At 51.1% G+C, this 1,126,650-nt stretch overlaps 7 protein-coding genes, 19 long non-coding RNA genes and 3 other non-coding genes across 54 annotated transcripts; 12 read left to right on the top strand and 17 right to left on the bottom strand.

The window, feature by feature from the left end:
- Nucleotides 1-38,335: 38,335 nt before the first annotated feature.
- Nucleotides 38,336-42,131, bottom strand: LOC132246522 (uncharacterized). The gene is made up of 3 exons (XR_009457854.1): nt 41,995-42,131; nt 40,036-41,405; nt 38,336-39,575 (listed from the first exon to the last, which is right to left on the bottom strand). It is a non-coding gene; the product is annotated as an uncharacterized LOC132246522 (long non-coding RNA).
- A 63,326-nt stretch (nt 42,132-105,457) lies between these two features.
- LOC132246462 (uncharacterized) lies at nt 105,458-114,070 on the bottom strand. Its single transcript, XR_009457757.1, has 2 exons — nt 113,637-114,070; nt 105,458-107,557 (listed from the first exon to the last, which is right to left on the bottom strand). It is a non-coding gene; the product is annotated as an uncharacterized LOC132246462 (long non-coding RNA).
- Nucleotides 114,071-126,871: 12,801 nt separating this feature from the next.
- On the top strand, nt 126,872-131,791 carry LOC132246478 (uncharacterized). The gene is made up of 3 exons (XR_009457802.1): nt 126,872-127,155; nt 130,898-131,142; nt 131,222-131,791. It is a non-coding gene; the product is annotated as an uncharacterized LOC132246478 (long non-coding RNA).
- TRNAT-UGU (transfer RNA threonine (anticodon UGU)) lies at nt 129,160-129,231 on the bottom strand. The gene has a single exon. It is a non-coding gene; the product is annotated as a tRNA-Thr (tRNA).
- LOC132246479 (uncharacterized) lies at nt 131,055-134,572 on the bottom strand. The gene is made up of 2 exons (XR_009457803.1): nt 133,735-134,572; nt 131,055-131,642 (listed from the first exon to the last, which is right to left on the bottom strand). It is a non-coding gene; the product is annotated as an uncharacterized LOC132246479 (long non-coding RNA).
- Nucleotides 134,573-134,771: 199 nt separating this feature from the next.
- On the top strand, nt 134,772-163,474 carry LOC132246418 (uncharacterized). Its single transcript, XR_009457659.1, has 8 exons — nt 134,772-134,856; nt 137,224-137,332; nt 145,948-146,025; nt 147,178-147,255; nt 153,461-153,586; nt 154,178-155,540; nt 156,000-160,418; nt 160,506-163,474. It is a non-coding gene; the product is annotated as an uncharacterized LOC132246418 (long non-coding RNA).
- A 52,610-nt stretch (nt 163,475-216,084) lies between these two features.
- On the top strand, nt 216,085-242,614 carry LOC132246628 (uncharacterized). Of its 7 annotated transcripts, none has more exons than XR_009457996.1 (5): nt 216,085-216,135; nt 218,330-218,496; nt 222,685-222,766; nt 234,797-234,921; nt 240,962-242,614. It is a non-coding gene; the product is annotated as an uncharacterized LOC132246628 (long non-coding RNA). The 7 variants fall into 7 exon arrangements; XR_009457998.1 differs by having other exon boundaries at nt 216,101-216,142; XR_009457999.1 differs by lacking the exon at nt 216,085-216,135 and adding an exon at nt 216,157-216,181.
- Nucleotides 242,615-248,318: 5,704 nt separating this feature from the next.
- On the bottom strand, nt 248,319-826,533 carry LOC132246613 (short transient receptor potential channel 2-like). The gene is made up of 13 exons (XM_059719943.1): nt 826,428-826,533; nt 823,650-824,359; nt 822,334-822,537; nt 821,715-821,879; nt 820,444-820,618; nt 255,039-255,239; nt 253,562-253,724; nt 252,939-253,031; nt 251,997-252,198; nt 251,140-251,267; nt 249,489-249,558; nt 249,193-249,325; nt 248,319-248,665 (listed from the first exon to the last, which is right to left on the bottom strand). Exons 1-13 carry the CDS (start codon nt 826,531-826,533, stop codon nt 248,319-248,321), a joined length of 2,697 nt encoding a protein of 898 aa, XP_059575926.1.
- LOC132246630 (uncharacterized) lies at nt 336,136-357,886 on the bottom strand. 7 transcript variants are annotated; one of them, XR_009458008.1, is made up of 5 exons: nt 357,793-357,886; nt 355,323-355,431; nt 345,426-345,503; nt 339,091-339,216; nt 336,136-338,496 (listed from the first exon to the last, which is right to left on the bottom strand). It is a non-coding gene; the product is annotated as an uncharacterized LOC132246630 (long non-coding RNA). The 7 variants fall into 7 exon arrangements; XR_009458010.1 differs by lacking the exon at nt 355,323-355,431; XR_009458012.1 differs by lacking the exons at nt 355,323-355,431; nt 357,793-357,886 and having other exon boundaries at nt 336,136-336,349; nt 336,559-338,496; nt 345,426-347,165.
- On the top strand, nt 358,041-361,593 carry LOC132246639 (uncharacterized). Its single transcript, XR_009458025.1, has 2 exons — nt 358,041-358,914; nt 361,006-361,593. It is a non-coding gene; the product is annotated as an uncharacterized LOC132246639 (long non-coding RNA).
- On the bottom strand, nt 360,857-365,695 carry LOC132246632 (uncharacterized). The gene is made up of 3 exons (XR_009458017.1): nt 365,487-365,695; nt 361,506-361,750; nt 360,857-361,426 (listed from the first exon to the last, which is right to left on the bottom strand). It is a non-coding gene; the product is annotated as an uncharacterized LOC132246632 (long non-coding RNA).
- Nucleotides 363,403-363,474, top strand: TRNAT-UGU (transfer RNA threonine (anticodon UGU)). The gene has a single exon. It is a non-coding gene; the product is annotated as a tRNA-Thr (tRNA).
- Nucleotides 422,756-437,963, top strand: LOC132246629 (uncharacterized). 3 transcript variants are annotated; one of them, XR_009458006.1, is made up of 5 exons: nt 422,756-422,830; nt 423,854-424,004; nt 425,478-425,644; nt 428,757-428,838; nt 437,681-437,963. It is a non-coding gene; the product is annotated as an uncharacterized LOC132246629 (long non-coding RNA). The 3 variants fall into 3 exon arrangements; XR_009458004.1 differs by lacking the exon at nt 437,681-437,963 and adding an exon at nt 432,698-432,984; XR_009458005.1 differs by lacking the exons at nt 422,756-422,830; nt 437,681-437,963 and adding exons at nt 423,027-423,228; nt 432,698-432,984.
- On the top strand, nt 461,899-464,495 carry LOC132246635 (uncharacterized). Its single transcript, XR_009458021.1, has 4 exons — nt 461,899-462,113; nt 462,602-462,642; nt 463,694-463,752; nt 464,394-464,495. It is a non-coding gene; the product is annotated as an uncharacterized LOC132246635 (long non-coding RNA).
- On the top strand, nt 467,004-468,126 carry LOC132246634 (uncharacterized). The gene is made up of 3 exons (XR_009458020.1): nt 467,004-467,120; nt 467,533-467,612; nt 467,998-468,126. It is a non-coding gene; the product is annotated as an uncharacterized LOC132246634 (long non-coding RNA).
- Nucleotides 473,383-478,597, top strand: LOC132246627 (protein maestro-like). 2 transcript variants are annotated; one of them, XM_059719966.1, is made up of 9 exons: nt 473,383-473,518; nt 473,720-473,831; nt 474,379-474,525; nt 474,844-475,023; nt 475,604-475,756; nt 476,210-476,344; nt 476,582-476,684; nt 477,497-477,562; nt 478,387-478,597. In XM_059719966.1, exons 3-9 carry the CDS (start codon nt 474,382-474,384, stop codon nt 478,566-478,568), a joined length of 963 nt encoding a protein of 320 aa, XP_059575949.1. In that variant the 5' UTR covers nt 473,383-473,518; nt 473,720-473,831; nt 474,379-474,381; the 3' UTR covers nt 478,569-478,597. The 2 variants fall into 2 exon arrangements, with proteins under 2 accessions (XP_059575949.1, XP_059575950.1); XM_059719967.1 differs by lacking the exon at nt 476,210-476,344.
- On the bottom strand, nt 536,287-537,073 carry LOC132246636 (uncharacterized). The gene is made up of 3 exons (XR_009458022.1): nt 536,981-537,073; nt 536,510-536,614; nt 536,287-536,322 (listed from the first exon to the last, which is right to left on the bottom strand). It is a non-coding gene; the product is annotated as an uncharacterized LOC132246636 (long non-coding RNA).
- On the bottom strand, nt 540,461-541,881 carry LOC132246638 (uncharacterized). Its single transcript, XR_009458024.1, has 3 exons — nt 541,761-541,881; nt 541,128-541,186; nt 540,461-540,486 (listed from the first exon to the last, which is right to left on the bottom strand). It is a non-coding gene; the product is annotated as an uncharacterized LOC132246638 (long non-coding RNA).
- On the top strand, nt 583,294-592,066 carry LOC132246631 (uncharacterized). 3 transcript variants are annotated; one of them, XR_009458015.1, is made up of 4 exons: nt 583,294-583,494; nt 589,720-591,050; nt 591,514-591,643; nt 591,852-592,066. It is a non-coding gene; the product is annotated as an uncharacterized LOC132246631 (long non-coding RNA). The 3 variants fall into 3 exon arrangements; XR_009458014.1 differs by having other exon boundaries at nt 591,514-592,066; XR_009458016.1 differs by lacking the exon at nt 583,294-583,494 and adding an exon at nt 589,060-589,127 and having other exon boundaries at nt 591,514-592,066.
- TRNAA-UGC (transfer RNA alanine (anticodon UGC)) lies at nt 585,497-585,568 on the bottom strand. Its single transcript has one exon. It is a non-coding gene; the product is annotated as a tRNA-Ala (tRNA).
- On the top strand, nt 730,482-736,880 carry LOC132246626 (maestro heat-like repeat family member 5). The gene is made up of 12 exons (XM_059719965.1): nt 730,482-730,739; nt 731,276-731,775; nt 732,175-732,284; nt 732,626-732,748; nt 733,126-733,208; nt 733,585-733,690; nt 733,792-733,887; nt 734,404-734,511; nt 734,948-735,083; nt 735,422-735,522; nt 736,256-736,408; nt 736,642-736,880. The coding sequence occupies exons 2-12, from the start codon at nt 731,277-731,279 to the stop codon at nt 736,783-736,785; spliced, it is 1,659 nt and encodes a 552-aa protein (XP_059575948.1). The 5' UTR covers nt 730,482-730,739; nt 731,276; the 3' UTR covers nt 736,786-736,880.
- Nucleotides 780,511-782,838, bottom strand: LOC132246633 (uncharacterized). 2 transcript variants are annotated; one of them, XR_009458019.1, is made up of 3 exons: nt 782,389-782,838; nt 781,621-781,810; nt 780,511-780,793 (listed from the first exon to the last, which is right to left on the bottom strand). It is a non-coding gene; the product is annotated as an uncharacterized LOC132246633 (long non-coding RNA). The 2 variants fall into 2 exon arrangements; XR_009458018.1 differs by having other exon boundaries at nt 781,621-781,797; nt 782,389-782,835.
- On the bottom strand, nt 786,474-787,276 carry LOC132246637 (uncharacterized). The gene is made up of 2 exons (XR_009458023.1): nt 786,894-787,276; nt 786,474-786,684 (listed from the first exon to the last, which is right to left on the bottom strand). It is a non-coding gene; the product is annotated as an uncharacterized LOC132246637 (long non-coding RNA).
- A 34,731-nt stretch (nt 826,534-861,264) lies between the features above and the next one.
- LOC132246537 (uncharacterized) lies at nt 861,265-864,384 on the bottom strand. The gene is made up of 2 exons (XR_009457874.1): nt 863,320-864,384; nt 861,265-861,416 (listed from the first exon to the last, which is right to left on the bottom strand). It is a non-coding gene; the product is annotated as an uncharacterized LOC132246537 (long non-coding RNA).
- A 4,489-nt stretch (nt 864,385-868,873) lies between these two features.
- On the top strand, nt 868,874-876,513 carry LOC132246612 (short transient receptor potential channel 2 homolog). The gene is made up of 9 exons (XM_059719942.1): nt 868,874-868,952; nt 869,581-869,781; nt 871,095-871,257; nt 871,788-871,880; nt 872,634-872,835; nt 873,565-873,692; nt 875,274-875,343; nt 875,507-875,639; nt 876,167-876,513. Exons 1-9 carry the CDS (start codon nt 868,874-868,876, stop codon nt 876,511-876,513), a joined length of 1,416 nt encoding a protein of 471 aa, XP_059575925.1.
- Nucleotides 876,514-881,779: 5,266 nt separating this feature from the next.
- LOC132246429 (uncharacterized) lies at nt 881,780-906,415 on the bottom strand. 8 transcript variants are annotated; one of them, XR_009457710.1, is made up of 5 exons: nt 906,368-906,415; nt 905,080-905,230; nt 903,446-903,612; nt 898,847-898,928; nt 881,780-883,874 (listed from the first exon to the last, which is right to left on the bottom strand). It is a non-coding gene; the product is annotated as an uncharacterized LOC132246429 (long non-coding RNA). The 8 variants fall into 8 exon arrangements; XR_009457711.1 differs by lacking the exon at nt 905,080-905,230 and having other exon boundaries at nt 906,368-906,411; XR_009457713.1 differs by lacking the exon at nt 905,080-905,230 and having other exon boundaries at nt 906,361-906,395.
- A 36,437-nt stretch (nt 906,416-942,852) lies between these two features.
- Nucleotides 942,853-943,966, bottom strand: LOC132246552 (KRAB domain-containing protein 5-like). The gene is made up of 2 exons (XM_059719733.1): nt 943,912-943,966; nt 942,853-943,484 (listed from the first exon to the last, which is right to left on the bottom strand). The coding sequence occupies exons 1-2, from the start codon at nt 943,915-943,917 to the stop codon at nt 943,266-943,268; spliced, it is 225 nt and encodes a 74-aa protein (XP_059575716.1). The 5' UTR covers nt 943,918-943,966; the 3' UTR covers nt 942,853-943,265.
- A 61,731-nt stretch (nt 943,967-1,005,697) lies between these two features.
- LOC132246573 (ral guanine nucleotide dissociation stimulator-like 1) lies at nt 1,005,698-1,010,664 on the bottom strand. Its single transcript, XM_059719835.1, has 3 exons — nt 1,010,580-1,010,664; nt 1,008,907-1,009,021; nt 1,005,698-1,005,923 (listed from the first exon to the last, which is right to left on the bottom strand). The coding sequence occupies exons 2-3, from the start codon at nt 1,008,977-1,008,979 to the stop codon at nt 1,005,748-1,005,750; spliced, it is 249 nt and encodes an 82-aa protein (XP_059575818.1). The 5' UTR covers nt 1,008,980-1,009,021; nt 1,010,580-1,010,664; the 3' UTR covers nt 1,005,698-1,005,747.
- Nucleotides 1,010,665-1,014,715: 4,051 nt separating this feature from the next.
- On the bottom strand, nt 1,014,716-1,024,593 carry LOC132246611 (ral guanine nucleotide dissociation stimulator-like 1). Its single transcript, XM_059719941.1, has 5 exons — nt 1,023,275-1,024,593; nt 1,021,590-1,021,705; nt 1,019,522-1,019,599; nt 1,015,269-1,015,450; nt 1,014,716-1,014,729 (listed from the first exon to the last, which is right to left on the bottom strand). The coding sequence occupies exons 1-5, from the start codon at nt 1,023,314-1,023,316 to the stop codon at nt 1,014,716-1,014,718; spliced, it is 432 nt and encodes a 143-aa protein (XP_059575924.1). The 5' UTR covers nt 1,023,317-1,024,593.
- Nucleotides 1,024,594-1,126,650: the final 102,057 nt, after the last annotated feature.

Here is a 1,126,650-nt window from a genome sequence, read left to right as displayed (position 1 = left end):
GCGCTGGCCCCACCGGCTCCCCTCCCCTCCCCTCCCCTCCCCCCCTGGCCACAGCCGCCGCCGCCCGCGACCACGAGCACGTCCCCCGGGCCGGCCTGGGAGGTGTCTCGGCCCCAGCAGCACGGCAGCAGGCTTGCCTGCACCCCTGAACGTGGGGCCCATTGCCCTTCCCCACTGGGAAACATGCCCTTCCCACAGCCAGCACCGGCCCCGGGGACCCTGCAGCCATGTGGGCGCTTTGCACAGGCAAAGGGGAGGGGTGCCAGGGGAAAAGGGTGCTCAGGACACCAGGGACCTGTGGCGCGTGCAGCACGGGGGATCCGCGCGGCAGCACAGCAAGCAAGGGTCCCAGCTGTGCTCACGCGTCCTGACCCCTCAGTGCCCGTCTCCCTGCAATACACCCCTGGCCACAAACCTCCCCCAGGTCCCTCCTGCCCTGCCAAGAGCTCTCTTCCCCTGACCTGCTTTCCTGCCCCTCCATCTCCTGCCCCTGATGCCCTTCCACAGGGGTGGGGCACTTCACACCCCGAGCTGCACCAGAGCTGCGCACCCTCCTCCTGGCTCGACCTCTGGGCAGGACACCACAGGGCACTGCCACCTCCTAGCGTCATCGGTTGTCAGGGGCTGGAAGGGACCTGGCAAGGTCTTCGGGTCCAGCCCCTGCACTGGGCTCAGGGGGGCCCGGCCAGGTGACCGCCCAGTCTCCGATTGAGATTCCCAGGGGAGGCGACTGCGCCAGCTCTGCAGGGAGTTTGTCAGTTGTTGCCTCTCAGGATCAGGCTGGAGAGACTGGAGACAGAGGGTTTGTGAGGCACGTGCCCCACAGGTGCTTGGGCACGCTCGTCTGCTAGACCCGGGTGAGCAGGGTGGGGGCACTGGCCAGTGGTGGCAGGTTTTGTGTTTGGAGCTGTAGGAAGTCGGCTTCAGTTGTGGTGAGGAGACTCGTGCACTCATCGTGGACAGTGCAACTGTGACACGCCACAACCTGCCAACGTCCGACCCCCCGGGGACCTCTGCACGTTTACCTGCGCTGCTACATCCCCCTTCCCCGCCTCGAGACGGCGTCTAGCGCGGACCATGGGCCTGCGAAGCAGCAAGTGGGCGAGCCAGAAAAGTCCTCGCATTGGGGGGTGTTTTCATAACAGCACGAAGGGTGATAGGATGAGTCTAAAATGTTAATGCCATGCATATACATCGACACCGATCAGTCACCACAACCACTCCTACAACCGGTTTTAAACTAGCACCTATTACAAAACAAAGCCCCAAATAAGCACCCTCCAAATCAAACAAACCCGAAAAACCGCAACACACGACTCTCAAAAATGTCAAGTGACTTCTAAAAAAAACAAGCACAATTTTCTGCTTATTAGAAGAGGACGTGGCAACCTTGGTAGAAACCTTGAGCTGTTCGTGCATGCCGTACCTGGTGTGACATCACCCAAGCCTCGTCCAATGAGGAGTGCTGCAGTCCAGCCTCTCGCTCACTCATCTGCCAATGAGGCCAGAGGGTTTTACATATTTTCCCAGATGCAGGGCCCGGGCTGCCGTGTGCTGAGCACGTGGCCAGAACAACCGGGCGGTCTTGCCCACACACACACACAATGCACAACACAACAGTTAAAATGATTACTTGACACAAGCAAAGGCCTAGCTATCATTCTGCCTTGTGGTCAGCTGCATTGCTAGGCCACAGGTCATGCCTTGTATTCAGCTGTAAAGCTAATACTTCTTAATAATCCAAATTATTGTTAACCTAACAGTATGCTGTCAGAAAACTATTCTATTTCAGGGTAATAACAAACATGCTCACCTCAGGGGCACGGGCAAGGCTCTAAAAGAATAAAATAAAGTACAAATAAAAAGGCAAGCTCCAGGCGGCCAAGAAAGTAACTGCATTTCTTAGCTCTGCATGCGCCTGTGCCAAAGAAAACTCATCTCAGTGGTACTAGTCAGTCCTGCTCCTCCCAGCAGCTTCCAAGAACCCCCCAAAATGCCCTGAGATTTAAACCTGAGCTGCTTCTAACCACCCCCCCCCCACCAAAAAAACCCACCGCGGGGCAGAACGGATCGTGCCCATGGACAGGACCTGACCTGCTATTTCAGTTGACACCAGCACAGTAAAATAAGGCAGAAAGAAAAGCAAAGCCCTGAATGCACCAGACCAGAGAGAGAAGCCAAGCACGTCTCGGTGGGATGCCACAGCCCGAGGCTGCAGCAGGACCAGAGGTGCTGCCCGCACTGACCCCGGCCCAACCCCGCGGATGCGCAGGACACGCGGGGACCTGCCTGGTGCGGGCAACGCAGCTCCGCCACAGCCGCCTGCCCGCGCCCACCTCGTCCGGCCCGGCCCGGCCCGGCCCAGCCCGGGGGCACTCGGACTGTGACCCGGGCGGGACATGGGTGGAGGGGGAGAGATATAGATACATGTGTCTGCCTGCATGCAGGAGTGCGTGCGTGTGTCTCCATTCATGTGCACGTGCATGTCTGCATGCATGCATATGTCTGTGTGCATGTTTGTGTACATGCAAAACTTCGTGCACTTATGAATGTGTGCTTGCACGTGTCTGCATGCATGCATGTGTGTGCATGCATGTATCAGCACGCATGTCTGTGCGTCCATGATGTCTCTAGTGGGTTAGGGAATAGAGAAAATCCCACACAATTTACTGATTCGTTTTGATGCACTGGCTGGGGGAGTAGTTAACTGATTGCACGATTTCACAATGGTTACACACTTAATTTATACAACACAATTTTATTTTAAAACTCTTTGCTACGTATGTAACACTGCTTAGCTTTAAGAAACACCACAAACATTAAAAACACAATAATTACATATATCAGAAACAATGCTCCGAATGCACTTCCTTCCCAAACAATACTATAAGAATTAGTGTTACAAAAACAACTACAATTACAACTAAAAGTTAAATTTGAATCAATACTATTATTTTTCATATTATACTTACAATCCTAGAATTCCAAGAAGCCAAATACCAAAATATGGTTTCATTCCTCAGTAGTACGATTTAATGGGTTGGCCTCAGTAGTACGGTTCAATGAAATGGGCTCAGCAATACAATTCAATAGGCTGGCTTCAGCAGTGATAGGACTAAGTCCCCTTCCTTCATTCCCTTTCAGGTGCTCTGCGGCTTCAGCGTGAACTAAGAGATTCATGTTCGCGGAGAGGGTAGTTCAGGTGATCAGTCTGACCCGGGCTATACTTGCGATTTTTCCTTCGTTGTTCTACAAGTATAGTCACCTCCAAATTGGGACAGTAAGTTACCGTTTTTATTGAGCGAGCTGCCGTCAGTGGGCTCCTCCTACTCAATATATCACTGCTCCCAAATTTGGGCTCGGATCTTACTCAACAGATACTTTTGCCTTTGTTGAGCATTTTAAATTACCTTTGGGAAACTTCCATATCACTGCAAATGCCCTTTTCTTACCAACCTGGTCAAAACGCCTCAGGGTTTGATCTCTTGGAATTCAGGATATTTGCTCTCTTTGTAAAAGACTTCTAAAAGATGAAATTTAAATTAAGACTTTAAGCAAAGTCAGGACCTTTTGCACAGAGTCCCCAAAACAAAGAACTAGATAAGGAGATAAATCTTATCTTCTTCCTGAAACTGGCTAATGGGCAACCTTTACAAACATTCAAACTATTTCATTCAATATGACACATGAGTGCGTGTACGGGTGCGTGTATGTGTCCGCCTGCACATGTGCATGTCTGCATGCATGTGTGCGTGTCTTTGTGTGCATGCACATGTCTGTGTGCATGCTTGAGTGTGCATGTGTCTGTGCATGTATGTGCATGCATGCATGTATCTACATGTGTGCGTGCACATGCATGAATATGTTTATGTGGGCATGCATGAGTCTGGGCTTGCATGTGCCTGCATCCATGTGTGTGCACGTGCATGTATCCGCATGTGTGCATGTATGTGCATGCATGTGTCTGTGTGTGTGTGTCAGTGTATGTGTTTGTGCATGCACATGTGTGTTTTCATGTATCTGCATACATGCATGTGTGTGTGTCTGCGTGGATGAGTGTGCATGTCTGTGTATGTGCATGTGTGTTTGTGTGTGTGCGTGCATGCACATGTGTGCGTGCATGTGTGTGCATGCCTGTGTGCGTTCATACATGCATGTGCACTAACTTGAAATATCCTTCTTTAGAAGATGCTGACATGAATCCTGTGGTATTAGTACCGTTGGACTAATTCTCGGTGTCCGTCTTTCTACTGCCTGCTGGAGCGCGGTGATGTCCAGGCTCTGGCAGACTCAGTTCATATAGTTTGCTCCAACGTGCTGCATTTCCAGCGTGTCAGAGCAGGCTCCCTGCACAAGTATAGGAGCTCGTAGTGACTCACTGAAATAATAGAAATGTTTTGGCATTTTGCTTTTAGGAATGCATGCTTTCGTCAGTATTGTGCTCACCTTCTGTATGCATTTCTTCAGCTTTCATTTTAAGGGATTTTCTCTTAAGAATGATACATTTCATCTATCAGTTATCAAAATTAGACTATATGCCCTTAAGAGGAAAACAGTATTCATTCATGAGATGCTGCAGGAGATTTTCAATCAAAGACAGAAAAATACTGTGTCCTAGGCAGGCATTTCTAATTCGTCATCCTCTCAGTGTTGCCTAGGTGCAAAGCTCTGCTTTATATTTCCTGGGGCAATCTCACATCTTCCAGCAGTTTGGATGAGAGGTTTTTTCATGGACTCCTCCACTCCAGGTTGCTGTGGCACAGGCTGCTTCCCTCCCATCCACGTTACACCGTTCTGGTAATGCAGACCATTGCTCGCATGAGAAAACATGACCAGGACAGCGGTTACTAGAACTTCATTTCCCTGCAGTGCAAGAAGTGTTTTCTCCTGCCTACAATGTAAAAGCAAAACACAGAAATCTTCACCACTGTTTAGTCTTCCTGAAACTTAGGTCAACATATCTCAGCTCAGAGGACACAGAATAAAGTAGATGAAATGAAGTTAAGTTAATAATTCTCTCTTTTTTTTTTAACTTCTCGCTCTGCCATTGACATGGATCTTCTGCCACCCTGGCTGCAACGCTTGTGGTTCCCCTGTCACTTGTTGTGCACATAATTCAGCACCAGTCCTTCACTCCTAGAGAGACTATCCAGTCATTTCAGACCTGTCCCCTGGATAAGGTCTTTCCATCGTTCCCCCTCATTCTTCTCCCCCAAGCCCTGGTTCTCCGGTATGCTACGTGTCTGTGTATCTGCTGGGGGTGGCCGAAGGTCAGTGGTATGTCCAGTCTGTATTTTGGGAAGCACTTTGCAATCTTTCAGAATGAATGAGGATGCATGGATATAAAAGCAATGCACAATCATTAGGAGTGTGTCTCCACATGCAGGGGCATGCAGTTGCCACAGCAAAAATAGAGGTGACACAAATTTCCTTTATGCTGCGGTGCAAGCCCTTGCACATGGGGTTGGTGCAGGGCAAGTTGTCTGGGGTGGGGGTGGGAGGCTGGGGCCAGCAAAGGTGCTGGCCCCAGCAACTTGACTTGGGACCTGCCAGGGCAGCAGTGGCAGCAATCCCGTGGCTCGGAGCCTGCCCGGCAGCCAGAGCATAGCTCTGCCCAGCCAGGCTCTGTTTCTGGCAGCACACGTAGGTGCCATGTGCACTGTGCCACCTTTTTTTTCTTTTGTTTTTTGACACCAGGAGCTCCCACTTTCAAATTTGGGCACCACACTATAAACCTGCAGCATGGCAAGTGAGTGCACGTGTGCGACGTGTGGTCTATGGGGCCTGAAATGGGTTTGACATACCACAAACTGCATGTGCACGCTCATTGGGACACGCTTGATGTGCACAAAGAAATGGCACAATGCATGTTGATTTATTTTTTTCTTTTTGTCTCTCTGATTTATTTTTGTTTTCTTTTGAAAGGTCTAGATGTGCTTAGCACCCAGAGAGTGGTGGTAGCCGCATTGTTTTTGGGCTGGATGGAGGTGGGCAGTGGGGTCCCATGGGGTTTGGTCCTTGGACAGGTGTCATTTAATATCTTCATCAGCGATTTGGACGAGGGTGTGGAGAGCAAATGATACCAAGTTATGGGAAAAAGTTAATACACTGGAGGGCAGGGAGCAGATACAGGCTGACCTGGACAGGTTGGATCAATGGGTGGAACAAAATAGGATCCAGTTCAACAAAGATAAATGCAAGGTCTGCACCGAGGAAGGAGGAACCCCCAGCACACCGACAGGTTGGGGGATGACCTCCTCAGTAGCTCGGAGGCTGAGAGGGATCTTGGAGTCCCAGTTGACTCCAAGATGAACGTGAGCCAGCAGTGTACCAAGGCCATCAACAAAGCCAATCGCACCTTGTTGTGTATTAGCAGATGCATGACCAACAGATCGAGGGAGGTGATGCTCCCCCTCTATGCAGCACCGGTCAGGCTGCAGCTGGAGTACCGTGTCCAGTTCTGGGTGCCGCACTTCAGGAGGGCCACGGAGAATCTGGAGAGGGTCCAGAGGAGGGCCACTCCCATAATTAGTGGTCTCTGTGAAAGACCCTATGAGGGGATGTTGAGAGATCTGGATTTCTTCGGTCGTTATAAGAGACGGCTGAGGGGCGACCTTGTAGCCACCTATAACTTTATCGGGGAGGATAGCAGGGAATTGATGATGCGCTGTTTACCAGAGCACCCCACGGAGTAACTCAGAAAAATGGGTGCAAACTAGTGGACAGTAGATTCACGTTAGACATTAGGAAGAATTTTTTTCCAGTAAGGGTGGCCAGAATCTGGAACAGGCTGCCAAGAGAGGTGGTGCTATCACCTAACGTGGAGGTCTTCAAGAGAAGGCTAGACAGGCACCTGCTGGGGTCGTCTGACCTCGGCCCTCTTTCCTGCCGGGGGCAGGGGGTCGGACACGATGATCCTTCGTGGCCCCTTCCGACTCTACAGTGTATGAACCTATGACTCTTAGCACCTAGCCATCTTGGCTCCTTACGCCACTGGAAGTAATAATTTCCAATTAACCAGGTTTTGACCTCCTTAACAGGGCAGATCAAGAGAAGGGACACGGGCGCAGATGCATCCCTCTGCCTTCTTTCCTCCAGCGCCGCCGCACCCGAGAGCTGATGCCCCAAGCAGGCATCCAGGACGGGCAGGAGCAGCTATTTGAGAGCGCAGACTGGAGGACCTTGCAGGCTCAATGGAGGCAGCAGCTGCAGCTGCAGGTAAGTCTGTGGAGGAAGGGGACAGGGCCGTGGGTGGGGGGCAGATGGAGGCCCCAGCAGGGCTCTGGGGATGGGGGGCAGCAGCCACCCCAAAATTCACCATAGCCCCCCAACCCCCCATCCAGCAGCACTGCCACCCTCCCCGAGCACAGCGCGACTCAACGCCCCGCCAGGAGGAGCCCGGCATGGCCCCCGGCCGCAGCCCGTAGCAGCAGGAGCGGCACCCCCCGACTTGCACCCCCAGCTGTGCAGCGCCTAGAGTCCTATTTGAAATCTCTGAATGTATCTTGTGAATCACGTACAGACGTTGCACACATGACAGTGCTAATCACACCTTTACATGCATGCGTCGAGGGGGCCCAAGATACACACGTACCGGGAATGGTGGATGTCCAGACGTTATAAACCAGGAGGCCTGTTGGGGACTGTGAGCAGGCATTATCCGGAGGGCTATAGATTTGCATTGACTTGTGTGAACTATCTACATATCTCCAGGGAAACAAGTGTTTTTGTTCATAAAAGTCTGTTAGCGCTGGTGGGAGGTCACTGGGATGACAACGCTTGGAGAAAGGGACTGAGGTAAGCTCTTACCTCGGTCCTGGGTAAGCTTTTCGAGATAACTCTCCTGGCGCACATCCGCGAGGGGCCAGCAGGGAAGATTATGCTTGGGGGCAACCAGCACAGGTTCATGAGAGGCAGGTCCTGTCAGACCAACCTGGTGGCCTTCTGTGACCAGGTCACAAAATCATTAGACACAAGTGTAGCAGTGAACGTAGTCTTTCTGGCCTTCAGGAAGGCCTACCCTAGCTCCTACCCTGGCTCCTACCCTGGGGTCTTTAAGAGGAGGCTGGATGAACACCTTGCCGGGGTTGTTTGACCCCAGTAGTCATGGCAGGGGGTCGGACTGGATGATCTGCACAGGTCCATTCACCCGATCAACTATGAAACTATGAATATTCCTGGTTATAACTGGACTATTTAAAAACACAAAATGGGAAACATCCAGTTGTCCTTGTCAATATACCTATTTGCATCTTTTATCTGTCCAGAACTTTCCATCCCCGCTGTCTTTCCACACAAGTACCTGAATCACTCCCAGGGACCATTTCCCACTACTAACATAATAATATGCCTCTCAAATAACAATGATGTCTTGTTGCCTGGGCTTGGATCAGGCTCCAGCCAGTGCAAGGGCAAGTCTAAAAGTGACAAGAAATATTGCATCCAGATGTAAAACTTGAAGAGGGACAAAGGGAGACCAAATACATTGCTACCTCTGGGATATGCCTGGACTCGTGGGATTAACACTCTTCCTTCACAAAACGTGTCTGATTCCCCATGGTTTCAAGACTTGGTTTCTATCTCCTCTACCGACATGTACTTCTGATAAGAGAGCTCCCCGCTCCAGCACTGGGTGGACGTGGGGTTTGGCACTGGTTCAGAGGAGGGGCAGTGCGGACTCGTGCTGTTTCCTCTGTCCCAGACATGTTTCTCCCTGCTCGCGCGTCCCAGCGCTGGTCTGGTTGGGAGACGAAAGATCTACTTGTCTCTGGGCTGCAGTTAGCTACTGACACGGTGGGGGGAGGATGTCAAGGTAATACTGTGTAGAAGGATCACCAGTTCTAACGAGTTCATCATTGGAGCCATCTTTAGACCGGCAATCAAATAATGACATTTCAGTAATTTGTGCTATACGATCATCTGTGTTCGCAAAAGGCAAAATTGAACTGGCGATTCAGAGTGGGGAGACTGCTTGTTTCATGACTGATGTCAAGATTTTCACCGTTTTTTCACAGGCCATGCAGAAAAATGTAGACACTCTTCTGGAGGATTTCGAGAACATCCATGCATTTTTCTCGACATACAGGACCTTTGCCTCTCCTGGTGAGGTCCTAGAAATGCTCCTCAGCAGGTAAGAGCCAAGAGCTGTGGAGGAAGCTGTGATGGTGTTTAGAGGTGGGACGTTGCAAGAGATGAATAGTTTTGAAGATGGCATACTTAAGAAGTTAATGCTATGCATATATTTCTAACGAGCTTGAAAAAGTCAGTGTTTCAGTTGAAACAGGGTTGAAAATGCCTCCTCAGAGCTGAGTACTTTCTCAAACAAGGAGACCAATAAGTAAGTTGGACTGCTTGGTTCCTTAGTGGAAAGAGAGGACAGCTGGAGGCAAGCAGTCCTGCAAACAGCTGAACACACTGCTGGGGAAAGCCCGAGTTAACAAATCCAGGCTGTCGCTGTCCCTCTGCATAACTCTTTGCTGCATGAATCGGCCTGTGCTGGATCAGGACCTTTCTATCTCGTCCCCCTGCTCTCTGCAAGTCTGTTCGTAGTGCCTGAGGAAGGCCGACAAAAGTCTGTAGCTCTCTGAACAAGTTATTCTCCCAGTGCCGCCCTGCCCTGCCTTGTGCCTGCCCCTAGCAGTGGTCTCCAGAACTGGTATAAAGCATACCATTAGCCACCCGGTCTCAGCATTAAATTCTCCCACAAGCATATTTCAGTGGAAAATGTGGTCAGCCTTTAATATGCATAGATTTGCAATGGCCACGTTTTTCCCTACAACAGTTGGTAAAAAAGACTTCTATTTTTAGTAGCAGCAAATAATTAACATCTTTATGTTGCAACTAATTCTTCTAATGTAATGTAACAGGAAGGGGTGGGCCATATTGTACTATTTAGTTGCTGGCAATGCCCTGGTGTAGAAGGAAGCAGAAGAGGGAGGGGGACAGGGCTAAGACTTGACCTCCTTCTTGTCCTCTTGGTGGTGATATGCCATTGAATGGTGATATCCATCTGAGAGTGAACAGTGAGAGCAGTGTCAGTACTCTCACGACTTCAGAAAATGTGACAGCCCCTCTCCACGTATGGAGAGCATGAGGGGCGGAGGGGAAATCTTATCTCAGCAGCCCTTCCCCAAAAGGCAGTCTCAATCTGGTCCTCAGCATGATGAGGGTGGGCTGGCAGCCGGAGAAGAAGTCATGTTAAACCAAAGTCCTGTAGAAGGAGACTCTGTGGGGTACAAGGGTGCTAAATACAGGGGCTGCCTGCCTCCTCGCTCCACACTGTAGCACCTTCGTGCCCGGGCAGTCCCTCCACCGCCCAGTGCTGCCCCCTGAGCTGGGACTGATGCTCCCTTTCAGCCCGGGACTCTTCTGCTCTGGCACAAAGTGCTGTGGTCCTGGGTGCACGTGCAGATGCTGTGCCTGGCAGCAGTTGACTCTGGCGCCAAGTGCACCAGAGTTTATGGCTCACCTTAATGTCACGTGTAGATGCACCCGATGTGCAACACCCTCTCTTTGGCGCTGGACTAAGCCAGCAGCCCTGGGGTGGGAGCAGGTCTAGTTATCACCGATCTATATGCAGTCTTCTCCTTTCTTCCAAGCCCTCCCACCTTTCCAACGATGAGTTCTGCTAATCTAGATCTTCCATTTAACCAGATCCCCGCTTTGCTGTCCAGCCTCACTATCGGAAAAACCCATTTTATTTGATTCTCAGTGAAAGCGTGATGTAGCCATGACAGTCCAGGAATTATGGGAAAGGCAGGGATTTCTGAAGAAAACTCTCACATCTTTTACTCTGCTCAGTGTCACAATGTGGTCCTTCTCCCCCTAAACTGATCAGGCTTGGTTTCCTCTCTGACTTGGGGAGTGGTTTTCCTGCTGCTCTTTTGTGCTTTTGCAGACTAATCAGAATAGTGATAGGAACGTAAATGAATACGACAAGGACATTTTACTAAGTCGTAGTTACGTTCTTGTGTGTCGTGATCTCTGATCACACCTGCTGGTCCTGTTACCCTGATGGGCTGTGCAGTCTAGTGGTGCTGAAGAGTCTAGTGGTGCTGCCCTTCCAGGTATGTTGAGCTTGTTTTTTAAATAACTCTCTAAAATATCCATTTTGACGTTTAGGCATGGAAAGCTGGAGACCTCGAGCTGCAGAGGAGATGAAAATCCAGCTTTCTCAGCAGACTCCAGGGCAGTCCTCAGGAAGTAAGTGTGCTGTACAGCAAAACCTTAGTCAGGATTCAGAGGATGTGGTAAACCTGATCACCTTTAATATATATGTATATATTTACACACACACACACACATACAGCCATCCTTATTGGTATCAGCAAAGAATTCACTGTATCATGAGTACATTAATCGACAGAGACTGGGATGCTGCCCCAAAACTGAACAGAAACTGTCTTTTATTTTGGGGTCAGTAATTTCTGGGGGACAAAGAAAGCATGCTTGTTGCCCTTGCTTCTTTTCACCACATGTTATGCAAATATGCATGTTATTGTCTGTTATGGATTTCATTTTCTATTCTGGAAATGCCGACATACTCTAGGGGGTGTAGCCCTGATTGTGCTTGCATGTGATGCATGTGTGTATGTCTGTGTGCATGTGTTTGTTCATGCATGTGTGTGCTTGCATGTGCCTGTTTGCACATGTGCACGTGTACCTGCATGTGCGTGTTTGTGTGCGTGCATGTCTTTGGCCTGCACGAGTGTGTGCTTGCATGTGTCTGTGCATGCACGAGTGTGCATGTGTCTGCATGCATGTGTCTGCATGAATGTATCTATGTGCTTGCATGTGATGCATGCATGCGTGTATGTCTGCGTGCATGTGTTTGTGTGAATGAAGGTGCCTGTCCCCAAAATCCCACGTTAGAATTTTTTAAACATCGTTTAATTGGTCATTTGATTAATCATTCCTCCTTGTGGATTTTTACATTGTGTTTACATTTGGATGCTCAAAATGGTGAAACTAACCTTTCTGAAATGAAAAAAGAAGTTGTCTTCTTCTGCCTCTAGTTCCATACGGACCATTACTTTGTTTTTAAGAGGCAGGAGTCTAATGAACCATCCCTCAGCATATCTATACATTGACATCTGCATGCTCTGAGGTTTAGTATGCATTGGCAGTATAAAGGACTTGAAGGATTATATTTGACCCCCACTTGTTGATCCCGCTGACTCCCTTTAGCTCTCGGCAGTGAGTGTATGGCTGTGAGTTTCTCTATAAGAGAGGTAGCACAGCTTCCGGCAAGTAAATTAGCACAGCTTCCTGCATTTTTGCCTGTAAGGGCCAAAAGGGGAGCACATAAAATGTGGAAACAGGGTGAGATCACCAAAGATGAATATACCTCCTCTGCTCGTGCTTGTAGGGAGGCAGTTAGGTGAGCCAAAGCTACCATGGAGCTGAGGATGGCAACCCAAGTAAAAGACAACAAGAAATTGTTTTTTAGATATATTGGGAGTAAAAAGAAGGCCCAGGGAGGAATAGGACCACTGCTAAATGGGCAGAAACATTTGGTGACCGACATGGGAGACAAGGCTGAACTCCTCAACGAGCTCTTTGCCTCAGTGTTCCTAAGGGAGGGGCACGACAAGTCTCTCCCTGGGGTTGTAGAGAGGCAGCAGCAAGGCGCCAGACTTCCATACGTAGATCCTGAGGTGGTGCAGAGTCACTTGGAAGAACTGGATGCCTTTAAATCGGCAGGCCTGGATGGGCTCCATCTGAGGGTGCTGAAGGCACTGGCCGACATCATTGCAGAGCCACTGGCGGGAATATTTGAACGCTCGTGACGCATGGGCCAAGTCCCAGAGGACTGGAAAAGGGCTAACGTGGTCCCCATTTTCAAAAAGGGGAGGAAGGAGGACCCGGGCAACTATAGGCCGGTCAGTCTCACCTCCATCCTTGGTAAAGTCTTTGAAAAAATTATCAAGGCTCACATTTGTGAGAGCCTGGCAGGGCAAATTATGCTGAGGGGAAACCAGCACGGGTTTGTGGCGGGCAGATCGTGCCTGACCAACCTAGTCTCTTTCTATGACCAGGTTACGAAACGCCTGGACACAGGAGGAGGGGTGGATGTCGTATACTTAGACTTCAGGAAGGCCTTCGATACGGTATCCCACCCCATACTGGTGAACAAGTTAAGAGGCTGTGATGTGGATGACTGCACAGTCCGGTGGGTGGTGAATTGGCTAGAGGGTCGCACCCAAAGAGTCGTGGTAGATGGGTCGGTCTCGACCTGGAAGGGTGTGGGCAGTGGGGTCCCGCAGAGCTCGGTCCTGGGACCGATACTCTTTAATGTCTTCATCAGCGACTTGGACGAGGGAGTCAAATGTACTCTGTCCAAGTTTGCAGATGACACAAAGCTATGGGGAGAAGTGGACACACCGGAGGGCAGGGAACAGCTGCAGGCAGACCTAGATAGGTTGGACAAGTGGGCAGAAAACAACAGGATGCAGTTCAACAAGGAGAAATGCAAAGTGCTGCACCTAGGGAGGAAAAATGTCCAGCACACCTACAGCCTAGGGAATGACCTGCTGGGTGGCACAGAGGTGGAAAGGGATCTTGGAGTCCTAGTGGACTCCAAGATGAACATGAGCCGGCAGTGTGACGAAGCCATCAGAAAAGCCAATGGCACTTTATCGTGCATCAGCAGATGCATGACGAACAGATCCAAGGAATGATACTTCCCCTCTATCGGGCGCTGGTCAGACCGCAGTTGGAGTACTGCGTGCTATTCTGGGTGCCACAATTCAAGAGGGATGCGGATAACCTGGAGAGAGTCAAGAGAAGAGCCACTCGTATGGTTAAGGGCTTGCAGACCAAGCCCTATGAGGAGAGACTAGAGAAACTGGACCTTTTCAGCCTCCGCAAGAGAAGGTTGAGAGGCGACCTTGTGGCTGCCTATAAGTTCATCACGGGGGCACAGAAGGGAATTGGTGAGGTTTTATGCACCAAGGCACCTCCAGGGGTTACAAGAACTAATGGCCACAAGCTAGCAGAGAGCAGATTGAAACTGGACATTAGGAAGAACTTCTTCACAGTTCGAGTGGCCAGGGTCTGAAACGGGCTCTCAAGGGAGGTGGTGCTCTCCCCTACCCTGGGGGTCTTCAAGAGGAAGTTAGATGAGCATCTAGCTGGGGTCATCTAGACCCAGCACTCTTTCCTGCCTATGCAGGGGGTCGGACTTGATGATCTATTGAGGTCCCTTCCGACCCTAACATCTATGAATCTAGGAATCTAGGAATTAGATGGTGTTATTTTACATGACTGGCCCTGGGATGCTCAAGTAGGCATCAGGTTTTTAGGCATTCCACAGGAAAGTGAGAAGAATTGCTATGAAAGCAGATAGTTAGCTCTTGAATGACTCCAGCGACAGGACCCTAACCCGCTGCTCAGAAAACTGCAGTAGGAAATGAAGAAAATAGAGAACCTTTTTTACAATGTGTTCCTATTCAGATTTTTCAGAGATAACACTTGGTATTTGGGAAACAAGTCCAGCAGAAAGCGGGCATGGAGAACGAGCAGCCTACCTATGAGACTTCAGAGAAACGAATACCCAATGATTTCCAATTCGTTTGAGTTTTCTCCATAATTCTTTGGGAAATTATGGAGGATATAGATACAGCTACGGATACAGATACATATATAGATATACTCAAGGTTGAGTAGGGTAGGGACTCCCAGCAGAAATACAGCTTTACAAAGTAAGACCTAGTTTTGGAATGAGTAAAATCGTCACCTTCCCTTTCTTCTGTCCCCACCACCCCGTGGCCCTTTCTCATCTATGAAGTGTCTGGAGTGGACATGTTGAACTCTTAAGTCATCTCAAAGTTCAGCTGACCTCTAAAGTGTGGCCTGGTTGCTGCACTCACCCACAATTTCCAAATCCATGTACTCTTACCTGCAAAAAGGCTCATCCTTGATGAACTTTGGTGCTTACATGAAGGTCTCTAATGACCAGAACCACAGGTCCAGGCCCAAAAGACTTGCTTATACCAGATATTACAGGGTGTTATCTTCTATTAGACCAAGTAAATAGTTGTAAAAAAAACTTCTTTATTTGTAAGCTACTGGGCTCCCTCACCCTTCCTCAGGCAAAGGAGAAGGCACAGATTGTCCCACTTCTCCCAGGTAGAAATGTCCCTGTCCTGCATCCTGGCACTTCATCATCTCTGGAGATGTCCTTGTTCCCACTCAGCTAGTAGATGAACTAGGGAGAAGTATGGGAAGAATCGGTGCCGTTCTGCAGGGAGAGGTGGAGACGCACTGCAGGATTTCCCTAATCAAATTTCCACAGAGTAAGTGCTTTTCTGTGTTAAATTATACAAGGTTAGATCTTTCATTTCCTGGCATTAAACAGTCCCATGTCCTTCCCATCCTTGTAATGGGAATAGAGAACAGACGTTTCTCAGGGATCATTAAAAGTTCTGTTTTTAGGAAGGCACGACTGCTGCAAGAGCTGAAACACGACTAACAGCTATAATTTTATGCTTACTAAGACTCCTCCTCACCCTTCTAACAGCTTGGTCTTCATCTATCACACGTTATCCCACCTCGGTCCCCTTCTCCACATGAAGTGTTTTACATGCAAAGGTGGGTGCACCGCGTAGCCTGAGTTTTAAAATGTGACTTGCCAAACCAGAGGCCTCCCATTGTCCAGCACGTTGAGCAGACCATGGTGGGAAACTTCTGCCTTGACACAGAGCAGGGAGCTCAGTCGTGCTCCAGAGGTTATTGTGTGTGCTGTGTGTGTGAGTGTGTAAGGCAGACACTTACATCACGGCCAAGAAATGATCAGGCAGTTTTCTCTGGTCACTCAAGTGTATTTAGCACAGCCCACACAGCGATCTTCCTGTCTCACTGAGAGCCTCGTCTTGCCGGCCTGACTCAGGCCAATTCCCACTGCGGGTGAGCTCTGGCATCAAGCCTTTAAAGGGGCACGAATCACTGTCCTACATCCACGCACAACAGCAGACATCCTTGCGGAGCTCGTCTCCTGCTGTGCAGGGCCTGGGGGACCGACTACGTGTGCATCGTGAAACCTGCCCCTGGGGTCTTGGTGTTCAGGACAGGGGTTGGCAGCCTCCAGCCTGCTCCGCGCTGGGATCCAGCCTGCAGGACCGGGGGGCATTGGCAGCACATGGCAGCAGGGGCTGCTGAGGTGGCACCCCGGGGTCCGTCTCCTGCTGGGTGCCATTCATTGCAGTACATGCCTGTGCCATGCTTCATCTCTTGCCTGCGCAGCCCCAGCCCTGCCTGCCTGTCTCTCAAGCCCACCAGAGAGTGGATCAAACCGCGGGAAGCTCTGCCAGACCAAATGCAGAATGAGAAAAGGGAAAGGTGAACTGAAAATACTGAAGGTTGACAGTGGTCGTTGCAAAACATTGGGAAATAAGTGCACATAGCTTAGTGTCCACTGGTTGCAAAGCAGTATCCGTATGTGCACTGTACTAAGGCATATAATTTGTTAAAGCCTTCATCATAAACCATTCAACCTGGGGCTGAAGAGCAGCTGCTGAGACCAGGTAAGTATGAGACGTAGCTCACAGCCGTGGCAGTGACTCGCCGTGCCCGTCAGCCATACATTCCCATCTTGACAGCAACATTTCATTCTCCAGTGGTTAAGATGTGTCACTAAACAGACACGTGCTCCTTTCATGTTAGAGTCCATTGAAGGAGTGGTGCTCTGGAGATACTAGGGGAGCGTTTCTGGGGAGATTCACTGAAGCTGGGGCCTAGAAATATACTGTGAGTAGACCTTCCTGCAGCAGTCTGTCCTAAAGATGATTGGAAGGAAGAGGCAGTCGTTGAGCTGTTGCTACAGCTGCCACCATACTTGCCCACAGAGTAAAGGGAATATTGCGGGACATTAAAAGAGATTCAGGCACTGAAAGTATATATTAAGCCCATTAGAATATATTTTATTCAGGCACTGAAAGTATATAGTAAGCCCAAACATTACAACACTTACTTCTGTACCCCTGGAACTTGCTCTACTACCTGTTAGTGCAGCATCTCCTGATGCAGCACACACCCACATACACAATGCCCTGAATTAGGCTGTACTGGCTAAATACAGAAGTGATCTGTCATGGCCTCGTAAGTGGAGCTCATCCCTCAGCCTGGTCTTCAGGCTGTACACCTGCATACCTTTCTTACAGTGGTGCTGTGAGGGTCAACTAGTAAAATGGTTGTGCAGTACATTTTAACAAGCGGGGCTATTTCATTGTGTGTCAACATATTGCACATAAATATTATTTATTTATTAGGTGCATGTGTGTCTAATCTTACTTACACACCCACACGCACCCTATTACCCTGTGTGGGAACTCTGGGGAGGGCAGGCCCATTGTTGGGAGAGGGATTACACATTCACTGTGGCTGGGTTTAAAATAGAAATCCAGGTGCAAGCAGTTCTGGGAAACAGTGCTCTGTGTGGGGAGCCATAACGAGTCAGCCGGGACTTGTGCCAGGCCCAGGGCTGGCTTTTGCCACACGGCCCAGATACACAAGGGACATTCAGGATGCCCAAGTCCTCAAATCATATCAGGCCACTCATCTGGTGATTTCAGTGGGGTTCAAGGCCCGCTACCAGTCCAGGCTGTCAGAGTTGAACGGGGAGTTGACAACTGCCCTGAAAAGGCCGGCTCTGGAGATCCAGCGTCTCTTCCCTCTTCTCCACACTAGGACAGCCCGTGTCTTCAGGGGCCTTCTCAGTAGGGGTGTGCAAAACAGGCCCTACATGATTCGGATTTGGATTTGGCCCAAGCTGGGGACAGGGATTTGATTAATTGATTCAGATCACTGTCCCTGATTTGGTTTGGGCGAATCCGAATCTGAAGATTCAATGCTGATTCAGGGAATCGGTGATTCGACCATAGACACAGCTTTCAATATTTCATACATACCTCGAGGTACCAGCACAGCTCGTGATCGCTGTGATGGAGCGTCCCACAGGAGTGCGCCCCCCCACCCCCCACATGCTCGGTGGTGAACCCGGAAGCGGACCAGAAGTACTTTCAGTCTATTTCTGGGTCAGCCGGGGAGCGGATCAGGGCCCCCCATCCCCCTGGCTCTGCAATCAGCCTCAGGGGGGACCCTGCATGTCCCCCCAGACCCAGGAGGCACCAGTCACCAAGCTGGGGGGATGCAGGAGGGCCCCGGTGCACTACCCAGCCGACTCAGAAGTGGACCGGAAGTGCTTCTGGTCCACTTCTGGGTCTGCTGCCGAGTGTGCTGGGGGGCGCCCCCATGCTCCTGTGGGACGCTCCATGCGTCCCAGCATCGCAGTGTTCACGAGCCATCTGCTACCTAGACTTATGTAGCAAAAACACTTAAACCTGTGTCTGTGTCTGAATCGCACACTCTTTCCGAATCTCTCCGAATCAATTCAGAGGTTCTGATTCGATTTGGAGAGATTAAAAGGTCCTCTGATTCAGTTCATATTCAGAGATCCAGCCACCAAATTGAACTGAATCTCTGCCAAATCGAAGCTTCGCACAGTCCCACTTCTCAGCCTTGCAGACGGGCGACGGTTACATCTCCTCCCCCGGTGCAGTGGGGAGTGTGGAGGTCTCTGTCCATCCCATGAATAATATTGGCATCCCCTCCACCCCAATGATCCCTCTCCACCTTCTGACGCTGCCTCAGTTTCCATGTCCAGCCACTGGGGGAACTTAAACGAAAAAAGGTTGAAAACCCCTGGAGGAGTAGGTTGGAGTACCAGGAAAGCATGAGCAGATCCTCCTGCCTTGACATCTGCCCAGGCCCCTCATAGGTGGAACAAGCACTGGACCTGACTGCTTACAGACTCCTTCTCCTGGTCCATGCACACAGTGATGTGCAAAGCTTCAGGACACAACAAGGGCAGTATTTTATATTCCCTCTCAGCTGTCGCTGTGAAGAGCAACAGCATCACCTTGCCTGTTAGCTGAGAACCAGAAAGTTTCCTTTCTGCACTCAATTGCCTCTCAGACTCATCTGCTAGGATGAGATCAGCCCAGGCAGGCGAGTCAGAAAGCCTGGGCTTAGACGTTGCACCAGCTAACTCCAGGGGCTGCACCAGAAACCTCGCAGACAGCAGTGTCATCACATCTGCAGCACAAGGGAGAAGAGCTTGGGTGTGATCATGGCAAAGCTCTGTCCCCGTGGGGTTGTTACAGCACACTAAAGCTTCCTAACAAGCAACCTCACACAGCACTGTGAGGGCAGCAGCTTCTTGGACCTTAGCCTCACAATGCCTGCAATCCTTTAATCCAATGGGCAATAGGATAATTTCTACTGAAGGATCCGGCTCTGGCCCTGGAATAAGAGAATTAGGGATCTTCTAGGGAAACAGGGCCTGAGCCAAGCATGTGGGTCCTAAAGGGGACTGATGTGCCTCACTCCTTTTTATGGACAGAGAATACTGTACCCCATCAGGTCCAAACTCAAAGTGCCGGGGAAGCGTGAAATCACAGCATGTCCAAGCACCACCCATGAGCCCAAGTGGAGACCAACACAACGAGTCAAAGACACACCTGGATATGCACTTAAATAAATATTTATTATTTATTAATTAAACTAAATTATCTTAATTACAGAACTATAGCATTATGGAGGATGGCCCAGGGCATGGAGGCGGAGGGCCAACCCGCAGCAGCAGGAGAAGTCAATGCACTGGCCAACAAAGTGGCTACATGAGCTATTCCTGGAGGACGAGCAGGAGACAGCGAATGTCCTGGTGTCTCACCACAAACACAGGATCGCCTCATTTCAGAGAAAGCCGCAGCAGTGCTGGAGACACACTGGATCCCCCTGTTTCAGGGAAGGAGCAGCAGCGCTGTGCAGACACTGGATCTCCCTGTTCCTGAGGACAAGCAGAGGTGCTGTGGAGTCACTGATCTCCTGGACGAGGAAGAGGAGGAGACGACACGGGATCCCCGGAGTTGTCCTCCTCCCCTGTGCTGCCAACACCTCTGTTCGGTTGCTGCAGACTCAAGATGGAAGAAGCCTTCTGGGACAGCCGCAGTGATGGCCTCGCACGATGCATTCTGCCTGCCACCATTTGCAACAGCTTCCACTTCTGTTTTGTCTCAAACAGCCTCTTGCCATGAGCGGACAAGCTCCTGACGGCCACCAAGCCCCAGCAGTGGGAGCACCCCATGTCTGGGAGCCGCTTCGCACTCGGGTCACTAGCCAGAGCTTCAGCTGGGCCTATTTATAGAGCAGCTGCTGACTGCAGCCGACCAATCACATAGGCTCTATCCATATATGGCCATCAAACTGTCCTATAGCCATCCAAACGTCCATATATGGCCATCAGGTATGGTGACCATTGATTGTTCATATTTGGACAACTCCTCCCCAATTAATGCAGGTGAGAAAATGGGGAATGCCCAGGTGCATCCCACACCCGTCTTTCACCCCCATTCCTCCTTGGCAGCACGGTTCTGCCACAATCACAGGCCTCCAGGAGCTGGGGCTTGAAAGGAAACACCCACTCCCAGGGGAGTCACGCTAAAATCCCACTTGGCCGTATTCATTTCATCCTCCCCCTCAGCTTGTGGGGACATCCCTTCCCTCCGGGATCGTGCCTGGGCCCACGAGCTCTTCTTTCCCTAAACCCCCTCCTCTCTGGGCACAAACCGACTTGGGACTGAGCACGAAGCTCCAACTCTTTGGTCTCTCTCAAGTCAAGAGGAGAGCTGGCATTGAGCCATCACTGCCTCCCTCCTCTTCCTGCCCCTATATGTCAGTGGTATGTGAGCTGTTTTACTGAGATTTATACTTGAATGTAGTTACGAGAGTCCTGAGGAAATCAGTCCGTCCGTCAGTCTTTAGTGAGACACCTCACAAGTTTGTCTATTATGAGATCACCCTGGCGGTTTCCTCACAAAGGCCTCGGCTAGGCTCTGACATCAGACCCCTAAGTCAAGACACAGGGCCAGTGACTTCATAGACACTTGGGTCTTTGGCCCAGCTGAGTACAACAGAGGAGCTCACTTATGTACATCACAAAGCATCCCAGCTCAGTAACGCAACCTCACACAGCCCTCTGCAGTGACCTCCCTCGAGGGTTTTCCCTCACAACCCCTTTCAGCATTTGTTCTTCCAAGAGACACTTGGCCAAATTCTCAAGTCAGATTTGGGGATCAGCCTGAGCCCTGGGAAGAGCACAACATGGCATGTCTAGAGAGACAGGGACAAGCAGAGGGTAACAGGGTGGATTTGGTAAGGTGGGGTTGGCAGCTGCCTCGCTGTGGGAGGGGGACGTCCTGTGCTTCCGGTAAGGACAGACCTCGGCGTGAGATAGGGGTAAAGGGAGAGCTCAGATGTAAGCAAGAGATGAGCGCGTAGGTGAACCACACTTGGTGACAACAGGGAACGTCATTTCGGTCCTTTTGTGACGGGGATCATTCAAGTGGCAGCAGGCTTCTTGCCCGTGAGAAGTCAGCACTGACCATGGCCACAGAAAGCGTGTGGATTTGCTGAAATCAGAACGGAGAGGAGTGATGACTGAACAGAAGAGGACATCTCAGGGGATCCACTGACTCCCCCACTTCTCCGACTCAGGAGGCTGAATGCAGTGCTCCTCCAGTGAAAGGAGGGGATCTGATATTTCTCCAGAGCACCAGACCACTGTCTCCACTGCTCCCATGTCCTAGTCCCAGGCATCCACACTGCTTTTGGCCATCTTTGGCCGTATAAGAAAACACACATATACGACCAAACATGGCCATAAAAACCACTCAGGAGTCCCATGCCCATGTAAGGGCAATGCCCACAGTCATAATAGCCGTGTGTTTCCCTATATGGGCGCTTGGACTGGATGGGGACCCATCTGATGCCATATATGGACAAGCCAAGTCTGGTTGGCCCCCGGTGAGTGATGACGTGGGACCAGGCTGGCCAGCAGCTCCCTTATAAAAGGGCCCAAGGGCTGAGCCCCTCTCTGAAGCCAAGCACTTCCCATCAAAGTGAGAAGCTCCTCGACAGTAGTGTTGTCACGAGAGAAACCACATGCGAATGGCTTGGGGGAAGCGAGGCAGAAGGACTGGTGCAGAGAGGGGCCGCCACAGGCTGCGGAGGGCAGAGGATAGGCTTGGAGAGAAGAAATGGTGAAGAAGGATCTGGCTGGAGAAGAGGACAAGGCAGGCACTCCTAAAGGAGGAGGTGGTGGAAGAGAGGCCGGACCACCATGTTTGGGACATAGATGAGGGGGCCTGTGGAGACAACGAAGCTCCTGCTTGGACAGAAGCTGAATATCCTAACGAGGCACACCCCCGAATAATGACCTGGAGGTTACTGCAGCTATGAGAGTCTATCAGATGGACTGTGTGTGCTGGGGGAGGAGAAGGGGAGGAGACATTGCCTTTACACTCAGGGTCTGTGTGAAATAGGAAAATGCTAGAAAGAAAGAAGCCTCTGCATGCTCAGGGCAGGGAGCCAAACGGCAACACATCCTGCTGAGACAGGGCAATCAGGAACGGACCCAAGAGCTTGGAAAAGTCACTGGCACTAAATCTAACAGCAGAAACCCTCTTCCTGCTACCACGCAGCCAGAAGGAGAATGGCCCAAGACCAAGGCAGCACACCCAGGCTGCGTTTCCCGAGGCAAAGTGGTCTTTGGTGGAAACTCAAGAGTCTCCTAGACCTCCAAAGAGAAGATCAGATCCTTCTTGCAAATGTGTTCCCTGTCTGATCCTGCCAGCAGCTCCTGGTCCTTTCTGACCGATATCCCCAGAGCCTTTTCGTTTCATTAAATAAAGAGCATTTTCTCAGGATTGTGATCTTCTCCTTATTTTGCGTGATCAGTCCTTGTTTTAATAAGAGAAATACAAATCAATTGATGAACTGTTCAGTTCCACTGTTTGGAGCAAGTCTTGATAAGAGAGTGTCCTCCCGTGTGTCAGGCACAATTCGTGACATGGGTGCTTGTGCAATCGTGTCTGTCTTGTGGCACGGGGTGGGGGGACTACTGCAGTCCTGGCTGCTAAGCTACTGCCTTACCAGTTACCAATCAATCATGATTCACTCAGGGACCAGCTCAATACACAGGACCTGGCTACTAGTAGCTACTAGATAATTAGTCAGTTAGCAACCATTAACACCTACAAAACCACAGACTAAGGAGAGGGAATAATCAATACAATCAACTGCCCCTAGACTGAGACAGTCAGTCCCACAAGCACCCACGGCATGAGTTTTGCCTGTCCGCAGCTGGGGGTGCAGGGCCCCAGAAGCCCCTGCCCCTACCTCCTCCACAGCTGGCAGACGTTGTGGCCGCAGCAGGGGCTCGCAGGCCTGCAGCTATCGCCCTGCTGCGCCTTCACTCACACACTGTCACCACGGCATGAGTTTGGCTTGTCTGCAGCTCGAGGTGCAGTTCCCCCAAACCCCCACACCGATCTTCCTGAAACTTGGCAGGCTTTGTGGCCTCCCCAGGGGCCACCACCCCTGCACTTTTCACTGCCCTGTGGTGCAATACATACACATGACAGGAGTTTGCTTTCATGAATTTGGGGTGCAGTTCCCCCCAAACCCCTGCACCTACCTCCTTGAAACGTAGCAGGCTTTATGGTCCTAGCAGAGGCTACCATCCCTGCACATTACATCCAAATCAGACAAAAAACAACAGCGTTACAGATATTTCATTGATTCCCCATGATACCTTATGGCCAGATCTCCAAAGCTTTTCCGAAGCGCTTTGGAAAACCTAACGAACCCAGCGCTTTGATCCGGACATGCTGCTTTGGATGCCGAAGCGTCCAAAGCTTCTCCAGATCTGAAGCATGGTCCGAAGCCTTGCACAGCCCTAAGCCAACCTGTAATACAAGTGTCCCACTTGGAGGCAAGACCCTATGAGCACAGCAGGAGAGACTGAATCTCGTCAGCCGGCACCAGAGCAGGCTGAGAGGTGATCCTGTGGCTGCCTATCATTTCATCAGGGAAGCACAGCAGGGACTAGGAGATGCTCTATTCACTAGGGCACCCCCTCCAGTAACTAGGAACAACGGCCACAAATCGATGGAGAGCAGGTTTAGGTTGGACATTAGAAAGAGCTTCTTCATGGTAAGGGTTGCCAGAATCTGGAAAGGGCTCCCAAGGGAGGTGATGCTCTCCCCTACCCTGGGGGGCTTCAAGAGGAGACGGGACCAGACTGGATATGTGCAGTGAAATCCTCTGCAAGGCCCTGGCGATCCCTCCACTCCTGTGACATGATTTCGTCTGCTCCAGTGTATTCCAGGCTCAGCCCATACCTGAAAGGTCTTCCCTTGGCAATAAAATCCTCAGTAAGGGCCTGGGGGTGGTTTTTAGAAGCCATTTACCATGTTGCACATAAGAGAGGATGTTCCCGGCAGGATCCCAGGTACCATCCCTGTCCCACATGACGTGATGTCCAGGAATCAGAGGGATCTTCAGGCCCCAAGGCTGCAGCAAGAATGGTTATAACAAACCTGGCGGCTGCCCTGTCCGCATCACAAAGAGGACTTCCAGCCCCAGCCCCTTTCCCTCAGGGCACCTGGAAAGAGCTCCACATTTAAGGCCTGTGCAGGGGCATGTTTAACTCCATGGCTGTCTCTGGAGCAGCCAGCAGGGCCCTTTCTCACCATAAGAGTCACTTTACTGCCTCCTGAAATCTTCTTGTGGCAGATCGAGTGACTTCAGCCACAATCCTGGAACAGGCACCCCCAAAATAGACCGAGTAGCATCCTCCCTTCTCTGTGCTCTCCCCCCGTGATGACCACCCAGCTGAGCAGCGCAGCACCCCCATGCCTACAGCAATGCCCAGGGGGTTTTATTTAACAGACAGCAGCTGCACTCTGGGCAGAGAAGAAATCTGTATGACGCCAATGATATCTACTGGCCTCGGTTGGGTGTAAATGGTGTGTTGACCCTGTGGCCTTCTCAGACCATGGACTGGGGAGGACAAGGAAACATGGGACTGGAAGGGACCTCTTTGTTCTTGGCCATATCCTTGCCAGTGCAGGCAATCCCAGTATATGATCCCAGGCTCAAATCCGTCAATCTGTATTTTAAAACTACTTGTTCCCTCCCACCGGGAACCTGCTCCAGAGCCTCCTGCTCTGATGGTTACAATCCTTCTGAGCTTCAGCCTATTTGTATGTGTGACCCCTATTTCCCCACTTCTCCTGGGGCTGGCATTGTCTTGTCTCTTGTGTGGCTCTTCTCCCTCTCAGCAGTATTTCCAGAGAGCGGTCAGCTCCCTTCTCAGCCTGCCTCTCACTAGGATGAACAAGCCGCTTCATCCCAGAGAGTCTCTGCTGCTCTTGTTCCACTTCTGGCACGTGGGGGCTCCAATTGCACACGGCCGACTTCCTTCCACAAACAGATGTCTCACATCTGCCTGCACTGCTGCCTCTGCTTTTGTGCGCATGCTTTTCAGCTGTACATTCCCAATGCTGGGGACTCAGGCCTATGCTGTGTGTGAAGGGGAGCTATCACATCACTTGCATGTATATATAGCCTGTACACATGGCAGGTATATCTAGCTAGCACATCACTTGCACGTATATCTAGCATGTACACATGGCAGGTACATCTAGCTAGCACATCACTTGCACGTATATATAGCATGTACATACAGCAGGTACATCGAGCTAGCACATCACTTTCAGGCACATACAGCAATACCTCTTCTCCCCTGGTTCCAGGGTGTCCTGGATCTGGCAATGGGGGTTTTCCAAGAGACTGGAGGCAAATCGGATAGGAGACCTCTCACAGACACCAGCTCTGATCTCTCCCTCAGCTACTGAGGAGGTTGCATGGAGCCACAGCCCCCAGAAGACCAGGGTGGCAGAGCCACGCTGACAGCCTGCTCTGCCTCTCCCCCCAGTCCCTGCATCGGGCACAGCTGGAGGTGGCTGCATCCCACAATTGCATCCTGGTCCAGAGAGCAAGTCACTGCAGGGAGACCGAGTGACTTCAAACTCTCCAGCTGGGAGGCACAACAGGGCTCATACCTCTGTTCACTTCAGAAACACCCTGGTTTTGAAGGCCTTCAGTGTACACATGTACGGGGAAATGCTTCAAATGCCACATCTGCCTGCACCCACACCGTGATGGCTGGAGAGCAGTGTCTATAAGACAAAGCCAGGACAGCAAGAAACTCTTCATGAACAACAGCCAGCATTGACTTGGGCAGCACAGGACATCTCTGTCCTGTGAGCACCATAGATAAAAGCCAGTGCCAGGCCTGCAGGTAAGTCTTCATTAGTGACAGTCAGCATTGACTTCAGCAGCATGGGACATCTCTGCCCAAACCACCAGTCCCTTCAGCGGTACCTCACCTAGTGTGGAAGCAAGATGGATGAGCAATGACCTTCTTTATGCCCAGTAGTCTCGTGCTGGGATTTTTTTGTGCTCACAGATGGGTCCCTGAGTTCCAGCTCTTGGCACACAAGCAGATCTTAACTTTTGCATCAAGGGAACTCATGTCTCAGGGAAGAAGAGTGGAGAAGGTTTTGGCAAGGTTTGGTCCAAGCAGAGATGACTCTTGAATCTGAGCTGTGTCTCTCTGTAACACAAACCCATCTGTGGCTTGTTGATACAAGTATTCCTAAGCCTCCAGATTTCTGCAGGCAAGTTGGCAGAAGACACCTCTCCGTAAGGCCCTGACAGACATCTTGGGAGACACAAAACTAATAAGCAGCTCTGCCCACATGTAGGGAGTATAACAGCAGACGAGGACATGATGGGCCCTGGGAGGGGTGAGAAGCTGCATGCCAGGATCCAGATACAGCTCCTTTGTGGACACTCGAAGCTCTGCCTGGAGCCCAGCTCTGATGTGAGCACAGCCGCAGGGAGGGCAGGGGAGGTTTTTGTCACAGTGGCACTGTGAAACCCGAAATTGCCACTAATGCTATCATCTACACCACACCAGTAAGTGGCCTCATCGTCTGCTTGGGCGTTGGTGCTGGTTAGATAGCGAATAGCACCGGAGCTGGAGCCAGTGAATCGAAGTGAGGCTCCATCCCCTTTGCTGTCTGAACCGTAGCATAGAAATCGTGGGGCCTGGTCAGGTCTCTGTTGGTACAACCAACACTGTAACTCCTGTACTGACTGCTCAGCGTGCAGGGGAGTTTAAAGGTGTTTCCCAGGGACACAGACTCTGAGGGCGCCTGTGTCAGGGTGGGCTGCGAGAAGGAACCTGGAAGGATGATAGCCATTTATCTATTATCATAATTACACCTCTATTATGCAGCACATTACAAGAGAATAAAGGCATGAAACAATGAAAATTAATTAAGCAAAGCAATGCAGACATGTGCAGAAGTGTTTTATGGATTACCCAAGCAGTACATGAGCAGCACGAGGAGGAGCGGGGCCCAGGCCATGGCAGGAATCCAGACTAGCTCGGCTTCCCCAGCCAAGAGGGTTTGTGACTGGGACCCTCTTCTCATCTGTCCAATCCCCACCGCTGAGATCAGCCCCTTCGTGCAAATCTGCCCCCAGCCACTGGCTGCTGCTGCCAGTCCTTCCCCCCTCTTACTCCTAAAACTACCACCAATGCCTCCATGTTACTGTGAAAATAGGAAAAAACTCTGGTATTATGACAGTGTAGGACACAGAATGCAAGAGCTGGTTAGAGGCTATCCTCTCCCCAGAGGCTATCCTCTCCCCAAAGACCACCCATAGAGTAAGATCTACCTGCTTCTTTCCTGCACCTGTGCACTGAATTCAAGCACAGGCTCCCAAAACCTTGGCCAACCACAGCCCAGTCTCCATCAGGACAAGCTCTCACAGAGGTGTGCTGCACAGGTGTACAGCTCAGGCACCACTGCGTGTTTTAACTGGTTTTTTCTTGGCTTAGAAACAATTTGCCATTCCAGTGCCATGCAGCACCCCATGCCCACCCATTTTACCTCTCTTTAAACCAACTGTGAGCAGAGCATTGGTTCAGAGAGTGAGTCAGAACAGAAGCATGTCCGACCTGATACAAAACTTCATGCCTCCCCGCGGATCTGTTGCTCTGATGTTACGTCCTCATTAATGGGCTCCAGGGATTTGCTTATAGAAAGCTCTCCCACTCTGCAGAGAAGGGTACATGCATCTGTGGGGATCTGAATGGAGGCAAGATCCCAGCCCTGCACCGTCCTGTGGAGCACGGGAGGATTTTTCCTCTTTATGTAAGTTGCCTGAAGTCTTTTTTGAGAGAGGCGCCATTTACATCCAATAAATTAATAAATACAACATATTAAACAAGTGGCCAAACTCACACCTATTCCTGGTAGGAAAAAATCCCAGAGGCAAAGCTCCAGCATGGACCCCACCATGATCCCAGAAAGGGGATGTGCCCCAGCCCTTCGCAGTGGTGAGAGCAAGGGAGACATGCTGGTGCAAGAAGGAATTTAGGAAATGCCATCTTTGAAGGAAGAGGACTTGAGACGGCTCATCCAAATTGGGCCAACAGGGGTGTTATTTGCTCTGATCTTTGGGATGAACTGGCTTTGGTTTTCTATTTCAGACTTCATGGCCCTGGAGTCTACCAATTCTCTCAGACCTGAGTGCATATGTGAAGACACCTGGGCATCTTTATATGTGCCCTGGGATAATGGAGTGGTGGGGGAGGAAGGATTTGAATTAGAGCGGCTCTCAAGAGCCACCCTAAATAAAACACCAGCAATGTCTCATGTATTCAGCATCCTGGGCTTTGAAATGGCAACAGGGGCTCTTTAAGTAAACCTTGTTGAAGGAGTTTTAGTGAAAGGGCTCCCACAACCATTTTGAAATGTGGGGACACTACATACATGCGATGCCAAGGCTGCTGGGCTGCTCTCATTCGAACACGGCAGCAGGCTCCATTTCAGAAGCCATCGATCCCCTTGCACATAGAGAGAGGTGCCCTGTGGGATCCCAGGCACCATACGTGTCCCAGATGGCTTGATCTCTGGGAACCAGATGGGTACCTGCGCACCACGGGTACAGAGAGAATTACTACTGTTGCATTTAGAAAGTAGGTTTTTAGACCTAGTGCCCCAAGAATTGACACAACACCCAGTTGTTCAATAGCAGAAAGGCTTCAATAACAACACCACAAGCAAACTTATCAAACCAAATGACAGAAAAAGACTCTTTCCAAAAATAAAATGAGCTACTGCACAAAGTCCTAGTACATATTTAGCAGCAATAGTGTTCTCTCACCAATGCCGGCGAAGGAAGCTGGTCCAGTTTTGCAGCTTTCCCCATGCAGGATCCGTTGCTGGTTAAGCTGGTTGCAATGTAGCAGTGATCTCTCTCTGCTTCTCCTGCAGCGCACACTTTGATGGCAAATTCTGTTAGTTCTTATATTGTTTCATTCTATAACTTCAAAGCATTTTTTCTTGATAGTTGGCCACTTAGAGTCCAGACAAACAGGAAAAAAAGGGTGTTGATCATCATATCACAACTAGTAAGTGCCTGGCTCCTGTTCTTGCATTGTCTAGGGGTAAAACTTGTGCATCTCTGCAGACCCTATTATTGTAGGTCTGAGCAGTTGGATGGGCCTGAGCAGTTGGACAGGATACTTAGAGGTGTCACCAAACCTGTCTTGGGGTATCTGTATATCAGCTGGGCACATTTGCAGTAGCGTGTACAGGCGATGGCTTGTTTTTCAAACTCCAGACCTGCACTGAATGGTTCAGACATTTTGAACACCTTACCCCTTAGGACGTTTGTTGGGAGAAGTGTTTGTCACATACAGGACATGTTTTCTGTATATTTTACAAGTTTCTGTTGAGATGCATATTTAGCCTTTTGTTCCCTGTAGCTGCTATGTCAATTGAAATGTGTATGTAGCTTTCTTTTTGGGGTTTTAAACTTCATTGCAGAATAAGAAGGAAGTTTTTGTTACTTCCCCGCTTGCCATCTGACACCTCCAGGGAAGGAGTCCTACCTGATCAACACAGCAAAGAACTACTCGGCACAGCTCACAAAGACACTCTCACGGACCCAGAGGAACAGTCTTCCATCTCCAGCTCCCTCCGTGCAAAAATGAAGTTGATTTCCTACCTATAGGGACTCCTTACCATCTTGTACCACCTATACTTTTCCCAGAGCTTGACAAAGGGACTTTGATCCCGAAAGCTTGCAGAAAAGGACAATTTTTCTTGTGATTCTCCAGTTGGTGTAACGAAAGGTATCATTTTGGAAGGAAGAGCTCTAGTTTTTTGTCTGTCTATGTAGCTTTCTTGCCTTTACTGGCTTCTGAGACACGCGTACATGTGATGAGCGTGGCAGTTCTCTGTTGACCATTTCCTTGATTTGACATAATCTAGCACAGAGAATAAGACCAATTGGGGATGCTCAATTTGGCATGGTCCCAGCTGCCACTTGCATTTTTGTGCAAGATGCACTGTTTTTTTAATTTGATCACAAAGTTTTTATGTGTAGGCCTTGCTGTATTCCCATCAACAGTACAACAACCCTGGTGGGCGCCCTATAAGGAGCTCCACATTCAAGACACATGGAGAGGGAGCTATAAGTCTATTGCTGTCTTTGGGGGAGCCAGCAAGACCCTTTCCCATCAAAATACTCATGCTCCTGCCTCCAGAAATCTTTTTGGAAGAGATTGAATGGCCTCAGCCAAAACGCTGGAGCAGCCCCCCAGAACAGACCTGGCAGCATCTTGCCTTCTCTGTGCTCCCTGCGATGCCCACCCCCGTCTCCCCGCCCCTTCCCGGCTGAACAGCACATTGCCCGCACCCTAGCGCCTACAGCACTGCCCCCCGGACCAGTTTCCTCCTGTGTAACACGCAGGCACAGAGCAGGCAGCCACACTCCGGGCAGGGAAGGGATTTGTGTGACACCAATGACCTCTCGTGGCCTTTTCCGTGTGCAACGGGTGGGTCATCTTTCTCTGAAGATGGACTGGAGCAGACAGGGCAACACGGGCCTGGACAGGACCTCCTGGCTCATGCCCACACCCTTGCCAGCACAGGCAATCCCACATATCAGCCCATGCTGAAATCTGTCAATCTGCTTCTTAAAATGAGTTGTTCCCTCCCACGGGGAACCTGCTCCAGAGCCTCCTGCTCCGATGGTTACAACCCTTCTTCTCAGCTTCAGCCTGTTTCTATGTGGGACTCCTATTTACTCACTTTTTCTGGAGCTGGCACTCTCCTTTTCTTTTGCATGGCTCTTGGCTCTCTCGGATGTAATCGCAGAGAGCAGTCATCTCCGCTCTCGGTCTGCTTCTCACAAGGTAGGACAAGGCAGTTCCTTTACTCTCCTCTCGTACAGTGGGCTCCCCATTTCTCTGTTCATCCCAGGAAGGTCTGCAAAAGTAATCTGCAGCACACGGCCTTTGATGAGTTACCCGAGCAGCACGTGAGCAGCACAAGGAGGAGAGGGGTTATGGTGGGAATCCAGACTAGGTCAGCTTCCTGAGCCAAGGAAGTTTCTCGCTGGGACCCTCCCAGTCTCTCTCTGACTCCCGGACCAAGATCTGTTCCTTCATGCAAATCTGCTCCCTGCTCCCTGGCTGCTGCTGCCTCGACCTCCCCCACTTACTAGAAACATCACAAAATGAGCCCATGTAGTTGTGAATGTAGCACGGTGATGTAGGTTATGTGAAACACCAGCTAGTCAGGTGGAATCACATTTACTCACAGTGTGTGTCTGCTTCTGCTATCTGCCTCTCTCGTGCCTTTGTAGAGACCCCCAAACAAGTCCCCAGATTTGGCCAAAGCCCACTGTCCCCCATGACAAACATCTCACAAAGGTGTATTTCCCAGGGCACCGGGGGGTATTTCAACTTTTGTTTAGTTTAGAAACGATCTGAAAGTCCAGCACCCTGCAGTGCCATCATCCACTGATTTTCCTTCCCTCCGACTGAACCTGGAAGACAGAATTTGCTCGCCGAGTGTCAGGATGGAAGCACACGTGACCCGAGATGACGCTCCACATCGCTATGTAGTCATTGCTCTGATTTCCCATCCTCATCAGGACGTCCATGGGGTCCAATGCTTTGTCTACAGAAAGCTCTCACCCTGCAAAGAAGGGCACATGCACCCAAGAGGTCTCAAGAGAAATCAGTTTTGAGTTGAAATGACACCTGATGGAGATTGGTCCTTTACCCGAGATGCCACCCTGAGCTTCTGAACGCTGGGTGAGCAGAGGGGCTCCCAAGCATACAGACCTCGGCAGGCAACAGAGGAGGGGATGAATGAGTCTCCACCACGTACAGCAGAGAACTGCTAAGGGGAAGCACTGACAAGTTGTTTTGCCCCTGGGCAAAGGATGCGATGACAGAGCAGGACAAGATGGGACCCAGCAGGCAGCACGAGGAGGACAGTAAAAGAGGAGAGGTCACTCGTTTCTTCCCAAATGAGAATTCCTTTCCCTTTTATGAACCTCTGAGCAGGGATGTGGGACGAAGGCTGGATACAAATGGGATTATGTGTGATTCGGGATGACACTGTATAGTCCTTAATCCGAAGCTGGGATTCCCCTCACTCATCAATGGGTGTGTGGGTTTAGCTCTTTGCTTAAAGAAAGGGATTCCCTCTGAAGGGGCACCACACATCTGTCAAGGAATCAGAGGGGAGAAGGCTGCAACCACACATTTTTCCTGAATCTGTGCTGGGTTTGTGTATCACGCATTCCCATCCTTCGTTTGCTAATAGTGGGTGTGGAAAGGTGTCTCTGAACCTTTAGTCCTTTCTACACAAAGAGAAGAGGAGGAATATATGTTGACAGTCAAGGGCAGAGAGCTGCTAGGCGGGGAAACAGTGAAAAGCTGCTGTGCCTGTCCAAGAGTACGAGGACAGAGCAGGACAAGGAAGGGCCTGTTAGACTGCGAGTAGCTACTCGAGGGGCTAACAGAGCTTGCTGACATGGAAACTCTTCATGGAGCACAGATCCAACCAGACAGAGCCCCGTTGAGCCCAAGGGAGGTTTTTGTCTCAGGTCCTCATCTGACTGTGTCCCGCTGACATACCCATAACTACCTCCAATCCTGTAACCTGCACCACACCTGGAAATGGCCTCATCTTCCCCAGGGACATTGGTGGTGGTTAAACAGCGTATGGCGCTGGAGTTGGAAACGATGAATCGGTCTGGGACTCCATTCCCTTCGATCCCCTCGCTGTGCCAGAGAAATTGTGGGGCCTGGCCCTGGTTTTGTGGGTCCCAGTGGACACAGTAGTGCCTGTGCTCACCGCTCAGTGTCCCAGAGAGACTGGCAGTGCTGCCCAGAGCCACGGACTTTGTGGGCGCTCGAGTCAGTGGGGGCTGCGAGAGGGAACCTGGAAGAATGACAGGAATTAATCCCTTATCCGCACTGAGCCTCTGGTTTTGTGGCAGACAGGGCAGGACCAAAGGGCAAGAAACTGCAAAAAACACCTGTGGGAAGAGAACCTGGGATTCATAAAGCCCAGGACGTGGCTGACCCTCCCCTTCGGGGTACCCGAGCAGCGTGTGAGCAGCACGAGGAGGAGCGGTGCCCAGGCCATGGTGGGAATCCAGACCAGCGCGCCTTCCCCAGGCAAACAGGTCTCTGGCTCGGACCCGCGGAGTCTCTCTGAACCCCCCAGAGCTGAGATCAGCCCCTTCACGCAAATCTGCCCCTGCTCCCTGCCCACAGGTGCCAGCGGCTCCCCGCTGAGCTTGGCAGGAGGAGCGAGAGTATTCAAGGGGTCAGAAAGTGCAAGCACAGAGGAATTCAGATGTAACCAGGACAAGGGCTGCTTGGGGACCTGCCGGGGGAAGTCAGAGACCATCAGCCCCCTGCCGTGACAGCTCTAATGAATACGTGTGTGCCAGGCCCAGCCTGGACCAGAAATGCCTTCCCTCTGCAGGGGTGTGCTCTGCAGGGCCCGGGGGATGCTAATCCCTCCCTGGCCATTAGACGCCATTTATCACCTTGCACCTGTGGATCCCAGGCACCATCCATGTCTCAGATGGCTCAACTGCAAGGGCCCAGATGGATCTCCTGGGCATAGGGGTACAGAGAGAGCTACTACAACAGCACGGGTGCTTGGCCTGTTCTCAGCTCAAGGGGGTCTTCCCGGCCCGTACTCGTCCCTTAATACTGATACTTCCCCTCTATCGGGCACTGGTCAGACTGCAGTTGGAGTACTGCGTGCAATTCTGGGCGCCGCAATTCAAGAGGGATGTGGATAACCTGGAGAGAGTCCAGAGAAGGGCCACTCGTATGGTTAAGGGCTTGCAGAGCGAGCCCTACGAGGAGAGACTAGAGAAACTGGATCTTTTCAGCCTCCGCAAGAGAAGGTTGAGAGGCGACCTTGTGGCTGCCTATAAGTTCATCACGGGGGCACAGAAGGGAATTGGTGAGTATTTATTCACCAAGGCGCCCCCGGGGGTTACAAGAAATAATGGCCACAAGCTAGCAGAGAGCAGATTTAGATTGGACATTAGGAAGAACTTCTTCACAGTTCGAGTGACCAGGGTTTGGAACGGGCTCCCAAGGGAGGTGGTGCTCTCCCCTACCCTGGGGGTCTTCAAGAGGAGGTTAGATGAGCATCTAGCTGGGGTCATCTAAACCCAGCACTCTTTCCTGCTTATGCAGGGGGTCAGACTCGATGATCTATTGAGGTCCCTTCCGACCCTAACATCTATGAATCTATGAATCTTAAAGGACCTGGGAGGAGATGCACATTTAAGGCATATTGGGTTGGGGGAGCTTTAACTCTATTGCTGTCTCTGGGGCAGCCAGCATGGCCCTTTCCCCTCATAATATTACCTCTCCAGAAATCATCTCGGAGCAAATCAAGTGGCCTTAGTGAAAACCCTGGAACAGACACCCCTAAAACAGACCTAGCAGCATCCTGCCTTCCCCATGCTCTCTCCTCCGTTTTATGACCACCCAGCCGAGCAGTAGGGCTCTGCGAAGCTTTGCGTGGTGAATCGATTCAGAGGAGATTTGGCCCAATTCGATGGCCAAATCTCCTAATCCAAATCAAATCAGGGGACCGATTGAAAGGCCAAAATCAATCCAAAGCTCTCCAAATGGAGAGCTTTGGATTTCTTGGAGAAACTGGCCAATTGTTGCCTTGGGTCCTCCACGATCCACTGGCTGGAAAATTGGCTCCGGGGTCGGACCCAGAGGGTAGTAATTGATGGAAGTCACTCATCGTGGTGTCCTGTGACCAGTGGGGTCCCCCAGGGCTCTGTCCTTGGACCCATACTGTTCAACATCTTCATTAATGATGTGGACACTGGAGTCAGAAGCGGACTGGCCAAGTTCGCAGATGACACCGAACTTTGGGGCAAAGCATCCACACCAGAAGACAGGCGGATGATCCAAGCTGACCTGGACAGGCTCAGCAAGTGGGCGGACGAGAATCTGATGGTGTTCAACGCCAATAAATGCAAGGTTCTCCACCTTGGGAAAAAAAACCTGCAGCATCCTTATAGGCCCGGCAGTGCTATGTTGGCTAGCACTATGGAAGAAAGAGACTTGGGGGTCATCATTGACCACAAGATGAACATGAGCCTGCAATGCGATGCTGCGGCTAGTAAAGCGACCAAAACGCTGGCTTGCATCCATAGATGCTTCTCAAGCAAATCCCGGGACGTCATTCTCCCCCTGTACTCGGCCTTAGTGAGGCCACAGCTGGAGTACTGCGTCCAGTTTTGGGCTCCACAATTCAAAAAAGATGTGGAGAAGCTTGAGAGAGTCCAGAGAAGAGCCACGCGCATGATCAGAGGTCAGGGAAGCAGACCCTACGATGACAGGCTGAGAGCCCTGGGGCTCTATAGCCTGGAAAAGCGCAGGCTCAGGGGTGATCTGGTGGCCACCTACAAGTTTATCAGGGGTGACCACCAGTATCTGGGGGAACGTTTGTTCACCAGAGCGCCCCAAGGGATGACGAGGTCGAATGGTCACAAACTACTACAAGATCGTTTCAGGCTGGACATAAGGAAGAATTTCTTTACTGTCCGAGCCCCCAGGGTCTGGAACAGCCTGCCACCGGAGGTGGTTCAAGCGCCTTCATTGAACACCTTCAAGATGAAACTGGATGCTTATCTTGCTGGGATCCTATGACCCCAGCTGACTTCCTGCCCTTTGGGCGGGGGGCTGGACTCGATGATCTTCCAAGGTCCCTTCCAGCCCTAATGTCTGTGAAATCTATGAAATCTTCAGAAAAGATTCAGAGAGCTTTAATGATTCGGGCAGTCCCGGGTGGCTGCAGCAGGGAGCTGCAGCTGACTCCAAACTGGTAAGTACTAGGGGCGGGGGCTGGGGGGGGCTGGGGGAGGGGACCATGGAGGGACATATGGCCCCATACCGGTGGGATGAAATGCAGCAGCTGTCAAACAGAAAAAAGCCCAGGCTTATGGCTGTAGCCTGGACATGTATCTCAGCTATACCACCCGACAAGCCCCAACACAATGACTGCCAGGACCCTGTCTCCTGGTCAGTCTCCATTAGGGAATGATACTCTCATGGCATCGTCCCACTCAAGGCCTGCATGGCCAAAACAGCCAGCTAGACACACAGCTGGGCTTCAGTGACATAGCAATGCTGAACACAAAAGAAGTTGCAACAGCAACTAAAACCTGCCAGGCTCTCAGCCCGGCCCGGAGCACACCAGCAAAACTGCCAGGCTCCAACCCTGGGCAGTCTGGTGCAGGGATTGATGCCCCCTGGCAGGGCAACCCAGGATTTGGCCAGAGTCACTCAACTGGGTTTACAGGATCTATTGAGGAATCTTAAGGTAATGGCCTGAGGGGGAAGGGGAGATGGAGTCCTAGAGGAGGCACAATATACCATCATCACGCAGAAAATATGATCATGCTTTACAGCTGGAGGGCATCGCACAGGGCCTGGCTGTTCCCAGCGGGGTCCAGCCTGTGTGTGCGAGAGATGGAACACAGATGTGTGCACATGTTTGGGAGGAGGCACAGTGGTGCATGTGTGTGTGTGTGTGTGAGAGGAGGCACAGGGGTGTGTGCGTGCATGTGTGTGCAAGCAGGCACAGTGGGTATCTGTGCAAGTGCATGTGCGGAGCACAGGGGTGTGTGTATGTGTAAGTACATGTCATAGGAGGCGCAGGGGTGCATGTGTGCATGCATGTGAGAGTAGGCATGAGTGTGTGTATGTGTGTGTCTGCATGTGAGGAGGCACAGGTGCGTGTATGTATGTATATGCGTGAGAGGCACAGGTATGCATACGTGCATGTGTGCATGTGTGTCTGAGGAGGCAAAGGGGTATGTGTGTGCTTGTGTGAGGAGGCACAGGGCTGTACGCACGTGTGCATGAGGAGGAAAAGCTGTGTGTGCATGCGTGAGGAGGCATGGCGGAGGGCAGCAAGGCGGGGAGTCAGCTCCAGCCTGCATCCACACCCACCCTATGCACAAATCTGGAAGGCACGTGCCTCCCACGTCCTCCCCAGGAGTGCATTCAGCAGCAGGGAACCAGTCCCCCTGCAGCCCCCCTGGCCCTGGGCTCCATCCTGCTCCGACTGGGGCCACACACAGCCCTGGCTGGGCAGCAGCCCCAGCCCTGCCCAGCTCCCTCCCTCTGTCACTATGGGGGCCTCAATTTCTGCCCTGGTGCAAGGCTTAGCGGGGAGCTGCAGGAGGTGCTCTCCAGGCTGCCTGGCTGCCACATGCACATGTGTGCACGCATGTGGCCTCCCCTGCCTGATCGCCCTCCTCCTGCTCCCTCTAGCCCCTTGCATGCTGGAACTGTGCCAGCCTGCACAGGGAAACCTGCCATTTCCAGGTGTTTTCTTCTTAAAGAGGCAATCTGGGTTTTTCGCCGTAAAATGAGAAAAATATGGGTTTCACCACATTTGTCCATGGTGAACAGAAAACCTGGATCTGTGCTTACGAGGAGAGAGGCTGAGGGAGCTGGGCTTATTTAGTCTGCAGAAGAGAAGTCTGAGGGGGGATTTAATAGCAGCCTTCAACTCCCTGCGGGGTGGTGCAAAGAGCACGGAGCTGCACTGTTCTCAGTGGTGGTTGATGGCCGAACAAGGAGCAATTGGCTAAAGTTGCAGGAAGGGAAATTTAGCTTAGATATTAGGAAAAACACTCACATGGAGAGTAGTAAAACACTAGAGTAGGTTAACCAGAGAGGCTGTGGGATCTACATCCTTGGAGGTTAAGGCCTCGGTAGAGAAAGCTTTGGCTGGGGTGATATAGTTGTGGGTGGGCCTGTTCTAAGCAGGGGGTTGGACTAGCCCAGGTGACCTCTTGAGGTCCCTTTCAGCCATCATTGTCTATGATGGGACAAGCAAGTGTGCGGGCTGGGAGCAATCCGGGCCCTTTTTCGCGCCGCGCGGGCTGTGGCCAGCATCCCGGGCACGCTGGCTCGGAGAAAGCAGGCAACACGCTAGAATTAGACACGGACGCTTAGTGGTTGATTCAAGATTGTTTACTTACAACGAAGATGGTCACGGTGTAGGCTGGACAGTTTCCCAGGCAAAGCTCTGCTTAAATCCCCAGTTTGAGGACTCAGACAGTACTCGGATCACTCCCACGGAGTTGTCGAGGCTCCGTGGATCCTTTTCTGCATGCAGGGAAGAGGGATACGTCGAGGATTGCGCTCAGCGACGGGGAGAGGCTAGAGGCTGATCAGACGCCTGTTGCCTTCTTGAAATACGCTGGTTCCAATAGGCTCCGCAGCGCTTAGAGATCTTCACAAGACATGAAGTCTCCTCCTCCTGATGTTCGTGGAGTCCTCCAACTTGGGTGGAAACCACTCAAGCCTCTTATACGGCTAGCAAGCCAATTGCTAGCCGCCACGTAGAAATCATTTAACACAAGCCAATAATGGGGCTCGAATTTAAATACAAATGGCGGGAACTCCTTGCAACGTGCATTTCTATGCTGCAAAGAAGAAATGCACCCTGCAAAGAAAGCTCCAAAACGGCGGGAAAATAATTCAGTGGCGCCAAAGCACACACAAAAACAAAAATCACACCCTTGGGTTGTGACAGGAACCTCTTTCCATCCCCATGCCTCAGCCCAGTCTGTCTGTCCACTGCAATCTCAGGGGTGTCTCTCCTGCCAGTACTGTGAAGCCCCACTCCTACCCCTTCAGAATAAAACCCACCACGAGCCACTTTTCCTTTATTATATTTTAATATAATCTTCTTGGGTGGATGCAAAACAAGGCTCAAGCCATTCTCCAGACTGGGGGGCAGGGAACCCAGCAACGGGACAAGGACAGCCCTCACTCCTGCCTAAAATAGACCATTCCAGTACAACCCCCTCCCTCCCATTCATATAAATTAAGTCTCTCTCTCCTGGGAAAGCAGCAGGAGTAGAAGAAGAGCTCTAAAAATAAACATGTCTTGCATTAGGCCCCCACCCCACATCTTCAAAGTTCAACCCACAACCATGCCTGTGACCCTGCCCCCTCTACAGAGGCCTTTGGGTGTGGGTGCACGTGAAGCTGTGCAGGCAGGTCTCTGAGAGGGGATGGGCAGGTCCTCGAGGAGCCTCCCCAAAGCAAGGTCACTCCCGGGGCCAGTTAATGCTGACCTGGGCCAAGGCCTCCAGCACCTCCCGTTTGCAGTCGAAGTCACCGTTGATGTTGCTGATGGACTGCTCCTCCACCACCCAGAGCTGGCAGCTGGTCTGCGTGATCAGTCGCGCATCATGGCTCACGTTGATCACCGCTGTGAAGAGACAGGAGGCAAAGCATGAGGGGGGGTGGGAGGCAAAGCAGAGGCCATTTCCATACTGAAGGAGAATGGAAAGACCCCACGTTTTCCCCATCAGCCACTGCCAGGACAGGGCTGGGCAGGGAAGGGCACGACTGGGACCCAACGGGGACCCTGGCAGGAGGGCCCTGCTTGTAGTATACAAACCCTCCCGTGGGACCCACAGACCCACCCCCAGCCAAGTAACCCTTCTGCTTCCCTGCAGCCCCAGACAGGAACCCCATCCATGCCAGCCTGGATCTGACCCATGCACCTATTACTACCTTCCTCTGCCTGACAGATGGGACCCATGAGGCCACCCCAACCCAGTATCTCCATCCACCCTTCAATCCGAGCCATGGGCCCAGTATTCCCCCAACCCCGGCCTCCTCTGATCAGGGCAGTGGACACCTCCCACCGCGCTGCTTCCACTCACCTCCATGTACGTGCTGACAGCATCACCCAAGGGATCAATTGACTCAATGCACAGATGATTTGTGGGTTCATTCTGGGGAAGTGACAGATCCCAAAAAGAAGCCAGGAGTCCTGAGCCACAAAACCTTCCTCCCAGCCACTTCCACCCACCTCCTTTCCTCAGCTAGAAACAGGACCCAGGAGTCCTCCCAAACCATGCCCCTCACTATGGCATGCTGGACAGCACTCCTTTCGAAGAGCCAGAGCAGGGCACAACCTGCAAGTCCTGGTCCTCACGCCTGCTCTGCTCTAACTCGCTTCCTTCCCAGAGCAGCGAACCCGACACAGCCCCGTTCCCATCCCCTGTGTCCGTCAGGCTCCCTGCAGGTCAGCTCAGCAAACATCACACGGGCTTTCTGCCCCCCTGGCTAGGAAAGAAAAGGGCTCTGAGATAAGTGGGGTGAAAGGAGCGTCCAATCCCTTCTCCTTCCCCAAAATGCCAGGATCCAACTTCCCACCCACCTCCCTCCACTAACAGCAGCTCAAGGTCCTGTGCTCCCACCCAGGGCAAGGGCAATGCGCTCCCACCCAGGGCAAGTCTCCGCTCCCCACCCCAGCTCTCCCCTGCATGGCCAGACCCACAGCGCTCCCAGGGCCACAGCTCCAGCCTCTCCCTGACTTCTTCCTCAGTGGTCAGCCCTCACTCCTGGATTCCCAGCCTGTCTCCCCTTTGCCTCAGCCCTCACGTCCTGATCAGCCCCCTGCACCCTCAGGCCCTAGCTCCTCCATACTCACCCTCTCCCCCCTGCCTGGAAGCCCCAGACCCACACCTGACAACCTGAAGGTCTGCATGGTGAGGGCATGGCTCTCAAGGCTGAAGCGCCCCAGGCACTTGTGAGCATCCTGGTAGGGCAGGTGGACTTTTTCAGCCACGTTCTCTTCCAAATCTGACGTGGTGATCTGGTGCAGAATGACACTAATTCTACAAGGCCGGGAAGTAATGAATCTTGAAGCATTTCATTTTGAGCAAGATAACGGAGAATACCAAAGAGCGGCGGTTCCCCTACTGTAACGCACTTCTTTGATAGTAAAAGGTCTCTTTCTAAAGTACTCTATTGCTCATATATGATAGTGGATTTACATGATTCTGCTTATACACGTTTAAATTATTACACGTTTATAGCTAGACAGTATCAAGAAAATCCTGAGCCTTATAGTAGAATAAGGTAAGTCCTACCTGGATCTTGTCCATCATCAGGTATGAAAGGCCAGCTTCTTCCTCCTCTTCACTCTCCCCCAAATCTGAACCTCCATCATTTTCATCTTCGTCTTTTTTGTACTCTCCTGGTGGACCAGCTTCGTCTTCATCTGCTTCATCCTCCTCATCCCCTTCTGAAAGGCAGGTAAATGAATTCCTTACAGCTTTGCTTAAACCTCAGAGGCTTGTTTGTAAATTCATCTTAAATGAGCTTCTGAAATCTGACTCAATTCAGCTACAAAACCTCCTCCAGAAATCTTTAAAAAAAGACAGGACTAGAAGTAACATCCCTCTTTTTCCTCTTTCTATAGGAAGAGAAAACACAGAACTGAATGTGCCACAGCGTCCAATATGACATGATGGGTACGAAAAAAGAAAAGCTTTTGGTACCAGCAATAAAATAACTGCTTTTATATAGTTATATCTCAGTGTAAAGATGTGTACTCATGTTTTCCTAAGTGCAGCTCTCCTTTAACTGTGCACAGCATCCATGACTACTTTCTTTGCAAGTGCATTGCCCGCCCCCCCCGCACTACCTAATAGGAGCAGTATGTGATACTGCCCTTCACCTGACACATGTAGCTGATTTGTGCTACTGCAGTTCCACAGTCACTTTAGCCTCAATTTGATATTTAGATACTGACTGAATGGCATAACCAATGACTGCATGTTTAGAGACGTCACCCTCATCATCTTCATCTTCTGAGTTGGGGGCCTCATTACCTTCCTGATCAAATCAATCCAGGTAGGTGATCTCCTGAAGCAGCTCAAAAATCCTTTCCCTGTAATCCTTCAGGTTTGTGATGTCACAGCTGAAGAAGTCCAGGTCTTCAAGTTTTTAAGATTTTGCTAAAAATGAATTAAAATTGCTCACCGAGATGAAATAACTACTTGGTACCTCCAAGTACTACGCTGCTGCCTCCTAAATGTCACTGATATTGCTGGCTACCTCCCACCACCTCTTCTCCGTTGTTGTTTCCCATCGTACAGAGCTCATGTAAGAAGTCTTTGTGCTGCCAGTCAACATCCCTTCCCCATAAGATCAGACACTCTCTCTACACTTCCTTTGAAACAGGTTTGACCCTCTTTCCATCCCATTAAAATGTGTGTCTTTGTTTCCGGATGCCCCAAAAGTACATGTGTCCTCAGAAATTTGACCCTATAATCACCCAGGGAGATGCAAAGCTTTCCCATTCTGAGGTCGGCACAGCCAACTGTCCCAGCGCCGATCCTACCGGTGCCTGGTGCACAGACAGCTTTCCATGGCCTGAATGGGGCAGCTGTGGATGTGACGATAGAGGTAATCCTGCTTAGACTAGATCTGGGTTCTGCAGTCCATTGTAGTCACGAGTCGGCCTGTGTGAGTACGAAGCTTTGGAGCCACCTCGGAGATCCGGCCATAGGGTATAATGGGGAATCAATGAAATATCGACAGCTTTGTTGTTTTTTGTCTGATTTGGGTGAAGCTCGCAGGGGTGGTAGCCCCTGTTGAGAGCATGAAGTCTGCCGAGTTTCAAGAAGATCGGTGCAGGGGCTCGGGGGAACTGCACCCCACATTCTTGAAAGCAAAACTCATGTCACGTGTATGTGTTACGCCACAGCAGGGTGAAAACTGCAGGGCTGGTAGCCTTGCCGAGGCCATGAAACCTGCCACATTTCAAGACGATTGGTGCAGGGTTTTGGGGGGAACTGCACCTCGAGCTGCTGACAGGCAAAACTCGTGCCATGGGTGACAGTGTGTGTGTTAAGGTGCAGCAGGCTGAAAACTGCAGCGATGGTGGCCCCTGCTGCGGCCACGAGGCCTGCCAGCTGTCGAGGGGATCGATGCAGGGCTTCTGGGCTCGGAGGCCTGCACCTCTGGCTGCTGACAGGCAAAACTTGTGACATGGGTGCTTGTGCAACTGTGTCTGTTTTGAGGCATGGGACCTGGGATCACCGCAGGCCTGGCTGCTACCAGTTACCGATTAATCATGATTCCCTCAGGGACCGGCTCAATACACAGCACCAAGAACAATCCACTGCCCCAAGACAGACGCCGTCAGTGCACTTAACAAAAGATGAAGCCTCTTCAGACAATCTACAGGAAAACCTGTCTCAGTTCTGCGCATCTCCATTTGATTTTGTAAGTATGAGTGCCTTGAGGCTGGCCACAACCAAAATGGCTCAGGATTAAAAAGTTAAGAGAAAATGTCAAGATGTCGTTTCACAGACACCTTGTTGTAAAAGGAGGAGGATTGGAAAAAAGAAAATAAAACCCCATAAAGGTTCGCCATCACTGGCTTCCATGGGACTTTTGGTTTCAAGTCATGCTACAAAGGCAGGGGATGGCATTTTCTGCACCACTGGAGTACCACTCCCAGCACCCAGTTCACAGAGGGAAAGAGCTACCTGGCTGTAGCTGCATGGAGGGCAGGGAGAAGAGCCCTCCTCTGCTCTCGGGCGGCAGGAGGTACAGGGGACAGACAGACAGACCAGCCACAAGCCGATCTTGTCTCTGATGACCGAGCAGGACCCAACAGCAATCCCCTTCTTGCCTCTAGCCATTAGGAAGGCCGGTTATGTGCTTGCAAGGGAAGGAGGGGAGGGGGCCATTGCCCCATCATGTGCTCTCTGGGCAGAGCTGAAATAACTCTGGGCTGGTGGGGAGGAGAAAGAAAAGGATAATACTAATAATACCACTAATCATCAGAATAATAATCATAATAATAAAAGATCAAATCCAGAATAAACAGCCCCAAACTCCAGCTAATAAAGAGGCAAATTTTGACAAATGAGGGTTTTTATTCTTTCTGACCACCGGCTGGAGGAAATCAAAGTCAGCTACCCAGATTATGCTTTTTTTAAAATTTAAAGATGGATTTGGTGCCACTATGACTTGTTTACAACCAAAGTTAAAAATAAATGAAGACCCATCATGCCAGCCATGCCAACACGGGAGTGAGGCTGAAGTTGGCTGCTTATTCCCAGTTCCTTATTCCTTAGTCTCGGTTCCCTTTTCAAAGCTAATCTAGACCCAATAAAAGCTTCTTATGAATGAATTACACATCCTGAAGTAAGTTTGTTCATGCCAGGCATCCATCTGACAGCCCCCCAGGCACTGTACTAAGTATCTGGGCTTGAATAGGGAATTGGCTTTGGGGCTGTGTTACCTGCCAGCTCTGTGGTCCTGAGGGAGCCCTGGCACCCAGCTTGCTGGATTTACAAAGGACTTTTTCTATTTCCACCCCCTCCACTCACACACACACCTCATCAAAGTGACAGGCAAATCTGGTAACAGCTGGGATTATGGCTGGAAATCCATTTTGGGCCACCCCACACCATCAGGGCCAGGCAAGACCCTGGTCATCAATTCAGTCTGTAATCTCAGCCCAAATGCCGGGTCCTTAGTCAAGAGTGTATACTTAGTACCATGGGAATGGGGGGCTCTTAGTTGGCAGCCTGGCATGAAGAAACCACGCTCTGGTCCGGGCCAGACTGGTAGGTGGTGTCCGGGAGAGTCCCCCGGTGCCATAGAGGCATGGTGTGGGGTGGCCCAAGAAGGATTTCCATCTCTAATCCCAGCCCACAAGGAATTCCTTCCTTGAGCCTGTCTACTTGGTACAGTGGGGATGGGGGAACTGGCCCAAACAGTATTTGCAGCCGTAACCCCAGTCCAAAACCAGGTCCTTATTTGGGTCCATGTACTGAGTACAGTGGGCATGGGGGGCTGTCAGTTGGCAGCTTGGCACGCAAAAACTGCACTTTGGGCCAGGCAAGACTCCGGTTTGGGGGTGTGGGATAGTATCCAGTGCCAGAGGCATGGTGCGGGGTGGCCCAAAGAGGATTTCCTGTCATCAACCCAGCCCAAAACCCAGTTCCTTATTCAAGCCCATATACTTAGGACAGTATTTGTGGGGGCTGCCAGTTCAGGGCCTGGCACAGCCAACCCATGTCTTCAGAGTGGCAGGAAAGCAAGGGGATGTAGCTCAGTGGTAGAGTGCATGCTTTGCATGTATGAGCTTTGGGCTTCTCCCTGATGAGCACCCCTGAACCTCCACTATGCATCCCCAGCCCCCAAAAAAACAGCCTGAGATTTATTTATTTTTAAAAGGATTTTTACCTCCCCAAAATCTCACCCCCAACACAAGCAAGAAATGCACGGAGGGCAAATTGCAGCGGGTGACCCAGACTCAGAGTTAACTGAAGAAAAGGGGAGGGGAAAAGAAAAGAAGTTGTTCACCTCCATTGAGTGCAGAAAACACACCAGCTTTCAGAAACAGGAATGCTACATAGCCAGTCACAGTAATTACAATACTATATAAAGAATAATTATGATATAGCAGTACCGCAATAATAGCAATTAGCTGATGCCCAGCCCAGGGTTTCTAGCGCCCACGCAACTGTTTTAGAAGCTGGATGTGCAGAGCGCATTTTGCACGCCCAACGGATTTTAAAAATCATTTAATTAATGTCATGATAATAAATTTAAAAATCATCTTATTAACGTCATGATAATCATGCACCGCTAGAATGAGAAATAACTAGAACAGCAAGCAACATGAACGTTAAGTAGCAGTATGTAAACGTACGATAATTAGTGAATAGCCACGTGTAAAAGGTAACACTAAGCACCCGGAGGCGCAGAGGAGCGGGGTCCCCGGCTGTCTTGGTGCTGGGGTCGGGAGGGAAGGAGAAGGCGGCCCCGGGGCTCCGCGCTGCCTCCCCGGGCGTATCTTGAGCTCCTGCCCGAGCCCGGAGCTGCGCTGCGCCTCCCCCCGCCGCTGCCCCCGGGCCGCAGCGCCGCGCTCCTCCGCGCCCGCACAGCGGGTCCCGCGCGCCCTCGCCTAGGCCACGCCCCTTGGGATGGAGCTCCACGCTGCTCCGCAGCTGCTCCTGCACTGCGTGTCCCGAGCACGGCGCAGGCGCGCCTTCGCCCAGGCCACGCCCCCCGGACCGGCAGGGCGGGGGCGGGGCCAGGGAGGGGGCGGGCGCTTAATCTTTCCATGCCGGCGCTCATTGGCTGGGAGGCGCTGCGCGGGCCGGCAGCCGAGTGGGTGCGGTGGACGCCCGTCTGGGCTGAGAGCTTTTAAATACGACTGTAGCCGCCATAACGCCCCACGCGGTCGGGGAAGCTGATTGAGGGAGGTCGTTTGGGCTGCGCCCCGCGGCTCCGGGGCACTGGGCTCCAGGAGCAGTGACCGAGTGACTCGAGCGTCCCCACCCCCAGCCCTGCTGCGGCGGCGCGGCTGTGCGGAGGGCGCTTTCCTTAGTCACCGCTGCAGTTAATTCGTGGATTAAACTCTTTACTCCCGTTAGATGCTGCGGCCCGGGGGGGGGGCAGACGACAGTCACGGTGTCAGCGCTGCACCTGCGATTTGTGAGCTGGGCTGTCGTGTAGGAGCTCAGAGAGTTCAAATCAGTCTGAGCTGTCGGGGCTTTCTTAGCCGCAGTAAAAGCAATCTTTTCCTAGTCAAAAGCTCAAGTGAAACCAGTGTTTTCTGAGGGGGGCTTCCCTTGAGCCCCAAAGAGGGGTTGCCCTTGAGCTATGGTGTACCCCCGTACAGGGACTGTTTTGCTTGTGCGTCGCTCAGGGGAAAGCTGTTTTTAAGGGAAGGAGCCATGGCTTCAGCGTAGGACCTTTAACACAAGCATTGCTATTAATGAGGACCTTGAAGCCATGCTACTAGGCAAATCACAGATAGTACCTTACGCTCTGAGAGGGTTGATTTTTATTTACTTATTTACTATTTTTAAGCATTTCTTTTCAAAACGTGGATTGGAAGTTTTATCTAAACCAGACAGGGGCCAGAACGTCCTGTTTTCCCCACGCCGAGCTGTAGAGGAACAAAGAGCAGCCAGGAGAAAAATGATTCTGTGGGGGGGATGGGCAAAGGAGAGTGGCGTTCTCGGTAGTGCCAGGGACTAGTACGATCAGAGAACCTAGACTATAAATGCCTTTGAGGTAATGACTGCAAGCTTGTATCAGGTGTAATGGTGAAGCAGTGCGAAGCCTCTAGGGAGAGAGAATATGGTCAGAGTTACCCAAGCAACAAAGCTTTAATGCCAGAAATTAGGAGGCTGCAGTACGTATTGGGCCATGAAGACCTAGACAGCAGTCAATAATGTGGGTATCAAAGTAAAAAAAAAAGGTTTTAGTGATTACTCGAGAGAAGGCAGCAGGGTTTGCCATGATCTGATACAAGGGTCTAGAAAGGCGGTTCTGAACCTTTTTCAGTTGACGTACCCCTTGGTCTCCGAGTGAGACTTCACGTACCCCCTTTCTATGGGAAATTAATTTTTATGTCAAACTACATGTACTCGTGTATTATAAAAACAGCAAGATACTCATACAAAGACTTCTTCATTTTAAACAAGGTTCATTTATTCAATGCACATAAAAAGTTGTGCAAAAAAACACCACTTGGTGTCAAATGCCAAAACGTGCCCAAACCAATTAGTGCAAACAGTGCTGCTGCTTACTATCAACCAACATTTTAATTCTAGGTGACACTTTCGAGACAGCCACATGCACGTCATGTTCAGCTTTCAGTTTGTTCCTCGCTTTGGTTTTTGCAAAAAGCACTGAAAATCCCGACTCGCACGGATGCGTTCTGACAAACGGAGCTAGAACTTGGTAAGCTCGCTTGGTCCGAGTGGGATATGCCTCCCCAAGTCTGCACCAGAATGGATCCAATTTCGTTGATTCAAAATCGACACAAAGTTTCTGATTATTGCGCAAATCAAGTAGCTCATCTTTTGCCAGGTCGACATCACTGATTTGTTCAAGAGAAGCGGCAAAGAGGCTCCTTACCCAAATGTCAGCTACCGGAATAATTGTGATAATGCCTTCTGTGATGACTTTCAGATTTTCAAGATGCATAACAATACTCTCGGGGTGTAGGTTGTATTCGTGTTGGTCTTCCTTCATTCCATCCAGGAAGAGCACACACCAATTGCTGAAACGTCCTCAAACTGACAAATGGTTTTTCAACCCAAAAGCTGACTTAAAATTTTTTTTCCATCTATTTAACTTGGTCTAACAAAAGATCAGATTCACCCAAAGAACCTTGTCTGCCTAATAATACTCTCACAAACTGTTGGTTCCCCTGGATGCACTGGATCTGAAGTGATTTAATTGAAGAGGAAAATTGGCCAAGTTACTGGAATTCCCTCTTCTTCCCCAGAGAGCCAACTTCTCTTGAAAGCATTTAACTTTTTTGTCCTCCAAGATAGTCACTTCTCCACCTTGGACTGAAATGTTCAACGAGTTTGGACTGAAATGTTCAATGAGTTTAGAATTGTGAACACATCTGCGAGGTATGCCAAACAACCCACAAAGTTCGGACCTATGAAACACTGAAGCAGAATTGATCCATTTTCATGCAGAAACATTTCAATTAAATCTCAAAGTTCAAAAGCTCTTGTCAGAATGTTTTGTGTGGATAACCAGTGTACTTCTGTGTGAAGCAGAAGTACGGTATGTTCAGACCCAATCTCTTCCTTCGCACAGCGCTTTGAACATGCAGTGTTTCAATGCCCTTGCTCTGATCAAGTTGACGGCCTGGATGACAACATCCAACACGACTTTCAAGTAAGAGGGAGGAGAATGCAATGACTAGAGATCACATTTGGATTCACCTTTTTGACGAGAGCGGTGAACTCTGAATATTTCCCCAACATAGCAGGAGCACCATCAGTACAAATAGCTCCTACAAGGTCCTAGGGAAGGCTGGAAAAAAGGAAAAAAATTCATTCATCGTAGCCATAATGTCTGCTGCCTTGGTTGTTTCTTTCAGCAGTTCACAAAAGAGGAATTCTTCTTTGACATGATTCTCACGCGCATATCGAGCAAAAATGAGAAGTTGTGTGCAATTTGAGACAGTTGATTCATCCAACTGCAAGCCAGTTTTACCAGACTTTTCTTGACTTGCTCCACTACTTGTTTGTGTATGTCTTCTGACATGTCCTTGATTCGGTCGTGAATGGTGTTGTATGGGGGATCTGTGCTATTTTTAGATGTGCATCTTTACCAGACATCAGCGTGGCCATTTCCATGGCACGGTTTCACCAGGGTCTCTGCGATGGTATACAGCTTTTTTTTCTGTGGCCATCCTTAATGCCATGCGATAACTTGCCTCCAGTGCTGGCTTCTGAGGAGTAAATCCATGATCGGAGAGTGTGCTTGTTTCAAGTTGTGATCGCTTGATTTTTAATAAAGCTTCTGGGTCTTTAGTATTTTCGGAGTGAACAGTCTGAAGGTGCTCTTTAAGTTTAGATGGCTTCATATATCCATTGCAAAGTACCTTTTGAGCGAAGGAAGCATTGTGGCTTCTGTAAATCATCTGTATCAAACATAAACGTAAAGCCAAACTGCACATGCAGATCCTAGTAATAACACTTCTTTGACATGATAAAGTGATGGACGAAGCAAGAATTCAGTCCTTGAAAAATAGTGCAAAGTAAAACCCTTAAAATATACATCACAGGTTGGTAACAATTTAAAATTGAACAAAGGTACTTACCAAAATGAAAGGAAAAAGCAGATGCATACTGTTACTTGTGTGGAACTGCCACGTGCATAAAAAAAAATGACGTAAAAAACTCAAATGCGAACACAACAACTTCAAATGCACAACTATGTTCAAAGACTTAACTGTACACGACTGAGTGATGGGTGTTTGGAGCAACGTTTCTGGTGCAAGGTTGAGGCATGGAGCAGGAATAGGATATCTGGTTTCCATGCACATGTGCATTTTAACGACACTAAAGCCCCAAGCAATTTCAAATTGTCAGGACATTTTTTAGGTCCTTCGACCTGTGTTAGACGGTGTATGAAATATATCTCACGTACCCCCGCTGAGGCTTCATGTACCCCTCGGGGGTACATGTAACCTGGTTCAGAACCGCTGGTCTAGAACTTGATTCTCAGTCGGGGGCCGCAGCAAACCCAATTCACAAGAAAAAACTAGAGGTTTCAAATGGGGACCTGTAGTATTAAAAACAGCTCTGCCCTGTCTGTGGCAATTGATCTTTCTGAGCTCTTCGCAACAGAAAAATTATTCTTCCTTACGTCAAAAAATGAGTGAAAATTAATCGCTGGCATCCTCCATGGGAGGCCTTGAGTCTAATGGCCAGTACTTGGGCTTGTGGTGTGTGAGGCACTTCAAATTGAGACAGGAGATGGGGAGTTTACAGATCTTCCAAGCAAACTTTTTAGACATTCCTGCAAGCTAGCTTGTGGTATCATACCCCGTGATGGCATGAAAACCCAGCAGTCCGTCCCCACACACAACAAACTGGGATCCTGCACTGAACAGTAGGGTTTTTTTACATTTTATACACCTTGGTTCATGCCTGTTAACATTTACTCCACCTTGGTTCCTCCTTTGTTCCACCCATATCTCCTCCTTTCTCAAGCTCCGCCTCTGTTTACTTCATTAGCATGCAATTACCTATGCATTTCATGTATTTACATTCTTGAGAAAAGCTGCTCACAGCAATACGTGTTGCCAAACAGTGCAGTGAACCGAAGTGCATGATTCAAGAGATTTGGGAAAGAGTGCCATGGAACATATTGAGCAGAAAATGTCACTAGGTCACATTCTGCAAAAGCTCTCTTCAAGGCACCGTTATTTGGGATGTCAATTAGTGCCATTTGGAACATGTCAGGAGCATCGGTGGCATCTGCTCCAAATGGATCTGCAAACAGCTTCAGCTCATCGCTGTGTTCCCTGAAACCCACACATCTTTGTTTGAATTCATCCAGCAGACGGCAAAATCTTGCACAGCCCCACTAACTAAATAGATAGCCTGCATTAACTCAGATGCGTGATCAAAGGCTACCATGCCACCATTTGCTCTAAGAGATTTCTCTGATATTGCTCTATCCTGTGCCATATTCCAGACCTACTCCTTGTAACCAATACATTTCTCCTGTGTACCTAGCATGGGAGACTCGTTGGGGGAGGGTGTAGTTTATGCCTTGGGATCCCCTTGGTTTGGCTGAGTAAGGGGGACCACTCTTTCTGCTTCAGACAGGGAAGCACCCCAAGTTCTTGCAGTGGATCAAATACCCTCAAAGATTACTAGGCCTTTGTTTCCCATGGGACATAGGGCCAAGATCAGTCCAGATCGAGAATGGTGGCTTCATTTCCCCGAGCCTTGCAGGCATGGTCCAGGAGTGGGGGTGCCTGGACGTGAGGTGCCTCCAGGAGGGCACTTAGAGCCTGGAAGGTGGACAGGCTCAGTGAGGTGGGTGGCTCAATGCAGGAGCACTAGCTACTGGCCCACCACGTGTAATGGTAGCTGTGGGATCCGACAACCTGTGTCTTGAAGGCATCATTTGGGGAAGGGAACAGAGTCGCTGGAAACCCTTGAGTAAACAGTCTCTCATTTGGCATCGGGTCAAGTGGTCAGTGTAGATAGCTGGGGTGACTGAGTATGACCACATGACTGTGGTCAACTTGAAAAAGGTGATGAAAGAGAGAGGAAGGAGCAGAAGAGAGAAGACCTGATTCAGATCCTGTGTGATGATGACCAGGCTGCAAGATTACCTCCACACGTGCATGCAGAACCCGAGGGGCCGTCCTCTGAGTGGGACTTGTGCAACTACCAGCTGCAGCTGGAAGCTGAGGAGTGCAAGCTCAAGCATGAGCTAGAGCTGAAGCGAATGGAGATGGTGGAGAAGGAGGCCCAGCGCCAGCACAAAGAGGTCCAGCGTCAGCATTAGCATGGTGCCCAAGAGGCCAGGTTCAAGTGCAAACACCATCTCGCAGTACTCAGGATGCAGTCAAACCCTAGAGTTGCAGGCACATAGCGAGCCCCAGCTGCTCTCCTCAGGCTGAACACCCCAACCTCACAACAAACAAGGAAATGATCCAGAAGCTTTCCTAAAAAAGTTTGAAAACCATGCATGCCAATGAAAGCTGGGAAAGGTCTTGAGTATATAACTAACCTCGTCTCCCAAGAATGTTTGTTCATCACAAACTGTTGGGGACCAGGCTGTGACCAGGCAGCCAGCGAACAGGGACTGCCAACAGGGGAGCAGTGAGGCCTCCACCCAGACAGGCCCCTGGGATGGGTTGGCAGTGCCCTGAGCCCTGTCTGTGGGGGTTGCCTGGCAGGACCTCTGAGGCCTGGGGGGGTAGCGTGGGGGCCGAGAGTTTCTTGCCTGTCCCACCTGTGCCTGGATTGAGGCCCTGGAGGGGCAGGAGAGGGGGCTCCAGGCAGAGGTGAGCAGGCTGAGGGGGATCAGGGCAATTGAAGAAGGGATTGATGGCTTCTTTCATTCTCCGCAGGACAAGGGAGGAGCACCAGGAGGTATGGGGGTGGGTGGGAAAGGGGCTGTGGGTTGGGAGTGAGGGGCACCGGCAGGGCTGGGGGGGCAGGTGGAAGGGTATATACCCCTTCTCCTACCCAGCTGTCTCCTTTTTTGCAATTGCAAGCCCTACCCCTGTCCCCCTCTTGAAACAAACCTCCCTCCCATTTCCCATCCCTCCCATGCCTGCACCCCAACCCCCCGCAGGGTCCCAGTGTCCCCCAGCCTGACAGTCTGATTTATGCCAGTTCTTGGTCAGATTCTGACTCTTGTGAATCATCTATGTAGATGCTGCCTCTTTGTGTGTTCAGCAGGCCATGGTTCAAATTGAAATGTGGCTTTTTTCTGAGTAAGAGGGCTGCATGGCATTTGCTGCTCATACCATAAAAGATATTTGCTCTCTCCGGGAAGACTAGCTCTGCAGAAAGAGAAACGCAAAGAAGTGTCGAGTGATTTACTCTGGATAGTAGCACTACAAGCAAAATTGGGGAGCATTCAGAGGTGCGTTGTGGCTGGGCACGTGCCACTTGGAAGTCTAAATGAGGTTCTTTAGTTGGGTTTTTACTAGTTATAACACCTCCTTTCCCACCAGCAGCAAAAGTATGAGAAGATGTTGGACCATCCAAAGTCATGCTTCTGGAAGTCTGAGAACACCAAACTTACCTGTGCACTAAATGAAACAGTTTTCTGGATCGGAGATCACTGACTACAGACAGTAGCACGATGTACACACACAGGGCTGTACATTTAGGTTGAAAGGCAACCATTTGATTTGCTTCCTTAATGCATCATTTCCATGTGTGGTTGTCTACAGCTTGCATGTGTTGGGTTCTTTATTCAACAACTAGGGCAAGACAAATTCTTTTCCATTCAGCTGAGACAACCCCTTTACCTCCTCATGCACCAAGAGCAGAGGTTGTACTGTGCCTTTTGGCAGCAGAGGAGATTGCTGCTCCCTGAGCTCACAGGTACCTGTCTGCTAGCAATGGGAGACAGCTGTTTTCCAGGGAGGTGCTTGTTTGGGGTGGGGGGACACTGGGGCATTGGGTTGCTGGGTGCCAGAGGTGAGCAGAAAGAAGCCTGCTCAGCCTGCCTTTCTCCCCTCCCTTTGCATCTTCCCTCTCATCACTGGCTCTGAAAGAGGGCGGGTAAACCCAGGGCAGGGCCTGATACTGCTGCTGATTTGATGGTGATGGTAGTTTGACCTTGCAATGGTCAGGGATTGATGGTCGACTCTCCTTCTGCCACTGAAGATACCCAGCAGGCTTAGGGCTTGCCAAACACTTCAAGTGCAATGCCTACAATCCAGTAGCTCTCTGTGAAGGTGAAGCTGTTCAGTGGGTAATGCTCTGGATTTATACAGTGCTTTCCCTAGTAGGGTCTTTGACCATAAGTACGGCTTTTGGCATGACAAGAGTACAAATACATAGTAAAGATTAGCATGGACATGGCAAAACCTCAAACTACTGGTGGCCAGGATCCCATGGAAAATAAGTGTAAAGGAAAAAGGCATTGGGGAAATTGGTTGTACCTTCGAGGGAATATTAAGGGCACTGGGATATGCCATCCCTGTGTAAGGAAGATTAAGAATCACATCAACGGGCTGGCTTGGCTAAACCGCAAATGCTTTTGTGACTTGAAACTTAAAAATGAATCTCTCAAAATGTAGGAACGTAGCTACAATACTACAGATGGCAATAAAGGAAAAATCCAGGCAGGCCAAGCCACTGCAATACAGCTAGTACGAGACGCCCAAGCATCCTGTGCCGTTAGATGTCAAGGACCAAAGGAAGTGTAGGTCCATTACTGATTGGGGAAAGGGAATTAAAATTGTTCAATACGGAAAAGGTCATGTGTTTAATGACTTCTTATCTCAGTCTGCATAAAATGTGTCCTAGAGGTCTCAAGGAATTGAGCATACACTTAGGAAATCTGCAGATGATGCCAAGCGAGGTAGGACAGCAGATGATCTGGAAGATAGGTTGAGGATTCTCAATGACCTTGACCCATTGTTAAATGGTCTTAAATTAATGAAAGAATAATATAGTAGTTACAGGAGTAGAGCACAAGCTAAATCTGAAGTCATCCCTGTAATATTGTTACAAAAACCGAAAAAGAACAAAAGCATGTAGGGCTGTATTAATACGCATGTTGTATACAAAGTAAGGGAACCATTTTTCAATGATATTCAGCATTGCGGAGGCCTTAGCTGGAGAACTGTGGCCAATTCGAGGCATCATGCTCCATGACAAACAGATACATTGGAAAGAGTCCAGAGAAGAGCAACAACGAGGAAAGGTCTAATATTTTCCTAGACAGGAAAAGTTGGAAGACCTGGATTATGTAATCCTGAGAAAATGGAGGCGGTGCTACAAATCTTCAAAAAGGGTTGCTACTTGTAAAGAGAATCTCTAGTTGTCTGTGATTATAGCAGATATAGTAACGGGCTTACATTGCAACAGGGGGCATTTAAGCTGGAAATGAGGAAATACTTCCCAACTCTCAGGTGGTGAAGTCATGAAACAGATTGCTGAGAGAGATTGTCAGGAAGATGGGGCTAGGCACTGGGTGTCCTGCTCCCTGCATGAGTAGCCTTCCCGTTATCTTCAACTATACATTATGGGAGGGCCCTCATTCTCCTCCCACCTCTCCAATGAGTTTTTGCCCAGCCAACATGTCATGACTTATAGAACGTCCTAATGGGCGTACCTGACCTGTTCATGGCTCCAAACATGCCAAGCTGGAGCACAACCCCACCCAAAACTGCAGCTCTGTGGCTGTGGCCATGCTGTTCAGGCACACAACGTGAAGAGGGCTATAGCCCTGTGACTCAGTTCACCTGCATGGGCAAGAAAGGAGCTGTGCCCATTTCAAACATCTAGTAAACTTCAGTTTTCTCCAGGAATTTGTTGAAGGCAAGGATGTAAGAACTCACTAGGGGACTGGACATATCAGGACAAAAAATGGCTTTCAGCCAATCCTGGAGGAGAGGGAGGCTGTACTGTGCTGCACCAGAATTAATACTGTGATGCAGAGTTTACACAAGTCATCACAAATTCCTTGCGCAGAGGTCGTAGATTTTTTCAAGCAGGATGGATTTCAGGGAGTGGTTCTGGACTGTGTCATCCCTGTGGCTTTCTGGGCACCAGTCAGTGTGCAAGTGATGCTCCCAGTTCGTTCTTCTGTTTCATTTGGCCCTGACTTCAGACAGCTGGACACATGTCAGCACTGGATCTCTAATTGTCAGTCTTCCCCAACTGCACCCATGCCATCCCAAAGGGGAGTTCAGGTAATCCAGAGGGAGGCTTTGAGATGAAACAATGCACTATTTCTAAAATGGATTCATAGGCATGTTCTTCTGCAAACATGAGGAGGATATTTGAACCGGCAAAAAGTTTTGCTCTCTTACCTTTGTGCTCTGAAGTGATCTGCACAAGCTGGTAGTTTTCTACTTCATCCACGTCCAGTTGGTACTTTCTCATGATTTTTGAGATGACATCTGTAGTTGTGTCTTGGCCGGTTCATTGCAAAATGCTTTTTCCAGTTAATGATTTTAATTCCTTGTTTCTTGACATTTGTTTTCAATGCATCTATCTGGCATGTTGGTTTGGTGTCTCATGGGTGAGGTGCAGACAGTGCACGAATAGAAATTACAGAGATGGAAATAGCCTTGTGCACAGCACATCCTAGCAAAGGGTGACGGTTTCTGTGTGTATTTTACTCTACCAAGCTGCGTCTCTAGATTTGGTTTGTCCCTGGTGTAAAAAAGACCACTATGAATGTCCTTTTATTTTGCCTCTCTCTCAGAAATCTTTCATTCCCGTGTGATCACCCACATGTCGCAGGTGTCCCAGAAGCCACTGGGGTGGTCCTATGCCATCAAGGCTTTTTTCGCCTAAATCTACCTTGTGCCAGTGAAATGGCACAAGCAGCAGCTGCATCACTATGCATCTGGCCCAGGGTTTCCCTCTAAACCGTTTCCCTTTCACTGCAAAGTCCCAGGGTTTATCTCTTAACGGTTTCCCACACAACCGTCTCACAAACAACTGGGAGAAACATGGGGAAAAGAGAATGACTCCAAAGCAGATAGACAACTGGCTCAACAGCCACAAGCAAAGGTCTTCCTGAGCAAAGCTGCAGACAACACAGGACAGGGAAGGACAGCAAACGCACTGGGAGCACTGTCTGTTGGCTGCAGGTAGAGCTGGGGATTTGGACTCGGGTGTGCTGATGTTCTTGCTAGAATGAAAAAAACCTACAAGTTCCTGGGTTTTGCTTCTATGCTCGGGGTCCTACCAAGCACCACATTTCGGATGGGGCCTTTGCCTCCTTGCTTTAACTGTAGCGGGTTACGGGTATCCTTGGTGTTTGGGGCATTGAGAATAGTAGTTGTGTGGGAGGTTGGTTCGTGCAGGATTAAGAATAGGTCAGACATAACTTGAATGGAAAGGTTTAGTCAGGAATCATCCTGCCGTCAGCAGGGGGTTAGATTAGATGGCCTCCTGAGGTCCCTTCAGGCTCTACTTTTCTATGAGAGAAAATGAAGGATAATACACCATGATATTCAGAAGTGTATGCCCTTTGGGATCTTTGTATAACTACGTACTATCTATTGCTATACAGCATCTTTCGGTGACTTGCCTCCAAGCTGTTGTTCAGTGTATCTGTCTGCCTACCTATGCACACACGCCCATTTGTACAGGTGGAGTGCACGTTTTCTTGGTACCTTAGTCAATGATTGAGGGCAAGTGGTGGATATTATCCAGCCGAAAACCCAGGGAAGAGGTTGGGAGGTGGAATGTACTTTGACTACTACTATGCCAATGTCGATTCACCTAAGAATCAAGGGCATGATGTGGCCTCTAATATTTAAAAGCTTTGTCTTGGTTGTGTATCGGAGCAGCGGAGAATTTACATTGAAATTGTCATCCAGAGTGAAAACGCATCCAGTAATAAATCTACACAGCTCTTCCACATCACTTAGCAGGATACTTTTGTACACGGCGCCTTTGTTGTTGTTCACTCTGCTCCGGATGATACGGGCGTCTCCGTTCTTCTGGGAGTAACGTGCAGATCCAGCGTGTGTCATGGTGCACTTATCAATCTTGGGATCAGAGGTGGAGGAAGGAGGAGGCGATGGTGTGTCCGTGGAAGGTACAGATGAACAAGACTAGTGAATGAATACTGAACTGTTTCCTCAAGATGTAAAATATAGGACACTTATAACTATTTTTAGCTATATCAGCATCCTCCAATTTGATCCAGCATTATGGCAAACAAACTAGAGGAGACTCAGGCAAAACACGAACATCCTGCCCCAAACACCACCTTTACACAGCACACAAATCGCCTGGCTTTTCTCGCTTTCTACTTTTCTTGCTTTTTTCTTGCTTCATTTGGGCCACATTTTGCAGTATTTCTCTCCTAGTGTCACACACACAAGAAATGCCTGTTTGAGCGGGTAAACTTCAGCTAAGCTGTTGCAACACATTTGAGGTCTGCCAGTCTCTCCCCTTGCTCTCCCACAGACAGGCAGGTATAATTCCCATTCTTCTGTACAGACATGGTACATAGGAGTGTAAGAATTACAATCTGGGTCAGAGCAGAGGCCCGGCTGTCCCACAATACTGTCTCCATGAGTGGTAAGGAGCAGTTGTTTTGGAGGACGAGTAGAAGAAAGAGAATAAAGAGATGCATCCTCCGTCACGATGCTTGCTAAGTCACTACGCATGTGGACATCCCTAAACCCTATGACTGACAGCCCCAGATTGACACCGTTAGAAAAGGTAGTTGCAATCTTTCACTGAACCTGGTTATAGTACTGGCCTCCACAACATCCAGGGGTGATGTGTTTCACAAATTAGTGAGGTGTGAAAAAGTGCTTCCTTTTGGTTGTTTCAAACCTGCTGCCTCATTTAATGAGGTGGCCCTAAATTCTTGTATCAGGAGACCGTAAATACAGGTTTCCTTCGATTTCTCCTGTACGCGCATTCCTGGAGCACAGCACATAAATCGAATTCACATAAAGCAATCCCACTTTACAATTCATAGATTCATACATGTAGGGTGGGAAGGGACCTTGTAGATCTGCTAGTCTGACCTCCTGCCCTGGGCAGGAGAGAAAACTGGGCTCAAATGACCCCAGCCAGGTAAACGTCGAGCCTCCTCTTAAAGACCCCCAGGGTAGGAGCCAGCACCACTGCCCTTGCAAGTTGGTTCCAGATCCTAGCCGCCCTGACAGTAAAGTGGTGCCTTCGGATGTCCAGCCTGAACCTACTCTCTAGCAACTTATGGCCATTATTCCTTGTTACTCTGGGAGGTGCTCGGGGGAGCAAGGTCTCTCCCAAACACCGCTGGTCCCCCGTAGTAAGTTTATAGATGGCCACCAGCTCCCCCCTCAGCCTTCTCTTGCAAAGGCTGAACAGGTTCAGGTCCCCTAGCCTCTCCTCATAGGGTCTGCCCTGCTGTCCCCAGACCATGTGGGTGGCCCTCCTCTGGACCCTCTCCATGCTCTCCACATCCTTCCTGAAGTGTGGCACCCAGAACTGGACACAGTACTCCAACTGCAGCCTGACCAGTGTCGCATAGGAGGGGGAGGATCACCTCCTCGGCCCTGCTTGTGATGCATCTGTGGATGCACGACAAGGTACGATTTGCCGTACTGATCGTGTTCTCACATTGTCAGTCCATGTTCACCTTGGGGTCAGTAATGACTCCAACATCTCTTTCTGCCACCGTGCTATCAAGAAGGGAGTTCCCTGGCCTATAGGTATGCTGCTGGTTCCTACTGCCCCAGTGCAGCACCCTGCACTTGTCAGTATTGAATCCCATCCTAGTTTAATTTGCCCACCCCTGTAAACTGTCCAGGTCCCACTGTAATCTGTCCTTCCCTTCTAGCGTGCCCACCTCACCCCAATCTTGGTGTCGTCTGTGAATTTAAACAGGCTGCTCTTCACCCCGTTGTCCAAGTCTCTAATGAAATTGAACAGTGCGGGCCTGAGGACCGAGCCCTGCGGGACCCCACTGCCTACTTCCCTCCTGGTCAAATATGACCCATCCACCACCACTCTCAGGGTACGACCCCTCAGCCAATTTGCAATCCGTCTGACTGTGTAGGCATCAATGCCACAGTCTCCTAGCTTTTTAATGAGAATGGGGTGGGAGACAGTGTCAAAGGCCTTCCTGAAGTCCCGAAAGATGACATCCACCTGCGTCCAGTGATTTTGTGACTTGATTGTAGAAGGCTGTCAGGTTGGTCTGACAGGACCTGCCCCTAATGAACCCATGCTGGTTGCCCTTGAGCATCATCGCCGCTGCTGGCCCAGCACAGATGTGCTCCTGGATAATCTTCTCATAGAGCTTCCCCAGGACTGAAGTAAGACTAGCGGGCCTATAGTTGTCCGGGTCCTCCCTCTTCCCTTTTTTAAAGATGGGGACCACATTGGCCCTCTTCCAGTCGTCCGGCACCTGGCCAGAGCACCACAAGTGCTGGTAAAGCCATGCCAGGGGCCCCGCAATAAAACCTACCAATGATTAAAGTAGCTGCTAATTGCGGGTCTAGCAGTCCTTGGGTATTAAACCTTAGAAGCCCAGGGCCTGCGAATTTGGAGGCCTGAGTGCTCATAGTTTCATAGTTTCATAGTAGCTAGGGTCAGGAGGGACCTGAACAGATCATCTCGCCTGATCCTCTGCCACAGGCAGGAATGGATGCTGGGTTCACAAGACCCCAGAAGAGGTGATCGTCCAACCACCTCTTGAATTTGCCCAAGGTAGGGGCGAGGACCACTTCCCTGGGAAGTTGGTTGCAGATTTTGGCCACCTTAGCTGTAAAACATTGCCTTCTGATCTCCAACCTAAACCTGTTCTCCATCAGCTTCTTATCATTGTTCCTCATCACCCCAGGTGGTGCTGGGGAGAAAAGAGCTCTACCTATTTGCTGTCGATCCCCCCTGATGAGCTTGTAGGCAGCCACCAGGCCCCCCTCAGCCTCCTCTTGCTGAGGCTGAACAGGCTCAGGTCCCTCAATCTCTCCTCGTAGGGCCTGTCCTGCTGCCCTCTCACCAAGCGGGTGGCGCTCCTCTGAACCCTCTCCAGGCTGGCCACATCCCTCTTGAAGTGCGGCGCCCAGTACTGGGTGCAGTACTACGACTGCGGGCTGACCAAAGTTGCATAGCGGGGGAGGATCGCCTCTCTGGACTGGCTTGAGATGCACCTTTGGATGCATGACAAGGTATGGCTGGCCTTGCTGGCTGCGGTCTGGCATTGGCGGCTCATGTTCATCTTGGACGCAATAATGACTCCAAGATCCCTTTCTCCCTCTGTGCTTTCAAGAAGGGAACTCCCTGGCCTGTATGTGTGCTGTGGATGCCTTCTCCCAAGGTGCAGCACCCTGCATTTGTCTATGTTGAACCCCATCCTATTCTCAGCTGCCCACTTTTGTAGTCTGTCTAAATCTAGTTGCAGCCTCTCTCTCCCTTCATGTGTATCCACCTCGCCCCACATCTTAGTGTCATCAGCAAACTTGGGCAGCGTGCTTTCCACCCCTCATCCAAGTCGCTGATGAAAATGTTAAACAGTGCAGACCTGAGGACCGAGCCCTGGGGTACCCCACTGCTCTCATATCTCCAGGTTGAGTTCAACCCGTCCACCATTACTCTCTGGGTGCGCCCCATCAGCCAATTTTTTTACCCATCCAACTGTGTAGGCATCAATGCCGTAGTCACTTAATTTATTGACGAGGATGGGGTGAGAGGCAGTGTCAAAGGCCTTCTGAAGTCTAGAAAGACTACGTCCACAGCAACACCATCATCCAAGGATTTAGTGACTTGATCAGAAAAGACAATCAGGTTGGTCTGGCAGGACCTGCCTCTGCTGAACCCATGCTGATTGCCCCTGAGCATGATCTCCCCTGCAGCCCCCCACAGATGTGCTCCTTGATGATCCTCTCCAAGATCTTCCCAAGCGCCGAGGTGAGGCTTACAGGCTTATAGTTACTTGGGTCCTCCTTCCTCCCCTTCTTGAAAATAGGGACTACATGAGCCAGTTTCCAATCCCCCGGCACCTGGCCAGATGACCACGAATGCTCATACAGTTGGGCCAAGGGCTCCGCGATGATCCCTGCCAGCTCCCTCAACACCCTTGGGTGGAGAGCATCTGGACCTGCAGATTTAAAAATGTCTAGCCCTTCCAGAAGATCCCTAACTACATCTGCGCTGACTGAAGGCCTGATAGAGGTATCCCCAAGATTGTCCCTACCTCTGGTAGGTGGGATGTCCCGGTCCCTGTTCAGGAAAACAGAGGCAAAGAAACTGTTAAAAATATCAGCTTTCTTGTCTGGCGTGGCCACAAGATTACCATTTGCGTCTTGCAGGGGCCCTACATTGCCTAGTGCCCTCTTCTTGCTCCCAACGTACTTGAAAAAGGACTTTTTGTTGTTCTTTATCCTGGATGCTAGCCTGAGCGCCATCTCTGCCTTGGCCTTCCTAGTAGCCCTCCTGCACTCCCGGGCTGCAGAGGAGTATTCCTCCTTGGTGACAGCTCCTCCCTTGCACTGGTTGTGCGCCCCCCTTTTAGTCCTCAGGCATTGCTGAATGCCCTTGCTGAGCCAAGGGGGTTTCTGAGCGCTCTTACCCCCTTGCTTCTCTCAGGGACTGTTACCCTTTAGGCCTGGAGGATCGCCCCCTTAAGGTACGACCATCCCTCGTGGACTTCCATCTCCTCCACCTTCTGGGCCCTCAGTGCCTCCCCCACTAGTCTCCGAAGCTCATTGAAGTTCGTCCTTCTGAAGTCAAGGGCTTTAGCCTTGGTGTGAGCCCTAGACGCCCTGTGTTGGATAATGAAATCCAGGAGGTGATGATCACTATTGTCCAGGTGGTCAAGTACCTGCAGTCTCCTCACCAGGTCATCCCCCGTGGCCAGGACCAGGTCCAGCAAGACGTTTCCCCTAGTGGGGCTGTGCACCTCCTGGATAAGGGGAAGGTCCTGTAATACAGCCAGGGACCTACGCGAGCGGTCAGACCTGTCTGTCTGCTTCTCCCAGCAAATGTCCGGGTAGTTTAGGTCACCCATGACAATAACATCCCTTGACCTAACCGCCTCCATAAGCTGACTGGAGAAGTCCTGGTCCAGCTCGTCCCCCTGGTTGGGTGGTCTGTAGTAGACACCCACCATAAGGTCCCTTTCACCTCACCCACCTTGAGTTTGACCCATAGTGTCTCTGCCCGACCCTCCTCTAACCCGAAGCTAATCCTTGATGATGTGAGGTGCTCTTTGACATAGAGCGCAACCCCCCACCTTTCCTCTCTGTCCTGTCCTATACAGGGTGTACCCCTGAATGCCCGCCGCCCAGTCGCGGGTAGGGTCCCACCAGGTTTCTGTGAGCCCTACTACGACTGGGTTCTTACTTGCAATCGGGAGGCTCAGTTCCTCCTGCTTACACCCCATACTACGAGCATTAGTGCAGAGAGCATTTGGCTGGCCCGCTGGACACAGACATAGCATTGTCAACAGGACATCCCGGCGCTCAAAACCTGGTAAACGCCCTGTCAGTAGTTCATAAATGAACAGAGGAAGCAGAAACTGGAACACAAACATGGAAGCCCTTTCCCCTCTCCACTCATGGAAGAGGAGCCTGTAATGCAGATATATAGGATGCTGAGCCCACGGTTCAGTCCCACGATGCTGTATTAATATCAGCAGCTTAACTCAATTAAGAACTCTGAACTTTTGGAAGAAATACAGATCTTCTAGGCCTACCAGGCACCTTAACAAGTTCATTTTAGAAGCCTCTCCTTGTCCAAGAAACCCATCTTGTTTGAAAATGATTAAATAACATCTATGTTCTCCCCCAGACACACAGCCTAGGAAATGTACTGAAAATCAGTAACCTCATGTTTCCCTATATGTAAAACAAGACCGTTTTAAGAATTAAAGACACATAAGCAGGCAGTGAGACTTCCTTGAACTTTCCTTTTCTGAGATAAATAAAACACGCTGGCTTAGAAACCTCTCCATCCACAGCACTGCCACAAACAACGAGGCTGCGTCCGGATGAGAGCAGACACTTGGATCCCAGGGGACAAGTAGCAGCGGTGCATCTAGTATGGCAGCTACTTGTCCCTGGGGAAGGCCTGTGCCACGCGCGCTTGGCGTGCGACAAGTGACCTGGGTTGGGTAGGGGAGACTGTGGCCTTATCTGGGGTCCTGGATCTCTGCTTCTCAGCAGCGCGTGCTGCCTACGTGTGTGCTGCTGTACATTTTTTTTCCACATTTTTTTTTGACTCCTGGTTATGCAGGGGTGAAAAGCGCAGAGCAGCTCACGCACGGGCAGTGCGCCCTTGCAGCAAGGACACCTGAGTGTGCAGCGTGTGGTGCTGCAGATGTGTTTGCAGCGCCACAGACCGCACAGCCGCGCTTCTCGGGATGTGCCCTGAGAGGCCGTTACTAGACTGCTTTTCAGTTTTAGGAATATATTCAATCACTATTTGTGGTCTTGCTCGTTCTTTGAAGAAATAAGAGGAAAATGGATTTCTCCATTAGTGGAAAATACGAAACTACTGCAGAGAACATTATTTGCCTTTGCTCTAAGACCTAGAGCCTGTCCTATGCCCTCTGGGTTACTTGCCCAAAGGCTAAGGGCCACAATCAAATGGCATTGCCATGTTGTAAGTCATTGTCCAGTGCTTCATTTTATCTCTGTTTTGTCAGGATACGCTACGTTCTGTTTTAATTTTGTGCAACCTGGTAGAATAGATAGTCTCATCATATAGTTTTAGCAAAAATTATAATTATATCAATTATATAAAATAGTATTATTCAGTTGATGATATTTTAATGAAGGCTACATGTAAACCGAAACAGAGAAACATTTCTGTAAGGTGAGCTCTTAGGAAAGGAAGGAAACTAACCTCCCTGATTTCTTAAATGAATGACTGAGGAGGATAATTTCCATTTTAATCTATAACGGATTTCAATGTTCAGTTGACTTGTACAAATGTATAAAATTGAGCGTCACTAAAATATGTTAAATATATCATAATACAGCCAGAACAAAAGTACTGTAACTAAAATGTGGTGAGACTTACCACCTGCCTGTCTGAAGGAAGGAAGAACTCTAAGTATCTGGTGTGTCCATACAAGGGGTGGTAACGAGGATCATACTGGAAATTAAGGAGTATACAGCATCATGTACAGCCAGTCCAGGGAATGACCTGTCATGCAAGAAGAACAGCACCATAGTACAGTCCGGTGCTGCCATCCTATGTGTTCCTGTGCGTCCAGTCCTATGTCTGCCATGGGTACCAGTCTGGAGAGTCATGTAACGTGAAAGGAGAGAATCAGCTGTTCATTTTAACATAGACGACACCATGGGTGACTGAAAGAGCGTTATTTACACCCAGAGCTCTCCTTTACACGACTCTAGCACATTTCCCATCAAACGACTTGTTTTAGTGCCTTTACACAGAAGAGGGCAATTGTGACTGTGATTGTGCAGAGCACGAATAGCAGAGAGCTGAAAAGTCATCATCGTCCTTTCAGGGAATGCGTCCCTCCAGTGCTCCTCAAGAGCTCCCTCGGCATCACGCTCCCATCCCACATTATTTCAAAGCCCCTGCCTCAGTCCCCCCGCCACGCTCTCGCCAGCCCCGCCCCGGCCCTGCCTCAGTTTCCCACCAGCCTCCAGCCAGGCTGCGGTTTCCCTCGTGCCTGGAGACCCCCCGCAACCCCTGCCCACCCCCGGGCCACGACCCCGTGCCCCGACCTGGTGCGGAGGGCAGTGCCGCCCACCCACGACCCCGCCTGGCTCCCTCCGCCGGCCACTGCCTGAGACTGTGGGCTTATTAGTAATGAAAGGTGGAGCAGAGCAGCTGCCCCCAGGGAAAGGCCGAAGGACCCTGAAGAGGGGGAGGCAATGGACAAGAGTTATGGGGGAAGTGAAGAGCCTGTGGCTTGGGCCCGACCCATAATAGCTGCACGCCTGCGTGTGTGCATCTGTGTGTCATGCGTGTGTCTGGGTTTATGGCCAATTGAGTGTATTTGTCTTTGTCCACGTGCAGAGAATGAATAGAGTGCACGACCATCTGCCTGTGTGTCTTCACGTGTGTGCATGCACGCATCTGTGTTCATGGCATGAACGATGTGTGCCCCATGTGGCTGCTGGGCATGGCGGTAGCAGGAGAGGCAGGAGTGCAGTGGCTGTCAGTGGTGGGAAGGGGTGGAGGGGTGGCAAGCGCCAACCAAGGATCGGTGACCACCCGCAGCCGCTGCCGGCAGTGTCGGCAGTGCCTTTTTGTAGGGGTGCACCAGCACACTTAAGGGGTGCATGTGCACCCGTGTGAATCCTCTACGCGTCGCCCCTGGTTCATGGCAGGGAAAGTGTGTTTGTGTGTCCATGTGCAGAACGCCCGTCGGGTCCTAGGGATCTGATGGTTGTCAACACGAGTCTGCCACCTCCGGACAAATGGTCTGGTAGAGAGGTTACATGGGACACTGAAAGGGATGCTCCATAAGCGCACTCAGAAGGAGCCATGAAAGCAGGACTTGTTGATCACCCAGTTCTTGTTTGCCGGAGGGCCAGCCCATGGGCACCCATGATGTGGTCTCCGTCTAAGCTGGTTTATGGCCGCAGGCTCAGGGGCTATGAGCAGTTCTTAAGGAGGGGTGGGAACAACCCCCGTCGCGCCCAACAGGAGCTGAGGCTCACTGTGAAGCTCTGAGGGCCTGTTTGCTGCCCACGAGGCAGGTGGCCCTGGAAAATTTGAGGGAGATCCAACAGAAACCAAAGAGCCCTCGTGACGGAGCGGCTGAGGAGACAACTCCAGGTCGAGCACAGGATATCAGTCCCATTCCCCAGCGTGGGCGGTAATCTGCTGACGAAGTGGCAGGCCCCTTAGAGATAGGAAGGCGCACCGAGCTGGTGGGTCACGAGCTCTTCCCACCGGGCATCAACGGGAGCGGCAGATTTTCCATGCAAACTTGTTCAAGCCGGAAGGAGGCGGAGGGGTGGTTGGCTGAGGCTGAACTAGAAAGTGCAGAACTTGGCCCTGAAATAAGCAGGGGCGTTAGGGAAACCCCCAGGCAGGAAGGAGTACAAATTGAAGAGCACCTGGCAGCTGCTCAGAGAGGAGAGAGACTTGGTTCGGGCTATTTGCGCCTTCCGCGATGTCTTTTGAGAGGAACGTGGGTGGGTGGCGGGGTGAAGCACCGGCTCCACGCCCTGCCTAGAAGAGTGGTGCGAGAGCGTGGCGCCCTGTCCCCGACCATTTATACGCCCCATGCAGCAGGAGCTCCGAAAGATGCTTGCACGAGGGGTAACAGTCCTGTCCTGGGCTCTGTGGCAAAGCCTGGCGGGCCCTTACGTCTCGGTGTAGGTTTCAGAGGGGTAAATGCTGGAGCCACTTTCGATGCCTTCCCCACGTCCCAGCTTTTAGAAAGGACAGGACAGGCCCACTACGTAACGACGCTTGACCTGTCCCAAGAGTACTGGCCATGACCCACGGCCACAAAAGAGCACGCCAAAACTGCTTTTGGGACTTCATGGGGCCGATATGAATTTCGCAGAATGCCCTTCAGGCTGCACGGGGCGGCCGCCCCTTCCAAAGACCGATGAACAGAGCTTTGGTCTTACGTGTAAGGTACGCGTCGGCATACATAGACGATGTTGTCAGATGCACCAGAACTTGGGATCAGCATCTGAGAGCGTTGACGGCTGGACTTCAACAACTGAGGGAGCTTGGGCTGGCGGCCAAGCCAAGAAAAGGTGCAGGAGGAAGACGGGAATCCAAGTACCTGGGAGTCCTAGGAGGGCATGGGACCACCAAGCCTTTGGCAGACAAAATCCAGGCTATGCGAGATTTTGCACCACCCAAAACCAAAGAGCAGATGAGATCCTTCCTGCACCCGGCTCATTATTCTCAAGGGTTCATTCCTCGCTGGACACAATGGTTGAGTGCAAGCAGGGGTGCGTGAGAGGCTGTGACATGGGTCCTGTGAGGAGCGACGGCTTTGTGAACATCAAGAAGGCCTCGTATCATCATGATGTCTTGGTGCAGGGAGCAGTGACCCATGCCACGCCACGGCAGGACCAGCCTCTGGAGCAGACGGATGCACACCCGCCACAAGCAGCCGTGCCCCGTGGCCGGCACCAGCTCCCCAGAGCCCGGCCGGCTGCAGGGTCCCGGCGGGAGGCGCCGCCGGCAGGAGCGGGCAGGCTCAAGGCCCTGTCATGGGAGGATCGCAGCAGCACTGTGCGGCGGGCAGGTGGGAGCCATCGTGGGGACAGGCCTCTGGCGGAGGCAGGAGAGAGAGATACCCCAGGGCCCGAGGACGAGCTGCCTCGTGTCGCCAAAGAGAAGCCCCCGCCCAGCCCGGAGCCAGGTCCTTACCAGCGTTGTTGATGTATATGGTTAACATGGACTCGACACCCAAAGAGCATCTGTAACCCCCAGCCCCGTCTTATTACTGTTGGCTACTGGGTATAGGTCAGGTCCCCAAAGAAAGATGCTTTATGGCTGTTGGGTCTTGTCATGCTGCCACGGTAACAATCAGTGATCTAATTGCTGCTCTAACGATCAGTGTTTTAATAATAATATCAATCAATAAGCGGCTGGTGCAGGCCTGCTTGTCGCGGGTCAGCTGAGGCTGGTGCAGGTGATGGGGAAGTGAGATCCCTCAGTGAGTTGCAGCGGTAGGTCTCCCCTTTCCAGAGGCCCCCTCCCTCAGTGGACAAATCCCTGTGAGAACAGGTCAATGGGTCCGTGCGCCAACGGGTCGGTGGTTTATTGTTCTCCCGGTGCCCCTGGAAGCATTTCACATGACCGTACTGTGCATTTCCCCTCTTTGCCCCTGAAAATGTGGATGATGCACAGCACCAGCATCGCTCCACCTTCTTTCCCAGGAGCGATGTCCCTGCCGGCTCTGACACGGTGCTGTGATCACCACCAGCGCTGCGACGGGTCTTGGGGTCATCTCCAGCCTGGTGCCTGTGGCAGTCTGTTAGCAAGAGCTGTGGGATGATGAGTTTCCCTTCTCGCCCCTCTTCCACACACTGGAGCCTCCAGCTGCCTTCATCCCAGGCCAGTCCAGGAGACTAGCAGGGCTTTCCCCGTGCCACCGCCCCAGGGCTAACCTGTGCACTCTCTTCCCACCCGCAGGTGCCGGGACCCTGAGCAGAGCAGATTGGCAGCCTCCCGAGGAAGGGCCTGTAAGTCTGGAGCTGCAGAGACGCTCCAGATGGAGACGGGAACAGAGCAGCTCCCTGACACCAGGGCCGGGCCAGCTGCAGAAGGGGCAGGGCAGGCCTGCAAAGCAGGGGGAGAGCATGGAGGTGAGCAGGGGGTGGGAGTGCAGCTGGGGCAGAGCCCCAGAGGAGCCAGGGGTGCTGTCAAGAGTTTGGGGAGCGGAGAGACCTGAAGAGTGAGCAGCCTGTGGTGACAGAGTTGCAGACGCCCCCAGTTGCATTAGCAGGAGCGTGCTCCGGGGTGCAGAGAGCCAGGGGTGCTGGCACGGGAAGGCCTGGTCAGAGTCCCTGGAGCTGGTTCCCTGCCTCTAACTGTGCTGCTTGGGCTGTCTCCAAGGGCCGAGGAAATGAAGCATGTTGAGCTGGGCTGAGGCTGACACACGAGCTCCTATGTCCACATCTGCATCCATGGCTAAGCTGCAAATACTTGTAGTGGAGCGAGTGCAGACAGGGCCGTGGGGGCTGGGGGCATCTGGGGCAGGAGACACTGATGCTGTAACGCTTGTGCCTGCAGCTCCGGGAGGTGTTTGAGGACGTGGCAGTGTATTTCGCACGGGAGGAGTGGGAGCTGCTGGAAGAGGAAGACGAGGGGCTTTACTGGGACCAGGTGCTGAGGAACTACCAAGCCCTCATTTCCCTGGGTAAAGCTCTGGCTCTTGCCTCTCCCCGCAGCCAGGTGAGCTCTGAATTGCTGTCGTCTTCTCCCTGGTTTTCAACAGTCTTGTACTCATGAGCTTTTGGCAGGTGGTTTGAATCCTCTTCCCCGCCCCGCACTGCTCTGTCAGTGAGCGGACCTCTCTGGCATTTCGTGCTGAAATCTCCTCCTTCCCCGATCCAGCCGCCTTCCCTGGAGTCTTCGCCGTTCCTGGAGCTCCTGGTGTCACAGTCAGCACTTTCTTGGCCAAGGATCTCCTTTTGACTTCTCAGCCTGTTCGTAGCATCTCCGATTCACTGTGCCTACAAATTCACTAACAGCTGTTCAAGCCCACTCTCCCATTCTCACAAGTCGTCTTGTCCTCCTCCTATATTGCACCTGCGTGTCACACACCCATCGCTATTATAGAAAGACTTGGGCTTGGTGCAGGGCGTAGTGAAAACCAGGTTTCATTTCCAGAATATCTGTAATAGAGGGGCTTGTTGTGTCTCGTGTGCAGGGTTGAGGAACCGACCTTCTCCTGGCTCAGTTTGCTTTCCTGGGGCTTTCTTTTCCCTCCGTGTCCTCCAGAGATTTCCTTAGGGAAGTGTGCAAGTGCTTTTTCTAGCTAAGCACAGACCAAAGAGGTCTTTGGTTTCTTCCTGCAATTATCTTGAAAATGTTAGAGGATTTTTGCCCCCTTCTCCAAACCTGCTGGTTATCACTCATATTGGTGGTCCTCTTGATTCTGGCTGCACTAACGTTTTCCTTACCTCTTCCAAGGAGTGGCTATGACTGACTCGCTCTTCTCCAGTCGTGGAAACATTGGCATTTACTACCCCGTCTCTGTCTCTCAACAAGAGATGTGATATTCTACTAGTCACCTTTCAGCCCCAGTCTCTTTGTCCTGTTCATTTTCTCGATGAAATAAAGTAATTCCCATCCTGTTAGCCTCCTAATGTTTCAGGATCTTCCACAGGCTAGGTATACTGATTTGATTGTTTTGTTCTTTCCAGTTAATTACTGCTCCCCTAATTCACTCTGCACTGTCCTGTGGAAATCCACCTTGACTTTACAGTGTCAATGGATGCAAATACTCTTTGGGTCATTCTCCTTTCAGTCACTTCTCAAAATACGCCTTTCCGGCACGAGAGACCTGTTGCAGACCATGCGTTAATCCTCTTCTCTAGTACTAACAGCAGTGACTTAAGCATCGGAGTCATATGTCTACACATGGTAAATGTTTGCCAGATTAGCAATTCTTTGCTCATTCACAATACGATTCAGTTCGTCATGCGAGTAAGGCAGTGCTGCTTCTCTGACTGCTCCCCTTTGTACAGCTCTTGTCTTTTCTGCATAAAATATGGTTCAAATCCAGCTCTGTCACTTCTTGAGGACTTCTTTTCCCTTCAATACCTCATGAAACCTAGCTATTTCTCCATAAGGTTGGCCACCTGGATTTCCGGATGTGACTGGGTTTCACCTAGTAGTACATAAGCAGCTGAAAGTGCAAACTCCTTCCCTGCGCCCCTAAGTGTCTCTGCATCAAGCTCTTCATTATTACAAGATGACCGTTGGCTGCCTTTGCTACAACAGTTCAGGGATTCTCTTGCAAGCTACTTTTTACCATTAATGTCTCCCCCAGATCTCTCTCTCCCTCAAATCTTTGAGTAGCCCAAAGTCCACAAGCAGGATGCTGTTTTGGACCACGAGGCTCTCACAAGACATGACACTGTCAGTGGGGCTATCTCTCTCTTTCCAGTCCCTGCAGTTTATTGGTTTTGAATGCAGTACCTGCCAACCTGTGCACTCATCTCTGCCCTGGGATCATCCTCCCACTGGATGGGACGGTTGCTTAAGTTGCAATGAGAGTTACTATCAAAGCATCCTTTCCCAGGGCATGATGGGATTTGTAGCCCCGCATGGAAATCCGCATGGTGTGCTGAAGAAGCTCTGTGTAGCCGTGGCTCTTGGATGAGAGGCTGGGGTTGTCCCTGATGTCTCCTGGTCGGGTTGAGCTGGAGCCCAGGACATGTCTACTCCTGGTGTCAGGCTGCATGAAGTGACTCCATGGAGTTAGTGGGATTCAGAAGTGTTTGTGTTGTGCCGAGAAGGGGATACCCCATCATTTGCACCAGAATTGAGCAGTACACCCCTACCCAGCCTAATCTCCCCCTGGACTCACTAGTGTGGTGGGAAAGAAAAGCCGTTCAAAAGCATCATTTGTCCTTTTAGCAGATCATTCTGGTCTCAACTTCAGTCTATTACAACGTGAAGCCATTCAGACACTGTCCAAGCATACATGGCCCACCTGTTTCTGCCAGCAGGGTGTTAGGTGATAGGGCTGAGAGCTGGGCCAGAAACCTTGAGAGTCTGGCTCAGAACTGCCCCGAGTAGGAAAGATTAGGCTGGCACAGGGACCTGGCACTGCCTCACCCCCAGCACTTGGGATCATGGTAGGAAGAACTTGTTCAGGTGAGGATAGGCAAGTGCCAAGTGCAGTCCTCCTCATAGGCCCATCCCAGCAAAAGGAATAGCCGAGTTTGTCTCTTGGCAGCCGGGTGGGGCCTGATCTGGATTTTCTCTTCCCCATGTAGGAGGCACCTGGCTGCTGAGCAGAGCTGAGGAGCTGACAACAGTGTATGTTGTGTATGTAAAGCAAACTCTTAGCAAATTAGCCGCCTATCCTGTGGCTTTATGTGCCTTGTCCTACCAGTGCCCTTGTAATCCTCAGTCATTGTCTTTCATGGCACAGTATTATGCATCTGCTACTAGCATGTGGCTGAATGAGGAAGTCATTTTGATCCCTCTATTTATATTTATGGTAGGATTAAATAAGGACAATTAGAAGAGCACATCTGGAATGGAGTGGAGGGAGTTCTAAACCCTGAGGTCTGTTGTACTTGATTATCTCACTCGATCCCTTTTCTGTTCAACTAGATGTTTTCCTCTTTGACTGGCTATTTAGCTGAGGGGCAAGAAGCCAAACTCTAATTTTTGTTTCAAATGTTGCTGTATATGACAAGTACTTCAGTCAGTAGCCTTGTCTTCAAGGTTGTAGTTTCATTTCCAGTAAAACAGAACAAGGTTACTGGAAGAAGAAGAATGTGACTGCAGCAAATAAGCCTGCTTCAAATCCCTGGATGAGACTCTGTTTTCTTTTAGGATTCAGACAACCCAGACCTGCGAGATCGTGGTTATATCTATTGGCGCCTTCTCTCCACGGATCCTGTGACTGCCAAAGAAGTGGTTTTATCAGAAAAGCCACTGATTTCTGAGGAGACTGACCTGATTGAGCCAACACTGCTGGATGAGCTCATCTGCCACATTGGGTCATTGGCTTCTGTGTACCACAAACCACCCAATGCCACGGGATCCACCGCAAGCACTTGCCAATTCACCATGACAGGTAAGCAAGGAATAGCTAGCTACGTTATTGGCCTTCCCTGCTCTGAGAATGTGAATTAGGGAAGAAATAGTAAAAAAATTCCCCCAGCTTTGTTTTGAAAAGTTTGTTAACTTTTCAAAAACAGAACGGGTAGAAAAAGTGCTAGGTCAGGTCGTTGAAGTTTGGCCTGGAGTAAAACTAAGATAAGTTAAAGCTTAAATAATGCTGTGAAAATAGAAAGGTTTTGGTTTGTTCTGTATATGTTACAAATTTTCTCTAAAGACAAAAAATACAAACCGAAGAGCAGACTGGGAAATAAGCTTGTGATCTGAAATCAAATAGTAAGTGCACAGTGTACTGGAATCCTTGTTTGATAGCGGTTCTGTTCAACTGGCAGCCCACAGGCTGTGTGCAGCCTGTGAGGGGTTAAATTGCAGTCTTCAGGCTCAAACCAGGCAGCTGCTCCTAGCAGCCAAAGTCTCTGGGCTCTCCCTCCTCCTGCTCTTGCTTCAGAAGGCAGTGCAGTGCAGCACTGCATGGGGAGCTGATAGTCAGGCCTGGCTGTGCAAGGGGAGAGGGGAATGGGAGGTCGAGGGGGGAAGCATTGTATTCCCTGTGGTATGTGAGGTGGCTTTTGGTGCAGTGATGCTGGGGAAGTGCCCATGAGTGCATGTGTTGCAGCAATATATAAAGGAATTGTGCCTCTACGGTGTAGCAGCTTGGGGGAGGGATGCACAGAGCAGTTGGGGGCCTCGTGGTGCATGCCTGTGCAGCCCAGTTGTCCATCCGTGGCTTGCCTGCTGCTGTAGCCCGCACAGTGTGCAGCCCCCATTGGTGTGGCTTTCAGTGGCTTAGAAGTTGGACAGCCCCATGTTACAGTATTTCATTCCGTTCCCTGGTTCCTTCTTCAGGTGAGTTATACTACTTGCTAAGCGCATCAGTTACAGTTGCAGCTCTCTTTCCAGTTGAAGGTATAGTGTCAATGTAATGTGTACCAGAAACCCTGGGAAGTCGTTCTTGAACCACTGTTGGTTTATTGTTTGTTTGATTGTTTTGCTATCCTCTTGCAAATCGGTATAGACAGTTGTGCCTTTGCTGTGTCCTCATATCTCTCTTCCATAGATACAAATACTCCTGATGGCTAAAACACTTTCCATGGCTTTGGAGCATTATGAAGTTTAGTAGCTTTTCCTCTGTCTGAAACTTAGTCTGGCTGCATTGACCAAAGGCCTGCAACCTCAAGTTACGCTCAGGACTTCTGGGGCTTCTGCAGTGTAGTGCAATGGAAACAGAAGAACTGTGTCCTGCTCAGGGGCCAATAGCAGAATGGGCTAGCTCAGGCCAAAGGTGAGACCAAATCTCCATCTCAGGCTTGGCCAACTAGCTCTCCGGTTCATTGTTATTTCAGGTCAAAGCTGGTATCTCAGGTTTTTACTAGCTCAGATGAGTTCTTCACCACTTCTAGAGCACAGAGCTTAGGGATTCAACACTGGCAGATGCTGTCCAGATAGCCAACGGACTCCCTTTGATTTTCCAAGTACCGTATAGCTATTGCTTATATCACTGCACTGCTCTAATATCACATGTTACTTAATCATCTGTTAGCTGGGCCAATATCCTCTATACCTCAATCCGCAACAATAGGAAGAAGCAACCAGGGGAACAGCAAACAGTACTTTGGAGAGAGTATTAACTTTCAGTGCTGTGCTCCTGTGCTCGTTGTAAATTAAAGGCAAATGGTGCTATTCATTGGCAAATTAGATGTCTTCTACATGAGCTCAGCTTATAGATTCAAAGATTCATAGATGTTAGGTTCAGAAGGGACCTCAATAAATCATTGAGTCCGACCCCCTGCATAAGCAAGAAAGAGTGCTGGGTCTAGATGACCCCAGCTAGATACTCATCTAACCTCCTCTTGAAGACCCCCAGGGTAGGGGAGAGCACCACCTCCCTTGGGAGCCCGTTCCAGACCCTGGCCACTCGAACTGTGAAGAAGTTCTTCCTAATGTCCAATCTAAATCTGCTCTCTGCTAGCTTGTGGCCATTATTTCTTGTAACCCCTGGGGGCGCCTTGGTGAATAAATACTCACCAATTCCCTTCTGTGCCCCCATGATGAACTTGTAGGCAGCCACAAGGTCGCCTGTCAACCTCCTCTTGCGGAGGCTGAAAAGATCCAGTTTCTCTAGTCTCTCCTCGTAGGGCTTGGTCTGCAGGCCCTTAACCATACGAGTGGCCCTTCTCTGGACCCTCTCCAGGTTATCCGCATCCCTCTTGAATTGCGGTGCCCAGAATTGCACGCAGTACTCCAACTGCGATCTGACCAGCGCCCGATAGAGGGGAAGTATCACCTCCTTGGACCTATTCGTCATGCATCTGCTGATGCACGATAAAGTGCCATTGGCTTTTTTGATGGCTTCGTCACACTGCCGACTCATGTTCATCTTGGAGTCCACTAAGACTCCAAGATCCCTTTCCACTTCCGTGCCACCCAGCAGGTCATTCCCTAGGCTATAGGTGTGCTGGACATTTTTCCTCCCTAGGTGCAGCACTTTGCATTTCTCCTTGTTGAATTGCATTCTGTTGTTTTCTGCCCACTTGTCCAACCTGTCCAGGTCTGCTTGCAGCTGTTCCCTGCCCTCCGGCGTGTCCACTTCTCCCCATAGCTTTGTGTCATCTGCAAACTTGGACAGAGTACATGTCACTCCCTCGTCCAAGTCGCTGATGAAGACATTAAAGAGTATCGGTCCAAGGACCGAGCCCTGCGGGACCCCACTGCCCACACCCTTCCAGGTCGAAGCCGACCCATCTACCACTACTCTCTGGGTGCGACCCTCTAGCCAATTCGCCACCCACCGGACCGTGTAGTCATCCAAGTCACAGCCTCTTAACTTGTTCACCAGTATGGGGTGGGATACCGTATCGAAGGCCTTCCTGAAGTCTAAGTGTACGACATCCACCCCTCCTCCTGTGTCCAGGCATTTCGTAACCTCGTCATAAAAAGAGACTAGATTGGTTAGGCACAATCTGCCTTCCATGAACCCGTGCTGGTTTCCCCTCAGCATAATTTGTCCTGCTGGGCTCTCAGAAATGTGAGCCTTGATAATTTTTTCAAAGACTTTGCCAAGGATGGAGGTGAGACTGACTGGCCTATAGTTGCCCGGGTCCTCCTTCCTCCCCTTTTTGAAAATGGGGACCATGTTGGCCCTTTTCCAGTGCTCCGGGACTTGGCCTGCGCGCCACGAGCGTTCGAATATTCCCGCCAGTGGCTCTGCAATGATGTCGGCCAGTGCCTTCAGCACCCTGGGATGGAGCTCATCCGGGCCTGCCGACTTAAAGGCATCCAGTTCTTCCAAGTGACTCTGCACCATTTCAGGGTCTACGCATGGCAGTCTGGCGCCTTGCTGCTGCCTCTCTACAACCCCAGTGAGAGACTTGTCGTGCCCCTCACTTAGGAACACTGAGGCAAAGAACTCATTGAGGACCATTGGCACCAATTGTTTCTGCCCGTTTAGCAGTGGTCCTATTCCTCCCTGGGCCTTCCTTTTACTCCCTATATATCTAAAAAACAATTTCTTATTGTCTTTTACTTGGGTTGCCATCCTCAGCTCCATGGTAGCTTTGGCCCGTCTTACTGCCTCCCTACAAGCACGAGCAGTGGAGGTATACTCCTCTTTGGTGATCTCTCCCTGTTTCCACTTTTTATGTGCTCCCCTTTTGTCCCTTAGGCTGCCCTGGATTTCTGTGGTCAGCCAGGGAAGCCTCCTGGCCCCTTTCCCTCTTTTGCCTCACTCGGGGATCGTCTTGCTTTGTGCCTGAAGGATTGTTTCCTTAAGGCACAGCCGCCCTTCTTGGGCTTCCATCTCTTCAAAACTCCTACTTTGCAGTGCATCCTTGACTAATCGCCTGAGTTCATTGAGATCAGCTTTCCTAAAGTCTAGCACTTTCACCCTACTAGTTACCTTACCCACTTGACGTCTTATGGTGAATTCTGTTATTAGGTGATCACTGTCCCCCAGATGGCTACCGATCTGGAGGTCCCCTACCATCTCTTAATAAAGAGATGTCCTTATTGTGGTTATCAGCCTTACTGCCTGATATAAAGATATGCTGATCAGGCTTCAGGGGAGGGCCTTCTTTGCAGCAGTATTGCAGTAAGCCCAATTATGGCTTTCAATTTCATATTCACAATACTACTCCTCAGGGGCAGTGTTGCGGGGAGACTGAAATCACTCATTGCGTGTCCTCTTGCTCTGCGCAAGGAAATTGACTTGCATCTTCCGGATGCCAGCAATACTTGCACGTCTGTTCACTTGGATCAAGCTAAAACTGCCAGTGGAAGACAGTGATTTAAAAAAAAAACTTGGGTGGGATCTTAATTTCTTTTGTTCTGAGGAGATGAAATTTTTCGGGGGCAGATTCTTGGGATAAGTGCTTGCTTAACTTATTGATTCCACCCCTTCCCCCCCTCCCCCCCACCATACGAATGGTATAATTAAAATGGAAGGGTTAAGTGTTCAACTTGTGGGCATAATCCTGCAAGAAATTACTCATAGTTGTGTTGGCAGTGTGAACTTTCTCCTATGCATTGTCCTCTAAAGGTAATATATTGGCCTTTAACTGTTCCAGTTCTCAGCTGATAAGCAGTTCTCAGCCACATGGGCTGCTCAGCCACATGAGCTGCTTCCAGGTGCTCTGCTCTTTCCATTCAGGCACACCAGTTGTCATGAATTAGTGGTACCTTTTTGGGGTTCTGTGATGAAATCCCAAGAGTCAGGGGAGTAGGTTGAAAACCAGCATTTTGCCTATCAGCAGTGGAAGGTCAGACCCTTTTTTTGCTTGTGGGGATTTTTCTTTAGAGTGATATTATCTTTAAATACCATGCTTGCTCTTCTCTTAGGATTTTTATATCTCAGTCCTTGGTTTGCAGCCACCAGCAGCTACTTGTCTTCCAACAAGTTTTTGCTGCTGGTGTTCTGGGAGCAGCCAAAGCTGGGGAATTTAGAGAGGCGACCGATTTAACTTTGGCTAAAGGATTCTGGGAGCTGTGCTGATGTTCTGGGAAAGCCCAAATATATTAATTCAAGAGAAGATCTGCTGGTGAACAGGGATTGAAACATTCTCCCTTTCGTTGTTCTCCCAGGGCAATAAAAGAAGGGAAACATGATAGCATGTCTGTATTCTTAATATATGGCCATTCACGATTCTTTTTATTCTTTTGAAAGCTGTCATGCAGATTTCTCATTGGCCTTGTGGGCCGCTACAGTTTAAAAACAAAAACAAAAAACGAAAAACACACACACAGTCTTTGAAGAAAAGTGATTGTGCATCTCCATTAGAGAAGAGAAAGGGCGTATAAGTAAAGGAGAGGTGGAACATTAAAGTGTCATCGTATGCAGGAGGAAGGAGACTGAAGGAAGGGGTTTGACCCTTTGGCACTGCTGTAATACAATTTTACTCATGTCCATTGTTCATAAAAATCATCCAGGTCACACGTTTTGCTCTTAATGGGGATTGAGCTGGATCAGGGAAATTGCTTCCAAGTGAGCACTTCAGCATATTCAGTATGTAAAAGCCCTGCTACTAAAGGTGGAAGCATGAAAAAAAGTCAGCATTAACACTATTAAGGGACTAAATTTCATTCCGTTAATCTTTTTCTTATATCCTTTTCTTCATTCACCAAAGTGACCAACAGCACGTATGCAGTTTCCAAAGGTATCTTCAGACAAATCGTGGCAGTATCAGGAAGGAGGATCAAGGCTACTCACAAATTAGTAAGGTGGGATCCCTACAGGAATGTTCCCATTTTAAAACACCTTATCAGAATATTAATTCCAGGAGAACTTCCTTACAAACCCCTGATGCATGTGCAGTAATACTGCGTGAAAATAACTTGCTCCCTTACTGCAGACAGTTGGTAGTGTGGGGGTAGGAGAAGCATAAAGTGAATCTAAAATTGTATAGCTTCTCTGAATATAAAAATATTGTAATGATGCACAGGAATTTGAGTGGCCACTATGGCATTTGCAGTCCACCCGTCGTGCGTGTGTGCATCTTGTGTGTGTGTGTGTCCTACTACCTTACATTGAAATAATGCTAGCTGGGTTTAAAAAAAGGTCTAGAATACTTCACAACAAGTGAAAGTTAGATGCTGGCATAGGGCAAGTTATATTTCATGCTTTAGCAAGAAAGCTAATTTCTAGAGAAAGAAATTTGTCCTTTTCCCATTTGTGCCTTGTGTCTGAAGCTTCAGACTGTTGCGATTGCTAGAAGGAAGAAAAGACAGTTGAATAACTTGGTATGTCCCATGTGTGTTGGCTAAGGAGATAATTCGGCTAACCCAGGGACACCTTAAGCAATAAACACTAACCACCAATTCCCATTACTTGTTGCCTCCAACTGGTGATCATAAATCATGTGTTTTGGTCAGTCGCCAAAAAAACAAAACACCATTGCTTGGAGCTGTACCACGTCGCTGTTTGTGGGTCATTTGTATTTTTGGCTGTCATTCATGGGTCTTTGTTCTGCAGTTTCTCTTCTCTGGAGCTCCAAAGGCTGCAACAAAAGTGAGTAAATATTCTCCCTTATTTATTTTTCTGTCTGCCCACAGCACTGACGCAGGAGACAGCCCTGTGGGAACCACTGGCACTACCAACTTGGAGCAGCCTCAGGTTATCCCATCTCAAGGTGACCTTGTGGGTGATCTTCTGAACCTTGACCTGGGCCCCCCAGTGAATGTACCCCAAGTGTCCTCCAGGCAGATGGGTACTGTGGACCTCCTTGGCAGAGGGTCAGACAGTTTGGTAAGGAATGTACTCTTTCTTCCATTTCAAATGCTGTACAGTAACTAAAAACATTTGTGGTCTCAGCAGTTGGCAAGACCTTGGGTATTCATTCCCTTTGTGCTGAGTGCCCGCTACTGGGACCTGAAGAGATTCATAGATTACTGGGACCCTCAGCAGCCACTGTTACTTCTGTGCCAGTTCACAGCCAGGTTCTTCCTTTAGTAAAGAATGCTACCACACAACTTAGATTCCCATTGTAGATCGATAGGACTATTTCCTGCTTTCTCTCACTGGGAAGCAGGGGAGGAGGATTGAAGAGCCCTGTCAGTTCCTTAGGTGTCCGAGAGCATTATAAAATACACCAGTTCCTCTTCTAAAGGGCTTTCATGCTGCCCTCTTGTTCCCAACTCAATTGAATTTCATTACAAGCTCCGTCTTTATAGCCTGCGCCATCCTATTTGTGTATTCTCCAGAGCATGTCTTGCTTTAAGTATCAGTGACATCTTAATTGCAGTTAGGCCAAGAGGAAGCACTCTGCTACTCCGCATAGTCCTGCCCTTCACCACAGGCACTCACAAGGTAGTATTCTAATATTAAAAGGGTCAGGCACCAGAGAATGAATAAATTCATTCTGCCTCTTGCCTGGGTACGGCAAGCTGGGCATAAGCTGTCATGACCGAGTCAGAAGGGGGAAAATGTATTATGCAACTGAATAATGGGTGCAGTGGGTCTTAAATCTGTGGCTGCCATTCAGTAAGAGAACAGATCACTGAATACAGTAGCACATTTAGCCTTCAGCACTGTGAGTCAGGCCTCTACCATCAGGCAGCAGCTTTGGAGGAGTGGGAGGCTGTTCGTACAGCTGGACGAGCCCCGATGCTTCTCCGTTCATTGTAGCAGTCTTGCTAAAACAGACATTAAATACAGAGCCCAACTACTGGTGTTTCACAAGCTGATGAAGTAAACACAAATCTAACCCTCCCTAGCATTGCTATTCACAGAGATCAGATGTGCTCAACTTATTTGATCTCTGTGCTGTTTGAGCAGCAGATCATGCACCTGAAGTTCACATCAGTGGAACAGGCATGCTAGTCCTTGGCTGCAGTTCTCAGCAGCATGTACTGTATAAGCCCAGCAGCGGGAGCTCAGTTCAGTGATCTCTGATGAAGAGAGAGACAGCCACTGCTGTGCACTGTAACTAATTTTATTTCTTTAATTACATTCATACAATTCAGAAAACAATGTCATGTGACAGCTTGAAAGAGGCATTTGAGCCATAAATCCCTGTAGAGACACCTTCATCTCTGGTTGCAGAGACAAACCTTCTGTATTGAATGTCGAGGCACTTGGTTGTTGGCCAGAGACCTTGTGGATGAGAGTAACTTAAGGACAAAAATGGGTTAGATAAGTCATGACCAACCTTTTAGCCCCATGTGGTTGGACAGTTGGGGTAGGATCAGTGTACAGGGTGGATCCAGTTTGTGTCCCCAAGCTGCAGCAGTCACTTGGCCCCCCACAACCCTCATACTTGGTTCCAAGACAAGGGGCTTTTTTTCATGCTAAATGGAGAATAAAAACTCAGAATTGAGGAGATAAAGTATCTAAAGAAGTTTGGAGGGACATCTGTAATGCTTATATCACCAATTCTCTCAGGGGCTGATTCTCACAAATGTAGAGAATTTCCTCCATTTCTCACAGAAACACATTCCTTAACTTCTCAATGATCTTCAGGGTCACAGTTGTTTTCCCTTTTCCTGGCAGGTGATACATAAACAGCTTCCTGGTTTTGCAGGGGCCCATGGTCACTAACTCATATTGTTTAAGAGTCAGAAGGTTGAAAAACTCACAGGAAAGGTGGTCACTTAACAAGGGCCTAAAACTCAGCAAGACAATCACAAGTGCATCCAGTAATTTTTTGATGACTTTGTGGGATATGATATAACTATTGCGATACATTATTTGCAACATATTTGCAACATAAACATCCACTATCACTAGTGTCAAGCGCATCAGGGCAATGAGGGTAGTGTCCTACAGGTGTGGCTTTATTATAAGCTGCCGTGTTGTTGGATCTGTAACAGAAAGGTGCCTCTACTCTTGGGGAGATTATCCAGTTAGCAGGGGCGGCCCTCCTTTCCTTAGGAGCGGACCGATGGGCAGCTAATGAGTAGTGTCTAACGAAGCTGCTGTTTATTTTTCCCCATTGCTGGAGGGATATGGGTACTCCGATCACTGGGATTCCTTGGTGTAGGTGCGCTGGGCTGTGAGAGCATATCCAGCAGTCACTTTTATTTCCAGCTTGAGCCACTGTAAGGGAGATCTGCAAGTACAAATTTTTCTCCCACCCCACTTGGGTGATACTAAGATACCCAAGTGTGATGTATAAGGATATCAGCGCCATTTTTAGAGACAGGAGGGACAAAGAATTTCAACAACAAACATAACCAGCACCAGTAAGAAAAAGAACACTACCAGCCAAACCCAGGATGGCAGCCAAAGTCTTTCTTCGTCCTCTGGGCTCAGGTTACCTAAAGGACTGAGAACGTCGGCTCTTGGTCTTGATCAAGGTGGTGATCTTCTGAGTGGGAGCATTTACTTTCTTCAAGGCCGGAGATGATATCTTTGTTCTTCAACTGATGAATCCAGCTGGGCTGAGGTGTTGGGTTCAGGGGAGAGGTTACTAGCACTTGCACCCTGATGCTCCTCACTTGCCTGAATGAGGTCCTGAGGGTCTTTGTCCTTGGCCTCAGGGACACGTCCCAACCTGGGTTGCAATTCAGCTGCTTCGGGGTCCAATGAAGGTGATACCTTCTTGCAGTGCGAGGCGTGAGTCCACGTTTGGTGACCTTGGCAACGAACAGCAGAATTAGTGGTCAGAAGTACCTGGAAAGGTCCCTTCCATCTGGGTTGAAGTGCGTTTTTCCGTTGATAGACCTTTACGTAGACCCACTCTCCAAGTTTGAGGTTGTAACAGGGAACATCTGGTGCTTGAGGTAAGGCTTCTTGGACCTGGGCTGCAGCCTGATGTTGAACCAGTTGTTGCTGATGTGGGATTCCCAGGAGAGCAGGGTTCGAACAAAGCTCGAGGATATCCTCTGCTGGCTCCGGGGGTGGGGGCGCCCTGGGCAATGCTGGATACATCCGAGCGGTGGCCGGCGTGTAATTTGGGGGAGCAGCCAGTTTCTCCCGAACAGCTTTTAACTGCTGTTTTAATTTTTCTTGAGAGTCTTTTAGACTTCTAGTTTGAGATTCTGTCCGCCTTTTGGACATTTCATCATACCAATAGAAGTACATGTCCCAGTGGTTTTGTGGTGTTTTGGATCCACGGGACTCTAAAGCCCCTCTTAAGTGCACTATTTTATGGTGATCAAATGTTCCTTCCTGTGGAAAATGCTTCATGGGATCATCCCTAGTATCCCAGTTCCACTTATCCAGGTACTTGCAAGCCTCGGGAGAATAGTGTGTGTACATGAAGTACGCCGGAGTCCCCTTAGGGGGGACGGGAACTTGTTTAGACTGCCTTGTTCCCATTTTCAGTCACACAGGGAGACATAGGATAGGCTTATTTAGGATGTCCGGGGCACTCAGTGCCTTGCCCTGCAGTTTTTCACCACCCAGACAAAAGGCTTCTGACCCGACACCGGCTCATAAAATGGAAATGGGGAGGGAAACACAAGAGGAATACTTTCACTCCTGCTCTCGGCAGAAGCTACTGGGACAAGGGGTTTGGAAAAGACAGAATCACTCAGACGCCCTGTCCACTGGGTCACGAGGTTCCAGCTGGGCCCTTGCTTTCGATGCTACCTTGTTAGGCAGAATCAGGGCGGCTAGACCCAGCTGTAGTCCCAGACCTGGTCAGTGGCTCATTTTTCTAAATACACACACACACATTCATTCAATAGCCAGATAGAAAAAGACCAAATCACTGGGAAGCCCTGTCCACTGGGTCACGAGGTTCCAGTTGGGCCGCCTTGCTTTCAAAACTGCCCTGTCAGGCAGAATTGGGGCGGCTGAACCCAACCGTAGTCTCAGACCTGGTCAGTGGCTCATATTTCTAAATACATACACGTGCGCATTCATTCAGTCAGCCAGACCTCCTCCCCCACACCGCCTTAGCTAATTAACTACAAGCCCGATGTGCTGTTGGATGAAGGTGCTTCAAACAGTTTCTCCCTGAATAAAACGTACGTTACCAGACACAAAATTGGATCCTTTACCAGACAGAAAAGTTTAGCCGGCAGTAAGGTTCAGACTGACCTGGGTCTTGTCATTATCCCTGGTGACACATCGGCATGACGATCTTGTCTTTTCTTCTCTCTTAGGTGTCTGGTGAGACTTGAGACCCAAAGCATTGTGCTTCTGCCTTTTATGTTCAACTTCACAGCTCAACAGGTAATGGAAGTTAAATGGCTCATACTGGCCAGCCAAGTAAGGCAACGATGCTGCAGAAGCCAGATGGGTGTGAACTGCTTCCCTGCGCATGCTGGCCTTGGGGAAAACCACCAGATCCCTTCTGGCTGGGAGGAGAGCATCTAAGAAGTTGGCAGTGTCCCAGTAGAAGCTCCCGGGGGTGCCTCCTTCTGCAAGCCCACTTTTCACCTGTTGCAGCCAAGCCCTTAGCCAGTGGGCGAGGCTCCACTGTTCGCCGTGACACTGGATGCTTGAATGTCGCCGGGCCACCTGAGTGGCAGTGCCGAGGTGAGTCGGGCAGGGGCCTGTGACAAGGTTACATGAGAGTGAGGGGGCAATCTCAACATACGGACTGCCAAGCCCGTCTGTTGGAGTGCGCAGGCCCAAGGCAAGGACACAAGAGAAGAGGCTGCAGAAAACTACAATTAGTGAGAAGCCACTTATATGCTCAGACAGGCAGAGGCACCAACGCTGTCATCCCGTGGACCTATCCCGGCAGATCGGGAAGGGGAGGACGAAGAGAGGGGACGACGGGGGTGGATGGAGAGGGGAGGAGTGCAAGGATCCACCTCGTCAGGGTGAAGCAGCACGGGAGCAGCCAGGCGAGCTGGAACCTGCAGGAGAAGGGCAATGTCAGGGCACGCTCAGTGTGGGGTCCTTCCGCTCACCCCCGGGAACAACCACGGGGTAAAGGAGCGTCTTCCCAGCAGGGAGCAGAACGTAGTTCTCACATGGCTCAGTGGGGCTTTCTGTCCCAGCAGGCCTGGCCTGGGCCAGAAGCTCTGATTCCTGGGATGAACACCTGGCAACAGGGTCCTCAGGCTCAGAGGTGGGCAATGAGGGGCCAACCCAGGAGATAGCTGGTCCATGCAGGGCACTAGGGCCCTGGCAGAGGTGTGGCAGGGGTCATCCTGAGTGGCCTGGAGACGGGGGGCACCCGATCATCATGTGGGCTGGTGGAGGGGCAGCCCCTCAGGCCTGGGTCTGGGTGGGGTGCAGGGGGGAAACTCACCTCATTGCTGCCCCCAACCTTCTCCTCCTCCCCTCTGCCACAGTGTCAGCCCTGCAAATGGGAGGCAGAGATACTGGTCACCTCCCATTCACCCCAAGCCCCAGGCTCCAGCCACTGCCACCACCCCATGCCCAGGCCTCCCCCCAGGAGCTGCTCTTCCTTTGCTGAGCACTGTGGGGACAAAGCACATTTGTGGGCTCAGGGAGACTGATGGCGCCATCCCACAAAACAGCCCTTCCCCAAAGAGAGACTTGCGCAGAAGCAGGGACAGGCCCTGGGCTTCAGCCCCGAGCCGTGCGCCGCACCGCAGGAACAGCCCGGTGACCCCCAGCCCCACACCTACCGGGACAGGAGGACTGCTGCTTCCTGCTCGTGTTGAGCCAGGCGGGCCCTGAGTGCCTTCAGCTCCAGCTGCAGGAAACGGGACCGTGTGGGTTAGAGAGGTCTCACACCACTGCCTGTCTGTCTGTGAACGGAGCCACCTCTTGCCCCATCTGTCCCTCTGGCCCTGCCTTTGCCCTCCATCCCGCAGCCCAGCCCCAGGCTTGTCCCTCTGGTCCATACCTCGGTACAGCCATCAGCCAGCGCACTTGGTCTCCTCACAGCCCCCAGCCCCGCTGGGACCAGTTCACCTGCTGCTGGCAGTACCCGCCGCGGGGTTTGCCCTCCTGGAGAAAGAAAGAGCGTCTGGGGCGATGGGCTCCCTTGGGCAGCAAGGTCCCATCTCCCCGTGATGCAGGGTTGGCGGCCCCCCGGGGCTGGGCAGGGCTCCTAGAGCTGGGCCCGGGGATCCCAGGGGTTGGTTGTTATCCCCTGTCCCAGGTGAGTCCCCACCTCCCAGCCCCAGGTACCCCCAGACATTTGGATTCGGGAAGGACTGTCCCTGCGATCGGGGGATGAGCCCACGACCCTCCCTTAGTCTTGGAGGGCCCCTGGAGTTGGTGGGAGACAGAGACTGTCCCCCAGGGTCCCATGTGCTGCATGGGGCTGGGAGGGGCACGGGGCACCTGGGGAGAGACCCCCACCCTCAGAGCTGCTGGTCCCACTCCCTGGGAAGGGGAAAGACTCACGGCAGCGGGGGGGTGCGGCCACGTCTGGCCCCTCACCTCGTTTGCCACCCGCACGGCTCCCGGCCCTGTGAGGAGACAAGGGGCCGCCCGTCAGCTGGGCCCACGCAGCTGCAGCGCGCAGGGCAACCAGCCCCTCTGGGCCACAACACGGGGCACCTGCCAGGAGTCCTGCGTGCCACATGGGCAGGGCCTTCCTCCATGGGTGTCAGGTGGGAGTCCATCTGGGGAGCAGGACCTTGTCCCCTCTCCATGCAACCATGCAACTCCCTCCACTGCTCACACCAGTCCCAAACTCACCGGGTGCAGGGTCCCTCCCCTCCTGCACTTGTCCAACAGAGGGGACAAATGGAGACCCCTTAATGGGGGGCAGTTTTCTTTTGGCCCACCTGTCTGCGCCCAGGCTGGTATCTGGTGCTGAGAGGACATAAGGCCTGAGCGTCAGGCTGGGTGGCACTGAGCACCACTTTTAGGATGGGGATCCCAGAGCTCGTATGAGCGCCACCTTGCAAGGGAGCAGAGGGCAGCAGGGCCATTGCCAGGAGGAAGGCTCCCAGGGCTGGGGCATGGGCAGGGGCTGCAGGGCCAGGACCTGGCCCCGCGTGAGGAGCCCATGGGGGCCAGTCCCATTCCCCTTCCCTAGGGAACTTGCTGGTGAAGAGCAGGGGGTGACAGCTGCGGGGGAGGGGGTGGCACAGGGCGGGGGCTGTCCAGATTGCACCATGGACAGCGTGGGCTTAGCCTGCTAGCCAAACCCTGCTGGGAGGGGAAGCCACACAGCCCTGTGGACTCTCGTGCTGCCCAGCCCTTCTTGCTCCCATGGCGGGGCACGTGCCCAGGTCTCACCCAGGTTGCTGGACCGCAGGAGCACGGGGGGCAGCTTCTCCCGCCGGAGCACCTGCAAAGAAACACAGCCCTGAGCTGAAGGAGGGAAAGAGAAGCCGGACTGCCGAGAGCAGGGATGAGGCACGGGGCCGAGTGCTGGGCCCTTGCCCAACCTCATCCCCTGCTCACAGCTTGTCACATCTCCCAAAAGTCCCCGGGACGGACCCGTGCCGTGTCCCCAGGGCCGCCCCCATGGCTGAGTGAGAAAGGGCACTCGTGTCTGCAAGTGGTGCTCGCCTCCGACGCCTGGACAGGAGGATGGACTAAACCTAACTACCTAACTAATGCCTAAGAACTACTAATCTAACTAAGAAACAAACAAACAACTAACGAACTAATGAAATAACTATTGAACTATCTAAGGAACTAACAACCTATCAACTAACAAACTACCTATCTAATGAACTAAGAAACTACCTAGCTAACAGACTAACAATCTACTGGCTAACGAACTGAGAAACTACCTAAAGAACTAACAAACTACCCAACAAACTGCTAAAGTAAGGAACTAACTAATCAACAGAGATGAGGCACGAGGACGCAGAAGGGCAAGTGCTGCAGGCGAAGCGCGGGAGAGCAGTGGGCAAGCCGGTACCTGAGAGTGAGGCTGGGCATTGTGATGTCACTGGGCACAACTGCTCTTTTGCCATGGCAACCAGGGGTCTCCCTCCCACCCGGGCAAGGTGGTGAGTGCGGGGGCTGTGGGCGCCTTTGGCCTGGCCTGGCCTGGCCTGGCCTGGCCTGGGGGTGCTCCCGCCCAGATGACCTGAGCCCCTGAACTCTTTGGGTGCATTGTCTGTCCTTGTCCGTGTGGCCCAAGCAGTGACCGCCCTGGCTGGAGGGTCACAGCAGTGAGCGCCCTGGTGCAGGGGGTCCCGGTTAAACAGTAGCCCCCTCTGATCACTGCCCGGTGGGGTGGGGCTGGGAACCGAATCGCTAACAGGACACATGGCTCCTCACATGAGCCCAAGTGCCAGGGATGGGCCCAAGGATAGTGCTTGCTCTATGGCATGGGTCCCAGGGATGAGGCACTCACTCAGACCCCCATGCCTTTGGGGTCTGTCCACGAGTCACCATTCGGCTGAGACCGGGGGGCGCAAACAGCTTGATCTTTATTAGGAACAGGATTCAGCAACTCACAAGCTCACAGCTTGCAGGGAGAACTACAACTACCCACCAGCACAAACCGCACCTGCAGGGCATCACGGGGAGAGACTGGGTCATCCCACTGCTGGCCCCTTCAAGGGACCTCTCATATACCACATCCCTGTCCTTTACTCAGGCAGCTCCCTCTTAGCTACTTGGATGTTCATCAGGTGCTACTTCAACTGGTGTGGAAGAAGTCAAACTTCGCGTTGTGGTTGTATTAGAATTGGCAGAGCCATCTAGGTTTATTTAAAACTATACAAGTGATCACAGGGAGAGTTCTCAAAGGAACTCTGACCTCTACAAATTTACAAGCGTATTTATACTTTAGACAGCGAGAAAAGACGCAGGGTTCAGGCAAAGCAACCTGGGGAGAAACAGAAAGATGTTGATCATTTGTTTGTCACACGTAAGCAGTTTACTTATTTAGAAAAAGACACTATGTTTTGGGAACAGTTCTCAGCTTCTGGTTCGGCGGAAAGGAGGAGGTTAACATCTGCACACAGACAAAACAAGGCATGAAGGTTTCTCCTTATCTTAGAACATGTTAAAACACATAGCATCTGCATCAGCAACTTTTTTCTTCTCTTTCTCTCTCCTCTTAATCAAGCAAGAGGCCTGGTTAAACTTATTTCCACTTTCCCCCTTTTGGGCCTTTTTGGCCCAACATATTAGATATTTATAGCCATGAGCCTTTTAACTTCTAATTTTTCTTTCTTTTAACCTTTTCACTATTTTAACATACATATCACAAACGTCGTCCAATTAAGGGAGAAAGCGATCATGGGCACCCCTGTCATTGTACTAGGAGGCAAGTGGGGACATACCCAACGTTTAGAAACATTTAAATCCTTTGCATATTGATAAGACAGTTGAAGAAAAGCAGAGAAGTAGGTCCAATATTAATAGTCTTAGATGGGGAACTATTCAGGTTAGATTGCCTATGCATTTTTCTTTTTCTTTCTTTTCTTTTTTTTTTTTTTTTTTGGATCACTTACTGAAATCTAAGTCTTCTGGGTTGAAATTACCCAGGCTTCATTTCTACCTAAGCCTGTATATTATACGCATGTACACTATCATTTAATTCTGGACTGACTTGGGAGGGAATTCCATGCACAACTGGATCAATTTTATAGAGTCCCAGTATAAACTTTTGCAATGCAACTTTATGTATTAATAAATAAACTGTTACATCTGCCTGATCATCTGCACAAATACACCAGAACCACTACAGCGTTAACCCTGCATTATTCAGTATCAGTCAGGGCAGTTCAGCCAGTGTGCACCACTGCAGGCTGTGCCCACTCCTGAACAGCGGCTGCCTTTGTTCTTTTCAAAACAGCTAAGAAGTACCTTTGTGCCTACCCATAATCTCAGTCTTTTTTGTAACCCCCTTCCCCCACCCCCATGAAAACAAACAGCTTCAATGGCTGGCTAGGACATGGGGGTGGGGGTTTGGAGTGGGGGCATAAGGGAAAGGTGGTTTGTCCTACACCCTATACGACTTGCGGCTGAGCATTTTCCCCCTGGGATCTAGGCAGCACTGTTCTGAGACATCCAGCTCTCCCCACGTACTGCTTATGGAGACTAGGGACCCAGGTCTCCTTCCACCTGCTGGGCACTGCCATGGATTAGGCCACCTAGCATCCACCTAGTCCATGCTGCAGAAAGCCCAGGAAAAAACACTAAAGTAAGAGGTAAGTGAACACTCTTTCTGTTTTTCCTGATTAGCCTTAAGGCAAAGACAACCGTGTGTTACATACGTAGATACCTAGCAGGGGAAAGAAAAATCTGGCCCTAGGTGCCTAGATCGCTGTTCTGGATTCCACTCCATGGGCCGGGCGCCCGCAGGGAGGCACTCTGCAACTCAACAGAGCAGCATCTAAGGACTACTTCTGAAAAAGGATTAAATGTTTTTGCCAATATAATGGGGGAAACCTGTGGTGGAAATGAAACACGAACCACAGTCTCTCAACCCCCTGGTTAGCACCCTTAAAACTGGGCCACCTTTGTTCTTCCTCCATTCATAATCTGACTAGTCCTTTCATTAAGATTCAGTATTTTACACCTCAGGGTTGCTGTCCCCGGGATTACTTACCACACCTAGGGCTAGACTGTGCAGCCTTCAGCCCAGGACTTGGTTTGCTCAAAACTGTACCACAAAAAATACAAAAATTTGCAACAAAAATCCAACATTTTTACATTGCCTTTTTGAAAACTGATGGCTTAATTCAATTCAGTATCGTGCCCTACAAGGTACGCATCCAAAAACTTACTTAAATATATGGATTATCAGTTATCAGGTCTCCCTTCTCATCATAAGTAAAAAGTGGTAAGTCCTTGGCTATGAACTCTCTAAAAACAAAGATAAGCATTTGATGGATTAGAAATGCAAATGCACATTATTAAAGACAGGACACTTACTCTAATTCTCCATACGTGTACAGGAGGGAAAACAGAAAGGAAAATTAAGCAAACTGGCAGCATCCATGATGAAACAGTGGCATTTCCTGACCAAGACTGGAGAACCCGCTGCACTCTGGAAACAAGGTGCAGCTCACCAGGATGGCTGTGGGGATTATCACCAGATGCTTGTGCCAGGAAGGAAGGCTCTGGGGAGGGAGGGCAAGGGGCCCAGGAGGCAGAATGGCAGAGATTTCCAGCAGGCCCACCGCTTTCACAACACCGTCTCATCTGCAAAAGGAGAATGCAGTTGCTGCTGGCCCTGCGACTGGCACTGTCCCTCATGAGCCCCCACTGAGTCTCCCAGCAACCCTCAGCCCTGAGGACCCTCACCATCACCGCCTCAGCATCCATGGCTGCAGGACAGGTCTCCTCAGGTCCATTTGGACAGGGGTGCACTCTGTACTATTCCTGCAGAAAACTTACATGACCCCACAACTGAAGCCAGGTGGCAGCTGGAGTTGGGGGACAGGGTCTACTTCAGCCACCCCACAGAGACAGGATGGGGCAACCCTGTTCTCCCCAGGGCTGCAGATGGAAATCCTGCAAATGGCTGAGGCGGTGCTGGCTGCCTGGCCCATCTCTGGGCCCAAACGCAGGGGCTATCTTGAACCTGGCTAAGGTTGGCACCCCCACTCACAGCGCTGATCAGCAAGAACCCACTACCTCAGCACCCTGAGTCCTCACAAGTGCCTGGTCCTCAGCGCGCATGTTTATATGTCCATGTGCACAACTTAGATACTGTGCATTTATTGTAGTACTTGCTTAATAAAGTACTGACTAAATGCTCAGTACCTGGAGTTACTGTGCAGTAGTGCCAGCGCACGGTTATTTAGTGATGCTTACTGCGCATTAGCCTCATAGCACAGTAGGTGCAGTAGGTGATTAGCACGGTTTGTGCTGTGATGCGCTACTGCGCAGTGTTATTAGGCTAATGTGCAGTAAGCGTCTTGGGTAGATGCGCCCCATGAGGACTTCAACGTGAGCCTTGGGGCACAGGACTGGACCAGCAAGAACTTGAGCATAGACACCACAGACATCAGCTCGCCATCTGCTTGGGAACTGATTACCCAGAATAATTTTGTACCATATGCAAACTTTCATATTTCACTGCCCACTCCAGTCTCAATTTTTTTGTTTCACTGAGATTCAAAAACTAGACTGAAAATGTTCTTTTCTATGGTCTGGGAAAGCGTCAAAAGTAGCAGTGGCAAGGGGGTAGCTGGAAGTTGCCTGGCCCCAGTGCAGGCACAGGCTTGGCACAAACAAAGCCCTGGGATTCTGTGGGCCAGATCCAGATCCAGTTGCTGCACAGGCCAGATCCAGCCTACTGACCCCTGGTAGGATCCTATTACAAGAATACTGTGTTCTTGTTAAATGAGCACAGCATGCTCAGTGGAAATGTATAATCACTTGTTGCCAGTCTGGGCCATTTTCAAGAGGCCTGTACCAAGCTACAGAACTGAAGCTTAAGCAGGAGTGAACTTTTGCAGACATGACAACTAGCCTGGTCAATGAAAGAAAGCAATTAATACGTCCAGAGAAAACTAGAGCAAAGAGTCACAAAGATGACATAATAGTAAGGAAGGCTTACAACAGATCATTGAAAAGCGATATATCACACCTTTAGTTTGATTATGTTAGTAAGAATGACTGTTAGAACCAAGAGCACTCAATATACCAGTGGCTTTGCTATAATAGAGGCATTTATTTTAAATGTCTTAGATAAACTTTAGAAACAAAGCAGCCTGGTCAGTGAAGCCCATGAACAAAGGCAAAAAGAAAACAGGGGGTTTGCAAACAGTGATAGCAAAGGAGGAGATAAGAAATCCTCTGCTGCGGAGTTGTAACTTCACAAGGACATCAATCCCAGCTAACTGACATCTTCTCCATCCACCAGAAGACTGGTGTCATTCCAGGTGCTAAAGTTTCAGTGAAACAAAGAAATCTGAATGAATGTTTTAATGTTTATTAAAACATTAAAATAAGCTCCCTGTAAATATAGGATGTGAGCTGGAAGGAAAATTGGAGAATTCCACAAATGAAGATGACACGCTGCACATCGGCAAGCTGCTACCCCACTTCCGCTCCCCAAATATCCCCAGCTGATAAAGGTGAGAATCTATATTGCACTATTTTACATAGCTAGATAGGCACTGAAAAAAGTGTATATTCTTTGAATTTTGGGGTGTGAACAATAAAAGGGCAGGCTGTAGATCTGTCTTTCGCCTCTTTTCTGACCTGAGCGGCGACCACTGAGGGAACTGAAGCTGTACCTTAATTCTGTTAGATTGCAGAAAAGGTCTTGGTCACAGACAGGCTGAAGTCTGTGTCTTTCTAAACACTGAATGGTCACCACTCTGGGGTAACAAACTGTAAGTCACTTGGGACAGATTTCTTGTTTTCGTTTCTCTAACTTGCCATGCGCACTTATGCTTTCTACAAAAAGAAAGGAAAGGTTGAAAGAAAGCACTTGCATGTTTTGTTATAGATGAACAATACGATGACTTCCTGCTATTTTGATTACATAGGACTCCTCCGCCTGTAGCAGACAAGACAGAAAAACATACAATTTAATATTTTTTTAAAACTTTTGGGCAAAGCAATTCCTACCTTTCATCAAACAAAAATAAAATTGGCAATATTCAATCAGTCTGTGCTCAGAGCATATCTTTCTTCTCTTATCTGGAACCCTGGCTACAAAAGACACCACAGTTGACAAGGAGCCCCAAAACAGACAAATCTAGAAGCTTGATTAAGAATGTGTTAACATTAAAATTTTACAGTGCTGCGATTCGAGTTATAAAAGAAACAGGACCCCACACATGGTAACCACATAGGTATAAAGTTGTGGGATGTTAAAGTGATTGTTCAGTTAATCATGAAGCCTATGGGCTTTGTCATACGCTATACTTGGGGCATGTTAACTGCACTTTAAACACTAGTGTCTGAGATGTCAAGCAGTAAAACACGTGCTAAGGGCCATCACAGAATAACGAAGGAGGTTCTCCAGATGGTGCAATCTAACATGCGTTGAGCTAATGTCTGACTGCCCCGGGGATAATACAGTCAGGAGACTCTGATGTGGTGAGGAGGCCAGCACCAACAACTAGCTGTTTGTGCTGCAGGGCCTGGGACTGACAACACTACAGCGTACAGCAGTCTTCAAAGGCTCCGGCGCTTAGGACATGTTTCATTTAGATCGTAGCAAGCATTACTGCCTGACTGCTCAGAAAACTTTCTACCTCATTTTATATTGATCGTAATAAGCAAAACTATGAGTTACAAAGTTTTCTGAGCAGTCACAAGGAAAATACTTACTATGCACTACATCAAACGTGTCCCAAGTATAAGCATGGAACGATACTCATCCAGAATAGAAATGTGCTTGGAAGGGATATGACCCCACATAACCATCTTACTCCATAGTTGTAGGATTGTAAGGCAATCTTAGGCACTGACTTCAGCATCGAAAATGAGGTCAGTTCTCCTTAAGTACAGCTATGCATCCCACAGAAGTTTTGTTTTATGAAAGATTTAAAGAACTCAAAATTTGGCTTTTTTCAGAATCAAAATAAAAACCACAGATTTTGATTTTCTTGCAGAGGGAAAGTTGAAAACTAAAGATGCATCTTTTTTAATGCTTAAAATAATTAGTTTTAACCTTGAAATTCTACGTAGCAGGAATATAAAACAAGCTTTAAGACAGTCTGAACATACAAGGATCTGGCCTTTGTAGTAGCGGGGAAATGCCCTTCCAGATTATACAGATCTAAAAATGATTTGTGCAGAAGTCACCGTCCTGATCAAGAGCCGTTGGACTTCACTACAGAGCAGAATCACTGTTTGCTCAAGATTGGGACGAATCCTCCCCGTCCAGCAATCCCACGCACCCGAGACAAGGTTTATACACCGCTGGTCTCTCAGGTCAAATCGGCTCCGAATCCTGTCGAGGGAGCAGGACTCGACCGTACAAGTCTGTGCGGCGCGACCGCCTGCAAGTACTCTCCTGCCCAGACTCCTCAGCCCGGGCCTGCAGACACTCCCAAATCCATGGCAGGCATCCTACGTGCGTGCCCCAAGCCCGGACCCCTGGGCTACCTCAGGGCGACAACGTGCATTTTCTTGGCGAGCGGTAGTGCATGAGTGCCTGGCCACCCCTTGCTTCTACCGTCCCTGCACCGTCGCCTCGGGAAGAGAGACCCGAAGTCTCAGAAACCGTGAGAGTCACAAGCTGGGAAAGCAGAATATTTTAACAGTGGACACTGACTGGGCAGTGTCCTTCCCTCTTGTGCAGTCACTCTGCAGTTTGCTGCAGACGACTAATCCAGGAGGTACAAGAGGCCTGATATCCGGATCTCAATTCAGTAGTCTTTGTAAGCTGATTTCCCTGCCTGGCTCCTCCCTTCATTTTCATTCGCTGTCCCGTCCCCAAAATTATTCCCCAGTTCTTGTCCCGCCCCAGCAACAGCAGCAGCAGCAGCGCGCGCAGCGGCCCTCTGCCTCCAGCCCCGCCCCCGCCCAACGGTCAACGGTCAATGCCCCGCGCCCAACGGTCACCAAGCCCCGCCCCCACCCAATCCCTATGGCCCAGCAACCCCGCCCCTTCCCCCTGCCCATGCTCCAGGCCCCGCCCCCTCATGGAGCAGACGGGCCCATTTCACAGCAGGAAGATCGAGGCGGGGGAGCACAACATTAGCAGGCGGGCAGCGGGCGGGAAGCACTGACCTGGGGTACCTGCTGCAGCTGCCCCGGCTGCCCACCGGGCAGGAGCGCCAGCAGCGCAGGCAGGGGAGAGAGGGACGGGCTCGTGCTGCCTGGTCCTGGCTCCTTGGGTGCATGGGGTCGGCGCTGCTCCTTCCAGTGCATGGGGTGGGCACGGCTGCTTAGTGTGCATGGGGTTGGCACCACTCCTTGGGGTGCATGGGGTGGGCGTGCTGCTTACGGTGCATGGGGTCAGTGCTGCTCTTTAGGGAGCATGGGGTCAGCATGCCTCCTTAGGGCACATGGCGTCGGTGTGCCTCCTTAGGGTGCATGGGGCCAGTGCCCCTCTTTAGGGCGCGTGGGGTCAGCGCTGCTGCTTAGCAGGCCACGCACAAGTCTGCCGGGCGGTTGTGTGTCTTGGAGCCCAACGCAGCCAGGCCCCACGGGTGTCAGGAGCTGGATTGGGGCGTGGTTGGCTCTGCAGTGGTGCTGAGAGGTGCTGAGGGCTGCAGGGCTCTGCCCACCCTTGGCTGTCAGTGGGAGCCATCCGGCTGTCAGCTGTGCAACGATGTGATAGACCAGCAGTAAATTATACCGGTATAAGATGCACCGATATAACTGTTCCATCTGTCCATTCCCATATTGGTCTAACAGTTCCAGTACCTTCACCCACTTAAACTGGGGTAGGAGTGGACAAACATTACAGTTAAATCACAGCAGTGCAAGCCCTCGCCTCCCCTTTTTCACATGGTTTTGATGACCTGCCTTTCCTCAGCCTTGGGTGGCTGACGTCCCTTTTTAAGCAGGGAGCCAGTAATTAATTATCTCCGAGGGGAGCTGCTCACTCCTCTAGAGTCCGGTGAGATGAGTTAATAGGGTCGGAGACCTCCAGTGAGGACCAGCACTGGACCTGGTGGATGCTCCCTGCCCGGGTGGCAATGATTTTGTTTCTGAGCCTGCTGGAAAGGGCGTTGTTGTGGCCATAGGGAGGCCTCCATGGTAGATCATGGGCTGGGGTCTCTGCCCCAGCAGGGGCTAGGCTCGCTCACACAGCTGGTCCCTGCCAGTCCTGTGCCTCTACGTATCCCCCAGGCCCCCACTGGATGCTATACAAGCCCCTAGTCAGAAGCAGTCTCTGTCCCAAGGAGTTTCCAGCCCAGGCAGACTCCCACCAGAGGAAGGCTGGATCATGGCCCCCATGTTATAGGTGGGGGACCTGAGCCCAGCCCTAGCCAGAGCCTGAATTCCCTCCCTGGAGAGATGCCAGAAACAAGAGACCCCTTGCTCCTGCCCATCCCCTCACCCCGCCAGGCTTCTTCTGGTACGAGTGCAAGGAGGTGTGGATCGAAGGGCTGCGCAGCTACCTGCTCGACTGGTGGAACTTCCTGGACATCGTCACGCTCAGCATGTACCTGGCCTCCTTCGTGCTGCGGGTGCTGGTCTCCGTGACGGGCCGGTACCACTGCTGGGACGCCCCCTCCTCGCCCGAGTGCTACTACTTCACCAAAGCCGGTGAGCTCCCATACTGCTGCTGCTGGGGCTCCAGCCTCTCCCCCTGGGGCACATGCCACCCCCCGCCCTGTCCAGCAGGCCCCCTGGTCTGGAACGGCAGCTGCCTCCAGTCACTTCACTCTTGCCAATGCACACCGCTGGCCCAGGAGCACACGGGCACAACCCAGTCACGGATCAGTTTAGATAGGAAATGAGAGGATGTATGGCTAAACTCCAGAGCGCCAGGGCTTTCCCCCAGCAGGGTGTCCTTCCAGTAGAGAGGGGGGGATCCTCTCAGAGTCAGGTGGGAGGGTTGGGGTTGGAAGGGTCTTCCCAGTAGACTAGGTGTGCGGGTGTGGGCAAGGCTCTGCAGGGCCCCAGACTCGCGGTGGTCGATGGTCCTGTGCCTACTGTAGCTCCGAGCCGGATCAGGCCGCTCTGAGTTCACATCCAACTGGTAACCCACTACCCGCTCTGCGGCAGCTTCAACGAGACGTTCCCATTCCTGTTCTGGACCATGTTCGGCATGGAAGAACACCGTGTGGTGGACATGCCCTGGTTCCTCGTGGCCCAGTTTGTGGGCCGGGCGCTTTACGGCATCTTCACCATCGTTGTGGTCATTGTCCTCCTCAACATGCTCATCGCTATGATCACCAACTCCTTCCAGAAGATCGAGCTCAGCCCTGTTGGGAGCCCGGCCCATGCTGGGGGAGGGGACCAGCTGGGAGTGAGCCCCCCTGAGTGGATGGGGCAAAGCTGGTAGAAGCCCCAGCCTAGTCCTTTGACAAGGAAGCTGTTTCACCCCACTCACCCCTCCAAACAGAATCCATGCTGTGCATAGTACAGACAACCAGTATATGCCACCCCAGAGCCAGCTGCATTTCTCTGTCACAGGGGCACTTGGGATCAGTCAGGGTGAAACCCAGGGGGCCCAGATACCACACCTCTGTCCGGGGCAGACCCCCGTCCTTTGGCCCTGCTGGTCCTATCTCTAAGTTAAACCCCTCCGGCACGGTGGGGAACAGTCACTGGCTCCCCTCAGACAAGGATCCCTTGGAGGTTTATGCCAGGTGGGCACCTGGCAGACCTAGCCTTGCCAATCCAGTATTTGCACTGAAGAGAAATCAGCACCCTGCGAATGGGGTCAGGACCCCTGTGTCTGCCTCCTCCTTTTCCAGGGTGGATTCCCCCTGCCCCGCTCATGTCCCAGTGCCCACCACCTGCCACCACGCCCCATGCTACTCTCCTCATATACTACCAGCATGCAAGGCAGAACAGGCTGCCCAATGCCAGGGCCATGCTCAGTGACCCAGGGAAGGGGTGAGCGTAGGCCAGCTGGTGAACTCCTGCACGTGCCCTGCAAGGCTTGCATGACCCCACGGCTCTGCGCTGCTCCCCCCGGCTTGTGTTGCAGGACGATGCCGACGTGGAGTGGAAGTTTGCCCGCTCCAAGCTCTACCTGTCCTACTTCCGGGAGGGACTGACACTGCCTGTGCCCTTCAATGTCATTCCAACCCCCAAGTCCCTCTTCTACATGGTCAGGTAATGCCAGGGTCCTCACCTGTCTCAGGGCATGAGGCACCTCTATCAGCTCACCCACCCCCTGGGAGACAGAGACCAGCAAGGCCCCGTTTTGCAGACAGGAGCTGAGATGCACAAGGAGGGAAGGACTTGCCCAAGGTCCACACAGCCATCACTGACAACTGAACCCAGAGCTACTGGCTCTTCATCCCATGGCTGAATCACCAGACTGTCTATCCACCAGCCTTTTTTCTCTGTGCTGCAGGGAGAGAGGCTTTGCAAGGAGAGCCCTCAGGGGCTTTCCAAAGAAAAAATGCCATGTTTATTCGCATACCACACACCCTCCCAAAAAAGTTATGCACCTTGTTCTGGGAAGGCAGAAGGAAGAGCAAAAAACCATTGGCTTTTATCCAAACTATTCAGAAACAGTTTGTTTTTTTTATTTAAAACACCCCCCAATTTCCAGTGGGTAATTTTTCAGCAAAAAGGTGAGTGTGAGATGTGAATAATATGGCACTAATCTGTTTTCTTCCAAATGACGGGAAAGGTTTGGGAGGGAAGGGTTAGAAGTTTTCAGATTTTGGTTCAACAAATGAAAGCCAGAAAACAAAACAAAAATCAGTTTGAAAATACTGAATTTTCCCTTTTTCTCCCCCCACCTGCACCCCATTTGGGGACAAAAGGAAAAATAAGCAGAAAACTTCAATGGAAATTTTAAAAGACCCCACCCTGAAGATAATTAGCATTTCTGTCTTTCTCTTTAGTTTGACAGTCTGAACATCTCTACTAATCTTTGCCACGACTTGCAAGAAAAGAGACTTTCTGAAACTAGTAAACACGAGTTGTTCAGACAGAAATTTGCTTGATGAGGTCTCTGGAGCAGAGAGAGGTTCTGGAGAAAGGGAAGGGGAAGCAGTGTGTTCCCACCGGCCAGGCCTTCACGGGGAGCCAGCTCACAGACTTCAAGGCCCAGAGGGCTCATTAGATCACCAGGCCTGACGTTCTCCACCACGCCAGCCATTGCATTTCGCAAGAGTCCCTCAATACTGAGCCTGGTATCTTGTGTCTGGCTAAAGCCAGACTGCCAGACAGGAGAGAGGCAGCCAGCATGGACCGGGGGATGTGAAGGGATGCCCTGGGGCTTGGTTCCTTACAAATGGGCGCCTTTATTTCTAATTTGAATTTGCCCGGTTTGACATCCAGCCACTGGCTCTCTTTCTGCCTGTTTCTTAGTGGATTAAAGAATTTCCTGGCCTCTGGCATTTTTTTCTGTCCCTGGAGACACCTCTCCATTGCACTCAAATCACTCCTTGCTCTTTGCCTTGATAAGGTAATATATTGAGTGAATTCAGGGATAAAGCCACTGGTGCACTGCAGAGAGCTGGCATACAACATGGGAGACAATCCCCCTGAATTCTGGAGCTGTTTGGCTCCCAGTGCCATGAAATGGGCTCATCTTTCCAGTGGGCCAATACCAGGAAGCAGGCCCAGATGTTGGAAGGGCTTGGACCTGGCTGTGGGCTCCAGCATGGATTTTGCAGGGCTAGCTCTGCTTCCGCCTGGCCCCTTGTAACCCACGTTCTCCTGTCTTCCCTAGGGGCATCTTCCAGTTCATTTGCTGCTGCAAAGCCAAGAAGCAGCAGGACTGTCCCTCGATCCCCACCATTGTAAGTGTCCCGCACAACACAGCGGCTGGTAGAAGCTGCATTGGCCGTGTGGCCGTTGGTAGAAGCCACGTTGGCTGCGAGGCTGTTCTGCGAGGCTGGATGAATGGTAAGCAGCACCGTTCCCTGGTACCTGTGTAATTCCTCTTCCCCTTCCTCACCCCAGGCTACCTCAGATGCGGGAGCGGCGAGAGATGCGCGGGTGAAAGCTCGCTGCGCCCCCGCTCCCCCGAAGCCCCCCAGAAACCCTCCAGCAGCCGCGGAGCCCCCCGCTGACCCCCAGCGCAGCCGGGGTAAGCGGGGCCCGTGGAGAGAAGGGGCTAACCCCCTTAGTGTGTGTGTGGGAGGCGGCAGCTGAGTGGAGCCGGGCTGGGTCAAGCCCCGCCCAGGTCCCTACTTCGCCCAGCCCCCAGGGAGCCACGCGACCGGAGCCGCGCGAACAGGCTGCACAAACAGGCGCGCTTCTCTGCTGGCGCGTGAGTTAGCGCGGAGTTCGCACGGGAGGGCGTGCGGGAGGGCGCCAGACCCTGCCTGCGCACCCCCCAGGGTAGACAGTCCCAGCCGTAGCCAGCCTACCAGAGGCATGACACGGATGGGCTCGCGCCGCACCCCGAGGGTCCCCTCGGGCTCCGCGGCCCCACCCCCCCCGGCACCTCAGAGACGGCCACCCAGACGGAGCCCCTGGTTCCGGGCTCCACGCAGACGGAGCCCCTGGCTCTCGGCTGTGGGGGCTGCCTGTCCCTTTTTCAGGCTTTGGGGCCTAGGAGCATGGTGACCTCCCTTTGCGGGGTCTGCTCCCTTCTGGGGTCTCTGGCGCGCCAGCTGGAGGAGCTCCAGGCCACAGTCCACAGACTGCGTGCCATCAGGGACTGCGAGCAGGAGATAGACTCCTACTGCCAGGCCCTTCTCCCCTGGGAGGCAGAGGGTAGACCACAGTCTCCCTCCAGGCCAGAGGAGGACTCTGGGACCTCCTGCTGTGTCCAGCCAGGGGCATGGATCAAGGTGGTCAAGGCCCTAAGGCCCGCCGCACCAAGGGCCCTCCCCCACCAGAGCTGAGCAACAGGGACGCACCTCTTGCTGCCCCAGCAGAGCCTGCTGAGTTGCCGGCCCCCACGGGCAACATGGGCCCAACTGCAGCTCCCGCCCCTGCTCTCCCCAAGACAAAACGTATGGTGTTTGTTGTGGGAAACTCCCTCCTGAGGGGGACGGAGGGGCCAATCTGCCACCCCGACCCCTTAGCCCGGCAAGTCTGCTGCTTCCCAGGGACCCGCATCCGGGACATTGCGGAGAGGATCCCCAAGCTCCTCAAACCCACAGACCACTATCCCATGCTCCTTATTCATGTGGGCACCAATGACACTGCTCGGAGCGCTCCCAGCCAGGTCATGAGGCGCTACAGGGATTTGGGAGCGGGGCTTAAGGGTCTGGGGGCACAGGTGGTGTTCTCGTCGATCCTCCCAGTCTCAGGCTATGGGCTGAGAAGGGACAGGAGGATCTATGTGGTCAACCAAAGACTGTGGCGCTGGTGTCGTCAGGAAGGCTTTGGCTTTCATGACCACAGCCCGCTCTTTGGCGAGAGAGGCAGCGAGCTGCTGGGAAGAGATGGTCTCCACCTCTCTCCCCTAGGGAGGAGGCTCTTCTCAGCCATACTGGCTGACATGCTTCACCGGGCTTTAAACTAAGCCCGCTGGGGGACGGGGGGACGACCGCCACTGCTGGCCCGCTGAGCAATCCTTGCAAAGCCAGCGGATCACGACACTCAAGGGAGCTCACCCCTGCCCCAGCCCTGGTAAAATCTGTGGGCAAGGAAGGAGCCCCCCAGGGGGCACTTGCCTGCCTGTACACAAATGCCAGGAGCTTGGGGAATAAGCAGGAGGAGCTCATCCTCCTGCTCAGTGCAAACAATTACAATGTCATAGGGATCACGGAGACCTGGTGGGACTCCACCCATGACTGGACCATGGGGATAGATGGCTATACCCTGTACAGGAGGGATCGTGTAGAGAAAAGGGGCGGGGGTGTAGCTCTCTATGTTAAGGAAAGCTACGCGTCCCTGCAAGACGATATTGGCGACCAGGGTGGACGGCTGGAGACCCTCTGGGTTAAAATCCGTGGGGAACATGGCACAGGGGACACAATGGTGGGAGTCTATTACAGACCTCCCACCCAAAGTCCTGAGCTAGACGAGGAGTTTGCCCAGGAACTGGCTGAGGCAGCTTGCTCCAGGACCATGGTTGTCATGGGTGACTTCAATTACCCAGACATCTCGTGGGAGGATCGCTCAGCAAAATCTGAGCGGTCGCAGAGCTTCCTCTCGTGCGTGGATGACCTCTACCTGACTCAAGAAGTCTATGGGCCAACGAGAGGCAAAGCGCTGCTCGACCTGGTGCTGGCTACTGAGGAGGACCTAGTCGGCAACCTAGTGATCGATGGGAAGCTGGGTGACAGCGACCACGAGCTGATCACCTTCACCATCCGCCGAAAAGCTGGCAAGTCAGTCAGCAACACGCAAGTCCTTGACTTCAGGAAAGCCGACTTTGACAAGCTCAGGAGGCTTGTCAGTGAGGCCCTAAGGGACTGTGACCGCAGGGAGAGGGGAGTTCAAGAAGAGTGGTTGCTCCTCAAGGGAGCGATCCTCAATGCACAAACTAAGTCTATTCCATCTCGGACGAAAGGCAGCAAGAGGGCACAGCAGCCCCCCTGGCTCTCCAGGGACCTAGCAGACCTCCTGAGGCTAAAAAGAAAGGCCTACAAAGGATGGAGGATGGGAATCACCTCCAAGGAGGATTATTCTGCACTGGTCCGGTCCTGTAGGGAGCAGACCAGGAAAGCCAAGGCTGCAACTGAACTCCAGCTAGCTTTGAGCATCAAGGACAATAAAAAGTCCTTTTTCAGATATGTGGGGAGCCGGAGGAAAAGCAGGGGCAACGTTGGACCCCTGCTGAACCAGATGGGGCAACTGACAACTGACACCCAGGAAAAAAACAACCTATTAAATAGGTACTTTGCGTCGGTCTTTCATCAGCCCCGTGGGACGCCCATGCCCGCTACAGGGCCGGGAAGTCCGGGTGAGGGTGATCCCCTGCCCTCCATTGATGCTGACTTTGTGAAGGAACATCTTGAGAAGCTGGATACCTTCAAGTCAGCCGGCCCTGACAATCTTCACCCCAGGGTACTCAAGGAGCTGGTGAGCATCATAGCCCAGCCTCTAGCGCGGATCTTTGAAAACTCTTGGCGCTCTGGTGTAGTGCCCAAAGACTGGAAGAAGGCCAACGTGGTGCCTATCTTCAAGAAAGGGGGGAAAGTGGATCCGGCTAACTATAGGCCCATCAGCCTGACTTCTATCCCGGGGAAGATCTTAGAAAAGTTTATTAAGGAGGCCATCCTTAATGGACTGGCCGACGCCAACATCTTAAGGGATAGCAAGCATGGGTTTGTTGCGGGTAGGTCTTGCTTGACCAATCTCATTTCCTTCTACGACCAGGTGACCTATCACCTGGACAAGGGAGATGAGATTGATGTCATATATCTTGACTTCAAAAAAGTCTTCGATCTGGTGTCCCATGATCGTCTCTTGGAGAAACTGGCCAATTGTCACCTTGGGTCCCCCACGATCCACTGGCTGGAAAATTGGCTCCGGGGTCGGACCCAGAGGGTAGTAATTGATGGAAGTCACTCATCGTGGTGTCCTGTGACCAGTGGGGTCCCCCAGGGCTCTGTCCTTGGACCCATACTGTTCAACATCTTCATTAATGATGTGGACACTGGAGTCAGAAGCGGACTGGCCAAGTTCGCCGATGACACCAAACTTTGGGGCAAAGCATCCACACCAGAAGACAGGCGGGTGATCCAGGCTGACCTGGACAGGCTCAGCAAGTGGGCGGATGAGAATCTGATGGTGTTCAACGCCGATAAATGCAAGGTTCTCCACCTTGGGAAAAAAAACCCACAGCATCCTTATAGGCTCGGCAGTGCTATGTTGGTTAGCACTATGGAAGAAAGAGACTTGGGGGTCATCATTGACCACAAGATGAACATGAGCCTGCAATGCGATGCTGCGGCTAGTAAAGCGACCAAAACGCTGGCTTGCATCCATAGATGCTTCTCAAGCAAATCCCGGGACGTCATTCTCCCCCTGTACTCGGCCTTAGTGAGGCCGCAGCTGGAGTACTGCGTCCAGTTTTGGGCTCCACAATTCAAAAAGGATGTGGAGAAGCTTGAGAGAGTCCAGAGAAGAGCCACGCACATGATCAGAGGTCAGGGAAGCAGACCCTACGATGACAGGCTGAGAGCCCTGGGGCTCTATAGCCTGGAAAAGCGCAGGCTCAGGGGTGATCTGATGGCCACCTACAAGTTTATCAGGGGTGACCACCAGTATCTAGGGGAACGTTTGTTCACCAGAGCGCCCCAAGGGATGACGAGGACGAATGGTCACAAACTACTACAAGATCGTTTCAGGCTGGACATAAGGAAGAATTTCTTTACTATCCGAGCCCCCAAGGTCTGGAACAGCCTGCCACCGGAGGTTGTTCAAGCGCCTTCATTGAACACCTTCAAGATGAAACTGGATGCTTATCTTGCTGGGATCCTATGACCCCAGCTGACGTCCTGCCCTTTGGGCGCGGGGCTGGACTCGATGATCTTCCGAGGTCCCTTCCAGCCCTAATGTCTATGAAATATATGAAACCTCAGCCCTGGACGACACTATCCTGCAGGGAGAGAGCCGTGGCTCCTACAGGCTGCAGGTGCTCAAGGCCTTGGTGCAGCGCTACATCGACACGGCCAGGCGGGAGTTTGAAGAGAGCAGGAGGAAAGGTAACCCATCCCCTGCCGCCATCTGCCCCACAGGGCAGGGAGTGCCTGGTTGGGACTTCCCAATACAGGTCTCAAGGCAGGGAGCACGTACTAGGTCCTCTTGTAGCATTCACCTTGCCCCAGGGGTGCCGGAGTAGGTTGGATCCAGTTTGGAGACACGTTATCTGCCCTGTTGGGCTGCTCGCAGGGCCAGAAGTGTGGTGGTGGGTCAAGCAGCATTAATTGCTGTGGTTCCTGGAGCCACGTTGGCCGCTGCTTGTCCTGAAGTCACATTGTTGGCCCACAAGCAGCCCTGCAGGCCAGGCGACACAGTGCTGTGCTCTGGATCCGTCCCAGTGGGATGAGCGGCAGCAGCGTGAATTGCCACAACTCCCAAAGCTGTGGATATTAATGCTGTCACTGCTCACCCCACCACCCAGGACCTAGACCCACAGGCCAGACGACATGGCTCCGCAGGCTGGACCCATGCTGCTGTATTTTTGACATGCTGGATTAGAGAGACTACTTGTATAGTGTGGTGGGGCAGTTCTTATATTCCTTCAAAGAAACAAAGCCAGCTCTGCAGGCACAGAAAGTCTGAACTCTCCTCGTTTCAGATGCAAAAACCCCACAACATCCCAATATTGGAAATAGCAAGTTTGGTTACATAAATGAAAATGCGTGCTAAAACTTTCATAAAAGCTGAGGAATGTGCATTTAATACTGATGCTAATACACATCAGAAACACTATCTACATAGTCTTACGAAAATGAAAGACTATCTTACAGGAGTAATTGTGCACGGTCAAAGTGTACACGGGATTTAAGGAACCGTCTAGCCCATGGAGTAAAAACAGTGAAAAGCATGGTCCAGTCAATGAGTAACTGTTATGTGGTCCACTTCTGTCCGTGTCTCAGTTCCAGTCAGAGCAATACAAAGATTAAGTGTCTTGTACGTCTGCAAATAGAACAAGCATTAAAAACAAGGTGCCATCTACTTGTGGGGTTTTATAGTAAATGATTGCCATATACTCGTGTTGATGATGTTTCAGAGGCCTTCTGCTTGACCCAAGATCTTTCTGCAGTTTGTTCATGTATATTATTAGTTAGAAGAACAATATGGACTACAGAATATGTATTTTAATTTGTTCACTTTATTTGTTATACCATTTCTCTTCACATAAGATCTTCCTCTGCCCTGGTAGTTCATGATTACATTCCCTCATGCATTAACACATTGACATCACATGCATGCAGTACTCGGGAGGGGAGGAAGTTTGGGGGGGCAAGAGTAGGGAGCTGAGGTGTGCATACAAAATGGGGAAGGGGCTTGCCATTAGCAACCAAAAAATAAACATACTGGAAGTAATTAAGTAGCTCCCAAATCAGGCACTTGAGAGGGGCATAAGAACAAAAGATGTGCCGTACTGGGTCAGACCAATGGTCCATCTAGCCCAGACCCTGCTCCAGCAGTGGTAGAAATGTTCACTATAGAGGTAACGAATTGAACTGGATATAGCTAGTGGAGTGGTTCTCAACCTGGATCGATTGGAGGAACCCCTAAGAAAACATCAGCTCTTCATTTTTACTCTTTTTTAACTACTGAAAAACAACACAGCAGTTTTCTGTTGCAAAGAACTCAAAAAGACCACAACTCTGGATTTCTGTTGGAAATCTCTGGGTGCATCTTGCGAATCAGATTTGCCCACCTAACGGTGCTGATAGGTGTGGTACCCCCGGCTCCCTCGAAAGGATCTAGCATCCTGGTGGGGGAGATTTTGAGGGGCTCAATGTGAGTACCCTTTGCTATAGATAGGTTCATAAGTGGGATACCTAGGAGAGCAGGGTGAGTTGATATTACAGTCTTTTAACAGTTTTGTGGCCGACGTGGCACACTGCACCTGAAGGTCACTGAAGAGGCATGGAGGGAGCAGGAGGAGGAAAGCAAGAGTCCCAGGGAGAACAAGGGAATGGCAACGACACAAGAAAAACTGAAGGGAAGCAGTCTGCTGTGCTGGCTGGGACATGGCACTCCTCCCTCTCCCCTGTTGGCTTAGAAAATGGCATTTAAAGGTTTGCTTTTTGGGAATTGGCTTATAGGTATCTGTGTATGCATGAGAACGGTTCAGAAAGGGCAGCAGGGGTTACCTGGTCTCTAGGAGTGTGGGTCACACAGTCACAGCCGTGGGAGCAGACAGGCTGTCTAACGCACAAAGGCCAACAAGGAGGCAGGGTCTCAACACCGCTTGGAAACCCATGCCAGGGTTGGCTGTAGGGGTCCATCAGGTTAGAGACCAAACAAAACTTTCTGGGGAGTGCCAAGGAAGAGCTTTCCTTGGAAGAGGCTGATTCCTTACATAAGCTCATAAGTAGTAACTTCAAGTCGGGATGGGATCCTGAAGTTTGCTTGCAGGTCTCAAGTAATGAGACAATGGAGTCAGACAACCATCTGCCCCAACCTACTGTAGCAGTTGAAATTCAAGCCGTTGGGAAAAGGTTAAACAACTGAGAGTGGTTAGGCTGTAGAAAAGGAGATGCAGGGGAGGTATTATTGAAATTTATGGGACGAGTCATTGGACTAAACTTTTAAAATGACCAGTTGGTTGAAGCACAAAGTGGGTACCAGAGCAGAAGGGAGGCACTGAGAGCAGTGCCTCGGTTTACAAGAAGTGGTGGCTCCCAACAGCAGGACCTCGAACGTGTGTCACACAGGACAGGACACTGGCAGGAACCTGTTACGATCCCCCAGATCAAAGGAGAGAACAGAACGAGTTGTTCCTGAAGTGCCGATCTGCAAAGTGAAGAAAGGGAATAAATATGCATTACCCACAGGATATACAGAGACAAGTAGGAAAACTAGTTCTGAAAATTTGAGATCATTTTCTAAAACAAAAAGATATCTCATCCATTACAGAGTAACATGGTTTTAGACCACATTGTGATGATGGCTGGAAAGAGGTTGTTGGAAACATGCTGGCTACACACCATGACCTCACTACCATGATTTTGGAAGAATGGAAAACGTGTCCAAACAACTCCCAATGCTAAAAAAAGTAAATTTATGTTTGGAAAATGTGGGAAAATGTTGGGAGTTTTTCAAAAAGGGTTACTATAAAGTCTTGAAATCTCATTTCTTCATTACTTTCCTTAAAAGTCCAGCTTGGTTAAGAGGAGAAATGGATAATACCGGTGGCAGGGCAAAGGAACAATAAGGAGATTTTAATGCTCAAAGAAAAAGGAAAGAGAGGAATGATAACGTCCCATTATATAACTGCTAACAATCATGCAGGGAGCCGGAGGCAGAAGAAGCCCTTGGGCTTTAAAACTGTATTGACTTGCCGCAGCTCCTGTCCATGCTGACAGGAGTCAGGGGCAGTAGGACAAGGACGAGCCTCAGCTGGACTAAGTAGCGCAGCCCGTCCCACCCCCAGCAATTGCGCTCCCTGCCTGCAGCACCCCCCTGCTAGGGGGTGTGTGTGTCTGGTGTGGGCGTGTCATGGGGGTGTGTGTGGGGTGTGTAGCCAGGGGCAGAATGGGTGGATGGGTGTGGCTGTGAAGCCAGGAGCACAGTGTGTGGGTGGGTGGGGGTGTGCAGCCCAGGGCACAGTGGGTGGGCGTGCGTGTGTGTGTGTGTGTGTGCAGCCACAAGCAGAGTGGGAGGGTGGGTGTGCAGCTAGGGACATAGTGGGTAAGTGGGTGTGGGTTTGCAACCAAAGGAAGGGTGGGTGGGTGTGGTTGTGGAGCCATGGGCAGAGTGTGTGGGTTGGTTGTGGGTGTGCAACCAGGGAAGGGTGCGTGGGCGGATGTGGGTGTGCAGCCAGGGGCAGAGTGGGTAGGTATCATAGTATCATAGTAGCTAGGGTCAGGAGGGACCTGAACAGATCATCTCGCCTGACCCCCTGCCACAGGCAGGAATGAATGCTGGGTTCACAAGGCCCCAGACAGGTGATCGTCCAACCTCCTCTTGAATTTGCCCAAGGTAGGGGCGAGGACCACTTCCCTGGGAAGCTGGTTCCAGATTTTGGCCACCCTAACTGTAAAATATTGCCTTCTGATCTCCAACCTAAACCTATTCTCCATCAGCTTCTTATCATTGTTCCTCGTCACCCCAGGTGGTGCTGGGGAGAAAAGGGCTCTACCTGTTTGCTGTTGATTCCCCTTGATGAGCTTGTAGGCAGTCACCAGGTCCCCCCTCAGCCTCCTCTTGCTGAGGCTGAACAGGTTCAGGTCCCTCAATCTCTCCTTGTAGGGCCTGTCCTGCTGCCCTCTCACCAGGCAGGTGGCCTCCTCTGAACCCTCTCCAGGCTGGCCACATCCCTTTTGAAGTGCGGCGCCCAGTACTGGATGCAGTACTCCAACTGCGGCCTGACCACAGTCACATAGAGGGGGAGGATCACCTCTCCGGACCAGCTTGAGATGCACCTTTGGATGCATGACAAGGTCTGGCTGGCCTTGCTGGCTGTGGTCTGGCATTGGCAGCTCATGTTCATCTTGGAGTCAATAATGACTCCAAGATCCCTTTCCACCTCTGTGCTTTCAAGAGGGGAACTCCCCGGCCTGTATGTGTGCTGTGGATGCCTTCTCCCAAGGTGCAGCACCCTGCATTTGTCTACGTTGAACCCCATCCTATTCTCATCTGCCCACTTTTGTAGTCTGTCTAAATCTAGTTGCAGCCTCTCTCTCCCTTCAAGTGTGTCCACCTTGCCCCACATCTTAGTGTTATCAGGTAGGTATGGATGTGCAGCCAGGGGCAGCATGCATGGGTGTGGGTGTGCAGGCAGGGGCAGAGTTGGTGAGTGAGTCTGGTTGTGGACCCAGGGGTAGAGTGCGTGGTTGGGTGTGCGTGTGCACCCAGGGGCTGAGTGGGTGGGTGTGGGTATGCAGCCGGGGGCTGTGGGTGTGCAGCCAGGGGCAGAGTGGGTGGGTGGGTGTGTGCGCGCGCATCCAGGGGCGGAGTGTGTGTGTGTGTGTGCGTAGCTGGGGCAGAGCGGGTGGGTGTGAGTGTGAGTGTGCACCCAGGGGCAGACTGGGTGGGTGGGTGTGGGTGTGCAGCTGGGGGCAGAGTGGGTGGGTGTGGGAGTGCAGAGAGGGGCAGAGTGGGTGGGTGAGTGTGTGCGCTCATAGGAGGAGTCCCACACACACTCCCCACCATACACAAGCACCCACACTCCCCTCATACTGCCACACATGCTGATCCCCACATCCACACCCCCTCACACAGCCCCCCACAGACCACATACCCACCCAGACCCCACATATCCACACACATACACCCACGTGCTCCCTCACCCCACATGCCCACACACCCACAGCCCCCCACAAACCTATACGCACCCCCCAATATACAAAACTAAAACTGTATTTCAAGCCATTGTGCAATCCCCTCTGTGTGCACGACACAAACACGTGTAAACCAGGACAAAAACAGTTGGAAATCGAATTCATGAATGCTGTAGAGGTTTCCTTTTTCGAATGGAATTTGGTATTTTGCTGGCTCCAAGATGGCACAACCCCTTGCTGGAAGGGTACTTCCGGGGGCAAGGGGACTGACATCTCGTAACAAAGGTCAGGGGTTCAGGGGCGGGACTTCCGGTCACAAGACAGTGACCAGGGGGTGGGGCACCTGCCAGGGGGTGGAGCTACCCATGCAGCTTTCAACAGCTTGCCAAAACTTGATAAGTCATCCTCCGCCCAAAATAATTACCCCTGGTTTACATGACCGGCCCCAAAGAGTGTGGGCTGGGGGCATGTCAGCTCCCCCTGAAATGCTCTATCATTCACGACGGGAGATTGGCTAGTAAAGCATAAAACAGCTCTTACTGGAGAAAACCCTTTTGAAATGAGTAGGGCTGGATACCCTGAACCCTGTGATATTAGAGCTGACTACAAAGATCTGCATCCTGTTGCTGCTGTTAATGGGGAATATTTTAAATGCGACTAAAATAAGATGGAAAGAAAGCTTGTATTAGTCCATTTTTTAAGAAGGGCAATCAGAACAAGGAGGAAAATTATAGGTCTTTTAATATACCAGCAATCTCAGCCAAAATAATGGAAAAAGGGGACTAAAGGATTTTTAGTTTTTGCTTGGTTTTTTGTTTTTTAATTATAGGGGAGACTGGTAAAAGAAGAATTAAGGTTTTGCAGGTTAAAACTGGGCTTTAAAACAACCCCCAAAACCAAGGTGGATTAACCAGTAAACCAAAGAGAAGTGGTAGGGTCTCTATCCCTTTCTCTTTTCATATCTAGACTGGGTGCCCGTCTCAACGTTACCCTTCAGTCAATTATTCCCCAATAACTGTGACCAGTCGTAGACAGCATACCAGATTAGACAGACCACTGGATTAGCACAGAACGGCAACTCTTCTGGTGTTAATATTTCTCAAACTAGTAGTTCAGTTGAAAAGAACAGAAGAACAGTTTTTCACTTACAACATATATTTAGGAATTAACTTAGTGTTCAGTATGCTGGTCAAAAGGAGCACTGAGTTTAGCACCTTGGTTTCATTTTCCTCAAGCCTTTTGTACTGCAAGAAGGAGAAGAAACCCACAAAACACCTCTGGAAACACAGCACTGACCAAAGATCCAATTTTCTTTTTAGTACTTCTTCTTGTAATAGTGTGATTATGCATCTATTCTGTATCTCTATTATGCAGGAAAACTCTTCAGAACCTGCCTCTCTGGTTTCCCACTCAAAATCCAGTTTTTCACATCACAAAACATGTGCAGAGCCCAGGCCCATGCTGGGCCTTATCTGGATACACGGGTCACAGCCACATAGGGAAGGAGGACTTGTGTCTATGTAATGGCTCCTAGGGGACACCACGCCTGTCCAGGGAGAGAAAACATACACTACACTTCCAGAAATACTGAAAAAAGATGTGCTTAAAAGGAGACGGCAATTACTTTTCTTCCAAAGATATCACCTGCCTTCCCCTGCCTGCTACTCAAAAAACCTAATGCCCGCAACTCTCCCTGGTTGATCTGGGCATGCAGAGACTATGCTGACCGATTGAGTGCCCCTGCCTTCATGCTCTCATAGGCTGTCTGCATTTGGAGGTGACGTCTGCACAGTTATGCTGAGAAATGGCAGAAGGGGGAGCGTCATCTGCTACTTCCTCCTCTAACACACCTCTATTCAGGGGCCATTAGTCAGCCCCACGTGGCGCCTTATGGTTGGTGAGGGGCGCCTTATGGGTTGGTGTGGCTTCCTTGCTCCTGCCTTGGCCAGTGCGAGCAGTGTCTAGTTGTGGACAATTCATTGCAGTCTCAGTCACAAGCTCAAACGTGTCTGTGCTCAGAGGGCAATCCCAGCATGTCTCAGCCCTGGAGCTCAGGGGACAGGACTCCTTAGGACTGGGAACAGCGGAGGGTGTGTGACCACTGAGCAGCCCTGCCCGAGACTTCAGATCGCTTATGGGCAGGAAATGCCAATGCCCCGTATCCAGCGTGCAGCATTTTGCAAATGCCTTTTACGTTTGCAACTTTCCTCTAAATATCTTCTGATTGAAATGTGAAAAGGGAAAACTCCTGGTAGTAAAAACGATTTCAAATAAAAAAAACCCCTAAAACAAAGGAATTTTTGTTTTAAAACCAAACATTCCAACGTGAGCAACACACAATTTTTCAGTGAAGAGTTAAACTTCAAAAAACATACCGCCCAAGTGAATATACTAGACTAGATCTTTTACTTTGGTTCAACATGAAAATATTTACTTGGAAATATCACAGCTTTAGTATTTAAACACAAAGCACTTTTTTTTTTTTTTTTAAATGACACCGCCTTTCCCAGGACAGAAGGGGCAGCTAAGAGCTATAAATATTAAGTGTTTAGGGACGCTTGTACATGTGACACAGTTTAATCCTCATGAAATTAGACCGGTTTATTAAATTTAAAATGACTTGTTTTAAATCAATGCATCAGCGTTTACAGGTGATAGCCTTTCAATTGAACTAAGCTCAGTGTACTATTCACATTAAATTACAGCAGAGGGAAGCACATAACTATGCACCCTGCTGATGTTTTTGGTACTCCATTAGAGCCGGGGGCACCGTCGAACCAGCAATCCCTGAGCCAGCGGGGGCAAGCACTGTCCGCCTGCTGCAAGGGACCCTCCAGCCATGCTCTACGCCCACCCATGCCTGCAGCCCTTGCCCCAGCTCTAGCCCCAGTTTCTCCTCACACCCCTACTGCACCCTCAGCCCATGCAGCCCCCCTCCATCCCACCACGTGCCTTGCCCTGTGCCTGCACCGCACAGCTTCCCCCACCCACCTGTATAGGTGCCCTGCACCTTGCAACCCCCCAGCCCCACCCAGCCTGTCTGCATGTGTGCATGCATGTGCCTGTGTGCATGCGTGTCTGTTCATGAAGGGAGGGAGAGTGTTTGTGTCCATGTGCATGTGTGTGTCTGTGTTTATGGCAGGTGGGAGAGTGTGTTTGTGTCTGTGACCATGTGCAGAGTGACACAGACCCACACACACACACACACACAGACCCAGACCCACATAGCCAGACCCACACACACACAGACCCACACTTGCCCCTCACAGGACCTTCCCCCTCCCCCACTCTTGATCACACGGAGGCAGCCCCCCGCCCTCCCTCCCCCTGCGCCCCCATCCCTTGCTGCGAGCTGCCCGAAGCTCAGTCTCGCTCCCCGCCTGGCCCGTTACACTGACCTGCAGGGAGCTGCAGCCCGGCTGTCCTGTGCAGCCAGGCAGATGTGCCGTGTCTCTGCGGGCGGGCGGCAGCACCGGGACGGGGGGCTAGAATGAACTTTTTAGGGCTACAGCTCTCAAGGCCCTCCTAGTACCACTGCCCACAAAGGTGGGGGTACAGGTGTCCATACAGGCGAAGAAAGATTGATTCACGTTGGGCTGGGTGGACCGCATCATCTGGTGTGCAACGCAACGCATCCGCAGAAACACATTACACCCAGTTAATGAAAAAGTGCAGGTATCCTCTTCCCCATCAACCTCCAATTTTGGAGAGACATCTGGGGGACAAAGGGGTGAATGACACAAAAGTTGCAGCACCGTCTGGGGGACAAAGGGGCTCATTACAAGTCTTTGAGTGCATTTCTGTTTTCACGTGATGAATCCATGGACGCATCGGTTTCATTCCTGGAGATCCAAACTAAAATACATCGGAATGCATTTTGCTTTAAATCGCCAAAAAGACTTTTAAATCGCCAGAAAAATCCACACGTGCAAACTGTAATACCATTAAATTGGCAAAAAAAAGGCAAATTTCATCATGGGAACGAGCATCCTAGGAAAGAGAGCTAGGCTGGGGTGTTCTTCAAGGAGGAGGGTCTGTTTTTATGCTGGTTCTCAACTTCCTTTTTGACCTTGTTTTGCTCTCCTGGTCTCTTTTCTACATTATTTTATTACCTGATGATTAGCTGCTCTGAGCCTTTGTAGGAAAAGTGGCCTCGTTAATGCCAAGTGGCCGGGGCGCCCTACTGTGTAGAGCCCAGTGCCAGAATGGCGCGGGTACAAGGGCCGAAGGGCCCAGTGCCAGAGGGGCACAACAGAGAGGGACGTGAAAGGGACCCAGCTTCGGGCTTGGAAAGGGCTCAGTGAGTCAACTGTTCGTATTATATCTGTGAAGCATGGGGCATGGTAAAGGGGAGGATTTGGAGCCACGCAATTATCCCATAAGGCTTGAGGAACCGTTTGGGAGCGGGGCCCAGTGAGCCAGTATGGTCTAGCAGGGTTTAGTGGGACGGGGAACTGCAAAGTCTTGTGGGCATCCTCCCTATTTATCACTTTACCAACAAGGCGTGGCGGGAAAAATAAGGCACCCTTGGGTTGGAGCTGGCCCTGTCATAGGAATGTCATGGCCAACCCTAGGACCCCCACTTGCCAAACTGGTCTGAAATTTTCCTTCAAAAACTTCTTTAATCCCAGCTGCTTCTGTGCTGTGGCCCTCACGGGCTTGGGGCTTGCATGTGGGATGCCTGCCATGGATTTGGGAGTATCTGAGGCCCCAGGCTGAAGAGTCTGGGAGGGAGGAGACTTGGCAGGGCAGGGGTAGCAGCATGCACACTTGAATGACTGAGCTGTGCTCTGCTGATAGAATTTGGAAATGGTTTGGCTGATTTGGCCTGAGACAAGAACATTTAAAAAATAAATTAATAATAATAAAAATGCCCCCACCTCAGCTAAGCTTTGGGTCAGGATCAGTGTTGCTGAGTTTTTTTCCCCCTGCCCAAGGGGAACCTTTCCCTCCCCCATAAGCATGCAGAGCTGCTGGTGAGATCAGCTAACATCAGTGTGGGTGTGTCTACATGTGCAATTAATGTGCACAAAAAAATCCAGGGCTTATTGATCCAGCATGTTTTTGCTCCTGGCCATGCTGTGTAAAATGTGCACCCTGGAGCAATAAACTCCAGGGGATGTTGTCCCAGGGCTTATTCCTGCACAGCACATTGAGCCCGGTCACAACAGCCCTGGCTGGCAGCAGCCCACGGCTGCTCCCACCCTGTTGCAACGCGCTGCAGAAGGGCTGGGCCGGGCATGAGCGTGCTTCATTGCAGGGCTAGCTGGAAGCCAGCCGCAGCACCGAGGCACCTTCATGCCCAGCCTACCGGGCAGCATCTGCATGCGTGTTTCTGCACACAAAAGATGTCTGCTTCCTGCCTGGCCCGTTATACAGACCTGCAGGGAGCTGCAGCCCGGCTGCAGTATTTGTATTTACAAGTACTTGCCTGCTCCAGAGTTTATTCATTTCAGGCACCCTAGGAGTGGCACCTGTGTAGACACAGACACATTTACTGCAGAGCCACGTAGACAGCTCTGCAGTAAACGTCTTGTGTAGATGCACCCTGTGGGGGGCAAAACTGGGCCTTTTATGGCCTCATCCCAGCGGGGCAGAGGGCTGTGGCTGCCTGGGGGCTGTAGTGGGCTCTGAGGGCAGGTCTCTGGTGCCCAAGGGGCAGGAGGCTTTTCCCTCTCACTCCCACCTCCACCTGGGCCCCTGGAGTCTGCCCCAACGGTGACAGAACAGACAGATCTACCAAACCTAAAAGGGGAGCAAGGCTAAAAGGGGAGCATATAAAAAGTGGAAACAGGGAGAGATCACCAAAGAGGAGTATACCCCCTCTGCTTGCGCTTGTAGGAAGGCAGTTAGATGGGCCAAAGCTACCATGGAGCTGAGGATGGCATGCAAAGTGAAGGATAACAAAAAAAATGTTTTTTTACATATATAGGGAGTAAAAGGAAGGCCCAGGGAGGAATAGGACCCCTACTCAATGGGCAGAAGCAACTGGTGACAGACAAGGGGGACAAGGCTGAACTCCGCAACGAGTTCTTTGCCTCAGTGTTCCTAAGCGAGGGGCACAACAAGCCTCTCACTGGGGTTGTAGAGAGGCAGCAGCAAGGCGCCAGACTGCCATGCGTAGACCCTGAGATGGTGCAGAGTCACTTGGAGGAACTGGATGCCTTTAAGTCGGCAGGCCCGGATGATCTCCATCCGAGGGTGCTGAAGGCACTGGCCGACATCATTGCAGAGCCACTGGCGGGAATATTTGAGCACTCGTGGTGCACAGGCCAAGTCCCGGAGGACTGGAAAAGGGCCAATGTGGTCCCCATTTTCAAGAAGGGGAGGAAGGAGGACCCAGGCAACTATAAGCCAGTCAGTCTCACCTCCATCCTTGGCAAAGTCTTTGAAAAAATTATCAAGGCCCACATTTGTGAGAGCCCAGCAGGACAAATTATGCTGAGGGGAAACCAGCACGGGTTCGTAGCAGGCAGATCATGCCTGAATAATTTAGTCTCTTTTTATGACCAGGTTACAAAATGCCTGGACGCAGGAGGAGGGGTGGATGTCGTATACTTAGACTTCAGGAAGGCCTTCGATACAGTATCCCACCCCATACTGGTGAACAAGTTAAGAGGCTGTGACTTGGATGACTACACGGTCCGGTGGGTGGTGAATTGGCTAGAGGGTTGCACCAAGACAGTCGTGGTGGATGGGTCGGTTTTGACCTGAAAGGGTGTGGGCAGTGGGGTCCCGCAGGGCTCGGTCCTTGGACCGATACTCCTTAATGTCTTCATAAGCGACTTGGACGAGGGAGTGAAGTGTACTCTGTCCAAGTTTGTGGATGACGCAAAACTGTGGGGAGAAGTGGACACGCCGGAGGGCAGGGAACAACTACAAGCAGATCTGGACAGGTTGGACATATGGGCAGAAAACAACAGAATGCAATTCAACAAGGAGAAATGCAAAGTGCTGCACCTAGGGAAGAAAAATGTCCAGCACACCTATAGCCTAGGGAATGACCTGCTGGGTGGCACAGAGGTGGAAAGGGATCTTGGAGTGCTAGTGGACTCCAAGATGAACATGAGTCGGCAGTGTGACGAAGCCATCAGAAAAGCTAATGGCACTTTATAATGCATCAGCAGATGCATGACGAACAGATCCAAGGAGGTGATACTTCCCCTCTATCAGGCGCTGGTCAGACCACAGTTGGAGTACTGCGTGCAATTCTGGGCACCGCACTTCAAGAGGGATGTGAATAACCTGGAGAGGGTCCAGAGAAGGGCCACTCGTATGGTTAAGGGTTTGCAGGCCAAGCCCTATGAGTAGAGACTGGGGCACCTGGACCTCTTCAGCCTCCGCAAGAGAAGGTTGAGAGGCGACCTTGTGGCTGCCTATAAGTTCATCACGGGGGCACAGAAGGGAATTGGTGATGTTTTATTTACCAAGGCGCCCCCGGGGGTTACAAGAACTAATGGCCACAAGCTAGCAGAGAGCAGATTTAGATTGGACATTAGGAATACTTCTTCACGGTGAGAGTCACCAAGGTCTGCAACGGGCTCCCAAGGGAGGTGGTGCTCTCCCCTACCCTGGGGGTCTTCAAAAGGAGGTCATCTAAACCCAGCACTCTTTCCTGCCTGTGCAGGGGTTCGGACTCAATGATCTATTGACGTCCCTTCCGACCCTAGCATCTGTGAATCTAGGAATCTATGATGCAAGCAATAGGAGGGGCTAATATTGCCACTTATGGACAAATACAGAACAACACGGAAGGGATTATTGGTGACTACATCGATATAAAACTGAACCTCATTAGGAAGGGGAGAACACAGATAGTCATTTCCAAACAAGCTGTCTCTTCCCTTTTCTGACCTGTGAGCAGAACTGTGGGACAGAGGCACAGCCCAAACGGACTGGAAGCTGATTAGGGATGACTCTTTGATAGCTGTTAATCTAAAGCTGGGATTTCCCTTCATCACTAATGGGCCTGTGGACTCAGCTCCTGGTCTACAGAAAGGGATTCCTTTTGCACAGCGGAGCACATGTCACCAGGAATCAGAGCGGAGAAGATTTTGTCAACTCCATGGCTCAAACGACACTATTTGCAGACACTTCTACCCGAGCTAAATTTTATGCAGCCTAGGGCTATTCCAGCTGGGGAAATATATTTCTGACCTTTTAGGCTTTGGCAAAGGAAGACAGAAGGTGATGAACAGGGATCCACAACTCAGTTCAAGGAGCTTCCAAGAAGGAGCGCTCTAAAGCTGCTTCGCCCTTTGCCAAAGGATCTGGTGGCAGAGCAGGGCAAGAATCTCCATCCTTGGAGGTTTTGAAGACCTGGGTAGACAAAGCCTTGGCTGGGATGATGTCGCTGGAGATAGTCCTGCTTGGAGCAGGGGGCTGGGACTCGGTGACTTTCAGATAGAGAGAAATTGATCTGAAATGAATGACTTACAGAGAATCAATAGCAGCCCCCTGCTCCTTGCAGCCGCTGCACCCCCACCTGCCACCACCCCCCACCGCTGCTTTGCAGCTCCAGGTCTGGTCTGGCCCCGGGGGAAGGAGCACGCTGGCACTTCAGCCCCAGCCCAGCCATCCAGCAGTGGTAGCTCTGGCCCTGGCCCTGGCCCTGGCCCCAGAGCGGCCGCTGAGGAGCTGGGCCGAAGCGATGATGTGCCCTGAAGCTGGAGCCTCAGATGCTGTCGGGGAGGGAGCAAAGACGATGTGGGAGGCAGCCAGCCTGGGGAGCAGGCATGCGGGGAGCAAGTGCTAAGGGAAATGGGCACTGAAGGGGGCAGGGGCAGGGTATGCAGGCACTGGGGGAGGGGAGAGCAGGTGGCAAGTGGGGGCAAGCTGGGGGGAACAAGTAGCAGGGGGCAAGGGTCAAGTCACTTGTCTCTCCTGCTGCCTGCCCCACTTCCCCCGCATGTCTGACTTTCCTCACATCAGGAATGGGGTGGGGGAGAAGAAATTTAAGATAAACCTCCAGTAGTCAGGTGCCATACATGGAAAATTATAACCAATTTATAAATTTCCCATGTCTAGAATCGAACTGGGGCTTGTCTTAAATTCAAATGCGTCTTGAACTCGGGTAAATATGGTAACTACTTGGATGGATGGAGGGGATGTAGTGGATAGTGTGAATCTGGACTTCGGCAAGGCTTTTGACCATTCCCGCATGACCTTCTAACAAACAAACTGGAGAACCGCAGGCTGGACAGGACTGCTAGACAACTGGCTCAACAGCCACAACCAACGGGTAATCATCAACAGATCCATGTCAGAGTGGCAGACGGTTTTGAGTGAAGTCCCACTGGCATCTGTCCTGGCTCTGGTGCTGTCCAGTGTGTTCAGTGATCATGTGAATACTGGCAAAGACAGCTTTTTGAGCAAATCTGCAGACAACACAACACTGGGAAGGACTATGAAGTATTGGAGGAGGGGAGCCCAATTCAGAAGGATCTCACCAGATTGGAAAGCGGAGCTGGAACGGGCAGGATGAAGTTCAGTGCAGACAAATGCAAGGTGCTGCACCTCGGGGAGAAGAATCCAAAATACCAATTCAGAATTTGACACCTAGCTGGATGGCAGCACTCAGGAGAAGGACTGGGGAGTCCTGGTAGATCAAAGACTCAATACGAGTCTGCAGTGGGATGCAGCTGCACAGAAGACCAATGTATTTTTTCGACGCATCGACGGAAGCAGTAGGTGCAAGTCACGGGGACTGATAGTGATAGTTAGGCTTCTCTACTCGGCACTGGTTAGGCCTTACTTGGAATACCACGTGCTGTTCTGGGCTCCGCATGTTTAAAAGGATGTGGAGAAGTTAGAGAGGGCCCACAGGCGGGCGACAAAGAAGATCAAAGGGCTTGGAAAGCAAATCATACGAGAAGAGGATGAAGGAGCTAAGCATATTCATCTTGCCGAAAAGGCACTTAAAGACGGGGCGTGATAGGATGTGGACCAGTGGCCTGAATTGGTGCAAAGTGTGCAGGCCAGGAGCGGTCCGAGGCGTTCGGGGGCGCGCGGCACGCGGGGCTCTGGCCAGCAGCCCCGGCGCATGGGCCGGGGAGAGGCAGCACGACAGACTAGAATTAGGCACGGACTCGTAGCGGTTGATTAAAGATTATTTTACTTACACCGTAGATGGTCGCGGTGCAGGCAGGAGAAAACTTCGCTTAAGTTACAGTTACAAACACGAACAATCTGGATTAGAGCTCTGGATACACAATGGGAGTCCGAAAGGTGACTCCTGACGAGTGCGCAAGGAAGGGTACGTCGAGGGATCGTATGGCGACGGAGAGAGGCTAGAGGTTGATCAGGCCCCGGTATCCTCCTCTAAGCACACGCTGGGTTTGATCAACTCCGCAGCGCGCTTAGTGTTCTTCACAAGATGGATGTGAAGTCCTGCTTCTCCTCCTCAGAGTTCTCCCTTGCGGGGTTCTCCTCAGAGTTCTCCAACTTGGGTGGAAACCACTCAAGCCTCTCATACGGCTAGCAGGCCAATCGCTAGCCGCCATGTGGGAATAATTTAGAACTAGCCAATAGCGGGGAACAAATTTACATATGAGTGGCGGGAACTCCTTTTCACCGTGCATTTCTCTTGCACACATGAAGTTTAGGGATTCATCAATACAAGCATTAGGTGCAAGACCCTGGAGGAGATGGTGCCTCTCTCCTCAGTGCTGGTCAGGCCTCGTCTAGAGCACCGTGTGCAGTTTTAGGCTCCACGTTGTGACAAGGATGAAGTTGGAGAGGGCCCAGGGGTGGGCGACAAAGATGGTAAGCAAGTCATGGGAGGAGAGATGGCCTGACACAGCAGAAAAGTAAGGTTAGCTTGGATAGCAGGAAAATCTTCTTCACTCTCAGAGCAGTGAGACAGTGGCACGGACACCTGGAGGAGCTGTGGATCCTGTCACTGGAGATGTTCGAGAAGAAGCTGGACACCACGGCTCAGGAATGATCTAGGTGCAGGGATGCCTCGTTCTATTATGGATATTTCCCCGGCTTCTGGGCTTTCCTGGTTGCCACATGGGACTGGGAGGGAATCCCTCCACCACCCCACTACCCCCTCACCCACCCTTTCTGCTATGTGCGTCAGGCTTTGTTTGATTTTTGGAAGCCTTCCTCAGAGGCATTGAGTGTTGGCTACAGTCAAGGCTGGGGGTTTTGGCTGGGGCGTGCCAGTGCTCCTGCTGGAGCTTAAAGCTGGTGGGTTCTGCCTAGAGGGTCTTGTCCCTCCGCTCACGGTCACACCGACTCCTATTTGGGCTTAGGAAGGAATTTGATTCCATGGTCAGATTGGTATGTGGGGGGCGATGGGGGCGCGAGAGGGTTGCCTTCCTCTGTATTAGGGGGCATGGGAGATCTCTCGAGTGCATATTAACATTTTGCAGAAGCAGGACATTGGCCGCCACGTCCCCCATGGCAGGTTAGGGCCTTATGGCTTGTGTGGTGTCAGGGTTGGGGGTAGTTTTACTGAGAGGTTGCATTATGGATCTGCATAGGGGGGCTCAGATAAGGACGATTCGCCTCAGGCAGGGGGTTGGACTAGGTCACCTAAGGAGATCCCTCCTAGCCCGAGTTCTGTTCTGCGAAATCCAGGCAGGGTCGCTACGCGTTCAGCCAGACTGGGCCAAACTGGACAGGTTTAAAATGCGACCTGAGGAAGGGCACTTGGGCAAGAAAAGACTGTTCAAAACTGCAAGGCTGAATCGATTCAACCTTGCAGATTAGACTGAACCAATAAGCAAGTGAACAGGTGTTCATTTTGATTCTGGAAATGCAGCCGTATGTCTGCAGTGCTCAGGCCAGAAACCGGGGGAAGCTACGGCATGTTTCCCTGCCTGGCTGGAGCAGACAGCCTGCACAAGGCTAGCCCTCTCACCCTGGGGGGTAGCGGGGTGCAGGGGGGGTTGAGTTAACTTGAATTGGGAGGGGAACTGGGAGAGAAGTTCAGTAAACCAATTTCACCTAAATAAATTCAGGCTGATATTACATTCATCCAGGTTCATCTTAAACCAGTTTTGGCCATTTTGAAAGCAGTTTATGTGCACTGAACTTCTGTCGTGTTACAGATTTGAACTGGTTTCCAATCACTTATAACTTCTGTCCCTAGCCTCCATGACCAAAGGCTTGTCCAACAGGTCTGCCAACTATGCACTGGCCCAACAAAAGATATCACAGAAATCCTTGACTTTTTAAAATGAAACGTTGGGCTTAATGAACAACCATGTTTAAGGAAACTCTTGGCTCAGAAAATTTCCAATTGTCTGTATTGAAAAACTGCAGAACTTGGTATACAACCTATTTTGCGTCATGATGTTACTGCCAGACATCTGGAATGGAGAATACCAGTACACGGTAGGAAAATTTGGGAGGAGGTGTATGTGTCAGGTAGACTCTCTAGCATGAGAACTGCATGGCGTGGACGCGAAACAATAGCCTTACAAATGCCAGCTGTGGACACACAAAGCATACAATCTGGGATAGGTTTTTACCCCTGTAACAGAACGGGCCTTCAAATCTAGAGAGACAAGGTTCTTTGGATAGATGTGATATCTTAAGCTATCAATTTAGTTGGTCTAATAAAAGATATGCCGCCTTCCACCCAAACAACCTTGTCTGCCTGTGGCCTTAGATCAGCATGGTTACAGTCAACAACCCTTCAAATCTAGTCTCCCAACTTGGGCCAACTTATTATAAGTTTGACTGCTTTATTTACCCAGTAACGAGGCCAAAACTGAACTTTTTTTCTTTCCTCAGTCTCTCCCCACCTATTTTGTCAGAGCCAACAACACCATCGTCTTCCTCACAACCGGGCCAGGAATCGGAGGCATCATCCACCATTCATTTCCCTGTTCCACACGGCCAAGACGTACTCCCATATTACTACTTCCTCTACAATACCTCCAAAACCGGAACCGGAGTTTTCCCTGCACAACTAAGTCTGTTATGAAGACACTCAACACTGGGAGCTGTAGTGCTTTCTACCAGCACATCTCACTTGAGTCAGCCACACTTCTTTCTAACTTGCAAACCAGGTCCTTGATTTGAAGGCTTCTCAGCAAAGGAATTCAAACAGAAAAACTTCCCTCTTCCCTCTCCAGGCTAATAAACAGTACTCAGCCTTTCTCCCTCCAGGCTGTAACACAAACAGTGCCTTCCTCCAGGCTACCAAGGCTCTCCAGCCTCATCAAGTTCCTTCTGCCTCCCTCATCTCGTTCAGCTAGCCCTTTTCAATGTTTCCAGCTGGGCATCTGACCCGTGGCCTGATCCCCTCCAGCGCCACTTCATCAGCAATACTATTAACAAGATGTGCTGAGACTGTGACCCATGACAAGTATTCTGCACTGATCGGCCGTCTGCTGGATGAATTCAAACAAAGATTTGTGGATTTCAGGGAACACAGCGATGAGTTGAAGCTGTTTGCAAATCCATTTGGAGCGGATGCCACCGATGCTCCTGACACGTTCCACATGGCACTAATTGACATCCCAAATAACGGTGCCTTGAAGAGAGCTTTTGCAGAACGTGACCTACTGCCGTGTTCTAGTGAATACGTTACATGGCACTCTTTCCCAAATCTCTTGAATCATGCACTTTGGTTCACTGCACTGTTTGGCAGCACGTATTGCTGTGAGCAGCTTTTCTCAAGAATGTAAATACATGAAATGCATAGGTCATTGCATGCTAATGAAGTAAACAGAGGCGGAGCTTGAGATAGGAGGAGATATGGGTGGAACAAAGGAGGAACCAAGGTGGAGGAAATGTTAATGGGCATGAACCAAGGTGTGTAAAATGTAAAAAACCCCTGCTGTTCAGTGCAAGATCCCAGTTGGTTGTGTTTTTTGGGACCTGGCCTGAAGCTGGCTCCATGTTGAATAAAGCTGTTGTGAGCAATGTGTGCTGGTGTTTGCTCCCTGCTTGCTCTGGCTAGTGACAAACAGGATCCACGCACAACTGGATTGTCGTCTCCCCAGTTGTTGGGCTCTGCATGGAGTCAGGGATCTAACAGCCATCTGATGCAAAATGTCTGGATAGTCAGCCACATGTGTGTGGCTATGCACCCAGAGCCAGAGTGCCTCTGGATGTGCAAATACTAAAAATACACTGTAGGTGTCCAAAAAGGCCACTTAGGCGAGCAGGAAAAAAGAATATGTCAAGGCCTAGGACTAAGCAGGCCAGCTATTGCAACGCTTACGCAATGCTCTTTGCAGCACAAGCAGTTATAGCATGGACAGGCAAAAGCACAGACAAGGGATGAGGAAGATGTTAAAAAGCTGTCTACTAAGTTCCAGTTATTCCAAGTGTTCAACAGGTAATCCCCAGAGCTGGTGTGCCTCGCTACTGGTGACATTCCCCAAGAACCAATTATACAAGGCGTGCTAAATGCACAGCAGTTAGGACAAAACATCTTAGAGACATTTGTTGCTGATCAACTTGTGCATAAAGCTGTCACCATACATGCACCAATCTCGAAGTTAAAAACTCTTGCTTCCAGTACAGTTAGCAACAGAAAAACACAAAACAACAGACCTCAGTCATCAGAGCTGATCGTGAACTTTTCAGACGCCTACTTGTATCTATGGATGTTGATAACCTCCTGAGGCAAGAACTCTCTACTGTACTGCTATCACTGGCTACAACAAATGGAAACTTGAGACCAGCAAACAAAGCTTAACTACTCTCCATTTTGGAAGAGAATATTTCGTAGCCAAGTTTGAAAGAAGCCCTGACTCCAAAATGTGTAGTGATTGATGGTGTGGCTGTGGTTCAGGCCATGGGAAAACCCAAGGATGCAGTGACTTTTGGAGACCACGTGGATGCTTTTGCGGTGAATATCGTGTCCAAGTTCAAGGAACCTTGCAGCAGGGTAGATGTTGTGTTCGACTGTTACAAAGACCCATTGATCAAGGATGTTACTAGAAAGTGTCGAGTTGGAAAGGAAGAAAATAAGAATTGGAAATAGCAGCAAGGACGTCATGTTGCCTGTGCAATGGAGAACAGTGATTGAATCCAAGGAAAACAAGGCATGCAAACACTTGTTAGGTTCCTCAAAAGGGAACGCTTACAGCAAACATTATGTGGTGACACAGAACTAACAGTCAGTTTTGGTAATGATGGTTATGCTGCCTCCTCAACTGCAAGAAACACGGCCCACCTCCACTCCACACAAGAGGTGGCAGGCATCCGCGTGATCTTGCTTCTTTCTGAAGCAAAGTCAGAAGGATATAACACAGTCATTGTCACAATGTGGTAGCTCTATCCAAGTAAAGCTTCTGCTGACCTGACCCAAAAGTTTGCTGCGTGTTTTCCACAACAACAAGCAGTGACACCGATGTCCTATTGCTAGTGATTGCATTCTGGCCTCGTCTCAGCAGTGAGCTGTGGATGAGAGCAAGCCCATCAAGAACTAACAATACATTGCTGTGCACAAGGTGGAGTGCTGTGATGAACTAAGGGACGGACTGCTGGGTTTTCATGCCATCGCGGGGTATGATATCACAAGCTAGCTTACAAGAAATTTCTAAAAAGTTTACTTGGAAGATCTGTGAAACTCATCTCAATCTGAAGTACCTCACACACTAGATGCCCAAGTACTGGCCATCAGACTCAAGGCCCCCCATGGAGGATGCCAGCGATTAACTTTCGCTCATTTTTTGACATAAGTAAGAATAATTTTTGATTGAAAGATCAATCGCCACAGGCAGGGCAGAGCTGTTTTTAATACTACAGATTCCCATTTGAAATGTCTAGTTTTCTCTTGTGAATTGGGTTTGCTGCGGCCCCCGATTGAGAATCAAGTTCTAGACCAGTGGTTCTGAACCAGGTTACACGTACCACCGAGGGGGTACATGAAGCCTCATCGGGGTACGTGAGATAGATTTCATACACCGTCTAACACAGGTCGAAGAGCCTAAAAAATGTCTTGACAATTTGAAATTGCTGGGGCCTTAGTGTCGTTAAAATGCACATGCACATGGAAACCAGATATCGTATTCCTGCTCCATGCCTCAACCTTGCACCAGAAACATTGCTCCAAACACCCATCACTCAGTCGTGTACAGTTAAGTCTTTGAACGTGGTTGTGCGTTCGAAGTTGTCGTGTTTGCATTTGAGTTTTTTACGTCATTTTTTTTATGCACGTGGCGGTTCCACACAAGTAACAATATACATCTGCTTTTTCCTTTTATTTTGGTAAGTACTTATGTTCAGTTTTACATTGTTACCAACCTATGATGTATATTTTAAGGGTTTTACTTTGCACTATTTTTCAGGGACTGAATTCTTGCTTCGTCCATCGATTTATCATGTCCAAGAAGTGTTATTACTAGGATCTGAATGTGCAGTTTGGCTTTACGTTTATGCTTGATACAGATGATTTACAGAAGCCACAATGCTTCCTTCACTCAAAAGGTACTTTGCAATGGATATATGAAGGAAAGCACCCTCCGCAAAGCCGCGCTGCTGCAGCAGGGCTGGGGGACGACGCTCAAGCGCTGGGGACACACTTGGTCACTCTGCTCCTGGAGGCCTGAGCCCATCTGGAACCGACTGCCCCGGAGCCGCCGGGGCGCGGCACTAACATCCGCCCGTGACCAACTTCCCCGACCGCGTGGCGCGTTAAGGCGGCTACAGTCGTATTTAAAAGCTCTCAGCCCAGACGGGCGTCCACCGCACCCAATCGACTGCCGGCCCGCGCAGCGCCTCCCAGCCAATGAACGCCGGCATGGAAAGATTAAGCGCCCGCCCCTTCCCTGGCCCCGCCCCCTACCTGCCGACCCGCGGGGCGTGGCTTGGCCAAAGGGCGCCTGCGCCGTGTGTGGGACCCGCTGTGCGGGCGCGGAGGAGCGCTGCGCTCCGGCCCGGGGGCAGCGGCGGCGGGAGGCGCAGCGCAGCTCCGGGCTCGGGCAGGGGCTCAAGATACGGCCGGGGAGGCAGCGCGGAGCCGTCCACCCGCCCGCCCACGCGGCGCTGCACGTGCCCCGAGCCGGCATGCGGGAGCCCCGGGGCCGCCTGCTCCTTCCCTCCCGACCCCAGCCCCAGAACAGCCGCGGACCCCCCTTCTCAGCGCCTCCTGGATGCTTAGTGTTACCTTTTACACGTGGCTATTCACTAATTACCGTACGTTTACATATTACTAATTAACGTTCATGTTGCTTACTATTCTAATTATTTCTCATTCTAGCGGTGCATGATCATCGTTACATTAATAAGATGATTTTTAACATTATTGGGCGTGAAAAACGTGCTCTGTATATCCAGCTTCCAAAACAGTTGCGTGGGCGCTAGAAACCCTGGGCTGGGCATCACTATTATTGCGGTACTACTCTATCATAATTATTCTTTATATAGTATTGTCATTATCGTGACTGGCTATATAGCATTCCTGTTTTTGAAAGCCGGTGTGTTTTCTGCGCTGGATGGAGGTGAACGACTTTTCTTTTCCCCTCCCCTTTTCTTCAGTTAACTCTGAGTCTGGGTCACCCGCTGCAATTCGCCCTCCGTGCATTTCTTGGTTGTGTCGGGGGTGAGTTTCTGGGGAGGTAAAAATCCTTTTAAAAATAAATACATAAATCTCTGGCTGCTTTTTTGGGGGCTGGGGAGAAGCCCAAAGCTGCCTGCGGGGCCCCGGCTCCTCCAACCCGCCTGCCAGGCTGAAGGTGGTTGCTTATTCCCAGTTCCCTTTTCAAAGCTAATCTAGACCCAATCAAAGCTTGTTACAAATGAATTACACATTTTGAATAGAGAGAATTTCATTGCATATTTGCTAATTAATATGCAAAATAATATTCTTCATCAAGTCCAGAGCCCTAAATAAAGGTCAGATTACGATGGGATTATGGGGCAAAATACTTCTTGGGCCACCCCAAACAGCCTGTTGGTGCCACAGGGGACTTTCCCGAAGCACCTTGACCGCAGTCTTGCCCGACCCAAAGTGCGGTTTGGCCGTGCTGGCTGCCAGCTGACACCCCCCGCCCCTGTACTAAATATATGGGCATGAGTTAGGAACTAGTTTTGGGGTTGGGATTATAGCCAGAAATCCTTCTTGGGCCACCCCATGACAGACCTGTGTGCCATCGGGGACTCTGCTGGACGTCTCTCACCAGTCTTGCCCGACCCAAAACGCGGCTTGCCCGTGATAGACTGCAAACCGACAGCGTGCCAGCTTCTGTGCTGAGTATATGGACCCAAATAAGGACCTGGATTTAGGGCTGGGATCACAGCTAGAAATCCTTCTTGGGCCAGCCCACGCCATGCCTCTGTGGCACATGGGACTCTCCTGGTTACCTCTGCAGAGTCCTGCCCGTCCCAGGAAACGGTTTGGCTGTGCCAGGCTGCCAGCTGATAGTCCGCCCAGATGCCACTAACTTCAGGGGCCTGAATAAAGAACTGGGATTTGGGCTGGGATCAGAGATGAAAATCCTTGTTGGGCCACCCCACGCTATCACTCTGTGGTACCAGTGGACTCCCCTGGACATCTCTGACCACAGCTTGCCCTGGTTTGGCCCTGCCAGGATGCCAACGGACAGCTCCCCCCAGCCACGGTACTAAATATGTGGGTTTGAGTAAGTAAGTGGATCTTGGGCTGGGATTATGGTTGGAAATCTGTTTTGGGCCACCTCACAGCATGTCCCTGTTGCACCAGGGGACTCTCCTGGTCATCTCTGACCAGAGTCATAGTATCATAGTACTTGGGGGTGGAAGGGACCTAAGCAGCTCATCAGGTCCGACTCCCTCCCTCAGGCAGGAATGGGTGCCAGGATCATATCACCCCAGCCAAATATCTGCCCAGCCTCCTCTTGAAGACGCCCAAGGTAGGAGAGCACCACCTCCCTTGGGAGCCCATTCCAGAGCCTGGCAGCCCTAAGTGTAAAGTAATGTTTCCTGATGTCCAGCCTGAGCATTTTCTCTAACAATTTGAGGGTGTTATTCCTAGTAACCCTGGGTGGTGCCTGGGGGGAACAGAGCTTCCCCCAGTTCTCTCTGGTCCCCCCTGGGGTGTTTGTAAATGGCCATCAGATCCCCCCTTGGCTCTCTCCCCTCAGCCTTCTCTTGTGGAGGCTGAATAGGTTCAGGCCATCTAGCCTGTCTTTGTAGGGCCTGCCCTGCTTCCCCATGAAAAGGTGGAAATGTTGGGGATTGAACCCAGGACCTCATACATACAAAGTACACACTCTACCACTGAGCTACATCCCCTTTCTCTCTTGCCTGCCTGAAGACATGGTTTGGCTGTGCCAGGCCATGAACTGGCAGCCCCCACAAATACTGTCCTAAGTATATGGGCTTGAATAAGGAACTGGGTTTTGGGCTGGGTTGACAACAGGAAATCCCCTTTGGACCACCCCTCACCATGCCTCTGTGGCACTGGATACTATCCCACACCCCCCAACCGGAGTCTTGCCTGGCCCAAAGTGCAGTTTTTGCGTGCCAAGCTGCCAACTGACAGCCCCCCCATGCCCACTGTACTCAGTACATGGACCCAAATAAGGACCTGGTTTTGGACTGGGGTTACGGCTGCAAATACTGTTTGGGCCAGTTCCCCCATCCCCACTGTACCAAGTAGACAGGCTCAAGGAAGGAATTCCTTGTGGGCTGGGATTAGAGATGGAAATCCTTCTTGGGCCACCCCACACCATGCCTCTATGGCACCGGGGGACTCTCCCAGACACCACCTACCAGTCTGGCCCGGACCAGAGCGTGGTTTCTTCATACCAGGCTGCCAACTAACAGCCCCCCATTCCCATGGTACTAAGTATACACGCTTGACTAAGGACCGGGCATTTGGGCTGAGATTACAGACTGAATTGATGACCAGTGTCTTGCCTGGCCCAGATGGTGTGGGGTGGCCCAAAATGGATTTCCAGCCATGATCCCAGCTGTTACCAGATTTGCCTGTCACTTTGGGGTGTGCTCATTTATTAGGGGTACATTTCTAGGGTCTCTGCAATTCTATCAATGTGCTGCTTGTGTTACCTGTGTTTCTGTACGGAGCTGTATCTCTGCCTTCTGCAAGTCCTCACCCACAATGGAGCTATCTTGCAGAACTCCGTTTCAGTGGGGCTGGGTTCCTCCAGCCACTAAATCAGTCAAATGTGCGCGCGCGCGCGCACACACACACACACACACACGCCACTAAATCAGTCAAATGCACACACACACACTAACATGACATGCCTGACCCAGCCGGGTTGATCAGCATGTACAGGCTGACACCTTCATATGCCAGGAATCAGTTCATTAAGGTAACACTACACTGCAGTCAGACACCAGCACACAGTGAACAGAATCCCTCTGAATCCGGCTGGGTGTCCAGCTGACACCCTCACGGGCCAGCTTTCAGTTCATTAGCACCTGAAAGGGACTGAAGGAAGGGGACTTAGTCCTATCACTGCTGAGGCCAGCCTATTGAATTGTATTGCTGAGGTGAGCCCATTGAACCGTACTACTGAGGCCAACCCATTAAATTGTACTACTGAGGAATGAAACCATATTTAGGTGTTTGCCTTCTCAGAATTCTAGGATTGTAAGTATAATATGAAAAATAATAGTATTGATTCAAATTCAACTTTTAGTTGTAATTGTAGTTTTTGTAATACTAATTCTTATAGCATTGTTTGGGAAGGAAGTGCATTTGGAGCATTGTTTCTGATATATGTAATTATTGTGTTTTTAATGTTTGTGGTGTTTCTTAAAGCTAAGCAGTGTTATATGCGTAGCAAAGAGTTTTAAAATAAAATTGTGTTGTATGAATTAAGTGTGTAATCCTTGTGAAATCGTGCAATCAGCTAACTACTCCCTCAGCCAGTGCATCGAAATGAATCAGTAAATTGTGTGGGATTTTCTCTATTCCATAACCCACTAGAGACACGCTGCGTCAGCCTCCAGGTGTGAGACAGGGCTGGGCTTGCACACGACCTGATGGTGCTCACAAAGAGGGACTCCAACCAGGACTGGACCCTGCCAGGGTTTCCCTCCAGGGCACTGTGACAGCGGCTGAGGAAAGGGACTCCAACAACAGCTCCTAACAAACACCATTTATTGTCTGTGCACCAGAGCTGCGGCTGAAGAGGATCTTTCATGGATATCACATGCTTACTGCGCCTTGAGGTAGTGCTCCTCTGCCATCCTCATTTTACCTTTCCTGCCTGGTTCCTTAACCATAACGGCACTATCTCTTTCGTTTTAGATGAACGGACTGGAAGACGGACGGATCTTGGTTGAGCGACTGTGTGCTGAGATTAGTCCTCGAGAGCTCGATGTCTTCAAATCCCTGAGCGGTGGCCATGGAGAGGACAGAGACGTGTCCTGTTTTCTTCAGCCACAGAAACAGACTCAGAGGAAATCAAGAATTGCAGCAGGGGACATTTAGGTTCGATAGAAGACCTTTCGCACTATATGAGGGTGATTTTTTTAGGTTTTTGTGAGCATGGAAACGGGCTACCCAGAGAGTTGTGCAATCTCCATGCTTGCCAAGGCGTGAGAGCAGGGTCGATGCTTGGCTGGCCGGGTTTGTAGGGGTGATCCTGCCTCGAGCAGGGGGTGACTGGACGGCCCCGACGTCTCTTCCAGTCCCGGGTTTGATGATTCGGTGCCCTCTCGGTGTCCTACTAAAGGGACAGGAGCAGCGGCATAAGAAGATCAGATCAAACCCGTTTTGTCACAGAAGAGTGAAAGACATGCTCCATTTGTTAGAGAGGCTCCATGGCCTCGTTTGGAAAAGGGGGGTGAAGTAGCAGAATAAAAAGTCATTTGGGGAGCTTGAGGTGACCAGTTCATACAGACATTTAAAAAAGTAACTATAAAGCAGTGCCCACGCGCTAAACACCTTGGAGATTGGCAGTGTGCTCTCCTGACACAATGTGAAGTTTCATGGGTCTGAAGGCTGATAAAATGGTACACTTGAAGCACTAATTCAGATTCATAGATGCTAGGGTGGGAAGGGACCTCAACGGATCACCGAGTCCGACCCCCTGCCTGGGCAGCAAAGAGCGCTGGGCCAGACGCCCCCAGCCAGGTGCCGATCCAGCCCTCTGATCACTGCTGGCCACCACCACTGCTGCCAACCACCGGGCAGTGTTCGCCACCCCCACCTCCACTGCCGCCACCCCGCTTGCTGCCGCCACTCCAGGGGATGACAAGGTCCAGCAGTCACAAACTCCTGCAAGATTGCTTTAGGGTGGCATAAGGAAAAACTTCTTCACTATCCGAGCCCCCAAGGCCTGGAATAGGCTCCCCCAGACGTGGTGCAATCACCTACTCCGGACACTTTCACAAAACACTTATCCTGCTGGGATCCTTTGACCCTGGCTGACTTCCTACCCCGGGGCAGGGGGCTGGACCCGGTGATCTTACCAGGTCCCCCCAGCCCTAATGTCCGTGCAATTGCATCTATGAAAGGATCTGCTTTCGGTCTGCGGTTTGCCAGCCCGCAGTCTAAAAAGGTTGGGAGCCGCGGCTCTAGGGGACGTTCGCATCATGGAAATCCTAGAAGAGAGGGGCTGAGGGGGCCTGCAGAGGTCACCTCCAGTCCAGCCGCCGCCTGAGTCAGCATCAGCCCTGTCCAAACCAGCCCAGACAAACCCAGCATCCAACTTCTTAGCCAAACTGCACAAGCCTGACACCGCAGCAGACATCGCACCTGATCCTGCCCCAGGAAAAGCAGGGGGCCACGGTGCTCGTCCGCTGGATGCTGCGACAGGTTGTTAATCTACACCCCAGGGATCCCAGGCAGAGGCCAGGATCACAGTACGAAGGCAGGCAAAGCTCCCCAGTCTGTCCTGGTCTGACCAGGGGGTCAGACCCATCCTGGTGCTCAGGAGGAATCCCTGGGACGGAGTCGAGCCCCCTGGAGATGCCCCGGGGCTGCAGGGAGGGGGGTCACCGGTGGGGCTTGGGCTTTTTTGGGCACAGGGCTGGGGAGTGCAAGTAGGAGAGAGAGGAAGAGATGGGGGTCCACCCATCCCCCTACCCCATGACAGCCTGCCCCAGGTGAGCAGAGGCACCCCACAGCACCCCCTGCTGGACAATGATGGTATAGCACCCTCTGCCCCATTACAGCCCCATCACACCTGCCCCACGTAAGTGTGGACCCCCCAGTCTCCCCTATAGGTGTGCCTCATACGTACCCCAAGTGGAGCTGTGCCCCCCAGTGATGATGCCCCTGCAGGGCAATGAGGTATCACCCCTCCCTACCCTGGCTCCCTTCACATCTGCCCCAGGTGAACACAGATCCCACCCTCCCAGCACCCACTGCAGAAGCATGCAGGCATAACACTCCCCTGCCCCTACATGGCATGAGCAATATAACCTCCCCGACCGGGCTCTGGATGTGCACTCACCTCTGCAGTGCTCCCTGCAGTGGGTGTGAGGGTGTAACACCCCCTGCCAGCTACCACAGCCCCTGGGTCTGGGACAGACACCAGCATCTGCACAAGGTCAAGGTGGTGCAACCCATCAACCCTCAGAGGGGACAAACAGCCTGATTCCCCCATGCTTGGCTGGACAGATGGTGCCCAATGCCCCACCCCAGGCCCAGCACACACCACCTGTCCTGACCCTAATACCTGCCCCAGCACCGCATGTTGCAGGGATGCTGGCAGGGGTGCTGTCACTGGTGTGGAGAACCTGCTCTCCCAAGGGTGGGGAGACACCCCCCTGGAGCTGGCACCATGCACAGGCTGCCCCCCACTCCCCCCTCACCTCCATGGTGCCGATGGGTGGCTGTGGTGGGTGAGGGCAGGAACAGGCCAGACGGTGCTGGCTTGGGGCACCTGTTGAGCCACTTGCCACTTGCTCGCCCAGACTTGCTCACGCTGTGGTGCTGGCTCACCCAGCTCCGTGTCCTGCTGTGGGAAGAGGGCACAAGGGGTGGGAGCAGCCAGTCAGGCAGCAGCAGGGTGGGTGGATCAGACCCCGTCCTGCTCCCAGGGTTAGCAACAACCTCTGGATTGTGGTGGAGCATTTAGAAAGGGAAGGGGCTGGGAAGTCACAGAGAGATCTGCCCTGGAAAGGTTGTGGGCCCAGGTCTGTTCCCACTGCACAGCTCGGGAGAGGACACAGAGATCAACCGCAGGGGGGGCACGTCCAGTTCTGGGCTTTAGTAGCAGGGAACGCATGAGAGAGAATCCAGCGAAGGGGAGGAGGGCAGGGGAGCAGCACGCACCCCGCGGGGCACAGCTCTGCACAGGCTGAAAAGCAAAACAGGCCAAAAAGGCTCCGGGGGTGGCAGAAGCAGGTCCTTGCAGACCCCACTGGGCAGGGCAGGTCTGGGAGAGGGGTGATGTGGTGGTGAGGAAAGGCGAGGTCAGGGAGGAGGGTAGGGAATGCTTCCCCAGCCATAAATGCACTCCTCCTCCCTGCAACTCAGGGCTCATACACCAGAACCCCTGGACCAGGAGGAAGGAGAAAGCTGGGAGGCAGCGAAGAAAAGTGCCCGGGTGTCACTTGAAGTCCGCTGTGTGGGGGAGGGCACCCTAGCGTGAACGCACTTCTTCACAGGCTGCAGGAGTGGGTGAAGCTCTTCCCACGCACAGATGGAGCGACACCCCTCTCGCAACCCTGACCGACCGCTACCCCTGATCCCGCCCCCCGCGCGTCCATCGCCCACAGGACACGAGGGGGGTTCAACAGCCTCTCCGCCCCGCCCACCTGCGCCGCGGCCAATGGGGACCTTGCGCATCACAACAGCGGGAGGGGGGCGGGGGGAGGAGTAAGGGGGTTCGCGCGTGCGCAGCGCAGCACTAGCTGGGCGACGGGAACGGGCCAGAGCGGCTGGAAGCGGGAGTCACGTGCCCGCGCCCAGGCCCCGCCCCCCCGCTGCCGGTAGGGCCGGGACTGCGTCCGTCGCCCCGGAAACGCGGGGGGGAGGGTGTGTCACGGGCAGCAGTGGCGGAGGAGAAGGAGGCGGAGGAAGCTTCGACACCCCGATGGAGGCCGGGTCTCTGCACAGCCACAGGAGGCGGGGGGGGGGAACAGGAGCAACCCGGTGTGTCTGGTCAGCACTCCAGAGCCGCCCCCGCCCCCCCCGCCGCGCAGACACTTGGCCCGGCTGCGCTGGAGTCCGGGACCGGGACTGGCCTTGTGAGAGAGGGTCGTCCTCGGCTGCAAGGGGTTGCCCACGGGTGTTTGTAGGGGGGGCGGGGGTGTAGATATCCACATATATACTTGTACACGTATACACATACGTGTGCATGTCGGTATACATACGTGGAAAGAGTGCGTGTGGAGTGCACATACACTTCTGCCTGTTTGCGCACACCTGCATGCACACACACGCAGTATGCACGTGCACGCACGCTGTACCCTATATGCTACAGGTGCACTGCGTGTATACACCTACACATGCAGATGCGTGTGCATGCATATACGTACACACACACGTACATGCATGTACGTGGCTGCACGGGCTCACACACCGAGTGAGTGAGTAGGGGCGGGAGTCAGTCTACTATTTTTCATAATGAAAAAATGACTGAAATTAGTTTTGAAAAGCAGGTGCCACAAAACTCAGGCAAGTTGCAGAAGGGCGCCTGGAGCCGAAAGAGGCTGAGAAACCCTTGTACTAGGTACAGGAAGCCACGATGATCGCTTTCTCTACAGCATCTTCAATAGCAACTGGATATCTTTTTCATGCCTGTTAATGGGGACTGATTTCAGACATGCTCCAGTGAAGACATTAAGTAGGACTGAAATTGTCTCCTTGTTTTATTCACCGTAGGCCTAAAGGCCTCAAGTTGCAGTTAGTTCGTTACTGAACAAACTGCCAGTTTTCAGGGAGTCTCCAGCACTCGACGCTCCTCACCTCCCTCTCCAGCGCTCGGTGCTGTCTTCCCCGGGCACTGACGCTCCTGGTTATGCCTCTGGCTTTGCTTACACAAAAAGTTGAACCAGTTTAACTCTGGTTTACTCAATCTGGTCAATTTAAGCTAGTGCACACCAATTCACAGGTGGTTTTCTCGGTGTAGCTTGTGTTGATAACTTTTTAAAACCAATTTTAATTAAATAGGCACAATATCTGGCTAGGTGAGGGTTGAAACATCATTTCCCACACCCTTTGCATGGTCACGCATGCACATAGGAAGAGAAAGGAGAAAGTGCTTGATGAAGTTATGGAACCACTTTGATTCCAGTTAATTTACTACATATCTGCTCCCTGACATAGGAAGTTGCTTGGCTTACCTTTCTAATAGGATCTATTCATTTAGCAATAGCAGTTGTAATTATGCTTTAAAAATACTGACAGTAAAATCTGATTTCACGTGCTCCTGCATTTCGGGGGAGGGGAAAAATCTTGACTAGAAACTCTCACTTCTTGAATGAAACTTTCCATGCTTCAAAGCTCTCAAAGCTAAACAGAATTATTGAAAATTAGGGTTGGAAGTCTGTGTGTGCATAGTTTTCGACAAATGAGCTGTTAAACTCAGTAAGACTATTAGCGCATGAGGCTAAATGTTTGCATAATCATTTGCAGAAGTGTGGTGTGAAACTAGTTTTACAAATACACAGCAAAGCTAAGGCACGTCTTACCTTTAAAGCAGCTAATCAGTCTAGTATTATGACTTCGTTTGCTTAGCTAGAGTAAACGAAACAAAGGAAATGAGACTTAATAGATACAGCATGGGATATTGGAGTTTTTACAGGTTAGTTTTATTCTGGTACTGTTTGTAGGCCACATTAGCCCACTGATTGCACTGGTTGTTGTGCAAACACACGTGAGCTTCATGCTGATGAATTACAATTTTAAGCCTTGGGACCATTCTCTTTCTCTCTTGGTTGGAGGATTTGGACCAAAAAGGAAAAACACATGGAGGGGGGACTTTGGGGAAGTGATTGAACAGAACAAAATCTGAAAAACGATTCTGTGAGAATATCTTCTTTTACCACCTGTCATGATGTAGAAATAGGCAAGAGGTCAGTTTGGCTTTTAAATTCAGGAGCAGTGTGTAGGTCTGGGATGAAAAAAACCACCCCATTTCTTCCACCTGTTCCCTTATATACTAAGCAAATTTGATTTAGAGAAAGAAGGGTTTTCTTTTTACTAAAACTGCACTTAACCTTGACCTGGCAATCGCATAGCATCATAGCTCTTAACTTATTTGAAACTTTGATTACTGTAACTTAAAAAAAAATTAAACATCTAGGAATTAAGAACTGTAAAGTAATAGGTAGTGTGTTATTTTATCATCTCAGGTTCAAGCAGGACAGTTTCAGGAATGTATGACTTGAGAGACGCAGCCAGACAGACCATCCAAATGCTTCAGTTGGCAGGATGAAGTGATATGCTAATGTAAGAGAAAAGGTGGGTGTACAATGGCAAGGAAATAAATACCCGTTAAAGAGATGGGAGGTCTAGGACAGTGGTTCTCAACTTTTTTTGTACCAGGACCTATTTATGAAGATCAGTGGCCAGTCCCGACCTGCCTTCCCCCAGCCCTGCTAAAGGAAGCCCCCAGCTGCCCCTGTGCCATTCGGGCCGAAGTCCCGCAGTTCATGCGGATTTCAGCGGAGAGAGTCCAGCCCCAGCACAGGCTGGAGGGAGGAGGGGAGGCCTGTGGTGGCCCCCCCTGCCCTGGTCTGGGGCTGCCGTCCCTCCAGCCCGTCCCTCAGCAGCGTCTCCCAGTTGCTCTGCCCATACAAGTATGAGCACCAGCTCAGTGCCACCAGCCCAGCTATGCAGCTCCCCCCGATGCCTCCTTCTCTTGCTGAAGGGGCAGGCGCCTACCCCTCCCATTCCCCCTGCCCTGATGAAGCCTTGGCGCCCGGCTATCTTCCCCCATATCTGGCAGGTACCCATCCCCCCTGCCCACACACACACACAGTCCCCAAGTCCCGGACCTCCAACCCCCACTGATCATACACTTACCTGCATCTAGCCATTGGTGCTACTCCCAGGACCCTGCCTGGGTGCATGCAGGCCATGGGGATGTGTGTGCAGAGACACGTGTGCCTGCTGCCTCCAGTCACCCAAGCGGTAACTTGCAGGCAGGCTGGAATGAAGGTTATGTGTCTGGGGAATGACAAGCTAGATGTGTGTGGAATTAAGGGCTAGCTCGGAAGAAGATGACAGTGGGAGAGATTGGGGGTGGAGGGGAAGAGGTGGGAGAGGTGGATTCTTTGCTAGTGAGCTTCCCTGGGAGTCAGGCAGCGTGGGATAGCTAGAATCTTCCTGCGAGCCCAGCTGTAAGTGTTCGGATTCAAGGCTTGCAAGCATAATAAATATTGTTATAGCTTTTTGATGATAGTGTTAGAGCACGGGTGCTCAACCTGTGGTCCTTGGGCCAGTTGCAGCCTGTGGAGCTATGATATCTGCCCCATTGGGCTCCCCACAGTTGGGAAATTTGGCGGTTTCTCACCTGTCTAAACTCTTTCCTTTGGTGAGGCACCCCCCTCCCCGCCCATTGCTGATGGATTGGGTTCTTATGCCCCTACCTTTCCTCCCTCCATGGGCTTCGATTGTGTACTGCTTGCATATGGATTGGGCACTGCCCATCCGTCTCACCGGACAAAAAGGTTGAGCACTCTTTGTTTAGAGTAGTGTTCTAACTGAGACAATCCAGGAAGTATGCAAAAGGAAAGGATTTTTTGGGTGTGGTGACTTTTATTGGACCAACTGCGTGGTTGGAATTAAGTTAGATAAGCTTTCAAATGCAAGATTCATAAATTAATAGATTCATAGATGCTAGGGTTGGAAAGGACCTCAACAGATCATTGAGTCCGACCCCCTGCCTAGGCAGGAAAGAGCACTGGGGTCAGATGACCCCAACCAGATGCCTATCCAGCCTTCTCTTAAAAACTCCCAAGGTAGAGGAGAGCACCACCTCCCCTGGAAGCCCATTCCAAATTTTGGCCACCCTTACCGTGAAGAAATTTTTCCTGATATCTAGCCTAAATCTGCTCTTTGTCAGTTTGTGACCGTTGTTCCTTGTTACCCCAAGAGGCGTCCTGGTGAACAGAGCATCTCCGGTTCCTTGCTGCGCCCCCCCTAATGAATTTGTAGTTGGCTACAAGATCACCTCTCAGCCTTCTCTTGTGGAGGCTGAAGAGGTCCAGGTCCCTTAGTCTCTCCTCATAGGGCTTATGCTGTAAACCGTTAACCATATAAGTGGCTCTCCTCTGGACCCTCTTGAAGCTGTCCACATCCTTCTTAAAGTATGGTGCCCAAAACTGGACGCAGTACTCCATCTGGAGTCTGACCGGTGCTGCATAGAGGGGAAGTGTCACTTCCTTGGTTCTAGTTGTCATGCATCTGCTGATGCACGATAAAGTGCAGTTAGCTTTGCTGATGTTTTTGTCACACTGACGATTCATGCTCATCTTGGAGTCCACTAGGACTCCGAGATCCCTTTCCACTTCTGTGCTGCTGAGAGGGTCATTTCCTAGCCAATAGGTGTGCTGGATATTTTTACGTCCTAGGTGCAGTACTCTTCATTTGTCCTTGTACTGCGTCCTGTTGTGTTCAGCCTGCTTTTCCAACTTGTCCAGGTCTGCCTGCAGTCATTCCCTACCCTCCAGAGTGCTTACTTCACCCACAATTTAGTATCATCTGCAGACTTGGACAGAGGACACTTCACGCCCACATCCAAGTCACTGATGGAGACACTAAAGAGTACAGGTCTGAGGACTGAGCTCGGTGGGACCCCACTACCCAGATCCTCCCAGGTCAATACTGACCCGTCTACTACCACTCTCTGGTGTGACCCGCAAGCCAATTTGCCACCCACCAGACTGTGTAAACTTCTAAGTCACAGCCTCTTAATTTATTTACGAGAATGGGATGAGATACGGTATCGGAGGTCTTTCTAAAATCCCAAAAAACAACATTCACCTCTACTTCTGCATCAGCATTTTGTGACCTGGTTATAAAATGAAACCAGATTAGTCAGGCATGATCTACCTGCTACAGATCAATGCTGGTTGCCCTGCTTTATCAACGATTTGGATGACGGGGCGAAAAGCAATCTGTTCAAATTTGCTGATGATACTAAAATATGGGGAGAGGTGGGTACGTTAGCAGGGAGGGAGAGACTGCAGAAAGACCTGGATAGGTTGCAGGGGTGGGCTAACAAAAACAGGATGCGTTTCAATACTGACAAGTGCAGGGTGCTGCACTTGGGCAGTAGTAACCAGCAGCACACTTATAAGATGGGAAACTCCCTTCTTGAGAGCACGGAGGCAGAAAGGGATCTTGTAGTCATTATTGACTCCAAGATGAACATGGGTTGACAGTGCGAGGTACGGTCGGCGGGGCTAACCAGACTTTATCATGCAACCACAGGTGCATCTCAGGTAGGTCCAAGGAGGTGATCCTCCCCCTCTACGCAACGCTGGTCAGGCCGCAGCTGGAGTACTGTGTCCAGTTCTGGGCACCCCACTTCAAGAGGGATGTGGACAACATGGAGAGGGTCCAGAGGAGGGCCACCCGCATGATCCGGGGACAGCAGGGCAGAGCCTACAACGATAGGTTACGGGACCTGAACCTCTTCAGCCTTCACAAGAGAAGGCTGAGGGGGGACCTGGTGACTGTCTATAAACTCACTTGGGGGGACCAGAAGGGTTTGGGGGAGACCTTGTTTCCCCTAGCGCCCCCTGGGATAACAAGGAATAACGGTCACAAGTTGTTGGAGAGTAGGTTTAGATTAGACACCCATAGGAACTACTTCACGGTCAGGGCGGCTAGGATCTGGAACCGACTTCCAAGGGAAGTGGTGCTGGCTCCTACCCTGGGGGTCTTTAAGAAGCGGCTTGATGCCTACCTGGCTGGGGTCATTTGAGCCCAGTTTTCTTCCTGCCCAAGAAGGGGGTCGGACTTGAAGATCTCCAAGGTCCCTTCTGACCCAACTTCTAGGATTCTACGATTATTTTTCCCGCTGGACCCTCACAAATATGATCCTTAATATTTTCAAAGACTTCCAAGGATGGAGGTGAGGCTGACTGGCCTATAATGACTTGTATCCTCTTTCCTCCCCTTCTTGAAAATGGGGACCACATTGGCCCTTTTCCAGTCCTCTGGGACCTGACCCGAGTGCCACGAGTGCTCAAACAGCCGTGCCAGTGGTTCTGCTATGACACCGGCAAATGCCTTTAGTACTCGCGGATGCAGCGCATCTGGGCCTGCTAACTTAAACACATCCATTCCATCCAGGTGACTCTGCACCACGTCAGCGTTGACAGTTGGTAGGCTGGTATCCCTCTGATCCCATCTAAGAACCTGTTAGGAGACTGATCTTGACCCTTGTTCAAGGACACTGAGGCAAAAAACTCATTGAATAGCTCAGCTTTGTCCCCCCTGTCTGTCACTAATTGCTCCTGTTTCTTCAGTAGGGGTCCTGTGCTGCCCTGCGCCTTCCTTTTGCTCCCTACATACCTGACAATAGACTTCTTATTGTCTTTAATTTGTGTTGCCAGCCTCAGCTCTGTAGTTGCTTTGGCCTTTCTAACTGCCACCCTGCAAGTGCGGGCCAAGTAAATACACTCCTCCTTGGTAGCTTCCTCCTGCTTTCACCACCTATATGCCTTCTTTTTTTTTTTTTGCCCTTAGGCTCTTCTGGATGTCTGTGTTTAGCCAAGGAAGTTTTTTGGCCCCTTTCTCCCCTTTCCCTCGCACTGGGATCATCTCCCTCTGTGCCTGAAGGATCACTTCCTTTAGGAACGACCACCCTTCCTGGACTCCCATCTCGCCAATACTCCTCTCCTGCAGTGCATCGCTGGTTAAACTGAGCACACTGAAGTTAGCCTTCCTAAAGTCAAGCACCTCCACCCTATTATTATCTTACCCACTCTACGCCGTATGATTAATTTGATTGAGTGGTGGTCACTGTCCCCAAGGTGACCACGAATCTGTAGTTCCCCTACCAGGTCATCCCCCATAGCCAACACCAAGTCCAGTGGGACCATATACTTCCTGTGTTAGGTGAACGGTTGGATTTGGCTGACTGCTCTTCTCAGCAGATGTCAGGGTAGTTTAGGTCCCCCATGACAACCATGTCCCTAAACTGTACGGCCTCTGAGAGCTGCCGCAAGCATTCCCAGTCTAGCTCTGCTCCTTGATGTGGTGGTCTGTAGCAGACCCCCCTCACCAGGTCCCTTTCCTTTTGACCTCCAGGTGTCCTAACCCACAATGCTTTAACTTTCTCTTAAGACTCCCTTCTGTGCACTCAACTAAACACTGTCTGAAGCCAATGACGCTGATGCGCAGTTCAGACTCCTCCTGCTCTCCCCTCAACTAAATAGGGATGGGAGAAAACCCCTTCCCACTTCCCTACAGCTGGCCCAGGTCACCTTATTGCTGCTGCTGGTTCCTTACCACCACACAGGAGCCAAGGGCACACACATGCTTGCTTCAGCATCCCAACTAAAAGTCAAATGTTCTCAGTGAGGCTTGAACTCACAACCTTGGCATCACTTCCCCAGGGCTGTTTTATAAGTATCACATGCTAACCCACCACACCACCAGAGCTGAGCTGAAAGGCTCTTTGTCACTATTTTAGAGCATTTGTTTAAAGTAATTGTATCTCTGCTATTGGCTTTTGGATTTAATAAAGACATTTGAACTGAATTACTGACACGCTCAATCAAATTCTAACACAACATACAGGGCGCATCCACATGTGTCACTATGGCAACTTTACTGTGCTGTATGTGTGGCACATGATTATTTTTAGCCACTACTTCACCGTAGTGGCACGCTATACAAGGGGAGCGTGTTGCAATGGGGACGTAGCTGCTGTTTGCTTGTAGATGCCCATGGATGCTACATCGCCAATTTTGTTTCTTATACTGCTGTTTTTCCAAATGTTTCTAATCATAGAAAACTAGGGTTCAAAGGGGTTCCAGTAACTCATCTAGTCCAACCCCTTGCTAAAAGCAGGACCATCCTTAATTTGATCATGCCAGAGACTTGTCGAGCCGGGCCTTAAAATCCTCCAAGAGTCCACCACCCTCTAGATAAGCCGTCCCAGCACTTCACCAGTCTCTTAGTCAGAAAGTTTTTCCTAATGTCCAGCTTGTTCACATCTCTTCTGTAGTAGGGGACACAAAACTGAACACAGTACTCCACATGTAAGCTCACCAGTGCAGAATAGTGGGGAATAATGACTTCCCTCAGTGCTGACAACACTCCTACTAATGCAGCCCAGTATGCGGTTAGCCTTCTTGGCAACAAGCACACACTGTTGGCACCTATTCAGCTTATTGTCCACCGTAACCCCCAGGTCCTTTTCTGTGGAGCTGCTGCTTAGCCAGTTGGTCCCACGCCTGTAGCGGTGCATGAGACTGTTCTGTCTTAAGTTCAGGACTTTGCACTTCTTCTGGAGCTTTGCCTTCTTCCCCTGCATGGCTGGTTTGGCGCCTGGCCATTCTTCCTTCCGTGGGACTGCCGTGGGGACAGGCACGCCCCCAACCTGCTGCTGTAGTGGGGCCTTGTCAAGCCCCTTGGGCTCAGGTTGAGGCTGACAAAGCCCCCTTTCTGCGCTGTCTTGGGGCTGGCGTGCCCCCTGCCTCCCTCTGCACAGATGGATGGGGCCCTGGCATGGCTTTGTTTAGAGCGATGTTTGAGCACCCCGTGGTTTGAGCACCAGTTTGTTTAGAGTTATGTGCTACCTGTGATGATCCAGGAAGTATGCAAGAGTCAAGGATTTTTTGGGTGTGATCACTTTTATTGGACCAACTGAATGGTTGGAATTAAGTTAGACAATCTTTCAAACGCAAAACGTTCTTTGTCAGTGTTTTAGAGCAGTTGCTTAAAGCAGGTGTTGTCAACCTAGGGTATGCCTACCCCTGGAGGTAATTTGAAAGGTCCCAGGGAATATACAGGGGCGGGCGCAGATGTAGCACACCTGCTGCCTCACAGGAGCAGGGCCAGGGCGGAGGGAGAGCAGGGCCCACAGAAGCTGCACTGCCGCTGCTCTGCCACTCACCGTGCCCCTGCTCTGTGTCTGGCCCTTGCCACCCCCCGCCATGTCTGACCGCTCGCCACCCCCACCTGCTCCGCATCCGGCTGCTCCCACCCCCCTGGGGGTACACTTTTTAAAAAGGGGGCTGCCGGGGGTACACTTACTAAAAGAAAGGTTGAAAACTACTGGCTTAAAGTCACTATACATCTGCTATTGGCTTTTGGATTTAATAAAGACATTTTAGCTGAGTTACTGACACACCCAATCAAACTCTAACACAACATGCAGTGTTGTTCTGGCTTTTGAAGACTTTGCCCAGAAACCTGTGCTTTTTTATTAATTGCTGATCATTTTACAGCTTTTAGAGAAAAAGGAAATTAGTTAAGCTCTTTCTGAGTAGTAAGATACTCTTATGTTTATTAAAAGCTTAATGAAATTTGGGACAATAACGAAATAATACCTTTAAAATATGTTTTTAAAGTTATGATTTTATATTAGGGGCACACCAATAGAGATTTTTGGGGCCGATATCGATAGCTGATATTTAAGGAGGCATATTGGCTGATACCTATCTGGTTTCCGATACAGCTACCTCCAGCTGGTTAAGTCCGGTCTGGTGGAAGGGGAAGGGGAAGGAGAAGGGGAAGGGGCGTGGCAGGGGTGCACATCAACGCCGCCTGTGGTGAGGGAGGAGGCAGAGGGAGGTGCTGCCCAGGCGGGGTGGAGGGGACGGAGCCACAGCTCGTGATGGGGGGCCGGCTGTCACCGCTGCTTGCAACCCGGGAAGGCACCGGGGAGGTTATACTACAGTCAAAACTGCAGTTGAAAGGGATTTCTTCTTTCCTTTTATTTTTGTTAACTTACGGAGGAGGAAATAATTTCAGTTCGCTTTAGGAATCGGTCTTTCCTTTGCACCTGTTTTTCCTAAGTTAGTCCTTGGAACAATACCGGCTCAATTATAGTGAAGTAATATCATGCATTTTGAGCTTGCGGAATCCACAGACTGTGTAATTCTCTGGATTTCCTCCCCCTTCCTTGCATCCCACTTTTTGACAGTGTCTTTCTGCTGGAGCTATGCTGGAAAACCTTGCAAGCTTGCGTGTGCGTGTGTGTGCGCATGTATGTGTGTGTCCACACATGCTGCATGGAAAATCCTACACTTTGTTTAGTCTGCAGAACCTCTTCTGTTAGCTAATGCTCCAGGCTCCGCAAAGGTGCAGTGAGAGAGGAGCACTAGTAAGTACCTAAGGCAGAAAGCAAACAAGGGCTTTATCACTGGTCTTTAACTCCTATCAAAAGGGGAGTGAGGGAGAAGTCATTTAAACATGAGGCTTGAATGAAAATTAGCATGGATTAGTCACAGTTGTCCCAGGAGTCCTGTTATCTCAGGTCACAGGTACTTATGGTAGGGAGTGGGGTACTTTACCTCTAGGATCCCCAAATGAAAGACTCTTGAGGGAGCCAAGAGGGGGAGGAAGAGTCCTGGGTCTGTTTTTAGCCAAAGGGAATTACCCTTGAGGCATGGCAGGAGCAGTGTGTGTCTCCCTGTCTTTTCCCAGTGGATGAGCTCCTGGGCAGTTCATGCATGGAGGAAGGATGACTCTCTAGCCTGTTCCCCACAGGTAAACTGCAACAAATTGAACTGATTTGGAGAAACAAGTGGGTTATGTCTGAGCAGCTTCCTTGTTTGGTAGTCAGTTGGCTGAAGAGTGGTTGATGCTGATGTTACTTAATACTAAATTTACCCTTCTGTGGCCCCTGGCAGAGAGATCGGGGCATTCATCCTCCACTTTGCACAGACTGGAGGGAACAACCTGGCTCCCATCTTAGTTTTGAAGAACTTCATTGCTGAAAAATCAAATGTGCACATGTTCCCTAAGGAACGTATCCATTCAAAGGCATGAAATATAAACGTATATTGTTACGTGCAAATGCTTTGCACAAGTACATTTGCTGGATGCTTTTGGTATGTTCTTCAAGCAAGTAGTGTCGTTAACTGTTAAATTCTTGACTCCTCTGTTAGGCTTGGGACAGAAATTACACACAAGCTGGTCTAAGAGATTGGAAACAGGATCTGGAACACAACAGAAGGATGGTGCACGTAAGCCACTTTCAAGATTGCCGAAACGGGTTTAAGATAAGCCTGGATGGATGTAGTATTAGATTTTAACTGATTTAGATTAAATTGGTTTATTGTACTTCTGACCCAGACCCTCTCCAGATTCATATTAACACATAGTCCCCCAGCATCCCTGGACCTCTGCCAGCCTGCAAGGGAAAAACCACCTTTGCCCACGTTTTCCTCCATTAAAAGACAATCCACTCTTAAAGTTTGTTGATCCAGTTTTAAAGTTTGTTCGTGACCCTTTCATAGGCACTTGTGACCCCCTTTTGGGACACAACCCGCAAACTGAGAACCGCTGCGGTAGAGCAGCAGGGTCGGTCGCGGAGCGCGCTGCTGCGGAGCGGAGGGGCAGTGCCGCTCAACCCTTTGAGACGGATCCCACGTACCAGATCAGACCTCTTTGTGGGCCAGATGAAGCCTGTGGGCTGTAGATTGCCACCCCTCTTATAGCTCCTTTTCAGCTGGGGCTTTGTAGATGCTTCTGTTACGTTGTTTCTACATCGAAAGACTCATGCTACACGGCAGGGTAGGCTTTCACCTCGTAGACTAAGTCAATCAGAGGTGCGTAAGCTTTTGTAAGCTAGCTCGCTTCTTACCCCTTTCTTTTTCCTCCCTTCCCTACCCTTTGTTTTCCAGTAACTGCTCTCTGTTTAGAACCGCTGCTTCCTGAAACGTCTTGTTTGACAACAGAGCCGTCCAATTTCTGAGTGGCTGGGGCTGCAGCCCCCCTATCCGCATGCTGTAGGGGCTGCATGCCCACCAGAGCCGCATCCTGCACAAGCTGAAAGGGGTCTGCAGGACCTCCCCAGCCACAGACTCCCTTGCACCAGGACTGTGCCGCCCTGCCTTGGCCCTAGTGCAGAAGGGGTGGCGGGGGGAAGTGGGCACGCAGGAAGCAGATGCTGGGCTAGGGAAGGGGATTTTGGTGGCAGCAGCAGCAGCGAAGCGATGGGGCAAGCAGATTTGGGACTGGGAGTGTGGGAGCTGCACGCAGCCCACGGGCCGCCAGTTGGATGGCCGTAACTGTTTGGCTTTCTGTGGTTTACTCTCCTTATGTGCTGTCCCTATATTCATTTGAGTTCTCGTTGAGTTTTCCTTTTCTTACTCCTTTTTTGAAACATCTCCTAGGTTGATCCTGATGGTAAAACAAGCGTACCCGTTAAGATGACTGCGGGGAAAGTATCCTGTTTTCATCTACGCGGCCTGGTGAGTTCCACGGTTTACATTTGAAAAGTACCTCTTACAGCACATGTCCTTAGAGCTGATTTTTTCTATTATATGATAAGCTTCTCATGGCTTTTCCCTCCCCCGATACGTGTGAAGTGGGTCTAGAGTTTTGGGGAGATCACATGTTTTTCTGTTGGCAAACCACAGGGCGGGTCAGCACTGCTATTTAGGACACCGTAACGTGCGACTTCTCAGAGCGTGTGACAAAGTGTTCCCGTTGACATTACACGGTATTTAGTATTCCCAGCCCCACAACCATCGCTAGTTGTGCCATTGCATTGCTGCTGCGGCTGTTGCATTTGTTAGCAGCAGCCCCTGAACTGACAAGCTCCACACGTCTTCAAGGCTCCCAGGAGGCAGTTTCCGGACTGGCATTATCACCGACCGACCACGCTGGGCATGGCTTACGGCGCTAGCAGTGCCGCGGTGCTTGCAGCGGGCATGCTGACAGCCTCTTATCCCACGGAGGGCTCCTGACGGTCGGTCCGTTCCCGCTGGGGATTTAACGAGCCCTTTGTTGGCAGCGCCTTCCAAGACGGGCAGTTTTCCTGTGCGGGGGCAGCCTCCCGCATCCGTCCCGCGTCTCCCTGGACAGAGCAGGGCCGGGCAGAAGCCACGCGCTGCGGTCCTGAGGAGAGCAGTGCCGGGGCAGGGTTCCAGTCAGGATGTTGTCATCACGCTGGGGCGTTTCTCCGCCTTCCTGCCGAGAGCGTCTCGTCTCCGCTTCCTGTGCTCCAACAGCCAGCGCGGAGGCGAGAGAGGCAGGGAGGCGGTGAGGGGACGGGAACATGAGCAAGGCAGATGCCAGTGCTGTGGGCCCCACGGGGTGGGGTGGGCGGCGTTGCCGCAGGGATTTTTCCCTGGGGCCGGAGGCTGCTTGTGACAGCGGAGGGAGCGGGGCTCTCATCTGACGGTCGGGTGCGAGCACGCTGGAACGATTCAAACGAGGCAAAGCACAGGCTCTGCGCCCCAAACTGGAAAGGTGTCGCTGCATTCGAGTTGTTCTCGGTTCGTTCCTGCGCAGCGTTGAACCGTGTTCACGCTCGGTGACAAAGCTCGTTCACCCTGCGTGATGAAGTACGTTTACACACAACAGCGAAGCACGTGGACACACAACGAGTGTGTGCACACAAACAGCGAAGCCTGTTCACGCGCAGCAGCGAGCGGTCTAACTGTTGTTATGCGTGAGCTCGCTGAGAGCAACCGAGATGAAGCAGAGGAGAGGCCCCACACGCCAAACTGGAAAGGTTTTGCTCTGGTTCAATCCTCAGCTCGTTCACAGGCAGCAGTTAAAGTGTGTTCACGCTCAATGATGAGGCGTGTTCAAATGCAATTAGGTGCGTTCACACTCAGCGATTTAAGAGCGTTGAAACGCGTTTACACGCAGCGTTTAAGCACATTCGCATAGACGAGTGACGCGCCTTCCCTTCCTCCTCAGGGATTAGAGCTTACTAGCAGCTGCCCCTTTGAACCCTGCCCCTGTGGAAGGACTCCCAGCGTGCCTGTGTGCCGCTAAGAGAGCTGTTGCTGGGAGCAGGGCCCCGCTGGACTGGAGAGGGTTGATGTGAGACGCTGCCATCGTGGGGCTGAGGCTTCCTTGCAAATCTGGCGCCTCTGTCTCCGGTTGGCAGCCAGCGAGAGACGGGGGCAATGAATCTGGGCATGCCTCTGGACTGCCTGGGTGGGCAGGGGCACCGCGGTGCCTTGCACTCGCTGGGCAGGAGACGTTGCGGGAGGGGTGTCGTGCAGGCTCACGGGGCCAGAGGATGCTGGGGATGGCTGCGGTACATGGCGTGCACCTGGAAGGGGCCTGCAGTGGCATGCTCCAGTCCTTCCCCCGATGCCCGGTGGGTGCGGTGTGCGGGTGGTGGTGGTTGTTGTTCTCCCACCCGCAAGCTGTGAGCGTGTGTTGCTGAATCCTGTTGCTAATAAAGATGAAGCTGTTTGCTGTCCCACCAGTCACTCTGCTGAACGCTGACTGGAGGACAGAAGCCCAGGGGCGTGGAGGTCTGAGTGAGTACCCCGTCCCAGGGACCCCGAGGCCAAGGCCAACACTGTATGGTGTCAGAAGTGACCTGTCGGAGCAGGCAGACCAAAGGCTCTCTGCAGAAGCAAGCTTGCATACAGTTGAGCAGAAGGAAAGCTGCCATAGCACTTTGCAAAAGCAAAGCAAACCACCGGTGCAGTTTGCTCCACAGGAGGGCCATCAAGCTGCAAAAGGGCAAAGTTTGCAAACGATACAGAAGCACACGCAAGCCTAGATCCTGCCCAGCTTTTGGAGAAACCTGTTACAAATGCTCTGGAGCGAACCGCTTTGCAGAAATGTGCAAATCAAAGGGAGAGGCTCCAAAATCTGCAAAAGGAGTCAGTACCCTCTATATGGGCGCAGTGTCTGCCAAGCAGCACTCACCGACCGTTGATAAGCAGAGTGCCTAGTACAGCGCAGGTATAGCACAGGAGTTTTGATACGTTACAGTCTGCCTGGCCACTGACTCCCCAGCCCAGCCCAGCCCAGCCCAGCCCCTGGCTTCTTGACTTTTCATCCCATCCAGAAAGAGCACACACCAAGTGCTGAAACCTCCCTAGCCTGACGAAGGGTTTTTGAACCCTAAAGCTTGCTTAATAACTATTCTCCAACTATTTGGGTTGGTCTAATACAAGATATCAAATTCACCCAAGGAACCTTGTCTGCCTATGTCCTTAGACAACACGGCTACAACCTACACCCCTGGTATAGCACAGTGATGACCGCTGGCTTGCCAGCTTATTTGAAGTTAGATACTGGAGGGGAGGCAAACGCTATTCCGGTAGCTGTAGCAAAGGCTTTGCAGGGAAAACTACAAGGCTCAAACTCATGTTACATTAGTCACATTTGGCGGTGCACCCATGAAACCAAAAGGTGCAGGCATTGCAGGCTGCAAATCTGGTGCTAATGAATCTGATGTACCTTTCTACCTAACCGACGATAGCGACCCATCAGTACCTGGTAGGGTGGCATGCACCACGTGAGACCTCATCAGACGAGTCCACGGAATGGCCCCGGCAATACCCGCAACCAAGGCGGACCTTCTCAAACTATGTCCGGACGTTTTAAAAGGGGTGGGCCAATTTCCCGGTACCTACCACATCTGTGTCGACCCGGCAGTACCACCAGCGGTGCACGGGTGTAGAAAAATTCCCTGTGCAACCCTAGGCACGTAGAAGACTGCCCTCGAAATGCTGGAAGCTATGAGAGTCCTTATGAAGGTGACTAAGCCCACACACCCTGGGTCAATAGCCTCGTGATCGCACAAAAGAAGGATGGCTCGCTACCGCTTGGTTTATACCCGCGAGACCTCAACGAGGCAGTGTCAAGGCAGCCCGTCAGTTTCCTGGGCGGACTATCAGCTGGCAGCCCGTCCCAGGAAACGGTTTGGCTGTGCCAGGCTGCCAGCTGATAGTCCGCCCAGATGCCACTAACTACAGGGGTCTGAATAAAGAACTGGGATTTGGGCTGGGATTAGAGATGACACGGTTTGGCTGTGCCAGGCCCTGAACTGGCAGCTCCCGCAAATACTGTCCTAAGTATATGGGCTTGAATAAGGAACTGGATTTTGGGCTGGGTTGACGACAGGAAATCCTCTTTGGGCCACCCCACACCTCTGTGGCACTGGGTACTATCCCATACCCCCCAACCAGAGTCTTGCCTGGCCCAAAGTGCAGTTTTTGCATGCCAAGCTGCCAACTGACAGCCCCCCATGCCCACTGTACTCAGTACATGGACCCAAATAAGGACCTGGTTTTGGACTGGGGTTATGGCTGGAAATACTGTTTGGGCCAGTTCCCCCATCCCCACTGTACTAAGAAGACAGGCTCAAGGAAGGAATTTCTCATGGGCTGGGATTAGAGATGGAAATCCTTCTTGGGCCACCCCACACCATGCCTCTATGGCACCGGGGGACTCTCCCTGACACCACTGACCAGTCTGGCCCGGACCAGAGCGTGGTTTCTTCCTGCCAGGCTGCCAACTAACAGCCCCCCATTCCCATGGTACTAAGTATACACGTTTGACTAAGGACCGGGCATTTAGGCTGAGATTACAGATTGAATTGATGACCAGTGTCTTGCCTCGCCCAGATGGTGTGAGGTGGCCCAAAATGGATTTCCAGCCATGATCCCAGCTGTTACCAGATTTGCCTGTCACTTTGGGGTGTGCTCATTTATTAGGGGTACATTTCTAGGGTCTCTGCAATTCTATCAATGTGCTGCTTGTGTTACCTGTGTTTCTGTACGGAGCTGTATCTCTCTTCTGCAAGCGCTCACCCCCGATGGAGCTATCTTGTAGGACTCCGTTTCAGTGGGGCCGGGTTCCTCCAGCCACTAAATCAGTCAAATGCACGCACACGCGCGCACGCACACACACACACACACTCACTCACTCACTCACTCACTCTCTCTAACACGACACGCGTGACCCGGCCGGGTTTGTCAGCATGTACAGGCTGATACCTTCATGTGCCAGGAATCAGTTCATTAAGGTAACACTACACTGCAGTCAGACACCAGCACACAGTGAACAGAATCCCTCTGAATCCGGCTGGGTGTCCAGCTGACACCCTCACGGGCCAGCTTTCAGTTCATTAGGGCACGCCTGAGCCAAACTGGGTCCATCAGCTTGTACAAGCTGATCCTCTTATATGTCTCAAACTCAGCACGTCCCAATCTTTTGCCCTAACTGTCCTAGTAGTGCTAGCCTCTTGATGAGCGGACCCTGCAGTATTTCTGGGCTTCACAGGGATCTTTGGCTTAGGTAAAAGAAGCGTTGCTGCAGAGCAAGTGGGGAAGGGAAGTAGAGAAGGAAAAATACACCTGGTTACCACCAGTTTGACTATAAAAGTTATTTATTGTGAAGCATATGAAATTTATAATGGTACTAGTAGTAAGAGGCATGCAAGGGAGAACAAACAAAACAATTACAATATTATCCTGGCTTAATTGAGTATTTGGGGAAACTTAGCTGAAGCTTGTGCGGGCCGGGAGCAGTCCGAGGCCCTCGGGGGCGCGCAGCGGGCTGTGGCCAGCAGCCCGGACACGCCGGGTCGGGGAATGCAGGCGGTGCGCTAGAATTAGGCACGGAAGCTTAGTGGTTGATTAAGATTATTTTACTTACACCGAAGATGGTCGCGGTGCAGGCAGGAAAACTTGCTTGAGTTGCAGTTACAGACAGAAAAGAAGAGAGGCGGACTAGAGTTCCTTCCACGCGAACCTTCTAGCCCAATCCGGTTGAAGGCTCTAAACCCGCGAGCCCGTCGTGTAGACTGTCTGAAGAGGCTTCATCTTTTGTTAAGTGCACTGAACGCGTCTGTCTTGGGGCAGTGGATTGTTCTTGGTGCTGTGTATTGAGCTGGTCCCTGAGGGAATCATGATTAATTGGTAACTGGTAGCAGCCAGGCCTGCGGTGATCCCAGGTCCTGTGCCTCAAAACAGACGCAGTTGCACGAGCACCCATGTCACAAGTTTTGCCTGTCAGCAGCCAGAGGTGCAGGCCCTCGAGCCCAGAAGCCCTGCACCAATCTCCTTGACAGCTGGCAGGCCTCGTGGCCGCAGCAGGGGCCACCATCGCTGCAGTTTTCAGCCCGCTGCACCTTAACACACACGGTCATCTATGTCACGAGTTTTGCCTGTCAGCAGCTCGAGGTGCAGTTCCCCCCAAAACCCTGCACCGATCGTCTTGAAGCTTGGCAGGCTTCATGGCCTCAGCAAAGCTACCGCCCCTGCAGTTTTCACCCCATGGAAAGCTGTCTGTGCACCAGGCGTGGTAGGATTGGCGCTGGGACAGTTGGCTGTGCTGGCCTCAGAGAATGGGAGAGCTTTGCATCTCCCTGGGTGATTATAGGATCATATTTCTGAAGACACATGTACTTTTGGGGCATCCAGAAGCAAAGACACACATTTTAATGGGATGGAAGGTGGGTCAAACCTGTTTCAAAGGGAGTGTAGAGAGAATGTCTGATCTTATGGGGAAGGGATGTTGACTGTCAGCACGAAGACTTCTTACATGAGCTCTGTACAATGGGAAACAGCAAGGGAGAAGAGGTGGTGGGAGGTAGCCAGCAAAGTCAGTGACATTTAGGAGGCAGCAGTGCAGTATTGGACGTACCAAGTAGTTATTTCATCTCAGTGAGCAATTTTAATTCATTTTCAGCAAAATCTTAAAATCTTGAAGACCTGGACTTCTTCAGCTGTGACATCACAAACCTGAAGGATTACAGGGAAAGGATTTTTGAGCTGCTTCAGGAGATCACCTACCTGGATTGATTTGATCAGGAAGGTAATGAGGCCCCCAACTCAGAAGATGAAGATGATGAGGGTGACTTCTCTAAACATGCAGTCATTAGTTATGCCATTCAGTCAGTATCTAAATATAAAATTCAGACTAAAGTGACTGTGGAACTGCCGGACCACAAATCAGCTACATGTGTCAGGTGAAGGCCAGTATCACATACTGTTCCTATTGGGTAATGCAGGGGGGGTGGGCAATGCACTAGCAAAGAGAGTAGTCATGGATGCTGTGCACAGTTAAAGGAGAGCTGCACTTAGGAAAACGTGAGTACACATCTTTACACTGAGATATAACTATATAAAAGCAGTTATTTTATTGCTGGTAGCAAAAGCTGCTTTTTTTTTTTGTACCCATCAACGCATATTTGATGCTGTGGCACATTCAGTTCTGTGTTTTCTCTTCCTATAGAAAGAGGAAAAAGTGGGATGTTACTTCTAGTCCTGTCTTTTTTTAAAGATTTCTGGAGAAGGTTTTGTAGCTGAATTGAGTCAGATTTCAGAAGCTCATTTAAGATGAGTTTACAAACAAGCCTTTGAGGTTTAAGCAAAGCTGTAAGGAATTAATTTACCTGCCTTTCAGAAGGGGATGAGGAAGATGAAGCAGATGAAGATGAAGCTGGTCCACCAGGAGAGTACAAAGAAGATGAAGATGGTGGAGGTTCAGATTTGGGGGAGGGGGAAAAGGAGGAAGAAGCTGGCCTTTCATACCTGATGATGGACAAGATCCAGGTAGGACTTACCCTATTCTACTGTAAGGCTCAGGATTTTCTTGATACTATCTAGCTATAAACGTGTAATATTTTAAACGTGTATAAGCATAATCATGTAAATCCACTATCATATGTGAGCGATAGAGTACTTTAGAGAGAGACCTTTTACTATCAAAGAAGTGCGTTACAGTAGGGGAACCACCGCTCTTTGGTATTCTCCGTTACCTTGCTCAACATGAAATGCTGCAAGATTCATTACTTCACGGCCTTGTAGAATTAGTGTCATTCTGCACCAGATCACCAAGTCCAATTTGGAGGAGAACGTGGCCGAAACAAATCCACCTGCCCTACCAGGATGCTCACAAGTGCCTGGGTCACTTGAGCCTTGAGAGCCATGCCCTCACCATGCAGATCTGCAGGTTGTCAGGTGTGGGGCTGGGGCTTCCAGGCAGGGGGGAGAGGGTGAGTATGGAGGAGCTAGGGCCTGAGGGTGCAGGGGGCTGATCAGGACATGAGGGCTGAGGCAAAGGGGAGACAGGCTGGGAATCCAGGAGTGAGGGCTGGCCACAGGAAGAAGTCAGGGAGAGGCTGGAGCTGTGGCCCTGGGAGTGCCGTGGGTCTGGCTGTGCAGGGGAGAGCTGGGGTGGGGAGCGGAGACTTGCCCTGGGTGGGAGCGCATTGCCCTTGCCCTGGGTAGGAGCACAGGACCTTGAGCTCCTCTTAGTGGAGGGAGGTGGGTGGGGAGTTGGATCCTGGCATTTTGGGGAAGGAGAAGGGATTGGACGCTCCTTTCACCTCACTTATCTCAGAGCCCTTTTCTTTCCTAGCCAGGGGGGCAGAAAACCCATGTGATGTTTGCTGAGCTGACCTGCAGGGAGCCTGATGGACCCAGGGGATGGGAACGGGGCTGTGTTGGGTTTGCTGGTCTGGGAAGGAAGCGAGTTAGAGCAGAGAAGGCGTGAGGACCAGGACTTGCAGGTTGTGCCCTGCTCTGGCTCTTCGAAAGGAGTGCTGTCCAGCATGCCATAGTGAGGGGCATGGTTTGGGAGGACTCCTGGGTCCTGTTTCTAGCTGAGGAAAGGAGGTGGGTGGAAGTGGCTGGGAGGAAGGTTTTGTGGCTCAGGACTCCTGGCTTCTTTTGGGGATCTGTCACTTCCCCAGAATGAACCCACAAATCATCTGTGCATTGAGTCAATTGATACCTTGGGTGATGCAGTCAGCACGTACATGGAGGTGAGTGGAAGCAACGCGGTGGGAGGTGTCCACTGCCCTGATCAGAGGAGGACGGGGTTCGGGGAATACTGGGCCCATGGATCGGATTCAAGGGTGGATGGCGATACTGGGCTGGGGTGTCCTCATGGGTCCCATCTGTCAGGCAGAGGAAGGTAGTAATAGGTGCATGGGTCAGATCCCGGCTGGCATGGATGAGGTTCCTGTCTGGGGCTGCAGGGAAGCGGAAGGGTTGCTTGGCTGGGGGTGGGCCCGTGGGTCCCACGGGAGGGTTTGTATACTACAAGCAGGGCCCTCCTGCCAGGGTCTCCGTTGGGTCCCAGTCGTGCCCTTCACTGCCCAGCCCTGTCCTGGCAGTGGCTGATGGGGAAAACGTGGGGCCTTTCAATTCTCCTTCAGTATGGAAATGGCCTCTGCTTTGCCTCCCACCCCGCTCATGCTTTGCCTCCTGTCTCTTCACAGCGGTGATCAATGTGAGCCATGATGCACAACTGATCACGCAGACCAGCTGCCAGCTCTGGGTGGTGGAGGAGCAGTCCACCAGCAACATCAACGGCGACTTCGACTGCAAGTGGGAGGTGCTGGAGGCCTCGGGCCAGGTCAGTATTAACTGGCCCCGGGAGTGACCTTGCTCTGGGGAGGCTCCTTGAGGACCTGCCCATCCCCTCTCAGAGACCTGCCTGCACAGCTTCACGTGCACCCACACCCAAAGGCCTCCGTGTAGAGGGGGCAGGGCCGCAGGCATGGTTGTGGGTTGAACTTTGACGATGTGTTTTGGGGGCCTAATACAAGACATGTTATATTTTTAGAGCTGTTCTTCTACACCTGCTGCTTTCCCTGGAGAGAGAGACTTAATTTATATGAATGGGAGGAGGGTTGTACTGGAATGGCCTATTTTAGGCAGGAGTGAGGGCTGTCCTTGTCCCATTGCTGGGTTCCCTGCCCCCCAGCAGTCTGGAGAATGGCTTGAGCCTTGTTTTGCTTCCACCCAAGAGGATTATATTAAAATATAATAAAGGAAAAGTGGCTCGTGATGGGTTTTATTCTGAAGGGGTAGGAGTGGGGCTTCACAGTGCTGGCAGGAGGGACACCCCTGAGATTGCAGTGGACAGACAGACTGGGCTGAGGCATGGGGATGGAAAGAGCTTCCCTGTAAGACACATGGCTTGTCCCATCACAGACAATGATGGCTGAAAGGGACCTCAAGAGGTCACCTGGTCTAGTCCAACCCCCTGCTTAGAACAGGTCCACCCACAGCTATATCACCCCAGCCAAAGCTTTCTCTACCGAGGCCTTAACCTCCAAGGATGTAGATCCCACAGCCTCTCTGGTTAACCTATTCTAGTGTTTTACTACTCTCCATGTGAGGAGGCAAGGCCCTACCGGGGCTTGCCTGATCCCCAAATCTGATCTGAGAAGTTGGCCAAGTGTCTCTTGGAAGAACAAATGCTAAAAAGGATTGTGAGGGAGAAGCCTCGAGTGTCAAACACAAGACTGGAGAGCACCTCCTGCAGCTCCCCGCTAAGCCTTGCACTGGGGCAGAAATTGAGGCCCCCATAGTGACAGAGGGAGGGAGCTGGGCAGGGCTGGGGCTGCTGCCCAGCCAGGGCTGTGTGTGGCCCCAGTCGGAGCAGGATGGAGCCCGGGGCCAGGGGGGTGTAGGGGGACTGGTTCCCTGCTGCTGAATGCACTCCTGGGGAGGACGTGGGGGGCATGTGCCTTCCAGATTTGTGCGTAGGGTGGGTGTGGATGCAGGCTGGAGCTGACTCCCCGCCTTGCTGCCCTCTCCCATGCCTCCTCACGCATGCACACACACCTTTTCCTCCTCATGCACATGTGCGTACAGCCCTGTGCCTCCCCACACAAGCACACACATACCCCTTTGCCTCCTCAGGCACACACGCACGTGCACACATGCACGTACGCATACCTGTGCCTCTCACGCATACACATAAATACGTGCACCTGTGCCTCCTCACATGTAGACACACATGCTCACACCCATGCCTATTCTCACGTGTGCACACTTGCACCCCTGTGCCTTCTGTGGTATGCACTTACACATACACACACCCCTGTGCTTCCACACATGCACTCGCACAGATACTGCCTGTGCCAGCTTGCACACACATGCACACACACACACGCATCACTGTGCCTCCTCCCACATGTGTAGGAGCAGCAGCATGGGGCAGTGGGGGGCAGCGGGGATCGCCCCTGCCCAGCAGCACCCAGTCAGCACTGAGGCTTTTCTTTAAAGTACTGAGCTGGTGGGGGAGGTGGGGTGTGTGTGTGGAGGAGGCAGCCATGTGGGGGGCAGCCATGGTGGGGCTGGGGGAGCGGGGCGGGGTGGTACTGGGAAATTGGAAGGTTGTGGGGGTTGGCAGGGGTCCCCCCATGGTCCCGTCCCCCAGCCCGCCCCCCCCGCCCCGCCCCGTCCCCCGTCCCCCGTCCCTAGTACTTACCAGTTCGGAGTCAGCTGCAGCTCCCTGCTGCAGCCACCGGGGACTGCCCGAATCATCAAAGCTCTCCAAATCTTTTCTGAAGATTCAGAGAGCTTTGTATTGATTCGGACCTTTCAATTGGTCCCCTGATTTGATTTGGATTTGGAGATTTGGCCATCGAATTGGGCCAAATCTCTGAATCGAATCACCACCCGAAGCTTTGCGTAGCCCTATTGCTCAGCTGGGTGGTCATAACACAGAGGAGAGAGCATGGGGAAGGCAGGATGCTGCTAGGTCTGTTTTAGGGGTGTCTATTCCAGCGTTTTCACTAAGGCCACTTGATTTGCCCCGAGATGATTTCTGGAGAGGTAATATCATGAGGGGAAAGGGCCATGCTGGCTGCCCCAGAGACAGCAATAGAGTTAAAGCTCTCCCAACCCAATATGCCTTAAACGTGAATCTCCTCCCAGGTCCTTTAAGGGACGAGTACTGGCCAGGAAGACCCCCTTGGGCCGAGGACAAGCCAAGCACCCGTGCTGTTGTAGTAGCTCTCTCTGTACCCCTATGCCCAGGAGATCCATCTGGGCCCTTGCAGCTGAGCCATCTGGGACAAGGATGGTGCCTGGGATCCACAGGTGCAAGGTGATAAATGGCGTCTAATGGCCAGGGACGGATTAGCATCTCCCGGGCCCTGCAGAGCACACCCCTGCAGGGGGAAAGCATTTCCGATACAGGCTGGGCCTGGCGCACACGTATTCATTAGAGCTGTCACGGCAGGGGGCCGATGGTCTCTGACTTCCCCCGGCAGGTCCCCAGGCAGCCCTTGTCCTGGTAACATCTGAATTCCTCTGTGCTTGCACTTCCTGACCTCTTGAATACTCTCACTCCTCCTGCCAAGCTCAGCTGGGAGCCGCTGGCCCCTGTGGGCAGGGAGCAGGGGCAGAGTTGTGTGAAGGGGCTGATCTCGGCTCTGGGGGGTTCAGAGAGACTCCGTGGGTCCGAGCCAGAGACCTGTTTGCCTGGGGAAGGCGTGCTGGTCTGTATTCCCACCGTGGCCTGGGCGCCGCTCCTCCTCGTGCTGCTCACACGCTGCTTGGGTACCCCGAAGGGGAGGGTCAGCCACATCCTGGGCTTTATGAATCCCTGGTTCTCTTCCCACAGGTGTTTTTTCCAGTTTCTTGCCTTTTGGTCCTGCCCTGTCTGCCACAAAACCAGAGGCTCAGTGCGGATAAGGGATTAATTCCTGTCCTCCCAGGTTCCCTCTCACATCCGCACTGACTCAAGCGCCCGCAAAGTCCGTGGCTCTGGGCAGCACTGCCAGTCTCTCTGGGACACTGAGCGGTGAGCACAGGCACTGCTGTGTCCACTGGGACCCACAAAACCAGGGCCAGGCCCCACAATTTCTCTGGCACAGCGAGGGGATCGAAGGGAATGGAGTCCCAGACCGATTCACCGTTTCCAACTCCAGCGCCATACGCTGTTTAACCACCACCTATGTCCCTGGGGAAGATGAGGCCATTTCCCGGTGTGGTGCAGGTTACAAGATTGGAGGTAGTTATGGGTATGTCAGCGTGACACAATCAGATGAGGAACTGAGACAAAAACCTCCCTTGGGCTCAACGGGGCTCTTTGTGGCTTGGATCTGTGCTCCATGATGAGTTTGCATGTCAGCAAACTCTGCTAGCTCCTCGAGTAGCTACTCGCAGTCTAACAGGCCCTTCCTTGTCCTGCTCTGTCCTCGTACTCTTGGACAGGCACAGCAGCTTTTCACTGTTTCCCCACCTAGCAGCTCTCTGCCCTTGACTGTCAACATATATTCCTCCTCTTCTCTTTTTGTAGAAAGGACTAAAGGTTCAGAGACACCTTTCCACACCCACTATTAGCAAACGAAGGATGGGAATGCATGATACACAAACCCAGCACAGATTCAGGAAACATCTCCAAAATGTGTGGTTGCAGCCTTCTCCCCTCTGATTCCTTGACAGATGTGTGGTGCCCCCTTCAGAGGGAATCCCTTTCTTTAAGCAAAGAGCTAAACCCACACACCCATTGAGGAGAAAGGGCAATCCCAGCTCCGGATTAAGGACTATGCAGAGTGTCATCCCTAATCACACATAATCCCATTTGTATCCAGCCTTCGTCCCACATCCTTGCTCAGAGGTTCATAAAAGGGAAAGGAATTCTCATTTGGGAAGAAACGAGTGACCTCTCCTCTTTTACTGTCCTCCTCGTGCTGCCTGCTGGGTCCCATCTTGTCCTGCTCTGTCATTGCATCCTTTGCCAACGGGCAAAACAACTTGTCAGTGCTTCCCCTTAGCAGTTCTCTGCTGTACGTGGTGGAGACTCATTCATCCCCTCCTCTGTTGCTTGCCGAGGTCTGTATGCTTGGGAGCCCCTCTGCTCACCCAGCGTTCAGAAGCTCAGGGTGGCATCTCGGGTAAAGGACCAATCTCCATCAGGTGTCATTTCAACTCAAAACTGATTTCTCTTGAGACCCCTTGGGTGCATGTGCCCTTCTTTGCAGGGTGAGAGTTTTCTGTAGACAAAGCATTGGACCCCATGGACGTCCTGATGAGGATGGGAAATCAGAGCAATGACTACATAGCGATGTGGAGCGTCATCTCGGGTCACGTGTGCTTCCATCCTGACACTCGGCGAGCAAATTCTGTCTTCCAGGTTCAGTCGGAGGGAAGGAAAATCAGTGGATGATGGCACTGCAGGGTGCTGGACTCTCAGATAGTTTCTAAACTAAACAAAAGTTGAAGTACCCCCCCGGTGCTCATAAGGGAAATACACCTTTGTGAGATGTTTGTCATGGGGGACAGTGGGCTTTGGCCAAATCTGGGGACTTGTTTGGGGGGTCTCTACAAAGGCACGAGAGAGAGGCAGATAGCAGAGGCAGACACACACTGTGGGTAAATGTGATCCCACCTGACTAGCTGGTGTTTCACATAACCTACATCACTGTGCTACATTCACAACTACGTGGGCTCATTTTGTGATGTTTCTAGTAAGTGGGGGAGGTCGAGGCAGCAGCAGCCAGGGAGCAGGGAGCAGATTTGCATGAAGGAACAGATCTTGGTCCGGGAGTCAGAGAGAGACTGGGAGGGTCCCAGCGAGAAACTTCCTTGGCTCAGGAAGCTGTCCTAGTCTGGATTCCCACCATAACCCCTCTCCTCCTTGTGCTGCTCACGTGCTGCTCGGGTAACTCATCAAAGGCCGCGTGCTGCAGATTACTTTTGCAGACTTTCCTGAGATGAACAGAGAAATGGGGAGCCCGCTGTACGAGAGGAGAGTAAAGGAACTGCCTTGTCCTACCTTGTGAGAAGCAGACCGAGAGCGGAGATGACTGCTGTCTGCGATTACATCCGAGAGAGCCAAGAGCCATGCAGAAGAAAAGGAGAGTGCCAGCTCCAGAAAAAGTGAGTAAATAGGAGTCCCACATAGAAACAGGCTGAAGCTGAGAAGAAGGGTTGTAACCATCAGAGCAGGAGGCTCTGGAGCAGGTTCCCCGTGGGAGGGAACAACTCATTTTAAGAAGCAGATTGACAGATTTGAGCATGGGCTGATATGTGGGATTGCCTGTGCTGGGAAGGGTGTGGGCACGAGCCAGGAGGTCCCGTCCAGGCCCGTGTTACCCTGTCTGCTCCAGTCCATCTTCAGAGAAAGATGACCCACCCGTTGCACACGGAAGAGGCCACAAGAGGTCATTGGAGTCACACAAATCCCTTCCCTGCCCGGAGTGCGGCTGCCTGCTCTGTGCCTGCTTGTCACACAGGAGGAAACTGGTCCGGGGGGCAGTGCTGTAGGCGCTAGGGTGCGGGCGATGTGCTGTTCAGCCGGGAGGGGGCGCGGGAGACGGGGGTGGGCATCGCAGGGAGCGCAGAGAAGGCAGGACGCTGCCAGGTCTGTTCTGGGGGGCTGCTCCAGCGTTTTGGCTGAGGCCATTCAATCTCTTCCAAAAAGATTTCTGGAGGCAGGAGCATGAGTATTTTGATGGGAAAGGGTCCTGCTGGCTGCCCCAAAGACAGCAATAGACTTATAGCTCCCTCTCCATGTGTCTTGAATGTGGAGCTCCTTATAGGGCACCCACCAGGGTTGTTGTAGTGTTGATGGGAATACAGCAAGGCCTACACATAAAACCTTTGTGATCAAATTAAAAAAACAGTGCATCTTGCACAAAAATGCAAGTGGCAGCTGGGACCATGCCAAATAGAGCACCCCCAATTGGTCTTATTCTCTGTGCTAGATTATGTCAAATCAAGGAAATGGTCAACAGAGAACTGCCACGCTCATCACATGTACGCGTGTCTCAGAAGCCAGTAAAGGCAAGAAAGCTACATAGACGGACAAAAAACTAGAGCTCTTCCTTCCAAAATGATATCTTTCATTACACCAACTGGAGAATCACAAGAAAATTGTCCTTTTCTGCAAGCTTTCGGGATCAAAGTCCCTTTGTCAAGCTCTGGGAAAAGTATAGGTGGTACAAGATGGTAAGGAGTCCCTATAGGTAGGAAATCAACTTCATTTTTGCACGGAGGGAGCTGGAGATGGAAGACTGTTCCTCTGGGTCCGTGAGAGTGTCTTTGTGAGCTGTGCCAAGTAGCTCTTTGCTGTGTTGGTCAGGTAGGACTCCTTCCCTGGAGGTGTCAGATGGCAAGCGGGGAAGTAACAAAAACTTCCTTCTGGTTCTGCAATGAAGTTTAAAACCCCAAAAAGAAAGCTACATACACATTTCAATTGACATAGCAGCTACAGGGAACAAAAGGCTAAATATGCATCTCAGCAGAAACTTGTAAAAGATACAGAAAACATGTCCTGTATGTGACAAACACTTCTCCCAACAAACATCCTAAGGGGTAAGGCGTTCAAAATGTCTGAACCATTCAGTGCAGGTCTGGAGTTTGAAAAACAAACCATCGCCTGTACACGCTACTGCAAATGTGCCCAGCTGATATACAGATACCCCAAGACAGGTTTGGTGACACCTCTAAGTATCCTGTCCAACTGCTCAGGCCCATCCAAACGCTCAGACCTACAATTATAGGGTCTGCAGAGATGCACAAGTTTTACCCCTAGACAATGCAAGAATAGGAGCCAGGCAATTACTAGTTGTGATATGATGATCAACACCCTTTTCTCCCTGTTTGTCTGGACTCTAAGTGGCCAACTATCAAGAAAAAATGCTTTGAAGTTATACAATGAAACAATATAAGAACTAACAGAATTTGCCATCAAAGTGTGCGCTGCAGGAGAAGCAGAGAGAGATCACTGCTACATCGCAACCAGCTTAACCAGCAACGGATCCTGCATGGGAAAAGCTGCAAAACTGGACCAACTTCCTTCGCCAGCATTTGTGAGAGAACACTATTGCTGCTAAATATGTACTAGGACTTTGTGCAGTAGCTCCTTTTATTTTGAGAAGGAGTCTTTTCCTGTCATTTGGTTTGATAAGTTTGCTTGTGGTATTGTTATTAAAGCCTTTCTGCTATTGAACAACCGGGTGTTGTGTCAATTCTTGGGGCACTAGGTCTAAAAACCTGCTTTCTAAATGCAACAGTAGTAATTCTCTCTGTACCCATGGTGCGCAGGTACCCATCTGGTTCCCAGAGATCAAGCCATCTGGGACACGTATGGTGCCTGGGATCCCACAGGGCGCCTCTCTCTATGTGCAAGGGGATCGATGGCTTCTGAAATGGAGCCTGCTGCCGCGTTCGAATGAGAGCAGCCCAGCAGCCTTGGCATCGCATGTATGTAGTGTCCTCACATTTCAAAATGGTTGTGGGAGCCCTTTCACTAAAACTCCTTCAACAAGGTTTACTTAAAGAGCCCCTGTTACCATTTCAAAGGCCAGGATGCTGAATACATGAGACATTGCTGGTGTTTTATTTAGGGTGGCTCTTGAGAGCCGCTCTAATTCAAATCCTTCCTCCCCCACCACTCCATCATCCCAGGGCACATATAAAGATGCCCAGGTGTCATCACATATGCACTCAGGTCTGAGAGAATTGGTAGACTCCAGGGCCGTGAAGTCTGAAATGGAAAACCAAAGCCAGTTCATCCCAAAGATCAGAGCAAATAACACCCCTGTTGGCCCAATTTGAATGAGCCGTCTCAAGTCCTCTTCCTTCAAAGATGGCATCTCCTAAATTCCTTCTTGCACCAGCATGTCTCCCTTGCTCTCACCACTGCGAAAGGCTGGGGCACATCCCCTTTCTGGAATCATGGTGGGGTCCATGCTGGAGCTTTGTCTCTGGGATTTTTTCCTACCAGGAATAGGTGTGAGTTTGGCCAGTTGTTTAATATGTTGTATTTATTAATTTATTAGATGTAAATGGCGCCTCTCTCAAAAAAGACTTCAGGCAACTTACATAAAGAGGAAAAATCCTCCCGTGCTCCACAGGACGGTGCAGGGCTGGGATCTTGCCTCCATTCAGATCCCCACAGATGCATGTACCCTTCTCTGCAGAGTGAGAGCTTTCTATAAGCAAATCCCTGGAGCTCATTAATGAGGACATAACATCAGAGCAACAGATCTGTGGGGAGGCATGAAGTTTCATGTCAGATCGGACATGCTTCTGTTCTGACTCCCTCTCTGAACCACTTCTCTGCCCACAGTTGGTTTAAAGGGAGGTAAAATGGGTGGGCGTGGGGTGCTGCATGGCACTGGAATGGCAAATTGTTTCTAAGCCAAGAAAAAACCAGTTAAAACACGCAGTGGTGCCCTGAGTTGTACACCTGTGCACATCAGCTTGTCCTGATGGAGAATGGGCTTTGGTTGGCCAAGGTTTTGGGAGCCTGGGCTTGAATTCAGTGCAAAGGTGCAGGAAAGAAGCAGGTAGATCTTACTCTATGGGTAGTCTTTGGGGAGAGGATAGCCTCTGGATAATGCATGCATCTGGCTAACCAGCTCTTGCACTCTGTGTCCTACACTGTCATAATACCAGAGTTTTTTCCTATTTTCACAGTAACATGGAGGTATTGGTGGTAGTTTTAGGAGTAAGAGGGAGGAAGGACTGGCAGCAGCAGCCAGTGAGCAGGGGCAGATTTGCACAAAGGGGCTCATCTCAGCGGTGGGGATTTAACAGATGAGAAGAGGGTCCCAGCCACAAACCCGCTTGGCTGGGGAAGCCGAGCTAGTCTGGATTCCTGCCATGGCCTGGGCCCCGCTCCTCCTCGTGCTGCTCATGTACTGCTTGGGTAACCCATAAAACACTTCTGCACATGTCTGCATTGCTTTGCTTAATTATTTTTCATTGTTTCATGCCTTTATCCTATTGTAATGTGCTGCATAATAGAGGTGTAATTATGATAATAGATTAATGGCTGTCGTCCTTCCAGGTTCCTTCTCGCAGCCCACCCTGACACAGGCGCCCTCAGAGTCTGTGTCCCTGGGAAACACCATTAAACTCCCCTGCACGCTGAGCAGTCAGTACAGGAGTTACAGTGTTGGTTGTACCAACAGAGACCTGACCAGGCCCCACGATTTCTATGCTACGGTTCAGACAGCAAAGGGGATGGAGCCTCAGATCGATTCACTGTCTCCAGCTCCGGTGCCATTCGCTATCTAACCATCACTGACGCCCAAGCAGCTGATGAGGCCACTTACTGGTGTGGTGTAGATGATAGCATTAGTGGCAATTTTGGGTTTCACAGTGCCACTGTGAGAAACCCCTCCCCTGCCCTCCCTGCGGCTGTGCTCACATCAGAGCTGGGCTCCAGGCAGAGCTTTGAGTGTCCACAAAGGAGCTGTATCTGGATCCTGGCATGCAGCTTCTCACCCCTCCCAGGGCCCATCATGTCCTCGTCTGCTGTTACACTCCCTACGTGCGGGCAGAGCTGCTTATTATTTTTGTGTCTCCCAAGATGTCAGGGCCTTACGGAGACGTGTCCTCTGCCAACTTGCCTGCAGAAATCTGGAGGCTCCGAAATACTTGTATCAACAAGCCATAGATGGGTTTGTGTTACAGAGAGACACAGCTCAGATTCAAGAGTAATCTCCGCTTGGACCAAACATTGCCAAAACCATCTCCACTCTTCTTCCCTGAGACATGAGTTCCCTTGATGCAAAAGTTAAGATCTGCTTGTGTGCCAAGAGCTGGAACTCAGGGACCCATCTGTGAGCACAAAAAAATCCCAGCACGAGACTACTGGGCATAAAGAAGGTCATTGCTCTTCCATCATGCTTCCACACTAGGTGAGGTACCGCTGAAGGGACTGGTGGTTTGGGCAGAGATGTCCCGTGCTGCTGAAGTCAATGCTGACTGTCACTAAAGAAGACTTACCTGCAGGCCTGGCACTGGCTTTTATGTATGGTGCTCTCTATCCATCACATAGGGGTGAAGGTAGATGTAATATTTGAAGCATTTCACTGTGTAGCTGCACTCTAAAATTCTCTAAAAAAAGGGGTGTTTCTGCTGGGAACAGAGGTAGAAGCCCTGCTGTGCTTTAAAATGTCTCAGGTGCCCTGCAGTGGCTTGCTGTCTGCACTGGGATGCAGCCGTGGGATGGAGCGACCTCTGGCTCTCCAATGCAGGGAATGGGGGAGAAGCAGAGTGGCCTGTCATTGTGGCTCTGCCACCGCTGGTGTCCTGGGGACAGTGGCTCTGTGCGGCCTCCTCAGTGGCTGAGGGGGATCATAGAGCTGATGTCTGTGAGCAGACTCCTATCCGCTTTGCCTCCACTGTCTTGGGAAACCCCCATTGCCAGGTCTAGGAGACCATGGGACCAGGGGACAGGAGGCATCACTTCTGGAAGGATGGCAGCCGTGTGCGACTGGAGCCCCCCGTGTGCCAGAAGTGGAACGAGTCCAGACAAGACTTCCTGGGCTGATCAGGGAAATGCGGAGCTTGCTGAACGGAAGAGAGTGAAGGTACTGGCTTGTTCATCCTAGTGAGAGGCAGGCTGAGAAGGGAGCTGACTGCTCTCTGTAAAGCCATCTGAGAGGGAGGCGAGCCATGCAAGTGAAAGGCCAATGCCACTGGGCTCAGTGCTGTGGTGGTGGGACGTGGCGGTGGCACAGCTGGAGCCACATTTGTGAGAGCTAAGCTATGTTAGCCCCAGCCTTCCACCACCTATGACGATGGGAAAGGGTCCTGCTGGTTGCCTCACTGACACCAATAGAGTTAAACCTCCCTCTCCATAGCCATTAAATATGCAGCTCTTTCCAGGTGCCCTGAGGGCACGCTTCAGAGCCTGTCTGTGCACCTGGTTGCGAATCACCACCTTCCACAGAAGATGTACTACAGATCTAGTATGTCTCTAGCTACCTGGCTGGTGTTTGCATGGCCTGTGTCACTGATACATGAGCTTCTCCTGCTTTTACAGACTTCTTGAATTGTTTGTGCATATTTAGGAGTCAGAGTGGGAGGGACTGGCTGCAGCAGCCAGTGAGCAGGATCAGGAATACTTGTATCAACAAGCCACAGATGGGTTTGTGATACAGAGAGACACAGCTCAGATTCAAGAGTCATCTCTGCGTGGACCAAACCTTGCCAAAACCTTCTTTGCTCTTATTCCTTGAGACATGTGTTCCCTTGATGCAAAATTTAAGATCTGCTTGCGTGCCAAGAGCTGGAACTCAGGGACCCATCAGTGAGCACAAAAAGATCCCAGCATGAGACTACTGGGTATAAGGAGGATCATTGCTCATCCGTCATGCTTCCACCCCAGGTGATGTAAAATGGAAGGGACTGGTAGTTCAGACAGAGATGTCCTGTGCTGCCAAAGTCAATGCTGGCTGTCGTTCATGAAGAGTTTCTTGCTGTCCTGGCTTTGTCTTATAGACAGTGCTCTCTAGCCATCACGTTGTGGGTGCAGGCAGATGTAACATTTGAAGCATTTCCCCGTACATGTGTACAGTGAAGGCCTTCAAAACCAGGGTGTTTCTGAAGTGAACAGAGGTATGAGCCCTGTTGTGCCTCCCAGCTGGAGAGTTTGAAGTCACTCGTTCTCCCTGCAGTGACTTGCTCTCTGGACCAGGATGCAATTGTGGGATGCAGCGACCTCCAGCTCTGCCCGATGCAGGGAGTGGGGGGAGAGGCAGAGCGGGCTGTCAGCGTGGCTCTGCCACCCTGGTCTTCTGGGGGCTGTAGCTCGACGCAACCTCCTCAGTAGCTGAGGGAGAGATCAGAGCTGGTGTCTGTGAGCGGTCTCCTATCCAATTTGCCTCCAGTCTCTTGGAAAACCCCCATTGCCAGATCCAGGACACCCTGGGACCAGGGGAGAAGAGGTATTGCTATATGTGCCTGCAAGTGATGTGCTAGCTCGATGTACCTGCTGTATGTACATGCTACATATACATGCAAGTGATGTGATAGCTCCCCTTCACACACAGCATAGGCCTGAGTCCCCAGCATTGGGAATGTACAGCTGAAAAGCATGCGCACAAAAGCAGAGGCAGCAGTGCAGGCAGATGTGAGACATCTGTTTGTGGAAGGAAGTCGGCCGTGTGTGATTGGAGCCCCCACGTGCCAGAAGTGGAACAAGAGCAGCAGAGACTTCCTGGGATGAAGCGGCTTGTGCATCCTAGTGAGAGGCAGGCTGAGAAGGGAGCTGACCGCTCTCTGGAAATACTGCTGAGAGGGAGAAGAGCCACACAAGAGGAAAGACAACGCCAGCCCCAGGAGAAGTGGGGAAATAGGGGTCACACATACAAATAGGCTGAAGCTCAGAAGGATTGTAACCATCAGAGCAGGAGGCTCTGGAGCAGGTTCCCCGTGGGAGGGAAAAGTAGTTTTAAAATACAGATTGACGGATTTGAGCACGGGATCATATAGTGGGATTGCCTGCACTGGCAAGGATATGGCCAAGAACGAAGAGGTCCCTTCCAGTCCCATGTTTCCTTGTCCTCCCCAGTCCATGGTCTGAGAGCCATGGGGTCAACACACCATTTACACCCAACCGAGGCCAGTAGATATCATTGGCGTCAGACAGATTTCTTCTCTGCCCAGAGTGCAGCTGCTGTCTGTTAAATAAACCCCCCTGGGCATTGCTGCAGGCATGGGGGTGCTGCGCTGCTCAGCTGGGTGGTCCTCACGGGGGGAGAGCACAGAGAAGGGAGGATGCTACTCAGTCTATTTTGGGGGTGCCTGTTCCAGGATTGTGGCTGAAGTCACTCGATCTGCCACAAGAAGATTTCTGGAGGTGGTAAAGTGACTCTTATGATGAGCAAGGGCCCTGCTGGCTGCTCCAGAGACAGCCATGGAGTTAAACCTGCCCCTGCACAGGCCTTAAATGTGGAGCTCTTTCCAGGTGCCCTGAGGGAAAGGGGCTGGGGCTGGAAGTCCTCTTTGTGCTGAGGACAGGGCAGCCGCCAGGTTTGTTATAATCATTCTTGCTGCAGCCTTGGGGCCTGAAGATCCCTCTGATTCCTGGACATCACGTCATCTGGGACAGGGATGGTACCTGGGATCCTGCAGGGACCATCCTCTCTTATGTGCAACATGGTAAATGGCTTCTAAAAACCACCGCCAGGCCCTTACTGAGGATTTTATTGCCAAGGGAAGACCTTTCAGGTATGGGCTGAGCCTGGAATACATTGAAGCAGACGAAATCGTGTCACAGGAGTGGAGGGATCGCCAGGGCCTTGCAGAGGATTTCACTGCACATATAAAGTCTGGTCCCGTCTCCGCTTGAAGACCCCCAGGGTAGGGGAGAGCATCACCTCCCTTGGGAGCCCTTTCCAGATTCTGGCAACCCTCACCATGAAAAAGCTCTTTCTAATGTCCAACCTAAACCTGCTCTCCATCGATTTGTGGCCGTTGTTCCTAGTTACTGGAGGGGGTGCCCTCGTGAATAGAGCATCTCCTAGTCCCTGCTGTGCTTCCCTGATGAAATGATAGGCGGCCACAAGATCACCTCTCAGCCTGCTCTGGAGCCGGCCGACGAGATTCAGTCTCTCCGGCTCTCCTCGTAGGGCCTTGCCTCCAAGTGGGACACTTGTGTTACAGGTTGGCTTAGGGCTGTGCGAGGCTTCGGACCGTGCTTCAGATCTGGAGAAGCTTTGGCTGCTTCGGCATCCGAAGCAGCATGTCCGGATCGAAGCGCTGGCTTCGTTAGGCTTTCCAAAGCACTTCGGAAAAGCTTTGGAGATCCGGCCATAGGGTATCATGGGGAATCAATGAAATATCTATAACGCTGTTGTTTTTTGTCTGATTTGGATGTAATGTGCAGGGACAGTAGCCTCTGCTAGGACCATAAAGCCTGCTATGTTTCAAGGAGGTAGGTGCAGGGGTTTGAGGGGAACTGCACCCCAAATTCATGAAAGCAAACTCCTGTCATGTGCACGTGTTGCACCACAGGGCAGTGAAAAGTGCAGGGGTGGTGGCCCCTGGGGAGGCCACAAAGCCTGCCAAGTTTCAAGAAGATCGGTGCAGGGGTTTGGGGGAACTGCACCTCGAGCTGCAGACAAGCCAAACTCATGCCGTGGTGACACTGTGTGTGTGAAGGCGCAGCAGGGCGATAGCTGCAGGCCTGCGAGCCCCTGCTGCGGCCACAACGTCTGCCAGCTGTGGAGGAGGTAGGGGCAGGGGCTTCTGGGGCCCTGCACCCCCAGCTGCGGACAGGCAAAACTCATGCCGTGGGTGCTTGTGGGACTGACTGTCTCAGTCTAGGGGCAGTTGATTGTATTGATTATTCCCTCTCCTTAGTCTGTGGTTTTGTAGGTGTTAATGGTTGCTAACTGACTAATTATCTAGTAGCTACTAGTAGCCAGGTCCTGTGTATTGAGCTGGTCCCTGAGTGAATCATGATTGATTGGTAACTGGTAAGGCAGTAGCTTAGCAGCCAGGACTGCAGTAGTCCCCCCGCCCCGTGCCACAAGACAGACACGATTGCACAAGCACCCATGTCACGAGTTGTGCCTGACACACGGGAGGACACTCTCTTATCAAGACTTGCTCCAAACAGTGGAACTGAACAGTTCATCTATTGATTTGTATTTCTCTTATTAAAACAAGGAATGATCACACAAGATAAGGAGAAGATCACAATCCTGAGAAAATGCTCTTTATTTAATGAAACGAAAAGGCTCTGGGGACGTCGGTCAGAAAGGACCAGGAGCTGCTGGCAGGATCAGACAGGGAACACATTTGCAAGAAGGATCTGATCTTCTCTTTGGAGGTCCAGGAGACTCTGAGTTTCCACCAAAGACCACTTTGTCTCGGGAAACGCAGCCTGGGTGTGCTGCCTTGGTCTTGGGCCATTCTTCTTGTGGCTGCGTGGTAGCAGGAAGAGGGTTTCTGCTGTTAGATTTAGTGCCAGGGACTTTTCCAAGCTCTTGGGTCCGTTCCTGATTGCCCTGTCTCAGCAGGATGTGTCACCGTTTGGCTCCCTGCCCTGAGCATGCAGAGGCTTCTTTCTTTCTAGCGTTTTCCTATTTTCCACGGCCCCTGAGTGTAAAGGCAATGTCTCCTCCCCTTCTCCTCCCGCAGCACACACAGTCCATCTAATAGACTCTCATAGCTGCAGTATCCTCCAGGTCATTATTCGGGGGTGTGCCTCGTTAGGATATTCAGCTTCTGCCCAAGCAGGAGCTTCGTTGTCTCCACAGGCCCCCTCATCTATGTCCCAAACACAGTGGTCTGGCCTCTCTTCCACCACCTCCTCCTTTAGGAGTGCCTGCCTTGTCCTCTTCTCCAGCCAGATCCTTCTTCGCCATTTCTTCTCTCCAAGCCTATCCTCTGCCCTCCGCAGCTGTGGCGGCCCCTCTCTGCACCGGTCCTTCTGCCTCATTTCCCCCGAGCCATTCGCATGTGGTTTCTCTTGTGACAACACTACTGTCGAGGAGCTTCTCGCTTCAGAGAGGGGCTCAGCGCTTGGGCCCTTTTATAAGGGAGCTGCTGGCCAGCCCAGTCCCATGTCATCACTCACTGGGGGCCAACCAGACTTGGCTTGTCCATATATGGCCATCAGATGGGTCCCCATCCAGTCCAAGCGCCCATATAGGGAACACACAGCTATTATGACTGTAGGCATTGCCCTTACATGGGCATGGGACTCCTGAGTGGTTTTTATGGCCATGTTTGGCCATGTATGTGTGTTTTCTTATATGGCCAAAGATGGCCAAAAGCCGTGTGGATGCTTGGGACTAGGACATGGGAGCAGTGGAGACAGTGGTCTGGTGCTCTGGAGAAATATCAGATCCCCTCCTTTCACTGGAGGAGTCCTGCATTCAGCCTCCTGAATCGGAGAAGTGGGGGAGTCAGTGAATCCCCTGAGATGTCCTCTTCTGTTCAGTCATCACTCCTCTCCGTTCTGATCTCAGCAAATCCAGACGCTTTCTGTGGCCATGGTCAGTGCTGACTTCTCATGTGCAAGAAGCCTGCTGCCACTTGAATGACGCACGTCACAAAAGAACCGAAATGACGTTCCCTGTTGTCACCAAGTGTGGTTCACCTACGCGCTCATCTCTTGCTTGCATCTGAGCTCTCCCTTTACCCCTATCTCACGCCAAGGTCTGTCCTTACCGGAAGCACAGGACGTCCCCCTCCCACAACATGGCAGCCGCCAACCCCACCTTAGCAAATCCACACTACTACCCTCTGCTTGTCCCTGTCTCCCTAGACATGCCATGTTGTGCTCTTCTCAGGCTCAGCCTGATCCCCAAATCTGACTTGAGAAGTTGGCCAAGTGTCTCTTGGAAGAACAAATGCTAAGAGGGGTTGTGAGGGAAAAGCCTTGAGGGAGGTCACTGCAGAGAGCTGCGTGAGGTTGCTTTACTGAGCTGGGATGCTTTGTGATGTACATAAGTGAGCTCCTCTGTTGTACTCAGCTGGCCCGAAGACCCAAGTGTCTATGAAGTCACTGGCCCTGTGTCTTGACTTAGGGGTCTGATGTCAGAGTAGGCTTTGTGAGGAAACCGCCAGGGTGATCTCATAAGAGACAAACTTGTGAGGTGTCTCACTAAGGACTGACGGACGGACTGATTTCCTCAGGACTCTCGTAACTACATTCAAGTATAAGTCTCAGTAAAACAGCTCACATGTCACTGACATATAGGGGCAGGAAGAGGAGGGAGGCAGTGACGGCTCAATGCCAGCTCTCCCCTTGACTTGAGAGAGACCAAAGAGTTGGAGCTTCGTGCTCAGTCCCAAGTCGGTTTGTGCCCAGAGAGGAGGGGGTTTAGGGAAAGAAGAGCTCGTGGGCCCAGGCACGATCCCGGAGGGAAGGGATGTCCCCACAAGCTGAGGGGGACGATGAAATGAATACGGCCAAGTGGGATTTTAGCGTGACTCTCCTGGGAGTGGGTGTTTCCTTTCAAGCCCCAGCTCCTGGAGGCCTGTGATTGTGGCAGAACCGCGCTGCCAATGAGGAGTGGGGGCTGTGCCCCACGTGTCTGGAGCACAGCAGGAAACCCCAAAGAGGAGAAAGCCAAAGACAAGGACATTTATGATTACAAGTGTTGGTTGCAGCCAGAGTCCTGATTTTGCAAGGGTGAAAGACGGGTGTGGGATGCACCTGGGCTTTCCCCATTTTCTCACCTGTATTATTTGGGGAGGAGTTGTCCAAATATGAACAATCCATGGTCACCATACCTGATGGCCATATATGGACGTTTGGATGGCTATAGGACAGTTTGATGGCCATATATGGATAGAGCCTATGTGATTGGTCGGCTGCAGTCAGCAGCTCCTCTATAAATAGGGCCAGCTGAAGCTCCATCTAGTGACCCGAGTGGGAAGCTGCTCCCAGACATGGGGTGCTCCCACTGCTGGGGCGTGGTGGCCGTCAGGAGCTTGTCCGCTCATGGCAAGAGGCTGTTGGAGGCAAAACAGAAGTGGAAGCTGTTGCAAATGGTGGCAGGCAGAATGCATCGTGGGAGGCCATCACTGCGGCTGTCCCAGAAGGCTTCTTCCATCTTGACTACAGCAACCGAACAGAGGTGTTGGCAGCATAGGGGAGGAGGACAAGTCTGGGGATCCCATGTTGTCTCCTCCTCTTCCTCCTCCAGGAGATCAGTGACTCCACAGCACCGCTGCTTGTCCTCAGGAGCAGGGAGATCCAGTGTCTGCACAGCGCTGCTGCTCCTTCCCTGAAACGGGGATCCAGTGTGTCTCCAGCACTGCTGCGGCTTTCTCTGAAATGAGGCGATCCTGTGTTTGTGGTGAGACACTGGGACATTCGCTGCCTCTGCCGCGTCTCTGAAATGGGGCAATGCAGTATTCCCACAGCACCGCTGCTTGTGGCAAGAAACCAGGACATTCGCTGTCTTGTGCTCGTCCTCCAGGAATGGCCCATGTAGCCACTTGAACTTCTCCTGCTGTGGCGGGTCTGCCCTCCGCCTCCATGCCCTGGGCCATCCTCCATAATGCTGTAGTTCTGTAATTAAGAGAATTAAGTTTAATTAATAAATAATAAATATTTATTTAAGTGCATATCCAGGTGTGTCTTTTGACTCGTTGTGTTGGTCTCCACTTGGGCTCATGGGTGGTGCTTGGACGTGCTGTGATTTCACGCTTCCCCGTCACTTTGAGTTTGGAGCTGATGGAGAACAGTATTCTCTGTCCGTAAAAAGGAGTGAGGCACATCAGTCCCCTTTAGGACCCACATGCTTGGCTCAGGCCCTGTTTCCCTAGAAGATCCCTAATTCTCTTATTCCAGGGCCAGAGCCGGATCCTTCAGCAGAAATTATCCCATTGCCCATTGGATTAAAGGATTGCAGGCATTGTGAGGCTAAGGTCCAAGAAGCTGCTGCCTGCAGAGTGCTGTGTGAGGTTGCTTGTTAGGAAGCTTTAGTGTGCTGTAACAACCCCACGGGGACAGAGCTTTGCCATGATCACACCCAAGCTCTTCTCCCTTGTGCTGCAGATGTGATGACACTGCTGTCTGTGAGGTTTCTGGTGCAGCCCCTGGAGTTAGCTGGTGCAACGTCCAAGTCCAGGCTTTGTGACCCGCCTGCCTGGGCTGATCTCATCCTAGCAGATGAGTCTGAGAGGCAATTGAGTGCAGAAAGGAAACTTTCTGGTTCTCAGCTAACAGGCAAGGTGATGCTGTTGCTCTTCACAGTGACAGCTGAGAGGGAACATAAAATACTGCCCTTGTTGTGTCCTGAAGCTTTGCGCATCACTGTGTGCATGGACCAGGAAAAGGAGTCTGTAAGCAGTCAGGTCCAGCACTTGCTCCACCTATGAGGGGCCTAGGCGGATATCAAGGCAGGAGGATCTGCTCATGCTTTCCTGGTACTCCAACCTACTCCTCCAGGGGTTTTCAACCTTTTTTCGTTTAAGTTCCCCCAGTGGCTGGACATGGAAACTGAGGCAGCGTCAGAAGGTGGAGAGGGATCAGTGGGGTGGAGGGCATGCCAATATTATTTGTGGGATGGACAGAGACCTCCACACTCCCCACTGCACCGGGGGAAGAGATGTAACCGTCGCCCGTCTGCAAGGCTGAGAAGTAGGACTGTGCGAAGCTTCAGTCCTTGATTTGATTTGGTGGAGATCCAGACTGCTGCAGGAAGGTCTATTCACAGTATATTTCTAGGCCCCAGCTTTAGTGCATGTCCCCAGAAACGCTCCCCTAGTATCTCCCGAGCACCGCTCCTTCAAAGGACTCTAACCTGAAAGGAGCACATGTCTGTCTAGTGACACAGCTTAACCACTGGAGAGTGAAATGATGTTGTCAAGATGGGAATTTATGGCCAGTCTCCTGACATTTGGTGTTCCCTTTCAAGCCCCTGCCCTGGCATTTTGGGATGTGGCATGAGATGTGCTGAAGCGAGTGGGAGGGAGGGATGTGTTTGAGGGTGCAGACACAGTGCAGGGGCAAGGCAGGGATGCCCCAGATCAATCTGTTTTAGCTGAACCAGTACAACTGGATATGTAGACAACCCTTGCTTACAGAGAACACATTCGCTTTGAGATTTCCTGAGGCCCGTTCTTCAGACTGCTCATAACCTTCAGGAAAGGGATGCTGAGCCCAATTCTTATCTCACTAAGGGCTGGATTAAAAGCCCAGTGCAGTCAAGGGAGACCTTTAAATCAGATCCGTGCTCGGGTGCACATTAAGAGGGCTAGCATGCAGTGGAGCATGCATGTGCAAGTGCTGGCCAGCTCCACAGCTGCAATGGAGAATGAAAACCTGAACTGTTCTAGGCTCAGCCTAGTCCTTTTCCTTTGTCACCTTTTTTGTCCTTTGATAAACTGAGTCTTTTGTCCATTGATAGACTGATTGTAATGATATCTATCCAGACTGAATATTTCTCGATCTCATTTCAGTCAGCACAACAGGGCCCTGCTCTCAGATGGGTCTCCAGGTTTTTAAACCAACCTTTAAGTGTAATGTTAAACATTTTAAACACGAGAGGCAGCCACTCCCTGTGCTGTTCAACGTGCATTCTTTAAGGTACATAATTCCTGATTGACACAAGGCCTGTGCGAAGCTGCTAGTGTTCGCTTCGGATTCAGACTGGGCCAATTCGGGGGGCGGTGATTCGATAGAGTGATTCGAATCACCGTCCCGAATCGATTCGGCTGCTGCCAAAAGAGCCAAATGTCCAAGTCGCATAGGCCCCATCCCCCACCTGCTCTCCCAGCCCTGGCAATAGATGCTCACCCGCCCCAGCTCCCAGCTCTTTGAAAAAAAAGCCTGTACTCAGTGGGTGCTGCCCAGTGCGGGGTGGGGGGTCGATCCGCGCTGCCCCCAACTGCCCCCGACTCGGGCAAGGAGCTAAGTACCTGCAGATGGAAGCTCAACTCCTTTCACAGCCTCAGTTGTCCTTCCCACCCCTGGGGAAGCAGCGGTGAACAGGCTGCGCGGACCTTACTCTGGTTACTTAACCATCACCAATGTCCAGGTGGAGGATGAGGCTGATTGGTACTGTGCTGCCCAAGGCAGTGATGTACAGCAGCACAGCGCGAACCTGAGATGCAGGACTTGACCAAAAACTTGCTCTGCCCTTCCTCCGCCTGTGCTCTGCTTGAGTTCAGTCTGTGCCCGTGCCCCGTGCCCACCAGGGTGATGTCTTGTGTAGCGCCTTTCCCCAGTGTTGTCACCATGCTGCTGCGAAGCACTGACTCTTGTAGGTTGGGGGGTTTGTGCCCCTATCCCTGAAAGAAGCTGCAGCTGTCGTGTGTGCGCGCATGCAAGGGAGTGGGGGTCCTTTCTTTTTCCCTTTGAAAGGATCAGAGTCCAGATGAACGTGTCTTTCCCAAGTGGCCACCTCTGTGTCAACACCAGCACTTCTCAGCCTTGTCTGTGATGTGCCCTGCCCGAGTTCAGGTTTTCTTTCCTGTCAAAGTAGACATTGCTGAATCCCACGGGCCCAGGGGAGGAGGAGGGTGCTTGAAAACCCTGAAACACGTGTACGGGCTCTGGAGCCAAGGCCTTAGCTTGAGAGCCGACGCCTTGGCTTACTAGCACTGAAAGCTAGTTCAAGATCCAGTGTGCTTGTCGCCTCTTATGGCATTTGCTTGTTGAAGAGTGAAGCAAAATCAATCCGATTTACTTCTTGTTTCTTGCAGTTCCTTCCCAATTAGTACATTTACCTAACAAACAGACAAAACAAAACCAAAAACCAAAAAAAGAGAAAAAGAAAAAAAAAGCTTTCACTCACATATATAAATCATAAAAAAATATTTCTATGCATTTGGAGCTTAACCAACTTGACAGTGTTCATTGAAAGGGAAAAAAGATGCAAATGTGACGTGTCAGCTCTGCAGGGCGTTGTTTGAGCCTCATGAGAAGTGTGTCACACCGGACAACAAGGCAACTGGGCGGTGGTGTATTTTTACGTCTGAGGAGCAAGCTTATACGTTTTGGGATGAGTTCTTCTATGCTCAGTATTGGCTAACATGTCAGCATGGTAAATCTTCTAGTTTATAAAGTGATCCCATAATTCAGATGATTATAGGCTATATAACTTTGCTTTAGCTGATGATAGATTAGGTCTTTTTCTGTGCAACATGAAGAGCTGAGGGAAAAAACCTCCTGGTTTTAAATGACTTTAGACCGTGTCAGCTGCAGGGTGATGGGTACATTTGAGTGTGTGGTGACTTTTTATTTTGTGGGGCTTTTTAATAATCGCTGATAATGTTGTGCTCCTTCCTAAAGAAGACATATTTCCTCCTCTCAGCAGGTCTGATAATACCTAGATCTCAGATGCAAGGTGTTTGGCTGTGTGTCGTCTGCGTTTGCGTGGCACGGGCTCGGATACTTGAACGCCGGCGTGGTTTCCTCTGACTGAGTGGGGACCGACCAAGGATTGAATTCCCCACGCTGGTCTGGGCCCAACCCCCGGGCAGCATTTAACTACGGCATCTCTCAACAAAAGGAGCTCTCACAAATGGCAGGGAAGCATTTTGGAGCATGTGCGAGCTCTCGCTGCAGGGAAGGGAAACTTTCACTGGACTTTCCAGGGAAGCCAGTCCCAGAATGGGGTTGATTTTGTCTGCATCCAGGTCACACACCGTGCCCAGTCCCTATGCTGCGGACTTCCACATCTGCCACTGTCTTATGCAGTCTAATCCACCTTTTCAGACTCAAGTCACCCCTTGGAAAATGTCAGCTTATGTTTTGACTATGGAAAAATTGAGCAAATCTCTTGTAAAGACCTCAGGCAGACGACAGCAGGCCAGAATGCTTTTGTCACCGTTATTTCCTATATGAAATTTGGGTTTCTCCTGTGCGGGTGTGTACACAACTAAGAGTGGGAATAGTGAGTCACCCTCCAGACCCCTCCCAGGATCTCCTGGCACCTTGGCTGAGAATTGCTGGCATGGGGCAGAAGGGGCGGGGGTCTTCCCCGGGCCGTAGTCCATGATTTTGGAGAGGCAGGGGGTTCCCCCTGGGAAAAACTCCAGCGCCACAATCAGGGCTCGGTTTTCCAGCCAGCTGTGCTTGCATCGACTGCATCTCCAGCTGGGGCAGGGAGCGGGTGTCAGCGTTCAATAGTAAACTGCTTGCCTTGTAGCGTGTTAGAGAGCCCAAAAAGCATGAAAATGTATTCAAAAACTTAAATTGAAGTGAGTAGTCTTGCTAATCATGAGAAAGGGCCTGCATGAGATCAGGAGGAATTTTAATGTGGTCTCCAGGACGAGACGATGGAGGCATGTTTGTGCCAGCCACTCTTTAGCAGCATTGAACCAGAATGTCAGGTGGGGGCCTGAACGGGAGCTGAAACTAGGGGGAGGGATCATAGCCGCAAAAACGGGGGAAAGCAATGCAGAACTCAGCTTTTTTGCATAGAGTTGTAGGTATGAACATGGCATGACAAATATTTCACTTAATTTCAGTTTTCCCTCAGAAATGGGATGCCCTTTCAATGCAGGTGGCTTTGCACAGGACAAGTATGGAAATCTTGAGATCAGCACCTTTTCCATTGGGAACATCTCCGTTCCCTTTGGTTGCAGAGGTCAAGCTGCCCTTGGTGGGAACAAAGGCTAGGACACACTGTAGGTTCAACACATCGCCCCTGTACATGGTCAGGGCTGGCACGTCCCCTTCTTGAGGACAGTCAAGAAAACAGAGACCTAGTGCTCTCCCCACCGCTCTCTAGGACACTTATTTCCAACTTCTTTGCCACGACCACTGTCAACCTTCAGTAGTTTTCAGTTCACCTTTCCCTTTCATCATGAAACTTTTAATTGCAGGGAAGGATGTCTTTTGCATTTGTGGATCATGTCTGGGGAACCATTGCTCTAAGATAAGCTGCACTTCCTCTGAATATAGCAGTTGCTGTTGTGAGTACGTATGAGTCCAACGTTAACTCTTATTCCTTCCCTAGCCACTTACCTTCTCTCATTGTGTTTGATGATAGCTCAGGCCTGAAGTGCCATGCAGCCATAGCCCCAGGTTGAATGGTTTATGATGAAGGCTTGAACAAATCGTATGCCGTGGTACAGTGCACATAGAGATACTGCTTTGCAACCAGTGGACACTAAGCTATGTGCACTTATTTCCCAATGTTTGGAACGACCACTGTCAACCTTCAGTATTTTTCAGTTCACCTTTCCCTTTTCTCATTCTGCATTGGGGCTGGCAGAGCTTCCCGCGGTTTGATCCACTCTCTGGTGGGCTTGAGAGACAGGCAGGCAGGACTGGGGCATCCGCAGGGGCTGCGCAGGCAAGAGATGAAGCATGGCACAGGCATGTACTGCAATGAATGGCACCCAGCAGGAGACGGACCCCGGGGTGCCACCTCAGCAGCCCCTGCTGCCATGTGCTGCAATGCCCCCCGGTCCTGGAGGCTGGATCCCAGCGCGGAGCGGGCTGGAGGCTGCCAGCCCCTGTCCTGAACACCAAGACCCCAGCGGCAGGTTTCACGATGCACACGTAGTCGGTCCCCCAGGCCCTGCACAGCAGGAGACGAGCTCAGCAAGGATGTCTGCTGTTGTGCGTGGATGTAGGACAGTGATTCGTGCCCCTTTGAAGCCTTGATGCCAGAGCTCACCCGCAGTGGGAATTGGCCTGAGTCAGGCCGGCAAGACGAGGCTCTCAGTGAGACAGGAAAATCGCTGTGTGGGCTGTGCTAAATACACTTGAGTGACCAGAGAAAACTGCCTGATCATTTCTTGGCCATGATGTAAGTGCCTGCCTTACACACTCACACACACAGCACACGCAATAACCTCTGGAGCACGACTGAGCTCCCTGCTCTCTGTCAAGGCAGAGGTTTCCCACCATGGTCTGCTCAATGTGCTGGACAATGGGAGGCCTCTGGTTTGGCAAGTCACATTTTAAAACTTAGGTTACGCGGTGCACCCATCTTTGCATGTAAAACACTTCATGTTGAGAAGGGGACCGAGGTGGGATAACATGAGATAGATGAAGACCAAGCTGTTAGATGGGTGAGGAGGAGTCTTAGTAAGCATAAAATTATAGCTGTTAGTCGTGTTTCAGCTCTTGCAGCAGTCGTGCCTTCCTAAAAACAGAACTTTTAATGATCCCTGACAAACGTCTGTTCTCTATTCCCATTACAAGGATGGGAAGGACATGGCACTGTTTAATGCCAGGAAATGAAAGATCTAACCTTGTATAATTTAACACAGAAAAGCACTTACTCTGTGGAAATTTGATTAGGGAAATCCTGCAGTGCGTCTCCACCTCTCCCTGCAGAACGGCACCGATTCTTCCCATACTTCTCCCTAGTTCATCTACTAGCTGAGTGGGAACAAGGACATCTCCAGAGATGATGAAGTGCCAGGATGCAGGACAGGGACATTTCTACCTGGGAGAAGTGGGACAATCTGTGCCTTCTCCTTTGCCTGAGGAAGGGTGAGGGAGCCCAGTAGCTTACAAATAAAGAAGTTTTTTTTTACAACTATTTACTTGGTCTAATAGAAGATACCACCCTGTAATATCTGGTATAAGCAAGTCTTTTGGGTCTGGACCTGTGGTTCTGGTCATTAGAGACCTTCATGTAAGCACCAAAGTTCATCAAGGATGAGCCTTTTTGCAGGTAAGAGTACATGGATTTGGAAATTGTGGGTGGGTGCAGCAACCAGGCCACACTTTAGAGGTCAGCTGAACTTTGAGATGACTTAAGAGTTCAACATGTCCACTCCAGACACTTCATAGATGAGAAAGGGCCACGGGGTGGTGGGGACAGAAGAAAGGGAAGGTGACGATTTTACTCATTCCAAAACTAGGTCTTACTTTGTAAAGCTGTATTTCTGCTAGGAGTCCCTACCCTACTCAACCTTGAGTATATCTATATCTGTATCTGTAGCTATATCTATATCCTCCATAATGGCCCAAAGAATTGTGGAGAAAACGCAAACGAATTGGAAATCGTTGGGTATTCGTTTCTCTGAAGTCTCATAAGTAGGCTGCTCGTTCTCCATGCCCGCTTTCTGCTGGACTTGTTTCCCAAATACCAAGTGTTATCTCTGAAAAATCTGAATAGGAACACATTGTAAAAAAGGTTCTCTATTTTCTTCATTTCCTACTGCAGTTTTCTGAGCAGCGGGTTGGGGTCCTGTCGCTGGAGTCATTCAAGAGCTAACTGTCTGCTTTCATAGCAATTCTTTTCATAGCAATTCTTTTCACTTTCCTGTGGGATGCCTAAAAACCTGATGGCTACTTGAGCATCCCAGGGCCAGTCATGTAAAAAAACACCATCTAATTCCTAATTCATAGATTCATAGATGTTAGGGTCGGAAGGGACCTCAATAGATCATCAAGTCTGACCCCCTGCATAGGCAGGAAAGAGTGCTGGGTCTAGATGACCCCAGCTAGATGCCTATCCAACCTCCTCTTGAAGACCCCCAGGGTAGGGGAGAGCACCACCTCCCTTGGGAGCCCATTCCAGACCTTGGCCACTCGAACTGTAAAGAAGTTCTTCCTAATGTACAGTCTAAATCTGCTCTCTGCTAGCTTGTGGCCACTATTTCTTGTAACCCCCGGGGGCGCTTTGGTGAATAAAACCTCACCAATTCCCTTCTGTGCCCCCGTGATGAACTTATAGGCAGCCACAAGGTCGCCTCTCAACCTTCTCTTGCGGAGGCTGATAAGGTCTAGGTTCTCTAGTCTCTCCTCGTAGGGCTTGGCCTGCAAGCCCTTAACCATACGAGTGGCCCTTCTCTGGACCCTCTCCAGGTTATCCGCATCCCTCTTGAAGTGCAGCGCCCAGAATAGCACGCAGTACTCCAACTGCGGTCTGACCAGTGCCTGATAGAGGGGAAGTATCACCTCCTTGGATCTGTTCGTCATGCATCTGCTGATGCATGATAAAGTGCCATTGGCTTTTCTCATGGCTTCGTCACACTGCCAGCTCATGTTCATCTTGGAGTCCACTAGGACTCCAAGATCCCTCTCCACTTCCGTGCCACCCAGCAGGTCATTCCCTAGGCTGTAGGTGTGCCGGACATTTTTCCTCCCTAGGTGCAGCACTTTGCATTTCTCCTTGTTGAATTGCATTCTGTTGTTTTCTGCCCACTTGTCCAACCTACCCAGGTCTGCTTGCAGCTGTTCCCTGCCCTCCGGCGTGTCCACTTCTCCCCATAGCTTTGTGTCATCTCCAAACTTGGACAGAGTACATTTGACTCCCTCGTCCAAGTCACTGATGAAGACATTAAAGAGTATCGGTCCAAGGACCGAGCCCTGCGGGACCCCACTGCCCACACCCTTCCAGGTCGAGCCTGACCCATCCACCACGACTCTCTGGGTGCGACCCTCTAGCCAATTCGCCACCCACCGGACTGTGTAGTCATCCAAGTCACAGCCTCTTAACTTGTTCACCAGTATGGGGTGGGATACTGTATCAAAGGCCTTCCTTAAGTCTAAGTATACGACATCCACCCCTCCTCCTGCGTCCAGGTGTTTTGTAACCTGGTCATAAAAAGAGACTAGATTAGTCAGGCACGATCTGCCTGCCACGAACCCGTGCTGGTTTCCCCTCAGCATAATTTGTCCTGCCGGGCTCTCGCAAATGTGAGCCTTGATAATTTTTTCAAAGATTTTGCCTCTGATGGAGGTGAGACTGACTGGCCTATAGTTGCCCGGGTCCTCCTTCTTCCCCTTCTTGAAAATGGGGATCACATTGGCCCTTTTCCAGTCCTCCGGGACTTGTCCTGTGCTCCACGAGCGCTCAAATATTCCCGCCAGTGGCTCTGCAATGATGTCGGCCAGTGCCTTCAGCACCCTCGGATGGAGCTCACCCGGGCCTGCCGACTTAAAGGCATCCAGTTCCTCCAAGTGACTCTGCACCATCTCAGGGTCTATGCATGGCAGTCTGGTGCCTTGCTGCTGCCTCTCTACAACCCCAGTGAGAGACTTGTCGTGCCCCTCGCTTAGGAACACTGAGGCAAAGAACTCATTGAGGAGTTCAGCCTTGTCCCCCTTGTCTGTCACCAGTTGCTTCTGCCCATTTAGTAGGGGTCCTATTCCTCCCTGGGCGTTCCTTTTACTCCCTATATATCTAAAAAACAATTTCTTGTTGTCTTTTAATGTTATCATAATTTCAGTAAAATATTAATAAATGTTGAATCGAAGAAGCATTCTGCCTTTTGAAAAGACATCTTGTTCAGGAGAGTACAACTGTTTAAAAAGATGACCTTTAACAGGACTTTTTAACTAATAAATATTTAATTGTCTTAAATAATAGGATCATAAACGTTTTAACTATATACAATTTGTCATCTCAGGAATGGAGGTTGTACAGCCATTCTGCAGACACTGTCCGGGTGCACGTCCGTGCTTTTGCCACGTTTAGATGAAAACTGGAACTGACCCAGGCTGGGGGCTAAAAACCTGATCCTGCCAAACCTTCCCGGACCCCAGAAATCCCCTGCAGATCCTGCATCCCCATAATCCCTCCCATGGATCGTGCTTGCCCCCCATCTTTCCACAAATTGTGCCAACCCATTCCCCACCCAACCCCCCATGGACTGCACCTGCCCCCCCACCGCCACCCCCCTGCAGACACCCCCTGCCCCTCTGCCGATGCCCCCCTATCTAGGGTTACCAGGGGGAGCAGGGAGCTGTGGGTTGGGAATGAGGAGCACCAGCAGCGCTGGGGGGTGGGGAAGGGGCCACGTTAGTCGAAATTGTTCTTGGGAATGCTCCCCGGGGGAGACACGTGGGTTCATGCCCATTGTGTTCCTGGGAGCCAAAGACCTGGACCCCCCAGTGAAGAGCCAGGAGGTAGGAGCTGGGCTGAGAGAGAGGGCGAGTGAGCACAGGGGCGCTTGTAGGGGGCTGAGGAAGTGTGAGCGTGTGTGCATGTGTGTGCATGTGTGCGTGTGGGGCCGTGCTGGGCAGGATATGTCAGCTGAGTGGAGCCCGGGAGGGAAACCCCCCTGACCAGGTCCCTACTTAGTTGAGCCCCCCGGGACCCCTGCGAACAGAGAGCACAAGCAGGTGCAGCCCAACTAGGGAGCAGCGGTTTGCACGGGAGTTCGTGCAGAGGGGCGTGCAGAAGGTGCCCAGAGGGCTGGGCCGAGCAAGCGGCCTGAGCCCAGAGGCCTGAAGAGCAGCTGATGGCTGATCTACGCACAGAGCTTTAACCTGACTTTGCAGGGGACGGGGAAAGGTCAAGTGGAGCGTGCCCGGGGACTTGAGCACAGGAAAGCTCCCTTGTGCAGGACACAAACACAACTGTTTTTCAAAAACTAATGCAGCGGTTCTCCCACAGCATCTCAGGACATCAAGGGGGTCAGCTGGGACCTCAGCTGCCTGTACAGCAATGCCAGGAGCATGGGGAACAAGCAAGACGAGCTAGCCTGCCGGCTCTCTAGTGGGCAATATGACCTGGTAGGGATCACAGAGGGGAGGCTGCAGGTTCTGCCCGGGACAGACGGCAGCAGCAATTATCTCTGGTGCAGGGCGCACCCCGTGCCCAGTGCTGGTCCCAGGCGACAGGGCAGCCTCCTCTCATCCAGGGCACAGATCCAGGGGCTCGAACTACCGGGAGGGCAACTGGGCTGTGCTGGACTCCTAAGAGATCATGTTCGCACTTGAGCCCGACCTCTTGAGCTTCATGCTCGCGCTGGTGCTGGACCTCCTTGTGCTGGTGCTGGGCCTCCTTCTCCATAATCTGCATCTGAATCAGCTCCAGGTCATGCTTGAGGTTGTGCTCCTCAGCTTCCAGCTGCAGCTGGGATTTGCACAAGTCCCACTCAGAGGACGGCCCCTCGGGTTCTGCATGGACACACGGAGGTGATCTTGCAGCCTGGTCATCATCACACAGGATCTTAATCAGGTCTTCTCTCTTCTGCTCCCTCCTCTCTCTTTCATCACCTCTTTCAAGTTGACCACAGTCATGTGGTCATACTCGTCAGCCACCCCAGCTATCTACACTGACCACTTGACCTGATGCCAAATTAGAGATTGTTTGCTCAAGGGTTTCCAATGACTCTGCTTCCTTCCCCAAATGATGCCTTCAAGACACAGGTTGTCGGATCCCACAGCTACCAACACACGTGGTGGGCCAGTAGGGGGTGCTCCTGCATTGAGCCATGTGTCTCACTGCACCCAACCACCTTCCAGGCTCCAAGTGCCTCCGTGGGGGCACCACACGTCCAGCCGCCCCCACTCCTGGAGCACACCTGCAAGCCTGGGGTAATGAAGCCACCATCCACAATCTGGTCTGATCTTGGTCCTGTGCCCCATGGGAAAGACAGGCCTAGTAGTCCTTGATGGTATTTAATCCACTGCACAAACTTGGGGTGCTTCCCTGTCTGAAGCAGATATAGTGGTTTCCCTTACTCAGCCGAACCAAGGGGATCCCAAGGCATCATCTACACCCTTTCCCAATGAGTCTCCCATGCTAGGTACACAGGAGAAACATATTGGTTACAAGAAGTAGGTTTGGAATATGGCACAGGATAGAGCAATATCAGAGAAATCCCTTAGTGCAAACGGTGGCATGATAGCCTTTGATCACGCGTCTGAGTTCATGCAGGCTATCTATTTAGTTAGTGAGGCTGTGCAAAATTTTGCCGGGTGTTTCATTTCAAAGCTGTTTCAAAGTGTTTCAGGCTCAAAACAGTGAAACTGAAACACAACAAAAGGAGTCAAAATGAAAGAAGGGCACTTGTAACATTTCAAAAGCTTGAAACCATTTTGAATTTTGAAACAGGGCTTACTTGTTGTCCCCGACAGCAGCGGCAGCCTTGTCATATCCGGCTCACAGATCTGGGGGCTTGCATACCTGGGAGGAGTCTGGCACAGCGCAGCAGCCCTGCCAGGGGTGTGAGCCCCCAGATCAGTGTATCAGATGAGGGGAGGCTGCAGCTGCTGCCTGGAACAGGAGGCAGCAGCAATTCTCTCCGGTGCCGGGTGCACTCCATGCCCAGCAGAGATCCAGGGGCTTGCACCCCGGCAGGACTGCTGGGCTGTGCCACACTACTCGTGGGGGACCAAGCTCCCGTATCAGTGCCGGATGAGGGGAGGCTGCAGCTGCTGCCTGGGACAGGCAGCACCAGCATTTATCTCCAATGCTGGGTGCAGCCCGTACCCCCGGGAAGGCTGCCAGGCTGTGCTGGACTCCTTCCAGAAATGCGAGCCCCAGACCTGTGAGCTGGATGAAAAGAGGCTGCCCTGTCACCTGTGACTGGTGCTGAACCCGAATAAGCCCAGCTTCGAAATGCAAAATAGTTTGAAACTTTCAAAATGTTCTGAGTGCCCTCGTTTCATTTCCAAGCTGTATCAAATCCTTTTGTTCTGTTTCAATGTCACTGTTTTGAGCCTGAAACACTTTGAAACAGCTTTGAAATGAAACACCCGGCAAAATTTTGCACAGCCTCACTAACTAAATAGATAGCCTGCATGAACTCAGATGCGTGATCAAAGGCTATCATGCCACCGTTTGCACTAAGGGATTTCTCTGATATTGCTCTATCCTGTGCCATATTCCAAACCTACTTCTTGTAACAAATACGTTTCTCCTGTGTACGTAGCATGGGAGACTCATTGGGAGAGGGTGTAGATGGTGCCTTGGGATCCCCTTGGTTTGGCTTAGTAAGGGGGACCACTATTTCTGCTTCAGACAGGGAGGCACCCCAAGTTGTAGCAGTGGATCAAATACCCTCAAAGACTACTAGGCCTTTGTTTCCCATGGGGCATAGGGCCAAGATCAGTCCAGATCGAGAATGGTGGCTTCATTTTCCCCAGCCTTGCAGGCATGGTCCAGGAGTGGGGGTGCCTGGTCGTGAGGTGCCCCCAGGGGGGCACTTAGAGCTTGGAAGGTGGTCAGGCTCAGTGAGGTGGTTGGCTCAACACAGGAGCACTAGCTACTGGCCCACCACGTGTCATGGTAGCTGTGGAATCCGACAACCTGTGTCTTGAAGGCATCATTTGGGGAAGGAAACAGAGTCACTGGAAACCCTTGAGAAAAACAATCTCTAATTTGGCATCGGGTCAAGTGGTCAGTGTAGATAGCTGGGGTGGCTGACGAGTATGACCACATGACTGTGGTCAACTTGAAAGAGGTGATGAAAGAGAGAGGAAGGAGTAGAAGAGAGAAGACCTGATTAAGATCCTGTGTGATTATGACCAGGCTGCAAGATCATCTCCACACGTGCATGCAGAACCCGAGGGGCCGTCCTCTGAGTGGGACTTGTGCAAATCCCAGCTGCAGCTGGAAGCTGAGGAGTGCAAGCTCAAGCATGAGCTAGAGCTGAAGTGAATGGAGATGGTGGAGGAGGAGGCCCAGTGCCAGCACAAGGAGGGCCAGTGCCAGCACGAAGAGGTCCAGCGCCATCATGAGCATGGTGCCCAAGAGGCCAGGTTCAAGTGCAAACACCACCGTGCAGTACTCAGGATGCAGTCAAACCCTGGAGTTGCAGGTGCATAGCGAGCCCCAGCTGCTCCCCTCAGGCTGAACACCCCAATCTTCCCTCACAACAAACATGGAGGTGATCTAGAAGCCTTCCTAAAAAAAGTTTGAAAACTATGCATGCCACTGCAAGCTGGGAAAGGTCTTGAGCATATAACTAACCTCGTCTCCCAAGAGTGCATCACAAACTGCTGGGGATCAGGCTGGGACCAGGCAGCCAGTGAACAGGGACTGCCAACAGCGGAGTAGTTTGCGGCAGTTCACAGGCCAGTCGTGGGCAGGAGCATGTGGGGGCTTATGCCAGAGATTCAGGGAAGTGAAGGAGGAGGGGTGCTACTATGGGGTGACACGGAGCGCAGCCAAGGCCCCTGCCCTGCTGCTGTCTCCCACCCGCAGCTCCTGTGAGGCCTCCACCAAGACAGGCCCCTTGGGTGGGTCGGCAGTGCCCTGAGCCCTGTCTGCGGGGGTTGCTGGGCGGGACCTCTGAGGCCTGGGGGTAGCGTCGGGGCTGGGAGTCTCTTGCCTGTGCCACCTGTGCCCGGATTGAGGCTCTGGAGGGGCAGGAGAGGGGACTCCAGGCAGAGGTGAGCAGGCTGAGGGGGATCAGGGCAATTGAAGAAGGGATTGATGGTTACTTTCATTCTCCTGGATAAGGGAGGAGCACCAGGAGGTATGTGGGGGTGGGAGGGAAAGGGGCTGTGGGATGGGAGTGAGGGGCACCGGCAGTGCTGGGGGGCAGAGGGAAGGGTATACACCCCTTCCCCCACCCGGGTGTCTGCTTCTTTGCAATTGCAAAACCCTACCCCCATCCCTGCCTTGAAACAAACCTCCCTCCCATTTTCCCCCTATCCCTCCCACTCCTTGTGCCTAACATCCCTCCTGAACATAGATTATATTTCCTTCTGCTCCCCATTCCCACCTGACCCCATCCCTCCCATGCCTGCACCCCAACCCCCCACAGGTTCCCAGTGTCCCCCAGCCTGACGGTGTTATTTATGTCAGCTCCCTTTTAAAAAGCTTTCATTCAGGTCTGAGCCTGCTGCCTCTAAAGAGGTGAGGTAGGCGCCTCCTCTTTTTCTTGATTTCGGCAGGCCCTGGGGTGACAACAAAAGCTGGTTTTCTTCTTATACTGAAGTCTGCATTGCCCTGGCTGTTCATTTCAGAGAACACGTTTGCTCCCTGTGGGAAGACTAGCTCTGCAGAAAGAGAAAAGCAAAGAAGCGTCGAGTGATTTACTCTGGATAGTAGCACTGCAAGCAAGCGTAGAAAACTGGTGAGCATTCAGAGGTGCATGCTGGCTGGACACGTACCACTTTGAAGTCTAAATAAGGTTCTTTCATTTGGTTTTTACTAGTTATAACACCTCCTTTCCCACCAACAGCAAAAGTATGAGAAGATGTTGGACCATCCAAAGTCATGCTTCTGGAAGTCTGAGAACACCAAACTTACCTGTGCACTAAATGAAACAGTTTTCTGGCTGGTCATTGACTACAGACAGTAGCACGATGTATACACATAGGGCTGTACATTTAGGTTGAAAGGCAACCATTTGATTTGCTTCCTTAATGCATCATTTCCATGTGTGGTTGTCTACAGCTTGCATGTGTTGGGTTCTTTATTCAACAAAAAGGTCAACCAAATTCCTTTCCATTCAGCTGAGACAACCCCTTTACCTCCTCATGCACCAAGAGCAGGGGTTGAACTTTGCCTTTTGGCAGCAGAGGAGATTGCTGCTCCCTGAGCTCACAGATACCTGTCTGCTAGCAATGGGAGACAGCTGTTTTCCAAAGAGGTGCGTGTGTGGGGAGGGGGGACACTGGGATGTTGGGTTGCTGGGTGCCAGAGGTGAGCAGAAAGAAGCCTGCTCAGCCTGGCTTTCTCCCCTCCCTTTGCATCTTCCCTCTCTTCACTGGCTCTGAAAGAGGGCCGGTAAACCCAGGGCAGGGCCTGATACTGCTGCTGATTTGATGGTGATGATAGTTTGACCTTGCAATGGTCAGGGATTGATGGTAGACTCAAGATACCCAGCAGGCTTAGGGCTTGCCAAACACTGCAAGTGCAATGCCTACAATCCAGTAGCCCTCTGTGAATGTGAAGCTGTTCTGTGGGGAATGCTCTGGATTTATACAGTGCTTTCCCCAGTAGGGTCTTTGACCATAAGTATGGCTTTAGGCATGACAAGAGTACAAATAAATAGTAAAGGTTAGCACGGGCATGCAGAACCTCAAACAACTGGTGGCCAGGATCCCAGGGACAGTACATTTAAAAAAAAAGGAATCGGGGAATTTGGTTGTACCTTTGAGGGAATATTAAGGGCACGAGGATATGTCATCCCTGTGTGAGGAAGGTTAAGAATCACGTCAACGGACTGGCTTGGCTAAACAGCAAATGCTTTTGTGACTTGAAACTTAACAAGGAATCTCTCAAAATGTAGAAGCGTAGCTACAATACTACAGATGGCAATAAAGTAAAACCCGGGCAGACCAAGGCACTGCAATACAGCTACTACGAGACACACAAGCACCCTTTGAAGTTAGATGTCAAGGACCAAAGGAAGTGTAGGTCCATTACTGATTGGGGAAAGGGAATTAAAATTGCTCAATGCGGAAAAGGCAACGTGTTTAATGACTTCTTATCTCAGTCCGCATAAAATGTGTCCTAGAGGTCTCAAGGAACTGAGCATATGCTTAGGAAATCTGCAGATGATGCCAAGCAAGGTAGGACAGCAGAAGATCTGGAAGATAGGTTGAGGATACTCAATGACCTTGACCAAATGGAAAAAATGGTCTTAAATTAATGAAAGAATAGTATAATAGTTACAGGAGTAGAGCAGAAGCTAAACATGAGTCATCCCTGCAATATTGTTACAAAAACTGAAACAGAACAAGAGCATGTGGGGCTGTGTTAACATGCATGTTGTATGCAAAGTAGGGGAAACCATTTTTCAATGATATTCAGCATTGGGGAGGCCTTAGCTGGAAAACTGTGGTCAGTTCAAGGCATCATGCTTTATAAGAAACAGAGAAACTGGAAAGAATCCAGAGAAGAGCAACAACAATGAGGAAAGGTCTAATATTGTCCTAGACAGGAAAAGTTGGGAGACCTGGATTATGTAATCCTGAGAAAATGGAGGGGGTGTTAGAAATCTTCAAAAAGGTTGTTACTTGTAAAGAGGATCTCTAGTTGTCTGTGATTACAGCGGGTATACTAACGGGCTTATATTCCAACGGGGGCATTTAAATTGGAAATGAGGAAATACTTCCTAACTCTCAGGTGGGGAAGTCATGAAACAGATTACTGAGAGAGATTGTCAGGAAGGTGGGGCTGGGCACTGGGTCTCCCGCTCCCTCGATGAGTAGCCTTCCCACCTCTCCAATGAGCTTTTGCCCAGCCAAAGTGTCATGAATGATAGTACGGCCTAATGGGCGTACCTGACCTGTTCATGGCTTCACACATGCTGAGCTGGAGCACAACCCCACCCAAAACTGCAACTCTGTGGCTGTGGCCATGCTGTTTAGGCACACAAGGTGAAGTGGGATATAGCCCTGTGACTCAGTTTACATGCACGGGCAAGAAAGGAGCTGTGCCCATTTCAAACATCTAGTAAACTTCAGTCTTCTCCAGGAAGTTATTGAAGGCAAGGATGTAAGAACTCACAAGTGGATTGGACATATCAGGACAAAAAACGGATTCAGCCAATACTTAACTAACTGGAGGAGAGGGAGGCTGTACTGTGCTGCACCAGAATTAATACTGTGATGCTGAGTTTACACAAGTCATCACAAATTCCTGGTGCAGAGATCATAGATTTTCAAGCAGGATGGATTTCAGGGAGTGGATCTGGACTGTGTTGTCCCTGTGGCTTTCTGGGCACCAGTCAGTGTGCAGGTGATGCTCCCAGTTCGTTCTTCTGTTTCACTTGGCCCTGACTTCAGACAGCTGGACACATGTCAGCGGTGGATCTCTAATTGTCAGTCTTCCCCAACTGCACCCATGCCATCCCAAAGGGGAGTAGAGGTGTGCTGACTCCTACCAGGGAACCAAGAGGGAGGTCTACTCCACCTGGCTATGAGATGAAACAAAGCACTATTTCTAAAATGGATTCATAGGCATGTTCTTCTGCAAATATGAGGAGGATATCTGAACCTGCAAAAAGTTTTGCTCTCTTACCTTTGTGCTCTGAAATGACCTGCACAAGCTGATACTTTTCTGCTTCCTCCACGTCTAGATGGTACTTTGTCATGATTTTTGAAATGACGTCCACAGTCCTGTCTTGGCTGGTTAACTGGAAAAAGCATTTTGCAATGAATGATTTTGCTTCTTTGTTTCTTGACATTTGTTTTCAGTTTATCTATCTGGCATGTTGGTTTGGTGTCTCATGGGTGAGGTACAGACAGTGCACGAATGGAAATTACAGAGCGATGGAAATAGTGTCGTGCACGGCACATCCTAGCAAAGGGTGACGGTTTCTGTGTGTATTTTACTCTACAAAGCTGCGTCTCTAGATTTGGTTTGTCCCTGGTGTAAAAAAGACCACTATGAAAGTTCTTTTATTTTGCCTCTGTCTCGCTGAAATCTTTCATTGCAGCACGATCACCCACATGTAGCAGAGTCCCAGAAGCCACTAGGCTGGTCCTATGCCATCAAGGCTTTTCTTGCCTAAATCTACCTTGTGCCAGTGAGATGGCACAAGCAGCAGCTGCATCACCGTGCATCTGGCCCAGGGTTTCCCTCTAAACCGTTCCCCTTTCACTGCAAAGTGCCAGGGTTTATCTCTTAATGGTTTCCCACACAACCTTCTCACAAACAACTGGGAGAAACATGGGGAAAAGCAAATGACTCCAAAGCAGATAGACAACTGGCTCAACAGCCACAAGCAAAAGTCATTCTGCATGGATCCAGGTGGGAACGGCAGGAGGCTTTGAGTGGACTCCTACAGGGATCTGTCTTGGCTCCGCTGCTGTTCAGAGGATTTGGATGCAGGAATAAAGAGCTTCCTGAGCAAAGCTGCAGACAACACAGGACAGGGAAGGACAGCAAACGCACTGGGAGCACTGTCTGTTGGCTGCAGCTAGGGCTGGGGATTTGGAGTCGGGTGTGCTGATTGCTCTTGTGAGAACTAAAAAAACTGACAAGTTCCTGGATTTTGCTTCTGTGCTCGGGGTCCTACCAAGCACCACATTTCGGATTGGGCCTCCATCTCCTTGCTTTAACTGTCGTGGCTTATGGTTATTCTTGGTGTTTTGGGCATTGAGAATAGTAGTTGTGCGGGAGGTTGGTTTCTGCAGTATTAAGAATAGGTCAGACATAACTTGAGTGGAAAGGTTTAGTCAGGAATCATCCTGCCGTCAGCAGGGGGTTAGATTAGATGGCCTCCTGAGGTCTTCCAGCTCTACTTTTCTATAAGAGAAAATGAGGGATAATACACTATGATATTTAGAAGTGTATGCCCTTTGGGCTCCTAATTGTCTATTGCTATACAGCATCTTTCCGTGACTTGCCTCCAGGCTGTTCTTCAGTGTATCTGTCTGCCTACCTGTGCACACACGCCCATTCATACAAGTGGCGTGCATGGTTTCTTGTTACCTTAGTCAATGATTGAGGACAAGTGGTGGATATTATCCAGCTGAAAGCCCAGAGAAAAGTTTGGGAGGTAGAATGTACTTTGACTACTAAAATGCCAATGTCAATTCTCCTAAGAATCAAGGGCATGAGGTGGCCCCTAATATTTCAAAGCTTTGTCTTGGTGTGAAACAGAGCAGCAGAGAATTTACATATAACTTGTCATCCAGAGTGAAAACACATCCAGTAATAAAGCTACACAGCTCTTCCACATCACTTACCAGAATACCTTTGTATGCAGCACCTTTGCCGCTCTGCAATGTGCAGCGAACGATACGGGCTTCTCCGTTCTTCTGGGAGTAAGGTGCAGACCGAGTGGATCAGAGGTGGAGGAAGGAGGAGGTGATGAAGGTGTGGCCGTGGAATGTACGCATGAATGAGATGATGAGCATTCAGAGACGTACATAATGAAAAATAAAAGAAGGGAAAAAGTCACAAACATGGTGGAAGCAGTAGGGATGAAAGAGCAGAACCAGAAGCAGGTATTTTGGGTCTATGCCTGGTTCTTGAATGTTGTTAGTGGTGGTGTCCTACCTACAGGAGTAACTTGGTATTTGCAATGAAGTATTCATATTTAGTATTCCATCTACAATTAACACCCCTGAAACACGGAAGACATCGATTTTGGCCGTTTGAAATGGGTATTTAGTTGGTCTAATAAAAGACAGCACTTTTCCCTAAAGAACCTTGTCTGCTGAAAGAAATGGTGGCATTCCCGACTACACAAGGTGCTTTGCTCAGGAAGGAGCTCCTGCAGGGCAGATGCGCCTACTGACCTTTCTCTGCCATTACCTATTGGGCAAGGTTGTGATATGGAAAGTAAACTAATATTCCAAAACCCTGGAAACTTTGCTTCCATCTCCTGCACTCCTTTGTGTTTACAGACTCCTCTGACTTCTGCCCAGCTGGGGAGGGGGGCAGGGGGGCCCTGGATGTGGGCACAATAGTGCTGGGAGTGGGGGATATGCCCCGCCGCCTCTTGCCCAGCCAGGACGGGCGGTGGGCAGGGGCACGATGCAAATGCAGCTTGTTCCGGGCGGAAGGGGGCAAGCAGTAGCAGGGCATAGACCCCACTCCCAGCACTGCCGTGCCCACATCCCGTGCCTCCCTGCCCCGGCTGGGTAAGTGGAAGCAGGGCATCACCCGCCGGTTGCCCAGCCGGGCTGAGGGGGCACAGGATGCAGGTGTGGCAGTGCCGGGAGTGGGAGCTATGCCCTGCTGCTGCTTGCCCCCTTCCACCCAGAGCAAGCTGCGCCACCCCCGCCCCCTCCCCAAGTCCCACATCCCCCTGCCCCGGCTGCGCAGCTTGTCCCAGCCCCAGCCCCAGCCCCAATCCCTCCTTCACTGCGGGGCAATGCAACTCAGCCTCGGCTGCCCGCCACCTGGCACTGCCTCTAGCCCATCGCATGGGCCTGGCCTGGTTTAGTGCGGCACTGTGTGCTTTCGAGTAGCTCTGGGCCGCTCATGCTGTCACTTGGGGCCCCATGTCCCTCATGGGGACTGTGTGTTGAGGAGGGTGGGTCCTGCGTGAATGAAACAGGCCCTGCCCGATGGCACGTGGTGCCCATGCACACAGGACCTGGGCCAGCATGACAGGTGGTCTCCGGGAGTGGGCCCAGGTGATGTGGCAGAGGAGCGGTCGGTGCCGAGCCGCACTGCTCCGTGCCGCATGTGGGGATGTCCCAGGAGACCCCAAGTGCCGCAGTGCTCACTGCTGCTCCCAGTGAGCTGTGGGCTGTGCACGGGGGCTGAGGTATTGTGGGGGGTGGGCCACGTGGGGGAGCTGTGGGCCCTGCAAGGGGCATGTGGGCCTGGCAGGGGGGAATGCTGTGGTCCTGGGGGCGGCAGTCCATGTGCTGTGTGGGGGAGCTATGCCTTGTTGCGGGGCAGAGGACCCACCCTACCTGAGCACCCACCTCCCACAGTCCCCACTCACCCACAGTCCCCCCACAATCCCCCCAAACCTATCCCCACCCCCTGTCCTACCGCCCTCCTGCAAGCAGCTGCTGGCCCCAGGCTCTAGCTCCCCCTGGCTGCAGATTTGAGAGGAGCTGGGTGGGGTTATTTTGCCCCAAGTGGCACAACTTACCCCACACCATAGGGTGTGGCCAGGCTTTTGGCTGAGGCAGAAATCCCCTGGTCAAATACGTGCTGCTCCTAGCTGAACTGGTGCAAGCACACATGCCTGCTTGTGTGGCCGTGCCCTAAGGGTGCAGAGAGAAGTGGAGCTCCCAGCTGTAAGTCAGAATGATTTTTGCAATGCATTCTGAGTTGCTACATTGCCCGAGACCAAACAGAAGTTCAGTGTTGGTCCTGGGGGGTGGGGATCTAGCTGCCTGCTGGGAGCCTGCAAGCAGGTTCCCACAACAAGGGCCAAGCTCTGTGCAGTGTTGGCTGTTTCAGCATGGCAGGGGGGAAAGGCAGTGGAGGGAGCTCGTTCTTGGGGCTCTGCAGCTGGTGCTGAGGGGTGGAGTGGGGGAGTTGGAGCCACCCCACTTTGGGGGGCCTGTAATACACCGGGACCACCCTGTAGAGGGGGGCTAAAAAACCCTAAGACTCAGCTCCTTCTGCTCCCTTGCCCCCCTCCCATTCTGACAACACCGACAGGCTGGGAGCCCCAGCAGACACACGTTACACAAGACACTACGTTTTGAAACATCTTTAGCTGATACTACATGCAATGAGGAGCCAGATTTTCACCCAGTGGGCCATTTAAGCTGTTTGCAGCCGTGCACTTGTGTTTGGTCACAGCTATGAACAGCTTTCTGGGGGACAGGACTAAACAATGCACATGGAAATTCAATTTTCACTTAGAATACAAATATCGGCAATTCCTCATACCCTTTTCCTATTGAAGACTTTGAACAAAAGGTTCTAGACCCTACCTTTTCCTGAGGCAGGTTCCTGGGCTGGTCCCTGGGCAGGTCCCTGGGCTGGACCTTGGGCTGGATTCCGGGCAGGTCCCCAGGTCGGTGCCCCAGATGGTCCTTGGGCTGGTCCCTGGGCTGGCCCTCGGGCTGGTCCCCACGTTGGTCCTCCAGCTGCTCCCTGGGCTGGCCCTTGGGCTGCTTCCCAGGCTGGACCTCAGGCAGGTTCCCAGCCTGGCCCTCGGGCTGGTCCCTGGGCTGGCCCTTGGGTTGAACTCCAGGCAGGTCCCCAGGCTGGCCCTCAGGCAGGTCCCCAGGTCGGTCCCCCAGATGGCCCTCAGGCTGCTCCCCGGGCTGGACCTCAGGCAGGTCCCTGGGCTGGACCTCAGGCAGGTCCCCTGGCTGGCCCTTGGGCTGGTCCCTGGGCTGGTCCCCCGGCTGGTTGTCAGGATGGTCCCCAGGTTGGTCCTCCGGCTGCTCCCCAGGCTGGCCTTTGGGCTGCTCCCCGGGTTGGACCTCAGGCAGGTCCCCGGGCTGGCCCTTGGGCTGGTCCCCGGGCTGGTCTCCCAGCTGCTCCTGTGGCTGGTCCTCGGGATGGTCCTCAGGATGGTCCTCGGGCTGGCCTAGATACACCAGTTTATTTTGAGCTAAATGAGGTGAGTGAAAATGGCTGGACCAGCCTTAGTTATGTGTGGATAGTTGATGAAAAGAAGCCACAGAAATAGAACTTTATAACAATTGTTTACAAAAATCAGCTCTCTGTCCTCCATTTCTGATCCCTTCCCTCCCCAACTGGCATCTCTCCTCTCTCTCTCTTTATCTTAACTCAGTAAAATCAACTCCAGATCTTGTTCTACAAGATGTTAACCTCTTAATTTCCGCTGGCATTTCCCCTATAGTCTAACTCATTGACACCTCTCAGTCAAGTGAGGTGGCTGTCACTCAAAGTTTAAGAACCTTTTTCAAATATGACTACAAGAAATAAATGCAAGAACAAAACCCCTAGAAACTTCTGCTCACTTGGAACAAGTGTTGGATCGAAACATAGACCTGAACATTTTCTTGGCCCACTGGAACCAAATCCAGGATACAATCTCATTAGACACCTTTTAGCCACCTTGGAGATATGAAAGTTTTTGGGGCTGAAGAAAAAGTTGGCCGGGGAACTCCCTTCTCCAGGGATGCAATGCATCTTTTATCCACATTTAAATGCCTGATTTTATCTGGCGGTGTACCCATTTCTAAAATAACACCTTCTTCCTGGAACATCCACCCGGTCAAGTTTATGGGTTGAAAAACTGCTTTGCTTTTGTATCCTCTATTTCATATATCATTTCCTTTCACTTCTGTGCCAAAGCTAGACGTTAGCACATTGCACCAGGTCCCAGAAGCATACCCAGCAAGTGATTTGCCACAGGAAAGTTTCTAACTGGGTTAAGGACCATGTGTCAATTTGATACGGGTAATATTTACCCCCGCAAATGCAATTCTTTAGTGCAGTTTTGGAGATGATGCAGTGATAGCTTGAAAAAATATATAACTTACTCTCATTTTCTCCTACGCTTTTAAACTGGTGGAGGAGATGTTTTGCCTCCATTTCAATTTCAGAGCCAGGGACCTCTTTCTGAAGGTGGGCTATCACCTTCTCCAGTGTGAGGTGCTTTGGCGGCTCCCTGAAATCTTCAGCGCTGAAGTGCAGCCAGATTTTCAGAAAGAAGATGACTGGACTGAAAAGAAATACGTTGACAAAATCCGGTCATAATCAGTCTTTGTAACAGTGATATCTGTCATTCAAACCTGTATAAAAAGATGAATCTATTCCTTCTGCTATGAGCGAGCAAGGAGTTCTGATCTGGGCACCTTTCTCCATAATCATGGTCTAATCTCACTGACACACATTTTACCACTCTTAATTACTGATCAAAGCTAGTGAATGAACACTGAGTTGTATCCTCAAGATGCAAAATATAGGACAGTTATAACTATTTTTAGCCATATCATCATCCTCCAATTTGATCCAGTATTACAGCAAACCAAGTAGAAGAGACACAGGCAAAACACGAACATCCTGCCCTAAACACCACCTTTACACAACACACAAATCGCCTGGCTTTTATCGCTTTCTACTTTTCTTGCTTGCTTTTTTTCTTGCTACATTTGGGCCACATTTTGCAGTGTTTCTCTCCTAGTGTCACACACACAAGAAATGCCAACTTGAGTGGGTGAACTTCAGCTAAGCCATTGCGACAGCTTTTCAGGTCTGCCAGTCTCTCCCCTTGTCTCCCACAGACAGGCAGGAATAATTCCCATTCTCCTGTACAGACATGAGACATAGGACCGTAAGAATCACAATCTGGGTCAGAGCAGAGGCCCAGCTGTCCCACAACACTGTCTCCACAAGTGGTAAGGAGCAGATGTTTTGGAGGACAAGTAGAAGAAAGAGAACAGAGAGATGCATCCTCCGTCACGATGCTTGCTAAGTCACCACACATGTGGACATCCCTAAGCCCTACGACTGACAGCCCCAGATTGACACCTTTCGAAAGGGCAGTTGCAATCTTTCACTGAACCTGGTTATAGTACTGGCCTCCACAACATCCGGGGGTGATGTGTATCACAAATTAGTGAGGTGTGAAAAAGTACTTCCTTTTGGTTGTTTCAAACCTGCTGCCTCATCATTTAATGAAGTGGCCCTAAATTCTTGTATCAGGAGACCGTAAATACAGGTTTCCTTCGATTTCTGCTGTACACGCATTCCTGGAGCACGGCACATCAGTCAAATTTGCATAATGCAAACCTGCTTTACAATTCATAGATTCATAGATGTAGGGTGGGAAGGGACCTTGTAGATCTGCTAGTCCGACCCCCTGCCCTGGGCAGGAGAGAAAACTGGGCTCAAATGACCGCAGCCAGGTAAACGTCGAGCCTCCTCTTAAAGACCCCCAGGGTAGGAGCCAGCACCACTGCCCTTGGGAGCTGGTTCCAGATTCTAGCCGCTCTGACTGTGAAGTGGTGCCTTTGGATGTCTAGTCTAAACCTACTCTCTAGCAACTTATGGCCGTTATTCCTTGTTACTCAGGGAGACCCTCAGGGGAACAAGGTCTCTCCCAAACCCCGCTGGTCCCCCGTAGTAAGTTTACAGATGGCCACCAGGTCCCCCCTCAGCCTTCTCTTGCAAAGGCTGAACAGGTTCAGGTCCCCTAGCCTCTCCTCATACGGTCTGCCCTGCTGTCCCTGGATAATGCGGGTGGCCCTCCTCTGGACCCTCTCCATGCTGTCCACATCCCTCCGCTTGTCCGCACTCGCCCCAGCCCGTGCTGGAGCGGCCCCGGGAGCAGCCGACACCAGGTGCCTGCACCACGGCACTAAACCTTACAATCCCAGGGCCTGAGAATTTGGAGGCCTGAGTGCTTCGTTGAACTGAAATGAGAAGCACCTCAAGCTGGGGTCACACGACTAGAGGCTTTTTTGAAAAAGTAGTCTGCTTTCTCCCCAGGTCATCTATAAATAGAAGAATGGTACTTGAATGTTTCTCAAGGCCTTTGAAGTCTAACATGTGATATCTTCTTGTAGTAGGAGTAGTCAGAACAGGCCGTCGTTCAGGTTTTCCTGGCTCGTTAGAACTTGGTCCACAACAATGGCATTCAACCTCCAGCCCACGGGCTGAATCTGGCCCCCAGAGCCCTAACATCCAGCCCGCAGGGCTCCCCCACGGCTCGTACATTTGGCAGCTGGGAGCAGTGCAAGCTCCACATGGCTGGAAGCAGCCTCACTTGGGCCACTGCCTGTGCCATGGGATATGGGCTAGGCTGTCCCCTGTGAGTCCAGATTGGGCCAGGCTTTTCCCTCCCCCCATGCCCCGCATGTCTGCATCAGGATCCAGCTGTTCCCCCACCCCCACATCCGGGCCACTCTTCCCTTCCCCTCCCCTCCCCCACACATCTGGATTGGGCTTGCCCTGGCCCAAACTGCCCCTCCCCATGCATCCAGATCAGGACTGGGACCAAGACTGGCTGCGGTTCCCCTCTGCAGTTTCCAGAGGCTCTGCTAAAGCCTTAAGCAAAGTATATAGGGGATTAAAACACATCCCGTCCAGAGTGGGCAGCAGACTCAGGAAGTCCTGGTTTCCAAGGCCTGTACTTTAGCCACTAATATATATTTCTTCCCAAGTAAACCCAAAGAGAAGCAGGTTACTCAGCACTTTATTAACAGCCGACTTAGAGATCAGGTCGAGCTTGGACCATCTCAGGTCCAGACTCAACAGCTGCTGCTTCCCAGAACATGCCATACTCGCACTTCACAACCGCACAGCCACCCAGTTAAGAGGATTTCCCGGTGGTGGGACTGGTAGGTCAGCTATTTTATAATGTGTAATGGTAAGTATTAATAATCATTTTGTAGTGTGGTTTGAAAACCTGGGGCTTTCTCTGTAACACCCCCCTGCCAGACTGTCTTAGGAATGAGCAATGCTAAACTTAGGAAAACTAAAAACCCTATTCATGAAACTGTGTAGAAAGGTTGTTTCTGGGAGGGAAAATGCTGTGTAAGGGCTTGGAAGTTAGACTCTCGTCTTGGATTTCCTAGCTCTGGGGTACTGACTGGAGATGGCTCATGACAGAAAAGGATGTGGATCTTGTTTTTCCCCAAAACAAATGAAAGAATTGAAGCTACTTGAACCCTTGCTTAAATCCAGTCATTGACAAGCAAGATCATGGCAGTTAAGACAATTTACTTAATTCATAGATTCATAGATTCATAGATGTTAGGGTCGGAAGGGACCTCAATAGATCATCGAGTCCGACCCCCTGCATAAGCAGGAAAGAGTGCTGGGTCTAGATGACCCCAGCTAGATACTCGTCTAACCTCCTCTTGAAGACCCCCAGGGTAGGGGAGAGCACCACCTCCCTTGGGAGCCCATTCCAGACCTTGGCCACTCGAACTGTGAAGAAGTTCTTCCTAATGTCCAGTCTAAATCTGCTCTCTGCTAGCTTGTGGCCATTGTTTCTTGTAACCCCCGGGGGCGCCTTGGTGAATAAATCCTCACCAATTCCCTTCTGTGCCCCCGTGATGAACTTATAGGCAGCCACAAGGTCGCCTCTCAACCTTCTCTTGCGGAGGCTGAAAAGGTCCAGTTTCTCTAGTCTCTCCTCGTAGGGCTTGCTCTGCAGGCCCTTGACCATACGAGTTGCCCTTCTCTGGACCCTCTCCAGGTTATCCGCATCCTTTTTGAAGTGTGGCGCCCAGAATTGCACGCAGTACTCCAACTGCGGTCTGACCAGCGCCCTATAGAGGGGAAGTATCACCTCCCTGGACCTATTTGTCATGCATCTGCTGATGCACGATAAAGTGCCATTGGCTTTTTGGATGGCTTCGTCACACTGCCGGCTCATGTTCATCTTGGAGTCCACTAAGACTCCAAGATCCCTTTCCACCTCTGTGCCACCCAGCAGGTCATTCCCTAGGCTGTAGGTGTGCTGGACATTTTTCCTCCCTAGGTGCAGCACTTTGCATTTCTCCTTGTTGAACTGCATCCTGTTGTTTTCTGCCCACTTGTCCAACCTATCCAGGTCTGCCTGCAGCTGTTCCCTGCCCTCCGGCATGTCCACTTCTCCCCATAGCTTTGTGTCATCTGCAAACTTGGACAGAGTACATTTGACTCCCTCGTCCAAGTCGCTGATGAAGACATTAAAGAGTATCGGTCCCAGGACCGAGCCCTGCGGGACCCCACTGCCCACACCCTTCCAGGTTGAGACCGACCCATCTACCACGACTCTTTGGGTGCGACCCTCTAGCCAATTCGCCACCCACCGGACTGTGCAGTCATCCACGTCACAGCCTCTTAACTTGTTCACCAGTATGGGGTGGGATACCGTATTGAAGGCCTTCCTGAAGTCTAAGTATACGACATCCACCCCTCCTCCTGTGTCCAGGCGTTTCGTAACCTGGTCATAGAAAGAGACTAGGTTGGTCAGGCACGATCTGCCCGCCACAAACCCGTGCTGGTTTCCCCTCAGCATAATTTGCCCTGCCGGGCTCTCACAAATGTGAGCCTTGATAATTTTTTCAAAGACTTTACCAAGGATGGAGGTGAGACTGACCGGCCTATAGTTGCCCGGGTCCTCCTTCCTCCCCTTTTTGAAAATGGGGACCACGTTAGCCCTTTTCCAGTCCTCTGGGACTTGGCCCGTGCGTCACGAGCGTTCAAATACTCCTGCCAGTGGCTCTGCAATGATGTCGGCCAGTGCCTTCAGCACCCTCGGATGGAGCCCATCCAGGCCTGCCGATTTAAAGGCATCCAGTTCTTCCAAGTGACTCTGCACCACCTCAGGATCTACGCATGGCAGTCTGGCGCCTTGCTGCTGCCTCTCTACAACCCCAGTGAGAGACTTGTCGTGTCCCTCACTTAGGAACACTGAGGCAAAGAGCTCGTTGAGGAGTTCAGCCTTGTCTCCCATGTCGGTCACCAAATGTTTCGGCCCATTTAGCAGTGGTCCTATTCCTCCCTGGGCCTTCTTTTTACTCCCAATATATCTAAAAAAACAATTTCTTGTTGTCTTTTACTTGGGTTGCCATCCTCAGCTCCATGGTAGCTTTGGCTCGCCTAACTGCCTCCCTACAAGCACGAGCAGAGGAGGTATATTCATCTTTGGTGATCTCACCCTGTTTCCACTTTTTATGTGCTCCCCTTTTGGCCCTTAGGGGCAAAAATGCAGGAAGCTGTGCTAATTTACTTGCCGGAAGCTGTGCTACCTCTCTTATAGAGAAACTCACAGCCATACACTCACTGCCGAGAGCTAAAGGGAGTCAGTGGGATCAACAAGCGGGGGTCAAATATAATCCTTCAAGTCCTTTATACTGCCAATGCATACTAAACCTCAGAGCATGCAGATGTCAATGTATAGATGTGCTGAGGGAAGGTTCATTAGACTCCTGCCTCTTAAAAACAAAGTAATGGTCCGTATGGAACTAGAGGCAGAAGAAGACAACTTCTTTTTTCATTTCAGAAAGGTTAGTTTCACCATTTTGAGCATCCAAATGTAAACACAATGTAAAAATCCACAAGGAGGAATGATTAATCAAATGACCAATTAAACGATGTTTAAAAAATTCTAACGTGGGATTTTGGGGACAGGCACCTTCATGCACACAAACACATGCACGCAGACATACACGCATGCATGCATCACATGCAAGCACACAGATACATTCATGCAGACACATGCATGCAGACACATGCACACTCGTGCATGCACAGCCACATGCAAGCACACACTCGTGCATGCCAAAGACATGCACGCACACAAACACACACATGCAGGTACACGTGCACATGTGCAAACAGGCACATGCAAGCACACACATGCATGAACAAACACATGCACACAGACATACACACTTGCATCACATGCAAGCACAATCAGGGCTACACCCCCCTAGAGTATGTCGGCATTTCCAGAATAGAAAATGAAATCCATAACAGACAATAACATGCATATTTGCATAACATGTGGTGAAAAGAAGCAAGGGCAACAAGCATGCTTTCTTTGTCCCCCAGAAATTACTGACCCCAAAGTAAAAGACAGTTTCTGTTCAGTTTTGGGGCAGCATCCCAGTCTCTGTCGATTAATGTACGCATGATACAGTGAATTCTTTGCTGATACCAATAAGGATGGCTGTATGTGTGTGTGTGTGTGTAAATATATACATATATATTAAAGGTGATCAGGTTTACCACATCCTCTGAATCCTGACTAAGGTTTTGCTGTACAGCACACTTACTTCCTGAGGACTGCCCTGGAGTCTGCTGAGAAAGCTGGATTTTCATCTCCTCTGCAGCTCGAGGTCTCCAGCTTTCCATGCCTAAACGTCAAAATGGATATTTTAGAGAGTTATTTAAAAAACAAGCTCAACATACCTGGAAGGGCAGCACCACTAGACTCTTCAGCACCACTAGACTGCACAGCCCATCAGGGTAACAGGACTAGCAGGTGTGATCAGAGATCACGACACACAAGAACGTAACTACGACTTAGTAAAATGTCCTTGTCATATTCATTTACGTTCCTATCACTATTCTGATTAGTCTGCAAAAGCACAAAAGAGCAGCAGGAAAACCACTCCCCAAGTCAGAGAGGAAACCAAGCCTGATCAGTTTAGGGGGATAAGGACCACATTGCGACACTGAGCAGAGTAAAAGATGTGAGAGTTTTCTTCAGAAATCCCTGCCTTTCCCATAATTCCTGGACTGTCATGGCTACATCCCGCTTTCACTGAGAATCAAATAAAATGGGTTTTTCCGATAGTGAGGCTGGACAGCAAAGCGGGGATCTGGTTAAATGGAAGAGCTAGATTAGCAGAACTCATAGTTGGAAAGGTGGGAGGGCTTGGAAGAAAGGAGAAGACTGCATATAGATCGGTGATAACTAGACCTGCTCCCACCCCAGGGCTGCTGGCTTAGTCCAGCGCCAAAGAGAGGGTGTTGCACATCGGGTGCATCTACACGTGACATTAAGGCGAGCCATAAACTCTGGTGCACTTGGCGCCAGAGTCAACTGCTGCCAGGCACAGCATCTGCACGTGCACCCAGGACCACAGCACTTTGTGCCAGAGCAGAAGAGTCCCGGGCTGAAAGGGAGCATCAGTCCCAGCTCAGGGGGCAGCACTGGGCGGTGGAGGGACTGCCCAGGCATGAAGGTGCTACAGTGTGGGGTGAGGAGGCAGGCAGCCCCTGTATTTAGCACCCTTGTACCCCACAGAGTCTCCTTCTACAGGACTTTGGTTTAACATGACTTCTTCTCCGGCTGCCAGCCCACCCTCATCATGCTGAGGACCAGATTGAGACTGCCTTTTGGGGAAGGGCTGCTGTGATAAGATTTCCCCTCTGCCCCTCATGTTCTCCATACGTGGAGAGGGGCTGTCGCATTTTCTGAAGTCGTGAGAGTACTGAGACTGCTCTCACTGTTCACTCTCAGATGGATATCACCGTTCAATGGCATATCACCACCAAGAGGACAGGAAGGAGGTCAAGTCTTAGCCCTGTCCCCCTCCCTCTTCTGCTTCCTTCTACACCAGGGCATTGCCAGCAACTAAATAGTACAATTTGGCCCACCCCTTCCTGTTACATTACATTAGAAGAATTAGTTGCAACATAAAGATGTTAATTATTTGCTGCTACTAAAAATAGAAGTCTTTTTTACCAACTGTTGTAGGGAAAAACGTGGCCATTGCAAATCTATGCATATTAAAGGCTGACCACATTTTCCACTGAAATATGCTTGTGGGAGAATTTAATGCTGGGACCTGGTGCCTAATGGTATGCTTTATACCAGTTCTGGAGACCACTGCTAGGGGCAGGCACAAGGCAGGGCAGGGCGGCACTGGGAGAATAACTTGTTCAGAGAGCTACAGACTTTTGTCTGCCTTCCTCAGACACTACAAACAGACTTGCAGAGAGCAGGGGGACGAGATAGAAAGGTCCTGATCCAGCACAGGTTGATTCATGCAGCAAAGAGTTACACAGAGGGACAGCAACAGCCTGGATTTGTTAACTCGGGCTTTCCCCAGCAGTGTGTTCAGCTGTTTGCAGGACGGCTTGCCTCCAGCTGTCCTCTCTTTCCACTAAGGAACCAAGCAGTCCAACTTACTTATTGGTCTCCTTGTTTGAGAAAGTACTCAGCTCGGAGGAGGCATTTTCAACCCTGTTTCAACTGAAACATTGACTTTTTCAAGCTCGTTAGAAATATATGCATAGCATTAACTTCTTAAGTATGCCATCTTCAAAACTATTCATCTCTTGCAACGTCCCACCTCTAAACATCATCACAGCTTCCTCCACAGCTCTTGGCTCTTACCTGCTGAGGAGCATTTCTAGGACCTCGCCAGGAGAGGCAAAGGTCCTGTATGTCGAGAAAAATGCATGGATGTTCTCGAAATCCTCCAGAAGAGTGTCTACATTTTTCTGCATGGCCTGTGAAAAAACGGTGAAAATCTTGACATCAGACATGAAACAAGCAGTCTCCCCACTCTGAATCGCCAGTTCAATTTTGCCTTTTGCGAACACAGATGATCGTATAGCACAAATTACTGAAATGTCATTATTTGATTGCCGGTCTAAAGATGGCTCCAATGATGAACTCGTTAGAACCGGTGATCCTTCTACACAGTATCACCTTGACATCCTCCCCCCACCGTGTCAGTAGCTAACTGCAGCCCAGAGACAAGTAGATCTTTCCTCTCCCAACCAGACCAGCGCTGGGACGCGCGAGCAGGGAGAAACATGTCCGGGACAGAGGAAACAGCACGAGTCCGCAGTGCCCCTCCTCTGAACCAGTGCCAAACCCCACGTCCACCCAGTGCTGGAGCGGGGAGCTCTCTTATCAGAAGTACATGTCGGTAGAGGAGATAGAAACCAAGTCTTGAAACCATGGGGAATCAGACACGTTTTGTGAAGGAAGAGTGTTAATCCCACGAGTCCAGGCATATCCCAGAGGTAGCAATGTATTTGGTCTCCCTTTGTCCCTCTTCAAGTTTTACATCTGGATGCAATATTTCTTGTCACTTTTAGACTTGCCCTTGCACTGGCTGGAGCCTGATCCAAGCCCAGGCAACAAGACATCATTGTTATTTGAGAGGCATATTATTATGTTAGTAGTGGGAAATGGTCCCTGGGAGTGATTCAGGTACTTGTGTGGAAAGACAGCGGGGATGGAAAGTTCTGGACAGATAAAAGATGCCAATAGGTATATTGACAAGGACAACTGGATGTTTCCCATTTTGTGTTTTTAAATAGTCCAGTTATAACCAGGAATATTCATAGTTTCATAGTTGATCGGGTGAATGGACCTGTGCAGATCATCCAGTCCGACTCCCTGCCATGACTACTGGGGTCAAACGACCCTGGCAAGGTGTTCATCCAGCCTCCTCTTAAAGATGCCAGGTAGGAGCCAGGGTAGGAGCTAGGGTAGGCCTTCCTGAAGGCCAGAAAGACTACGTCCACTGCTACACTTGTGTCTAATGATTTTGTGACCTGGTCACAGAAGGCCACCAGGTTGGTCTGACAGGACCTGCCTCTCATGAACCTGTGCTGGTTGCCCCCAAGCATAATCTTCCCTGCTGGCCCCTCGCGGACGTGCGCCAGGAGAGTTATCTCGAAAAGCTTACCCAGGACCAAGGTAAGAGCTTACCTCAGTCCCTTTCTCCAAGCGTTGTCATCCCAGTGACCTCCCACCAGCGCTAACAGACTTTTATGAACAAAAACACTTGTTTCCCTGGAGATACGTAGATAGTTCACACGAGTCAATGCAAATCTATAGCCCTCCGGATAATGCCTGCTCACAGTCCCCAACAGGCCTCCTGGTTTGTAACGTCTGGACATCCACCATTCCTGGTACGTGTGTATCTCGGGCCCCCTCGACGCATGCATGTAAAGGTGTGATTAGCACTGTCATGTGTGCAACGTCTGTACGTGATTCACAAGATACATTCAGAGATTTCAAATAGGACTCTAGGCGCTGCACAGCTGGGGGTGCAAGTCGGGGGGTGCCGCTCCTGCTGCTACGGGCTGCGGCCGGGGGCCATGCCGGGCTCCTCCTGGCGGGGCGTTGAGTCGCGCTGTGCTCGGGGAGGGTGGCAGTGGTGCTGGAGTGGGTGTCGGGGGGCTATGGTGAATTTTGGGGTGCTGCCCCCCATCCCCAGAGCCCTGCTGGGGCCTCCATCTGCCCCCCACCCACGGCCCTGTCCCCTTCCTCCACAGACTTACCTGCAGCTGCAGCTGCTGCCTCCATTGAGCCTGCAAGGTCCTCCAGTCTGCGCTCTCAAATAGCTGCTCCTGCCCGTCCTGGATGCCTGCTTGGGGCATCAGCTCTCGGGTGCGGCGGCGCTGGAGGAAAGAAGGCAGAGGGATGCATCTGCGCCCGTGTCCCTTCTCCTGATCTGCCCTGTTGAGGAGGTCAAAACCTGGTTAATTGGAAATTATTACTTCCAGTGGAGTAAGGAGCCAAGATGGCTAGGTGCTAAGAGTCATAGGTTCATACACTGTAGAGTCGGAAGGGGCCACGAAGGATCATCGTGTCCGACCCCCTGCCCCCGGCAGGAAAGAGGGCCGAGGTCAGACGACCCCAGCAGGTGCCTGTCTAGCCTTCTCTTGAAGACCTCCACGTTAGGTGATAGCACCACCTCTCTTGGCAGCCTGTTCCAGATTCTGGCCACCCTTACTGGAAAAAAATTCTTCCTAATGTCTAACGTGAATCTACTGTCCACTAGTTTGCACCCATTTTTCTGAGTTACTCCGTGGGGTGCTCTGGTAAACAGCGCATCATCAATTCCCTGCTATCCTCCCCGATAAAGTTATAGGTGGCTACAAGGTCGCCCCTCAGCCGTCTCTTATAACGACCGAAGAAATCCAGATCTCTCAACATCCCCTCATAGGGTCTTTCACAGAGACCACTAATTATGGGAGTGGCCCTCCTCTGGACCCTCTCCAGATTCTCCGTGGCCCTCCTGAAGTGCGGCACCCAGAACTGGACACGGTACTCCAGCTGCAGCCTGACCGGTGCTGCATAGAGGGGGAGCATCACCTCCCTCGATCTGTTGGTCATGCATCTGCTAATACACAACAAGGTGCGATTGGCTTTGTTGATGGCCTCGGTACACTGCCGGCTCACGTTCATCTTGGAGTCAACTGGGACTCCAAGATCCCTCTCAGCCTCCGAGCTACTGAGGAGGTCATCCCCCAACCTGTCGGTGTGCTGGGGGTTCCTCCTCCCTCGGTGCAGACCTTGCATTTATCTTTGTTGAACTGAATCCTATTTTGTTCCACCCATTGATCCAACCTGTCCAGGTCAGCCTGTATCTGCTCCCTGCCCTCCAGTGTATTAACTTTTTCCCATAACTTGGTATCATTTGCTCTCCACACCCTCGTCCAAATCGCTGATGAAGATATTAAATGACACCTGTCCAAGGACCAAACCCCATGGGACCCCACTGTCCACCTCCATCCAGCCCAAAAACAATGCAGCTACCACCACTCTCTGGGTGCTAAGCACATCTAGACCTTTCAAAAGAAAACAAAAATAAATCAGAGAGACAAAAAGAAAAAAATAAATCAACATGCATTGTGCCATTTCTTTGTACACATCAAGCGTGTCCCAATGAGTGTGCACATGCAGTTTGTGGTATGTCAAACCCATTTCAGGCCCCATAGACCACACGTGGCACACGTGCACTCACTTGCCATGCTGCAGGTTTATAGTGTGGTGCCCAAATTTGAAAGTGGGAGCTCCTGGTGTCAAAAAACAAAAGAAAAAAAAGGTGGCACAGTGCACATGGCACCTACGTGTGCTGCCAGAAACAGAGCCTGGCTGGGCAGAGCTATGCTCTGGCTGCCGGGCAGGCTCCGAGCCGCGGGATTGCTGCCACTGCTGCTCTGGCAGGTCCCAAGTCAAGTTGCTGGGGCCAGCAAAGGTGCTGGCCCCAGCCTCCCACCCCCACCCCAGACAGCTTGCCCTGCACCAACCCCATGTGCAAGGGCTTGCACTGCAGCATAAAGGAAATTTGTGTCACCTCTATTTTTGCTGTGGCAACTGCATGCCCCTGCATGTGGAGACACACTCCTAATGATTGTGCATTGCTTTTATATCCATGCATCCTCATTCATTCTGAAAGATTGCAAAGTGCTTCCCAAAATACAGACTGGACATACCACTGACCTTCGGCCACCCCCAGCAGATACACAGACACGTAGCACACCGGAGAACCAGGGCTTGGGGGAGAAGAATGAGGGGGAACGATGGAAAGACCTTATCCAGGGGACAGGTCTGAAATGACTGGATAGTCTCTCTAGGAGTGAAGGACTGGTGCTGAATTATGTGCACAACAAGTGACAGGGGAACCACAAGCGTTGCAGCCAGGGTGGCAGAAGATCCATGTTAATGGCAGAGCGAGAAGTTAAAAAAAAAAAGAGAGAATTATTAACTTAACTTCATTTCATCTACTTTATTCTGTGTCCTCTGAGCTGAGATATGTTGACCTAAGTTTCAGGAAGACTAAACAGTGGTGAAGATTTCTGTGTTTTGCTTTTACATTGTAGGCAGGAGAAAACACTTCTTGCACTGCAGGGAAATGAAGTTCTAGTAACCGCTGTCCTGGTCATGTTTTCTCATGCGAGCAATGGTCTGCATTACCAGAACGGTGTAACGTGGATGGGAGGGAAGCAGCCTGTGCCACAGCAACCTGGAGTGGAGGAGTCCATGAAAAAACCTCTCATCCAAACTGCTGGAAGATGTGAGATTGCCCCAGGAAATATAAAGCAGAGCTTTGCACCTAGGCAACATTGAGAGGATGACGAAATAGAAATGCCTGCCTAGGACACAGTATTTTTCTGTCTTTGATTGAAAATCTCCTGCAGCATCTCATGAATGAATACTGTTTTCCTCTTAAGGGCATAAAGTCTAATTTTGATAACTGATAGATGAAATGTATCATTCTTAAGAGAAAATCCCTTAAAATGAAAGCTGAAGAAATGCATACAGAAGGTGAGCACAATACTGACGAAAGCATGCATTACTAAAAGCAAAATGCCAAAACATTTCTATTCTTTCAGTGAGTCACTACGAGCTCCTATACTTGTGCAGGGAGCCTGCTCTGACACGCTGGAAATGCAGCACGTTGGAGCAAACTATATGAACTGAGTCTGCCAGAGCCTGGACATCACCGCGCACCAGCAGGCAGTAGAAAGACGGACACCGAGAATTAGTCCAACGGTACTAATACCACAGGATTCATGTCAGCATCTTCTAAAGAAGGATATTTCAAGTTAGTGCACATGCATGTATGAACGCACACAGGCATGCACACACATGCACGCACACGTGCATGCACGCACACACACAAACACACATGCACATACACAGACATGCACACTCATCCACGCAGACACACACACATGCATGTATGCAGATACATGAAAACACACATGTGCATGCACAAACACATACACTGACACACACACAGACACATGCATGCACATACATGCACACATGCGGATACATGCACGTGCACACACATGGATGCAGGCACATGCAAGCCCAGACTCATGCATGCCCACATAAACATATTCATGCATGTGCACGCACACATGTAGATACATGCATGCACGCACATACATGAACAGACACATGCACACTCAAGCATGCACACAGACATGTGCATGCACACAAAGACACGCACACATGCATGCAGACATGCACATGTGCAGGCAGACACATACACGCACCCGTACACGCACTCATGTGTCATATTGAATGAAATAGTTTGAATGTTTGTAAAGGTTGCCCATTAGCCAGTTTCAGGAAGAAGATAAGATTTATCTCCTTATCTAGTTCTTTGTTTTGGGGACTACGTGCAAAAGGTCCTGACTTTGCTTAAAGTCTTAATTTAAATTTCATCTTTTAGAAGTTTTTTACAAAGAGAGGAAATATCCTGAGTTCCAAGAGATCAAACCCTGAGGCCTTTTGACCAGGTTGGTAAGAAAAGGGCATTTGCAGTGATATGGAAGTTTCCCAAAGGTAATTTAAAATGCTCAACAAAGGTAAAAGAATCTGTTGAGTAAGATCCGAGACCAAATTTGGGAGCAGTGATATATTGAGTAGGAGGAGCCCACTGACGGCAGCTCGCTCAATAAAAACGGTAACTTACTGTCCCAATTTGGAGGTGACTATACTTGTAGAACAACGAAGGAAAAATCGCAAGTATAGCCCGGGTCAGACTGATCACCTGAACTACCCTCTCCGTGAACATGAATCTCTTAGTTCACGCTGAAGCCGCGGAGCACCTGAAAGGGACTGAAGGAAGGGGACTTAGTCCTATCACTGCTGAAGCCAGCCTATTGAATTGTATTGCTGAGCCCATTTCATTGAACCGTACTACTGAGGCCAACCCATTAAATCGTACTACTGAGGAATGAAACCATATTTTGGTATTTGGCTTCTTGGAATTCTAGGATTGTAAGTATAATATGAAAAATAATAGTATTGATTCAAATTTAACTTTTAGTTGTAATTGTAGTTGTTTTTGTAACACTAATTCTTATAGTATTGTTTGGGAAGGAAGTGCATTCGGAGCATTGTTTCTGATATATGTAATTATTGTGTTTTTAATGTTTGTGGTGTTTCTTAAAGCTAAGCAGTGTTATATACGTAGCAAAGAGTTTTAAAATAAAATTGTGTTGTATAAATTAAGTGTGTAACCATTGTGAAATCGTGCAATCAGTTAACTACTCCCCCAGCCAGTGCATCAAAACGAATCAGTAAATTGTGTGGGATTTTCTCTATTCCATAACCCACTAGAGACATCATGGACGCACAGACATGCGTGCTGATACATGCATGCACACACATGCATGCATGCAGACACATGCAAGCACACATTCATAAGTGCACGAAGTTTTGCATGTACACAAACATGCACACAGACACATGCATGCATGCAGACATGCACGTGCACATGAATGGAGACACATGCACGCACTCCTGCATGCAGGCAGACACATGTATCTATATCTCTCCCCCTCCACCCATGTCCCGCCCGGGTCACAGTCCGAGTGCCCCCGGGATGGGCCGGGCCGGGCCGGACGAGGTGGGCGCGGGCAGGCGGCTGTGGCGGAGCTGCGTTGCCCGCACCAGGCAGGTCCCCGTGTGTCCTGCGCATCCGCGGGGCTGGGCCGGGGTCAGTGCGGGCAGCACCTCTGGTCCTGCTGCAGCCTCGGGCTGTGGCATCCCACCGAGACGTGCTTGGCTTCTCTCTCTGGTCTGGTGCATTCAGGGCTTTGCTTTTCTTTCTGCCTTATTTTACTGTGCTGGTGTCAACTGAAATAGGTCAGGTCCTGTCCATGGGCACGATCCATTCTGCCCCGCGGTGGGTTTTTTTGGTGGGGGGGGGGGGTGGTTAGAAGCAGCTCAGGTTTAAATCTCAGGGCATTTTGGGGGGTTCTTGGAAGCTGCTGGGAGGAGCAGGACTGACTAGTACCACTGAGATGAGTTTTCTTTGGCACAGGCGCATGCAGAGCTAAGAAATGCAGTTACTTTCTTGGCCGCCTGGAGCTTGCCTTTTTATTTGTACTTTATTTTATTCTTTTAGAGCCTTGCCCGTGCCCCTGTGGTGAGCATGTTTGTTATTACCCTGAAATAGAATAGTTTTCTGATAGCATACTGTTAGGTTAACAATAATTTGGATTATTAAGAAGTATTAGCTTTACAGCTGAATACAAGGCATGACCTGTGGCCTAGCAATGCAGCTGACCACAAGGCAGAATGATAGCTAGGCCTTTGCTTGTGTCAAGTAATCATTTTAACTGTTGTGTTGTGCATTGTGCGTGTGTGTGGGCAAGACGGCCCGGTTGTTCTGGCCACGTGCTCAGCACACGGCAGCCCGGGCCCTGCATCTGGGAAAATATGTAAAACCCTCTGGCCTCATTGGCAGATGAGTGAGCGAGAGGCTGGACTGCGGCACTCCTCATTGGACGAGGCTTGGGTGATGTCACACCAGGTACGGCATGCACGAACAGCTCAAGGTTTCTACCAAGGTTGCCACGTCCTCTTCTAATAAGCAGAAAATTGGGCTTGTTTTTTTTAGAAGTCACTTGACATTTTTGAGAGTCGTGTGTTGCGGTTTTTCTGGTTTGTTTGATTTGGAGGGTGCTTATTTGGGGCTTTGTTTTGTAATAGGTGCTAGTTTAAAACCGGTTGTAGGAGTGGTTGTGGTGACTGATCGGTGTCGATGTATATGCATGGCATTAACATTTTAGACTCATCCTATCACCCTTCGTGCTGTTATGAAAACACCCCCCAATGCGAGGACTTTTCTGGCTCGCCCACTTGCCGCTTCGCAGGCCCATGGTCCGTGCTAGACGCCGTCTCGAGGCCGGGAAGGGGGATGTAGCAGCGCAGGTAAACGTGCAGAGGTCCCCGGGGGGTCGGACGTCGGCAGGTTGTGGCGTGTCACAGTTGCACCGTCCATGATGAGTGCACGAGTCTCCTCACCACAACTGAAGCCGACTTCCTACAGCTCCAAACACAAAACCTGCCACCACTGGCCAGTGCCCCCACCCTGCTCACCCGGGTCTAGCAGACGAGCGTGCCCAAGCACCTGTGGGGCACGTGCCTCACAAAACCTCTGTCTCCAGTCTCTCCAGCCTGATCCTGAGAGGGAACAACTGACAAACTCCCTGCAGAGCTGGTGCAGTCGCCTCCCCTGGGAATCTCAGTCGGAGACTGGGCGGTCACCTGGCCGGGCCCCCCTGAGCCCAGTGCAGGGGCTGGACCCGAAGACCTTGCCAGGTCCCTTCCGGCCCCTGACAACCGATGACGCTAGGAGGTGGCAGTGCCCTGTGGTGTCCTGCCCAGAGGTCGAGCCAGGAGGAGGGTGCACAGCTCTGGTGCAGCACGGGGTGTGAAGTGCCCCACCCCTGTGGAGGGGCATCAGGGGCAGGAGATGGAGGGGCAGGAAAGCAGGGCAGGGGAAGAGAGCTCTTGGCAGGGCAGGAGGGACCTGGGGGAGGTTTGTGGCCAGGGGTGTATTGCAGGGAGACGGGCACTGAGGGGTCAGGACGCGTGAGCACAGCTGGGACCCTTGCTTGCTGTGCTGCCGCGCGGATCCCCCGTGCTGCACGCGCCACAGGTCCCTGGTGTCCTGAGCACCCTTTTCCCCTGGCACCCCTCCCCTTTGCCTGTGCAAAGCGCCCACATGGCTGCAGGTCCCCGGGGCCGGTGCTGGCTGTGGGAAGGGCATGTTTCCCAGTGGGGAAGGGCAATGGGCCCCACGTTCAGGGGTGCAGGCAAGCCTGCTGCCGTGCTGCTGGGGCCGAGACACCTCCCAGGCCGGCCCGGGGGACGTGCTCGTGGTCGCGGGCGGCGGCGGCTGTGGCCAGGGGGGGAGGGGAGGGGAGGGGAGGGGAGCCGGTGGGGCCAGCGCTCCCTGCGGCAGTGCCGGGCGGGCGGGCGGGCGGGGCGCGGTGTCGGCACTGCTGTGGATCAAAGCAGCTTTTGCCCCTGGCCCCGCACGCCCTGCCCCTCCTCCTGGAGCCCCGAGGAGCGAGGCCGGGCGGGGGTGGCCGGGGGGAAACTGAGGCAGGGTCCGGCAGGACGGGAGCCGTGTGTGGGGCGGGGGCGGAGTAAACGGAGGCAGGGGAGGCCGAGCAGGACGCTGCAGGGTCCGGGGCAGCCGGGGCCCTGCCTCAGTTTCCCCGCGGAACAGCCCCGCCCCCCGGGTCCTGCGGCAGCTGCTGCCACCAAAGGGTTAACGCGGGGCGGGGCGGCAGCAGGAGTGACTATGAGTGCCGTCCGATGACGTCACGTGTGTGACGCCATGGGCGGAGGCGGGGCTCCGGGTGTGGCGGGGCAGTGCACGGCTCAGGGGCTGCGGGGCAAGAGCTGGGGGTTGCGGTGCAGCAGCTTTGGGTGCAGAGTGAGGCGCATCGGCCTGCCTGGGCGGGCAGGGGCTGCGGTGAAGGGGCGGGGCTGCGAGTGAAGGGGCGGGGCTCCGGCATGGGCGGGGCTGCGGGTCGGGAGCGCGGGGCACCGCGGAGCTGTGCGGGACGGGGCCTGCAGGCCCGGGGTTGGTTGGGGAAACTGAGGCTGGAGCTGGGGCGGGAGCACTGCTGGGAGCTGTGGGGGGTCTCCCCGGGAGCGGGTGCAGGGCTGAGGGGTTCAGGGGAAACTGAGGCAGGGGCTGGAGCGGATTGGCAGAAGTGGAGGCGTGGGGGGTGGGGGGTAAGTTGAGGCAGGAGCCAGGGGTGGACGGGGTGTCGCCTGCCCTTGGAGCAGCCCCGCCCCCTCTGTGGGTCCTGCAGTGGTTACTGCCACCAAAGGGTTAACACGGGGCGGGGCGGCAGCAGGAGTGACTCCCACCTGAGGGTCTCTGATGTCACCTGGTGAAAGGAGCCAGGGCACCTGTGGGTGGGCAGTGCGGGGCACCAGCAGGGCTGGGGGGGCAGGGGCTGCGGATGGGGCATGCGGGGCAGCGCGTGGCCTGGCGGGACATGGACTGCGGGTGGGGAGTGAGGCGCTCGGGGTGGGGGGGCTGTGGCAGGGCTGGGGGGAGCAGGGGCTCCTGATGGAGACGGGCAGGGGCACAGCTGGGGGAGCAGGGGTCGAGGGTGAGGGGCAGCGGCAAGGTTTGGTGCGGCAGGGGCTGCAGGCAGGAGTGGAGAGGTGCCGGGCGGGAGGCCCCACTGGTGTCTGGAGCTGTTGGGCCACGCTGCACAGGCCAGCCCTGCCTGGCCGTGGGTGGGGGCTGTGGGGCGCGGGGCCCAGAGCAGGGCACTGTGGGGGGCAGCGGGGGGGCTGTCCCCTGTGGGTGCCGTGGGGGAGGGGAGTGGGGGCAGTGGAGGCACCTAAGGACAGGGCCCTGGGCTGCGCTGGGTGCAGGCGGGGGCTGCAGGGCCTGGCAGAGGCCAGGCAGGAGCGAGGAGGGGGGCTGTGGTTGGGTGTTTCTGGCCTGTGCAGCCTGTGCGGGGCAGGAGGGGAGTGAGGACAACCCCAAGGCTGCTGTGCGTGGGGACAGTTGGGAGGGGAGGAGTGCCATGTCCCAGCCAGCACAGCAGACTGCTTCCCTTCAGTTTTTCTTGTGCCGTTGCCATTCCCTTGTTCTCCCTGGGACTCTTGCTTTCCTCCTCCAGCTCCCTCCATGCGTCTTCAGTGACCTTCAGGTGCAGTGTGCCACATCGGCCACAAAACTGAAAAGCCTGTAATATCAACCCTGGGGACTCACCCTGCTTTCCTAAGTGAAAAGGTCACATAGGTTTCCCACTTCTGAGCCTCTCTGTAGCAAAGGGTGCTCACACTGAGCCCCTCAAAATCTCTCCCTCAGGACGCTAGATCCTTTCGAGGGAGCCGGGGGTACCACACCTATCAGCACCGTTAGGTGGGCAAATCTGATTCGCAAGATGCACCCAGAGATTTCAAACAGAAATCCGGAGTTGTGGTCTTTGAGTTCTTTGCAACAGAAAACTGCTCGGTTTTTTTTTCAGTAGTTAAAAAAGAGTGAAAATGAAGAGCTGATGTTTTCTGAGGGGTTCCTCTGATTGATCCAGGTTGAGAACCACTGCATTAGCTACATCCAGTTCAATTCGCTACCTCTGTAGTGACCATTTCTGCCAGTGCTGGAGCAGGGTCTGGGCTAGATGGACTGTGGGTCTTTTCTTCTTATGCCCCTTTCAGATCCCTGATTTTGGAGCTTCTTAATTGCTTCCATCATGTTTATTTTTTGGTTGCTGATGGCAAGCCCCTTCCCCATTTTATATGCACACCTCAGCTCCCTACTCTTGCCCTGCAAACTTCCTCCCCTCCCAAGTACTGCATGCATGTGATGTCAATGTGTTAATGCATGGGGAATGTAATCATGAACTACCAGGGCAGAGGAAGATCTTAGGTGAACAGAAATGGTATAACAAATAAAGTGAACGAATGAAAATACATACTCTGCAGTCCATATTCTTCTTGTAACTAATAATATACATGAACAAACTGCAGAAAGATCTTGGGCCAAGCAGAAGGTCTCTGAAACATCATCAGCATGAGTATATGGCAATCATTTACTGTAAAACCCCACAAGTAGATGGCACCTTGTTTTTAATGCTTGTTCTATTTGCAGATGTACAAGACACTTAATCTTCGTATTGTTCTGCTTGGAACTGAGACGTGGACAGAAATGGACATTTACTCATTGGCTGGACCATGCTTTTCACTTTTTTACTCCATGGACTAGATAGTTCCTTAAACCCTGCATACACTTTGACCGTGCACAATTACTCCTGTAAGGTACTCTTTCATTTTCATATGACTGTAGATCAGGCTTGTCCAACACGCGGCCTGCCAAGCCATTTTATCTGGCCCGTGGCGGCAGCACTGCTGCCGCAGAGCACAGCCGCAATGGCAGCGCACATTCCTCCACTTTTATGAAAGCTTAAAAAGGCATTTTCATTTATGTAACCAAACTTGCTATTTCCAATATTGGGATGTTATGGTTTTGCATCTGAAACGAGGAGAGTTCAGACTTTCTGTGCCTGCAGAGCTGGCTTTGTCCCTTTGAAGGAATATAAGAAGTGCCCCAGCACACTATACAAGTCGTCTCTCTAATCCAGGGGTGTCAAAAATACAGCAGCATGGGTCCAGCCTTTGGGGCCATGTCGTCTGGCCTGTGGGTCTGGGTCCTGGGTGGTGGGGTGAGCAGTGGCAGCATTAATATCCACAGCTTCAGGAGTTGTGGCCATTCACACTGCTGCCGCTCGTCCCACTGCCAGATTCCCAGCCTCGTGGGCTGGATCCAGAGCGCAGCGCTGTGTCGCCTGGCCTGCAGGGCTGCTTGTCGACCAAACGTGACTTCAGGACAAGCAGTGGCCAACGTGGCTCTAGGACCCACAGCAATTAGTGCTGCTTGATCCACCACCACACTTCTGCCCTGCGAGCAGCCCTACAGGCCAGATGACGCGTCTCCACACTGGATCCAACCTACTCCGGCACCCCTGGGGCAAGGTGAATGCGATACCCCTGCTTTAATCCAACACTGAAGATCACTGGACGTTTCAGAGGAAAGGGCAGGACCTGTGCAGTTATGAGTGGCTTCTTCCTAAGGAAATGGTTACTTTTTAATCCCCTTAGATAACCTTGGGTTATACCCTAAAGCAGGCTTGTACAACATATGGCCCGAAGGGGGCCGCTTCCCGTTTGCTGCTGGGGACGAGAGGAGCCCGGCTGGGTCTGCACCGGCCAGCAGAAGCGGCGGTGGAGCCGTTTGCCGCTCGGGACGGGACGAGCCTGCACCGGTCAGTCCCGAGCAGCACGCGGCTCTGCCGTCGCTTCTGCTGGCCGGTGCAGACCTGGCCGGCCTCCTCCCATCCCCAGCAGAACATGGGACGCCGGCTTCTGCTGCATGCTGCTTTTCCTGGCCGGTGCCGACCCGGTTCTGCCCAGGCAGGTCCTGCAGCACCATGTCAACCCAGGCATGCATGTCTGTCAACCAGCACCATGTCACCCCCTGCAACTTCGTTGGTGTCAAAGGCCAGGTGACATCACTTCCTGATATGATACCACTTCCTGTGACGTCTTTGAATACGGCTCGCCGGCCCCCTGGGTGATAAAACGTTTGTGATCCGGCCCCACATTCAAAAAGGTTGGACACCCCTGCCCTAAAGTTTGATGGTTTAAGAGACTTTCCAAGTTTTTTTTTAAATGTTTTTGTTGGCACCCGGGATATTCTGAATAGCTGTATCTTGTACACAATTCCCATAGTTTAATGATGCAGGGTGTGTCTCCATGTTCATTAATGCACCCTAATTACTGCGCATTTAGTTCAGTCTGTGTTCAATGAAGTACTAACTAACTGCGCAGTCACTGCAGTTACTGTGCAGTAGTGCTGGCACACGGTTATTTTTCAATATTTACTGCACATTAGCCTAATAACACCGCACAGCAGGCTGATAGCATGGTTTTGAACAGCCGCGCTACTGCACAGTGTTTTTAGGCTAATGCGCAGTAAGCAACTTACGTAGACGTGCCCGCATTGTGCTAAAGTAGTACTTACAATTGATACCAGAACATATATTGTCTTTCCATTCTGAGTATCCTCTTATTCTTTCTGTCCACACACTGTTAAAAGCACATTCGTGTTCAGGAGATAAATGTTAAAGCAATTCAGAAACGGAAGAATTACCAATGCGGCTGCAAACGTGATTTGGTAGCCTTGTGCGCTGTATTTACAGATTCATTTCAATGGCTACTTGAACCTGCTTGCAGCTGCAGCCTGAACTAGACCTGCAGTTTAATGGCAGAAGGGATATGGCTTATGAAAAGGAAAGGCAGGCTGCATCGCCTTCTCTGCTGAAGAGCTTTGCTTGAGGACATTGCCAAGCCACTTTTTTTCAAATAAGAAATTTAGAATAACATTTTGGAAGTTGGAGCCCCTACCATATCCTAGGGCTGTGTTTAGCTTTTAAATGAGACTGTCCTTTGCCTTTGCATCCCATGCAGGCTCAGGGCTAGTGCCAGGCCAAGAAATTTCTGAGACAAAATGTCTCCTGCTTAACGTCCTTGTTTCACGGGCGTTGGAATATAGAGCCTCTCTTTGGGTAGCATGCAGTTCCCCCATCACATCCAGTTTGCATGTGGTTTTTCCTTTCCTTCCCCCACACTTCCAGTGTAGGCAAGGAGGAAGGCAAGTGTTGTAGAAGTTGGCTGCAAGACCCGGCGACTCCCCCAGCTCTGCTCCTGACTGCACACGTTCTGCTTCCTGTGGGAGTGCAGATAGAGGAAACTAAATTATATAGATACTGCTTATCCCAGATTGTGAGAAGAGGCTTCCTGGCGGTCCTTACAGCCACGGAAAGCTTTGCAGGTTAACACTTGGGGATCTCGGTCTCAGTCTCGCCAGTGTGCAATTATCATACCTTAAAGTTTCAGCCCTTCTAAGTATGCCACAGGCTACCTCAAACTCTCAGTCCTCCTATTTGCCCTTTATGACTTCTTCCGTGCCATCGGTCAGGATGTCCTCTGAGACTTCCTCTCAGTTCCCTAAAACCAACTGCAGTCTCCCATACCAAGGACTCTGCACGTGTTTCATGAGCAAGCCATATCCCCAGTGCTCAGAGCCTGGGGAAGGTTTGCTTCCTCAACTCTGTGCAAGCTCTGGGAGGTAAAACATTTCAGATATGTCACTAAACATTTCAGATTTTCTTAGGTCTTCCCTTTTAGTTATAACTGATTACTAGATAAAACCTAGAGATTTGAATACATTTCTTGAACATTGACACACTTTTTTTTACCTATGAATCTGTATTTTGTGACTTGAGCCACTCGTGTAGCAAGCATTAAAAGGCATAGCCTTGCTTGTGCATGGACTCTCATTGCCTGTGTTCATCAGGCTGAATTTCATTCCAGTGAATGTCAATGTTGCATCTTGATACATAGACTCATGAATTTTTCTACGCTATCATTTTTAATTAATATGGCTTCCTCCATTATTTGTACAGCTATAAGCCAGTTCTCCTTAATGGTGGGCAGCTTGCATGAGAAAATGGAACAGTTTCACTCTGGCCTGCACAGCTTACCTTTACATATTGTAAATGCCTAATCTGAAGAACTCCTCATTTTTAAAATGGTTTCAAGTCATTTTAAAATACGATGACCAGTCAGAAAGTAATGTCTCCTATTTTTCTTTTTCAGCAAATATTTTTGAAAAATAAACTTGCATGGTACCGCTAAACATGCAGTCGTTTTCCAACGTAGTCTCTCCTTCTCCATCGGTGGCTTTTTCCAGTGGTGAACAAGGGTTTGTATCCTGACCTTGCAAAAGTCCTTGTCCTTGTTGTACAGTTGCTGTTGCACAGCTTCCATCATTTTGCCATCACCCCGAAAATGTCCCCCTCATAATTCGTTCTTCAAGGCAATAAAAAGATGGCAATCAAGGGTACCAAGTCTGGGCTGGACTGAGGATGGGGCAGCGCAGTCCATTCAAATGATGCCGTTGTCTCTGAGGTGCGCAAACTGCTGTGTGGGTGAGCACTGCCACGCATGTCTCCCTTGGGACACATTAAAACAGGCTCGCATGCAGTTTTCAGCTTGAAGTGCAGGCTCCTGTTCTTGGACAGAATTTTTCTGCACTGGCTGCTACTGGTTTGCTTTGAAGGGAAAGATTAGGAAGCAGTACTTTCTGACTGAACCTCATTTGTACCATTTAAAACATCCTTTGTTGACTCCTGCGGCCTTTCACCTTTCAATACTGTTACTGCACCCCTGAAAAAGTATAATTGCTCCTGAGGGGGGAATTGTAATCAATAGTGACTCTAGGTTTGAAGACCTTGGGTATAAGAGGACAAATTTTCAGGGAAGAACAAGAAAAAGTTCTTTCTGGAGGTAAAACAACTATTTTTCTTTACTGATTGATGCTGTGAAATCTATGGCAACTGCAGATTGTAGTAGCATTCAATATTTTGTAATGCATTTTCTCGACAGAGGCAGACACTATCGAGGCACACTAGGACTGGTGACACAAGGAACTGTATGCAACACAGACGCCTCACCATGTATTATTAGGGTAAGTAAAGAGTATCTTGCAACATGTCGTGTGATACCAGATTGTTTCAAATCTTTTCTGCAGTCAGGCTGAACTGGCATTTCCGTGTGGTGTGGCACTTGGGTTTTCCTGATTTTTGAGTTCTATCAAATGCATGGCCAGTTGAGATGCTTTCACATTATTCCTGTTCTTGGGAACTTACAGTTTTGGTTCTTCAACTTTTTATTTAACCCACTGTGACAAACTGTAGGAGGAAAGGAAGGAAAATGGCAAGGATGCTCTCTGGTTAAGTGGGTTAGGTGTTGTGCAGTTTAATCATTTCATTTTTAATACAAAGAGAGAGAGCAGTTGGTCCAGTCAGAGCACTCAGGGGATAGCTCAGCCAGATCGTGGTAGTAGCTGTGCTTCAAACACCTGGATAGGTATCATTGACACTTTGAAAAAGGCTAGGGAGAAGATTTTTGCAGTGATGGAGATGGGTGAAGCCATGACACAGCAGAAACCCTTGAAGTACCTGGATGTTGCAGCGAGCCCAGCTTGCTGATGAAGTGGCGCTGGAGGGGATCAGGCCATGGGTCAGATGCCCAGCTGGAAACATTGACAAGGGCTAGCTGAACGAGATGAAGGAGGCAGAAGGAACTTGATGAGGCTGGAGAGCCTTGGTAGCCTTGAGGAAGGCACTGTCTGTGTTACAGCCTGGAGGGAGAAAGGCTGAGTACTGTTTATTAGCCTGGAGGGGGAAGAGGGAAGTTTTTCTGTTTGACTTCCTTTGCTGAGAAGCCTTCAAGTAAAGGACCTGGTTTGCAAGTTAGAAAGAAGTGTGGCTGACTCAAGTGAGATGTGCTGGTAGAAAGCACTACAGCTCCCAGTGTTCAGTGTCTTCATAACAGACTTAGTTGTGCAGGGAAAACTCTGGTTCCGCTTTTGGAGGTATTGTAGAGGAAGTAGTAATATGGGAGTATGTCTTGGCCGTGTGGAACAGGGAAATGAACGGTGGATGATGCCTCCGGTTCCTGGCCTGGTTGTGAGGAAGATGATGGTGTTGTTGGCTCTGACAAAATAGGTGGGGAGAGACTGAGGAAAGAAAAAAAGTTCAGTTTTGGCCTTGTTACCGGGTAAATAAAGCAGTCAAACTTATAATAAGTTGGCCCAAGTTGGGAGACTAGATTTGAAGTGTTGTTGACTGTAACCATGCTGATCTAAGGCCACAGGCAGACAAGGTTGTTTGGGTGGAAGGCGTCATATCTTTTATTAGACCAACTAAATTGATAGCTTAAGATTTCACATCTATCCAAAGAACCTTGTCTCTCTAGATTTGAAGGCCCGTTCTGTTACAGGTAAAAACCTATCCCAGATTATATGCTTTGTGTGTCCACAGCTGGCATTTGTAAGGCTATTGTTTCGCGTCCACGCCATGCAGTTCTCATGCTAGAGAGTCTACCTGACACATACACCCCCTCCCAAATTTTCCTGCCGTATACTGGTATTCTCCATTCCAGATGTCTGGCAGTAGCATCATGAAGCAAAATAGGTTGTATACCAAGTTCTGCAGTTTTTCAATACAGACAATTGGAAATTTTCTGAGCCAAGAGTTTCCTTAAACATGGTTGTTCATTAAACCCAACGTTTCATTTTAAAAAGTCAAGGATTTCTGTGATATCTTTTGTTGGGCCAGTGCATAGTTGGCAGACCTGTTGGACAAGCCTTTGGTCATGGAGGCTAGGGACAGAAGTTATAAGTGATTGGAAACCAGTTCAAATCTGTAACACGACAGAAGTTCAGTGCACGTAAACTGCTTTCAAAATGGCCAAATCCGGTTTAAGATGAACCTGGATGAATGTAATATCAGCCTGAATTTATTTAGGTGAAATTGGTTTACTGAACTTCTCTCCCAGTTCCCCTCCCAATTCAAGTTAACTCAACCCCCCCTGCACCCCGCTACCCCCCAGGGTGAGAGGGCTAGCCTTGTGCAGGCTGTCTGCTCCAGCCAGGCAGGGAAACATGCCGTAGCTTCCCCCGGTTTCTGGCCTGAGCACTGCAGACATATGGCTGCATTTCCAGAATCAAAATGAACATCTGTTCACTTGCTTATTGGTTCAGTCTAATCTGCAAGGTTGAATCGATTCAGCCTTGCGGTTTTGAACAGTCTTTTCTTGCCCAAGTGCCCTTCCTCAGGTCGCATTTTAAACCTGTCCAGTTTGGCCCAGTCTGGCTGAACGCGTAGCGACCCTGCCTGGATTTCGCAGAACAGAACTCGGGCTAGGAGGGATCTCCATAGGTGACCTAGTCCAACCCCCTGCCTGAGGCGAATTGTCCTTATCTGAGCCCCCCTATGCAGATCCATAATGCAACCTCTCAGTAAAACTACCCCCAACCCTAACACCACACAAGACATAAGGCCCTAACTTGCCACAGGTAACACATGGGGGACGTGGCGGCCAACGTCCTGCTTCTGCAAAATGTTAATATTCACTTGAGAGATCTCCCATGCCCCCTACTACAGAGGAAGGCAACCGTCTCGCGCCCCCACCGCCCCCCACATACCAGTCTGACCATGGGATCAAATTCCTTCCTAAGCCCAAATAGGAGTCGGTGTGACCGTGAGCGGAGGGACAAGACCCTCTAGGCAGAACCCACCAGCTTTAAGCTCCAGCAGGAGCACTGGCACGCCCCAGCCAAAACCCCCAGCCTTGACTGTAGCCAACACTCAATGCCTCTGAGGAAGGCTTCCAAAAATCAAACAAAGCCTGACGCACATAGCAGAAAGGGTGGGTGAGGGGGTAGTGGGGTGGTGGAGGGATTCCCTCCCAGTCCCATGTGGCAACCAGGAAAGCCCAGAAGCCGGGGAAATATCCATAATAGAACGAGGCATCCCTGCACCTAGATCATTCCCGAGCCGTGGTGTCCAGCTTCTTCTCGAACATCTCCAGTGACAGGATCCACAGCTCCTCCAGGTGTCCCTGCCACTGTCTCACTGCTCTGAGAGTGAAGAAGATTTTCCTGCTATCCAAGCTAATCTTACTTTCCTGCTGCGTCAGGCCATCTCTCCTCCCATGACTTGCTTACCATCTTTGTCGCCCACCCCTGGGCCCTCTCTAACTTCATCTTTGTCACAACGTGGAGCCTAAAACTGCACACGGTGCTCTAGACGAGGCCTGACCAGTACTGAGGAGAGAGGCACCATCTCCTCCAGGGTCTTGCACCTAATGCTTGTATTGATGAATCCCTAAACTACATGTGCCCTAAAATGCATGTGCCTTTTGTGCAGCTACATCACGCTGCAGACTCATTTGAGTGTGGGATCTACCAAGCCTCCCAGATCCTTCTCTGTAGTGCTGGCATCCAGCCAGGTGTCACCCATTTTGCATTTGTGCTTTTGATTCTTGTTCCCAAGTTGCAGTATCTTGCATTTGTCTGCCCTGAATTTCATTCAGTTAGCTCCAGCACAGATTTCCAATCTTTCAAGATCCTTCTGAATTGCACTCCCTCACATCCTCCAACGTGTCCACAATCCTTCCCAGTTTTGTGTTGTCTGCAAACGTGCTCAGGAAGCTTCCTGTGCCAGCGTCCCAACCATTAGCAAATGTGTTGAACAGCACCGGGCCCAGGACAGACCCCTGTTGGACTCCCCATGAACCCTCCTGCCATTCTGACGGGGATCCATTGATAATTTCCCTTTGCTTTGGCTGCTGAGCTAGCTGTCTATTCACTTCCTAGTAGCTCTGTCCACACCACGTTTCTCCAGTTTGTTTATGGTCCTGCAGGACCTTGTCGAAAGCCTTGTTGAAGTCCAGGTGCACTATATCCACAGCATTTTCTTCGTCTACCTAAGGAGTTATCCGTCGGAGAAAGAGTTCAAGTTTGTTTGCCTTGACACTAGGGCCCTGAATAGGCGTGAAGTTCCCAACCCTGGAAAGATGCACTTGATGGCTTTTGCCTGGAAATGCAAGCCCTGGATACTGCCTGGTCCCAGGTCGAGAAGCAGATGCATTTGTTGGGTGTTCCTGAAAACCAAGCGCTCTGAGCCCTCCGTGCAGGGGCTGCCCATAGTAGTGAAGCTCACAGAGTGCTCAGTATTACTGAGTGTCTGCTGCATGCAGGGAGTGTGTGTGGCGTATATGGAGGTGATGGCATGATGGCTCAAATGAAGTCTTACTCTTGTATATTGTGGGGGTGTAGAGGGGCATGGGGTCTGGGGTTTGTGAGGGACCTGTGTGTGTGGATGTGGGTGGGTGGGTATGGTGGTTTAGTGGGGAGGGTGTGTTGCTGCTGAGCCTGGGCAGAGCGTGTCGGGACTGTGCAGTGCTGGTCCCCGCTGGCACCACGGGGCTGAGGGCAGTGGCAGTGACAGCCGGAAGGAGCTGCCGCTGCAAGCTGGGCTGCCTAGAAAGGCAGTGGAGCTGTGGAGCTGCCCCAGCCACGCTGCATGCCCGGGGGTGGCAGGACGCGTCAGAACTGGACTGTGCCTGAGCCAGGCAGGATGGAGGGACCCGCCACAGGCCAGACAAAGACCTGCTGTGGGTCCCAGCAGGCCGTATTTCACCCACCCCTGGTCTAATGTCTCTCCTGACTGTACAGTTGGTCCAATAAAAGAGATCACCAGAAAAAGGCCCTTACTTTTCACCAACGACAGATACAGGACTGTGGAAAGAGGAGGTCTGCAAACTTGCTCAGGAGGCTTCCTGTGCCAAGAGACGTCCTAGGACACCACTAAAGAATTAATCTTTCTCTGTGCGAGTTCTCCCGTGGGATTCTGTAATTACTCAAACTGGCCACTTGCTCATGCAGCCGTCATGTTTGCTGTGGAAATCATACTTACATATTTTTAGAGCTGAGCTCTCCCCGAGACTTTCCGAGTCAATATGCAATTATTTCCAAGTGCTTTTCATCTTTGTGTTGTGTCTGACTGTGTACAGTTCAGCCATAACGAGAATGTATATAATGCAGCTGGTTCGGCTCATGAGCTTGGCCACGCTCTCATTTTTGGACATGATGATGAAGCCGGCAATGTAGCCAGATTCTGTCGATGCCCTGGCTGCAAAGAAAGATGCATTATGAGATCAAAACTCTCGTGAGTAAAGCTAAGTTTGAATGTAACCCTTTTTTTCATTATCTCTTGATACAACAATGCTGGAGAATCGTGGTGAAAGGATAGCAGAGTTGGCATTAATACAAATATTAATCAAGACCAGTTCCTCAACTGATGTTTGGGGAACTCTGCTAGTAATCTGCTTCCAGCCTGACATTTCTCCTTTCAATGCTGCACCTTAACATTGCCTCTTTTTCTGTGCCCTGCTCCTGCCAAGGTTGTTCAGATATGTTACAGAGATCCCAGGCAGCGGGCCCCAGTCCCTGCTACAAAAGGAGGCAAAACCCTGCAGTCCATACCAACCTGACAATGGGGGAAATTCCTGACCCCAAATGTGGCAATGGGTCTGATCCTGGAAGGATGGGCAAGAGCCTGTAATCAGAAACCTCCAGGTTTAAGACCCAGTCAAAATCCCCAGCTTGGGCGGCAGCCGACAGCCAGTGCTTCGGAGGAAGCTGAAGAAAATCCTCGTGACACATGTAGCAGCAGGAGGGGGGAAAACTTCCTTCCTGGCCCTATGTGGCAAGCAGGAAAGCCCGGCAGCTTGGGAAATACCCAGAGCAGAACATGGGAATAGCTATGCTTAGATCCTCCCTGACCAATACTTACCTGGCCTCCCCTTGAACACCTCCAGGGATGGAGAGTCCCGAACTTGTCTCGGGGTCTGTTCCACTGCCTCATTGGAAAGAAGCTTTTCCTGAGATTCAGTCTAAACCTTTGCACCAATTCAGGCCACTGGTCCACATCCTATCACGCCCCCTCTTCAAGTGCCTTTTCGGCAAGATGAATATGCTTAGCTCGTTCATCCTCTTTTCATATGATTTGCTTTCCAAGCCCTTTGATCTTCTTTGTCGCCCGCCTGTGGGCCCTCTCTAACTTCTCCACATCCTTTTAAACATGCGAAGCCCAGAACAGCACGTGGTATTCCAAGTAAGGCCTAACCAGTGCCGAGTAGAGAAGCCTAACTATTGCTATTAGTCCCCGTGACTTGCACCTACTGCTTCCGTCGATGCGTCGAAAAAATACATTGGTCTTCTGTGCAGCTGCATCCCACTGCAGACTCGTATTGAGTCTTTGATCTACCAGGACTCCCCAGTCCTTCTCCTGAGTGCTGCCATCCAGCTAGGTGTCAAATTCTGAATTGGTATTTTGGATTCTTCTCCCCGAGGTGCAGCACCTTGCATTTGTCTGCACTGAACTTCATCCTGCCCGTTCCAGCTCCGCTTTCCAATCTGGTGAGATCCTTCGGAATTGGGCTCCCCTCCTCCAATACTTCATAGTCCTTCCCAGTGTTGTGTTGTCTGCAGATTTGCTCAAGAAGCTGTCTATGCCAGTATTCACATGATCACTGAACACACTGGACAGCACCAGAGCCAGGACAGATGCCAGTGGGACTTCACTCAAAACCGTCTGCCACTCTGACATGGATCTGTTGATGATTACCCGTTGGTTGTGGCTGTTGAGCCAGTTGTCTAGCAGTCCTGTCCAGCCTGCGGTTCTCCAGTTTGTTTGTGAGAAGGTCATGCGGGAATGGTCAAAAGCCTTGCCGAAGTCCAGATTCACACTATCCACTACATCCCCTCCATCCATCCAAGTAGTTACCATATTTACCCGAGTTCAAGACGCATTTGAATTTAAGACAAGCCCCAGTTTGATTCTAGACATGGGAAATTTATAAATTGGTTATAATTTTCCATGTATGGCACCTGACTACTGGAGGTTTATCTTAAATTTCTTCTCCCCCTCCCCCTTGCTGATGTGAGGAAAGTCAGGCATGCGGGGGGAGTGGGGCAGGCAGCAGGAGAGTCAAGTGACTTGACCCTGGCCCCCTGCTACTTGTTCCCCCCAGCTTGCCCCCACTTGCCACCTGCTCTCCCCTCCCCCAGTGCCTGCATACCCTGCCCCTGCCCCCTTCAGTGCCCATTTCCCTTAGCACTTGCTCCCTGCATGCCTGCTCCCCAGGCTGGCTGCCTCCCACGTCGTCTTTGCTCCCTCCCCGACAGCATCTGAGGCTCCAGCTTCAGGGCACATCATCGCTTCGGCCCAGCTCCTCAGCGGCCGCTCTAGGGCCAGGGCCAGGGCCAGAGCTACCACTGCTGGATGGCTGGGCTGGGGCTGAAGTGCCACCGTGCTCCTTCCCCTGCGGCCAGACCAGACCTGGAGCTGCAAAGCAGTGGTGGGGGGTGGTGGCAGGTGGGGGTGCAGCGGCTGCAAGGAGCAGGGGGCTGCTGTTGATTCTCTGTAAGTCATTCATTTGAGATCAATTTCTCTTTTTCTGAAAGTCACCGAGTCCCAGCCCCCTGCTCCAAGCAGGACTATCTCCAACTACATCATCCCAGCCAAGGCTTTGTCTACCCAGGTCTTCAAAACCTCCAAGGATGGAGATTCTTGCCCTGCTCTGCCACCAGATCCTTTGGCAAAGGGCGAAGCAGCTTTAGAGCGCTCCTTCTTGGAAGCTCCTTGAACTGAGTTGTGGATCCCTGTTCATCACCTTCTGTCTTCCTTTGCCAAAGCCTAAAAGGTCAGAAATATATTTCCCCAGCTGGAATAGCCTTAGGCTGCATAAAATTTAGCTTGGGTAGAAGTGTCTGCAAATAGTGTCGTTCGAGCCATGGAGTTGACAAAATTTTCTCCGCTCTGATTCCTGGTGACGTGTGCTTCGCTGTGCAAAAGGAATCCCTTTCTGTAGACCAGGAGCTGAGTCCACAGGCCCATTAGTGATGAAGGGAAATCCCAGCTTTAGATTAACAGCTATCAGAGAGTCATCCCTAATCAGCTTCCAGTCCATTTGGGCCCTGCCTCTGTCCCACAGTTCTGCTCACAGGTCAGAAAAGGGAAGAGACAGCTTGTTTCAAAATGACTATCTGTATTCTCCCCTTCCTAATGAGGTTCAGTTTTATATCGATGTAGTCACCAATAATCTCTTCCCTGTTGTTCTGTATTTGTCCATAAGTGGCAATATTAGCCTCTCCTATTGCTTGCATCATAGATTCCTAGATTCACAGATGCTAGGGTCGGAAGGGACGTCAATAGATCATTGAGTCCGAACCCCTGCACAGGCAGGAAAGAGTGCTGGGTTTAGATGACCTCCTTTTGAAGACCCCCAGGGTAGGGGAGAGCACCACCTCCCTTGGGAGCCCGTTCCAGACCTTGGTGACTCTAACCGTGAAGAAGTATTCCTAATGTCCAATCTAAATCTGCTCTCTGCTAGCTTGTGGCCATTAGTTCTTGTAACCCCCAGGGGTGCCTTGGTGAATAAAACATCACCAATTCCCTTCTGTGCCCCCGTGATGAACTTATAGGCAGCCACAAGGTCGCCTCTCAACTTTCTCTTGCGGAGGCTGAAGAGGTCCAGGTGCCCCAGTCTCTTCTCATAGGGCTTGGCCTGCAAACCCTTAACCATACGAGTGGCCCTTCTCTGGACCCTCTCCAGGTTATTCACATCCCTCTTGAAGTGCGGTGCCCAGAATTGCATGCAGTACTCCAACTGCGGTCTGACCAGCGCCCGATAGAGGGGAAGTATCACCTCCTTGGATCTGTTCGTCATGCATCTGCTGATGCATGATAAAGTGCCATTGGCTTTTCTGATGGCTTCGTCACACTGCCGACTCGTGTTCCTCTTGGAGTCCACTAGGACTCCAAGATCCCTTTCCACTTCCTTTCCACCAAGCAGGTCATTCCCTAGGCAGTAGGTGTGCTGGACATTTTTCTTCCCTAGGTGCAGCACTTTGCATTTCTCCTTGTTGAATTGCATTCTGTTGTTTTCTGCCCATATGTCCAACCTGTCCAGATGTGCTTATAGTTGTTCCCTGCCCTCCGCGGTGTCCACTTCTCCCCACAGTTTTGTGTCATCCACAAACTTGGACAGAGTACACTTCACTCCCTCGTCCAAGTCGCTGATGAAGACATTGAAGAGTATCGGTCCAAGGACCGAGCCCTGCGGGACTCCACTGCCCACACCCTTCCAGGTCAAAACCGACCCATCCACCACGACTCTCTTGGTGCAACCCTCTAACCAATTCACCACCCACCGGACCGTGTAGTCATCCAAGTCACAGCCTCTTAACTTGTTCACCAGTATGGGGTGGGATACTGTATCGAAGGCCTTCCTGAAGTCTAAGTATACGACATCCACCCCTCCTCCTGTGTCCAGGTGTTTCGTAACCTGGTCATAAAAAGAGACTAGATTAGTCAGGCATGATCTGCCTGCTACGAACCCATGCTGGTTTCCCCTCAGCATAATTTGTCCTGCCGGGCTCTCACAAATGTGGGCCTTGATAATTTTTTCAAAGACTTTGCCAAGGATGGAGGTGAGACTGACTGGCTTATAGTTGCCTGGGTCCTCCTTCCTCCCCTTCTTGAAAATGGGGACCACATTGGCCCTTTTCCAGTCCTCCGGGACTTGGCCTGTGCGCCACGAGTGCTCAAATATTCCCGCCAGTGGCTCTGCAATGATGTCGGCCAGTGCCTTCAGCACCCTCAGATGGAGCTCATCCGGGCCTGCCGACTTAAAGGCATCCAGTTCTTCCAAGTGACTCTGCACCGTCTCAGGGTCTACGCATGGCAGTCTGGCGCCTTGCTGCTGCCTCTCTACAACCCCAGTGAGAGACTTGTCGTGCTGCTCGCTTAGGAACACTGAGGCAAAGAGCTCGTTGAGTTCAGCCTTGTCCCCCTTGTCTGTCACCAGTTGCTTCTGCCTATTGAGTAGGGGTCCTATTCCTCCCTGGGTCTTCCTTTTACTCCCTATATATGTAAAAAAACAATTTTTTTGTTATCCTTCACTTGGGATGCCATTCTCAGCTCCATGGTAGCTTTGGCCCATCTAACTGCCTTCCTACAAGCGCGAGCAGAGGAGGTATACTCCTCTTTGGTGATCTCTCCCTGTTTCCACTTTTTATATGCTCCCCTTTTAGCCTTGCTCCCCTTTTAGGTTTGGTAGATCTGTCTGTTCTGTCACCCTTGGGGCAGACCCCAGGGGCCCAGGTGGAGGTGGGAGTGAGGGGGAAAAGCCTCCTGCCCCTTGAGCACCAGAGACCTGCCCTCAGAGCCCACTACAGCCCCCAGGCAGCCACAGCCCTCTGCCCTGCTGGGATGAGGCCATAAAAGGCCCAGTTTTGCCCCCCACAGGGCGCATCTACACAAGACGTTTACTGCAGAGCTGTCTACGTGGCTCTGCAGTAAATGTGTCTGTGTCTACACAGGTGCCACTCCTAGGGTGCCTGAAATGAATAAACTCTGGAGCAGGCAAGTACTTGTAAATACAAATACTGCAACCGGGCTGCAGCTCCCTGCAGGTCTGTATAACGGGCCAGGCGGGGAGCAGACATCTTTTGTGTGCAGAAACACACGTGCGGATGCTGCCCGGTTGGCTGGGCATGAAGGTGCCTCGGTGCTGCGGCTGGCTGCCAGCTAGCCCTGCAATGAAGCACGCTCATGCCCGGCCCAGCCCTTCTGCAGCGCGTTGCAACAGGGTGGGAGCAGCCATGGGCTGCTGCCAGCCAGGGCTGTTGTGACCGGGCTCAATGTGCTGTGCAGGAATAAGCCCTGGGACAACATCCCCTGGAGTTTATTGCTCCAGGGTGGACATTTTACACAGCATGCCCAGGAGCAAAAACACGCTGGAGCAATAAGCCCTGGATTTTTTTGTGCACATTAATTGCACATGTAGACACACCCACACTGATGTTAGCTGATCTCACCAGCAGCTCTGCATGCTTATGGGGGAGGGAAAGGCTCCCCTTGGGCAGGGGGGAAAAAACTCAGCAACACTGATCCTGACCCAAAGCTTAGCTGAGGTGGGGGCATTTTTATTATTATTAATTTATTTTTTAAACGTTCTTGTCTCAGGCCAAATCAGCCAGACCATTTCCAAATTCTATCAGCAGAGCACAGCTCAGTCATTCAAGTGTGCGTGCTGCTACCCCTGCCCTGCCAAATCTCCTCCCTCCCAGACTCTTCAGCCTGGGGCCTCAGATACTCCCAAATCCATGGCAGGCATCCCACATGCAAGCCCCAAGCCCGTGAGGGCCACAGCACAGAAACAGCTGGGATTAAAGAAGTTTTAGAAGGAAAATTTCAGACCAGTTTGGCAAGTGGGCGTCCTAGGGTTGGCCATGACATTCCCATGACAGGGCCAGCTCCAACCCAAGGGTGCCTTATTTTTCCCCCCATGCCTTGTTGGTAAAGTGATAAATAGGGAGGATGCCCACAAGACTTTGCATAGTTCCCCATCCCACTAAACCCTGCTAGACCATACTGGCTCACTGGACCCCGCTCCCAGACGGTTCCTCAAGCCTTATGGGATAATTGCGTGGCTCCAAATCCTCCCCTTTACCATGCCCCATGCTTCACAGATATAATACGAACGGTTGACTCACTGAGCCCTTTCCAAGCCTGAAGCTGGGTCCCTTTCACGTCCCTCTCTGTTGTGCCCCTCTGGCACTGGGCCCTCCGGCCCTTGTACCTGCGCCATTCTGGCACTGGGCTCTACACAGTAGGGCGCCCCGGCCACTTGGCATTAACGAGGCCACTTTTCCTACAAAGGCTCAGAGCAGCTAATCATCAGGTAATAAAATAATGTAGAAAAGAGACCAGGAGAGCAAAACAAGGTCAAAAAGGAAGTTGAGAACCAGCATAAAAACAGACCCTCCTCCTTGAAGAACGCCCCAGCCTAGCTCTCTTTCCTAGGATGCTCATTCCCATGATGAAATTTGCCTTTTTTTTGCCAATTTAATGGCATTACAGTTTGCACGTGTGGATTTTTCTGGCGATTTAAAAGTCTTTTTGGCGATTTAAAGTAAAACACATTCCGATGTATTTTAGTTTGGATCTCCAGGAATTAAACCGATGCGTCCATGGATTCATCGCGTGAAAACAGAAATGCACTCAAAGACTTGTAATGAGCCCCTTTGTCCCCCAGACGGTGTTGCAACTTTTGTGTCATTCACCCCTTTGTCCCCCAGATGTCTCTCCAAAATTGGAGGTTGATGGGGAAGAGGATACCTGCACTTTTTCAGTAACTGGGTGTAATGTGTTTCTGCGGATGCGTTGCGTTGCACACCAGATGATGCGGTCCACCCAGCCCAACGTGAATCAATCGTTGTTCGCTTGTATGGACACCTGTACCCCCACCTTTGTGGGCAGTGGTACTAGGAGGGCCTTGAGAGCTGTAGCCCTAAAAAGTTCATCCTAGCCCCCTGTCCCGGTGCTGCCACCTGCCCGCAGAGACACGGCACATCTGCCTGGCTGCACGGGACAGCCGGGCTGCAGCTCCCTGCAGGTCAGTGTAATGGGCCAGGCGGGGAGCGAGACTGAGCTTTGGGCAGCTCGCAGCAAGGGATGGGGGCGCAGGGGGAGGGAGGGCGGGGGGCTGCCTCCGTGTGATCAAGAGTGGGGGAGGGGGAAGGTCCTGTGAGGGGCAAGTGTGTGTCTGTGCGTGTGTGGGTCTGTCTATGTGGGTCTGGGTCTGTGTGTGTGTGTGGGTCTGTGTCACTCTGCACATGGTCACAGACACAAACACACTCTCCCACCTGCCATAAACACAGACACACACATGCACATGGACACAAACACTCTCCCTCCCTTCATGAACAGACACGCATGCACACAGGCACATGCATGCACACATGCAGACAGGCTGGGTGGGGCTGGGGGTTGCAAGGTGCAGGGCACCTATACAGGCGGGTGGGGGAAGCTGTGGTGCAGGCACAGGGCAAGGCACGTGGTGGGATGGAGGGGGGCTGCATGGGCTGAGGGTGCAGTAGGGGTGTGAGGAGAAACTGGGGCTAGAGTTGGGGCAAGGGCTGCCAGCATGGGTGGGCGTAGAGCATGGCTGGAGGGTCCCTTGCAGCAGGCGGACAGTGCTTGCCCTTGTTGGCTCAGGGATTGCTGGTTCAACGGTGCCCCCGGCTCTAATCGAGTACCAAAAACATCAGCAGGGTGCATAGTTATGTGCTTCCCTCTGCTGTAATTTAATGTGAATAGTACACTGAGCTTAGTTCAATTGAAAGGCTGTAAACGCTGACGCATTGATTTAAAACAAGTCATTTTAAATTTCATAAACCGGTCTAAGTTCATGAGGATTAAACTGTCACATGTACAAGCACCCCTAAACACTTAATATTTATAGCTCTTAGCTGCCCCTTCTGTCCTGGGAAAGGCGGTGTCATTTAAAAAAAAAAAAAAAAGTGCTTTGTGTTTAAATACTAAAGCTGTGATATTTCCAAGTAAATATTTTCACGTTGAACCAAAGTAAAAGATCTAGTCTAGTATACTCACTTGGGCGGTATGTTTTTTGAAGTTTAACTCTTCACTGAAAAATTGTGTGTTGCTCACGTTGGAATCTTTGGTTTTAAAACAAAAACTCATTTGTTTTAGGGGTTTTTTTATTTGAAATCATTTTTACTACCAGGAGTTTTCCCTTTTCACATTTCAATCAGAAGATATTTAGAGGAAAGTTGCAAACGTAAAAGGCATTTGCAAAATGCTGCACGCTGGATACGGGGCATTGGCATTTCCTGCCCATAAGCAATCTGAAGTCTCGGGCAGGGCGGCTCAGTGGTCACACACCCTCCACTGTTCCCAGTCCTAAGGAGTCCTGTCCCCTGAGCTCCAGGGCTGAGACATGCTGGGATTGCCCTCTGAGCAGAGACACGTTTGAGCTTGTGACTGAGACTGCAATGAATTGTCCACAACTAGACACTGCTCGCACTGGCCAAGGCAGGAGCAAGGAAGCCACACCAACCCATAAGGCGCCCCTCACCAACCATAAGGCGCCACGTGGGGCTGACTAACGGCCCCTGAAAAGAGGTGTGTTAGAGGAGGAAGTAGCAGATGATGCTCCCCCTTCTGCCATTTCTCAGCATAACTGTGCAGACGTCACCTCCAAATGCAGACAGCCTATGAGAGCATGAAGGCAGGGGCACTCAATCGGTCAGCATAGTCTCTGCGTGCCCAGATCAACCAGGGAGAGTTGCGGGCATTAGCCTTTTTGAGTAGCAGGTAGGAGAACGCAGGTGATATCTTTGGAAGAAAAGTAATTGCCATCTCCTTTTAAGCACATCTTTTTTCAGTATTTCTGGAAGTGTAGTGTATGTTTTCTCTCCCAGGACAGGCGTGGTGTCCCCTAGGAGCCACTACATAGACACAAGTCCTCCTTCCCTATGTGGCTGTGACCCGTGTATCCAGATAAGGCCCAGCATGGGCCTGGGCTCTGCACATGTTTTGTGATGTGAAAAACTGGATTTTGAGTGGGAAACCAGAGAGGCAGGTTCTGAAGAGTTTTCCTGCATAATAGAGATAAAGAATAGATGCATAATCACACTATTACAAGAAGAAGTACTAAGAAGAAAAGTGCTGCTTTGGTCAGTGCTGTGTTTCCAGAGGTGTTTTGTGGGTTTCTTCTCCTTCTTGCAGTACAAAAGGCTTGAGGAAAATGAAACCAAGGTGCTAAACTCAGTGCTCCTTTTGTCCAGCATACTGAACACTAAGTTAATTCCTAAATATATGTTGTAAGTGAAAAACTGTTCTTCTGTTCTTTTCAACTGAACTACTAGTTTGAGAAATATTAACACCAGAAGAGTTGCCGTTCTGTGCTAATCCAGTGGTCTGTCTAATCTGGTATGCTGTCTACGACTGGTCACAGTTATTGGGGAATAATTGACTGAAGGGTAACATTGAGACGAGCATCCAGTCTAGATATGAAAAGAGAAAGGGATAGAGACCCTACCACTTCTCTTTGGTTTACTGGTTAATCCACCTTGGTTTTGGGGGTTGTTTTAAAGCCCAGTTTTAACCTGCAAAACCTTAATTCTTGTTTTACCTGTCTCCCCTATAATTAAAAAACAAAAAACCAAGCAAAAACTACAAATCCTTTAGTCCCCTTTTTCCATTATTTTGGCTGAGATTGCTGGTATATTAAATGACCTATAATTTTCCTCCTTGTTCTGATTGCCCTTCTTAAAAACTGGACTAATACAAGCTTTCTTTCCATCTTATTTTAGTCGCATTTAAAATATTACCCATTAACAGCAGCAACAGGATGCAGATCTTTGTAGTCAGCTCTAATACCACAGGGTTCAGGGTATCCAGCCCTACTCATTTCAAAAGGGTTTTCTCCAGTAAGAGCTGTTTTATGCTTTACTAGCCAATCTCCCGTCGTGAATGACAGAGCATTTCAGGGGGAGCTGACATGCCCCCACCCCACACTCTTTGGGGCCGGTCATGTAAACCAGGGGTAATTATTTTGGGCGGAGGATGATTTATCAAGTTTTGGCAAGCTGTTGAAAGCTGCATGGGTAGCTCCACCCCCTGGCAGGTGCCCCACCCCCTGGTCACTGTCTTGTGACCGGAAGTCCCACCCCCGTACCCCTGACCTTTGTTACCAGATGTCAGTCCCCTTGCCCCCGGAAGTACCCTTCCAGCAAGGGGTTGCGCCGTTTTGGAGCCAGCAAAATACCAAATTCCATTCGAAAAAGGAAACCTCTACAGCATTCATGAATTCGATTTCCAACTGTTTTTGTCCTGGTTTATACGTGTTTGTGTCGTGCACACAGAGGGGATTGCACAATGGCTTGAAATGCAGTTTTAGTTTTGTATATTGGGGGGTGCGTATAGGTTTGTGGGGGGCTGTGGGTGTGTGGGCATGTGGGGCGAGGGAGCACGTGGGTGTATGTGTGTGGATATGTGGGGTCTGGGTAGGTATGTGGTCTGTGGGGGGCTGTGTGAGGGGGTGTGGATGTGGGGATCAGCATGTGTGGCAGTATGAGGGGAGTGTGGGTGCTTGTGTATGGTGGGGAGTGTGTGTGGGACTCCTCCTATGAGCACACACACTCACCCACCCACTCTGCCCCCAGCTGCACACCCACACCCACCCACCCAGTCTGCCCCTGGGTGCACACTCACACCCACACCCACCCACTCTGCCCCGGCTACACGCTCGCGCACACACACACACACACACACACACACACTCTGCCCCTGGATGCGCGCACACACACCCACCCACTCTGCCCCTGGCTGGACTCCCACAGCCCCCGGCTTCATACCCACACCCACCCACTCAGCCCCTGGCTGCACACGCACACCCACCCACGCACTCTACCCCTGGGTCCACAACCAAACCCACTCACCAACTCTGCCCCTGCCTGCACACCCACACCCATGCATGCTGCCCCTGGCTGCACAGCCATACCTACCTGATAACACTAAGATGTGGGGCGAGGTGGACACACTTGAAGGGAGAGAGAGGCTGCAACTAGATTTAGACAGACTACAAAAGTGGGCAGATGAGAATAGGATGGGGTTCAACGTAGACAAATGCAGGGTGCTGCACCTTGGGAGAAGGCATCCACAGCACACATACAGGCTGGGGAGTTCCCCTCTTGAAAGCACAGAGGCAGAAAGGGATCTTGGAGTCATTATGGACTCCAAGATGAACATGAGCCGCCAATGCCAGACCGCAGCCAGCAAGGCCAGCCAGCCCTTGTCATGCATCCAAAGGTGCATCTCAAGCAGGTCCGGAGAGGTGATCCTCCCCCTCTATGTGACTGTGGTCAGGCCGCAGTTGGAGTACTGTGTCCAGTACTGGGCGCCGCACTTCAAAAGGGATGTGGCAAACCTGGAGAGGGTTCAGAGGAGGCCACCCGCTTGGTGAGAAGACCCCAGGACAGGCCCTACGAGGAGAGATTGAGGGACCTGAACCTGTTCAGCCTCAGCAAGAGGAGGCTGAGGGGGGACCTGGTGACTGCCTACAAGCTCATCAAGGGGAATCAACAGCAAACAGGTAGAGCCCTTTTCTCCCCAGCACCACCTGGGGTGACGAGGAACAATGATAAGAAGCTGATGGAGAATAGGTTTAGGTTGGAGATCAGAAGGCAATGTTTTACAGTTAGGGTGGCCAAAATCTGGAACCAGCTTCCCAGGGAAGTGGTCCTCGCCCCTACCTTGGGCAAATTCAAGAGGAGGTTGGACGATCACCTGTCTGGGGCCTTGTGAACCCAGCATTCATTCCTGCCTGTGGCAGGGGGTCAGGCGAGATGGTCTGTTCAGGTCCCTCCTGACCCTAGCTACTATGATACTATGATACCTACCCACTCTGCCCCTGGCTGCACACCCACATCCACCCACCCACCCTTCCCTGGTTGCACACCCACAACCAACCCACACACTCTGCCCATGGCTCCACAACCACACCCACCCATGCTTCCTTTGGTTGCAAACCCACACCCACTTACCCACTATGTCCCTAGCTGCACACCCACCCTCCCACTCTGCTCCTGGCTGCACACACACACACACACACACGCCCACCCACTGTGCCCTGGGCTGCACACCCCCACCCACCCACACACTGTGCTCCTGGCTCCACAGCCAAACCCATCCACCCATTCTGCCCCTGGCTACACACCCCACACACACCCCCATGACACGCCCAGACCAGACACACACACCCCCTAGCAGGGGGGTGCTGCAGGCAGGGAGTGCAATTGCTGGGGGTGGGACGGGCTGCGCTACTTAGTCCAGCTGAGGCTCCTCCTGGTCCTACTGCCCCTGACTCCTGTCAGCATGGACAGCAGCTGCGGCAAGTCAATACAGTTTTAAAGCCCAAGGGCTTCCTCTGCTTCCGGCTCCCTGCATGATTGTTAACAGTCATATAACGGGACGTCCTCATTCCTCTCTTTCCTTTTCCTTTGAGCATTAAAATCTCCCTATTGTTCCTTTGCCCTGCCACCTGTATTATCCATTTCCCCTCTTAACCAAGCTGGACTTTTAAGGAAAGTAATGAGGAAATGAGATTTCAAGACTTTATAGTAACCCTTTTTGAAAAACTCCCAACATTTTCCCACATTTTCCAAACATAAATTTACTTTTTTTAGCATTGGGAGTTGTTTGGACACGTTTTCCATTCTTCCAAAATCATGATAGTGAGGTCATGGTGTGTAGCCAGCATGTTTCCAACAACCTCTTTCCAGCCATCATCTCAATGTGGTCTAAAACCATGTTACTCTGTAATGGATGAGATGTCTTTTGTTTTAGAAAATGATCTCAAATTTTCAGAACTAGTTTTCCTACTTGTCTCTGTATATCCTGTGGGTAATGCATATTTATTCCCTTTCTTCACTTTGCAGATCGGCACTTCAGGAACAACTCATTCTGTTCTCTCCTTTGATCTGGGGGATCGTAACAGGTTCCTGCCAGTGTCCCGTCCTGTGTGACACACGTTCGAGGTCCTGCTGTTGGGAGCCACCACTTCTTGTAAACCGAGGCACTGCTCTCAGTGCCTCCCTTCTGCTCTGGTACCCACTTTGTGCTTCAACCAACTGGTCATTTTAAAAGTTTAGTCCAATGACTCGTCCCATAAATTTCAATCATACCTCCCCTGCATCTCCTTTTCTACAGCCTAACCACTCTCAGTTGTTTAACCTTTTCCCAACGGCTTGAATTTCAACTGCTACAGTAGGTTGGGGCAGATGGTTGTCTGACTCCATTGTCTCATTACTTGAGACCTGCAAGCAAACCAGGATCCCATCCCAACTTGAAGTTACTACTTATGAGCTTATGTAAGGAATCAGCCTCTTCCAAGGAAAGCTCTTCCTTGGCACTCCCCAGAAAGTTTTGTTTGGTCTCTAACCTGATGGACCCCTACAGCCAACCCTGGCATGGGTTTCCAAGCGGTGTTGAGACCCTGCCTCCTTGTTGGCCTTCGTGCATTGGACAACCTGTCTGCTCCCGCAGCTGTGACTGTGTGACCCACACTCCTAGAGACCAGGTAACCCCTGCTGCCCTTTCTGAACCGTTCCCATGCATACACAGATACCTATAAGCCAATTCCCAAAAAGCAAATCTTTAAATGCCATTTTATAAACCAACAGGGGAGAGGGAGGAGTGCCATGTCCCAGCCAGCACAGCAGACGCTTCCCTTCAGTTTTTCTTGTGCCGTTGCCATTCCCTTGTTCTCCCTGGGACTCTTGCTTTCCTCCTCCAGCTCCCTCCATGCCTCTTCAGTGACCTTCAGGTGCAGTGTGCCACATCGGCAACAAAACTGTTAAAAGACTGTAATATCAACTCACCCTGCTCTCCTAGGTATCCCACTTATGAACCTATCTATAGCAAAGGGTACTCACATTGAGCCCCTCAAAATCTCCCCCACCAGGACGCTAGATCCTTTCGAGGGAGCCGGGGGTACCACACCTATCAGCACCGTTAGGTGGGCAAATCTGATTCACAAGATGCACCCAGAGATTTCCAACAGAAATCCAGAGTTGTGGTCTTTTTGAGTTCTTTGCAACAGAAAACTGCTGTGTTGTTTTTCAGTAGTTAAAAAAGAGTGAAAATGAAGAGCTGATGTTTTCTGAGGGGTTCCTCCAATCGATCCAGGTTGAGAACCACTGCACTAGCTATATCCAGTTCAATTCGTTACCTCTATAGTGAACATTTCTACCACTGCTGGAGCAGGGTCTGGGCTAGATGGACCATTGGTCTGACCCAGTACGGCACATCTTTTGTTCTTATGCCCCTTTCAAGTGCCTGATTTGGGAGCTACTTAATTACTTCCAGTATGTTTATTTTTTGGTTGCTAATGGCAAGCCCCTTCCCCATTTTGTATGCACACCTCAGCTCCCTACTCTTGCCCCCCAAACTTCCTCCCCTCCCAAGTACTGCATGCATGTGATGTCAATGTGCTAATGCATTAGGGAATGTAATCATGAACTACCAGGGCAGAGGAAGATCTTATGTGAAGAGAAATGGTATAACAAATAAAGTGAACAAATGAAAATACATATTCTGTAGTCCATATTGTTCTTCTAACTAATAATATACATGAACAAACTGCAGAAAGATCTTGGGTCAAGCAGAAGGTCTCTGAAACATCATCAACACGAGTATATGGCAATCATTTACTATAAAACCCCACAAGTAGATGGCACCTTGTTTTTAATGCTTGTTCTATTTGCAGATGTACAAGACACTTAATCTTTGTATTGCTCTGACTGGAACTGAGACATGGACAGAAGTGGACCACATAACAGTTACTCATTGACTGGACCATGCTTTTCACTGTTTTTACTCCATGGGCTAGACGGTTCCTTAAATCCCGCGTACACTTTGACTGTGCACAATTACTCCTGTAAGATAGTCATACATTTTCGTAAGACTATGTAGATAGTGTTTCTGATGTGTATTAGCATCAGTATTAAATGCACATTCCTCAGCTTTTATGAAAGTTTTAGCACGCATTTTCATTTATGTAACCAAACTTGCTATTTCCAATATTGGGATGTTGTGGGGTTTTTGCATCTAAAACGAGGAGAGTTCAGACTTTCTGTGCCTGCAGAGCTGGCTTTGTTTCTTTGAAGGAATATAAGAACTGCCCCACCACACTATACAAGTCGTCTCTCTAATCCAGCATGTCAAAAATACAGCAGCATGGGTCCAGCCTGCGGAGCCATGTCATCTGGCCTGTGGGTCTAGGTCCTGGGTGGTGGGGTGAGCAGTGACAGCATTAATATCCACAGCTTTGGGAATTGTGACAATTCACGCTGCTGCCACTTGTCCCACTGCCAGATTTCCAGCCTCATGGGCTGGATCCAGAGCACAGCGCTGTGTCGTCTGGCCTGCAGGGCTGCTCGTGGGCCAACAATGTGACTTCAGGACAAGCAGCGGCCAACGTGGCTCCAGGAACCACAGCAATTAATGCTGCTTGACCCACCACCACACTTGTGGCCCTGCAAGCAGCCCCACAGGGCAGGTAACGTGTCTCCACACTGGATCCAACCTACTCCGGCACCCCTGGGGCAAGGTGAATGCGATACCACTGCTCTAATCCAACAGTGACGATCACTAGAGGTTTCAGAGGAAAGGGCAGGACCTGTGCAGTTATGAGTGGCTTCTTCCTAAGGAAATGGTTACTCTTTAGTCCCCACTTAGATGAGCTTGGGTTATACCCTAAAGTTTGATGGTCTTAAGAGCCTTTCCAGGTTTTTTAAAAACGTTTCTATTGGTACTTGTGATATTCTGAATAGCTATATCTCGTACACAATTTCCATAGTTTAATGATTCAGGGTGTGTCACCTTGTTCATTTATGTGCCCGAATTACTGTGCATTTACTTCAGTATGTGTTCAATGAAGTAAAACTAACTGCACAGGAACTACAGAAAGGATGTGGACAATTTGGAGAGAGTCCAGCAGAGGACAATGAAAATGGTTGTGGGGACATGACTGGTGAGGAGAGGTTGAGAGAAACGGGCTGATTGAGTCTGCAGAAGAGAAGACTGAGGGGATTTAATAGCAGCCTTCGAGTCCCTGCAGGGGGGTTGCAAAGAGGATGGAGCTGCACTGTTCTCAGTGGGGAAAGGTGACAGGATAGGGAGCATTGGGCTCAACCTGCAGCAAGGGAAGTTGAGGTTGGGTATTAGGAAAAACTTTCTCACGAGGCGGGTGGTGAAGCACTGGAACGAGTTACCCAGAGAGATGGTGGAGTCTCCATCCTTGGAGGTTTTGAAGACCTGACTAGACAAAGCCCTGGGTGGGATGATGTAGTTGGGGCTGGTCCTGCTTTGAACAGGGGGTTGGACTAGATGTAATCCCGAGGTCCCATCCAACCCTCGTTTTCTATGATTCTGTGACTCTATTACCTCTGTGGAGCTGTCAGACGTCTGTTCAACATGCGTTAGGTAATACCATCCGCTGACACCCCTTGCCGGAAAAGTCCATAGCACATTTTACTGCTTGAATACTTGGAAGCTTGCCTTGTATGTGCAGTTAACATGCTCTAAGTGTAACGTATACCAAGACACTTACACAGCTAAGGGGGGAAACATGATCAGCTATGCAGACTGCAGGGGGAGGCGGCTTGAAGGCTGCCAGCTGGGCACCGTGGCTGAACCTATCCTGGGCACCTCAGCTCACTGGCTGGGGTTAGTGTTTCCACCATGAAAGACTGCCTGAGTTTCCAGATGGATATTGTCCCCAGGCAGCCCGAGGCTTTCCTTGGCTGTGGAAACCCCTTCCCCATTCACAGCCAAGCTCTTCTCTGCCAGCTCCTTGCTCTGCTTGAAACCCTGATCTCCAACTCCTGCAGCCAGCACTTCTTCTGCTGCACACCTCCTGCTCATATTCATGTAGCCACATCTCCTTAAGGCCTCCACCCAGTCCCCCTGCTTCCCCTGGGTCCCCAAGTTTGGGGGGTGCTGGGCCCTTGCCAGGACCAGCCTGCTGGAGGGACTGGCAGCTGCAGGCACCAACCTTAGAGGGCAGGAAAAGCGATGAGCATTTATTGTTTGGCTCCTGTGGTACCAAAGACACAACTCCTTCCTCCCCTTCCCAGGCTGCTGTCTCCAAAAGCTCTCCCCTGTCTTGGGAGGCCCCAGGGATCCTCAGTATGGTCCCATCTCGCCTCTCAGCTGCTGGCCTTCACCCTTGCAGACATTCAAGCACTGTGACCTGGTGGCTGGCATGGGGGGGGAGAGCCTGACCTGCCAGGGATACAGCAGCCCGTCCATCTACGCCAGCTCCATGCTGCTCTAGAGGCTGCTAGGAAGCACGCCCTGGCCCTCTGCTCCCACTCCATGCTTCCTGGAGCCCTGACCCAGGGGCAGGCCAGGCAGGAGAGCTCCCCCAGGCTGCGGACCTGGGGCAGCTGTCCCTGTAGCCATAGCCTTGGCACCTCCTTGCTCCTCACAAGACTCCTGCTCCGTGCTCCCAAGCTCAAACCTGAGGGGTGAGGAGCCCCAGCTCAGGACAACACAGAGCTCCGCCCAGCTCTGCTGTATTTATTGAAGTGATCCCATTCTGGCAATACAGCATAGGGGCCTGCTCAACACCCTTCTCGCTAAACCATGGTGTGAGGATGGGCATCCATCCTCCCCCCATGGTGTCTCCAACACCCAGGTGAAGCCTAGAGGCCACCGAGTGTGCAAGCAGCAACATAGTGCCTCTCTACTCAGCACCGGTCAGGCTGCATCTCGAGTACTGCGTGCAGTTCTGGGCTCCACGCTTTGAAAAGGACATGGAGAAGTCAGACAAGGTCCAGAGGTGGGCAACAAGGATGATAAAGGGATCAGAAAGCAAGACATACAAGGAGAGTTAACATGCTCTAAGTGAAGGGCCTATTCAGTTTGTAGAAAAAGCACTTAAGTGGGGACATGACATCAGTCTTCAATTTTTTTAATATATTTCATGTTCCAGGTCAAACCAGCCAAATCAGTTCCAAAGCATATCGACTGAGCAGGCAGAAGGGCGCTACAACTGGCAGGCATCCTCCGTCCCAGGCTCTCACCCTGGGACTTCAGATACTCCCAAATCCATTGGCAGGCATGTTACATGTAGGCCCAAGCCCAGAGGTCTTGGGATTTGGATGCCCCCACTTGATCTTATCCCACAAGAGCCCAAGACACTTGATCTGAGCCAGAAGCCCGAGAAGCACTCTTCAAATACTTGAAGGGCTGCCATGAAGAAGAGAGAAATCACCTTTTCTCTTTTGCTGCAAAGTGGATGTGGAACCAATGGCTTGCAGTTGCAGGAAAGCAGGTTTAGTTTGGATCTTAGGAAAAACTTCTTCACCGTTAGAGCAGGGAGGCAGTGAAATAGGCACTTAGGGAAGGGTGGACTCTCCATCATGGGAAGGGTTCAAGGAGAGGCTGGACAGCCACTGGTCAGGGATGATCTAGGTGTAGCGACGCCTGTGTTATCTTATGAGGATTTCCCAGGTTTCTGGGCCTTGCTGGTGGCCCCTGGCCCCACTTTCTGCTACAGGGGTTTCCCTCAGAGAGACTGGTTGTTGGCTGCAGCCAAGGGCTGGACTTGTGCCTGGCTGGGCCAGTGCTCCTGCTGGGGCTCAAATGCCGAGGTTCCTGGCGAGAGGGTCTTGCCCTTCTGCTCAGGAGGAGCAAGACCCTCTAGCTAGGGAGCAAGAAGTTTTGGGGCAGGAATGTTCTGCCGCATTGGGGGCAAGAAGGAATTCCCCGGTCAGTCTGGTTTGGACTGGCGGGGTTCTTGCCTTCCTCTGTAGCAGGGGCACGGCCTCTGCCTGGCATCTCTCCAGTGTATATTAACAACCTTTGCAGCAGCAGGATGTCGGCTGCTGCGGTTCCCCTGCTTGCTCTGGCAGGTTCAGGTGCGATGTCTGGTGCTGTGTTGGGGGTGACTGTGTGGTTTTGCTAAGAGGTTGGACAATTGGTTTGTCTGGGTTGGTGTGGGTAGGCCTGATCCTGCCTCCATCAGAGGGTTGGACTAGATGACCTCAAAAGGTCCCTTCCAGCCCCACTTCTTTATGACTCCTATGATTGCTCTATGAAACTGGAGGCTGGCAACCAGGGCGGGACCCGGCTGCATATTCAACCCCAGCTGTGCTCCCAGTCCCTCCACAGCCCCACACTGCAGGGGCCTGGTTGGATGCAGGTGGGTGTTAAATGGGAGCAAGAAGCTCACTCCGGGTTCTGATCCAAACCCACACGGTCAAGAAAGGCCCCAAGCTGGACTTCTGCTCCAGGGGGAATTTTTGGAGCAATCAGAGGGGAAGCAAAGGAAACAGTCCCACTGGGACTGGGGTAGGTGGGCCTGAGACCCAAGAAACATGGGGCTGCGTCCTGGCAGCAGGAGTTGCTCAGAGCAGGATGGCATGTTGGGGGCAGGTGGCAGCAAGAGCAATCACAACCTGCTCAGAGATATGCCCAGGGTTGGGGGCAGCGGGGCAGTAGGTGTATGCCTGGAGGGCTCTAGGGCTCCTTTCTGTCCCACTCCCAGGGGAAACAGGCGGTAGAGGCTGCACACCTCTCACCGGGGAGCCTGTCTGCCTCCAACCTGTGTCAGAGGAGAGGAAAACTCCAGGTTTTCAGGGGAATGCCCCCTCCCACCCTCCTCCTGGGGCAGACAGGTCTGGCCTGACCCAGAGGCAGGACCCCCAGTCCAGCAGCTATCTGGGCATCCTGGTAAGACATATTTACATTCGATCTACTGGGCCTCAGTCTCTGCCCACTGCCAGCCAAACTACACAGGCCCATGCCGTTGCAAACCCTTGCCATCAATTAAATCACTGGCCTCATTCCACCGAGGTGGCCGCTCTTCTCTAAGGGGTTGGAGGAATGATGTGCTGGGGGAGTGGGTCAGACACTGCAGGCTGTCTCCAAGGGAGGTATTTGCTCAAGGGTTTATTGGTGAGTCTCAGGGGCACTGTTCAGAACCTGCCAGGTCTTGGCACAGACATGGGAACAGGCAAAGCAGCCACGCTGGGTAACCCGTCCCTGGCTGCTACTTCTATTGGGAACAGCCCCGGGCCATCAGCCCTGTCCCTACCCCTAGCTGCCCATGAGGAAGTGGCTACTAGCCTCTAGCTTGCTGGTCCTTATGCCTGACCCAGGGGAAGGTGCCTCTAGTCCCCCTGGCTGCACCAGGGGTGGGGATGCTGCTGTCATCACTTTGCTCTATGCTACTACAAAAGCTTGGAGGGACCCACTGACAGCTACTGGGTATGGCTGGGAGCGGAGTCAGCTTCCCCCATCCTCCTGCTGGAAGGGAGCCGGAAACGCTGGCTCTGCTGCTTGTCTGTCCTCCCCAGGCAGTGTTGTGTCCTCGGGGCAGGTGCCCCCGGTGCTGGGAGCCCCGTCCTGGTGCACCATCACCTTGACAGGCGAGGCCTCCCCAGAGCCAGGCGCATCCTGGTTGAGCTTGTGGAGGGTGTCACGGACTCTGCGGATGTAGCCGTGCAGCATGCTGGCCGCGGCTGGGGAGCTGGCGGGGGTGCGGCTGGCAGCCAGCCCATTCTTCAGGTGCTCCACCTCTGTATGCAGGTGTAGCACGGACTTGTTCAGCTCCGTGATGCGGTTCCCCAGGTCTGTCAGTAAGGGACAGGTGCGGGGACCCTGGTTACCCACAGCTTCATCTCAGTGCATGGGCCAAGTGCAGCCTGGGGCATCTCCCCCGCCATCACACCCAGGGCAGGTCTGGCATCAGCTCTAGCCACATCAGCCTGGAGTTACCCTGTTGGCTCCAACAGCATGGCTCTTGCTTTGCCCAGCTGCAGCTGGCAGCTGTGAGAGAGGAGCACACTGGGCCCACCTTCCCATGCCATCGACCCCAGGGCAACACGAGCCTGGATGAGAAGCAGGGAGCTCCATCTCTGCCATATCACACCCCTCTGCTATCCCTGAACTGAGTTATCAACACACAGCCTAGTGCAGCCTCTGCCACCTGAGCTAAAGGAGCAATTCCAAGTAGCAGCAGTAGAAGGTTGTTACCCTCTGGTGAACCAGTTGCTACAAGAGGACCTAGTACATGCTCCCTGCCTTGAGACCTGTATTGGGAGGTCCCAACCAGGCACTCCCTGCTCTGTGGGGCAGATGGCGGCAGGGGATGGGTTACCTTTCCTCCTGCTCTCTTCAAACTCCCGCCTGGCTGTGTCGATGTAGCGCTGCACCAAGGCCTTGAGCACCTGCAGCCTGTAGGAGCCACGGCTCTCTCCCTGCAGGATGGTGTCGTCCAGGGCTGAGGTAGCCTGGGGTGAGGAAGGGGAAGAGGAATTACACAGGTACCAGGGAATGGTGCTGCTTACCATTCATCCAGCCTCGCAGAACAGCCTCGCAGCCAACGTGGCTTCTACCAACGGCCACACAGCCAATGCAGCTTCTACCAGCCGCTGTGTTGTGCGGGACACTTACAATGGTGGGGATCGAGGGACAGTCCTGCTGCTTCTTGGCTTTGCAGCAGCAAATGAACTGGAAGATGCCCCTAGGGAAGACAGGAGAACGTGGGTTACAAGGGGCCAGGCGGAAGCAGAGCTAGCCCTGCAAAATCCACGCTGGAGCCCACAGCCAGGTCCAAACCCTTCCAACATCTGGGCCTGCTTCCTGGTATTGGCCCACTGGAAAGATGAGCCCATTTCATGGCACTGGGAGCCAAACAGCTCCAGAATTCAGGGGGATTGTCTCCCATGTTGTATGCCAGCTCTCTGCAGTGCACCAGTGGCTTTATCCCTGAATTCACTCAATATATTACCTTATCAAGGCAAAGAGCAAGGAGTGATTTGAGTGCAATGGAGAGGTGTCTCCAGGGACAGAAAAAGATGCCAGAGGCCAGGAAATTCTTTAATCCACTAAGAAACAGGCAGAAAGAGAGCCAGTGGCTGGATGTCAAACCGGGCAAATTCAAATGAGAAATAAAGGCGCCCATTTGTAAGGAACCAAGCCCCAGGGCATCCCTTCACATCCCCCGGTCCATGCTGGCTGCCTCTCTCCTGTCTGGCAGTCTTGCTTTAGCCAGACACAAGATACCAGGCTCAGTATGGAGGGACTCTTGCGAAATGCAATGGCTGGCGTGGTGGAGAACGTCAGGCCTGGTGATCTAATGAGCCCTCTGGGCCTTGAAGTCTGTGAGCTGGCTCCCCGTGAAGGCCTGACCAGTGGGAACACACTGCTTCCCCTTCCCTCTCTCCAGAACCTCTCTCTGCTCCAGAGACCTCATCAAGCAATGGAAATTTCTGTCTGAACAACTCGTGTTTACTAGTTTCAGAAAGTCTCTTTTCTTGCAAGTCGTGGCAAAGATTTGTAGAGATGTTCAGACTGTCAAACTAAAGAGAAAGACAGAAATGCTAATTATCTTCAGGGTGGGGTCTTTTAAAATTTCCATTGACGTTTTCTGCTTATTTTTCCTTTTGTCCCCAAATGGGGTGCAGGTGGGGGGAGAAAAAGGGAAAATTCAGTATTTTCAAACTGATTTTTGTTTTGTTTTCTGGCTTTCATTTGTTGAACCAAAATCTGAAAACTTCTAACCCTTCCCTCCCAAACCTTTCCTGTCATTTGGAAGAAAACAGATTAGTGCCATATTATTCACATCTCACACTGACCTTTTTGCTGAAAAATTACCCACTGAAAATTGGGGGGTGTTTTAAATAAAAAAAACAAACTGTTTCTGAATAGTTTGGATAAAAGCCAATGGTTTTTTGCTCTTCCTTCTGCCTTCCCAGAACAAGGTGCATAACTTTTTTGGGAGGGTGTGTGGTATGCGAATAAACATGGCATTTTTTCTTTGGAAAGCCCCTGAGGGCTCTCTTTGCAAAGCCGCTCTCCCTGCAGCACAGAGAAAAAAGGCTGGTGGATAGACAGTGTGGTGATTCAGCCATGGGATGAAGAGCCAGTAGCTCTGGGTTCAGTTGTCAGTGATGGCTGTGTGGACCTTGGGCAAGTCCTTCCCTCCTTGTGCATCTCAGCTCCTGTCTGCAAAACGGGGCCTTGCTGGTCTCTGTCTCCCAGGGGGTGGGTGAGCTGATAGAGGTGCCTCATGCCCTGAGACAGGTGAGGACCCTGGCATTACCTGACCATGTAGAAGAGGGACTTGGGGGTTGGAATGACGTTGAAGGGCACAGGCAGTGTCAGGCCCTCCCGGAAGTAGGACAGGTAGAGCTTGGAGCGGGCAAACTTCCACTCCACGTCGGCATCGTCCTGCAACACAAGCCGGGGGGAGCAGCTCAGAGCTGTGGGGTCATGCAAGCCTTACAGGGCACGTGCAGGAGTTCACCAGCTGGCCTACGCTCACCCCTTCCCTGGGTCACTGAGCATGGCCCTGGCATTGGGCAGCCTGTCCTGCCTTGCATGCTGGTAGTATATGAGGAGTGTAGCATGGGGCGTGGTGGCAGGTGGCGGGCACTGGGACATAAGCGGGGCAGGGGGAATCCACCCTGGAAAAGGAGGAGGCAGACACAGGGGTCCTGACCCCATTCGCAGGGTGCTGATTTCTCTTCAGTGCAAATACTGGATTGGCAAGGCTAGGTCTGCCAGGTGCCCACCTGGCATAAACCTCCAAGGGATCCTTGTCTGAGGGGAGCCAGTGACTGTTCCCCACCGTGCCGGAGGGGTTTAACTTAGAGATAGGACCCGCAGGGCCAAAGGACGGGGGTCTGCCCCGGGCAGAGGTGTGGTATCTGGGCCCCCTGGGTTTCACCCTGACTGATCCCAAGTGCCCCTGTGACAGAGAAATGCAGCTGGCTCTGGGGTGGCATATACTGGTTGTCTGTACTATGCACAGCATGGATTCTGTTTGGAGGGGTGAGTGGGGTGAAACAGCTTCCTTGTCAAAGGACTAGGCTGGGGCTTCTACCAGCTTTGCCCCATCCAATCAGGGGGGCTCGCTCCTGGCTGGTCCCCTCCCCCAGCATGGGCCGGGCTCCCAACAGGGCTGAGCTCGATCTTCTGGAAGGAGTTGGTGATCATAGCGATGAGCATGTTGAGGAGGACAATGACCACAACGATGGTGAAGATGCCGTAAAGTGCCCAGCCCACAAACTGGGCCACAAGGAACCGGGGCATGTCCACCACACGGTGTTCTCCCATGCCGAACATGGTCCAGAACAGGAACGGGAACGTCTCATTGAAGCTGCCGCAGAGCGGGTAGTGGGTTACCAGTGGGATGTGAACAGGCCTGATCCAGCTACAGTAGGCACAGGACCATCGACCACCGCGAGTCTGGGGCCCCGCAGAGCCCTGCCCACACCCGCACACCTAGTCTACTGGGAAGACCCTTCCAACCCCAACCCTCCCACCTGACTCTGAGAGGATCCCCCCCTCTCTACTGGAAGGACACCCTGCTGGGGGAAAGCCCTGGCGCTCTGGAGTTTAGCCATACATCCTCTCATTTCCTATCTAAACTGATCCGTGACCGGGTTGTGCCCGTGTGCTCCTGGGCCAGCGGTGTGCATTGCCTTGGAGAGCTCTCCTCCCTTCCCTGGTGCTTGCTCCCAGGAAGATTTATAGGCAGGAGTCCTCTCCCCACCCAGCCACCAAGGAAACCGAGCCCAGCTCTCACGACAGGCTCTCCCTCCCTCTCACCACCCAGCAGCACCTCCCTGCCCCTGCTGTGGTCCGACTCCAGCTTCCTTAACCACGGGTGACTAGCTCCATACACGTTACACCAGCCGTGGCCACAGAAGGACCTGGTGCAACGGCACTAACGCTGCCCTCTCTCTGCTGGACATGCCTGCGACTGTGCTGGCCTTTCCCTTTCCTTTCTGCATTTCCCAGGCCCTGTGCCCTGCCCTGTGGCTCCAATCAGTGGAGAACTGTCCGCCCCTCCCCACCAGACCCTGGGTGCAGAGGCAGGGCTGGGGGTGGTCGTACTTGCCCAGCCGCTCGGACTCCTGGTAGTGCACGTAGATGTTGTTGAGCCCACACAGGAAAGCAGTGAGGATGATCATCAGGATGAACATGAACCTGCAAGGGGAAGCCAGGGAAAGGCGTCAGAGGGCAGGGAGCCCTGGGCTGGGCAGGCTGCAATGCAAAGGGCATTCATTTCTCGGTCCCCCAGTGGGAATCCAGCTGAGACTGAGCACTGGAGGCTGCATTGCTTCCCTGTGCAGGGGGCCATGCCACTGGGCAGTCAGGCTCCAGCTGGACAATGCTGCCTGCAGGCAGGGAGCAGCCTGTACCATGTGTTTGTCTAGCATCTAGCACCAGGAGGGTGCCCTCTCCAGGCCCTCTGTGACTTTATTCAGGCCTGCATCCCATGCCCATCCCTGCAGTCTGAGCACACATGTTCAGGGGCTGAAGCACCCGTGGCGGGGGTGAGGGGGCTGGCTCACTGACTTCAACAAAAATTGGGGGTGCTGGACACCTGACTGGCTCGGGCCCTGATCAGCTGTGCCCCAGCACCTCCATGCCTGCCAACTCCTGCCAACTCAGGCTAGCCAGGATAGTGAGGGGCCTCAGACCCTGGGCCTCAGGGCAGGGCGGTCAGTCCCTACCAGATCATGTCATCGATCATCTTCCCAATGCAGATCTGCAGGGTCCCCAGTGACTCCTGGGCTGGCAGGATATAAGCCAGACGGGTGAAGCTCAGCATGCTGGTCACTGCAAAAAGCACCTCTGCAACAAACTGGGGGTCCTCGGCATGCCACTCATGGTGCCCTGGGCACAGTGGGGGCAGGTGAGAGGGGTCAGCAGACTGCCTGTCCCACGCTGAGCAGAGAAGCCCTCACAGGGGGCTTTGACAGGGGTAGCAATGCAGCAGCGTAGCCAGAGCCACGGCCTGGGTCTTGTCCCCAACTCCCTGGCCTGTCCCTTCCCCTCCTTGTGCCCTGGGTCTATAACCTTTGACCTTTATAAGGGTCTTTCGCAAGGTGGGGGGTTGCCTTTGTTGGTAGTTGGGACAGGATCTGACCCTGTGGCTGCAACACCAGAGCACTGGCCATCCCAATGCTCAGCTCTGGGCTGTTACAGGTGCTCTGGGTTTCATGCCCTGTTATTTGGGAGAGGGTGTGGGGGGAACTCGTGGGGCAGCACGCAGGGGCTGGGCTCGCTGGCCGAGGGGGCTGCTCCTGCATTCCCGTCTTGCACTTTTCCCGCAGAGCTAAGAGCTTTTATCACGACTGCTGTTACTGCAGCGCCGCAGCTGCCCTCTGCTTAGCGCTGAAGTAGCTGCTCTCTCAGGCTCATCCCCAGGATGAGGATTGCTGAGATTTGTCTTAACACTCTGCCAGCATCCTCTCCTGCTCCTGGGCATTCCTGGGGAGATTCACGGCTGGATATACGGGCTTGCCCTGATGCCTCGTGGCAGGCAGGGGCAATGCTTTGGCTCAGTAGGATACGCAAGCTCTCAGCATTTTGCTATAGTAGGATCATCGCACATCACTGAAAAATGTCCCTGCAATCGCATCACCAGCCTACACAACCTGGCAATGGGGGCTCAGGGCAGGGAACAGACTGAGCCCGGGATATCTTGGCTCCCATCTTCCCATATAACCTGCAGGAAGGGATGGTCGGGAGTGTTTTGGGGGGACCATGAAGCCCACTGGGGCATGAGAGGGGAGGGAGGGAGATGAGAGGTCATCTGTGCTAGAAAATCTCTCTGAACACGGGTTGTAGGAATGTGGGACAGATGGGGACTTTGGGGTCCTTCGGTCTCCCCAAAAGAGGCAGAAGTACCGAGGGAACAGGGTGCCCCATGGGGCTGGGTAATGAGAGAGTCTGTAGATGTGAGCCCAGGCCTGGCTGGGAGTCATCAGAGTCACTGCCCCTGGGAATGAGTTTGCTGGGTCTCAGCCCCGTTCTTGCACAGGAAGCACTGTCCTGGCTTGTACTCGCTGGCCTCTGTGTTGGCAAGAGTGAAGTGACTGGAGGCAGCTGCCGTCCCAGACCAGGGGGCCTGCTGGACAGGGTGGGGGTGGCATGTCCCCCAGGGGGAGAGGCTGGAACCCCAGCAGCAGCAGTATGGGAGCTCACCAGCTTTGGTGAAGTAGTAGCACTCGGGCGAGGAGGGGGCGTCCCAGCAGTGGTACTGGCCCGTCACGGAGACCAGCACCCGCAGCACGAAGGAGGCCAGGTACATGCTGAGCGTGACGATGTCCAGGAAGTTCCACCAGTCGAGCAGGTAGCTGCGCAGCCCTTCGATCCACACCTCCTTGCACTCGTACCAGAAGAAGCCTGGCGGGGTGAGGGGATGGGCAGGAGCAAGGGGTCTCTTGTTTCTGGCATCTCTCCAGGGAGGGAATTCAGGCTCTGGCTAGGGCTGGGCTCAGGTCCCCCACCTATAACATGGGGGCCATGATCCAGCCTTCCTCTGGTGGGAGTCTGCCTGGGCTGGAAACTCCTTGGGACAGAGACTGCTTCTGACTAGGGGCTTGTATAGCATCCAGTGGGGGCCTGGGGGATACGTAGAGGCACAGGACTGGCAGGGACCAGCTGTGTGAGCGAGCCTAGCCCCTGCTGGGGCAGAGACCCCAGCCCATGATCTACCATGGAGGCCTCCCTATGGCCACAACAACGCCCTTTCCAGCAGGCTCAGAAACAAAATCATTGCCACCCGGGCAGGGAGCATCCACCAGGTCCAGTGCTGGTCCTCACTGGAGGTCTCCGACCCTATTAACTCATCTCACCGGACTCTAGAGGAGTGAGCAGCTCCCCTCGGAGATAATTAATTACTGGCTCCCTGCTTAAAAAGGGACGTCAGCCACCCAAGGCTGAGGAAAGGCAGGTCGTCAAAACCATATGAAAAAGGGGAGGCGAGGGCTTGCACTGCTGTGATTTACTGTAATGTTTGTCCACTCCTACCCCAGTTTAAGTGGGTGAAGGTACTGGAACTGTTAGACCAATATGGGAATGGACAGATGGAACAGTTATATCGGTGCATCTTATACCGGTATAATTTACTGCTGGTCTATCACATCGTTGCACAGCTGACAGCCGGATGGCTCCCACTGACAGCCAAGGATGGGCAGAGCCCTGCAGCCCTCAGCACCTCTCAGCACCACTGCAGAGCCAACCACGCCCCAATCCAGGTCCTGACACCCGTGGGGCCTGGCTGCGTTGGGCTCCAAGACACACAACCGCCCGGCAGACTTGTGCGTGGCCTGCTAAGCAGCAGCGCTGACCCCACGCGCCCTAAAGAGGGGCACTGGCCCCATGCACCCTAAGGAGGCATGCCGACGCCATGTGCCCTAAGGAGGCATGCTGACCCCATGCACCCTAAAGAGCAGCACTGACCCCATGCACCCTAATCAGCACGCCCACCCCATGCACCCCAAGGAGTGGTGCCAACCCCATGCACACTAAGCAACCGTGCCCACCCCATGCACTGGAAGGAGCAGCGCTGAGCCCATGCACCCAAGGAGCCAGGACCAGGCAGCACGAGCCCGTCCCTCTCTCCCCTGCCTGTGCTGCTGGCGCTCCTGCCCGGTGGGCAGCCGGGGCAGCTGCAGCAGGTACCCCAGGTCAGTGCTTCCCGCCCGCTGCCCGCCTGCTAATGTTGTGCTCCCCCGCCTCGATCCTCCTGCTGTGAAATGGGCCCGTCTGCTCCGTGAGGGGGCGGGGCCTGGAGCATGGGCAGGGGGAAGGGGCGGGGTTGCTGGGCCATGGGGATTGGGTGGGGGTGGGGCTTGGTGACCGTTGGGCGCCGGGTGTTGACCATTGGGTGGGGCGGGGGCGGGGCTTGGCGACTGTTGGGCACGGGGCGTTGACCGTTGACCGTTGGGCGCGGGGCGTTGACCGTTGACCGTTGGGCAGGGGCGTTGACCGTTGGGCGGGGGCGGGGCTGGAGGCAGAGGGCCGCTGCGCGCGCTGCTGCTGCTGCTGCTGTTGCTGGGGTGGGGCGAGAACTGGGGAATAATTTTGGGGACGGGACAGCGAATGAAAACGAAGGGAGGAGCCAGGCATGGAAATCGGCTTACAAAGACTACTGAATTGAGATCCGGATATCAGGCCTCTTGTACCTCCTGGATTAGTCGTCTGCAGCAAACTGCAGAGTGACTGCACAAGAGGGAAGGACACTGCCCAGTCAGTGTCCACTGTTAAAATATTCTGCTTTCCCAGCTTATGCCTCTCACGGTTTCTGAGACTTCGGGTCTCTCTTCCCGAGGCGACGGTGCAGGGACGGTAGAAGCAAGGGGTGGCCAGGCACTCATGCGCTACCGCTCGCCAAGAAAATGCACGTTGTCGCCCTGAGGTAGCCCAGGGGTCCGGGCTTGGGGCACGCACGTAGGATGCCTGCCATGGATTTGGGAGTGTCTGCAGGCCCGGGCTGAGGAGTCTGGGCAGGAGAGTACTTGCAGGCGGTCGCGCCGCACAGACTTGTACGGTCGAGTCCTGCTCCCTCGACAGGATTCGGAGCCGATTTGACCTGAGAGACCAGCGGTGTATAAAACTTGTCTCGGGTGCCTGGGATTGCTGGACGGGGAGGATTCGTCCCAATCTTGAGCAAACAGTGATTCAGGTCTGTAGTGAAGTCCAAGGGCTCTTGATCAGGACGGTGACTTCTGCACAAATCATTTTTAGATCTGTATAATCTGGAAGGGCATTTCCCCGCTACAACAAAGGCCAGATCCTTTTATGTTCAGACTTTCTTAAAGCTTGTTTTATATTCCTGCTACGTAGAATTTCAAGGTTAAAACTAATTATTTTAAGCATTAAAAAAGACGCATCTTTAGTTTTCAACTTTCCCTCTGCCAGAAAATCAAAATCTGTGGTTTTTATTTTGATTCTGAAAAAAAGCCAAATTTTGAGTTCTTTAAATCTTTCATAAAACGAAACTTCTGTGGGATGCATAGCTGTACTTAAGGAGAACTGACCTCATTTTCGATGCTGAAGTCAGTGCCTAAGATTGCCTTACAATCCTACAACTATGGAGTAAGATGGTTATGTGGGGTCATATCCCTTCCAAGCACATTTCTATTCTGGATGAGTATCGTTCCATGCTTATACTTGGGACACGTTTGATGTAGCACGTAGTAAGTATTTTCCTTGTGACTGCTCAGAAAACTTTGTAACTCATAGTTTTGCTTATTACGATCAAAATAAAATGAGGTAGAAAGTTTTCTGAGCAGTCAGGCAGTAATGCTTGCTACGATCTAAATGAAACATGTCCTAAGTGCCGGAGCCATTGAAGACTGCTGTACGCTGTAGTGTTGTCAGTCCCAGGCCCTGCAGCACAAACAGCTAGTTGTTGGTGCTGGCCTCCTCACCACATCAGAGTCTCCTGACTGTATTATCCCCGGGGCAGTCAGACATTAGCTCAACGCATGTTAGATTGCACCATCTGGAGAACCTCCTTCGTTATTCTGTGATGGCCCTTAGCACGTGTTTTACTGCTTGACATCTCAGACACTAGTGTTTAAAGTGCAGTTAACATGCCCCAAGTATAGTGTATGACAAAGCCCATAGGCTTCATGATTAACTGAACAATAAAAATCACTTTAACATCCCACAACTTTATACCTATGTGGTTACCATGTGTGGGGTCCTGTTTCTTTTATAACTCGAATCGCAGCACTGTAAAATTTTAATGTTAACACATTCTTAATCAAGCTTCTAGATTTGTCTGTTTTGGGGCTCCTTGTCAACTGTGGTGTCTTTTGTAGCCAGGGTTCCAGATAAGAGAAGAAAGATATGCTCTGAACACAGACTGATTGAATATTGCCAATTTTATTTTTGTTTGATGAAAGGTAGGAATTGCTTTGCCCAAAAGTTTTAAAAAAATATTAAATTGTATGTTTTTCTGTCTTGTCTGCTACAGGCGGAGGAGTCCTATTTAATCAAAATAGCAGGAAGTCATCATATAGTTCATCTACAACAAAAAATGCAAGTGCTTTCTTTGAACCTTTCCTTTCTTTTTGTAGAAAGCATAAGTGCGCATGGCAAGTTAGAGAAACGAAAACAAGAAATCTGTCCCAAGTGACTTACAGTTTGTTACCCCAAAGTGGTGACCATTCAGTGTTTAGAAAGACACAGACTTCAGCCTGTCTGTGACCAAGACCTTTTCTGCAATCTAACAGAATTAAGGTACAGCTTCAGTTCCCTCAGTGGTCGCTGCTCAGGTCAGAAAAGAGGCGAAAGACAGATCTACAGCCTGCCCTTTTATTGTTCACACCCCAAAGTTCAAAGAATATACACTTTTTTCAGTGCCTATCTAGCTATGTAAAATAGTGCAATATAGATTCTCACCTTTATCAGCTGGGGATATTTGGGGAGCGGAAGTGGGGTAGCAGCTTGCCGATTTGCAGCGTGTCATCTTCATTTGTGGAATTCTCCAATTTTCCTTCCAGCTCACATCCTATATTTACAGGGAGCTTATTTTAATGTTTTAATAAACATTAAAACATTCATTCAGATTTCTTTGTTTCACTGAAACTTTAGCACCTGGAATGACACCAGTCCTCTGGTGGATGGAGAAGATGTCAGTTAGCTGGGATTGATGTCCTTGTGAAGTTACAACTCCGCAGCAGAGGATTTCTTATCTCCTCCTTTGCTATCACTGTTTGCAACCCCCCTGTTTTCTTTTTGCCTTTGTTCATGGGCTTCACTGACCAGGCTGCTTTGTTTCTAAAGTTTATCTAAGACATTTAAAATAAATGCCTCTATTATAGCAAAGCCACTGGTATATTGAGTGCTCTTGGTTCTAACAGTCATTCCTACTAACATTATCAAACTAAAGGTGTGATATATCGCTTTTCAATGATCTGTTGTAAGCCTTCCTTACTATTATGTCATCTTTGTGACTCTTTGCTCTAGTTTTCTCTGGACGTATTAATTGCTTTCTTTCATTGACCAGGCTAGTTGTCATGTCTGCAAAAGTTCACTCCTGCTTAAGCTTCAGTTCTGTAGCTTGGTACAGGCCTCTTGAAAATGGCCCAGACTGGCAACAAGTGATTATACATTTCCACTGAGCATGCTGTGCTCATTTAACAAGAACACAGTATTCTTGTAATAGGATCCTACCAGGGGTCAGTAGGCTGGATCTGGCCTGTGGAGCAACTGGATCTGGATCTGGCCCACAGAATCCCAGGGCTTTGTTTGTGCCGAGCCTGTGCCTGCACTGGGGCCGGGCAACTTCCAGCTACCCCCTTGCCACTGCTACTTTTGACGCTTTCCCAGACCATAGAAAAGAACATTTTCAGTCTAGTTTTTGAATCTCAGTGAAACAAAAAAATTGAGACTGGAGTGTGCAGTGAAATATGAAAGTTTGCATATGGTACAAAATTATTCTGGGTAATCAGTTCCCAAGCAGATGGCGAGCTGATGTCTGTGGTGTCTATGCTCAAGTTCTTGCTGGTCCAGTCCTGTGCCCCAAGGCTCACGTTGAAGTCCTCATGGGGCGCATCTACCCAAGACGCTTATTGCACATTAGCCTAATAACACTGCGCAGTAGCGCATCACAGCACAAACCGTGCTAATCACCTACTGCACCTACTGTGCTATGAGGCTAATGCGCAGTAAGCATCACTAAATAACCGTGCGCTGGCACTACTGCACAGTAACTCCAGGTACTGAGCATTTAGTCAGTACTTTATTAAGCAAGTACTACAATAAATGCACAGTATCTAAGATGTGCACATGGACATATAAACATGCGCGCTGAGGACCAGGCACTCGTGAGGACTCAGGGTGCTGAGGTAGTGGGTTCTTGCTGATCAGCGCTGTGAGTGGGGGTGCCGACCTTAGCCAGGTTCAAGATAGCCCCTGCGTTTGGGCCCAGAGATGGGCCAGGCAGCCAGCACCGCCTCAGCCATTTGCAGGATTTCCATCTGCAGCCCTGGGGAGAACAGGGTTGCCCCATCCTGTCTCTGTGGGGTGGCTGAAGTAGACCCTGTCCCCCAACTCCAGCTGCCACCTGGCTTCAGTTGTGGGGTCATGTAAGTTTTCTGCAGGAATAGTACAGAGTGCACCCCTGTCCAAATGGACCTGAGGAGACCTGTCCTGCAGCCATGGATGCTGAGGCGGTGATGGTGAGGGTCCTCAGGGCTGAGGGTTGCTGGGAGACTCAGTGGGGGCTCATGAGGGACAGTGCCAGTCGCAGGGCCAGCAGCAACTGCATTCTCCTTCTGCAGATGAGACGGTGTTGTGAAAGCGGTGGGCCTGCTGGAAATCTCTGCCATTCTGCCTCCTGGGCCCCTTGCCCTCCCTCCACAGAGCCTTCCTTCCTGGCACAAGGATCTGGTGATAATCCCCACAGCCATCCTGGTGAGCTGCACCTTGTTTCCAGAGTGCAGCGGGTTCTCCAGACTTGGTCAGGAAATGCCACTGTTTCATCATGGATGCTGCCAGTTTGCTTAATTTTCCTTTCTGTTTTCCCTTCTGTACACGTATGGAGAATTAGAGTAAGTGTCCTGTCTTTAATAATGTGCATTTGCATTTCTAATCCATCAAATGCTTATCTTTGTTTTTAGAGAGTTCATAGCCAAGGACTTACCAGTTTTTACTTATGATGAGAAGGGAGACCTGATAACTGATAATCCATATATTCAAGTAAGTTTTTGGATGCGTACCTTGTAGGGCATGATACTGAATTGAATTAAGCCATCAGTTTTCAAAAAGGCAATGTAAAAATGTTGGATTTTTGTTGCAAATGTTTGTATTTTTTGTGGTACAGTTTTGAGCAAACCAAGTCCTGGGCTGAAGGCTGCACAGTCTAGCCCTAGGTGTGGTAAGTAATCCCGGGGACAGCAACCCTGAGGTGTAAAATACTGAATCTTAATGAAAGGACTAGTCAGATTATGAATGGAGGAAGAACAAAGGTGGCCCAGTTTTAAGGGTGCTAACCAGGGGGTTGAGAGACTGTGGTTCATGTTTCATTTCCACCACAGGTTTCCCCCATTATATTGGCAAAAACATTTAATCCTTTTTCAGAAGTAGTCCTTAGATGCTGCTCTGTTGAGTTGCAGAGTGCCTCCCTGCGGGCGCCCGGCCCATGGAGTGGAATCCAGAACAGCGATCTAGGCACCTAGGGCCAGATTTTTCTTTCCCCTGCTAGGTATCTACGTATGTAACACACGGTTGTCTTTGCCTTAAGGCTAATCAGGAAAAACAGAAAGAGTGTTCACTTACCTCTTACTTTAGTGTTTTTTCCTGGGCTTTCTGCAGCATGGACTAGGTGGATGCTAGGTGGCCTAATCCATGGCAGTGCCCAGCAGGTGGAAGGAGACCTGGGTCCCTAGTCTCCATAAGCAGTACGTGGGGAGACCTGGATGTCTCAGAACGGTGCTGCCTAGATCCCAGAGGGAAAATGCTCAGCCGCAAGTCGTATAGGGTGTAGGACAAACCACCTTTCCCTTATGCCCCCACTCCAAACCCCCACCCCCATGTCCTAGCCAGCCATTGAAGCTGTTTGTTTTCATGGGGGTGGGGGAAGGGGGTTACAAAAAAGACTGAGATTATGGGTAGGCACAAAGGTACTTCTTAGCTGTTTTGAAAAGGACAAAGGCAGCAGCTGTTCAGGAGTGGGCACAGCCTGCAGTGGTGCACACTGGCTGAACTGCCCTGACTGACACTGAATAATGCAGGGTTAACGCTGTAGTGGTTCTGGTGTATTTGTGCAGATGATCAGGCAAATGTAACAATGGTATGTCCCCACTTGCCTCCTAGTACAATGACAGGGGTGCCCATGATCGCTTTCTCCCTTAATTGGACGACGTTTGTGATATGTATGTTAAAATAGTTAAAAGAAAGAAAAATTAGAAGTTAAAAGGCTCATGGCTATAAATATCTAATATGTTGGGCCAAAAAGGCCCAAAAGAGGGGAAAGTGGAAATAAGTTTAACCAGGCCTCTTCCTTGACTAAGAGGAGAGAGAAAGAGAAGAAAAAAGGTGCTGATGCTGATGCTCTGTGTTTTAACATGTTCTAAGATAAGGAGAAACCTTCATGCCTTGTTTTGTCTGTGTGCAGATGTTAACCTCCTCCTTTCCGCTGAACCAGAAGCTGAGAACTGTTCCCAAAACATAGTGTTTTTTTCTAAATAAGTAAACTGCTTACGTGTGACAAACGAATGATCAACATCTTTCTGTTTCTCCCCAGGTTGCTTTGCCTGAACCCTGCATCTTTTCTCGCTGTCTAAAGTATAAATACGCTTGCAAATTTGTAGAGGTCAGAGTTCCTTTGAGAACTCTCCCTGTGATCACTTGTATAGTTTTAAATAAACCTAGATGGCTCTGCCAATTCTAATACAACCACAACGCGAAGTTTGATTTCTTCCACACCAGTTGAAGTAGCGCCTGATGAACATCCAAGTCGCTAAGAGGGAGCTGCCCGAGTAAAGGACGGGGATGTGGTACATGGGAGGTCCCTTGAAGGGGCCAGCAGTGGGATGACCCAGTCTCTCCCCGTGATGCCCTGCAGGTGCGGTTTGTGCTGGTGGGTAGTTGTAGTTCTCCCTGCAAGCTGTGAGCTTGTGAGTTGCTGAATCCTGTTCCTAATAAAGATCAAGCTGTTTGCCCACCCCAGTCTCAGCCGAATGGTGACTTGTGGAGAGACCCCAAACGCATGGGGGTCTGAGTGAGTGCCTCATCCCTGGGACCCATGCCATAGAGCAAGCACTATCCTTGGGCCCATCCCTGGCACTTGGGCTCATGTGAGGAGCCCACAAGTGTCCTGTTGGCGATTCGGTTGTGCCACAACTATGAGCATGCCCGTCCCTGCTCCCCCTTCCCCACGTGGAGTAACAGAGCCCAGGGAGTGGCCCCCTGAGCTGCACGAGTTCGCCCCGTCCCCTTGCTGGTGGCGGGGGTGAGTGTGGGGCAAGAGGACCATCAGGAAAGTCCACTCCTAGTGACCGCACCATGCTGGGGAGCTGAGCTGTATCTGAGCAGGGGCAAGAGGAATGGGAGCTATTTCTCTCCAACAGAAGCAGGGCTGGAGGGTTCGGAGGCCATTGTCACTCTGGATTTGCAGATGGGGCTGAGGCCGAGCTGGGCTCTGTGTTCCCAGCCCCACCCCACCGGGCAGTGATCAGAGGGGGCTACTGTTTAACCGGGACCCCCTGCACCAGGGCGCTCACTGCTGTGACCCTCCAGCCAGGGCGGTCACTGCTTGGGCCACACGGACAAGGACAGACAATGCGCCCAAAGAGTTCAGGGGCTCAGGTCATCTGGGGCGGGAGCACCCCCAGGCCAGGCCAGGCCAAAGGAGCCCACAGCCCCCGCACTCAGCACCTTGCCCGGGTGGGAGGGAGACCCCTGGTTGCCATGGAAAAAGACCTGTTGTGCCCAGTGACATCACAATGCCCAGCCTCACTCTCAGGTACTGGCTCCTCCCACTGCTCTCCCGCCCTTCACCCGCGCCACTTGCCCTTCTGCGTCCTTGTGCCTCATCTCTGTTGGTTAGTTAGTTCCTTACTTTAGCAGTTTGTTGGGTAGTTTGTCAGTTCTTTAGGTAGTTTCTCAGTTCGTTAACCAGTTAGATTGTTAGTTTGTTAGCTAGGTAGTTTCTTAGTTCGTTAGGTAGGTAGTTTGTTAGTTGATAGGTTGTTTGTTAGTTCGTTAGATAGTTCAATAGTTAGATAGTTATTTCATTAGTTCGTTAGTTAGTTGTTTGTTTGTTTCTGAGTTAGATTAGTAGTTCCTTAGGCATTAGTTAGGTAATTAGGTTTAGTCCATCCTCCTATCCGGGCGTCGGAGGCGAGCACCACTTGCAGACATGAGTGCCCTTTCTCACTCAGCCGTGGGGGCGGCCCTGGGGACACGGCACGGGTCCGTCCCAGGGACTTTTGGGAGATGTGACAAGCTGTGAGCAGGGGATGAGGTTGGGCAAGGGCCCAGCACTCGGCCCCGTGCCTCGTCCCTGCTCTCGGCAGTCCGGCTCCTCTTTCCCTCCTTCAGCTCAGGGCCGTGTTTCTTTGCAGATGCTGCAGCGGGAGAAGCTGCCCGCCTTGCGCCTGCACTCCAGCAACCTGGGTGAGACCTGGGCACGTGCCCCGCCATGGGAGCAAGAAGGGCTGGGCATCACAAGAGTCCACAGGGCTGTGTGGCTTCCCCTCCCGGCAGGGTTTGGCTGGCAGGCTAAGCCCACGCTGTCCATGGTGCAATCTGGACAGCCCCCGCCCGGTGCCACCCCCACCAAACTGTCACCCCCTGCTCTTCACCAGCAAGTTCCCTGGGGAAGGGGAACGGGACTGGCCCCCATGGGCTCCTCACGCTGGGCCAGGTCCTGGCCCTGCAGCCCCTGCCCATGCCCCAGCCCTGGGAGCCTTCCTCCTGGCAATGGCCCTGCTGCCCTCTGCTCCCTTGCAAGGTGGTGCTCATACGGGCTCTGGGATCCCCATCCTAAAAGTGGTGCTCTGTGCCACCCAGCCTGACGCTCAGCCCTCATGTCCTCTCAGCACCAGATGCCAGCCTGGGCACAGACGGATGGGCCAAAAGTAAACTGCCCCCCATTAAAGAGTCCCCATCTGTCCCCTCCGTTGGACAAGTGCAGGAGAGGAGGGACCGTGCACCCGGTGAGTTTGGGACTGGCATGAGCGGTGGAGGGACTCACGTGGTTGCATGGGGAGGGGACAAGGTCCTGCTCCCCGGACGGACTCCCACCCGACCCCCGTGGAGGAAGGCCCTGCCCATGTGGCACGCAGGACTCCTGGCAGGTGAGGGGCCAGATGTGGCTGCAGCCTGCCGCTGCCGGGAGTCTTTCCCCTGCCCAGGGAGTGGGACAGGCAGCTGTGAGGGTGGGGGTCTCTCCCCAGGTGCCCCGTGCCCCTCCCAGCCCCATGCAGCACATGGGACTCTGGGGGAAAGTCTCTGTTTCCCACCAACTCCAGGGGCCCTCCAAGACTAAGGTAGGGTCGTGGACTCATCCCCCAATCGCAGGGACAGTCCTTCCTGAATACAAGTGTCTGGGGGTACCTGGGGCTGGGAGGTGGGGACTCACCTGGGACAGGGGGTAACAACCAACCCCTGGGATCCCCGGGCCCAGCTCTAGGAGCTCTGCCCGGCCTTGGGGGGCCACCAACCCTGCATCACGGGGAGATGGGCCCTTGCTGCCCAAGGGAGCCCATCGCCCCAGACGCTCTTTCTTTCTCCAGGAGGACAAACCCTGCGGCGAGTACCACCAGCAGCAGGTGAACGGGTCCAAGCAGGGCTGGGGGCTGTGAGGAGACCAAGTGCGCTGATGGATGCACGGAGGTGTGGACCAGAGGGACAAGCCTGTGGCTGGGCTGTGGGATGGAGGGTGAAGGCAGGGCCAGAGGGACAGATGGGGCAAGAGGTGGCTCCGTGCGCAGACAGACGGGCAGTGGCGTGAGGCCTCTCTAACCCACACGGTCCCGTTTCCTGCAGCTGGAGCTGAAGGCACTCAGGGCCCGCCTGGCTCAACAGGAGCAGGACGCAGCAGTCTTCCTGTCCCAGTAGGTGTGGGGCTGGGGGGCACCGGGCTGTTCCTGGGGTGCGGCGCAGGGCTTGGGGCTGAAGCCAAGGGACCATCCCTGCTTCTGTGCGAGTCTTTCCTTTGGGAAGGGCTGTTTTGTGGGATGGCACCATCAGTCTCCCTGAGCCCACAAATGTGCTTGTCCCCACAGTGCTCGGCAAAGGGAAGAGCAGCTCCTGGTGACTTGGGGGGGCGGGGGCAAGGCCAGCAGTGGTATGGGGCAGGGGAGGGAGCAGGCTGAGGCCGAGCTTGGCTGGTTGGGTATATCCCAGAGGACATGAAAGCGGGAAACAGAGTCCTGGCACCTTGCGTGTGGGGACAGGTGGGGCTGACGGGTGCCTTGGGAGGTGCCGCTGTTGGGTGCCCGATATGCTCGGTGCAGCCGTGGGCATGGTCTGATGGGCTGGGGTGATTGTGGTGCAGACTCAAGTGGAGGAGCTGCAACAGGAGAATCGCGCCCTGGTGCTGGCCCTCCAGGCACACAGGGAGCAGGGCCAGGCTCTGGAGGACAGCCCCACAGAGGTGAGTTGCTCTGCATGCCCCTGCCCAGGGAGAGGGGGAATGTGTGTGGCCCTGTGTGTGCCCAGGGCAAGGCTGTGTTCTGCTGTGCCAGGCCCTGCACTCGAGGGGCTGGGTGCTGCCCTGGCTCTATTGGTGGAGGGCATGTGTGTGCGGTGCTGGGCACTACGTGAGCCTTGTGGGTGTCACACTGTGGGACCGGTGGGGTGGCAGGTCTGGGTCTGTGCTGCGAGGACCTCCCCTGCTTCGTGGCTGGCTGTCCTCTCCCCCATACTCTGCCAGGTTGCCAGCACTGTACCAGGGGCTTGCATTTTCTCCTCACTGCCACTGTTTTTTCATTTGCAACAGCCTCCTGTGGAGGGGGTCGTGGAGGAGTGCCCGCCCGTTACCATGCGGGCCAGCACTCAGGCAGAGGGCCCCTGCCAGGAGCACGCTGGTACCCAGACCAGGGCCCTCTGCCTGGCTGATGCGGGCTGCCAGGGGGAACCCCTGGCAAGGACAGCAGCGAGCGCACAAACAGAGGCTCGCCGCTGTCCTAAAGGACTGGGGCACAGGGAGAGGTTTGATACTTTTTATACTGCTAGTGTGTGGGGGTGCTGGGGGTGTCACGTGCAGCATTCCCGCTGCAGGGCAGGCTGGCGGGCTGGGAGCAGGGGTGTTTGCAGGTCAGGGAGTTCTTCGTCAAAGGACCTGTTGGGTTTGAATTCAGTCCATGATCCATCTCTGACCAGTTGCTTCTTGTGCAATCAGGCGGAAACGCCCCTCCCAGGGGGTTGAGGCCGGGACGCAGACAAGTGCTCCCCCCACTGTGGAAGCCAGCACCCAGGCAGAGGGTCCCCAAAATCAGGACGCCTCCACACAGACAAGGACCGTCTGCCTGGTAGACGTGGGCTGTGACCCCCTGCCCCTGTGGACCAAAGCCTTGCAGGGTCCAAAGACGACAAGACAGGGGGAAAGGTATGATGATGTTCCCAGTTTTTTGGGGGGTTTTCTAAAGAAATGTTTCATGCTCCAAACCAAATCAGCCAGCTCCGTGAGTCAGTCCAGAGCCATGAGTGGCGCTACAGCCGGCAAACATGATGCTTTCGCTAGCGTTAGGTTGTGAGCGTGGGATCAGTGAGGGGAGCTGAAGGAGGGCTGGAGCCAAGAGCCCGTTCCTGGTCCTGGGAAGGGTCTCGCAGGTTGGGAGAAGGATGGGGTGGGGGCCAGGAGCCCAGGAAGGGAAGAGGTGAGTGAAGGGGTATGACTAGTGTGTCTTCAGTAAGTGCCTTGCCCGCAAGTCCCTCCTAGCGCCCTGAGTGTCTAGGTGGGGCAGGGCTGGGACAGGGGCGCTGCAGGCCTGGGCTCTGTGTGCTGGGAGCCGTCCCTGTTGTATATGTCCAGACGGCAGCCAGGAACCAGACCTAGGCGCAGGCAGCACAGCGGGAGGAAGGGAGGTGGATCTGGCAGGACACCCAGGGCCGATCCCTGGTACAAAGGCAGTGATGGAGAGAGGGGAGGCCTGGGCATGGAGTGGTGGCAGTGGCCGGAGCCTGGGGGCTTGGGGTGAATGGGAGGTGACCAGTGTCTCTGCCTCCCACCTGCAGGACTGACACTGTGGCAGAGGGGAGGAGGAGAAGGTCGGGGGCAGCAAGGAGGTGAGTTTCCCCCCTGCACCCCACCCAGACCCAGGCCTGAGGGGCTGCCCCTCCACCAGCCCACATGATGATTGGGGGGCCCCCGCCTCCAGGCCGCTCAGGATGACCCATGCCACCTCTCTGCCAGGGCCCTAGTGCCCTGCATGGACCAGCTATCTCCTGGGTTGGCCCCTCATTGCCCACCTCTGGGCCTCAGGACCCTGTTGCCAGGGGTTCATCCCGGGAATCAGAGCTTCTGGCCCAGGCCAGGCCTGCTGGGACAGAAAGCCCCACTGAGCCATGTGTGAGAGCCACGTCCTGCTCCCTGCTGGGGAGACGCTCCTTTACCCCGTGGTTGTTCCCGGGGGCGAGCAGAAGGACCCCACACTGAGCGTCCCCTGACTCTGCCCTTCTCCTGCAGGTTCCAGCTCGCCTGGCTGCTCCTGTGCTGCTTCACCCTGAGGAGGTGAAGCCCTGCACTCCTCCCCTCCCCTTCCACCCCCGTCATCCCCTCCCTTCCTCCTCCCCTACCCAAACTGCAAGGATGGGTCCACGGGATGAACAGTGGAGCCTCACCCATTGGCTAAGGGCTTGGCTGCAACGGGTGAAAAGTGGGCTTGCAGATGGAGGCACCCCCGCGAGCTTCTACTGGGACACTGTCAACTTCTTAGATGCTCTCCTCCCAGCCAGGAGGGATCTGGTGGTTTTCCCCAAGGCCAGCATGCCCAGGGAAGCAGTTCACTCCCATCTTGCTTCTGCAGCATCGTTGCCTTACTTGGCTGGCCAGTATGAGCCATTTAACTTCCATTACCTGTTGAGCTGTGAAGTTGAACATGAAAGGCAGAAGCAGAATGCTTGGGGTCTCAAGTCTCACCAGACACCTAAGAGAGAAGAAAAGACAAGATCGTCATGCCGACGTGTCACCAGGGGTAATGACAAGACCCAGGTCAGTCTGAACCTTACTGCCGGCTAAACTTTTCTGTCTGGTAAAGGATCCAATTTTGTGTCTGGTAACGTACGTTTTATTCAGGGAGAAACTGTTTGAAGCATCTTCATCCAACAGCACATCGGGCTTGTAGTTAATTAGCTAAGGCGGTGTGGGGGAGGAGGTCTGGCTGACTGAATGAATGCGCGTGTGTGTGTGTATTTAGAAAGATGAGCCACTGACCAGGTCTGAGACTACGGTTGGGTTCAGCCGCTCCAATTCTGCCTGACAGGGCAGTTTTGAAAGCAAGGCGGCCCAACTGGAACCTCGTGACCCAGTGGACAGGGCTTCCCAGTGATTTGGTCTTTTTCTATCTGGCTATTGAATGAATGTGCGTGTGTGTGTATTTAGAAAAATGAGCCACTGACCAGGTCTGGGACTAAGGCTGGGTCTAGCCGCCCCGATTCTGCCTACAAAGGTAGCATCGAAAGCAAGGGGCCCAGCTGGAACCTCGTGACCCAGTGGACAGGCCGTCTGAGTGATTCTGTCTTTTCCAAACCCCTTGTCCCAGTAGCTTCTGCCGAGAGCAGGAGTGAAAAGATCCCTCTTGTGTTTCCCTCCCCATTTCCATTTTATGAGCCGGTGTCGGGTCAGAAGCCTTTTGTCTGGGCAGTGAAAAACTGCGGGGCAAGGCACTGAGCGACCCGGACATCCTAAATAAGCCTCTCCTACGTCTCCCTGTGTGACTGAAAATGGGAACAAGTCAGTCTAAACAAGTTCCCGTACCCCCTAAGGGGACTCTGGCGTACTTCATGTACACACACTATTCTCCCGAGGCTTGCAAGTACCTGGATAAGTGGAACTGGTATACTAGGGATGATCCCGTGAAGCATTTTCCACAGGAAGGAACATGTGATCAGGATAAAATAGTGCACTTAAGAGAGGCTTTAGAGTCCCGTGGATCCAAAACACCACAAAACCAGTGGGACACGTACTTCTATTGGTATGATGAAATGTCCAAAAGGCAGACAGAATCTCAAACTAGAAGTCTAAAAGACTCTCAAGAAAAATTAAAACAGCAGTTAAAAGCTGTTTGGGAGAAATTGGCTGCTCCCCCAAATTACATGCCGGCCACCGCTCCAATGTATCCAGCACTGCCCGGGGCGCCCCCATCGCGGGAGCCAGCAGAGGATATCCTTGAGCTTTGTTTGAACCCTGCTGTCCTGGGACTCCCACATCAGCAACAACTGGTTCAACATCAGGCTGCAGCCCAGGTCCAAGAAGCCTTACCTCAACCACCGGATGTTCCCTGTCACAACCTCAAAGCAGGAGATTGGGTCTACGTAAAGGTCTATCAACGGAAAAACGCACTTCAACCCAGGTGGAAGGGACCTTTCCAGGTACTTCTGACCACTAATTTTGCTGTTCGTTGCCAAGGTCACCAAACATGGACTCACGCCTCGCACTGCAAGAAGCTATCACCTCCATTGGACCCCGAAGCAGCTGAATTCCAACCCAGGTTGGGACCTTTCCCTGAGGTCAAGGACAAAGACCCTCAGGACCTCACTCAGGCAAGTGAGGAGCATCAGGGTGCAAGTGCTAGTATCCTCTCCCCTGAACCCAGCACCTCAGCCCAGCCGGATTCATCAGTTGAAGAACAAAGATATCATCTCCGGCCTCGAAGAAAGTAAATGCTCCCACTCGGAAGATCACCACCTCGATCAAGACCAAGAGCCGACGTTCTCAGTCCTTTAGGTAACCTGAGCCCAGAGGATGAAGAAAGACTTTGGCTGCCATCCTGGGTTTGGCTGGTAATCTTCTTTTTCTTACTGGTGCTGGTTATGTTTGTTGTTGAAATTCTTTGTCCCTCCTGTCTCTAAAAATGGCACTGATATCCTGATACATCACACCTGGGTATCTTAGTATCACCCAAGGGGGGTGGGAGAAAAATTTGTACTTGCAGATCTCCCTTACGGTGGCTCAAGCTGGAAATAAAAGTGACTGCTGGATATGCTCTCGCAGCCCAGCGCACCTACACTAAGGAATCCCAATGATCGGAGTGCCAATATCCCTCCAGCAATGGGGAAAAATTAACGGCGGCTTCCTTAGACACTACTCGTTAGCTGCCCATCAATCCACTCCTAAGGAAAGGAGGGCTGTCCCTGCTAACTGGATAATCTCCCCAAGAGTAGAGGCGCCTTTCTGTTACAGATCCAACAACACCGGAGCTTATAATAAAGCCACACCTGTAGGACACTACCCTCATTGCCTAACTACTCTAGATTATAGCCCTAATAGCACCAGTGGAATCCTGTTGGGTAACGTACCCTCTCTCAATTGTACAGGATTCATGGTCTACAACTTTTCTAAGGAACCTCATGTTGCTCTCATTGCAAACAGATCAGAATTTGACATTCACTCCAATTTTACTTCTTGTAATATATCTCGGTCCAGCAGGATAGCAGCCGAACGTGGTCCATCCTATACGATGCATATCAATCGAAAGTGCTGTATATGGCACAACACCTGTCCAGATTTGAGTACCCTTTCTGCCCCAGACCTTTACTGGCTCTGCGGAAACAGGGCTCATAAAATCTTGCCCTGGAATTGGGTGGGGGCATGCACTCTTTGATGTGTTATCCGTGGTTTTAAAATGCATAGTGCAATATATCTGGAACAAGTAAAAAATTTCACCCATCACATGAAAAGGGCGGTTAACCCCTTAGCTACCAGAAACACAGGGTTCCATCAATTTGTGAGAGCCTTCATACCGTGGCTTGAAATGAGAGAATTGGAATTAGCCATAATTAACATTTCAGCCACAATAGAAGCTTTAGCAAAGCAAGAAAACCCACGGCAGAGTCTAGAATAATGGTGTTACAAAAGTGTGAGCAGATTGAAAGTAAACATGAAAGGCTGCATGAGGAAATAGAGGGGCTCATGAGAACGGAAGTTTAAGGCTCAAGTGAGACTAAAGAGTCTCAAAGGCAGAGACTGTGAAATCAGAAAAAAAATAAATGCCTTAAACTTTGATCATTTGAGTTATAAGATGACATAACCGCTTTGTGGAGAATTGCTGGCTCTGTACAGTAGAACAGATAAGGGAAAGTGTTTGTTCTTTGTAACTCCTCTGCAACTGCTTCCCTCACCGCGGCCTTGAAGATAGCAAAAAGTATGTACAACTCTGATTTCCAGGTGCAAGAAGGAAGTTTGTGAACTAACCTCGCCTCCCCCATAAGTTCCCATCCTGATTACAGCAAAGAAGTAATGAAGTAATGTTTATAGCCGCTTTTCATGCTAATTTCACTATATGATCACATGAGTTGTAAGCGACTGTTAAAAAGTATATAAGTCTCCTGATTTTGCTCTTGGGGGAGAACCCCTTCCAAGTGCTTGGGAAATCCATGTCACTTTGGAATCCCCCCTACAGCTGTAGTTTCTTTTGAATAAAAGCTTCTGCTGACCTGACCCAAAAGTATGCTGAGTGTGTTTCAACGACACTGGTCTTTTCATTTGGAAAGGTTCACGTACAGAATGAGTGACATTCAAGTCGGGCAGGATGGTGCAAATAAAAGGTGCATATCATAGTTCGCCACATACAGCATGCACCAACATGTCAAATACACCTTGTTCTTGAAAGTCGGAAGGAAGAGAAAAAAATCGTGACTTGTAGTACCTAAGTGGGGAGCACGGTACGGAGCCTGAGCCCACTCATTGCTCCGCACCCCGTAGATCACATGAAGAGTGGACTTTTGCTTTTGGCAGGAACTGTTCTCACCCTCTGGCTTGCACGTAACAAGCAGTGGGATTGCCAGCAGTGGTTTTTTTTTTGTTTTTTGTTTGGAAAGTGGGTATGTTGTATTTTGAAAAATACAGTACTTCCTAGGCTGACATACTAACATGGACGTGACCATGGAGGACAGGACCTGCTGGGGAGAGGGAGTGTTGCCCAGTATCTCAGGTCTTCCCAAGTAGGCTGGAGAGCTTGAAGGAGCACAGTGGGTCTAGGCTGATCCTCTGTCAGTTTTGCTCTTTCCTCATATGCACTTTGCTGCATGGGCAGTTTGAGGAAATCCCAGTCATAGTGGGGTGCTGCAACTCAAGGCCCCAGACTTTGGGCAGGGCATTTAGCCCTGCCACCGCCAGTCCCACCCTGCACACAGGCATGCATTCATCCCTCAAGTGGGCTGGGGAGGGACACTGGGGCACTGTTTAAGCTGTGACCAAAGCTTACAGTGGGAAGGCTGTGGCTGGCGTGGGAGAGGAGCTTGTGTTTTTCACTTTTTCCCTTTTGCTGAGTATCCTGCTCCAGTTCTGGCCTCTCCTGCAAGCACCAACCCCACAAGAGCCTTTCCCAAAGCTTAGAGTGATGGGCAAAGTGTCTGTGTCCATGTAGTCTGCAATACGCTGGCTATTAACAATGGCTACATGAAGAAAGCTGCACAGAATGAGCCCACCCAAGTGCCTTGCAGAAAGAGCTTCATTGTCCTGATGTGGAAATCGCAGGGGATTTCACTCATGTGGGCTTTTTGTTCTGCTTTCTTTTTCTCGCTTATAGGCATAGGTCTCTCCTGCCGAGTCATCCTCACAATGATCGCTACTGTGATGTGATGGAGAGAGGCTTGTCTGCTATCGTTGACATCAAGAGCGATGCTGTCTGCTGTTCTGTACTTCTTCTTGGGTCACCCATGTTCGCAAAGTGGAGAGCGAGCTTGCCAGGCTTAGAGTGATCCAAAAATCAAGATAAAAGTGATTGATGGTGGAACATGCCGATGAAGCGAGACTATTTCACGATGGCAGAGACGGATGTAGGTGTCAGCAGAAGATATCCTCAGTGCTCTCGGTTTTCCTTGGCATGGGATTCAGGTTTCCCTCCTGAGAAGTACTGTCTGGTTGCTTTTGTGCCATTTCATCCCCACGTTAAGAGAAGACATGCACAAGCCTCTTGCTTCAATAGCAAGTCCCACAGTGATGGGTGAGTGGCGACAGGGGCACACTCTAGCAATTACCTGAAGCCCCTAGTCACAGACCTGCCTCTCATCACGGACCTTTGCATACCGAGACAATGACCGTACGATGGTTATTTTGTACTTGGAACTGAGACAGGAGTGTTATTAGGTAGCTGCAATTATGCCCGAGCAGGCCTATTTCAGATTAACTGTCCTCTCCTGTGTGGGGAGGGCACTAGAAAAGGCACATTAAAGAGCCCGTGTCATGTCACCTGCCTGGGATCTGTCCAAATCCAGAACTGAGGTTTGCACCCTAGCACACAGCACAAACAGCGCCCAACTGGATTGAAGGACAGCACTGGATGTGGCTAACCAATGCAACATTATGCAGACCAGTACCTAGACCACCCAATGTGATTCTGGGATATAATGCTGACGTATGGAATCTCATAATACCAGTTTATTCCCTTAAATGTAATATTCCTTGGGAAGGACCATGGAACCCCTCCAAATTATTAAATCCTCGGGATATAATTAATGGACCATATCCATATGGCATTAAGTTAACAGAAGCAGGGAGAAATGAAACTGAGTACTATCGAACACCATGGGGTTTTGTGAGAACACACCCAGAAAAGGGTGTATTTGGGGTAAAATTAACTATTATCCCAGTAGGGTTATTTGAAAATGCTACAATAGACCCCTATGGTATCATCCAATGTAAGTGGAATAAACTTTTCTGGAAACCTAACACTGTCCAGAACAGTGGCTGGCTTACCACTAGCACTTGGTGTCGGACTATAGGACATACTAGAAAAGGGATATTACCTTATCTCTTAATGATAAGGGATCCACCGCACCAAGAACAAAGCACAGTAGCCTGGCATTTAAAATTTCCTGAATATTCCCGCACTGCCATGCGCATTACATATAACATTAACTGCACGCAACCACAAAGAAAGCGCAGGTCAGTCTGGACAGACTGGGCACAGCAAAATCAAGATAGAGAATGGGAAGAAACAGTAAAACCTGAATTCATGTCACTTTTGGGATTTGCCACTACACACGTGACCATTACAAAAAACATTACACAAAGAATGCAAAATTTCCTAACATTAACTGAACAAAATTAAAATATCACTAATTCTGACATGAGGAAAATCCAAGCTAGATTACAGTTCATCACCTGTACACAATTTCATGAATCCAACACCTTTGAACAACTTATTGTAACAAATTTAAAGAAGAAATTCACAGATGCTGGACATATACCTCATGTAGAATGTCATAGTCAAATAATTATGCTATTTAGTCATGAAAATCAGGGAAGTGTACAATGGCTCTGTTCAGTGAACCCACTAACGGGTTGGACAGTACATACCCGCATTGGGGGAAAACATACAGGTACATTACCCACCATGCGGTGTACCAAGCATAATTGCACGCAAGTAAATACCAACCAAGTAAAATTAAATGACTAGCCATGATTGGAAATGCAGTGGGGAATGGTGTTAAATTCTACTATACACGAAATAGGATTGATAGGACAACAACTATGGAACACCATAAAATGCAGTGGGGAATGGTGTTAAATCTACTGTACATGAAATAGGATCGATAGGACAACAACTATGGAACACCATAAAGATTGTATTTTCGGGAAAATGGGTGATATGTGTTATAGTAAGTATCATAGGATTGTTTGGGTTAATCATTTTAGGAAAATTAAAGTTGTGTATGTTGTCATGGAATTACTGTAATAAGTTTGCAAGGCTTAGTAATGAAATATAATTGTAATCAAACTGCCTAATGGGCACGGGGGGATGTCATATTGAATTAAATAGTTTAAATGTTTGTAATGGTTGCCCATTAGCCAGTTTCAGGAAGAAGACAAGATTTATCTTCTTATCTAGGCCATTGTTTTGGTCTACGTGCGGAAAGTCCAGACTTTGCTCAAAGTCTTCACTCTTGAATTTTATCTTTAGAGGCCTTTAACAAAGAGAACCTAAAAATGACCCTTAAGCAAATATCCTAAATTCTGAGAGATCAAACCCTAGAGCATTTTTAAAAAATTGGAAAGAAAAGGTCACTTGCAGTGGTATGGAAGTTCCCCAAAGTAATTAAAATGATGACCAAAAGAAACTGATTACCAAGCAAAAGAATCTGTTGAGTAAGATCCGAGCCCAGATTTGGGGGTAGTGACAGGTTTGGGTAGGAGGGGCCCAGGACGGCAACTCACTTAATAAAAACTGTAACCTACTCTTCCAATTTGGAGGTAACCTCACTTGGAGAACAACGAAGGAAGAATCGCAAGTGTAGGCTGGATCAGACTGATCACCTGAACCACCCTCTCCGTGAACACGAATCTCTTAGTTCACGCTGAAGCCGCAGAGCACCCGAAAGGGACTGAAGGAAGGGGACTTAGTCCTATCACTGCTGAGGCCAGCCCATTGAATCGTATTGCTGAGGCGAGCCCATTGAACCGTACTACTGAGGCCAACGCATTAAATTGTACTACTGAGGAATGAAACTATATTTAGGCGTTCGGCTTCTCGGAATTCTAGGATTGTAAGTATATTATGAAAAATAATAGTATTGATTCAAATTTAACTTTGAGTTGTAATTGTAATTGTTTTTGTAATCCTAATTCTTATAGCATTGTTTGGGAAGGAAGTGCAATCGGAGCACTGTTTCTGATATATGTAATTATTGTGTTCTTAATGTTTGTGGTGTTTCTTAAAGCTAAGCAGTGTTATATATGTAGCAAAGAATTTTAAAATAAAATTGTGTTGTATGAATTAAGTGTGTAATCCTTGTGAAATCGTGCAAGTAGCTAACTACTCACCCAGCCAGTGCATCAAATGAATCAGGAAATTGTGTGGGATTTTCTCTATTCCATAACCCACTAGAGACACTCTGGCCTAGACCTTCCCTGAGTGCTGCTCTGATCCCTGCGATGCCCGTGTCTCTGCCTCTGTCCCAGCACCTCCGGTTACCTTGCACCCAGGCTCACATGCCAGACGCAGCCACTGCCCATGCCCCTCATGGCACGCATGCATGGGCTGGCCACACTAATGTAGGGAACAGGCAGGGGCACCTCTGCACACCCACAGCCATCTGGGCTGGTTTTAGGGGTAAGCAGCCAAGACCACCACCCGGGGACCCTGTAGGCTAAGTCTGTGCCAGTCCCAGAGTCCAGGGATGGTGGAGGGGAGAAGGCAGCAGAAATGTGGTGACTCTGTTTCAACACAGGCTCAAAGTCCATGTGTGGGGCACTGCGGTGGTGGGAGAAGTGGCTGCAGGAAGCACAGCTCTCCAGGGAAGGGGCCTGGGGTCACTGGTACGGGGTGAGGGTCACTCACCTGCGTGTCCTCAGACTCTTCTTATCTTGCAATCAAGAGCAGAGAGGTGAGGATTCACACAGCAGAGACACCACAGCAGGACCCAGCACAGACACAGGCAAGGCCTGCTGTTCCCAGTGACCAAACCCCTGGGGCTGCCCGGAGCTGGGGCAAGGGGGAGTCCGGGCCGTGGTCCTTTCTGGTGAGCTTTTGGTGTCACATTGCAGCTTACCAGGGGAGTCGGTGTCACCGTGGAGCCATCACTTCTCCATGCCCTGGCGTCTGGGGCCTCAGTTCTCAGCCCTCCCTTCCCAGCAGCCCAGACTTGCCCCTCTGCGTGTCTGGGTGCTTGTGTGTCTGACCGTTGTTATCTCACAACTACACACACACAAGCCTGGGGCAGCTCCTGGGATTGCTAAGTGGGGTCTGCCCATGGGCTTGTCCCCACAGCACCCAGCTTGGCACAGTCTCACCGCAGGTTAGGGCTGACAAAGCACCAGCTCCCCCTCGGCTTTGTCTGACCAGGCCCCTGACACTCATCCCCTGCTGGGCTTCACTCACTGGGACAGGAATTTTACACCACCCTGAATCTCCCTGTGATCCCACCTCTCGCATCCAAGATGGACTACAGATATCTCAGCAATTCTCCCACTGCTGGGTCCAAGGACTGGCATTCAGGCCTGGCACAGAAGTAAATGGTACCACTGATGTAGCCGACCTGTGCATGGTCTCTATGGACTGAGATATGGGGCCAGGGGTCCTCCTGGCCATGCAGGGGGTATTGCCTGGAAATCTGGAGTATTGCTATGGAAAACAACAGAACGAGAGGAGTCTCGGCTGTGAGGTAACGATGCAGGAGCTGTGGGGCAACAGGGCCCTCAGGAGTCCAGGTCTTAGCGGACATTATCTGGTCTCCCAGCGGGGTGGGGCAGGCACCTGCCCTGGGGAGCTTCAACAGGAGACTGGACGCACACCTTGCTGGGTTATTTGATCCCCGCAGCCTTTCCTGCCCAGAGCAGGGGGCTGGACCCGATGATCTCACCAGGGCTCTTCCAGCCGTAAACAGTTGTGCATCCATGTGTGCGTGTGTGAGAGAGAGAGAGAAAGGGAGACAGAGAGAGAGTTGGAGGGAGAATAGAAGAGATGTATGGGTGTCAGACACACACTGGGGGTGCATGAGAGAGACTTGGGTTGTGTGTGAGTGCGTGTGCGTCTCAGGGAACTGGTCTCTGTGTCTGTGTGTGTTGGTTGCAGAGCTGACCTGTGTTCAGTGTTTGCACAGAAATGTGTTTCTGTTGCACATGGACCAGGAAACAAGCACCTGGTTTTGTGGGTTTTTGAGAGTACCGCAGAAACTGCACAACCGTTCAGTGTCCTGTGACTCGAGTGGCTCAATGTTCATACATGCAACGAAAGTGTGTAGAGGACGCACACACAGCCGCCAAGACCTTTGGCTCTTCTGGGAGGGGAGAGGCCTGGGGATGAGAGGACGGGGCTGGGAGCGCAGACCCCTGGGTTTTGTGCAGGGAGGGGCTGGGGGGAGAGCAGCGGGGCTGGGTGGCCGGATGCCTGGGTTCTCTTGGGGGCGCTGGGTGCGGGAGAGAGCAGGCAGGTTGGGGTCTCGGATGCCTGGGTTCTCTATAGGGGAGGGGGGTGGGGGCTGGGATGCCTGGGTTCGCTGGCAGGGGACAGGGAGGGGGCTGGGGGGTGAGAGCAGAGGTCCAGCTCAACCCTGAGGCACCCACGGAGCATGGGTCTGGTGCTGGGTCCACCACAAAATAAGGGCAATGTTTTCCCTTGGGGCTGGCCCCCCTTCCCTTCCCCTCTGTATTTTCATCAGTGCCAGGCAGGATAGTGGTCTGATCGCTCTGCCCAGCTGTGCCTCCTGAGCGCTGGGGCTTGCACGCATCCTCCTGCTTCTTTGCTCATAAAACAAATAACTCAGAAGAAACTTTTCTTTTAAATAGTTCTAAACTATTGCTTATGAGTTGCATGCCAGCCCTAGTATCTCTATCTCCCAATACCCTCCCAGTATCTCCCTGTGCCCTCAGGATCTCCCATTATGTCCCAGTGCCCTCATAGCATGTCCATGATATGTCAAGGCATGTCCTTGCTGTGTGGGGGGATGTTCTGCCACCTCTGCAATCCCCTGTGCTCACACAACCCTTACATCTCCTCATGCTCTGACACCTGAAGGAGCTGCCCCGGGGCCGTGGCATGACATTGTGTGTCTATGGCATGTTAGAATGTGTCTGTAAGGTGTCAGAGTGTGTCTGTGGTGTGGAATCAGAAAAAATATATGCCTTAAACTTTGATTATTTTAGTTATAAGATGACATAACCGCTTTGTGTAGAATTGCTGGCTCGGTACAGTAGAACAGATAAGGGCAAGTGTTTGTTCTTTGTAACTCTTCTGCAAATGCTTCGCTCACCGCGGCCTTGAAGGTAAAAAAAAAAAAGTATGTACAAAGTAGATTTCCAGGTGCAAGAAGGAGGTTTGTGAACTAACCCTATCTCCCCCATAATTCCCATCCTGATAACAGCAAAGAAATAATGAAGTAATATTATAGCCGCTTTTCATGCTAATTTCACTTATGATCACGTGAGTTGTAAGCGACTGTTAAAAAGTATATAAGCCTCCTGATTTTGCTGTTGGGGGGGGACCCCTTCCAAGTGCTTGGGAAATCCATGTCACTTTGGAACTCCCCCTACAGCTGTAGTTTCTTTTGAATAAAAGCTTCTGCTGACCTGACCCAAAAGTACTCTGTGTGTGTTTCCACGACGTAGTTTGACATAAAAATTAATTTCCCATAGAAAGGGGGTACGTGAAGTCTCACTCTGAGACCAAGAGGTACGTCAACTGAAAAAGGTTCAGAACTGCCGTTCTGGACCCTTGTATCAGATCATGGCAAAACCTGCTGCCTTCTTTGGAGTAATCACTAAAACTTTTTTTTTTTTTACTTTGATACCCACATTATTGACTGGTGTCTAGGTCTTCATGGCCCAATATGTACTGCAGCCTCCTACTTTCTGGCATTAAAGGTTTGTTGCTTGGGTAACCCTGACCATATTCTCTCTCCCTAGAGGCTTTGCACTGCTTCACCGTTACACCTGATAAGAGCTTGCAGTCATTACCTCGAAGGCATTTATCATCTAGGTTCTCTGATCGTACTAGTCCCTGGCACTACCAAGAATGCCACTCTCCATTGCCCATCCCCCCACAAAGTCATTTTTCTCCTGGCTGCTCTTTATTCGTCTACAGCTCGGCGTGGGGAAAACAGGACGTTCTGGCCCCTGTCTGGTTTAGATAAAACTTCCAATCCACATTTTGAAAAGAAATGCTTAAAAATAGTAAATAAATAAATAAAAATCAACCCTCTCAGAGCGTAAGTTACTATCTGTGATTTGCTTCATGGTATGGCTTCAAGGTCCTCATTAATAGCAATGCCTTGTGTTAGAGGTTGCACACTGAAGCCATGGCTCCTTCCCTTAAAAGCAGCTTTCCTTTGAGCGACGCACAAGCAAAACAGTCCCTGTACGGCTGGGGTACACTGGCACGCACATTTTGGAGCGAGCGGTTAAGAGTCAAGGGGGTCTCTTTCAAATCACGGAAGTGGAGAGCAAAGTCCCTTCACGCACCACAGCAACCGGGGGTTTCCACAGCAGTGGCTCAGCCAGCGCCCCCCGCAGCTTTGTAGCTCAAGGGCATCCCCTCTTTGCGGCTCAAGGGAAGCCACTCGCTTCACTTGAATTTTTGACAAGGAAAAGAAAGCCCCGACAGCTCAGACCAATTTGAACTCTCTGAGCTCCTACGAGACAGCCCAGCTCACGAATCGGGCGTGCAGAGCTGACACCGCGACTGTCGTCTGCCCCTCCCCCCCGGGCCGCAGCATCTAACGGGAGTAAAGAGTTTAATCCACAAATTAACTGCAGCGGTGACTAAGGAAAGCGCCCTCCGCACAGCCGCGCTGCCGCAGCAGGGCTGGGGGACGCTCAAGCGCTGGGGAAACACTTGGTCACTCTGCTCCTGGAGGCCTGAGCCCATCTCGAGCCGAGGGCCCCGGAGCCGCTGGAGCACACCTCCAACAACCGCCCGCAACCAGCTTCCCAGACCGCGTGGTGTGGTATGGCGGCCTACAGTCGTATTTAAAAGCTCTCAGCCCAGACGGGCGTCCACCGCACGCAATCGGCTGCCGGCCCGCGCAGCGCCTCCCAGCCAGTGAACGCCGGCATGGAAAGATTAAGCGCCCGCCCCTTCCCTGGCCCGCCCCCGCCCTGCCGGCCCGGGGGCGTGGCCTGGGCGAAGGCGCGCCTGCGCCGTGCGCGGGACACGCAGTGCAGGAGCGGCCGCGGAGGAGCGCGGAGCTCCGTCCCAGGGGGCGTGGCCTAGGCAAGGGTGCGCGGGACCCGCTGTGCGGGCGCGGAGGAGGGGCTTGAGATCCGCCCGGGGAGGCAGCGCGGAGCCGCCCTCCCGCCCACACGGCGCTGCATGTGCCCCGAGCCGGCATGCAGGAGCCCCGGGGCCGCCTGCTCCTTCCCTCCCGACCCCAGTCCCAGAACAGCCGGGACCCCTCCTTCTCAGCGCCTCCTGGATGCTTGGAGTTACCTTGTACACGTGGCTATTCACTAATTATCGTACGTCTACATATTGCTAATTAACGTTCATGTTGCTTACTAGTCTAATTATTTCTCATTCTAACGGTGCATGATTATCCTGACGTTAATAAGATGATTTTTAACAGTATTATGACATTAATGAAATGACTTTTAAAATCTGTTGGGCTTGCAAAACGCGCTCTGCATATCCAGCTTCTAAAACAGTTGAATGGGCGCTAGAAACCCTGGGCTGGGCATCAGCTAATCGTTATTGTTGCAGTACTGCTATATCATAATTATTCTTTATATAGTATTGTAATTATTGTGACTGACTATATAGTATTCTTGTTTTTGAAAGCCGGGCTGGTTTGGGATTGTGCTGGCTCCAATGTCATTACCTGACTGTCCCTGGTGGCCCTGGAGTCCCTGACTGGTTTCTACCCTTGCAGGAGAAGGAAATTCCCGTCAGGGTACTGAGGAAGCTCCTAATCCTGAAATGCTTCCATCAGCTGCCCAAAGAGCTGCAGAGGCACAGTCATCTGGAGAGTGCCTCGAGGATCCCCATCTCTCCGCAGCAGCGCCATCCATCCTGATGCAAGCAAAGGCTGGGTGTGAGGCCACGGATGCCAACTGCGAGGCATGGGACACGGTGTAGGGGAGGTCGGAGCCGTGTATATAAGCCCTAGGTATACTGCTAGTGCCTGCCACTTTAAGGGCTGGGTCAGGCATCCAGCAAGTGCCTGATGGCAGCAGTCATTTTGACAACTTTGTATATAAAGGCTGCAGTCTGCTGCTGCCAGCCGAGGCAGAAACACTGCCTCGCTGAGCTGCAGCAGGAACAACCAGGCGGTAAGGGAAAGAGCTTATGGGGATGGCTAGGAGGCTCTTGGTCCTGGGCACGACCGAAAACTGCACCCTGCCAGGAATGGGTGTCCTGGTGGGGCTCCTAGTGGCGTGGGAGCCCCCAGGAAATGCCAGGCCAGTTACCACCCCGGTGAAAGGCGGGTCGGGGCGCCTTAATAACCCCAGCTCCCACAACCAGGTGGGTAACCCCATAGTAGGCCTGAGACGGCGGACCCCTGTGAGAGAGCGGACTAGATACTCACAATCCTGACTTGAGGCACCCTCAGCTGGTCAGTGCTGGGGCCAGGACCAGAAGGGTCAAAAGGGCCAGGGGCCCACTGTGAGGGACGCCCAGAGCCAAGGGCCTGGGGTTTCTGACTGGCCTTGGAGGGGAGGCCAGGGCCTGTGTGGCCAAAGGTCCCGGGGTGTGGGGCACACCTGAGAGGGGGAAGAGTGCAGGGAGGTAGACAGCCCAGAATGAGGGCGGAGTAGGCTGCCTGATTGGAAGGAGCCAGTTGGGGTCCAGACTGGAGGATTATGGGGCCCAGGATGGGGCAAAGATGCTAAGAACTGGGATGCCAGCTGTGAGACATGAACTGCAGCATAGGGGAGGATTTGGAGCTGCAGATAACATCCCCTGGCATCGGGGCCAGAGATGGACAGCCTCCCGCTTAATTAAGACCATCTTTTTGTATCACCAAGGTGTGGCAGGAAAGAGAGGTGGGCACTTAGCCCAGAAATAGGTGGGCAGGAAGGGCCTCCTGTTACACAGTGCAAATAAGTGGGCAGCTTCCTGCCATGTTCTCATCTTTCACCTGTATCATCAAGGTTGTGGCAGGTGAGGGAGGCGGGCGGTTAGCCCTGAGACAAGTGGGTGGGTCAACGATTTGACCGGCCCCAGGATGCCCACATGTTATAAGTGGATAGGAGGATTATGGTTCAATCAGACTGGCCAGCAGCACTGGTCTTGCTCAAGGCCTCTTGGTTGGGACACCCCTCTGAATTTGGTTGGTGTTTGCGAGAGACGCACTGAAATTAGATTAAGGTTCAAAAACATAAAAGGGACTGCTTTAGGACTAAGAGGAACATGAGAATAAAGAGTATAAAGGGTGATAATGACAAGGCAGGTAAACAATAGGAAGCATACACAATAATACCGATGCAGTACTTTACTAAATATCACAATCAACTGGAAGACCCAGTTGAAATAACAGGAAAATGGCAAATGGGATCAAGGAAACAGACAGTTAAGAATGGGGCAGAAATTTATGGCAATCCAGAGGATGAAACCAGGCCGTCAATCCAAGGAGGTTCAAATAGGCAGGAAGGTCACCTGGCACTGGGTTGTTCAGCCTTATTGCCTCTCACCCTCCATGGGGAGCACAGAAAATTATACTCGCCAGTCTCACAGAATCAGAGGCAGCCAGGCACAGCAATCCTGCAAACGCACCCTCTCACCATACAGAAACTGTGCATACACGCCAACACTTGACCCGCACTCTCACATTCATCCTTCCCTTGAATGCTACGAGCGCCCAAACAGTGGGTCTTTATTAACTCCAATCATAGTACTTTTGCCAATCAAGCCAAGGTAAAAGCTGTCAATCACTTTCAATCACACTTTCCTGCCAGACACTCTGACCCATCTGCGCATACCCAGGCTTTCCTTTTGTAATGATAAGATGACTTTCCCTGTTATAACAATGAAATGAAACCAAAAAAAACCCTCCGGGATAATATGAACTAATAAATAAAGTACAATAAGAAAGCCATATGAAAGCAAGACAAAAATAGATAATGAAGCGTACAGGCTATAAATTTAGTAGAGACTTGAGGAAGGGGAGAGCTTCACATTATATACAACTAACAGACATACATCTAGCTTTTCAGGGATACCAAACCACAAAAGAAATCAACTGAAAAACTTAAGAGAAGATTCATATTGCACCCTATTTCTTCATGCTGAGCCCAGTTATGTCTATTTGCATATGTCATCTTTTCCATTTACGCAACATGCAGAAGTTCTTTAACCCTTCCGAGAATGCAGGTACACTGGGAGTTTACCATTTGCTTGAAACAATCCTTTTTCTGCAAACAAACAATCCTTTCCACAAATATCTTATGAGATGTAAACAGAAGATCATCCCCTTGTTTTAACTCATGGCATTTTCCAGGAAGTGCCGTGAGTTACAACAATCTCCTAGACCCAACAGAAGTCCCGAGGTTGGAGAAGCCAGCTGTTGTTTAGGCTGGTTGCAAGCATTCATCCGCTCTTCCGTCACAACGCGACTCCCCCATTTCCAGACCTGGCATGGTTTTCTTAATGGGAGCGAGGAAAGGGAGCAGAAGATCATTCGGGGGTTTCCCAGCCAGTGCTGGAGGCTGGGGGGTTGGAATGGAGCCCCCACACCTCAGGGGGGCTCCGACCCACCTGCCCCATCCTCTAGCATCGCCTGAAAACCCCCCCATACCAAACTCCCTCTGTTCCATTTCCCCCTCCCCTTCTGAAAACAGCAGCAGGGCTGGGAGGCAGCGCAGACAAAAGTTACGGAGGGCGCTCCGTTTTGGAGTGTCTCCATCTGAACCCTTATACAATGAAGGTTCTGATTTTCACGGGATCAGGCCCTTTGAAAGCGCTCTGCAGCTGTGCGCTTCTGCTTGGTTATGGCTGTAGAGCACTTCCAGGGGCCCAGTTCAGGCAAGAATTGTCACTTCTGTCTGTGCCTTAAGGCAATGAATTAAACGTTTTACAAAGGGGTTTCCAGATACTATCCCAGGCTGTGGACAGAGGTTGCTTTTTTTGCCATTTAAAGTCCTTTATTGCTGTCATTTAACAGAAGCGCGTGACTTTACCGCACATTAAAAATAGCTGCTGAATTTGGAACCCTGTATTATACGGTAGTTTAACAAGCTACCGCACTTTAAATAACTTTTGTACGCTGATGTCAAATATTTGACCAGCAGAAAAGCTCCAGGAGGGTGCGGAGCACCCCCTACCTGCAAATCTGGAAAGTGCAGAGAGGATCAGAAGATCCCCGCAGCAAACACTGCCCGTCTGTCATGTTTAAGGGTGCTGTAACTCTAGAGTGCTATAAAAATGCTTGAAATTACAGTGTTGTAAAATGTGCACAGACCACTTTTGTACGCACCCTCATTTCTCAATTGCTAACAGTATCTCTCAATCCTGCCTCCATTTACCTTTAATGATAACATTTGCTGGATATTATACTATGTTAAACTTTATTATTATTGTATGCATTACCAACAAAGTGAGAACTATCCTTAGAAGATAACACATACACAATTGGAAAGGGATGAGACAAACAGGGATCCTGGTTTTCCCTGAAAAGAAACATTCAAATTCCCTGATAAACACGCCCCCGCTCCCACCTCCCACAGCATGATTAAAATGTAAGGCCCTGCCACAACTTTCCCTGCCCCCAGTCCTGCTGGTGTCCCTCACCCCCATCCAAAGCCCCTGACCCCCAGCCCTAATGGAGGGGCCACCAGCTGCCAGAGGTCCTGCGCAAGGGACCTCGGTTCATAGCCCCCTGCCCCAACAGAAGGCAGCGGCTGCTGCAGTAGAGCAGAGCCCAGCTCCCCCCCTGCTGCCTGCCTACTGCAGGCTCAGGCAGGCGGGTGGGCAGATCCCCACCACTGTGTGCACTCCTGGGTGGATGCGGTATGCCAGTAAAGAGGGAAATCCGCTTTATACTCTGTCTTCGCATGGGAAATGGAAAACTCAGATCCCTTGTGATAAATTACTCCATATATTCCTACATGTCTTATTCACCTGAGCACATAGTTTTTGTAGAATCTCTCCTCTTCGTTATGTACCTGAAACATATCACACATAGAAGCATAAGATGCAAGGCTACCATCCTTAATGATAGATTTTATTGTATCTATATCCCGTTTTTTCCAGTTATCTGAGGCCATTTGTAGACTGCCCAGCATATATGCTTAAAGACACAGGATGCCTATACATGTGCTTGGCGGCGGGCAGTCAGGGGGCGTTTTAATTAGAGCGGTTCTTGGAGAGCCGCTATATTAAAACACTTTGCAGTCATGTGCACTGAGGCTCTGTGGGTTTAGAAACGGCCACAGGATGCTTTATCCAAATCTCATTCAATGAGGGGCCTCATTTTTAAATCTGTGCAGGCTGATACAGGTGATGGTGAGGCCACACTGGAGCATTCTCATTACAATGCAAACCAGCACATTGATAGGCACCAAACTGACTCGAAGAGAGCTGAGAGGTGAGATAATTAATTTCCTAGATTTTTCAAAAGAACTAGGATATCATCTGCATGTCAAAGCATTTGATCCCCTCAATGCAAGTTGATTGCCTAATAGCTGCTGCCAGAGGCTCCAATGCTACACTGAGTAAGAGTGGAGAAATAGGCCATCCCTGACGCATCCCTTCTTCCAAGCAGAGGGAAGGTGATATCACACCATTCGGGGATCCTGCTGGGAGGGAGCTGTGGCTAAAATTGATATCCAGTTTATGGATTTCTCACCAAAACCAAATTTTTGTAAATTTAAGAGCAGATATTTGCAATCAATCTTGTCAAATGCTTTTTCAGCGTGTAGTGAGAGAACAGCTGCTGGTGAGACAGGCAGCTGCATAAACTATCCAAGGCCAAAGTACCCTTTATAAAACCTACCTGAACAGCATGTATCAAGAATGGAATCGCCTTACTACGTCTTAGAGCTCATCATTTTGTGAGAAACTGGTTATCAACATTCAGTAATGAGATTGGGCGGTAGGCTCCACATGTTAAGTCTTCCTTTCACTTCTTGAGTAGAAAAATAGATAAAGCTGTTCTTGCTTCTCCAGACAGAATTCCATTTTCAACTATTTTCAACTATTTTCTTGTACACAGCATTGTACACAGCTTATAATAAATGTTGCCAGACTGTACAGGAAAGTTTTCTAAAAGTCAGATGGAAAACTGTCAGGCCCCAGAGTTTTCCCGCACTTTAAGGAATGCATCTCCTCCATAACTTCCTGCAATTTATGTACCTTCTAATCTAATAGCGTCTTATCATTGGAGGTATTTCTTGCTGAGATCTGCCTATTTGATGTCTCTTCCTAAAGTCTTTTAGTCAATACCTTACCTGCCTTGTCACGCCACTTATAATCACATTTAGTCTCTTGAGCTGAAATGCAATCTCATGTTAAAGATGTTCATGTATAATCATAAGAGGCTTATTTTGTCTGTCTCGAGCACTCTGATTGGTTGTCTCGGCAGGCAATCACAATGCTGCAACTGAAACAACCAAAAGTGCTCTGGACACACAGAATAAGACCATTTGTGAGGTGCCAGTGGGCCCTAAGCTGCTGGGGGCCCCTGGTGCTTCCCTGCATGGTGGTGGTGCCCCCCCAGCACTGCCCAGGAGGGGTGCCAGCGGGTGGGTGCTGCCCAGGGGGTGCCACCGCCACAGAGGGAAGCACTGGAGGCCCGTGCAGCTCAGGGGCTGCATGAACCACTGGCAGCTCACTCCCCAGCCTTGGGCTTGGTGGGCTTCCAGCACCCCATGCACTGTCCCTGCTGCCTTCCTGCCACCCGGGACCACCCGGAAATGGGCTGGCTGCCCTGGGAAGGTGACAGGATGGCAGCTGGGTGTGATGGCAGCTGGAGAAGGTGTCAGGGATGGGCCACAGGGCACTGGATACCCACCAAGCCCGAGCTTCCTCCAGCACCCCCAGGCTGCCAGCACCCCATGTACCATCCCCATCGCCTCCTCCAGATAGGGCCCTTGTACATGTGAGGAATAGCGCTGTAATATGTTATGAAGAAAACTAATACACATGGGATGTGTTTTACTTTGCTATGTAAAAACTCATTTAAATCTTAACATGCTACCCAACCTGTACATTATTACACATTTAAATGTTTACAAATGGGCAACGAAGCCACTTAAATGGGCTATTTCCTCACATATACAAGAGCTGTTAGTCACGTGTACAAGGGCCCTCTTACTCTATGACTATGACCAAGTCACAAGGTCAGACAAAATATGTGTTTGTATTCCTAAGCCTGTGTTTACACATGGACAGCTTCATGTAGCCGTTTGAAGGGTGAGAAGTTTTGATTCTGTTAAAGCATTTGGTCAGTGAATACCCTAAAATCCTGTGTTTAAAGTAATAATTTTGCAATAAAAATTTAATCGCAAATGTTTTGTTGGTTTCATCTAGTTCTGAATTATTATTGTTTTAATTTACACCCTTGGGGCTCTTACTGCAATATTTAAACAGAAGTAAAACTCTAGATTCCTTTCATGTCATCACAGAAATACACCAAAGAAACCACACCAAAGCAAGTAACACATGCGCTGCGGGGGCCCAGGTGCTTCCCTCGGCGGCAGCGATTCCCCTGCAGCCACCCGGCTGAGAGCTAGGTGCACTGGTGCAGCGCCAGCTCACAGGCAGGACCCACTGGGTCCAATGGTGCACGCGGCGCTGAAAGCCTGGTCGTGCTCAGGGAAGCTCGGCCTTGGCGGCCTTTCAGCGCCCCATGCACCGTCCCCGCCAGTAACAGATTGCAGTAGACTATCGATTCTTGGAAGCCAATCACAACAGGCAGGGAGAATAAGCATGTCATTATAATAGAAACATTTGAAGTTTTGGAATAAGAAGATTTTGGGAAAGAACATTTAAAATGTCTAGAACACTGAGAAGTCCATCTAGCGAACGTGAACATGACAGACTGCCAAACAGGCAAGCGAGAGAAAAAGGAATTGACTGAAGAAAAAAAACAATCTTTAGAAGCTGATCAAAGAAATCATTTAGCAGTATTTGGTCAAAGCATTATCCCCTTAAAAGTAGCTCTTTGAGCTTCCCCAAATGATCACAGCAGATGACAGGTAATGCCTGTTTTCTTCAATAAACTAAGCGATCCATTTCTCCATCGCTCACAGACTTTAGTATCCTTATGCAATGAAGTATGAAGCTTCCAGTTTCCCTTGTTCTTCATACAATGATTTAAATCAATTGCTCTTATAGTGGGAGCAGGGTCAGAAATTAAGATGTTATGTATTTCTGCACCTAAACAAGGAACGAGAGACTGGGCAGAAACCAGAGACTGGGTATAAGAAAATAATCAATCCTGAAGTACGATAAGTGAACTGAGGAGAAGCAGGTGTAGTCTCTCACCTCTGGGTGGTTATGCCTCCATATATCAGCCAATCCTATGTCTTTTTAATAAATAAGAGGGCTTGTTTTCAGTTTTCTGATAGACTCTGTTAACAGTAACTGAGTTTTCAAGCACCGTATCCAATACGCAGTTCCAATCACCACCCAAAAGATTGGACTTTGTTGCTGACATATTGGTACTGTATGACAAAAAGGTAGCATCTCCATTACTCTTAGTGGTACAAACCTCCCCTCAGAGTCGACCCATCTGTTAATGAATGTGAAAGCAATCTGTTTGTGAATTAATATAGCTGTACCTCTGCTTCAAGAATTGCGTGACGAGTGGGATACAGACCATACCCACCGCTTTTTTAGCCTATAATCATCTTCAGCTTTTAAATGCATTTCTTGTAACAAAGCAATCCGACTGTCCAGAGATGGTAACGGTCTGAGCATTTTCATCCCTTCGGTGGGCTCATTCAGTGCTCTCCCATTGCATGACATGACAGTCATTGTCATTAGTTCTCCCCTTTGTACATTGAATGAAGTTGCCAAGCTCCTGGGGACAAAGAGGGACAAGACATAGCAAAGACAAGACGTAACCAAGAAACCCCCAGAGCAATATCTCACTGCTTGGTCACATCCAGGTCCCTGATGGCTTCAACTAACACGACCACACTCACCGCTCCACACGCTAAATAGTTACAACAGATTGTTATTGCACCATCGACCATGTGTTAATATTACTAATTTCACTAAGGTACGAAAATCCACTAACCAAAGCAGTAAGGCAAGTGGTAATAATGTCATGTCATGTCATGTCATGTCATGTCATATACTTCCCTGAATGCCTGTGCTGAAATGTCTAGAGGTAAAAACAATGTTACTATATAGCCAACCTCTTGAGCACCTCAGCCTTCAGGAAACAACAATCTATCTCCTAACTGCTAAAAGATTTAAAGTGGCCTTCGCTATACGTATAACTGACTAATGACAACTAATTAAAGAGTCCTTGTATAATTAAAATGAAGATATTCTGGATTTGGCTTCTTCTCAGGTAATTAGCCCAAGAGTTGTCCTGTTCAGTAACAGGGGTTGTGAAGGCTTCCCGGACGGAGGGGCAGCTGCCTGCTCTGCGGCCTCACAAAACGGAGGGGACGCTGCCTCTCAGCATCGCACAAAATGGAGGGGAAGCTGTCCCTCACAAGCCAGGGAGGCTTGCCTGGTCCACGCGGCAGTGTGACGGGAACGCAGCGCAGGAGCCCAACAACTTTGCTGCCTGGGACACGCGGGGGAGAACGGTGATGATGATGCCATCGAGGAGCGCTCTGCAGAGGGGTCGGCAAAACGACCCTGCGGGCGACGGGGTTGAGGAGTACCAACCCTCTCTCAGTGAGTATGGACTCCCCCTGGGAAAGGGTAAACCCCAGGTACTTACCTGGGGCTTGCATGGAGGCGCAGACCAGCTGCTGGTGTTTCCTGTGGTAAGTCTGAGCTGCGGTGCGAATGGAAGGACGCTGCTTGATCTTTGATTCGACCAACTAAATAGTTGGAAAACCTGTTCTTTGCAAGCTTTCGGGCACAAACACCCTTCTTCAGGCATAGGGACAATCTGCTGGCGCTTTGTGTTCTCCATGGTGGAAAAGAAGTCAATATGCAAACTGCAGGTCTGTGAATATGCGAATATGTGGCAGCGAGGATCAGAAGGGATGGGGGACAATAAGTGTGAGACAAATAGGTGGCGGGGGGGATGGGAAATGGTGAACTGGTGCTCAGCTGTAGCTGGCAAAATGCAAGTTTCCCCAAGTAGCTTGTGCACAGGGAAAAGAGGGATTAATTGTGTTTCGAACCAGCGCTGTAGAGATACGCCTAGGTGTTCGGTAGGTAACAGGCCTGCAAGCAACAAGGAGCTCATTTGCCAATGCTGCCACATCAAGTGGACTTCAGCCACCACCTAACTGCACGTAAGAGTCTTCCCACCAGGGATCCTGATTTTCTCGGATTTAAAAAAATCCCAATTTTCAGCTAAAAAAAAGTAACTCCAAATCTACATTTTTCCATGATTAAAATGCAACACCACTGTGTACACATCTCTATATTAGTGGTGTTTCATTTAAATGACGGAAAAATGTGGATTTGGAGTTCCTTTTTTTAAACTGAAAATTGGGGATGTTTTGTAAATCAGAGAAAACTAGGATCCCTGCTCCTCGCTGTTTCTTGTGCCTGGGAGGCACCTGAGAGAAGGGCAGGGCAGTGAAAAAAGACCCTTTTGAAAATGGAGATGCTAGAGGCAAACGGAGACTGAGAGAGAAAGGCAGCAGGGGAGGAAGCTGAGAGCACAAGTGAGAAGCCAGCAGGGATGTTTCCTGAAAGAGACTGCCTGCAAGGTAGCCAGGTGTTTGGGGCCCAAGGGTTCACCCGGTGTATTGTAGCTGACCAGTACACACTGCTTTCTCTTTAAAGCAAAGAAGAAGAAGAGCCGCTTGCTTTGGGTGCGCTCCGTCCCCTTGAAGAGGGAAAGTCCCCTCCCAGAGTTAAGCCAGAAGGTACGGGAGCCAGAGAGAAGAAATTGGGGGGGTTCAGGACCCAAAAGGCGAGGGTGCCAAAAAAAGGAATGGACTGGTAGCACCAAGCAGAGGGTTGTTTCTGGTCTTGAATCACTGAGGGGACAAAGACCCCTTGGGAAAATTAGGTGATTTGTTTTAAAGGAGCCCTGAGGATTTCATCCCAGAGGTTAGCTGTTAGGGGTGTACGAAGCAGGCCGTATTTGATTTGGATTTGCATTTGGCCTGATTCAGGGGACACTGATTCGATTTGTTGATTTGGATCATTGTCCCGATTTGATTTGGCTGAATCCAAATCTGCAGATTCAGTGCTGATTTGGAGAATCAGCGATTCAGCCATAGACACAGCTTTAAATGTTTTTTCTACATAGCTCGAGGTACCAGGCACGGCTTGTGAACGCCGAGATGGTGGGGCAGATGGGGCGTCCCACAGGAGCGTGGGGGAGGGTGGCCCGCGTGCTCAGCGGCGGACCTGGAAGTGGACCAGAAGTATTTCCGGGTCCGCCGCCAAGCACGTGGGGGACCCCTCTCCCCCGCATCTCCCAGTTCGGTGAGCAGCTGCAAGTAGACCCCGGGTGCCCCCCCAACCCAGGAGGCACTCGTTGTCAAGCCAGGGGTAGGGGGGGTCACTTGCACGCTCCGCGGCAGACCTGGAAGTGAACCGAAAGTGCTTCTTGTCCACTTCTGGGTGCACCGCTGAGCGTGCTGGGGACCCCCCTGCGCTCCCGTGGGATGCTCCGTCAGCCCCACCATCCCGATGTTCACGAGCCACCTGGTACCTTGAGGTATGTAGAAAAAATATATAAAGCTGTGTCTATGTCCGAATCATCGACTCTCACCTGCCCCCACCCTGCACACAAATCTGGGAGTATGTGTCCCCCATACCCCTCTGGGAGCGCGCACAGATGTGGGGAGCCAGCTCCACCCTGCCTCCTGGATGAGCTGCCTGCAGCCCCAGCCCGCTCCCCACCCCGGCCCCGGAGCCACGCGGTCCAGCCCCAAACCCTGCATACCACCTGGGCTGGGCTGGAGCTCTCCAGAAAAGTTCGAGGGTGGAGGGAGGCTCCGCAAGTTATTTTCCCTCCATGTTATCCAGGGAATCTCCAGTGTATAATACTCGACCACTCCTTGGAACAGGCAAAAACCTTTGTCTCTCCATTCTGCAAGACGTGTGCTCAACACTGGGCTTCTGATGAGTGCTCTCTACACTGTGACCCCTTCCCATCCTGTCATTCATGAATTCTTTTCTGCGCATGTCATATTGAATGAAATAGTTTGAATGTTTGTAAAGGTTGCCCATTAGCCAGTTTCAGGAAGAAGATAAGATTTATCTCCTTATCTAGTTCATTGTTTTGGGACTACGTGCAAAAGATCCTGACTTCGCTTAAAGTCTTAATTTAAATTTCATCTTTTAGAAATCTTTTACAAAGAGAGCAAATATCCTGAGTTCCAAGAGATCAAACCCTGAGGCCTTTTGACCAGGTTGGTAAGAAAAGGGCTTTTGCAGTGATATGGAAGTTTCCCAAAGGTAATTTAAAATGCTCAACAAAGGTAAAACAATCTGTTGAGTCAGATCCGAGCCCAAATTTGGGAGCAACCATATATTGAGTAGGAGGAGCCCGCTGATGGCAACTCGCTCAATAAAAACGGTAACTTGCTGTCCCAATTTGGAGGTGACTATACTTGTAGAACAACGAAGGAAAAATCGCAAGTATAGCCCGGTTCAGACTGATCACCTGAAACTACCCTCTCCGTGAACACGAATTTCTTAGTTCACGCTGAAGAAGCGGAGCACCTGAAAAGGACTGAAGGAAGGGGACTTAGTCCTATCACTGCTGAGGCCAGCCCATTGAATTGTATTGCTGAGCCCATTTCATTGAACTGTACTACTGAGGCCAACCCATTGAATCGTACTACTGAGGAATGAAACCATATTTTGGTATTTGGCTTCTTGGAATTCTAGGATTGTAAGTATATTATGAAAATAATAGTATTGATTCAAATTTAACTTTTAGTTGTAATTGTAGTTGTTTTTGTAACACTAATTCTTATAGTATTGTTTAGGAAGGAAGTGCATTCAGAGCATTGTTTCTGATATATGTAATTATTGTGTTTTTAATGTTTGTGGTGTTTCTTAAAGCTAAGCAGTGTTATATACGTAGCAAAGAGTTTTAAAATAAAATTGTGTTGTATAAATTAAGTGTGTAATCATTGTGAAATCGTGCAATCAGTTAACTACTTCCCCAGCCAGTGCATCAAAACAAATCAGTAAATTGTGTGGGATTTTCTCTATTCCATAACCCACTAGAGACAGCGCATTGGCCACATTCGGGAGATGTCGAGGGTGTCACCAATCTCCCATCCCAGCCTTGCCTACAGCTTGGTGGTCAGGGCTTAGCTCACTGTTGTGGGAAGTAGGAAATGGAGGGTGCAATCTTTCCAGTCTGAGGGGGACCTCGAGTTCAGGTTTCCAACTTCCTGAGAGAGTGCTCTAACCACTAAGCTTATGCAAAAGGTGGACATGACTGCAGCTTCCCCTCAGAGGTAGGCTCCTTTTAGTGCCAGACGTACCACCCTGAGTCAGGCACCTGGGCTCTGAGGAGGAGCAGGATTTCAGAGACAACCCTCTGGTTCCTGTTGTCTAGGTCTAGGCACCTTTATGCCCAGGTGTCCTCAGACAGAAAGTTGGGTTATTCTGAAGGCGGCATCCTGCTTCCCAGGGTTTGGGCAGAGAGATGGGAACGCTTGCCACATTTGTAGAATTTTCCCGAGATCTCTCCCTGATTGATGAAGGAAGGAGGAGATTTTACTCATGTGCACAGCAAGAAGGTCAGCTACCTGTGCAACAGTATCTCCCCCTTCCCTGTGCTCAGAGAAAGGCCAGGGTGGGGACGGGGATGATGGTGAAGGAGAAGGTCTCCGGGTAGCTGTCGATATGGTGAGTGACTACAAAACTTCATAAACCTGAGGGTTTATCCAGTTACTTCTGTTGCCAATTTTCAGTGTACATGAAAGCACCCCTTCTTTAAAGCAGTGCTGATGTGATTATATTGGAGGAGTAATGCCAGGACGTGAGGGAAGGCATAACATTGGGTTTTCTATAAGAAAGGCTCCAGGGAGCCAGAAAATAGGATTGCAGCTCACTCACTGTGGGAAATGTCTCCAGCCACATTCTGTATGAACAGGGGCATCAACTTGGCCACCTGATTTACTCAGACTTTCCTCAGTTTAAAACACATGGAAACAAGAACACGTAATGGAGTCAAAATGATTTCAAATTTAGGAGATAGCTGCTTTGGTTACATTATAATAACCAATATAAAGACAATAAGTTCTAAGTAATATAAAGGCAAAAGACAATAACATAATAGAAGAGGGGCCAGCAACATATTTAGATTCAGTCTGCAGAACCACTGGCGGTGGAGAGCTCTGCCTGTGCCTGCACCTGCCCCCATGTCAAGGTCAGGCAGCAAGGGGTTGTGCAAGAGCTGGGCAGTTTCTAGCTGCACCCAGGCCTCTGCCACTTATCGCCACCACCGTCCCTCAGTTGTAGCATAGGCAAAGCTTTCAGCCAGTGGGAAGCTGCACTCTCCCCCCCAGCCAGAGGGTAGGGGGCTGAGAGAAGCAGTGGCAGTGGCACAGGCACAGCTCCTAGATGCCTGACCCTGGCTTGGGCTCAGGAAAAACTCCCCACTGCCAATGTGCTGCTAAAGGCACTCGGTCCACACCAGACTGGAGCCGTATGGTTGCAGCCACTGTATTAGGAGACTTTTCTTAGAAGCCATTGCATTCAAAAATCTCTCATTTCAAATTTGCAAAATTTCAAAAAACTTGAGAAATATTATCTTTTATCCTCACTACAACAAGGTTGTAGGTCTTCCTATATTGTTTCAAAGTGCCCTCCAGTTAAGGAGAGGTACATTGGCCATAAAAGAGAACGCTGTTGGTTACATTGTTTTTGATAAGGTAGAGGAAGGGGTGGTCAGCCTTAAACTCATAAGGCATCCCAGGACTTGTATAAATTATTTCAACCCCTGTAGCAGCAGCTGCTTCAGTGCCCTCTTCATTAACATCCACGTAAGATTTATGGATGGCTTTGGACACAGCCAGATCACGGTTTCCGTTCATTCCTGATAAATCAGCCTTTGAAGTGTCAAACAAATCAAGCATCCCCATAGCCTGCAGAGTTTTCCCAAGGTCATAGCTTTCCTGAATCTTGAATTGGGGCAGGTACACATTCACGTTTTGTTTATGCATCTCCGTCATTGTGGTCCACTCTACAAATTTTTTATAGGTGAGTGCGCTGTCAAGCTACAGGGGCAAAAACAGGAGAATAGAAAACTTAGGATGAAAAAACAAAGAGACCAAAGAGCTGAATTTGTGCAAGTGGAGTGAATCTGGTTTTCAATTTCATGTTTAGTATGCTTATTTAATTACAAAAAACAAATGGATTACCAGAACACAGCTCATAATCAAATGAAGAATGGGAAGTAGGACCATTTCCAAATATATTTTAATCTTTTCCTGTGTCTTTTGAGATAAAGATATCAAATTGTATTTGAAATGTGGGAAATATCTAACCAGCACAATTGATGCTCAATCCTGCCGCACTCCCAAAGTAACATTTTTTAGATTGTCACTAAAAAGTCATATTTTCAGGATTAATTGTTGAATTGTTTTTAAATCCCCAAAGTTTTATTCATTAGCAATTTACCATGTATATTTTGTCTAAGGAAATGAAATAGAATGTTCTCGGTCTAATAACGGGCATCTTCAAAATCCACAGTAAATGGGAGAAAATATAAAGAACCTTTACTATTGCCTTTTCTTCTGTCTGTACTGCCCAGGTAATTGAAGATGAGCAAAGATATCAGTGCATTCATAGGCAGCGTATATAAGCCTTTTATACACACCCTCAGAGATCAGAGGATTTGCCTGTTCCAGGCCAGTGGAGTTATCCTTGATATCTTTTGGTAAAAAAATGAACATACTCAGTTCTCCTTCTCCTTTTTTACCGTAGGGGAGTTCGAGCACTTGAATCTCAGGTTCCTCTGTGATGGCCAGATTGTAGTAGCCATTCTGAAACATCATCTGCACATTCTTGGTCTGATTCTGTAATATGAAGAACAGACACGAAGAGAAGCAGAAAGCACAGACATTCCCCTATCCAGAATCTGTGTACTGGAAGTCAAACAGTCAAACTGGGTCTAGGATCTGTTTCTGGCCTAGGATGCAATTCTCCACAGGTAGCCAGCCCCTGTTCTATCTGTTGGCTTTCTGGACCTGAACAGTGGCATGTTGTGTTCCTCCCTTTCAGCCCCTCTCACATCAAGTTCATTATAACTCTCCTTTTCATTCTACAGAGGACAATATCGACTTTTTTCCGACTTATGGGTTAGGATAGAATTTCCCTCAACCCCATCATGCATTTGTTTTGACATCTCAAATGAGGACATTTTGTTTTAAAGAACACCAGAGAAAAACATCCATTTGTTAAGGAGAAGAATTAAGTTAAAATCCCCTGGATATAGTTACGTTCCTCATTTTGGAACCCAACATTATAAAAGCCAGAATAGCGCCATGCCAGAATCCTGTTTTATAGATTTGGATTGCTTCAGGCTCAAGAACAGAACATGAACGCAACTTCTTATCAGGTGTGTCCTGATACCTCTAGGACACATTTTATGCGGACTGAGATAAGAAGTCATTAAACATGTTGCCTTTTCCACATTGAGCAATTTTAATTCCCTTTCCCCAATCAGTAATGGACCTACACTTCCTTTGGTCCTTGACATCTAACTTCAAAGGGTGCTTGTGGGTCTCGTAGTAGCTGTATTACAGTGCCTTGGTCTGCCCGGGTTTTTCCTTTATTGCCATCTGTAGTATTGTAGCTACGCTTCCACATTTTGAGAGATTCCTTGTTAAGTTTCAAGTCACAAAAGCATTTGCTGTTTAGCCAAGCCAGTCCGTTGACGTGATTCTTAACCTTCCTCACACAGGGATGACATATCCTCGGGCCCTTAATATTCCCTCAAAGGTACAACCAAATTCCCCGATTCCTTTTTTCTTTAAATGTACTGTCCCTGGGATCCTGGCCACCAGTTGTTTGAGGTTTTGCATGCCCGTGCTAACCTTTACTACTTATTTGTACTCTTGTCATGCCTAAAGCCATACTTATGGTCAAAGACCCTACTGGGGAAAGCACTGTATAAATCCAGAGCATTCCCCACAGAACAGCTTCACCTTCACAGAGGGCTACTGGATTGTAGGCATTGCACTTGCAGTGTTTGGCAAGCCCTAAACCTGCTGGGTATCTTGAGTCTACCATCAATCCCTGACCATTGCAAGGTCAAACTATCATCACCGTCAAATCAGCAGCAGTATCAGGCCCTGCCCTGGGTTTACCAGCCCTCTTTCAGAGCCAGTGAAGAGAGGGAAGACGCAAAGGGAGGGGAGAAAGCCAGGCTGAGCAGGCTTCTTTCTGCTCACCTCTGGCACCCAGCAGCCCAACATCCCAGTGTCCCCCCTCCCCACACACGCACCTCTTTGGAAAACAGCTGTCTCCCATTGCTAGCAGACAGGTATCTGTGAGCTCCGGGAGCAGCAATCTCCTCTGCTGCCAAAAGGCAAAGTTCAACCCCTGTTCTTGGTGCATGAGGAGGTAAAGGGGTTGTCTCAGCTGAATGGAAAGGAATTTGCCTTGACCTTTTTGTTGAATAAAGAACCCAACACATGCAAGCTGTAGAAAACCACAGATGGAAATGATGCATTAAGGAAGCAAATCAAATGGTTGCCTTTCAACCTAAATGTACAGCCCTGTGTGTATACATCGTGCTACTGTCTGTAGTCAATGATCTCCGAGCCAGAAAACTGTTTCATTTAGTGCACAGGTAAGTTTGGTGTTCTCAGACTTCCAGAAGCATGACTTTGGATGGTCCAACATCTTCTCATACTTTTGCTGTTGGTGGGAAAGGAGGTGTTATAACTAGTAAAAACCAAATGAAAGAACCTTATTTAGACTTCAAAGTGGTACGTGTCCAGCCAGAATGCACCTCTGAATGCTCACCAGTTTTCTACGCTTGCTTGCAGTGCTACTATCCAGAGTAAATCACTCGACGCTTCTTTGCTTTTCTCTTTCTGCAGAGCTAGTCTTCCCACAGGGAGCAAACGTGTTCTCTGAAATGAACAGCCAGGGCAATGCAGACTTCAGTATAAGAAGAAAACCAGCTTTTGTTGTCACCCCAGGGCCTGCTGAAATCAAGAAAAAGAGGAGGCGCCTACCTCGCCTCTTTAGAGGCAGCAGGCTCAGACCTGAATGAAAGCTTTTTAAAAGGGAGCTGACATAAATAACACCGTCAGGCTGGGGGACACTGGGAACCTGTGGGGGGTTGGGGTGCAGGCATGGGAGGGATGGGGTCAGGTGGGAATGGGGAGCAGAAGCAAATATAATTTATGTTCAGGAGGGATGTTGGGCACAAGGAGTGGGAGGGATAGGGGGAAAATGGGAGGGAGGTTTGTTTCAAGGCAGGGATGGTGGTAGGGTTTTGCAATTGCAAAGAAGCAGACACCCAGGTGGGGGAAGGGGTATATACCCTTCCCCCTGCCCCCCCAGCACTGCCGGTGCCCCTCACTCCCATCCCACAGCCCCTTTCCGTCCCACCCCCACATACCTCCTGGTGCTCCTCCCTTATCCAGGAGAATGAAAGTAACCATCAATCCCTTCTTCAATTGCCCTGATGCCCCTCAGCCTGCTCACCTCTGCCTGGAGTCCCCTCTCCTGCCCCTCCAGGGCCTCAATCCGGGCACAGGTGGCACAGGCAAGAGACTCCCGGCCCCCACGCTACCCCCAGGCCTCAGAGGTCCCGCCCAGCAACCTCCGCAGACAGGGCTCAGGGCACTGCCGACCCACCCAAGGGGCCTGTCTCGGTGGAGGCCTCCCAGGAGCTGTGGGCCGGAGGCAGCAGCAGGGCAGGGGCCTTGGCTGCGCTCCGTGTCACCCCATAGTAGCACCCCTCCTCCTTCACTTCCCTGAATCTCTGGCATAAGCCCCCACGTGCTCCTGCCCACGACTGGCCTGTGAACTGCCGCAAACTGCTCCACTGTTGGCAGTCCCTGTTCACTGGCTGCCTGGTCCCAGCCTGATCCCCAGCAGTTTGTGATGCACTCTTGGGAGACGAGGTTAGTTATATGCTCAAGACCTTTCCCAGCTTGCAGTGGCATGCATAGTTTTCAAACTTTTTTTAGGAAGGCTTCTAGATCACCTCCATGTTTGTTGTGAGGGAAGATTGGGGTGTTCAGCCTGAGGGGAGCAGCTGGGGCTCACTATGCGCCTGCAACTCCAGGGTTTGACTGCATCCTGAGTACTGCACGGTGGTGTTTGCACTTGAACCTGGCCTCTTGGGCACCATGCTCATGATGGCGCTGGACCTCTTCGTGCTGGCACTGGCCCTCCTTGTGTTGGCACTGGGTCTCCTCCTCCACCATCTCCATTCGCTTCAGCTCTAGCTCATGCTTGACCTTGCACTCCTCAGCTTCCAGCTGCAGCTGGTATTTGCACAAGTCCCACTCAGAGGATGGCCCCTCGGGTTCTGCATGCACGTGTGGAGGTGATCTTGCAGCCTGGTCATCATCACACAGGATCTTAATCAGGTCTTCTCTCTTCTGCTCCCTCCTCTCTCTTTCATCACCTCTTTCAAGTTGACCGCAGTCATGTGGTCATACTCGTCAGCCACCCCAGCTATCTACACTGACCACTTGACCCGATGCCAAATTAGAGATTGTTTGCTCAAGGGTTTCCAGTGACTCTGTTTCCTTCCCCAAATAATGCCTTCAAGACACAGGTTGTCGGATCCCACAGCTACCATCACACGTGGTGGGCCAGTAGCTAGCTAGTGCTCCTGCGTTGAGCCACCCACCTCACTGAGCCTGACCACCTTCCAAGCTCTAAGTGCCCCCCTGGGGGCACCTCAAGACCAGGCACCCCCACTCCTGGACCATGCCTGCAAGGCTGGGGAAAATGAAGCCACCAATCTCGATCTGGACTGATCTTGGCCCTATGCCCCATGGGAAACAAAGGCCTAGTAGTCTTTGAGGGTATTTGATCCACTGCTACAACTTGGGGTGCCTCCCTGTCTGAAGCAGAAATAGTGGTCCCCCTTACTAAGCCAAACCAAGGGGATCCCAAGGCACCATCTACACCCTCTCCCAATGAGTCTCCCATGCTACGTACACAGGAGAAACGTACTGGTTACAAGAAGTAGGTTTGGAATATGGCACAGGATAGAGCAATATCAGAGAAATCCCTTAGTGCAAACGGTGGCATGACGGCCTTGGATCACGCATCTGAGTTCATGCAGGCTATCTATTTAGTTAGTTAGGCTGTGCAAAATTTTGCCTTGTGTTTCATTTCAAAGCTGTTTCAAAGTGTTTCAGGCTCAAAACAGTGAAATTGAAACAGAACAAAAGGATTTGATACAGCTTCGAAATGAAACGAGGGCACTCAGAACATTTTGAAAGTTTCAAACTATTTTGCATTTCGACGCTGGGCTTATTCGGGTTCAGCACCAGTCACAGGTGACAGGGCAGCCTCCTTTCATCCAGCTCACAGGTCTGGGGCTCGCATCCCTGGAAGGAGTCCAGCACAGCCTGGCAGCCTTCCCGGGGGTACAGGCTGCACCCAGCATTGGAGATAAATGCTGGTGCTGCCTGTCCCAGGCAGCAGCTGCAGCCTCCCCTCATCCGGCACAGACACGGGAGCTTGGTCCCAGACAGCAGCTGCAGCCTCCCCTCATCCGATACACTGATCTGGGGGCTCACACCCCTGGCAGGGCTGCTGCGCTGTGCCAGACTCCTCCCAGGTATGCAAGCCCCCAGATCTGTGAGCCGGATATGACAAGGCTGCCGCTGCTGTCGGGGACAACAAGTAAGCCCTGTTTCAAAATTCAAAATGGTTTCAAGCTTTTGAAATGTTACAAGTGCCCTTCTTTCATTTTGACTCCTTTTGTTGTGTTTCAGTTTCACTGTTTTGAGCCTGAAACACTTTGAAACAGCTTTGAAATGAAACACCCAGCAAAATTTTGCACAGCCTCACTAACTAAATAGATAGCCTGCATGAACTCAGATGCGTGATCAAAGGCTACCATGCCACCGTTTGCACTAAGGGATTTCTCTGATATTGCTCTATCCTGTGCCATATTCCAAACCTACTTCTTGTAACCAATACGTTTCTCCTGTGTACCTAGCATGGGAGACTCATTGGGAGAGGGTGTAGATGATGCCTTGGGATCCCCTTGGTTCGGCTGAGTAAGGGAAACCACTATATCTGTTTCAGACAGGGAAGCACCCCAAGTTTGTGCAGTGGATTAAATACCATCAAGGACTACTAGGCCTGTCTTTCCCATGGGGCACAGGACCAAGATCAGACCAGATTGTGGATGGTGGCTTCATTACCCCAGGCTTGCAGGTGTGCTCCAGGAGTGGGGGCGGCTGGACGTGAGGTGCCCCCACGGAGGCACTTGGAGCCTGGAAGGTGGTTGGGTGCAGTGAGACACATGGCTCAATGCAGGAGCACCCCCTACTGGCCCACCACGTGTGTTGGTAGCTGTGGGATCCGACAACCTGTGTCTTGAAGGCATCATTTGGGGAAGGAAGCAGAGTCATTGGAAACCCTTGAGCAAACAATCTCTAATTTGGCATCGGGTCAAGTGGTCAGTGTAGATAGCTGGGGTGGCTGATGAGTATGACCACATGACTGCAGTCAACTTGAAAGAGGTGATGAAAGAGAGAGGAGGGAGCAGAAGAGAGAAGACCTGATTAAGATCCTGTGTGATGATGACCAGGCTGCAAGATCACCTGCGTGTGTCCATGCAGAACCCGAGGGGCCGTCCTCTGAGTGGGACTTGTGCAAATCCCAGCTGCAGCTGGAAGCTGAGGAGTGCAAGCTCAAGCATGACCTGGAGCTGATGCAGATGCAGATTATGGAGAAGGAGGCCCAGCACCAGCACAAGGAGGTCCAGCACCAGCGCGAGCATGAAGCTCAAGAGGCCGGGCTCAAGTGCGAACATGATCTCTTAGGAGTCCAGCACAGCCCAGTTGCCCTCCCGGTAGTTCGAGCCCCTGGATCTGTGCCCTGGATGAGAGGAGGCTGCCCTGTTGCCTGGGACCAGCACTGGGCACGGGGTGCGCCCAGCACCAGAGATAATTGCTGCTGCCGTCTGTCCCGGGCAGAACCTGCAGCCTCCCCTCTGTGATCCCTACCAGGTCATATTGCCCACTAGAGAGCCGGCAGGCTAGCTCCTCTTGCTTGTTCCCCATGCTCCTGGCATTGCTGTACAGGCAGCTGAGGTCCCAGCTGACCCCCTTGATGTCCTGAGATGCTGTGGGAGAACCGCTGCATTAGCTTTTGAAAAACAGTTGTGTTTGTGTCCTGCACAAGGGAGCTTTCCTGTGCACAAGTCCCCGGGCACGCTCCACTTGACCTTTCCCCGGCCCCTGCAAAGTCAGGTTAAAGCTCTGTGCATAGATCAGCCATCAGCTGCTCTTCAGGCCTCTGGGCTCAGGCCGCTTGCTCGGCCCAGCCCTCTGGGCACCTTCTGCACGCCCCTCTGCACGAACTCCCGTGCAAACCGCTGCTCCCTACTTGGGCTGCACCTGCTTGTGCTCTCTGTTCACAGGGGTCCCGGGGGGCTCAACTAAGTAGGGACCTGGGCAGGGGGGGTTTCCCTCCCGGGCTCCACTCAGCTGACATATCCTGCCCAGCATGGCCCCACACGCACACATGCACACACATGCTCGCACTTCCTCAGCCCCCTACAAGCGCCCCTGTGCTCACTCGCCCTCTCTCTCAGCCCAGCTCCTACCTCCTGGCTCTTCACTGGAGGGTCCAGGTCTTTGGCTCCCAGGAACACAATGGGCTTGAACCCACGTGTCTCCCCCGGGGAGCATTCCCAAGAACAATTTCGACTAACGTGGCCCCTTTCCCACCCCCCAGGGCTGCTGGTGCTCCTCATTCCCAACCCACAGCTCCCTGCTCCCCCTGGTAACCCTAGATAGGGGGCATCGGCAGAGGGGCAGGGGGCAGGGGGTGTCTGCAGGGGGGTGCCGGTGGGGGGGCAGGTGCAGTCCATGGGGGTTTGGGTGGGGAATGGGTTGGCACAATTTGTGGGAAGATGGGGGCAAGCACGATCCATGGGAGGGATTATGGGGATGCAGGATCTGCAGGGGATTTCTGGGGTCTGGGAAGGTTTGGCAGGATCAGGTTTTTAGCCCCCAGCCTGGGTCAGTTCCAGTTTTCATCTAAACGTGGCAAAAGCACAGACGTGCACCCGGACAGTGTCTGCAGAATGGCTGTACAACCTCCATTCCTGAGATGACAAATTGTATATAGGTAAAACATTTATGTTCCTATTATTTAAGACAATTAAATATTTATTAGTTAAAAAGTCCTGTTAAAGGTCATCGTTTTAAACAGTTGTACTCTCCTGAACAAGATGTCTTTTCAAAAGGCAGAATGCTTCTTCAATTCAACATTTATTAATATTTTACTGAAATTATGATAACATTAAAAGACAACAAGAAATTGTTTTTTAGATATATAGGGAGTAAAAGGAACACCCAGGGAGGAATAGGACCCCTACTAAATGGGCAGAAGCAATTGGTGATGGACAGAGGGGACAAGGTTGAACTCCTCAACGAGTTCTTTGCCTCAGTGTTCCTAAGCGAGGGGCACAACAAGTCTCTCACTGGGGTTGTAGAGAGGCAGCAGCAAGGCGCCAGACTGCCATGCATAGACCCTGAGATGGTGCAGAGTCACTTGGAGAAACTGGATGCCTTTAAGTCAGCAGGCCCGGATGAGCTCCATCCGAGGGTGCTGAAGGCACTGGCCGACATCATTGCACAGCCACTGGCGGGAATATTTGAGCACTCGTGGAGCACAGGACAAGTCCCGGAGGACTGGAAAAGGGCCAATGTGATCCCCATTTTCAAGAAGGGGAGGAAGGAGGACCCGGGCAACTATAGGCCAGTCAGTCTCACCTCCATCAGAGGCAAAATCTTTGAAAAAATTATCAAGGCTCACATTTGCAAGAGCCCGGCAGGACAAATTATGCTGAGGGGAAACCAGCACGGGTTCGTGGCAGGCAGATCGTGCCTGACTAATCTAGTCTCTTTTTATGACCAGGTTACAAAACACCTGGACGCAGGAGGAGGGGGTGGATGTCGTATACTTAGACTTAAGGAAGGCCTTTGATACAGTATCCCACCCCATACTGGTGAACAAGTTAAGAGGCTGTGATGTGGATGACTGCACAGTCCGGTGGGTGGCGAATTGGCTAGAGGGTCACACCCAGAGAGTCGTGGTGGATGGGTCAGGCTCGACCTGGAAGGGTGTGGGCAGTGGGGTCCCGCAGGGCTCGGTCCTTGGACCGATACTCTTTAATGTCTTCATCAGTGACTTGGACGAGGGAGTCAAATGTACTCTGTCCAAGTTTGGAGATGACACAAAGCTATGGGGAGAAGTGGACACGCCGGAGGGCAGAGAACAGCTGCAAGCAGTCCTGGACAGGTTGGACAAGTGGGCAGAAAACAACAGAATGCAATTCAACAAGGAGAAAAGCAAAGTGCTGCACCTAGGGCGGAAAAATGTCCGGCACACCTACAGCCTAGGGAATGACCTGCTGGGTGGCACGGAAGTGGAGAGGGATCTTGGAGTCCTAGTGGACTCCAAGATGAACATGAGCCGGCAGTGTGACGAAGCCATGAGAAAAGCCAATGGCACTTTATCATGCATCAGCAGATGCATGACGAACAGATCCAAGGAGGTGATACTTCCACTCTATCAGGCGCTGGTCAGACCGCAGTTGGAGTACTGCGTGCTATTCTGGGCACTGCACTTCAAGAGGGTTGCGGATAACCTGGAGAGGGTCCAGAGAAGAGCTACTCGTATGGTTAAGGGCTTGGGTACGAGGAGAGACTAGAGAACCTAGACCTTATCAGCCTCCGCAAGAGAAGGTTGAGAGGCGACCTTGTGGCTGCCTATAAGTTCATCACGGGGGCACAGAAGGGAATTGGTGAGGTTTTATTCACCAAAGCGCCCCCGGGGGTTACAAGAAATAGTGGCCACAAGCTAGCAGAGGGCAGATTTAGACTGTACATTAGGAAGAACTTCTTCACAGTTCGAGTGGCCAAGGTCTGGAACGGGCTGCCAAGGGAGGTGGTGCTCTCCCCTACCCTGGGGGTCTTCAAGAGGAGGTTGGATAGGCATCTAGCTGGGGTCATCTAGACCCAGCACTCTTTCCTGCCTATGCAGGGGGTCAGACTTGATGATCTATTGAGGTCCCTTCCGACCCTAACATCTATGAATCTATGAATTAGGAATTAGATGGTGTTTTTTTACATGACTGGCCCTGGGATGCTCAAGTAGCCATCAGGTGTTTAGACATCCCACAGGAAAGTGAAAAGAATTGCTATGAAAAGAATTGCTATGAAAGCAGACAGTTAGCTCTTGAATGACTCCAGCGACAGGACCCCAACACGCTGCTCAGAAAACTGCAGTAGGAAATGAAGAAAATAGAGAACCTTTTTTACAATGTGTTCCTATTCAGATTTTTTTCAGAGATAACACTTGGTATTTGGGAAACAAGTCCAGCAGAAAGCAGGCATGGAGAACGAGCAGCCTACTTATGAGACTTCAGAGAAACGAATACCCAACGATTTCCAATTCGTTTGCGTTTTCTCCACAATTCTTTGGGCCATTATGGAGGATATAGATATAGCTACAGATACAGATATAGATATACTCAAGGTTGAGTAGGGTAGGGACTCCTAGCAGAAATACAGCTTTACAAAGTAAGACCTAGTTTTGGAATGAGTAAAATCGTCACCTTCCCTTTCTTCTGTCCCCACCACCCCGTGGCCCTTTCTCATCTATGAAGTGTCTGGAGTGGACATGTTGAACTCTTAAGTCATCTCAAAGTTCAGCTGACCTCTAAAGTGTGGCCTGGTTGCTGCACCCACCCACAATTTCCAAATCCATGTACTCTTACCTGCAAAAAGGCTCATCCTTGATGAACTTTGGTGCTTACATGAAGGTCTCTAATGACCAGAACCACAGGTCCAGGCCCAAAAGACTTGCTTATACCAGATATTACAGGGTGGTATCTTCTATTAGACCAAGTAAATAGTTGTAAAAAAAACTTCTTTATTTGTAAGCTACTGGGCTCCCTCACCCTTCCTCAGGCAAAGGAGAAGGCACAGATTGTCCCACTTCTCCCAGGTAGAAATGTCCCTGTCCTGCATCCTGGCACTTCATCATCTCTGGAGATGTCCTTGTTCCCACTCAGCTAGTAGATGAACTAGGGAGAAGTATGGGAAGAATCGGTGCCGTTCTGCAGGGAGAGGTGGAGACGCACTGCAGGATTTCCCTAATCAAATTTCCACAGAGTAAGTGCTTTTCTGTGTTAAATTATACAAGGTTAGATCTTTCATTTCCTGGCATTAAACAGTGCCATGTCCTTCCCATCCTTGTAATGGGAATAGAGAACAGACGTTTGTCAGGGATCATTAAAAGTTCTGTTTTTAGGAAGGCACGACTGCTGCAAGAGCTGAAACACGACTAACAGCTATAATTTTATGCTTACTAAGACTCCTCCTCACCCATCTAACAGCTTGGTCTTCATCTATCTCATGTTATCCCACCTCGGTCCCCTTCTCCACATGAAGTGTTTTACATGCAAAGATGGGTGCACCGCGTAACCTAAGTTTTAAAATGTGACTTGCCAAACCAGAGGCCTCCCATTCTCCAGCACGTTGAGCAGACCATGGTGGGAAACCTCTGCCTTGACAGAGAGCAGGGAGCTCAGTCGTGCTCCAGAGGTTATTGCGTGTGCTGTGTGTGTGAGTGTGTAAGGCAGGCACTTACATCATGGCCAAGAAATGATCAGGCAGTTTTCTCTGGTCACTCAAGTGTATTTAGCACAGCCCACACAGCGATTTTCCTGTCTCACTGAGAGCCTCGTCTTGCCGGCCTGACTCAGGCCAATTCCCACTGCGGGTGAGCTCTGGCATCAAGGCTTCAAAGGGGCACGAATCACTGTCCTACATCCACGCACAACAGCAGACATCCTTGCTGAGCTCGTCTCCTGCTGTGCAGGGCCTGGGGGACCGACTACGTGTGCATCGTGAAACCTGCCGCTGGGGTCTTGGTGTTCAGGACAGGGGCTGGCAGCCTCCAGCCCGCTCCGCGCTGGGATCCAGCCTCCAGGACCGGGGGGCATTGCAGCACATGGCAGCAGGGGCTGCTGAGGTGGCACCCCGGGGTCCGTCTCCTGCTGGGTGCCATTCATTGCAGTACATGCCTGTGCCATGCTTCATCTCTTGCCTGCGCAGCCCCTGCGGATGCCCCAGTCCTGCCTGCCTGTCTCTCAAGCCCACCAGAGAGTGGATCAAACCGCGGGAAGCTCTGCCAGCCCCAATGCAGAATGAGAAAAGGGAAAGGTGAACTGAAAAATACTGAAGGTTGACAGTGGTCGTTCCAAACATTGGGAAATAAGTGCACATAGCTTAGTGTCCACTGGTTGCAAAGCAGTATCTCTATGTGCACTGTACCACGGCATACGATTTGTTCAAGCCTTCATCATAAACCATTCAACCTGGGGCTATGGCTGCATGGCACTTCAGGCCTGAGCTATCATCAAACACAATGAGAGAAGGTAAGTGGCTAGGGAAGGAATAAGAGTTAACGTTGGACTCATACGTACTCACAACAGCAACTGCTATATTCAGAGGAAGTGCAGCTTATCTTAGAGCAATGGTTCCCCAGACATGATCCACAAATGCAAAAGACATCCTTCCCTGCAATTAAAAGTTTCATGATGAAAGGGAAAGGTGAACTGAAAACTACTGAAGGTTGACAGTGGTCGTGGCAAAGAAGTTGGAAATAAGTGTCCTAGAGAGCGGTGGGGAGAGCACTAGGTCTCTGTTTTCTTGACTGTCCCCAAGAAGGGGACGTGCCAGCCCTGAACATGTACAGGGGCGATGTGTTGAACCTACAGTGTGTCCTAGCCTTTGTTCCCACCAAGGGCAGCTTGACCTCTGCAACCAAAGGGAACGGAGATGGTCCCAATGGAAAAGGTGCTGATCTCAAGATTTCCATACTTGTCCTGTGCAAAGCCACCTGCATTGAAAGGGCATCCCATTTCTGAGGGAAAACTGAAATTAAGTGAAATATTTGTCATGCCATGTTCATACCTACAACTCTACGCAAAAAAGCTGAGTTCTGCATTGCTTTCCCCCGTTTCTGCGGCTATGATCCCTCCCCCTAGTTTCAGCTCCCGTTCGGGCTCCCACCTGACATTCTGGTTCAACGCTGCTAAAGAGTGGCTGGCACAAACATGCCTCCATTGTCTCGTCCTGGAGACCACATTAAAATTCCTCCTGATCTCATGCAGGCCCTTTCTCATGATTAGCAAGACTACTCACTTCAATTTAAGTTTTTGAATACATTTTCATGCTTTTTGGGTTCTCTAACATGCTACAAGGCAAGCAGTTTACTATTGAACGCTGACACCCGCTCCCTGCCCCAGCTGGAGATGCAGTCGATGCAAGCACAGCTGGCTGGAAAACCGAGCCCTGATTGTGGCGCTGGAGTTTTTCCCAGGGGGAACCCCCTGCCTCTCCAAAATCATGGACTACGGCCCGGGGAAGACCCCTGCCCCTTCTGCCCCATGCCAGCAATTCTCAGCCAAGGTGCCAGGAGATCCTGGGAGGGGTCTGGAGGGTGACTCACTATTCCCACTCTTAGTTGTGTACACACCTGCACAGGAGAAACCCAGATTTCATATAGGAAATAACGGTGACAAGAGCATTCTGGCCTGCTGTGGTCTGCCTGAGGTCTTTACAAGAGATTTGCTCAATTTTTCCATAGTCAAAACATAAGCTGAGATTTTCCATGGGGTGACTTGAGTCTGAAAAGGTGGATTAGACCGCGTAAGACAGTGGCAGATGTGGAAGTCCGCAGCATAGGGACTGGGCACGGTGTGTGACCTGGATGCAGACAAAATCAACCCCATCCTGGGACTGGCTTCCCTGGAAAGTCCAGTACAAGTTTCCCTTCCCTGCAGCGAGAGCTCGCATATGCTCCAAAATGCTTCCCTGCCATTTGTGAGCGCTCCTTTTGTTGAGAGATGCCGTAGTTAAATGCTGCCTGGGGGTTGGGCCCAGACCAGCGTGGGGAATTCAATCCTTGGTCGGTCCCCACTCAGTCAGAGGAAACCACGCCGGCGTTCAAGTATCCGAGCCCGTGCCACGCAAACGCAGACGACACACAGCCAAACACCTTGCATCTGAGATCTAGGTATTATCAGACCTGCTGAGAGGAGGAAATATGTCTTCTTTAGGAAAGAGCACAACATTATCAGCGATTATTAAAAAGCCTCACAAAATAAAAAGTCACCACACACTCAAATGTACCCATCACCCTGCAGCTGACACGGTCTAAAGTCATTTAAAACCAGGAGGTTTTTTCCCTCATCTCTTCATGTTGCACAGAAAAAGACCTAATCTATCATCAGCTAAAGCAAAGTTATATAGTCTATAATCATCTGAATTATGGGATCACTTTATAAACTAGAAGATTTACCATGCTGACATGTTAGCCAATACTGAGCATAGAAGAACTCATCCCAAAACGTATAAGCTTGCTCCTCAGACGTAAAAATACACCACCGCCCAGTTGCCTTGTTGTCCGGTGTGACACACTTCTCATGAGGCTCAAACAACGCCCTGCAGAGCTGACACGTCACATTTGCATCTTTTTTCCCTTTCAATGAACACTGTCAAGTTGGTTAAGCTCCAAATGCATAGAAATATTTTTTTATGATTTATATATGTGAGTGAAAGCTTTTTTTTTTCTTTTTCTCTTTTTTTGGTTTTTGGTTTTGTTTTGTCTGTTTGTTAGGTAAATGTACTAATTGGGAAGGAACTGCAAGAAACAAGAAGTAAATCGGATTGATTTTGCTTCACTCTTCAACAAGCAAATGCCATAAGAGGCGACAAGCATGCTGGATCTTGAACTAGCTTTCAGTGCTAGTAAGCCAAGGCGTCGGCTCTCAAGCTAAGGCGTTGGCTCCAGAGCCCGTACACGTGTTTCAGGGTTTTCAAGCACCCTCCTCCTCCCCTGGGCCCGTGGGATTCAGCAATGTCTACTTTGACAGGAAAGAAAACCTGAACTCGGGCAGGGCACATCACAGACAAGGCTGAGAAGTGCTGGTGTTGACACAGAGGTGGCCACTTGGGAAAGACACGTTCATCTTGACTCTGATCCTTTCAAAAGGAAAAAGAAAGGACCCCCACTCCTTTGCATGCGCGCACACACGACAGCTGCAGCTTCTTTCAGGGAAAGGGGCACAAACCCCCCAACCTACAAGAGTCAGTGCTTCGCAGCAGCATGGTGACAACACTGGGGAAAGGCGCTACGCTTGTCCATGCACAGCCCCTATATATTAATCTTTACAAATACAGTCTTCGACACGAGGAACGGCAGATACTCGTCATTCAAGGAATTGCTGCAATTATTCCTGCAAAGGAAGCGTGCGTGGAGCCAGGTCCCTGCCCCACGGGAGTGTGGACAGCACAAGCCCACGTGAGGATGGACTGCAGTTTGCCTTATGCTTTTGGAGACATCTCTGCTCTTCTGCCAGCCGGGAACATTTTGGCTCAACTCCAGACCCAGAAAGAGGAGACCAGGCCCCACTCCACTTGCTTTTGTATTCAAGACGGTAAGAAGGAGACCATGGGAACAGCTCTCGAAGCGTCTAGGAGAAACCTCAAGGCTGAGGCCAGAGCAGCGGTGGTTAGAGTCACCCAGCAAGGTGGGAGTCCTAGCTCGTCCTGCGAGGAAGACGTGTCCAGAGATGATTGCGGTGGCGAGGCATCTTTGTTGTGGGCATCGCTGTGGATCTGGCCCTCCTGCTGGGACTCCCAGGAGCGTGTGCCGTCCCTGCTGGTGGACACCGTCTCAGCGTCCCAGATAACGGAGGTTTCTGCGTCACGGAGCTGACCTGGCCGCCCCTTTTAGAAGGCTGGAAAAACAAGCAACAGCTCTGCCGACAAGGCTTTCAAGTCTCTGGGCTTGTAGTTCTCCGTGCACTTTATTCTGAAGAGGAGAAAACAGTATTGCTAGCAGAAACAACACGCGCGTGGCACCGCTGCACTCTCTCTGCCTTTGCTGGCTCACGAGTCGGTCCACCGAGCACTGCCAGGCCGGATGCCTTACCTTCTTCTCGCAGGACCTGGGCAAGTCATTTAAGACTGAAGTGTACAGAAAGGTAGGAACACAATTATCACTCCTGGAAAAAATGATCTTTCCGTGATCAGATGAGGACAACCCTGCACGGAGACACCAACTTCCCCGTCCGCTAAGAGCCACCCCTCTCTGGAGGGGGACACGGCCTCTGTTTCCACGGTCTGGGCGACGTGCCACCAGACCAGCACGGCTGGAAGCAAAGCTGATGATCGGCTCCCTTTGGAGAAGGGTTTCTGGCAATGGAGACCCCTGGGGCAGTGCAAGTTGGGAAAGCCTTGGGGCATGCAGGTTGGCTTCTGAATCTTTCAGCTACGTTCCCAAATGACCTGTGTCTGGGATTTTTAACAGAAATGTTTCCATTGAAGTAAACCGAGTCTCCCAGGGCTGAGATGGAGACCAATGACTTCAGGGGAAACCGAGAAAGGCCGTCCCTGACTGCTTTGGGAAAATCCCCTTGGAGAAAGCAGACCGAAAAGGCTAGAGCAGTACTGATGGGGTTAAATTCACCTCCCGCTACTCCCAGCCCTTCTCACACAGCACGCACCTCTCCTTCTCCATCCCGGGGTGGGGAGACAATCCCGATTTAAGGGGAGGCGCCAGCCAATCCCTGGGCTAGACTTCTCCCCGGCTCCCAAACTGCCTTTTGAGCCCGGCATCCCCTTGTCGGGGACCAGACTGAACTGCAAATAGGGTGTCGCGTCTGGGACAGCCTCCCTCCAGGGCTCAGGCAGAGCCCAATGCAGCACACGCAGAAGGCGAGTTCCCCTTCACCGGCCTCTTGCAGAAGAAGAGCCCTTTTGCAGCTGAAGCAGGAACATGGTGGCACCGCTGGGAGGGAGGGGATGGTGGAAGCACGAAACAAAGATGATGCTGACCGTGGTCCCTGCCTTTGGGGTGAGAAGGGAAGGGAAACAAGTGGAGGCGCCCAAAGTGAAACCCCAGCATGGCCATGTTTAACCAGCGACGGCAGGAAGACCTCTGTGCCCAGGCACAGGTCCTCAGGGGGAGACGCAGCGGGCCCCGCTCAGATGCAGAGGAGAGCAGCAAAGAGCCGTATGCAGCAGGGGGACGTTGGAGGCCTTCTGGAGGGGTGAACCCCAAGGGTCGGGGTGGAGGTAATGGTGACAGGAATGAGGACAGAGCCCTGTCAGGCCCCCCAGAGCCGGGCATGGGGAAGGAGCTGACATACAAGGCAGCTCTGGAAGAGCTGAGAGAAACGGAGACGTGCTTGGCCGTGTCTGCACGGGCAGTGCCCAGGAGCCTGCTCCACTCAACCCCCGCCTGGGTCCCTCCCCTGGTGCTGCTGCGCTTGGACACCCGCGGGCAGGCGGGCACAGGCGCTTCCCTGCCAGGAGCCAAATCCTGCTGCAAGCTGAGCGCTGATGGGGGATGAAGAGAAAGTGCAGATGGAGGTGAGGTGTGCAGGACAGGGCCAAGAGCAGTAGGAGCTGCATTTTGACTTAGTGGCCAGCACATGCCTCGGCCAGGACAGCCCCAGGCTTGGTCGGAGCAGGCGCCTGCTCTGGCTCCCAGCAGATCTATCACCGGCACTGGCGGATGGCTCTCATAGCGGCAGGTGGGACTAGTCCCCAGGTGCCTGGGCAGTGCCCCTGGGCCGCGGGCGCTGTGCTCTCGTGGGCACAGAGCTGCTGGCCTGTCCCAGAGAGCTGGAGGAGCAGGAGGGGGCGAGCAGCGCAGGGGAGGACATTCCTGATGAGGAGCAGACCGACTCCTTTGGCTCAGGCAGGAGCCAAGCTGTGCAGCAGCCCAGAGCCCAGGCTGAGGGAGGGAAGGAGGGAGGGCAAGAGAGGCTTTTTCCTCACTTTGCATCCAGCCGCGGCACTGCGACACTGCCACTGCACCACACAGCACCGCAGCAGTCGCCTCGGCCTCAGCTTGGACCCCCGGGGCCCCTGGTTAAGGTGAACTTGTGGCCAGATCTGGACCCCGAGAACTGGGTGGGGATCCCTGAGCATCTCTTCGCTTCACAAGTAAGCATCTGAGGGACAGAGCCAGGTTTCTGCTGGTCCCAGGACAGACACTTGCTGCTGGGGATGGCTCCGGTGCTCAGACCGCAGGACAGAGTGACAGCCCCTCCTGGGGACACTGGAGACACGGAGGGCTTCGTGATCACCACGGGCTGAGACCAGACCCCTGAAGGCAACATTATAGACACGCACGTCCGCACGCTGACTCCGGAGAAGCCTTCTCACCTCACATTTAAAATGCTTTCTTCCACGTTATCACATGACCCAGTCACCACAGGAAGAGCAGAGCCGGGGAGAGTCTAGCCCAATAGGAGTGGATGGGAAATCTCCCGGGGACTTCATTGGAGCCAAATGTGGCCCTAAATGTGCAAGGACTGAGAAATCCTAGAAACCACCAGACCGGGGGACTGCAAGAGCAAGCAATGGAGACACAAGAAAGACATCACCCTGGTGGGCACGCGGCACGGGCACAGACTGAACTCAAGCAGAGCACAGGCGGAGGAAGGGCAGAGCAAGTTTTTGGTCAAGTCCTGCATCTCAGGTTCGCGCTGTGCTGCTGTACATCACTGCCTTGGGCAGCACAGTACCAATCAGCCTCATCCTCCACCTGGACATTGGTGATGGTTAAGTAGCCAGAGTAAGGTCCGTGCAGCCTGTTCACCGCTGCTTCCCCAGGGGTGGGAAGGACAACTGAGGCTGTGAAAGGAGTTGAGCTTCCATCTGCAGGTACTTAGCTCCTTGCCCGAGTCGGGGGCAGTTGGGGGCAGCGCGGATCGACCCCCCACCCCGCACTGGGCAGCACCCACTGAGTACAGGCTTTTTTTTCAAAGAGCTGGGAGCTGGGGCGGGTGAGCATCTATTGCCAGGGCTGGGAGAGCAGGCGGGGGATGGGGCCTATGCGACTTGGACATTTGGCTCTTTTGGCAGCAGCCGAATCGATTCAGGATGGTGATTCGAATCACTCTATCGAATCACCGCCCCCCGAATTGGCCCAGTCCGAATCCGAAGCAAACACTAGCAGCTTCACACAGGCCTTGTGTCAATCAGGAATTATGTACCTTAAAGAACGCAGGTTGAACAGCACAGGGAGTGGCTGCCTCTCGTGTTTAAAATGTTTAATATTACACTTAAAGGTTGGTTTAAGAACCTGGAGACCCATCTGAGAGCAGGGCCCTGTTGTGCTGACTGAAATGAGATCGAGAAATATTCAGTCTGGATAGATATCATTACAATCAGTCTATCAATGGACAAAAGACTCAGTTTATCAAAGGACAAGAAAGGTGACAAAGGAAAAGGACTAGGCTGAGCCTAGAACAGTTCAGGTTTTCATTCTCCATTGCAGCTGTGGAGCTGGCCAGCACTTGCACATGCATGCTCCACTGCATGCTAGCCCTCTTAATGTGCACCCGAGCACGGATCTGATTTAAAGGTCTCCCTTGACTGCACTGGGCTTTTAATCCAGCCCTTAGTGAGATAAGAATTGGGCTCAGCATCCCTTTCCTGAAGGTTATGAGCAGTCTGAAGAACGGGCCTCAGGAAATCTCAAAGCGAATGTGTTCTCTGTAAGCAAGGGTTGTCTACATATCCAGTTGTACTGGTTCAGCTAAAACAGATTGATCTGGGGCATCCCTGCCTTGCCCCTGCACTGTGTCTGCACCCTCAAACACATCCCTCCCTCCCACTCGCTTCAGCACATCTCATGCCACATCCCAAAATGCCAGGGCAGGGGCTTGAAAGGGAACACCAGATGTCAGGAGACTGGCCATAAATTCCCATCTTGACAACATCATTTCACTCTCCAGTGGTTAAGCTGTGTCACTAGACAGACATGTGCTCCTTTCAGGTTAGAGTCCTTTGAAGGAGCGGTGCTCGGGAGATACTAGGGGAGCGTTTCTGGGGACATGCACTAAAGCTGGGGCCTAGAAATATACTGTGAATAGACCTTCCTGCAGCAGTCTGGATCTCCACCAAATCAAATCAAGGACTGAAGCTTCGCACAGTCCTACTTCTCAGCCTTGCAGACGGGCGACGGTTACATCTCTTCCCCCGGTGCAGTGGGGAGTGTGGAGGTCTCTGTCCATCCCACAAATAATATTGGCATGCCCTCCACCCCACTGATCCCTCTCCACCTTCTGACGCTGCCTCAGTTTCCATGTCCAGCCACTGGGGGAACTTAAACGAAAAAAGGTTGAAAACCCCTGGAGGAGTAGGTTGGAGTACCAGGAAAGCATGAGCAGATCCTCCTGCCTTGATATCCGCCTAGGCCCCTCATAGGTGGAGCAAGTGCTGGACCTGACTGCTTACAGACTCCTTCTCCTGGTCCATGCACACAGTGATGTGCAAAGCTTCAGGACACAACAAGGGCAGTATTTTATGTTCCCTCTCAGCTGTCGCTGTGAAGAGCAACAGCATCACCTTGCCTGTTAGCTGAGAACCAGAAAGTTTCCTTTCTGCACTCAATTGCCTCTCAGGCTCATCTGCTAGGATGAGATCAGCCCAGGCAGGCGGGTCAGAAAGCCTGGGCTTAGACGTTGCACCAGCGAACTCCAGGGGCTGCACCAGAAACCTCACAGACAGCAGTGTCATCACATCTGCAGCACAAGGGAGAAGAGCTTAGGTGTGATCATGGCAAAGCTCTGTCCCCGTGGGGTTGTTACAGCACACTAAAGCTTCCTAACAAGCAACCTCACACAGCACTGTGAGGGCAGCAGTTTCTTGGACCTTAGCCTCACAATGCCTGCAATCCTTTAATCCAATGGGCAATGGGATAATTTCTGCTGAAGGATCCGGCTCTGGCCCTGGAATAAAAGAATGAGGGTTCTTCTAGGGAAACAGGGCCTGAGCCCAGGGCAGAGCATGTGGGTCCGAAAGGGGACTGATGTGCCTCACTCCTTTTTACGGACAGAGAATACTGTTCTCCATCAGCTCCAAACTCAAAGTGACGGGGAAGCATGAAATCACAGCATGTCCAAGCACCACCCATGAGCCCAAGTGGAGACCAACACAACGAGTCAAAGACACACCTGGATATGCACTTAAATAAATATTTATTATTTATTAATTAAACTTAATTCTCTTTATTACAGAACTACAGCATTATGGAGGATGGCCCAGGGCATGGAGGCGGAGGGCAGACCCGCCACAGCAGGAGAAGTTCAAGTGGCTACATGGGCCATTCCTGGAGGACGAGCACAAGACAGCGAATGTCCTGGTTTCTTGCCACAAGCAGCGGTGCTGTGGGAATACTGCATTGCCCCATTTCAGAGACGCAGCAGAGGCAGCGAATGTCCCGGTGTCTCACCACAAACACAGGATCGCCTCATTTCAGAGAAAGCCGCAGCAGTGCTGGAGACACACTGGATCCCTGTTTCAGGGAAGGAGCAGCGGCACTGTGGAGACACTGGATCTCCCTGTTCCTGAGGACAAGCAGCGGTGCTGTGGAGTCACTGATCTCCCGGAGGAGGAAGAGGAGGAGATGACATGGGATCCCCGGACTTGTCCTCCTCCCCTATGCTGCCAACACCTCTGTTCGGTTGCTGCAGAGTCAAGATGGAAGAAGCCTTCTGGGACAGCCGCAGTGATGGCCTCCCACGATGCATTCTGCCTGCCACCATTTGCAACAGCTTCCACTTCTGTTTTGCCTCCAACAGCCTCTTGCCATGAGCGGACAAGCTCCTGACGGCCCCCAAGCCCCAGCAGTGGGAGCACCCCATGTCTGGGAGCAGCTTCCCACTCGGGTCACTAGCCAGAGCTTCAGCTGGCCCTATTTATAGAGGAGCTGCTGACTGCAGCCGACCAATCACATAGGCTCTATCCATATATGGCCATCAAACTGTCCTATAGCCATCCAAACGTCCATATATGGCCATCAGGTATGGTGACCATGGATTGTTCACATTTGGACAACTCCTCCCCAATTAATGCAGGTGAGAAAATGGGGAAAGCCCAGGTGAATCCCACACCCGTCTTTCACCCTTGCAAAATCAGGACTCTGGCTGCAACCAACACTTGTAATCATAAATGTCCTTGTCTTTGGCTTTCTCCTCTTTGGGGTTTCCTGCTGTGCTCCAGACACGTGGGGCACAGCCCCCACTCCTCATTGGCAGCGCGGTTCTGCCACAATCACAGGCCTCCAGGAGCTGGGGCTTGAAAGGAAACACCCACTCCCAGGAGAGTCACGCTAAAATCCCACTTGGCCGTATTCATTTCATCCTCCCTCAGCTTGTGGGGACATCCCTTCCCTCCGGGATCGTGCCTGGGCCCACGAGCTCTTCTTTCCCTAAACCCCCTCCTCTCTGGGCACAAACCGACTTGGGACTGAGCACGAAGCTCCAACTCTTTGGTCTCTCTCAAGTTAAGGGGAGAGCTGGCATTGAGCCGTCACTGCCTCCCTCCTCTTCCTGCCCCTATATGTCAGTGGTATGTGAGCTGTTTTACTGAGACTTATACTTGAATGTAGTTACGAGAGTCCCGAGGAAATCAGTCCGTCCGTCAGTCCTTAGTGAGACACCTCACAAGTTCGTCTCTTATGAGATCACCCTGGCGGTTTCCTCACAAAGCCTACTCTGACATCAGACCCCTAAGTCAAGACACAGGGCCAGTGACTTCATAGACACTTGGGTCTTCGGGCCAGCTGAGTACAACAGAGGAGCTCACTTATGTACGTCACAAAGCATCCCAGCTCAGTAAAGCAACCTCACACAGCCCTCTGCAGTGACCTCCCTCAAGGCTTTTCCCTCACAACCCCTTTCAGCATTTGTTCTTCCAAGAGACACTTGGCCAACTTCTCAGGTCAGATTTGGGGATCAGGCTGAGCCTGAGAAGAGCACAACATGGCATGTCTAGGGAGACAGGGACAAGCAGAGGGTAGTAGTGTGGATTTGCTAAGGTGTGGTTGGTGGCTGCCACGTTGTGGGAGGGGGACGTCCTGTGCTTCCGGTAAGGACAGACCTCGGCGTGAGATAGGGGTAAAGGGAGAGCTCAGATGCAAGCAAGAGATGAGCGCGTAGGTGAACCACACTTGGTGACAACAGGGAACGTCATTTCGGTCCTTTTGTGACGGGGATCATTCAAGTGGCAGCAGGCTTCTTGCCCGTGAGAAGTCAGCACTGACCATGGCCACAGAAAGCGTGTGGATTTGCTGAAATCAGAACGGAGAGGAGTGATGACTGAACAGAAGAGGACATCTCAGGGGATCCACTGACTCCCCCACTTCTCCGATTCAGGAGGCTGAATGCAGTGCTCCTCCAGTGAAAGGAGGGGATCTGATATTTCTCCAGAGCACCAGACCACTGTCTCCACTGCTCCCATGTCCTAGTCCCAGGCATCCACACGGCTTTTGACCATCTTTGGCCATATAGGAAAACACACATATACGATCAAACATGGCCATAAAAACCACTCAGAAGTCTCGTGCCCATGTAAGGGCAATGCCCACAGTCATAATAGCCGTGTGTTTCCCTATATGGGCGCCTGGACTGGATGGGGACCCATCTGATGGTCATATATGGACAAGCCAAGTCTGGTTGGCCCCCGGTGAGTGATGACGTGGGACCGGGCTGGCCAGCAGCTCCCTTATAAAAGGGCCCAAGGGCTGAGCCCCTCTCCGAAGCCAAGCACTTCCCGTCAAAGCGAGAAGCTCCTCGACAGTAGTGTTGTCACGAGAGAAACCACATGCGAATGGCTCGGGGGAAACGAGGCAGAAGGACCGGTGCAGAGAGGGGCCGCCACAGCTGCGGAGGGCAGAGCATAGGCTTGGAGAGAAGAAATGGCGAAGAAGGATCTGGCTGGAGAAGAGGCCAAGGCAGGCACTCCTAAAGGAGGAGGTGGTGGAAGAGAGGCCAGACCACTGTGTTTGGGACATAGATGAGGGGGCCTGTGGAGACAACGAAGCTCCTGCTTGGGCAGAAGCTGAATATCCTAATGAGGCACACCCCCAAATAATGACCTGGAGGATACTGCAGCTATGAGAGTCTATCAGATGGACTGTGTGTGCTGCGGGAGGAGAAGGGGAGGAGACATTGCCTTTAGACTCAGGGTCCATGGAAAATAGGAAAACGCTAGAAAGAAAGAAGCCTCTGCATGCTCAGGGCTGGGCGCCAAACGGCGACACATCCTGCTGAGACAGGGCAATCAGGAACAGACCCAAGAGCTTGGAAAAGTCCCTGGCACTAAATCTAACAGCAGATACCCTCTTCCTGCTACCACGCAGCCAGAAGAAGAGTGGCTCAAGACCAAGGCAGCACACCCAGGCTGCGTTTCCCGAGGCAAACTGGTCTTTGGTGGAAACTCAGAGTCTCCTAGACCTCCAAAGAGATCAGATGCTTCTTGCAAATGTGTTCCCTGTCTGATCCTGCCAGCAGCTCCTGGTCCTTTCTGACCGATGTCCCCAGAGCCTTTTCGTTTCATTAAATAAAGAGCATTTTCTCAGGATTGTGATCTTCTCCTTATCTTGTGTGATCAGTCCTTGTTTTAATAAGAGAAATACAAATCAATAGATGAACTGTTCAGTTCCACTGTTTGGAGCAAGTCTTGATAAGAGAGTGTCCTCCCGTGTGTCAGGCACAACTCGTGACATGGGTGCTTGTGCAATCGTGTCTGTCTTGTGGCACGGGGTGGGGGGACTACTGCAGTCCTGGCTGCTAAGCTACTGCCTTACCAGTTACCAATCAATCATGATTCACTCAGGGACCAGCTCAATACACAGGACCTGGCTACTAGTAGCTACTAGATAATTAGTCAAGTAGCAACCATTAACACCTACAAACCCGCAGACTAAGGAGAGGGAATAATCAATACAATCAACTGCCCCTAGACTGAGACAGTCAGTCCCACAAGCACCCACGGCATGAGTTTTGCCTGTCTGCAGCTGGGGGTGCAGGGCCCCAGAAGCCCCTGCCCCTACCTCCTCCACAGCTGGCAGACGTTGTGGCCGCAGCAGGGGCTCGCAGGCCTGCAGCTATGGCCCTGCTGCGCCTTCACACACACAGTGTCACCACGGCATGAGTTTGGCTTGTCTGCAGCTCGAGGTGCAGTTCCCCCAAACCCCTGCACCGATCTTCTTGAAACTTGGCAGGCTTTGTGGCCTCCCCAAGGGCCACCACCCCTGCACTTTTCACTGCCCTGTGGTGCAACATATACACATGACAGGAGTTTGCTTTCATGAATTTGGGGTGCAGTTCCCCTCAAACCCCTGCACCTACCTCCTTGAAACGTAGCAGGCTTTATGGTCCTAGCAGAGGCTACTGTCCCTGCACATTATATCCAAATCAGACAAAAAAACAACAGCATTATAGATATTTCATTGATTCCCCATGATACCCTATGGCCGGATCTCCAAAGCTTTTCCGAAGCGCTTTGGAAAGCCTAACGAAGCCAGCGCTTCGATCCGGACATGCTGCTTCGGATGCCAAAGCGTCCAAAGCTTCTCCAGATCTGAAGCATGGTCTGAAGCCTCACACAGCCCTAAGCCAACCTGTGACACAAGTGTCCCACTTGGAGGCAAGGCCCTACGAGGAGAGCCGGAGAGACTGAATCTCGTCGGCCGGCACCAGAGCAGTCTGAGAGGTGATCTTGTGGCCGCCTGTCATTTCATCAGAGAAGCACAGCAGGGACTAGGAGATGCTCTATTCACTAGGGCACCCCCACCAGTAACTAGGAACAACGGCCACAAATCGATGGAGAGCAGGTTTAGGTTGGACATTAGAAAGAGCTTCTTCATGGTGAGGGTTTCCAGAATCTGGAAAGGGCTCCCAAGGGAGGTGATGCTCTCCCCTACCCTGGGGGTCTTCAAGCGGAGACGGGACCAGACTTTATATGTGCAGTGAAATCCTCTGCAAGGCCCTGGGGATCCCTCCACTCCTGTGACACGATTTCGTCTGCTTCAATGTATTCCAGGCTCAGCCCATACCTGAAAGGTCTTCCCTTGGCAATAAAATCCTCAGTAAGGGCCTGGCGGTGGTTTTTAGAAGCCATTTACCATGTTGCACATAAGAGAGGATGGTCCCTGCAGGATCCCAGGTACCATCCCTGTCCCAGATGACGTGATGTCCAGGAATCAGAGGGATCTTCAGGCCCCAAGGCTGCAGCAAGAATGATTATAACAAACCTGGCGACTGCCCTGTCCTCAGCACAAAGAGGACTTCCAGCCCCAGCCCCTTTCCCTCAGGGCACCTGGAAAGAGCTCCACATCTAAGGCCTGTGCAGGGGCATGTTTAACTCCATGGCTGTCTCTGGAGCAGCCAGCAGGGCCCTTTCTCATTATAAGAGTCACTTTACTGCCTCCCAAAATCTTCTTGTGGCAGATCGAGTGACTTCAGCCACAATCCTGGAACAGGCACCCCCAAAATAGACCGAGTAGCATCCTCCCTTCTCTGTGCTCTCCCCCCGTGAGGACCACCCAGCTGAGCAGCACATCACCCCCATGCCTACAGCAATGCCCAGGGGGGGTTTATTTAACAGACAGCAGCTGCACTCTGGGCAGAGAAGAAATCTGTCTGACGCCAATGATATCTACTGGCCTCGGTTGGGTGTAAATGGTGTGTTGACCCCATGGCTCTCAGACCATGGACTGGGGAGGACAAGGAAACATGGGACTGGAAGGGACCTCTTCGTTCTTGGCCATATCCTTGCCAGTGCAGGCAATCCCACTATATGATCCCGTGTTCAAATCCATCAATCTGTATTTTAAAACTACTTGTTCCCTCCCACGGGAAACCTGGTCCAGAGCCTCCTGCTCTGATGGTTACAATCCTTCTTCTGAGCTTCAGCCTATTTGTATGTGTGACCCCTATTTCCTCACTTCTCCTGGGGCTGGCGTTGTCTTTCCTCTTGTGTGGCTCTTCTCCCTCTCAGCAGTATTTCCAGAGAGCGGTCAGCTCCCTTCTCAGCCTGCCTCTCACTAGGATGAACAAGCCGCTTCATCCCAGGAAGTCTCTGCTGCTCTTGTTCCACTTCTGGCACGTGGGGGCTCCGATCGCACACGGCCGACTTCCTTCCACAAACGGATGTCTCACATCTGCCTGCACTGCTGCCTCTGCTTTTGTGCACCTGCTTTTCAGCTGTACATTCCCAATGCTGGGGACCCAGGCCTATGCTGTGTGTGAAGGGGAGCTATCACATCACTTGCATGTATACGTAGCATGTACACACGGCAGGTATATCTAGCTAGCACATCACTTGCACGTATATCTAGCATGTACACATGGCAGGTACATCTAGCTATCACATCACTTGCAGGCACATATAGCAATACCTCTTCTCCCCTGGTCCCAGGGTGTCCTGGATCTGGCAATGGGGGTTTTCCAAGAGACTGGAGGCAAATCGGATAGGAGACCGCTCACAGACACCAGCTCTGATCTCTCCCTCAGCTACTGAGGAGGTTGCATGGAGCCACAGCCCCCAGAAGACCAGGGTGGCAGAGCCATGCTGACAGCCCGCTCTGCCTCTCCCCCCACTCCCTGCATCGGGCAGAGCTGGAGGTCGCTGCATCCCACAATTGCATCCTGGTCCAGAGAGCAAGTCACTGCAGGGAGACCGAGTGACTTCAAACTCTCCAGCTGGGAGGCACAACAGGGCTCATACCTCTGTTCACTTCAGAAACACCCTGGTTTTGAAGGCCTTCAATGTACACATGTACGGGGAAATGCTTCAAATGCTACATCTGCCTGCACCCACAACGTGATGGCTGGAGAGCACTGTCTATAAGACAAAGCCAGGACAGCAAGAAACTCTTCATGAACGACAGCCAGCATTGACTTTGGCAGCACTGACATCTCTGTCTGAACTACCAGTCCCTTCCATTTTACATCACCTGGGGTGGAAGCATGACGGATGAGCAATGATCCTCCTTATACCCAGTAGTCTCACGCTGGGATCTTTTTGTGCTCACTGATGGGTCCCTGAGTTCCAGCTCTTGGCACGCAAGCAGATCTTAAATTTTGCATCAAGGGAACACATGTCTCTGGGAAGAAGAGCAAAGAAGGTTTTGGCAAGGTTTGGTCCACGCAGAGATGACTCTTGAATCTGAGCTGTGTCTCTCTGTATCACAAACCCATCTGTGGCTTGTTGATACAAGTATTCCTGATCCTGCTCACTGGCTGCTGCAGCCAGTCCCTCCCGCTCTGACTCCTAAATATGCACAAACAATTCAAGAAGTCTGTAAAAGCAGGAGAAGCTCATGTATCAGTGACATAGGCCGTGCAAACACCAGCCAGGTAGCTAGAGACATACTAGATCTGTAGTACATCTTCTGTGGAAGGTGGTGATTCGCAACCAGGTGCACAGACAGGCTCTGAAGCGTGCCCTCAGGGCACCTGGAAAGAGCTGCATATTTAATGGCTATGGAGAGGAAGGTTTAACTCTACTGGTGTCAGTGAGGCAACCAGCAGGACCCTTTCCCATCGTCATAGGTGGTGGAAGGCCGGGGCTAACATAGCTTAGGTCTCACAAACGTGGCTCCAGCTGTGCCACCGCCACGTCCCACCACCACAGCACTGAGCCCAGTGGCATTGGCCTTTCACTTGCATGGCTCGCCTCCCTCTCAGATGGCTTTACAGAGAGCAGTCAGCTCCTTCTCAGCCTGCCTCTCACTAGGATGAACAAGCCAGTACCTTCACTCTCTTCTGTTCAGCAAGCTCCACATTTCCCTGATCAGCCCAGGAAGTCTTGTCTGGACTCGTTCCACTTCTGGCACATGGGGGGCTCCAGTCGCACACGGCTGCCATCCTTCCAGAAGTGATGCCTCCTGTCCCCTGGTCCCCTGGTCTCCTAGATCTGGCAATGGGGGTTTCCCAAGACAATGGAGGCAAAGCGGATAGGAGACTGCTCACAGACATCAGCTCTATGATCCCCCTCAGCCACTGAGGAGGCTGCACAGAGCCACTGTCCCCAGGACACCAGCGGTGGCAGAGCCACAACGACAGGCCACTCTGCTTCTCCCCCATTCCCTGCATTGGACAGAGCCAGAGGTCGCTCCATCCCACAGCTGCATCCCAGTGCAGACAGCAAGCCACTGCAGGGCACCTGAGACATTTTAAAGCACAGCAGGGCTTCTACCTCTGTTCCCAGCAGAAACACCCCTTTTTTTAGAGTATTTTAGAGTGCAGCTACACAGTGAAATGCTTCAAATATTACAACTACCTTCACCCCTATGTGATGGTTAGAGAGCACCATAGATAAAAGCCAGTGCCAGGCCTGCAGGTAAGTCTTCTTTAGTGACAGTCAGCATTGACTTCAGCAGCACGGGACATCTCTGCCCAAACCACCAGTCCCTTCAGCGGTACCTCACCTAGTGTGGAAGCATGATGGATGAGCAATGACCTTCTTTATGCCCAGTAGTCTCGTGCTGGGATTTTTTTGTGCTCACAGATGGGTCCCTGAGTTCCAGCTCTTGGCACACAAGCAGATCTTAACTTTTGCATCAAGGGAACTCATGTCTCAGGGAAGAAGAGTGGAGAAGGTTTTGGCAATGTTTGGTCCAAGCGGAGATTACTCTTGAATCTGAGCTGTGTCTCTCTGTAACACAAACCCATCTATGGCTTGTTGATACAAGTATTTCCGAGCCTCCGGATTTCTGCAGGCAAGTTGGCAGAAGACACCTCTCCGTAAGGCCCTGATAGACATCTTGGGAGACTCAAAACTAATAAGCAGCTCTGCCCACACGTAGGGAGTGTAACAGCAGACGAGGACATGATGGGCCCTGGGCGGGGTGAGAAGCTGCATGCCAGGATCCAGATACAGCTCCTTTGTGGACACTCGAAGCTCTGCCTGGAGCCCAGCTCTGATGTGAGCACAGCCGCAGGGAGGGCAGGGGAGGGGTTTCTCACAGTGGCACTGTGAAACCCAAAATTGCCACTAATGCTATCATCTACACCACACCAGTAAGCGGCCTCATCAGCTGCTTGGGCGTCAGTGATGGTTAGATAGCGAATGGCACCGGAGCTGGAGCCAGCGAATCGATCTGAGGCTCCATCCCCTTTGCTGTCTGAACCGTAGCATAGAAATCGCGGGGCCTGGTCAGGTCTCTGTTGGTACAACCAACACTGTAACTCCTGTACTGACTGCTCAGCGTGCAGGGGAGTTTAATGGTGTTTCCCAGGGACACAGACTCTGAGGGCGCCTGTGTCAGGGTGGGCTGCGAGAAGGAACCTGGAAGGACGACAGCCATTAATCTATTATCATAATTACACCTCTATTATGCAGCACATTACAAGAGAATAAAGGCATGAAACAATGAAAATTAATTAAGCAAAGCAATGCAGACATTTGCAGAAGTGTTTTATGGATTATCCAAGCAGTACATGAGCAGCACGAGGAGGAGCGGGGCCCAGGCCATGGCAGGAATCCAGACTAGCTCGGCTTCCCCAGCCAAGCGGGTTTGTGGCTGGGACCCTCTTCTCATCTGTTCAATCCCCACCGCTGAGATCAGCCCCTTCGTGCAAATCTGCCCCTGCTCACTGGCTGCTGCTGCGAGTCCTTCCCCCCTCTTACTCCTAAAACTACCACCAATGCCTCCATGTTACTGTGAAAATAGGAAAAAACTCTGGTATTATGACAGTGTAGGACACAGAATGCAAGAGCTGGTTAGCCAGATGCATGCATTATCCAGAGGCTATCCTCTCCCCAAAGACTACCCATAGAGTAAGATCTACCTGCTTCTTTCCTGCACCTGTGCACTGAATTCAAGCACAGGCTCCCAAAACCTTGGCCAACCACAGCCCAGTCTCCATCAGGACAAGCTCTCACAGAGGTGTGTTGCACAGGTGTACAACTCAGGGCACCACTGCGTGTTTTAACTGGTTTTTTCTTGGCTTAGAAACAATTTGCCATTCCAGTGCCATGCAGCACCCCACGCCCACCCATTTTACCTCCCTTTAAACCAACTGTGGGCAGAGAATTGGTTCAGAGAGGGAGTCAGAACAGAAGCATGTCCGATCTGACATGAAACTTCATGCCTCCCCACAGATCTGTTGCTCTGATGTTATGTCCTCATTAATGGGCTCCAGGGATTTGCTTATAGAAAGCTCTCACTCTGCAGAGAAGGGTACATGGATCTGTGGGGATCTGAATGGAGGCAAGATCCCAGCCCTGCACCGTCCTGTGGAGCACGGGAGGATTTTTCCTCTTTATGTAAGTTGCCTGAAGTCTTTTTTGAGAGAGGCGCCATTTAAATCTAATAAATTAATAAATACAACATATTAAACAAGTGGCCAAACTCACACCTATTCCTGGTAGGAAAAAATCCCAGAGGCAAAGCTCCAGCATGGACCCCACCATGATCCCAGAAAGGGGATGTGCCCCAGCCCTTCGCAGTGGTGAGAGCAAGGGAGACATGCTAGTGCAAGAAGGAATTTAGGAAATGCCATCTTTGAAGGAAGAGGACTTGAGACGGCTCATCCAAATTGGTCCAACAGGGGTGTTATTTGCTCTGATCTTTGGGATGAACTGGCTTTGGTTTTCCATTTCAGACTTCACGGCCCTGGAGTCTACCAATTCTCTCAGACCTGAGTGCATATGTGATGACACCTGGGCATCTTTATATGTGCCCTGGGATGATGGAGTGGTGGGGGAGGAAGGATTTGAATTAGAGCGGCTCTCAAGAGCCACCCTAAATAAAACACCAGCAATGTCTCATGTATTCAGCATCCTGGCCTTTGAAATGGTAACAGGGGCTCTTTAAGTAAACCTTGTTGAAGGAGTTTTAGTGAAAGGGCTCCCACAACCATTTTGAAATGTGGGGACACTACATACATGCGATGCCAAGGCTGCTGAGCTGCTCTCATTCAAACGCGGCAGCAGGCTCCATTTCAGAAGCCATCGATCCCCTTGCACATAGAGAGACGCGCCCTGTGGGCTCCCAGGCACCATACGTGTCCCAGATGGCTTGATCTCTGGGAACCAGATGGGTACCTGCGCACCACGGGTACAGAGAGAATTACTACTGTTGCATTTAGAAAGCAGGTTTTTAGAACTAGTGCCCCAAGAATTGACACAACACCCGGTTGTTCAATAGCAGAAAGGCTTTAATAACAATACGACAAGCAAACTTATCAAACCAAATGACAGAAAAAGACTCCTTCTCAAAATAAAAGGAGCTACTGCACAAAGTCCTAGTACATATTTAGCAGCAATAGTGTTCTCTCACCAATGCCGGTGAAGGAAGCTGGTCCAGTTTTGCAGCTTTCCCCATGCAGGATCCGTTGCTGGTTAAGCTGGTTGCGATGTAGCAGTGATCTCTCTCTGCTTCTCCTGGAGTGCACACTTTGATGGCAAATTCTGTTAGTTCTTATATTGTTTCATTGTATAACTTCAAAGCATTTTTTCTTGATAGTTGGCCACTTAGAGTCCAGACAAACAGGGAGAAAAGGGTGTTGATCATCATATCACAACTAGTAATTGCCTGGCTCCTGTTCTTGCATTGTCTAGGGGTAAAACTTGTGCATCTCTGCAGACCCTATAATTGTAGGTCTGAGCGTTTGGATGGGCCTGAGCAGTTGGACAGGATACTTAGAGGTGTCACCAAACCTGTCTTGGGGTATCTGTATATCAGCTGGGCACATTTGCAGTAGCGTGTACAGGCGATGGTTTGTTTTTCAAACTCCAGACCTGCACTGAATGGTTCAGACATTTTGAACGCCCTACCCCTTAGGATGTTTGTTGGGAGAAGTGTTTGTCACATACAGGACATGTTTTCTGTATCTTTTACAAGTTTCTGTTGAGATGCGTATTTAGCCTTTTGTTCCCTGTAGCTGCTATGTCAATTGAAATGTGTATGTAGCTTTCTTTTGGGGGTTTTAAACTTCATTGCAGAATAAGAAGGAAGTTTTTGTTACTTCCCCGCTTGCCATCTGACACCTCCAGGGAAGGAGTCCTACCTGACCAACACAGCAAAGAGCTACTTGGCACAGCTCACAAAGACACTCTCACGGACCCAGAGGAACAGTCTTCCATCTCCAGCTTCCTCCGTGCAAAAATGAAGTTGATTTCCTACCTATAGGGACTCCTTACCATCTTGTACCACCTATACTTTTCCCAGAGCTTGACAAAGGGACTTTGATCCTGAAAGCTTGCAGAAAAGGACAATTTTCTTGTGATTCTCCAGTTGGTGTAATGAAAGATATCATTTTGAAAGGAAGAGCTCTAGTTTTTTGTCCGTCTATGTAGCTTTCTTGCCTTTACTGGCTTCTGAGACACGCGTACATGTGATGAGCGTGGCAGTTCTCTGTTGACCATTTCCTTGATTTGACATAATCTAGCACAGAGAATAAGACCAATTGGGGGTGCTCTATTTGGCATGGTCCCAGCTGCCACTTGCATTTTTGTGCAAGATGCATTGTTTTTTTAATTTGATCACAAAGGTTTTATGTGTAGGCCTTGCTGTATTCCCATCAACACTACAACAACCCTGGTGGGCGCCCTATAAGGAGCTCCACATTCAAGACACATGGAGAGGGAGCTATAAGTCTATTGCTGTCTTTGGGGGAGCCAGCAGGACCCTTTCCCATCAAAATACTCATGCTCCTGCCTCCAGGAATCTTTTTGGAAGAGATTGAATGGCCTCAGCCAAAACGCTGGAGCAGACCACCCAGAACAGACCTGGCAGCGTCCTGCCTTCTCTGCGCTCCCTGCGATGCCCACCCCCGTCTCCCCGCCCCTTCCCGGCTGAACAGCACATCGCCCGCACCCTAGCGCCTACAGCACTGCCCCCCGGACCAGTTTCCTCCTGTGTAACGTGCAGGCACAGAGCAGGCAGCCACACTCCGGGCAAGGAAGGGATTTGTGTGACACCAATGACCTCTCGTGGCCTTTTCCGTGTGCAACGGGTGGGTCATCTTTCTCTGAAGATGGACTGGAGCAGACAGGGTAACACGGGCCTGGACGGGACCTCCTGGCTCGTGCCCACACCCTTCCCAGCACAGGCAATCCCACATATCATCCCATGCTGAAATCTGTCAATCTGCTTCTTAAAATTAGTTGTTCCTTCCCACGGGGAACCTGCTCCAGAGCCTCCTGCTCTGATGGTTACAACCCTTCTTCTCAGCTTCAGCCTGTGTCTATGTGGGACTCCTATTTACTCACTTTTTCTGGAGCTGGCACTCTCCTTTTCTTCTGCATGGCTCTTGGCTCTCTCGGATGTAATCGCAGAGAGCAGTCATCTCCGTTCTCGGTCTGCTTCTCACAAGGTAGGACAAGGCAGTTCCTTGACTCTCCTCTCGTACAGCGGGCTCCCCATTTCTCTGTTCATCTCAGGAAGGTCTGCAAAAGTAATCTGCAGCACGCGGCCTTTGATGAGTTACCCGAGCAGCACGTGAGCAGCACAAGGAGGAGAGGGGTTATGGTGGGAATCCAGACTAGGTCGGCTTCCTGAGCCAAGGAAGTTTCTCGCTGGGACCCTCCCAGTCTCTCTCTGACTCCCGGACCAAGATCTGTTCCTTCATGCAAATCTGCTCCCTGCTCCCTGGCTGCTGCTGCCTCGACCTCCCCCACTTACTAGAAACATCACAAAATGAGCCCATGTAGTTGTGAATGTAGCACGGTGATGTAGGTTATGTGAAACACCAGCTAGCCAGGTGGAATCACATTTACCCACAGTGTGTGTCTGCCTCCGCTATCTGCCTCTCTCTCGTGCCTTTGTAGAGACCCCCCAAACAAGTCCCCAGATTTGGCCAAAGCCCACTGTCCCCCATGACAAACATCTCACAAAGGTGTATTTCCCAGGGCACCGGGGGGTATTTCAACTTTTGTTTAGTTTAGAAACTATCTGAGAGTCCAGCACCCTGCAGTGCCATCATCCACTGATTTTCCTTCCCTCCGACTGAACCTGGAAGACAGAATTTGCTCACCGAGTGTCAGGATGGAAGCACACGTGACCCGAGATGACGCTCCAGATAGCTATGTAGTCATTGCTCTGATTTCCCATCCTCATCAGGACGTCCATGGGGTCCAATGCTTTGTCTACAGAAAACTCTCACCCTGCAAAGAAGGGCACATACACCCAAGGGGTCTCAAGAGAAATCAGTTTTGAGTTGAAATGACACCTGATGGAGATTGGTCCTTTACCCGAGATGCCACCCTGAGCTTCTGAACGCTGGGTGAGCAGAGGGGCTCCCAAGCATACAGACCTCAGCAAGCAACAGAGGAGGGGATGAATGAGTCTCCACCACGTACAGCGGAGAACTGCTAAGGGGAAGCAATGACAAGTTGTTTTGCCCCTTGGCAAAGGATGCAATGACAGAGCAGGACAAGATGGGACCCAGGAGGCAGCAAGAGGAGGACAGTAAAAGAGGAGAGGTCACTCGTTTCTTCCCAAACGAGAATTCCTTTCCCTTTTATGAACCCCTGAGCAAGGATGTGGGACGAAGGCTGGATACAAATGGGATTATGTGTGATTAGGGATGACACTCTGCATAGCCCTTAATCCGGAGCTGGGATTGCCCTTTCTCCTCAATGGGTGTGTGGGTTTAGCTCTTTGCTTAAAGAAAGGGATTCCCTCTGAAGGGGGCACCACACATCTGTCAAGGGATCAGAGGGGAGAAGGCTGCAACCACACATTTTGGAGATGTTTCCTGAATCTGTGCTGGGTTTGTGTATCATGCATTCCCATCCTTCGTTTGCTAATAGTGGGTGTGGAAAGGTGTCTCTGAACCCTTAGTCCTTTCTACAAAAAGAGAAGAGGAGGAATATATGTTGACAGTCAAGGGCAGAGAGCTGCTAGGCGGGGAAACAGTGAAAAGCTGCTGTGCCTGTCCAAGAGTACGAGGACAGAGCAGGACAAGGAAAGGCCTGTTAGACTGCGAGTAGCTACTCGAGGGGCTAGCAGAGTTTGCTGACATGCAAACTCATCATGGAGCACAGATCCAAGCCACAAAGAGCCCCGTTGAGCCCAAGGGAGGTTTTTGTCTCAGGTCCTCATCTGACTGTGTCACGCTGACATACCCATAACTACCTCCAATCTTGTAACCTGCACCACACCGGGAAATGGCCTCATCTTCCCCAGGGACATAGGTGGTGGTTAAACAGCGTATGGCGCTGGAGTTGGAAACGGTGAATCGGTCTGGGACTCCATTCCCTTCGATCCCCTCGCTGTGCCAGAGAAATTGTGGGGCCTGGCCCTGGTTTTGTTGGTCCCAGCGGACACAGTAGTGCCTGTGCTCACCGCTCGGTGTCCGAGAGAGACTGGCAGTGCTGCCCAGAGCCACGGACTTTGCGGGCGCTTGAGTCAGTGCGGATGCGAGAGGGAACCTGGAAGAATGACAGGAATTAATCCCTTATCCTCACTGAGCCTCTGGTTTTGTGGCAGACAGGGCAGGACCAAAAGGCAAGAAACTGGAAAAAACACCTGTGGGAAGAGAACCAGGGATTCATAAAGCCCAGGACGTGGCTGCCCTCCCCTTCGGGGTACCTGAGCAGCGTGTGAGCAGCACGAGGAGGAGCGGTGCCCAGGCCACGGTGGGAATCCAGACCAGCGTGGCTTCCCCAGGCAAACAGGTCTCTGGCTCGGACCCACGCAGTCTCTCTGAACCCCCCAGAGCCGAGATCAGCCCCTTCACGCAACTCTGCCCCTGCTCCCTGCCCACAGGGGCCAGCGGCTCCCAGCTGAGCTTGGCAGGAGGAGTGAGAGTATTCAAGAGGTCAGGAAGTGCAAGCACAGAGGAATTCAGATGTTACCAGGACAAGGGCTGCCTGGGGACCTGCCGGGGGAAGTCAGAGACCATCAGCCCCCTGCCGTGACAGCTCTAATGAATACGTGTGTGCCAGGCCCAGCCTGTATCGGAAATGCTTTCCCCCTGCAGGGGTGTGCTCTGCAGGGCCCGGGGGATGCTAATCCCTCCCTGGCCATTAGACGCCATTTATCACCTTGCACCTGTGGATCCCAGGCACCATCCTTGTCCCAGATGGCTCAACTGCAAGGGCCCAGATGGATCTCCTGGGCATAGGGATACAGAGAGACCTACTGCAACAGCACTGGTGCTTGGCCTGTCCTCGGCTCAAGGGGGTCTTCCCGGCCAGTACTCGTCCCTTAAAGGACCTGGGAGGAGATGTACATTTAAGGCATATTGGGTTGGAAGAGCTTTAACTCTATTGCTGTCTCTGGGGCAGCCAGCATGGCCCTTTCTCCTCATAATATTACCTCTCCAGAAATCATCTCGGGGCAAATCAAGTGGCCTTAGTGAAAACGCTGGAATAGACACCCCTAAAACAGACCTAGCAGCATCCTGCCTTCCCCATGCTCTCTCCTCTGTGTTATGACCACCCAGCCGAGCAATAGGACTACGCAAAGCTTCGGGTGGTGATTCGATTCAGAGATTTGGCCCAATTCGATGGCCAAATCTCCAAATCCAAATCAAATCAGGGGACCAATTGAAAGGTCCAAATCAATACAAAGCTCTCTGAATCTTCAGAAAAGATTTGGAGAGCTTTGATGATTCGGGCAGTCCCCGGTGGCTGCAGCAGGGAGCTGCAGCTGACTCCGAACTGGTAAGTACTAGGGGTGGGGGACGGGGGGGGGGGCTGGGGGAGGGGACCATGGGGGGACCCCTGCCAACCCCCACAACCTTCCAATTTCCCAGTACCACCCCGCCCCGCTCCCCCAGCCCCACCATGGCTGCCCCCCACATGGCTGCCTCCTCCACACACACACCCCACCTCCCCCACCAGCTCAGTACTTTAAAGAAAAGCCCGTGCTGACTGGGTGCTGCTGGGCAGGGGCGATCCCCACTGCCCCCCACTGCCCCATGCTGCTGCTCCTACACATGTGGGAGGAGGCACAGTGATGCGTGTGTGTGTGTGAGAGGAGGCACAGGGGTGTGTGTGTGCATGTGTGTGCAAGCTGGCACAGGCAGTATCTGTGCAAGTGCATGTGTGGAAGCACAGGGGTGTGTGTATGTGTAAGTGCATGTCATAGAAGGCACAGGGGTGCAAGTGTGCACATGTGAGAATAGGCATGGTTGTGAGCATGTGTGTCTACATGTGAGGAGGCACAGGTGCGTGTATTTATGTGTATGCGTGAGAGGCACAGGTATGCGTACGTGCATGTGTGCACGTGCGTGTGTGCCTGAGGCGGCAAAGGGGTATGTGTGTGCTTGTGTGGGGAGGCACAGGGCTGTACGCACATGTGCATGAGGAGGAAAAGGTCTGTGTGCATGCGTGAGGAGGCATGGCGGAGGGCAGCAAGGCGGGGAGTCAGCTCCAGCCTGCATCCACACCCACCCTACGCACAAATCTGGAAGGCACATGCCCCCCATGTCCTCCCCAGGAGTGCATTCAGCAGCAGGGAACCAGTCCCCCTGCAGCCCCCCTGGTCCCGGGCTCCATCCTGCTCCGACTGGGGCCACACACAGCCCTGGCTGGGCAGCAGCCCCAGCCCTGCCCAGCTCCCTCCCTCTGTCACTATGGGGGCCGCAATTTCTGCCCCAGTGCAAGGCTTAGCGGGGAGCTGCAGGAGGTGCTCTCCAGTCTTGTGTTTGACACTCGAGGCTTCTCCCTCACAATCCTTTTTAGCATTTGTTCTTCCAAGAGACACTTGGCCAACTTCTCAGATCAGATTTGGGGATCAGGCAAGCCCCGGTAGGGCCTTGCCTCCTCACATGGAGAGTAGTAAAACACTAGAATAGGTTAACCAGAGAGGCTGTGGGATCTACATCCTTGGAGGTTAAGGCCTCGGTAGAGAAAGCTTTGGCTGGGGTGATATAGCTGTGGGTGGACCTGTTCTAAGCAGGGGGTTGGACTAGACCAGGTGACCTCTTGAGGTCCCTTTCAGCCATCATTGTCTGTGATGGGACAAGCCATGTGTCTTACAGGGAAGCTCTTTCCATCCCCATGCCTCAGCCCAGTCTGTCTGTCCACTGCAATCTCAGGTGTGTCCCTCCTGCCAGTACTGTGAAGCCCCACTCCTACCCCTTCAGAATAAAACCCATCACAAGCCACTTTTCCTTTATTATATTTTAATATAATCTTCTTGGGTGGATGCAAAACAAGGCTCACGTCATTCTCCAGACTGGGGGGCAAGGAACCCAGCAATGGGACAAGGACAGCCCTCACTCCTGCCTAAAACAGACCATTCCAGTACAACCCCCTCCCTCCCATTCATATAAATTAAGTCTCTCTCTCCTGGGAAAGCAGCAGGTGTAGAAGAACAGCTCTAAAAATAAACATGTCTTGCATTAGGCCCCTACCCCACATCTTCAAAGTTCAACCCACAACCATGCCTGCGGCCCTGCCCCCTCTACACGGAGGCCTTTGGGTGTGGGTGCACGTGAAGCTGTGCAGGCAGGTCTCTGAGAGGGGATGGGCAGGTCCTCGAGGAGCCTCCCCACAGCAAGGTCACTCCCGGGGCCAGTTAATGCTGACCTGGCCCGAGGCCTCCAGCACCTCCCACTTGCAGTCGAAGTCACCGTTGATCTGGCTGATGGACTGCTCCTCCACCACCCAGAGCTGGCAGCTGGTCTGCGTGATCAGTCGTGCATCATGGCTCACATTGATAACCGCTGTGAAGAGACAGGAGGCAAAGCACGAGCGGGCTGGGAGGCAAAGCAGAGGTCATTTCCATACTGAAGGAGAATGGAAAGACCCCACGTTTTCCCCATCAGCCACTGCCAGGACAGGGCTGGGCAGGGAAGGGCATGACTGGGACCCAACGGGGACCCTAGCAGGAGGGCCCTGCTTGTAGTATACAAACCCTCCCGTGGGACCCACGGGTCCACCCCCAGCCAAGTAATCCTTCTGCTTCCCTGCAGCCCCATGCCAGCCTAGATCTGACCCATGCACCTATTACTACCTTCCTCTGCCTGACAGATGGGACCCATGAGGCCACCCCAACCCAGTATCGCCATCCACCCTTCAATCCGATCCATGGGCCCAGTATTCCCCCAACCCCGGCCTCCTCTGATCAGGGCAGTGGACACCTCCCACCGCGCTGCTTCCACTCACCTCCATGTACGTGCTGACAGCATCACCCAAGGGATCAATTGATTCAATGCACAGATCATTTGTGGGTTCATTCTGGGGAAGTGACAGATCCCAAAAAGAAGCCAGGAGTCCTGAGCCACAGAGCCTTCCTCCCACCCCCTGCCCTCCTTCCCTCAGCTAGAAACAGGACCCAGGAGTCCTCCCAAACCATGCCCCTCACTATGGCATGCTGGACAGCACTCCTTTCAAAGAGCCAGAGCAGGGCACAACCTGCAAGTCCTGGTCCTCATGCCTGCTCTGCTCTAACTCGCTTCCTTCCCAGAGCAGCGAACCCGACACAGCCCCGTTCCCATCCCCTGGGTCCATCAGGCTCCCTGCAGGTCAGCTCAGCAAACATCACACGGGTTTTCTGCCCCCCTGGCTAGGAAAGAAAAGGGCCCTGAGATAAGTGGGGTGAAAGGAGCGTCCAATCCCTTCTCCTTCCCCAAAATGCCAGGATCCAACTCCCCACCCACCTCCCTCCACTAAGAGCAGCTCAAGGTCCTGTGCTCCTACCCAGGGCAAGGGCAATGCGCTCCCACCCAGGGCAAGTCTCCGCTCCCTGCCCCAGCTCTCCCCTGCATGGCCGAACCCACGGCACTCCCAGGGCCACAGCTCCAGCCTCTCCCTGACTTCTTCCTCAGTGGCCAGCCCTCACTCCTGGATTCCCAGCCTGTCTCCCCTTTGCCTCAGCCCTCACATCCTGATCAGCTCCCTGCACCCTCAGGCCCTAGCTCCTCCATACTCACCCTCTCCCCCATGCCTGGAAGCCCCAGCCCCACACCTGACAACCTGCAGATCTGCATGGTGAGGGCATGGCTCTCAAGGCTCAAGTGCCCCAGGCACTTGTGAGCATCCTGGTAGGGCAGGTGGATTTGTTTCGGCCACGTTCTCCTCCAAATTGGACTTGGTGATCTGGTGTAGAATGATACTAATTCTACAAGGCCGTGAAGTAATGAATCTTGCAGCATTTCATGTTGAGCAAGGTAACGGAGAATACCAAAGAGCGGTGGTTCCCCTACTGTAACGCACTTCTTTGATAGTAAAAGGTCTCTCTCTAAAGTACTCTATCGCTCACATATGATAGTGGATTTACATGATTATGCTTATACACGTTTAAAATATTACACGTTTATAGCTAGATAGTATCAAGAAAATCCTGAGCCTTACAGTAGAATAGGGTAAGTCCTACCTGGATCTTGTCCATCATCAGGTATGAAAGGCCAGCTTCTTCCTCCTTTTCCCCCTCCCCCAAATCTGAACCTCCACCATCTTCATCTTCTTTGTACTCTCCTGGTGGACCAGCTTCATCTTCATCTGCTTCATCCTCCTCATCCCCTTCTGAAAGGCAGGTAAATTAATTCCTTACAGCTTTGCTTAAACCTCAAAGGCTTGTTTGTAAACTCATCTTAAATGAGCTTCTGAAATCTGACTCAATTCAGCTACAAAACCTTCTCCAGAAATCTTTAAAAAAAGACAGGACTAGAAGTAACATCCCACTTTTTCCTCTTTCTATAGGAAGAGAAAACACAGAACTGAATGTGCCACAGCATCAAATATGAGTTGACGGGTACAAGAAAAAAAAGCAGCTTTTGCTACCAGCAATAAAATAACTGCTTTTATATAGTTATATCTCAGTGTAAAGATGTGTACTCACGTTTTCCTAAGTGCAGCTCTCCTTTAACTGTGCACAGCATCCATGACTACTCTCTTTGCTAGTGCATTGCCCACCCCCCCCCCCGCATTACCCAATAGGAGCAGTATGTGATACTGCCCTTCACCTGACACACGTAGCTGATTTGTGGTCCGGCAGTTCCACAGTCACTTTAGTCTGAATTTTATATTTAGATACTGACTGAATGGCATAACCAATGACTGCATGTTTAGAGAAGTCACCCTCATCATCTTCATCTTCTGAGTTGGGGGCCTCATTACCTTCCTGATCAAATCAATCCAGGTAGGTGATCTCCTGAAGCAGCTCAAAAATCCTTTCCCTGTAATCCTTCAGGTTTGTGATGTCACAGCTGAAGAAGTCCAGGTCTTCAAGATTTTAAGATTTTGCTGAAAATGAATTAAAATTGCTCACTGAGATGAAATAACTACTTGGTACGTCCAATACTGCACTGCTGCCTCCTAAATGTCACTGACTTTGCTGGCTACCTCCCACCACCTCTTCTCCGTTGCTGTTTCCCATCGTACAGAGCTCATGTAAGAAGTCTTCGTGCTGACAGTCAACATCCCTTCCCCATAAGATCAGACATTCTCTCTACACTCCCTTTGAAACAGGTTTGACCCACTTTCCATCCCATTAAAATATGTGTCTTTGCTTCTGGATGCCCCAAAAGTACATGTGTCTTCAGAAATATGATCCTATAATCACCCAGGGAGATGCAAAGCTCTCCCATTCTCTGAGGCCAGCACAGCCAACTGTCCCAGCGCCAATCCTACCATGCCTGGTGCACAGACAGCTTTCCATGGGGTGAAAACTGCAGGGGCGGTAGCTTTGCCGAGGCCATGAAGCCTGCCAAGCTTCAAGACGATCGGTGCAGGGTTTTGGGGGGAACTGCACCTCGAGCTGCTGACAGGCAAAACTCGTGACATAGATGACCGTGTGTGTTAAGGTGCAGCGGGCTGAAAACTGCAGCGATGGTGGCCCCTGCTGCGGCCACGAGGCCTGCCAGCTGTCAAGGAGATTGGTGCAGGGCTTCTGGGCTCGAGGGCCTGCACCTCTGGCTGCTGACAGGCAAAACTCGTGACATGGGTGCTCGTGCAACTGCGTCTGTTTTGAGGCACAGGACCTGGGATCACCGCAGGCCTGGCTGCTACCAGTTACCAATTAATCATGATTCCCTCAGGGACCAGCTCAATACACAGCACCAAGAACAATCCACTGCCCCAAGACAGATGCCTTCAGTGCACTTAACAAAAGATGAAGCCTCTTCCGACAGTCTACACGACGGGCTCGCGGGTTTAGAGCCTTCAACCGGATTGGGCTAGAAGGTTCGCGTGGAAGGAACTCTAGTCCGCCTCTCTTCTTTTCTGTCTGTAACCGCAACTCAAGCAAGTTTTCCTGCCTGCACCGCGACCATCTTCGGTGTAAGTAAAATAATCTTAATCAACCACTAAGCTTCCGTGCCTAATTCTAGCGCGCCGCCTGCATTCCCCGACCCGGCGTGTCCGGGCTGCTGGCCACAGCCCGCTGCGCGCCCCCGAGGGCCTCGGACCGCTCCCGGCCCGCACAAGCTTCAGCTAAGTTTCCCCAAATACTCAATTAAGCCAGGATAATATTGTAATTGTTTTGTTTGTTTTCCCTTGCATGCCTCTTACTACTAGTACCACTATAAATTTCATATGCTTCACAATAAATAACTTTTATAGTCAAACTGGTGGTAACCAGGTGTATTTTTCCTTCTCTACTTCCCTTCCCCACTTGCTCTGCAGCAACGCTTCTTTTACCTAAGCCAAAGATCCCTGTGAAGCCCAGAAATACTGCGGGGTCCGCTCATCAAGAGGCTAGCACTACTAGGACAGTTAGGGCAAAAGATTGGGACGTGCTGAGTTTAGACATATAAGAGGATCAGCTTGTATAGGCTGATGGACCCAGTTTGGCTCAGGCGTGCCCTAATGAACTGAAAGCTGGCCCATGAGGGTGTCAGCTGGACACCCAGCCGGATTCAGAGGGATTCTGTTCACTGTGTGCTGGTGTCTGACTGCAGTGTAGTGTTACCTTAATGAACTGATTCCTGGCACATGAAGGTATCAGCCTGTACATGCTGACAAACCTGGCCGGGTCACGCGTGTCGTGTTAGAGAGAGTGAGTGAGTGAGTGAGTGAGCGAGCGAGTGAGTGAGTGAGTGTGTGCGCGTGCGTGCGTGCGCATTTGACTGATTTAGTGGCTGGAGGAACCCGGCCCCACTGAAACGGAGTCCTACAAGATAGCTCCATTGGGGGTGAGCTCTTGCAGAAGAGAGATACAGCTCTGTACAGAAACACAGGTAACACAAGCAGCACATTGATAGAATTGCAGAGACCCTAGAAATGTACCCCTAATAAATGAGCACACCCCAAAGTGACAGGCAAATCTGGTAACAGCTGGGATCATGGCTGGAAATCCATTTTGGGCCACCTCACACCATCTGGGCGAGGCAAGACACTGGTCATCAATTCAATCTGTAATCTCAGCCTAAATGCCCGGTCCTTAGTCAAACGTGTATACTTAGTACCATGGGAATGGGGGGCTGTTAGTTGGCAGCCTGGCAGGAAGAAACCACGCTCTGGTCCAGGCCAGACTGGTCAGTGGTGTCAGGGAGAGTCCCCCGGTGCCATAGAGGCATGGTGTGGGGTGGCCCAAGAAGGATTTCCATCTCTAATCCCAGCCCATGAGAAATTCCTTCCTTGAGCCTGTCTACTTAGTACAGTGGGGATGGGGGAACTGGCCCAAACAGTATTTCCAGCCATAACCCCAGTCCAAAACCAGGTCCTTATTTGGGTCCATGTACTGAGTACAGTGGGCATGGGGGGCTGTCAGTTGGCAGCTTGGCATGCAAAAACTGCACTTTGAGCCAGGCAAGACTCTGGTTGGGGGGTATGGGATAGTACCCAGTGCCACAGAGGTGTGGGGTGGCCCAAAGAGGATTTCCTGTCGTCAACCCAGCCCAAAACCCAGTTCCTTATTCAAGCCCATACACTTAGGACAGTATTTGCGGGAGCTGCCAGTTCAGGGCCTGGCACAGCCAAACCGTGTCATCTCTAATCCCAGCCCAAATCCCAGTTCTTTATTCAGACCCCTGTAGTTAGTGACATCTGGGCGGACTATCAGCTGGCAGCCTGGCACAGCCAAACCATTTCCTGGGACGGGCTGCCACCTGATAGTCCGCCCAGAAAACTGACGGGCTGCCTTGACACTGCCTCGTTGAGGTCTCGCGGGTATAAACCAAGCGGTAGCGAGCCATCCTTCTTTTGTGCGATCACGAGGCTATTGACCCAGGGTGTGTGGGCTTAGTCACCTTCATAAGGACTCTCATAGCTTCCAGCGTTTCGAGGGCAGTCTTCTACGTGCCTAGGGTTGCACAGGGAATTTTTCTACACCCGTGCACCGCTGGTGGTACTGCCAGGTCGACACAGATGTGGTAGGTACCGGGAAATTGGCCCACCCCTTTTAAAACGTCCGGACATAGTTTGAGAAGGTCCGCCTTGGTTGCGGGTATGGCCGGGGCCATTCCGTGGACTCGTCTGATGAGGTCTGACGTGGTGCATGCCACCCTACCAGGTACTGATGGGTTGCTATCGTCGGTTAGGTAGAAAGGTACATCAGATTCATTAGCACCAGATTTGCAGCCTGCAATGCCTGCACCTTTTGGTTTCATGGGTGCACCGCCAAATGCGACTAATGTAACATGAGTTTGAGCCTTGCAGTTTTCCTGCAAAGCCTTTGCTACAGCTATCGGAATAGCGTTTGCCTCCCCTCCAGTATCTAACTTCAAATAAGCTGGCAAGCCAGCGGTCATCACTGTGCTATACCAGGGGTGTAGGTTGTAGCCGTGTTGGGCTAAGGACATAGGCAGACAAGGTTCCTTGGGTGAATTTGATATCTTGTATTAGACCAACCCAAATAGTTGGAGAATAGTTATTAAGCAAGCTTTCGGGTTCAAAAACCCTTCGTCAGGCTAGGGAGGTTTCAGCACTTGGTGTGTGCTCTTTCTGGATGGGATGAAAAGTCAAGAAGCCAGAGGCTGGGCTGGGCTGGGCTGGGCTGGGGAGTCAGTGGCCAGGCAGACTGTAACGTATCAAAACTCCTGTGTTGTACCTGCGCTATACCAGGCACTCTGCTTATCAACGGTCGGTGAGTGCTGCTTGGCAGACACTGCGCCCATATAGAGGGTACTGACTCCTTTTGCAGATTTTGGAGCCTCTCCCTTTGATTTGCACATTTCTGCAAAGTGGTTCGCTCCAGAGCATTTGTAACAGGTTTCTCCAAAAGCTGGGCAGGATCTAGGCTTGCGTGTGCTTCCGCATCGTTTGCAAACTTTGCCCTTTTGCAGCTTGATGGCCCTCCTGTGGAGCAAACTGCACCGGTGGTTTGCTTTGCTTTTGCAAAGTGCTATGGCAGCTTTCCTTCTGCTCAACTGTATGCAAGCTTGCTTCTGCAGAGAGCCTTTGGTCTGCCTACTCCGACAGGTCACTTCTGACACCATACAGTGTTGGCCTTGGCCTCGGGGTCCCTGGGACAGGGTACTCACTCAGACCTCCACGCCCCTGGGCTTCTGTCCTCGAGTCAGCGTTCAGCAGAGCGACTGGTGGGACAGCAAACAGCTTCATCTTTATTAGCAACAGGATTCAGCAACACACGCTCACAGCTTGCGGGTGGGAGAACAACAACAACCACCACCCGCACACCGCACCCACCGGGCACCGGGGGAAGGACTGGAGCGTGCCACCGCAGGCCCGTTCCAGGCGCACGCCATGTACCGCAGCCATCCCCAGCATCCTCTGGCCCTGTGAGCCTGCACGACACCCCTCCCGCAACGTCTCCTGCCCAGCGAGTGCAAGGCACCGCGGTGCCCCTGCCCACCCAGGCAGTCCAGAGGCATGCCCAGATTCATTGCCCCCGTCTCTCGCTGGCTGCCAACCGGAGACAGAGGCGCCAGATTTGCAAGGAAGCCTCAGCCCCACGATGGCAGCGTCTCACATCAACCCTCTCCAGTCCAGCGGGGCCCTGCTCCCAGCAACAGCTCTCTTAGCGGCACACAGGCACGCTGGGAGTCCTTCCACAGGGGCAGGGTTCAAAGGGGCAGCTAATAGTAAGCTCTAATCCCTGAGGAGGAAGGGAAGGCGCGTCACTCGTCTATGCGAATGTGCTTAAACGCTGCGTGTAAACGCGTTTCAAAGCTCTTAAATCGCTGAGTGTGAACGCACCTAATTGCATTTGAACACGCCTCATCATTGAGCGTGAACACGCTTTAACTGCTGCCTGTGAACGAGCTGAGGATTGAACCAGAGCAAAACCTTTCCAGTTTGGCGTGTGGGGCCTCTCCTCTGCTTCATCTCGGTTGCTCTCAGCGAGCTCACGCATAACAACAGTTAGACCGCTCGCTGCTGCGCGTGAACAGGCTTCGCTGTTTGTGTGCACACACTTCGTTGTGTGTCCACGTGGTTCGCTGTTGTGTGTGAACGTACTTCATCACGCAGGGTGAACGAGCTTTGTCACCGAGCGTGAACACGCTTCAACGCTGCGCAGGAACGAACCGAGAACAACGCGAATGCAGCGACACCTTTCCAGTTTGGGGCACGGAGCCTGTGCTTTGCCTCGTTTGAATCGTTCCAGCGTGCTCGCACCCGACCGTCAGATGAGAGCCCCGCTCCCTCGACTGTCACAAGCAGCCTCCGGCCCCAGGGAAAAATCCCTGCGGCAACGCCGCCCCCCGCCGTGGGGCCCACAGCACTGGCATCTGCCTTGCTCATGTTCCCGTCCCCTCACCGCCTCCCTGCCTCTCTCGCCTCCGCGCTGGCTGTTGGAGCACAGGAAGCGGAGACGAGACGCTCTCGGCAGGAAGGTGGAGAAACGCCCCAGCGTGATGACAACATCCTGACTTGAACCCTGCCCCGGCACTGCTCTCCTCAGGACCACAGCACGTGGCTTCTGCCCGGCCCTGCTCTGTCCAGGGAGACGCGGGACGGACGCGGGAGGCTGCCCCCGCACAGGAAAACTGCCCGTCCTGGAAGGCGCTGCCAACAAAGGGCTCGTTAAATCCCCAGCGGGAACGGACCGACCGTCAGGAGCCCTCCGTGGGATAAGAGGCTGTCAGCTTGCCCGCTGCAAGCACTGCGGCACTGCTAGCGCCGTAAGCCATGCCCAGCGCGGTCGGTCGGTGATAACGCCAGCCCGGAAACTGCCTCCTGGGAGCCCTGAAGACGTGTGGAGCTTGTCAGTTCAGGGGCTGCTGCTAACAAATGCAACAGCCGCAGCAGCAATGCAATGACACAACTAGCGATGGTTGTGGGGCTGGCAATACTAAATACCGTGTAATGTCAACGGGAACACTTTGTCACACGCTCCGAGAAGTCGCACGTTACGGTGTCCTAAATAGCAGTGCTGACCCGCCCTGTGGTTTGCCGACAGAAAAACATGCGATCTCCCCAAAAGTCTAGACCCACTTCACACGTATCGGGGGAGGGAAAAGCCATGAGAAGCTTATCATATAATAGAAAAAATCAGCTCTAAGGACATGTGCTGTAAGAGGTACTTTTCAAATGTAAATCGTGGAACTCACCAGGCCGCGTAGATGAAAACAGGATACTTTCCCCGCAGTCATCTTAACGGGTACGCTTGTTTTACCATCAGGATCAACCTAGGAGATGTTTCAAAAAAGGAGTAAGAAAAGGAAAACTCAACGAGAACTCAAATGAATATAGGGACAGCACATAAGGAGAGTAAACCACAGAAAGCCAAACAGTTACGGCCATCCAACTGGCGGCCCGTGGGCTGTGTGCAGCTCCCACACTCCCAGTCCCAAATCTGCTTGCCCCATCGCTTCGCTGCTGCTGCTGCCACCAAAATCCCCTTCCCTAGCCCAGCATCTGCTTCCTGCGTGCCCACTTCCCCCCGCCACCCCTTCTGCACTAGGGCCAAGGCAGGGCGGCACAGTCCTGGTGCAAGGGAGTCTGTGGCTGGGGAGGTCCTGCAGACCCCTTTCAGCTCGTGCAGGATGCGGCTCTGGTGGGCATGCAGCCCCTACAGCATGCGGATAGGGGGGCTGCAGCCCCAGCCACTCAGAAATTGGACGGCTCTGTTGTCAAACAAGACGTTTCAGGAAGCAGCGGTTCTAAACAGAGAGCAGTTACTGGAAAACAAAGGGTAGGGAAGGGAGGAAAAAGAAAGGGGTAAGAAGCGAGCTAGCTTACAAAAGCTTACGCACCTCTGATTGACTTAGTCTATGAGGTGAAAGCCTACCCTGCCTGTAGCATGAGTCTTTCGATGTAGAAACAACGTAACAGAAGCATCTGCAAAGCCCCAGCTGAAAAGGAGCTATAAGAGGGGTGGCAATCTACAGCCCACAGGCTTCATCTGGCCCACAAAGAGGTCTGATCTGGTACGTGGGATCCGTCTCAAAGGGTTGAGCGGCACTGCCCCTCCGCTCCGCAGCAGCGCGCTCCGCGACCGACCCTGCTGCTCTACCGCAGCGGTTCTCAGTTTGCGGGTTGTGTCCCAAAAGGGGCTCACAAGTGCCTATGAAAGGGTCACGAACAAACTTTAAAACTGGATCAACAAACTTTAAGAGTGGATTGTCTTTTAATGGAGGAAAATGTGGGCAAAGGTGGTTTTTCCCTTGCAGGCTGGCAGAGGTCCAGGGATGCTGGGGGACTATGTGTTAATATGAATCTGGAGAGGGTCTGGGTCAGAAGTACAATAAACCAATTTAATCTAAATCAGTTAAAGTCTAATACTACATCCATCCAGGCTTATCTTAAACCCGTTTCGGCAATCTTGAAAGTGGCTTACGTGCACCATCCTTCTGTTGTGTTCCAGATCTGAACCTGTTTCCAATCTCTTGGACCAGCTTGTGTGTAATTTCTGTCCCAAGCCTAACAGAGGAGTCAAGAATTTAACAGCTAACGACACTACTTGCTTGAAGAACATACCAAAAGCATCCAGCAAATGTACTTGTGCAAAGCATTTGCACGTAACAATATACGTTTATATTTCATGCCTTTGAATGGATACGTTCCTTAGGGAACATGTGCACATTTGATTTTTCAGCAATGAAGTTCTTCAAAACTAAGATGGGAGCCAGGTTGTTCCCTCAAGCCTGTGCAAAGTGGAGGATGAATGCCCCGATCTCTCTGCCAGGGGCCACAGAAGGGTAAATTTAGTATTAAGTAACATCAGCGTCAACCACTCTTCAGCCAACTGACTACCAAACAAGGAAGCTGCTCAGACGTAACCCACTTGTTTCTCCAAATCAGTTCAATTTGTTGCAGTTTACCTGCGGGGAACAGGCTAGAGAGTCATCCTTCCCCCATGCATGAACTGCCCAGGAGCTCATCCACTGGGAAAAGACAGGGAGACACACACTACTCCTGCCATGCCTCAAGGGTAATTCCCTTTGGCTAAAAACAGACCCAGGACTCTTCCTCCCCCTCTTGGCTCCCTCAAGAGTCTTTCATTTGGGGATCCTAGAGGTAAAGTACCCCACTCCCTACCATAAGTACCTGTGACCTGAGATAACAGGACTCCTGGGACAACTGTGACTAATCCATGCTAATTTTCATTCAAGCCTCATGTTTAAATGACTTCTCCCTCACTCCCCTTTTGATAGGAGTTAAAGACCAGTGATAAAGCCCTTGTTTGCTTTCTGCCTTAGGTACTTACTAGTGCTCCTCTCTCACTGCACCTTTGCGGAGCCTGGAGCATTAGCTAACAGAAGAGGTTCTGCAGACTAAACAAAGTATAGGATTTTGCATGCAGCATGTGTGGACACACACACACACGCGCACACACATGCACACGCAAGCTTGCAAGGTTTTCCAGCATAGCTCCAGCAGAATGACACTGTCAAAAAGTGGGATGCAAGGAAGGGGGAGGAAATGCAGAGAATTACACGGTCTGTGGATTCCCCAAGCTCAAAACGCATGATATTACTTCACTATAATTGAGCCGGTATTGTTCCAAGGACTAACTTAGGAAAAACAGGTGCAAAGAAAAGACCTATTCCTAAAGCGAACTGAAATTATTTCCTCCTCCGTAAGTTAACAAAAATAAAAGGAAAGAAGAAATCCCTTTCAACTGCAGTTTTGACTGTAGCATAACCTCCCTGGTGCCTTCCCGGGTTGCAAGCAGCGGTGACAGCCGGCCCCCCATCGTTAGCTGTGGCTCCGTCCCCTCCACCCCGCCTGGGCAGCACCTCCCTCTGCCTCCTCCCTCACCACAGGCGGCGTTGATCTGCACCCCCGCCACGCCCCTTCCCCTTCTCCTTCCCCTTCCCCTTCCACCAGACCGGACTTAACCAGCTGGAGGTAGCTGTATCGGAAACCAGATCGGTATCAGCCAATATGCCTCCTTAAATATCAGCTATCGATATCGGCCCCAAAAATCTCTATCGGTGCGCCCCTAATATAAATTCATAACTTCAAAAAAATATTTTAAAGGTATTATTTGGTTATTGTCCCAAATTTCATTAAGCTTTTAATAAACATAAGAGTATCTTACTACTCAGAAAGAGCTTAACTAATTTCCTTTTTCTCTAAAAGCTGTAAAATGATCAGCAATTAATAAAAAAGCACAGGTTTCTGGGCAAAGTCTTCAAAAGCCAGAACAACACTGCATGTTGTGTTAGAGTTTGATTGGGTGCATCAGTAACTCAGCTAAAATGTCTTTATTAAATCCAAAAGCCAATAGCAGATGTATAGTGACTTTAAGCCAGTAGTTTTCAACCTTTCTTTTAGTAAGTGTACCCCCGGCAGCCCCCTTTTTAAAAAGTGTACCCCCAGGGGGGTGGGAGCAGCCGGATGCGGAGCAGGTGGGGGTGGCGAGGGCCAGACACAGAGCAGGGGCATGGTGAGTGGCAGAGCAGCAGCAGTGCAGCTTCTGTGGGCCCTGCTCTCCCTCTGCCCTGGCCCTGCTCCTGTGAGGCAGCAGGTGTGCTACATCTGTGCCCGCCCCTGTATATTCCCTGGGACCTTTCAAATTACCTCCAGGGGTAGGCATACCCCAGGCTGACAACACCTGCTTTAAGCAAATGCTCTAAAACACTGACAAAGAACGTTTTGCGTTTGAAAGATTGTCTAACTTAATTCCAACCATTCAGTTGGTCCAATAAAAGTGATCACACCCAAAAAATCCTTGACTCTTGCATACTTCCTGGATCATCACAGGTAGCACATAACTCTAACCAAACGGGTGCTCAAACCAAGGGGTGCTCAAACATCGCTCTAAACAAAGCCATGCCAGGGCCCCATCCATCTGTGCAGAGGGAGGCAGGGGGCACGCCAGCCCCAAGACAGCGCAGAAAGGGGGCTTTGTCAGCCTCAACCTGAGCCCAAGGGGCTTGACAAGGCCCCACTACAGCAGCAGGTTGGGGGCGTGCCTGTCCCCACGGCAGTCCCACGGAAGGAAGAATGGCCAGGCGCCAAACCAGCCATGCAGGGGAAGAAGGCAAAGCTCCAGAAGAAGTGCAAAGTCCTGAACTTAAGACAGAACAGTCTCATGCACCGCTACAGGCGTGGGACCAACTGGCTAAGCAGCAGCTCCACAGAAAAGGACCTGGGGGTTACGGTGGACAATAAGCTGAATAGGTGCCAACAGTGCGTGCTTGTTGCCAAGAAGGCTAACCGCATACTGGGCTGCATTAGTAGGAGTGTTGTCAGCACTGAGAGAAGTCATTATTCCCCACTTTTCTGCACTGGTGAGCTTACATGTGGAGTACTGTGTTCAGTTTTGTGTCCCCTACTACAGAAGAGATGTGAACAAGCTGGACATTAGGAAAAACTTTCTGACTAAGAGACTGGTGAAGTACTGGGACGGCTTATCTAGAGGGTGGTGGACTCTTGGAGGATTTTAAGGCCCAGCTCGACAAGTCTCTGGCATGATCAAATTAAGGATGGTCCTGCTTTTAGCAAGGGGTTGGACTAGAATAGTTACTGGAACCCCTTTCAACCCTAGTTTTCTATGATTAGAAACATTTGGAAAAACAGCAGTATAAGAAACAAAATTGGCGATGTAGCATCCATGGGCATCTACAAGCAAACAGCAGCTACGTCCCCATTGCAACACGCTCCCCTGGTATAGCGTGCCACTACGGTGAAGTAGTGGCTAAAAATAATCATGTGCCACACATACAGCACAGTAAAGTTGCCATAGTGACACATGTGGATGCGCCCTGTATGTTGTGTTAGAATTTGATTGAGCGTGTCAGTAATTCAGTTCAAATGTCTTTATTAAATCCAAAAGCCAATAGCAGAGATACAATTACTTTAAACAAATGCTCTAAAATAGTGACAAAGAGCCTCTCAGGTCAGCTCTCGTGGTGTGGTGGGTTAGCATGTAATACTTACAAAACAGCCCTGGGGAAAGGATGCCAAGGTTGTGAGTTCAAGCCTCACTGAGAACATTTGACTTTTAGTTGGGATGCTGAAGCAAGCATGTGCGTGCCCTTGGCTCCTGTGTGGTGGTAAGGAACCAGCAGCAGCAATAAGGTGACCTGGGCCAGCTGTAGGGAAGTGGGAAGGGGTTTTCTCCCATCCCTATTTAGTTGAGGGGAGAGCAGGAGGAGTCTGAACTGCGCATCAGCGTCATTGGCTTCAGACAGTGTTCAGGTGAGTGCACAGAAGGGAGTCTTAAGAGAAAGTTAAAGCATTGTGGGTTAGGACACATGGAGGTCAAGGGGAAAGGGACCTGGTGAGGGGGGTCTGCTACAGACCACCACATCAAGGAGCAGAGCTAGACTGGGAATGTTTGCGGCAGCTCTCAGAGGCCGTACAGTCTAGGGACATGGTTGTCATGGGGGACCTAAACTACCCTGACATCTGCTGAGAAGAGCAGTCAGCCGAATCCAACCGTTCACCTAACACAGGAAGTATATGGTCCCACTGGACTTGGTGTTGGCTGTGGGGGATGACCTGGTAGGGGAACTACAGATTCGTGGTCACCTTGGGGACAGTGACCACCACTCAATCAAATTAATCATACGGCGTAGAGTGGGTAAGATAATAATAGGATGGAGGTGCTTGACTTTAGGAAGGCTAACTTCAGCATGCTCAGTTTAACCAGCGATGCACTGCAGGAGAGGAGTACTGGCGAGATGGGAGTCCAGGAAGGGTGGTCGTTCCTAAAGGAAGTGATCCTTCAGGCACAGAGGGAGATGATCCCAGTGCGAGGGAAAGGGGAGAAAGGGGCCAAAAAACTTCCTTGGCTAAACACAGACATCCAGAAGAGCCTAAGGGCAAAAAAAAAAAGAAGGCATATAGGTGGTGAAAGCAGGAGGAAGCTACCAAGGAAGAGTGTATTTACTTGGCCCGCACTTGCAGGGTGGCAGTTAGAAAGGCCAAAGCAACTACAGAGCTGAGGCTGGCAACTCAAATTAAAGACAACAAGAAGTCTATTGTCAGGTATGTAGGGAGCAAAAGGAAGGCGCAGGGCAGCACAGGACCCCTACTGAAGAAACAGGAGCAATTAGTGACAGACAGCGGGGACAAGGCTGAGCTATTCAATGAGTTTTTTGCCTCAGTGTCCTTGAACAAGGGTCAAGATCAGTCTCCTAACAGGTTCTTAGATGGGATCAGAGGGATACCAGCCTACCAACTGTCAACGCTAACGTGGTGCAGAGTCACCTGGATGAACTGGATGTGTTTAAGTTAGCAGGCCCAGATGCGCTGCATCCGCGAGTACTAAAGGCATTTGCCGGTGTCATAGCAGAACCACTGGCACGGCTGTTTGAGCACTCGTGGCACTCGGGTCAGGTCCCAGAGGACTGGAAAAGGGCCAATGTGGTCCCCATTTTCAAGAAGGGGAGGAAAGAGGATACAAGTCATTATAGGCCAGTCAGCCTCACCTCCATCCTTGGAAGTCTTTGAAAATATTAAGGATCATATTTGTGAGGGTCCAGCGGGAAAAATAATCGTAGAATCCTAGAAGTTGGGTCAGAAGGGACCTTGGAGATCTTCAAGTCCGACCCCCTTCTTGGGCAGGAAGAAAACTGGGCTCAAATGACCCCAGCCAGGTAGGCATCAAGCCGCTTCTTAAAGACCCCCAGGGTAGGAGCCAGCACCACTTCCCTTGGAAGTCGGTTCCAGATCCTAGCCGCCCTGACCGTGAAGTAGTTCCTATGGGTGTCTAATCTAAACCTACTCTCCAACAACTTGTGACCGTTATTCCTTGTTATCCCAGAGGGCGCTAGGGGAAACAAGGTCTCCCCCAAACCCTTCTGGTCCCCCCTAGTGAGTTTATAGACAGTCACCAGGTCCCCCCTCAGCCTTCTCTTGTGAAGGCTGAAGAGGTTCAGGTCCCGTAACCTATCGTTGTAGGCTCTGCCCTGCTGTCCCCGGATCATGCGGGTGGCCCTCCTCTGGACCCTCTCCATGTTGTCCACATCCCTCTTGAAGTGGGGTGCCCAGAACTGGACACAGTACTCCAGCTGCGGCCTGACCAGTGTTGCGTAGAGGGGGAGGATCACCTCCTTGGACCTACTTGAGATGCACCTGTGGTTGCATGATAAAGTCTGGTTAGCCCCGCCGACCGTACCTCGCACTGTCAGCCCATGTTCATCTTGGAGTCAATAATGACTACAAGATCCCTTTCTGCCTCCGTGCTCTCAAGAAGGGAGTTTCCCATCTTATAAGTGTGCTGCTGGTTACTACTGCCCAAGTGCAGCACCCTGCACTTGTCAGTATTGAAACGCATCCTGTTTTTGTTAGCCCACCCCTGCAACCTATCCAGGTCTTTCTGCAGTCTCTCCCTCCCTGCTAACGTACCCACCTCTCCCCATATTTTAGTATCATCAGCAAATTTGAACAGATTGCTTTTCGCCCCGTCATCCAAATCGTTGATAAAGCAGGGCAACCAGCATTGATCTGTAGCAGGTAGATCATGCCTGACTAATCTGGTTTCATTTTATAACCAGGTCACAAAATGCTGATGCAGAAGTAGAGGTGAATGTTGTTTTTTGGGATTTTAGAAAGACCTCCGATACGGTATCTCATCCCATTCTCGTAAATAAATTAAGAGGCTGTGACTTAGATGTTTACACAGTCTGGTGGGTGGCAAATTGGCTTGCGGGTCACACCCAGAGAGTGGTAGTAGACGGGTCAGTATTGACCTGGGAGGATCTGGGTAGTGGGGTCCCACCGAGCTCAGTCCTCAGACCTGTACTCTTCAGTGTCTCCATCAGTGACTTGGATGTGGGCATGAAGTGTCCTCTGTCCAAGTCTGCAGATGATACTAAATTGTGGGTGAAGTAAGCACTCTGGAGGGTAGGGAATGACTGCAGGCAGACCTGGACGAGTTGGAAAAGCAGGCTGAACACAACAGGATGCAGTACAAGGACAAATGAAGAGTACTGCACCTAGGACATAAAAATATCCAGCACACCTATTGGCTAGGAAATGACCCTCTCAGCAGCACAGAAGTGGAAAGGGATCTCGGAGTCCTAGTGGACTCCAAGATGAGCATGAATCGTCAGTGTGACAAAAACATCAGCAAAGCTAACTGCACTTTATCGTGCATCAGCAGATGCATGACAACTAGAACCAAGGAAGTGACACTTCCCCTCTATGCAGCACCGGTCAGACTCCAGATGGAGTACTGCGTCCAGTTTTGGGCACCATACTTTAAGAAGGATGTGGACAGCTTCAAGAGGGTCCAGAGGAGAGCCACTTATATGGTTAACGGTTTACAGCATAAGCCCTATGAGGAGAGACTAAGGGACCTGGACCTCTTCAGCCTCCACAAGAGAAGGCTGAGAGGTGATCTTGTGGCCAACTACAAATTCATTAGGGGGGGCGCAGCAAGGAACCGGAGATGCTCTGTTCACCAGGACGCCTCTTGGGGTAACAAGGAACAACGGTCACAAACTGACAAAGAGCAGATTTAGGCTAGATATCAGGAAAAATTTCTTCACGGTAAGGGTGGCCAAAATTTGGAATGGACTTCCAGGGGAGGTGGTGCTCTCCTCTACCTTGGGAGTTTTTAAGAGAAGGCTGGATAGGCATCTGGTTGGGGTCATCTGACCCCAGTGCTCTTTCCTGCCTAGGCAGGGGGTCGGACTCAATGATCTGTTGAGGTCCTTTCCAACCCTAGCATCTATGAATCTATTAATTTATGAATCTTGCATTTGAAAGCTTATCTAACTTAATTCCAACCACGCAGTTGGCCCAATAAAAGTCACCACACCCAAAAAATCCTTTCCTTTTGCATACTTCCTGGATTGTCTCAGTTAGAACACTACTCTAAACAAAGAGTGCTCAACCTTTTTGTCCGGTGAGACGGATGGGCAGTGCCCAATCCATATGCAAGCAGTACGCAATCGAAGCCCATGGAAGGAGGAAAGGTAGGGGCATAAGAACCCAATCCATCAGCAATGGGCGGGGAGGGGGGTGCCTCACCAAAGGAAAGAGTTTAGACAGGTGAGAAACCGCCAAATTTCCCAACTGTGGGGAGCCCAATGGGGCAGATATCATAGCTCCACAGGCTGCAACAGGCCCAAGGACCACAGGTTGAGCACCTGTGCTCTAACACTATCATCAAAAAGCTATAACAATATTTATTATGCTTGCAAGCATTGAATCCGAACACTTACAGCTGGGCTCGCAGGAAGATTCTAGCTATCCCACGCTGCCTGACTCCCAGGGAAGCTCACTAGCAAAGAATCCACCTCTCCCACCTCTTCCCCTCCACCCCCAATCTCTCCCACTATCATCTTCTTCCGAGCTAGCCCTTAATTCCACACACATCTAGCTTGTCATACCCCAGACACATAACCTTCATTCCAGCCTGCCTGCAAGTTACTGCTTGGGTGACTGGAGGCAGCAGGCACACGTGTCTCTGCACACACATCCCCATGGCCTGCATGCACCCAGGCAGGGTCCTGGGAGTAGCACCAATGGCTAGATGCAGGTAAGTGTATGATCAGTGGGGGTTGGAGGTCCGGGACTTGGGGACTGTGTGTGTGTGGGCAGGGGGGATGGGTACCTGCCAGATATGGGGGAAGATAGCCGGGCGCCAAGGCTGCATCAGGGCAGGGGGGATGGGAGGGGTAGGCGCCTGCCCCTTCAGCAAGAGAAGGAGGCATCGGGGGGAGCTGCATAGCTGGGCTGGTGGCACTGAGCTGGTGCTCATACTTGTATGGGCAGAGCAACTGGGAGACGCTGCTGAGGGACGGGCTGGAGGGACGGCAGCCCCAGACCAGGGCAGGGGGGGCCACCACAGGCCTCCTCTCCTCCCTCCAGCCTGTGCTGGGGCTGGACTCTCTCCGCTGAAATCCGCACGAACTGCGGGACTTCGGCCCGAATGGCACAGGGGCAGCTGGGGGCTCCCTTTAGCAGGGCTGGGGGAAGGCAGGTCGGGACTGGCCACCGATCTTCATAAATAGGTCCTGGTACAAAAAAAGTTGAGAACCACTGTCCTAGACCTCCCATCTCTTTAATGGGTATTTATTTCCTTGCCATTGTACACCCACCTTTTCTCTTACATTAGCATATCACTTCATCCTGCCAACTGAAGCATTTGGATGGTCTGTCTGGCTGCCTCTCTCAAGTCATACATTCCTGAAACTGTCCTGCTTGAACCTGAGATGATAAAATAACACACTACCTATTACTTTACAGTTCTTAATTCCTAGATGTTTTTTTTTAAGTTACAGTAATCAAATTTTCAAATAAGTTAAGAGCTATGATGCTATGCGATTGCCAGGTCAAGGTTAAGTGCAGTTTTAGTAAAAAGAAAACCCTTCTTTCTCTAAATCAAATTTGCTTAGTATATAAGGGAACAGGTGGAAGAAATGGGGTGGTTTTTTTCATCCCAGACCTACACACTGCTCCTGAATTTAAAAGCCAAACTGACCTCTTGCCTATTTCTACATCATGACAGGTGGTAAAAGAAGATATTCTCACAGAATCGTTTTTCAGATTTTGTTCTGTTCAATCACTTCCCCAAAGTCCCCCCTCCATGTGTTTTTCCTTTTTGGTCCAAATCCTCCAACCAAGAGAGAAAGAGAACGGTCCCAAGGCTTAAAATTGTAATTCATCAGCATGAAGCTCACGTGTGTTTGCACAACAACCAGTGCAATCAGTGGGCTAATGTGGCCTACAAACAGTACCAGAATAAAACTAACCTGTAAAAACTCCAATATCCCATGCTGTATCTTTTAAGTCTCATTTCCTTTGTTTCGTTTACTCTAGCTAAGCAAACGAAGTCATAATACTAGATTGATTAGCTGCTTTAAAGGTAAGACGTGCCTTAGCTTTGCTGTGTATTTGTAAAACTAGTTTCACACCACACTTCTGCAAATGATTATGCAAACATTTAGCCTCATGCGCTAATAGTCTTACTGAGTTTAACAGCTCATTTGTCGAAAACTACGCACACACAGACTTCCAACCCTAATTTTCAATAATTCTGTTTAGCTTTGAGAGCTCTGAAGCATGGAAAGTTTCATTCAAGAAGTGAGAGTTTCTAGTCAAGATTTTTCCCCTCCCCCGAAATGCAGGAGCACGTGAAATCAGATTTTACTGTCAGTATTTTTAAAGCATAATTACAACTGCTATTGCTAAATTAATAGATCCTACTAGAAAGGTAAGCCAAGCAACTTCCTATGTCAGGGAGCAGATATGTAGTAAATTAACTGGAATCAAAGTGGTTCCATAACTTCATCAAGCACTTTCTCCTTTCTTTTCCTATGTGCATGCATGACTATGCAACGGGTGTGGGAAATGATGTTTCAACCCTCACCTAGCCAGATATTGTGCCTATTTAATTAAAATTGGTTTTAAAAAGTTATCAACACAAGCTACACCTAGAAAACCACCTGTGAATTGGTGTGCACTAGCTTAAATTGACCAGATTGAGTAAACCAGAGTTAAACTGGTTCAACTTTTTGTGTAAGCAAAGCCAGAGGCATAACCAGGAGCGTCATTGCCCGGGGAAGACAGCGCCGAGCGCTGGAGCGGGAGGTGAGGAGCGTCGAGTGCTGGAGACTCCCTGAAAACTGGCAGTTTGTTCAGTAACGAACTAACTGCAACTTGAGGCCTTTAGGCCTACGGTGAATAAAACAAGGAGACAATGTCAGTCCTACTTAATGTCTTCACTGGAGCATGTCTGAAATCAGTCCCCATTAACAGGCATGAAAAAGATATCCAGTTGCTATTGAAGATGCTGTAGAGAAAGCGATCATCGTGGCTTCCTGTACCCAGTACAGGGGTTTTTCAGCCTCTTTCGGCTCCAGGCGCCCTTCTGCAACTTGCCTGAGTTTTGTGGCACCTGCTTCTCAAAACTAATTTCAGTCATTTTTTCATTATGAAAAATAGTAGACTGACTCCCGCCCCTACTCACTCACTCGGTGTGTGAGCCCGTGCAGCCACGTACATGCATGTACGTGTGTGTGTACGTATATGCATGCACACGCATCTGCATGTGTAGGTGTATACACGCAGTGCACCTGTAGCATATAGGGTACAGCGTGCGTGCACGTGCATACTGCGTGTGTGTGCATGCAGGTGTGCGCAAACAGGCAGAAGTGTATGTGCACTGCCACACGCACTCTTTCCACGTATGTATACCGACATGCACACGTATGTGTATACGTGTACAAGTATATATGTGGATATCTACACCCCCGCCCCCCCGTACAAACACCCGTGGGCAACCCCTTGCAGCCCAGGACGACCCTCTCTCACAAGGCCAGTCCCGGTCCCGGACTCCAGCACAGCCGGGCCAAGTGTCTGCGCGGCGGGGGGGGGGGCGGCTCTGGAGTGCTGACCAGACACACCGGGTTGCTCCTGTTCCCCCCCCCCGCCTCCTGTGGCTGTGCAGAGACCCGGCCTCCATCGGGGTGTCGAAGCTTCCTCCGCCTCCTTCTCCTCCGCCACTGCTGCCCGTGACACACCCTCCCCCCCGCGTTTCCAGGGCGACGGACGCAGTCCCGGCCCTACCGGCAGCGGGGGGGCGGGGCCTGGGCGCGGGCACGTGACTCCCGCTTCCCGCCGCTCTGGCCCGTTCCCGTCGCCCAGCCGGCGCTGCGCTGCGCACGCGCGAACCCCCTTACTCCTCCCCCCGCCCCCCTCCCGCTGTTGTGATGCGCAAGCTCCCCATTGGCCGCGGCGCAGGTGGGCGGGGCGGAGAGGCTGTTGAACCCCCCTCGTGTCCTGTGGGCGATGGACGCGCGGGGGGCGGGATCAGGGGTAGCGGTCGGTCAGGGTTGCGAGAGGGGTGTCGCTCCATCTGTGTGTGGGAAGAGCTTCACCCACTCCTGCAGCCTGTGAAGAAGTGCGTTCACGCTAGGGTGCCCTCCCCCACACAGCGGACTTCAAGTGACACCCGGGCACTTTTCTTCGCTGCCTCCCAGCTTTCTCCTTCCTCCTGGTCCAGGGGTTCTGGTGTATGAGCCCTGAGTTGCAGGGAGGAGGAGTGCATTTATGGCTGGGGAAGCATTCCCTACCCTCCTCCCTGACCTCGCCTTTCCTCACCACCACATCACCCCTCTCCCAGACCTGCCCTGCCCAGTGGGGTCTGCAAGGACCTGCTTCTGCCACCCCCGGAGCCTTTTTGGCCTGTTTTGCTTTTCAGCCTGTGCAGAGCTGTGCCCCGCGGGGTGCGTGCTGCTCCCCTGCCCTCCTCCCCTTCGCTGGATTCTCTCTCATGCATTCCCTGCTACTAAAGCCCAGAACTGGACGTGCCCCCCCTGCGGTCGATCTCTGTGTCCTCTCCCGAGCTGTGCAGTGGGAACAGGCCTGGGCCCACAACCTTTCCAGGGCAGATCTCTCTGTGACTTCCCAGCCCCTTCCCTTTCTAAATGATCCACCACAATCCAGAGGTTGTTGCTAACCCTGGGAGCAGGACGGGGTCTGATCCACCCACCCTGCTGCTGCCTGACTGGCTGCTCCCACCCCTTGTGCCCTCTTCCCACAGCAGGACACGGAGCTGGGTGAGCCAGCACCACAGCGTGAGCAAGTCTGGGCGAGCAAGTGGCAAGTGGCTCAACAGGTGCCCCAAGCCAGCACCGTCTGGCCTGTTCCTGCCCTCACCCACCACAGCCACCCATCGGCACCATGGAGGTGAGGGGGGAGTGGGGGGCAGCCTGTGCATGGTGCCAGCTCCAGGGGGGTGTCTCCCCACCCTTGGGAGAGCAGGTTCTCCACACCAGTGACAGCACCCCTGCCAGCATCCCTGCAACATGCGGTGCTGGGGCAGGTATTAGGGTCAGGACAGGTGGTGTGTGCTGGGCCTGGGGTGGGGCATTGGGCACCATCTGTCCAGCCAAGCATGGGGGAATCAGGCTGTTTGTCCCCTCTGAGGGTTGATGGGTTGCACCACCTTGACCTTGTGCAGATGCTGGTGTCTGTCCCAGACCCAGGGGCTGTGGTAGCTGGCAGGGGGTGTTACACCCTCACACCCACTGCAGGGAGCACTGCAGAGGTGAGTGCACATCCAGAGCCCGGTCGGGGAGGTTATATTGCTCATGCCATGTAGGGGCAGGGGAGTGTTATGCCTGCATGCTTCTGCAGTGGGTGCTGGGAGGGTGGGATCTGTGTTCACCTGGGGCAGATGTGAAGGGAGCCAGGGTAGGGAGGGGTGATACCTCATTGCCCTGCAGGGGCATCATCACTGGGGGGCACAGCTCCACTTGGGGTACGTATGAGGCACACCTATAGGGGGACTGGGGGGTCCACACTTACGTGGGGCAGGTGTGACGGGGCTGTAATGGGGCAGAGGGTGCTATACCATCATTGTCCAGCAGGGGGTGCTGTGGGGTGCCTCTGCTCACCTGGGGCAGGCTGTCATGGGGTAGGGGGATGGGTGGACCCCCATCTCTTCCTCTCTCTCCTACTTGCACTCCCCAGCCCTGTGCCCAAAAAAGCCCAAGCCCCACCGGTGACCCCCCTCCCTGCAGCCCCGGGGGATCTCCAGGGGGCTCGACTCCGTCCCAGGGATTCCTCCTGAGCACCAGGATGGGTCTGACCCCCTGGTCAGACCAGGACAGACTGGGGAGCTTTGCCTGCCTTCGTACTGTGATCCTGGCCTCTGCCTGGGATCCCTGGGGTGTAGATTAACAACCTGTCGCAGCATCCAGCGGACGAGCACCGTGGCCCCCTGCTTTTCCTGGGGCAGGATCAGGTGCGATGTCTGCTGCGGTGTCAGGCTTGTGCAGTTTGGCTAAGAAGTTGGATGCTGGGTTTGTCTGGGCTGGTTTGGACAGGGCTGATGCTGACTCAGGCGGCGGCTGGACTGGAGGTGACCTCAGCAGGCCCCCTCAGCCCCTCTCTTCTAGGATTTCCATGATGCGAACGTCCCCTAGAGCCGCGGCTCCCAACCTTTTTAGACTGCGGGCTGGCAAACCGCAGACCGAAAGCAGATCCTTTCATAGATGCAATTGCATGGACATTAGGGCTGGGGGGACCTGGTAAGATCACCCGGTCCAGCCCCCTGCCCCGGGGTAGGAAGTCAGCCAGGGTCAAAGGATCCCAGCAGGATAAGTGTTTTGTGAAAGTGTCTGGAGTAGGTGATTGCACCACGTCTTGGGGAGCTTATTCCAGGCCTTGGGGGCTCGGATAGTGAAGAAGTTTTTCCTTATGCCACCCTAAAGCAATCTTGCAGGAGTTTGTGACTGCTGGACCTTGTCATCCCCTGGAGTGGCGGCAGCAAAGCGGGGTGGCGGCAGTGGAGGTGGGGGTGGCGAACACTGCCCGGTGCTTGGCAGCAGTGGTGGTGGCCAGCAGTGATCAGAGGGCTGGATCGGCACCTGGCTGGGGCGTCTGGCCCAGCGCTCTTTGCTGCCCAGGCAGGGGGTTGGACTCGGTGATCCGTTGAGGTCCCTTCCCACCCTAGCATCTATGAATCTGAATTAGTGCTTCAAGTGTACCATTTTATCAGCCTTCAGACCCATGAAACTTCACATTGTGTCAGGAGAGCACACTGCCAATCTCCAAGGTGTTTAGTGCATGGGCACTGCTTTATAGTTACTTTTTTAAACGTCTGTATGAACTGGTCACCTCAAGCTCCCCAAATGACTTTTTATTCTGCTACTTCACCCCCCTTTTCCAAACGAGGCCATGGAGCCTCTCTAACAAATGGAGCATGTCTTTCACTCTTCTGTGACAAAACGGGTTTGATCTGATCTTCTTATGCTGCTGCTCCTGTCCCTTTAGTAGGACACCGAGAGGGCACCGAATCATCAAACCCGGGACTGGAAGAGACGTCGGGGCCGTCCAGTCACCCCCTGCTCGAGGCAGGATCACCCCTACAAACCCGGCCAGCCAAGCATCGACCCTGCTCTCACGCCTTGGCAAGCATGGAGATTGCACAACTCTCTGGGTAGCCCGTTTCCATGCTCACAAAAACCTAAAAAAATCACCCTCATATAGTGCGAAAGGTCTTGTATCGAACCTAAATGTCCCCTGCTGCAATTCTTGATTTCCTCTGAGTCTGTTTCTGTGGCTGAAGAAAACAGGACACGTCTCTGTCCTCTCCATGGCCACCGCTCAGGGATTTGAAGACATCGAGCTCTCGAGGACTAATCTCAGGACACAGTCGCTCAACCAAGATCCGTCCGTCTTCCAGTCCGTTCATCTAAAACGAAAGAGATAGTGCCGTTATGGTTAAGGAACCAGGCAGGAAAGGTAAAATGAGGATGGCAGAGGAGCACTACCTCAAGGCGCAGTAAGCATGTGATATCCATGAAAGATCCTCTTCAGCCGCAGCTCTGGTGCACAGACAATAAATGGTGTTTGTTAGGAGCTGTTGTTGGAGTCCCTTTCCTCAGCCGCTGTCACAGTGCCCTGGAGGGAAACCCTGGCAGGGTCCAGTCCTGGTTGGAGTCCCTCTTTGTGAGCACCATCAGGTCGTGTGCAAGCCCAGCCCTGTCTCAAACCTGGAGGCTGATGCAGCGTGTCTCTAGTGGGTTATGGAATAGAGAAAATCCCACACAATTTACTGATTCATTTCGATGCACTAGCTGAGGGAGTAGTTAGCTGATTGCACGATTTCACAAGGATTACACACTTAATTCATACAACACAATTTTATTTTAAAACTCTTTGCTACGCATATAACACTGCTTAGCTTTAAGGAACACCACAAACATTAAAAACACAATAATTACATATATCAGAAACAATGCTCCAAATGCACTTCCTTCCCAAACAATGCTATAAGAATTAGTATTACAAAAACTACAATTACAACTAAAAGTTAAATTTGAATCAATACTATTATTTTTCATATTATACTTACAATCCTAGAATTCCAAGAAGCCAAACACCTAAATATGGTTTCATTCCTCAGTAGTACAATTTAATGGGTTGGCCTCAGTAGTACGGTTCAATGAAATGGGCTCAGCAATACAATTCAATAGGCTGGCCTCAGCAGTGATAGGACTAAGTCCCCTTCCTTCAGTCCCTTTCAGGTGTTAATGAACTGAAAGCTGGCCCGTGAGGGTGTCAGCTGGACACCCAGCCGGATTCAGAGGGATTCTGTTCACTGTGTGCTGGTGTCTGACTGCAGTGTAGTGTTACCTAAATGAACTGATTCCTGGCATATGAAGGTGTCAGCCTGTACATGCTGATCAACCCGGCCGGGTCAGGCATGTCATGTTAGTGTGTGTGTGCATTTGACTGATTTAGTGGCGTGTGTGTGTGTGTGTGTGCGTGCACATTTGACTGATTTAGTGGCTGGAGGAACCCAGCCCCACTGAAATGGAGTGCTGCAAGATAGCTCCATTGTGGGTGAGCGCTTGCAGAAGGCAGAGATACAGTCCGTACAGAAACACAGGTAACACGAGCAGCACATTGATAGAATTGCAGAGACCCTAGAAATGTAACCCTAATAAATGAGCACACCCCAAAGTGACAGGCAAATCTGGTAACAGCTGGGATCATGGCTGGAAATCCATTTTGGGCCACCCCACACCATCTGGGCCAGGCAAGACACTGGTCATCAATTCAATCTGTAATCTCAGCCCAAATGCCAGGTCCTTAGTCAAGCGTGTATACTTAGTACCATGGGAATGGGGGGCTGTTAGTTGGCAGCCTGGTATGAAGAAACCACGCTCTGGTCCGGGCCAGACTGGTAGGTGGTGTCTGGGAGAGTCCCCCGGTGCCATAGAGGCATGGTGTGGGGTGGCCCAAGAAGGATTTCCATCTCTAATCCCAGCCCACAAGGAATTCCTTCCTTGAGCCTGTCTACTTGGTACAGTGGGGATGGGGGAACTGGCCCAAACAGTATTTGCAGCCATAACCCCAGTCCAAAACCAGGTCCTTATTTGGGTCCATGTACTGAGTACAGTGGGCATGGGGGGCTGTCAGTTGGCAGCTTGGCATGCAAAAACTACACTTTGGGCCAGGCAAGACTCCGGTTGGGGGGCGTGGGATAGTATCCAGTGCCACAGAGGCATGGTGAGGGGTGGTCGAAAGAGGATTTCCTGTCGTCAACCCAGCCCAAAACCCAGTTCCTTATTCAAGCCCATATACTTAGGACAGTATTTGTGGGGGCTGCCAGTTCATGGCCTGGCACAGCCAAACCATGTCTTCAGGCAAGCAGGAGAGAAAGGGGATGTAGCTCAGTGGTAGAGTGTGTGCTTTGTATGTATGAGGTCCTGGGTTCAATCCCTAACATCTCCACTTTTCATGGGGAAGCAGGGCAGGCCCTACAAAGAGAGGCTAGATGGCCTGAACCTATTCAGCCTCCACAAGAGAAGGCTGAGGGGAGAGAGCCAAGTGGGGATCTGATGGGCCATTTACAAACTCCCCAGGGGGGACCAGAGAGAACTGGGGGAAGCTCTGTTCCCCCCAGGCACCACCCAGGGTTACTAGGAATAACACCCTCAAATTGTTAGAGAAAATGCTCAGGCTGGACACCAGGAAACATTACTTTACACTTAGGGCTGCCAGGCTCTGGAATGGGCTCCCAAGGGAGGTGGTGCTCTCCTACCTTGGGCGTCTTCAAGAGGAGGCTGGGCAGATATTTGGCTGGGGTGATATGATCCTGGCACCCATTCCTGCCTGAGGGAGGGAGTCGGACCTGATGAGCTGCTTAGGTCCCTTCCACCCCCAAGTACTATGATACTATGACTCTGGTCAGAGATGACCAGGAGAGTCCCCTGGTGCAACAGGGACATGCTGTGAGGTGGCCCAAAACAGATTTCCAACCATAATCCCAGCCCAAGATCCACTTACTTACTCAAACCCACATATTTAGTACCGTGGCTGGGGGAGCTGTCCGTTGGCATCCTGGCAGGGCCAAACCAGGGCAAGCTGTGGTCAGAGATGTCCAGGGGAGTCCACTGGTACCACAGAGTGATAGCGTGGGGTGGCCCAACAAGGATTTTCATCTCTGATCCCAGCCCAAATCCCAGTTCTTTATTCAGGCCCCTGAAGTTAGTGGCGTCTGGGCGGACTATCAGCTGGCAGCCGGGCACAGCCAAACCGTTTCCTGGGACGGGCAGGACTCTGCAGAGGTAACCAGGAGAGTCCCATGTGCCACAGAGGCATGGCGTGGGCTGGCCCAAGAAGGATTTCTAGCTGTGATCCCAGCCCTAAATCCAGGTCCTTATTTGGATCCATATACTCAGCACAGAAGCTGGCACGCTGTCGGTTTGCAGTCTATCACGGGCAAGCCGCGTTTTGGATCGGGCAAGACTGGTGAGAGACGTCCAGCAGAGTCCCCGATGGCACACAGGTCTGTCATGGGGTGGCCCAAGAAGGATTTCTGGATATAATCCCAACCCCAAAACTAGTTCCTAACTCACGCCCATATATTTAGTACAGGGGCGGGGGGGTGTCAGCTGGCAGCCAGCACGGCCAAACCGCACTTTGGGCCGGGCAAGACTGCGGTCAAGGTGCTTCGGGAAAGTCCCCTGTGGCACCAACAGGCTGTTTGGGGTGGCCCAAGAAGTATTTTGCCCCATAATCCCATCGTAATCTGACCTTTATTTAGGGCTCTGGACTTGATGAAGAATATTATTTTGCATATTAATTAGCAAATATGCAATGAAATTCTCTCTATTCAAAATGTGTAATTCATTTGTAACAAGCTTTGATTGGGTCTAGATTAGCTTTGAAAAAGGAACTGGGAATAAGCAACCACCTTCAGCCTGGCAGGCGGGTTGGAGGAGCCGGGGCCCCGCAGGCAGCTTTGGGCTTCTCCCCAGCCCCCAAAAAAGCAGCCAGAGATTTATGTATTTATTTTTAAAAGGATTTTTACCTCCCCAGAAACTCACCCCCGACACAACCACGAAATGCACGGAGGGCGAATTGCAGCGGGTGACCCAGAGTCAGAGTTAACTGAAGAAAAGGGGAGGGGAAAAGAAAAGTCCTTCACCTCCATCCAGCGCAGAAAACACACCGGCTTTCAAAAACAGGAATGCTATATAGCCAGTCACGATAATGACAATACTATATAAAGAATAATTATGATAGAGCAGTACCGCAATAATAGCGATTAGCTGATGCCCAGCCCAGGGTTTCTAGCGCCCACGCAACTGTTTTGGAAGCTGGATATACAGAGCACGTTTTTCACGCCCAATAATGTTAAAAATCATCTTATTAATGTAACGATGATCATGCACCGCTAGAATGAGGAATAATTAGAATAGTAAGCAACATGAGCGTTAATTAGTAATATGTAAACGTACGGTAATTAGTGAATAGCCACGTGTAAAAGGTAACACTAAGCATCCAGGAGGCGCTGAGAAGGGGGGTCCGCGGCTGCTCTGGGGCTGGGGTCGGGAGGGAAGAAGCAGGCGGCCCCGGGGCTCCCGCACGCCGGCTCGGGGCACGTGCAGCGCCGTGTGGGCGGGCGGGCGGGAGGCTCCGCGCTGCCTCCCCGGCCGTATCCTGAGCCCCTGGCCGAGCCCGGAGCTGCGCCTCCCGCCGCCGCTGCCCCCGGGCTGCAGCGCAGCCTCCTCCGCGCCCGCACAGCGGGTCCCTCACACCCTCGCCCAGGCCACGCCCCCTGGGACAGAGCTCAGCGCCCGCACAGCGGGTCCAGCGCACGGCGCAGGCGCGCCTTCGGCCAAGCCACGCCCCCCGGGCCGGCAGGTAGGGGGCGGGGCCAGGGAAGGGGCGGGCGCTTAATCTTTCCATGCCGGCGTTCATTGGCTGGGAGGCGGTGTGCGAGCCGGCAGCCGATTGGGTGCGGTGGACGCCCGTCTGGGCTGAGAGCTTTTAAATACGACTGTAGCCGCCATAACGCGGCACGCGGTCGGGGAAGCTGGTCGCGGGCAGTTGTTGGTGCCCCGACCCGGCGGCTCCGGGGCACTCGGCTCCAGATGGGCTCAGGCCTCCAGGAGCAGAGTGACCAAGTGTGTCCCCAGCGCTTGAGCGTCCCCCAGCCCTGCTGCAGCAGCGCGGCTGTGCGGAGGGCGCTTTCCTTAGATTTTTATTTATTTATTTACTATTTTTAAGCATTTCTTTTCAAAACGTGGGTTGGAAGTTGTATCTAAACCAGACAGGGGCCAGAATGTCCTGTTTTCCCCACGCCGAGCTGTAGAGGAATAAAGAGCAGCCAGGAGAAAAATGACTCTGTGCGGGGGAAATGGCAATGGAGAGTGGCGTTCTCGGTAGTGCAAGGGACTAGTACTGTAGTAAAAATATGCTATGATATAATCATTGTGATTATTATAAAAGCTTTGAGTAGCAGCTGTGTGCTTTGAGTAACAGCTGTGTGATAAAAATATCTCATGGACCTTTGTGATAGCTGCACAAGGTCTCACGGTTGAGTTATGGGCTACTTTTTGGCTGCTTCTTCTCTTCCTCTTCCTATAGTAGATAAACCTTAGACCTTGTCATAATAAAGAATAATTGGGATAGCGCTTGGCAAGGCTCAAGGCTTCCTGTTAAAATACGAAGATTGATGCTTGCTCTGCACCTAATTAGCCATTATCCTGATCTAATGTCCTAAAGTTACACTAAGATATAAGACATCAATTTGGCTGCAATGCTGTCTCAAGAATTATGAATGTATTAAGCTTTGCCAAAATGTATAACCAATCATATATCGCTACGCAAAAACCCTTTGACAAGAAGTATAACCAATCATGTATTGCTACGATTAAAACACCCGCTATGTTTATGTGAACTATAAAAATGGGACTTAGAGCATAGTCGTGGCCAGCTCCACTTTGGGTAAATTAACCCCTCAGTTGACCTGTTTGTACAAACAATAAACATAAGATGGACTCAGCCTGACTGTGTGTGACTCTCTCCTTGAGGTGGATTGGAAACAGCCTCCAGGGGCACGAAACCAGCCATTTCGGCAACAGTACGATCAGAGGACCTAGATGATAAATGCCTTCGAGGTAATGACTGCAAGCGTGTATCAGGTGTAACGGTGAAGCAGTGCGAAGCCTCTAGGGAGAGAGAATATGGTCAGGGTTACCCAAGCAACAAAGCTTGAATGCCAGAAATTAGGGTCGGCATCACTGATTTGTTCAAGAGAAGCGGCAAAGAGGCTCCTTACCCAAATGTCAGCTACCTGAATAGTTGTGATAATTCCTTCTGCGGTGACTTGCAGATTTTCAAGATGCATAACAATACTCTCGGGGTGTAGGTTGTATTCGTGTTGGTCTTCCTTCATTCCATCCAGGAAGAGCACACACCAATTGCTGAAACGTCCTCAAACTGACAAATGGTTTTTGAACCCAAAAGCTGATTTAAATTTTTTTTTCCATCTATTTAAGTTGGTCTAACAAAAGATCAGATTCACCCAAAGAACCTTGTCTGCCTAATAATACTCTCACAAACTGTTGGTTCCCCTGGATGCACTGGATCTAAAGTGATTTCATCAAAGAGGAAAATTGGCCGAGTTACTGGAATTCCCTCTTCTTCCCCAGAGAGCCAACTTCTCTTAAAAGCATTTGATTTTTTTGTCTTCCAAGATAGTCACTTCTCCACCTTGGACTGAAATGTTCAATGAGTTTAGAATTGTGAACACATCTCCGAGGTATGCCAAACAACCCACAAAGTTCGGACCTATGAAACGCTGAAGCAGAATTGATCCATTTTCACGCAGAAACATTTCAATTAAATCTCAAAGTTCGAAAGCTCTTGTTAGAACGTTTTGTGTGGATAACCAGCGTACTTCTGTGTGAAGCAGAAGTACAGTATGTTCAGACCCAATCTCTTCCTTCGCACAGCGCTTTGAACATGCAGTGTTTCAATGCCCTTGCTCTGATCAAGTTGACGGCCTGGATGACAACATCCAACACGACTTTCAAGTAAGAGGGAGGAGAATGCAATGACTAGAGATCACATTTGGATTCACCTTTTTGACAAGAGCGGTGAACTCTGATTATTTCCCCAACATAGCAGGAGCACCATCAGTACAAATAGCTCCTACAGGGTCCTAGGAAAGGCTGGAAAAAAGGAAAAAAATTCATTCATCGTAGCCATAATGTCTGCTGCCTTGGTTGTTTCTTTCAGCACTTCACAAAAGAGGAATTCTTCTTTGACATGATTCTCACGCGCATATCGAGCAAAAATGAGAAGTTGTGTGCAATTTGAGACAGTTGATTCATCCAACTGCAAGCCAATTTTATCAGACTTCTCTTGACTTGCTCCACTACTTGTTTGCGTATGTCTTCTGACATGTCCTTGATTCGGTCGTGAATGGTGTTGTATGGGGGATCTGTGCTATTTTTAGATGTGCATCTTTACCATACATCAGCTCGGCCATTTCCATGGCACGGTTTCACCAGGGTCTCTGCGATGGTATACAGGTTTTTTTTCTGTGGCCATCCTTAATGCCACGTGATAACTTGCCTCCAGCACTGGCTTCTGAGGAGTAAATCCGTGATCGGAGAGTGTGCTTGTTTCAAGTTGTGATCGCTTGATTTTTAATAAAGCTTCTGGGTCTTTAGTATTTTCGGAGTGAACAGTCTGAAGGTGCTCTTTAAGTTTAGATGGCTTCATATATTCATTGCAAAGTACCTTTTGAGTGAAGGAAGCATTGTGGCTTCTGTAAATCATCTGTATCAAGCATAAACGTAAAGCCAAACTGCACATGCAGATCCTAGTAATAACACTTCTTTGACATGATAAAGCGATGGACGAAGCAAGAATTCAGTCCTTGAAAAATAGTGCAAAGTAAAACCCTTAAAATATACATCATAGGTTGGTAACAATTTAAAATTGAACAAAGGTACTTACCAAAATGAAAGGAAAAAGCAGATGCATACTGTTACTTGTGTGGAACTGCCACGTGCATAAAAAAAATGACGTAAAAAACTCAAATGCGAACACAACAACTTAAAATGCACAACTATGTTCAAAGACTTAACTGTACACGACTGAGTGATGGGTGCTTGGAGCAACGTTTCTGGTGCAAGGTTGAGGCATGGAGCAGGAATAGGATATCTGGTTTCCGTGTGCATGTGCATTTTAACGACACTAAAGCCCCAGCAATTTCAAATTGTCAGGACATTTTTTAGGCCCTTCGACCTGTGTTAGACGGTGTATGAAATATATCTCACGTACCCCCGATGAGGCTTCATGTACCCCTCGGTGGTACGTGTAACCTGGTTCAGAACCGCTGGTCTAGAACTTGATTCTCAGTCGGGGGCCGCAGCAAACCCAATTCACAAGAAAAAACTAGAGATTTCAAATGGGGACCTGTAGTATTAAAAACAGCTCTGCCCTGTCTGTGGCAATTGATCTTTCTGAGCTCTTCGCAACAGAAAAATTATTCTTTCTTACGTCAAAAAATGAGTGAAAATTAATCGCTGGCATCCTGCATGGGAGGCCTTGAGTCTAATGGCCAGTACTTGGGCTTGTGGTGTGTGAGGTACTTCAAATTGAGACAGGAGATGGGGAGTTTACAGATCTTCCAAGCAAACTTTTTAGACATTCCTGCAAGCTAGCTTGTGGTATCATACCCCGTGATGGCATGAAAACCCAGCAGTCCATCCCTTAGTTCATCACAGCACTCCACCTTGTGCACAGCAATGTATTGTTAGTTCTTGATGGGCTTGCTCTCATCCACAGCTCACTGCTGAGACGAGGCCAGAATGCAATCACTAGCAATAGGACATTGGTGTCGCTGCTTGTTGTCGTGGAAAACACATGCAGCAAACTTTTGGGTCAGGTCAGCAGAAGCTTTATTTGGATAGAGCTACCACATTGTGACAATGACTGTGTTATATCTTTCTGACTTTGCTTCAGAAAGAAGCAAGATCACGCGGGTGCCTGCCGCCTCTTGTGCGGAGTGGAGGTGGGCCGTGTTTCTTCCAGTTGAGGGGAGGCAGCATAACCATCATTACCACCACTAACTGTTAGTTCTTTGTCACCATGTAATGCTTGCTGTAAGAGTTCCCTTTTGAGGAACCTAACAAGTGTTTGCATGCCTTGTTTTCCTTGGATTCAATCACTGTTCTCCATTGCACAGGCAACATGACATCCTTGCTGCTAATTCCAATTCTTATTTCCTTCCTTTCCCAATTCGACGCTTTCTAGTAACATCCTTGATCAACGGGTCTTTGTAGCAGTCGAACACAACATCTACCCTGCTGCAAGGTTCCTTGAACTTGGACACGATATTCACCGCAAAAGCATCCACATGGTCTCCAAAAGTCACTGCATCCTTGGGTTTTCCCATGACCCGAGCCACAGCCACACCATCAATCACTACACATGTTGGAGTCAGGGCAGCTTTGAAACTTGTCTACGAAATATTCTCTTCCAAAATGGAGAGTAGTTAAGCTTTGTTTGCTGGTCTCAAGTTTCCGTTTGTTGTAGCCAGTGATAGCAGTACAGTAGAGAGTTCTTGCCTCAGGAGGTTATCGACATCCATAGATACAAGTAGGCGTCTGAATAGTTCACGATCAGCTCTGATGACTGAGGTCTGTTGTTTTGTGTTTTTCTGTTGCTAACTGTACTGTATATATGGAAGCAAGAGTTTTTAACTTTGAGATTGGTGCACGTACGATGACAGCTTTATGCACAAGTCAATCAGCAACAAATGTCTCGAAGATGTTTTGTCCTAACTGCTGTGTATTCAGCACGCCTTGTATAATTGGTTCTTGGGGAATGTCACCAGTAGCGAGGCCCACCAGCTCTGGCGATTCCCTGTTGTTGAACACTTGGAATAACTGGAACTTAGTAGACAGCTTTTTAACATCCTCCTCATCCCTTGTCCATACTTTTGCCTGTCCATGCAATAACTGCTTGTGCTGCAGAGAACATTGTGTAAGCGTTGCAATAGCTGGCCTGCTTAGTCCTAGGCCTTGGCATATTCTCTTTTTTTCCTGCTCGCCTAAGTGGCCTTTTTGGACATCTACAGTATATTTTTAGTATTTGCACATCCAGAGGTGCTCTGTCTCTGGATGCATAGCCACACGCATGTGGCTGACTATCCAGACATTTTGCATCAGACGGCTGTTAAATCCCTGACTCCGTGCGGATCCCATTGACTAGGGAGATGACAATCCAGTTGCTCATGGATCCTGTTACTCGCTAGCTAGAGCAAGCAGGGAGCAAACACCAGCACACATTGCCTGCAACAGCTTTATTCAAAATGGAGCCAGCTTCAGGCCAGGTCCCAAAAAACACAACGAACTGGGATCCTGCACTGAACAGTAGGGTTTTTTTACATTTTATACACCTTGGTTCATGCCTGTTAACATTTACTCCACCTTGGTTCCTCCTTTGTTCCACCCATATCTCCTCTATCTCAATCTCCGTTTCTGTTTACTTCATTAGCATGCAATTACCTATGCATTTCATGTATTTACATTCTTGAGAAAAGCTGCTCACAGCAATACGTGTTGCCAAACAGTGCAGTGAACGAAAGTGCATAATTTAAGAGATTTGGGAAAGAGTGCCATGGAACATATTGAGTAGAAAATGTCACTAGGTCACGTTCTGCAAAAGCTCTCTTCAAGGCACCGTTATTTGGGATGTCAATTAGTGCCATTTGGAACGTGTCAGGAGCATGGGTGCCATCCGCTCCAAATGGATCTGCAAACAGCTTCAGCTCATCGCTGTGTTCCTTGAAACCCACACATCTTTGTTTGAATTCATCCAGCAGACGGCAAAATTTTGCACAGCCCCACTAACTAAATAGCCTGCATTAACTCAGATGCGTGATCAAAGGCTACCATGCCACCATTTGCTCGAAGAGATTCCTCTGATATTGCTCTATCCTGTGCCATATTCCAAACCTACTCGTTGTAACCAATACATTTCTCCTGTGTACTTAGCATGGGAGACTCGTTGGGGGAGGGTGTAGTTTATGCCTTGGGATCCCCTTGGTTTGGCTGAGTAAGGGGGACCAGTCTTTCTGCTTCAGACAGGGAGGCACCCCAAGTTCTTGCAGTGGATCAAATACCCTCAAAGATTACTAGGCCTTTGTTTCCCATGGGACATAGGGCCAAGATCAGTCCAGATCGAGAATGGTGGCTTCATTTCCCCGAGCCTTGCAGGCATGGTCCAGGAGTGGGGGTGCCTGGATGTGAGGTGCCTCCAGGAGGGCACTTAGAGCCTGGAAGGTGGACAGGCTCAGTGAGGTGGGTGGCTCAACGCAGGAGCACTAGCTACTGGCCCACCACGTGTCATGGTAGCTGTGGGATCCGACAACCTGTGTCTTGAAGGCATCATTTGGGGAAGGGAACAGAGTCGCTGGAAACCCTTGAGCAAACAGTCTCTCATTTGGCATCGGGTCAAGTGGTCAGTGTAGATAGCTGGGGTGGCTGACGAGTATGACCACATGACTGTGGTCAACTTGAAAGAGGTGATGAAAGAGAGAGGAAGGAGCATCACAAACTGTTGGGGACCAGGCTGTGACCAGGCAGCCAGCGAACAGGGACTGCCAACAGGGGAGCAGTGAGGCCTCCACCCAGACAGGCCCCTGGGATGGGTTGGCAGTGCCCTGAGCCCTGTCTGCGGGGGTTGCCTGGCGAGACCTCTGAGGCCTGGGGGGGTAGTGTGGGGGCCGGGAGTCTCTTGCCTGTGCCACCTGTGCCCGGATTGAGGCCCTGGAGGGGCAGGAGAGGGGGCTCCAGGCAGAGGTGAGGAGGCTGAGGGGGATCAGGGCAATTGAAGAAGGGATTGACGGCTTCTTTCATTCTCCGCAGGACAAGGGAGGAGCACCAGGAGGTATGGGGGTGGGAGGGAAAGGGGCTGTGGGTTGGGAGTGAGGGGCACCGGCAGGGCTGGGGGGGCAGGGGGAAGGGTATATACCCCTTCCCCCACCCGGGTGTCTGCTTTTTTGCAATTGCAAACCCTACCCCGGTCCCCTTCTTGAAACAAACCTCCCTCCCATTTCCCATCCCTCCCATGCCTGCAACCCAACCCCCCGCAGGGTCCCAGTATCCCCCAGCCTGACAGTCTGATTCATGCCAGTTCTTGGTCAGATTCTGACTCTTGTGAATCTTCTTTGTAGATGCTGCCTCTTCTTTGTCTGTTCAGCAGGCTATGGTTCAAATTGAAATGTGGCTTTTTTCTGAGTAAGAGGGCTGCCCGGCATTTGCTGCTCATACCGTAAAAGATATTTGCTCTCTCCGGGAAGACTAGCTCTGCAGAAAGAGAAACGCAAAGAAGTGTCGAGTGATTTACTCTGGATAGTAGCACTACAAGCAAAATTGGGGAGCATTCAGAGGTGCATTCTGGCTGGGCACGTGCCACTTGGAAGTCTAAATGAGGTTCTTTAATTGGGTTTTTACTAGTTATAACACCTCCTTTCCCACTAGCAGCAAAAGTATGAGAAGATGTTGGACCATCCAAAGTCATGCTTCTGGAAGTCTGAGAACACCAAACTTACCTGTGCACTAAATGAAACAGTTTTCTGGCTCAGAGATCATTGACTACAGACAGTAGCACGATGTATACACACAGGGCTGTACATTTAGGTTGAAAGGCAACCATTTGATTTACTTCCTTAATGCATCATTTCCATGTGTGGTTTTCTACAGCTTGCATGTGTTGGGTTCTTTATTCAACAACTAGGGCAAGACAAATTCTTTTCCATTCAGCTGAGACAACCCCTTTACCTCCTCATGCACCAAGAGCAGGGGTTGAACTTTGCCTTTTGGCAGCAGAGGAGATTGCTGCTCCCTGAGCTCACAGGTACCTGTCTGCTAGCAATGGGAGACAGCTGTTTTCCAGGGAGGTGCTTGTTTGGGGTGGGGGGACACTGGGGCATTGGGTTGCTGGGTGCCAGAGGTGAGCAGAAAGAAGCCTGCTCAGCCTGGCTTTCTCCCCTCCCTTTGCATCCCCCCTCTCTTCACTGGCTCTGAAAGAGGGCCGGTAAACCCAGGGCAGGGCCTGATACCGCTGCTGATTTGATGGTGATGGTAGTTTGACCTCGCAACGGTCAGGGATTGATGGTCGACTCTCCTTCTGCCACTGAAGATACCCAGCAGGCTTAGGGCTTGCCAAACACTGCAAGTGCAATGCCTACAATCAGGTAGCCCTCTGTGAAGGTGAAGCTGTTCAGTGGGGAATGCTCGGGATTTATACAGTGCTTTCCCCAGTAGGGTCTTTGACCATAAGTATGGCTTTAGGCATGACAAGAGTACAAATAAATAGTAAAGGTTAGCACAGGCATGCAAAACCTCAAACAACTGGTGGCCAGGATCCAATGGACAGTACGTTTAAAGGAAAAAGGAATCAGGGAATTTGGTTGTACCTTCGAGGGAATATTAAGGGCACGAGGATATGTCATCCCTGTGTGAGGAAGGTTAAGAATCATGTCAACGGACTGGCTTGGCTAAACAGCAAATGCTTTTGTGACTTGAAACTTAAAAATGAATCTCTCAAAATGTAGAAACATAGCTACAATACTACAGATGGCAATAAAGGAAAAATCCAGGCAGGCCAAGCCACTGCAATACAGCTAGTACGGGACACCTAAGCATCCTGTGACGTTAGATGTCAAGGACCAAAGGAAGTGTAGGTCCATTACTGATTGGGGAAAGGGAATTAAAATTGTTCAATACGGAAAAGGTCATGTGTTTAATGACTTCTTATCTCAGTCTGCATAAAATGTGTCCTAGAGGTCTCAAGGAATTGAGCATACACTTAGGAAATCTGCAGATGATGCCAAGCGAGGTAGGACAGCAGATGATCTGGAAGATAGGTTGAGGATTCTCAATGACCTTGACCCATTGTTAAATGGTCTTAAATTAATGAAAGAATAATATAGTAGTTACAGGAGTAGAGCACAAGCTAAATCTGAAGTCATCCCTGTAATATTGTTACAAAAACCGAAAAAGAACAAAAGCATGTAGGGCTGTATTAATACACATGTTGTATACAAAGTAAGGGAACCATTTTTAAATGATATGCAGCATTGGGGAGGCCTTAGCTGGAGAACTGTGGCCAATTCGAGGCATCATGCTCCATGACAAACAGATACATTGGAAAGAGTCCAGAGAAGAGCAACAACGAAGAAAGGTCTAATATTTTCCTAGACAGGAAAAGTTGGAAGACCTGGATTATGTAATCCTGAGAAAATGGAGGCGGTGCTACAAATCTTCAAAAAGGGTTGCTACTTGTAAAGAGGATCTCTAGTTGTCTGCGATTATAGCAGATATAGTAACGGGCTTACATTGCAACAGGGGGCATTTAAGCTGGAAATGAGGAAATACTTCCTAACTCTCAGGTGGTGAAGTCATGAAACAGATTGCTGAGAGAGATTGTCAGGAAGATGGGGCTGGGCACTGGGTCTCCTACTTCCTGCATGAGTAGCCTTCCTGTTATCTTCAACTATACTTTATGGGAGGGCCCTCATTCTCCTCCCACCTCTCCAATGAGTTTTTGCCCAGCCAACATGTCATGACTTATAGTACGTCCTAATGGGCGTACCTGACCTGTTCATGGCTCCAAACATGCCAAGCTGGAGCACAACCCCACCCAAAACTGCAGCACTGTGGCTGTGGCCATGCTGTTCAGGCACACAACGTGAAGAGGGCTATAGCCCTGTGACTCAGTTCACCTGCATGGGCAAGAAAGGAGCTGTGCCCATTTCAAACATCTAGTAAACTTCAGTTTTCTCCAGGAATTTGTTGAAGGCAAGGATGTAAGAACTCACTAGGGGACTGGACATATCAAGACAAAAAATGGCTTTCAGCCAATCCTGGAGGAGAGGGAGGCTGTACTGTGCTGCACCAGAATTAATACTGTGATGCTGAGTATACACAAGTCATCACAAATTCCTGGTGCAGAGGTCGTAGATTTTTTCAAGCAGGATGGATTTCTGGGAGTAGTTCTGGACTGTGTCGTCCCTGTGGCTTTCTGGGCACCAGTCAGTGTACAGGTGATGCTCCCAGTTCGTTCTTCTGTTTCATTTGGCCCTGACTTCAGACAGCTGGACACATGTCAGCACTGGATCTCTAATTGTCAGTCTTCCCCAGCTGCACCCATGCCATCCCAAAGGGGAGTAGAGGTGTGCTGACTCCTCCAGGTAATCCAGAGGGAGGTCTCCTCCACCTGGCTTTGAGATGAAGCAATGCGCTATTTTTAAAATGGATTCATAGGCATGTTCTTCTGCAAACATGAGGAGGATATTTGAACCAGCAAAAAGTTTTGCTCTCTTACCTTTGTGCTCTGAAATGACCTGCACAAGCTGGTAGTTTTCTACTTCCTCCACGTCCAGTTGGTACTTCCTCATGATTTTTGAGATGACATCTGTAGTTGTGTCTTGGCCGGTTCATTGCAAAATGCTTTTTCCAGTTAATGATTTTAATTCCTTGTTTCTTGACCTTTGTTTTCAATGTATCTATCTGGCATGTTGGTTTGGTGTCTCATGGGTGAGGTGCAGACAGTGCATGACTAGAAATTACAGAGATGGAAATAGCCTCGTGCACAGCACATCCTAGCAAAGGGTGACAGGTTCTGTGTGTATTTTACTCTACCAAGCTGCGTCACTAGATTTGGTTTGTCCCTGGTGTAAAAAAGACCACTATGAATGTCCTTTTATTTTGTCTCTCTCTCAGAAATCTTTCATTCCCGTGTGATCACCCACATGTCGCAGGTGTCCCAGAAGCCACTGGGGTGGTCCTATGCCATCAAGGCTTTTTTCGCCTAAATCTACCTTGTGCCAGTGAAATGGCACAAGCAGCAGCTGCATCACTATGCATCTGGCCCAGGGTTTCCCTCTAAACCCTTTCCCTTTCACTGCAAAGTCCCAGGGTTTATCTCTTAACGGTTTCCCACACAACCGTCTCACAAACAACTGGGAGAAACATGGGGAAAAGAGAACGACTCCAAAGCAGATAGACAACTGGCTCAACAGCCACAAGCAAAGGTCTTCCTGAGCAAAGCTGCAGACAACACAGGACAGGGAAGGACAGCAAACGCACTGGGAGCACTGTCTGTTGGCTGCAGGTAGGGCTGGGGATATGGACTCGGGTGTGCTGATGTTCTTGCTAGAATGAAAAAAACCTACAAGTTCCTGGGTTTTGCTTCTATGCTCGGGGTCCTACCAAGCACCACATTTCGGATGGGGCCTTTGCCTCCTTGCTTTAACTGTAGCGGGTTACGGGTATCCTTGGTGTTTGGGGCATTGAGAATAGTAGTTGTGTGGGAGGTTGGTTCATGCAGGATTAAGAATAGGTCAGACATAACTTGAATGGAAAGGTTTAGTCAGGAATCATCCTGCCGTCAGCAGGGGGTTAGATTAGATGGCCTCCTGAGGTCCCTTCAGGCTCTACTTTTCTATGAGAGAAAATGAAGGATAATACACCATGATATTTAGAAGTGTATGCCCTTTGGGATCTTTGTATAACTACGTACTATCTATTGCTATACAGCATCTTTCGGTGACTTGCCTCCAAGCTGTTGTTCAGTGTATCTGTCTGCCTACCTGTGCACACGTGCCCATTTGTACAGGTGGAGTGCATGTTTTCTTTGTACCTTAGTCAATGATTGAGGGCAAGTGGTGGATATTATCCAGCTGAAAACCCAGGGAAGAGGTTGGGAGGTGGAATGTACTTTGACTACTACTATGCCAATGTCGATCCACCTAAGAATCAAGGGCATGATATGGCCTCTAATATTTAAAAGCTTTGTCTTGGTTGTGTATCGGAGCAGCGGAGAATTTACATTGAAATTGTCATCCAGAGTGAAAACGCATCCAGTAATAAATCTACACAGCTCTTCCACATCACTTAGCAGGATACTTTTGTACACGGCGCCTTTGTTGTTGTTCACTCTGCTCCGGATGATACGGGCGTCTCCGTTCTTCTGGGAGTGAGGTGCAGATCCAGCGTGTGTCATGGTGCACTTATCAATCTTGGGATCAGAGGTGGAGGAAGGAGGAGGTGATGGTGTGTCCGTGGAAGGTACAGATGAACAAGACTAGTGAATGAATACTGAATTGTTTCCTCAAGATGTAAAATATAGGACACTTATAACTATATTTAGCTATATCAGCATCCTCCAATTTGATCCAGTATTATGGCAAACAAACTAGAGGAGACTCAGGCAAAACACGAACATCCTGCCCCAAACACCACCTTTACACAGCACACAAATCGCCTGGCTTTTCTCGCTTTCTACTTTTCTTGCTTTCTTTTTTTCTTGCTTCATTTGGGCCACATTTTGCAGTATTTCTCTCCTAGTGTCACACACACAAGAAATGCCTGTTTGAGCGGGTAAACTTCAGCTAAGCTGTTGCAACACATTTGAGGTCTGCCAGTCTCTCCCCTTGCTCTCCCACAGACAGGCAGGTATAATTCCCATTCTTCTGTACAGACATGGTACATAGGAGTATAAGAATTACAATCTGGGTCAGAGCAGAGGCCTGGCTGTCCCACAATACTGTCTCCATGAGTGGTAAGGAGCAGTTGTTTTGGAGGACGAGTAGAAGAAAGAGAATAGAGAGATGCATCCTCCGTCACGATGCTTGCTAAGTCACCACGCATGTGGACATCCCTAAACCCTATGGCTGACAGCCCCAGATTGACACCGTTAGAAAAGGTAGTTGCAATCTTTCACTGAACCTGGTTATAGTACTGGCCTCCACAACATCTGGGGGTGATGTGTTTCACAAATTAATGAGGTGTGAAAACGTGCTTCCTTTTGGTTGTTTCAAACCTGCTGCCTCATCATTTAATGAGGTGGCCCTAAATTCTTGTATCAGAAGACCGTAAATACAGGTTTCCTTCGATTTCTGCTGTACATGCATTCCCGGAGCACAGCACATAAATCGAATTCACATAAAGCAATCCCGCTTTACAATTTATAGATTCATACATTTAGGGTCAGAAGGGACCTTGTAGATCTTCTAGTCTGACCCCCTGCCCTGGGTGGGAGAGGAAACTCAAATGACCCCAGCCGGGTAAATGTCGAGCCTCCTCTTAAAGACCCCAGGGTAGGAGCCAGCACCACTGCCCTTGCAAGTTGGTTCCAGATCCTCGCCGCCCTGACAGTAAAGTGGTGCCTTCGGATGTCCAGCCTGAACCTACTCTCTAGCAACTTATGGCCGTTATTCCTTGTTACTCTGGGAGGTGCTCGGGGGAGCAAGGTCTCTCCCAAACCCCGCTGGTCCCCCGTAGTAAGTTTATAGATGGCCACCAGGTCCCCCCTCAGCCTTCTCTTGCAAAGGCTGAACAGGTTCAGGTCCCGTAGCCTCTCCTCATAGGGTCTGCCCTGCTGTCCCCAGACCATGTGGGTGGCCCTCCTCTGGACCCTCTCCATGCTCTCCACATCTCTCCTGAAGTGTGGCACCCAGAACTGGACACAGTACTCCAACTGCAGCCTGACCAGTGTCGCATAGGAGGGGGAGGATCACCTCCTCGGCCCTGCTTGTGATGCATCTGTGGATGCACGACAAGGTACGATTTGCCGTACTGATCATGTTCTCGCATTGTCGGTCCATGTTCACCTTGGGGTCAGTAATGACTCCAACATCTCTTTCTGCCACAGTGCTATCAAGAAGGGAGTTCCCCGGCCTATAGGTATGCTGCTGGTTCCTACTGCCCCAGTGCAGCACCCTGCACTTGTCAGTATTGAATCCCATCCTAGTTTAATTTGCCCACCCCTGTAAACTGTCCAGGTCCCACTGTAATCTGTCCTTCCCTTCTAGCGTGCCCACCTCACCCCAATCTTGGTGTCGTCTGCGAATTTAAGCAGGCTACTCTTCACCCCGTTGTCCAAGTCGCTAATGAAATTGAACAGTGCGGGCCTGAGGACCGAGCCCTGCGGGACCCCACTGCCCACTTCCCTCCTGGTCAAATATGACCCGTCCACCACCACTCTCAGGGTACGGCCCCTCAGCCAATTTGCAGTCCGTCTGACTGTGTAGGCATCAATGCCACAGTCACCTAACTTTTTAATGAGAATGGGGTGGGAGACAGTGTCAAAGGCTTTCCTGAAGTCCAGAAAGATGACATCCACCTGCGTCCAGTGATTTTGTGACTTGATTGTAGAAGGCTGTCAGGTTGGTCTGACAGGACCTGCCCCTAATGAACCCATGCTGGTTGCCCTTGAGCATCATCCCTGCTGCTGGCCCAGCACAGATGTGCTCCTGGATAATCTTCTCAGAGAGCTTCCCCAGGACTGAAGTAAGACTAGAGGGCCTATAGTTGTCCGGGTCCTCCCTCTTCCCTTTTTTAAAGATGGGGACCACATTGGCCCTCTTCCAGTCATCCGGCACCTGGCCAGAGCACCACAAGTGCTGGTAAAGCCATGCCAGGGGCCCCGCGATAACCCCTGCCAATGATTAAAGTAGCTGCTAATTGCGAGTCTAGCAGTCCTTGGGTATTAAACCTTAGAAGCCCAGGGCCTGCGAATTTGGAGGCCTGAGTGCTCATAGTTTCATAGTAGCTAGGGTCAGGAGGGACCTGAACAGATCATCTCGCCTGACCTCTTCCCACAGGCAGGAATGGATGCTGGGATCACAAGACCCCAGAAGAGGTGATCGTCCAACCTCCTCTTGAATTTGCCCAAGGTAGGGGCGAGGACCACTTCCCTGGGAAGTTGGTTCCAGATTTTGGCCACCTTAGCTGTAAAACATTGCCTTCTGATCTCCAACCTAAACCTATTCTCCATCAGCTTCTTATCATTGTTCCTCGTCACCCCAGGTGGTGCTGGGGAGAAAAGAGCTCTACCTATTTGCTGTCGATCCCCCCTGATGAGCTTGTAGGCAGCCACCAGGCCCCCCTCAGCCTCCTCTTGCTGAGGCTGAACAGGCTCAGGTCCCTCAGTCTCTCCTCGTAGGGCCTGTCCTGCTGCCCTCTCACCAAGCGGGTGGCCTCCTCTGAACCCTCTCCAGGCTGGCCACATCCCTCTTGAAGTGCGGCGCCCAGTACTGGATGCAGTACTACGACTGCGGGCTGACCAAAGTTGCATAGCGGGGGAGGATCGCCTCTCTGGACTGGCTTGAGATGCACCTTTGGATGCATGACAAGGTATGGCTGGCCTTGCTGGCTGCGGTCTGGCATTGGCGGCTCATGTTCATCTTGGAGGCAATAATGCCTCCAAGATCCCTTTCTCCCTCTGTGCTTTCAAGAAGGGAACTCCCTGGCCTGTATGTGTGCTGTGGATGCCTTCTCCCAAGGTGCAGCACCCTGCATTTGTCTACGTTGAACCCCATCCTATTCTCATCTGCCCACTTTTGTAGTCTGTCTAAATCTAGTTGCAGCCTCTCTCTCCCTTCATGTGTATCCACCTCACCCCACATCTTAGTGTCATCAGCAAACTTGGGCAGCGTGCTTTCCACCCCTCATCCAAGTCGCTGATGAAGATGTTAAACAGTGCGGGCCTGAGGACCGAGCCCTGGGGTACCCCACTGCTCTCATATCTCCAGGTTGAGTTCAACCCGTCCACCACTACTCTCTGGGTGCGCCCCATCAGCCAATTTTTTTACCCATCCAACTGTGTAGGCATCAATGCCGTAGTCACTTAATTTATTGATGAGGATGGGGTGAGAGGCAGTGTCAAAGGTCTTCTGATGTCTAGAAAGACTACGTCCACAGCAACACCATCATCCAAGGATTTAGTGACTTGGTCATAAAAGGCAATCAGGTTGGTCTGGCAGGACCTGCCTTTGGTGAACCCATGCTGATTGCCCCTGAGCATGATCTCCCCTGCAGCCCCCCACAGATGTGCTCCTTGATGATCCTCTCCAAGAGCTTCCCGAGCAACGAGGTGAGGCTTACAGGCCTATAGTTACTTGGGTTCTCCTTCCTCCCCTTCTTGAAAATAGGGACTACATGAGCCAGTTTCCAATCCCCCGGCACCTGGCCAGATGACCACGAATGCTCAAACAGGTGGGCCAAGGGCTCCGCGATGACCCCTGCCAGCTCCGTCAACACCCTTGGGTGGAGAGCATCTGGACCTGCAGATTTAAAAATGTCTAGCCCTTCCAGAAGATCCCTAACTACATCTGCGCTGACTGAAGGCCTGATAGAGGTATCCCCAAGATTGACCCTACCTCTGGTAGGTGGGATGTCCCGGTCCCTGTTCAGGAAAACAGAGGCAAAGAAACTGTTAAAAATATCAGCTTTCTTGTCTGGCGTGGCCACAAGATTACCATTTGCATCTTGCAGGGGCCCTACATTGCCTGGTGCCCTCTTCTTGCTCCCAATGTACTTGAAAAAGGACTTTTTGTTGTTCTTTATCCTGGATGCTAGCCCAAGCGCCATCTCTGCCTTGGCCTTCCTAGTAGCCCTCCTGCACTCCCGGGCTGCAGAGGAGTACTCCTCCTTGGTGACAGTTCCTCCCTTGCACTGGTTGTGCACCCCCCTTTTAGTCCTCAGGCATTGCTGAATGCCCTTGCTGAGCCAAGGGGGTTTCTGAGCGCTCTTACCCCCTTGCTTCTCTCAGGGACTGTTACCCTTTGGGCTGGAGGATCGTCCCCTTAAGGTACGACCATCCCTCGTGGACTCCCATCTCCTCTACCTTCTGGGCCCTCAGTGCCTCCTCCACTAGTCTCCGAAGCTCATTGAAGTTGGCCCTTCTGAAGTCAAGGGCTTTAGCCTTGGTGTGAGCCCTAGACGCCCTGTGTTGGATAATGAAATCCAGGAGGTGATGATCACTATTGTCCAGGTGGTCAAGGACCTGCAGTCTCCTCACCAGGTCATCCCCCGTGGCCAGGACCAGGTCCAGCAAGACGTTCCCCCTAGTGGGGCTGTGCACCTCCTGGATAAGGGGAAGGTCCTGTAATACAGCCAGGGACCTACGCGAGCGGTCAGACCTGGCTGTCTGCTTCTCCCAGCAAATGTCTGGGTAGTTTAGGTCACCCATGACAATAACATCCCTTGACCTAACCGCCTCCATAAGCTGACTGGAGAAGTCCTGGTCCAGCTCTTCCCCCTGGCTGGGTGGTCTGTAGTAGACACCCACCGTAAGGTCCCTTTCGCCTCACCCACCTTGAGTTTGACCCATAGTGTCTCTGCCCGACCCTCTTCTAACCCGAAGCTAATCCTTGATGATGTGAGGTGCTCTTTGACATAGAGCGCAGCCCCCCACCTTTCCTCTCTGTCCTGTCTCTTCTATACAGGGAATGCCCTGAATGCCCGCCGCCCAGTCGTGGGTAGGGTCCCACCAGGTTTCTGTGAGCCCTACTATGACTGGGTTCTTACTTGCAATCGGGAGGCTCAGTTCCTCCTGCTTACACCCCATACTACGAGCATTAGTGCAGAGAGCATTTGGCTGGCCCGCTGGACACAGACATAGCATTGTCAACAGGACATCCTGGAGCTCAAAACCTGGTAAAAGCCCTGTCAGTAGTTCATAAATGAACCGAGGAAGCAGAAACTGGAACACAAACATGGAAGCCCTTTCCCCTCTCCACCCACGGAAGAGGAGCCTGTAATGCAGATATATAAAATGCTGAGCCCACGGTTCAGTCCCATGACGATGTATTAATATCAGCAGCTTAACTCAATTAAGAACTCTGAACTTTTGGAAGAAATATAGATCTTTTAGGCCTACCAGGCACCTTAAGAAGTTCATTTTAGAAGCCTCTCCTTGTCCAAAAAACCCATCTTGTTTGTAAAAGATTAAATAACATCTACATTCTCCTCCAGACACACAGCCTAGGAAATGTACTGAAAATCAGTAACCTCATGTTTCCCTATATTTAAAACAAGACCGTTTTAAGAATTAAAGACACATAAGCAGGCAGTGAGACTTCCTTGAACTTTCCTTTTCTGAGATAAATAAAACACGCTGGCTTAGAAACCTCTCCATCCACAGCACTGCCACAAACAACGAGGCTGCGTCCGGATGAGAGCAGACACTTGGATCCCCGGGGACAAGTAGCAGCGGTGCATCTAGTAGGGCAGATACTTGTCCCTGGGGAAGGCCTGTGCCATGCGTGCTTGGCGTGCGACAAGTGACCTGGGTTGGGTAGGGGAGACTGTGGCCTTATCTGGGGTCCTGGGGCTCCGCTTCTCAGCAGCGCGTGCTGCCTACATGTGTGCTGCTGTACATTTTTTTTCCACATTTTTTTTTTGACCCCTGGATATGCAGGGGTGAAAAGAAGCGCAGAGCAGCTCACGCACGGGCAGTGCGCCCTTGCAGCAAGGACACCTGAGTGTGCAGCGTGTGGTGCTGCAGATGTGTTTGCAGCGCCACAGACCGCACAGCCACGCTTCTCGGGATGTGCCCTGAGAGGCCGTTACTAGACTGCTTTTCAGTCTTAGGAATATGTTGAATCACTATTTGTGGTCTTGCTCGTTCTTTGAAGAAATAAGAGGAAAATGGATTTCTCCATTAGTGGAAAATACGAAACTACTGCAGAGAACATTATTTGGCTTTGCTCTAAGACCCAGAGCCTGTCCTATGCCGTCTGGGTGTATTTGTGTTACTTGCCCAAAGGCTAAGGGCCACAATCAAATGGCATTTCCATGTTGTAAGTCATTGTCCAGTGCTTCATTTTATCTCTGTTTTGTCAGGATATGCTACGTTCTGTTTTAATTTTGTGCAACCTGGTAGAATAGATAGTCTTATCATATAGTTTTAGCAAAAATTATAAGTATATCAATTATATAAAATAGTATTATTCAGTTGATGGTATCATTTTAATGAAGGCTACATGTAAACTGAAACAGAGAAACATTTCTGTAAGGTGAGCTCTTAGGAAAGGAAGGAAACTAACCTCCCTAATTTCTTAAATGAATGACTGAGGAGGATAATTTCCATTTTAATCTATAACAGATTTCAATGTTCACTCGACTTGTACAAATGTATAAAATTGAGCGTCACTAAAATATGTTAAATATATCATAATACAGCCAGAACAAAAGTAATGGACAAGAGTTATGGGGGAAGTGAAGAGCCTGTGGCTTGGGCCCGACCCATAATAGCTGCACGCCTGCGTGTGTGCATCTGTGTGTCCATGCGTGTGTCTGGGTTTATGGCCAATTAAGTGTATTTGTCTTTGTGTCCATGTGCAGAGAATGAATAGAGTGCACGACCATCTGCATGTGTGTCTTCACGTGTGTGCATGCACGCATCTGTGTTCATGGCATGAACGACGCATGCCCCGGGTGGTTAGAGGGCACAGCGGTAGCAGGAGAGGCAGGAGTGCAGTGGCTGTCAGTGGTGGGAGGGGGTGGAGAGGTGGCAAGCGCCAACCAAGGATCGGTGACCAGCCGTAGCCGCTGCCAGCAGTGTCGGCAGTGCCTTTTTGTAGGGGTGCACCAGCACGGTTAGGGGGTGTATGTGCACCTGTGTGAACCCCCTACGCGTCGCCCCTGGTTCATGGCAGGGAAAGTGTGTTTGTGTGTCCATGTGCAGAACGCCTGTCGGGTCCTAGGGAACCGATGGTTGCCAACACGAGTCTGCCACCCCCGGACAAATGGTCTGGTAGAGAGGTTACATGGGACACTGAAAGGGATGCTCCATAATCAAACTCAGAAGGAGCCATGAAAGCGTGACTTGTTGATCACCCAGTTCTTGTTTGCCCGGAGGGCCATCCCATGGGCACCCACGATGTGGTCTCCCTCTAAGCTGGTTTATGGCCGCAGGCGCAGGGGCTATGAGCAGTTCTTAAGGAGGGGTGGGAACAACCCCCCTCGCGCCCAACAGGAGCTGAGGCTCACTGTGAAGCTCTGAGGGCCTGTTTGCGGACGGGCAGGGAGCTGGGCTTGCACCCTTTCTGCAGCTAGTCCAGTCCTGGGAGCCAGTGTTAGGGCTGTGGGGATGGGAGCACGGCTCCGAGACTACTGGGAGTGGGGGCAGTCGGCGGTGTTGGGGCCGGGCAGACCTCAGGCTGGGGCAGGGTCCCAGTCCCGGGTCTCCGATCCATGGTCTGATTTGTGCTGTCACCTTTCCCACAGGTGCCCTGCGCACCAGACACTGCCAACAGGAGCCGTGCATGAGTGCAGGGACAGCGAGAGCCCAGGCCCCCGTCTAGGTGAGATCCCTCCTGGGGAGACGTGGCTGCTGCGCTGGAGCCCGTGGCAGTAGATCTGCAGGCAGGGGCTGAGGATGCAGCAGTCCCTCGTGTCGTGCAGGCCGGGACTGGGGGCAGGAGTCCCCGAGGTGGTCGGCACCACAGCCAGTAAAAAAGCAGCAGCAGGAGGAGCGGGTCCAGCACCAAGAGCTTTGTGGGCAGGACACGATGCAGGCCATGCAGCCCCCTTGTGAGGCCGAGCTGCCCTCCGCGACCCCACAGCTGGCACCGCGGGATGAGCTCCCACCCCAGAGCCCTGGCGCCAGCTCTTCCGTGGCCTGCACTTCCGGGAAGCTGAGGGCCCACGGAGGATTTGCAGCCGCCTGCGGGACCTATGCCCGAACTGGCTGGAGCCGCAGCGCCGCAGCAAGGAGCAGCTCCCGGAGCTGGTGGTGCTGGAGCAGTTCCTGGCCGTCCTGCCCCAGGAGATGCAGAGCTGGGTGTGCGGGTGCCACGTGGAGCCTGCGCCCAGGCCGTGGCCCTGGCCGAGGGGTTTCAGCTGGCGCAGGCGGAGGATGAGAAGCTCCAGGTGAGAGCGATTGTTTGGTGCCATCTGCACCTCCACGTGTCTGGGGGCTGTTCCCTCCCAGATCCAGCTCCCCAGTGACACATTTATCTCATCCCCAGGTCACCGTGCATGTGAAGGTGGAGGAGGTGTCCTCAGACAAGATGCAGCCCACTGGGCCCTGCCGGAGCCTGGTGGTTCCTGTGCAGCAGCCAAAGGCCCATCGTGGGGACAGGCCTCTGGAGGAGGCAGGAGAGAGAGAAACCCCAGGGCCCGAGGACGAGCTGCCTCGAGTCGCCAAAGAGAAGCCCAACTCGGAGCCAGGTCCTTACTGTCGTCTTCTCCCTGGTTTTCAACAGTCTTGTACTCATGAGCTTTTGGCAGGCGGTTTGAATCCTCTTCCCCGCCCCGCACTGCTCTGTCAGTGAGCGGACCTCTCTGGCATTTCGTGCTGAAATCTCCTCCTTCCCCGATCCAGCCGCCTTCCCTGGAGTCTTCCCCATTCCTGGAGCTCCTGGTGTCACAGTCAGCACTTTCTTGGCCAAGGATCTCCTTTTGACTTCTCAGCCTGTTCGTACCATCTCCGATTCACTGTGCCTACAAATTCACTAACAGCTGTTCAAGCCCACTCTCCCATTCTCACAAGTCGTCTTGTCCTCCTCCTATAGTGCACCTGCGTGTCACACACCCATCGCTATTATAGAAAGACTTGGGCTTGGTGCAGGGCGTAGTGAAAACCAGGTTTCATTTCCAGAATATCTGTAATAGAGGGGCTTGTTGTGTCTCGTGTGCAGGGTTGAGGAACCGACCTTCTCCTGGCTCAGTTTGCTTTCCTGGGGCTTTCTTTTCCCTCCGTGTCCTCCAGAGATTTCCTTAGGGAAGTGTGCAAGTGCTTTTTCTAGCTAAGCACAGACCAAAGAGGTCTTTGGTTTTTTCCTGCAATTATCTTGAAAATGTTAGAGGATTTTTGCCCGCTTCTCCAAACCTGCTGGTTATCACTCATATTGGTGGTCCTCTTGATTCTGGCTGCACTGACGTTTTCCTTCCCTCTTCCAAGGAGTGGCTACGACTGAGTCGCTCTTCTCCAGTCGTGGAAACATTGGCATTTACTACCCCGTCTCTGTCTCTCAACAAGAGATGTGATATTCTACTAGTCACCTTTCAGCCCCAGTCTCTTCGTCCTGTTCATTTTCTCGATGAAATAAAGTAATTCCCATCCTGTTAGCCTCCTAATGTTTCAGGATCTTCCACAGGCTAGGTATACTGATTTGATTGTTTTGTTTTTTCCAGTTAATTACTACTCCTCTAATTCACTCTGCACTGTCCTGTGGAAATCCACCTTGACTTTACAGTGTCAATGGATGCAAATGCTCTTTGGGTCATTCTCCTTTCAGTCACTTCTCAAAATACGCCTTTCCGGCTCGAGAGACCTGTTGCAGACCCTGCGTTAATCCTCTTCTCTAGTACTAACAGCAATGACTTAAGCATCGGAGTCATATGTCTATACGTGGTAAATGTTTGCCAGATTAGCAGTTCTTTGCTCATTCACAATACAGTTCAGTTCGTCATGCGAGTAAGGCAGTGCTGCTTCTCTGACTGCTCCCCTTTGTACAGCTCTTGTCTTTTCTGCATAAAATATGGTTCAAATCCAGCTCTGTCACTTCTTGAGGACTTCTTTTCCCTTCAATACCTCATGAAACCTAGCTATTTCTCCATAAGGTTGGCCACCTGGATTTCCGGATGTGACTGGGTTTCACCTAGTAGTACATGAGCAGCTGAAAGTGCAAACTCCTTCCCTGCGCCCCTAAGTGTATCTGCATCAAGCTCTTCGTTATTACAAGATGACCATTGGCTGCCTTTGCTACAACAGTTCAGGGATTCTCTTGCAAGCTACTTTTTACCATTAATGTCTCCCCCAGATCTCTCTCTCTCTCAGATCTTTGAGTAGCCCAAAGTCCACAAGCAGGATGCTGTTTTGGACCACGAGGCTCTCACAAGACATGACACTGTCACTGGGGGTATCTCTCTTTTTCCAGTCCCTGCAGTTTATTGGTTTTGAATGCAGTACCTGCCAACCTGTGCACTCATCTCTACCCCAGCACTTGGGGTCATGGTAGGAAGAACTTGTTCAGGTGAGGATAGGCAAGTGCCAAGTCCAGTCCTCCTCATAGGCCCATCCCAGCAAAAGGAATAGCTGAGTTTGTCTCTTGGCAGCCGGGTGGGGCCTGATCTGGATTTTCTCTTCCCCATGTAGGAGGCACCTGGCTGCTGAGCAGAGCTGAGGAGCTGACTCCCGAGGAAGGGGCTGCAAACCGGAGCCACCGTGGGCTTCCCAAGGGTGTTTGGGTGAGATGGACTCCCTGAGCCCTGTGAAGCACCTGCACACCTGCACCTGAACCCTGTGAACACTAGCAGTGTTATAAAATCAAAAGAACAAGGCTTTCTTTTGCTCCCAGGCTGCCAACAAAAGTGGCAATGTTGTTGGACATTTTTAATGCTGGATTTAGACCAGCTTGCATGGGCTGCTGAGCAGAGATCCCCTGACCTTGGATCCTTGTGAATCTGAACCAGATTTGAACTGACAGCCTGAAGTCCTGCAACTCCAAATTGTTAGAGAGGATTTTCCTCTGGCAGGAACAGTGGAGGCCTCAGCTTAGCTCTCTTGCATTCACTGGGGCTAGTCATCCAGTGCCCTTTGCACCCTCTCTTCCAAAGACCTGCTGCATTGTACAATTAATATAAAATCCCTTCCAGCTTTCAGAGAGTTTGTTCTTTTTCCAAAATGTTTTAAACTGCCATCATCTGGTCTGCTTTGCTTTAAGAAAGGTCACAGGCATGGTCACCTTGATGTGTGGAGCCACTGTTAATGCCATCAAAGAATGGGGGAAAAGTTGGGTTTGGAGCCTGCATAGCAGTGAAGACAAAGATGCCATTAGGCAGTCCCTGAACTTTATGCTTGGTGGGGTCTAGGATACAGTGTATCTTTATAGAGAGAGCCTGCAAAAGAAATGTGCCAGGCATTAAAACCCACTCTGCTGAGTCACAAAACACTTAAGAGCCTATTCTGATCCTAGGGTGCCATTTTTCCCCCTCTTGTTTGTCACAAACCTTAATTCAGTCTGGCTTATTGCATATTTCTATGAATAATAATGCAATGCAAGTTGCATAGCAATAGGCCCTTTAGTGTTTTAGTGCTCTGACCTCTGATTCAGAGGTAGAGATACTGTTATTTCTCACTTTAGCATGAGAGTATCTAAGCATGTATTTCTAGCCATCTCTAATTTGAGGGCTTAATGTGTGTCAGGAGAGATCTCCAGAACAAAATGGAGGTGAGATTGTAGCATGTGGTAGGGTACCCATGCTAGCCCAAATCATCCAGCCTAGATAACAACCTCACTGAAGACAGAGTAGGAGAAGGAGGCGAGGAGAAAAAAAAAATCTACTTTTGTCTATTCCAGCAGGTGTTTTGAGATTTGAAATCTTATAAAACCTGGTTACATTCAGTTGGCTATAATGCTGGAGAAGCATTTAGACTTGAGTATGGGTATGTGGGGTGGGGAGGGGTGCATTTGGGGAGGGATGTGTGATTGTGTGTGGGAGATGGTGTGGTTGTGGTGCTTGTGGGAGAAGGGTTTTTGGGTATGGTGGGGTGTGCATGGAAGCCTGCTGCACCCCCCCCCCGCACACAGCCCCGTGAGCTGGTCAGCATCTGCCCCACAACAGCCTGGAGTCTGTGCGCCCAGCCCCACAGTCCCAGCCCCATCCCACGCCCACTCTGGACTCACCCCAGCAGGAGCAGACCAGCCAGAAATCCACACACACATCCCTGACCCCAGCCTGCCCCGTGCCTGCTCTGCACCGCCCACATGTGGTATATCCTGCTGCCCCCTGGACACACAGCAGGGCTGAGGCGGCTCCACACCTGGACTACTTTTCTAGACAGCCCAGCTGGCGGTGGCTCCTTCCAGCTGCTGCCACCGCTGGCCCCAGGCCTGTTGTACTGGTAGGAGCCTATGTTTGTAGCCCTGATCCAGCCTGCCCCATGCTTGCTCTGGACTCATGTGCCCAGGCTCAGCAGTGGCGGCTGCCACGCAAAAACATCCTCAGCGTGGGGGAAAAATGGCTCCTCCCCCTCACTGCTGCTGGATCCTTCCTGCTGCAGCTGCCTGGAGCCCATGTTGGGTTTCCCTGCATCTTCAGCACCACGTCTGGGCTGCCCAGTGGGGCAGCAGTGACAGAGCAGTTGAGACGCAAGGCACCCCGGCATAGGCTCTGGGCAGCTGCAGCAGGAAGTACCTGCCTGGCAGCCGCCACTGCTGATCCTGGGCGGGTGAGTCCCAAGTAGGTGCAGAGTGGCTGGGTTGGAGTTGTGCTGCTGGTTCCTTGCTCGTACCATGGATCTGGGGCCAACAGCAGTGACTGCCCGAAGGAGCCACTGCCGCCTGGGCTGCCTAGAAAGGCAGTCCAGCCACAGAGCCACCCCAGCCCTGCTGCGTGTCCAGGGGGCTGCAGTACATGCCATGGGTGGGTGGTGCCTGGGCCAGTCGGGGCTGAGGGATCCACCATGGGCTGGGCAAAGCCCCTCCATGGGCCAGATCCAGCCCACAGGACATATTTTGCCCGCCCTTGGCTGACAGTTTGCCGCGCTTTTTGCAAGAAGCTCTTGCAGGCTGGAACTCTGCCAGCCTGCAGAGAGCTCTTTGCAAAAGTAGAAAATCTGTGGGTATCTCCATTAAAATGAAAAATCCACTTCTTTGTCTGTTAAAAGGGAAAATCCACAGTTTTTCCCATTTTTGCATGGGAAGCAGGAAACCTGGATCCCTGGTGATCAGCACCCTTACTTCCATGGGTAGCTTAAATGTACAATATAAAATTACTCCTTACACCCCAAAAATACTGGAGCTTCTTGTTTCTTTTCCTTTTGAAGCTAGGCTTTTATCTCTCTTTTTTAAAACAGCTTTTCATGCTGGTACAGAATTATCTACAATAAAAAGGAAGTTACTGACAGCTGGAGGCCTGAAAGGATGTCTTTAACAATGAGTGAGTGAGTGAGTGAGTGAGTGAGTGAGTGAGTGAGTGAGTGAGTGAGTGAGTGTGTGTGTGTGTGTGTGTGACCTTTTATGCTCCCTTTCAAAAGTGTATCTAAAGCAAACTCTTAGCAAATTAGCCACCTATCCTGTGGCTTTATGTGCCTTGTCCTACCAGTGCCCTTGTAATCCTCAGTCATGGTCTTTCATGGCACAGTATTATGCATCTGCTATTAGCATGTGGCTGAATGAGGAAGTCATTTTGATCCCTCTATTTATATCTATGGTAGGATTAAATAAGGACAATTAGAAGAGCACATCTGGAATGGAGTGGAGGGAGTTCTAAACCCTGAGGTCTGTTGTACTTGATTATCTCACTCGATCCCTTTTCTATTCAACTAGATGTTTTCCTCTTTGACTGGCTATTTAGCTGAGGGGCAAGAAGCCAAACTCTAATTCTTGTTTCAAATGTTGCTGTTTATGACAAGTACTTCAGTCAGTAGCCTTGTCTTCAAGGTTGTAGTTTCATTTCCAGTAAAACAGAACAAGGTTACTGGAAGAAAAAGAATGTGACCGCAGCAAATAAGCCTGCTTCAAATCCCTGGATGAGACTCTGTTTTCTTTTAGGATTCAGACAACCCAGACCTGGGAGATCGTGGTTATATCTATTGGCGCCTTCTCTCCACGGATCCTGTGACTGCCAAAGAAGTGGTTTTATCAGAAAAGCCACTGATTTCTGAGGAGACTGACCTGATTGAGCCAACACTGCTGGATGAGCTCATCTGCCACATTGGGTCATTGGTTTCTGTGTACCACAAACCACCCAATGCCTTTGTGGAGGGCAGCCACGGGATCCACCGCAAGCATTTGCCAATTCACCATGGCAGGTAAGCAAGGAATAGCTAGCTACGTTATTGGCCTTCCCTGCTCTGAGAATGTGAATTAGGGAAGAAATAGTAAAAAAATTCCCCCAGCTTTGTTTTGAAAAGTTAACAAACTTTTCAAAAACAGAACGGGTAGAAAAAGTGCTAGGTCAGGTCGTTGAAGTTTGGCCTGGAGTAAAACTAAGATAAGTTAAAGCTTAAATAATGCTGTGAAAATAGAAAGGTTTTGGTTTGTTCTGTATATGTTACAAATTTTCTCTAAAGACAAAAAGTACAAACCGAAGAGCAGACTGGGAAATAAGCTTGTGATCTGAAATCAAATAGTAAGTGCACAGTGTACTGGAATCCTTGTTTGATAGCGGTTCTGTTCAACTGGCAGCCCACAGGCTGTGTGCAGCCTGTGAGAGGTTAAATTGCAGTCTTCAGGCTCAAACCAGGCAGCTGCTCCTAGCAGCCAAAGTCTCTGGGGCTCTCCCTCCTCCTGCTCTTGCTTCAGAAGGCAGTGCAGTGCAGCACTGCATGGGGAGCTGATAGTCAGGCCTGGCTGTGCAAGGGGAGAGGGGAATGGGAGGTCGAGGGGGGAAGCATTGTATTCCCTGTGGTATGTGAGGTGGCTTTTGGTGCAGTGATGCTGGGGAAGTGCCCATGAGTGCATGTGTTGCAGCAATATATAAAGGAATTGTGCCTCTACGGTGTAGCAGCTTGGGGGAGGGATGCACAGAGCAGTTGGGGGCCTCGTGGTGCATGCCTGTGCAGCCCAGTTGTCCATCCGTGGCTTGCCTGCTGCTGTAGCCCGCACAGTGTGCAGCCCCCATTGGTGTGGCTTTCAGTGGCTTAGAAGTTGGACAGCCCCATGTTACAGTATTTCATTCCCTTCCCTGGTTCCTTCTTCAGGTGAGTTATACTACTTGCTAAGTGCATCAGTTACAGTTGCAGCTCTTTTTCCAGTTGAAGGTATAGTGTCAACGTAATGTGTACCAGAAACCCTGGGAAGTCGTTCTTGAACCACTGTTGGTTTATTGTTTGTTTGATCGTTTTGCTATCCTCTTGCAAATTGGTATAGACAGTTGTGCCTTTGCTGTCTCCTCATATCTCTCTTCCATAGATACAAATACTCCTGATGGCTAAAACACTTTCCATGGCTTTGGAGCATTATGAAGTTTAGTAGCTTTTCCTCTGTCTGAAACTTAGTCTGGCTGCATTGACCAAAGGCCTGCAACCTCAAGTTACGCTCAGGACTTCTGGGGCTTCTGCAGCGTAGTGCAATGGAAACAGAAGAACTGTGTCCTGCTCAGGGGCCAAGAGCAGAATGGGCTAGCTCAGGCCAAAGGTGAGACCAAATCTCCATCTCAGGCTTGGCCAACTAGCTCTCCTGTTCATTGTTATTTCAGGTCAAAGCTGGTATCTCAGGTTTTTACTAGCTCAGATGAGTTCTTCACCACTTCTAGAGCACAGAGCTTAGGGATTCAACACTGGCAGATGCTGTCCAGATAGCCAACGGACTCCCTTTGATTTTCCAAGTACCGTATAGCTATTGCTTATATCACTGCACTGCTCTCATATCACATGTTACTTAATCATCTGTTAGCTGGGCCAATATCCTCTATACCTCAATCTGCAACAATATGAAGAAGCAACCAGGGGAACAGCAAACAGTACTTTGGAGAGAGTATTAACTTTCAGTGCTGTGCTCCTGTGCTTGTTGTAAATTAAAGGCAAATGGTGCTATTCATTGGCAAATTAGATGTCTTCTACGTGAGCTCAGCTTAATAAAGAGATGTCATTATTGTGATTATCAGCCTTACTGCCTGATAAAAAGACATGTTGATCAGGCTTCAGGGGAGGGCCTTCTTTGCAGCAGCATTGTAGTAAGCCTAATTATGGCTTTCAATTTCATATTCACAATACTACTCCTCAGGGGCAGTGTTGTGGGGAGACTGAAGTCACTCATTGCGTGTCCTCTTGCTCTGCGCAAGGAAATTGACTTGCATCTTCCGGATGCCAGCAATACTTGCACGCCTGTTCACTTGGATCAAGCTAAAACTGCCAGTGGAAGACAGTGATTTAAAAAAAAAAACTTGGGTGGGATCTTGATTTCTTTTGTTCTGAGGAGATGAAACTTTTCGGGGGCAGATTCTTGGGATAAGTGCTTGCTTAAATTATTGATTCCACCCCTTCCCCCCCTGCCCCCCCACCTTACGAATGGTATAATTAAAATGGAAGGGTTAAGTGTTGAACTTGTGGGCATAATCCTGCAAGAAATTACTCATAGTTGTGTTGGCAGTGTGAACTTTCTCCTATGCATTGTCCTCTAAAGGTAATATATTGGCCTCTAACTGCTCCAGTTCTCAGCTGATAAGCAGTTCTCAGCCACATGGGCTGCTCAGCCACATGAGCTGCTTCCAGGTGCTCTGCTCTTTCCATTCAGGCACACCAGTTGTCATGAATTAGTGGTACCTTTTTGGGGTTCTGTGATGAAATCCCAAGAGTCAGGGGAGTAGGTTGAAAGCCAGCGTTTTGCCTATCAGCAGTGGAAGGTCAGACCCTTTTTTTGCTTGTGGGGATTTTTCTTTAGAGTGATATTATCTTTAAATACCATGCTTGCTCTTCTCTTAGGATTTTTAAATCTCAGTCCTTGGTTTGCAGCCACCAGCAGCTACTTGTCTTCCAACAAGTTTTTGCTGCTGGTGTTCTGGGAGCAGCCAAAGCTGGGGAATTTAGAGAGGCAACCGATTTAACTTTGGCTTAAGGATTCTGGGAGCTGTGCTGATGTTCTGGGAAAGCCCAAATATATTAATTCAAGAGAAGATCTATGGGTGAACAGGGATTGAAACATTCTCCCTTTCATTGTTCTCCCAGGGCAATAAAAGAAGGGAAACATGATAGCATGTCTGTATTCTTAATATATGGCCATTCACGATTCTTTTTATTCTTTTGAAAGCTGTCATGCAGATTTCTCATTGGCCTTGGGGGCCGCTACAGTTTAAAAAAAAAATAAAACAAAAAACGAAAAACACACACACAGTCTTTGAAGAAAAGTGATTGTGCATCTCCATTAGAGAAGAGAAAGGGCGTATAAGTAAAGGAGAGGTGGAACATTAAAGTGTCATCGTATACAGGAGGAAGGAGACTGAAGGAAGGGGTTTGACCCTTTGGCATTGCTGTAATACAATTTTACTCATGTCCATTGTTCATAAAAATCATCCAGGTCACACGTTTTGCTCTTAATGGGGATTGAGCTAGATCAGGGAAATTGCTTCCAAGTGAGCATTTCAGCATATTCAGTATGTAAAAGCCCTGCTACTAAAGGTGGAAGCATGAAAAGAAGTCAGCATTAACACTATTAAGGGACTAAATTTCATTCCGTTAATCTTTTTCTTATATCCTTTTCTTCATTCACCAAAGTGACCAACAGCACGTATGCAGTTTCCAAAGGTATCTTCAGACAAATCATGGCAGTATCAGGAAGGAGGATCAAGGCTACTCACAAATTAGTAGGGTGGGATCCCTACAGGAATGTTCCCATTTTAAAACAACTTATCAGAATATTAATTCCAGGAGAACTTCCTTACAAACCCCTGATGCATGTTCAGTAATACTGCGTGAAAATAACTTGCTCCCTTACTGCAGACAGTTGGGAGTGTGGGGGTAGGAGAAGCATAAAGTGAATCTAAAATTGTATAGCTTCTCTGAATATAAAAATATTGTAATGATGCACAGGAATTTGAGTGGCCACTATGGCATTTGCAGTCCACCCATCATGCGTGTGTGCATCTTGTGTGTGTGTGTGTCCTACTACCTTACATTGAAATAATGCTAGCTGGGTTTAAAAAAAGGTCTAGAATACTTCACAACAAGTGAAAGTTAGATGCTGGCATAGGGCAAGTTATATTTCATGCTTTAGCAAGAAAGCTAATTTCTAGAGAAAGAAATTTGTCCTTTTCCCATTTGTGCCTTGTGTCTGAAGCTTCAGACTGTTGCGGTTGCTAGAAGGAAGAAAAGACAGTTGAATAACTTGGTATGTCCCATGTGTGTTGACTAAGGAGATAATTCGGCTAACCCAGGGACACCTTAAGCAATAAACACTAACCACCAATTCCCATTACTTGTTGCCTCCAACTGGTGATCATAAATCATGTGTTTTGGTCAGTTGCCAAACAAACAAAACACCATTGCTTGGAGCTGTACCACGTCACTGTGTGTGGGTCATTTGTATTTTTGGCTGTCATTCATGGGTCTTTGTTCTGCAGTTTCTCTTCTCTGGAGCTCCAAAGGCTGCAACAAAAGTGACTAAATATTCTCCCTTATTTATTTTTCTGTCTGCCCACAGCACTGACGCAGGAGACAGCCCTGTGGGAACCACTGGCACTACCAACTTGGAGCAGCCTCAGGTTATCCCATCTCAAGGTGACCTTCTGGGTGATCTTCTGAACCTTGACCTGGGCCCCCCAGTGAATGTACCCCAAGTGTCCTCCAGGCAGATGGGTGCTGTGGACCTTCTTGGCAGAGGGTTAGACAGTTTGGGAAGGAATGTACTCTTTCTTCCATTTCAAATGCTGTACAGTAACTAAAAACATTTGTGGTCTCAGCGGTTGGCAAGACCTTGGGTATTCATTCCCTTTGTGCTGAGTGCCCGCTACTGGGACCTGAAGAGATTCATAGATTACTGGGACCCTCAGCAGCCATTGTTACTTCTGTGCCAGTTCACAGCCAGGTTCTTCCTTTACTAAAGAATGCTACCACACAACTTAGATTCCCATTGTAGATTGATAGGACTATTTCCTGCTTTCTCTCACTGGGAAGCAGGGGAGGAGGACTGAAGAGCCCTGTCAGTTCCTTAGGTGTCCGAGAGCATTATAAAATACACCAGTTCCTCTTCTAAAGGGCTTTCATGGTGCCCTCTTGTTCCCAACTCAATTGAATTTCATTACAAGCTCCGTCTTTATAGCCTGCGCCATCCTATTTGTGTATTCTCCAGAGCATGTCTTGCTTTAAGTATCGGTGACATCTTAATTGCAGTTAGGCCAAGAGAAAGCACTCTGCTACTCTGCATAGTCCTGCCCTTCACCACAGGCACTCACAAGGTAGTATTCTAATATTAAAAGGGTCAGGCACCAGAGAATGAATAAATTCATTCTGCCTCTTGCCTGGGGAGGGCAAGCTGGGCATAAGCTGTCATGACCGAATCAGAAGGGGGAAAATGTATTATGCAACTGAATAATGGGTGCAGTGGGTCTTAAATCTGTGGCTGCCATTCAGTAAGAGAACAGATCACTGAATACAGTAGCACATTTAGCCTTCAGCACTGTGAGTCAGGCCTCTACCATCAGGCAGCAGCTTTGGAGGAGTGGGAGGCTGTTCGTACGGCTGGACGAGCCCCAATGCAACAAATCCTTATTTGTCAGCTTCTCCATTCATTGTAGCAGTCTTGCTAAAACAGACATTAAATACAGAGCCCAACTTCTGGTGTTTCACAAGCTGATGAAGTAAACACAAATCTAACCCTCCCTAGCATTGCTATTCACACAGATCAGATGTGCTCAACTTATTTGATCTCTGTGCTGTTTGAGCAGCAGTTCATGCACCTGAAGTTCACATCAGTGGAACAGGCATGCTAGTCCTTGGCTGCAGTTCTCAGCAGCATGTAATGTATAAGCCCAGCAGCGGGAGCTCCGTTCAGTGATCTCTGATGAAGAGAGAGACAGCCACTGCTGTGCACTGTAACTAATTTTATTTCTTTAATTACATTAATACAATTCAGAAAACAATGTCGTGTGACAGCTTGAAAGAGGCATTTGAGCCATAAATCCCTGTAGAGACACCTTCATCTCTGGTTGCAGAGACAAACCTTCTGTATTGAATGTCGAGGCACTTGGTTGTTGGCCAGAGACCTTGTGGATGAGAGTAACTTAAGGACAAAAATGGGTTAGATAAGTCATGTCCAACCTTTTAGCCCCATGTGGTTGGACAGTTGGGGTAGGATCAGTGTACAGGGTGGATCCAGTTTGTGTCCCCAAGCTGCAGCAGTCACTTGGCTCCCCACAACCCTCATACTTGGTTCCAAGACAAGGGGCTTTTTTTCATGCTAAATGGAGAATAAAAACTCAGAATTGAGGAGAAAAAGTATCTAAAGAAGTTTGGAGGGACATCTGTAATGCTTACATCACCAATTCTCTCAGGGGCTCATTCTCACAAATGTAGAGAATTTCCTCCATTTCTCACAGAAACACATTCCTTAACTTCTCAATGATCTTCAGGGTCACAGTTGTTTTCCCTTTTCCTGGCAGGTGATACATAAACAGCTTCCTGGTTTTGCAGGGGTCCATGGTCACTAACTCATATTGTTTAAGAGTCAGAAGGTTGAAAAACTCACAGGAAAGGTGGTCACTTAACAAGGACCTAAAACTCAGCAAGCCAATCACAAGTGCATCCAGTAATTTTTTGATGACTTCATGGGATATGATATAACTATTGCGATACATTATTTGCAACATAACGTATCCACTATCACTAGTGTCAAGCGCATCAGGGCAGTTGGCACGAATCTCTTGGAGGCGCTGCTGGGGGGGATGTCTCTTAGCAGGGTTTTTCAAACACTTGAGATTGAACCTCTGCTTTGGTTACTTCTTTTGTTGACATCAGTCTGTGGCCGTACGGATGGATGTAATGGAACAGATCAAACAAGAATCTATCCAGCAGCCTTTGGGGCTAGTCTTCTCCTCATCTTCTTCACGTGTCCCACCTGAGAGAGTTGACGATAAGGATTCAGCAGAGTCTGAGAATTATTCAAATCTGACTGGGTCATGATGGGAGTTGGAGTCCTGCACTGCCCTGCTCGTGCAGCATCCTCACCCCTCTGTACTTCTGTGCTAGGATACCACTGTGTCGTGGAAACACACGCAGCATACTTTTGGGTCAGGTCAGCAGAAGCTTTTATTCCAAAGAAACTACAGCTGTAGGGGGATTCCAAAGTGACATGGATTTCCCAAGCACCTGGAAGGGGTTCTCCCCCAAGAGCAAAATCAGGAGACTTATATACTTTTTAACAGTCGCTTACAACTCATGTGATCATATAGTGAAATTAGCATGAAAAGCAGCTATGACATTACTTCATTACTTCTTTGCTGTAATCAGGATGGGAACTTATGGGGAAGGCGAGGTTAGTTCACAAACCTCCTTCTTGCACCTGGAAATCAGAGTTGTACATACTTTTTGCTATCTTCAAGGCTGCGGTGAGGGAAGCAGTTGCAGAGGAGTTACAAAGAACAAACACTTTCCCTTATCTGTTCTACTGTACAGAGCCAGCAATTCTCCACAAAGCAGTTATGTCATCTTATAACTCAAATGATCAAAGTTTAAGGCATTTATTTTTTTCTAATTCCAGTACCCAGAGCAGAAAGGGTACTAAAATCTGGACAGGTGTTGTGCCATATACAGCACTTTCGATTGATATGCATCGTATAGGACGGACCACGTTCTGCTGCTATCCTGCTGGACCGAGATATATTACAAGAAGTAAAATTGGAGTGAATGTCAAATTCCAATCTGTTTGCAATGAGAGCAACATGAGGTTCCTTAGAAAAGTTGTAGACCATGAATCCTGTACAATTGAGAGAGGGTACTTTACCCAACAGGATTCCACTGGTGCTACTAGGGCTATAATCTAGAGTAGTTAGGCAATGAGGGTAGTGTCCTACAGGTGTGGCTTTATTATAAGCTCCGGTGTTGTTGGATCTGTAACAGAAAGGCGCCTCTAGTCTTGGGGAGATTATCCAGTTAGCAGGGGCAGCCCTGCTTTCCTTAGGAGCGGACCGATGGGCAGCTAATGAGTAGTGTCTAATGAAGCCGCTGTTTATTTTTCCCCATTCCTGGAGGGATATTGGCACTCAGATCATTGGGATTCCTTGGTGCAGGTGCGCTGGGCTGCGAGAGCATATCCAGCAGTCACTTTTATTTCCAGCTTGAGCCACCGTAAGGGAGATCTGCAAGTACAAATTTTTCTCCCACCCCCCTTGGGTGATACTAAGATACCCAAGTGTGATGTATCAGGATATCAGTGCCATTTTTAGAGACAGGAGGGACAAAGAATTTCAACAACAAACATAACCAGCACCAGTAAGAAAAAGAACACTACCAGCCAAACCCAGGATGGCAGCCTAAGTCTTTCTTGGTCCTCTGGGCTCAGGTTACCTAAAGGACTGAGAACGTCGGCTCTTGGTCTTGATTGAGGAGTTGATCTTCCGAGTGGGAGCATTTACTTTCTTCGAGGACGGAGATGATATCTTTGTTCTTCAACTGATGAATCCGGCTGGGCTGAGGTGTTGGGTTCAGGGGAGAGGTTACTAGCACTTGTACCCTGATGCTCCTCACTTGCCTGAATGAGGTCCTGAGGGTCTTTGTCCTTGGCCTCAGGGAAAGGTCCCAACCTGGGTTGGAATTCAGCTGCTTCGGGGTCCAATGGAGGTGATACCTTCTTGCAGTGCGAGGCGTGAGTCCACGTTTGGTGACCTTGGCAACCAACAGCAGAATTAGTGGTCAGAAGTACCTGGAAAGGTCCCTTCCATCTGGGTTGAAGTGCGTTTTTCCGTTGATAGACCTTTACGTAGACCCAATCTCCAAGTTTGAGGTTGTGACAGGGAACATCTGGTGGTTGAGGTAAGGCTTCTTGCACCTGGGCTGCAGCCTGATGTTGAACCAGTTGTTGCTGATGTGGGAGTCCCAGGAGAGCAGGGTTCGAACAAAGGTCAAGGATATCCTCTGCTGGCTCCGGTGGTGGGGGCGCCCTGGGCAATGCTGGATACAGCGGAGCGGTGGCCGGCGTGTAATTTGGGGGAGCAGCTAATTTCTCCCGAACAGTTTTTAACTGCTGTTTTAATTTTTCTTGAGAGTCTTTTAGACTTGTAGTTTGAGATTCTGTCCGCCTTTTGGACATTTCATCATACCAATAGAAGTACATGTCCCAGTGGTTTTATGGTGTTTTGGATCCATGGGACTCCAAAGCCCCTCTTAAGTGCACTATTTTATGCTGCTCAAATGTTCCTTCCTGTGGAAAATGCTTCACATGATCATCCCTAGTATACCAGTTCCACTTATCCAGGTACTTGCAAGCCTCGGGAGAATAGTGTGTGTACATGAAGTATGCCGGAGTCCCCTTAGGGGGGACGGGAACTTGTTTAGACTGACTTGTTCCCATTTTCAGTCACACAGGGAGACGTAGGAGAAGCTTATTTAGGATGTCCGGGCCGCTCAGTGCCTTGTCCCGCAGTTTTTCACCGCCCAGACAAAAGGCTTCTGACCCGACACCGGCTCATAAAATGGAAATGGGGAGGGAAACACAAAAGGGATCCTTTCACTCCTGCTCTCGGCAGAAGCTACTGGGACAAGGGGTTTGGAAAAGACAAAATCACTCAGACGCCCTGTCCACTGGGTCACGAGGTTCCAGCTGGGCCCTTGCTTTCGACGCTACCTTTGTAAGCAGAATCGGGGCAGCTAGACCCAGCCTTAGTCCCAGACCTGGTCAGTGGCTCATTTTTCTAAATACACACACACACATTCATTCAATAGCCAGATAGAAAAAGACCAAATCACTTGGAAGCCCTGTCCACTGGGTCACGAGGTTCCAGTTGGGCCGCCTGGCTTTCAAAACTGCCCTGTCAGGCAGAATTGGGGCGGCTGAACCCAACCGTAGTCTCAGACCTGGTCAGTGGCTCATATTTCTAAATACACACACACGCGCATTCATTCAGTCAGCCAGACCTCCTCCCCCACACCGCCTTAGCTAATTAACTACAAGCCCGATGTGCTGTTGGATGAAGGTGCTTCAAACAGTTTCTCCCTGAATAAAACGTACGTTACCAGACAAAAAATTGGATCCTTTACCAGACAGAAAAGTTTAGCCGGCAGCAAGGTTCAGACTGACCTGGGTCTTGTCATTACCCCTGGTGACACGTCGGCATGACAATCTTATCTTTTCTTCTCTCTTAGGTGTCTGGTGAGACTTGAGACCCCAAGCATTCTGCTTCTGCCTTTTATATTCAACTTCACAGCTCAACAGGTCATGGAAGTTAAATGGCTCATCCTGGCCAGCCAAGTAAGGCAACGATGCTGCAGAAGCCAGATGGGTGTGAACTGCTTCCCTGGGCATGCTGGCCTTGGGGAAATCCACCAGATCCCTCCTGGCTGGGAGGAGAGCATCTAACAAGTTGGCAGTGTCCCAGTAGAAGCTCCCGGGGGTGCCTCCTTCTGCAAGCCCACTTTTCACCCGTTGCAGCCAAGCCCTTAGCCAATGGGTGAGGCTCCACTGTTTGCCGTGACACTGGATGCTTGAATGTCGCTGGGACACCTGAGTGGCAGTGCCGAGGTGAGTCGGGCAGGGGCCTGTGACAAGGTTACATGAGAGTGAGGGGGCAATCTCAACATACGGACTGCCAAGCCCCTCTGTTGGAGTGCACGGGCCCAAGGCAAGGACACAAGAGAAGAGGCTGCAGAAAACTACAAGGAGTGAGAAGCCACTTACGTGCTGAGACAGGCAGAGGCACCAACGCTGTCATCCCGTGGACCCATCCCGGCAGATCGGGAAGGGGAGGACGAAGAGAGGGGATGACGGGGGTGGATGGAGAGGGGAGGAGTGCAGGGCTTCACCTCCTCAGGGTGAAGCAGCACGGGAGCAGCCAGGCGAGCTGGAACCTGCAGGAGAAGGGCAGAGTCAGGGCACGCTCAGTGTGGGGTCCTTCCGCTCACTCCCGGGAACAACAACGGGGTAAAGGAGCGTCTCCCCAGCAGGGAGCAGGACGTAGCTCTCACACATGGCTCAGTGGGGCTTTCTGTCCCAGCGGGCCTGGCCTGGGCCAGAAGCTCTGATTCCTGGAATGAAACCCTGGCAACAGGGTCCTCAGGCCCAGAGGTGGGCAATGAGGGGCCAACCCTGGAGATAGCAGGTCCATGCAGGGCACTAGGGCCCTGGGAGAGAGGTGGGACGGGTCATCCTGAGCAGCCTGGAGGCGGGGGGCCCCTGATCATCATGTGGGTTGGTGGAGGGGCAGCCCCTCAGGCCTGGGTCTGGTTGGGGTGCCGGGGGGAAACTCACCTCCTTGCTGCCCCCAACCTTCTCCTCCTCCCCTCTGCCACAGTGTCAGCCCTGCAGGTGGGAGGCAGAGACACTGGTCACCTCCCATTCACCTCAAGCCCCCAGGCTCTGGCCACTGCCACCACCCCATGCCCATGCCTCCCCCCAGGAGCTGCTCTTCCTTTGCTGAGCACTGTGGGGACAAAGCACATTTGTGGGCTCAGGGAGACTGACGACGCCATCCCACAAAACAGCCCTTCCCCAAAGAGAGACTTGCGCAGAAGCAGGGACAGGCCCTGGGCTTCAGCCCCGAGCCCTGCGCCGCACCCCAGGAACAGCCCAGTGCCCCCCAACCCCACACCTACCGGGACAGGAAGACTGCTGCGTCCTGCTCCTGTTGAGCCAGGTGTGCCCTGAGTGCCTTCAGCTCCAGCTGCAGGAAACGGGACCGTGTGGGTTAGAGAGGCCTGACGCCACTGCCCGTCTGTCTGCACACGGAGCCACCTCTTGCCCCATCTGTCCCTCTGGCCCTGCCTTTGCCCTCCATCCTGCAGCCCAGCCCCAGGCTTGTCCCTCTGGTCCACACCTCCGTGCAGCCATCACCCACCGTGCTTGGTCTCCTCACAGCCCCCAGCCCTGCTGGGACCCGTTCACATGCTGCTGGCAGTACCGGCCACAGGGTTTGTCCTCCTGGAGAAAGAAAGAGCGTCTGGGGCGATGGGCTCCATTGGGCAGCAAGGTCCCATCTCCCCGTGATGCAGGGTTGGCGGCCCCCTGAGCCCCGGGGCCGGGCAGGGCTCCTAGAGCTGGGCCTGGGGATCCAAGGGGTTGGATGTTACCCCCTGTCCCAGGTGAGTCCCCACCTCCCAGGTCCAGGTCCCCCCAGACATTTGGATTTGGGAAGGACTGTCCCTGCGATCGGGAGATGAGCCCACGACCCTCCCTTAGTCTTGGAGGCCCCGTGGAGTTGGTGGGAGACAGAGACTTTCCCCCAGGGTTCCATGTGCTGCATGGGGCTGGGAGGGGCACCGGGCACCTGGGGAGAGACCCCTACCCTCAGAGCTGCCCGTCCCACTCCTTGGGCAGGGGAAAGACTCATGGCAGCGGGGGAATGCGACCACGTCTGGCCCCTCACCTCGCTTGGTACCCGCATGGCTCCTGGCCCTGCGGGGAGACAAGGGGCCGCCTGTCAACTGGGCCCACGCTGCTGCAGCGTGCAGGACGACCAGCCCCTCTGGGCCACAACACGTGGGGGCACCTGCCAGGAGTCCTGCGTGCCACATGGGGGCAGCTTCTCCCGCCTGAGCATCTGCAAAGAAACACAGCCCTGAGCTGAAGGAGGGAAAGAGGAGCTGGACTGCCGAGAGCAGGGATGAGGCATGGGGCCGAGTGCTGGGCTCTTGCCCACCCTCAGCCCCCACTCACAGCTTGTCACATCTCCCAAAAGTCCCCGGGACGGACTCGTGCCGTGTCCCCAGGGCCGCCCCCATGGCTGAGTGAGAAAGGGCACTCACGTCTGCAACTGGTGCTCGCCTCCAACGCCCGGATAGGAGGATGGACTAAACCTAACTACCTAACTAATGCCTAAGGAACTACTAATCGAACTAAGAAACAAACAAACAACTATCTAACGAACTAATGAAATAACTAACTATTGAACTATCTAATGAACTAACAAACAACCTATCAACTACAAACTACCTACCTAACTAACTAAGAAACTAACTAGGTAACAAACTAGCAATCTAAGTGGCTAACGAACTGAGAAACTACCTAAAGAACTAACAAACTACCCAACAAACTGCTAAAGTAAGGAACTAACTAACCAACAGAGATGAGGCACGAGGAAGGGCAAGTGGCGCGGGCGAAGGGCGGGAGAGCACTGGGAGGAGCCGGTACCTGAGAGTGAGGTATGAGCGTATTTATACTTTAGACAGCAAGAAAAGACGCAGGGTTCAGACAAAGCAACCTGGGGAGAAACAGAAAGATGTTGATCATTCGTTTGTCACACGTAAGCAGTTTACTTATTTAGAAAAAAACACTATGTTTTGGGAACAGTTCTCAGCTTCTGGTTCGGCGGAAAGGAGGAGGTTAACATCTGCACACAGACAAAAAAAGGCATGAAGGTTTCTCCTTATCTTAGAACATTTTAAAACACAGAGCATCAGCACCTTTTTTCTTCTCTTTCTCTTCTTGGTCAAGTAAGAGGCCTGGTTAAACTTATTTCCACTTTCCCCCCTTTTGGGCCCAAAATATTAGATATTTATAGCCATGAGCCTTTTGAGTTTCTTTGACATGACCCATCAACATAAAATACTAGATTTGGGTTTTGCAAGGGGATGTCCTTTAGATCAGTGCGGGGCATTGTTAGGTGGGCAGTAACAACAATACAATCGTGGGGTTCACCATCTAAAGGAGTAGGCAACAGGGAGGCAGGGTTTAAAACAGGGAATCTAGTTGTCATATTGAATGAAATAGTTTGAATGTTTGTAATGGTTGCCCATTAGCCAGTTTCAGGAAGAAGACAAGATTTATCTGCTTATCTAGGTCATTGTTTTGGACTCCGTGGGGAAGATCCAGACTTTGCTCAAAGTCTTAACTCTTTAATTTTATCTTTAGAGGTCTTTAACAAAGAGAACCTAACAATGACCCTTAAGCAAATATCCCGAGTTCCGAGAGAGCAAACCCTAGGGCCTTTTGACAAGATTGGTAATAAAAGGTCACTTGCAGTGGTATGGAAGTTCCCCAAAGTAATTAAAATGATCAACAAAAGAAACTGATTACCAAGCGAAAGAATATGTTAAGAAAGATCCGAGCGCAAATTTGGAGTAATGACAGGTTTGGGTAGGAGTGGCCCAGGACGGCAACTCACTCAATAAAAACTGTAACCTACTCTCCCAAATTGGAGGTGACTATCCTTGCAGAACAACGAAGGAAGAATCGCACGTGTAGGCCGGATCAGACTGATCACCTGAACCACCCTCTCCGTGAACACGAATCTCTTAGTTCATGCCGCGGAGCACCCGAAAGGGACTGAAGGAAGGGGAGTTAGTCCTATCACTGCTGAGGCCAGCCCATTGAATCATATTGCTGAGGCGAGCCCATTGAACTGTACTACTGAGGCCAACCCATTAAATTGTACTACTGAGGAATGAAACCATATTTAGGCGTTCGGCTTCTCGGAATTCTAGGATTGTAAGTATATTATGAAAAATAATAGTATTGATTCAAATTTAACTTTTAGTTGCAATTGTAGTTTTTGTAATACTAATTCTTATAGCATTGTTTGGGAAGGAAGTGCATTCGGAGCATTGTTTCTGATATATGTAGTTATTGTGTTCTTAAAGTTTGTGGTATTTCTTAAAGCTAAGCAGTGTTATATGCGTAGCAAAGAATTATAAAATAAAATTGTGTTGTATGAATTAAGTGTGTAATCATTGTGGAATCGTGCAAGTAGCTAACTACTCCCCCAGCCAGTGCATCAAAACGAATCACTAAATTGTGTGGGATTTTCTCTATTCCATAACCCACTAGAGACACTAGTTAAAGTAATATTTCCAAAAGAAAGAAGCAAAATTTCATACTTAGTCAATCTAGCATTTGAAAGGTGTTGAGTTTTAGTTTTTAGTAAAAGGGCTGCTACAGCGTGCGGGACAGCCACAGTAAGGGGAGAACCTAATACAAGGGTACAGGACAGTTCAACAGTAATAGCAGCTGCAGCTACAGCACGAAGACAAGGAGGAAGTCCGGCTGCAACTGGGTCAAGAGCAGAGCTATAATAAACAATGGGACGGTGCTTGTCTCCATGTGCACAGGCAGTGCAAATCCATCTTTTTCATGACAAAAAAGAATAAATGGTTTAGTATAATTGTTGCACAAATGGCTAGTTTTGTGCCCCTGGAGGCTTGTCCAATCCACCCCAGGAGAGAGTCACACACACAGGCTAGGTCCAGTTTCAGATTTATTGTTTGCAAACAGTTCAACCCGGGAGCTGAGCGCTCAAATCAGGGTTGACAACAAACTGGGTCTGAAACTTATTTTTATAGCCAATGTAAACAATAGATTTCAACGTATCGTGCAATTATTGGCAGACTTAGCATTACGTCTTGCATCGTATGTCTAGCAGTTACATGTTCTATGACGGTTTACATACATGTCTCATTTACATCTTAAATCCCCTCCCAGGGGCAGTTCTTAAGCCCCTCGCGGTCATCCTTCGGTCAGGGTCTGGTCTCTCCACCTCAGCATCTTCCCTGCCCCTCTTCTCTTATCTCTCGTAAGGAGTTTTTTATTGCATCTGTTCCTGGCTCTGTCTGCAGAAGTGTAGTTCTACATGCCTTAGCAAAAGCAATTGTGATAATATGCAAAAGCAATTATAAAAGCAGGAAATATAGATTATGCTATATCTTTACCACATAATCAGGAAGGCCTAGGGCAGGAGCTTGTGACAGAGCTTGTTTAATAGAGGCAAAAGCGGCTTTGGCTTTTGAAGTCCAGGGCAAAGGCTCAGAGGTATTAACAAGAGTCAGGTTTTGCAGTGGCTTGACTATAGAGGCATAGCAGAAATATCATGACCCAAATAGTGGATACGAGGGAGACAAAGTTGTAGCTTTTCTTTAGATGCCTTATGGCCTTTTAGGGCAAGAAGGTGAGAAGAGTTAAAGAATCAGCTTTAGAGGGTTTAGGTTGTAGCCGTGTTGGTCTAAGGATATAGGCAGACAAGGTTCCTTGGGTGAATTTGATATCTTTTATTAGACCAACCCAAATGGCTGGAGAATAGTTATTAAGCAAGCTTTCGGGTTCAAAAACCCTTTGTCAGGCTAAGGCAGCTGCAGCAGTCGGTGCGTGCTCTTCCTGGATGGAATGAAAAGTAAAGAAGCCCGGGGCTGGGCTGGGCTGGGCTGGGCGGGGGAGTCAGTCCAGGCTGATTGTAATGTATCAAAAATCCAATGTCTGTGTTTAGTCCCTGATCTCTAGTATCCAGCAGGTTGATGAAATGGAGCTCAGAGGCTCGTCTCTGGGAAGTGTTGTGTAAGTTCCCCTTGAGGATCAGGACTGAGAGATCTCTCAGTGTGCAAGGATTGCACTTTTTGGTTGGATGTGTGCAGTGCCAAATGCAACCAATGTAACATGAGCTGGAGTCTTCCGCACTTTCCCTTGCAAAGGCTTTGCTACGTCTGCTGGGATAATGTTTGCTTCTGCTCCAGGATCTCACTTCAAAGCAACTGGCAAGCCAGCGATCATGACTGTGCTACACCAGGCATTCTGGCTATGAAAGGTCTGTGAAAGCCGCCTTGCAGCCATTGGGACCATATATAGGGTACTGGCTCCTTTTGCAGATTTTGGACCCTCTGCCTTTGATTTGCACATTTTTGCAAAGTGGTTCACTCCCGAGCAATTGTAACAAGTTTCTCCAAAAGCTGGGCAGCACCGAGACTTGTGTGTGCTTCCACACCTTCTGCAGGCTCTGCCTTTGTTAGCTTCATTGCTCACCTGTGGAGCAAGCTTTGCTGATGGCTGCTTTGCTTTTGCAAAGTGCTCTGGCAGCTTGGCTTTTGCTCCCCTGTATGCACGCTTCCTTCTGCAGACATAACTCGGGCCTGAGCACTTGTGAGAGCCTTTGCTCTACAAATATGCACAGGCTGCGCTAGGGTGAGGGAGGGATTTAGCTGAAGCCTTTCTTTCAGGTTGCAGGCAGTTATGCTGAAGACAATTTTGTCCTGCAGCCCAACATCCTCAGCAAGTGCAAATTCACAATGCTGTGCTCTGCTTCTGAGCTCCCTTACAAAATCACTTATGCCTGCAGCCTCACATTGTAGCTAAGCTGCCAGAACTGCTACCTTTCAAAGACAGGGTTTTTCCTGGGTTCGCAGTACTTTTTGAATTCTGCAAGCACCTCAGGAAGGGTTTTGACACCCCTTGCATGTTGGTGTCAACTTCTAGGGCTTTATCCCCAGTGCAGTGAAGCATGACTGCAATTTTATAATCCTCTGCCTCTTCCGCAGCCTTTGTGACTGCAAGGTGTAATCGAAGCCTCTGTTCCCATCTCCTCCAATCTCCCCAAGATTTCCAGTGAAGGAGGATGCTGGTGGAAGTTTGAAATGCTCCATTTTTTTCTTTGAATGAACGCTGCAACCCCCTTAATCAGGATGCCCGTGACTCGACCGAGAGACGGGTCACTTGTGACACCGTACAGTGTTTGCTGTATGCCACCGGATCCCAGGGACCGGGGACTCGCTCAGACCTCTGCGCCTTTGGGGCCCCATCCTCCAGTCACCATTCAGCAGAGACCGGTGGAGTGGTAGACAGCTTTATCTTGATTAGGAACAGGATTCATCAACTCACATGCTCACATTGTGCAGGGAGAACTACAACTCCCACCACCACAAACCGCACCTGCAGGGCATCACGGGGAAAGACTGGGTGGTCCATCTATTGGCCCCTTGAAGGTACATGTCATATACCACAAACAATGCTCGCATCCAAAGGGGTGTGATGGTGAAGCCTAAAGAGCTTGCCCAGGCTTCCCCAGCAGAGACGGGGAGGCCTGGCCAGGGACAGAGGAGTGCACATGCCCTCTAATCTGTCCCAGCCTCCCCTGGCACACTACCTCTATGCAAATCCCAATTTGATCCTGCTCAAGGACCTGCCCGGGGGTGCTGGGGACCACGGCCCCAGGAGCTGAGCTTCCACGCTGGGCTCTGGGCTCCCTTCCTGCAGCACCATGACCGCCCTAGTCAGGGCCCTGCTCGTCCTGGCCCTGCTCCCCCACGAGTGCTTGGGGCAGGGCTGGGGCTGGCAGCAAGGGTAGAGTCAGGAACCCTGGTGCCCAGTGCCAGGTGCCCCAGAGCCAGGTTGGGGCAGGTGAGGGGGGCTCCTGGAGGCTGTGGGGAGAGACCCTCATCCCATGGACATCCCCCTGCTCCCCACAAGCAGTCCAACCCCAGCCCTGACCCTCCAGCCTCCGCTCAGGCCACACCAGCCCTCTGGGCCACCTCTAGCCCCAGCTCCTTCTCCCACGGCCCAGCCCCTGCAGCTTCCCTGCCACCAGCACCCTCTGCCACTGAGCCTCTTTCCTGGGCCTGTCTCCAGGAGTGGGAGGTGCTGGACTGTGAGGGGACCGTGTGAAGGTCAAGTGAGGCAAATTCAGAGCCACAAACACCTGATATCTGCTGGCATCTTCTGGCCCCGCCAAGGCTGGGGCTGGCAGGGGGTATCCAGGGGTTTGGGCCCCCACCAGCCCTGTGGACCAGCACTGTGCAGTCCTGGGGGAAGCTGCTCTTGCTTCTCACCGCCCTGCCAGGTAAGTCCACGTCTCAATGCCCTGAAATATCCCGAAGTGTTGAGATCCCAGAGACCTTGGCACAGGGTGAGCCTGAGCAGGGGATCCTCAGGGTCCCTCAGCATCTTCCCAGGTGCCCAGGCAAGGACTGGCACGATGCTTATTCTTACCCTTTCTTTGTTATAGAAACCTGATCTCGGATCTGGAGGGGGAGTTCAGATGCCTGGCATTGGGTTAGGGTTTGGGGCCGGGGGTGGAGGTGGTCTCTGCACCTCTCTGCAAAGCCTCTGGATTCACCTTTGGCAGCAACTCCAGAAACCAGCTCCAGCAGGTGCCTGGGGAGCGGCTGGACATGAGTGGCCTGAGAGCGGTGGACAGAGGGTCTTCCCAGCTGCCATCAGGAGGTCATCACAACTCAACACTAGCCCTGCTCCCCAGATCGGGGTATTTTGGGAGTGCCAGGCACATCTACACGAGACGTTTACTGCGCACTTGCCTAATGAACCGCACAGCCTGTCCATGCGTCGTTGAAAGAGCACCAAACTAATCAACTCTGCTGCAGGGTAGGACTTGTAAATACACAGCTGCAGAGTTTTTTTGTGCACAGCAGCACACAAGTAGACCTGTCCAGCTGGCTGTGGCACGAGGGTGCTTCTGTGCTGGGGCTGTCTGCCAGCGAGCCCCGCGCCGAAGCATCCTCATGCCCCAGCCAACCCCTCTGAGCACATTGAGCCCAGTCGACCCCCTGGCTCCCCTGCCCCCTAGCGCTGCTGTGACTTGGCTCAGTGTGCTGTGATCTGGGTGCACTTGCAGACGCGCACCCAGGAGCTTTGCCCCCTAAAGGCCTGGGTAGACGCTCCCACTGAATCTCCTATGCTGTAGACAAGACCTCCTGTCCCGGGTCTAGGGGAGTCCTTGGAAGCAGCACATTCATTTACTAAAGCCTTGATATTGCTCTGCCTTACACCAAGGCTAGGGAAAGGACCTGTATGGCTCCATGATACAAGGAACACAGTAAGAGAGGAAATGAGACTCGGGCTGCCTGCCTTCTCCAGGACAAATCCATTTTAATATTTTAAGGTTGGTGGCCTGTAGAGATTTGGACAGTTCTCCAGCACCTTGGCTCCCTGGCCTCAGGCCTAATTTAGGATGGAGATGTGGTCCATGTCTTTACAGAGCAGAAAGATCCCAACAAAAATGGCAAGAAGCCTTTTGCATGAGACGAGCCATTGCAGCGCTGGCTAGCTGTGACAACAAGCCTTGAAAGGGAAACCGCTTTAGCATTCTTCAAGGCACATTTTGTTTCTTAAGGACATTTTTCACGTTCCAAGCCAAATCAGCCCAATGAAGTCCAAATCAGTGAGTCAGTTCAGACCCATCAGTGGCCCTACAACCAGCAGGCCCAAGCACGGAGGCTTGGGGTTCGATGCCCCCAAGTTTTGCCTGTCCTCAGCCATATGGCTGTAGAAGCAAGCGAGGGAGGAGCCTCCCATGTCCATAAAGTGGGCTTTAAGCTGCAACACGTTGGCGGGTACTAAACCACGCCAGAAGAACAGTTATCCCCCAGGAACGCTTAAGGAAAACTGCCTGCATGGACCCAGATCCATGGTGTTTCCCCTGCCAGGAGCAGCCTCTCTGCAGCCTGCTGGAGCACCCCATGTGCTCCCCCTTCCTGGGATCTCTGCCGGTATCAGGCCGGGGAGCTGCACCTCAGAGGGCAAAGCTCCCACATGGACAGTACCTGCGTAGAAAGAGGAATGGGATCTGCCATCTGAAACCTGAGCCTGTTCCAGCCTCAGGAAGGGCTCAGCCTCCTCTGGCAAGTAGAGGGGAAAAACCCTCGGGGAAAATGGAAAGCAATGACTAGGTAAATGGGCAGAAGGAAGTGCTAAACCAAACCCAAGCAGCTTCTTTGCAGTGAAGGCCTTAGGTGAGTCCACAGCAAATTTCAGAAGAATTTGCAGCACTAATAAATTCTCCCGTCTTTTTATTACATGTTACACACCTACTCAATGGTGGCTTTTACTAACACGCACGTAGCGGGAGATACATTCTTCCCCTATGTGTGCAAAACTGTCCATGTGGCAGGGGCCGCCGAGTGACTGATCTGTACTGAAGGTCACGAAAGTGGGCACTTCTGTTTGGAGCTGACGTCACTGTGTGCTCTGTCCATTTGGAAGGCAAGCATTTCCCAATCATTCTCACTGAACCAGTCCTGAGGTTTCTTTGTGAGGAAGCCTTGACATTTTTGGCACGCCTCACGGATGCCTTTCTCAAAGCTCTTCCTCGAGCGGTCAGTGGCATCAAGGGCTTCGGGGCAGTTGGCACGATTCTCTCGGAGGCGCTGCTGGAGGGCATGTTCCTTAGCAGGGCTTTACAGCACTTGAGATTGAACCTCTTCCTTGGTTGCGTCTTTTGTTGACATGGTTTTGTGGCCGTACGGATGGAGACGATGGAACTGCTCAAACAAGGATCTATCCAGCTCCTTTGGGGCTGGTCTTCTCCTTGTCTTCTTCTCATGCCCCACCTGAGAGGGCTGACGACAGGGATTCAGCAGAACCGGAGGATTGTTCAAATTGGAGTGGGCTGCGACTTTTTCAGCCTCCGCAAGAGAAGGTTGAGAGGCGAGCTTGTGGCTGCCTATAAGTTCATCACGGGGGCACAGAAGGGAATTAGTGAGGTTTTATTCACTAAGGCGCCCCCAGGGGTTACAAGAAACAATGGCCACAAATCTAACAGAGAGCAGATTTAGATTGGACATTAGGAAGAACTTCTTCACAGTTCGAGTGGCCAAGGTCTGGAACGGGCTCCCAAGGGAGGTGGTGCTCTCCCCTACCCTGGGGGTCTTCAAGAGGAGGTTGGATATGCATCTAGCTGGGGTCATCTAGACCCAGCACTCTTTCCTGCCTATGCAGGGGTTCGGACTCAATGATCTATTGAGGTCCCTTCCGACCCTAACATCTATGAACCTATGAAGCTATGGATTTACAAAGCAGCTAGTTGTCCACCCTGTTCAATGTAGTCTAGCTCTGCCTTAGTTAAGGAGACCCAGGAGGTTTATATGTGGGGCCTGTGATAACAAATGTATTAATGAGGTCAATTGTCTTGCATTGCTGAGTCCATTTGCCTTGATATCAAAGCTTTCGTGTTTCAATTCCTTTCCCACGCTTTTCAGTTCTTTTCCCACACTCCGAAATGGCCTTCTTGGACATAAGCCTTGGCCTGGGGTGGGTTCATCAAGTTCCTTAAACATTGGTAGTGAATTGAATATAGGCAGTATTCTGTAGACTCTTTCTTTAGCCCTTTGATGTCGAGGCTGAGGAGGAGGGGTATGAGATAGAAGAGACAGCCAAGGAACATGAGTGTGTCTGCAAGTACCTGTCATCATTCTCAACGCTTCATTCAGTTGCTTTGTGACGATTAGATCACGTTGTGCATGCTTGTTCAGGAAAAGAAATCCATGCAGCTCTGCGCACAAGTGCTGTCCTTCAATCGAGTTGGGCGCTGTTTGTGCTGTGCGCTAGGGTGTGGACAGTCCAGGTTGCCAACCTCAGTTCTGGATTCGGACAGATCCCAGGCAGGTGACAAGACACAGGCTCTTTATTGTGCCTTTTCTAGTGCCCTCCACACACAGGAGAGGACAGTTCATCTGAAATAGGCCTGCTCGGGCATAATTGCAGCTGCCTAATCACACTCCTGTCTCAGTTCCAAGTACAAAATAACCATCGTACGGTCATTGTCTCGGTATGCAAAGGTCCGTGACGAGAGGCAGGTCCTTGACTAGGGGCTTCGGGTAATTGCTAGAGTGTGCCCCCGTTGCCACTCACCCATCACTGTGGGACTTGCTATTGAAGCAAGAGGCTTGTGCACGCCTTCTCTTAACGTGGGGATGAAATGGCACAACAGCAACCAGACAGTACTTCTCAGGAGGGAAACCTGAATCCCATGCCAAGGAAAACCAAGAGCACTGAGGATATCTTCTGCTGATGCCTACATCTGCCTCTGCCACCATCGTGAAATAGTCTTGCTTCGTCGGCATGCTCCACCATCAGTCACTTTTATCTTGATTTTTGGATCACTCTTAGCCTGGCAAGCTCACTCTTCACTTTGCGAACACGGGTGACCCTAGTAGAAGTACAGAACCGCAGACAGCATCGCTCTTGATGTCAACGATAGCAGACAAGCCTCTCTCCATCACATCACAGTTGCGATCCTTGTGAGGATGCCTTGGCAGGACAGACCTCTGCCTATAATCAAGAAAAAGAAAGCAGAACAAAAAGCCCGCATGAGTGAAATCCCCTGCGATTTCCACATCAGGACAATGAAGCCCTTTCTGCAAGGCACTTGGGTGGGCTCATTCTGTGCAGCTTTCTTCATGTCGCCATTGTTAGTAGCCAACGTATTGCAGACTACATGGACACAGACACTTTGCCCATCACTCTAAGCTTTGGGAAAGGCTCTTGTGGGGTTGGTGCTTGCAGGAGGAGAGGCCAGAACTGGAGCAGGATACTCAGCAAAAGAGAAAAAGTGAAAAACACAAGCTCCTCTCCCATGCCAGCCACAGCCTTCCCACTGTAAGCTTTGGTCACAGCTTAAACAGTGCCCCAGTGTCCCTCCCCAGCCCACTTGAGGGATGAATGCATGCCCGTGTGCAGGGTGGGACTGGCGGTGGCAGGGCTAACTGCCCTGCCCAAAGTCTGGCGCCTTGAGTTGCAGCACTCCACTATGACTGGGATTTCCTCAAACTGCCCATGCAGCAAAGTGCATGTGAGGGGAGAGCAAAACTGACAGAGGATCAGCCTAGACCCGCTGTGCTGCTTCAAGCTCTCCAGCCTACTTGGGAAGACCTGAGACACTGGGCAACACTCCCTCTCCCCAGCAGGTCCTGTCCTCCATGGTCACGTCCATGTTAGTATGTCAGCCTAGCAAGTACTGTATTTTTCAAAATACAACATACCCGCTTTCCAAACAAAAAACAAAAAACCAACACTGCTGGCAATCCCACTGCTTGTTACGTGCAAGCCAGAGGGTGAGAACAGTTCCTGCCAAAAGCAAAAGTCCACTCTTCATGTGATCTCCGGGGTGCGGAGCAATGAGTGGGCTCAGGCTCCGTACCGTGCTCCCCACTTAGGTACTACAAGTCACGATTTTTATTTGCACCATCCTGCCTGACTTGAATGTCACTCATTCTGTACGTGAACCTTTCCAGATGAAAAGACCAGTGTCGTTGAAACACACGCAGCATACTTTTGGGTCAGGTCAGCAGAAGCTTTTATTCAAAAGAAACTACAGCTGTAGGGGGGATTCCAAAGTGACATGGATTTCCCAAGCACTTGGAAGGGGTTCTCCCCCAAGAGCAAAATCAGGACACTTATATACTTTTTAACAGTCGCTTACAACTCACGTGATCATATAGTGAAATTAGCATGAAAAGCGGCTATGACATTACTTCATTACTTCTTTGCTGTAATCAGGATGGGAACTTATTGGGGAGGCGAGGTTAGTTCACAAACCTCCTTCTTGCACCTGGAAATCAGAGTTGTACATCCTTTTTGCTATCTTCAAGGCCGCGGTGAGTGAAGCAGTTGCAGAGGAGTGACAAAGAAAAACACTTTCCCTTATCTGTTCTACTGTACAGAGCCAGCAATTCTCCACAAAGCCGTTATGTCATCTTATAACTCAAATGATCAAAGTTTAAGGCATTTATTTTTTTCTGATTCCAGTCCCCACTTTGTGACTCTTTAGTCTCACTTTAGCCTTAAACTTCCATTCTCATGAGCCCCTCTATTTCCTCATGCAGCCTTTCATGTTTTCTTTCAATCTGCTCGCACTTTTGTAACACCATTATTCTAGACTCTGCTGTGGGTTTTCTTGCCTTGCTAAAGCTTCTGTTGTGGCTGAAATGTTAATTATGGCTAATTCCAATTCTCTTACTCCAAGCCACGGTATGAAGGCTCTCACAAATTGATGGAACCCAGAGTTTCTGGTAGCTAAGGGGTGTAGTGAGCATGTTTGTTATTACCCTGAAATAGAATAGTTTTCTGATAGCATACTGTTAGGTTTACAATAATTTGGATTATTAAGAACTATTAGCTTTACACCTGAATACAAGGCATGACCTGTGGCCTAGCAATGCGGCTGACCACAAGGCAGAATGATAGCTAGGCCTTTGCTTGTGTCATGTAATCATTTTAACTGTACCAAGCATTTTCTGAGTTAAAAAGTGGATCTGTGTCTGTGTGCTAAAAAAATCAGCTACAGCAAGAAATAAGATAAGACAGAGAAACCATTGTTCTGGGTATACTAGTTGCGTCCTTAAAAAGTATCTACTACTGTGTAAGGTTTTGCTAACACGTTATAATGTTACTGTTACTTAACTTTTAGCTTTTAATAAGTGCTAGTTCAGCTTAATAAAAATATGCTGTTACAAAGATTACAAAGCACCGCCCAAGTATTGCTTTTTGTTAACCATATAGTCTTGCTTTGTTATAAAAAATATAAAAGATCACCTCACCCTTGAGGGGGGGGCATTTTGCCTTTTGCTGGCTTTATGGTCTTTGCTCGAGCAAATAAACAGCTGTCTTTCTTTACCCGCGTTGTCTGTCAATCAAATTACAGCTAGACAACGGACCTTAGGGAGGTTTCTCCCACCACAATGAGGGTCCCCATCCTCAGGATTTGGAAGTAAAGTGGCTGGATTTAGAACTGTACATCGCTGAAGTTACACATTTTTTGCTGCTAACAGCAGTACTTCGTATCTGTTCAGACGCTGGTTAGAAAAATGTTGGGTGTTGTGTTGTAATAGGAGAGCTTTTATCGCAGGAGGCACTTGAACCACAGGAGGGTGTCCTAGCACTCTGACACAGAGAACGGCTGCCCTCGCTACAGGATCTAGCTGAGCAGAGCAGTATGCTATGGGACGGTTGGAAATTCCCCACGGCTGAGCTAAGACACCTGAAGCAATGCCTCAATTCTCATGAGTGAATAAGGTAAAGGGTCCCATCTGCACTTGCGTCTCAGCGCCACGGGGCACTCGCATAGATTTCCCAGTTACTCCCATCATTTTTTTTTCAGTTCCTGAGACCGCAATTCCCGCCCTTTTTGGAGAGTCTCCCAGTGAGGATAAATCTGCTCCCGTATCTGTAAGACACTTATACATTTTTCCTGCTACTTGAAGTGGGACATAAGGGGATTAAGGGGCACAGGTATACTCAAAAGATGAAGATTCCCCCAGATGCATCATGTGGAAGAGTCCCCCCTCATTTCATTGGGAGTCATCTATGTCCTGTTGCAAGCCTTGGATCCAGGGGTCTGTAGGATCGGTGCTTGCAGCCCAGTTATTTCCCAGGGTTCCCCCCTTTTTTCCTCCATAACTCTTCTTCAACCTGCGGTCGTAAACTCCAATCACAATACAATTTACCAAATAAGACACAGGTCTGCCGTTAAGCTTATTGATCATGCTTAGTTACTATGGGGGAAGTTGTGGGCACCTGAAGGTGCAAGCTGTGCTTCCTGTGTTGCTAGAGAAGGAAACCCTCTTCTCTGCGCACAATTTCTAACAGTGTGCAGATATAAGGACCAAGGCAGCTCCTATTTGGAACAGCTGAGAAAGGCGTAGGCCAGCGATCAGTGGAGAGGAAAGAGAGAGTGAGGGGTTTCAGCTCCTATCCAGGCTCTGCTGCTGGCTTGCTGCTTTTCTTCCCAGCTTTTCCACCTGCAAAGTGTGCTGGCTTGCAGGGCTGGAGGGGGCTTGATATTGGTGCAGCTCTTCAAAGACAAGAACGATCATGAGAATGATGCAGCGTCCTCGGACGTGTTTCTTCTCTGTCTTTTCAGTGTGCCACGTGGCGTTGATGCACTTGCATTCAACCGTCGGTCCTGCTGGATTGCTTTGCCCAGTTGAACATTAGGCTTTTGTACATCTCAGAAAATAAATGGAGTTTGCTGTTAGACAGCGCTGCTACAGACTTCTGAGTGGAGTCATTATCTGCCACCTATATCCCTTGTGAGGACTGAGCTCTCCTCCTTCCTCCGCGCTTGGACACAAGGCCATTTTTCATCCACCCTTGATCCTCCCGATCTCGTCTCATCCAAAATGTGGAAGAAGCAGCCATGCTAGACTTGTGAGCTTTCTCCTACAAACTTGCTCTGCCACGGCTGTGATTCACCTCAGATGGGATGAGAAGCTCAACAGTCTGCGTTGCAATTTGCTTTCCAAGGCCTGGAACAGCCTTGCCACGAGGCAGCTCCTGAAGAGGCTGGAGCGCTCCTCTGGTCTGTACGTGGCAGAGGGGAGGTGGGCCTGGGCTCCGTCTGGCTCCCGGTTCTCTGTTCCTACCATTAGTATTGCCAGAATTGGGGCTTTTGGTCTTTCTGTCCGTTCTGGCTGCGAAGACTGACTGGGTGCAGCCCCAGCCTGGCTCCCGGCCACGCTAGGCTCTAGTCCCTTCCTCCCCTCCTCCTCCTCCTCCTTTCCTGGGGCAGACAGCAGAAGCGAGTGGTGCTGGGAAGGCAGCAGGGCAGGTGGGCGGGCAGGAGGCAGGGGCGAGGAGGAGGCAGGGGGAGCGGGGCCAGGGCACTGGTATCTTGCGTGGTGGGGGAGCCAGGCTGGGGAGCTGGACCCTGGTGCAACTGCTTGCAGCATCCTGGCTGCCTGCCACAGCCGGCTCGGGTCCTGGGCGGGCCCCTGCTGCCCATCACAGAGCCCGGGCTGCTCTGAGCAGGCAGCAGGGAGGCTGCAAGCAGGTGCCCCAGGGCCCCTGCAACCTCGGCCTGGCTTGTTGCCAGCAGCGGGCACATGCAGGGCTCAGGGTGGATGGCGGGGAAGGGACTGCCTCTGCAGTCGCACTGCTGCAACAAGCATCGGGCCCTGTGCTGTTCCCCACCATCTGCTCCGGGCATGCCGACATCTTACAAGGTGAGGGAAGGGCCTGCATTGAGGAAGGGCCAAGGGGCTCACCCCAGCAGCCCCGCGGACAGCACCCTCACATCCAGGAGGAATTGCAGGCTAGAAAGGTTTATGCGGGTGGGTGGGACCTTCCCCAGCAGCCCATCAGCTCGGTGCCACAGACCCGGGGACCACATTACCTGCTGCCTCACTCCCAGTTGGGCACCGGGACCCATGCAGGATGTTTGTCCCACGGTGCAAAGTCTTCCGCGGGCCTGGCCCAGGCTGCCCTCTCCCTCGAAGGTGCCCGTGGAGATTTCTGCCATGAGCAGGATCGGGAGGCACATGCAGTAAGGGAGGATGCTCCATCATCAGCCCTTTCCCTCCTGCAGGTGACTGCTTGCCACCTTGTGCCAACGTGTGCCAGGGGGAAGGGTGGAGAGCATTCCCCAGAGAGGGTCTGGGGGTTACGGTTTGCCCAGAGCAGCTGAGGAAAGGGCATGGAGAGCGTGTCTCCTAGGACATGCCTTCTGGCACAGTCGGGCCAATGCGCGCCAAGGATGGAGGGGTCATTTGTGGCGTTTATAGTCTCCTTCTGGGCGCGCTGCTCGAGAAAGGCCATTGGCACTCTTCTTCCGCTGAAGTCCCGCTGTGCGTCGGGAAGGCAGGAGATGCGGCAGCTCCACCGCGCGGTGCCTCCCAGACTTTGCTCTGTGTCTGTGCAGGACAGTCTCTGTTTTCTCACCCTTCACCTCTGCAAGACCCCGGCAGGAGGCGCGGGAAAGCTCATCTCAATGGGTGTGTGAATGTGCAAAGCAGGTGTAACGCCCCCACGCACGCTGCGTTGTGCGTTGTGCGTGTGTGTGGGCAAGACGGCCCGGTTGTTCTGGCCACGTGCTCAGCACACGGCAGCCCGGGCCCTGCATCTGGGAAAATATGTAAAACCCTCTGGCCTCACTGGCAGATGAGTGAGAGAGAGGCTGGACTGCGGCACTCCTCATTGGACGAGGCTTGGGTGATGTCACACCAGGTACGGCATGCACAAACAGCTCAAGGTTTCTACCAAGGTTGCCACGTCCTCTTCTAATAAGCAGAAAACTGGGCTTGTTTTTTTTAGAAGTCACTTGACATTTTTGAGAGTCGTGTGTTGCGGTTTTTCTGGTTTGTTTGATTTGGAGGGTGCTTATTTGGGGCTTTGTTTTGTAATAGGTGCTAGTTTAAAACCGGTTGTAGGAGTGGTTGTGGTGACTGATCGGTGTCGATGTATATGCATGGCATTAACATTTTAGACTCATCCTATCACGCTTCGTGCTGTTGTGAAAACACCCCCCAATGCGAGGACTTTTCTGGCTCGCCCACTTGCCACTTCGCAGGCCCATGGTCCGCGCTAGACGCCGTCTCGAGGCGGGGAAGGGGGATGTAGCAGCGCAGGTAAACGTGCAGAGGTCCCCGGGGGGTCGGACGTCGGCAGGTTGTGGCGTGTCACAGTTGCACTGTCCACGATGAGTGCACGAGTCTCCTCACCACAACTGAAGCCGACTTCCTACAGCTCCAAACACAAAACCTGCCACCACTGGCCAGTGCCCCGACCCTGCTCACCCGGGTCTAGCAGACGAGCGTGCCCAAGCACCTGTGGGGCACGTGCCTCACAAACCCTCTGTCTCCAGTCTCTCCAGCCTGATCCTGAGAGGGAACAACTGACAAACTCCCTGCAGAGCTGGTGCAGTCGCCTCCCCTGGGAATCTCAGTCGGAGACTGGGCGGTCACCTGGCCGGGCCCCCCTGAGCCCAGTGCAGGGGCTGGACCCGAAGACCTTGCCAGGTCCCTTCCGGCCCCTGACAACCGATGACACTAGGAGGTGGCAGTGCCCTGTGGTGTCCTGCCCAGAGGTCGAGCCAGGAGGAGGGTGCGCAGCTCTGGTGCAGCTCGGGGTGTGAAGTGCCCCACCCCTGTGGAGGGGCATCAGGGGCAGGAGATGGAGGGGCAGGAAAGCAGGGCAGGGGAAGAGAGCTCTTGGCAGGGCAGGAGGGACCTGGGGGAGGTTTGTGGCCAGGGGTGTATTGCAGGGAGACGGGCACTGAGGGGTCAGGACGCGTGAGCACAGCTGGGACCCTTGCTTGCTGTGCTGCCGCGCGGATCCCCCGTGCTGCACGCGCCACAGGTCCCTGGTGTCCTGAGCACCCTTTTCCCCTGGCACCCCTCCCCTTTGCCTGTGCAAAGCGCCCACATGGCTGCAGGGTCCCCGGGGCCGGTGCTGGCTGTGGGAAGGGCATGTTTCCCAGTGGGGAAGGGCAATGGGCCCCACGTTCAGGGGTGCAGGCAAGCCTGCTGCCGTGCTGCTGGGGCCGAGACACCTCCCAGGCCGGCCCGGGGGACGTGCTCGTGGTCGCGGGCGGCGGCGGCTGTGGCCAGGGGGGGAGGGGAGGGGAGGGGAGGGGAGCCGGTGGGGCCAGCGCTCCCTGCGGCAGTGCCGGGCGGGCGGGCGGGGCGCGGTGTCGGCACTGCTGTGGATCAAAGCAGCTTTTGCCCCTGGCCCCGCACGCCCTGCCCCTCCTCCTGGAGCCCCGAGGAGCGAGGCCGGGCGGGGGTGGCCGGGGGGAAACTGAGGCAGGGTCCGGCAGGACGGGAGCCGTGTGTGGGGCGGGGGCGGAGTAAACGGAGGCAGGGGAGGCCGAGCAGGACGCTGCAGGGTCTGGGGCAGCCGGGGCCCTGCCTCAGTTTCCCCGCGGAACAGCCCCGCCCCCCGGGTCCTGCGGCAGCTGCTGCCACCAAAGGGTTAACGCGGGGCGGGGCGGCAGCAGGAGTGACGATGAGTGCCGTCCAATGACGTCACGTGTGTGACGCCATGGGCGGAGGCGGGACGCTGCAGCGGGGGGGGGGGGAGGCGGGGCAGTGCACGGCTCAGGGGCTGCGGGGCAAGAGCTGGGGGTTGCGGTGCAGCAGCTTTGGGTGCAGAGTGAGGCGCATCGGCCTGCCTGGGCGGGCAGGGGTGCGGTGAAGGGGCGGGGCTGCGAGTGAAGGGGCGGGGCTCCGGCATGGGCGGGGCTGCGGGTCGGGAGCGCGGGGCACCGCGGGGCTGTGCGGGACGGGGCCTGCAGGCCCGGGGTTGGTTGGGGGAGACTGAGGCTGGAGCTAGGGTGGGAGCACTGCTGGGAGCTGTGGGGGGTCTCCCCGGGAGCGGGTGCAGGGCTGAGGGGTTCAGGGGAAACTGAGGCAGGGACTGGAGGGGTGTCTCCTGGCCTTGGAGCAGCCCCGCCCCCTCTGCGGGTCCTGCAGTGGTTACTGCCACCAAAGGGTTAACGCGGGGCGGGGCGGGGCGGCAGCAGGAGTGACTCCCACCTGAGGGTCTCTGATGTCACCTGGTGAAAGGAGCCAGGGCAGCTGCGGGTGGGCAGTGCGGGGCAGCAGTAGGGCTGGGGGGCAGGGGCTGCGGGGGGCGTGCGGGGCAGCGCGTGGCCTGGCGGGACATGGACTGCAGGTGGGGAGTGAGGGGCTCGGGGTGGGGGGGCTCTGGCAGGGCTGGGGGGCAGGGGCTGCGGGCGGGAGTGGAGAGGTGCCGGGCGGGAGGCCCCACTGGTGTCTGGGGCTGTTGGGCCACGCTGCACAGGCCAGCCCTGCCTGGCCGTGGGTGGGGGCTGTGGGGTGCGGGGCCCAGAGCAGGGCACTGTGGGGGGCGGTGGGGGGGCTGTCCCCTGTGGGTGCCATGGGGGAGGGGAGTGGGCGCTGTGGGGGCAGTGGAGGCACCTAAGGGCAGGGCCCTGGGCCACACTGGGTGCAGGCAGGGGCTGCAGGGCCTGGCAGAGGCCAGGCAGGAGTGAGGAGGGGGGGTTTGGTTGGGTGTTTCTGGTCCCTGCAGCCTGTGCGTGGCAGGAGGGGAGTGAGGACGACCCCGAGGCTGCTGTGCATGGGGACATTTGGGGGTCACGGCTGGGCAGACCTTGGGGCAAGGGCAGGGGCATGGTCCCGTGTCTGCCATCCCATCGTGACGTCCCTGCTGTCTCCTTGCCCGCAGGCCCCGCAGACCGGACACTGTGGTGCGGCACCGTGTGTGAGCGTAGGGGAGCGAGAGCCCAGGCCCTGGTGCGGGGAGGCCTGTCCTGGTGGCTGTGCTGGAGCCCGTGGCAGCCGTGGCCCTTCCCTTGGCAGCCCTGCTGCAGCCTGAGGTGAGGCTGGGGGATCAGGACCCAGGGGGGCATCAAGCAAGGGCTGAGGGGGCAGGAAAGGTCCCTGGTGTTGTCCCTCCTGGGATGGGCTTGGGGGTGTCCCCACAGTGGTCGGCACCACAGGCAGTAAAGCAGCAGCTGCAGGAGGAGCTGGTCCAACGGTGGGAGACCCGGGGACAGGAGACGATGCAGACCGTGCAGCCCCCTTCCCTAGGCCGATTCCCTCAGAGACCCCCAGCTGCACCGCGGATGAGCTCCCCGCCCCAGAGACCTGGTGTCAACACCGCCAGGGCCACCGCTACCTAGAAGCCAAGGGGCCGCGGGACGTTTGGAGGCGCCTGAGGGAGCTGTGTCTGCACTGGCTGTGGAGGCCAGGGGACAGGGAGGAGTGCCATGTCCCAGCCAGCACAGCAGACTGCTTCCCTTCAGTTTTTCTTGTGCCGTTGCCATTCCCTTGTTCTCCCTGGGACTCTTGCTGTCCTCCTCCAGCTCCCTCCATGCCTCTTCAGTGACCTTCAGGTGCAGTGTGCCACATCGGCCACAAAACTGAAAAGCCTGTAATATCAACCCTGGAGACTCGCCCTGCTCTCCTAAGTGAAAAGGTCACATAGGTTTCCCACTTCTGAGCCTCTCTGTAGCAAAGGGTGCTCACACTGAGCCCGCCCCTCAAAATCTATACCTTAGGACGCTAGATCCTTTCGAGGGAGCCGGGGGTACCACACCTATCAGCACCGTTAGGTGGGCAAATCTGATTCGCAAGATGCACCCAGAGATTTCAAACAGAAATCCAGAGCTGTGGTCTTTTTGAGCTCTTTGCAACAGAAAACGGCTGGGTTGTTTTTTTTTCAGTAGTTAAAAAAGAGTGAAAATGAAGAGGTGATGTTTTCTGAGGGGTTCCTCCGATCGATCCAGGTTGAGAACCACTGCATTAGCTACATCCAGTTCAATTCGCTACCTCTGTAGTGACCATTTCTGCCAGTGCTGGAGCAGGGTCTGGGCTAGATTGACCGTGGGTCTTTTCTTCTTCTGCCCCTTTCAAATCCCTGATTTTGGAGCTTCTTAATTGCTTCCATCATGTTTATTTTTTGGTTGCTGATGGCAAGCCCCTTCCCCATTTTATATGCACACCTCAGCTCCCTACTCTTGCCCCGCAAACTTCCTTCCCTCCCGAGTACTGCATGCATGTGACGTCAATGTGTTAATGCATGAGGGAATGTAATCATGAACTACCAGGGCAGAGGAAGATCTTAGGTGAACAGAAATGGTATAACAAATAAAGTGAACGAATGAAAATACATATTCTGCAGTCCATATTGTTCTTCTAACTAATAATATACATGAACAAACTGCAGAAAGATCTTGGGCCAAGCAGAAGGTCTCTGAAACATCATCAGCATGAGTATATGGCAGTCATTTACTGTAAAACCCCACAAGTAGATGGCACCTCATTTTTAATGCTTGTTCTATTTGCAGATGTACAAGACACTTAATCTTCATATTGTTCTGCTTGGAACTGAGACGTGGACAGAAGTGGACATTTACTCATTGGCTGGACCATGCTTTTCACTTTTTTACTCCATGGACTAGATAGTTCCTTAAACCCTGCATACACTTTGACCATGCACAATTACTCCTGTAAGGTACTCTTTCATTTTCATATGACTGTAGATCAGGCTTGTCCAACACGCGGCCTGCCAAGCCATTTTATCTGGCCCGTGTCGGCAGCACCGCTGCCGAAGAGCACAGCCGCAGTGGCAGCGCACATTCCTCCACTTTTATGAAAGCTTTAAAAGGCATTTTCATTTATGTAACCAAACTTGCTATTTCCAATATTGGGATGTTGTGGTTTTGCATCTGAAATGAGGAGAGTTCAGACTTTCTGTGCCTGCAGAGCTGGCTTTGTTTCTTTGAAGGAATATAAGAACTGCCCCACCACACTATACAAGCCGTCTCTCTAATCCAGGGCTGTCAAAAATACAGCAGCATGGGTCCAGCCTTCGGAGCCATGTGGTCTGGCCTGCGGGTCTGGGTCCTGGGTGGTGGGGTGAGCAGTGGCAGCATTAATATCCACAGCTTCGGGAGTTGCCGCTCGTCCCACTGCCAGATTCCCAGCCTCGTGGGCTGGATCCAGAGCGCAGCGCTGTGTCGCCTGGCCTGCAGGGCTGCTTGTGGACCAAATGTGATGTCAGGACAAGCAGCAGCCAACGTGGCTCTAGGAACCACAGCAATTAATGCTGCTTGACCCACCACCACACTTCTGCCCTGCGAGCAGCCCTACAGGCCAGATGACGCGTCTCCACTCTGGATCCAACCTACTCCGGCACCCCTGGGGCAAGGTGAACGCGATACCCCTGCTTTAATCCAACACTGAAGATCACTTGACGTTTCAGAGGAAAGGGCAGGACCTGTGCAGTTATGAGTGGCTTCTTCCTAAGGAAATGGTTACTTTTTAATCCCCACTTAGATACCCTTGGGTTATACCCTAAAGCAGGCTTGTCCAACATATGGCCCGAAGGGGGCCGCTTCTCGTGTGCTGCTGGGGATGAGAGGAGGAGCCCGGCCGGGTCTGCACCGGCCAGCAGAAGCGGCGGTGGAACCGTGTGCCGCTCGGGACGGGACAAGCCTGCACCGGCTGCAAGACCCAGCGACTCCCCCAGCTCTGCTCCTAACTGCACACGTTCTGCTTCCTGTGGGAGTGCAGATGGAGGACACTAAATTATATAGATACTGCTTATCCCAGATTGTGAGAAGAGGCTTCTTGGCGATCCTTACAGCCACGGAAAGCTTTGCAGGTTAACACTTGGGGATCTCGGTCTCAGTCTCGCCAGTGTGCAATTATCATACCTTAAAGTTTCAGCCCTTCTAAGTATGCCACAGGCTACCTCAAACTCTCAGTCCTCCTATTTGCCCTTTATGACTTCTTCCGTGCCATCGGTCATGATGTCCGCTGAGACTTCCTCTCAGTTCCCTAAAACCAGCTGCAGTCTCCCATACCAAGGACTGCATGTGTTTCATGAGCAAGCCATATCCCCAGTGCTCAGAGCCTGGGGAAGGTTTGCTTCCTCAACTCTGTGCAAGCTCTGGGAGGTGAAACATTTCAGATATGTCACTAAACATTTCAGATTTTCTTAGGTCTTCCCTTGTAGTTATAACTGATTACTAGATAAAACCTAGAGATTTGAATACATTTCGTGAACATTGACACACTTTTTTTTACCTATGAATCTGTATTTTGTGACTTGAGCCACTCGTGTAGCAAGCATTAAAAGGCATAGCCTTGCTTGTGCATGGACTCTCATTGCCTGTGTTCATCAGGCATTATAATCATGTTCTTTGCCTTGTGTCATATGGTTTGGCATCCTATATTCCTATTTGTGGTTCATTTTCTTCCTTGTCTGTAACCATTTAAATTAAAAACAAATCAGTCTTGCACACAGAAGGGGTATTGGAAGTCTTTACCCTTCCACCTTGCATTAAACAGCTTTCAGATGATGGGAAGGTTTCAGCAAGAACTAGAAGGCTGAGGCTAGGGCTTGAATAAATAAACTGGCAAATAAAATGAAAGTTTTCTCACTTTTTTAGCAAAACTCATTTAGATTTCAATGTGATTCCACATTGAGGGCTTAAAAGATGTTCTGGGTGATATCTAAGTGTCGCTGAATTTCATCCCAGGGAATGTCAATGTTGCATCTTGATACATAGACTCATGAATTTTTCTACGCTATCACTTTTAATTAATATGGCTTCCTCCATTATTTGTACAGCTACAAGCCAGTTCTCCTTAATGGTGGGCAGCTTGCATGAGAAAATGGAACAGTTTCACTCTGGCCTGCACAGCTTACCTTTACACATTGTAAATGCCTAATCAGAAGAACTCCTCATTTTTAAAATGGTTTCAAGTCATTTTAAAATATGATGACCAGTCAGAAAGTAATGTCTCCTATTTTTCTTTTTCAGCAAATATTTTTGAAAAATAAACTTGCTTGGTACCGCTAAACATGCAGTTGTTTTCCAACATAGTCTCTCCTTCTCCATCGGTGGCTTTTTCCAGTGGTGAACAAGGGTTTGTATCCTGACCTTGCAAAAGTCCTTGTCCTTGTTGTACAGTTGCTGTTGCACAGCTGTTGCATCATTTTGCCATCACCCCGAAAATGTCCCCCTCATAATTCGTTCTTCAAGGCAATAAAAAGATGGCAATCAAAGGGTACCAAGTCTGGGCTGGACTGAGGATGGGGCAGCGCAGCCCATTCAAATGATGCTGTTGTCTCTGAGGTGTGCAAACTGCTGTGTGGGTGAGCACTGCCACGCATGTCTCCCTTGGGACACATTAAAACGGGCTCGCATGCAGTTTTCAGCTTGAAGTGCAGGCTTCTGTTCTTGGACAGAATTTTTTCTCACTGGCGGCTACTGGTTTGCTTTGAAGGCAAAAATTAGGAAGCAGTACTTTCTGACTGAACCTCATTTGTACCATTTAAAACGTCCTTTGTTGACTCCTGCGGCCTTTCACCTTTCAATACTGTTACTGCACCCCTGAAAAAGTATAATTGCTCCTGAGGGGGGAATTGTAATCAATAGTGACTCTAGGTTTGAAGACCTTGGGTATAAGAGGACAAATTTTCAGGGAAGAAGAACAAGAAAAAGTTCTTTCTGGAGGTAAAACAAGTATTTTTCTTTACTGATTGATGCTGTGAAATCTATGGCAACTGCAGATTGTAGTAGCATTCAATAATATGTAATGCATTTTCTCGACAGAGGCAGACACTATCGAGGCACGCTAGGACTGGTGACACAAGGAACTGTATGCAACACAGACGCCTCAACATCTATTATTAGGGTAAGTAAAGAGTATCTTGCAACATGTCGTATGATACCAGATTGTTTCAAATCTTTTCTGCAGTCAGGCTGAACTGGCATTTCCCTGTGGTGTGGCACTAGGGTTTTCCTGATTTTTGAGTTGTATCAAATGCATGGCCAGTTGAGAAGCTTTCACGTTATTCCTGTTCTTGGGAACTTACAGTTTTGGTTCTTCAACTTTTTATTTAATCCACTGTGACAAATTGTAGGAGGAAAGGAAGGAAAATGGCAAGGATGCTTTCTGGTTAAGTGGGTTAGGTGTTGTGCAGTTTAATCATTTCATTTTTAATACAAAGAGAGAGAGCAGTTGGTCCAGTCAGAGCGCTCAGGGGATAGCTCAGCCAGATCGTGATAGTAGCTGTGCTTCAAACACTTGGATAGGTATCATTGACACTTTGAAAAAGGCTAGGGAGAAGATTTTTGCAGTGATGGAGATGGGTGAAGCCATGACACAGCGGAGACCCTTGAAGTACCTGGATGTTGCAGCGAGCCCAGCTTGCTGATGAAGTGGCGCTGGAGGGGATCAGGCCACGGGTCAGATGCCCAGCTGGAAACATTGACAAGGGCTAGCTGAACGAGATGAGGGAGGCAGAAGGAACTTGATGAGGCTGGAGAGCCTTGGTAGCCTTGAGGAAGGCACTGTCTGTGTTACAGCCTGGAGGGAGAAAGGCTGAGTACTGTTTATTAGCCTGGAGAGGGAAGAGGGAAGTTTTTCTGTTTGACTTCCTTTGCTGAGAAGCTTTCAAATAAAGGACCTGGTTTGCAAGTTAGAAAGAAGTGTGGCTGACTCAAGTGAGATGTGCTGGTAGAAAGCACTACAGCTCCCAGTGTTGAGTGTCTTCATAACAGACTTAGTTGTGCAGGGAAAACTCCAGTTCCAGTTTTGGAGGTATTGTAGAGGAAGTAGTAATATGGGAGTACGTCTCGGCTGTGTGGAACAGGGAAATGAACGGTGGATGATGCCTCTGATTCCTGGCCCGGTTGTGAGGAAGACGATGGTGTTGTTGGCTCTGACAAAATAGGTGGGGAGAGACTGAGGAAAGAAAAAAAGTTCAGTTTTGGCCTCGTTACTGGGTAAGTAAAGCAGTCAAACTTATAATAAGTTGGCCCAAGTTGGGAGACTAGATTTGAAGGGTTTGACTGTAACCATGCTGATCTAAGGCCACAGGCAGACAAGGTTGTTTGGGTGGAAGGCGGCATATCTTTTATTAGACCAACTAAATTGATAGCTTAAGATATCACATCTATCTAAAGAACCTTGTCTCTCTAGATTTGAAGGCCCGTTCTGTTACAGGGGTAAAACCCTGTCCCAGATCGTATGTTTTGTGTGTCCACAGCTGGCATTTGTAAGACTATTGTTTCGCGTCCACGCCATGCAGTTCTCATGCTAGAGAGTCTACCTGACACATACACCTCCTCCCAAATTTTCCTGCCGTATACTGGTATTCTCCATTCCAGATGTCTGGCAGTAGCATCATGAAGCAAAATAGGTTGTATACCAAGTTCTGCAGTTTTTGAATACAGAAAATTGGAAATTTTCTGAGCCAAGAGTTTCCTTAAACATGGTTGTTCATTAAACCCAACGGTTCATTTTAAAAAGTAAAGGATTTCTGTGATATCTTTTGTTGGGCCAGTGCATAGTTGGCAGACCTGTTGGACAAGCCTTTGGTCATGGAGGCTAGGGACAGAAGTTATAAGTGATTGGAAACCAGTTCAAATCTGTAACACGACAGAAGTTCAGTGCACGTAAACTGCTTTCAAAATGGCCAAAACCGGTTTAAGATGAACCTGGATGAATGTAATATCAGCCTGAATTTATTTAGGTGAAATTGGTTTACTGAACTCCTCTCCCAGTTCCCCTCCCAATTCAAGTTAACTCAACCCCCCCTGCACCCCGCTACCCCCCAGGGTGAGAGGGCTAGCCTTGTGCAGGCTGTCTGCTCCAGCCAGGCAGGGAAACATCCCGTAGCTTCCCCCGGTTTCTGGCCTGAGCACTGCAGACATATGGCTGCATTTCCAGAATCAAAATGAACATCTGTTCACTTGCTTATTGGTTCCGTCTAATCTGCAAGCTTGAATCGATTCAGCCTTGCGGTTTTGAGCAGTCTTTTCTTGCCCAAGTGCCCTTTCTCAGGTCGCATTTTAAACCTGTCCAGTTTGGCCCAGTCTGGCTGAACGCGTAGCGACCCTGCCTGGATTTCGCAGAACAGAACTCGGGCTAGGAGGGATCTCCATAGGTGACCTAGTCCAACCCCCTGCCTGAGGCGAATCGTCCTTATCTGAGCCCCCCTATGCAGATCCATAATGCAGCCTCTCAGTAAAACTACCCCCAACCCTGACACCACACAAGCCATAAGGCCCTAACCTGCCACAGGTAACACATGGGGGACGTGGCGGCCAATGTCCTGCTTCTGGAAAATGTTAATATTCACTCAAGAGATCTCCCATGTCCCCTACTACAGAGGAAGGCAACCCTCTCGCGCCCCCACCGCCCCCCACATACCAGTCTGACCATGGGATCAAATTCCTTCCTAAGCCCAAATAGGAGTCGGTGTGACCGTGAGCGGAGGGACAAGACCCTCTAGGCAGAACCCACCAGCTTTAAGCTCCAGCAGGAGCACTGGCACGCCCCAGCCAAAACCCCCAGCCTTGACTGTAGCCAACACTCAATGCCTCTGAGGAAGGCTTCCAAAAATCAAACAAAGCCTGACGCACATAGCAGAAAGGGTGGGTGAGGGGGTAGTGGGGTGGTGGAGGGATTCCCTCCCAGTCCCATGTGGCAACCAGGAAAGCCCAGAAGCCGGGGAAATATCCATAATAGAACGAGGCATCCCTGCACCTAGATCATTCCTGAGCCGTGGTGTCCAGCTTCTTCTCAAACATCTCCAGTGACAGGATCCACAGCTCCTCCAGGTGTCCATGCCACTGTCTCACTGCTCTGAGAGTGAAGAAGATTTTCCTGCTATCCAAGCTAATCTTACTTTCCTGCTGCGTCAGGCCATCTCTCCTCCCATGACTTGCTTACCATCTTTGTCGCCCACCCCTGGGCCCTCTCTAACTTCATCCTTGTCACAACGTGGAGCCTAAAACTGCACATGGTGCTCTAGACGAGGCCTGACCAGCACTGAGGAGAGAGGCACCATCTCCTCCAGGGTCTTGCACCTAATGCTTGTATTGATGAATCCCTAAACTACATGTGCCCTAAAATGCATGTGCCTTTTGTGCAGCTACATCACGCTGCAGACTCATTTGAGTGTGGGATCTACCAAGCTTCCCAGATCCTTCTCTGTAGTGCTGCCATCCAGCCAGGTGTCACCCATTTTGCATTTGTGCTTTTGATTCTTGTTCCCAAGTTGCAGTATCTTGCATTTGTCTGCCCTGAATTTCATTCAGTTAGCTCCAGCACAGATTTCCAATCTTTCAAGATCCTTCTGAATTGCACTCCCTCACATCCTCCAACGTGTCCACAATCCTTCCCAGTTTTGTGTTGTCCGCAAACTTGCTCAGGAAGCTTCCTGTGCCAGCATCCCAACCATTAGCAAACGTGTTGAACAGCACTGGGCCCAGGACAGACCCCTGTTGGACTCCCCGTGAACCCTCCTGCCATTCTGACGGGGATCCATTGATAATTTCCCTTTGCTTTGGCTGCTGAGCTAGCTGTCTATTCACTTCCTAGTAGCTCTGTCCACACCATGTTTCTCCAGTTTGTTTATGGTCCTGCAGGACCTTGTCGAAAGCCTTGTTGAAGTCCAGGTGCACTATATCCACAGCATTTTCTTCATCTACCTAAGGAGTTATCCGTCGGAGAAAGAGTTCAAGTTTGTTTGCCTTGACACTAGGGCCCTGAATAGGCGTGAAGTTCCCAACCCTGGAAAGATGCACTTAATGGCTTTTGCCTGGAAATGCAAGCCCTGGATACTGCCTGGTCCCAGGTCGAGAAGCAGATGCATTTGTTGGGTGTTCCTGAAAACCAAGCGCTCTGAGCCCTCCGTGCAGGAGCTGCCCATAGTAGTGAAGCTCACAGAGTGCTCAGTATTACTGAGTGTCTGCTGCATGCAGGGAGTGTGTGTGGCGTATATGGAGGTGATGGCATGATGGCTCAAATGAAGTCTTACTCTTGTATATTGTGGGGGTGTAGAGGGGCATGGGGTCTGGGGTTTGTGAGGGACCTGTGTGTGTGGATGTGGGTGGGTGGGTATGGTGGTTTAGTGGGGAGGGTGTGTTGCTGCTGAGCCTGGGCAGAGCGTGTCGGGACTGTGCAGTGCTGGTCCCCACTGGCACCACGGGGCTGAGGGCAGTGGCAGTGACAGCCGGAAGGAGCTGCCGCTGCAAGCTGGGCTGCCTAGAAAGGCAGTGGAGCTGCGGAGCTGCCCCAGCCACGCTGCATGCCCGGGGGTGGCAGGACACGCCAGAACTGGACTGTGCCTGAGCCAGGCAGGATGGAGGGACGCGCCACAGGCCAGACAAAGACCTGCTGTGGGTCCCAGCAGGCCATATTTCACCCACCCCGGTCTAATGTCTCTCCTGACTGTCAGTTGGTCCAATAAAAGAGATCACCAGAAAAAGGCCCTTACTTTTCACCAACGACAGATACAAGACTGTGGAAAGAGGAGGTCTGCAAACTTGCTCAGGAGGCTTCCTGTGCCAAGAGACGTCCTAGGACACCACTAAAGAATTAATCTTTCTCTGTGCGAGTTCTCCCGTGGGATTCTGTAATTACTCAAACTGGCCACTTGCTCATGCAGCCGTCATGTTTGCTGTGGAAATCATACTTACATATTTTTAGAGCTGAGCTCTCCCCGAGACTTTCCGAGTCAATATGCAATTATTTCCAAGTGCTTTTCATCTTTGTGTTGTGTCTGACTGTGTACAGTTCAGCCATAACGAGAACGTATATAATGCAGCTGGTTCGGCTCGTGAGCTTGGCCACGCTCTCATTTTTGGACATGATGATGCAGCCGGCAATGTAGCCAGATTCTGTCGATGCCCTGGCTGCAAAGAAAGATGCGTTATGAGATCAAAACTCTCGTGAGTAAAGCTAAGTTTGAATGTAACCCTTTTTTTCATTATCTCTTGATACAACAATGCTGGAGAATCCTGGTGAAAGGATAGCAGAGTTGGCATTAATACAAATATTAATCAAGACCAGTTCCTCAACTGATGTTTGGGGAACTCTGCTAGTAATCTGCTTCCAGCCTGACATTTCTCCTTTCAATGCTGCACCTTAACATTGCCTCTTTTTCTGTGCCCTGCTCCTGCCAAGGTTGTTCAGATATGTTACAGAGATCCCAGGCAGCGGGCCCCAGTCCCTGCTACAAAAGGAGGCAAAACCCTGCAGTCCATACCAACCTGACAATGGGGGAAATTCCTGACCCCAAATGTGGCAATGGGTCTGATCCTGGAAGGATGGGCAAGAGCCTCTAGTCAGAAACCTCCAGGTTTAAGACCCAGTCAAAATCCCCAGCTTGGGCGGCAGCCGACAGCCAGTGCTTCGGAGGAAGCTGAAGAAAATCCTCGTGACACATGTAGCAGCAGGAGGGGGGAAAACTTCCTTCGTGGCCCTATGTGGCAACCAGGAAAGCCCAGCAGCTTTGGAAATACCCAGAGCAGAACATGGGAATAGCTATGCTTAGATCCTCCCTGACCAATACTTACCTGGCCTCCCCTTGAACACCTCCAGGGATGGAGAGTCCCGAACTTGTCTCGGGGTCTGTTCCACTGCCTCATTGGAAAGAAGCTTTTCCTGAGATTCAGTCTAAACCTTTGCACCAATTCAGGCCACTGGTCCACATCCTATCACGCCCCCTCTTCAAGTGCCTTTTCGGCAAGATGAATATGCTTAGCTCCTTCATCCTCTTCTCGTATGATTTGCTTTCCAAGCCCTTTGATCTTCTTTGTCGCCCGCCTGTGGGCCCTCTCTAACTTCTCCACATCCTTTTAAACATGCAGAGCCCAGAACAGCACGTGGTATTCCAAGTAAGGCCTAACCAGTGCTGAGTAGAGAAGCCTAACTATTGCTATCACTCCCCGTGACTTGCACCTACTGCTTCCGTTGATGCGTCGAAAAAATACATTGGTCTTCTGTGCAGCTGCATCCCACTGCAGACTTGTATTGAGTCTTTGATCTACCAGGACTCCCCAGTCCTTCTCCTGAGTGCTGCCATCCAGCTAGGTGTCAAATTCTGAATTGGTATTTTGGATTCTTCTCCCCGAGGTGCAGCACCTTGCATTTGTCTGCACTGAACTTCATCCTGCCCGTTCCAGCTCCGCTTTCCAATCTGGTGAGATCCTTCGGAATTGGGCTCCCCTCCTCCAATACTTCATAGTCCTTCCCAGTGTTGTGTTGTCTGCAGATTTGCTCAAGAAGCTGTCTATGCCAGTATTCACATGATCACTGAACACACTGGACAGCACCAGAGCCAGGACAGATGCCAGTAGGACTTCACTCAAAACCGTCTGCCACTCTGACATGGATCTGTTGATGATTACCCGTTGGTTGTGGCTGTTGAGCCAGTTGTCTAGCAGTCCTGTCCAGCCTGCGGTTCTCCAGTTTGTTTGTGAGAAGGTCATGCAGGACTTGGTCAAAAGCCTTGCCGAAGTCCAGATTCACACTATCCACTACATCCCGTCCATCCATCCAAGTAGTTACCATATTTACCCGAGTTCAAGACGCATTTGAATTTAAGACAAGCCCCAGTTCGATTCTAGACATGGGAAATTTATAAATTTTAAATAGCACCTGACTACTGGAGGTTTATCTTAAATTTCTTCTCCCCCTCCCCATTGCTGATGTGAGGAAAGTCAGGCATGCGGGGGGAGTGGGGCAGGCAGCAGGAGAGACAAGTGACTTGACCCTGGCCCCCTGCTACTTGTTCCCCCCAGCTTACCCCCACTTGCCACCTGCTCTCCCCTCCCCCAGTGCCTGCATATCCTGCCCCTGCCCCCTTCAGTGCCCATCTTCCTTAGCACTTTCTCCCCGCATGCCTGCTCCCCAGGCTGGCTGCCTCCCACATCGTCTTTGCTCCCTCCCTGACAGCATCTGAGGCTCCAGCTTCAGGGCACATCATCGCTTCGGCCCAGCTCCTCAGCGGCCGCTCTGGGGCCAGGGCCAGGGCCAGAGCTACCACTGCTGGATGGCTGGGCTGGGGCTGAAGTGCCAGCGTACTCCTTCCCCCGGGGCCAGACCAGACCTGGAGCTGCAAAGCAGTGGTGCGGGGTGGTGGCAGGTGGGGGTGCAGCGGCTGCAAGGAGCAGGGGGCTGCTATTGATTCTCTGTAAGTCATTCATTTGAGATCAATTTCTCTCTTTCTGAAAGTCACCGAGTCCCAGCCCCCTGCTCCAAGCAGGACTATCTCCAACGACATCATCCCAGCCAAGGCTTTGTCTACCCAGGTCTTCAAAACCTCCAAGGATGGAGATTCTTGCCCTGCTCTGCCACCAGATCCTTTGGCAAAGGGCGAAGCAGCTTTAGAGCGCTCCTTCTTGGAAGCTCCTTGAACTGAGGTGTGGATCCCTGTTCATCACCTTCTGTCTTCCTTTGCCAAAGCCTACAAGGTCAGAAATATATTTCCCCAGCTGGAATAGCCCTAGGCTGCATAAAATTTAGCTCGGGTAGAAGTGTCTGCAAATAGTGTCGTTCGAGCCATGGAGTTGACAAAATCTTCTCCGCTCTGAATCCTGGTGATGTGTGCTCCGCTGTGCAAAAGGAATCCCTTTCTGTAGACCAGGAGCTGAGTCCACAGGCCCATTAGTGATGAAGGGAAATCCCAGCTTTAGATTAACAGCTATCAAAGAGTCATCCCTAATCAGCTTCCAGTCTATTTGGGTCCTGCCTCTGTCCCACAGTTCTGCTCACAGGTCAGAAAAGGGAAGAGACAGCTTGTTTGGAAATGACTATCTGTGTTCTCCCCTTCCTAATGAGGTTCAGTTTTATATCGATGTAGTCACCAATAATCTCTTCCCTGTTGTTCTGTATTTGTCCATAAGTGGCAATATTACCCCTCCTATTGCTTGCATCATAGATTCGTAGATTCACAGATGCTAGGGTCGGAAGGGACGTCAATAGATCATCAAGTCCAAACCCCTGCGCAGGCAGGAAAGAGTGCTGGGTTTAGATGACCTCCTTTTGAAGACCCCCAGGGTAGGGGAGAGCACCACCTCCCTTGGGAGCCCGTTGCAGACCTTGGTGACTCTCACCGTGAAGAAGTATTCCTAATGTCCAATCTAAATCTGCTCTCTGCTAGCATGTGGCCATTAGTTCTTGTAACCCCCGGGGGTGCCTTGGTGAATAAAACATCACCAATTCTCTTCTGTGCCCCCATGATGAACTTATAGGCAGCCACAAGGTCGCCTCTCAACTTTCTCTTGCGGAGGCTGAAGAGGTCCAGGTGCCCCAGTCTCTTCTCATAGGGCTTGGCCTGCAAACCCTTAACCATACGAGTGGCCCTTCTCTGGACCCTCTCCAGGTTATTCACATCCCTCTTGAAGTGCGGTGCCCAGAATTGCATGCAGTACTCCAACTGCGGTCTGACCAGCGCCCGATAGAGGGGAAGTATCACCTCCTTGGATCTGTTCGTCATGCATCTGCTGATGCATGATAAAGTGCCATTGGCTTTTCTGATGGCTTTGTCACGCTGCCGGCTCATGTTCCTCTTGGAGTCCACTAGGACTCCAAGATCCCTTTTCACTTCCGTTCCACCCAGCAGGTCATTCCCTAGGCTATAGGTGTGCTGGACATTTTTCCTCCCTAGGTGCAGCACTTTGCATTTCTCCTTGTTGAACTGCATTCTGTTGTTTTCTGCCCATATGTCCAACCTATCCAGGTCTGCCTGCAGCTGTTCCCTGCCCTCCGGCGTGTCCACTTCTCCCCACAGTTTTGTGTCATCCACAAACTTGGACAGAGTACACTTCACTCCCTCATCCAAGTCGCTGATGAAGACATTGAAGAGTATCGGTCCAAGGACCAAGCCCTGCGGGACCCCACTGCCCACACCCTTCCAGGTAAAAACCGACCCATCCACCACGACTGTCTTGGTGCAACCCTCTAGCCAATTCACCACCCACCGGACTGTGCAGTCATCCAAGTCACAGCCTCTTAACTTGTTCACCAGTATGGGGTGGGATACTGTATTGAAGGCCTTCCTGAAGTCTAAGTATACGACATCCACCCCTACTCCTGCGTCCAGGTGTTTTATAACCTGGTCATAAAAAGAGACCAGATTAGTCAGGCACGATCTGCCTGCTACGAACCCATGCTGGTTTCCCCTCAGCATAATTTGTCCTGCTGGGCTCTCACAAATGTGGGCCTTCATAATTTTTTCAAAGACTTTGCCAAGGATGGAGGTTAGACTGACTGGCCTATAGTTGCCCGGGTCCTCCTTCCTCCCCTTCTTGAAAATGGGGACCACATTGGCCCTTTTCCAGTCCTCCGGGACTTGGCCTGCGCGCCACGAGTGCTCAAATATTCCCGCTAGTGGCTCTGCAATGATGTCAGCCAGTGCCTTCAGCACCCTCGGATGGAGCTCATCCGGGCCTGCCAACTTAAAGGCATCCAGTTCCTCCAATTGCCTCTGCACCATCTCAGGGTCTATGCATGGCAGTCCAGTGCCTTGCTCCTGCCTCTCTACAACCCCAGTGAGAGACTTGTCGTGCCCCTCGCTTAGGAACACTGAGGCAAAGAACTCGTTGAGGAGTTCAGCCTTGTCCCCCTTGTCTGTCACCAGTTGCTTCTGCCCATTGAGTAGGGGTCCTATTCCTCCCTGGGCCATCCTTTTACTCCCTATATATGTAAAAAACATTTTTTTTGTTATCCTTCACTTGGGATGCCATCCTCAGCTCCATGGTAGCTTTGGCCCATCTAACTGCCTTCCTACAAGCGCAAGCAGAGGGGGTATACTCCTCTTTGGTGATCTCTCCCTGTTTCCACTTTTTATATGCTCCCCTTTTAGCCTTGCTCCCCTTTCAGGTTTGGTAGATCTGTCTGTTCTGTCACCGTTGGGGCAGACCCCAGGGGCCCAGGTGGAGGTGGGAGTGAGAGGGAAAAGCCTCCTGCCCCTTGGGCACCAGAGACCTGCCCTCAGAGCCCCCAGGCAACCACAGCCCTCTGCCCCCCTGGGATGAGGCCATAAAAGGCCCAGTTTTCCCCCCCACAGGGTGCATCTACACAAGACGTTTACTGCAGAGCTGTCTACGTGGCTCTGCAGTAAATGTGTCTGTGTCTACACAGGTGCCACTCCTAGGGTGCCTGAAATGAATAAACTCTGGAGCAGGCAAGTACTTGTAAATACAAATACTGCAGCCGGGCTGCAGCTCCCTGCAGGTCTGTATAACGGGCCAGGCAGGGAGCAGACATTTTTTGTGTGCAGAAACACACATGCAGATGCTGCCCAGCTGGCTGGGCATGAAGGTACCTCGGTGCTGCTGCTGGCTGCCAGCTAGCCCTGCAATGAAGCACGCTCATGCCCAGCCCAGCCCTTCTGCAGCGCATTGCAACAGGGTGGGAGCAGCCGTGGGCTGCTGCCAGCCAGGGCTGTTGTGACCGGGCTCAATGTGCTGTGCAGGAATAAGCCCTGGGACAACATCCCCTGGAGTTTATTGCTCCAGGGTGGACATTTTACACGGCATGGCCAGGAGCAAAAACACGCTGGAGCAATAAGCCCTGGATTTATTTGTGCACATTAATTGCACATGTAGACACACCCACACTGATGTTAGCTGATCTCACCAGCAGCTCTGCATGCTCATGGGGGAGGGAAAGGCTCCCCTTGGGCAGGGGGAAAAAAACTCAGCAACACTGATCCTGACCCAAAGCTTAGCTGAGGTGGGGGCATTTTTATTATTATTAATTTATTTTTTAAACGTTCTTGTCTCAGGCCAAATCAGCCAGACCATTTCCAAATTCTATCAGCAGAGCACAGCTCAGTCATTCAAGTGTGCGTGCTGCTACCCCTGCCCTGCCAAATCTCCTCCCTCCCAGACTCTTCAGCCTGGGGCCTCAGATACTCCCAGATCCATGGCAGGCATCCCACATGCAAGCCCCAAGCCCGTGAGGGCCACAGCACAGAAGCAGCTGGGATTAAAGAAGTTTTAGAAGGAAAATTTCAGACCAGTTTGGCAAGTGGGGGTCCTAGGGGTGGCCATGACGTTCCCATGACAGGGCCAGCTCCTACCCAAGGGTGCCTTATTTTTCCCGCCACAGGGAGTGGGGGAGGGGGAAGGTCCTGTGAGGGGCAAGTGTGTGTCTGTGCGTGCGTGGGTCTGTCTATGTGGGTCTGGGTCTGTGTGTGTGTGTGTGGGTCTGTGTCACTCTGCACATGGTCACAGACACAAACACACTCTCCCACCTGCCATAAACACAGACACACACATGCACATGGACACAAACACTCTCCCTCCCTGAAAGACTATCTTACAGGAGTAATTGTGCACGGTCAAAGTGTACGCGGGATTTAAGGAACCGTCTAGCCCATGGAGTAAAAACAGTGAAAAGCATGGTCCAGTCAATGAGTAACTGTTATGTGGTCCACTTCTGTCCGTGTCTCAGTTCCAGTCAGAGCAATACAAAGATTAAGTGTCTTGTACATCTACAAATACAACAAACATTAAAAACAAGGTGCCATCTACTTGTGGGGTTTTATAGTAAATGATTGCCATATACTCGTGTTGATGATGTTTCAGAGACCTTCTGCTTGACCCAAGATCTTTCTGCAGTTTGTTCATGTATATTATTAGTTAGAAGAACAATATGGACTACAGAATATGTATTTTCATTTGTTCACTTTATTTGTTATACCATTTCTCTTCACATAAGATCTTCCTCTGCCCTGGTAGTTCATGATTACATTCCCTCATGCATTAACACATTGACATCACATGCATGCAGTACTCGGGAGGGGAGGAAGTTTGGGGGGCAAGAGTAGGGAGCTGAGGTACGCATATAAAATGGGGAAGGGGCTTGCCATTAGCAACCAAAAAATAAACATACTGGAAGTAATTAAGTAGCTCCCAAATCAGGCACTTGAAAGGGGCATAAGAAAAAAAGATGTGCCATACTGGGTCAGACCAATGGTCCATCTAGCCCAGACCCTGCTCCAGCAGTGGTAGAAATGTTCACTATAGAGGTAACGAATTGAACTGGATATAGCTAGTGCAGTGGTTCTCAACCTGGATCGATTGGAGGAACCCCTAAGAAAACATCAGCTCTTCATTTTTACTCTTTTTTAACTACTGAAAAACAACACAGCAGTTTTCTGTTGCAAAGAACTCAAAGACCACAACTCTGGATTTCTGTTGGAAATCTCTGGGTGCATCTTGCGAATCAGATTTGCCCACCTAACGGTGCTGATAGGTGTGGTACCCCCGGCTCCCTCGAAAGGATCTAGCATCCTGGTGGGGGAGATTTTGAGGGGCTCAATGTGAGTACCCTTTGCTATAGATAGGTTCATAAGTGGGATACCTAGGAGAGCAGGGTGAGTTGATATTACAGTCTTTTAACAGTTTTGTTGCCGATGTGGCACACTGCACCTGAAGGTCACTGAAGAGGTATGGAGGGAGCTGGAGGAGGAAAGCAAGAGTCCCAGGGAGAACAAGGGAATGGCAACGGCACAAGAAAAACTGAAGGGAAGCAGTCTGCTGTGCTGGCTGGGACATGGCACTCCTCCCTCTCCCCTGTTGGCTTAGAAAATGGCATTTAAAGGTTTGCTTTTTGGGAATTGGCTCATAGGTATCTGTGTATGCATGAAAACGGTTCAGAAAGGGCAGCAGGGGTTACCTGGTCTCTAGGAGTGTGGGTCACACAGTCACAGCCGTGGGAGCAGACAGGCTGTCTAACGCACAAAGGCCAACAAGGAGGCAGGGTCTCAACACTGCTTGGAAACCCATGCCAGGGTTGGCTGTAGGGGTCCATCAGGTTAGAGACCAAACAAAATTTTCTGGCGAGTGCCAAGGAAGAGCTTTCCTTGGAAGAGGCTGATTCCTTACATAAGCTCATAAGTAGTAACTTCAAGTCGGGATGGGATCCTGAAATTTGCTTGCAGGTCTCAAGTAATGAGACAATGGAGTCAGACAGCCATCTGCCCCAACCTACTGTAGCAGTTGAAATTCAAGCTTTGGGAAAAGGTTAAACAACTGAGAGTGGTTAGGCTGTAGAAAAGGAGATACAGGGGAGGTATTATTGAAATTTATGGGACGAGTCATTGGACTAAACTTTTAACATGACCAGTTGGTTGAAGCACAAAGTGGGTACCAGAGCAGAAGGGAGGCACTGAGAGCAGTGCCTCGGTTTACAAGAAGTGATGGCTCCCAACAGCAGGACCTCGAACGTGTGTCACACAGGACGGGACACTGGCAGGAACCTGTTACGATCCCCCAGATCAAAGGAGAGAACAGAACGAGTTGTTCCTGAAGTGCCGATCTGCAAAGTGAAGAAAGGGAATAAATATGCATTACCCACAGGATATACAGAGACAAGTAGGAAAACTAGTTCTGAAAATTTGAGATCATTTTCTAAAACAAAAGATATCTCATCCATTACAGAGTAACATGGTTTTAGACCACATTGTGATGATGGCTGGAAAGAGGTTGTTGGAAACATGCTGGCTACACACCATGACCTCACTACCATGATTTTGGAAGAATGGAAAACGTGTCCAAACAACTCCCAATGCTAAAAAAAGTAAATTTATGTTTGGAAAATGTGGGAAAATGTTGGGAGTTTTTCAAAAAGGGTTACTATAAAGTCTAGAAATCTCATTTCCTCATTACTTTCCTTAAAAGTCCAGCTTGGTTAAGAGGGGAAATGGATAATATAGGTGGCAGGGCAAAGGAACAATAAGGAGATTTTAATGCTCAAAGGAAAAGGAAAGAGAGGAATGAGGACGTCCCGTTATATGACTGTTAACAATCATGCAGGGAGCCGGAGGCAGAGGAAGCCCTTGGGCTTTAAAACTGTATTGACTAGCCCCAGCTGCTGTCCATGCTGACAGAAGTCAGGGGCAGTAGGACCAGGAGGAGCCTCAGCTGGACTAAGTAGCGCAGCCCGTCCCACCCCCAGCAATTGCACTCCCTGCCTGCAGCACCCCCCTGCTAGGGGGTGTGTGTGTCTGGTGTGGGTGTGTCATGGGGGTGTGTGTGGGGTGTGTAGCCAGGGGCAGAATGGGTGGATGGGTGTGGCTGTGGAGCCAGGAGCACAGTGTGTGGGTGGGTGGGGGTGTGCAGCCCAGGGCACAGTGGGTGGGCGTGCGTGTGTGTGTGTGTGTGTGTGTGTGTGTGTGTGTGTGCAGCCAGGAGCAGAGTGGGAGGGTGGGTGTGCAGCTAGGGACATAGTGGGTAAGTGGGTGTGGGTTTGCAACCAAGGGAAGCATGGGTGGGTGTGGTTGTGCAGCCATGGGCAGTGTGTGGGTTGGTTGTGGGTGTGCAACCAGGGAAGGGTGGGTGGGTGGATGTGGGTGTGCAGCCAGGGGCAGAGTGGGTAGGTATCATAGTATCATAGTAGCTAGGTTCAGGAGGGACCTGAACAGATCATCTCGCCTGACCCCCTGCCACAGGCAGGAATGAATGCTAGGTTCACAAGGCCCCAGACAGGTGATCGTCCAACCTCCTCTTGAATTTGCCCAAGGTAGGGGCGAGGACCACTTCCCTGGGAAGCTGGTTTCAGATTTTGGCCACCCTAACTGTTAAATATTGCCTTCTGATCTCCAACCTAAACCTATTCTCCATCAGCTTCTTATCATTGTTCCTCGTCACCCCAGGTGGTGCTGGGGAGAAAAGGGCTCTACCTGTTTGCTGTTGATTCCCCTTGATGAGCTTGTAGGCAGTCACCAGGTCCCCCCTCAGCCTCCCCTTGCTGAGGCTGACCAGGTTCAGGGCCCTCAATCTCTCCTTGTAGGGCCTGTCCTGCTGCCCTCTCACCAAGCGGGTGGCCTCCTCTGAACCCTCTCCAGGTTTGCCACATCCCTTTTGAAGTGCGGCGCCCAGTACTGGACGCAGTACTCCAACTGCGGCCTGACCACAGTCACATAGAGGGGGAGGATCACCTCTCCGGACCAGCTTGAGATGCACCTTTGGATGCATGACAAGGTATGGCTGGCCTTGCTGGCTGCGGTCTGGCATTGGCGGCTCATGTTCATCTTGGAGTCCATAATGACTCCAAGATCCCTTTCCGCCTCTGTGCTTTCAAGAAGGGAACTCCCCGGCCTGTATGTGTGCTGTGGATGCCTTCTCCCAAGGTGCAGCACTCTGCACTTGTCTACGTTGAACCCCATCCTATTCTCATCTGCCCACTTTTGTAGTCTGTCTAAATCTAGTTGCAGCCTCTCTCTCCCTTCAAGTGTGTCCACCTCGCCCCACATCTTAGTGTTATCAGGTAGGTATGGATGTGCAGCCAGGGGCAGCATGCATGGGTGTGGGTGTGCAGGCAGGGGCAGAGTTGGTGAGTGGGTTTGGTTGTGGACCCAGGGGCAGAGTGCGTGGGTGGGTGTGTGTGTGCAGCCAGGGGCTGAGTGGGTGGGTGTGGGTATGCAGCCGGGGGCTGTGGGAGTGCAGCCAGGGGCAGACTGGGTGGGCGTGTGTGTGCGCGCGCACCCAGGGGCAGAGTGGGTGGGTGGGTGTGTGTGCGCGCAGCCAGGGGCAGAGTGTGTGTGTGTGTGTGTGTGTGCGCGCGCGCATCCAGGGGCAGAGTGTGTGTGTGTGTGTGTGCGCGCGTAGCCGGGGCAGAGTGGGTGGGTGTGAGTGTGCACCCAGGGGCACACTGGGTGGTTGGGTGTGGGTGTGCAGCTGGGGGCAGAGTGGGTGGGTGAGTGTGTGTGCTCATAGGAGGAGTCCCACACACACTCCCCACCATACACAAGCACCCACACTCCCCTCATACTGCCATACACACTGATCCCCACATCCACACCCCCTCACACAGCCCCCCACAGACCACATACCTACCCAGACCCCACATATCCACACACATACACCCACATGCTCCCTCGCCCCACATGCCCACACACCCACAGCCCCCCACAAACCTATACGCACCCCCCAATATACAAAACTAAAACTGCATTTCAAGCCATTGTGCAATCCCCTCTGTGTGCACGACACAAACACGTGTAAACCAGGACAAAAACAGTTGGAAATCGAATTCATGAATGCTGTAGAGGTTTCCTTTTTCAAATGGAATTTGGTATTTTGCTGGCTCCAAGACGGCATAACCCCTTGCTGGAAGGGTACTTCCGGGGGCAAGGGGACTGACATCTCGTAACAAAGGTCAGGGGTTCGGGGGCGGGACTTCCGGTCACAAGACAGTGACCAGGGGGTGGAGAACCTGCCAGGGGGTGGAGCTACCCATGCAGCTTTCAACAGCTTGCCAAAACTTGGTAAGTCATCCTCCGCCCAAAATAATTACCCCTGGTTTACATGACCGGCCCCAAAGAGTGTGGGCTGGGGGCATGTCAGCTCCCCCTGAAATGCTCTATCATTCACGACGGGAGATTGGCTAGTAAAGCATAAAACAGCTCTTACTGGAGAAAACCCTTTTGAAATGAGTAGGGCTGGATACCCTGAACCCTGTGGTATTAGAGCTGACTACAAAGATCTGCATCCTGTTGCTGCTGTTAATGGGGAATATTTTAAATGCGACTAAAATAAGACGGAAAGAAAGCTTGTATTAGTCCATTTTTTAAGTAGGGCAATCAGAACAAGGAGGAAAATTATAGGTCATTTAATATACCAACAATCTCAGCCAAAATAATGGAAAAAGGGGACTAAAGGATTTTTAGTTTTTGCTTGGTTTTTTGTTTTTTAATTATAGGGGAGACGGGTAAAACAAGAATTAAGGTTTTGCAGGTTAAAACTGGGCTTTAAAACAACCCCCAAAACCAAGGTGGATTAACCAGTAAACCAAAGAGAAGTGGTAGGGTCTCTATCCCTTTCTCTTTTCATATCTAGACTGGATGCCCATCTCAACGTTACCCTTCAGTCAATTATTCCCCAATAACTGTGACCAGTCGTAGACAGCATACCAGATTAGACAGACCACTGGATTAGCACAGAACGGCAACTCTTCTGCTGTTAATATTTCTCAAACTAGTAGTTCAGTTGAAAAGAACAGAAGAACAGTTTTTCACTTACAACATATATTTAGGAATTAACTTAGTGTTCAGTATGCTGGTCAAAAGGAGCACTGAGTTTAGCACCTTGGTTTCATTTTCCTCAAGCCTTTTGTACTGCAAGAAGGAGAAACCCACAAAACACCTCTGGAAACACAGCACTGACCAAAGATCCAATTTTCTTCTTAGTACTTCTTCTTGTAATAGTGTGATTATGCATCTATTCTTTATCTCTTATGATGCAGGAAAACTCTTCAGAACCTGCCTCTGTGGTTTCCCCACTCAAAATCCAGTTTTTCACATCACAAAACATGTGCAGAGCCCAGGCCCATGCTGGGCCTTATCTGGACACATGGGTCACAGCCACATAGGGAAGGAGGACTTGTGTCTATGTAGTGGCTCCTAGGGGACACCACGCCTGTCCAGGGAGAGAAAACATACACGACACTTCCAGAAATACTGAAAAAAGATGTGCTTAAAAGGAGACGGCAATTACTTTTCTTCCAAAGATATCACCTGCCTTCCCCTACCTGATGCTCAAAAAGGCTAATGCCCGCAACTCTCCCTGGTTGATCTGGGCATGCAGAGACTATGCTGACCGATTGAGTGCCCCTGCCTTCATGCTCTCATAGGCTGTCTGCATTTGGAGGTGATGTCTGCACAGTTATGCTGAGAAATGGCAGAAGGGGGAGCGTCATCTGCTACTTCCTCCTCTAACACACCTCTATTCAGGGGCCATTAGTCAGCCCCACGTGGCGCATTATGGTTGGTGTGGAGTGCCTTATTGGTTGGTGTGGCTTCCTTGCTCCTGCCTTGGCCAGTGCGAGCAGTGTCTAGTTGTGGACAATTCATTGCAGTCTCAGTCACAAGCTCAAACGTGTCTGTGCTCATAGGGCAATCCCAGCATGTCTCAGCCCTGGAGCTCAGGGGACAGGACTCCTTAGGACTGGGAACAGCGGAGGGTGTGTGACCACTGAGCCGCCCTGCCCGAGATTTCAGATTGCTTATGGGCAGGAAATGCCAATGCCCCGTATCCAGCGTGCAGCATTTTGCAAATGCCTTTTACGTTTGCAACTTTCCTCTAAATATCTTCTGATTGAAATGTGAAAAGGGAAAACTGGTAGTAAAAATGATTTCAAATAAAAAACCCCCTAAAACAAATGAGTTTTTGTTTTAAAGCCAAAGATTCCAACGTGAGCAACACACAATTTTTCAGTGAAGAGTTAAACTTCAAAAAACATACCGCCCAAGTGAATATACTAGACTAGATCTTTTACTTTGGTTCAACATGAAAATATTTACTTGGAAATATCACAGATTTAGTATTTAAACACAAAGCACTTTTTTTTTTTTTTAAATGACACCGCCCTTCCCAGGACAGAAGGGGCAGCTAAGAGCTATAAATATTAAGTGTTTAGGGGTGCTTGTACATGTGACACAGTTTAATCCTCATGAATTTAGACCGGTTTATGAAATTTAAAATGACTTGTTTTAAATCAATGCATCAGCGTTTACAGGTGATAGCCTTTCAATTGAACTAAGCTCAGTGTATTATTCACATTAAATTACAGCAGAGAGAAGCACATAACTATGCACCCTGCTGATGTTTTTGGTACTCGATTAGAGCCGGGGGCACCGTCGAACTAGCAATCCCTGAGCCAACAAGGGCAAGCACTGTCCGCCCGCTGCAAGGGACCCTCCAGCCATGCTCTACGCCCACCCATACCGGCAGCCCTTGCCCCAGCTCTAGCCCCAGTTTCTCCTCACACCCCTACTGCACCCTCAGCCCATGCAGCCCCCCTCCATCCCACCACGTGCCTTTCCCTGTGCCTGCACCACAGCTTCCCCCACCCGCCTGTATAGGTGCCCTGCACCTTGCAACCCTCCAGCCCCACCCAGCCTGTCTGCATGTGTGCTTGCATGTGCCTGTGTGCATGCGTGTCTGCTTCAGAGATGCTCAGGTCGGAAGGGACCTCAACAGATCATCGAGTCCGACCCCCTGCCTAGGCAGGAAAGGGCCAGATGCCCCCAGCCAGATGCCTACCCAGCCTTCTCTTCAAGCCCCCCAAGGCAGGGGAGAGCACCACCTCCCCTGGGACCCAGGCCAAATTTTGGCCACCCTCAGCATGAAGAAGGTTTTCGCGATATCTAGCCAAAATCTGCTCGCTGTCAGTTTGTGACCATTGCTCCTTGTTGCCCCAAGAGGCGCCCTGGTGACCAGAGCATCTCCGCTCCCTTGCTGCCCCCCTAATGTATATGTAGGCAGCCACAAGGTCACCTCTTGGCCTGCTCTTGCGGACGCTGAAGAGGTCCTGGTCCTGCAGTTTCTCCTCCCTAACCGTGAGCGGCCTCCTCTGCACCCTCCCAAGTCTATCAACATCCTTCTTGAAGTGCGGCGCTCACAACTGGATGCAGGACTCCACCTGGGGTCTGAGCAACACCGCATAGAGGGGAAGGATCACCTCCCTGGATCTAGTTGTCATGCATGTGCTGATGCATGCTACAGCGTGGTTACCTTTGCTGACGATTTCCCCACACTGATGACCCGTGTTCATCTTGGATCCACGATGACTCCGAGATCCCTTTCCGCTCCTGTGCTGCTGAGTGGGTCACTCGCAGCCAGTGGGCGTGCTGGATATTTTGACCCCCTCGGTGCAGCGCTCTGCACTTGTCCTTGTTGTGCTGCATCCTATTGTGTTCTGCCCACTTTTCCAGCCTGTTCCGGTCTGCCTGCCGTTGTTCCCTGCCCTCCGGTCTGTGCTCGGGCCATGCTCGGTGTTGGCAGCGTGGCAGAGCCAAACTGCGCTTTGAGCTGGACAATACTCTGGGTATAATCCCAGCACAAAATTCAGTTCCTTATTCGGTTCCAGATACTTAGCACAGTGGCTAGGGTACTGTTAGTTGGCCAACCTACACTTTGGGCAGGGCAAATCTCTGGTCAGAGATGTCCAGAAGTGTCCCCTGGTTGTACAGAGACATGGTCTGGGGTAGCCCAAGAAGGATTTCTTGGTATAATCCCAGTCCACAATCCAGTTCCTTATTCAGTTCCCTGTATTCAGCACGGTGGCTGGGGTGCGGTGTGTTATCAGCCTGGCACGGCCAAACCGGAGTTTGGGTCGGAGAAGTCTCTGGTCACAGATGGCCAGGACAGTCCTCTGGGCACGCAGAGGTATTATGATAGATGGCCCAAGCACAATTTCTAGCCATGAACCCAGCCTGAAAGCCAGTTCCTTATTCAAGCCATTATACTTAGTACAGTGGGCATGGGGGCTGTTAGCTGGCAGCCTGGCACGGCCAAACCGTGCTTTGGGCCGGGCGGCACTGTGGTCAGGGGTCTTTGGGACAGTTCACCAGTGGCATCGCCATGAAATCTTGGGTAGCCCAAGGAGTATTTTGCCCCATAATCCCATCCTAATCTTGTCATGTGACAAAGATACTGGAGAGAAAGTCAGCTCTTTGGTAACTGAAGACAGAGAGCTCAAATGCTTGCCCATATTGAAGTATTAATTAAGTCTTAATCCTGGCCACATCGACATGATTACCAGGTAGCATGTGGGTATTACAGCTACTTTCTTCTATTGTTTACTACCATGCAAAGTAAAAGCAGAACTGGGCCTTTAAAGAAAAACATCCAGCAAGATAATAAATAGACTGAGGCGAATATTAAAGAATGCATCTGGTACACAGTGTAATATTAAATATTAAAGCGGGAAGCAGAACCAATTCAGGAATGGACCGAAGCAGTGCGCTCATGGACCAAAGCAGCGCGCTCACGGATGGCTACACCTTAGAGGGACCATTGCTTAGAATGGGCGAGTCAGTCAGATAGGATGCTCCAGCGTACGCCTTGCCATTTGCATTTCTGGAACTGGGCAGCTGTGCTGAGAAAGGAGCCTCCTTGCACTGGGTAAATTAGCATAACTCCACTGTAGCCTGCTGGGGCTCCATTACCAATAGGTCCAAGATCAGAGTCGTTCTCTAGGGCTGTGATGCTGGCATGTTGCACACTCATTGCCTTGGCTTGAAAAAACAGCAAGCAAAGAAAAAAAATCCCTCTAGCCTGCAAATCACATTCCCCACTAGGTTTTTTTCTATCTAAGGCCTCTGCCATTGGTTCTTGAGAAGAAGCCTAATGAGGAAGACTTCTTTGTGGGAGAGCAGGAATCACAGAAGAAGAGGAACAATCCCTCAGCAAGAAACTACACGTCACTAGCAGCTTCTTTCCTTTCCTTGTTGGAGGAGGAGGATGACACCAGTTTCACAGCCTACGTTGAAATGCCTCGGTTCCCAAAGAGAGACCCGAACTGCCGAGTGTCCAGCGTGAGTCAGAAAGGGTTGGAGTCCGGTTCTGAATCAGGAGTCTCCCAGCTGGATGGAGAGTCTGTGCCCAACCTTACGGGGTGTGGGTTCTCTCATTTTGTCTGGAGGGAGACTGAAGAGGACACCTCAGCTTTCCAAGACAGCTAGAAAACCTCCTTTCAGACAGTTCCTCCTTGGGAGACTTTAGATATCCAGCAGAAGGATACGAGCAGCATAATGTGGACATGGGCAGGTGCCAACAAGAGGCCTTCTTTCAGGTGACTGTGCTGACAGAGGGTCTTCATTTTAACCTTTCCTCTGAGGACCCACATCTCCCCGCAAGGGGCCACCTTCACCCTGACCTGGAGAGACTTCTCTTCCCTGAGCGCATAGCTTGCTTGAAAGTACGAGTCTCTGACGACTCCGGTGAGCTCCCTCCCCAGGACTTTGGCCTTTCGACTTGACAGTTCGCAGGGGACAAGGACATTTCAAGTGACTGTGACAGCGAGACAGAGTTTCTGGCCGCACACTCAGCAGGAGGAACCGTGCCTCCCGCCACCATGCTAAGGGAGACTTTTGAAGCTGGGACACGGGGAAAGCATGGGACTGTGGAGGAAAGGATCTACCAAAAGCTTAAATGCCAGGGCTGTCAGCAGGTGCATTATATGTCAAGAAACTGATGGTATCATGGGAGGAATGAAGGGACAAGCATTTGTCACCCTGTGCCTGTTTGTGCACCACTACCCAGACAGGGTAGCTTCTACTAACGTCTGTCTTATCAGGTGTTACAGCTCCAATTGCAAAAAAGGTGTGCTTTCACTGCAGGTAGCTAATACCCATTCACCATCCTGCTGCAGAAACCCTGTGCCATAAGTCGCTGTGATTTTACTGCTGAGCAAATAGGGCAAAATCAAACGTGGGCAGTGGTGATCTCACACATCTCCCTTGCAGCAAACACTGCAGGTGCCTTGCCCTCCCATAGGAATTCATGGTGAGATAGGGATTGCGTGTTAATTATCTCTCTGTAAAAACACTGGTTTATCAGAAAAAAGCAAAGTCTGAACAACCAGTCCATGCTGGCAACGTGGCAGGTTTCAGTCACATGTGGTTTGGGACCCAAGCTGATCCACCACCAATTGCTCTCCTGGGGTTGTGAAGTTATTCCCCCTCCTTGGGGGCAAAAGTAAGAGTTGAAATTTGTCTCCTTCTCAGACATTTTGCCACGTTTTCTTTCTGTGGGATCGGGAGAAACTCATGGTCACCATGTCTCAGAACAGAGGAAAAATCAAAGCCCAAAATATAGGCTGTGTTTATTTTTGTCATTTTTTATGGGTTCATAGATGTTAGGGGCTGGAAGGCACTTTCCAAGATCGTTGGGTCCAGCCCCCCTGCACTTGGGCAGGAAAGACTGCTTTATTTTGGTTTGTATAAAAATACGTGTTGGAGGTGAAATTAGTCTCGCTGAGCAGAGCAGCTCAGTGGTGCTAGGGACTGATTGATAAGTGCCCGTTTGCATTTGCCCAGCCAGCCCAACTGAGGGCACCTCTACGCACCTGGGAAACCTGCTGCCTTGATATTCGGAGTGATATTCTAAGTACTCCATCTCCTGTCTCTCCTCCCCGGGCGCTATTTGTTGTCGGTGGGTGCAGTTCCCATGCTGGCCGGGTCTGGATCCTGCCCGTCCCTCTGAGCAAAGTCAAAGCTTCACTAAACTACGTAAGAGTGGGGGACAGAGGAGGAAGGGGCAGAGTGGGGGCAGGCAATAGGCCAAGTGGCTGATGGTGAGACCTTACCCTTTTACTTATATTTCCAGGTTAAAGGAGCTTGTTGCCATTCTATTCCAATAAAGGAAATAAGGACAAATGACACTACCGAATAAGAGAGAAATGCCAGTAGCACATGTGTAGGATGTATTGCCTTTGGTGGGAGTTTGTGTGCTGACATTGAGCCCGTCTCATCCCCGCCAGGCTCACAAGGAGGGAAGGGCAGCAGGGTCCAAATGGAGGCCTTTAATGCTCAGCTCCTTCCGAGGACTGGGAAATCCAAAGGGCAGATCAGATGATGTGGGAGCTGGTTAACTGCATGCACAGTCTTTCATCTTCCCATATCAGTATAGCTCATGCCTTTTATGACTAGAGACAGCAACAGCAAGGCTCTGATTGAGATTGGCACTCCAGAGTATTGTTTGACACCAGCCCCAAGGCAGGACTGACACCTGTCCCCAGAGGTCTGTGTGAAGTGAGCCAAGAATCTTACTCCAGGTCCTGTAGAGGGGAATCCTAGCCCCAGACACCAACCCAGACTTCCTTCCTTCTTTAAATCTGAACAGAGGGCATGAGCTAAGAGGAAACTGCACATGGAAGGCTTCCCATTTCCCATTTATAGAGGGAGTTAAGATGATGGCCTAGTTTAGAGAGCGGGTGAGCACCTGCAGCAGGAGTGAAAGGGCGATGTCCATTCCTGAAGTTCAAGCCAGAAGCATGCAATAATCAAGGGAAACTTCTGCACATGCTGCATGCCTGACCTGCCACTAGCAGGCACTATTTTAGAAGACCTCTGTTTGCGCTCAGCACCCTGTAAGATGCCACACAGCCAGCCTTAATAGCATGGCAAACTTTGGCATAACTTCCCTGATATGGAACTGAGACATAGCACACCTAAGATCACAGGCCTTGCTGTTGCTAAGTCAGAGAAAAGTGCTCCTGCAGGTAGCCCTGTGCAGAGGGGGTGTCAGCCTCTCACTGTGTTTTGAAGGAAGAAAAGGACTTGATTAAGCCAGATGCTGTATTCACGGAAAAAAATATAACAGCTCCACCATCTTGTACAGTTCCTTCAATCACTCCTTTATTTTACTTATCCTGCACGTCCTCGAGTGTATGCAGTCACACGCTGCACTTAATTACATCTATTCATTTAGCAGTACATGCAACCATTCTAGTATCATTGGGAAAAGTCTCCTCCCCCTCGAAGAATTACAGGCATCTTGGGAAAAGCAAGAGCGAACCCCCTGCAGCGAGAGTTTGACACATCAGAGGTCTCTGAAAAGGGACTCAAGAGGTCTCGGTTCAATTCCCTGCACCAGCACACGTCTTGTGGACCCGCCACTTACTCTCTCTTTGCCTCCCTACTCTCATCTGCTAATTGAGAATAGTGATCATTGGCAATCTGACAGGGGTTGTGTATGAGTTAAACATGGCAGCAACGTGGGAGGGAAGCAAGAGCACTTTTATATACAGATTTCCTACCTCTTGAGACAGTTGTGTGTGATTCCTACTGGGCCAAGTTTTAAAGTCCTGAATCAGCAACTTCTCGAGTAGAGTTCATGGCAGCGTCCACCCCGCACCCACCCCTGGGGGCACTGGATGGAGGGGGCGGGTGGGGCCTCCATGTAGACAGACCCAGGACCCACGTGGGCAGGGTGCATTTGGCAGGCTGGATGGACAAGATGGTTGCAACCCAGTCCTGTAACATCTGAGGGCTACAACAAGCCATTTTGGACGACAAGATGCAAAAACAAAGGAGGCCAAGAACTAGCAAGTGAGAGGAAGCTTTTCCTGGTTCCAACCTAGTTTTATTTCTTACAAATTCAAGCATAGGCAGATTTAATTACTCGATCAGTGCTGGAAGGTACAGCGCACCTGGAGAAGACAGGAAACTTCAAGGTGATCTGGGGGACTAAGATAGTCTACATCAAATCAAATTGACCCTCCTCTGGGGATACTTGTATCTGGAGCCTTATGCAGCCCTGTGAAAGCTTCCATGATACGCAGCCCCTCATCGGTCAGCAGCCACCTGTGAGGTAGGACATGGTCACCTAGTTGTCATAGTGGTGCTTACATCACAAAGGCTGTTGGCTCACCTCTTTCCTGGGTCCTGGACCTGGAGCCTTGAGTGCCTCCGGACGCCTTCGCGATAGGAGCTGCTCAGCGCATTAGAGAAGGAAAGCTTGTTTAAGCCGACTTTGAACAATGGAAGTCATCGATCTGAAACTACCCAGCAGAGGTAAGATCCCCACGATGTTCTCCATGCCTAATCTCTAGTCCCACAGCCCTTCTTGGAAGCACAAGGAATAGCTGGATTAGCTCAAATCAGTTTTGCTAGAGCTAGATTTTAAGTTGTGCAAACCACTGTTACTTGGTGGCCTGGACCGCAGCTTGGGTGATCGAGACCAGGTCAGGATCAAGCCTTCAGCCTCTGGACACTGGCATGCCTCCAGTCATTGGAGACTGTGTTAGATGTTCTGGGAAAGGCCTCCTTCCATCCCCGGGGTATTTCTGACCCTGTCCCCCTTGCAGCCAGGTGGGTGGTGTGAGGTGTCTCTGCATACATTAGCTAAGCTGAAGCACGACGGCAGCCTATAGACGTGCTGGTTCGCGTTCTAATTAGAACCGGTTGGAGCAGGCTCAGTTAATCGAGTCTGCTCCACTTCCTAATTAAAACGCTCCAGCCTTGCCTCACTGTCATGTGGTTTAAGTGCCCTGCCCCCCACCGCCACATTTTAAAATGGCTGTGGGGGTACTTTAACTAAAGCTCATTGAATAAGCTTTAGTTAAAGTGCTCCAATGGCAATGTTCAAATATGGGGTGCTTAATAGATGTGACGGTGAGCCGTTTTAATTAGAATGGCTGTTGGGGAACCTCTCTAATTTAAACAGCCCCTCCCTATCCCAGGTATGCTTATAGGCAACCTTGCTTTCAAAAACGTTGTCCCTAAACCATCATTTTGGGTATGTGACCCAATTCTCCAACTAATTGCCAAGGAGAAAAGAGTTGTTATTGTCTGCATGACTTCCCTTATTTTCCAGAAAACAAATATCACAGTAATCTCCCCTTCCAACTGGCTGGGCCATTTTGCAAGCAAATCTCCTAGCATAACAGAGCGGGAGAAAGGGGAAGGTGCATCTTCTCCCTGACCAGGTCCACTCTTGCCTCTTTGGCTGGTACAGCTGTGGCCATTGCACACAGGACTAATGATTATAGGTTTTTAGCTTCTGATGCTGGCTAACACCAGAGCATCATCTCCACCCTATTGGCAAAGACGGGATTTTTGGCAGAACTAAATTGCACTAAGAAAAGTGCCTCTTTAGCAGTACCAGCTGCCTCAGCCCAGAAGGGTGGCCTGGAGAGCTCTCCCCTTGTTGCTGTGCTAGGAAACCTTTCCTTTGTAGCCAGGCTACAGGGTTTGGCTCCAGCAGAGCTGCTAGTGGGCGGTGATGAACGAGAACAACGGAAATCAACAGAATCCTTTCCCTCCATTTCAGGTTTTTCCACCAGTGATCCCTCTGCAGCGAGATGCCTGGTGGATCAAGCTCAGGGCAATCTTGGCCCAGAGTTTGGCCAGGCAGACGTGGACCTTGACATTACTGTGAGCCTTCTGCTGGAGAGACTCCAACAGGAGGAGGTAGGGCGATGGCTTTGTGTCACATGGCTGCTCTAAGCATTTCCTTCCAGGCTGTGCAGGGTGGGACCCCAACTAAAACTGGTCCTTGTCCATCTGCTGGCTCTTTTCCGTTCCTGCTCTCCTTTTAAAGCTCACAATACAACATGCCCCCTGTTGTTATATTGTGATGTCACGATGATATCAGGGCACGCTCACATGGGCATCATCTCCCCCTCCCCAGTGGATGATAGATATGGTATAAGCCACATTCAAACAAGCCCTCACCCTACAGATAATGCTGTGAGCCTCCTTAGTGTCTTCCTCCAAGTATCTCACAGCATTGAGATATGAAATGTAGTTTCCCAGCAGCCTTGTGAGACTGGAAAGCCTCAGCCCAGGAAGTGAAGTGACTTGCCCACTGTCCCCCAGCGAGTCAGGAAAAGAACTGGGAATACAGCCAAGGGTGCTGAGCCTCTGCCTAGAGACCCTGGGCAACACACTTTCCCTGCCTGATTTGTTGTCATCCAAGTATGGCTTGGCTGGCTTAGCGCAACCTGGTTCACAAATATTTCAACTCCCTTGTTCACTCAGTAACAGAACTAATCGCACAATGGTTTTTGGCAGCATCTTGCCTGGCAAACTCCTGCTAAATTTGCTGCTCAGGATCACCCGACAGCTCCTTGTCACTCCCCTGGTGTCCCCATCTCTGAAAGAAATGCAAGTCACTCCCACCTCCCCAGTGCACTGGGGTGACAGTGCCTGTGATGCATCTGACTGCTTTTCTGACCACTTTTCTGTGTCTCCCGCCAGTCTGTTACCTTGTGCCCTCACAGTGCCTGACACTCCCCACTTATTAGTGCCAGCTGTAAACATCTGCATGAGAGGACAAACACAAGACACCCTGGGTTGTGTTCCTGTCCAGGAGCAAGGTCCCCCTTAGCGTGGCTGTAGAAGAATCCCTGGGTAACTGATGTCCAACATCACAGTCCTGGATGATCTGGCACTGGTCCCAAAGGAAACCCATTGTTCTCTTTCTCGGTGTGTTCCCAGGAGACAAGAGTCACCATTTACTCCAGCCTGCAGGAAGTCTTGCAGGGGGACATAAAGAGCCTAGACAGGGACCTTGTCAGGAGGATCATCCACTTGGCCTCCAAAGACATGAGGGAGACCCAGGTGAGTGAGCTCTGCCCAGTTTCTCCTCACAAGACTTGACTCTATGCATAGTTTGTTTGGTCCAATGTAGCTTGGGCCTATGGTGTATCTCCTGCATGGACCCTGCTTAGAGGCTGCAGGCTTGCTCAAGACAGAGCTTCTCCAGATGGTTCTGGAGAGCAGGAACACGATCCAGCCCAGTGTTGAGCTCCTCTGAAACATGGGGCAGCTTGTCTGCTGAGAAAGACCAGAGTGCATAGGTGCTTTGCTGGGGACAGCATTGTCCAAGAAGCTTCCTGGTCCATGCTGAAGCTGTGTCCTACAGCCCAGGTGAATTCTGCGGTTGGCCAGCCAACCAGAGCCGAAACATTGTTCAGCCAAGTGTTTCAGTGGGCATTTAGGAGTGAGGGATCTCATGCAAGGAATTATTAGGGGCATGTAGTGAATTCAGGAGCAGCTAGTACAGTGTGTGGCTGGTAGGTGGTGGGGAAGAGAGTTTGCTTGGAACCAAGGATGAAATGGCACTGGGCCACTGGAGGAGCTGAGGCTAGTGCATCCTTCTCCCTCCCTTTCAGAGTTATCCCCAGCCTGACTTACCACTGTCTAAACTGTGCATCGGGCATGTGCTCCAGTTTTCTTTTTTGATTCTAGCAAGAAAACGATGAAGTGCAGTTGGCTGCAGGAAAAACCCTCGTGGCACTTGCCGGCACCTTTTACAATTGGGTGATGTATGAGCTGCAGTGTCACGTGGGCATCATGGAGCTCCCTCCAATTTACTTCTTGATTACGCTGGGCGACGTGGCCTCAGCCTATGGTACAGCATTGCCTCCCTTGCTTCCGGGCTCTCATCAGGGATTGTGGAGGGAGGGGATAAATACCACTCTGTCCAATGGGGCCATCACAACTGAGCTGGATTTGGGGCCCGAAGAATCTGGCTCCTGGCTCTAAGGCGCCAGCACTAACTTCTGTAACAGCTGAAAGGGCCTTCAGGACAGGAAGGAGTGGAGATCAGGTGGGCAGGACCCTCCACTCCCTCCTCCTGCCCTGCATCTGGGCATGGGAGGGCAGCAGACAGAAGATTGCCCTACGTAGGGGCAGTCACCGTGGGGTTCCTCTGACATCTTCAAAGCCCCTTTGTGCTGCTCACCCTGAGAGTGAGGGATGCAGGTGGACAGGAATGTCTCTAACTGCATAATGTATCCTCATCCTGCAGCACTGAGGTCTGAGCCCTTCCTTGTGCTGACGCTCAGCAAATTGCGTTTTGTGCTGAGGCTGGTGGAGACCGACCAGATGAAGCGGGCGCTGTGTGGAGGTGAGTGCCAGCCCCTCCTGCAAGTGCCCCCACTGGGCACCCAGGGCCTAACACAGAGCTTGGGCCCTACTGGAGTGTCCTGCACTAGCAAGCGGGGCCTCCACTGCACTTCCTGGGCCTGATCCAACCACGAGTGGAGAACCGTCCCTCCCTGGGCTGGCTGGAGGCTCTGAGCAGTGAGCAGGATTGGGCCCTTCATGACCCTTGCAGAGTAGTTCCCAGGAGCCATCACCGAGGCTGGAGCTGCCTCTAGGCCCTGGGGCAGATGGTGCAGATTGAATCCTAGTTATAGCCCCTGGTCCGTGCTCCACCTGTCCCAAATTCTCCATCTGCCCCGAGCAGCACAGAGGCTGCTGGGACACTGTCATGACCACCAGGCATGCATGTCCTGCAGCACCTCACTCCAATGTTCCTGTGCAAACGTCTTATCTTTTCTCCCCCTCTGCAGTTGTGGAAGGCTTTGCCCAGGCTGCCAACCTGAAATTCCACGTCGGAGACGAGAGCCCGTTCCCTAGCTGCCGGGCAGCCGACTATGGTTTTCATGTGCTCCCTTTCTTTAATCTCATGAGCAGCAGCTGGCTGACAAGCGAGGACCTGGAGGTGAGGGCTGCTGTCTTTCTAGCTCCATAGCACAGCTGTCACGTTTCACTATTTCTGCCTATGTGTACAGTGCTGGCAGGGAAGACCCAGTCTCCGGGGCTCATATCACGTGTCTGAGAATCTGCTCTGCCCACAGGCAGTGTGCAGTTGCGTGCACTAATGGGTGCCAGTGGGCACTTTGAGCTCCTTCTGGGCATGACTCCTTCGGGGCCCAGGGGGATGGCAACAAGGAGTTTGCTCTCTCTGCACATGAATCTGGGCACATCAGCACAGCGGGGAGCCAGCCTCGGGGCCATATCTCACGGCCCCTCGCAGCTGCCGTAGGTGGGAACCATGCAGACGGGGCTTGTCCAATGATGGACCAAGGACACTGCTGATATGAGAAGGAGAAAAGCTGTGCCTCTTCCTGACCCAGAGCAACCTCCTGGAAAGTCTGCCGGAGGGACTCAGTCCTGCCTTTCTTCTCTGCAGCTGCAGCAGGCTGCGGTCAAGGCGCTGGGACCCGCAATGGGCCTCCTTCTCCACCATGAGAGGCATCGCAATACTGTTTTTGAGAGGCTCCCCTGTCTCCTGCAGCAATACGAGGGAGGGGTCGACAATCTTCATGTCACCATGGTGAGATGCCACCTGGGAAACCAGCATTGGCCCTTGTCTATATGCGTGGGTGTGCGCACTGGCACACGTGCGTGCATGTACGACTTGCCCTAGGAACTCCGTAGCTCTTGGGGCTTTCCTGGTGCAATTCAAGACCCCTTAACGGATCGGCCTTGCCTACACTTCGAGGCTAAACTAACAGCAGCCGGGTCTGTAGATCATGGCTATGATGGGAATGCCGCTTCCATTTTCTAGGAAGTCTGATAAGGGCAGACAAAAGAAATGAACTACCAGACCACTCCTTCCAGCTGAGTTTGGCTCTGCTCCCTCTGGGCTTGGCAGGGATTATGGTCAGGGCCTGGCAGTTTAAAGCATGGAGATTTGGGGCTCCCTGCTATGGTTTACAGAAGTGGAGCATGTTATACAGTGGTTCTGCCTGTGGAGCGTGTCTCCTGCGCTCTGTCTTTGTTTGCACCTGGGCAGCCCCCCGAGGCAGCACAGGTTTACCCCAGGGGAGAATCCCACTTCAGCTCTGTGCTCCCTTGTCCTGTGTCCCTGGGGCTGTGTGGGCAGATGCTGGCTGGGCCTGACTCTGCGGTCAGTTTTGGGGCCTACGACACCTGTGGGCTGTGGGACCCACTCTCCTTCTGGCATCCTTTGGAAGGAATCTGAATCTCCAGAGAGTGGTAATCCAGGTGGGGTGTATTCAGGGGACTGGGCAGGGGCTCAAACAGCACAGTGTGGTGTGGCCAGACTTGCAGATGTCGAAACTTCCAGCCCCAAAGCAATAAGCACTAAGCATGGGGCAGTGAGGTATCTTTTCTCACTCACTAATTTTCTGCTCTTGCTCACTCCACGGTTCTCCTCTCTAACCCTCCCTTTGACTTTCACCGTCTGTTGCAGAGTCTGAGCCAGCTCTTGGAGGTAGCCTATGATTTTGAGGTCCCTCTCCCCGATGGGAAACTCAAGAGCATCTGCTTTGCCCTGCACACCCAGGTAAGGGGAGGTTGATTCTGTACCGCTCATCCCAAGGCCCAGCAGGTCCAAGTCCCATTACCCAGACAGACCCAGCTGATGGAGGTGCCAAGCCCCACTCTGCTGGCAACGTCTCTGCTTGCCCAAGAAGAAGAAAACAGGTGGTGGCCTCCTTGTCTCCCTCAGTCCAGTTCAACTGATAGGAGACTCCATGCAAATCCCTCTGTCCTACCAAGTCAGGACCCGAACAATCAACCCTCTGGTGCGAGTCCAGCCAAGAGCAGCCATGTTGCTAAAGGGACTTGGAAATCAGGGTCCCCTCTTGCTTATGGTCTGGACATTTGAGTTCTTGGCTCTTGCTGTGTGTGATAGCAGTGATGTCTCCTGGGACTCAAAAGGACTCTGGACAGTGGGAGTTCAGGATCCATTCCACACTTTCACCTGTACCCAGCTGGGACTATGGAGAATCCCTTGCCTTCTTCCCACAGGTGTGTGATATCGCACAGATGCCGGGATCAGAGAACCAGGTCAAGGTGTTCTACTGTCTCCACCTGCTGGGTAAGGAGAGGGGGCTCCAAGTGACAGGGGTTTCCTTCAAACCTCCCTGCTCTGTGCCAAACCCTGGACAGGGGAATGAGAACGAGGAGTGCTGAGGCCACTGAGGTTTGCTCTTCTCCCCTGCAGCCTGTCTCTCCCCAGACCAATTTATTTCCTTTGTGGGCTCCCGCCTCAAGACCGACAAAGAGGGAAGCTGCGTGGCATCCCTCTCCATCTTTAGCTGCATCATTGCTGCTGACTGTAAGTATGACCAGAGCAAATGTGCTGACTGCTGTCTTGGCTGACCCTTCAGGAACTGAGTTAGGACTGTCCAGGCCGAATGACCTGTCCTGCTCTAGCTGCGCTCAAGAGCTCTGGCTGTAGAGCTAGAGTCAGACCTCCGTCCTCTGCTGCTCGGTCCCAGAGGGCCAGTAGCACCCTGCATCCTGCTGGATGACACAGGAATGCTGGGGCCAAATCCTGCTCGGACACCTCTCCTGGCAGCACTCTCAAGTCGAGAGGTTTAACGAGCCCTTTTATGGCCCAAGAGACTTTCCCAGGTTGCAAAGTAGAGACAGGAGGTTGTGCAGGTCGCCACAAGCAGGTCTTTTGCAATCCGGGTGCCTCTTGCTGTGGATTGCTCCCAGAACACAGCAATATTGTGCCCTCCTTTTCCTTCCAGTGCCCGAGATGAGCCAGAAAAAATGTGCTGTAGTCAAGGCCATGAGGTGCATGCTTGGTGATCAGAGCGCTGAGGTGAGGTGCTTTGTGAGCAGTGGCTGTGCTGGGGATGGCACATGGACCTGGCACAAAATTCCCACCCCAGATTCTTGGTTCTTTTGTAGAGAAAACCTTTCTTCCCTATCCGCGTCTTCAGGGAAGGCAGTGCAGAGAGCCTGGCCCTCTGCTTCCAGAGGTGGGGAGAGTCAGGATCTGGGGAAGTGTCATCAGTTTGCCAGTGGGCAGGGGATCTGCTTTCCCTCCGATGCCAATATGGGACTACTGAGTAGGAAAGACACGCTGTTCTCTTGCCTCTTTATAAACCCTAGAAATAAAATTGGAGGTCTGGGGACCCTTCTCCTTCCCTGTCATCCTTTCCAAGGTTTGAGGGAGGGTTTGTGCCATGGCCGGTCCCTGCCCCCATTAGGGCATAAGGGCCGTCCTGACTCCAATCTGTCCTCTCCTCCCCTCCAGGTGAAGAAGGCCGTCCTTCATTTCGTCAGGACACTGCTCAGTGTGCAGGGTCTGGATGACTGGGCCTGGGACTTAGTGGCCTATATTTTCAAGCAGTCCAGCTTGTCTAGGAGCCAAATGGTAAGAGGAATGGATGCTGGGGACTTGGGGCTTCTGTTGTAGCAGGCTGAAGCCTGCCATTGTCTTGAGCAGGAGTGTGGTGTGCCTCAGAAGTGCCAGGCTGAGTCATTAGAACCAGGGTCAAGGCGGGAGGGCCAGTTGGGTCATTCCAAGCTGGGAGGGAGAGCCAGGCAATGTGGGCTCCTCCAAGCCAGAGCTGCCCCAGATTTATGCTGTGCCACAGGGGAATCCCAGGGCCTTTTTGCCTCAGCTTCCCCACTCATCCAATGATGACTGAGCAGTGCCTGCCTCACAGAGGGGCTGGGAGTGAACGCTGCTTGGTAAAGCTCCTTGAGATCCAGGCACGGAAGGTGCCATGAAAGTGCCAGTTGTGCCCAGCTCCCCGAGCAGCCACGGGCGGGTGCATTGGGAATGGACAGGCTTGTAGCAGCATCACCCCCCCAGTTCCAAAGTAGTCCCACATGGCCATGCTTTCTTTCTCTTTCCAGCCACATTTCCTAAGGTTCAGGGGCTGCTGGCGCGACTCCTGGTGAGTAGCCCTGGAGAGGTACTTGTCAGAGGTGTGGGGAGGGTCAGTGGTGTGGGGACACGTGCCTGTAGCCTTAGCTGGAGGAGCACGCTCTGTCTCTTCCCACACTCGGCGCTGCCCTGTGCTGGCAGAGTTCCCTTCCCTTTGCAGAGCAGAGCCAGGCTCTGCCCCTGCCTCGCAGCCTGCGGAGGGGCATGCAGGATCAGCCTAGCACAGCACTTCAGCCTCTGTCTGATTGCTGAATGCTCTGGCCATGTATGGTGGAGGCCAGTTTCCCTCCTAAAGAAAGCCATGGAGTCCCACTCCAGAGCTGAGCCCCTGTTTCTCTCGTGCTGTCTGTGGTTGCCTCGGCCCTGGGTGACAGCAGCCGCGCACATTCTGCCCTGCGGGCACTGTGGGCTCTGCACCGCATGATCCACCCTGCTGTTGGAGAGCAGTGGAGGGTCAAGATTCCCATCCTGCTCTCGACTATTGAAGGTAACAAGCAAGGAAGGAGCACAGTATCTCTGCAGAATGGAAAGGGAGAGGGGAGGGGAGGTTGCAGCCTCCTGGAGCCCCCCGTGGCACCGGTCCCCCTCTGCAGCATCACATGCTTGAGAGCTTCTACTCTTTGCCAGGGGGCGCGAATCCAGGGGCTTGACAACATGGAGGTTGATGGGACCCAGGGTAGGGTTTGCCCATGAAGGGCTCCACCAGATTAACCACTCTCCTGCAGTTCTCTGAACTCTTGGGAGGTTTCTGTTGCCAGAGGAAACCTCTGTGCACGTTGCCTTTCTACGAAGCCCAGTCCTGTACTGTGCTGTGCCGAGCACATCCGTGAGGTGCTGAGCACCCTCCAGGCCCCTTATGGCCATTTCTGCAGGGACTGGTCATGCACAACGTTCAGACATGCCAGCAGGGTATATACTAGAGCGCAGGGCCTGTGACCTTGGGATCCCAGGAGGTGACTGGGTGCGGATGCAGGAGTTGCTAAAGACTTGATGCCCAGGGAGGCAACTAAGACTCTTCTTCAGTGCCTATGGCAGTGACACCCTTCTTGTTTGCCTCCCAGCTTCAGGAAATCCTGAGACCTCCCAGGACAATGTGTGGTGGGAGCACCTGCTGCTGAAGGTACAGGGTGGCTCTCAGAGCTGCTGTTGCAGCCAGCCAGGGCTGTCTGAGAAGGGAGGGTTCCCTCATGCCTCAGGGAAATGAGGTGATGAAAGTCAATAACCCAGCAAGAGTCCAACTTGGAAGGCTTGCCAGTGTCCTTGAGTTTGGACCTGCATCTAGAGTTGTCCATTTGGGATCCTCCAGCCTTTCCGTACAGTCTTTGAGCTCAAGAAATGGAAGGAGATGAGGCCTTGGTTGGGGGCTTCTGCAATTCCCAGGTCCTATCACAATGCAAGTTCAACACAACAAAGCACTCAAGTCCCTGGCAGTTGGAGGTGCCCGTTGTAGAGCCCATGGCGCCTTTTTGACTTGATCCAGCCTCCCCCCTCTACACAATCTCTCCCCAGTGGACAGGTTTCTTGGCACAATCTCTTCCACATTTCTGTCCACTGGTGTCCAGGTTGTGAAGGATCCTTGGGCAGAGATGAGGAGGGGAGAGCAAGAAGCAGGAAGATCCTAGGGTGTCCACCTGGAGCGTTCTCCAAAGGCTGCCAAGTCTCCCTGTGAGATTCGGGTGCTAGAAAGGGCACAGCAGAGGAGGACGACAGAGACTCAGCCCATGCACCCAACCCTTTCTTTCCCTTCACTTGTGCCCTCAGTTCCTGAACATGACACTGAAGAGCATTGATGACGATGCCTGGAGCAGTCAGCTGAGCCTGGAGCTGCAGCACCAGACAGCCAGTTATGCCTGCTTCTCCCCGGAGAAGGTGCGTGCTCTTGGCAACGGCTGGGTTTCTGCAGCTGTTTGGTGGTGCTGTGGCAGGAGGCTGCAGAGAGTTTCTCTCCACAGTTTGCGCTTTTCCGTTCTATTTTCTTGATCAAAAGCATTGTCCTTGGTCGTCTGCTCTCTTCACTGACCCGAAGGGAGAGCTTACTGGGGCTCTTTCTCTGTCTTTAGCTGCCATTTCCCTGCAGAGTGGGGCCAGTTATTCGGTGTGTGGGTGCTGGGGCTGGACTCTCTTGGTCCTTCCTAGGGATGGGTGTGTTTCTGGGCCGTTCTTGTCCTGACCAGCAGGCTGCTGTGTTCCCAGCTCTTTGGTGATGGTGGTCTTCTTCTTTCAGAGTTTCCTATATAAGGCACTTGGTACCACTTTGGCCTCTTGCCAGGATGTTGCCCATGTGAAATCCCAGCTCCAGAAATCTCTGAAGGGCACAGATTACATGAACGCTTCTGAGAGAGAGGTGAGGACCCTGTTCTCTCCAGACATATCAGGTCCTCCCGTGTCCTCACTTCTCTGTTGCTTTGTGTCTCGGGTTTGTTTGCTTCCTTGCCTTCCCTTGTCCTTTCCCTCAGACAGCCCCCTGACTTGTTGCGGGTCGGACGGGCAGTTCTAGTATCAGGGAGATGGGGAGGACTCTGGGGTCTGTCAGCCAGACAGCCCTGCTCACTCCCCAGTGCGTTTCTTGGCTTCCAGCACGTTGTGACCATCCTGGCATTCTCAGCCGAGGGTCACCTGGACCTCACCCTGGGCACAATGGAGGACTTTGGTGCGGCTCTGAGTAAAGTGCAGGTGTCTGGCATAGTCGGCCGCCTGCAGGTAATGGAGCTGGGGGGTTTCTCACACTTCCTTCCCCTAGAAACCCTTGAGAAGAGCAGCTTGGCGGTGGCTCCTCTCCCTGGTAATGCCCTCTCCCAGGGAACATGCTCCACATCAGGTCTCCAGTGATACAGAGGGGAACACAGTTTCTACTACTCAGGTTTTTCATGTCCCAGGTTAATGGGTCAACAATTAACCAGCCCCTTTCAGGCACCGAGGCAACTACATCTGATGTTCACCCAGAGAAAGAGATTGTGTCTTTCTCACATCTTTCAGTTAGCCATGGGAGAGGAGACATGAGCCCTGTTGCCCAGCCTCAAAGTACCAGCTCTGAGTGCATAATCCACATGCCCCAAATGCTGTAAAATGGGCCCTAAGGTTCTTCTCTAGGGCTCACCCAGCCCAGCGGAGCCGCCACCATGGCTGAGCTGAGCACCTCAGCGCTGACAGGTGTTTGGGTCCAGGCCGCATCCAGCAGGGCGTTCACGGTGCCCCAAACACCTGCCGAGAGCTTCAGCTTCAGCTTCTGCGCAAAGCACAACAGGCAGAGCCACCTCCTTCACACGGACAGACCTGCCGCAGCCTTCCTGATGCATTGTGCCCAGGGACTCCTTACTGCCAAATACATGAGGCGGCCCTGGGCACAATGCATCTGCTGCCCCAGTTCCTGTGGGTCACAAACTCTCCCCCGCCCCTGCCCCGACTTCCACGGCTCAGAGTGGCACTGCAGCTCTCTCTGCAGGCTGCAGGACAGAGAAGATGAGGCATCTGAAACAAAGCACTGATGATGGTGCTGTCAGAGCTGTGGGTCTCCTGTGAGTGGCAGGGAGAGCCGGTATTGCTGCTGGGCAACTCCTTGGTCAGCAGTGACTCCTACTTGTGGGGCAGAAGGCATGGGAAGCCCTGGTGTGAGTGTCATGTCACCCTGTGCAGGACTATCACCAAGGGAAAAGAGCCAGGACCCACAGGGCCTTGATACTGGCCTACGGCCGAATTGCTATCCATGCCCCCCGAACACAGCTGCTCCCCTGCGTGGAGCATGATCTCATCAGGAAGGTCCTGCAGTATTACATGACCAGCTGCCAGGTAAGAGCCTGGGACTGCACCATGTCGGGAAGAGGCCTGCCATGGGACTGATGTTTCCTTTGCACTTGGGTGCCTAGAGAGGCTCTGACTGTCTGATCCTCCCCCTGAACTCACGCCTGTGATGAGCATCCATGTTAATCCTTCTGGGATGATGTGCAGTGGGAGGGACCCATGCATGGAGAGTGCTGGGATAGACGCTCCTGACATCCTGTCCTGCGCTGGAGCGGGGCACGCATTCATGCCCTTGCACTGCTCAACACTCCCCAGCCCAGCCCTTTTTTGGACCTGGCAGGGAGCTGTAGTCTGGAGCCGTCCAGGCATTGACAGTTGTTTTGCATTTCACTTCCCAGGTGCTTGGCATCAACTTTGTCAATAAGGTAAATGTTCAATGACCCCACCTCTGCCTGTGCTCTTCCCAGACCCCACCTGCAGGAGGCACAACGACCTTCCCCAGGCAGGAGTCCCTGCTGCTGCCATGCTTCTCATATGAGATGGGCGTGGGCCTGGGGCTTTCAGGGACCTGTTGGTTCTTGCCCATTCCTCATCTCCATCTCCTTGTTGTTCCCCCATGAAATTCAAGACCCGGACCTAAAGCTGACCCTGATCCGGTCGGTCACTGAGATCAGCCGTGCCATCCAGGAGGCAGACGACTCCCAGAGCTTCCAGTTTGCTTACAAAGAGGAGCTCCTGGGGTACATGCTGGTGAGTGGGAGGAGCCCTGGGGGGCAAACTGCAAAGGCCCTAGTGGGAACCTAATGGGACTGGTTTGCCTGGGAGCAGCTGTTTCATCCCCTGGCTAGGATGGGATTCTTGGAGCCTCATGAGGGGTCTGCTTGGGGCCCAGAAAGCTGGTGCCCCTCGAAGCTTTGTAGGCAATGCTGCATTGCGGGCTGCTCTTGGAGGGCCCGGCTGTGTCTGGTGAGTGACTGGAGTACAGCTCTGTGCCCTCTGCACCGATGCCATCGACCTGAGCAGGATCCTGGGGCAGTAGCCAGCACAGCCCTGGATCTGTTTATGGCTCACCTGGGAGGGCAGCCTGGTGGGTTTGTGGGGGGAAGCTCTCTGCTTCCCACATCCATTTCCCGTGTGTCATGTCTCCGTTTCTGCCTTTTAGGACTTCGTGAAAGAGGAACCAATGGATTCCTTGGCCTCTCCTGTTCGCCTCAGGGCCATGCTTGCCATTAAGCACCTGAGGTAGGTGATTCCTGCCCTGGCCCTTGGCACTGGGATGCCCTGGTCAGAGATGAGCTCCTTCCTTAATCCTCCGTTGTTCTTCCCATCAGATCTGGAGCTGAGAGACACCTGCAGGGCTCAGGTCACAGGCTGCTCTCACTGCAGCTGGGGTCAGAGGGTTTGAATGTGTTTGGTCCACTTGGAGATTTGGACTTGAAAGACTTGGTGGTGGTGGTGGTTGTGGGACAGCTAGCAGTGGCTGGGGGGAGTGCCAGGAGCTTGTCAGCTGCCAGGTCCAGCGGGGTTTGGATTTCGGGTTCTAGGTTCAGATCATATCTTAGCACCCACTTTCCCTTGGGGCTGGCAGTCAGTGTGACAGGGCTTTTCGTCCTCTTTCTTCTGCCAGCAAGGTGAAACCCTCACTAAATCGGGATGAGAACAGAAACATCCTGGATGACTGCTTAAAATGCCTGCTGCCTCTTCCAGCTGTTCAGCAGCTGAGGGAAGAGGGTGAGACCTCTCAGGACTCTGTTCAAGTACAGGTACACCTAGACAGCATCACCTGCTGGGACCTGCTCCCCAGCCTGCTCTGGGTCCTGGCAGTCACCCCTGGCCTCCCTAGAATGGTTCTGGGTTTTGTGACGCATGCTCCCGCTGGCCCTGAGCTTCCCTCTTCTATCTCCTGCTTGCAGGCACTGCACGAGTTGTCCATGCAGGCCTTGGGCGAGCTCATGAGGGGCCTCCTTGAAGAAGACCCCACTGAGAATTGGTTCATGGAAATGTTCCATGTGAGTAGCCAGCAGGAGCAGGCAGAGCTCTCTTCCTGGGGAAGGGGAAGCGGGGCAAAAAACAGGGAGGAAGGTTTCCCTCGGCAGGGGAAATGAGAGGGGAGTCTCCCAAGGTGTCCTTGAGGCAATGCATAGTAATTCCCTTGCATCCCGTTGACATCCCTAGTAGCTGCATCTTCTTGTGCCATGGTCACTCAACAGCTGCTCTGGCTTCAGGGGAATTCAAGTCTGCCTGGGGTGTATCCAGCTGATAAAAGAAGCAGATTGCTTGGAGGGATTTCAGTGGTGATGGTGATGTGTGCTGTTGAAATGGGTCCTCTGAGCTGTTGTCAAGGTTCCTCTGACAGTAGTTTGCTCTCCCAACAGCTGCTTGAGCCGTGGATCTTCTCTGACAAGGAGTGGGAGAGAGAGAGGGCCTTGCAGGCCAGCTCCCAGCTCCTTGTTGCCTATCAGGAGACGGTCTATTGCAGAGTAAGTATGGTCTAACTCTTGCCTTGATGTCCTCATGGCAGCCTCACCCTGAGATGTAGAAAGCTCCCCTAGCAGACAGGGCCCCACAGGGATGCATTCCTGTTTTCACCTTCCGGATCACACATCTGAATATCACTCTAGCCAGACACAGGCACATGTCATTCATTTCTTGTTCCTTTTTTCTCAGCTACAAGAGCCTTTGGAGCAGTTTGGGTCCCTGCTGGGGCTGCTGACACCATACACTTGCAGCTCTCTTGCTGCATCCCACCTGTGGGCCGCCGACTGCATTTTCTGCCTTCTGCAGCTACAAGGTAAGGGCACTCTGAGTAGGTGCAAGTGACTCTGCCCCTCTTCTCCCTCTGGTAATGCCTACTCGTCTGCTCTGTCCATTCACTGCTAGTCTAACGACACCTGAAAAGCACCTCAAAAGGGCCATGACTGGCCCTTGGAAGATCTCCTCCTAGGAGAGAAGAAGTGCGTGGTGTGAAGGGCCTGACCCTCCTTTGGGAAGTGTGAAAAGAAGCCCGCCTAGCAGAAATGGGGAGAGGATTGTAGCAGCTCTGATCCCGCTGCACCTCTGACCCCACTGAAGTCACTCAGACCTCAAACATCATCCTTGGACCACACTGCCCATGACACCACACATGGTTCCTCCATGGAGCCACGGTTCTGTTTCAGACATCATTACAGCATTTTTTCCTCCTTATTTTCATTCCAGGCCAGTCCAGGACAATGGATGCAGCAGAGGGGGAGCTGAGAGGTCTCCGGGAGGAGCTCAAAGCTGCCAGCCCTGAGGCTGTGCTGACATCATCCTGCCAAATGGTGAAGGTCAGTGGCTCAAGAAGCTGGTGTGGAGACTCTGGGAGCTGGGTGTCCTTCATTGTCCGGTCTTTTGCTCACACGTGGTTTATCTCTTTCTTTGGCGTGCATGGGGGAGGCATTTGGGACACATATGGTTCACCCACTGTTTGCTGCTGTTTGCCCATGTCCATGTAGAAAGAATAAGTCAGAGCAAGATTAGAAAGTCCGGCAGATAGTTCTGTCCTTGCACAGAAGAACAAACCTTTGTCAGTACAGCATCCAAGTGAGAGCCTCAGCCAGGACTTGGTCTCCTCATGTGCCCATTTTAACTTATCCTGAGGTGCAGCTTGGCTGTGTTTGTGTTGTGTTGTCAATTGATGCTCTCTCCGTTGAAGAACGGTGGAACGTTCAAACCCAGGATTCACCTCTTGCACATGCACCATGTTGCCGTAAGGCCCAAGCTTATACACGGCACCACTCTTTAATATCTGTCTTGAATTCTGGGGTTCAGTGCAATTTCCCTTCTTTCTATTTGTCTCCAGGTCACTGGCAAATTCTTGCCCTCCACCCAGGCCCTTGATTTGGTGGGGACAATAATGGATGGCATGCTTTCTGCCAGCCCCACGTGTGCCACAGCAGCAGGCCACTGGTTCTGTGCAGTCCTGAGGGAGAATGGAGATGCCCTTCTGAATGAGGTAAAATTGAAGCTGAGGAGGCTTTCTGCATTTGCCTTGTGCTTTTCAAACACTGCTTTCATGTGGAGTGGACAGCAATCTTAGTGTTGATCCCTGGACATGAAGCAAGTTCCATTTCCCTTGCTAGCCAGAGATGTGGGGGGGAAGAGCAGATCAGCCGCATCCAAGAGAGAGAACACAGTGACCTAGATTATTGAGAAGAGCTTTCAGCCCCAGCAGGTTTGGAAACATAGACTGTGGGGCAAATACAGCAGGAGAGGGCAACAAGGAGCCTGAGGCACCCGGCTGTGGCTGGGCTGGAACACCATGCTTAGGCATGAGGAACAGATGCACACTTCCCTCAGTGCCACACCATGCAAAGGGTCCACAGCAAGGCAGGACCTAGAGATGGTTGTGTATCCTCAGGCATTTCCCAGCCTTGGTAGAGGCTATGTGAAATGCTCTTTCCATCCTGCTCCTCTCTGCAGGGTTGGGAACAGGGCACAAGAAAGACTGTATGCTAGAGATACTGCAGCCTCCACCCTCTCCCTGTTCTGGATAGGACTGGCTATGGGCAGCTGGACCTACTGTCCCGCAGGCCCGGCCATGTGCAGAATAGGGAGGTGCAGTTAGAAATGAGACGTGTGAACTCCAGTGTGCAGTTCCAGCAGAGCTGGTCTCACCTGGAAAAATTACACTTACAATCATCTTGCTCGCGGTCCCAGGGATTCTCACAGGGGTTCTGACGTTGGTGGTGCTTGTTGGTCCTGAGCTGAGCACACAGCAGGTCAAAATTAGCTTCTTCAAACTACCCCCAGGTGTTGATATTTGTTGGGGTGTTTGTGTGAGCAGGTCAGGCAGAAATGGGTCCCAGGCAGACATGCAATTAGATTGTAGGTGTGTGCACATGGGTGAGGGAAAGGCTGAGGGGGTGCAGGCTGGTTGGTGTCTGCCCACATGTCATGGTGTCCATTTTCACCCCAACTAGGGGCATAGGGACGTGCTCACTTCTTAGGATCAGCTGGAGGCAGCAGTGTCTGGACACTGGTCCCTCAAAGCAAGGAATTTCTAAGATGGCAGCAAATTGCCAAACTGAGGGAGGACTTGATTTGGAGTGTGCTGGCTGAATGAGAAAGGGACCCTTGTTCTTGCTATTTTCTCTCCAGGTGCCGGACATCCTGTCCACTATCTTTATACGGATGCCAACAATGCAGGAGAGGTCCATGCGAGGCTTCCTGTTAGAAGGCGTTGGCATTCTTGCCATGTTTCACCTAGAGGCAGTGATCACCAGCCTCCTTGCCAAGCCTCTGCCAATGGACAGGTACTTGCCACTCCCTACCTCTTGTGCCTGGTGGCACGCACACATCCCATAGCCTGGCAAAGCCCATAGAGTTTCAAGTCAGCTGCAGATCCTTTGGGTGACTTGGTAAGAGTTAATGTCCAACTGTGTTTGGGTAGGAAATACCAGGCTCATGCCTAACGGCATTGGCAGATGACATGACTGTGCCCCAACCCCGTCCTAGGCCAGGAGAGCCCTTGGCCTTTGCTTCAGTGTCCTATTGCTTCATGACATCACAGGAGCATCTGCAGCTCATATGTAATTTGTGTTCAGTTGCAGTGACACCTCTGAGCTCTGGAGGGCCTTGGGGAGGGATGATGTCTCCACCCTCCATATACTCTGTTTGATTCTGGAGAAGATCCACTATCCAGCTGGCACAGAGGGTAGCCCATCTGAGGGCACTGCAGCCCTGGGACCTCTCGCAGTAAGTGACAGCCCAAGCCCAGCTCTGTCCATTCCCCCTTGAGGGCTAGAGTCCTGGTTCTCAAGAGCTTGAGGTAGGATGCCAGGTCGTGGGGCAAGCTTTTCTCCCTTGCTGTCCTGTCCCCTGGGTCACCCCCGCTCTTCCATCAGCAGCAGAAACACAGCAGTTTCATGCTGCATGGCTGACTGACTCCATGAGACTTTGGAACTGGGAACTTGTGTAACCGAGAGGCTCCTTCTGCTTTGCAGCTCTGTGTTCAGGCTGCTGGTGCCTCTGCACTTCCCAGGCAGAAGTGCAGGGATGTGACTGGGAAGGGAGTGACTGGGAAGGGATGTGACTGGGAAGGGAGCTGCTGCCAGAGCTGTTCTGAGCTCTCCTGGATGTGAGGAAGAGACCTTTAGACTTGGAGTTATGGATTTCCAGGTGTCTTCCCCAGGCTGACTCTGGTCTTCTCTATCCCTTCAGGCAACATGTGCATCTCTGGAGATGCTGACTACCATGCACTCCAGCTCAGTCCTGAGGGAGCTACTCCCCGAGCTCCTGTGTGCTCTTCTAGAGCAAGTTGGCCACACCGTGGGGCAGGACATGCCGATGCCCACAGCAAGCATCCGGCGGAGGCAGCTGCAAAAGGGGCAGGTGTGCACAGCGGGCAACCCTTGCAGGTAAGGAGTAGGCTGCACCTGGTTTCACAGGTTTGACCTCACTTCAGTCTAGCTGCCTGCAAGGTGTTCTTGTCCTTGCCAAGGGCTGTGCTGAGCTGCCTTGGTCCTGGCAGCTGAAAGTATCTGGGGTTGTCTGAGAAGCACAGAGTGTGAAATGTTGAGGCTGGGAGGGCCTACTTGTTCCTCCAGTCTGAGCCCTCTGTGACAGGACTGGCAGTTTTAGCCCAGGGACTTCACAACCTTCATTAGTGACCAGCACACGCTGGGCTCAAGGTGCTTGGGACCTGGGCATGTGACTTCTGCATGCTCCCATGCTCTACATGTGGCCTTTGTCCTTGTAGGGAGAGAGAAATGGCTGCCCAGTTCTTTCCGCAGTGCATTTGGCTTGGGAGAGCCTCCACGCGTCCCGTCTGGCTTCCAGCACTGCTTTGTGCAAGGCCCTGCCCTCCCTGTCCCTGCCGGGATTGCAAGGCGTGAGAAAAAATGGCAGCATCAGTCTGATCTGAGCTGCCTGCCTTGCGCTGCAAATGTCTAAGTAACGGGCCCCCGAGTGACAGGGCGTTTTGGTTCTGCTCTGGACGCAGCATCTCGTTAGGGTCTGTAAACCTGTAAATCTTCTCTCTCCCCAGGCTTTCTATGGAGACCCTGGCCTGCGCTATATCAAAGGACCTGGGTCGAGAGAGTGGCTGCAGACCTTTCCAAAGCAGGAACCTGGCCACTACTTGAGAGCCCTCAGACACACCACGAGGGGGTGTGCCAGCTGGCCAGGTAGGAGAGGCAGGCTGGATTGCATCTGTGCTCTAGGCAGCAGGACGAGTGGTGGAGGGGAACTTTCTGTGCTGAACATGCAGGGTTATGTGGGGCTGGAGACCTAGAGCTCATGCTCCAAGCGATGAGAGCTGCCGCCTCAGAGCAAATGAGTGCTGGCAGTGCCCAGCCGGTCCCAGAACTAGTGGTTTTCTCTTGCAGGACTCTTCTCCCACTGGGAATAATAACGCCCCAATTTATAGGGCAGGTCTTGAAGTGAGCCAGTTCCCCAACGGAAAATCTCCGTGTGACTGGTACGGCCTTCATCAGCCAGGTAAGGCCCCAGAGAGAATGAGCAGTTTGATGGAAAGGTGGCTGTTTGCTGTGCTCTTTCCCTGGGGAGTCCCCTGGTCCCCTTCCTAGGAGGGAGGATCACTGGATATGGTTGAGAGGTTTCTCTTCTGTCCTGGCCCCTGCATCGCCACTTCTGCTGTATGTGAAGGAGAGGTAGACAAGGACTGCCTTACAGACCTGCCCCTACTGAGCCTTCATCCTAGCCAGCAGCTCTGAGTTTGGTCCTAGCTCCTGCATCTTCTATAGCCACCCAGCATCCCAGGTAGACACTGCTCTAAAGCAAGCAATGTCCCAATCGACTTGCATCGGCATCATCTCTCCTGCTTAGACTACGCCCCTGCTTTCATGATTTGCCTGGCTCTAAGCAGACAAACCTCCCCATGTCCAACAGGAGTGCACCGTGTGCTGAGGCTCTTCCTCGTGGTGGTCTGTGGGATTGTGCTCTGGCATGGGTTACTTTTCTGCTGCAGGGCTGGGCTGTTGAGAATGACTGTGCTGGATCTCACGGACACATTGATTTCTTTTAGCTTATGTGTGACCCAGTCCTTGAAGATGAAAAGCTCCTGAAGGCAGTCCTTTCTTTACTTCAGCAGCGAGCCAGGGACACAAATAACCTTGTCCAACAAATGGCAGCCAGAGGACTAGGCAACATCGTGTACGGTGCCCCTGAGCAGGTGAGGTTGGAATCACTCTGCAATCTCTAGAACGCAGCTCGGCTGTAGGGACCAAACAATGAGGCAGGGCCGAAAGGGTGTGCAAGGACTGGAAGTGTATGCAGTTTTGCTGTCTTACCCCTTGTGGTGTGTCTGGAGACAGTTGGGTGTGACAAGTGTAATTTTGGTTTTGAAGCGGGTGCCTTGTGTCTCACAGGCACACGGGAACGGAGCCATGGGGTCATGGTCAGATGAGGTGCCAAGCGCTCTGTGAATGGGAAAGCCCAGAGGTGAGGGGCGTAAGCACTGATCGGTGTGTCGTGTCTTCTGTTTTTACAGCTAAAAACCCACCAGAAGGCCGTCGTGGAGACCCTGTTCCAGACATCATTTGTTCCTGCCAGGCCTGAGATCAGGGAGGAGGGCACGCGGGCACTCACCCGCGTCTTTAAACATCTGGGGACAGATGCGGGGCCCCTGGTTGAGGATGCAGCTATGCACATCAGGCCCTTTTTTAACCATGTGAGTGAGCAGCGCTCCCCACCCCCATTTCAGTGCTCTTCATTCGGGGCCGTTTCAGAGGTGGGAGATGCACTTGCTGCCCCTTGTTCCAGCCCAAACTGGAAGATGTTCAATTCTGTGGAAGACATGAGTTTTCAGGAGGAAAAGCAAGTGAAGAGAACGGGATGACAGATGGGCCCTTGTAGACAGGGAGGGACGCTCAGGAGACGGGGCGAGGCTGCGGCTGGGGTCACGGGGCTCTGTAGGGCTCTGGGGCTCTTTTCTGCTGTGTTACTTCTCCTGAGTCGGAAGCAGAGCTGGGCAGAGACAAGCGACCACAGGGGTGGGGGGTGTGGTTTTGCTGGGATTCAGGATCGGAGCCCCCAGTGCCCGCATGTTCGAGGAACGAGGCTCGCTGCTGCTCCCCGAGCTCTGCTGAGTGCCCTGGCTCCCAGGCAGCCCGCCTGGAGCAGGACCTGCCAGAGCCCACCTCCTGGCACACCACCTGGCAGGCTGGAAGCCAAAGGCTCCTGGCAGGAGCTGTGCCAGGCCCATGAGAGAAAGGCTTGGTTGTGACCACACGGGGGTTTCTCGGCCACAGGACAACGACGGTCTTCACGCCGTGGCTTTCTCCCTCTTCGGCGCCCTGGCAGGCTGCATGAAAAGAAGGCAAGCCTTTTATAAAATCCAGGTGAGGCAGAGCCTGGGAACACTCCTGCTTCACCTGGAGGACCCCAACCCGCAGGTGGCCAAGGTAAGAACCGGTGACACTGATTTCCTTAGCCACGCCAGGTCTCCTCAGTCCAGCCCCAGGGGCACTCTGCCCTTCCTGTGTCCAGTGGTGACCATCCCCTCCCCTCCCCTCCCCTCCCCTCCCCGCTGAGGCGGCTTCATGCAGGCACCTCCTTGAGCTCGGGGCTGCCTCCCAGGTCCAGGGCAGCTTGCACACCTGACCCCCCTGTGCATGCAGGAAATCTCCCTGCCTGGCTGTACTGAGGGGGAGACGGGTGCTGCCTGCAGGTGCCATGTGAAAGGCAGGAGAAGTCCTCCTTTTGCTCGCAGCCACTCCTTTATGCCTAGTGCCAGTCACCTCCTGGTCAGGCCATCCTGTTCCTGGCCTGGGTGCAGTCCTGGGTCAAGAGGCAAGCCTTGGCCTCAGCTCAGCAGTCAGCAGGGACTACAGACCTGATGTGCCCGTGTTTTTCAGGAGTGCAGAACAACGCTGGGCCTGTGCTGCCCTTACCTGGGCTTAAGAAGGGTCCAGGCAGCCCTGGCCTTCCATACCCAGGGGTCAGAGCAGGGGAAGCAGGAACAGCTGCTGAGGGATGTCTGCAGGCATTTGGTGAGTGAGTTTGAGTGGCAGGAGGTGACTGAGGTCAGGGCTCATAGGATGCGGGGAGGGAACTGGGGCACAGTGGAAATAACTGCAGGGGTCGGGTCTAGGACCAGGAGGCACAGGACAAGCCAAGATTGCTCCTTCTAGTCCCTTGGTGCTCCCGTTTCCTCCTGATCAGTCCCAGCATGTGGTGTGAGAGCACTTCTCACCGGAGGGAGCTCACGTGTCCTTGGCTCTCTCCAGGCCAGAGAAAAACCTGCTCTTTTGGAGGGTCTCTGCCAGGCAGCCCAGGGACACTACTCAAGCTCGTGGCCAGAAATTCAGATGGCAGCCATCCAATTTACAGGTGAGAGAGGATGCCTGGTCCCTTTTCATTCTCCCTTTCACCCCCAAGAGGAAAGGTAATGCTGTTGGTGAGCAGGATCAGGCTGTTAGTCAGCCCGTGCCTCAGGTTCCCCTGAAAGGATTTGGAAAGGATGATGCTCCCAGTGTTGCAAGGCTGGTGTTGAGAGGGATTCAACCGGACAGTAAGGCTGGGGGTTGTGGCAGACAAGCCCTGTGCTGTGATTCAGTAGATCTGAGCGATGGAGACGTGTCAGGGACATGGTCATCCAGCACAGCTTACAATTGCTTAGCACCTCTTCATGAGGAAGGCAATTGGGAAGGGGCACGGGCCTCCTGGGCCACTGAGTGCAGGGACCTGGTCCTGGGAGCAGTCCTGTCAGAGAGATCCCCACACGCCCGTATTGAGCCCAACTTGAAACTCCTTGGGCTTCTCTTCCTCCTGGGAAGGAGGCTGTGTCCGCCTGCATGTCCAACCCAGCTTGTCAGGGAAGGCTGGGTCCTTGCTCGGCCTGCCCCTGTGCTCAGGGTGCTGAGAGGCTCCTGGTGCCCTTTCCACCCCCAGTGCAGCCCAGGGAAAGAGGCAGGTTTCTGTGGATTACTAGAGCTGTTGGGAGCAGCTTGTGCGTAGACTGCCCTTTTCTTCCTGGCTTCCAGCCCTTTACTTAGATAATGAGACCCAACAGTGAACCTGTTGGCCACAACCCACCTGTGATGGCAAACACAGCACAGGGGAGCCAAAAACCTTCCCCTGAACTGAGTTTTCCTTGTGTCCTGACCACGGGAGCTGATCTGTTCTCCCTGTTGTGTGCTTAGGTATCCTTCTGGAGTATGCTGCCCCCAGGAGTGCCGGACAGATAAAGGTTGCACGCCTGCTGAGCTGTAAGTAAGAAATCCAGCCCCTGCACTTCCCTCCCGGAGCCCAGAAGGAGCTGAGAAGCAGCAGGGACCGACCCCTCCCTGTGCTTTGGAGCCCAGTTCATCCGCTCTGCCCTGAGGATAGGCTAAGAGAGCCTTGCCCCGAGCAGGCAGCTCACATTCCCCTGGAGCAGCAGGGTGCAGCACGGAGGAGCTGAATCTGTGCACCTCCTGACTGTCCTGCCCAGGCCCCGGCCTCACTTGGCTTCCTAGGGTCCCTCAGGTTGGGGAAAGTTGTATCCAGTGCCACTGGATGCCACTGCCAATCCTCCCCTGGGCAGCCTGTCTGTCAGGTTCCTTCATCAGGTGCAGACCAACATGAACCAGGCCTGTTCCACACCAGGTCTGAGTGCCCAGTCACATCCCCTTGGCAATGGCAGCTCTTGGGAAGGCTTCTGGTGGCAAAGGCAGGAGAATCTTGTCAGTGGAAGCTGTTGAGAATCTCAGCCTTCCTCCATGGGCAGCAAAGCTGCTCAGTGCCCACCAGAATCAGCATCTCTCCTGGGCTGGGAATACAGGAAGATCCCAATGGAGCAGCCACAGCCATGTCTGTGTGGGAAAGTTTCTGTAGCTTGGGACCCAGAGAGACCACAAGTCTGGGGCTGTTCGAGATGCTGGTGATGAGATGATGGGAGAAACACTGCATCCATTGTGCACTGCCCACCTGCACATCACACCAGAGCCCTGTTCCCCAGGGATGGCCTTGCTCTGGCGCTGCCAGCATGTGTGACCAGTGTTCCCCGGAGGTGGAAGTGTCTGTTCACTAATGTCTCCCTCTCTCCTTCCAGCTCTGCAAACTCTGGGACAGGACACCTCCCAGGAGGTCCAAGATGTGGCCACTCAGGTTGCAGAGGCTATTTCTAAAAGCCCTTGGGGCAGCATATTGCAAGAAGAGGAAAACCATGGGCATACCCTTCCCTATATCACTTCATTGCTCTGTTTTGGGTGCCTAAGGCCCCGCTCCATTTAAAAGCAAGCTCCTGAATTTGTATATGTTCAATAATAAATGATGTTCTGTGTTCTCCTGACTCTTGTTGCTTCTCTCCTCCTGAACACAGCAGAGAGAGAGGAGGGTGAAGCCTTGTAGCTTCACTAGTCTGTTTGGCTTGGGCTTTACGGTCAGGTTTGGGTACCTTGCCTTTTGGTGGGGTTGTGTGGACAGTGAGCTGGGAAGAGGTGTAACCAGAAGGTGGGACTCTGCCGGGCAGACAGGCTAGGAACAGATGTTTGGGGATACTAGGGGGAGGATAGATTGGGTTAAAAATGGCCACCTGATGTAACTGAACTTCTATACAGTTCCCAGAATAGCCCTGGGGTTTGGAAAGCCCAGCCACTGGCCCCAGCCATGGGGCTGCTCTTTTCCTATCCCCCACCCCCGACACAAGGTTATTTTTAGCCCCCTAACCCCTGTCCCCCACGCCACCGCTCGTGGACCATCCAGTCACCCTAGACTACCAAACGCTAGACAGAGGCAGTGGGGCAGAGAGCCCAGCCCGCAGTAGCATCCTGCCTCTGCCCTGCAGACAAATCTGGCCCTGCCTCCTTCTGGTCAGCTGACTGGAGAGAGGTGCTAGCGGTGTCACTTGTGGCAATGTTGTTCTAAGGACATGGCACTGGCAGACCAGGTTCTTTAGGTCAATCTGATATCTTTTAGTAGACCAATTGACTAGTTGTAGAAAATGTATCTTAGCAAGCTTTGGGGTTGAAAAGCCCTTCATCAGGCTGAGGAAGCACCTGCAGTTGGTGTACGTGCTGTTCTTGGATGGAAGAAATAGTAAAGAAGCCAAAGGCTGGCATGTAATACAGGCAAGAAAGCCAGTCCGTGAAAATGGAAATGGAGGCATCCGCAGAGGGATGACAGGCTGCGATGGGTGGAGAAAGGGGGATGTAGCAGGTAAAAGTGGAGAGGTGCCTGGTGAGTCAGATGTCTGGCAGGTTGTGGTGCGTCATCATTCCAGTGTTTATATTGAGTCCATGAGTTTCTGTACCTAGGAGGCTGATGAAGTGCAGCTCATAGGCTTGCCCATGGAAAGTGGTTTGTAAATTCAAACAAGAACTGAACCTTGCTAACCTCATTACCAGACGTCAACTTCCTACAGCCCAAAAGACACTGAATAGATCCAGGCCATTCCATGACAAGACGTGCAAAACCTGCCAACAATATCTCCAGTATGGCGATATCTTCACAATACATATCTGCATAAGGGCACCAGGTGCCCTGATGGAAAATACATAGGAGACACAAGCATCAACTGCACACCAGAATGAGCGTGCACCAAAAATCTATCAAAGACAAGAACACTCAGCTACCTGTCTCCAATCTCTCAGGCCTGATCCTCAAAGTGAATTTGCAAACCATTTTTCACAGACGAGCCTATGAATTGCTCTTCATCAACCTCCTAGGTCCAGAAATTCATGGACTCAGTATAGACATTGGAATTCTGACAAACTACAACCTGTCGGACATCTAATTCCCTTGGTACATCTCCACTTTTACCTGCTAAAAAGGTGTTCCTGGACCACTGTGGCCAGATCTGGCCACATGTGGCTGCAGCTTGCCCAGTAGGCCAAGGGGTCACACAGCAGCAGCTTCACGTCTTCAGCCACCATGGAGATAGCCACCAAGGCCTGAGTGCTACCTGCCTGATGGTGGGATCTGGTGCCTCTGGGCCGCACCATGGAAGCCATGCCCTTGGCCCACATTGGAAGCACCTGTGGTGAAGGAAGAGACTGACCGGTGGATGGCGTGCTGGCACGGGACAGTGGATCCCCCTCTTCCATGTCTCCCCTTTGCCGCCCTTCTGCCTTCCTGACTCTCTTCACCAGCACCTCTGTCCACTGATCCATGGTTTTGCTGCTGCATACCCTTGGGTCACACATGGTGGCCAGCATGTGCACCGTACTAGACCGCAAGGGATCAAGCCATTTCCTGATGCCCTCCTTCAACCACCTCACCAGTGCCTGCACATCTGGTAACAGTGGCTTGCCCCAGCCAGGAACATCGATCCCCTGGAACTTCTCCATTTGGTTCTCCAGTTCCCTCACTCTAGGGATCACCTAGCTAAGGAAGGCATCGCCAGTGCTGAGGCTCTTGGTGGCCTCAAGGAAGGACTTGAGGACCACCAAGATCTGGGAGATGGTATCCCACTCAGGGCTGCTGATCCCAATCTCCCCAAGCAAGGCCATCTCATGGATGGCCTTCTGTTGCTCCACCAGCCTCTTGATCATCAGGTATGTGAAGTTCCACTGCATCTCCAAATCCTACATAATGTGTTGTGGGTGGTTCAGCTCTGTTTGTTTGTCCTGCAGCATCTCACTCCCCTTGATTCTCCGGTGGAAGTAGCCTGTCACCTTCCTGCATTTGGAAATGAGCTTGCTGACAGTGCTGGTGCCGTCACTGGCAGCCCTGTCTCCCTCCAATGCATCCTTGGCAATGAGGTGGAACTTGTGTTCCACACAGTGGATGTCAACAAAGTTGGCATCATGGACAGCCTTGACCATATTGGCCCCATCATCGGTGACCATAAACCCACAAGTGAGCTCACCCTGCTCAACAAGCCACCCCTGCACCAAGTGGTTCATGACCCCCATGATTTCTGTTGCTGTGTGGGGCTCATCCATCACCTTAGCTTGAAGGAGAGCCCACCAATGGCCTGACTGGTTGCACCAGTGCCCTGTGAGGGAGAGGTAGGCATGATGTCCACCCTGGCTGCTCCAGATGTCTGAGATGAAGGGTAAGGCCACCTGCAGACCTGTCTTGCACAGCTCCTCCCTCAGGTACTCCCTACATGCCTCATACAGGGAGGGCACCACCAGCCTGCTGAAAGTGGTGCATGCAGGCACTTGGTAGGATGGGGCCACAAGAGCCATGAATCACTTGAACCCTGGCCACTTAACTAAGGAGGCGGGCTGGCCATCCACATCAAGCATCTCCCCAAAGCTCTGAGTGATCTCTCTTGCCTTTGCAACATGCCCCCATTTCTGTCCACCTTTCCCCCACTGTTCCAGGGTGGCCTGCCTCTGCTTTGGGAGGATGAGGGCCTTGGAGTGAGTGGGGGACTTCTTTTTGGGCATGCTCCCACTGGCGCCAGACTGAAAAGTAACAAGGGCAAGGGGATGGTGCCTGCAGAGATGCATCAGCATCCCCATGGTGCTCCTGTTTTGTTCCCTTGCCCTGGCTGGGTTTGGCTCAGTGGAGGCAGATAGCATATGTGTGATCATCTGCCAGTTCAAAATGATCCCAAACCACACTACCCCCCCATTTCTGGGGTGTGGGTGCATGTGAAAATGCTGCATTTTTCCCCTCCTCAGCAGCAGAGGCACAGCAACAGAAGGAGTGGACTCAGCTGAGACACTTGCCTCCACAACCTCTACCTCAACCTCCTCCGAAGCGCCTTCTGGGGAAGGAGACCTGGCTCTAGGGAAAACTTGAGGGGTGTACAGCATGGGTGACTGGTTCTGCTCAGTCGGGGGGGCATGTGCCCTCCTGATACCAGTCCTGCCAACCAGGGGTGCAGTCCCCCATGGCCGATCCTGCCAACCAGGGGACCCCCGCGGCTGATCCCATGATGGCTGATTGCTGTGGAAGATCACTGCAGCTGCTTCTGAGAGTGGCTGCAGCCACTTCTGGGAGCAGCTGCAGCAATTGGCCAGCGCTTGCAGGGGGGGCACTGGCACTCCCACGTGCCCCCCTACCCATCACCTAAGCAGCGAGTGTAGCCAGTCAGGGGGTGCACCGGTGCTCTCAGAGTGTGCACATGCATCCCTTACACAACACCACTGGTCTGGAGCACAAACTCAGATGATTCCCCCTCCTTCCCCAAAATTTCCCTTGCTAGGGCACTCAGATCCAGCTCCAGCTCTTCCTCTGGCACTGGAAAGCTCAGCCTGGGAAGTGAAATGGGGGTGGAGGAGATTATTGTGCTGGTGCTCTTGTTGTCGTGGTGGTGAGGGGGGCATTATGGCTGGTGCTCTTGGAGGGGTGCAGACTGAGGCAGTGAAAGTGCTCTGCTCTCTTTGCTGCTAGTAGAACTGGAAGCCTCATACCTGCCAGTTGTAGGAAAGAGACTGCTTCTCAGTTTGTATTGGGCAGGGGGGGAAACTTACACCTCTCCCTCTACCCCTTCTTCTGCCCCTCCCTGAAGGTGTGCCAGTTTCCTTTCCAGCATGCTTCATAGTGTGTTTCATAGTGTGTTTGGTGTGCTGGAAAATCTGTGTGTTCTTCTGCAATGTAATACGATTATCTACATACATTCCATAAATATATATGTATGCATTTCTGTAATGTATATATGTATTTATGTACTAAATAAAATATATAAATATATATATGTGCTCCTGAATAAATTGTATGTTATAATATTGAATATATTCTGTGCTTCCCTGCAGAGTGAATGGAATGCACACTGTGAGAGAAAGCACAGATTTCTTTTCTGGGGGGAAAGAATCAAAATAGACTAACAAAAACAAAAAGAGGATTTTTGGAGAGGAATAAATTGAAAGAAATTAATATAATAATAAAGAGTATTAGAAAAGCAAAAGGTACTGGATCCCACTGGCTAATGACAGGCTAGCAAATAGTCTGGCGCTGCTGGAAGACACAGCTCAGTAAACAGACCCCAAGGCACAGAGAAAGCTCAGTTCAAACAATGCTTTTTATTATGTTTTTCCGTCCCCCCCACAGAGCACTGGGATTGGAAGGGACCTCAGGGAAGGATCACAGTCACTGGCCAGCTACACAAGTCAATATCAGAGCAGCCTTCCTGCCCTCTTCCTCCTTCCTCTCCTTAGTTTCTGTCTAGCTGCAAGCAAGCCCACCTTTGAAACTCAAAATGTTTCAAAACTTTTGAAATATTTTGAGTGCCCTCGTTCTGTTTTGAGGCGGTTTTATGGGGGAAAACTTCGTCCTCGGGTTCGTTGGGCGGAGGCTCAGACGAACAGGCCAGTTGAAGTTTTAAGACTTAGTTTATTAAATAAAGCATTCCTGGTCAGCGTCCTACACGAATTCAGAATTTTGCCATGAGGTCTGACTCTGAACGTAGGCAGTGAGGGGGTAATGTAGAAAATGTGACATCATAAGCATGGCAACAGTATAAACCAATCAACATTAGCTATGACACAGACAAGTCTGCACATGTCTTCAACTTGTTACTGGAGAAAAAAAACTAGTTTAAACTGTCACAACCCAAAGGTGTGATTTTTGTTTTTGTGTGTGCTTTGGCACCACTGAATTATTTTCCCGCCCATTTGTAGCTTTCTTTGCAGGGTGCATTTCTTTTTGCAGCACAGAGATGCACGTTGCAAAGAGTTCCCGCCATTTGTATTATAATTCGAGCCCCATGATTGGCTTGTGTTAAATTATTCACACATGGCGGCTAGCGATTGGCTTGCTAGCCGTATAAAAAGTTTGAGTGGTTTCCGTCCAAGTTGGAGGACTCCACGAACACCAGGAGGAGGAGACTTCATGCTGTGTGAAGATCTCTAAGCGCTGCGGAGCCTATTGGACCCAGCGTATTTCAAGCAGGCAACAGGGGTCTGATCAGCCTCTAGCCTCTCCCCGTCGGCGAGCGCAATCCTCAATGTATCCCTTTCCCTGCGCGCAAAAGGATGCATGGAGCCTCGACAACTCCGTGGGAGTGATCCGAGTACTGTCGGAGTCCTCAAACGAGGACTTAAGCGGAGCTTTGCCTGGGAAACTGTCCAGCCTACACCGCGACCATCTTTGGTGTAAGTAAACAATCTTGAATTAACCACTAAGCGTCTGTGCCTAATTCCAGCGTGCCGCCTGCTTTCTCCGACCCCACGTGTCCGGGCTGCTGGCCACAGCCCACTGCGCGCCCCCGAGGGCCTCGGACCACTCTCGGCCCGCACATAAACCAGTCTGTAACAGCAAGGTCATGACCTGGCTACATGACTCGCTCACAAACAGAATGGCAGACTGGAACCATTTTGTTTTTCCCCTTCATTTCCCCCTTTGATCCTTCCAAAGGAGGATCACTCTATTTCTATTTGGCACAGGTCTGTCCATAGTTTCTCCAGCTCTATTTCATTATTTCTTAGTTCTAACAGCATGTTTTTAACCGTTTCTTTGGAAATAGATGAGATAGTTTGTTCAGCCTTTTTAACACACAACTTTGTGCAACATAAAACTAGCTGCACAATCACATACAAACTTAACCCTAAAATTAAAACCATACACAAAGCAGACATTATTTTCCCAAGCAGACCTTTGAATTATCCCCTAGGATCTAACCAAGCAAACCAATCTACTGCAGAATCTTTGGGAACGAAGGCTGCTTCAGCGGCTTTTGCAGCATGAACCATCGCATTATTAACTTGGTTTTCTACTAATTCAAAGGTACTATTTACATAAGTGCAACACTCTTGGCCTATTACAGCACAGGCACCCCCTTCAGATGCTAAAACATAGTCAAGGGCTAAACGGTTCTGCATAACCATTAGTCGTAAATTATCTTGATTTCGGGCTATGATATTTATAGCGTTTCCCAGACTGGCTATGGCAGTTTCAGTTTCTTGGGCCAATATTTCAACTACTGCTTGTAGTCGCAGGGTATATCTTCCCAAACAGGAGATAGCTGGACCGGTAATTAGTGGAATTATTCCTGCTACAGAACACCCTATTAATTTTCCCACGGTTAAAGGAGTTTTATAAGTTTCAAGGGTAGCTATTACATCTTGTTCTCGATCTGCTCGCTCTGGGCTTTCTCTTTTATTTCGGTGATGCCCTGGAGGCAGAACCTTTGTAGCTCTGACTGGAGGGGTTAGCCAGGCTAGATAACAAGATCTGAACCAATTTGGTGGTAGTTGATGGTAGGCTTTAGTCCCACATGCCCAATAGGTTCCTTGCAGGGCCTGGTTATTACTAAAAGAGCCTTCATACCAGTCTACGGTAAACCGACCTCCAATAGGAGATGGCCTTCCCAAACTGTCAGGAGATGCTGACTTTATGGTGCCATCTCTATAGCAATGCCCTCCTAAAGTAGAACATTCCCATATGGTGATATGTGACCACTTAATTGGTTTGCAAGATATTGCGCCAGTTCCACTAGTCTGGTTATATGAGTTATACCATCCATTAAAACTTTGGCACCATGTTCTCTCTTCGGTATAATTGTTCATCCACACTCCTTTTCCCATATCATAATGTTTACAACTACTATTTCCCACTGAATAAAAATGTTGTTGGGAGTAGTTGTGTACCCAACACATTTCTCCCTGTAAAGGAATCACCGTAAGGTACCTTACATCAGTCCAAGTGGCATTATTTGGGTCTGCCCACCGCACAGTTAAATTTTCTGAACTCAAGGGGCGAGGTATCATAAGAAATCCTTTGCTATAAGCCCTAGGACTAAGACCACACACCCAGCAATCTGAGACGTTTAGGGCTATTGATACCTTCTGTAGCAGACCAAGGTATGCGTTAGGGGCATCTAATACAGCTAAATTAAGTAGCACTGTAGCCATAGTAAACTTAGCAGTCATGTTGGCAAGTATTGTTTGGCTTGCCTCTGCAGGCAATTCTTCTGGGTTTCATTGTCTATGAGTTCACCTTGATGTTAATAGCACTGATTAGTTACCTTTTCTTGGCTTGTCTTCTAGGATGAAGGTTATAGTTGTGAGGGGGCTCAGCAAGGTGAGGGGTATCCGCACTCGTTTCTTGAAGACCTTCTTCCTCAGTTTCCATTTGAGTGGGATCTAATTCCAACTGGGCTGGTTCTGGGTAGATTTGTTCTTCTTTCTTTGGCATTAATGTCCTTTTGCAATGAGATGCGTGGATCCAGGCAGACTTTCCATCAACCTTTATGGCAGTATGAGTGGTTAGCAGGACTTGATAGGGTCCATTCCATCTAGGTTGCAGGCAGTCTTTTCGGCGAAATTCCTTTACTAGGACCCAATCACCAGGGCTCAAAGCATGGCAGGGAACATCAGCTGGAATGGGTAAAGCTGCACTGACCTGTGGAGATAAAGCTTTGACAGTCTTCATGAGTCCTTTGCAATAACTTAACACACTTTCATGACCTTCTAACAGATCTACTGCTTTAATCTCTTTGATAGGGTTTAAACCCACATTCATAGATCTACCAAATAAAATTTCATAAGGCGTATGTCCATGTTTTCTATTAGGCATGTTCCTGAGGTGCATTAGCACAATCGGAAGAATGTCAGGCCAAGAAAGTCCAGTTTGTTTACAAAGTTTGGGTAATTTTGATTTAATATCTCGGTTAATGCGTTCTACCTTCCCTGAGCTTGCTAGATGATAGGGTGTATGAAATTTCCATGAAAATCCTAAAGCTTTACTAAGAACCTTTTGGATTTGAGAAGTAAAATGCGGTCCCTGATCTGAATCTAATGTAAGTGGTATGCCAAATCGTGGAATCAATTCGGTCATTAATTTCTTTGCTACAGAGACTGCATCTGCTCTTCCAGTGGGGTAAGCTTCTGTCCACCCACTGAAGTGACACACGATGTCAAGGACATGCTTGAACCCTTTGCTAGGCGGTAAATCAATGAAATCTACTTGTAAGTTTTGAAATGGTCCATAAGACCAGGGAGTGGCACTAGCCTGGACATATGTAGGTTTGCTAATTCCATGTTGCAAGCATATCGCACAAGTCTGTGAGATCCTTTTCGCTTCTGCATGTATAGTGGCTGTGTACCAGTATTTTAAAATGTTTTCTGCTACCCCCCTTTTGCACACATGTCCCATTTAATTGGATGCGCATGCAAGATGAGGGACAAGGGTTTTAGGGGCAATGATGCGCCCGTCAGGAGACTTCCACAAGGTATCAGAATGTAAGATACAGCCGGCTGCAAGCCACGCACATTTTTCGGATTCTGGAGCTGCATCCTGGAGAAGAGAAATGTTAGAGGTTGAAAGATCAAGGACTGGACAAAAGGGAATGGCAAGTGGGGTACCATCAAGGGCTGCATGCTGCGCATGTTTATCTGCACAAGCATTTCCTTGGCTCACATCATCAGAACCTGCTGTATGAGCTCTACAGTGCATAACAGAAATCTGTTTAGGGAGTAAAATAGCATCCAGCAAGGCATTAATTAAAGGAGCATGAGAAATAGGAGACCCAGAAGAGGTAAGGAATCCATGATGCTTCCAAATCTGACCTGTGGAATGGCACACTTTAAAGGCATAATGGGAATCAGTATAAATATTAACAGACTTATTTTCAGCTAGAATACAAGCACGGGTTAATGCTATTAGTTCAGCGGGTTGCACACTCTGGATACCAGGAAGACTGTGAGCTTCAACGACTGCATGTGGTGAGCATACGGCAAAACCAGCACAAAGTTGCCCAGTCACGTCTCTTTTGCATGAGCCATCTACGAAAAAAGTACAATCAGGGTTAACTAGAGGTGTATCTGTGGGATCTGGATGCGGGGTGAATACCTGATCTGTCTGAGTAGTGCAGTCATGGTTTAACAAGTGAGTATCTCCATCGTGCGGTAAAGGTAAAAGAGAAGCAGGGTTTAAAACATTACAACGAACAATAGTAACATTATCGGCAGCTAGAATAGTGCGTTCATAAGAAGATAACCTTTGAGAGGACAAGTGTTGAGTTTTCCCACGATTTAACAAGGCAGAGACAGCATGGGGAACAGAAAGGGTAAGGGGAGATGCTAAAACTATAGCTGCTGATTTTTCTAAAAGTGATGCAGCAGCAGCTACAACACGCAAACAAGGCAGAAATCCTCAAGCAACAGCGTCAAGCAAGGAAGAAAAGTAAGCAATTGGTTTGTAAGAAGAACCGAAAGTTGGGTTAGGACTCCAGTAGCAACACCTTCTCTTTCATGACAGTAAAGTGTAAAGGGTTTATCATAGTCAGGGCGTCTCAATGCTGGTGCAGAGACTAGTGCAGTTTTTAGGTTACCAAAGGCTTGTTCATGGTGCTCGGTCCATGGGAGAGGGTTATTAGGAGAATCATCCTTAGTAAGCTCGTTTAAGGGTTTAGCTAGTAAAGAAAAGTTAGGTATCCATTGCTGACAATAAGATGCAGAGTCTAAAAATCCTCTGAGCTGCTTCTTGGTAGTGGGTCTGGGGAGAGAAAGAACAGCAGAAATGCGATCTGCAGTTAGATGTCTATGTCCTTTGGAGATTTCGTGCCCTAGATATATAACTTTTGGCTGACAAAACTGCAACTTAGCTTCAGAAGCTTTATGACCTTGTTGGGCTAAACATTTCAGGAGCTGAATTGTATCTGTAACACAGGCAATTTCAGTTTCTGAGGCAATCATAAGATCATCAATATACTGAATAAGTACTGAGTTACAAGGCAAAATTATAGTATCTAAATCCTTTTTTAACGCTTGAGAAAATATAGAAGGGCTTTCAGTAAACCCTTGAGGCAAACGTGTCCACGTATATTGCCTTCCTTTGTAGGGAGAGGCAAAAAGAAATTGGGAGTCAGGATGTACTGGGATGGAGAAAAAAGCAGAACATAAATCAACAACAGAAAAGAAAGTAGCAGAGGCGGGAATCATGCTAAGGATGGTAGAGGGATTAGGCACAACAGGATGAGAAGGGACAACAAATTGATTAATTTTTCTTAAATCTTGTACAAAGCAATAAACAGGTTTTCCATGCTCATCTGTTTTCCCTGGCTTTTTCACGGGTAGGATAGGAGTGTTACAGGGAGAGCGAGTTGGGATTAAAACACCCTGTTGCAAAAGAGCATCAATGACCGGGGAGATACCTTCTTCAGCTTCGCGGGAAAGGGGATACTGATCTATTGCAGGAAAAGGTTTGCATGCATTATATGTTCACTGAACTGGCTCAGTGTTCAAGAGTTTCCCCGTTTCATTGAGGTGGGAAGTCCACAAGGACTCTGGAACGTCCAAAAGAGATGGAGAGTTGGAGGAGTCTCCATCTATTTGGTTATTCTCAGGGTCTGTAGAGAACAAGAGCATTAACTTTTGGATCTGATCAGAAGGCAGATCTAAATATATACCCTCAGGGGAACAGTAGATTGTGGCACCTAATTTACACAGCAAATCTCTTCCTAACAAGTTTACCGGAGCAGTAGGACTTAACAAAAAGGCATGTTCAGCAGACAGAGGTCCTATTTTAACTAGAGCAGGGTTAGCGTATACATGTGGAATGACCTGACCTCCTACTCCAATTGCATTAACTATTTTAGTTGTAGGCACAAGTTCCTTAGCTTCCTCACACTTTATAGTGGACACATAGAGGCTCCCGTATCTACTAAGAAATCATGAGGTTGTTCATTGACCACTGCGGTTACACTAGCATCTTCAGAGGCTTTTACAAGAGAATTTAGTAAGGCACAGACAGGAGATACAGAAGCCTCTGAAAACCGTCATTGGGGAGGTTTTGGAGAGTGGAAAGCTAGAGAGAGGACTGGTTAAGGCCGGTTTGGGTAGTTTGTTTTCCAATGTCCTCTTTGTTTGCAATAATTGCAAATATCATCTGGACGCGGTCCACATTGGGAATGCAGCTGGAAAGGAGGTGCACTTGGTCTGAAGCTAAAATTTGGGTGAGAGCTCTGATCGGACGCTGGGGCCCCAGGATAAAAGTCTTTGCGAGGTTGGGTGTATGGGCGAGGATCAGTACACCGTTTTTGTTCTAAATTTTGGATTTTCAAAGCCATTAGGTTAGTCTTAAGTTCTTTTCTTTTTTCCTTTTCTGCCTGCTGTTGTTCCCATAAATCGATACATGCCTGAACAATTTCAGTCATTTGTTTTCCTTTCCAGCCTAGAACCAACTGCTGTAATTTTTCTTGTAACTTCGGCTGTAAATTCTTTACATAGGTGGTAACTATCAACCCTCGCATGTTGTCTGCAGCAGGATCGATGCCGGTATGGCTTTGCATTGCTGCACAAAGTTGATTTTGAAAATCGGCTGGATGCTCGTCAGGATTTTGTTTGCAAATTTCTACTTTTGTCCAATCTACATGAGTCTGAGCTACTCTGGTAATGGCGTTTAGCAAAGTAGCTCTAGCATTTTGCGAATTTTGCAGTCCTTGATTTTCTTCATAATTGTAATCATTTTGTGGCCAAGGGGTGCCATCCGGAATATTCCTAGCTTCTGCAATTAGGAGTTGTTTTTGTTCTGGATTTAACAGACTGTTTAAGAGCCAGTTTACATCAGACACAGTGGGATTGTAAATACTAAAGACCTGCTGCAACTTATCTCTCAAATCAGAAGGGCTTTCTCTGAGTTTTGGAAAGGTATTACAAAAGGTAGTGATATCGCTAGCAGTCCAAGGGACATGAACTACAGTCCGTTGGCCTCCTGGTATTTGAGGCAGGTGTTGTCGCAATGGGCAGAGAACAGTTGACTTAAAATACTGCGGGTCTCTGAAGGTGGTCACAATCAATCTTCCTCCCTCTTGGGCATATACGGTTATTACAGTCTGCCCACTTGAACCTCTTTGGATATTCTTCACCTCGTATAAGGCTCTTAATTCAGACTTTACATTTTTCTTAACTTCTCGCATACTAGGTAGGTCATCATCATCGGAGTCTAAATTAATTGAAGCTGGGGGAGAAAGCAGGCTTGCCGGTGGCTCTATAGGTGAACAGCTAGCTGCAGCAGCAGGAAGAGCAGGGTTGGCTATTTGGGCAGGAGGAGGAGGAACAGGACTAGGTACCCAGGAATCTAGTAGGTCTTCTGTATCTTCTTGGGTGCGGGTAACGTCGGGCGCCAGAATACTAGGGTAAAGGTTTTTATATGTTGGAGGGCAATTTGGAACTGGTGGAACGCTAGGGTTTCTCTCTTCTATAGGAGGCTGAGCCAATTTTTCCTCCTTTAATGTAGCCAATTGCCTTTTTAATTTATCATTAGAATCTCTGAGACTAGTCTCAATAGATTTTTCTTTTCTTTTCAAAGCTTTATTATCCCATAGGTCCCAATATTTCATCTGCTTTGGCTTGGGTATCTCTAAGAATCCCCTCAGGTAATTTAATTTATCGGGATCACAGGTTCCTTTATCAGGAAACTGTAACCCAGGGTTTTCATAGGTATAACCACTCCAAGCATGTGCCAATTTAACTAAGCGCTTTTGCTTCTTTGGACCCAATTTAGTTCCATATTCCTTACACATATACCCCAAAGGTGTTTTTGGGTCTGGGCAAGAGGATCCTTGAACCATTGCCAGGATAATATAACAAAACTAGGAGAGATTTACCAGAGACACACAAGGAAGGGGAAACGGGTTTGTCAGAGCGATGCCCGGTGCCAGAGACACAAAAGGATGCACAAACTGGAACACGAGCCCTTGCTTTCAAGATTGGCTCGCAAGCGGCCAACTTGGGGCGGCTGCCCGTGAACCAGACACAAGGGAAGGACACAAGACAATCTCTCAAATATAAATCAGAGTTATCAGGACAGACTGTTAGAGGCCAGTAGCAAAGGGATAAACAGAGAAAAGTCTAGGCGTCCCCAGACAAAATCAGAACAGTCTACCTGTCAGGATCCCAAGTCATTCGGTTAGCAGATTCAAACACCAAACTAGGGAAACTGGGACAATTTCCTGATCTTACCCTGTTAATAAAAAGAACCAGTTTTTCTCTAGTGAGTTGAACTGTTTCAGTTGAGGTGCCCAACTTGCGACCTCTTCAAGAAGCCATGAACCTGTTGCGCTTTTAGTGGCTAACTGCCCAGCTGCCTGGTCACTTCTGAAAACCTCTGCGGAGAGCAGGAGCCGGCTACTTGGCTAACAGAAGAGTTCAGAAAACTCTACTGATTGCATGGGATTTGCTCCACGTGAACATCAACCTACATGTCCTTTCTGTTAGAGCAGGTCAAATGGCACCTTTAAATCAACTCTGCTCCGTTCAAAATGAGACGATTTCCACACCTGCAGAGGATTAGATGCACAGGATGGGCTCAGTGAGCTCTTGTCTTCCCCTAACTTGGCAGCTCTCAGCATTAAAAAGGTATTGTGACTTCCTGAGGCTGCAGTGCAAGACATACAACTTTGAAGAACCCTCCACTTTACTTAATTCTTGGCTTCGCCTGTGTCCAGGTAGTGAAACAAGTCCTCTCAGTTTCTGATTTCCACTTCTTTCCTCTCAGTGTAGACTGAGCCTCCCTTAGCATCAATAATATCTCCTGTCTCTGCTGGGGTTACCTCAAAGTAGTTGCCTTGACACAACCAGGTGTACTACTAAGAACACCTGAAAAAGGAAGTGGTCTCATATCAGGCTCTGTTGGCTCCTAATGCCTGCTATGAATTGCTTGTCTTTCTTGCCTAGCGCAGGGGCTGGCAACCTTTTAAAGCCATGGGCCAGAAGAGCCGATTCCAGCCCAGCATTGGCCAGTTGGTGTCAGTGGCATGGGGGCTTTCCCGGCACCTCTACCGAGCTATGCAGCTGGGCGCTGCACCTGCACCACTGCCGCTTTTCCTAGCTCCCCACTCCCTGGCTGCAGTGCCAGGGGAGCTGCACCAGGGCTAGGAGCTGGCAGCTGCTTGTGATGCTGCTGCTGCCGCTTCCCTCTATGAATCCAGGCTGTGGGCTCTCCACCGCTGACCCCTGGCCTAGTGCATTCTTCTGAAGATATTTTGGACTGGATAGTGTCACAGGATGACCAGTCCCAGGGGCTGGAAAGAGACCTTGTTAGGTTATTGGCAGGGACTGGAGATGTTTGTTGTGTTGGGCAGGGGAAGAGGCAGACTTCTGGGCTGGTGGCCAACATCTACGTTGGGAAAGCCCCCGTTAATGGTGAGTCAGAAGCACACAGAGATAAGGAAGGCTGCCTTTTTCAGAACAACAGAAGAATCCTATTTTTAGTGGACTTGGATGCCTAAGTGACTCTGTGGAAGTCCCAGAAAATCAATAATGCTTTTTAGGAAACAGTTAGAATCAGGTTTGGACTGGTCCTTAGAGGTTCAGGAAACAACCTTTCCCAATTTCCAGCTTTTGGCCTGGCCCCAACAGCACTCCTTTAAAGTGACAGCCTCAGATCCAGACGTCCAGGGAGACACAGGGATTTCTGATGATTCACGACTGTGCTCGGTAGCGCCAGGAGAAAAGTAAGAAGCAAACTCAGTAAGAATCTTATGCCTTGTCCAATGTTAGTCCATTTTCCTACTGCTAACATGCTGAATTATTGGGGGTAAACTAATTAAGTCTTTACAGGTTGTCTAGGAATGGTCCCCGAAGAGGTAATACTCTCCTCCTTTTTCAGCCATATCAGTTTGGTTAAGTGGCCAGTAATCAATGCACGACCACAATTAACACCATTATCAAATGCTCTTTTACAGCACCTGTTCTAATGGACAGCTTGTTCACTGGTGGGTGAGAGAATTCAGCCATTCATCATGCCTGCCCAGGCTGCTGGGTACATAATTTAATCTGTTCTGAAATACCTCCTTGATTGAGAAGCGCTATGTCCATGTTACAGCTCTAATCTGCTCTGAGTGAAAGGGCTAAGTGATGCATCCTTCCAGCATGTCGCGCAGTGTAAATTTGGATTCAATGCTGTAAAGTCATTTAGTGCAGCAATAGACTTGAGTTCAGGCATGACTCAGAATCATAAAAAGTGGGGTTGGAAGGGACTTGGGAGATCATTTAGTTCAACCCCCTGCTCAAAGTAGGACCGTCCCCAACTAAATCATCCCAGCCAAGGCCTTGTCTACCCATGTCTTAAAAACTCAGCTCAGGGCAGGATATGGCTCTTTGACTGAGAATGCCAAAATGACTAGTGAGTGTGACTGTCGCAATGTTTGGGTGCCTGGACAGTGAGACAAGCCAGTCTTCTGTGTTTGCAAGCGCATATTTGTCCAAAAGTGTGCACAGGAATTTCCACGCTAGCCCCTCTCACACACTGTACCTAACTGGACTTGTCAAAAGTAACACCATGTTAATGTCCTCAGTAACTGTATCAGGAGGCTTTCAAGGGAGTGAGAGAAAGCTTAGTGTGTTTTCTCTTTTGGGTGAGAAATGATTCTTGCACGACTAGTTAGACCAGTTATTCTCAACCAGGGTGCTGAGGCAATACTAGCCTCAGGAATCCTTTCAAAGGTGCCATAGCACCTGTGCAATATTAGCACACGTAGGTGTGCAAGCACCTGTATGATTCATGAGATAAATTCAAGATATTTCAAATGGGAATCCATAGTGTAAAACATGTTGACCTGTTATGGTCTTTCTGAGTTTTTTGCACCCGAAATGCTCTATTATTTTTCCATAGTCAAGAAACAAGTGAAACTTAAGAGCTGGCATTTTCCAAGGGATGATGTAATGTCTAACTCAATGTCCTAATTAGTATAGAGTTAAACATATTGCTTAGCCTTCCAATGTCATGCTCCTTGCCGTGGAAACCGCAACCACAGAAGATCTTTACTTCTGTATAGCATGTTCAGCCCTACATCTGTAGCTAGATCTAGAAGTAAAAAGAGACTGTGTGCAAAGGAGGACAAAGAGACTGAAGACCTGCTTCAGCAGGCACTTCTCTTGGGACGGCTTCAGTCAGTGTAATGCCATTTCTGGGTTCTAGAGAGAACTGCTGGCTGGTGGGAGCAGTTTGTGCTGCAGATAGGGGTGTTTAATGGTGACTGATGAATATCAGGCTAACAAAAGTATTTTCCTGGAGATCTGCAGAAGCAGCACAGCAACAGGAGACCTCCTTTGCTGTTCAGAAACGTATTGCTATCAGGATCTGGAAACTTGCAAGCCCCCACCATTATCAGTCAGTTCTTAATTAATTTGGAGTCAGCAGTTCATTGTTGAGGTTCCTGTGGTGGTGGTTTGTGTTGCTGTTTAAAGGGTAGGTTCACTGCACATTAGAGTGTCTTGTGTCTGAAATGAATAGTGTCTCCTAAAATCCAGTAAAGGCAAATGCAAGCTTGTAGCAATGAACGAGGATCGTCTTACTAAGAATAATGTACACCTAAATATCTACATGTATCCCTGTAAGCTGCAAATCCCCACCAGATTTCATACACAATATGCAAAATCTTGTGACTGGCTAGCTGGCAGTGACTTAGCCCAGGGGGTTTGCCAGGGTAAAAGATGATTGGAGGACTTGGGATTCCCTTTCCTCATCAATCTGGTGATGATTTTGCCCAGGGGTTTTGGAGGGGCAAAAGATGATTGGAGGACTTGAGATTCCCTTTCCTCACCAATCAGGCCCCAGAGACTCACCCTCCATGTTCCCTGATTGGCCCCTTGAGTCACCTGGAGGAGGATAAAAGGGGCAGCACAGCTGACTCAGGAGAGACCAGCGAGGGACCACAAGGAAAGAGTTCAAAGAGCTGGGCCAGCGGGGTGGGAGCAGTGGAAAGGGTCCATTGGGTTTTCTCCCCCTCCAGGTACCTAGGCCCTATATTTCTTGTCATTTGACATTTTGTATTTTGTGCCTTTTATATTTCACCAACCAGCATTGTTTGTTTTGCTGTTCGTGTTTTATATTTTGTTAACCCCGTCTTTCGTCAACTGGATGAATATGTCTAAGATTGTAAGTGTCTAACCTTTGTTGAATGCTGCCCCCTCGGGGCATTGTAGTGTCCCCTATACCCCCTGGTTTATACTGGTTATGGTCCCAGTACTGTTCTCTCATTAAAAGATATATGGTTAAGTCCCCATTGGTGGTCTGGCTCTGCTTTATAGGGGGAGGAGAGTCCCTACACCCCCACAGCGCTTGTGCACCTGCTCTGATCCCCTCAATTGGAGAGGGGGTACCTCTTGGAGTACCGCCCGGGTTACAATTTCATGGTTTTTCTCTGAAAACTGGGGATAATAAAGTGATTAACTTTGCAAAGTACTTTTCAATGTGAAGGTGACAAGCTTTTATTTATTAATTTGCCAGGGAACAGGGCAGCCCTGGCAGGTGAAACATCTGCCCTCTATAAATACGACATACAAGCTTTAATGAGCGTGACTCCATTCTCTACATGCAGCCAGACCCTAAGGGCATCCTGGGCAAACTTCTAAGCAACTCTTCATTATTAGTCTTGATATATATTCTCACTGTTCATTCATTCATTTGTTCAGTTTATATGTCACCCCTCAGGCCCAGATTATAGCAGGGGCAGGCAATTATTTTGGGTGGAGGACCGCTTACTGAGTTCTGGCAAGCCATCAAGGGCAGCATGACAGGCAGCCAGGGACAGATAAATATTAATTTTCTAAATTTGGGGGGGCCCTGCGGGCTGGATAGAATGGCCTGGCAGGCCACATCTGGCCCATGGGCTGCATTTTGCCCACCCCTGGATTACAGCTTTGAGGACAGCCACAAAAGGGCAGAATGTTTTTAACACTATGGATTCCTATTGGAAATCTCTGGGTTTATAGTGTGAATCATGTTTGCACACCCAACAGTACTAACATTGCATTGCTCCCTGTGGCACCCTTGAAAGAATCACTGATTTAAGATCTTACAGATCCAAACCAACACCGTGGGTTGTACCTCAAAAGTTCTTGGGAGCCAGTGTCCTGGGTATCAGCCAGCTGTGACCAAAGCAGAACTGTACCCTACACCTTTGCTCCCAGGACGGGGAGTGGAGAGTGGACCAGGAACGGCTGCAGCTTCATCCTGATATGCCCTGCAGGTCCTCCTCGGACACAGTAGAGGTGCTGTGGCACCCGTTGAGAACCACTGATATAGTCATTGCACTAAATCATTAAGGAGTGATTTCAGGAAGCTTTTTGATTTGATGGGACAATTTCTCTTCGTTTATCGTGTTGGCCCCCAGAGGTGTTCCAGGAGTAACTACTCCGCCTGGGTTGTAAAGAGTTAAGCAGAGGGGTGGGGCTACTCCAAACCCAGGAAAGCCAGACCTAGATAGCTACAAGGCTACTTTGAGGGCTAGCAGGAAGGGAAAAGGGAAAGAGGAGCTGCAAATTAGAGGCCATTTTGCCTGGAGCCCTATGAAAGAATTTGGAGGGTGGCGTTGCTCCCTGATGTGCTCCATGCACCCTTGAAGGAGGCCCAGGGAAACTGTGACCGACTACTGCTAAAGAGTGAGTGACATTTAAAAGGCGGCAGAAGGTAGTGAGGGAGGTCAGGGTGACTGTGAAAGTCCTTGAGGCACCTGGGACAGCTCGTACTATGCGCAAGGTGAAGACTCTCACCCTAAAGGGTCTTTGCAAATGTTGGAGTTTTAAGTTGCACTGATGACAAAATTACCCCTTTCAAAAGGTTTCCATGCTGGGCTTCATGCGTTATATTACAGTTTTTGTGCTAATGCCTATGGGTATAAATAAATCTGACTTGTTTGTACACTCTTATTAAACTGAGGTATTGTTGTGGACCCTAGGCCACCGCAGCTACACACCCCCTTGCAAGAAGGATTTTCTAAGTCGTAGGGACTAAGGAAGATTCAAAACGTCTGTCCCAGTAAAACCAAACACTCCAAGAAACACAGTGAAGGATATTTTAATATGATTTTAGCACTGAATAAGTGATGACAATGCAGGTAATGATTAAAAATAATATAATGCTCATTATCAAAATAATTACTCAGATCTAAAATAGAAAGATATTAATCTTAAATATATTGAGTCCTAAAGTGTTAAAAAATCTCTAGATGAGCAGCCTGACAAGGAAAAGGAACTTTTTCCTAGATTTCAAAGACTAAGTTTGAAAAAATCCCTAACCTTGGTTCATCTGCAAATGAGCAGTTCAGTAAAAATCCCTGGGTGGATCTGAGCTCTATGCTTGATTACTTTGCCAGACTGTAAAAACGTATGCAATAAAAATATCTCAAATAAGGTTAGTAGATGTTTGGATATACCTAATATGTTATCTACTCAATAATATGAAGCTGCATTATTCTAATATGGGAATCAAATACACCTTTTTGTTGTCAAGCAGAGATCTCTTTGCAACCACTAACATAAACCTAGTTTTATTGTGGATGCAGTTTACCTGGCATAAAATCATGAAAGTAGCTCTAAGTGACCCAAAATTGATGTACTTTAACCTAGGTTCCTCTCTAAAATCTTCTGAACTATAGCATTCCCCTCCCTTCACCATTCTCTTAGCTTAGCTCTAGTCAAGCAAATGCTATTTTAGTCTAAATTATCGCTATTTAGCAGTCAACTAAGGTCTATACAGGGTAGAGAGGGAGGAGATGGCAAGGAGGTTTAAGGTAGAGGTTTTCAAGGGGAGTGATCGCTGGAGTCCAAGTTGCAGTAGATTACCAGATCAGCTGGGTAGTGTGTGGCTACGTTCTGAAGGTCCTGATGCAAACTTGAAGTGAGGAGCCCACAGAGGCGCCAAGGAGGAGCTCCATCTAGTCAAAGCAACAAACCAAGAAAATGATCTTAGTAACAACATTCTGGTTAGACTTGATGGGTGCAAAGCTTCCAGAGATGAAGCCAGAAAACAGGAGACTGCTGCAGTGACAACATGAACTCATGAGTGCTTGGACCAGTTTTGGCTGTACAGACAGGGACAAAAGACCAGATACTATTCACATGAAAGAAAAAATAGTATCAACAGTGGGTGCCAGGAGAGGGTCAAGTCAAAGATGACACAGGCCAGAGGCTGGAGTGACAAGGAAAGTGTAAGTGGTGTCTGTAGTGAAAAAGAAGAGTCTGGGAGGGGAGACTGGGAGCTCAGTTTTGGCCAGCATAAGTTCAAGATGACATCAGAAAGGAACATCAGAAGCCCCTCTTTACTTACACATATGAATACAGAGAAGGGGAGACCCACCCCATCTCTGTCCCTGGCTGACCCAGGGCTGCAGGAGCCTCAGATGGGCTTCTATCCTGCTCCAGCTAGGGCTGTGGGGAGTGGGAGCTGAGCTCAAGTGGGGACAGCAGTAGCAGTGGTAGCATGTGGGCTCCCCTGCCTTGCTGGTCCCACCAGATGTTCCCCACCAGTTGGGGAGCAGGCATAGGGAGGGGAAACCCACCCATTGCCATCGGTGTCTACAGTGCAGCCTGGCTCCCTTTGCAGCCGTTCCCTGCAGCCCCAGCTGGAGCAGGCAGAAGCAGCAATGGCACATGGGTCTCTCATTCCTGTGCCCCAAAGCATAAGTGAGAGTGGCATGGGAGGGGACTGGAGGTCCTGCTGAGCACACATGAAGAGAGGGGACACTGAGGGTTGGGGATGGGGAGATTCTTACCTGATCTGGGAACTTTAAAAAATCCCTGGATGCTGCTTATGGTGTGGGGGAAAGGCCAGGAGCAGGGGGTGCAGCCACCCCTGACGTGCCAGTTTTTACTTTGGACCCCCCCCGCCCCGCTTTTAAAAAATCCTGGAAACACCTATGATGGAGGCTAATAAAGGGCAGAATTTTAAGATGTGTAAGGTGTAACCGCCAGCATCAACACATACCAAGGGATCAAGGGGTCTAAGACTGCAGTATAGGCCTTGAGTTGGGCCAAGAAGAGGTCATGGGAGTTGCTACTTTAGTAACAGACAACAGCTTCAGTGCAGTGCAAAGAACAGCAGCAGGATGGACAGTCATGGGAGTGATTCCAGAGAGTTGTTGCAGACAACACCTTCAGCTTTGCCATGAAGTTTTCCAACCTCACACTATCTTTCCTACAGCAAATGAAGCTGTAAATTAGCTCGGGGTGCAACACACAGTAACAGGTTTTCAGAAATTGCCTCATAGGTAGGGACAGAATTGATACCCAGTATGATGCATCTTTCCAAGCCAGAAAAGCGACGCATGCTGTCAAGAACAATGCCATTTCTCATCATGTCTTCTGCTGTTGTGAAAGATGCCTCCAGCCTGAAATGCCTCATTTTGTTTCTCATTAAGGATGGCAGAATTTCTAATAGCTTTCCTTCTCTCTCACTGTACAGCATCAAATAGCAATGTCTTTCCCTGAGTAACCATTTTTTTAAATATTGGAGACACTTACCAACCCTGTAATGTGCTATTTGCCTCTGACTTAAATTATACTTCATGCTGTAAGAACCTGGCAAGCTGTGGCCACATTCTGCTTCATCTAACAACTCTCTCAATTGTTGACAAGGGATATTTAGCTGCGAATCGTCTTCATCTGTTTTGCCATGATATTGTATATCTGTGTTGCATTCCGGACCCCTTTGGTTAGCCACTCCTGTGGAAACTGTTGTGAATGAGGTGGAAGGCCACAAGAATAGCCATGACTTGTTTGTAAATAGTCCAGGAAGACCCATAAAACACCAGGCTTATTGCAATTATCCTCTTGTGTGATCTGCTCAGCTATTTGGTACCAATCGCCCTCTTCTGTCCGGAAATTCTGCGCCTCATCAATTACTATGTGTTTCACTGGTTTATAGAAGTTGTTTAGGAAAGAAACTCAGGTCACAGACTGGCACGCACCTTTTTTGGCATGGGTGAAATTTTACTCTTTAACTTAGGCTTGCAGAGTTCCTCCTCTGAGACTTCAATTGGCAACATTTCCTTTAATGATTCTTTTAGATAAAGATCATGCCTTATGCTACTTATGCCTAATATATTCTTTGAGCTAATTAATACTTCTATTTCTTTTCCCCCTGTCAGGATTATAGTTCCAACTTGATGTTTAGTATATTTCCCATTCACTCCCACAATGGTAATTTCTTTATTTTTTGGAATAACTAAATGTGAGTCTGCCTTCCCAATCATGTTAACTTGTGCCCCTGTATCCATTAGGAAGGTTGCTCTCTCTAATCTGAAATCTTTGGGATTCACGCATTCTAAGGTTACATAAGGGCGAGAATCTCCATTCAATTCTTGTTGTTCTGGCATAATTTCAGCTGTCTCGGGGGAGGGACAGAATTTTACTGGCTCTCCCCCCGTGACCCGTTTTTTGGGTTGCTTTGTTTCTCAGCAGTCCAATCTTTCCAAGGTTTCCATCCATGGCTTATGGCTAACTGCTTGTTTTCCTTCAGCGTAGTCTTTCTTAATTCTTCCCTTTCAAACCCTTTACTTAGCAAGAATCCAAACATAGCCTTATCCTCTTTGGTTGGGGTAGGTTTGCTTGGACCCTTTCCTGTTACATATACTTTGGGCTTTATCTTGATTTCTTCCTCCAGCACTATGGTTCCTATTTGATCAGCTACCCCCCAGGGTGTCTGCCTCACCAGCGGCAGTAGCCAGGCTTTTATCCCTGGAGTTTTCAGTACATTTGCTGCTACCTCTAACGACATCCTGTGGCAAATTACTTGTTCAGGAGTGCTGATAAACAAACAATCGTTCCTTAATCTCTGTTGTACTGCCGTTAGGGTGTTTGGGGGTGCTGTCCAATGGGCAAAACTAATTCCCCATATTATGTACCTGATGTTATTCATAGCCCCTTCTAAATTTGGGGGAAAGTTTAGAGCTCCCAAATGATTTTTTACCCCGGTGGCAATTAATCCAGCTAAAGTTATGGGATACATGCCTCCTGGAATTATATTCATGATATTTATGAGAATTGCCCCCTTACTCCATCCCGAATTTCTCATTAGTGGAAGGGCCTCCTCTGAACTTAATAGGGTCCCTATTCCGTTTTCTTCCTCTATAATCCTTCCTAGCCACACATAGCAGTTTTCATTAGTACGTCGTGCTGTTCTCCTAGCCAAATCCTCTATTTCCTCCCTGTTCCTTTCTCTATAGATATTCTGCCTAATCGCAAGATTTGTTCCTTGTTGTTTCCAAGTGGTAGTTACTATAGGACATGCCTCCAGTATTGGCTCTGCTCTACCTTTAGCTACTTCTCTGACCTCATAGTCAGCTTTTAATTCTTTCAATTTTACTGTAACGTCTGCATATGGGGGTGGGGTGGATGGAGCAATTGGAGAGGTGCAGTAGGTTGCACAGATATTTTACTTGGTTTCTCTCCATGCTCCTCTGTTTCATTCACTTTACTCTGGTTCATAACCAATTGTAAAACATTATTCTCTGCCGCTAAATTTTCTACCTCATGCAATAAGTGAATGATTCCCCGAGCTGCCTCTCCTAAGAGGGACGGGTAATTAGGTTTTTTCAAAGGACCTCCTGATGCTTGTTTCCAACTTACTTCTAACTCTCTTAGTATCTCTCCTGCCCTTGAACGCGTTATCTCGCTTGCTAGTGACAATTTTAACTGATCGTAAACTCCTTTCCCTAACACCTTTCGCATTATTTCTCGAAAACCTCCCTCCTCTTTTCTACTTTCTTTCTTCCTACACACCATTATTTATGGCTTTACTTCCTTGTTTTCTAAACTCCAATCTTGTGGACCATATGATTTCTGAATTCCTCCCAAACAGCATCTTAAACTTTCTTGTGTAAACATAAAACTATACGTGATTGTTTCATCCTCATTATTAAGATCCCTTATATTTACCTTCCAAGTTCCCTCATTATCATTGTGGAACGTGCAATGCTGCAACACATTCATCCCATTTTGAAATGGGCAACCAGCACATCCTGTTCATGACGCCATGTGGGTTATGGAATAGAGAAAATCCCACACAATTTACTGATTCGTTTTGATGCACTGGCTGGGGGAGTAGTTAGTTGATTGCACGATTTCACAATGATTACACACTTAATTCATACAACGTAATTTTATTTTAAAATTCTTTGCTACGCATATAACACTGCTTAGCTTTAAGAAACACCACAAACATTAAGAACATAATAATTACATATATCAGAAACAATGCTCCCAATGCACTTCCTTCCCAAACAATGCTATAAGAATTAGTGTTACAAAAACAACTACAATTACAACTAAAGTTAAAATTGAATCAATACTATTATTTTCATAATATACTTACAATCCTAGAATTCCGAGAAGCCAAACACCTAAATATGGTTTCATTCCTCAGTAGTACAATTTAATGGGTTGGCCTCAGTAGTACGGTTCAATGGGCTCGCCTCAGCAATACGATTCAATGGGCTGGCCTCAATACTGATAGGACTAAGTCCCCTTCCTTCAGTCCCTTTCAGGTGTTCTGCGGCTTCAGCGTGAGCTAAGAGATTCGTGTTCACGGAGAGGGTGGTTCAGGTGATCAGTCTGATCCGGCCTACACTTGTGATTCTTCCTTCGTTGTTCTGCAAGTATAGTCACCTCCCATTTTGGGAGAGTAAGTTACAGTTTTTATTGCGTGAGCTGCCGTCCTGGGCCACTCCTACTCAAACCTGTCATTACCCCCAAATTTGGGCTTGGATCTTTCTTAACATATTCTTTCGCTTGGTAATCAGTTTCATTTTTTGATCACTTTAATTACTTTGGGGAACTTCCATATCACTGCAAGTGACCTTGTCTTTCCAATTTTTTTTTTCAAAAGGCCCTAGGGTTTGATCTCTCGGAACTTGGGATATTTGCTTTAAGGATCATTGTTAGGTTCCCTTTGTTAAAGACTTCTAAAGATAAAATTCAAGAGTTAAAACTTTGAGCCAAGTCAGGACTTTCCGCATGTAATCCAAAACAATGACCTAGATAAGGAGATCAATCTTATCTTCTTCCTGAAACTGGCTAATGGGCAACCATTACAAACATTGAACTATTTCATGCAATATGACATTCCCCAGCAGAGACGGGGAGGCCTGGCCAGGGACAGAGGAGTGCACATGCCCTCTAATCTGTCCCAGCCTCCCCTGGCACACTACCTCTATGCAAATCCCAATTGGATCCTGCTCAAGGACCTGCCCGGGGGTGCTGGGGACCACGGCCCCAGGAGCTGAGCTTCCATGCTGGGCTCTGGGCTCCCTTCCTGCAGCACCATGACCACCCTGGTCAGGGCCCTGCTCATCCTGGCCCTGTTCCCCATGAGTGCTTGGGGCAGGGCTGGGGCTGGCAGCAAGGGTAGAGTCAGGAACCCTGGTGCCCAGTGCCAGGTGCCCCAGAGCCAGGTTGGGGCAGGTGAGGGGGGCTCCTGGAGGCTGTGGAGAGAGACCCGCATCCCATGGACATCCCCTTGCTCCCCACAAGCAGTCCAACCTCAGCCCTGACCCTCCAGCCTCCGCTCAGGCTACACCAGCCCTCTGGGCCACCTCTAGCCCCAGCTCCTTCTCCCACGGCCCAGCCCCTGCAGCTTCCCTGCCACCAGCACCCTCTGCCACTGAGGCTCTTTCCTGGGCCTGTCTCCAGGAGCGGGAGGTGCTGGACTGTGAGGGGACCTTGTGAAGGTCAAGTGAGGCAAATTCAGAGCCACAAACACCTGATATCTGCTGGCATCTTCTGGCCCCGCCGAGGCAGGGGCTGGCAGGGGTGTCCAGGGGTTTGGGCCCCCACCAGCCCTGCGGACCAGCACTGTGCAGTCCTGGGGGAAGCTGCTCTTGCTTCTCACCACCCTGCCACGTAAGTCCACGTCTCACTGCCCTAAAATATCCCAAAGTGTTGAGATCCCAGAGACCTCGGCACAGGGTGAGCCTGAGCAGGGGATCCTCAGGGTCCTTCAACATCTTCGCGTGTGCCCAGGCAAGGACTGGCACGATGCTTATTCTTACCCTTTTTTTGTTATAGAAGCCCGGTCTCGGACCTGGAGGGGGAGTTCAGATGCCGTACAGCGGGTTGGGGTTTGGGGCAGGGGTCTCTGCACGTCTCTGCAAAGCCTCTGGATTCACCTTTGGCAGCAACTCCAGAAACCAGCTCCATCAGGTGCCTGGGGAGCGGCTGGACATGAGTAGCCTGAGAGCGGTGGACAGAGGGTCTTCCCAGCTGCCATCAGGAGGTCATCACAACTCAACACTAGCCCTGCTCCCCAGATGGGGGTAATTTTGGGAGTGCCAGGAACGTCTACACAAGACGTTTACTGCACACTTGCCTAATGAACCGCACAGCCTGTCCATGCGTCTTTGAAAGAGCACCAAACTAATCAACTCTGCAGCAGGGTAGGACTTGTAAATACACAGCTGCAGAGTTTTTTTGTGCACAGCAGCAGCACACAAGTAGACCCGTCCAGCTGGCTGTGGCACGAGGGTGCTTCTGTGCTGGGGCTGTCTGCCAGCGAGCCCCGCGCCGAAGCAGCCTCATGCCCCAGCCAACCCCTCTGAGCACATTGAGCCCAGTCGACCCCCTGGCTCCCCTGCCCCCTAGCGCTGCTGTGACTTGGCTCAGTGTGCTGTGATCTGGGTGCACTTGCAGACGCGCACCCAGGAGCTTTGCCCCCTAAAGGCCCGGGTAGACGCTCCCACTGAATCTCCTATGCTGTAGACAAGACCTCCTGTCCCGGGTCTAGGGGAGTCCTTGGAAGCAGCACATTCATTTACTAAAGCCTTGATATTGCTCTGCCTTACACCAAGGCTAGGGAAAGGACCTGTATGGCTCCATGATACAAGGAACACAGTAAGAGGGGAAATGAGACTCAGGCTGCCTGCCTTCTCCAGGACAAATCCATTTTAAGATTTTAAGGTTGGTGGCCTGTAGAGATTTGGACAGTTCTCCAGCACCTTGGCTCCCTGGCCCCAGGCCTAATTTAGGATGGAGATGTGGTCCATGTCTTTACAGAGCAGAAAGATCCCAACAAAAATGGCAAGAAGCCTTTTGCATGAGACGAGCCATTGCAGCGCTGGCTAGCTGTGGCAACAAGCCATGAAAGGGAAACCACTTTAGCATTCTTTGAGGCACATTTTATTTCTTAAAGACATTTTTCACGTTCCAAGCCAAATCAGCCCAATGAAGTCCAAATCAGTGAGTCAGTTCAGACCCATAAGTGGCCCTACAACCAACAGGCCCAAGCACCGAGGCTTGGGGCTCAGATGCCCCCAAGTTTCACCTGTCCTCAGACATAGCTGCAGAAGCAAGCGAGGGAGGAGCTTCCCATGTCCATGAAGTGGGCTTTAAGCTGCAACACCTTGGTGTGTACTAAACCATGCCAGAAGTACAGTTATCCCCAGGAATGCTTAAGGAAAACTGCCTGCATGGACCCAGATCCATGGTGTTTCCCCTGCCAGGAGCAGCCTCTCTGCAGCCTGCTGGAGCACCCCATGTGCTCCCCCTTCCTGGGATCTCTGCCGGTATCAGGCCGGGGAGCTGCACCTCAGAGGGCAAAGCTCCCACATGGACAGTACCTGCGTAGAAAGAGGAATGGGATCTGCCATCTGAAACCTGAGCCTGTTCCAGCCTCAGGAAGGGCTCAGCCTCCTCTGGCAAGTAGAGGGGAAAAAAACCTCGGGGAAAATGGATATCAATGACTAGGTAAACAGGCAGAAGGAAGTGCTAAACCAAACCCAAGCAGGTTCTTTGCAGTGAAGGCCTCAGGTGAGTTCACAGCAAATTTCAGAAGAATTTGCAGCACAAATAAATTCTCCTGTCTTTTTATTACATTACACACCTACTCAATGGTGGCTTTTACTAACACACACATAGCGGGAGATGCATTCTTCCCCTACGTGTGCAAAACTGTACATGTGGCAGGGGCCACCGAGTGACTGATCTGTACTGAAGGTCACGAAAGTGGGCACTTCTGTTTGGAGCTGACGTCACTGTGCGCTCTGTCCATTTGGAAGGCAAGCATTTCCCAATCATTCTCACTGAACCAGTCCTGAGGTTTCTTTGTGAGGAAGCCTTGACATTTTTGGCATGCCTCACGGATGCCTTTCTTGAGGCTCTCGCTCTTCCTCGAGCGGTCAGTGGCATCAAGGGCATCGGGGCAATTGGCATGATTCTCTCGGAGGCGCTGATGGAGGGCATGTTCCTTAGCAGGGATGTACAGCACTTGAGATTGAACTTCTTCCTTGGTTGTGTCTTTTGTTGACATGGTTTTGTGACCGTATGGATAGAGACGATGGAACTGCTCAAACAAGGATCTATCCAGCTCCTTTGGGGCTGGTCTTCTCCTCGTCTTCTTCTCATGCCCCACCTGAGAGAGCTGACAGCAGGGATTAAGCAGAAACGGAGGATTGTTCAAATTGGAGTGGGCCGTGACAGGAGCGCTACTGCTGCGCCCATGCTGGCCTCTATCGGGCGCTGGTCAGATCGCAGTTGGAGTACTGCGTGCAATTCTGGGCACTGCACTTCAAGAGGGATGCGGATAACCTAGAGGGGGTCCAGAGAAGGACCACTCGTATGGTCAAGGGCTTGCAGACCAAGCCCTATGAGGAGAGACTAGAGAACCTGGACCTTTTCAGCCTCCGCAAGAGGAGGTTGAGAGGCGAGCTTGTGGCTGCCTATAAGTTCATACCGGGGGCACAGAAGTGAATTGGTGAGGTTTTATTCACCAAGGCGCCCCCGGGGGTTACAAGAAATAATGGCCGCAAGCTAGCAGAGAGCAGATTTAGATTGGACGTTGGAAGAACTTCTTCCCAGTTCGAGTGGCCAAGGTCTGGAACGGTCTCCCAAGGGAGGTGGTGCTCTCCCCTATCCTGGGGGTCTTCAAGAGGAGATTGGATATGCATCTAGCTGGGGTCATCTAGACCCAGCACTCTTTCCTGCCTATGCAGGGGGTCAGACTCGATGATCTATTGAGGTCCCTTCCCACCCTAATATCTATGAATCTATGAATCTATGAATTTACCAAGCAGCTAGTTGTCCACCCTGTTCAATATAGTCTAGGACTGCCTTAGTTAAGGAGGCCCAGGAGGTTTATATGTGGGGCCCGTGATAACAAATGTCTTAATGAGGTCATTTGTCTTGCATTGCCGGGTCCATTTGCCTTGATATCAAAGCTTTCATGTTTCAATTCCTTTCCCACGCTTTTCAGTTCTTTTCTCACACTCCGAAATGGCCTTCTTGGACATAAGCCTTGGCCTAGGGGGGGTCATCAAGTTCCTCAAACATTGGTAGTGAATTGAATATAGGCAGTATTCTGTAGACTCTTTCTTTAGCCCTTTGATGTCGAGGCTGAGGAGGAGGGGTATGAGATAGAAGAGACAGCCAAGGAACATGAGTGTGTCTGCAAGTACCTGTCATCATTCTCAATGCTTCATTCAGTTGCTTTGTGATGATTAGATCACGTTGTGCACGCTTGTTCAGGAAAAGAAATCCATGCAGCTCTGCGCACAAGTGCTGTCCTTCAATCCAGTTGGGCGCTGTTTGTGCTGTGCGCTAGGGTGTGGACAGGTTGCCAACCCCAGTTCTCGAGTTGGACGGATCCCAGGCAGGTGACATCACACGGGCTCTTTAATGTGCCTTTTCTAGTGCCCTCCACACACAGGAGAGGACAGTTCATCTGAAATAGGCCTGCTCGAGCATAATTGCAGCTGCCTAATCACACTCCTGTCTCAGTTCCAAGTACAAAATAACCATCGTACGGTCATTGTCTCGGTATGCAAAGGTCCGTGACGAGAGGCAGGTCCGTAACTAGGGGCTTTGGGTAATTGCTAGAGTCTGCCCCCGTCGCCACTCACCCATCACTGTGGGACTTGCTATTGAAGCAAGAGGCTTGTGCACACCTTCTCTTAACGTGGGGATGAAATGGCACAACAGCAACCAGACAGTACTTCTCAGGAGGGAAACCTGAATCCCATGCCAAGGAAAACCGAGAGCACTTCTGCTGATACCTACATCTGCGTCTGCCACCATCGTGAAATAGTCTCGCTTCATCGGCATGCTTCACCATCAATCACTTTTATCTTGATTGTTGGATCACTCTTAGCCTGGCAAGCTCGCTCTCCACTTTGCGAACACAGGTGACCCTAGTAGAAGTACAGAACCGCAGACAGCATCGCTCTTGATGTCAACGATAGCAGACAAGCCTCTCTCCATCACATCACAGTTGCGATCCTTGTGAGGATGCCTTGGCAGGACAGACCTCTGCATATAAGCAAGAAAAAAAAAGCAGAACAAAAAGCCCACATGAGTGAAATCCCCTGTGATTTCCACATCAGGACAATGAAGCTCTTTCTGCAAGGCATTTGGGTGAGCTTATTCTGTGCAGCTTTCTTCACGTAGCCATTGTTAGTAGCCAGCGTATTGCAGACTACATGGACACAGACACTTTGCCCATCACTCTAAGCTTTGGGAAAGGCTCTTGTGTGGGTGGTGCTTGCCAGAGGAGGGGCCAGAACTGCAGGATGTTCAGCAAAAGGGAAAAAGTGAAAAACACAAGCTCCTCTCCTACGCCAGCCACAGGCGTCCCACTGTAAGCATTGGTCACAGCTGAAACAGTGCCCCAGTGTCCCTCCCCAGCCCACTTGAGGGATGAATGCATGCCCGTGTGCAGGGTGGGACTGGCGGTGGCAGGGCTAACTGCCCTGCCCAAAGTCTGGGGCCTTGCATTGCAGCACCTCACTATGACTGGGATTTCCTCAAGCTCCCCACACAGCAAAGTGCGTATTAGGAGAGAGCAAAACTGAGAGAGGATCAGCCTAGACCCGCTGTGCTCCTTCAAGCTCTCCAGCATACTTGGGAAGACCTGAGACACTGGGCAACACTCCCTCTCCCCAGCCGGTGCTATCGTCCACGATCAGGTCCATGTTAGTATGTCAGCGTAGGAAGTACTGTATTTTTCAAAATACAACATACCCGCTTTCCAAACAAAAAACAAAAAAACCAACACTGCTGGCAATCCCACTGCTTGTTATGTGCAAGCCAGAGGGTGAGAACAGTTCCTGCCAAAAGCAAAAGTCCACTCTTCATGTGATCTACGGGGTGCGGAGCAAGGAGTGGGCTCAGGCTCAGTACCGTGCTCCCCAGTTAGGTACTACAAGTCATGATTTTTTTCTCTTCCTTCCGACTTTCAAGAACAAGGTGTATATGACATGTTGGCGCATGCTGTATGTGGGGAACTATGATATGCACCTTTTATTTGCACCATCCTCCCCGACTTGAATGTCACTCATTCTGTACGTGAACCTTTCCAGATGAAAAGACCAGTGTCGTGGAAACACACACAGAGTACTTTTGGGTCAGGTCAGCAGAAGCTTTTATTCAAAAGAAACTACAGCTGTAGGGGGGACCCCAAAGTGACATGGATTTCCCAAGCACTTGGAAGGGGTTCTCCCCCAAGAGCAAAATCAGGAGGCTTATATACTTTTTGACAGTCGCTTACAACTCACGTGATCATAAGTGAAATTAGCATGGAAAGCGGCTATGATATTACTTCATTACTTCTTTGCTGTAATCAGGATGGGAACTTATGGGGGAGGCGCGGTTAGTTCACAAACCTCCTTCTTGCACCTGGAAATCAGAGTTGTACATACTTTTTGCTATCTTCAAGGCCGCGGTGAGGGAAGCAGTTGCAGAGGAGTTACAAAGAACAAACACTTTCCCTTATCTGTTCTACTGCACAGAGCCAGCAATTCTCCACAAAGCGGTTATGTCATCTTATAACTCAAATGATCAAAGTTTAAGGCATTTATTTTTTTCTGATTCCAGTCCCCACTTTGAGACTATTTAGTCTCACTTTAGCCTTAAATTTCCATTCTCATGAGCCCCTCTATTTCATCATGCTGCCTTTCATGTTTTCTTTCAATCTGCTCCCACTTTTGTAACACCATTATTCTAGACTCTGCTGTGGGTTTTCTTGCCTTGCTAAAGCTTCTCCTGCTGCCTTTCACGCAGCAGAGGATCAGTTGCATTAAGACATAGAACATTATCAGAACTATCAAGACAAACAATATTCCATACAGGATTTTCTTGCCAAGGACCCCTAAATCTGGGAGCCAGGAGGTTAGCCAAGACCACATTTCTTCTAGACCCCAGTCAGTATTTTCTGAGGCCACTTGATGTAGGACCCTTAACTGATTTTGAATTTTATGAATGTCGGTTTCTATTCGCATGTCCGGATTGACATAGACACAACAGGTGGAGTTTACTAAGGCACATACTCCTCCCTGGGATACCAATAGGTAATCTAGGGCTATGCGGTGTTGTATAGTTACTTGTGAGATCTGGGAGATCTCTTCTTGCAGAGCCTGAATTGCATCCGCAGTGGCATTTCCCATAGCTTCCATTGTGGCTGAAATGTTAATTATGGCTAGTTCCAATTCTCTTACTCCAAGCCACGGTATGAAGGTTCTCACAAATCGATGGAACCCTGTGTTTCTGGTAGCTAAGGGGTTAACTGCCCTTTTCATGTGATGGTTGGAATTTTTTACTTGTTCCAGATATATTGCACTATGCATTTCGAAACCAGGGATAACACGTCCAAGAGTGCATGCCCCCACCCAATTCCAGGGCAAGATTTTATGAGCCCTGTTTCCGCAGAGGCAGTAAAAGCCCGGGGCAGAAAGGGTACTCAGATCTGGACAGGTGTTGTGCCATATCCGGCACTTTCGATTGATATGTATCGTATAGGACGGACCACGTTCAGCTGCTGTCCTGCTGGACCGAGATATATTACAAGAAGTAAAATTGGAGTCAATGTCAAATTCCGATCTGTTTGCAATGACAGCAACATGAGGTTCCTTAGAAAAGTTGTAGACCATGAATCCCGTACAATTGAGAGAGGGTACTTTACCCAACAGGATTCCACTGGTGCTACTAGGGCTATAATCTAGAGTAGTTAGGCAATGAGGGTAGTGTCCTACAGGTGTGGCTTTATTATACGCTCCGGTGTTGTTGGATCTGTAACAGAAAGGCGCCTCTTCTCTTGGGGAGATTATCCAGTTAGCAGGGGCGGCCCTCCATTCCTTAGGAGCAGACCAATGGGCAGCTAACGAGTAGTGTCTAATGAAGCCACCATTTATTGTTCCCCATTGCTGGAGGGATATTGGCACTCCGATCATTGGGATTCCTTGGTGTAGGTGCGCTGGGCTGTGAGAGCATATCCAGCAGTCACTTTTATTTCCAGCTTGAGCCACTGTAAGGGAGATCTGCAAGTACAAATTTTTCTCCCACCCCCCTTGGGTGATACCAAGATACCCAAGTGTGATGTATCAGGATATCAGTGCCATTTTTAGAGACAGGAGGGCAAAAAATTTCAACAACAAACATAACCAGCACCAATAAGAAAAAGAAGACTACCAGCCAGACCCAGGATGGCAGCCAGAGTCTTTCTTCATCCTCTGGGCTCAGGTTACCTAAAGGACTGAGAACATCGCCTCCTGGTCTTGATCGAGGTGGTGATCTTCCGAGTGGGAGCATTTACTTTCTTCGAGGCCGGAGATGATATCTTTGTTCTTCAACTGATGAATCCGGCTGGGCTGAGGTGTTGGGTTCAGGGGAGAGGTTACTAGCACTTGCACCCTGATGCTCCTCACTTGCCTGAGTGAGGTCCTGAGGGTCTTTGTCCTTGGCCTCAGGGAAAGGTCCCAACCTTGGTTGGAATTCAGCTGCTACGGGGTCCAATGGAGGTGATACCTTCTTGCAGTGCGAGGCGTGAGTCCATGTTTGGTGACCTTGGCAACGAACAGCAGAATTAGTGGTCAGAAGTACCTGGAAAGGTCCCTTCCATCTGGGTTGAAGTGCATTTTTCCATTGACAGAGCTTTACGTAGACTCGATCTCCTGCTTTGAGGTTGTGACAGGAAACATCCGGTGGTTGAGGTAAAGCTTCTTGGACCTGGGCTGCAGCCTGATGTTGAACCGGTTGTTGCTGATGTGGGAGTCTCAGGAGGGCAGGGTTCGAACAAAGGTCAAGGATATCCTCTGCTGGCTCAGGTGGTGGGGGCGCCCCGGGCAGTGCTGGAGACATCGGAGCGGTGGCCGGCGTGTAATTTGGAGGAGCAGCCAATATCTCCCGAACAGCTTTAAAGTGCTATTTTAATTGTTCTTGAGAGTCTTTTAGACTTCTAGTTTGAGATTCTGTCCACCTTTTGGACATTTCATCATACCAATAAAAGTACGTTTCCCACTGGTTTTGTGGTGTTTTGGATCCACGGGACTCTGAAGCCCCTCTTAAGTGCACTATTTTATCTTCATGAAGTGTTCCTTCCTGTGGAAAATGCTTCACGGGATCATCCCTAGTATACCAGTTCCACTTATCCAGGTACTTGCAAGCCTCGGGAGAATAGTGTGTGTACATGAAGTACGACGGAGTCCCCTTAGGGGGGACGGGAACTTGTTTAGACTGACTTGTTCCCATTTTCAGTCACACAGGGAGACGTAGGATAGGCTTATTTAGGATGTCCGGGCCGCTCAGTGCCTTGCCCCGCAGTTTTTCACCGCCCAGACAAAAGGCTTCTGACCCGACACCGGCTCATAAAATGGAAATGGGGAGGGAAACACAAGAGGGATCCTTTCACTCCTGCTCTCGGCAGAAGCTACTGGGACAAGGGGTTTGGAAAAGACAAAATCACTCAGACGCCCTGTCCACTGGGTCACGAGGTTCCAGCTGGGCCCCTTGCTTTCGATGCTACCTTTATAGGCAGAATCGGGGTGGCTAGACCCAGCCTTAGTCCCAGACCTGGTCAGTGGCTCATTTTTCTAAATACACACACACACACATTCATTCAATAGCCAGATAGAAAAAGACCAAATCACTGGGAAGCCCTGTCCACTGGGTCACGAGGTTCCAGTTGGGCCGCCTTGCTTTCAAAACTGCCATGTCAGGCAGAATTGGGGCGGCTGAACCCAACCGTAGTCTCAGACCTGGTCAGTGGCTCATCTTTCTAAATACACACACACACGCGCATTCATTCAGTCAGCCAGACCTCCTCCCTCACACCGCCTTAGCTAATTAACTACAAGCCCGATGTGCTGTTGGATGAAGGTGCTTCAAACAGTTTCTCCCTGATAAAACGTACGTTACCAGGCACAAAATGGGATCCTTTACCAGACAGAAAAATTTAGCCAGCAGTAAGGTTCAGACTGACCTGGGTCTTGTCATTACCCCTGGTGACACATCAACCTGACGATCTTGTCTTTTCTTCTCTCTTAGGTGTCTGGTGAGACTTGAGACCCCAAGCATTCTGCTTCTGCCTTTTATGTTCAACTTCACAGCTCAACAGGTAATGGAATTTAAATGGCTCATCCTGGCCAGCCAAGTAAGGCAACGATGCTGCAGAAGCCAGATGGGTGTGAACTGCTTCCCTGCGCATGCTGGCCTTGGGGAAAACCACCAGATCCCTCCTGGCTGGGAGGAGAGCATCTAACAAGTTGACAGTGTCCCAGTAGAAGCTCCCGGGGGTGCCTCCATCTGCAAGCCCACTTTTCACCCGTTGCAGCCAAGCCCTTGGCCAATGGGCGAGGCTCCACTGTTCACCGTGACACTGAATGCTTGAATGTTGCCGGGCCACCTGAGTGGCAGTGCCGAGGTGAGTCGGGCGGGGGCCTGTGACAAGGTTACATGAGAGTGAGGGGGCAATCTCAACATACGGACTACCAAGCCCGTCTGTTGGAGTGCGCGGGCCCAAGGCAAGGACACAAGAGAAGAGGCTGCAGAAAACTACAAGGAGTGAGAAGCCACTTACATGCTCAGGCAGGAAGAGGCACCGATGCTGTCATCCCATGGACACATCCCGGCAGATCGGAAACGCGAGGACGAAGGGAGGGGACGACAGGGGTCGAAGGGGAGGGGAGGAGTGCAGGCCTTCACCTCCTCAGGGTGAAGCAGCACGGGAGCAGCCAGGCGAGCTGGAACCTGCGGGAGAAGGGCAGAGTCAGGGCACGCTCAGTGTGGGGTCCCTCCGCTCACCCCCGGGAACAACCACGGGGTAAAGGAGCATCTCCCCAGGAGGGAGCAGGTCGTGGCTCTCACAGATGGCTCAGTGGGGCTTTCTGTCCCAGCGGGCCTGGCCTGGGCCAGAAGCTCTGATTCCAGGGATGAACCCCTGGCAACAGGGTCCTGAGGCCCAGAGGTGGGCAATGAGGGGCCAACCCAGGAGATAGCTGGTCCATGCAGGGCACTAGGGCCCTGGCAGAGAGGTGGGACGGGTCATCCTGAGTGGCCTGGAGGAGGGGCACACCCGATCATCATGTGGGCTGGTGGAGGGGCAGTCCCTCAGGCCTGGGTCTGGTTGGGGTGCAGGGGGGAAACTCACCTCCTTGCTGTCCCTGACCTTCTCCTCCTCCCCTCTGCCACAGTGTCAGCCCTGCAGGTGGGAGGCAGAGACACTGGTCACCTCCCATTCACCCCAAGCCCCCAGGCTCCAGCCAATGCCACTACCCCATGCACAGGCCTCCCCTCTCTCCATCACTGCCTTTGTACCAGGGACCGGCCCTAGGTGTCCTGCCAGACCCACCTCCCTTCCTCCCGCTGTGCTGCCTGCGCCTAGGTCTGCTTCCTGGCTGCCGTCTGGACATACACAACAGGGACGGCTCCCAGCACAGAGAGCCCAGGCCTGCAGCGCCCCGTCCCAGCCCTGCCCCACCTAGACACTCAGGGCGCTGGAGGGACTTGCGGACAAGGCACTTACTGAAGACACACTAGTCATACCCCTTCACTCACCTCTTTCCTTCCTGGGCTCCTGGCCCCCACCCCAACCTTCTCCCAGCCTGAGAGACCCTTCCCAGGACCAGGAACGGGCTCCTGTCTCCAGCCCTCCTTCAGTTCCCCTCACTGATCCCACGGCCACAACCTAACGCTAGCGAAAGCATCATGTTTGCCGGCTGTAGTGCCACTTATGGTTCTGGACTGACTCACGGAGCTGGCTGATTTGGTTTGGAGCATGAAACATTTCTTTAGAAAACACCCAAAAAACTAGGAACAGCATCATACCTTTCCCCCGTCTTGTCGTCTTTGAAACCTGCAAGGCTTTGGTCCACAGGGGCAGGGGGTCACAGCCCACGTCTACCAGGCAGAGGGCCCTTGTCTGTGTGGAGGCGTCCTGATTTTGGGGACCCTCTGCCTGGGTGCTGGCTTCCACAGTGGGGGGAGCAATTGTCTGCGTCCCGGCCTCAACCCCCTGGGAGGGGCGTTTCTGCCTGATTGCACAAGAAGCAACAGGTCAGAGATGGATCATGGATTCGATTCAAACCCAACAGGCCCTTTGACGGAAGAACTCCCTGACCTGCAAACACCCCTGCTCCCAGCCCGCCAGCCTGCCCTGCAGCAGGAACGCTGCACGTGACACCCCCAGCACCCCCACACACTAACAGTATAAAAAGCATCAAACCTCTCCCTGTGCCCCAGTCCTTTTGGACAGCGGCGAGCCTCTGTTTGTGTGCTCACTGCTGTCCTGGCCAGGGGTAGCCCCTGGCAGCCCACATCTCCCAGGCAGAGGGCCCTGGTCTGGTACCAGCGTGCTCGTGGCGGCGGCCCTCTGCCTGGGTGCTGGGCCCCACGGTAACGGGCGGGCACTCCTCCTCCGACCCCCTCCACAGGAGGTTGTTGCAAATGAAAAAACAGTGGCAGTGAGGACAAAATACAAGCCCCTGGCGCAGTGCTGGCAACCTGGCGGAGTATGGGGGAGGGGACAGCCAGCCACGAAGCAGGGGAGGTCCGTGCAGCACAGACCCAGACCTGTCACCCCACTGGTCCCACAGTGTGACACCCACAAGGCTCACGTAGTGCCCAGCACCGCACACACATGCCCTCCACCCATAGAGCCGGGGCAGCACCCAGCCCCTCGACTGCAGGGCCTGGCACGGCGGGGCACAGCCTTGCCCTGGGCACACACAGGCGCACACACACTCCCCCTCTCCCTGGGCAGGGGCATGCAGAGCAACTCACCTCTGTGGGGCTGTCCTCCAGAGCCTGGCCCAGCTCCCTGTGTGCCTGGAGGGCCAGCACCAGGCGCGATTCTCCTGTTGCAGCTCCTCCACTTGAGTCTGCACCACAATCACCCCAGCCCGTCAGACCATGCCCACGGCTGCACCGAGCATATCGGGCACCCAACAGCGGCACCTCCGGAGGCACCCGTCAGCCCCACCTGTCCCCACACGCAAGGTGCCAGGCCTCTGTTTCCCGCTTTCATGTCCTCTGGGATATACCCAACTGGCCAAGCTTGGCCTCAGCCTGCTCCCTCCCCTACCCCACACTGCTCCTGGCCTTGCCCCCGCCCCCCCAACTCGCCAGGAGCTGCTCTTCCCTTTGCCGAGCACTGTGGGGACAAAGCACATTTGTGGGCTCAGGGAGACTGACGGCGCCATCCCACAAAACAGCCCTTCCCCAAGGAGAGACTCGCGCAGAAGCAGGGACAGGCCCTGGGCTTCAGACCCTAGCCCTGCGCCGCACCCCAGGAACAGCCCGGTGCCCCCCAGCCCCACACCTACCGGGACAGGAGGACTGCTGCGTCCTGCTCCTGTTGAGCGAGGCAGGCCCTTAGTGCCTTCAGCTCCAGATGCAGGAAACGAAAGCATGTGGGTTAGAGAGGCCTCACGCCACTGCCCGTCTGTCTGCGCACGGAGCCACCTCTTTCCCCATCTGTCCCTCTGGCCCTGCCTTCGCCCTCCATCCCACAGCCCAGCCCCAGGCTTGTCCCTCTGGTCCACACCTCCGTGCAGCCATCAGCCAGCGCACTTGGTCTACTCACAGCCCACAGCCCTGCTGGGACCCGTTCACCTGCTGCTGGTGGTACCGGCCACGGGGTTTGTCTTCCTGGAGCAAGAAAAAGCGTCTGGGGCGATGGGCTCCCTTGGGCAGCAAGGTCCCATCTCCCCGTGATGCAGGGTTGGTGGTCCCCTGAGGGGCTGGGCAGGGCTCCTAGAGCTGGGCCCGGGGATCCCAGGGGTTGGTTGTTACCCCCTGTCCCAGGTGAGTCCCCACCTCCCAGCCCCAGGTCCCCCCAAACACTCGTATTCGGGAAGGACTGTCCCTGAGATCGGGGGATGAGTCCACGACCCTACCTTAGTCTTGGAGGTCCCCTGGAGTTGGTGGGAGACAGAGACTGTCCCCCAGGGTCCCATGTGCTGCATGGGGCTGGGAGGGGCACGGGGCACCTGGGGAGAGACCCCCACCCTCAGAGCTGCCCGTCCCACTCCCTGGGCAGGGGAAAGACTCATGGCAGCGGGGGGGTGCGGACACATCTGGCCCCTCACCTCGCTTGCCACCCACATGGCTCCTGGCTCTGTGGGGAGACAAGGGGCTGCCCGTCAGCTGGGCCCACGCTGCTGCAGGGCGACCAGCCCCTCCAGGGCACAATGCGTGCGGGCACCTGCCAGGAGTCCTGCGTGCCACGTGGGCAGGGCCTTCCTCCACAGGGGTTGGGTGGGAGTCCGTCCAGGGAGCAGGACCTTGTCCCCTCCACATGCAACCACGCAAGTCCCTCCACCGCTCACACCAGTCCCAAACTCACCGGGTGCAGGGTCCCTTCTCTCGTGCACTTGTCCAATGGAGGGGACAGTTGGGGACCCCTTAATGGAGGGCAGTTTTCTTTTGGCCCATCTGTCTGCACCCAGGCTGGCATCTGGTGCTGAGAGGACATGAGGGCTAAGCGTCAGGCTGGGTGGCACTGAGCACCACTTTTAGGATGGGGATCCCAGAGCCCGTATGGGCGCCACCTTGCAAGGGAGCAGAGGGCAGCAGGGCCATTGCCAGGAGGAAGGCTCCCAGGGCTGGGGCATGGGCAGGGGCTGCAGGGCCAGGACCTGGCCCAGCATGAGGAGCCCCTGGGGGCCAGTCCTGTTCCCCTTCCCCAGGGAACTTGCTGGTGAAGAGCAAGGGGTGACAGCTGGGGGGGAGCGGTGGCACAGGTCAGGGGCTGTCCAGATTGCACCTTGGACAGCGTGGAGGAGGAGGGACTAAACCTAACTACCTAACTAATGCCTAAGGAACTACTAATCTAACTAAGACACAAACAAACAACTAACTAATGAACAAATTAAATCACTAACTAACTATTGAACTATCTAACGAACTAACAAACAATGTATCAATTAACAAACTTCCTACCTAACGAACTAAGAAACTAACTAGCTAACAAACTAACAATCTAACTGGCTAATGAACTGAGAAACTACCTAAAGAACTAACAAACTACCCAACAAACTGCTAAACTAAGGAACTAACTAACCAACAGAGATAAGGCACGAGGACGAGGAAGGGCAAGTGGAGCGGGCGAAGGGCGGGAGAGCACTGGGAGGAGCCGGTACCTGAGAGTGAGGCTGGGCATTGTGATGTCACTGGACACAACAGCTCTTTTGCCATGGCAACCAGGGGTCTCCCTCCCACCCAGGCAAGGTGCTGAGTGTGGGGGCTGTGGGTGCCTTTGGCCTGGCCTGGCCTGGGGGTGCTCCCGCCCCAGATGACCTGAGCCCCTGAACTCTTTGGGCGCATTGTCTGTCCTTGTCCGTGTGGCCCAAGCAGTGATCGCCCTGGCTGGAGGGTCACAGCAGTGAGCGCCCTGGTGCAGGGGGTCCTGGTTAAACAGTAGCCCCCTCTGATCACTGCCCGGTGGGGTGGGGCTGGGAACACAGAGCCCAGCTCGGCCTCAGCCACATCTGTAAATCCAGAGTGACAATGGCCTCCGAACCCTCCACCCCTGCTTCTGTCGGAGAGAAATAGCTCCCATTCCTCTTGCCCCTGCTCAGATACAGCTCAGCTCCCCAGCACGGTGCGGTCACTAGGAGTGGACTTTCCTGATAGTCCTCTTGCCCCACACTCACCCCCGCCACCAGCAAGGGGACGGGGCGAACTCATGCAGCTCAGGGGGACACTCCCTGGGCTCTGTTACTCCACATGGGGAATGGGGAGCAGGGACGGGCATGCTCATAGTTGTGGCACAACCGAATCGCCAACAGGACACTTGTGGGCTCCTCACATGAGTCCCAGTGCCAGGGATGGGCCCAAGGATAGTGCTTGCTCTATGGCATGGGTCCCAGGGATGAGGCACTCACTCAGACCCCCATGCCTTTGGGGTCTGTCCACGAGTCACCATTTGGCTGAGACCGGGGGGGGGGGCAAACAGCTTGATCTTTATTAGGAACAGGATTCAGCAACTCACAAGCTCACAGCTTGCAGGGAGAACTACAACTACCCACCAGCACAAACCGCACCTGCAGGGCATCACGGGGAGAGACTGGGACATCCCACTGCTGGCCCCTTCAAGGGACCTCCCATATACCACATCCCCATCCTTTACTCAGGCAGCTCCCTCTTAGCTACTTGGATGTTCATCAGGCGCTACTTTAACTGGTGTGGAAGAAATCAAACTTCGCGTTGTGGTTGTATTAGAATTGGCAGAGCCATCTAGGTTTATTTAAAACTATACAAGTGATCGCAGGGAGAGTTCTCAAAGGAACTCTGACCTCTACAAATTTGCAAGCGTATTTATACTTTAGACAGCGAGAAAAGACGCAGGGTTCAGGCAAAGCAACCTGGGGAGAAACAGAAAGATGTTGATCATTTGTTTGTCGCACGTAAGCAGTTTACTTATTTAGAAAAAAACACTATGTTTTGGGAACAGTTCTCAGCTTCTGGTGTGGCAGAAAGGAGGAGGTTAACATCTGCACACAGACAAAAAAAGGCATGAAGGTTTCTCCTTATCTTAGAACATTTTAAAACACATAGCATCAGCACCTTTTTTCTTTTCTTTCTCTCTCTTCTTAGTCAAGTAAGAGGCCTGGTTAAACTTATTTCCACACTGGGAACGTTTCAGGATCGTGGAGCCAGAGGTTGCTAGCACTTGGCTCACCAGTGGGCTCTAGCCTTTACCTCTATCCCATTATGGTCCTTGTTCTTCACAGGCAATCTCACCACACGTCCACTCTTAGTTGGCGTGGTGGCATCAGGTTCCTCTGGGCGACAGGTGGATTCTCTGCAATGTGATGAAACTCTTGCTCATGGTGGTCTGGTTCGTCTTCTGAAGTTTGCTGTGCTGCCATTTCTTGAGGTACACCAACTTGTCGTGCTGGGACTGACGAGTAATCCTATCCTAAGTGTCTTCTGTTCCTCCTGATTACCGCTGGGGGCTGTCGCGCAGTTCATCCCTTTTTGCCGTGACGGATGCTGGTGTCCAACTTGTACTTGTTTGCATCCCTACTTTCTCCACGTGTGGTAGAGGTGGCAGGAAAGCAGCCGTGCGGTCGTAGCGCTCCTCCTGGTGCCTTTGAAGGTCCCGCAAGTTGTGGGAGGCGATCGACGGTCGTCTGGGTGTCAGCACCGCCGTTGTAGCAGGGAGGGGACTGCGCAGGCGGCTCCCCATCAGAAGCTGCGCTGGACCTTGCTCAAGACCGGAAATGGGCATGTTGCTCAGATTGAGTAAAGTAGATCAGAGCCGTCCTGCAATGTCGTCTTAAGCGTTGATTTGATGGTCTGAACTGTGCGGTCAGCCTGGCCTTTGGATTGTGGTACCCGGGCCTAGAATGGGTGATGGTTATGCCTCAGTCGGTTGCAAATTGTTTCATCGTGTGACTTGCAAATGGCCCATGATCACAGACAATTTCTCTAGGTATGAAATATTGAGCAAACACAGACTTCGTTTTGCCTACTACCATGCCAGCTGTTTTGTCTGGCAGGTGCAAAACTTCAGGGTACTTGGAGTAATAGGTGACTAGGATCAAATGAGACTGTCCGTGTTGGTCAAAAATGTCTGCTGTCAGTTTTAGCCAAGGCAGGTCTGGGATCCCATGTGAGATCGTGGGCTCTTTCTGATTTCTGGGTTGGAGCTCTTGACAGGGTGCACAATTTGCAATCCATCATTTGTTGCGGGCATTCGTTTTACGCCCACATTTTGTCTTGAGGGCAGGCTTCACCTCGCCTGAGGTTGCATAGGGAATTTTTCTACAACCATGCACAACTGGTGGTACCGCTGAGTCGACATCGGTGTGGTGGGTACCAGGAAAATGGCCCAAACCTTCAAAAACGTCTGGGTATATTTTGAGACGGTCCGCCTTGGTTGCAGGTGCTGTCGAGCCATTCCATGGACTCGTCGGAGAAGGTCTAATGTGGTGCATGCCACCCTACCACATATTGGTGGGTCACTATTGTCTGTTATATAAAAAGGTAAATCACGTTCATTAGCACCAGATTTGCAGTGTGCAAGGATTGCACTTTGTGGTTGGATGTGTCTACTGCCGAATGCAACCAATGTAACATGAGCTGGAGTCTTCCGCACTTTCCCTTGCAAAGGCTTTGCTACATCTGCTGGGTGAGTGTTTGCTTCTGCTCCAGGATCTCACTTCAAAGCAACTAGCAAGCCAGCGATCATGACTCTGCTACACCAGGCATTCTGGCTATGAAAGGTCTGTGAAAGCCGCCTTGCAGCCATTGGGACCATATATAGGGTACTGGCTCCTTTTGCAGATTTTGGACCCTCTCCCTTTGATTTGCACATTTTTGCAAAGTGATTCACTCCCTAGCAAATGTAACAAGTTTCTCCAAAAGCTGGGCAGGACCCAGGCTTGTGTTTGCTTCCACACCTTCTGCAGGCTCTGCCTTTGTTAGCTTCATTGTTAACCTGTGGAGCAAGCTTCACTGATGGCTTGCTTTGGTTTTGTAAAGTGCTCTGGCAGCTTGGCTTTTGCTCCCCTGTACGCACGCTTCCTTCTGCAGACATACCTCGGGCCTGAGCACTTGTGAGAGCCTTTGCTCTGCAGATATCCACAGGCTGCGCTAGGGTGAGGGAGGGATTTAGCTGAAGCCTTTCTTTCAGGTTGCAGGCAGTTATGCTGAAGACACTTTTGTCCTGCAGCATAACATCCTTGGCAAGAGCAAATTCACAATGCTGTGCTCTGCTTCTGAGCTCCCTTACAAAATCACCTATGCCTGCAAGTTCACATTGTAGCTAAGCTGCCAGAACTGCTACCTTTCAAAGACAGGGTTTTTCCTGGGTTCGCAGTACTTTTTGAATTCTGCAAGCACCTCAGGAAGGGTTTTGACACCCCTTGCATGTTGCTGTCAGCTTCTAGGGCTTTATCCCCAGTGCAGTGAAGCATGACTGCAATTTTATAATCCTCCGCCTCTTCCGCAGCCTTTGTGACTGCAAGGTGTAATCGAAGCCTCTGTTCCCATCTCCTCCAATCTCCCCAAGATTTCCAGTGAAGGAGGATGCTGGTGCAACTTTGAAATGCTCCATTTTTCTCTTTGAATGAACGCTGAAACCCCTTTAATCAGGATGCCCGTGACTTGACCGAGAGACGGGTCACTTGTGACACCGTACAGTGTTTGCTGTATGCCACCGGATCCCAGGGACGGGGGACTCGCTCAGACCTCTGCGCCTTTGGGGCCCCATCCTCCAGTCACCATTCAGCAGAGACCGGTGGAGTGGTAGACAGCTTTATCTTGATTAGGAACAGGATTCATCAACTCACATGCTCACATCGTGCAGGGAGAACTACAACTCCCACCACCACAAACCGCACCTGCAGGGCATCACGGGGAAAGACTGGGTGGTCCATCTATTGGCCCCTTGAAGGTACATATCATATACCACAAACAATGCTCGCATCCAAAGGGGTGTGATGGTGAAGCCTAAAGAGCTTGACCAGGTTTCCCCAGCAGAGACGGAGAGGCCTGGCCAGGGACAGAGGAGTGCACATGCCCTCTAATCTGTCCCAGCCTCCCCTGGCACACTACCTCTATGCAAATCCCAATTCAATCCTGCTCAAGGACCTGCCCGGGGGTGCTGGGGACCACGGCCCCAGGAGCTGAGCTTCCATGCTGGGCTCTGGGCTCCCTTCCTGCAGCACCATGACCACCCTGGTCAGGGCCCTGCTCGTCCTGGCCCTGCTCCCCCACGAGTGCTTGGGGCAGGGCTGGGGCTGGCAGCAAGGGTAGAGTCAGGAACCCTGGTGCCCAGTGCCAGGTACCCCAGAGCCAGGTTGGGGCAGGTGAGGGGGGCTCCTGGAGGCTGTGGGGAGAGACCCGCATCCCATGGACATCCCCCTGCTCCCCACAAGCAGTCCAACCCCAGCCCTGACCCTCCAGCCTCCGCTCAGGCCACACCAGCCCTCTGGGCCACCTCTAGCCCCAGCTCCTTCTCCCACGGCCCAGCCCCTGCAGCTTCCCTGCCACCAGCACCCTCTGCCACTGAGGCTCTTTCCTGGGCCTGTCTCCAGGAGCGGGAGGTGCTGGACTGTGAGGGGACCTTGTGAAGGTCAAGTGAGGCAAATTCAGAGCCACAAACACCTGATATCTGCTGGCATCTTCTGGCCCCGCCAAGGCTGGGGCTGGCAGGGGGTGTCCAGGGGTTTGGGGCCCCACCAGCCCTGCGGACCAGCACTGTGCAGTCCTGGGGGAAGCTGCTCTTGCTTCTCACCGCCCTGCCAGGTAAGTCCACGTCTCAATGCCCTGAAATATCCCAAAGTGTTGAGATCCCAGAGACTTTGGCACTGGGTAAGCCTGACCGGGGCATCCTCAGGGTCCCTCAACATCTTCCCATGTGCCCAGGCAAGGATTGGCACGATGCTTATTCTTACCCATTCTTTGTTATAGAAGCCCGGTCTCGGATCTGGAGGGGGAATTCAGATGCCGTACAGCGGGTTGGGGTTTGGGGCAGGGGTCTCTGCACCTCTCTGCAAAGCCTCTGGATTCACCTTTTGCAGCAACTCCAGAAACCAGCTCCATCAGGTGCCTGGGGAGCGGCTGGACATGAGTAGCCTGAGAGCGGTGGACAGAGGGTCTTCCCAGCTGCCATCAGGAGGTCATCACAACTCAACACTAGCCCTGCTCCCCAGATGGGGGTATTTTGGGAGTGCCAGGCACGTCTACACGAGACGTTTACTGCGCACTTGCCTAATGAACCGCACAGCCTGTCCATGCGTCGTTGAAAGAGCACCAAACTAATCAACTCTGCAGCAGGGTAGGACTTGTAAATACACAGCTGCAGAGTTTTTTTGTGCACAGCAGCACACAAGTAGACCCATCCAGCTGGCTGTGGCACGAGGGTGCTTCTGTGCTGGGGCTGTCTGCCAGCGAGCCCCGCGCCGAAGCAGCCTCATGCCCCAGCCAACCCCTCTGAGCACATTGAGCCCAGTCGACCCCCTGGCTCCCCTCCCCCCTAGCGCTGCTGTGACTTGGCTCAGTGTGCTGTGATCTGGGTGCACTTGCAGACGCGCACCCAGGAGCTTTGCTCCCTAAAGGCCCGGGTAGACGCTCCCACTGAATCTCCTATGCTGTAGACAAGACCTCCTGTCCCGGGTCTAAGGGAGTCCTTGGAAGCAGCACATTCATTTACTAAAGCCTTGATATTGCTCTGCCTTACACCCAGGCTAAGGAAAGGACCTGTATGGCTCCATGATACAAGGAACACAGTAAGAGGGGAAATGAGACTCAGGCTGCCTGCCTTCTCCAGGACAAATCCATTTTAAGATTTTAAGGTTGGTGGCCTGTAGAGATTTGGACAGTTCTCCAGCACCTTGGCTCCCTGGCCTCAGGCCTAATTTAGGATGGAGATGTGGTCCATGTCTTTACAGAGCAGAAAGATCCCAACAAAAATGGCAAGAAGCCTTTTGCATGAGACGAGCCATTGCAGCGCTGGCTAGCTGTGGCAACAAGCCATGAAAGGGAAACCGCTTTAGCATTCTTTGAGGCACATTTTATTTCTTAAAGACATTTTTCACGTTCCAAGCCAAATCCGCCCAATGAAGTCCAAATCAGTGAGTCAGTTCAGACCCATAAGTGGCCCTACAACCAGCAGGCCCAAGCACGGAGGCTTGGGGTTCGGATGCCCCTCAAGTTTTGCCTGTCCTCAGACATAGCTGCAGAAGCAAGCGAGGGAGGATCCTCCCATGTCCATAAAGTGGGCTTTAAGCCCCAACACCTTGGCGGGTACTAAACCACACCAGAAGAACAGTTATCCCCAAGAACGCTTAAGGAAAACTGCCTGCATGGACCCAGATCCATGGTGATTCCCCTGCCAGGAGCAGCCTCTCTGCAGCCTGCTGCAGCACCCCATGTGCTTCCCCCTGTGAGGTTCTACAAGATAAGATTGAAGAGCACAGCATGTAGGCTGCGGAAGACTCCCAGAATGCCTCCCTGACACCAGCAGGATAATGTCTCCCTGACACCTGCAAGATAACAAGAAGTTCAGAAAAAGGTCTCATTATAATGCTAAAAATCACCCCCACCCCGCCCAGGGCAGAGCAAAGTATGTTAATGAAACATACATGTATGTAAATGAGACACATGGCTGAAACACAGGTATAGAGACATGCTCAGGAGAGAATGTCTTATGTCAGTAGGGGGTTAGGGGGGGTTAGGGGGCTAAAAATAACCTTGTGTCAGGGGTGGGGGATAGGAAAAGAGCAGCCCCACGGCTGGGGCCAGTGGCTGGGCTTTCCAAACCCCAGGGCTATTCTGGGAACTGTACAGAAGTTCAGTTAGATCAGGTGGCCATTTTTAACCCAATCTATCCTCCCCCTAGCATCCCCAAACATCTGTTCCTAGCCTGTCTGCCCGGCAGAGTCCCACCTTCTGGTTACCGTGTGGTAACACCTATTCCCAGCTCACTGTCCACACAACCCCACCAAAAGGCAAGGTACCCAAACCTGACCGTAAAGCCCAAGCCAAACAGACTCGTGAAGCTACAAGGCTTCACCCTCCTCTCTCTCTGCTGTGTTCAGGAGGAGAGAAGCAACAAGAGTCAGGAGAACGCAGAACATCATTTATTATTGAACATATACAAATTCAGGAGCTTGCTTTTAAATGGAGCGGGGCCTTAGGCACCCAAAACAGAGCAATGAAGTGATATAGGGAAGGGTATGCCCATGGTTTTCCTCTTCTTGCAATATGCTGCCCCAAGGGCTTTTAGAAATAGCCTCTGCAACCTGAGTGGCCACATCTTGGACCTCCTGGGAGGTGTCCTGTCCCAGAGTTTGCAGAGCTGGATGGAGAGAGGGAGACATTAGTGAACAGACACTTCCACCTCCGGGGAACACTGGTCACACATGCTGGCAGCGCCAGAGCAAGGCCATCCCTGGGGAATGGGGCTCTGGTGTGATGTGCGGGTCGGCAGTGCACAATGGATGCAGTGTTTCTCCCATCATCTCATCACCAGCATCTCGAACAGCCCCAGACTTGTGGTCTCTCTGGGTCCCAAGCTACAGAAACTTTCCCACACAGACATGGCTGTGGCTGCTCCATTGGGATCTTCCTGTATTCCCAGCCCAGGAGAGATGCTGATTCTGGTGGGCACTGAGCAGCTTTGCTGCCCATGGAGGAAGGCTGAGATTCTCAACAGCTTCCACTGACAAGATTCTCCTGCCTTTGCCACCAGAAGCCTTCCCAAGAGCTGCCATTGCCAAGGGGATGTGACTGGGCACTCAGACCTGGTGTGGAACAGGCCTGGTTCATGTTGGTCTGCACCTGATGAAGGAACTTGACAGACAGGCTGCCCAGGGGAGGATTGGCAGTGGCATTCAGTGGCACTGGCTACAACTTTCCCCAACCTGAGGGACCCTAGGAAGCCAAGTGAGGCCGGGGCCTGGGCAGGACAGTCAGGAGGTGCACAGATTCAGCTCCTCCGTGCTGCACCCTGCTGCTCCAGGGGAATGTGAGCTGCCTGCTCGGGGCAAGGCTCTCTTAGGCTATCCTCAGGGCAGAGCGGATGAACTGGGCTCCAAAGCACAGGGAGGGGTCAGTCCCTGCAGCTTCTCAGCTCCTTCTGGGCTCCGGGAGGGAAGTGCAGGGGCTGGATTTCTTACTTACAGCTCAGCAGGCGTGCAACCTTTATCTGTCCGGCACTCCTGGGGGCAGCATACTCCAGAACGATACCTAAACACACAACAGGGAGAACAGATCAGCTCCCGTGGTCAGGACACAAGGAAAACTCAGTCCAGGGGAAGGTTTTTGGCTCCCCTGTGCTGTGTTTGCCATCACAGGTGGGTTGTGGCCAACAGGTTCACTGTTGGGTCTCATTATCTAAGTAAAGGGCTGGAAGCCAGGAAGAAAAGGGCAGTCTACGCACAAGCTGCTCCCAACAGCTCTAGTAATCCACAGAAACCTGCCTCTTTCCCTGGGCTGCACTGGGGGTGGAAAGGGCACCAGGAGCCTCTCAGCACCCTGAGCACAGGGGCAGGCCGAGCAAGGACCCAGCCTTCCCTGACAAGCTGGGTTGGACATGCAGGCGGACACAGCCTCCTTCCCAGGAGGAAGAGAAGCCCAAGGACTTTCAAGTTGGGCTCAATACGGGCGTGTGGGGATCTCTCTGACAGGACTGCTCCCAGGACCAGGTCCCTGCACCCAGTGGCCCAGGAGGCCCGTGCCCCTTCCCAACTGCCTTCCTCATGAAGTGGTGCTAAGCAATAGTAAGCTGTGCTGGATGACCATGTCCCTGACACGTCTCCATCGCTCAGATCTACTGAATCACAGCACAGGGCTTGTCTGCCACAGCCCCCAGCCTTACTGTCCGGTTGAATCCCTCTCAACACCAGCCTTGCAACACTGGGAGCATCATCCTTTCCAAATCCTTTCAGGGGAACCTGAGGCACGGGCTGACTAACAGCCTGATCCTGCTCACCAACAGCATTACCTTTCCTCTTGGGGGTGAAAGGGAGAATGAAAAGGGACCAGGCATCCTCTCTCACCTGTAAATTGGATGGCTGCCATCTGAATTTCTGGCCACGGGCTTGAGTAGTGTCCCTGGGCTGCCTGGCAGAGACCCTCCAAAAGAGCAGGTTTTTCTCTGGCCTGGAGAGAGCCAAGGACACGTGAGCTCCCTCCGGTGAGAAGTGCTCACACACCACATGCTGGGACTGATCAGGAGGAAACGGGAGCACCAAGGGACTAGAAGGAGCAATCTTGGCTTGTCCCGTGTCTCCTGGTCCTAGACCCAACCCCTGTAGTTATTTCCACTGTGCCCCAGTTCCCTCTCCACATCCTATGAGCCCTGACCTCAGTCAGCTCCTGCCACTCACAAACTCACTCACCAAATGCCTGCAGACATCCCTCAGCAGCTGTTCCTGCTTCCCCTGCTCTGACCCCTGGGTATGGAAGGCCAGGGCTGCCTGGACCCTCCTTAAGCCCAGGTAAGGGCAGCACAGGCCCAGTGTTGTTCTGCACTCCTGAAAAACACAGGCACATCAGGTCTGTACTCCCTGCTGACTGCTGAGCTGAGGCCAAGGCTTGCCTCTTGACCCAGGACTGCACCCAGGCCAGGAACAGGATGGCCTGGCCAGGAGGTGACTGGCACTAGGCATAAAGGAGCGGCTGCGAGCAAAAGGACGACTTCTCCTGCCTTTCACATGGCACCTGCAGGCAGCACCCGTCTTCCCCTCAGTAAAGCCAGGCAGGGAGATTTCCTGCATGCACAGGGGGGTCAGGTGTGCAAGCTGCCCTGGACCTGGGAGGCAGCCCCGAGCTCAAGGAGGTGCCTGCATGAAGCCGCCTCAGCGGGGAGGGGAGGGGAGGGGAGGGGAGGGGATGGTCACCACTGGACACAGGAAGGGCAGAGTGCCCCTGGGCCTGGACTGAGGAGACCTGGCGGGACTAAGGAAATCAGTGTCACCGGTTCTTACCTTGGCCACCTGCGGGTTGGGGTCCTCCAGGTGAAGCAGGAGTGTTCCCAGGCTCTGCCTCACCTGGTTTTTATAAAAGGCTTGCCTTCTTTTCATGCAGCCTGCCAGGGCGCCGAAGAGGGAGAAAGCCACGGCGTGAAGACCGTCGTTGTCCTGTGGCCGAGAAACCCCCGTGTGGTCACAACCAAGCCTCTCTCTCATGGGCCTGGCACAGCTCCTGCCAGGAGCCTTTGGCTTCCAGCCTGCCAGGTGGTGTGCCAGGAGGTGGGCTCTGGCAGGTCCTGCTCCAGGCGGGCTGCCTGGGAGCCAGGGCACTCAGCAGAGCTCGGGGAGCAGCAGCGAGCCTCGTTCCTTGAACATGCGGGCACTGGGGGCTCCGATCCTGAATCCCAGCAAAACCACACCCCCCACCCCTGTGGTCGCTTGTCTCTGCCCAGCTCTGCTTCCGACTCAGGAGAAGTAACACAGCAGAAAAGAGCCCCAGAGCCCTACAGAGCCCTGTGACCCCAGCCGCAGCCTCGTCCCGTCTGCTGAGCGTCCCTCCCTGTCTACAAGGGCCCATCTGTCATCCCGTTCTCTTCACTTGCTTTTCCTCCTGAAAACTCATGTCTTCCACAGAATTGAACATCTTCCAGTTTGGGCTGGATCAAGGGGCAGCAAGTGCATCTCCCACCTCTGAAACGGCCCCGAATGAAGAGCACTGGAATGGGGGTGGGGAGCGCTGCTCACTCACATGGTTAAAAAAGGGCCTGATGTGCATAGCTGCATCCTCAACCAGGGGCCCCGCATCCGTCCCCAGATGTTTAAAGACGCGGGTGAGTGCCCGCGTGCCCTCCTCCCTGATCTCAGGCCTGGCAGGAACAAATGATGCCTGGAACAGGGTCTCCACGACGGCCTTCTGGTGGGTTTTTAGCTGTAAAAACAGAAGACACGACACACTGATCAGTTCTTATGCCCCTCACCTCTGGGCTTTCCCATTCACAGAGCGCTTGGCACCTCATCTGACCATGACCCCATGGCTCCGTTCCCGTGTGCCTGTGAGACACAAGGCACCCGCTTCTAAACCAAAATTACACTTGTCACACCCAACTGTCTCCAGACACACCACAAGGGGTAAGACAGCAAAACTGCATACACTTCCAGGCCTTGCGCACCCTTTCGGCCCTGCCTCATTGTTTGGTCTCTACAGCCGAGCTGCGTTCTAGAGATTGCAGAGCGATTCCAACCTCACCTGCTCAGGGGCACCGTACACGATGTTGCCTAGTCCTCTGGCTGCCATTTGTTGGACAAGGTTATTTGTGTCCCTGGCTCGCTGCTGAAGTAAAGAAAGGACTGCCTTCAGGAGCTTTTGATCTTCAAGGACTGGGTCACACATAAGCTAAAAGAAATCAATGTGTCCGTGAGATCCAGCACAGTCATTCTCAACAGCCCAGCCCTGCAGCAGAAAAGTAACCCATGCCAGAGCACAATCCCGCAGACCACCGCGAGGAAGAGCCTCAGCACACGGTGCACTCCTGTTGGACATGGGGAGGTTTGTCTGCTTAGAGCCAGGCAAATCATGAAAGCAGGGGTGTAGTCTAAGCAGGAGAGATGATGCCGATGCAAGTCGATTGGGACATTGCTTGCTTTAGAGCAGTGTCTACCTGGGATGCTGGGTGGCTATAGAAGATGCAGGAGCTAGGACCAAACTCAGAGCTGCTGGCTAGGATGAAGGCTCAGTAGGGGCAGGTCTGTAAGGCAGTCCTTGTCTACCTCTCCTTCACATACAGCAGAAGTGGCGATGCAGGGGCCAGGACAGAAGAGAAACCTCTCAACCATATCCAGTGATCCTCCCTCCTAGGAAGGGGACCAGGGGACTCCCCAGGGAAAGAGCACAGCAAACAGCCACCTTTCCATCAAACTGCTTATTCTCTCTGGGGCCTTACCTGGCTGATGAAGGCCGTACCAGTCACACGGAGATTTTCCGTTGGGGAACTGGCCCACTTCAAGACCTGCCCTATAAATTGGGGCGTTATTACTCCCAGTGGGAGAAGAGTCCTGCAAGAGAAAACCACTAGTTCTGGGACCGGCTGGGCACTGCCAGCACTCATTTGCTCTGAGGCGGCAGCTCTCATCGCTTGGAGCACGAGCTCTAGGTCTCCAGCCCCACACAACCCTGCATGTTCAGCACAGAAAGTTCCCCTCCACCACTCGTCCCGCTGCCTAGAGCACAGATGCAATCCAGCCTGCCTCTCCTACCTGGCCAGCTGGCACACCCCCTCGTGGTGTGTCTGAGGGCTCTCAAGTAGTGGCCAGGTTCCTGCTTTGGAAAGGTCTGCAGCCACTCTCTCCCCCAGGCCCTTTGATATAGCGCAGGCCAGGGTCTCCATAGAAAGCCTGGGGAGAGAGAAGATTTACAGATTTACAGACCCTAACGAGATGCTGCGTCCAGAGCAGAACCAAAACGCCCTGTCACTCGGGGGCCCGTTACTTAGACATTTGCTGCGCAAGGCAGGCAGCTCAGATCAGACTGATGCTGCCATTTTTTCTCACGCCTTGCAATCCCGACAGGGACAGGGAGGGCAGGGCCTTGCACTAATCAGTGCTGGAAGCCAGATGGGACGTGTGGAGGCTCTCCCAAGCCAAATGCACTGCGGAAAGAACTGGGCAGCCATTTTTCTCTCCCTACAAGGACAAAGGCCACATGTAGAGCATGGGAGCATGCAGAAGTCACATGCCCAGGTCCCAAGCACCGGGAGCCCAGCGTGTGCTGGTCACTAATGGAGGTTGTGAAGTCCCTGGGCTAAAACTGCCAGTCCTGTCACAGAGGGCTCAGACTGGAGGAACAAATAGGCCCTCCCAGCCTCAACATTTCACACTCTGTGCTTCTCAGACAACCCCAGATACTTTCAGCTGCCAGGACCAAGGCAGCTCAGCACAGCCCTTAGCAAGGACAAGAACACCTTGCAGGCAGCTAGACTGAAGTGAGGCCAAACCTGTGAAACCAGGTGCAGCCTACTCCTTACCTGCAAGGGTTGCCCACTGTGCACACCTGCCCCTTTTGCAGCTGCCTCCGCCGGATGCTTGCTGTGGGCATCGGCATGTCCTGCCCCACGGTGTGGCCAACTTGCTCTAGAAGAGCACACAGGAGCTCGGGGAGTAGCTCCCTCAGGACTGAGCTGGAGTGCATGGTAGTCAGCATCTCCAGAGATGCACATGTTGCCTGAAGGGATAGAGAAGACCAGAGTCAGCCTGGGGAAGACACCTGGAAATCCATAACTCCAAGTCTAAAGGTCTCTCCCTCACATCCAGGAGAGCTCAGAACAGCTCTGGCAGCAGCTCCCTTCCCAGTCACATCCCCACGCTCCCAGTCACATCCCTTCCCAGTCACTCCCTTCCCAGTCACATCCCTGCACTTCTGCCTGGGAAGTGCAGAGGCACCAGCAGCCTGAACGCAGAGCTGCAAAGCAGAAGGAGCCTCTCGGTTACACAAGTTCCCAGTTCCAAAGTCTCATGGAGTCAGTCAGCCACGCAGCATGAAGCTGCTGTGTTTCTGCTGCTGATGGAAGAGCGGGGGCGACCCAGGGGACAGGACAGCAAGGGAGAAAAGCTTGCCCCACGACCTGGCATCCTACCTCAAGCTCTTGAGAACCAGGACTCTAGCCCTCAAGGGGGAATGGACAGAGCTGGGCTTGGGCTGTCACTTACTGCGAGAGGTCCCAGGGCTGCAGTGCCCTCAGATGGGCTACCCTCTGTGCCAGCTGGATAGTGGATCTTCTCCAGAAGCAAACGGAGTATATGGAGGGTGGAGACATCATCCCTCCCCAAGGCCCTCCAGAGCTCAGAGGTGTCACTGAAATTGAACACAAATTACATATGAGCTGCAGATGCTCCTGTGGTGTTATGAAGCAATAGGACACTGAAGCAAAGGCCAAGGGCTCTCCTGGCCTAGGACGGGGTTGGGGCACAGTCATGTCATCTGCCAATGCCATTAGGCATGAGCCTGGTATTTCCTACCCAAACACAGTTGGACATTAACTCTTACCAAGTCACCCAAAGGATCTGCAGCTGACTTGAAACTCTATGGGCTTTGCCAGGCTATGGGATGTGTGCGCGCCACCAGGCACAAGAGGTAGGGAGTGGCAAGTACCTGTCCATTGGCAGAGGCTTGGCAAGGAGGCTGGTGATCACTGCCTCTAGGTGAAACATGGCAAGAATGCCAACGCCTTCTAACAGGAAGCCTCGCATGGACCTCTCCTGCATTGTTGGCATCCGTATAAAGATAGTGGACAGGATGTCCGGCACCTGGAGAAAAAATAGCAAGAACAAGGGTCCCTTTCTCATTCAGCCACCACACTCCAAATCAAGTCCTCCCTCAGTTTGGCAATTTGCTGCCATCTTAGAAATTCCTTGCTTTGAGGGACCAGTGTCCAGACACTGCTGCCTCCGGCTGATCCTAAGAAGTGAGCACGTCCCTATGCCCCTAGTTGGGGTGAAAATGGACACCATGACATGTGGGCAGACACCAACCAGCCTGCACCCCCTCAGCCTTTCCCTCACCCATGTGCACACACCTACAATCTAATTGCATGTCTGCCTGGGACCCATTTCTGCCTGACCTGCTCACACAAACACCCCAACAAATATCGACATCTGGGGGTGGTTTGAAGAAGCTAATTTTGACCTGCTGTGTGGATGCTCAGCTCAGGACCAACAAGCACCGCCAACGTCAGAACCCCTGTGAGAATCCCTGGGACCGCGAGCAAGATGATTGTAAGTGTAATTTTTCCAGGTGAGACCAGCTTTGCTGGAACTGCACACTGGAGTTCACACTTCTCAGTTCTAACTGCACCTCCCTATTCTGCACATGGCCGGGCCTGCAGGACAGTAGGTCCAGCTGCCCATAGCCAGTCCCATCCAGAACAGGGAGAGGGTGGAGGCTGCAGTATCTCTAGCATACAGTCTTTCCTGCGCCCTGTTCCCAACCCTGCAGAGAGGAGCAGGATGGAAAGAGCATTTCACATAGCCTCTACCAAGGCTGGGAAATGCCTGAGGATACACAACCATCTCTAGGTCCTGCCTTGCTGTGGACCCTTTGCATGGTGTGGCACTGAGGGAAGTGTGCATCTGTTCCTCATGCCTAAGCATGGTGTTCCAGCCCAGCCACAGCCGGGTGCCTCAGGCTCCTTGTTGCCCTCTCCTGCTGTATTTGCCCCACAGTCTATGTTTCCAAACCTGCTGGGGCTGAAAGCTCTTCTCAATAATCTAGGTCACTGTGTTCTCTCTCTTGGATGCGGCTGATCTGCTCTTCCCCCCCACATCTCTGGCTAGCAAGGGAAATGGAACTTGCTTCATGTCCAGGGATCAACACTAAGATTGCTGTCCACTCCACATGAAAGCAGTGTTTGAAAAGCATAAGGCAAATGCAGAAATCCTCCTCAGCTTCAATTTTACCTCATTCAGAAGGGCATCTCCATTCTCCCTCAGGACTGCACAGAACCAGTGGCCTGCTGCTGTGGCACACGTGGGGCTGGCAGAAAGCATGCCATCCATTATTGTCCCCACCAAATCAAGGGCCTGGGTGGAGGGCAAGAATTTGCCAGTGACCTGGAGACAAATAGAAAGAAGGGAAATTGCACTGAACCCCAGAATTCAAGACTGATATTAAAGAGTGGTGCCGTGTATAAGCTTGGGCCTTACGGCAACATGGTGCATGTGCAAGAGGTGAATCCTGGGTTTGAACGTTCCACCGTTCTTCAACGGAGAGAGCATCAATTGACAACACAACACAAACACAGCCAAGCTGCACCTCAGGATAAGTTAAAATGGGCACATGAGGAGACCAAGTCCTGGCTGAGGCTCTCACTTGGATGCTGTACTGACAAAGGTTTGTTCTTCTGTGCAAGGACAGAACTATCTACCAGACTTTCTAATCTTGCTCTGACTTATTCTTTCTACATGGACATGGGCAAACAGTGGGTGAACCATATGTGTCCCAAATGCCTCCCCCATGCACGCCAAAGAAAGAGATAAACCACGTGTGAGCAAAAGACCGGACAATGAAGGACACCCAGCTCCCAGAGTCTCCACACCAGCTTCTTGAGCCACTGACCTTCGCCATTTGGCAGGATGATGTCAGCACAGCCTCAGGGCTGGCAGCTTTGAGCTCCTCCCGGAGACCTCTCAGCTCCCCCTCTGCTGCATCCATTGTCCTGGACTGGCCTGGAATGAAAATAAGGAGGAAAAAGTGCTGTAATGATGTCTGAAACAGAACCGTGGCTCCATGGAGGAACCATGTGCGGTGTCATGGGCAGTGTGGTCCAAGGATGATGTTTGAGGTCTGAGTGACTTCAGTGGGGTCAGAGGTGCAGCGGGATCAGAGCTGCTACAATCCTCTCCCCATTTCTGCTAGGCAGGCTTCTTTTCACACTTCCCAAAAGAGGGTCAGGCCCTTCACACCACGCACTTCTTCTCTCCTAGGAGGAGATCTTCCAAGGGCCAGTCGTGGCCCTTTTGAGGTGCTTTTCAGGTGTCGTTAGACTAGCAGTGAATGGACAGAGCAGACGAGTAGGCATTACCAGATGGAGAAGAGGGGCAGAGTCACTTGCACCTACTCAGAGTGCCCTTACCTTGTAGCTGCAGAAGGCAGAAAATGCAGTCGGCGGCCCACAGGCGGGATGCAGCAAGAGAGCTGCAAGTGTATGGTGTCAGCAGCCCCAGCAGAGACCCAAACTGCTCCAAAGGCTCTTGTAGCTGAGAAAAAAGGAACAAGAAATGAATGACGTGTGCCTGTGTCTGGCTAGAGTGATATTCAGATGTATGATCCGGAAGGTGAAAACAGCAATGCATCCCTGTGGGGCCCTGTCTGCTAGGGGAGCTTTCTACATCTCAGGGTGAGGCTGCCAGGAGGACATCAAGGCAAGAGTTAGACCATACTTACTCTGCAATAGACTGTCTCCTGATAGGCAACAAGGAGCTGGGAGCTGGCCTGCAAGGCCCTCTCTCTCTCCCACTCCTTGTCAGAGAAGATCCACGGCTCAAGCAGCTGTTGGGAGAGCAAACTACTGTCAGAGGAACCTTGACAACAGCTCAGAGGACCCATTTCAACAGCACACATCACCATCACCACTGAAATCCCTCCAAGCAATCTGCTTCTTTTATCAGCTGGATACACCCCAGGCAGACTTGAATTCCCCTGAAGCCAGAGCAGCTGTTGAGTGACCATGGCACAAGAAGATGCAGCTACTAGGGATGTCAACGGGATGCAAGGGAATTACTATGCATTGCCTCAAGGACACCTTGGGAGACTCCCCTCTCATTTGCCCTGCCGAGGGAAACCTTCCTCCCTGTTTTTTGCCCCGCTTCCCCTTCCCCAGGAAGACAGCTCTGCCTGCTCCTGCTGGCTACTCACATGGAACATTTCCATGAACCAATTCTCAGTGGGGTCTTCTTCAAGGAGGCCCCTCATGAGCTCGCCCAAGGCCTGCATGGACAACTCGTGCAGTGCCTGCAAGCAGGAGATAGAAGAGGGAAGCTCAGGGCCAGCGGGAGCATGCGTCACAAAACCCAGAACCATTCTAGGGAGGCCAGGGGTGACTGCCAGGACCCAGAGCAGGCTGGGGAGCAGGTCCCAGCAGGTGATGCTGTCTAGGTATACCTGTACTTGGACAGAGTCCTGAGAGGTCTCACCCTCTTCCCTCAGCTGCTGAACAGCTGGAAGAGGCAGCAGGCATTTTAAGCAGTCATCCAGGATGTTTCTGTTCTCATCCCGATTTAGTGAGGGTTTCACCTTGCTGGCAGAAGAAAGAGAGGACGAAAAGCCCTGTCACACTGACTGCCAGCCCCAAGGGAAAGTGGGTGCTAAGATATGATCTGAACCTAGAACCCGAAATCCAAACCCCGCTGGACCTGGCAGCTGACAAGCTCCTGGCACTCCCCCCAGCCACTGCTAGCTGTCCCACAAACACCACCACCACCAAGTCTTTCAAGTCCAAATCTCCAAGTGGACCAAACACATTCAAACCCTCTGACCCCAGCTGCAGTGAGAGCAGCCTGTGACCTGAGCCCTGCAGGTGTCTCTCAGCTCCAGATCTGATGGGAAGAATGACGGAGGATTAAGGAAGGAGCTCATCTCTGACCAGGGCATCCCAGTGCCAAGGGCCAGGGCAGGAATCACCTACCTCAGGTGCTTAATGGCAAGCATGGCCCTGAGGCGAACATGAGAGGCCAAGGAATCCATTGGTTCCTCTTTCATGAAGTCCTGAAAGGCAGAAATGGAGACATGACACACGGGAAATGGATGTGGGAAGCAGAGAGCTTCCCCCCAGAAACCCACCAGGCTGCCCTCCCAGGTGAGCCATAAACAGAGCCAGGGCTGTGCTGGCTACTGCCCCAGGATCCTGCTCAGGTCCAGCAGCAGGGACTCCCGCCTGGGGAAGGTCATTGTGCCTCCTCCAGGTGGGGTCTGGGAAGAGCACAGGCAGAGGTGGGGTCATTGAACATTTACCTTATTGACAAAGTTGATGCCAAGCACCTGGGAAGTGAAATGCAAAACAATCGTCAATGCCTGGACGGCTCCAGACTACAGCTCCCTGCCAGGTCCAAAAAAGGGCTGGGCTGGGGAGTGTTGAGCGGTGCAAGGGCATGAATGCGTGCCCCGCTCCAGCGCAGGACAGGATGTCAGGAGCGTCTATCCCAGCACTCTCCATGCATGGGTCCCTCCCACTGCACATCATCCCAGAAGGATTAACATGGATGCTCATCACAGGCGTGAGTTCAGGGGGAGGATCAGATAGTCAGAGCCTCTCTAGGCACCCAAGTGCAAAGGAAACATCAGTCCCATGGCAGGCCTCTTCCCGACATGGTGCAGTCCCAGGCTCTTACCTGGCAGCTGGTCATGTAATACTGCAGGACCTTCCTGGTGAGATCATGCTCCACGCGGGGGAGCAGCTGTGTTTGGGGGGCATGGACAGCAATTCGGCTGTAGGCCAGTATCAAGGCCCTGTGGGTCCTGGCTCTTTTCCCTTGGTGATAGTCCTGTACAGGGTGACATGACACTCACACCAGGGCTTCCCATGCCTTCTGCCCCACAAGTAGGAGTCACTGCTGACCAAGGAGTTGCCCAGCAGCAATACCGGCTCTCCCTGCCACTCACAGGAGACCCACAGCTCTGACAGCACCATCATCAGTGCTTTGTTTCAGATGCCTCATCTTCTCTGTCCTGCAGCCTGGGTGACTCGGGCAGAGAGAGCTGCAGTGCCACTCTGAGCCGTGGAAGTCGGGGCAGGGGCGGGGGAGAGTTTGTGACCCACAGGAACTGGGGCAGCAGATGCATTGTGCCCAGGGCCGCCTCATGTATTTGGCAGTAAGGAGTCCCTGAGCACAATGCATCAGGAAGGCTGCGGCAGGTCTGTCCGTGTGAAGGAGGTGGCTCTGCCTGTTGTGCTTTGCGCAGAAGCTGAAGCTGAAGCTCGGCAGGTGTTTGGGGCACCGTGAACGCCCTGCTGGATGCGGCCTGGACCCAAACACCTTTGAGCGCTGAGGTGCTCAGCTCAGCCATGGTGGCGGCTCCGCTGGGCTGGGTGAGCCCTAGAGAAGAACCTTAGGGCCCATTTTACAGCATTTGGGGCATGTGGATTATGCACTCGGAGCTGGTACTTTGAGGCTGGGCAACAGGGCTCATGTCTCCTCTCCCATGGCTAACTGAAAGATGTGAGAAAGACACAATCTCTTTCTCTGGGTGAACATCAGATGTAGTTGCCTCAGTGCCTGAAAGGGGCTGGTTAATTGTTGACCCATTAACCTGGGACATGAAAAACCTGAGTAGTAGAAACTGTGTTCCCCCCTGTATCACTGGAGACCTGATGTGGAGCATGTTCCCTGGGAGAGGGCATTACCAGGGAGAGGAGCCACCGCCAAGCTGCTCTTCTCAAGGGTTTCTAGGGGAAGGAAGTGCGAGAAACCCCCCAGCTCCATTACCTGCAGGCGGCCGACTATCCCAGACACCTGCACTTTACTCAGAGCCGCACCAAAGTCCTCCATTGTGCCCAGGGTGAGGTCCAGGTGGCCCTCGGCTGAGAATGCCAGGATGGTCACAACGTGCTGGAAGCCAAGAAACGCACTGGGGAGTGAGCAGGGCTGTCTGGCTGACAGACCCCAGAGTCCTCCCCATCTCCCTGATACTAGAACTGCCCGTCCGACCCGCAACAAGTCAGGGGGCTGTCTGAGGGAAAGGACAAGGGAAGGCCAGGAAGCAAACAAACCCGAGACACAAAGCAACAGAGAAGTGAGGACACGGAAGGACCTGATATGTCTGGAGAGAACAGGGTCCTCACCTCTCTCTCAGAAGCGTTCATGTAATCTGTGCCCTTCAGAGATTTCTGGAGCTGGGATTTCACATGGGCAACATCCTGGCAAGAGGCCAAAGTGGTACCAAGTGCCTTATATAGGAAACTCTGAAAGAAGGAGACCACCATCACCAAAGAGCTGGGAACACAGCAGCCTGCTGGTCAGGACAAGAACGGCCCAGAAACACACCCATCCCTAGGAAGGACCAAGAGAGTCCAGCCCCAGCACCCACACACCGAATAACTGGCCCCACTCTGCAGGGAAATGGCAGCTAAAGACAGAGAAAGAGCCCCAGTAAGCTCTCCCTTCGGGTCAGTGAAGAGAGCAGACGACCAAGGACAATGCTTTTGATCAAGAAAATAGAACGGAAAAGCGCAAACTGTGGAGAGAAACTCTCTGCAGCCTCCTGCCACAGCACCACCAAACAGCTGCAGAAACCCAGCCGTTGCCAAGAGCACGCACCTTCTCCGGGGAGGAGCAGGCATAACTGGCTGTCTGGTGCTGCAGCTCCAGGCTCAGCTGACTGCTCCAGGCATCGTCAACAATGCTCTTCAGTGTCATGTTCAGGAACTGAGGGCACAAGTGAAGGGAAAGAAAGGGTTGGGTGCATGGGCTGAGTCTCTGTCGTCCTCCTCTGCTGTGCCCTTTCTAGCACCCGAATCTCACAGGGAGACTTGGCAGCCTTTGGAGAACGCTCCAGGTGGACACCCTAGGATCTTCCTGCTTCTTGCTCTCCCCTCCTCATCTCTGCCCAAGGATCCTTCACAACCTTGACACCAGTGGACAGAAATGTGGAAGAGATTGTGCCAAGAAACCTGTCCACTGGGGAGAGATTGTGTAGAGGGGGGAGGCTGGATCAAGTCAAAAAGGCGCCATGGGCTCTACAACGGGCACCTCCAACTGCCAGGGACTTGAGTGCTTTGTTGTGTTGAACTTGCATTGTGATAGGACCTGGGAATTGCAGAAGCCCCCAACCAAGGCCTCATCTCCTTCCATTTCTTGAGCTCAAAGACTGTACGGAAAGGCTGGAGGATCCCAAATGGACAACTCTAGATGCAGGTCCAAACTCAAGGACACTGGCAAACCTTCCAAGTTGGACTCTTGCTGGGTTATTGACTTTCATCACCTCATTTCCCTGAGGCATGAGGGAACCCTCCCTTCTCAGACAGCCCTGGCTGGCTGCAACAGCAGCTCTGAGAGCCACCCTGTACCTTCAGCAGCAGGTGCTCCCACCACACATTGTCCTGGGAGGTCTCAGGATTTCCTGAAGCTGGGAGGCAAACAAGAAGGGTGTCACTGCCATAGGCACTGAAGAAGAGTCTTAGTTGCCTCCCTGGGCATCAAGTCTTTAGCAACTCCTGCATCCGCACCCAGTCACCTCCTGGGATCCCAAGGTCACAGGCCCTGCGCTCTAGTATATACCCTGCTGGCATGTCTGAACGTTGTGCATGACCAGTCCCTGCAGAAGTGGCCATAAGGGGCCTGGAGGGTGCTCAGCACCTCACGGATGTGCTCGGCACAGCACAGTACAGGACTGGGCTTCGTAGAAAGGCAACGTGCACAGACGTTTCCTCTGGCAACAGAAACCTCCCAAGAGTTCAGAGAACTGCAGGAGAGTGGTTAATCTGGTGGAGCCCTTCATGGGCAAACCCTACCCTGGGTCCCATCAACCTCCATGTTGTCAAGCCCCTGGATTCGCGCCCCCTGGCAAAGAGTAGAAGCTCTCAAGCATGCGATGCTGCAGAGGGGGACCGGTGCCACGGGGGGCTCCAGGAGGCTGCAACCTCCCCTCCCCTCTCCCTTTCCATTCTGCAGAGATACTGTGCTCCTTCCTTGCTTGTTACCTTCAATAGTCGAGAGCAGGATGGGAATCTTGACCCTCCACTGCTCTCCAACAGCAGGGTGGATCATGCGGTGCAGAGCCCACAGTGCCCGCAGGGCAGAATGTGCGCGGCTGCTGTCACCCAGGGCCAAGGCAACCACAGACAGCACGAGAGAAACAGGGGCTCAGCTCTGGAGTGGGACTCCATGGCTTTCTTTAGGAGGGAAACTGGCCTCCACCATACATGGCCAGAGCATTCAGCAATCAGACAGAGGCTGAAGTGCTGTGCTAGGCTGATCCTGCATGCCCCTCCGCAGGCTGCGAGGCAGGGGCAGAGCCTGGCTCTGCTCTGCAAAGGGAAGGGAACTGTGCCAGCACAGGGCAGCGCCGAGTGTGGGAAGAGACAGAGCGTGCTCCTCCAGCTAAGGCTACAGGCACATGTCCCCACACCACTGACCCTCCCCACACCTCTGGCAAGTACCTCTCCAGGGCTACTCACCAGGAGTCGCGCCAGCAGCCCCTGAACCTTAGGAAATGTGGCTGGAAAGAGAAAGAAAGCATGGCCATGTGGGACTACTTTGGAACTGGGGGGGTGATGCTGCTACAAGCCTGTCCATTCCCAATGCACCCGCCCGTGGCTGCTCGGGGAGCTGGGCACAACTGGCACTTTCATGGCACCTTCCGTGTCTGGATCTCAAGGAGCTTTACCAAGCAGCCTTCACTCCCAGCCCCTCTGTGAGGCAGGCACTGCTCAGTCATCATTGGATGAGTGGGGAAGCTGAGGCAAAAAGGCCCTGGGATTCCCCTGTGGCACAGCGTAAATCTGGGGCAGCTCTGGCTTGGAGGAGCCCACATTGCCTGGCTCTCCCTCCCAGCTTGGAATGACCCAACTGGCCCTCCCGCCTTGACCCTGGTTCTAATGACTCAGCCTGGCACTTCTGAGGCACACCACACTCCTGCTCAAGACAATGGCAGGCTTCAGCCTGCTACAACAGAAGCCCCAAGTCCCCAGCATCCATTCCTCTTACCATTTGGCTCCTAGACAAGCTGGACTGCTTGAAAATATAGGCCACTAAGTCCCAGGCCCAGTCATCCAGGCCCTGCACACTGAGCAGTGTCCTGACGAAATGAAGGACGGCCTTCTTCACCTGGAGGGGAGGAGAGGACAGATTGGAGTCAGGACGGCCCTTATGCCCTAATGGGGGCAGGGACCGGCCATAGCACAAACCCTCCCTGAAACCTTGGAAAGGATGACAGGGAAGGAGAAGGGTCCCCAGGCCTCCAAATTTATTTCTAGGGTTTATAAAGAGGCAAGAGAACAGCGTGTCTTTCCTACTCAGTAGTCCCATATTGGCATCGGAGGGAAAGCAGATCCCCTGCCCACTGGCAAACTGATGACACTTCCCCAGATCCTGACTCTCCCCACCTCTGGAAGCAGAGGGCCAGGCTCTCTGCACTGCCTTCCCTGAAGACGCGGATAGGGAAGAAAGGTTTTCTCTACAAAAGAACCAAGAATCTGGGGTGGGAATTTTGTGCCAGGTCCATGTGCCATCCCCAGTATAGCCACTGCTCACAAAGCACCTCACCTCAGTGCTCTGATCACCAAGCATGCACCTCATGGCCTTGACTACAGCACATTTTTTCTGACTCATCTCGGGCACTGGAAGGAAAAGGAGGGCACAATATTGCTGTGTTCTGGGAGCAATCCACAGCAAGAGGCACCCGGCTTGCAACAGACCTGCTTGTGGCGACCTGCACAACCTCCTGTCTCTACTTTGCAACCTGGGAAAGTCTCTTGGGCCATAAAAGGGCTCGTTAAACCTCTCGACTTGAGAGTGCTGCCAGGAGAGGTGTCCGAGCAGGATTTGGTCCCAGCATTCCTGTGTCATCCAGCAGGACGCAGGGTGCTACTGGCCCTCTGGGACCGAGCAGCAGAGGATGGAGGTCTGACTCTAGCTCTACAGCCAGAGCTCTTGAGCGCAGCTAGAGCAGGACAGGTCATTCGGCCTGGACAGTCCTAACTCAGTTCCTGAAGGGTCAGCCAAGACGGCAGTCAGCACAATTGCTCTGGTCATACTTACAGTCAGCAGCAATGATGCCACTAAAGATGGAGAGGGATGCCATGCAGCTTCCCTCTTTGTCGGTCTTGAGGCGGGAGCCCACAAAGGAAATAAATTGGTCTGGGGAGAGACAGGCTGCAGGGGAGAAGAGCAAACCTCAGTGGCCTCAGCACTCCTCGTTCTCATTCCCCTGTCCAGGGTTTGGCACAGAGCAGGGAGGTTTGAAGGAAACCCCTATGTCACTTGGAGCCCCCTCTCCTTACCCAGCAGGCGGAGACAGTAGAACACCTTGACCTGGTTCTCTGATCCCGGCAGCTGTGCGATATCACACACCTGTGGGAAGAAGGCAAGGGATTCTCCATAGTCCCAGCTGGGTACAGGTGAAAGTGTGGAATGGATCCTGAACTCCCACTGTCCAGAGTCCTTTTGAGTCCCAGGAGACATCACTGCTATCACACACAGCAAGAGCCAAGAACTCAAAGGTCCAGACCATAAGCAAGAGGGGACCCTGATTTCCAAGTCCCTTTAGCAACATGGCTGCTCTTGGCTGGACTCGCACCACAGGGTTGATTGTTCAGGTCCTGACTTGCTAGGACAAAGGGATTTGCATGGAGCCTCCTAGCAGTTGAACTGGACTGAGGGAGACAAGGAGGCCACCACCTGTTTTCTTCTTCTTGGGCAAGCAGAGACATTGCCAGCAGAGTGGGGCTTGGCACCTCCATCCTTGGCATGAATCATGGGATTCATCCCATGACTGGCCGGTACATATTGAGGGCTATAGATTGTATAGAAAGGACAGGTCGGGGAAGAAAGGGCGGGGGGTTGCGCTCTATGTCAGTGAGCAATATACATCAACCCTCATCAAGACAGAATCCGAGGTTGAGGAAGTAGAAGGATTGTGGGTTAGGCTACATGGGGGGCAAGGAGAAAGGGATTTGGTGGTAGGGGTCTGCTACAGACCCCCACACCAAGGGGAAGAAATAGATGCGGGGCTCCTGAGGCAACTCTCGGAGACCATAAAAGCTAAAGAGGAAGTAGTCATGGGGGACCTAAACTACCCGGACATCTGCTGGGAGACGCAGACAGCAAGGTCCCATCGCTCACGCAGGGTTCTAACCTGTATACAGGACCTCCACCTGACACAGGAGGTGCATGGTCCCACTAGGGGGAATGCCATACTGGATCTGGTATTGGCAACGGGGGATGACATGATAGGGGACCTCCAGATCGGTAGCCATTTGGGAGACAGTGATCGTCTTATAATAGAATTCAACATAAGACGGTGAGTGGGTAAGGTAACTAGTAGGGTGAAAGTGCTAGACTTTAGGAAAGCTGATCTCAATGCACTCAGGCGATTAGTCAAAGAAGCACTGCAGAGTAGGAGTTTTGAAGGGATGGGAGCCCAAGAAGGGTGGCTGTGCCTTAAGGAAACAATCCTTCGGGCACAAAGCAAGACGATCCCCGAGCGAGGCAAAAAAGGGAAAGGGGCCAGGAGGCTTCCATGGCTGACCAGAGAAATCCAGGGCAGCCTAAGGGCCAAAAGGGGAGCACATAAAAAGTGGAAACAGGGTGAGATCACTAAAGATGAATATACCTCCTCTGCTCGTGCTTGTAGGGAGGCAGTTAGGCGGGCCAAAGCTACCATGGAGCTGAGGATGGCAACCCAAGTAAAAGACAACAAGAAATTGTTTTTTAGATATATTGGGAGTAAAAGGAAGGCCCAGGGAGGAATAGGACCACTGCTAAATGGGCAGAAACAATTGGTGACAGACAGGGGGGACAAGGCTGAACTCCTCAACGAGCTCTTTGCCTCAGTGTTCCTAAGCGAGGGGCACGACAAGTCTCTCACTGGGGTTGTAGAGAGGCAGCAGCAAGGCGCCAGACTGCCATACGTAGATCCTGAGATGGTGCAGAGTCATTTGGAAGAACTGGATGCCTTTAAATCGGCAGGCCCGGATGGGCTCCATCCGAGGGTGCTGAAGGCACTGGCCGACATCATTGCAGAGCCACTGGCGGGAATATTCGAACGCTCGTGGCGCACGGGCCAAGTCCCGGAGGACTGGAAAAGGGCTAACGTGGTCCCCATTTTCAAAAAGGGGAGGAAGGAGGACCCGGGCAACTATAGGCCAGTCAGTCTCACCTCCATCCTTGGTAAAGTCTTTGAATAAATTATCAAGGCTCACATTTGTGAGAGCCCGGCAGGGCAGATTATGCTGAGGGGAAACCAGCACGGGTTCATGGCAGGCAGATCGTGCCTGACCAATCTAGTCTCTTTCTATGACCAGGTTACGAAAAGCCTGGACACAGGAGGAGGGGTGGATTTCATATACTTAGACTTCAGGAAGGCCTTCGATACGGTATCCCACCCCATACTGGTGAACAAGTTAAGAGGCTGTGATGTGGATGACTGCACAGTCCAGTGGGTGGCGAATTGGCTTGAGGGTCGCACCCAAAGAGTCGTGGTAGATGGGTCGGTCTCGACCTGGAAGGGTGTGGGCAGGGGGGTCCCGCAGGGCTCGGTCCTTGGACCGATACTCTTTAATGTCTTCATCAGCGACTTGGACGAGGGAGTGAAATGTACTCTGTCCAAGTTTGCAGATGACACAAAGCTATGGGGAGAAGTGGACACGCTGGAGGGCAGGGAACAGCTGCAGGCAGACCTGGATAGGTTGGACAAGTGGGCAGAAAACAACAGGATGCAGTTCAACAAGGAGAAATGCAAAGTGCTGCACCTAGGGAGGAAAAATGTCCAGCACACCTACAGCCTAGGGAATGACCTGCTGGGTGGCACAGAGGTGGAAAGGGATCTTGGAGTCCTAGTGGACTCCAAGATGAACATGAGCCGGCAGTGTGACGAAGCCATCAGAAAAGCCAATGGCACTTTATCGTGCATCAGCAGATGCATGTCGAATAGGTCCAAGGAGGTGATACTTCCCCTCTATCGGGCGCTGGTCAGACCGCGGTTGGAGTACTGCGTGCAATTCTGGGCGCCACACTTCAAGAAGGATGCGGATAACCTGGAGAGGGTCCAGAGAAGGGCAACTCGTATGGTCAAGGGCCTGCAGACCAAGCCCTACGAGGAGAGACTAGAGAAACTGGACCTTTTCAGCCTCCGCAAGAGAAGGTTGAGAGGCGACCTTGTGGCTGCCTATAAGTTCATCACGGGGGCACAGAAGGGAATTGGTGAGGATTTATTCACCAAGGCGCCCCCGGGGGTTACAAGAAAGAATGGCCACAAGCTAGCAGAGAGCAGATTTAGACTGGACATAAGGAAGAACTTCTTCCCAGTTCGAGTGGCCAAGGTCTGGAACGGGCTCCCAAGGGAGGTGGTGCTCTCCCCTACCCTGGGGGTCTTCAAGAGGAGGTTGGATATGCATCTAGCTGGGGTCATCTAGACCCAGCACTCTTTCCTGCTTGTGCAGGGGGTCGGACTCGATGATCTATTGAGGTCCCTTCCGACCCTAACATCTATGAAACTATGAAACTATCAGCTGGGTCTGTCTGGGTAATGGGACTTGGACCTGCTGGGCCTTGGGATGAGCGGTACAGAATCGACCTCCCCTTACCCGGGTGTGCAGGGCAAAGCAGATGCTCTTGAGTTTCCCATCGGGGAGAGGGACCTCAAAATCATAGGCTACCTCCAAGAGCTGGCTCAGACTCTGCAACAGACGGTGAAAGTCAAAGGGAGGGTTAGAGAGGAGAACCGTGGAGAGAGCAAGAGCAGAAAATTAGTGAGTGAGAAAAGATACCTCACTGCCCCATGCTTAGTGCTTATTGCTTTGGGGCTGGAAGTTTCGACATCTGCAAGTCTGGCCACACCACACTGTGCTGTTTGAGCCCCTGCCCAGTCCCCTGAATACACCCCACCTGGATTACCACTCTCTGGAGATTCAGATTCCTTCCAAAGGATGCCAGGAGGAGAGTGGGTCCCACAGCCCACAGGTGTCGTAGGCCCCAAAACTGACCGCAGAGTCAGGCCCAGCCAGCATCTGCCCACACAGCCCAGAAGACACAGGACAAGGGAGCACAGAGCTGAAGTGGGATTCTCCCCTGGGGTAAACCTGTGCTGCCTCGGGGGGCTGCCCAGGTGCAAACAAAGACAGAGCGCAGGAGACACGCTCCACAGGCAGAACCACTGTATAACATGCTCCACTTCTGTAAACCATAGCAGGGAGCCCCAAATCTCCATGCTTTAAACTGCCAGGCCCTGACCATAATCCCTGCCAAGCCCAGAGGGAGCAGAGAGAAACTCAGCTGGAAGGAGTGGTCTGGTAGTTCATTTCTTTTGTCTCCCCTTATCAGACTTCCTAGAAAATGGAAGCGGCATTCCCATCATAGCCATGATCTACAGACCCGGCTGCTGTGAGTTTAGCCTCCAAGGGTAGGCAAGGCCGATCCGTTAAGGGGTCTTGAATTGCACCAGGAAAGCCCCAAGATCTACCGAGTTCCTAGGGTAAGTCGTACATGCACGCACGTGTGCCAGTGCGCACACCCACGCATACAGACAAGGGCCAATGCTGGTTTCCCAGGTGGCATCTCACCATGGTGACATGAAGATTGTCGACCCCTCCCTCGTATTGCTGCAGGAGACAGGGGAGCCTCTCAAAAACAGTATTGCGATGCCTCTCATGGTGGAGAAGGAGGCCCATTGCAGGTCCCAGCGCCTTGACCGCAGCCTGCTGCAGCTGCAGAGAAGAAAGGCAGGACTGAGTCCCTCCGGCAGACTTTCCAGGAGGTTGCTCTGGGTCAGGAAGAGGCACAGCTTTTCTCCTTCTCATATCAGCAGTGTCCTTGGTCCATCATTGGACCAGCCCCGTCTGCATGGTTCCCACCTACAGCAGCTGCGAGGGGCCGTAAGATATGGCCCCGAGGCTGGCTCCCCGCTGTGCTGATGTGCCCAGATTCATGTGCAGAGACAGCAAACTCCTTATTGCCATCCCCCTGGGCCCCGAAGGAGTCATGCCCAGAAGGAGCTCCCAGTGCCCACTGGCACCCATTAGTGCACGCAACTGCACACTGCCTGTGGGCAGAGCAGATTCTCAGACACGTGTTATGAGCCCCGGAGACTGGGTCTTCCCTGCCAGCACTGTACACATGGGCAGAAATAGTGAAACGTGACAGCTGTGCTATGGAGCTAGAAAGACAGCAGCCCTCACCTCCAGGTCCTCGCTTGTCAGCCAGCTGCTGCTCATGAGATTAAAGAAAGGGAGCACATGAAAACCATAGTTGGCTGCCCGGCAGCTAGGGAACGGGCTCTCGTCTCCGACGTGGAATTTCAGGTTGGCAGCCCGGGCAAAGCCTTCCACAACTGCAGAGGGGGAGAAAAGACAAGACGTTTGCACAGGAACATTGGAGTGAGGTGCTGCAGGACATGCATGCCTGGTGGTCATGACAGTGTCCCGGCAGCCTCTGTGCTGCTCGGGGCAGATGGAGAATTTGGGACAGGTGGAGCACGGACCAGGGGCTACAACTAGGATTCAATCTGCACCATCTGCCCCAGGGCCTAGAGGCAGCTCCAGCCTCGGTGATGGCTCCTGGGAACTACTCTGCAAGGGTCATGAAGGGCCCAATCCTGCTCACTGCTCAGAGCCTCCAGCCAGCCCAGGGAGGGACGGTTCTCCACTCGTGGTTGGATCAGGCCCAGGAAGTGCAGTGGAGGCCCCGCTTGCTAGTGCGGGACACTCCAGTAGGGCCCAAGCTCTGTGTTAGGCCCTGGGTGCCCAGTGGGGGCACTTGCAGGAGGGGCTGGCACACACCTCCACACAGCGCCCGCTTCATCTGGTCGGTCTCCACCAGCCTCAGCACAAAACGCAATTTGCTGAGCGTCAGCACAAGGAAGGGCTCAGACCTCAGTGCTGCAGGATGAGGATACATTATGCAGTTAGAGACATTCCTGTCCACCTGCATCCCTCACTCTCAGGGTGAGCAGCACAAAGGGGCTTTGAAGATGTCAGAGGAACCCCACAGTGACTGCCCCTACGTAGGGCAATCTTCTGTCTGCTGCCCTCCCATGCCCAGATGCAGGGCAGGAGGAGGGAGTGGAGGGTCCTGCCCACCTGATCTCTACTCCTTCCTGTCCTGAAGGCCCTTTCAGCTATTACAGAAGTTAGTGTTGGTGCCTTAGAGCCAGGAGCCAGATTCTTCGGGCCCCAAATCCAGCTCAGTTGTGATGGCCCCATTGGACAGAGTGGTATTTATCCCCTCCCTCCACAATCCCTGATGAGAGCCCAGAAGCAAGGGAGGCAATGCTGTACCATAGGCTGAGGCCACGTCGCCCAGTGTAATCAAGAAGTAAATTGGAGGGAGCTCCATGATGCCCACGTGACACTGCAGCTCATACATCACCCAATTGTAAAAGGTGCCGGCAAGTGCCACGAGGGTTTTTCCTGCAGCCAACTGCACTTCATCATTTTCTTGCTAGAATCAAAAAAGAAAACTGGAGCACATGCCCGATGCAGTTTAGACAGTGGTAAGTCAGGCTGGGGATAACTCTGAAAGGGAGGGAGAAGGATGCACTAGCCTCAGCTCCTCCAGTGGCCCAGTGCCATTTCATCCTTGGTTCCAAGCAAACTCTCTTCCCCACCACCTACCAGCCACACACTGTACTAGCTGCTCCTGAATTCACTACATGCCCCTAATAATTCCTTGCATGAGATCCCTCACTCCTAAATGCCCACTGAAACACTTGGCTGAACAATGTTTCGGCTCTGGTTGGCTGGCCAACCGCAGAATTCACCTGGGCTGTAGGACACAGCTTCAGCATGGACCAGGAAGCTTCTTGGACAATGCTGTCCCCAGCAAAGCACCTATGCACTCTGGTCTTTCTCAGCAGACAAGCAGCCTCATGTTTCAGAGGAGCTCAACACTGGGCTGGATCGTGTTCCTGCTCTCCAGAACCATCTGGAAAAGCTCTGTCTTGAGCAAGCCTGCAGCCTCTAAGCAGGGTCCATGCAGGAGATACACCATAGGCCCAAGCTACATTGGACCAAACAAACTATGCATAGAGTCAAGTCTTGTGAGGAGAAACTGGGCAGAGCTCACTCACCTGGGTCTCCCTCATGTCTTTGGAGGCCAAGTGGATGATCCTCCTGACAAGGTCCCTGTCCAGGCTCTTTATGTCCCCCTGCAAGACTTCCTGCAGGCTGGAGTAAATGGTGACTCTTGTCTCCTGGGAACACACCGAGAAAGAGAACAATGGGTTTCCTTTGGGACCAGTGCCAGATCATCCAGGACTGTGATGTTGGACATCAGTTACCCAGGGATTCTTCTACAGCCACGCTAAGGGGGACCTTGCTCCTGGACAGGAACACAACCCAGGGTGTCTTGTGTTTGTCCTCTCATGCAGATGTTTACAGCTGGCACTAATAAGTGGGGAGTGTCAGGCACTGTGAGGGCACAAGGTAACAGACTGGCGGGAGACACAGAAAAGTGGTCAGAAAAGCAGTCAGATGCATCACAGGCACTGTCACCCCAGTGCACTGGGGAGGTGGGAGTGACTTGCATTTCTTTCAGAGATGGGGACACCAGGGGAGTGACAAGGAGCTGTCGGGTGATCCTGAGCAGCAAATTTAGCAGGAGTTTGCCAGGCAAGATGCTGCCAAAAACCATTGTGCGATTAGTTCTGTTACTGAGTGAACAAGGGAGTTGAAATATTTGTGAACCAGGTTGCGCTAAGCCAGCCAAGCCATACTTGGATGACAACAAATCAGGCAGGGAAAATGTGTTGCCCAGGGTCTCTAGGCAGAGGCTCAGCACCCTTGGCTGTATTCCCAGTTCTTTTCCTGACTCGCTGGGGGACAGTGGGCAAGTCACTTCACTTCCTGGGCTGAGGCTTTCCAGTCTCACAAGGCTGCTGGGAAACTACATTTCATATCTCAATGCTGTGAGATACTTGGAGGAAGACACTAAGGAGGCTCACAGCATTATCTGTAGGGTGAGGGCTTGTTTGAATGTGGCTTATACCATATCTATCATCCACTGGGGAGGGGGAGATGATGCCCATGTGAGCGTGCCCTGATATCATCGTGACATCACAATATAACAACAGGGGGCATGTTGTATTGTGAGCTTTAATAGGAGAGCAGGAATGGAAAAGAGCCAGCAGATGGACAAGGACCAGTTTTAGTTGGGGTCCCACCCTGCACAGCCTGGAAGGAAATGCTTAGAGCAGCCATGTGACACAAAGCCATCTCCTTACCTCCTCCTGTTGGAGTCTCTCCAGCAGAAGGCTCACAGTAATGTCAAGGTCCACGTCTGCCTGGCCAAACTCTGGGCCAAGATTGCCCTGAGCTTGATCCACCAGGCATCTCGCTGCAGAGGGATCACTGGTGGAAAAACCTGAAATGGAGGAAAAGGATTCTGTTGATTTCCGTAGTTCTCGTTCATCACCACCCACTAGCAGCTCTGCTGGAGCCAAACCCTGTAGCCTGGCTACAAAGGAAAGGTTTCCTAGCACAGCAACAAGGGGAGAGCTCTCCAGGCCACCCTTCTGGGCTGAGGCAGCTGGTACTGCTAAAGAGGCACTTTTCTTAGTGCAATTTAGTTCTGCCAAAAATCCCGTGTTTGCCAATAGGGTGGAGATGATGCTCTGGTGTTAGCCAGCATCAGAAGCTAAAAACCTATAATCATTAGTCCTGTGCGCAATGGCCACAGCTGTACCAGCCAAAGAGGCAAGAGTGGACCTGGTCAGGGAGAAGATGCACCTTCCCCTTTCTCCCGCTCTGTTATGCTAGGAGATTTGCTTGCAAAATGGCCCAGCCAGTGGGAAGGGGAGATTACTGTGACATTTGTTTTCAGGAAAATAAGGGAAGTCATGCAGACAATAACAACTCTTTTCTCCTTGGCAATTAGTTGGAGAATTGGGATCACATACCCAAAATGATGGTTTAGGGACAACGTTTTTGAAAGCAAGGTTGCCTATAAGCATACCAGGGATAGGGAGGGGCTGTTTAAATTAGAGAGGTTCCCCAACAGCCATTCTAATTAAAACGGCTCACCGTCACATGTATTAAGCACCCCATATTTGAACATTGCTTATTCAATGAGCTTTAGTTAAAGCACCCCCACAGCCATTTTAAAATGTGGCGGTGGGGGGCAGGGCACTTAAACCACATGACAGTGAGGCAAGGCTGGAGCGTTTTAATTAGGAAGTGGAGCAGACTCGATTAACTGAGCCTGCTCCAACCGGTTCTAATTAGAACGCGAACCAGCACGTCTATAGGCTGCCGTCGTGCTTCAGCTTAGCTAATGTATGCAGAGACACCTCACACCACCCACCTGGCTGCAAGGGGGACAGGGTCAGAAATACCCCGGGGATGGAAGGAGGCCTTTCCCAGAACATCTAACACAGTCTCCAATGACTGGAGGCATGCCAGTGTCCAGAGGCTGAAGGCTTGATCCTGACCTGGTCTCGATCACCCAAGCTGCGGTCCAGGCCACCAAGTAACAGTGGTTTGCACAACTTAAAATCTAGCTCTAGCAAATCTGATTTGAGCTAATCCAGCTATTCCTTGTGCTTCCAAGAAGGGCTGTGGACTAGAGATTAGGCATGGAGAACATCGTGGGGATCTTACCTCTGCTGGGTAGTTTCAGATCGATGACTTCCATTGTTCAAAGTCGGCTTAAACAAGCTTTCCTTCTCTAATGCGCTGAGCAGCTCCTATCGCGAAGGCATCCGAAGGCACTCAAGGCTCCAGGTCCAGGACCCAGGAAAGAGGTGAGCCAACAGCCTTTGTGATGTAAGCACCACTATGACAACTAGGTGACCATGTCCTACCTCACAGGTGGCTGCTGACCGATGAGGGGCTGCGTATCATGGAAGCTTTCACAGGGCTGCATAAGGCTCCAGATACAAGTATCCCCAGAGGAGGGTCAATTTGATTTGATGTAGACTATCTTAGTCCCCCAGATCACCTTGGAGTTTCCTGTCTTCTCCAGGTGCGCTGTACCTTCCAGCACTGATCGAGTAATTAAATCTGCCTATGGTTGAATTTGTAAGAAATAAAACTAGATTGGAACCAGGAAAAGCTTCCTCTCACTTGCTAGTTCTTGGCCTCCTTTGTTTTTGCATCTTGTCGTCCAAAATGGCTTGTTGTAGCCCTCAGATGTTACAGGACTGGGTTGCAACCATCTTGTCCATCCAGCCTGCCAAATGCACCCTGCCCACATGGGTCCTGGGTCTGTCTACGTGGAGGCCCCACCCGCCCCCTCCATCCAGTGCCCCCAGGGGTGGGTGCGGGGTGGACGCTGCCATGAACTCTACTCAAGAAGTCGCTGATTCAGGACTTTAAAACTTGGCCCAGTAGGAATCACACACAACTGTCTCAAGAGGTAGGAAATCTGTATATAAAAGTGCTCTTGCTTCCCTCCCACGTTGCTGCCACGGTTAACTCATACACAACCCCTGTCAGATTGCCAGTGATCACTATTCTCAATTAGCAGATGAGAGTAGGGAGGCAAAGAGAGAGTAAGTGGCGGGTCCACAAGACGTGTGCTGGTGCAGGGAATTGAACCGAGACCTCTTGAGTCCCTTTTCAGAGACCTCTGATGTGTCAAACTCTCACTGCAGGGGGTTCGCTCTTGCTTTTCCCAAGATGCCTGTAATTCTTCGAGGGGGAGGAGACTTTTCCCAATGATACTAGAATGGTTGCATGTACTGCTAAATGAATAGATGTAATTAAGTGCAGCGTGTGACTGCATACACTCGAGGACGTGCAGGATAAGTAAAATAAAGGAGTGATTGAAGGAACTGTACAAGATGGTGGAGCTGTTATATTTTTTTCCGTGAATACAGCATCTGGCTTAATCAAGTCCTTTTCTTCCTTCAAAACACAGTGAGAGGCTGACACCCCCTCTGTACAGGGCTACCTGCAGGAGCACTTTTCTCTGACTTAGCAACAGCAAGGCCTGTGATCTTAGGCGTGCTATGTCTCAATTCCATATCAGGGAAGTTATGCCAAAGTTTGCCATGCTATTAAGGCTGGCTGTGTGGCATCTTACAGGGTGCTGAGCGCAAACAGAGGTCTTCTAAAATAGTGCCTGCTAGTGGCAGGTCAGGCATGCAGCATGTGCAGAAGTTTCCCTTGATTATTGCATGCTTCTGGCTTGAACTTCAGGAATGGACATCGCCCTTTCACTCCTGCTGCAGGTGCTCACCCGCTCTCTAAACTAGGCCATCGTCTTAACTCCCTCTATAAATGGGAAATGGGAAGCCTTCCATGTGCAGTTTCCTCTTAGCTCATGCCCTCTTTTCAGATTTAAAGAAGGAAGGAAGTCTGGGTTGGTGTCTGGGGCTAGGATTCCCCTCTACAGGACCTGGAGTAAGAGTCTTGGCTCACTTCACACAGACCTCTGGGGACAAGTGTCAGTCCTGCCTTGGGACTGGTGTCAAACAATACTCTGGAGTCTCAATCTCAATCAGAGCCTTGCTGTTGCTGTCTCTAGTCATAAAAGGCATGAGCTATACTGATATGGGAAGATGAAAGCCTGTGCATGCAGTTAACCAGCTCCCACATCATCTGATCTGCCCTTTGGATTTCCCAGTCCTCGGAAGGAGCTGAGCATTAAAGGCCTCCATTTGGACCCTGCTGCCCTTCCCTCCTTGTGAGCCTGGGGGGGATGAGGCGGGGTAAATGTCAGCACACAAACTCCCACCAAGGGCAATACATCCTACACATGTGCTACTGGCATTTCTCTCTTATTCGGTAGTGTCATTTGTCCTTATTTCCTTTATTGGAATAGAATGGAAACAAGTTCCTTTAACCTGGAAATATAAGTAAAAGGGTAAGGTCTCACCATCAGCCACTTGGCCTATTGCCTGCCCCCACTCTGCCCCTTCCTCCTCTGTCCCCCACTCTTACGTAGTTTAGTGAAGCTTTGACTTTGCTCAGAGGGATGGGCAGGATCCAGACCCGGCCAGCATGGGAACTGCACCCACCGACAACAAATAGCGCCCGGGGAGGAGAGACAGGAGATGGAGTACTTAGAATATCACTCCGAATATCAAGGCAGCAGGTTTCCCAGGTGCGTAGAGGTGCCCTCAGTTGGGCTGGCTGGGCAAATGCAAACAGGCACTTATCAATCAGTCCCTAGCACCACTGAGCTGCTCTGCTCAGCGAGACTAATTTCACCTCCAACACGTATTTTTATACAAACCAAAATAAAGCAGTCTTTCCTGCCCAAGTGCAGGGGGGCTGGACCCAACGATCTTGGAAAGTGCCTTCCAGCCCCTAACATCTATGAACCCATAAAAAATGACAAAAATAAACACAGCCTATATTTTGGGCTTTGATTTTTCCTCTGTTCTGAGACATGGTGACCATGAGTTTCTCCCGATCCCACAGAAAGAAAACATGGCAAAATGTCTGAGAAGGAGACAAATTTCAACTCTTACTTTTGCCCCCAAGGAGGGGGAATAACTTCACAACCCCAGGAGAGCAATTGGTGGTGGATCAGCTTGGGTCCCAAACCACATGTGACTGAAACCTGCCACGTTGCCAGCATGGACTGGTTGTTTCAGACTTTGCTTTTTTCTGATAAACCAGTGTTTTTACAGAGAGATAATTAACACACAATCCCTATCTCACCATGAATTCTTATGGGATGGCAAGGCACCTGCAGTGTTTGCTGCAAGGGAGATGTGTGAGATCACCACTGCCCACGTTTGATTTTGCCCTATTTGCTCAGCAGTAAAATCACAGCGACTTATGGTCACAGGGTTTCTGCAGCAGGATGGTGAATGGGTATTAGCTACCTGCAGTGAAAGCACACCTTTTTTGCAACTGGAGCTGTAACACCTGATAAGACAGACGTTAGTAGAAGCTACCCTGTCTGGGTAGTGGTGCACAAACAGGCACAGGGTGACAAATGCTTGTCCTTTCATTCCTCCCATGATACCATCAGTTTCTTGACATATAATGCACCTGCTGACAGCCCTGGCATTTAAGCTTTTGGTAGATCCTTTCCTCCACAGTCCCATGCTTTCCCCATGTCCCAGCTTCAAAAGTCTCCCTTAGCATGGTGGCGGGAGGCACGGTTCCTCCTGCTGAGTGTGAGGCCAGAAACTCTGTCTCGCTGTCACAGTCACTTGAAATGTCCTTGTCCCCTGCGAACTGTCAAGTCGAAAGGCCAAAGTCCTGGGGAGGGAGCTCACCGGAGTCGTCAGAGACTCGTACTTTCAAGCAAGCTATGCGCTCAGGGAAGAGAAGTCTCTCCAGGTCAGGGTGAAGGTGGCCCCTTGCGGGGAGATGTGGGTCCTCAGAGGAAGGATTCAAATGAAGACCCTCTGTCAGCACAGTCACCTGAAAGAAGGCCTCTTGTCAGCACCTGCCCATGTCCACATTATGCTGCTCGTATCCTTCTGCTGGATATCTAAAGTCTCCCAAGGAGGAACTGTCTGAAAGGAGGTTTTCTAGCTGTCTTGGAAAGCTGAGGTGTCCTCTTCAGTCTCCCTCCAGACAAAATGAGAGAACCCACACCCCGTAAGGTTGGGCACAGACCCTCCATCCAGCTGGGAGACTCCTGATTCAGAACCGGACTCCAACCCTTTCTGACTCACGCTGGACACTCGGCAGTTCGGGTCTCTCTTTGGGAACCGAGGCATTTCAACGTAGGCTGTGAAACTGGTGTCATCCTCCTCCTCCAACAAGGAAAGGAAAGAAGCTGCTAGTGACGTGTCGTTTCTTGCTGAGGGATTGTTCCTCTTCTTCTGTGATTTCTGCTCTCCCACAAAGAAGTCTTCCTCATTAGGCTTCTTCTCAAGAACCAATGGCAGAGGCCTTAGATAGGAAAAAACCTAGTGGGGAATGTGATTTGCAGGCTAGAGGGATTTTTTTTCTTTGCTTGCTGTTTTTTCAAGCCAAGGCAATGAGTGTGCAACATGCCAGCATCACAGCCTTAGAGAACGACTCTGATCTTGGACCTATTGGTAATGGAGCCCCAGCAGGCTACAGTGGAGTTATGCTAATTTACCCAGTGCAAGGAGGCTCCTTTCTCAGCACAGCTGCCCAGTTCCAGAAATGCAAATGGCAAGGCGTACGCTGGAGCATCCTATCTGACTGGCTCGCCCATTCTAAGCAATGGTCCCTCTAAGGTGTAGCCATCCGTGAGCGCCCCGCTTCAGTCCATGGGCACGCTGCTTTGGTCCATGAGTGCACTGCTTCGGTCCATTCCTGAATTGGTTCTGCTTCCCGCTTTAATATTTAATATTACACTGTGTACCAGATGCATTCTTTAATATTCGCCTCAGTCTATTTATTATCTTGCTGGATGTTTTTCTTTAAAGGCCCAGTTCTGCTTTTACTTTGCATGGTAGTAAACAATAGAAGAAAGTAGCTGTAATACCCACATGCTACCTGGTAATCATGTCGATGTGGCCAGGATTAAGACTTAATTAATATTTAAATATGGGCAAGCATTTGAGCTCTCTGTCTTTTGTTACCAAAGAGCTGACTTTGTCTCCAGTATCTTTGTCACATGACGAGATTAGGATGGGATTATGGGGCAAAATACTCCTTGGGCTACCCAAGATTTCATGGCGATGCCACTGGTGAACTGTCACAAAGACCCCTGACCACAGTGCCGCCCGGCCCAAAGCACGGTTTGGCCGTGCCAGGCTGCCAGCTAACAGCCCCCATGCCCACTGTACTAAGTATAATGGCTTGAATAAGGAACTGGCTTTCAGGCTGGGTTCATGGCTAGAAATTGTGCTTGGGCCATCTATCGTAATACCTCTGCGTGCCCAGAGGACTGTCCTGGCCATCTGTGACCAGAGACTTCTCCGGCACAAACTCCGGTTTGGCCGTGCCAGGCTGATAACACACCGCACCCCAGCCACCATGATGAATACAGGGAACTGAATAAGGAACTGGATTGTGGACTGGGATTATACCAAGAAATCCTTCTTGGGCCACCCCAGACCATGTCTCTGTACAACCAGGGGACACTTCTGGACATCTCTGACCAGAGATTTGCCCTGCCCAAAGCGCAGGTTGGCCAACTAACAGTACCCTAGCCACTGTGCTAAGTATCTGGAACCGAATAAGAAACTGGATTTTGTGCTGGGATTATACCCAGAGTATTGTCCAGCCCAAAGCACAGTTTGGCTCTGCCACGCTGCCAACACCGAGCATGGCCCGAGCACAGACCGGAGGGCAGGGAACGACGGCAGGCGGACCGGGACAGGCTGGAAAAGTGGGCAGAACACAATAGGATGCAGCACAACAAGGACAAGTGCAGAGCGCTGCACCGAGGGGGTCAAAATATCCAGCACGCCCACTGGCTGGGAGTGACCCGCTCAGCAGCACAGGAGCGGAAAGGGATCTCGGAGTCATCGTGGATCCAAGATGAACACGGGTCATCAGTGTGGGGAAATCGTCAGCAAAGGTAACCGCGCTGTAGCGTGCATCAGCACATGCATGACAACTAGATCCAGGGAGGTGATCCTTCCCCTCTATGCGGCATTGCTCAGACTGCAGGTGGAGTCCTGCATCCAGTTGTGAGCGCCGCACTTCAAGAAGGATGTTGATAGACTTGGGAGGGTGCAGAGGAGGCCACTCACGGTTAGGGAAGGGAAACTGCAGGACCAGGACCTCTTCAGCGTCCGCAAGAGCAGGCCAAGAGGTGACCTTGTGGCTGCCTACAAATACATTAGGGGGGCAGCAAGGGAACGGAGATGCTCTGGTCACAAGGGCACCTCTTGGGGCAACAAGGAGCAATGGTCACAAACTGACAGCGAGCAGATTTTGGCTAGATATCACGAAAAACTTCTTCATGCTGAGGGTGGCCAAAATTTGGCCTGGGTCCCAGGGGAGGTGGTGCTCTCCCCTGCCTTGGGGGGCTTGAAGAGAAGGCTGGGTAGGCATCTGGCTGGGGGCATCCGGCCCTTTCCTGCCTAGGCAGGGGGTCGGACTCGATGATCTGTTGAGGTCCCTTCCGACCTGAGCATCTCTGAAGCCAAAACCTGCAGAGTCGATGCTTCCCTAAACCTGGGACCTCCGTGTTTAAAAGATGGTTAAAATCAAAGCTCAGTTTGACTTAGCAACGGTGTAGTGCCACCTGGGTAGCTACAGCAGATTGAAAGGTAGGTCTGTGTGCTGTAACCTCAGTTATTGGGGGATTTCTATGTTATAACTTGGCCAGCATATGGGACAGAAGGCCCTTGGCGTTACACACCCCAGCAGGAAAGGCGCACGGGATCTTTGGCAAGTGTGGGGACGTCAAAGACCTGCTGGAAAGCGTGGCACCAGAGGGGTCCAGAGGCGCAGAGTGGAGCTGAGGGAAAGAGATGGATGAGAGGTCACAAGGCTGAGAGAGGTCACTGCTAAGAGCACTGAGATCTCAAGTAGCCCGAGGAGGGGCCCAAAAGCCGGAAAGTGAGAGTGTCTCACTCCACGAGGGTGAAGACGAGCAGGGCAGAGGAGCCTAATCTGGGTAACACCTAAAAACGACTCCCTCCTGGTCGGCTCTTCCCAGGTGCCACTCCCCTGCGCACCGTCCTCAGGGCTTGTCTGCCTCAACCTCCACGCAGCGGGTTTCCCCTTAATGGGAGCCCCAGCTGTGCCTGGGGGGCAATAACGGTGCCCTCCAGCCACCCCTGCAGTCATGCCCATGCCTTGCAGATGTCATTCAGTGTGCAGAAGGGGGAACCGAATAAGGAACTGGATTTTGTGCTGGGATTATACCCAGAGTATTGTCCGTCCCAAAGTGCAGTTTGGCTCTGCCACGCTGCCAACTCCGAGCACGGCCCGAGCACAGACCAGAGGGTAGGGAATGACTGCAGGCAGACCGGGACAGGCTAGAAATTGGGCAGAACACGGCCCCAGTCGAGAGGGAGAGGGCCCTTGTGACTCTCTCAAAGTCATGTTGTTATCCAGATTCACATCCTTCTTTAGGAGCACCCCTTCTGCGACCTCTGAACAGGGATGCCCGCAGGTAGGCAGCAGGCATGCCGAGACCAATGCCCATTAACCTGGTCAGCAGGGCCTCAGTTTTCTGTGTGTCTTGAAAAGCAGAGTCTCAGCATTTTGGGCCACAACCACCCTTTAGGTTTGTGCTGGTCCAGTGCCGAGCACAGTGGGTTTCCTGCTGAGGACTGGAGGCCCCAGGCATTGCCACGGTACAGACACTTCACAGTGACGGTCTTCTCCCTCTCCTAGTGACTGGCTCTTTTACTCAGCCATTGCCATCAGACCTTTGGTCTCCATGGCTTCAGCTAGCTGAAAAAAAAGGCAACAAAAGACATCCAATTAAGAGTTTTCTTTCTTCCAATGTTATCTTTGCTGCCAGCATGACTCAGTTTTTTTCCCCCTGGGACTAGGAAAATCCCAAGGGGCTGTACCTTGCCCCCTGCGTCCCTGCTGAGTACAACTTCATGGTGCACGCAGTCCCTTTCAGTCAGGGGAAGTACTGGCGTAGAAAACGATTATTCAGTGGGAGAAGGGTTGGAGATGCCGGGCCCTTAAGTAGCCCCAGAAACTTGCATTCCTCTTCATTTCCTCAGGAACCAAATCTAGGAGCGATGCAAGGAGCCCGAGTAGCAATGCTTCTTCTGGGGGACTGTGGCGGGACCCGTCCAGCACACGCACCTGGGGGAGAAGCACGGGGGAGCCGCTAGCAAAGGCCCTGCTCACGCTGCGCTGCTCCCTTCCCCGGCCAGGAGTCGCGGGGGCCTTTCCCTTGCGCACGAACAGAAGCCCTCGTGCCTCCTGCCCCCTCCGCTGATTTAGTCCAAGTTGGTCGGCACACCACCAGGGATTTCTGCAACCGTAGGTGCCGCTCCAGCTCCAGTGTCTGCGCCTGGCACAACAGGACCCACCGCATCGTCTTCTTGGCGGTGCCCCGCAGGCCTGGCTCCATCCCACTGGGTCACACATAACCGTAAGGCACCTTAAGGTGTTTGCACGTGGGTTAAAGTGCCTTAACTAATCACATATACATTTGATACCTGCTTTAGGCAAGTAGGAAATTTAGGTGTGAGTAGCCTAAAACCATTTTAAGCTGCATTAAGAGCACACATGTGTAGACCTGTGCTCTTAATGCACCTTAAAAATACCTAATGCACCTTAAACCACCACGTGAAGATGTGCCCACTGAGACCAGAAGCTCTTTGTGTAAGGCAAGGAAAGGACCCATGAATCCCCACCAAACACCTTCCTCCAGGGGCCACTCACATCTCCTGAAGAGGGCAAGCAGGGTGAGACACAGGATCACACGTGCCCCAAGGACAAGTCTGGTACAAAACCGTGTCTCTGGGGCGGGGAGAGGATACGCACTCGCTTCGGGCCAAGCATGCCCTGCAGGAGCGCAGGTGGGCGACGAGGAGGGCCAGTGAGCTTTCTCAGGGTGTGCAGGGACCAGGAAGCTGGTGTTCCCTCTGCTTTTCACACTGACCTGTTTTACACCACCTTGTAGAGGGGTCATGATTTTTGTGTGGTTCTCAACACAGCTATAAGGCAAAAAAAATGCATGGCAAAGGAGACAGAAAAGTATACCCAGCACATCCGGTGATTGTAAACCACACCAACATAACAAGTAATCAGGGCAGCGCTGAGAAGAGCGGGCTGTTATCAGAGCTCAGCGACACAGCACCGTGCTCACCTGAAGTCAGGTAGAAGCTGGAGGAGTTCCCATTGTGCTCGGCCCTACTTACACTAAGCTATTATAAGCAGTGGTGCCAAAAAGCAGCGTGGGACAAAGGAGCCTCCTGACTGCTGGATGACACTGTCAGAAAGACAAAATGAAAACACACCAAGGAGCAAAAAGACACTGAAGGAAGGACAAAAACAAAAAACCCCCAAACAAACTCAAGCCCTTCCTAATGAGCCAGAGGTCACAAGTCCAGGTGCACAACCTTGGCAAATGTAACAAGCAGAGATGAACATCTCGACAGAGAGAGAGATAAGAGTGAGCACGAGATGGGGGCTTGCAAGTAGAAATACACGGGTTGGGAAACCTGTGCCTTGTAGAGGCCGAGAGGAACCATGAATAATGTCCGGTGTCTCTACTGGTCAAGGGTAAACGTCACCAAGTTGGGCTGAGTGTTCATCAGGCAACAGGGATGCCGTGCGATGAGAAACCTTTCTGAGCTTTCGCCACCGACCACGTATCCGAGTGGTTTTCTGTGTCACCTTCAGGATCTGGAAGACGTCTCCTGAACACCAGCCTTCCCGGGCATGCAGGCTCCAGCAGCCTGTAGGCCAAAAGCAACAGCAGCCAGGTACGACCTGAGACATCTCCCCTCACGGCTAGGAACAACAGAAAGTAGGGTAGATTTGTACCTTGTATGCTAATCAAAGTAGATTGATAGAGTGATAGACAAACACACAGACACACAGACAGACACACAGACACACAGATAGATAGATAGATAGATAGATAGATAGATAGATAGATAGATAGATAGATAGATAGATAGATAGATAGATAGATAGATAGGCCATGCTGTGCTTGACTTAACAGGAGACTGCTATGTGCAGTGTTTCTCTGGCAGTTTCCAATCTAGACAAGTTCAAGGGAAAGGGAGGTCTGTGGGAAAGGCAGCCATGTCCTCAGGGTCCCAGCAGGCCGAACAGTTGGGGCTGAGCCCCAGCACGTTAGGCCAAGGTATGTTCCTCCAGGGTTCGTCCCAGCAGGGGCTCTTGCAGCCTCCAGTGCAGTACCACCACTGCGTTTGCACCTCCCCTGAGGTCACAGAGCCAGGCCCACGTCCTATTCCACCTCCAAGTGCTCCCGGCAGGTAGCAGAAAGCACATGTCCCACCTCAGCCATCTCAGTGCAGGGACCTGAACGCAGCCGGAGAGAGGCATAGCCATCACTGCCTCAGTGGGCAAGCTAGCGTGCCCTAGAGACTGATCCTCATCCATCCTGAATAGACACAGAGGTCGCCTGCTCTGGAAAGGCCATAACGTGGGCAGCCTTCCTTGATCCTGTTCCACATAGTGAAGTTATCTCACGCTCTCCTGTTCCTTCAGTGGAGGATGCTTATGCCTATCATACACGCCTGGCGCTCCCTCTGACGCGGACATCTGCAGCACAGAAAAGGAGGCAGAAGTTGGAGCCTGGCTGTAGACGGGGACCCAAGGCCAGTCCTAGTCAACCCAGGTGGAAGTGGGGACCCAGGCATTCAGGATGGAGGGCCAGAGGCAGCTGGACGTGAAGTCAGCCACATCACTGTGCTGCAGGATCTTGGCTCCAGAAACCGGGGAGCGTTAACCACAGTGGCCCAATGTGTCACCTATGCTCACCATGGACTTCAACCCTTGCCGCTGTCCTGCGAGTCAACAGTGAGAGGTGTCTTAACCGACATGCCAGTCTGAGGCCGACGGCAGCTCCCGCTGAGCTTATTCCCTGATGCATGGAGAGTGCCAGGATTTCTTCTAAAAGGTGTTAAAAAACATCTCTTTGCAGTAGAAGATAAATCAGTAGGTGTTGTGTGCCCCAGTTCTTCTGGTCGTCTTCCAGCTGATATACATGACAGGAACCCACGTGTCCTCTTCTGGAGTCTTGCTCCAGGAGCAGAATTCGAGGCTCCTTCGGGTCATGTCATCTCTGTCTCGACCACTTCTGCAGCCTCCCAAAAGGGGCAGGGAGCAGTAAATTTCCTGAAGCCGGAGCAGAGCCTTCTGGATTGTTCTCCTCTCGTAGATGCCATCTACTAACCCAACGACCAAAGGTTTCTGCAGGCCCTCGGCATGCTTTGTAAGGGGGCAAGGGGCAAGGCTTCTTGAATACGTATATTTGCACTCCAAGGTACGGAGAAAGGCCGGAGTGCCACAAGAAGGGTCGATGCCCTATTTCTCTAGGGTGCCACTCCAGGATGACAGGCTCCTATTACATGAAGCAAGTACTCCAGCCCTTAGTACAGAATTGGGACACTGCTTCAGGCTCCATCATGACAACTTTGAAGCCCTTAATGGAAAAGCATGCCGGGTACAACAGAAGCAGAGCAAATGCAATAGCACAGTTTCTGGGTTTGAATTGTATTTCCTTGCGAGATTGGTGAGACATAGCTGCTGTTTGCCAAGTCCTTTGACAGTCTCAGATGAAATGTTCCCTCCAAGGGCAAAGCCTTGGTACTAGTATGGGCAGCGCTCGAGCACATGGCCCGTCGCGTCGCAGACTGAAGTGCGCAGGCTGGGCAGTAAAGAACCACTAACTAGAAGAGCAGTGTCTCACCTGCAAGACCTCACACCACATTTTTCCCTCCCAGGAACAACCTTTCTACCAAGTTTCATGAATGGGTTTTTGGAGTTGCCATCATTTTAGCATTGTCCAGTCCTAAGACATTGTGGCAGGGGGTGTCACAGAGAATGCCACAGGTTTTCATACCACATTACGAAATTACGATGAATACTTTGGATTATTCATGATAAGATAGCTGACCTAGCAGTCCCACCATCGGAAAGTCCATTCTGAACTGGGTGGTGGTGGGGTTGGGAAGTGTGAGTAGAGTATGCTCTGGGAAGTGTCAACAAATAAAGTGACCCCGCCAGATTATTGTACCAAAAATGGGTTAAGTGACACAACCATTTGCGACTGGTGATGCAGTGGCAGAGTGTGTCCACAATCTAACCCTCCATGTGAGCGGCGCGTGATCACCTGTGGTCTAGCCAACCAAAAACCACCTAATGGGCATGGCTGGCCAGCATGTCCATGTGTTCCAGAACTTAGCATCAGGGGAGCTTTCGGATTGGCTAGAAATTTTATATAGGGGACCGCGCGCCTTGGTGCGGGGTCCCCGGGCTCCGACTCCTGAGACAGACTGATCACCTGTCTTGGGGCCTGGTCAGACCCCTAGGTTACCAGCAGAAGCTGCTCTGGTTGTTCCGAGCACCATAGCTTAGTGCCTCGCTTCAACCACCACCCGTCACTTGTTTGTCATCTGTCATCTGTATTCCTTGCTGCTGTATATAGTTCATCATCTGTATCGTTCTTCAAGTTATATCACCTACTGTTCAACTGTTCTGTAAGTAAAACTTCAAGTCTTCTCATTGCCTTCGGTATTCATCTCTTTCTCGCACCCGGCATCCCCGAGCGTGTCTGGGTTGGTGTCACCACCCGGTGCCCCACTCAGGACGCAACTACGGCCGGTTTCCCCATACCTTGCGGAATACGCGCCCACAGGAAGCAGCAGCTGGGCAGTGGGATCCGGCCTGTTGTTGGGATCTGGCTGGATAGGCACCTGGCCATGCCCACCCGCCTGCGGGACACAGATGTTGGGCACTGCCGGGACGGAGCACGTGTGTGTGTGCCTGCATTACCCCTTCCACGTGAATGCAGGTGTATATGCTGATAATAACCCTTGTGTGTCCAGGGTAGATTCATCCCTCTATTAAAGCAGCTTTTCTGCTTCTAGTAGTGGACAGCCTTTCTTGTTCACCCCTCTCAGAAAGGATCTCCTACAATCAGAAAAGGTGCAGGGAAGGACAATACAGATGAGATTGATGCGGTAGTCGTAGAACCAGGTTCAGTCAAAGATTGCAGCTGTCCTTTCTAAGGCGCCCAGATCAGAAGTCCTTGCTGGCTCATGACAGAAGAAATATGTCCATCTTCTCGATACAGGCTGAGTGACAAATATCACTGTTTCAAAGACTGACCATGGCCGGATTTGGTCAATGTATTTGTTTTCAGCCCACTAGCCCTCCTCCTCAGCACCTGGCTCCTTTCAATGCCAGAAGACTTCAGGGAGGCACCAGATTACCCCAGTTTAAAGACACTGGTCTGCTACTTGCAAGGAGACATGCCTGGCTCCCAAATGCTGAAAGGGGCACAAGACCTCCTGGCCAAGTTTCTGAGGGAAGAGCTAGAAAATGAGAGTAAGTTATAATTTTCCCCAAGCTATTGCTGCCTAACCTCCCAAACCTGACCAAAGAATTGCATTTGGGGGGTAAATGTTACCAACAGTTATATTACCAGGGCGAATTCTGATATCACTGACATGAGAGGACCAGGCCCTGCAGATTTGGGGGGTTTTAGCGCTGTCCCCGTTGCATCTCTCCCGGGAGAGCAGGTCAAGAGTGGGTTGAAATGCAAACCTGCAGGGTGGAAGCACAGGCCTGGTTGTGCGGGTTGGAAACTGGGGACTTGGCATTTCGGAGACTTTTGCCAGCGCACAGGAGCGAGAGCAGCAGCCAAGAGGCAAATTGCCTTTGGACTTTCAGCACCTGCGAAATCTGGCCAAAGCTGCTCTCTACCCAGTTGTCTCCTTTCAAAAGAGGAAAATCTCATCAGACGTTACTGTGCTCTGACCCAAGGCAGCTTCGGGCAAAAGCCTTTTTGCCACGAGGCGTCTCTTGCTAGTGAGCGCCATGGCGCAGGACGTGCGTCCCACTGGTTTTTCCTATGCGAGCGATGGGCTGTGGGCATCCAAGGACACAGGACAGACTCACATTGCCAGGGCGCAGACCTGCTGAAACAGCGCTGAGCTGTGGCACTGCACCAATGTATGTCCAGTGTCCAACTGACACATGGTCCTTCACCCAGGTAGAAACTTTCCTGTGGCAAATAGCTTTGTGGTTATGCTTCTCAGACCTGGTGCAATGTGTGAACTAGGACTGGTGTCGAGCTTTGGCACAGCAGTGCAGGGAAATGATATATGAAAGAAGGGAAACAAAAGAAAAGCAGTATTTCACCCCAGAAAATTGACCTGCTGGGTGTTCCAGAAAGAAGGGGTTATTTTAGACTTGGGCACAGCGCCAGGTCAACTCAGGCATTTAAATGTGGATACAAGACGCATTGCATAAAACACGACTGCTTTTTTCTTCAGCCTCCAAAATCATTCGTATCTGCAAGGTTGCTAATATGTGTCTAACGAGGCTCTGTCCCTGGTTTGGGTCCAGTGGGCCAAGACAATGTTCAGGTCGATGTTTAGATCCAACTGTTGTTCAAAGTCAGCAGAAGTTTCCAGGGGTTTTGTTCCCACATTTATTTCTTGCAGTAATATTGGAAAAAGGGTCTTGAACTTTGAGTGACAGACAGTCCCTTGCATGAGAACGAAATGATCCACATCCTGAAAGAACGGCTCCGAATTCCAATGAACTTGTCTGTGTAGCAGGGAGTGCGGAGAGGGCAGGGCAGTGTCTAATCTGAGAGTATGATAGGAGCTGTCTTAGAGTGATCACTTGTGTTGTGTCCATCCGGTTTGCTCATGGTTATAGAGCTGAATGAGCTATTCTTTCCAAAGTACATCATGCTTTCTCCACAAGCACATTTAAAGGCTCAGTGAGGAGTCATTGGTCGAAGGCATTTCTTTAGTGAGAAACATGCAGGCGGAGCTTTCTATATGCAGCCTGAACTCTAGAGACCCCCCACGAGGATCTCGTGGGGGCAGGGCCCGGCAGGGCAAATTATGCTGAGAGGAAACCAGCATGGGTTTGTGGCGGGCAGATCGTGCCTGACCAACCTAGTCTCTTTCTATGACCAGGTTACGAAACGCCCGGACACAGGAGGAGGGGTGGATGTCGTATACTTAGACTTCAGGAAGGCCTTCGATACGGTATCCCACCCCATACTGGTGAACAAGTTAAGAGGCTGTGATGTGGATGACTGCACAGTCCGGTGGGTGGCGAATTGGCTTGAGGGTCGCACCCAAAGAGTCGTGGTAGATGGATTGGTCTCGACCTGGAAGGGTGTGGGCAGTGGGGTCCCGCAGGGTTCGGTCCTTGGACCGATACTCTTTAATGTCTTCATCAGCGACTTGGACGAGGGAGTGAAATGTACTCTGTCCAAGTTTGCAGATGACACAAAGCTATGGGGAGAAGTGGACACGCCGGAGGGCAGGGAACAGCTGCAGGCAGACCTGGATAGGTTGCACAAGTGGGCAGAAAACAACAGGATGCAGTTCAACAAGGAGAAATGCAAAGTGCTGCACCTAGGGAGGAAAAATGTCCAGCACACCTACAGCCTAGGGAATGACCTGCTGGGTGGCACAGAGGTGGAAAGGGATCTTGGAGTCCTAGTGGACTCCAAGATGAACATGAGCCGGCAGTGTGACGAAGCCATCAGAAAAGCCAATGGCACTTTATCGTGCATCAGCAGATGCATGACAAATAGGTCCAGGGAGGTGATACTTCCCCTCTATAGGGCGTTGGTCAGACCGCAGTTGGAGTACTGCGTGCAATTCTGGGCGCCACACTTCAAGAAGGATGCGGATAACCTGGAGAGGGTACAGAGAAGGGCAACTCATGTGGTCAAGTGCCTGCAGACCAAGCCCTACGAGGAGAGACTAGAGAAACTGGACCTTTTCAGCCTCCACAAGAGAAGGTTGAGAGGCGACCTTGTGGCTGCCTATAAGTTCATCACGGGGGCACAGAAGGGAATTGGTGAGGATTTATTCACCAAGGCGCCCCCGGGGGTTACAAGAAACAATGGCCACAAGCTAGTAGAGAGCAGATTTAGACTGGACATAAGGAAAAACTTCTTCACAGTTCGAGTGGCCAAGGTCTGGAACGGGCTCCCAAGGGAGGTGGTGCTCTCCCCTACCCTGGGGGTCTTCAAGAGGAGGTTAGACGAGTATCTAGCTGGGGTCATCTAGACCCAGCACTCTTTCCTGCTTATGCAGGGGGTCGGACTTGATCTATTGAGGTCCCTTCCGACCCTAACATCTATGAATCTATGAATCTATGAGGACTCTCTGCAGGGCCCACCCATGTAGATTAGACTGCAAGGCTGGGGCAAGAGATAAGACACACACAAGTCCATTCTGGGGTTTGCCCATGCTGTGCTGGAGAGTGTGTGTGTGTGTGTGTGTGTGTGGATTGGAGGCCCCCCACGTCTGGGGCAGGAGGGGCTCCAGTCTACCGGCCCAACCCTCCAGCACAGGCTGGGCAACCCCAGACACAACTCCCTCCCCTCCCTTCCCCACATGGGTGTCTGGTGGCTCTTGAGTCAAGGGGGGGCATGTGCCCCACCCCGATACCAGTCAGCAACTGGGGGAACCCCAGAGGCCGATCCCACTGGTTGTGGGGGGTCCCCTGGTGGCCAATCCTGCTGCCTGCGGGGCCCCGGATCTCACTCACCATAAAAGCAGCCACGCTGCTTCGGGAACTTGGTGACCACTTCCAGAAGCAGCGCGGCCATTGGAGCTGGCAGCCCCGCTCCACGGCCAGCGCTCACAGGAGGGGCACTGGTGCTCCTGCCTGCTACCCTGCCCACCGGCTACACAGGGAGCGCAGCATGACAGGGGTGCCCCGGTGCTCTCAGGGGGTGCACCCCCGTGCATTCCCTTTGTGTCGCCCCTGCTTCTCTGCCCGCATCCTAAGGACAGCACCAGGAACAAGGCCAGGCTGCTTCAGCCCGGCCCTGCTCCTGGCATGTCCTAACAGAAGTTAATGAAGGCGCTCTGCTTTGGAGCGCCTTAGTCTGCACCTTCATGTAATGAGGGCTCATTGGTCTGACAATCAGGCATTTTTTAAAGTGCTCTTCAGCCATGCCCTTCTCTCAGTGCTTGGTCGTAGAGTGCTGTCAGCGGCTGATCATGGGCTAAAGCATCACTTGTCAGTACCTACAGAATATTGTAAGAAATACCAGACAAGGCGAGCCTAACCCAAGAGTTTGGGAGCCAGCAATCAGTGCTGTTAAGAAGGTAAGAAGAGTTTTAGAGAAGTGGGTTTTAAAGAAGGATTTGAAAACAGAGACGTGTTGATGGAGTTAGACTATAGGGGAAATGCCAGCAGAAATGAAGAGGTTAACATCTTGTAGAACAGGATCTGGAGCTGATGTTACTGAGTTAAGACAGAGAGAGAGGAGAGATTCCAGTTGGGGCGGGGAAAGAATCAGAAAGGGAGGACGGAGCGATTCTTTTTGTGAACAATTATTGTAAAATGTCATTGATGTGGCTTCTTTTCATAAAATAGCAACACATAACTAAGGCTGGTAGAGCCATTTTCACTCAGCTCATTTAGCTCCAAATAAATTGTTGTATTTAGGCCAGAGCGGGGACCAGCCTGAAGACCAGCCCGGGGACCAGCCTGAGCTCCAACATGAGGAGCAGCCTGGGGACCTGCCTGAGGACCAGCCGAGGGTCCAGCCTGAGAAGCAGCCCGGGGACCACCCCGAAGACCAGCCTGGGGACCTGCCCGAGGACCACCTTGGGGACCAGCTGAAGGTCCAGCCCGTGGACCAGCCGAGGGTCCAGCCTGAGGTCCAGCATGAGGACCAGCCTGGGGACCACCCCGGGGACCACCCCGAAGGCAAGCCTGGGGAGCTGCCTGAGGACCAGCCCAGGGACCAGCCTGGGGATCAGCCCGAGGACGAGGCTGAGGATCTACCCGAGGACCAGCTTGGGGACCTGTCTGAGGACCATACCGAGGACCATATGGAGAACCAGCCTGCGCGAGGACCAGCCTGGGGACCTGCCTCAAGAAAAGGTATGGTCTAGAACCTTTTGCTCAAAGTATTCAGTGTGAAAAGGGTAGGAGGAACTGGCAATATTTGGAGTCTAAGTGAAAGTTGAATTTCCACGTCCATTGTTTACCCCTGTCCCCCACAAGCTGGTCCTAGCTGTGAGCAAACACAAGTGCACGGCTGCAAGCAGCTTCAATGGCCCACCGGGGAAAAATCTGACCCCTCATTGCATGTGGTGTCAGATAAAGATGTTCAAAACGTAGTGTCTTCTGGAACGCGTGTCTTCTGGGGCTCCCAACCTGCCGGTGCTTTCAGAGTGGGAGGGGGCAAGGGAGCAGGAGTTGAGTCTGGGGGTTTTCAGCCCCCCTCTACAGGCTGGGGCCAGTGTAGTGCAGGCCCCCAAGTTGGGGTGGGGGGCTCCAATTCCCCCACTCCACCCTCCAGCACCAGGTGCGGAGCCCCAAGTACCAGCTCCCTCCAATGCCTTCCCCCTCCCATTCGGAAACAGCCAGGACTGCACAGAGCCTGGCCCTGGCTGTGGGAACCTGCTTGCAGGCTCCCAGTGGGCAGCTAGATCCCCGCCCGTCCAGACCCGCAGTGACCTTCTGTTTGGTCTGGGGTAAGGGTGTAACTCAGATCGCTTTGCAAAACTTGTTCTGAGTTACAGCTGGGAGCTCCACTTCTCTCTGCACCCTTAGGGCACGTCCGCACGTGCAGGCCCGTGTGCTTGCAGCAGCTCAGATAGGAGTGGCACGTATTTGAGCTGGGGATTTCTGCCTCAACACATATGTCTGCACATGCCCTTTGGTGTGGGGCAAGTTGTGCCACTTGGGGCAAAATAACCCTGCCCAGCTCCTCCCGGATCTGCAGCCAGGGGCAGCTAGAGCCTGCGGCCAGCACCGGTTTGCAGGAGCGGGGTGGGACATGGTGTGGGGTGGGCGGTGGGACAGGGAGTGGGTGGATTGTGGGGGGACTGTGGGTGAGTGGGAACTGTGTGAGGGGGCTGCTCAGGAAGGGTGGGTCCTCTGCCCCGCAACAGGGCACAGGCCGCCCCCCACAGCCCATGGTCTGCTGCCCCCAGGACCACAGCCTTCCCCGCAGGGCCCACAGCTCCCCTGCGTGGCCCACCCCCACAGTACCGCAGCCCCCCTGCACGGCCCACAGCTCACTGGGAGCAGCAGTGAGGGCTGGGGCACTTGGGGCGTCCTGGCATATCCCCCCTCGCACCAGCCGCTCCTCTGCCACATCACCTGGGCCCACTCACGGAGACCACCTGTCATGCCAGACCAGGTCCTGTGTGCATGGGCACCAAGCACCACCCAGCGGGGCCAGTTTCGTGCACGCAGGAGTCATCCCGACTTAACACGCGGTCCTCATGAGTGGCACGGGGCCCGAGGGACAGCGCGAGTGGCCAAGAACTACCTAAAAGCGCACAGTGCCACACTAAACCGGGCCAGCCCCACGCACCTGCATCCTGTGCCCCCCAACCCCGGCTGGGCAACTGGCGGGCAATGCCTTGCTGCCACTTACCCAGCCAGGGTAGGGGGCACAGGATGTGGGCATGGCAGTGCTGGGAGTGGGGTTTATGCCCTGCTACTGCTTGCCCCCTTCCGCCCGGAGCAAGCTGCACCTGCATCATGCCCCCGCCCCCCGCCTGTCCTGGCTGGGCAAGAGGCAGCGAGGCATATCCCCCACTCCCAGCACTGTCGTGCCTGCAGCCCGGGCCCCTCTGCCCTCCTCCCCATGTCCCATGCCCCGCTCCCCAGCTGGGCACAAGTCAGAGGAATCTGCAAACACAAAGGGGTGCAGGAGATGGAAGCCGAGTGTCCAGTGTTTTTGAATATTAGTTTCCTTTTCATATCACAAGAGAGCCCGTTTCCTTGGGTGAGGAACCTTGCCCGATAGGGAACGGCAGAGAAAGGTCAGTAGGCACGTCTGCTCTGCAGGAGTTCCTTCCTGAGCAAAGCACCTTGTGTAGTCGGGATGCCACCGTTTCATTCAGCAGACAAGGTTCTCTGGGTAAAAGTGCTGTCTTTTATTAGACCAACTAAACACCCATTTCACCTCCGGCGGCAGTCTATTCCAAACCTTGGGGGCTCGGACAGTGAAGAAATTCTTTCTTACGTCCAGCCTGAATCGGTCGCGGCAGAGTTTGTGACCGTTCGATCTTGTCATCCCTTGGGGCGCTCTGGTGAATAGATGTTCCCCCAGATCCTGATGAGCACCCCTGATAAATTTATAGGTGGCCACCAGATCACCCCTGAGCCTGCGCTTTTCCAGGCTGAAGACCCATGGCTCTCAGCCTCTCATCATAAAGTCTGTTTTCCTGACCTCTGATCATGCACGTGGCTCTCCTCTGCACCCTCTCAAGCTTCTCCACATCCTTTTTGAATTGTGGCGCCCGAAACTGGATGCAGTACTCCAGCTGCGGCCTCACCAAGGCCAAGTACAAGCGGAGAATGACGTCCCGGGGTTTGCTAGAGAAGCATCTATGGATGCAAGCCAGCGTTTTGCTCGCTTTACTAGCCGCAGCATCACATTGAAGGCTCACGTTCATGTTGTGGTCAACCATGACCCCCAAGTCCCTTTCATCTGTAGTGCTAACCAGCATACCACTACCGAGCGTATAAGCATGCTGCAGGTTTGTCTGCATCCTATAAGTATGTGTATAGTGCCGTGTCCTATAAGTATGCCCCTCACCCGCACGGCCCTGCTCACAATGGTGACCGTGCACGCAGCCCCAGCGCTGCGAGCCCAGAGCGCGGGATCTGGCAGTCAGCCAGGACACGTGTCACAGGATCCCGCCTGCTGAGGACCCCCGACCCTGCCCTGCCGACTGCCTGCGCCAGGCACCGCGCCCCATTCCCGCTGAGCCTGGCAGGTCCCAGGAGGCGAGCTGGATGCCGGGGGCAAAGGGGCAGAGCCAAAGGAGACGTAGCAGGCGCTGTCCCCAGCTCGTCCTGTCAGGCGAGGCTGGGGCAGCCCCACGCTATGCAGCCCTTGGGGCAGCCGCAGCAGCACCCGGCTCACGTGATGAGCCCGGCCCCGCGGGGGTTAGCAGCTCCCCTCCCCGCTGGCTGGGGCCCACAGGTCGGCCCTGCCCGCCTTGCCGCTGCCCCACAGCCGCTGTGCAGCATGCAGCAGGCACCAGGACTCCTCGCCTGTCCCGAGTGAAGGACCTCGGGCCAGAGAAAATGGCTTGATGAGCTGCATGGCAGCCCGCGGGCCGTATGTTGGACAAGCCTGGGTTAGAGGGTCTTGCCCCTCCGCTCACAGTCAGACCGACTCCGTATTTGGGCTCAGAAAGAAATTTGACCCCATGGTCAGATTGGTATGGGCTGGGGGGGCGAGGGGGCTGCCTTCCTCTGTGTGGGCATGGAGATCTACCCGAGATCTCTCGAGTGAATATTAACATTTTGCAGAAGCAGGACGTTGGCCGCCACGTTCCCCATGTGTTACCTGTGGCAGGTTAGGGCCTTAAGGCTTATGTGGTGTCAGGGTTGGGGGTAGTTTTACTGAGAGGTTGCATTATGGATCTGCACAGGGTGGCTCAGATAAGGATGATTCGCCCCAGGCAGGGGGTTGGACTAGGTCACCTATGGAGATCCCTCCTAGCCTGAGTTCTGTTCTGCGAAATCCAGACAGGGTCGCTACGCATTCAGCCAGACTCTGCCAAACTGGACAGGTTTAAAATGCGACCTGAGGAAGGGCACTTGGGCTAAGAAAAGACTGTCGAAAACCCCAAGGCTGAATCAATTCAACCTTTGCAGATTAGGCTGAACCAATAAGCAAGTGAACAGACATTCATTTTGATTCTGGAAATGCAGCCATATGTCTGCAGTGCTCAGGCCAGAAACCGGGGGAAGCTACAGCATGTTTCCCTGCCTGGCTGGAGCAGACAGCCTGCACAAGGCTAGCCCCCTCACTCTGGGGGGTAGAGGGGTGCAGGGGGGGTTGAGTTTGAATTTGGAGGGGAACTGGGACAGAAGTTCAGTAAACCAATTTCACCTAAATAAATTAAGTCTCATATTACATTCATCCAGGTTTATCTTAAACCGGTTTTGGCCATTTTGAAAGCAGTTTATGTACACTGAACTGCAGTTCTGTTACAGGTTTGAACTGGTTTCCAATCACTTATACCTGTTTATGTGCAACTTGTCCTTAGCCTTGATGACCAAAGGCTTGTCCAATACGTCTGTCAACTATGCACTGGTCAAACAAAAGACATCACAGAAATCCCTGACTTTTTAAAATGAAACTTTGGGTTTTAAAAATTTGGGAGGAGGTGTACGTGTCAGGTAGACTCTCTAGCATGAGGGCTGCATGGCATGGACTCGAAACAATAGCCTTACAAATGCCAGCTGCGAACACACGAAGCATACAATATGGGATAGGTTTTACCCCTGTAACAGAATGGGCCTTCAACTCTAGACAGACAGGGTTCTGTGGGTAGATGTGATATTTTAAGCTATCAATTTAGTTGGTCTAATAAAAGATATGACTTCCACCCAAACAACCTTGTCTGCCTGCGGCCTTAGATCAGCATGGTTACAGTCAACAACCCTTCAAATCTAGTTTCTCAACTTGGGCCAACTTATAGCAAGTTTGACTACTTTATTTACCCAGGTAACGAGGCCAAAACTGAACTTTTCTTTCCTCAATCTCTCCTCACCCTATTTTGTCAGAGCCAACAACACCATCGTCTTTCTCACAACCAGGCCAGGAATCGGAGGCATCGTCCACCGTTCATTTCCTTGTTCCACACGGCCGAGACGTACTTACATATTACTACTTCCTCTACAATACCTCCAAAACTGGAACCTGCTTTTTCCCTGCACAACTAAGTCTGTTATGAAGACACTCAACACTGGGAGCTGTAGTGCTTTCTACCAGCTCACCTCACTTGAGTCAGCCACACTTCTTTTTAACTTGCAAACCAGGTCCTTTATTTGAAGGCTTCTCAGCAAAGGAAGTCAAACAGAAAAACTTCCCGCTTCCCTCTCCAGGCTAATAAACAGTACTCAGCCTTTCTCCCTCCAGGCTGTAACACAAACAGTGCCTTCCTCCAGGCTACCAAGGCTCTCCAGCCTCATCAAATTCCTTCTGCCTCCCTCATCTCGTTCAGCTAGCCCTTTTCAATGTTTCCAGCTAGGCATCTGACCCGTGGCCTGATCCCCTCCAGCGCCACTTCATCAGCAATACTATTAACAAGATGTGCTGAGACTGTGACCCGTGACAAGTATTCTGCACTGATCGGCCGTCTGCTGGATGAATTCAAACAAAGATTTGTGGATTTCAGGGAACACAGCGATGAGTTGAAGCTGTTTGCAGATCCATTTGGAGCGGATGCCACCGATGCTCCTGACACGTTCCAAATGGCACTAATTGACATCCCAAATAACGGTGCCTTGAAGAGAGCTTTTACAGAACGTGACCTACTGACATGTTCTAGTCAATACGTTACATGGCACTCTTTCCCAAATCTCTTGAATCACGCACTTCGGTTCATTGCACTGTTTGGCAGCACGTATTGCTGTGAGCAGCTTTTCTCAAGAATGTAAATACATGAAATGCATAGGTCATTGCATGCTAATGAAGTAAACAGAGGCAGAGCTTGAGATAGGAGGAGATATGGGTGGAACAAAGGAGGAACCAAGGTGGAGGAAATGTTCATGAGCATGAACCAAGGTGTGTAAAATATCAAAAAAACCCTACTGTTCAGTGCAGGATCCCAGTTGGTTGTGTTTTTTGGGACCTGGCCTGAAGCTGGCTCCATTTTGAATAAAGCTGTTGTGAGCAATGTGTGCTGGTGTTTGCTCCCTGCTTGCTCTGGCTAGTGAGTAACAGGATCCATGAGCAACTGGATTGTCGTCTCCCCGGTCGTTGGGCTCTGCATGGAGTCGGGGATCTAACAGCCATCTGGTGCAAAATGTCTGGATAGTCAGCCACACTGGCTATGCATTCAGAGACAGAGTACCTCTGGATGTGCAAATACCAAAAATACACTGTAGGGGTCCAAAGAGGCCACTTAGGCGAGCAGGGAAAAAGAATATGCCAAGACCTAGGACTAAGCAGGCCAGCTATTGCAACGCTTACACAATGCTCTCTGCAGCACAAGCACTTATTTCATGGACAGGCAAAAGCACGGACAAGGGATGAGGAGGATGTTAAAAAGCTGCCTACTAAGTTCCAGTTATTCCAAGTGTTCAACAGGTAATCCCCAGAGCTGGTGTGCCTCACTACTGGTGACATTCCCCAAGAACCAATTATACAAGGTGTGCTGAATGCACAGCAGTTAGGACAAAACATCTTATAGACATTTGTTGCTGATCGACTTGTGCATAAAGCTGTCATCATACGTGCACCAATCTCAAAGTTAAAAACTCTTGCTTCCATATATACAGTACAGTTAGCAACAGAAAAACACAAAACAACAGACCTCAGTCATCAGAGCTGATCGTGAACTATTCAGACGCCTACTTGTATCTGTGGATGTCGATAACCTCCTGAGGCAAGAACTCTCTACTGTACTGCTATCACTGGCTACAACAAACGGAAACTTGAGACCAGCAAACAAAGCTTAACTACTCTCCATTTTGGAAGAGAATATTTCGTAGACAAGTTTGAAAACAGCCCTGACTCCAACATGTGTAGTGATTGATGGTGTGGCTGTGGCTCGGGCCATGGGAAAACCCAAGGATGCAGTGACTTTTGGAGAACATGTGGATGCTTTTGCAGTGAATATCGTGTCCAATTTCAAGGAACCTTGCAGCAGGGTAGATGTTGTGTTTGACTGCTACAAAGACCCGTTGATCAAGGATGTTACTAGAAAGCGTCGAATTGGGAAAGGAAGAAAATAAGAATTGGAAATAGCAGCAAGGACGTCATGTTGCCTGTGTAATGGAGAACAGTGAATGAATCCAAGGAAAACAAGGCATGCAAACACTTGTTAGGTTCCTCAAAAGGGAACGCCTACAGCAAACATTACGTGGCAGTCAGTGGTGGTAATGATGGTTATGCTACCTCAACTGCAAGAAACACGGCCCACCTCCACTCCACACAAGAGGTGGCAGGCACCCACGTGATCTTGCTTCTTTCTGAAGCAAAGTCAGAAGGATATAACACAGTCATTGTCACAATGTGGTAGCTCTATTCAAATAAAGCTTCTGCTGACCTGACCCAGAAGTTTGCTGCATGTGTTTTCCATAACAACAAGCAGTGACACAGATGTCCTATTGCTAGTGATTGCACTCTAGCCTCGTCTCAGCAGTGAGCTGTGGATGAGAGCAAGCCCATCAAGAACTCAACACATTGCTGTGCACAAGGTGGAGTGCTGTGATGAACTAAGGGACAGGCCGCTGGTTTTTCATGCCATCGTGGGGTATGATATCACAAGCTAGCTTGCACGAATTTCTAAAAAGTTTGCTTGGAAGATCTGTGAAACTCCCCATCTCCTGTCTCAATTTGAAGTACCTCACACACCAGATGCCCAAGTACTGGCCATTAGACAGACTCAAGGCCCCCCATGGAGGATGCCAGCGCTTAATTTTCGCTCATTTTTTGAACTAAGTAAGAATAATTTTTCTGTTGCAAACAGCTCAAAAAGATCAATCGCCACAGACAGGGCAGAGCTGTTTTTAATACTATGGATCCCCATTGAAAACTTCTAGTTTTTTCTTGTGAAGTGGGTTTGCTGCGGCCCCCGATTGAGAATCAATTTCTAGACCAGCGGTCCTGAACCGGGCTCCATGTACCCCAAGGGGGTACACAAAGCCTCATCGGGAGTACGTGAGATATATTTCATACACCATCTAACACAGGTCGAAGGGCCTAAAAAATGTCTTGACAATTTGAAATTGCTGAGGCTTTAGTGTCGTTAAAATGCACGTGCGCATGGAAGCCAGATATCCTATTCCTTCTCCATGCCTCAACCTTGCACCAGAAGCATTGCTCCAAACACCTGTCACTCAATCATGTAGAGTCAAGTCTTTGAACGTAGTTGTGCATTCGAAGTTATTGTGTTTGCATTTGAGTTTTTTACTTCATTTTTTTTATGCACGTGGCGGTTCCACACAAGTAACAGTATACATCTGCTTTTTCCTTTCATTTTGGTAAGTACCTATGTTCAATTTTAAATTGCTACCAACCGACGAAGTATATTTTAAGGGTTTTACTTTGCACTATTTTTCAAGGACTGAATTCTTGCTTCGTCCATAGATTTATCATGTCAAAGAAGTGTTATTACTAGGATTTGCATGTGCAGTTTGGCGTTACGTTTATGCTTGATACAAATGGTTTACAAAAACCACAATGCTTCCTTCGCTCAAAAGGTACTTTGCAATGAATATATGAAGCCATCTAAACTTAAAGAGCACCTTCAGACTGTTCACCCTGAAAATACTAAAGACCCAAAAGCTTTATTAAAAATCAAGCAATCACAACTTGAAACAAGCACACTCTCCGATCGTGGATTTACTCCCCAGAAGCCAGCGCTGGAGGCAAGTTATCATGTGGCATTAAGGATGGCCACAGAAAAAAAAGCTGCATACCATCACAGAGACCCTGGTGAAGCCGTGCCATGGAAATGGCCGAGCTGATGTCTGGTAAAGATGCACAACTAAAAATAGCACAGATCCCCCATACAACACCATTCACAACCGAATCAAGGACATGTCAGAAGACATACGCAAACAAGTAGTGGAGCAAGTCAAGAAAAGTCTGATAAAATTGGCTTGCAGTTGGATGAATCAACTGATGTCTCAAATTGCGCACAACTTCTCGTTTTTGCTTGATATGCGCGTGAGAATCATGTCAAAGAAGAATTTCTCTTTTGTGAACTGCTGAAAGAAACAACGAAGGCAGCAGACATTATGGCTACGATGAATGAATTTTTTCCTTTTTTCCAGCCTTTCCTAGGACCTTGTAGGAGCTATTTGTACTGATGGTGCTCCTGCTATGTTGGGGAAATATTCAGAGTTCACCGCTCTCGTCAAAAAGGTGAATCCAAATGTGATCTCTAGTCATTGCATTCTCCTCCCTCTTACTTGAAAGATGTGTTGGATGTTGTCATCCAGGCCGTCAACTTGATCAGAGCAAGGGCATTGAAACACTGCATGTTCAAAGCGCTGTGCGAAGGAAGAGATTGGGTCTGAACACACTGTACTTCTGCTTCACACAGAAGTACGCTGGTTATCCAGACAAAACGTTCTGACAAGAGTTTTTGAACTTTGAGATTTAATTGAAATGTTTCTGCATGAAAATGGATCAATTCTGCTTCAGTGTTTCATCGGTCCAAACTTTGTGGGTTGTTTGGCATACCTCCCAGATGTGTTCAGAATTCTAAACTCATTGAACATTTCAGTCGAAACTCGTTGAACATTTCAGTCCAAGGTGGAGAAGTGACTATCTTGGAGGACAAAAAAGTCAAATCCTTTCAAGAGAAGTTGGCTCTCTGGGGAAGAAGAGGGATTCCAGTAACTTTGCCAGTTTCCCTCTGTTTGATGAAATCACTTTAGATCCAGTGCATCCAGGGGAACCAAGAGTTCATGAGAGTATTGTTAGGCAGACAAGGTTCTTTGGGTGAATCTGACCTTTTGTTAGACCAACTTAAATAGTTGGGAAAAAAATTTTAAGTAAGCTTTTGGGTTCAAAAACCCCTTGTCGGGCTGAGGAAGTTTCAGCAATTGGCATGTGCTCTTCCTGGATGGAATGAAGACCAACACGAGTACAACCTACACCCTGCGAGTATTATTACGCATCTTGAAAATCTGAAAGTCACCACAGAAGGAATTATTGCAAGTATTCAGGTAGTTGACATTTGGGTAAGGAGCCTCTTTACTGCTTCTCTCGAACAAATTAGTGGTGCCGACCTGGCAAAAGATGAGCTACTTGATTTGTGCAATAATCAGAAACTCCGTGTCAATTTTGAATCAATGAAATTGGAACTATTCTGGCACAGACTTGGGGAGGCATATCCCACTCGGACCAAGCGAGCTTACCAAGTTCTAGCTCTGTTTGTTGCAACCCATCTCTGCGAGTCGCGATTTTCAGTGCTTTTTGCAAAAACCAAAGCGAGGAACAAACTGAAAGCTGATCATGACGTGCATGTGGCTGTCTCGAAAATGTCGCCTAGAATTCAAATGTTGGTTGATAGTAAGCAGCGGCACTGTTTGCACTAATAAGTTTGGGCATGTTTTGCCATTTGACACCAAGTGATGGTTTTTTGCACAACTTTTTATGTGCATGGAATAAATAAAGCTTGTTTAAAATGAAGTCTTTGTATGAGTATCTTGCTGTTTTTATAATACACGAGTACACGTAGTTTGACATAAAAATTAATTTCCCATTGAAAGGGGGTACATGAAGTCTCACTCTGAGACCAAGAGGTACGTCAACTGAAAAAGGTTCAGAACCGCCGTTCTGGACCCTTGTATCAGATCATGGCAAAACCTGCTGCCTTCTCTGGAGTCATCACTAAAACCTTTTTTTTTTACTTCGATACCCACATTATTGACTGCTGTCTAGGTCTTCGTGGCCCAATATGTACTGCAGCCTCCTAATTTCTGGCATTAAAGCTTTGTTGCTTGGGTAACCCTGACCATATTCTCTCTCCCTACAGGCTTCGCACTGCTTCACCGTTACACCTGATACGAGCTTGCAGTCATTACCGCTAAGGCATTTATCATCTAGGTTCTCTGATCGTACTAGTCCCTGGCACTACCAAGAATGCCACTCTCCATTGCCCGTTCCCCCCCCACAAAGTCATTTTTCTCCTGGCTGCTCTTTATTCGTCAACAGCTAGGTGTGGGGAAAACAGGACATTCTGGCCCATCTTGTTTAGATAAAACTTCCAATTCACATTTTAAAAAGAAATGCTTAAAAATAGTAAATAAATAAATAAATAAAATTCAACCTCCTCAGAGCGTAAGGTACTGTGATTTGCTCTGTGGTATGGCTTCAAGTTCCTCATTAATAGCAATGCCTTGTGTTAGAGATCGCACGCTGAAGCCATGGCTCCTTCCCTTAAAAGCAGCTTTCCGCCGAGCAACGCACAAGCAAAACAGTCCCTGTACGGCTGGGGTACACTGGCACGCGCAGTTTGGAGCGAGCGGTTAAGAGTCAAGGGGGTCTCTTTCAAATCACGGAAGTGGAGAGCAAATCTTGACTATGACAAATTCAGTGTAATGGCAATGTTTATTTTCCCCACTTGCTGCTCCAGGGCTGGCACCGTCGAGCGCCTCGCTGGACCTTTCGGTTTCGACACGAGAGAAGCGGCAGACCCGGCTGTCGGCCGCGTCGCTTCGCAGCCTCCTCACGGACACGCGCGCCGCTGCGCTGTGCTTGTCTTTTCAAACCGTCGCTGGTTACCTTCCCGCCTCGGTGATGAACTCTAGTCTAGAGAGCGAGGCCAGCGGCCCTCCCTCTTCCTAGCTCACGGGCAGCCCCCTCAGAAACACTCGTTTCACTCGAATTTTTGACAAGGAAAAATTGTTTTTCCTGCTGCTAAGAAAGCCCCGACAGCTCAGACCGGTCTGAACTCGCTGAGCTCCTACGCGACCGCCCAGCTCACGCCTCGCGCGTGCAGCGCTGACACGGCCACTGTCGTCCGGCACCCCGCCACCGGGCCGCAGCATCTACCGGGAGTAAAGAGTTTAATCCACGAATTAACTGTAGCTGTGACTAAGGAAAGCGCCCTCCGCACAGCCGCGCTGCCGCAGCAGGGCTGGGGGACCCTCGGGTGCTGGGGACACACTTCCTGCTCCGCGCCTGCAGGCCGGACCCCGCCCAGTCCCGGCGCCCGCGGAACCAGCGGAGCACGAGCCCGCAACCGAGTCCCCCGACCGCGTGCCGGAAAAGGGCGGCCTACGGTCATATTTAAAAGCTCTCAGCCCGGAGGGACGTCCGCCACACCCAATTAGCTGCTGCGGCGCCCAGCGCCTATCCACCAATAAACGCGGGTATGAAAGAGGCAGCGCCCGCCCTTTCCCCGGCCCTGGCCCCGGCCCCGCCGGCCCGGGGGGGCGTGGCCTGGGCGAGGGTGCGCCTGCGCCGTGTGAGGGACCCGTAGTGCGGGAGCGGCCGCGGAGGAGCGCGGGGTTCTGAGTTGTGGGGCGGGGCGGGGCGGGGCGCAGCGCAGCTCCGGGCTCGGGCAGGGGCTCGGGATGCGCCCGGGGAGGCAGCGCGGAGCCGCCCGCCCGCCTACACGGCGCTGCACGTGCCCCGAGCCGGCATGCGGGAGCCCCGGGGCCGCCTGCTCCTTCCCTCCCGACCCCAGCCCCAAAACATCCGGGGAGCCCCCTCCTCGGCGCCTCCGGGTGCTTAGTGTTACCTTTTGCACGTGGCTGTTCACTAATTATTGTAAGTTTACATAGTGCTAATTAACGTTCATGTTGCTTACTAGTCTAATTATTTCTCATTCTAACGGTGCATGATTATCATGACGTTAATAAGATGATTTTTAACATTATTATCATGACATTAATGAAATTATTTGTAAAATCTGTTGGGCTCGCAAAACGCGCTCTGCATATTCAGCTTCTTTTAAAACAGTTGAACGGGAGCTAGAAACCCGACTGGGCTGGGCATCAGCTAATCATTATTATTGCAGTACTGCTATATCGTAATTATTCTTTATATATTATTGTAATTATTGTGACTGCCTGTATAGTGTTCCTGTTTTTGAAAGCCGGTGTGTTTTCTGCACTCGATGGAGGTGAACAACTTTTCTTTTCCCCTCCCCTTTTCTTCAGTTAACTCTGAGACTGGGTCACCCGCTGCAATTCGCCCTCCGTGCATTTCTTGGTTGTGTCGGGGGTGAGTTTTTGGGGGAGGTAAAAATCCTTTTAAAAATAACTACATAAATAAATAGGTCTATGGCTGCTTTTTGGGGGGCTGGGGAGAAGCCCAAAGTTGCCTGCGGGCCCCGGCTCCTCCATCCCACCTACCAGGCTGAAGTTGATTGCTTCTTCCCAGTTCCTTTTTCAAAACTAATCTACACCCAATCGAAGCTTGTTGTTAATGAATTACACATCTTAAATAGAATTTCATTACATATTTGCTAATGAATATGTAAAATAATATTCTGTATCAAATATAAAGGTCAGATTAGGATGGGATTATGGGGCAAAATACTTCTTGGGCCACCCCAAACTGGCTGTTGGCGCCACAGGGGACTGTCCCAGAGCACCTTGACCACAGCGTTGCCCGGCCCAAAGTGCGGTTTGGCCGTGCTGGCTGCCAGCTGACACCCCCCCGCCCCTGTACTAAATATATGGGCGTGAGTTAGGAACTAGTTTTGGGGCTGCGATTTTAGCCAGAAATCCTTCTTGGGCCACCCCATGACAGACCTGTGCGCCATCGGGGACTCTGCTGGACGTCTCTCACCAGTCTTGCCCAACCCAAAACACGGCTTGCCCGTGATAGACTGCGAACTGACAGCGTGCCAGTTTCTGTGCTGAGTATATGGACCGAAATAAGGACCCGGATTTAGGGCTGGGATCATGGCTAGAAATCCTTCTTGGGCCAGCCCACGCCATGCCTCTGTGGCACATGGGACTCTCCTGGTTATCTGCGCAGAGTCCTGCCCATCCCAGGAAATGGTTTGGCTGTGCCTGGCTGCCAGCTGATAGTCTGCCCAGACACCACTAACTACAGGGGCCTGAATAAAGAAGTGGGATTTGGGCTGGGATTAGAGATGGAAATGCTTGTTGGGCCACCCCGCGTTATCACTCTGTGGTACCAGCAGACTCCCCTGACCACAGCTTGCCTGGCCCAACTCGTGGTTTGGCCCTGCCAGGATGCCGGCTGACAGCTCCCCCAGCCACAGTACTAAGTACGTGGGTTTGAGTAAGGAAGTGGAGCTTGGGCTGGGATTATGGTTGGAAATCTGTTCTGGGCCACCTCAGCACACCCCTGTTGCACCAGGGGACTCTCCTGCTCTTCCCTGACCAGAGTCATAGTATCATAGTACTTAGGGTCGGAAGGGACCTAAACAGCTGATCAGGTCTGACTCCTTCCCTCAGGCAGGAATGGGTGCAGGATCATATCACCCCAGCCTCCTCTTGAAGATGCCCAAGGTAGGAGAGTACCACCTCCCTTGGGAGCCCATTCCAGAGCCTGGCAGCCCTAAGTGTAGGGTAATGTTTCCTGGTGTCCAGCCTGAACCTTTTCTCTAACAATTGGAGGGTGTTATTCCTAGTAACCCTGGGGGGAACAGAGCCTCCCTCAATTCTCTCTGGTCCCCCATAGTGAGTTTGTAAATTGCTATCAGTTCCCCTCTCAGCCTTCTCCTGTGGAGGCTGAATAGGTTCAGGCCTTCTAGCCTCTCTTTGTAGGGCCTGCCCTGCTGCCCCATGACAAGTGGAGATGCTGGGGATTGAACCCAGGACCTCATACATGCAAAGCATGCGCTCTACCACTGAGCTACATCCCCTTTCAGAAGCTTAACCACTCCCTTGCTGTCCTGTCTGACTGAAGACATGGTTTGGCTGTGCCAGACCATGAACTGGCAGCCCCTGCAAATAGTGTCCTAAATTTATGGGTTTGAATAAGGAACTGGGTTTTGGGCTAGGTTGTCAACAGGAAATCCTCTTTGGGCCACCCCACACCATGCCTCTGTGGCACTGGATACAATCCCACACCCCCCAACCAGAGTCTTGCCTGGCCCAGAGTGCAGTTTTTGTGTGCCAAGCTGCCAACTGACAGCCCCCCATGCCCACTGTACTAAGTACATGGACCCAAATAAAGACCTGGTTTTGGACTGGGGTTATGGCTGGAAATACTGTTTGGGCCGGTTCCCCCATCCCCACTGTACTAAGTAGACAGGCTCAAGGAAGGAATTTCTTGTGTGCTGGGATTAGAGATGGAAATCCTTCTTGGGCCACCCCACACCATGTCTCTATGGCACCGGAGGACTCTCCCGGACACCACTGACCAGTCTGGCCCGGACCAGAGCGTGGTTTCTTCATGCCAGGCTGCCAACTAACAGCCCCCCATTCCCATGGTACTAAGTATACATGCTTGACTAAAGACCTGGCATTTGGGCTGAGATTGCAGACTGAATTGATGACCAATGTCTTGCCTGGCCCAGATGGTGTGGGGTGGCCCAAAATGGATTTCCAGCCATAATCCCAGCTGTTACCAGATTTGCCTGTCACTTTGGGGTGTGCTCATTTATTAGGGGTACATTTCTAGGGTCTTTGCAATTCTATCAATGTGCTCCTTGTGTTACCTGTGTTTCTGTACGGAGCTGTATCTCTGCCTTCTGCAAGTCCTCACCCCCAGTGGAGCTATCTTGCAGGACTCCATTTCAGTGGGGCTGGGTTCCTCCAGCCACTAAATCAGTCAAGTGCGCACGCACACACACACACACGCGCGCGCGCACACACACGCGCGTGCGCACACACACACACTAACATGACATGCCTGACCTGGCCAGGTTTATCAGGCTGACACCTTCACATGCCAGGAATCAGTTCATTAAGGTAACACTACACTGCAGTCAGACACCAGCACACAGTGAACAGAATCCCTCTGAATGCGGCTGGGTGTCCAGCTGACACCCTCATGGGCCAGCTTTCAGTTCATTAGGGCACGCCTGAGCCAAAGTGGGTCCATCAGCCTATACAAGCTGATCCTCTTACGTGTCTCAAACTCAGCACGTCCCAATCTTTTGCCCTAACTGTCCTAGTAGTGGTAGCCTCTTGATGAGCGGACCCCACAGTATTTCTGGGCTTCACAGGGATCTTTGGCTTAGGTAAAAGAAGCGTTGCTGCAGAGCAAGTGAGGAAGGGAAGTAGAGAAGGAAAAATGCATCCAGTTACCACCAGTTTCACTATAAAAGTTATTTATTGTGAAGCATATGAGTTTTATAATGGTACTAGTAGTAATAGACATGCAAGGGGAAACAAAGAAAACAATTACAATATTCCCCTGGTTTAATTGAGTATTTGGGGAAACTTAGCTGAAGCTTAACTAATCCAATTTAGGTTCAGAAAGCTATGCCTAGAGACAAAAAGAAAGAGAGAAAGAGGGAGAAAGAGAGAGCGAGAGCTGGGGTGTCACTGTTCCCAGGCACTCCGGTGATTTGATGACAAGCAAAGTTCCCAGCACGATCCTTGAAGGGAGAGGATCTGTTTCTGCCAGCTTCTTGGGAACAACAGCGGGTGGTGTCAGAGAGATTTTTCTCTCTTGAAGCACCCTGTTTGCTGCTTTACACCTTTCTTATCCCCTTAGTCCAGCCTCTTCAAAGCATTCTTTTAATTGTGTAAATGAAGAGGGTCCCAAGCCATAAGTGACAGGGAAAATCCTGTTATACAAACAGTTTCAGTTTAAATGAATGACCTTTCTCAGTGACCAGGGGTTATCTGGTTTGGAACATCTCAAGAAATGGATTAACAACCAGCAAAAACATCAAGTTTTAAGGAATAACCAGACACGTAGGAGCCATCTTGAAATTATGGGGTTTTATTTTCTTTTTTTCCAATTCCCTTCCTTTTACAACAAGGTGTCTATGAAACGGCATCTTGACATTTTCTCTTAACTTTTTAATCCTGAGCCATTTTGGTTGTGGCCAGCCTCAAGGCACTCATGCTTACAAAATCAAATGGAGATGCGCAGAACTGAGACAGGTTTTCCTGTAGATTGTCTGAAGAGGCTTCATCTTTTGTTAAGTGCACTGACGGCGTCTGTCTTGGGGCAGTGGATTGTTCTTGGTGCTGTGTATTGAGCTGGTCCCTGAGTGAATCATGATTAATCGGTAACTGGTAGCAGCCAGGCCTGCGGTGATCCCAGGTCCCATGCCTCAAAACAGACACAGTTGCACAAGCACCCATGTCACGAGTTTTGCCTGTCAGCAGCCAGAGGTGCAGGCCCCCGAGCCCAGAAGCCCTGCATCAATCCCTCGACAGCTGGCAGGCTTCGTGGCCTCAGCAGGGGCCACCATCACTGCAGTTTTCAGCCCACTGCACCTTAACACACACGGTCATCTATGTCACGAGTTTTGCCTGTCAGCAGCTCGAGGTGCAGTTCCCCCCAAAACCCTGCACCAATCGTCTTGAAGCTTGGCAGGCTTCATGGCCTCGGCAAGGCTACCAGCCCTGCAGCTTTCACCCCGCTGTGGTGTAACACATACACGTGACATGAGTTTTGCTTTCAAGAATGTGGGGTGCAGTTCCCCCGAGCCCCTGCACCGATCTTCTTGAAACGTGGCAGGCTTCATGCTCTCAACAGGGGCTGCCACCCCTGCAAGTTTCACCCAAATCAGACAAAAAACACAGCTGTAGATATTTCATTCATTCCCCATTATACCCTATGGCCGGGTCTCCGAGGTGGCTCCAAAGCTTCCTACTCACACAGGCCAACTAGTGACTACAATGGACTGCAGAACCCAGATCTACTCTAAGCAGAATTACCTCTATCGTCACATCCACACAGCTGCCCCATTCAGGCCATGGAAAACTGTCTGTGCACCAGGCATGGCAGGATCGGCGCTGGGACAGTTGGCTGTGCCGACCTCAGAGAATGGGAGAGCTTTGCATCTCCCTGGGTGATTATAGGATCGTATTTCTGAAGACACATGTACTTTTGGGGCATCCAGAAGCAAAGACACACATTTTAATGGGATGGAAAGTGGGTCAAACCTGTTTCAAAGGAAGTGTAGAGAGAGTGTCTGATCTTTTGGGAAGGGATGTTGACTGTCAGCACGAAGACTTCTTAAATGAGCTCTGTACGATGGGAAACAGCAACGGAGAAGAGGTGGTGGGAGGTAGCCAGCAAAATCAGTGGCATTTAGGAGGCAGCAGTGCAGTACTTGGACGTACCAAGTAGTTATTTCATCTCGGTGAGCAATTTTAATTCATTTTTAGCAAAATCTTAAAAACTTGAAGACCTGGACTTCTTCAGCTGTGACATCACAAACCTGAAGGATTACCGGGAAAGGATTTTTGAGCTGCTTCAGGAGATCACCTACCTAGATTGATTTGATCAGGAAGGTAATGAGGCCCCCAACTCAAAAGATGAAGATGATGAGGGTGACTTCTCTAAACATGCAGTCATTAGTTATGCCATTCAGTCAGTATCTAAATAGAAAATTCAGACTAAAGTGACTGTGGAACTGCTGGAGCACAAATCAGCTACATGTGTCAGGTGAAGGCCAGTATCACGTACTGCTCCTATTGGGTAATGCGGGGGGGGCGGGCAATGCACTTGCGAAGAGAGTAGTCATGGATGCTGTGCACAGCTAAAGGAGAGCTGCACTTAGGAAAACGTGAGTACACATCTTTACACTGAGCTATAACTATATAATAGCAGTTATTTTATTGCTGGTACCAAAAGCTTTTTTTTTTTTTTCATACCCATCATCTCATACTCGATGCTGTGGCACATTCAGTTCTGTGTTTTCTCTTCCTATAGAAAGAGGAAAAAGAGGGATGTTACTTCTAGTCCTGTCTTTTTTTAAAGATTTCTGGAGAAGGTTTTGTAGCTGAATTGAGTCAGATTTCAGAAGCTCATTTAAGATGAATTTACAAACAAGCCTCTGAGGTTTAAGCAAAGCTGTAAGGAATTAATTTACCTGCCTTTCAGAAGGGGATGAGGAGGATGAAGCAGATGAAGATGAAGCTGGTCCACCAGGAGAGTACAAACAAGGTGAAGATGATGGAGGTTCAGATTTGGGGGAGAGTGAAGAGGAGGAAGAAGCTGGCCTTTCATACCTGATGATGGACAAGATCCAGGTAGGACTTACCCTATTCTACTGTAAGGCTCAGGATTTTCTTGACACTGTCTAGCTATAAACGTGTAATAATTTAAACTTGTATAAGCAGAATCATGTAAATCCACTATCATATATGTGCAATAGAGTACTTTAGAGAGACACCTTTTACTATCAAAGAAGTGCGTTACAGTAGGGGAACCGCCGCTCTTTGGTATTCTCCGTTATCTTGCTCAACATGAAATGCTGCAAGATTTATTACTTCACTGCCTTGTAGAATTAGTGTCATTCTGCACCAGATCACCACGTCAGATTTAGAGGAGAACATGGCCGAAACAAATCCACCTGCCCTACCAGGATGCTCACAAGTGTCTGGGGCGCTTCAGCCTTGAGAGCCATGCCCTCACCGTCCAGATCTGCAGGTTGTCAGGTGTGGGGCTGGGGCTTCCAGGCAGGGGGGAGAGGGTGAGTATGGAGGAGCTAGGGCCTGAGGGTGCAGGGGGCTGATCAGGATGTGAGGGCTGAGGCAAAGGGGAGACAGGCTGGGAATCGAGGAGTGAGGGCTGGCCACAGGAAGAAGTCAGGGAGAGGCTGGAGCTGTGGCCCTGGGAATGCCATGGGTTCGGCCATGTAGGGGAGAGCTGGGGCAGGGAGCGGAGACTTCCCCTGGGTGGGAGCACAGGACCTTGAGCTGCTCTTAGTGGAGGGAGGTGGGTGGGAAGTTGGATCCTGGCATTTTGGGGAAGGAGAAGGGGTTGGACGCTCCTTTCACCCCACTTATCTCAGGGCCCTTTTCTTTCCTAGCCAGGGGGGCAGAAAACCCGTGTGATGTTTGCTGAGCTGACCTGCAGGGAGCCTGATGGACGCAGGGGATGGGAATGGGGCTCTGTTGGGTTCGCTGCTCTGGGAAGGAAGCGAGTTAGAGCAGAGCAGGCGTGAGGACCAGGACTTGCAGGTTGTGCCCTGCTCTGGCTCTTCGAAAGGAGTGCTGTCCAGCATGCCATAGTGAGGGGCATGGTTTGGGAGGACTCCTGGGTCCTGTTTCTAGCTGAGGGAAGGAGGGCAGGGGGTGGGAGGAAGGCTCTGTGGCTCAAGACTCCTGGCTTCTTTTTGGGATCTGTCACTTCCCCAGAATGAACCCACAAATCATCTGTGCTTTGAGTCAATTGATACCTTGGGTGATGCTGTCAGCACATACATGGAGGTGAGTGGAAGCAGCATGGTGGGAGGTGTCCACTGCCCTGGTCAGAGGAGGACGGGGTTGGGGGAATACTGGGCCCATGGCTCGGATTCAAGGGTGGATGGCGATACTGGGCTTGGGTGGCCTCATGGGTCCCATCTGTCAGGCACAGGAAGGTAGTAATAGGTGCATGGGTCAGATCCCGGCTGGCATGGATGGGGTTCCCGTCAAGGGGCTGCATTGAAGCAGAAGGGTTACTTGGCTGGGGGTGAGCCCGTGGGTCCCACGGGAGGGTTTGTATACTACAAGCAGTGCCCTCCTGCCAGGGTCCCCGTTGGGTCCCAGTCGTGCCCTTCCCTGCCCAGCCCTGTCCTGGCAGTGGCTGATGGGGAAAATGTGGGGTCTTTCCATTCTCCTTCAGCATGGAAATGGCCTCTGCTTTGCCTCCCACCCCGTTCATGCTTTGCCTCCTGTCTCCTCTTCACAGCGGTTATCAACGTGAGCCATGATGCGATACGCAGACCAGCTGCCAGCTCTGGGTGGTGGAGGAGCAGTCCATCAGCCAGGTCAATGGCGACTTCGACTGCAAGTGGGAGGTGCTGGAGGCCTCAGGCCAGGTCAGCATTAACCGGCCCCCGGGAGTGACCTTGCTGTGGGGAGGCTCCTCGAGGACCTGCCCATCCCCTCTCAGAGACCTGCCTGCACAGCTTCACGTGCACCCACACCCAAAGGACTCTGTAGAGGGGGCAGGGTCACAGGCATGGTTGTGGGTTGAACTTTGAAGATGTGGGGTGGGAGTCTAATGTAAGACATGTTTATTTTTAGAGCTGTTCTTCTACACCTGCTGCTTTCCCAGGAGAGAGAGACTTAATTGATATGAATGGGAGGGAGGGGGGTTGTACTGGAATGGTCTATTTTAGGCAGGAGTGAGGGCTGTCCTTGTCCCATTGCTGGGTTCCCTGCCCCCCAGTCTGGAGAATGGCTTGAGCCTTGTTTTGCTTCCACCCAAGAGGATTATATTAAAATATAATAAAGGAAAAGTGGCTCGTGATGGGTTTTATTCTGAAGGGGTAGGAGTGGGGCTTCACAGTACTGGCAGGAGGGACACCCCTGAGATTGCAGTGGACAGACAGACTGGGCTGAGGCATGGGGATGGAAAGAGCTTCCCTGTAAGACACATGGCTTGTCCCATCATAGACAATGATGGCTGAAAGGGACCTCAAGAGGTCACCTGGTCTAGTCCAACCCCCTGCTTAGAACAGGCCCACCCACAACTATATCACCCCAGCCAAAGCTTTCTCTACCGAGGCCTTAACCTCCAAGGATGTAGATCCCACAGCCTGTCTGGTTAACCTACTCTAGTGTTTTACTACTCTCCATGTGAGAGTTTTTCCTAATATGTAAGCTAAAGTTCCCTTGCTGCAACTTTCGCCCATTGCTCCTTGTTCGGCCATCAACCACCACTGAGAACAGTGCAGGTCCGTGCTCTTTGCACCCCCCTGCAGGGAGTTGAAGGCTGCTATTAAATCCCCCCTCAGACTTCTCTTCTGCAGACTAAATAAGCCCAGCTCCCTCAGCCTCTCTCCTCATAAGCACAGATCCAGGTTTTCTGTTCACCATGGACAAATGTGGTGAAACCCATCTTTTTCTCATTTTAAGGCAAAAAACCCAGATTGCCTCTTTAAGAAGAAAACATCCGGAAATGGCAGGTTCCCCATGCAGGCTGGCAGAGTTCCAGCCTGCAAGGGGCTAGAGGGAGCAGGAGGAGGGCGATCAGGCAGGGGAGGCCACATGCGTGCACACATGTGCGTGTGGCAGCCGGGCAGCCTGGAGAGCACCTCCTGCAGCTCCCCGCTAAGCCTTGCACTGCGGCCATCTGGGACAAGGATGGTGCCTGGGATCCACAGGTGCAAGGTGATAAATGGCGTCTAATGGCCAGGGAGGGATTAGCATCCCCCGGGCCCTGCAGAGCACACCCCTGCAGGGGGAAAGCATTTCCGATACAGGCTGGGCCTGGCACACACGTATTCATTAGAGCTGTCACGGCAGGGGGCTGATGGTCTCTGACTTCCCCCGGCAGGTCCCCAGGCAGCCCTTGTCCTGGTAACATCTGAATTCCTCTGTGCTTGCACTTCCTGACCTCTTGAATACTCTCACTCCTCCTGCCAAGCTCAGCTGGGAGCCGCTGGCCCCTGTGGGCAGGGAGCAGGGGCAGATTTGCGTGAAGGGGCTGATCTCGGCTCTGGGGGGTTCAGAGAGACTGCGCAGGTCCGAGCCAGAGACCTGTTTGCCTGGGGAAGGCGCGCTGGTCTGGATTCCCACCGTGGCCTGGGCACCGCTCCTCCTCATGCCTCCCAGCTGGAGAGTTTGATGTTGCTCGGTCTCCCTGCAGTGACTTGCTTTCTGGACCAGGATGCAATTGTGGGATGCAGCGACCTCCAGCTCTGCCCGATGCAGGGACTGGGGGGAGAGGCAGAGCGGGCTGTCAGCGTGGCTCTGCCACCCTGGTCTTCTGGGGGCTGTGGCTCCACGCAACCTCCTCAGTAGCTGAGGGAGAGATCAGAGCTGGTGTCTGTGAGCAATCTCCTCTCCGCTTTGCCTCCAGTCTCTTGGAAAACCCCCATTGCCTGCAAGTGATGTGCTAGCTCGATGTACCTGCTGTATGTACATGCTATATATACGTACAAGTGATGTGCTAGCTCGATGTACCTGCTGTATGTACATGCTACATATACATGCAAGTGATGTGATAGCTCCCCTTCACACACAGCATAGGCCTGAGTCCCCAGCATTGGGAATGTACAGCTGAAAAGCATGCGCACAAAAGCAGAGGCAGCAGTGCAGGCAGATGTGAGACATCTGTTTGTGGAAGGAAGTCGGCCGTGTGCGATTGGAGCCCCCACGTGCCAGAAGTGGAACAAGAGCAGCAGAGACTTCCTGGGATGAAGCGGCTTGTTCATCCTAGGGAGAGGCAGGCTGAGAAGGGAGCTGACCGCTCTCTGGAAATACTGCTGAGAGGGAGAAGAGCCACACAAGAGACAAGACAATGCCAGCCCCAGGAGAAGTGGGGAAATAGGGGTCACACATACAAATAGGCTGAAGCTCAGAAGAAGGATTGTAACCATCAGAGCAGGAGGCTCTGGAGCAGGTTCCCCGTGGGAGGGAAAAGTAGTTTTAAAATACAGATTGACGGATTTGAGCCTGGGATCATATAGTGGGATTGCCTGCACTGGCAAGGATATGGCCAAGAACAACGAGGTCCCTTCCAGTCCCATGTTTCCTTGTCCTCCCCAGTCCATGGTCTGAGAAAGCTACGGGGTCAACACACCATTTACACCCAACCGAGGCCAGTAGATATCATTGGCGTCAGACAGATTTCTTCTCTGCCCAGAGTGCAGCTGCTGTCTGTTAAATAAACCCCCCCTGGGCATTGCTGTAGGCATGGGGGTGATGTGCTGCTCAGCTGGGTGGTCCTCACGGGGGGAGAGCACAGAGAAGGGAGGATGCTACTCAGTCTGTTTTGGGGGTGTCTGTTCCAGGATTGTGGCTGAAGTCACTCGATCTGCCACAAGAAGATTTCTGGAGGCGGTAAAGTGACTCTTATGGTGAGAAAGGGCCCTGCTGGCTGCTCCAGAGACAGCCATGGAGTTAAACCTGCCCCTGCACAGGCCTTAAATGTGGAGCTCTTTCCAGGTGCCCTGAGGGAAAGGGGCTGGGGCTGGAAGTCCTCTTTGTGATGCGGACAGGGCAGCCGCCAGGTTTGTTATAATCATTCTTGCTGCAGCCTTGGGGCCTGAAGATCCCTCTGATTCCTGGACATCACGTCATCTGGGACAGGGATGGTACCTGGGATCCTGCCGGGAACATCCTCTCTTATGTGCAACATGGTAAATGGCTTCTAAAAACCACCCCCAGGCCCTTACTGAGGATTTTATTGCCAAGGGAAGACCTTTCAGGTATGGGCTGAGCCTGGAATACACTGGAGCAGACGAAATCGTGTCACAGGAGTGGAGGGATCGCCAGGGCCTTGCAGAGGATTTCACTGCACATATCCAGTCTGGTCCCGTCTCCTCTTGAAGCCCCCCAGGGTAGGGGAGAGCATCACCTCCCTTGGGAGCCCTTTCCAGATGCTGGCAACCCTCACCATGAAGAAGCTCTTTCTAATGTCCAACCTAAACCTGCTCTCCATCGATTTGTGGCCGTTGTTCCTAGTTACTGGTGGGGGTGCCCTAGTGAATAGAGCATCTCCTAGTCCCTGCTGTGCTTCCCTGATGAAATGATAGGCAGCCACAAGATCACCTCTCAGCCTCCTCTGGTGCCGGCCGACGAGATTCAGTCTCTCCGGCTCTCCTCGTAGGGCCTTGCCTCCAAGTGGGACACTTGTGTTACAGGTTGGCTTAGGGCTCTGTGAGGCTTCGGACCATGCTTCAGATCTGGAGAAGCTTTGGACGCTTCGGCATCCGAAGCAGCATGTCCGGATCGAAGCGCTGGCTTCGTTAGGCTTTCCAAAGCGCTTCGGAAAAGCTTTGGAGATCCGGCCATAGGGTATCATGGGGAATCAATGAAATATCTATACCGCTGTTGTTTTTTGTCTGATTTGGATGTAATGTGCAGGGACAGTAGCCTCTGCTAGGACCATAAAGCCTGCTACGTTTCAAGGAGGTAGGTGCAGGGGTTTGAGGGGAACTGCACCCCAAATTCGTGAAAGCAAACTTCTGTCATGTGCACGTGTTGCACCACAGGGCAGTGAAAAGTTCAGGGGTGGTGGCCCCTGGGGAGGCCACAAAGCCTGCCAAGTTTCAAGATCGGTGCAGGGGTTTGGGGGAACTGCACCTCGAGCTGCAGACAAGCCAAACTCATGCCGTGGTGACAGTGTGTGAGTGAAGGCGCAGCAGGGCGATAGCTGCAGGCCTGCGAGCCCCTGCTGCGGCCACAACGTCTGCCAGCTATGGAGGAGGTAGGGGCAGGGGCTTCTGGGGCCCTGCACCCCCAGCTGCGGACAGGCAAAACTCATGCCGTGGGTGCTTGTGGGACTGACTGTCTCAGTCTAGGGGCAGTTGATTGTATTGATTATTCCCTCTCCTTAGTCTGCGGGTTTTTAGGTGTTAATGGTTGCTAATTGACTAATTATCTAGTAGCTACTAGTAGCCAGGTCCTGTGTATTGAGCTGGTCCCTGAGTGAATCATGATTGATTGGTAACTGGTAAGGCAGTAGGTTAGCAGCCAGGACTGCAGTAGTCCCCCCACCCCGTGCCACAAGACAGACACGATTGCACAAGCACCCATGTCACGAGTTGTGCCTGACACACAGGAGGACACTCTCTTATCAAGACTTGCTCCAAACAGTGGAACTGAACAGTTCATCTATTGATTTGTATTTCTCTTATTAAAACAAGGAATGATCACACAAGATAAGGAGAAGATCACAATCCTGAGAAAATGCTCTTTATTTAATGAAACGAAAAGGCTCTGGGGATATCGGTCAGAAAGGACCAGGAGCTGCTGGCAGGATCAGACAGGGAACACATCTGCAAGAAGGATCTGATCTTCTCTTTGGAGGTCTAGGAGACTCTGAGTTTCCACCAAAGACCACTTTGCCTCGGGAAACGCAGCCTGGGTGTGCTGCCTTGGTCTTAAGCCACTCTTCTTGTGGCTGCGTGGTAGCAGGAAGAGGGTTTCTGCTGTTAGATTTAGTGCCAGTGACTTTTCCAAGCTCTTGGGTCTGTTCCTGATTGCCCTGTCTCAGCAGGATGTGTCGCCGTTTGGCTCCCTGCCCTGAGCATGCAGAGGCTTCTTTCTTTCTAGCGTTTTCCTATTTTCCACGGCCCCTGAGTGTAAAGGCAATGTCTCCTCCCCTTCTCCTCCCGCAGCACACACAGTCCATCTAATAGACTCTCATAGCTGCAGTATCCTCCAGGTCATTTTTCGGGGGTGTGCCTCGTTAGGATATTCAGCTTCTGCCCAAGCAGGAGCTTCGTTGTCTCCACAGGCCCCCTCATCTATTTCCCAAACACGGTGGTCCAGCCTCTCTTCCACCACCTCCTCCTTTAGGAGTGCCTGCCTTGGCCTCTTCTCCAGCCAGATCCTTCTTCGCCATTTCTTCTCTCCAAGCCTATGCTCTGCCCTCCGCAGCTGTGGCGGCCCCTCTCTGCACCAGTCCTTCTGCCTCATTTCCCCCGAGCCATTCGCATGTGGTTTCTCTCGTGACAACACTACTGTCGAGGAGCTTCTCGCTTTGATGGGAAGTGCTTGGCTTCAGAGAGGGGCTTAGCGCTTGGGCCCTTTTATAAGGGAGCTGCTGGCCAGCCCGGTCCCATGTAATCACTCACCGGGGGCCAACCAGACTTGGCTTGTCCATATATGGCCATCAGAAGGGTCCCCATCCAGTCCAAGCGCCCATATAGGGAAACACACGGCTATTATGACTGTAGGCATTGCCCTTACATGGGCATGGGACTCCTGAGTGGTTTTTATGGCCATGTTTGGCCATGTATGTGTGTTTTCTTATATGGCCAAAGATGGCCAAAAGCCATGTGGATGCCTGGGACTAGGACATGGGAGCAGTGGAGACAGTGGATCTGGTGCTCTGGAGAAATATCAGATCCCCTCCTTTCAGTGCAGGAGCACTGCATTCAGCCTCCTGAGTCGGAGAAGTGGGGGAGTCAGTGGATCCCCTGAGATGTCCTCTTCTGTTCAGTCATCACTCCTCTCCATTCTGATTTCAGCAAATCCAGACGCTTTCTGTGGCCATGGTCAGTGCTGACTTCTCACGGGCAAGAAGCCTGCTGCCACTTAAATGATCCCCGTCACAAAAGAACCGAAATGACGTTCCCTGTTGTCACCAAGTGTGGTTCACCTACGCGCTCATCTCTTGCTTGCATCTGAGCTCTCCCTTTACCCCTATCTCACGCTGAGGTCTGTCCTTACCGGAAGCACAGGACGTCCCCCTGCCACAACGTGGCAGCCGCCAACCCCACCTTAGCAAATCCACACTACTACCCTCTGCTTGTCCCTGTCTCCCTAGACATGCCATGTTGTGCTCTTCTCAGGCTCAGCCTGATCCCCAAATCTGACTTGAGAAGTTGGCCAAGTGTCTCTTGGAAGAACAAATGCTAAGAGGGGTTGTGAGGGAAAAGCCCTTGAGGGAGGTCACTGCAGAGGGCTGCGTGAGGTTGCTTTACTGAGCTGGGATGCTTTGTGACGTACATAAGTGAGCTCCTCTGTTGTACTCAGCTGGGCCGAAGACCCAAGTGTCTATGAAGTCACTGGCCCTGTGTCTTGACTTAGGGGTCTGATGTCAGAGTAGGCTTTGTGAGGAAACTGCCAGGGTGATCTCATAAGAGACAAACTTGTGAGATGTCTCACTAAGGACTGATGGACGGACTGATTTCCTCAGGACTCTCGTAACTACATTCAAGTATAAGTCTCAGTAAAAAAGCTCACATGTCACTGACATATAGGGGCAGGAAGAGGAGGGAGGCAGTGACGGCTCAATGCCAGCTCTCCCCTTGACTTGAGAGAGACCAAAGAGTTGGAGCTTCGTGCTCAGTCCCAAGTCGGTTTGTGCCCAGAGAGGAGGGGGTTTAGGGAAAGAAGAGCTCGTGGGCCCAGGCACGATTCCGGAGGGAAGGGATGTCCCCACAAGCTGAGGGGGAGGATGAAATGAATACGGCCAAGTGGGATTTTAGCGTGACTCTCCTGGGAGTGGGTGTTTCCTTTCAAGCCCCAGCTCCTGGAGGCCTGTGATTGTGGCAGAACCGCGCTGCCAATGAGGAGTGGGGGCTGTGCCCCACATGTCTGGAGCACAGCAGGAAACCCCAAAGAGGAGAAAGCCAAAGACAAGGACATTTATGATTACAAGTGTTGGTTGCAGCCAGAGTCCTGATTTTGCAAGGGTGAAAGACGGGTGTGGGATGCACCTGGGCTTTCCCCATTTTCTCACCTGCATTAATTGGGGAGGAGTTGTCCAAATGTGAACAATCCATGGTCACCATACCTGATGACCATATATGGACGTTTGGATCGCTATAGGACAGTTTGATGGCCATATATGGATAGAGCCTATGTGATTGGTCGGCTGCAGTCAGCAGCTCCTCTATAAATAGGGCCAGCTGAAGCTCTGGCTAGTGACCCGAGTGGGAAGCTGCTCCCAGACATGGGGTGCTCCCACTGCTGGGGCGTGGTGGCCGTCAGGAGCTTGTCCGCTCATGGCAAGAGGCTGTTGGAGGCAAAACAGAAGTGGAAGCTGTTGCAAATGGTGGCAGGCAGAATGCATCGTGGGAGGCCATCACTGCGGCTGTCCCAGAAGGCTTCTTCCATCTTGACTCTGCAGCAACCGAACAGAGGTGTTGGCAGCATAGGGGAGGAGGACAAGTCCGGGGATCCCATGTCATCTCCTCCTCTTCCTCCTCCGGGAGATCAGTGACTCCACAGCACCGCTGCTTGTCCTCAGGAACAGGGAGATCCAGTGTCTCCACAGCGCTGCTGCTCCTTCCCTGAAACGGGGGGATCCAGTGTGTCTCCAGCACAGCTGTGGCTTTCTCTGAAATGAGGTGATCCTGTATTTGTGGTGAGACACCGGGACATTCGCTGCCTCTGCTGCGTCTCTGAAATGGGGCAATGCAGTATTCCCACAGCACCGCTGCTTGTGGCAAGAAACCAGGACATTCGCTGTCTTGTGCTCGTCCTCCAGGAATGGCCCATGTAGCCACTTGAACTTCTCCTGCTGTGGCGGGTCTGCCCTCCGCCTCCATGCCCTGGGCCATCCTCCATAATGCTGTAGTTCTGTAATAAAGAGAATTAAGTTTAATTAATAAATAATAAATATTTATTTAAGTGCATATCCAGGTGTGTCTTTGACTCGTTGTGTTGGTCTCCACTTGGGCTCATGGGTGGTGCTTGGACATGCTGTGATTTCATGCTTCCCCGTCACTTTGAGTTTGGAGCTGATGGAGAACAGTATTCTCTGTCCGTAAAAAGGAGTGAGGCACATCAGTCCCCTTTCGGACCCACATGCTCTGCCCTGGGCTTAGGCCCTGTTTCCCTAGAAGAACCCTCATTCTTTTATTCCAGGGCCAGAGCCGGATCCTTCAGCAGAAATTATCCCATTGCCCATTGGATTAAAGGATTGCAGGCATTGTGAGGCTAAGGTCCAAGAAACTGCTGCCCTCACAGTGCTGTGTGAGGTTGCTTGTTAGGAAGCTTTAGTGTGCTGTAACAACCCCACGGGGACAGAGCTTTGCCATGATCACACCTAAGCTCTTCTCCCTTGTGCTGCAGATGTGATGACACTGCTGTCTGTGAGGTTTCTGGTGCAGCCCCTGGAGTTCGCTGGTGCAACGTTTAAGCCCAGGCTTTCTAACCCGCCTGCCTGGGCTGATCTCATCCTAGCAGATGAGCCTGAGAGGCAATTGAGTGCAGAAAGGAAACTTTCTGGTTCTCAGCTAACAGGCAAGGTGATGCTGTTGCTCTTCACAGCGACAGCTGAGAGGGAACATAAAATACTGCCCTTGTTGTGTCCTGAAGCTTTGTACATCACTGTGTGCATGGACCAGGAGAAGGAGTCTGTAAGCAGTCAGGTCCAGCACTTGCTCCACCTATGAGGGGCCTAGGCGGATATCAAGGCAGGAGGATCTGCTCATGCTTTCCTGGTACTCCAACCTACTCCTCCAGGGGTTTTCAACCTTTTTTCGTTTAAGTTCCCCCAGTGGCTGGACATGGAAACTGAGGCAGCGTCAGAAGGTGGAGAGGGATCAGTGGGATGCAAGGGATGCCAATATTATTTGTGGGATGGACAGAGACCTCCACACTCCCCACTGCACCGGGGGAAGAGATGTAACCGTCGCCCATCTGCAAGGCTGAGAAGTAGGACTGTGCGAAGCTTCAGTCTTTGATTCGATTTGGTGGAGATCCAGACTGCTGCAGGAAGGTCTATTCACAGTATATTTCTAGGCCCCAGCTTTAGTGCATGTCCCCAGAAATGCTCCCCTAGTATCTCCCGAGCACCGCTCCTTCAAAGGACTCTAACCTGAAAGGAGCACATGTCTGTCTAGTGACACAGCTTAACCACTGGAGAGTGAAATGATGTTGTCAAGATGGGAATTTATGGCCAGTCTCCTGACATTTGGTGTTCCCTTTCAAGCCCCTGCCCTGGCATTTTGGGATGTGGCATGAGATGTGCTGAAGCGAGTGGGAGGGAGGGATGTGTTTGAGGGTGCAGACACAGTGCAGGGGCAAGGCAGGGATGCCCCAGATCAATCTGTTTTAGCTGAACCAGTACAACTGGATATGTAGACAACCCTTGCTTACAGAGAACACATTCGCTTTGAGATTTCCTGAGGCCCGTTCTTCAGACTGCTCATAACCTTCAGGAAAGGGATGCTGAGCCCAATTCTTATCTCACTAAGGGCTGGATTAAAAGCCCAGTGCAGTCAAGGGAGACCTTTAAATCAGATCCGTGCTCGGGTGCACATTAAGAGGGCTAGCACGCAGTGGAGCAGGCATGTGCAAGTGCTGGCCAGCTCCACAGCTGCAATGGAGAATGAAAACCTGAACTGTTCTAGGCTCAGCCTAGTCCTTTTCCTTTGTCACCTTTTTTGTCCTTTGATAAACTGAGTCTTTTGTCCATTGATAGACTGATTGTAATGATGTCTATCCAGACTGAATATTTCTCGATCTCATTTCAGTCAGCACAACAGGGCCCTGCTCTCAGATGGGTCTCCAGGTTTTTAAACCAACCTTTAAGTGTAATATTAAACATTTTAAACACGAGAGGCAGCCACTCCCTGTGCTGTTCAACCTGCATTCTTTAAGGTACATAATTCCTGATTGACACAAGGCCTGTGTGAAGCTGCTAGTGTTCGCTTCGGATTCAGACTGGACCAATTCGGGGGGCGGTGATTCGATAGAGTGATTCGAATCACCGCCCCGAATCGATTCGGCTGCTGCCAAAAGAGCCAAATGTCCAAGTCGCATAGGCCCCATCCCCCGCCTGCTCTCCCAGCCCTGGCAATAGATGCTCACCCGCCCCAGCTCCCAGCTCTTTGAAAAAAAAGCCTGTACTCAGTGGGTGCTGCCCAGTGCGGGGTGGGGGGTCGATCCGCGCTGCCCCCAACTGCCCCCGACTCGGGCAAGGAGCTAAGTACCTGCAGATGGAAGCTCAACTCCTTTCACAGCCTCAGTTGTCCTTCCCACCCCGGGGAAGCAGCGGTGAACAGGCTGCGTGGACCTTACTCTGGCTACTTAACCATCACCAATGTCCAGGTGGAGGATGAGGCTGATTGGTACTGTGCTACCCAAGGCAGAGATGTACAGCAGCACAGCGCGAACCTGAGATGCAGGACTTGACCAAAAACTTGCTCTGCCCTTCCTCCGCCTGTGCTCTGCTTGAGTTCAGTCTGTGCCCGTGCCGCGTGCCCACCAGGGTGATGTCTTGTGTCTCCATTGCTTGCTCTTGCAGTCCCCCGGTCTGGTGGTTTCTAGGATTTCTCAGTCCTTGCACAGTTAGGGCCACATTTGGCTCCAATGAAGTCCCCGGGAGATTTCCCATCCACTCCTATTGGGCTAGACTCTCCCCGGCTCTGCTCTTCCTGTGGTGACTGGGTCATGTGATAACGTGGAAGAAAGCATTTTAAATGTGAGGTGAGAAGGCTTCTCCGGAGTCAGCGTGCGGACGTGTGTGTCTATAATGTTGCCTTCAGGGGTCTGGTCTCAGCCCGTGGTGATCACGAAGCCCTCCGTGTCTCCAGTGTCCCCAGGAGGGGCTGTCACTCTGTCCTGCGGCCTGAGCACTGGAGCCATCCCCAGCAGCAAGTGTCTGTCCTGGGACCAGCAGAAACCTGGCTCTGTCCCTCAGATGCTTACTTGTGAAGCGAAGAGATGCTCAGGGATCCCCACCCAGTTCTCGGGGTCCAGATCTGGCCACAAGTTCACCTTAACCAGGGGCCCCGGGGGTCCAAGCTGAGGCCGAGGCGACTGCTGCGGTGCTGTGTGGTGCAGTGGGCAGTGTCGCAGTGCCGCGGCTGGATGCAAAGTGAGGAAAAAGCCTCTCTTGCCCTCCCTCCCTCCCTCCCTCAGCCTGGGCTCTGGGCTGCTGCACAGCTTGGCTCCTGCCTGAGCCAAAGGAGTCGGTCTGCTCCTCATCAGGAATGTCCTCCCCTGCGCTGCTCGCCCCCTCCTGCTCCTCCAGCTCTCTGGGACAGGCCAGCAGCTCTGTGCCCACGAGAGCACAGCGCCCGCGGCCCAGGGGCACTGCCCAGGCACCTGGGGACTAGTCCCACCTGCCGCTATGAGAGCCATCCGCCAGTGCCGGTGATAGAGCTGCTGGGAGCCAGAGCAGGCGCCTGCTCCGACCAAGCCTGGGGCTGTCCTGGCTGAGGCATGTGCTGGCCGCTAAGTCAAAATGCAGCTCCTGCTGCTCTTGGCCCTGTCCTGCACACCTCACCTCCATCTGCACTTTCTCTTCATCCCCCATCAGCGCTCAGCTTGCAGCAGGATTTGGCTCCTGGCAGGGAAGCGCCTGTGCCCGCCTGCCCGCGGGCGTCCAAGCGCAGCAGCACCAGGGAGGGAACCAGGCGGGGGGTTGAGTGGAGCAGGCTCCTGGGCACTGCCCGTGCAGACACGGCCGAGCACGTCTCCGTTTCTCTCAGCTCTTCCAGAGCTGCCTTGTATGTCAGCTCCTTCCCCGTGCCCAGCTCTGGGGGGCCTGACAGGGCTCTGTCCTCATCCCTGTCACCATTACCTCCACCCCGACCCTTGGGGTTCACCCCTCCAGAAGGTCTCCAATGTCCCCCTGCTGCATACGGCTCTTTGCTGCTCTCCTCTGCATCTGAGCGGGGCCCGCTGCGTCTCCCCCTGAGGACCTGTGCCTGGGCACAGAGGTCTTCCTGCCGTCTCTGGTTAAACATGGCCATGCTGGGGTTTCACTTTGGGCGCCTCCACTTGTTTCCCTTCCCTTCTCACCCCAAAGGCAGGGACCACGGTCAGCATCATCATTGTTTCGTGCTCCCACCATCCCCTCCCTCCCAGCGGTGCCACCATGTTCCTGCTTAAGCTGCAAAAGGGCTCTTCTTCTGCAAGAGGCCAGTGAAGGGGAACTCGCCTTCTGCATGTGCTGCATTGGGCTCTGCCTGAGCCCTGGAGGGAGGCTGTCCCAGACGCGACACCGTATTTGCAGTTCAGTCTGATCCCCGGCAAGGAGATGCCGGGCTCAAAAGGCAGTTTGGGAGCCGGGGAGAAGTCTAGCCCAGGGATTGGCTGGCGGCTCTCCTTAAACTGGGATTGTCTCCCCACCCCGGGATGGAGAAGGAGAGGTGCGTGCTGTGTGAGAAGGGCTGGGAGTAGCGGGAGGTGAATTTAACCCCATCAGTACTGCTCTAGCCTTTTCGGTCTGCTTTCTCCAAGGGGATTTTCCCAAAGCAGTCAGGGACGGCCTTTCTCGGTTTCCCCTGAAGTCATTGGTTTCCATCTCAGCCCTGGGAGACTCGGTTTACTTCAGTGGAAACATTTCTGTTAGAAATCCCAGACACAGGTCATTTGGGAACGTAGCTGAAAGATTCAGAAGCCAACCTGCATGCCCCAAGGCTTTCCCAACTTGCACTGCCCCAGGGGTCTCCATTGCCAGAAACCCTTCTCCAAAGGGAGCCGATCATCAGCTTTGCTTCCAGCCGTGCTGGTCTGGTGGCACGTCACCCAGACCGTGGAAACAGAGGCCGTGTCCCCCTCCAGAGAGGGGTGGCTCTTAGCGGATGGGGATGTTGGTGTCTCCGTGCAGGGTTGTCCTCATCTGATCACGGAAAGATCATTTTTTCCAGGAGTGATAATTGTGTTCCTACCTTTCTGTACACTTCAGTCTTAAATGACTTGCCCAGGTCCTGCGAGAAGAAGGTAAGGCGTCCGGCCTGGCAGTGCTCGGTGGACCGACTCGTGAGCCAGCAAAGGCAGAGAGAGTGCAGCGGTGCCACGCGCGTGTTGTTTCTGCTAGCAATACTGTTTTCTCCTCTTCAGAATAAATGCACGGAGAACTACAAGCCCAGAGACTTGAAAGCCTTGTCGGCAGAGCTGTTGCTTGTTTTTCCAGCCTTTTAAATGGGGCGGCCAGGTCAGCTCCGTGACGCAGAAACCTCCGTTATCTGGGACGCTGAGACGGTGTCCGCCAGCAGGGACGGCACATGCTCCTGGGAGTTCCGGCAGGAGGGCCAGATCCACAGCGATGCCCACAACAAAGATGCCTCGCCACCGCAATCATCTCTGGACACGTCTTCCTCGCAGGACGAGCTAGGACTCCCACCTTGCTGGGTGACTCTAACCACCGCCGCTCTGGCCTCAGCCTTGAGGTTTCTCCTAGACGCTTCGAGAGCTGTTCCCATGGTCTCCTTCTTACCGTCTTGAATACAAAAGCAAGTGGAGTGGGGCCTGGTCTCCTCTTTCTGGGTCTGGAGTTGAGCCAAAACGTTCCCGGCTGGCAGAAGAGCAGAGACGTCTCCAAAAGCGTAAGGCAAACTGCAGTCCGTCCTCATGTGGTCTTGTGCTGTCCACACTCCCGTGGGGCAGGGACCTGGCTCCACGCACGCTTCCTTTGCAGGAATAATTGCAGCAATTCCTTGAATGACGAGTATCTGCCGTTCCTCGTGTCGAAGACTGTATTTGTAAAAATTAATATATAGGGGCTGTGCATGGACAAGCGTAGCGCCTTTCCCCAGTGTTGTCACCATGCTGCTGCGAAGCACTGACTCTTGTAGGTTGGGGGGTTTGTGCCCCTATCCCTGAAAGCAGCTGCAGCTGTCGTGTGTGCGTGCGTGCAAGGGAGTGGGGGTCCTTTCTTTTTCCCTTTGAAAGGATCAGAGTCAAGATGAACGTGTCTTTCCCAAGTGGCCACCTCTGTGTCAACACCAGCACTTCTCAGCCTTGTCTGTGATGTGCCCTGCCCGAGTTCAGGTTTTCTTTCCTGTCAAAGTAGACATTGCTGAATCCCACGGGCCCAGGGGAGGAGGAGGGTGCTTGAAAACCCTGAAACACGTGTACGGGCTCTGGAGCCAAGGCCTTAGCTTGAGAGCCGACGCCTTGGCTTACTAGCACTGAAAGCTAGTTCAAGATCCAGCGTGCTTGTCGCCTCTTATGGCATTTGCTTGTTGAAGAGTGAAGCAAAATCAATCCGATTTACTTCTTGTTTCTTGCAGTTCCTTCCCAATTAGTACATTTACCTAACAAACAGACAAAACAAAATCAAAAACCAAAAAAAGAGAAAAAAGAAAAAAAAAGCTTTCACTCACATGTATAAATCATAAAAAAATATTTCTATGCATTTGGAGCTTAACCAACTTGACAGTGTTCATTGAAAGGGAAAAAAGATGCAAATGTGACGTGTCAGCTCTGCAGGGCGTTGTTTGAGCCTCATGAGAAGTGTGTCACACCGGACAACAAGGCAACTGGGCGGTGGTGTATTTTTACGTCTGAGGAGCAAGCTTATACGTTTTGGGATGAGTTCTTCTATGCTCAGTATTGGCTAACATGTCAGCATGGTAAATCTTCTAGTTTATAAAGTGATCCCATAATTCAGATGATTATAGACTATATAACTTTGCTTTAGCTGATGATAGATTAGGTCTTTTTCTGTGCAACATGAAGAGCTGAGGGAAAAAAACCTCCTGGTTTTAAATGACTTTAGACCATGTCAGCTGCAGGGTGATCGGTACATTTGAGTGTGTGGTGACTTTTTATTTTGTGGGGCTTTTTAATAATCGCTGATAATGTTGTGCTCTTTCCTAAAGAAGACATATTTCCTCCTATCAGCAGGTCTGATAATACCTAGATCTCAGATGCAAGGTCTTTGGCTGTGTGTCGTCTGCGTTTGCGTGGCACGGGCTCGGATACTTGAACGCCGGCGTGGTTTCCTCTGACTGAGTGGGGACCGACCAAGGATTGAATTCCCCACGCTGGTCTGGGCCCAACCCCTGTGCAGCATTTAACTACGGCATCTCTCAACAAAAGGAGCGCTCACAAATGGCAGGGAAGCATTTTGGAGCATGTGCTAGCTCTCACTGCAGGGAAGGGAAACTTGTACTGGACTTTCCAGGGAAGCCAGTCCCAGGATGGGGTTGATTTTGTCTGCATCCAGGTCACACACCGTGCCCAGTCCCTATGCTGTGGACTTCCACATCTGCCACTGTCTTATGCAGTCTAATCCACCTTTTCAGACTCAAGTCACCCCTTGGAAAATGTCAGCTTATGTTTTGACTATGGAAAAATTGAGCAAATCTCTTGTAAAGACCTTAGGCAGACCACAGCAGGCCAGAATGCTTTTGTCACCATTATTTCCTATATGAAATCTGGGTTTCTCCTGTGCAGGTGTGTACACAACTAAGAGTGGGAATAGTGAGTCACCCTCCAGACCCCTCCCAGGATCTCCTGGCACCTTGGCTGAGAATTGCTGGCACGGGGCAGAAGGGGCGGGGGTCTTCCCCGGGCCGTAGTCCATGATTTTGGAGAGGCAGGGGGTTCCCCCTGGGAAAAACTCCAGCGCCACAATCAGGGCTCGGTTTTCCAGCCAGCTGTGCTTGCATCGACTGCATCTCCAGCTGGGGCAGGGAGCGGGTGTCAGCGTTCAATAGTAAACTGCTTGCCTTGTAGCATGTTAGAGAACCCAAAAAGCATGAAAATGTATTCAAAAACTTAAATTGAAGTGAGTAGTCTTGCTAATCATGAGAAAGGGCCTGCATGAGATCAGGAGGAATTTTAATGTGGTCTCCAGGACGAGACGATGGAGGCATGTTTGTGCCAGCCACTCTTTAGCAGCATTGAACCAGAATGTCAGGTGGGAGCCCGAACGGGAGCTGAAACTAGGGGGAGGGATCATAGCCGCAAAAACGGGGGAAAGCAATGCAGAACTCAGCTTTTTTGCGTAGAGTTGTAGGTATGAAGATGGCATGACAAATATTTCACTTAATTTCAGTTTTCCCTCAGAAATGGGATGCCCTTTCAATGCAGGTGGCTTTGCACAGGACAAGTATGGAAATCTTGAGATCAGCACCTTTTCCATTGGGACCATCTCCGTTCCCTTTGGTTGCAGAGGTCAAGCTGCCCTTGGTGGGAACAAAGGCTAGGACACACTGTAGGTTCAACACATCGCCCCTGTACATGTTCAGGGCTGGCACGTCCCCTTCTTGAGGACAGTCAAGAAAACAGAGACCTAGTGCTCTCCCCACCGCTCTCTAGGACACTTATTTCCAACTGCTTTGCCACGACCACTGTCAACCTTCAGTAGTTTTCAGTTCACCTTTCCCTTTCATCATGAAACTTTTAATTGCAGGGAAGGATGTCTTTTGCATTTGTGGATCATGTCTGGGGAACCATTGCTCTAAGATAAGCTGCACTTCCTCTGAATATAGCAGTTGCTGTTGTGAGTACGTATGAGTCCAACGTAACTCTTATTCCTTCCCTAGCCACTTACCTTCTCTCATTGTGTTTGATGATAGCTCAGGCCTGAAGTGCCATGCAGCCATAGCCCCAGGTTGAATGGTTTATGATGAAGGCTTGAACAAATCGTATGCCGTGGTACAGTGCACATACAGATACTGCATTGCAACCAGTGGACACTAAGCTATGTGCACTTATTTCCCAATGTTTGGAAGGACCACTGTCAACCTTCAGTATTTTACAGTTCACCTTTCCCTTTTCTCATTCTGCATTGGGGCTGGCAGAGCTTCCCGCAGTTTGATCCACTCTCTGGTGGGCTTGAGAGACAGGCAGGCAGGGCTGGGGCATCCGCAGGGGCTGCGCAGGCAAGAGATGAAGCATGGCACAGGCATGTACTGCAATGAATGGCACCCAGCAGGAGACGGACCCCGGGGTGCCACCTCAGCAGCCCCTGCTGCCATGTGCTGCCAATGCCCCCCGGTCCTGCAGGCTGGATCCCAGCGCGGAGCAGGCTGGAGGCTGCCAGCCCCTGTCCTGAACACCAAGACCCCAGCGGCAGGTTTCACGATGCACACGTAGTCGGTCCCCCAGGCCCTGCACAGCAGGAGACGAGCTCCGCAAGGATGTCTGCTGTTGTGCGTGGATGTAGGACAGTGATTCGTGCCCCTTTGAAGCCTTGATGCCAGAGCTCACCCGCAGTGGGAATTGGCCTGAGTCAGGCCGGCAAGACGAGGCTCTCAGTGAGACAGGAAGATCGCTGTGTGGGCTGTGCTAAATACACTTGAGTGACCAGAGAAAACTGCCTGATCATTTCTTGGCCATGATGTAAGTGCCTGCCTTACACACTCACACACACAGCACACGCAATAACCTCTGGAACACGACTGAGCTCCCTGCTCTCTGTCAAGGCAGAGTTTTCCCACCATGGTCTGCTCAACGTGCTGGAGAATGGGAGGCCTCTGGTTTGGCAAGTCACATTTTAAAACTTAGGCTACGCGGTGCACCCATCTTTGCATGTAAAATACTTCATGTGGAGAAGGGGACCGAGGTGGGATAACATGAGATAGATGAAGACCAAGCTGTTAGATGGGTGAGGAGGAGTCTTAGTAAGCATAAAATTATAGCTGTTAGTCGTGTTTCAGCTCTTGCAGCAGTAGTGCCTTCCTAAAAACAGAACTTTTAATGATCCTTGAGAAATGTCTGTTCTCTATTCCCATTACAAGGATGGGAAGGACATGGCACTGTTTAATACCAGGAAATGAAAGATCTAACCTTGTATAATTTAACACAGAAAAGCACTTACTCTGTGGAAATTTGATTAGGGAAATCCTGCAGTGCGTCTCCACCTCTCCCTTCAGAACGGCACCGATTCTTCCCATACTTCTCCCTAGTTCATCTACTAGCTGAGTGGGAACAAGGACATCTCCAGAGATGATGAAGTGCCAGGATGCAGGACAGGGACATTTCTACCTGGGAGAAGTGGGACAATCTGTGCCTTCTCCTTTGCCTGAGGAAGGGTGAGGGAGCCCAGTAGCTTACAAATAAAGAAGTTTTTTTTACAACTATTTACTTGGTCTAATAGAAGATACCACCCTGTAATATCTGGTATAAGCAAGTCTTTTGGGTCTGGACCTGTGGTTCTGGTCATTAGAGACCTTCATGTAAGCACCAAAGTTCATCAAGGATGAGCCTTTTTGCAGGTAAGAGTACATGGATTTGGAAATTGTGGGTGGGTGCAGCAACCAGGCCACACTTTAGAAGTCAGCTGAACTTTGAGATGACTTAAGAGTTCAACATGTCCACTCCAGACACTTCATAGATGAGAAAGGGCCACGGGGTGGTGGGGACAGAAGAAAGGGAAGGTGACGATTTTACTCATTCCAAAACTAGGTCTTACTTTGTAAAGCTGTATTTCTGCTAGGAGTCCCTACCCTACTCAACCTTGAGTATATCTATATCTGTATCTGTAGCTATATCTATATCCTCCATAATGGCCCAAAGAATTGTGGAGAAAACTCAAACGAATTGGAAATCGTTGGGTATTCGTTTCTCTGAAGTCTCATAAGTAGGCTGCTTGTTCTCCATGCCCGCTTTCTGCTGGACTTGTTTCCCAAATACCAAGTGTTATCTCTGAAAAATCTGAATAGGAACACATTGTAAAAAAGGTTCTCTATTTTCTTCATTTCCTACTGCAGTTTTCTGAGCAGCGGGTTGGGGTCCTGTCGCTGGAGTCATTCAAGAGCTAACTGTCTGCTTTCATAGCAATTCTTTTCATAGCAATTCTTTTCACTTTCCTGTGGGATGCCTAAAAACCTGATGTCTACTTGAGCATCCCAGGGCCAGTCATGTAAAAAAACACCATCTAATTCCTAATTCATAGATTCATAGATTCATAGGGTCGGAAGGGACCTCAATAGATCATCAAGTCCGACCCCCTGCATAGGCAGGAAAGAGTGCTGGGTCTAGATGACCCCAGCTAGATGCCTATCCAACCTCCTCTTGAAGACCCCCAGGGTAGGGGAGAGCACCACCTCCCTTGGGAGCCTGTTCCAGACCCTGGCCACTCGAACTGTGAATAAGTTCTTCCTAATGTCCAGTCTAAATCTGCTCTCTGCTAGCTTGTGGCCATTGTTTCTTGTAACCCCCGGGGGCACTTTGGTGAATAAAACCTCACCAATTCCCTTCTGTGCCCCCGTGATGAACTTATAGGCAGCCACAAGGTCACCTCTCAACCTTCTCTTGCGGAGACTGAAAAGGTCCAGGTTCTCCAGTCTCTCCTCATAGGGCTTGGTCTGCAAGCCCTTAACCATACGAGTGGCCCTTCTCTGGACCCTCTCCAGGTTATCCGCTCCCTCTTGAAGTGCAGCGCCCAGAATAGCACGCAGTACTCCAACTGCGATCTGACCAGCGCCCGATAGAGGGGAAGTATCACCTCCTTGGATCTGTTCGTCATGCATCTGCTGATGCACGATAAAGTGCCGTTAGCTTTTCTCATGGCTTCGTCACACTGCTGGCTCATGTTCATCTTGGAGTCCACTAGGACTCCAAGATCCCTCTCCACTTCCGTGCCACCCAGCAGGTCATTCCCTAGGCTATAGGTGTGCCGGACATTTTTCCTCCCTAGGTGCAGCACTTTGCATTTCTCCTTGTTGCACTGCATTCTGTTGTTTTCTGCCCACTTGTCCAACCTGTCCAGGTCTGCTTGCAGCTGTTCTCTGCCCTCCGGCATGTCCACTTCTCCCCATAGCTTTGTGTCATCTCCAAACTTGGACAGAGTACATTTGACTCCCTCGTCCAAGTCACTGATGAAGACATTAAAGAGTATTGGTTCAAGGACCGAGCCCTGCGGGACCCCACTGCCCACACCCTTCCAGGTCGAGCCTGACCCATCCACCACGACTCTCTGGGTGCGACCCTCTAGCCAATTTGCCTCCCACCAGACCGTGTAGTCATCCAAGTCACAGCCAATTAACTTGTTCACCAGTATGGGGTGGGATGCTGTATCAAAGGCCTTCCTGAAGTCTAAGTATACAACATCCACCCCCTCCTCCTGCGTCCAGGTGTTTTGTAACCTGGTCATAAAAAGAGACTAGATTAGTCAGGCACGATCTGCCTGCCACGAACCCGTGCTGGTTTCCCCTCAGCATAATTTGTCCTGCCGGGCTCTCGCAAATGTGAGCCTTGATAATTTTTTCAAAGATTTTGCCAAGGATGGAGGTGAGACTGACTGGCCTATAGTTGCCCGGGTCCTCCTTCCTCCCCTTCTTGAAAATGGGGATCACATTGGCCCTTTTAAAGTCCTCCAGGACTTGTCCTGTGCGCCACGAGTGCTCAAATATTCCCGCCAGTGGCTCTGCAATGATGTCGGCCAGTGCCTTCAGCACCCTCGGATGGAGCTCATCCGGGCCTGCCGACTTAAAGGCATCCAGTTCCTCCAAGTGACTCTGCACCATCTCAGGGTCTACGCATGGCAGTCTGGTGCCTTGCTGCAGCCTCTCTACAACCCCAGTGAGAGACTTGTCGTGCCCCTCGCTTAGGAACACTGAGGCAAAGAACTCATTGAGGAGTTCAGCCTTGTCCCCCTTGTCCATCACCAATTGTTTCTGCCCATTTAGTAGGGGTCCTATTCCTCCCTGGGCATTCCTTTTACTCCCTATATATCTAAAAAACAATTTCTTGTTGTCTTTTAATGTTATCATAATTTCAGTAAAATATTAATAAATGTTGAATCGAAGAAGCATTCTGCCTTTTGAAAAGACATCTTGTTCAGGAGAGTACAACTGTTTAAAAAGATGACCTTTAACAGGACTTTTTAACTAATAAATATTTAATTGTCTTAAATAATAGGAACATAAATGTTTTAACTATATACAATTTGTCATCTCAGGAATGGAGTTTGCGCAGCCATTCTGCAGACACTGTCCGGGTGCATGTCCGTGCTTTTGCCACATTTAGATGAAAACTGGAACTGACCCAGGCTGGGGGCTAAAAACTTGATCCTGCCAAACCTTCCCGGACCCCAGAAATCCCCTGCAGATCCTGCATCTCCATAATCCCTCCCATGGATCGTGCTTGCCCCCCATCTTTCCACAAATTGTGCCAACCCATTCCCCACCCAACCCCCCATGGACTGCACCTGCCCCCCCACCGCCACCCCCCTGCAGACACCCCCTGCCCCCTGCCCCTCTGCCGATGCCCCCCTATCTAGGGTTACCGGGGGGAGCAGGGAGCTGTGGGTTGGGAATGAGGAGCACCAGCAGCGCTGGGGGGTGGGGAAGGGGCCACGTTAGTCGAAATTGTTCTTGGGAATGCTCCCCGGGGGAGACACGTGGGATCATGCCCATTGTGTTCCTGGGAGCCAAAGACCTGGACCCTCCAGTGAAGAGCCAGGAGGTAGGAGCTGGGCTGAGAGAGAGGGCGAGTGAGCACAGGGGCGCTTGTAGGGGGCTGAGGAAGTGTGAGCGTGTGTGCATGTGTGTGCATGTGTGCGTGTGGGGCCGTGCTGGGCAGGATATGTCAGCTGAGTGGAGCCCGGGAGGGAAACCCCCCTGCCCAGGTCCCTACTTACTTGAGCCCCCCGGGACCCCTGCGAACAGAGAGCACAAGCAGGTGCAGCCCAACTAGGGAGCAGCGGTTTGCACGGGAGTTCGTGCAGAGGGGCGTGCAGAAGGTGCCCAGAGGGCTGGGCCGAGCAAGCGGCCTGAGCCCAGAGGCCTGAAGAGCAGCTGATGGCTGATCTACGCACAGAGCTTTAACCTGACTTTGCAGGGGACGGGGAAAGGTCAAGTGGAGCGTGCCCGGGGACTTGAGCACAGGAAAGCTCCCTTGTGCAGGACACAAAAACAACTGTTTTTCAAAAGCTAATGCAGCGGTTCTCCCACAGCATCTCAGGACATCAAGGGGGTCAGCTGGGACCTCAGCTGCCTGTACAGCAATGCCAGGAGCATGGGGAACAAGCAAGAGGAGCTAGCCTGCCGGCTCTCTACTGGGCAATATGACCTGGTAGGGATCACAGAGGGGAGGCTGCAGGTTCTGCCCGGGACAGACGGCAGCAGCAATTATCTCTGGTGCTGGGCGCACCCCGTGCCCAGTGCTGGTTCCAGGCGACAGGGCAGCCTCCTCTCATCCAGGGCACAGATCCAGGGGCTCAAACTACCGGGAGGGCAACTGGGCTGTGCTGGACTCCTAAGAGATCATGTTCGCACTTGAGCCCGGCCTCTTGAGCTTCATGCTCGCGCTGGTGCTGGAGCTCCTTGTGCTGGTGCTGGGCCTCCTTCTCCATAATCTGCATCTGCGTCAGCTCCAGGTCATGCTTGAGGTTGTGCTCCTCAGCTTCCAGCTGCAGCTGGGATTTGCACAAGTCCCACTCAGAGGACGGCCCCTCGGGTTCTGCATGGACACACGCAGGTGATCTTGCAGCCTGGTCATCATCACACAGGATCTTAATCAGGTCTTCTCTCTTCTGCTCCCTCCTCTCTCTTTCATCACCTCTTTCAAGTTGACCGCAGTCATGTGGTCATACTCGTCAGCCACCCCAGCTATCTACACTGACCACTTGACCCGATGCCAAATTAGAGATTGTTTGCTCAAGGGGTTCCAGTGACTCTGCTTCCTTCCCCAAATGATGCCTTCAAGACACAGGTTGTCGGATCCCACAGCTACCAACACACGTGGTGGGCCAGTAGGGGGTGCTCCTGCATTGAGCCATGTGTCTCACTGCACCCAACCACCTTCCAGGATCCAAGTGCCTCCGTGGGGGCACCTCACGTCCAGCCGCCCCCACTCCTGGAGCACAGCTGCAAGCCTGGGGTAATGAAGCTACCATCCACAATCTGGTCTGATCTTGGTCCTGTGCCCCATGGGAAAGACAGGCCTAGTAGTCCTTGATGGTATTTAATCCACTGCACAAACTTGGGGTGCTTCCCTGTCTGAAACAGATATAGTGGTTTCCCTTACTCAGCCGAACCAAGGGGATCCCAAGGCATCATCTACACCTTTTCCCAATGAGTCTCCCATGCTACGTACACAGGAGAAACGTATTGGTTACAAGAAGTAGGTTTGGAATATGGCACAGGATAGAGCAATATCAGAGAAATCCCTTAGTGCAAACGGTGGCATGATAGCCTTTGATCACGCATCTGAGTTCATGCAGGCTATCTATTTAGTTAGTGAGGCTGTGCAAAATTTTGCCGGGTGTTTCATTTCAAAGCTGTTTCAAAGTGTTTCAGGCTCAAAACAGTGAAACTGAAACACAACAAAAGGAGTCAAAATGAAAGAAGGGCACTTGTAACATTTCAAAAGCTTGAAACCATTTTGAATTTTGAAACAGGGCTTACTTGTTGTCCCCGACAGCAGCGGCAGCCTTGTCATATCCGGCTCACAGATCTGGGGGCTTGCATACCTGGGAGGAGTCTGGCACAGCGCAGCAGCCCTGCCAGGGGTGTGAGCCCCCAGATCAGTGTATCAGATGAGGGGAGGCTGCAGCTGCTGCCTGGAACAGGAGGCAGCAGCAATCCTCTCCGGTGCCGGGTGCACTCCATGCCCAGCCGAGATCCAGGGGCTTGCACCCCGGCAGGACTGCTGGGCTGTGCCACACTACTCGTGGGGGACCAAGCTCCCGTATCTGTGCCGGATGAGGGGAGGCTGCAGCTGCTGCCTGGGACAGGCAGCACCAGCATTTATCTCCAATGCTGGGTGCAGCCTGTACCCCCGGGAAGGCTGCCAGGCTGTGCTGGACTCCTTCCAGAAATGCGAGCCCCAGACCTGTGAGCTGGATGAAAGGAGGCTGCCCTGTCACCTGTGACTGGTGCTGAACCCGAATAAGCCCAGCTTCGAAACGCAAAATAGTTTGAAACTTTCAAAATGTTCTGAGTGCCCTCGTTTCATTTTGAAGCTGTATCAAATCCTTTTGTTCTGTTTCAATGTCACTGTTTTGAGCCTGAAACACTTTGAAACAGCTTTGAAATGAAACACCCGGCAAAATTTTGCACAGCCTCACTAACTAAATAGATAGCCTGCATGAACTCAGATGCGTGATCAAAGGCCATCATGCCACCGTTTGCACTAAGGGATTTCTCTGCTATTGCTCTATCCTGTGCCATGTTCCAAACCTACTTCTTGTAACCAGTACGTTTCTCCTGTGTACGTAGCATGGGAGACTCATTGGGAGAGGGTGTAGATGGTGCCTTGGGATCCCCTTGGTTTGGCTGAGTAAGGGGGACCACTATTTCTGCTTCAGACAGGGAGGCACCCCAAGTTGTAGCAGTGGATCAAATACCCTCAAAGACTACTAGGCCTTTGTTTCCCATGGGGCATAGGGCCAAGATCAGTCCAGATCAAGAATGGTGGCTTCATTTTCCCCAGCCTTGCAGGCATGGTCCAGGAGTGGGGGTGCCTGGTCGTGAGGTGCCCCAGGGGGGCACTTAGAGCTTGGAAGGTGGTCAGGCTCAGTGAGGTGGGTGGCTCAACGCAGGAGCACTAGCTACTGGCCCACCACGTGTAATGGTAGCTGTGGGATCCGACAACCTGTGTCTTGAAGGCATTATTTGGGGAAGGAAACAGAGTCACTGGAAACCCTTGAGCAAACAATCTCTAATTTGGCATCGGGTCAAGTGGTCAGTGTAGATAACTGGGGTGGCTGACGAGTATGACCACATGACAGTGGTCAACTTGAAAGAGGTGATGAAAGAGAGAGGAGGGAGCAGAAGAGAGAAGACCTGATTAAGATCCTGTGTGATGATGACCAGGCTGCAAGATCACCTCCACACATGCATGCAGAACCCGGGGGCCGTCCTCTGAGTGGGACTTGTGCAAATACCAGCTGCAGCTGGAAGCTGAGGAGTGCAAGGTCAAGCATGAGCTAGAGCTGAAGCGAATGGAGATGGTGGAGGAGGAGACCCAGTGCCAGCACAAGGAGGGCCGGTGCCAGCACGAAGAGGTCCAGCGCCATCATGAGCATGGTGCCCAAGAGGCCAGGTTCAAGTGCAAACACCACCGTGCAGTACTCAGGATGCAGTCAAACCCTGGAGTTGCAGGCGCATAGTGAGCCCCAGCTGCTCCCCTCAGGCTGAACACCCCAATCTTCCCTCACAACAAACATGGAGGTGATCTAGAAGCCTTCCTAAAAAAAGTTTGAAAACTATGCATGCCACTGCAAGCTGGGAAAGGTCTTGAGCATATAACTAACCTTGTCTCCCAAGAGTGCATCACAAACTGCTGGGGATCAGGCTGGGACCAGGCAGCCAGTGAACAGGGACTGCCAACAGCGGAGCAGTTTGCGGCAGTTCACAGGCCAGTCGTGGGCAGGAGCACGTGGGGGCTTATGCCAGAAATTCAGGGAAGTGAAGGAGGAGGGGTGCTACTATGGGGTGACATGGAGTGCAGCCAAGGCCCCTGCCCTGCTGCTGCCTCCAGACTGCAGCTCCTGGGAGGCCTCCACCGAGACAGGCCCCTTGGGTGGGTCGGCAGTGCCCTGAGCCCTGTCTGCGGGGGTTGCTGGGCGGGACCTGTGAGGCCTGGGGGTAGCGTGGGGGCCGGGAGTCTCTTGCCTGTGCCACCTGTGCCCGGATTGAGGCCCTGGAGGGGCAGGAGAGGGGACTCCAGGCAGAGGTGAGCAGGCTGAGGGGCATCAGGGCAATTGAAGAAGGGATTGATGGTTACTTTCATTCTCCTGGATAAGGGAGGAGCACCAGGAGGTATGTGGGGGTGGGAGGGAAAGGGGCTGTGGGATGGGAGTGAGGGGCACCGGCAGGGCTGGGGGGGCAGGGGGAAGGGTATATACCCCTTCCCCCACCCGGGTGTCTGCTTCTTTGCAATTGCAAAACCCGAAACAAACCTCCCTCCCATTTTCCCCCTATCCCTCCCACTCCTTGTGCCCAACATCCCTCCTGAACATAAATTATATTTCCTTCTGCTCCCCATTCCCACCTGACCCCATCCCTCCCATGCCTGCACCCCAACCCCCCACAGGTTCCCAGTGTCCCCCAGCCTGACGGTGTTATTTATGTCAGCTCCCTTTTAAAAAGCTTTCATTCAGGTCTGAGCCTGCTGCCTCTAAAGAGGCAAGGTAGGCGCCTCCTCTTTTTCTTGATTTCGGCAGGCCCTGGGGTGACAACAAAAGCTGGTTTTCTTCTTATACTGAAGTCTGCATTGCCCTGGCTGTTCATTTCAGAGAACACGTTTGCTCCCTGTGGGAAGACTAGCTCTGCAGAAAGAGAAAAGCAAAGAAGCGTCGAGTGATTTACTCTGGATAGTAGCACTGCAAGCAAGCGTAGAAAACTGGTGAGCATTCAGAGGTGCATGCTGGCTGGACACGTACCACTTTGAAGTCTAAATAAGGTTCTTTCATTTGGTCTTTACTAGTTATAACACCTCCTTTCCCACCAACAGCAAAAGTATGAGAAGATGTTGGACCATCCAAAGTCATGCTTCTGGAAGTCTGAGAACACCAAACTTACCTGTGCACTAAATGAAACAGTTTTCTGGCTCGGAGATCATTGACTACAGACAGTAGCACGATGTATACACACAGGGCTGTACATTTAGGTTGAAAGGCAACCATTTGATTTGCTTCCTTAATGCATCATTTCCATGTGTGGTTGTCTACAGCTTGCATGTGTTGGGTTCTTTATTCAACAAAAAGGTCAAGGCAAATTCCTTTCCATTCAGCTGAGACAACCCCTTTACCTCCTCATGCACCAAGAGCAGGGGTTGAACTTTGCCTTTTGGCAGCAGAGGAGATTGCTGCTCCCTGAGCTCACAGGTACCTGTCTGCTAGCAATGGGAGACAGCTGTTTTCCAAAGAGGTGCGTGTGTGGGGAGGGGGGACACTGGGATGTTGGGCTGCTGGGTGCCAGAGGTGAGCAGAAAGAAGCCTGCTCAGCCTGGCTTTCTCCCCTCCCTTTGCGTCTTCCCTCTCTTCACTGGCTCTGAAAGAGGGCTGGTAAACCCAGGGCAGGGCCTGATACTGCTGCTGATTTGACGGTGATGATAGTTTGACCTTGCAATGGTCAGGGATTGATGGTAGACTCAAGATACCCAGCAGGTTTAGGGCTTGCCAAACACTGCAAGTGCAATGCCTACAATCCAGTAGCCCTCTGTGAAGGTGAAGCTGTTCTGTGGGGAATGCTTTGGATTTATACAGTGCTTTCCCCAGTAGGGTCTTTGACCATAAGTATGGCTTTAGGCATGACAAGAGTACAAATAAGTAGTAAAGGTTAGCACGGGCATGCAAAACCTCAAACAACTGGTGGCCAGGATCCCAGGGACAGTACATTTAAAGAAAAAAGGAATCTGGGAATTTGGTTTTACCTTTGAGGGAATATTAAGGGCACGAGGATATGTCATCCCTGTGTGAGGAAGGTTAAGAATCACGTCAACGGACTGGCTTGGCTAAACAGCAAATGCTTTTGTGACTTGAAACTTAACAAGGAATCTCTCAAAATGTGGAAGCGTAGCTACAATACTACAGATGGCAATAAAGGAAAAACCCGGGCAGACCAAGGCACTGTAATACATCTACTACGAGACCCACAAGCAGCCTTTGAAGTTAGATGTCAAGGACCAAAGGAAGTGTAGGTCCATTACTGATTGGGGAAAGGGAATTAAAATTGCTCAATGTGGAAAAGGCAACGTGTTTAATGACTTCTTATCTCAGTCCGCATAAAATGTGTCCTAGAGGTATCAGGACACACCTGATAAGAAGTTGCGTTCATGTTCTGTTCTTGAGCCTGAAGCAATCCAAATCTATAAAACAGGATTCTGGCGCTATTCTGGCTTTTATAATGTTGGGTTCCAAAATGAGGAACGTAACTATATCCAGGGGATTTTAACTTAATTCTTCTCCTTAACAAATGGATGTTTTTCTCTGGTGTTCTTTAAAACAAAATGTCCTCACTTGAGATGTCAAAACAAATGCATGATGGGGTTGAGGGAAATTCTATCCTAACCCATAAGTCGGAAAAAAGTCGATATTGTCCTCTGTAGAATGAAAAGGAGAGTTATAATGAACTTGATGTGAGAGGGGCTGAAAGGGAGGAACACAACATGCCACTGTTCAGGTCCAGAAAGCCGACAGATAGAACAGGGGCTGGCTACCTGTGGAGAATTTCATCCTGGGCCAGAAACAGATCCTAGACCCAGTTTGACTGTGTGACTTCCAGTACACAGATTCTGGATAGGGGAATGTCTGTGCTTTCTGCTTCTCTTCGTGTCTGTTCTTCATATTACAGAATCGGACCAAGAATGTGCAGATGATGTTTCAGAATGGCTACTACAATCTGGCCATCATAGAGGAACCTGAGATTCAAGTGCTCAAACTCCCCTACGGTAAAAAAGGAGAAGGAGAACTGAGTATGTTCATTTTTTTACCAAAAGATATCAAGGATAACTCCGCTGGCCTGGAACAGGTAAATCCTCTGATCTCTGAGGGTGTGTATAAAAGGCTTATATACGCTGCCTATGAATGCACTGATATCTTTGCTCATCTTCAATTACCTGGGCAGTACAGACAGAAGAAAAGGCAATAGTAAAGGTTCTTTATATTTTCTCCCATTTACTGTGGATTTTGAAGATGCCTGTTATTAGACCGAGAACATTCTATTTCATTTCCTTAGACAAAATATACATGGTAAATTGCTAATGAATAAAACTTTGGGGATTTAAAAAAAATTCAACAATGAATCCTGAAAATATGACTTTTTAGTGACAATCTAAAAAATGTTACTTTGGGAGCGCGGCAGGATTGAGCATCAATTGTGCTGGTTAGATATTTCCCACATTTCAAATACAATTTGATATCTTGATCTCAAAAGACACAGGAAAAGATTAAAATATATTTGGAAATGGTCCTACTTCCCATTCTTCATTTGATTATGAGCTGTGTTCTGGTAATCCATTTGTTTTTTGTAATTAAATAAGCATACTAAACATGAAATTGAAAACCAGATTCACTCCACTTGCACAAATTCAGCTCTTTGGTCTCTTTGTTTTTTCATCCTAAGTTTTCTATTCTCCTGTTTTTGCCCCTGTAGCTTGACAGCGCACTCACCTATAAAAAATTTGTAGAGTGGACCACAATGACGGAGATGCATAAACAAAACGTGAATGTGTACCTGCCCCGATTCAAGATTCAGGAAAGCTATGACCTTGGGAAAACTCTGCAGGCTATGGGGATGCTCGATTTGTTTGACACTTCAAAGGCTGATTTATCAGGAATGAACGGAAACCGTGATCTGGCTGTGTCCAAAGCCATCCATAAATCTTACGTGGATGTTAATGAAGAGGGCACTGAAGCAGCTGCTGCTACAGGGGTTGAAATAATTTATACAAGTCCTGGGATGCCTTATGAGTTTAAGGCTGACCACCCCTTCCTCTACCTTATCAAAAACAATGTAACCAACAGCGTTCTCTTTTATGGCCAATGTACCTCTCCTTAACTGGAGGGCACTTTGAAACAATATAGGAAGACCTACAACCTTGTTGTAGTGAGGATAAAAGATAATATTTCTCAAGTTTTTTGAAATTTTGCAAATTTGAAATGAGAGATTTTTGAATGCAATGGCTTCTAAGAAAAGTCTCCTAATACAGTGGCCGCAACCATACGGCTCCAGTCTGGTGTGGACCGAGTGCCTTTAGCAGCACATTGGCAGTGGGGAGTTTTTCCTGAGCCCAAGCCAGGGTCAGGCATCTAGGAGCTGTGCCTGTGCCACTGCCACTGCTTCTCTCAGCCCCCTACCCTCTGGCTGGGGGGGAGAGTGCAGCTTCCCACTGGCTGAAAGCTTTGCCTATGCTACAACTGAGGGACGGTGGTGGCGATAAGTGGCAGAGGCCCGGGTGCAGCTAGAAACTGCCCAGCTCTTGCACAACCCCTTGCTGCCTGACCTTGACATGGGGGCAGGTGCAGGCACAGGCAGAGCTCTCCACCGCCAGTGGTTCTGCAGACTGAATCTGAATATGTTGCTGGCCCCTCTTCTATGATGTTATTGTCTTTTGCCTTTATATTGCTTAGAACTTATTGTCTTTATATTGGTTATTATAATGTAACCAAAGCAGCTATCTCCTAAATTTGAAATCATTTTGACTCCATTACGTGTTCTTGTTTCCATGTGTTTTAAACTGAGGAAAGTCTGAGTAAATCAGGTGGCCAAGTTGATGCCCCTGTTCATACAGAATATGGCAGGAGACATTTCCCACAGTGAGCGAGCTGCAATCCTATTTTCTGGCTCCCTGGAGCCTTTCTTATAGAAAACCCAATGTTATGCCTTCCCTCACGTCCTGGCATTACTCCTCCAATATAATCACATCAGCACTGCTTTAAAGAAGGGGTGCTTTCATGTACACTGAAAATTGGCAACAGAAGTAACTGGATAAACCCTCAGGTTTATGAAGTTTTGTAGTCACTCACCATATCGACAGCTACCCGGAGACTTTCTTCTTCACCATCATCCCCGTCCCCACCCTGGCCTTTCCCTGAGCACAGGGAAGGGGGAGATACTGTTGCACAGGTAGCTGACCTTCTTGCTGTGCACATGAGTAAAATCTCCTCCTTCCTTCATCAATCAGGTAGAGATCTCGGGAAAATTCTACAAATGTGGCAAGCGTTCCCATCTCTCTGCCCAAACGCTGGGAAGCAGGATGCCGCCTTCAGAATAACCCAACTTTCTGTCTGAGGACACCTGGGCATAAAGGTGCCTAGACCTAGACAACAGGAACCAGAGGGTTGTCTCTGAAATCCTGCTCCTCCTCAGAGCCCAGGTGCCTGACTCAGGGTGGTATGTCTGGCACTAAAAGGAGCCTACCTCTGAGGGGAAGCTGCAGTCATGTCCACCTTTTGCATAAGCTTAGTGGTTAGAGCACTCTCTCAGGAAGTTGGAAACCTGAACTCGAGGTCCCCCTCAGACTGAAAGATTGCACCCTCCATTTCCTACTTCCCACAACAGTGAGCTAAGCCCTGACCACCAAGCTGTAGGCAAGGCTGGGATGGGAGATTGGCGACACCCTCGACATCTCCCGAATGTGGCCAATGCGCAGAAAAGAATTCATGAATGACAGGATGGGAAGGGGTCACAGTGTAGAGAGCACTCATCAGAAGCCCAGTGTTGAGCACACGTCTTGCAGAATGGAGAGACAAAGGTTTTTGCCTGTTCCAAGGAGTGGTCGAGTATTATACACTGGAGATTCCCTGGATGACATGGAGGGAAAATAACTTACGGAGCCTCCCTCCACCCTCGAACTTTTCTGGAGAGCTCCAGCCCAGCCCAGGTGGTATGCAGGGTTTGGGGCTGGACCGCGTGGCTCCGGGGCCGGGGTGGGGAGCGGGCTGGGGCTGCAGGCAGCTCATCCAGGAGGCAGGGTGGAGCTGGCTCCCCACATCTGTGCGCACTCCCAGAGGGGTATGGGGGACACATACTCCCAGATTTGTGTGCAGGGTGGGGGCAGGTGAGAGTCGATGATTCGGACATAGACACAGCTTTATATATTTTTTCTACATACCTCAAGGTACCAGGTGGCTCGTGAACATCGGGATGGTGGGGCTGACGGAGCATCCCACGGGAGCGCAGGGGGGTCCCCAGCACGCTCAGCGGTGCACCCGGAAGTGGACAAGAAGCACTTTCGGTTCACTTCCAGGTCTGCCGCGGAGCGTGCAAGTGACCCCCCCTACCCCTGGCTTGACAACGAGTGCCTCCTGGGTTGGGGGGGCACCCGGGGTCTACTTGCAGCTGCTCACCGAACTGGGAGATGCGGGGGAGAGGGGTCCCCCACGTGCTTGGCGGCGGACCCGGAAATACTTCTGGTCCACTTCCAGGTCCGCCGCTGAGCACGCAGGCCACCCTCCCCCACGCTCCTGTGGGACGCCCCATCTGCCCCACCATCTCGGCATTCACAAGCCGTGCCTGGTACCTCGAGCTATGTAGAAAAAACATTTAAAGCTGTGTCTATGGCTGAATCGCTGATTCTCCAAATCAGCACTGAATCTGCAGATTTGGGTTCAGCCAAATCAAATCGGGACAATGATCCGAATCAACAAATCGAATCAGTGTCCCCTGAATCAGGCCGAATGCAAATACAAATCAAATACGGCCTGCTTCGTACACCCCTCACAGCTAACCTCTGGGATGAAATCCTCAGGGCTCCTTTAAAACAAATCACCTAATTTTCCCAAGGGGTCTTTGTCCCCTCAGTGATTCAAGACCAGAAACAACCCTCTGCTTGGTGCTACCAGTCCATTCCTTTTTTTGGCACCCTCGCCTTTTGGGTCCTGAACCCCCCCAATTTCTTCTCTCTGGCTCCCGTACCTTCTGGCTTAACTCTGGGAGGGGACTTTCCCTCTTCAAGGGGACGGAGCGCACCCAAAGCAAGCGGCTCTTCTTCTTCTTTGCTTTAAAGAGAAAGCAGTGTGTACTGGTCAGCTACAATACACCGGGTGAACCCTTGGGCCCCAAACACCTGGCTACCTTGCAGGCAGTCTCTTTCAGGAAACATCCCTGCTGGCTTCTCACTTGTACTCTCAGCTTCCTCCCCTGCTGCCTTTCTCTCTCAGTCTCCGTTTGCCTCTAGCATCTCCATTTTCAAAAGGGTCTTTTTTCACTGCCCTGCCCTTCTCTCAGGTGCCTCCCAGGCACAAGAAACAGCGAGGAGCAGGGATCCTAGTTTTCTCTGATTTACAAAACATCCCCAATTTTCAGTTTAAAAAAAGGAACTCCAAATCCACATTTTTCCGTCATTTAAATGAAACACCACTAATATAGAGATGTGTACACAGTGGTGTTGCATTTTAATCATGGAAAAATGTAGATTTGGAGTTACTTTTTTTTAGCTGAAAATTGGGATTTTTTTAAATCCGAGAAAATCAGGATCCCTGGTGGGAAGACTCTTACGTGCAGTTAGGTGGTGGCTGAAGTCCACTTGATGTGGCAGCATTGGCAAATGAGCTCCTTGTTGCTTGCAGGCCTGTTACCTACCGAACACCTAGGCGTATCTCTACAGCGCTGGTTCGAAACACAATTAATCCCTCTTTTCCCTGTGCACAAGCTACTTGGGGAAACTTGCATTTTGCCAGCTACAACTGAGCACCAGTTCACCATTTCCCATCCCCCCCGCCACCTATTTGTCTCACACTTATTGTCCCCCATCCCTTCTGATCCTCGCTGCCACATATTCGCATATTCACAGACCTGCAGTTTGCATATTGACTTCTTTTCCACCATGGAGAACACAAAGCGCCAGCAGATTGTCCCTATGCCTGAAGAAGGGTGTTTGTGCCCGAAAGCTTGCAAAGAACAGGTTTTCCAACTATTTAGTTGGTCGAATCAAAGATCAAGCAGCGTCCTTCCATTCGCACCGCAGCTCAGACTTACCACAGGAAACACCAGCAGCTGGTCTGCGCCTCCATGCAAGCCCCAGGTAAGTACCTGGGGTTTACCCTTTCCCAGGGGGAGTCCATACTCACTGAGAGAGGGTTGGTACTCCTCAACCCCGTCGCCCGCAGGGTCGTTTTGCCGACCCCTCTGCAGAGCGCTCCTCGATGGCATCATCATCACCGTTCTCCCCTGCGTGTCCCAGGCAGCAAAGTTGTTGGGCTCCTGCGCTGCATTCCCGTCACACTGCTGCGTGGACCAGGCAAGCCTCCCTGGCTTGTGAGGGACAGCTTCCCCTCCATTTTGTGCGATGCTGAGAGGCAGCGTCCCCTCCGTTTTGTGAGGCCGCAGAGCAGGCAGCTGCCCCTCCGTCTGGGAAGCCTTCACAACCCCTGTTACTGAACAGGACAACTCTTGGGCTAATTACCTGAGAAGAAGCCAAATCCAGAATATCTTCATTTTAATTATACAAGGACTCTTTAATTAGTTGTCATTAGTCAGTTATACGTATAGCGAAGGCCACTTTAAATCTTTTAGCAGTTAGGAGATAGATTGTTGTTTCCTGAAGGCTGAGGTGCTCAAGAGGTTGGCTATATAGTAACATTGTTTTTACCTCTAGACATTTCAGCACAGGCATTCAGGGAAGTATATGACATGACATGACATGACATGACATTATTACCGCTTGCCTTACTGCTTTGGTTAGTGGATTTTCGTACCTTAGTGAAATTAGTAATATTAACACATGGTCGATGGTGCAATAACAATCTGTTGTAACTATTTAGCGTGTGGAGCGGTGAGTGTGGTCGTGTTAGTTGAAGCCATCAGGGACCTGGATGTGACCAAGCAGTGAGATATTGCTTTGGGGGTTTCTTTGTTACGTCTTGTCTTTCTTATGTCTTGTCCCTCTTTGTCCCCAGGAGCTTGGCAACTTCATTCAATGTACAAAGGGGAGAACTAATGACAATGACTGTCATGTCATGCAATGGGAGAGCATTGAATGAGCCCACCGAAGGGACGAAAGTGCTCAGACCATTACCATCTCTGGACAGTCGGATTGCTTTTCTTACTAGAAATGCTTTGAAAAGCTGTATCCCACTCTTCACGCAATTCTTGAAGCAGAGGTACAGCTATATTCGTTCACAAACTAATTGCTTTCACATTCATTAACAAATGGGGCGACTCTGAGGGGAGGTAAGAGTAGTGGAGATGCTATCTTTTTGTCATACAGTATCAATATGTCAGCAACAAAGTCCAATCTTTTGGGTGGTGATTGGAACTGCGTATTGGATACGGTGCTTGAAAACTCAGTTACTGTTAACAGAGTCTATCAGAAAACTGAAAACAAGCCCTCTTATTTATTAAAAAGACCTAGGATTGGTAGATATCTGGAGGCTTCACCAACCCAGAGGTGAGAGGCTAGACCTGTTTCTCACCAGTTCACTTGTCGTACTTCAGGATTGATTATTTTCTCATACCCAGTCTCTGGGTCCTGCTTGTTTAGGTGCAGAAACACAACACATCTTAATTTCTGACCCAGCTCCCATTATAATAGCAATGGATTTAAATCTTTGTATTAAGAACAAGGGAAGCTGGAAGCTTCACACTTCATTGCTTAAAGATACTATATTCTGTGAGCAATGGAGAAATCGATCGCATAGTTTACTGAAGACAACAGGCATTACATGTCATCTGCTGTGACTGGTTAGGGAACCTTGAAAAGCTACTTTTTAGGGGGAAATAGATAAAGTGTGCTAATGAAAGGGCAAAAGACAGGTCTCAAATGTTATTTGCAGCAGAGCAAGATATTTCACATCATGAAAGAGCACATAAACTAGTTCCACAAACTGAAAATATATTTAGATCCCTCAGAAAAGCACAATAGAAATCCAACTAGCTGAAAACCGCAAAACATTCACACTTAAATTTTTATTGCAAAAGTATTTCTTTAAATACAGGATTTTTAGTAATCCTTTGACCAAGTACTGCTAAATGATTTCTTCAGTCAGCTTCGAAAGGTTGTTTTCTTTCTTCAGCCAATTCCTTTTTCTCTTGCTTGCCTGTTTCGCATTCTGTCATATTCATGTTCACTAGATGGACTTCGAAGTCTTCCAGACTTCTTAAATTTTCTTTCCTGAAATCTTCTTATTCCATCATTTTAAAATTTTCTATTATAATGCCCTGCTTATTCTGCCTGTCATTAACCATTGTGACTGACTGCCAAGAATCGATAGTCTACTGCCATCTATTACTGGCGGGGACGGTGCATGGGGCACTGGAATACCACCAAAGCCGAGCTTCCCTGAGCATGGCCAGGCTTCCGGCGCCCCGTGCACCCTTGGATCCAGTGGGTGCTGCTTGTGAGCTGGGGCTGCACCAGTGCGCCTAGCTCTCAGCCGGGTGGCTGCAGGGGAATCGCTGCTGCCGAGGGAAGCACCTGGGCCCCCGCAGCGCATGTGTTACTTGCTTTGGTGTGGTTTCTTTGGTGTATTTCTGTGATGACATGAAAGGAATCTAGAGTTTTACTTCTGTTTAAATATTGCAGTAAGATCCCCAAGGATGTAAATTAAAATAATAATAATTCAAAACTAGATGAAACCAACAAAACATTTGTGATTACATTTTTATTGCAAAATTATTACTTTAAATACAGGATTTTAGGATAGTGATTGACCAAATACTTTAACAGAATCAAAAATTCTCACCCTTCAAATGGCTACGTAAAGCTGTCCATGTGTAAACACAGGCTTAGGAATACAAGCACATATTTTGTCAAAAGTTTGACCTTGTGACTTGGTTACAGTCATAGAATAAGAGGGCCCTTGTATACGTGACTAACAGCTCTTGGATATGTGAGGAAATAGCCCATTTAAGTGGCTTCGTTGCCCATTTTTAACCATTTAAATGTGTAATGATGTACAGGTTCGGTGGCATGTTAAGATTTAAATGAGTTTTTACATAGCAAAGTAAAAACACATCCCATGTGTATTAGTTTTCTTCATAACATATTACAGCGCTATTCCTCACATGTACAAGGGCCCTATCTGGAGGAGGCGATGGGGATGGTACATGGGGTGCTGGCAGCCTGGGGGTGCTGGCAGCCTGAGGGTGCTGGAGGAAGCTTGGGCTTGGTGGGTATTCACTGCCCGGTACCCCATCCCTGACACCTTCTCTGGCTGCCATCACACCCAGCTGCCATCCCACTACCATCCCGGGGCAGCCAGCCCATTCCCGGGTGGTTCCAGGTGGTGGGAAGGTGGCAGGGACGGTGCACGGGGTGCTGGAAGCCCACCAAGCCTCAGTTTCCCTGAAAACACCCAGGCTTCCAGCGCCGCATGCACCGTTGGTTCTGGCAGATACTGCCTGAGAGCTGGGGCTGCACCCGAGCATCTAGCACCCTGCCCAGCCGGCCCAGTGGGGGTCTGCCACCGCTGCGGGGAGTACAAGGCCCTCCTACAGCTCAGGGGCTGTAAGACCCAGTGGCAACTCATGCAGGCAGGCTCTGCCAAGTAAAAAACCCCACAAAAACAGTGAGGGGCCTGATCTTCATTTTTTTTCCTCCCGGTACCTGCCTGCATCTCCCGTGGCTGAGGAGTGAGCTGCCAGTGGTTCATGCAGCCCCTGAGCTGCAGGGAACTCCAGTGTTTCCCGCTGTGGTGGCAGCACTGCATGGGCAGCACCCACCCGCTGACACCCGGCCCGGCAGTCCTGTGGGGCACCATCACCATGCAGGGAAGCACTGGAGGCCCCCAGCAGCTCAGATCCCACTGGCAGCTCTCCCTCTGGCTGCAGGAGAGGCAGGCAGGTTCTGGAGGGGAAAAATGGGGAACGGGCCCCTCACTGCTTTATTTCCCCACCTCTCAACCCTGCCCCCTCACCCCCGTGCCCTCGCCGGACCCTACCCACTCCACAGCAGAGCGCCCCAGTGCTTCGTTCTACCTCTAAGTTGTCTACATATCTGTCTGAAATGGTCTTATTCTGTCTGCACTTTTGGTTGTTTCAGTTTCAGCATTGCGATTGGCTGCCAAGACAACTAATCAGAGTGCTCCAGACAGACAGAATAAGTCTCTTGTGATGATACATAAACATTTTGACATGGGATTGCATGTCAGGTCAAGAGAGTGAACATGACTATGAGTGGCGTGACAAGGCAGGTAAGTTATTGGCTAGAAGACTTTAGGCAGAGGCATCAAATAGCAGATCTCTGCAATAATTACCTCCGATGATAATACAGTATTAGATTAGAAGCTATATGAATTAGATTTGAATATGTCAAGCAATTGAACTAGAGAAGGAGATCACGTTACAGAAAGTTACGGAGGTGCTGCATTTCTTAGAGAGGGGAAAGCTCTGGCAGTTTTCCATCTGAATTTTAGAAAACTTTCCGGAAAAGTCTGGCAACAATTATTATAAACTATGTACAGTGAAATAGTTGAAAATGGAATTCTGTCTAGAGAAGCAAGAACAGCTTTATCTATTTGTCTACTCAAGAAGTGAAAGAAAGGTTTAACATGTGGAGCCTACCGCCCAATCTCAATATTGAAAGTTGATAACCAGTTTCTCACAACATGATGAGCTCTAAGACGTAGTAAGGTGATTCCATTCTTGATACATGCCGTACAGGTAGGTTCTATAAAGGGTACTTTGGCCTCGGGTAGTTCACACAACTGCCTGACTCATCAGCAGCTGTTCTCTCACTACACTGGCAAAGGTGCTATGATTGGAGTTGTGGGAGAGCTGTGCCTGGCTGCATCTGATTCGAAGAGACTGGTGAGTGTAATCTCTGCTCCACATGGAGGGTGAAAGGCAATAGTGCTGAACAACCCAGTCCCAGGTGACCTTCCAAACTATTTGAACCACCTTGGATTGACAGACTGGTTTCATCCTCTGGATGCCATAATTTTCTGCCCTGTTCTTAACTGTCTGCTTCCTTGATGCCATTTTCCATTTTCCTGTTATTTCATTTGGGCCTTCCAGCTGATTGTGATATTTAGTAAAGTACTGCATCGGTATTATTGTGTGTGCTTCCCATTGTTTACCTGCCTTGTCATTATCATTCTTTATCCTCTTTATTCTCATGTTCCTCTTAGTCCTAAAGCAGTCCCTTTTATGTTTTTGAACCCTTAATCTAATTTCAGTGCGTCTCTCACAAACACCAACCAAATTCAGAGGGGTGTCCCAAGCAGGAGTCCCCCGCAACACCAGTGCTGCTGGTCAGTCTGGTTGAACCTTAATCCTCCTGTCCATTGGTAACAAGTGGGCATCCTGGGGCCGGTCAAATCGTTGACACACCCACTTGTCTCAGGGCTAACTGCCCGCCTCCCTCACCTGCCACAACCTTGATGATACAGGTGAAAGATGAGAACATGGCAGGAAGCTGCCCATTTACTTGCACTGTGTAACAGGAGGCCCTTCCTGCCCAAGTTTTTCTGGGCTAAGCGCCCGCCTCTCTTTCCTGCCACACCGTGGCAATACAAAAGGATGGTCTTAATTAAGCGGGAGGCTGTCCATTTCTTGCCCGAATGCCTGGGGATGTTATCTGCAGCTCCAAATCCTCCCCTATGCTGCAGTTCATGTCTCACAGCTGGCATCCCAGTTCTTAGCATCTTTGCCCCATCCTGGGCCCCATAATCCTCCAGTCTGGACCCCAACTGGCTCCTTCCAATCAGGCAGCCTACTCCGCCCTCATTCTGGGCTGTCTACCTCCCTGCATTCTTCCCCCTCTCAGGTGTGCCCCACACCCCGGGACCTTTGGCCACACAGGCCCTGGCCTCCCCTCCAAGGCCAGTTAGAAACCCCAGGCCCTTGGCTCTGGGTGTCCCTCACAGTGGGCCCCTGGCCCTTTTGACCCTTCTGGTCCTGGCCCCAGCACTGACCAGTTGAGGGTGCCTCAAATCAGGATTGTGAGCATCTAGTCCGCTCTCTCACAGGGGTCCGCCGTCTCAGGCCTACTATGGGGTTACCCACCTGGTTGTGGGAGCTGGGGTTAATAAGGCGCCCCGACCCGCCTTTCACCGGGGTGGTAACTGGCCTGGCATTTCCTGGGGGCTCCCACGCCACTAGGAGCCCCACCAGGGCACCCATTCCCGGCAGGGTGCAGTTTTCGGTCGTGCCCAGGACCAAGAGCCTCCTAGCCATCCCCATAAGCTCTTTCCCTTACCGCCTGGTTCTTCCTGCTGCAGCTCAGCGAGGCAATGTTTCTGCCTCGGCTGGCAGCAGCAGACTGCAGCCTTTATATACAAAGTTGTCAAAATGACTGCTGCCATCAGGCACTTGCTGGATGCCTGGTCCAGCCCTTAAAGTGGCAGGCACTAGCAGTGCCCTGCCACACGCTGATACCTAGGGCTTATATACACGGCTCCGACCTCCCCTACACCGTGTCCCATGCCTCGCAGTTGGCATCCGTGGCCTCACACCCAGCCTTTGCTTGCATCAGGATGGATGGCGCTGCTGCGGAGAGATGGGGATCCTTGAGGCACTCTCCAGATGACTGTGCCTCTGCAGCTCTTTGGGCAGCTGATGGAAGCATTTCAGGATTAGGAGCTTCCTCAGTACCCTGACGGGAATTTCCTTCTCCTGCAAGGGTACAGAAACCAGTCAGGGACTCCAGGGCCACCAGGGACAGTCAGGTAATGACATTGGAGCCAGCACAATCCCAAACCAGCCCAGCTTTCAAAAACAAGAATACTATATAGTCAGTCACAATAATTACAATACTATATAAAGAATAATTATGATATAGCAGTACTGCAACAATAACAATTAGCTGATGCCCAGCCCAGGGTTTCTAGCGCCCATTCAACTGTTTTAGAAGCTGGATATGCAGAGCGCGTTTTGCAAGCCCAACAGATTTTAAAAGTCATTTCATTAATGTCATAATACTGTTAAAAATCATCTTATTAACTTCAGGATAATCATGCACCGTTAGAATGAGAAATAATTAGACTAGTAAGCAACATGAACGTTAATTAGCACTATGTAAACTTACAGTAATTAGTGAACAGCCAGGTGTAAAAGGTAACACTAAGCACCCGGAGGCGCCGAGGAGGGGGCTCCCCGGATGTTTTGGGGCTGGGGTCGGGAGGGAAGGAGCAGGCGGCCCGGGGCTCCTGCATGCCGGCTCGGGGCACGTGCAGCGCCGTGTGGGCGGGGGGGCGGCTCCGCGCTGCCTCCCCGGGCGGATCTCGAGCCCCTCCTCCACGCCCGCACAGCGGGTCCCGCGCACCCTCGCCTAGGCCATGCCCCCTGGGACAGAGCTCCGCACTCCTCCGCGGCCGCTCCTGCACTGCGTGTCCCGCGCACGGCGCAGGCGCGCCTTCGCCCAGGCCACGCCCCCCGGGCCGGCAGGGCGGGGGCGGGCCAGGGAAGGGGCGGGCGCTTAATCTTTCCATGCCGGCGTTCACTGGCTGGGAGGCGCTGCGCGGGCCGGCAGCCGATTGGGTGTGGTGGACGCCCGTCTGGGCTGAGAGCTTTTAAATACGACTGTAGGCCGCCATACCACGCCACGCGGTCGGGGAAGCTGGGTGCGGGCGGTTGTTGGAGGTGTGCTCCGGCGGCTCCGGGGCCCTCGGCTAGAGATGGGCTCAGGCCTCCAGGAGCAGAGTGACCAAGTGTTTCCCCAGCGCTTGAGCGTCCCCCAGCCCTGCTGCGGCGGCGCGGCTGTGCGGAGGGCGCTTTCCTTAGTCACCGCTGCAGTTAATTCGTGGATTAAACTCTTTACTCCCGTTAGATGCTGCGGCCCGGGGGGGGGGGCAGACAACAGTCGCGGTGTCAGCTCTGCACGCCCGATTCGTGAGCTGGGCTGTCTCGTAGGAGCTCAGAGAGTTCAAATTGGTCTGAGCTGTCGGGGCTTTCTTTTCCTTGTCAAAAATTCAAGTGAAGCGAGGGTTTTCTGAGGGGGGCTTCCCTTGAGCCGCAAAGAGGGGATGCCCTTGAGCTACAAAGCTGCGGGGGGCGCTGGCTGAGCCGCTGCTGTGGAAACCCCCGGTTGCTGCGGTGCGCGAAGGGACTTTGCTCTCCACTTCCGTGATTTGAAAGAGACCCCCTTGACTCTTAACCGCTCGCTCCAAAATGTGCATGCCAGTGTACCCCAGCCGTACAGGGACTGTTTTGCTTGTGCGGTGCTCAGGGGAAAGCTGCTTTTAAGGGAAGGAGCCATGGCTTCAGCGTGCAACCTCTAACACAAGGCAGTGCTATTAATGAGGACCTTGAAGCCATACCACGAAGCAAATCACAGATAGTAACTTACGTTCTGAGAGGATTGATTTTTATTTATTTATTTACTATTTTTAAGCATTTCTTTTCAAAACGTGGAATGGAAGTTTTATCTAAACAAGACGGGCCAGAACGTCCTGTTTTCCCCACGCCGAGCTGTAGAGGAATAAAGAGCAGCCAGGAGAAAAATGACTTTGTGGGGGGGATGGGCAATGGAGAGTGGCATTCTTGGTACTGCAAGGGACTAGTACGATCAGAGAACCTAGATGATAAATGCCTTCGAGGTAATGACTGCAAGCTCGTATCAGTTGTAAAGGTGAAGCAGTGCGAAGCCTCTAGGGAGAGAGAATATGGTCAGGGTTACCCAAGCAACAAAGCTTTAATGCCAGAAATTAGGAGGCTGCAGTACGTATTGGGCCATGAAGACCTAGACAGCAGTCAATAATGTGGGTATCAAAGTAAAAAAAAAAAAAGGTTTTACTGATTACTCCAAAGAAGGCAGCAGGGTTTGCCATGATCTGATACAAGGGTCTAGAACGGCGGTTCTGAACCTTTTTCAGTTGACGTACCCCTTGGTCTCCGAGTGAGACTTCACGTACCCCCTTTCTATGGGAAATTAATTTTTATGTCAAACTACATGTACTCGTGTATTATAAAAACAGCAAGATACTCATACAAAGACTTCTTCATTTTAAACAAGGTTCATTTATTCAATGCACATAAAAAGTTGTGCAAAAAAACACCACTTGGTGTCAAATGCCAAAACGTGCCCAAACTTATTAGTGCAAACAGTGCTGCTGCTTACTATCAACCAACATTTTAATTCTAGGCGACATTTTCGAGACAGCCACATGCACGTCATGTTCAGCTCTCAGTTTGTTCCTCGCTTTGGTTTTTGCAAAAAGCACTTAAAATCCCGACTCGCAGAGATGTGTTCTGACAAACGGAGCTAGAACTTGGTAAGCTTACTTGGTCCAAGTGGGATATGCCTCCCCAAGTCTGCACCAGAATGGATCCAATTTAATTGATTCAAAATCGACACAAAGTTTCTGATTATTGCGCAAATCAAGTAGCTCATCTTTTACCAGGTCGGCATCACTGATTTGTTCAAGAGAAGCGGCAAAGAGGCTCCTTACCCAAATGTCAGCTACCGGAATAGTTGTGATAATGCCTTCTGTGATGACTTTCAGATTTTCAAGATGCATAACAATACTCTCGGGGTGTAGGTTGTATTCGTGTTGGTCGTCTTTCATTCCATCCAGGAAGAGCACACACCAATTGCTGAAATGTCCTCAAACCGACAAATGGTTTTTGAACCCAAAAGCTGACTTAAAATTTTTTTTCCATCTATTTAACTTGGTCTAACAAAAGATCAGATTCACCCAAAGAACCTTGTCTGCCTAATAATACTCTCACAAACTGTTGGTTCCCCTGGATGCACTGGATCTAAAGTGATTTCATCGAAGAGGAAAATTGGCCAAGTTACTGGAATTCCCTCTTCTTCCCCAGAGAGCCAACTTCTCTTGAAAGCATTTAACTTTTTTGTCCACCAAGATAGTCACTTCTCCACCTTGGACTGAAATGTTCAACGAGTTTGGACTGAAATGTTCAATGAGTTTAGAATTGTGAACACATCTGCAAGGTATGCCAAACAACCCACAAAGTTCGGACCTATGAAATGCTGACGCAGAATTGATCCATTTTCATGCAGAAACATTTCAATTAAATCTCAAAGTTCAAAAGCTCTTGTCAGAATTGTTTGTGTGGATAACCAGTGTACTTCTGTGTGAAGCAGAAGTACAGTATGTTCAGACTCAATCTCTTCCTTCGCACAGCGCTTTGAACATGCAGTGTTTCAATGCCCTTGCTCTGATCAAGTTGACGGCCTGGATGACAACATCCAACACGACTTTCAAGTAAGAGGGAGGAGAATGCAATGACTAGAGATCCCATTTGGATTCACCTTTTTGACGAGAGCAGTAAACTCTGAATATTTCCCCAACATAGCAGGAGCACCATCAGTACAAATAGCTCCTACAAGGTCCTAGAAAAGGCTGGAAAAAAGAAAAAAATCATTCATCGTAGCCATAATGTCTGCTGCCTTGGTTGTTTCTTTCAGCACTTCACAAAAGAGGAATTCTTCTTTGACATGATTCTCACGCGCATAACGAGCAAAAATGAGAAGTTGTGCGCAATTTGAGACAGTTGATTCATCCAACTGCAAGCCAGTTTTACCAGACTTTTCTTGACTTGCTCCACTACTTGTTTGCATATGTCTTCTGACATGTCCTTGATTCGGTCGTGAATGGTGTTGTATGGGGGATCTGTGCTATTTTTAGATGTGCATCTTTACCAGACATCAGCTTGGCCATTTCCATGGCACGGTTTCACCAGGGTCTCTGCAATGGTATACAGCTTTTTTTTTCTGTGGCCATCCTTAATGCCACGCGATAACTTGCCTCCAGCGCTGGCTTCTGAGGAGTAAATCCATGATCGGAGAGTGTGCTCGTTTCAAGTTGTGATCGCTTGATTTTTAATAAAGCTTCTGGGTCTTTAGTATTTTCGGAGTGAACAGTCTGAAGGTGCTCTTTAAGTTTAGATGGCTTCATATATCCATTGCAAAGTACCTTTTGAGTGAAGGAAGCATTGTGGCTTCTGTAAATCATCTGTATGAAGCATAAATGTAAAGCCAAACTGCACATGCAGATCCTAGTAATAACACTTCTTTGACATGATAAATCGATGGACGAAGCAAGAATTCAGTCCTTGAAAAATAGTGCAAAGTAAAACCCTTAAAATATACATCACAGGTTGGTAACAATTTAAAATTGAAGAAAGGTACTTATCAAAATGAAAGGAAAAAGCAGATGCATACTGTTACTTGTGTGGAACTGCCACGTGCATAAAAAAAAATGACGTAAAAAACTCAAATGCGAACACAACAACTTCAAATGCACAACTATGTTCAAAGACTTAACTGTACACGACTGAGTGATGGGTGCTTGGAGCAACGTTTCTGGTGCAAGGTTGAGGCATGGAGCAGGAATAGGATATCTGGTTTCCATGAGCATGTGCATTTTAACGACACTAAAGCCCTAGCAATTTCAAATTGTCAGGACATTTTTTAGGCCCTTCGACCTGTGTTAGACGGTGTATGAAATATATCTCACGTACCCCCGATGAGGCTTCATGTACCCCTCGGGGGTACATGTAACCTGGTTCAGAACCGCTGGTCTAGAACTTGATTCTCAGTCGGGGGCCGCAGCAAACCCAATTCACAAGAAAAAACTAGAGGTTTCAAATGGGGACCTGTAGTATTAAAAACAGCTCTGCCCTGTCTGTGGCAGTTGATCTTTCTGAGCTCTTCGCAACAGAAAAATTATTCTTCCTTACGTCAAAAAATGAGCGAAAATTAATCGCTGGCATCCTCCATGGGAGGCCTTGAGTCTAATGGCCAGTACTTGGGCTTGTGGTGTGTGAGGCACTTCAAATTGAGACAGGAGATGGGGAGTTTACAGATCTTCCAAGCAAACTTTTTAGACATTCCTGAAAGCTAGCTTGTGGTATCATACCCCGTGATGGCATGAAAACCCAGGAGTCTGTCCCCACACACAACGAACTGGGATCCTGCACTGAACAGTAGGGTTTTTTTACATTTTATACACCTTGGTTCATGCCTGTTAACATTTACTCCACCTTGGTTCCTCCTTTGTTCCACCCGTATCTCCTCCTTTCTCAAGCTCTGCCTCTGTTTACTTCATTAGCATGCAATTACCTATGCATTTCATGTATTTACATTCTTGAGAAAAGCTGCTCACAGCAATACGTGTTGCCAAACAGTGCAGTGAACCGAAGTGCATGATTCAAGAGATTTGGGAAAGAGTGCCATGGAACATATTGAGTAGAAAATGTCACTAGGTCACGTTCTGCAAAAGCTCTCTTCAACACACCGTTATTTGGGATGTCAATTAGTGCCATTTGGAACGTGTCAGGAGCATGGGTGGCATCCGCTCCAAATGGATCTGCAAACAGCTTCAGCTCATCGCTGTGTTCCCTGAAACCCACACATCTTTGTTTGAATTAATCCAGCAGACGGCAAAATTTTGCACAGCCCCACTAACTAAATAGATAGCCTGCATTAACTCAGATGCGTGATCAAAGGCTACCATGCCACCATTTGCTCGAAGAGATTTCTCTGATATTGCTCTATCCTGTGCCATATTCCAGACCTACTCCTTGTAACCAATACATTTCTCCTGTGTACTTAGCATGGGAGACTCGTTGGGGGAGGGTGTAGTTTATGCCTTGGGATCCTCTTGGTTTGGCTGAGTAAGGGGGACCACTCTTTCTGCTTCAGACAGGGAAGCACCCCAAGTTCTTGCAGTGGATCAAATACCCTCAAAGATTACTAGGCCTTTGTTTCCCATGGGACATAGGGCCAAGATCAGTCCAGATGGAGAATGGTGGCTTCATTTCCCCAAGCCTTGCAGGCATGGTCCAGGAGTGGGGGTGCCTGGATGTGAGGTACCTCCAGGAGGGCACTTAGAGCCTGGAAGGTGGACAGGCTCAGTGAGGTGGGTGGCTCAACACAGGAGCACTAGCTACTGGCCCACCACGTGTGATGGTAGCTGTGGGATCCGACAACCTGTGTCTTGAAGGCATCATTTGGGGAAGGGAACAGAGTCACTGGAAACCCTTGAGCAAACAGTCTCTCATTTGGCATCGTGTCAAGTGGTCAGTGTAGATAGCTGGGCTGGCTGACGAGTATGACCACATGACTGCGGTCAACTTGAAAGAGATGATGAAAGAGAGAGGAAGGAGCAGAAGAGAGAAGACCTGATTCAGATCCTGTGTGATGATGACCAGGCTGCAAGATCACCTTCGCACGAGCATGCAGAACCCGAGGGGCCGTCCTCTGAGTGGGACTTGTGCAACTACCAGCTGCAGCTGGAAGCTGAGGAGTGCAAGCTCAAGCATGAGCTAGAGCTGAAGCAAATGGAGATAGTGGAGAAGGAGGCCCAGCGCCAGCACAAAGAGGTCCAGCACCAGCATTAGCGTGGTGCCCAAGAGGCCAGGTTCAAGTGCAAACACCATCTCGCAGTACTCAGGATGCAGTCAAACCCTAGAGTTGCAGACGCATAGCGAGCCCCAGCTGCTCTCCTCAGGCTGAACACCCCAATCTTCCCTCACAACAAACACGGAAATGATCCAGAAGCTTTCCTAAAAAAGTTTGAAAACCATGCATGCCAAAGAAAGCTGGGAAAGGTCTTGAGCATATAACTAACCTCGTCTCCCAAGAATGTTTGTTCATCACAAACTGTTGGGGACCAGGCTGTGACCAGGCAGCCAGCGAACAGGGACTGCCAACAGGGGAGCAGTGAGGCCTCCACCCAGACAGGCCCCTGGGATGGGTTTGCAGTGCCCTGAGCCCTGTCTGGGGGGGTTGCCTGGCAGGACCTCTGAGGCCTGGGGGGGTAGCGTGGGGGTTGGGAGTTTCTTGCCTGTGCCACCTGTGCCCGGATTGAGGCCCTGGAGGGGCAGGAGAGGGGGCTCCAGGCAGAGGTGAGCAGGCTGAGGGGGATCAGGGCAATTGAAGAAGGGATTGACGGCTTCTTTCATTCTCCGCAGGACAAGGGAGGAGCACCAGGAGGTATGGGGGTGGGTGGGAAAGGGGCTGTGGGTTGGGAGTGAGGGGCACCGGCAGGGCTGGGGGGGCAGGGGGAAGGGTATATACCCCTTCCCCCACCCGGCTGTCTCCTTTTTTGCAATTGCAAGCCCTACCCCCGTCCCCCTCTTGAAACAAACCTCCCTCCCATTTCCCATCCCTCCCATGCCTGCACCCCAACCCCCCGCAGGGTCCCAGTGTCCCCCAGCCTGACAGTCTGATTTATGCCAGTTCTTGGTCAGATTCTGACTCTTGTGAATCATCTATGTAGATGCTGCCTCTTTTTTGTGTGTTCAGCAGGCCATGGTTCAAATTGAAATGTGGCTTTTTTCTGAGTAAGAGGGCTGCCCGGCATTTGCTGCTCATACCACAAAAGATATTTGCTCTCTCCGGGAAGGCTAGCTCTGCAAAAAGAGAAAAGCAAAGAAGTGTCGAGTGATTTACTCTGGAAAGTAGCACTACAAGCATAATTGGGGAGCATTCAGAGGTGCATTCTGGCTGGGCACGTGCCACTTGGAAGTCTAAATGAGGTTCTTTAATTGGGTTTTTACTAGTTATAACACCTCCTTTCCCACCAGCAGCAAAAGTATGAGAAGATGTTGGACCATCCAAAGTCATGTTTCTGGAAGTCTGAGAACACCAAACTTACCTGTGCACTAAATGAAACAGTTTTCTGGCTCGGAGATCATTGACTACAGACAGTAGCACGATGTATACACACAGGGCTGTACATTTAGGTTGAAAGGCAACCATTTGATTTGCTTCCTTAATGCATCATTTCCATGTGTGGTTGTCTACAGCTTGCATGTGTTGGGTTCTTTATTCAACAACTAGGGCAAGACAAATTCTTTTCCATTCAGCTGAGACAACCCCTTTACCTCCTCATGCACCAAGAGCAGAGCTTGTACTGTGCCTTTTGGCAGCAGAGGAGATTGCTGCTCCCTGAGCTCACAGGTACCTGTCTGCTAGCAATGGGAGACAGCTGTTTTCCAGGGAGGTGCTTGTTTGGGGTGGGGGGACACTGGGGCATTGGGTTGCTGGGTGCCAGAGGTGAGCAGAAAGAAGCCTGCTCAGCCTGCCTTTCTCCCCTCCCTTTGCATCTTCCCTCTCATCACTGGCTCTGAAAGAGGGCCGGTAAACCCAGGGCAGGGCCTGATACCGCTGCTGATTTCATGGTGATGGTAGTTTGACCTTGCAATGGTCAGGGATTGATGGTCGACTCTCCTTCTGCCACTGAAGATACCCAGCAGGCTTAGGGCTTGCCAAACACTGCAAGTGCAATGCCTACAATCAGGTAGCCCTCTGTGAAGGTGAAGCTGTTCAGTGGGTAATGCTCTGGATTTATACAGTGCTTTCCCTAGTAGGGTCTTTGACCATAAGTACGGCTTTTGGCATGACAAGAGTACAAATACATAGTAAAGATTAGCATGGACATGCAAAACCTCAAACTACTGGTGGCCAGGATCCCATGGTAAATAAGTGTAAAGGAAAAAGGCAGTGGGGAAATTGGTTGTACCTTCGAGGGAATATTAAGGGCACTGGGATATGCCATCCCTGTGTAAGGAAGATTAAGAATCACGTCAACGGGCTGGCTTGGCAAAACCGCAAATGCTTTTGTGACTTGAAACTTAAAAATGAATCTCTCAAAATGTAGAAACGTAGCTACAATACTATAGATTGCAATAAAGGAAAAACCCAGGCCGGCCAAGCCGCTGCAATACAGCTAGTACGAGACGCACAAGCATCCTGTGCCGTCAGATGTCAAGGACCAAAGGAAGTGTAGGTCCATTACTGATTGGGGAAAGGGAATTAAAATTGTTCAATACGGAAAAGGTCATGTCTTTAATGACTTCTTATTTCAGTCTGCATAAAATGTGTCCTAGAGGTCTCAAGGAATTGAGCATACACTTAGGAAATCTGCAGATGATGCCAAGCGAGGTAGGACAGCAGATGATCTGGAAGATAGGTTGAGGATTCTCAATGACCTTGACCCATTGTTAAATGGTCTTAAATTAATGAAAGAATAATATAGTAGTTACAGGAGTAGAACACAAGCTAAATCTGAAGTCATCCCTGTAATATTGTTACAAAAACCGAAAAAGAACAAAAGCATGTAGGGCTGTATTAATACGCATGTTGTATACAAAGTAAGGGAACCATTTTTCAATGATATTCAGCATTGGGGAGGCCTTAGCTGGAGAACTGTGGCCAATTCGAGGCATCATGCTCCATGACAAACAGATACATTGGAAAGAGTCCAGAGAAGAGCAACAACGAAGAAAGGTCTAATATTTTCCTAGACAGGAAAAGTTGGAAGACCTGGATTATGTAATCCTGAGAAAATGGAGGCGGTGCTATAAATCTTCAAAAAGGGTTGCTACTTGTAAAGAGGATCTCTAGTTGTCTGTGATTATAGCAGATATAGTAACGGGCTTACATTGCAACAGGGGGCATTTAAGCTGGAAATGAGGAAATACTTCCCAACTCTCAGGTGGTGAAGTCATGAAACAGATTGCTGAGAGAGATTGTCAGGAAGGTGGGGCTGGGCACTGGGTCTCCTACTTCCTGCATGAGTAGCCTTCCTGTTATCTTCAACTGTACATTATGGGAGGGCCCTCATTCTCCTACCACCTCTCCAATGAGTTTTTGCCCAGCCAACATGTCATGACTTATAGTACGTCCTAATGGGCGTACCTGACCTGTTCATGGCTCCAAACATGCCAAGCTGGAGCACAACCCCACCCAAAACTGCAGCACTGTGGCTGTGGCCATGATGTTCAGGCACACAACGTGAAGAGGGCTATAGCCCTGTGACTCAGTTCACCTGCATGGGCAAGAAAGGAGCTGTGCCCATTTCAAACATCTAGTAAACTTCAGTTTTCTCCAGGAATTTGTTGAAGGCAAGGATGTAAGAACTCACTAGCGGACTGGACATATCAGGACAAAAAATGGCTTTCAGCCAATCCTGGAGGAGAGGGAGGCTGTACTGTGCTGCACCAGAATTAATACTGTGATGCTGAGTTTACACAAGTCATCACAAATTCCTTGCGCAGAGGTCATAGATTTTTTCAAGCAGGATGGATTTCTGGGAGTGGATCTGGACTGTGTCGTCCCTGTGGCTTTCTGGGCACCAGTCAGTGTGCAGGTGATGCTCCCCGTTCGTTCTTCTGTTTCATTTGGCCCTGACTTCAGACAGCTGGACACATGTCAGCACTGGATCTCTAATTGTCAGTCTTCCCCAGCTGCACCCATGCCATCCCAAAGGGGAGTAGAGGTGTGCTGACTCCTCCAGGTAATCCAGAGGGAGGTCTCCTCCACCTGGCTTTGAGATGAAACAATGAGCTATTTCTAAAATGGATTCATAGGCATGTTCTTCTGCAAACATGAGGAGGATATTTGAACCGGCAAAAAGTTTTGCTCTCTTACCTTTGTGCTCTGAAATGACCTGCACCAGCTGGTAGTTTTCTACTTCCTCCACGTCCAGTTGGTACTTCCTCATGATTTTTGAGATGACATCTGTAGTTGTGTCCTGGCCGGTTCATTGCAAAATGCTTTTTCCAGTTAATGATTTTAATTCCTTGTTTCTTGACATTTGTTTTCAATGTATCTATCTGGCATGTTGGTTTGGTGTCTCATGGGTGAGGTGCAGACAGTGCACGAATAGAAATTACAGAGATGGAAATAGCCTCGTGCACAGCACATCCTAGCAAAGGGTGACGGTTTCTGTGTGTATTTTACTCTACCAAGCTGCGTCTCTAGATTTGGTTTGTCCCTGGTGTAAAAAAGACCACTATGAATGTCCTTTTATTTTGCCTCTCTCTCAGAAATCTTTCATTCCCGTGTGATCACCCACATGTCGCAGGTGTCCCAGAAGCCACTGGGGTGGTCCTATGCCATCAAGGCTTTTTTCGCCTAACTCTACCTTGTGCCAGTGAGATGGCACAAGCAGCAGCTGCATCACTATGCATCTGGCCCAGGGTTTCCCTCTAAACCCTTTCCCTTTCACTGCAAAGTCCCAGGGTTTATCTCTTAACGGTTTCCCACACAACCGTCTCACAAACAACTGGGAGAAACATGGGGAAAAGAGAATGACTCCAAAGCAGATAGACAACTGGCTCAACAGCCACAAGCAAAGGTCTTCCTGAGCAAAGCTGCAGACAACACAGGACAGGGAAGGACAGCAAACGCACTGGGAGCACTGTCTGTTGGCTGCAGGTAGAGCTGGGGATTTGGACTCGGGTGCACTGATGTTCTTGCTAGAATGAAAAAAACCTACAAGTTCCTGGGTTTTGCTTCGATGCTCGGGGTCCTACCAAGCACCACATTTCGGATGGGGCCTTTGCCTCCTTGCTTTAACTGTAGCGGGTTACGGGTATCCTTGGTGTTTGGGGCATTGAGAATAGTAGTTGTGTGGGAGGTTGGTTCGTGCAGGATTAAGAATAGGTCAGACATAACTTGAATGGAAAGGTTTAGTCAGGAATCATCCTGCCGTCAGCAGGGGGTTAGATTAGATGGCCTCCTGAGGTCCCTTCAGGCTCTACTTTTCTGTGAGAGAAAATGAAGGATAATACACCATGATATTTAGAAGTGTATGCCCTTTGGGATCTTTGTATAACTACGTACTATCTATTGCTATACAGCATCTTTCGGTGACTTGCCTCCAAGCTGTTGTTCAGTGTATCTGTCTGCCTACCTGTGCACACATGCCCATTTGTACAGGTGGAGTGCACGTTTTCTTGGTACCTTAGTCAATGATTGAGGGCAAGTGGTGGATATTATCCAGCTGAAAACCCAGGGAAGAGGTTGGGAGGTGGAATGTATTTTGACTACTACTATGCCAATGTCGATTCACCTAAGAATCAAGGGCATGATGTGGCCTCTAATATTTAAAAGCTTTGTCTTGGTTGTGTATCGGAGCAGCGGAGAATTTACATTGAAATTGTCATCCAGAGTGAAAACGGATCCAGTAATAAATCTACACAGCTCTTCCACATCACTTAGCAGGATACTTTTGTACACGGCGCCTTTGTTGTTGTTCACTCTGCTCCGGATGATACGGGCGTCTTCGTTCTTCTGGGAGTAAGGTGCAGATCCAGCGTGTGTCATGGTGCACTTATCAATCTTGGGATCAGAGGTGGAGGAAGGAGGAGGTGATGGTGTGTCTGTGGAAGGTACAGATGAACAAGACTAGTGGAATGAATACTGAATTGTTTCCTCCAGATGTAAAATATAGGACACTTATAACTATTTTTAGCTATATCAGCATCCTCCAATTTGATCCAGTATTATGGCAAACAAACTAGAGGAGACTCAGGCAAAACACGAACATCCTGCCCCAAACACCACCTTTACACAGCACACAAATCGCCTGGCTTTTCTCGCTTTCTACTTTTCTTGCTTTTTTCTTGCTTCATTTGGGCCACATTTTGCAGTATTTCTCTCCTAGTGTCACACACACAAGAAATGCCTGTTTGAGCGGGTAAACTTCAGCTAAGCTGTTGCAACACATTTGAGGTCTGCCAGTCTCTCCCCTTGCTCCCCCACAGACAGGCAGGTATAATTCCCATTCTTCTGTACAGACATGGTACATAGGAGTGTAAGAATTACAATCTGGGTCAGAGCAGAGGCCCGGCTGTCCCACAATACTGTCTTCATGAGTGGTAAGGAGCAGTTGTTTTGGAGGACGAGTAGAAGAAAGAGAATAGAGAGATGCATCCTCCGTCACGATGCTTGCTAAGTCACTACGCATGTGGACATTCCTAAACCCTACGACTGACAGCCCCAGATTGACACCGTTAGAAAAGGTAGTTGCAATCTTTCACTGAACCTGGTTATAGTACTGGCCTCCACAACATCCGGGGGTGATGTGTTTCACAAATTAGTGAGGTGTGAAAAAGTGCTTCCTTTTGGTTGTTTCAAACCTGCTGCCTCATCATTTAATGAGGTGGCCCTAAATTCTTGTATCAGGAGACCGTAAATACAGGTTTCCTTCGATTTCTCCTGTACGCGCATTCCTGGAGCACAGCACATAAATCGAATTCACATAAAGCAATCCCACTTTACAGTTTATAGATTCATACATGTAGGGTGGGAAGGGACCTTGTAGATCTGCTAGTCTGACCTCCTGCCCTGGGCAGGAGAGAAAACTGGGCTCAAATGACCCCAGCCAGGTAAACGTCGAGCCTCCTCTTAAAGACCCCAGGGTAGGAGCCAGCACCACTGCCCTTGCAAGTTGGTTCCAAATCCCAGCCGCCCTGACAGTAAAGTGGTGCCTTCGGATGTCCAGCCTGAACCTACTCTCTAGCAACTTATGGCCATTATTCCTTGTTACTCTGGGAGGTGCTCGGGGGAGCAAGGCCTCTCCCAAACCCCGCTGGTCCCCCGTAGTAAGTTTATAGATGGCCACCAGGTCCCCCCTCAGCCTTCTCTTGCAAAGGCTGAACAGGTTCAGGTCCCCTAGCCTCTCCTCATAGGGTCTGCCATGCTGTCCCCAGACCATGTGGGTGGCCCTCCTCTGGACCCTCTCCATGCTCTCCACATCCCTCCTGAAGTGTGGCACCCAGAACTGGACACAGTACTCCAACTGCAGCCTGACCAGTGTCGCATAGGAGGGGGAGGATCACCTCCTCGGCCCTGCTTGTGATGCATCTGTGGATGCACGACAAGGTACGATTTGCCGTACTGATCGTGTTCTCGCATTGTCAGTCCATGTTCGCCTTGGGGTCAGTAATGACTCCAACATCTCTTTCTGCCACCGTGCTATCAAGAAGGGAGTTCCCTGGCCTATAGGTATGCTGCTGGTTCCTACTGCCCCAGTGCAGCACCCTGCACTTGTCAGTATTGAATCCCATCCTAGTTTAATTTGCCCACCCCTGTAAGCTGTCCAGGTCCCACTGTAATCTGTCCTTCCCTTCTAGCGTGCCCACCTCACCCCAATCTTGGTGTCTTCTGGGAATTTAAACAGGCTGCTCTTCATCCCGTTGTCCAAGTCTCTAATGAAATTGAACAGTGTGGGCCCACGGACTGAGCCCTGCGGGACCCCACTGCCCACTTCCCTCCTGGTCAAATATGACCCGTCCACCACCACTCTCAGGGTACGACCCCTCAGCCAATTTGCAATCCATCTGACTGTGCAGGCATCAATGCCACAGTCACCTAGCTTTTTAATGAGAATGGGGTGGGAGACAGTGTCAAAGGCCTTCCTGAAGTCCAGAAAGATGACATCCACCTGCGTCCAGTGATTTTGTGACTTGATCGTAGAAGGCTCTCAGGTTGGTCTGACAGGACCTGCCCCTAATGAACCCATGCTGGTTGTCCTTGAGCATCATCGCCGCTTCTGGCCCAGCACAGATGTGCTCCTGGATAATCTTCTCATAGAGCTTCCCCAGGACTGAAGTAAGACTAGCGGGCCTATAGTTGTCCGGGTCCTCCCTCTTCCCTTTTTTAAAGATGGGGACCACATTGGCCCTCTTCCAGTCATCCGGCACCTGGCCAGAGCACAAGTGCTGGTAAAGCCATGCTAGGGGCCCCGCGATAACCCCTGCCAATGATTAAAGTAGCTGCTAATTGTGGGTCTAGCAGTCCTTGGGTATTAAACCTTAGAAGCCCAGGGCCTGCGAATTTGGAGGCCTGAGTGCTCATAGTTTCATACTTTCATAGTAGCTAGGGTCAGGAGGGACCTGAACAGATCATCTCGCCTGATCCTCTGCCACAGGCAGGAATGGATGTTGGGTTCACAAGACCCCAGAAGAGGTGATCGTCCAACCTCCTTTTGAATTTGCCCAAGGTAGGGGCGAGGACCACTTCCCTGGGAAGTTGGTTCCAGATTTTGGCCACCTTAGCTGTAAAACATTGCCTTCTGATCTCCAACCTAAACCTATTCTCCATCAGCTTCTTATCATTGTTCCTCGTCACCCCAGGTGGTGCTGGGGAGAAAAGAGCTCTACCTATTTGCTGTCGGTCCCCCCTGATGAGCTTGTAGGCAGCCACCAGGCCCCCCTCAGCCTCCTCTTTCTGAGGCTGACCAGGTTCAGGTCCCTCAGTCTCTCCTCGTAGGGCCTGTCCTGCTGCCCTCTCACCAAGCGGGTGGCGCTCCTCTGAACCCTCTCCAGCCTGGCCACATCCCTCTTGAAGTGCGGCGCCCAGTACTGGGTGCAGTACTACGACTGCGGACTGACCAAAGTTGCATAGCGGGGGAGGATCGCCTCTCTGGACTGGCTTGAGATGCACCTTTGGATGCATGACAAGGTCTGGCTGGCCTTGCTGGCTGCGGTCTGGCATTGGCGGCTCATGTTCATCTTGGACGCAATAATGACTCCAAGATCCCTTTCTCCCTCTGTGCTTTCAAGAAGGGAACTCCCTGGCCTGTATGTGTGCTGTGGATGCCTTCTCCCAAGGTGCAGCACTCTGCATTTGTCTACGTTGAACCCCATCCTATTCTCATCTGCCCACTTTTGTAGTCTGTCTAAATCTAGTTGCAGCCTCTCTCTCCCTTCATGTGTATCCACCTCGCCCCACATCTTAGTGTCAACAGCAAACTTGGGCAGCGTGCTTTCCACCCCTCATCCAAGTCGCTGATGAAGATGTTAAACAGTGCAGACCTGAGGACCGAGCCCTGGGGTACCCTCACTGCTCTCATATCTTCAGGTTGAGTTCAACCCGTCCACCATTACTCTCTGGGTGCGCCCCATCAGCCAATTGTTTTACCCATCCAACTGTGTAGGCATCAATGCCGTAGTCACTTAATTTATTGATGAGGATGGGGTGAGAGGCAGTGTCAAAGGCCTTCTGAAGTCTAGAAAGACTACATCCACAGCAACACCATCATCCAAGGATTTAGTGACTTGATCAGAAAAGACAATCAGGTTGGTCTGGCAGGACCTGCCTTTGGTGAACCCATGCTGATTGCCCCTGAGCATGATCTCCCCTGCAGCCCCCCACAAATGTGCTCCTTGATGATCCTCTCAAAGATCTTCCCAAGCGCCAAGGTGAGGCTTACAGGCCTATAGTTACTTGGGTCCTCCTTCCTCCCTTTCTTGAAAATAGGGACTACATGAGCCAGTTTCCATTCCCCCAGCACCTGGCCAGATGACCACGAATGCTCATACAGTTGGGCCAAGGGCTCCACGATGACCCCTGCCAGCTCCCTCAACACCCTTGGGTGGAGGGCATCTGCACCTGCAGATTTAAAAATGTCTAGCCCTTCCAGAAGATCCCTAACTACATCTGCGCTGACTGAAGGCCTGATAGAGGTATCCCCAAGATTGACCCTAGCTCTGGTAGGTGGGATGTCCCGGTCCCTGTTCAGGAAAACAGAGGCAAAGAAACTGTTAAAAATATCAGCTTTCTTGTCTGGCGTGGCCACAAGATTACCATTTGCGTCTTGCAGGGGCCCTACATTGCCTGGTGCCCTCTTCTTGCTCCCAACGTACTTGAAAAAGGACTTTTTGTTGTTCTTTATCCTGGATGCTAGCCTGAGCGCCATCTCTGCCTTGGCCTTCCTAGTAGCCCTCCTGCACTCCCGGGCTGCAGAGGAGTACTCCTCCTTGGTGACAGCTCCTCCCTTGCACTGGTTGTGCATCCCCCTTTTAGTCCTCAGGCACTGCTGAATGCCCTTGCTGAGCCAAGGGGGTTTCTGAGCGCTCTTACCCCCTTGCTTCTCTCAGGGACTGTTACCCTTTGGGCTGGAGGATCGCCCCCTTAAGGTACAACCATCCCTCGTGGACTCCCATCTCCTCCACCTTCTGGGCCCTCAGTGCCTCCCCCACTAGTCTCCTAAGCTCATTGAAGTTGGCCCTTCTGAAGTCAAGGGCTTTAGCCTTGGTGTGAGCCCTAGACGCCCTGTGTTGGATAATGAAATCCAGGAGGTGATGATCACTATTGTCCAGGTGGTCAAGGACCTGCAGTCTCCTCACCAGGTCATCCCCCGTGGCCAGGACCAGGTCCAGCAAGACGTTTCCCCTAGTGGGGCTGTGCACCTCCTGGATAAGGGGAAGGTCCTGTAATACAGCCAGGGACCTACGCGAGCGGTCAGACCTGTCTGTCTGCTTCTCCCAGCAAATGTCCAGGTAGTTTAGGTCACCCATGACAATAACATCCCTTGACCTAACCACCTCCATAAGCTGACTGGAGAAGTCCTGGTCCAGCTCGTCCCCCTGGTTGGGTGGTCTGTAGTAGACACCCACCATAAGGTCCCTTTCGCCTCACCCCCCTTGAGTTTGACCCATAGTGTCTCTGCCCGACCCTCCTCTAACCCAAAGCTAATCCTTGATGATGTGAGGTGCTCTTTGACATAGAGCGCAACCCCCCACCTTTCCTCTCTGTCCTGTCTCTTCTATACAGGATGTACCCCTGAATGCCCGCCGCCCAGTCATGGGTAGGGTCCCACCAGGTTTCTGTGAGACCTACTACGTCTGGGTTCTTCCTTGCAATCGGGAGGCTCAGTTCCTCCTGCTTACACCCCATACTACGAGCATTAGTGCAGAGAGCATTTGGCTGGCCCGCTGGACACAGACATAGCATTGTCAACAGGACATCCCGGTACTCAAAACCTGGTAAAAGCCCTGTCAGTAGTTCATAAATGAACAGAGGAAGCAGAAACTGGAACACAAACATGGAAGCCCTTTCCCCTCTCCACCCACGGAAGAGGAGGCTGTAATGCAGATATATAAAATGCTGAGACCACGGTTCAGTCCCACGACGCTGTATTAATATCAGCAGCTTAACTCAATTAAGAACTCTGAACTTTTGGAAGAAATATAGATCTTCTAGGCCTACCAGGCACCTTAACAAGTTCATTTTAGAAGCCTCTCCTTGTCCAAGAAACCCATCTTGTTTGGAAATGATTAAATAACATCTATGTTCTCCCCCAGACACACAGCCTAGGAAATGTACTGAAAATCAGTAACCTCATGTTTCCCTATATGTAAAACAAGACCGTTTTAAGAATTAAAGACACATAAGCAGGCAGTGAGACTTCCTTGAACTTTCCTTTTCTGAGATAAATAAAACACGCTGGCTTAGAAACCTCTCCATCCACAGCACTGCCACAAACAACGAGGCTGCGTCCGGATGAGAGCAGACACTTGGATCCCAGGGGACAAGTAGCAGCGGTGCATCTAGTATGGCAGCTACTTGTCCCTGGGGAAGGCCTGTGCCATGCGCGCTTGGCGTGCGACAAGTGACCTGGGTTGGATAGGGGAGACTGTGGCCTTATCTGGGGTCCTGGGGCTCCGCTTCTCAGCAGCGCGTGCTGCCTACATGTGTGCTGCTGTACATTTTTTTTCCACATTTTTTTTTGACCCCTGGATATGCAGGGGTGAAAAGAAGCGCAGAGCAGCTCATGCACGGGCAGTGCGCCCTTGCAGCAAGGACACCTGAGTGTGCAGCGTGTGGTGCTGCAGATGTGTTTGCAGCACCACAGACCGCACAGCCGCGCTTCTCGGGATGTGCCCTGAGAGGCCGTTACTAGACTGCTTTTCAGTCTTAGGAATATGTTCAATCACTATTTGTGGTCTTGCTCGTTCTTTGAAGAAATAAGAGGAAAATGGATTTCTCCATTAGTGGAAAATATGAAACTACTGCAGAGAACATTATTTGGCTTTGCTCTAAGACCCAGAGCCTGTCCTATGCCCTCTGGGTTACTTGCCCAAAGACTAAAGGCCACAATCAAATGGCATTTCCATGTTGTAAGTCATTGTCCAGTGCTTCATTTTATCTCTGTTTTGTCAGGATATGCTACGTTCTGTTTTAATTTTGTTCAACCTGGTAGAATAGATAGTCTTATCATATAGTTTTAGCAAAAATTATAATTATATCAATTATATAAAATAGTATTATTCAGTTGATGGTATTTTAATGAAGGCTACATGTAAACTGAAACAGAGAAACATTTCTGTAAGGTGAGCTCTTAGGAAAGGAAGGAAACTAACCTCCCTGATTTCTTAAATGAATGACTGAGGAGGATAATTTCCATTTTAATCTATAACGGATTTCAATGTTCAGTCGACTTGTACAAATGTATAAAATTGAGCGTCACTAAAATATGTTAAATATATCATAATACAGCCAGAACAAAAGTACTGTAACTAAAATGTGGTGAGACTTACCACCTGCCTGTCTGAAGTAAGAAAGAACTCTAAGTATCTGGTGTGTCCATACAAGGGGTGGTAACGAGGATCATAGTGGAAATTAAGGAGTATACAGCATCATGTACAGCCAGTCCAGGGAATGACCTGTCATGCAAGAAGAACAGCACCATAGTACAGTCCGGTGCTGCCATCCTATGTGTTCCTGTGCGTCCAGTCCTATGTCTGCCATGGGTACCAGTCTGGAGAGTCATGTAACGTGAAAGGAGAGAATCAGCTGTTCACTTTAACATAGACGACACCATGGGTGACTGAACGGGCGTTATTTACACCCAGAGCTCTCCTTTACACGACTCTAGCACATTTCCCGTCAAACGACTTGTTTTAGTGCCTTTACACAGAAGAGGGCAATTGTGACTGTGATTGCGCAGAGCACGAATAGCAGAGAGCTGAAAAGTCATCATCGTCCTTTCAGGGAATTAGTCCCTCCATTCCTCCTCAAGAGCTTCCTTGGCATCACGCTCCCATCCCACATTATTTCAAAACCCCTGCCTCAGTCCCCCCGCCACGCTCCCGCCAGCCCCGCCCCGGCCCTGCCTCAGTTTCCCACCAGCCTCCAGCCAGGCTGCGGTTTCCCTCGTGCCTGGAGACCCCCCGCAACCCCTGCCCACCCCCGGGCCATGACCCCGCGCCCCAACCTGGCGCGGAGGGCAGTGCCGCCCACCCATGACCCCGCCTGGCCCCCTCCGCCGGCCACTGCCTGAGACTGTGGGCTTACTAGTAATGAAAGGTGGAGCAGAGCAGCTGCCCCCAGGCCCCAGGGAAAGGCCCGAGGACCCTGAAGAGGGGGAGGCAATGGACAAGAGTTATGGGGGAAGTGAAGAGCCTGTGGCTTGGGCCCGACCCATAATAGCTGCACACCTGCGTGTGTGCATCTGTGTGTCCATGCGTGTGTCTGGGTTTATGGCTGATTGAGTGTATTTGTCTTTGTGTCCACGTGCAGAGAATGAATAGAGTGCACGACCATCTGCCTGTGTGTCTTCACGTGTGTGCATGCACGCATCTGTGTTCATGGCATGAACGACGCATGCCCCGGGTGGTTAGAGGGCACAGCGGTAGCAGGAGAGGCAGGAGTGCAGTGGCTGTCAGTGGTGGGAGGGGGTGGAGAGGTGGCAAGTGCCAACCAAGGATCGGTGACCACCCGTAGCCGCTGCCAGCAGTGTCGGCAGTGCCTTTTTGTAGGGGTGCACCAGCACGCTTAGGGGGTGTACGTGCACCCGTGTGAACCCCCTACGCGTCGCCCCTGGTTCATGGCAGGGAAAGTGTGTTTGTGTGTCCGTGTGCAGAACGCCCGTCGGGTCCTAGGGATCTGATGGTTGCCAACACGAGTCTGCCACCCCCGGACAAATGGTCTGGTAGAGAGGTTACATGGGACACTGAAAGGGATGCTCCATAAGCGCACTCAGAAGGACCCATGAAAGCAGGACTTGTTGATCACCCAGTTCTTGTTTGCCCGGAGGGCCACCCCATGGGCACCCATGATGTGGTCTCCCTCTAAGCTGGTTTATGGCCGCAGGCGCAGGGGCTATGAGCAGTTCTTAAGGAGGGGTGGGAACAACCCCCGTCGCGCCGAACAGGAGCTGAGGCTCACTGTGAAGCTCTGAGGGCCTGTTTGCTGCCCACGAGGCAGGTGGCCCTGGAAAATTTGAGGGAGATCCAACAGAAACCAAAGAGCCCTCGTGACGGAGCGGCTGAGGAGACAACTCCAGGTCGAGCACAGGATATCAGTCCCGTTTCCCAGCGTGGGCGGTAACCTGCTGGCGAAGTGGCAGGCCCCTTGGAGATAAGAAGGCGCACCGAGCTGGTGGGTCACGAGCTCTTCCCACCGGGCATCAACGGGAGCGGCAGATTTTCCATGCAAACTTGTTCAAGCCGGAAGGAGGCAGAGGGGTGGTTGGCTGAGGCTGAACTAGAAAGTGCAGAACTTGGCCCTGAAATAAGCAGGGGCGTTAGGGAAACCCCCAGGCAGGAAAGAGTACAAATTGAAGAGCGCCTGGCAGCTGTTCAGAGAGGAGAGAGACTTGGTTCAGGCTATTTGCGCCTTCCGCGATGTCTTTTGAGAGGAAGATGGGTGGGTGGCGGGGTGAAGCACCGGCTCCACGCCCTGCCTAGAAGAGTGGTGCGAGAGCGTGGCGCCCTGTCCCCGACCATTTATACGCCCCATGCAGCAGGAGCTCCGAAAGATGCTTGCACGAGGGGTAACAGTCCCGTCCTGGGCTCTGTGGCAAAGCCTGGCGGGCCCTTACGTCTCGGTGTAGGTTTCAGAGGGGTAAATGCTGGAGCCACTTTCGATGCCTTCCCCACGTCCCAGTTTTTAGAAAGGACAGGACAGGCCCACTACGTAACGACGCTTGACCTGTCCCAAGAGTACTGGCCATGACCCATGGCCACAAAAGAGCACGCCAAAACTGCTTCTGGGACCCCCTGGGGCTGATATGAATTTTGCAGAATGCCCTTCAGGCTGCACGGGGCGGCCGCCCCTTCCAAAGGCCGATGAACCGAGCTTTGGTCTTACGTGTAAGGTACACGTCGGCATACATAGAGGATGTTGTCAGATGCACCAGAACTTGGGATCGGCATCTGAGAGCGCTGACGGCTGGACTTCAACAACTGAGGGAGCTTGGGCTGGCGGCCAAGCCAAGAAAAGGTGCAGGAGGAAGACGGGAATCCAAGTACCTGGGAGTCCTAGGAGGGCATGGGACCACCAAGCCTTTGGCAGACAAAATCCAGGCTATGCGAGATTTTGCACCACCCAAAACCAAAGAGCAGATGAGATCCTTCCTGCACCCGGCTCATTATTCTCAAGGGTTCATTCCTCGCTGGGCACAATGGTTGAGTGCAAGCAGGGGCACGTGAGAGGCTGTGACATGGGTCCTGTGAGGAGCGATGGCTTTGTGAACATCAAGAAGGACTCGTATCATCATGATGTCTTGGTGCAGGGAGCAGTGACCCACGCCACGCCACGCCACGCCACGGCAGGACCAGCCTCTGGAGCCTGGGCTACTCCCAGCAGACGGATGCACACCCGCCACAAGCAGCCGTGCCCCGTGGCCGGCACCATCTCCCCAGAGCCCGGCCGGCTGCAGGGTCCCGGCGGGAGGCGCCGCCGGCAGGAGCGGGCAGGCTCAAGGCCCTGTCATGGGAGGATCGCAGCGGCGCTGCGCGGCGGGCAGGTGGGAGCCAGGGAGGCCCAGCCGAGACCCAGGTACTGGCGGGCAAAGGGCTCTGCCCGTTCCTCCAATCAGCGCACGGGCAAGATTTGCATATGCATATGTGATACAAGCGGGCTGCTCTGCCATTGGAGACTGGGGGAGGGCAAGGAAGAAAAATGACCTTGCCCCTTCACTACTGCAAAGCACCCTGGGAAGGGCCAGGAGGCCCTGCCCGCCTGGGAAGCCGCGGCCATGTGGGCAGGTCGGGTGCGCTTGCCTGCAGCAGGGTGCTGCTCTCCGGGCGTCCCAGCATCCTGCATGTGCCCTGGTGGCCCTGAATCTCACCCGCAGCACCCCCTTGCCGGCCTGGCCGCTGCCCACCCACAGGCCCCCGACCCCTCCAGAATTGCAAGTCTGGAAGACGTGCTGCCCTGGGCTTGTGCGTCCTGGGACAGGACTTGAGGTCCCCACAGAGCGAGTGTCCTGCCTGGTTAGGGACAGGCAGGGAGCTGGGCTTGCACCCTTTCTGCAGCTAGTCCAGTCCTGGGAGCCGGTGCTAGGGCTGTGGGGAAGGGAGGACGGCTCCGAGACTGCTGGGAGTGGGGGCAGTCGGCGGTGTTGGGGCCGGGCAGACCTCAGGCTGGGGCAGGGTCCCAGTCCCGGGTCTCCAATCCATGGTCTGATTTGTGCTGTCACCTTTCCCACAGGTGCCCTGAGCACCGGACACTGCCAACAGGAGCCGTGCATGAGTGCAGGGACAGCGAGAGCCCAGGCCCCCGTCTAGGTGAGATCCCTCCTGGGGAGACGTGGCTGCTGCGCTGGAGCCCGTGGCAGTAGATCTGCAGGCAGGGGCTGAGGGTGCAGCAGTCCCTCATGTCATGCAGACCGGGACTGGGGGCAGGAGTCCCCGAGGTGGTCGGCACCACAGCCAGTAAAACAGCAGCTGCAGGAGGAGCTGGTCCAGCACCAAGAGCCTTGGGGGCAGGATGCGATGCAGGCCATGCAGCCCCCTTGTGAGGCCGAGCTGCCCTCCGCGACCCCATAGCTGGCACCGCCGGATGAGCTCCCACCCCAGAGCCCTGGTGCCCGCTCTTCCGTGGCCTGCACTTCTGGGAAGCTGAGGGCCCACGGAGGATTTGCAGCCGCCTGCGGGAGCTCTGCCTGCGCTGGCTGGAGCCGCAGCGCCGCAGCAAGGAGCAGCTCCCGGAGCTGGTGGTGCTGGAGCAGTTCCTGGCCATCCTGCCCCAGGAGATGCAGAGCTGGGTGTGCGGGTGCCACGTGGAGCCTGCGCCCAGGCCGTGGCCCAGGCCGAGGGGTTTCAGCTGGCGCAGGGGGAGGATGAGAAGCTCCAGGTGAGAGCGTTTGTTTGGTGCCATCTGCACCTCCACGTGTCTGGGGGCTGTTCCCTCCCAGATCCAGCTCCCCAGTGACACCTTTATCTCATCCCCAGGTCACCGTGCGTGTGAAGGTGGAGGAGGTGTCCTCAGACAAGATGCAGCCCACTGGGCCCTGCCGGAGCCTGGTGGTTCCTGGGCAGCAGCCAAAGGCCCATCGTGGGGACAGGCCTCTGGCGGAGGCAGGAGAGAGAGAAACCCCAGGGCCCGAGGACGAGCTGCCTCGTGTCGCCAAAGAGAAGCCCTCGTCCAACTCGGAGCCAGGTCCTTACCAGCGTTGTTGATGTATATGGTTAACATGGGCTCGACACCCAAAGAGCATCTGTAACCCCCAGCCCCCTCTTATTACTGTTGGCTACTGGGTATACGTCAGGTCCCCAAAGAAAGATGCTTTATGGCTGTTGGGTCTTGTCATGCTGCCACAGTAACAATCAGTGATCTAATTGCTGCTCTAACGATCAGTGTTTTAATAATAATATCAATCAATAAGCGGCTGGTGCAGGCCTGCTTGTCGCGGGTCAGCTGAGGCTGGTGCAGGTGATGGGGAAGTGAGATCCCTCAGTGAGTTGCAGCGGTAGGTCTCCCCTTTCCAGAGGCCCCCTCCCTCAGTGGACAGCTCCCTGTGAGAACAGGTCAGTGGGTCCGTGCGCCAACGGGTCGGTGGTTTATTGTTCTCCCGGTGCCCCTGAAGTGTTTCACATGACCGTACTGTGCATTTCCCCTCTTTGCCCCTGAAAATGTGGATGATGCACAGCACCAGCATCGCTCCACCTTCTTTCCCAGGAGCGATGTCCCTGCCGGCTCTGACACGGTGCTGTGATCACCACCAGCGCTGCGACGGGTCTTGGGGCTCATCTCCAGCCTGGTGCCTGTGGCAGTCTGTTAGCAAGAGCTGTGGGATGATGAGTTTCCCTTCTCGCCCCTCTTCCACACACTGGAGCCTCCAGCTGCCTTCATCCCAGGCCAGTCCAGGAGACTAGCAGCGCTTTCCCCGTGCCACCGCCCCAGGGCTAACCTGTGCACTCTCTTCCCACCCGCAGGTGCCGGGACCCTGAGCAGAGCGGATCGGCAGCCTCCCGAGGAAGGGCCTGTAAGTCTGGAGCTGCAGAGACCCTCCAGACGGAGATGGGGACAGAGCGGCTCCCTGACACCGGGGCCGGGCCAGCTGCAGAAGGGGCAGGGCAGGCCTGCAAAGCAGGGGGAGAGCATGGAGGTGAGCAGGGCACCAGCTCCAGGTGGGGGTGGGGGTGGGAGTGCAGCTGGGGCAGAGCCCAGGAGGAGCCAGGGGTGCTGTCTGTCACAACCCAAGGGTGTGATTTTTGTTTTTGTGTGTGCTTTGGCGCCACTGAATTATTTTCCCGCCAAATTGTAGCTTTATTTGCAGGGTGCGTTTCTTCTTTGCAGCACAGAAATGCACAGTGCAAAGAGTTCCTGCCATTTGTATTCTAATTCGAGCCCCATTATTGGCTTGCGTTAAATTATTCACACGTGGCGGCTAGTGATTGGCTTGCTAGCCGTATAAAAAGCTTGAGTGGTTTCTGCCCAAATTGGAGGACTCCATGAACACCAGGAGGAGGAGGCGGCTTCACGCTGTGTGAAGATCTCTAAGCGCTGCGGAGCCTATCGGACCCAGCGCATTTCAAGCAGGCAACAGAGGTCTGATCAGCCTCTCCTCGTCGCCGAGCGCAATCCTCGACGTATCCCTTTCCCTGCGCGCAAAAGGATCCACGGAGCCTCGACAACTCTGTGGGAGAGACCCGAGCCTGTCGTAGTCCTCAAACGAGGATTTAAGCGGAGCTGTGCCTGGGAAACTGTCCAGCCTACACCGCGACCATCTTCAGTGTAAGTAAACAATCTTGAATCAACCACTAAGCGTCCGTGCCTAATTCTAGCGTGTCTCCTGTTTTCTCCGACCCAGCGTGCCCGGGCTGCTGGCCACAGCCCGCGGCGCGAAAAAAGGGCCCCGGATCACTCCCGGCCCGCACACTGGCAAGAGTTTGGGGAGCGGAGAGACCTGAAGAGTGAGCAGCCTGTGGTGACAGAGTTGCAGACACCCCCAGTTGCATTAGCAGGAGCGTGCTCCGGGGTGCAGAGAGCCAGGGGTGCTGGCACGGGAAGGCCTGGTCAGAGTCCCTGGAGCTGGTTCCCTGCCTCTAACTGTGCTGCTTGGGCTGTCTCCAAGGGCCGAGGAAATGAAGCGTGTTGAGCTGGGCTGAGGCTGACACACGAGCTCCTATGTCCACATCTGCATCCATGGCTAAGCTGCAAATACTTGTAGTGGAGCGAGTGCAGACAGGGCCATGGGGGCTGGGGGCATCTGGGGCAGGAGACACTGATGCTGTAACGCTTCTGCCTGCAGCTCCGGGAGGTGTTTGAGGACGTGGCAGTGTATTTCACACGGGAGGAGTGGGAGCTGCTGGAAGAGGAAGACGAGGGGCTTTACTGGGACCAGGTGCTGAGGAACTACCAAGCCCTCATTTCCCTGGGTAAAGCTCTGGTTCTTGCCTCTCCCCGCAGCCAGGTGAGCTCTGAATTGCTGTCGTCTTCTCCCTGGTTTTCAACAGTCTTGTACTCATGAGCTTTTGGCAGGTGGTTTGAATCCTCTTCCCCGCCCCGCACTGCTCTGTCAGTGAGCGGACCTCTCTGGCATTTCGTGCTGAAATCTCCTCCTTCCCCGATCCAGCCGCCTTCCCTGGAGTCTTCCCCATTCCTGGAGCTCCTGGTGTCACAGTCAGCACTTTCTTGGCCAAGGATCTCCTTTTGACTTCTCAGCCTGTTCGTACCATCTCCGATTCACTGTGCCTACAAATTCACTAACAGCTGTTCAAGCCCACTCTCCCATTCTCACAAGTTGTCTTGTCCTCCTCCTATAGTGCACCTGCGTGTCACACACCCATCGCTATTATAGAAAGACTTGGGCTTGGTGCAGGGCGTAGTGAAAACCAGGTTTCATTTCCAGAATATCTGTCATAGAGGAGCTTGTTGTGTCTCGTGTGCAGGATTGAGGAACCGACCTTCTCCTGGCTCAGTTTGCTTTCCTGGGGCTTTCTTTTCCCTCCGTGTCCTCCAGAGATTTCCTTAGGGAAGTGTGCAAGTGCTTTTTCTAGCTAAGCACAGACCAAAGAGGTCTTTGGTTTTTTCCTGCAATTATCTTGAAAATGTTAGAGGATTTTTGCCCCCTTCTCCAAACCTGCTGGTTATCACTCGTATTGGTGGTCCTCTTGATTCTGGCTGCACTAACGTTTTCCTTACCTCTTCCAAGGAGTGGCTACGACTGAGTCGCTCTTCTCCAGTCGTGGAAACATTGGCATTTACTACCCCGTCTCCGTCTCTCAACAAGAGATGTGATATTCTACTAGTCACTTTTCAGCCCCAGTCTCTTCGTCCTGTTCATTTTCTCGATGAAATAAAGTAATTCCCATCCTGTTAGCCTCCTAATGTTTCAGGATCTTCCACAGGCTAGGTATACTGATTTGATTGTTTTGTTCTTTCCAGTTAATTACTGCTCCCCTAATTCACTCTGCACTGTCCTGTGGAAATCCACCTTGACTTTACAGTGTCAATGGATGCAAATACTCTTTGGGTCATTCTCCTTTCAGTCACTTCTCAAAATACGCCTTTCTGGCACGAGAGACCTGTTGCAGATCGTGTGTTAATCCTCTTCTCTAGTACTAACAGCAATGACTTAAGCATCGGAGTCATATGTCTATACATGGTAAATGTTTGCCAGATTAGCAATTCTTTGCTCATTCACAATACGATTCAGTTCGTCACGTGAATAAGGCAGTGCTGCTTCTCTGACTGCTCCCCTTTGTACAGCTCTTGTCTTTTCTGCATAAAATATGGTTCAAATCCAGCTCTGTCATTTCTTGAGGACTTCTTTTCCCTTCAATACCTCATGAAACCTAGCTATTTCTCCATAAGGTTGGCCACCTGGATTTCCGGATGTGACTGGGTTTCACCTAGTAGTACATGAGCAGCTGAAAGTGCAAACTCCTTCCCTGCGCCCCTAAGTGTATCTGCATCAAGCTCTTCGCTATTACAAGATGACCGTTGGCTGCCTTTGCTACAACAGTTCAGGGATTCTCTTGCAAGCTACTTTTTACCATTAATGTCTCCCCCAGATCTCTCTCTCCCTCAAATCTTTGAGTAGCCCAAAGTCCACAAGCAGGATGCTGTTTTGGACCACGAGGCTCTCACAAGACATGACACTGTCACTGCGGGTATCTCTCTCTTTCCAGTCCCTGCAGTTTATTGGTTTTGAATGCAGTACCTGCCAACCTGTGCACTCATCTCTGCCCTGGGATCATCCTCCCACTGGATTGGACGGTTGCTTAAGTTGCAATGAGAGTTACTATCAAAGCATCCTTTCCCAGGGCAGGATGGGATTTGTAGCCCCCCATGGAAATCTGCATGGTGTGCTGAAGAAGCTCTGTGTAGCCGTGGCTCTTGGATGAGAGGCTGGGGTTGTCCCTGATGTCTCCTGGTTGGGTTGAGCTGGAGCCTAGGACATGTCTACTCCTGGTGTCAGGCTGCATGAAGTGGCTCCATGGAGTTAGTGGGATTCAGAAGTGTTTGTGTTGTGCCGAGAAGGGGATACCCCATCATTTGCACCAGAATTGAGCAGTACACCCCTACCCAGCCTAATCTCCCCCGGACTCACTAGTGTGGTGGGAAAGAAAAGCCATTCAAAAGCATCATTTGTCCTTTTAGCAGATCATTCTGGTCTCAACTTCAGCCTATTACAACGTGAAGCCATTCAGACACTGTCCAAGCATACATGGCCCACCTGTTTCTGCCAGGAGGGTGTTAGGTGATAGGGCTGAGAGCTGGGCCAGAAACCTTGAGAGTCTGGCTCAGAACTGCCCCGAGTAGGAAAGATTAGGCTGGCACAGGGACCTGGCACTGCCTCACCCCCAGCACTTGGGGTCATGGTAGGAAGAACTTGTTCAGGTGAGGATAGGCAAGTGCCAAGTGCAGTCCTCCTCATAGGCCCATCCCAGCAAAAGGAATAGCCGAGTTTGTCTCTTGGCAGCCGGGTGGGGCCTGATCTGGATTTTCTCTTCCCCATGTAGGAGGCACCTGGCTGCTGAGCAGAGCTGAGGAGCTGAGTCCCAAGGAAGGGGCTGTAATCCGGAGCCACTGTGGGCTTCCCAAGGGTGTTTGGGTGAGATGGACTCCCTGAGCCCTGTGAAGCACCTGCACACCTGCACCTGAACCCTGTGAACACTTTTGAGATTTGAAATCTTATAAAACCTGGTTACATTCAGTTGGCTATAATGCTGGAGAAGCATTTAGACTTGAGTATGGGTATGTGGGGTGGGGAGGGGTGCATTTGGGGAGGGATGTGTGATTGTGTGTGGGAGATGGTGTGGTTGTGGTGCTTGTGGGAGAAGGGTTTTTGAGTATGGCGGGGTGTGCATGGAAGCCTGCTGCACACCGCCCCCCGCTCCCTGCACACAGCCCCGTGAGCTGGTCAGCATCTGCCCCACAACAGCCTGGAGTCTGTGCGCCCAGCCCCACAGTCCCAGCCCCATCCCACGCCCACTGTGGACTCAGCCCAGCAGCAGCAGACCAGCCAGAAATCCACACACACATCCCTGACCCCAGCCTGCCCCGTGCCTGCTCTGCACTGCCCACATGTGGTATATCCTGCTGCCCCCTGGACACACAGCAGGGCTGAGGCGGCTCCACACCTGGACTACTTTTCTAGACAGCCCAGCTGGCGGTGGCTCCTTCCAGCTGCTGCCACCGCTGGCCCCAGGCCTGTTGTACTGGTAGGAGCCTATGTCTGTAGCCCTGATCCATCCTGCCCCATGCTTGCTCTGGACTTATATGCCCAGGCTCAGCAGTGGCGGCTGCCAGGCAAAAACTGTTACTCAGCGTGGGGGAAAAATGGCTCCTCCCCGTCACTGCTGCTGGATCCTTCCTGCTGCAGCTGCCTGGAGCCCATGTTGGGTTTCCCTGCATCTTCAGCACCACGTCTGGGCTGCCCAGTGGGGCAGCAGTGACAGAGCAGTTGAGACGCAAGGCACCCTGGCATAGGCTCTGGGCAGCTGCAGCAGGAAGTACCTGCCTGGCAGCCGCCACTGCTGATCCTGGGCGGGTGAGTCCCAAGTAGGTGCAGAGTGGCTGAGTTGGAGTTGTGCTGCTGGTTCCTTGCTCGTACCATGGATCTGGGGCCAACAGCAGTGACTGCCAGAAGGAGCCACTGCCGCCTGGGTTGCCTAGAAAGGCAGTCCAGCCACAGAGCCACCCCAGCCCTGCTGCGTGTCCAGGGGGCTGCAGTACATGCCATGGGTGGGTGATGCCTGGGCCAGGTGGGGCTGAGGGACCCACCACGGGCTGGGCAAAGCCCCTCCATGGGCCAGATCCAGCACACAGGACATATTTTGCCCGCCTTTGGCTGACAGTTTGCCGCACTTTTTGCAAGAAGCTCTTGCAGGCTGGAACTCTGCCAGCCTGCAGAGAGCTCTTTGCAAAAGTAGAAAATCTGTGGGTATCTCCATTAAAATGAAAAATCCACTTCTTTGTCTGTTAAAAGGGAAAATCCACAGTTTTTCCCATTTTTGCATGGGAAGCAGGAAACCTGGATCCCTGGTGATCAGCCCCCTTACTTCCATGGGTAGCTTAAATGTACAATATACAATTACTTCTTACACCCCCAAAATACTGGAGCTTCTTGTTTCTTTTCCTTTTGAAGCTAGGCTTTTATCTCTCTTTTTTAAAACAGCTTTTCATGCTGGTACAGAATTATCTACAATAAAAAGGATGTTACTGACAGCTGGAGGCCTGAAAGACTGAAGGATGTCTTTAACAGTGAGTGAGTGAGTGAGTGAGTGTGTGTGTGTGTGTATGTGACCTTTTATGCTCCCTTTCACAAGTGTATGTAAAGCAAACTCTTAGCAAATTAGCAACCTATCATGTGGCTTTATGTGCCTTGTCCTACCAGTGCCCTTGTAATCCTCAGTCATTGTCTTTCATGGCACAGTATTATGCATCTGCTACTAGCATGTGGCTGAATGAGGAAGTCATTTTGATCCCTCTAATTATATTTATGGTAGGATTAAATAAGGACAATTAGAAGAGCACATTTGGAATGGAGTGGAGGGAGTTCTAAACCCTGAGGTCTGTTGTACTTGATTATCTCACTCGATCCCTTTTCTGTTCAACTAGATGTTTTCCTCTTTGACTGGCTATTTAGCTGAGGGGCAAGAAGCCAAACTCTAATTTTTGTTTCAGATGTTGCTGTTTATGACAAGTACTTCAGTCAGTAGCCTTGTCTTCAAGGTTGTAGTTTCATTTCCAGTAAAACAGAACAAGGTTACTGGAAGAAAAAGAATGTGACCGCAGCAAATAAGCCTGCTTCAAATCCCTGGATGAGACTCTGTTTTCTTTTAGGATTTAGACAACCCAGACCTGCGAGATAGTGGTTATATCTATTGGCGCCTTCTCTCCACGGATCCTGTGACTGCCAAAGAAGTGGTTTTATCAGAAAAGCCACTGATTTCTGAGGAGACTGACCTGATTGAGCCAACACTGCTGGATGAGCTCATCTGCCACATTGGGTCATTGGCTTCTGTGTACCACAAACCACCCAATGCCTTTGTGGAGGGCAGCCACGGGATCCACCGCAAGCATTTGCCAATTCACCATGGCAGGTAAGCAAGGAATAGCTACGTTATTGGCCTTCCCTGCTCTGTGAATGTGAATTAGGGAAGAAATAGTAAAAAAATTCCCCCTGCTTTGTTTTGAAAAGTTTGTTAGCTTTTCAAAAACAGAACGGGTAGAAAAAGTGCTAGGTCAGGTCGTTGAAGTTTGGCCTGGAGTAAAACTAAGATAAGTTAAAGCTTAAATAATGCTGTGAAAATAGAAAGGTTTTGGTTTGTTCTGTATATGTTACAAATTTTCTCTAAAGACAAAAAATACAAACCAAAGAGCAGACTGGGAAATAAGCTTGTGATCTGAAATCAAATAGTAAGTGCACAGTGTACTGGAATCCTTGTTTGATAGCGGTTCTGTTCAACTGGCAGCCCACAGGCTGTGTGCAGCCTGTGAGGGGTTAAATTGCAGTCTTCAGGCTCAAACCAGGCAGCTGCTCCTAGCAGCCAAAGTCTCTGGGCTCTCCCTCCTCCTGCTCTTGCTTCAGAAGGCAGTGCAGTGCAGCACTGCATGGGGAGCTGATAGTCAGGCCTGGCTGTGCAAGGGGAGAGGGGAATGGGAGGTCGAGGGGGGAAGCATTGTATTCCCTGTGGCATGTGAGGTGGCTTTTGGTGCAGTGATGCTGGGGAAGTGCCCATGAGTGCATGTGTTGCAGCAATATATAAAGGAATTGTGCCTCTACGGTGTAGCAGCTTGGGGGAGGGATGCACAGAGCAGTTGGGGGCCTCGTGGTGCATGCCTGTGCAGCCCAGTTGTCCATCCGTGGCTTGCCTGCTGCTGTAGCCCGCACAGTGTGCAGCCCCCATTGGTGTGGCTTTCAGTGGCTTAGAAGTTGGACAGCCCCATGTTACAGTATTTCATTCCGTTCCATGGTTCCTTCTTCAGGTGAGTTATACTACTTGCTAAGCGCATCAGTTACAGTTGCAGCTCTTTTTCCAGTTGAAGGTATAGTGTCAATGTAATGTGTACCAGAAACCCTGGGAAGTCGTTCTTGAACCACTGTTGGTTTATTGTTTGTTTGATCGTTTTGCTATCCTCTTGCAAATCGGTATAGACAGTTGTGCCTTTGCTGTCTCCTCATATCTCTCTTCCATAGATACAAATACTCCTGATGGCTAAAACACTTTCCATGGCTTTGGAGCATTATGAAGTTTAGTAGCTTTTCCTCTGTCTGAAACTTAGTCTGGCTGCATTGACCAAAGGCCTGCAACCTCAAGTTACGCTCAGGACTTCTGGGGCTTCTGCAGCGTAGTGCAATGGAAACAGAAGAACTGTGTCCTGCTCAGGGGCCAATAGCAGAATGGGCTAGCTCAGGCCAAAGATGAGACCAAATCTCCATCTCAGGCTTGGCCAACTAGCTCTCCTGTTCATTGTTATTTCAGGTCAAAGCTGGTATCTCAGGTTTTTACTAGCTCAGATGAGTTCTTCACCACTTCTAGAGCACAGAGCTTAGGGATTCAACACTGGCAGATGCTGTCCAGATAGCCAACGGACTCCCTTTGATTTTCCAAGTACCGTATAGCTATTGCTTATATCACTGCACTGCTCTAATATCACATGTTACTTAATCATCTGTTAGCTGGGCCAATATCCTCTATACCTCAATCCGCAACAATAGGAAGAAGCAACCAGGGGAACAGCAAACAGTACTTTGGAGAGAGTATGAACTTTCAGTGCTGTGCTCCTGTGCTCGTTGTAAATTAAAGGCAAATGGTGCTATTCATTGGCAAATTAGATGTCTTCTACATGAGCTCAGCTTAATAAAGAGATGTCATTATTGTGATTATCAGCCTTACTGCCTGATAAAAAGACATGTTGATCAGGCTTCAGGGGAGGGCCTTCTTTGCAGCAGCATTGCAGTAAGCCCAATTATGGCTTTCAATTTCATATTCACAATACTACTCCTCAGGGGCAGTGTTGCGGGGAGACTGAAGTCACTCATTGCGTGTCCTCTTGCTCTGCGCAAGGAAATTGACTTGCATCTTCCGGATGCCAGCAATACTTGCACGCCTGTTCACTTGGATCAAGCTAAAACTGCCAGTGGAAGACAGTGATTTTTAAAAAAAACTTGGGTGGGATCTTAATTTCTTTTGTTCTGAGGAGATGAAACTTTTGGGTGGCAGATTCTTGGGATAAGTGCTTGCTTAAATTATTGATTCCACCCCTTCCCCCCTGCCCCCCCCCACCATATGAATGGTATAATTAAAATGGAAGGGTTAAGTGTTGAACTTGTGGGCATAATCCTGCAAGAAATTACTCATAGTTGTGTTGGCAGTGTGAACTTTCTCCTATGCATTGTCCTCTAAAGGTAATATATTGGCCTGTAACTGCTCCAGTTCTCAGCTGATAAGCAGTTCTCAGCCACATGGGCTGCTCAGCCACATGAGCTGCTTCCAGGTGCTCTGCTCTTTCCATTCAGGCACACCAGTTGTCATGAATTAGTGGTACCTTTTTGGGGTTCTGTGATGAAATCCCAAGAGTCAGGGGAGTAGGTTGAAAGCCAGCGTTTTGCCTATCAGCAGTGGAAGGTCAGACCCTTTTTTTGCTCGTGGGGATTTTTCTTTAGAGTGATATTATCTTTAAATACCATGCTTGCTCTTCTCTTAGGATTTTTATATCTCAGTCCTTGGTTTGCAGCCACCAGCAGCTACTTGTCTTCCACAAGTTTTTGCTGCTGGTGTTCTGGGAGCAGCCAAAGCTGGGGAATTTAGAGAGGCGACCGATTTAACTTTGGCTTAAGGATTCTGGGAGCTGTGCTGATGTTCTGGGAAAGCCCAAATATATTAATTCAAGGGAAGATCTACGGGTGAACAGGGATTGAAACATTCTCCCTTTCATTGTTCTCCCAGGGCAATAAAAGAAGGGAAACATGATAGCATGTCTGTATTCTTAATACATGGCCATTCACGATTCTTTTTATTCTTTTGAAAGCTGTCATGCAGATTTCTCATTGGCCTTGGGGGCCGCTACAGTTTAAAAAAGAAACAAAACAAAAAACGAAAAACACACACACAGTCTTTGAAGAAAAGTGATTGTGCATCTCCATTAGAGAAGAGAAAGGGCGTATAAGTAAAGGAGAGGTGGAACATTAAAGTGTCATCGTATACAGGAGGAAGGAGACTGAAGGAAGGGGTTTGACCCTTTGGCATTGCTGTAATACAATTTTACTCATGTCCATTGTTCATAAAAATCATCCAGGTCACACGTTTTGCTCTTAATGGGGATTGAGCTGGATCAGGGAAATTGCTTCCAAGTGAGCATTTCAGCATATTCAGTATGTAAAAGCCCTGCTACTAAAGGTGGAAGCATGAAAAAAAGTCAGCATTAACACTATTAAGGGACTAAATTTCATTCCATTAATCTTTTTCTTATATCCTTTTCTTCATTCACCAAAGTGACCAACAGCACGTATGCAGTTTCCAAAGGTATCTGCAGACAAATCGTGGCAGTATCAGGAAGGAGGATCAAGGCTACTCACAAATTAGTAGGGTGGGATCCCTACAGGAATGTTCCCATTTTAAAACACCTTATCAGAATATTAATTCCAGGAGAACTTCCTTACAAACCCCTGATGCATGTGCAGTAATACTGCGTGAAAATAACTTGCTCCCTTACTGCAGACAGTTGGGAGTGTGGGGGTAGGAGAAGCATAAAGTGAATCTAAAATTGTATAGCTTCTCTGAATATAAAAATATTGTAATGATGCACAGGAATTTGAGTGGCCACTATGGCATTTGCAGTCCACCCGTCGTGTGTGTGTGCATCTTGTGTGTGTGTGTGTCCCACTACCTTACGTTGAAATAATGCTAGCTGGGTTTAAAAAAAGGTCTAGAATACTTCACAACAAGTGAAAGTTAGATGCTGCCATAGGGCAAGTTATATTTCATGCTTTAGCAAGAAAGCTAATTTCTAGAGAAAGAAATTTGTCCTTTTCCCATTTGTGCCTTGTGTCTGAAGCTTCAGACTGTTGCGATTGCTAGAAGGAAGAAAAGACAGTTGAATAACTTGGTATGTCCCATGTGTGTTGGCTAAGGAGATAATTCGGCTAACCCAGGGACACCTTAAGCAATAAACACTAACCACCAATTCCCATTACTTGTTGCCTCCAATTGGTGATCATAAATCATGTGTTTTGGTCAGTCGCCAAAAAAACAAAACACCATTGCTTGGAGCTGTACCACGTCGCTGTGTGTGGGTCATTTGTACTTTTGGCTGTCATTCGTGGGTCTTTGTTCTGCAGTTTCTCTTCTCTGGAGCTCCAAAGGCTGCAACAAAAGTGACTAAATATTCTCCCTTATTTATTTTTCTGTCTGCCCACAGCACTGACGCAGGAGACAGCCCTGTGGGAACCACTGGCACTACCAACTTGGAGCAGCCTCAGGTTATCCCATCTCAAGGTGACCTTGTGGGTGATCTTCTGAACCTTGACCTGGGCCCCCCAGTGAATGTACCCCAAGTGTCCTCCAGGCAGATGGGTGCTGTGGACCTCCTTGGCAGAGGGTTAGACAGTTTGGGAAGGAATGTACTCTTTCTTCCATTTCAAATGCTGTACAGTAACTAAAAACATTTGTGGTCTCAGCGGTTGGCAAGACCTTGGGTATTCATTCCCTTTGTGCTGAGTGCCCGCTACTGGGACCTGAAGAGATTCATAGATTACTGGGACCCTCAGCAGCCATTGTTACTTCTGTGCCAGTTCACAGCCAGGTTCTTCCTTTACTAAAGAATGCTACCACACAACTTAGATTCCCATTGTAGATCGATAGGACTATTTCCTGCTTTCTCTCACTGGGAAGCAGGGGAGGAGGACTTAAGAGCCCTGTCAGTTCCTTAGGTGTCCGAGAGCATTATAAAATACACCAGTTCCTCTTCTAAAGGGCTTTCATGGTGCCCTCTTGTTCCCAACTCAATTGAATTTCATTACAAGCTCCGTCTTTATAGCCTGCGCCATCCTATTTGTGTATTCTCCAGAGCATGTCTTGCTTTAAGTATCGGTGACATCTTAATTGCAGTTAGGCCAAGAGGAAGCACTCTGCTACTCTGCATAGTCCTGCCCTTCACCACAGGCACTCACAAGGTAGTATTCTAATATTAAAAGGGTCAGGCACCAGAGAATGAATAAATTCATTCTGCCTCTTGCCTGGGGAGGGCAAGCTGGGCATAAGCTGTCATGACCGAGTCAGAAGGGGGAAAATGTATTATGCAACTGAATAATGGGTGCAGTGGGTCTTAAATCTGTGGCTGCCATTCAGGACGAGAACAGATCACTGAATACAGTAGCACATTTAGCCTTCAGCACTCAGGCAGCAGCTTTGGAGGAGTGGGAGGCTGTTCGTACAGCTGGACGAGCCCCGATGCAACAAATCCTTATTTGTCAGCTTCTCCATTCATTGTAGCAGTCTTGCTAAAACAGACATTAAATCCAGAGCCCAACTTCTGGTGTTTCACAAGCTGATGAAGTAAACACAAATCTAACCCTCCCTAGGATTCCTATTCACAGAGATCAGATGTGCTCAACTTATTTGATCTCTGTGCTGTTTGAGCAGCAGTTCATGCACCTGAAGTTCACATCAGTGGAACAGGCATGCTAGTCCTTGGCTGCAGTTCTCAGCAGCATGTACTGTATAAGCCCAGCAGCGGGAGCTCAGTTCAGTGATCTCTGATGAAGAGAGAGACAGCCACTGCTGTGCACTGTAACTAATTTTATTTCTTTAATTACATTCATACAATTCAGAAAACAATATCGTGTGACAGCTTGAAAGAGGCATTTGAGCCATAAATCCCTGTAGAGACACCTTCATCTCTGGTTGCAGAGACAAACCTTCTGTATTGAATGTCGAGGCACTTGGTTGTTGGCCAGAGACCTTGTGGATGAGAGTAACTTAAGGACAAAAATGGGTTAGATAAGTCATGTCCAACCTTTTAGCCCCATATGGTTGGACAGTTGGGGTAGGATCAGTGTACAGGGTGGATCCAGTTTGTGTCCCCAAACTGCAGCAGTCACTTGGCCATCCACAACCCTCATACTTGGTTCCAAGACAAGGGGCTTTTTTTCATGCTAAATGGAGAATAAAAACTCAGAATTGAGGAGATAAAGTATCTAAAGAAGTTTGGAGGGACATCTGTAATGCTTACATCACCAATTCTCTCAGGGGCTGATTCTCACAAATGTAGAGAATTTCCTCCATTTCTCACAGAAACACATTCCTTAACTTCTCAATGATCTTCAGGGTCACAGTTGTTTTCCCTTTTCCTGGCAGGTGATACATAAACAGCTTCCTGGTTTTGCAGGGGTCCATGGTCACTAACTCATATTGTTTAAGAGTCAGAAGGTTGAAAAACTCACAGGAAAGGTGGTCACTTAACAAGGACCTAAAACTCAGCAAGCCAATCACAAGTGCATCCAGTAATTTTTTGATGACTTCATGGGATATGATATAACTATTGCGATACATTATTTGCAACATAACATATCCACTATCACTAGGGTCAAGCGCATCAGGGCAGTTGGCATGATTTTCTCGGAGGCGCTGCTGGGGGGGATCTCTCTTAGCAGGGTTTTTCAAACACTTGAGATTGAACCTCTGCTTTGGTTACTTCTTTTGTTGACATCAGTCTGTGGCCGTATGGATGGATGTAATGGAACAGATCAAACAAGAATCTATCCAGCAGCCTTTGGGGCTAGTCTTCTCCTCGTCTTCTTCACGTCTCCCACCTGAGAGAGTTGACGATAGGGATTCAGCAGAGTCTGAGAATTATTCAAATCTGACCAGGCCATGACAGGAGTTGGAGTCCTGCACTGCCCTGCTCGTGCAGCATCCTCACCCCTCTGTACTTCTGTGCTAGGATACCACTGTGTCGTGGAAACACACGCAGCATACTTTTGTGTCAGGTCAGCAGAAGCTTTTATTCAAAAGAAACTATAGCTGTAGGGGGGATTCCAAAGTGACATGGATTTCCCAAGCACTTGGAAGGGGTTCTCCCCCAAGAGCAAAATCAGGAGACTTATCTACTTTTTAACAGTCGCTTACAACTCATGTGATCATATAGTGAAATTAGCATGAAAAGTGGCTATGACATTACTTCATTACTTCTTTGCTGTAATCAGGATGGGAACTTACGGGGGAGGCGAGGTTAGTTCACAAACCTCCTTCTTGCACGTGGAAATCAGAGTTGTACATACTTTTTGCTATTTTCAAGGCCGCAGTGAGTGAAGCAGTTGCAGAGGAGTTACAAAGAACAAACACTTTCCCTTATCTGTTCTACTGTACAGAGCCAGCAATTCTACACAAAGCGGTTATGTCATCTTATAACTCAAATGATCAAAGTTTAAGGCATTTATTTTTTTCTAATTCCAGTCCCCAGAGCAGAAAGGGTACTAAAATCTGGACAGGTGTTGTGCCATATCCAGCACTTTCGATTGATATGCATCGTATAGGATGGACCACGTTCGGCTGCTATCCTGCTGGACCGAGATATATTACAAGAAGTAAAATTGGAGTGAATGTCAAATTCCAATCTGTTTGCAATGAGAGCAACATGAGGTTCCTTAGAAAAGTTGTAGACCATGAATCCTGTACAATTGAGAGAGGGTACTTTACCCAACAGGATTCCACTGGTGCTACTAGGGCTATAATCTAGAGTAGTTAGGCAATGAGGGTAGTGTCCTACAGGTGTGGCTTTATTATAAGCTCCGGTGTTGTTGGATCTGTAACAGAAAGGCGCCTCTACTCTTGGGGAGATTATCCAGTTAGCAGGGGCAGCCCTCCTTTCCTTAGGAGCGGACCGATGGGCAGCTAATGAGTAGTGTCTAATGAAGCCGCTGTTTATTTTTCCCCATTGCTGGAGGGATATTGGCACTCCGATCATTGGGATTCCTTAGTGTAGGTGTGCTGGGCTGCGAGAGCATATCCAGCAGTCACTTTTATTTCCAGCTTGAGAAACCGTAAGGGAGATCTGCAATTACAAATTTTTCTCCCACCCCCCCTTGGGTGATACTAAGATACCCAAGTGTGATGTATCAGGATATCAGTGCCATTTTTAGAGAGAGGAGGGACAAAGAATTTCAACAGCAAACATAACCAGCACCAGTAAGAAAAAGAACACTACCAGCCAAACCCAGGATGGCAGCCTAAGTCTTTCTTCATCCTCTGGGCTCAGGTTACCTAAAGGACTGAGAACGTCGGCTCTTGGTCTTTATCGAGGAGTTGATCTTCCGAGTGGGAGCATTTACTTTCTTCGAGGCCGGAGATGATATCTTTGTTCTTCAACTGATGAATCCGGCTGGGCTGAGGTGTTGGGTTCAGGGGAGAGGTTACTAGCACTTGCACCCTGATGCTCCTCACTTGCCTGAATGAGGTCCTGAAGGTCTTTGTCCTTGACCTCAGGGAAAGGTCCCAACCTGGGTTGGAATTCAGCTGCTTCGAGGTCCAATGGAGGTGATACCTTCTTGCAGTGCGAGGCGTGAGTCCACGTTTGGTGACCTTGGCAACGAACAGCAGAATTAGTGGTCAGAAGTACCTGGAAAGGTCCCTTCCATCTGGGTTGAAGTGCGTTTTTCCGTTGATAGACCTTTACGTAGACCCAATCTCCAAGTTTGAGGTTGTGACAGGGAACATTTGGTGGTTGAGGTAAGGCTTCTTGGACCTGGGCTGCAGCCTGATGTTGAACCAGTTGTTGCTGATGTGGGAGTCCCAGGAGAGCAGGGTTCGAACAAAGGTCAAGGATATCCTCTGCTGGCTCCGGCGGTGGGGGCGCCCCGGGCAATGCTGGATACAGCGGAGCGGTGGCCGGCATGTAATTTGGGGGAGCAGCCAATTTCTCCCGAACAGCTTTTAACTGCTGTTTTAATTTTTCTTGAGAGTCTTTTAGACTTCTAGTTTGAGATTCTGTCCGCCTTTTGGACATTTCATCATACCAATAGAAGTACATGTCCCACTGGTTTTGTGGTGTTTTGGATCCATGGGACTCCAAAGCCCCTCTTAAGTGCACTATTTTATGCTGATCAAATGTTCCTTCCTGTGGAAAATGCTTCACAGGATCATCCCTAGTATACCAGTTCCACTTATCCAGGTACTTGCAAGTCTCGGGAGAATAGTGTGTGTACATAAAGTACGCCGGAGTCCCCTTAGGGGGGATGGGAACTTGTTTAGACTGACTTGTTCCCATTTTCAGTCACACAGGGAGACGTAGGAGAAGCTTATTTAGGATGTCCGGGCCGCTCAGTGCTTTGTCCCACAGTTTTTCACCGCCCAGACAAAAGGCTTCTGACCCGACACCGGCTCATAAAATGGAAATGGGGAGGGAAACACAAGAGGGATCCTTTCACTCCTGCTCTCGGCAGAAGCTACTGGGACAAGGGGTTTGGAAAAGACAAAATCACTCAGACGCCCTGTCCACTGGGTCACGAGGTTCCAGCTGGGCCCTTGCTTTCGACGCTACCTTTGTAGGCAGAATTGGGGCGGCTAGACCCAGCCTTAGTCCCAGACCTGGTCAGTGGCTCATTTTTCTAAATACACACACACACACATTCATTCAATAGCCAGATAGAAAAAGACCAAATCACTGGGAAGCCTTGTCCACTGGGTCACGAGGTTCCAGTTGGGCCGCCTGGCTTTCAAAACTGCCCTGTCAGGCAGAATTGGAGCGGCTGAACCCAACCGTAGTCTCAGACCTGGTCAGTGGCTCATATTTCTAAATACACACACACACGCGCGCATTCATTCAGTCAGCCAGACCTCCTCCCCCACACCGCCTTAGCTAATGAACTACAAGCCCGATGTGCTGTTGGATGAAGGTGCTTCAAACAGTTTCTCCCTGAATAAAACGTATGTTACCAGACACAAAATTGGATCCTTTACCAGACAGAAAAGTTTAGCCGGCAGTAAGGTTCAGACTGACCTGGGTCTTGTCATTACCCCTGGTGACACGTCGGCATGACAATCTTGTCTTTTCTTCTCTCTTAGGTGTCCGGTGAGACTTGAGACCCCAAGCATTCTGCTTCTGCCTTTTATATTCAACTTCACAGCTCAACAGGTAATGGAAGTTAAATGGCTCATCCTGGCCAGCCAAGTAAGGCAACGATGCTGCAGAAGCCAGATGGGTGTGAACTGCTTCCCTGGGCATGCTGGCCTTGGGGAAAACCACCAGATCCCTCCTGGCTGGGAGGAGAGCATCTAACAAGTTGACAGTGTCCCAGTAGAAGCTCCCAGGGGTGCCTCCATCTGCAAGCCCACTTTTCACCCATTGCAGCGAAGCCCTTGGCCAATGGGCGAGGCTCCACTGTTTGCCGTGACACTGGATGCTTGAATGTCGCTGGGACACCTGAGTGGCAGTGCCAAGGTGAGTCGGGCAGGGGCCTGCGACAAGGTTACATGAGAGTGAGGGGGCAATCTCAACATACGGACTGCCAAGCCCCTCTGTTGGAGTGCGCGGGCCCAAGGCAAGGACACAAGAGAAGAGGCTGCAGAAAACTACAAGGAGTGGGAACCCACTTACATGCTCAGACAGGCAGAGACACCAACGCTGTCATCCCGTGGACCCATCCTGGCAGATCGGGAAGGGGAGGATGAAGAGAGGGGATGATGGGGGTGGATGGAGAGGGTAGGAGTGCAGGGCGTCACCTCCTCAGGGTGAAGCAGCACGGGAGCAGCCAGGCGACCTGGAACCTGCAGGAGAAGGGCAGAGTCAGGACACGCTCAGTGTGGGGTCCTTCCGCTCACCCCCAGGAACAACCACGGGGTAAAGGAGCGTCTCCCCAGCAGGGAGCAGGACGTGCCTCTCACACATGTGTGGCTTTCTGTCCCAGCAGGCCTGGCCTGGGCCAGAAGCTCTGATTCCTGGGATGAACCCCTGGCAACAGGGTCCTCAGGCCCAGAGGTGGGCAATGAAGGGCCAACCCAGGAGATAGCTGGTCCATGCAGGGCACTAGGGCCCTGGCAGAGAGGTGGCACGGGTCATCCTGAGCGGCCTGGAGGCGGGGGGCACCCGATCATCATGTGGGCTGGTGGAGGGGCAGCCCCTCAGGCCTGGGTCTGGGTGGGGTGCAGGGGGGAAACTCACCTCCTTGCTGCCCCCGACCTTCTCCTCCTCCCCTCTGCCACAGTGTCAGCCCTGCAAGTGGGAGGCAGAGATACTGGTCACCTCCAATTCACCCCAAGCCCCCAGGCTCCGGCCACTGCCACCACCCCATGCCCAGGCCTCCCCTCTCTCCATCACTGCCTTTGTACCAGGGACCAGCCCTGGGTGTCCTGCTAGACCCACCTCCCTTCCTCCCACTGTGCTGCCTGCGCCTAGGTCTGGTTCCTGGCTGCCGTCTGGACATACACAACAGGGACGGCTCCCAGCACAGAGAGCCCAGGCCTGCAGCGCCCCTGTCCCAGCCCTGCCCCACCTAGACACTCAGGGCACTGGAGGGTCTTGCGGGCAAGGCACTTACTGTGAACACACTAGTCATACCCCTTCACTCACCTCTTCCCTTCCTGGGCTCCTGGCCCCCACCCCGTCCTTCTCCCAACCTGCGAGACTCTTCCCAGGACCAGGAACGGGCTCCTGGCTCTAGCCCTCCTTCAGCTCCCCTCACTGATCCCACCTTCACAACCTAACGCTAGTGAAAGCATCATGTTTGCCGGCTGTAGGGCCACTTATGGCTCTGGACTAATTCACAGAGCTGGCTGATTTGGCTTGGAGCATGAAACATTTCTTTAGAAAATACCCCAAAAAACTAGGAACATCATCATACCTTTCCCCCTGTCTTGTCGTCTTCGGACCCTGCAAGGCTTTGGTCCACAGGGGCAGGGGGTCACAGCCCACGTCTACCAGGCAGAGGGCCCTTGTCTGTGTGGAGGCGTCCTGATTTTGCAGGCCCTCTGCCTGGGTGCTGGCTTCCAGAGCGGGGGGAGCACTTGTCTGCGTCCCGGCCTCAACCCCCTGGGAGGGGCGTTTCCGCCTGATTGCACAAGAAGCAACTGGTCAGAGATGGATCATGGACTGAATTCAAACCCAACAGGCCCTTTGACAATGAACTCCCTGACCTGCACAAACGCGTGGAGGCACCTGCCAGGAGTCCTGCGTGCCACATGGGCAGGGCCTTCCTCCACAGGGGTCGGGTGGGAGTCTGTCCGGGGAGCAGGACCTTGTCCCCTCCCCATGCGACCACGCGAGTCCCTCCACCGCTCACACCAGTCCCAAACTCACAGGGTGCAGGGTCCCTCCTCTCCTGCACTTGTCCAATGGAGGGGACAGATGGGGACCCTTAAATGGGGGGCAGTTTACTTTTGGCTCATCCTTCTGTGCCCAGGCTGGCATCTGGTGCTGAGAGGACATGAGGGCCGAGCGTCAGGCTGAGTGGCACTGAGCACCACTTTTAGGATGGGGATCCCAGAGCCCGTATGAGCGCCACCTTGCAAGGGAGCAGAGGGCAGCAGGGCCATTGCCAGGAGGAAGGCTCCCAGGGCTGGGGCATGGGCAGGGGCTGCAGGGCCAGGACCTGGCCCAGCGTGAGGAGCCCATGGGGGCCAGTCCTGTTCCCCTTCCCCAGGGAACTTGCTGGCGAAGAGCAGGGGGTGACAGTTTGGTGGGGGTGGCACAGGGCGGGGGCTGTCCAGATTGCACCATGGACAGCGTGGGCTTAGCCTGCTAGCCAAACCCTGCCGGGAGGGGAAGCCACACAGCTCTGTGGACTCTCGTGCTGCCCAGCCCTTCTTGCTCCCATGGTGGGGCACGTGCCCAGGTCTCACCCAGGTTGCTGGACCGCAGGCGCACGGGGGGCAGCTTCTCCCGCCGGAGCATCTGCAAAGAAACACAGCCCTGAGCTGAAGGAGGGAAAGTGAAGCCGGACTGCCGAGAGCAGGGATGAGGCATGGGGCCGAGGGCTGGGCCCTTGCCCAACCTCAGGCCCCGCTCACAGCTTGTCACATCTCCCAAAAGTCCCCGGGACGGACCCATGGCTGAGTGAGAAAGGGCACTCATGTCTGCAAGTGGTGCTCGCCTCCAACGCCCGGATAGGAGGATGGACTAAACCTAACTACCTAACTAATGCCTAAGGAACTACTAATCTAACTAAGAAACAAACAACTATCTAACGAACTAATGAAGTAACTAACTATTGAACTATCTAACGAACTAACAAACAACCTATCAACTACAAACTACCTACCTAACGAACTAAGAAACTACCTAGCTAACAAACTAACAATCTAACTGGCTAACGAACTAAGAAACTACCTAAAGAACTAACAAACTACCCAACAAACTGCTAAAGTAAGGAACTAACTAACCAACAGAGATGAGGCACGAGGAAGGGCAAGTGGCGCGGGAGAAGGGCGGGAGAGCACTGGGAGGAGCCGGTACCTGAGAGTGAGGCTGGGCATTGTGATGTCACTGGGCACAACAGCTCTTTTGCCATGGCAACCAGGGGTCTCCCTCCCACCCGGGCAAGGTGCTGAGTGCAGGGGCTGTGGGCGCCTTTGGCCTGGCCTGGCCTGGCCTGGCCTGGCCTGGCCTGGGGGTGCTCCCGCCCCAGATGACCTGAGCCCCTGAAGTCTTTGGGCGCATTGTCTGTCCTTGTCCGTGTGACCCAAGCAGTGACCGCCCTGGCTGGAGGGTCACAGCAGTGAGCACCCTGGTGCAGGGGGTCCTGGTTAAACAGGAGCCCCCTCTGATCACTGCCCGGTGGGGTGGGGCTGGGAACACAGAGCCCAGCTCGGCGTCAGCCACATCTGTAAATCCAGAGTTACAATGGCCTCTGAACCCTCCACCCCTGCTTCTGTCGGAGAGAAATAGCTCCCATTCCTCTTGCCCCTGCTGAGATACAGCTCAGCTCCCCAGCACGGTGCGGTCACTATTAGTGGACTTTCCTGATAGTCCTCTTGCCCCACACTCACCCCCGCCACCAGCAAGGGGATGGGGCGAACTCGTGCAGCTCAGGGGGACACTCCCTGGGCTCTGTTACTCCACATGGGGAAGGGGGAGCAGGGACGGGCATGCTCATAGTTGTGGCACAACCGAATCGCCAACAGGACACTTGTGGGCTCCTCACATGAGACCAAGTGCCAGGGATGGGCCCAAGGATAGTGCTTGCTCTGTGGCATGGGTCCCAGGGATGAGGCACTCACTCAGACCCCCATGCCTTTGGGGTCTGTCCACGAGTCACCATTCAGCTGAGGCCGGGGCGGGAGGGCATACTGCTTGATCTTTATTAGGAACAGGATTCAGCAACTCAGAAGCTCACAGCTTGCAGGGAAAACTACAACTACCCACCAGCACAAACCGCACCTGCAGGGCATCACGGGGAGAGACTGGGTCATGCCACTGCTGGCCCCTTCAAGGGACCTCCCATATACCACTTCCCCATCCTTTACTCGGGCAGCTCCCTCCTAGCGACTTGGATGTTCATCAGGCGCTACTTTAACTGGTGTGGAAGAAATCAAACTTCGCGTTGTGGTTGTATTAGAATTGGCAGAGTCATCTAGGTTTATTTAAAACTATACAAGTGATCACAGGGAGAGTTCTCAAAGGAACTCTGACCTCTACAAATTTACAAGCGTATTTATACTTTAGACAGCGAGAAAAGACGCAGGGTTCAGGCAAAGCAACCTGGGGAGAAACAGAAAGATGTTGATCATTCGTTTGTCACACGTAAGCAGTTTACTTATTTAGAAAAAAACACTATGTTTTGGGAACAGTTCTCAGCTTCTGATTCGGCGGAAAGGAGGAGGTTAACATCTGCACACAGACAAAACAAGGCATGAAGGTTTCTCCTTATCTTAGAACATTTTAAAACACATAGCATCAGCACCTTTTTTCTTCTCTTTCTCTTCTTGGTCAAGTAAGAGGCCTGGTTAAACTTATTTCCACTTTCCCCCCTTTTGGGCCTTTTTGGCCCAAAATATTAGATATTTATAGCCATGAGCCTTTTGAGTTTCTTTGACATGACCCATCAACATAAAATAGTAGATTTGGGTTTTGCAAGGGGGTGTCCTTTAGATCAGTGCAGGGCATTGTTAGGTGGGCAGTAACAACAATACAATCGTGGGGTTCACCATCTAAAGGAGTAGGCAACAGGGAGGCAGGGTTTAAAACAGGGAACCTAGTTGTCATATTGAATGAAATAGTTTGAATGTTTGTAATGGTTGCCCATTAGCCAGTTTCAGGAAGAAGACAAGATTTATCTGCTTATCTAGGTCATTGTTTTGGACTCCGTGCGGAAGATCCAGACATTGCTCAAAGTCTTAACTCTTTAATTTTATCTTTAGAGGTCTTTAACAAAGAGAACCTAACAATGACCCTTAAGCAAATATCCCGAGTTCCGAGAGAGCAAACCCTAGGGCCTTTTGACAAGATTGGTAATAAAAGGTCACTTGCAGTGGTATGGAAGTTCCCCAAAGTAATTAAAATGATCAACAAAAGAAACTGATTACCAAGCGAAAGAATATGTTAAGAAAGATCCGAGCGCAAATTTGGAGTAATGACAGGTTTGGATAGGAGTGGCCCAGGACGGCTACTCACTCAATAAAAACTGTAACCTACTCTCCCAAATTGGAGGTGACTATACTTGCAGAACAACGAAGGAAGAATCGCACGTGTAGGCCGGATCAGACCGATCACCTGAACCACTCTCTCCGTGAACACGAATCTCTTAGTTCACGCAGAAGCCGCGGAGCACCCGAAAGGGACTGAAGGAAGGGGAGTTAGTCCTATCACTGCTGAGGCCAGCCCATTGAATCGTATTGCTGAGGCGAGCCCATTGAACTGTACTACTGAGGCCAACCCATTAAATTGTACTACTGAGGAATGAAACCATATTTAGGTGTTCGGCTTCTCGGAATTCTAGGATTGTAAGTATATTATGAAAAATAACAGTATTGATTCAAATTTAACTTTTAGTTGCAATTGTAGTTTTTGTAATACTAATTCTTATAGCATTGTTTGGGAAGGAAGTGCATTCGGAGCACTGTTTCTGATATATGTAGTTATTGTGTTCTTAAAGTTTGTGGTATTTCTTAAAGCTAAGCAGTGTTATATGCGTAGCAAAGAATTTTAAAATAAAATTGTGTTGTATGAATTAAGTGTGTAATCATTGTGGAATCGTGCAAGTAGCTAACTATTCCCCCAGCCAGCGCATCAAAACGAATCACTAAATTGTGTGGGATTTTCTCTATTCCATAAACCACTAGAGACACTAGTTAAAGTAATATTTCCAAAAGAAAGAAGCAAAATTTCATACTTAGTCAATCTAGCATTTGAAAGGTGTTGAGTTTTAGTTTTTAGTAAAAGGGCTGCTACAGCGTGCGGGACAGCCACAGTAAGGGGAGAACCTAATACAAGGGTACAGGACAGTTCAACAGTAATAGCAGCTGCAGCTACAGCACGAAGACATGGAGGAAGTCCGGCTGCAACTGGGTCAAGAGCAGAGCTATAATAAACAATGGGACGGTGCTTGTCTCCATGTGCACAGGCAGTGCAAATCCATCTTTTTCATGACAAAAAAGAATAAATGGTTTAGTATAATTGTTGCACAAATGGCTAGTTTCGTGCCCCTGGAGGCTTGTCCAATCCACCCCAGGAGAGAGTCACACACACAGGCTAGGTCCAGTTTCAGATTTATTGTTTGCAAACAGTTCAACCCGGGAGCTGAGCGCTCAAATCAGGGTCGACGACAAACTGGGTCTGAAACTTATTTTTATAGCCAAGGTAAACAATAGATTTCAACGTATCGTGCAATTATTGGCAGACTTAGCATTACGTCTTGCATCGTATGTCTAGCAGTTACTTGTTCTACGACGGTTTACATACATGTCTCATTTACATCTTAAATCCCCTCCCAGGGGCAATTCTTAAGCCCCTCACGGTCATCCTTTGGTCAGGGTCTGGTCTCTCCACCTCAGCATCTTCCCTGCCCCTCTTCTCTTATCTCTCGTAAGGAGTTTTTTATTGCATCTGTTCCTGGCTCTGTCTGCAGAAGTGTAGTTCTACTCGTAAATCTATCATTAGCCTACATGCCTTAGCAAAAGCAATTGTGATAATATGCAAAAGCAATTATAAAAGCAGGAAATATAGATTATGCTATATTTTTACCACATAATCAGGAAGGCCTAGGGCAGGAGCTTGCGACAGAGCTTGTTTAATAGAGGCAAAAGCGGCTTCGGCTTTTGAAGTCCAGGGCAAAGGCTCAGAGGTATTAACAAGAGTCAGGTTTTGCAGTGGCTTGACTATAGAGGCATAGCAGAAATATCATGACCCAAATAGTGGATACGAGGGAGACAAAGTTGTAGCTTTTCTTTAGATGCCTTATGGCCTTTTAGGGCAAGAAGGTGAGAAGAGTTAAAGAATCAGCTTTAGAGGGTTTAGGTTGTAGCCGTGTTGGTCTAAGGATATAGGCAGACAAGGTTCCTTGGGTGAATTTGATATCTTTTATTAGACCAACCCAAATGGTTGGAGAATAGTTATTAAGCAAGCTTTCGGGTTCAAAAACCCTTTGTCAGGCTAAGGCAGCTGCAGCAGTCGGTGTGTGCTCTTCCTGGATGGAATGAAAAGTAAAGAAGGCCGGGGCTGGGCTGGGCTGGGCTGGGCTGGGCTGGGCGGGGGAGTCAGTGCCAGGCTGATTGTAATGTATCAAAACTCCAATGTCTGTGTTTAGTCCCTGATCTCTAGTATCCAGCAGGTTGATGAAATGGAGCTCAGAGGCTCGTCTCTGGGAAGTGTTGTGTAAGTTCCCCTTGAGGATCAGGACTGAGAGATCTCTCAGCGTGCAAGGATTGCACTTTGTGGTTGGATGTGTGCAGTGCCGAATGCAACCAATGTAACATGAGCTGGAGTCTTCCGCACTTTCCCTTGCAAAGGCTTTGCTACATCTGCTGGGATAATGTTTGCTTCTGCTCCAGGATCTCACTTCAAAGCAACTGGCAAGCCAGCGATCATGACTGTGCTACACCAGGCATTCTGGCTATGAAAGGTCTGTGAAAGCCGCCTTGCAGCCATTGGCACCATATATAGGGTAGTGGCTCCTTTTGCAGATTTTGGACCCTCTGCCTTTGATTTGCACATTTTTGCAAAGTGGTTCACTCCCAAGCATTTGTAACAAGTTTCTCCAAAAGCTGGGCAGCACCGAGACTTGTGTGTGCTTCCACACCTTCTGCAGGCTCTGCCTTTGTTAGCTTCATTGCTCACCTGTGGAGCAAGCTTCGCTGATGGCTGCTTGGCTTTTGCTCCCCTGTATGCACGCTTCCTTCTGCAGACATAACTCGGGCCTGAGCACTTGTGAGAGCCTTTGCTCTACAGATATGCACAGGCTGCGCTAGGGTGAGGGAGGGATTTAGCTGAAGCCTTTCTTTCAGGTTGCAGGCAGTTATGCTGAAGACAATTTTGTCCTGCAGCACAACATCCTCAGCAAGTGCAAATTCACAATGCTGTGCTCTGCTTCTGAGCTCCCTTACAAAATCACCTATGCCTGCAGCCTCACATTGTAGCTAAGCTGCCAGAACTGCTACCTTTCAAAGACAGGGTTTTTCCTGGGTTCGCAGTACTTTTTGAATTCTGCAAGCACCTCAGGAAGGGTTTTGACACCCCTTGCATGTTGGTGTCAACTTCTAGGGCTTTATCCCCAGTGCAGTGAAGCATGACTGCAATTTTATAATCCTCTGCCTCTTCCGCAGCCTTTGTGACTGCAAGGTGTAATCGAAGCCTCTGTTCCCATCTCCTCCAATCTCCCCAAGATTTCCAGAGAGGAGGATGCTGGTGGAAGTTTGAAATGCTCCATTTTTTTCTTTGAATGAACGCTGCAACCCCCTTAATCAGGATGCCTGTGACTCGACCGAGAGACGGGTCACTTGTGACACTGTACAGTGTTTGCTGTATGCCACCGGATCCCAGGGACAGGGGACTCGCTCAGACCTCTGCGCCTTTGGGGCCCCATCCTCCAGTCACCATTCAGCAGAGACCGGTGGAGTGGTAGACAGCTTTATCTTGATTAGGAACAGGATTCATCAACTCACATGCTCACATCGTGCAGGGAGAACTACAACTCCCACCACCACAAACCGCACCTGCAGGCCATCACGGGGAAAGACTGGGTGGTCCATCTATTGGCCCCTTGAAGGTACATATCATATACCACAAACAATGCTCGCATCCAAAGGGGTGTGATGGTGAAGCCTAAAGAGCTTGCCCAGGCTTCCCCAGCAGAGACGGGGAGGCCTGGCCAGGGACAGAGGAGTGCACATGCCCTCTAATCTGTCCCAGCCTCCCCTGGCACACTACCTCTATGCAAATCCCAATTCGATGCTGCTCAAGGACCTGCCCGGGGGTGCTGGGGACCACGGCCCCAGGAGCTGAGCTTCCATGCTGGGCTCTGGGCTCCCTTCCTGCAGCACCATGACCACCCTGGTCAGGGCCCTGCTCGTCCTGGCCCTGCTCCCCCACGAGTGCTTGGGGCAGGGCTGGGGCTGGCAGCAAGGGTAGAGTCAGGAACCCTGGTGCCCAGTGCCAGGTACCCCAGAGCCAGGTTGGGGCAGGTGAGGGGGGCTCCTGGAGGCTGTGGGGACAGACCCGCATCCCATGGACATCCCCCTGCTCCCCACAAGCAGTCCAACCCCAGCCCTGACCCTCCAGCCTCCGCTCAGGCCACACCAGCCCTCTGGGCCACCTCTAGCCCCAGCTCCTTCTCCCACGGCCCAGCCCCTGCAGCTTCCCTGCCACCAGCACCCTCTGCCACTGAGGCTCTTTCCTGGGCCTGTCTCCAGGAGCGGGAGGTGCTGGACTGTGAGGGGAACTTGTGAAGGTCAAGTGAGGCAAATTCAGAGCCACAAACACCTGATATCTGCTGGCATCTTCTGGCCCCGCCAAGGCTGGGGCTGGCAGGGGGTGTCCAGGGGTTTGGGCCCCCACCAGCCCTGCGGGCCAGCACTGTGCAGTCCTGGGGGAAGCTGCTCTTGCTTCTCACCGCCCTGCCAGGTAAGTCCACATCTCAATGCCCTGAAATATCCCGAAGTGTTGAGATCCCAGAGACCTTGGCACAGGGTGAGCCTGAGCAGGGGATCCTCAGGGTCCCTCAACATCTTCCCAGGTGCCCAGGCAAGGACTGGCACGATGCTTATTCTTACCCTTTCTTTGTTATAGAAACCTGATCTCGGATCTGGAGAGGGAGTTCAGATGCCTGGCATCGGGTTAGGGTTTGGGGCCGGGGGTGGAGATGGTCTCTGCACGTCTCTGCAAAGCCTCTGGATTCACCTTTTGCAGCAACTCCAGAAACCAGCTCCAGCAGGTGCCTGGGGAGCGGCTGGACATGAGTAGCCTGAGAGCGGTGGACAGAGGGTCTTCCCAGCTGCCATCAGGAGGTCATCACAACTCAACACTAGCCCTGCTCCCCAGATGGGGGTATTTTGGGAGTGCCAGGCACGTCTACACGAGACGTTTACTGCGCACTTGCCTAATGAACCGCACAGCCTGTCCACGCGTCGTTGAAAGAGCACCAAACTAATCAACTCTGCAGCAGGGTAGGACTTGTAAATACACAGCTGCAGAGTTTTTTTGCGCACAGCAGCACACAAGTAGACCCATCCAGCTGGCTGTGGCACGAGGGTGCTTCTGTGCTGGGGCTGTCTGCCAGCGAGCCCCGCGCCGAAGCATCCTCATGCCCCAGCCAACCCCTCTGAGCACACTGAGCCCAGTCGACCCCCTGGCTCCCCTCCCCCCTAGCGCTGCTGTGACTTGGCTCAGTGTGCTGTGATCTGGGTGCACTTGCAGACGCGCACCCAGGAGCTTTGCCCCCTAAAGGCCTGGGTAGACGCTCCCACTGAATCTCCTATGCTGTAGACAAGACCTCCTGTCCCGGGTCTAGGGGAGTCCTTGGAAGCAGCACATTCATTTACTAAAGCCTTGATATTGCTCTGCCTTACACCAAGGCTAGGGAAAGGACCTGTATGGCTCCATGATACAAGGAACACAGTAAGAGAGGAAATGAGACTCGGGCTGCCTGCCTTCTCCAGGACAAATCCATTTTAAGATTTTAAGGTTGGTGGCCTGTAGATATTTGGACAGTTCTCCAGCACCTTGGCTCCCTGGCCCCAGGCCTAATTTAGGATGGAGATGTGGTCCATGTCTTTACAGAGCAGAAAGATCCCAACAGAAATGGCAAGAAGCCTTTTGCATGAGACGAGCCATTGCAGCGCTGGCTAGCTGTGGCAACAAGCCATGAAAGGGAAACCGCTTTAGCATTCTTCGAGGCACATTTTGTTTCTTAAGGACATTTTTCACGTTCCAGGCCAAATCAGCCCAATGAAGTCCAAATCAGTGAGTCAGTTCAGACCCATCAGTGGTCCTACAACCAGCAGGCCAGCGCACGGAGGCTTGGGGTTCAGATGCCCCCAAGTTTCGCCTGTCCTCAGCCATATGGCTGTAGAAGCAAGCGAGGGAGGAGCCTCCCATGTCCATAAAGTGGGCTTTAAGCTGCAACACGTTGGCGGGTACTAAACCACGCCAGAAGAACAGTTATCCCCCAGGAACGCTTAAGGAAAACTGCCTGCATGGACCCAGATCCATGGTGTTTCCCCTGCCAGGAGCAGCCTCTCTGCAGCCTGCTGGAGCACCCCATGTGCTCCCCCTTCCTGGGATCTCTGCCGGTATCAGGCCGGGGAGCTGCACCTCAGAGGGCAAAGCTCCCACATGGACAGTACCTGCGTAGAAAGAGGAATGGGATCTGCCATCTGAAACCTGAGCCTGTTCCAGCCTCAGGAAGGGCTCAGCCTCCTCTGGCAAGTAGAGGGGAAAAACCCTCGGGGAAAATGGAAAGCAATGACTAGGTAAATGGGCAGAAGGAAGTGCTAAACCAAACCCAAGCAGCTTCTTTGCAGTGAAGGCCTTAGGTGAGTCCACAGCAAATTTCAGCAGAATTTGCAGCACTAATAAATTCTCCCGTCTTTTTATTACATGTTACACACCTACTCAATGGTGGCTTTTACTAACACACACATAGCGGGAGATACATTCTTCCCCTATGTGTGCAAAACTGTCCATGTGGCAGGGGCCGCCGAGTGACTGATCTGTACTGAAGGTCACGAAAGTGGGCACTTCTGTTTGGAGCTGACGTCACTGTGTGCTCTGTCCATTTGGAAGGCAAGCATTTCCCAATCATTCTCACTGAACCAGTCCTGAGGTTTCTTTGTGAGGAAGCCTTGACATTTTTTCACGCCTCGTGGATGCCTTTCTCAAAGCTCTTCCTCGAGCGGTCAGTGGCATCAAGGGCATCGGGGCAGTTGGCACGATTCTCTCGGAGGCGCTGCTGGAGGGCATGTTCCTTAGCAGGGCTTTACAGCACTTGAGATTGAACCTCTTCCTTGGTTGAGTCTTTTGTTGACATGGTTTTGTGGCCGTACGGATGGAGACGATGGAACTGCTCAAACAAGGATCTATCCAGCTCCTTTGGGACTGGTCTTCTCCTTGTCTTCTTCTCATGCCCCACCTGAGAGGGCTGACGACAGGGATTCAGCAGAACCGGAGGATTGTTCAAATTGGAGTGGGCTGCGACTTTTTCAGCCTCCGCAAGGGAAGGTTGAGAGGCGAGCTTGTGGCTGCCTATAAGTTCATCACGGGGGCACAGAAGGGAATTAGTGAGGTTTTATTCACCAAGGCGCCCCCAGGGGTTACAAGAAACAATGGCCACAAATCTAACAGAGAGCAGATTTAGATTGGACATTAGGAAGAACTTCTTCACAGTTAGAGTGGCCAAGGTCTGGAACGGGCTCCCAAGGGAGGTGGTGCTCTCCCCTACCCTGGGGGTCTTCAAGAGGAGGTTGGATATGCATCTAGCTGGGGTCATCTAGACCCAGCACTCTTTCCTGCCTATGCAGGGGTACGGACTCAATGATCTATTGAGGTCCCTTCCGACCCTAACATCTATGAACCTATGAAGCTATGAATTTACAAAGCAGCTAGTTGTCCACCCTGTTCAATGTAGTCTAGCTCTGCCTTAGTTAAGGAGACCCAGGAGGTTTATATGTGGGGCCTGTGATAACAAATGTATTAATGAGGTCAATTGTCTTGCATTGCTGGGTCCATTTGCCTTGATATCAAAGCTTTCGTGTTTCAATTCCTTTCCCACGCTTTTCAGTTCTTTTCCCACACTCCAAAATAGCCTTTTTGGACATAAGCCTTGGCCTGGGGGGGGGGGGGGGGGGGAGGGGGAGGGAGTTCATCAAGTTCCTTAAACATTGGTAGTGAATTCAATATAGGCAGTATTCTGTAGACTCTTTCTTTAGCCCTTCGATGTCGAGGCTGAGGAGGAGGGGTATGAGATAGAAGAGACAGCCAAGGAACATGAGTGTGTCTGCAAGTACCTGTCATCATTCTCAACGCTTCATTCAGTTGCTTTGTGATGATTAGATCACATTGTGCATGCTTGTTCAGGAAAAGAAATCCATGCAGCTCTGCGCACAAGTGCTGTCCTTCAATCCAGTTGGGCGCTGTTTGTGCTGTGCGCTAGGGTGTGGACAGTCCAGGTTGCCAACCTCAGTTCTGGATTCGGACAGATCCCAGGCAGGTGACATGACACGGGCTCTTTAATGTGCCTTTTCTAGTGCCCTCCACACACAGGAGAGGACAGTTCATCTGAAATAGGCTTGCTCGGGCATAATTGCAGATGCCTAATCACACTCCTGTCTCAGTTCCAAGTACAAAATAACCATCGTACGGTCATTGTCTCGGTATGCAAAGGTCCGTGATGAGAGGCAGGTCCGTGACTAGGGGCTTCGGGTAATTGCTAGAGTGTGCCCCCGTTGCCACTCACCCATCACTGTGGGACTTGCTATTGAAGCAAGAGGCTTGTGCACGCCTTCTCTTAACGTGGGGATGAAATGGCACAACAGCAACCAGACAGTACTTCTCAGGAGGGAAACCTGAATCCCATGCCAAGGAAAACCAAGAGCACTGAGGATATCTTCTGCTGATGCCTACATCTGCCTCTGCCACCATCGTGAAATAGTCTCTCTTCGTCGGCATGCTCCACCATCAGTCACTTTTATCTTGATTTTTGGATCACTCTTAGCCTGGCAAGCTCACTCTTCACTTTGCGAACACGGGCGACCCTAGTAGAAGTACAGAACCACAGACAGCATCGCTCTTGATGTCAACGATAGCAGACAAGCCTCTCTCCATCACATCACAGTTGCGATCCTTGTGAGGATGCCTTGGCAGGACAGACCTCTGCCTATAATCAAGAAAAAGAAAGCAGAACAAAAAGCCCGCATGAGTGAAATCCCCTGCGATTTCCACATCAGGACAATGAAGCCCTTTCTGCAAGGCACTTGGGTGGGCTCATTCTGTGCTGCTTTCTTCATGTAGCCATTGTTAGTAGCCAACGTATTGCAGACTACATGGAGACAGACACTTTGCCCATCGCTCTAAGCTTTGGGAAAGGCTCTTGTGGGGTTGGTGCTTGCAGGAGGAGAGGCCAGAACTGGAGCAGGATACTCAGCAAAAGAGAAAAAGTGAAAAACACAAGCTCCTCTCCCACGCCAGCCACAGCCTTCCCACTGTAAGCATTGGTCACAGCTTAAACAGTGCCCCAGTGTCCCTCCCCAGCCCACTTGAGGGATGAATGCATGCCCGTGTGCAGGGTGGGACTGGCGGTGGCAGGGCTAACTGCCCTGCCCAAAGTCTGGGGCCTTGAGTTGCAGCACCCCACTATGACTGGGATTTCCTCCAACTCCCCATGCAGCAAAGTGCATATGAGGAGAGAGCAAAACTGACAGAGGATCAGCCTAGACCCGCTGTGCTCCTTCAAGCTCTCCAGCCTACTTGGGAAGACCTGAGACACTGGGCAACACTCCCTCTCCCCAGCAGGTCCTGTCCTCCATGGTCACGTCCATGTTAGTATGTCAGCCTAGGAAGTACTGTATTTTTCAAAATACAACATACCCACTTTCCAAACAAAAAACAAAAAACCAACACTGCTGGCAATCCCACTGCTTGTTACGTGCAAGCCAGAGGGTGAGAACAGTTCCTGCCAAAAGCAAAAGTCCACTCTTCATGTGATCTCTGGGGAGCGGAGCAATGAGTGGGCTCAGGCTCCGTACCGTGCTCCCCACTTAGGTACTACAAGTCACGATTTTTATTTGCACCATCCTGCCTGACTTGAATGTCACTCATTCTGTACGTGAACCTTTCCAGATGAAAAGACCAGTGTTGTTGAAACACATGCAGCATACTTTTGGGTCAGGTCAGCAGAAGCTTTTATTCAAAAGAAACTACAGCTGTAGGGGGGATTCCAAAGTGACATGGATTTCCCAAGCACTTGGAAGGGGTTCTCCCCCAAGAGCAAAATCAGGAGGCTTATATACTTTTTAACAGTCGCTTACAACTCACGTGATCATATAGTGAAATTAGCATGAAAAGCGGCTATGATATTACTTCATTACTTCTTTGCTGTAATCAGGATGGGAACTTATGGGGGAGGCGAGGTTAGTTCACAAACCTCCTTCTTGCACCTGGAAATCAGAGTTGTACATACTTTTTGCTATCTTCAAGGCCGCGGTGAGGGAAGCAGTTGCAGAGGAGTTACAAAGAAAAACACTTTCCCTTATCTGTTCTACTGTACAGAGCCAGCAATTCTCCACAAAGCCGTTATGTCATCTTATAACTCAAATGATCAAAGTTTAAGGCATTTATTTTTTTCTGATTCCAGTCCCCACTTTGAGACTCTTTAGTGTGGAATCAGAAAAAATATATGCCTTAAACTTTGATTATTTTAGTTATAAGATGACATAACCGCTTTGTGTAGAATTGCTGGCTCGGTACAGTAGAACAGATAAGGGCAAGTGTTTGTTCTTTGTAACTCTTCTGCAAATGCTTCGCTCACCGCGGCCTTGAAGGTAAAAAAAAAAAAAAAAAAAGTATGTACAAAGTAGATTTCCAGGTGCAAGAAGGAGGTTTGTGAACTAACCCTATCTCCCCCATAATTCCCATCCTGATAACAGCAAAGAAATAATGAAGTAATATTATAGCCGCTTTTCATGCTAATTTCACTATATGATCACGTGAGTTGTAAGCGACTGTTAAAAAGTATATAAGCCTCCTGATTTTGCTCTTGGGGGAGAACCCCTTCCAAGTGCTTGGGAAATCCATGTCACTTTGGAACTCCCCCTACAGCTGTAGTTTCTTTTGAATAAAAGCTTCTGCTGACCTGACCCAAAAGTACTCTGTGTGTGTTTCCACGACAATTCCTGGTGCCGTGACTCGGATCCAGAACACAGGCTGAGGAAGGAGGACCGCAGGCTACACCCCCCCGAACCCTGAGGCGCCAAACTTGAGAGGTAAGAGACCTAATTCAAAATCTCTATTGGGGTTTCAGAGGAGGACTGCCTGTAGGCTCCCAACTTGGCCGTGGTAACTGGATCTGAACCTTGTTAAAACAAGTCAGTCTGAACCTTACTGCCGGCTAAAATTTTCTGTCTGGTAAAGGATCCCATTTTGTGTCTGGTAACGTACGTTTTAGGGAGAAACTGTTTGAGGCACCTTCATCCAACAGCACATCGGGCTTGTAGTTAATTAACTAAGGCGGTGTGGGGTAGGAGGTCTGGCTGACTGAATAAATGTGCATGTGTGTGTGTATTTAGAAATATGAGCCACTGACCAGGACTGAGACTACGGTTGGGCTCAGCCGCCCCAATTCTGCCTGACAGGGCAGTTTTGAAAGCAAGGGGACCCAACTGGAACCTCGTGACCCAGTGGACAGGGCTTATTGAATGAATGTGTGTGTGTATTTAGAAATATGAGCCACTGACCAGGACTGAGACTACGGTTGGGTTCAGCCGCCCCAATTCTGCCTGACAGGGCAGTTTTGAAAGCAAGGGGACCCAACTGGAACCTCGTGACCCAGTGGACAGGGCGTCTGAGTGATTTTGTCTTTTCCAAACCCCTCGTCCCAGTAGCTTCTGCCGAAAGCAGGAGTGAAAGGATCCCTCTAGTGTTTCCCTCCCCATTTCCATTTTATGAGCCGGTGTCGGGTCAGAAGCCTTTTGTCTGGGCAGTGAAAAACTGCGGGGCAAGGCACTGAGCGGCCCGGACATCCTAAATAAGCTTCTCCTACGTCTCCCTGTGTGACTGAAAATGGGAACAAGTCAGTCTAAACAGGTTCCTGTCCCCCCTAAGGGGACTCCGGCGTACTTTATGTACACACACTATTCTCCCGAGACTTGCAAGTACCTGGATAAGTGGAACTGGTATACTAGGGATGATCCTGTGAAACATTTTCCACAGGAAGGAACATTTGATCAGGATAAAATAGTGCACTTGAGAGGGGCGTTAGAGTCCCGTGGATCCAAAACACCACAAAACCAGTGGGACGCGTTCTTTTATTGGTATGATGAAATGTCCAAAAGGCGGATAGAATCTCAAACTAGGAGCCTAAAAGACTCTCAAGAAAAATTAAAACAGCAGTTAAAAGCTGTTCGGGAGAAATTGGCTGCTCCCCCAAATTACACGCTGGCCACTGCTCCAATGTATCCAGCACTGCCCGGGGCGCCCCCACCACCGGAGCCAGCAGAGGATATCCTTGACCTTTGTTCGAACCCCGCTCTCCTGGGACTCCCACATCAGCAACAACCGGTTCAACATCAGGCTGCAGCCCAGGCTAGTGACCCATTAGCTGAAGCTCCTTCAGTAAATCCATCCACGGAGCTTAATAGTCCGGACTCATCCACCATATCTGCCACTCAATCATCACCAGTGTGGCAATTTACTCCTGGGTCACAACCCACCACAGGTGTATTTAGAAGAATGGGAATAGGCATGGAAAGATCTCCCATCAATCTGAGATCCCGAACTGCACAAGTTTACCCCCTAAGACAAATGCCAGGCATTGGCACCGATGGACAAAATATAGTAACTGTGCATGCACCCTGGACTCCAGGTGATCTCTACAATTTAACTCAAAAGTTCCCAAAAATCAGGGAAGACCCAGAAAAATTTCAGGAAGAATTGCAGACTGTTATAAATTGTTATAATCCAACATGGGCTGACATTAATCAGCTCATGCGATCCATTTTGCCCAAGGAGACTATGCTACGTCTGTACGCTGCCTGTACTTGGCCAGATCAAAACCCAGGGATTGGCCAAGACTTTATTGACAAGAGAAATGCTTTGGTTCAGGCAGTTCTCATAATTTGCCCAAAAAAGGCAGACTGGACCAAAATAAATACCTGTAAACAAAACAAAAATGAACACCCCAGTGACTATTTAGAACGCCTCAAACAGGCATTTGAACGATACTCAGGAATGGATAACCCAGTCGGAAATGCTAAACAAGCAATAGTGGCAGCATTCGTCCAGGGACTTAACCCTAAAATTGCTGAGAAAATTCAAACAGTAATTATTGGCTGGGAAACTAAAGATTTGACCGAAGTCCTTGCTGCGGCTAACCATTTTCATAACAAATTGGAACGGTCTAAAGACAGTGCCGAGTTTAAGTTAATGGCCTTACAGATTTCTCAGTTGCAGGGTCCAGGTAGAGGAAGGGGATGAGGACGGGGAAGGGGAGGCCTGGGTAGATTCAGGGGAAGAGATAGATCCTTGAGCCCACAAAACCCAGGCTATGGGAACCAATGTCATTATTGCAGGCAAGAAGGACATTGGAAATCAGAATGCCCCAACCGCCCCGGCCAAGGACCCAGACCCCAGCCCCCACCTCCACTTCCTGTCAATTTTCCCAGTGTTGAATAGGACAGCCTGAGGGACAGTGACATCATTGCTCCTTTGCTTGCTACTGACCAATCTGGTCCGTTTGTTGAATGCCTTATTTCTGGTAAACCTGTCTCCTGTCTTGTCGACACCGGAGCGTCCCGCTCCACGCTAAAGGCTGCTGAGTTTCCTTTTCTACCTTATTCTCCTGAAACTGTAAATGCTGTTGGTATAGGCGGACAACCTATCCCACATCCCGTCTCTGAACCTGTCTCCATCTCTATTGGCCCTTTGTCTGAAAATCATGCCTTTCTTCTTAGCCCCTGTGCACCTGTCAACCTTCTTGGTAAGGATTTGCTGTGTAAACTGGGATGCGTGATTTATTGTAGCCCAGATGGTGTTTACCTTGAGGTACCGGAACATAGGGAAACCGAGCTTGTGGCTTTGCTAACCCAGGAGTACTCTGATTCCGACACTTCCTTCTTGCAAGAGGAACTGTTGGCACGAGTACCTCCACAGCTGTGGTCCACCCATGCGAATGAAGTGGGGCACATGCTGAGTGCTGAACCAGTGCGTATCATCCTGAACCCTGCCAAGCCACTTCCTCGTGTCCCACAGTACCCCATCTCAAAGGAAGCTGAGGAAGGGATCAAGCCTGTCGTTTCCTCACTCCTTGAGCAAGGGATTATTGTCCCAATACGCTCCCCTTGCAACACACCTATCCTACCTGTCAAAAAACCTGGTAAAGATACGTATCGCTTTGTGCAACATCTTCGAGCTGTAAATGCCGCTGTGTTACCCGCTTTCCCCGTGGTCCCTAACCCTGCCACTATTCTTTCCTGTATCCCTTCAGATGCTACATATTTCACAGTAGTGGATCTTTGTTCTGCTTTTTTCTCTATCCCCGTTCAGAAGGATAGCCAGTATCTGTTTGCATTTACTTATCAGGGATTTCAATATACCTGGACAAGACTCCCTCAGGGATATACAGAGTCCCCAACCCTGTTTTCCCAGATCCTAAAAAAAGATTTGGATCCTATCACGTTCAAAGGGGGGTCCACCCTTGTTCAGTACGTTGATGATCTATTGTTAGCCTCACCCACTTTAGAGGCCTGTGAGCAAGATACTTTGACACTCCTCACAGCTTTAGCTCAGAAAGGCCACAAGGCCTCAAAATCTAAATTGCAGCTCTGCAAGTCTAAGGTACATTATTTAGGGCATGATATCTCAGCAGGAGAACGACACCTTTCCCCTAGTAGAGTTGAAGCTATCCTCAACATTCCCAAACCTATGACTAGAAAACAGATGAGGGGATTCTTAGGTGCAACGGGTTATTGTAGACAGTGGATCCTGGGTTATGCTGCTTTCACAAAACCCTTGCAAGCATTCACTCATGATACCACCCCGGAACCCCTCCCTTGGACTCCTGAAGCCGAACAAGCATTTGTGGTCCTTAAGCAAGCCCTCACTCTTGCTCCTGCTCTTGGACTTCCTAATTATAAGAAACCCTTTACCTTGTTTTGTCATGAACGGGAAGGAATCGCTTTAGGAGTACTCACTCAGCTGCATGGTGAAAAGCATCGCCCAATTGCATATTACAGCTCTGCCCTTGATCCCGTAGCTGCGGGACTTCCTCCTTGCCTCCGTTCAGTTGCAGCTGCTGCCTTGTTGGTTGAAAAGGCAGATTCTCTAGTTTTGGGACACTCTTTAACCGTTGCAGTTCCACATGCTGTGATGGCCCTTCTGCTCAAGGGCAAAACTCAGCACATTTCCAATTCCCGTCTTACTAAATATGAGAAACTTCTACTGTCAGCTGCAAATGTAACCTTAAATCGCTGTTCAATTCTGAATCCTGCGTCACTTCTGCCTATTGCCTCTGATGGTGAGCCTCGTGATTGCCTGTCTATCACAACTCAATTGTTAACCCCTCGAACTGACCTCAAGGACATTCCTATCCCGAACTCTGACCTTGTTTTGTTTGTTGATGGTTCCTGTCTTAGAAATGATGCAGGCAAATTAGTTGCGGGATATGCAGTATGCACTCAGTATGCTGTTTTGGAAGCCTATTCTTTACCCCAAGCTCGTTCTGCTCAAGTTGCTGAACTCATTGCTTTAACACGTGCTTGCATTCTTGCAAAAAATCAAACCACAACCATTTATACTGACTCTAAGTATGCTTTTGGTGTTGTTCATGATTTTGGACAAATCTGGAAACAAAGAGGGTTCCTCACTTCATCAGGGACCCAAATCAGTCATGGTTGTTATGTAAAAGCGCTCTTAGAAGCTGTTCAATTGCCTCTTGCTATTGCTATTGTTAAATGTAAAGCTCATGAGAAACCCTTTGATGATGTCACACGAGGAAATGATCTGGCAGACCGTTCTGCCAGAAATGCGGCCCTTTCTGGCCCACAGGCTCCTAACTCTGTTTTTGTGTGTTTTTCAGCAGACCAGTCTCCTTTGGCTAGCCTTTCAAGTCTGGCCCTTCTTCAAAATCAGGCCCCAAAAAAGGAAATAAATGACTGGCTGCGTGCAGGATGTTCACTGCACCCCGACTCTCTCTGGCGCTCCCCGGACGGCCGCCTGGTGGCGCCTAGAGAGCTTTTGCCACATCTTGCTTGTTTAACCCACTCTGTGGCCCATACGAGCAAAGGAGGAATGATTGCTACAGTACAAAGAAATTAGTTTGCCCCAAATTTTCCTTCCATGGCACAACAGTATTGTAGCTCCTGTCCCATCTGCTTAGCTCACAACATTGGGCAACAGGTAAAAACGACACCCGCAGCCCATCCCCCTCCATGGGGACCGTTTGTAAATCTGCAAATTGATTTTGTGCAGCTACCTAAGTGCTGTTCTTATGAATACATTCTTGTTATTATTGATGTGTTCTCTGGATGGGTGGAAGCCTACCCATGCGTACGTGCTGATTCCATCACTGTAGCAAAGAAATTGCTCAAAGAATTCATCCCTAGATTTGGATTGCCTCTCACAATAGATAGTGACCGTGGCACCCATTTCACAGGACAGATAGTAAAAAACATCTGCCAAGCACTCAACATACAGCAACACCTACACTGTAGTTATCATCCACAGTCAAGTGGTGCTGTAGAACGTAAAAACTCTGATTTAAAAACGCGCATTTCAAAGATTTGTGCTGAAACAGGCCTCAAATGGCCTGATGCACTGCCCATTGCTCTTATGCACATTAGAAACACTGTTAACAGAAAACATGGCCTAACCCCTTATGAAATACTCATGGCACGACCCATGAGGATGCCAGCTACACCACCTGTTGCCCCTCACCAAACAGACCTACAATTAACTGATGAAACTGTACTAAATTATTGCAAGGCATTAATGAAGTATGCCAGGTCTGTTCATTCACAGGTCCAAGAAGCCTTACCTCAACCACCGGATGTTCCCTGTCACAACCTCGAACCAGGGGATTGGATCTACGTAAAGGTCTATCAACGGAAAAACGCACTTCAACCCAGATGGAAAGGACCTTTCCAGGTACTTCTAACCACTAATTCTGCTGTTCGTTGCCAAGGTCACCAAACGTGGACTCACGCCTCGCACTGCAAGAAGGTATCACCTCCATTGGACCCCGAAGCAGCTGTATTCCAACCAAGGTTGGGATCTTTCCCTGAGGCCAAGGACAAAGACCCTCAGGACCTCACTCAGGCAAGTGAGGAGCATCAGGGTGCAAGTGCTAGTAACCTCTCCCCTGCACCCAACACCTCAGCCCAGCCGGATTCATCAGTTGAAGAACGAAGATATCATCTTCGGCCTCGAAGAAAGTGAATGCTCCCATTCGGAAGATCACCACCTCGATCAAGACCAAGAGCCGACATTATCAGTCCTTTAGGTAACTTGAGCCCAGAGGACGAAGAAAGACTTTGGCTGCCATCCTGGGTTTGGCTGGTAGTGTTCTTTTTCTTACTGGTGCTGGTTATGTTTGTTGTTAAGATTCTTTGTCCCTCCTGTATCTAAAAATGGCACTGATATCCTTATATATCACACTTGGGTATCTCAGTATCACCCAAGGGGGGTGGGAGAAAAATTTGTATTTGCAGATCTCCCATGCGGTGGCTCAAGCTGGAAATAAAAGTGACTGCTGGATATGCTCTCACAGCCCAGCACACCTACACCAAGGAATCCCAATGATCGGAGTACCAATATCCCTCCAGCAATGGGGAACAATAAACGGCGGCTTCGTTAGACACTACTCGTTAGCTGCCCATCGGTCCGCTCCTAAAGAATGGAGGGCCGCCCCTGCTAACTGGATAATCTCCCCAAGAGTAGAGGCGCCTTTCTGTTACAGATCCAACAACACCGGAGCTTATAATAAAGCCACACCTGTAGGACACTACCCTCATTGCCTAACTACTCTAGATTATAGCCCTAGTAGCACCAGTGGAATCCTGTTGGGTAACGTACCCTCTCTCAATTGTACAGGATTCATGGTCTACAACTTTTCTAAGGAACCTCATGTTGCTCTCATTGCAAACAGATCAGAATTTTACATTCACTCCAATTTTACTTCTTGTAATATATCTCGGTCCAGCAGAATAACAGCTGAACGTGGACCGTCCTATACGATGCATATCAATCGAAAGTGCCGGATAGGGCACAACAACTGTCGAGATTTGAGTACCCTTTCTGCCCCAGGCCTTTACTGGCTCTGCGGAAACAGGGCTCATAAAATCTTGCCCTGGAATTGGGTGGGGGCATGCACTCTTGGACGTGTTATCCCTGGTTTCGAAATGCATAGTGCAATATATCTGGAACAAGTAAAAAATTTCAACCATCACATGAAAAGGGCGGTTAACCCCTTAGCTACCAGAAACACAGGGTTCCATCGATTTGTGAGAACCTTCATACCGTGGCTTGGAGTAAGAGAATTGGAACTAGCCATAATTAACACTTCAGCCACAATGGAAGCTATGGGAAATGCCACTGCGGATGCAATTCAGGCTCTGCAAAAAGAGATCTCCCAGATCTCACAAGTAACTATACAACACCGCATAGCCCTAGATTACCTATTGGTATCCCAGGGAGGAGTATGTGCCTTAGTAAACTCCACCTGTTGTGTCTATGTCAATCAGGACATGCGAATCGAAACTGACATTCGCAAAATCCGAAATCAGTTAAGGGTCCTACATCAAGTGGCCTCAGAAAATACTGACTGGGGTCTAGAAGAAATGTGGTCTTGGCTAACCTCCTGGCTCCCAGATTTCGGGGCCCTTGGCAAGAAAATCCTGTATGGAATATTGTTTGTCTTGATAGTTCTGATAATGTTTTATGTCTTAATGCAACTGATCCTCTGCTGCGTGAAAGCCAGCAGGGGAAGCTTTAGCAAGGCAAGAAAACCCACAGCAGAGTCTAGAATAATGGTGTTACAAAAGTGTGAGCAGATTGAAAGAAAACATGAAAGGCTGCATGATGAAATAGAGGGGCTCATGAGAATGGAAATTTAAGGCTAAAGTGAGACTAAATAGTCTCAAAGGGGGGGGCTGTGGAATCAGAAAAAATATATGCCTTAAACTTTGATTATTTTAGTTATAAGATGACATAACCGCTTTGTGGAGAATTGCTGGCTCGGTACAGTAGAACAGATAAGGGCAAGTGTTTGTTCTTTGTAACTCTTCTGCAAATGCTTCGCTCACCGCGGCCTTGAAGGTAAAAAAAAAAAAAAAAAAGTATGTACAAAGTAGATTTCCAGGTGCAAGAAGGAGGTTTGTGAACTAACCCTATCTCCCCCATAATTCCCATCCTGATAACAGCAAAGAAATAATGAAGTAATATTATAGCCGCTTTTCATGCTAATTTCACTATATGATCATGTGAGTTGTAAGCGACTGTTAAAAAGTATATAAGCCTCCTGATTTTGCTCTTGGGGGGGGACCCCTTCCAAGTGCTTGGGAAATCCATGTCACTTTGGAACTCCCCCTACAGCTGTAGTTTCTTTTGAATAAAAGCTTCTGCTGACCTGACCCAAAAGTACTCTGTGTGTGTTTCCACGACAATACTCTCATGCTAAAGTGAAAAATAACAGTATCTCTACCTCTGAATCAGAGGTCAGAGCACTAAAACACTAAAGGGCCTATTGCTATGCAACTTGCATTGCATTATTATTCATAGAAATATGCAATAAGCCAGACTGAATTAAGGTTTGTGACAAACAAGAGGGGGAAAAATGGCACCCTAGGATCAGAATAGGCTCTTAAGTGTTTTGTGACTCAGCAGAGTAGGTTTTAATGCCTGGCACATTTCTTTTGCAGGCTCTCTCTATAAAGATACACTGTATCCTAGACCCAACCAAGCATAAAGTTCAGGGACTGCCTAATGGCATCTTTGTCTTTGCTGCTATGCAGGCTCCAAACCCAACTTTTCCCCCGTTCTTTGATGGCGTTAACAGTGGCTCCACACATCAAGGTGACCATGCCTGTGACCTTTCTTAAAGCAAAGCAGACCAGATGATGGCAGTTTAAAACATTTTGGAAAAAGAGCAAACTCTCTGAAAGCTGGAAGGGATTTTATATTAATTGTACAATGCAGCAGGTCTTTGGAAGAGAGGGTGCAAAGGGCACTGGACGACTAGCCCCAGTGAATGCAAGAGAGCTAAGCTGAGGCCTCCGCTGTTCCTGTCAGAGGAAAATCCTCTCTAACAATCTGGAGTTGCAGGACTTCAGGCTGTCAGTTCAAATCTGGTTCAGATTCACAGGGATCCAAGGTCAGGGGATCTCTGCTCAGCAGCCCATGCAAGCTGGTCTAAATCCAGCATTAAAAATGTCCAACAACATTGCCACTTTTGTTGGCAGCCTGGGAGCAAAAGAAAGCCTTGTTCTTTTGATTTCATAACACTGCTAGTGTTCACAGGGTGCAGGTGCAGGTGTGCAGGTGCTTCACAGGGCTCAGGGAGTCCATCTCACCCAAACACCCTTGGGAAGCCCACGGTGGCTCCGGTTTGCAGCCCCTTCCTCGGGAGTCAGCTCCTCAGCTCTGCTCAGCAGCCAGGTGCCTCCTACATGGGGAAGAGAAAATCCAGATCAGGCCCCACCCGGCTGCCAAGAGACAAACTCGGCTATTCCTTTTGCTGGGATGGGCCTATGAGGAGGACTGCACTTGGCACTTGCCTATCCTCACCTGAACAAGTTCTTCCTACCATGACCCCAAGTGCTGGGGGTGAGGCAGTGCCAGGTCCCTGTGCCAGCCTAATCTTTCCTACTCGGGGCAGTTCTGAGCCAGACTCTCAAGGTTTCTGGCCCAGCTCTCAGCCCTATCACCTAACACCCTGCTGGCAGAAACAGGTGGGCCATGTATGCTTGGACAGTGTCTGAATGGCTTCACGTTGTAATAGGCTGAAGTTGAGACCAGAATGATCTGCTAAAAGGACAAATGATGCTTTTGAACGGCTTTTCTTTCCCACCATGCTAGTGAGTCCAGGGGGAGATTAGGCTGAGTAGGGGTGTACTGCTCAATTCTGGTGCAAATGATGGGGTATCCCCTTCTCGGCACAACACAAACACTTCTGAATCCCACTAAGTCCATGGAGTCACTTCATCCAGCTTGACACCAGGAGTAGACATGTCCTAGGCTCCAGCTCAACCCGACCAGGAGACATCAGGGACAACCCCAGCCTCTCATCCAAGAGCCACGGCTACACAGAGCTTCTTCAGCACACCATGCAGATTTCCATGCGGGGCTACAAATCCCATCCTGCCCTGGGAAAGGATGCTTTGATAGTAACTCTCATTGCAACTTAAGCAACCGTCCCATCCAGTGGGAGGATGATCCCAGGGCAGAGATGAGTGCACAGGTTGGCAGGTACTGCATTCAAAACCAATAAACTGCAGGGACTGGAAAGAGAGAGATACCCCCAGTGACAGTGTCATGTCTTGTGAGAGCCTCGTGGTCCAAAACAGCATCCTGCTTGTGGACTTTGGACTACTCAAAGATTTGAGGGAGAAAGAGATCTGGGGGAGACATTAATGGTAAAAAGTAGCTTGCAAGAGAATCCCTGAACTGTTGTAGCAAAGGCAGCCAACGGTCATCTTGTAATAGCGAAGAGCTTGATGCAGATACACTTAGGGGCGCAGGGAAGGAGTTTGCACTTTCAGCTGCTCATGTACTACTAGGTGAAACCCAGTCACATCCGGAAATCCAGGTGGCCAACCTTATGGAGAAATAGCTAGGTTTCACGAGGTATTGAAGGGAAAAGAAGTCCTCAAGAAGTGACAGAGCTGGATTTGAACCATATTTTATGCAGAAAAGACAAGAGCTGTACAAAGGGGAGCAGTCAGAGAAGCAGCACTGCCTTACTGGCATGACGAACTGAATCGTATTGTGAATGAGCAAAGAATTGCTAATCTGGCAAACATTTACCATGTATAGACATATGACTCCGATGCTTAAGTCACTGCTGATAGTACTAGAGAAGAGGATTAACACACGGTCTGCAACAGGTCTCTCGTGCCGGAAAGGCGTATTTTGAGAAGTGACTGAAAGGAGAATGACCCAAAGGGTATTTGCATCCATTGACACTGTAAAGTCAAGGTGGATTTCCACAGGACAGTGCAGAATGAATTAGGGGAGCAGTAATTAACTGGAAAGAACAAAACAATCAAATCAGTATACCTAGCCTGTGGAAGATCCTGAAACATTAGGAGGCTAACAGGATGGGAATTACTTTATTTCATCGAGAAAATGAACAGGACGAAGAGACTGGGGCTGAAAGGTGACTAGTAGAATATCACATCTCTTGTTGAGAGACAGAGACGGGGTAGTAAATGCCAATGTTTCCACGACTGGAGAAGAGCGACTCAGTCGTAGCCACTCCTTGGAAGAGGTAAGGAAAACGTCAGTGCAGCCAGAATCAAGAGGACCACCAAAATGAGTGATAACCAGCAGGTTTGGAGAAGCGGGCAAAAATCCTCTAACATTTTCAAGATAATTGCAGGAAAAAACCAAGGACCTCTTTGGTCTGTGCTTAGCTAGAAAAAGCACTTGCACACTTCCCTAAGGAAATCTCTGGAGGACACGGAGGGAAAAGAAAGCCCCAGGAAAGCAAACTGAGCCAGGAGAAGGTCGGTTCCTCAACCCTGCACACGAGACACAACAAGCCCCTCTATTACAGATATTCTGGAAATGAAACCTGGTTTTCACTACGCCCTGCACCAAGCCCAAGTCTTTCTATAATAGCGATGGGTGTGTGACACGCAGGTGCACTATAGGAGGAGGACAAGACAACTTGTGAGAATGGGAGAGTGGGCTTGAACAGCTGTTAGTGAATTTGTAGGCACAGTGAATCGGAGATGGTACGAACAGGCTGAGAAGTCAAAAGGAGATCCTTGGCCAAGAAAGTGCTGACTGTGACACCAGGAGCTCCAGGAATGGGGAAGACTCCAGGGAAGGCGGCTGGATCGGGGAAGGAGGAGATTTCAGCACGAAATGCCAGAGAGGTCCGCTCACTGACAGAGCAGTGCGGGGCGGGGAAGAGGATTCAAACCACCTGCCAAAAGCTCATGAGTACAAGACTGTTCAAAACCAGGGAGAGGACGACAGCAATTCAGAGCTCACCTGGCTGCGGGGAGAGGCAAGAGTCAGAGCTTTACCCAGGGAAATGAGGGCTTGGTAGTTCCTCAGCACCTGGTCCCAGTAAAGCCCCTCGTCTTCCTCTTCCAGCAGCTCCCACTCCTCCCGTGTGAAATACACTGCCACGTCCTCAAACACCTCCCGGAGCTGCAGGCACAAGCGTTACAGCATCAGTGTCTCCTGCCCCAGATGCCCCCAGCCCCCATGGCCCTGTCTGCACTCGCTCCACTACAAGTATTTGCAGCTTAGCCATGGATGCAGATGTGGACATAGGAGCTCGTGTGTCAGCCTCAGCCCAGCTCAACACGCTTCATTTCCTCGGCCCTTGGAGACAGCCCAAGCAGCACAGTTAGAGGCAGGGAACCAGCTCCAGGGACTCTGACCAGGCCTTCCCGTGCCAGCACCCCTGGCTCTCTGCACCCCGGAGCACGCTCCTGCTAATGCAACTGGGGGCATCTGCAACTCTGTCATCACAGGCTGCTCACTCTTCAGGTCTCTCCGCTCCCCAAACTCTTGACAGTGTGCGGGCCGGGAGTGATCCGGGGCCCTTTTTTCGCGCCGCGGGCTGTGGCCAGCAGCCCGGGCACGCTGGGTCGGAGAAAACAGGAGACACGCTAGAATTAGGCACGGACGCTTAGTGGTTGATTCAAGATTGTTTACTTACACTGAAGATGGTCGCGGTGTAGGCTGGACAGTTTCCCAGGCACAGCTCCGCTTAAATCCTCGTTTGAGGACTACGACAAGCTCGGGTCTCTCCCACAGAGTTGTCGAGGCTCCGTGGATCCTTTTGCGCGCAGGGAAAGGGATACGTCGAGGATTGCGCTCGGCGACGGGGAGAGGCTAGAGGCTGATCAGACCTCTGTTGCCTGCTTGAAATGCGCTGGGTCCGATAGGCTCCGCAGCGCTTAGAGATCTTCACACAGCGTGAAGCCTCCTCCTCCTGGTGTTCGTGGAGTCCTCCAATTTGGGCAGAAACCACTCAAGCTTTTTATACGGCTAGCAAGCCAATCACTAGCCGCCACGTGTGAATAATTTAACGCAAGCCAATAATGGGGCTCAAATTAGAATACAAATGGCGGGAACTCTTTGCACTGTGCATTTCTGTGCTGCAAAGAAGAAACGCACCCTGCAAATAAAGCTACAATTTGGCGGGAAAATAATTCAGTGGCGCCAAAGCACACACAAAAACAAAAATCACACCCTTGGGTTGTGACAGACAGCACCCCTGGCTCCTCCTGGGCTCTGCCCCAGCTGCACTCCCACCCCCACCCCCACCTGGAGCTGGTGCCCTGCTCACCTCCATGCTCTCCCCCTGCTTTGCAGGCCTGCCCTGCCCCTTCTGCAGCTGGCCCAGCCCCGGTGTCAGGGAGCCGCTCTGTCCCCATCTCCGTCTGGAGGGTCTCTGCAGCTCCAGACTTACAGGCCCTTCCTCGGGAGGCTGCCGATCCGCTCTGCTCAGGGTCCCGGCACCTGCGGGTGGGAAGAGAGTGCACAGGTTAGCCCTGGGGCGGTGGCACGGGGAAAGCGCTGCTAGTCTCCTGGACTGGCCTGGGATGAAGGCAGCTGGAGGCTCCAGTGTGTGGAAGAGGGGCGAGAAGGGAAACTCATCATCCCACAGCTCTTGCTAACAGACTGCCACAGGCACCAGGCTGGAGATGAGCCCCAAGACCCGTCCCAGCGCTGGTGGTGAACACAGCACCCTGTCAGAGCTGGCAGGGACATCGCTCCTGGGAAAGAAGGTGGAGCGATGCTGGTGCTGTGCATCATCCACATTTTCAGGGGCAAAGAGGGGAAATGCACAGTACGGTCATGTGAAACGCTTCCAGGGGCACCGGGAGAACAATAAACCACCGACCCGTTGGCACACGGACCCACTGACCTGTTCTCACAGGGAGTTGTCCACTGAGGGAGGGGGCCTCTGGAAAGGGGAGACCTACCGCTGCAACTCACTGAGGGATCTCACTTCCCATCACCTGCACCAGCCTCAGCTGACCCGCGACAAGCAGGCCTGCACCAGCCGCTTATTGATTGATATTATTATTAAAACACTGATCGTTAGAGCAGCAATTAGATCACTGATTGTTACTGTGGCAGCATAACAAGACCCAACAGCCATAAAGCATCTTTCTTTGGGGACCTGACCTATACCCAGTAGCCAACAGTAATAAGAGGGGGCTGGGGGTTACAGATGCTCTTTGGGTGTCGAGCCCATGTTAACCATATACATCAACAACGCTGGTAAGGACCTGGCTCCGAGTTGGGCGAGGGCTTCTCTTTGGCGACACGAGGCAGCTCGTCCTCGGGCCCTGGGGTTTCTCTCTCCTGCCTCCGCCAGAGGCCTGTCCCCATGATGGGCCTTTGGCTGCTGCCCAGGAACCACCAGGCTCCGGCAGGGCCCCAGTGGGCTGCATCTTGTCTGAGGACACCTCCTCCACCTTCACACGCACAGTGACCAGGGGATGAGATAAACGTGTCACTGGGGAGCTGGATCTGGGAGGGAACAGCCCCCAGACACGTGGAGGTGCAGATGGCACCAAACAAGCGCTCTCACCTGGAGCTTCTCGTCCTCCGCCTGCGCCAGCTGAAACCCCTCGGCCAGGGCCACGGCCTGGGCGCAGGTCTCCACGTGGCACCCGCACACCCAGCTCTGCATCTCCTGGGGCAGGATGGCCAGGAACTGCTCCAGCACCACCAGCTCCGGGAGCTGCTCCTTGCTGCGGCGCTGCGGCTCCAGCCAGCGCAGGCAGAGCTCCCGCAGGCGGCTGCAAATCCTCCGTGGGCCCTCAGCTTCCCAGAAGTGCAGGCCAGGGAAGAGCGGGCACCAGGGCTCTGGGGTGGGAGCTCATCCCGCGGTGCCAGCTGTGGGGTAGCAGAGGGCAGCTCGGCCTCACAAGGGGGCTGCATGGCCTGCATCACATCCTGCCCCCAAAGCTCTTGGTGCTGGACCCGCTCCTCCTGCAGCTGCTGTTTTACTGGCTGTGGTGCCGACCACCTCGGGGACTGCTGCCCCCAGTCCCGGTCTGCACAACATGAGGGACTGCTGCATCCTCAGCTCCTGTCTGCAGATCTACTGCCACGGGCTCCAGCGCAGCAGCCACGTCTCCCCAGGAGGGATCTCACCTAGACGCGGGCCTGGGCTCTCGCTGTCCCTGCACGGCGCCCGTTGGCAGTGTCCGGTGCGCAGGGCACCTGTGGGAAAGGTGACAGCACAAATCAGAGCATGGATCGGAGACCCGGGACTGGGACCCTGCCCCAGCCTGAGGTCTGCCCGGCCCCAACACCGCCAACTGCCCCCACTCCCAGCAGTCTCAGAGCCGTCCTCCCTTCCCCACAGCCCTAACACCGGCTCCCAGGACTGGACTAGCTGCAGAAAGGGTGCAAGCCCAGCTCCCTGCCCGTCCCTGCAGGACAGGTGACCACCCATCCCTAACTTAGCGGGACTGTCGCTGTGTGGGGACCTCAAGTCCTGTCCCAGGACGCACAAGCCCAGGGCAGCACGTCTCCCAGACTCGCAATTCTGGAGGGGTCGGGGGCCTGCGGGTGGGCAGCGGCCAGGCCGGCAAGGGGGTGCCGCGGGTGGATTCGGGGCCACCAGGGCACATGCAGGATGCTGGGACGCCCAGAGAGCAGCTCCCTGCTGCAGGCAAGAGCACCCGACCTGCCCACGTGGCCACGGCTTCCCGGGTGGGCAGGGCCTCCTGGCCCTTCCCAGGGTGCTTTGCAGTAGCGAAGGGGCAAGGTCATTCTTCTTCCTTGCCCTTCCCCACAGTCTCCAATGGCAGAGCAGCCCGCTTGTATCACATATACATATGCAAATCTTGCCCATGCGATGATTGGAGGAATGGGCAGAGCCCTTTGCCCGCCAGTGCCTGGGTCTCGGCTGGGCCTCCCTGGCTCCCACCTGCCCGCCGCGCAGCGCCGCTGCGATCCTCCCCGTGACAGGGCCTTGAGCCTGTCCGCTCCTGCCGGCGGCGCCTCCCGCTGGGACCCTGCAGCCGGCTGGGCTCTGGGGAGCTGGTGCCGGCCACGGGGCACGGCTGCTTGTGGCGGGTGTGCATCCTTGTCCTGGGAGTAGCCCAGGCTCCAGAGGCTGGTCCTACCGTGGCGTGGCGTGGCGTGGCGTGGCGTGGCGTGGCATGGCGTGGGTCACTGCTCCCTGCACCAAGACATCATGATGATACGAGTCCTTCTTGATGTTCACAAAGCCATCGCTCCTCACAGGACCCATGTCACAGACTCTCACGTGCCCCTGCTTGCACTCAACCATTGTGCCCAGCGAGGAATGTACCCTTGAGAATAATGATCCGGGTGCAGGAAGGATCACATCTGCTCTTTGGTTTTGGGTGGTGCAAAATCTCACATAGCCTGGATTTTGTCTGCCAAAGGCTTGGTGGTCCCATGCCCTCCTAGGACTCCCAGGTACTTGGATTCCCGTCTTCCTCCTGCACCTTTTCTTGACTTGACCGCCAGCCCAAGCTCCCTCAGTTGTTGAAGTCCAGCCGTCAACGCTCTCAGATGCTGATCCCAAGTTCTGGTGCATCTGACAACATTGTCTGTGTATGCCGACGCGTACCTTACACATAAGGCCAAAGCTCGGTTCGTCAGTCTTTGGAAGGGGCGGCCGCCCCGTGCAGACTGAAGGGCATTCTGCGAAATTCATATCAGCCCCAGGGGGTCCCAGAAGCAGTTTTGGCGTGCTCTTTTGTGGCCGTGGGTCATGCCCAGTACTCTTGGGACAGGTCAAGCGTCGTTACGTAGCGGGCCTGTCCTGTCCTTTCTAAAAGCTGGGACGTGGGGAAGGCATTGAAAGTGGCTCCAGCATTTACCCCTCTGAAACCTACACCGAGACGTAAGGGCCCGCCAGGCTTTGCCACAGAGCCCAGGATGGGACTGTTACCCCTCGTGCAAGCATCTTTCGGAGCTCCTGCTGCATGGGGCGTATAAATGGTCGGGGACAGGGCGCCACGCTCTCGCACCACTCTTCTAGGCAGGGCGTGGAGCCGGTGCTTCACCCCGCCACCCACCCACGTTCCTCTCGAAAGACATCGCGGAAGGCGCAAATAGCCCGAACCAAGTCTCTCTCCTCTCTGAGCAGCTGCCAGGCGCTCTTCAATTTGTACTCTTTCCTGCCTGGGGGTTTCCCTAACGCCCCTGCTTATTTCAGGGCCAAGTTCTGCACTTTCTAGTTCAGCCTCAGCCAACCACCCCTCCGTTTCCTTCCAGCTTGAACAAGTTTGCATGGAAAATCTGCCGCTCCCGTTGATGCCCGGTGGGAAGAGCTCGTGACCCACCAGCTCGGTGCGCCTTCTTATCTCCAAGGGGCCTGCCACTTCGTCAGCAGATTACCGCCCACGCTGGGAAACGGGACTGATATCCTGTGCTCGACCTGGAGCTGTCTCCTCAGCCGCTCCGTCACGAGGGCTCTTTGGTTTCTGTTGGATCTCCCTCAAATTTTCCAGGGCCACCTGCCTCGTGGGCAGCAAACAGGCCCTCAGAGCTTCACAGTGAGCCTCAGCTCCTGTTGGGCGCGACGGGGGTTGTTCCCACCCCTCCTTAAGAACTGCTCATAGCCCCTGCGCCTGCAGCCATAAACCAGCTTAGAGGGAGACCACATCGTGGGTGCCCATGGAATGGCCCTCCGAGCAAACAAGAACTGGGTGATCAACAAGTCACGCTTTCATGGCTCCTTCTGAGTTTGATTATGGAGCATCCCTTTCAGTGTCCCATGTAACCTCTCTACCAGACCATTTGTCCGGGGGTGGCAGACTCGTGTTGGCAACCATCGGTTCCCTAGGACCCGACGGGCGTTCTGCACACGGACACACAAACACACTTTCCCTGCCATGAACTAGGGGTGACGCGTAGGGGGTTCACACGGGTGCACGTACACCCCCTAAGCGTGCTGGTGCACCCCTACAAAAAGGCACTGCCGACACTGCTAGCAGCGGCTACAGGTGGTCACCGATCCTTGGTTGGCGCTTGCCACCTCTCCACCCCCTCCCACCACTGACAGCCACTGCACTCCTGCCTCTCCTGCTACCGCCGTGCCCTCTAACCACCCGGGGCATGCGTCGTTCATGCCATGAACACAGATGCGTGCATGCACACACGTGAAGACACACATGCAGATTGTCGTGCACTCTATTCATTCTCTGCACATGGACACAAAGACAAATACACTTAATTGGCCATAAACCCAGACACACGCATGGACACACAGATGCACACACGCAGGCGTGGAGCTATTATGGGTCAGGCCCAAGGCATAGTCTCTTCACTTCCCCCATAACTCTTGTCCATGACTTTTGTTCTGGCTGTATTATGATATATTTAACATATTTTAGTGACGCTCAATTTTATACATTTGTACAAGTCAACTGAACATTGAAATCCATTATAGATTAAAATGGAAATTATCCTCCTCAGTCATTCATTTAAGAAATTAGGGAGGTTAGTTTCCTTCCTTTCCTAAGAGCTCACCTTACAGAAATGTTTCTCTGTTTCGGTTTACATGTAGCCTTCATTAAAATGATACCATCAACTGAATAATACTATTTTATATAATTGATATAATTATAATTTTTGCTAAAACTATATGATGAGACTATCTATTCTACCAGGTTGCACAAAATTAAAACAGAACGTAGCATATCCTGATAAAACAGAGATAAAATGAAGCACTGGACAATGACTTACAACATGGAAATGCCATTTGATTGTGGCCTTTAGTCTTTGGGCAAGTAACCCAGAGGGCATAGGATGGGCTCTGGGTCTTAGAGCAAAGCCAAATAATGTTCTCTGCAGTAGTTTTGTATTTTCCACTAATGGAGAAATCCATTTTCCTCTTATTTCTTCAAAGAACGAGCAAGACCACAAATAGTGATTCAACATATTCCTAAGACTGAAAAGCAGTCTAGTAACGGCCTCTCAGGGCACATCCCGAGAAGCGTGGCTGTGCGGTCTGTGGCACTGCAAACACATCTGCAGCACCACACGCTGCACACTCAGGTGTCCTTGCTGCAAGGGCGCACTGCCCGTGCGTGAGCTGCTCTGCACTTCTTTTCACCCCTGCATATCCAGGGTTCAAAAAAAAAATGTGGAAAAAAAATGTACAGCAGCACACATGTAGGCAGCACGCGCTGCTGAGAAGCGGAGCCCCAGGACCCCAGATAAGGCCACAGTCTCCCCTACCCAACCCAGGTCACTTGTCGCACGCCAAGCGCGCATGGCACAGGCCTTCCCCAGGGACAAGTAGCTGCCATACTAGATGCACTGCTGCTACTTGTCCCCGGGGATCCAAGTGTCTGCTCTCATCCGGACGTAGCCTCGTTGTTTGTGGCAGTGCTGTGGATGGAGAGGTTTCTAAGCCAGCGTGTTTTATTTATCTCAGAAAAGGAAAGTTCAAGGAAGTCTCACTGCCTGCTTATGTGTCTTTAATTCTTAAAACGGTCTTGTTTTAAATATAGGGAAACATGAGGTTACTGATTTTCAGTACATTTCCTAGGCTGTGTGTCTGGAGGAGAATGCAGATGTTATTTAATCATTTACAAACAAGATGGGCTTCTTGGACAAGGAGAGGCTTCTAAAATGAACTTGTTAAGGTGCCTGGTAGGCCTAGAAGATCTATATTTCTTCCAAAAGTTCAGAGTTCTTAATTGAGTTAAGCTGCTGATATTAATACATCGTCGTGGGACTGAACCGTGGGCTCAGCATTTTATATATCTGCATTACAGCCTCCTCTTCCGTGGGTGGAGAGGGGAAAGGGCTTCCATGTCTGTTTTCCAGTTTCTGCTTCCTCGGTTCATTTATGAACTACTGACAGGGCTTTTACCAGTTTTTGAGCTCCGGGATGTCCTGTTGACAATGCTATGTCTGTGTCCAGCGGGCCAGCCAAATGCTCTCTGCACTAATGCTCGTAGTATGGGGTGTAAGCAGGAGGAACTGAGCCTCCCGATTGCAAGGAAGAACCCAGACGTAGTAGGGCTCACAGAAACCTGGTGGGACCCTACCCGCAACTGGGCGGCGGGCATTCAGGGGTACATCCTGTATAGAAGAGACAGGACAGAGAGGAAAGGTGGGGGGTTGCGCTCTATGTCAAAGAGCACCTCACATCATCGAGGATTAGCTTCGGGTTAGAGGAGGGTCGAGCAGAGACACTATGGGTCAAACTCAAGGGGGGCAAGGCGAAAGGGACCTTGCGGTGGGTGTCTACTACAGACCACCCAGCCAGGGGGAAGAGCTGGACCAGGACTTCTCCAGTCAGCTTATGGAGGCGGTTAGGTCAAGGGATGTTATTGTCATGGGTGACCTAAACTACCCGGATATTTGCTGGGAGAAGCAGACAGACAGGTCTGACCGCACGCGTAGGTCCCTGGCTGTATTACAGGACCTTCCCCTTATCCAGGAGGTGCACAGCCCCACTAGGGGGAACGTCTTGCTGGACCTGGTCCTGGCCATGGGGGATGACCTGGTGAGGGGACTGGAGGTCCTTGACCACCTGGACAATAGTGATCATCACCTCCTGGATTTCATTATCCAACACAGGGCGTCTAGGGCTCACACCAAGGCTAAAGCCCTTGACTTCAGAAGGGCCAACTTCAATGAGCTTTGGAGACTAGTAGGGGAGGCACTGAGGGCCCAGAAGGTGGAGGAGATGGGAGTCCACGAGGGATGGTCGTACCTTAAGGGGGCGATCCTCCAGGCCCAAAGGGTAACAGTCCCTGATAGAAGCAAGGGGGTAAGAGCGCTCAGAAACCCCCTTGGCTCAGCAAGGGCATTCAGCAGTGCCTGAGGACTAAAAGGGGGCCGCACAACCAGTGCAAGGGAGGAGCTGTCACCAAGGAGGAGTACTCCTCTGCAGCCCGGGAGTGCAGGAGGGCTAGTAGGAAGGCCAAGGCAGAGATGGCGCTCAGGCTAGCGTCCAGGATAAAGAACAACAAAAAGTCCTTTTTCAAGTACGTTGGGAGCAAGAAGAGGGCACCAGGCAATGTAGGGCCCCTGCAAGACGCAAATGGTAATCTTGTGGCCACGCCAGACAAGAAAGCTGATATTTTTAACAGTTTCTTTGCCTCTGTTTTCCTGAACAGGGACCGGGACATCCCACCTACCAGAGCTAGGGTCAATCTTGGGGATACCTCTATCAGGCCTTCAGTCAGCGCAGATGTAGTTAGGGATCTTCTGGAAGGGCTAGACATTTTTAAATCTGCAGGTGCAGATGCCCTCCACCCAAGGGTGTTGAGGGAGCTGGCAGGGGTCATCGTGGAGCCCTTGGCCCAACTGTATGAGCATTCGTGGTCATCTGGCCAGGTGCTGGGGGAATGGAAACTGGCTCATGTAGTCCCTATTTTCAAGAAAGGGAGGAAGGAGGACCCAAGTAACTATAGGCCTGTAAGCCTCACCTTGGCGCTTGGGAAGATCTTTGAGAGGATCATCAAGGAGCACATTTGTGGGGGGCTGCAGGGGAGATCATGCTCAGGGGCAATCAGCATGGGTTCACCAAAGGCAGGTCCTGCCAGACCAACCTGATTGTCTTTTCTGATCAAGTCACTAAATACTTGGATGATGGTGTTGCTGTGGACGTAGTCTTTCTAGACTTCAGAAGGCCTTTGACACTGCCTCTCACCCCATCCTCATCAATAAATTAAGTGACTACGCTATTGATGCCTACACAGTTGGATGGGTAAAAAAATTGGCTGATGGGGCGCACCCAGAGAGTAATGATGGACAGGTTGAACTCAACCTGGAGATATGAGAGCAGTGGGGTACCCCAGGGCTCGGTCCTCAGGCCCACACTGTTTAACATCTTCATCAGCGACTTGGATGAGGGGTTGAAAGCACGCTGTCCAAGTTTGCTGTTGACACTAAGATGTGGGGCGAGGTGGGCACACTTGAAGGGAGAGAGAGGCTGCAACTAGATTTAGACAGACTACAAAAGTGGGCAGATGAGAATAGGATGGGGTTCAACATAGACAAATGCAGAGTGCTGCACCTTGGGAGAAGGCATCCACAGCACACATACAGGCCAGGGAGTTCCCTTCTTGAAAGCACAGAGGGAGAAAGGGATCTTGGAGTCATTATTGCCTCCAAGATGAACATGAGCCGCCAATGCCAGACCGCAGCCAGCAAGGCCAGCCAGACCTTGTCATGCATCCAAAGGTGCATCTCAAGCCAGTCCAGAGAGGCGATCCTCCCCCGCTATGCAACTTTGGTCAGCCCGCAGTCGTAGTACTGCACCCAGTACTGGGCGCCGCACTTCAAGAGGGATGTGGCCAGCCTGGAGAGGGTTCAGAGGGGGGCCATCTGCTTGGTGAGAGGGCAGCAGGACAGGCCCTACGAGGAGAGACTGAGGGACCTGAGCCTGTTCAGCCTCAGCAAGAGGAGGCTGAGGGGGGCCTGGTGGCTGCCTACAAGCTCATCAGGGGGGATCAACAGCAAATAGATAGAGCTCTTTTCTCCCCAGCACCACCTGGGGTGACGAGGAACAATGATAAGAAGCTGATGGAGAATAGGTTTAGGTTGGAGATCAGAAGGCAATGTTTTACAGCTAAGGTGGCCAAAATCTGGAACCAACTTCCCAGGGAAGTGGTCCTTGCCCCTACCTTGGGCAAATTCAAGAGCAGGTTGGACGATCACCTCTTCTGGGGTCTTGTGAACCCAGCATCCATTCCTGCCTGTGGCAGAGGATCAGGCAAGATGGTCTGTTCAGGTCCCTCCTGACCCTAGCTACTATGAAACTATGAGCACTCAGGCCTCCAAATTCACAGGCCCTGGGATTCTAAGGTTTAATACCCAAGGACTGCTAGACCCGCAATTAGCAGCTACTTTAATTATTGGCAGGGTTTATCGCGGGGCCCCTGGCATGGCTTTACCAGCACTTGTGGTGCTCTGGCCAGGTGCCGGACGACTGGAAGAGGGCCAATGTGGTCCCCATCGTTAAAAAAGGGAAGAGGGAGGACCTGGACAACTATAGGCCCATTAGTCTTACTTCAGTCCTGGGAAAGCTCTATGAGAAGATTATCAAGGAGCACATCTGTGCTGGGCCAGCAGCGGCGATGATGCTCAAGGGCAACCAGCATGGGTTCATTAGGGGCAGGTCCTGTCAGACCAACCTGAGAGCCTTCTACGATCAAGTCACAAAATCACTGGACGCAGGTGGATGTCATCTTTCTGGACTTCAGGAAGGCCTTTGACACTGTCTCCCACCCCATTCTCATTAAAAAGCTAGGAGACTGTAGCACTGATGCCTACAGTCAAATGGATTGCAAATTGGTTGAGGGGCCGTACCCTGAGAGTGGTGGTGGACGGGTCATATTCGACCAGGAGGGAAGTGGGCAGTGGGGTCCCGCAGGGCTCAGTCCTTGGGCCCGCACTGTTCAATTTCATTATGAGCGACTTGGACAACAGGGTGAAGAGCAGCCTGTTTAAATTCGCAGACAACACCAAGATTGGGGTGAGATGGGCACGCTAGAAGGGAAGGACAGATTACAGTGGGACCTGGACAGTTTACAGGGGTGGGCAAATTAAACTAGGATGGGATTCAATACTGACAAGTGCAGGGTGCTGCACTGGGGCAGTAGGAACCAGCAGCATACCTATAGACCAGGGAACTCCCTTCTTGATAGCACGGTGGCAGAAAGAGATGTTGGAGTCATTACTGACCCCAAGGTGAACATTGACCGACAATGCGAGAACACGATGTGTATGGCAAATTGTACCTTGTCGTGCATCCACAGATGCATCACAAGCAGGGCCGAGGAGGTGATCCTCCCCCTCCTATGCGACACTGGTCAGGCTGCAGTTGGAGTACTGTGTCCAGTTCTGGGTGCCACGCTTCAGGAGGGATGTGGAGAGCATGGAGAGGGTCCAGAGGAGGGCCACCCACATGGTCTGGGGACAGCAGGGCAGACCCTATGAGGAAAGGCTACGGGACCTGAACCTGTTCAGCCTTTGCGAGAGAAGGCTGAGGGGGGAGCTGGTGGCCATCTATAAACTTACTACGGGGGACCAGCGGGGTTTGGGAGAGACCTTGCTCCCCCGAGCACCTCCCAGAGTAACAAGGAATAACGGCCATAAGTTGCTGGAGAGTAGGTTCAGTTTGGACATCCGAAGGCACCACTTTACTGTCAGGGCGGCTAGGATCTGGAACCAACTTGCAAGGGCAGTGGTGCTGGCTCCTACCCTGGGGGTCTTTAAGAGGAGGCTCGATGTTTACCTGGCTGGGGTCATTTGAGCCCAGTTTTCTCTCCTGCCCAAGGCAGGGGGTCGGACTAGCAGACCTACAAGGTCCCTTCCCACCCTACATGTATGAATCTATGAACTGTAAAGTGGGATTGCTTTATGTGAATTCGATTTATGTGCTGTGCTCCAGGAATGCGCGTACAGGAGAAATCGAAGGAAACCTGTATTTACGGTCTCCTGATACAAGAATTTAGGGCCACCTCATTAAATGATGAGGCAGCAGGTTTGAAACAACCAAAAGGAAGCACTTTTTCACACCTCACTAATTTGTGAAACACATCACCCCCGGATGTTGTGGAGGCCAGTACTATAACCAGGTTCAGTGAAAGATTGCAACTACCTTTTCTAACGGTGTCAATCTGGGGCTGTCAGTCGTAGGGTTTAGGGATGTCCACATGCGTGGTGACTTAGCAAGCATCGTGACGGAGGATGCATCTCTCTATTCTCTTTCTTCTACTCGTCCTCCAAAACAACTGCTCCTTACCACTCAAGGAGACAGTATTGTGGGACAGCCGGGCCCCTGCTCTGAGCCAGATTGTAATTCTTACACTCCTATGTACCTTGTCTGTACAGAAGAATGGGAATTATACCTGCCTGTCTGTGGGAGAGCAAGGGGAGAGACTGGCAGACCTCAAATGTGTTGCAACAGCTTAGCTGAAGTTTACCCGCTCAAACAGGCATTTCTTGTGTGTGTGACACTAGGAGAGAAATACTGCAAAATGTGGCCCAAATGAAGCAAGAAAAAAAGAAAGCAAGAAAAGTAGAAAGCGAGAAATGCCAGGCGATTTGTGTGTTGTGTAAAGGTGGTGTTTGCGGCAGGATGTTCGTGTTTTGCCTGAGTCTCCTCTAGTTTGTTTGCCATAATACTGGATCAAATTGGAGGATGCTGATATAGCTAAAAATAGTTATAATTGTCCTATATTTTACATCTGGAGGAAACAATTCAGTATTCATTCACTAGTCTTGTTCATCTGTACCTTTCACAGACACACCATCACCTCCTCCTTCCTCCACCTCTGATCCCAAGATTGATAAGTGCACCATGACACCCACTTGGTCTGCACCTCACTCCCAGAAGAACAGAGACGCCCATATCATCCGGAGCAAAGTGAACAACAACAAAGGCTCCGTGTACAAAAGTATCCTGCTAAGTGATGTGGAAGAGCTGTGTAGATTTATTACTGGATGCGTTTTCACTCTGGATGACAATTTCAATGTAAATTCTCCGCTGCTCCGATACACGACCAAGACAAACCTTTTAAATATTAGAGGCCACATCATGCCCTTGATTCTTAGGTGGATCGACATTGGCGTAGTAGTAGTCAAAATACATTCCACCTCCCAACCTCTTCCCTGGGTTTTCAGCTGGATAATATCCACCACTTGCCCTCAATCATTGACTAAGGTACCAAGAAAACGTGCACTCCACCTGTACAAATGGGCATGTGTGCACAGGTAAGCAGACAGATACACTGAACAACAGCTTGGAGGCAAGTCACCGAAAGATGCTGTATAGCACTAGATAGTACGTAGTTATACAAAGATCCCAAAGGGCATACACTTCTAAATATCATGGTGTATTATCCTTCATTTTCTCTCATAGAAAAGTAGAGCCTGAAGGGACCTCAGGAGGCCATCTAATCTAACCCCCTGCTGACGGCAGGATGATTCCTGACTAAACCTTTCCATTCAAGTTATGTCTGACCTATTCTTAATCCTGCACGAACCAACCTCCCACACAACTACTATTCTCAATGCCCCAAACACCAAGGATACCCGTAACCCGCTACAGTTAAAGCAAGGAGGCAAAGGCCCCATCCGAAATGTGGTGCTTGGTAGGACCCCGAGCATAGAAGCAAAACCCAGGAACTTGTAGGTTTTTTTCATTCTAGCAAGAACATCAGCACACCCGAGTCCAAATCCCCAGCCCTACCTGCAGCCAACAGACAGTGCTCCCAGTGCGTTTGCTGTCCTTCCCTGTCCTGTGTTGTCTGCAGCTTTGCTCAGGAAGACCTTTGCTTGTGGCTGTTGAGCCAGTTGTCTATCTGCTTTGGAGTCATTCTCTTTTCCCCATGTTTCTCCCAGTTGTTTGTGAGACGGTTGTGTGGGAAACCGTTAAGAGATAAACCCTGGGACTTTGCAGTGAAAGGGAAAGGGTTTAGAGGGAAACCCTGGGCCAGATGCATAGTGATGCAGCTGCTGCTTGTGCCATCTCACTGGCACAAGGTAGAGTTAGGCGAAAAAAGCCTTGAAGGCATAGGACCACCCCAGTGGCTTCTGGGACACCTGCTACCTGTGGGTGATCACACGGGAATGAAAGATTTCTGAGAGAGGCAAAATAAAAGGACATTCATAGTGGTCTTTTTTACACCAGGGACAAACCAAATCTAGAGACGCAGCTTGGTAGAGTAAAATACACACAGAACCTGTCACCCTTTGCTAGGATGTGCTGTGCACGAGGCTGTTTCCATCTCTGTAATTTCTATTCGTGCACTGTCTGCACCTCACCCATGAGACACCAAACCAACATACCAGATAGATACATTGAAAACAAAGGTCAAGAAACAAGGAATTAAAATCATTAACTGGAAAAAGCATTTTGCAATGAACCGGCCAAGACACAACTACAGATGTCATCTCAAAAATCATGAGGAAGTACCAACTGGACGTGGAGGAAGTAGAAAACTACCAGCTTGTGCAGGTCATTTCAGAGCACAAAGGTAAGAGAGCAAAACTTTTTGCCGGTTCAAATATCCTCCTCATGTTTGCAGAAGAACATGCCTATGAATCCATTTTAGAAATAGCGCATTGTTTCATCTCAAAGCCAGGTGGAGGAGACCTCCCTCTGGATTACCTGGAGGAGTCAGCACACCTCTACTCCCCTTTGGGATGGCAAGGGTGCAGCTGGGGAAGACTGACAATTAGAGATCCAGTGCTGACATGTGTCCAGCTGTCTGAAGTCAGGGCCAAATGAAACAGAAGAACGAACTGGGAGCATCACCTGCACACTGACTGGTGCCCAGAAAGCCACAGGGACGACACAGTCCAGATCCACTCCCTGAAATCCATCCTGCTTGAAAAAATCTACCACCTCTGCACAAGGAATTTGTGATGACTTGTGTAAACTCAGCATCACAGTATTAATTCTGGTGCAGCACAGTACAGCCTCCCTCTCCTCCAGGATTGGCTGAAAGCCATTTTTTGTCCTGATATGTCTAGTCCCCTAGTGAGTTCTTACATCCTTGCCTTCAACAAATTCCTGGAGAAAACTGAAGTTTACTAGATGTTTGAAATGGGCACAGCTCCTTTCTTGCCCATGCAGGTGAACTGAGTCACAGGGCTATACCCCTCTTCACGTTGCGTGCCTGAACAGCATGGCCACAGCCACTGTGCTGCGGTTTTGGGTGGGGTTGTGCTCCAGCTTGGCATGTTTGGAGCCATGAACAGGTCAGGTACGCCCATTAGGACGTACTATAAGTCATGACATGTTGGCTGGGCAAAAACTCATTGGAGAGGTGGGAGGAGAATGAGGGCCCTCCCATAATGTACAGTTGAAGATAACAGGAAGGCTACTCATGCAGGGAGCAGGAGACCCAGTGCCTAGCCCCATCTTCCTGACAATCTCTCTCAGCAATCTGTTTCATGACTTCACCACCTGAGAGTTAGGAAGTATTTCCTCATTTCCAGCTTAAATGCCCCCTGTTGCAATGTAAGCCCGTTACTATATCTGCTATAATCGCAGACAACTAGAGATCCTCTTTACAAGTAGCAACCCTTTTTGAAGATTTGTAGCACCGCCTCCATTTTCTCAGGATTACATAATCCAGGTCTTCCAACTTTTCCTGTCTAGGAAAATATTAGACCTTTCCTCGTTGTTGCTCTTCTCTGGACTCTTTCCAATGTATCTGTTTGTCATGAAGCATGATGCCTCGAATTGGCCACAGTTCTCCAGCTAAGGCCTCCCCGATGCTGAATATCATTGAAAAATGGTTCCCTTACTTTGTATACAACATGTGTATTAATACAGCCTTACATGCTTTTGTTCTTTTTCGGTTTTTGTAACAATATTATAGGGATGACTTCAGATTTAGCTTGTGCTCTACTCCTGTAACTACTATATTATTCTTTCATTAATTTAAGACCATTTAACAATGGGTCAAGGTCATTGAGAATCCTCAACCTATCTTCCAGATCATCTACTGTCCTACCTCGCTTGGCATCATCTGCAGATTTCCTAAGTGTATGCTCAATTCCTTGAGACCTCTAGGACACATTTTATGCAGACTGAGATAAGAAGTCATTAAACACATGACCTTTTCCGTATTGAACAATTTTAATTCCCTTTCCCCAATCAGTAATGGACCTACACTTCCTTTGGTCCTTGACATCTGACGGCACAGGATGCTTGTGCGTCTCGTACTAGCTGTATTGCAGTGGCTTGGCCTGCCTGGATTTTTCCTTTATTGCCATCTGCAGTATTGTAGCTACGTTTCTACGTTTTGAGAGATTCATTTTTAAGTTTCAAGTCACAAAAGCATTTGCGGTTTTGCCAAGCCAGCCCGTTGATGTGATTCTTAATCTTCCTTACACAGGGATGGCATATCCCAGTGCCCTTAATATTCCCTCGAAGGTACAACCAATTTCCCCAATGCCTTTTTCCTTTACACTTATTTTCCATGGGATCCTGGCCACCAGTAGTTTGAGGTTTTGCATGCCCATGCTAATCTTTACTATGTATTTGTACTCTTGACATGCCAAAAGCCGTACTTATGGTCAAAGACCCTACTAGGGAAAGCACTGTATAAATCCAGAGCATTACCCACTGAACAGCTTCACCTTCACAGAGGGCTACTGGATTGTAGGCATTGCACTTGCAGTGTTTGGCAAGCCCTAAGCCTGCTGGGTAGCTTCAGTGGCAGAAGGAGTGTCGACCATCAATCCCTGACCATTGCAAGGTCAAACTACCATCACCATGAAATCAGCAGCGGTATCAGGCCCTGCCCTGGGTTTACCGGCCCTCTTTCAGAGCCAGTGAAGAGAGGGAAGATGCAAAGGGAGGGGAGAAAGGCAGGCTGAGCAGGCTTCTTTCTGCTCACCTCTGGCACCCAGCAACCCAATGCCCCAGTGTCCCCCCACCCCAAACAAGCACCTCCCTGGAAAACAGCTGTCTCCCATTGCTAGCAGACAGGTACCTGTGAGCTCAGGGAGCAGCAATCTCCTCTGCTGCCAAAAGGCACAGTACAACCTCTGCTCTTGGTGCATGAGGAGGTAAAGGGGTTGTCTCAGCTGAATGGAAAAGAATTTGTCTTGCCCTAGTTGTTGAATAAAGAACCCAACACATGCAAGCTGTAGACAACCACACATGGAAATGATGCATTAAGGAAGCAAATCAAATGGTTGCCTTTCAACCTAAATGTACAGCCCTGTGTGTATACATCGTGCTACTGTCTGTAGTCAATGATCTCTGAGCCAGAAAACTGTTTCATTTAGTGCACAGGTAAGTTTGGTGTTCTCAGACTTCCAGAAGCATGACTTTGGATGGTCCAACATCTTCTCATACTTTTGCTGCTGGTGGGAAAGGAGGTGTTATAACTAGTAAAAACCCAATTAAAGAACCACATTTAGAATTCCAAGTGGCACGTGCCCAGCCAGAATGCACCTCTGAATGCTCCCCAATTTTGCTTGTAGTGCTACTATCCAGAGTAAATCACTCGACGCTTCTTTGCGTTTCTCTTTCTGCAGAGCTAGTCTTCCCGGAGAGAGCAAATATCTTTTATGGTATGAGCAGCAAATGCCGGGCAGCCCTCTTACTCAGAAAAAAGCCACATTTCAATTTGAACCATGGCCTGCTGAACACACAAAAAAGAGGCAGCATCTACATAGATGATTCACAGGAGTCAGAATCTGACCAAGAACTGGCATAAATCAGACTGTCAGGCTGGGGGACACTGGGACCCTGCAGGGGGTTGGGGTGCAGGCATGGGAGGGATGGGAAATGGGAGGGAGGTTTGTTTCAAGTGGGGGTCGGGGGTAGGGTTTGCAATTGCAAAAAAGGAGACAGCCGGGTGGGGGAAGGGGTATATACCCTTCCCCCTGCCCCCCCAGCCCTGCCGGTGCCCCTCACTCCCAACCCACAGCCCCTTTCCCACCCACCCCCATACCTCCTGGTGCTCCTCCCTTGTCCTGCGGAGAATGAAAGAAGCCGTCAATCCCTTCTTCAATTGCCCTGATCCCCCTCAGCCTGCTCACCTCTGCCTGAAGCCCCCTCTCCTGCCCCTCCAGGGCCTCAATCCGGGCACAGGTGGGACAGGCAAGAAACTCCCAGCCCCCACGCTACCCCCCCAGGCCTCAGAGGTCCTGCCAGGCAACCCCCGCAGACAGGGCTCAGGGCACTGCCAACCCATCCCAGGGGCCTGTCTGGGTGGAGGCCTCACTGCTCCCCTGTTGGCAGTCCCTGTTCGCTGGCTGCCTGGTCACAGCCTGGTCCCCAACAGTTTGTGATGAACAAACATTCTTGGGAGACGAGGTTAGTTATATGCTCAAGACCTTTCCCAGCTTTCATTGGCATGCATGGTTTTCAAACTTTTTTAGGAAAGCTTCTGGATCATTTCCGTGTTTGTTGTGAGGGAAGATTGGGGTGTTCAGCCTGAGGAGAGCAGCTGGGGCTCGCTATGCGCCTGCGAGATGGTGTTTGCACTTGAACCTGGCCTCTTGGGCACCATGCTAATGCTGGTGCTGGACCTCTTTGTGCTGGCGCTGGGCCTCCTTCTCCACCATCTCCATTCGCTTGAGCTCTAGCTCATGCTTGAGCTTGCACTCCTCAGCTTCCAGCTGCAGCTGGTATTTGCACAAGTCCCACTCAGAGGACGGCCCCTCGGGTTCTGCATGCTCGTGCGAAGGTGATCTTGCAGCCTGGTCATCATCACACAGGATCTGAATCAGGTCTTCTCTCTTCTGCTCCTTCCTCTCTCTTTCATCACCTCTTTCAAGTTGACCACAGTCATGTGGTCATACTCGTCAGCCACCCCAGCTATCTACACTGACCACTTGACCCGATGCCAAATGAGAGACTGTTTGCTCAAGGGTTTCCAGCAACTCTGTTCCCTTCCCCAAATGATGCCTTCAAGACACAGGTTGTCGGATCCCACAGCTACCATCACACGTGGTGGGCCAGTAGCTAGTGCTCCTGCGTTGAGCCACCCACCTCACTGAGCCTGTCCACCTTCCAGGCTCTAAGTGCCCCCCTGGAGGCACCTCACGTCCAGGCACCCCCACTCCTGGACCATGCCTGCAAGGCTTGGGGAAATTAATCCACCATTCACGATCTGGACTGATCTTGGCCCTATGTCCCATGGGAAACAAAGGCCTAGTAATCTTTGAGGGTATTTGATCCACTGCAAGAACTTGGGGTGCTTCCCTGTCTGAAGCAGAAAGAGTGGTCCCCCTTACTCAGCCAAACCAAGCGGATCCCAAGGCATAAACTACACCCTCCCCCAACGAGTCTCCCATGCTAGGTACACAGGAGAAATGTATTGGTTACAAGGAGTAGGTCTGGAATATGGCACAGGATAGAGCAATATCAGAGAAATCTCTTCGAGCAAATGGTGGCATGGTAGCCTTTGATCACGCATCTGAGTTAATGCAGGCTATCTATTTAGTTAGTGGGGCTGTGCAAAATTTTGCTGTCTGCTGGATGAATTCAAACAAAGATGTGTGGGTTTCAGGGAACACAGCGATGAGCTGAAGCTGTTTGCAGATCCATTTGGAGCGGATGCCACCCATGCTCCTGACATGTTCCAAATGGCACTAATTGACATCCCAAATAACGGTGTGTTGAAGAGAGCTTTTGCAGAACGTGACCTAGTGACATTTTCTACTCAATATGTTCCATGGCACTCTTTCCCAAATCTCTTGAATCATGCACTTCGGTTCACTGCACTGTTTGGCAACACGTATTGCTGTGAGCAGCTTTTCTCAAGAATGTAAATACATGAAATGCATAGGTAATTGCATGCTAATGAAGTAAACAGAGGCGGAGCTTGAGAAAGGAGGAGATACGGGTGGAACAAAGGAGGAACCAAGGTGGAGTAAATGTTAACAGGCATGAAGCAAGGTGTATAAAATGTAAAAAACCCTACTGTTCAGTGCAGGATCCCAGTTTGTTGTGTGTGGGGACGGACTGCTAGGTTTTCATGCCATCACTGGGTATGATACCACAAGCTAGCTTGCAGGAATGTCTAAAAAGTTTGCTTGGAAGATCTGTAAACTCCCCATCTCCTGTCTCAATTTGAAGTACCTCACATACCACAAGCCCAAGTACTGGCCATTAGACTCAAGGCCTCCCATGGAGGATGCCAGCGATTAATTTTCGCTCATTTTTTGACGTAAGGAAGAATAATTTTTCTGTTGCGAAGAGCTCAGAAAGATCAATTGCCACAGACAGGGCAGAGCTGTTTTTAATACTACAGGTCCCCATTTGAAACCTCTAGTTTTTTCTTGTGAATTGGGTTTGCTGCGGCCCCCGACTGAGAATCAAGTTCTAGACCAGCGGTTCTGAACCAGGTTACACGTACCACCGAGGGGTACACGAAGCCTCATCAGGGGTACGTGAGATATATTTCATACACCGTCTAACACAGGTCGAAGGGCCTAAAAAATGTCCTGACAATTTGAAATTGCTAGGGCTTTAGTGCCGTTAAAATGCACATGCGCACGGAAACCAGATATCCTATTCCTGCTCCATGCCTCAACCTCGCACCAGAAACGTTGCTCCAAGCACCCATCACTCAGTCGTTTACAGTTAAGCCTTTGAACATAGTTGTGCATTTGAAGTTGTTGTGTTCGCATTTGAGTTTTTTACGTCATTTTTTTTTATGCACGTGGCAGTTCCACACAAGTAACAGTATGCATCTGCTTTTTCCTTTCATTTTGGTAAGTACCTTTGTTCAATTTTAAATTGTTACCAACCTGTGATGTATATTTTAAGGGTTTTACTTTGCACTGTTCTTCAAGGACTGAATTCTTGCTTCGTCCATCGATTTATCATGTCAAAGAAGTGTTATTACTAGGATCTGAATGTGCAGTTTGGCTTTACGTTTATGCTTGATACAGATGATTTACAGAAGGCACAATGCTTCCTTCGCTCAAAAGGTACTTTGCAATGGATATATGAAGCCATCTAAACTTAAAGAGCACCTTCAGACTGTTCACTCTGAAAATACTAAAGACCCAGAAGCTTTCTTAAAAATCAAGCGATCACAACTTGAAACGAGCACACTCTCCGATCATGGATTTACTCCTCAGAAGCCAGCGCTGGAGGCAAGTTATCGCGTGGCATTAAGGATGGCCACAGAAAAAAAAGCTGTATACCATTGCAGAGACCCTGGTGAAACCGTGCCATGGAAATGGCCGAGCTGATGTCTGGTAAAGATGCACATCTAAAAATAGCACAGATCCCCCATACAACACCATTCACGACCGAATCAAGGACATGTCAGAAGACATATGCAAACAAGTAGTGGAGCAAGTCAAGAAAAGTCTGGTAAAACTGGCTTGCAGTTGGATGAATCAACTGTCTCAAATTGCACACAACTTCTCGTTTTTGCTCGATATGCACGTGAGAATCATGTCAAAGAAGAATTTCTCTTTTGTGAAGTGCTGAAAGAAACAACCAAGGCAGCAGACATTATGGCTACGATGAATGATTTTTTTCTTTTTTCCAGCCTTTCCTGGGACCTTGTAGGAGCTATTTGTACTGATGGTGCTCCTGCTATGTTGGGGAAATATTCAGAGTTTACCGCTCTCGTCAAAAAGGTGAATCCAAATGTGATCTCTAGTCATTGCATTCTCCTCCCTCTTACTTGGAAGTCGTGTTGGATGTTGTCATCCAGGCCGTCAACTTGATCAGACCAAGGGCATTGAAACACTGCATGTTCAAAGCGCTGTGCAAAGGAAGAGATTGGGTCTGAACATACCGTACTTCTGCTTCACACAGAAGTACACTGGTTATCCACACAAAACATTCTGACAAGAGCTTTTGAACTTTGAGATTTAATTGAAATGTTTCTGCATGAAAATGGATCAATTCTGCTTCAGCGTTTCATAGGTCCGAACTTTGTGGGTTGTTTGGCATACCTTGGAGATGTGTTCACAATTCTAAACTCATTGAACATTTCAGTCCAAACTCGTTGAACATTTCAGTCCAAGGTGGAGAAGTGACTATCTTGGAGGACAAAAAGTTAAATGCTTTCTAGAGAAGTTGGCTCTCTGGGGAAGAAGAGGGAATTCCAGTAACTTGGTCAATTTTCCTCTTCGATGAAATCACTTTAGATCCAGTGCATCCAGGGGAACCAACAGTTTGTGAGAGTATTATTAGGCAGACAAGGTTCTTTGGGTGAATCTGATCTTTTGTTAGACCAAGTTAAATAGATGGAAAAAAAATTTTAAGTCAGCTTTTGGGTTCAAAAACCATTTGTCGGTTTGAGGACGTTTCAGCAATTGGTGTGTGCTCTTCCTGGATGGAATGAAGGAAGACCAACACGAATACAACCTACACCCCGAGAGTATTGTTATGCATCTTGAAAATCTGAAAGTCATCACAGAAGGCATTATCACAACTATTCCGGTAGCTGACATTTGGGTAAGGAGCCTCTTTGCCGCTTCTCTTGAACAAATCAGTGATGCCGACCTGGCAAAAGATGAGCTACTTGATTTGCACAATAATCAGAAACTTCGTGTCGATTTTGAATCAACGAAATTGGATCCATTCTGGTGCAGACTTGGGGAGGCATAACCCACTCGGACCAAGCGAGCTTACCAAGTTCTAGCTCCGTTTGTCAGAACGCATCTCTGCGAGTCGGGATTTTAAGTGCTTTTTGCAAAAACCAAAGCGAGGAACAAACTGAAAGCTGAACATGACGTGCATGTGGCTGTCTCGAAAATGTCACCTAGAATTAAAATGTTGGTTGATAGTAAGCAGCAGCACTGTTTGCACTAATAAGTTTGGGCACATTTTGGCATTTGACACCAAGTGGTGTTTTTTTGCACAACTTTTTACGTGCATTGAATAAATGAACCTTGTTTAAAATGAAGAAGTCTTTGTATGAGTATCTTGCTGTTTTTATAATACACGAGTACATGTAGTTTGACATAAAAATTAATTTCCCATAGAAAGGGGGTACGTGAAGTCTCACTCGGAGACCAAGGGGTACGTCAACTGAAAAAGGTTCAGAACCGCCGTTCTGGACCCTTGTATCAGATCATGGCAAACCCTGCTGCCTTCTTTGGAGTAATCAGTAAAACCTTTTTTTTTTTACTTTGATACCCACATTATTGACTGCTGTCTAGGTCTTCATGGCCCAATATGTACTGCAGCCTCCTACTTTCTGGCATTAAAGGTTTGTTGCTTGGGTAACCCTGACCATATTCTCTCTCCCTAGAGGCTTTGCACTGCTTCACCGTTACACCTGATAAGAGCTTGCAGTCATTACCTCGAAGGCATTTATCATCTAGGTTCTCTCATCGTACTAGTCCCTGGCACTACCAAGAATGCCACTCTCCATTGCCCATCCCCCCCACAAAGTCATTTTTCTCCTGGCTGCTCTTTATTCCTCTACAGCTAGGCGTGGGGAAAACAGGACGTTCTGGCCCGTCTGGTTTAGATAAAACTTCCAATCCACGTTTTGAAAAGAAATGCTTAAAAATAGTAAATAAATAAATAAAAATCAACCCTCTCAGAGCGTAAGTTACTATCTGTGATTTGCTTCGTGGTATGGCTTCAAGGTCCTCATTAATAGCACTGCCTTGTGTTAGAGGTTGCACGCTGAAGCCATGGCTCCTTCCCTTAAAAGCAGCTTTCCCCTGAGCACCGCACAAGCAAAACAGTCCCTGTACGGCTGGGGTACACTGGCACGCACATTTTGGAGCGAGCGGTTAAGAGTCAAGGGGGTCTCTTTCAAATCACGGAAGTGGAGAGCAAAGTCCCTTCGCGCACCGCAGCAACCGGGGGTTTCCACAGCAGTGGCTCAGCCAGCGCCCCCCGCAGCTTTGTAGCTCAAGGGCATCCCCTCTTTGTAGCTCAAGGGAAGCCCCCCTCAGAAACCACTCGCTTCACTTGAATTTTTGACAAGGAAAAGAAAGCCCCGACAGCTCAGACCAATTTGAACTCTCTGAGCTCCTACGAGACAGCCCAGCTCACGAATCGGGCGAGCAGAGCTGACACCGCGACTGTCGTCTGCGCCCCCCCCCCCCGGGCCGCAGCATCTAACGGGAGTAAAGAGTTTAATCCACGAATTAACTGCAGCTGTGACTAAGGAAAGCGCCCTCCGCACAGCCGCGCTGCCGCAGCAGGGCTGGGGGACGCTCAAGCGCTGGGGAAACACTTGGTCACTCTGCTCCTGGAGGCCTGAGCCCATCTCGAGCCGAGGGCCCCGGAGCCGCCGGAGCACACCTCCAACAACCGCCCGCACCCAGCTTCCCCGACTGCGTGGCGTGGTATGGCGGCCTACAGTCGTATTTAAAAGCTCTCAGCCCAGACGGGCGTCCACCACACCCAATCGGCTGCCGGCCCGTGCAGCGCCTCCCAGCCAGTGAACGCCGGCATGGAAAGATTAAGCGCCCGCCCCTTCCTTGGCCCGCCCCCGCCCTGCCGGCCCGGGGGCGTGGCCCGGGCGAAGGCGCGCCTGCGCCGTGCGCGGGACACGCAGTGCAGGAGCGGCCGCGGAGGAGCGCGGAGCTCCGTCCCAGGGGGCGTGGCCTAGGCGAGGGTGCGTGGGACCCGCTGTGCGGGCGCGGAGGAGGGGCTTGAGATCCGCCCGGGGAGGCAGCGCGGAGCCGCCCCCCCGCCCACACGGCGCTGCACGTGCCCCGAGCCGGCATGCAGGAGCCCCGGGGCCGCCTGCTCCTTCCCTCCCGACCCCAGTCCCAGAACAGCCGGGACCCGTCCTTCTCAGCGCCTCCTGGATGCTTAGTGTTACCTTGTACACGTGGCTATTCACTAATTATCGTACGTCTACATATTGCTAATTAACGTCCATGTTGCTTACGATTCTAATTTCTCATTCTAGCAGTGCATGATCATCATGACATTAATAAAATGATTTTTAACAGTATTGTGACATTAATGAAATGACTTTTAAAATCTGTTGGGCTTGCAAAACGCGCTCTGCATATCCAGCTTCTAAAACAGTTGAATGGGCGCTAGAAACCCTGGGCTGGGCATCAGCTAATCGTTATTGTTGCAGTACTGCTATATCATAATTATTCTTTATATAGTATTGTAATTATTGTGACTGAGTATATAGTATTCTTGTTTTTGAAAGCCGGGCTGGTTTGGGATTGTGCTGGCTCCAATGTCATTACCTGACTGTCCCTGGTGGCCCTGGAGTCCCTGACTGGTTTCTGTACCCTTGCAGGAGAAGGAAATTCCCGTCAGGGTACTGAGGAAGCTCCTAATCCTGAAATGCTTCCATCAGCTGCCCAAAGAGCTGCAGAGGCACAGTCATCTGGAGAGTGCCTCAAGGATCCCCATCTCTCCGCAGCAGCGCCATCCATCCTGATGCAAGCAAAGGCTGGGTGTGAGGCCACGGATGCCAACTGCGAGGCATGGGACACGGTGTAGGGGAGGTCGGAGCCGTGTATATAAGCCCTAGGTATCAGCGTGTGGCAGGGCACTGGTAGTGCCTGCCACTTTAAGGGCTGGGTCAGGCATCCAGCAAGTGCCTGATGGCAGCAGTCATTTTGACAACTTTGTATATAAAGGTTGCCGGAAAGGGAGTTGACTCCAAGACGGACATGTGTCGTCAATGTGATGAAGTGATCAACAAGGCTAACCACACTTCATTATGCATTAGGAGGTGCATGACGAACAGGTCCAGGGAGGCGATGCTTCCCCTCTGTGCCGCACTGGTCAGACTACATTTGGAGTACTGCGTCCAGTTTTGGGCGCCGCAGTTCAGAAGGGATGTGGACAACCTCGAGAGGGTTCAGAGGAGGCCGCTCGTATGGTCAGAGGCCTGCAGGCAAGGCCCTACGAGGAGAGACTGAGGGACCTAGATCTCTTCAGTCTTCGCAAGAGAAGGCTGAGAGGTGATCCTGTGGCTGCCTATACGTTCATCAGGGGAGGGCAGCAGGGAAGAGGACACGCTCTATTTACGAGGGCACCCCCTGGAGTAACTAGGAACAATGGCCACAAATTGATGGGGAGTAGATGTAGGTTTCAACTCGGGGTTTCAAAATAACAGGATTGTTAAACAGACAACACACTACACAGCCCCATGAAGTTATTGGTTCACACTCTCTCTCTCTCTCTCTCTCTCTCTCTCTCTCTCTCAAAATGGCAGCAGGAGAAAGAGACTCAGTGGAAGGGCTGGAGTCCAGGTGGGGAAGAGAAGCAGAGTGCAAGTCCCTGGTTGAAGAGGGGGCAGGGGGGATAGCTGCCTCTCCAGGCTGGGAAGGGGTCCTTGTCTAGTAGGTGTTGTCCAGAGCAGGGTTGCTACTAAAATGAAATGCTGAAGCTTATCCTATGTCTTAGCTCACTTATACATATCTATAGGGAATAGAGAGGGGGGGGGGATGTCAGAAACGGTTAGGGAAGGGGAGGGAATGCATTTTAGAAGAAAAAAAGAAAATCTGGGGGGTTTGCTACATATTAAAATAAACAGACACGTAAAAATTTTGTTCAAGGAATTGTGATTGTCTCTCTTCGTGTTAGATCAGGACAGGATTTTTCCAGCTCCTTCCACGTGTCCGAGGGAGAAAAGAAACATTTCTCCTTTCCCTCCAACTTCACGGAAAAAGTTGTGGAGTATTTCATATCATATTTGACACCTGATATATGAAGCACTTCCCTTAATTCTTTCCGGCTCAGCTCTCTATCCCTTAGAAGTAATTCACTTGGGGGTCAACTGATGTGCTCGCAGGACCGCGGGCCACCGGGGAGCGTGCAGCGTGGGCGAAGGAGGAAATGGGCGTGGACCTGGGGGCGGGGGAGCCTGGGGGGAGGGGGAGGGGCCTGGCGGAACTCATCCCCGGGCGTTGCCGCGGCAGCGTTCGTATCATCGCGCCGGCGCCGGGGAACGGCAGTCAGTTGCAGTCGGCGGCCGGAGCGGTGCTGACGGCTGTTCTCCATCTGGAGAGGAGCGGGTAAGTGAGGGATGGGGAAAGCTGCCCCCTCTTCTGCCACAACATGAGGTGAGCAAGGCTTGCAGACAGGACTCAGCAACCCCTTCCTCAGGCAGCATCAGCCCTGTTCAGACCATCCCATACACACCATTAGCCGAGCCCTGTACCAGCCTGCTCTCAACCCTGCCACAACACACACCTAACACCCGAACCTTGACAGAGGTGAAAGAGGGGAAGCACGGCAGTCAGTGTCCTGCCTCTACGAAATGTTGTCAACGTACGCTCAAGAGGTCTGACGTAGAGGGCCATGCCCCCCGTGGTTAAATAGGGCAGCCAAACATGAGCGCCACGTTAGGATCACACCTCAGATTACCAGGTTGTGGCTCCAAAGGATGCAGTTTCGTCTAGGAAATGTTTGTCTTCCTTCCTCCTCCTGCCTGTCACATCCTCAAACTCACCCATGAAACTATTAGCTAACAGCGTAGACAGCTCCTAACATTGCAACCCACAGAGGTGTCGCTCAATCCCCACCCTTCTTCACTGATCGCACTGAAGGATTCACTTCCTTCGTTGCCCCACAGTCAACAGATGCAACTATTTCAGACAAATCCATGGGAATGAAAGACACCTTTTGTTGTTGTTAGTGATTTTCTTGGTGACGGTCACCGAGTCCCAGGAGAGCCTGTTCCAGAGGAGGATTTCTTTCCTGTCACCTTTCCCCTGCACAAGCAGCTGAGGATCAGGTAATGAGACAATGCACCCTGAGGCGCAGGTGGTTGTGAAGCTGGCATTGAAGCAATGGTCTTTTCTGACTTCAGGTTGGGGATAACTAATGTTTTCTCCCAAGCGCGTGAGCAGTGCAGAGGAGCCCAAGTCACTCTGGAGGCCAAGCCCTGAATAGCACGTGATAGGAATTGCTTGTGCTAATTTAACCTTGTCTGTGTATTTTATTTTTGATTCAGACCATCTCTGCCTGCCCTGGTGACTCCAGGCTGCCAAATCCTTCCTGCTCCAGGTCCCCCTATCCAGCCAGGACGGATGGCATCTGGCACCCCACCAGTGTAGAGGCAACAACCGTTGTTGGTTAAGGAGATATCGTGTTAGATATACTTAGGGTGCAAAACATGGGTACAGGCCTAGTCGGGAAAAAAGGAACTGGGTAAGAAAAGGTAGAGGGAGCGCGCCTTTTGAGAAGAGAGGCCAAGAGCAGACATGAGGGGCAATGGACCTGTACAACTTTATCCAGTTTTGCCACCGAGGGCTGTAAGGGGAAATCAGGGAGGGGCAGTTATGCCTGGGAGAGAGCAATGGAAGGGGGAAGGGGGAGGGATACAGGAGAAAGGGAAGTGTTTCATGTGTTTGTAGGGGAAGGGGCAGTGCACGACAGCATATTCCAACAAGTCTCCTAATACATGGCAGAGTCCCCTTCCAGGTACAAGACACATCCACCTAGCTGCATCTACTGAGGCGCCCAGCAGCTGCAGAGACTCCTGGGAGGCAGGACCCGTTGAGGCCAAGGACCACAGAAGAAGGCGAGGAACCCAGCCAGAGGGACTGCGAGACTCTACCTAGCAGTCCGCCAGCCCTCCAGGGCAAGTGAGTGGTCCGCAGCCTGTCCCAGCCGCCTTCCCATTTCTGGCCAGGGAGGAGCAGCTGTGGGCGGGAAACCATATGCCCAGAAGTGATGACATCTCCTCTGGGGCTCTCCAGCACCATCATCAGTGTGTTTGCAAACATCCCCAAGGAGTGGAGGTCCCAACACCTCCCTTGCAAGGGGCCATTCCCCCGGCCACGTGTCCCGGGGGGCCCAAATCTGTGGAGTTTCTGAGTGCTCACAGCTCCCAGAAAAGGTGCCCTACTTCCCAGGATGTATCCTGAGTCCCAACGTTCAGTCCCCCTGACTTGAATGAGGAGAGCAGGCAAGGGCAGGAGGAGGGAGTTGTTAGTCCAAACTAACTGAAGGTCTCTGGTCCTGAGCCAACAGCTTGCAAACCTCTGACAGCCAAAAGCTGGCACCCAGTATTTAGGGGAAAGCATGGGATGTGGGGGAGTCACCCAGCTCGGGGAAGGGGCAGACAGACAAGTAGGGAGAGACAGCTTTGAACCCACACTCCTAACTGTTTCTGTGTCAGGATGGAGAGGCTGAGGCAGATCCTCAGAAAGAGGATGGCAAGAATGGCCCCGGGACAGGAGAAGGACAGGAAGAAGCCTGAGGAGGAGGAGCAGGGCGGCCACCACCAGGCAGAGGCTGCATCAAGGAAGGGCAGGTGGTGGCACTGTCTCATGGGCTGGAGAAGAAGGGCACCTCCAGCAGCCACGGAAGAGCAGGGAGGGGAGCCAGTCAGGCCCCGATGGAGGTGGCCCAGGATACAGCTGGGCAGGCAGGGCCCAGCACTGCCAGAGAGCCAGGCACAGCCCCCGCGCAGCTCCAGCCCCAAACACAGCAGCCAGGACCCCAGCGCTGAAGCCCAGCCGAAGGCCACTCCTCACGTGGCTTGGGAGGAGAAGCCAGGCTCCCCAGGGCAGGAGCTGCACAGGCCCTGGTTCAAGCTGGGCTCCAGCTCCTCCAGGGAGGACAGCGACAGCTCCCAGGAGACTGTTGGCCTCCAGCAACATGCTGCCACCGCCAGAGGTGAGGTGACACCCAGACGTCCAGTGCAAACAGGGCAGTGACCCCTGAGTGCAGTGAGTCGCTCTGTGATGGGGCCGGGGGATCCCAGGCAGAGCAACAGCCTGAGTGACAGGAGGCCTCGCACCCCCAGTGTGGGCCACAGACATGGTCCTGGGTGGGGAGCGGGAAGAGGGAGCCTTGTACGTGAGGGTCCCCAAATCTCCCAGAGGGGCAGGCACCTCCCTGGGGTGCTGGGACAGGCGGGGCCTGAGGCAATGCATGGAGAGGGGCCATATAGCACTTGGGCGGCCACGGGGCCATTTCCTGGGCTGCAGGAACGTGGACACACCTCTCCTCTGCATTGCCCCTCTGTTTCCCCTCAGCAGCAGCAGGCATCACAGTCTCTCCCTCTCCCTGCAGATACAGTCCTGCCCTTCTACAAGGCAGAGGAAGAGCAGAGGGAGGACTTCACCTACCTGGAGGAAGCCGCCCTCTCAGTCATCCTACGGCACCTCCAGAGCACGGACCAGGTAGGAACATCCCAGAGCTGGACCAGCACCAGCACCAGCCCATCCACTCACCCACCATGTGGCCATCTGGGGAGGAGGAACCGAGGGAGCCACAGCCTTTGATGGGCACGTGCAGCCCACGTGGGCTGGGACCCTCGTCGGGGGTGCTTTTGTCCCAAACAACGTGGGGACCCCTCCCCACAGAGACCCCATCCCTGTGCCAGACCCCATTTGCCCAGGAGGAGATGTGGATTGAGAACGGGGGATACCACCAGATCTGAGCCCCACGCTCCCCTTGGGAGGGCAGGCAGGTTCCTGGCTATGAGCCGGCCTTTTCCCATTGTAACTTATGGTGTATGCAGACTGTGAATGAGGGGCTCACTTTCCTCCGTGCCGTCCCCACGCTGTGCCTGGCTACAATGAAGAGGGGCGAGGACACCCTAGAGCCGCCCTGCTGCAAAGCGGCACTTGTGGAGAGGATTGTGGTGAGTTCAAAAGAGCACTGGCTGCTTCGCGTCAGAAGTTAAGCAGCCAGGAGAGGATGTGTGAATGGGGACTGGAGTGAAGAGGAGAGGGCAGGTGTTGCTAGGTGTGTGGATAGGGGGTAGAGAAGCGGGACATTGTGGGGTGAATGAGTACAGGGTGGTAGGGGAATGAGAGGGCTGGAGGACAGATGTGGGAGCGGGTGGGGAAACCGGGTGACCAACAGGGTGTTCATGAGCATGTCGGAGGGAAGAGGAGAGCCGTGTTCAGTGAGGGCGGAGGAGAGAACTGGTAGGGGGGGCCCAGGTTGGCGGTGGCATCCAGGTGCCCCAGGAGCACTGTGAGGTCTCCTTCTCACACTCCCCCATGCGTCTCTCAGGTGCTGATTGACAAGCTGTCCGACTGTGAAGAAGAGCCCAGCACCATCCTTCCTTACAGCATGGCTGTTGTTTGCATCCTCAGGTACTTGTTCACTTGCCCAGCTGCACTAACTGCAGCACTGCTCAGCTCCAGAGATTTCCCCTGGTTTGCCGACGAGGTGGGAATATGTCCTTTCCCCAGGTTAGGTACTGAGTTTCCCTGTAATGATGACACAAGGGCCTTCAGCAAAGGGCCGACAGTGTGGATACTGTTGGAGGGTCAAGGATCAGTGGGACGGGCAACAGAGGGGTCAGTGGGCCAACCCTGACCCTTGGGTGCTGGCACACTTCAGCCTTCCTTGAGGTTTCAATTCATATTGTTGCCTCTGGGTGCCTATTTCCCTGTCGAGACCTGCCCACATCAGAGCCAATGCCAGCCCCACAGAGCTCCATCCAGACAGGCTCCTCTTTCCTGACAGCAAACTGAAGCCAGCCCTGGAGCCAGCCCTGGAATCGCGCCTCCTCTACACCGCCCTCCACAAGACCTTCCTGATGGCCACAGGGCACAACAGCCAGCACATCCAGGTACCTCTTTCTCTCACCGCACAGTCCCACCAGCCATCCCCTGGCAGACATGGCACAGGACTTTCCAGCACTGACCCTCTTGGCTCTCTGTCTTCTTCCAGGGCATGCAGCGGATCAGCGTGGAGTACCTGGAGGCCACGCTGAGGTGTCTGCTGGCAACTTCCCCCAGCCTGGCCAGGCTGCAGTTCATCGGGCAGGTGAGCACCATGGGGAGAGGCTGGGTTTAGGACGGGGACAGCTTCAATGACCTGTGCACTGCAGGAGCCGGTCCTCAGAGAAGAATCCCTGGCTCCTTCCTTGAGACAGGAGTCTGGCGCAAGTTCACCATGCCGATCCCTCAGGGATTACCCACAGAGTGGAGGATGCCCCTTTGGATTTGGCTTTGGAGCCTTGCACGGATACAGGATTTTGTCTCCTTCTTGTCATGCTGTCTATGTTCAGGGAGGAGAGGAGCAGCCCTGAGACAGAGTCTGGTCCCAACTTTAAGAGACAAAAACCATCCCTGAGATGCAGAGGGAGGGGTCGGGGCTGGGAAAGGGCGTTTGGGGGCAGGGCCGTGCTGGATGCAACAATCCCTTCTTACAGAGTTTGGCCCCCTGAGGCTGATGTTTTACCCTGGGCTTAAAGGGTCAGCACTCAGGAGGGGGTGGGGGTGGGGATCATTGGTACAACAGGAGCACGTGTCCACTGCCATGAACTTCTTCCACCCACAGCACTTGACCTTGTGGCTCCAGTTGGAAGATAAGAGGGACAGAGCCACAGCCATCAAGATCACCACCAGCCTGCTCTGCTTTGCAGTCTCCCTCCTCCCACAGTTTGAGGTAAATGAGCCTTGTGTCAGGTCCTGACTTTAGGCAGAGGCAGGGCTGGTGAAAAAGCCTGTGGGATAGCAGTGGCAGCAGTAAGTGCGGGATAGGAGAGAGGATCCCTGCATGGCAGAGTGAGGGCTGGGAACTGGCTGTGCTTGATTCAAGGGCTTGTGCTCCTGGCTAAGAGCCCCTGTCTCAGGAGAGGGCAGCAGCTGCCATAGAGTGCTCCAGGCAGATTCATGCCTGTCTCAGGAGCCCTGCTGCTCCTCCTGGAGCAACAAATGCAGGGAGTCCTCAGGGGGGCCCGCTCCTAGACCCTTGGCTCCCTGCTGTATGGCAGGCAGAGAGATTTATTTCTCAGGCTTCAGGAGATGCACACGGCCCAGAGAGCCTGAGGTGATTGCCGGTCAGACATAGATGGACTCCCCTGTCCTCTGCCTTTCCTTAGGACTCGCCCAAGGTGCCCCTGGTGGGTGACCTGGTGGCCCTGCTGGGTCTGTGCATCAGCGACCCAGTGGAGGAGATCAGCCGCCAGGCCAAGGAGGGCCTCTCCCACCTCTACAAGATCTTGATGCATCAGAAGGGTATGGAAACCTTGAGTCCAGCTGTGGGAATCACCTAAGAAAATCAGCCTGTCCAGGGTCTGCAAGCTGGGAAGTTGACATAGGGGGAGAGTTCACGGAGACATGAGGGCAAAGTGGCCTCAGGGAGGGCAGGAGCAGTAGCCTTGAACTCAGGGGAGGGACTGTAGGGTGTTACGTAACCCTTGGGCTACAGCCTGGCTTCAGTGAGATCGGGAGGTTCCCCTCTTAGACATCATCTGTACCATGGCACCAATCCCAGGGTCTGCAGTTCAGAGCGCTCACATGTTTTCAGTTCTGAAGCCAGAACAGCAGCTCTGACCAGCCTCTCTCTGTCCTAGGGCAAGACATCCAAGAGGCACAGGAGCTGTGGCCCATCAGCCAGCACCAGCACCACCTACACCGAATCCTCCTCTACATCGATCTGGCCACAATGGGAGAGGTAAGGATGCTCTGCCCATTCTGTACACCAGCTCAGGGGATGGGGCTGTGTTTCCCTGGAATACCTGCCTCCTGCCTTCAGGAGGAAGGCTCTACCTTCAGCCCACAGCACCCTCTGTCAGGCTTAGAGCGAGGAGCAAGGGTGCATGGTTGTATGTCCGAGTCCTAGCCGCGTCCATGGTTTGTATGTCTTGCATGGTGTCATGCTGACGTGGCCCAAGGACAATCCCCTGGGAGGGAAGTTACTGCAGGACCCCACTGTCCCTCCCTGACTGACACTGGAGGTCCTGAGCTGGGCAGCTCTGACCTGGGGCTGGCAAGCAGCCAGCACACACCCACCATTGCTCCAGCAGATCCTTGCAGGAAGTCCCATTCTATGCAGAAGCGCAGACAAGCTGTGCTCTTCTCTCCACAGTTAAAAAGCAGAACCACCCTCCCCTTGGGTTTCAGTAGGCAGCACTGTGAGCTTCCATCCCAGGCTACTTGACAGCCCCATGTGAAAGGCAGGGAGAAGGCCAGGGCAGGAGAGGGGAACAAGACCTGAGTCCTCCTCTCCTTATCTGGACTTTGCATCCGCTGAGAGATTTGAAAGGCTGTCGAGTAGAGTGACCTGCCATGGCTCCAGCCAGGCTCTCATCCTCCCCACAGCCCATCAAAAGGGCAACTCATTCCAGTTCCTTGACGGGGAGCCTGGCTCTGGGATGCAACAATGCCTTGTGTCCTGTGGGTTTCAGGCCTTCAGGAAGATCCTCTCCGAAGACCAGAGGAGAGCGTTTGCACAGAGGGCACTGCTGGGGATCCACCATGTCATGCTGCACGTGAGCCAGGCCGGGGTGGTTCTGCTCTATGCCATCCTGGGGCAATCTGGTCACCTGATGGGGGCAGAGGTGAGCAGCATGGTTGGATTCAGGAAATGAGTGGCAGGACACACTCTCTCACTTCTAGCCAAGGAGAGGGTGATTTCTGGGTAGGGAAGCTAAAGACGGTGTGTGTTTGGTGGGGGACAACGCGTCTGGTAGACATGTCTTTGGGCTGGTTTGGGATTGTGCTGGCTCCAATGTCATTACCTGACTGTCCCTGGTGGCCCTGGAGTCCCTGACTGGTTTCTGTACCCTTGCAGGAGAAGGAAATTCCCGTCAGGGTACTGAGGAAGCTCCTAATCCTGAAATGCTTCCATCAGCTGCCCAAAGAGCTGCAGAGGCACAGTCATCTGGAGAGTGCCTCAAGGATCCCCATCTCTCCGCAGCAGCGCCATCCATCCTGATGCAAGCAAAGGCTGGGTGTGAGGCCACGGATGCCAACTGCGAGGCATGGGACACGGTGTAGGGGAGGTCGGAGCCGTGTATACAAGCCCTAGGTATCAGAGTGTGGCAGGGCACTGCTAGTGCCTGCCACTTTCAGGGCTGGGTCAGGCATCCAGCAAGTGCCTGATGGCAGCAGTCATTTTGACAACTTTGTATATAAAGGCTGCAGTCTGCTGCTGCCAGCCGAGGCAGAAACATCGCCTCGCTGAGCTGCAGCAGGAACAACCAGGCGGTAAGGGAAAGAGCTTATGGGGATGGCTAGGAGGCTCTTGGTCCTGGGCACGACCGAAAACTGCACCCTGCCGGGAATGGGTGCCCTGGTGGGGCTCCTAGTGGCGTGGGAGCCCCCAGGAAATGCCAGGCCAGTTACCACCCCGGTGAAAGGCGGGTCGGGGCGCCTTAATAACCCCAGCTCCCACAACCAGGTGGGTAACCCCATAGTAGTCCTGAGACGACGGACCCCTGCGAGAGAGCGGACTAGATGCTCACAATCCTGACTTGAGGCACCCTCAACTGGTCAGTGCTGGGGCCAGGACCAGAAGGGTCAAAAGGGCCAGGGGCCCACTGTGAGGGACGCCCAGAGCCAAGGGCCTGGGGTTTCTAACTGGCCTTGGAGGGGAGGCCAGGGCCTGTGTGGCCAAAGGTCCCGGGGTGTGGGGCACACCTGAGAGGGGGAAGAGTGCAGGGAGGTAGACAGCCCAGAATGAGGGCGGAGTAGGCCGCCTGATTGGAAGGAGCCAGTTGGGGTCCAGACTGGAGGATTATGGGGCCCAGGATGGGGCAAAGATGCTAAGAACTGGGATGCCAGCTGTGAGACATAAGCTGCAGCATAGGGGAGGATTTGGAGCTGCAGATAACATCCCCAGGCATTCGGGCAAGAAATGGACAGCCTCCCGCTTAATTAAGACCATCCTTTTGTATTGCCACGGTGTGGCAGGAAAGAGAGGCGGGCGCTTAGCCCAGAAAAACTTGGGCAGGAAGGGCCTCCTGTTACACAGTGCAAGTAAATGGGCAGCTTCCTGCCATGTTCTCATCTTTCACCTGTATCATCAAGGTTGTGGCAGGTGAGGGAGGCGGGCAGTTAGCCCTGAGACAAGTGGGTGGGTCAACGATTTGACCGGCCCCAGGATGCCCACTTGTTACCAGTGGACAGGAGGATTAAGTTTCAACCAGACTGACCAGCAGCACTGGTGTTGCGGGGGACTCCTGCTTGGGACACCCCTCTGAATTTGGTTGGTGTTTGTGAGAGACGCACTGAAATTAGATTAAGGGTTCAAAAACATAAAAGGGATTGCTTTAGGACTAAGAGGAACATGAAAATAAAGAGGATAAAGAGTGATAATGGCAAAGCAGGTAAACAATGGGAAGCACACACAATAATACCGATGCAGTACTTTACTAAATATCACAGTCAGCTGGAAGGCCCAAATGAAATAACAGGAAAATGGAAAATGGCATCAAGGAAGCAGACAGTTAAGAACAGGGCAGAAAATTATGGCATCCAGAGGATGAAACCAGTCTGTCAATCCAAGGTGGTTCAAATAGTTTGGAAGGTCACCTGGGACTGGGTTGTTCAGCACTATTGCCTCTCACCCTCCATGTGGAGCAGAGATTACACTCACCAGTCTCTTAGAATCGGATGCAGCCAGGCACAGCTCTCCCACAACTCCAATCATAGCACCTTTGCCAGTGTAGTGAGAGAACAGCTGCTGATGAGTCAGGCAGTTGTGTGAACTACCTGAGGCCAAAGTACCCTTTATAGAACCTACCTGTACAGCATGTATCAAGAATGGAATCACCTTACTACGTCTTAGAGCTCATCATGTTGTGAGAAACTGGTTATCAACTTTCAATATTGAGATTGGGCGGTAGGCTCCACATATTAAACCTTTCTTTCACTTCTTGAGTAGACAAATAGATAAAGCTGTTCTTGCTTCTCTAGACAGAATTCCATTTTCAACTATTTCACTGTACATAGTTTATAATAATTGTTGCCAGACTTTTCCGGAAAGTTTTCTAAAATTCAGATGGAAAACTGCCAGAGCTTTCCCCTCTCTAAGAAATGCAGCACCTCCGTAACTTTCTGTAACATGATCTCCTTCTCTAGTTCAATTGCTTGACATATTCAAATCTAATTCATATAGCTTCTAATCTAATACTGTATTATCATTGGAGGTAATTATTGCAGAGATCTGCTATTTGATGCGTCTGCCTAAAGTCTTCTAGCCAATAACTTACCTGCCTTGTCACGCCACTCATAGTCATGTTCACTCTCTTGACCTGACATGCAATCCCATGTCAAAATGTTTATGTATCATCACAAGAGACTTATTCTGTCTGTCTGGAGCACTCTGATTAGTTGTCTTGGCAGCCAATCGCAATGCTGAAACTGAAACAACCAAAAGTGCAGACAGAATAAGACCATTTCAGACAGATATGTAGACAACTTAGAGGTAGAACGAAGCACTGGGGCGCTCTGCTGTGGAGTGGGTAGGGTCCGGCGAGGGCACGGGGGTGAGGGGGCAGGGTTGAGAGGTGGGGAAATAAAGCAGTGAGGGGCCCGTTCCCCATTTTTCCCCTCCAGAACCTGCCTGCCTCTCCTGCAGCCAGAGAGAGAGCTGCCAGTGGGATCTGAGCTGCTGGGGGCCTCCAGTGCTTCCCTGCATGGTGATGGTGCCCCACAGGACTGCCGGGCCGGGTGTCAGCGGGTGGGTGCTGCCCATGCAGTGCCGCCACCACAGCGGGAAGCACTGGAGTTCCCTGCAGCTCAGGGGCTGCATGAACCACTGGCAGCTCACTCCTCAGCCACGGGAGATGCAGGCAGGTACCGGGAGGAAAAAAAATGAAGAGCAGGCCCCTCACTGTTTTTGTGGGGTTTTTTACTTGGCAGAGCCTGCCTGCATGAGTTGCCACTGGGTCTTACAGCCCCTGAGCTGTAGGAGGGCCTTGTACTTCCCGCAGCGGTGGCAGACCCCCACTGGGCCGGCTGGGCAGGGTGCTAGCTGCTCGGGTGCAGCCCCAGCTCTCAGGCAGTATCTGCCAGAACCAATGGTGCATGCGGCGCTGGAAGCCTGGGTGTTTTCAGGGAAACTCAGGCTTGGTGGGCTTCCAGCACCCCGTGCACCGTCCCTGCCACCTTCCCACCACCTGGAACCACCCGGGAATGGGCTGGCTGCCCCGGGATGGTAGTGGGATGGCAGCTGGGTGTGATGGCAGCCAGAGAAGGTGTCAGGGATGGGGTACGGGGCAGTGAATACCCACCAAGCCCAAGCTTCCTCCAGCACCCTCAGGCTGCCAGCACCCCCAGGCTGCCAGCACCCCATGTCCCATCCCCATCGCCTCCTCCAGATAGGGCCCTTGTACATGTGAGGAATAGCGCTGTAATATGTTATGAAGAAAACTAATACACATGGGATGTGTTTTACTTTGCTATGTAAAAACTCATTTAAATCTTAACATGCCACCGAACCTGTACATCATTACACATTTAAATGGTTAAAAATGGGCAACGAAGCCACTTAAATGGGCTATTTCCTCACATATCCAAGAGCTGTTAGTCACGTATACAAGGGCCCTCTTATTCTATGACTGTAACCAAGTCACAAGGTCAAACTTTTGACAAAATATGTGCTTGTATTCCTAAGCCTGTGTTTACACATGGACAGCTTTACGTAGCCATTTGAAGGGTGAGAATTTTTGATTCTGTTAAAGTATTCGGTCAATCACTATCCTAAAATCCTGTATTTAAAGTAATAATTTTGCAATAAAAATGTAATTACAAATGTTTTGTTGGTTTCATCTAGTTTTGAATTATTATTATTTTAATTTACATCCTTGGGGATCTTACTGCAATATTTAAACAGAAGTAAAACTCTAGATTCCTTTCATGTCATCACAGAAATACACCAAAGAAACCACACCAAAGCAAGTAACACATGCGCTGCGGGGGCCCAGGTGCTTCCCTCGGCAGCAGCGATTCCCCTGCAGCCACCCGGCTGAGAGCTAGGCGCACTGGTGCAGCCCCAGCTCACAAGCAGCACCCACTGGATCCAAGGGTGCACGGGGCGCCGGAAGCCTGGCCATGCTCAGGGAAGCTCGGCTTTGGTGGTATTCCAGTGCCCCATGCACCGTCCCCGCCAGTAATAGATGGCAGTAGACTATCGATTCTTGGCAGTCAGTCACAATGGTTAATGACAGGCAGAATAAGCAGGGCATTATAATAGAAAATTTTAAAATGATGGAATAAGAAGATTTCAGGAAAGAAAATTTAAGTCTGGAAGACTTCGAAGTCCATCTAGTGAACATGAATATGACAGAATGCGAAACAGGCAAGCAAGAGAAAAAGGAATTGCCTGAAGAAAGAAAACAACCTTTCGAAGCTGACTGAAGAAATCATTTAGCAGTACTTGGTGTAAGGATTACTAAAAATCCTGTATTTAAAGAAATACTTTTGCAATAAAAATTTAAGTGTGAATGTTTTGCGGTTTTCAGCTAGTTGGAGTTCTATTGTGCTTTTCTGAGGGATCTAAATATATTTTCAGTTTGTGGAACTAGTTTATGTGCTCTTTCATGATGTGAAATATCTTGCTCTGCTGCAAATAACATTTGAGACCTGTCTTTTGCCCTTTCATTAGCACACTTTATCTATTTCCCCCTAAAAAGTAGCTTTTCAAGGTTCCCTAACCAGTCACAGCAGATGACATGTAATGCCTGTTGTCTTCAGTAAACTATGCGATCGATTTCTCCATTGCTCACAGAATATAGTATCTTTAAGCAATGAAGTGTGAAGCTTCCAGCTTCCCTTGTTCTTAATACAAAGATTTAAATCCATTGCTATTATAATGGGAGCTGGGTCAGAAATTAAGATGTGTTGTGTTTCTGCACCTAAACAAGCAGGACCCAGAGACTGGGTATGAGAAAATAATCAATCCTGAAGTACGACAAGTGAACTGGTGAGAAACAGGTCTAGCCTCTCACCTCTGGGTTGGTGAAGCCTCCAGATATCTACCAATCCTAGGTCTTTTTAATAAATAAGAGGGCTTGTTTTCAGTTTTCTGTAGACTCTGTTAACAGTAACTGAGTTTTCAAGCACCGTATCCAATACGCAGTTCCAATCACCACCCAAAAGATTGGACTTTGTTGCTGACATATTGGTACTGTATGACAAAAAGATAGCATCTCCACTACTCTTACCTCCCCTCAGAGTCGCCCCATTTGTTAATGAATCTGAAAGCAATTAGTTTGTGAACGAATATAGCTGTACCTCTGCTTCAAGAATTGCGTGAAGAGTGGGATACAGCTTTTCAAAGCATTTCTAGTAAGAAAAGCAATCCGACTGTCCAGAGATGGTAATGGTCTGAGCACTTTCGTCCCTTCGGTGGGCTCATTCAATGCTCTCCCATTGCATGACATGACAGTCATTGTCATTAGTTCTCCCCATTGTACATTGAATGAAGTTGCCAAGCTCCTGGGGACAAAGAGGGACAAGACATAAGAAAGACAAGACGTAACAAAGAAACCCCCAAAGCAATATCTCACTGCTTGGTCACATCCAGGTCCCTGATGGCTTCAACTAACACGACCACACTCACCGCTCCACACGCTAAATAGTTACAACAGATTGTTATTGCACCATCGACCATGTGTTAATATTACTAATTTCACTAAGGTACGAAAATCCACTAACCAAAGCAGTAAGGCAAGCGGTAATAATGTCATGTCATGTCATGTCATGTCATATACTTCCCTGAATGCCTGTGCTGAAATGTCTAGAGGTAAAAACAATGTTACTATATAGCCAACCTCTTGAGCACCTCAGCCTTCAGGAAACAACAATCTATCTCCTAACTGCTAAAAGATTTAAAGTGGCCTTCGCTATACGTATAACTGACTAATGACAACTAATTAAAGAGTCCTTGTATAATTAAAATGAAGATATTCTGGATTTGGCTTCTTCTCAGGTAATTAGCCCAAGAGTTGTCCTGTTCAGTAACAGGGGTTGTGAAGGCTTCCCAGACGGAGGGGCAGCTGCCTGCTCTGCGGCCTCACAAAACGGAGGGGACGCTGCCTCTCAGCATCGCACAAAATGGAGGGGAAGCTGTCCCTCACAAGCCAGGGAGGCTTGCCTGGTCCACGCAGCAGTGTGACGGGAATGCAGCGCAGGAGCCCAACAACTTTGCTGCCTGGGACACGCAGGGGAGAACGGTGATGATGATGCCATCGAGGAGCGCTCTGCAGAGGGGTCGGCAAAACGACCCTGCGGGCGACGGGGTTGAGGAGTACCAACCCTCTCTCAGTGAGTATGGACTCCCCCTGGGAAAGGGTAAACCCCAGGTACTTACCTGGGGCTTGCATGGAGGCGCAGACCAGCTGCTGGTGTTTCCTGTGGTAAGTCTGAGCTGCGGTGCGAATGGAAGGACGCTGCTTGATCTTTGATTCGACCAACTAAATAGTTGGAAAACCTGTTCTTTGCAAGCTTTCGGGCACAAACACCCTTCTTCAGGCATAGGGACAATCTGCTGGCGCTTTGTGTTCTCCATGGTGGAAAAGAAGTCAATATGCAAACTGCAGGTCTGTGAATATGCGAATATGTGGCAGCGAGGATCAGAAGGGATGGGGGACAATAAGTGTGAGACAAATAGGTGGCGGGGGGGATGGGAAATGGTGAACTGGTGCTCAGTTGTAGCTGGCAAAATGCAAGTTTCCCCAAGTAGCTTGTGCACAGGGAAAAGAGGGATTAATTGTGTTTCGAACCAGCGCTGTAGAGATACGCCTAGGTGTTCGGTAGGTAACAGGCCTGCAAGCAACAAGGAGCTCATTTGCCAATGCTGCCACATCAAGTGGACTTCAGCCACCACCTAACTGCACGTAAGAGTCTTCCCACCAGGGATCCTGATTTTCTCGGATTTAAAAAAATCCCAATTTTCAGCTAAAAAAAAGTAACTCCAAATCTACATTTTTCCATGATTAAAATGCAACACCACTGTGTACACATCTCTATATTAGTGGTGTTTCATTTAAATGACGGAAAAATGTGGATTTGGAGTTCCTTTTTTTAAACTGAAAATTGGGGATGTTTTGTAAATCAGAGAAAACTAGGATCCCTGCTCCTCGCTGTTTCTTGTGCCTGGGAGGCACCTGAGAGAAGGGCAGGGCAGTGAAAAAAGACCCTTTTGAAAATGGAGATGCTAGAGGCAAACGGAGACTGAGAGAGAAAGGCAGCAGGGGAGGAAGCTGAGAGCACAAGTGAGAAGCCAGCAGGGATGTTTCCTGAAAGAGACTGCCTGCAAGGTAGCCAGGTGTTTGGGGCCCAAGGGTTCACCCGGTGTATTGTAGCTGACCAGTACACACTGCTTTCTCTTTAAAGAAAAGAAGAAGAAGAGCCGCTTGCTTTGGGTGCGCTCCGTCCCCTTGAAGAGGGAAAGTCCCCTCCCAGAGTTAAGCCAGAAGGTACGGGAGCCAGAGAGAAGAAATTGGGGGGGTTCAGGACCCAAAAGGCGAGGGTGCCAAAAAAAGGAATGGACTGGTAGCACCAAGCAGAGGGTTGTTTCTGGTCTTGAATCACTGAGGGGACAAAGACCCCTTGGGAAAATTAGGTGACTTGCTTTAAAGGAGCCCTGAGGATTTCATCCCAGAGGTTAGCTGTTAGGGGTGTACGAAGCAGGCCGTATTTGATTTGGATTTGCATTCGGCCTGATTCAGGGGACACTGATTCGATTTGTTGATTTGGATCATTGTCCCGAATTGATTTGGCTGAATCCAAATCTGCAGATTCAGTGCTGATTTGGAGAATCAGCGATTCAGCCATAGACACAGCTTTAAATGTTTTTTCTACATAGCTCGAGGTACCAGGCACGGCTTGTGAACGCCGAGATGGTGGGGCAGATGGGGCGTCCCACAGGAGCGTGGGGGAGGGTGGCCCGCGTGCTCAGCGGCGGACCTGGAAGTGGACCAGAAGTATTTCCGGGTCCGCCGCCAAGCACGTGGGGGACCCCTCTCCCCCGCATCTCCCAGTTCGGTGAGCAGCTGCAAGTAGACCCCGGGTGCCCCCCCAACCCAGGAGGCACTCGTTGTCAAGCCAGGGGTAGGGGGGGTCACTTGCACGCTCCGCGGCAGACCTGGAAGTGAACCGAAAGTGCTTCTTGTCCACTTCCGGGTGCACCGCTGAGCGTGCTGGGGACCCCCCTGCGCTCCCGTGGGATGCTCCGTCAGCCCCACCATCCCGATGTTCACGAGCCACCTGGTACCTTGAGGTATGTAGAAAAAATATATAAAGCTGTGTCTATGTCCGAATCATCGACTCTCACCTGCCCCCACCCTGCACACAAATCTGGGAGTATGTGTCCCCCATACCCCTCTGGGAGTGCGCACAGATGTGGGGAGCCAGCTCCACCCTGCCTCCTGGATGAGCTGCCTGCAGCCCCAGCCCGCTCCCCACCCCGGCCCCGGAGCCACGCGGTCCAGCCCCAAACCCTGCATACCACCTGGGCTGGGCTGGAGCTCTCCAGAAAAGTTCGAGGGAGGAGGGAGGCTCCGCAAGTTATTTTCCCTCCATGTTATCCAGGGAATCTCCAGTGTATAATACTCGACCAGTCCTTGGAACAGGCAAAAACCTTTGTCTCTCCATTCTGCAAGACGTGTGCTCAACACTGGGCTTCTGATGAGTGCTCTCTACACTGTGACCCCTTCCCATCCTGTCATTCATGAATTCTTTTCTGCGCATTGGCCACATTCGGGAGATGTCGAGGGTGTCGCCAATCTCCCATCCCAGCCTTGCCTACAGCTTGGTGGTGAGGGCTTAGCTCACTGTTGTGGGAAGTAGGAAATGAAGGGTGCAATCTTTCCAGTCTGAGGGGGACCTCGAGTTCAGGTTTCCAACTTCCTGAGAGAGTGCTCTAACCACTAAGCTATGCAAAAGGTGGACATGACTGCAGCTTCCCCTCAGAGGTAGGCTCCTTTTAGTGCCAGACGTACCACCCTGAGTCAGGCACCTGGGCTCTGAGGAGGAGCAGGATTTCAGAGACAACCCTCTGGTTCCTGTTGTCTAGGTCTAGGCACCTTTATGCCCAGGTGTCCTCAGACAGAAAGTTGGGTTATTTTGAAGGCGGCATCCTGCTTCCCAGCGTTTGGGCAGAGAGATGGGAACGCTTGCCACATTTGTAGAATTTTCCCGGGATCTCTACCTGATTGATGAAGGAAGGAGGAGATTTTACTCATGTGCACAGCAAGAAGGTCAGCTACCTGTGCAACAGTATCTCCCCCTTCCCTGTGCTCAGGGAAAGGCCAGGGTGGGGACGGGGATGATGGTGAAGGAGAAGGTCTCCGGGTAGCTGTCGATATGGTGAGTGACTACAAAACTTCATAAACCTGAGGGTTTATCCAGTTACTTCTGTTGCCAATTTTCAGTGTACATGAAAGCACTGCTTCTTTAAAGCAGTGCTGATGTGATTATTTTGGAGGAGTAATGCCAGGATGCGAGGGAAGGCATAACATTGGGTTTTCTATAAGAAAGGCTCCAGGGAGCCAGAAAATAGGATTGCAGCTCACTCACTGTGGGAAATGTCTCCCGCCACATTCTGTATGAACAGGGGCATCAACTTGGCCACCTGATTTACTCAGACTTTCCTCAGTTTAAAACACATGGAAACAAGAACACGTAATGGAGTCAAAATGATTTCAAATTTAGGAGATAGCTGCTTTGGTTACATTATAATAACCAATATAAAGACAATAAGTTCTAAGTAATATAAAGGCAAAAGACAATAACATCATAGAAGAGGGGCCAGCAACATATTCAGATTCAGTCTGCAGAACCACTGGCGGTGGAGAGCTCTGCCTGTGCCTGCACCTGCCCCCATGTCAAGGTCAGGCAGCAAGGGGTTGTGCAAGAGCTGGGCAGTTTCTAGCTGCACCCGGGCCTCTGCCACTTATCGCCACCACCGTCCCTCAGTTGTAGCATAGGCAAAGCTTTCAGCCAGTGGGAAGCTGCACTCTCCCCCCCAGCCAGAGGGTAGGGGGCTGAGAGAAGCAGTGGCAGTGGCACAGGCACAGCTCCTACATTCCTGACCCTGGCTTGGGCTCAGGAAAAACTCCCCACTGCCAACGTGCTGCTAAAGGCACTCGGTCCACACCAGACTGGAGCCGTATGGTTGCGGCCACTGTATTAGGAGATTTTTCTTAGAAGCCATTGCATTCAAAAATCTCTCATTTCAAATTTGCAAAATTTCAAAAAACTTGAGAAATATTATCTTTTATCCTCACTACAACAAGGTTGTAGGTCTTCCTATATTGTTTCAAAGTGCCCTCCAGTTAAGGAGAGGTACATTGTCCATAAAAGAGAACGCTGTTGGTTACATTGTTTTTGATAAGGTAGAGGAAGGGGTGGTCAGCCTTAAACTCATAAGGCATCCCAGGACTTGTATAAATTATTTCAACCCCTGTAGCAGCAGCTGCTTCAGTGCCCTCTTCATTAACACCCACGTAAGATTTATGGATGGCTTTGGACACAGCCAGATCACGGTTTCCGTTCATTCCTGATAAATCAGCCTTTGAAGTGTCAAACAAATCGAGCATCCCCATAGCCTGCAGAGTTTTCCCAAAGTCATAGCTTTCCTGAATCTTGAATCGGGGCAGGTACACATTCACGTTTTGTTTTTGCATCTCCGTCATTGTGGTCCACTCTACAAATTTTTTATAGGTGAGTGCGCTGTCAAGCTACAGGGGCAAAAACAGGAGAATAGAAAACTTAGGATGAAAAAACAAAGAGACCAAAGAGCTGAATTTGTGCAAGTGGAGTGAATCTGGTTTTCAATTTCATGTTTAGTATGCTTATTTAATTACAAAAAACAAATGGATTACCAGAACACAGCTCATAATCAAATGAAGAATGGGAAGTAGGACCATTTCCAAATATATTTTAATCTTTTCCTGTGTCTTTTGAGATCAAGATATCAAATTGTATTTGAAATGTGGGAAATATCTAACCAGCACAATTGATGCTCAATCCTGCCACACTCCCAAAGTAACATTTTTTAGATTGTCACTAAAAAGTCGTATTTTCAGGATTAATTGTTGAATTTTTTTTAAATCCCCAAAGTTTTATTCATTAGCAATTTACCATGTATATTTTGTCTAAGGAAATGAAATAGAATGTTCTCGGTCTAATAACAGGCATCTTCAAAATCCACAGTAAATGGGAGAAAATATAAAGAACCTTTACTATTGCCTTTTCTTCTGTCTGTACTGCCCAGGTAATTGAAGATGAGCAAAGATATCAGTGCATTCATAGGCAGCGTATATAAGCCTTTTATACACACCCTCAGAGATCAGAGGATTTACCTGTTCCAGGCCAGCGGAGTTATCCTTGATATCTTTTGGTAAAAAAATGAACATACTCAGTTCTCCTTCTCCTTTTTTACCGTAGGGGAGTTTGAGCACTTGAATCTCAGGTTCCTCTATGATGGCCAGATTGTAGTAGCCATTCTGAAACATCATCTGCACATTCTTGGTCCGATTCTGTAATATGAAGAACAGACACGAAGAGAAGCAGAAAGCACAGACATTCCCCTATCCAGAATCTGTGTACTGGAAGTCACACAGTCAAACTGGGTCTAGGATCTGTTTCTGGCCCAGGATGAAATTCTCCACAGGTAGCCAGCCCCTGTTCTATCTGTCGGCTTTCTGGACCTGAACAGTGGCATGTTGTGTTCCTCCCTTTCAGCCCCTCTCACATCAAGTTCATTATAACTCTCCTTTTCATTCTACAGAGGACAATATCGACTTTTTTCCGACTTATGGGTTAGGATAGAATTTCCCTCAACCCCATCATGCATTTGTTTTGACATCTCAAATGAGGACATTTTGTTTTAAAGAACACCAGAGAAAAACATCCATTTGTTAAGGAGAAGAATTAAGTTAAAATCCCCTGGATATAGTTACGTTCCTCATTTTGGAACCCAACATTATAAAAGCCAGAATAGCGCCAGAATCCTGTTTTATAGATTTGGATTGCTTCAGGCTCAAGAACAGAACATGAACGCAACTTCTTATCAGGTGTGTCCTGATACCTCTAGGACACATTTTATGCGGACTGAGATAAGAAGTCATTAAACACGTTGCCTTTTCCACATTGAGCAATTTTAATTCCCTTTCCCCAATCAGTAATGGACCTACACTTCCTTTGGTCCTTGACATCTAACTTCAAAGGGTGCTTGTGTGTCTCGTAGTAGCTGTATTACAAGTGCCTTGGTCTGCCCGGGTTTTTCCTTTATTGCCATCTGTAGTATTGTAGCTACGCTTCCACATTTTGAGAGATTCCTTGTTAAGTTTCAAGTCACAAAAGCATTTGCTGTTTAGCCAAGCCAGTCCGTTGACGTGATTCTTAACCTTCCTCACACAGGGATGACATATCCTCGTGCCCTTAATATTCCCTCAAAGGTACAACCAAATTCCCCGATTCCTTTTTTCTTTAAAGGTACTGTCCCTGGGATCCTGGCCACCAGTTGTTTGAGGTTTTGCATGCCCGTGCTAACCTTTACTATTTATTTGTACTCTTGTCATGCCTAAAGCCATACTTATGGTCAAAGACCCTACTGGGGAAAGCACTGTATAAATCCAGAGCATTCCCCACAGAACAGCTTCACCTTCACAGAGGGCTACTGGATTGTAGGCATTGCACTTGCAGTGTTTGGCAAGCCCTAAACCTGCTGGGTATCTTGAGTCTACCATCAATCCCTGACCATTGCAAGGTCAAACTATCATCACCATCAAATCAGCAGCAGTATCAGGCCCTGCCCTGGATTTACCAGCCCTCTTTCAGAGCCAGTGAAGAGAGGGGGGATGCAAAGGGAGGGGAGAAAGCCAGGCTGAGCAGGCTTCTTTCTGCTCACCTCTGGCACCCAGCAACCCAACATCCCAGTGTCCCCCCTCCCCACACACGCACCTCTTTGGAAAACAGCTGTCTCCCATTGCTAGCAGACAGGTATCTGTGAGCTCAGGGAGCAGCAATCTCCTCTGCTGCCAAAAGGCAAAGTTCAACTCCTGTTCTTGGTGCATGAGGAGGTAAAGGGGTTGTCTCAGCTGAATGGAAAGGAATTTGCCTTGACCTTTTTGTTGAATAAAGAACCCAACACATGCAAGCTGTAGAAAACCACACATGGAAATGATGCATTAAGGAAGCAAATCAAATGGTTGCCTTTCAACCTAAATGTACAGCCCTGTGTGTATACATCGTGCTACTGTCTGTAGTCAATGATCTCCGAGCCAGAAAACTGTTTCATTTAGTGCACAGGTAAGTTTGGTGTTCTCAGACTTCCAGAAGCATGACTTTGGATGGTCCAACATCTTCTCATACTTTTGCTGTTGGTGGGAAAGGAGGTGTTATAACTAGTAAAAACCAAATGAAAGAACCTTATTTAGACTTCAAAGTGGTACGTGTCCAGCCAGCATGCACCTCTGAATGCTCACCAGTTTTCTACGCTTGCTTACAGTGCTACTATCCAGAGTAAATCACTTGACGCTTCTTTGCTTTTCTCTTTCTGCAGAGCTAGTCTTCCCACAGGGAGCAAACGTGTTCTCTGAAATGAACAGCCAGGGCAATGCAGACTTCAGTATAAGAAGAAAACCAGCTTTTGTTGTCACCCCAGGGCCTGCTGAAATCAAGAAAAAGAGGAGGCGCCTACCTAGCCTCTTTAGAGGCAGCAGGCTCAGACCTGAATGAAAGTTTTTTAAAAGGGAGCTGACATAAATAACACCGTCAGGCTGGGGGACACTGGGAACCTGTAGGGGGTTGGGGTGCAGGCATGGGAGGGATGGGGTCAGGTGGGAATGGGGAGCAGAAGGAAATATAATTTATGTTCAGGAGGGATGTTGGGCACAAGGAGTGGGAAGGATAGGGGGAAAATGGGAGGGAGGTTTGTTTCAAGGCAGGGATGGGGGTAGGGTTTTGCAATTGCAAAGAAGCAGACACCCGGGTGGGGGAAGGGGTATATACCCTTCCCCCTGCCCCCCCAGCACTGCCGGTGCCCCTCACTCCCATCCCACAGCCCCTTTTCCTCCCACCCCCACATACCTCCTGGTGCTCCTCCCTTATCCAGGAGAATGAAAGTAACCATCAATCCCTGCTTCAATTGCCCTGATCCCCCTCAGCCTGCTCACCTCTGCCTGGAGTCCCCTCTCCTGCCCCTCCAGGGCCTCAATCTGGGCACAGGTGGCACAGGCAAGAGACTCCCGGCCCCCACGCTACCCCCAGGCCTCAGAGGTCCCTCCCAGCAACCCCCGCAGACAGGGCTCAGGGCACTGCCGACCCACCCAAGGGGCCTGTCTCGGTGGAGGCCTCCCAGGAGCTGCGGGCCGGAGGCAGCAGCAGGGCAGGGGCCTTGGCTGCGCTCCGTGGCACCCCATAGTAGCACCCCTCCTCCTTCACTTCCCTGAATCTCTGGCATAAGCCCCCACGTGCTCCTGCCCACGACTGCTCCCTGTTCACTGGCTACCTGGTCCCAGCCTGATCCCCAGCAGTTTGTGATGCACTCTTGGGAGACGAGGTTAGTTATATGCTCAAGACCTTTCCCAGCTTGCAGTGGCATGCATAGTTTTCAAACTTTTTTTAGGAAGGCTTCTAGATCATCTCCATGTTTGTTGTGAGGGAAGATTGGGGTGTTCAGCCTGAGGGGAGCAGCTGGGGCTCACTATGCGCCTGCAACTCCAGGGTTTGACTGCATCCTGAGTACTGCACGGTGGTGTTTGCACTTGAACCTGGCCTCTTGGGCACCATGCTCATGATGGCGCTGGACCTCTTCGTGCTGGCACTGGCCCTCCTTGTGCTGGCACTGGGTCTCCTCCTCCACCATCTCCATTCGCTTCAGCTCTAGCTCATGCTTGACCTTGCACTCCTCAGCTTCCAGCTGCAGCTGGTATTTGCACAAGTCCCACTCAGAGGATGGCCCCCGGGTTCTGCATGCACGTGTGCAGGTGATCTTGCAGCCTGGTCATCATCACACAGGATCTTAATCAGGTCTTCTCTCTTCTGCTCCCTCCTCTCTCTTTCATCACCTCTTTCAAGTTGACCACAGTCATGTGGTTATACTCGTCAGCCACCCCAGCTATCTACACTGACCACTTGACCCGATGCCAAATTAAAGATTGTTTGCTCAAGGGTTTCCAGTGACTCTGTTTCCTTCCCCAAATAATGCCTTCAAGTCACAGGTTGTCGGATCCCACAGCTACCATCACATGTGGTGGGCCAGTAGCTAGTGCTCCTGCGTTGAGCCACCCACCTCACTGAGCCTGACCACCTTCCAGGCTCTAACTGCCCCCCTGGGGGCACCCCACAACCAGTCACCCCCACTCCTGGGCCACACCTGCAAGGCTGGGGGAAATGAAGCCACCATTCTCGATCTGGACTGATCTTGGCCCTATGCCCCATGGGAAACAAAGGCCTAGTAGTCTTTGAGGGTATTTGATCCACTGCTACAACTTGGGGTGCCTTCCTGTCTGAAACAGAAATAGTGGTCCCCCTTACTAAGCCAAACCAAGGGGATCCCAAGGCACCATCTACACCCTCTCCCAATGAGTCTCCCAAGCTACGTACACAGGAGAAACGTATTGGTTACAAGAAGTAGGTTTGGAGTATGGCACAGGATAGAGCAATATCAGAGAAATCCCTTAGTGCAAACGATGGCATGATAGCCTTTGATCACGCATCTGAGTTCATGCAGGCTATCTATTTAGTTAGTGAGGCTGTGCAAAATTTTGCCTTGTGTTTCATTTCAAAGCTGTTTCAAAGTGTTTCAGGCTCAAAACAGTGACATTGAAACAGAACAAAAGGATTTGATACAACTTGGAAATGAAACAAGGGCACTCAGAACATTTTGAAAGTTTCAAACTATTTTGCATTTCGACGCTGGGCTTATTCGGGTTCAGCACCAGTCACAGGTGACAGGGCAGCCTCCTTTCATCCAGCTCACAGGTCTGGGGCTCGCATTTCTGGAAGGAGTCCAGCACAGCCTGGCAGCCTTCCCGGGGGTACGGGCTGCACCCAGCATTGGAGATAAATGCTGGTGCTGCCTGTCCCAGGCAGCAGCTGCAGCCTCCCCTCATCCGGCACAGATACGGGAGCTTGGTCCCCCACGAGTAGTGTGGCACAGCCCAGCAGTCCTGCCGGGGTGCAAGCCCCTGGATCTCGGCTGGGCATGGAGTGCACCCGGCACCGGAGAGGATTGCTGCTGCCTCCTGTTCCAGGCAGCAGCTGCAGCCTCCCCTCATCTGATACACTGATCTGGGGGCTCACACCCCTGGCAGGGCTGCTGCGCTGTGCCAGACTCCTCCCAGGTATGCAAGCCCCCAGATCTGTGAGCCGGATATGACAAGGCTGCCGCTGCTGTCGGGGACAACAAGTAAGCCCTGTTTCAAAATTCAAAATGGTTTCAAGCTTTTGAAATGTTACAAGTGCCCTTCTTTCATTTTGACTCCTTTTGTTGTGTTTCAGTTTCACTGTTTTGAGCCTGAAACACTTTGAAACAGCTTTGAAATGAAACACCCGGCAAAATTTTGCACAGCCTCACTAACTAAATAGATAGCCTGCATGAACTCAGATGCGTGATCAAAGGCTATCATGCCATCGTTTGCCCTAAGGGATTTCTCTGATATTGCTCTATCCTGTGCCATATTCCAAACCTACTTCTTGTAACCAATACGTTTCTCCTGTGTACCTAGCATGGGAGACTCATTGGGAAAGGGTGTAGATGATGCCTTGGGATCCCCTTGGTTCAGCTAAGTAAGGGAAACCACTAAATCTGTTTCAGACAGGGAAGCACCCCAAGTTTGTGCAGTGGATTAAATACCATCAAGGACTACTAGGCCTGTCTTTCCCATGGGGCACAGGACCAAGATCAGACCAGATTGTGGATGGTGGCTTCATTACCCCAGGCTTCCAGGTGTGCTCCAGGAGTGGGGGCGGCTGGACGTGAGGTGCCCCCACGGAGGCACTTGGAGCCTGGAAGGTGGTTGGGTGCAGTGAGACACATGGCTCAATGCAGGAGCACCCCCTACTGGCCCACCACGTGTGATGGTAGCTGTGGGATCTGACAACCTGTGTCTTGAAGGCATCATTTGGGGAAGGAAGCAGAGTCACTGGAACCCCTTGAGCAAACAATCTCTAATTTGGCATCGGGTCAAGTGGTCTGTGCAGATAGCTGGGGTGGCTGACGAGTATGACCACATGGCTGCGGTCAACTTGAAAGAGGTGAAGAGAGAGAGAGGGGGGAGCAGAAGAGAGAAGACCTGATTAAGATCCTGTGTGATGATGACCAGGCTGCAAGATCACCTCCGTGTGTCCATGCAGAACCTGATGGGCCGTCCTCTGAGTGGGACTTGTGCAAATACCAGCTGCAGCTGGAAGCTGAGGAGCACAACCTCAAGCATGACCTGGAGCTGACGCAGATGCAGATAATGGAGAAGGAGGCCCAGCACCAGCACAAGGAGGTCCAGCACCAGCGCGAGCATGAAGCTCAAGAGGCCGGGCTCAAGTGCGAACATGATCTCTTAGGAGTCCAGCACAGCCCAGTTGCCCTCCCGGTAGTTCGAGCCCCTGGATCTGTGCCCTGGATGAGAGGAGGCTGCCCTGTCGCCTGGGACCAGCACTGGGCACGGGGTGCGCCCAGCACCAGAGATAATTGCTGCTGCCATCTGTCCCGGGCAGAACCTGCAGCCTCCCCTCTGTGATCCCTACCAGGTCATATTGCCCAGGAGAGAGCCGGCAGGCTAGCTCCTCCCGCTTGTTCCCCATGCTCCTGGCATTGCTGTACAGGCAGCTGAGGTCCCAGCTGACCCCCTTGATGTCCTGAGATGCTGTGGGAGAACCGCTGCATTAGCTTTTGAAAAACAGTTGTGTTTGTGTCCTGCACAAGGGAGCTTTCCTGTGCTCAAGTCCCCGGGCACGCTCCACTTGACCTTTCCCCGGCCCCTGCAAAGTCAGGTTAAAGCTCTGTGCGTAGATCAGCCATCAGCTGCTCTTCAGGCCTCTGGGCTCAGGCCACTTGCTCGGCCCAGCCCTCTGGGCACCTTCTGCACGCCCCTCTGCACGAACTCCCGTGCAAACCGCTGCTCCCTAGTTGGGCTGCACCTGCTTGTGCTCTCTGTTCGCAGGGGTCCCGGGGGGCTCAAGTAAGTAGGGACCTGGGCAGGGGGGTTTCCCTCCCGGGCTCCACTCAGCTGACATATCCTGCCCAGCACGGCCCCACACGCACACATGCACACACATGCACACACGCTCACACTTCCTCAGCCCCCTACAAGCGCCCCTGTGCTCACTCGCCCTCTCTCTCAGCCCAGCTCCTACCTCCTGGCTCTTCACTGGAGGGTCCAGGTCTTTGGCTCCCAGGAACACAATGGGCATGATCCCACGTGTCTCCCCCGGGGAGCATTCCCAAGAACAATTTCGACTAACGTGGCCCCTTTCCCACCCCCCAGTGCTGCTGGTGCTCCTCATTCCCAACCCACAGCTCCCTGCTCCCCCTGGTAACCCTAGATAGGGGGGCATCGGCAGAGGGGCAGGGGGCAGGGGGTGTCTGCAGGGGGGTGGCGGTGGGGGGGCAGGTGCAGTCCATTGGGGGTTGGGTGGAGAATGGGTTGGCACAATTTGTGGAAAGATGGGGGGCAAGCACGATCCATGGGAGGGATTATGGGGATGCAGGATCTGCAGGGGATTTCTGGGGTCCGGGAAGGTTTGGCAGGATCAGGTTTTTAGCCCCCAGCCTGGGTCAGTTCCAGTTTTCATCTAAACGTGGCAAAAGCACGGACGTGCACCCGGACAGTGTCTGCAGAATGGCTGTACAACCACCATTCCTGAGATGACAAATTGTATATAGTTAAAACATTTATGTTCCTATTATTTAAGACAATTAAATATTTATTAGTTAAAAAGTCCTGTTAAAGGTCATCTTTTTAAACAGTTGTACTCTCCTGAACAAGATGTCTTTTCAAAAGGCAGAATGCTTCTTCGATTCAACATTTATTAATATTTTACTGAAATTATGATAACATTAAAAGACAACAAGAAATTGTTTTTTAGATATATAGGGAGTAAAAGGAACGCCCAGGGAGGAATAGGACCCCTGCTAAATGGGCAGAAACAATTGGTGACAGACAAGGGGGACAAGGCTGAACTCCTCAACGAGTTCTTTGCCTCAGTGTTCCTAAGCGAGGGGCACGACAAGTCTCTCACTGGGGTTGTAGAGAGGCAGCAGCAAGGCACCAGACTGCCACGTGTAGACCCTGAGATGGTGCAGAGTCACTTGGAAGAACTGGATGCCTTTAAGTCAGCAGGCCCGGATGAGCTCCATCCGAGGGTGCTGAAGGCACTGGCCGACATAATTGCAGAGCCACTGGAGGGAATATTTGAGCACTCGTGGCGCACAGGACAAGTCCTGGAGGACTGGAAAAGGGCCAATGTGATCCCCATTTTCAAGAAGGGGAGGAAGGAGGACCCGGGCAACTATAGGCCAGTCAGTCTCACCTCCATCAGAGGCAAAATCTTTGAAAAAATTATCAAGGCTCACATTTGCGAGAGCCCGGCAGGACAAATTATGCTGAGGGGAAACCAGCACGGGTTCGTGGCAGGCAGATCGTGCCTGACTAATCTAGTCTCTTTTTATGACCAGGTTACAAAACACCTGGATGCAGGAGGAGGGGGTGGATGTCGTATACTTAGACTTAAGGAAGGCCTTTGATACAGCATCCCACCCCATACTGGTGAACAAGTTAAGAGGCTGTGACTTGGATGACTACACAGTCCGGTGGGTGGCAAATTGGCTAGAGGGTCGCACCCAGAGAGTCGTGGTGGATGGGTCAGGCTCGACCTGGAAGGGTGTGGGCAGTGGGGTCCCGCAGGGCTTGGTCCTTGGACCGATACTTTTTAATGTCTTCATCAGTGACTTGGACGAGGGAGTCAAATGTACTCTGTCCAAGTTTGGAGATGACACAAAGCTATGGGGAGAAGTGGACATGCCGGAGGGCAGAGAACAGCTGCAGGCAGATCTGGACAGGTTGGACATATGGGCAGAAAACAACAGGATTCAGTTCAACAAGGAGAAATGCAAAGTGCTGCACCTAGGGAGGAAAAATGTCCGGCACACCTATAGCCTAGGGAATGACCTGCTGGGTGGCACGGAAGTGGAGAGGGATCTTGGAGTCCTAGTGGACTCCAAGATGAACATGAGCCGGCAGTGTGACGAAGCCATGAGAAAAGCTAACGGCACTTTATCGTGCATCAGCAGATGCATGACGAACAGATCCAAGGAGGTGATACTTCCCCTCTATCAGGCGCTGGTCAGATCGCAGTTGGAGTACTGCGTGCTATTCTGGGCGCTGCACTTCAAGAGGGAGCGGATAACCTGGAGAGGGTCCAGAGAAGGGCCACTCGTATGGTTAAGGGCTTGCAGACCAAGCCCTATGAGGAGAGACTGGAGAACCTGGACCTTTTCAGCCTCTGCAAGAGAAGGTTGAGAGGTGACCTTGTGGCTGCCTATAAGTTCATCACGGGGGCACAGAAGGGAATTGGTGAGGTTTTATTCACCAAAGCGCCCCCGGGGGTTACAAGAAACAATGGCCACAAGCTAGCAGAGAGCAGATTTAGACTGGACATTAGGAAGAACTTCTTCACAGTTCGAGTGGCCAGGGTCTGGAACGGGCTCCCAAGGGAGGTGGTGCTCTCCCCTACCCTGGGGGTCTTCAAGAGGAGGTCAGATGGGCATCTAGCTGGGGTCATCTAGACCCAGCACTCTTTCCTGCCTATGCAGGGGGTCGGACTTGATGATCTATTGAGGTCCCTTCCGACCCTATGAATCTATGAATCTATGAATTAGGAATTAGATGGTGTTTTTTTACATGACTGGCCCTGGGATGCTCAAGTAGCCATCAGGTTTTTAGGCATCCCACAGGAAAGTGAAAAGAATTGCTATGAAAAGAATTGCTATGAAAGCAGACAGTTAGCTCTTGAATGACTCCAGCGACAGGACCCCAACCCGCTGCTCAGAAAACTGCAGTAGGAAATGAAGAAAATAGAGAACCTTTTTTACAATGTGTTCCTATTCAGATTTTTCAGAGATAACACTTGGTATTTGGGAAACAAGTCCAGCAGAAAGCGGGCATGGAGAACGAGCAGCCTACTTATGAGACTTCAGAGAAACGAATACCCAACGATTTCCAATTCGTTTGAGTTTTCTCCATAATTCTTTGGGCCATTATGGAGGATATAGATATAGCTACAGATACAGATATAGATATACTCAAGGTTGAGTAGGGTAGGGACTCCTAGCAGAAATACAGCTTTACAAAGTAAGACCTAGTTTTGGAATGAGTAAAATCGTCACCTTCCCTGTCTTCTGTCCCCACCACCCCGTGGCCCTTTCTCATCTATGAAGTGTTTGGAGTGGACATGTTGAACTCTTAAGTCATCTCAAAGTTCAGCTGACCTCTAAAGTGTGGCCTGGTTGCTGCACCCACCCACAATTTCCAAATCCATGTACTCTTACCTGCAAAAAGGCTCATCCTTGATGAACTTTGGTGCTTACATTAAGGTCTCTAATGACCAGAACCACAGGTCCAGGCCCAAAAGACTTGCTTATACCAGTTATTACAGGGTGGTATCTTCTATTAGACCAAGTAAATAGTTGTAAAAAAAACTTCTTTATTTGTAAGCTACTGGGCTCCCTCACCCTTCCTCAGGCAAAGGAGAAGGCACAGATTGTCCCACTTCTCCCAGGTAGAAATGTCCCTGTCCTGCATCCTGGCACTTCATCATCTCTGGAGATGTCCTTGTTCCCACTCAGCTAGTAGATGAACTAGGGAGAAGTATGGGAAGAATTGGTGCCGTTCTGCAGGGAGAGGTGGAGACGCACTGCAGGATTTCCTTAATCAAATTTCCACAGAGTAAGTGCTTTTCTGTGTTAAATTATACAAGGTTAGATCTTTCATTTCCTGGCATTAAACAGTCCCATGTCCTTCCCATCCTTGTAATGGGAATAGAGAACAGACATTTCTCAAGGATCATTAAAAGTTCTGTTTTTAGGAAGGCACGACTGCTGCAAGAGCTGAAACACGACTAACAGCTATAATTTTATGCTTACTAAGACTCCTCCTCACCCATCTAACAGCTTGGTCTTCATCTATCTCATGTTATCCCACCTCGGTCCCCTTCTCCACATGAAGTGTTTTACATGCAAAGATGGGTGCACCGCGTAACCTAAGTTTTAAAATGTGACTTGCCAAACCAGAGGCCTCCCATTCTCCAGCACGTTGAGCAGACCATGGTGGGAAACCTCTGCCTTGACAGAGAGCAGGGAGCTCAGTCGTGCTCCAGAGGTTATTGTGTGTGCTGTGTGTGTGAGTGTGTAAGGCAGACACTTACATCACGGCCAAGAAACGATCAGGCAGTTTTCTCTGGTCACTCAAGTGTATTTAGCACAGCCCACACAGCGATCTTCCTGTCTCACTGAGAGCCTCGTCTTGCCGGCCTGACTCAGGCCAATTCCCACTGCGGGTGAGCTCTGGCATCAAGGCTTCAAAGGGGCACGAATCACTGTCCTACATCCATGCACAACAGCAGACATCCTTGCGGAGCTCGTCTCCTGCCGTGCAGGGCCTGGGGGACCGACTACGTGTGCATCGTGAAACCTGCCCCTGGGGTCTTGGTGTTCAGGACAGGGGCTGGCAGCCTCCAGCCCGCTCCGTGCTGGGATCCAGCCTGCAGGACCGGGGGGCACTGGCAGCACATGGCAGCAGGGGCTGCTGAGGTGGCACCCCGGGGTCCGTCTCCTGCTGGGTGCCATTCATTGCAGTACATGCCTGTGCCATGCTTCATCTCTTGCCTGCGCAGCCCCTGCGGATGCCCCAGCCCTGCCTGCCTGTCTCTCAAGCCCACCAGAGAGTGGATCAAACTGCGGGAAGCTCTGCCAGCCCCAATGCAGAATGAGAAAAGGGAAAGGTGAACTGAAAAATACTGAAGGTTGACAGTGGTCGTTCCAAACATTGGGAAATAAGTGCACATAGTTTAGTGTCCACTGGTTGCAAAGCAGTATCTGTATGTGCACTGTACCACGGCATACGATTTGTTCAAGCCTTCATCATAAACCATTCAACCTGGGGCTATGGCTGCATGGCACTTCAGGCCTGAGCTATCATCAAACACAATGAGAGAAGGTAAGCGGCTAGGGAAGGAATAAGAGTTACGTTGGACTCATACGTACTCACAACAGCAACTGCTATATTCAGAGGAAGTGCAGCTTATCTTAGAGCAATGGTTCCCCAGACATGATCCACAAATGCAAAAGACATCCTTCCCTGCAATTAAAAGTTTCATGATGAAAGGGAAAGGTGAACTGAAAACTACTGAAGGTTGACAGTGGTCGTGGCAAAGAAGTTGGAAATAAGTGTCCTAGAGAGCGGTGGGGAGAGCACTAGGTCTCTGTTTTCTTGACTGTCCCCAAGAAGGGGACGTGCCAGCCCTGAACATGTACAGGGGCGATGTGTTGAACCTACAGTGTGTCCTAGCCTTTGTTCCCACCAAGGGCAGCTTGACCTCTGCAACCAAAGGGAACGGAGATGGTCCCAATGGAAAAGGTGCTGATCTCAAGATTTCCATACTTGTCCTGTGCAAAGCCACCTGCATTGAAAGGGCATCCCATTTCTGAGGGAAAACTGAAATTAAGTGAAATATTTGTCATGCCATGTTCATACCTACAACTCTACGCAAAAAAGCTGAGTTCTGCATTGCTTTCCCCCATTTTTGCGGCTATGATCCCGCCCCCTAGTTTCAGCTCCCGTTCGGGCTCCCACCTGACATTCTGGTTCAATGCTGCTAAAGAGTGGCTGGCACAAACATGCCTCCATCGTCTCGTCCTGGAGACCACATTAAAATTCCTCCTGATCTCATGCAGGCCCTTTCTCATGATTAGCAAGACTACTCACTTCAATTTAAGTTTTTGAATACATTTTCATGCTTTTTGGGTTCTCTAACATGCTACAAGGCAAGCAGTTTACTATTGAACGCTGACACCCGCTCCCTGCCCCAGCTGGAGATGCAGTTGATGCAAGCACAGCTGGCTGGAAAACCGAGCCCTGATTGTGGCGCTGGAGTTTTTCCCAGGGGGAACCCCCTGCCTCTCCAAAATCATGGACTACGGCCCGGGGAAGACCCCTGCCCCTTCTGCCCCGTGCCAGCAATTCTCAGCCAAGGTGCCAGGAGATCCTGGGAGGGGTCTGGAGGGTGACTCACTATTCCCACTCTTAGTTGTGTACACACCTGCACAGGAGAAACCCAGATTTCATATAGGAAATAACGGTGACAAGAGCATTCTGGCCTGCTGTGGTCTGCCTGAGGTCTTTACAAGAGATTTGCTCAATTTTTCCATAGTCAAAACATAAGCTGACATTTTCCATGGGGTGACTTGAGTCTGAAAAGGTGGATTAGACCGCGTAAGACAGTGGCAGATGTGGAAGTCCGCAGCATAGGGACTAGGCACGGTGTGTGACCTGGATGCAGACAAAATCAACCCCATCCTGGGACTGGCTTCCCTGGAAAGTCCAGTACAAGTTTCCCTTCCCTGCAGTGAGAGCTAGCACATGCTCCAAAATGCTTCCCTGCCATTTGTGAGAGCTCCTTTTGTTGAGAGATGCTGTAGTTAAATGCTGCCCGGGGGTTGGGCCCAGACCAGCGTGGGGAATTCAATCCTTGGTCGGTCCCCACTCAGTCAGAGGAAACCACGCTGGCGTTCAAGTATCCGAGCCTGTGCCACGCAAACGCAGACGACACACAGCCAAACACCTTGCATCTGAGATCTAGGTATTATCAGACCTGCTGAGAGGAGGAAATATGTCTTCTTTAGGAAAGAGCACAACATTATCAGCGATTATTAAAAAGCCCCACAAAATAAAAAGTCACCACACACTCAAGTGTACCGATCACCCTGCAGCTGACATGGTCTAAAGTCATTTAAAACCAGGAGGTTTTTTCCCTCAGCTCTTCATGTTGCACAGAAAAAGACCTAATCTATCATCAGCTAAAGCAAAGTTATATAGTCTATAATCATCTGAATTATGGGATCACTTTATAAACTAGAAGATTTACCATGCTGACATGTTAGCCAATACTGAGCATAGAAGAACTCATCCCAAAACGTATAAGCTTGCTCCTCAGACGTAAAAATACACCACCGCCCAGTTGCCTTGTTGTCCGGTGTGACACACTTCTCATGAGGCTCAAACAACGCCCTGCAGAGCTGACACGTCACATTTGCATCTTTTTTCCCTTTCAATGAACACTGTCAAGTTGGTTAAGCTCCAAATGCATAGAAATATTTTTTTATGATTTATACATGTGAGTGAAAGCTTTTTTTTTCTTTTTTCTCTTTTTTTGGTTTTTGGTTTTGTTTTGTCTGTTTGTTAGGTAAATGTACTAATTGGGAAGGAACTGCAAGAAACAAGAAGTAAATCGGATTGATTTTGCTTCACTCTTCAACAAGCAAATGCCATAAGAGGCAACAAGCACGCTGGATCTTGAACAAGCTTTCAGTGCTAGTAAGCCAAGGCGTCGGCTCTCAAGCTAAGGCCTTGGCTCCAGAGCCCGTACACGTGTTTCAGGGTTTTCAAGCACCCTCCTCCTCCCCTGGGCCCGTGGGATTCAGCAATGTCTACTTTGACAGGAAAGAAAACCTGAACTCGGGCAGGGCACATCACAGACAAGGCTGAGAAGTGCTGGTGTTGACACAGAGGTGGCCACTTGGGAAAGACACGTTCATCTGGACTCTGATCCTTTCAAAGGGAAAAAGAAAGGACCCCCACTCCCTTGCATGCGCGTACACACGACAGCTGCAGCTTCTTTCAGGGAAAGGGGCACAAACCCCCCAACCTACAAGAGTCAGTGCTTCGCAGCAGCATGGTGACAACACTGGGGAAAGGCGCTACGCTTGTCCACGCACAGCCCCTATATATTAATCTTTACAAATACAGTCTTCGACACGAGGAACGGCAGATACTCGTCATTCAAGGAATTGCTGCAATTATTCCTGCAAAGGAAGCGTGCGTGGAGCCAGGTCCCTGCCCCACGGGAGTGTGGACAGCACAAGACCACGTGAGGATGGACTGCAGTTTGCCTTACGCTTTTGGAGACGTCTCTGCTCTTCTGCCAGCCGGGAACGTTTTGGCTCAACTCCAGACCCAGAAAGAGGAGACCAGGCCCCACTCCACTTGCTTTTGCATTCAAGACGGTAAGAAGGAGACCATGGGAACAGCTCTCGAAGCGTCTAGGAGAAACCTCAAGGCTGAGGCCAGAGCGGCGGTGGTTAGAGTCACCCAGCAAGGTGGGAGTCCTAGCTTGTCCTGCGAGGAAGACGTGTCCAGAGATGATTGCGGTGGCGAGGCATCTTTGTTGTGGGCATCGCTGTGGATCTGGCCCTCCTGCTGGGACTCCCAGGAGCATGTGCCGTCCCTGCTGGCGGACACCGTCTCAGCATCCCAGATAACGGAGGTTTCTGCGTCACGGAGCTGACCTGGCCGCCCCTTTTAGAAGGCTGGAAAAACAAGCAACAGCTCTGCCGACAAGGCTTTCAAGTCTCTGGGCTTGTAGTTCTCCGTGCACTTTATTCTGAAGAGGAGAAAACAGTATTGCTAGCAGAAACAACACGCGCGTGGCACCGCTGCACTCTCTCTGCCTTTGCTGGCTCACGAGTCGGTCCACCGAGCACTGCCAGGCCGGACGCCTTACCTTCTTCTCGCAGGACCTGGGCAAGTCATTTAAGACTGAAGTGTACAGAAAGGTAGGAACACAATTATCACTCCTGGAAAAAATGATCTTTCCGTGATCAGATGAGGACAACCCTGCACGGAGGCATTTCAGACACCAACATCCCCGTCCGCTAAGAGCCACCCCTCTCTGGAGGGGGACACGGCCTCTGTTTCCACGGTCTGGGCGACGTGCCACCAGACCAGCACGGCTGGAAGCAAAGCTGATGATCGGCTCCCTTTGGAGAAGGGTTTCTGGCAATGGAGACCCCTGGGGCAGTGCAAGTTGGGAAAGCCTTGGGGCATACAGGTTGGCTTCTGAATCTTTCAGCTACGTTCCCAAATGACCTGTGTCTGGGATTTCTAACAGAAATGTTTCCACTGAAGTAAACCGAGTCTCCCAGGGCTGAGATGGAGACCAATGACTTCAGGGGAAACCGAGAAAGGCCGTCCCTGACTGCTTTGGGAAAATCCCCTTGGAGAAAGCAGACCGAAAAGGCTAGAGCAGTACTGATGGGGTTAAATTCACCTCCCGCTACTCCCAGCCCTTCTCACACAGCACGCACCTCTCCTTCTCCATCCCGGGGTGGGGAGACAATCCCAGTTTAAGGACAGCCACCAGCCAATCCCTGGGCTAGACTTCTCCCCGGCTCCCAAACTGCCTTTTGAGCCCGGCATCCCCTTGTCGGGGACCAGACTGAACTGCAAATACGGTGTCGCGTCTGGGACAGCCTCCCTCCAGGGCTCAGGCAGAGCCCAATGCAGCACACGCAGAAGGCGAGTTCCCCTTCACTGGCCTCTTGCAGAAGAAGAGCCCTTTTGCAGCTGAAGCAGGAACATGGTGGCACCGCTGGGAGGGAGGGGATGGTGGGAGCACGAAACAAAGATGATGCTGACCGTGGTCCCTGCCTTTGGGGTGAGAAGGGAAGGGAAACAAGTGGAGGCGCCCAAAGTGAAACCCCAGCATGGCCATGTTTAACCAGCGACGGCAGGAAGACCTCTGTGCCCAGGCACAGGTCCTCAGGGGGAGATGCAGCGGGCCCCGCTCAGATGCAGAGGAGAGCAGCAAAGAGCCGTATGCAGCAGGGGGACGTTGGAGGCCTTCTGGAGGGGTGAACCCCAAGGGTCGGGGTGGAGGTAATGGTGACAGGGATGAGGACAGAGCCCTGTCAGGCCCCCCAGAGCCGGGCACGGGGAAGGAGCTGACATACGAGGCAGCTCTGGAAGAGCTGAGAGAAACGGAGATGTGCTCGGCCGTGTCTGCACGGGCAGTGCCCAGGACCCTGCTCCACTCAACCCCCCACCTGGTTCCCTCCCCTGGTGCTGCTGCGCTTGGACACCCGCGGGCAGGCGGGCACAGGCGCTTCCCTGCCAGGAGCCAAATCCTGCTGCAAGCTGAGCGCTGATGGGGGATGAAGAGAAAGTGCAGATGGAGGTGAGGTGTGCAGGACAGGGCCAAGAGCAGTAGGAGCTGCATTTTGACTTAGCGGCCAGCACATGCCTCGGCCAGGACAGCCCCAGGCTTGGTCGGAGCAGGCGCCTGCTCTGGCTCCCAGCAGCTCTATCACCGGCACTGGCGGATGGCTCTCATAGCGGCAGGTGGGACTAGTCCCCAGGTGCCTGGGCAGTGCCCCTGGGCCGCGGGCGCTGTGCTCTCGTGGGCACAGAGCTGCTGGCCTGTCCCAGAGAGCTGGAGGAGCAGGAGGGGGCGAGCAGCGCAGGGGAGGACATTCCTGATGAGGAGCAGACACCGACTCCTTTGGCTCAGGCAGGAGCCAAGCTGTGCAGCAGCCCAGAGCCCAGGCTGAGGGAGGGAGGGAGGGAGGGAGGGAGGGCAAGAGAGGCTTTTTCCTCACTTTGCATCCAGCCGCGGCACTGCGACACTGCCCACTGCACCACACAGCACCGCAGCAGTCGCCTCGGCCTCAGCTTGGACCCCCGGGGCCCCTGGTTAAGGTGAACTTGTGGCCAGATCTGGACCCCGAGAACTGGGTGGGGATCCCTGAGCATCTCTTCGCTTCACAAGTAAGCATCTGAGGGACAGAGCCAGGTTTCTGCTGGTCCCAGGACAGACACTTGCTGCTGGGGATGGCTCTGGTGCTCAGGCCGCAGGACAGAGTGACAGCCCCTCCTGGGGACACTGGAGACACGGAGGGCTTTGTGATCACCACGGGCTGAGACCAGACCCCTGAAGGCAACATTATAGACACGCACGTCCGCACGCTGACTCCGGAGAAGCCTTCTCACCTCACATTTAAAATGCTTTCTTCCACGTTATCACATGACCCAGTCACCACAGGAAGAGCAGAGCCGGGGAGAGTCTAGCCCAATAGGAGTGGATGGGAAATCTCCCGGGGACTTCATTGGAGCCAAATGTGGCCCTAAATGTGCAAGGACTGAGAAATCCTAGAAACCACCAGACCGGGGGACTGCAAGAGCAAGCAATGGAGACACAAGAAAGACATCACCCTGGTGGGCACGGGGCACGGGCACAGACTGAACTCAAGCAGAGCACAGGCGGAGGAAGGGCAGAGCAAGTTTTTGGTCAAGTCCTGCATCTCAGCTTCGTGCTGTGCTGCTGTACATCACTGCCTTGGGCAGCACAGTACCAATCAGCCTCATCCTCCACCTGGACATTGGTGATGGTTAAGTAGCCAGAGTAAGGTCCGCGCAGCCTGTTCACCGCTGCTTCCCCGGGGTGGGAAGGACAACTGAGGCTGTGAAAGGAGTTGAGCTTCCATCTGCAGGTACTTAGCTCCTTGCCCGAGTCGGGGGCAATTGGGGGCAGCGCGGATCGACCCCCCACCCCACACTGGGCAGCACCCACTGAGTACAGGCTTTTTTTTCAAAGAGCTGGGAGCTGGGGCGGGTGAGCATCTATTGCCAGGGCTGGGAGAGCAGGCTGGGGATGGGGCCTATGCGACTTGGACATTTGGCTCTTTTGGCAGCAGCCGAATCGATTCAGGACGGTGATTCGAATTACTCTATCGAATCACCGCCCCCCGAATTGGCCAAGTCTGAATCCGAAGCGAACACTAGCAGCTTCACACAGGCCTTGTGTCAATCAGGAATTATGTACCTTAAAGAATGCAGGTTGAACAGCACAGGGAGTGGCTGCCTCTCGTGTTTAAAATGTTTAACATTACACTTAAAGGTTGGTTTAAAAACCTGGAGACCCATCTGAGAGCAGGGCCCTGTTGTGCTGACTGAAATGAGATCGAGAAATATTCAGTCTGGATAGATATCATTACAATCAGTCTATCAATGGACAAAAGACTCATTTATCAAAGGACAAAAAAGGTGACAAAGGAAAAGGACTAGGCTGAGCCTAGAACAGTTCAGGTTTTCATTCTCCATTGCAGCTGTGGAGCTGGCCAGCACTTGCACATGCATGCTCCACTGCATGCTAGCCCTCTTAATGTGCACCCGAGCACGGATCTGATTTAAAGGTCTCCCTTGACTGCACTGGGCTTTTAATCCAGCCCTTAGTGAGATAAGAATTGGGCTCAGCATCCCTTTCCTGAAGGTTATGAGCAGTCTGAAGAACGGGCCTCAGGAAATCTCAAAACGAATGTGTTCTCTGTAAGCAAGGGTTGTCTACATATCCAGTTGTACTGGTTCAGCTAAAACAGATTGATCTAGGGCATCCCTGCCTTGCCCCTGCACTGTGTCTGCACCCTCAAACACATCCCTCCCTCCCACTCGCTTCAGCACATCTCATGCCACATCCCAAAATGCCAGGGCAGGGGCTTGAAAGGGAACACCAAATGTCAGGAGACTGGCCATAAATTCCCATCTTGACAACATCATTTCACTCTCCAGTGGTTAAGCTGTGTCACTAGACAGACATGTGCTCCTTTCAGGTTAGAGTCCTTTGAAGGAGCGGTGCTCGGGAGATACTAGGGGAGCGTTTCTGGGGACCTGCGCTAAAGCTGGGGCCTAGAAATATACTGTGAATAGACCTTCCTGCAGCAGTCTGGATCTCCACCAAATCGAATCAAAGACTGAAGCTTCGCACAGTCCTACTTCTCAGCCTTGCAGACGGGCGACGGTTACATCTCTTCCCCCGGTGCGGTGGGGAGTGTGGAGGTCTCTGTCCATCCCACAAATAATATTGGCATCCCCTGCATCCCACTGATCCCTCTCCACCTTCTGACGCTGCCTCAGTTTCCATGTCCAGCCACTGGGGGAACTTAAACGAAAAAAGGTTGAAAACCCCTGGAGGAGTAGGTTGGAGTACCAGGAAAGCATGAGCAGATCCTCCTGCCTTGATATCCGCCTAGGCCCCTCATAGGTGGAGCAAGTGCTGGACCTGACTGCTTAGAGACTCCTTTTCCAGGTCCATGCACACAGTGATGTGCAAAGCTTCAGGACAGAACAAGGGCAGTATTTTATGTTCCCTCTCAGCTGTCGCTGTGAAGAGCAACAGCATCACGTTGCCTGTTAGCTGAGAACCAGAAAGTTTCCTTTCTGCACTCAATTGCCTCTCAGACTCATCTGCTAGGATGAGATCAGCCCAGGCAGGCGGGTCACAAAGCCTCGACTTGGACGTTGCACCAGCTAACTCCAGGGGCTGCACCAGAAACCTCACAGACAGCAGTGTCATCACATCTGCAGCACAAGGGAGAAGAGCTTAGGTGTGATCATGGCAAAGCTCTGTCCCCGTGGGGTTGTTACAGCACACTAAAGCTTCCTAACAAGCAACCTCACACAGCACTCTGCAGGCAGCAGCTTCTTGGACCTTAGCCTCACAATGCCTGCAATCCTTTAATCCAATGGGCAATGGGATAATTTCTGCTGAAGGATCCGGCTCTGGCCCTGGAATAAAAGAATGAGGGATCTTCTAGGGAAACAGGGCCTGAGCCCAGGGCAGAGCATGTGGGTCCTAAAGAGGACTGATGTGCCTCACTCCTTTTTATGGACAGAGAATACTGTACCCCATCAGGTCCAAACTCAAAGTGCCGGGGAAGCGTGAAATCACAGCATGTCCAAGCACCACCCATGAGCCCAAGTGGAGACCAACACAACGAGTCAAAGACACACCTCGATATGCACTTAAATAAATATTTATTATTTATTAATTAAACTTAATTCTCTTAATTACAGAACTACAGCATTATGGAGGATGGCCCAGGGCATGGAGGCAGAGGGCAGACCTGCCACAGCAGGAGAAGTTCAAGTGGCTACATGGGCCATTCCTGGAGGACGAGGACAAGACAGCGAATGTCCTGGTTTCTTGCCACAAGCAGCGGTGCTGTGGGAATACTGCATTGCCCCATTTCAGAGACGCAGCAGAGGCAGCGAATGTCCCGGTGTCTCACCACAAACACAGGATCGCCTCATTTCAGAGAAAGCCGCAGCAGTGCTGGAGACACACTGGATCCCCCTGTTTCAGGGAAGGAGAGCAGCGGCGCTGTGGAGACACTGGATCTCCCTGCTCCTGAGGACAAGCAGCGGTGCTGTGGAGTCACTGATCTCCTGGAGGAGGAAGAGGAGGAGACAACATGGGATCCCCGGACTTGTCCTCCTCCCCTATGCTGCCAACACCTCTGTTCGGTTGCTGCAGAGTCAAGATGGAAGAAGCCTTCTGGGACAGCCGCAGTGATGGCCTCCCACGATGCATTCTGCCTGCCACCATTTGCAACAGCTTCCACTTCTGTTTTGCCTCCAACAGCCTCTTGCCATGAGCGGACAAGCTCCTGACGGCCACCACGCCCCAGCAGTGGGAGCACCCCATGTCTGGGAGCAGCTTCCCACTCGGGTCACTAGCCAGAGCTTCAGCTGGCCCTATTTATAGAGGAGCTGCTGACTGCAGCCGACCAATCACATAGGCTCTATCCATATATGGCCATCAAACTGTCCTATAGCGATCCAAACGTCCATATATGGCCATCAGGTATGGTGACCATGGATTGTTCATATTTGGACAACTCCTCCCCAATTAATGCAGGTGAGAAAATGGGGAAAGCCCAGGTGCATCCCACACCCGTCTTTCACCCTTGCAAAATCAGGACTCTGGCTGCAACCAACACTTGTAATCATAAATGTCCTTGTCTTTGGCTTTCTCCTCTTTGGGGTTTCCTGCTGTGCTCCAGACACGTGGGGCACAGCCCCCACTCCTCATTGGCAGCGCGGTTCTGCCACAATCACAGGCCTCCAGGAGCTGGGGCTTGAAAGGAAACACCCACTCCCAGGAGAGTCACGCTAAAATCCCACTTGGCCGTATTCATTTCATCCTCCCTCAGCTTGTGGGGACATCCCTTCCCTCTGGGATCGTGCCTGGGCCCACGAGCTCTTCTTTCCCTAAACCCCCTCCTCTCTGGGCACAAACCGGCTTGGGACTGAGCACGAAGCTCCAACTCTTTGGTCTCTCTCAAGTCAAGGGGAGAGCTGGCATTGAGCTGTCACTGCCTCCCTCCTCTTCCTGCCCCTATATGTCAGTGGTATGTGAGCTGTTTTACTGAGACTTATACTTGAATGTAGTTACGAGAGTCCTGAGGAAATCAGTCCGTCCATCAGTCCTTAGTGAGACACCTCACAAGTTCGTCTCTTATGAGATCACCCTGGCAGTTTCCTCACAAAGCCTACTCTGACATCAGACCCCTAAGTCAAGACACAGGGCCAGTGACTTCATAGACACTTGGGTCTTCGGGCCAGCTGAGTACAACAGAGGAGCTCACTTATGTACGTCACAAAGCATCCCAGCTCAGTAAAGCAACCTCACACAGCCCTCTGCAGTGACCTCCCTCAAGGGCTTTTCCCTCACAACCCCTTTTAGCATTTGTTCTTCCAAGAGACACTTGGCCAACTTCTCAAGTCAGATTTGGGGATCAGGCTGAGCCTGAGAAGAGCACAACATGGCATGTCTAGGGAGACAGGGACAAGCAGAGGGTAGTAGTGTGGATTTGCTAAGGTGGGGTTGGCGGCTGCCACGTTGTGGCAGGGGGACGTCCTGTACTTCCGGTAAGGACAGACCTCGGCGTGAGATAGGGGTAAAGGGAGAGCTCAGATGCAAGCAAGAGATGAGCGCGTAGGTGAACCACACTTGGTGACAACAGGGAACGTCATTTCGGTTCTTTTGTGACGGGGATCATTTAAGTGGCAGCAGGCTTCTTGCCCGTGAGAAGTCAGCACTGACCATGGCCATAGAAAGCGTGTGGATTTGCTGAAATCAGAATGGAGAGGAGTGATGACTGAACAGAAGAGGACATCTCAGGGGATCCACTGACTCCCCCACTTCTCCGACTCAGGAGGCTGAATGCAGTGCTCCTCCAGTGAAAGGAGGGGATCTGATATTTCTCCAGATCACCAGATCCACTGTCTCCACTGCTCCCATGTCCTAGTTCCAGGCATCCACATGGATTTTGGCCATCTTTGGCCATATAAGAAAACACACATACATGGCCAAACATGGCCATAAAAACCACTCAGGAGTCCCATGCCCATGTAAGGGCAATGCCTACAGTCATAATAGCTGTGTGTTCCCTATATGGGCACTTGGACTGGATGGGGACCCATCTGATGGCCATATATGGACAAGCCAAGTCTGGTTGGCCCCCGGTGAGTGATGACGTGGGACCGGGCTGGCCAGCAGCTCCCTTATAAAAGGGCCCAAGCGCTGAGCCCCTCTCTGAAGCCAAGCACTTCCCATCACAGCGAGAAGCTCCTCAACAGTAGAGTTGTCACGAGAGAAACCACATGCGAATGGCTCAGGGGAAATGAGGCAGAAGGACCGGTGCAGAGAGGGGCCGCCACAGCTGCGGAGGGCAGAGCATAGGCTTGGAGAGAAGAAATGGCGAAGAAGGATCTGGCTGGAGAAGAGGCCAAGGCAGGCACTCCTAAAGGAGGAGGTGGTGGAAGAGAGGCCGGACCACCGTGTTTGGGACATAGATGAGGGGGCCTGTGGAGACAACCAAGCTCCTGCTTGGGCAGAAGCTGAATATCCTAACGAGGCACACCCCCGAATAATGACCTGGAGGATACTGCAGCTATGAGAGTCTATCAGATGGACTGTGTGTGCTGGGGGAGGAGAAGGGGAGGAGACATTGCCTTTAGACTCAGGGGCCGTGGAAAATAGGAAAACGCTAGAAAGAAAGAAGCCTCTGCATGCTCAGGGCAGGGAGCCAAACGGCGATACATCCTGCTGAGACAGGGCAATCAGGAACGGACCCAAGAGCTTGGAAAAGTCCCTGGCACTAAATCTAAAGCAGAAACCCACTTCCTGCTACCACGCAGCCAGAAGGAGAATGGCCCAAGACCAAGGCAGCACACCCAGGCTGCGTTTCCCGAGGCAAAGTGGTCTTTGGTGGAAACTCAGAGTCTCCTAGACCTCCAAAGAGAAGATCAGATCCTTCTTGCAAATGTGTTCCCTGTCTGATCCTGCCAGCAGCTCCTGGTCCTTTCTGACCGACGTCCCCAGAGCCTTTTTGTTTCATTAAATAAAGAGCATTTTCTCAGGATTGTGATCTTCTCCTTATCTTGTGTGATCATTCCTTGTTTTAATAAGAGAAATACAAATCAATAGATGAACTGTTCAGTTCCACTGTTTGGAGCAAGTCTTGATAAGAGAGTGTCCTCCCGTGTGTCAGGCACAATTCGTGACATGGGTGCTTGTGCAATCGTGTCTGTCTTGTGGCACAGGGTGGGGGGACTACTGCAGTCCTGGCTGCTAAGCTACTGCCTTACCAGTTACCAATCAATCATGATTCACTCAGGGACCAGCTCAATACACAGGACCTGGCTACTAGTAGCTACTAGATAATTAGTCAATTAGCAACCATTAACACCTAAAAACCAATCAACTGCCCCTAGACTGAGACAGTCAGTCCCACAAGCACCCACGGCATGAGTTTTGCCTGTCCGCAGCTAGGGGTGCAGGGCCCCAGAAGCCCCTGCCCCTACCTCCTCCACAGCTGGCAGACGTTGTGGCCGCAGCAGGGGCTCGCAGGCCTGCAGCTATCGCCCTGCTGCGCCTTCACACACACACTGTCACCACGGCATGAGTTTGGCTTGTCTGCAGCTCGAGGTGCAGTTCCCCCAAACCCCTGCACCGATCTTCTTGAAACTTGGCAGGCTTTGTGGCCTCCCCAGGGGCCACCACCCCTGCACTTTTCACTGCCCTGTGGTGCAACACATACACATGACAGGAGTTTGCTTTCATGAATTTGGGGTGCAGTTCCCCTCAAACCCCTGCACCTACCTCCTTGAAACGTAGCAGGCTTTATGCTCCTAGCAGAGGCTACTGTCCCTGCACATTACATCCAAATCAGACAAAAAACAACAGCGTTATAGATATTTCATTGATTCCCCATGATACCCTATGGCCGGATCGCCAAAGCTTTTCCGCAGTGCTTTGGAAAGCCTAACGAACCCAGCGCTTCAATCCGGACATGCTGCTTCGGATGCCGAAGCAGCCAAAGCTTCTCCAGATCTGAAGCACGGTCCGAAGCCTCGCACAGCCCTAAGCCAACCTGTAACACAAGTGTCCCACTTGGAGGCAAGGCCCTACGAGGAGAGCCGGAGAGACCGAATCTCGTCGGCCAGCACCAGAGCAGGCTGAGAGGTGATCTTGTGGCTGCCTATCATTTCATCAGGGAAGCACAGCAGGGACTAGGAGATGCTCTATTCACGAGGGCACCCCCACCAGTAACTAGGAACCTCGGCCACAAATCAATGGAGAGCAGGTTTAGGTTGGACATTAGAAAGAGCTTTTTCATGGTGAGGGTTGCCAGAATCTGGAATGGGCTCCCAAGGGAGGTGATGCTCTCCCCTACCCTGGGGGGCTTCAAGCGGAGACGGGACCAGACTTTATATGTGCAGTGAAATCCTCTGCAAGGCCCTGGGGATCCCTCCACTCCTGTGACACGATTTCGTCTGCTTCAAAGTATTCCAGGCTCAGCCCATACCTGAAAGGTCTTCCCTTGGCAATAAAATCCTCAGTAAGGGCCTGGGGGTGGTTTTTAGAAGCCATTTATCATGTTGCACATAAGAGAGGATGGTCCCTGCAGGATCCCAGGTACCATCCCTGTCCCACATGACGTGATGTCCAGGAATCAGAGGGATCTTCAGGCCCCAAGGCTGCAGCAAGAATGATTATAACAAACCTGGCGACTGCCCTGTCCGCATCACAAAGAGGACTTCCAGCCCCAGCCCCTTTCCCTCAGGGCACCTGGAAAGAGCTCCACATTTAAGGCCTGTGGAGGGGCACGTTTAACTCCATGGCTGTCTCTGGAGCAGCCAGCAGGGCCCTTTCTCATTATAAGAGTCACTTTACTGCCTCCCGAAATCTTCTTGTGGCAGATCGAGTGACTTCAGCCACAATCCTGGAACAGGCACCCCCAAAATAGACCGAGTAGCATCCTCCCTTCTCTGTGCTCTCCCCCCGTGATGACCACCCAGCTGAGCAGCACATCACCCCCATGCCTGCAGCAATGCCCAGGGGGGGTTTATTTAACAGACAGCAGCTGCACTCTGGGCAGAGAAGAAATCTGTCTGATGCCAGTGATATCTACTGGCCTCGGTTGGGTGTAAATGGTGTGTTGACCCCGTGGCTTTCTCAGACCATGGACTGGGGAGGACAAGGAAACATGGGACTGGAAGGGACCTCTTCGTTCTTGGCCATATCCTTGCCAGTGCAGGCAATCCCACTATATGATCCCGTGCTCAAATCCATCAATCTGTATTTTAAAACTACTTGTTCCCTCCCACGGGAAACCTGCTCCAGAGCCTGCTGCTCTGATGGTTACAATCCTTCTTCTGAGCTTCAGCCTATTTGTATGTGTGACCCCTATTTCCCCACTTCTCCTGGGGCTGGCGTTGTCTTTCCTCTTGTGTGGCTCTTCTCCCTCTCAGCAGTATTTCCAGAGAGCGGTCAGCTCCCTTCTCAGCCTGCCTCTCACTAGGATGCACAAGCCGCTTCATCCCAGAGAGTCTCTGCTGCTCTTGTTCCACTTCTGGCACGTGGGGGCTCCGATCGCACGCGGCCGACTTCCTTCCACAAACAGATGTCTCACATCTGCCTGCACTGCTGCCTCTGCTTTTATGCGCCTGCTTTTCAGCTGTACATTCCCAGTGCTGGGGACCCAGGCCTATGCTGTGTGTGAAGGGGAGCTATCACATCACTTGCATGTATATATAGCATGTACACACAGCAGGTACATCGAGCTAGCACATCACTTGCAGGCACATATAGCAATACCTCTTCTCCCCTGGTCCCAGGGTGTCCTGGATCTGGCAATGGGGGTTTTCCAAGAGACTGGAGGCAAATCGGATAGGAGACCGCTCACAGACACCAGCTCTGATCTCTCCCTCAGCTACTGAGGAGGTTGCATGGAGCCAGAGCCCCCAGAAGACCAGGGTGGCAGAGCCACGCTGACAGCCCGCTCTGCCTCTCCCCCCACTCCCTGCATCAGGCAGAGCTGGAGGTCGCTGCATCCCACAATTGCATCCTGGTCCAGAGAGCAAGTCACTGCAGGGAGACCGAGTGACTTCAAACTCTCCAGCTGGGAGGCACAACAGGGCTCATACCTCTGTTCACTTCAGAAACACCCTGGTTTTGAAGGCCTTCAGTGTACACATGTACGGGGAAATGCTTCAAATGCTACATCTGCCTGCACCCACAACGTGATGGCTGGAGAGCACTGTCTATAAGACAAAGCCAGGACAGCAAGAAACTCTTCATGAACGACAGCCAGCATTGACTTTGGCAGCACAGGACATCTCTGTCTGAACTACCAGTCCCTTCCATTTTACATCACCTGGGGTGGAAGCATGACGGATGAGCAATGATCCTCCTTATACCCAGTAGTCTCACGCTGGGATCTTTTTGTGCTCACTGATGGGTCCCTGAGTTCCAGCTCTTGGCACGCAAGCAGATCTTAAATTTTGCATCAAGGGAACACATGTCTCAGGGAATAAGAGCAAAGAAGGTTTTGGCAAGGTTTGGTCCACGCAGAGATGACTCTTGAATCTGAGCTGTGTCTCTCTGTATCACAAACTCATCTGTGGCTTGTTGATACAAGTATTCCTGATCCTGCTCACTGGCTGCTGCAGCCAGTCCCTCCCACTCTGACTCCTAAATATGCACAAACAATTCAAGAAGTCTGTAAAAGCAGGAGAAGCTCATGTATCAGTGACACAGGCCATGCAAACACCAGCCAGGTAGCTAGAGACATACTAGATCTGTAGTACATCTTCTGTGGAAGGTGGTGATTCGCAACCAGGTGCACAGACAGGCTCTGAAGTGTGCCCTCAGGGCACCTGGAAAGAGCTGCATATTTAATGGCTATGGAGAGGGAGGTTTAACTCTACTGGTGTCACTGAGGCAACCAGCAGGACCCTTTCCCATCGTCATAGGTGGTGGAAGGCCGGGGCTAACATAGCTTAGGTCTCACAAACATGGCTCCAGCTGTGCCACCGCCATGTCCCACCACCACAGCACTGAGCCCAGTGGCATTGGCCTTTCACTTGCATGGCTCGCCTCCCTCTCAGATGGCTTTACAGAGAGCAGTCAGCTCCCTTCTCAGCCTGCCTCTCACTAGGATGAACAAGCCAGTACCTTCACTCTCTTCCGTTCAGCAAGCTCCACATTTCCCTGATCAGCCCAGGAAGTCTTGTCTGGACTCGTTCCACTTCTGGCACACGGGGGGCTCCAGTCGCACACGGCTGCCATCCTTCCAGAAGTGATGCCTCCTGTCCCCTGGTCCCCTGGTCTCCTAGATCTGGCAATGGGGGTTTCCCAAGACAATGGAGGCAAAGCGGATAGGAGACTGCTCACAAACATCAGCTCTATGATCCCCCTCAGCCACTGAGGAGGCCGCACAGAGCCACTGTCCCCAGGACACCAGCGGTGGCAGAGCCACAATGACAGGCCACTCTGCTTCTCCCCCATTCCCTGCATTGGACAGAGCCAGAGGTCGCTCCATCCCATGGCTGCATCCCAGTGCAGACAGCAAGCCGCTGCAGGGCACCTGAGACATTTTAAAGCACAGCAGGGGCTCTGCCTCTGTTCCCAGCAGAAACACCCCATTTTTGAGAGTATTTTAGAGTGCAGCTACACAGTGAAATGCTTCAAATATTACATCTACCTTCACCCCTATGTGATGGATAGAGAGCACCATAGATAAAAGCCAGTGCCAGGCCTGCAGGTAAGTCTTCTTTAGTGACAGTCAGCATTGACTTCAGCAGCACGGGACATCTCTGCCCAAACCACCAGTCCCTTCAGCGGTACCTCACCTAGTGTGGAAGCAAGATGGATGAGCAATGACCTTCTTTATGCCCAGTAGTCTCGTGCTGGGATCTTTTTGTGCTCCCTGATGGGTCCCTGAGTTCCAGTTCTTGGCACGCAAGCAGAGCTTACATTTTACATCAAGGGAACACATGTCTCTGGGAAGAAGAGCAAAGAAGGTTTTGGCAAGGTTTGGTCCAAGCAGAGATGACTCTTGAATCTGAGCTGTGTCTCTCTGTAACACAAACCCATCTGTGGCTTGTTGATACAAGTATTCCTGAGCCTCCAGATTTCTGCAGGCAAGTTGGCAGAGGACACGTCTCCGTAAGGCCCTGACAGACATCTTGGGAGACACAAAACTAATAAGCAGCTCTGCCCACATGTAGGGAGTGTAACAGCAGACGTGGACATGATGGGCCCTGGGAGGGGTGAGAAGCTGTATGCCAGGATCCAGATACAGCTCCTTTGTGGACACTCGAAGCTCTGCCTGGAGCCCAGCTCTGATGTGAGCACAGCCGCAGGGAGGGCAGGGGAGGGGTTTCTCACAGTGGCATTGTGAAACCCAAAATTGCCACTAATGCTATCATCTACACCACACCAGTAAGCGGCCTCATCAGCTGCTTGGGCGTCAGTGATGGTTAGATAGCGAATGGCACCGGAGCTGGAGCCAGTGAATCGATCTGAGGCTCCATCCCCTTTGCTGTCTGAACCGTAGCATAGAAATCATGGGGCCTGGTCAGGTCTCTGTTGGTACAACCAACACTGTAACTCCTGTACTGACTGCTCAGCGTGCAGGGGAGTTTAATGGTGTTTCCCAGGGACACAGACTCTGAGGGCGCCTGTGTCAGGGTGGGCTGCGAGAAGGAACCTGGAAGGATGACAGCCATTTATCTATTATCATAATTACACCTCTATTATGCAGCACATTACAAGAGAATAAAGGCATGAAACAATGAAAATTAATTAAGCAAAGCAATGCAGACATGTGCAGAAGTGTTTTATGGATTACCCAAGCAGTACATGAGCAGCACGAGGAGGAGCGGGGCCCAGGCCATGGCAGGAATCCAGACTAGCTCGGCTTCCCCAGCCAAGCGGGTTTGTGGCTGGGACCCTCTTCTCATCTGTTCAATCCCCACCGCTGAGATCAGCCCCTTAGTGCAAATCTGCCCCTGCTCACTGGCTGCTGCTGCCAGTCCTTCCTCCCTCTTACTCCTAAAACTACCACCAATGCCTCCATGTTACTGTGAAAATAGGAAAAAACTCTGGTATTATGACAGTGTAGGACACAGAGTGCAAGAGCTGGTTAGCCAGATGCATGCATTATCCAGAGGCTATCCTCTCCCCAAAGACTACCCATAGAGTAAGATCTACCTGCTTCTTTCCTGCACCTTTGCACTGAATTCAAGCACAGGCTCCCAAAACCTTGGCCAACCACAGCCCATTCTCCATCAGGACAAGCTCTCACAGAGGTGTGTTGCACAGGTGTACAACTCAGGGCACCACTGCGTGTTTTAACTGGTTTTTTCTTGGCTTAGAAACAATTTGCCATTCCAGTGCCATGCAGCACCCCACGCCCACCCATTTTACCTCCCTTTAAACCAGCTGTGGGCAGAGAAGTGGTTCAGAGAGGGAGTCAGAACAGAAGCATGTCCGATCTGACATGAAACTTCATGCCTCCCCACAGATCTGTTGCTCTGATGTTATGTCCTCATTAATGGGCTCCAGGGATTTGCTTATAGAAAGCTCTCACTCTGCAGAGAAGGGTACATGGATCTGTGGGGATCTGAATGGAGGCAAGATCCCAGCCCTGCACCGTCCTGTGGAGCACGGGAGGATTTTTCCTCTTTATGTAAGTTGCCTGAAGTCTTTTTTGAGAGAGGCGCCATTTACATCTAATAAATTAATAAATACAACATATTAAACAAGTGGCCAAACTCACACCTATTCCTGGTAGGAAAAAATCCCAGAGGCAAAGCTCCAGCATGGACCCCACCATGATCCCAGAAAGGGGATGTGCCCCAGCCCTTCACAGTGCTGAGAGCAAGGGAGACATGCTGGTGCAAGAAGGAATTTAGGAAATGCCATCTTTGAAGGAAGAGGACTTGAGACGGCTCATTCAAATTGGGCCAACAGGGGTGTTATTTGCTCTGATCTTTGGGATGAACTGGCTTTGGTTTTCCATTTCAGACTTCACGGCCCTGGAGTCTACCAATTCTCTCAGACCTGAGTGCATATGTGATGACACCTGGGCATCTTTATATGTGCCCTGGGATGATGGAGTGGTGGGGGAGGAAGGATTTGAATTAGAGCGGCTCTCAAGAGCCACTCTAAATAAAACACCAGCAATGTCTCATGTATTCAGCATCCTGGGCTTTGAAATGGTAACAGGGGCTCTTTAAGTAAACCTTGTTGAAGGAGTTTTAGTGAAAGGGCTCCCACAACCATTTTGAAATGTGGGGACACTACATACATGCGATGCCAAGGCTGCTGGGCTGCTCTCATTCGAATGCTGCAGCAGGCTCCATTTCAGAAGCCATCGATCCCCTTGCACATAGAGAGAGGCGCCCTGTGGGATCGCAGGCACCATACGTGTCCCAGATGGCTTGATCTCTGGGAACCAGATTGGTACCTGCGCACCACGGGCACAGAGAGAATTACTACTGTTGCATTTAGAAAGCAGGTTTTTAGACCTAGTGCCCCAAGAACTGACACAACACCCAGTTGTTCAATAGCAGAAAGGCTTTAATAACAATACCACAAGCAAACTTATCAAACCAAATGACAGAAAAAGACTCCTTCCCAAAATAAAAGGAGCTACTGCACAAAGTCCTAGTACATATTTAGCAGCAATAGGGTTCTCTCACCAATGCCGGCGAAGGAAGCTGGTCCAGTTTTGCAGCTTTCCCCATGCAGGATCCATTGCTGGTTAAGCTGGTTGCGATGTAGCAGTGATCTCTCTCTGCTTCTCCTGGAGTGCACACTTTGATGGCAAATTCTGTTAGTTCTTATATTGTTTCATTGTATAACTTCAAAGCATTTTTTCTTGTTAGTTGGCCACTTAGAGTCCAGACAAACAGGGAGAAAAGGGTGTTGATCATCATATCACAACTAGTAAGTGCCTGGCTCCTGTTCTTGCATTGTCTAGGGGTAAAACTTGTGCATCTCTGCAGATCCTATTATTGTAGGTCTGAGCATTTGGATGGGCCTGAGCAGTTGGACAGGATACTTAGAGGTGTCACCAAACCTGTCTTGGGGTATCTGTATATCAGCTGGGCACATTTGCAGTAGCGTGTACAGGCGATGGTTTGTTTTTCAAACTCCAGACCTGCACTGAATGGTTCAGACATTTTGAACGCCCTACCCCTTAGGATGTTTGTTGGGAGAAGTGTTTGTCACATACAGGACATGTTTTCTGTATCTTTTACAAGTTTCTGTTGAGATGCGTATTTAGCCTTTTGTTCCCTGTAGCTGCTATGTCAATTGAAATGCGTATGTAGCTTTCTTTTTGGGGTTTTAAACTTCATTGCAGAACCAGAAGGAAGTTTTTGTTACTTCCCCGCTTGCCATCTGACACCTCCAGGGAAGGAGTCCTACCTGACCAACACAGCAAAGAACTACTTGGCACAGCTCACAAAGACACTCTCACGGACCCAGAGGAACAGTCTTCCATCTCCAGCTTCCTCCGTGCAAAAATTAAGTTGATTTCCTACCTATAGGGACTCCTTACCATCTTGTACCACCTATACTTTTCCCAGAGCTTGACAAAGGGACTTTGATCCTGAAAGCTTGCAGAAAAGGACAATTTTCTTGTGATTCTCCAGTTGGTGTAATGAAAGATATCATTTTGAAAGGAAGAGCTCTAGTTTTTTGTCCGTCTATGTAGCTTTCTTGCCTTTACTGGCTTCTGAGACACGCGTACATGTGATGAGCGTGGCAGTTCTCTGTTGACCATTTCCTTGATTTGACATAATCTAGCACAGAGAATAAGACCAATTGGGGTTGCACTATTTAGCATGGTCCCAGCTGCCACTTGCATTTTTGTGCAAGATGCACTGTTTTTTTAATTTGATCACAAAGGTTTTATGTGTAGGCCTTGCTGTATTCCCATCAACACTACAACAACCCTGGTGGGTGCCCTATAAGGAGCTCCACATTCAAGACACATGGAGAGGGAGCTATAAGTCTATTGCTGTCTTTGGGGCAGCCAGCAGGACCCTTTCCCATCAAAATACTCATGCTCCTGCCTCCAGAAATCTTTTTGGAAGAGATTGAATGGCCTCAGCCAAAACGCTGGAGCAGCCCCCCAGAACAGACCTGGCAGCATCCTGCCTTCTCTGAGCTCCCTGCGATGCCCACCCCCGTCTCCCGCGCCCCTTCCCGGCTGAACAGCACATCGCCCGCACCCTAGCGCCTACAGCACTGCCCCCCGGACCAGTTTCCTCCTGTGTAACACGCAGGCACAGAGCAGGCAGCCGCACTCTGGGCAGGGAAGGGATTTGTGTGACACCAATGACCTCTCGTGGCCTCTTCCGTGTGCAACGGGTGGGTCATCTTTCTCTGAAGATGGACTGGAGCGGACAGGGCAACACGGGCCTGGACAGGACCTCCTGGCTCATGCCCACGCCCTTCCCAGCACAGGCAATCCCACATATCAGCCCATGCTGAAATCTGTCAATCTGCTTCTTAAAATGAGTTGTTCCTTCCCACGGGGAACCTGCTCCAGAGCCTCCTGCTCCGATGGTTACAACCCTTCTTCTCAGCTTCAGCCTGTGTCTATGTGGGACTCCTATATACTCACTTTTTCTGGAGCTGGCACTCTCCTTTTCTTCTGCATGGCTCTTGGCTCTCTCGGATGTAATCGCAGAGAGCAGTCATCTCCGCTCTCGGTCTGCTTCTCACAAGGTAGGACAAGGCAGTTCCTTTACTCTCCTCTCGTACAGCGGGCTCCCCATTTCTCTGTTCATCTCAGGAAGGTCTGCAAAAGTAATCTGCAGCACGCGGCCTTTGATGAGTTACCCGAGCAGCACGTGAGCAGCACAAGAAGGAGAGGGGTTATGGTGGGAATCCAGACTAGGACAGCTTCCTGAGCCAAGGAAGTTTCTCGCTGGGACCCTCCAAGTCTCTCTCTGACTCCCGGACCAAGATCTGTTCCTTCATGCAAATCTGCTCCCTGCTCCCTGGCTGCTGCTGCCTCGACCTCCCCCACTTACTAGAAACATCACAAAATGAGCCCATGTAGTTGCGAATGTAGCACGGTGATGTAGGTTATGTGAAACACCAGCTAGCCAGGTGGAATCACATTTACCCACAGTGTGTGTCTGCCTCTGCTATCTGCCTCTCTCTCGTGCCTTTGTAGAGACCCCCCAAACAAATCCCCAGATTTGGCCAAAGCCCACTGTCCCCCATGACAAACATCTCACAAAGGTGCATTTCCCTTATGAGCACCGGGGGGGTACTTCAACTTTTGTTTAGTTTAGAAACTATCTGAGAGTCCAGCACCCTGCAGTGCCATCATCCACTGATTTTCCTTCCCTCCGACTGAACCTGGAAGACAGAATTTGCTCACCGAGTGTCAGGATGGAAGCACACGTGACCCGAGATGACGCTCCACATCGCTATGTAGTCATTGCTCTGATTTCCCATCCTCATCAGGACGTCCATGGGGTCCAATGCTTTGTCTACAGAAAACTCTCACCCTGCAAAGAAGGGCACATGCACCCAAGGGGTCTCAAGAGAAATCAGTTTTGAGTTGAAATGACACCTGATGGAGATTGGTCCTTTACCCGAGATGCCACCCTGAGCTTCTGAACGCTGGGTGAGCAGAGGGGCTCCCAAGCATACAGACCTCAGCAAGCAACAGAGGAGGGGATGAATGAGTCTCCACCACGTACAGCGGAGAACTGCTAAGGGGAAGCAATGACAAGTTGTTTTGCCCCTTGGCAAAGGATGCAATGACAGAGCAGGACAAGATGGGACCCAGGAGGCAGCAAGAGGAGGACAGTAAAAGAGGAGAGGTCACTCGTTTCTTCCCGAACGAGAATTCCTTTCCCTTTTATGAACCCCTGAGCAAGGATGTGGGACGAAGGCTGGATACAAATGGGATTATGTGCGATTAGGGATGACACTCTGCATAGCCCTTAATCCGGAGCTGGGATTGCCCTTTCTCCTCAATGGGTGTGTGGGTTTAGCTCTTTGCTTAAAGAAAGGGATTCCCTCTGAAGGGGGCACCACACATCTGTCAAGGAATCAGAGGGGAGAAGGCTGCAACCACACATTTTGGAGATGTTTCCTGAATCTGTGCTGGGTTTGTGTATCATGCATTCCCATCCTTCGTTTGCTAATAGTGGGTGTGGAAAGGTGTCTCTGAACCCTTAGTCCTTTCTACAAAAAGAGAAGAGGAGGAATATATGTTGACAGTCAAGGGCAGAGAGCTGCTAGGCGGGGAAACAGTGAAAAGCTGCTGTGCCTGTCCAAGAGTACGAGGACAGAGCAGGACAAGGAAAGGCCTGTTAGACTGCGAGTAGCTACTCGAGGGGCTAGCAGAGTTTGCTGACATGCAAACTCATCATGGAGCACAGATCCAAGCCACAAAGAGCCCCGTTGAGCCCAAGGGAGGTTTTTGTCTCAGGTCCTCATCTGACTGTGTCACGCTGACATACCCATAACTACCTCCAATCCTGTAACCTGCACCACACCAGGAAATGGCCTCATCTTCCCCAGGGACATAGGTGGTGGTTAAACAGCGTATGGCGCTGGAGTTGGAAACGGTGAATCGGTCTGGGACTCCATTCCCTTCGATCCCCTCGCTGTGCCAGAGAAATTGTGGGGCCTGGCCCTGGTTTTGTTGGTCCCAGCGGACACAGTAGTGCCTGTGCTCACCGCTCGGTGTCCGAGAGAGACTGGCAGTGCTGCCCAGAGCCACGGACTTTGCGGGCGCTCGAGTCAGTGCGGATGTGAGAGGGAACCTGGAAGAATGACAGGAATTAATCCCTTATCCGCACTGAGCCTCTGGTTTTGTGGCAGACAGGGCAGGACCAAAAGGCAAGAAACTGGAAAAAACACCTGTGGGAAGAGAACCAGGGATTCATAAAGCCCAGGACGTGGCTGACCCTCCCCTTCGGGGTACCCGAGCAGCGTGTGAGCAGCATGAGGAGGAGCGGTGCCCAGGCCACGGTGGGAATCCAGACCAGCGCGCCTTCCCCAGGCAAACAGGTCTCTGGCTCGGACCCGCGGAGTCTCTCTGAACCCCCCAGAGCTGAGATCAGCCCCTTCACGCAACTCTGCCCCTGCTCCCTGCCCACAGGTGCCAGCGGCTCCCAGCTGAGCTTGGCAGGAGGAGTGAGAGTATTCAAGAGGTCAGGAAGTGCAAGCACAGAGGAATTCAGATGTTACCAGGACAAGGGCTGCCTGGGGACCTGCCGGGGGAAGTCAGAGACCATCAGCCCCCTGCCGTGACAGCTCTAATGAATACGTGTGTGCCAGGCCCAGCCTGTATCGGAAATGCTTTCCCCCTGCAGGGGTGTGCTCTGCAGGGCCCGGGGGATGCTAATCCGTCCCTGGCCATTAGACGCCATTTATCACCTTGCACCTGTGGATCCCAGGCACCATCCTTGTCCCAGATGGCTCAACTGCAAGGGCCCAGATGGATCTCCTGGGCATAGGGGTACAGAGAGAGCTACTACAACAGCACGGGTGCTTGGTTTGTCCTCGGCCCAAGGGGGTCTTCCTGGCCAGTACTCGTCCCTTAAAGGACCTGGGAGGAGATTCACGTTTAAGGCATATTGGGTTGGGAGAGCTTTAACTCTATTGCTGTCTCTGGGGCAGCCAGCATGGCCCTTTCCCCTCATGATATTACCTCTCCAGAAATCATCTCGGGGCAAATCAAGTGGCCTTAGTGAAAACGCTGGAATAGACACCCCTAAAACAGACCTAGCAGCATCCTGCCTTCCCCATGCTCTCTCCTCTGTGTTATGACCACCCAGCCGAGCAATAGGGCTACGCAAAGCTTCGGGTGGTGATTCAATTCAGAGATTTGGCCCAATTCGATGGCCAAATCTCCAAATCCAAATCAAATCAGGGGACCAATTGAAAGGTCCGAATCAATACAAAGCTCTCTGAATCTTCAGAAAAGATTTGGAGAGCTTTGATGATTCGGGCAGTCCCCGGTGGCTGCAGCAGGGAGCTGCAGCTGACTCCGAACTGGTAAGTACTAGGGGTGGGGGACGGGGGGATGCTGGGGGAGGGGACCATGGGGGGACCCCTGCCAACCCCCACAACCTTCCAATTTCCCAGTACCACCCCGCCCCGCTCCCCCAGCCCCACCATGGCTGCCCCCCACATGGCTGCCTCCTCCACACACACACCCCACCTCCCCCACCAGCTCAGTACTTTAAAGAAAAGCCCCAGTGCTGACTGGGTGCTGCTGGGCAGGGGCGATCCCCGCTACCCCCCACTCCCCCATGCTGCTGCTCCTACACATGTGGGAGGAGGCACAGTGATGGGTGTGTGTGTGTGAGAGGAGGCACAGGGGTGTGTGTGTGCATGTGTGTGCAAGCTGGCACAGGCAGTATCTGTGCAAGTGCATGTGTGGAAGCACAGGGGTGTGTGTATGTGTAAGTGCATGTCATAGAAGGCACAGGGGTGCAAGTGTGCACACGTGAGAATAGGCATGGTTGTGAGCATGTGTGTCTACATGTGAGGAGGCACAGGTGCGTGTATTTATGTGTATGTGTGAGAGGCACAGGTATGCATACGTGCATGTGTGCACGTGCGTGTGTGCCTGAGGAGGCAAAGGGGTATGTGTGTGCTTGTGTGGGGAGGCACAGGGCTGTACGCACATGTGCATGAGGAGGAAAAGGTGTGTGTGCTTGCGTGAGGAGGCATGGGAGAGGGCAGCAAGGCGGGGAGTCAGCTCCAGCCTGCATCCACACCCACCCTACGCACAAATCTGGAAGGCACATGCCCCCCATGTCCTCCCCAGGAGTGCATTCAGCAGCAGGGAACCAGTCCCCCTGCAGCCCCCCTGGTCCCGGGCTCCATCCTGCTCCGACTGGGGCCACACACAGCCCTGGCTGGGCAGCAGCCCCAGCCCTGCCCAGCTCCCTCCCTCTGTCACTATGGGGGCCGCAATTTCTGCCCCAGTGCAAGGCTTAGCGGGGAGCTGCAGGAGGTGCTCTCCAGTCTTGTGTTTGACACTCGAGGCTTCTCCCTCACAATCCTTTTTAGCATTTGTTCTTCCAAGAGACACTTGGCCAACTTCTCAGATCAGATTTGGGGATCAGGCAAGCCCCGGTAGGGCCTTGCCTCCTCACATGGAGAGTAGTAAAACACTAGAATAGGTTAACCAGAGAGGCTGTGGGATCTACATCCTTGGAGGTTAAGGCCTCGGTAGAGAAAGCTTTGGCTGGGGTGATATAGCTGTGGGTGGACCTGTTCTAAGCAGGGGGTTGGACTAGACCAGGTGACCTCTTGAGGTCCCTTTCAGCCATCATTGTCTGTGATGGGACAAGCCATGTGTCTTACAGGGAAGCTCTTTCCATCCCCATGCCTCAGCCCAGTCTGTCTGTCCACTGCAATCTCAGGGGTGTCCCTCCTGCCAGCACTGTGAAGCCCCACTCCTACCCCTTCAGAATAAAACCCATCACGAGCCACTTTTCCTTTATTATATTTTAATATAATCTTCTTGGGTGGATGCAAAACAAGGCTCACGTCATTCTCCAGACTGGGGGGCAAGGAACCCAGCAATGGGACAAGGACAGCCCTCACTCCTGCCTAAAATAGACCATTCCAGTACAACCCTCCTCCCATTCATATAAATTAAGTCTCTCTCTCCTGGGAAAGCAGCAGGTGTAGAAGAACAGCTCTAAAAATAAACATGTCTTGCATTAGGCCCCTACCCCACATCTTCAAAGTTCAACCCACAACCATGCCTGCGGCCCTGCCCCCTCTACACGGAGGCCTTTGGGTGTGGGTGCACGTGAAGCTGTGCAGGCAGGTCTCTGAGAGGGGATGGGCAGGTCCTCGAGGAGCCTCCCCACAGCAAGGTCACTCCCGGGGCCAGTTAATGCTGACCTGGCCCGAGGCCTCCAGCACCTCCCGTTTGCAGTCGAAGTCACCGTTGATCTGGCTGATGGACTGCTCCTCCACCACCCAGAGCTGGCAGCTGGTCTGCGTGATCAGTCGTGCATCATGGCTCACATTGATAACCGCTGTGAAGAGACAGGAGGCAAAGCACGAGCGGGCTGGGAGGCAAAGCAGAGGTCATTTCCATTCTGAAGGAGAATGGAAAGACCCCACGTTTTCCCCATCAGCCACTGCCAGGACAGGGCTGGGCAGGGAAGGGCACGACTGGGACCCAACGGGGACCCTGGCAGGAGGGCCCTGCTTGTAGTATACAAACCCTCCCGTGGGACCCACGGGTCCACCCCCAGCCAAGTAACCCTTCTGCTTCCCTGCAGCCCAATGCCAGCCTGGATCTGACCCATGAACCTATTATTACCTTCCTCTGCCTGACAGATAGGACCCATGAGGCCACCCCAGCCCAGTATCGCCATCCAGCCTTCAATCCGATCCATGGGGCCAGTATTCCCCCAACCCCGGCCTCCTCTGATCAGGGCAGTGGACACCTCCCACCGCGCTGCTTCCACTCACGTCCATGTACGTGCTGACAGCATCACCCAAGGGATCAATTGATTCAATGCACAGATCATTTGTGGGTTCATTCTGGGGAAGTGACAGATCCCAAAAAGAAGCCAGGAGTCCTGAGCCACAGAGCCTTCCTCCCACCCCCTGCTGTAGTAAAAATATGCTATGATCATTATGATTATTATAAAAGCTTTGAGTAGCAGCTGTGTGCTTTGAGTAACAGCTGTGTGATAAAAATATCTCATGGACCTTTGTGATAGCTGCACAAGGTCTCACGGTTGAGTTATGGGCTACTTTTTGACTGCTTCTTCTCTTCCTCTTCCTATAGTAGATAAACCTTAGACCTTGTCATAATAAAGAATAATTGGGATAGCGCTTGGCAAGGCTCAAGGCTTCCTGTTAAAATATGAAGATTGTTGCTTGCTCTGCACCTAATTAACCATTATCCTTATCTAATGTCCTAAAGTTACAGTAAGATATAAGACATCAATTTGGCTGCAATTCTGTCTCAAGAATTATGAATGTATTAAGCTTTGCCAAAATTTATAACCATTCATATATCGCTACGCAAAAACCCTTTGACAAGAAGTATAACCAATCATGTATTGCTACAATTAAAACACCCCCTATGTTTATGTGAGCTATAAAAATGGGACTTAGAGCATAGTCGTGGCCAGCTCCGCTTTGGGTAAATTAACCCCTCAGTCGACCTGTTTGTACAAACAATAAACATAAGATGGACTCAGCCTGACTGTGTGTGACTTTCTCCTTGAGGTGGATTGGAAACAGCCTCCAGGGGCACGAAACTAGCCATTTCGGCAACAGTACGATCAGAGGACCTAGATGATAAATGCCTTAGAGGTAATGACTGCAAGCGTGTATCAGGTGTAACGGTGAAGCAGTGCGAAGCCTCTAGGGAGAGAGAATATGGTCAGGGTTACCCAAGCAACAAAGCTTGAATGCCAGAAATTAGGAGGCTGCAGTACGTATTGGGCCATGAAGACCTAGACAGAAGTCACTAATGTGGGTATCAAAGGAAAAAAACAGTTTAGTGATTACTCCAAAGAAGGCAGCAGGGTTTGCCATGATCTGATACAAGGGTCCAGAACGGCGGTTCTGAACCTTTTTCAGTTGACGTACCCCTTGGTCTCAGAGTGAGACTTCACGTACCCCCTTTCTATGGGAAATTAATTTTTATGTCAAACTACATGTACTCGTGTATTATAAAAACAGCAAGATACTCATACAAAGACTTCTTCATTTTAAACAAGGTTCATTTATTCAATGCACATAAAAAGTTGTACAAAAAAACACCACTTGGTGTCAAATGGCAAAACATGCCCAAACTTATTAGTGCAAACAGTGCTGCTGCTTACTATCAACCAACATTTTAATTCTAGGCAACATTTTCGAGAGCGCCACATGCACGTCATGTTCAGCTTTCAGTTTGTTCCTCGCTTTGGTTTTTGCAAAAAGCACTGAAAATCCCAACTCGCAGAAATGGGTTGTGACAAACTGTGCTAGAACTTGGTAAACTCCCTTGGTCCGAGTGGGATATCCCTCCCCAAGTCTGCACCAGAATGGATCCAATTTCATTGATTCAAAATCGACACGAAGTTTCTGATTATTGCGCAAATCAAGTAGCAAATGTTTTGCCAGGTCGGCATCACTGATTTGTTCAAGAGAAGCGGTAAAAAGGCTCCTTACCCAAATGTCAGCTGTCTGAATAGTTGGGATAATTTCTTCTGTGATGACTTTCAGATTTTCAAGATGCGTAATAATACTCTCGGGGTGTAGGTTGTATACGTGTTGGTCTTCGTTCCATCCAGGAAGAGCTCACACCAATTGCTGAAACTTCTTCAGCCTGACAAAGGGTTTTTGAACCCAAAAGCTTGCTTAAATTTTTTTTCCAACTATTTAAGTTGGTCTAACAAAAGATCAGATTCACCCAAAGAACCTTGTCTGCCTAATAATACTCTCACGGACTCTTGGTTCCCCTGGATGCACTGGATCTAAAGTGATTTCATCAAAGAGAGGAAAATTGGCCAAGTTACTAGAATTCCCTCTTCTTCCCCAGAGAGCCAACTTCTCTTGAAAGCATTTGACTGTTTTGTCCTCCAAGATAGTCACTTCTTCACCTGGGACTGAAATGTTCAATGAGTTTGGACTGAAATGTTCAATGAGTTTAGAATTGTGAACACATCTGCGAGGGATGGCAAACAACCCACAAAGTTCGGACCTATGAAACACTGAAGCAGAATTGAGCTGTTTTCATGCAGAAACATTTCAATTAAATCTCAAAGTTCAAAAACTCTTGTCAGAACTTTTTGTCTGGATAACAAGCGCACTTCTGTGTGAAGCAGAAGTACAGTGTGTTCAGAACCAACCTCTTCCTTCTCACAGCGCTTTGAACATGCAGTGATTCAGTCCCCTTGCTCTGATCAAGTTGACAGCCTGGATAACAACATCCAACATGTCTTTCAAATAAGAGGGAAGAGAATACAATGACTAGAGATCACGTTTGGATTCACCTTTTTGACGAGAGCGGTGAACTCTGAATATTTCCCCAACATAGCAGGAGCACCATCAGTACAAATAGCTCCTACAAGGTCCTAGGAAAGGCTGGAAAAAAGAAAAAAATCATTCATCGTAGCCATAATGTCTGCTGCCTTGGTTGTTTCTTTCAGCACTTCACAAAAGAGAAATTCTTCTTTGACATGATTCTCATGCACATATCGAGCAAAAATGAGAAGTTGTGCGCAATTTGAGACATCATTTGATTCATCCAACTGCAAGCCAATTTTACCAGACTTTTCTTGACTTGCTCCACTGCTTGTTTGCGTATGTCTTCTGACATGTCCTTGATTCGGTCGTGAAAGGTGTTGTATGGGGGATGTGTGCTATTTTTAGTTGTGCATCTTTACCAGACATCAGCTTGGCCATTTCCATGGCACGGTTTCACCAGGGTCTCTGCGATGGTATGCAGCTTTTTTTTCTGTGGCTATCCTTAATGCCACGCGATAACGAGCCTCCAGAGTTGGCTTCTGAATGCAATCTGGGGAGTAAATCCATGATTGGAAAGTGTGCTCTTGTTTCAAGTTGTGATCGCTTGATTTTTAATAAAGCTTCTGGGTCTTTAGTATTTTCAGAGTGAACAGTCTGAAGGTGCTCTTTAAGTTTAGATGGCTTCATATATCCATTGCAAAGTACCTTTTGAGCGAAGGAAGCATTGTGGCTTCTGTAAATCATCTGTATCAAGCATAAACATAAAGCCAAACTGCACATGCAAATCCTAGTAATAACACTTCTTTGACATGATAAAGCGATGGACGAAGCAAGAATTCAGTCCCTGAAAAATAGTGCAAAGTAAAACCCTTAAAATATACATCATAGGTTGGTAACAATGTAAAACTGAACATAGGTACTTACCAAAATTAAAGGAAAAAGCAGATGTATACTGTTACTTGCGTGGAACCGCCACGTGCATAAAAAAAATGACGTAAAAAACTCAAATGCAAACACGACAACTTCGAACGCACAACCACATTCAAAGACTTGACTCTACACGACTGAGTGACAGGTGTTTGGAGCAACGTTTCTGGTGCAAGGTTGAGGCATGGAGCAGGAATACGATATCTGGTTTCCGTGCGCATGTGCATTTTAACGACACTAAAGCCCTAGCAATTTCAAATTGTCAGGACATTTTTTAGGCCCTTCGACCTGTGTTAGACGGTGTATGAAATCTATCTCACGTACCCCCGATGAGGCTTCATGTACCCCCTGGGGGGTACATGTAGCCTGGTTTAGAACCGCTGGTCTAGAACTTGATTCTCAATCGGGGGCCGCAGCAAACCCAATTCACAAGAGAAAACTAGACATTTCAAATGGGAATCTGTAGTATTAAAAGCAGCTCTGCCCTGCCTGTGGCGATTGATCTTTCTGAGCTCTTCGCAACAGAAAAATTATTCTTACTTATGTCAAAAAATGAGCGAAAGTTAATCGCTGGCATCCTCCATGGGGGGCCTTGAGTCTAATGGCCAGTACTTGGGCATCTAGTGTGTGAGGTACTTCAGATTGAGACAGGAGATGAGTTTCACAGATCTTCCAAGTAAACTTTTTAGAAATTTTTGCAAGCTAGCTTGTGGTATCATACCCCGCGATGGCATGAAAACCCAGCAGAGTCCGTCCCTTAGTTCATCACAGCACTCCACCTTGTGCACAGCAATGTATTGTTAGTTCTTGATGGGCTTGCTCTCATCCACAGCTCACTGCTGAGACGAGGCCAGAATGCAATCAGTAGCAATAGGACATCGGTGTAACTGCTTGTTGTTGTGGAAAACACGCAGCAAACTTTTGGGTCAGGTCAGCAGAAGCTTTATTTGGATAGAGCTACCACATTGTGACAATGACTGTGTTGTATCCTTCTGACTTTGCTTCAGAAAGAAGCAAGATCACGTGGGTGCCTGCTGCCTCTTGTGCGGAGTGGAGGTGGGCCGTGTTTCTTGCAGTTGAGGAGGCAGCATAACCATCATTACCACCACTGACTGTTAGTTCTGTGTCACCACATAATGTTTGCTGTAAGCGTTCCCTTTTGAGGAACCTAACAAGTGTTTGCATGCCTTGTTTTCCTTGGATTCATTCACTGTTCTCCATTACACAGGCAACATGACGTCCCTGCTGCTAATTCCAATTCTTATTTTCTTCCTTTCCAACTCGACACTTTCTAGTAACATCCTTGATCAATGGGTCTTTGTAACAGTCGAACACAACATCTACCCTGCTGCAAGGTTCCTTGAACTTGGACACGATATTCACCGCAAAAGCATCCACGTGGTCTCCAAAAGTCACTGCATCCTTGGGTTTTCCCATGGCCCGAACCACAGCCACACCATCAATCACTACACATGTTGGAGTCAGGGCTTCTTTCAAACTTGGCTACAAAATATTCTCTTCCAAAATGGAGAGTAGTTAAGCTTTGTTTGCTGGTCTCAAGTTTCCGTTTGTTGTAGCCAGTGATAGCAGTACAGTAGAGAGTTCTTGCCTCAGGAGGTTATTGACATCCACAGATACAAGCAGGCGTCTGAAAAGTTCACGATCAGCTCTGATGACTGAGGTCTGTTGTTTTGTGTTTTTCTGTTGCTAACTGTACTGGAAGCAAGAGTTTTTAACTTTGAGCTTGGTGCATGTATGGTGACAGCTTTATGCACAAGTTGATCAGCAACAAATGTCTCTAAGATGTTTTGTCCTAACTGCTCTGCATTCAGCACGCCTTGTATAATTGGTTCTTGGGGAATGTCACCAGTATCGAGGCACACCAGCTCTGGAGATTCCCTGTTGAACACTTGGAATAACTGGAACTTAGTAGACAGCTTTTTAACATCTTCCTCATCCCTTGTCTGTGCTTTTGCCTGTCCATGCTATAACTGCTTGTGCTGCAAAGAGCATTGCGTAAGCGTTGCAATAGCTGGCCTGCTTAGTCCTAGGCCTTGACATATTCTTTTTTCCTGCTCACCTAAGTGGCCTTTTTGGACATCTACAGTGTATTTTTAGTATTTGCACATCCAGAGGCACTCTGGCTCTGGGTGCATAGCCACACACATGTGGCTGACTATCCAGACATTTTGCATCAGATGGCTGTTAGATCCCTGACTCCATGCAGAGCCCAACAACTGGGGAGACGACAATCCAGTTGTGCGTGGATCCTGTTTGTCACTAGCCAGAGCAAGCAGGGAGCAAACACCAGCACACATTGCTCACAACAGCTTTATTCAACATGGAGCCAGCTTCAGGCCAGGTCCCAAAAAACACAACCAACTGGGATCTTGCACTGAACAGCAGGGTTTTTTTACATTTTACACACCTTGGTTCATGCCCGTTAACATTTACTCCACCTTGGTTACTCCTTTGTTCCACCCGTATCTCCTCCTATCTCAAGCTCCGCCTCTGTTTACTTCATTAGCATGCAATTACCTATGCATTTCATGTATTTACGTTCTTGAGAAAAGCTGCTCACAGCAATACGTGTTGCCAAACAGTGCAGTGAGCCAAAGTGCATGATTCAAGAGATTTGGGAAAGAGTGCCATGTAACGTATTCACTAGAACATGGCAGTAGGTCACATTTTGCAAAAGCTCTCTTCAAGGCACCGTTATTTGGGATGTCAATCAGTGCCATGTGGAACGTGTCAGGAGCATCGGTGGCATCCGCTCCAAATGGATTTGCAAACAGCTTCAACTCATCGCTGCGTTCCCTGAAATCCACAAATCTTTGTTTGAATTCATCCAGCAGACGGCCGATCAGTGCAGAATACTTGTCATGGGTCACAGTCTCAGCACATCTTGTTAATAGTATTGCTGATGAAGTGGCGCTGGAGGGGATCAGGCCACGGGTCAGATGCCCAGCTGGAAACATTGACAAGGGCTAGCTGAACGAGATGAGGGAGGCAGAAGGAACTTGATGAGGCTGGAGAACCTTGGTAGCCTGGAGGATTGCACTGTCTGTGTTACAGCCTGGAGGGAGAAAGGCTGAGTACTGTTTATTAGCCTGGAGAGGGAAGAGGGAAGTTTTTCTGTTTGAATTCCTTTGCTGAGAAGCCTTCAAATCAAGGACCTGGTTTGCAAGTTAGAAAGAAGTGTGGCTGACTCAAGTGAGATGTGCTGGTAGAAAGCACTACAGCTCCCAGTGTTGAGTGTCTTCATAACAGACTTAGTTGTGCAGGGAAAACTCCGGTTCCGGTTTTGGAGGTATTGTAGAGGAAGTACTAATATGGGAGTATGTCTTGGCTGTGTGGAACAGGGAAATGAACGGTGGATGATGCCTCCGATTCCTGGCCCGGTTGTGAGGAAGACGATGGTGTTGTTGGCTCTGACAAAATAGGTGGGGAGAGACTGAGGAAAGAAAAAAAGTTCAGTTTTGGCCTCGTTACTGGGTAAATAAAGCAGTCAAACTTATAATAAGTTGGCCCAAGTTGGGAGACTAGATTTGAAGGGTTGTTGACTGTAACCATGCTGATCTAAGGCCACAGGCAGACAAGGTTGTTTGGGTGGAAGGCGGCATATCTTTTATTAGACCAACTAAATTGATAGCTTAAGATATCACATCTATCCAAAGAACCTTGTCTCTCTAGATTTGAAGGCCCGTTCTGTTACAGGGGTAAAAACCTGTCCCAGATTGTATGCTTTGTGTGTCCACAGCTGGCATTTGTAAGGCTATTGTTTCGCGTCCACGCCATGCAGTTCTCATGCTAGAGAGTCTACCTGACACATACACCTCCTCCCAAATTTTCCTACCGTATACTGGTATTCTCCATTCCAGATGTCTGGCAGTAACATCATGAAGCAAAATAGGTTGTATACCAAGTTCTGCAGTTTTTCAATACAGACAATTGGAAATTTTCTGAGCCAAGAGTTTCCTTAAACATGGTTGTTCATTAAACCCAACGTTTCATTTTAAAAAGTCAAGGATTTCTGTGATATCTTTTGTTGGTCCAGTGCATAGTTGGCAGACCTGTTGGACAAGCCTTTGGTCATGGAGGCTAGGGACAGAAGTTATAAGTGATTGGAAACCAGTTCAAATCTGTAACACGACAGAAGTTCAGTGCACGTAAACTGCTTTCAAAATGGCCAAAACCGGTTTAAGATGAACCTGGATGAATGTAATATCAGCCTGAATTTATTTAGGTGAAATTGGTTTACTGAACTTCTCTCCCAGTTCCCCTCCCAATTCAAGTTAACTCAACCCCCCCTGCACCCCGCTACCCCCCAGGGTGAGAGGGCTAGCCTTGTGCAGGCTGTCTGCTCCAGCCAGGCAGGGGAACATGCCATAGCTTCCCCCGGTTTCTGGCCTGAGCACTGCAGACATATGGCTGCATTTCCAGAATCAAAATGAACATCTGTTCACTTGCTTATTGGTTCAGTCTAATCTGCAAGGTTGAATCGATTCAGCCTTGCAGTTTTGAACAGTCTTTTCTTGCCCAAGTGCCCTTCCTCAGGTCGCATTTGAAACCTGTCCAGTTTGGCCCAGTCTGGCTGAACGCGTAGCGACCCTGCCTGGATTTCGCAGAACAGAACTCGGGCTAGGAGGCATCTCCATAGGTGACCTAGTCCAACCCCCTGCCTGAGGCGAATCGTCCTTATCTGAGCCCCCCTATGCAGATCCATAATGCAGCCTCTCAGTAAAACTACCCCCAACCCTGACACCACACAAGCCATAAGGCCCTAACCTGCCACAGGTAACACATGGGGGACGTGGCGGCCAATGTCCTGCTTCTGCAAAATGTTAATATTCACTCGAGAGATCTCCCATGCCCCCTACTACAGAGGAAGGCAACCCCCACCGCACCCCACATACCAATCTGACCATGGGATCAAATTCCTTCCTAAGCCCAAATAGGAGTCGGTGTGACCGTGAGCGGAGGGACAAGACCCTCTAGGCAGAACCCACCAGCTTTAAGCTCCAGCAGGAGCACTGGCACGCCCCAGCCAAAACCCCCAGCCTTGACTGTATCCAACACTCAATGCCTCTGAGGAAGGCTTCCAAAAATCAAACAAAGCCTGACGCACATAGCAGAAAGGGTGGGTGAGGGGGTAGTGGGGTGGTGGAGGGATTCCCTCCCAGTCCCATGTGGCAACCAGGAAAGCCCAGAAGCCGGGGAAATATCCATAATAGAACGAGGCATCCCTGCACCTAGATCATTCCTGAGCTGTGGTGTCCAACTTCTTCTCGAACATCTCCAGTGACAGGATCCACAGCTCCTCCAGGGGTCCATGCCACTGTCTCACTGCTCTGAGAGTGAAGAAGATTTTCCTGCTATCCAAGCTAACCTTACTTTCCTGCTGCGTCAGGCCATCTCTCCTCCCATGACTTGCTTACCATCTTTGTCGCCCACCCCTGGGCCCTCTCCAACTTCATCCTTGTCACAACGTGGAGCCTAAAACTGCACACGGTGCTCTAGACGAAGCCTGACCAGCACTGAGGAGAGAGGCACCATCTCCTCCAGGGTCTTTCACCTAATGCTTGTATTGATGAATCCCTAAACTTCATGTGTGCAAGAGAAATGCACAGTGAAAAGGAGTTCCCGCCACTCATATGTAAATTTGTTCCCCGCTATTGGCTAGTTCTAAATTATTCCCACATGGCGGCTAGCGATTGGCCTGCTAGCCGTATGAGAGGCTTGAGTGGTTTCCACCCAAGTTGGAGAACTCCGAGGAGAACCCCGCAAGGGAGAACTCTGAGGAGGAGAAGCAGGACTTCACATCCATCTTGTGAAGAACACTAAGCGCGCTGCAGAGTTGATCAAACCCAGCGTGTGCTTAGAGGAGGATACCGGGGCCTGATCAACCTCTAGTCTCTCTCCGTCGCCATATGATCCCTCAACGTACCCTTCCTTGCGCACTCGTCAGGAGTCACCTTTCGGACTCCCATTGTGTATCCAGAGCTCTAATCCAGATTGTTCGTGTTTGTAACTGTAACTTAAGCAAAGTTTTCTCCTCCCTGCACCGTGACCATCTACAGTGTAAGTAAAATAATCTTTAATCAACCGCTACGAGTCCGTGCCTAATTCTAGTCCGTTGTGCCGCCTCTCCCCGGCCAACGCGCCGGGGCTGCTGGCCACAGCCCCGCGTGCCGCGCGCCCCCGAACGCCTCGGACCGCTCCTGGCCTGCACACTTTGCACCAATTCAGGCCACTGGTCCACATCCTATCACGCCCCGTCTTTAAGTGCCTTTTCGGCAAGATGAATATGCTTAGCTCCTTCATCCTCTTCTCGTATGATTTGCTTTCCAAGCCCTTTGATCTTCTTTGTCGCCCGCCTGTGGGCCCTCTCTAACTTCTCCACATCCTTTTAAACATGCGAAGCCCAGAACAGCACGTGGTATTCCAAGCAGGGCCTAACCAGTGCCGAGTAAAGAAGCCTAACTATCACTATCAGTCCCCGTGACTTGCACCTACTGCTTCCGTTGATGCGTCGAAAAAATACATTGGTCTTCTGTGCAGCTGCATCCCACTGCAGACTCGTATTGAGTCTTTGATCTAGCAGGACTCCCCAGTCCTTCTCCTGAGTGCTGCCATCCAGCTAGGTGTCAAATTCTGAATTGGTATTTTGGATTCTTCTCCCCGAGGTGCAGCACCTTGCATTTGTCTGCACTGAACTTCATCCTGCCCGTTCCAGCTCCGCTTTCCAATCTGGTGAGATCCTTCGGAATTGGGCTCCCCTCCTCCAATACTTCATAGTCCTTCCCAATGTTGCGTTGTCTGCAGATTTGCTCAAAAAGCTGTCTTTGCCAGTATTCGCATGATCACTGAACACACTGGACAGCACCAGAGCCAGGACAGATGCCAGTGGGACTTCACTCAAAACCGTCTGCCACTCTGACATGGATCTGTTGATGATTACTCGTTGGTTGTGGCTGTTGAGCCAGTTGTCTAGCAGTCCTGTCCAGCCTGCGGTTCTCCAGTTTGTTTGTGAGAAGGTCATGCGGGACTTGGTCAAAAGCCTTGCCGAAGTCCAGATTCACACTATCCAATACATCCCCTCCATCCATCCAAGTAGTTACCATATTTACCCGAGTTCAAGATGCATTTGAATTTAAGACAAGCCCCAGCTCGATTCTAGACATGGGAAATTTATAAATTGGTTATAATTTTCCATGTATGGCACCTGACTACTGGAGGTTTATCTTAAATTTCTTCTCCCCCACCCCATTGCTGATGTGAGGAAAGTCAGGCATGCGGGGGGAGTGGGGCAGGCAGCAGGAGAGACAAGTGACTGGACCCTGGCCCCCTGCTACTTGTTCCCCCCAGCTTGCCCCAACTTGCCACCTGCTCTCCCCTCCCCCAGTGCCTGCATACCCTGCTCCTGCCCCCTTCAGTGCCCATCTTCCTTAGCACTTGCTCCCTGCATGCCTGCTCCCCAGGCTGGCTGCCTCCCACATCGTCTTTGCTGCCTCCCCGACAGCATCTGAGGCTCCAGCTTCAGGGCACATCATCGCTTCGGCCCAGCTCATCAGCGGCCGCTCTGGGGCCAGGGCCAGGGCCAGAGCTACCACTGCTGGATGGCTGGGCTGGGGCTGAAGTGCCAGTGTGCTCCTTCCCCCGGGGCCAGACCAGACCTGGAGCTGCAAAGCAGCGGTGGGGGGTGGTGGCAGGTGTGGGTGCAGCGGTTGCAAGGAGCAGGGGGCTGCTATTGATTCTCTGTAAGTCATTCATTTGAGATCAATTTCTCTCTTTCTGAAAGTCACCGAGTCCCAGCCCCCTGCTCCAAGCAGGACTATCTCCAACGACATCATTGCAGCCAAGGCTTTGTCTACCCAGGTCTTCAAAACCTCCAAGGATGGAGATTCTTGCCCTGCTCTGCCACCAGATCCTTTGGCGAGGGGCGAAGCAGCTTTAGAGCGCTCCTTCTTGGAAGCTCCTTGAACTGAGTTGTGGATCCCTGTTCATCACCTTCTGACTTCCTTTGCCAAAGCCTAAAAGGTCAGAAATATATTTCCCCAGCTGGAATAGCCCTAGGCTGCATAAAATTTAGCTCGGGTAGAAGTGTCTGCAAATAGTGTCGTTCGAGCCATGGAGTTGACAAAATCTTCTCCGCTCTGATTCCTGGTGACGTGTGCTCCGCTGTGCAAAAGGAATCCCTTTCTGTAGACCAGGAGCTGAGTCCACAGGCCCATTAGTGATGAAGGGAAATCCCAGCTTTAGATTAACAGCTATCAAAGAGTCATCCCTAGTCAGCTTCCAGTCCATTTGGGCCCTGCCTCTGTCCCACAGTTCTGCTCACAGGTCAGAAAAGGGAAGAGACAGCTTGTTTGGAAATGTTTATCTGTGTTCCCCCCTTCCTAATGAGGTTCAGTTTTATATTGATGTAGTCACCAATAATCTCTTCCCTGTTGTTCTGTATTTGTCCATAAGTGGCAATATTAGCCCCTCCTATTGCTTGCATCATAGATTCCTAGATTCACAGATGCTAGGGTCAGAAGGGACGTCAATAGATCATTGAGTCCGAACCCCTGCACAGGCAGGAAAGAGTGCTGGGTTTAGATGACCTCCTTTTGAAGACCCCCAGGGTAGGGGAGAGCACCACCTCCCTTGGGAGCCCGTTCCAGACCTTGGTGACTCTCACCGTGAAGAAGTATTCCTAATGTCCAATCTAAATCTGCTCTCTGCTAGCTTGTGGCCATTAGTTCTTGTAACCCCCAGGGGCGCCTTGGTGAATAAAACATCACCAATTCCCTTCTGTGCCCCCGTGATGAACTTATAGGCAGCCACAAGGTCGCCTCTCAACCTTCTCTTGCGGAGGCTGAAGAGGTCCAGGTGCCCCAGTCTCTTCTCATAGGGCTTGGCCTGCAAACCCTTAACCATACGAGTGGCCCTTCTCTGGACTCTCTCCAGGTTATTCACATCCCTCTTGAAGTGCGGTGCCCAGAATTGCACGCAGTACTCCAACTGCGGTCTGACCAGCGCCTGATAGAGGGGAAGTATCACCTCCTTGGATCTGTTCGTCGTGCATCTGCTGATGCATGATAAAGTGCCATTAGCTTTTCTGATGGCTTCGTCACACTGCCGACTCATGTTCATCTTGGAGTCCACTAGCACTCCAAGATCCCTTTCCACCTCTGTGCCACCCAGCAGGTCATTCCCTAGGCTGTAGGTGTGCTGGACATTTTTCTTCCCTAGGTGCAGCACTTTGCATTTCTCCTTGTTGAATTGCATTCTGTTGTTTTCTGCCCATATGTCCAACCTGTCCAGATCTGCTTGTAGTTGTTCCCTGCCCTCCGGCGTGTCCACTTCTCCCCACAGTTTTGCGTCATCCACAAACTTGGACAGAGTACACTTCACTCCCTCGTCCAAGTCACTGATGAAGACATTAAGGAGTATCGGTCCAAGGACCGAGCCCTGCGGGACCCCACTGCCCACACCCTTCCAGGTCAAAACCGACCCATCCACCACGACTGTCTTGGTGCAACCCTCTAGCCAATTCACCACCCACCAGACCGTGTAGTCATCCAAGTCACAGCCTCTTAACTTGTTCACCAGTATGGGGTGGGATACTGTATCGAAGGCCTTCCTGAAGTCTAAGTATACAACATCCACCCCTACTCCTGCATCCACGTGTTTTATAACCTGGTCATAAAAAGAGACTAGATTAGTCAGGCATGATCTGCCTGCTACGAACCCGTGCTGGTTTCCCCTCAGCATAATTTGTCCTGCTGGGCTCTCACAAATGTGGGCCTTGATAATTTTTTCAAAGACTTTGCCAAGGATGGAGGTGAGACTGACTGGCTTATAGTTGCCTGGGTCCTCCTTCCTCCCCTTCTTGAAAATGGGGACCACATTGGCCCTTTTCCAGTCCTCCGGGACTTGGCCTGTGCACCACGAGTGCTCAAATATTCCCGCCAGTGGCTCTGCAATGATGTCGGCCAGTGCCTTCAGCACCCTTGGATGGAGCTCATCCGGGCCTGCCGACTTAAAGGCATCCAGTTCTTCCAAGTGACTGCACCATCTCAGGGTCTACGCATGGTAGTCTGGCACCTTGCTGCTGCCTCTCTACAACCCCAGTGAGAGACTTGTCGTGCCCCTCGCTTAGGAACACTGAGGCAAAGAACTCGTTGCGGAGTTCAACCTTGTCCCCCTTGTCTGTCACCAGTTGCTTCTGCCCATTGAGTAGGGGTCCTATTCCTCCCTGGGCCTTCCTTTTACTCCCTATATATGTAAAAAAACATTTTTTTTGTTATCCTTCACTTTGCATGCCATCCTCAGCTCCATGGTAGCTTTGGCCCATCTAACTGCCTTCCTACAAGCGCAAGCAGAAGGGGTATACTCCTCTTTGGTGATCTCTCCCTGTTTCCACTTTTTATATGCTCCCCTTTTAGCCTTGCTCCCCTTTTAGGTTTGGTAGATCTGTCTGTTCTGTCACCCTTGGGGCAGACCCCAGGGGCCCAGGTGGAGGTGGGAGTGAGGGGGAAAAGCCTCCTGCCCCTTGGGCACCAGAGACCTGCCCTCAGAGCCCACTACAGCCCCCAGGCAGCCACAGCCCTCTGCACCGCTGGGATGAGGCCATAAAAGGCCCAGTTTTGCCCCCCACAGGGTGCATCTACACAAGACGTTTACTGCAGAGCTGTCTACGTGGCTCTGCAGTAAATGTGTCTGTGTCTACACAGGGGCCACTCCTAGGGTGCCTGAAATGAATAAACTCTGGAGCAGGCAAGTACTTGTAAATACAAATACTGCAGCCGGGCTGCAGCTCCCTGCAGGTCTGTATAACGGGCCAGGCGGGGAGCAGACATCTTTTGTGTGCAGAAACACACATGCGGATGCTGCCCGGTTGGCTGGGCATGAAGGTGCCTCGGTGCTGCGGCTGGCTGCCAGCTAGCCCTGCAATGAAGCACGCTCATGCCCGGCCCAGCCCTTCTGCAGCGCGTTGCAACAGGGTGGGAGCAGCCATGGGCTGCTGCCAGCCAGGGCTGTTGTGACCGGGCTCAATGTGCTGTGCAGGAATAAGCCCTGGGACAACATCCCCTGGAGTTTATTGCTCCAGGGTGCACATTTTACACAGCATGGCCAGGAGCAAAAACACGCTGGATCAATAAGCCCTGGATTTTTTTGTGCACATTAATTGCACATGTAGACACACCCACACTGATGTTAGCTGATCTCACCAGCAGCTCTGCATGCTTATGGGGGAGGGAAAGGCTCCCCTTGGGCAGGGGGAAAAAAACTCAGCAACACTGATCCTGACCCAAAGCTTAGCTGAGGTGGGGGCATTTCTATTATTATTAATTTATTTTTTAAATGTTCTTGTCTCAGGCCAAATCAGCCAAACCATTTCCAAATTCTATCAGCAGAGCACAGCTCAGTCATTCAAGTGTGCGTGCTGCTACCCCTGCCCTGCCAAATCTCCTCCCTCCCAGACTCTTCAGCCTGGGGCCTCAGAAACTCCCAGATCCATGGCAGGCATCCCACATGCAAGCCCCAAGCCCGTGAGGGCCACAGCACAGAAGCAGCTGGGATTAAAGAAGTTTTAGAAGGAAAATTTCAGACCAGTTTGGCAAGTGGGGGTCCTAGGGTTGGCCATGACATTCCCATGACAGGGCCAGCTCCAACCCAAGGGTGCCTTATTTTTCCCGCCACGCCTTGTTGGTAAAGTGATAAATAGGGAGGATGCCCACAAGACTTTGCACAGTTCCCCGTCCCACTAAACCCTGCTAGACCATACTGGCTCACTGGGCCCCGCTCCCAGACGGTTCCTCAAGCCTTATGGGATAATTGCGTGGCTCCAAATCCTCCCCTTTACCATGCCCCATGCTTCGCAGATATAATACGAACGGTTGACTCACTCAGCCCTTTCCAAGCCCGAAGCTGGGTCCCTTTCACGTCCCTCTCTGTTGTGCCCCTCTGGCACTGGGCCCTCCGGCCCTTGTACCTGCGCCATTCTGGCACTGGGCTCTACACAGTAGGGCGCCCCGGCCACTTGGCATTAACGAGGCCACTTTTCCTACAAAGGCTCAGAGCAGCTAATCATCAGGTAATAAAATAATGTAGAAAAAAGACCAGGAGAGCAAAACAAGGTCAAAAAGGAAGTTGAGAACCAGCATAAAAACAGACCCTCCTCCTTGAAGAATGCCCCAGCCTAGCTCTCTTTCCTAGGATGCTCATTCCCATGATGAAATTTGCCTTTTTTTTGCCAATTTAATGGTATTACAGTTTGCACGTGTGGATTTTTCTGGCGATTTAAAAGTCTTTTTGGCGATTTAAAGCAAAACGCATTCCGATGTATTTTAGTTTGGATCTCCAGGAATTAAACCGATGCGTCCATGGATTCATCATGTTAAAACAGAAATGCACTCAAAGACTTGTAATAAGCCCCTTTGTCCCCCAGACGGTGCTGCAACTTTTGTGTCATTCACCCCTTTGTCCCCCAGATGTCTCTCCAAAATTGGAGGTTGATGGGGAAGAGGATACCTGCACTTTTTCAGTAACTGGGTGTAATGTGTTTCTGCGGACACGTTGCGTTGCACACCAGATGATGCGGTCCACCCAGCCCAACGTGAATCAATCTTTGTTCACTTGTATGGACACGTGTACCCCAACCTTTGTGGGCAGTGGTACTAGGAGGGCCTGGAGAGCTGTAGCCCTAAAAAGTTCATCCTAGCCCCCCGTCCCGGTGCTGCCGCCCGCCCGCAGAGACACGGCACATCTGCCTGGCTGCACGGGACAGCCGGGCTGCAGCTCCCTGCAGGTCAGTGTAACGGGCCAGGGGGGAGCGAGACTGAGCTTTGGGCAGCTCGCGGCAAGGGATGGGGGCGCAGGGGGAGGGAGAACGGGGGGCTGCCTCCGTGTGATCAACAGTGGGGGAGGGGGAAGGTCCTGTGAGGGGCAAGTGTGTGTCTGTGCGTGTGTGGGTCTGGCTATGTGGGTCTGGGTCTGTGTGTGTGTGTGTGTGGGTCTGTGTCACTCTGCACATGGTCACAGACACAAACACACTCTCCCACCTGCCATAAACACAGACACACACATGCACATGGACACAAACACTCTCCCTCCCTTCATGAACAGACACGCATGCACACAGGCACATGCATGCACACATGCAGACAGGCTGGGTGGGGCTGGGGGGTTGCAAGGTGCAGGGCACCTATACAGGCAGGTGGGGGAAGCTGTGCGGTGCAGGCACAGGGCAAGGCACGTGGTGGGATGGAGGGGGGCTGCATGGGCTGAGGGTGCAGTAGGGGTGTGAGGAGAAACTGGGGCTAGAGCTGGGGCAAGGGCTGCCGGCATGGGTGGGCGTAGAGCATGGCTGGAGGGTCCCTTGCAGCGGGCGGACAGTGCTTGCCCTTGTTGGCTCAGGGATTGCTGGTTCGACGGTGCCCCCGGCTCTAATCGAGTACCAAAAACATCAGCAGGGTGCATAGTTATGTGCTTCCCTCTGCTGTAATTTAATGTGAATAGTACACTGAGCTTAGTTCAATTGAAAGGCTATCACCTGTAAACGCTGATGCATTGATTTAAAACAAGTCATTTTAAATTTAATAAACCGGTCTAATTTCATGAGGATTAAACTGTGTCACATGTACAAGCACCCCTAAACACTTAATATTTATAGCTCTTAGCTGCCCCTTCTGTCCTGGAAAAGGCGGTGTCATTTAAAAAAAAAAAAAAAGTGCTTTGTGTTTAAATACTAAATCTGTGATATTTCCAAGTAAATATTTTCATGTTGAACCAAAGTAAAAGATCTAGTCTAGTATATTCACTTGGGCGGTATGTTTTTTGAAGTTTAACTTTTCACTGAAAAATTGTGTGTTGCTCACGTTGGAATCTTTGGTTTTAAAACAAAAACTCCTTTGTTTTAGGGATTTTTTTTATTTGAAATCGTTTTTACTACCAGGAGTTTTCCCTTTTCACATTTCAATCAGAAGATATTTAGAGGAAAGTTGCAAACGTAAAAGGCATTTGCAAAATGCTGCACGCTGGATACGGGGCATTGGCATTTCCTGCCCATAAGCGATCTGAAGTCTCGGGCAGGGCGGCTCAGTGGTCACACACCCTCCGCTGTTCCCAGTCCTAAGGAGTCCTGTCCCCTGAGCTCCAGGGCTGAGACATGCTGGGATTGCCCTATGAGCACAGACACGTTTGAGCTTGTGACTGAGACTGCAATGAATTGTCCACAACTAGACACTGCTCGCACTGGCCAAGGCAGGAGCACGGAAGCCACACCAACCCATAAGGCGCCCCTCACCAACCATAAGGCACCACGTGGGGCTGACTAATGGCCCCTGAAAAGAGGTGTGTTAGAGGAGGAAGTAGCAGATGACGCTCCCCCTTCTGCCATTTCTCAGCATAACTGTGCAGACGTCACCTCCAAATGCAGACAGCCTATGAGAGCATGAAGGCAGGGGCACTCAATCGGTCAGCATAGTCTCTGCATGCCCAGATCAACCAGGGAGAGTTGCGGGCATTAGGTTTTTTGAGTAGCAGGCAGGGGAAGGCAGGTGATATCTTTGGAAGAAAAGTAATTGCCATCTCCTTTTAAGCACATCTTTTTTCAGTATTTCTGGAAGTGTCGTGTATGTTTTCTCTCCCTGGACAGGCGTGGTGTCCCCTAGGAGCCACTACATAGACACAAGTCCTCCTTCCCTATGTGGCTGTGACCCATGTATCCAGATAAGGCCCAGCATGGGCCTGGGGTCTGCACATGTTTTGTGATGTGAAAAACTGGATTTTGAGTGGGAAACCACAGAGGCAGGTTCTGAAGAGTTTTCCTGCATAATAGAGACACAGAATAGATGCATAATCACACTATTACAAGAAGAAGTACTAAGAAGAAAATTGGATCTTTGGTCAGTGCTGTGTTTCCAGAGGTGTTTTGTGGGTTTCTTCTCCTTCTTGCAGTACAAAAGGCTTGAGGAAAATGAAACCAAGGTGCTAAACTCAGTGCTCCTTTTGACCAGCATACTGAACACTAAGTTAATTCCTAAATATATGTTGTAAGTGAAAAACTGTTCTTCTGTTCTTTTCAACTGAACTACTAGTTTGAGAAATATTAACAGCAGAAGAGTTGCCGTTCTGTGCTAATCCAGTGGTCTGTCTAATCTGGTATGCTGTCTACGACTGGTCACAGTTATTGGGGAATAATTGACTGAAGGGTAACGTTGAGACGGGCATCCAGTCTAGTTATGAAAAGAGAAAGGGATAGAGACCCTACCACTTCTCTTTGGTTTACTGGTTAATTCACCTTGGTTTTGGGGGTTGTTTTAAAGCCCAGTTTTAACCTGCAAAACCTTAATTCTTGTTTTACCCGTCTCCCCTATAATTAAAAAACAAAAAACCAAGCAAAAACTACAAATCCTTTAGTCCCCTTTTTCCATTATTTTGGCTGAGATTGCTGGTATATTAAATGACCTATAATTTTCCTCCTTGTTCTGATTGCCCTTCTTAAAAAATGGACTAATACAAGCTTTCTTTCCATCTTATTTTAGTCGCATTTAAAATATTACCAATTAACAGCAGCAACAGGATGCAGGTCTTTGTAGTCAGCTCTAATACCACAGGGTTCAGGGTATCCAGCCCTACTCATTTCAAAAGGGTTTTCTCCAGTAAGAGCTGTTTTATGCTTTACTAGCCAATCTCTCGTCATGAATGATAGATCATTTCAGGGGGAGCTGACATGCCCCCACCCCACACTCTTTGGGGCCGGTCATGTAAACCAGGGGTAATTATTTTGGGCGGAGGATGACTTATCAAGTTTTGGCAAGCTGTTGAAAGCTGCATGGGTAGCTCCACCCCCTGGCAGGTGCCCCACCCCCTGGTCACCGTCTTGTGACCGGAAGTCCCGCCCCCGAACCCCTGACCTTTGTTACCAGATGTCAGTCCCCTTGCCCCCGGAAGTACCCTTCCAGCAAGGGGTTGTGCCGTCTTGGAGCCAGCAAAATACCAAATTCCATTCGAAAAAGGAAACCTCTACAGCATTCATGAATTCGATTTCCAACTGTTTTTGTCCTGGTTTACACGTGTTTGTGTCGTGCACACAGAGGGGATTGCACAATGGCTTGAAATGCAGTTTTAGTTTTGTATATTGGGGGGTGCGAATAGGTTTGTGGGGGGCTGTGGGTGTGTGGGCATGTGGGGTGAGGGAGCATGTGGGTGTATGTGTGTGGATATGTGGGGTGTGGGTGGGTATGTGGTCTGTGGGGGGGCTGTGTGAGGGGGTGTGGATGTGGGGATCAGCATGTGTGGCAGTATGAGGGGAGTGTGGGTGCTTGTGTATGGTCGGGAGTGTGTGTGGGACTCCTCCTATGAGCGCACACACTCACCCACCCACTCTGCCCCTCTCTGCACTCCCACACCCACCCACTCTGCCCCCAGCTGCACACCCACACCCACCCACCCAGTCTGCCCCTGGGTGCACACTCACACCCACACCCACCCGCTCTGCCCCAGCTACGCACACACACACACACACACTCTGCCCCTGGATGCGCGCACACACACCCACCCACCCACTCTGCCCCTGGCTGCACGCCCACAGCCCCTGGCTGCATACCCACACCCACCCACTCAGCCCCTGGCTGCACACGCACACCCAACCACGCACTCTACCCCTGGGTCCACAACCAAACCCACTCACCAACTCTGCCCCTGCCTGCACACCCACACCCATGCATGCTGCCCCTGGCTGCACATCCATACCTACCTGATAACACTAAGATGTGGGGCGAGGTGGACACACTTGAAGGGAGAGAGAGGCTGCAACTAGATTTAGACAGACTACAAAAGTGGGCAGATGAGAATAGGATGGGGTTCAATGTAGACAAATGCAGGGTGCTGCACCTTGGGAGAAGCCATCCACAGCACACATACAGGCCGGGGAGTTCCCCTCTTGAAAGCACAGAGGTGGAAAGGGATCTTGGAGTCATTATTGACTCCAAGATGAACATGAGCTGCCAATGCCAGACCGCAGCCAGCAAGGCCAGCCAGACCTTGTCATGCATCCAAAGGTGCATCTCAAGCTGTTCCGGAGAGGTGATCCTCCCCATCTATGTGACTGTGGTCAGGCCGCAGTTGGAGTACTGCATCCAGTACTGGGCGCCACACTTCAAAAGGGATGTGGCCAGCCTGGAGAGGGTTCAGAGGAGGCCACCCGCCTGGTGAGAGGGTAGCAGGACAGGCCCTACAAAGAGAGATTGAGGGACCTGAACCTGTTCAGCCTCAGCAAGAGGAGGCTGAGGGGGGACCTGGTGACTGCCTACAAGCTCATCAAGGGGAATCAACAGCAAACAGGTAGAGCCCTTTTCTCCCCAGCACCACCTGGGGTGATGAGGAACAATGATAAGAAGCTGATGGAGAATAGGTTTAGGTTGGAGATCAGAAGGCAATATTTAACAGTTAGGGTGGCCAAAATCTGGAACCAGCTTCCCAGGGAAGTGGTCCTCGCCCCTACCTTGGGCAAATTCAAGAGGAGGTTGGACGATCACCTGTCTGGGGCCTTGTGAACCCAGCATTCATTCCTGCCTGTGGCAGGGGGTCAGGCGAGATGGTCTGTTCAGGTCCCTCCTGACCCTAGCTACTATGATACTATGATACCTACCCACTCTGCCCCTGGCTGCACACCCACATCCACCCACCCACCCTTCCCTGGTTGCACACCCACAACCAACCCACACACTCTGCCCATGGCTCCACAACCACACCCACCCACCCTTCCTTTGGTTGCAAACCCACACCCACTTACCCACTATGTCCCTAGCTGCACACCCACCCTCCCACTTTGCTCGTGGCTGCACACGCACACACACGCACGCCCACCCACTGTGCCCTGGGCTGCACATCCCCACCCACCCACACACTGTGCTCCTGGCTCCACAGCCACACCCATCCACCCATTCTGCCCCTGGCTACACACCCCACACACACCCCCATGACACGCCCACACCAGACACACACACCCCCTAGCAGGGGGGTGCTGCAGGCAGGGCATGCAATTGCTGGGGGTGGGACGGGCTGCGCTACTTAGTCCAGCTGAGGCTCCTCCTGGTCCTACTGCCCCTGACTCCTGTCAGCATGGACAGGAGCTGGGGCAAGTCAATACAGTTTTAAAGCCCAAGGGCTTCCTCTGCCTCCGGCTCCCTGCATGATTGTTAACAGTCATATAACGGGACGTCCTCATTCCTCTCTTTCCTTTTCCTTTGAGCATTAAAATCTCCTTATTGTTCCTTTGCCCTGCCACCGGTATTATCCATTTCTCCTCTTAACCAAGCTGGACTTTTAAGGAAAGTAATGAGGAAATGAGATTTCAAGACTTTATAGTAACCCTTTTTGAAAAACTCCCAACATTTTCCCACATTTTCCAAACATAAATTTACTTTTTTTAGCATTGGGAGTTGTTTGGACACGTTTCCCATTCTTCCAAAATCATGGTAGTGAGGTCATGGTGTGTAGCCAGCATGTTTCCAACAACCTCTTTCCAGCCATCATCACAATGTGGTCTAAAACCATGTTACTCTGTAATGGATGAGATATTTTTTGTTTTAGAAAATGATCTCAAATTTTCAGAACTAGTTTTCCTGCTTGTCTCTGTATATCCTGTGGGTAATGCATATTTATTCCCTTTCTTCACTTTGCAGATCGGCACTTCAGGAACAACTCGTTCTGTTCTCTCCTTTGATCTGGGGGATCGTAACAGGTTCCTGCCAGTGTCCCGTCCTGTGTGACATATGTTCGAGGTCCTGCTGTTGGGAGCCACCACTTCTTGTAAACCGAGGCACTGCTCTCAGTGCCTCCCTTCTGCTCTGGTACCCACTTTGTGCTTCAACCAACTGGTCATTTTAAAAGTTTAGTCCAATGACTCGTCCCATAAATTTCAATAATACCTCCCCTGCATCTCCTTTTCTACAGCCTAACCACTCTCAGTTGTTTAACTTTTTCCCAACGGCTTGAATTTCAACTGCTACAGTAGGTTGGGGCAGATGGTTGTCTGACTCCATTGTCTCATTACTTGAGACCTGCAAGCAAACTTCAGGATCCCATCCCGACTTGAAGTTACTACTTATGAGCTTATGTAAGGAATCAACCTCTTCCAAGGAAAGCTCTTCCTTGGCACTCCCCAGAAAGTTTTGTTTGGTCTCTAACCTGATGGACCCCTACAGCCAACCCTGGCATGGGTTTCCAAGCGGTGTTGAGACCCTGCCTCCTTGTTGGCCTTTGTGCGTTAGACAGCCTGTCTGCTCCCACGGCTGTGACTGTGTGACCCACACTCCTAGAGACCAGGTAACCCCTGCTGCCCTTTCTGAACCGTTCTCATGCATACACAGATACCTATAAGCCAATTCCCAAAAGCAAACCTTTAAATGCCATTTTCTAAGCCAACAGGGGAGAGGGAGGAGTGCCATGTCCCAGCCAGCACAGCAGACTGCTTCCCTTCAGTTTTTCTTGTGCCGTTGCCATTCCCTTGTTCTCCCTGGGACTCTTGCTTTCCTCCTCCTGTTCCCTCCATGCCTCTTCAGTGACCTTCAGGTGCAGTGTGCCACATCGGCAACAAAACTGTTAAAAGACTGTAATATCAACTCACCTTGCTCTCCTAGGTATCCCACTTATGAACCTATCTATAGCAAAGGGTACTCACATTGAGCCCCTCAAAATCTCCCCCACCAGGACGCTAGATCCTTTCGAGGGAGCCGGGGGTACCACACCTATCAGCACCGTTAGGTGGGCAAATCTGATTCGCAAGATGCACCCAGAGATTTCCAACAGAAATCCAGAGTTGTGGTCTTTTTGAGTTCTTTGCAACAGAAAACTGCTGTGTTGTTTTTCAGTAGTTAAAAAAGAGTAAAAATGAAGAGCTGATGTTTTCTTAGGGGGTTCCTCCAATTGATCCAGGTTGAGAACCACTGCACTAGCTATATCCAGTTCAATTCGTTACCTCTATAGTGAACATTTCTACCACTGCTGGAGCAGGGTCTGGGCTAGATGGACCGTGGGTCTGACCCAGTACGGCACATCTTTTGTTCTTATGCCCCTTTCAAGTGCCTGATTTGGGAGCTACTTAATTACTTCCAGTATGTTTATTTTTTGGTTGCTAATGGCAAGCCCCTTCCCCATTTTATATGCATACCTCAGCTCCCTACTCTTGCCCCCCAAACTTCCTCCCCTCCTGAGTACTGCATGCACGTGATGTCAATGTGTTAATGCATGGGGAATGTAATCATGAACTACCAGGGCAGAGGAAGATCTTATGTGAAGAGAAATGGTATAACAAATAAAGTGAACAAATGAAAATACATATTCTGTAGTCCATATTGTTCTTCTAACTAATAATATACATGAACAAACTGCAGAAAGATCTTGGGTCAAGCAGAAGGTCTCTGAAACATCATCAACACGAGTATATGGCAATCATTTACTATAAAACCCCACAAGTAGATGGCACCTTGTTTTTAATGTTTGTTCTATTTGCAGATGTACAAGACCCTTAATCTTTGTATTGCTCTGACTGGAACTGAGACACGGACAGAAGTGGACCACATAACAGTTACTCATTGACTGGACCATGCTTTTCACTGTTTTTACTCTGTGGGCTAGACGGTTCCTTAAATCCCGCGTACACTTTGACCGTGCACAATTACTCCTGTAAGATAGTCTTTCATTTTTGTAAGACTATGTAGATAGTGTTTCTGATGTGTATTAGCATCAGTATTAAATGCACATTCCTCAGCTTTTATGAAAGTTTTAGCACGCATTTTCATTTATGTAACCAAACTTGCTATTTCCAATATTGGGATGTTGTGGGGTTTTTGCATGTGAAACGAGAAGAGTTCAGACTGTCTGTGCCTGCAGAGCTGGCTTTGTTTCTTTGAAGGAATATAAGAACTGCCCCACCACACTATACAAGTCGTCTCTCTAATCCAGCATGTCAAAAATACAGCAGCATGGGTCCAGCCTGAGGAGCCATGTCGTCTGGCCTGTGGGTCTAGGTCCTGGGTGGTGGGGTGAGCAGTGCCAGCATTAATATCCACAGCTTTGGGAGTTGTGGCAATTCACGCTGCTGCCGCTCGTCCCACTGGGACGGATCCAGAGCACAGCGCTATGTCGCCTGGCCCGCAGGGCTGCTTGTGGGCCAACAATGTGACTTCAGGACAAGCAGCTGCCAACGTGGCTCCAGGAACCACAGCAATTAATGCTGCTTGACCCACCACCACACTTCTGGCCCTGCGAGCAGCCCCACAGGGCAGATAACGTGTCTCCAAACTGGATCCAACCTACTCTGGCACCCCTGGGGCAAGGTGAATGCTGCAAGAGGACCTAGTACGTGCTCCCTGCCTTGAGACCTGTATTGGGAGGTCCCAACCAGGCACTCCCTGCCCCGTGGGGCAGATGGCGGCAGGGGATGGGTTACCTTTCCTCCTGCTCTCTTCAAACTCCCGCCTGGCCGTGTTGATGTAGCGCTGCACCAAGGCCTTGAGCACCTGCAGCCTGTAGGAGCCACGGCTCTCTCCCTGCAGGATGGTGTCGTCCAGGGCTGAGGTTTCATAGATTTCATAGATTTCATAGACATTAGGGCTGGAAGGGACCTCGGAAGATCATCGAGTCCAGCCCCCCGCCCAAAGGGCAGGACGTCAGCTGGGGTCATAGGATCCCAGCAAGATAAGCATCCAGTTTCATCTTGAAGGTGTTCAATGAAGGCGCTTGAACAACCTCCGGCGGCAGGCTGTTCCAGACCTTGGGGGCTCGGACAGTAAAGAAATTCTTCCTTATGTCCAGCCTGAAACAATCATGTAGTAGTTTGTGACCATTCGTCCTCGTCATCCCTTGGGACGCTCTGGTGAACAAAAGTTCCCCTAGATACTGGTGGTCACCCCTGATAAACTTGTAGGTGCCCATCAGATCACCCCTGAGCCTGCGCTTTTCCAGGCTAAAGAGCCCCAGGGCTCTCAGCCTGTCATCGTAGGGTCTGCTTCCCTGACCTCTGATCATGTGCGTGGCTCTTCTCTGGACTCTCTCAAGCTTCTCCACATCCTTTTTGAATTGTGGAGCCCAAAACTGGACGCAGTACTCCAGCTGCGGCCTCACTAAGGCCGAGTACAGGGGGAGAATGACGTCCCGGGATTTGCTTGAGAAGCATCTATGGATGCAAGCCAGCGTTTTGGTCGCTTTACTAGCCGCAGCATCGCATTGCAGGCTCATGTTCATCTTGTGGTCAATGATGACCCCCAAGTCTCTTTCTTCCATAGTGCTAACCAACATAACACTGCCGAGCCTATAAGGATGCTGCGGGTTTTTTTTCCCAAGGTGGAGAACCTTGCATTTATTGGCGTTGAACACCATCAGATTCTCATCCGCCCACTTGCTGAGCCTGTCCAGGTCAGCCTGGATCATCCGCCTGTCTTCTGGTGTGGATGCTTTGCCCCAAAGTTTGGTGTCATTGGCGAACTTGGCCAGTCCGCTTCTGACTCCAGTGTCCACATCGTTAATGAAGATGTTGAACAGTATGGGTCCAAGGACAGAGCCCTGGGGGACCCCACTGGTCACAGGACACCACGATGAGTGACTTCCATCAATTACTACCCTCTGGGTCCGACCCCGGAGCCAATTTTCCAGCCAGTGGGTCGTGGAGGACCCAAGGCGACAATTGGCCAGTTTCTCCAAGAGACGATCATGGGACACCAGATCGAAGGCTTTTTTGAAGTCAAGATATATGACATCAATCTCATCTCCCTTGTCCAGGTGATAGGTCACCTGGTCATAGAAGGAAATGAGATTGGTCAAGCAAGACCTACCCGCAACAAACCCGTGCTGGCTATCCCTTAAGATGTTGGTGTCGGCCAGTCCATTAAGGATGGCCTCCTTAATAAACTTTTCTAAGATCTTCCCCGGGATAGAAGTCAGGCTGATGGGCCTATAGTTAGCCGGATCCACTTTTCTCCCTTTCTTGAAGATAGGCACCACGTTGGCCTTCTTCCAGTCTTCGGGCACTACACCAGAGTGCCAAGAGTTTTCAAAGATCCGCGCTAGAGGCTGGGCTATGATGCTCGCCAGCTCCTTGAGTACCCTGGGGTGAAGATTGTCAGGGCCGGCTGACTTGAAGGTATCCAGCTTCTCAAGATGTTCCTTCACGAAGTCAGCATCAATGGAGGGCAGGGGATCACCCTCACCCGGACTTCCCGGCCCTGTAGCAGGCACGGGTGTCCCATGGGGCTGATGAAAGACCGACGCAAAGTACCTATTTAATAGATTGGCTTTTTCCTGGGCGTCAGTTGTCAGTTGCCCCATCTGGTTCAGCAGGGGTCCAACGTTGTCCCTGCTTTTCCTCCGGCTCCCCACATATCTGAAAAAGGACTTTTTATTGTCCTTGATGCTCAAAGCTAGCTGGAGTTCAGTTGCAGCCTTGGCTTTCCTGGTCTGCTCCCTACAGGACCGGACCAGTGCAGAATAATCCTCCTTGGAGGTGACTCCCATCCTCCATCCTTTGTAGGCCTTTCTTTTTAGCCTCAGGAGGTCTGCTAGGTCCCTGGAGAGCCAGGGGGGCTGCTGTGCCCTCTTGCTGCCTTTCCTCCGAGATGGAATAGACTTAGTTTGTGCATTGAGGATCGCTCCCTTGAGGAGCAACCACTCTTCTTGAACTCCCCTCTCCCTGCGGTCACAGTCCCTTAGGGCCTCACTGACAAGCCTCCTGAGCTTGTCAAAGTCGGCTTTCCTGAAGTCAAGGACTTGCGTGTTGCTGACTGACTTGCCAGCTTTTCGGCAGATGGTGAAGGTGATCAGCTCGTGGTCGCTGTCACCCAGCTTCCCATCGATCACTAGGTCGCCGACTAGGTCCTCCCCAGTAGCCAGCACCAGGTCGAGCAGCGCTTTGCCTCTCGTTGGCCCATAGACTTCTTGAGTGAGGTAGAGGTCATCCACGCACGAGAGGAAGCTCTGCGACCGCTCAGATTTTGCTGAGCGATCCTCCCACGAGATGTCTGGGTAATTGAAGTCACCCATGACAACCATGGTCCTGGAGCAAGCTGCCTCAGCCAGTTCCTGGGCAAACTCCTGGTCTAGCTCAGGACTTTGGGTGGGAGGTCTGTAATAGACTCCCACCATTGTGTCCCCTGTGCCATGTTCCCCACGGATTTTAACCCAGAGGGTCTCCAGCCGTCCACCCTGGTCGCCAATATCGTCTTGCAGGGACGCGTAGCTTTCCTTAACATAGAGAGCTACACCCCCGCCCCTTTTCTCTACATGATCCCTCCTGTACAGGGTATAGCCATCTATCCCCGTGGTCCAGTCATGGGTGGAGTCCCACCAGGTCTCCGTGATCCCTATGACATCGTAATTGTTTGCACTGAGCAGGAGGATGAGCTCCTCCTGCTTATTCCCCAAGCTCCTGGCATTTGTGTACAGGCAGGCAAGTGCCCCCTGGGGGGCTCCTTCCTTGCCCACAGATTTTACCAGGGCTGGGGCTAGGGTGAGCTCCCTTGAGTGCCGTGATCTGCTGGCTTTGCAAGGATTGTTCAGCGGGCCAGCAGTGGCGGTAGTCCCCCCGTCCCCCAGCGGGCTTAGTTTAAAGCCAGTCTGGCTGAGAAGAGCCTCCTCCCTAGGGGAGAGAGGTGGAGACCATCTCTTCCCAGCAGCTCGCTGCCTCTCTCGCCAAAGAGCGGGCTGTGGTCACGAAAGCCAAAGCCTTCCTGACGACACCAGCGCTGCAGTCTTTGGTTGACCACATAGATCCTCCTGTCCCTTCTCAGCCCATAGCCTGAGACTGGGAGGATCGACGAGAACACCACCTGTGCCCCCAGACCCTTTAGCCCCGCTCCCAAATCCCTGTAGCGCCTCATGACCTGGCTGGGAGTGCTCCGAGCCGTGTCATCGGTGCCCACATGAATAAGGAGCATGGGATAGTGGTCTGTGGGTTTGAGGAGCTTGGGGATCCTCTCCGCAATGTCCCGGATGCGGGCCCCTGGGAAGCAGCAGACTTGCCGGGCTAAGGGGTCGGGGTGGCAGATTGGCCCCTCCGTCCCCCTCAGGAGGGAGTCTCCCACAACAAACACCATACGTTTTGTCTTGGGGAGAGCAGAGGCGGGAGCTGCAGCTGGGCCCATGTTGCCTGTGGGGGCCGGCAACTCAGCAGGCTCTGCTGGGGCAGCAAGAGGTGCGTACCTGTTGCTCAGTTCTGGCGGGGGAGGGCCCTTGGTGCGGCGGGCCTTAGGGCCCTTGACCACCTTGGTCCATGCCCCTGGCTGGACACAGCAGGAGGTCCCAGAGTCCTCCTCTGGCCTGGAGGGAGACTATGATCTACCCTCTGCCTCCCGGGGGAGAAGGGCCTGGCAGTAGGAGTCTATCTCCTGCTCGCAGTCCCTGATGGCATGCAGTCTGTGGACTGTGGCCTGGAGCTCCTCCAGCTGGCGTGCCAGAGACCCCAAAAGGGAGCAGACCCCGCAAGGGGAGGTCGCCATGCTCCCAGGCCCCAGAGCCTGAAAAAGGGACAGGCAGCCCCCACAGCCGAGAGCCAGGGGCTCCGTCTGCGTGGACCCCGGAACCAGGGGCTCCGCCTCGGTGGCCGTCTCTGAGGTGCCAGGGGGGGGGGCTGCGGAGCCCGAGGGGACCCTCGGGGTGCGGCGCGTGCCCATCCGTGTCATGCCTCTGGTAGGCTGGCTACGGCTGGGGCTGTCTACCCTGGGGGGTGCGCAGGCAGGGTCTGGCGCCCTCCCGCACGCCCTCCCGTGCAAACTCCGCGCTAACTCACGCGCCAGCAGAGAAGCGCACCTGTTTGTGCAGCCTGTTCATGCGGCTCCGGTTGCGTGGCTCCCTGGGGGGCTGGGCGAAGTAGGGGCCTGGGCGGGGCTTGACCCGGCCCGGCTCCACTCAGCTGCCACCTCCCACACACACACTAAGGGGGTTAGCCCCTTCTCTCCACGGGCCCCGCTTACCCCGGCTGTGCTGGGGGTCAGCGGGGGGCTCATCGGCTACTGGAGGGTTTCTGGGGGGCTTCGGGGGAGCGGGGGCGCAGCGAGCTTTCACCCGTGCGTCTCTCGCTGCTCCCGCGTCTGAGGTAGCCTGGGGTGAGGAAGGGGAAGAGGAATTACACAGGTACCAGGGAACGGTGCTGCTTACCATTCATCCAGCCTCGCAGAACAGCCTCGCAGCCAACGTGGCTTCTACCAACGGCCACACGGCCAATGCAGCTTCTACCAGCCGCTGTGTTGTGCGGGACACTTACAATGGTGGGGATCGAGGGACAGTCCTGCTGCTTCTTGGCTTTGCAGCAGCAAATGAACTGGAAGATGCCCCTAGGGAAGACAGGAGAACGTGGGTTACAAGGGGCCAGGCGGAAGCAGAGCTAGCCCTGCAAAATCCACGCTGGAGCCCACAGCCAGGTCCAAACCCTTCCAACATCTGGGCCTGCTTCCTGGTATTGGCCCACTGGAAAGATGAGCCCATTTCATGGCACTGGGAGCCAAACAGCTCCAGAATTCAGGGGGATTGTCTCCCATGTTGTATGCCAGCTCTCTGCAGTGCACCAGTGGCTTTATCCCTGAATTCACTCAATATATTACCTTATCAAGGCGAAGAGCAAGGAGTGATTTGAGTGCAATGGAGAGGTGTCTCCAGGGACAGAAAAAGATGCCAGAGGCCAGGAAATTCTTTAATCCACTAAGAAACAGGCAGAAAGAGAGCCAGTGGCTGGATGTCAAACCAGGCAAATTCAAATGAGAAATAAAGGCGCCCATTTGTAAGGAACCAAGCCCCAGGGCATCCCTTCACATCCCCCGGTCCATGCTGGCTGCCTCTCTCCTGTCTGGCAGTCTGGCTTTAGCCAGACACAAGATACCAGGCTCAGTATGGAGGGACTCTTGCGAAATGCAATGGCTGGCGTGGTGGAGAACGTCAGGCCTGGTGATCTAATGAGCCCTCTGGGCCTTGAAGTCTGTGAGCTGGCTCCCTGTGAAGGCCTGGCCGGTGGGAACACACTGCTTCCCCTTCCCTCTCTCCAGAACCTCTCTCTGCTCCAGAGACCTCATCAAGCAATGGAAATTTCTGTCTGAACAACTCATGTTTACTAGTTTCAGAAAGTCTCTTTTCTTGCAAGTCATGGCAAAGATTTGTAGAGATGTTCAGACTGTCAAACTAAAGAGAAAGACAGAAATGCTAATTATCTTCAGGGTGGGGTCTTTTAAAATTTCCATTGAAGTTTTCTGCTTATTTTTCCTTTTGTCCCCAAATGGGGTGCAGGTGGGGGGAGAAAAAGGGAAAATTCAGTATTTTCAAACTGATTTTTGTTTTGTTTTCTGGCTTTCATTTGTTGAACCAAAATCTGAAAACTTCTAACCCTTCCCTCCCAAACCTTTCCTGTCATTTGGAAGAAAACAGATTAGTGCCATATTATTCACATCTCACACTCACCTTTTTGCTGAAAAATTACCCACTGAAAATTGGGGGGGTGTTTTAAATAAAAAAACCAAACTGTTTCTGAATAGTTTGGATAAAAGCCAATGGTTTTTTGCTCTTCCTTCTGCCTTCCCAGAACAAGGTGCATAACTTTTTTGGGAGGGTGTGTGGTATGCGAATAAACATGGCATTTTTTTTTTTTTTGGAAAGCCCCTGAGGGCTCTCCTTGCAAAGCCTCTCTCCCTGCAGCACAGAGAAAAAAGGCTGGTGGATAGACAGTGTGGTGATTCAGCCATGGGATGAAGAGCCAGTAGCTCTGGGTTCAGTTGTCAGTGATGGCTGTGTGGACCTTGGGCAAGTCCTTCCCTCCTTGTGCATCTCAGCTCCTGTCTGCAAAATGGGGCCTTGCTGGTCTCTGTCTCCCAGGGGGTGGGTGAGCTGATAGAGGTGCCTCGTGCCCTGAGACAGGTGAGGGCCCTGGCATTACCTGACCATGTAGAAGAGGGACTTGGGGGTTGGAATGACGTTGAAGGGCACAGGCAGTGTCAGGCCCTCCCGGAAGTAGGACAGGTAGAGCTTGGAGCGGGCAAACTTCCACTCCACGTTGACATCGTCCTGCAACACAAGCCGGGGGGAGCAGCTCAGAGCCGTGGGGTCATGCAAGCCTTACAGGGCACGTGCAGGAGTTCACCAGCTGGCCTACGCTCACCCCCTTCCCTGGGTCACTGAGCATGGCCCTGGCATTGGGCAGCCTGTCCTGCCTTGCATGCTGGTAGTATATGAGGAGTGTAACATGGGGCGTGGTGGCAGGTGGCGGGCACTGGGACATGAGCGGGGCAGGGGGAATCCACCCTGGAAAAGAAGGAGGCAGACACAGGGGTCCTGACCCCATTCGCAGGTTGCTGATTTCTCTTCAGTGCAAATACTGGATTGGCAAGGCTAGGTCTGCCAGGTGCCCACCTGGCATAAACCTCCAAGGGATCCTTGTCTGAGGGGAGCCAGTGACTGTTCCCCACCGTGCCGGACTAGGGGCTTGTATAGCATCCAGTGGGGGCCTGGGGGATACGTAGAGGCACAGGACTGGCAGGGACCAGCTGTGTGAGCGAGCCTAGCCCCTGCTGGGGCAGAGACCCCAGCCCATGATCTACCATGGAGGCCTCCCTATGGCCACAACAACGCCCTTTCCAGCAGGCTCAGAAACAAAATCATTGCCACCCGGGCAGGGAGCATCCACCAGGTCCAGTGTTGGTCCTCACTGGAGGTCTCCGACCCTATTAACTCAGCTCACCGGACTCTAGAGGAGCGAGAAGCTCCCCTCAGAGATAATTAATTACTGGCTCCCTGCTTAAAAAGGGACGTCAGCCACCCAAGGCTGAGGAAAGGCAGGTCGTCAAAACCATATGAAAAAGGGGAGGCGAGGGCTTGCACTGCTGTGATTTAACTGTAATGTTTGTCCACTCCTACCCCAGTTTAAGTGGGTGAAGGTACTGGAACTGTTAGACCAATATGGGAATGGACAGATGGAACAGTTATATCGGTGCATCTTATACCGGTATAATTTACTGCTGGTCTATCTGCTACTTCTGTCCACACCCACAATCCCCACTGGCTCACAAGACCCCTTGTACACAGCTCAACCCTCGTGATTTCTCTTCTCCCAAGTGCCAGGACCCTGCTACTTGGGGTGACACTGCCACTGGAGGTGACTTGTCCCTTAAATCTCTCAGGCCTGAAATCTCTGCCTAGGGCCCCAGTGGCAAGGCCTTCTCTGGGGACATACAGCTTTCCAGGGGATCATTAGCCCTTGGCCTGTGGCTGGCTCTGGTGTAACTAGCTGCCTTTGCCTCATCCCATGGGTGGGTTCCCGTATGGAAACCACTGTCCCCACTGCCCCTGTACGGACACATCCGAGGCCAAGAACTGCCTGGGCCCTGGAGACTAAATCCCATCTCATCTCCAGAATCAGCCCCAACCAGAGGCAACAAGCACTGGACCTGAGCACATCAGAGCCCTGCCAGGCCCCAGTAGAGCATCCAGGCTCCTGGGGCAGGGCTCCTGCCAGCACCCCTCACTGCCAGGTTGCTGGAGCTCTGGACCCTGCCAGGGCTCCCTCCACGTGACCTACCTGCCACCCAGATCATGTGCCAGGAGTTGCCCCACAAGGTCTGGCTCCGGCCCAGGAAGTCTTTGTGCTTGCGCTCCAGCACCACGGACTCCAGCAGCAGGAAGACCAGGAACCAGAGGTACGAGGCGGAGTGCAGGAGGAACTTGATCACTGGGATCTTCAGCATTTTGCCCACCTGATGGGAGACACTTTGTCTCGCCTTGAGCAAAACTCAAGGCCATTTGGCTGCATGGTTAGGGCCCACCAGGCAGCAGGGACTTAAACGGGAGCAAGTGCTTAGGAGCAGACTTCAATCTCCATGAGGATTTGGTCCAGCAGACCTCCAGCTTGGGTGCGTGGAGGGAGAATTCATCCATTATCAGGCAAAAAGGGGATGCAGCACCCTCTGGTCTGTGTAAAACAGACTGCAGAGCTGCACTGAGCTAGCACTGGTTGGAGCCAGAGCTAAAACGACCTTGATTTTAGAAGTGTTCAGGACACACAATCCAGCCCCAACAAGCAGGTTCACTGGCCAGTTGCAGCTGGTGCTAAAAGTCCACACTTTAGTTTCACTCCCAGTTTACCTAGCCCCAACATCCAGCTGTTGGACCTCATTGGACTTGTGTCACCTGGAGGAACAAGCTCATCATCCCAATTGTGCTCCTGTGGGAGAGGATCCCATCATCCCTCCATCCTCTCTTGGTCAAACCAAGCTCTTGCAGTCTCTAGGTATGAGCCTCAGTTTCCCTACAGCCATTCTTTCTTTCCTTTCTCTGACGCTGCTCCAACCTACAGTGGTCCAAGGCTGTGGGAAGCCCACACCTGGGTGCAGCAATCCAGCAGCGGCTGCACCAGGGAAAGAAGAAGCAGAGCCTGCTCGCATTGGGTGTCCCCCTTCATACAGCCAAGGACAGCATTAAGTCTTGGACCACTGCCTTGCCCCTGGGGGTTCCCCAGCATCATTGCCCCTCAGCCTCTCTCTGAATGCACTGAGAAGGGGCAAGAACCTGGTGGAGACCAAATGCATGGGGGTAATTACACATACATATGTGCGCGCGCGCGCACACACACACACACACGATTTGATGATCTCAGGAAGGGAGATCATTAGAAGTGCCATCAGGTTTCTATGGGAGACAGATATTACCAGGTTGGGTCTTTCTGGGGGGCCTTCTATCTGTTAGGGGCCAGAGTCAGGTGCTTTGGAGGCAGCTGTAAAAAGCCGGCAGCAGGGTGGTGCAGGAAACCTTCTTCCCTGAGCCCCCTTTTCCCTTTGCAGCAAGGCCACTTACCCGGGACTTGGGAGCAACCCAGTAGAGCAGGCACAGGATGGGCATGGTAAGGAAGATGGAGCAGGAGACAAAGAGCTTCCAGAGGGTGTTGCTGCCACGCCAGCCGGACAGGTTCCCGCACCAGATGGATGACAGCACTTGCTGGCAGGTGGGGTGCGTGACAAACTGGGCCAAGATGAGAGAAGGGGATCAGAGGGTCAGTACCAGCAGCCCTCACGGTGACCCATTGCTTCCCCCTCCTGCTAGGCAAATACTGCTCCCAGGAATATACAGGAGCTCTCTCAGGATGCAAAGGGAGCCTTTGCCTACCAGCAAAATGCAGTTGACTCTGGGGTGCAACAGACTCCCATGCCCACACTGGGGTGAGAGCACGAAGCAAAAGTTCATCTCCAATCCCAGCTGCTGCTGCAGGGGGGAGTTTAGGGAGGTTGAATCAAATGGAGCATGTTGGAACCAGGATGCCAAGGTTTATGTCCCGACCCCAGCCAGAAGCACTCAGAGTTCATTAATGATCCCTCGTTAGAAAGGACCCTTGCAGCACCCTGGTGGGGAGCTTCCCTAGTACTGGCTCAAGGCGGGGCTGCAACCCTCCTAGCTCTGAAGCCTGCCCCGCACTCACCCTCTTCTGGTCGTAATGGACGGCCAGGCGAAGCCGGGCCAGGTTGGGGATGCCCTCCTCGAAGGCCTGGCTGCCCAGATCCTCCTCCTCGCTGCTGTCCTCCAGGTCGTTGAGCACGGCCGCCACCTCGCTCTGGTTGCGGCACATACCCAGCAGCTCGAAGGCGAACTCCTGGCTCAGCTGCTCCAGGCGCAGGTACTCGGGCTGCGGGAGGAAGAACACAGCCTAGAGGAATGCCTGGGAGCCCTATCCTGTAACAACCTGAATGCACAACGATGGGACCCCAGCACCAAAGGCAGATGATTCAGCAGAGGAACTCACTGCTGCAGGGCGCTGAGACACGGACACTCGCCCAACGCAGCATCACATGCATGTGAGCCAAGACTTACAGCAATGTCAGGAGTAAACCTACCAGCGTGACAGCTGCATCTGGAGGTGGTCACTCGGAGACAACAGTCCCACGACCCGCAAGCACCTATCAGGCAGCTTTTCCTCTCACAGGATGGGTGCAAGGTTCCTAAAAATGCTACTATGAACACTAAATTATAACCCTCATTTAATACTTTTGTAACCATAACGTGCTGGGGTACACACCTGTGAGGTGTTGCAAGGTCACTACCTAGTTAAACTGAGCAAGCACCTACAGATTTTGTCAGAGCATGAGCATTGTTAATGGTTGTGAGGAGAAAAATGAACAGAGAGGAAGGGTATGTGATAAGAAATGTCTGCAGGGAGGGGTGGTTATGATATGGGTATGTTTATGCATATGTTTTCAAAAATGCCCAATAGTAAGAAATCAATTATGTAAGTAGTCTATAAGTAGCCAGCAGCATGGAGTGTAGCAGTAAGAATAATGAATATGAAAAAAGATGGATGTAAAAATAGTTTGGGAACAAAAGGACATTGTACCATTGCACTACTGAATCACTGCACCACTGGAATACATGCCCAAATTTCCCAGCGAGACCCTGAATTGTCGTGTGGAGAATTTAGTGTTGGTGCTTGTCATTTATGGTCAGCTGCTCTGAGCCTTTCTGCACAGAGCAGGATATAAGCTAAATAATAATAATAGTAACACCTCCATGCTGCCCAGCCTGGGCATAATGTGGGGGGTCCTGTGTGCCCCCTGCCTGGCTCACACAGGGTAGGGACCAGAAAGGAGTCCAGGATGGTGCTGAGCCCCCTGGGTCCAAGCCCAGAGCTGCTGGAATAGAGTTTCACCCTCCGATACCCCCTGGCTCCCTGCTGCCCCGGAGAGCTGCGGCCCACAAGAGAACCAGGACAGATGGAGACCTGGGAGCCGGCAAGTGCCTGACCTTGAACTCGGGCTCCTTGCGAGAGAGGCGCTTGAGCTCGTGACTGAGCTTGAAGGCAGCAAGCATGGCATCCTCGCTGGCAACCGAGAGGTAGGCGCGGCTGGCGAGGCCCTTATAGGTGTTGATGCGGGAGAGGGAGAACTTGAGCAGGTCGTACTGGCGGGCGTTGGTGCACTCCAGGCAGGGGCAGGAGACGCGGTGGGGGTGGGAGATGGTGTGGCCTTTCTGCGTCAGCATGTCCACGATCTCGTAGAGGTCCTTCTCGCAGGCCAGGGTGAGCGGCGTCACGCTGGGCGCGAAGCGGGAGGCGTCGATGGTGTTGTCGAAGAAGGCCAGCGAGAAGGACTTGAGGTCCATCTTGAGTCCCTTCTCCTGGTTCAGCCGGTCCAGCAGCAGCTTGACCACGTGGGGCTGGTTGGTGTCCACAGCCACCAGCAGGGCCTCGTGGACCTGGCGGAAGTCGAATTTGATGTAGCGCAGCAAGGCCTTGGCCACTTCCTCCCCGCCCGCACGGATGGCCAGGTTGAGGGCTTCCCACCATGCCCGCTCCTCGGTCTTGTCCAGCTGCCGCAGGATGCCATCACCCACCTGCAGCAGCTGCTGCACCACGGGCAGGTTCCCGTCCTGGATGGCGCTCAGCAGCCCCCGTGGGAACTTTAGCTTCCGGTTGACGATCTCCCTCCAGTTGGGCTGCTGCTGGGGAAGCAGAGCTGGTCGGGTTAGGGGAGACCCTGCAGTTCATCCCCCTGCCCACCCTGACTTGCTCTGAACCACCTCGGAGGAAGAGGATGACATCTCCCATCCCCCTTAGATAGCCCACCCCAAGGCTTCGCCAGGGCTAGAAAGCGTCTCCGGTCATCCTGGCCAGGGGCTGAGCCTGCCCCTGGGGCCTGTGACCACTCAGCGAGCCGCACGCCCTGCTGTCCCACTGCAAGCCAGCGGAGAGCACCTAGGAGTCCTGGATCCCAGCTCCTCCGTCCCTCCAGGAGAGGGGCTAGGATTCAATCCTGCCATGTTGCTGGCTGTCATTCAGGGTCTGGGTCTCCTTCTCCATGGCAGCCCCTCAGGGAGTCGCTGTCCCGGTCACCGCTGAGCCGTGGCTCAGAGGCAGCCGGAGGCAACTGGCTCCAGCACACAACCAGGGGCAAGGCCCAACCTGAGGGCCCATCATGCCTTCCTCCCCCTTGGGGCTCAGAAGCAGCTGCTCCCGGCTTGACAGGAGCAGCTCAGTGCCAGAGACTTGTTTCCTCCTGGCTAATTAACTCCCCTGGCGTCTCCATCAGGCGCACTTGAATTCACAGCTTGCAACACCAGCTTGCAAGGGGCTGGAGGCAGCAAGGCTGGCTCGAAAGGGATAAACAGCGGGTGCCACACTCAGGAACCACCGCGCAGAGGGGTCCTCCAAGGGCTGCTCCACAGGGAGGATAACAACCCCCTCCTGCAGCCAGCGAGTGGAGCCCCCTCTCTGGCTCACAGGGCAGGGCTTTGCTGTGGGGCCGATGCTCAGCTTGCTGGGGAGCGCTGTCCGTGGCCGGGGTGGTCACACCTTACCCACAACACCCAGGTGCGGGGGCCGGTCCCTCGTGCGCAGAGCTTGGGTGGAGGGCTGTTATCCAGGGTCCCTCAGAGCCAGGAGACCTGGGCTCCTGGGCTGGGAGGGGGCAGGGACCTTGAGAAATCTGCGTAGAAGTGGGGCAAAATTTTGAAGGTGTCCCCAACTCACCACCACCACCTGGGGCAGCCGGCCGGAGGAGGATGTGGGCATGCAGCAGGGGAAAAGCTACTGCGATGCCAGGAGGGGCCAGCACCACCACAACATGGATCGAGGCAGGCCTGGCATTAGAAACAGGTCTAATATATGGGTCTGAACCATCTCTGAGAGAAGCTGGGGGCACAAAAACAGGGGAAGGGGGTGACAGGACGAGGTGCCACAGGAGCAGGGTGGGGGCTGTTACCCAACCAGCCCCTTCTTGCCCTGCAAGGGGAGTGAAGGAGCTGTGCCGCCCTTTCCCGAGACACAAAGCCCTGGGGTCTCTGCAGCACCCACACTCTCAGTGCAGACCACGAATGCTTTCCCTTCACCGGTCGCTGACAATAATCGCACGTGCAGACAAAGCAGGCTCCTACAGCCGCCCCTGCCTGGATGAGCCGTGAGGCACTTTGCGAGGTGGACCCCAGCTAAAAGGCAGCCACTTCTGGGGTGGGGGGAGGAAGCCGAGCAGAACGCAATACAAGTATGTGCATGGGGGCAAAGGCTCCAGCCTACTTCCCTGCCCCTGACAAACGAGGCTCACAGCACCCCAGGGAAACCACCTGGGACAGCCAGCCCCGTTCATGGATGGAGAGCACAAGGCTCAGGACAGAACGATCCCGGCGCACACAGCGCTGCCTGGACCAGCATCTCTGCAGCCCCTTGGCGGGATGGAGCGCTGCACCAGCTCAGCTCAGCCCAGCCAGTTTGGAGCTCGGATAGTAGGCAGACAGTCCAGGGAGCTACCTCAGCTCCACATGAAGCCCTCTGCCCTTCCCAGGGCTGCCCTCACTCTTGCTCTGCCCGAGCTCAGAGCGAGCCAGCGCCCGGCTCCCCTGCTCTGCTCTGGGGGTCACTGGGGGCCTCGCAGGGTGGCCGGGGGGCAATGGGTATTTCGCCCCCAACCTGCTCCAAGGATCACAAGAAGCCTGAATTCTCCATCTGGAGATGCCCCAGGGCCAGGTCTTAGCAGGAGCCCTGCCCAGAGACCCCTTCAGAGTAGGTCCAGTTGCTGAGCACCGCTGAACCTTTCTCCAAGGAGACCGATGCTCTGAGGAAGATGTCCGGATGGTGGGCCAGGAGAAGCAGGTCCCCGATGCAGCCGGGATGGAGAGGATGCCCGCTACTCACCATGGCGCTCTCCCTAGCAGGCTTGCTGCCCTGCTGTGCCTGCCACGCCATCCCTGCCAGCTGGACACCTAAGCCCCTGGTCGCTGGTGAGGCTTTGGTTCAGCACCCACTGACTCAAGGCTGCTGGGATGTGAAGTGCCCAACTGCTCCCCTCCAAATACCCACAGAGGCTCCAAATCCTGCCCTCCCTGCTCAGTCCCCCCACCCTGCTGCCACACGGCCCGTCCTCTGTGGCACGGCGCTGAGCCGGAGGCTTGTTTGTGCCTGTCAGGTAGGAGCAGCCTGGCAAGGAGCTCCCCTGGGCAAAGCTGTGCAGAATGAGGATGAGGACGGGCATGCCTGCCACACCGCTCTCCTACCTGCCCCTGGGACTCTGCAGGGATGCTAGCTTCCCCCTCCATCCCTTCCTTGCACCAGCCAAACCTAGCACTGAAACAGCATAAGGATGCATAGCCCTCACCGCAGATACCCTGTCCCCTTGCTGCCCTGGTGCAACCTCCCTCTCCCCCCGTCCCTGCAGGTGTCCTTGCAGCTTGGGATCCTGATTGCTGTCTGCTTGCTCCTGCCCTGCAAGGTGGATCCCAGCTGAATTTGTGCCCAGGAGGCAGAGGGAGGCAGGACAGCCACTCATGGGGCAGAGGGGCTTAGCTCAGCCCCTGAATTGCAGGATGAGAGCCCATAACATCGTTGCATAGCTGACAGCCGGATGGTTCCCACTGACAGCCAAGGATGGGCAGAGCCCTGCAGCCCTCAGCACCTCTCAGCACCACTGCAGAGCCAACCACGCCCCAATCCAGGTCCTGACACCCGTGGGGCCTGGCTGCGTTGGGCTCCAAGACACACAACCGCCCGGCAGACTTGTGCGTGGCCTGCTAAGCAGCAGCGCTGACCCCACATGCCCTAAAGAGGGGCACTGGCCCCATGCACCCTAAGGAGGCACGCCAACGCCACGCACCCTAAGGAGGCACACCGACCCCCTGCACCCTAAAGAGCAGCACTGACCCCATGCACCGTAAGCAGCACACCCACCCCATGCACCCCAAGGAGTGGTGCCAACCCCATGCACACTAAGCAGCCGTGCCCACCCCATGCACTGGAAGGAGCAGCGCCGAGCCCATGCACCCAAGGAGCCAGGACCAGGCAGCACGAGCCCGTCCCTCTCTCCCCTGCCTGCGCTGCTGGCGCTCCTGCCCGGTGGGCAGCCGGGGCAGCTGCAGCAGGTACCCCAGGTCAGTGCTTCCCGCCCGCTGCCCGCCTGCTAATGTTGTGCTCCCCCGCCTCGATCTTCCTGCTGTGAAATGGGCCCGCCTGCTCCATGAGGGGGCGGGGCCTGGAGCATGGGCAGGGGGAAGGGGCGGGGTTGCTGGGCCATGGGGATTGGGTGGGGGCGGGGCTTGGTGACCGTTGGGCGCCGAGTGTTGACCATTGGGTGGGGGCGGGGACGGGGCTTGGCGACTGTTGGGCACGGGGCATTGACCGTTGACCGTTGGGCGGGGGCGGGGCTGGAGGCAGAGGGCCGCTGCGCGTTGCTGCTGCTGCTGCTGTTGCTGGGGCGGGGCGAGAACTGGGGAATAATTTTGGGGACGGGACAGCGAATGAAAACGAAGGGAGGAGCCAGGCAGGGAAATCAGCTTACAAAGACTACTGAATTGAGATCCGGATATCAGGCCTCTTGTACCTCCTGGATTAGTCGTCTGCAGCAAACTGCAGAGTGACTGCACAAGAGGGAAGGACACTGCCCAGTCAGTGTCCACTGTTAAAATATTCTGCTTTCCCAGCTTATGACTCTCACGGTTTCTGAGACTTCGGGTCTCTCTTCCCGAGGCGACGGTGCAGGGACGGTAGAAGCAAGGGGTGGCCAGGCACTCATGCACTACCGCTCGCCAAGGAAATGCACATTGTTGCCCTGAGGTAGCCCAGGGGTCCGGGCTTGGGGCACGCACGTAGGATGCCTGCCATGGATTTGGGAGTGTCTGCAGGCCCGGGCTGAGGAGTCTGGGCAGGAGAGTACTTGCAGGCGGTCGCGCCGCACAGACTCGTACGGTCGAGTCCTGCTCCCTCGACAGGATTCGGAGCCGATTTGACCTGAGAGACCAGCGGTGTATAAACCTTGTCTCGGGTGCGTGGGATTGCTGGACGGGGAGGATTCGTCCCAATCTTGAGCAAACAGTGATTCAGGTCTGTAGTGAAGTCCAAGGGCTCTTGATCAGGACGGGGACTTCTGCACAAATCATTTTTAGATCTGTACAAACTGGAAGGGCATTTCCCCACTACTACAAAGGCCAGATCCTTGTATGTTCAGACTTTCTTAAAGCTTGTTTTATATTCCTGCTACGTAGAATTTCAAGGTTAAAACTAATTATTTTAAGCATTAAAAAAGATGCAGCTTTAGTTTTCAACTTTACCTCTGCAAGAAAATCAAAATCTGTGGTTTTTATTTTGATTCTGAAAAAAGCCAAATTTTGAGTTCTTTAAATCTTTCATAAAACGAAACTTCTGTGGGATGCATAGCTGTACTTAAGGAGAATTGACCTCATTTTCGATGCTGAAGTCAGTGCCTAAGATTGCCTTACAATCCTACAACTATGGAGTAAGATGGTTATGTGGGGTCATATCCCTTCCAAGCACATTTCTATTCTGGATGAGTATCGTTCCATGCTTATACTTGGGACACGTTTGAAGTAGCGCGTAGTAAGTATTTTCCTTGTGACTGCTCAGAAAACTTTGTAACTCATAGTTTTGCTTATTACGATCAAAATAAAATGAGGTAGAAAGTTTTCTGAGCAGTCAGGCAGTAATGCTTGCTACGATCTAAATGAAAAATGTCCTAAGTGCCGGAGCCTTTGAAGACTGCTGTACGCTGTAGTGTTGTCAGTCCCAGGCCCTGCAGCACAAACAGCTAGTTGTTGGTGCTGGCCTCCTCACCACATCAGAGTCTCCTGACTGTATTATCCCCGGGGCAGTCAGACATTAGCTCAACGCATGTTAGATTGCACCATCTGGAGAACCTCCTTCGTTATTCTGTGATGGCCCTTAGCACGTGTTTTACTGCTTGACATCTCAGACACTAGTGTTTAAAGCGCAGTTAACATGCCCCAAGTATAGTGTATGACAAAGCCCATAGGCTTCATGATTAACTGAACAATAAAAATCACTTTAACATCCCACAACTTTATACCTATGTGGTTACCATGTGTGGGGTCCTGTTTCTTTTATAACTCGAATCGCAGCACTGTAAAATTTTAACGTTAACACATTCTTAATCAAGCTTTTAGATTTGTCTGTTTTGGGGCTCCTTGTCAACTGTGGTGTCTTTTGTAGCCAGGGTTCCAGATAAGAGAAGAAAGATATGCTCTGAACACAGACTGATTGAATATTGCCAATTTTATTTTTGTTTGATGAAAGGTAGGAATTGCTTTGCCCAAAAGTTTTAAAAAAATATTAAATTGTATGTTTTTCTGTCTTGTCTGCTACAGGCGGAGGAGTCCTATTTAATCAAAATAGCAGGAAGTCATCGTATTGTTCATCTACAACAAAACATGCAAGTGCTTTCTTTCCACCTTTCCTTTCTTTTTGTAGAAAGCATAAGTGCGCATGGCAAGTTGGAGAAACGAAAACAAGAAATCTGTCCCAAGTGACTTACAGTTTGTTACCCCAAAGTGGTGACCATTCAGTGTTTAGAAAGACACAGACTTCAGCCTGTCTGTGACCAGGACCTTTTCTGCAATCTAACAGAATTAAGGTACAGCTTCAGTTCCCTCAGTGGTCGCCGCTCAGGTCAGAAAAGAGGCGAAAGACAGATCTACAGCCTGCCCTTTTATTGTTCACACCCCAAAATTCAAAGAATATACACTTTTTTCAGTGCCTATCTAGCTATGTAAAATAGTGCAATATAGATTCTCACCTTTATCAGCTGGGGATATTTGGGGAGCGGAAGTGGGGTAGCAGCTTGCCGACATGCAGCGTGTCATCTTCATTTGTGGAATTCTCCAATTTTCCTTTAAGCTCACATCCTATATTTACAGGGAGCTTATTTTAATGTTTTAATAAACATTAAAACATTCATTCAGATTTCTTTGTTTCACTGAAACTTTAGCACCTGGAATGACACCAGTCCTCTGGTGGATGGAGAAGATGTCAGTTAGCTGGGATTGATGTCCTTGTGAAGTTACAACTCCGCAGCAGAGGATTTCTTATCTCCTCCTTTGCTATCACTGTTTGCAAACCCCCTGTTTTCTTTTTGCCTTTGTTCATGGGCTTCACTGACCAGGCTGCTTTGTTTCTAAAGTTTATCTAAGACATTTAAAATAAATGCCTCTATTATAGCAAAGCCACTGGTATATTGAGTGCTCTTGGTTCTAACAGTCATTCCTACTAACATTATCAAACTAAAGGTGTGATATATCGCTTTTCAATGATCTGTTGTAAGCCTTCCTTACTATTATGTCATCTTTGTGACTCTTTGCTCTAGTTTTTTCTGGACGTATTAATTGCTTTCTTTCATTGACCAGGCTAGTTGTCATGTCTGCAAAAGTTCACTCCTGCTTAAGCTTCAGTTCTGTAGCTTGGTACAGGCCTCTTGAAAATGGCCCAGACTGGCAACAAGTGATTATACATTTCCACTGAGCATGCTGTGCTCATTTAACAAGAACACAGTATTCTTGTAATAGGATCCTACCAGGGGTCAGTAGGCTGGATCTGGCCTGTGGAGCAACTGGATCTGGATCTGGCCCACAGATCCCAGGGCTTTGTTTGTGCCAAGCCTGTGCCTGCACTGGGGCCAGGCAACTTCCAGCTACCCCCTTGCCACTGTTACTTTTGACGCTTTCCCAGACCATAGAAAAGAACATTTTCAGTCTAGTTTCTGAATCTCAGTGAAACAAAAAAATTGAGACTGGAGTGTGCAGTGAAATATGAAAGTTTGCATATGGTACAAAATTATTCTGGGTAATCAGTTCCCAAGCAGATGGCGAGCTGATGTCTGTGGTGTCTATGCTCAAGTTCTTGCTGGTCCAGTCCTGTGCCCCAAGGCTCACGTTGAAGTCCTCATGGAGTGCATCTACCCAAGACGCTTACTGCACATTAGCCTAATAACACTGCGCAGTAGCGCATCACAGCACAAACCGTGCTAATCACCTACTGCACCTACTGTGCTATGAGGCTAATGCACAGTAAGCATCACTAAATAACCGTGCGCTGGCACTACTGCACAGTAACTCCAGGTACTGAGCATTTAGTCAGTACTTTATTAAGCAAGTACTACAATAAATGCACAGTATCTAAGATGTGCACATGGACATATAAACATGCGCGCTGAGGACCAGGCACTTGTGAGGACTCAGGGTGCTGAGGTAGTGGGTTCTTGCTGATCAGCGCTGTGAGTGGGGGTGCCGACCTTAGCCAGGTTCAAGATAGCCCCTGTGTTTGGGCCCAGAGATGGGCCAGGCAGCCAGCACCGCCTCAGCCATTTGCAGGATTTCCATCTGCAGCCCTGGGGAGAACAGGGTTGCCCCATCCTGTCTCTGTGGGGTGGCTGAAGTAGACCCTGTCCCCCAACTCCAGCTGCCACCTGGCTTCAGTTGTGGGGTCATGTAAGTTTTCTGCAGGAATAGTACAGAGTGCACCCCTGTCCAAATGGACCTGAGGAGACCTGTCCTGCAGCCATGGATGCTGAGGCGGTGATGGTGAGGGTCCTCAGGGCTGAGGGTTGCTGGGAGACTCAGTGGGGGCTCATGAGGGACAGTGCCAGTCGCAGGGCCAGCAGCAACTGCATTCTTCTTCTGCAGATGAGACGGTGTTGTGAAAGCGGTGGGCCTGCTGGAAATCTCTGCCATTCTGCCTCCTGGGCCCCTTGCACTCCCTCCCCAGAGCCTTCCTTCCTGGCACAAGGATCTGGTGATAATCCCCACAGCCATCCTGGTGAGCTGCACCTTGTTTCCAGAGTGCAGCGGGTTCTCCAGACTTGGTCAGGAAATGCCACTGTTTCATCATGGATGCTGCCAGTTTGCTTAATTTTCCTTTCTGTTTTCCCTTCTGTACACGTATGGAGAATTAGAGTAAGTGTCCTGTCTTTAATAATGTGCATTTGCATTTCTAATCCATCAAATGCTTATCTTTGTTTTTAGAGAGTTCATAGCCAAGGACTTACCAGTTTTTACTTATGATGAGAAGGGAGACCTGATAACTGATAATCCAAATATTCAAGTAAGTTTTTGGATGCGTACCTTGTAGGGCATGATACTGAATTGAATTAAGCCATCAGTTTTCAAAAAGGCAATGTAAAAATGTTGGATTTTTGTTGCAAATGTTTGTATTTTTTGTGGTACAGTTTTGAGCAAACCAAGTCCTGGGCTGAAGGCTGCACAGTCTAGCCCTAGGTGTGGTAAGTAATCCCGGGGACAGCAACCCTGAGGTGTAAAATACTGAATCTTAATGAAAGGACTAGTCAGATTATGAATGGAGGAAGAACAAAGGTGGCCCAGTTTTAAGGGTGCTAACCAGGGGGTTGAGAGACTGTGGTTCGTGTTTCATTTCCACCACAGGTTTCCCCCATTATATTGGCAAAAACATTTAATCCTTTTTCAGAAGTAGTCCTTAGATGCTGCTCTGTTGAGTTGCAGAGTGCCTCCCTGCGGGCGACCGGCCCATGGAGTGGAATCCAGAACAGCGATCTAGGCACCTAGGGCCAGATTTTTCTTTCCCCTGCTAGGTATCTACGTATGTAACACACGGTTGTCTTTGCCTTAAGGCTAATCAGGAAAAACAGAAAGAGTGTTCACTTACCTCTTACTTTAGTGTTTTTTCCTGGGCTTTCTGCAGCATGGACTAGGTGGATGCTAGGTGGCCTAATCCATGGCACTGCCCAGCAGGTGGAAGGAGACCTGGGTCCCTAGTCTCCATAAGCAGTACGTGGGGAGAGCTGGATGTCTCAGAACGGTGCTGCCTAGATCCCAGGGGAAAATGCTCAGCCGCAAGTTGTATAGGGTGTAGGACAAACCACCTTCCCCTTATGCCCCCACTCCAAACCCCCACCCCCATGTCCTAGCTAGCCATTGAAGCTGTTTGTTTTCATGGGGGTGGGGGAAGGGGGTTACAAAAAAGACTGAGATTATGGGTAGGCACAAAGGTACTTCTTAGCTGTTTTGAAAAGAACAAAGGCAGCCGCTGTTCAGGAGTGGGCACAGCCTGCAGTGGTGCACACTGGCTGAACTGCCCTGACTGACACTGAATGATGCAGGGTTAACGCTGTAGTGGTTCTGGTGTATTTGTGCAGATGATCAGGCAGATGTAACAGTGGTATGTCCCCACTTGCCTCCTAGTACAATGACAGGGGTGCCCATGATCGCTTTCTCCCTTAATTGGACGACGTTTGTGATATGTATGTTAAAACAGTGAAAAGGTTAAAAGAAAGAAAAATTAGAAGTTAAAAGGCTCATGGCTATAAATATCTAATATGTTGGGCCAAAAAGGCCCAAAAGGGGGAAAGTGGAAATAAGTTTAACCAGGCCTCTTCCTTGACTAAGAGGAGAGAGAAAGAGAAGAAAAAAGGTGCTGATGCTATGTGTTTTAACATGTTCTAAGATAAGGAGAAACCTTCATGCCTTGTTTTGTCTGTGTGCAGATGTTAACCTCCTCCTTTCCGCCGAACCAGAAGCTGAGAACTGTTCCCAAAACATAGTGCTTTTTTCTAAATAAGTAAACTGCTTACGTGTGACAAACGAATGATCAACATCTTTCTGTTTCTCCCCAGGTTGCTTTGCCTGAACCCTGCATCTTTTCTCGCTGTCTAAAGTATAAATACGCTTGTAAATTTGTAGAGGTCAGAGTTCCTTTGAGAACTCTCCCTCTGATCACTTGTATAGTTTTAAATAAACCTAGATGGCTCTGCCAAGTCTAATACAACCACAATGCGAAGTTTGATTTCTTCCACACCAGTTGAAGTAGCGCCTGATGAACATCCAAGTAGCTAAGAGGGAGCTGCCTGAGTAAAGGACGGGGATGTGGTACATGGGAGGTCCCTTGAAGGGGCCAGCAGTGGGATGACCAAGTCTCTCCCCGTGATGCCCTGCAGGTGCGGTTTGTGCTGGTGGGTAGTTGTAGTTCTCCCTGCAAGCTGTGAGCTTGTGAGTTGCTGAATCCTGTTCCTAATAAAGATCAAGCTGTTTGCCCACCCCGGTCTCAGCCGAATGGTGACTTGTGTAGAGACCCCAAAGGCATGGGGGTCTGAGTGAGTGCCTCATCCCTGGGCCCCATGCCATAGAGCAAGCACTATCGTTGGGCCCATCCCTGGCACTTGGTCTCATGTGAGGAGCCCACAAGTGTCCTGTTGGCGATTCGGCTGTGCCACAACTATGAGCATGCCCGTCCTTGCTCCCCCTTCCCCATGTGGAGTAACAGAGCCCAGGGAGTGGCCCCCTGAGCTGCATGAGTTCGCCCCGTCCCCTTGCTGGTGGCGGGGGTGAGTGTGGGGCAAGAGGACCATCAGGAAAGTCCACTCCTAGTGACCGCACCGTGCTGGGGAGCTGAGCTGTATCTGAGCAGGGGCAAGAGGAATGGGAGCTATTTCTCTCCGACAGAAGCAGGGCTGGAGGGTTCGGAGGCCATTGTAACTCTGGATTTGCAGATGTGGCTGAGGCCGAGCTGGGCTCTGTGTTCCCAACCCCACCCCACCAGGCAGTGATCAGAGCGGGCTACTGTTTAATCGGGACCCCCTGTACCAGGGCAGTCACTGCTGTGACCCTCCAGCCAGGCCGGTCACTGCTTGGGTCACACGGACAAGGACAGACAATGCGCCCAAAGAGTTCAGGGGCTCAGGTCATCTGGGGCGGGAGCACCCCCAGGCCAGGCCAGGCCAAAGGAGCCCACAGCCCCCGCACTCAGCACCTTGCCCGGGTGGGAGGGAGACCCCTGGTTGCCATGGCAAAAGAGCTGTTGTGTCCAGTGACATCACAATGCCCAGCCTCACTCTCAGGTACTGGCTCCTCCCACTGCTCTCCCGCCCTTCTCCCGCGCCACTTGCCCTTCCGCGTCCTCGTGCCTCATCTCTGTTGGTTAGTTAGTTCCTTACTTTAGCAGTTTGTTGGGTAGTTTGTTAGTTCTTTAGGTAGTTTCTTAGTTCGTTAGCCAGTTAGATTGTTAGTTTGTTAGCTAGGTAGTTTCTTAGTTCGTTAGGTAGGTAGTTTGTAGTTGATAGGTTGTTTGTTAGTTAGTTAGATAGTTCAATAGTTAGTTAGTTATTTCATTAGTTCGTTAGATAGTTGTTTGTTTGTTTCTTAGTTAGATTAATAGTTCCTTAGGCATTAGTTAGGTAGTTAGGTTTAGTCCATCCTCCTATCCGGGCGTCGGAGGCGAGCACCACTTGCAGACATGAGTGCCCTTTCTCACTCATCCGTGGGGGCGGCCCTGGGGACACGGCACGGGTCCGTCCCGGGGACTTTTGGGAGATGTGACAAGGTGTGAGCAGGGGCTGAGGTTGGGCAAGGGCCCAGCCCTCGGCCCCATGCCTCATCCCTGCTCTCGGCAGTCCGGCTTCTCTTTCCCTCCTTCAGCTCAGGGCTGTGTTTCTTTGCAGATGCTCCGGCGGGAGAAGCTGCCCACCGTGCGCCTGCGGTCCAGCAACCTGGGTGAGACCTGGGCACGTGCCCCGCCATGGGAGCAAGAAGGGCTGGGCAGCACGAGAGTCCACAGGGCTGTGTGGCTTCCCCTCCCAGCAGGGTTTGGCTGGCAGGCTAAGCCCACGCTGTCCAAGGTGCAATCTGGACAGCCCCCGCCCTGTGCCACCCCCACCAAACTGTCACCCCCTGCTCTTCACCAGCAAGTTCCCTGGGGAAGGGGAACAGGACTGGCCCCCATGGGCTCCTCACGCTGGGCCAGGTCCTGGCCCTGCAGCACCTGCCCATGCCCCAGCCCTGGGAGCCTTCCTCCTGGCAATGGCCCTGCTGCCCTCTGCTCCCTTGCAAGGTGGCGCTCATACGGGCTCTGGGATCCCCATCCTAAAAGTGGTGCTCAGTGCCACCCAGCCTGACGCTCAGGCCTCATGTCCTCTCAGCACCAGATTCATAGATTCATAGATTCATAGATGTTAGGGTCGGAAGGGACCTCAATAGATCATCAAGTCCGACCCCCTGCATAAGCAGGAAAGAGTGCTGGGTCTAGATGACCCCAGCTAGATACTCGTCTAACCTCCTCTTGAAGACCCCCAGGGTAGGGGAGAGCACCACCTCCCTTGGGAGCCCGTTCCAGACCTTGGCCACTCGAACTGTGAAGAAGTTCTTCCTTATGTCCAGTCTAAATCTGCTCTCTACTAGCTTGTGGCCATTGATTCTTGTAACCCCCGGGGGCGCGTTGGTGAATAAATCCTCACCAATTTCCTTCTGTGCTCCCGTGATGAACTTATAGGCAGCTACAAGGTCGCCTCTCAACCTTCTCTTGCGGAGGCTGAAAAGGTCCAGTTTCTCTAGTCTCTCCTCGTAGGGCTTGGTCTGCAGGCCCTTGACCATACGAGTTGCCCTTCACTGTACCCACTCCAGGTTATCCGCATCCTTCTTGAAGTGTGGCAACCAGAATTTGCACTCAGTACTCCAACTGCGGTCTGACCAACGCCCTATAGAGGGGAAGTATCACCTCCCTGGACCTATTTGTCATGCATCTGCTGATGCACGATAAAGTGCCATTGGCTTTTCTGATGGCTTTGTCACACTGCCGGCTCATGTTCAACTTGGAGTCCACTAGGACTCCAAGATCCCTTTCCACCTCTGTGCCACCCAGCAGGTCATTCCCTAGGCTGTAGGTGTGCTGGACATTTTTCCTCCCTAGGTGCAGCACTTTGCATTTCTCCTTGTTGAACTGCATCCTGTTGTTTTCTGCCCACTTGTCCAGCCTATCCAGGTCTGCCTGCAGCTGTTCCCTGCCCTCCGGCGTGTCCACTTCTCCCCATAGCTTTGTGTCATCTGCAAACTTGGACAGAGTACATTTCACTCCCACGTCCAAGTCGCTGATGAAGACATTAAAGAGTATCGGTCCAAGGACCGAACCCTGCGGGACCCCACTGCCCACACCCTTCCAGGTCGAGACCGACCCATCTACCACGACTCTTTGGGTGCGACCCTCTAGCCAATTCGCCACCCACCGGACTGTGCAGTCATCCACATCACAGCCTCTTAACTTGTTCAGCAGTATGGGGTGGGATACCGTATCGAAGGCCTTCCTGAAGTCCAAGTATACGACATCCACCCCTCCTCCTGTGTCCAGGCATTTCGTAACCTGGTCATAGAAAGAGACTAGGTTGGTCAGGCACGATCTGCCCGCCACAAACCCATGCTGGTTTCCCCTCAGCATAATTTGTCCTGCCGGGCTCTCACAAATGTGAGCCTTGATAATTTTTTCAAATACTTTACCAAGGATGGAGGTGAGATTGACCGGCCTATAGTTGCCCAGGTCCTCCTTCCTCCCCTTTTTGAAAATGGGGACCATGTTAGCCCTTTTCCAGTCCTCCGGGACTTGGCCTGTGCGCCACGAGCATTCGAATATTCCCGCCAGTGGTTCTGCAATGATGTTGGCCAGTGCCTTCAGCACCCTCGGATGGAGCCCATCCGGGCCTGCAGACTTAAAGGCATCCAGTTCCTCCAAGTGCCTCTGCACCACCTCAGGATCTACGCATGGAAGTCTGGCGCCTTGCTGCTGCCTCTCTACAACCCCAGTGAGAGACTTGTTGTGCCCCTCGCTTAGGAACACTGAGGCAAAGAACTCATTGAGGAGTTCAGCCTTGTCCCCCCTGTCTGTCACCAATTGCTTCTGCCTGTCACCAATTGCTTCTGCCAGCCAGGGCACAGAAGGATGGGCCAAAAGTAAACTGCCCCCCATTTAAGGGTCCCCATCTGTCCCCTCCATTGGACAAGTGCAGGAGAGGAGGGACCCTGCACCCTGTGAGTTTGGGACTGGTGTGAGCAGTGGAGGGACTCGCATGGTTGCTTGGGGAGGGGACAAGGTCCTGCTCCCCGGACAGACCCCCACCCAACCCCTGTGGAGGAAGGCCCTGCCCATGTGGCACGCAGGACTCCTGGCAGGTGCCCCCACGCATTGTGCCCCGGAGCTGTTGTAGCACAATGACACCGAAAATGGGCAATAAGTGACAAAGAGACCTCCGACGTTGCAAAGACACGCGTGCCCGAGCAGGTCAGCGGGGGCCACTTCCCTCGTTTTGTTTTGCCCGCTGCGAGGAGCACAAGCCCCGCTGTCTCTGGGACCCCGCTGGGCGGTTTGTTCTGTCTATTCTGCACGAAAGGAGCCGTCACTGAATGCTTTCAGCTAAAATGTATTGTACTCTGACAAGTGCAATACAATACGGACGTGCCTGGCTGCGGAGACTGCTATTGCAGGGGAGCGGTTGTGCGTTACTTGGGTGTCACGAAACAGCGTCTCAGGAAGGACGGTGGGGCCACAACACACGCTGGTGCGCTCTGTCCTGTCCAAGTGTTTCCCTTTGTACAAGTAGATGGTGAAAGGAGTGTGACTCGAGCTGAGACGTGATCCATGCTGGTCCTCTGTTAAGTCGTCCATAAATCATTACTTATGAAGCCAAAAGATAAATATTGCCTGAAACAATCAAACTAGGTAATACATATTTCTGAATATTCATCAGAGGTACCAGTTTCAGTGGCCAGGGATTAAGGCTGCTGACACATGTTCATGTACATGTTAATCACACCATAAATAGGAACAGTGCCGCACATCCAGACATCTGTGGTGCTCTAAAGTAGCAAACCAGCCACAAAGGTAATACATAAAATGTGGACCATTTTTGTGGCTGGTTTGCGTGGTGCCATGAATTGAGCATGTGATGTGTGTCCCTGCATGAGCTCTGAGGCCAGGCAGACAACCAGTCCAGTTGCAGGCAGCCCCTCAACTCCCCACCCTGGTAATCTTGTAAAAGCAATTGATTTGCAAGGTTCCTGTTAAAGTAATGGTGTATTTGGGATTGGTCCTCGATCCAAGCAGTTGCCCATCCTGCTATGTGTTTGGGGCCTGGTAGGATAGGTGGGTTTTTTCTTTTTCAGACTGGGGATGAGGTACCGTGACACTATGTATGTGTCTGCCAGCGCTCCAACAGCCACAGCTTCAACGTCACGGTTTTGTTGAGCTTCTAAAGAAGGGGTCAGCAGTGTTTTTGCAGGGTGCCAAAAACACCTACAACCTTGACTTGTAAAATGTTAATGTGACGGTAGGGAGTTGCAAGGGGCCGGATCCTTGTTGTGGCAGCATAGCGCCACCCCTTTCTCCAAGGTGTGCGTGCCAAACAGAGTACCTTTGTGTGCCACACTTTGGTATGCATGCTAGGGGTTGCCTACCCCTGTTCTGAAGGGAGATGTAACTAGAAGTTTAGCAGCCAAACAAACAATGATGGATCACTAAATAGTATATACTAGTTAATCTTGTTGCCTGCCTTTTTAATAGTGTGCATTTCTGGGGAGGGCAGCAGCAGAAAATTACTTGTCACATGATACAAAAAAAACCCTATGGTTTTAACTATATGCAATAATTAGAGGTACACCCATACATTGGTCCAATATTGGATCAGTACCAATATAAAGAAAATTTTCTGATATCTATGCAGTTAGGGCCCGGGCTGTGGGATGCCTGGATGCCTGGGCTCTCTGGGAAGGGTAGGAGAGAGCATGGGGGACTGGGAGCTTGGACACCGGGGTTCTTCCTGTTCTCCTGCCAAACCCCCACCCTGGAGGGTGTCAGAGAGGGACTCCAGTGCCCAGCCATGCTGCCTTGCACTGCGTCTGTGCCAGGGCCCATTGTCTCCACCCACCCTGGGCACCGGGTCACACCTGCATCTACCTCCAGGCTTCCAGTTGCACCCCCTTCTCCCCCAGCACCCAGCTGCCCTGCTTTTCTCCCCATCATGGTAGTGTGCATGTGATGGGAGGCAGCAGACATGGGCATGGGAGAGAGGTGGCTCTCCTCAGAGCAGAGGGGAGCACATGCATGCAGAACCATGTATCCATGGACAGGATGGGGGGCAAAGGACATGTGCATTGGGCAGGAGGGGTGCAAGGGGAGGGGTGGTAGGGCAGAGACCGCCCCCCAAGCCCCTGCTGCCCCCCAGCTCCAGCTAGTGACTCCCTGAGGGAAGTGGATGGGGGGGGTCTCATGCCTCTGTGAACCTCCCACTCCTGCCCCCCAGGTGTGGATGAGCTCAGGACCTCCAGCCAACTGAATCTGGGAGGTAACCAGGAGCCTTCAGCCATCAGCCACTCAAGGCTGTGGCCCAAGGGGGGCAAATCCACTCCCCAAACTGGAACTAACCCCCTCCACACACACACTGGAGCCCTCCACAGTGCCAGTAGGCCCAGGGCTGGGGCCTTTGGGTTCAGAGGGACTGGAGGGGCTAGGGTACAACCCCCCCAAACACCTGGATAAATCAGGGTGCAGTGATTGAGTATTTCCCATAATGGGGGCTGTGGGTCAGGAGTGAGGAGCACCAGCAAGGGTGCTGGGGGAGGGGCTGTGGGTCGGGAGTGAAGGGCACTGGCAGGGCTGGGGGTGAAAGCAGAAGGGTCCATTAACACAAGAGGGTGGAGGCTGGATGTGGAGCTGGATCCTGAGCAGGACAGAAGTAAAGTTTTGTGTTAAAGTGCTTGAACTTTTGGCAAGGCAGGAGTTGAGAGTCCCAGGGGGCAAGGACCAGACCCCCAGGCATGAGGGCTGGGTGGGCAGTGACTGCAGGGACTCAGATGTCCATGTGGGGAGAGTCATGGGGTGCAGGGACCAGGCCCCGTCACCCCCCTGGTGCAGGCAGGGTTTGGGCTGCCTGGGGCACAGCGCTGGTGGCACCTCTGGGGCTGCAGTGGGGTCCCTGCTCTGGGCAGCTGCAGCATGCCCTGCTCGGGCTCTGCTCCCGGGCCTCACTGCCCCGTGGGGAGGCTGCCCGGTGCCGCACTGCTCCCGCACAGAGAAGCACCGCTCTGGGTAGCAGGAACAACGCAGACCCAGGTCACCCAGCGCAGGTGGAATGAGGATAAGGCCATTCTTTAGCATGCAGGAGCCTACCTGCAGGAGACCTGCATCGAGTGGCTGCGGCAGTACCTGCAGCATGGGGAGGCAGCACTGCAGAGCAGTGAGTCCCAGTGTCACTGCCCAGGACAGCACTGACCGGGCACCCCCTCACCCCAGGGAATGCCTGCCCCATCGCCCTGTGTCCAGGATGGCAACCACTGCTTCTTGGTCTTGCTGCTGGGTGAAACTCCAGCACAGCTGTAGGACACGGTGCCTCTGTCCCTGCCCTGGTCAGGCCTCCCAGCTGGGCAGAGCCCACGTGGTGTCTGTGCCCTGGCCACGTGTCTGAGAACCAGAGATCAGCTGTGTCGAACCCCGTTCCTGCAGCCCTGAGCCCAGCGCATCCGTGTCTCCCATCCCCCGCGCTCCTTCCCCAGCACTGCCTGCTCCTGCCTCAAATGGGCGCTGGAGCCAGTTTGTTTGGCCCGGTGCAGGGCCCAGCCCGGGCTCCTGGCAGGGGTGCTGAGGGCCCAACAGGACAGTCACTCTAGCAGGTGTCTCCTCCCTCCCAGAGCATCCCATGGCACAGGTGAGCAACAAGCCATCATCCTGGGGCGGACGCACCACCCTAGCCTGCCAGGTCCATGGCTTCTGCCCCAAGGACGTGGCTGCTGTCTGGCTGAAAAATGGGGAGGTGCAGCCCCAGAAGACGAGCCATGCAGGGGTCCTTCCCAGCAGAGATGAGACCTATCAGACCTTGGCCACCATTGAGATTGACCCGAGCAGCAGCCACAACTACGCCTACAGCGTGAGGCACGAGAGCCTGGGGGCAGCTCTGAGAGTGGCCTGGGACAAGGGCCGGAGGGGTGAGTGACCCCCGCACGGGGAGGGAGAAGGAACGTGGTGCTCAGGAGGGAGGAGCTGACTGACCCTACTGAGCGGGGAGGAATTGGGGGGTCAGAGGATGCAGGGGTACTGATGGGAAGGGGGCACTGGGCCCATGCAGCGTTGGGAACAAGTCTGGGGGTTTGCCTCACTCACAGACCCCTTCCCTCTTCCAGAGTCCAATCCAGTGCTGACTGTGGGCATCATTACTGGTGTTGTGTGGGTCATTGCAGGTGTTTACTGCCACAGTAAGTGCTAGGAAAAGCCCTTGGAGCCAGGCTGTGCCCAGGCCTTGGTGCAGGGGAGCAGGAAGGGCTCATCACTGCTGTGCCTGGGACCTGGGAGGACAGTGGATTCTCCAGCTGCTCTGGGCTGCCAGGCCCACATGACCCGGGGGTGGCAGCAGCTGGGGCTGGGGACAGGTCTCACCCTCGCTCCCATGGAGCTAGCAGCTCTGGCTGGTGTGGGGCCACGGAGCTCCTTGGTGTGAGCTCTGGGTGAGGGGCAGGACCAGGCCAACTTCAGCTAATACAATCACCACTTCTCAACACATCTGGAGGGCGCAGACCCCGGCCAGGCTCAGGAGCACAGTCCCATGCATGGTCCTGAGGTTGCTTGTTGCTCAACCAGAGACGCACACGCTGCACAGCCTCTGCCTGCTGTGGCTCACAGCTCCCCAGCCTTGTGGATGCAGCTTGTGCAGCATCCACATTGCTGAGGAGTGTTTGGCCTCTCCCCCTCCCTGCCCAGATCCGGGGTTCCCCTGCCACCATCACCCTCCAGGCACCCACCTTCCATCTCCTTCGGGCACACCCCCGAGATGTTGGCAGATATGATGTCCTGCAGTAATCCGACATGGGAGAGAGGCAGAGATGACCGGAGTCCTGTGGCTGCACCAGCCTCAGGCTCAGATGCCCACGGCCCGCTCATCCCCTGGTCTGGGCAGGGCCTGGAGGACCTGGGGGAGGGAGCAGGGGGTTTGCACTGGGCCAGCACCTGGTTCTGGGCACTGGGCACCAGCTACACAGCAAATAGCAGAGAAAAAGGGGCAGGAGCCACAGTGTCAGGTCCAGCAGGTCAGCGACAGAGGTGATACCCAGGAACCACTACTTAGTGGACCAGAGGACTGTGGCAGGGGCAGTCCTGGGCATCTGGAGGGCCATGGAGACCTCTTCAGATGGCCAAGAGAACACACCGTGGGTAGAGCCATGGGGCAGGAGGGGAGGGACTCACCCGCTCTGTCTCCAGTGCACAACGCAGGCATCCAGCTCACTGCTTCAGGCGCAGGCTGGGTCACAGCTCAGGATGCAGCCGTGGCAGCTGCTGTACTGCTCACAGGCCATGGTGTTGACCTGGGTCACATCCATGGAGGAGCCCACGTACAGCCAGCTCTGCACTGGGGATGCACAGGCAGGGAGGGACTGGTGTGACGGGGAAGCCACATCGGAGGCAATGTGCACATGCACATGATGGGAAGGAGAGGGAGCAAGGGCTGCCTGTGCTGGGCTTGCTGAGAGCTTGTTTGGCGGGCTGGGTGTGTGGGTCCTGTGCCCTGAGCAGCAGTTTTGCGTGCTGCTAGCTGAGTGGTTGCTGAGCTAAGCACAGACAGCCAAAGAGCCTGAGGATGAAACAACGCAGTCAGTGCTCACCTGTCAGTCGAAGCTGCATGGACTGAACTGAGAAGCAAGTGAACAGACATTCAGTTTTTTTCAGGGAAGGCAGCCACATCCCCCCAGTGGCGCAGGGGGGCGCTAGAGCCGGGGGGCGCTAGAGCATGGCTTCCTGCCTGCCAGCCACTGCCAAAAGAAGGGACTGAAGCTCCAGCGGAGGGCACGGGCACCAGCCTGAGGAGGACTGCCCCACAGGCAGGGAGGTCTGCAAGGGGGGCTCTGGGGGTGCCTGGCCTGGTTGGGGTTGCTAAGAGGGGGTCTGCCCCCCAGCCCTGCACTTACCCCAGTGACCCTGTGCAGGCAACGCTATCCTGGAGCTGTTGAAGGACAAGGTGAACAAGCAGGCGTGGAGCGCCAGGCCACGCAGTTCAGCATCACCGCACAGAAGGTCAAGGTCAAGCTCTCTGCCCAGGTCCTCTACAGCACTCAGGGGACGGGCAGGGGGGCGGGTAGTGGAGGTCTCCTGCCCCTGAGTGATGATGGGGAAGCTGTACGAGGGCACGAGCTACTCAGCCAGGAAGGACGGCCAGCTGGCCCCCAGCTGCGTGGACTACGACCACCTCAAGCTGGGCAAGCTGTCCTGCACCTGGGAGCAGAGGCTGGAGCTCTGACACACTCCAACACGCCACAGACATGCCCCGACATGCAAAGGACATGCCGCAGACACACTCTGACACCTTACAGACACATTCTAACATGCCATAGACACACAATGTCATGCCACGGCCCCGGGGCAGCTCCTTCAGGTGTCAGAGCATGAGGAGATGTAAGGGCTGTGTGAGCACAGGGGATTGCAGAGGTGGCAGAACATCCCCCCACACAGCAAGGACATGCCTTGACATATCATGGACATGCTATGAGGGCACTGGGACATAGGAGGATGGCACTGGGACATAATGGGAGATCCTGAGGGCAGAGGGAGATACTGGGAGGGTATTGGGAGATAGAGATACTAGGAGTGGCATGCAACTCATAAGCAATAGTTTAGAACTATTTAAAAGAAAAGTTTCTTCTGAGTTATTTGTTTTATGAGCAAAGAAGCAGGAGGATGCGTGCAAGCCCCAGCGCTCAGGAGGGACAGCTGGGCAGAGCGATCAGACCACTATCCTGCCTGGCACTGATGAAAATACAGAGGGGAAGGGAAGGGGGGCCAGCCCCAAGGGAAAACATTGCCCTTATTTTGTGGTGGACCCAGCACCAGACCCATGCTCCGTGGGTGCCTGAGGGTTGAGCTGGGCCTCTGCTCTCACCCCCCAGCCCCCTCCCTGTCCCCTGCCAGCGAACCCAGCCATCCCGGCCCCCAGCCCCCTCCCCTATAGAGAACCCAGGCATCCGAGACCCCAACCTGCCTGCTCTCTCCCGCACCCAGCGCCCCCAAGGGAACCCAGGCATCCGGCCACCCAGCCCCCCTGCTCTCCCCCCAGTGCCTCCCTGCACAAAACCCAGGGGTCTGGGCTCCCAGCCCCGTCCTCTCATCCCCAGGCCTCTCCCCTCCCAGAAGAGCCAAAGGTCTCGGGGGCTGTGTGTGCATCCTCTACACACTTTCGTTGCATGTATGAACATTGAGCCATTTGAGTCACAGGACACTGAACGGTTGTGCAGTTTCTGCGGTACTCTCAAAACCCCACAAAACCAGGTGCTTGTTTCCTGGTCCATGTGCAACAGAAACACATTTCTGTGCAAACATTGAACACAGGTCAGCTCTGCAACCAACACACACAGACACACAGACCAGTTCCCTGAGACGCACACGCACACACACACAAACCAAGTCTCTCTCATGCACCCCCAGTGTGTGTCTGACACCCATACATCTCTTCTATTCTCCCTCCAACTCTCTCTCTGTCTCCCTTTCTCTCTCTCTCTCACACACGCACACACGGATGCACAGCTGTTTACGGCTGGAAGAGCCCTGGTGAGATCATCGGGTCCAGCCCCCTGCTCTGGGCAGGAAAGGCTGCGGGGATCAAATAACCCAGCAAGGTGTGCGTCCAGTCTCCTGTTGAAGCTCCCCAGGGCAGGTGCCTGCCCCACCCCGCTGGGAGACCAGATAATGTCCGCTAAGACCTGGACTCCTGAGGGCCCTGTTGCCCCACAGCTCCTGCATCGTTACCTCACAGCCGAGACTCCTCTCGTTCTGTTGTTTTCCATAGCAATACTCCAGATTTCCAGGCAATACCCCCTGCATGGCCAGGAGGACCCGTGGCCCCATATCTCAGTCCATAGAGACCATGCACAGGTCGGCTACATCAGTGGTACCATTTACTTCTGTGCCAGGCCTGAATGCCAGTCCTTGGACCCAGCAGTGGGAGAATTGCTGAAATATCTGTAGTCCATCTTGGATGCGAGCGGTGGGATCACAGGGAGATTCAGGGTGGTGTAAAATTCCTGTCCCAGTGAGTGAAGCCCAGCAGGGGATGAGTGTCAGGGGCCTGGTCAGACAAAGCCGAGGGGGAGCTGGTGCTTTGTCAGCCCTAACCTGCGGTGAGACTGTGCCAAGTTGGGTGCTGTGGGGACAAGCCCATGGGCAGACCCCACTTAGCAATCGCAGGAGCTGCCCCAGGCTTGTGTGTGTGTAGTTGTGAGATAACAACGGTCAGACACACAAGCACCGAGACACGCAGAGGGGCAAGTCTGGGCTGCCGGGAAGGGAGGGCTGAGGACTGAGGCCCCAGACGCCAGGGCATGGAGAAGTGATGGCTCCACGGTGACACCGACTCCCCTGGTAAGCTGCAATGTGACACCAAAAGCTCACCCAGAAAGGACCACAGCCTGGACTCCCCCTTGCCCCAGCTCCGGGCAGCCCCAGGGGTTTGGTCACTGGGAAGAGCAGGCCTTGCCTGTGTCTGTGCTGGGTCCTGCTGCGGTGTCTCTGCTGTGTGAATCCTCACCTCTCTGCTCTTGATTGCAGGATAAGAAGAGTCTGAGGACACGCAGGTGAGTGACCCTCACCCCGTACCAGTGACCCCAGGCCCCTTCCCTGGAGAGCTGTGCTTCCTGCAGCCACTTCTCCCACCACCACAGTGCCCCACACATGGACTTTGAGCCTGTGTTGAAACAGAGTCACCACATTTCTGCTGCCTTCTCCCCTCCACCATCCCTGGACTCTGGGACTGGCACAGACTTAGCCTACAGGGTCCCCGCGTGGTGGTCTTGGCTGCTTACCCCTAAAACCAGCCCAGATGGCTGTGGGTGTGCAGAGGTGCCCCTGCCTGTTTCCCTATATTAGCGTGGCCAGCCCATGCATGCGTGCCACGAGGGACATGGGCAGTGGCTGGGTCTGGCACGTGAGCCTGGGTGCAAGGTAACGGGAGGTGCTGGGACAGAGGCAGAGACACGGGCATCGCAGGGATCAGAGCAGCACTCAGGGAAGGTCTAGGCCAGAGTGTCTCTAGTGGGTTATGGAATAGAGAAAATCCCACACAATTTACTGATTCATTTGATGCACTGGCTGGGTGAGTAGTTAGCTACTTGCACGATTTCACAATGATTACACACTTAATTCATACAACACAATTTTATTTTAAAATTCTTTGCTACATATATAACACTGCTTAGCTTTAAGAAACACCACAAACATTAAGAACACAATAATTACATATATCAGAAACAGTGCTCCGATTGCACTTCCTTCCCAAACAATGCTATAAGAATTAGGATTACAAAAACAATTACAATTACAACTCAAAGTTAAATTTGAATCAATACTATTATTTTTCATAATATACTTACAATCCTAGAATTCCGAGAAGCCGAACGCCTAAATATAGTTTCATTCCTCAGTAGTACAATTTAATGCGTTGGCCTCAGTAGTACGGTTCAATGGGCTCGCCTCAGCAATACGATTCAATGGGCTGGCCTCAGCAGTGATAGGACTAAGTCCCCTTCCTTCAGTCCCTTTCGGGTGCTCTGCGGCTTCAGCGTGAACTAAGAGATTCGTGTTCACGGAGAGGGTGGTTCAGGTGATCAGTCTGATCCAGCCTACACTTGCGATTCTTCCTTCGTTGTTCTCCAAGTGAGATTACCTCCAAATTGGAAGAGTAGGTTACAGTTTTTATTAAGTGAGTTGCCGTCCTGGGCCCCTCCCACCCAAACCTGTCACTACCCCCAAATCTGGGCTCGGATCTTACTCAACAGATTCTTTTGCTTGGTAATCAGTTTCTTTTGGTCATCATTTTAATTACTTTGGGGAACTTCCATACCACTGCAAGTGACCTTTTCTTTCCAATTTTTTAAAAATGCTCTAGGGTTTGATCTCTCAGAATTTAGGATATTTGCTTAAGGGTCATTTTTAGGTTCTCTTTGTTAAAGGCCTCTAAAGATAAAATTCAAGAGTGAAGACTTTGAGCAAAGTCTGGACTTTCCACACGTAGACCAAAACAATGGCCTAGATAAGAAGATAAATCTTGTCTTCTTCCTGAAACTGGCTAATGGGCAACCATTACAAACATTTAAACTATTTAATTCAATATGACATCCCCCCGTGCCCATTAGGCAGTTTGATTACAATTATATTTCATTACTAAGCCTTGCAAACTTATTACAGTAATTCCATGACAACATACACAACTTTAATTTTCCTAAAATGATTAACCCAAACAATCCTATGATACTTACTATAACACATATCACCCATTTTCCCGAAAATACAATCTTTATGGTGTTCCATAGTTGTTGTCCTATCGATCCTATTTCATGTACAGTAGATTTAACACCATTCCCCACTGCATTTTATGGTGTTCCATAGTTGTTGTCCTATCAATCCTATTTCGTGTATAGTAGAATTTAACACCATTCCCCAGTGCATGGCTAGTCATTTAATTTTACTTGGTTGGTATTTACTTGCGTGCAATTATGCTTGGTACACCGCATGGTGGGTAATGTACCTGTATGTTTTCCCCCAATGCAGGTATGTACTGTCCAACCCGTTAGTGGGTTCACTGAACAGAGCCATTGTACACTTCCCTGATTTTCATGACTAAATAGCATAATTATTTGACTATGACATTCTTCTACATGAGGTATATGTCCAGCATCTGTGAATTTCTTCTTTAAATTTGTTACAATAAGTTGTTCAAAGGTGCTGGATTCATGAAATTGTGTACAGGTGATGAACTGTAATCTAGCTTGGATTTTCCTCATGTCAGAATTAGTGATATTTTAATTTTGTTCAGTTAATGTTAGGAAATTTTGCATTCTTTGTGTAATGTTTTTTGTAATGGTCACGTGTGTAGTGGCAAATCCCAAAAGTGACATGAATTCAGGTTTTACTGTTTCTTCCCATTCTCTATCTTGATTTTGCTGTGCCCAGTCTGTCCAGACTGACCTGCACTTTCTTTGTGGTTGCGTGCAGTTAATGTTATATGTAATGCGCATGGCAGTGCGGGAATATTCAGGAGATTTTAAATGCCAGGCTACTGTGCTTTGTTCTTGGTGTGGTGGATCCCTTATCATTAAGAGATAAGGTAATATCCCTTTTCTAGTATGTACTATAGTCCGACACCAAGTGCTAGTGGTAAGCCAGCCACTGTTCTGGACAGTGTTAGGTTTCCAGAAAAGTTTATTCCAGTTACATTGAATGATACCATAGGGGTCTATTGTAGCATTTTCAAATAACCCTACTGGGATAATAGTTAATTTTACCCCAAATACACCCTTTTCTGGGTGTGTTCTCACAAAACCCCATGGTGTTGGATAGTACTCAGTTTCATTTCTCCCTGCTTCTGTTAACTTAATGCCATATGGATATGGTCCATTAATTATATCCCGAGGATTTAATAATTTGGAGGGGTTCCATGGTCCTTCCCAAGGAATATTACATTTAAGGGAATAAACTGGTATTATGAGATTCCATACGTCAGCATTATATCCCAGAATCACATTGGGTGGTCTAGGTACTGGTCTGCATAATGTTGCATTGGTTAGCCACATCCAGTGCTGTCCTTCAATCCAGTTGGGCGCTGTTTGTGCTGTGTGCTAGGGTGCAAACCTCAGTTCTGGATTTGGACAGATCCCAGGCAGGTGACATGACACGGGCTCTTTAATGTGCCTTTTCTAGTGCCCTCCACACACAGGAGAGGACAGTTAATCTGAAATAGGCCTGCTCGGGCATAATTGCAGCTACCTAATCACACTCCTGTCTCAGTTCCAAGTACAAAATAACCATCGTACGGTCATTGTCTCGGTATGCAAAGGTCCGTGATGAGAGGCAGGTCTGTGACTAGGGGCTTCAGGTAATTGCTAGAGTGTGCCCCTGTCGCCACTCACCCATCACTGTGGGACTTGCTATTGAAGCAAGAGGCTTGTGCATGTCTTCTCTTAACGTGGGGATGAAATGGCACAAAAGCAACCAGACAGTACTTCTCAGGAGGGAAACCTGAATCCCATGCCAAGGAAAACCGAGAGCACTGAGGATATCTTCTGCTGACACCTACATCCGTCTCTGCCATCGTGAAATAGTCTCGCTTCATCGGCATGTTCCACCATCAATCACTTTTATCTTGATTTTTGGATCACTCTAAGCCTGGCAAGCTCGCTCTCCACTTTGCGAACATGGGTGACCCAAGAAGAAGTACAGAACAGCAGACAGCATCGCTCTTGATGTCAACGATAGCAGACAAGCCTCTCTCCATCACATCACAGTAGCGATCATTGTGAGGATGACTCGGCAGGAGAGACCTATGCCTATAAGCGAGAAAAAGAAAGCAGAACAAAAAGCCCACATGAGTGAAATCCCCTGCGATTTCCACATCAGGACAATGAAGCTCTTTCTGCAAGGCACTTGGGTGGGCTCATTCTGTGCAGCTTTCTTCATGTAGCCATTGTTAGTAGCCAACGTATTGCAGACTACATGGACACAGACACTTTGCCCATCACTCTAAGCTTTGGGAAAGGCTCTTGTGGGGTTGGTGCTTGCAGGAGAGGCCAGAACTGGAGCAGGATACTCAGCAAAAGGGAAAAAGTGAAAAACACAAGCTCCTCTCCCACGCCAGCCACAGCCTTCCCACTGTAAGCATTGGTCACAGCTTAAACAGTGCCCCAGTGTCCCTCCCCAGCCCACTTGAGGGATGAATGCATGCCCGTTTGCAGGGTGGGACTGGCAGTGGCAGGGCTAACTGCCCTGCCCAAAGTCTGGGGCCTTGAGTTGCAGCACCCCACTATGACTGGGATTTCCTCAAACTCCCCATGCAGCAAAGTGCATATGAGGAGAGAGCAAAACTGACAGAGGATCAGCCTAGACCCACTGTGCTCCTTCAAGCTCTCCAGCCTACTTGGGAAGACCTGAGATACTGGGCAACACTCCCTCTCCCCAGCAGGTCCTGTCCTCCATGGTCAGGTCCGTGTTAGTATGTCAGCATAGGAAGTACTGTATTTTTCAAAATACAACATACCCACTTTCCAAACAAAAAACAAAAAAAAAACCACTGCTGGCAATCCCACTATTTGTTACGTGCAAGCCAGAGGGTGAGAACAGTTCCTGCCAAAAGCAAAAGTCCACTCTTCATGTGATCTACGGGGTGCGGAGCAAGGAGTGGGCTCAGGCTCCGTACCGTGCTCCCCACTTAGGTACTACAAGTCACGATTTTTTTCTCTTCCTTCCGACTTTCAAGAACAAGGTGTATTTGACATGTTGGTGCATGCTGTATGTGGCGAACTATGATATGCACCTTTTATTTGCACCATCCTGCCCGACTTGAATGTCACTCATTCTGTACGTGAACCTTTCCAAATGAAAAGACCAGTGTCGTTGAAACACACTCAGCATACTTTTGGGTCAGGTCAGCAGAAGCTTTTATTCAAAAGAAACTACAGCTGTAGGGGGGATTCCAAAGTGACATGGATTTCCCAAGCACTTGGAAGGGGTTCTCCCCCAAGAGCAAAATCAGGAGACTTATATACTTTTTAACAGTCGCTTACAACTCATGTGATCATATAGTGAAATTAGCATGAAAAGCGGCTATAAACATTACTTCATTACTTCTTTGCTGTAATCAGGATGGGAACTTATGGGGGAGGCGAGGTTAGTTCACAAACTTCCTTCTTGCACCTGGAAATCAGAGTTGTACATACTTTTTGCTATCTTCAAGGCCGCGGTGAGGGAAGCAGTTGCAGAGGAGTTACAAAGAACAAACACTTTCCCTTATCTGTTCTACTGTACAGAGCCAGCAATTCTCCACAAAGCGGTTATGTCATCTTATAACTCAAATGATCAAAGTTTAAGGCATTTATTTTTTTCTGATTTCACAGTCTCTGCCTTTGAGACTCTTTAGTCTCACTTGAGCCTTAAACTTCCGTTCTCATGAGCCCCTCTATTTCCTCATGCAGCCTTTCATGTTTACTTTCAATCTGCTCACACTTTTGTAACACCATTATTCTAGACTCTGCCGTGGGTTTTCTTGCCTTGCTAAAGCTTCTATTGTGGCTGAAATGTTAATTATGGCTAATTCCAATTCTCTTATTTCAAGCCACGGTATGAAGGCTCTCACAAATTGATGGAACCCTGTGTTTCTGGTAGCTAAGGGGTTAACTGCCCTTTTCATGTGATGGGTGAAATTTTTTACTTGTTCCAGATATATTGCACTACGCATTTTAAAACCACGGATAACACATCAAAGAGTGCATGCCCCCACCCAATTCCAGGGCAAGATTTTATGAGCCCTGTTTCCGCAGAGCCAGTAAAGGCCTGGGGCAGAAAGGGTACTCAAATCTGGACAGGTGTTGTGCCATATACAGCACTTTCGATTGATATGCATCGTATAGGACGGACCACGTTCGGCTGCTATCCTGCTGGACCGAGATATATTACAAGAAGTAAAATTGGAGTGAATGTCAAATTCTGATCTGTTTGCAATGAGAGCAACATGAGGTTCCTTAGAAAAGTTGTAGACCATGAATCCTGTACAATTGAGAGAGGGTACTTTACCCAACAGGATTCCACTGGTGCTGTTAGGGCTATAATCTAGAGTAGTTAGGCAATGAGGGTAGTGTCCTACAGGTGTGGCTTTATTATAAGCTCCGGTGTTGTTGGATCTGTAACAGAAAGGCGCCTCTACTCTTGGGGAGATTATCCAGTTAGCAGGGACAGCCCTCCTTTCCTTAGGAGTGGATTGATGGGCAGCTAACGAGTAGTGTCTAAGGAAGCCGCCGTTAATTTTTCCCCATTCCTGGAGGGATATTGGCACTCCGATCATTGGGATTCCTTAGTGTAGGTGCGCTGGGCTGCGAAAGCATATCCAGCAGTCACTTTTATTTCCAGCTTGAGCCACCGTAAGGGAGATCTGCAAGTACAAATTTTTCTCCCACCCCCCTTGGGTGATACTGAGATACCCAGGTGTGATGTATCAGGATATCAGTGCCATTTTTAGAGACAGGAATGGACAAAGAATTTCAATAACAAACATAACCAGCACCAGTAAGAAAAAGAAGATTACCAGCCAAACCCAGGATGGCAGCCAAAGTCTTTCTTCGTCCTCTGGGCTCAGGTTACCTAAAGGACTGAGAACGTCGGCTCTTGGTCTTGATCGAGGTGGTGATCTTCCGAGTGGGAGCATTTACTTTCTTCGAGGCCGGAGATGATATCTTTGTTCTTCAACTGATGAATCCGGCTGGGCTGAGGTGCTGGGTTCAGGGGAGAGGATACTAGCACTTGCACCCTGATGCTCCTCACTTGCCTGAGTGAGGTCCTGAGGGTCTTTGTCCTTGACCTCAGGGAAAGGTCCCAACCTGGGTTGGAATTCAGCTGCTTCGGGGTCCAATGGAGGTGATACCTTCTTGCAGTGCGAGGCGTGAGTCCATGTTTGGTGACCTTGGCAACGAACAGCAAAATTAGTGGTCAGAAGTACCTGGAAAGGTGCCTTCCACCTGGGTTGAAGTGCGTTTTTCTGTTGATAGACCTTTACGTAGACCCAATCTCCTGCTTTGAGGTTGTGACAGGGAACATCTGGTGGTTGAGGTAAGGCTTCTTGGACCTGGGCTGCAGCCTGATGTTGAACCGGTTGTTGCTGATGTGGGAGTCCCAGGAGAGCAGGGTTCGAACAAAGCTCAAGGATATCCTCTGCTGGCTCCCGCGATGGGGGCGCCCCGGGCAGTGCTGGATACATTGGAGCAGTGGCCGGCATGTAATTTGGGGGAGCAGCCAATTTCTCCCGAACAGCTTTTAACTGCTGTTTTAATTTTTCTTGAGAGTCTTTTAGACTTCTAGTTTGAGATTCTGTCTGCCTTTTGGACATTTCATCATAGCAATAGAAGTACGTGTCCCACTGGTTTTGTGGTGTTTTGGATCCACGGGACTCTAAAGCCCCTCTTAAGTGCACTATTTTATACTGATCACATGTTCCTTCCTGTGGAAAATGCTTCACGGGATCATCCCTAGTATACCAGTTCCACTTAGCCAGGTACTTACAAGCCTCGGGAGAATAGTGTGTGTACATGAAGTACGCCAGAGTCCCCTTAGGGGGTACGGGAACTTGTTTAGACTGACTTGTTCCCATTTTCAGTCACACAGGGAGACGTAGGAGAGGCTTATTTAGGATGTCTGGGTCGCTCAGTGCCTTGCCCCGCAGTTTTTCACCGCCCAGACAAAAGGCTTCTGACCCGACACCGGCTCATAAAATGGAAATGGGGAGGGAAACACAAGAGGGATCCTTTCACTCCTGCTCTCGGCAGAAGCTACTGGGACAAGGGGTTTGGAAAAGACAGAATCACTCAGACGGCCTGTCCACTGGGTCACGAGGTTCCAGCTGGGCCCCTTGCTTTCGATGCTACCTTTGTAGGCAGAATCGGGGCGGCTAGACCCAGCCTTAGTCCCAGACCTGGTCAGTGGCTCATTTTTCTAAATACACACACATGCACATTCATTCAATAGCCAGATAGAAAAAGACCAAATCACTGGGAAGCCCTGTCCACTGGGTCACGAGGTTCCAGTTGGGCCGCCTTGCTTTCAAAACTGCCCTGTCAGGCAGAATTGGGGCGGCTGAACCCAACCGTAATCTCAGACCTGGTCAGTGGCTCATCTTTCTAAATACACACACACACGCGCATTCATTCAGTCAGCCAGACCTCCTCCCCCACACCGCCTTAGCTAATTAACTACAAGCCCGATGTGCTGTTGGATGAAGATGCTTCAAACAGTTTCTCCCTGAATAAAACGTACGTTACCAGACACAAAATTGGATCCTTTACCAGACAGAAAAGTTTAGCCGGCTGTAAGGTTCAGACTGACCTGGGTCTTGTCATTACCCCTGGTGACACGTCGGCATGACAATCTTGTCTTTTCTTCTCTCTTAGGTGTCTGGTGAGACTTGAGACCCCAAGCATTCTGCTTCTGCCTTTCATGTTCAACTTCACAGCTCAACAGGTAATGGAAGTTAAATGGCTCATACTGGCCAGCCAAGTAAGGCAACGATGCTGCAGAAGCAAGATGGGAGTGAACTGCTTCCCTGGGCATGCTGGCCTTGGGGAAAACCACCAGATCCCTCCTGGCTGGGAGGAGAGCATCTAAGAAGTTGACAGTGTCCCAGTAGAAGCTCGCGGGGGTGCCTCCATCTGCAAGCCCACTTTTCACCCGTTGCAGCCAAGCCCTTAGCCAATGGGTGAGGCTCCACTGTTCATCCCGTGGACCCATCCTTGCAGTTTGGGTAGGGGAGGAGGAAGGGAGGGGATGACGGGGGTGGAAGGGGAGGGGAGGAGTGCAGGGCTTCACCTCCTCAGAGTGAAGCAGCACAGGAGCAGCCAGGCGAGCTGGAACCTGCAGGAGAAGGGCAGAGTCAGGGGACGCTCAGTGTGGTGTCCTTCTGCTCGCCCCCGGGAACAACTACGGGGTAAAGGAGCGTCTCCCCAGCAGGGAGCAGGACGTGGCTCTCACACATGGCTCAGTGGGGCTTTCTGTCCCAGCAGGCCTGGCCTGGGCCAGAAGCTCTGATTCCCGGGATGAACCCCTGGCAACAGGGTCCTGAGGCCCAGAGGTGGGCAATGAGGGGCCAACCCAGGAGATAGCTGGTCCATGCAGGGCACTAGGGCCCTGGCAGAGAGGTGGCATGGGTCATCCTGAGCGGCCTGGAGGCGGGGGCCCCCCAATCATCATGTGGGCTGGTGGAGGGGCAGCCCCTCAGGCCTGGGTCTGGGTGGGGTGCAGGGGGGAAACTCACCTCCTTGCTGCCCCCGACCTTCTCCTCCTCCCCTCTGCCACAGTGTCAGCCCTGCAGGTGGGAGGCAGAGACACTGGTCACCTCCCATTCACCCCAAGCCCCCAGGCTCCGGCCACTGCCACCACCCCATGCCCAGGCCTCCCCTCTCTCCATCACTGCCTTTGTACCAGGGATCGGCCCTGGGTGTCCTGCCAGATCCAACTCCCTTCCTCCCGCTGTGCTGCCTGCGCCTAGGTCTGGTTCCTGGCTGCCGTCTGGACATATACAACAGGGACGGCTCCCAGCACACAGAGCCCAGGCCTGCAGCGCCCCTGTCCCAGCCCTGCCCCACCTAGACACTCAGGGCGCTAGGAGGGACTTGCGGGCAAGGCACTTACTGAAGACACACTAGTCATACCCCTTCACTCACCTCTTCCCTTCCTGGGCTCCTGGCCCCCACCCCGTCCTTCTCCCAACCTGCGAGACCCTCCCCAGGACCAGGAATGGGCTCTTGGCTCCAGCCCTCCTTCAGCTCCCCTACTGATCCCACGCTCACAACCTAACGCTAGCGAAAGCATCATGTTTGCCGGCTGTAGCGCCACTTATGGCTCTGGACTGACTCACGGAGCTGCCTGATTTGTTTTGGAGCATGAAACATTTCTTTAGAAAACCCCCCAAAAAACTGGGAACATCATCATACCTTTCCCCCTGTCTTGTCGTCTTTGGACCCTGCAAGGCTTTGGTCCACAGGGGCAGGGGGTCACAGCCCACATCTACCAGGCAGACGGTCCTTGTCTGTGTGGAGGCATCCTGATTTTGGGGACCCTCTGCCTGGGTGCTGGCTTCCACAGTGGGGGGAGCACTTGTCTGCGTCCCGGCCTCAACCCCCTGGGAGGGGCGTTTCCGCCTGATTGCACAAGAAGCAACTGGTCAGAGATGGATCATGGACTGAATTCAAACCCAACAGGTCCTTTGACGAAGAACTCCCTGACCTGCAAACACCCCTGCTCCCAGCCCGCCAGCCTGCCCTGCAGCGGGAATGCTGCACGTGACACCCCCAGCACCCCCACACACTAGCAGTATAAAAAGCATCAAACCTCTCCCTGTGCCCCAGTCCTTTAGGACAGCGGCGAGCCTCTGTTTGTGCGCTCGCTGCTGTCCTTGCCAGGGGTTCCCCCTGGCAGCCCGCATCAGCCAGGCAGAGGGCCCTGGTCTGGGTACCAGCGTGCTCCTGGCAGGGGCCCTCTGCCTGAGTGCTGGCCCGCATGGTAACGGGCGGGCACTCCTCCACGACCCCCTCCACAGGAGGCTGTTGCAAATGAAAAAACAGTGGCAGTGAGGAGAAAATGCAAGCCCCTGGTACAGTGCTGGCAACCTGGCAGAGTATGGGGGAGGGGACAGCCAGCCACGAAGCAGGGGAGGTCCTCGCAGCACAGACCCAGACCTGTCACCCCACCGGTCCCACAGTGTGACACCCACAAGGCTCACATAGTGCCCAGCACCGCACACACATGCCCTCCACCAATAGAGCCGGGGCAGCACCCAGCCCCTCGAGTGCAGGGCCTGGCACAGCAGGACACAGCCTTGCCCTGGGCACACACAGGGCCACACACATTCCCCCTCTCCCTGGGCAGGGGCATGCAGAGCAACTCACCTCTGTGGGGCTGTCCTCCAGAGCCTGGCCCTGCTCCCTGTGTGCCTGGAGGGCCAGCACCAGGGTGCGATTCTCCTGTTGCAGCTCCTCCACTTGAGTCTGCACCACAATCACCCCAGCCCATCAGACCATGCCCACGGCTGCACCGAGCATATCGGGCACCCAACAGCGGCACCTCCCAAGGCACCCGTCAGCCCCACCTGTCCCCACACGCAAGGTGCCAGGACTCTGTTTCCCGCTTTCATGTCCTCTGGGATATACCCAACCAGCCAAGCTCGGCCTCAGCCTGCTCCCTCCCCTGCCCCATACCACTGCTGGCCTTGCCCCCACCCCCCCAAGTCACCAGGAGCTGCTCTTCCCTTTGCCGAGCACTGTGGGGACAAGCACATTTGTGGGCTCAGGGAGACTGATGGCGCCATCCCACAAAACAGCCCTTCCCAAAGGAAAGACTCGCACAGAAGCAGGGATGGTCCCTTGGCTTCAGCCCCAAGCCCTGCGCCGCACCCCAGGAACAGCCCGGTGCCCCCCAGCCCCACACCTACTGGGACAGGAAGACTGCTGCGTCCTGCTCCTGTTGAGCCAGGCGGGCCCTGAGTGCCTTCAGCTCCAGCTGCAGGAAACAGGACCGTGTGGGTTAAAGAGGCCTCACGCCACTGCCCGTCTGTCTGCGCATGGAGCCACCTCTTGCCCCATCTGTCCCTCTGGCCCTGCCTTCACCCTCCATCCCACAGCCCAGCCACAGGCTTGTCCCTCTGGTCCACACCTCCGTGCATCCATCAGCGCACTTGGTCTCCTCACAGCCCCCAGCCCTGCTTGGACCCGTTCACCTGCTGCTGGTGGTACTCGCCGCAGGGTTTGTCCTCCTGGAGAAAGAAAGAGCGTCTGGGGCGATGGGCTCCCTTGGGCAGCAAGGGCCCATCTCCCCGTGATGCAGGGTTGGTGGCCCCCTGGGGCCGGGCAGAGCTCCTAGAGCTGGGCCCGGGGATCCCAGGGGTTGGTTGTTACCCCCTGTCCCAGGTGAGTCCCCACCTCCCAGCCCCAGGTACCCCCAGACACTTGTATTCAGGAAGGACTGTCCCTGCGATTGGGGGATGAGTCCACGACCCTACCTTAGTCTTGGAGGGCCCCTGGAGTTGGTGGGAAACATAGACTTTCCCCCAGGGTCCCATGTGCTGCATGGGGCTGGGAGGGGCACGGGGCACCTGGGGAGAGACCCCCACCCTCACAGCTGCCTGTCCCACTCCCTGGGCAGGGGAAAGACTCCCGGCAGCGGCAGGCTGCAGCCACATCTGGCCCCTCACCTACCAGGAGTCCTGCGTGCCACATGGGCAGGGCCTTCCTCCACGGGGGTCGGGTGGGAGTCCGTCCGGGGAGCAGGACCTTGTCCCCTCCCCATGCAACCACGCGAGTCCCTCCACCGCTCATGCCAGTCCCAAACTCACCGGGTGCAGGGTCCCTCCTCTCCTGCACTTGTCCAACGGAGGGGACAGATGGGGACTCTTTAATGGGGGGCAGTTTACTTTTGGCCCATCCGTCTGTGCCCAGGCTGGCATCTGGTGCTGAGAGGACATGAGGGCTGAGTGTCAGGCTGGGTGGCACAGAGCACCACTTTTAGGATGGGGATCCCAGAGCCTGTATGAGCGCCACCTTGCAAGGGAGCAGAGGGCAGCAGGGCCATTGCCAGGAGGAAGGCTCCCAGGGCTGGGGCATGGGCAGGTGCTGCAGGGCCAGGACCTGGCCCAGCGTGAGGAGCCCATGGGGGCCAGTCCCGTTCCCCTTCCCCAGGGAACTTGCTGGTGAAGAGCAGGGGGTGACAGTTTGGTGGGGGTGGCACAGGGCGGGGGCTGTCCAGATTGCACCATGGACAGCGTGGGCTTAGCCTGCCAGCCAAACCCTGCCGGGAGGGGAAGCCACACAGCCCTGTGGACTCTCGTGCTGCCCAGCCCTTCTTGCTCCCATGGCGGGGCACGTGCCCAGGTCTCACCCAGGTTGCTGGAGTGCAGGCACAAGGCGGGCAGCTTCTCCCGCTGCAGCATCTGCAAAGAAACACGGCCCTGAGCTGAAGGAGGGAAAGAGGAGCCGGACTGCCGAGAGCAGGGACGAGGCACGGGGCCGAGTGCTGGGCCCTTGCCCAACCTCAGCCCCTGCTCACACCTTGTCACATCTCCCAAAAGTCCCCAGGACGGACCCGTGCCGTGTCCCCAGGGCCGCCCCCACGGCTGAGTGAGAAAGGGCACTCATGTCTGCAAGTGGTGCTCGCCTCCGACGCCCGGATAGGAGGATGGACTAAACCTAATTACCTAACTAATGCCTAAGGAACTACTAATCTAACTCAGAAACAAACAAACAACTAACTAACGAACTAATGAAATAACTATCTAACTATTGAACTATCTAACGAACTAACAAACAACCTATCAACTAACAAACTACCTACCTAACGAACTAAGAAACTACCTAGCTAACAAACTAACAATCTAACTGGTTAACGAACTGAGAAACTACCTAAAGAACTAACAAACTACCCAACAAACTGCTAAAGTAAGGAACTAACTAACCAACAGAGATGAGGCACAAGGACGCAGAAGGGCAAGTGGCGCGGGTGAAGGGCGGGAGAGCAGTGGGAGGAGCCGGTACCTGAGAGTGAGGCTGGGCATTGTGATGTCGCTGAGTACAACAGCTCTGTTTCCATGGCAACCAGGGGTCTCCCCCCCACCCGGGCAAGGTGGTGAGTGCGGGGGCTGTGGGCACCTTTGGCCTGGCCTGGCCTGGCCTGGGGGTGCTCCCGCCCCAGATGACCTGATCCCCTGAACTCTTTGGGCGCATTGTCTGTCCTTGTCCGTGTGGCCCAAGCAGTGACCGCCCTGGCTGGAGGGTCACAGCAGTGAGCGCCCTGGTGCAGGGGGTCCCGGTTAAACAGTAGCCCCCTCTGATCACTGCCCGGTGGGGTGGGGCTGGGAACCAAATCGCTAACAGGACACATGGCTCCTCACATGAGCCCAAGTGCCAGGGATGGGCCCAAGGATAGTGCTTGCTCTATGGCATGGGTCCCAGGGATGAGGCACTCACTCAGACCCCCATGCCTTTGGGGTCTGTCCACGAGTCACCATTCGGCTGAGACCCGGCAGGGGGGCAAACAGCTTGATCTTTATTAGGAACAGGATTCAGCAACTCACAAGCTCACAGCTTGCAGGGAGAACTACAACTACCCACCAGCACAAACCGCACCTGCAGGGCATCACGGGGAGAGACTGGGTCATCCCACTGCTGGCCCCTTCAAGGGACCTCACATATACCACATCCCCGTCCTTTACTCAGGCAGCTCCCTCTTAGCTACTTGGATGTTCATCAGGTGCTACTTTAACTGGTGTGGAAGAAATCAAACTTCGCGTTGTGGTTGTATTAGACTTGGCAGAGCCATCTAGGTTTATTTAAAACTATACAAGTGATCACAGGGAGAGTTCTCAAAGGAACTCTGACCTCTACAAATGTACAAGCGTATTTATACTTTAGACAGCGAGAAAAGATGCAGGTTTCAGGCAAAGCAACCTGGGGAGAAACAGAAAGATGTTGATCATTCGTTTGTCACACGTAAGCAGTTTACTTATTTAGAAAAAAGCTCTATGTTTTGGGAACAGTTCTCAGCTTCTGATTCAGCGGAAAGGAGGAGGTTAACATCTGCACACAGACAAAACAAGGCATGAAGGTTTCACCTTAACTTAGAACATGTTAAAACACATGGCATCAGCATCAGCACCTTTTTTCTTCTCTTTCTCTCTCCTCTTAATCAAGGAAGAGGCCTGGTTAAACTTATTTCCACTTTCCCCGTTTTGGGCCTTTTTGGCCCAACATATTAGATATTTATAGCCATGAGCCTTTTAACTTCTAATTTTTCTTTCTTTTAACCTTTTCACTGTTTCAACATACATATCACAAACGTCATCCAATTTAGGGAGAAAGCGATCATGGGCAGCCCTGTCATTGTACTAGGAGGCAAGTGGGGACATACCCAACATTTAGAAACATTTAAATCCTTTCCATATTGATAAGACAGTTGAAGAAAAGCAGAGAAGTAGGTCCAATATTAATAGTCTTAGTTGGGGAACTTTTCAGGTTAGATTGCCTATGCATTTTTCTTTTTTTTTCTTTCTTTCTTTTTTTTTTGGAACACTTACTGAAATCTAAGTCTTCTGGGTTGAAATTACCCAGGCTTCATTTCTACCTAAGCCTGTATATTATACGTATGTACACTATCATTTAATTCTGGACTGACTTGGGAGGGAATTCAATGCACAACTGGATCAATTTTATAGAGTCCCAGTATAAACTTCTGCAATGTAACTTTATGCATTAATAAATAAACTGTTACATCTGCCTGATCATCTGCACAAATACACCAGAACCACTACAGCGTTAACCCTGCATCATTCAGTGTCAGTCAGGGCAGTTCAGCCAGTGTGCACCACTGCAGGCTGTGCCCACTCCTGAACAGCTGCTGCCTTTGTTCTTTTCAAAACAGCTAAGAAGTACCTTTGTGCCTACCCATAATCTCAGTCTTTTTTGTAACCCCCTTCCCCCACCCCCATGAAAACAAACAGCTTCAATGGCTGGCTAGGACATGGGGGTGGGGGTTTGGAGTGGGGGCATAAGGGAAAGGTGGTTTGTCCTACACTCTATACGACTTGCGGCTGAGCATTTTCCCCTGGGATCTAGGCAGCACCGTTCTGAGACATCCAGCTCTCCCCATGTACTGCTTATGGAGACTAGGGACCCAGGTCTCCTTCCACCTGCTGGGCACTGCCATGGATTAGGCCACCTAGCATCCACCTAGTCCATGCTGCAGAAAGCCCAGGAAAAAACACTAAAGTAAGAGGTAAGTGAACACTCTTTCTGTTTTTCCTGATTAGCCTTAAGGCAAAGACAACCGTGTGTTACATACGTAGATACCTAGCAGGGGAAAGAAAAATCTGGCCCTAGGTGCCTAGATCGCTGTTCTGGATTCCACTCCATGGGCCGGGCGCCCGCAGGGAGGCACTCTGCAACTCAACAGAGCAGCATCTAAGGACTACTTCTGAAAAAGGATTAAATGTTTTTGCCAATATAATGGGGGAAACCTGTGGTGGAAATGAAACACGAACCACAGTCTCTCAACCCCCTGGTTAGCACCCTTAAAACTGGGCCACCTTTGTTCTTCCTCCATTCATAATCTGACTAGTCCTTTCATTAAGATTCAGTATTTTACACCTCAGGGTTGCTGTCCCCGGGATTACTTACCACACCTAGGGCTACACTGTGCAGCTTCAGCCCAGGATTTGGTTTGCTCAAAACTGTACCACAAAAAATACAAAAATTTGCAAACAAAAATCCAACATTTTTACATTGCCTTTTTGAAAACTGATGGCTTAATTCAATTCAGTATCGTGCCCTACAAGGTACGCATCCAAAAACTTACTTGGATATATGGATTATCAGTTATCAGGTCTCCCTTCTCATCATAAGTAAAAACTGGGAAGTCCTTGGCTATGAACTCTCTAAAAACAAAGATAAGCATTTGATGGATTAGAAATGCAAATGCACATTATTAAAGACAGGACACTTACTCTAATTCTCCATACGTGTACAGAAGGGAAAACAGAAAGGAAAATTAAGCAAACTGGCAGCATCCATGATGAAACAGTGACATTTCCTGACCAAGTCTGGAGAACCCGCTGCACTCTGGAAACAAGGTGCAGCTCACCAGGATGGCTGTGGGGATTATCACCAGATCCTTGTGCCAGGAAGGAAGGCTCTGGGGAGGGAGGGCAAGGGGCCCAGGAGGCAGAATGGCAGAGATTTCCAGCAGGCCCACCGCTTTCACAACACCGTCTCATCTGCAGAAGGAGAATGCAGTTGCTGCTGGCCCTGCGACTGGCACTGTCCCTCATGAGCCCCCACTGAGTCTCCCAGCAACCCTCAGCCCTGAGGACCCTCACCATCACCGCCTCAGCATCCATGGCTGCAGGACAGGTCTCCTCAGGTCCATTTGGACAGGGGTGCACTCTGTACTATTCCTGCAGAAAACTTACATGACCCCACAACTGAAGCCAGGTGGCAGCTGGAGTCGGGGGACAGGGTCTACTTCAGCCACCCCACAGAGACAGGATGGGGCAACCCTGTTCTCCCCAGGGCTGCAGATGGAAATCCTGCAAATGGCTGAGGCGGTGCTGGCTGCCTGGCCCATCTCTGGGCCCAAACGCAGGGGCTATCTTGAACCTGGCTAAGGTCGGCACCCCCACTCACAGAGCTGATCAGCAAGAACCCACTACCTCAGCACCCTGAGTCCTCACGAGTGCCTGGTCCTCAGCGCGCATGTTTATATGTCCATGTGCACATCTTAGATACTGTGCATTTATTGTAGTACTTGCTTAATAAAGTACTGACTAAATGCTCAGTACCTGGAGTTACTGTGCAGTAGTGCCAGCGCACGGTTATTTAGTGATGCTTACTGCGCATTAGCCTCATAGCACAGTAGGTGCAGTAGGTGATTAGCATAGTTTGTGCTGTGATGCGCTACTGCGCAGTGTTATTAGGCTAATGTGCAGTAAGCGTCTTGGGTAGATGCACCCCATGAGGACTTCAACGTGAGCCTTGGGGCACAGGACTGGACCAGCAAGAACTTGAGCATAGACACCACAGACATCAGCTCGCCATCTGCTTGGGAACTGATTACCCAGAATAATTTTGTACCATATGCAAACTTTCATATTTCACTGCACACTCCAGTCTCAATTTTTTTGTTTCACTGAGATTCAAAAACTAGACTGAAAATGTTCTTTTCTATGGTCTGGGAAAGCGTCAAAAGTAACAGTGGCAAGGGGGTAGCTGGAAGTTGCCTGGCCCCAGTGCAGGCACAGGCTTGGCACAAACAAAGCCCTGGGATTCTGTGGGCCAGATCCAGATCCAGTTGCTGCACAGGCCAGATCCAGCCTACTGACCCCTGGTAGGATCCTATTACAAGAATACTGTGTTCTTGTTAAATGAGCACAGCATGCTCAGTGGAAAAGTATAATCACTTGTTGCCAGTCTGGGCCATTTTCAAGAGGCCTGTACCAAGCTACAGAACTGAAGCTTAAGCAGGAGTGAACTTTTGCAGACATGACAACTAGCCTGGTCAATGAAAGAAAGCAATTAATACGTCCAGAAAAAACTAGAGCAAAGAGTCACAAAGATGACATAATAGTAAGGAAGGCTTACAACAGATCATTGAAAAGCGATATATCACACCTTTAGTTTGATAATGTTAGTAGGAATGACTGTTAGAACCAAGAGCACTCAATATACCAGTGGCTTTGCTATAATAGAGGCATTTATTTTAAATGTCTTAGATAAACTTTAGAAACAAAGCAGCCTGGTCAGTGAAGCCCATGAACAAAGGCAAAAAGAAAACAGGGGGTTTGCAAACAGTGATAGCAAAGGAGGAGATAAGAAATCCTCTGCTGCGGAGTTGTAACTTCACAAGGACATCAATCCCAGCTAACTGACATCTTCTCCATCCACCAGAGGACTGGTGTCATTCCAGGTGCTAAAGTTTCAGTGAAACAAAGAAATCTGAATGAATGTTTTAATGTTTATTAAAACATTAAAATAAGCTCCCTGTAAATATAGGATGTGAGCTGGAAGGAAAATTGGAGAATTCCACAAATGAAGATGACACGCTGCACGTCGGCAAGCTGCTACCCCACTTCCGCTCCCCAAATATCCCCAGCTGATAAAGGTGAGAATTTATATTGCACTATTTTACATAGCTAGATAGGCACTGAAAAAAGTGTATATTCTTTGAATTTTGGGGTGTGAACAATAAAAGGGCAGGCTGTAGATCTGTCTTTCGCCTCTTTTCTGACCTGAGCGGCGACCACTGAGGGAACTGAAGCTGTACCTTAATTCTGTTAGATTGCAGAAAAGGTCCTGGTCACAGACAGGCTGAAGTCTGTGTCTTTCTAAACACTGAATGGTCACCACTTTGGGGTAACAAACTGTAAGTCACTTGGGACAGATTTCTTGTTTTCGTTTCTCTAACTTGCCATGCGCACTTATGCTTTCTACAAAAAGAAAGGAAAGGTTGAAAGAAAGCACTTGCATGTTTTGTTGTAGATGAACAATACGATGACTTCCTGCTATTTTGATTAAATAGGACTCCTCCGCCTGTAGCAGACAAGGCACAAAAACATACAATTTAATATTTTTTTAAAACTTTTGGGCAAAGCAATTCCTACCTTTCATCAAACAAAAATAAAATTGGCAATATTCAATCAGTCTGTGTTCAGAGCATATCTTTCTTCTCTTATCTGGAACCCTGGCTACAAAAGACACCACAGTTGACAAGGAGCCCCAAAACAGACAAATCTAGAAGCTTGATTAAGAATGTGTTAACATTAAAATTTTACAGTGCTGCGATTCGAGTTATAAAAGAAACAGGACCCCACACATGGTAACCACATAGGTATAAAGTTGTGGGATGTTAAAGTGATTTTTATTGTTCAGTTAATCATGAAGCCTATGGGCTTTGTCATACACTATACTTGGGGCATGTTAACTGCACTTTAAACACTAGTGTCTGAGATGTCAAGCAGTAAAACACGTGCTAAGGGCCATCACAGAATAACGAAGGAGGTTCTCCAGATGGTGCAATCTAACATGCGTTGAGCTAATGTCTGACTGCCCCGGGGATAATACAGTCAGGAGACTCTGATGTGGTGAGGAGGCCAGCACCAACAACTAGCTGTTTGTGCTGCAGGGCCTGGGACTGACAACACTACAGCGTACAGCAGTCTTCAATGGCTCCGGTGCTTAGGACATGTTTCATTTAGATCATAGCAAGCATTACTGCCTGACTGCTCAGAAAACTTTCTACCTCATTTTATTTTGATCGTAATAAGCAAAACTATGAGTTACAAAGTTTTCTGAGCAGTCACAAGGAAAATACTTATTACGCGCTACATCAAACGTGTCCCAAGTATAAGCATGGAACGATACTCATCCAGAATAGAAATGTGCTTGGAAGGGATATGACCCCACATAACCATCTTACTCCATAGTTGTAGGATTGTAAGGCAATCTTAGGCACTGACTTCAGCATCGAAAATGAGGTCAGTTCTCCTTAAGTACAGCTATGCATCCCACAGAAGTTTCGTTTTATGAAAGATTTAAAGAACGCAAAATTTGGCTTTTTTCAGAATCAAAATAAAAACCACAGATTTTGATTTTCTTGCAGAGGGAAAGTTGAAAACTAAAGATGTGTCTTTTTTAATGCTTAAAATAATTAGTTTTAACCTTGAAATTCTACGTAGCAGGAATATAAAACAAGCTTTAAGAAAGTCTGAACATAAAAGGATCTGGCCTTTGTAGTAGCGGGGAAATGCCCTTCCAGATTATACAGATCTAAAAATGATTTGTGCAGAAGTCACCGTCCTGATCAAGAGCCCTTGGACTTCACTACAGAGCTGAATCACTGTTTGCTCAAGATTGGGACGAATCCTCCCCGTCCAGCAATCCCACGCACCCGAGACAAGGTTTATACACCGCTGGTCTCTCAGGTCAAATCGGCTCCGAATCCTGTCGAGGGAGCAGGACTCGACCGTACAAGTCTGTGCGGCGCGACCGCCTGCAAGTACTCTCCTGCCCAGACTCCTCAGCCCGGGCCTGCAGACACTCCCAAATCCATGGCAGGCATCCTACGTGCGTGCCCCAAGCCCGGACCCCTGGGCTACCTCAGGGCGACAACGTGCACTTTCTTGGCGAGCGGTAGCGCATGAGTGCCTGGCCACCCCTTGCTTCTACCGTCCCTGCACCGTCGCCTCGGGAAGAGAGACCCGAAGTCTCAGAAACCGTGAGAGTCACAAGCTGGGAAAGCAGAATATTTTAACAGTGGACACTGACTGGGCAGTGTCCTTCCCTCTTGTGCAGTCACTCTGCAGTTTGCTGCAGACGACTAATCCAGGAGGTACAAGAGGCCTGATATCCGGATCTCAATTCAGTAGTCTTTGTAAGCTGATTTCCCTGCCTGGCTCCTCCCTTCGTTTTCATTCGCTGTCCCGTCCCCAAAATTATTCCCCAGTTCTCGCCCCACCCCAGCAACAGCAGCAGCAGCAGCGCGCGCAGCGGCCCTCTGCCTCCAGCCCCGCCCCCGCCCAATGGTCAACGGTCAACGCCCCGTGCCCAACAGTCGCCAAGCCCCGCCCCCGCCCCACCCAATGGTCAACACCAGGCGCCCAACGGTCACCAAGCCCCGCCCCCACCCAATCCCCATGGCCCAGCAACCCCGCCCCTTCCCCCTGCCCATGCTCCAGGCCCCGCCCCCTCACTGGGCAGACGGGCCCATTTCACAGCAGGAAGATCGAGGCAGGGGAGCACAACATTAGCAGGCGGGCAGCGGGCGGGAAGCACTGACCTGGGGTACCTGCTGCAGCTGCCCCGGCTGCCCACCGGGCAGGAGCGCCAGCAGCGCAGGCAGGGGAGAGAGGGACGGGCTCGTGCTGCCTGGTCCTGGCTCCTTGGGTGCATGGGCTCGGCGCTGCTCCTTCCGGTGCATGGGGTGGGCACGGCTGCTTAGTGTGCATGGGGTTGGCACCACTCCTTGGGGTGCATGGGGTGGGCGTGCTGATTAGGGTGCATGGGGTCAGTGCTGCTCTTTAGGGTGCATGGGGTCAGCATGCCTCCTTAGGGCACATGGCGTCGGCATGCCTCCTTAGGGTGCATGGGGCCAGTGCCCCTCTTTAGGGCGCGTGGGGTCAGCGCTGCTGCTTAGCAGGCCACGCACAAGTCTGCCGGGCGGTTGTGTGTCTTGGAGCCCAACGCAGCCAGGCCCCACGGGTGTCAGGAGCTGGATTGGGGCGTGGTTGGCTCTGCAGTGGTGCTGAGAGGTGCTGAGGGCTGCAGGGCTCTGCCCATCCTTGGCTGTCAGTGGGAGCCATCCGGCTGTCAGCTGTGCAACGATGTGATAGACCAGCAGTAAATTATACCGGTATAAGATGCACCGATATAACTGTTCCATCTGTCCATTCCCATATTGGTCTAACAGTTCCAGTACCTTCACCCACTTAAACTGGGGTAGGAGTGGACAAACATTACAGTTAAATCACAGCAGTGCAAGCCCTCGCCTCCCCTTTTTCACATGGTTTTGACGACCTGCCTTTCCTCAGCCTTGGGTGGCTGACGTCCCTTTTTAAGCAGGGAGCCAGTAATTAATTATCTCCAAGGGGAGCTGCTCACTCCTCTAGAGTCCGGTGAGATGAGTTAATAGGGTCGGAGACCTCCAGTGAGGACCAACACTGGACCTGGTGGATGCTCCCTGCCCGGGTGGCAATGATTTTGTTTCTGAGCCTGCTGGAAAGGGCGTTGTTGTGGCCATAGGGAGGCCTCCATGGTAGATCATGGGCTGGGGTCTCTGCCCCAGCAGGGGCTAGGCTCGCTCACACAGCTGGTCCCTGCCAGTCCTGTGCCTCTACGTATCCCCCAGGCCCCCACTGGATGCTATACAAGCCCCTAGTCAGAAGCAGTCTCTGTCCCAAGGAGTTTCCAGCCCAGGCAGACTCCCACCAGAGGAAGGCTGGATCATGGCCCCCATGTTATAGGTGGGGGACCTGAGCCCAGCCCTAGCCAGAGCCTGAATTCCCTCCCTGGAGAGATGCCAGAAACAAGAGACCCCTTGCTCCTGCCCATCCCCTCACCCCGCCAGGCTTCTTCTGGTACGAGTGCAAGGAGGTGTGGATCGAAGGGCTGCGCAGCTACCTGCTCGACTGGTGGAACTTCCTGGACATCGTCACGCTCAGCATGTACCTGGCCTCCTTCGTGCTGCGGGTGCTGGTCTCCGTGACGGGCCAGTACCACTGCTGGGACGCCCCCTCCTCGCCCGAGTGCTACTACTTCACCAAAGCTGGTGAGCTCCCATACTGCTGCTGCTGGGGCTCCAGCCTCTCCCCCTGGGGGACATGCCACCCCCACCCTGTCCAGCAGGCCCCCTGGTCTGGGACGGCAGCTGCCTCCAGTCACTTCACTCTTGCCAACACAGAGGCCAGCGAGTACAAGCCAGACAGTGCTTCCTGTGCAAGAACGGGGCTGAGACCCAGCAAACTCATTCCCAGGGGCAGTGACTCTGATGACTCCCAGCCAGGCCTGGGCTCACATCTACAGACTCTCTCATTACCCAGCCCCATGGGGCACCCTGTTCCCTCGGTACTTCTGCCTCTTTTGGGGAGACCGAAGGACCCCAAAGTCCCCATCTGTCCCACATTCCTACAACCCGTGTTCAGAGAGATTTTCTAGCACAGATGACCTCTCATCTCCCTCCCTCCCCTCTCATGCCCCAGTGGGCTTCATGGTCCCCCCAAAACACTCCCGACCATCCCTTCCTGCAGGTTATATGGGAAGATGGGAGCCAAGATATCCCGGGCTCAGTCTGTTCCCTGCCCTGAGCCCCCATTGCCAGGTTGTGTAGGCTGGTGATGCGATTGCAGGGACATTTTTCAGTGATGTGCAATGATCCTACTATAGCAAAATGCTGAGAGCTTGTGTATCCTACTGAGCCACAGCATTGCCCCTGCCTGCCACGAGGCGTCAGGGCAAGCCCGTGTATCCAGCCGTGAATCTCCCCAGGAATGCCCAGGAGCAGGAGAGGATGCTGGCAGTGTGTTAAGACAAATCTCAGCAATCCTCATCCTGGGGATGAGCCTGAGAGAGCAGCTACTTCAGCGCTAAGCAGAGGGCAGCTGCGGCGCTGCAGTAACAGCAGTCGTGATAAAAGCTCTTAGCTCTGCGGGAAAAGTGCAAGACGGGAATGCAGGAGCAGCCCCCTCGGCCAGCGAGCCCAGCCCCTGCGTGCTGCCCCACGAGTTCCCCCCACACCCTCTCCCAAATAACAGGGCATGAAACCCAGAGCACCTGTAACAGCCCAGAGCTGAGCATTGGGATGGCCAGTGCTCTGGTGTTGCAGCCACAGGGTCAGATCCTGTCCCAACTACCAACAAAGGCAACCCCCCACCTTGCCAAAGACCCTTATAAAGGTCAAAGGTTATAGACCCAGGGCACAAGGAGGGGAAGGGACAGGCCAGGGAGTTGGGGACAAGACCCAGGCCGTGGCTCTGGCTACGCTGCTGCATTGCTACCCCTGTCAAAGCCCCCTGTGAGGGCTTCTCTGCTCAGCGTGGGACAGGCAGTCTGCTGACCCCTTTCACCTGCCCCCACTGTGCCTAGGGCACCATGAGTGGCATGCCGAGGACCCCCAGTTTGTTGCAGAGGTGCTTTTTGCAGTGACCAGCATGCTGAGCTTCACCCGTCTGGCTTATATCCTGCCAGCCCAGGAGTCACTGGGGACCCTGCAGATCTGCATTGGGAAGATGATCGATGACATGATCCGGTAGGGACTGACCGCCCTGCCCTGAGGCCCAGGGTCTGAGGCCCCTCACTATCCTGGCTAGCCTGAGTTGGCAGGAGTTGGCAGGCATGGAGGTGCTGGGGCACAGCTGATCAGGGCCCGAGCCAGTCAGGTGTCCAGCACCCCCAATTTTTGTTGAAGTCAGTGAGCCAGCCCCCTCGCCCCCGCCACGGGTGCTTCAGCCCCTGAACATGTGTGCTCAGACTGCAGGGATGGGCATGGGATGCAGGCCTCAATAAAGTCACAGAGGGCCTGGAGAGGGCACCCTCCTGGTGCTAGATGCTAGACAAACACATGGTACAGGCTGCTCCCTGCCTGCAGGCAGCATTGTCCAGCTGGAGCCCGACTGCCCAGTGGCATGGCCCCCTGCACAGGGAAGCAATGCAGCCTCCAGTGCTCAGTCTCAGCTGGATTCCCACTGGGGGACCGAGAAATGAAAGCCCTTTGCATTGCAGCCTGCCCAGCCCAGGGCTCCCTGCCCTCTGACGCCTTTCCCTGGCTTCCCCTTGCAGGTTCATGTTCATCCTGATGATCATCCTCACTGCTTTCCTGTGTGGGCTCAACAACATCTACGTGCACTACCAGGAGTCCGAGCGGCTGGGCAAGTACGGCCATCCCCAGCCCTGCCTCTGCACCCAGGGTCTGGTGGGGAGGGGCGGACAGTTCTCCACTGATTGGAGCCACAGGGCAGGGCACAGGGCCTGGGAAATGCAGAAAGGAAAGGGAAAGGCCAGCACAGTCGCAGGCATGTCCAGCAGAGAGAGGGCAGCGTTAGTGCCGTTGCACCAGGTCCTTCTGTGGCCACGGCTGGTGTAACGTGTATGGAGCTAGTCACCCGTGGTTAAGGAAGCTGGAGTCGGACCACAGCAGGGGCAGGGAGGTGCTGCTGGGTGGTGAGAGGGAGGGAGAGCCTGTCGTGAGAGCTGGGCTCGGTTTCCTTGGTGGCTGGGTGGGGAGAGGACTCCTGCCTATAAATCTTCCTGGGAGCAAGCACCAGGGAAGGGAGGAGAGCTCTCCAAGGCAATGCACACCGCTGGCCCAGGAGCACACGGGCACAACCCGGTCACGGATCAGTTTAGATAGGAAATGAGAGGATGTATGGCTAAACTCCAGAGCGCCAGGGCTTTCCCCCAGCAGGGTGTCCTTCCAGTAGAGAGGGGGGGATCCTCTCAGAGTCAGGTGGGAGGGTTGGGGTTGGAAGGGTCTTCCCAGTAGACTAGATGTGCGGGTGTGGGCAAGGCTCTGCGGGGCCCCAGACTCGCGGTGGTCGATGGTCCTGTGCCTATTGTAGCTCCGAGCCGGATCAGGCCGCTCTGAGTTCACATCCAACTGGTAACCCACTACCCGCTCTGCGGCAGCTTCAACGAGACGTTCCCGTTCCTGTTCTGGACCATGTTCTGCATGGAAGAACACCGTGTGGTGGACATGCCCTGGTTCCTCGTGGCCCAGTTTGTGGGCCGGGCGCTTTACGGCATCTTCACCATTGTTGTGGTCATTGTCCTCCTCAACATGCTCATCGCTATGATCACCAACTCCTTCCAGAAGATCGAGCTCAGCCCTGTTGGGAGCCCGGCCCATGCTGGGGGAGGGGACCAGCTGGGAGTGAGCCCCCCTGAGAGGATGGGGCAAAGCTGGTAGAAGCCCCAGCCTAGTCCTTTGACAAGGAAGCTGTTTCACCCCACTCACCCCTCCAAACAGAATCCATGCTGTGCATAGTACAGACAACCAGTATATGCCACCCCAGAGCCAGCTGCATTTCTCTGTCACAGGGGCACTTGGGATCAGTCAGGGTGAAACCCAGGGGGCCCAGATACCACACCTCTGCCCGGGGCAGACCCCCGTCCTTTGGCCCTGCTGGTCCTATCTCTAAGTTAAACCCCTCCGGCACGGTGGGGAACAGTCACTGGCTCCCCTCAGACAAGGATCCCTTGGAGGTTTATGCCAGGTGGGCACCTGGCAGACCTAGCCTTGCCAATCCAGCATTTGCACTGAAGAGAAATCAGCACCCTGCGAATGGGGTCAGGACCCCTGTGTCTGCCTCCTCCTTTTCCAGGGTGGATTCCCCCTGCCCTGCTCATGTCCCAGTGACCGCCACCTGCCACCACGCCCCATGCTACTCTCCTCATATACTACCAGCATGCAAGGCAGGACAGGCTGCCCAATGCCAGGGCCATGCTCAGTGACCCAGGGAAGGGGTGAGCGTAGGCCAGCTGGTGAACTCCTGCATGTGCCCTGCAAGGCTTGCATGACCCCATGGCTCTGAGCTGCTCCCGCCGGCTTGTGTTGCAGGACGATGCCGACGTGGAGTGGAAGTTTGCCTGCTCCAAGCTCTACCTGTCCTACTTCCGGGAGGGCCTGACACTGCCTGTGCCCTTCAACATCATTCCAACCCCCAAGTCCCTCTTCTACATGGTCAGGTAATGCCAGGGCCCTCACCTGTCTCAGGGCATGAGACACCTCTATCAGCTCACCCACCCCCTGGGAGACAGAGACCAGCAAGGCCCCGTTTTGCAGACAGGAGCTGAGATGCACAAGGAGGGAAGGACTTGCCCAAGGTCCACACAGCCATCACTGACAACTGAACCCAGAGCTACTGGCTCTTCATCCCATGGCTGAATTACCACACTGTCTATCCACCAGACTTTTTTCTCTGTGCTGCAGGGAGAGAGGCTTTGCAAGGAGAGCCCTCAGGGGCTTTCCAAAGAAAAAATGCCATGTTTATTCGCATACCACACACCCTCCCAAAAAAGTTATGCACCTTGTTCTGGGAAGGCAGAAGGAAGAGCAAAAAACCATTGGCTTTTATCCAAACTATTCAGAAACAGTTTGTTTTTTTTATTTAAAACACCCCCCAATTTTCAGTGGGTAATTTTTCAGCAAAAAGGTGAGTGTGAGATGTGAATAATATGGCACTAATCTGTTTTCTTCCAAATGACAGGAAAGGTTTGGGAGGGAAGGGTTAGAAGTTTTCAGATTTTGGTTCAACAAATGAAAGCCAGAAAACAAAACAAAAATCAGTTTGAAAATACTGAATTTTCCCTTTTTCTCCCCCCACCTGCACCCCATTTGGGGACAAAAGGAAAAATAAGCAGAAAACTTCAATGGAAATTTTAAAAGACCCCACCCTGAAGATAATTAGCATTTCTGTCTTTCTCTTTAGTTTGACAGTCTGAACATCTCTACAAATCTTTGCCACGACTTGCAAGAAAAGAGACTTTCTGAAAATAGTAAACACGAGTTGTTCAGACAGAAATTTCCATTGCTTGATGAGGTCTCTGGAGCAGAGAGAGGTTCTGGAGAGAGGGAAGGGGAAGCAGTGTGTTCCCACTGGTCAGGCCTTCACGGGGAGCCAGCTCACAGACTTCAAGGCCCAGAGGGCTCATTAGATCACCAGGCCTGACGTTCTCCACCACGCCAGCCATTGCATTTCGCAAGAGTCCCTCCATACTGAGCCTGGTATCTTGTGTCTGGCTAAAGCAAGACTGCCAGACAGGAGAGAGGCAGCCAGCATGGACCGGGGGATGTGAAGGGATGCCCTGGGGCTTGGTTCCTTACAAATGGGCGCCTTTATTTCTCATTTGAATTTGCCTGGTTTGACATCCAGCCACTGGCTCTCTTTCTGCCTGTTTCTTAGTGGATTAAAGAATTTCCTGGCCTCTGGCATCTTTTTCTGTCCCTGGAGACACCTCTCCATTGCACTCAAATCACTCCTTGCTCTTTGCCTTGATAAGGTAATATATTGAGTGAATTCAGGGATAAAGCCACTGGTGCACTGCAGAGAGCTGGCATACAACATGGGAGACAATCCCCCTGAATTCTGGAGCTGTTTGGCTCCCAGTGCCATGAAATGGGCTCATCTTTCCAGTGGGCCAATACCAGGAAGCAGGCCCAGATGTTGGAAGGGTTTGGACCTGGCTGTGGGCTCCAGCGTGGATTTTGCAGGGCTAGCTCTGCTTCCGCCTGGCCCCTTGTAACCCACGTTCTCCTGTCTTCCCTAGGGGCATCTTCCAGTTCATTTGCTGCTGCAAAGCCAAGAAGCAGCAGGACTGTCCCTCGATCCCCACCATTGTAAGTGTCCCACACAACACAGCGGCTGGTAGAAGCTGCATTGGCCGTGTGGCCGTTGGTAGAAGCCACGTTGGCTGCGAGGCTGTTCTGCGAGGCTGGATGAATGGTAAGCAGCACCGTTCCCTGGTACCCGTGTAATTCCTCTTCCCCTTCCTCACCCCAGGCTACCTCAGCCCTGGACGACACCATCCTGCAGCGAGAGAGCCGTGGCTCCTACAGGCTGCAGGTGCTCAAGGCCTTGGTGCAGCGCTACATCGACACGGCCAGGCGGGAGTTTGAAGAGAGCAGGAGGAAAGGTAACCCATCCCCTGCCGCCATCTGCCCCACAGAGCAGGGAGTGCCTGGTTGGGACCTCCCAATACAGGTCTCAAGGCAGGGAGCATGTACTAGGTCCTCTTGTAGCAACTGGTTCACCAGAGGGTAACAACCTTCTACTGCTGCTACTTGGAATTGCTCCTTTAGCTCAGGTGGCAGAGGCTGCACTAGGCTGTGTGTTGATAACTCAGTTCAGGGATAGCAGAGGGGTGTGATATGGCAGAGATGGAGCTCCCTGCTTCTCATCCAGGCTCGTGTTGCCCTGGGGTCGATGGCATGGGAAGGTGGGCCCAGTGTGCTCCTCTCTCACAGCTGCCAGCTGCAGCTGGGCAAAGCAAGAGCCGTGCTGTTGGAGCCAACAGGGTAACTCCAGGCTGATGTGGCTAGAGCTGATGCCAGACCTGCCCTGGGTGTGATGGCGGGGGAGATGCCCCAGGCTGCACTTGGCCCATGCACTGAGATGAAGCTGTGGGTAACCAGGGTCCCCGCACCTCTCCCTTACTGACAGACCTGGGGAACCGCATCACGGAGCTGAACAAGTCCATGCTACACCTGCATACAGAGGTGGAGCACCTGAAGAATGGGCTGGCTGCCAGCCGCACCCCCGCCAGCCCCCCAGCCGCGGCCAGCATGCTGCACGGCTACATCCGCAGAGTCCGTGACACCCTCCACAAGTTCAACCAGGATGCGCCTGGCTCTGGGGAGGCCTCGCCTGTCAAGGTGATGGTGCACCAGGACGGGGCTCCCAGCACCGGGGGCACCTGCCCTGAGGACACAACACTGCCTGGGGAGGACAGCCAAGCAGCAGAGCCAGCGTCTCCGGCTCCCTTCCAGCAGGAGGATGGGGGACGCTGACTCCGCTCCCAGCCATGCCCAGTAGCTGTCAGTGGGTCCCTCCAAGCTTTTGTAGTAGCATAGAGCAAAGTGATGACAGCAGCATCCCCACCCCTGGTGCAGCCAGGGGGACTAGAGGCACCTTCCCCTGGGTCAGGCATAAGGACCAGCAAGCTAGAGGCTAGTAGCCACTTCCTCATGGGCAGCTAGGGGTAGGGACAGGGCTGATGGCCCGGGGCTGTTCCCAATAGAAGTAGCAGCCAGGGACGGGTTACCCAGCGTGGCTGCTTTGCCTGTTCCCATGTCTGTGCCAAGACCTGGCAGGTTCTGAACAGTGCCCCTGAGACTCACCAATAAACCCTTGAGCAAATACCTCCCTTGGAGACAGCCTGCAGTGTCTGACCCACTCCCCCAGCACATCATTCCTCCAACCCCTTAGAGAAGAGCGGCCACCTCGGTGGAATGAGGCCAGTGATTTAATTGATGGCAAGGGTTTGCAACGGCATGGGCCTGTGTAGTTTGGCTGGCAGTGGGCAGAGACTGAGGCCCAGTAGATCGAATGTAAATATGTCTTACCAGGATGCCCAGATAGCTGCTGGACTGGGGGTCCTGCCTCTGGGTCAGGCCAGACCTGTCTGCCCCAGGAGGAGGGTGGGAGGGGGCATTCCCCTGAAAACCTGGAGTTTTCCTCTCCTCTGACACAGGTTGGAGGCAGACAGGCTCCCCGGTGAGAGGTGTGCAGCCTCTACCGCCTGTTTCCCCTGGGAGTGGGACAGAAAGGAGCCCTAGAGCCCTCCAGGCATACACCTACTGCCCCGCCGCCCCCAACCCTGGGCATATCTCTGAGCAGGTTGTGATTGCTCTTGCTGCCACCTGCCCCCAACATGCCATCCTGCTCTGAGCAACTCCTGCTGCCAGGACGCAGCCCCATGTTTCTTGGGTCTCAGGCCCACCTACCCCAGTCCCAGTGGGACTGTTTCCTTTGCTTCCCCTCTGATTGCTCCAAAAATTCCTCCTGGAGCAGAAGTCCAGCTTGGGGCCTTTCTTGACCGTGTGGGTTTGGATCAGAACCCGGAGTGAGCTTCTTGCTCCCATTTAACACCCACCTGCATCCAACCAGGCCCCTGCAGTGTGGGGCTGTGGAGGGACTGGGAGCACAGCTGGGGTTGAATATGCAGCCAGGTCCCGCCCTGGTTGCCAGCCTCCAGTTTCATAGAGCAATCATAGGAGTCATAAAGAAGTGGGGCTGGAAGGGACCTTTTGAGGTCATCTAGTCCAACCCTCTGATGGAGGCAGGATCAGGCCTACCCACACCAACCCAGACAAACCAATTGTCCAACCTCTTAGCAAAACCACACAGTCACCCCCAACACAGCACCAGACATCGCACCTGAACCTGCCACAGAGCAAGCAGGGGAACCGCAGCAGCCGACATCCTGCTGCTGCAAAGGTTGTTAATATACACTGGAGAGATGCCAGGCAGAGGCCGTGCCCCTGCTACAGAGGAAGGCAAGAACCCCGCCAGTCCAAACCAGACTGACCGGGGAATTCCTTCTTGCCCCAATGCGGCAGAACATTCCTGCCCCAAAACTTCTTGCTCCCTGGCTAGAGGGTCTTGCTCCTCCTGAGCAGAAGGGCAAGACCCTCTAGCCAGGAACCTCGGCATTTGAACCCTAGCAGAAGCACTGGCTCAGCCAGGCACAAGTCCAGCCCTTGGCTGCAGCCAACAACCAGTGTCTCTGAGGGAAACACCTGTAGCAGAAAGTGGGGCCAGGGGCCACCAGCAAGGCCCAGAAACCTGGGAAATCCTCATAAGATAACACAGGCGTCGCTACACCTAGATCATCCCTGACCAGTGGCTGTCCAGCCTCTCCTTGAACCCCTCCCATGATGGAGAGTCCACCCTTCCCTAAGTGCCTATTTCACTGCCTCCCTGCTCTAACGGTGAAGAAGTTTTTCCTAAGATCCAAACTAAACCTGCTTTCCTGCAACTGCAAGCCATTGGTTCCACATCCACTTTGCAGCAAAAGAGAAAAGGTGATTTCTCTCTTCTTCATGGCAGCCCTTCAAGTATTTGAAGACTGCTTCTCGGGCTTCTGGCTCAGATCAAGTGTCTTGGGCTCTTGTGGGATAAGATCAAGTGGGGGCATCCAAATCCCAAGACCTCTGGGCTTGGGCCTACATGTAACATGCCTGCCAATGGATTTGGGAGTATCTGAAGTCCCAGGGTGAGAGCCTGGGACGGAGGATGCCTGCCAGTTGTAGCGCCCTTCTGCCTGCTCAATCGATATGCTTTGGAACTGATTTGGCTGGTTTGACCTGCAACATGAAATATATTAAAAAAATTGAAGACTGATGTCATGTCCCCACTTAAGTGCCTTTTCTACAAACTGAATAAGCCCTTCACTTAGAGCATGTTAACTCTCCTTGTATGTCTTGCTTTCTGATCCCTTTATCATCCTTGTTGCCCACCTCTGGACCTTGTCTGACTTCTCCATGTCCTTTTCAAAGCGTGGAGCCCAGAACTGCACGCAGTACTCGAGATGCAGCCTGACCGGTGCTGAGTAGAGAGGCACTATGTTGCTGCTTGCACACTCGGTGGCCTCTAGGCTTCACCTGAGTGTTGGAGACACCATGGGAGGAGGATGGATGCCCATCCTCACACCATGGTTTAGCGAGAAGGGTGTTGAGCAGGCCCCTATGCTGTATTGCCAGAATGGGATCACTTCAATAAATACAGCAGAGCTGGGCGGAGCTCTGTGTTGTCCTGAGCTGGGGCTCCTCACCCCTCAGGTCTGAGCTTGGGAGCACGGAGCAGGAGTCTTGTGAGGAGCAAGGAGGGGCCAAGGCTATGGCTACAGGGACAGCTGCCCCAGATCCCCAGCCTGGGGGAGCTCTCCTGCCTGGCCTGCCCCTGGGTCAGGGCTCCAGGAAGCATGGAGTGGGAGCAGAGGGCCAGGGCGTGCTTCCTAGCAGCCTCTAGAGCAGCATGGAGCTGGCGTAGATGGACGGGCTGCTGTATCCCTGGCAGGTCAGGCTCTCCCCCCACATGCCAGCCACCAGGTCACAGTGCTTGAATGTCTGCAAGGGTGAAGGCCAGCAGCTGAGAGGCGAGATGGGACCATACTGAGGATCCCTGGGGCCTCCCAAGACAGGGGAGAGCTTTTGGAGACAGCAGCCTGGGAAGGGGAGGAAGGAGTTGTGTCTTTGGTACCACAGGAGCCAAACAATAAATGCTTATCGCTTTTCCTGCCCTCTAAGGTTGGTGCCTGCAGCTGCCAGTCCCTCCAGCAGGCTGGTCCTGGCAAGGGCCCAGCACCCCCCAAACTTGGGGACCCAGGGGAAGCAGGGAGACTGGGTGGAGGCCTTAAGGAGATGTGGCTACATGAATACGAGCAGGAGGCGTGCAGCAGAAGAAGTGCTGGCTGTAGGAGTTGGAGATCAGGGTTTCAAGCAGAGCAAGGAGCTAGCTGGCAGAGAAGAGCTTGGCTGTGAATGGGGAAGGGGTCTCCACAGCCAAGGAAAGCCTCGGGCTGCCTGGGGACAATATCCATCTGGAAACTCAGGCAGTCTTTCATGGTGGAAACACTAACCCCAGCCAGTGAGCTGAGGTGCCCAGGATAGGTTCAGCCATGGTGCCCAGCTGGCAGCCTTCAAGCCGCCTCCCCCTGCAGTCTGCATAGCTGATCATGTTTCCCCCCTTAGCTGTGTAAGTGTCTTGGTATACGTTACACTTAGAGCATGTTAACTGCACATACAAGGCAAGCTTCCAAGTATTCAAGCAGTAAAATGTGCTATGGACTTTTCCGGCAAGGGGTGTCAGCAGATGGTATTACCTAACGCATGTTGAACAGACGTCTGACAGCTCCACAGAGGTAATAGAGTCACAGAATCATAGAAAACGAGGGTTGGATGGGACCTCGGGATTACATCTAGTCCAACCCCCTGTTCAAAGCAGGACCAGCCCCAACTACATCATCCCACCCAGGGCTTTGTCTAGTCAGGTCTTCAAAACCTCCAAGGATGGAGACTCCACCACCTCTCTGGGTAACTCGTTCCAGTGCTTCACCACCCTCCTCGTGAGAAAGTTTTTCCTAATACCCAACCTCAACTTCCCTTGCTGCAGGTTGAGCCCAATGCTCCCTGTCCTGTCATCTTTCCCCACTGAGAACAGTGCAGCTCCATCCTCTTTGCAACACCACTGCAGGGACTCGAAGGCTGCTATTAAATCCCCTCAGTCTTCTCTTCTGCAGACTCAATCAGCCCATTTCCCTCAACCTCTCCTCACCAGTCATGTCCCCACAACCATTTTCATTGTCCTCTGCTGGACTCTCTCCAAATTGTCCACATCCTTTCTGTAGTTACTGTGCAGTTAGTTTTACTTCATTGAACACATACTGAAGTAAATGCACAGTAATTCGGGCACATAAATGAACAAGGTGACACACCCTGAATCATTAAACTATGGAAATTGTGTACGAGATATAGCTATTCAGAATATCACAAGTACCAATAGAAACGTTTTTAAAAAACCTGGAAAGGTTCTTAAGACCATCAAACTTTAGGGCATAACCCAAGCTCATCTAAGTGGGGACTAAAGAGTAACCATTTCCTTAGGAAGAAGCCACTCATAACTGCACAGGTCCTGCCCTTTCCTCTGAAACCTCTAGTGATCGTCACTGTTGGATTAGAGCAGTGGTATCGCATTCACCTTGCCCCAGGGGTGCCGGAGTAGGTTGGATCCAGTGTGGAGACACGTTATCTGCCCTGTGGGGCTGCTTGCAGGGCCAGAAGTGTGGTGGTGGGTCAAGCAGCATTAATTGCTGTGGTTCCTGGAGCCACGTTGGCCGCTGCTTGTCCTGAAGTCACATTGTTGGCCCACAAACAGCCCTGCAGGCCAGACGACACAGCGCTGCGCTCTGGATCCAGCCCATGAGGCTGGAAATCTGGCAGTGGGACAAGTGGCAGCAGCGTGAATTGCCACAACTCCCAAAGCTGTGGATATTAATGCTGGCACTGCTCACCCCACCACCCAGGACCTAGACCCACAGGCCAGACGACACGGCTCCGCAGGCTGGACCCATGCTGCTGTATTTTTGACATGCTGGATTAGAGAGACGACTTGTATAGTGTGGTGGGGCAGTTCTTATATTCCTTCAAAGAAACAAAGCCAGCTCTGCAGGCACAGAAAGTCTGAACTCTCCTCGTTTCAGATGCAAAAACCCCACAACATCCCAATATTGGAAATAGCAAGTTTGGTTACATAAATGAAAATGCGTGCTAAAACTTTCATAAAAGCTGAGGAATGTGCATTTAATACTGATGCTAATACACATCAGAAACACTATCTACATAGTCTTACGAAAATGAATGACTATCTTACAGGAGTAATTGTGCACGGTCAAAGTGTACACGGGATTTAAGGAACCGTCTAGCCCATGGAGTAAAAACAGTGAAAAGCATGGTCCAGTCAATGAGTAACTGTTATGTGGTCCACTTCTGTCTGTGTCTCAGTTCCAGTCAGAGCAATACAAAGATTAAGTGTCTTGTACATCTGCAAATAGAACAAGCATTAAAAACAAGGTGCCATCTACTTGTGGGGTTTTATAGTAAATGATTGCCATATACTCGTGTTGATGATGTTTCAGAGACCTTCTGCTTGACCCAAGATCTTTCTGCAGTTTGTTCATGTATATTCTTAGTTAGAAGAACAATATGGACTACAGAATATGTATTTTCATTTGTTCACTTTATCTGTTGTACCATTTCTCTTCACCTAAGATCTTCCTCTGCCCTGGTAGTTCATGATTACACTCCCTCATGCATTAACACATTGACATCACATGCATGCAGTACTCGGGAGGGAGGGAAGTTTGGGGGGCAAGAGTAGGGAGCTGAGGTGTGCATACAAAATGGGGAAGGGGCTTGCCATTAGCAACCAAAAAATAAACATACTGGAAGTAATTAAGTAGCTCCCAAATCAGGCACTTGAAAGGGGCATAAGAACAAAAGATGTGCCGTACTGGGTCAGACCAATGGTCCATCTAGCCCAGACCGTGCTCCAGCAGTGGTAGAAATGTTCACTATATAGGTAACGAATTCAACTGGATATAGCTAGTGCAGTGGTTCTCAACCTGGATCGATTGGAGGAACCCCTCAGAAAACATCAGCTCTTCATTTTTACTCTTTTTTAACTACTGAAAAACAACACAGCAGTTTTCTGTTGCAAAGAACTCAAAAAGACCACAACTCTGGATTTCTCTTGGAAATCTCTGGGTGCATCTTGTGAATCACATTTGCCCACCTAACGGTGCTGATAGGTGTGGTACCCCCGGCTCCCTCGAAAGGATCTAGCGTCCTGGTGGGGGAGATTTTGAGGGGCTCAATGTGAGTACCCTTTGCTATAGATAGGTTCATAAGTGGGATACCTAGGAGAGCAGGGTGAGTTGATGTTAGTCTTTTAAGTTTTGTTGCCGATGTGGCACACTGCACCTGAAGGTCACTGAAGAGGCATGGAGGGAGCAGGAGGAGGAAAGCAAGAGTCCCAGGGAGAACAAGGGAATGGCAACGGCACAAGAAAAACTGAAGGGAAGCAGTCTGCTGTGTTGGCTGGGACATGGCATTCCTCCCTCTCCCCTGTTGGCTTAGAAAATGGCATTTAAAGGTTTGCTTTTTGGGAATTGCCTTATAGGTATCTGTGTATGCATGAGAATGGTTCAGAAAGGGCAGCAGGGGTTACCTGGTCTCTAGGAGTGTGGGTCACACAGTCACAGCCGTGGGAGCAGACAGGCTGTCTAATGCACAAAGGCCAACAAGGAGGCAGGGTCTCAACACCGCTTGGAAACCCATGCCAGGGTTGGCTGTAGGGGTCCATCAGGTTAGAGACCAAACAAAACTTTCTGGGGAGTGCCAAGGAAGAGCTTTCCTTGGAAGAGGCTGATTCCTTACATAAGCTCATAAGTAGTAACTTCAAGTCGGGATGGGATCCTGAAGTTTGCTTGCAGGTCTCAAGTAATGAGACAATGGAGTCAGACAACCATCTGCCCCAGCCTACTGTAGCAGTTGAAATTCAAGCTGTTGGGAAAAAGTTAAACAACTGAGAGTGGTTAGGCTGTAGAAAAGGAGATGCAGGGGAGGTATGATTGAAATTTGTGGGACGAGTCATTGGACTAAACTTTTAAAATGACCAGTTGGTTGAAGCACAAAGTGGGTACCAGAGCAGAAGGGAGGCACTGAGAGCAGTGCCTCGGTTTACAAGAAGTGATGGCTCCCAACAGCAGGACCTCGAATGTGTGTCACACAGGACGGGACACTGGCAGGAACCTGTTACGATCCCCCAGATCAAAGGAGAGAACAGAACGAGTTGTTCCTGAAGTGCCGATCTGCAAAGTGAAGAAAGGGAATAAATATGCATTACCCACAGGATATACAGAGACAAGTATGAAAACTAGTTCTGAAAATTTGAGATCATTTTCTAAAACAAAAAATATCTCATCCATTACAGAGTAACATGGTTTTAGACCACATTGTGATGATGGCTGGAAAGAGGTTGTTGGAAACATGCTGGCTACACACCATGACCTCACTATCATGATTTTGGAAGAATGGAAAACGTGTCCAAACAACTCCCAATGCTAAAAAAAGTAAATTTATGTTTGGAAAATGTGGGAAAATGTTGGGAGTTTTTCAAAAAGGGTTACTATAAAGTCTTGAAATCTCATTTCCCCATTACTTTCCTTAAAAGTCCAGCTTGGTTAAGAGGAGAAATGGATAATACAGGTGGCAGGGCAAAGGAACATTAAGGAGATTTTAATGCTCGAAGGAATAAGAAAGAGAGGAATGAGGACATCGCATTCTATGACTGTTAACAATCATGCAGGGAGCCGGAGGCAGAGGAAGACCTTGGGCTTTAAAACTGTATTGACTTGCCCCAGCTGCTGTCCATGCTGACAGGAGTCAGGGGCAGTAGGACCAGGACGAGCCTCAGCTGGACTAAGTAGCACAGCCCGTCCCACCCCCAGCAATTGCACTCCCTGCCTGCAGCCCCCCCCACCCCCGCTAGGGGGTGTGTGTGTCTGGTGTGGGTGTGTCATGGGGGTGTGTGTGGGGTGTGTAGCCAGGGGCAGAATTGGTGGATGGGTGTGGCTGTGGAGCCAGGAGCACAGTGTGTGGGTGGGTGGGGGTGTGCAGCCCAGGGCACAGTGGGTGGGCGTGCGTGTGTGTGTGTGTGCAGCCAGGAGCAGAGTGGGAGGGTGGGTGTGCAGCTAGGGACATAGTGGGTAAGTGGGTGTGGGTTTGCAACCAAAGGAAGGGTGGGTGGGTGTGGTTGTGGAGCCATGGGCAGAGTGTGGGTTGGTTGTGGGTGTGCAACCAGGGAAGGGTGGGTGGGTGGATGTGGGTGTGCAGCCAGGGGCAGAGTGGGTAGGTATCATAGTATCATAGTAGCTAGGGTCAGGAGGGACCTGAACAGATCATCTCGCCTGACCCCCTGCCACAGGCAGGAATGAATGCTGGGTTCACAAGGCCCCAGACAGGTGATCGTTCAACCTCCTCTTGAATTTGCCCAAGGTAAGGGCGAGGACCACTTCCCTGGGAAGCTGGTTCCAGATTTTGGCCACCCTAACTGTAATATATTGCCTTCTGATCTCTAACCTAAACCTATTCTCCATCAGCTTCTTATCATTGTTCCTCGTCACCCCAGGTGGTGCTGGGGAGAAAAGGGCTCTACCTGTTTGCTGTTGATTCCCCTTGATGAGCTTGTAGGCAGTCACCAGGCCCCCCCTCAGCCTCCTCTTGCTGAGGCTGAACAGGTTCAGGTCCCTCAATCTCTCCTCGTAGGGCCTGTCCTGCTGCCCTCTCACCAAGCGGGTGGCCCTCCTCCGAACCCTCTCCAGGTTTGCCACATCCCTTTTGAAGTGCAGTGCCCAGTACTGGACGCAGTACTCCAACTGCGGCCTGACCACAGTCACAGAGAGGGGGAGAATCACCTCTCCGGACCAGCTTGAGATGCACCTTTGGATGCATGACAAGGTCTGGCTGGCCTTGCTGGCTGTGGTCTGGCATTGGCGGCTCATGTTCATCTTGGAGTCAATAATGACTCCAAGATCCCTTTCCACCTCTGTGCTTTCAAGAGGGGAACTCCCCGGCCTGTATGTGTGCTGTGGGTGCCTTCTCCCAAGGTGCAGCACCCTGCATTTGTCTACGTTGAACCCCATCCTATTCTCATCTGCCCAATTTTGTAGTCTGTCTAAATCTAGTTGCAGCCTCTCTCTCCCTTCAAGTGTGGCCACCTCGCCCCACATCTTAGTGTTATCAGGTAGGTATGGATGTGCAGCCAGGGGCAGCATGCATGGGTGTGGGTGTGCAGGCAGGGGCAGAGTTGGTGAGTGGGTTTGGTTGTGGACCCAGGGGTAGAGTGCGTGGGTGGGTGTGCGTGTGCAGCCAGGGGCTGTAAGCGTGCAGCCAGGGGCAGAGTGGGTGGGTGTGTGTGTGTGCGCGCGCACACCCAGGGGCAGAGTGGGTGGGTGGGTGTGTGTGCGGGCATCCAGGGGCAGAGTGTGTGTGTGTGTGTGTGTGTGTGTGTGCGTGCACGCGTAGCCGGGGCAGAGTGGGTGGGTGTGGGTGTGAGTGTGCACCCAGGGGCAGACTGGGTGGGTGGGTGGGTGTGGGTGTGCAGAGAGGGGCAGAGTGGGTGGGTGAGTGTGTGCGCTCATAGGAGGAGTCCCACACGCACTCCCCACCATACACAAGCACCCACACTCCCCTCATACTGCCACACATGCTGATCCCCACATCCACACCCCCTCACACAGCCCCCCACAGACCACATACCCACCCAGACCCCACATATCCACACACATACACCCACGTGCTCCCTCACCCCACATGCCCACACACCCACAGCCCCCCACAAACCTATTCGCACCCCCCAATATACAAAACTAAAACTGCATTTCAAGCCATAGTGCAATCCCCTCTGTGTGCACGACACAAACACGTGTAAACCAGGACAAAAACAGTTGGAAATCGAATTCATGAATGCTGTAGAGGTTTCCTTTTTCAAATGGAATTTGGTATTTTGCTGGCTCCAAGACGGCGCAACCCCTTGCTGGAAGGGTACTTCCGTGGGCAAGGGGACTGACATCTGGTAACGAAGGTCAGGGGTTCGGGGGCGGGACTTCCGGTCACAAGACAGTGACGAGGGGGTGGGGCACCTGCCAGGGGGTGAAGCTACCCATGCAGATTTCAACAGCTTGCCAAAACTTGATAAGTCATCCTCCGCCCAAAATAATTACCCCTGGTTTACATGACCGGCCCCAAAGAGTGTGGGGTGGGGGCATGTCAGCTCCCCCTGAAATGCTCTATCATTCACGACGGGAGATTGGCTAGTAAAGCATAAAACAGCTCTTACTGGAGAAAACCCTTTTGAAATGAGTAGGGCTGGATACCCTGAACCCTGTGATATTAGAGCTGACTACAAAGACCTGCATCCTGTTGCTGCTGTTAATTGGTAATATTTTAAATGCGACTAAAATAAGATGGAAAGAAAGCTTGTATTAGTCCATTTTTTAAGAAGGGCAATCAGAACAAGGAGGAAAATTATAGGTCGTTTAATATACCAGCAATCTCAGCCAAAATAATGGAAAAAGGAGACTAAAGGATTTGTAGTTTTTGCTTGGTTGTTTTTTAATTATAGGGGAGACAGGTAAAACAAGAATTAAGGTTTTGCAGGTTAAAACTGGGCTTTAAAACAACCCCAAACACCAAGGTGGATTAACCAGTAAACCAAAGAGAAGTGGTAGGGTCTCTATCCCTTTCTCTTTTCATATCTAGACTGGATGCCCGTTTCAACGTTACCCTTCAGTCAATTATTCCCCAATAACTGTGACCAGTCGTAGACAGCATACCAGATTAGACAGACCACTGGATTAGCACAGAACGGCAACTCTTCTGCTGTTAATATTTCTCAAACTAGTAGTTCAGTTGAAAAGAACAGAAGAACAGTTTTTCACTTACAACATATATTTAGGAATTAACTTAGTGTTCAGTATGCTGGTCAAAAGGAGCACTGAGTTTAGCACCTTGGTTTCATTTTCCTCAAGCCTTTTGTACTGCAAGAAGGAGAAGAAACCCACAAAACACCTCTGGAAACACAGCACTGACCAAAGATCCAATTTTCTTTTTAGTACTTCTTCTTGTAATAGTGTGATTATGCATCTATTCTGTGTCTCTATTATGCAGGAAAACTCTTCAGAACCTGCCTCTCTGGTTTCCCACTCAAAATCCAGCTTTTCACATCACAAAACATGTGCAGACCCCAGGCCCATGCTGGGCCTTATCTGGATACACGGGTCACAGCCACATAGGGAAGGAGGACTTGTGTCTATGTAGTGGCTCCTAGGGGACACCACGCCTGTCCAGGGAGAGAAAACATACACTACACTTCCAGAAATACTGAAAAAAGATGTGCTTAAAAGGAGACGGCAATTACTTTTCTTCCAAAGATATCACCTGCCTTCCCCTGCCTGCTACTCAAAAAGGCTAATGCCCGCAACTCTCCCTGGTTGATCTGGGCACGCAGAGATTATGCTGACCGATTGAGTGCCCCTGCCTTCGTGCTCTCATAGGCTGTCTGCATTTGGAGGTGACGTCTGCACAGTTATGCTGAGAAATGGCAGAAGGGGGAGCGTCATCTGCTACTTCCTCCTCTAACACACCTCTTTTCAGGGGCCATTAGTCAGCCCCACGTGGCGCCTTATGGTTAGTGAGGGGCGCCTTATGGGTTGGTGTGGCTTCCGTGCTCCTGCCTTGGCCAGTGCGAGCAGTGTCTAGTTGTGGACAATTCATTGCAGTCTCAGTCACAAGCTCAAACGTGTCTGTGCTCAGAGGGCAATCCCAGCATGTCTCAGCCCTGGAGCTCAGGGGACAGGACTCCTTAGGACTGGGAACAGCGGAGGGTGTGTGACCACTGACCCGCCCTGCCCGAGACTTCAGATTGCTTATAGGCAGGAAATGCCAATGCTCCGTATCCAGCATGCAGCATTTTGCAAATGCCTTTTACGTTTGCAACTTTCCTCTAAATATCTTCTGACTGAAATGTGAAAAGGGAAAACTCCTGGTAGTAAAAATGATTTCAAATAAAAAAAACCCTAAAACAGATGAGTTTTTGTTTTAAAACCAAAGATTCCAACGTGAGCAACACACAATTTTTCAGTGAAGAGTTAAACTTCAAAAAACATAGCGCCCAAGTGAATATACTAGACTAGATCTTTTACTTTGATTCAACATGAAAATATTTACTTGGAAATATCACAGCTTCAGTATTTAAACACAAAGCACTTTTTTTTTTTAAATGACACCGGCTTTCCCAGGACAGAAGGGGCAGCTAAGAGCTATAAATATTAAGTGTTTAGGGGTGCTTGTACATGTGACACAGTTTAATCCTCATGAAATTAGACCGGTTTATGAAATTTAAAATGACTTGTTTTAAATCAATGCGTCAGCGTTTACAGCCTTTCAAATGAACTAAGCTCAGTGTACTATTCACATTAAATTACAGCAGAGGGAAGCACATAACTATGCACCCTGCTGATGTTTTTGGTACTCGATTAGAGCTGGGGGCACCATCGAACCAGCAATCCCTGAGCCAGCGGGGGCAAGCACTGTCTGCCTGCTGCAAGGGACCCTCCAGCCATGCTCTACGCCCACCCATGCCTGCAGCCCTTGCCCCAGCTCTAGCCCGTTTCTCTTCACACCCCTACTGCACCCTCAGCCCATGCAGCCCCCCTCCATCCCACCACGTGCCTTGCCCTCTGCCTGCACCACAGCTTCCCCCACCCACCTGTATAGGTGCCCTGCACCTTGCAACCCCCAGCCCCACCCAGCCTGTCTGCATGTGTGCATGCATGTGCCTGTGTGCATGCGTGTCTGTTCATGAAGGGAGGGAGAGTGTGTTTGTGTCCATGTGCATGTGTGTGTCTGTGTTTATGGCAGGTGAGAGTGTTTGTGTCTGTGACCATGTGCAGAGTGACACACACACACAGACCCAGACCCACATAGACAGACCCACACACGCACAGACACACACTTGCCCCTCACAGGACCTTCCCCCTCCCCCACTCTTGATCACACAGAGGCAGCCCCCCGCCCTCCCTCCCCCTGCGCCCCCATCCCTTGCCGCGAGCTGCCCAAAGCTCAGTCTCGCTCCCCGCCTGGCCCGTTACACTGACCTGCAGGGAGCTGCAGCCCGGCTGTCCCGTGCAGCCAGGCAGATGTGCCATGTCTCTGCGGGCAGGTGGCAGCACCGGGACGGGGGCTAGGATGAACTTAGGGTTACAGCTCTCAAGGCCCTCCTAGTACCACTGCCCACAAAGGTGGGGGTACAGGTGTCCGTACAGGCGAACAAAGATTGATTCACGTTGGGCTGGGTGGACTGCATCATCTGGTGTGCAATGCAACGCATCCGCAGAAACACATTACACCCAGCTACTGAAAAAGTGCAGGTATCCTCTTCCCCATCAACCTCCAATTTTGGAGAGACATCTGGGGGACAAAGGGGTGAATGACACAAAAGTTGCAGCACCGTCTGGGGGACAAAGGGGCTCATTACAAGTCTTTGAGTGCATTTCTGTTTTAACATGATGAATCCATGGACGCATCCAGTTTAATTCCTGGAGATCCAAACTAAAATACATCGGAATGCGTTTTACTTTAAATCGCCAAAAAGACTTTTAAATCGCCAGAAAAATCCACACGTGCAAACTGTAATACCATTAAATTGGCAAAAAAAAGGCAAATTTCATCATGGGAACAAGCATCCTAGGAAAGAGAGCTAGGCTGGGGCATTCCTCAAGGAGGAGGGTCTGTTTTTATGCTGGTTCTCAACTTCCTTTTTGACCTTGTTTTGCTCTCCTGGTCTCTTTTCTACATTATTTTATTACCTGATGATTAGCTGCTCTGAGCCTTTGTAGGAAAAGTGGCCTCGTTAATGCCAAGTGGCCGGGGCGCCCTACTGTGTAGAGCCCAGTGCCAGAATGGCTCAGGTACAAGGGCAGAAGGGAATTGGTGATGTTTTATTCACCAAGGCACCCCTGGGGGTTACAAGAACTAATGGCCACAAGCTAGCAGAGAGCAGATTTAGATTGGACATTAGGAATACTTCTTCACGGTTAGAGTCATCAAGGTCTGGAACGGGCTCCCAAGGGAGGTGGTGCTCTCCCCTACCCTGGGGGTCTTCAAAAGGAGGTCATCTAAACCCAGCACTCTTTCCTGCCTGTGTGGGGGTTTGGACTTGATGAACTATTGACGTCCCTTCCGACCCTAGCATCTGTGAATCTAGGAATCTATGATGCAATAGGAGGGGCTAATATTGCCACTTATGGACAAATACAGAACAACAGGGAAGAGATTATTGGTGACTACATTGATATAAAACTGAACCCCATTAGGAAGGGGAGAACACAGATAGTCATTTCCAAACAAGCTGTCTCTTCCCTTTTCTGACCTGTGAGCAGAACTGTGGGACAGAGGCAGGACCCAAATGGACTGGAAGCTGATTAGGGATGACTCTTTGATAGCTGTTAATCTAAAGCTGGGATTTCCCTTCATCACTAATGGGCCTGTGGACTCAGCTCCTGGTCTACAGAAAGGGATTCCTTTTGCACAGCGGAGCACACGTCACCAGGAATCAGAGCGGAGAAGATTTTGTCAACTCCATGGCTCGAACGACACTATTTGCAGACACTTCTACCCGAGCTAAATTTTATGCAGCCTAAGGCTATTCCAGCTGGGGAAATATATTTCTGACTTTTTAGGCTTTGGCAAAGGAAGTCAGAAGGTGATGAACAGGGATCCACAACTCAGTTCAAGGAGCTTCCAAGAAGGAGCGCTCTAAAGCTGCTTCGCCCCTTGCCAAAGGATCTGGTGGCAGAGCAGGTCAAGAATCTCCATCCTTGGAGGTTTTGAAGACCTGGGTAGACAAAGCCTTGGCTGCGATGATGTCGTTGGAGATAGTCCTGCTTGGAGCAGGGGGCTGGGACTCGGTGACTTTCAGAAAGAGAGAAATTGATCTCAAATGAATGACTTACAGAGAATCAATAGCAGCCCCCTGCTCCTTGCCGCCGCTGCACCCCCACCTGCCACCACCCCCCACCGCTGCTTTGCAGCTCCAGGTCTGGTCTGGCCCCGGGGGAAGGAGCACGCTGGCACTTCAGCCCCAGCCCAGCCATCCAGCAGTGGTAGCTCTGGCCCTGGCCCTGGCCCCAGAGCGGCCGCTGAGGAGCTGGGCCGAAGCGATGATGTGCCCTGAAGCTGGAGCCTCAGATGCTATCGGGGAGGGAGCAAAGACGATGTGGGAGGCAGCCAGCCTGGGGAGCAGGCATGCGGGGAGCAAGCGCTAAGGAAGATGGGCACTGAAGGGGGCAGGGGCAGGGTATGCAGGCACTGGGGGAGGGGAGAGCAGGTGGCAAGTTGGGGCAAGCTGGGGGGAACAAGTAGCAGGGGGCCAGGGTCAAGTCACTTGTCTCTCCTGCTGCCTGCCCCCGCATGCCTGAAGAAATTTAAGATAAATCTCCAGTAGTCAGGTGCCATACATGGAAAATTATAACCAATTTATAAATTTCCCATGTCTAGAATCGAACTGGGGCTTGTCTTAAATTCAAATGCGTCTTGAACTCGGGTAAATATGGTAACAACTTGGATGGATGGAGGGGATGTAGTGGATAGTGTGAATCTGGACTTCAGCAAGGCTTTTGACCAAGTCCCGCATGACCTTCTCACAAACAAACTGGAGAACCACAGGCTGGACAGGACTGCTAGACAACTGGCTCAACAGCCACAACCAACGGGTAATCATCAACAGATCCATGTCAGAGTGGCAGACGGTTTTGAGTGAAGTCCCACTGGCATCTGTCCTGGCTCTGGTGCTGTCCAGTGTGTTCAGTGATCATGTGAATACTGGCATAGACAGCTTCTTGAGCAAATCTGCAGACAACACAACACTGGGAAGGACTATGAAGTATTGGAGGAGGGGAGCCCAATTCCGAAGGATCTCACCAGATTGGAAAGCGGAGCTGGAACGGGCAGGATGAAGTTCAGTGCAGACAAATGCAAGGTGCTGCACCTCGGGGAGAAGAATCCAAAATACCAATTCAGAATTTGACACCTAGCTGGATGGCAGCACTCAGGAGAAGGACTGGGGAGTCCTGCTAGATCAAAGACTCAATACGAGTCTGCAGTGGGATGCAGCTGCACAGAAGACCAATGTATTTTTTCAACGCATCAACGGAAGCAGTAGGTGCAAGTCACGGGGACTGATAGCGATAGTTAGGCTTCTCTACTCGGCACTGGTTAGGCCCTACTTGGAATACCACGTGCTGTTCTGGGCTTCGCATGTTTAAAAGGATGTGGAGAAGTTAGAGAGGGCCCACAGGCGGGCGACAAAGAAGATCAAAGGGCTTGGAAAGCAAATCATACGAGAAGAGGATGAAGGAGCTAAGCATATTCATCTTGCCGAAAAGGCACTTGAAGAGGGGGCGTGATAGGATGTGGACTAGTGGCCTGAATTGGTGCAAAGGTTTAGACTGAATCTCAGGAAAAGCTTCTTTCCAATGAGGCAGTGGAACAGACCCTGAGACAAGTTCGGGACTCTCCATCCCTGGAGGTGTTCAAGGGGAGGCCAGGTAAGTATTGGTCAGGGAGGATCTAAGCATAGCTATTCCCATGTTCTGCTCTGGGTATTTCCAAAGCTGCTGGGCTTTCCTGGTTGCCGCATAGGACCAGGAAGGAAGTTTTCCCCCCTCCTGCTGCTACATGTGTCACGAGGATTTTCTTCAGCTTCCTCCGAAGCACTGGCTGTCGGCTGCCGTCCAAGCTGGGGATTTTGACTGGGTCTTAAACCTGGAGGTTTCTGACTAGAGGCTCTTGCCCATCCTTCCAGGATCAGACCCATTGCCACATTTGGGGTCAGGAATTTCCCCCATTGTCAGGTTGGTATGGACTGCAGGATTTTGCCTCCTTTTGTAGCAGGGACTGGGGCCCGCTGCCTGGGATCTCTGTAACATATCTGAACAACCTTGGCAGGAGCAGGGCACAGAAAAAGAGGCAATGTTAAGGTGCAGCATTGAAAGGAGAAACGTCAGGCTGGAAGCAGATTACTAGCAGAGTTCCCCAAACATCAGTTGAGGAACTGGTCTTGATTAATATTTGTATTAATGCCAACTCTGCTATCCTTTCACCAGGATTCTCCAGCATTGTTGTATCAAGAGATAATGAAAAAAAGGGTTACATTCAAACTTAGCTTTACTCACGAGAGTTTTGATCTCATAATGCATCTTTCTTTGCAGCCAGGGCATCGACAGAATCTGGCTACATTGCCGGCTGCATCATCATGTCCAAAAATGAGAGCGTGGCCAAGCTCACGAGCCGAACCAGCTGCATTATATACGTTCTCGTTATGGCTGAACTGTACACAGTCAGACACAACACAAAGATGAAAAGCACTTGGAAATAATTGCATATTGACTCGGAAAGTCTCGGGGAGAGCTCAGCTCTAAAAATATGTAAGTATGATTTCCACAGCAAACATGACGGCTGCATGAGCAAGTGGCCAGTTTGAGTAATTATACAATCCCACGGGAGAACTCGCACAGAGAAAGATTAATTCTTTAGTGGTGTCCTAGGACGTCTCTTGGCACAGGAAGCCTCCTGAGCAAGTTTGCAGACCTCCTCTTTCCACAGTCTTGTATCTGTCGTTGGTGAAAAGTGAGGGCCTTTTTCTGGTGATCTCTTTTATTGGACCAACTGTACAGTCAGGAGAGACATTAGACCAGGGGTGGGTGAAATACGGCCTGCTGGGACCCACAGCAGGTCTTTGTCTGGCCTGTGGCGGGTCCCTCCATCCTGCCTGGCTCAGGCACAGTCCAGTTATGGCGCGTCCTGCCACCCCCGGGCATGCAGCGTGGCTGGGGCAGCTCCGCAGCTCCACTGCCTTTCTAGGCAGCCCAGCTTGCAGCGGCAGCTCCTTCCGGCTGTCACTGCCACTGCCCTCAGCCCCGTGGTGCCAGCGGGGACCAGCACTGCACAGTCCCGACACGCTCTGCCCAGGCTCAGCAGCAACACACCCTCCCCACTAAACCACCATACCCACCCACCCACATCCACACACACAGGTCCCTCACAAACCCCAGACCCCATGCCCCTCTACACCCCCACAATATACAAGAGTAAGACTTCATTTGAGCCATCATGCCATCACCTCCATATACGCCACACACACTCCCTGCATGCAGCAGACACTCAGTAATACTGAGCACTCTGTGAGCTTCACTACTATGGGCAGCCCCTGCACGGAGGGCTCAGAGCGCTTGGTTTTCAGGAACACCCAACAAATGCATCTGCTTCTCGACCTGGGACCAGGCAGTATCCAGTATCCAGGGCTTGCATTTCCAGGCAAAAGCCATCAAGTGCATCTTTCCAGGGTTAGGAACTTCACGCCTATTCAGGGCCCTAGTGTCAAGGCAAACAAACTTGAACTCTTTCTCCGACGGATAACTCCTTAGGTAGATGAAAAAAATGCTGTGGATATAGTGCACCTGGACTTCAACAAGGCTTTCGACAAGGTCCTGCAGGACCATAAACAAACTGGAGAAACGTGGCGTGGACAGAGCTACTAGGAAGTGAATAGACAGCTAGCTCAGCAGCCAAAGCAAAGGGAAATTATCAATGGATCCCTGTCAGAATGGCAGGAGGGTTCACGGGGAGTCCAACAGGGGTCTGTCCTGGGCCCGGTGCTGTTCAACACGTTTGCTAATGGTTGGGACGCTGGCACAGGAAGCTTCCTGAGCACGTCTGCAGACAACACAAAACTGGGAAGGATTGTGGACACGTTGGAGGATGTGAGGGAGTGCAATTCAGAAGGATCTTGAAAGATTGGAAATCTGTGCTGGAGCTAACTGAATGAAACTCAGGGCAGACAAATGCAAGATACTGCAACTTGGGAACAAGAATCAAAAGCACAAATGCAAAATGGGTGACACCTGGCTGGATGGCAGCACTACAGAGAAGGATCTGGGAGGCTTGGTAGATCCCACACTCAAATGAGTCTGCAGCGTGATGTAGCTGCACAAAAGGCACATGCATTTTAGGGCACATGTAGTTTAGGGATTCATCAATACAAGCATTAGGTGCAAGACCCTGGAGGAGATGGTGCCTCTCTCCTCAGTGCTGGTCAGGCCTCATCTAGGGCACCGTGTGCAGTTTTAGGCTCCACGTTGTGACAAGGATGAAGTTAGAGAGGGCCCAGGGGTAGGCGACAAAGATGGTAAGCAAGTCATGGGAGGAGAGATGGCCTGACGCAGCAGGAAAGTAAGGTTAGCTTGGATAGCAGGAAAATCTTCTTCACTCTCAGAGCAGTGAGACAGTGTCACGGACACCTGGAGGAGCTGTGGATCCTGTCACTGGAGATGTTCGAGAAGAAGCTGGACACCACGGCTCAGGAATGATCTAGGTGCAGGGATGCCTCGTTCTATTATGGATATTTCCCCGGCTTCTGGGCTTTCCTGGTTGCCACATGGGACTGGGAGGGAATCCCTCCACCACCCCACTACCCCCTCACCCACCCTTTCTGCTATGTGCGTCAGGCTTTGTTTGATTTTTGGAAGCCTTCCTCAGAGGCATTGAGTGTTGGCTACAGTCAAGGCTGGGGGTTTTGGCTGGGGCGTGCCAGTGCTCCTGCTGGAGCTTAAAGCTGGTGGGTTCTGCCTAGAGGGTCTTGTTCCTCCGCTCACGGTCACACCGACTCTTATTTGGGCTTAGGAAGGAATTTGATCCCATGGTCAGATTGGTATGTGGGGGGCGGTGGGGGCGCGAGAGGGTTGCCTTCCTCTGTAGTAGGGGGCAAGGGAGATCTCTCGAGTGAATATTAACATTTTGCAGAAGCAGGACATTGGCCGCCACGTCCCCCATGTGTTACCTGTGGCAGGTTAGGGCCTTATGGCTTGTGTGGTGTCAGGGTTGGGGGTAGTTTTACTGAGAGGCTGCATTATGGATCTGCATAGGGGGGCTCAGATAAGGATGATTCGCCTCAGGCAGGGGGTTGGACTAGGTCACCTATGGAGATCCTTCCTAGCCCGAGTTCTGTTCTGCGAAATCCAGGCAGGGTCGCTACGCGTTCAGCCAGACTGGGCCAAACTGGACAGGTTTAAAATGCGACCTGAGGAAGGGCACTTGGGCAAGAAAAGACTGTTCAAAACCGCAAGGCTGAATCAATTCAACCTTGCAGATTAGACTGAACCAATAAGCAAGTGAACAGATGTTCATTTTGATTCTGGAAATGCAGCCGTATGTCTGCAGCGCTCAGGCCAGAAACTGGGGGAAGCTAGAGCAGTTTCCCTGCCTGGCTGGAGCAGACAGCCTGCACAAGGCTAGCCCTCTCACCCTGGGGGGTAGCGGGGTGCAGGGGGGGTTGAGTTAACTTGAATTGGGAGGGGAACTGGGAGAGAAGTTCAGTAAACCAATTTCACCTAAATAAATTCAGGCTGATATTACATTCATCCAGGTTCATCTTAAACCGGTTTTGGCCATTTTGAAAGCAGTTTACGTGCACTGAACTTCTGTCGTGTTACAGATTTGAACTGGTTTCCAATCACTTATAACTTCTGTCCCTAGCCTCCATGACCAAAGGCTTGTCCAACAGGTCTGCCAACTATGCACTGGCCCAACAAAAGATATCACAGAAATCCTTGACTTTTTAAAATGAAATGTTGGGTTTAATGAACAACCATGTTTAAGGAAACTCTTGGCTCAGAAAATTTCCAATTGTCTGTATTGAAAAACTGCAGAACTTGGTATACAACCTATTTTGCTTCATGATGTTACTGCCAAACATCTCGAATGGACAATACCAGTATACGGTAGGAAAATTTGGGAGGAGGTGTATGTGTCAGATAGAGTCTCTAGCATAAGAACTGCATGGTGTGGATGTGAAACAATAGCCTTACAAATGCCAGCTGTGGACACACAAAGCATACAATCTGGGACAGGTTTTTACCCCTGTAACAGAATGGGCCTTCAAATCTAGAGAGACAAGGTTCTTTGGATAGATGTGATATCTTAAGCTATCAATTTAGTTGGTCTAATAAAAGATATCACGCCTTCCACCCAAACAACCTTGTCTGCCTGTGGCCTTAGATCAGCATGGTTACAGTCAACAACCCTTCAAATCTAGTCTCCCAACTTGGGTCAATTTATTATAAGTTTGACTGCTTTATTTACCCAGTAACGAGGCCAAAACTGAACTTTTTTTCTTTCCTCAGTCTCTCCCCACCTATTTTGTCAGAGCCAACAACACCATCGTCTTCCTCACAACTGGGCCAGGAATCGGAGGCATCATCCACCGTTCATTTCCCTGTTCCACACGGCCGAGACGTACTCACATATTACTACTTCCTCTACAATACCTCCAAAACTGGAACCGGAGTTTTCCCTGCACAACTAAGTCTGTTATGAAGACACTCAACACTGGGAGCTGTAGTGCTTTCTACCAGCACATCTCACTTGAGTCAGCCACACTTCTTTCTAACTTGCAAACCAGGTCCTTTATTTGAAAGCTTCTCAGCAAAGGAAGTCAAACAGAAAAACTTCCCTCTTCCCTCTCCAGGCTAATAAACAGTACTCAGCCTTTCTCCCTCCAGGCTGTAACACAGACAGTGCAATCCTCCAGGCTACCAAGGCTCTCCAGCCTCATCAAGTTCCTTCTGCCTCCCTCATCTCGTTCAGCTAGCCCTTGTCAATGTTTCCAGCTGGGCATCTGACCCGTGGCCTGATCTCCTCCAGCGCCACTTCATCAGCAAGCTGGGCTCGCTGCAACATCCAGGTACTTCAAGGGTCTCCACTGTGTCATAGCTTCACCCATCTCCATCACTGCAAAAATCTCCCTAGCCTTTTTCAAAGTGTCAATGATACCTATCCAGGTGTTTGAAGCACAGCTACTACCACGATCTGGCTGAGCTATCCCCTGAGTGCTCTGACTGAACCAACTGCTCTCTGTCTTTGTATTAAATGATTAAACTGCACAACACCTAACCCACTTAACCAGAAAGCATCCTTGCCATTTTCCTTCCTTTCCTCCTACAGTTTGTCACAGTGGATTAAATAAAAAGTTGAAGAACCAAAACTGTAAGTTCCCAAGAACAGGAATAACGTGAAAGCATCTCAACTGGCCATGCATTTGATAGAACTCAAAAATCAGGAAAACCCAAGTGCCACACCACATGGAAATGCCAGTTCAGCCTGACTGTAGAAAAGATTTGAAACAATCTGGTATCACACAACATGTTGCAAGATACTCTTTACTTACCCTAATAATAGATGTTGAGGCATCTGTGTTGCATACAGTTCCTTGTGTCACCAGTCCTAGTGTGCCTCGATAGTGTCTGCCTCTGTCGAGAAAATGCATTACATAATATTGAATGCTACTACAATCTGCAGTTGGCATAGATTTCACAGCATCAATCAGTAAAGAAAAATACTTGTTTTACCTCCAGAAAGAACTTTTTCTTGTTCTTCTTCCCTGAAAATTTGTCCTCTTATACCCAAGGTCTTCAAATCTAGAGTCACTATTGATTACAATTCCCCCCTCAGGAGCAATTATACTTTTTCAGGGGTGCAGTAACAGTATTGAAAGGTGAAAGGCTGCAGGAGTCAACAAAGGACGTTTTAAATGGTACAAATGAGGTTCAGTCAGAAAGTATTGCTTCCTAATTTTTCCCTTCAAAGCAAACCAGTAGCAGCCAGTGAGAAAAAATTCTGTCCAAGAACAGGAGCCTGCACTTCAAGCTGAAAACTACATGCGAGCCCGTTTTAATGTGTCCCAAGGGAGACATGCGTGGCAGTGCTCACCCACACAGCAGTTTGCACACCTCAGAGACAACGGCATCATTTGAATGGGCTGCGCTGCCCCATCCTCAGTCCAGCCCAGACTTGGTACCCTTGATTGCCATCTTTTTATTGCCTTTAAGAACGAATTATGAGGGGGACATTTTCGGGGTGATGGCAAAATGATGCAACAGCTGTGCAACAGCAACTGTACAACAAGGACAAGGACTTTTGCAAGGTCAGGATACAAACCCTTGTTCACCACTGGAAAAAGCCACCGATGGAGAAGGAGAGACTATGTTGGAAAACAACTGCATGTTTAGCGGTACCATGCAAGTTTATTTTTCAAAAATATTTGCTGAAAAAGAAAAACAGGAGACATTACTTTCTGACTGGTCATCATATTTTAAAATTACTTGAAACCATTTTAAAAATGAGGAGTTCTTCAGATTAGGCATTTACAATATGTAAAGGTAAGCTGTGCAGGCCAGAGTGAAACTGTTCCATTTTCTCATGCAAGCTGCCCACCATTAAGGAGAACTGGCTTGTAGCTGTACAAATAATGGAGGAAGCCATATTAATTAAAAGTGATAGCGTAGAAAAATTCATGAGTCTATGCATCAAGATGCAACATTGACATTCCCTGGGATGAAATTCAGCGACACTTAGATATCACCCAGAACATCTTTTAAGCCCTCAATGTGGAATCACATTGAAATCTAAATGAGTTTTACTAAAAAAGTGAGAAAACTTTCATTTTATTTGCCAGTTTATTTATTCAAGCCCTAGCCTCAGCCTTCTAGTTCTTGCTGAAACCTTCCCATCATCTGAAAGCTGTTTAATGCAAGGTGGAAGGGTAAAGACTTCCAATACCCCTTCTGTGTGCAAGACTGATTTGTTTTTAATTTAAATGGTTACAGACAAGGAAGAAAATGAACCACAAATAGGAATATAGGATGCCAAACCATATGACACAAGGCAAAGAACATGATTATAATGCCTGATGAACACAGGCAATGAGAGTCCATGCACAAGCAAGGCTATGCCTTTTAATGCTTGCTGCACGAGTGGCTCAAGTCACAAAATACAGATTCATAGGTAAAAAAAAGTGTGTCAATGTTCAAGAAATTTATTCAAATCTCTAGGTTTTATCTAGTAATCAGTTATAACTACAAGGGAAGACCTAAGAAAATCTGAAATGTTTAGTGACATATCTGAAATGTTTCACCTCCCAGAGCTTGCACAGAGTTGAGGAAGCAAACCTTCCCCAGGCTCTGAGCACTGGGGATATGGCTTGCTCATGAAACACGTGCAGAGTCCTTGGTATGAGAGACTGCAGTTGGTTTTAGGGAACTGAGAGGAAGTCTCAGCGGACATCATGACCGATGGCACGGAAGAAGTCATAAAGGGCAAATAGGAGGACTGAGAGTTTGAGGTAGCCTGTGGCATACTTAGAAGGGCTGAAACTTTAAGGTATGATAATTGCACACTGGCGAGACTGAGACTGAGATCCCCAAATGTTAACCTGCAAAGCTTTCCGTGGCTGTAAGGATCGCCAAGAAGCCTCTTCTCACAATCTGGGATAAGCAGTATCTATATAATTTAGTGTCCTCCATCTGCACTCCCACAGGAAGCAGAACGTGTGCAGTCAGGAGCAGAGCTGGGGGAGTTGCTGGGTCTTGCAGCCAACTTCTACAACACTTGCCTTCCTCCTTGCCTACACTGGAAGTGTGGGGGAAGGAAAGGAAAAACCACATGCAAACTGGATGTGATGGGGGAACTGCATGCTACCCAAAGAGAGGCTCTATATTCCAACGCCCGTGAAACAAGGACGTTAAGCAGGAGACATTTTGTCTCAGAAATTTCTTGGCCTGGCACTAGCCCTGAGCCTGCATGGGATGCAAAGCCAAAGGGCAGTCTCATTTCAAAGCTCAACACAGCCCTAGGATATGGTAGGGGCTCCAACTTCCAAAATGTTATTCTAAATTTCTTATTTGAAAAAAGGTGGCTTGGCAATGTCCTCAAGCAAAGCTCTTCAGCAGAGAAGGCGATGCAGCCTGCCTTTCATTTTCATAAGCCATATCCCTTCTGCCATTCAACTGGCAGGTCTAGTTCAGGCTGCAGCTGCAAGCAGGTTCAAGTAGCCATTGAAATGAATCTGTAAATACAGCGCACAAGGCTACCAAATCACGTTTGCAGCCGCATTGGTAATTCTTCCGTTTCTGAATTGCTTTAACATTTATCTCCTGAACATGAATGTGCTTTTAACAGTGTGTGGACAGAAAGAATAAGAGGATACTCAGAATGGAAAGACAATATATGTTCTGGTATCAATTTTAAGTACTACTTTAGCACAATGCGGGCACGTCTACATAAGTTGCTTACTGCGCATTAGCTTAAAAACACTGTGCAGTAGCGCGGCTGTTCAAAACCATGCTATCAGCCTGCTGTGTTATTAGGCTAATGTGCTAATGTGCAGTAAGTATTGCAAAATCACCGTGTGCCAGCACTACTGCACAGTAACTGTAGTGACTGCGCAGTTAGTACTTCATTGAACACAGACTGAACTAAATGCGCAGTAATAAGGGCGCATTAATGAACATGGAGACACACGCTGCATCATTAAACTATGGGAATTGTGTACAAGATACAGCTATTCAGAATATCCCAGGTGCCAACAGAAACATTTAAAAAAAACCTGGAAAGGCTCTTAAAACAAACCATCAAACTTTAGGGCAGGGGGTCCAACCTTTTTGAATGTGGGGCTGGATCACAAACGTTTTATCACCCAGGGGGCCGGCGAGCCATATTCAAAGACGTCACAGGAAGTGGTATCATATCAGGAAGTGATGTCACGTGGCCTTCGACACCAACCAAGTTGCAGGGGGTGACATGGTGCTGGTTGACAGGCATGCATGCCTGGGTTGACACGGTGCTGCAGGACCCGCCTGGGCACAACCGGGTCGGCACCGGCCAGGAAAAGCAGCATGCAGCCGAAGCCGGCGTCCCACGTGCTGCTGGGGACGGGAGGAGGCCGGCCAGGTCTGCACCGGCCAGCAGAAGTGACGGCAGAGCCGCGTGCCGCTCGGGACTGACCGGTGCAAGCTTGTCCCGTCCCGAGCGGCACACGGCTCCACCGCCGCTTCTGCTGGCCGGTGCAGACCCGGCCGGGCTCCTCCTCTCGTCCCCAACAGCACATGAGAAGCGGCCCGCTTTGGGCCGTATGTTGGACAAGCCTGCTTTAGGGTATAACCCAAGGTTATCTAAGTGGGGATTATAAAGTAACCATTTCCTTAGGAAGAAGCCACTCATAACTGCACAGGTCCTGCCCTTTCCTCTGAAACGTCCAGTGATCTTCAGTGTTGGATTAAAGCAGGGGTATCGCATTCACCTTGCCCCAGGGGTGCCGGAGTAGGTTGGATCCAGTGTGGAGACGCGTCATCTGGCCTGTAGGGCTGCTCGCAGGGCAGAAGTGTGGTGGTGGGTCAAGCAGCATTAATTGCTGTGGTTCCTAGAGCCACGTTGGCCGCTGCTTGTCCTGACATCATGTTTGGTCCACGAGCAGCCCTGCAGGCCAGGTGACACAGCGCTGCGCTCTGGATCACGAGGCTGGGAATCTGGCAGTGGGACGAGCGGCAACTCCCGAAGCTGTGGATATTAATGCTGCCACTGCTCACCCCACCACCCAGGACCCAGACCCGCAGGCCAGACCACATGGCTCCGAAGGCTGGACCCATGCTGCTGTATTTTTGACAGCCCTGGATTAGAGAGACGGCTTGTATAGTGTGGTGGGGCAGTTGTTTCTTTGAAGGAATATAAGAAAGCCAGCTCTGCAGGCACAGAAAGTCTGAACTCTCCTCGTTTCAGATGCAAAACCACAACATCCCAATATTGGAAATAGCAAGTTTGGTTACATAAATGAAAATGCCTTTTAAAGCTTTCATAAAAGTGGAGGAATGTGCGCTGCCACTGCGGCTGTGCTCTGCGGCAGCGGTGCTGCCGCCATGGGCCAGATAAAATGGCTTGCCCGGCCGCGTGTTGGACAAGCCTGATCTACAGTCATATGAAAATGAAAGAGTACCTTACAGGAGTAATTGTGCACGGTCAAAGTGTATGCAGGGTTTAAGGAACTATCTAGTCCATGGAGTAAAAAAGTGAAAAGCATGGTCCAGCCAATGAGTAAATGTCCACTTCTGTCCACGTCTCAGTTCCAAGCAGAACAATACAAAGATTAAGTGTCTTGTACATCTGCAAATAGAACAAGCATTAAAAATGAGGTGCCATCTACTTGTGGGGTTTTACAGTAAATGATTGCCATATACTCATGCTGATGATGTTTCAGAGACCTTCTGCTTGGCCCAAGATCTTTCTGCAGTTTGTTCATGTATATTATTAGTTAGAAGAACAATATGGACTGCAGAATATGTATTTTCATTCGTTCACTTTATTTGTTATACCATTTCTGTTCACCTAAGATCTTCCTCTGCCCTGGTAGTTCATGATTACATTCCCTCATGCATTAACACATTGACATCACGTGCATGCAGTACTCGGGAGGGGAGGAAGTTTGCAGGGCAAGAGTAGGGAGCTGAGGTGTGCATATAAAATGGGGAAGGGGCTTGCCATCAGCAACCAAAAAATAAACATGATGGAAGCAATTAAGAAGCTCCAAAATCAGGGATTTGAAAGGGGCACAAGAAGAAAAGACCCACGGTCCATCTAGCCCAGACCCTGCTCCAGCACTGGCAGAAATGGTCACTATAGAGGTAGCGAATTGAACTGGATGTAGCTAATGCAGTGGTTCTCAACCTGGATCGATCGGAGGAACCCCTCAGAAAACATCAGCTCTTCATTTTCACTCTTTTTTAACTACTGAAAAAAAAAACCCAGCAGTTTTCTGTTGCAAAGAACTCAAAAAGACCACAACTCTGGATTTCTGTTTGAAATCTCTGGGTGCATCTGGCGAATCAGATTTGCCCACCTAACGGTGCTGATAGGTGTGGTACCCCCGGCTCCCTCGAAAGGATCTAGCGTCCTAAGGTATAGATTTTGAGGGGCTCAGTGTGAGCACCCTTTGCTACAGAGAGGCTCAGAAGTGGGAAACCTATGTGACCTTTTCACTTAGGAGAGCAGGGCGAGTCCCCAGGGTTGATATTACAGGTTTTTCAGTTTTGTGGCCCATGTGGCACACTGCACCTGAAGGTCACTGAAGAGGCATGGAGGGAGCTGGAGGAGGAAAGCAAGAGTCCCAGGGAGAACAAGGGAATGGCAACGGCACAAGAAAAACTGAAGGGAAGCAGTCTGCTGTGCTGGCTGGGACATGGCACTCCTCCCTCTCCCCTGGCCTCCACAGCCAGCGCAGACACAGCTCCCTCAGGCGCCTCCAAACGTCCCGCGGCCCCTTGGCTTCTAGGTAGCGGTGGCCCTGGCAGTGTTGACACCAGGTCTCTGGGGCGGGGAGCTCATCCGCAGTGCAGCTGGGGGTCTCTGAGGGAATCAGCCTAGGGAAGGGGGCTGCACGGTCTGCATCGTCTCCTGTCCCTGGGTCTCCCACTGTTGGACCAGCTCCTCCTGCAGCTGCTGCTTTACTGCCTGTGATGCCGACCACTGTGGGGACACCCCCAAGCCCATCTCAGGCGGGATAACACCAGGGACCTTTCCTGCCCCCTCAGCGCTTGCTTGATGCCCCCCTGGGTCCTGATCCCCCAGCCTCACCTCAGGCTGCAGCAGGGCTGCCAAGGGAAGGGCCACGGCTGCCATGGGCTCCAGCAAAGCCACCAGGACAGGCCTCCCCACACCAGGGCCTGGGCTCTCGCTCCCCTACGCTCACACACGGTGCCGCACCACAGCATCCGGTCTGCGGGGCCTGCGGGCAAGGAGACAGCAGGGACGTCACCATGGGATGGGAGACACGGGACCATGCCCCTGCCCTTGCCCCAAGGTCTGCCCAGCCGTGACCCCCAACTGTCCCCACGCACAGCAGCCTCGGGGTCGTCCTCACTCCCCTCCTGCCCCACACAGGCTGCACGGACCAGAAACACCCAACCAAACCCCCCCTCCTCACTCCTACCTGGCCTCTGCCAGGCCCTGCAGCCCCCGCCTGCACCCAGCGCGGCCCAGGGCCCTGCCCTTAGGTGCCTCCACTGCCCCCACTTCCCTCCCCCACAGCACCCACAGGGGACAGCCCCCCCCACCGCCCCCCCACCGCCCTGCTCTGGGCCCCACACCCCACAGCCCCCACCCACGGCCAGGCAGGGCTGGCCTGTGCAGCGTGGCCCAACAGCCCCAGACACCAGTGGGGCCTCCCGCCCGGCACCTCTCCACTCCCACCCACAGCCCCTGCCCCACCAGACCTTGCCACTGCCCCTCACCCTCGACCCCTGCTCCCCCAGCTGTGCCCCTGCCCGTCTCCATCAGCAGCCCCTGCCCCCCAGCCCTGCCAGAGCCCCCCCACCCCGAGCCCCTCACTCCCCACCCGCAGTCCATGTCCCGCCAGGCTAAGCTCTGCCCCGCACGCCCCCCGCAGCCCCTGCCCCCCAGCCCTGCTGCTGCCCCGCACTGCCCACCACAGCTGCCCTGGCTCCTTTCACCAGGTGACATCAGAGACCCTCAGGTGGGAGTCACTCCTGCTGCCGCCCCGCCCCGCCCCGCGTTAACCCTTTGGTGGCAGTAACCGCTGCAGGACCCGCAGAGGGGGCGGGGCTGCTCCAAGGCCAGGAGACACCCCTCCAGTCCCTGCCTCAGTTTCCCCTGAACCCCTCAGCCCTGCACCCGCTCCCGGGGAGACCCCCCACAGCTCCCAGCAGTGCTCCCGCCCCAGCTCCAGCCTCAGTCTCCCCAACCAACCCCGGGCCTGCAGGCCCCGTCCCGCACAGCTCCGCGGTGCCCCGCGCTCCCGACCCGCAGCCCCGCCCATGCCGGAGCCCCGCCCCTTCACTCGCAGCCCCGCCCCTTCACCGCAGCCCCTGCCCGCCCAGGCAGGCCGATGCGCCTCACTCTGCACCCAAAGCTGCTGCACCGCAACCCCCAGCTCTTGCCCCGCAGCCCCTGAGCCGTGCACTGCCCCGCCTCCTCCCCGCTGCAGCGTCCCGCCTCCGCCCATGGCGTCATACACGTGACGTCATTGGACGGCACTCATCGTCACTCCTGCTGCCGCCCCGCCCCGCGTTAACCCTTTGGCTGCCGCAGGACCCGGGGGGCGGGGCTGTTCCGCGGGGAAACTGAGGCAGGGCCCCGGCTGCCCCGGACCCTGCAGCGTCCTGCTCGGCCTCCCCTGCCTCCGTTTACTCCGCCCCCGCCCCACACACGGCTCCCGTCCTGCCGGACCCTGCCTCAGTTTCCCCCCGGCCACCCCCGCCCGGCCTCGCTCCTCGGGGCTCCAGGAGGAGGGGCAGGGCGTGCGGGGCCAGGGGCAAAAGCTGCTTTGATCCACAGCAGTGCCGACACCGCGCCCCGCCCGCCCGCCCGCCCGGCACTGCCGCAGGGAGCGCTGGCCCCACCGGCTCCCCTCCCCTCCCCTCCCCTCCCCCCCTGGCCACAGCCGCCGCCGCCCGCGACCACGAGCACGTCCCCCGGGCCGGCCTGGGAGGTGTCTCGGCCCCAGCAGCACGGCAGCAGGCTTGCCTGCACCCCTGAACGTGGGGCCCATTGCCCTTCCCCACTGGGAAACATGCCCTTCCCACAGCCAGCACCGGCCCCGGGGACCCTGCAGCCATGTGGGCGCTTTGCACAGGCAAAGGGGAGGGGTGCCAGGGGAAAAGGGTGCTCAGGACACCAGGGACCTGTGGCGCGTGCAGCACGGGGGATCCGCGCGGCAGCACAGCAAGCAAGGGTCCCAGCTGTGCTCACGCGTCCTGACCCCTCAGTGCCCGTCTCCCTGCAATACACCCCTGGCCACAAACCTCCCCCAGGTCCCTCCTGCCCTGCCAAGAGCTCTCTTCCCCTGCCCTGCTTTCCTGCCCCTCCATCTCCTGCCCCTGATGCCCCTCCACAGGGGTGGGGCACTTCACACCCTGAGCTGCACCAGCGCTGCGCACCCTCCTCCTGGCTCGACCTCTGGGCAGGACACCACAGGGCACTGCCACCTCCTAGCGTCATCGGTTGTCAGGGGCCGGAAGGGACCTCGCAAGGTCTTCGGGTCCAGCCCCTGCACTGGGCTCAGGGGGGCCCGGCCAGGTGACCGCCCAGTCTCCGACTGAGATTCCCAGGGGAGGCGACTGCACCAGCTCTGCAGGGAGTTTGTCAGTTGTTCCCTCTCAGGATCAGGCTGGAGAGACTGGAGACAGAGGTTTTGTGAGGCACGTGCCCCACAGGTGCTTGGGCACGCTCGTCTGCTAGACCCGGGTGAGCAGGGTGGGGGCACTGGCCAGTGGTGGCAGGTTTTGTGTTTGGAGCTGTAGGAAGTCGGCTTCAGTTGTGGTGAGGAGACTCGTGCACTCATCATGGACGGTGCAACTGTGACACGCCACAACCTGCCGACGTCCGACCCCCCGGGGACCTCTGCACGTTTACCTGCGCTGCTACATCCCCCTTCCCTGCCTCGAGACGGCGTCTAGCGCGGACCATGGGCCTGCGAAGCGGCAAGTGGGCGAGCCAGAAAAGTCCTCGCATTGGGGGGTGTTTTCACAACAGCACGAAGGGTGATAGGATGAGTCTAAAATGTTAATGCCATGCATATACATCGACACCGATCAGTCACCACAACCACTCCTACAACCGGTTTTAAACTAGCACCTATTACAAAACAAAGCCCCAAATAAGCACCCTCCAAATCAAACAAACCAGAAAAACCGCAACACACGACTCTCAAAAATGTCGAGTGACTTCTAAAAAAAACAAGCCCAGTTTTCTGCTTATTAGAAGAGGACGTGGCAACCTTGGTAGAAACCTTGAGCTGTTCGTGCATGCCGTACCTGGTGTGCCATCACCCAAGCCTCGTCCAATGAGGAGTGCCGCAGTCCAGCCTCTCTCTCACTCATCTGCCAGTGAGGCCAGAGGGTTTTACATATTTTCCCAGATGCAGGGCCCGGGCTGCCGTGTGCTGAGCACGTGGCCAGAACAACCGGGCCGTCTTGCCCACACACACACAACGCACAACGCAGCGTGTGTGGGGGCGTTACACCTGCTTTGCACATTCACACACCCATTGAGATGAGCTTTCCCGCGCCTCCTGCCGGGGTCTTGCAGAGGTGAAGGGTGAGAAAACAGAGACTGTCCTGCACAGACACAGAGCAAAGTCTGGGAGGCACCGCGCGGTGGAGCTGCCGCATCTCCTGCCTTCCCAACGCGCAGCGGGACTTCAGCGGAAGAAGAGTGCCAACGGCCTTTCTCGAGCAGCGCGCCCAGAAGGAGACTATAAACGCCACAAATAACCCCTCCAATCTTGGCGCGCATTGGCCCGACTGTGCCAGAAGGCATGTCCTAGGAGACACGCTCTCCATGCCCTTTCCTCAGCTGCTCTGGGCAAACCGTAACCCCCAGACCCTCTCTGGGGAATGCTCTCCACCCTTCCCCCTGGCACACGTTGGCACAAGGTGGCAAGCAGTCACCTGCAGGAGGGAAAGGGCTGATGATGGAGCATCCTCCCTTACTGCATGTGCCTCCCGATCCCGCTCATGGCAGAAATCTCCACGGGCACCTTCGAGGGAGAGGGCAGCCTGGGCCAGGCCCGCGGAAGACTTTGCACCGTGGGACAAACATCCTGCATGGGCCCCAGTGCCCAACCGGGAGTGAGGCAGCAGGTAATGTGGTCCCCGGGTCTGTGGCACCAAGCCGATGGGCTGCTGGGGAAGGTCCCACCCACCCGCATAAACCTTTCTAGCCTGCGATTCCTCCTGGATGTGAGGGTGCTGTCCACGGGGCTGCTGGGGTGAGCCCCTTGGCCCTTCCTCAGTGCAGGCCCTTCCCTCACCTTGTAAGATATCGGCGTGCCCGGAGCAGATGGTGGGGAACAGCACAGGGCCCGATGCTTGTTGCAGCAGTGCCATTGCAGAGGCAGTCCCTTCCCCGCCATCCGCCCTGAGCCCTGCATGCGCCCGCTGCCGGCAACAAGCCAGGCCGAGGTTGCAGGGGCCCTGGGGCACCTGCTTGCAGCCTCCCTGCTGCCTGCTCAGAGCAGCCCGGGCTCTGTGATGGGCAGCAGGGGCCCGCCCAGGACCTGAGCCGGCTGTGGCAGGCAGCCAGGGTGCTGCAAGCGGCTGCACCGGGGTCCAGCTCCACAGCCTGGCTCCCCCACCACGCAAGATACCAGTGCCCTGGCCCCGCTCCCCCTGCCTCCTCCTCGCCCCTGCCTCCTGCCCGCCCACCTGCCCTGCTGCCTTCCCAGCACCACTCGCTTCTGCTGTCTGGCCCAGGAAAGGAGGAGGAGGAGGAGGGGAGGAAGGGACTAGAGCCTAGCGTGGCCGGGAGCCAGGCTGGGGCTGCACCCAGTCAGTCTTCGCAGCCAGAACGGACAGAAAGACCAAAAGCCCCAATTCTGGCAATACTAATGGTAGGAAGAGAGAACTGGGAGCCAGACGGAGCCCAGGCCCACCTCCCCTCTGCCACGTACAGACCAGAGGAGCGCTCCAGCCTCTTCAGGAGCTGCCTCGTGGCTAGGCTGTTCCAGGCCTTGGAAAGCAAATTGCAACGCAGACTGTTGAGCTTCTCATCCCATCTGAGGTGAATCACAGCCGTGGCAGAGCAAGTTTGTAGGAGAAAGCTCACAAGTCTAGCATGGCTGCTTCTTCCACATTTTGGATGAGACGAGATCGGGAGGATCAAGGGTGGATGAAAAATGGCCTTGTGTCCAAGCGCGGAGGAAGGAGGAGAGCTCAGTCCTCACAAGGGATAGAGGTGGCAGATAATGACTCCACGCAGAAGTCTGCAGCAGCGCTGTCTAACAGCAAACTCCATTTATTTTCTGAGATGTACAAAAGCCTAATGTTCAACTGGGCAAAGCAATCCAGCAGGACCGACGGTTGAATGCAAGTGCATCAACGCCACGTGGCACACTGAAAAGACAGAGAAGAAACAGGTCCGAGGACGCTGCATCATTCTCATGATCGTTCTTGTCTTTGAAGAGCTGCACCAATATCAAGCCCCCTCCAGCCCTGCAAGCCAGCACACTTTGCAGGTGGAAAAGCTGGGAAGAAAAGCAGCAAGCCAGCAGCAGAGCCTGGATAGGAGCTGAAACCCCTCACTCTCTCTTTCCTCTCCACAGATCGCTGGCCTACGCCTTTCTCAGCTGTTCCAAATAGGAGCTGCCTTGGTCCTTATATCTGCACACTGTTAGAAATTGTGTGCAGACAAGAGGGTTTCCTTCTCTAGCAACACAGGAAGCACAGCCTGCACCTTCAGGTGCCCACAACTTCCCCCATAGTAACTAAGCATGATCAATAAGCTTAACGGCAGACCTGTGTCTTATTTGGTAAACTGTATTGTGATTGGAGTTTACGACCGCAGGTTGAAGAAGAGTTATGGAGGAAAAAAGGGGGGAACCCAGGGAAATAACCGGGCTGCAAGCACCGATCCTACAGACCCCTGGATCCAAAGCTTGCAACAGGACATAGATGACTCCCAATGAAATGAGGGGGGACTCTTCCACATGATGCATCTGGGGGAATCTTCATCTTTTGAGTATACCTGTGCCCCTTCATCCCCTTATGTCCCACTTCAAGTAGCAGGAAAAATTTATAAGTGTCTTACAGATACGGGAGCAGATTTATCCTCACTGGGAGAATCTCCAAAAAGGGCGGGAATTGCGGTCTCAGGAACTGAAAAAAAAATGATGGGAGTAACTGGGAAATCTGTGCGAGTGCCCCGTGGCGCTGAGACGCAAGTGCAGATGGGACCCTTTACCTTATTCACTCATGAGAATCGAGGCATTGCTTCAGGTGTCTTAGCTCAGCCGTGGGGAATTTCCAACCGTCCCATAGCATACTGCTCTGCTCAGCTAGATCCTGTAGCGAGGGCAGCCGTTCTCTGTGTCAGAGTGCTAGGACACCCTCCTGTGGTTCAAGTGCCTCCTGCGCTAAAAGCTCTCCTATTACAACACAACACCCAACATTTTTCTAACCAGCGTCTGAACAGATACGAAGTACTGCTGTTAGCAGCAAAAAATGTGTAACTTCAGCGATGTACAGTTCTAAATCCAGCCACTTTACTTCCAAATCCTGAGGATGGGGACCCTCATTGTGGTGGGAGAAACCTCCCTAAGGTCCGTTGTCTAGCTGTAATTTGATTGACAGACAACGCGGGTAAAGAAAGACAGCTGTTTATTTGCTCGAGCAAAGACCATAAAGCCAGCAAAAGGCAAAATGCCCCCCCCTCAAGGGTGAGGTGATCTTTTATATTTTTTATAACAAAGCAAGACTATATGGTTAACAAAAAGCAATACTTGGGCGGTGCTTTGTAATCTTTGTAACAGCATATTTTTATTAAGCTGAACTAGCACTTATTAAAAGCTAAAAGTTAAGTAACAGTAACATTATAACGTGTTAGCAAAACCTTACACAGTAGTAGATACTTTTTAAGGACGCAACTAGTATACCCAGAACAATGGTTTCTCTGTCTTATCTTATTTCTTGCTGTACCTGATTTTTTTAGCACACAGACACAGATCCACTTTTTAACTCAGAAAATGCTTGGTACAGTTAAAATGATTACGTGACACAAGCAAAGGCCTAGCTATCATTCTGCCTTGTGGTCAGCTGCATTGCTAGGCCACAGGTCATGCCTTGTATTCAGCTGTAAAGCTAATACTTCTTAATAATCCAAATTATTGTAAACCTAACAGTATGCTATCAGAAAACTATTCTATTTCAGGGTAATAACAAACATGCTCACTACACCCCTTAGCTACCAGAAACTCTGGGTTCCATCAATTTGTGAGAGCCTTCATACCGTGGCTTGGAGTAAGAGAATTGGAATTAGCCATAATTAACATTTCAGCCACAACGGAAGCTTTAGCAAGGCAAGAAAACCCACAGCAGAGTCTAGAATAATGGTGTTACAAAAGTGCGAGCAGATTGAAAGAAAACATGAAAGGTTGCATGAGGAAATAGAGGGGCTCATGAGAATGGAAGTTTAAGGCTAAAGTGAGACTAAAGAGTCTCCAAGTGGGGACTGGAATCAGAAAAAAAATAAATGCCTTAAACTTTGATCATTTGAGTTATAAGATGACATAACGGCTTTGTGGAGAATTGCTGGCTCTGTACAGTAGAACAGATAAGGGAAAGTGTTTTTCTTTGTAACTCCTCTGCAACTGCTTCACTCACCGCGGCCTTGAAGATAGCAAAAAGGATGTACAACTCTGATTTCCAGGTGCAAGAAGGAGGTTTGTGAACTAACCTCGCCTCCCCCATAAGTTCCCACCCTGATTACAGCAAAGAAGTAATGAAGTAATGTCATAGCCGCTTTTCATGCTAATTTCACTATATGATCACGTGAGTTGTAAGCGACTGTTAAAAAGTATATAAGCCTCCTGATTTTGCTCTTGGGGGAGAACCCCTTCCAAGTGCTTGGGAAATCCATGTCACTTTGGAATCCCCCCTACAGCTGTAGTTTCTTTTGAATAAAAGCTTCTGCTGACCTGACCCAAAAGTATGCTGCGTGTGTTTCAACGACACTGGTCTTTTCATCTGGAAAGGTTCACGTACAGAATGAGTGACATTCAAGTCAGGCAGGATGGTGCAAATAAAAATCGTGACTTGTAGTATCTAAGTGGGGAGCACGGTACAGAGCCTGAGCCCACTCATTGCTCCGCACCCCGGAGATCACATGAAGAGTGGACTTTTGCTTTTGGCAGGAACTGTTCTCACCCTCTGGCTTGCACGTAACAAGCAGTGGGATTGCCAGCAGTGTTGGTTTTTTGTTTTTTGTTTGGAAAGTGGGTATGTTGTATTTTGAAAAATACAGTACTTCCTAGGCTGACATACTAACATGGACGTGACCATGGAGGACAGGACCTGCTGGGGAGAGGGAGTGTTGCCCAGTGTCTCAGGTCTTCCCAAGTAGGCTGGAGAGCTTGAAGGAGCACAGCGGGTCTAGGCTGATCCTCTCTCAGTTTTGCTCTCTCCTCATATGCACTTTGCTGCATGGGCAGTTTGAGGAATTCCCAGTCATAGTGAGGTGCTGCAACTCAAGGCCCCAGACTTTGGGCAGGGCAGTTAGCCCTGCCAGTGCCAGTCCCACCCTGCACACGGGCATGCATTCATCCCTCAAGTGGGCTGGGGAGGGACACTGGGGCACTGTTTCAGCTGTGACCAATGCTTACAGTGGGAAGGCTGTGGCTGGCGTGGGAAAGGAGCTTGTGTTTTTCACTTTTTCTCTTTTGCTGAGTATCCTGCTCCAGTTCTGGCCTCTCCTCCTGCAAGCACCAACCCCACAAGAGCCTTTCCCAAACCTTAGAGTGATGGGCAAAGTGTCTGTGTCCATGTAGTCTGCAATATGTTGGCTACTAACAATGGCTACATGAAGAAAGCTGCACAGAATGAGCCCACCCAAGTGCCTTGCAGAAAGGGCGTCATTGTCCTGATGTGGAAATCGCAGGGGATTTCACTCATGCGGGCTTTTTGTTCTGCTTTCTTTTTCTTGATTATAGGCAGAGGTCTGTCCTGCCAAGGCATCCTCACAAGGATCGCAACTGTGATGTGATGGAGAGAGTCTTGTCTGCTATCGTTGACATCAAGAGCGATGCTGTCTGCTGTTCTGTACTTCTTCTTGGGTCACGCATGTTCGCAAAGTGGAGAGCGAGCTTGCCAGGCTTAGAGTGATCCAAAAATCAAGATAAAATTGATCGATGGTGGAACATGCCGATGAAGCGAGACTATTTCACGATGGTGGCAGAGGCAGATGTAGGTGTCAGCAGAAGGTATCCTCAGTGCTCTCGGTTTTCCTTGGCATGGGATTCAGGTTTCCCTCCTGAGAAGTACTGTCTGGTTGCTTTTGTGCCATTTCATCCCCACGTTAAGAGAAGACATGCACAAGCCTCTTGCTTCAATAGCAAGTCCCACAGTGATGGGTGAGTGGCGATGGAGGCACACTCTAGCAATTACCCGAAGCCCCTAGTCACGGACCTGCCTCTCGTCACGGACCTTTGCATACCGAGACAATGACCGTACGATGGTTATTTTGTACTTGGAACTGAGACAGGAGTGTGATTAGGCAGCTGCAATTATGCCCGAGCAGGCCTATTTCAGATGAACTGTCCTCTCCTGTGTGTGGAGGGCACTAGAAAAGGCACATTAAAGAGCCCGTGTCATGTCACCTGCCTGGGATCTGTCCGAATCCAGAACTGAGGTTGGCAACCTGGACTGTCCACACCCTAGCGCACAGCACAAACAGCGCCCAACTGGATTGAAGGACAGCACTTGTGCGCAGAGCTGCATGGATTTCTTTTCCTGAACAAGCATGCACAACGTGATCTAATCATCACAAAGCAACTGAATGAAGCGTTGAGAATGATGACAGGTACTTGCAGACACACTCATGTTCCTTGGCTGTCTCTTCTATCTCATACCCCTCCTCCTCAGTCTCAACATCGAAGGGCTAAAGAAAGAGTCTACAGAATACTGCCTATATTCAATTCACTACCAATGTTTGAGGAACTTGATGACCACCCCCCCAGGCCAAGGCTTATGTCCAAGAAGGCCATTTCGGAGTGTGGGAAAAGAACTGAAAAGCGTGGGAAAGGAATTGAAACACGAAAGCTTTGATATCAAGGCAAATGGACCCAGCAATGCAAGACAATTGACCTCATTAATACATTTGTTATCACAGGCCCCACATATAAACCTCCTGGGTCTCCTTAACTAAGGCAGAGCTAGACTACATTGAACAGGGTGGACAACTAGCTGCTTTGTAAATTCATAGCTTCATAGGTTCATAGATGGTAGGGTCGGAAGGGACCTCAATAGATCATTGAGTCCGAACCCCTGCATAGGCAGGAAAGAGTGCTGGGTCTAGATGACCCCAGCTAGATGCATATCCAACCTCCACTTGAAGACCCCCAGGGTAGGGGAGAGCACCACCTCCCTTGGGAGCCCGTTCCAGACCTTGGCCACTCTAACTGGGAAGAAGTTCTTCCTAATGTCCAATCTAAATCTGCTCTCTGTTAGATTTGTGGCCATTGTTTCTTGTAACCCCTGGGGGCGCCTTGGTGAATAAAACCTCACTAATTCCCTTCTGTGCCCCCGTGATGAACTTATAGGCAGCCACAAGCTCACCTCTCAACCTTCTCTTGCGGAGGCTGAAAAAGTCGCAGCCCACTCCAATTTGAACAATCCTCCGGTTCTGCTGAATCCCTGCCGTCAGCTCTCTCAGGTGGGGCATGAGAAGAAGACAAGGAGAAGACCAGCCCCAAAGGAGCTGGATAGATCCTTGTTTGAGCAGTTCCATTGTCTCCATCCGTACGGCCACAAAACCATGTCAACAAAAGACTCAACCAGGAAGAGGTTCAATCTCAAGTGCTGTAAAGCCCTGCTAAGGAACATGCCCTCCAGCAGCGCCTCCGAGAGAATCGTGCCAACTGCCCCGATGCCCTTGATGCCACTGACCGCTCGAGGAAGAGCTTTGAGAAAGGCATCCGTGAGGCGTGCCAAAAATGTCAAGGCTTCCTCACAAAGAAACCTCAGGACTGGTTCAGTGAGAATGATTGGGAAATGCTTGCCTTCCAAATGGACAGAGCACACAGTAACGTCAGCTCCAAACAGAAGTGCCCACTTTCGTGACCTTCAGTACAGATCAGTCACTCGGCGGCCCCTGCCACATGGACAGTTTTGCACACATAGGGGAAGAATGTATCTCCCGCTATGTGTGTGTTAGTAAAAGCCACCATTGAGTAGGTGTGTAACATGTAATAAAAAGACGGGAGAATTTATTAGTGCTGCAAATTCTTCTGAAATTTGCTGTGGACTCACCTAAGGCCTTCACTGCAAAGAAGCTGCTTGGGTTTGGTTTAGCACTTCCTTCTGCCCATTTACCTAGTCATTGCTTTCCATTTTCCCCGAGGGTTTTTCCCCTCTACTTGCCAGAGGAGGCTGAGCCCTTCCTGAGGCTGGAACAGGCTCAGGTTTCAGATGGCAGATCCCATTCCTCTTTCTACGCAGGTACTGTCCATGTGGGAGCTTTGCCCTCTGAGGTGCAGCTCCCCGGCCTGATACCGGCAGAGATCCCAGGAAGGGGGAGCACATGGGGTGCTGCAGCAGGCTGCAGAGAGGCTGCTCCTGGCAGGGGAAACACCATGGATCTGGGTCCATGCAGGCAGTTTTCCTTAAGCGTTCCTGGGGATAACTGTCCTTCTGGCATGGTTTAGTACACGCCAAGGTGTTGGGACTTAAAGCCCACTTCATGGACATGGGAAGCTCCTCCCTCACTTGCTTCTGCAGCTATGTCTGAGGACAGGCGAAACTTGGGGGCATCTGAACCCCAAGCCTCCATGCTTGGGCCTGCTGGTTGTAGGGCCACCTATGGGTCTGAACTGACTCACTGATTTGGACTTCATTGGGCTGATTTGGCTTGGAACGTGAAAAATGTCCTTAAGAAACAAAATGTGCCTCGAAGAATGCTAAAGCGGTTTCCCTTTCATGGCTTGTTGTCACAGCTAGCCAGCGCTGCAATGGCTCGTCTCATGCAAAAGGCTTCTTGCCATTTTTGTTGGGATCTTTCTGCTCTGTAAAGACATGGACCACATCTCCATCCTAAATTAGGCCTGAGGCCAGGGAGCCAAGGTGCTGGAGAACTGTCCAAATATCTACAGGCCACCAACCTTAAAATATTAAAATGGATTTGTCCTGGAGAAGGCAGGCAGCCCAAGTCTCATTTCCTCTCTTACTGTGTTCCTTGTATCATGGAGCCATACAGGTCCTTTCCCTAGCCTTGGTGTAAGGCAGAGCAATATCAAGGCTTTAGTAAATGAATGTGCTGCTTCCAAGGACTCCCCTAGACCCGGGACAGGAGGTCTTGTCTACAGCATAGGAGATTCAGTGGAAGCGACTACACAGGCCTTTAGGGGGCAAAGCTCCTGGGTGCGCGTCTGCAAGTGCACCCAGATCACAGCACACTGAGCCAAGTCACAGCAGCGCTAGGGGGCAGGGGAGCCAGGGGGTCGACTGGGCTCAATGTGCTCAGAGGGGTTGGCTGGGGCATGAGGATGCTTCGGCGCGGGGCTCGCTGGCAGACAGCCCCAGCACAGAAGCACCCTCGTGCCACAGCCAGCTGGATGGGTCTACTTGTGTGCTGCTGTGCCCAAAAAAACTCTGAAGCTATGTATTTACAAGTCTTACCCTGATGCAGAGTTGATTAGTTTGGTGCTCTTTCAACGACGCATGGACAGGCTGTGCGGTTCATTAGGCAAGTGCGCAGTAAACGTCTCGTGTAGACGTGCCTGGCACTCCCAAAATACCCCCATCTGGGGAGCAGGGCTAGTGTTGAGTTGTGATGACCTCCTGATGGCAGCTGGGAAGACCCTCTGTCCACCGCTCTCAGGCCACTCATGTCCAGCCGCTCCCCAGGCACCTGATGGAGCTGGTTTCTGGAGTTGCTGCCAAAGGTGAATCCAGAGGCTTTGCAGAGAGGTGCAGAGACCATCTCCACCCCCGGCCCCAAACCCTAACCCGATGCCAGGCATCTGATCTCCCTCTCCAGATCCGAGATCAGGTTTCTATAACAAAGAAAGGGTAAGAATAAGCATCGTGCCAGTCCTTGCCTGGGCACCTGGGAAGATGTTGAGGGACCCTGAGGATCCCCTGCTCAGGCTCACCCTGTGCCGAGGTCTCTGGGATCTCAACACTTCGGGATATTTCAGGGCATTGAGATGTGGACTTACCTGGCAGGGCGGTGAGAAGCAAGAGCAGCTTCCCCCAGGACTGCAGAGTGCTGGCCCGCAGGGCTGGTGGGGGCCCAAACCCCTGGACACCCCTGCCAGCCCCAGCCTTGGCGGGGCCAGAAGATGCCAGCAGATATCAGGTGTTTGTGGCTCTGAATTTGCCTCACTTGACCTTCACACGGTCCCCTCACAGTCCAGCACCTCCCGCTCCTGGAGACAGGCCCAGGAAAGAGCCTCAGTGGCAGAGGGTGCTGGTGGCAGGGAAGCTGCAGGGGCTGGGCCGTGGGAGAAGGAGCTGGGGCTAGAGGTGGCCCAGAGGGCTGGTGTGGCCTGAGCGGAGGCTGGAGGGTCAGGGCTGGGGTTGGACTGCTTGTGGGGAGCAGGGGGATGTCCATGGGATGCGGGTCTCTCCCCACAGCCTCCAGGAGCCCCCCTCACCTGCCCCAACCTGGCTCTGGGGTACCTGGCACTGGGCACCAGGGTTCCTGACTCTACCCTTGCTGCCAGCCCCAGCCCTGCCCCAAGCACTCGTGGGGGAGCAGGGCCAGGACGAGCAGGGCCCTGACTAGGGCGGTCATGGTGCTGCAGGAAGGGAGCCCAGAGCCCAGCGTGGAAGCTCAGCTCCTGGGGCCGTGGTCCCCAGCACCCCCGGGCAGGTCCTTGAGCAGGATCAAATTGGGATTTGCATAGAGGTAGTGTGCCAGGGGAGGCTGGGACAGATTAGAGGGCATGTGCACTCCTCTGTCCCTGGCCAGGCCTCCCCGTCTCTGCTGGGGAAGCCTGGGCAAGCTCTTTAGGCTTCACCATCACACCCCTTTGGATGCGAGCATTGTTTGTGGTATATGATATGTACCTTCAAGGGGCCAATAGATGGACCACCCAGTCTTTCCCCGTGATGGCCTGCAGGTGCGGTTTGTGGTGGTGGGAGTTGTAGTTCTCCCTGCACGATGTGAGCATGTGAGTTGATGAATCCTGTTCCTAATCAAGATAAAGCTGTTTACCACTCCACCGGTCTCTGCTGAATGGTGACTGGAGGATGGGGCCCCAAAGGCGCAGAGGTCTGAGCGAGTCCCCTGTCCCTGGGATCCGGTGGCATACAGCAAACACTGTACGGTGTCACAAGTGACCCGTCTCTCGGTCGAGTCACAGGCATCCTGATTAAGGCGGTTGCAGCGTTCATTCAAAGAAAAAAATGGAGCATTTCAAACTTCCACCAGCATCCTCCTTCACTGGAAATCTTGGGGAGATAGGAGGAGACGGGAACAGAGGCTTCGATTACACCTTGCAGTCACAAAGGCTGCGGAAGAGGCAGAGGATTATAAAATTGCAGTCATGCTTCACTGCGCTGGGGATAAAGCCCTAGAAGTTGACACCAACATGCAAGGGGTGTCAAAACCCTTCCTGAGGTGCTTCCAGAATTCAAAAAGTACTGCGAACCCAGGAAAAACCCTGTCTTTGAAAGGTAGCAGTTCTGGCAGCTTAGCTACAATGTGAGGCTGCAGGCATAGCTGATTTTGTAAGGGAGCTCAGAAGCAGAGCACAGCATTGTGAATTTGCACTTGCTGAGGATGTTGTGCTGCAGGACAAAATTGTCTTCAGCATAACTGCCTGCAACCTGAAAGAAAGGCTTCAGCTAAATCCCTCCCTCACCCTAGTGCAGCCTGTGGATATCTGTAGAGCAAAGGCTCTCACAAGTGCTCAGGCCCGAGTTATGTCTGCAGAAGGAAGCGTGCATACAGGGGAGCAAAAGCCAAGCAGCCATCAGCGAAGCTTGCTCCACAGGTGAGCAATGAAGCTAACAAAGGCAGAGCCTGCAGAAGGTGTGGAAGCACACACAAGTCTCGGTGCTGCCCAGCTTTTGGAGAAACTTGTTACAAATGCTTGGGAGTGAACCACTTTGCAAAAATGTGCAAATCAAAGGCAGAGGGTCCAAAATCTGCAAAAGGAGCCAGTACCCTATATATGGTCCCAATGGCTGCAAGGCGGCTTTCACAGACCTTTCTTAGCCAGAATGCCTGATAGCACAGTCATGATCGCTGGCTTGCCAGTTGCTTCGAAGTGAGATCCTGGAGCAGAAGCAAACATTATCCCAGCAGACGTAGCAAAGCCTTTGCAAGGGAAAGTGCGGAAGACTCCAGCTCATGTTACATTGGTTGCATTCGGCACTGCACACATCCAACCAAAAAGTGCAATCCTTGCACACTGAGAGATCTCTCAGTCCTGATCCTCAAGGGGAACTTACACAACACTTCCCAGAGACGAGCCTCTGAGCTCCATTTCATCAACCTGCTGGATACTAGAGATCAGGGACTAAACACAGACATTGGATTTTTGATACATTACAATCAGCCTGGCGACTGACTCCCCCGCCCAGCCCAGCCCAGCCCAGCCCCGGGCTTCTTTACTTTTCATTCCATCCAGGAAGAGCACGCACCGACTGCTGCAGCTGCCTTAGCCTGACAAAGGGTTTTTGAACCTGAAAGCTTGCTTAATAACTATTCTCCAACCATTTGGGTTGGTCTAATAAAAGATATCAAATTCACCCAAGGAACCTTGTCTGCCTATATCCTTAGACCAACACAGCTACAAGCTAAACCCTCTAAAGCTGATTCTTTAACTCTTCTCACCTTCTTGCCCTAAAAGGCCATAAGGCATCTAAAGAAAAGCTACAACTTTGTCTCCCTCGTATCCACTATTTGGGTCATGATATTTCTGCTATGCCTCTATAGTCAAGCCACTGCAAAACCTGACTCTAGTTAATACCTCTGAGCCTTTGCCCTGGACTTCAAAAGCCGAAGCCGCTTTTACCTCTATTAAACAAGCTCTGTCGCAAGCTCCTGCCCTAGGCCTTCCTGATTATGTGGTAAAAATATAGCATAATCTATATTTCCTGCTTTTATAATTGCTTTTGCATATTATCACAATTGCTTTTGCTAAGGCATGTAGGCTAATGATAGATTTACGAGTAGAACTACACTTCTGCAGACAGAGCCAGGAACAGATGCAATAAATAACTCCTTACGAGAGATAAAAGAGGGGCAGGGAAGATGCTGAGGTGGAGAGACCAGACCCTGACTGAAGGATGACCGTGAGGGGCTTAAGAACTGCCCCTGGGAGGGGATTTAAGATGTAAATGAGACATGTATGTAAACCGTCATAGAACATGTAACTGCTAGACATATGATGCAAGACGTAATGATAAGTCTGCCAATAATTGCACGATACGTTGAAATCTATTGTTTACCTTGGCTATAAAAATAAGTTTCAGACCCAGTTTGTTGTCAACCCTGATTTGAGCACTCAGCTCCCGGTTTGAACTGTTTGCAAACAATAAATCTGAAACTGGACCTAGCCTGTGTGTGTGACTCTCTCCTGGGGTGGATTGGACAAGCCTCCAGGGGCACGAAACTAGCCATTTGTGCAACAATTATACTAAACCATTTATTCTTTTTTGTCATGAAAAAGACGGATTTGCACTGCCTGTGCACATGGAGACAAGCACCGTCCCATTGTTTATTATAGCTCTGCTCTTGACCCAGTTGCAGCCGGACTTCCTCCATGTCTTCGTGCTGTAGCTGCAGCTGCTATTACTGTTGAACTGTCCTGTACCCTTGTATGAGGTTCTCCCCTTACTGTGGCTGTCCCGCACGCTGTAGCAGCCCTTTTACTAAAAACTAAAACTCAACACCTTTCAAATGCTAGATTGACTAAGTATGAAATTTTGCTTCTTTCTTTTGGAAATATTACTTTAACGAGTGTCTCTAGTGGGTTATGGAATAGAGAAAATCCCACACAATTTAGTGATTCGTTTTGATGCACTGGCTGGGGGAGTAGTTAGCTACTTGCACGATTCCACAATGATTACACACTTAATTCATACAACACAATTTTATTTTATAATTCTTTGCTACGCATATAACACTGCTTAGCTTTAAGAAATACCACAAACTTTAAGAACACAATAACTACATATATCAGAAACAATGCTCCGAATGCACTTCCTTCCCAAACAATGCTATAAGAATTAGTATTACAAAAACTACAATTGCAACTAAAAGTTAAATTTGAATCAATACTATTATTTTTCATAATATACTTACAATCCTAGAATTCCGAGAAGCCGAACGCCTAAATATGGTTTCATTCCTCAGTAATACAATTTAATGGGTTGGCCTCAGTAGTACGGTTCAATGGGCTCGCCTCAGCAATACGATTCAATGGGCTGGCCTCAGCAGTGATAGGACTAAGTCCCCTTCCTTCAGTCCCTTTCGGGTGCTCCGCGGCTTCTGCGTGAACTAAGAGATTCGTGTTCACGGAGAGGGTAGTTCAGGTGATCGGTCTGATCCGGCCTACACGTGCAATTCTTCCTTCGTTGTTCTGCAAGGATAGTCACCTCCAATTTGGGAGAGTAGGTTACAGTTTTTATTGAGTGAGTTGCCGTCCTGGGCCCCTCCTACCCAAACCTGTCATTACTCCAAATTTGCACTCGGATCTTTCTTAACATATTCTTTCGCTTGGTAATCAGTTTCTTTTGTTGATCATTTTAATTACTTCGGGGAACTTCCATACCACTGCAAGTGACCTTTTCTTACCAATCTTGTCAAAAGGCCCTAGGGTTTGCTCTCTTGGAACTCGGGATATTTGCTTAAGGGTCATTGTTAGGTTCTCTTTGTTAAAGACCTCTAAAGATAAAATTGAAGAGTTAAGACTTTGAGCAATGTCTGGATCTTCCGCACGGAGTCCAAAACAATGACATAGATAAGCAGATAAATCTTGTCTTCTTCCTGAAACTGGCTAATGGGCAACCATTACAAACATTCAAACTATTTCATTCAATATGACAACTAGATTCCCTGTTTTAAACCCTGCCTCCCTGTTGCCTACTCCTTTAGATGGTGAACCCCACGATTGTATTGTTGTTACTGCCCACCTAACAATGCCCCGCACTGATCTAAAGGACACCCCCTTGCAAAACCCAAATCTAGTATTTTATGTTGATGGGTCATGTCAAAGAAACTCAAAAGGCTCATGGCTATAAATATCTAATATTTTGGGCCAAAAAGGCCCAAAAGGGGGGAAAGTGGAAATAAGTTTAACCAGGCCTCTTACTTGACCAAGAAGAGAAAGAGAAGAAAAAAGGTGCTGATGCTGATGCTCTGTGTTTTAACATGTTCTAAGATAAGGAGAAACCTTCATGCCTTGTTTTGTCTGTGTGCAGATGTTAACCTCCTCCTTTCCGCCGAACCAGAAGCTGAGAACTGTTCCCAAAACATAGTGTTTTTTTCTAAATAAGTAAACTGCTTATGTGTGACAAACGAATGATCAACATCTTTCTGTTTCTCCCCAGGTTGCTTTGTCTGAACCCTGCATCTTTTCTTGCTGTCTAAAGTATAAATACGCTTGTAAATTTGTAGAGGTCAGAGTTCCTTTGAGAACTCTCCCTGTGATCACTTGTATAGTTTTAAATAAACCTAGATGGCTCTGCCAATTCTGATACAACCACAACGCGAAGTTTGATTTCTTCTACACCAGTTAAAGTAGCGCCTGATGAACATCCAAATCGCTAAGAGGGAGGTGCCCGAGTAAAGGACGGGGATGTGGTATATGGGAGGTCCCTTGAAGGGGCCAGCAGTGGGATGACCCAGTCTCTCCCCGTGATGCCCTGCAGGTGCAGTTTGTGCTGGTGGGTAGTTGTAGATCTCCCTGCAAGCTGTGAGCTTGTGAGTTGCTGAATCCTGTTCCTAATAAAGATCAAGCAGTATGCCCCCCCGCCCCGGCCTCAGCTGAATGGTGACTCGTGGACAGACCCCAAAGGCATGGGGGTCTGAGTGAGTGCCTCATCCCTGGGACCCATGCCATAGAGCAAGCACTATCCTTGGGCCCATCCCTGGCACTTGGGCTCATGTGAGGAGCCCACAAGTGTCCTGTTGGCGATTCAGTTGTGCCACAACTATGAGCATGCCCGTCCCTGCTCCCCATTCCCCATGTGGAGTAACAGAGCCCAGGGAGTGGCCCCCTGAGCTGCACGAGTTCGCCCCGTCCCCTTGCTGGTGGCGGGGGTGAGTGTGGGGCAAGAGGACCATCAGGAAAGTCCACTCCTAGTGACCGCACTGTGCTGGGGAGCTGAGCTCTATCTGAGCAGGGGCAAGAGGAATGGGAGCTATTTCTCTCCGACACAAGCAGGGGTGGAGGGTTCGGAGGCCATTGTAACTCTGGATTTGCAGATGGGGCTGAGGCCGAGCTGGGCTCTGTGTTCCCAGCTCCACCCCACCAGGCAGTGATCAGAGCGGGCTACTGTTTAACCAGGACCCCCTGCACCAGGGTGCTCACTGCTGTGACCCTCCAGCCAGGGCGGTCACTGCTTGGGCCACACGGACAAGGACAGACAATGCGCCCAAAGACTGCAGGGGCTCAGGTCATGTGGGGCGGGAGCACCCCCAGGCCAGGCCAGGCCAAAGGCGCCCACAGCCCCCGCACTCAGCACCTTGCCCAGGTGGGAGGGAGACCCCTGGTTGCCATGGCAAAAGAGCTGTTGTGCCCAGTGACATCACAATGCCCAGCGTCACTCTCAGGTACCGGCTCCTCCCACTGCTCTCCCGCCCTTCGCCCGCGTCACTTGCCCTTCCTCGTGCCTCATCTCTGTTGGTTAGTTAGTTCCTTACTTTAGCAGTTTGTTGGGTAGTTTGTTAGTTCTTTAGGTAGTTTCTTAGTTCATTAGCCAGTTAGATTGTTAGTTTGTTAGCTAGTTAGTTTCTTAGTTAGGTAGGTAGTTTGTTAGTTGATAGGTTGCTTGTTAGTTCATTAGATAGTTCAATAGTTAGTTATTTCATTAGTTCGTTAGATAGTTGTTTGTTTCTTAGTTAGATTAGTAGTTCCTTAGGCATTAGTTAGGTAGTTAGGTCTAGGCCATCCTCCTATCCGGGCGTTGGAGGCGAGCACCACTTGCAGACATGAGTGCCCTTTCTCACTCAGCCGTGGGGGCAGCCCTGGGGACATGGCATGGGTCTGTCCCGGGGACTTTTGGGAGATGTGACAAGCTGTGAGTGGGGGCTGAGGTTGGGCAAGAGCCCAGCACTCGGCCCCGTGCCTCGTCCCTGCTCTCAGCAGTCCGGCTCCTCTTTCCCTCCTTCAGCTCAGGGCTGTGTTTCTTTGCAGATGCTCCGGCGGGAGAAGCTGCCCCCATGTGGCACGCAGGATTCCTGGCAGGTGCCCCCACGTGTTGTGGCCCAGAGGGGCTGGTCGTCCTGCACGCTGCAGCAGCGTGGGCCCAGTTGACAGGCGGCCCCTTGTCTCCCCGCAGGGCCAGGAGCCGTGTGGGTGGCAAGCGAGGTGAGGGGCCAGACATGGTCATATCCCCCCGCTCCCATGAGTCTTTCCCCTGCCCAAGGAGTGGGACGGGCAGCTCTGAGGGTGGGGGTCTCTCCCCAGGTGCCCTGTGCCCCTCCCAGCCCCATGCAGCTCATGGGACCCTGGAGAAAAGTCTCTGTCTCCCACCAACTCCACGGGGCCTCCAAGACTAAGGGAGGGTCGTGGGCTCATCCCCCGATTGCAGGAACAGTCCTTCCCGAATCCAAATGTCTGGGGGGACCTGGACCTGGGAGGTGGGGACTCACCTGGGACAAGGGGTAACAACCAACCCCTGGGATCCCCAGGCCCAGCTCTAGGAGCCCTGCCCGGCCCCGGGGCTCAGGGGGCCGCCAACCCTGCATCACGGGGAGACGGGACCTTGCTGCCCAATGGAGCCCATCGCCCCAGACGCTCTTTCTTTCTCCAGGACAAACCCTGTGGCCGGTACTGCCAGCAGCAGGTAAACGGGTCCCAGCAGGGCTGGGGGCTGTGAGGAGACCAAGCGTGGTGGGTGATGGCTGCACGGAGGTGTGGACCAGAGGGACAAGCCTGGGGCTGGGCTGCAGGATGGAGGGCAAAGGCAGGGCCAGAGGGACAGATGGGGCAAGAGGTGGCTCCGTGTGCAGACAGACGGGCAGTGGCGTGAGGCCTCTGTAACCCACACGGTCCCGTTTCCTGCAGCTGGAGCTGAAAGCACTCAGGGCCCGCCTGGCTCAACAGCAGCAGGACGCAGCAGTCTTCCTGTCCCGGTAGGTGTGGGGCTGGGGGGCACCGGGCTGCTCCTGGGGTGCGGCGCACGGCTCGGGGCTGAAGCCCAGGGCCTGTCCCTGCTTCTGCGCAAGTCTCTCTTTGGGGAAGGGCTGTTTTGTGGGATGGCGCCGTCAGTCTCCCTGAGCCCACAAATGTGCTTTGTCCCCACAGTGCTCAGCAAAGGAAGAGTAGCTCCTGGGGGGAGGCATGGGCATGGGGTGGTGGCAGTGGCCAGAGCCTGCGGGCTTGGGGTGAATGGGAGGTGACCAGTGTCTCTGCCTCCCACCTGCAGGGCTGACACTGTGGCAGAGGGGAGGAGGAGAAGGTCGGGGGCAGCAAGGAGGTGAGTTTCCCCCCTTCACCCCACCCAGACCCAGGCCTGAGGGGCTGCCCCTCCACCAGCCCACATGATGATCGGGTGCCCCCCGCCTCCAGGCCGCTCAGGATGACCCGTGCCACCTCTCTGCCAGGGCCCTAGTGCCCTGCATGGACCAGCTATCTCCTGGGTTGGCCCCTCATTGCCCACCTCTGGGCTTGAGGACCCTGTTGCCAGGGGTTCATCCCAGGAATCAGAGCTTCTGGCCCAGGCCAGGCCTGCTGGGACAGAAAGCCACACGTGTGAGAGCCACGTCCTGCTCCCTGCTGGGGAGACGCTCCTTTACCCCGTGGTTGTTCCTGGGGGTGAGCGGAAGGACCCCACACTGAGCGTGTCCTGACTCTGCCCTTCTCCTACAGGTTCCAGCTCGCCTGGCTGCTCCCGTGCTGCTTCACCCTGAGGAGGTGAAGCCCTGCACTCCTCCCCTCTCCATCCACCCCCATCATCCTCTCTCTTCATCCTCCCCTTCCCGATCTGCCGGGATGGGTCCATGGGATGACAGCGTTGGTGTCTCTGCCTGTCTGAGCATGTAAGTGGCTTCTCACTCCTTGTAGTTTTCTGCAGCCTCTTCTCTTGTGTCCTTGCCTTGGGCCCGCGCACTCCAACAGAGGGGCTTGGCAGTCCGTATGTTGAGATTGCCCCCTCACTCTCATGTAACCTTGTCACAGGCCCCTGCCCGACTCACCTCGGCACTGCCACTCAGGTGTCCCAGCGACATTCAAGCATCCAGTGTCACGGCAAACAGTGGAGCCTTGCCCATTGGCCAAGGGCTTGGCTGCAACGGGTGAAAAGTGGGTTTGCAGATGGAGGCACCCCCGGGAGCTTCTACTGGGACACTGCCAACTTGTTAGATGCTCTCCTCCCAGCCAGGATGGATCTGGTGGTTTTCCCCAAGGCCAGCATGCCCAGGGAAGCACTTCACACCCATCTGGCTTCTGCAGCATCGTTGCCTTACTTGGCTGGCCAGGATGAGCCATTTAACTTCCATTACCTGTTGAGCTGTGAAGCTGAATATAAAAGGCAGAAGCAGAATGCTTGGGGTCTCAAGTCTCACCAGACACCTAAGAGAGAAGAAAAGACAAGATTGTCATGCCGACGTGTCACCAGGGGTAATGACAAGACCCAGGTCACTCTGAACCTTACTGCCGGCTAAACTTTTCTGTCTGGTAAAGGATCCAATTTTGTGTCTGGTAACGTACGTTTTATTCAGGGAGAAACTGTTTGAAGCACCTTCATCCAACAGCACATCGGGCTTGTAGTTAATTAGCTAAGGCGGTGTGGGGGAGGAGGTCTGGCTGACTGAATGAATGCGCGCGTGTGTGTATTTAGAAATATGAGCCACTGACCAGGTCTGAGACTACGGTTGGGTTCAGCCGCTCCAATTCTGCCTGACAGAGCAGTTTTGAAAGCAAGGCGGCCCAACTGGAACCTCGTGACCCAGTGGACAGGGCTTCCCAGTAATTTGGTCTTTTTCTATCTGGCTATTGAATGAATGTGTGTGTGTGTATTTAGAAAAATGAGCCACTGACCAGGTTTGGGACTAAGGCTGGGTCTAGCCGCCCCGATTCTGCCTACAAAGGTAGCGTCGAAAGCAAGGGCCCAGCTGGAACCTCGTGACCCAGTGGACAGGGCGTCTGAGTGATTTTGTCTTTTCCAAACCCCTTGTCCCGGTAGCTTCTGCCGAGAGCAGGAGTGAAAGGATCCCTCTTGTGTTTCCCTCCCCATTTCCATTTTATGAGCCGGTGTCGGGTCAGAAGCCTTTTGTCTGGGCGGTGAAAAACTGCGGGACAAGGCACTGAGCGGCCCGGACATCCTAAATAAGCTTCTCCTACGTCTCCCTGTGTGACTGAAAATGGGAACAAGTCAGTCTAAACAAGTTCCCATCCCCCCTAAGGGGACTCCGGCGTACTTCATGTACACACACTATTCTCCCGAGGCTTGCAAGTACCTGGATAAGTGGAACTGGGATACTAGGGATGATCCGGTGAAGCATTTTCCACAGGAAGGAACATTTGATCAGCATAAAATAGTGCACTTAAGAGGGGCTTTGGAGTCCCATGGATCCAAAACACCACAAAACCACTGGGACATGTACTTCTATTGGTATGATGAAATGTCCAAAAGGCGTCTAGAATCTCAAACTAGAAGTCTAAAAGACTCTCAAGAAAAATTAAAACAGCAGTTAAATGCTGTTCGGGAGAAATTGGCTGCTCCCTGAAATTACACGCCGGCTACCGCTCCGCTGTATCCAGCATTGCCCGGGGCGCCCCCACCGCCAGAGCCAGCAGAGGATATCCTTGACCTTTGTTCAAACCTTGCTCTCCTGGGATTCCCACATCAGCAACAACCGGTTCAACATCAGGCTGCAGCCCAGGTCCAAGAAGCCTTACCTCAACCACCAGATGTTCCCTGTCACAACCTCAAACTTGGAGATTGGGTCTACGTAAAGGTCTATCAACGGAAAAACGCACTTCATCCCAGATGGAAGAGACCTTTCCAGGTACTTCTGACCACTAATTCTGCTGTTGGTTGCCAAGGTCACCAAACGTGGACTCACGCCTCGCACTGCAAGAAGGTATCACACCTCCATTGGACCCCGAAGCAGCTGAATTCCAACCCAGGTTGGGACCTTTCCCTGAGGCCAAGGACAAAGACCCTCAGGACCTCATTCAGGCAAGTGAGGAGCATCAGGGTGCAAGTGCTAGTAACCTCTCCCCTGAACCCAACACCTCAGCCCAGCCGGATTCATCAGTTGAAGAACAAAGATATCATCTCCGGCCTCGAAGAAAGTAAGTGCTCCCACTCGGAAGATCAACTCCTCGATCAAGACCAAGAGCCGATGTTCTCAGTCCTTTAGGTAACCTGAGCCCAGAGGACGAAGAAAGACTCTGGCTGCCATCCTGGGTCTGACTGGTAGTGTTCTTTTTCTTACTGGTGCTGGTTATGTTTGTTGTTGAAATTCTTTGTCCCTCCTGTCTCTAAAAATGGCACTGATATCCTGATACATCACACTTGGGTATCTTAGTATCACCCAAGTGGGGTGGGAGAAAAATTTGTACTTGCAGATCTCCCTTACGGTGGCTCAAGCTGGAAATAAAAGTGACTGCTGGATATGCTCTCACAGCCCAGCGCACCTACACCAAGGAATCCCAATGATCGGAGTGCCAATATCCCTCCAGCAATGGGGAAAAATGAACAGCGGCTTCATTAGACACTACTCATTAGCTGCCCATCGGTCCACTCCCAAGGAAAGGAGGGCTGCCCCTGCTAACTGGATAATCTCCCCAAGAGTAGAGGCACCTTTCTGTTACAGATCCAACAACACCGGAGCTTATAATAAAGCCACACCTGTAGGACACTACCCTCATTGCCTAACTACTCTAGATTAAAGCCCTAATAGCACCAGTGGAATCCTGTTGGGTAAAGTACCCTCTCTCAATTGTACAGGATTCATGGTCTACAACTTTTCTAAGGAACCTCATGTTGCTCTCATTGCAAACAGATCAGAATTTGACATTCACTCCAATTTTACTTCTTGTAATATATCTCGGTCCAGCAGGATAGCAGCCGAACGTGGTCCATCCTATACGATGCATATCAATCGAAAGCGCTGGATATGGCACAACACCTGTCCAGATTTTAGTACCCTTTCTGCTCCGGGGACTGGAATTAGAAAAAAATAAATGCCTTAAACTTTGATCATTTGAGTTATAAGATGACATAACAGCTTTGTGGAGAATTGCTGGCTCTGTACAGTAGAACAGATAAGGGAAAGTGTTTGTTCTTTATAACTCCTCTGCAACTGCTTCCCTCACCGCAGCCTTGAAGATAGCAAAAAGTATGTACAACTCTGATTTCCAGGTGCAAGAAGGAGGTTTGTGAACTAATCTCGCCTTCCCCATAAGTTCCCATCCTGATTACAGCAAAGAAGTAATGAAGTAATGTCATAGCCACTTTTCATGCTAATTTCACTATATGATCACATGAGTTGTAAGCGACTGTTAAAAAGTATATAAGTCTCCTGATTTTGCTCTTGGGGGAGAACCCCTTCCAAGTGCTTGGGAAATCCATGTCACTTTGGAATCCCCCCTACAGCTGTAGTTTCTTTTGAACAAAAGCTTCTGCTGACCTGACCCAAAAGTATGCTGCGTGTGTTTCCACGACACAGTGGTATACTAGCACAGAAGTACAGAGGAGTGAGGATGCTGCACGAGCAGGGCAGTCCAGGACTCCAACTCCCATCATGACCCAGTCAGATTTGAATAATTCTCAGACTCTGCTGAATCCCTATTGTCAACTCTCTCAGGTGGGACACGTGAAGAAGACGAGGAGAAGACTAGCCCCAAAGGCTGCTGAGTAGATTCTTGTTTGATCTGTTCCATTACATCCATCCGTACGGCCACAGACTGATGTCAACAAAAGAAGTAACCAAAGCAGAGGTTCAATCTCAAGTGTTTGAAAAACCCTGCTAAGAGACATCCCCCCCAGCAGCGCCTCCGAGAGAATCGTGCCAACTGCCCTGATGCGCTTGACACTAGTGATAGTGGATACGTTATGTTGCAAATAATGTATCGCAATAGTTATATCATATCCCATGAAGTCATCAAAAAATTACTGGATGCACTTGTGATTGGCTTGCTGAGTTTTAGGCCCTTGTTAAGTGACCACCTTGCCTGTGAGTTTTTCAACCTTCTGACTCTTAAACAATATGAGTTAGTGACCACGGACCCCTGCAAAACCAGGAAGCTGTTTATGTATCACCTGCCAGGAAAAGGGAAAACAACTGTGACCCTGAAGATCATTGAGAAGTTAAGGAATGTGTTTCTGTGAGAAATGGAGGATATTCTCTACATTTGTGAGAATCAGCCCCTGAGAGAATTGGTGATGTAAGTATTACAGATGTCCCTCCAAACTTCTTTAGATACTTTATCTCCTCAATTCTGAGTTTTTATTCTCCATTTAGCATGAAAAAAAGCCCCTTGTCTTGGAACCAAGTATGAGGGTTGTGGGGGGCCAAGTGACTGCTGCAGCTTGGGGACACAAACTGGATCCACCCTGTACACTGATCCTACCCCAACTGTCCAACCACATGGGGCTAAAAGGTTGGACATGACTTATCTAACCCATTTTTGTCCTTAAGTTACTCTCATCCACAAGGTCTCTGGCCAACAACCAAGTGCCTTGACATTCAATACAGAAGGTTTGTCTCTGCAACCAGAGATGAAGGTGTCTCTACAGGGATTTATGGCTCAAATGCCTCTTTCAAGCTGTCACACGACATTGTTTTCTGAATTGTATGAATGTAATTAAAGAAATAAAATTAGTTACAGTGCACAGCAGTGGCTGTCTCTCTCTTCATCAGAGATCACTGAACTGAGCTCCCGCTGCTGGGCTTATACAGTACATGCTGCTGAGAACTGCAGCCAAGGTCTAGCATGCCTGTTCCACTGATGTGAACTTCAGGTGCATGAACTGCTGCTCAAACAGCACAGAGATCAAATAAGTTGAGCACATCTGATCTGTGTGAATAGCAATGCTAGGGAGGGTTAGATTTGTGTTTACTTCATCAGCTTGTGAAACACCAGAAGTTGGGCTCTGGATTTAATGTCTGTTTTAGCAAGACTGCTACAATGAATGGAGAAGCTGACAAATAAGGATTTGTTGCATTGGGGCTCGTCCAGCCGTACGAACAGCCTCCCTCTCCTCCAAAGCTGCTGCCTGATGGTAGAGGCCTGACTCACAGTGCTGAAGGCTAAATCTGCTACTGTATTCAGTGATCTGTTCTCTTACTGAATGGCAGCCACAGATTTAAGACCCACTGCACCCATTATTCAGTTGCATAATACATTTTCCCCCTTCTGACTCGGTCATGACAGCTTATGCCCAGCTTGCCCTCCCCAGGAAAGAGGCAGAATGAATTTATTCATTCTCTGGTGCCTGACCCTTTTAATATTAGAATACTACCTTGTGAGTGCCTGTGGTGAAGGGCAGGACTATGCGGAGTAGCAGAGTGCTTCCTCTTGGCCTAACTGCAATTAAGATGTCACTGATACTTAAAGCAAGACATGCTCTGGAGAATACACAAATAGGATGGCGCAGGCTATAAAGACGGAGCTTGTAATGAAATTCAATTGAGTTGGGAACAAGAGGGCAGCATGAAAGCCCTTTAGAAGAGGAACTGGTGTATTTTATAATGCTCTCGGACACCTAAGGAACTGACAGGGCTCTTCAATCCTCCTCCCCTGCTTCCCAGTGAGAGAAATAGTCCTATTGATCTACAATGGGAATCTAAGTTGTGTGGTAGCATTCTTTACTAAAGGAAGAACCTGGCTGTGAACTGGCACAGAAGTAACAATGGCTGCTGAGGGTCCCAGTAATCTATGAATCTCTTCAGGTCCCAGTAGCGGGCACTCAGCACAAAGGGAATGAATACCCAAGGTCTTGCCAACCGCTGAGACCACAAATGTTTTTAGTTACTGTACAGCATTTGAAATGGAAGAAAGAGTACATTCCTTACCAAACTGTCTAACCCTCCGCCAAGGAGGGCCACAGCACCCATCTGCCTGGAGGACACTTGGGGTACATTCACTGGGGGGCCCAGGTCAAGGTTCAGAAGATCACCCAGAAGGTCACCTTGAGATGGGATAACCTGAGGCTGCTCCAAGTTGGTAGTGCCAGTGGTTTCCACAGGGCTGTCTCCAGCGTCAGTGCTGTGGGCAGACAGAAAAATAAATAAGGGAGAATATTTAGTCACTTTTGTTGCAGCCTTTGGAGCTCCAGAGAAGAGAAACTGCAGAACAAAGACCCACGAATGACAGCCAAAAATACAAATGACCCACACACAGCGACGTGGTACAGCTCCAAGCAATGGTGTTTTGTTTGTTTGGCGACTGACCAAAACACGTGATTTATGATCACCAATTGGAGGCAACAAGTAATGGGAATTGGTGGTTAGTGTTTATTGCTTAAGGTGTCCCTGGGTTAGCCGAATTATCTCCTTAGCCAACACACATGGGACATACCAAGTTATTCAACTGTCTTTTCTTCCTTCTAGCAATCGCAACAGTCTGAAGCTTCAGACACAAGGCACAAATGGGAAAAGGACAAATTTCTTTCTCTAGAAATTAGCTTTCTTGCTAAAGCATGAAATATAACTTGCCCTATGCCAGCATCTAACTTTCACTTGTTGCGAAGTATTCTAGACCTTTTTTTAAACCCAGCTAGCATTATTTCAATGTAAGGTAGTGGGACATGCACACACACAAGATGGGTGGACTGCAAATGCCATAGTGGCCACTCAAATTCCTGTGCATCATTACAATATTTTTATATTCAGAGAAGCTATACAATTTTAGATTCACTTTATGCTTCTCCTACCCCCACACTCCCAACTGTCTGCAGTAAGGGAGCAAGTTATTTTCACGCAGTATTACTGCACATGCATCAGGGGTTTGTAAGGAAGTTCTCCTGGAATTAATATTCTGATAAGGTGTTTTAAAATGGGAACATTCCTGTAGGGATCCCACCCTACTAATTTGTGAGTAGCCTTGATCCTCCTTCCTGATACTGCCATGATTTGTCTGAAGATACCTTTGGAAACTGCATACGTGCTGTTGGTCACTTTGGTGAATGAAGAAAAGGATATAAGAAAAAGATTAACGGAATGAAATTTAGTCCCTTAACAGTGTTAATGCTGACTTTTTTTCATGCTTCCACCTTTAGTAGCAGGGCTTTTACATACTGAATATGCTGAAGTGCTCACTTGGAAGCAATTTCCCTGATCCAGCTCAATCCCCATTAAGAGCAAAACGTGTGACCTGGATGATTTTTATGAACAATGGACATGAGTAAAATTGTATTACAGCAATGCCAAAGGGTCAAACCCCTTCCTTCAGTCTCCTTCCTCCTGCATACGATGACACTTTAATGTTCCACCTCTCCTTTACTTACACGCCCTTTCTCTTCTCTAATGGAGATGCACAATCACTTTTCTTCAAAGACTGTGTGTGTGTTTTTCGTTTTTTGTTTTGTTTTTTTTTTTAAACTGTAGCGGCCCCCAAGGCCAATGAGAAATCTGCATGACAGCTTTCAAAAGAATAAAAAGAATCGTGAATGGCCATATATTAAGAATACAGACATGCTATCATGTTTCCCTTCTTTTATTGCCCTGGGAGAACAAGGAAAGGGAGAATGTTTCAATCCCTGTTCACCAGCAGATCTTCTCTTGAATTAATATATTTGGGCTTTCCCAGAACATCAGCACAGCTCCCAGAATCCTTAAGCCAGTTAAATCGGTTGCCTCTCTAAATTCCCCAGCTTTGGCTGCTCCCAGAACACCAGCAGCAAAAACTTGTTGGAAGACAAGTAGCTGCTGGTGGCTGCAAACCAAGGACTGAGATACAAACATCCTAAGAGAAGAGCAAGCATGGTATTTAAAGATAATATCACTCTAAAGAAAAATCCCCACAAGCAAAAAAAGGGTCTGACCTTCCACTGCTGATAGGCAAAACGCTGGCTTTCAACCTACTCCCCTGACTCTTGGGATTTCATCACAGAACCCCAAAAAGGTACCACTAATTCATGACAACTGGTGTGCCTGAATAGAAAGAGCAGAGCACCTGGAAGCAGCTCATGTGGCTGAGCAGCCCATGTGGCTGAGAACTGCTTATCAGCTGAGAACTGGAGCAGTTACAGGCCAATATATTACCTTTAGAGGACAATGCATAGGAGAAAGTTCACACTGCCAACGCAACTATGAGTAATTTCTTGCAGGATTATGCCCACAAGTTCAACACTTAACCCTTCCATTTTAATTATACCATTCGTATGGTGGGGGGGAGGGGGGGAAGGGGTGGAATCAATAAGTTAAGCAAGCACTTATCCCAAGAATCTGCCCCCGAAAAATTTCATCTCCTCAGAACAAAAGAAATTAAGATCCCACCCAAGTTTTTTTTTTAAATCACTGTCTTCCACTGTCAGTTTTAGCTTGATCCAAGTGAACAGACGTGCAAGTATTGCTGGCATCCGGAAGATGCAAGTCAATTTCCTTGCGCAGAGCAAGAGGACACACAATGAGTGATTTCAGTCTCCCCGCAACACTGCCCCTGAGGAGTAGTATTGTGAATATGAAATTGAAAGCCATAATTGGGCTTACTGCAATACTGCTGCAAAGAAGGCCCTCCCCTGAAGCCTGATCAACATATCTTTATATCAGGCAGTAAGGCTGATAACCACAATAAGGACATCTCTTTATTAAGAGATGGTAGGGGACCTCCAGATCGGTAGCCATCTGGGGGACAGCGATCACCTAATAATAGAATTCACCATAAGACGTCGAGTGGGTAAGGTAACTAGTAGGGTGAAAGTGCTAGACTTTAGGAAAGCTGATCTCAATGAACTCAGGCGATTAGTCAAGGAAGCACTGCAAAGTAGGAGTTTTGAAGGGATGGGAGCCCAAGAAGGGTGGCTGTGCCTTAAGGAAACAATCCTTCGGGCACAAAGCAAGACGATCCCCGAGCGAGGCAAAAGAGGGAAAGGGGCCAGGAGGCTTCCCTGGCTGACCACAGAAATCCAGGGCAGCCTAAGGGACAAAAGGGGAGCACATAAAAAGTGGAAACAGGGAGAGATCACCAAAGAGGAGTATACCTCCACTGCTCGTGCTTGTAGGGAGGCAGTTAGACGGGCCAAAGCTACCATGGAGCTGAGGATGGCAACCCAAGTAAAAGACAATAAGAAATTGTTTTTTAGATATATAGGGAGTAAAACGAAGGCCCAGGGAGGAATAGGACCACTGCTAAATGGGCAGAAACAATTGGTGACAGATAGGGGGGACAAGGCTGAACTCCTCAACGACTTCTTTGCCTCAGTGTTCCTAAGCGAGGGGCACGACAAGTCTCTCACTGGGGTTGTAGAGAGGCAGCAGCAAGGCGCCAGACTGCCATGCGTAGACCCTGAAATGGTGCAGAGTCACTTGGAAGAACTGGATGCCTTTAAGTCGGCAGGCCCGGATGAGCTCCATCCGAGGGTGCTGAAGGCACTGGCCGACATCATTGCAGAGCCACTGGCGGGAATATTCGAACGCTCGTGGCGAACAGGCCAAGTCCCGGAGGACTGGAAAAGGGCCAACATGGTCCCCATTTTCAAAAAGGGGAGGAAGGAGGACCCGGGCAACTATAGGCCAGTCAGTCTCACCTCCATCCTTGGCAAACTCTTTGAAAAAATTATCAAGGCTCACATTTCTGAGAGCCCGGCAGGACAAATTATGCTGAGGGGAAACCAGCACGGGTTCATGGCAGGCAGATTGTGCCTAACCAATCTAGTCTCTTTTTATGACGAGGTTACGAAACGCCTGGACACAGGAGGAGGGGTGGATGTCGTACACTTAGACTTCAGGAAGGCCTTCGATACGGTATCCCACCCCATACTGGTGAACAAGTTAAGAGGCTGTGACTTGGATGACTACACAGTCCGGTGGGTGGCGAATTGGCTAGAGGGTCGCACCCAGAGAGTAGTGGTAGATGGGTCGGCTTCGACCTGGAAGGGTGTGGGCAGTGGGGTCCCGCAGGGCTCGGTCCTTGGACCGATACTCTTTAATGTCTTCATCAGTGACTTGGACGAGGGAGTGACATGTACTCTGTCCAAGTTTGCAGATGACACAAAGCTATGGGGAGAAGTGGACATGCCGGAGGGCAGGGAACAGCTGCAAGCAGACCTGGACAGGTTGGACAAGTGGGCAGAAAACAACAGAATGCAATTCAACAAGGAGAAATGCAAAGTGCTGTACCTAGGGAGGAAAAATGTCCAGCACACCTACAGCCTAGGGAATGACCTGCTGGGTGGCACGGAAGTGGAAAGGGATCTTGGAGTCTTAGTGGACTCCAAGATGAACATGAGTCGGCAGTGTGACGAAGCCATCAGAAAAGCCAATGGCACTTTATCGTGCATCAGCAGATGCATGACGAATAGGTCCAAGGAGGTGATACTTCCCCTCTATCGGGTGCTGGTCAGATCACAGTTGGAGTATACTGCGTGCAATTCTGGGCACCGCAATTCAAGAGGGATGCGGATAACCTGGAGAGGGTCCAGAGAAGGGCCACTCGTATGGTTAAGGGCCTGCAGACCAAGCCCTACGAGGAGAGACTAGAGAAACTGGATCTTTTCAGCCTCCGCAAGAGAAGGTTGAGAGGCGACCTTGTGGCTGCCTACAAGTTCATCATGGGGGCACAGAAGGGAATTGGTGAGTATTTATTCACCAAGGCGCCCCCGGGGGTTACAAGAAATAATGGCCACAAGCTAGCAGAGAGCAGATTTAGATTGGACATTAGGAAGAACTTCTTCACAGTTCGAGTGGCCAAGGTCTGGAACGGGCTCCCAAGGGAGGTGGTGCTCTCCCCTACCCTGGGGGTCTTCAAGAGGAGGTTAGATGAGTATCTAGCTGGGGTCATCTAGACCCAGCACTCTTTCTTGCTTATGCAGGGGGTCGGACTCAATGATTTATTGAGGTCCTTTCTGAACCTAACATCTATGAATCTTTGAATCTATCAGCTGAACTCATGTAGAAGACATCTAATTTGCCAATGAATAGCACCATTTGCCTTTAATTTACAACGAGCACAGGAGCACAGCACTGAAAGTTAATACTCTCTCCAAAGTACTGTTTGCTGTTCCCCTGGTTGCTTCTTCCTATTGTTGCGGATTGAGGTATAGAGTATATTGGCCCAGCTAACAGATGATTAAGTAACGTGATATTAGAGCAGTGCAGTGATATAAGCAATAGCTATACGGTACTTGGAAAATCAAAGGGAGTCCATTGGCTATCTGGACAGCATCTGCCAGTGTTGAATCCCTAAGCTCTGTGCTCTAGAAGTGGTGAAGAACTCATCTGAGCTAGTAAAAACCTGAGATACCAGCTTTGACCTGAAATAACAATGAACAGGAGAGCTAGTTGGCCAAGCCTGAGATGGAGATTTGGTCTCACCTTTGGCCTGAGCTAGCCCATTCTGCTATTGGCCCCTGAGCAGGACACAGTTCTTCTGTTTCCATTGCACTACGCTGCAGAAGCCCCAGAAGTCCTGAGCGTAACTTGAGGTTGCAGGCCTTTGGTCAATGCAGCCAGACTAAGTTTCAGACAGAGGAAAAGCTACTAAACTTCATAATGCTCCAAAGCCATGGAAAGTGTTTTAGCCATCAGGAGTATTTGTATCTATGGAAGAGAGATATGAGGAGACAGCAAAGGCACAACTGTCTATACTGATTTGCAAGAGGATAGCAAAACGATCAAACAAACAATAAGCCAACAGTGGTTCAAGAATGACTTTCCCAGGGTTTCTGGTACACATTACGTTGACACTATACCTTCAACTGGAAAAAGAGCTGCAACTGTAACTGATGCACTTAGCAAGTAGTATAACTCACCTGAAGGAGGAACCATGAAACGGAATGAAATACTGTAACATGGGGCTGTCCAACTTCTAAGCCACTGAAAGCCACACCAATGGGGGCTGCACACTGTGCGGGCTACAGCAGCAGGCAAGCCACGGATGGACAACTGGGCTGCACAGGCATGCACCACGAGGCCCCCAACTGCTCTGTGCATCCCTCCCCCAAGCTGCTACACCGTAGAGGCACAATTCCTTTATATATTGCTGCAACACATGCACTCATGGGCACTTCCCCAGCATCACTGCACCAAAAGCCACCTCACATACCACAGGGAATACAATGCTTCCCCCCTCGACCTCCCATTCCCCTCTCCCCTTGCACAGCCAGGCCTGACTATCAGCTCCCCATGCAGTGCTGCACTGCACTGCCTTCTGAAGCAAGAGCAGGAGGAGGGAGAGCCCAGAGACTTTGGCTGCTAGGAGCAGCTGCCTGGTTTGAGCCTGAAGACTGCAATTTAACCCCTCACAGGCTGCACACAGCCTGTGGGCTGCCAGTTGAACAGAACCGCTATCAAACAAGGATTCCAGTACACTGTGCACTTACTATTTGATTTCAGATCACAAGCTTATTTCCCACTCTGCTCTTTGGTTTGTATTTTTTGTCTTTAGAGAAAATTTGTAACATATACAGAACAAACCAAAACCGTTCTATTTTCACAGCATTATTTAAGCTTTAACTTATCTTAGTTTTACTCCAGGCCAAACTTCAACGACCTGACCTAGCACTTTTTCTACCCGTTCTGTTTTTGAAAAGTTAACAAACTTTTCAAAACGAAGCTGGGGGAATTTTTTTACTATTTCTTCTCTAATTCACATTCGCAGAGCAGGGAAGGCCAATAACGTAGCTATTCCTTGCTTACCTGCCATGGTGAATTGGCAAATGCTTGCGGTGGATCCCGTGGCTGCCCTCCACAAAGGCATTGGGTGGTTTGTGGTACACAGAAGCCAGTGACCCAATGTGGCAGATGAGCTCATCCAGCAGTGTTGGCTCAATCAGGTCAGTCTCCTCAGAAATCAGTGGCTTTTCTGATAAAACCACTTCTTTGGCAGTCACAGGATCCGTGGAGAGAAGGCGCCAATAGATATAACCACGATCTCGCAGGTCTGGGTTGTCTGAATCCTAAAAGAAAACAGAGTCTCATCCAGGGATTTGAAGCAGGCTTATTTGCTGCAGTCACATTCTTTTTCTTCCAGTAACCTTGTTCTGTTTTACTGGAAATGAAACTACAACCTTGAAGACAAGGCTACTGACTGAAGTACTTGTCATATACAGCAACATTTGAAACAAAAATTAGAGTTTGGCTTCTTGCCCTGCAGCTAAATAGGCAGTCAAAGAGGAAAACATCTAGTTGAACAGAAAAGGGATCGAGTGAGATAATCAAGTACAACAGACCTCAGGGTTTAGAACTCCCTCCGCTCCATTCCAGATGTGCTCTTCTAATTGTCCTTATTTAATCCTACCATAAATATAAATAGAGGGATCAAAATGACTTCCTCATTCAGCCACATGCTAGTAGCAGATGCATAATACTGTGCCATGAAAGACAATGACTGAGGATTACAAGGGCACTGGTAGGACAAGGCACATAAAGCCACAGGATAGGCGGCTAATTTGCTAAGAGTTTGCTTTACATACACAACATACACTGTTGTCAGCTCCTCAGCTCTGCTCAGCAGCCAGGTGCCTCCTACGTGGGGAAGAGAAAATCCAGATCAGGCCCCACCCGGCTGCCAAGAGACAAACTCGGCTATTCCTTTTGCTGGGATGGGCCTATGAGGAGGACTGGACTTGGCACTTGCCTATCCTCACCTGAACAAGTTCTTCCTACCATGACCCCAAGTGCTGGGGGTGAGGCAGTGCCAGGTCCCTGTGCCAGCCTAATCTTTCCTACTCGGGGCAGTTCTGAGCCAGACTCTCAAGGTTTCTGGCCCAGCTCTCAGCCCTATCACCTAACACCCTGCTGGCAGAAACAGGTGGGCCATGTACGCTTGGACAGTGTCTGAATGGCTTCACGTTGTAATAGGCTGAAGTTGAGACCAGAATGATCTGCTAAAAGGACAAATGATGCTTTTGAACGGCTTTTCTTTCCCACCACACTAGTGAGTCCAGGGGGAGATTAGGCTGGGTAGGGGTGTACTGCTCAATTCTGGTGCAAATGATGGGGTATCCCCTTCTCGGCACAACACAAACACTTCTGAATCCCACTAACTCCATGGAGTCACTTCATGCAGCCTGACACCAGGAGTAGACATGTCCTAGGCTCCTGCTCAACCCGACCAGGAGACATCAGGGACAACCCCAGCCTCTCATCCAAGAGCCACGGCTACACAGAGCTTCTTCAGCACACCATGCGGATTTCCATGGGGGGCTACAAATCCCATCATGCCCTGGGAAAGGATGCTTTGATAGTAACTCTCATTGCAACTTAAGCAACCGTCCCATCCAGTGGGAGGATGATCCCATGGCAGAGATGAGTGCACAGGTTGGCAGGTACTGCATTCAAAACCAATAAACTGCAGGGACTGGAAAGAGAGAGATAGCCCCACTGACAGTGTCATGTCTTGTGAGAGCCTCGTGGTCCAAAACAGCATCCTGCTTGTGGACTTTGGGCTACTCAAAGATCTGAGAGAGAGAGAGATCTGGGGGAGACATTAATGGTAAAAAGTAGCTTGCAAGAGAATCCCTGAACTGTTGTAGCAAAGGCAGCCAACGGTCATCTTGTAATAACGAAGAGCTTGATGCAGAGACACTTAGGGGCGCAGGGAAGGAGTTTGCACTTTCAGCTGCTCATGTACTACTAGGTGAAACCCAGTCACATCCAGAAATCCAGGTGGCCAACCTTATGGAGAAATAGCTAGGTTTCATGAGGTATTGAAGGGAAAAGAAGTCCTCAAGAAGTGACAGAGCTGGATTTGAACCATATTTTATGCAGAAAAGACAAGAGCTGTACAAAGGGGAGCAGTCAGAGAAGCAGCACTGCCTTACTCGCATGACGAACTGAATCGTATTGTGAATGAGCAAAGAATTGCTAATCTGGCAAACATTTACCATGTGTAGACATATGACTCCGATGCTTAAGTCATTGCTGTTAGTACTAGAGAAGAGGATTAACGCATGGTCTGCAACAGGTCTCTCGTGCCGGAAAGGCGTATTTTGAGAAGTGACTGAAAGGAGAATGACCCAAAGAGTATTTGCATCCATTGACACTGTAAAGTCAAGGTGGATTTCCACAGGACAGTGCAGAGTGAATTAGAGGAGTAGTAATTAACTGGAAAAAACAAAACAATCAAATCAGTATACCTAGCCTGTGGAAGATCCTGAAACATTAGGAGGCTAACAGGATGGGAATTACTTTATTTCATCGAGAAAATGAACAGGACGAAGAGACTGGGGCTGAAAGGTGACTAGTAGAATATCACATCTCTTGTTGAGAGACAGAGACGGGGTAGTAAATGCCAATGTTTCCATGAGCGGAGAAGAGCGAGTCAGTCGTAGCCACTCCTTGGAAGAGGGAAGGAAAACGTCAGTGCAGCCAGAATCAAGAGGACCACCAATATGAGTGATAACCAGCAGGTTTGGAGAAGCGGGCAAAAATCCTCTAACATTTTCAAGATAATTGCAGGAAAAAACCAAAGACCTCTTTGGTCTGTGCTTAGCTAGAAAAAGCACTTGCATACTTCCCTAAGGAAATCTCTGGAGGACACGGAGGGAAAAGAAAGCCCCAGGAAAGCAAACTGAGCCAGGAGAAGGTCGGTTCCTCAATCCTGCACACGAGACACAACAAGCCCCTCTATTACAGATATTCTGGAAATGAAACCTGGTTTTCACTACGCCCTGCACCAAGCCCAAGTCTTTCTATAATAGCGATGGGTGTGTGACACGCAGGTGCACTATAGGAGGACAAGACGACTTGTGAGAATGGGAGAGTGGGCTTGAACAGCTGTTAGTGAATTTGTAGGCACAGTGAATCGGAGATGGTACGAACAGGCTGAGAAGTCAAAAGGAGATCCTTGGCCAAGAAAGTGCTGACTGTGACACCAGGAGCTCCAGGAATGGGGAAGACTCCAGGGAAGGCGGCTGGATCGGGGAAGGAGGAGATTTCAGCACGAAATGCCAGAGAGGTCCGCTCACTGACAGAGCAGTGCGGGGCGGGGAAGAGGATTCAAACCACCTGCCAAAAGCTCATGAGTACAAGACTGTTGAAAACCAGGGAGAAGACGACAGCAATTCAGAGCTCACCTGGCTGCGGGGAGAGGCAAGAGCCAGAGCTTTACCCAGGGAAATGAGGGCTTGGTAGTTCCTCAGCACCTGGTCCCAGTAAAGCCCCTCGTCTTCCTCTTCCAGCAGCTCCCACTCCTCCCGTGTGAAATACACTGCCACGTCCTCAAACACCTCCCGGAGCTGCAGGCACAAGCGTTACAGCATCAGTGTCTCCTGCCCCAGATGCCCCCAGCCCCCACGGCCCTGTCTGCACTCGCTCCACTACAAGTATTTGCAGCTTAGCCATGGATGCAGATGTGGACATAGGAGCTCGTGTGTCAGCCTCAGCCCAGCTCAACATGCTTCATTTCCTCGGCCCTTGGAGACAGCCCAAGCAGCACAGTTAGAGGCAGGGAACCAGCTCCAGGGACTCTGACCAGGCCTTCTCGTGCCAGCACCCCTGGCTCTCTGCACCCTGGAGCACGCTCCTGCTAATGCAACTGGGGGTGTCTGCAACTCTGTCACCACAGGCTGCTCACTCTTCAGGTCTCTCCGCTCCCCAAACTCTTGACAGCACCCCTGGCTCCTCTGGGGCTCTGCCCCAGCTGCACTCCCACCCCCTGCTCACCTCCATGCTCTCCCCCTGCTTTGCAGGCCTGTCCTGCCCCTTCTGCAGCTGGCCTGGCCCCGGTGTCAGGGAGCCGCTCTGTCCCCATCTCCGTCTGGAGGGTCTCTGCAGCTCCAGACTTACAGGCCCTTCCTCGGGAGGCTGCTGATCCGCTCTGCTCAGGGTCCCGGCACCTGCGGGTGGGAAGAGAGTGCACAGGTTAGCCCTGGGGCGGTGGCACGGGGAAAGCGCTGCTAGTCTCCTGGACTGGCCTGGGATGAAGGCAGCTGGAGGCTCCAGTGTGTGGAAGAGGGGCGAGAAGGGAAACTCATCATCCCACAGCTCTTGCTAACAGACTGCCACAGGCACCAGGCTGCAGATGAGCCCCAAGACCCGTCGCAGCGCTGGTGGTGATCACAGCACCGTGTCAGAGCCGGCAGGGACATCGCTCCTGGGAAAGAAGGTGGAGCGATGCTGGTGCTGTGCATCATCCACATTTTCAGGGGCAAAGAGGGGAAATGCACAGTACGGTCATGTGAAATGCTTCCAGGGGCACCGGGAGAACAATAAACCACCGACCCGTTGGCGCACGGACCCATTGACCTGTTCTCACAGGGAGTTGTCCACTGAGGGAGGGGGCCTCTGGCAAGGGGAGACCTACAGCTGCAACTCACTGAGGGATCTCATTTCCCCATCACCTGCACCAGCCTCAGCTGACCCGCGACAAGCAGGCCTGCACCAGCCGCTTATTGATTGATATTATTATTAAAACACTGATCATTAGAGCAGCAATTAGATCACTGATTGTTACCGTGGCAGCATGACAAGACCCAACAGCCATAAAGCATCTTTCTTTGGGGACCTGACCTATACCCAGTAGCCAACAGTAATAAGAAGGGGGTGGGGGTTACAGATGTTCTTTGGGTGTCAAGCCCATGTTAACCATATACATCAACAACGCTGGTAAGGACCTGGCTCCGAGTTGGGCGAGGGCTTCTCTTTGGCGACACGAGGCAGCTCGTCCTCGGGCCCTGGGGTTTCTCTCTCTCCTGCCTCCGCCAGAGGCCTGTCCCCACGATGGCTCCCACCTGCCCGCCGCGCAGTGCTGCTGCGATCCTCCCATGACAGGGCCTTGAGTCTGTCCGCTCCTGCCGGCGGCGCCTCCCGCCGGGACCCTGCAGCCGGCCGGGCTCTGGGGAGCTGGTGCCGGCCACGGGGCACGGCTGCTTGTGGCGGGTGTGCATCCGTCTGCTCCAGAGGCTGGTCCTGCCGTGGCGTGGGTCACTGCTCCCTGCACCAAGACATCATGATGATACGAGGCCTTCTTGATGTTCACAAAGCCGTCGCTCCTCACAGGACCCAAGTCACAGCCTCTCACGTGCCCCTGCTTGCACTCAACCATTGTGCCCAGCGAGGAATGAACCCTTGAGAATAATGAGCCGGGTGCAGGAAGGATCTCATCTGCTCTTTGGTTTTGGGTGGTGCAAAATCTCGCATAGCCTGGATTTTGTCTGCCAAAGGCTTGGTGGTCCCATGCCCTCCTAGGACTCCCAGGTACTTGGATTCCCGTCTTCCTCCTGCACCTTTTCTTGGCTTGGCCGCCAGCCCAAGCTCCCTCAGTTGTTGAAGTCCAGCCGTCAACGCTCTCAGATGCTGATCCCAAGTTCTGGTGCATCTGACAACATCGTCTATGTATGCCGACGCGTACCTTACACATAAGGCCAAAGCTCGGTTCATCGGTCTTTGGAAGGGGCGGCCGCCCCGTGCAGCCTGAAGGGCATTCTGCGAAATTCATATCGGCCCCATGAAGTCCCAAAAGCAGTTTTGGCATGCTCTTTTGTGGCCATGGGTCATGGCCAGTACTCTTGGGACAGGTCAAGCGTCGTTACGTAGTGGGCCTGTCCTGTCCTTTCTAAAAGCTGGGACGTGGGGAAGGCATCGAAAGTGCCTCCAGCATTTACCCCTCTGAAACCTACACCGAGACGTAAGGGCCCGCCAGGCTTTGCCACAGAGCCCAGGACGGGACTGTTACCCCTCGTGCAAGCATCTTTCGGAGCTCCTGCTGCATGGGGCGTATAAATGGTCGGGGACAGGGCGCCACGCTCTCGCACCACTCTTCTAGGCAGGGCGTGGAGCCGCTGCTTCACCCCGCCACCCACCCACGTTCCTCTCGAAAGACATCGCGGAAGGCGCAAATAGCGCGAACCAAGTCTCTCTCCTCTCTGAGCAGCTGCCAGGTGCTCTTCAATTTGTACTCTTTCCTGCCCGGGGGTTTCCCTAACGCCCCTGCTTATTTCAGGGCCAAGTTCTGCACTTTCTAGTTCAGCCTCAGCCAACCACCCCTCCGCCTCCTTCCGGCTTGAACAAGTTTGCATGGAAAATCTGCCGCTCCCGTTGATGTCCGGTGGGAAGAGCTCGTGACCCACCAGCTCGGTGCACCTTCCTATCTCTAAGGGGCCTGCCACTTCGCCAGCAGGTTACCGCCCACGCTGGGGAATGGGACTGATATCCTGTGCTCGACCTGGAGCTGTCTCCTCAGCCGCTTCGTCACGAGGGCTCTTTGGTTTCTGTTGGATCTCCTCAAATTTTCCAGGACCACCTGCCTCGTGGGCAGCAAACAGGCCCTCAGAGCTTCACAGCGAGCCTCAGCTCCTGTTGGGCGCGACGGGGGTTGTTCCCACCCCTCCTTAAGAACTGCTCATAGCCCCTGCGCCTGCGGCCATAAACCAGCTTAGAGGGAGACCACATCATGGGTGCCCATGGGATGGCCCTCCGGGCAAACAAGAACTGGGTGATCAACAAGTCACTCTTTCATGGCTCCTTCTGAGTGCGCTTATGGAGCATCCCTTTCAGTGTCCCATGTAACCTCTCTACCAGACCATTTGTCCGGGGGTGGCAGACTCGTGTTGACAACCATCAGATCCCTAGGACCCGACGGGCGTTCTGCACATGGACACACAAACACACTTTCCCTGCCATGAACCAAGGGCGACGCGTAGAGGATTCACACAGGTGCACATGCACCCCTTAAGTGTGCTGGTGCACCCCTACAAAAAGGCACTGCCGACACTGCTGGCAGCGGCTACGGGTGGTCACCGATCCTTGGTTGGTGCTTGCCACCTCTCCACCCCCTCCCACCACTGACAGCCACTGCACTCCTGCCTCTCCTGCTACCGCCATGCCCAGCAGCCACATGGGGCACACGTCGTTCATGCCATGAACACAGATGCATGCATACACACACGTGAAGACACACAGGCAGATGGTCGTGCACTCTATTCATTCTCTGCACATGGACACAAAGACAAATACACTCAATCAGCCATAAACCCAGACACACGCATGGACACACAGATGCACACACGCAGGCGTGCAGCTATTATGTGTCGGGCCCAAGCCACAGGCTCTTCACTTCCCCCATAACTCTTGTCCATTGCCTCCCCCTCTTCAGGGTCCTTCGGCCTTTCCCTGGGGCCTGGGGGCAGCTGCTCTGCTCCACCTTTCGTTACTAATAAGCCCACAGTCTCAGGCAGTGGCCGGCGGAGGGGGCCAGGCGGGGTCGTGGGTAGGCGGCACTGCCCTCCGCACCAGGTCGGGGCACGGGGTCGTGGCCCGGGGGTGGGCAGGGGTCTCCAGGCACGAGGGAAACCGCAGCCTGGCTGGAGGCTGGTGGGAAACTGAGGCAGGGCCGGGGCGGGGCTGGCGGGAGCGTGGCGGGGGGACTGAGGCAGGGGCTTTGAAATAATGTGGGATGGGAGCATGATGCCGAGGGAGCTCTTGAGGAGGAATGGAGGGACGAATTCCCTGAAAGGACGATGATGACTTTTCAGCTCTCTGCTATTCGTGCTCTGCGCAATCACAGTCACAATTGCCCTCTTCTGTGTAAAGGCACTAAAACAAGTCGTTTGACGGGAAATGTGCTAGAGTCGTGTAAAGGAGAGCTCTGGGTGTAAATAACGCCCGTTCAGTCACCCATGGTGTCGTCTATGTTAAAATGAACAGCTGATTCTCTCCTTTCACGTTACATGACTCTCCAGACTGGTACCCATGGCAGACATAGGACTGGACGCACAGGAACACATAGGATGGCAGCACCGGACTGTACTATGGTGCTGTTCTTCTTGCATGACAGGTCATTCCCTGGACTGGCTGTACATGATGCTGTATACTCCTTAATTTCCAGTATGATCCTCGTTACCACCCCTTGTATGGACACACCAGATACTTAGAGTTCTTCCTTCCTTCAGACAGGCAGGTGGTAAGTCTCACCACATTTTAGTTACAGTACTTTTGTTCTGGCTGTATTATGATATATTTAACATATTTTAGTGACGCTCAATTTTATACATTTGTACAAGTCGACTGAACATTGAAATCCGTTATAGATTAAAATGGAAATTATCCTCCTCAGTCATTCATTTAAGAAATTAGGGAGGTTAGTTTCCTTCCTTTCCTAAGAGCTCACCTTACAGAAATGTTTCTCTGTTTCAGTTTACATGTAGCCTTCATTAAAATGATACCATCAACTGAATAATACTATTTTATATAATTGATATAATTATAATTTTTGCTAAAACTATATGATGAGACTATCTATTCTACCAGGTTGCACAAAATTAAAACAGAACGTAGCATATCCTGACAAAACAGAGATAAAATGAAGCACTGGACAATGACTTACAACATGGAAATGCCATTTGATTGTGGCCCTTAGCCTTTGGGCAAGTAACCCAGAGGGCATGGGACGGGCTCTGGGTCTTAGAGCAAAGCCAAATAATGTTCTCTGCAGTAGTTTCGTATTTTCCACTAATGGAGAAATCCATTTTCCTCTTATTTCTTCAAAGAACGAGCAAGACCACAAATAGTGATTGAACATATTCCTAAGACTGAAAAGCAGTCTAGTAACGGCCTCTCAGGGCACATCCCGAGAAGCGCGGCTGTGCGGTCTGTGGCGCTGCAAACACATCTGCAGCACCACACGCTGCACACTCAGGTGTCCTTGCTGCAAGGGCGCACTGCCCGTGCGTGAGCTGCTCTGCACTTCTTTTCACCCCTGCATATCCAGGGGTCAAAAAAAAAATGTGGAAAAAAAATGTACAGCAGCACACATGTAGGCAGCACGCGCTGCTGAGAAGCGGAGCCCCAGGACCCCAGATAAGGCCCCAGTCTCCCCTACCCAACCCAGGTCACTTGTCGCACGCCAAGCGCGCATGGCACAGGCCTTCCCCAGGGACAAGTAGCTGCCATACTAGATGCACCGCTGCTACTTGTCCCCTGGGATCCAAGTGTCTGCTCTCATCCGGACGCAGCCTCGTTGTTTGTGGCAGTGCTGTGGATGGAGAGGTTTCTAAGCCAGCGTGTTTTATTTATCTCAGAAAAGGAAAGTTCAGGGAAGTCTCACTGCCTGCTTATGTGTCTTTAATTCTTAAAACGGTCTTGTTTTACATATAGGGAAACATGAGGTTACTGATTTTCAGTACATTTCCTAGGCTGTGTGTCTGGGGGAGAACATAGATGTTATTTAATCATTTTCAAACAAGATGAGTTTCTTGGACAAGGAGAGGCTTCTAAAATGAACTTGTTAAGGTGCCTGGTAGGCCTAGAAGATCTATATTTCTTCCAAAAGTTCAGAGTCCTTAATTGAGTTAAGCTGCTGATATTAATACAACGTCGTGGGACTGAACCGTGGGCTCAGCATTTTATATATCTGCATTACAGCCTCCTCTTCCGTGGGTGGAGAGGGGAAAGGGCTTCCATGTTTGTGTTCCAGTTTCTGCTTCCTCTGTTCATTTATGAACTACTGACAGGGCTTTTACCAGGTTTTGAGCACCGGGATGTCCTGTTGACAATGCTATGTCTGTGTCCACCGGGCCAGCCAAATGCTCTCTGCACTAATGCTCGTAGTATGGGGTGTAAGCAGGAGGAACTGAGCCTCCTGATTGCAAGTAAGAACCCAGACGTAGTAGGTCTCACAGAAACCTGGTGGGACCCTACCCACGACTGGGCGGCGGGCATTCAGGGGTACATCCTGTATAGAAGAGACAGGACAGAGAGGAAAGGTGGGGGGTTGCGCTCTATGTCAAAGAGCACCTCACATCATCAAGGATTAGCTTTGGGTTAGAGGAGGGTCGGGCAGAGACACTATGGGTCAAACTCAAGGGGGGTGAGGCAAAAGGGACCTTATGGTGGGTGTCTACTACAGACCACCCAACCAGGGGGACGAGCTGGACCAGGACTTCTCCAGTCAGCTTATGGAGGCGGTTAGGTCATGGGATGTTATTGTCATGGGTGACCTAAACTACCCAGACATTTGCTGGGAGAAGCAGACAGACAGGTCTGACCGCACGCGTAGGTCCCTGGCTGTATTACAGGACCTTCCCCTTATCCAGGAGGTGCACAGCCCCACTAGGGGAAACGTCTTGCTGGACCTGGTCCTGGCCACGGGGGATGACCTGGTGAGGAGACTGCAGGTCCTTGACCACCTGGACAATAGTGATCATCACCTCCTGGATTTCATTATCCAACACAGGGCGTCTAGGGCTCACACCAAGGCTAAAGCCCTTGACTTCAGAAGGGCCAACTTCAATGAGCTTAGGAGACTAGTGGGGGAGGCACTGAGGGCCCAGAAGGTGGAGGAGATGGGAGTCCACGAGGGATGGTCGTACCTTAAGGGGGCGATCCTCCAGGCCTAAAGGGTAACAGTCCCCGAGAGAAGCAAGGGGGTAAGAGCGCTCAGAAACCCCCTTGGCTCAGTAAGGGCATTCAGCAATGCCTGAGGACTAAAAGGGGGGTGCACAACCTGTGCAAGGGAGGAGCTGTCACCAAGGAGGAGTACTCCTCTGCAGCCCGGGAGTGCAGGAGGGCTACTAGGAAGGCCAAGGCAGAAATGGCGCTCAGGCTAGAATCCAGGATAAAGAACAACAAAAAGTCCTTTTTCAAGTACGTTGGGAGCAAGAAGAGGGCACCAGGCAATGTAGGGCCCCTGCAAGACACAAATGGTAATCTTGTGGCCACGCCAGACAAGAAAGCTGATATTTTTAACAGTTTCTTTGCCTCTGTTTTCCTGAACAGGGACCGGGACATCCCACCTACCAGAGGTAGGGTCAATCTTGGGGATACCTCTGTCAGGCCTTCAGTCAGCGCAGATGTAGTTAGGGATCTTCTGGGAGGGCTAGACATTTTTAAATCTGCAGGTCCAGATGCCCTCCACCCAAGGGTGTTGAGGGAGCTGGCAGGGGTCATCGCGGAGCCCTTGGCCCAACTGTATGAGCATTCGTGGCCATCTGGCCAGGTGCCGGGGGATTGGAAACTGGCTCATGTAGTCCCTATTTTCAAGAAGGGGAGGAAGGAGGACCCAAGTAACTATAGGCCTGTAAGCCTCACCTCGTTGCTCGGGAAGCTCTTGGAGAGGATCATCAAGGAGCACATTTGTGGGGGGCTGCAGGGGAGATCATGCTCAGGGGCAATCAGCATGGGTTCACCAAAGGCAGGTCCTGCCAGACCAACCTGATTGTCTTTTCTGATCAAGTCACTAAATACTTGAACGATGGTGTTGCTGTGGACGTAGTCTTTCTAGACTTCAGAAGGCCTTTGACACTGCCTCTCACCCCATCCTCATCAATAAATTAAGTGACTACGGCATTGATGCCTACACAGTTGGATGGGTAAAACAATTGGCTGATGGGGCGCACCCAGAGAGTAATGGTGGACGGGTTGAACTCAACCTGGAGATATGAGAGCAGTGAGGGTACCCCAGGGCTCGGTCCTCAGGTCTGCACTGTTTAACATCTTCATCAGCGACTTGGATGAGGGGTGGAAAGCACGCTGCCCAAGTTTGCTGATGACACTAAGATGTGGGGCGAGGTGGATACACATGAAGGGAGAGAGAGGCTGCAACTAGATTTAGACAGACTACAAAAGTGGGCAGATGAGAATAGGATGGGGTTCAACGTAGACAAATGCAGAGTGCTGCACCTTGGGAGAAGGCATCCACAGCACACATACAGGCCAGGGAGTTCCCTTCTTGAAAGCACAGAGGGAGAAAGGGATCTTGGACTCATTATTGCGTCCAAGATGAACATGAGCCGCCAATGCCAGACCGCAGCCAGCAAGGCCAGCCATACCTTGTCATGCATCCAAAGGTGCATCTCAAGCCAGTCCAGAGAGGCGATCCTCCTCCTCTATGCAACTTTGGTCAGCCCGCAGTCGTAGTACTGCACCCAGTACTGGGCGCCGCACTTCAAGAGGGATGTGGCCAGCCTGGAGAGGGTTCAGAGGAGCGCCACCCGCTTGGTGAGAGGGCAGCAGGACAGGCCCTACGAGGAGAGACTGAGGGACCTGAACCTGTTCAGCCTCAGCAAGAGGAGGCTGAGGGGGGCCTGGTGGCTGCCTACAAGCTCATCGGGGGGATCAACAGCAAATAGGTAGAGCTCTTTTCTCCCCAGCACCACCTGGGGTGACAAGGAACAATGATAAGAAGCTGATGGAGAATAGGTTTAGGATGGAGATCAGAAGGCAATGTTTTACAGCTAAGGTGGCCAAAATCTGGAACCAACTTCCCAGGGAAGTGGTCCTCGCCCCTACCTTGGGCAAATTCAAAAGGAGGTTGGACGATCACGTCTTCTGGGGTCTTGTGAACCCAGCATCCATTCCTGCCTGTGGCAGAGGATCAGGCGAGATGATCTGTTCAGGTCCCTCCTGACCCTAGCTACTATGAAACTATGAAACTATGAGCACTCAGGCCTCCAAATTCGCAGGCCATGGGCTTCTAAGGTTTAATACCCAAGGACTGCTAGACCCGCAATTAGCAGCTACTTTAATCATTGGTAGGTGTTATTGCGGGGCCCCTGGCATGGCTTTACCAGCACTTGTGCTCTGGCCAGGTGCCGGACGACTGGAAGAGGGCCAATGTGGTCCCCATCTTTAAAAAAGGGAAGAGGGAGGACCCGGACAACTATAGGCCCGCTAGTCTTACTTCAGTCCTGGGGAAGCTCCATGAGAAGATTATCCAGGAGCACATCTGTGCTGGGCCAGCAGCGGGGATGATGCTCAAGGGCAACCAGCATGGGTTCATTAGGGGCAGGTCCTGTCAGACCAACCTGAGAGCCTTCTACGATCAAGTCACAAGATCACTGGACGCAGGTGGATGTCATCTTTCGGGACTTCAGGAAGGCCTTTGACACTGTCTCCCACCCCATTCTCATTAAAAAGCTAGGTGACTGTGGCATTGATGCCTACACAGTCAGATGGATTGCAAATTGGCTGAGGGGTCGTACCCTGAGAGTGGTGGTAGACGGGTCATATTCGACCAGGAAGGAAGTGGGCAGTGGGGTCCCGCAGGGCTTGGTCCTTGGGCCTGCACTGTTCAATTTCATTAGAGACTTGGACAATGGGGTGAAGAGCAGCCTGTTTAAATTCGCAGACGACACCAAGATTGGGGTGAGGTGGGCACGCTAGAAGGGAAGGACAGATTACAGTGGGACCTGGACAGTTTACAGGGGTGGGCAAATTAAACTAGGATGGGATTCAATACTGACAAGTGCAGGGTGCTGCACTGGGGCAGTAGGAACCAGCAGCATACCTATAGGCCAGGGAACTCCCTTCTTGATAGCACGGTGGCAGAAATAGATGTTGGAGTCGTTACTGACCCCAAGGTGAACATGGACCGACAATGCGAGAACACGATGAGTACGGCAAATCGTACCTTGTCGTGCATCCACAGATGCATCACAAGCAGGGCCGAGGAGGTGATCCTCCCCCTCCTATGCGACACTGGTCAGGCTGCAGTTGGAGTACTGTGTCCAGTTCTGGGTGCCACACTTCAGGAGGGATGTGGAGAGCATGGAGAGGGTCCAGAGGAGGGCCACCCACATGGTCTGGGGACAGCAGGGCAGACCCTATGAGGAGAGGCTAGGGGACCTGAACCTGTTCAGCCTTTGCAAGAGAAGGCTGAGGGGGGACCTGGTGGCCATCTATAAACTTACTACGGGGGACCAGCGGGGTTTGGGAGAGACCTTGCTCCCCCGAGCACCTCCCAGAGTAACAAGGAATAACGGCATAAGTTGCTAGAGAGTAGGTTCAGGCTGGACATCCGAAGGCACCACTTTACTGTCAGGGCGGCTGGGATTTGGAACCAACTTGCAAGGGCAGTGGTGCTGGCTCCTACCCTGGGGGTCTTTAAGAGGAGGCTCGACGTTTACCTGGCTGGGGTCATTTGAGCCCAGTTTTCTCTCCTGCCCAGGGCAGGAGGTCAGACTAGCAGATCTATAAGGTCCCTTCCCACCCTACATGTATGAATCTATGAACTGTAAAGTGGGATTGCTTTATGTGAATTCGATTTATGTGCTGTGCTCCAGGAATGCGCGTACAGGAGAAATCAAAGGAAACCTGTATTTACGGTCTCCTGATACAAGAATTTAGGGCCACCTCATTAAATGATGAGGCAGCAGGTTTGAAACAACCAAAAGGAAGCACTTTTTCACACCTCACTAATTTGTGAAACACATCACCCCCGGATGTTGTGGAGGCCAGTACTATAACCAGGTTCAGTGAAAGATTGCAACTACCTTTTCTAACGGTGTCAATCTGGGGCTGTCAGTCGTAGGGTTTAGGGATGTCCACATGCGTGGTGACTTAGCAAGCATCGTGATGGAGGATGCATCTCTCTATTCTCTTTCTTCTACTCGTCCTCCAAAACAACTGCTCCTTACCACTCATGGAGACAGTATTGTGGGACAGCCAGGCCTCTGCTCTGACCCAGATTGTAATTCTTACACTCCTATGTACCATGTCTGTACAGAAGAATGGGAATTATACCTGCCTGTCTGTGGGAGAGCAAGGGGAGAGACTGGCAGACCTCAAATGTGTTGCAACAGCTTAGCTGAAGTTTACCCACTCAAACAGGCATTTCTTGTGTGTGTGACACTAGGAGAGAAATACTGCAAAATGTGGCCCAAATGAAGCAAGAAAAAAAGAAAGCAAGAAAAGTAGAAAGCGAGAAAAGCCAGGCGATTTGTGTGCTGTGTAAAGCTGGTGTTTGGGGCAGGATGTTCGTGTTTTGCCTGAGTCTCCTCTAGTTTGTTTGCCATAATAGTAGATCAAATTGGAGGATGCTGATATAGCTAAAAATAGTTATGTGTCCTATATTTTACATCTTGAGGAAACAATTCAGTATTCATTCACTAGTCTTGTTCATCTGTACCTTCCACGGACACACCATCACCTCCTCCTTCCTCCACCTCTGATCCCAAGATTGATAAGTGCACCATGACACACGCTGGATCTGCACCTCACTCCCAGAAGAACGAAGACGCCCGTATCATCCGGAGCAGAGTGAACAACAACAAAGGCGCCGTGTACAAAAGTATCCTGCTAAGTGATGTGGAAGAGCTGTGTAGATTTATTACTGGATGCGTTTTCACTCTGGATGACAATTTCAATGTAAATTCTCCGCTGCTCTGATACAAAACCAAGACAAAGCTTTTAAATATTAGAGGCCACATCATGCCCTTGATTCTTAGGTGAATGGACATTGGCATAGTAGTAGTCAAAGTACATTCCACCTCCCAACCTCTTCCCTGGGTTTTCAACTGGATAATATCCACCACTTGCCCTCAATCATTGACTAAGGTACCAAGAAAACATGCACTCCACCCGTACAAATGGGCGTGTGTGCATAGATAGGCAGACAGATACACTGAACAACAGCTTGGAGGCAAGTCACCGAAAGATGCTGTATAGCAATAGATAGTACGTAGTTATACAAAGATCCCAAAGGGCATACACTTCTAAATATCATGGTGTATTATCCTTCATTTTCTCTCATAGAAAAGTAGAGCCTGAAGGGACCTCAGGAGGCCATCTAATCTAACCCCCTGCTGACGGCGGGATGATTCCTGACTAAACCTTTCCATTCAAGTTATGTCTGACCTATTCTTAATCCTGCACGAACCAACCTCCCACACAACTACTATTCTCAATGCCCCAAACACCAAGGATACCCGTAACCCGCTACAGTTAAAGCAAGGAGGCAAAGGCCCCATCCGAAATGTGGTGCTTGGTAGGACCCCGAGCATCGAAGCAAAACCCAGGAACTTGTAGGTTTTTTTCATTCTAGCAAGAACATCAGCACACCCGAGTCCAAATCCCCAGCCCTACCTGCAGCCAACAGACAGTGCTCCCAGTGCGTTTGCTGTCCTTCCCTGTCCTGTGTTGTCTGCAGCTTTGCTCAGGAAGACCTTTGCTTGTGGCTGTTGAGCCAGTTGTCTATCTGCTTTGGAGTCTTTCTCTTTTCCCCATGTTTCTCCCAGTTGTTTGTGAGATGGTTGTGTGGGAAACCGTTAAGAGATAAACCCTGGGACTTTGCAGTGAAAGGGAAAGGGTTTAGAGGGAAACCCTGGGCCAGATGCATAGTGATGCAGCTGTTGCTTGTGCCATCTCACTGGCACAAGGTAGAGTTAGGCGAAAAAAGCCTTGATGGCATAGGACCACCCCAGTGGCTTCTGGGACACCTGCTACATGTGGGTGATCACACGGGAATGAAAGATTTCTGAGAGAGAGGCAAAATAAAAGGACATTCATAGTGGTCTTTTTTACACCAGGGACAAACCAAATCTAGAGACGCAGCTTGGTAGAGTAAAATACACACAGAAACCATCACCCTTTGCTAGGATGTGCTGTGCACAAGGCTATTTCCATCTCTGTAATTTCTATTTGTGCATTGTCTGCACCTCACCCATGAGACACCAAACCAACATGCCAGATAGATACATTGAAAACAAATGTCAAGAAACAAGGAATTAAAATCATTAACTGGAAAAAGCATTTTGCAATGAACCGGCCAAGACACAACTACAGATGTCATCTCAAAAATCATGAGAAAGTACCAACTGGACGTGGAGGAAGTAGAAAACTACCAGCTTGTGCAGGTCATTTCAGAGCACAAAGGTAAGAGAGCAAAACTTTTTGCCGGTTCAAATATCCTCCTCATGTTTGCAGAAGAACATGCCTATGAATCCATTTTAGAAATAGCGCATTGTTTCATCTCAAAGCCAGGTGGAGGAGACATCCCTCTGGATTACCTGGTAGGAGTCAGCACACCTCTACTCCCCTTTGGGATGGCATGGGTGCAGCTGGGGAAGACTGACAATTAGAGATCCAGTGCTGACATGTGTCCAGCTGTCTGAAGTCAGGGCCAAATGAAACAGAAGAATGAACTGGGAGCATCACCTGCACACTGACTGGTGCCCAGAAAGCCACAGGGACGACACAGTCCAGATCCACTCCCTGAAATCCATCCTGCTTGAAAAAATCTATGACCTCTGCGCAAGGAATTTGTGATGACTTGTGTAAACTCAGCATCACAGTATTAATTCTGGTGCAGCACAGTACAGCCTCCCTCTCCTCCAGGATTGGCTGAAAGCCATTTTTTGTCCTGATATGTCCAGTCCGCTAGTGAGTTCTTACATCCTTGCCTTCAACAAATTCCTGGAGAAAACTGAAGTTTACTAGATGTTTGAAATGGGCACAGCTCCTTTCTTGCCCATGCAGGTGAACTGAGTCACAGGGCTATACTCCTCTTCACGTTGTGTGCCTGAACAGCATGGCCACAGCCACAGTGCTGCGGTTTTGGGTGGGGTTGTGCTCCAGCTTGGCATGTTTGGAGCCATGAACAGGTCAGGTACGCCCATTAGGACGTACTATAAGTCATGACATGTTGGCTGGGCAAAAACTCATTGGAGAGGTGGGAGGAGAATGGGGGCCCTCCCATAATGTACAGTTGAAGATAACAGGAAGGCTACTCATGCAGGGAGCAGGAGACCCAGTGCCCAGCCCCATCTTCCTGACAATCTCTCTCAGCAATCTGTTTCATGACTTCACCACCTGAGAGTTAGGAAGTATTTCCTCATTTCCAGCTTAAATGCCCCCTGTTGCAATGTAAGCCCGTTACTATATCTGCTATAGTCACAGACAACTAGATATCCTCTTTACAAGTAGCAACCCTTTTAGAAGATTTGTAGCACCGCCTCCATTTTCTCAGGATTACATAATCCAGGTCTTCCAACTTTTCCTGTCTAGGAAAATATTAGACCTTTCCTCGTTGTTGCTCTTCTCTGGACTCTTTCCAATGTATCTGTTTGTCATGGAGCATGATGCCTCGAATTGGCCACAGTTCTCCAGCTAAGGCCTCCCCGATGCTGAATATCATTGAAAAATGGTTCCCTTACTTTGTATACAACATGCGTATTAATACACCCCTACATGCTTTTGTTCTTTTTCGGTTTTTGTAACAATATTACAGGGATGACTTCAGATTTAGCTTGTGCTCTACTCCTGTAACTACTATATTATTCTTTCATTAATTTAAGACCATTTAACAATGGGTCAAGGTCATTGAGAATCCTCAACCTATCTTCCAGATCATCTGCTGTCCTACCTCGCTTGGCATCATCTGCAGATTTCCTAAGTGTATGCTCAATTCCTTGAGACCTCTAGGACACATTTTATGCAGACTGAAATAAGAAGTCATTAAACACATGACCTTTTCCGTATTGAACAATTTTAATTCCCTTTCCCCAATCAGTAATGGACCTACACTTCCTTTGGTCCTTGACATCTGACGGCACAGGATGCTTGTGCGTCTCGTACTAGCTGTATTGCAGTGGCTTGGCCTGCCTGGATTTTTCCTTTATTGCAATCTATAGTATTGTAGCTACGTTTCTACATTTTGAGAGATTCATTTTAAAGTTTCAAGTCACAAAAGCATTTGCGGTTTAGCCAAGCCAGCCCGTTGATGTGATTCTTAATCTTCCTTACACAGGGATGGCATATCCCAGTGCCCTTAATATTCCCTCGAAGGTACAACCAATTTCCCCACTGCCTTTTTCCTTTACACTTATTTTCCATGGGATCCTGGCCACCAGTAGTTTGAGGTTTTGCATGCCCATGCTAATCTTTACTATGTATTTGTACTCTTGTCATGCCAAAAGCCGTACTTATGGTCAAAGACCCTACTAGGGAAAGCACTGTATAAATCCAGAGCATTACCCACTGAACAGCTTCACCTTCACAGAGGGCTACCTGATTGTAGGCATTGCACTTGCAGTGTTTGGCAAGCCCTAAGCCTGCTGGGTATCTTCAGTGGCAGAAGGAGAGTCGACCATCAATCCCTGACCATTGCAAGGTCAAACTACCATCACCATGAAATCAGCAGCGGTATCAGGCCCTGCCCTGGGTTTACCGGCCCTCTTTCAGAGCCAGTGAAGAGAGGGAAGATGCAAAGGGAGGGGAGAAAGGCAGGCTGAGCAGGCTTCTTTCTGCTCACCTCTGGCACCCAGCAACCCAATGCCCCAGTGTCCCCCCACCCCAAACCAGTACCTCCCTGGAAAACAGCTGTCTCCCATTGCTAGCAGACAGGTACCTGTGAGCTCAGGGAGCAGCAATCTCCTCTGCTGCCAAAAGGCACAGTACAACCTCTGCTCTTGGTGCATGAGGAGGTAAAGCGGTTGTCTCAGCTGAATGGAAAAGAATTTGTCTTGCCCTAGTTGTTGAATAAAGAACCCAACACATGCAAGCTGTAGACAACCACACATGGAAATGATGCATTAAGGAAGCAAAGCAAATGGTTGCCTTTCAACCTAAATGTACAGCCCTGTGTGTATACATCGTGCTACTGTCTGTAGTCAGTGATCTCCGATCCAGAAAACTGTTTCATTTAGTGCACAGGTAAGTTTGGTGTTCTCAGACTTCCAGAAGCATGACTTTGGATGGTCCAACATCTTCTCATACTTTTGCTGCTGGTGGGAAAGGAGGTGTTATAACTAGTAAAAACCCAATTAAAGAACCTCATTTAGACTTCCAAGTGGCACGTGCCCAGCCAGAATGCACCTCTGAATGCTCCCCAATTTTGCTTGTAGTGCTACTATCCAGAGTAAATCACTCGACGCTTCTTTGCGTTTCTCTTTCTGCAGAGCTAGTCTTCCCGGAGAGAGCAAATATCTTTTATGGTATGAGCAGCAAATGCCGGGCAGCCCTCTTACTCAGAAAAAAGCCACATTTCAATTTGAACCATGGCCTGCTGAACACACAAAAAAGAGGCAGCATCTACATAGATGATTCACAAGAGTCAGAATCTGACCAAGAACTGGCATAAATCAGACTGTCAGGCTGGGGGACACTGGGACCCTGCAGGGAGTTGGGTTGCAGGCATGGGAGGGATGGGAAATGGGAGGGAGGTTTGTTTCAAGAGGGGGACGGGGGTAGGGCTTGCAATTGCAAAAAAGGAGACAGCCGGGTGGGGGAAGGGGTATATACCCTTCCCCCTGCCCCCCCAGCCCTGCCGGTGCCCCTCACTCCCAACCCACAGCCCCTTTCCCACCCACCCCCATACCTCCTGGTGCTCCTCCCTTGTCCTGCGGAGAATGAAAGAAGCCATCAATCCCTTCTTCAATTGCCCTGATCCCCCTCAGCCTGCTCACCTCTGCCTGGAGCCCCCTCTCCTGTCCCTCCGGGGCCTCAATCCAGGCACAGGTGGGACAGGCAAGAGACTCCCGGCCCCCACGCTACCCCCCCAGGCCTCAGAGGTCCTGCCAGGCAACCCCCGCAGACAGGGCTCAGGGCACTGCCAACCCATCCCAGGGGCCTGTCTGGGTGGAGGCCTCACTGCTCCCCTGTTGGCAGTCCCTGTTCGCTGGCTGCCTGGTCACAGCCTGGTCCCCAACAGTTTGTGATGCACAAACATTCTTGGGAGACGAGGTTAGTTATATGCTCAAGACCTTTCCCAGCTTTCATTGGCATGCATGGTTTTCAAACTTTTTTAGGAAAGCTTCTGGATCATTTCCGTGTTTGTTGTGAGGGAAGATTGGGGTGTTCAGCCTGAGGAGAGCAGCTGGGGCTCGCTATGCGCCTGCAACTCTAGGGTTTGACTGCATCCTGAGTACTGCGAGATGGTGTTTGCACTTGAACCTGGCCTCTTGGGCACCATGCTAATGCTGGCGCTGGACCTCTTTGTGCTGGCGCTGGGCCTCCTTCTCCACCATCTCCATTTGCTTCAGCTCTAGCTCATGCTTGAGCTTGCACTCCTCAGCTTCCAGCTGCAGCTGGTAGTTGCACAAGTCCCACTCAGAGGACGGCCCCTCGGGTTCTGCATGCTCGTGCGAAGGTGATCTTGCAGCCTGGTCTTCATCACACAGGATCTGAATCAGGTCTTCTCTCTTCTGCTCCCTCCTCTCTCTTTCATCACCTCTTTCAAGTTGACCGCAGTCATGTGGTCATACTCGTCAGCCACCCCAGCTATCTACACTGACCACTTGACCCGATGCCAAATGAGAGACTGTTTGCTCAAGGGTTTCCAGCGACTCTGTTCCCTTCCCCAAATGATGCCTTCAAGACACAGGTTGTCGGATCCCACAGCTACCATCACACGTGGTGGGCCAGTAGCTAGTGCTCCTGCGTTGAGCCACCCACCTCACTGAGCCTGTCCACCTTCCAGGCTCCAAGTGCCCTCCTGGAGGCACCTCACGTCCAGGCACCCCCACTCCTGGACCATGCCTGCAAGGCTTGGGGAAATTAAGCCACCATTCTCGATCTGGACTGATCTTGGCCCTATGTCCCATGGGAAACAAAGGCCTAGTAATCTTTGAGGGTATTTGATCCACTGCAAGAACTTGGGGTGCTTCCCTGTCTGAAGCAGAAAGAGTGGTCCCCCTTACTCAGCCAAACCAAGCGGATCCCAAGGCATAAACTACACCCTCCCCCAACGAGTCTCCCATGCTAAGTACACAGGAGAAATGTATTGGTTACAACGAGTAGGTCTGGAATATGGCACAGGATAGAGCAATATCAGAGAAATCTCTTCGAGCAAATGGTGGCATGGTAGCCTTTGATCATGTATCTGAGTTAATGCAGGCTATCTATTTAGTTAGTGGGGCTGTGCAAAATTTTGCCGTCTGCTGGATGAATTCAAACAAAGATGTGTGGGTTTCAGGGAACACAGCGATGAGCTGAAGCTGTTTGCAGATCCATTTGGAGCGGATGCCACCCATGCTCCTGACACGTTCCAAATGGCACTAATTGACATCCCAAATAACGGTGCCTTGAAGAGAGCTTTTGCAGAACGTGACCTAGTGACATTTTCTACTCAATATGTTCCATGGCACTCTTTCCCAAATCTCTTGAATCATGCACTTCGGTTCACTGCACTGTTTGGCAACACGTATTGCTGTGAGCAGCTTTTCTCAAGAATGTAAATACATGAAATGCATAGGTAATTGCATGCTAATGAAGTAAACAGAGGCGGAGCTTGAGAAAGGAGGAGATACGGGTGGAACAAAGGAGGAACCAAGGTGGAGTAAATGTTAACAGGCATGAAGCAAGGTGTATAAAATGTAAAAAAACCCTACTGTTCAGTGCAGGATCCCAGTTCGTTGTGTGTGGGGACGGACTGCTGGGTTTTCATGCCATCACGGGGTATGATACCACAAGCTAGCTTTCAGGAATGTCTCAAAAGTTTGCTTGGAAGATCTGTAAACTCCCCATCTCCTGTCTCAATTTGAAGTACCTCACACACCACAAGCCCAAGTACTGGCCATTAGACTCAAGGCCTCCCATGGAGGATGCCAGCGATTAATTTTCACTCATTTTTTGACGTAAGGAAGAATAATTTTTCTTTTGCGAAGAGCTCAGAAAGATCAACTGCCACAGACAGGGCAGAGCTGTTTTTAATACTACAGGTCCCCATTTGAAACCTCTAGTTTTTTCTTGTGAATTGGGTTTGCTGCGGCCCCCGACTGAGAATCAAGTTCTAGAACAGCGGTTCTGAACCAGGTTACATGTACCCCCGAGGGGTACATGAAGCCTCATCGGGGGTACGTGAGATATATTTCATACACCGTCTAACACAGGTCGAAGGGCCTAAAAAATGTCCTGACAATTTGAAATTGCTAAAGCTTTAGTGTCGTTAAAATGCACATGCTCATGGAAACCAGATATCCTATTCCTGCTCCATGCCTCAACCTTGCACCAGAAACATTGCTCCAAGCACCCATCACTCAGTCGTGTACAGTTAAGTCTTTGAACATAGTTGTGCATTTGAAGTTGTTGTGTTCACATTTGAGTTTTTTACGTCATTTTTTTTTATGCACGTGGCAGTTCCACACAAGTAACAGTATACATCTGCTTTTTCCTTTCATTTTGGTAAGTACCTTTGTTCAATTTTAAATTGTTACCAACCTGTGATGTATATTTTAAGGGTTTTACTTTGCACTATTTTTCAAGGACTGAATTCTTGCTTCGTCCATCGCTTTATCATGTCAAAGAAGTGTTATTACTAGGATCCGCATGTGCAGTTTGGCCTTACGTTTATGCTTGATACAGATGATTTACAGAAGCCACAATGCTTCCTTCGCTCAAAAGGTACTTTGCAATGGATATATGAAGCCATCTAAAAGAGCACCTTCAGACTGTTCACTCCGAAAATACTAAAGACCCAGAAGCTTTATTAAAAATCAAGCGATCACAACTTGAAACGAGCACACTCTCCCATCATGGATTTACTCCTCAGAAGCCAGCGCTGGAGGCAAGTTATCGCGTGGCATTAAGGATGGCCACAGAAAAAAAAGCTGTATACCATCGCAGAGACCCTGGTGAAACCGTGCCATGGAAATGGCCACGCTGATGTCTGGTAAAGATGCACATCTAAAAATAGCACAGATCCCCCATACAACACCATTCACGAACGAATCAAGGACATGTCAGAAGACATATGCAAACAAGTAGTGGAGCAAGTCAAGAAAAGTCTGGTAAAATTGGCTTGCAGTTGGATGAATCAACTGTCTCAAATTGCACACAACTTCTCATTTTTGCTCGATATGCGCGTGAGAATCATGTCAAAGAAGAATTTATCTTTTGTGAAGTGCTGAAAGAAACAACCAAGGCAGCAGACATTATGGCTACGATGAATGATTTTTTTCTTTTTTCCAGCCTTTCCTAGGACCTTGTAGGAGCTATTTGTACTGATGGTGCTCCTGCTATGTTGGGGAAATATTCAGAGTTCACCGCTCTCGTCAAAAAGGTGAATCCAAATGTGATCTCTAGTCATTGCATTCTCCTCCCTCTTACTTGAAAGTCGTGTTGGATGTTGTCATCCAGGCCGTCAACTTGATCAGAGCAAGGGCATTGAAACACTGCATGTTCAAAGCGCTGTGCAAAGGAAGAGATTGGGTCTGAACATACCGTACTTCTGCTTCACACAGAAGTACACTGGTTATCCACACAAAAAATTCTGACAAGAGCTTTTGAACTTTGAGATTTAATTGAAATGTTTCTGCATGAAAATGGATCAATTCTGCTTCAGCTTTTCATAGGTCCGAACTTTGTGGGTTGTTTGGCTTACCTTGCAGATGTGTTCACAATTCTAAACTCGTTGAACATTTCAGTCCAAGGTGGAGAAGTGACTATCTTGGAGGACAAAAAAGTTAAATGCTTTCAAGAGAAGTTGGCTCTCTGGGGAAGAAGAGGGAATTCCAGTAACTTGGCCAATTTTCCTCTTCGATGAAATCACTTTAGATCCAGTGCATCCAGGGGAACCGACAGTTTGTGAGAGTATTATTAGGCAGACAAGGTTCTTTGGGTGAATCTGATCTTTTGTTAGACCAAGTTAAATAGATGGAAAAACATTTTAAGTCAGCTTTTGGGTTCAAAAACCATTTGTCGGTTTGAGGACATTTCAGCAATTGGTGTGTGCTCTTCCTGGATGGAATGAAGGAAGACCAACACGAATACAACCTACACCCCGAGAATATTGTTATGCATCTTGATAATCTGAAAGTCATCACAGAAGGCATTATCACAACTATTCCGGTAGCTGACATTTGGGTAAGGAGCCTCTTTGCCGCTTCTCTTGAACAAATCAGTGATGCTGACCTGGCAAAAGATGAGCTACTTGATTTGCGCAATAATCAGAAACTTTGTGTCTATTTTGAATCAACGAAATTGGATCCATTCTGGTGCAGACTTGGGGAGGCATATCCCACTTGGACCAAGCGAGCTTACCAAGTTCTACCTCCGTGTGTCCGAACGCATCTCTGCGAGTCGGGATTTTAAGTGCTTTTTGCAAAAACCAAAGCGAGGAACAAACTGAAAGCTGAACATGATGTGCATGTGGCTGTCTCGAAAATGTCACCTAGAATTAAAATGTTGGTTGATAGTAAGCAGCAGCACTTTTTGCACTAATAAGTTTGGGCACGTTTTGGCATTTGACACCAAGTGGTGTTTTTTTGCACAACTTTTTATGTGCATTGAATAAATGAACCTTGTTTAAAATGGAGAAGTCTTTGTATGAGTATCTTGCTGTTTTTATAATACACGAGTACATGTAGTTTGACATAAAAATTAATTTCCCATAGAAAGGGGGTACGTGAAGTCTCACTCTGAGACCAAGAGGTACGTCAACTGAAAAAGGTTCAGAACCGCCGTTCTAGACCCTTGTATCAGATCATGGCAAACCCTGCTGCCTTCTCTGGAGTAATCACTAAAACCTTTTTTTTTTACTTTGATACCCACATTATTGACTGCTATCTAGGTCTTCATGGCCCACTACCTACTGCAGTCTCCTAATTTCTGGCATTAAAGCTTTGTTGCTTGGGTAACCCTGACCATATTCTCTCTCCCTACAGGCTTTGCACTGCTTCACCGTTACACCTGATACAAGCTTGCAGTCATTACTTCGAAGGCATTTATCATCTAGGTTCTCTGATCGTACTAGTCCCTGGCACTACCGAGAACGCCACTCTCCATTGTCCAGCCCCCCCACAAAGTCATTTTTCTCCTGGCTCTTTATTCCTCTACAGCTCGGCGTGGGGAAAACAGGACGTTCTGGCCCCTGTCTGGTTTAGATAAAACTTCCAACCCATGTTTTGAAAAGAAATGCTTAAAAATAGTAAATAAGTAAATAAAAATCAACCGTCTCAGAGCATAAGGTACTATCTGTGATTTGCCTAGTAGCATGGCTTCAAGGTCCTCATTAATAGCAATGCTTGTGTTAAAGGTCCTACGCTGAAGCCATGGCTCCTTCCCTTAAAAACAGCTTTCCCCTGAGCGACGCACAAGCAAAACAGTCCCTGTACGGCAGGGTACACTGTAGCTCAAGGGAAGCCCCCCTCAGAAAACACTGGTTTCACTTGAGCTTTTGACTAGGAAAAGATTGTTTTTCCTGCGGCTAAGAAAGCCCCGACAGCTCAGACCGATTTGAACTCTCTGAGCTCCTACACGACAGCCCAGCTCACAAATCGCGGGTGCAGCGCTGACACCGCGACTGTCGTCTGCCCCCCCCCCCGGGCCGCAGCATCTAACGGGAGTAAAGAGTTTAATCCACGAATTAACTGCAGCGGTGACTAAGGAAAGCGCCCTCCGCACAGCCGCGCCGCCGCAGCAGGGCTGGGGGGGGACGCTCGAGTCACTCGGTCACTGCTCCTAGAGCCGAGTGCCCCGGAACCGCCGGGGCGCAGCCCAAACGACCTCCCTCAATCAGCTTCCCCGACCGCGTGGCGCGTTATGGCGGCTACAGTCGTATTTAAAAGCTCTCAGCCCAGACGGGCGTCCACCGCACCCAATCGGCTGCCGGCCCGCGCAGCGCCTCCCAGCCAATGAGCGCCAGCATGGAAAGATTAAGCGGCCACCCCCGCCCTGGCCCCGCCCCCGCCCCCGCCTTGCCGGTCCGGGGGGCGTGGCCTGGGCGAAGGCGCGCCTGCGCCGTGCGCGGCACACGCAGTGCAGGAGCGGCCACGGAGGAGCGCGGAGCTCCGTCCCAGGGGGCGTGGCCTAGGCGAGGGCGCGCGGGACCCGCTGTGCGGGCGCGGAGGAGCGCGGCGCTGCGGCCCGGGGGCAGCGGCGGGGGGAGGCGCAGCGCAGCTCCGGGCTCGGGCAGGAGCTCAAGATACGCCCGGGGAGGCAGCGCGGAGCCCCGGGGCCGCCTTCTCCTTCCCTCCCGACCCCAGCCCCAAGACAGCCGGGGACCCCGCTCCTCTGCGCCTCCGGGTGCTTAGTGTTACCTTTTACACGTGGCTATTCACTAATTATCGTACGTTTACATACTGCTAATTAACGTTCATGTTGCTTGCTGTTCTAGTTATTTCTCATTCTAGCGGTGCATGATCATCATGACGTTAATAAGATGATTTTTAAATTTATTATCATGACATTAATTAAATGATTTTTAAAATCCGTTGGGCGTGCAAAACGCGCTCTGCACATCCAGCTTCTAAAACAGTTGCGTGGGCGCTAGAAACCCTGGGCTGGGCATCAGCTAATTGCTATTATTGCGGTACTGCTATATCATAATTATTCTTTCTATATTATTGTAATTATTATGACTGGCTATGTAGCATTCCTGTTTCTGAAAGCTGGTGTGTTTTCTGCACTCAATGGAGGTGAACAACTTCTTTTCTTTTCCCCTCCCCTTTTCTTCAGTTAACTCTGAGTCTGGGTCATCCGCTGCAATTTGCCCTCCGTGCATTTCTTGGTTGTGTTGGGGGTGAGATTTTGGGGAGGTAAAAATCCTTTTAAAAATAAATAAATCTCAGGCTGTTTTTTTGGGGGCTGGGGATGCATAGTGGAGGTTCAGGGGTGCTCATCAGGGAGAAGCCCAAAGCTCATACATGCAAAGCATGCACTCTACCACTGAGCTACATCCCCTTGCTTTCCTGCCACTCTGAAGACATGGTTTGGCTGTGCCAGGCCCTGAACTGACAGCCCCCACAAATACTGTCCTAAGTATATGGGCTTGAATAAGGAACTGGGTTTTGGGCTGGGTTGATGACAGGAAATCCTCTTTGGGCCACCCCGCACCATGCCTCTGGCACTGGATACTATCCCACACCCCCCAACCAGAGTCTTGCCTGGCCCAAAGTGCAGTTTGTGCGTGCCAAGCTGCCAACTGACAGCCCCCCATGCCCACTGTACTCAGTACATGGACCCAAATAAGGACCTGGTTTTGGACTGGGGTTACGGCTGCAAATACTGTTTGGGCCAGTTCCCCCATCCCCACTGTACCAAGTAGAAAGGCTCAAGGAAGGAATTCCTTGTGGGCTGGGATTAGAGATGGAAATCCTTCTTGGGCCACCCCACACCATGCCTCTATGGCACCGGGGGACTCTCCCAGACACCACCTACCAGTCTGGCCCAGACCAGAGCGTGGTTTCTTCATGCCAGGCTGCCAACTAAGAGCCCCCCATTCCCATGGTACTAAGTATACACTCTTGACTAAGGACCCGGCATTTGGGCTGAGATTACAGACTGAATTGATGACCAGGGTCTTGCCTGGCCCTGATGGTGTGGGGTGGCCCAAAATGGATTTCCAGCCATAATCCCAGCTGTTACCAGATTTGCCTGTCACTTTGATGAGGTGTGTGTGTGAGTGGAGGGGGTGGAAATAGAAAAAGTCCTTTGTAAATCCAGCAAGCTGGGTGCCAGGGCTCCCTCAGGACCACAGAGCTGGCAGGTAACACAGCCCCAAAGCCAATTCCCTATTCAAGCCCAGATACTTAGTACAGTGCCTGGGGGGCTGTCAGATGGATGCCTGGCATGAACAAACTTACTTCAGGATGTGTAATTCATTCATAAGAAGCTTTTATTGGGTCTAGATTAGCTTTGAAAAGGGAACCGAGACTAAGGAATAAGGAACTGGGAATAAGCAGCCAACTTCAGCCTCACTCCCGTGTTGGCATGGCTGGCATGATGGGTCTTCATTTATTTTTAACTTTGGTTGTAAACAAGTAGTGGCACCAAATCGATCTTTAAATTAAAAAAAAGCATAATCTGGGTAGCTGACTTTGATTTCCTCCAGCCGGTGGTCAGAAAGAATAAAAACCCTCATTTGTCAAAATTTGCCTCTTTATTAGCTGGAGTTTGGGGCTGTTTATTCTGGATTTGATCTTTTATTATTATGATTATTATTCTGATGATTAGTGGTATTATTAGTATTATCCTTTTCTTTCTCCTCCCCACCAGCCCAGAGTTATTTCAGCTCTGCCCAGAGAGCACATGATGGGGCAATGGCCCCCTCCCCTCCTTCCCTTGCAACCACATAACCGGCCTTCCTAATGGCTAGAGGCAAGAAGGGGATTGCTGTTGGGTCCTGCTCGGTCATCAGAGACAAGATCGGCTTGTGGCTGGTCTGTCTGTCCCCTGTACCTCCTGCCGCCCGAGAGCAGAGGAGGGCTCTTCTCCCTGCCCTCCATGCAGCTACAGCCAGGTAGCTCTTTCCCTCTGTGAACTGGGTGCTGGGAGTGGTACTCCAGTGGTGCAGAAAATGCCATCCCCTGCCTTTGTAGCATGACTTGAAACCAAAAGTCCCATGGAAGCCAGTGATGGCGAACCTTTATGGGGTTTTATTTTCTTTTTTCCAATCCTCCTCCTTTTACAACAAGGTGTCTGTGAAACGACATCTTGACATTTTCTCTTAACTTTTTAATCCTGAGCCATTTTGGTTGTGGCCAGCCTCAAGGCACTCATGCTTAAAAAAATCAAATGGAGATGCGCAGAACTGAGACAGGTTTTCCTGCAGATTGTCTGAAGAGGCTTCATCTTTTGTTAAGTGCACTGACGGCGTCTGTCTTGGGGCAGTGGATTGTTCTTGGTGCTGTGTATTCAGCCGGTCCCTGAGGGAATCATGATTAATTGGTAACTGGTAGCAGCCGGGCCTGCGGTGATCCCAGGTCCCATGCCTCAAAACAGACACAGTTGCACAAGCACCCATGTCACAAGTTTTGCCTGTCAGCAGCCAGAGGTGCAGGCCTCCGAGCCCAGAAGCCCTGCACCGATCCCTCGACAGCTGGCAGGCCTCGTGGCCGCAGCAGGGGCCACCATCGCTGCAGATTTCAGCCCGCTGCACCTTAACACACACACTGTCACCCATGGCACGAGTTTTGCCTGTCAGCAGCTCGAGGTGCAGTTCCCCCCAAAACCCTGCACCAATCGTCTTGAAATGTGGCAGGTTTCATGGCCTCGGCAAGGCTACCAGCCCTGCAGTTTTCACCCCGCTGTGGCGTAACACATACACGTGACATGAGTTTTGCTTTCAAGAATGTGGGGTGCAGTTCCCCCGAGCCCCTGCACCGATCTTCTTGAAACTCGGCAGACTTCATGCTCTCAACAGGGGCTACCACCCCTGCGAGCTTCACCCAAATCAGACAAAAAACAACAAAGCTGTCGATATTTTATTGATTCCCCATTATACCCTATGGCCGGATCTCCGAGGTGGCTCCAAAGCTTCCTACTCACACAGGCCGACTTGTGACTACAATGGACTGCAGAACCCAGATCTAGTCTAAGCAGGATTACCTCTATCGTCACATCCACAGCTGCCCCATTCAGGCCATGGAAAGCTGTCTGTGCACCAGGCACCGGCAGGATCGGCGCTGGGACAGTTGGCTGTGCCGACCTCAGAATGGGAGAGCTTTGCATCTCCCTGGGTGATTATAGGGTCAAATTTCTGAGGACACATGTACTTTTGGGGCATCCGGAAACAAAGACACACATTTTAATGGGATGGAAAGAGGGTCAAACCTGTTTCAAAGGAAGTGTAGAGAGAGTGTCTGATCTTATGGGGAAGGGATGTTGACTGGCAGCACAAAGACTTCTTACATGAGCTCTGTACGATGGGAAACAACAACGGAGAAGAGGTGGTGGGAGGTAGCCAGCAATATCAGTGACATTTAGGAGGCAGCAGTGTAGTACTTGGAGGTACCAAGTAGTTATTTCATCTCGGTGAGCAATTTTAATTCATTTTTAGCAAAATCTTAAAAACTTGAAGACCTGGACTTCTTCAGCTGTGACATCACAAACCTGAAGGATTACAGGGAAAGGATTTTTGAGCTGCTTCAGGAGATCACCTACCTAGATTGATTTGATCAGGAAGGTAATGAGGCCCCCAACTCAGAAGATGAAGATGATGAGGGTGACGTCTCTAAACATGCAGTCATTGGTTATGCCATTCAGTCAGTATCTAAATATCAAATTGAGGCTAAAGTGACTGTGGAACTGCCGGACCACAAATCAGCTACGTGTGTCAGGTGAAGGGCAGTATCACATACTGCTCCTATTGGGTAGTGCGGGGGGGGTGGGCAATGCACTAGCAAAGAAAGTAGTCATGGATGCTGTGCACAGTTAAAGGAGAGCTGCACTTAGGAAAACATGAGTACACATCTTTACACTGAGATATAACTATATAAAAGCAGTTATTTTATTGCTGGTACCAAAAGCTTTTCTTTTTTCGTACCCATCATGTCATATTCGACGCTGTGGCACATTCAGTTCTGTGTTTTCTCTTCCTATAGAAAGAGGAAAAAGTGGGATGTTACTTCTAGTCCTGTCTTTTTTTAAAGATTTCTGGAGGAGGTTTTGTAGCTGAATTGAGTCAGATTTCAGAAGCTCATTTAAGATGAATTTACAAACAAGCCTCTGAGGTTTAAGCAAAGCTGTAAGGAAATCATTTACCTGCCTTTCAGAAGGGGATGAGGAGGATGAAGCAGATGAAGACGAAGCTGGTCCACCAGGAGAGTACAAAAAAGACGAAGATGAAAATGATGGAGGTTCAGATTTGGGGGAGAGTGAAGAGGAGGAAGAAGCTGGCCTTTCATACCTGATGATGGACAAGATCCAGGTAGGACTTACCTTATTGTACTATAAGGCTCAGGATTTTCTTGACACTGTCTAGCTATAAACGTGTAATAATTTAAACGTGTATAAGCAGAATCATGTAAATCCACTATCATATATGAGCAATAGAGTACTTTAGAGAGAGACCTTTTACTATCAAAGAAGTGCGTTACAGTAGGGGAACCGCCGCTCTTTGGTATTCTCTGTTATCTTGCTCAAAATGAAATGCTTCAAGATTCATTACTTCCCGGCCTTGTAGAATTAGTGTCATTCTGCACCAGATCACCACGTCAGATTTGGAAGAGAACGTGGCTGAAAAAGTCCACCTGCCCTACCAGGATGCTCACAAGTGCCTGGGGCGCTTCAGCCTTGAGAGCCATGCCCTCACCATGCAGATCTGCAGGTTGTCAGGTGTGGGGCTGGGGCTTCCAGGCAGGGGGGAGAGGGTGAGTATGGAGGAGCTAGGGCCTGAGGGTGCAGGGGGCTGATCAGGACGTGAGGGCTGAGGCAAAGGGGAGACAGGCTGGGAATCCAGGAGTGAGGGCTGGCCACTGAGGAAGAAGTCAGGGAGAGGCTGGAGCTGTGGCCCTGGGAGCGCTGTGGGTCTGGCCATGCAGGGGAGAGCTGGGGTGGGGAGCGGAGACTTGCCCTGGGTGGGAGCGCATTGCCCTTGCCCTGGGTGGGAGCACAGGACCTTGAGCTGCTGTTAGTGGAGGGAGGTGGGTGGGAAGTTGGATCCTGGCATTTTGGGGAAGGAGAAGGGATTGGACGCTCCTTTCACCCCACTTATCTCAGGGCCCTTTTCTTTCCTAGCCAGGGGGGCAGAAAGCCCGTGTGATGTTTGCTGAGCTGACCTGCAGGGAGCCTGATGGACCCAGGGGATGGGAACGGGGCTGTGTCAGGTTCGCTGCTCTGGGAAGGAAGCGAGTTAGAGCAGAGCAGGCGTGAGGACCAGGACTTGCAGGTTGTGCCCTGCTCTGGCTCTTCGAAAGGAGTGCTGTCCAGCATGCCATAGTGAGGGGCATGGTTTGGGAGGACTCCTGGGTCCTGTTTCTAGCTGAGGGAAGGAGGTGGGTGGAAGTGGCTGGGAGGAAGGTTTTGTGGCTCAGGACTCCTGGCTTCTTTTTGGGATCTGTCATTTCCCCAGAATGAACCCACAAATCATCTGTGCATTGAGTCAATTGATCCCTTGGGTGATGCTGTCAGCACGTACATGGAGGTGAGTGGAAGCAGCGCGGTGGGAGGTGTCCACTGCCCTGATCAGAGGAGGCCGGGGTTGGGGGAATACTGGGCCCATGGCTCGGATTGAAGGGTGGATGGAGATACTGGGTTGGGGTGGCCTCATGGGTCCCATCTGTCAGGCAGAGGAAGGTAGTAATAGGTGCATGGGTCAGATCCAGGCTGGCATGGATGGGGTTCCTGTCTGGGGCTGCAGGGAAGCAGAAGGGTTACTTGGCTGGGGGTGGGTCTGTGGGTCCCACGGGAGGGTTTGTATACTACAAGCAGGGCCCTCCTGCCAGGGTCCCCGTTGGGTCCCAGTCGTGCCCTTCCCTGCCCAGCCCTGTCAGTGGCTGATGGGGAAAACGTGGGGTCTTTCCATTCTCCTTCAGCATGGAAATGGCCTCTGCTTTGCCTCCCACCCCCCCTCATGCTTTGCCTCCTGTCTCTTCACAGCGGTGATCAACGTGAGCCATGATGCGCGACTGATCACGCAGACCAGCTGCCAGCTCTGGGTGGTGGAGGAGCAGTCCATCAGCCAGGTCAACGGCGACTTCAACTGCAAGTGGGAGGTGCTGGAGGCCTTGGCCCAGGTCAGCATTAACTGGCCCCGGGAGTGACCTTGCTCTGGGGAGGCTCCTCGAGGACCTGCCCATCCCCTCTCAGAGACCTGCCTGCACAGCTTGACGTGCACCCACACCCAAAGGACTCTGTAGAGGGGGCAGGGTCACAGGCATGGTTGTGGGTTGAACTTTGAAGATGTGGGGTGGGGGCCTAATGCAAGACATGTTTACTTTTAGAGCTGTTCTTCTACTCCTGCTGCTTTCCCAGGAGAGAGAGACTTAATTGATATGAATGGGAGGGAGGGGGTTGTACTGGAATGGTCTATTTTAGGCAGGAGTGAGGGCTGTCCTTGTCCCGTTGCTGGGTTCCCTGCCCCCCAGTCTGGAGAATGGCTTGAGCCTTGTTTTGCTTCCTCCCAAGAAGATTATATTAAAATATAATAAAGGAAAAGTGGCTCGTGGTGGGTTTTATTCTGAAGGGTTAGGAGTGGGGCTTCACAGTACTGGCAGGAGAGACACCCCTGAGATTGCAGTGGACAGACAGACTGGGCTGAGGCATGGGGATGGAAAGAGGTTCCTGTCACAACCCAAGGGTGTGATTTTTGTTTTTGTGTGTGCTTTGGCGCCACTGAATTATTTTCCCGCCGTTTTGGAGCTTTCTTTGCAGGGTGCATTTCTTCTTTGCAGCATAGAAATGCACGTTGCAAGGAGTTCCCGCCATTTGTATTTAAATTCGAGCCCCATTATTGGCTTGTGTTAAATGATTTCTACGTGGCGGCTAGCAATTGGCTTGCTAGCCGTATAAGAGGCTTGAGTGGTTTCCACCCAAGTTGGAGGACTCCACGAACATCAGGAGGAGGAGACTTCATGTCTTGTGAAGATCTCTAAGCGCTGCGGAGCCTATTGGAACCAGCGTATTTCAAGAAGGCAACAGGCGTCTGATCAGCCTCTAGCCTCTCCCCGTCGCTGAGCGCAATCCTCGACGTATCCCTCTTCCCTGCGTGCAAAAAAGGATCCACGGAGCCTCGACAACTCCGTGGGAGTGATCCGAGTACTGTCTGAGTCCTCAAACTGGGGATTTAAGCAGAGCTTTGCCTGGGAAACTGTCCAGCCTACACCGCGACCATCTTCGTTGTAAGTAAACAATCTTGAATCAACCACTAAGCGTCCGTGTCTAATTCTAGCGTGTTGCCTGCTTTCTCCGACCCAGGGTGCCCGGGATGCTGGCCACAGCCCGCGCGGCGCGAAAAAGGGCCCGGATTGCTCCCGGCCCGCACACTTGCTTGTCCCATCATAGACAATGATGGCTGAAAGGGACCTCAAGAGGTCACCTGGGCTAGTCCAACCCCCTGCTTAGAACAGGCCCACCCACAACTATATCACCCCAGCCAAAGCTTTCTCTACCGAGGCCTTAACCTCCAAGGATGTAGATCCCAGAGCCTCTCTGGTTAACCTACTCTAGTGTTTTACTACTCTCCATGTGAGTGTTTTTCCTAATATCTAAGCTAAATTTCCCTTGCTGCAACTTTAGCCAATTGCTCCTTGTTTGGCCATCAACCACCACTGAGAACAGTGCAGCTCCGTGCTCTTTGCACCACCCCGCAGGGAGTTGAAGGCTGCTATTAAATCCCCCCTCAGACTTCTCTTCTGCAGACTAAATAAGCCCAGCTCCCTCAGCCTCTCTCCTCGTAAGCACAGATCCAGGTTTTCTGTTCACCATGGACAAATGTGGTGAAACCCATATTTTTCTCATTTTACGGCGAAAAACCCAGATTGCCTCTTTCAGAAGAAAACACCTGGAAATGGCAGGTTTCCCTGTGCAGGCTGGCACAGTTCCAGCATGCAAGGGGCTAGAGGGAGCGGGAGGAGGGCGATCAGGCAGGGGAGGCCACATGCGTGCACACATGTGCATGTGGCAGCCAGGCAGCCTGGAGAGCACCTCCTGCAGCTCCCCGCTAAGCCTTGCACCAGGGCAGAAATTGAGGCCCCCATAGTGACAGAGGGAGGGAGCTGGGCAGGGCTGGGGCTGCTGCCCAGCCAGGGCTGTGTGTGGCCCCAGTCGGTGCAGGATGGAGCCCGGGGGCAGGGGGGCTGCAGGGGGACTGGTTCCCTGCTGCTGAATGCACTCCTGGGGAAGACGTGGGAGGCACGTGCCTTCCAGATTTGTGCATAGGGTGGGTGTGGATGCAGGCTGGAGCTGACTCCCCGCCTTGCTGCCCTCCGCCATGCCTCCTCACGCATGCACACACAGCTTTTCCTCCTCATGCACACGTGCGTACAGCCCTGTGCCTCCCCACACAAGCACACACATACCCCTTTGCCTCCTCAGACACACATGCACACATGCACGTATGCATACCTGTGCCTCTCACGCATATACATACATACACGCACCTGTGCCTCCTCACATGCAGACACACACATACGCACACTCATGCCTACTCTCACATGCATGCACACATGCACCCCTGCGCCTCCTATGACATGTACTTACACATACACACACCCCTGTGCTCCGCACATGCACTTGCACAGATACCCACTGTGCCTGCTTGCACACACATGCACACACACACCCCTGTGCCTCCTCTCACACACACACACACACGCACCACTGTGCCTCCTCCCAAACATGTGCACACATCTGTGTTCCATCTCTCGCACACACAGGCTGGACCCCGCTGGGAACAGCCAGGCCCTGTGCGATGCCCTCCAGCTGTAAAGCATGATCATATTTTCTGCGTGATGATGGTATATTGTGCCTCCTCTAGGACTCCATCTCCCCTTCCCCCTCAGGCCATTACCTTAAGATTCCTCAATAGATCCTGTAAACCCAGTTGAGTGACTCTGGCCAAATCCTGGGTTGCCCTGCCAGGGGGCATCAATCCCTGCACCAAACTGCCCAGGGTTGGAGCCTGGCAGTTTTGCTGGTGTGCTCCGGGCCGGGCTGAGAGCCTGGCAGGTTTTAGTTGCTGTTGCAACTTCTTTTGTGTTCAGCATTGCTATGTCACTGAAGCCCAGCTGTGTGTCTAGCTGGCTGTTTTGGCCATGCAGGCCTTGAGTGGGACGATGCCATGAGTGCAGCCTCCCTACTGCAGCCTGCCCAGGAGTGGGGTCCTGGCAGCAGCTGGCCATGCAGGCCTTGAGTGGGACGATGCCATGAGAGTATCATTCCCTAATGGAGACTGACCAGGAGACAGGGTCCTGGCAGTCATTGTGTTGGGGCTTGTCGGGTGGTATAGCTGAGATACATGTCCAGGCTACAGCCATAAGCCTGGGCTTTTTTCTGTTTGACAGCTGCTGCATTTCATCCCACCGGTATGGGGCCATATGTCCCTCCATGGTCCCCTCCCCCAGCCCCCCCCATCCCCCGCCCCTAGTACTTCCCAGTTTGGAGTCAGCTGCAGCTCCCTGCTGCAGCCACCCGGGACTGCCCGAATCATTAAAGCTCTCCGAATCTTTTCTGAAGATTTCATAGATTTCACAGACATTAGGGCTGGAAGGGACCTTGGAAGATCATCGAGTCCAGCCCCCCGCCCAAAGGGCAGGAAGTCAGCTGGGGTCATAGGATCCCAGCAAGATAAGCATCCAGTTTCATCTTGAAGGTGTTCAATGAAGGCGCTTGAACCACCTCCGGTGGCAGGCTGTTCCAGACCCTGGGGGCTCGGACAGTAAAGAAATTCTTCCTTATGTCCAGCCTGAAACGATCTTGTAGTAGTTTGTGACCATTCGACCTCGTCATCCCTTGGGGCGCTCTGGTGAACAAACGTTCCCCCAGATACTGGTGGTCACCCCTGATAAACTTGTAGGTGGCCACCAGATCACCCCTGAGCCTGCGCTTTTCCAGGCTAAAGAGCCCCAGGGCTCTCAGCCTGTCATCGTAGGGTCTGCTTCCCTGACCTCTGATCATGCGCGTGGCTCTTCTCTGGACTCTCTCAAGCTTCTCCACATCCTTTTTGAATTGTGGAGCCCAAAACTGGACGCAGTACTCCAGCTGCGGCCTCACTAAGGCCGAGTACAGGGGGAGAATGACGTCCCGGGATTTGCTTGAGAAGCATCTATGGATGCAAGTCAGCGTTTTGGTCGCTTTACTAGCCGCAGCATCGCATTGCAGGCTCATGTTCATCTTGTGGTCAATGATGACCCCCAAGTCTCTTTCTTCCATAGTGCTAGCCAACATAGCACTGCCGAGCCTATAAGGATGCTGCAGGTTTTTTTTCCCAAGGTGGAGAACCTTGCATTTATTGGTGTTGAACACCATCAGATTCTCGTCCGCCCACTTGCTGAGCCTGTCCAGGTCAGCCTGGATCACCCGCCTGTCTTCTGGTGTGGATGCTTTGCCCCAAAGTTTGGTGTCATCTGCGAACTTGGCCAGTCCGCTTCTGACTCCAGTGTCCACATCATTAATGAAGATGTTGAACAGTATGGGTCCAAGGACAGAGCCCTGGGGGACCCCACTGGTCACAGGACACCACGATGAGTGACTTCCATCAATTACTACCCTCTGGGTCCGACCCCGGAGCCAATTTTCCAGCCAGTGGATCGTGGAGGACCCAAGGCGACAATTGGCCAGTTTCTCCAAGAAATCCAAAGCTCTCCATTTGGAGAGCTTTGGATTGATTTTGACCTTTCAATCGGTCCCCTGATTTGATTTGGATTAGGAGATTTGGCCATCGAATTGGGCCAAATCTCCTCTGAATCGATTCACCACGCAAAGCTTCGCACAGCCCTACTGCTCGGCTGGGTGGTCATAAAACGGAGGAGAGAGCATGGGGAAGGCAGGATGCTGCTAGGTCTGTTTTAGGGGTGTCTGTTCCAGGGTTTTCACTAAGGCCACTTGATTTGCTCCGAGATGATTTCTGGAGAGGTAATATTATGAGGGGAAAGGGCCATGCTGGCTGCCCCAGAGACAGCAATAGAGTTAAAGCTCCCCCAACCCAATATGCCTTAAATGTGCATCTCCTCCCAGGTCCTTTAAGATTCATAGATTCATAGATGTTAGGGTCGGAAGGGACCTCAATAGATCATCGAGTCCGACCCCCTGCATAAGCAGGAAAGAGTGCTGGGTTTAGATGACCCCAGCTAGATGCTCATCTAACCTCCTCTTGAAGACCCCCAGGGTAGGGGAGAGCACCACCTCCCTTGGGAGCCCGTTCCAAACCCTGGCCACTCGAACTGTGAAGAAGTTCTTCCTAATGTCCAATCTAAATCTGCTCTCTGCTAGCTTGTGGCCATTATTTCTTGTAACCCCCGGAGGCGCCTTGGTGAATAAATACTCACCAATTCCCTTCTGTGCCCCCGTGATGAACTTATAGGCAGCCACAAGGTCGCCTCTCAACCTTCTCTTGCGGAGGCTGAAAAGATCCAGTTTCTCTAGTCTCTCCTCGTAGGGCTTGGTCTGCAAGCCCTTAACCATACGAGTGGCCCTTCTCTGGACTCTCTCCAGGTTATCCGCATCCCTCTTGAATTGCGGCGCCCAGAATTGCACGCAGTACTCCAACTGCGGTCTGACCAGCGCCCGATAGAGGGGAAGTATCAGTATTAAGGGACGAGTACTGGCCGGGAAGACCCCCTTGAGCTGAGAACAGGCCAAGCACCCGTGCTGTTGTAGTAGCTCTCTCTGTACCCCTATGCCTAGGAGATCCATCTGGGCCCTTGCAGTTGAGCCATCTGGGACATGGATGGTGCCTGGGATCCACAGGTGCAAGGTGATAAATGGCGTCTAATGGCCAGGGAGGGATTAGCATCCCCCGGACCCTGCAGAGCACACCCCTGCAGAGGGAAGGCATTTCCGGTCCAGGCTGGGCCTGGCACACACATATTCATTAGAGCTGTCACGGCAGGGGGCTGATGGTCTCTGACTTCCCCCGGCAGGTCCCCAGGCAGCCCTTGTCCTGGTACCATCTGAATTCCTCTGTGCTTGCACTTCCTGACCTCTTGAATACTCTCACTCCTCCTGCCAAGCTCAGCCGGGAGCCACTGGCCCCTGTGGGCAGGGAGCAGGGGCAGAGTTGTGTGAAGGGGCTGATCTCGGCTCTGGGGGGTTCAGAGAGACTGCGCGGGTCCGAGCCAGAGACCTGTTTGCCTGGGGAAGGCGCGCTGGTCTGGATTCCCACCGTGGCCTGGGCGCCGCTCCTCCTCGTGCTGCTCACACCCTGCTCGGGTACCCCGAAGGGGAGGGTCAGCCACGTCCTGGGCTTTATGAATCCCTGGTTCTCTTCCCACAGGTGTTTTTTGCAGTTTCTTGCCCTTTGGTCCTACCCTGTCTGCCACAAAACCAGAGGCTCAGTGCGGATAAGGGATTAATTCCTGTCATTCTTCCAGGTTCCCTCTCGCAGCCCCACTGACTCGAGTGCCCACAAAGTCCGTGACTCTGGGCAGCACTGCCAGTCTCTCTGGGACACTGAGCAGTGAGCACAGGCACTGCTGTGTCCACTGGGACCCACAAAACCGGGGCCAGGCCCCACAATTTCTCTGGCACAGCAAGGGGATCGAAGGGAATGGAGTCCCAGACCGATTCACCGTTTCCAACTCCAGCACCATACGCTGTTTAACCACCACCTATGTCCCTGGGGAAGATGAGGCCATTTCCAGGTGTGGTGCAGGTTACAAGATTGGAGGTAGTTATGGGTATGTCAGCGTGACACAGTCAGATGAGGAACTGAGACAAAAACCTCCCTTGGGCTCAACGGGGCTCTTTGTGGCTCGGATCTGTGCTCCATGAGGAGTTTGCATGTCAGCAAACTCTGCTAGCTCCTCGAGTAGCTACTTGCAGTCTAACAGGCCCTTCCTTGTCCTGCTTTGTCCTCGTACTCTTGGACAGGCACAGCAGCTTTTCACTGTTTCCCCGCCTAGCAGCTCTCTGCCCTTGACTGTCAACATATATTCCTCCTCTTCTCTTTGTGTAGAAAGGACTAAAGGTTCAGAGACACCTTTCCACACCCACTATTAGCAAACGAAGGATGGGAATGCGTGATACACAAACCCAGCACAGATTCAGGAAAAATGTGTGGTTGCAGCCTTCTCCCCTCTGATTCCTTGACAGATGTGTGGTGCCCCTTCAGAGGGAATCCCTTTCTTTAAGCAAAGAGCTAAACCCACACACTCATTGATGAGTGAGGGGAATCCCAGCTTCGGATTAAGGACTATACAGTGTCATCCTGAATCACACATAATCCCATTTGTATCCAGCCTTCGTCCCACATCCCTGCTCAGAGGTTCATAAAAGGGAAAGGAATTCTCATTTGGGAAGAAACGAGTGACCTCTCCTCTTTTACTGTCCTCCTCGTGCTGCCTGCTGGGTCCCATCTTGTCCTGCTCTGTCATTGCATCCTTTGCCAAGGGGCAAAACAACTTGTCAGTGCTTCCCCTTAGCAGTTCTCTGCTGTACGTGGTGGAGACTCATTCATCCCCTCCTCTGTTGCCTGCCAAGGTCTGTATGCTTGGGAGCCCCTCTGCTCACCCAGCGTTCAGAAGCTCAGGGTGGCATCTCGGGTAAAGGACCAATCTCCATCAGGTGTCATTTCAACTCAAAACTGATTTCTCTTGAGACCTCTTGGGTGCATGTGCCCTCCTTTGCAGGGTGAGAGCTTTCTGTGGACAAAGCATTGGACCCCATGGACGTCCTGATGAGGATGGGAAATCAGAGCAATGACTACATAGCGATGTGGAGCGTCATCTCGGGTCACGTGTGCTTCCATCCTGACACTCGGCGAACAAATTCTGTCTTCCAGGTTCAGTCAGAGGGAAGGAAAATCAGTGGATGATGGCACTGCAGGGTGCTGGACTTTCAGATAGTTTCTCAACTAAACAAAAGTTGAAATACCCCCTGGTGCCCTGGGAAATACACCTTTGTGAGATGTTTGTCATGGGGGACAGTGGGCTTTGGCCAAATCTGGGGACTTGTTTGGGGGTCTCTACAAAGGCACGAGAGAGAGGCAGATAGCAGAAGCAGACACACACTGTGGGTAAATGTGATTCCACCTGACTAGCTGGTGTTTCACATAACCTACATCACCGTGCTACATTCACAACTACATGGGCTCATTTTGTGATGTTTCTAGTAAGTGGGGGAGGTCGAGGCAGCAGCAGCCAGGGAGCAGGGAGCAGATTTGCATGAAGGAACAGATCTTGGTCCAGGAGTCAGAGAGAGACTGGGAGGGTCCCAGCGAGAAACTTCCTTGGCTCAGGAAGCTGTCCTAGTCTGGATTCCCACCATAACCCCTCTCCTCCTTGTGCTGCTCACGTGCTGCTCGGGTAACTCATCAAAGGCCGCGTGCTGCAGATTACTTTTGCAGACCTTCCTGGGATGAACAGAGAAATGGGGAGCCCGCTGTACAAGAGGAGAGTCAAGGAACTGCCTTGTCCTGCCTTGTGAGAAGCTGACCGAGAGCGGAGATGACTGCTCTCTGCGATTACATCCGAGAGAGCCAAGAGCCATGCAGAAGAAAAGGAGAGTGCCAGCTCCAGAAAAAGTGAGTAAATAGGAGTCCCACATAGAAACGGGCTGAAGCTGAGAAGAAGGGTTGTAACCATCGGAGCAGGAGGCTCTGGAGCAGGTTCCCCGTGGGAGGGAACAACTCATTTTAAGAAGCAGATTGACAGATTTGAGCATGGGATGATATGTGGGATTGCCTGTGCTGGCAAGGGTGTGGGCACGAGCCAGGAGGTCCCGTCCAGGCCCGTGTTACCCTGTCTGCTCCAGTCCATCTTCAGAGAAAGATGACCCACCCGTTGCACACGGAAGAGGCCACGAGAGGTCATTGGTGTCACACAAATCCCTTCCCTGCCCGGAGTGCGGCTGCCTGCTCTGTGCCTGCTTGTCACACAGGAGGAAACTGGTCCGGGGGGCAGTGCTGTAGGCGCTAGGGTGCGGGCGATGTGCTGTTCAGCCGGGAAGGGGCGCGGGAGACGGGGGTGGGCATCGCAGGGAGCACAGAGAAGGCAGGACGCTGCCAGGTCTGTTCTGGGGGGCTGCTCCAGCGTTTTGGCTGAGGCCATTCAATCTCTTCCAAAAAGATTTCTGGAGGCAGGAGCATGAGTATTTTGATGGGAAAGGGTCCTGCTGGCTCCCCCAAAGACAGCAATAGACTTAAAGCTCCCTCTCCATGTGCCTTAAATGTGGAGCTCCTTATAGGGCACCCACCAGGGTTGTTGTAGTGTTGATGGGAATACAGCAAGGCCTACACATAAAACCTTTGTGATCAACTTAAAATAACAATGCATCTTGCACAAAAATGCAGTGGCAGCTGTGACCATGCCAAATAGAGCATCCCCAATTGGTCTTATTCTCTGTGCTAGATTATGTCAAATCAAGGAAATGGTCAACAGAGAACTGCCACGCTCATCACATGCACGCGTGTCTCAGAAGCCAGTAAAGGCAAGAAAGCTACATAGATGGACAAAAAACTAGAGCTCTTCCTTCCAAAATGATACCTTTCGTTACACCAACTGGAGAATCACAAGAAAAATTGTCCTTTTCTGCAAGCTTTCGGGATCAAAGTCTCTTTGTCAAGCTCTGGGAAAAGTATAGGTGGTACAAGATGGTAAGGAGTCCCTCTAGGTAGGAAATCAACTTTATTTTTGCACAGAGGGAGCTGGAGATGGAAGACTGTCCCTCTGGGTCCGTGAGAGTGTCTTTGTGAGCTGTGCCAAGTAGTTCTTTGCTGTGTTGGTCAGGTAGTACTCCTTCCCTGGAGGTGTCAGATGGCAAGCGGGGAAGTAACAAAAACTTCCTTCTGGTTCTGCAATGAAGTTTAAAACCCCAAAAAGAAAGCTACATACGCATTTCAATTGACATAGCAGCTACAGGGAACAAAAGGCTAAATATGCATCTCAACAGAAACTTGTAAAAGATACAGAAAACATGTCCTGTATGTGACAAACACTTCTCCCAACAAACGTCCTAAGGGGTAAGGTGTTCAAAATGTCTGAACCATTCAATGCAGGTGTGGAGTTTGAAAAACAAACCATCGCCTGTACACGCTACTGCAAATGTGCCCAGTTGATATACAGACACCCCAAGACAGGTTTCATGACACCTCTAAGTATCCTGTCCAACTGCTCAGGCCCATCCAACTGCTCAGACCTACAATAATAAGGTCTGCAGATATGCACAAGTTTTACCCCTAGACAATGCAAGAACAGGAGCCAGGCACTTACTAGTTGTGATATGATGATCAACACCCTTTTTTCCCTGTTTGTCTGGACTCTAAGTGGCCAACTATCAAGACAAAATGCTTTGAAGTTATACAATGAAACAATATAAGAACTAACAGAATTTGCCATCAAAGTGTGCGCTGCAGGAGAAGCAGAGAGAGATCACTGCTACATCGCAACCAGCTTAACCAGCAACGGATCCTGCATGGGGAAAGCTGCAAAACTGGACCAGCTTCCTTCGCCGGCATTGGTGAGAGAACACTATTGCTGCTAAATATGTACTAGGACTTTGTGCAGTAGCTCATTTTATTTTTGGAAAGAGTCTTTTTCTGTCATTTGGTTTGATAACTTTGCTTGTGGTGTTGTTATTGAAGCCTTTCTGCTATTGAACAACCGGGTGTTGTGTCAGTTCTTGGGGCACTAGGTCTAAAAACCTACTTTCTAAATGCAACAGTAGTAATTCTCTCTGTACCCGTGGTGCGCAGGTACCCATCTGGTTCCCAGAGATCAAGCCATCTGGGACACGTATGGTGCCTGCGATCCCACAGGGCGCGTCTCTCTATGTGCAAGGGGATCGATGGCTTCTGAAATGGAGCCTGCTGCCGCGTTCGAATGAGAGCAGCCCAGCAGCCTTGGCATTGCATGTATGTAGTGTCCCCACATTTCAAAATGGTTGTGGGACCCCTTTCACTAAAACTCCTTCAACAAGGTTTACTTAAAGAGCCCCTGTTGCCATTTCAAAGGCCAGGATGCTGAATACATGAGACATTGCTGGTGTTTTATTTCGAGTGGCTCTTGAGAGCCTCTCTAATTCAAATCCTTCCTCCCTCACCACTCCAAAATCCCAGGGCACATATAAAGATGCCCAGGTGTCATCACATATGCACTCAGGTCTGAGAGAAATGGTAGACTCCAGGGCCGTGAAGTCTGAAATGGAAAACCAAAGCCAGTTCATCCCAAAGATCAGAGCAAATAACACCCCTGTTGGCTCAATTTGAATGAGCCGTCTCAAGTCCTCTTCCTTCAAAGATGGCATTTCCTAAATTCCTTCTTGCACCAGCATGTCTCCCTTGCTCTCAGCACTGTGAAGGGCTGGGGCACATCCCCTTTCTGGGATCATGGTGGGGTCCATGCTGGAGCTTTGCCTCTGGGATTTTTTCCTACCAGGAATAGGTGTGAGTTTGGCCACTTGTTTAATATGTTGTATTTATTAATTTATTGGATGTAAATGGCGCCTCTCTCAAAAAAGACTTCAGGCAACTTACATAAAGAGGAAAAATCCTCCCGTGCTCTACAGGACGGTGCAGGGCTGGGATCTTGCCTCCATTCAGATCCCCACAGATGCATGTACCCTTCTCTGCAGAGTGGGAGAGCTTTCTATAAGAAAATCCCTGGAGCCCATTAATGAGGACGTAACATCAGAGCAACAGATCCGTGGGGAGGCATGAAGTTTCATATCAGGTCGGACATGCTTCTGTTCTGACTCACTCTCTGAACCAATTCTCTGCTCACAGTTGGTTTAAAGAGAGGTAAAATGGGTGGGCATGGGGTGCTGCATGGCACTGGAATGGCAAATTGTTTCTAAGCCAAGAAAAAACAAGTTAAAACACGCAGTGGTGCCCTGAGCTGTACACCTGTGCAGCACACCTCTGTGAGAGCTTGTCCTGATGGAGAATGGGCTGTGGTTGGCCAAGGTTTTGGGAGCCTGGGCTTGAATTCAGTGCAAAGGTGCAGGAAAGAAGCAGGTAGATCTTACTCTATGGGTAGTCTTTGGGGAGAGGATAGCCTCTGGATAATGTATGCATCTGGCTAACCAGCTCTTGCATTCTGTGTCCTACACTGTCATAATACCAGAGTTTTTTCCTATTTTCACAGTAACATGGAGGCATTGGTGGTAGTTTTAGGAGTAAGAGGGGGGAAGGACTGGCAGCAGCAGCCAGTGGCTGGGGGCAGATTTGCACGAAGGGGCTGATCTCAGCGGTGGGGATTGAACAGATGAGAAGAGGGTCCCAGCCACAAACCCGCTTGGCTGGGGAAGCCGAGCTAGTCTGGATTCCTGCCATGGCCTGGGCCCCGCTCCTCCTCGTGCTGGTCATGTACTGCTTGGGTAATCCATAAAACACTTCTGCACATGTCTGCATTGCTTTGCTTAATTAATTTTCATTGTTTCATGCCTTTATTATCTTGTAATGTGCTGCATAATAGAGGTGTAATTATGATAATAGATGAATGGCTATCATCCTTCCAGGTTCCTTCTCGCAGCCCACCCTGACACAGGCGCCCTCAGAGTCTGTGTCCCTGGGAAACACCATTAAACTCCCCTGCACGCTGAGCAGTCAGTACAGGAGTTACAGTGTTGGTTGTACCAACAGAGACCTGACCAGGCCCCACGATTTCTATGCTATGGTTCAGGCACCAAAGGGGATGGAGCCTCAGATCGATTCGCTGGCTCCAGCTCCGGTGCTATTCGCTATCTAACCAGCACCAACGCCCAAGCAGACGATGAGGCCGCTTACTGGTGTGGTGTAGATGATAGCATTAGTGGCAATTTCAGGTTTCACAGTGCCACTGTGACAAAAACCTCCCCTGCCCTCCCTGCGGCTGTGCTCACATCAGAGCTGGGCTCCAGGCAGAGCTTCGAGTGTCCACAAAGGAGCTGTATCTGGATCCTGGCATGCAGCTTCTCACCCCTCCCAGGGCCCATCATGTCCTCGTCTGCTGTTAGACTCCCTACGTGTGGGCAGAGCTGCTTATTAGTTTTGTGTCTCCCAAGATGTCTGTCAGGGCCTTACGGAGAGGTGCCCTCTGCCAACTTGCCTGCAGAAATCTGGAGGCTTAGGAATACTTGTATCAACAAGCCACAGATGGGTTTGTGTTACAGAGAGACACAGCTCAGATTCAAGAGTCATCTCTGCTTGGACCAAATCTTACCAAAACCTTCTCCACTCTTCTTCCCTGAGACATGAGTTCCCTTGATGCAAAAGTTAAGATCTGCTTGTGTGCCAAGAGCTGGAACTCAGGGACCCATCTGTGAGTACAAAAAAATCCCAGCACGAGACTACTGGGCATAAAGAAGGTCATTGCTCATCCATCTTGCTTCCACACTAGGTGAGGTACCGCTGAAGGGACTGGTGGTTTGGGCAGAGATGTCCCGTGCTGCTGAAGTCAATGCTGACTGTCACTAATGAAGACTTACCTGCAGGCCTGGCACTGGCTTTTATCTATGGTGCTCACAGGACAGAGATGTCCTGTGCTGCCAAAGTCAATGCTGGCTGTTGTTCATGAAGAGTTTCTTGCTGTCCTGGCTTTGTCTTATAGACAGTGCTCTCTAGCCATCACGGTGTGGGTGCAGGCAGATGTGGCATTTGAAGCATTTCCCCGTACATGTGTACACTGAAGGCCTTCAAAACCAGGGTGTTTCTGAAGTGAACAGAGGTATGAGCCCTGTTGTGCCTCCCAGCTGGAGAGTTTGAAGTCGCTCGGTCTCCCTGCAGTGACTTGCTCTCTGGACCAGGATGCAATTGTGGGATGCAGCCACCTCCAGCTGTGCCTGATGCAGGGACTGGGGGGAGAGGCAGAGCGGGTTGTCAGCGTGGCTCTGCCACCCTGGTCTTCTGGGGGCTCTGGCTCCACGCAACCTCCTCAGTAGCTGAGGGAGAGATCAGAGCTGGTGTCTGTGAGCGGTCTCCTATCCAATTTGCCTCCAGTCTCTTGGAAAACCCCCATTGCCAGATCCAGGACACCCTGGAACCAGGGGAGAAGAGGTATTGCTGTATGTGCCTGAAAGTGATGTGCTAGCTCGATGTACCTGCTGTATGTACATGCTATATATACGTGCAAGTGATGTGCTAGCTAGATGTACCTGCCATGTGTACATGCTAGATATACATGCAAGTGATGTGCTAGCTAGATATACCTGCCATGTGTACAGGCTATATATACATGCAAGTGATGTGATAGCTCCCCTTCACACACAGCATAGGCCTGAGTCCCCAGCATTGGGAATGTACAGCTGAAAAGCAGGCACACAAAAGCAGAGGCAGCAGTGCAGGCAGATGTGAGACATCTGTTTGGGGAAGGAAGTCGGCCGTGTGTGATTGGAGCCCCCACGTGCCAGAAGTGGAACAAGAGCAGCAGAGACTTCCTGGGATGAAGCGGCTTGTTCATCCTAGGGAGAGGCAGGCTGAGAAGGGAGCTGACCGCTCTCTGGAAATACTGCTGAGAGGGAGAAGAGCCACACAAGAGACAAGACAATGCCAGCCCCAGGAGAAGTGGGGACATAGGGGTCACACATACAAATAGGCTGAAGCTCAGAAGGAGGATTGTAACCATCAGAGCAGGAGGCTCTGGAGCAGGTTCCCCATGGGAGGGAACAAGTAGTTTTAAAATACAGATTGACGGATTTGAGCCTGGGATCATATAGTGGGATTGCCTGCACTGGCAAGGATATGGCCAAGAACGAAGAGGTCCCTTCCAGTCCCATGTTTCCTTGTCCTCCCCAGTCCATGGTCTGAGAAGGCCACAGGGTCAACACACCATTTACACCCAACCGAGGCCAGTAGATATCATTGGCGTCATACAGATTTCTTCTCTGCCCAGAGTGCAGCTGCTGTCTGTTAAATAAACCCCCCCCTGGGCACTGCTGCAGGCATGGGGGTGCTGCGCTGCTCAGCTGGGTGGTCATCACTGTGGGAGAGCACAGAGAAGGGAGGATGCTACTCGGTCTATTTTGGGGGTGTCTGTTCCAGGATTGTGGCTGAAGTCACTCGATCTGCCACAAGAAGATTTCAGGAGGCAGTAAAGTGACTCTTATGGTGAGAAAGGGCCCTGCTGGCTGCTCCAGAGACAGCCATGGAGTTAAACATGCCCCTCCACAGGCCTTAAATGTGGAGCTCTTTCCAGGTGCCCTGAGGGAAAGGGGCTGGGGCTGGAAGTCCTCTTTGTGCTGAGGACAGGGCAGCCGCCAGGTTTGTTATAATCATTCTTGCTGCAGCCTTGGGGCCTGAAGATCCCTCTGATTCCTGGACATCACGTCATCTGGGACAGGGATGGTACCTGGGATCCTGCCGGGAACATCCTCTCTTATGTGCAACATGGTAAATGGCTTCTAAAAACCACCGCCAGGCCCTTACTGAGGATTTTATTGCCAAGGGAAGACCTTTCAGGTATGGGCTGAGCCTGGAATACACTGGAGCAGACGAAATCATGTCACAGGAGTGGAGGGATCGCCAGGGCCTTGCAGAGGATTTCACTGCACATATCCAGTCTGGTCCCGTCTCCTCTTGAAGCCCCCCAGGGTAGGGGAGAGCATCACCTCCCTTGGGAGCCCTTTCCAGATTCTGGCAACCCTCACCATGAAGAAGCTCTTTCTAATGTCCAACCTAAACCTGCTCTCCATCGATTTGTGGCCATTGTTCCTAGTTACTGGTGGGGGTGCCCTAGTGAATAGAGCATCTCCTAGTCCCTGCTGTGCTTCCCTGATGAAATGATAGGCAGCCACAGGATCACCTCTCAGACTGCTCTGGTGCCGGCCGACGAGATTCAGTCTCTCCTGCTGTGCTCATAGGGTCTTGCCTCCAAGTGGGACACTGGTATTACAGGTTGGCTTAGGGGTGTGCGAGGCTTCGGACCATGCTTCAGATCTGGAGAAGCTTTGGACGCTTCGGCATCCGAAGCAGCATGTCCGGATCGAAGCGCTGGCTTCGTTAGGTTTTCCAAAGCGCTTCGGAAAAGCTTTGGAGATCCGGCCATAAGGTATCATGGGGAATCAATGAAATATCTGTAACGCTGTTGTTTTTTGTCTGATTTGGATGTAATGTGCAGGGACAGTAGCCTCTGCTAGGAGCATAAAGCCTGCTACATTTCAAGGAGCTGGGGGCAGGGGTTTGAGGGGAACTGCACCCCAAATTCATGAAAGCAAACTCCTGTCATGTGTATGTGTTGCACCACAGGGCAGTGAAAAGTGCAGGGGTGGTGGCCCCTGGGGAGGCCACAAAGCCTGCCAAGTTTCAAGAAGATCGGTGCAGGGGTTTGGGGGAACTGCACCTCGAGCTGCAGACAAGCCAAACTCATGCCGTGGTGACACTGTGTGTGTGAAGGCGCAGCAGGGCCATAGCTGCAGGCCTGCGAGCCCCTGCTGCGGCCACAACGTCTGCCAGCTGTGGAGGAGGTAGGGGCAGGGGCTTCTGGGGCCCTGCACCCCCAGCTGCGGACAGGCAAAACTCATGCCGTGGGTGCTTGTGGGACTGACTGTCTCAGTCTAGGGGCAGTTGATTGTATTGATTATTCCCTCTCCTTAGTCTGCGGGTTTTTAGGTGTTAATGGTTGCTAACTGACTAATTATCTAGTAGCTACTAGTAGCCAGGTCCTGTGTATTGAGCTGGTCCCTGAGTGAATCATGATTGATTGGTAACTGGTAAGGCAGTAGCTTAGCAGCCAGGACTGCAGTAGTCCCCCCACCCCGTGCCACAAGACAGACACGATTGCACAAGCACCCATGTCACGAGTTTTGCCTGACACACGGGAGGACACTCTCTTATCAAGACTTGCTCCAAACAGTGGAACTGAACAGTTCATCAATTGATTTGTATTTCTCTTATTAAAACAAGGACTGATCACGCAAAATAAGGAGAAGATCACAATCCTGAGAAAATGCTCTTTATTTAATGAAACGAAAAGGCTCTGGGGATATCGGTCAGAAAGGACCAGGAGCTGCTGGCAGGATCAGACAGGGAACACATTTGCAAGAAGGATCTGATCTTCTCTTTGGAGGTCTAGGAGACTCTTGAGTTTCCACCAAAGACCACTTTGCCTCGGGAAACGCAGCCTGGGTGTGCTGCCTTGGTCTTGGGCCATTCTCCTTCTGGCTGCGTGGTAGCAGGAAGAGGGTGTCTGCTGTTAGATTTAGTGCCAGTGACCTTTCCAAGCTCTTGGGTCCGTTCCTGATTGCTCTGTCTCAGCAGGATGTGTTGCCATTTGGCTCCCTGCCCTGAGCATGCAGAGGCTTCTTTCTTTCTAGCATTTTCCTATTTCACACAGACCCTGAGTGTAAAGGCAATGTCTCCTCCCCTTCTCCTCCCCCAGCACACACAGTCCATCTGATAGACTCTCATAGCTGCAGTATCCTCCAGGTCATTATTCGGGGGTGTGCCTCGTTAGGATATTCAGCTTCTGCCCAAGCAGGAGCTTGGTTGTCTCCACAGGCCCCCTCATCTATGTCCCAAACACGGTGGTCCGGCCTCTCTTCCACCACCTCCTCCTTTAGGAGTGCCTGCCTTGGCCTCTTCTCCAGCCAGATCCTTCTTCGCCATTTCTTCTCTCCAAGCCTATGCTCTGCCCTCCACAGCTGTGGCGGCCCCTCTCTGCACCGGTCCTTCTGCCTCGTTTCCCCTGAGCCATTCGCATGTGGTTTCTCTCATGACAACTCTACAGTCGAGGAGCTTCTCGCTGTGACGGGAAGTGCTTGGCTTCAGAGAGGGGCTTAGCGCTTGGGCCCTTCTATAAGGGAGCTGCTGGCCAGCCTGGTCCCATGTCATCACTCACCGGGGGCCAACCAGACTCAGTTTGTCCATATATGGCCATCAGATGGGTCCCCATCCAGTCCAAGTGCCCATATAGGGAAACACACGGCTATTATGACTGTGGGCATTGCCCTTACATGGGCACGGGACTTCTGAGTGGGTTTTATGGCCATGTTTGGTCGTATATGTGTGTTTTCTTATACGGCCAAAGATGGCCAAAAGCAGTGTGGATGCCTGGGACTAGGACATGGGAGCAGTGGAGACAGTGGATCTGGTGCTCTGGAGAAATATCAGATCCCCTCCTTTCACTGGAGGAGTCCTGCATTCAGCCTCCTGATTTGGAGAAGTGGGGGAGTCAGTGGATCCCCTGAGATGTCCTCTTCTGTTCAGTCATCACTCCTCTCCGTTCTGATTTCAGCAAATCCACACGCTTTCTGTGGCCATGGTCAGTGCTGACTTCTCACGGGCAAGAAGCCTGCTGCCACTTGAATGATCCACGTCACAAAAGAACCGAAATGACGTTCCCTGTTGTCACCAAGTGTGGTTCACCTACGCGCTCATCTCTTGCTTACATCTGAGCTCTCCCTTTACCCCATCTCACGCCGAGGTCTGTCCTTACCGGAAGCACAGGACGTCCCCCTCCCACAGCGAGGCAGCTGCCAACCCCACCTTACCAAATCCACCCTGTTACCCTCTGCTTGTCCCTGTCTCTCTAGACATGCCATGTTGTGCTCTTCCCAGGGCTCAGCCTGATCCCCAAATCTGACTTGAGAATTTGGCCAAGTGTCTCTTGGAAGAACAAATGCTAAGAGGGGTTGTGAGGGAAAACCCTCGAGGGAGGTCACTGCAGAGGGCTGTGTGAGGTTGCGTTACTGAGCTGGGATGCTTTGTGATGTACATAAGTGAGCTCCTCTGTTGTACTCAGCTGGCCCGAAGACCCAAGTGTCTATGAAGTCACTGGCCCTGTGTCTTGACTTAGGGGTCTGATGTCAGAGCCTAGCCGAGGCCTTTGTGAGGAAACTGCCAGGGTGATCTCATAATAGATGAACTTGTGAGGTGTCTCACTAAGGACTGACGGACGGACTGATTTCCTCAGGACTCTCGTAACTACATTCAAGTATAAGTCTCAGTAAAACAGCTCACATACCACCGACATATAGGGGCAGGAAGAGGAGGGAGGCAGTGATGGCTCAATGCCAGCTCTCCCCTTGACTTGAGAGAGACCAAAGAGTTGGAGCTTCGTGCTCAGTCCCAAGTCAGTTTGTGCCCAGAGAGGAGGTGGTTTAGGGAAAGAAGAGCTCGTGGGCCCAGGCACGATCCCGGAGGGAAGGGATGTCCCCACAAGCTGAGGGAGGATGAAATGAATACGGCCAAGTGGGATTTTAGCGTGACTCCCCTGGGAGTGGGTGTTTCCTTTCAAGCCCCAGCTCCTGGAGGCCTGTGATTGTGGCAGAACCGCGCTGCCAATGAGGAATGGGGGTGAAAGACGGGTGTGGGATGCACCTGGGCATTCCCCATTTTCTCACCTGCATTAATTGGGGAGGAGTTGTCCAAATATGAACAATCAATGGTCACCATACCTGATGGCCATATATGGACGTTTGGATGGCTATAGGACAGTTTGATGGCCATATATGGATAGAGCCTATGTGATTGGTCGGCTGCAGTCAGCAGCTGCTCTATAAATAGGGCCAGCTGAAGCTCTGGCTAGTGACCCGAGTGGGAAGCTGCTCCCAGACATGGGGTGCTCCCACTGCTGGGGCTTGGTGGCCGTCAGGAGCTTGTCCGCTCATGGCAAGAGGCTGTTGGAGGCAAAACAGAAGTGGAAGCTGTTGCAAATGGTGGCAGGCAGAATGCATCGTGGGAGGCCATCACTGCGGCTGTCCCAGAAGGCTTCTTCCATCTTGACTCTGCAGCAACCGAACAGAGGTGTTGGCAGCACAGGGGAGGAGGACAACTCCGGGGATCCCGTGTCATCTCCTTCTCTTCCTCGTCCAGGAGATCAGTGACTCCACAGCACCGCTGCTTGTCCTCAGGAACAGGGAGATCCAGTGTCTGCACAGCGCTGCTGCTCCTTCCCTGAAACGGGGGGATCCAGAGTGTCTCCAGCACTGCTGCGGCTTTCTCTGAAATGAGGCGATCCTGTATTTGTGGTCAGACACCAGGACATTCGCTGTCTCCTGCTCGTCCTCCAGGAATAGCTCATGTAGCCACTTTGCTGGCCAGTGCATTGACTTCTCCTGCTGTTGCGGGTTGGCCCTCCGCCTCCATGCCCTGGGCCATCCTCCATAATGCTATAGTTCTGTAATTAAGATAATTTAGTTTAATTAATAAATAATAAATATTTATTTAAGTGCATATCCAGGTGTGTCTTTGACTCGTGTTGGTCTCCACTTGGGCTCATGGGTGGTGCTTGGACATGCTGTGATTTCACGCTTCCCCGGCACTTTGAGTTTGGACCTGATGGGGTACAGTATTCTCTGTCCGTAAAAAGGAGTGAGGCACATCAGTCCCCTTTAGGACCCACATGCTTGGCTCAGGCCCTGTTTCCCTAGAAGATCCCTAATTCTCTTATTCCAGGGCCAGAGCCGGATCCTTCAGTAGAAATTATCCCATTGCCCATTGGATTAAAGGGGTGCAGGCCTTGTGAGGCTAAGGTCCAAGAAGCTGCTGCCCTCACAGTGCTGTGTGAGGTTGCTTGTTAGGAAGCTTTAGTGTGCTGTAACAACCCCACGGGGACAGAGCTTTGCCATGATCACACCCAAGCTCTTCTCCCTTGTGCTGCAGATGTGATGACACTGCTGTCTGTAAGGTTTCTGGTGCAGCCCCTGGAGTTAGCTGGTGCAACGTCTAAGCCCAGGCTTTCTGACTCGCCTGCCTGGGCTGATCTCATCCTAGCAGATGAGCCTGAGAGGCAATTGAGTGCAGAAAGGAAACTTTCTGGTTCTCAGCTAACAGGCAAGGTGATGCTGTTGCTCTTCACAGCGACAGCTGAGAGGGAATATAAAATACTACCCTTGTTGTGTCCTGAAGCTTTGCACATCACTGTGTGCATGGACCAGGAGAAGGAGTCTGTAAGCAGTCAGGTCCAGTGCTTGTTCCACCTATGAGGGGCCTGGGCGGATGTCAAGGCAGGAGGATCTGCTCATGCTTTCCTGGTACTCCAGCCTACTCCTCCAGTGGTTTTCAACCTTTTTTCGTTTAAGTTCCCCCAGTGGCTGGACATGGAAACTGAGGCAGCGTCAGAAGGTGGAGAGGGATCAGTGGGGTGGAGGGGATGCCAATATTATTCATGGGATGGACAGAGACCTCCACACTCCCCACTGCACCGGGGGAGGAGATGTAACCGTCGCCCGTCTGGAAGGCTGAGAAGTGGGACTGTGCAAAGCTTCGATTTGGCAGAGATTCAGTTCAATTTGGTGGCTGGATCTCTGAATACGAACTGAATCAGAGCACCTTTTAATCTCTCCAAATCGAATCAGAACCTCTGAATTGATTCGGAGAGATTCGGAAAGAGTGTGCGATTCAGACACAGACACAGCTTTAAGTGTTTTTTCTACATAAGTCTAGGTAGCAGATGGCTCGTGAACACTGCGATGCTGGGGCGCATGGAGCGTCCCACAGGAGCATGGGGGCGCCCCCCAGCACACTCGGCAGCAGACCCAGAAGTGGACCAGAAGCACTTCCGGTCCACTTCTGAGTCGGCTGGGTAGTGCACCGGGGCCCTCCTGCTTCCCCCCAGCTTGGTGACCGGTGCCTCCTGGGTCTGGGGGGACATGCAGGGTCCCCCCTGAGGCTGATTGCAGAGCCAGGGGGATGGGGGGCCCTGATCCGCTCCCCGGCAGACCCAGAAATAGACTGAAAGTACTTCTGGTCCACTTCCAGGTTCACCACCGAGCATGTGGGGGGCGGGGGGGCGCACTCCTGTGGGACGCTCCATCACAGCGATCATGAGCCGTGCTGGTACCTCGAGGTATGTATGAAATATTGAAAGCTGTGTCTATGGTCAAATCACCGATTCCCTGAATCAGCATTGAATCTTCAGATTCGGATTCGCCCAAACCAAATCAGGGACAGTGATCTGAATCAATTAATCAAATCCCTGTCCCCAACTTGGGCAAATCCAAATCCGAATCATGTAGGGCCTGTTTTGCACACCCCTACTCAGAAGGCCCCTGAAGACACGGGCTGTCCTAGTGTGGAGAAGAGGGAAGAGACGCTGGATCTCCAGAGCCGGCCTTTTCAGGGCAGTTGTCAACTCCCCGTTCAACTCTGACAGCCTGGACTGGTAGCGGGCCTTGAACCCCACTGAAATCACCAGATGAGTGGCCTGATATGCTTTTAGGACTTGGGCATCCTGAATGTCCCTTGTGTATCTGGGCCGTGTGGCAAAAGCCAGCCCTGGGCCTGGCACAAGTCCTGGCTGACTCGTTATGGCTCCCCACGCAGAGCACTGTTTCCCAGAACTGCTTGCACCTGGATTTCTATTTTAAACCCAGCCACAGTGAATGTGTAATCCCTCTCCCAACAATGGGCCTGCCCTCCCCAGAGTTCCCACACACGGTAATAGGGTGCGTGTGGGTGTGTAAGTAAGATTAGACACACATGCACCTAATAAATAAATAATATTTATGTGCAATATGTTGACACACAATGAAATAGCCCCACTTGTTAAAATGTACTGCACAACCATTTTACTAGTTGACCCTCACAGCACCACTGTAAGAAAGGTATGCAGGTGTACAGCCTGAAGACCAGGATGAGGGATGAGCTCCACTTACGAGGCCATGACAGATCACTTCTGTATTTAGCCAGTACAGCCTAATTCAGGGCATTGTGTATGTGGGTGTGTGCTGCATCAGGAGATGCTGCACTAACAGGTAGTAGAGCAAGTTCCAGGGGTACAGAAGTAAGTGTTGTAATGTTTGGGCTTACTATATACTTTCAGTGCCTGAATAAAATATATTCTAATGGGCTTAATATATACTTTCAGTGCCTGAATCTCTTTTAATGTCCCGCAATATTCCCTTTACTCTGTGGGCAAGTATGGTGGCAGCTGTAGCAACAGCTCAACGACTGCCTCTTCCTTCCAATCATCTTTAGGACAGACTGCTGCAGGAAGGTCTACTCACAGTATATTTCTAGGCCCCAGCTTTAGTGAATCTCCCCAGAAACGTTCCCCTAGTATCTCCAGAGCACCACTCCTTCAATGGACTCTAACATGAAAGGAGCACGTGTCTGTTTAGTGACACATCTTAACCACTGGAGAGTGAAATGTTGCTGTCAAGATGGGAATGTATGGCTGACGGGCACGGCGAGTCACTGCCACGGCTGTGAGCTACATCTCGTACTTACCTGGTCTCAGCAGCTGCTCTTCAGCCCCAGGTTGAATGGTTTATGATGAAGGCTTGAACAAATTATATGCCTTAGTACAGTGCACATACAGATACTGCTTTGCAACCAGTGGACACTAAGCTATGTGCACTTATTTCCCAATGTTTGGAACGACCACTGTCAACCTTCAGTATTTTCAGTTCACCTTTCCCTTTTCTCATTCTGCATTGGGGCTGGCAGAGCTTCCCGCGGTTTGACCCATTCTCTGGTGGGCTTGAGAGACAGGCAGGCAGGGCTGGGGCATCCGCAGGGGCTGCGCAGGCAAGAGATGAAGCATGGCACAGGCATGTACTGCAATGAATGGCACCCAGCAGGAGACGGACCCCGGGGTGCCACCTCAGCAGCCCCTGCTGCCATGTGCTGCCAATGCCCCCCGGTCCTGCAGGCTGGATCCCAGCGCGGAGCGGGCTGGAGGCTGCCAACCCCTGTCCTGAACACCAAGACCCCAGGGGCAGGTTTCACGATGCACACGTAGTCGGTCCCCCAGGCCCTGCACAGCAGGAGACGAGCTCTGCAAGGATGTCTGCTGTTGTGCGTGGATGTAGGACAGTGATTCGTGCCCCTTTGAAGCCTTGATGCCAGAGCTCACCCGCAGTGGGAATTGGCCTGAGTCAGGCCGGCAAGACGAGGCTCTCAGTGAGACAGGAAGATCGCTGTGTGGGCTGTGCTAAATACACTTGAGTGACCAGAGAAAACTGCCTGATCATTTCTTGGCCATGATGTAAGTGCCTGCCTTACACACTCACACACACAGCACACACAATAACCTCTGGAGCACGACTGAGCTCCCTGCTCTCTGTCAAGGCAGAGGTTTCCCACCATGGTCTGCTCAACGTGCTGGACAATGGGAGGCCTCTGGTTTGGCAAGTCACATTTTAAAACTCAGGCTACGAGGTGCACCCGCCTTTGCATGTAAAACACTTCACGTGGAGAAGGGGACCGAGGTGGGATAACGTGTGATAGATGAAGACCAAGCTGTTAGAAGGGTGAGGAGGAGTCTTAGTAAGCATAAAATTATAGCTGTTAGTCGTGTTTCAGCTCTTGCAGCAGTCGTGCCTTCCTAAAAACAGAACTTTTAATGATCCTTGAGAAATGTCTGTTCTCCATTCCCATTACAAGGATGGGAAGGACATGGGACTGTTTAATACCAGGAAATGAAAGATCTAACCTTGTATAATTTAACACAGAAAAGCACTTACTCTGTGGAAATTTGATTAGGGAAATCCTGCAGTGCGTCTCCACCTCTCCCTGCAGAACGGCACCGATTCTTCCCATACTTCTCCCTAGTTCATCTACTAGCTGAGTGGGAACACGGACATCTCCAGAGATGATGAAGTGCCAGGATGCAGGACAGGGACATTTCTACCTGGGAGAAGTGGGACAATCTGTGCCTTCTCCTTTGCCTGAGGAAGGGTGAGGGAGCCCAGTAGCTTACAAATAAAGAAGTTTTTTTTACAACTATTTACTTGGTCTAATAGAAGATACCACCCTGTAATATCTGGTATAAGCAAGTCTTTTGGGTCTGGACCTGTGGTTCTGGTCATTAGAGACCTTCATGTAAGCACCAAAGTTCATCAAGGATGAGCCTTTTTGCAGGTAAGAGTACATGGATTTGGAAATTGTGGGTGGGTGCAGCAACCAGGCCACACTTTAGAGGTCAGCTGAACTTTGAGATGACTTAAGAGTTCAACATGTCCACTCCAGACACTTCATAGATGAGAAAGGGCCACGGGGTGGTGGGGACAGAAGAAAGGGAAGGTGACGATTTTACTCATTCCAAAACTAGGTCTTACTTTGTAAAGCTGTATTTCTGCTGGGAGTCCCTACCCTACTCAACCTTGAGTATATCTATATCTGTATCTGTATCTGTAGCTATATCTATATCCTCCATAATGGCCCAAAGAATTGTGGAGAAAACTCAAACGAATTGGAAATCGTTGGGTATTCGTTTCTCTGAAGTCTCATAAGTAGGCTGCTCGTTCTCCATGCCCGCTTTCTGCTGGACTTGTGTCCCAAATACCAAGTGTTATCTCTGAAAAATCTGAATAGGAACACATTGTAAAAAAGGTTCTCTATTTTCTTCATTTCCTACTGCAGTTTTCTGAGCAGCGGGTTGGGGTCCTGTCGCTGGAGTCATTCAAGAGCTAACTATCTGCTTTCATAGCAATTCTTTTCATAGCAATTCTTTTCACTTTCCTGTGGGATGTCTAAAAACCTGATGGCTACTTGAGCATCCCAGGGCCAGTCATGTAAAAAAACACCATCTAATTCCTAATTCATAGATTCATAGATGTTAGGGTCGGAAGGGACCTCAATAGATCATCAAGTCCGACCCCCTGCATAGGCAGGAAAGAGTGCTGGGTCTAGATGACCCCAGCTAGATGCCTATCCAACCTCCTCTTGAAGACCCCCAGGGTAGGGGAGAGCACCACCTCCCTTGGGAGCCCGTTCCAGACCCTGGCCACTCGAACTGTGAAGAAGTTCTTCCTAATGTCCAGTCTAAATCTGCTCTCTGCTAGCTTGTGGCCATTGTTTCTTGTAACCCCCGGGGGCGCTTTGGTGAATAAAACCTCACCAATTCCCTTCTGTGCCCCCGTGATGAACTTATAGGCAGCCACAAGGTCACCTCTCAACCTTCTCTTGCGGAGGCTGATAAGGTCTAGGTTCTCTAGTCTCTCCTCGTACCCAAGCCCTTAACCATACCAGTGGCCCTTCTCTGGACCCTCTCCAGGTTATCCGCTCCCTCTTGAAGTGCAGCGCCCAGAATAGCACGCAGTACTCCAACTGCGGTCTGACCAGCGCCTGATAGAGGGGAAGTATCACCTCCTTGGATCTGTTCGTCATGCATCTGCTGATGCACGATAAAGTGCTGTTAGCTTTTCTCATGGCTTCGTCACACTGCCGGCTCATGTTCATCTTGGAGTCCACTAGGACTCCAAGATCCCTCTCCACTTCCTTGCCACCCAGCAGGTCATTCCCTAGGCTGTAGGTGTGCCGGACATTTTTCCTCCCTAGGTGCAGCACTTTGCATTTCTCCTTGTTGAACTGCATCCTGTTGTTTTCTGCCCACTTGTCCAACCTGTCCAGGTCTGCTTGCAGCTGTTCTCTGCCCTCCGGCGTGTCCACTTCTCCCCATAGCTTTGTGTCATCTCCAAACTTGGACAGAGAACATTTGACTCCCTCGTCCAAGTCACTGATGAAGACATTAAAGAGTATCGGTCCAAGAACCGAGCCCTGCGGGACCCCACTGCCCACACCCTTCCAGGTCGAGCCCGACCCATCCACCACGACTCTCTGGGTGCGACCCTCTAGCCAATTCGCCACCCACCGGACTGTGTAGTCATCCAAGTCACAGCCTCTTAACTTGTTCACCAGTATGGGGTGGGATACTGTATCAAAGGCCTTCCTTAAGTTTAAGTATACGACATCCACCCCCTCCTCCTGCGTCCAGGTGTTTTGTAACCTGGTCATAAAAAGAGACTAGATTAGTCAGGCACGATCTGCCTGCCACGAACCCGTGCTGGTTTCCCCTCAGCATAATTTGTCCTGCTGGGCTCTCGCAAATGTGAGCCTTGATAATTTTTTCAAAGATTTTGCCTCTGATGGAGGTGAGACTGACTGGCCTATAGTTGCCCGGGTCCTCCTTCCTCCCTGTCTTGAAAATGGGGATCACATTGGCCCTTTTCCAGTCCTCCGGGACTTGTCCTGTGCTCCACGAGTGCTCAAATATTCCCGCCAGTGGCTCTGCAATGATGTCGGCCAGTGCCTTCAGCACCCTCGGATGGAGCTCATCCGGGCCTGCCGACTTAAAGGCATCCAGTTCCTCCAAGTGACTCTGCACCATCTCAGGGTCTACGCATGGCAGTCTGGTGCCTTGCTGCTGCCTCTCTACAACCCCAGTGAGAGACTTGTCGTGCCCCTCGCTTAGGAACACTGAGGCAAAGAACTCGTTGAGGAGTTCAGCCTTGTCCCCCTTGTCTGTCACCAATTGTTTCTGCCCATTTAGTAGGGGTCCTATTCCTCCCTGGGCCTTCCTTTTACTCCCAATATATCTAAAAAACAATTTCTTGTTGTCTTTTAATGTTATCATAATTTCAGTAAAATATTAATAAATGTTAAATTGAAGAAGCATTCTGCCTTTTGAAAAGACACCTTGTTCAGGAGAGTACAACTGTTTAAAAAGATGACCTTTAACAGGACTTTTTAACTAATAAATATTTAATTGTCTTAAATAATAGGAACATAAATGTTTTAACTATATACAATTTGTCATCTCAGGAATGGAGGTTGTACAGCCATTCTGCAGACACTGTCCGGGTGCACGTCCGTGCTTTTACCACATTTAGATGAAAACTGGAACTGACCCAGGCTGGGGGCTAAAAACCTGATCCTGCCAAACCTTCCCGGACCCCAGAAATCCCCTGCAGATCCTGCATCCCCATAATCCCTCCCATGGATCGTGCTTGCCCCCCATCTTTCCACAAATTGTGCCAACCCATTCCCCACCCAAACCCCCATGGACTGCACCTGCCCCCCCACCGCCACCCCCCTGCAGACACCCCCTGCCCCCTGCCCCTCTGCCGATGCCCCCCTATCTAGGGTTACCAGGGGGAGCAGGGAGCTGTGGGTTGGGAATGAGGAGCACCAGCAGCACTGGGGGGTGGGAAAGGGGCCACGTTAGTCAAAATTGTTCTTGGGAATTCTCCCCGGGGGAGACACGTGGGTTCATGCCCATTGTGTTCCTGGGAGCCAAAGACCCGGACCCCCCAGTGAAGAGCCAGGAGGTAGGAGCTGGGCTGAGAGAGAGGGCGAGTGAGCACAGGGGCGCTTGTAGGGGGCTGAGGAAGTGTGAGCGTGTGTGCGAGCATGTGTGTGCATGTGTGCGTGTGGGGCCGTGCTGGGCAGGATATGTCAGCTGAGTGGAGCCCGGGAGGGAAACCCCCCTGCCCAGGTCCCTACTTAGTTGAGCCCCCCGGGACCCCTGCGAACAGAGAGCACAAGCAGGTGCAGCCCAACTAGGGAGCAGCGGTTTGCACGGGAGTTTGTGCAGAGGGGCGTGCAGAAGGTGCCCAGAGGGGCCGGGGAAAGGTCAAGTGGAGCGTGCCCGGGGACTTGAGCACAGGAAAGCTCCCTTGTGCAGGACACAAACACAACTGTTTTTCAAAAGCTAATGCAGCGGTTCTCCCACAGCATCTCAGGACATCAAGGGGGTCAGCTGGGACCTCAGCTGCCTGTACAGCAATGCCAGGAGCATGAGGAACAAGCGGGAAGAGCTAGCCTGCCGGCTCTCTACTGGGCAATATGACCTGGTAGGGATCACAGAGGGGAGGCTGCAGGTTCTGCCCGGGACAGACGGCAGCAGCAATTATCTCTGGTGCTGGGCGCACCCCGTTCCCAGTGCTGGTCCCAGGCGACAGGGCAGCCTCCTCTCATCCAGGGCACAGATCCAGGGGCTCTAACTACCGGGAGGGCAACTGGGCTGTGCTGGACTCCTAAGAGATCATGTTCGCACTTGAGCCCGGCCTCTTGAGCTTCATGCTCGCGCTGGTGCTAGAGCTCCTTGTGCTGGTGCTGGGCCTCCTTCTCCATAATCTGCATCTGCGTCAGCTCCAGGTCATGCTTGAGGTTGTGCTCCTCAGCTTCCAGCTGCAGCTGGTATTTGCCCAAGTCCCACTCAGAGGACGGCCCCTCGGGTTCTGCATGGACACACGCAGGTGATCTTGCAGCCTGGTCATCATCACACAGGATCTTAATCAGGTCTTCTCTCTTCTGCTCTCTCCTCTCTCTTTCATCACCTCTTTCAAGTTGACCGCAGTCATGTGGTCATACTCGTCAGCCACCCCAGCTATCTACACTGACCACTTGACCCGATGCCTAATGAGAGATTGTTTGCTCAAGAGTTTCCAGTGACTCTGCTTCCTTCCCCAAATGATGCCTTCAAGACACAGGTTGTCGGATCCCACAGCTACCAACACACGTGGTGGGCCAGTAGGGGGTGCTCCTGCATTGAGCCATGTGTCTCACTGCACCCAACCACCTTCCAGGCTCCAAGTGCCTCCGTGGGGGCACCTCACGTCCAGCTGCCCCCACTCCTGGAGCACACCTGCAAGCCTGGGGTAATGAAGCCACCATCCACAATCTGGTCTGATCTTGGTCTTGTGCCCCATGGGACAGACAGGCCTAGTAGTCCTTGATGGTATTTAATCCACTGCACAAACTTGGGGTGCTTCCCTGTCTGAAGCTGATATAGTGGTTTCCCTTACTCAGCCAAACCAAGGGGATCCCAAGGCATCATCTACACCCTTTCCCAATGAGTCTCCCATGCTAGGTACACAGGAGAAACATATTGGTTACAAGAAGTAGGTTTGGAATATGGCACAGGATAGAGCAATATCAGAGAAATCCCTTAGTGCAAACGGTGGCATGATAGCCTTTGATCACGCATCTGAGTTCATGCAGGCTATCTATTTAGTTAGTGAGGCTGTGCAAAATTTTTCCGGGTGTTTCATTTCAAAGCTGTTTCAAAGTGTTTCAGGCTCAAAACAGTGAAACTGAAACACAACAAAAGGAGTCAAAATGAAAGAAGGGCACTTGTAACATTTCAAAAGCTTGAAACCATTTTGAATTTTGAAACAGGGCTTACTTGTTGTCCCCGACAGCAGCGGCAGCCTTGTCATATCCGGCTCACAGATCTGGGGGCTTGCACACCTGGGAGGAGTCTGGCACAGCGCAGCAGCCCTGCCAGGGGTGTGAGCCCCCAGATCAGTGTATCAGATGAGGGGAGGCTGCAGCTGCTGCCTGGAACAGGAGGCAGCAGCAATTCTCTCCGGTGCCGGGTGCACTCCATGCCCAGCCGAGATCCAGGGGCTTGCACCCCGGCAGGACTGCTGGGCTGTGCCACACTACTCGTGGGGGACCAAGCTCCCGTATCTGTGCTGGATGAGGGGAGGCTGCAGCTGCTGCCTGGGACAGGCAGCACCAGCATTTATCTCCAATGCTGGGTGCAGCCTGTACCCCCGGGAAGGCTGCCAGGCTGTGCTGGACTCCTTCCAGAAATGCGAGCCCCAGACCTGTGAGCTGGATGAAAGGACGCTGCCCTGTCACCTGTGACTGGTGCTGAACCCGAATAAGCCCAGCTTCGAAACGCAAAATAGTTTGAAACTTTCAAAATGTTCTGAGTGCCCTCGTTTCATTTCGAAGCTGTATCAAATCCTTTTGTTCTGTTTCAATGTCACTGTTTTGAGCCTGAAACACTTTGAAACAGCTTTGAAATGAAACACAAGGCAAAATTTTGCACAGCCTCACTAACTAAATAGATAGCCTGCATGAACTCAGACGCGTGATCAAAGGCTACCATGCCACCGTTTGCACTAAGGGATTTCTCTGCTATTGCTCTATCCTGTGCCATATTCCAAACCTACTTCTTGTAACCAATACGTTTCTCCTGTGTACGTAGCATGGGAGACTCATTGGGAGAGGGTGTAGATGGTGCCTTGGGATCCCCTTGGTTTGGCTTAGTAAGGGGGACCACTATTTCTGCTTCAGACAGGGAGGCACCCCAAGTTCTTGCAGTGGATCAAATACCCTTAAAGACTACTAGGCCTTTGTTTCCCATGGGGCATAGGGCCAAGATCAGTCCAGATCGAGAATGGTGGCTTCATTTTCCCCAGCCTTGCAGGCATGGTCCAGGAGTGGGGGTGCCTGGTCGTGAGGTGCCCCCAGGGGGGCACTTAGAGCTTGGAAGGTGGACAGGCTCAGTGAGGTGGGTGGCTCAACACAGGAGCACTAGCTACTGGCCCACCACGTGTCATGGTAGCTGTGGGATCCGACAACCTGTGTCTTGAAGGCATCATTTGGGGAAGGGAACAGAGTCACTGGAAACCCTTGAGCAAACAATCTCTAATTTGACATTGGGTCAAGTGGTCAGTGTAGATAGCTGGGGTGGCTGACGAGTATGACCACATGACTGTGGTCAACTTGAAAGAGGTGATGAAAGAGAGAGGAAGGAGTAGAAGAGAGAAGACCTGATTAAGATCCTGTGTGATGATGACCAGGCTGCAAGATCATCTCCACACGTGCATGCAGAACCCAAGGGGCCATCCTCTGAGTGGGACTTGTGCAAATATCAGCTGCAGCTGGAAGCTGAGGAGTGCAAGGTCAAGCATGAGCTAGAGCTGAAGCAAATGGAGATGGTGGAGGAGGAGGCCCAGTGCCAGCACTAGGAGGGCCAGTGGCAGCACGAAGAGGTCCAGCTCCAGCATGAGCATGGTGCCCAAGAGGCCAGGTTCAAGTGCAAACACCACCGTGCAGTACTCAGGATGCAGTCAAACCCTGGAGTTGCAGGCGCATAGTGAGCCCCAGCTGCTCCCCTCAGGCTGAACACCCCAATCTTCCCTCACAACAAACATGGAGGTGATCTAGAAGCCTTCCTAAAAAAAGTTTGAAAACTATGCATGCCACTGCAAGCTGGGAAAGGTCTTGAGCATATAACTAACCTCGTCTCCCAAGAGTGCATCACAAACTGCTGGGGATCAGGCTGGGACCAGGCAGCCAGCGAACAGGGACTGCCAACAGCGGAGCAGTTTGGGGCAGTTCACAGGCCAGTCGTGGGCAGGAGCACGTGGGGGCTTATGCCAGAGATTCAGGGAAGTGAAGGAGGAGGGGTGCTACTATGGGGTGACACGGAGCGCAGCCAAGGCCCCTGCCCTGCTGCTGCCTCCGGCCCGCAGCTCCTGGGAGGCCTCCACCGAGACAGGCCCCTTGGGTGGGTCGGCAGTGCCCTGAGCCCTGTCTGCGGGGGTTGCTGGGAGGGACCTGTGAGGCCTGGGGGTAGCGTGGGGGCCGGGAGTCTCTTGCCTGTGCCACCTGTACCCGGATTGAGGCTCTGGAGGGGCAGGAGAGGGGACTCCAGGCAGAGGTGAGCAGGCTGAGGGGCATCAGGGCAATTGAAGAAGGGATTGATGGTTACTTTCATTCTCCTGGATAAGGGAGGAGCACCAGGAGGTATGTGGGGGTGGGAGGGAAAGGGGCTGTGGGATGGGAGTGAGGGGCACCGGCAGTGCTGGGGGGGCAGGGGGAAGGGTATACACCCCTTCCCCCACCCGGGTGTCTGCTTCTTTGCAATTGCAAAACCCTACCCCCATCCCTGCCTTGAAACAAACCTCCCTCCCATTTTCCCCCTATCCCTCCCACTCCTTGTGCCCAACATCCCTTTGAACATAGATTATATTTCCTTCTGCTCCCCATTCCCACCTGACCCCATCCCTCCCATGCCTGCACCCCAACCCCCCATAGGTTCCCAGTGTCCCCCAGCCTGACGGTGTTATTTATGTCAGCTCCCTTTTAAAAAGCTTTCATTCAGGTCTGAGCCTGCTGCCTCTAAAGAGGCGAGGTAGGCGCCTCCTCTTTTTCTTGATTTCGGCAGGCCCTGGGGTGACAACAAAAGCTGGTTTTCTTCTTATACTGAAGTCTGCATTGCCCTGGCTGTTCATTTCAGAGAACACGTTTGCTCCCTGTGGGAAGACTAGCTCTGCAGAAAGAGAAAAGCAAAGAAGCGTCGAGTGATTTACTCTGGATAGTAGCACTGCAAGCAAGTGTAGAAAACTGGTGAGCATTCAGAGGTGCATGCTGGCTGGACACGTACCACTTTGAAGTCTAAATAAGGTTCTTTCATTTGGTTTTTACTAGTTATAACACCTCCTTTCCCACCAACAGCAAAAGTATGAGAAGATGTTGGACCATCCAAAGTCATGCTTCTGGAAGTCTGAGAACACCAAACTTACCTGTGCACTAAATGAAACAGTTTTCTGGCTCGGAGATCATTGACTACAGACAGTAGCACGATGTATACACACAGGGCTGTACATTTAGGTTGAAAGGCAACCATTTGATTTGCTTCCTTAATGCATCATTTCCATGTGTGGTTTTCTACAGCTTGCATGTGTTGGGTTCTTTATTCAACAAAAAGGTCAAGGCAAATTCCTTTCCATTCAGCTGAGACAACCCCTTTACCTCCTCATGCACCAAGAGCAGGGGTTGAACTTTGCCTTTTGGCAGCAGAGGAGATTGCTGCTCCCTGAGCTCACAGATACCTGTCTGCTAGCAATGGGAGACAGCTGTTTTCCAAAGAGGTGCGTGTGTGGGGAGGGGGGACACTGGGATGTTGGGTTGCTGGGTGCCAGAGGTGAGCAGAAAGATGCCTGCTCAGCCTGGCTTTCTCCCCTCCCTTTGCATCCTCCCTCTCTTCACTGGCTCTGAAAGAGGGCTGGTAAACCCAGGGCAGGGCCTGATACTGCTGCTGATTTGATGGTGATGATAGTTTGACCTTGCAATGGTCAGGGATTGATGGTAGACTCAAGATACCCAGCAGGCTTAGGGCTTGCCAAACACTGCAAGTGCAATGCCTACAATCAGGTAGCCCTCTGTGAAGGTGAAGCTGTTCTGTGGGGAATGCTCTGGATTTATACAGTGCTTTCCCCAGTAGGGTCTTTGACCATAAGTATGGCTTTAGGCATGACAAGAGTACAAATAAATAGTAAAGGTTAGCACGGGCATGCAAAACCTCAAACAACTGGTGGCCAGGATCCCAGGGACAGTACATTTAAAGAAAAAAGGAATCGGGGAATTTGGTTGTACCTTTGAGGGAATATTAAGGGCACGAGGATATGTCATCCCTGTGTGAGGAAGGTTAAGAATCACGTCAACGGACTGGCTTGGCTAAACAGCAAATGCTTTTGTGACTTGAAACTTAACAAGGAATCTCTCAAAATGTGGAAGCGTAGCTACAATACTACAGATGGCAATAAAGGAAAAACCCGGGCAGACCAAGGCACTGTAATACAGCTACTACGAGACACACAAGCACCCTTTGAAGTTAGATGTCAAGGACCAAAGGAAGTGTAGGTCCATTACTGATTGGGGAAAGGGAATTAAAATTGCTCAATGCGGAAAAGGCAACGTGTTTAATGACTTCTTATCTCAGTCCGCATAAAATGTGTCCTAGAGGTCTCAAGGAACTGAGCATATGCTTAGGAAATCTGCAGATGATGCCAAGCAAGGTAGGACAGCAGAAGATCTGGAAGATAGGTTGAGGATACTCAATGACCTTGACCAAATGGAAAAAATGGTCTTAAATTAATGAAAGAATAGTATAATAGTTACAGGAGTAGAGCAGAAGCTAAACATGAGTCATCCCTGCAATATTGTTACAAAAACTGAAACAGAACAAGAGCATGTGGGGCTGTGTTAACATGCATGTTGTATGCAAAGTAGGGGAAACCATTTTTCAATGGTATTCAGCATTGGGGAGGCCTTAGCTGGAAAACTGTGGTCAGTTCAAGGCATCATGCTTTATAAGAAACAGAGAAACTGGAAAGAATCCAGAGAAGAGCAACAACAACGAGGAAAGGTCTAATATTGTCCTAGACAGGAAAAGTTGGAAGACCTGGATTATGTAATCCTGAGAAAATGGAGGGGGTGTTAGAAATCTTCAAAAAGGTTGTTACTTGTAAAGAGGATCTCTAGTTGTCTGTGATTACAGCGGGTATACTAACGGGCTTATATTCCAACGGGGGCATTTAAGTTGGAAATGAGGAAATACTTCCTAACTCTCAGGTGGTGAAGTCATGAAACAGATTGCTGAGAGAGATTGTCAGGAAGGTGGGGCTGGGCACTGGGTCTCCTGCTCCCTCGATGAGTAGCCTTCCCACCTCTCCAATGAGCTTTTGCCCAGCCAAAGTGTCATGAATGATAGTACGGCCTAATGGGCGTACCTGACCTGTTCATGGCTTCAAACATGCTGAGCTGGAGCACAACCCCACCCAAAACTGCAACTCTGTGGCTGTGGCCATGCTGTTTAGGCACACAAGGTGAAGTGGGATACAGCCCTGTGACTCAGTTTACATGCACGGGCAAGAAAGGAGCTGTGCCCATTTCAAACATCTAGTAAACTTCAGTCTTCTCCAGGAAGTTATTGAAGGCAAGGATGTCATCACTCACAAGGGGATTGGACATATCAGGACAAAAAACAGATTCAGCCAATACTTAACTAACTGGAGGAGAGGGAGGCTGTACTGTGCTGCACCAGAATTAATACTGTGATGCTGAGTTTACACAAGTCATCACAAATTCCTGGTGCAGAGGTCGTAGATTTTTTCAAGCAGGATGGATTTCTGGGAGTGGATCTGGACTGTGTCGTCCCTGTGGCTTTCTGGGCACCAGTCAGTGTGCAGGTGATGCTCCCAGTTCGTTCTTCTGTTTCATTTGGCCCTGACTTCAGACAGCTGGACACATGTCAGCGCTGGATCTCTAATTGTCAGTCTTCCCCAACTGCACCCATGCCATCCCAAAGGGGAGTAGAGGTGTGCTGACTCCTACCAGGTAACCAAGAGGGAGGTCTACTCCACCTGGCTATGAGATGAAACAAAGCACTATTTCTAAAATGGATTCATAGGCATGTTCTTCTGCAAATATGAGGAGGATATCTGAACCAGCAAAAAGTTTTGCTCTCTTACCTTTGTGCTCTGAAATGACCTGCACAAGCTGGTACTTTTCTGCTTCCTCCACGTCTAGATGGTACTTTGTCATGATTTTTGAGATGACGTCCACAGTCCTGTCTTGGCTGGTTAACTGGAAAAAGCATTTTGCAATGAATGATTTTGCTTCTTTGTTTCTTGACATTTGTTTTCAGTTTATCTATCTGGCATGTTGGTTTGGTGTCTCATGGGTGAGGTACAGACAGTGCACGAATGGAAATTACAGAGCAATGGAAATAGTGTCGTGCACAGCACATCCTAGCAAAGGGTGACGGTTTCTGTGTGTATTTTACTCTACGAAGCTGCGTCTCTAGATTTGGTTTGTCCCTGGTGTAAAAAAGACCACTATGAATGTCCTTTTATTTTGCCTCTGTCTCGCTGAAATCTTTCATTGCAGCGTGATCACCCACATGTAGCAGAGTCCCAGAAGCCACTAGGCTGGTCCTATGCCATCAAGGCTTTTCTTGCCTAAATCTACCTTGTGCCAGTGAGATGGCACAAGCAGCAGCTGCATCACCGTGCATCTGGCCCAGGGTTTCCCTCTAAACCGTTTCCCTTTCACTGCAAAGTGCCAGGGTTTATCTCTTAATGGTTTCCCACACAACCTTCTCACAAACAACTGGGAGAAACATGGGGAAAAGCAAATGACTCCAAAGCAGATAGACAACTGGCTCAACAGCCACAAGCAAAAGTCATTCTGTGTGGATCCAGGTGGGAACGGCAGGAGGCTTTGAGTGGACTCCTACAGGGATCTGTCCTGGCTCCGCTGCTGTTCAGAGGATTTGGATGCAGGAATAAAGAGCTTCCTGAGCAAAGCTGCAGACAACACAGGACAGGGAAGGACAGCAAACGCACTGGGAGCACTGTCTGTTGGCTGCAGCTAGGGCTGGGGATTTGGAGTCGGGTGTGCTGATTGCTCTTGTGAGAACTAAAAAAACTGACAAGTTCCTGGATTTTGCTTCTGTGCTCGGGGTCCTACCAAGCACCACATTTCGGATTGGGCCTCCATCTCCTTGCTTTAACTGTCGTGGCTTATGGTTATTCTTGGTGTTTGGGGCATTGAGAATAGTAGTTGTGCGGGAGGTTGGTTTCTGCAGTATTAAGAATAGGTCAGACATAACTTGAGTGGAAAGGTTTAGTCAGGAATCATCCTGCTGTCAGCAGGGGGTTAGATTAGATGGCCTCCTGAGGTCTTCCAACTCTACTTTTCTATAAGAGAAAATGAGGGATAATACAGTATGATATTTAGAAGTGTATGCCCTTTGGGCTCCTATTTGTCTATTGCTATACAGTATCTTTCCGTGACTTGCCTCCAGGCTGTTCTTCAGTGTATCTGTCTGCCTACCTGTGCACACACGCCCATTCATACAAGTGGTGTGCATGGTTTCTTGTTACCTTAGTCAATGATTGAGGACAAGTGGTGGATATTATCCAGCTGAAAGCCCAGAGAAAAGTTTGGGAGGTGGAATGTACTTTGACTACTAAAATGCCAATGTCAATTCTCCTAAGAATCAAGGCCATGAGGTGACCCCTAATATTTCAAAGCTTTGTCTTGGTGTGAAACAGAGCAGCAGAGAATTTACATATAACTTGTCATCCAGAGTGAAAACACATCCAGTAATAAATCTACACAGCTCTTCCACATCACTTACCAGAATACCTTTGTATGCAGCACCTTTGCCGCTCTGCAATGTGCAGCGAACGATACGGGCTTCTCCGTTCTTCTGGGAGTAAGGTGCAGACCGAGTGGATCAGAGGTGGAGGAAGGAGGAGGTGATGAAGGTGTGGCCGTGGAAGGTAGGCATGAATGAGATGATGAGCATTCAGAGATGTACATAATGAAAAATAAAAGAAGGGAAAAAGTCACAAACATGGTGGAAGCAGTAGGGATGAAAGAGCAGAACCAGAAGCAGGTATTTTGGGTCTATGCCTGGTTCTTGAATGTTGTTAGTGGTGGTGTCCTACCTACAGGAGTAACTTGGTATTTGCAATGAAGTATTCATATTTAGTATTCCTTCTACAATTAACACCCTTGAAACACGGAAGACATCGATTTTGGCTGTTTGAAATGGGTGTTTAGTTGGTCTAATAAAAGACAGCACTTTTCCCCAAAGAACCTTGTCTGCTGAAAGAAATGGTGGCATTCCCGACTACACAATGTGCTTTGCTCAGGAAGGAGCTCCTGCAGGGCAGATGCGCCTACTGACCTTTCTCTGCCATTACCTATTGGGCAAGGTTGTGATATGGAAAGTAAACTAATATTCCAAAACCCTGGAAACTTTGCTTCCATCTCCTGCACTCCTTTGTGTTTACAGACTCCTCTGACTTCTGCCCAGCTGGGGAGGGGGGCAGGGGGGCCCTGGATGAGGGCACAATAGTGCTGGGAGTGGGGGATATGCCCCGCCGCCTCTTGCCCAGCCAGGACGGGCGGTGGGCAGGGGCACGATGCAAATGCAGCTTGTTCCGGGCGGAAGGGGGCAAGCAGTAGCAGGGCATAGACCCCACTCCCAGCACTGCCGTGCCCACATCCCGTGCCTCCCTGCCCCGGCTGGGTAAGTGGAAGCAGGGCATCACCCGCCGGTTGCCCAGCCGGGGTGAGGGGGCACAGGATGCAGGTGTGGCAGTGCCGGGAGTGGGAGCTATGCCCTGCTGCTGCTTGCCCCCTTCCACCCAGAGCAAGCTGCGCCACCCCCGCCCCCTCCCCAAGTCCCACATCCCCCTGCCCCAGCTGCGCAGCTTGTCCCAGCCCCAGCCCCAGCCCCAATCCCTCCTTCACTGCGGGGCAATGCAACTCAGCCTCGGCTGCCCGCCACCTGGCACTGCCTCTAGCCCATCGCATGGGCCTGGCCTGGTTTAGTGTGGCACTGTGTGCTTTCGAGTAGCTCTGGGCCACTCATGCTGTCACTCGGGGCCCCGTGTCCCTCATGGGGACTGTGTGTTGAGGAGGGTGGGTCCTGCGTGAATGAAACAGGCCCTGCCCGATGGCACGTGGTGCCCATGCACACAGGACCTGGGCCAGCATGACAGGTGGTCCCCGGGAGTGGGCCCAGGTGATGTGGCAGAGGAGCGGTCGGTGCCGAGCCGCACTGCTCCGTGCCGCGTGTGGGGATGTGCCAGGAGGCTCCAAGTGCCCCAGTGCTCACTGCTGCTCCCAGTGAGCTGTGGGCTGTGCACAGGGGCTGAGGTATTGTGGGGGGTGGTCCATGTGGGGGAGCTGTGGGCCCTGCAAGGGACATGTGGGCCTGGCAGGGGGGAATGCTGTGGTCCTGGGGGCGGCAGTCCATGTGCTGTGTGGGGGAGCTATGCCTTGTTGCGGGGCAGAGGACCCACCCTACCTGAGCACCCACCTCCCACAGTCCCCACTCACCCACAGTCCCCCCACAATCCCCCCAAACCTATCCCCACCCCCTGTCCTACCACCCTCCTGCAAGCAGCTGCTGGCCCCAGGCTCTAGCTCCCCCTGGCTGCAGATTTGAGAGGAGCTGGGCAGGGTTATTTTGCCCCAAGTGGCACAACTTGCCCCATACCATAGGGTGTGGCCAGGCTTTTGGCTGAGGCAGAAATCCCCAGGTCAAATACGTGCTGCTCCTAGTTGAACTGGTGCAAGCACACATGCCTGCTTGTGTGGCCGTGCCCTAAGGGTGCAGAGAGAAGTGGAGCTCCCAGCTGTAAGTCAGAATGATTTCTGCAATGCATTCTGAGTTGCTACATTGCCCGAGACCAAACAGAAGTTCAGTGTTGGTCCCGGGGGGTGGGGATCTAGCTGCCCGCTGGGAGCCTGCAAGCAGGTTCCCACAACAAGGGCCAAGCTCTGTGCAGTGTTGGCTGTTTCAGCATGGCAGGGGGGAAAGGCAGTGGAGGGAGCTCGTTCTTGGGGCTCTGCAGCTGGTGCTGAGGGGTGGAGTGGGGGAGTTGGAGCCACCCCACTTTGGGGGGCCTGTAATACACTGGGACCACCCTGTAGAGGGGGGCTGAAAAACCCTAAGACTCAGCTTCTTCTGCTCCCTTGCCCCCCTCCCATTCTGAATACGCTGACAGGCTGGGAGCCCCAGCAGACAAACGTTACACAAGACACTACGTTTTGAAACATCTTTAGCTGATACTACATGCAATGAGGAGCCAGATTTTCACCCAGTGGGCCATTTAAGCTGTTTGCAGCCGTGCACTTGTGTTTGGTCACAGCTATGAACAGCTTTCTGGGGGACAGGACTAAACAATGCACGTGGAAATTCAATTTTCACTTAGAATACAAATATCGGCAATTCCTCATACCCTTTTCCTATTGAAGACTTTGAACAAAAGGTTCTAGACCCTACCTTTTCCTGAGGCAGGTTCCTGGGCTGGCCCTTGGGCTGGACTCCGGGCAGGTCCCCAGGTCGGTGCCCCAGATAGTCCTCGGGCTGGTCCCTGGGCTGGCCCTCGGGCTGGTCCCCACGTTGGTCCTCCAGCTGCTCCCTGGGCTGGCCCTTGGGCTGCTTCCCGGGCTGGACCTCAGGCAGGTTCCCAGCCTGGCCCTCGGGCTGGTCCCTGGGTTGGCCCTTGGGTTGAACTCCAGGCAGGTCCCCAGGCTGGCCCTCGGGCAGGTCCCCAGGTCGGTCCCCCAGATGGCCCTCAGGCTGCTCCCCGGGCTGGACCTCAGGCAGGTCCCTGGGCTGGACCTCAGGCAGGTCCCCTGGCTGGCCCTTGGGCTGGTCCCTGGGCTGGTCCCCCGGCTGGTTGTCAGGATGGTCCCCAGGTTGGTCCTCTGGCTGCTCCCTGGGCTGGACCTCAGGCAGGTCCCCGGGCTGGCCCTTGGGCTGGTCCCCGGGCTGGTCTCCCAGCTGCTCCTGTGGCTGGTCCTCGGGATGGTCCTCGGGATGGTCCCCGGGCTGGCCTAGATACACCAGTTTATTTTGAGCTAAGTGAGGTGAGTGAAAATGGCTGGACCAGCCTTAGTTATGTGTGGATAGTTGATGAAAAGAAGCCACAGAAATAGAATTTTATAACAATTGTTTACAAAAATCAGCTCTCTGTCCTCCATTTCTGATTCCTTCCCTCCCCAACTGGCATCTCTCCTCTCTCTCTCTTTATCTTAACTCAGTAAAATCAACTCCAGATCTTGTTCTACAAGATGTTAACCTCTTAATTTCCGCTGGCATTTCCCCTATAGTCTCATTGACACCTCTCAGTCAAGTGAGGTGGCTGTCACTCAAAGTTTAAGAACCTTTTTCAAATATGACTACAAGAAATAAATGCAAGAACAAAACCCCTAGAAACTTCTGCTCACTTTGAACAAGAGTTGGATCGAAACATAGACCTGAACATTTTCTTGGCCCACTGGAACCAAATCCAGGATACAATCTCATTAGACACCTTTTAGCCACCTTGGAGATATGAATGTTTTTGGGGCTGAAGAAAAAGTTGGCCGGGGAACTCCCTTCTCCAGTGATGCAATGCATCTTTTATCCACATTTAAATGCCTGATTTTATCTGGCGGTGTACCCATTTCTAAAATAACACCTTCTTCCTGGAACATCCACCTGGTCAAGTTTATGGGTTGAAAAACTGCTTTGCTTTTGTATCCTCTATTTCATATATCATTTCCTTTCACTTCTGTGCCAAAGCTAGATGTTAGCACATTGCACCAGGTCCCAGAAGCATACCCAGCAAGTGATTTGCCACAGGAAAGTTTCTAACTGGGTTAAGGACCATGTGTCAATTTGATGCTGGACTCTTGTATTGCCACAGCTCACCATTGTTTCAGCAGGTCTTTGACCTGGAATATAAATTATTTGTCTGTCCTTGGAGGTCAGAAGCCCATCACTCAAAGAGGAAAAAACAGTCACATGCACTTCCTGTGCCATGGTGGTCACTAGCAAGAGACGCTTCACGACAAAAAGGCTTTTGCCTGAAGCTGCCTTTGGTCAGAGCACGGTAACATCTGATGAGATTTTTGTCTTTGAAAGGGGAGACCTAGGTAGAGGGCAGCTTTGGCCATACTTCCAAGGTGCTTTAAATCCAATTAAGAGACAATTTGCCTCTTGGCTGCTGCTCTGACTCTTGTGCGCTGGCAAATCTCCGAAATGCCAAGTTCCCAGTTTCCAACCCGCACGACCAGGCCTGTGATTCCCCACTGCAGATTTGTATTTCTACCCATTCTTGACCTGCTCTCCCAGGGGGGATTCACCGGGGACAGAGCTAGAAAAACCCAAAAGTCTACAGGGCCTGGTCCTGTCGTGTAAGTGATATCAGGATTAGGCCCTGGCAATATAACTGTTGGTAACATTTACCCCCCAAAATGCAATTCTTTAGTGCAGTTTCGAAGATGATGCAGTGATAGCTTGAAAAAATATATAACTTACTCTCATTTTCTCCTACACTTTTAAACTGGTGAAGGAGATGTTTCACCTCCATTTCAATTTCAGAGCCAGGGACATTTTTCTGAAGGTGGGCTATCACCTTCTCCAGAGTGAGGTGCTTTGGCGGCTCCCTGAAATCTTCAGCGCTGAAGTGCAGCCAGATTTTCAGAAAGAAGATGACTGGACTGAAAAGAAATACGTTGACAAAATCTGGTCATAATCAGTCTTTGTAACAGTGATATCTGTCATTCAAACCTGTATAAAAAGATGAATCTATTCCTTCTGCTGTTAGCGAGCAAGGAGTTCTGATCTGGGCACCTTTTTCCATAATCATGGTCTAATCTCACTGACACACATTTTACCACTCTTAATTACTGATCAAAGCTAGTGAATGAACACTGAGTTGTATCCTCAAGATGCAAAATATAGGACAGTTATAACTATTTTTAGCCATATCACCATCCTCCAATTTGATCCAGTATTACAGCAAACCAAGTAGAAGAGACACAGGCAAAACACGAACATCCTGCCCTAAACACCACCTTTACACAACACACAAATCGCCTGGCTTTTCTCGCTTTCTACTTTTCTTGCTTGCTTTTTTTCTTGCTACATTTGGGCCACTTTCTGCAGTGTTTCTCTCCTAGTGTCACACGAAGAAGAAATGCCAACTTGAGTGGGTGAACTTCAGCTAAGCCATTGCGACAGCTTTTCAGGTCTGCCAGTCTCTCCCCTTGTCTCCCACAGACAGGCAGGAATAATTCCCATTCTCCTGTACAGACATGAGACATAGGACCGTAAGAATCACAATCTGGGTCAGAGCAGAGGCCCGGCTATCTCACAACACTGTCTCCACAAGCGGTAAGGAGCAGATGTTTTGGAGGACAAGTAGAAGAAAGAGAGCAGAGAGATGCATCCTCCGTCACGATGCTTACTAAGTCACCACACATGTGGCCATCCCTAAGCCCTATGACTGACAGCCCCAGATTGACACCTTTCGAAAGGGCAGTTGCAATCTTTCACTGAACCTGGTTATAGTACTGGCCTCCACAACATCCGGGGGTGATGTGTTTCACAAATTAGTGAGGTGTGAAAAAGTACTTCCTTTTCGTTGTTTCAAACCTGCTGCCTCATCATTTAATGAGGTGGCCCTAAATTCTTGTATCAGGAGACCGTAAATACAGGTTTCCTTCGATTTCTGCTGTACACACATTCCTGGAGCACGGCACATCAGTCAAATTTGCATAATGCAAACCCACTTTACAATTCATAGATTCATAGATGTAGGGTGGGAAGGGACCTTGTAGATCTGCTAGTCCGACCCCCTGCCCTGGGCAGGAGAGAAAACTGGGCTCAAATGACCCCAGCCAGGTAAACGTCGAGCCTCCTCTTAAAGACCCCCAGGGTAGGAGCCAGCACCACTGCCCTTGGGAGCTGGTTCCAGATCCTAGCCGCTCTGACTGTGAAGCAGTGCCTTCGGATGTCTAGTCTAAACCTACTCTCTAGCAACTTATGGCCGTTATTCCTTGTTACTCAGGGAGCCCCTCAGGGGAACAAGGTCTCTCCCAAACCCCGCTGGTCCCCCGTAGTAAGTTTACAGATGGCCACCAGGTCCCCACTCAGCCTTCTCTTGCAAAGGCTGAACAGGTTCAGGTCCCGTAGCCTCTCCTCATAGGGTCTGCCCTGCTGTCCCCGGATAATGCGGGTGGCCCTCCTCTGGACCCTCTCCATGCTGTCCACATCCCTCCGCTTGTCCGCACTCACCCCAGCCCATGCTGGAGCGGCCCCGGGAGCAGCCGACACCAGGTGCCTGCACCACGGCACTAAACCTTACAATCCCAGGGCCTGAGAATTTGGAGGCCTGAGTGCTTCGTTGAACTGAAATGAGAAGCACCTCAAGCTGGGGGCACACGACTAGAGGCTTTTTTGAAAAAGTAGTCTGCTTTCTCCCCAGGTCATCTATAAATAGAAGAATGGTACTTGAATGTTTCTCAAGGCCTTTAAAGTCTAACATGTGATATCTTCTTGTAGTAGGAGTAGTCAGAACAGGCCGTCGTTCAGGTTTTCCTGGCTCGTTAGAACTTGGTCCACAACAAGGGCATTCAACCTCCAGCCCACGGGCTGAATCTGGCCCCCAGAGCCCTAACATCCAGCCCGCAGGGCTCCCCCACGGCTCGTACATTTGGCAGCTGGGAGCAGTGCAAGCTCCACATGGCTGGAAGCAGCCTCACTTGGGCCACTGCCTGTGCCATGGGATATGGGCTAGGCTGTCCACTGTGAGTCCAGATTGGGCCAGGCTTTTCCCTCCCCCCATGCCCCGCATGTCTGCATCAGGATCCAGCTGTTCCCCCACCCCCACATCCGGGCCACTCTTCCCTTCCCCTCCCCCACACATCTGGATTGGGCTTGCCCTGGCCCAAACTGCCCCTCCCCATGCATCCAGATCAGGACTGGGACCAAGACTGGCTGCGGTTCCCCTCTGCAGTTTCCAGAGGCTCTGATAAAGCCTTAAGCAAAGTATATAGGGGATTAAAACACATCCCTTCCAGAGTGGGCAGCAGACTCAGGAAGTCCTGGTTTCCAAGGCCTGTACTTTAGCCACTAATATATATTTCTTCCCAAGTAAACCCAAAGAGAAGCAGGTTACTCAGCACTTTATTAACAGCCGACTTAGAGATCAGGTCGAGCTTGGACCATCTCAGGTCCAGACTCAACAGCTGCTGCTTCCCAGAACATGCCATACTTGCACTTCACAACCGCACAGCCACCCAGTTAAGAGGATTTCCCGGTGGTGGGACTGGTAGGTCAGCTATTTTATAATGTGTAATGGTAAGTATTAATAATCATTTTGTAGTGTGGTTTGAAAACCTGGGGCTTTCTCTGTAACACCCCCCTGCCAGACTGTCTTAGGAATGAGCAATGCTAAACTTAGGAAAACTAGAAACCCTATTCATGAAACTGTGTAGAAAGGTTGTTTCTGGGAGGGAAAATGCTGTGTAAGGGCTTGGAAGTTAGACTCTCGTCTTGGATTTCCTAGCTCTGGGGTACTGACTGGAGATGGCTCATGACGGAAAAGGATGTGGATCTTGTTTTTCCCCAAAACAAATGAAAGAATTGAAGCTACTTGAACCCTTGCTTAAATCTAGTCATTGACAAGCAAGATCATGGCAGTTAAGACAATTTACTTAATGCGGGAAGCTGTGTTAATTTACTTGCCAGAAGCTGTGCTTATAGAGAAACTCACAGCCATACACTCACTGCTGAGAGCTAAAGGGAGTCAGCGGGATCAACAAGGGGGGATCAAATATAACCCTTCAAGTCCTTTATACTGCCAATGCATACTAAACCTCAGAGCATGCAGATGTCAATGTATAGATGTGCTGAGGGAAGGTTCATTAGACTCCTGCCTCTTAAAAACAAAGTAATGGTCCGTATGGAACTAGAGGCAGAAGAAGACAACTTCTTTTTTCATTTCAGAAAGGTTAGTTTCACCATTTTGAGCATCCAAATGTAAACACAATGTAAAAATCCACAAGGAGGAATGATTAATCAAATGACTAATTAAACGATGTTTAAAAAATTCTAACGTGGGATTTTGGGGACAGGCACCTTCATGCACACAAACACATGCACGCAGACATACACACATGCATGCATCACATGCAAGCACACAGATACATTCATGCAGACACATGCATGCAGACACATGCACACTCATGCATGCACAGACACATGCAAGCACACACCCGTGCATGCCAAAGACATGCATGCACACAAACACGCACATGCACGTACACATGCACATGTGCACACAGGCACATGCAAGCACACACATGCATGAACAAACACATGCACGCAGACATACACACATGCATCACATGCAAGCACAATCAGGGCTACACCCCCCTAGAGTATGTCGGCATTTCCAGAATAGAAAATGAAATCCATAACAGACCATAACATGCATATTTGCATAACATGTGGTGAAAAGAAGCAAGGGCAACAAGCATGCTTTCTTTGTCCCCCAGAAATTACTGACCCCAAAGTAAAAGACAGTTTCTGTTCAGTTTTGGGGCACCATCCCAGTCTCTGTCGATTAATGTACGCATGATACAGTGAATTCTTTGCTGATACCAATAAGGATGGCTGTATGTGTGTGTGTGTGTGTGTGTAAATATATATATATATATTAAAGGTGATCAGGTTTACCACATCCTCTGAATCCTGACTTAGGTTTTGCTGTACAGCACACTTACTTCCTGAGGACTGCCCTGGAGTCTGCTGAGAAAGCTGGACTTTCATCTCTGCAGCTCGAGGTCTCCAGCTTTCCATGCCTAAACGTCAAAATGGATATTTTAGAGAGTTATTTAAAACACAAGCTCAACATACCTGGAAGGGCAGCACCACTAGACTCTTCAGCACCACTAGACTGCACAGCCCATCAGGGTAACAGGACCAGCAGGTGTGATCAGAGATCACGACACACAAGAATGTAACTACGACTTAGTAAAACGTCCTTGTCGTATTCATTTACGTTCCTATCACTATTCTGATTAGTCTGCAAAAGCACAAAAGAGCAGCAGGAAAACCAATCCCCAAGTCAGAGAGGAAACCAAGCCTGATCAGTTTAGGGGGATAAGGACCACATTGCGACATTGAGCAGAGTAAAAGATGTGAGAGTTTTCTTCAGAAATCCCTGCCTTTCCCATAATTCCTGGACTGTCATGGCTACATCCCGCTTTCACTGAGAATCAAATAAAATGGGTTTTTCCGATAGTGATGCTGGACAGCAAAGCGGGGATCTGGTTAAATGGAAGATCTAGATTAGCAGAACTCATCGTTGGAAAGGTGGGAGGGCTTGGAAGAAAGGAGAAGACTGCATATAGATCGGTGATAACTAGACCTGCTCCCACCCCAGGGCTGCTGGCTTAGTCCAGCGCCAAAGAGAGGGTGTTGCACATTGGGTGCATCTACACGTGACATTAAGGCGAGCCATAAACTCTGGTGCACTCGGCGCCAGAGTCAACTGCTGCCAGGCACAGCATCTGCACGTGTACCCAGGACCACAGCACTTTGTGCCAGGGCAGAAGAGTCCCGGGCTGAAAGGGAGCATCGGTCCCAGCTCAGGGGGCAGCACTGGGCGGTGGAGGGACTGCCCGGGCACAAAGGTGCTACAGTGTGTGGCGAGGAGGCAGGCAGCCCCTGTATTTAGCACCCTTGTACCCCACAGAGTCTCCTTCTACAGGACTTTGGTTTAACATGACTTCTTCTCCGGCTGCCAGCCCACCCTCATCATGCTGAGGACCAGATTGAGTCTGCCTTTTGGGGAAGGGCTGCTGTGATAAGATTTCCCCTCCGCCCCTCATGCTCTCCATACGTGGAGAGGGGCTGTCGCATTTTCTGAAGTCGTGAGAGTACTGAGACTGCTCTCGCTGTTCACTCTCAGATGGATATCACCGTTCAATGGCATATCACCGCCAAGAGGACAGGAAGGACGTCAAGTCTTAGCCCTGTCCCCCTCCCTCTTCTGCTTCCTTCTACACCAGGGCATTGCCAGCAACTAAATAGTACAATTTGGCCCACCCTTTCCTGTTACATTACATTAGAAAAATTAGTTGCAACATAAAGATGTTAATTATTTGCTGCTAGTAAAAATAGAAGTCTTCTTTACCAACTGTTGTAGGGAAAAGCGTGGCCATTGCAAATCTATGCATATTAAAGGCTGACCACATTTTCCATTGAAATATGCTTGTGGGAGAATTTAATGCTGAGACCGGGTGGCTAATGGTATGCTTTATACCAGTTCTGGAGACCACTGCTGGGGCAGGCACAAGGCAGGGCAGGGCGGCACTGGGAGAATAACTTGTTCAGAGAGCTACAGACTTTTGTTGGCCTTCCTCAGAGACTATGAACAGACTTGCAGAGAGCAGGGGGACGAGATAGAAAGGTCCTGATCCAGCACAGGCCGATTCACGCAGCAAAGAGTTAGGCAGAGGGACAGGGACAGCCTGGATTTGTTAACTTGGGCTTTCCCCAGCAGTGTGTTCAGCTGTTTGCAGGACGGCTTGCCTCCAGCTGTCCTCTCTTTCCACTAAGGAACCAAGCAGTCCAACTTACTTATTGGTCTCCTTGTTTGAGAAAGTACTTAGCTCTGAGGAGGCATTTTCAACCCTACTTCAACTGAAACACTGACTTTTTCAAGCTTGTTAGAAATACATGCATAGCATTAACTTCTTAAGTATGCCATCTTCAAAACTATTCATCTCTTGCAACGTCCCACCTCTAAACATCATCACAGCTTCCTCCACAGCTCTTGGCTCTTACCTGCTGAGGAGCATTTCTAGGACCTCGCCAGGAGAGGCAAAGGTCCTGTATGTTGAGAAAAATGCATGGATGTTCTCAAAATCCTCCAGAAGAGTATCTACATTTTTCTGCATGGCCTGTGAAAAAACGGTGAAAATCTTGACATCAGACATGAAACAAGCAGTCTCCCCACACTGAAACGCCAGTTCAATTTTGCCTTTTGAGAACACAGATGATCGTATAGCACAAATTACTGAAATGTCATTATTTGATTGCCGGTCTAAAGATGGCTCCAATGACAAACTCGTTAGAACTGGTGATCCTTCTACACAGTATTACCTTGACATCCTCCCCCCACCGTGTCAGTAGCTAACTGCAGCCCAGAGACAAGCAGATCCTTCCTCTCCCAACCAGACCAGCGCTGGGACGCGCAAGCGGGGAGAAACATGTCCGGGACAGAGGAAACAGCACGAGTCCGCACTGCCCCTCCTCTGAACCAGTGCCAAACCCCATGTCCACCCAGTGCTGGAGTGGGGAGGTCTGTTATCAGAAGTACATGTCGGTAGAGGAGATAGAAACCAAGTCTTGACCATGGGGAATCAGACACGTTTTGTGAAGGAAGAGTGTTAATCCCACGAGTCCAGGCATATCCCAGAGGTAGCAATGTATTTGGTCTCCCTTTGTCCCTCTTCAAGTTTTACATCTGGATGCAATATTTCTTGTCACTTTTAGACTTGCCCTTGCACTGGCTGGAGCCTGATCCAAGCCCAGGCAAGTTAATGGGAACAAGACATCATTGTTATTTGAGAGGCATATTATTATGTTATTAGTGGGAAATGGTCCCTGGGAGTGATTCAGGTACTTGTGTGGAAAGACAGCGGGGATGGAAAGTTCTGGACAGATAAAAGATGCAAATAGGTATATTGACAAGGACAGCTGGATGTTTCCTATTTTGTGTTTTTAAATAGTCCAGTTATAACCAGGAATATTCATAGTTTCATAGTTGCGTGATGACGACATCCTGACTTGAACCCTGCCCCGGCACTGCTCTCCTCAGGACCACAGCGTGTGGCTTCTGCCCGGCCCTGCTTTGTCCAGGGAGATGCGGGACGGACGCGGGAGGCTGCCCCCGCACAGGAAAACTGCCTGTCTTGGAAGGCGCTGCCAACAAAGGGCTCGTTAAATCCCCAGCGGGAACGGACCGACCGTCAGGAGCCCTCCGTTGGATAAGAGGCTGTCAGCATGCCCGCTGCAAGCACCGCGGCACTGCTAGTGCCGTAAGCCATGCCCAGCGCGGTCGGTCGGTGATAACGCCAGTTCGGAAACTGCCTCCTGGGAGCCTTGAAGACGTGTGGAGCTTGTCAGTTCAGGGGCTGCTGCTAACAAATGCAACAGCCGCAGCAGCAATGCAATGGCACAACTAGCGATGGTTGTGGGGCTGGCAATACTAAATACCGTGTAACGTCAACGGGAACGCTTTGTCACACGTTCTGAGAAGTCGCACGTTACGGTGTCCTAAGTAGCAGTGCTGACCCGCCCTGTGGTTTGCCGACAGAAAAACATACGATCTCCCCAAAAGTCTAGACCCACTTCACACGTATCGGGGGAGGGAAAAGCCATGAGAAGCTTATCATATAATAGAAAAAATCAGCTCTAAGGACATGTGCTGTAAGAGGTACTTTTCAAATGTAAATCATGGAACTCACCAGGCTGCGTAGATGAAAACAGGATACTTTCCCCGCAGTCATCTTAACGGGTACGCTTGTTTTACCATCAGGATCAACCTAGGAGATGTTTCAAAAAAGGAGTAAGAAAAGGAAAACTCAACGAGAACTCAAATGAATATAGGGACAGCACATAAGGAGAGTAAACCACAGAAAGCCAAACAGTTACGGCCATCCGACTGGTGGCCTGTGGGCTGCGTGCAGCTCCCACACTCCCAGTCCCAAGTCTGCTTGCCCCATCGCTTCGCTGCTGCTGCTGCCACCAAAATCCCCTTCCCTAGCCCAGCATCTGCTTCCTGCGTGCCCACTTCCCCCCGCCACCCCTTCTGCACTAGGGCCAAGGCAGGGCGGCACAGTCCTGGTGCAAGGGAGTCTGTGGCTGGGGAGGTCCTGCAGACCCCTTTCAGCTCGTGCAGGATGCGGCTCTGGTGGGCATGCAGCCCCTACAGCATGCGGATAGGGGGGCTGCAGCCCCAGCCACTCAGAAATTGGACGGCTCTGTTGTCAAACAAGACGTTTCAGGAAGCAGCGGTTCTAAACAGAGAGCAGTTACTGGAAAACAAAGGGTAGGGAAGGGAGGAAAAAGAAAGGGGTAAGAAGCGAGCTAGCTTACAAAAGCTTACGCACCTCTGATTGACTTAGTCTACGAGGTGAAAGCCTACCCTGCCGTGTAGCACGAGTCTTTCGATGTAGAAACAAGGTAACAGGAGCATCTACAAAGCCCCAGCTGAAAAGGAGCTATAAGAGGGGTGGCAATCTACAGCCCACAGGCTTCATCTGGCCCACAAAGAGGTCTGATCTGGTACGTGGGATCCGTCTCACAAGGTTGAGCGGCACTGCCCCTCCGCTCCGCAGCAGCGCGCTCCGCGACCGACCCTGCTGCTCTACCGCAGCGGTTCTCAGTTTGCGGGTTGTGTCCCAAAAGGGGGTCACAAGTGCCTATGAAAGGGTCACGAACAAACTTTAAAACTGGATCAACAAACTTTAAGAGTGGATTGTCTTTTAATGGAGGAAAACGTGGGCAAAGGTGGTTTTTCCCTTGCAGGCTGGCAGAGGTCCAGGGATGCTGGGGGACTATGTGTTAATATGAATCTGGAGAGGGTCTGGGTCAGAAGTACAATAAACCAATTTAATCTAAATCAGTTCAGTCTAATACTACATCCATCCAGGCTTATCTTAAACCCGTTTCGGCAATCTTGAAAGTGGCTTATGTGCACCATCCTTCTGTTGTGTTCCAGATCTGAACCTGTTTCCAATCTCTTAGACCAGCTTGTGTGTAATTTCTGTCCCAAGCCTAACAGAGGAGTCACGAATTTAACAGCTAATGACACTACTTGCTTGAAGAACATACCAAAAGCATCCAGCAAATGTACTTGTGCAAAGCATTTGCACGTAACAATATACATTTATATTTCATGCCTTTGAATGGATACGTTCCTTAGGGGACGTGCACATTTGATTTTTCAGCAATGAAGTTCTTCAAAACTAAGATGGGAGCCAGGTTGCTCCCTCCAGTCTGTGCAAAGTGGAGGATGAATGCCCTGATCTCTCTGCCAGGGGCCACAGAAGGGTAAATCTAGTATTAAGTAACATCAGCATCAACCACTCTTCAGCCAACTGACTACCAAACAAGGAAGCTGCTCAGAGGTAACCCACTTGTTTCTCCAAATCAGTTCAATTTGTGGCAGTTTACCTGTGGGGAACAGGCTAAAGAGTCATCCTTCCCCCATGCATGAACTGCCCAGGAGCTCATCCACTGGGAAAAGACAGGGAGACACACACTACTCCTGCCATGCCTCAAGGGTAATTCCCTTTGGCTAAAAACAGACCCAGGACTCTTCCTCCCCCTCTTGGCTAACTCAGGAGTCTCTCATTTGGGGATCCTAGAGGTAAAGTACCCCACTCCCTACCATAAGTACCTGTGACCTGAGATAACAGGACTCCTGGGATAACTGTGACTAATCCATGCTAATTTTCATTCAAGCCTCATGTTTAAATGACTTCTCCCTCGCTCCCCTTTTGATAGTGTTAGGCCCCAGCTCAAGTCTGGGTTCGTGCCCGGTATGCAAAGGCCAATAAAGATACCAGGGGTGAAAGTATAAAAAAGATTTATTGCTAGCAATAAAAGGTGCAAGCGGAATAATTTCACAAGACAAGCACACACATATTCAATACTGAGCCCCTTATATACAAGAGGTTGAATCTTCATAAGCATCCTTGTTTGCTAATTGGTTATAAAGGAGTGACGCAAGGAGTTCTTTACTGAGCATGTCTCTATACCTGTGTTTTAGCTATGTATCTCATTAACATACATATATGTTTCATTAGCCTATATCTTCCCCAACTAGGGTTGTGATTTTTAGTAGTATAATGAGCTCTTTGTTCCAGTAACTCTGATTCTGTTTTTTGTTTTCAAGCTTCCTCTATCTAAGACTGTCTGCTCCTTATCATTGCAGATGGGCATTCGACACATAACATTCACTTTTGCTTAGGCTTTGCATAGTAGTTTCTAGGTCGAACCTTACAATAGGAGTTAAAGACCAGTGATAAAGCCCTTGTTTGCTTTCTGCTTTAGGTACTTACTAGTGCTCCTCTCTCACTGCACCTTTGCGGAGCCTGGAGCATTAGCTAACAGAAGAGGTTCTGCAGACTAAACAAAGTGTAGGATTTTCCATGCAGCATGTGTGGACACACACACACATGCACACACACACGCACACGCAAACTTGCAAGGTTTTCCAGCATAGCTCCAGCAGAAGGACACTGTCAAAAAGTGGGATGCAAGGAAGGGGGAGGAAATCCAGAGAATTACACGTTCTGTGGATTCCCCAAGCTCAAAATGCATGATATTACTTCACAATAATTAAGCCGGTATTGTTCCAAGGACTAACTTAGGAAAAAGAGGTGCAAAGGAACGGGACCGATTCCTAAAGTGAACTGAAATTATTTCCTCCTCCATAAGTTAACAAAAATAAAAGGAAAGAAGAAATCCCTTTCAACTGCAGTTTTGACTGTAGCATAACAAACCTCACAGGTGGCCGTGATGTTTTAGCCTAGAGAGAGTGAGGACCATTTTTACAAAGAATGATGTTATGTCTGAAATATAACTGCTTCATCATTGCTGCAGGTATAGATTGCTCCTTGTGATGCCCCTCTATAGCACTGCTATATGTCAAAATGGTGAAATATGCCCCCCAAATTTAATGAGAATATTTACATACTGTATTAGCAGGGGTGCAATACCTTAGCTTTGCATAATGTTTCAGAAAGTTTTAACCTCTACAAACTAAAAGAAACAGACATAAGGACAGTTCTTAAAAAGCCACTCCTGTGCCCCTGGCTCTGGCACAAACTCTTCTAGTTTCTATGCAATGCTCTGTGCAAGCATGTGGACTGTAACGTTTACAGCATTACATACTCTACCCAGGGTCGCAGATGTTTGCGTATAACACAGTACAGTCCTCAATCTGCATATCCCGCACAGACAGAACAAAGTAAACAGCCCATTTTTCAAAAGTACATAAAATATGGTATTGAGAGTTCTTTGCTTTAATGTCAAAAGCTACTTAAAGAGGAAAATTGCTCTTTACCAGACAAGCTTTCTTTTTGCAGAGATCACATCCACTAGTCCTTCCTTGGAAGAAATCTGGGCAGGGTGGCACGCTGGAGACTACCTCGTTCAATGACACAGCAGCTTTCCTTCTTGGGATGCAACGAAGGCACTTACAGAAAGCAAGGGCTCTAAATAAAAGAGAATTTAAATATAAACGTTAGACTGAGGTACATTGAAAGGCTCAGTAGAGAGAAACAAGGTGAACAGGGGCAGCAAACAGGGCAAAGGAGACAAGGGAAGAGGAGCCAGGCACCTGACCCGAACTCCTGGAAGCAACGTGAGCTGGGGCTGCCTGTACGTCTGGGCACGTGCTCTAAGGAGCTGGGAGTGCTGCAAGCTGGGGGACTGCTACCTCTGTCTGACAAAAGTCTTAACAAGGCCCAGGAGGGGAGAAAAGGAGACTCTGCGTGACCAGGGGCAGCGAACTGGGCAGTTTGCAAACAGTTCATAAGTCAGTTTGCAGGTTTCAATGTGACGGTGACAGGTGTGCACACTGCACAGTACAGTCTTTGTAACAAGACTAAGAGTGGTGTAACTGTAAAAGTGTGGTTTGGACTGTCAAGCGAACCATAGCAGTCACAAGGCAGGCTGTCAGAGCAGTGCCTCCCAAACTTTTCCTCAGCACGATCCATTTATGGCCCCATTCCTCAGCATGACCCCTCACTCCCCACCCGTAGCCCCCCACCCCTGCCACCCCATCCCGCTGATGTTTCAAGCCCATTTGGGGTCGTGACCTACAGTTTGGGAACCACTGTGTTAGAGGTACAGTTATATAGACATGTATCTATTTATATATACAAATAATATGTTTTTTAAAGTTAGTTCACAGGTCAGTTTGCCCCCCGTTCTTTAAAGGGGAGCCTTTAATGTAAGACCTTTCTTTAATTGAGAGTACCTAATCTACATCTATTTAGTGTAAGTCGCTAAAACACAGCAATTAGACCAGTTCTTGTGCTCCTTGCTTAACTGGAGTCCAGAGTGAGAGGGAAGTTGGAGGCGGTGTTTGCTAGGTAATTTACCTGGAAACTCTCTCACCTTCCTTCACCGTAAACTTGGAGAGAGGAAGCGGGTTAGCAGGGGAAAGGGAAGCTTTTGGGACCAAGGAGCAGCACAGAGGCCAGTTTACAAGGGAGTTTGCTAGGAAAGGTCTGGTTGAAAGAGGGACGAGCAGAGAGAGGTAGTGGATTAAGAAACCCAGCGACACAGCTGGAACATCAAAATCCCCGAGCCACTGCCACTGCCAGCTCTCTCTGGGCTCCTACCTGTGAGGTGTCCACCCAGGCAGGAGCGCTCACCATCTACCCCACGGGGTTTGCCGCTGGCAGGTTCCTTTCAGTGACAGCGAGATGGGGGAGCCTGTGATGTGAGCCGCGCGTTCAGGTGGTGCCCCTCGGGAAGCAGGCGAGAGAGCTACGGGAGGAGGTGGCGAGGCTCCAAAGCATCCTCCACCATGACAACTTCATCAATTTGATGCTTGAGGATACTTCTACTGTGGTGACAAGACTGCCAAGGGCGGCACTAGAGAAGGAAGAGGACTTGAACGCCAAGGAAGGCAGAAGCTGAAAGCTTGTAACCTCTTGCAGCAAGGAGAAATATTCACGCCCACCTGCAGCGGTTTGCCTGGAGAAGAGACATGAAGCCCCAGCAGCAGAGGAGGAGCATGTTCCATCGGTGGCAGAGGCCAGGCCAAGCCTTTCCAAGAGAGGGAGGGTCGAGACCACTGCCACCAAGAGGAAGTGAAGGGTGGGGGTGGTTGGAGACTCCCTCCTCTAGGGGAAGGAGGCATCCGTCTGCCAGCCTGACCTGTTGTCTCAGGAGCTCTGCTGCTTCCCTGGAGCCTGGACCTGAGAGGTCACGGAGGAGTTACCCACACTCATCTAGCCCTCTAACTCTCTCCATGCTGCTCATCCATGTAGGCACCCGTGATACTGCCAGGGGCGACCCTGAGCAGATCAAAAGTGACTACAGGGCTCTGGGTGCCAGGGTGAAGAGGAAGGGGACTCGGGTGGTGTTCTCCTCAATACTGCTGGTCAAAGGGAAGGGCCTGATCGGAAGCAGACGCATCTTGCAGATCAATGCATGGCGACACAGACAGTGACACCAGCAGGGCTTTGGCTTCTTCAACCAAGGGAAGTTGTTCCAAGAAGGATTGCTAGGGAGACACAGGACGAAGAGAGGGAACGACATATTTGCAGACGGGCTCGCTAACCTAGTGAGGAAAGCTTTAAAATTTAAACTCTGTGCGCTGGAGGATGGAGACCAAAGCCCTGAGGTAAGTGGGGAAGCAGGTGACCTGGAGGAAGTGCAAGAACATGAGGCAAAAGGAAAGCCTCTCATTCTTCCTGAGAAAGCAGAGCAATCAGCTAGGTCCTCAGGTGTCTGTACACACATGCATGAAGCTTGGGAAATAAGCAATAAGACTTGGAAGTCCTTGCAGTCACAGAACCATGACATGACTGGAATAACAGACTTGGTGGGACAGCTCGCATGACTGGAGCACTGCAATGGATGGATATAAACTGTTCAGGAAGGACAGGCAGTGGAGGAGAGAAGGAGGAATTGCACATGCACAAGTATCTGTACAACAGCTCAAAGCTCCGGTCTGAAACTGGAGCTAGGTCTGTAGGAAGTCTCTGGGTTCGGGTCAGAGGGAAGAGCAACACGAGTGATGTCATGGTGGGTGTCTGCTACAGACCACCAGACCAGGAGGAAGTGGTGGATGAGGCTTTCTTCAAACAGCGAGCGGATTTACCAATCGCAGGCCACGGTTCTCATGGGGGATTTCAATCCTCCTGACATCTGCTGGGAAGGCAATACAGCAGCGCGCAGGCACACCAGGAAAGTGTTGGACAGTGCTGGGGACAACCTCCTGGTGCAAGCAGTGCAGAGGCCAAGTAGGGGCCATGCTCTTCCTGACCTCCTGCTGACAAACTGAGAAGAATTGGTGGGGAATCAATCAGTGAATGGCACCGTGGGCAGCACCAACCACGAGATGACTGAGTTCAGGATCAGGAGGCAGACAGGCAGCAGGGTACGAGCCCCGCCCTTCAGCAAAGCAGACTTCCCTTCACTCAGGAAGTGCTGATGGGCGGGCTCCCCTGGGAGGCCAATCTGAAAGTAAAAGGAGTCCAGGAGAGCTGGCTGTATTTTAAAGAAACCTGACAGAGGGCACAGGAATAAACCATCTCAATGCGCAGAAAGACTAGCAAGAATGGGAGATGACCAGGTCGGCTTAGCAGGGAACTCTCAGCACGCTAAAACACAAAAAGGCAGCGTGCAAGAAGTAGAAAGTTGGACCAATGACTAGGAAGGAGCATAACAGTACTGCTTGGCATGCAGGGATGAAATCAGGAAGGCCAAAGCACACCTGGAGTTGCACCTCATGAGGGGCTCGGACTAGACGACCTCCTGAGGTCCCTTCCAACCCTCATTTTCTCTGATTCTGTGAACTCTTCCGCTTCCGTTTCATCCACCAGTTTTGTTCAAATGATCGAAAAGACTAGAGACAAATTGTTTCCTGTTACAAAAGCTGCGCTGGCTTGTCCCCCTTTTTTTATCTGTTTACTTCTTCAAACAGTTGAAGATAGCACTGGCCTATGGATTATGGGTTTATAATTGCCAGGACCACCATTCAGCCCTGTTTTAAAAGTAAGGTATAGTTTACAACCCTCTGTTATAATAGGTGATTTTAATGAGACTGTATTTTTCTTAGGAGAGAGGCAAGAGTTTCTTAGGGTGTTATTTTTTACTGGATCCACTGTGTAGTTAAGATCAAGTTGGACAAGCTTTTAAATGCAAGACAAGCTCAGTCATCTCATTCTTTACAGCTCCTGAATGAATGCTATGCGGTACTAGTGATTTAATGGTCTTTAATATACGACTTTATTCTAGCACTTGATCTCCTGGCACCAAAATCTCCATACTTATCTCCTCCATATTATCTAAAAGGAGTAACAGAAACCTCGACATCCTTTGGGATGAGAACTGATGAGCAGAAGTTGTTTTATTTCTTTTTAATCCTCTCTCTTCCTTAATTGCCCCCTATAGTGCCAGGTAGTCCAGCAGACCTAATAAGTCTCTCACAGACTTTGTGTTTCTAATTTTTTTTAAAGATCAGAATGGACATATACAGTAACCACAACCTTCAATTCACAGTTAAAAAGTTAAATAGTTTAACAGATATTTTTCACATCAGAAAATATCCATAATTTTGAAGCAGCTCCTTGGACACTTCAAAAGATTGATTAAAATATTAATTTGCATAACCATAATACTCCAGACTTGTCAGAACTGCACTGAGAACAGCTAGAATCCCTCGAAAGAGCTCATAACTCAGTGCATTGTCTCACCAGCCCAAACCCCTCATTAGCTGCATCCTTGGGCTGCTGCTGCCACTGCCACTGGGGGCTGGAAGCTGCACCAAGCTCTTCCCAGTGTGGCTCTGTTTGGGCATGGCAGGCGGCAGTGCTGGGAGGGGGGGCTATGGCAAATTATGGGGTGGCTGTAGCTCCCCCACCCGTAGCTACCCTTTGCTGCTGCTGCCGCCACTGTCCTTCTCACCTGGCCTGAGCGCAGCCCCAGCCCAGCCCAGCCCCCAGCGGCAGCCTGCCCTCACCCCGCACACAGATCCGGGGGACACAAGCCCGCCCTGGGGACGCGTGCAGGAGTGGGAGCCACCCCTTCCCTCCCTGCCACCCTCGGACGAGCTGCGGCTCCGTCTCACGTCCTGCCCCACTTCAGCTGGGCAGTGCCTGCCCCTGCCCCAGCCCCACTCCCTCTCTCACTGCGAAGGACCTCAATCTGCGCCCCCATGCCTCTTTCCTTCCCAACACCCTTCCCCCCCACAGACTTAGCAGCCAAATGCTGTTCTCCAAGCTGCCAGGCTGCATATTGGCAATTGGATCAGTATCATCCAATATGGATGGTCTACAATCAGCCATCGGTATCGGCCCAAAACATCTTTATCGGTGCATCTTACTGCTAGTACATCATCAATAATAAATGTACAGTTTTGAAAATATCAATCATGACAGAGCACAATTTCAGAACTCTATAATTAACAAAGGTTGATAAAATAGTCTTGCATGTTAACACCAAAACCTTGGTGAAGCTGTTCATTAAGAGCACAGCACAACACGTATTTAGGAGGTTACACTCAAACCTAATGTACGCTTGGTATCACCAAAAGGACAACTGAATCCCATCCACTATTAAACTGGTCAACTGACATATCTGGAGGGGGAAAAAGTTAAAATACAAGATTATTTTCTGTTCTTATTTGAAAATGAGCAGTCTCTCAGCTAATACATTTTGATTTTTTTGAACTGTTACTTGAAAGCAAAAGTACTAATTAATAGCTGATTATGAAAAATCTTTATGAGGAAAATTTGGAGAAAGAGCAGCACAAGAACTACAACTTTGACAAACAGGATGTTAATATGCAAGCCAAGCGTCTGTTTAATTCGCGTTTTTACTTGAAAGGTTATAAGAAAAGTTCCTACACATCAAAGAGCTACTCAGCACAGCTCACAAAGACGTTCTCAAGGACCCAGAGGGACGGCCTTCCATCTTCAGCTCCCTCTGTGCAAAAATGAAGTTTCTGTCCTACCTATGGGGACTTTTTACCATCTTGTACCATCTACACTTTTCCCAGAGCCTAACAAAGGGACTTTGATCCCGAAAGCCTGCAGAAAAGGACAGTTTTCTTGCCATTTTCCAGTTGGTCTAATAAAAGGTATCATTTTGGAACCCAGAGTTCTAGTTTTTTGTATATAAGAAAAGTTAGCAACTTTGCAGTCATATATGAAAGCCTAGAGGTACAATAAGAGAGCTTGTGATTTGCACCACTTAGCAGCACTGTGAGCGATCATATAAACTAGAGGTGCACTGATACCTTGGTCTGATATCGGATCGGTACCAGTAGAAAGAAAACTGGCTGTATCGGATATCGGCCCGATGGGGCTGATAATTTGGCTGATAAATGCCTGTGCTGTGCGCAGTCACAGCACAGCACTCAGGAAGCAAGAAGCACATCTGGCAGCGTGGAGAGCTGCCTTCAGCTGGCAAGTCCAGTGTGGTGGAAGGGGAGGAAAGCGGCATGTGGGGGGCAGATCAAGGCTCTTGCTGGTGATGGAGGGGGCAGGGGCAGGTGCTGTCCAGGCAGGGTGGAGTGGGGAAGCTGCAGCTTGTGGTGGGGGGAGGTGGCTCCCACTGCTACCTGCACTCTGGGAGGGCACGGGCGGGGGTGTGCCCCTTGGATCTGTGCACGGCAGGGTGGGCTGCAGCCGGGGCTGCGTGGAGCTCTTCTCAGTGGAGGCTGGGCTCAGAGAGGGTGCCGGTGGCATTGGGAGGATGCTGCATCCACCCCAAATTTCACCACCGCTGTGCTCCCAGTGCCACCGCCGCCAGCAGCCCAATGCGGCCCCGGGTTTTCCTGGTGCGTGGGTGGAGGTGGAGCATTGAGCCAGGGCTGCACCGAGTGGCTGGTGGTGGTGGCGCTGGAAGCAGAGCCCTGGCAAAATTTGGGCTGGATGCAGCATCCTCCCAGCGCTGCCAGCACCCACTCTAAGCCTAGCCCCTGCCAAGAAGAGCCCCACACGGTCCTGGCTGCAGCCTGCCCCATCCCACACAGATCCAGGGGGGCACATGTCCCCCCCGGTGCCCTCCCAGGTTGCAAGCAGCAGTGACAGCCGGCCCCACATCATGAGCTGTGGCTCCGTCCCCTCCACCCTGCTTGGGCAGCACCTCCCTCTGCCTCCTCCCTCACCACAGGCGGCATTGATCTCCACCCCTGCCACGCCCCTTCCCCTTTCCCTTCTCCTTCCCCTTCCCCTTCCTCTTCCACCAGACTGGACTTAACCAGCTGGAGGTAGCTGTATCGGAAACCAGATCGGTATCAGGCAATATGCCTCTTTAAATATCAGCTATCGATATCGGCCCCAAAAATCTCTATCGGTGCGCCCCTAATATAAATTCATAACTTCTAAAAAATATTTTAAAGGTATTATTTCATTATTGTCCCAAATTTCATTAAGCTTTTAATAAACATAAGAGTATCTTACTACTCAGAAAGAGCTTAACTAATTTCCTTTTTCTCTAAAAGCTGTAAAATGATCAGCAATTAATAAAAAAGCACAGGTTTCTGGGCAAAGTCTTCAAAAGCCAGAACAACACTGCATGTTGTGGTAGAGTTTGATTGAGTATGTCAGGAACTCAGCTAAAATGTCTTTATTAAATCCAAAAGCTAATAGCAGATACATAGTGACTTTAAGCCAGTAGTTTTCAACCTTTTTTTTAGTAAGTGTACCCCCGGCAGCCCCCTTTTTAAAAAGTGTACCCCCAGGGGGGTGGGAGCAGCCGGATGCGGAGCAGGTGGGGATGGCGAGCGGTCAGATGTGGCGGGGGGTGGCGAGGGCCAGACACAGAGCAGGGGCACGGTGAGTGGCAGAGCAGCGGCAGTGCAGCTTCTGTGGGCCCTGCTCTCCCTCCACCCTGGCCCTGCTCCTGTGAGGCAGCAGGTGTGCTACATCTGCGCCCGCCCCTGTACATTCCCTGGGACCTTTCAAATTACCTCCAGGGGTAGGCATACCCCAGGCTGACAACACCTGCTTTAAGCAAATGCTCTGAAACACTGACAAAGAATGTTTTGCGTTTGAAAGCTTGTCTAACTTAATTCCAACCATTCAGTTGGTCCAATAAAAGTGATCACACCCAAAAATTCTCGCCTCTTGCATACTTCCTGGATCATCACAGGTAGAACATAACTCTAAACAAACGGGTGCTCAAACCAAGGGGTGCTCAAACATCGCTCTAAACAAAGGCATGCCAGGGCCCCATCCATCTGTGCAGAGGGAGGCAGGGGGCATGCCAGCCCCAAGACAGCGCAGAAAGGGGGCTTTGTCAGCCTCAACCCAAGCCCAAGGGGCTTGACAAGGCCCCACTACAGTGGCAGGTTGGGGTTGTGCCCATCCCCACAGCAATCCCATGGAAGGAAGAATGGCCAGGCCCCAAACCAGCCATGCAGGGGAAAAAGGCAAAGCTCCAGAAGAAGTGCAAAGTCCTGAACTTAAGACAGAACAGTCTCATGCACCGCTACAGCCGTGGGACCAACTGGCTAAGCAGCAGCTCCACAGAAAAGGACCTGGGGGTTACGGTGGGCAATAAGCTGAATAGGTGCCAACAGTGTGTGCTTGTTGCCAAGAAGGCTAACCGCATACTGGGCTGCATTAGTAGGAGTGTTGTCAGCACTGAGGGAAGTCATTATTCCCCACTTTTCTTCACTGGTGAGCTTACATGTGGAGTACTGTGTTCAGTTTTGTGTCCCCTACTACAGAAGAGATGTGAACAAGTTGGACATTAGGAAAAACTTTCTGACTAAGAGATTGGTGAAGTACTGGGACGGCTTATCTAGAGGGTGGTGGACTCTTGGAGGATTTTAAGGCCCGGCTCAACAAGTCTCTGGCATGATCAAATTAAGGATGGTCCTGCTTTTAGCAAGGGGTTGGACTAGATGAGTTACTGGAACCCCTTTCAACCCTAGTTTTCTATGATTTATTAGAAACGTTTAGAAAAACAGCAGTATAAGGAACAAAATTGGCGATGTAGCATCCATGGGCATATACACGCAAACAGCAGCTACGTCCCCATTGCAACACACTCCTCTGGTATAGCGCGCCACTACGGTGAAGTAGCGGCTAAAAATAATCATGTGCCACACATACAGCACAGTAAAGTTGCCATAGTGACACATGTAGATGCGCCCTGTATGTTGTGTTAGAATTTGATTGAGCGTGTCAGTAATTCAGTTCAAATGTCTTTATTAAATCCAAAAGCCAATAGCAGAGATACAATTACTTTAAACCAATGCTCTAAAATAGTGACAAAGAGCCTTTCAGCTCAGCTCCGGTGGTGCAGTGGGTTAGCATGTGATACTTGTAAAACAGCCCTGGGGAAGTGATGCCAAGGTTGTGAGTTCAAGCCTCACCAGGAACAATTGACTTTTAGTTGGGATGCTGAAGCAAGCATGTGTGTGCCCCTCGCAGCTGTGCAGTGGTAAGGAACCAGCAGCAGCAGTAAGGTGAGCTGTGCCAGCTGTAGGGAAGTGGGAAGGGGTTTTCTCCCATCCCTATTTAGTTGAGGGGAGAGCAGGAGTCTGAACTGCGCATCAGCATCATTGGCTTCAGACAGTGTTCAGGTGAGTGCACAGAAAGGAGTCTTAAGAGAAAGTTAAAGCATTGTGGGTTAGGACACACGGAGGTCAAGGGGAAAGGGACCTGGTGATGGGGGTCTGCTACAGACCACCACATCAAGGAGCAGAGCTAGACTGGGAATGCTTGAGGCAGCTCTCAGAGGCCGTACAGTCTAGGGACATGGTTGTCATGGGGGACCTAAACTACCCTGACATCTGCTGGGAAGAGCAGTCAGCCGAATCCAACCGTTCACCTAACGCAGGAAGTATATGGTCCCACTGGACTTGGTGTTGGCTGTGGGGGATGACCTGGTAGGGGAACTACAGATTCGTGGTCACCTTGGGGACAGTGACCATCACTCACTCACTCAAATTCATCATACGGCGTAGAGTGGGTAAGATAATAATAGGGTGGAGGTGCTTGACTTTAGGAAGGCGCAGGGCAGCACAGGACCCCTACTGAAGAAACAGGAGCAATTAATGACAGACAGCGGGGACAAGGCTGAGCTATTCAATGAGTTTGTTGCCTCAGTGTCCTTGAACAAGGGTCAAGATCAGTCTCCTAACAGGTTCTTAGATGGGATCAGAGGGATACCAGCCTACCAACTGTCAGCGCTGACGTGGTGCAGAGTCACTTGGATGGACTGGATGTGTTTAAGTTAGCAGGCCCAGATGCGCTGCATCCGCGAGTACTAAAGGCATTTGCCGGTGTCATAGCAGAACCACTGGCACGGCTGTTTGAGCACTCGTGGCATTCGGGTCAGGTCCCAGAGGACTGGAAAAGGGCCAATATGGTTCCCATTTTCAAGAAGGGGAGGAAAGAGGATATAAGTCATTATAGGCCAGTCAGCCTCACCTCCATCCTTGGAAAAGTCTTTGAAAAGATTATTAAGGATCATATTTGTGGGAGTCCAGCGGGAAAAATAATGCAGCAGGGCAACCAGCATTGATCCGTAGCAGGTGGATCATGCCTGACTAATCTGGTTTCATTTTATAACCAGGTCACAAAATGCTGATGCAGAAGTAGAGGTGGATGTTGTTTTTTTGGATTTTAGGAAGACCTTCGATACGGTATCTCATCCCATTCTCTTAAATAAATTAAGAGGCTGTGACTTAGATGTTTACACGGTCCGGTGGGTGGCAAATTGGCTTGCTGGTTGCACCCAGAGAGTGGTAGTAGACGGGTCAGTATCGACCTGGAAGCATCTGGGTAGTGGGGTCCCACCGGGCTCAGTCCTCAGACCTGTACTCTTCAGTGTCTTCATCAGTGACTTGGATGTGGGCGTGAAGTGTCCTCTGTGCAAGTTTGCAGATGATACTAAATTGTGGGGTGAAGTAAGCACTCTGGAGAGTAGGGAATGACTGCAGGCAGACCCGGACAGGTTGGAAAAGTGGGCTGAACACAACAGGATGCAGTACAACAAGGACAAATGAAGAGTACTGCACCTAGGATGTAAAAATATCCAGCGCACCTACTGACTAGGAAATGACCCTGTCAGCAGCACAGAAGCAGAAAGGGATCTCGGAGTCCTAGTGGACTCCAAGATGAGCATGAGTCGTCAGTGTGACGAAATCATCAGCAAAGCTAACTGCACTTTATCGTGCATCAGCAGATGCATGACAACTAGAACCAAGGAGGTGACACTTCCCCTCTATGCGGTACTGGTCAGAATGCAGTTGGTGTACGGCATCCAGTTTTGGGCGCCATACTTTAAGAAGGATGTGGACAGCTTCAAGAGGGTCCAGAGGAGAGCCACTTGTATGGTTCAGGGTTTAAAGGCTAAGCCCTATGAGGAGACTAAGGGACCTGGACCTCTTCAGCCTCCACAAGAGAAGGCTGAGAGGTGATCTTGTGGCCAAATACAAATTCATTAGGGGGGCGCAGCAAGGAACCAGAGATGCTCTGTTCACCAGGACGCCTCTTGGGGTAACAAGGAACAATGGTCACAAACTGACAAAGAGCAGATTTAGGCTAGATATCAGGAAAAATTTCTTCACGGTAAGGGTGGCCAAAATTTGGAATGGGCTTCCAGGGGAGGTGGTGCTCTCCCCTACCTTAGGAGTCTTTAAGAGAAGGCTGGATAGGCATCTGGCTGGGGTCATCTGACCCCAGCGCTCTTTCCTGCCTAGGCAGTGGGTCGGACTCAATGGTCTGTTGAGGTCCGTTCCAACCCTAGCATCTATGAATCTATTAATTTATGAATCTTGTGTTTGAAAGCTTATCTAACTTATAGATTCATAGATGCTAGGGTCAGAAGGGACCTCAATAGATCATCAAGTCCGACCCCCTGCATAGGCAGGAAAGAGTGCTAGGTTTAGATGACCCCAGCTAGATGCCTATCTAACCTCCTCTTGAAAACCCCCAGGGTAGGGGAGAGCACCACCTCCCTTGGGAGCCCGTTCCAGACCTTGGCCACTCGAACTGTGAAGAAGTTCTTCCTAATGTCCAGTCTAAATCTGCTCTCTGCTACCTTGTGGCCATTATTTCTTGAAACCCCCCGAGGCACCTTGGTGAATAAAACCTCACCAATTCCCTTCTGTGCCCCCGTGATGAACTTATAGGCAGCCACAAGGTCGCCTCTCAACCTTCTCTTGCGGAGGCTAAAAAGGTCCAGGTTCTCTAATCTCTCCTCGTAGGGCTTGGTCTGCAAGCCCTTAACCATAAGAGTGGCCCTTCTCTGGACCCTCTCCAGGTTATCCACAATCCTCTTGAAGTGTGGTGCCCAAAATTGCACGCAGTACTCCAACTGCGGTCTGACCAGCGCCCGATAGAGGGGAAGTATCACCTCCTTGGATTTGTTAGTCATGCATCTGCTGATGCACGATAAAGTGTCATTAGCTTTTCTGATGGCTTTGTCACACTGCCAGCTCATGTTCATCTTGGAGTCTACTAGGACTCCGAGATCCCCTTCCGCTTCCGTGCCACCCAGCAGGTCATTTCCTAGGCAGTAGCTATGCTGGACATTTTTCCTCCCTAGGTGCAGCCCTTTGCATTTCTCCTTGTTGAACTGCATTCTGTTGTTTTCTGCCCACTTGTCCAACCTGTCCACGTGTGCTTGTAGTTGTTCCCTGCCCTCCGGCGTGTCCACTTCTCCCCACAGTTTTGCGTCATCCACAAACTTGGACAGAGTACACTTCACTCCCTCGTCCAAGTCGCTGATGAAGATGTTGAAGAGTAATTTAATTCCAACCATGCAGTTGGTCCAATAAAAGTCACCACACCCAAAAAATCCTTGCCTTTTGCATACTTCCTGGATCATCACAGCTAAAACACCACTCTTAACAAAGAGTGCTCAACCTTTTTGTCTGGTGAGACGGATGGACAGTGCCCAATCCATATGCAAGCAGTACGCAGTCAGTGGTTCCAATCTGGGGCCCAAGGAGCTCATGACAGGGTCTCATCCAGCTGTCCAGAGGGGGTAGGGCGCACCCCAGTCCTGATCCAGCATGAAAAGGGATTTTTGGCCAGCCCCAATCGAAGCCCATGGAGGGAGGAAAGGTACGGGCATGACAAGACGACAGTCCGTCGGCAATGTGGGGGGAGGGGGGTGCCTCACCGAAGGAAAGAGTTTAGACAGGTGAGAAACCGCCAGATATCTCAACTGTGGGGAGCCCAATGGGGCAGATATCAGAGCTCCACAGGCTGCAATTGGCCCAAGGACCAGAGGCTGAGCACCCGTGCTCAAACACTATCAGCAAAACGCTATAACAATATTTATTATGCTTGCAAGCATGGAATCAAAACACTTACAGCAGGGCTCGCAGGAAGATTCTAGCTATCCCACGCTGCCTGACTCCCAGGGAAGCTCACTAGCAAAGAATCCACCTCTCCCCCTCCACCCCCAATCTCTCCCAACGTCATCTTCTTCAGAGCTAGCCCTTAATTCCACACACATCTAGCTTGTCATTCCCCAGACACATAATCTTCATTCCAGCCTGCCTGCAAGTCACTGCTTTGGGTGACTGGAGGCAGCAGGCACACGTGTGTCTCTGCACACACATCCCCATGGCCTGCATGCACCCAGGCAGGGTCCTGGGAGTAGCACCAATGGCTGGATGCAGGGAAGTGTATGATCAGTGGGGGTTGGCGGTCCGGGACTTGGGGACTGTGTGTGTGTGGGCAGGGGGGATGGGTACCTGCCAGATATGGGGGAAGATAGCCGGGCGCCAAGGCTGCATCAGGGCAGGGGGAACGGGAGGGGTAGGCGCCTGCCTCTTCAGCAAGAGAAGGAGGCATCGGGGGGAGCTGCATAGGTGGGCTGGTGGCACTTGGGCTGGCGCTCATACTTGTATGGGCAGAGCAACTGAGAGACGCTGCTGGGGGGACGCGCTGGAGGGACCCTCACCAGGCTGCCTGGTGAGGCATGGCAGCCCCAGACCAGGGCAGGGCGGGCCGCCACAGGCCTCCCCTCCTCCCTCCAGCCTGTGCTGGGGCTGGACTCTCTCCGCTGAAATCCACACGAACTGCGGGACTTTGGCCCGAATGGCACAGGGGAAGCTGGGGGCTCCCTTTAGCAGGGCTGGGGGAAGGCAGGTCGGGACTGGTCACTGATCTTCATAAATAGGTCCTGGTACAAAAAAAGTTGAGAACCACTGTCCTAGACCTCCCATCTCTTTAATGGGTATTTATTTCCTTGCCAGTGTACACCCACCTTTTCTCTTACATTAGCATAGCACTTCATCCTGCCAACTGAAGCATTTGGATTGTCTGCCTGGCTGCCTCTCTCAAGTCATACATTCCTGAAACTGTCCTGCTTGAACCTGAGATGATAAAATAACAGACTACCTATTACTTTACAGTTCTTAATTCTTAGATGTTTAATTTTTTTTTAAGTTACAGTAATCAAATATCCAAATAAGTTAAGAGCTATGATGCTATGCGATTGCCAGGTCAAGGTTAAGTGCAGTTTTAGTAAAAACAAAACCCTTCTTTCTCTAAATCAAATTTGCTTAGTATATAAGGGAACAGGTGGAAGAAACGGGGTGTTTTTTTTCATCCCAGACCTACACACTGCTCCTGAATTTAAAAGCCAAACTGACCTCTTGCCATCACGACACGTGGTAAAAGAAGATATTCTCACAGAATCGTTTTTCAGATTTTGTCCTCTTCAATCACTTCCCCAAAGTCCACCCCTCCCTGTGTTTTTCCTTTTTGGTCCAAATCCTCCAACCAAGAGAGAAAGAGAATGGTCCCAAGGCTTAAAATTATAATTTATCAGCATGAAGCTCACGTGTGTTTGCACAACAACCAGTGCAATTAGTGGGCTAATGTGGCCTACAAACAGTACCAAAATAAAACTAACCTGTAAAAACTCTAATATCCCACGCTGTATCTATTAAGTCTCATTACCTTTGTGTGGTTTACTCTAGCTAAGCAAATGAAGTCATAATACTAGACTGATTAGCTGCTTTAAAGGTAAGACCTGCCTTAGCTTTGCTGTGTATTTATAAAACTACAGTTTCACACCCCACTTCTGCAAATGATTATGCATACATTTAGCCTCATGCGCTAATAGTCTTACTAAGTTTAACAGCTCATTTGTCGACAACTATGCACACACAGGCTTGGCCTTCGAATACAAATGGAGCTTTTTCAGACTATATCTTTTCAGGATAAGAACTAACAAACAGGCCATAGTGACAAATGCAGTTGTGTCAACATAAACGGGAATTTTCATTTCATCTACACGCACCCTAAGTCTTTATTTGCATTTGTACAGCATCTGCTACAACAGAACTTTAGTCAGGATTGTCACCTCTCCTCATCGAAGGACATACAAATAATTAACACAGTAATCAACTATCATGGTTATCTAGTATACAGAATATGTAGCAGGGCACTGGGATGTGCCTGATCCTTTAGGAGAGCAAGCGGCCTGAGAGGCTGCTTTTAGGGGGCAGGGGGGAGCTAATGAGGGACTCACCTGGCTGGAAGAGGGCTCCGGCTGGAGCTACATGAGCCCAGAGTCTGCACCAGTCTGTTCGTTTCTCCCCAGCTACTACACAGTGCAGAACTCCTGGCTCCAGGGTCCCTGAAGGGAACTGGATTTTGGCTGAACAACTCTACAGGTCTGGAAACAGAGGCAAGTTTCTTGGACTGAGGAAGACTGGGTTTACAGGCAAGTGGTCTTTATGTTACACCTCTAAAGATTGAGGGGTCTGCCAGACAGCAGTGATGTTTCTTATTTATTTATGTTTAGCCTTGAAACCTGGGGGTGCAGACTCAAGGCTTGCTTAGAGAGCCAGTATCCCAGGAGCCCTCACACTGAGGGTGGGACCCAGGGAGGGGTCCCAGAACTGAAAAAAGGCTGAGACCCAGATCATGAGGTTCAAGAGGCCCAGAGCCACCTGTGTCCAGGGCTGGGCAGGGGAGGGGTCTGAGAGCTCAAAGGGCCAGAGTGTATAAGAAGGAAAATCAAAGGGAGAACATCTCTGAGGCTTAGGGCGTGGAGTAGGGGAGGAAAAGGAACCACACCGTTTGCCCTTAAGGCTAGGTCCCTGTAGGGCACCTGTAGTCAGGCCGAGAGGAACCTACCAAGGTTGGATGTCTGGATAGAGACCAACGGGGCCTCAGACCCAGTGGAAATTTACTGGATTCGGGCTCGCTCTAAGGCCTGCTAGCAGCCTCCTTGAATCAACCTGTAATATTAAGAGCAAGGCACGGCTGGTGAACAATGAAGAGAGAGTGACATTAGGGCTGGAGCCAGGCAGGAGCAGCAAGGCCGCTAGGGGTGTCATGGCAGCCCCTGTGGCTGTGAGCCTGTCACAGAGTACTTCTATTTTTTCCTTTGAAAGGAAAATATAAAGTAGTGATAAAATTATGATCGGATAATCTGTGATTCCATGACTTGTTTATTTAAAATTGGTTTAATGGACCACCGATAGTACAGTGCAGCCCCAACATTTTCACACGGCAGGCCAGACTGTCAGTGGCCAGTACATTCATGGGCTGGATCCAGGTGTTCCTGCTCTGGCACGTGAGTGGGCACCATCTGGCCAGGTGGGGGACAAACTGGCTTCAACACAGCCCTGATGGGGAAAGGAGCTTGACCCATCCTTGTGAAGACGGAAAGAAGGCTAGCCAGGTGACCCCGTAGGGAGGGAAAGAGTGCGTGGCCTGGCCCAACCCAGCCCTGCAGGAAAGGAAGGGGACACGATCCAACCCTGATCCCGAAGTGGGGGAACGTGGCCCAGGCCCACGGGGGAAAGAGGCATAGCTTGGCTCAGACCAGCCATGCAGGTATTGGGGCTTGGGGATTTGGCAGGGGAAAGTGGGGGGGAGGCTGTGTTCATGGCCACCACTCGCTTGCTGCCAATTCCCCAGACCCAGGGGGAGCCCCACAAGCCAGATGTGATGGCTCCATGGGGCTGCATTTGGCCCAGGGCCTGGAAATTGAGCAACCCTTGATGCATGATACGTCAATTTATATTTGCTTACAGAGATAATTAATAAAACATAAATATCAATGAAATGTTAGTTAAAATCTCAAAAGATTAAAAAATACCTGTCAGCATTTTCATTTTTACACTCAGCCTTGTATGGATAGCCATTTTAATAATATAACATTAGGTATCGTTTTCAAAAGATCCTGCCTGTTTGAAAATATGCATACGTGGAGCAGCTGTAAATGCTTCACAACAAGTTGTAGCACTGAAAGAAGAAGAAAAAAAAGTTAATTTCTCAATTAGTGAATTAGTTCCCATTTTGGACTCTAAAAATACCCACGGTTAGTTCTGTAGACAATACAGTTAGAAATCCTTTCCAAGTTACAAAAGTTCCCTGTCCAATACAAATCACCATTTCCAAAGATATTAACAGAGCCAACAAACAGTCTTCAAAGCAACCTTGAAAACAGCACAAGAAAAGCTGGAAAGTAGGGTCTGATGCTTTTCCACCACAAATCATACTAGCCTATCTTCAAAAAGGCCAAAAGGTTCCCAAACAGTTACGACTTTTATTCCCTACCAGCCTTTACTAGACCTGACCTAGCAGCTTAAAAGTCAAAACTTTTCATTCTATTTTTAATCCGTCTTGTTTTTTATTTTTTTTTAATCTATTTTTAATCTTTCTTGTTTCCCCAAGAAAAGCCATTTTAAGGATCCAATCCAATTGACACTGAGATGAATGGGCATCTTTTCATTGACTTTACATAGTACTGAATCAAGCCCAAAGCATTCATAGTGGATGATTTCCTCTTTGGAACCCCACCCCCCCACTCCACAAGGGAAATCACCTATCAGTTATGATACCACATACCAATGTAAAAGCAGAGACTCACCAAAACAAAAGCAAAAAACCCAACCTCCATCAATCAGTGTTAAAATAGAAACATGTTTCTAAGTATGTAAATCAGGAAAAAGAGGGGCTTTTTTCAGCATTGAGGAAATCAGGACTGTTAGTCCTAACTTTACACAGAAGAGCAATTTTAAAACTATCTCATACTAAATCCTAAGATTAATGTAAAAAGATGAAACTATCTCACCAGAGGAAAGAGTTTAGACAGGTGAGAAACAGAATCTAGTATTCATGGAAGGGTGATTATTGGTTTGGCTAGACACTTTTGCTTCTATTTGCTCTAATATAATTTCCCAGCCTTAAAACACATTGTACCTTCTCTTTGGGTGTGAATCATACAGTATTTCATGACACTACTTTACCCATTTAAAGGTAAAAATCCCAGTGATACAACATTCAAATTGGAAGATTTAAAATTATAGCAAAAACTGGAATAAATATCCCCCACCACAATTCTGCCTAGGTAAGTCTTTTGCTTTCTATTTAACAAAAGAAGATTGACAAATATAATTCTTCTTACACGTTCAAGTTAACAGGAACACAATGATTCATATACACTACAGTACTAAAATAACTGCATTACTGGACTCATTTTTGGCATCTAAACCTATTACTTATGTTCACTTGGAAATTTTAAAAGCCTTGGTGGGGTGATATAGTTGGGGGTAGTCCTGCTTCAAGCAGGGCATTAGACTAGGTGACCTCCTGAGGTCCCTTCCAACCCTAATTTTCAATAATTCTGTTTAGCTTTGAGAGCTTTGAAGCATGGAAAGTTTCATTCAAGAAGTGAGAGTTTCTAGTCAAGATTTTTCCCCTCCCCCCGAAATGCAGAAGCATGTGAAATCAGATTTCACTGTAAGTATTTTTAAAGCATAATTATAACTGCTATTGCTAAATGAATAGATCCTACTAGAAAGGTAAGCCAAGCAACTTCCTGTGTCAGGGAGCAGACATGTAGTAACTTAACTGGAATCAAAGTGGTTCCGTAACTGCATCAAGCACTTTCTCCTTTCTTTTCCTATGCGCATGCATGACTATGCAACGGGTGTGGGAAATGATGTTTCAGGCCTCACCTAGCCAGATATTGTGCCTATTTAATTAAAATTGGTTTTAAAAAGTTATCAACACAAGCTACACCAAGAAAACCACCTGTGAATTGGTGTGCACTACTTAAATTCACCAGATTGAGTAAACCAGAGTTAAACTGGTTCAACTTTTTGTGTAAGCAAAGCCAGAGGCATAACCAGGAATGTCAGTGCCCGGGGGAAGACAGCGCCGAGCGCTGGAGAGGGAGGTGAGGAGCGTCGAGCGCTGGAGAGTCCCTGCAAACTGGCAGTTTGTTCAGTAATGAAATCAGTCCCCATTAACAGCCATGAAAAATACACCCAGTTGCTATTGAAGATGCTGTAGAGAAAGCTATCATCGTGGCTTCCTGTACCTAGTACAGTGGTTTCTCAGCCTTTTTCAGCTCCAGGCGCCCTTCTGTAACTTGCCTGAATTTCATGGCACCTGCATGTCAAAAATTAATTTCACTCATTTTTTCATTATGAAAAATAGTAGACCGACTCCCGCCCCTACCTCTTGCAGAAAGCTTAGACCACAGCAGATACGAATGACTTCTGATGCTACGGCTTCCTACCTGAAACCTCGAGGTTTGTCTTGTGAATCACATGCAGGTGTTTACATGCCTCATAGAGCTAATATCACAAAGGAGCCCAGCTGAGACTTACTTATTCCATGTAGCCAGACAATCTTATAAGGTCTCTTTATTTGGGACGTTGCTGGAAAGAAAAGTTTATTTTTGCCAGATGCTTACAAAAGCTGACGCATCTCTGGTTCAGTGAGTCTATGTGGTGCGTACCACAACCAACACCATTGCTAAGGTTACTGCAGAAACCGAAGTGTTGAACCAACCTTAACTCTTACACCTGGGCCGCGTGCAGCAGGGCAGGCAGCACGGGCCAGGGGAAACAAGAGCAGAGCCAGCGACGCCTGCACGTGCCCACGAGCTTCCAGGGAAAGGGGTCGCCCGGATTCACCTCCCTGGGCCAAAAGGGATGTCATTGCAAAGGGCGACTCCACCAAACGCTGTCCCCCGCACCCACCGCTCTGGGGATCGAGTGCTCAAATCCACCCAGTGCTCGACTCACTCACGCACTCGGTATGTGAGCCCATGCAGCCATACACATGCATGTACATGTGCGTGTACACACACGCATATGTATGTGTAGGTGTATACAGACAGTGCAGTGCATGGGGTGCATGTGCATCCCGTGCATGTGCATAGTGTGCACGTGTTTGTGTGCGTACATGCAGGTGTGCGTGCATGCAGGTGTGCGCAAACAGGCAGAAGTGTATGTGCACTGCCACACGCACTCTTTCCATGTATGTATACCGATGTGCACACGTATGTGTATACGTGTACAAGTGTATATGTGGACATCCACACCCCAACCCGCCCCCCCCACACGAACACCCGTGGGCAACCCCCCCCGCAGCCGAGGACGACCCTGTCTCACGAGGCCGGTCCCGGGTGCCGGACTCTAGCGCAGCCGGGCCGCGTGTCTGCGGGGGGGGGGCGGCTCTGCAGTGCGGACCGGCCACAACGCGCTGCTCCTGCCCCCCCCCCGCTCCTGCGGCTGTGCAGAGACCTGGCCTCCATCGGGGCCGGGCCGGGCCGGGCCGGGGCCGGCGCTGCCCCAGAGCTCGTGTCGGGACCGCGGGGGGTCGGAGCGGGCCTGAGGCGGCCTCGACACGCTTCCTCCGCCTCCTCCGCCGCCGCCGCCGCCGCCGAGCGCGCGTGCCCGCCCGCGACACCCCCTCCCCCCCCGCCGCTCCTGCCGCGTTTCGGGGGCGGCGGACGCAGTGCCGGCCCTACCGGCCGCGGCGCAGGTGGCGGGCTGAGGGGCGGGGCGGAGAGGCTGTTGAACCCCCCTCGTGTCCTGTCGGCGATGGGCGCGGGGGGGGCGGTCAGGGGTAGCGGTCGGAGCAGGGCTGGGAGAGAGAGGGGTGTCCGTCCCGCGCGGGGTAGAAGCGGACAGGGCACGGGGGTGCAGAGCGGGCCCACTGCGGAGTGCAGAGCTGTTGTAGCACAATGACACCGAAAATGGGCAATAAGTGACAAAGAGACCTCCGACGTTGCAAAGACACGCGTGCCCGAGCAGGTCAGCGGGGGCCACTTCCCTCGTTTTGTTTTGCCCGCTGCGAGGAGCACAAGCCCCGCTGTCTCTGGGACCCCGCTGGGCGGTTTGTTCTGTCTATTCTGCACGAAAGGAGCCGTCACTGAATGCTTTCAGCTAAAATGTATTGTACTCTGACAAGTGCAATACAATACGGACGTGCCTGGCTGCGGAGACTGCTATTGCAGGGGAGCGGTTGTGCGTTACTTGGGTGTCACGAAACAGCGTCTCAGGAAGGACGGTGGGGCCACAACACACGCTGGTGCGCTCTGTCCTGTCCAAGTGTTTCCCTTTGTACAAGTAGATGGTGAAAGGAGTGTGACTCGAGCTGAGACGTGATCCATGCTGGTCCTCTGTTAAGTCGTCCATAAATCATTACTTATGAAGCCAAAAGATAAATATTGCCTGAAACAATCAAACTAGGTAATACATATTTCTGAATATTCATCAGAGGTACCAGTTTCAGTGGCCAGGGATTAAGGCTGCTGACACATGTTCATGTACATGTTAATCACACCATAAATAGGAACAGTGCCGCACATCCAGACATCTGTGGTGCTCTAAAGTAGCAAACCAGCCACAAAGGTAATACATAAAATGTGGACCATTTTTGTGGCTGGTTTGCGTGGTGCCATGAATTGAGCATGTGATGTGTGTCCCTGCATGAGCTCTGAGGCCAGGCAGACAACCAGTCCAGTTGCAGGCAGCCCCTCAACTCCCCACCCTGGTAATCTTGTAAAAGCAATTGATTTGCAAGGTTCCTGTTAAAGTAATGGTGTATTTGGGATTGGTCCTCGATCCAAGCAGTTGCCCATCCTGCTATGTGTTTGGGGCCTGGTAGGATAGGTGGGTTTTTTCTTTTTCAGACTGGGGATGAGATACCGTGACACTATGTATGTGTCTGCCAGCGCTCCAACAGCCACAGCTTCAACGTCACGGTTTTGTTGAGCTTCTAAAGAAGGGGTCAGCAGTGTTTTTGCAGGGTGCCAAAAACACCTACAACCTTGACTTGTAAAATGTTAATGTGACGGTAGGGAGTTGCAAGGGGCCGGATCCTTGTTGTGGCAGCATAGCACCACCCCTTTCTCCAAGGTGTGCGTGCCAAACAGAGTGCCTTTGTGTGCCACACTTTGGTATGCATGCTAGGGGTTGCCTACCCCTGTTCTGAAGGGAGATGTAACTAGAAGTTTAGCAGCCAAACAAACAATGATGGATCACTAAATAGTATATACTAGTTAATCTTGTTGCCTGCCTTTTTAATATTGTGCATTTCTGGGGAGGGCAGCAGCAGAAAATTACTTGTCACATGATACAAAAAAACCCCTATGGTTTTAACTATATGCAATAATTAGAGGTACACCCGTACATTGGTCCAATATCGGATCAGTACCAATATAAAGAAAATTTTCTGTATCAGATATCTATGCAGTTAGGGCCCGGGCCGTGGGATGCCTGGATGCCTGGGCTCTCTGGGAAGGGGAGGAGAGAGCATGGGGGACTGGGAGCCTGGACACCGGGGTTCTTCCTGTTCTCCCGCCAAACCCCCACCCTGGAGGGTGTCAGAGAGGGGCTGAGTCCTAAGTTGTAGTCCAGTGCCCAGCCATGCTGCCTTGCACTGCGTCTGTGCCAGGGCCCATTGTCTCCACCCACCCTGGGCACCGGGTCACACCTGCATCTACCTCCAGGCTTCCAGTTGCAGCCCCTTCTCCCCCAGCACCCAGCTGCCCCGCTTTTCTCCCCATCATGGTGGTGTGCATGTGATGGGAGGCAGCAGACATGGGCATGGGAGAGAGGTGGCTCTCCTCAGAGCAGAGGGGAGCACATGCATGCAGAACCATGTATCCATGGACAGGATGGGGGGCAAAGGACATGTGCTTTGGGCAGGAGGGGTGCAAGGGGAGGGGTGGTAGGGCAGAGACCGCCCCCCAAGCCCCTGCTGCCCCCCAGCTCCAGCTAGTGACTCCCTGAGGGAAGTGGATGGGGGGGTCTCATGCCTCTCTGTGAACCTCCCACTGCTGCCCCCCAGGTGTGGATGAGCTCAGGACCCCCAGCCAACTGAATCTGGGAGGTAACCAGGAGCCTTCAGCCATCAGCCACTCAAGGCTGTGGTCCAAGGGGGGCAAATCCACTCCCCAAACTGGAACTAACCCCATCCACACACACACTGGAGCCCTCCACAGTGCCAGTAGGCCCAGGGCTGGGGCCTTTGGGTTCAGAGGGACTGGAGGGGCTAGGGTACAACCCCCCCAAACACCTGGATAAATCAGGGTGCAGTGATTGAGTATTTCCCATAATGGGGGCTGTGGGTCAGGAGTGAGGAGCACCAGCAAGGGTGCTGGGGGACGGGCTGTGGGTCGGGAGTGAAGGGCACTGGCAGGGCTGGGGGTGAAAGCAGAAGGGTCCATTAACACAAGAGGGTGGAGGCTGGATGTGGAGCTGGATCCTGAGCAGGACAAAAGTAAAGTTTTGTGTTAAAGTATGTGAACTTTTGGCAAGGCAGGAGTTGGGAGTCCCAGGGGGCAAGGACCAGACCCCCAGGCATGAGGGCTGGGTGGGCAGTGACTGCAGGGACTCAGATGTCCATGTGGGGAGAGTCATGGGGTGCAGGGACCAGGCCCCGTCACCCCCCTGGTGCAGGCAGGGTTTGGGCTGACTGGGGCACAGCGCTGGTGGCACCTCTGGGGCTGCAGTGGGGTCCCTGCTCTGGGCAGCTGCAGCATGCCCTGCTCGGGCTCTGCTCCCGGGCCTCACTGCCCCGTGGGGAGGCTGCCCGGTGCCGCACTGCTCCCGCACAGAGAAGCACCGCTCTGGGTAGCAGGAACAACGCAGACCCAGGTCACCCAGCACAGGTGCAATGAGGATAAGGCCATTCTTTAGCATGCAGGAGCCTACCTGCAGGAGACCTGCATCGAGTGGCTGCGGCAGTACCTGCAGCACGGGGAGGCAGCACTGCAGAGCAGTGAGTCCCAGTGTCACTGCCCAGGACAGCACTGACCGGGCACCCCCTCACCCCAGGGAATGCCTGCCCCATCCCCCTGTGTCCAGGATGGCGACCACTGCTTCTTGGTCTTGCTGCTGGGTGAGACTCCAGCACAGCTGTAGGACACGGTGCCTCTGTCCCTGCCCTGGTCAGGCCTCCCAGCTGGGCAGAGCCCACGTGGTGTCTGTGCCCTGGCCACGTGTCTGAGAACCAGAGATCAGCTGTGTCGAACCCCGTTCCTGCAGCCCTGAGCCCAGCGCATCCGTGTCTCCCGTCCCCCGCGCTCCTTCCCCAGCACTGCCTGCTCCTGCCTCAAATGGGCGCTGGAGCCAGTTTGTGTGGCCCGGTGCAGGGCCCAGCCCGGGCTCCTGGCAGGGGTGCTGAGGGCCCAACAGGACAGTCACTCTAGCAGGTGTCTCCTCCCTCCCAGAGCGTCCCATGGCACAGGTGAGCAACAAGCCATCATCCTGGGGCGGACGCACCACCCTAGCCTGCCAGGTCCATGGCTTCTGCCCCAAGGACGTGGCTGCTGTCTGGCTGAAAAATGGGGAGGTGCAGCCCCAGGAGACGAGCCATGCAGGGGTCCTTCCCAGCAGAGCTGAGACCTATCAGACCTGGGCCACCATCGAGATCGACCCGAGCAGCAGCCACAACTACGCCTACAGCGTGAGGCACGAGAGCCTGGGGGCAGCTCTGAGAGTGGCCTGGGACAAGGGCCGGAGGGGTGAGTGACCCCCGCACAGGGAGGGAGAAGGAACGTGGTGCTCAGGAGGGAGGAGCTGACTGACCCTACTGAGCGGGGAGGAACTGGGGGGTCAGAGGATGCAGGGGTACTGATGGGAAGGGGGCACTGGGCCCATGCAGCGTTGGGAACAGGTCTGGGGGTTTGCCTCACTCACAGACCCCTTCCCTCTTCCAGAGTCCAATCCAGTGCTGACTGTGGGCATCATTACTGGTGTTGTCTGGTTCATTGCAGGTGTTTACTGCCACAGTAAGTGCTAGGAAAAGCCCTTGGAGCCAGGCTGTGCCCAGGCCTCGGTGCAGGGGAGCAGGAAGGGCTCATCACTGCTGTGCCTGGGACCTGGGAGGACAGTGGATTCTCCAGCTGCTCTGGGCTCCCAGGTGGCATCAGCTGGGGCTGGGGACAGGTCTCACCCTCGCTCCCATGGAGCTAGCAGCTCTGGCTGGTGTGGGGCCACGGAGCTCCTTGGTGTGAGCTCTGGGTGAGGGGCAGGACCAGGCCAACTTCAGCTAATACAATCACCACTTCTCAACACATCTGGAGGGCGCAGACCCCGGCCAGGCTCAGGAGCACAGTCCCATGCATGGTCCTGAGGTTGCTTGTTGCTCACCCAGAGACGCACACGCTGCACAGCCTCTGCCTGCTGTGGCTCACAGCTCCCCAGCCTGCAGCTTGTGCAGCATCCACATTGCTGAGGAGTGTTTGGCCTCTCCCCCTCCCTGCCCAGATCCGGGGTTCCCCTGCCACCATCACCCTCCAGGCACCCACCTTCCATCTCCTTCGGGCACACCCCCGAGATGTTGGCAGATATGATGTCCTGCAGTAACCCGACATGGGAGAGAGGCAGAGATGACCGGAGTCCCGTGGCTGCACCAGCCTCAGGCTCAGATGCCCACGGCCCGCTCATCCCCTGGTCTGGGCAGGGCCTGGAGGACCTGGGGGAGGGAGCAGGGGGTGTGCACTGGGCCAGCACCTGGTTCTGGGCACTGGGCACCAGCTACACAGCAAATAGCCGAGAAAAAGGGGCAGGAGCCACAGTGTCAGGTCCAGCAGGTCAGCGTCAGAGGTGATACCCAGGAACCACTACTTAGTGGACCAGAGGACTGTGGCAGGGGCAGTCCTGGGCATCTGGAGGGCCATGGAGACCTCTTCAGATGGCCAAGAGGACACACCGTGGGTAGAGCCATGGGGCAGGAGGGGAGGGACTCACCCGCTCTGTCTCCAGTGCACAACGCAGGCATCCAGCTCACTGCTTCAGGCGCAGGCTGGGTCACAGCTCAGGATGCAGCCGTGGCAGCTGCTGTACTGCTCACAGGCCATGGTGTTGACCTGGGTCACATCCATGGAGGAGCCCACGTACAGCCAGCTCTGCACTGGGGATGCACAGGCAGGGAGGGACTGGTGTGACGGGGAAGCCACATCGGAGGCAATGTGCACGTGCACATGATAGGAAGGAGAGTGTGCAAGGGCTGCCTGTGCTGGGCTTGCTGAGAGCTTGTTTGGCGGGCTGGGTGTGTGGGTCCTGTGCCCTGAGCAGCAGTTTTGCGTGCTGCTAGCTGAGTGGTTGCTGAGCTAAGCACAGACAGCCAAAGAGCCTGAGGATGAAACAACGCAGTCAGTGCTCACCTGTCAGTCGAAGCTGCATGGACTGAACTGAGAAGCAAGTGAACAGACATTCAGTTTTTTTCAGGGAAGGCAGCCACATCCCCCCAGTGGCGCAGGGGGGCGCTAGAGCCGGGGGGCGCTAGAGCATGGCTTCCTGCCTGCCAGCCACTGCCAAAAGAAGGGACTGAAGCTCCAGCGGAGGGCACGGGCACCAGCCTGAGGAGGACTGCCCCACAGGCAGGGAGGTCTGCAAGGGGGGCTCTGGGGGTGCCTGGCCTGGTTGGGGTTGCTAAGAGGGGGTCTGCCCCCTCAGCCCTGCACTTACCCCAGTGACCCCGTGCAGGCAACGCTATCCTGGAGCTGTTGAAGGAGAAGGTGAACGAGCAGGCGTGGAGCGCCAGGCCACGCAGTTCAGCATCGCCGCACAGAAGGTCAAGGTCAAGCTCTCTGCCCAGGTCCTCTACAGCACTCAGGGGACGGGCAGGGGGGTGGGTAGTGGAGGTCTCCTGCCCCTGAGTGATGATGGGGAAGCTGTACGAGGGCATGAGCTACTCAGCCAGGAAGGATGGCCAGCTGGCCCCCAGCTGCGTGGACTACGACCACCTCAAGCTGGGCAAGCTGTCCTGCACCTGGGAGCAGAGGCTGGAGCTCTGACACACTCCAACATGCCACAGACATGCCCCGACATGCAAAGGACATGCCGCAGACACACTCTGACACCTTACAGACACATTCTAACATGCCATAGACACACAATGTCATGCCATGGCCCTGGGGCAGCTCCTTCAGGTGTCAGAGCATGAGGAGATGTAAGGGTTGTGTGAGCACAGGGGATTGCAGAGGTGGCAGAACATGCCCCCACACAGCAAGGACATGCCTTGACATATCATGGACATGCTATGAGGGCACTGGGACATAGGAGGATGGCACTGGGACATAATGGGAGATCCTGAGGGCACAGGGAGATACTGGGAGGGTATTGGGAGATAGAGATACTAGGGCTGGCATGCAACTCATAAGCAATAGTTTAGAACTATTTAAAAGAAAAGTTTCTTCTGAGTTATTTGTTTTATGAGCAAAGAAGCAGGAGGATGCGTGCAAGCCCCAGCGCTCAGGAGGCACAGCTGGGCAGAGCGATCAGACCACTATCCTGCCTGGCACTGATGAAAATACACAGGGGAAGGGAAGGGGGGCCAGCCCCAAGGGAAAACATTGCCCTTATTTTGTGGTGGACCCAGCACCAGACCCATGCTCCGTGGGTGCCTGAGGGTTGAGCTGGGCCTCTGCTCTCACACCTCAGCCCCCTCCCTGTCCCCTGCCAGCGAACCCAGGCATCCCGGCCCCCAGCCCCCTCCCCTATAGAGAACCCAGGCACCCGAGACCCCAACCTGCCTGCTCTCTCCCGCACCCAGCGCCCCCAAGAGAACCCAGGCATCCGGCCACCCAGCCCCGCTGCTCTCCCCCCAGTGCCTCCCTGCACAAAACCCAGGGGTCTGGGCTCCCAGCCTCGTCCTCTCATCCCCAGGCCTCTCCCCTCCCAGAAGAGCCAAAGGTCTCGGGGGCTGTGTGTGTGTCCTCTACACACTTTTGTTGCATGTATGAACATTGAGCCACTCGACTCACAGGACACTGAACGCATGTGCAGTTTCTGCGGTACTCTCAAAACCCCACAAAACCAGGTGCTTGTTTCCTGGTCCATGTGCAACAGAAACACATTTCTGTGCAAACACTGAACACAGGTCAGCTCTGCAACCAACACACACAGACACACAGACCAGTTCCCTGAGACGCACACGCACACACACACAAACCAAGTATCTCTCATGCACCCCCAGTGTGTCTCTGACACCCACACATCTCTTCTATTCTCCCTCCAACTCTCTCTCTGTCTCCCTTTCTCTCTCTCTCTCACACACGCACACACGGATGCACAGCCGTTTAGGGCTGGAAGAGCCCTGGTGAGATCATTGGGTCCAGCCCCCTGCTCTGGGCAGGAAAGGCTGCGGGGATCAAATAACCCAGCAAGGTGTGCGTCCAGTCTCCTGTTGAAGCTCCCCAGGGCAGGTGCCTGCCCCACCCCGCTGGGAGACCAGATAATGTCCGCTAAGACCTGGACTCCTGAGGGCCCTGTTGCCCCACAGCTCCTGCATCGTTACCTCACAGCCGAGACTCCTCTCGTTCTGTTGTTTTCCATAGCAATACTCCAGATTTCCAGGCAATACCCCCTGCATGGCCAGGAGGACCCGTGGCCCCATATCTCAGTCCACAGAGACCATGCACAGGTCGGCTACATCAGTGGTACCATTTACTTCTGTGCCAGGCCTGAATGCCAGTCCTTGGACCCAGCAGTGGGAGAATTGCTGAGATATCTGTAGTCCATCTTGGATGCGAGAGGTGGGATCACAGGGAGATTCAGGGTGGTGTAAAATTCCTGTCCCAGTGAGTGAAGCCCAGCAGGGGATGAGTGTCAGGGGCCTGGTCAGACAAAGCCGAGGGGGAGCTGGTGCTTTGTCAGCCCTAACCTGAGGTGAGACTGTGCCAAGCTGGGTGCTGTGGGGACAAGCCCATGGGCAGACCCCACCTTAGCAATCCCAGGAGCTGCCCCAGGCTTGTGTGTGTGTAGTTGTGAGATAACAACGGTCAGACACACAAGCACCCAGACACGCAGAGGGGCAAGTCTGGGCTGCTGGGAAGGGAGGGCTGAGAACTGAGGCCCCAGACGCCAGGGCATGGAGAAGTGATGGCTCCACAGTGACACCGACTCCCCTGGTAAGCTGCAATGTGACACCAAAAGCTCACCCAGAAAGGACCACGGCCCGGACTCCCCCTTGCCCCAGCTCCGGGCAGCCCCAGGGGTTTGGTCACTGGGAAGAGCAGGCCTTGCCTGTGTCTGTGCTGGGTCCTGCTGCGGTGTCTCTGCTGTGTGAATCCTCACCTCTCTGCTCTTGATTGCAGGATAAGAAGAGTCTGAGGACACGCAGGTGAGTGACCCTCACCCCGTACCAGTGACCCCAGGCCCCTTCCCTGGAGAGCTGTGCTTCCTGCAGCCACTTCTCCCACCACCGCAGTGCCCCACAGATGGGCTTTGAGCCTGTGTTGAAACAGAGTCACCACATTTCTGCTGTCTTCTCCCCTCCACCATCCCTGGACTCTGGGACTGGCACAGACTTAGCCTACAGGGTCCCCGCGTGGTGGTCTTGGCTGCTTACCCCTAAAACCAGCCCAGATGGCTGTGGGTGTGCAGAGGTGCCCCTGCCTGTTCCCTACATTAGTGTGGCCAGCCCATGCATGCGTGCCATGAGGGGCATGGGCAGTGGCTGCGTCTGGCATGTGAGCCTGGGTGCAAGGTAACGGGAGGTGCTGGGACAGAGGCAGAGACACGGGCATCACAGGGATCAGAGCAGCACTCAGGGAAGGTCTAGGCCAGAGTGTCTCTAGTGGGTTATGGAATAGAGAAAATCCCACACAATTTACTGATTCATTTGATGCACTGGCTGGGTGAGTAGTTAGCTACTTGCACGATTTCACAATGATTACACACTTAATTCATACAACACAATTTTATTTTAAAATTCTTTGCTACATATATAACACTGCTTAGCTTTAAGAAACACCACAAACATTAAGAACACAATAATTACATATATCAGAAACAGTGCTCCGATTGCACTTCCTTCCCAAACAATGCTATAAGAATTAGGATTACAAAAACAATTACAATTACAACTCAAAGTTAAATTTGAATCAATACTATTATTTTTCATAATATACTTACAATCCTAGAATTCCGAGAAGCCGAACACCTAAATATAGTTTCATTCCTCAGTAGTACAATTTAATGCGTTGGCCTCAGTAGTACGGTTCAATGGGCTCGCCTCAGCAATACGATTCAATGGGTTGGCCTCAGCAGTGATAGGACTAAGTCCCCTTCCTTCAGTCCCTTTCGGGTGCTCTGCGGCTTCAGCGTGAACTAAGAGATTCGTGTTCACGGAGAGGGTGGTTCAGGTGATCAGTCTGATCCAGCCTACACTTGCGATTCTTCCTTCGTTGTTCTGCAAGTGAGGTTACCTCCAAATTGGAAGAGTAGGTTACAGTTTTTATTAAGTGAAGAGGAGTGCCGTCCTGGGACCCTCCTACCCAAACCTGTCACTACCCCCAAATCTGGGCTCGGATCTTACTCAACAGATTGTTTTGCTTTGTAATCAGTTTCTTTTGGTCATCATTTTAATTACTTTGGGGAACTTCCATACCACTGCAAGTGACCTTTTCTTTCCAATTTTTTTAAAAGGCTCTAGGGTTTGATCTCTCAGAATTTGGGATATTTGCTTAAGGGTCATTTTTAGGTTCTCTTTGTTAAACGCCTCTAAAGATAAAATTCAAGAGTGAAGACTTTGAGCAAAGTCTGGACTTTCCTCACGTAGACCAAAACAATGGCCTAGATAAGAAGATAAATCTTGTCTTCTTCCTGAAACTGGCTAATGGGCAACCATTACAAACATTCAAACTATTTCATTCAATATGACATCCCCCCTGTGCCCATTAGGCAGTTTGATTACAATTATATTTCATTACTAAGCCTTGAAAACTTATTACAGTAATTCCATGACAACATACACAACTTTAATTTTCCTAAAATGATTAACCCAAACAATCCTATGATACTTACTATAACATATATCACCCATTTTCCCGAAAATACAATCTTTATGGTGTTCCATAGTTGTTGTCCTATCGATCCTATTTCATGTACAGTAGATTTAACACCATTCCCCACTGCATTTTATGGTGTTCCAAAGTTGTTGTCCTATCGATCCTATTTCATGTATAGCAGAATTTAACACCATTCCCCACTGCATTTCCAATCATGGCTAGTCATTTAATTTTACTTGGTTGGTATTTACTTGCGTGCAATTATGCTTGGTACACCGCATGGTGGGTAATGTACCTGTATGTTTTCCCCCAATGCGGGTATGTACTGTCCAACCCGTTAGTGGGTTCACTGAACAGAGCCATTGTACACTTCCCTGATTTTCGTGACTAAATAGCATAATTATTTGACTATGACATTCTACATGAGGTATATGTCCAGCATCTGTGAATTTCTTCTTTAAATTTGTTAAAATAAGTTGTTCAAAGGTGCTGGATTCATGAAATTGTGTACAGGTGATGAACTGTAATCTAGCTTGGATTTTCCTCATATTAGAATTAGTGATCTTTTCATTTTGTTCAGTTAATGTTAGGAAATTTTGCATTCTTTGTGTAATCTTTTTTGTAATGGTCACATGTGTAGTGGCAAATCCCAAAAGTGACATGAATTCAGGTTTTACTGTTTCTTCCCATTCTCTATCTTGGTTTTGCTGTGCCCAATCTGTCCAGACTGACCTGCGCTTTCTTTGTGGTTGCGTGCAGTTAACGTTATATGTAATGAGCATGGCAGTGCGGGAATATTCAGGAAATTTTAAATGCCAGGCTACTGTGCTTTGTTCTTGGTGCGGTGGATCCCTTATCATTAAGAGATAAGGTAATATCCCTTTTCTAGTATGTACTATAGTCTGACACCAAGTGCTAGTGGTAAGCCGGCCACTGTTCTGGACAGTGTTAGGTTTCCAGAAAAGTTTATTCCACTTACATTGGATGATACCATAGAGGTCTATTGTAGCATTTTCAAATAACCCTACTGGGATAATAGTTAATTTTACCCCAAATACACCCTTTTCTGGGTGTGTTCTCACAAAACCCCATGGTGTTCGATAGTACTCAGTTTCATTTCTCCCTGCTTCTGTTAATTTAATGCCATATGGATATGGTCTATTAATTATATCCTGAGGATTTAATAATTTGGAGGGGTTCCATGGTCCTTCCCAAGGAATATTACATTTAAGGGAATAAACTGGTATTGTGAGATTCCATACGTCAGCATTATATCCCAGAATCACATTGGGTGGTCTAGGTACTGGTCTGCATAATGTTGCATTGGTTAGCCACATCCAGTGCTGTCCTTCAATCCAGTTGGGCACTGTTTGTGCTGTGTGCTAGGGTGCAAACCTCAGTTCTGGATTCGGACAGATCCCAGGCAGGTGACATGACACGGGCTCTTCAATGTGCCTTTTCTAGTGCCCTCCACACACAGGAGAGGACAGTTCATCTGAAATAGGCCTGCTCTGGCATAATTGCAGCTGCCTAATCACACTCCTGTCTCAGTTCCAAGTACAAAATAACCATTGTACGGTCATTGTCTCGGTATGCAAAGGTCCGTGACGAGAGGCAGGTCCGTGACTAGGGGCTTCAGGTAATCGCTAGAGTGTGCCTCCATCGCCACTCACCCATCACTGTGGGACTTGCTATTGAAGCAAGAGGCTTGTGCACGCCTTCTCTTAACGTGGGGATGAAATGGCACAACAGCAACCAGACAGTACTTCTCCGGAGGGAAACCTGAATCCCATGCCAAGGAAAACTGAGAGCACTGAGGATATCTTCTGCCGACGCCTACATCTGCCTCTGCCACCATCGTGAAATAGTCTTGCTTCATCGGCATGTTCCACCATCGATCACTTTTATCTTGATTTTTGGATCACTCTAAGCCTGGCAAGCTCGCTCTCCACTTTGCGAACATGGGTGACCCAAGAAGAAGTACAGAACAGCAGACAGCATCGCTCTTGATGTCAACGATAGCAGACAAGCCTCTCTCCATCACATCACAGTAGCGATCATTGTGAGGATGACTCGGCAGGAGAGACCTATGCCTATAAGCCAGAAAAAGAAAGCAGAACAAAAAGCCCACATGAGTGAAATCCCCTGCGATTTCCACATCAGGACAATGAAGCCCTTTCTGCAAGGCACTTGGTTGGGCTCATTCTGTGCAGCTTTCTTCACGTAGCCATTGTTAATAGCCAGCGTATTGCAGACTACATGCACACAGACACTTTGCCCATCACTCTAAGCTTTGGGAAAGGCTCTTGTGGGGTTGGTGCTTGCAGGAGGAGAGGCCAGAACTGGAGCAGGATACTCAGCAAAAGGGAAAAAGTGAAAAACACAAGCTCCTCTCCCACGCCAGCCACAGCCTTCCCACTGTAAGCTTTGGTCACAGCTTAAACAGTGCCCCAGTGTCCCTCCCCAGCCCACTTGAGGGATGAATGCATGCCCGTGTGCAGGGTGGGACTGGCGGTGGCAAGGCTAACTGCCCTGCCCAAAGTCTGGGGCCTTGAGTTGCAGCACCCCACTACGACTGGGATTTCCTCAAACTGCCCATGCAGCAAAGTGCATATGAGGAGAGAGCAAAACTGACAGAGGATCAGCCTAGACCCGCTGTGCTCCTTCAAGCTCTCCAGCCTACTTGGGAAGACCTGAGACACTGGGCAACACTCCCTCCCCAGCCAGTCCTGTCCTCCATGGTCAGGTCCATGTTAGTATGTCAGCCTAGGAAGTACTGTATTTTTCAAAATACAACATACACACTTTCCAAACAAAAAACAAAAAAAAAACCACTGCTGGCAATCCCACTATTTGTTACGTGCAAGCCAGAGGGTGAGAACAGTTCCTGCCAAAAGCAAAAGTCCACTCTTCATGTGATCTCCGGGGTGCGGAGCAATGAGTGGGCTCAGGCTCCGTACCGTGCTCCCCACTTAGGTACTACAAGTCACGATTTTTTTCTCTTCCTTCCGACTTTCAAGAACAAGGTGTATTTGACATGTTGGCGCATGCTGTATGTGGCGAACTATGATATGCACCTTTTATTTGCACCATCCTGCCCGACTTGAATGTCACTCATTCTGTACGTGAACCTTTCCAAATGAAAAGACCAGTGTCGTTGAAACACACGCAGCATACTTTTGGGTCAGGTCAGCAGAAGCTTTTATTCAAAAGAAACTATAGCTGTAGGGGGGATTCCAAAGTGACATGGATTTCCCAAGCACTTGAAAGGGGTTCTCCCCCAAGAGCAAAATGAGGAGGCTTATATACTTTTTAACAGTTGCTTACAACTCACATGATCATATAGTGAAATTAGCATGAAAAGCGGCTATAAACATTACTTCATTACTTCTTTGCTGTAATCAGGATGGGAACTTATGGGGGAGGCGAGGTTAATTCACAAACTTCGTTCTTGCACCTGGAAATCAGAGTTGTACATACTTTTTGCTATCTTCAAGGCCGCGGTGAGGGAAGCAGTTGCAGAGGAGTTACAAAGAATAAACACTTTCCCTTATCTGTTCTACTGTACAGAGCCAGCAATTCTCCACAAAGCGGAGAATTGATATGTCATCTTATAACTCAAATGATCAAAGTTTAAGGCATTTATTTTTTTCTGATTTCACAGTCTCTGCCTTTGAGACTCTTTAGTCTCACTTGAGCCTTAAACTTCCGTTCTCATGAGCCCCTCTATTTCCTCATGCAGCCTTTCATGTTTTCTTTCAATCTGCTCACACTTTTGTAACACCATTATTCTAGACTCTGCCGTGGGTTTTCTTGCCTTGCTAAAGCTTCTATTGTGGCTGAAATGTTAATTATGGCTAATTCCAATTCTCTTATTTCAAGCCACGGTATGAAGGCTCTCACAAATTGACGGAACCCTGTGTTTCTGGTAGCTAAGGGGTTAACCGCCCTTTTCATTTGATGGTTGAAATTTTTTACTTGTTCCAGATATATTGCACTATGCATTTTAAAACCAGGGATAACACGTCCAAGAGTGCATGCCCCCACTCAATTCCAGGGCAAGATTTTATGAGCCCTGTTTCCGCAGAGCCAGTAAAGGCCTGGGGCAGAAAGGGTACTCAAATCTGGACAGGTGTTGTGCCATATACGGCACTTTCGATTGATATGCATCGTATAGGACGGACCACATTCGGCTGCTATCCTGCTGGACCGAGATATATTACAAGAAGTAAAATTGGAGTGAATGTCAAATTCTGATCTGTTTGCAATGAGAGCAACATGAGGTTCCTTAGAAAAGTTGTAGACCATGAATCCTGTACAATTGAGAGAGGGTACGTTACCCAACAGGATTCCACTGGTGCTACTAGGGCTATAATCTAGAGTAGTTAGGCAATGAGGGTAGTGTCCTACAGGTGTGGCTTTATTATAAGCTCCGGTGTTGTTGGATCTGTAACAGAAAGGCGCCTCTACTCTTGGGGAGATTATCCAGTTAGCAGGGGCGGCCCTCCATTCTTTAGGAGCGGACCGATGGGCAGCTAACGAGTAGTGTCTAACGAAGCCGCCGTTTATTGTTCCCCATTGCTGGAGGGATATTGGTACTCCGATCATTGGGATTCCTTGGTGTAGGTGTGCTGGGCTGTGAGAGCATATCCAGCAGTCACTTTTATTTCCAGCTTGAGCCACCGCATGGGAGATCTGCAAATACAAATTTTTCTCCCACCCCCCTTGGGTGATACTGAGATACCCAAGTGTGATATATAAGGATATCAGTGCCATTTTTAGATACAGGAGGGACAAAGAATCTTAACAACAAACATAACCAGCACCAGTAAGAAAAAGAACACTACCAGCCAAACCCAGGATGGCAGCCAAAGTCTTTCTTCGTCCTCTGGGCTCAAGTTACCTAAAGGACTGATAATGTCGGCTCTTGGTCTTGATCGAGGTGGTGATCTTCCGAATGGGAGCATTCACTTTCTTTGAGGCCGAAGATGATATCTTCGTTCTTTAACTGATGAATCCGGCTGGGCTGAGGTGTTGGGTGCAGGGGAGAGGTTACTAGCACTTGCACCCTGATGCTCCTCACTTGCCTGAGTGAGGTCCTGAGGGTCTTTGTCCTAGGCCTCAGGGAAAGATCCCAACCTTGGTTGGAATACAGCTGCTTCGGGGTCCAATGGAGGTGATACCTTCTTGCAGTGCGAGGCGTGAGTCTACGTTTGGTGACCTTGGCAACGAACTGCAGAATTAGTGGTCAGAAGTACCTGGAAAAGGTCCTTTCCATCTGGGTTGAAGTGCGTTTTTCCGTTGATAGACCTTTACGTAGATCCAATCCCCTGGTTCGAGGTTGTGACAGGGAACATCCGGTGGTTGAGGTAAGGCTTCTTGGACCTGTGAATGAAGAGACCTGGCATACTTCATTAATGCCTTGCAATAATTTAGTACAGTTTCATCAGTTAATTGTAGGTCTGTTTGGTGAGGGGCAACAGGTGGTGTAGCTGGCATCCTCATGGGTCGTGCCATGAGTATTTCATAAGGGGTTAGGCCATGTTTTCTGTTAACAGTGTTTCTAATGTGCATAAGAGCAATGGGCAGTGCATCAGGCCATTTGAGGCCTGTTTCAGCACAAATCTTCGAAATGCGCGTTTTTAAATCAGAGTTTTTACGTTCTACAGCACCACTTGACTGTGGATGATAACTACAGTGTAGGTGTTGCTGTATGTTGAGTGCTTGGCAGATGTTTTTTACTATCTGTCCTGTGAAATGGGTGCCACGGTCACTATCTATTGTGAGGGGCAATCCAAATTTAGGGTTGAATTCTTTGAGCAATTTCTTTGCTACAGTGATGGAATCAGCACGTACGCATGGGTAGGCTTTCACCCATCCAGAGAACACATTAATAATAACAAGAATGTATTCATAAGAACAGCACTTAGGTAGCTGCACAAAATCAATTTGCAGATTTACAAATGGTCCCCATGGAGGGGGATGGGCTCCGGGTGTTGTTTTTACCCGTTGCCCAATGTTGTGAGCTAAGCAGATGGGACAGGAACTACAGTACTGTTGTGCCATGGAAGGAAAATTTGGGGCAAACCAATTTCTTTGTACTGTAGCAATCATTCCTCCTTTGCTCGTATGGGCCACAGAGTGGGTTAAACGAGCAAGATGTGGCAAAGCTCTCTAGGCGCCACCAGGCGGCCGTCCGGGGAGCGCCAGAGAGAGTCGGGGTGCAGTGAACATCCTGCACGCAGCCAGTCATTTATTTCCATTTTTGGGGCCTGATTTTGAAGAAGGGCCGACTTGAAAGGCTAGCCAAAGGAGACTGGTCTGCTGAAAAACAAACAAAAACAGAGTTAGGAGCCTGTGGGCCAGAAAGGGCCGCATTTCTGGCAGAACAGTCTGCCAGATCATTTCCTTGTGTGACATCATCAAAGGGTTTCTCATGAGCTTTACATTTAACAATAGCAATAGCAAGAGGCAATTGAACAGCTTCTAAGAGCGCTTTTACATAACAACCATGACTGATTTGGGTCCCTGATGAAGTGAGGAACCCTCTTTGTTTCCAGATTTGTCCAAAATCATGAACAACACCAAAAGCATACTTAGAGTCAGTATAAATGGTTGTGGTTTGATTTTTTGCAAGAATGCAAGCACGTGTTAAAGCAATGAGTTCAGCAACTTGAGCAGAACGAGCTTGGGGTAAAGAATAGGCTTCCAAAACAGCATACTGAGTGCATACTGCATATCCCGCAACTAATTTGCCTGCATCATTTCTAAGACAGGAACCATCAACAAACAAAACAAGGTCAGAGTTCGGGATAGGAATGTCCTTGAGGTCAGTTCGAGGGGTTAACAATTGAGTTGTGATAGACAGGCAATCATGAGGCTCACCATCAGAGGCAATAGGCAGAAGTGACGCAGGATTCAGAACTGAACAGCGATTTAAGGTTACATTTGCAGCTGACAGTAGAAGTTTCTCATATTTAGTAAGACGGGAATTGGAAATGTGCTGAGTTTTGCCCTTGAGCAGAAGGGCCATCACAGCATGTGGAACTGCAACGGTTAAAGAGTGTCCCAAAACTAGAGAATCTGCCTTTTCAACCAACAAGGCAACAGCTGCAACTGAACGGAGGCAAGGAGGAAGTCCCGCAGCTACGGGATCAAGGGCAGAGCTGTAATATGCAATTGGGCGATGCTTTTCACCATGCAGCTGAGTGAGTACTCCTAAAGCGATTCCTTCCCGTTCATGACAAAACAAGGTAAAGGGTTTCTTATAATTAGGAAGTCCAAGAGCAGGAGCAAGAGTGAGGGCTTGCTTAAGGGCCACAAATGCTTGTTCAGCTTCAGGAGTCCAAGGGAGGGGTTCCGGGGTGGTATCATGAGTGAATGCTTGCAAGGGTTTTGCGAAAGCAGCATAACCCAGGATCCACTGTCTACAATAACCCGTTGCACCTAAGAATCCCCTCATCTGTTTTTTAGTCATAGGTTTGGGAATGTTGAGGATAGCTTCAACTCTACTAGGGGAAAGGTGTTGTTCTCCTGCTGAGATATCATGCCCTAAATAATGTACCTTAGACTTGCAGAGCTGCAATTTAGATTTTGAGGCCTTGTGGCCTTTCTGAGCTAAAGCTGTGAGGAGTGTCAAAGTATCTTGCTCACAGGCCTCTAAAGTGGGTGAGGCTAACAATAGATCATCAACGTACTGAACAAGGGTGGACCCCCCTTTGAACGTGATAGGATCCAAATCTTTTTTTAGGATCTGGGAAAACAGGGTTGGGGACTCTGTATATCCCTGAGGGAGTCTTGTCCAGGTATATTGAAATCCCTGATAAGTAAATGCAAACAGATACTGGCTATCCTTATGAACGGGGATAGAGAAAAAAGCAGAACAAAGATCCACTACTGTGAAATATGTAGCATCTGAAGGGATACAGGAAAGAATAGTGGCAGGGTTAGGGACCACGGGGAAAGCGGGTAACACAGCAGCATTTACAGCTCGAAGATCTTGCACAAAGCGAGACGTATCTTTACCAGGTTTTTTGACAGGTAGGATAGGTGTGTTGCAAGGGGAGCGTATTGGGACAATAATCCCTTGCTCAAGGAGTGAGGAAACGACAGGCTTGATCCCTTCCTCAGCTTCCTTTGAGATGGGGTACTGTGGGACACGAGGAAGTGGCTTGGCAGGGTTCAGGATGATACGCACTGGTTCAGCACTCAGCATGTGCCCCACTTCATTCGCATGGGTGGACCACAGCTGTGGAGGTACTCGTGCCAACAGTTCCTCTTGCAAGAAGGAAGTGTCAGAATCAGAGTACTCCTGGGTTAGCAAAGCCACAAGCTCGGTTTCCCTATGTTCCGGTACCTCAAGGTAAACACCATCTGGGCTACAATAAATCACGCATCCCAGTTTACACAGCAAATCCTTACCAAGAAGGTTGACAGGTGCACAGTGGCTAAGAAGAAAGGCATGATTTTCAGACAAAGGGCCAATAGAGATGGAGACAGGTTCAGAGACGGGATGTGGGATAGGTTGTCCGCCTATACCGACAGCATTTACAGTTTCAGGAGAATAAGGTAGAAAAGGAAACTCAGCAGCCTTTAGCGTGGAGCGGGACGCTCCGGTGTCGACAAGACAGGAGACAGGTTTACCAGAAATAAGGCATTCAACAAACGGACCAGATTGGTCAGTAGCAAGCAAAGGAGCAATGATGTCACTGTCCCTCAGGCTGTCCTATTCAACACTGGGAAAATTGACAGGAAGTGGAGGTGGGGGCTGGGGTCTGGGTCCTTGTCCGGGGCGGTTGGGGCATTCTGATTTCCAATGTCCTTCTTGCTTGCAATAATGACATTGGTTCCCATAGCCTGGGTTTTGTGGGCTCAAGGATCTATCTCTTCCCCTGAATCTACCCGGGCCTCCCCTTCCCCGTCCTCGTCCCCTTCTTCTACCTGGACCCTGCAACTGAGAAATCTGTAAGGCCATTAACTTAAACTTGGCACTGTCTTTGGACAGTTCCAATTTGTTATGAAAATGGTTAGCCGCAGCAAGGACTTCGGTCAAATCTTTAGTTTCCCAGCCAATAATTACTGTTTGAATTTTCTCAGCAATTTTAGGGTTAAGTTCCTGGACGAATGCTGCCACTATTGCTTGTTTAGCATTTCCGACTGGGTTATCCATTCCTGAGTATCGTTCAAATGCCTGTTTGAGGCGTTCTAAATAGTCACTGGGGTGTTCATTTTTGTTTTGTTTACAGGTATTTATTTTGGTCCAGTCTGCCTTTTTTGGGCAAATTGTGAGAACTGCCTGAACCAAAGCATTTCTCTTGTCAATAAAGTCTTGGCCAATCCCTGGGTTTTGATCTGGCCAAGTACAGGCAGCGTACAGACGTAGCATAGTTTCCTTGGGCAAAATGGATCGCATGAGCTGATTAATGTCAGCCCATGTTGGATTATAACAATTTATAACAGTTTGCAATTCTTCCTGAAATTTTTCTGGGTCTTCCCTGATTTTTGGGAACTTTTGAGTTAAATTGTAGAGATCACCTGGAGTCCAGGGTGCATGCACAGTTACTATATTTTGTCCATCGGTGCCAATGCCTGGCATTTGTCTTAGGGGGTAAACTTGTGCAGTTCGGGATCTCAGATTGATGGGAGATCTTTCCATGCCTATTCCCATTCTTCTAAATACACCTGTGGTGGGTTGTGACCCAGGAGTAAATTGCCACACTGGTGATGATTGAGTGGCAGATATGGTGGATGAGTCCGGACTATTAAGCTCCGTGGATGGATTTACTGAAGGAGCTTCAGCTAATGGGTCACTAGCCTGGGCTGCAGCCTGATGTTGAACCGGTTGTTGCTGATGTGGGAGTCCCAGGAGAGCAGGGTTCGAACAAAGGTCAAGGATATCCTCTGCTGACTCCGGTGGTGGGGGCGCCCCGGGCAATGCTGGATACATCGGAGCGGTGGCCAGCGTGTAATTTGTGGGAGCAGCCAATTTCTCCCGAACAGCTTTTAACTGCTGTTTTAATTTTTCTTGAGAGTCTTTTAGACTTCTAGTTTGAGATTCTAGACACCTTTTGGACATTTCATCATACCAATAAAAGAACGCGTCCCACTGGTTTTGTGGTGTTTTGGATCCACGGGAATCTAAAGCCCCTCTTGTGCACTAGTTTATCCTGAGCCAATGTTCCTTCCTGTGGAAAATGCTTCACGGGATCATCCCTAGTATCCCAGTTCCACTTATCCAGGTACTTGCAAGCCTCGGGAGAATAGTGTGTGTACATGAAGTACGCCGGAGTCCCCTTAGGGGGCATGGGAACTTGTTTAGACTGACTTGTTCCCATTTTCAGTCACACAGGGAGACGTAGGAGAAGCTTATTTAGGATGTCCGGGCCGCTCAGTGCCTTGCCCTGCAGTTTTTCACCGCCCAGACAAAAGGCTTCTGACCCGACACCGGCTCATAAAATGGAAATGGGGAGGGAAACATTAGAGGGATCCTTTCGCTCCTGCTCTCGGCAGAAGCTACTGGGACAAGGGGTTTGGAAAAGACAAAATCACTCAGATGCCCTGTCCACTGGGTCACGAGGTTCCAGCTGGGCCCCTTGCTTTCGACGCTACCTTGGTAGGCAGAATCGGGGCAGCTAGACCCAGCCTTAGTCCCAGACCTGGTCAGTGGCTCATTTTTCTAAATACACACACACACATTCATTCAATAGCCAGATAGAAAAAGACCAAATCACTGGGAAGCCCTGTCCACTGGGTCACGAGGTTCCAGTTGGGCCGCCTTGCTTTCAAAACTGCCCTGTCAGGCAGAATTGGGGCGGCTGAACCCAACCGTAGTCTCAGACCTGGTCAGTGGCTCATCTTTCTAAATACACACACGCGCCCATTCATTCAGCTAGCTTGTGGTATCATACCCCGTGATGGCATGAAAACCCAGCAGTCCGTCCCTTAGTTCATCACAGCACTCTACCTTGTGCACAGCAATGTATTGTTAGTTCTTGATGGGCTTGCTCTCATCCACAGCTCACTGCTGAGACGAGGCCAGAATGCAATCAGTACCAATAGGACATCGGTGTCGCTGCTTGCTGTCGTGGAAAACACATGCAGCAAACTTTTGGGTCAGGTCAGCAGAAGCTTTATTTGGATAGAGCTACCACATTGTGACAATGACTACGTTATATCCTTCTGACTTTGCTTCAGAAAGAAGCAAGATCACGCGGGTGCCTGCCGCCTCTTGTGTGGAGTGGAGGTGGGCCGTGTTTCTTCCAGTTGAGGGGAGGCAGCATAACCATCATTACCACCACTGAATGTTACTTCTTTGTCACCATGTAATGCTCGCTGTAAGAGTTCGCTTTCGAGGAATCTAACAAGTATTTGCATGCCTTGTTTTCCTTGGATTCAATCACTGTTCTCCATTGCACAGGCAACATGACGTCCTTGCTGCTATTTCCAATTCTTATTTCCTTCCTTTCCCAATTCGACGCTTTCTAGCAACATCCTTGATCAACGGGTCTTTGTAGCAGTCGAACACAACATCTACCCTGCTGCAAGGTTCCTTGAACTTGGACACGATATTCACCGCAAAAGCATCCACATGGTCTCCAAAAGTCACTGCATCCTTGGGTTTTCCCATGGCCCAAGCCACAGCCACACCATCAATCACTACACATGTTGGAGTCAGGGCAGCTTTGAAACTTGGCTACGAAATATTCTCTTCCAAAATGGAGAGTAGTTAAGCTTTGTTTGCTGGTCTCAAGTTTCCGTTTGTTGTAGCCAGTGATAGCAGTACAGTAGAGAGTTCTTGCCTCAGGAGGTTATCGACATCCACAGATACAAGTAGGCGTCTGAAAAGTTCACGATCAGCTCTGATAACAGGTCTGTTGTTTTGTGTTTTTCTGTTGCTAACTGTACTGTATATATGGAAGCAAGAGTTTTTTACTTTGAGATTGGTGCACGTACGATGACAGCTTTATGCACAAGTCAATCAGCAACAAATGTCTCTAAGATGTTTTGTCCTAACTGCTGTGTATTCAGCACACCTTGTATAATTGGTTCTTGGGGAATGTCACCAGTAGCGAGGCACACCAGCTCTGGGGATTCCCTGTTGTTGAACACTTTGAATAACTGGAACTTAGTAGGCAGCTTTTTAAAATCCTCCTCATCCCTTGTCCATACTTTTGACTGTCCATGCAATAACTGCTTGTGCTGCAGAGAACATTGTGAAAGCGTTGCTATAGCTGGCCTGCTTAGTCCTAGGCCTTGGCATATTCTCTTTTTTTCCTGCTCGCCTAAGTGGCCTTTTTGGACATCTACAGTATATTTTTAGTATTTGCACATCCAGAGGTGCTCTGTCTCTGGATGCATAGCCACACGCATGTGGCTGACTATCCAGACATTTTGCATCAGACGGGTGTTAAATCCCTGACTCCGTGCGGATCCCATTGACTAGGGAGATGACAATCCAGTTGCTCATGGATCCTGTTACTCGCTAGCTAGAGCAAGCAGGGAGCAAACACCAGCACACATTGCCTGCAGCAGCTTTATTCAAAATGGAGCCAGCTTCAGGCCAGGTCCCAAAAAACACAACGAACTGGGATCCTGCACTGAACAGTAGGGTTTTTTTACATTTTATACACCTTGGTTCATGCCTGCTAACATTTACTCCACCTTGGTTCCTCCTTTGTTCCACCCATATCTCTTCCTATCTCAAGCTCCGCTTCTGTTTACTTCATTAGCATGCAATTACCTATGCATTTCATGTATTTACATTCTTGAGAAAATCTGCTCACAGCAATACGTGTTGCCAAACAGCGCAGTGAACGAAAGTGCATGATTTAAGAGATTTGGGAAAGAGTGCCATGGAACATATTGAGTAGAAAATGTCACTAGGTCACGTTCTCCAAAAGCTCTCTTCAAGGCACCGTTATTTGGGATGTCAATTAGTGCCATTTGGAACGTGTCAGGAGCATGGGTGGCATCCGCTCCAAATGGATCTGCAAACAGCTTCAGCTCATCGCTGTGTTCCCTGAAACCCACACATCTTTGTTTGAATTCATCCAGCAGACGGCAAAATTTTGCACAGCCCCACTAACTAAATAGCCTGCATTAACTCAGATGCGTGATCAAAGGCTACCATGCCACCATTTGCTCGAAGAGATTTCTCTGATATTGCTCTATCCTGTGCCATATTCCAAACCTACTCGTTGTAACCAATACATTTCTCCTGTGTACTTACCATGGGAGACTCGTTGGGGGAGGGTGTATGCCTTGGGATCCCCTTGGTTTGGCTGAGTAAGGCGGACCACTCTTTCTGCTTCAGACAGGGAGGCACCCCAAGTTCTTGCAGTGTATCAAATACCCTCAAAGATTCTTAGGCCTTTGTTTCCCATGGGACATAGGGCCAAGATCAGTCCAGATCGAGAATGGTGGCTTCATTTCCCCGAGCCTTGCAGGCATGGTCCAGGAGTGGGGGTGCCTGGATGTGAGGTGCCCCCGGGGGGGGCACTTAGAGCCTGGAAGGTGGTCAGGCTCAGTGAGGTGGGTGGCTCAACGCAGGAGCACTAGCTACTGGCCCACCACGTGTGATGGTAGCTGTGGGATCCGACAACCTGTGTCTTGAAGGCATCATTTGGGGAAGGGAACAGAGTCGCTGGAAACCCTTGAGCAAACAATCTCTCATTTGGCATTGGGTCAAGTGGTCAGTGTAGATAGCTGGGGTGACTGATGAGTATGACCACATGACTGTGGTCAACTTGAAAGAGGTGATGAAAGAGAGAGGAAGGAGCATCACAAACTGTTGGGGACCAGGCTGTGACCAGGCAGCCAGCGAACAGGGACTGCCAACAGGGGAGCAGTGAGGCCTCCACCCAGACAGGCCCCTCGGATGGGTTGGCAGTGCCCTGAGCCCTGTCTGTGGGGGTTGCCTGGCGGGACCTCTGAGGCCTGGCGGGGTAGCGTGGGGGCCGTGAGTCTCTTGCCTGTCCCACCTGTGCCCGGATTGAGGCCCTGGAGGGGCAGGAGAGGGGGCTCCAGGCAGAGGTGAGCAGGCTGAGGGGGATCAGGGCAATTGAAGAAGGGATTGACGGCTTCTTTCATTCTCCGTAAGACAAGGGAGGAGCACCAGGAGGTATGGGGGTGGGAGGGAAAGGGGCTGTGGGTTGGGAGTGAGGGGCACCGGCAGGGCTGGGGGGGCAGGGGGAAGGGTATATACCCCTTCCCCCACCCGGCTGTCTGCTTTTTTGCAATTGCAAACCTTACCCCGGTCCCCTTCTTGAAACAAACCTCCCTCCCATTTCCCATCCCTCCCATGCCTGCACCCCAACCCCCCGCAGGGTCCCAGTGTCCCCCAGCCTGACAGTCTGATTTATGCCAGTTCTTGGTCAGATTCTGACTCTTGTGAATCATCTATGTAGATGCTGCCTCTTCTTTGTCTGTTCAGCAGGCCATGGTTCAAATTGAAATGTGGCTTTTTTCTGAGTAAGAGGGCTGCCTGGCATTTGCTGCTCATACCATAAAAGATATTTGCTCTCTCCGGGAAGACTAGCTCTGCAGAAAGAGAAACGCAAAGAAGCGTCGAGTGATTTACTCTGGAAAGTAGCACTACAAGCAAAACTGGGGAGCATTCAGAGGTGCATTCTGGCTGGGCACGTGCCACTTGGAAGTCTAAATGTGGTTCTTTAATTGGGTTTTTACTAGTTATAACACCTCCTTTCCCACCAGCAGCAAAAGTATGAGAAGATGTTGGACCATCCAAAGTCATGCTTCTGGAAGTCTGAGAACACCAAACTTACCTGTGCACTAAATGAAACAGTTTTCTGGCTCGGAGATCATTGACTACAGGCAGTAGCACGATGTATACACACAGGGCTGTACATTTAGGTTGAAAGGCAACCATTTGATTTGCTTCCTTAATGCATCATTTCCATGTGTGGTTTTCTACAGCTTGCATGTGTTGGGTTCTTTATTCAACAACTAGGGCAAGACAAATTCTTTTCCATTCAGCTGAGACAACCCCTTTACCTCCTCATGCACCAAGAGCAGGGGTTGCGCCTTGCCTTTTGGCAGCAAAGGAGATTGCTGCTCCCTGAGCTCATAGGTACCTGTCTGCTGGCAATGGGAGACAGCTGTTTTCCAGGGAGGTGCTTGTTTGGGGTGGGGGGACACTGGGGCATTGGGTTGCTGGGTGCCAGAGGTGAGCAGAAAGAAGCCTGCTCAGCCTGGCTTTCTCCCCTCCCTTTGCATCCCTCCTCTCTTCACTGGCTCTGAAAGAGGGCCGGTAAACCCAGGGCAGGGCCTGATACCGCTGCTGATTTGATGGTGATGGTAGTTTGACCTCGCAATGGTCAGGGATTGATGGTCGACTCTTCTTCTGCCACTGAAGATACCCAGCAGGCTTAGGGCTTGCCAAACACTGCAAGTGCAATGCCTACAATCAGGTAGCCCTCTGTGAAGGTGAAGCTGTTCAGTGGGTTATGCTTGGGATTTATACAGTGCTTTCCCCAGTAGGGTCTTTGACCATAAGTATGGCTTTAGGCATGACAAGAGTACAAATAAATAGTAAAGGTTAGCACGGGCATGCAAAACCTCAAACAACTGGTGGCCAGGATCCAATGGACAGTACGTTTAAAGGAAAAAGGAAACGGGGAATTTGGTTGTACCTTCGAGGGAATATTAAGGGCACGAGGATATGTCATCCCTGTGTGAGGAAGGTTAAGAATCACGTCAACGGACTGGCTTGGCTAAACAGCAAATGCTTTTGTGACTTGAAACTTAAAAATGAATCTCTCAAAATGTAGAAACATAGCTACAATACTACAGATGGCAATAAAGGAAAAATCCAGGCAGGCCAAGCCACTGCAATACAGCTAGTACGGGACACCTAAGCATCCTGTGACGTTAGATGTCAAGGACCAACGGAAGTGTAGGGCCATTACTGATTGGGGAAAGGGAATTAGAATTGTTCAATATGGAAAAGGTCATGTGTTTAATGACTTCTTATCTCAGTCTGCATAAAATGTGTCCTAGAGGTCTCAAGGAATTGAGCATACACTTAGGAAATCTGCAGATGATGCCAAGCGAGGTAGGACAGCAGATGATCTGGAAGATAGGTTGAGGATTCTCAATGACCTTGACCCATTGTTAAATGGTCTTAAATTAATGAAAGAATAATATAGTAGTTACAGGAGTAGAGCACAAGCTAAATCTGAAGTCATCCCTGTAATATTGTTACAAAAACCGAAAAAGAACAAAAGCATGTAGGGGTGTATTAATACGCATGTTGTATACGAAGTAAGGGAACCATTTTTAAATGATATGCAGCATTGGGGAGGCCTTAGCTGGAGAACTGTGGCCAATTCGAGGCATCATGCTTCATGACAAACAGATAAATTGGAAAGAGTCCAGAGAAGAGCAACAACGAGGAAAGGTCTAATATTTTCCTAGACAGGAAAAGTTGGAAGACCTGGATTCTGCAATCCTGAGAAAATGGAGGCGGTGCTACAAATCTTCAAAAAGAGGATCTCTCGTTGTCTGTAGCACTGTGGCTGTGGCCATGCTGTTCAGGCACACAACGTGAAGAGGGCTATAGCCCTGTGACTCAGTTCACCTGCATGGGCAATAAAGGAGCTGTGCCCATTTCAAACATCTAGTAAACTTGAGTTTTCTCCAGGAATTTGTTGAGGGCATGGATGTAAGAACTCACTAGGGGACTGGACATATCAAGACAAAAAATGGCTTTCAGCCAATCCTGGAGGAGAGGGAGGCTGTACTGTGCTGCACCAGAATTAATACTGTGATGCTGAGTTTACACAAGTCATCACAAATTCCTTGCGCAGAGGTCATAGATTTTTTCAAGCAGGATGGATTTCTGGGAGTGGTTCTGGACTGTGTCGTCCCTGTGGCTTTCTGGGCACCAGTCAGTGTGCAGGTGATGCTCCCAGTTCGTTCTTCTGTTTCATTTGGCCCTGACTTCAGACAGCTGGACACATGTCAGCACTGGATCTCTAATTGTCAGTCTTCCCCAGCTGCACCCATGCCATCCCAAAGGGGAGTAGAGGTGTGCTGACTCCTCCAGGTAATCCAGAGGGAGGTCTCCTCCACCTGGCTTTGAGATGAAACAATGCGCTATTTCTAAAATGGATTCATAGGCATGTTCTTCTGCAAACATGAGGAGGATATTTGAACCGGCAAAAAGTTTTGCTCTCTTACCTTTGTGCTCTGAAATGACCTGCACAAGCTGGTAGTTTTCTACTTCCTCCACGTCCAGTTGGTACTTTCTCATGATTTTTGAGATGACATCTGTAGTTGTGTCTTGGCCGGTTCATTGCAAAATGCTTTTTCCAGTTAATGATTTTAATTCCTTGTTTCTTGACATTTGTTTTCAATGTATCTATCTGGCATGTTGGTTTGGTGTCTCATGGGTGAGGTGCAGACAGTGCACGAATAGAAATTACAGAGATGGAAATAGCCTCGTGCACAGCACATCCTAGCAAAGGGTGACGGTTTCTGTGTGTATTTTACTCTACCAAGCTGCGTCACTAGATTTGGTTTGTCCCTGGTGTAAAAAAGACCACTATGAATGTCCTTTTATTTTGTCTCTCTCTCAGAAATCTTTCATTCCCGTGTGATCACCCACATGTCGCAGGTGTCCCAGAAGCCACTGGGGTGGTCCTATGCCATCAAGGCTTTTTTCGCCTAACTCTACCTTGTGCCAGTGAAATGGCACAAGCAGCAGCTGCATCACTATGCATCTGGCCCAGGGTTTCCCTCTAAACCCTTTCCCTTTCACTGCAAAGTCCCAGGGTTTATCTCTTAACGGTTTCCCACACAACCGTCTCACAAACAACTGGGAGAAACATGGGGAAAAGCAAATGACTCCAAAGCAGATAGACAACTGGCTCAACAGCCACAAGCAAAGGTCTTCCTGAGCAAAGCTGCAGACAACACAGGACAGGGAAGGACAGCAAACGCACTGGGAGCACTGTCTGTTGGCTGCAGGTAGGGCTGGGGATTTGGACTCGGGTGTGCTGATGTTCTTGCTAGAATGAAAAAAACCTACAAGTTCCTGGGTTTTGCTTCTATGCTCGGGGTCCTACCAAGCACCACATTTCGGATGGGGCCTTTGCCTCCTTGCTTTAACTGTAGCGGGTTACAGGTATCCTTGGTGTTTGGGGCATTGAGAATAGTAGTTGTGTGGGAGGTTGGTTCGTGCAGGATTAAGAATAGGTCAGACATAACTTGAATGGAAAGGTTTAGTCAGGAATCATCCTGCCGTCAGCAGGGGGTTAGATTAGATGGCCTCCTGAGGTCCCTTCAGGCTCTACTTTTCTATGAGAGAAAATGAAGGATAATACACCATGATATTTAGAAGTGTATGCCCTTTGGGATCTTTGTATAACTACGTACTATCTATTGCTATACAGCATCTTTCGGTGACTTGCCTCCAAGCTGTTGTTCAGTGTATCTGTCTGCCTACCTGTGCACACGTGCCCATTTGTACAGGTGGAGTGCATGTTTTCTTGGTACCTTAGTCAATGATTGAGGGCAAGTGGTGGATATTATCCAGCTGAAAACCCAGGGAAGAGGTTGGGAGGTGGAATGTACTTTGACTACTACTATGCCAATGTCAATTCACCTAAGAATCAAGGGCATGATATGGCCTCTAATATTTAAAAGCTTTGTCTTGGTTGTGTATCGGAGCAGCGGAGAATTTACATTGAAATTGTCATCCAGAGTGAAAACGCATCCAGTAATAAATCTACACAGCTCTTCCACATCACTTAGCAGGATACTTTTGTACACGGCTCCTTTGTTGTTGTTCACTCTGCTCCGGATGATACGGGCGTCTTCGTTCTTCTGGGAGTGAGGTGCAGATCCAGCGCATGTCATGGTGCACTTATCAATCTTGGGATCAGAGGTGGAGGAAGGAGGAGGTGATGGTGTGTCTGTGGAAGGTACAGATGAACAAGACTAGTGGAATGAATACTGAATTGTTTCCTCAAGATGTAAAATATAGGACACTTATAACTATTTTTAGCTATATCAGCATCCTCCAATTTGATCCACTATTATGGCAAACAAACTAGAGGAGACTCAGGCAAAACACGAACATCCTGCCCCAAACACCACCTTTACACAGCACACAAATCACCTGGCTTTTCTCGCTTTCTACTTTTCTTGCTTTCTTTTTTTCTTGCTTCATTTGGGCCACATTTTGCAGTATTTCTCTCCTAGTGTCACACACACAAGAAATGCCTGTTTGAGCGGGTAAACTTCAGCTAAGCTGTTGCAACACATTTGAGGTCTGCCAGTCTCTCCCCTTGCTCTCCCACAGACAGGCAGGTATAATTCCCATTCTTCTGTACAGACATGGTACATAGGAGTGTAAGAATTACAATCTGGGTCAGAGCAGAGGCCCGGCTGTCCCACAATACTGTCTCCATGAGCGGTAAGGAGCAGTTGTTTTGGAGGACAAGTAGAAGAAAGGGAATAGAGAGATGCATCCTCCGTCACGATGCTTGGTAAGTCACCACGTGTGTGGACATCCCTAAGCCCTACGACTGACAGCCCCAGATTGACACCGTTAGAAAAGGTAGTTGCAATCTTTCACTGAACCTGGTTATAGTACTGGCCTCCACAACATCCGGGGGTGATGTGTTTCACAAATTAGTGAGGTGTGAAAAAGTGCTTCCTTTTGGTTGTTTCAAACCTGCTGCTTCATCATTTAATGAGGTGGCCCTAAATTCTTGTATCAGGAGACCGTAAATACAGGTTTCCTTCGATTTCTCCTGTACGCGCATTCCTGGAGCACAGCACATAAATCGAATTCACATAAAGCAATCCCACTTTACAGTTCATAGATTCATACATGTAGGGTGGGAAGGGACCTTGTAGATCTGCTAGTCTGACCCCCTGCCCTGGGCAGGAGAGAAAACTGGGCTCAAATGACCCCAGCCAGGTAAACGTCGAGCCTCCTCTTAAAGACCCCCAGGGTAGGAGCCAGCACCACTGCCCTTGCAAGTTGGTTCCAAATCCCAGCCGCCCTGACAGTAAAGTGGTGCCTTCGGATGTCCAGCCTGAACCTACTCTCTAGCAACTTATGGCCGTTATTCCTTGTTACTCTGGGAGGTGCTCGGGGGAGCAAGGTCTCTCCCAAACCCCGCTGGTCCCCCGTAGTAAGTTTATAGATGGCCACCAGGTCCCCCCTCAGCCTTCTCTTGCAAAGGCTGAACAGGTTCAGGTCCCCTAGCCTCTCCTCATAGGGTCTGCCCTGCTGTCCCCAGACCATGTGGGTGGCCCTCCTCTGGACCCTCTCCATGCTCTCCACATCCCTCCTGAAGTGTGGCACCCAGAACTGGACACAGTACTCCAACTGCAGCCTGACCAGTGTCGCATAAGAGGGGGAGGATCACCTCCTCGGCCCTGCTTGTGATGCATCTGTGGATGCACGACAAGGTACGATTTGCCATACACATCGTGTTCTCGCATTGTCGGTCCATGTTCACCTTGGGGTCAGTAATGACTCCAACATCTCTTTCTGCCACCGTGCTATCAAGAAGGGAGTTCCCTGGTCTATAGGTATGCTGCTGGTTCCTACTGCCCCAGTGCAGCACCCTGCACTTGTCAGTATTGAATCCCATCCTAGTTTAATTTGCCCACCCCTGTAAGCTGTCCAGGTCCCACTGTAATCTGTCCTTCCCTTCTAGCATGCCCACCTCACCCCAATCTTGGTGTTGTCTGCGAATTTAAGCAGGCTGCTCTTCACCCCGTTGTCCAAGTCGCTAATGAAATTGAACAGTGCGGGCCTGAGGATCGAGGCCTGCGGGACCCCACTGCCCACTTCCCTCCTGGTCGAATATGACCCATCCACCACCACTCTCAGGGTATGGCCCCTCAGCCAATTTGCAATCCGTCTGACTGTGTAGGCATCAATGCCACAGTCACCTAGCTTTTTAATGAGAATGGGGTGGGACACAGTGTCAAAGGCTTTCCTGAAGTCCAGAAAGATGACATCCACCTGCGTCCAGTGATCTTGTGACTTGATCGTAGAAGGCTCTCAGGTTGGTCTGACAGGACCTGCCCCTAATGAACCCATGCTGGTTGCCCTTGAGCATCATCCCCGCTGCTGGCCCAGCACAGATGTGCTCCTGGATAATCTTCTCATAGAGCTTCCCCAGGACTGAAGTAAAACTAACGGGCCTATAGTTGTCCGGGTCCTCCCTCTTCCCTTTTTTAAAGATGGGGACCACATTGGCCCTCTTCCAGTCATCCGGCACCTGGGCAGAGCACCACAAGTGCTGGTAAAGCCATGCCAGGGGCCCTGTGATAACCCCTGCCAATGATTAAAGTAGCTGCTAATTGCGAGTCTAGCAGTCCTTGGGTATTAAACCTTAGAAGCCCAGGGCCTGCGAATTTGGAGGCCTGAGTGCTCATAGTTTCATAGTAGCTAGGGTCAGGAGGGACCTGAACTGATCATCTCGCCTGACCTCTTGCCACAGGCAGGAATGGATGCTGGGATCACAAGACCCCAGAAGAGGTGATCGTCCAACCTCCTCTTCAATTTGCCCAAGGTAGGGGCGAGGACCACTTCCCTGGGAAGTTGGTTCCAGATTTTGGCCACCTTAGCTGTAAAACATTGCCTTCTGATCTCCAACCTAAACCTATTCTCCATCAGCTTCTTATCATTGTTCCTCGTCACCCCAGGTGGTGCTGGGGAGAAAAGAGCTCTACCTATTTGCTGTCGATCCCCCCTGATGAGCTTGTAGGCAGCCACCAGGCCCCCCTCAGCCTCCTCTTGCTGAGGCTGAACAGGCTCAGGTCCCTCAGTCTCTCCTCGTAGGGCCTGTCCTGCTGCCCTCTCACCAAGCGGGTGGCCTCCTCTGAACCCTCTCCAGGCTGGCCACATCCCTCTTGAAGTGCGGCACCCAGTACTGGGTGCAGTACTACGACTGCGGGCTGACCAAAGTTGCATAGCGGGGGAGGATCGCGTCTCTGGACTGGCTTGAGATGCACCTTTGGATGCATGACAAGGTCTGGCTGGCCTTGCTGGCTGCGGTCTGGCATTGGCGGCTCATGTTCATCTTGGAGGCAATAATGCCTCCAAGATCCCTTTCTCCCTCTCTGCTTTCAAGAAGGGAACTCCCTGGCCTGTATGTGTGCTGTGGATGCCTTCTCCCAAGGTGCAGTACCCTGCATTTGTCTACGTTGAACCCCATCCTATTCTCATCTGCCCACATTTGTAGTCTGTCTAAATCTAGTTGCAGCCTCTCTCTCCCTTCATGTGTATCCACCTCACCCCACATCTTAGTGTCATCAGCAAACTTGGGCAGCGTGCTTTCCACCCCTCATCCAAGTCACTGATGAAGATGTTAAACAGTGCGGGCCTGAGGACCGAGCCCTGGGGTACCCCACTGCTCTCATCTCTCCAGGTTGAGTTTAACCTGTCCACCACTACTCTCTGGGTGCGCCCCATCAGCCAATTTTTTTACCCATCCAACTGTGTAGGCATCAATGCCGTAGTCACTTAATTTATTGATGAGGATGGGGTGAGAGGCAGTGTCAAAGGCCTTCTGATGTCTAGAAAGACTACGTCCACAGCAACACCATCATCCAAGGATTTAGTGACTTGGTCATAAAAGGCAATCAGGTTGGTCTGGCAGGACCTGCCTTTGGTGAACCCATGCTGATTGCCCCTGAGCATGATCTCCCCTGCAGCCCCCCACAAATGTGCTCCTTGATGATCCTCTCCAAGATCTTCCCAAGCGCCGAGGTGAGGCTTACAGGCCTATAGTTACTTGGGTCCTCCTTCCTCCCCTTCTTGAAAATAGGGACTACATGAGCCAGTTTCCAATCCCCCAGCACCTGGCCAGATGACCACGAATGCTCATACAGGTGGGCCAAGGGCTCCGCGATGACCCCTGCCAGCTCCCTCAACACCCTTGGGTGGAGGGCATCTGGACCTGCAGATTTAAAAATGTCTAGCCCTTCCAGAAGATCCCTAACTACATCTGCGCTGGCTGAAGGCCTGATAGAGGTATCCTCAAGATTGTCCCTACCTCTGGTAGGTGGGAAGTCCCGGTCCCTGTTCAGGAAAACAGGCAAAGTTAAAAATATCAGCTTTCTTGTCTGGCGTGGCCACAAGATTACCATTTGCGTCTTGCAGGGGCCCTACATTGCCTGGTGCCCTCTTCTTGCTCCCAACGTACTTGAAAAAGGACTTTTTGTTGTTCTTTATCCTGGATGCTAGCCTGAGCGCCACCTCTGCCTTGGCCTTCTTAGTAGCCCTCCTGCACTCCCGGGCTGCAGAGGAGTACTCCTCCTTGGTGACAGCTCCTCCCTTGCACTGGTTGTGCACCCCCCTTTTAGTCCTCAGGCATTGCTGAATGCCCTTGCTGAGCCAAGGGGGTTTCTGAGCGCTCTTACCCCCTTGCTTCTCTCAGGGACTGTTACCCTTTGGGCTGGAGGATTGTCCCCTTAAGGTAAGACCATCCCCTGTGGACTCCCATCTCCTCCACCTTCTGAGCCCTCAGTGCCTCCTCCACTAGTCTCCGAAGCTCATTGAAGTTGGCCCTTCTGAAGTCAAGGGCTTTAGCCTTGGTGTGAGCCCTAGACGCCCTGTGTTGGATAATGAAATCCAGGAGGTGATGATCACTATTGTCCAGGTGGTCAAGGACCTGCAGTCCCCTCACCAGGTCATCCCCCGTGGCCAGGACCAGGTCCAGCAAGACGTTCCCCCTAGTGGGGCTGTGCACCTCCTGGATAAGGGGAAGGTCCTGTAATACAGCCAGGGACCTACGCGAGCGGTCAGACCTGTCTGTCTGCTTCTCCCAGCAAATGTCTGGGTAGTTTAGGTCACCCATGACAATAACATCCCTTGACCTAACCGCCTCCATAAGCTGACTGGAGAAGTCCTGGTCCAGCTCTTCCCCCTGGCTGGGTGGTCTGTAGTAGACACCCACCGCAATGTCCCTTTCGCCTTGCCCCCCTTGAGTTTGACCCATAGTGTCTCTGCCCGACCCTCTTCTAACCCGAAGCTAATCCTTGATGATGTGAGGTGCTCTTTAACATAGAGTGCAACCCCCCACCTTTCCTCTCTGTCCTGTCTCTTCTATACAGGATGTACCCCTGAATGCCCGCCGCCCAGTCGCGGGTAGGGTCCCACCAGGTTTCTGTGAGCCTTACTACGTCTGGGTTCTTACTTGCAATCGGGAGGCTCAGTTCCTCCTGCTTACACCCCATACTATGAGCATTAGTGCAGAGAGCATTTGGCTGGCCCGCTGGACACAGACATAGCATTGTCAACAGGACATCCCGGTGCTCAAAACCTGGTAAAAGCCCTGTCAGTAGTTCATAAATGAACAGAGGAAGCAGAAACTGGAACACAAACATGGAAGCCCTTTCCCCTCTCCACCCACGGAAGAGGAGGCTGTAATGCAGATATATAAGATGCTGAGCCCACGGTTCAGTCCCACGACGCTGTATTAATATCAGCAGCTTAACTCAATTAAGAACGCTGAACTTTTGGAAGAAATATAGATCTTCTAGGCCTACCAGGCACCTTAACAAGTTCATTTTAGAAGCCTCTCCTTGTCCAAGAAACCCATCTTGTTTGAAAATGATTAAATAACATCTACATTCTCCTCCAGACACACAGCCTAGGAAATGTACTGAAAATCAGTAACCTCATGTTTCCCTATATGTAAAACAAGACCGTTTTAAGAATTAAAGACACATAAGCAGGCAGTGAGACTTCCTTGAACTTTCCTTTTCTGAGATAAATAAAACACGCTGGCTTAGAAACCTCTCCATCCACAGCACTGCCACAAACAACGAGGCTGCGTCCGGATGAGAGCAGACACTTGGATCCCCGGGGACAAGTAGCAGCGGTGCATCTAGTATGGTAGCTACTTGTCCCTGGGGAAGGCCTGTGCCACGCGCGCTTGGCGTGTGATAAGTGACCTGGGTTGGGTAGGGGAGACTGGGGCCTTATCTGGGGTCCTGGGGCTCCGCTTCTCAGCAGCGCGTGCTGCCTACATGTGTGCTGCTGTACATTTTTTTTCCACATTTTTTTTTTGACCCCTGGATATGCAGGGGTGAAAAGAAGCGCAGAGCAGCTCACGCACGGGCAGTGCGCCCTTGCAGCAAGGACACCTGAGTGTGCAGCGTGTGGTGCTGCAGATGTGTTTGCAGCACCACAGACCACACAGCCGAGCTTCTCAGGATGTGCCCTGAGAGGCCGTTACTAGACTGCTTTTCAGTCTTAGGAATATGTTCAATCACTATTTGTGGTCTTGCTCGTTCTTTGAAGAAATAAGAGGAAAATGGATTTCTCCATTAGTGGAAAATACGAAACTACTGCAGAGAACATTATTTGGCTTTTCTCTAAGACCCAGAGCCTGTCCTATGCCGTCTGGGTGTATTTGTGTTACTTGCCCAAAGACTAAAGGCCACAATCAAATGGCATTTCCATGTTGTAAGTCATTGTCCAGTGCTTCATTTTATCTCTCTTTTGTCAGGATATGCTACGTTCTGTTTTAATTTTGTGCAACCTGGTAGAATAGATAGTCTCATCATATAGTTTTAGCAAAAATTATAATTATATCAATTATATAAAATAGTATTATTCAGTTGATGGTATCATTTTAATGAAGGCTACATGTAAACTGAAACAGAGAAACATTTCTGTAAGGTGAGCTCTTAGGAAAGGAAGGAAACTAACCTCCCTAATTTCTTAAATGAATGACTGAGGAGGATAATTTCCATTTTAATCTATAACGGATTTCAATGTTCAGTCGACTTGTACAAATGTATAAAATTGAGCGTCACTAAAATATGTTAAATATATCATAATACAGCCAGAACAAAAGTACTGTAACTAAAATGTGGTGAGACTTACCACCTGCCTGTCTGAAGTAAGAAAGAACTCTAAGTATCTGGTGTGTCCATACAAGGGGTGGTAACGAGGATCATAGTGGAAATTAAGGAGTATACAGCATCATGTACAGCCAGTCCAGGGAATGACCTGTCATGCAAGAAGAACAGCACCATAGTACAGTCCGGTGCTGCCATCCTATGTGTTCCTGTGCGTCCAGTCCTATGTCTGCCATGGGTACCAGTCTGGAGAGTCATGTAACGTGAAAGGAGAAAATCAGCTGTTCATTTTAACATAGACGACACCATGGGTGACTGAATGGGCATTATTCATACCCAGAGCTCTCCTTTACACAACTCTAGCACATTTCCCGTCAAACAACTTGTTTTAGTGCCTTTACACAGAAGAGGGCAATTGTGACTGTGATTGCGCAGAGCACGAATAGCAGAGAGCTGAAAAGTCATCATCGTCCTTTCAGGGAATTCGTCCCTCCAGTCCTCCTCAAGAGCTCCCTCGGCATCATGCTCCCATCCCACATTATTTCAAAGCCCCTGCCTCAGTCCCCCCGCACTCCTGCCAGCCCCGCCCCGGCCCTGCCTCAGTTTCCCACCAGCCTCCAGCCAGGCTGCGGTTTCCCTCATGCCTGGAGACCCCCCGCAACCCCTGCCCACCCCCGGGCCACGACCCAGTGCCCCGACCTGGTGCGGAGGGCAGTGCCGCCCACCCACGACCCCGCCTGGCCCCCTCCGCCGGCCACTGCCTGAGACTGTGGGCTTACTAGTAATGAAAGGTGGAGCAGAGCAGCTGCCCCCAGGCCCCAGGGAAAGGCCCGAGGACCCTGAAGAGGGGGAGGCAATGGACAAGAGTTATGGGGGAAGCGAAGAGCCTGTGGCTTGGGCCCGACCCATAATAGCTGCACGCCTGCGTGTGTGCATCTGTGTGTCCATGCGTGTGTCTGGGTTTATGGCCAATTGAGTGTATTTGTCTTTGTGTCCACGTGCAGAGAATGAATAGAGTGCACGACCATCTGCCTGTGTGTCTTCACATGTGTGCATGCACGCATCTGTGTTCGTGGCATGAACGACGTGTGCCCCGGGTGGCTGGAGGGCACGGCGGTAGCAGGAGAGGCAGGAGTGCAGTGGCTGTCAGTGGTGGGAGGGGGTGGAGAGGTGGCAAGCACCAACCAAGGATCAGTGACCAGCCGCTGCCGGCAGCGTTGGCAGTGGCTTTTTGTAGGGGTGCACCAGCACACTTGGGGGTGCACGTGCACCCGTGTGAACCCCCTACGTGTCGCCCCTGGTTCATGGCAGGGAAAGTGTGTTTGTGTGTCCGTGTGCAGAACGCCCGTCGGGTCCTAGGGAACCGATGGTTGCCAACACGAGTCTGCCACCCCCGGACAAATGGTCTGGTAGAGAGGTTACATGGGACACTGAAAGGGATGCTCCATAAGCGCACTCAGAAGGAGCCATGAAAGCGGGACTTGTTGATCACCCAGTTCTTGTTTGCCCGGAGGGCCACCCCACGGGCATCCACGACGTGGTCTCCCTCTGAGCTGGTTTATGGCCGCAGGCGCAGGGGCTATGAGCAGTTCTTAAGGAGGGATGGGAACAACCCCCGTCGCGCCCAACAGGAGCTGAGGCTCACTGTGAAGCTCTGAGGGCCTGTTTGCGGACGGGCAGGGAGCTGGGCTTGCACCCTTTCTGCAGCTAGTCCAGTCCTGGGAGCCGGTGCTAGGGCTGTGGGGAAGGGAGCACGGCTCCGAGACTGCTGGGAGTGGGGGCAGTCGGCGGTGTTGGGGCCGGGCAGATCTCAGGCTGGGGCAGGGTCTCTGTCCCGGGTCTCCGATCCATGGTCTGATTTGTGCTGTCACCTTTCCCACAGGTGCCCTGCGCACCAGACGCTGCCAACAGGAGCCGTGCATGAGTGCAGGGACAGCGAGAGCCCAGGCCCCCGTCTAGGTGAGATCCCTCCTGGGGAGACGTGGCTGCTGCGCTGGAGCCTGTGGCAGTAGATCTGCAGACAGGAGCTGAGGGTGCAGCAGTCCCTCGTGTCGTGCAGGCCGGGACTGGGGGCAGGAGTCCCCGAGGTGGTCGGCACCACAGCCAGTAAAACAGCAGCTGCAGGAGGAGCTGGTCCAGCACCAAGAGCTTTGTGGGCAGGACGCGATGCAGGCCATGCAGCCCCCTTGTGAGGCCGACCTGCCCTCCGCGACCCCATAGCTGGCATTGCAGGATGAGCTCCCACCCCAGAGCCCTGGCGCCAGCTCTTCCGTGGCCTGCACTTCCGGGAAGCTGAGGGCCCACGGAGGATTTGCAGCCGCCTGCGGGAGCTCTGCCCGCACTGGCTGGAGCCGCGGCGCCGCAGCAAGGAGCAGCTCCCGGAGCTGGTGGTGCTGGAGCAGTTCCTGGCCGTCCTGCCCCAGGAGATGCAGAGCTGGGTGTGCGGGTGCCACGTGGAGACCTGCGCCCAGGCCGTGGCCCTGGCCGAGGGGTTTCAGCTGGCGCAGGCGGAGGATGAGAAGCTCCAGGTGAGAGCGCTTGTTTGGTGCCATCTGCACCTCCACGTGTCTGGGGGCTGTTCCCTCCCAGATCCACCTCCCCAGTGACACATTTATCTCATCCCCAGGTCACCGTGCGTGTGAAGGTGGAGGAGGTGTCCTCAGAAAAGATGCAGCCCACTGGGGCCCTGCCGGAGCCTGGTGGTTCCTGTGCAGCAGCCAAAGGCCCATCGTGGGGACAGGCCTCTGGAGGAGGCAGGAGAGAGAGAAACCCCAGGGTTCGAGGACGAGCTGCCTCGTGTCGCCAAAGAGAAGCCCAACTTGGAGCCAGGTCCTTACTGTCGTCTTCTCCCTGGTTTTCAACAGTCTTGTACTCATGAGCTTTTGGCAGGTGGTTTGAATCCTCTTCCCCGCCCCGCACTGCTCTGTCAGTGAGCGGACCTCTCTGGCATTTTGTGCTGAAATCTCCTCCTTCCCCGATCCAGCCGCCTTCCCTGGAGTCTTCCCCATTCCTGGAGCTCCTGGTGTCACAGTCAGCACTTTCTTGGCCAAGGATCTCCTTTTGACTTCTCAGCCTGTTCGTACCATCTCCGATTCACTGTGCCTACAAATTCACTAACAGCTGTTCAAGCCCACTTTCCCATTCTCACAAGTCGTCTTGTCCTCCTCCTATAGTGCACCTGCGTATCAGACACCCATTGCTATTATAGAAAGACTTGGGCTTGGTGCAGGGTGTAGTGAAAACCAGGTTTCATTTCCAGAATATCTGTAATAGAGGGGCTTGTTGTGTCTCGTGTGCAGGGTTGAGGAACCGACCTTCTCCTGGCTCAGTTTGCTTTCCTGGGGCTTTCTTTTCCCTCCGTGTCCTCCAGAGATTTCCTTAGGGAAGTGTGCAAGTGCTTTTTCTAGCTAAGCACAGACCAAAGAGGTCTTTGGTTTTTTCCTGCAATTATCTTGAAAATGTTAGAGGATTTTTGCCCGCTTCTCCAAACCTGCTGGTTATCACTCATATTGGTGGTCCTCTTGATTCTGGCTGCACTGACGTTTTCCTTACCTCTTCCAAGGAGTGGCTACGACTGAGTCGCTCTTCTCCAGTCGTGGAAACATTGGCATTTACTACCCCGTCTCTGTCTCTCAACAAGAGATGTGATATTCTACTAGTCACCTTTCAGCCCCAGTCTCTTCGTCCTGTTCATTTTCTCGATGAAATAAAGTAATTCCCATCCTGTTAGCCTCCTAATGTTTCAGGATCTTCCACAGGCTAGGTATACTGATTTGATTGTTTTGTTTTTTCCAGTTAATTACTACTCCTCTAATTCACTCTGCACTGTCCTGTGGAAATCCACCTTGACTTTACAGTGTCAATGGATGCAAATGCTCTTTGGGTCATTCTCCTTTCAGTCACTTCTCAAAATACGCCTTTCTGGCTCGAGAGACCTGTTGCAGACCATGCGTTAATCCTCTTCTCTAGTACTAACAGCAATGACTTAAGCATCGGAGTCATATGTCTATACGTGGTAAATGTTTGCCAGATTAGCAATTCTTTGCTCATTCACAATACGATTCAGTTCGTCATGCGAGTAAGGCAGTGCTGCTTCTCTGACTGCTCCCCTTTGTACAGCTCTTGTCTTTTCTGCATAAAATATGGTTCAAATCCAGCTCTGTCACTTCTTGAGGACTTCTTTTCCCTTCAATACCTCATGAAACCTAGCTATTTCTCCATAAGGTTGGCCACCTGGATTTCCGGATGTGACTGGGTTTCACCTAGTAGTACATGAGCAGCTGAAAGTGCAAACTCCTTCCCTGCGCCCCTAAGTGTCTCTGCATCAAGCTCTTCATTATTACAAGATGACTGTTGGCTGCCTTTGCTACAACAGTTCAGGGATTCTCTTGCAAGCTACTTTTTACCATTAATGTCTCCCCCAGATCTCTTTCTCCCTCAAATCTTTGAGTAGCCCAAAGTCCACAAGCAGGATGCTGTTTTGGACCACGAGGCTCTCACAAGACATGACACTGTCACTGGGGGTATCTCTCTTTTTCCAGTCCCTGCAGTTTATTGGTTTTGAATGCAGTACCTGCCAACCTGTGCACTCATCTCTGCCCCAGCACTTGGGGTCATGCTAGGAAGAACTTGTTCAGGTGAGGATAGGCAAGTGCCAAGTGCAGTCCTCCTCATAGGCCCATCCCAGCAAAAGGAATAGCCGAGTTTGTCTCTTGGCAGCCGGGTGGGGCCTGATCTGGATGTTCTCTTCCCCATGTAGGAGGCACCTGGCTGCTGAGCAGAGCTGAGGAGCTGACTCCCGAGGAAGGGGCTGCAAACCGGAGCCACCGTGGGCTTCCCAAGGGTGTTTGGGTGAGACGGACTCCCTGAGCCCTGTGAAGCACCTGCACACCTGCACCTGAACCCTGTGAACACTAGCAGTGTTATGAAATCAAAAGAACAAGGCTTTCTTTTGCTCCCAGGCTGCCAACAAAAGTGGCAATGTTGTTGGACATTTTTAATGCTGGATTTAGACCAACTTGCATGGGCTGCTGAGCAGAGATCCCCTGACCTTGGATCCCTGTGAATCTGAACCAGATTTGAACTGACAGCCTGAAGTCCTGCAACTCCAGATTGTTAGAGAGGATTTTCCTCTGACAGGAACAGCGGAGGCCTCAGCTTAGCTCTCTTGCATTCACTGGGGCTTGTCGTCCAGTGCCCTTTGCACCCTCTCTTCCAAAGACCTGCTGCATTGTACAATTAATATAAAATCCCTTCCAGCTTTCAGAGAGTTTGTTCTTTTTCCAAAATGTTTTAAACTGCCATCATCTGGTCTGCTTTGCTTTAAGAAAGGTCACAGGCATGGTCACCTTGATGTGTGGAGCCACTGTTAACGCCATCAAAGAATGGGGGAAAAGTTGGGTTTGGAGCCTGCATAGCAGCAAAGACAAAGATGCCATTAGGCAGTCCCTGAACTTTATGCTTGGTGGGGTCTAGGATACAGTGTATCTTTATAGAGAGAGCCTGCAAAAGAAATGTGCCAGGCATTAAAACCCACTCTGCTGAGTCACAAAACACTTAAGAGCCTATTCTGATCCTAGGGTGCCATTTTTCCCCCTCTTGTTTGTCACAAACCTTAATTCAGTCTGGCTTATTGCATATTTCTATGAATAATAATGCAATGCAAGTTGCATAGCAACAGGCCCTTTAGTGTTTTAGTGCTCTGACCTCTGATTCAGAGGTAGAGATACTGTTATTTTTCACTTTAGCATGAGAGTATCTAAGCATGTATTTCTAGCCATCTCTAATTTGAGGGCTTAATGTGTGTCAGGAGAGATCTCCAGAACAAAATGGAGGTGAGATTGTAGCATGTGGTAGGGTACCCGTGCTAGCCCAAATCATCCAGCCTAGATAACAACCTCACTGAAGACAGAGTAGGAGAAGGAGGTGAGGAGAAAAAAAAATCTACTTTTGTCTATTCCAGCAGGTGTTTTGAGATTTGAAATCTTATAAAACCTGGTTACATTCAGTTGGCTATAATGCTGGAGAAGCATTTAGACTTGAGTACGGGTATGTGGGGTGGGGAGGGGTGCATTTGGGGAGGGATGTGTGATTGTGTGTGGGAGATGGTGTGGTTGTGGTGCTTGTGGGAGAAGGTTTTTTGGGTATGGCGGGGTGTGCTTGGAAGCCTGCTGCACACCGCCCCCTGCTCCCTGCACACAGCCCCTTGAGCTGGTCAGCATCTGCCCCACAACAGCCTGGAGTCTGTGCGCCCAGCCCCACAGTCCCAGCCCCATCCCACGCCCACTGTGGACTCACCCCAGCAGGAGCAGACCAGCCAGAAATCCACACACACATCCCTGACCCCAGCCTGCCCCGTGCCTGCTCTGCACCGCCCACATGTGGTATATCCTGCTGCCCCCTGGACACACAGCAGGGCTGAGGCGGCTCCACACCTGGACTACTTTTCTAGACAGCCCAGGTGGCGGTGGCTCCTTCCAGCTGCTGCCACCGCTGGCCCCAGGCCTGTTGTACTGGTAGGAGCCTATGTTTGTAGCCCTGATCCAGCCTGCCCCATGCTTGCTCTGGACTCATGTGCCCAGGCTCAGCAGTGGTGGCTGCCAGGCAAAAACTGTTCCTCAGCGTGGGGGAAAAATGGCTCCTCCCCCTCACTGCTGCTGGATCCTTCCTGCTGCAGCTGCCTGGAGCCCGTGTTGGGTTTCCCTGCATCTTCAGCATCACATCTGGGCTGCCCAGTGGGGCAGCAGTGACAGAGCAGTTGAGACACAAGGCACCCCGGCATAGGCTCTGGGCAGCTGCAGCAGGAAGTACCTGCCTGACAGCCGCCACTGCTGATCCTGGGCGGGTGAGTCCCAAGTAGGTGCAGAGTGGCTGGGTTGGAGTTGTGCTGCTGGTTCCTTGCTCGTACCATGGATCTGGGGCCAACAGCAGTGACTGCCCGAAGGAGCCACTGCCGCCTGGGCTGCCTAGAAAGGCAGTCCAGCCACAGAGCCACCCCAGCCCTGCTGCGTGTCCAGGGGGCTGCAGTACATGCCATGGGTGGGTGGTGCCTGGGCCACGCGGGGCTGAGGGATCCACCATGGGCTGGGCAAAGCCCCTCCATGGGCCAGATCCAGCCCACAGGACGTATTTTGCCCGCCCTTGGCTGACAGTTTGCCGCGCTTTTTGCAAGAAGCTCTTGCAGGCTGGAACTCTGCCAGCCTGCAGAGAGCTCTTTGCAAAAGTAGAAAATCTGTGGGTATCTCCATTAAAATGAAAAATCCACTTCTTTGTCTGTTAAAAGGGAAAATCCACAGTTTTTCCCATTTTTGCATGGGAAGCAGGGAACCTGGATCCCTGGTGATCAGCCCCCTTACTTCCATGGGTAGCTTAAATGTACAATATAAAATTACTCCTTACACCCCCAAAATACTGGAGCTTCTTGTTTCTTTTCCTTTTGAAGCTAGGCTTTTATCTCTCTTTTTTAAAACAGCTTTTCATGCTGGCACAGAATTATCTACAATAAAAAGGATGTTACTGACAGCTGGAGGCCTGAAAGACTGAAGGATGTCTTTAACAATGAGTGAGTGAGTGAGTGAGTGTGTGTGTGTGTGTGTGTGTGTGTGACCTTTTATGCTCCCTTTCACAAGTGTATGTAAAGCAAACTCTTAGCAAATTAGCCACCTATCCTGTGGCTTTATGTGCCTTGTCCTACCAGTGCCCTTGTAATCCTCAGTCATTGTCTTTCATGGCACAGTATTATGCATCTGCTACTAGTATGTGGCTGAATGAGGAAGTCATTTTGATCCCTCTATTTATATCTATGGTAGGATTAAATAAGGACAATTAGAAGAGCACATCTGGAATGGAGTGGAGGGAGTTCTAAACCCTGAGGTCTGTTGTACTTGATTATCTCACTCGATCCCTTTTCTATTCAACTAAATGTTTTCCTCTTTGACTGGCTATTTAGCTGAGGGGCAAGAAGCCAAACTCTAATTTTTGTTTCAGATGTTGCTGTTTATGACAATTACTTCAGTCAGTAGCCTTGTCTTCAAGGTTGTAGTTTCATTTCCAGTAAAACAGAACAAGGTTACTGGAAGAAAAAGAATGTGACCGCAGCAAATAAGCCTGCTTCAAATCCCTGGATGAGACTCTGTTTTCTTTTAGGATTCAGACAACCCAGACCTGCGAGATCGTGGTTATATCTATTGGCGCCTTCTCTCCACGGATCCTGTGACTGCCAAAGAAGTGGTTTTATCAGAAAAGCCACTGATTTCTGAGGAGACTGACCTGATTGAGCCAACACTGCTGGATGAGCTCATCTGCCACATTGGGTCATTGGCTTCTGTGTACCACAAACCACCCAATGCCTTTGTGGAGGGCAGCCACGGGATCCACCGCAAGCATTTGCCAATTCACCATGGCAGGTAAGCAAGGAATAGCTACGTTATTGGCCTTCCCTGCTCTGAGAATGTGAATTAGGGAAGAAATAGTAAAAAAATTCCCCCAGCTTTGTTTTGAAAAGTTTGTTAACTTTTCAAAAACAGAACGGGTAGAAAAAGTGCTGGGTCAGGTCGTTGAAGTTTGGCCTGGAGTAAAACTAAGATAAGTTAAAGCTTAAATAATGCTGTGAAAATAGAAAGGTTTTGGTTTGTTCTGTATATGTTACAAATTTTCTCTAAAGACAAAAAATACAAACCGAAGAGCAGACTGGGAAATAAGCTTGTGATCTGAAATCAAATAGTAAGTGCACAGTGTACTGGAATCCTTGTTTGATAGCGGTTCTGTTCAACTGGCAGCCCACAGGCTGTGTGCAGCCTGTGAGGGGTTAAATTGCAGTCTTCAGGCTCAAACCAGGCAGCTGCTCCTAGCAGCCAAAGTCTCTGGGCTCTCCCTCCTCCTGCTCTTGCTTCAGAAGGCAGTGCAGTGCAGCACTGCATGGGGAGCTGATAGTCAGGCCTGGCTGTGCAAGGGGAGAGGGGAATGGGAGGTCGAGGGGGGAAGCATTGTATTCCCTGTGGTATGTGAGGTGGCTTTTGGTGCAGTGATGCTGGGGAAGTGCCCATGAGTGCATGTGTTGCAGCAATATATAAAGGAATTGTGCCTCTACAGTGTAGCAGCTTGGGGGAGGGATGCACAGAGCAGTTGGGGGCCTCGTGGTGCATGCCTGTGCAGCCCAGTTGTCCATCCGTGGCTTGCCTGCTGCTGTAGCCCGCACAGTGTGCAGCCCCCATTGGTGTGGCATTCAGTGGCTTAGAAGTTGGACAGCCCCATGTTACAGTATTTCATTCCGTTCCATGTTTCCTTCTTCAGGTGAGTTATACTACTTGCTAAGTGCATCAGTTACAGTTGCAGCTCTTTTTCCAGTTGAAGGTATAGTGTCAATGTAATGTGTACCAGAAACCCTGGGAAGTCGTTCTTGAACCACTGTTGGTTTATTGTTTGTTTGATTGTTTTGCTATCCTCTTGCAAATCAGTATAGACAGTTGTGCCTTTGCTGTCTCCTCATATCTCTCTTCCATAGATACAAATACTCCTGATGGCTAAAACACTTTCCATGGCTTTGGAGCATTATGAAGTTTAGTAGCTTTTCCTCTGTCTGAAACTTAGTCTGGCTGCATTGACCAAAGGCCTGCAACCTCAAGTTACGCTCAGGACTTCTGGGGCTTCTGCAGCGTAGTGCAATGGAAACAGAAGAACTGTGTCCTGCTCAGGGGCCAAGAGCAGAATGGGCTAGCTCAGGCCAAAGGTGAGACCAAATCTCCATCTCAGGCTTGGCCAACTAGCTCTCCTGTTCATTGTTATTTCAGGTCAAAGCTGGTATCTCAGGTTTTTACTAGCTCAGATGAGTTCTTCACCACTTCTAGAGCACAGAGCTTAGGGATTCAACACTGGCAGATGCTGTCCAGATAGCCAACGGACTCCCTTTGATTTTCCAAGTACCGTATAGCTATTGCTTATATCACTGCACTGCTCTAATATCACATGTTACTTAATCATCTGTTAGCTGGGCCAATATCCTCTATACCTCAATCTGCAACAATAGGAAGAAGCAACCAGGGGAACAGCAAACAGTACTTTGGAGAGAGTATTAACTTTCAGTGCTGTGCTCCTGTGCTCGTTGTAAATTAAAGGCAAATGGTGCTATTCATTGGCAAATTAGATGTCTTCTACGTGAGCTCAGCTTAATAAAGAGATGTCATTATTGTGATTATCAGCCTTACTGCCTGATAAAAAGACATGTTGATCAGGCTTCAGGGGAGGGCCTTCTTTGCAGCAGTATTGCAGTAAGCCCAATTATGGCTTTCAATTTCATATTCACAATACTACTCCTCAGGGGCAGTGTTGCGGGGAGACTGAAATCACTCATTGCGTGTCCTCTTGCTCTGCGCAAGGAAATTGACTTGCATCTTCCTGATGCCAGCAATACTTGCACGCCTGTTCACTTGGATCAAGCTAAAACTGCCAGTGGAAGACAGTGATTTAAAAAAAAAACTTGGGTGGGATCTTAATTTCTTTTGTTCTGAGGAGATGAAACTTTTCGGGGGCAGATTCTTGGGATAAGTGCTTGCTTAAATTATTGATTCCACCCCTTCCCCCCCTGCCCCCCCGCCCCACCATACGAATGGTGTAATTAAAATGGAAGGGTTAAGTGTTGAACTTGTGGGCATAATCCTGCAAGAAATTACTCATAGTTGTGTTGGCAGTGTGAACTTTCTCCTATGCATTGTCCTCTAAAGGTAATATATTGGCCTGTAACTGCTCCAGTTCTCAGCTGATAAGCAGTTCTCAGCCACATGGGCTGCTCAGCCACATGAGCTGCTTCCAGGTGCTCTGCTCTTTCCATTCAGGCACACCAGTTGTCATGAATTAGTGGTACCTTTTTGGGGTTCTGTGATGAAATCCCAAGAGTCAGGGGAGTAGGTTGAAAGCCAGCGTTTTGCCTATCAGCAGTGGAAGGTCAGACCCTTTTTTTGCTTGGGGGGATTTTTCTTTAGAGTGATATTATCTTTAAATACCATGCTTGCTCTTCTCTTAGGATGTTTGTATCTCAGTCCTTGGTTTGCAGCCACCAGCAGCTACTTGTCTTCCAACAAGTTTTTGCTGCTGGTGTTCTGGGAGCAGCCAAAGCTGGGGAATTTAGAGAGGCAACAGATTTAACTTTGGCTTAAGGATTCTGGGAGCTGTGCTGATGTTCTGGGAAAGCCCAAATATATTAATTCAAGAGAAGATCTGCTGGTGAACAGGGATTGAAACATTCTCCCGTTCATTGTTCTCCCAGGGCAATAAAAGAAGGGAAACATGATAGCATGTCTGTATTCTTAATATATGGCCATTCACGATTCTTTTTATTCTTTTGAAAGCTGTCATGCAGATTTCTCATTGGCCTTGGGGGCCGCTACAGTTTAAAAAAAAAAACAAAACGAAAAACGAAAAACACACACACAGTCTTTGAAGAAAAGTGATTGTGCATCGCCATTAGAGAAAAGAAAGGGCGTATAAGTAGAGGAGAGGTGGAACATTAAAGTGTCATCGTATACAGGAGGAAGGAGACTGAAGGAAGGGGTTTGACCCTTTGGCATTGCTGTAATACAATTTTACTCATGTCCATTGTTCATAAAAATCATCCAGGTCACACGTTTTGCTCTTAATGGGGATTGAGCTGGATCAGGGAAATTGCTTCCAAGTGAGCACTTCAGCATATTCAGTATGTAAAAGCCCTGCTACTAAAGGTGGAAGCATGAAAAAAAGTCAGCATTAACACTATTAAGGGACTAAATTTCATTCCGTTAATCTTTTTCTTATATCCTTTTCTTCATTCACCAAAGTGACCAACAGCACGTATGCAGTTTCCAAAGGTATCTTCAGACAAATCATGGCAGTATCAGGAAGGAGGATCAAGGCTACTCACAAATTAGTAGGGTGGGATCCCTACAGGAATGTTCCCATTTTAAAACAACTTATCAGAATATTAATTCCAGGAGAACTTCCTTACAAACCCCTGATGCATGTGCAGTAATACTGCGTGAAAATAACTTGCTCCCTTACTGCAGACAGTTGGGAGTGTGGGGGTAGGAGAAGCATAAAGTGAATCTAAAATTGTATAGCTTCTCTGAATATAAAAATATTGTAATGACGCACAGGAATTTGAGTGGCCACTATGGCATTTGCAGTCCACCCGTCATGTGTGTGTGCATCTTGTGTGTGTGCATGTCCCACTACCTTACACTGAAATAATGCTAGCTGGGTTTAAAAAAAGGTCTAGAATACTTCGCAACAAGTGAAAGTTAGATGCTGGCATAGGGCAAGTTATATTTCATGCTTTAGCAAGAAAGCTCATTTCTAGAGAAAGAAATTTGTCCTTTTCCCATTTGTGCCTTGTGTCTGAAGCTTCAGACTGTTGCGATTGCTAGAAGGAAGAAAAGACAGTTGAATAACTTGGTATGTCCCATGTGTGTTGGCTAAGGAGATAATTCGGCTAACCCAGGGACACCTTAAGCAATAAACACTAACCACCAATTCCCATTACTTGTTGCCTCCAACTGGTGATCATAAATCATGTGTTTTGGTCAGTCGCCAAAAAAACAAAACACCATTGCTTGGAGCTGTACCACGTCACTGTGTGTGGGTCATTTGTACTTTTGGCTGTCATTCATGGGTCTTTGTTCTGCAGTTTCTCTTCTCTGGAGCTCCAAAGGCTGCAACAAAAGTGACTAAATATTCTCCCTTATTTATTTTTCTGTCTGCCCACAGCACTGACGCAGGAGACAGCCCTGTGGGAACCACTGGCACTACCAACTTGGAGCAGCCTCAGGTTATCCCATCTCAAGGTGACCTTGTGGGTGATCTTCTGAACCTTGACCTGGGCCCCCCAGTGAATGTACCCCAAGTGTCCTCCAGGCAGATGGGTGCTGTGGACCTCCTTGGCGGAGGGTTAGACAGTTTGGGAAGGAATGTACTCTTTCTTCCATTTCAAATGCTGTACAGTAACAAAAAACATTTGTGGTCTCAGCGCTTGGCAAGACCTTGGGTATTCATTCCCTTTGTGCTGAGTGCCCGCTACTGGGACCTGAAGAGAGTCATAGATTACTGGGACCCTCAGCAGCCATTGTTACTTCTGTGCCAGTTCACAGCCAGGTTCTTCCTTTACTAAAGAATGCTACCACACAACTTAGATTCCCACTGTAGATCGATAGGACTATTTCCTGCTTTCTCTCACTGGGAAGCAGGGGAGGAGGACTGAAGAGCCCTGTCAGTTCCTTAGGTGTCCGAGAGCATTATAAAATACACCAGTTCCTCTTCTAAAGGGCTTTCATGGTGCCCTCTTGTTCCCAACTCAATTGAATTTCATTACAAGCTCCGTCTTTATAGCCTGCGCCATCCTATTTGTGTATTCTCCAGAGCATGTCTTGCTTTAAGTATCGGTGACATCTTAATTGCAGTTAGGCCAAGAGGAAGCACTCTGCTACTCCGCATAGTCCTGCCCTTCACCACAGGCACTCACAAGGTAGTATTCTAATATTAAAAGGGTCAGGCACCAGAGAATGAATAAATTCATTCTGCCTCTTGCCTGGGGAGGGCAAGCTGGGCATAAGCTGTCATGACCGAATCAGAAGGGGGAAAATGTATTATGCAACTGAATAATGGGTGCAGTGGGTCTTAAATCTGTGGCTGCCATTCAGTAAGAGAACAGATCACTGAATACAGTAGCACATTTAGCCTTCAGCACTGTGAGTCAGGCCTCTACCATCAGGCAGCAGCTTTGGAGGAGAGGGAGGCTGTTCGTACGGCTGGACGAGCCCCGATGCAACAAATCCTTATTTGTCAGCTTCTCCATTCATTGTAGCAGTCTTGCTAAAACAGACATTAAATACAGAGCCCAACTTCTGGTGTTTCACAAGCTGATGAAGTAAACACAAATCTAACCCTCCCTAGCATTGCTATTCACACAGATCAGATGTGTTCAACTTATTTGATCTCTGTGCTGTTTGAGCAGCAGTTCATGCACCTGAAGTTCACATCAGTGGAACAGGCATGCTAGTCCTTGGCTGCAGTTCTCAGCAGCATGTACTGTATAAGCCCAGCAGCGGGAGCTCCATTCAGTGATCTCTGATGAAGAGAGAGACAGCCACTGCTGTGCACTGTAACTAATTTTATTTCTTTAATTGCATTCATACAATTCAGAAACCAATGTCGTGTGACAGCTTGAAAGAGGCATTTGAGCCATAAATCCCTGTAGAGACACCTTCATCTCTGGTTGCAGAGACAAACCTTCTGTATTGAATGTCGAGGCACTTGGTTGTTGGCCAGAGACCTTGTGGATGAGAGTAACTTAAGGACAAAAATGGGTTAGATAAGTCATGTCCAACCTTTTAGCCCCATGTGGATGGACAGTTGGGGTAGGATCAGTGTACAGGGTGGATCCAGTTTGTGTCCTCAAGCTGCAGCAGTCACTTGGCTCCCCACAACCCTCATACTTGGTTCCAAGACAAGGGGCTTTTTTTCATGCTAAATGGAGAATAAAAACTCAGAATTGAGGAGATAAAGTATCTAAAGAAGTTTGGAGGGACATCTGTAATGCTTACATCACCAATTCTCTCAGGGGCTGATTCTCACAAATGTAGAGAATTTCCTCCATTTCTCACAGAAACACATTCCTTAACTTCTCAATGATCTTCAGGGTCACAGTTGTTTTCTCTTTTCCTGGCAGGTGATACATAAACAGCTTCCTGGTTTTGCAGGGGTCCATGGTCACTAACTCATATTGTTTAAGAGTCAGAAGGTTGAAAAACTCACAGGAAAGGTGGTCACTTAATAAGGACCTAAAACTCAGCAAGCCAATCACAAGTGCATCCAGTAATTTTTTGATGACTTCGTGGGATATGATATAACTATTGCGATACATTATTTGCAACATAACGTATCCACTATCACTAGTGTCAAGCGCATCAGGGCAGTTGGCACGATTCTCTCGGAGGCGCTGCTGGGGGGGATGTCTCTTAGCAGGGTTTTTCAAACACTTGAGATTGAACCTCTGCTTTGGTTACTTCTTTTGTTGACATCAGTCTGTGGCCGTACGGATGGATGTAATGGAACAGATCAAACAAGAATCTATCCAGCAGCCTTTGGGGCTAGTCTTCTCCTCATCTTCTTCACGTGTCCCACCTGAGAGAGTTGACAATAGGGATTCAGCAGAGTCTGAGAATTATTCAAATCTGACTGGGTCATGATGGGAGTTGGAGTCCTGCACTGCCCTGCTCGTGCAGCATCCTCACCCCTCTGTACTTCTGTGCTAGGATACCACTGTGTCGTGGAAACACACACAGCATACTTTTGGGTCAGGTCAGCAGAAGCTTTTATTCCAAAGAAACTACAGCTGTAGGGGGGATTCCAAAGTGACATGGATTTCCCAAGCCCCTGGAAGGGGTTCTCCCCCAAGAGCAAAATCAGGAGGCTTATATACTTTTTAACAGTCGCTTACAACTCACGTGATCATATAGTGAAATTAGCATGAAAAGCGGCTATGACATTACTTCATTACTTCTTTGCTGTAATCAGGATGGGAACTTATGGGGAAGGCGAGGTTAGTTCACAAACCTCCTTCTTGCACCTGGAAATCAGAGTTGTACATACTTTTTGCTATCTTCAAGGCTGCAGTGAGGGAAGCAGTTGCAGAGGAGTTATAAAGAACAAACACTTTCCCTTATCTGTTCTACTGTACAGAGCCAGCAATTCTCCACAAAGCAGTTATGTCATCTTATAACTCAAATGATCAAAGTTTAAGGCATTTATTTTTTTCTAATTCCAGTCCCCAGAGCAGAAAGGGTACTAAAATCTGGACAGGTGTTGTGCCATATACAGCACATTTGATTGATATGCATCGTATAGGATGGACCACGTTCGGCTGCTATCCTGCTGGACTGAGATATATTACAAGAAGTAAAATTGGAGTGAATGTCAAATTCCGATCTGTTTGCAATGAGAGCAACATGAGGTTCCTTAGAAAAGTTGTAGACCATGAATCCTGTACAATTGAGAGAGGGTACTTTACCCAACAAGATTCCACTGGTGCTACTAGGGCTATAATCTAGAGTAGTTAGGCAATGAGGGTAGTGTCCTACAGGTGTGGCTTTATTATAAGCTCCGGTGTTGTTGGATCTGTAACAGAAAGGCGCCTCTACTCTTGGGGAGATTATCCAGTTAGCAGGGGCGGCCCTCCTTTCCTTAGGAGCGGACCGATGGGCAGCTAATGAGTAGTGTCTAATGAAGCCGCTGTTTATTTTTCCCCATTCCTGGAGGGATATTGGCACTCAGATCATTGGGATTCCTTGGTGCAGGTGCGCTGGGCTGCGAGAGCATATCCAGCAGTCACTTTTATTTCCAGCTTGAGCCACCGTAAGGGAGATCTGCAAGTACAAATTTTTCTCCCACCCCACTTGGGTGATACTAAGATACCCAAGTGTGATGTATCAGGATATCAGTGCCATTTTTAGAGACAGGAGGGACAAAGAATTTCAACAACAAACATAACTAGCACCAGTAAGAAAAAGAACACTACCAGCCAAACCCAGGATGGCAGCCTAAGTCTTTCTTCATCCTCTGGGCTCAGGTTACCTAAAGGACTGAGAACGTCGGCTCTTGGTCTTGATCGAGGAGTTGATCTTCCGAGTGGGAGCATTTACTTTCTTCGAGGACGGAGATGATATCTTTGTTCTTCAACTGATGAATCCGGCTGGGCTGAGGTGTTGGGTTCAGGGGAGAGGTTACTAGCACTTGCACCCTGATGCTCCTCACTTGCCTGAATGAGGTCCTGAGGGTCTTTGTCCTTGACCTCAGGGAAAGGTCCCAACCTGGGTTGGAATTCAGCTGCTTCGGGGTCCAATGGAGGTGATACCTTCTTGCAGTGCGAGGCGTGAGTCCACGTTTGTTGACCTTGGCAACGAACAGCAGAATTAGTGGTCAGAAGTACCTGGAAAGGTCCCTTCCATCTAGGTTGAAGTGCATTTTTCCGTTGATAGACCTTTACGTAGACCCAATCTCCAAGTTTGAGGTTGTGACAGGGAACATTTGGTGGTTGAGGTAAGGCTTCTTGCACCTGGGCTGCAGCCTGATGTTGAACCGGTTGTTGCTGATGTGGGAGTCCCAGGAGAGCAGGGTTCGAACAAAGGTCAAGGATATCCTCTGCTGGCTCTGGCGGTGGGGGCGCCCCGGGCAATGCTGGATACAGCGGAGCGGTGGCCGGCGTGTAATTTGGGGGAGCAGCCAGTTTCTCCCGAACAGCTTTTAACTGCTGTTTTAATTTTTCTTGAGAGTCTTTTAGACTTCTAGTTTGAGATTCTAGACGCCTTTTGGACATTTCATCATACCAATAGAAGTACATGTCCCAGTGGTTTTGTGGTGTTTTGGATCCATGGGACTCCAAAGCCCCTCTTAAGTGCACTATTTTATGCTGATCAAATGTTCCTTCCTGTGGAAAATGCTTCACAGGATCATCCCTAGTATACCAGTTCCACTTATCCAGGTACTTGCAAGCCTCAGGAGAATAGTGTGTGTACATGAAGTATGCCGGAGTCCCCTTAGGGGGGATGGGAACTTGTTTAGACTGACTTCTTCCCATTTTCAGTCACACAGGGAGACGTAGGAGAAGCTTATTTAGGATGTCCGGGCCGCTCAGTGCCTTGCCCCACAGTTTTTCACCGCCCAGACAAAAGGCTTCTGACCCGACACTGGCTCATAAAATGGAAATGGGGAGGGAAACACAAGAGGGATCCTTTCACTCCTGCTCTCGGCAGAAGCTACTGGGACAAGGGGTTTGGAAAAGACAAAATCACTCAGACGCCCTGTCCACTGGGTCACGAGGTTCCAGCTGGGCCCTTGCTTTCGACGCTACCTTTGTAGGCAGAATCGGGGCGGCTAGACCCAGCCTTAGTCCCAGACCTGGTCCGTGGCTCATTTTTTTAAATACACACACACGCACATTCATTCAATAGCCAGATAGAAAAAGACCAAATCACTGGGAAGCCCTGTCCACTGGGTCACGAGGTTCCAGTTCGGCCGCCTGGCTTTCAAAACTGCCCTGTCAGGCAGAATTGGAGCGGCTGAACCCAACCGTAGTCTCAGACCTGGTCAGTGGCTCATATTTCTAAATACACACACACACGTGCGCATTCATTCAGTCAGCCAGACCTCCTCCCCCACACCGCCTTAGCTAATTAACTACAAGCCCGATGTGCTGTTGGATGAAGGTGCTTCAAACAGTTTCTCCCTGAATAAAACGTACGTTACCAGACACAAAATTGGATCCTTTACCAGACAGAAAAGATTAGCCGGCAGTAAGGTTCAGACTGACCTGGGTCTTGTCATTACCCCTGGTGACACGTCGGCATGACAATCTTGTCTTTTCTTCTCTCTTAGGTGTCTGGTGAGACTTGAGACCCCAAGCATTCTGCTTCTGCCTTTTATATTCAACTTCACAGCTCAACAGGTAATGGAAGTTAAATGGGTCATCCTGGCCAGCCAAGTAAGGCAACGATGCTGCAGAAGCCAGATGGGTGTGAACTGCTTCCCTGGGCATGCTGGCCTTGGGAAAAACCACCAGATCCATCCTGGCCGGGAGGAGAGCATCTAACAAGTTGGCAGTGTCCCAGTAGAAGCTCCCGGGGGTGCCTCCATCTGCAAGCCCACTTTTCACCCATTGCAGCCAAGCCCTTGGCCAATGGGCGAGGCTCCACTGTTTGCCGTGACACTGGATGCTTGAATGTCGCTGGGACACCTGAGTGGCAGTGCCGAGGTGAGTCGGGCAGGGGCCTGTGACAAGGTTACATGAGAGTGAGGGGGCAATCTCAACATACGGACTGCCAAGCCCCTCTGTTGGAGTGCGCAGGCCCAAGGCAAGGACACAAGAGAAGAGGCTGCAGAAAACTACAAGGAGTGAGAAGCCACTTACATGCTCAGACAGGCAGAGACACTAACGCTGTCATCCCGTGGACCCATCCCGGCAGATCGGGAAGGGGAGGATGAAGAGGGAGGATGATGGGGGTGGATGGAGAGGGGAGGAGTGCAGGGCTTCACCTCCTCAGGGTGAAGCAGCACGGGAGCAGCCAGGCGAGCTGGAACCTGTAGGAGAAGGGCAGAGTCAGGACACGCTCAGTGTGCGGTCCTTCCGCTCACCCCCACGAACAACCACGGGGTAAAGGAGCGTCTCCCCAGCAGGGAGCAGGACGTGGCTCTCACACGTGGGGCTTTCTGTCCCAGCAGGCCTGGCCTGGGCCAGAAGCTCTGATTCCTGGGATGAACCCCTGGCAACAGGGTCCTCAAGCCCAGAGGTGGGCAATGAGGGGCCAACCCAGGAGATAGCTGGTCCATGCAGGGCACTAGGGCCCTGGCAGAGAGGTGGCATGGGTCATCCTGAGTGGCCTGGAGGCGGGGGGGCACCCGATCATCATGTGGGCTGGTGGAGGGGCAGCCCCTCAGGCCTGGGTCTGGGTGGGGTGCAGGGGGGAAACTCACCTCCTTGCTGCCCCCGACCTTCTCCTCCTCCCCTCTGCCACAGTGTCAGCCCTGCAAGTGGGAGGCAGAGATACTGGTCACCTCCCATTCACCCCAAGCCCCCAGGCTCCGGCCACTGCCACCACCCCATGCCCAGGCCTCCCCTCTCTCCATCACTGCCTTTGTACCAGGGACCAGCCCTGGGTGTCCTGCTAGACCCACCTCCCTTCCTCCCACTGTGCTGCCTGCGCCTAGGTCTGGTTCCTGGCTGCCATCTGGACATACACAACAGGGACGGCTCCCAGCACAGAGAGCCCAGGCCTGCAGCGCCCCTGTCCCAGCCCTGCCCCACCTAGACACTCAGGGCACTGGAGGGACTTGCAGGCAAGACACTTACTGAAGACACACTAGTCATACCCCTTCACTCACCTCTTCCCTTCCTGGGCTCCTGGCCCCCACCCCGTCCTTCTCCCAACCTGCGAGACCCTTCCCAGGACCAGGAACGGGCTCCTGGCTCTAGCCCTCCTTCAGCTCCCCTCACTGATCCCACCTTCACAACGTAACGCTAGCGAAAGCATCATGTTTGCCGGCTGTAGGGCCACTTATGGCTCTGGACTGATTCACAGAGCTGGCTTATTTGGCTTGGAGCATGAAACATTTCTTTAGAAAATACCCCAAAAAACTAGGAACATCGTCATACCTTTCCCCCTGTCTTGTCGTCTTTGGACCCTGCAAGGCTTTGGTCCACAGGGGCAGGGGGTCACAGCCCACGTCTACCAGGCAGAGGGCCCTTGTCTGTGTGGAGGTGTCCTGATTTTGCGGGCCCTCTGCCTGGGTGCTAGCTTCCAGAGTGGGGGGAGCACTTGTCTGCGTCCCAACCTCAACCCCCTGGGAGGGGCGTTTCCGCCTGATTGCACAAGAAGCAACTAGTCAGAGATGGATCATGGATTGAATTCAAACCCAACAGGCCCTTTGACGATGAACTCCCTGACCTGCACAAACGCGTGGAGGCACCTGCCAGGAGTCCTGTGTGCCACATGGGCAGGGCCTTCCTCCACAGGGGTCGGGTGAGAGTCCGTCCGGGGAGCAGGACCTTGTCCCCTCCCCATGCAACCACGCGAGTCCCTCCACCGCTCACACCAGTCCCAAACTCACAGGGTGCAGGGTCCCTCTCCTGCACTTGTCCAACGGAGGGGACAGATGGGGACCCTTAAATGGGGGGCAGTTTACTTTTGGCCCATCCTTCTGTGCCCAGGCTGGCATCTGGTGCTGAGAGAACATGAGGGCTGAGCGTCAGGCTGGGTGGCACTGAGCACCACTTTTAGGATGGGGATCCCAGAGCCCGTATGAGCGCCACCTTGCAAGGGAGCAGAGGGCAGCAGGGCCATTGCCAGGAGGAAGGCTCCCAGGGCTGGGGCATGGGCAGGGGCTGCAGGGCCAGGACCTGGCCCAGCATGAGGAGCCCATGGGGGCCAGTCCTGTTCCCCTTCCCCAGGGAACTTGCTGGTGAAGAGCAGGGGGTGACAGTTTGGTGGGGGTGGCACAGGGCGGGGGCTGTCCAGATTGCACCTTGGACAGCGTGGGCTTAGCCTGCCAGCCAAACCCTGGCGGGAGGGGAAGCCACACAGCCCTGTGGACTCTCGTGCTGCCCAGCCCTTCTTGCTCCCATGGCGGGGCACGTGCCCAGGTCTCACCCAGGTTGCTGGACCGCAGGCGCATGGGGGGCAGCTTCTCCCGCCAGAGCATCTGCAAAGAAACAGCCCTGAGCTGAAGGAGGGAAAGTGAAGCCGGACTGCCGAGAGCAGGGATGAGGCATGGGGCCGAGGGCTGGGCCCTTGCCCAACCTCAGCCCCCGCTCACAGCTTGTCACATCTCCCAAAAGTCCCCGGGACGGACCCGTGCCGTGTCCCCAGGGCCGCCCCCATGGCTGAGTGAGAAAGGGCACTCATGTCTGCAAGTGGTGCTCGCCTCTGACGCCCGGATAGGAGGATGGACTAAACCTAACTACCTAACTAATGCCTAAGGAACTACTAATCTAACTTGGAAACAAACAAACAACTAACTAACGAACTAATGAAATAACTAACTATTGAACTATCTAACGAACTAACAAACAACCTATCAACTACAAACTACCTACCTAACGAACTAAGAAACTACCTAGCTAACAAACTAACAATCTAACTGGCTAACGAACTAAGAAACTACCTAAAGAACTAACAAACTACCCAACAAACTGCTAAAGTAAGGAACTAACTAACCAACAGAGATGAGGCACGAGGAAGGGCAAGTGGCGCGGGCGAAGGGCGAGAGAGCACTGGGAGGAGCCGGTACCTGAGAGTGAGGCTGGGCATTGTGATGTCACTGGGCACAACAGCTCTTTTGCCATGGCAACCAGGGGTCTCCCTCCCAAGGTGCTGAGTGCGGGGGCTGTGGGCGCCTTTGGCCTGGCCTGGCCTGGGGGTGCTCCCGCCCCAGATGACCTGAGCCCCTGAACTCTTTGGGCGCATTGTCTGTCCTTGTCCGTGTGACCCAAGCAGTGACCGCCCTGGCTGGAGGGTCACAGCAGTGAGCACCCTGGTGCAGGGGGTCCTGGTTAAACAGTAGCCAGCTCTGATCACTGCCTGGTGGGGTGGGGTTGGGAACACAGAGCCCAGCTCGGCCTCAGCCACATCTGCAAATCCAGAGTTACAATGGCCTCTGAACCCTCCACCCCTGCTTCTGTCGGAGAGAAATAGCTCCCATTCCTCTTGCCCCTGCTCAGATACAGCTCAGCTCCCCAGCACGGTGCGGTCACTAGGAGTGGACTTTCCTGATGGTCCTCTTGCCCCACACTCACCCCCGCCACCAGCAAGGGGACAGGGCGAACTCTTGCAGCTCAGGGGGCCACTCCCTGGGCTCTGTTACTCCACATGGGGAAGGGGGAGCAGGGACGGGCATGCTCATAGTTGTGGCACAACCGAATCGCCAACAGGACACTTGTGGGCTCCTCACATGAGCCCAAGTGCCAGGGATGGGCCCAAGGATAGTGCTTGCTCTATGGCATGGGTCCCAGGGATGAGGCACTCACTCAGACCCCCATGCCTTTGGGGTCTGTCCACGAGTCACCATTCAGCTGAGGCCGGGGCGGGGGGGAATACTGCTTGATCTTTATTAGGAACAGGATTCAGCAACTCAGAAGCTCACAGCTTGCAGGGAGAACTACAACTACCCACCAGCACAAACTGCACCTGCAGGGCATCACCGGGAGAGACTGGGTCATCCTACTGCTGGCCCCTTCAAGGGACCTCCCATATACCACATCCCCGTCCTTTACTCGGGCAGCTCCCTCTTAGCTACTTGGATGTTCATCAGGCGCTACTTTAACTGGTGTGGAAGAAATCAAACTTCGCGTTGTGGTTGTATTAGAATTGGCAGAGCCATCTAGGTTTATTTAAAACTATACAAGTGATCACAGGGAGAGTTCTCAAAGGAACTCTGACCTCTACAAATTTACAAGCGTATTTATACTTTAGACAGCGAGAAAAGATGCAGGGTTCAGACAAAGCAACCTGGGGAGAAACAGAAAGATGTTGATCATTCGTTTGTCACATGTAAGCAGTTTACTTATTTAGAAAAAAACACTATGTTTTGGGAACAGTTCTCAGCTTCTGGTTCGGCGGAAAGGAGGAGGTTAACATCTGCACACAGACAAAACAAGGCATGAAGGTTTCTCCTTATCTTAGAACATTTTAAAACACAGAGCATCAGCACCTTTTTTCTTCTCTTTCTCTTCTTGGTCAAGTAAGAGGCCTGGTTAAACTTATTTCCACTTTCCCCCGTTTTGGACCTTTTGGGCCCAAAATATTAGATATTTATAGCCATGAGCCTTTTGAGTTTCTTTGACATGACCCATCAACATAAAATACTAGATTTGGGTTTTGCAAGGGGGTGTCCTTTAGATCAGTGCGGGGCATTGTTAGGTGCGCAGTAACAACAATACAATCGTGGGGTTCACCATCTAAAGGAGTAGGCAACAGGGAGGCAGGGTTTAAAACAGGGAATCTAGTTGTCATATTGAATGAAATAGTTTGAATGTTTGTAATGGTTGCCCATTAGCCAGTTTCAGGAAGAAGACGGGATTTATCTGCTTATCTAGGTCATTGTTTTGGACTCCGTGGGGAAGATCCAGACTTTGCTCAAAGTCTTAACTCTTTAATTTTATCTTTAGAGGTCTTTAACAAAGAGAACCTAACAATGACCCTTAAGCAAATATCCCGAGTTCCGAGAGAGCAAACCCTAGGGCCTTTTGACAAGATTGGTAATAAAAGGTCACTTGCAGTGGTATGGAAGTTCCCCGAAGTAATTAAAATGATCAACAAAAGAAACTGATTACCAAGCGAAAGAATATGTTAAGAAAGATCCGAGCGCAAATTTGGAGTAATGACAGGTTTGGGTAGGAGTGGCCCAGGACGGCAACTCACTCAATAAAAACTGTAACCTACTCTCCCAAATTGGAGGTGACTATACTTGCAGAACAACGAAGGAAGAATCGCATGTGTAGGCCGGATCAGACTGATCACCTGAACCACTCTCTCCGTGAACACGAATCTCTTAGTTCACGCAGAAGCCGCGGAGCACCCGAAAGGGACTGAAGGAAGGGGACTTAGTCCTATCACTGCTGAGGCCAGCCCATTGAATCGTATTGCTGAGGCGAGCCCATTGAACTGTATTACTGAGGCCAACGCATTAAATTGTACTACTGAGGAATGAAACCATATTTAGGCGTTCGGCTTCTCGGAATTCTAGGATTGTAAGTATATTATGAAAAATAATAGTATTGATTCAAATTTAACTTTTAGTTGCAATTGTAGTTTTTGTAATACTTATTCTTATAGCATTGTTTGGGAAGGAAGTGCATTCGGAGCATTGTTTCTGATATATGTAGTTATTGTGTTCTTAAAGTTTGTGGTATTTCTTAAAGCTAAGCAGTGTTATATGCGTAGCAAAGAATTTTAAAATAAAATTGTGTTGTATGAATTAAGTGTGTAATCATTGTGGAATCGTGCAAGTAGCTAACTACTCCCCCAGCCAGTGCATCAAAACGAATCACTAAATTGTGTGGGATTTTCTCTATTCCATAACCCACTAGAGACACTAGTTAAAATAATATTTCCAAAAGAAAGAAGCAAAATTTCATACTTAGTCAATCTAGCGTTTGAAAGGTGTTGAGTTTTAGTTTTTAGTAAAAGGGCTGCTACAGCGTGCGGGACAGCCACAGTAAGGGGAGAACCTAATACAAGGGTACAGGACAGTTCAACAGTAATAGCAGCTGCAGCTACAGCACGAAGACATGGAGGAAGTCCGGCTACAACTGGGTCAAGAGCAGAGCTATAATAAACAATGGGACGGTGCTTGTCTCCATGTGCACAGGCAGTGCAAATCCATCTTTTTCATGACAAAAAAGAATAAATGGTTTAGTATAATTGTTGCACAAACGGCTAGTTTCGTGCCCCTGGAGGCTTGTCCAAACCACCCCAGGAGAGAGTCACACACACAGGCTAGGTCCAGTTTCAGATTTATTGTTTGCAAACAGTTCAACCCGGGAGCTGAGCGCTCAAATCAGGGTCGACGACAAACTGGGTCTGAAACTTATTTTAATAGCCAAGGTAAACAATAGATTTCAACGTATCGTGCAATTATTGGCAGACTTAGCATTACGTCTTGCATCGTATGTCTAGCAGTTACTTGTTCTACGATGGATTACATACATGTCTCATTTACATCTTAAATCCCCTCCCAGGGGCAGTTCTTAAGCCCCTCACGGTCATCCTTCAGTCAGGGTCTGGTCTCTCCATGTCAGCATCTTTCCCTGCCCCTCTTCTCTTATCTCTCGTAAGGAGTTATTTATTGCATCTGTTCCTGGCTCTGTCTGCAGAAGTGTAGTTCTACTCGTAAATCTATCATTAGCCTACATGCCTTAGCAAAAGCAATTGTGATAATATGCAAAAGCAATTATAAAAGCAGGAAATATAGATTATGCTATATTTTTACCACATAATCAGGAAGGCCTAGGGCAGGAGCTTGCGACAGAGCTTGTTTAATAGAGGCAAAAGCGGCTTCGGCTTTTGAAGTCCAGGGCAAAGGCTCAGAGGTATTAACTAGAGTCAGGTTTTGCAGTGGCTTGACTATAGAGGCATAGCAGAAATATCATGACCCAAATAGTGGATACGAGGGAGACAAAGTTGTAGCTTTTCTTTAGATGCCTTATGGCCTTTTAGGGCAAGAAGGTGAGAAGAGTTAAAGAATCAGCTTTAGAGGGTTTAGCTTGTAGCCGTGTTGGTCTAAGGATATAGGCAGACAAGGTTCCTTGGGTGAATTTGATATCTTTTATTAGACCAACCCAAATGGTTGGAGAATAGTTATTAAGCAAGCTTTCGGGTTCAAAAACCCTTTGTCAGGCTAAGGAAGCTGCAGCAGTCGGTGTGTGCTCTTCCTGGATGGAATGAAAAGTAAAGAAGCCCGGGGCTGGGCTGGGCTGGGCTGGGCGGGGGAGTCAGTGCCAGGCTGATTGTAATGTATCAAAACTCCAATGTCTGTGTTTAGTCCCTGATCTCTAGTATCCAGCAGGTTGGTGAAATGGAGCTCAGAGGCTCGTCTCTGGGAAGTGTTTGTGTAAGTTCCCCTTGAGGATCAGGACTGAGAGATCTCTCAGTGTGCAAGGATTGCACTTTGTGGTTGGATGTGTGCAGTGCCGAATGCAACCAATGTAACATGAGCTGGAGTCTTCCGCACTTTCCCTTGCAAAGGCTTTGCTACGTCTGCTGGGATAATGTTTGCTTCTGCTCCAGGATCTCACTTCGAAGCAACTAGCAAGCCAGCGATCATGACTGTGCTATACCAGGCATTCTGGCTATGAAAGGTCTGTGAAAGCCGCCTTGCAGCCATTGGGACCATATATAGGGTAGTGGCTCCTTTTGCAGATTTTGGACCCTCTGCCTTTGATTTGCACATTTTTGCAAAGTGGTTCACTCCCAAGCATTTGTAACAAGTTTCTCCAAAAGCTGGGCAGCACCGAGACTTGTGTGTGCTTCCACACCTTCTGCAGGCTCTGCCTTTGTTAGCTTCATTGCTCACCTGTGGAGCAAGCTTCGCTGATGGCTGCTTTGCTTTTGCAAAGTGCTCTGGCAGCTTGGCTTTTGCTCCCCTGTATGCACGCTTCCTTCTGCAGACATAACTCGGGCCTGAGCACTTGTGAGAGCCTTTGCTCTACAGATATGCACAGGCTGCGCTAGGGTGAGAGAGGGATTTAGCTGAAGCCTTTCTTTCAGGTTGCAGGCAGTTATGCTGAAGACAATTTTGTCCTGCAGCACAACATCCTCAGCAAGTGCAAATTCACAATGCTGTGCTCTGCTTCTGAGCTCCCTTACAAAATCACCTATGCCTGCAGCCTCACATTGTAGCTAAGCTGCCAGAACTGCTACCTTTCAAAGACAGGGTTTTTCCTGGGTTCGCAGTACTTTTTGAATTCTGCAAGCACCTCAGGAAGGGTTTTGACACCCTTTGCATGTTGGTGTCAACTTCTAGGGCTTTATCCCCAGTGCAGTGAAGCATGACTGCAATTTTATAATCCTCTGCCTCTTCCGCAGCCTTTGTGACTGCAAGGTGTAATCGAAGCCTCTCTTCCCATCTCCTCCAATCTCCCCAAGATTTCCAGTGAAGGAGGATGCTGGTGCAACTTTGAAATGCTCCATTTTTTTCTTTGAATGAACGCTGCAACCCCCTTAATCAGGATGCCCATGACTCGACCGAGAGACGGGTCACTTGTAACACCGTACAGTGTTTGCTGTATGCCACCGGATCCCAGGGACGGGGGACTCGCTCAGACCTCTGCGCCTTTGGGGCCCCGTCCTCCAGTCACCATTCAGCAGAGACCGGTGGAGTGGTAGACAGCTTTATCTTGATTAGGAACAGGATTCATCAACTCACATGCTCACATCGTGCAGGGAGAACTACAACTCCCACCACCACAAACCGCACCTGCAGGGCATCACGGGGGAAGACTGGGTGGTCCATCTATTGGCCCCTTGAAGGTACATATCATATACCACAAACAATGCTCGCATCCAAAGGGGTGTGATGGTGAAGCCTAAAGAGCTTGACCAGGTTTCCCCAGCAGAGACGGGGAGGCCTGGCCAGGGACAGAGGAGTGCACATGCCCTCTAATCTGTCCCAGCCTCCCCTGGCACACTACCTCTATGCAAATCCCAATTCAATGCTGCTCAAGGACCTGCCCGGGGGTGCTGGGGACCACGGCCCCAGGAGCTGAGCTTCCATGCTGGGCTCTGGGCTCCCTTCCTGCAGCACCATGACCACCCTGGTCAGGGCCCTGCTCGTCCTGGCCCTGCTCCCCCACGAGTGCTTGGGGCAGGGCTGGGGCTGGCAGCAAGGGTAGAGTCAGGAACCCTGGTGCCCAGTGCCAGGTGCCCCAGAGCCAGGTTGGGGCAGGTGAGGGGGGCTCCTGGAGGCTGTGGGGAGAGACCCGCATCCCATGGACATCCCCCTGCTCCCCACAAGCAGTCCAACCCCAGCCCTGACCCTCCAGCCTCCGCTCAGGCCACACCAGCCCTCTGGGCCACCTCTAGCCCCAGCTCCTTCTCCCACGGCCCAGCCCCTGCAGCTTCCCTGCCACCAGCACCCTCTGCCACTGAGGCTCTTTCCTGGGCCTGTCTCCAGGAGCGGGAGGTGCTGGACTGTGAGGGGACCTTGTGAAGGTCAAGTGAGGCAAATTCAGAGCCACAAACACCTGATATCTGCTGGCATCTTCTGGCCCCGCCAAGGCTGGGGCTGGCAGGGGGTGTCCAGGGGTTTGGGCCCCCACCAGCCCTGCGGGCCAGCACTGTGCAGTCCTGGGGGAAGCTGCTCTTGCTTCTCACCGCCCTGCCAGGTAAGTCCATGTCTCAATGCCCTGAAATATCCCGAAGTGTTGAGATCCCAGAGACCTTGGCACAGGGTGAGCCTGAGCAGGGGATCCTCAGGGTCCCTCAACATCTTTCCAGGTGCCCAGGCAAGGACTGGCACGATGCTTATTCTTACCCTTTCTTTGTTATAGAAACCTGATCTCGGATCTGGAGAGGGAGTTCAGATGCCTGGCATCGGGTTAGGGTTTGGGGCCGGGGGTGGAGATGGTCTCTGCACCTCTCTGCAAAGCCTCTGGATTCACCTTTGGCAGCAACTCCAGAAACCAGCTCCATCAGGTGCCTGGGGAGCGGCTGGACATGAGTAGCCTGAGAGCGGTGGACAGAGGGTCTTCCCAGCTGCCATCAGGAGGTCATCACAACTCAACACTAGCCCTGCTCCCCAGATGGGGGTATTTTGGGAGTGCCAGGCATGTCTACACGAGACGTTTACTGCGCACTTGCCTAATGAACCGCACAGCCTGTCCATGCGTCGTTGAAAGAGCACCAAACTAATCAACTCTGCAGCAGGGTAGGACTTGTAAATACACAGCTGCAGAGTTTTTTTGTGCACAGCAGCACACAAGTAGACCCATCCAGCTGGCTGTGGCACGAGGGTGCTTCTGTGCTGGGGCTGTCTGCCAGCGAGCCCCGCGCCGAAGCATCCTCATGCCCCAGCCAACCCCTCTGAGCACATTGAGCCCAGTCGACCCCCTGGCTCCCCTGCCCCCTAGCGCTGCTGTGACTTGGCTCAGTGTGCTGTGATCTGGGTGCACTTGCAGACGCGCACCCAGGAGCTTTGCCCCCTAAAGGCCTGTGTAGACGCTCCCACTGAATCTCCTATGCTGTAGACAAGACCTCCTGTCCCGGGTCTAGGGGAGTCCTTGGAAGCAGCACATTCATTTACTAAAGCCTTGATATTGCTCTGCCTTACACCAAGGCTAGGGAAAGGACCTGTATGGCTCCATGATACAAGGAACACAGTAAGAGAGGAAATGAGACTCGGGCTGCCTGCCTTCTCCAGGACAAATCCATTTTAATATTTTAAGGTTGGTGGCCTGTAGAGATTTGGACAGTTCTCCAGCACCTTGCCTCCCTGGCCCCAGGCCTAATTTAGGATGGAGATGTGGTCCATGTCTTTACAGAGCAGAAAGATCCCAACAAAAATGGCAAGAAGCCTTTTGCATGAGACGAGCCATTGCAGCGCTGGCTAGCTGTGGCAACAAGCCATGAAAGGGAAACCGCTTTAGCATTCTTCGAGGCACATTTTGTTTCTTAAGGACATTTTTCACGTTCAAAGCCAAATCCGCCCAATGAAGTCCAAATCAGTGAGTCAGTTCAGACCCATCAGTGGCCCTACAACCAGCAGGCCCAAGCACGGAGGCTTGGGGTTCAGATGCCCCCAAGTTTCGCCTGTCCTCAGCCATATGGCTGTAGAAGCAAGCGAGGGAGGAGCCTCCCATGTTCATAAAGTGCGCTTTAAGCCACAACACCTTGGCGGGTACTAAACCACACCAGAAGAACAGTTATCCCCCAGGAACGCTTAAGGAAAACTGCCTGCATGGACCCAGATCCATGGTGTTTCCCCTGCCAGGAGCAGCCTCTCTGCAGCCTGCTGGAGCACCCCAGGTGCTCCCCCTTCCTGGGATCTCTGCCGGTATCAGGCCGGGGAGCTGCACCTCAGAGGGCAAAGCTCCCACATGGACAGTACCTATGTAGAAAGAGGAATGGGATCTGCCATCTGAAACCTGAGCCTGTTCCAGCCTCAGGAAGGGCTCAGCCTCCTCTGGCAAGTAGAGGGGAAAAACCCTCGGGGAAAATGGAAAGCAGTGACTAGGTAAATGGGCAGAAGGAAGTGCTAAACCAAACCCAAGCAGCTTCTTTGCAGTGAAGGCCTTAGGTGAGTCCACAGCAAATTTCAGAAGAATTTGCAGCACTAATAAATTCTCCCGTCTTTTTATTACGTTACACACCTACTCAATGGTGGCTTTTACTAACACACACATAGGGGGAGATACATTCTTCCCCTATGTGTGCAAAACTGTCCATGTGACAGGGGCCGCCGAGTGACTGATCTGTACTGAAGGTCACGAAAGTGGGCACTTCTGTTTGGAGCTGACGTTACTGTGTGCTCTGTCCATTTGGAAGGCAAGCATTTCCCAATCATTCTCACTGAAACAGTCCTGAGGTTTCTTTGTGAGGAAGCCTTGACATTTTTGGCACGCCTCACGGATGCCTTTCTCAAAGCTCCTCCTCGAGCGGTCAGTGGCATCAAGGGCATCGGGGCAGTTGGCACGATTCTCTCGGAGGCGCTGCTGGAGGGCATGTTCCTTAGCAGGGCTTTACAGCACTTGAGATTGAACCTCTTCCTTGGTTGCGTCTTTTGTTGACATGGTTTTGTGGCCGTACGGATGGAGACAATGGAACTGCTCAAACAAGGATCTATCCAGCTCCTTTGGGGCTGGTCTTCTCCTTGTCTTCTTCTCATGCCCCACCTGAGAGGGCTGACAACAGGGATTCAGCAGAACCGGAGGATTGTTCAAATTGGAGTGGGCTGCAACTTTTTCAGCCTCCGCAAGAGAAGGTTGAGAGGCGAGCTTGTGGCTGCCTATAAGTTCATCACGGGGGCACAGAAGGGAATTAGTGAGGTTTTATTCACCAAGGCGCCCCCAGGGGTTACAAGAAACAATGGCCACAAATCTAACAGAGAGCAGATTTAGATTGGACATTAGGAAGAACTTCTTCACAGTTCGAGTGGCCAAGGTCTGGAACGGGCTCCCAAGGGAGGTGGTGCTCTCCCCTACCCTGGGGGTCTTCAAGAGGAGGTTGGATATGCATCTAGCTGGGGTCATCTAGACCCAGCACTCTTTCCTGCCTATGCAGGGGTTCGGACTCAATGATCTATTGAGGTCCCTTCCGACCCTAACATCTATGAACCTATGAAGCTATGAATTTACAAAGCAGCTAGTTGTCCACCCTGTTCAATGTAGTCTAGCTCTGCCTTAGTTAAGGAGACCCAGGAGGTTTATATGTGGGGCCTGTGATAACAAATGTATTAATGAGGTCAATTGTCTTGCATTGCTGGGTCCATTTGCCTTGATATCAAAGCTTTCGTGTTTCAATTCCTTTCCCATGCTTTTCAGTTCTTTTCCCACACTCCGAAATGGCCTTCTTGGACATAAGCCTTGGCCTGGGGGGGGGTCATCAAGTTCCTTAAACATTGGTAGTGAATTGAATATAGGCAGTATTCTGTAGACTCTTTCCTTAGCCCTTCGATGTCGAGGCTGAGGAGGAGGGGTATGAGATAGAAGAGACAGCCAAGGAACATGAGTGTGTCTGCAAGTACCTGTCATCATTCTCAACGCTTCATTCAGTTGCTTTGTGATGATTAGATCACATTGTGCATGCTTGTTCAGGAAAAGAAATCCATGCAGCTCTGCGCACAAGTGCTGTCCTTCAATCCAGTTGGGCGCTGTTTGTGCTGTGCGCTAGGGTGTGGACAGTCCAGGTTGCCAACCTCAGTTCTGGATTCGGACAGATCCCAGGCAGGTGACATGACACGGGCTCTTTAATGTGCCTTTTCTAGTGCCCTCCACACACAGGAGAGGACAGTTCATCTGAAATAGGCTTGCTCGGGCATAATTGCAGCTGCCTAATCACACTCCTGTCTCGTACAAAATAACCATCGTACGGTCATTGTCTCGGTATGCAAAGGTCCGTGACGAGAGGCAGGTCCGTGACTAGGGGCTTCGGGTAATTGCTAGAGTGTGCCCCCGTTGCCACTCACCCATCACTGTGGGACTTGCTATTGAAGCAAGAGGCTTGTGCACGCCTTCTCTTAACGTGGGGATGAAATGGCACAACAGCAACCAGACAGTACTTCTCAGGAGGGAAACCTGAATCCCGTGCCAAGGAAAACCAAGAGCACTGAGGATATCTTCTGCTGATGCCTACATCTGCCTCTGCCACCATCGTGAAATAGTCTCGCTTCGTCGGCATGCTCCACCATCAGTCACTTTTATCTTTATTTTTGGATCACTCTAAGCCTGGCAAGCTCACTCTTCACTTTGCGAACACGGGCGACCCTAGTAGAAGTACAGAACCGCAGACAGCATCGCTCTTGATGTCAACGATAGCAGACAAGCCTCTCTCCATCACATCACAGTTGCGATCCTTGTGAGGATGCCTTGGCAGGACAGACCTCTGCCTATAATCAAGAAAAAGAAAGCAGAACAAAAAGCCCACATGAGTGAAATCCCCTGCTATTTCCACATCAGGACAATGAAGCCCTTTCTGCAAGGCACTTGGGTGGGCTCATTCTGTGCAGCTTTCTTCATGTAGCCATTGTTAGTAGCCAACGTATTGCAGACTACATGGACACAGACACTTTGCCCATCACTCTAAGCTTTGGGAAAGGCTCTTGTGGGGTTGGTGCTTGCAGGAGGAGAGGCCAGAACTGGAGCAGGATACTCAGCAAAAGAGAAAAAGTGAAAAACACAAGCTCCTCTCCCATGCCAGCCACAGCCTTCCCACTGTAAGCATTGGTCACAGCTGAAACAGTGCCCCAGTGTCCCTCCCCAGCCCACTTGAGGGATGAATGCATGCCCGTGTGCAGGGTGGGATTGGCACTGGCAGGGCTAACTGCCCTGCCCAAAGTCTGGGGCCTTGAGTTGCAGCACCCCACTATGACTGGGATTTCCTCAAACTGCCCATGCAGCAAAGTGCATATGAGGAGAGAGCAAAACTGACAGAGGATCAGCCTAGACCCGCTGTGCTGCTTCAAGCTCTCCAGCCTACTTGGGAAGACCTGAGACACTGGGCAACACTCCCTCTCCCCAGCAGGTCCTGTCCTCCATGGTCACGTCCATGTTAGTATGTCAGCCTAGGAAGTACTGTATTTTTCAAAATACAACATACCCACTTTCCAAACAAAAAACCAAAAACCAACACTGCTGGCAATCCCACTGCTTGTTACGTGCAAGCCAGAGGGTGAGAACAGTTCCTGCCAAAAGCAAAAGTCCACTCTTCATGTGATCTACGGGGTGCGGAGCAATGAGTGGGCTCAGGCTCCGTACCGTGCTCCCCACTTAGGTACTACAAGTCACGATTTTTATTTGCACCATCCTGCTTGACTTGAATGTCACTCATTCTGTACGTGAACCTTTCCAGATGAAAAGACCAGTGTCGTTGAAACACACGCAGCATACTTTTGGGTCAGGTCAGCAGAAGCTTTTATTCAAAAGAAACTACAGCTGTAGGGGGGATTCCAAAGTGACATGGATTTCCCAAGCACTTGGAAGGGGTTCTCCCCCAAGAGCAAAATCAGGAGGCTTATATACTTTTTAACAGTCGCTTACAACTCACATGATCATATAGTGAAATTAGCATGAAAAGCGGCTATGACATTACTTCATTACTTCTTTGCTGTAATCAGGATGGGAACTTATGGGGGAGGCGAGGTTAGTTCACAAACCTCCTTCTTGCACCTGGAAATCAGAGTTGTACATACTTTTTGCTATCTTCAAGGCCGCGGTGAGTGAAGCAGTTGCAGAGGAGTGACAAAGAAAAACACTTTCCCTTATCTGTTCTACTGTACAGAGCCAGCAATTCTCCACAAAGCCGTTATGTCATCTTATAACTCAAATGATCAAAGTTTAAGGCATTTATTTTTTTCTGATTCCAGTCCCCACTTTGAGACTCTTTAGTCTCACTTTAGCCTTAAACTTCCATTCTCATGAGCCCCTCTATTTCCTCATGCAGCCTTTCATGTTTTCTTTCAATCTGCTCACGCTTTTGTAACACCATTATTCTAGACTCTGCCGTGGGATTTCTTGCCTTGCTAAAGCTTCTATTGTGGCTGAAATGTTAATTATGGCTAATTCCAATTCTCTTACTCCAAGCCACGGTATGAAGGCTCTCACAAATTGATGGAACCCAGAGTTTCTGGTAGCTAAGGGGTGTAGTGAGCATGTTTGTTATTACCCTGAAATAGAATAGTTTTCTGATAGCATACTGTTAGGTTTACAATAATTTGGATTATTAAGAAGTATTAGCTTTACAGCTGAATACAAGGCATGACCTGTGGCCTAGCAATGCAGCTGACCACAAGGCAGAATGATAGCTAGGCCTTTGCTTGTGTCGGTCCAGTCTTTTAACAGTTTTGTTGCCGATGTGGCACACTGCACCTGAAGGTCACTGAAGAGGTATGGAGGGAGCTGGAGGAGGAAAGCAAGAGTCCCAGGGAGAACAAGGGAATGGCAACGGCACAAGAAAAACTGAAGGGAAGCAGTCTGCTGTGCTGGCTGGGACATGGCACTCCTCCCTCTCCCCTGTTGGCTTAGAAAATGGCATTTAAAGGTTTGCTTTTTGGGAATTGGCTTATAGGTATCTGTGTATGCATGAGAACAGTTCAGAAAGGGCAGCAGGGGTTACCTGGTCTCCAGGAGTGTGGGTCACACAGTCACAGCCGTGGGAGCAGACAGGCTGTCTAACGCACAAAGGCCAACAAGGAGGCAGGGTCTCAACACCGCTTGGAAACCCATGCCAGGGTTGGCTGTAGGGGTCCATCAGGTTAGAGACCAAACAAAACTTTCTGGGGAGTGCCAAGGAAGAGCTTTCCTTGGAAGAGGCTGATTCCTTACATAAGCTCATAAGTAGTAACTTCAAGTCAGGATGGGATCCTGAAGTTTGCTTGAAGGTCTCAAGTAATGAGACAATGGAGTCAGACAACCATCTGCCCCAACCTACTGTAGCAGTTGAAATTCAAGCCGTTGGGAAAAGGTTAAACAACTGAGAGTGGTTAGGCTGTAGAAAAGGAGATGCAGGGGAGGTATTATTGAAATTTATGGGACGAGTCATTGGACTAAACTTTTAACATGACCAGTTGGTTGAAGCACAAAGTGGGTACCAGAGCAGAAGGGAGGCACTGAGAGCAGTGCCTCGGTTTACAAGAAGTGGTGGCTCCCAACAGCAGGACCTCGAACGTGTGTCACACAGGACAGGACACTGGCAGGAACCTGTTACGATCCCCCAGATCAAAGGAGAGAACAGAACGAGTTGTTCCTGAAGTGCCAATCTGCAAAGTGAAGAAAGGGAATAAATATGCATTACCCACAGGATATACAGAGACAAGTAGGAAAACTAGTTCTGAAAATTTGAGATCATTTTCTAAAACAAAAGATATCTCATCCATTACAGAGTAACATGGTTTTAGACCACATTGTGATGATGGCTGGAAAGAAGTTGTTGGAAACATGCTGGCTACACACCATGACCTCACTACCATGATTTTGGAAGAATGGAAAACGTGTCCAAACAACTCCCAATGCTACAAAAAGTAAATTTATGTTTGGAAAATGTGGGAAAATGTTGGGAGTTTTTCAAAAAGGGTTACTATAAAGTCTTGAAATCTCATTTCCTCATTACTTTCCTTAAAAGTCCAGCTTGGTTAAGAGGGGAAATGGATAATATAGGTGGCAGGGCAAAGGAACAATAAGGAGATTTTAATGCTCAAAGGAAAAGGAAAGAGAGGAATGAGGACGTCCCGTTATATGACTGTTAACAATCATGCAGGGAGCCGGAGGCAGAGGAAGCCCTTGGGCTTTAAAACTGTATTGACTTGCCCCAGCTCCTGTCCATGCTAACAGGAGTCAGGGGCAGTAGGACCAGGAGGAGCCTCAGCTGGACTAAGTAGCGCAGCCCGTCCCACCCCCAGCAATTGCACTCCCTGCCTGCAGCACCCCTCTGCTAGGGGGTGTGTGTGTCTGGTGTGGGTGTGTCATGGGGGTGTGTGTGGGGTGTGTAGCCAGGGGCAGAATGGGTGGATGGGTGTGGCTGTGGAGCCAGGAGCACAGTGTGTGGGTGGGTGGGGGTGTGCAGCCCAGGGCACAGTGGGTGGGCATGTGTGTGTGTGTGTGTGCAGCCAGGAGCAGAGTGGGAGGGTGGGTGTGCAGCTAGGGACATAGTGGGTAAGTGGGTGTAGGTTTGCAACCAAGGGAAGCATGGGTGGGTGTAGTTGTGGAGCCATGGGCAGAGTGTGTGGGTTGGTTGTGGGTGTGCAACCAGGGAAGGGTGGGTGGGTGGATGTGGGTGTGCAGCCAGGGGCAGAGTGGGTAGGTATCATAGTATCATAGTAGCTAGGGTCAGGAGGGACCTGAACAGATCATCTCGCCTGACCCCCTGCCACAGGCAGGAATGAATGCTGGGTTCACAAGGCCCCAGACAGGTGATCGTCCAACCTCCTCTTGAATTTGCCCAAGGTAGGGGCGAGGACCACTTCCCTGGGAAGCTGGTTCCAGATTTTGGCCACCCTAACTGTTAAATATTGCCTTCTGATCTCCAACCTAAACCTATTCTCCATCAGCTTCTTATCATTGTTCCTCGTCACCCCAGGTGGTGCTGGGGAGAAAAGGGCTCTACCTGTTTGCTGTTGATTCCCCTTGATGAGCTTGTAGGCAGTCACCAGGTCCCCCCTCAGCCTCCTCTTGCTGAGGCTGAACAGGTTCAGGGCCCTCAATCTCTCCTCGTAGGGCCTGTCCTGCTGCCCTCTCACCAAGCGGGTGGCCTCCTCTGAACCCTCTCCAGGTTTGCCACATCCCTTTTGAAGTGCGGCGCCCAGTACTGGGCGCAGTACTCCAACTGCGGCCTGACCACAGTCACATAGATGGGGAGGATCACCTCTCCGGACCAGCTTGAGATGCACCTTTGGATGCATGACAAGGTATGGCTGGCCTTGCTGGCTGCGGTCTGGCATTGGCGGCTCATGTTCATCTTGGAGTCCATAATGACTCCAAGATCCCTTTCCGCCTCTGTGCTTTCAAGAAGGGAACTCCCCGGCCTGTATGTGTGCTGTGGATGCCTTCTCCCAAGGTGCAGCACCCTGCATTTGTCTACGTTGAACCCCATCCTATTCTCATCTGCCCACTTTTGTAGTCTGTCTAAATCTAGTTGCAGCCTCTCTCTCCCTTCAAGTGTGTCCACCTCGCCCCACATCTTAGTGTTATCAGGTAGGTATGGATGTGCAGCCAGGGGCAGCATGCATGGGTGTGGGTGTGCAGGCAGGGGCAGAGTTGGTGAGTGGGTTTGGTTGTGGACCCAGGGGCAGAGTGCGTGGGTGGGTGTGTGTGTGCAGCCAGGGGCTGAGTGGGTGGGTGTGGGTATGCAGCCGGGGGCTGTGGGAGTGCAGCCAGGGGCAGACTGGGTGGGCGTGTGTGTGCATGCGCACCCAGGGGCAGAGTGGGTGGGTGGGTGGGTGTGTGTGCGCGCAGCCAGGGGCAGAGTGTGTGTGTGTGTGTATGTGTGTGCGCGCGCATTCAGGGGCAGAGTGTGTGTGTGTGTGTGTGTGCGCGCGTAGCCGGGGCAGAGTGGGTGGGTGTGAGTGTTCACCCAGGGGCAGACTGGGTGGGTGGGTGTGGGTGTGCAGCTGGGGGCAGAGTGGGTGGGTGAGTGTGTGTGCTCATAGGAGGAGTCCCACACACACTCCCCACCATACACAAGCACCCACACTCCCCTCATACTGCCACACATGCTGATCCCCACATCCACACCCCCTCACACAGCCCCCCACAGACCACATACCCACCCAGACCCCACATATCCACACACATACACCCACGTGCTCCCTCGCCCCACATGCCCACACACCCACAGCCCCCCACAAACCTATACGCACCCCCCAATATACAAAACTAAAACTGCATTTCAAGCCATTGTGCAATCCCCTCTGTGTGCACGACACAAACACATGTAAACCAGGACAAAAACAGTTGGAAATCGAATTCATGAATGCTGTAGAGGTTTCCTTTTTCAAATGGAATTTGGTATTTTGCTGGCTCCAAGACGGCACAACCCCTTGCTGGAAGGGTACTTCCGGGGGCAAGGGGACTGACATCTGGTAACAAAGGTCAGGGGTTCGGGGGTGGGACTTCCGGTCACAAGACAGTGACCAGGGGGTGGGGCACCTGCCAGGGGGTGGAGCTACCCATGCAGCTTTCAACAGCTTGCCAAAACTTGATAAATCATCCTCCGCCCAAAATAATTACCCCTGGTTTACATGACCGGCCCCAAAGAGTGTGGGGTGGGGGCATGTCAGCTCCCCCTGAAATGCTCTATCATTCACGACGGGAGATTGGCTAGTAAAGCATAAAACAGCTCTTACTGGAGAAAACCCTTTTGAAATGAGTAGGGCTGGATACCCTGAACCCTGTGGTATTAGAGCTGACTACAAAGATCTGCATCCTGTTGCTGCTGTTAATGGGGAATATTTTAAATGCGACTAAAATAAGACGGAAAGAAAGCTTGTATTAGTCCATTTTTTAAGTAGGGCAATCAGAACAAGGAGGAAAATTATAGGTCATTTAATATACCAGCAATCTCAGCCAAAATAATGGAAAAAGGGGACTAAAGGATTTTTAGTTTTTGCTTGGTTTTTTGTTTTTTAATTATAGGGGAGACGGGTAAAACAAGAATTAAGGTTTTGCAGGTTAAAACTGGGCTTTAAAACAACCCCAAAAACCAAGGTGGATTAACCAGTAAACCAAAGAGAAGTGGTAGGGTCTCTATCCCTTTCTCTTTTCGTATCTAGACTGGATGCCCGTCTCAACGTTACCTTTCAGTCAATTATTCCCCAATAATTGTGACCAGTCGTAGACAGCATACCAGATTAGACAGACCACTGGATTAGCACAGAACGGCAACTCTTCTGCTGTTAATATTTCTCAAACTAGTAGTTCAGTTGAAAAGAACAGAAGAACAGTTTTTCACTTACAACATATATTTAGGAATTAACTTAGTGTTCAGTATGCTGGTCAAAAGGAGCACTGAGTTTAGCACCTTGGTTTCATTTTCCTCAAGCCTTTTGTACTGCAAGAAGAAGAAACCCACAAAACACCTCTGGAAACACAGCACTGACCAAAGATCCAATTTTCTTCTTAGTACTTCTTCTTGTAATAGTGTGATTATGCATCTATTCTTTATCTCTTATGATGCAGGAAAACTCTTCAGAACCTGCCTCTGTGGTTTCCCACTCAAAATCCAGTTTTTCACATCACAAAACATGTGCAGAGCCCAGGCCCATGCTGGGCCTTATCTGGACACATGGGTCACAGCCACATAGGGAAGGAGGACTTGTGTCTATGTAGTGGCTCCTAGGGGACACCACGCCTGTCCAGGGAGAGAAAACATACACGACACTTCCAGAAATACTGAAAAAAGATGTGCTTAAAAGGAGACGGCAATTACTTTTCTTCCAAAGATATCACCTGCCTTCCCCTGCCTGATGCTCAAAAAGGCTAATGCCCGCAACTCTCCCTGGTTGATCTGGGCACGCAGAGACTATGCTGACCGATTGAGTGCCCCTGCCTTCATGCTCTCATAGGCTGTCTGCATTTGGAGGTGACGTCTGCACAGTTATGCCCCGAAATGGCAGAAGGGGGAGCGTCATCTGCTACTTCCTCCTCTAACACACCTCTATTCAGGGGCCGTTAGTCAGCCCCACGTGGCGCCTTATGGTTGGTGAGGGGCGCCTTATTGGTTGGTGTGGCTTCCTTGCTCCTGCCTTGGCCAGTGCGAGCAGTGTCTAGTTGTGGACAATTCATTGCAGTCTCAGTCACAAGCTCAAACGTGTCTGTGCTCAGAGGGCAATCCCAGCATGTCTCAGCCCTGGAGCTCAGGGGACAGGACTCCTTAGGACTGGGAACAGCAGAGGGTGTGTGACCACTGAGCCGCCCTGCCCGAGACTTCAGATTGCTTATGGGCAGGAAATGCCAATGCCCCGTATCCAGCGTGCAGCATTTTGCAAATGCCTTTTACGTTTGCAACTTTCCTCTAAATATCTTCTGATTGAAATGTGAAAAGGGAAAACTCCTGGTAGTAAAAATGATTTCAAATAAAAAACACCCTAAAACAAATGAGTTTTTGTTTTAAAACCAAAGATTCCAACGTGAGCAACACACAATTTTTCAGTGAAGAGTTAAACTTCAAAAAACATACCGCCCAAGTGAATATACTAGACTAGATCTTTTACTTTGGTTCAACATGAAAATATTTACTTGGAAATATCACAGATTTAGTATTTAAACACAAAGCACTTTTTTTTTTTTTTAAATGACACCGCCCTTCCCAGGACAGAAGGGGCAGCTAAGAGCTATAAATATTAAGTGTTTAGGGGTGCTTGTACATGTGACACAGTTTAATCCTCATGAACTTAGACCGGTTTATGAAATTTAAAATGACTTGTTTTAAATCAATGCATCAGCGTTTACAGGTGATAGCCTTTCAATTGAACTAAGCTCAGTGTACTATTCACATTAAATTACAGCAGAGGGAAGCACATAACTATGTACCCTGCTGATGTTTTTGGTACTCGATTAGAGCCGGGGGCACCGTCGAACCAGCAATCCCTGAGCCAACAAGGGCAAGCACTGTCCGCCCGCTGCAAGGGACCCTCCAGCCATGCTCTACGCCCACCCATGCCGGCAGCCCTTGCCCCAGCTCTAGCCCCAGTTTCTCCTCACACCCCTACTGCACCCTCAGCCCATGCAGCCCCCCTCCATCCCACCACGTGCCTTTCCCTGTGCCTGCACCACAGCTTCCCCCACCCGCCTGTATAGGTGCCCTGCACCTTGCAATCCCCCAGCCCCACCCAGCCTGTCTGCATGTGTGCATGCATGTGCCTGTGTGCATGCGTGTCTGCTTCAGAGATGCTCAGGTCGGAAGGGACCTCAACAGATCATCGAGTCCGACCCCCTGCCTAGGCAGGAAAGGGCCAGATGCCCCCAGCCAGATGCCTACCCAGCCTTCTCTTCAAGCCCCCCAAGGCAGGGGAGAGCACCACCTCCCCTGGGACCCAGGCCAAATTTTGGCCACCCTCAGCATGAAGAAGGTTTTCGCGATATCTAGCCAAAATCTGCTCGCTGTCAGTTTGTGACCATTGCTCCTTGTTGCCCCAAGAGGCGCCCTGGTGACCAGAGCATCTCCGCTCCCTTGCTGCCCCCCTAATGTATATGTAGGCAGCCACAAGGTCACCTCTTGGCCTGCTCTTGCGGACGCTGAAGAGGTCCTGGTCCTGCAGTTTCTCCTCCCTAACCGTGAGCGGCCTCCTCTGCACCCTCCCAAGTCTATCAACATCCTTCTTGAAGTGCGGCGCTCACAACTGGATGCAGGACTCCACCTGGGGTCTGAGCAACACCGCATAGAGGGGAAGGATCACCTCTCTGGATCTAGTTGTCATGCATGTGCTGATGCATGCTACAGCGTGGTTACCTTTGCTGACGATTTCCCCACACTGATGACCCGTGTTCATCTTGGATCCACGATGACTCCGAGATCCCTTTCCGCTCCTGTGCTGCTGAGCGGGTCACTCGCAGCCAGTGGGCGTGCTGGATATTTTGACCCCCTCGGTGCAGCGCTCTGCACTTGTCCTTGTTGTGCTGCATCCTATTGTGTTCTGCCCGCTTTTCCAGCCTGTTCCGGTCTGCCTGCCGTTGTTCCCTGCCCTCCGGTCTGTGCTCAGGCCATGCTCGGTGTTGGCAGCGTGGCAGAGCCAAACTGCGCTTTGAGCTGGACAATACTCTGGGTATAATCCCAGCACAAAATTCAGTTCCTTATTCGGTTCCAGATACTTAGCACAGTGGCTAGGGTACTGTTAGTTGGCCAACCTACACTTTGGGCAGGGCAAATCTCTGGTCAGAGATGTCCAGAAGTGTCCCCTGGTTGTACAGAGACATGGTCTGGGGTAGCCCAAGAAGGATTTCTTGGTATAATCCCAGTCCACAATCCAGTTCCTTATTCAGTTCCCTGTATTCAGCACGGTGGCTGGGGTGCGGTGTGTTATCAGCCTGGCACGGCCAAACCGGAGTTTGGGTCGGAGAAGTCTCTGGTCACAGATGGCCAGGACAGTCCTCTGGGCACGCAGAGGTATTATGATAGATGGCCCAAGCACAATTTCTAGCCATGAACCCAGCCTGAAAGCCAGTTCCTTATTCAAGCCATTATACTTAGTACAGTGGGCATGGGGGCTGTTAGCTGGCAGCCTGGCACGGCCAAACCGTGCTTTGGGCCGGGCGGCACTGTGGTCAGGGGTCTTTGGGACAGTTCACCAGTGGCATCGCCATGAAATCTTGGGTAGCCCAAGGAGCATTTTGCCCCATAATCCCATCCTAATCTCGTCATGTGACAAAGATACTGGAGACAAAGTCAGCTCTTTGGTAACTGAAGACAGAGAGCTCAAATGCTTGCCCATATTGAAGTATTAATTAAGTCTTAATCCTGGCCACATCGACATGATTACCAGGTAGCATGTGGGTATTACAGCTACTTTCTTCTATTGTTTACTACAATGCAAAGTAGAAGCAGAACTGGGCCTTTAAAGAAAAACATCCAGCAAGATAATAAATAGACTGAGGCGAATATTAAAGAATGCATCTGGTACACAGTGTAATATTAAATATTAAAGCGGGAAGCAGAACCAATTCAGGAATGGACCGAAGCAGTGCGCTCATGGACCAAAGCAGCGCGCTCACGGATGGCTACACCTTAGAGGGACCATTGCTTAGAATGGGCGAGCCAGTCAGATAGGATGCTCCAGCGTACGCCTTGCCATTTGCATTTCTGGAACTGGGCAGCTGTGCTGAGAAAGGAGCCTCCTTGCACTGGGTAAATTAGCATAACTCCACTGTAGCCTGCTGGGGCTCCATTACCAATAGGTCCAAGATCAGAGTCGTTCTCTAGGGCTGTGATGCTGGCATGTTGCACACTCATTGCCTTGACTTGAAAAAACAGCAAGCAAAGAAAAAAAATCCCTCTAGCCTGCAAATCACATTCCCCACTAGGTTTTTTTCTATCTA

This window comes from Alligator mississippiensis, chromosome 16, assembly GCF_030867095.1.
Source record: "Alligator mississippiensis isolate rAllMis1 chromosome 16, rAllMis1, whole genome shotgun sequence".
Lineage (NCBI taxonomy): Eukaryota > Metazoa > Chordata > Crocodylia > Alligatoridae > Alligator > Alligator mississippiensis.
This window is presented reverse-complemented; position numbering and strand designations above follow the sequence as displayed.

Excerpts from the sequence above, each read along its gene's own strand:
- LOC132246613 (XM_059719943.1), bottom strand. The coding sequence starts at position 826,533 with ATGGTGAGTAGCGGGCATCCTCTCCATCCCGGCTGCATCGGGGACCTG. Across the intron at positions 251,268-251,996 it reads AGAAGATCGAGCTCAGCCCT|GACGATGCCGACGTGGAGTG; the intron begins GTTGGGAGCCCG and ends CTTGTGTTGCAG. Across the intron at positions 249,326-249,488 it reads GTCCCTCGATCCCCACCATT|GCTACCTCAGCCCTGGACGA; the intron begins GTAAGTGTCCCG and ends TCCTCACCCCAG.
- LOC132246573 (XM_059719835.1), bottom strand. The coding sequence starts at position 1,008,979 with ATGACAAAGTACCATCTAGACGTGGAGGAAGCAGAAAAGTACCAGCTT. Across the intron at positions 1,005,924-1,008,906 it reads GGTCATTTCAGAGCACAAAG|AGCTAGTCTTCCCACAGGGA; the intron begins GTAAGAGAGCAA and ends CTCTTTCTGCAG.
- LOC132246626 (XM_059719965.1), top strand. The coding sequence starts at position 731,277 with ATGGAGAGGCTGAGGCAGATCCTCAGAAAGAGGATGGCAAGAATGGCC. Across the intron at positions 731,776-732,174 it reads ACATGCTGCCACCGCCAGAG|ATACAGTCCTGCCCTTCTAC; the intron begins GTGAGGTGACAC and ends CTCTCCCTGCAG. Across the intron at positions 733,209-733,584 it reads GCTGTTGTTTGCATCCTCAG|CAAACTGAAGCCAGCCCTGG; the intron begins GTACTTGTTCAC and ends CTTTCCTGACAG.
- LOC132246612 (XM_059719942.1), top strand. The coding sequence starts at position 868,874 with ATGCACCGATATAACTGTTCCATCTGTCCATTCCCATATTGGTCTAAC. Across the intron at positions 873,693-875,273 it reads TCCCTCTTCTACATGGTCAG|GGGCATCTTCCAGTTCATTT; the intron begins GTAATGCCAGGG and ends TGTCTTCCCTAG. Across the intron at positions 875,344-875,506 it reads GTCCCTCGATCCCCACCATT|GCTACCTCAGCCCTGGACGA; the intron begins GTAAGTGTCCCA and ends TCCTCACCCCAG.
- LOC132246627 (XM_059719966.1), top strand. The coding sequence starts at position 474,382 with ATGTGTGACCCAGTCCTTGAAGATGAAAAGCTCCTGAAGGCAGTCCTT. Across the intron at positions 475,757-476,209 it reads CCAACCCGCAGGTGGCCAAG|GAGTGCAGAACAACGCTGGG; the intron begins GTAAGAACCGGT and ends CGTGTTTTTCAG. Across the intron at positions 476,685-477,496 it reads GGCAGCCATCCAATTTACAG|GTATCCTTCTGGAGTATGCT; the intron begins GTGAGAGAGGAT and ends TTGTGTGCTTAG.
- LOC132246611 (XM_059719941.1), bottom strand. The coding sequence starts at position 1,023,316 with ATGACTGCGGGGAAAGTATCCTGTTTTCATCTACGCAGCCTG. Across the intron at positions 1,021,706-1,023,274 it reads GTTTTCATCTACGCAGCCTG|GCCATGCAGAAAAATGTAGA; the intron begins GTGAGTTCCATG and ends GTTTTTTCACAG. Across the intron at positions 1,019,600-1,021,589 it reads CTAGAAATGCTCCTCAGCAG|GCATGGAAAGCTGGAGACCT; the intron begins GTAAGAGCCAAG and ends TTTGACGTTTAG.